The 898,916-nt window shown below is 42.9% G+C and overlaps 5 protein-coding genes and 1 pseudogene across 16 annotated transcripts; 3 read left to right on the forward strand and 3 right to left on the reverse strand.

The window, feature by feature from the left end:
- Window positions 1-4,447: 4,447 nt before the first annotated feature.
- LOC134358048 (ataxin-1-like) lies at window positions 4,448-482,566 on the reverse strand. Of its 9 annotated transcripts, none has more exons than XM_063069941.1 (8): window positions 482,178-482,566; window positions 423,416-423,461; window positions 385,762-385,849; window positions 362,919-363,070; window positions 341,076-341,152; window positions 306,013-306,119; window positions 201,291-203,258; window positions 4,448-4,649 (listed from the first exon to the last, which is right to left on the reverse strand). In XM_063069941.1, the coding sequence occupies exons 7-8, from the start codon at window positions 203,103-203,105 to the stop codon at window positions 4,503-4,505; spliced, it is 1,962 nt and encodes a 653-aa protein (XP_062926011.1). In that variant the 5' UTR covers window positions 203,106-203,258; window positions 306,013-306,119; window positions 341,076-341,152; window positions 362,919-363,070; window positions 385,762-385,849; window positions 423,416-423,461; window positions 482,178-482,566; the 3' UTR covers window positions 4,448-4,502. The 9 variants fall into 9 exon arrangements, with proteins under 9 accessions (XP_062926011.1, XP_062926003.1, XP_062926005.1 ...); XM_063069933.1 differs by lacking the exon at window positions 4,448-4,649 and adding an exon at window positions 173,424-177,632 and having other exon boundaries at window positions 482,178-482,562; XM_063069935.1 differs by lacking the exons at window positions 4,448-4,649; window positions 482,178-482,566 and adding exons at window positions 173,424-177,632; window positions 430,553-430,757.
- LOC134357748 (GMP reductase 1) lies at window positions 72,414-165,876 on the forward strand. The gene is made up of 9 exons (XM_063069376.1): window positions 72,414-72,743; window positions 104,064-104,183; window positions 107,841-107,924; window positions 114,788-114,961; window positions 117,193-117,274; window positions 130,444-130,550; window positions 144,347-144,389; window positions 157,043-157,202; window positions 165,174-165,876. The coding sequence occupies exons 1-9, from the start codon at window positions 72,657-72,659 to the stop codon at window positions 165,352-165,354; spliced, it is 1,038 nt and encodes a 345-aa protein (XP_062925446.1). The 5' UTR covers window positions 72,414-72,656; the 3' UTR covers window positions 165,355-165,876.
- Window positions 482,567-672,664: 190,098 nt separating the features above from the next.
- On the reverse strand, window positions 672,665-682,043 carry cd83 (CD83 molecule). The gene is made up of 5 exons (XM_063069942.1): window positions 681,917-682,043; window positions 681,386-681,510; window positions 678,913-679,135; window positions 675,725-675,819; window positions 672,665-675,468 (listed from the first exon to the last, which is right to left on the reverse strand). Exons 1-5 carry the CDS (start codon window positions 681,978-681,980, stop codon window positions 675,358-675,360), a joined length of 618 nt encoding a protein of 205 aa, XP_062926012.1. The 5' UTR covers window positions 681,981-682,043; the 3' UTR covers window positions 672,665-675,357.
- A 9,831-nt stretch (window positions 682,044-691,874) lies between these two features.
- Window positions 691,875-769,801, reverse strand: c17h18orf21 (chromosome 17 C18orf21 homolog). 4 transcript variants are annotated; one of them, XM_063069943.1, is made up of 6 exons: window positions 769,713-769,801; window positions 755,648-755,745; window positions 748,528-748,550; window positions 748,239-748,438; window positions 704,085-704,308; window positions 691,875-696,685 (listed from the first exon to the last, which is right to left on the reverse strand). In XM_063069943.1, the coding sequence occupies exons 2-6, from the start codon at window positions 755,731-755,733 to the stop codon at window positions 696,532-696,534; spliced, it is 687 nt and encodes a 228-aa protein (XP_062926013.1). In that variant the 5' UTR covers window positions 755,734-755,745; window positions 769,713-769,801; the 3' UTR covers window positions 691,875-696,531. The 4 variants fall into 4 exon arrangements, with proteins under 4 accessions (XP_062926013.1, XP_062926014.1, XP_062926015.1 ...); XM_063069944.1 differs by having other exon boundaries at window positions 769,701-769,797; XM_063069945.1 differs by lacking the exon at window positions 769,713-769,801 and adding an exon at window positions 769,549-769,682.
- A 73,915-nt stretch (window positions 769,802-843,716) lies between these two features.
- On the forward strand, window positions 843,717-849,675 carry LOC134357656 (E3 ubiquitin-protein ligase RNF182-like). Its single transcript, XM_063069279.1, has 3 exons — window positions 843,717-844,425; window positions 848,322-848,389; window positions 849,631-849,675. The coding sequence occupies exons 1-3, from the start codon at window positions 843,717-843,719 to the stop codon at window positions 849,673-849,675; spliced, it is 822 nt and encodes a 273-aa protein (XP_062925349.1).
- Window positions 849,676-877,980: 28,305 nt separating this feature from the next.
- Window positions 877,981-878,487, forward strand: LOC134357749 (large ribosomal subunit protein uL23-like; annotated as a pseudogene).
- Window positions 878,488-898,916: the final 20,429 nt, after the last annotated feature.

The raw sequence follows: 898,916 nt of genomic DNA on the forward strand, positions 1-898,916 counted from the left end.
ACAGATTTACATGATCTGAGCACTAAAATGTAGATGGGATGGCATTTCAGTGCTGTTGCACTGCAGTTTGAAGACTTTATAAGTCTTCCAAAGGCTGGAAGGGCAGTCACTGTCACTGTTGTCTAATTACCACCTAGGAGATGATTCCTTGTCTGTCTTGTTTAATAATATCATTGCTCCTTGTTCCTTTGAGGTGACCAGCACTGAGAAAACAAGAGCTGCTTTGAAGAAAAAGTTTACTGCAGATAAACATCTCATTATCATTGATCTGTTTTAGATAGATTTACACCACGGCAAAAAAAAAGATCATGATGCATCACAAGTTAATTGAGCCTAATTTATATGCATTTATTTTTAATTAAAATTTTTATCATTTTGCCTTCCTTTATGATATTTCGGCATCACACTCAATGGTAATCCAGCAGTAAATACAGTAGGTTTAATATTGTAGAAGCTGCCAGCTTTTCATTCATTCTATTTCAAATGAAGCTCAGACAGTATGTAAAAGTGGCAGCCAGACGTCCCGAGCGAAGCCGAGGGAGACATTTGGCTGAAACGCAAGAGACTGCAGATGCTGTAATCTGGAACAGCAAACAATCTGAGGACAGAACCTTGTGAATTAGGCAGCATCTGTGGAGGGAAAGGAACAGTTCATTTTTCAGCTTAACACCTTCATCAGGACTATTAGAGATGTTTGGCTGCCACTTTTCATCGCTAACTGAGTGGGAAAGTAAGGCTACCATTTATGTAACCTGCTGAGTGTTTCAGCTGCACTGCTGCTGGTGTGTTGCTTGGCCACTTTTGACATTTGTGTTGCGTGATCTCACCGACTGTGTTCAAATATCAAAGCTGGTGAGGGCCGACTTTGTCAGCACCTGTTTCTGGATGGTCTGCTAGCATGATGCAATGGGTAAGAACAGAGCCGAGGACAATCTGTTAACCTCAGACCAGAAGGCAGGTTGCTGGTCAGGCAGAAGTGCTGGTGGGAATGGGGCAAGGAAGTGGTATTGAAAGTGTAACGCTCTGGTAACGGTTTCACTGCTAAGGTAATGGTCTTTCTGTAGAAGCAACGTTTGGGTTATGGTTAGCGATAACAGGTGCCACCCAATCAGGGGAGCAGGATATTTTTGCATGCTAACACCAGTGTGAGCTGAGGTTTTTGCTTGGTGGGGGATGAAGAGAGAAGACACTGGAGAGAACCAGTTGTAAGATTCAATCCGGTGGGGGACCGTGATTCGATGGAGCAAGGTGCCGAGATCAACCGAGGATCAGTGAATATGACTTTTGGAAGAGCCGAGCTCCAACTTGTGCACATTTGACTGTTGAATTATAATGGGCCCTTTTTGTTTCTTTCTTTTTTTTCTGTACTAAACCTTTAGTTAAGTTGGCATTCATAAATATAATCCCTTTAATCCTATGCAGTGTGCTGTCTGTTATATTTTGGCACTGAGTTGTAACAGAGTAGCAAATTACACAGCATCCACACAAACCGGAGTTTGGGATGGGAGAGCCGTCCCAATCTCATGGATTTGGCGGGACCAGAGTGTGTATTCCCTAGATTTACTTACTAGACTTACTTCCTTTTTCCCAAGGAAAAAGATGTTTCAAAAGCAACTGGGAAGGGGCCAAGGCCTGACGCTCTATTCCACCTTGTAGCTCTGTATTATGTCGTCCCTTATTCGTTCTCCCAGTGTATGTTGTATATTGACTCAAAAATACCTCAGCCGGGGAATACCCTGTGCTAGACTTGGGGCATGGTCAGTCCTGTATGAAAGCAGAAATAATGCTAACCATGGGCCATATGGACTCCTTATCCATTAACTGGAGCGTCATTGTTTCCTTCAGTTTTGGGCATGTCATTCAGCTGCTCCAGTGGATGCAGCTGGCATTGGGCTGTTGAACTTTGCTGGATTCACTGGAGCAGAGGAAGGAGCCAAGAAGCACCCACCTGACCAGTGTGGATCATTGTCAGAAATCAGTTACCCAGAGAGGCCAGGTACTGCTAAAACTGACTAGGGAGCTTTGGTGGTTCAGTTCAGTCTGCAGAGGTGCAGGACTCAAACATCAGCTTTTCCAACAACTTTGATTTGGTTGTCAGGCTGGAGGAAGAAATTATCCTTTCCCAACTGAAAGATGTCATCATGGGCCTTCTGCAAGCGATGAAACAATCTCCTCCATGCGTGCGTCAGAATTGTGGGCAGCCCTGACACAATGCAAAGTGATTCATTCGATCTTCAGAGTGCTGACCAGTTGCAGGCCAACAGACACCAACGGACAAGAGTATTTCTGTTGTTTACCCCGAGAGACTACAATGACCATGAAGCCTTGCACGGGCACCAGTGCGCATGCATGATTTGCGCATGCATGTACGTGCCTTTTTTTTCTACAAATCATTTTTGGCGATTCTGTGGGGGGGGGTGTTAATCACGACTGGAATATATGTGATAAGTGGCTAATACACTCAATTTCGTTTCTAAAAGGGTTTCTCTAATGAATTTAATATTAAACACACAGCGCATATTTTCCTCACATGAAAATAGTGATAAGTCAATTATCGGGGAGGACAGGGGAGCTTGAAGTAAGCGTTGAACGAACTTCCAGTAGAAGTGGTAGAGGCAGGTTCGGTATTATCATTTAAAGAAAAATTGGACAGGTATATGGACAGGAAAGGAATGGAGGGTTATGGGCTGAGTGCAGGTCGGTGGGATTAGGTGAGAGTAGCGTTTGGCACGGACTAGAAGGGTAGAGGTGGCCTGTTTCTGTGCTGTAGTTGTTATATGGTTATATAAGTCACTTACAAGTCAATAGCATCATAACATTTTAAGTAACGTTTGGATATTAAACACACAGCATATTTTCCCAGTATGAACATATAAAATCATTGTAACACACCAATATCGCTGAATCAATGGGAGCCCTGGGCTTGTTTCCCTGCAACAAGACGGTGCCATCGAGGGGTGATGGGAGACAGCAATACTCGAAGGGGGGTCCTTATGTCCAGTCTATTCCGCAATTTGGTTTTTGTTGCATTCATCGCAGAGATATGTTGGAAATGGAAGCAACGTTTTCAGTGCTTTCCTGGCTGTCTCAGGATATTTAGCCTTGACTTTGACCCAGAATGCTGGCAGAGATATTATGTCAAACATACTTTTCAGTCCGCCGTCATTTGCAAGCTCGAGGAGTTGATCCTCTTCCCGCGCTGACATGGATGACGCGCGGGTAATGACCTCACATGCGTAATGGGTCAACAGTGGGCATGACAAGGAACGAGGAAAGGTGCAGCTGACTCCTATCGCCAAATCATATCGTTTCCTCACGGCCCAGTAGCACATGTTTTGCGGCCCGGTACCGGTCCGCGGGCCGGTGGTTGGGGACCACTGTGTTAAAGGACCTCAGTCTCCTCATGAAATAGAGACGGCTCTGACCCTTCTTATAGACAGCCTCAGTGTTCCTTGACCAGTCCAGTTTATTGTCAATTTGTATCCCCAGGTATCTGTAATCCTCCACCATGTCCACACTGACCCCCTGGATGGAAACAGGGGTCACCAGTACCTTAGCCCTCCTCAGGTCTACCACCAGCTCCTTAGTCTTTTTCACATTAAGCTGCAGATAATTCTCCTCACACCATGTGACAAAGTTTCCTACCGTAGCCCTGTACTCAGCCTCAGCTCCCTTGCTGATGCATCCAACTATGGCAGAGTCATCTGAAAACTTCTGAAGATGACAAGACTCTGTGCAGTAGTTGAAGTCTGAGGTGTAAATGGTGAAGAGAAAGGGAGACAAGAGAGTCCCCTGTGGAGACCCAGTGCTGCTGATCACTCTGTCAGACACACAATGTTGCAAGCACACGTACTGTGGTCTGCCAGTCAGGTAATCAAGAATCCATGATACCAGGGAAGCATCCAGGGATGCCAAATTCCTTTAGTCTCTTGAGGAAGTAGAGGCATGTGAACTTTCTTGGCCATGGTGTCTACAAGGCTGGGCCAATAGTTTCAATAGTTCCAAATAATATCAGAGAAATGTATGCAATATACATCCTGAAATTCTTGTTCCTCGCAGACATCCACGAAAACAGAATAGTACCTCAAAGTATGAGTGACAGGAAAAAGGTTAGAACCTTAAAGCCCCCCACTCCCCGTCCCTTGCATAAGCACCAGCAAACCAACGGCCCTCCCTCACCCCCACTTACTCTGCAAAGGAAGCACCAGCACCCTCCACCCACCAATAGCAAAGCCCTCAAGAAAGACCATGATCTGCAGTGAACAAAAACTAATTGTTCATCCGACAGTTCGACATACCACAGGTCTCTCTCTCTCTCTCTCTCCCTTATAAAGTGAAAAAGCAGTACCCCCTTCCCCCTTTCACAGTGAGAAGGGAGACATAACAAAACAACTCGCTGATTTCCACTGAAAAATTCTGTCAAGTCGCTTTTATTCCAAGTTCTCTGACTCGATAATCGGCACAGAATCAACTTGTCCACAGGGCCACAAAGCCTCAGAACCTCAAAAGTATGTTTGTCTTCTAGACCATGTGTGTGGGATTTTGAAAAGTAGCCATTCATGAGTCCCCACATGTGGGTCCCACCACCACAAAGAACTGACGTCCGAGTGTAACTCCAGGTTAAAGTCTCCAACAGAACCCCATCCACCCTGAAAAGGAAAAGAGAGACATTGAAGGTAGAAATTAAGCTGTTTCTGCAGATAAGCTCGAAAGACTCGCTGTTAAGCGCCATCGTAGCTTCTAACCTCCCCATCTTAGGGCCAGAATAGCCAATTGGTGACATTCACTCCTAGGAACATGAAGCTTTCAACCATCTCAAGCTCAGCGTCTTTGAGCTAGACGGGAATGTGTGCACAGCCCTCTTTCCTGAAGTCAATGATCACCTCTTTCGTTTGAGGCAACGGTCATTGTTATGATACCACATCACTAGGCTCCTTATCACCAAGTCGTTAGTTAAGATTTGACCCACAACGGTGGATGTCGTCTGATGGAGATACAGCAGAACCTGGCCACACAGTTATGAATGTATAGGGAATAGAGGTTGTACAGTGGTTGTGGTTGTACAGTGTTGTGGCTAAACTATGTTGCAGTTGCTTTCTTTTGTATTGTGTAGTGTTAGGTTACAGTCATTTCATGTTGTGATTGGGTTGTATTGTTTTGTGACTGCCTTATAATTGTGCTGTAGGTATGTTTGGATGTGTGGCATTGTGCTGTGATTGAATTGCGGTTATGATACATTGTATATACGTTGTGTTTGGGTGGGTTGTATTGTGCTGGGACTGAGCTATAATTATCTAGTACAAGGGGTGATAGATAAGTTCATGGCCTAAGGTAGAAGGAGTTAATTTTAGAAAACCTAGCACATTTATGTACCCTGGGGAAAAGTACACACTCAGGACAACAAAGACTTTATTGGGTTTTAATTCCTTTATCTATTTTAGATGTTTAAGTGCCAGAAGAGGGTTGCGAAACAAAACAAACAAATTTACAACCAGTTCTTGCCGTTACAACCTCAGTTTAACTTTCGATCCACACCCTCGTTTATGGACAGAATTGCTAATGCAGTATAAAAATACCAGAACTAATACAGTACTAATACAGTAGTGGCAATCCTGAAGGAACACAATACAAACAACATTAGAATCCCACCCACCCTGCATCTTATACACAACAGCGAAAAATGTAAGCGAATACATCTCATTTAAGACATACACATGTGCTGAACTTCCAAACAGAGACTAAACATTCACGTTACGGGGTTACATGCATAATCAGTCCTGATACAATAAAGTTAGACAAAAGGTACACTTTGGCACAACTTTTACAAGGTATTGCCTGGTAGTTAAATTACAGGAAGACTGACCTACTTGGATGGTGAGGAACTTTGCCCAAGCCACGCTACCCAGCGTCAATACCTTTACTCGTGAAAATCTAAAGTATCCACATGTAAAACATATCAAATCACCAATATTCTCGATCCGCTAACAAGCATAAATTAATTCACATGGATATTGTCAATTAATGCTCACCTTTCCTCACCATGCCCAACTCACTCTGGGAGGAATCCAATTCCAACGCCCTACCACGTCTTCAGCAGAAAACAAAATGGTCTCCCCACTATCCCGCGTGTGCGTAATGACATCACCGTCTCCCCTTAAAGGCACAGACAACTATTCTGCATTACCCGGATGGATGCCTAAGTATACTTTTAACGATATTGAATAAGATCCGACGGTCACCCGGTTACATTTATTTTTCAACATAGTCCCCTGCTACATTTACACAGTTAGTCCAGTGGTCGTGGAGCATACGGATCCCTTCTTTGTAGAAGTCAGCATCTTGGACCTCCAGAAAGTGGTCCACAGCAGGGGTGATTGATAAGTTTATGGCCTAAGGTAGAAGGAGATGAGTTATTAACTTCAAACTTTCTGCATAATCACTCAAAGAGTTGAACTGCACGTGCATGTAATGGGAGCTGTATAACTTATCTCCCTCCACCTTAGGCCATGAACTTATCAATCACCCCTCATATTATAGTGTTGTGTTTGGCTGAGTTACCCAGTTTCAGATTTAGAACTGTAGTCATTTTAAGGATTATAACTGATCCTGAAAATTACAAATCTTTACAAAAGTTAAGAACAAAACAATAGTTTTGTGGTAAAGACTGACACATACGTAAAGACTTTCTTTGCCATGTGAACCTGAAAGTATATGATTTTTGAGTCCACTCACAATTATATTTTAATGTGACTCCTGTTGTTGTATGTAATTTCAGCTGTGTGTGAGCTCAAATTTCCACAGGAGGCAAGAACGAAATTTTATCTGTTGTCCTGCCAAGAACATTAATTAACAATCGTAAAATAATTCCCACCTTTTGATCCAGTAATTTCAATCCTGAAGATTATAGTTGTCAGAAGATCAATATTTGATCTCTCTTTAAGTGTACACTAATTTGATATTTTTCACAGTGCGTGGAAGAAATTAAGCACAACCCTGTGATTCTCACATACCTATTTTGAGTTAGCGGAAATTCAGTGAACTTTTAGCAGAAGGTAAAAAGTTGATGTTTAACTCCGGAAAGTACATTACACAATGATTCAAAAGGTACTTTTCCATAGGTAAGAGTTCAGCAAGCTATTGCCAAATCAAGTCAAGTTTAATGTCTTGTATACAAGAACGGTAAGGTCCAGCTACAATGAAAAACATGCTAGCAGCAGCATCACAGGCATATTGGTACAGACAGCATGCAGAACATAAATTATACTTAAATTATGCAAGGCAGTGAAGAACAAGTTTTTAGTGCAAAGTAAATGCATACATAATCAGAAACAAGTCCGTGTTAACCATGCTGAGGTAGTTTGGTTCAAGAACTGATGGTCGTAGGAAAGTAATTTGTTCCAAACCTGGTGATGTGGGACTTCCAGGCTTCTGTGCCTCCTGTCCAACAGCAACAGTGAGAAAAGGACATGGCCCAAATGGTGAGGATCCTTGGCGATAAATAGTGGGGGGAGCTGTGTCCTCAGGCTCACCCACACCTCTCCGCAATCTCGTATGTTCCTGTGGTTTGGAACATGTGTCTATTTCAATTCCATCACAACATCATCATGCACAGTGACAGTCATCTGTTAACACACAAAACACCAAGGTGTGGCAGTGGTTTTTCTTTGAGCTTTGCATTGCTTAGAACGTTTTGATCCCAATTCCATTAAGGCTGACGTGAAAATATTCACAAGTAAAATCAAGACTTTAAGCTTCCTTTGAAGGAAAATATCAGGATTCAGTGGAAGAATGATAACAGCTGTTTTAGATTAGATTAAACTTTAAAGTACAATAAATGGTGCTGAGAAGCTTAGAGTTCTGAAGTACCATGGTGTTGTAGTATGCAGCTCCTTCGACAGAGTAGAGTCAATGGCAGATACTTGTAGGGATGAAGGGCACAAAGAAAATTTAGAAGGTATTTACACATGCCTGGTAAGAACATTGATAGTAAGAAAGCTACATTGTTGATCCAGTGCATCATATAATAAAATAAAGGGAAAGGAAGAAAATTGCCTTTTAAACTCATGAGAGAGCATAGGCCATCAACTTTTTGCTGCTGATGTTTCTGTAGCAGGCAATTTCTTTTTTACGAGGTCGAGTTGCTAGCTCGATGCTCAATCCAGCACGGATGGAAAGTGTGCCTGGGGAGCCAGCTGGGTTCAAACTTGGGAGCCTTCGCTCCAAAGTCCGGCATTGATGCCACTACGCCACCAGCTGGACAATAAAATAAAGAGCTAGGGCTTTTTGCTTTGGAGTGAAGGAGGATGAGAGGTGACTCAAAAGAGGTGACAAGATGATAAGAGACATGGATCAAGTGGACAACCAGAGACCTTTTCTCCCCAGGGTGAAAATACCCAATGCAAGGGTATTAAGTCATCGATCCAGAAAGCATTGCAATTTCTTAAATTGATCACAATCTACACAGGGCTTATTGATGTGAACAATGCCATCTTGTATTTATATTTATATAGCGCCTTCAATTCAACTTCCAAATAAAATGCAACTTACAAATAAAATGCTGAACCAGATAATGAGATATCAGGGAAGATGACAAAAAGCTTGGTCAAAAAGACAGATTTTAAGGAGTGCCTTAATAAAGGGAGGCAGTAAAAGGAAAGTTGGAGGGAATCCCAGAGCTTTCAGGCTTGGCAGTTTGGCAGGAATGAACAAATGCCAAGACTGGCAGAACAGGGACTTCTCAGAGGATGGCTACTCTAGTTATCATCTACTATCATATTGTGTCTTATCATCCTCAGCTCACCTAATTTAGTATTCCAGACTACTTATTTGTACCAGTTATATTGCAAATAACTCTGCCTCTTTATTTCCAGGACGAAAATCCCAAGTGTTTCCACATATTGCTGATGACTCTGGAGATCAGCTTTGCAGCTTTGACTATGCCCAGTACTTGCTTCAACTATAGGTGACAATCCAAACGGGATACGGTAACTAAAGAATAGTCAAGTAAAACAAGACTACTAGGTCCAGTCAACAACACTTTTAGTAGTCAGAGCATATTCATGATGTCTAATTCATTTGCCTTCCTGTCTGCAGCATTTTACTAAACCCAAGTCAATTGTCTAGCGAAGATCAACAGTTCATCAAAAGAGGAGTTAAGATCCTTATTGTACCAAGAAAATTTAATAATAAACATAAGAAAGTCTGCAGATGGTGGAAATCCAAAGTAACAGTGCCAAAATGCCTCAAGAGCTCAGCAGGTCAGGCAACATCCATAGAGAAGAATGGATAGTCGATGTTTCAGGCTGAGACCCTTCTTCAGGACTATCTATTCCATAGATACTGCCTGACCTGCTGAGTTCCTCCGGCAATTTGTGTGTGTTGCTAAGAAAATTTTATATTTAAGTAAAGCACAACTTTTTTGATGAACTTGTTGGACATTTAAAGTTGCACAAAGAAATTTTCCAATAGAATGTGATTTTTATTTATCTTAGATTGTTGTTGGGTAACAATAAAGAAAAATAAAAGAATAAGAAAAGAATGAATGAATAAAAGAATGAAAGAGTAAATGGAGGAAAAAAAGGAAGAACATATCATGCAACAAAAGAACATATGAAGGATTTGAAGACCGCTACTATCTCACTGTTAACAGACTCTTAAACAGAACTCATGCACGGCAAGATTATCTCTTGACCTATCAAGTTTCCTTGTTGTGGCCCTTACCCTGGATTTGTTGATCTACACTGTACATTCTCTGTAACTGCAATATTATATTCCACATCTTTGTTTTATAGGCAGCGGGCCAGATTGGAAAGGTCAGGGTGTCAGGGCTCCGAGGTGAAGGACAGGCCAGTTCAGCTCACCACCCCGTGACATTTACTCAGCTCTGCACTGAACTATGTGTCTCAGACTCCTTGTGAACTTCTCAGAATGCTATTTGCTTGTGATTTTTGTTTGCAATATTTGTTTTTTTTCCTCTCTGCACATTGGGTGTTGGACAGTCTTGTTTAATGGGTTCTTTGTTTCGTGGCTGCCTGTTAGCAGACAAAATCTCGAGGTTGTATAATGCATATGTAGTTTGATAATAACTGTACTTTGAACTTATGCATGGAATGATCTCCCCAGATGGCCCTTAAAAGAAAAGTTTACAACCGTACCTTGTTACATGTGACAATAATAAATGATTACAGTGTCAGGAGGATCAAAACTGTGAAGGGGAATGAGGGTGGAAAGGATTCCGTACTGACATAATTCTTTATCTCATCACTTGGAACATCTTTGAGCATTCCACTCACATTGAATTCACATCAAAGCAATAAAAATACATTACTGCTCTGGTAGACATGACCTGGTGCTACAACAGAGAGCAAATATGTAACAGATGGCAACAAACTTAGTAAGAAAATTGGGAAGGCAACAAAGGACAGCACCTGGCTCAGTGGAAATAGGCTCAAGGCAATGAAGTAATAACACTGGACCAGAGCTCGGATGCCGGTGAATGCTTAACATAGTGCTTTTAATTCAGCATGTGTGTATCTGTTCTTTTCACTGGGATCACAAACTTGTAATCCAATCTATTTCCCATAAATAAAAGATACTGAAGTTGAGCCTGGAACAGCAAAGCAATTTTCAGCCTCCCAGTAATTTATGGACCAAATTACAGAGCAAACAGGAAGCAGCACAGGAGCCAGATGACAGCTTCTCTCTGTTTGAATAGCAAGGGAGAGGAGGTGATCTTCCGCTGCATTCAGAGACAGGTCACTAGCGGCTGTACAGATTCCCCACCAGGATTCTCAGGCAGGGCTCCTGCTTCAGCTGAGCCTACACGACCTGAACATGTATTGGCCACATGCCTCAGACAGATCACTCAGGGCAGCAGCTATGTCAAGTTGCACTGAATTATAAATAGAGCAAGTATGCTGTCTGATGCGATGAGAAAGAACTACATGCTATGTGAGACGCCACTCTGAAATGTAGAAGCAAACATCGCAATATTTTCACATTGTAAATAAAAATCTGCCTCACTTTATTTTTTTAAAAAAGGAATCCTCAGATTATACACAGGAATATAGAATTTTAGTTTCAATGAGATCACCTTTCTTCAAACATTACATCCATTATATTTCTGTGTCTATATAACTCAATATTTCCAATCAAATGGATAAGAGGTGACTTGATAAAGATGCAGAAGATGATAAGGTTGAGTGGACAGGCCATGTCTTTTTCTCAGGGCAGAGATAGCTGATTTTAAGGTGAACGGAGGAAAGTATAGGGGGGATGTCAGAGGTAGGTGTTAGGCCACCCTGAGAGGTGGGTGTGTGGCGGTAGAGCCAAATATATCAGAGACATTTAAGAGACTCTTAGATAGGCACGTGGATGAAAGAAAAATAGATGGCCATGTGGGACGGAGGCTTTAGATTGATCTTGGAGTAGGTTAAGGGTTCAGCTCATCGTGGGCTAAAGGGCCTGTAGCGTGCTGTACTGTTCTATGTTCTATGTTCTAAATGCTGAGAGTATCTTTTAGATCTCCATGCTGGAGGTAGAGATTGACAAGAAAGACTGAAATACATTAGCATCTTATATCTCACTGCTTAATGCAATCTAGACACAATATGCTATTGCAGCCTGCAGGTGTAAAGAGCATATGGATAATCACTGCCTAATCCTGCAAATTACAAATTATGCATGCGAACATAATGATGCAGAATATCTAAATAGTACAAAAATTATATGACACAAGTGCTAACAATGAAAATCACTTTAAAGCAAAAGAAAACATGTTTGGATGATTAATTAAAATAAACAAGGATAGAGTTTTCAGATCTGCATAGGTCTGAAGAATTTCAGTGCAGTAATTTAATAAAAAAACATTTATCAAAATAGTGGAAAAGCCTATTTTCTACTTAACATTGTGGTTGAGCATATTACAAAGTTATGAATCAGGATTCAGAAAGTCTAATCCAAATTGCAATCAGTACAGGGAATAGGTTTTCATGCTCCTGTTCAGCGAATACTAAGCTAACATTTGAAATCTCAGGTATCCATTGGGACTGTTACTGTACAATAAACAGGCTGACCGATTTATTTTCTGGTTGTTCATCTTTTTCAGAGCTGGTGCTGGATGAATCAGAGTGAGAGATGAGTGTTAATTTTTTCTTCAATATTTATAGATACCGCTTGCTTCCATGTGAGGACATGAGTCTTGTGCTATATCATACCAAAAAATTACCATACTTCTACCAATTGAGAGCATCAAATACCAAGCTGCACATGATTAAAATCAGTTAAAGTCTGTTAACAGATTCCTGGCTATGTTTAATATGGCTTTTAACAACATGTAATATAAGGTTAACTGTTCTTAATCTTCAGTACTTACCTCATTCAAGTACATTAACAGCACTGTATCAGCCAATTAATTAATGGTTGGGCAGGATTTGCAGCAAGAGTTACTGAAAACAACCTAATCTACAACAAATAATATCAGGCTATTCTTCAAATTGAAATGCAAAGATACCTGACTCCAGAAATCTCTATTTAATATGGGCCTTCGCAGACGACAGCAAATATAAAGTTTGATTAAAACTATACTAACATCTCCAATAAATCTAGAGTGATTTTCCAGTAAATTGCACTGTGGAGGATATTTTTATATGTAAAATCAATCCCAGCTATTTATTGCAATGTAATCTGCAGGTTTAATTAATGTTGGAGTTGCCCGCTCATTTTCATTCAGTCTGTGAACAGATTTGATTGAGAAGCAGGCTTCTGACAAGCACTGTGATGAAGTATTTATTGTGGGGGAATAGGAACATGTATGTAGTGCCCTTCAGGAAGACATGCATTTAACTCCTGATTGACCAAAGATTGATCAAAAACTGATCGAAGATTGACTCAGCATGTATGAAAAGCATGCAACCTTTTTTAAAACAACTTTTAAAAGATAAGTTATAATTTGAGGGAGCTACAGGAAAGACAAGGGCACAAATTGAATTTTCTGATTTCTCCACAATGTGCATAGAGTAGGAAAACTTCTCTAAGATCTGATCAGCTCAGAGCTCTGCCTTGCCACACCTCTTCATAGAAAGTCAATGATACAGGACTAACTGGACTAATTGGGTCAGGATATGATAGATATTTACTTTAATCTCATGTTTGCTAAGCGCTTGCCTTCTAAATAAGCAGCTGGCATTTGAAAGGTCACAAACAATTGTAAGTAAGCTTTCAACTATATTGCTTTATTTAACTTCTGGTCGTAAATGCAAGTCAGTCTTCAGTTCTTAAAATATAAATGGAAAGCAAATTGAAGTTAAAAATGCATTCTTTATCGAACAGTTTTGCCACAGGCTCTGAATTTTGAAGATGCTCTCTCTGCAAAGAGTTACTGCACCTGCTTTGTTATTGCTCAAATGTAGGGTACAAGACAATGGGTTGTTTCAAACTGACAAGCTGACTCTTAAGTTGCTTAGTTCAAGATAGCTTGCAGAACAGTTGGATAAAGTCATTTAGTATATCAATAACTAATGTGTTTATAGCCGAGAGGTTTATGTACTCAAAAGTTAGCTTTACATCATTAATGGTAGCTAGCTAAGATCTATGCCTTGAAAAATGCTTTGACCATTTGTGTTAAAAAGATATCTGAGGAAATATCACATGCTTGCCAAGTCACCCAGGTGGGAGGAAAGGAGTATTAATATAGAGAACTAGAGAACAGTTCAGGCTTATTAGGAATGAGCTAAGGAACATAAAAAAACACTGAAGAACTAGAATCTATTTCTCAGCTTCAGTTTCTGTGATGGACAACTTGTTTGACTGCATCTTTGATATGTCTTTTTAGTTTACAAGATTTGTACCTGTGTTTTCGAAATCCTTAATCATTTGTGTTTAAGAAATGGCTTGTGTTTTGTGCTTTGGAAATGGTTTGTGTTTTAGAAATGGTTTATAATTGGGAAATGTTTAACATAAGAAATTCTCTGTGAGTTGTAAATGTGTTTTAAGAGTGTTGTGTGGATTTAAACATGTATCATTGTAAATAAACAAACTGTGTTTTAAATTATTTTTTTAGCTGGAAGATCCTTCTCCTTGGTAGGGAGAGGGGACCTACTGCTCGAATACTGGATGTCGGCAGCTAAACTTGTGGAGAATAAACAGGGAAGTAAACTAGTCTTTGAAGATTGGGTAGTTACAGAATAATCTCCTTTTAGTGATAGTACTTGTGGCTATTTATATCCGATAGGACTCAAGGTCTTCATTTGAGCTTAGAACTTTGTGGTTAGCAAATCAATACTGTCACAAGCATATGTGGGCTTTATGGAAGTTTGGGTGTTTGCAGACAATTCAGCTCCAATTGAGAAGCCAACATCAGAGTGCAGTTAACGGCATTGTCTCCTCAGAATACCAGCTTATATACTCCTCTGGAGTCTGAACAGATATTGATTAGACATTGTGTTCAGGTTGGCTGGTTCAAAACACTGTAAACAATTTAGCAGAGGAAGATTCTGATTGGCTAGCTTCGAGGGAGGTCAGTCAGAAGTGTCCAGATCCCAAGATTACTGGCGATTCATTGATTGTTGATGTTGTTTCTCTTTTCTCTGTAAGGGTTCATATACTGGATCTATGTCAATGTGTGTGCTAATGGGTCCTTCTGTAGAGAACCACGCTTTGAGAAATTTTCGTTCTTTTCTTGTTCTTACTGTAGTTAAGTCCCTGGCTGTTCTCCAGTTGAAATAGTGTCCTTCTTTGTCATCATGAGCTGATACTAGAGAGAGTGGGTCATGCCTTCTGCTCGCTAGCTGATGCTCATGCAGCCTGGTCGATAGTTTTCTTCCTGTTTGACCAATGTAGTACCTGTTGCAGTCACTACACTGGATTTTGAACCCACCAACCAGACATCTAATCAATATGCATTCAGACCTCAGAAGAACATATAAGCTGACATTCTCAGGAGACAACACCTTCAGCTGCCCACTGATGAAGGCTTCACGACTGAAGCTGAAACTGAACTGAAGTGACGATCGGAGGAGGTCGATAGTGAACGATCAGCCTATGTGTGAGCTTCAACTTTGCACACAGACTGTTTAATAAGATTGGGCTTTTTTTTCTTTTATTTCGTTTCTCTACTAACCATAAAATAAAGTAAGAGTTATCATACTAATAAAGTAAGAGTTATAAAACTTAATCATTTAATTGCATATTGTGTACTGTTTGTTATTTCGGGGTACTGATTTGTAACAGGAGACACATCGTGCAGTATCCACCCAAACGAGTTTTCTAAGTTTGGCCCGGCCGGGGGTTATCACAGTAAGCTGCTATGCTTTGCGAGAGTTACATAAGGAATAAACTGGTCAACGGAAGGACAATGACAAAGAAAAAGGTTTGAGTCAATCAATTGTATTTTGTATTATAAAACAAGGAATTTTGTGGCAAACCGAGTTAGCTTGCAAGGAAGTCACTGCAGATGTTGGAATCTAGAATGAAAGAAGTCTACTTTAAAGTAAATTTATTATCAAAGTACATATATGTCACCATGTACTACCCTGAGATTCATTTTCTTGCAGGTATTCATAGTAAATAAAAAGTAACACAATGAAAAGCAACACACATTGAGTCATTTAAGGTCTGTGGAGGCAAACGGAGTTGCCTGACAGTTCAGGTTAAGACCCTGCATCAAAACTGAGAGGAAACGGGAAAGAATGCCAGGTTTTTGCTGTACAAAGGAGATAGGGGAGGAATAAAGGCCAGTAGGTGATAGGGTGGACCAGATGGGGAAGGGATAATGGAACCTAGTGAGGGGATGAGATAGGTAAGTGTGTGGGGATGGAGAACATTAGGAATGTGGATTACTTAAAATTGGAAAATTCACTGTCCGTACTATTGGGTGTGATCTACCCAAGTGGAATATGAGATATTAGACCATAAGACATAGAGCAGAATTAGGCCATTGAGTCTGCTCTGCCATTCTATCATCGCTGATTTATCATCCCCCTCAACACCAATTCTCATGCCACCTCCTCGCAATCATTGACACTTATTAATCAAGAAGCTATCAACCTCTGCTCTAAGTATACCATTAGCTTGACCTCAGCCATCTATGGCAATGATTTCCTCAGAGATTCACCACACTCTGGCTTCAGAAATTCCTCATCTCTGTTCTAGAGGGACATCTTTGTATTCTGACTCTGTGCCTTTTGGACCTACACACCTCCGGTATAGGAAGCATTCTCTCCATGTCCACTTTATCTATGCCTTTCAATATTGTATAGGTTTCAATAAGATAACTCCGCCCCCACCCCATTCTTTTAATTTCCAACAAATACAAGCTTAAAGCCATCAAATGCTTCTCATACATTAACCCTTTCATTCCTGGGACCATTCTCGTCAACATCCTCTGGACCCTCTCCAATGCCAGTATAGCCTTTCTTAGATAAGAGGTCTAAACTGTTTACCATATTCGAAGCGTGGTCTGACCAATGCCTTTTGAAGCTTTAGCAGTACATCCTGTTTTTTACACTCAGTGGCCACTTTATTAGGTACACCTGTACATCTTGTAAGGGACAGAGGGTCCAGTGAGATGGAGGAACTGAGTGAAATACATGTTAGTAGGGAAGTGGTGTTAGGTAAATTGAAGGGATTGAAGGCAGATAAATCCCCAGGAAATTGGAAAGCGGTGAAATGATCGGACAAAGTCAGCATGGATTTGTGAAAGGAAAATCATGTCTGACGAATCTCATAGAATTTTTTGAGGATGTAACTAGTAGAGTGGATAGGGGAGAACCAGTGGATGTGGTATATTTGGATTTTCAAAAGGCTTTTGACAAGGTCCCACACAGGAGATTAGTGTGCAAACTTAAAGCACACGGTATTGGGGGTAAGGTATTGGTGTGGGTGGAGAATTGGTTAGCAGACAGGAAGCAAAGAGTGGGAATAAACGGGACCTTTTCAGAATGGCAGGCAGTGACTAGTGGGGTACCGCAAGGCTCAGTGCTGGGACCCCAGTTGTTTACAATATATATTAATGACTTGGATGAAGGAATTAAATGCAGCATCTCCAAGTTTGCGGATGACACAAAGCTGGGTGGCAGTGTTAGCAGTGAGGAGGATGCTAAGAGGATGCAGGGTGACTTGGATAGGTTGGGTGAGTGGGCAAACTCATGGCAGATGCAATTTAATGTGGATAAATGTGAAGTTATCCACTTTGGTGGCAAAAATAGGAAAACAGATTATTATCTGAATGGTGGCCGATTAGGAAAAGGGGAGGTGCAACGAGACCTGGGTGTCATTATACACCAGTCATTGAAAGTGGGCATGCAGGTACAGCAGGCGGTGAAAAAGGCGAATGGTATGCTGGCATTTATAGCAAGAGGATTCGAGTACAGGAGCAGGGAGGTACTACTGCAGTTGTACAAGGCCTTGGTGAGACCACACCTGGAGTATTGTGTGCAGTTTTGGTCCCCTAACCTGAGGAAGGACATCTTTGCCATAGAGGGAGTACAAAGAAGGTTCACCAGATTGATTCCTGGGATGGCAGGACTTTCATATGAAGAAAGACTGGATGAACTGGGCTTGTACTCGGAATTTAGAAGATTGAGGGGGGATCTGATTGAAACGTATAAGATCCTAAAGGGATTGGACAGGCTAGATGCAGGAAGATTGTTCCCGATGTTGGGGAAGTCCAGAACGAGGGGTCACAGTTTGAGGATAGAGGGGAAGCCTTTTAGGACCGAGATTAGGAAAAACTTCTTCACACAGAGAGTGGTGAATCTGTGGAATTCTCTGCCACAGGAAACTGTTGAGGCCAGTTCATTGGCTATGTTTAAGAGGGAGTTAGATATGGCCCTTGTGGCTACAGGGGTCAGGGGGTATGGAGGGAAGGCTGGGGCGGGGTTCTGAGTTGGATGATCAGCCATGATCATAATAAATGGCGGTGCAGGCTCGAAGGGCCGAATGGCCTACTCCTGCACCTATTTTCTATGTTTCTATGTTTCTATGTTTCTATCTGCTGGTTAATGCAAAATTCGAATCAATCATGTGGCAGTGGCTCAATGCATAAAAGCATGCAGACATGGTCAAGAGGCTTAGCTGTTGCCCTGTCCAGATATCAGAATGGGGAAGAAATGTGATCTAAGTGACTTTGACCATGGAATGATTGTTGGTGCCAGATGGGGTGGTTTGAGTATCATCAGGAACTGCTGATCTCCTGGGATTTTCGCACACAACAGTCTCTAGAGTTTACAGAGAATGGTGCAAAACAAAAATTCAGTGGGTGGCAATTCTGTGGGCATAAACACTTCGTTAATGAGAGAAGTCAGAGGAGAACAGCCAGACTGGTTAAGGCTGACAGGATGGTGACAGTAACTAAAAAAATAAAACATGTGTTTCAACAGTGGTGTGCAGAAGAGCATCTCTGAATCCACAGCAGCAGAAGACCACATACATACTCTCAGTGTCCTCTTTTTAAACACAGGAGGACCTAAAAAAGTAGCCACTGCGTGTATATTCTAGTCCTCCTGAAATGAATGCTAACATTGCATTTGCCTTCCTCAGTACTGATTCAACCTACAAGTTAACCTTCACAGAATCCTGCATGAAGACTCCCAAATTCCTTTGCACCATTGATTTCTGAATTTGCTCCCAGTTTGGAAAATAGTCTACACCTTTATTTCAGAATCAACATCAGGTTTAATATCACCAGATTCTGTCAGGAAATTTCTTGTTTTGAGGCAGCATTACATTGCAATACATAATAATATAACAAAAACCTATAAAGAAGTAAAGTGGTTCCTGGTTAATTGGGCCATCGGTTACCTGGGGTAGCCGTTTATTGGGCCAACTCTTAAGGAACAAAAACTAATCAAGAAAATAGTTTATTTACTTTGTTTATTTGGTACACAATGCCACTTAATTGGCCCAAGACACTTGCCGAACAGTTTCTAACGAGTGTTATTTGCTTGTACTTTTGTGGCTTAGAGCAAGCAGTTTTTAAATAGCGTCAGTTACATGTGTTTGTGCTTAAAAAGCAGTGATCTTTTGTCACTGACAGTTGGTGAGATACAAGCAGTAAGACAATTCAGAACTGTTTTACTCACTGTGTTTTCAAGCATTCAGGCTTGGAGATGCCAGAAACAGTCGGAGTGAAAATGACATGATATCACTGCTTCAACAATTTAGGTACCATGAAGAATTTGAAGGTATTGATAATCATCTTGAATGTTACAATTAAAATGAGTATTTGTAGGATGCAATTGTCCAAGTCACTGTATGATAGTAGTCCATTATCCACACTTGGTGTCCGTGCTGATTTTGTTTATTTACAGTCAATCAAAAGAGCATGGCAGTGTACACAGGATGAATTCCACCATCGATAACCATCAGGAACTAATACACAGTTTTATAGTACCTTAATAGTATTGATAGTGCTCTCATTAGTTCTGTTTTTTATTTAAATACATAATTTTTTACTTAGTTAAACTGTAATTTGTCTTTTTTTATACCTTTTTAACTATTTCCATGAAACTTCAGCTAACAACCAAAATATACCAGACTTGACTTGTCCCAATGAGCCGGAATCCACTGCATATTTAAAAAAAAATTAAGTAAGTAGCGCAAAAAAAAGAAAAGAATAATGAGATAGTGTTCATAGGTTCAATGTCCATTCAGAAATCTGGTGGTGGAGGGGAAGAAGCTGTTCCTGAAACACTGAGTGTGTGCCTTCAGGCTCCTCTATCTCCTCCTTGATCGTAGTAATGAGAAGTGCTGCCCTGCCACCATCCCTGCTAGAATCACCTTCCAAACAACTTTGGCAAACTCTTCTCTCATGCCTCTGTAATTCCTTTTACTCCACTGTAACATTGTTATATCTGTTTTTAGCTTCTCCCTCTCAAATGGCAATGGTCATATTATGATCACTGCTCCTAAGGGTTCCTTCACTTTAAGTTCCCTAATCAAATCAGGTTCATTACACAACACCCAATCCAGAAGTTCCTTAGTGGGCTCAACCACAAAGTGTTCTGAAAAAAAACATCTTGAAAGTATTATACAAATTCTTTCTCTTCAGATCCAGCACCAACCTGATTTTCCCAATCTACCAGTATATTGAAATCTCCTACAACTATTTAATATTGCCCTCTTTACATGCATTTTGTAAATCCCGTAGTAACTTGTACCCCATATCCTGGCTACTGTTTAGAGCCCTGTATATAACTTCCTTCAGGGCTTTTTTTTTTAACCCTTTTAGTTTCTTAACTCTACCCACAGGGATTCTAAATCTTCCGATTTTATGTCCCTTCTTTTGATTTCATTTTTTAACCAACAGAGCCACCCTGCTCCCTCTGCTCACCTGTTAGCCCTTTCAACACAATATGCATCCTTGGATGTTAAGTTCCCAACTATGATCTTTTAGCCATGACTCAGTGACGCCAACAATGTCATAACAGTCAATCTCTAACTGCACTACAAAATCATCAACATATTCTGTATAATGTGTACACTCAAGTGTAACAGCTTCCGTCCTGTATTCAACACCTTTTTCCATTTTGACCCATGTTACTGAAAGTTAAATTGTTATTCCTTTTTAAACTTTTGCATTTTTTCTTTATTCTGGAGTCTCTTGTAAACTCTCCTGCATTGTCTTCCATTTTACCTTAACCTCACTTCTTCAAAATGTTGAACGCATTATTTAGTTTAAGCTCTATTCACAGCCCTAGTAATACGGTCCCGACATGGTTCAATGGAGCTTGTCCCATCGGAACAGCTCCTTCTTTCCCCAGTACTCATGCCAATGACCCACGATTTCAAATCCACTTCTCCCACGCCAATCTTTGAGCGACACATTTAGCTTTCTGATCCTTTTAACTCTTTGCCAATCTGCATGGTAACAATCCAGAGATTATTACCTTTTTGGTTCTGCATTTTAATTTAGCCCCTAGCTGCTCAGATCCGCTCTGCAGAATCTCTTTCCTCATTCTTCCTACTTTGTTGGTACCCACATGAACTGTGACAACTGGATCTTTCCTCTCCCACTCCAAATTCCTCTGCAGGTCAGATGAGATGTCCCGAACCTAAGCACTAGGCAGATAACACAGTCTTCAGGACTCCCCTGAGCCATGTCCCATGGTTTGGTTTCTCATCCTTTCTACAGCCACAACACTCATCCTCACAGGGAGCAACCATCCCAGACCTGTTAGGTAAGCTCAAGGGTTGAGACTCGTCCAGCACTGCCTCTGGGATCCTCTTACCTGCCTCACTGACAGTCTCACAGTCACACCGTCTTATCCCTGGCTACAGACTGAATTTGAAGCATTTAATCTACTGGGTGTGACTGCCTCCTGAAATGCACTGTCCAGGTAACTTTCCCCCTTCTTGATGGATGAAAGTATTAGAAGTTCAGTTTCCAGATAATGAACTTTGACCCTGAGTTCCTCAAGCAGTTAACACTTGCTACATGTGGTCAACAGGAACCACAATAGGGTCCAGCAGCTCCCACCTCACGCAGCTACAACGTATCACCCCATCCTGCATCCCTATTTTATTTAATTTGTTATGAAGTAGTATATTTTTAGTTTTATAAAACTAGCACTAAGTATAATGAAAAAATGGTTACCCGTTCTTACCTGCTACTCACCTGTGCCTCTGCCTCTTCTCGCCAAAGCTTGTTCAGCCAAAGCCTCAGTCCTCTACTCTAACACTGCCCACTCCAACAATGACTGCTCCCACAATGGCTGCTCCTCTTAAACCTCACCTCTTTTTATTGGCTCCAGTAAAACTCACTCCAAGAGTAAAGGAGATTTCTCCTTTACATTTGTGTACTGGGAAATTGAACTAAACAATCTTTAATTTGAACTTGAACTTGAACTTCCAACAAGTATTCTTCCAGATTAATTTGGTTTAGGACAGACATGCTTGTGCAGGAGTGAGATGGTGAGTCAAATTTACATTCAACTGGAAGTGTTGGGTAGCCATTGTGGACAGAGTTCAGGTGCATTACAAAATGTTTGTCTAGACTATGTTTAGTGTCGCTGATGGAGGCCACATGGTGAGCACTGAATGCAGATGACCAGGTCAGAACAGGCGCAGGTGATCCTCTACCTCATTTGGAAGGGCTGTCTAGAGCCCTGAATAGTGGTGAGGGAGGAAGTGTAGTAATAGGTGCTGTACTTCCCTCAGTTGCACAGAAAAGTGCAAGGAATGGGTGGGGAGGGCTGAAGCAAGCAGAAGGAAGAAATAAGGGAAAATTTGACTGGTAATGGAATCACATTGGAGCTGATTGAAATGGTGGAGGGTCATATGCTGAGGGTGGAGGTTGTTCAGATGGATGTTGAATACCAAGAGAACTCCACTGCTGTTCTGCCTGGGGATAGGGGGTGCTCAGGGCAGATATGCAGGACATAGAGAAAATGGACGTGAGGTCCCCATAAACCTTAGCAGAAGAGGAGCCACATCTCTGGTAGAAGGAGGACATTTCTGAATTTCTAAAGCCAACGAGTTGCTTCCTGAGAACATACATGGTGAAGACAGAGACACTGAGAAAAAGGCATGGCATTCTTGCAGATGGCAGGGTGGGGGGATGTGTAGTCAAGGTAACTGTGTAAGTCAGTGAGCTTCCTGAGGTGGAGGCAGTGAGATCCAGAAAATGAAGAGACCCAAGACCCCAAGCCTCGAGGATCCCAAGCCAAGCTCAAGACCCAAGACCCCAAGTCTCGAGGATCCCAAACCAAGCTCCAAGAACCCAAGCCTCGAGGATCCCAAGCCAAGCTCAAGACCCAAGACCCCAGCCTCAAGCCATGTCATGTCCTTGCCTAGTTCTGGGGTCTGAGCCCGAGGCAAGACCTAGGTTCTGGGTCCTTGTCCAGTCTCGGGCTCGGAGTCCGAGCCTTGTCTTGTCTCCAAGCTCAGGCCTCTAGACCCCAACCTCGTCCTGTCCTGAAGCCATGTCATGTCCTTGCCTGATTCTGGGGTCCGAGCCCGAGGCAAGACCCAGGTTCTGGGTCCTTGTCCAGTCTTGGGCTCGGAGTCCAAGCCTTGTCTCCTAGTCCATGGTTCCTAGTCCTGGTCTCGCTTTCCCTAGCCCAACTCTGCGTTCTTGTCCCTGCTCCTTGCCTGAATCCTGTCATGTCCCTACTCTAGTCAAGTCCTGCTCCTTGTACTTCAGTGTCTGTGTCTTGCATTTGGGTCCGTTCCCAGCACCTCATTGTGACAGCTTGAAAGGAAACTGCAGAAATTAACCTGTACAAACATGAGCCCACATTGGCAGAGTTGCATTCAGAATCAAAGTTAGTATCAATGAAATGGGGGTTAAAGTTACAGTTAGTTAAGCATGAAAGCTGTGAAAGCATAAAGGCTTCAGCAGTTCATGGTACATTATTTTAGTTTATAGCATTTATTATATTATTCTACATCACATCATCCTTTTGTAGTTTGCTGTAATATCTTATGTTATATTTGTAGTTTTTAAATATTATATCAGTAGTATTATTGAGTTTCAATAAACTTTTAAATAAAGTTCTGAATTGTGGTGTGCTTTACCCCACATACATGGGTTCAGGGCTGTGGTGATATCACAGGCAATGATGTACCAGTTCCTGATCGGACAGCACTGAGCATGTGCGGGGCTTCCAGTATGTTTCAGCACATGGTGGGGGTTAAGATGTGTTTGTTTACCATCCAGTTCATCTGGCAAAATGCCTCATCGCCAGATCTCACCAACAGGCACCAAGACCTCGCCTGGCTGGCGGTGAGAGGGGCCTTCCCAGTTAGAGCCCTCCTGTACGCCCGGAACGTCGTCTCCGCACTCCACTGCCCACGGGAGGACTGCAGTGAGGAGGAGTCTGTGACCCACCTCTTTGCACACTGTCAGTTCGCAAAGAGGGTGTGGAGGAGGATGGACAGGCTAGTGTCATGTTTCATCCCCAGCAGCTGCGTAACAGAGGACTCTCTGATCTACGGGCTATTCCCGGGGACGCACACAGAGACCAACATCCGGTACTGCTGGCAGATCATCAACTCGGTGAAAGACGCCCTTTCGTCGGCCAGAAACTTGATGATCTACCAGCACATGGAGATGTCTGTGGGAGAATGCTGCCGACTGGCACATTCTCGGCTGCAGGAGTACGTGCTGAGGGACGCACTGAAACTCGATGCAGCCACTGCAAGGGCCCGGTGGGGAAGGACCACGGCTTCTTCACCCACGGGAGTGTGAGGGGTCGGATGGCAGGGAGTATACCCCCAACAGTGACGTGGTAAGGTGAACAACTGGAGTGCCACGTGGGTGACCATAAGTACAGATATGTACTGACTATAATGGAAACGTATGTAAAGGATGGAAAGTTATTGAATGGTTTATTGTATATATTTATTTTTGAATAAAGTATATTTTGAAATAAAAAGAAAATTTCTGTAAATAAAAGTTCTTTAATTCTTCCAGAATATGATTCTTAATTGGTAACCCACGGAATGTTTAAATAGAAGTAACATAACATGGTGTCAGAAGTGCTTCTGGAAGAATAATACGGGAGAATCGAAGATAATTGGAAGAAAAAGAAGAAAAAAGTTCAAACGGTAATCGGTAATATGGAAAGTTTACAACCCCCACAAAAATTGCAGCTGACTGGGAATGTAGCTGAGAACTGGAGGATACTCAAGCAGCAGTTTGAGATATATTTATTGGCCATCGACACTGATAGAAAAGCGGACAAAACCGAAGTGGCAATCCTGCTCCATGTAATTGGGACTGACGCAGTAGAGGTATATAATAATTTTGTCTTTGAAGATGGAGATAATTTCAATTTAAAGTCGATAATGGACAAGTTTGAAGTATTTTGTATACCTAGGCGTAATTTAACGTATGAACAATACAAATTCTTCACGTGCGGAGAGGCTGCTGAAACAATTGATCAGTATGTTATGGAGGTAAGAAAGCGTAGTAGAACGTGTGAGTTCAGATTGCTCACAGACTCTCTTATTAAAGTATAAAGATTTGTGTGTGCATAAAAATAAATAACGGATGGGGTATGAAGGGGAGGTGGGGCATTAGCAGAAGTTAGAGAAGTCAATCTCCTCACCTACCACCCCACCAGCCTCCAGGTCCAACATATTATTCTCCGTAACTTCCGCCACCTCCAACAGGACCCCACCACTAAGCACATCTTTCCCTCCCCCCCCCCTGCTTTCCGCAGGGATCGCTCCCTACGTGACTCCCTTGTCCATTCATCCCCCCCATCCCTCCCCACTGATCTCCCTCCTGGCACTTATCCGTGTAAGCGGAACAAGTGCTACACATGCCCTTACACTTCCTCCCTTACCACCATTCAGGGCCCCAGACAGTCCTTCCAGGTGAGGCGACACTTCACCTGTGAGTCGGCTGGGGTGATATACTGCGTCCGGTGCTCCCAATGTGGCCTCCTACATATTGGCGAGACCCGACGCAGACTGGGAGACCGCTTTGCTGAACACCTACGCTCTGTCCACCAGAGAAAGCAGGATCTCCCAGTGGCCACACATTTTAATTCCAGATCCCATTCCCATTCTGACATGTCTATCCACGGCCTCCTCTACTGTAAAGATGAAGCCACACTCAGGTTGAAGGAACAACACTTTATGTTCCGTTTGGGTAGCCTCCAACCTGATGGCATGAACATTGACTTCTCAAACTTCCGCTAATGCCCCACCTCCCCCTCGTACCCCATCCATTATTTATTTTTATACACACATTCTTTCTCTCACTCTCCTTTTTCTCCCTCTGTCCCTCTGACTATACCCCTTGCCCACCCTCTCTCTTCCCCCCACTTGTCTTTCTCCCCGGACCTCCTGTCCCATGATCCTCTCATATCCCCTTTTGCCAATCACCTGTCCAGCTCTTGGCTCCATCCCTCCCCCTCCTGTCTTGTCCTATCATTTTGGATCTCCCCCTCCCCCTCCCACTTTCAGAACTCTTACTAACTCTTCCTTCAGTTAGTCCTGACGAAGGGTCTCGGCCTGAAATGTCGACTGTACCTCTTCCTAGAGATGCAGCCTGGCCTGCTGCGTTCACCAGCAACTTTGATGTGTGTTACTACAAGGATTTATTTATTTATTGAGATACAGCATAGAAAAAGCCCTTCCAGCCCTGCTACCCAGCAATCCCCTGATTTAATCCTAGCCTAATCATGGGACAATTTACAATAACCAATTAACCTACCAATCGGTATGTCTTTGGACTGTGGACGGAAACCACAGCACGCGGAGGAAATCCATGTGGTCATGGGGAGAATATACAAACTCCTTACAGGCAGTGACAGGGACTGAACCCAGGTTGCCTGTCAGTACAGGCATTGCGCTAACCACTAAGCTACTGTGCCGGCCCCAACTCTTCGGATGTTAACAGAACCTACATCATTTAGTGAAAATAAGATAGTGTTTGATAAATTTAATAGGGTGTTTTGTGAATGAATGAATTATGTTAGGTTATTACATACACCAGGGTGCATTGAAATTAAATGTTCATTTGAAGTTCACAGAGTAAACAACACGATAATAATGAATACTAACAATAAATACTGTACAATGTTGAGCACAAAACAGCACAACGGTGTGAAGTTTGCAGTACAGTATGAAGTGATGCAAATGGAAATGGTGAAGTGATAAAAACAGGGGTAGAATTAAGAGTGAATAAGGGGGAATAGTGGATACTGTATAGCTGCTAAAGGCATTTGATAAGCTGTCCCACAATAGATTTTTATGGAAAATAACGAGAGCATCATATCAGCATGGAAGGGAATTGTTTTACAGGTAGAAAATAGAATAGGAATTTGTAGGTCTTTTTCAGATAGTAGCAGTGGGTACCACATGGATCAATGCTCAATAGTTTATATTGATGACTGAGAAGATAACCATGTTTCCTGATAATAAAGTGAGAAAATAGGTTATGCAGGGAGCACAAGAAGTCTACCAAAGGATATACCTGAGGAAGTGACTGGTAGGAGGAGAGATATGGTGTATAATGTTGGAAGTCACTTAGGTGGGAAGAATGGATAAAAGGAATAGTTTGTTAACTGGTGAGAACCAGGTTATTGTCTATTGTATGACGAGAAACCAGAAACTGGGAATGGATCGATAATGGAGTACTGTTTCATGAACTGCAAGAATAAAGCATAAAGTTACCAGCACAGAGGCAGGAGGAATTTTGGCCTTTATTGCAAGAGGTAAAAGTACAAAGATAAGGAAAATTTTTACAGGCTTTGAGGACCAGGTATAGTATTGATCTTCAAATTTAAACAAGAGTTATTTCATAGACTGATGCCTGGCATGAAGGAGATTGAGGAAGACTAGCCCATACTGCTGATTCTAAACGTAGAAGCAACCTCACCCAAACATTCAAAGTTCAAAGAGGGTTGGATACTGAGTGCTGTCTCCTTAGGATGTAGAGTCAAGAACCAGGGTTGTAGGTTAGTGGCCGGCAGCTCTAAACTCTGTTCCTGTGTTGTCAGATGCTGCTTGACCTACTATTACCAGAACTTTGTGTTTTTATTTTGGATGGTTGTGCTGTTTATATCACATCTGTAGCGGCAAAACTGATTCAAAATCAAACAAAACAATTGCCGCCTGCCTGCAACCCCAGACAGAGTTGTTACACTTGTGTAACGTGCCCACAGCTCCAATGATTGCTCCAAAAGTCAAACCCTTTTTTTGATCCCTTTTTAGCTATTAAGCATTATTGAGCATTATCTCAGCAGTCAGCGAAGATATGACCTCTGCTAGTCTCAAGCCACAAACTGCCATTTAAAAAGCAAGAAAATGTAACTTATTCCCTTCTCCCCCACTAATGCGACCATTTACCATAATAAACATAATATATGTGTAACACAGAATACATAGCTCCTAACCATCTATGCTGTTTACATTTTGTGGGTGTCCTTTCAGTGTACATTCCAAACAAATGAATGCAGAAAGGACATTCTAATCTGTTGTATTTTTCCAAGACTGGCTTTGAGAACGTCTCCATTTCCAGATGTATCCATTTCCCTTCGTTAGATACTATTAAACCTGCTTCCACTCCTCTTCCAGACATTACATTTTGCATCCAAGGAGCTTGTTGTGTTGCAAGAAATCTCTCCTCATCTCCCCACTGGTCTTTTCCCTGTACAATTTGGTTACTGACATTCCTGCTAGTGATAACCTGCACCATTTATCAGGAGTGTGCAGACAACTGTTGTATGCATTAAAGGGCCAGATTCACATAAAGGCAAAGTAACCCATGCTGGAACTGATTTAGCCTGATCATTGCTTTGAAAACTATTGGAAAAATCCCCAAGTAAGTGTTAAATGTGAATATTGCTACACATTCAGAACTTGAAAGTTGGTCATTTTAAACCCCAAAAGAACTGTTTCTCTCTGGCCCCTCCAAATGACTGAAATGCCCTAAAACTAGACTAAAATTATACCAACTTATACCAACACATGGCAACAACTTAAGGATCCTATAACTGCTCCAAGATTTACTGTGTAACAGGGGAGAGCTGCCTACAACAACACTATAAAAAACCAGAAGCAGGTACAAGAATGAGAAAGTCTGCAGATGCTGGAAATTCAAAGTAACACATGCAAAATGCTGGAGGAACTCAGCAGGCCAGGCAGCATCCATGGAAAAGAGTAAACAGTCAACGTTTCAGGCCAAGATCCTTCTTCAGGACTGAGGGGGAGTGGGAGAGATGCCTGAGCGGTGGAAGGAGGGGCTGGAAGTTGACTGGTGACTGGTGAAACCAGGTGGGTGGGGAAAGGCCAATGGCTGGAGAAGAAAGAATCTGATAGGAGAGGAGAGAAGTCAATAGGAGAAAGGGAAGGAGGAGGGGACCCAGGGGAAGTAATCGGCAAGTGTGAAGAAGTAAAAGGTCAGAGTGGGGAATTGAGGGAGGGGGATTTTGTTCACTGGAAGGTGAACAGGGACAAATCATCAGATTTAACCTCAAGTGGAATGAGTGGCCTACCCTGCAGCAGGATTGAATCTAGTCAGGAGAGATGCCGGCAATTACAGGACTGCTGCATTTCAGAAAGATACCTCAGTGTGGTTACGTGGCATCGTGCAAAATTAATGACATTCCCCACCAATACCCAGTCTTGCCTTTCATAACCTAATGTCTCAAATTTGGAAAAACCTCAATGAACTACCATGACTCAACAGTTGAAAAGTCAGTGTTTGCCCATTACTCACCACACAGCTGTAACAAATGTTAAAATATTCCCCTCCTGTTTACCTCTTTGAAGACTTCACATCATTCTAAAATCACCCAAGTAATCACACTCTGCTAGGTTTTACCAAGAAAACAGCGAATTCCAAAGCTCCCATTAAGCTGATTGTTTTTCATGATGTGAACTGTATTCTTGCCCCGTTCAAGGAAGCCACTTCAAATTTAAATACTTCATTAACCCTGTAAAAAGTGAGCACTGTCCACAAACTGGTGTATCCCTTTTATTGTGATTATCTGATATTTAAATATTATTTAATTCTGTTCAGTGAATGCACTGACTCAGTTCCACTTGAAACATCTTGCTTTGGAACAATATCTGGTGTTGCAAGTTAGCTTATTGTTCCTCCCTGTCTGTGGGTGGATAGTTCAGTCAAATTCACACAAGCTTTCTGTGATTACAAACAGGCTCAGAGTGGACAGGAATTCTCAGAATAACAACCCAATTAACCTCATTTCCCTATTCATAGATACATAGAAAACCTACAGCATAATACAGGCCCTTTGGCCCACAATGCTGTGCCGAACATGTACTTGCTTTAGAAATTACTAGGCTTACCTATAGCCCTCTATTTTTCTAAGTTCCATGTACCTATCCAGGAGTCTCTTAAAAGACCCTATCGTATCTGCCTCCAGCACAGTCGCTGGCAGCCCATTCCATGCACTCACCACTCTCTGCGTAAAAAAACTTAACCCTAACATCTCCTCTGTACCTACTTCCAAGCACCTTAAAATTCCATTTCAACTATACAGTTTCATTACTGAGAAAATTCCTTGTGTTTGCACTGGACACAATTTTAGTTTTGCCTGCCAGGGATTAGTATCATTGGATGTCTGTTCATAAATGATTTTGGAACAGCACACTGACAGAATATTTTCAAGCTTTTGGACCTTACAACTTTTATATGTTTTGCATTGGTATTGCTTGCTGCTTGCCATGAACCTACCAAGACTCAGGCTCCAATGATAATCTGCTCCCTTTGTGTTTTCCTGGAGAAACCATTGAAAGAACCAAATAATTCAGGAGGCCCCTTGACCCTGTTGCTCATTCCTTTTATATGACAAACCCTGAACCAGAACGACAAAACTTTCCTCTGCTTTGTGAAAACAATAAAACATTGGGTTTCTTCTATGAGTGCATTGTTTCTGTTCTACAGTTGTGGTCAGCATTTCACTGCTATAATGGTCTATGTACTCCAGTCCTAACTTCCCCACCTAGTCCTGCAGCTTGAAGTCCTTCTATATATCAATGTGAACAATAGGCTACCATCATAGTGGTCACTGGCAGGACTGGACCCAAGTGCGGAGGAACAGCAGACTTCATCACAGTAAATGCTGGCGATGACTCAACCCAAGAGCGGAGAAGTGGCAGACTCCTGTGCAGAGAAAGAATCAAGAGGCTGGACATAGGAATACAGTACCAACAGAGCATTAGCAACATGGCTGAACTACACCACGAGACATATCATTCTCCACAAACACAAAGACTCTGACATGAGATTCTCCTTTAAATAATCATAGAATGCAGGAAATCCATGCCAGTCACAATTACCTTCACAAGATTAAACTGAAAGCACTAAGGATTAATGGCTCTAGTTAAAATAACAATGAGTAAATACAGGTGCTTAAGAAACTGAGAAACCCAACTCTCTAAAGCAAGCAGCAGAAGATTACAGGACTCGTGACAGTTCCTCTCTCCCCAAGGCTGGTCCACGACAGTTCCTCTCTCCCCAAGGCCGGTCCACGACAGTTCCTCTCTCCCCAAGGCCGGTCCACGACAGTTCCTCGCTCCCCAAGGCCAGTCCACGACTGTTCCTCTCTCCCCAAGGCTGGACCCCGACAGTACCTCTCTACCCAAGGCTGGACCCCGACAGTACCTCTCTCCCCAAGGCTGGACCCCGACAGTACCTCTCTCCCCAAGGCCAGTCCCCGACAGTACCTCTCACCCCAAGGCCAGACCCTGACAGTTCCTCTGTCCCCAAGGCCGGACCACGACAGTTCCTCTCTCCCCAGGGCCGGACCACGACAGTTCCTCTCTCCCCAAGGTTGGTCCACGACAGTTCCTCTGTCCCCAAGGCCGGACCATGACAGTTCCTCTGTCCCCAAGGCCGGACTATGACAGTTCCTCTGTCCCCAAGGCCGGACCACGACAGTTCCTCTCTCCCCAGGGCCGGACCACGACAGTTCCTCTCTCCCCAAGGTTGGTCCATGACAGTTCCTCTGTCCCCAAGGCCGGACCATGACAGTTCCTCTGTCCCCAAGGCCGGACTATGACAGTTCCTCTCTCCCCAGGGCCGGACTACGACAGTTCCTCTCTCCGCAAGGCCAGTCCATGACAGTACCTCTCTCCCCAAGGCCGGTCCACAACAGTTCCTCTCTCCCCAATGCCAGACCCCGACAGCCTATGGAGCCCTGGGGAACTTGAGACAGGGGTGGAAAACCCGGAACAGACCTGTTGCTCTCAAAACGGGACCGAAAAACATGGAACAATGTGTGTATAACTCGGGAGCCATGTACTGTTGTTCAGAAACTTTGATTTGCATATAGCTCAGAATCTGTATGACATGGGAGACCTTACGGACTGTGACGATCCTGAGAACTATAAAAGTCCTGAATATATCCTTTGGGAACACTCAGAAAGTAGCCTTCAGGAACACTTGGAACACAGCCTTTGGGAACACTCATAGCGCAGCTTCGGGACATGAACTGAATGAAGAAGGCATCCTTGCCTCCAGTTGGCTGTAGTACTTAGAAAACATAGAACACCGAAAACCTACAGCACAATACAGGCCTTTCAATCCACAATGCTGTGCCGAACATGTCTTTACCTGAGAAATTACTTAGGGTTACCCATAGCCCTCTATATTTCTGAGCTCCATATGCCTATCCAGGCATCTCTTAAAAGACCCTCTTGTATCCGCCTCCACTGCCATTGCCGGCAACCCATTCCACACACTCATCAGTATCAATGTCCCACTGTAACCTCTGACAGCCCTCCACACTATCCACAACACCTCCAACCTTTGTGTCATCAGCAAATTTACTAACCCTTCCCTTAGTTCTGCTGGGTCCATTGGGTTTGGAGTCTTTCTGTCACGACTTGACCCAGAGGTGGGAGAACAGCAGACTCCCATGAGAGGTTAGACATTGGAATACCAACAGAGCATCAGAGGCTTGACCAAACAACACCACGAGACTAATCATTTCCCACAAACACAAGGACTCTGATACAGACTTTAAATGGCGATTGGCAGCAATGTTCCCTCTAAGGTCTGCTCACACATCCTTTGCTACTAGCGCACAAAGGAATTTAAACTGCACACAAAAGGTTGTCACCCTCTACCTCGTCGGCATGTTTAGTATATTTCGCGGCCATACACAATCACATTTCCTGTTCTGGTTTCTGATGCAGACGTGTTGATAATGTGGAGTTTGGAATGATTTTAAAACTGGCTTATTTATACTGTTTTTATTGAAGAAATGATTGATTCACTATGTCGAATTCCAAAGAAGCAAAGGGCGTGAAGCACAAAAGAACTGTTAATTCATGTTAAGCGGAATTGGCTTAATGAAACAGTAGAAACTGTTGCACCGAAAGCTCATGAGGTCAGCAACATTCAGCTATGAGAGATATTTATGTACAATACAGACACTGGTGTTACCTCCATGTATTGTCACGATGCAAAAGTTGCTGGAGAATTTGCGAGTGGGAAGAAGTGGAGTGATCTTTGGAAACTTGACTTTTTTTTGAAATTCTTACCCTCTAGTCTTATTTCAATGGCTTCCTTCACCAAGTAGTCCCATAAGGGAACACAAATATCAGCTTCTATGGGTCAAAGACGACCAGGGACTCAGGATGGCTGCTGTTTACTGGATTCCCTGTAAAGGCAGAGCAGTATATATCGGCCAGACGGTGGAAATCCGCATCAAGGAGCACAGGAGGTGCATCTGGAAAATTAGTGGTAGCAGAACATACGCAATGACCACAGTATTGGGCCGTGCCAATGGCTTTGGGGATCACTTGGTGAAGGAAGTCATTGAAATAAGACGGGAGAATAAGTATTTCAGCAAAGACAAAGGTCAAGCTCTAAGTAAGAACTGGAATATGATTTTAAACAAAGTGGGATAGCAGAAACGTGATTGGATGAGGACTAACTAATCAGGAAGGGCAGACGGTGGGAGTTGAGTGTATATACCACTGGACTAGGTACCCCTCGGAACCATCCCTGATGAAGATGGCAGAACTTGTCATTGAAACCTTGGATCCAGCTGGAAGCCTGAGAAGGGCTAATGGTCATCTACACTGGTAAAGCACTACATCCTTTTTTTATTAATTTATTTTTAGTTAGAAACTTTTGACAGCCAAGTAGAACACAATGCACCATTTAGCAGGCAGTCAATAGTTTCCTCTGCTGTATAATGTTCCATTTTCCTCACCACAACACATAATCCCACTATATTCCAGAGGGAACTGGTGGCACACAAAGCTGGCAACAATGGGATCCATCCATCCCTAATCACGTTCCTACTGAGAGATCTAGGCAAGTCCAAGCAATGATCACAGTTGGCAACAATTTCTGGGCACTGAGTGATTCAAAGTTCAAAGTAGATTTGTTATCAAAGTACATATATGTCACCATATACAACCCTTTTCTTATAAGCAAACTCAATAAATCCATAATTAAAGCAATGAAAGACCACACTAACATGTGTGCAAAGGACATCAAATTGTGCAAATACAAGAGAGAAATAATAACAATAAATAAGCAATAAATATCGAGAACATGGTTGAACACAGGTTGCTGGAACATATCAGTGATGGGGCAAGAGCAGACAACACAAGACAAGTGAAGGGGCAGGTATGTTGAGGAAGCAGAGACGCTACAGAAGGGCTTGAACAGATTAGGAGAATGGGCAAAGATTTGGCAGATGGAATACAGTGTCGGCAAGTATATGGTCATGCACTTTGGTAGAAGGAATAAAAGCATAAATTATTTTCTAAACCTGGAGAAAACTCAAAAATCCAAGGTGCAAAGGGATTTAGGAGTCCTTGTGCAGGATTCCCGAAAGGTTAATTTGCTGGTTGAATCTGTGGTGAGGAATGCAAACACAATGTTAGCATTGACCTTGCCTTGAATTTCATTGTTCTGGTAGGAGAAAAGTTAAAGTCAGCGGTGACTGGTTTGGCAGAAATTTCTCACACAGTGTGACAATCACTCCCAGAGTGGCAAGTGCAGTCTAAGCAGGAAGACCAGTTGTCAGCGCTCACAGTGACATGGCAACTCACCACAGACAACCAGAATCTGGTGGCAGCCATTGCTGCTTTTGCTGCCATTCATCAGCAGCCTTCAGCCAGGACAGTCCCACTCCCAGCATCAGCAGCTCCCGCAAACTCATCTCTAACAGTCTCAAGAGCCTCAGCCACCAATGCCCAGCTCCATTGGCAGCTTCTAGATCTGAACCGAGTATTCTTCCACCAGGCAGTTACTCCGGTGACCCCGACGGCTGCAGGAACTTTCTTACCCAGTGTGAGCTGACTTTCCAAGCCCAGCCAGATCAGTTTGCTGTATGAGAGAGGGGAATCTCTGACATGGACCTCCACTCATCCTGTTCAGTGCTCCACAAGAGCAAGGTTCCCCTGCAGCCCAGTCTTTCCAGTGGTTCATAGCTGAGTTTAAGAGTATGTTTGATCTTCCTGTCAGGGGTCAGGAGGCTGCCCACTGACTCCCGGACCTGCACCAAGGGGAAGGGACATTGAGGAACGACACAGTTAAATTCCACAAACTTGCAGTTGAGGCGAGGTGAACCAAGAGACCCCTCTTTACTGTTTTCCAGTGTGGGCTAGGCGTAGGGGTTCAGCATGAGATCGCAGTGCATGATGAACAGGATAGCCTGGATGAACTGATACATACCGTCATTCAAATAGACAACTCACTCAAAATGCTGGAGGAACTCAGCAGGTCATCCGTGAAAATGAATGAAAACAGTAAACGTTTCAGGCCAACACCCTTCATCGGGACTGGAAAGGAAGGGAGAAGATGTTAGAATAAGAAAGGTGGAGGGAGGCGAAGGAGGAAAGGCAAGTGGGTGGAAAGATAAAGGGCTGGAGAAGAAAGAATCTAATAGAAGAGGAGACTTGTCCATGGTCGACAAGGGAGAAGGAGGGGCATCAGGGGAGATAACAGGCAGGTGAAGAGAGGAGGTAAGAGGCCAGAGTGGGGGAATAGAGAAAGAGGAAAAGAAAAGGGGAAATTAAAAAAAAAGATAGAAAAGAAATTATGGGAAGTTGGAGAAATCAATGCTCAGGCCATCAGGTTGGAGGCTACCTAGATGGAATATGAAGCATTGCTCCTCCACCCTGAGAGTGGCCTCATTGTGGCAGACATGTCAGAACAGGAATGGGGATAGGAATTAAAATGGTTGGCTACTGGGAAATTTCAGATATTGCAGATGGAGTGGAGGTGCTCAACAAAGCAGCTCCCCAACTTAGGTTGGGTCTCACCAATGTAGAGGAGGCCACGTCACAGATGAAGCATTGCCCCACCTGGCAAGACTGTTTCGGGATCTGAATGGAGATGAGGGACGAGGTGAATGGGCAGGTGGAGCATTTCTCTCACTTGCAGGGTTATGTGCCAGAAGGAAGATTAGTGGGGAAGGATGGTCAGACAAGGGAATCACAGAGAATGCGGGGTGAAGTAAGTATGTGTTTGGTGGTAGGGTCCTGTTGAAAATTGGTGGAATTTTCAAAGAATGACATGTTGGATGCAAAGGCTCAGGGTGGTAGGTATAGAGAAGAGAAATTCTATCCCTGTTAAGGCAGTGGGAAGATGAGGTGAGGGCAGATGTCTGGGAAATAGAGGACATGTAGGTGAGGGCAGCATCACTGGCAGAGGAAGGGAAGCCCTGTCCTTTGAAGAATGATGACATCTCTGATGTCCTGGAAAGGAAAGACTCTTCCTGGGGACAGATATGGCAGAAATGAAGAGACTGAGAAAAGGGAACAACATTTCTACAGGAGACAGGGTGGGAAACGTCAAGATAGCTGTGGAAATCAGTAGGTTTATAAAAGATGTCAGTGGACAGTTTGTCTCCAAAGATAGAGACAGAGGGATTGAGAAAGGCGAGGAAGGTGTCAGAAATGGACCAAGTGAATTTAAGGGCAGGGTGGAGGTTGGAGGCAAAGTTGATGAAATTGATGAGCTCGGCATGGGTGCATGAAGCAGCACCAATGCAGTACAGAAAGAGTTAGGGAGCATTATTAGGGAAGGCTGTTTCATGTAGCCAATGAAGAGGCAGGCATAGCTGGGGCCCATGTGGGTGCACATGGCTACACCTTGGATTTGGAGAAAGTAGAAGAGCCATAAGAGGAATCATTGAGTGTGAGGACCAGTTCTGCTAGATGGAGGAGACTGGTAGCTGAGGGGAACTTTTGTTGAGAAAGAAGTGGAGAGCTTTAAGGCCTTCTTAATGGGGGCAAGAAATGTATAGGGACTAGACATCCTTGGTGAAAATTAGACAGTCCAGGCTAGGGAAATGAACGTTGTTGAGGAGATTGAGAGCGTGAGAAGTGTTGGGGATGTAAGTGGGAAGGATTGAACCAAGGGGGATAGAATGGAGTTAAGATATGAGGACATGAGTTCAGTGGGGCAGGAGCAGGAAGAGCCAATGGGCTTACCTGGATAGTCAGATTTGTGGGCCATGGGTAGGAAGTAGAAATTGACAGTGTGTGTGTGTGTGTGTGTGTGTGTGTGGGGGGGGGGCGGTTAAGGGAACTGTGAGCTTAGCGGCAGTGGATGGGCGATCTCCAGATTTGATGACGTTAGTGATGGTGCAGGAGACAGTGACCTGACAGTCTGGAGTGGAATCCTTTGCAGGGGGTAAGTAAGAGGAGGTGTCTGAAACCCACAGCTGTATTCAAGTAGAAAACCAAGCAACTGAGGAGCACAAAGAGAGAATATCCTGAGTCTCTTCCACTTTATATCACTGCCTGTCTATTTGTCCGTCCTGTTGGTGCAGTCTCTCATTGATCCCGCTGCCTGTGCCCCTGGTCCCACCTCTCAGGGGATTTCTTCACTGCCCTGTCTCTGTCTGATGGAAACTACCATTCTGGTAGTTGTGGACCGGTTCTCCAAGGCTGTCCGCTTCATTGCTCTCCCACAAGCTCCAGCAGCTTGTGAAACTACCAGCCTCATAGTTCAGCATGTGCTCAGGCTGCACGGCTTCCCTCAGGACTTAGTGCCTGGTAGAGCACCTCAGTTTATGTCCCATTTTTCTGGAAGGCTTTCTGTTCTCCTTTGGGAGCCACAACCAGCCTCTCGTCAAGTTTCCATCCCCAATCTAATAGCCAGACTGACAGAGTTAATCAGGAGCTGGAGACAACTCTTCCAACCCCACAACCTGGAGCTCACAATAACCTCCAGTCATCCTCCACCTTTGATTGCCAAAAGGGATTCCAGCCTCCACTCTTCCCTGACCAAGTGATTGACATAGGAGTTCCTGCTGCCGAACAGTTGGTCCAGCCCTCAAGCGCATGTGGGGGTGGGCCAGGGCTTCTCGTCTGCATACTCAGAAACAATATGCCCAGCAGGCTAATCGGCTCTGTCGACAGGTGAGGTCTCTCAAGCCAGCCTGGCCAGTGTCTAGTTATCTTCCTTTGAGAGTTACCAGTGACTTCCTCCCCACTTGCTCCAGTCACCCCCATCCCCACTCCTTCCCACTTGGTGGATGGATCCCTGGTCCATTCTGTGCAGTGCAGGCTCCAGTGTCTCATTGAATAGGAGGGGTATGATGTTCTTGGTTTGTGGCTTGTGACATCCTGCACAAGTCTCTCGTCTCGGCTTTCAAGTGGGCTCAGGTCTCTGGTGCCTTGGAAGCAGCGCCTAGGGAGAGAGGCCCTGTCGTAACTATGGACTCTGCCGCCGAGACTTGGCGCCCTTGCAGGCAGGCTGTAGCAAGGGGTCGGCAATTACATTTGTGACAATGCACCTTTCAGCCAATTAGTGATTCTTTGTGATTATGTTCAACTGCCTGTTGTTTCAGTCTCGAACAAAGTACAGCAATGGCAATGCTCCCTGCTTACCTTGTTCCACATTCCAGGAAAGCAGATTATAATTTAGGTTGATACTGTAAAGGTGTGGTATTATTCAGATTTAAATTACTGTCACCAAGCCACAATGACAGTGTTAAATTTTATCTTGACAGTGTTAGTGAATGGCCTGCTACCCCAGTGTTTAATACTTTCCTTTTGTTCTGCAGTTCTTATTAAAACGCGGTTCATTCTGTTTCTGTGTCCCTCCCTCTGCACTCGGGCCATCACAGAACACTGTGTAAGCCATATCGTCTACATTTCTTTTTCATTTGGTCCTGCTTCTGCCTTTTTCATTATGGAATAACAATCGCCTATTGTTTAGTCCAACCTCAAGTGTAGCAATCAATAAATGATGTCATCGTAGCTCAGGCAAAACCTGACTCTCTGCCTGAAGGTACATGAAATGGGGCAGAGATATCTTAGTTGGGCCATGGGCCAGAGAAATGCAGTCAAGACCTTTCCAAAGGGCAGATTCTGAATTTTACCCCATTGAAAACATACCCAAATTCACAGGAATTGCCTCACTGCCTGATTAGGTTCCAGGAGTTGTGCTAGCTTACACCTACTATAGTAATGAACAGCAATAATGTCCCAGAAATAACATGATTTCTTCAGTCCAGATTTCTCATGATATGCCAAGTACAGAAGTGTCACATTGCTTTTCAACAACTATGACTTGCTTTGAGAAAAGTCGAAGAGAATGGAGGGATAGAAAGAGATCAGGTGACTACATGATCATTGTAATCAATTATAAGGCACTGAGGATCAAATGACACCCCATGCAAGGCTTATTGAGAAAGTAAGGAGGCATGGGATCCAAGGGGATATTGCTATGTGGATCCAGAACTGGCTTGCCCACAGAAGCAAAGAGTGATTGTAGACAGGTCAGATTCTGCATGGTGGACGGTGACCAGTGGTGTGCCTCAGGGACCTTTACTCTTCGTGATTTTTATAAATGAGCTGGATGAAGAAATGGAGGGACAGGTTAGTAAATTTGCTGATGACACAAAGGTTGGGGGAGTGGTGGATAGTGTGGAGGGCTGTCAGAGGTTACAGCGGGACATTGATTGGATGCAAAACTGGGCTGAGAAGTGGAGATCAACCCAGATAAGTGTGAGATGGTTCATTTTTGGTAGGTCAAATATGATGGCAGAGTATAGTGTTGATGGTAAGACTCTTAGCAGTGTGGAGGATCAGAGGGATCTTGAGGTCCTAGTACACAGGACATTCAAAGCTGCTATGCAAGGTTGACCCTGTGGTTAAGAAGGCATACGGTGCATTGGCCTTCATCAATCATAGGATTGAGTTTAGGAGCCGAGAGGTAATGTTGCAGCTATATAGGACCCTGGTCAGACCCCACTTGGAGTGCTGTGCTCAGTTCTGGCTACTTCACTACAGGAAGGATGTGGAAACTATAGAAAGGGTTCAGAGAAAATTTACAAGGATGTTGCCTGGATTGGGGAGCATGCCTTATGAGAATAGGTTGAGTGAACTTGGCCTTTTCTCCTTGGTGTGATGGAGGATGAGAGGTGACCTGATAGAGGTGTATAAGATAATGAGAAGCATTGATCGTGTGGATAGTCAGAGGCTTTTTCCCAGAACTGGAATGGGTAGCACGAGAGGGCACAGTTTTAAGGTGCTTGGAAGTAGGTACAGAGGAGATTCCAGGGGTAAGTTTTTTTACACAGAGAGTGGTGAGTGCGTGGAATGGGCTACTGGTGATGGTGGTGGAGGCGGATACAATAGGGTCTTTTAAGAGACTCCTGAATAGGTACATGGAGCTTAGAAAAATAGAGGGCTATAGGTAATCCTAGGTAATTTCTAAGGTAAGGACATATTCGGCACAGCTTTGTGGGCCAAAGGGCCTGTATTGTGCTGTAGGTTTTCTATGTTTTTATGTTTCTATGTAAATGCTTATAATAAGTAATTCATTTCTTAAATTAAACCTGTAATCACTCAAATTCACCCATTGCTATCTAATGTCCTGCCACCGCCCCCAGGGGGGCGATATCTAAAGTTTGAAAACAAATTGGTAAATTTCATTTTGGTGGAAATAGGAACTGCACTTTACACTTTCACCACCAGATGGTAGTCTTAGTACTTATTTGCTACTCAAGACCTAAAGTCGATAACTAAATCCAGAAGGCTACAATGAGATTGTGAAAGGTTATATCTCGGAGATTGGACTGGTGATTTTAGAACAACAGGAGGAGCAGAATAATAAGAGGCAATATATTTATAATCCCTCTTGTTCAGGAGGTGACCTGAAGTAATAGATATTTAACAAAATAGATCCTATAAGCATCGGTGAAATAGGTTTCAGCAAATTTTTGGAAAAATGCTTGCAAAAGTTGTTCTCCATAAAGATAAGAGTAATGAAATCTGTAAATAATTTCACAGGAGCCACTATAAAAATCGGTAGGATGGGGCTGAACACTGTGAAAGTGCCTTCATTGGACAGCTTTATAATCGGATTTTATGAGCACAAACACAAGGGTTTTCAAAAGTGAAATTCAGTAAACATTTATTAAAGCAGGCTTCAATGAATATTGGCAATTTGAACTATAAGCATCCAGACAATTGGATTAAAAGAAATGCAGAAGCTGGATATTTGGAACAAAAACACAAACTTACATCCGGGCACCTACGCTCCCTCCGCCAGAAGAAGTGGGATCTCCCAGTTTAATCCCACTTCCCATTCCCATTCCAACATGTCAATCTATGGCCTCCTCTACTGTCATGATGAGGCCACACTCAGGTTGAAGGAACAACACCTTATATTCCATCTGCGTAACCTCCAATCTGATGGCATGAATATCGATTTCTCGAACTTCTGGTAATGCCCCTCACTGCCTTCACTAATCCCCATCCCCTTTTCCCTCTCTCACCTTATCTCTTGCCTGCCCATTGCCACTCTTTGGTACTCCTCCCACCTTTTCTTTTTTCCATGGCCTTCTGTCCTCTTCTATCAGACTCTCCCTTCTCCAGCCCTGTATCTCTTTCACCAATCTACTTCCCAGCTCTTTACTTCAACCCTCCCCCTCCAGGTTTCACCTTTCACCTTGTGTTTCTCTCTCACCTCCCCCCACCTTTTAAATCTACTCATCTTTTTTTCTCCAATCCTGCTGAAGGGTCTTGACTTGAAACGTCGACTGTACTCTTTGCCATAGATGCTACTGAGTTCCTCCAGCATTTTGTGTGTGTTGTTTGAACAGAAACGTTTACTGTTTCTTTCTGTAGATGCTGCCAGACATGCTGTGTTTCCGGCACTTTCTGTTTTAACATATACAGAATTTAGATTATTGAATTATCAATAACAATTGTTACAGGTAAGCATCTGTGTCGTATCAGGGATATCAAAACGGTTGTTGAGATGTGGCTAATGTGGCAGTGTAGTGGGTAGTGCTTGTCGCTCTCACTTTCAGCTTCCACCGCTGGCTAGCAGTCTTGCAAAAAGGAGAGCTGAATGTGTAAGTGTCTCGCTGCCAGTACATAGCCTTTCCCGCAAGCCTCAGGTAGTGCCTCCTTGCTGGCAACACATGGAAACTGAATTCCTTTCGGGCTCAGGCTGAACTACAGAGGACGGGTAGGAGGACTGGCCCCTGCACGTGTAGTTCGCCGGCCCACCGGTGTGTGGACATGCCCTGGTGCTCGTGAACCTGATCCCCAGCTATGGGTAAGTAGCCCCACTGCCTTGTGGGCAGCCTCGGGAGAGACGAAGGCTTCAGGAATAAACCCAGACAGTAAATCTAGAGTGGAGCCCCTAAGGAGGTTGGATGTCATTAAGAAGAGGTGGGACAAAATTAAGATGGCACTGAACGGCAACACCTTTGCTTGCATCTTCGGAAACAGCCCTATTTCCATCTTTAATATCTCTATTTTTCCCTCTCAGGGTTCTTTTGAAGACTGACCTAGAGTTACACGTTGACTTCGGTTCTTTGCGGGAATAGAACCTGCTCTCGGGGTTCCATAACTGGCCGTTGTTCGGCACGCCAAGGGTTCAGCCTGAGAGTCCGGCCCGAATGGTGTCACGGCAGGAGACCCATGTGTTATTGGGGGAGTCAGGATATCTGTTGTTGTCCCGAAGACCCGAGATCTTTGCAATCTTCAAGCACAGAGCTTGGAAAAACCAATGTAATGGACTTCTAACATCGTAAACCAGCGATTTATTTATTATGACTCCCCGCTCGCTGGGAAAATGGAGACACCTTCTTCTCCATTATTAGAGAGAGAGAGAATCTGCGGTATGTTGCATGCCGGATGAAACACAAAGTCTTTGGGGTAACTGCAAGTCCGTGTCTTGGCTGTTGCTTTGCTCACACTGAGTGCTCGGAGGCAGTGCTGATGTTTGCTTTTTTTGCTGGTGGGGCGAGGGGGGGATTGTTGCTCACTGCCTCTTACGTGTGGGAGGAAGGGGAGCTGGGAGGGTTGCTTCAGAAGCTTTCCTTTGGACTACACTGGTGGGGCTGAGAGGGGGATCTTGACAACTGGGCATCTCAGGATCTCCACACCTTCTGCCCAGGCTTGTGATGATGATCATCATCACCCACTGTCGTTTGAGACAGACAGATGCCAACCACCAGCATATCGGGAATTATTTGTTATTTGACTGAAGGACTTTAAAGTCACCCTGCAGTTTGAGAAGGAGAAGCTAAAGTCAAATGTATCAGTATTACAGTAGAGAAAAGGGAGTTACAGAGGCTTGAGAGGGGAGCTGGCCAAAGTTGATTGGAAGGAGACACTAGTAGGGATGATGACAGAACAGCAATGGCTGGTATTTCTAGGAGCGGCTCAGAAGATGCAGAGTAGATGAAGAAGTACACTAAAGGGAGGATGAAGCAACCGTGGCTGACAAGGGAAGTCAAAAACAACGAAAAAGCCAGAGAGAGGGCACCTATCATAGCAAACATTAATGGGAAGTTAGAGGATTGGGAAGCTTTTAAAAAACCAACAGAAGGCAACTAAAAAAATGCCACAAGGAGAGAAAAGATGAAATATGAAGGTAACTTAGCCAATATTATAAAAGAGGATACTGAAAGTTTTTCCAGTTATATACAGAGTAAAAGAGAGATGAGAATGAATTTTGGACTGCTGGAAAATGATACTGGAGAAGTAGCAAAGGTGGACAATGAAATAGCAGATGTATTTAATAAGTATTTTGTGTCAGTCTTCACTGTGGGAGACACCAATAGTATGCAAGAAATTCTAGAGTGTCTGGGGGCAGAAGTGAGTATAGTTGCTATTACTAAAGAGAGATGCTTGGGAAACTAAAAGGTCTGAAGGTAGGCAAGTCACCTGGAGCAGATGGACTACACCTCAGGGTTCTGAGAAAGGTAGCTGAAGAGATCAAGGAGGCATTGGTAGTGATCTTTCAAGAGTCATTGGATTCTGGAATGGTTCCAGAGGACTTTAAAATTGCAAATGTCATTCCCCTCTTTAAGAAGGGAGGGAGGCAAAAGAAGGAATCTATAGGTCAGTTAGCCTGACTTGGATTTGGAGTTTGGAAGAATGAGGGGCGAACTCTTTCAAAGATATAAGATTCAAAATGGTATGTGGTCTGTAGTTGATATTTCAATAATATTGAGTAATCTTGTATATATACAAAGGGTGATTGATAAGTTTGTGGCCTAAGGTAGAAGGAGTCAATTTTAGAAAACCTAGCACATTTATTTTTCAACATAGTCCCCTCCTACATGTACACACTTAGTCCAGCGGTCATGGAGCATACGGATCCCTTCTTTGTAGAAGTGGTCCACAGCAGGGGTGGTTGATAAGTTCGTGGCCTAAGGTAGAAGGAGATGAGTTATACCTTTCTTGTTATTTGCACATACAGTTCAGCTCTGAGTGAAAATGCAGAAAGTTTGAAGTTAATAACTCATCTCCTTCTACCTTAGGCCATGAACTTATCAATCACCCCTGCTGTGGACCACTTCTGGAGGTCCAAGATGCCGACTTCTACAAAGAAGAGATCTGTATGTTCCAGGACCGCTGGACTAAGTGTGTAAATGTAGGAAAAATAAATGTGCTAGGTTTTCTAAAATTGACTCCTTCTACCTTAGGTCACAAACTTAGCAATCACCGCTCGTATATTGGTTGACTAATTTGTGCTTGTTGTTTAAATAATTAATTATGGGTTATATGTAAAAATATATTAATTGCTACGTCATCATGCTACCACATGCACTCCACACTTAAAGTAAAAATGAAGTCACACTCGCATTTTGGACTCCCAGTGTCTTCCTTTGAACGAATTTAATATTTTTAAATTAGAAAACATAACATTGGTGACAAAGTATTTTTAAAAGGAACCTGAGATGGGCACTGATCTGTTGAGTGGAGCGAGATGTTGGAACTGAAAAAAAAGATGCTGTGAAGAAACGGACGTATTTAAAAGGAACAGCCGAGCACATGGAGAGACTGTCCAGTTTAAAACAAAAACAGCCAGCACATGTTCTTCCGAAGGGAAGATGTGATTAATTTTTTTCTTTCAAAGGTTGGTAAACAGAGGACTTTGGGGCTCATAAAGAGTGAGCACTGGGTGATAGCAATCATTTCAAAACTTCAGAAATGGCTGGCTACATCGGAAAGATTGACGAGTTTGATTACACGATGGGTAATTGGCTCATGTATACCAAACTATTGGAACAGTATTTTGAAGCAAATGAAATAGCCAATGAAAAGCAAGTGTCGGTTTTGCTGAGTGCATTAGGTTTAAAGGCATATAGTTTGCTTCAAAGCTTAACTGCTCCAATGAAACCTGCAGGAATTAGCTTTGGTGATATTGTCAAAGTAATGCAGAAACACCTAGAACCAAAGCCATTGTTGATTGCAGAATGCTTTAGGTTTCATAAACGAAGGGGGGTCCATTTCAGTGTATGTGGCTGAATTGAAGCAATTGAGGTTTGTCAGTTCAGTAATGATCTTGATGATGCACTGAGAGATCGTTTAGTTTGTGGAATCTTACAAAAAGACATTCAACAATAGCTCCTAACTGAAGCTACCATTCAAGCAAGCAGTTGAAATTGCTGTTTCAATGGAAACAGCAGACAGAGATGCAAATAGGTTGCAGTCAGGATTGAAAGTGAATATGAATAAAATTGCAGTACCCGAACAGAAACCGGCCTGGCTGAACAAATTGTGTAGCCATTGTTTCAGGGGCTCACATACATCAGACCAATGCAGATTCAAAGGTAAAACTTGCAGAAAATACAACAAAGTAGGACACATACAAGGACTGGTCAGGGAAGAGAAAATATAAGAGTCAAGTTGCAGTTTCAAAAAGAGCACAAATCTGCACGCTATTGATGGAAAGTCTAATAATGATGAGAGTGACACAGAACTAGGTAGCCTAGAAATTTACCAAGTGATAACTAACAGGAGACAAGCAATATGGCTTACGACAGAAGTGAATGGCAAATTAATTAAAATGGAATTAGACACTGGTTCAGCTGTTTCAGTCATTCCACAAAATGAGTTTGCATGGCATTTCCAAGATACTAAATTGAAGCTAAGAATTTATGCTGGAGAAAAGATAACTCCTGTTGGAATGGCATCCATAACTGTGAAATATAACGACCAACAAGCCACATTGAGCTTGTATGTGGTAACAACAGAAGGACCAGCATATTGAAGCCACGATTGGCTGAGACAACTACAACTTGATTGAAGATCCATCCACAATTTGCATGTCACATTCCTTTGCAATGAAGCAATATTAAAGCAAATTAAGGTACTGGATGATGTCACAACGTCTCCATGCTTAACACCATGAACTGTTGCCCAACAAAGAACAAACAGGTGTTGGTGCCAAACTCTGAGCCTCTGGCTGGAAAGCATATTGGACCAAGAAAGAACTTTGCTGCTCTGAGACATGGTGAAAGTGACAAAAGCAGTGGTCCAGATACAACAATTTTTGAAGGCAACATACTTGTTGAATGGAAGGTCAAAAAGAAAGGAGATGTGGATACAGAAGATTTGTTAGATGATATAGTGGATGCAGAAACCAAGAGGAGAGATCAGACAAGTAAGCAATCGAAAATTTAATAATACTCCAGTGAGCTATATTGACCTTCCCAAGATCAAGATGCACAAACTAGAAGAAAAAGGAGGAAAGAGATGGAGAGAACGACTGTGAATGAGAAAGAGAATGGTGTAAAAGAGAAAATAAACATGAGAAAGATAAAGAAGGAGATCAGAGTAGATCCAGAGAGAGGAAAGGACAAGAAAGATGTCCAGAGCTGTCAGAATCAACTCCTACAACCGCCATGGAGGAGGTCCCAGAACCTGAGATTGTTTCACAGCCACAAGTTTCTCCTGACAGGCAAAGTGATCCTCCTTGTCAGGAAAAACATTATCCCACAAGAGTAAGCGATTAAATCTTTAGGCCTGAATGGGATAATTTAAAACTTATCATGCTGTGGATGTCTGTGTAGTAGTTGTATAATATACTATGTATATAGTTAAAATGCATTCTATATTGAGTTGGAGTTTATGGCTAAGCAGGGAGAAGTGTTGTGCATTTAATATTTAAATATTTGCATGATCTTGCATATATTTTGGTTGATTAAGTATTCCTTTCATTAAATTAATTCTTGGGTATATGTAAAAATACATTAATTGTATACGTCATCACGCTACCAGGTGATATGTGCATGCCTCGCTTGAAGTAAAGATGAAGTTATACCGGTATTTTGGACTCTGCGTCTTCCTTTGAATTACTGTAATGTTTTGAAGTAACAAAACATAACAATAAAAGTTTGCGATGTTTCCACTAGTGGGAGACATACCTACAAAATAAGGGCTGGTCATTTGAAACGAAGGTGCTTTGAAATTACATCTCTGAGGGTAGTGAATCTCCAGAATTCTCTGCTCCTGAGGATGGTGGAGGCCAAATCGTTCAAGTTGGAAATGGATAAATATTTGAAATAGCGAAGAATTAAGAGTTGTGGGAACCTAGAAAAAGATAGAGGAGTTGAGGCCAGCCACATTCATATTAAATGGTGGGCATGACCTGAGGAGGATGTGTACTGATTGTCTTATGTAGGCTCATGCTATCGAGGTGTAAAAGGATACAGACCTTTAGTGGGTGAATGTGGTTGGTACAAGTGGGTACAATGGATGGCAAGGACAAAGGCTGTACATCTCTGTGGCTCTCTTACTTCTGTCCTCACCAGAGCCTTACACAACTACTTATTGATGCTAAGTTGTCTGCTTTCTAGTGGAAATTATTTCCCCTACTCCTCCCATTTCCTCTTGCTCCCTGGAATGTTTCTCACGTTGAAAGGCCTTGTGGTCTAGTCCTGCTCTTGTTTTCCTGTATTCTCTAGTGTCAACATCTTTTTTTACTGAATTAACCATCATGTTGAGTTTCTCAGTCTTCAGACAGTGTTAATGCTTTAAGTGGAGACTGTTATATATAATGGAGACAATATTTGCCTCATCAATCTATTGGAATGTTGCTCTTTGAGAGGAATGATTAGGTCTCAAAGTACATTAGGAATATTTCTAATGTGTTAATAAACTGCCCCCTCGCTCCTCCATTGCCTCAGTAGTGTGCATTAGTATTGAATCCTGGGATTAAGGCAGGGCATCCTGCTTCACCTGCAGACATCCACTTACAAGGTAACAGGTACTGCTGGCTTGGCCACTCTCTCCACTTGAGCGCTTGTTGTAATCTGTCACCCTGCCAGGGCTTGTGAAATGAGCCGGGATGGAGAGAAGTCTGCCCTCTCTTGGACAGGTTGTTGCAATCAGGCTAACAGACTAGGCTCCTTGGATTAAAGCCCAGGGTTTGGCCTGGCTGTCATTCCATGCAGGAAATAAGTAAACAGAATGTAGAGTAGAAAGTGGCAGTTACGGAGGAAATGCAATGTAAGCAGATGAATAAATTCAAGTTCAAGTTTAAAGGTCATTTCACCATACATGAATACAACCAAATGAAACATCGTTCCTCCGGGACCAAGTGTAAAACACAGTACCAAAGTCAAACACAGCACAAGGCACACAGCACATACAAGATACATAAAACATACAGCCACACTAAAAAATATACTGTATTGTAGCCCAAGTCCCTGAGTGACATGTCTTGTAAATTGATGGTGTATGGGTGTTATTGGCAAGAGCAAGCAGTCGTCAGCAGGTCTGCAGATGAAGGAACACGTGCAGGCACACACGCACGCAATCCAACTTGTCATTCCACCAATCAAACATGGAGGGACAGCTCCCAACCCAGCATGGGTGCCGTGCCAAACTGCCTCTGGCATCTCCTCCTGGACTGCTACAAGGAAGTCCGTGCTACAATTAGACTACACAGCTCACCCACTGTCTGTCTCACCAATAAACAATGGCAACAGACTTGCGGAATTTTAGAAGAAGAATCAGGTTTATTATCACTGGCATGTGACGTGAAATTTGTTAACTTAGCAGCAGCAGTTCAATGCAATACATAATCTAGCAGAGAGAGAAAAAGAATAATAATAAATAAAATACAACATAATAAGGCATCCGTTGAGACAATGGAATTGCGCCTTGGAAGGTTTCCAGGGTGCAGGCCTGGGCAAGGTTTTATGGAAGACCGGCAGTTGTCCATGCTGCAAGTCTCCCCTCTCCACGCCACCGATGTTGTCCAAGGGAAGGGCTTTAGGACCCATACAACTTGGCACCGGTGTCGTCGCAGAGCAATGTGTGGTTAAGTGCCTTGCTCAAGGACACAACACACTGCCTCAGCCAAGGCTCGAACTAGCGACCTTCAGGTCACTAGACAAACGCCTTAACTTCTTGGACAACATAATAAATAAACAAGTAAATCAATTACGTATATTAAACAGATATTTAAAAAATGTGCAAAAACAGAAATACTGTATATTTTTAAAAAGTGTCCAAAGCTTCAATGTCCATTTAGGAATCGGATGGCAGAGGAGAAGAAACTGTTCCTGAATCACTGAGCGTGTGCCTTCAGGCTTCTGTACCTCCTACCTGATGGTAACAGTGGGAAAAGGGCATGCCCTGGGTGCCAGGGGGGTCCTTAATAATGGACACTGCCTTTCTGAGACACTGTTCCCTAAAGATGTCCTGGGTACTTAGTAGGCTAATGCCCAAGATGGAGCTGGTTAGATTTACAACCTTCTGCAGCGCATTCGGTCCTGTGCAGTAGCCCGTCCATAACAGACCTGTCAGAATGCTCTCCATGGTACATCTACAGAAGTTTTTGAATGTATTTGTTGACATGCCAAATCTCTTCAAACTCTTAATAAAGTATAGTCACTGTCTTATCAATGTCCAACAGGGTCACAAGAGAAACATCCAAGACAATCACTCGCAATTACACTGCACATCCACCTTCCTGCACCGACTCCGACGCCTTCATGTAGCAGGCAGTAACACGTTCCACATCAGGTCCAGCTCTTAAACCAGTGAGCAGCTCACTGACGGGGTAGACCAGCAGGACCGGAAGTTCCTAATTCCCAGCATTGTCCTGTGATCGTAAAAAAAATGTCTAAAAAAGATTGGCCCTGAGAGGTCTGAACATGCCGTCACCTTCCTGGAAAAATGAAAGGGCCACTGCAAGGTATAGCGGGAGGTCAAAGGTTCATCTTTTAGTGCATGAAAGGTCTGTTAAAGATTTTGATAGAAATGGGATAGAAGTTGTCCTTGGCCCTGATGATACATTCTCTCACACCTTTGTACCTTCTGCCCAAGAGAGGAGAAGATGACCAGGGTAGGAGGGGTTCATTATTATGTTGGCTACTTTCCCAGGCAATGGGAGGTGTAGACATAGTCAATGATAGGAGGCTGGTTTGCATGATGGACTAGCCAGCTACTGGCTGGGGTCATAACAGATTGGAGGCGGTGTGAGTCCTCGCATGAGCAAAACATCACTTGTGTGAGAAGCCTCACATTGTATGAAAGAGACTTCACTGTGTGTGTGTGTGTGTGTGTGTGTGTATGAGAGAGAGAGAGACAGAGAGACCTCGCGGTGAGAGCGAGAGAGCGACCTTGTGGTGTGAGAGAGAGAGAGAGACCTCATGATGAGAGAGAAAGAGACCTCGTGGTGAGAGAGAGTGAGAGAGAGAGAGAGAGAGAGAGAGAGAGAGACATTGTGGTGAGAGAGAGAGAGCGACCTTGTGGTGTGAGAGCGAGATCTCGTGGCGAGAGAGAGAGTGAGAGACCTCATGGCGTGTGAGAGAGAGAGACCTCGTGGTGAGAGAGAGAGAGAGAGAGAGAGACCTCATGGTGAGAGAGAAAGAGACTTCATGCTGAGAGGGAGAGAGCGACCTCGCAGTGTGACGGAGAGAGAGAGACCTTGTGGTTTGAGGGAGAGAGAGACTTCGTGGTGTGATGGAGAAAGAAAGAGAGACCTCGCGGAGTGAGGGAGAGAGACCTCGCAGTGTGAGGGAGAGAGACCTCGCGGTGTGAGAGAGAGAGAGAGACATCGTGGTGAGAGAGAGAGAGAGAGATAGACCTCATGGTGTGAGATAGAGACCTCGTGGTGTGATGGAGAGAGAGAGAGACCTCGCGGTGTAAGGGAGAGAGACCTCGGGGTGTGAGGGAGAGAGACCTCGGGGTGTGAGAGAGAGAGACCTCGCGGTGTGAGAGAGAGAGAGAGACATTGTGGTGAGAGAGAGAGAGTGAGACATCGTGGTGTGAGATAGAGACCTCGTGGTGTGATGGAGAGAGAGAGAGAGACCTCGCGGTGTAAGGGAGAGAGACCTCGGGGTGTGAGAGAGAACGAGACCTCGTGGTGAGAGGGAGAGAGACCTTGTGGTTTGAGGGAGAGACAGAGACCTCGGGGTGTGACGGAGAGAGAGAGAGAGACCTCGCGGTGTGAGGGAGAGAGACCTCGGGGTGTGACGGAGAGAGAGAGAGAGACCTCGCGGTGTGAGAGAGAACGAGACCTCGTGGTGAGAGGGAGAGAGACCTTGTGGTTTGAGGGAGAGACAGAGACCTCGGGGTGTGACGGAGAGAGAGAGAGAGACCTCGGGGTGTGAGAGAGAACGAGACCTCGTGGTGAGAGGGAGAGAGACCTTGTGGTTTGAGGGAGAGACAGAGACCTCGGGGTGTGACAGAGAGAGAGAGAGAGACCTCGCGGTGTGAGGGAGAGAGAGAGACCTCGTAGTGAGAGGGAAAGACAGAGACCATGTGGTGTGATGGAGAGAGAGAGAGAGACCTCGCGGTGTGAGGGAGAGAGACCTCGGGGTGTGACGGAGAGAGAGAGACCTCGTGGTGAGAGGGAGAGAGAGACCTCGCTCGCGGTGTGAGGGGGAGAGAGAGAGACCTGCGGTGTGGAGAGGGACCTTGTGGTCTATAAGACTTCATGGTGTGTGAGAGGCAGACTTGTAGAGTGTGAGAAATTTCACTATGTGTGTGAGAGAGACATCATGGTGCGTGAAGGAGATGTCACTGTGTAAAATAAACCTCAGCATTTTTCTAAGTTCACTCAAGGAGGACCACAGATATTATAAGACCATAAGACAAAGGAGCAGAAGTCGGCCATTCGGCCCATTGAGTCTGCTCCGCCATTTTATCATGAGCTGATCCATCCTCCCATTTAGTCCCACTCCCCCACCCTTTCACCATAACCTTTGATGCCCTGGCTACTCAGATACCTATCAATCTCTGCCTTAAATACACCCAAACAACAGGAATTCTGCAGATGCTGGAAATTCAAGCAACACACATAAAAGTTGCTGGTGAACTCAGCAGGCCAGGCAACATCTCTAGGAAGAGGTGCAGTCGATGTTTCAGGCCGAGACCCTTCGTCAGGACTAACTGAAGGAAGAGTGAGTAAGGGATTTGAAAGTTGGAGGGGGAGGGGGAGATCCAAAATGATAGGAGAAGACAGGAGGGGGAGGGATGGAGCCAAGAGCTGGACGGGTAATAGGCAAAAGGGATACGAGAGGATCATGGGACAGGAGGTCCAGGAAGAAAGACAAGGGGTGGGGGGAAACCAGAGGATGGGCAAGGGGTATATTCAGAGAGACAGAGGGAGAAAAAGGAGAGTGAGAGAAAGAATATGTGTATAAAAATAAGTAACAGATGGGGTACGAGGGGGAGGTGGGGCATTAGCAGAAGTTAGAGAAGTCGATGTTCATGCCATCAGGTTGGAGGCTACCCAGACAGAATATAAGGTGTTGTTCCTCCAACCTGAGTGTGGTTTAATTCCACATCCCATTCTCATTCTGACATGTCTATCCACGGCCTCCTCTACTGTACCTGTGAGTCGGCTGGGGTGATATACTGCGTCCTGTGTTCCCGATGTGGCCTTTTATATATTGGCGAGACCCGACGCAGACTGGGAGACCGCTTTGCTGAACATCTACGCTCTGTCCGCCAGAGAAAGCAGGATCTCCCAGTGGCCACACATTTTAATTCCACATCCCATTCCCATTCTGACATGTCTATCCACGGCCTCCTCTACTGTAAGGATGAAACCACACTCAGGTTGGAGGAACAACACCTTATATTCCATCTGGGTAGCCTCCAACCTGATGGCATGAACATCGACTTCTCTAACTTCCGCTAACGCCCCACCTCCCCTCGTACCCCATCTGTTACTTATTTTTATACACATATTCTTTCTCTCACTCTCCTTTTTCTCCCTCTGTAGTTCTGAATGTACCCCTTGCCCATCCTCTGGATCCCCCCCTTGTCTTTCTTCCCGGACTTCCTGTCCCATGATCCTCTTGTATCCCTTTTGCCTATCACCTATCCAGCTCTTGGCTCCATCCCTCCCCCTCCTTCCTTCTCCTATCATTTTGGATCTCCCCCTCCCCCTCCAACTTTCAAATCCCTTACTCACTCTTCCTTCAGTTAGTCCTGACGAAGGGTCTCGGCCTGAAACGTCGACTGCACCTTTTCTTAAATACACCCAATGACTTGGCCTCCACTGCTGCCTGTGGCAACAAATTCCATAGATTCACCACCCTCTGACTAAAAAAATTTCTTCCCATTTCTGTTCTGAATGGGCGCCCTTCAATCCTTAAGTCATGCCCTCTCGTACTAGACTCCCCCATCATGGGAAACAAATTTGCCACATCCACTCTGTCCATGCTTTTCAACATTCGAAATGTTTCTATGAGGTCTCCCCTCATTCTTCTAAACTCCAAGGAATACAGTCCAAGAGCGGACAAAAGTTCCTCGTATGTTAACACGCTCATTCCCGGAATCATTCCAGTGAATCTTCTCTGTACCATCTCCAACGTCAGCACATCCTTTCTTAAATAAGGAGACCAAAACTGCCCACAGTACTCCAAGTGAAGTCTCACCAGTGCCTTATAGAGCCTCAACATCACATCCCTGCTCCTATACTCTATTCCTCTAGAAATGAATGCCCACATTGCATTCACCTTCTTCACCACCCACTCAATCCGGAGGTTAACCTTAAGAGTATCCTATACGAGGACTCCCAAGTCCCGTTGCATCTCAGAACTTTGAATTCTTTCCCCATTTAAATAATAGTCTGCCCATTTATTTCTTCTGCCAAAGTGCATAAACATACACTTTCTAACATTGTATTTCATTTGCCACTTCTTTGCCCATTCTTCCAATCTATCCAAGTCTCTCTGCAGACTCCGTGTTTCCTCAGCACTACCGGCCTCTCCACCTATCTTTGTATCATCAGCAAACTTAGCCACAAAGCCATCTATTCCATAATCCAAATCGTTGATGTACAATGTAAAAAGAAGCGGCCCCAACACGGACCCCTGTGGAACACCACTGGTAACCGGCAGCTAACCAGAATAGGATCCCTTTATTCCCACTCTGTTTCCTGCCAATCAGCCAACGCTCTATCCACGTATGTAACTTTCCCGTAATTCCATAGGCTCTTATCTTGTTAAGTAGCCTCATGTGTCGCACCTTGTCAAAGGCCTTCTGAAAATCCAAATATACAACATCCCTTGTCTAGGCTACTTGTAATTTCCTCAAAAAATTGTAATAGGTTTGTCAGGCAGGACTTCCCTTTAAGAAATCCATGCTGAGTTCTGCCTATCTTGTCATATGCCTCCAGGTACTCTGTAACCTCATCCTTGATAATCGACTCCAACAACTTCCCAACCACCGATGTCAAGCTAACAGGTCTATAATTTCCTTTTTGCTTCCTTGCCCCCTCCTTAAATAATGGAGTGACACTTGCAATCTTCCAGTCCTCCGGAACCATGCCAGAATCTACTGACTTTTGAAATATCATCGCTAATGCCTCCGCAATCTCCACAGCTACTTCCTTCAGAACACGAGGATGCATTCCATCTGGTCCAGGAGATTTATCTAACTTTAGACTATTCAGTTTCCTGAGTACTTTCTCTGTCATAATTGTGACTGCGCACACTTCTCTTCCCTGCCACCCTTGAGTGTCTGGTGTACTGCTGATGTCTTCCTCAGTGAAGACTGATGCAAAATACATGTTCAGTTCCTCTGCCATCTCCTTATCTCCCATTACAATTTCTCCAGCATCATTTTCTATCGGTCCTATATCTACTATCACCTGTCTTTTACTCTTTATATACTTGAAAAAGCTTTTCGTATCCTCTTTGATATTATTTGCTAGCTTCCTTTCAGTTAATCTTTTCCCTCTTAATGACCTTCTTAGTTTCCTTTTGTAAGCTTTTAAAAACTTCCCAATCCTCTGTCTTCCCACTAATTTTTGCTTCCTTGTATGCCCTCTCCTTTGCTTTAACTTTGGCTTTGACTTCTCTTGTCAACCACGGTTGCATCCATTTTCCACTTGAAAATTTCTTCTTTTTTGGAATACACCTGTCTTGCACATTCCTCATTTCTCGCATAAACTCCAGCCACTGCTGCTCTGCTGTCTTTCCCGCCAGTGTCTCTTTCCAGTCAACTTTGGCCAGTTCCTCTCTCATGCCACTGTAATTTCCTTTACTCCACTGAAACACCGACACATCAGATTTCGGCTTCTCTTTTTCTAATTTCACAGTGAACTCAATCATGTTATGATCACTGCCTCCTAAGGGTTCCTTCACCTCAATCTCTCTACTCACCTCCGGTTCATTACACAATACCCAATCCAGTACAGCCGATCCCCTAAGGGACCAACAAAGTCTGTCAACTGACCACTTCCTAATGATGTTAGTTGGTGCATCCCCACACCTCGAACTCCACCACTCATGTTCCCCATGGTGCTGTGGGATCTCAATGTTAGGCAGCCCAGGCTGGATCTAATCTCTCAACCAGAAGTGACTACATGCAGCCACAATGGGTTCAGTTAAACTGAAAATCCTTCTTAAGCTGAAGTGTTGGCTTTCAAAGACGTAATGGTACAGTGTGATTGTAAGTGAAGTGTTGCAGTTTGGTTTAAAATTGGCTTCAGAGGTTGTTTTTAGTTTCATGCAATTCAAATTAAAACCAGTAAATAAAAATTAATATTCTCCAGTTACGTTCAGTTATAATTCATTTACTTGAGGAAACTAAAGAGGCCTAAGGGAAGAAGAGAAACAAATTGCAGTTTGCTGACCTTGTTTACAAGCACATGGGTTTTGTCTCTGTACCTGTCCCCTTTTGCCTAGTTTGTTTATCAGTAATAAATACTGATTTGAATCAATAGTAGGTAAAATGAGGAATTAAATTCCACAATGGTCATCTGTAATTCTAGTGAATAATACAGGAGTTGCTAAATCCAGAAATAAGATTCTTACCTGTTAAAAACCAGCAAATTTGAATACTTGAATTGAAATTTTAGGAAATGGTTTGAGGGAAAAAAATGCATTGTAGTAGAACATAGACCAGTACAGCACAGTACAGGCCCCTCAGCCCATGATGTTTGCCGACCTTTTAACCTACACGAAAATAAAATTAACCCTTTCCTCCTGCGTATACCTCTATTATTTTCATCCCTGTGCCTGTCTAAGAGTCTCTTAAACGTCCTTAATATCTGTGTCAACTACCACTCTTGGCAGTGTGCTTCATGTACCCATCACTCTTTGTATAAAAAAATCTACCTCTGACATCCCCTCTTTACTTTCCTCCAATCACCTGAAAAATTATGTTCTCATATTATCACTTCTGCCTGGGGAAAAAGACATTGATTGTCACTCTATCAATGTATTTTACCTTGCGCACCTCTATCAAATCAGCTTTCGTCCTCCTTCACTCCGAAGAGAAATATCCTAGCTCGCTCAACCTTTCCTTATGCTCTTTAATCCAGCCAGCATCCTGGTAAATCTCTCCTCTGCATCCTCTCCAAAGATCCCACGTTCTTCCTATAATGAGGTGAAAAGAATACTTCAAATGAGGTCTAATCAGAGTTTTGTAGAGCTGCCACATTATCTCAAAGCTCTTGGACTCAGTCCGCTGACTAATGAAGGCCAACGTACCATACGCCTTCTTAGACACCTTATCAACTTGTACAGCAACTTAAAGTAGACCCCAATATCCCCCTGTTCCTCCATACTGCTAAGTATTCTGCCATTAAGACCATAAGACCATAAGATAAATGAGTAGAATTAGGTGATTTGGCCCATCAAGTTTGCTCCACCATTCCATCATGGCTGATTTATTATCCTACTCAATGCCATTCTCCTGTCTCCTCCCTCCCCAGTGCCCTTACTAATCAAGAATCTATCAACTTCTGCTTTAAATATACCCAATGACTTGGCCTCCATAGTCATCTGTGGCAATGAATTCCATAGATTCAATACCCTCTGGCTAAAGAAATTTCTCCTCATCTCTGGTCTAAAGGGATTCTACTCTGCACTCAAGTTTGACCTTCCAAAGTGAATCACTGCATACTTTTCTGGATTGAACTTCATCTGCCACTTCTCAGCCCTGTTCTGCAAATATCAACCTTCTGCACTATTATCCACAAACACTAGCAACCATCTTAATCTTAAATATTGTCTTTCATAATGTAGGTGTCTTCTTTGATAAGGCTAACAATGGTACTGATTATGGTTTCTTGATTTCTTATTGAGGCCAGGTCCATAAAGTAGATTTTTGCAGGGGAGTTTTAGAGTTAAGAAGGTTGGTAAAGGACAGAACTTATCGTAACTTGGCCCTGACACTCCACTGCTCAAAACGTTGGCAGTGCGGCAAAATCTGCAGTGGTTAGTCCTTTCCGCTGACTGTTCTGTTTTGCAAATGTTATTGAATTATTGTTGAATAATTTCCCAATGGTAACAAGTTAATCTCTGGGCTTTTAAGCACAATCACAATGGATTTTGTTCTTTTCCTCTTAAACAGTGGACAATGATTTTAATCTTTGAAAGATCCTACAGCTTTAAGGATTTTCTCAGGAAATATGGTGACAGTTCTTAAGACTTTGCTAAATTGGAGGCTTGGATTGAATGCATTTAATTATATTCCAGAGCAAAATGCACAAGGCCAGGTAACATTTTTCAAGGAATGTCCAGAGGGAACATACAAGTACTAAAGGGAACACCAAAGGAATTCTAACAAACCTGAAGCATTGCAGAGTTTTGGTCTGTACCCATTATTGACTTAATTTGCTGAAGAAATGAGTGAATAAATTAGACATCAATTTAGGCCCATGGCTGGAATGCTATTCAACAAACTGTGACATCAAATGTATTCTGGCCTTAATTCTTCAAACATTATTATGTTACTTAGGCCTTCAGACATGTTGAAATATGAATTTATAAATCTCAAATAATTAACATGCTTATACTATGACACATTAGGTAAAGTAGATTGTAGATTGGAAGGAAGAAGGCAGAGGTTCTGTCCCTTTAAAAGCTGGGCTCGTGTGTGTAAGGGCAGCCGGGAGAGAGAAGCCCCTTGGGTATAGAGTCACCTCAGTGTGGACCATGAAGAATTCTCAGTCCAGCAGGAAAAACCCTCCTCACTGGCTGTCAGTTTGGGGACAAGGAGAAGAGCTCTGAGGGAGTAGTGGATTGAAGGAAGGGGGGAATAAGGGTTGCTGTGAGCTCTATGGAAAGCCATGTGGGTGGGACTGTGTATCTGCATCAACGTGCATTCTGTATGGGTATGTCCAGGTGTTTCAGCTGATTTCCAGTCAGTTTGGACCTCATAGCCACTTGACAGCCCCCAATGGCCAATCTGTTGGTAACGGGTGTCCAACACCACCCAGTCTTAAAGGAATTCACACACAGGTATCTGAAGAAAGACAGTGGAATTTCCTCTTGGATACAGTTGAATAGTTGGAGAATTTTTTTTTTAAAATTGCAGAGTAAAAGTATAAGGGTGGAGAAAGAATAAGCAAGAACATTGAACTGTGGTGGTTGTGCAACGCAATGCACTCCCAGGTTGTGAAGGACAGTGGAAATTGATGAAGCTGAGCCCATGGATTTACTCAAGGTGAAACTTGGCACAGAAGTTAACTGCCAAGGTCTCTGAAACAAGATAAGAATGAGTAAATGCTGTAAAAGCCAGCAATTAATAAAGCAGGGCAAAAAGGAATGGATTAGGTAGCTGATGTGCACCACAGCAGTGGGAATGAAGCTAAAGAGTGTGAGATATGAACACAGAATGGCAGTCAAGGGCAGAATTGGCATGGCTGGGGGAGGGCAGCATGGTTACAAGGAGGGGAGCAGTGGGCATGAGTGGTGTTGTTAGAGACAGGCCTAGGGCAGGGAGAAGAAAGACCAATCATTTGGCCAACAGCATATCCCTCAATATGGTGTTATAAGTGGGAGAAGTAACTTGGGTGAGTACCAGTATTAAAGGAACAATAGCATCAGGAATTGTTGACTTGGGGTCAGCGTAACTTACCTGGATATTTACATTTGATATATTAAAGTTAATACAGTAAAGATCAGAATCAGAATTAATATCACCAGTATATGTCATGAAATTTGTTGTCTTTGTGGCAGCAGTACAATGTAATACATAATAATAGAGAGAGAAAAAGAGAGAGAGAGTGAGAATATGAATTAATTGCAGGATGAATACTGTGTCCTTAAAAAGTATTCACCTCCCCCCCCCTTGCAAGTTTTCATGTATTATTGTTTCACAACATTGAATCATAGTGGATTTAATTTGGCTATTTTTGACACTGATCAACAGAAACAGACTGATTCAAAGTGAAAACAGATCTCTACAAAGTGATCTAAATTAATTACAATATAAAACACAAAATATTTGATTGCATAGGTATTCACCCCCATTCCCCCCTTTAATATAACACACCAAATCATCACTGCTGCAGTCAATTGGTTTTAGAAGTTGCATAATTAGTCAAATGGAGATCTGTTTTTGGAGACCTGAGGCAGTCAAGGTGTTTCAATTGATTGAGGTAAAAATACACTGATATCTGGAAGGTCCAACTGCTGGTGAGTCAGTATCCTGGCAAAAACTACACCATGAAGACAAAAGAACACTCCAAGCAACTGTGCAAAAAGGTTATTGAAAAGCACAGGTCAGGAGATGAATACAAGAAAATTGCCAAGTCACTGAATATCTCTTGGAGTAGCGTTAAGCCAATCAAGAAATGGAAAGAATATGGCACAACTGTAAATCTGCCTAGAGCAGGCTGTCCTCAAATACTGAGTGAAGGGGACTAGCGAAGGAGGCCACCAAGAGACCTATGACAACTCTGGAGGAGTTACAAGCTTCAGTGGCTGAGGTGGGAGAGACTGCGCATACAACAACTGTTGCCTGGGTTCTTCACCAGTTGCAGGTTGCCCTAAAGCATATGGAAGTCTGAGGTTAGCTGGAAGAAAGTTCTATGGTCTGATAAAACCAAAATTGAACTTTTTGGCAATCTGACTAAACGCTATGCTTGGCGTATGCCAAACACTGCAAAGCACACCATCTCTGCCATGAAGCATGGTGGTGGCTGCATCACGCTGTGGAGATGCTTCACTGCAGCAAGCCCTGGAAGGTTTGCGAAGGTAGAGGGTAAAATGAATGCAGCAAAGTACAGGGAAATCCGGGAGGAAAACCTAATGCAGTCTGCGAGAGAAATACCACTTGGGAGAAGATTTGTTTTCCAGCAAGATTACCCCAAACATAAAGCCAAAGCTATACAGGAACAACAAACTTAGTGTTCTGGAGTGGCCAATCAGAGTTCAGACCTCAATCCAATTGAGAATTTGAGGCTTGACTTGAAAAGGACCATTCACTCACAATTCCCATGCAATCTGACAGAGCTTGAGCAGATTTGTAAAGAATGGGAACAAATTGCAGTGTCCGGATGTGTAAAGCTGATAGCGATCTATCCACACAGACTCAAGGCTCTAATTGCTGTCAAGGGTGTATCTACTAAATACTGACCTGAAGGGGGTGAATACTTATGCAAACAATTATTTTGCATTTTATATTTGTCATTAAATTAAATTATTTTGTAGCGATCTGTTTTCACTTTGACACGAAATAGTCTTTTTAACTCCACTGTGATTCAATGTTGTAAAACCATAAAACATGAACATTTCCACAGTACATATTAGTTAAATTAGATAAGTTCAAGTATATTTATTATTAAGGAATGTATCAATGTATCAATGATACAATCTTGAGATTTGCTTGCTCACAGGTAGCCACAAAGCAAGAAACCTTAAAGAACCTAATTAAAGAGAAAAAAAAATAAAAGACCAACACTGGATTTGCAAGAGAAAGAGAAAAAATACAAGTCATGCAAACAATTGAAGCAAATAACAGAGTTCGAAAGTAGTGCAAAAAATTAAAAAAGTAGTTCATAAGTTCATTATCCATTTAGAAATCAGATGGCTGAGGGTAAGAAGCTGTTCCTGAACTGCTGAGTGTGTTCCTTCAGGCTTCTGTACATCCCACCTGATGAGAAGAAGGCATGTCCTGGGTGACGGGGGTCCTTCACGATGGACGCAGCCTTACTGAGGCACTGCTCCTTGAAGATGTTCTGGATACTATGGAGGCTAGTGCCCACGATGGACCTGACTAACTTTACAACTTACTTCAATCCTGTGCAGTAGCACCACCCACCCCCCCCCCCCCCAGCTCCCTGCCCCAGAGGGTGATGCAGCCAGTTAAAATGCTCTCCACGGTAAATCTGTAGAAATTTACAAGTGTTTTTAGTGAATACCAAATCCCCTCAAACTCCTAATGAAATATAGCCACTGCCTTGCCTTTTTTATAGCTGCATCGATATGTTGGGTCAGGTTAGGTCCTCAGAGATATTGACACCAGGAACTTGAAATTGCTCACCCTCTCCACTTCTAATCTCTCTATGGGGACTGGTGTGTGTTTCCTTGTCTTACCCTTTCTGAAGTCCACAAAATCACAAAAGAGGTGTGAATTTGAATCAATTAGGATCTGTGTGATCATTTACTTAACCTACAGTAAATTAGTTAGCTAAAATAAGGGTCAACAGTTTACCAGAGGTTTGCAGAGTAAATGCTCACAGGCCTTGTTTATGAGCCAGAAACTTTATTGCAATTATAATTATGTTCTTTGTTTCCTCCCTTATCATAACCTCATATTAGAACATAATGTAGTTAACATTTTTGTGCAATGAATACTCATTATTATTTTTCTTATTCTCCTACCAATTAGTCTGCAATTGATCTTTCAGCTTACTTAAAGACATTGCACCAAAACTCCACACCTTTTATTAGAATGTTGTTATTCTACAGGTCAAGGGTGAAACGACTTGTGGATCCACTTCATTGTGGGTCCACTATTGGATCAGGATCATTACGATATTATTTACTGAATGACAGCGATACTTGTGTATATGCACATTGAGAGACTGAGCTCCAACTTGTTTTTGATTTATTACTGAAAGAATGGGCCTTATGTTAAAGATCTGGAATGTGAAATCTATCAAGCTGCCCTCCCCCACTCTCCCACTGCACAGCTAAAGTCCATAGCCACTAAAATATAATTTACGCCTGGATTCCTCTCTATAACTGGGAAGTCATGCTCAGCAAAAGCACACCAGAGAGGAAATTCATCATTGCCTCTTGTTAGTCAACATAACCTTTGGCCAACAGAGGAAAAAGTGATGGAAAAACAGCAGAGTCATGGTCCACCACGCAATATCGATCTCCACCATTCAGTAGTCATAACAACGGAGACACTACAGAGATTAACAAGGATGCAGCTAGGACATGAGGGCTTGAGTAATAGGAAAAGGCCGGGCAGTCTTGGACTTTATTCCTTAGTTTTGTAGGAAATTGAGTGAATTTATAGGTGTATAAAATTATCAGGGACACAGATAACGGCGAATGCTGCCTGACCCGCTGAGTTCCTCCAACATTTCGTGTGTGTTGCGAAGGATAAACGCTGTCTTTACACGCCTTCCCCCAAGAGTTGGAGAATCAAGACCAAGGTTGAAGGTGAGAGGTGAGAGATTCAAGAGGGAACTGAGGTACAATTTCTTCATGTAGAGGGTGGTGTGTACATGGAATGAGTTGTCAGAGGAATTGATTGAAGCAGGTATAACAACATTCAAAAACCATTTGGATTCACCACCCTCTGGCTAAAGAAATTCTTCCACATCTCTCATCTAAATGGATGCCCTTTAATTCTGGGGCTGTGGTCTTTTGTCCTAGACACTCCCACTATTGGAAATATCTTCTCCATTTCCACTCTTTCCAGGTTTCAGTGAGATGCCCTTCATGTTTCTAAACTCGTGCCTACAGGCCCAGAGCCATCAAATGCATACATTAACCCTTTCATCCCAAGGATCGTTCTTGTTAACCTCCTCGGGACTCTATGCAACACCATAGCATCCTTCAATAGACACGAGTCCCAAAACTGCTCATAATATTCCAAATGCGGGCTGACCAATGCCTTATAAAGTCTCAGCATTACATTCTTGCCTTACTATTTTAATCCCCTTGAAGTAAATGCAAACATTGCACTTTCATACATAGAACAAAGAATAGTACAGCGCATTACAGGCCCTTTGGCCCACAATGTGCCGACCCTGCCTCCCATATAACCCCCCACCTTAAATTCCTCCATATACCTGTCTAGTAGTCTCTTAAACTTCACGAGTGTATCTGCCTCCACCACTGACTCAGGCAGTGCATTCCATGCACCAACCACTCTCTGAGTAAAAAACCTTCCTCTAATATCCCCCTTGAACTTCCCACCCCTTACCTTAAAGCCATGTCCTCTTGTATTGAGCAGTGGTGCCCTGGGGAAGAGGCGCTGGCTATCCACTCTATCTATTCCTCTTATTATCTTGTATACCTCTAGCATGGCTCCTCTCATCCTCCTTCTCTCCAAAGAGTAAAGCCCTAGCTCCCTTAATCTATGATCATAATGCATACTCTCTAAACCAGGCAGCATCCTGCTAAATCTCCTCTGTACCCTTTCCAATGTTTCCACATCCTTCATATAGTGAGGCGACCAGAACTGGACACAGTACTCCAAGTGTGGCCTAACCAGAGTTTTATAGAGCTGCATCATTAAATCGCGGCTCTTAAACTCTATCCCTCGACTTAGGAAAGCTAACACTCCATAATCTTTCTTAACTACTCTATCTACCTGTGAGGCAACTTTCAGGGATCTGTGGACATGTACCCACAGATCCCTCTGCTCCTCCACACTACCAAGTACCAACTACCACTGCAACTTGCAAGTTAACTTTTAGTGACTCCTCCACTAGGACTCCCAAGTCCCTTTGTGCCTCTGATCCCTGAATTCTCTCCCCATTTAGAAAATAGTCTACTACGCCTTTATTCCTTCTACCAAAGTGCATGAGCATACACTTCCTTATATTGTAGTCCATCTGCTACTTCTTTGTCCATTCTCCTAATTTGTCTAAGTCCTTCTGCAGATCCTCTGCTTCTTCCACACTACCTGGTCCTCGATGTATCTTTGGGTCATCTGCAAACTTGGCCACAAAGCCATCAATTCCATCATTCAAATTATTAACAAATAATGGGAAAAGTAATGGACCCAACTCCTAGCCCTGGGAAACACCACAAGTCAGTGACCGTCAAGCAGTCTTTGCCTCTTGCCAATTTTCTATATAGGCCAGTATCTTTCCTGTAGTACCATGGGCTCCTATCTTGTTTAGCAGCTTGATGTGCAGCACTTTATCAAAGGCCTTCAGAAAATCTAAGTGAACATCAATTGCAAACAACAGGAATTCTGCAGATGCTGGAAATTCAAGCAACATACATCAAAGTTGCTGGTGAACGCAGCAGGCCAAGCAGCATCTATAGGAAGAGGCGCAGTCGACGTTTCAGGCCGAGACCCTTCGTCAGGAGTCCTGACGAAGGCTCTCGGCCTGAAACGTCGACTGCGCCTCTTCCTATAGATGCTGCTTGGCCTGCTGCGTTCACCAGCAACTTTGATGTATGTTGCTTGAACATCAATTGACTCTCTTTCGTCTACTCTGCCTGTTATTCCCTCAAATAATTCCAACAGATTTGCCAGGCAAAATTTCCCCTTAAGGAAACCAGGCTGAATTCAGCCCATTTAATCATGTGCTTCCAAGTAGCCCAAAACCTCATCCTTAATAATGGACTCTATAATCTTGAAGTCAGGCTAATTGTCCTATAATTTCCTGCCTTTTTCCTCCCTCCCTTCTTAAAGGGTGGAATGACAGTTGTGATTTTCCAGTCCTCTGGAACCATTCCTAACTCCGGTGATTCTTGAAAGATCACTTTTAATGCCTCCAGGCTTTCAGATTGTAGACCCTTTATCAGAGTAGGAAAGAGATATTTTAAAAGATAGATTCAAACTGCAGAGAAGGTGGCAGGAGGGCTGGATAGGTCATGGAGAATATGTTTCATAGAGTGAGGTCAAAGTTGCCATGGGGATGAATTGTAGGGGTTATCCAGTCAAAAGAGTTAATCAGATTTATAACACAGATGAGGTGTACTGTGTTGCTAAGAATAATACCTGAGATTGTAGTTTGATCAGGGGAAGCGACAGTGGCCCTGCCTCCGGCACAGAGTCTGGCCCTGTAGCTCAGAAGGGTAGGGCAAGGAAGAGGAGGGCAGTTGTGATAGGGGACTCGATAGTAAGGGGGTCAGATAGGCGATTCTGTGGACGCAGTCCAGAGACTCGGATGGTAGTTTGCCTCCCTGGTGCCAGGGTCCGGGATATTTCTGATCGTGTCCAAGATATCCTGAAGTGGGAGGGTGAAGAGCCAGAGGTCCTGGTACATATAGGTACCAATGACATAGGTAGGAAAAGGGATGAGGTCCTGAAAGAAGAATATAGGGAGCTAGGAAGGGAGTTGAGAAAAAGGACCGCAAAGGTAGTAATCTCGGGATTACTGCCTGTGCCACGCGACAGTGAGAGTAGGAATGCGATGAGGTGGAGGATAAATGCGTGGCTGAGGGATTGGAGCAGGGGGCAGGGATTCAAGTTTTTGGATCATTGGGACCTCTTTTGGCGCAGGTGTGACCTGTACAAAAAGGACGGGTTACACTTAAATCCTCGGGGGACCAATATCCTGGCAGGGAGATTAGCGGGGGCTACTGAGGTGACTTTAAACTAGAATGGTTGGGGGGTGGGAATCAAATTAAAGCGGCTAGGTGTGAGGAGGTTAGTTCACAACAGAGGGATGGGAACCAGTGCAGAGAGACAGAGGGGTGTAAAGTGAGCGTAGAAGCAAAAAGTACAAAGGGGAAAAGTAAAAGTGGCAGGCCGACAAATCCAGGGCAAGCATTAAAAAGGGCTAAGAGAGTTGTAAAAGAGTGCCTGAAGGCTTTATGTGTCAATGCAAGGAGCATTCGTAATAAGGTGGATGAATTGAAAGTGCAGATTGTTATTAATGATTATGATATAGTTGGGATCACAGAGACATGGCTCCAGGGTGACCAGGGATGGGAGCTCAACGTTCAGGGATATTCAATATTCAGGAGGGATAGACACGAAGGAAGGGGAGGTGGGGTGGCGTTGCTGGTTAAAAAAGAGATTAACGCAATAGAAAGGAAGGACATAAGCCGGGAAGATGTGGAATCGATATGGGTAGAGCTGCGTAACACTAAGGGGCAGAAGACGCTGGTGGGAGTTGTGTACAGGCCACCTAACAGTAGTAGTGAGGTCGGAGATGGTATTAAACAGGAAATTAGAAATGTGTGCAATAAAGGAACAGCAGTTATAATGGGTGACTTCAATCTACATGTAGACTGGGTGAACCAAATTGGTAAAGGTGCTGAGGAAGAGGATTTCTTGGAATGTATGCGGGATGGTTTTTTGAACCAACATGTCGAGGAACCGACTAGAGAGCAGGCTATTCTGGACTGGGTTTTGAGCAATGAGGAAGGGTTAATTAGCGATCTTGTCGTGAGAGGCCCCTTGGGTAAGAGTGACCATAATATGGTGGAATTCTTCATTAACATGGAGAGTGACGTAGTTAATTCAGAAACAAAGGTTCTGAACTTAAAGAGGGGTAACTTTGAAGGTATGAGACATGAATTAGCTAAGATAGACTGGCAAATGACACTTCAAGGATTGACGGTGGATATGCAATGGCAGGCATTTAAAGGTTGCATGGATGAACTACAACAATTGTTCATCCCAGTTTGGCAAAAGAATAAATCAAGGAAGGTAGTGCACCCGTGGCTGACAAGAGAAATTAGGGATAGTATCAATTCCAAAGAAGTAGCATACAAATTAGCCAGAGAAAGTGGCTCACCTGAGGACTGGGAGAAATTCAGAGTTCAGCAGAGGAGGACAAAGGGCTTAATTAGGAAGGGGAAAAAAGATTATGAGAGAAAACTGGCAGAGAACATAAAAACGGACTGTAAAAGCTTTTATAGATATGTAAAAAGGAAAAGACTGATAAAGACAAATGTAGGTCCCCTGCAAACAGAAACAGGTGAATTGATTATGGGGAGCAAGGACATGGCAGACCAATTGAATAATTACTTTGGTTCTGTCTTCACTAAGGAGGACATAAATAATCTTCCAGAAATAGTAAGGGACAGAGGGTCCAGTGAGATGGAGGAACTGAGCGAAATACATGTTAGTAGGGAAGTGGTGTTAGGTAAATTGAAGGGATTGAAGGCAGATAAATCCCCAGGGCCAGATGGTCTGCATCCCAGAGTGCTTAAGGAAGTGGCCCAAGAAATAGTGGATGCATTAGTGATAATTTTTCAAAACTCGTTAGATTCTGGACTAGTTCCTGAGGATTGGAGGGTGGCTAATGTAACCCCACTTTTTAAAAAAGGAGGGAGAGAGAAACCGGGGAATTATAGGCCGGTTAGCCTAACGTCGGTGGTGGGGAAACTGCTGGAGTCAGTTATCAAGGATGTGATAACAGCACATTTGGAAAGCGGTGAAATGATCGGACAAAGTCAGCATGGATTTGTGAAAGGAAAATCATGTCTGACGAATCTCATAGAATTTTTTGAGGATGTAACTAGTAGAGTGGATAGGGGAGAACCAGTGGATGTGGTATATTTGGATTTTCAAAAGGCTTTTGACAAGGTCCCACATAGGAGATTAGTGTGCAAACTTAAAGCACACGGTATTGGGGGTAAGGTATTGGTGTGGGTGGAGAATTGGTTAGCAGACAGGAAGCAAAGAGTGGGAATAAACGGGACCTTTTCAGAATGGCAGGCGGTGACTAGTGGGGTACCGCAAGGCTCAGTGCTGGGACCCCAGTTGTTTACAATATATATTAATGACTTGGATGAGGGAATTAAATGCAGCATCTCCAAGTTTGCGGATGACACGAAGCTGGGTGGCAGTGTTAGCAGTGAGGAGGATGCTAAGAGGATGCAGGGTGACTTGGATAGGTTGGGTGAGTGGGCAAACTCATGGCAGATGCAATTTTAATGTGGATAAATGTGAAGTTATCCACTTTGGTGGCAAAAATAGGAAAACAGATTATTATCTGAATGGTGGCCGATTAGGAAAAGGGGAGGTGCAACGAGACCTGGGTGTCATTATACACCAGTCATTGAAAGTGGGCATGCAGGTACAGCAGGCGGTGAAAAAGGCGAACGGTATGCTGGCATTTATAGCGAGAGGATTCGAGTACAGGAGCAGGGAGGTACTACTGCAGTTGTACAAGGCCTTGGTGAGACCACACCTGGAGTATTGTGTGCAGTTTTGGTCCCCTAATCTGAGGAAAGACATCTTTGCCATAGAGGGAGTACAAAGAAGGTTCACCAGATTGATTCCTGGGATGGCAGGTCTTTCATATGAAGAAAGACTGGATGAACTGGGCTTGTACTCGTTGGAATTTAGAAGATTGAGGGGGGATCTGATTGAAACGTATAAGATCCTAAAGGGATTGGACAGGCTAGATGCAGGAAGATTGTTCCCGATGTTGGGGAGGTCTAGAACGAGGGGTCACAGTTTGAGGATAGAGGGGAAGCCTTTTAGGACCGAGGTTAGGAAAAACTTCTTCACACAGAGAGTGGTGAATCTGTGGAATTCTCTGCCACAGCAAACTGTTGAGGCCAGTTCATTAGCTATGTTTAAAAGGAAGTTAGATATGGCCCTTGTGGCTACAGGGGTCAGGGGGTATGGAGGGAAGGCTGGGTTCTGAGTTGGATGATCAGCCATGATCATAATAAATGGCGGTGCAGGCTCGAAGGGCCGAATGGCCTACTCCTGCACCTATTTTCTATGTTTCTATGTTTCTATGATTCCTGCTGCTACCTGTACGGTTTATATGTTCTCTCTGTGGCTGTGCAGGCTTCCTCTCATGCTGCTGTTTCTTCCCACATTCCAAAGCCATACAGTTATGTTGTGAGCATGCTACGTTGGGCTGCCCCAGCACAATCTTTGGATTGTGCTGATTGTTGACACTAAACAATGCATGTTTTGTATGTTTCAAATAAAGCCAATGTGACATGTGGCAAATAAAGCTAATCTTTTATTTTACCCAGCAGGTCAGGCTAATGGGGAGAAGAAAACAGAGCCAGTAACAATAACATAGGCAACAACAGTGGAAATTGCCAGATCTAATACAGAGAGAGAAAGTAAATTACCATAGGTTATAGTGCTCAATACTGAGAGCAGTAGGCTGCTTCGTGGCAAGGGAGAAGATGAGGTGTTGTTCCTCAGGCTTGTGTTGGGTCTCATTGTAAGAGTGTAGGGGACCACAGACTGATCAGAATGGGAGACAGATGTGCATTAGATTTGAAGAAATGCAGGTGAATTACAGCTTCACTGTTGCATCTCTTCCATTCCCACCATCCAGGGACCCAAAGTCAATCCAGATGAAAGCAGTGATTCAAATCTCGTGTATTGCATTTGGTGTTCAGAGTTTTGTTCCTCCACATTGGAGAAACCCAGTAATCGCTTTGCTGAACACTTGTGTTCAGTCCACAGGAGTGACCCTGAGCTCCCACTCTGTAGTCTGTGTAATAAAGTGACAGGCAATGGGAGGCTCAGTCTGTGGCTTCCTGCACTCTTACAAGACCCAATACAAGCTTTAGAAATTGAATCTCATCTTCCTTTTGAGAACGTTGCCACCTACTGCACTCAATGTCAAATGTTCCAACCTTGGGCAACTCACTGTCCCTGGACTGTATGTCATTTTGACTCAGTTTATCATTCTCCACAAGTACAGCTTGACCCGCCAGCCCACATTACACTTTGCTGTTTCGCAACACAGTTCTCTTCAATTATTTTCTTTAGATTATGAGACCCCTCAGTCCTCTTTTATTGTCATTTAGAATTTATCAAACTGACCCCACTAACCATTTGACCTGACGACCCATGCAACTAACTCAGGCCCATAGCAATGTCAGCCACACCCTATTGCAGGTAGGCCCTTTGCCATATCCATTCCCCAATTACCTTCTCTACAACTTAAAACTACCTTTAAAAAATCGTTTTGCCCTGTAACGTTAACTCTTAATATAGAAAATAGAACGTAGAAGAGTACAGCACAAGAACAGGCCATTCAGCCCATAATCTTGTGCCGAAACAGCTAAAAAGCAAATCAAAAACACCCAAACACTAATCCCTCCCACCTGCACCATGTCCATATCCCTCTATTTTCCTTACATCCATGTGCCCATCTAAACCCCTCTAATAAGCCTCTAATGTATTTGCCTCTGCCACCATACCAGGCAGTGCAATCCTGACATCCACCACTCTCTGAGTAAAAAACTTACCCCTCACATCCCCCTTGAACCTACCCCCTGTCACCTTCAATGCATGTCCTTTGGTATTAGTCATTTCAATTCTGGGAAACAGATACTCTCTGTCTACTCTATCTATGCCTCTCATAATCTTATAAACCTGTCAGATCTCCCCTCAGTCTCTGGTGCACCAGAGAAAACAACTAAGTTTATCCAACCTCTCATTGTAGCACATGCCCTCTAAACCAGGCTGCATCCTGGTAAACCTCTTCTGCACCCTCTCCAAAGCCTCAACATCCTTCCTATAGTGAGGCGACCAGAGCTGTAGGCAATATTCCAGATATGGCCTAACCAAAGTTCTATAAAGTTGCAACATAACCTCCTGACCTTTGAACTTATAAAACAAGCATTCCATAAGCCTGCTTAACCACCTTATCAACCAGTGTAGCCACTTTCAAGGAGCAGTGAACTTGGATCCCAAGATCTCTCTGCTCAGCAACACTGTTAAGGATCTTGCCCTTAACAGTGTACTGTCTCCTTGCATTTGCCCTACCAAGGGGCAACACCTCACATATATCTGGGTTAAACTGTATCTGCCATTTCTCACCCCATATCTGTAACTGATCTATATTGTGCTGTATTTTTTGCCAGTCTTCTACACTATCCACAACTCCACCGATTGTGATATCACCTGCAAACTTACTAATCCACCCATCTACATTTTCATCCAGGTCACTTATATACATCACAAACAGCAGAGGTCCCAGCACAGATCCCTGCAGAACTCCACTAATTACAGACCTCCAGCTGTAATTAAGTCCCTTCAATCATTATCATCTGTCTTCTACGCAGAAGCCAGTTCTGAATCCAAACAGCCAATTCTCTGGGTGATCTGCCTTCCTTCTACAGTTAGTAGGTTAATTGGTCATTGTAAACTGCCCTGTGATAGGCTGGGGTCAACATGGGGGATTGCTGGGTGGCACGGCTCAAATTTATTCCTCATTGTACCTCAATAAATAAATTTTGAAACTGTGCTAACAGTTTATTCATGTTTTATGAAAAGGCACATGAGCATGCGGTGAATGGAGGAATGCAGGTACAGGCTGTTCTTCTTTAGTACAAGAAGCATTTGTAACAAATAGAACATAGAACAGTACAGCACAGGAACAAGCCCTTGGACACACAATGTCGTGCCGAACTAATTAATTAGTAAATGGCCAACTAAACTTACCCCTTCTGCCGACACAATGTTCATATCCTTCCATTTCCCTATCCGGATATCTCTTAAAAGTCTCTAATGTATCTGCCTCTACCACCACCCAGGCAGCACATACCTGACACCCACCACAGAGTGTGAAAAAATCTGCCCCTCACATCTCCTTTGAACTTACCCCCTCCCACCTTAAATACTTGCCCACTTGTATTAGATATTTCCACCCTGGGAAAAAGATGCTGTCTGCTCTATCAATCCCTCTCAATCTTATAAACCTTCAGCTCCAATAAGTCCCTTAAACCACTACCGTCTGTCTTCTATGCACAGGCCAGTTCTGAATCCAAACAGCCAATTTGCCACGGACCCCATGAATCTTAATCTTCTGGATGAGCCTCCCTTGAATTTGTCAAACGCCTTACTAAAATCCACGTAGCCAACATCCACTGCCCGACCCTCATCAATCTCTCAGGTCACCTTGTCAAAAACCTCAGTCAAGTTGGTAAGGGATAACCTGCCATGCACATAGTCATGCTGACTCTCTAATTAGACCATAGCGTTCCAAATGGTCATACATTCTATCCCTAAGAATGTTCTCCAGAACTTTTCCTACAACTGACTATATAGTTCTCAGGATTTTCCCTTGTTCGCTTCTTAAATAGAGGTACAACATTGTTTCAAAAAGAAGTTCTTTCCACAAACACAACATATTCTGAAGAAGAGTCTCGGCTTGAAACGTTGGCCACCTATTCCTTTCCACAGATGCAGCCTGACCTGCTGAGTTCCTCCAGCGTTTTGTGTATGTTACTTTGTTTCCCAGCATCTGCAGACTTTCCCGCGTTTATATTCTGTTTTATTTTGTTCGGATTTCCGTTATCTGCAGATTTTGTTCAATGCACATTGGCTGGGCCTGGCTGGGTGATGCGGAATGCAACATCGATCTTTCAAACGTAATTGCAAACGCCCCTTCGCACATGGAGAGGAGGGGACGTTCCCCTCGTTGGGAGAGCCGCTGGTTGTTGTCCAAAGATGCCCTGTAGCTGTTTTGCACTGCAGTCTTGCCGCGGAGAGGGAGGGCGACAGCGGGCAGTGCAGCAGCCTGGCTTGTCCGATGTGTCCAAATAAAGTGCGAGGCGGCTGCAGCGCTGCAGGGCTATAAATGAGCGGTGAGCACAGACTGCGGGCTTTTGCTGCATCGGACGAGGTTTCGTGCTGCAGCAGTCCTCGCCATGCCCCGGGTGGACGCCGACCTTAAACTGGACTTCAAGGATGTCCTGGTGCGACCTAAACGGAGCAGCTTGAAGAGCAGGTCCGAGGTGAGGAACAGCGTCCGCTGAAGCTTGCGGGGGCGGGGGTGTCACTTTAAACACTGTTAGTCTAACCCCGTCCCTCTGTAATACTCCGCAGTTATTTCAGCAGGGTCTTCAGGTGTTTTGTAAAAGTTGTTTTGTTTAGACCAACCTTGTAGTTTGGCAGCGAGTTCATACAGGGACGAATTGAAGGTCAAGTGAATAACTGTAACCCAATCCTTTGGTGATTATGTCTCATTGGAGCTCGATTACCTCTGACCTGCTGAACGTGTTTGTACCGAGCCTTCATTATTTGTACAGTACTGCGAATGCTTTGCTTCCACTTGGAGCTAGCAACACGGAGGCCCGCACTGCTGGCGATGTCCCGGCGGAACCGAGTAAGTTGCTCGGTAGTCTGCAAGGTCTTGACCGGCTTTTATGAAAAGTCGGCAACAGTGGCCCTAAACCTCGAAACTGTAACATACTTCTCTGGAAGGTCAAGGGCAGGTGGCCATAAACCTTGGCGCTCGTGAGGCAAGCACTTTATAAGACTTTCATCAGGGGAAGCTCCATTCTGACCCAGAATTTGGTGGTGGGGGGGGCGGGCGGTGTGAATGGGACTCGTTTGTGCACAGACTCTCAGCTGGTGTGGACAGCAAAATTTCCAGTGTTTACAAATTCCTCGCCATTCACATGATTAGCCATGTCATTTAGTAACATGCGAGAGAACAGGCCCTCCAACCCTGCTCATTCACCCTGACCAAGTACCCAGCCGTCTGCTTATTAACTTTATTTGTATATTTTGTGTGGAGCCAGTCCTTTGAGCTGCACCTCCCCAGCAACCCCTGACAACCCCGATTTACCGCTAACCTAATCACGGGACAATCCTTAATGACCTACCCGGGACGCCTTTGGACTGTGGGAGGAAACCAGAGCACCTGGGGAGAACACACGCATTCCACGGTGAGGACGTACAGGGACTCCAGAGAGTGGTACTCTCATCCTCTTCATGAAGCAGTGCCCCTTGGGTCTCTTCTAACTCCTCCTTCTCTCAACTTAAACCATGCTCTCGAGTTTTTTTTTGGTTCCATTTTCCTGGGGAAAAAGTCTTCAACCACTCTATCCAATGCCTCTCTTGGATTTTATACACCTTTACAGTATCCCATGTTTCAAGAAATAAAAGTTGTTGACCTTTAAACTCAGGTTCTCGAGTCCTGGTAATATTTTTTGTAATTCTTCTTTACACTTGCTCTCCAACTTAATGATGTCTTTCCTATAATATGGTAACCAAAACTGTGCACAAGCAACCCTGTGTGGCTTCACACAGGTTCACGGTACTGTTGCAACAAAAGCCTCCCAGCTCCAGTGTTCATTGCCCTGACTTGGTGAATGGCTTTACAACCCTCTTTACTCCAAGAGGACCATAGCCTTGTCGTAGGGTATAGAGGACCATAGCCTTGTCGTAGGGTATAGAGGCGTGCATGACTCAATGACCCGGAGAGTATGTTGGCTGGAATCAGGGCTTTTGGCTCTTGGTAGGGTCACCCATGCCAAAGAGGTTAAAGGGTAGAGGCCAGACTAAGAGTGGTCCACCAGTCCTCCAGGTTCGGGGGTTCAGCTCAGGGCTAACAACCCTGATTGGTTAAACAAAATAGTTACAGAAACAGCAGTCAAGAATCCTTCTACATCTGAGTGTGACAGTATGGACAGCTAGAGATGGAGGAGCTTCATTGCTGCCCAAAGCACTATCAGTGTAATGGCCAGTAAATAAGTAAGTTACCTGCAATGCCTTTACTAATGTGTATTACTAGGAGCATTAGTAAACATCATGACAGCTGCCTGCTTGGTGTCTGGTGAATCCTGTCTTCCTCGAGACTGATTGCATTTGTTGCCACTTGAATTGGGTGGATTTGGAGGAGGCTGATAATACTGTTGTTTGATCTGCTGAGTCTGTTACGAGTGAGGCAGGTGGTGGGTAGTTTATGCAGTGGTGGCTTCTTTGAGGGCTTCTTTGCCCTGTTTGCACATGGACTTGAAGTACTCAATGCCTCCCAGTGTGTTTTGAGTGGACTTGGGTAGGGATTTCCAGGAATTGATGGGTAAGTTTGGAGAGCATCCTTGAATCTTTTCCTCCATCTGCTCTAAGGGCCCGATTGATTTCCTTCACCTTCTGGACATTCTGTAGGAACGTCTTCTTTCCTCGTGGAGACCTTCCAGGTCTGAAATAGTGTTGGCACAGTTAATCAAAGTAGAAAGAACTGCTCTATGTTGGAAGGTGTGATGGTGGTTGTTTTTTTTGAGGTATAAGTCCATGTGAGTGGGTTTCCGATAGACGCCATGTTCGAGGCTACTGTCTGGTATTAGAATGTCCAGGAGCAGGAGGCAATCATTCTTCTCCATTGTAACCTGAATGTTTGGATGTATAAACTGGGCCCTTAAAAGGGCCGACAGAGAAACCAGGAAACCTGACAACAAGGAGGAACCCATCGCCACCACCTGCCTTCCCCATATTTCCACAGTTTCTGGAAGGATCGCCAGGATCCTGAAGAAATACCTGATTAATACCATCCACAAACCCACACGGAAGCTCAATTCACAGCTTATGTGGGTCAAAGATGACCGAGGACTCAGGGCGGCTGACATTTACAGGATCTCCTGTGAATGCAGAGCGGTGTATATCGGCCAGATAGAATTAACAATGCAAGCCCCCATCAAGGAGCACAGAAGCTATATCTGTTTGGGTTACCCGGAGAAATCGGCAGTAGCAGAACATTGCATTTGCAATGGCCAGAAGATTGATTTCAGGTCACAAAACTACTGTAGTGTTCTCGTGCAGTGTGTTGAAACTCTGACTAAACACCAAGTTAAACCGGAGCCAATGAAGACAGAGTCGTAGTAAGGTTAACCATTTACTGTTCACTCTTCCACATTAACATCGTAGAGTGAAAACTGTTGATAAAATAATACAAACATATCTCATTCTTGAGACCACGCGCGCTCTTTTCTTTTAGCGAGTGTCTTCAGCCACCCAGGGGAGGGAGGGGGTCGCGTCAAACCGCTGCCGGGCTCGAGCCGACCCCGCATTTGAAATTGAAAAGCCACCACAGTCGCCGCTCCAACCGCTGCTTCCTTTAACAGAATCCGCATTAATATTTTTACTTCAACATGTCTACTGTCATATGAACTTACGGCGTTGCTTCTGTAATGTTTCTTTGTGGGTAGAAATGGAGCTTTTCACGTTCATGCTGCATGCGTGGGCCCCCACCTATCCTCTTTCTCCGAACTGGAAGTTACCCACAAGACGCGGCGAAACCGGAGGTGACATCATCACATGTTGGGAGATACCATAGACAATGAATTTTACCTTTGTTAAACTGTAACGTAGTTATCAACCTTTAACTTTAACTAGAAAATAGTTACAAACAAATTATTTAAAGCAGAAATTTAATGAAATTAAATAAATGTCTTAAGGTCAGCACAACTACTGTGCCATGTGTTACGTACCGGCAGTGATAGATCACAAACTGAGTCAGGTTTTGATGTTAAAACCACTATCTTTATTAGTATCTACTCATAATATAGGAAATTAAACAAAATAAACATAAGTTAGTGTGTGTGTGTGTGTGTGTCTCCTCCAAACAGTCAAGCTTAGGAACAGTTCTTAAAGTCTTAAGATGGCAAAGTAGAAAAGGTCCAGTAATCCATAGAATAAATGAGGGAAGAGATTTGTAAATCCACGTTAAAATGTAGAGAGAAGGTGATTACGAAGAATTGCACAAGTTCCATGCTAGGAAAACGAAGTAACAGTCACCAAAGATCTTTTCCGTTGAGTCGCTCCGAAATCCACGTAGAAACATCACAAGGTGACAGTCATGGAATATCCCTTCGCACAAGTAGTTACCACATAACACACCCGAATTCAGTTAAGGGTTAACAAAATGGTTCCACAGGATACTTGAACAAAATCCACATATGGATCATCCGAAGTGACAGTCACACCTCCAATGTGCACGGTGTGCCATTAATCAACCCAATCCTTTGGGCATGGGAAAGTATCAGACTTTACCCATTGGTAGCAAACTACTGCCAGCAGGTTGCAGTCCAAACTTTTTTTTCAACCCCTCCCCCTCCCCCTCCTCCCAGTGGTCTGTCACGGCTTGTTATACTGATATCATAGGTGCACCTCATCCAAGCGTTTTTAAAGTGATACCCACAGTACGAAACAGTGGTCATGTAACACCTCCCCCCAAAAAGGGAACATTTTGATCTGTCACAGTAAAATTTTAACTGCAGACTACAATATGTGAAACAATACATTTACAGTTACCATATAGCATACTACAGACTAATATAACATATTGCAGAAGCATATATAAATAACAAAGTCCACACTGCTACTAAGAAAATACATTGCAAACTTAACATCTGGAAAGACAGTCGGCAGTTATATTATCCTTGCCTTTAGTGTGAGTTATCATGAGGTCGTACTCCGCAAAATCAAACTCTATTGTTGAATTGGAGCTTCCTTAATCATGCTACACAGAACCCACTGCATTGGCTAGCTTCTTAGCCATAGCTCGAGTTACTGCGCAGGAAGGATAGAGATGAATGCTATAACAAAAACAGATGCTTATCCCATCGCTGGAGTAGATGATTGTGTAGACAAGGTTGGAAAAGCTAAGTTTCTTGGTCTAGGTCCCACCTCATCCAATCGTTTTTAAAGTGACACCCACAGTACAAAACAGTGGTCACATAACAAATGCCAATGGCTTTTGGGGCTGTCTGGTGAAGGAAACCATTGAAATAAAACTAAAAGAAAAGAATTTTAACAAAGATGAAGGTCTTGTTCGAAGTAAGAACTGGAATTCGATTGTAAACAAGGTGGGACAGTGGAAATCTGATTGGATGAGGACTAACCAATCAGGAGGGATGCATGACGGGGGTGTAAATACCACTGGACTAGATAGGCCCGGCCATCATCCCTGAAGAAGATGGCAGAGTTTGTCATCAAAACGTCAGTTAAAATTGATATGTATATCCGCTGGAAACCTGAAAAGAGTCATATATGCTGGGAAAGCACTTGGTCCTCTTTCATTTTCTAACTCGGGTCAGTTGCATGCTTGTCATGTTAGACACTGCATGGTGTTCAGAGCAAGCAGTTTTTAAATAGCGCCACTTGCGTGTTTGTGTTCAAAAACAATGATTCTTCTCTCAGATCGTTAGCAAGTAATAAGCAGTAAGACAATTCTGAACTGTTTTGCTCACTGTGGTTTCAAGTGTTCAGGTTTGGAGATACCAGAAATGGCCAGTAGTGAAAATGAAATAATTCCACTACTTCAACAAGTTAGGAACTATGAAGAATTTGACAGTATCAACAATCATCTTAAATGTTACAATTGAAATAGATTTGGAGGTTGCAGTCATCAAAAGCACTGCTTGAAGGCAATCCCCTACCTTCACTAGGTGTCTCTGCTGATTTTGTTCATCTACAATCAGTCAAAAGAACTTGTGTACATTGAATGAATTCCTCCATTGATAACTATTCGCAGTTTTTAAAGTACTGTAAACAAGAGAAAACCTGTAGATGCTGGAAATCCTTTCTTTCTTTTTAAATCTTTTTATTGAGTAAGTATACAAAAAAGGTAAGCCATATAAACATTAATACAATGTTAAAGTATAATAAAATTCCAAAAGATAACAATACCAAAAAGAAAATACTACAAACAATGTAATTTAAGCATAAGAAACCAAGATAACATAATAGTATACTAGATTTTATATATATCAATGGAAAAAAAAGAAAAAAAAAACCCCAAAAAAAAAAACCCACCGTGCAACTAACTAAAAGCAAAGCAAAGCAATGGGCTAACTTGAAACCAAACAGAGTTAAACTTAAAATCACGTCCTCAATCCCGACCTCCATTAAAACAGTGAAAAAAAAACAAGAAGGGTAAATATTACATTAAATGAAAATATCGAATAAAAGGTCCCCAAATCTGTTCAAATTTAAATGAAGAATCATAAAGGTTACTTCTAATTTTCTCCAGATTCAAACATAAAATCGTCTGAGAAAACCAAAAAAAGGTAGTTGGAGCATTAAGCTCTTTCCAATGTTGTAAAATACATCTTTTCGCCATTAAAGTAAGAAATGCAATCATTCTACGGGCTGAAGGGGAAAGATTACTAGAAATTTTAGGTAGTCCAAAGATAGCAGTAATAGGGTGAGGAGAGATATCTATATTTAATACCTTAGAAATAATATTGAAAATATCTCTCCAAAAAGTTTCCAAAGTAGGGCAAGACCAAAACATATGAGTTAAAGAGGCTATCTGCCCCGAACATCTATCACAGAAAGGATTAATATGCGAGTAAAAACGCGCTAACTTATCTTTGGACATATGTGCTCTATGAACCACTTTAAATTGAATTAGGGAATGTTTAGCACAAATAGAGGAAGTATTAACTAATTGTAAAATCTGCCCCCAATCATCCACAGAAATGGTAAGCCCCAATTCCTGTTCCCAATCTACCCTAATCTTATCAAATGGAGCTTTCCTAAGTTTCATAATAATATTATAAATCATAGCCGATGCACCTTTCTGACATGGATTAAGGTTAATTATCGAATCTAAAATATATATAGGAGGAAGCATTGGAAAGGAAGAAAGTATAGTACTTAGGAAATTTCTAACTTGTAAATATCTAAAAAAATGTATTCTTGATAAGTTATATTTATTAGATAATTGTTCAAAAGACATAAGGGAACCATCTAAAAATAAATCCAAAAACTGTAAAATACCCTTAGTCTTCCAAGTTTGAAAAGCGCGATCCGTAAAAGAGGGAGGAAAAAATATGTTACCTAAAATAGGAATCGCTAACCCGAATTGATTAAGATCAAAAAATTTTCTGAATTGAAACCAAATGCGCAAAGCATATTTAACTATCGGGTTAGAGACCTGCTTAAGGCGTTTCGAATCAAAAGGAAGAGAGGAACCTAAAATAGAACCAAGTGTATAACCCTGAACAGATTGTAATTCCAATGCTACCCATTTAGGAATAGATAGTATGTCCCGGTCAAGTAACCAAAATTTCATATGTCGAATATTAATAGCCCAATAATAAAATCTAAAGTTAGGTAATGCTAAACCTCCATCTCTCTTAGCTTTCTGTAAATGTATTTTACCCAGTCTCGGATTCTTATTCTGCCAAATAAATGAAGAAATTTTAGAGTCAACTTTATCAAAAAAAGATTTAGGAACGAAAATTGGTAATGCCTGAAACACATATAAAAATTTTGGCAAAAAAAACATCTTAACTGCATTAATACGACCAATCAAAGTTAAATATAAGGGAAACCATTTAGATGAAAGATGCTGGAAATCCAAGTGACACAGAAAATGCAGGAGGAACTCTGCAGGCCGGGCAACATCTATGGAAAAGAGTACAGTCGATGTTTCAGGCTGAGACCCTTCACCAGGACTTTAAAGTACTGTAGTAGTTTTTATGGTTTTCTAATTTATTCTATATTTCATTTAAAAACACAATTGTTTCTCTGTTAAACGGCAGTTTGTTTTTAATACATTTTCAACTATTTCCATGAAACTTGGGGAAAATTGGGGCAGCCACTTCTTTGGATCAAGATGTACTAGTCCCGATGTGTCATGATTAACCGGAATCCATTCTATATGTACAAATGAATTGCTTAGTGAAATGTTGACCTTTCATTCAAAACAGCTAAAACACTGAGGAGTTGGAGTTATGTGACTTTCTCAAACTCTGGTTCAACCCTATTTAGCAAAGAGCTTGGTTGTAAAAACAGTGAGGATCTGTTATTATTAAAGGGTGTACGGAGAGGAAAAGTACAGGTGGCAGAGACCTGGCTTGTGTGCCTTTGAGTCATGGTCAGCAGAATGAGTTTCCATGCTCTGTGTTGGTCAAAGTCCCATCTGCCTACCTTTGGTGCTTAGTCTGCTAAACCTCTCCTATCCATGGAATTATCTAGATGGTTTTCAAATTTTGCTTATGTGCCTGTCTCAACCAATATTTCTGGCAGCTCATTCCAAGTATGGACAGCTCTTTGTGTAAGGAAGTTGCTCCTGATATACCTTTTAAATCTCTTGATATTAAACCTCTGATATTAAACTTATGCCCTCTTGTTTTCAGCAACCCCTGTCTGGGAGGAAGACTGTGCTTTTACCCTGTCTATAACCCCAGTGATCTTATTTATATCTGTATGGTCTCTGCTTGATTTCCTCTGTTCCAGGCAAGAAACTGCTCATCTCCACAACCTCTTGTAACTCGGACCCCCAAGTTTAGACAGCATCCTGGCAAATCTTTTCTGCACTCTTTCTAGTTGTTGGATTCTGGTGTTTAAATCCAAGGTTCTTTTAGAAGTCAGAAATGAGGCATAAAACTTGTTGCTTCATGACCGTTTTATTAAGTGTTGATAGAATGAAGAGAACAGGAATAGAACAGGGATGGGAAGGGGGTCTTGCTAGTTGAGGAAGAAACGAACCAAAGAAAAGCTGGTGCCTAGCACAAATCAGCTACTTTTATACCATAGAGATAAGAAAAATGTCATTCTGATCTACAGATAATGATCCAATTAGCAAATTCTTACCAAATCCTGCAGTAAAAAGTTAACCAATGAAGAAAATACGAACCATGTAATGAAATTCAGAGGCAGAAAAACTTGTGGAATCTACATTACAATTGAAATAACCAAAACAACTATTTAGGTCATGAAAAATTAAAGGGTATATATTCAAACTATTTATAAGATTATGTATGGTTAGGCACGTTTATGTGAGTTTGACCTGTTCTGTTAATAATCGCCTTTAAACAAGTAAAAAAAAATGTAAACTATGATGTCATAGTATTATGAATAACATGACTTGTAATATTGAGTAACCCCAAACTTCGAGACTTGAACGAATCCTATCAAAGAAATCCCATCCACCAGACTGATTTATTTTAGCTGCTACTTCAGGACTTACAGTAAGATGGCGGCGTGTGTGAACGAAAGAAGGGGCCAGCCAAAGGTGCTTTTCTCTTTGAAAAATTTGTTTTTATGATCCAAAGACAATTCTACCCCCAAGAACATCAGGTACTGCAGTGATACTCCATCAGAGATCTCCTTGATGATCGGATGTCGGAGGAGCTGACCTGGCCTGCTACTTGGGAGCATTGGAGTTGGCGCAGTATAACTGTTTGAGATTGTCTCAGACACTTCACTTGTGATCGCAAGACTCTGTTGGATAGGGATAATAGAAGTTGCCGCTGACCTGTTACCCTTGTCTAGTGGAGGGACAGATGACATGGGGGCTGTGTAGCCTCAGTTGTAGTGAGAACTAGGCCTCAAGCCTTGGGCATGCCTGCTGCTGCATACCAGGTGAGAGATGCGGAAGCGCTACAGCATGGCGTCCAAGCTCGTCTGGGGCCTGGCCTTGCTCCTCAGTGCTGCCCTCTTGTGTTCGAGCAGTGGAATGACCCGCTGGATTGTGTGCGTCTGCACACTGCCGGGAGACTGTTTTTGAATTGAGCTTGGGGAGCCACGTTGATCCAAAGTCAACTGCTGGACATTGTCACTTAGGGTCTTGGACTATATTATGTTTTTCTTTCAAGTAAGTATTCTTTGCTCAGTATTTTGAATTATGTTGCTCACTATTTTTGAATGTTTTGCACCTTGACCCCACAGGAATGCTGACTCATTCAGCTGTATCTATGTATGGTTTGAATGATAATTAAACTTTTTTTGATTTAATTGATTTGAATATTATCAGCCAAATTAGTTATGTCTTCGGTTATGCAAGTACAACACACCTTGCCTATAACAGCACATTATTTCCCGCCCCCCCCCCACAATCGCTCAGTGATGATCTAATGCCATACAGTTTTGAAGGAGCATCTTGTGCATGGTGATCATTTCTGTTGTTACCTCCCCCAAGGCATCAGCTGTTTCTTTGGTTATTCTTTCTAAAGCTGCAACAACATCTTTAATCTCTCTTGTACTCCTCACAAACCATAAAATAGGAATAAATTTGATGCAAAATTATCTCTTTGTGAAACGTCTCGTCTGCTTCTAGACTCTGGAGGTAAAGGTAAGTTCTGTGCACGTCTCATGGCAGGAAAAAAACATACCCTAAATAACAAGATCCTAACCAGTTATGTGGCAGAGAGGTGTAGGCTCTATTTCTGCACAAAGTACGTATTTTTTCATGAACTTGGACCATTTCTTATTACTTTACAAGAGCTTTGTTAAATTGTAATGTTTTTCTTATTATAAATAAAACAAGTATGCATTATAAGTATTCTCAATTGACACATTGTGGGTAGGGAAAATTGGCAAAAATATAACAACTAATAACAATATTAGAATAAACTCCATAAGGTCCAGCAGTTTTCGATTTGCTTGGTTGGTGATTTGCTCACTCTGGTCCAGCAGTGTAGGCACTGAGACAGAGGTTACTAGCACATTAACCACAGCGCTTGTTGTCTTCATCGGATCTCACTTTAGCTCGCTTGTAGTGGCTGGCGTGTATCCACTTACTTTTACCTTCTACTTTCGAGTTGGTAATTAACAGTATTAATGAGGACCTTCCCATCCAGCTCTCAGTGGTCCTCCCACATTAGGAATCAGAGTGTATACTGTGTTGGATCTTCCCAAGAGGCAGAAAGCTGTTGAGAAGCAGACTGTACAGCTTGAGTTAAATTTCACACAGTAGTTAACTAAACTGTCTGCTTATAATGCGTATATCACCTCTCTGGGATTGAGGGCTTCCGGCAGTGACATAGAACACCCTTTTACCATCTCGAATGGACTTAGTTTGGTTTTCTTGTTTGGGTTGCTCTCATGCTACATAAGACCGTAGAAATGTAGATGATGGTACGCCTTCCTCATTATACTTAGTCATTGATTCATGATTCTATTCATTCGTTCAACCTGTCCTGGTGACTCTGGGTGATGTGGACAATGAGAAGACCATTCAATGTTCATCAATCAATATAATTCCTGACAAACTCTCCCAGTGAAATGTGTTTCCTGGTCAGAATCAATGTGACAGGGTAATCCTCTTCTAGGAATATAGGAACCAGAGTGTTTGCTCTGTGTGTGATAGTAGTTTTCGCTGCTGGAGTAGCTTCCACCCTTCTTGAAAACTTGTCCACTATTACCAGTACATCTGAGTATCCTTGGCACTTTGGTAGAGAAATGTAGTCCACTTGTAAGTTTAAAAATAGATAGGGTAGGGCGGGAGGAGTTAATTGTGGTAGCTTTTCCGCTGCTCCAGGGTGTGTTTTCTGGCATGTTGTGCACCTTTCAAACATTTGTTGAGCTTGTGCCCTGAACTTTGGCTTCCATCCACCACCATTGGGACAATCTTTTGCACTCCACTGTGTCAAAGGGAGTGTATTTGCTGTGCCAGATAAGGAAGCAATGTGATTGGGGCTACTAGTGTGTGACTAGTGCCATATCTCCATGCTCCATCACTGTTTAACCACACCCCGCCCCCCACCATTCTCCATCCAGAGCCACTTATAATTCCCCAATTAGCTTTCCACAAGGGCCAAATTATGTCAAGCATGCCAAGTCAAGGGCCAAACGTCCAGGGTGTTTTTTCATTGCACCAGTAAGTTTTATGGGCAGATGTTGTTGCTGCTATTACCATTATTATTATTATTATTATTAGTAGTAGTAGTAGTAGCAGTAGTAGTAATTTAGGCCTGGGATTCTCAGAGCCTGTGTTGTGGGTCACACAAGAAGAAAAATGCACTCTTGAAACAAAATAAGTCCAAAACCAACCATTTAATTATGACTTCAGCAATCACAACTGTCAGCTGTCACATTGAGAACTCATCTGGGACTTAAAACACACAGACACACACACAGACAAGACACTGTAAACATGGTAGTCTTCACCACTTCTACTGCCTTTTCCAGTGTTTCTGTTCTCTCATTTAATCTATTTTAGTCATAGTCATAGTCATACTCTATTAATCCCGGGGGAAACTGGTTTTTGTTACAGTTGCACCATAAATAATAAATAGTAATAAAACCATAAATAGTTAAATAATATGTAAATTGTGCCAAGAAATAAGTCCAGGACCAGCCTATTGGCTCAGGGTGTCTGACCCTCCAAGGGAGGGGTTGTAAAGTTTGATGGCCACAGGCAGGAATGACTTCCTATGATGCTCTGTGTTGCATCTCGGTGGAATGAGTCTCTGGCTGAATGTACTCCTGTGCCCACCCAGTACATTATGTAGTGGATGGGAGACATTGACCAAGATGGCATGCAACTTAGACAGCATCCTCTTTTCAGACACCACCGTGAGAGAGTCCAGTTCCATCCCCACAACATCACTGGCCTTACGAATGAGTTTGTTGATTCTGTTGGTGTCTGCTACCCTCAGCCTGCTGCCCCAGCACACAACAGCAAACATGATAGCACTGGCCACCACAGACTCGCAGAACATCCTCAGCATCATCCGGCAGATGTTAAAGGACCTCAGTCTCCTCAGGAAATAGAGACGGCTCTGACCCTTCTTGTAGACAGCCTCAGTGTTCTTTGACCAGTCCAGTTTATTGTCAATTCGCATCCTCAGGTATTTGTAATCCTCCATCATGTCCACACTGACCCCTGGATGGAAACAGGGGTCACAGATACCTTAGCTCTCCTCAGGTCTACCACCAGCTCCTTAGTCTTTTTCACATTAAGCTGCAGATAATTCTGCTCACACCATGTGACAAAGTTTCCTACCGTAGCCCTGTACTCAGCCTCATCTCCCTTGCTGATGCATCCAACTATGGCAGAGTCATCAGAAAACTTCTGAAGATGACAAGACTCTGTGCAGTAGTTGAAGTCAGAGGTGTAAATGGTGAAGAGAAAGGGAGACAAGACAGTCCCCTGTGGAGCCCCAGTGCTGCTGATCACTCTGTTGGACACACAGTGTTGCAAGCACACGTACTGTGGTCTGCCAGTCAGGTAATCAAGAATCCATGACACCAGGGGAGCATCCACCTGCATCGCTGTCAGCTTCTCCCCCAGCAGAGCAGGGCGGATGGTGTTGAACGCACTGGAGAAGTCAAAAAACATGACCCTCACAGTACTCGCTGGCTTGTCCAGGTGGGCGTAGACACGGTTCAGCAGGTAGATGATGACATCCTCAACTCCTAGTCGGGGCTGGTAGGTGAACTGGAGGGGATCTAAGTATGGCCTGACCATAGGCTGGAGCAGCTCCAGAACAAGTCTCTCCAGGGTCTTCATGATGTGGGAGGTCAATGCCACCGGTCTGTAGTCATTGAGGCCGCTGGGGCACGGCGTCTTCGGCACAGGGACGAGGCAGGACGTCTTCCACAGTACAGGAACCCTCCGGAGCCTCAGGCTCAGGTTGAATACATGGCGAAGTACTCCACATAGCTGAGGGGCACAGGCTTTGAGCAAGCACCCTGGTACTGAAACCATCCAGTCCTGCAGCCTTGCTTGGGTTGAGACATTTCAGCTGTCTTCTCACCTGTTCAGCTGTGAAGCCCACTGTGGTGGTTTTGTGTGGGGAAGGGGGTATAGTCATGAGAGCAGGGTGGGGGACTGTGAGGAGGGGTAGGAGGGGAGAGTGGAATATGTGTTGGTTGGGGGCCGACAACAGATGGCTCATGTGGGGGATGGGCAAGGGCCACAATGTCAAATCTGTTAAAGAACAGGTTAAGTTTGTTGGCCCTGTCCACACCGCCTTCAGCTCCTCTGTTGCTGGTTTGCTGGAACCCAGTGATGGTCCTCATCCTCCTCCAGACCTCTCTCATGTTGTTCTGCTGGAGTTTCCACTCAAGCTTCCTCCTGTACCTGTCTTTAGCCTCCCTGATCCTAGCTTTCAGGTCCCTCTGTATTGCCCTCAGCTCCTCCCTATTTCTATCTCTAAATGCCCTCTTTTTAGCGTTCAGGATGTCCTTAATGTCCTTTGTTACCCATGGCTTGTTATTTGAATAACAAAGGACAGTTCTTGTCGGAACATTGCAGTCCACACAGAAGTTGATGTAATCAGTGATGCACTCTGTGAGTCCATCAATATCCTCTCCATGTGGCTCACAGAGTGCCTGCCAGTCTGTCACCTCAAAACAACCCTGGAGCACCTCATAAGCCTCCTCCAACCATTTTCTCTCTGTCCTCGAGGTTGCAGGTTTACTCTTCACCAGAGGCACATAACAGGGTTTTAGATGCACCAGGTTGTGATTTGACCTTCCCATTTGTTCTTTTTAATTAAGCTATGTAGCATTTGAAGTATGAAATGTAGCTATAAATGAAATTATCAGTATTATTGTTGTAATATTATTATACCACAATAAGATTGATAAATGGACAAAAATAAATTGATTCAGTCACCAATCAGTGAGAGAAGTGACAGCGACGGGATGAGGCAACCCTTCTGATGTCAGGCCTGTATTCTGTTGTGGCAATCCTGAGGCACTGGCCAAGATGTGCATTGGAGAGTCCGTTTCTATCCTGGTTCTTCATAGAGTTCATTGAAGAAAACGATGACTCACTTATGTACGTGGAGGGGAACAGTGTGAGTTGGAGCATTGCAATAGCTCTCGTGTTTTTGAATTGAGCTTGGGGAACCATGTTGATCCAAAGTCAGTCACCCCAATGTCCTTGTGTTGGGCTTTGAGCAAATCAGATGTTCCCATTTCCAAGACCTCCATCTGAAGAGTTGCCTCATCTATGGAAGGCACCAGCCTTTTGGCCTCTGCAGTCCACTGGCCGTCAGCTGAAATGAAGAACGGCTGTCTCAGGAAGAGGAGGTGTCAACTGAGAGTTTAGGGGAACTTTCAAATCATTCCCTTAAGTTTTCTGCCAGGCTCGTCACAAAATCCTTCATCACTAGATCCTCCCGCATTTCGTTCTTCTTGCAATGCTCCCGCAGATGTGGAAAGTGGAACTTTCTCCCGTGAATGTCTCTCTCCAAAAGGTTCAGCTTTGACTGGAAAGCTTCGATTGCCTCGTACATGTCTGCAACAGTGGGATTGTTGCCTTGTTATTGCAGATTAAGTTGATTTTGATGAGACATGATGTCACACAAAAAATAAACGTGCCATCACTTTGTTGTCACTTAAAAACCTCTTAAATCCTTGGGCTTTTTGGCTCTGCAGGCTGGATAAAAATGACACAAGCTCATTGCGCAGGTCGCACACCCTCTCCAACACCACGGCCTTTGCTCAGCCAGCAAACATCATTATGCAGTAAAAGGTCTTTGTGTTTCACTGGCATTTCCTCCAGCAATGCTCTGAAAAGGTGATGTTGCAGACTAGAACTCTCAAGAACGAAATTTACCAGTCTCGTCACAGTATCCATTGCCTCTTTCATTTCCCCACACAGTTTAGCGCACAACACTGATTTGTGAATAATGCAATGAAATGCCAAGAGTGCTGGGTTAACAGCGGCAAACCTGCTTACCGAGCCCTTGTGTTGTCCCACCATGGACAGAGCCCCATCGGTGACAACGGACACAACTTTGCTCACACCCAAGCCATTCTTCTCAAAGAACTGTGTCAATGCGTTAAAAATTATTTCCCCAGTTGTGTGCCCAGGCAGAGGAAGCAAACAAAGTAGCTCTTCCCGAAAGGTCTTCCATCAAAAAATCTTGCGAACACAGATAGCTCTTCCATATCGGTTTGGTCACAGGATGAGTCTATGGCTGGTGATATGGCTTCTACTTTCTCCAAATCAGTGAGTAGATTAGAAAAACACTCCCTGCTAAAACTTCTACTCTCCTCGTTGCCATGTTAGCCGACAATGGCACCATCTTTAATAGCTCCACAACCGTTTTCTTGGTTTTCTCACCATGACTTAAAACTTCACCAACCATATCAATTGCACACGTTTTAATCAACTCGGCATCGCGTGCTGTACAGGGGCGTAGGTCAAGTGTACGGTGTGGGATGAGGTTAAAATAGACTAGAGCAGCCCACGCTTTATTTACATGTTATGACAGGTGTGTTCATGTAAGTGCCAGTGGGTCGACGCGGTCCAGATATTTGGTTCTCGCGGTCCGGACCTGGCCTGCGGTCCGCCTATTGGGGTTGTCTGATTTCGAAACTGGATAGCAGAAGCTGTTCTGGAATCACTGAGTGTGTGCCTTCAGGCTTTTGTGCCTCCTTGCTGACGGTAAGAGTGAAAAGGGGACGTGTCCTGGGTGATGGAGAACCTTTCTGAGGAACCGCTCCTTGAAGGTGCCTTGGATACTATGAAGGCTGGTACCCAAAATGGAGCTGACTAATTTTGCATCCTTCCTGTAGCTTCTTTTGATCCTGTGTAGCTTCTGTTTTTTTAGTTCTGGACCTATTACAACGGCAATGATACTGGATAAGGCAGGTATAGAAAAGGCTGTTAACTTTATCTACACAACAAGGAGCAAATGAAGAGTCGCTTTAGGTTAGCAACAGAGAATTATACCTGTACTTGAGAAGGGAAGGCCAACCGGAATATTCATGTGGAATGAATGGGCTTGGCTGGGCAGCCCTCTTGGGATCAAGGGCAATTTTAACTTGAAGTGATGGTATAAAAATGGGCTTCTTCAATGTAGACTCTCAATATAGTCATAGCTGCTTTTTCCTTCCGTTTTGTCATTGTCTTATTTATATAATCACTTCAATGCTGAAATTATCCCTTTGGTGTTGGAAGCATTATGAGAGATAAGGTGAGTATTTTGATGAAGTGCGAAGCTTTAAAATCCCATGGTTTATTGCAGTAGCCTAGCAGGCTGTACAGTTTTCTCTGGATTATTACATTTACAACTGCTTCCATTTCTACCTTTTGAGCTATCCATTTACTTAGTTTTTACAAACAGCCTTAAGATAATAAGCAACACACATCAAAGTTGCTGGTGAACGCAGCAGGCCAGGCAGCATCTATAGGAAGAGGCGCAGTCGACGTTTCAGGCCGAGACCCTTCGTCAGGACTAAATAATAAAGATAATAAATAACTAAGATAATAAAGCTGGTTGTGTACCTGATTATAATGCCTGATATGATTTCATATACAGTATCCTAACCTAAAGATAGTTTCATGAGCCAGCAGTTCCATGCGGACCATAATGTATTATGGGTGGAGGGCAAACGTGCATCAAGAGCTTCCACACGACATCAGTTTAAGCCTGGCATATTTTCTGGATACCCTTCCCTTTAAAATGAGAGTTGCAGGGCTGTGAGAGAAGAATAAGTTACATTTTTAAAATTTCTTTGTTCTCATTAAGTTTTTTAGCCCTTTATTTTAAAATATTTAAATAAATTTTAGTCATCTACATGATTATTCAGATCTTCAGGATTTTTTTGATGATTTTGCATGTCAAAGACATTCAGAAATATAGAAAGCCCCAGACACCACTGACAAACAGCAAAGTTGAGGTTGGAGCCTATCTTCTGCCATTCGTTTTTTTTTTTTGACGACTTTACGGGCAGACCCGTGTCATGCAATTTAGTTGCTCGAAGGCTAGTTGCTACTTGAGTTGTTTCGGCTTAGTTTGCAATAAAAGTTAGGGAATTTGAACAATGTTTCCTTCTCAGGAGAATGATGCAGATTTTTTAGTAGCTGTTTGCCTGCATATCACATTTTTGATCATATTTGTGTGCAGTAGCAGCCCACACCAGAGTAACAGAGTGATTAATTCCCTGGAAAGTTAAATGTCTCGTTGACAAAAAACTGCATTGGCAAAAGAGTTGTGCAATATTGGAGGAAATGCTTCTTGTATCGAAAGAAATGCATAAGCATTTACAAAATGACCCAAGGAAACCAGAACTTTTAACTTTTTTTAAAAAAAGGCAAGGGGAAGAGACATTTGGTTTTGAGCAAGTCTGAGCTTGCTACACAGACAAAATGCTGGAGGAACTCACAGGCCAGGCAGCATCTATGGAAAAGAGTATAGATAACGTTTCGGGCCAAGTTCCTTCAGCAGGACTGGAGGAAAAAAACGGAGGGTGGCCCTCGATTTCTCAAACTTCTGGTAATGCCTCCCCTTCACCATTCCCCGTCCCTTTTCCCCTCTCTCACCCTATCTCCTTGCTCCTCTGCTGCTCCCCCTCCCTTTCTTTCTTCCATGGCCTTCTGTTCTCTACTACTAGATTCCCTCTTCTCCAGCATTGTGTCTCTTTCACCAACCAACTTTCCAGCTCTTTACTTCACTTCTCACCCTCCCAGTTTTACCTATCACTTTGTGTTTCAATCTCTCCCCTCTCCCCACCTTTTAAATCTACTCCTCAGCTTTTTTTCTCCAGTCCTGCTGAGGGGTCTTAGCCTGAAATGTTAGAATCAGAATCAGGTTTATTATCACCAGCATGTGTCATGAAGTTTGTTGGCTTCACAGCAGCAGTTCAATGCAATACATAATATAGAAGAAGAAAATAATAATAAGTAAATCAATTACAGTATTTCTATATTGAATAGATTAAAAATGGTGCAAAAAACAGAAATAATATATATTTAAAAAATAAGTGAGGTAGTGTCCAAAGCTTCAATGTTCATTTAGGAATCGAATGGCAGAGGGGAAGAAGCTGTTCCTGAATCACTGAGTTTGTGCCTTCAAGCTTCTGTACCTCCTACCTGATGGTAACAGTGAGAAAAGGACATGCCCTGGGTGCTGGAGGTTCTTAATAATGGACGCTGCCTTTCTGAGACACTGCTCCTTGAAGATGTCCTGAGTACTTTGTAGGCTAGTAGCCAAGATGGAGCCGACTAGATTTACAACCCTCTGCAGCTTCTTTCGGTCCTGTGCAGTAGCCCCTCCCCCCACTTGCCCTCGGTGTCGCTGTCTTGCCTTCTTCATAACTGCATCAATATGTTGGCACAAGATTAGATCCTCAGAGATCATGATACCCAGGAATTTGAAACTGCTCACTCTCTCCACTTCTGATCCCTTTATAAGGATTGGTATGTGTTCCTTTGTCTAGCCCTTCCTGAAGTCCACAGTCAACTCTTTTGTCTTACTGATGTTGAGTGCAAGGTAGTTGCTGTGGCACCACTCCACTAGTTGGCATATCTCGGTCCTGTACGTCCTCTCGTCACCACCTGAGATTCTACAAACAATGGTCGTATCATCTGCAGATTTATAGATGGTATTTGAGCTATGCCTCACCACACAGTCATGTGTCTATAGAGAGTAGAGCAGTGGACTAAGCACACACCCCTGAGGTGCACCAGTGTTGATCGTCAGCGAGGAGGTGATATTATCACCAGTCTGCACAGATTGTGGTCTTCCGGTTAGGACGTCGAAGGTCCAATTGCAGAGGGAGATGCAGAAGCCCAGGTCAACTGTGCTGTTTTCCATTGATGCTGCCTGGCCTGCTGAGTTCCTCCAGCCTTTGTGTGTGTGTTGCTCGGATTTCCAGTATCTGCAGATTTTCTGTTATTTAGAAACCATAGAAAAACTACAGCACAGAAACAGGCCTTTTGGCCCTTATTGGCTGTGCCGAACCATTTTCTGCTTAGTCCCACTGACCTGGGCACGGACCATATCCCTCCATACACCTCCCATCCATGTATCTGTCCAATTTATTCTTAAATGTTAAAAAAGAACCCACGTTTACCACCTCATCTGGCAGCTCATTCCACACTCCCACCACTCTCTGTGTAAAGCCCCCCCTAAATGTTCCCTTTAAACTTTTTCCCCCCTCACCCTTAACCCACGTCCTCTGGTTTTTTTCTCCCCTTACCTCAGTGGAAAAAGCCTGCTTGCATTCACTCTATCTATACCCATCATAATTTTATATACCTCTATCAAATCTCCCCTCATTCTTCTACGCTCCAGAGAATAAAGTCCTAACCTATTCAACCTTTCTCTGTAACTCAGTTTCTCAAGTCCCGGCAACATCCTTGTAAACCTTCTCTGCACTCTTTCAACCTTATTAATATCCTTCCTGTAATTTGATGACCAAAACTGAACACAATACTCCAGATTTGGCCTCACCAGTGCCTTACATTTGTGATTAGTTTTGTGGTTTGTCAAATTAAGGTGGTTCCTTGCTTTGCCGAAATTGTTTTCTCGACCAGAAAACCACTTGGATCAATAAAAATCACAAAGTCTGGTTTCTGTGAACAGTGGTGATCCCAGACTGACATATTGATTGGTTAACTTGTTGAGAAGTTAACCAGGTTTCAATTTCATCTGTTTTCGGGATGTAGGCATTGGCATGATTGGCATTTAGTGCCAGTCTTTGGTTGTCCTCAGAATAATGGCAAGCTTCCTTCCTGAACTAGTTGGTAGTGAGCACTGGAATATTGACCCTGACACCACTAAATACCTACAAATAAGTGATTTTAAAAGTATTTTATCTTTGAAATTTGTTGGTAGTTTTGTGTCTATTGGTATAAAAATAACTCAGTGAGTGGAAATAATTTCTGTTAGCATTTTTAGTGCTGGGTGTCCCCAGAAATCATTCAACAAAAAAAAACCATGGTCAGGGAGTAGGATGTGTGCAGTGATGAGGTCCATTAAGAGGTTGGTCAGAGGTTTGAATGGCTGGACACGCAAGGACACTTTTGGTTTGAAGTTTAGGGAAGTAGTTCAAGGGAATCCTAAGGCAAATACTTTAAAAATCTTGGTCTTGCAAGTCCTCTGTTGAATTGGTTCTTCCTTCGATATGAATGATCTCTGTTCATAACGTGGCACGAACATGAAGTATGTGATTGAATTTCTAACAGGAGACAAATTTGGACTGAACTACAGGGATTCAATTGCACGTTCCAATCAGGTTAATTCATGTTCTTTTATTGAATCACTTATTATGAAGACATAATAGCAGCTAATTTATACTCGGCAAAGTCTCAAACCTGAAGCAAGGCAAATAATCTTGTGAATCGTTCTTAATGGTTTTGTTGGCCAGACTTAATGGAGACATAATTTCTTATTAATTGGTGTTGTAAGTTCTTTTAGTTCATGTGAAGGTACAAGAAATTCTGAGTTTATAATGAGAACCAAATGTTGTCTAAATCCAGCACTGTTGGAGATTCTTTTTCTCCTATTTTCCTGCCTCTTCTGATGACCATGAACTATGAACAAGGTTGCAAGTGCTTCTTTTTGCTGCTTTGCTTAAGTGGTTTTTCACAAGTCAGAACAAGTTTTCACTTGGGGCCAGGCAGCAGGTTGGAATGAGACTAATGAAGAAGTTTCTTTCCCACAAGTGGGCTCACTGTTGTAAATCATAGCAGCCTGTCTGAACATCTCAAAATGCCTGTAAGGCTAGGATGGGAGGTGTAAATTCAGCCTATCAGACATTTTCAAAATGCTGTGACTGTGTTGAAGACACTGAAGCTGGTGATATTGAAGTCTTTATTCATCACAATAAGTAGGCATTCTTCTGCCAATACTTGTGTTAGTCTCACAAGCGGGAAGTACATCACATTGTTATACCCTTTAGATCAATGGTAACAGAGGTGATTCAATACACTTTCAATAGTTACTTCAATACTTTGGTTGACAATGCTTCCTTTGAGTTGCACATCTACAGTGGGAGACACCTCTGAATCTCCAATTAGCTTTGCTGGGACAATCTAACTGCAAACTCCCTGAATTTATTTACATTTACAATGGTGCAAATTACTTGAACCCAGAGTTGTCTGGATTAACATTGAATTAACATTTGGCTGATGCCATCTTCCTGCCGTGATAGAGTTTCTCATGTCCTCGCCTACCACCCCATCAGTTTCTTCATCAAACACATTATTTTCCATAACTTCCGCTATCTTCAATGGGATCCTACAACCAGACATCTCTTTACTTACCATCCCCCCCACCACTCTTCAGCTTCTGAAGGAATCGTTCCCTCTGTAATTCCCTTGTCAATTCATCTGTCCCTACTAATCTCCCTCCTGGTAGATATCGCTATAATCGACACAAATGCTACATCTACCCACTCACCTGCTCCCTTGTCTCCAGTCAGGATCCCAAACAGTCGTTCCAGGTTCACTTGCAAATCTGTTGGGGTCATCTGTTGTTTCAGTGCTTCTAATGTAGCCCCCTCTACATTGGTGAGGCCGACGTTAATTGGGGACTGCTTTATCAAGCTCCATCTACCAAAGTGGAATTTCTAGGTGGCCAACCATTTTAATTCCTATCCCCATTACTGTTCTGACACGTCAGTATATTGCCACCTCTTCTGCCATGATGAGGCCACCTCAGGGTGCAGGAGCAACACCTCAAAATCCGACTAGGTATCCTCCAGTCTGATAGCATGAACACCGATTTCTCCTTCCGGTAATTTTTTTCTCTTTTTTTAACTTTTCTCCTCCCTCTTTTCCTCCCTGAACTTATCCTCTTCTCCTCACCGGCCTATCACCTTCATCTGGTGCCCCTCCTCCTTCCCTTTCTCCTATGGTCCACTTTCCTCTCCTGTCAGATTCCTTCTTCTCCAGTCCTTTACCTCTCCCACCCACTCGGCTTCACTTATCACCTTCTAGCTCTCCTCCTTCTCCTCCCTCCACTTTTTAATTCTGGTGTCTTCCCCCTTCCTTTCCAGTCTGGATGAAGAGCCTCAGCGCGAAGCGACGATGCCTATTCATTTTTTTATATGCAGCCTGGCCTGCCAAGTTCCTCTGGCATTTTGTGTGTGTTGCTTTGGACTTCCAGCATCTGTAGAATCGTGTGTGTGTGTGTGTGTGTGTGTGTGTGTGTGTGTGTGTGTGTGTGTGTGTGTTTATTTATTTATTGATGCAGCGCAGAATGGGCCCTCCCGGCCCTTCGACCCACCGCCCGGCAATCCCCTGAGTTAACCCTAACCTAATCTCAGGACAATTTATAATGACCAATTAACCTACCAACTGTTACGTCTTTGGACTGAAACCAGGGCACCCGGAGGAAACCCATGCGGTCACAGAGAGAACATACAAACTCCTTACAGGCAGTGGTGGGATTTGAACCTGAGTCCCCTGCACTGTAAAGCATTGTGCTAACCTCTACACTACCATACCAACCACTGATGCAGTGATGCAGGCCTTTCTGTGCTTTAAACTTCAATTCACTGCTTGCAATTTTTAATAACAGCTGCAAGTTGGTTCTGGCTTGAATTAGTATTTGCTCTATTCGTATAACTCCAGAATACTCCTAAACGCATACTCTCTGGACCCTGGACCGACATCTGTCTCAGGAAGGACAAACTTTATGGAGGATCTAATTAAGTCGGGCAGCAAAAAGGCCTTTCACTTTGGATCTCTTCCCCAATTACTAACCCATCACTTCCCTCTGTGCATCTACATTTACACTATCGTCCCTGACTAGGTATCAACAAGACTGAGTGGAGAAGTCAATAAGGCATTCCAGAAATTTGATCACATCTACTTGGATACTCATCCTCCCAACGTTGACCAGTCTTTAAAATGCCGTTTCGTCGTTCATGTGCTTGGTGCCTCCTTCCCTGCTGGCTCATTGTGGTTTACATCCCCTACCTTTGCCCCTTAAACACCCGCTCCCTCAAAACTCACCAGTGGCTATCAGCAGTTATTCAGTGCAGAGGGGGACCAGCAAGGTAACTATCAGGTTCACAGGCAGCGGTTCACAAGTATGGCATGGATTGTGTATTATCACAATAAGCTCACTACAAGTCTCTCAGTCCCTCTGATCTCTGTTGGAATGGCTGCAAAGGATGTCTTTTTGATTGCCGGCCTAACCACTGAAAGGGCCCGGCTCATTTTGCCCACTCCCATTCCAGGCTGGGGTGGCTGCCTTCAGACACTGTATGCAATTTCTTCTCTTTCTCAGTCTGCCTAGCCATCGAGGTTGTGGAACTTGATGCCCCTGCCACAACTCGGATCGCTGTCCGTCTATTTTCCCAAAATCTTTCTCACCTGATCTGTCCTTGAGCCAGTTCTGGGCAGGGGAGGTGAAATGGGTCAGTAAATTTAAATTCCTCGCTCTTATCATTTCAGAGGATCTGTCCTCGGTCTAGCACGCAAGTGCCATTACAAAGAACGCATAGGAGTGCCAGCACTTTCTTATAAGTTTGTAAAGATTTGGCATGTCACCGAAAACTTCAATAGATGTGTGGTGGAGATTGGTTGCGTCACATCCTGGTATGGAAACACTATTGCCATTGAATGGAAGAGCTTACAAAACGTAGTGGATACGGCCCAGTGGATCATAGGTAAAGCCCTCTTCACCATTGGGCACATCTATACAGAACGCCGTTGCAGGAAAGCGGCATCCATCATCTCGGACCTCCACCGTCCAGGCCATGTTGCCTTCTTGCTGCTGCCATCAGAGGGGATAACTCCACTCAATATCACTGAACTGTTCCCACATCCTATGGACTCACGTTCAAGAACGCTTCTTCGCATGTTCTTGATATTTATTTATTATTATTACTGTTTTTAAAAATTTTGTATTTGCAATTTGTTATCCTTTGCACATTGATTGTTTGTCCTGTTGGATGCTGTCTTTCATTAATTCTATTGTTTCTCGTATTTACTGTGATTGCCCACAAGAAAATTGGATCTCAGGGTTGTTATGGCGACATGTACTTTGATAGCAAATTTACTTAGAAATTTTATAGCTAACCATCTACCTCTCAGAAACGGCCTCCGTTAGATAGTACTGTTATACTTTAACACACTCTTCACAGCTTTCTGACATGCTCTGTGTCTTCTACATTTGCATTCCCATTCCTTTCATCTGCAGGTCAGCTTCAGTCAGGAGTGGTTAGATGTGAAGCAAAAGGCTGCTGTTCATCAATTAAATTCTCTGTAACGACACTGTTAATGTGTCCCTTGTTCTGTCTGTGAGGGTGACAAGAAGGTGAGTCATACTGTTTAACCTGAATCTAGTGTTTCCACCAGCTGCCTCGCTGGATCTGCACACAAACATTGTGTACAGTTCTGGTCACCGAATTATAGGAAAGATGTCAATAAAATTAAGAGAGTACAGAGGAGATTTACTAGAATGTTGCCTGGGTTTCATCTTCTAAGTTACAGAGAAAGGTTGAACAAGTTGGGTCCTTATTCTTTGGAGCGTAGAAGGTGAGGGGAAACTTGAGAGAGCTATTTAAAATTATGAGGAGGATAGATAGAGTTGATGTGGATAGACCTTTTCCATTGAGAGTGGGGGAGATTCAAACAAGAGGACATGAGTTGAGAGTTAAAGGGCAAAAGTTTAGGGGTAACTTGAGGGGGAACTTCTTTACTCAGAGAGTGGTAGCTGTGTGGAATGAGCTTCCAGCAGAAGTGGTTGAGGCAGGTTCGATGTTGTCGTTTAAAGTTAAATTAGATAGATATATGGACAGGAAAGGAATAGAGGGTTATGGGCTGAGTGCAGGTCAGTGGGACTAGGTGAGAGTAAGAGTTCGGCACGGACTAGAAGGGCCGAGATGACCTGTTTCCGTGCTGTAATTGTTATATGGTTATATAAACACAGGTGTCACTTGTCAGAAGCAGCACCTGTGGTCCTATCCACCTGGGAGTGAATCCTGCCTTTTCAAGGCGCTCCCTCATCACGATTTGGTCACCCGTCTGGGAGGATTACCTTCCCTCCCTCTGGCTTTCCCTGATCAGCAATACGTCACTGCTGTTTTGCTCAGTCCTTCAAGTTACAATGGTCCTCCACGTCCTCATTAATATGGAATTGGCTCCAGTATTAGCTCTTTTCTGTACACTTTCGATTTTTGTTTTCTCATCTTCTTTGTTCCCATGATCTGCATGCTCGTTCCCCCTCTGCCCCTGATCCTTGCAACCCCCCTGACATGATGCACACACATCGTCCTGTCTCCTATCCCCTGAGCCTGCCTGGAGCTGCTGTCTCCCTGTGGGTCATGTTGTCAGCTCCGTGGGCCTTCTATGCTCCGTCTCTGTCTTGTCCATGTTTTTCTCCTTTTCCTGAGTCTATGATAGCACCTGCCTTACTTCGTGTGTCTATCCCCAGGACACTACCCTCATTGTTTAGGAACACCGAAAAATCTACAGGAAGCTTCACTCACTCCCTCTATCTTGAGAACCTGAAGCTTGCTTCTCTCTGCCCTCATTGTTTCACTCCTGCACTGGTAATGCAAATTGCCTCTCCAGTGGGGGGCAAGGATAGATTCTTCATTGACACTGAAGACCCTGTGTCCACTAACATATCACAATCACATTCTCCTAATAAACATCTTGTGAACGTCTGTGGGTGACCAGTACTAGCAATGGAGCCTGCTGCCTGCCATTTGTCTGATCTAGGCCCTGTCCATTCGACAATCAAATCGAACAGAGGGGGCACTGCTGCCATTGTGATGGGCGACCCCTCCCCCACACCTTCCTCCCTTTTTTCAGGGCATTGCCTCCAGCCAGTCTGCAACTGTAACAAATCAACTTCACCTTTCTACACAAACATGAGGAAATCTTTCCACATCTATTCAGGTGTTCCTTTGCTAGGTGCTCCCGTTGCTGACACACAGCAGCTACATCTGCTACAGCCACTTTACAAATTCTCTTCCCCCTCCTCTGGTCTATCTCTGGCCCATGGTACTATCTCGAGGTAAGACACTCCCTCTGCTCTCTCCAAACCTAGAACTTCCTGGTGAGCTGAGCTCAGGCCTGACCGGCATTTTCAGGAAGATTGGAACATGCCTCCCTGGATTATCCTCCTCAAAAGCTCGCTATTTATTCTCTGCATAATCCATGGCAAGTTCAACAGCTCTCTGAACCACTGATGTTATCGTTCCTGGTTACTCTCACCTCCCCTGCTTGCTGCCTCACTTCCCTCTAAAGCAATGATCTCCCTCTTCATTCCAGGCACTCCCGATAGCTGCTCGTGTACCATCCTGCACTCTCTGGCACGTATTCCTCAGCCATTTTGGTTTATCAACACACGTACATCTTTTTAGATGCATCTAGTGAATTTAATTAATTTCTTCAAGCTTGCCCCAGAACTCTGAATTCCCAGAAGCAACTTTAAATGCAGGCAGCTCTGACCAAATGTTCTTCTTCTTCCCAGAGGTAAAGGGTATGTGAAATCAGGATTGAGGGCTGGCAGGGGCATCATAATTCGTGACCTGTCATTGACTGGAATAGGTGCCATCACAACAAATACATCTGCCTCACTAATAATGGGATGAATAAAGATTAAACAGTACATACTTGAAACAACTGTAGCCATGGCTGTGACCGTGGATTTCAGTTGTGACACTTCTGAAGGGGAATATTTGATTATTCCCATCCAAGCTGCGTAGTAAGGGTTATTACTTATTGATCCCATCTTGAGGTCCCTGAAGACAACCCTAAAGCTGTCAATATCTGATCCTGTGCTTTTCCTTCTATGTGATTTTAAAATGAGATACTTCCTCAAGAGGCTGCAGAAATTTGTCATGTCCCCATCGGCTCTCACCAGTTTTTATCAATGCATCTGTCTGGGTGCACAGTGGCTTGGTAGGGCAACTGCTCTGCACGTGACTGCAAGAAACTGTGGACTCAGCTCGGCACATGACAGATAGCAGCCTCCCTCTGTGGACTTGTCTATACTTCTCGCTGCCTCAGTAAAGCAGCCAGCAAAATCAAAGACCCCATCCATTCCTTACATTTTTTTCCTCTCCTCTCTTCCATCAGGCAGGAGATACAAAGGCCTGAAAGCACGTACCGCTGGGCTCAAGCTAGCTTATATCCTAAATGGTTCCCTAGTGTGACAAGATGAACTCTTGATCTCATAATCCACCTTGTTATGAGATTGCATCTTATAGTTTATCCGCACCGCATTTTCTCTGTCACTGTTACATTTCATTCTGCATTGTTATTGTTGTCTTGTTCTGCCTCAATGCCCTGTGTAATGATTTAATCTGAATGAACAATATGCACATCAAACATTTCACTGTATCCTAGTATATGTGACAATAACAAACCAATCCCATTTCCAGATTCCTGTTTTACCCCTGCATTGCTCCTGCTAATCCCCATCACGATGACATTGTTTACAAAGTGTGGTGTCACATTAAAAACACTTTGAAAACATTACTATCGAGATGGGAATTAACAGGAGCAATGCAGGGGTGAAACAGTCTAACTCTTCAGATTGGACATAGATAAGTGGTCATATTCTTCTGACCAAGATAGAGGAGTCTAAAACTAGAGGGCATAGGTTAAAGGTGAGAGGGAAAAGTTTAAGGTGGATTGAGGGACAAGTTTTCCATGCAGAGTGTGATGTGTATATGGAACAGGCTGCCAGAGGAAGTGGTGGACGCAGATACAATAACAGCATTTAAAAGACATTTAGGGAATGATTTAGAGTAATATGGGCTGGCAAATGGGGCTGGCTCATAGACAGTTTGGGTATGGATGACTTGGACCGAAGAGCTGTTCCTAATCTGTATAACTGGGTCTTCATCAGTACAATTGTGGTGCTCGACGGTTGAGTATTGCTGGCTGCTCGCATTTGTCCAAAGAGCATTGCACTTCCGTCAACCCGCTCAGGATCTGGTCCATTGCCACACTGAAAAAGTGCAGGAGCCAAGGTGATGCCAAACAGAAGCCTTCGCTACATGAATATTTCTTTGTGAGTCACTATGACTCTGTCACTCTGGCTCCTGCCACTGTCTAAGGAGTTTGTACATTCTCCCCCAGGTTGCGTATGTTTCTTCTGGGTGCTCTGGTTTCCTCCCACAGTCCAAAGGCGTACCAGTTGGTAGGTTAATTAATCGCTGTAAATGGTCCCGTGATTAGACTCGTGTTAAATTGCTGAGCAGCATGGCTCAAAGGACTAGAAGGGCTTATTCTGCACCATGTCTCAATAAATAAACAAATAATCATATGTCTGCAAGAATACTTAACACAGGTTAATTTTGCTAAGTGTCTGTCCTCCGGCCAATCCTGGTAAAAGGTCATTAATGAGGGAAAGAAGATATTGTTCAACCGTAAGGACTGGATTAATGGTTGCCTTAAAGTATCCACAAAGCTTTAAAGATCCATCCCTCTTTAGGACAGGAACCACTGGATTTGCCCATTTACTTGCAGGCAGTGGTACTAATACCTTACTCTGGGCCAGTCTTTCCAAGTCAGCCACTACCTTTTGGTTTGAGGGCATTTGGAACAGGTCTTGCTTGTAGGCATTTGGATGTTGTGTCAGGTTTAACAATGATTCCTTTCATACTGCCCAGTTCTCTGTTGAAAATCTGTGCATGTTTCTTCAGTACCTCTTGTAGACTAGTGCTCCCACCAAGCAAGTGCACCTCCTGCCAGCTGAATTTGAGCTGCTCCAACCATGAGTGCCTTTAACAATGTAGAATGGGAGTTTGTTCTCTGTTAATCTCCACTGTAACATGTACTACCCACCTCACTGGAACAACCTCACCAGTGTATGTCTTCAAAGTTAACCTTGCCCCTTCTGCAATTTCCCCTTGTAAACTGTCTCTGCCACCAGTGATACTGCAGCACCCACGTCCACCTGCATCCTCACTGTGGCCCCGTCGAACTGCGGGGTCACCCGATAGCTGCCTGTGTGCTGAAACAGGTAAAACACACAAAGCATCTTCAACCACAGAGTGAGAGTCACTCGGTCTGTCCTCAGTATGCTCCATCTTGTTCACATGTTTCTTCTTGTTTTTCCAAAAGGCAGTTTTGCCACAGCTGCAACATTGATAGCCAATAGGTTGTATTCTTAAAGTCAGTAAAAACTCATGAACTTGGGAAGATGTCTGCTGCTTTAGCTCCCATCTCCACAGATCTCAATTGCCTTCTGTAATGGTCTCTGTTCTGAATTGCCTGACTATGCAGTCTATCACTTAACCTGTCAATCAGTGACTGCCCAAAATCAGTGTTCAGACACTTGCTTCAGCACCTCCACAAACTGAAATAGGCTTTGCCCTCCTGATTCCTTCTATAAAATCTAAATCTCTCAGCAATAAATCAAAGGGTGAGGAGAATAGTGGCCCTTTAAGACTTTAACTACTTCCACATTAGGCTTATCGCCAGGCATTGCATGTTCCACTAGAGTGCGTAATAAATTAAACATTTCTGCACTCATTGCAGTCAGAGAAGTTGGAACACGAATATTATCTGAAATTTGATTTGCCAGTGCAAAATATTCAAATCTTTCAATATATGACCTCTCTTGCTCTGTCATTTCATTGTATGGCACCATACTCTAAACATTGTTGTTTTCAAACACAATCACGTTCCAGAAAGGTTAACTAGTCTTATGTGTGTCTCTCACCCTCCTCTCCCCCCACCCATGATTTTGATTTATTTAACATTCCTATTCTTGTTCTCTCTCCTCTCAGATTCTTCATTCACCATGCTTCCTGCAGCATGTACATATTTGGATAGGAAGGGTAAAGAGAGCTATTAACTGGGTGCAGATTGATGGGACAAGGCAGATTAATAATTTGCCATGGATTAAATAGGCTGAAGGACCTGTTTCTATGGTGTGTTATTCTATGATTATGACATTTGGTGGTGTCGTACATAGCGAAGAAAGCATTGCCTTTATCAATTTCCTGGTAACTTCCTCAAAAAAAAAACTCTCAAGTTTGGTTAGACACAACCTTCCACACATAAAGCCATATTGACTATCCCTAATCAGTCCTGTCTAACCAAATATTCATATCTCTGCTCCCTTGGAATACCTTTGAATAACTTTCCCATTGCTGATGTCAGGCTCACAATGAGGGCTGTAATTTCCTGGCTTATTCTTAGAGCCTTTCTGAAACATCAGAACAATTTTGGCTATGCTCCAATCCTCTGGTATCTCATCTGTTGCTAAGGATCTTTTAAATATCTCTGCAATTTCTGTATTGGTCTTCCACAGAGTCTGAGAGAACACTTTGTCAGGCCCTGGGTTTTATCCACACTAATTTGCCTCATTTGAAATCTTACCATACCTTCTGCATTCAAATCCAAGTTGTCATTGTTAATGATTAAACCTCGAGAGTCCCAACAACAATCCTTGTGTACACTTCTGGTCACAGATTTCCAATCATAACAGTAATCCTCTGTCACCAGCCTCTCTTCCTATTACCAGGTCAATTTTGGATCCAATTTGTCAGGCTGCATTGGAGCCCATGGTTCTGAACTTTCTGGACCAGCCTATCATTGCAGGTCCTCATCAAGTCCCTTGAAGTCTATGTAAACAACATCTATCATACTCCCCCCCCCCCTTTGTCAATATGCTCAGTTACCTCCTCAAAACAAAATGATTACATCTATGAGGAGGATTTATCACAAACAAAGCCATAACACATAGAAAATGATGGAAATAAAGGAACAATATTTGCTATCCTCCAGTTTTCTGTTACTTCGCTCAATGTACATCAGAGGCTCTTCCCTAGATTCTCAATGCAGTCTATGATACTGGAACAGCTTTGAAACCCTCTTTAAGTGTGTAGAATGGGCTGCATGTTTCAAAGTTTGCCTTTCTCCTGTACAGGTGGATCTAAAGCGAACCTTTACGTTTCGGAACTCTAAGCAGACTTACACTGGGATCCCCATTATTGCAGCCAATATGGACACAGTTGGTACGTTCAAAATGGCTGAGGTGCTAAGTAAGGTGAGTAACTTCTTGCGTCAGGATAAACTTTCATTGGCATGTGTGAGAGAATTTGATGGAGAGTTATTCTGACAGTGTTGTTTTGCCAATATCAGGTGACAGTTTAATAACCCTGTTCTCTTTGCTGGTGATGAATTGTACCTCTGAAGTGTAGCACAGCTGTTGTTTTACTTCTGATTTTTACATTTAACAAGGCCATTATATTTTTCCTTTGTTTGGTGAAGGACAGTTTGCACATGTACTGAACCATCCAGCTCACAATTGGTTGAGTTTAATTTGAGTAGAACTGTTTATATTCTCTGAGAACATGGTTATGCGTGGTGTCCAATAGCCTTGCTGCCGTGCAGAGATTGTTTCTGTACTAATCAGGGCATATGCTTCACCAGTCTCAGATGGTTAATGCACAAGGCAGAACGAAGGAAGTGGAAATTGAAACTACCAGTCTAAATGATCCAACACACACAAAATCTGCAGATTTCCTCGTGTTTGAGTCTGAATGATGCATCTGTCGAAGGTCTTTGTTTTCAAATGAACCCTGAAGCAAGCTTATTGAACCTCAGACCTGGGTGAACTTCATATGAATCATGGGTGTGGACAAAACAGCTGTGTATAATTGCTAAACACATGGTTTGGGTTATGTACCTTGCACGATGTGTTTCCAAAACTCCAAAGGACGAGAAGGGTTGAAACAAATATTGCAGAACAGAAACTTCCAGGTGTAAGTAGCCCAGGCTATTTATAAGATTTTTTAAAAAACTATATACAGAGCTGTGAAATAAATGCTAAACTTGTATTAGGCAGCATTGATAGATGAGCTCAGATATGATTGTATAGAGTGGAAATGATTACCACAGCTCTCAGTGTCCTTTAGCTCAGGGGAAATGAGCTTTCTTGAAAATTTTAATTGATGGAATTGGAAACACTGAAAAATACAGATTATTAATACGGCAGAAAGTAATTCAGACTTTGCTGTAGCTTTTTGCAACTAAAATGCAAAGCCGGAGGCAGGATCAAACCAGGGAGTGACTCTCTACTTAAAACTGCATTTAAGGGAAGTTGTGTGAAGTATATTGTCACGTGCACAAGTACAGTGAAGACAGGTACAATAGAAAAACTTAAAGTAAGCATGTAGGTTCAGACAACACACAGACATAAATAGTGTGTGTGTGTGTGTGTGTGTATGTGTATGTCGGGGTCCGAGGGAGACTACATTGTGCAGGGTGGCAATGGCTTTTTTTTTTACGAGGCCAAGTTGCGAGCTCGACATCAACCCGGCACGGATGGAGAGCACGCTCAGGGGCGGTCTGTCACTGGATCGAACTCGGGAACCTCCGTTCTCAAGCCCGGCACTGATCTCACTGCACCACTAGCCAACCTTGTTGCACAATGTAGCCAGTGCGTGAAAGATATTAAAGTGGAAAAGCCTTGCCCAGAGACGATCCCACTCTCTTGGCCTCAGAAGTCAGGATCCAGTGGCACGAAGAATCGTTACGTCCGGCAACTTCCTTGGCTGCATTGGATGGCCGCGTCTTCTTAAGTGCTCTGCCGTGCCCTACGCACTCCACAATGCGCTGCTGCAACGCCTTCTCAGCCGTTAAACCCCCAGGGTTTCCTCCACCTGATCCACCGAAGCAGTCTTCGCATGCTGGGATGAGCACTCTCCTATCTCACCAGGGGTTTCAGACCCGTCGGCTACCCTCACCTGGTTTAGCCGGCCTGACGAAGCCGTTGCCTGGGGTGTGGCCGCTGTCGCATGCAGACAGCTACGAGGAGCCACAGGAGAGAGCTGGGCGTTGGTGGGGACCAGTAGATGACGAGCCACTCCAAAGGGTGCGACAAGCCCCCCATCTAGAGGTGCTACCCCTCCCATGCACCCCACTGGCCTTCCATCTCAACTGATCAGCTGCATCCACTGCAGCATTAATTTACGTCTGGGCACAAGAGCTGAGTGCCTGAAGGGAAGAGGGATAACATACGCTGTATGTAACTGGACCTGCGTGACTGTGTTACTGATCACTCTGCTCACCAGCTTCAGGAAAGAAGCCGGAAGAACAGTGGTGTATGTACTAGAGCTCCTGTCTCTCAGTGCCCAAGACCTGGGTTCAATTCTGGAAAGGTATTTTGGGGCATGGAGTATTCATGGCTGAATGTCAATAGAAGTATGGAATAGATTGTTACAGTCAGTGTACAGTACTGTTGTGTTGAGCCAGCATAGACACAGAAGGGTAAATGGTCTCCTGTGCTGTATGTTGAGGAAACATTAATTACAATATTGGCACGAGATTGGCACTATTTGGGGGGTGGGGTGGTATTAAGGAAAATGATCAGCTTTGCCTCATTATGCCACTGTTACTGTTCCCCTGGGGAACATTCCCATTTAAAACACCAGTTCTCTATTCAACTGATAGCTTCCATACTCTCATAGATCCAGGGCCGGTCCTTCTGCAGATGACTCCAGTGTTCAGCTCTATTCATAACTCTTACAGTAACAAGTACAGATCGTTCCCAGGTTACAAATACCAGACTTATGGGCATCCCTTACACACTAACAAGCTCCCAGAAATATTATTACATTCAAAAGCCTAGAGTGCCTGAATTGTTTTGTTCCTACAAACAGCAAAGCTAGTTTCTGCTCTTTCTTATCAGACTTCATAATCAGAATTGGATATGTTGCCACTGACATAAGTTGCAAAATTTGTTGTTTTGTTTTCCAGCTTAAAGACAGTATTGATTTATGGATGCCTGTAAAAATGGAACCCATTTGTTACCCAGGGACAAGATGTAACCCATTCCAACTTCCAAAACCTGGACAGTGTTCAAGTTTGTGTTGAACTGTAGTAAATCACATTAATGCACTCTAAATTTCAAATTATCACCTGAGACAGTGAGGGGGTGAGGGAGAGCCTGCCCGCCCACCCACTGGTACCAACACTGAGTTCCCCACCTCCACCATTAAAGGAACTATTGACGACTTCACCAACATTACGGGAACAGAATCTGTCGCAAGGTTACTTATTTTTTCTCACACACGTGATTTGTTGAGCGAGAGCTTGCTGTGGTGATCATTTTCACACGGATGTTGTCCTTCCCTTGGCAGAATATGAGGCACTTGGCATATAACCACCGTTACAACACTTGGTACTATAAAGAATTAATTCAAACTATCAATTCAAACTATTATCATGATCCTTTACCACAACTCCTTTGAAACCTTACACTGCTGAACGTCATGAAATAATATTGGAGATTCACAAATCTTACAGAGCACTTTGAATAAAATTCAAAAATGTGCATTTCTCTGAAGTATTTTATGCTTACCCGTCTGACCGAGGTGTGCCAACTCGTTTGCAATTCTTGCTTTTAAGAGCTTACTAATGAGGACATACATTAGGAAATGTACTGACCTCAATGCACCAGAGGTTAAACTGTTAGCTCCTTATCTGTTTATTTACTTTCCTTGTCTTGTGGGAACTAAGTCCAAAAGGTTAAAACTATTAAAGAAGGGATTGAGAAAGGTGATCCAGTGATCCTGACCTTCCCAATAGAGCTTATATTCGAGACATTGTGATTAATTCCCCAGATACACTATCTGCAAGTGCTAGGTTGTATTAGAAATGGTAGATAAAATGCTTTCAGTGCACTCTGGTTTTTTTCCAGTTCGGAATGTTCATCACCATCCATAAACACTACACTCTGGAAGAGTGGAAGGCATTTGCAGCCTCTCATCCTGAATGTCTTGAGGTATTTTCTTCAAAGAATATTCTGTTTTATGCTGGATTCAAATGGAAACTGCACATAAACTGATAAACTATCACCACTCCATTTGGCTAATTACATGTGCAGTGATGGTGTTAAATGGTGTGTGTATTAACATAGAAACATAGAAAATCTACAGCACGATACAGGCCCTTCGGCCCACAAAGTTGTGATGAACATGTCCCTACCTTGGAAATTACTAGGCTTACCTATAGCCCTCTATTTTTCTAAGCTCCATGTACCTATCCAAAAGTCTCTTAAAAGACCCTATCGTATCCACCTCCACCACCGTTGCCGGCAGCCCGTTCCACGCACTCACCACTCTCTGCGTAAAAAAAAAAAAGCTTATCCCTGACATCTCCTCTGTACCTACTCCCCAGCACCTTAAACCTGTGTACTCTTGTGGCAACCATTTCAGCCCTGGGAAAAAGCCTTTGACTATCCGCACGATCAATGTCTCTCATCATCTTATACACCTCTATCAGGTCACCTCTCATCCTACGTCGCTCCAAGGAGAAAAGGCCGAGTTCACTCAACCTATTCTCATAAGGCATGCTCCCCAAATCCAGGTTGCCCAAATCCAGGCAACATCCTTGTAAATCTCCTCTGCACCCTTTCTATGGCTTCCACATCCTTCCTGTAGTGTGGCGACCAGAATTGAGCACAGTACTCCAAGTGGGGTCTGACCAGGGTCCTGTACAGCTGCAACATTAACTCTCGGCTCCTAATTTCAATTCCACGATTGATAAAGGCCAATACACCATACACCTTCTTAACCACAGAGTCAACCTGCGCAGATGCTTTGAGTGTCCTATGGACTCGGACCCCAAGATCCCTCTGATCCTCCACACTGCCAAGAGTCTTACCATTAATACTATATTCTGCCATCATATTTGACCTTTTTATGAAACACTTCACACTTATGTGGGGTTCATTTCCCAATACCAAACCAAGTACAGCCTCTCCTCTTGTAGGCTTATCTACGTATTGTGCCAAGAAACCTTCCTGAACACACCTAACAAACTCCACCCCATCTAAACCCCTCGCTCTAGGGAGATACCAATTGATATTTGAGAAATTAAAATCTCCCATCACGACAACTCTTATTATTACACCTTTCCAGGATTTGTTTCCCTATCTGCTCCTCGATATCCTTGTTACACCCAGTAAAGTTATTGACCCCTTCCTGTTCCTAACCTCCATCCACAGAGACTCCATAGACAATCCCTCCATGGCGTCCACCTTTTCTGTAGCCATGACACCATCTCTGATCAACAGTGCCATGCCCCCACCTCTTTTGCCTCCCTCCCTGTCCTTTCTGGAACATCTAAAGCCTGGCACTTGAAGTAACCATTCCTGTCTCTGAGCCATCCAAGTCTCTGTAATGGCCACCACATCATAGCTCCAAGTACTGATCCACGCTCTAAGCTCATCCGCTTTGTTCACAACACTCTTTGCGTTAAAATAGACACATCTCAAACCTTCGGACTGAGCGCGTCGCTTCTCTATCTCCTGCCTATCCTCCCTCTCACATTGTCTACAAGCTTTCTCTATTTCTGAGCCAACCACCTCTTCACCCATCCTGACGAAGGGTCTCGGCCTGAAACGTTGACTGCACCTCTTCCTATAGATGCTGCTTAGCCTGCTGCGTTCACCAGCAACTTTGATGTATGTCACCTCTTCCCCAGTTTGGTTCCTACCCCCCAACAATTCTAGTTTAAACTCTCCCCAATAGCCTTAGCAAACCTCTCCGCCAGGATATTGGTCTCCCTGGGATTCAAGTGCACCCTTCCTTTTTGTACAGGTCACACCTGCCCCAAAAGAGGTCCCAATGATCCAGAAATCTGAATCCCTGCCCCCTGCTCCAATCCCTCAGCCACGCATTTATCCTCCACCTCACTCTATTCCTATTCTCACAGTCGTGTGGCACAGGCAGTAATCCCGAGATTACTACCTTTGCAGTCCTGCTTCTCAACTTCCTTCCTAACTCCCTGTAGTCTTTTTTCAGGACCTCTTCCCTTTTCCTACCTATGTCATTGGTACCAATATGTACCACGATCTCTGGCTGTTCTCCCTCCCACTGCAGGATATCTTGGACGCAATCTGAAACATCCCGGACCTTGGCACCTGGGAGGCAAACTGCCATCCGAGTTTCTTTCCTGTGTCCACAGAATCGCCTGTCTGACCCCTTAACTATAGAGTGAGTGGGCCAGTGAAGGAGTGGAGTTTAGAGGCTTTGGCTCAAGAGGCTTCGACAAGAAGAGGCGGAGGACAAGCTTGCTCGCAGTTAGTTTTTACAATGTCTCCTGAGACGGTGATGTGCCTCTCATGTGAGATGTGGCAGTCTTGGGGGAACTCCCCTCTCCCGCAGAGTCACATCTGCCAGAAGTGCATACGGCTGGGCGATCTGGAAGACCGTGTAAGGAATCTGGAGCAGCAGCTGGATGACCTTCGACTCAAAAGGGAGAATGAGGCAGTCATAGATGAGAGCTACAGAGAGGTAGTCACACCTAGGCTGTCGGAAGCAGGTCGTTGGGTGACAGTCAGAGGGGGGAAGCGAAGGTGAGCAGACAGGTAGTGCAGAACACCCCTGTAGCCATTCCCGTGAATAATAAGTTTACCGTCCTGGATACTGTTGGCGGGGACGACCGACCAGGTGTGAGCCACGGCGGCAGGGCCTCTGGCACTGAGTCTGACCCTGTGGTGCAGAAGGGTGGGATGGAGAAGAGGAGAGCTGTCGTCATTGGAGACTCTATAGTCAGGGGAGCAGACAGGAGATTTTGTGGACGTGAGAAGGACACCCACATGGTTTGTTGCCTCCTGGGTGCCAGGGTCCGGGATGTCTCTGACCGGGTGCACGACATCCTGGTACAATTGGGAAAGCAACCAGAAGTCGTGATACATATAGGGACCAACGACACAGGCAGGAAGAGGGATGAGGTCCTGAAGTGTGAGTTTCGGGAACTAGGCAGAAGGCTGAAGAACAGGACCTCAAGGGTGGCGTTCTCAGGATTGCTGCCAGTGCTACGTGACAGTGATGGTAAGAATTGGAGGAGATGGCAGTTGAATGCGTGGCTGAGGAGTTGGTGCAGGGAGCAGAGTTTTAGATTTTTAAATCATTGGGATCTCTTCTGGAGAAGGTGGGACCAGTACAGATTGGATGGGTTGCACCTGAACTTGAGGGGGAGCAATATCCTTGCAGGTAGGTTTGCTGGCATGGTTCGGGAGGGTTTAAACTAATTTGCAAAGGGGATGGGACCCAGAGCGATAGAGCAGTGAAAGAAGTGCATGGAGTAAAGCCAGATCTAACATAGAGGCTTTGAGGAAAGAGAAGCAGAATAAATGGTATAAAGACAGTAAGGTAGAAGGGCTGAAATGTGTGTATCTCAATGCAAGAAGCATCAGGAACAAAGGTGATGAACTAAGAGCTTGGATACATACATGGAATTATGATGTAGTGGCCATTACAGAGACTTGGCTGGCACCAGGGCAGGAATGGATTCTCAATATTCCTGGATTTCAGTGCTTTAAAAGGGATAGAGAGGGGGAAAAAGGGGAGGAGGGGTGGCATTACTGGTCAGGGATACTATTACAGCTACAGAAAGGGTGGGTAATGTAGCAGGATCCTCTTTTGAGTTAATATGGGTGGAAGTCAGGAACAGGAAGGGAGCAATTACTCTATTGGGGGTATTCTATAGGCCCCCTGGTAGCAGCAGAGATACAGAGGAGCAGATTGGGAGGCAGATTTTGGAAAGGTGCAAAAATAACAGGGTTGTTATCATGGGTGACTTTAACTTCCCTAATACTGATTGGCACCTGATTAGTTCCAAGGGTTTAGATGGGGCAGAGTTTGTTAAGTGTGTCCAGGACGGATTCCTGTCACAGTATGTGGACAGGCCGACCGGGGGAATGCCATACTAGATCTAGTACTAGGTAATGAACGAGGTCAGGTCACAGATCTCTCAGTGGGTGAGCATCTGGGCGACAGTGACCACCGCTCCCTGACCTTTAACATTATCATGGAAAAGGATAGAATCAGAGAGGACACTGAAAATTTTTAATTGGGGAAAGGCAAATTATGAGGCTATAAGGCTAGAACTTGCGGGTGTGAATTGGGATGATGTTTTTGCAGGGAAATGTACTGTGGACATGTGGTCAATGTTTAGAGATCTCTTGCGGGATGTTAGGGATAAATTTGTCCCGGAGGAAGATAAAGAATGGTAGGGTGAAGGAACCATGGGTGACAAGTGAGGTGGAAAATCTAGTCAGGTGGAAGAAGGCAGCATACATGAGGTTTAGGAAGCAAGGATGAGATGGGTCTATTGAGGAATATAGGGAAGCAAGAAAGGAGCTTAAGAAGGGGCTGAGAAGAGCAAGAAGGGGGTATGAGAAGGCCTTGGCGAGTAGGGTAAAGGAAAACCTCAAGGCATTCTTCAATTATGTGAATTAAAAAAAGATGACAGGAGTGAAGGTAGGACCGATTAGAGATAAAGGTGGGAAGATGTGCCTGGAGGCTGTGGAAGTGAGCGAGGTCCTCAATGAATACTTCTCTTCGGTATTCACCAATGAGAGGGAACTTGATGGTGAAGACAATTTGAGTGAGGTTGATGTTCTGGAGCATGTTGATATTAAGGGAGAGGAGGTGTTGGAGTTGTTAAAATACATTAGGATAGATAAGTCCCCGGGGCCTGATGGAATATTCCCCAGGCTGCTACACGAGGCGAGGGAAGAGATTGCTGAGCCCCTGGCTAGGATCTTTATGTCCTCGTTGTCCATGGGAATAGTGCTGGAGGATTGGAGGGAGGCGAATGTTGTCCCCTTGTTCAAAAAAGGTAGTAGGGATAGTCCGGGTAATTATAGACCAGTGAGCTTTACGTCTGTGGTGGGAAAACTGTTGGAAAAGATTCTTAGAGATAGAATCTATAGGCATTTAGGCAATCATGGTCTGATCAGGGACAGTCAGCATGGCTTTGTGAAGGGCAGATCGTGTCTAACAAGCCTGATAGAGTTCTTTGAGGAGGGGACCAGGCATATAGATGAGGGTAGTGCAGTGGATGTGATCTATATGGATTTTAGTAAGGCATTTGACAAGGTTCCACACGGTAGGCTTATTCAGAAAGTCAGAAGGCATGGGATCCAGGGAAGTTTGTCCAGGTGGATTCAGAATTGGCTTGCCTGCAGAAGGCAGAGGGTCGTGGTGGAGGGAGTACATTTGGATTGGAGGATTGTGACTAGTGGTGTTCCACAAGGATCTGTTCTGGGACCTCTATTTTTCGTGATTTTTATTAACGACCTGGATGTGGGGGTAGAAGGGTGGGTTGGCAAGTTTGCAGACGACACAAAAGTTGGTGGTGTTGTAGATAGTGTAGAGGTTTGTCAAAGATTGCAGAGAGACATTGATAGGATGCAGAAGTGGGCTGAGAAGTGGCAGATGGAGTTCAACCCGGAGAAGTGTGAGGTGGTACACTTTGGAAAGACAAACTCCAAGGCAGAGTACAAAGTAAATGGCAGGATACTTGGTAGTGTGGAGGAGCAGAGGGATCTCGGGGTACATGTCCACAGATCCCTGAAAGTTGCCTCACAGGTAGATAGGGTAGTTAAGAAAGCTTATGGGGTGTTAGCTTTCATAAGTCAAGGGATAGAGTTTAAGAGTCGCGATATAATGATGCAGCTCTATAAAATTCTGGTTAGGCCACACTTGGAGTATTGTGTCCAGTTCTGGTCACATCACTATAGGAAGGATGTGGAAGCATTGGAAAGGGTACAGAGGAGATTTAGCAGGATGCTGCCTGGTTTAGAGAGTATGCATTATGATCATCGATTAAGGGAGCTAGGGCTTTACTCTTTGGAGAGAAGGAGGATGAGAGGAGACATGATAGAGGTGTACAAGATAATAAGAGGAATAGATAGAGTGGATAGCCAGTACCTCTTCCCCAGGGCACCACTGCTCAATACAAGAGGACATGGCTTTAAGGTAAGGGGTGGGAAGTTCAAGGGGGATATTAGAGGAAGGTTTTTTTACTCAGAGAGTGGTTGGTGCATGGAATGCACTGCCTGAGTCAGTGGTGGAGGCAGATACACTCGTGAAGTTTAAGGGACTACTAGACAGGTATATGGAGGAATTTAAGGTGGCGGCTTATATGGGAGGCAGGGTCTGAGGGTCGGCACAACATTGTGGGCCGAAGGGCCTGTACTGTGCTGTACTATTCTATGTTCTATCACTACTAACTTCCTCTTCCTTTCCCTCCCCTTCTGAGCCACAGGGCCAGACTCTGTGCCAGAGGCACGGCCACTGTTGCTTCTCCCAGGTAGGCTGTCCCCCCAACAGTACTCAAACAGGAGTATTTTGTACGTATTAGTCCATGGAGGAAAGGAATTTGTGCTGATTAGCTGGTAAGAGTCTTGAAAAAAGTTATCTTTGGCTTCAGTGCAGATGGAATGTAAAGTTGAGTGTCCTCATGAATAAAGTGCTTGAGTAGATATCTGAACCCTTTTTGAGTTATAACTGGGGCTTGTACCTAGTTTTTCTGCTCATTAGCACCAGTGTGCATTTAATGAATACAGCTCATTAGCTGAGAATGAACTTGACCAGAGTCCCAAGAGGCCTGTAAGAATTTCTACTAAGTAGTTTTAATAAAAAGAAAATTCCATGTGGTCAACTAACCGTCTACTCAGATTTCTGATAAGTACCCCTCCAAACACCACCCCCCCACCCACCATCAAGGGCAGAGCTGAGGGCAGGAATTTCTCGTCTTAATGCTCTCGCTCAGATTTGTTTGAGTACAGCAAATGATTTAGACAGACCTTTAATGAATTCTCTCTCCTTCTGCCTGTTTACCTCTTATCAGAATGTGGCTGTCAGTTCTGGCACTGGTCAGGCAGACCTGGATAAGCTCTGTGAGATTCTAAAAGCAATCCCAGCCATCAACTACATCTGCCTAGATGTTGCAAATGGATACTCAGAGTACTTTGTGGAATCTGTCAAAACTGTTCGGGCCAAGTTTCCGAAACACACCATCATGGTAAGTCTTTATGCTTCTTTCATTTCAAAATGCTGGCAGCATTTCTAAACTGCCAATTTAGCGTGGCAAGCTGTCATTGCATTCTCCAGTTTGGTGTCACCAACAAAGCTTTACACCAGTTACTCTTTCCACAACTTGAATATCCAATTCGGCCAAGTTGGGAGCTTGTAGACTGGAGTTGTTGCCAACTGCAAAACTGAGGTGGTTGTCAGGAACTTTCAGGTGAACTTTCAACGTTCACCAAACCACAAGCCTGGCGCAAGTCGTAGACATGGTGTCGTGCATTTTCATTAAGTGTAGCCACAGAAGATTAAAAACAGGACATTGAACATCCAAATGAGCAATGTGATTGAGGTAAGGAAAGCCAACCACCTCTCACTGGAGAATGCTGGAAGCACTCAGCAGGCCAGGCTGCATGTGTGGAAAGGGAAACATTACAGACCATTGACCTGTAATCGGAGTTCTGGCGAAAGGCCATTGACCTGAACTATTGACTTTGTCCCTGTCCCCACAGATGCTGCCTGACCTGCTGAGCGTTCCCAGCATTCTCTCTATTTCCAGTCTTGCTTTTGAACCTCAGCTACATATGTCCAGAACACTAAGTCACTGGAGGTGTCAATTGCGGACACGAAGTAGCACTCTTATGTTGTAGGTAAGGTTGTGGTCAAGTCCCATTCTGGAGACTTGAGGGGAAGTGGTGGAAGCAGATATGCTTGGTTGAGGCATTTAGATAAGTAAACAGGCAGGGAATAGTGGGGTATGGACATCGTGAGGATGTGGGATTAGTTAAAATTAGCATTGTGGCTGCCACAGAAATTGTAGGTTAAAGGGCCAGTTCTTGTGCTTGTACTGCTCCTGTGTTTCAATAAGATTACCCCTCATTCCTCTCAACTCCATAGTTTACAGATCCATCTTTTTTTTGGTTGCTTGTGACGGGAGAGCTTGCACAACCCAGAAATTAGTCCAGAAAATATTAGGGTTGGAAGCCGCTGAGTGATACCTTTATATAAAGGCATCAGAACTTTGTGTGTTACTCCAGGCATCGCTTGAACATTCCTAACAACACTTTTTTTTCTCTCTAAACTCCAATCTCCTTACAGTCAAGACTAATGTCACCTGCCTTTGTAACTAACTGCTGCATTTGACCACAATCTTTTGATGATCCACGAAGGACAGACTGTCCAGCTGACTGAGACACTGCAGGGCAATGTGCCAAACCCACCCTTCACAGCACCAGGGACAGATAGAACCTCACTACCCACTTACTTTGGGTCCACACAGCGCCTGATGCAGCCACACACAAAGGTGGTCATGAGGACGAGGGCAACGTTGAGTTACTCTTTTGCCTCCATTCTTGATTCTTGTGCATTGTGATCCGTCAGACTTGCTCCATATTAGATCCCAGGAGTATGTCCTCGGTGATTTCCAAGGCAGAGGAGTGGGATCTGGCTACAGCAGAGCATATCGCAACTGATGACCAAGTTTCTCCCAGTATTGTCAATGAACACAATTTCAACAGATTCCACTTTTGTTTGGCCTTCGCAATCTGCTCCAACCATTTGTTGTTGAACACCTCAGTCCCTCTGAGCCAGATACCCAGCACCTTCGGGTCATCAGACCTGACAGTGAAGGAGATGTTGAGTCATTTGGGAAGTTGTTGAACAGCATGGTCTCACTCTTCCTTTGACTCTATCCCTGTATGCCAATTAGACTGGTTGCCGATGCTGATCAGTCTGTGCATTGACCTGGGGATCTAAACAGAAGATGGCGATGTCATCCCTGTACAGGGAGGTTTTGACCTGGGTGCATCTCCTGACAGTCAGTGTTACCCTCTTGTGCTTTTGTCCCTCCTGATTTGGCAAAGGGTTCGGTGTTGACCAGGCGGGCGTCACTTCTGCACATGGGTAGTGGCATTCCAGATTGCAAGACTACCTAAGAACTTACTGCCTGGTACAGCACAGGTTTGGTCTGGATGGATCAACTACCCCACAACAGACTAGACCTGTTTGCTGATGGTCTTGGACAGGATTTGCAGATCCTTTTGCTCTCTGTGTCTGCTAATGTAGACATGATCAATAAATTTGCTTTCTGCCATAGCATGGGCTAAAATAATGCAGAGTTTTGTGATAGTTTGAAGGCATGCCCTTAGTCACTCTTGGCCATCTCACCAGCCTGTCATTGTGTTCCAGAATCTTCTGCTTTCTCTGACGCTTGTCACTTTCAAACTCTAGGCTGGTAACGTAGTGACGGGGGAAATGGTTGAAGAACTTATTCTCTCAGGAGCTGACGTTATCAAAGTGGGCATCGGACCAGGTAAATGAACAGAGTGCCGTAACGCAAGGGGCTAAAGTAACTTGGTTTTAGCTTCAGCTGGTTTGTAACAGTCACAATGAGTTGCATAAATCCTTGTTCATTGAGTAGAGATGCCATCTGTGACGGATACTTGGATAGCAGCTTTGAAAGTTATATGATAGTTATGCAGCACAAAAACAGGTCCTTTGGCTCTACTCATTCGTACTGACTGAGATGTCAATCTGAGCTCGTCCCAATTGCCTGCGACGGGCACAACGTAGCTCATGAAGCTTCAGTGACCCAGGTTCAGTTCTCATCTCTGGTACTTGATGTGGAATTTGCTTGTTCTCCCTGTGACTGTGCTCTCCTCCCACATCCTAAAGGGTTAATTGTCGATTGTAAGTGAGAGCGGATGAGTGGGAAAGTGGATAGAAATATAGGGAGAGTAAAAGGAGATGGGTGTAAATTGGTGATTGACAGTCAGCAAGGGGGCAAGTTCCCAGCTGTACTTTAGTGACCAGTAGAATATTGTTATGTTTTGAGGTACACTGACAATGAACACACACACTGTATGATCGATATGCACTGAGTGTTCACACCCAAGGCAGGTGCCACACCCTTTAATTACATGCTCGTGGCAGGTGGCAACTAATCACTACCCTTTTAACTCAGCAATTCATTAAACTTTGGTATTTCTTTTCTCTATTTATCACACTTTTTTTCTGAAACCTCTGCCAAGAAGGTTTGGAAGGGGTTGTTCTTGGCACCAATAATTTATAGATAATTAAAAGTAAAATCCCAGACTACAAGGCGATAAATTAAGGAGAGGTTAAATATTTTGGAGGGTTTCTGATTCACACCCACAGGAGCTGGGAGGGAAATCTTTGCATTCCTTTCTTTCTTTTGAAGGGGACACACACACGCACATCCTGCATATGAATGAAAAGAGCCTCTCTCGTAAGTGCTTCCTGCCCTGTCCAGACAGGATCCAGATGCTGGAAACCTGTGAGCAAAGCTCAGTGGAGAATGGACATGCAACTGATCGGGAGCTGGCCAGGTACCCTTGCACAAACTGTACCACCAAGGTCTTCCGTAAAAATCTGAGAAATCCATTGGCTGGATACAAGGCATCTTGTGATCAGGAATTTGGCTGGTTTAGGGTATCATCCCCAGGAAGAGATGTTGGATATTCCATCCATGTCATCAACTGACTCAGCAGAGCTGCTGCAGTGGGTGCCCGTGTGACAGGGAGTAGAATTATCAACCAGAACTCCTCATCCTGCAGGTCATTCTCCACCATCCACATCTGACAAGTGAGTCTTTTAGAAAGTTATAGGAATTCAGGGCCAGCATTGTTGCAGTAAGGGTGCACAACAAAGATAGCAAGAGGAGGCAACCTTTGATGACAAAGGACATTGCAAATCTGATCAGGAAGCATGTGACAGATATAGGCAATTAAGATCAAGTGAGTCTCTTTAGGAACATAACGTGTGGAGGAAAGAACTTAAGAATGAAGTTAGGCCAAGAAAGGACTATGATATATTGTGAAATGCCTCAAAAAGGCAGCTTCCATCATTAAGGACCCCCATCACCCAGGACGTGCCCTCTTCTCATTGCTACCATCAGGAAGGAGGTACGGGAGCCTGAAGGCACACACAACCATTCAGGAAGAGCTTCTTCCCCTCTGCCATCCGATTTCTGAATGGACATTGAATCCACAAACACTACCTCACTACTTTTATTTTTATTTTTGCACTACTTATTTAATTATTTTGTATATATTTACTTTAATTCACGTTTTTTTTCCCATTATTTTGATTGCATTGTACTGCTGCCTCAGAAGCAACAAATTTCTTGACATATGCCAATGATATCAAACCTGATTCTGATTCAGAAAAAAAGGTTAAGGAGCATCCAAAGGCATTTTATAAGCATATAATTATCTAAAGGGTATCCGGGGAAAGGTGGGACCAAAGGGGTAATCTGTATATGGAGCCATGAGATGTGGGCAAGGCCACATTCTCATCTGCACTCATCAAGGAGAAAAGTCATAGAAAATGCTGAGTTCAGAAGTGGGAGGCTAAGTGGAGTATCTCACTATCAGGACGAAGGAGGTTTTGGATGTCAAAGTGCATACGATCTATCCCAGGTTGCTATAGAAAACAAGGCAAGAGATATTGCATCTGCAAGTGAATTACTAGAAGAATGGAAAACAGCAGAAAATAGAGATAAAAACTGCAGATTCCAGAAATCTGAAACAAATAGAGAAAATGCAAGAAGTTCTGTAGGTCAGGCTTCATCTGGGGGAAGGGAAATAGTCGACAATTCAGGTTGGAGACCCTTTGTTAGAGTTTGCTAATAACTAATTTTGCTCTCCAGTAAGGCAATAGGGATCAGCCAGGTGACTGCAGGCCACTGAACCTTGCTAAGTGGTACAGAAATTATTCCAGAAATGTACGGGATAGGTTTTGCATACGTTTGGAAAGGTGGTGAAAACTGAGAGGGTGAGCATGGGTTTGTTCAGGGTAAATTCACTTTAACTAAGTAGTTTTTTGAAGAGGTGACAAAGGCAGTGTGGTTGACATTGTCTATGTGGCCTTTTGTGAGGCATTTCACAAGGTCTCGTGGTATGCTCATCTAGGTTTAGTACATTACTATCCAAGATGAGCTGCCAGTCAGGATGCCGATCCTGTAGAAAGTCCTTAGCATTTGGGGACCCATACCAAACTTCTTCATCCAGCTGCGGTGAAAGAGGCGCTGCTGTGCTGTTTTCACCTGACAGCCGGTATGTACAGACCACGTGAGATCCTCGGTGATCTGTATACCAAGGAACTTAAAGCTGTTCACCCTGTCAACCCCAGATCCACTGATGCCAATAGGGGTTAGCCTGTCTCCATTCCTCCTGTAGTCCATGATCATCTCCTTTGTTTTTGCAACATATATTCACTAAGAGGTAGAGTGCTAAGGAATATTGAAAAGCAGAGAGACTGAAGGTTCAAATCCATAGTTCCCTGAACGTAGTTACACAAATAACTCATGATGTTGGGGAGGTGGTTGGGCCATGGAGGAGTATATTGCATGCTTGCCTTTATAAATAAGAGCTTACGTTGCACCTTTATAAAATACTTGTTTTTATGAAGTATAACAGGAGTACTGAGTGCATGTCTGGATGCCACACTACAGGAAGGATGTAGAGTTCTGGGGAGAGATTGGATAGAGTGGGTTGGTTTTTCCTTGGAGTGTAGGTGGCTGATAGAAGTTTATATAAGTACATTGGATAGTTGCTAGCTTTGCCCTATTTTAAAAACAAGTATCAAAATCAAGAGCATGTGGATTTAAAGTGAGATGAAAGAGCTTTACAGGGAACCTGAGGGGTATTTTTGTTTACACACAAGGCGTGATTCATATCTGGAACAGTGGAGATATAGTGGAGTCAGATACAATTATTATACTTGACCGACTTGTGGACAGGCTGTTGGGCAAGGCGTAAAACGATGTCGACCTAATGTGTGCAAATGGGTTAATGTAGATGGACAAAAAAGATGTCATGGATGTGGTGGGTCAAGAGGCTTGTTTCTGCACTGTGTGATTTATGATTCTGTGCAAAAATAATATCTGCATGAAGTGTTTTTAATTTCTTAAAAATCTTTCTACACTTAATAGTTTGGTTCATACCTTTTAAATTCCAAAATATATTGATTTTAATGAGATCCATATTTAAAATTTAATTTAAAAATTCTTTAAAGTAATCTAACGCACAGGCGCAGCCTAAATCGGAAGACAGGTCGAGGCTTGACTCGATCAGAAAGAACAGCAAGATGATTGACAGAGAGAAACCCCTCAGGACTGCCCAGTCGAAAAAAAACTAACCTAATAGTAAACAAGATGAAAATCGCTTTTTTTAAATTTTGGAAGGGACCCTTATTTCATTCTTTATCAGTAAATAAAATAAGAGGGGTATCTATTCTTATTAATTCTAAAATCCCTTTTGTTCATTTTAATACTGTTACTGAGTTAATTGGAAGATATTTAGTTGTTACTGGTTTGTCGTGTGGTCAAAAGGTGGCTTTGGTTTGTGTATATGCACCTAATACAGACAGCCCCGATTTTTTTTTTAAGAAGCTATTTTCTGTATTGCCAAATTTAAATGAATATAAGTTGATTATGGGCGGTGACTTTAACTGTTGTTTTAACCCTTTGATTGACAGATTGTCCATCAATCTGTCACTTCCTAATAAAGCTGCAACTTGTATTAATTTTTTTATTATTATAAAAATAAATAGAATAAATTCTTTTTTATTAGAATTCTGGTCGACATTCGGAGATTTAAATTTCCTAAAGAAAAAAAATTTTCTTTTTTTTCCACATGTATATCATAAATATTCAAGAATTGATTTTTTTCTTGGATACGCGATTGGTGCCCCCTGTTGTTGAATGTGCCTATGATGTGATTGCGTTGTCAGATCATGCACCTATGAAACTAACTTTGGGATTTTCTGATAATATTTACAGACCTCAGTGGAGATTTAATATTTCATTGTTGCAGATTCAACTTTTGTAAATTTTATTAGAGAACAAATCTCTCTATGTTTTGAATTGAATACAACTGAGGGAATGTCAAATTTGGTTATTTGGGATATGATGAAATCTTTTCTTTGGGGACAGATAATTTCATATTCAGTAGGTTCAAGGAGGAAAACTAAGGTGGAACTTTTGCTGATCACTATTAGGATTAAAGAAATAGATAAACTCTATTCAGTAACGCCTAGTGAAGATCTCTTTGAGGAAAGGGTGGAACTCCAAGCACGACATGATTTGCTTTTGACTTTTCCCATTGAACAGCAACTTTTTAATTCCAAAAGCCAATTTTATATACACAGAGACAAATCAGGCAAATTATTAGCTGGTCAGTTAAAAGCAAGTATGGCTAGAAGATCAATCCTGAAAATAAGAAGACCTGATAGAACTACAATGGTAGATCCTTATGAAATTAATAAGAGATTTATGGATTTCTACTCTAATCTTTATGAGTCTGAATTTTCAGATAATATTACTTTTATGAATAGTTTTTTGCAAAAAGTGAATATACCTAAAATTTCTATTTAAGATGTGAATACATCAGATGCACCTATTAAACAAGAGGAAATAGCAAGGGCTATATCCTCTCTTTAATCAGCTAAAGCTCTGGTACCGGATGGATATACAGTGGAATTTTACAAGACTTTTACTGATAAACTTATACTTTATTTATGTCAAGTTTTCACTGACTCTATATTCTCTGGGACTCTCCCGAAAACTTTCTATGAAGCTTCAATATTTTTAATTCTGAAAAAAGATAAAGATTTATCTGAATGCGCCTCTTATAGACCAATTTCTCTATTGAATGTGGATTTTAAAATTCTCTCTGATTTTGGCTAATAGACTTGAGAGTATCTTACCTACTGTTATTTCCAATGACCAAACTGGATTTATTAAAAATAGATATTCACATTTTAATATTTGCAGATTATTAAATATTATTCACTCTTCACCATCTAAAGAATCTGAATATGTTGTTTCTCTTGATGCAGAGAAAGCTTTTGACAGGGTGGAGTCATCTTACTTGGGGTTTTGGAAAGATTTAATCTTGGTCCGGGATTTATTTCCTGGATCAAGCTGATCTATCATGCTCCCATGGCTACTGTTATAACTGATAATCAAAAATCTCCCTATTTTAGATTGCATAGGGGTATTCCACAGGGATGCCCTCTTGGCCCTTTATTATTTAATTTGGCCTTGGAACCCCTTGCTATTGCTCTTAGAGATTCTAACACTGTTCAAGGTATTAAGAGAGGGGACAAAGTACACAAGGTTCTGTTATATGGAGATGACCTGTTAGTTTATATTTCAGATCCAAGGAAATCTATTCCTTCTATGTTATCTATATTTTCTGAATTTAGTAGCTTTTCTGGCTATAAATTAAATTTACATAAAAGTGAGTTATTTTCTATTAATAATTACTCGGATCCAAATCATATAACCATATAACAATTACAGCATGGAAACAGGCCATCTCGGCCCTTCTAGTCCGTGCCTAACTCTTACTCTCACCTAGTCCCACCGACCTGCACTCAGCCCATAATCCTGCATTCCTTTCCTGTCCATATATCTATCCAATTTAACTTTAAACGACAACATTGAACCTACCTCAACCACTTCTGCTGGAAGCTTCTTCCACACAGCTACCACTCTCTGAGTAAAGAAGTTCCCCCTCATGTTACCCCTAAACTTTTGCCCTTTAACTCTCAACTCATGTCCTCTTGTTTGAATCTCCCCCACTCTCAATGGAAAAAGCCTATCCACATCAACTCTATCTATCCACCTCATAATTTTAAATACCTCTATCAAGGCCCCCCTCAACCTTCTACGCTCCAAAGAATAAAGACCTAACTTGTTCAACCTTTCTCTGTAACTTAGGAGATGAAACCCAGGCAACATTTTAGTAAATCTCCTCTGTACTCTCTCAATTTTATTGACACCTTTCCTATAATTCGCTGACCAGAACTGTACACAGTACTCCAAATTTGGCCTCACCAATGCCTTATACAATTTCAACATTACATCCCACCTCCTATACTCAGTGCTCTGATTTATAAAGGCCAGCATATCAAAAGTTTTCTTCACCACCCCATCCACATGAGATTCCACCTTCAGGAAACTATGCACCATTATTCCTAGATCCCTCTGTTCTACTGCATTCCCCAATGCCCTACCATTTACCATGTATGTCCTATTTTGATTAGTCGTACCAAAATGTAGCACCTCACATTTTTCAGCATTAAACTCCATCTGCCATCTTTCAGCCCACTCTTCTAAGTGGTCTAAATCTCTCTGAAAGCTTTGAAAACCTACTTCATTATCCACAACGCCACCTATCTTAGTATCATCTGCATACTTACTAATCCAATTTACCACCCCGCCATCCAGATCATTAATATATATGACAACATTGGACCCAGTACAGATCCCTGAGGCACACCGCTACACACTGTCCTCCAATCTGACACACAGTTATCCACCACTACTCTCTGGCGTCTCCCATCCAGCCACTGCTGAGTCCATTTTACTACTTCAATATTAGTGCCTAACGATTGAACCTTCCTAACTAACCTTCCGTATGGAACCTTGTCAAAGGCCTTACTTAAGTCCATATAGACAACATCCACCGCTTTACCCTCGTCAACTTTCCTAGTAACCTCATCAAAAAATTCAATAAGATTTGTCAAACATGACCTTCCACGCACAAATCCATGTTTACTGTTCCTAATCAGACTCTGTCTATCCAGATAATTATATATACCATCTCTAAGAATACTTTCCATCAATTTACCCACCACTGACGTCAAACTCACAGACCAAAAATTGCTAGGTTTACTCTTAGAACCCTTTTTAAACAATGGAACCACATGAGCAAAAGGACAATGGTCCGGCACCATCCCCGTTTCTAATGACATTTGAAATACTTCTGTCAGAGCCCCTACTATTTTCACACTAACTTCCCTCAAGGTCCTAGGGAATATCTTGTCTGGACCCGGAGACTTATCCATTTTTATATTCCTTAAAAGTGCCAGTACTTCCTCTTCTTTAATTATCATACTTTCCATAACTACCCTTCTTGTTTCCGTTACCTTACACAATTCAATATCCTTCTTCTTAGTGAATACCGAAGAAAAGAAATTGTTCAAAATCTCCCCCATCTCTTGGCTCCACACATAGCCGTCCACTCTGATTCTCTAAGGGACCAATTTTATCCCTCACTATCCTTTTGCTATTAGTATAACTGTAGAAACCCTTTGGATTTATTTTCACCTTACTCGCCAAAGCGACCTCATATCTTCTTTCAGCTTTTCTAATTTCTTTCTTGAGATTCTTTTTACATTCTTTATACTCCTCGAGCACCTCATTAACTCCAAGCTGCCTATATTTATTGTAGATCTCTCTCTTTTTCCGAACCAAGTTTCCAATATCCCTTGAAAACCATGGCTCTCTCTCAAACTTTTAACCTTTCCTTTCAACCTAACAGGAACATAAAGATCCTGTACCCTCAAAATTTCACCTTTAAATGACCTCCATTTCTCTATTACATCCTTCCCATAAAACAAATTGTCCCAATCCACTCCTTCTAAATCCTTTCGCATCTCCTCAAAGTTAGCCTTTCTCCAATCAAAAATCTTAACCCTGGGTCCAGTCCTCCATAATTATATTGAAACTAATGACATATTGAAACTGGACCCGAAGTGCTCCCCAACACATACCTCCATCACCTGACCTATCTCATTCCCTAACAGGAGATCCAACACTGCCCCTTCTCTAGTTGGTACCTCTATGTATTGCTGCAAAAAACTATCTAGCACACATTTGACAAACTCCAAACCATCCAGTCCTTTTGCAGAATGGGCTTCCCAATCTATGTGAGGAAAATTAAAATCTCCCACAATCACAACCTTGTGCTTACTACAAATATCTGCTATCTCCTTACAAATTTGCTCCTCCAATTCTCGGTCCCTATTAGGTGGTCTATAATACACCCCTATAAGCATCACTACACCTTTCCCATTCCTCAATTCCACCCAAATAGCCTCCCTAGACGAGTCCACTGATCTATCCTGCTAGAGCACCACTGTTATATTTTCTCTGACAAGCAATGCAGCACCTCCCCCTCTTGCCCCTCCTATTCCATCACATCTGAAGCAACGAAATCCTGGAATATTTAGTTGCCAATCACACCCCTCCTGCAGCCATGTTTCACTAATAGCTACAACGTCATATTTCCAGGTATCAATCCATGCTCTAAGCTCACCCACCTTTCTTACAATGCTCCTAGCATTAAAATAGATGCATTTAAGAAACTCTCCACTTCTTACTCTCTGTTTATCCTTAATGGAGCACACAACTTTGTCATCTTTTTCTTCCTTCTCCCCTACATCTTTGGTCTGAGTGCTCCCGATCTCTGTCCCCTGCCTATCCTCCCTCACACACTGTCTACTAGCTTTCTCTATTTGTGAACTGACCTCCTGTCTCCTAGTCTCTTCAATTTGATTCCCACCCCCCAACCTTTCTAGTTTAAAGTCACCTCAGTAGCCTTCGCAAATCTCCCCGCCAGGATATTGGTCCCCCTAGGATTCAAGTGCAACCTGTCCTTTTGTACAGGTCACACCTACCCCAAAAGAGGTCCCAATGATCCAAAAACCTGAATCCCTGCCCCCTGCTCCAATCCCTCAGCCACGCATTTATCCTCCACCTCATTGCATTTCTACTGTCACTGTCGCATGGCACAGGCAGTAATCCCGAAATTACTACCTTTGCGGTCCTTTTTCTCAACTCCCTTCCTAACTCCCTATATTCTCCTTTCAGGACCTCTTCCCTTTTCCTACCTACATCATTGGTACCCATATGTACCACGACCTCTGGCTCCTCTCCCTCCCACTTCAGGATATCTTGGACGTGATCAGAAACATCCTGGACCCTGGCACCGGGGAGGCAATCTACCATCCGGGTCTCCTGACTGTGTCCACAGAATTGCCTATCTGACCCCCTAACTATCGAGTCCCCTATTACTACTGCCCTCCTCTTCCTTTCCCTATGCTTCTTAGCTACAGGGCCGGACTCTGTGCCGGAGGCACGGCCATTGTTGCTTCCCCCAGGTAAGCTGTCCCCCCCAACAGTACTCAAACAGGAGTACTTATTGTCAAAGGGCATAGCCACTGGGGTACTCTCTAGTACCTGACCCTTCCCCTTCCCCCTCCTAACCATGTCTGCCTCCCATGGCCCCGGTGTGACCACCTGCCTGTAACTCCTCTCTATCAATTCCTCACTCTCCCTGACCAGACGAGGGTCATCGAGCTGCAGCTTCAGTTCCCTAACACGGTCCCTTAGGAGCTGCATCTGGGCGCACCTGGCGCAGATGTGGTCGTCCAGGAGGCTGGGAGACTCCAGGACCTCCCACATTCGACACTGGGAACAACGAGTTGCCCTCACGCTCATGCTTCCCACTCTTCTCAAATATCAGGAAAAAATGAAAACCAAACCTTCTTCGCCTCACCCGTTTCCGCCTAAGCCTGTTGAGCCAAAGCCCTTAGCCCTCACTCTGCTTCCGGCTCACTCCGCTGCCCGCAAATCAAATACCTTTAGTATTGCTAAGAATTACTTTACCTATCTTGGTATTAAAATTACTAAAAACTTTAAGGATCTCTATACATTTTTTTCCCATTAATTGGCTACACCAAACAAATGCTTTCTAAATGGTCACCTATGACATTATCATTAATAGGTCGAATTAATGCTATTAAAATAATAGTTTTACCGAAATTTTTATATATATTTCAGGCAGTTCCCTCTTTTGTTTCTAAAAAGTTCTTTGACAGAATAGATTTTATAATTTCATTTTATATTTGGAACAATAAAAATCCTAGATTGAGTAAACCCTTGTTGCAGAAATTAAAGAAGGATGGTGGTATGGCTTTGCCTAACTTTAGAATGTACTATCGGGCAATTAATATTTGATATACAGTATTACTTTTTGGATTCACTATTCAGATATACACGAATGTCCTTCATGGTTGGATCTGGAGGTAAACTCGGTGAAAGGTTTCTCTTTGGCCTCTTTACTGGGAGTTCCTCTTCCCTTTTTGTATTCTAAGATTAGCACACAAGAATTTAATCCCGTTATTAACCATACGTTAAGAATTTGGTTCCAGTTTCGTAGATTCTTTGAGTTTAATAATTTTATTCTTTCTAGTAATATCTATCTCAATTATTTTTTTAAACCATCAATTTTGGATAAGGCCTTTTTAATTTGGAAAACCAAGGGAATAATAACTTTTTCAGATTTGTTTTTAGGGGACTGTTTAATGTCTTTTTATCAGTTAGCGGATAAATATGATTTATCTAATGTACACTTTTTTACATATTAGGAATTTTGTACGTGGTTTGTTACCAAATTACCCTTCTGCTTATCCACCTAATATGATAGATGTTCTCTTTCAGTTTAAACCATTTCAAAAAGGGTTGATAGCTAATTTATAAACGGTTATTGAGTTTACGAATGGTATCTAATGATAAAATTAAACACGCTTGGGACTCGGAACTTCAAGAGTCATTTTCAGATAATCAATGGAGTAAAATTTTTCATTCGGTTAATAACTCATCTATTTGTGCCCATCATTCCTTGATACAGTTCAAGGTAGTGCATTGGGCCCATATGTCAAAGGATAAACTAGCGCATATCTTCTCCAATATTAGTTCTATTTGTGACAGATGTAATACTGGGCTGGCCACTTTAACTCATATGTATTGGTCTTATATAAATCTAGATAACTTTTGGAGAGATGTTTTTAAAACACTATCAGGAGTTTTGGATCTGGATTTACAACCTCATTTGCTTACGGCAATTTTTGGGATGATCCCATCGGAAGCAGGAAATATTCCTGTTTCTGCTCAATGTATGATAGCTTTTTCGACCTTACTGGCTAGGAGAGCCATTTTATTGAAGAGGAAGGATTCTAATCCACCTACGGTCTTTTATTGGCTCTCCTCCATTATGTCCTATTTAAGTTTAGAGAAAATAAGTCGGACATTTGATACATCCTTTAAATTTGAGCAACTATGGCGACCTTTTATCAGTATTTTCATTTAATTTGATTTATTACTTTTTCAATCTTTTTCGAAGTTTTAGATTTGATCAGAAAGTCTTTTTCTCTTCTTTTTTTTGGTCATATCCTCAAAATGGACTGCCCAGTCCCTTTTTTTGTTTTGTTTCTTCTGCTTTTTTAATACAGTGTAGTGGTTTTTTTTCATTTAAAAACCAATGTTTTTTTTTTCCTTTCTCCTTTTAAACTGGTAAGAGGAGAACTGTTATTTTCTTTCTTTATTATATACTTTATACTGGTTTAACAATACCTATGATTTTGACAATATCTATTTTAATCTTGGTTACTGATATTTGAACTAATTCTCCTCTTGATTGTATTTTTTTAAATCAATAAAAAGATTAAGAAAGAAAGGTTTATAATTTTGTGTGTGTGTGTGTTTGTGTATGTACGTTTACAAACTGGGTAATGCTTATGTTGGATGCATCATCTATATAATCTCTGAAGTTGTTAACCAATTGCTAGTACCTACTTGCATTTGGATTGGAGTAGATATGACCCTATTTCTAAAGCACAGGAAACATTTAAATGGCTTGTTTTTTATGAAGGCTTTTCAGATGCAGTGGCAATCAAGTTTGTCTATCACACAACACAAAAAGAACATTAAACCCCTTATCCACCAGCTTTTATTCAACCCAGAGAAACTATATAAAAATTATCACTTAGGATTTAAATGCGAGATTCTGCACATGCTGGAAATCTTGAGCAACATACAGAAAAATGCTGGAGGAACTCAGCAAGTCATGTGACATCTATGGAGGGGAGTAAATGTATATCCCCTCCACAGGTGCTGTCGGATTTGCTGAGTTCCTCCAGCATTTTCTGTGTCATATATGTTTTAGCTGTAGAGAAGCAGGGAATAGTTACAATACAGAAAGACACTATTTGGTCCTTCTCCAAGCAATCTAGTTGGTACCACTGTTTCATCTCCTCTCCTTGGTCCTGCAGACTTTTTCCTCCCCATCTGGGATTGAATCAGCCACTAAAACTCAATTAACAATTTAAAACCAAGCTGCAATCCATGAAGTTGTTCATTGTTCCACCCACCATGAGCAGCTCCAACTCACGAGCACCAACACTTACAAAATGCAAATCATGCTAAAATACGTACTCTGTGCACTAATCTGTCAAATGTCAATGCGGCTTAGCTAGCAAAATCAAATAGTTGTTAGTTCAAGCCCAACACCTGGAATGAAGTACCTAATTTGGGATGGTACTTCAGTATATCATGAGAGAGATGTTCTTTAAAGCAAATCATGGTGTTCATTTAACCTCCACTTAACTGTGCAAATTGACTTCCCAAGACCGTTGACCACCATTCAAATCAAAAGAGTGTGGGACTCTTGCACAGTACCCTGGGCAACAATCCTCCCACAACCTTGCTGCCCCCTTTGCCACAAAATCGATGTGGCTAGTGGTTGTAAAATGGTTTGACGTGTCCAGAGACTGCAGTGAGTCGCCATCTAAGTGCATGGTTCATTTGCTGTAACTGCCTCTCTCTAGGTTCTGTATGCACGACCCGAATTAAAACAGGAGTTGGCTACCCTCAGCTGAGTGCGGTAATAGAATGTGCTGACTCGGCTCACGGTCTCAAAGGGCATATCATCTCGGTGAGTAACTCTCTCACTCATTTATAAGCAGAATCTCGGGAAGGGTACTGGATGAATTATTCCATAATATAAATAGAACCTTATTCTCTCAAATATTTAGCTTTGAGATGGGGAGAGAATGTGCCCATGATAGTTGCACTTGGTTGCTTTACAAGGAATTTGCTTATTGCTCCTATTCCTGATATCGTCACAGTTTGCCGTGTCTGGAGTGGAAATGGCACGTACGGTATATTCATCTGGAGAGTGACTGGTATTTAAAGTGCATTATGTTAATAGCCAGATATTAATTAATGAAGATTATACTGGGAGAATATGACATGAATTATGAGAGATTGCAATTAAGATGTTCAGATTATATAATGGACTGCAATATGTGTAATATGAAATTACCCTGATCATGTTCTGTGAATGACAGGAGATGCAGTAAAACTTGTTTCAAAGTAGTAGAGTTAGCATTTTGAAACTATTATGTAAAACCAATGTTGCAGTCTCAGCTACTCCTGATGTTTAAAGCATCATTGATGAAGCACTACCCTATGTGTATTAAAACCTTGTACTGTAACAGTAGATAGATGGAGAGAGGTGATGTTGAAATCGAACCCACATTTACTACTTCTGCTGGCAGCTCATTCCATACTCTCACCATCCTCTGAGTGAAGAAGTTCCACCTCGTATTCCTCATAAACATTTCACATTTCATCCTTAACCCATGATCTCTAGATCTAGTCTCACCCAACATCAGCAGGAAAAAGCCTGTTTGCATTTTTACCCTAGCTATACACCTCATCATTTTGTATACCTCGGTCAAATTTCCCCCCATTCTCCTACGCTCCAGGGGAAAAAGTCCTAACCTATTCAACCTTTCCCTATAACTCAGGTCCTCAAATCCTGGCAATTTATACATTTTCTCTGTACTCTTTTAATCTTATTAACATATTTCATACAGGTAGATGACCAGAACAGCACACAATATTCCAAATTTGGCGTCATCAAAGTCTTGCACAACTCCAAAATAACATCCTAACTCCTATACTCAGTACTCTGATTTATGAAGGCCAATCTGCCAAAAGCTCTCTCTGACCATGTATACCCATGACACAACTTTCAAAGAATTATGGGTATGTCTTCTGTGTTCTACCACACTCCTCGGTGCCCAGTGTAAATTGGTGGAGCACTGAGGAACAATCTGAAAAGTTAATTGCTTCTCTTTCACCATAGGTTGCCTTGACCTGCTGAGTGTTTCAAGCATCATCTGTTTCTGATTTGAGTCCAATTGTTCTGTAGTTGGCTCGCTCATCTGTATGTTGGCTATCTTCAGATGATTGATGTAACTCTCCACTTTGCAGAATTTTGGAAATTTATAGTCAGAACCTAGATCTTCGCTTTCAGGAAACAGATCATAGAGCATAAGTACAGCAGAGGCACGTTTCTTAAATGTCCCTATTGTATCTGTTTTCTTAAATGTCTGTATTGTATCTGCTTCTACTACCACCCCTGGTGGGCATTTGAAGCACCCACCATTCTGTGCTTTAAAGAAAAATTCTTACCTCTGACAACACCCCCGTCCCATGCTTTCCTTCAATCTCTTTAAAATTATATCCCCTGGTATAAACCATTTCTGCCCTGGTTTATATATCTTATACAAAGTCACTGGCTATCCACTCGATCTATGCCTCTTATCCTCTTGTACGTATCTATCAAGCTGTCTCTCATCCTTCTTCACTCCAAAAAAAAATGCCTGGCACGCTCAACCTAGATCCCTCTGTTCCTCCACACTGCTAGAATTCTGCTGTTAACCCCATATTCTGCTTTCAAATTCAGCTTTCCAAAATGAATCACTTCACACTTTTCCGGGTTGAACTCCATCTGGCCTTCTCAGTGTCTTGTCACCTATGAACTTCTACACTATCCACTACTCCAACCTTCATGTCATCTGCAAATTTACTAATCTACCCTTCCACTTCCTTATCCAAGTCATTTATAAAATACGCAGAAGTATGCATCCCAGAGCAGATCTCTGCAGAATACCGCTGGTCACTGCCTTCCAGGCAGAATACAGCCACCCTCTGCTTTCTGTGGGTAAGCCAATTCTGATTCCTCACAGCCTGGTTTCTCTGGATCCCATGCCTCCTGGCTTTCTACACGACTATGCCACAGGGACCCTTATCAAATGCCTTACTATAATCCATATACGCCACATCCACTGCTCTTTCTTTATCAATGTGCTCAAAGAATTCAATCAGGCCCGTGAGTCATGGCCTGCCCCCCTCAAAACCATGCTATACCCAATCAGACTATGCTTTTCCAGATGCTCCTAAATCCTGTCTCTGAGAATCCTCTCCAATAATTTACCTGCCACTGAACCTAAGACTTGCTGTTCTATAATTCCCAAGGTTATCCCTATTCCTTTGAGTAAAGGAATGACATTTGCCAATCTCCAATCATCTGGAACTACTCCTGTAGCCAGTGAGGATGCAAAGGTCATCACCAAACATGCAGCCAACTTTTCCCCTGTTTCCCACAGTAACCTGGGGAATATCCCATCTGGCCCCTGAGAATTATCTATCCTAATAAGAGAGGGCATATAATATAGCAAAAATTAGTGCAAAGCTAGAGGACTGGGGAGCTTTTTAAAAACCAGCAGAAGGCAACTAAAAAATAGAGGAAAAAAAAGGAAAAGGAAGTTAAGCTGGCTAATAATATAAAAGAGGATACCAAGTTTTTTCAGGTAAATAAAGAATAAAAGAGAGGCGAGAGTGGGTATCGAACCATCGGAAAATGATTTTGGTGGTAGCAATGGGGGACAAAGAAATGGTGGTTGAACTTGGTAAGTATTTTGCGTTAGTCATCACTGTGGAAGACACAAGCAATATTCCAGAAATTCGTGAGTGTAGTTGCTACAGTTCTGTGCAAAGGTCTTGGGCACCTGAGATTTTTTTAAATATATGGTTTCAGATGGTATGGCCTCCACAGAGCCCTGATCGTCGAGGCTGTCTGGGAATACCTGGATTCAGAAGTAACTGAGATGGTTAAAGTTTGCAATTGAACTGTGACAAGTTCTCCAAGATTCTTGGAATAACTACCAGCCAATTTTCTTATAAAACTGCATGACACTGTACCTAAGAGAATTGATGCAGTTTTAAAGGCAAAGGCATTTAGTTTTTTTTTTGCTGATTAGACCATAAGACAAAGGAGCAGAAGTTGGCCATTCGGCCCATCAAGCCATTTTATCATGAGCTGATCCATTCTCCCATTTAGTCCCACTCGCCCGCCTTCTCACCATAACCTTTGGTGCCCTGGCTACTCAGATACCTATCAATCTCTGCCTTAAATACACCCAATGACTTGCCTCCACTGCCGCCCGTGGCAACAAATTCCATAGATTCACCACCCTATGGCTAAAAAAATTTCTTTGCATCTCTGTTCTGAATGGGTGCCCTTCAATCCTTAAGTTATGCCCTCTTGTACTAGACTCCCCCATCATGGGAAACAACTTTGCCACATCCACTCTGTCCATGTCTTTCAACATTCGAAATGTTTCTATGAGGTTCCCCCTGTTAACTGCTCCTTATAGTAAAATTTTTGATATTTGGAAACTTTTCATTCAAGAGAATATCTGCAGATGCCGGAAATCCAAGCAAAACACAAAATGCTGGAGGAACTCAGCAGGCCAGGAAAAAAAGTAAGTCAACATTTTGGGCTGAGACCCTTCGGCAGGACTGGAGAAAAAAAAGGCTAAGGAGTATATTTAAAAGGTGGAAGAGAGAGAAGGGAGAAACATAAGTTGAAAGGTGAAACTGGGAGGGGAGGGGTGAAGGCAAGAGCTGGGAAGTTGATTGGTGAAAGAAATACAAGACTGGAGAAGGGGGAAACTAATGAGGACAGAAGGCCGTGGAAGAAAGAAAAGGGGGAGGAGCATCAGAGGGTGGTGATGGACAGGCAAGGAGATGAGGTGAGAGGAAAAAGGGGGACGGATATGCTGGAGTCTTGGTGGGGGGGGGGGGGGGAGACATTACCATAAGTTCGAGAAATCGATGTTCATACCATCAGGTTGGAGGCCACCCAGACAGAATATAAGGTGTTGCTCCTCCAGCCTGAGTGTGGTCTCATTGCGACAGTAGAGGAGAACATGGATTGGCAAGTTGGATTGGGAAGTGGAATTAAAATGGGTGGCCATTGGGAGATCCTGCTTTTTCTCATAGGAGATCGCTTCGCCAATCAGCTACAATCCGTCTACCAGAAAAAGCAGGATCTCCCAGTGGCCGCCCACTTTAGTTCCATTTCCCATTCCCATTCCGACATGTCAATTCAAGGCCTCCTCTACTGTTGCGATGAGGCAACATCGATTTCTTGAACTTCTGGTAATGCCCCCCCCCACCATTCCCTTTCTCCCCCCTCACCTTGTCTCCTTGCCTTCCCAGTGCCTCCCTTTGCTCCTCCCCCTTTCTTCCATGGCCTTCTGCGATTGGAATTACCCCTCCTCCAGCCCCGTATCTCTTTCATCAATCAACTTCCCAGCTCTTTACTTCACTCCTCCCCCTCACAGTTTCACCTCTCACCTTGTGTTCCTCCCTCCCCTCCCCCTACCTTTTAACTCTGACTCTTCATCTTTTTGCTTCAGTCGTGCTGAAGGGCCTTTTGGCCTGAAATGTCAACTGTACTCCTTTCCATTGATACTATCTGCCTGCTGAGTTCCTCCAGCATTTTGTGTGTGTTGCTTAACTTTACAAGTTTGTTTTTACACATGCCTTGGACTTTTGGACAGTATTTTATTACCAAGGAGAGGGTGCTTGGGATGCTGAAAGATTTAAAGATAGGTAAGTTACCTGGAGCAGATGGACTACACGCCTGGGTTCTGAAAGAGGTTGCTAAAGAGATTGTGAAGGCATTAGTAGTGATCTTTCAAGAATCACTGGGTTCTGGAATGGTTCCAGAGGACTGGAAAATTGCAAATGTCTCTCCACTCTTTAAGAAGGGAGGGAGACAAAAATAAAGGATATTATAGACCTGTTAGCCTGACTTTAGTGGTTGGCAAGATATTGGAGTCCATTATTAAGGATAAGGTTTCAGAGTATTTGGAGGTACAGGACAAAATAGGCCTAAGTCAGTAGGTTTTCTGGAGGGGAAATCTTGCCTAACAAATCTGTTGGAATTCTTTGAAGAAATAACAGGTGGGGTAGACAAAGGAGAGTCTGTTGGTGTTGTTTACTTGGATTTTAAGAAGGACTTTGACAAGATGTTCCACATGAGGATGCTAAACAAAATAAGAGCCTGTGCTATTACGAGAAAGGTATTAACGTGGACAGGGAATTGGCTGATTGACAGGAGACAGAGGGGGAATCAGGACGGCCTTTTCTGATTGGCAGCTGGCAGCTAGCGACTAGCGGTGTTATGCAGGTGGATGTAGCGGGGCCGGTGTTGGGACCACTTTTTTTCATGTTGTATGTCAATGATTTAGATGATGGAATTGATAGTTTTTTTTTAAGATTATGAGAACACTCAGTCCTCTTTTATTGTCATTTAGAAATGCATACATGCATTAAGAAATGATACAATGTTCCTCCGGAGTGATATCACAGAAAACAGGACAAACCAAAGACTAACACTGACAGAACCACATAATTATAACATACAGTCACAGCAGTGCAAAACAATACCATAATTTGATAAAGAACAGACCATGGCACGGTAAAAAGAAGTCGCAAGTCCCGATCGACTCCCGAGTCCCCGATAGCAGGCGGCAAAAGGGAGAAACTCCCTGCCATAAACCTCCAAGGCACCGACAACTGTCGATGCCTTGGAAGCAGCCGACCACAGCCGACACCGAGTCCATCCGTCCGAAAACTTCGAGCCTCTGACCAGCCCCTCCAATACAGCCTACCGAGCGCCATCCTCTGCCGAGCGCCTTCGACCTAGCACCAGCTGCCGAAACAAGCAAAGCCGAGGATTCGGGGCCTTCTGCTCCGGAGATTCCGGTTACCACACAGTAGCAGCGGCAGCGAAGCGGGCATTTCAGAAGTTTCTCCAGGTGTTCCTCTGTACTCTCACGTCTTTCTCCATCAAATCAGGATTGTGCACGGTCCCCTACTTGACAGATAACAGATATCATTCACTGGAGAGGCTGCGCGCACTGTGTCGTGCCGCCATCTTCTCCTCATTGATAGTTTTGTGGATAATACAAAGATGGGTGAAGGGGCAGGTTGTGTTGAGGCAGCAGGGAGTCTGCAGACGGACTTAGACAGATTAGGAGAATGGTCAAAGAAGTGTTTGACTAATGTAAGGGAATATATGGTCATGCACTTTGGTAGATGGAATAAAGGCACAGATTATTTTCTGAACAGGGAGAAAATTCAGAAATCAGGTGCAAATCCTCATGCAGGATTCCCTAAAGGATAACTTGTAGGTTAAGTGGGTGGTACGGAAGGAAAATACATTGTTAAGATTCATTTAGAGAGGACGAGAATATAAAAGCAAGGATGCAATTCTGAGTCTTTGTAAGATATTAGTTAAATGGCACTTGGAGTATTTTGGGCAGTTTTGGCCCCCCGGTATTGGGGAGGGTCCAGAAGAGGTTCATGAGAACGATCCTGGGAATGAAAGGGTTAACACATAATAAAGAGTGTTTGATCACTCTGGATCTGTACTGTTGGAGTTCAGAAGAGTGGGGGGGGGCGGGGGGGGCCTTATTGAAGCTAGTGAAGATTGATAGAGTGAGTGTGGCGAAGATGTTCCCGATAGCTGGGGAGTCTAGGACCACAGGGCACTGCCTCGGAGTAGAAGTATGGCCCTCTAGAACAGAGATGAGGAGGAATTTCTTTAGTTAGAAGATGGTGAATCTGTAGAATTTATTGCTTCGTATGGCTCTGGAGGCCAGGTCACTGGGTGTATTTAAGGCGGAGGTTGATAGATTCTTGATTAGTCAGGGTGTCAAATGTAATGGTGAGAATTAGAATTTTATTTCTTACATCCATCTCAGAACACGAGGGAGTAAAAATCTTTGTTGCGTCTTTGTCGCTACGTACAAGTAATAAGGGAGGGAGATGTAGAAGAATATTGCTCAAACGCTAAGATTTTATACATGATTGTTTTGTATTCATGTACATAGTCAGATACACAATCAGATCAATGTACAGTCAGGTACACAATCAGATCAATGTGTATTGATAAATCTGATGGCCTAGTGAAAGAAGTTGTCCTGGAGCCTGTTGGCCCTGGTCTTAATGCTGTGGTACCATTTGTCGGATGATGGCAGCTGAAACAGTTTGTGGTCGGGGTGGCTGGAGTCCCTGATGATCCTCCGGGCCCTTTTTACACACCTGCTGCTCTAAATGTCCTGAACAGAGGAAAGTTCACATCCACAGATGCACTGGGCTGAGAACACCACTCTCTGCAGTGCCCTGGAGCTGGTACAGTTCTTGTACCAGTTGGTGACACAGCCAGTCAGGATGATCTCAATGGTGCCCCTGTAGAAAGTCCTGAGGATTTGGGGACTCCTGCCAAACTACTTCAGCTGTCTGTGGTGAAAGAGATGCTGTTGTGCTTTTTCCACCATACAACCGTTATGTACAGTCCAGGTGAGATCCTCGGACAAGGCAGGAGAATGGGGTAATAAATCAGTCTTGGTGGAATGGTGGAGCAGACTTGATGGACCGGGTGACCTGTGTCATATATTCTAATAAAAGTTCCTGCATATCCTCTCCCTTAACAGATGTGTTGTAGCACATCAACCTGCTTTACCCTGTCCTCAGAAACATCAAGGTCCCTCTCAAGGTGAATACTGAAGCAAAGTGTTCACTCAGACCCTCCCCCCCACCTGCAACTCCAGGCACACAATTCCGAGTACCCTCAGTCTCCACTAGTTCTTAGTCCCAGGTCCTGAGCCATGCTCTAAGTTCATCACCCTCGCTCCTGATACTTTGTCACTAAATTAGATATGCTTCAGCCACATGTGTCCAAATCAGGTCCTGATGAAGGGTCTCAGCCCGAAGTGTTGACTGTTGACTCGCTGCCTGACCTGCTGAGTTTCTCCAGCATTTTGTATGTATTGTTTATCCAATCCCACCTGCTGCAATTTTTCCCTATCAACTGCCTATCCTTCCTCACACTCTCACTCCACACTTGTATACCAACTGCCCATCCTCTGTTTCATACACTTGCAAACTAGTTTATACCCTCCTCAACAACTCTAGCGAATCTGCCCTCAAAGCTACTGCCTGTCCTTAAGTTCAGGCGTAACATGTCATATTTGTACAGGTTATACCTTACCTAGAAGAGATCCAAATGACCCAGAAAGCTGAAAACCTGCCCCCTGCACCAATTCCTCAGCCATGCATTCATCTGCCAAATCATCCTATTCTTATCCTCACTAGTGCATGGCACAGGCAGCAATCCAGAGATTACTACCTTTGAGGTCCTGCTTTTCAGCTTCCTACCTAGTTCCCTATGTTCTCCCTTCAGGACCCCATCCCTTTTCCAAGCCATGTTGTCGGTACAAATAGAGATTACTACCTTTGAGGTCCTGCTTTTCATGTTGTTTGTACAAATAGGTAGCACAACTTCCAGCTGCTCACTCTTTCCTCTCCACTTTTTAGAATGCTGTGGATCTGATCTGAGACATCCCTGACCCTGGCACCTGGGAGGCAACATACCATCTGAGTGTCTCTTTCACGTCCCAGAATCTCCTGTCTGCCTTCCTAACTACTGAATCTCCTATCACCATTGCAATTCTCTTCTCCCAACTTCCCCTCTGAACCTCAGAGCCAAACTCAGTGCCAGAGACCTGGTCACTGCAGCTTGACCTGGTAGAACATCTAGCCCCCAACTGGTATCCAAAGTGGTATCTGTTACTGAGGAGAACTGCCACAGGAGTACTCTATGCTGTCTACCTATTCCCTTTCCCTCTCCTGACACTCACCCAACTACCTGCTTCCTGCAACTTGAAGGTGGCTACCTCCTTGTAGCTCTCATCTATATAGTCTTTCTCCCGATGAGTTGAAAGTCATCCAGCAGCAGCCCCAGTTACCTAAAACAGTCCGTAAGGAGCTGCAGCTAGATGCAATTCACACAGATGTACATATCAATAAGTCTGGGGGTCTTCCAGAATTCTCACATCTGACGTGAAGACCAGACCCTGGACCCATTCTCACTACATTAGCAAGGCACTAATAGACAAGAAAGAAAGAAAGGTACCTTAGCCTCTGTCTCTTCTCGCCAACGCCTCCACTTCCCCCAATAGCAGTGGCCCACATACACAAAGGCTGCTCAGTTTAAACCTAGCTTTTCAGGGTTCGTGTCTACTTGGCTAAGCAGATGGTGTAGGAGGGAGGGCTTCAGAGTTCTGGATCATTGGGCACTCTTGCAGGGAAAGTGGGACCTATACGGGTGGGAGGGGAACCAATATCCTTGCAGGAAGGTTTGTCATTTCCGCTCCAGGGAGTTTAAAACTAGAGTTGCATGGGGATGGAAACTAAAATGGTTGCGGGGTAAAATATTATTAAGCCTTCATACAAAGACAGGAATTGAAAGGTTGAGCGTAGTGGGAGTACTATTCTGAGTTGTGTCTATTTCAATGTAAGGAGTATTGTAGGTAAGGCTGTCAAAGTAACTGTCATTGCCAATAATAAAGTAAAATAACCAGGCACAGAACACACACACACACTCTTAGGATTCAACCATTACTTTTATTTTACTTGTGCACAAGGAGAACAGCATGGCCCATCACCCTCACTGTTCTGAAGTCTGAACAGAAAACTGCTATTTTTATACAGAGTTGGCTTATCAGTTACAGATATTGATTGTTGTAAATGGGATATGTTTGAATTCCTTACTTGCAAGATCAGTCGCCATTCAAATGGAAATGTTAAAGTCAATCAAAACTTCAAGTAGACAGGCACTGATATTTTGAAGTTAATAAAGTATATTTCACATACTTCTGTTACCCCGTCTGTCTCTGGCATTCCACATTGTGTAAAGAGACGTTTTTGGAAGACCTTTCCGGAAAAGTCTCACTACTGCAGTCTTACTCATCTGACTTGAGTTCACACTGCCTCAGTCACCATGTGTGGTATAAACTGAGGTTCTCCGCCAGTCTCATTTAACTACAACTGCTCAAGGATATCCTTGCCCTTACCATGACTTCCATACTCCCTCCTCTTTGTCCTGTAGAGCGATTGTGGGCAGGCAGGAGGGGTGTATGTGTGTATATGTATGTATATATGTGTATATGTATAATATGTGTATATTTGTGTGTGTATATATTTATATCATCCACATATACACACATACATGCACGTATACACATACGCACATATGTGTGTTATGTAGGCCAGATAACATCAACCCCTCCATGGCTTTGGTTAAGGCCAAAGATCCCACTTGTTCTGAGTATAGGCCCGGTGGCCACACATCCAGTAGGTACCGCTAACGGGGTTTTAGAGTCACCAGTGCTATAGGCGTTGCACATACTGTTACCCAAGTCTAGTCTGGAGCCTTCCTGGCTGCAGTAACATACTTCACCCCATCCCCATTCTTACCCCTACCATCCCATTTCCATGTTTGTTGGGTCAAAGAACCGTAAAACCTAATTACACTTAGAATTGTGTTACCTAAACAACTATGCTGTGAAAACAAAAGTTACCAGTCACAATATTGCTCAGAGGCTGAGGAGCAGCATAGCAAGTCTCACACAAGTACAAAAGGTTCATTTATTATCCACGTATACAACTCCGAAATCCTTCAATTCTCTAGGTAGCCATGAAACTACCAAGAAAGGCAGCACGATCACCAGTCCCCAAATCTGTTCTTCCGCACAAAAACGGAGCAAAACAAATCAGGCACATGCACCCTCTCCCCGCTCCCAAATCTCTCCTCTTGCACAAAAAAAGCGAACAAACTGGATCAGGCTCGTCAACGCACCAAAAAAAAAACAAGAAGAAGAATAAAACAATATAAAAACTGTAAAACTGAAAAAAAAAGTCTTTCGTCTTGGGCGACACTCCAGGCACGGCGGCAAGCTCTCCCCTCTCCGGTACAGAGCAAGCAGCTGGCGCTCGCCATCTGTACCCGTTCCAATGCTTCAATCTCCCTCGTCGCTTGAATCGGCGGACAATGGAGCTATAATCGGCAAAAGTGAAGGGTGAGCAGCCTAGGGTTTAGGAGTGATCAAATTCCTTTTCTCCCATGTTATGAAGCGAAAGGTTAGGCATCTCGGTGGAACCTCTAAGCAACTGTTTTCACCAATAATAAAATAAAATAATAGGGCCCAGAACACATGGATGCTTAATGACTCAAACATTCTTCTTATTTTACTGGCACTCATCCACACCCAGTCACCCACGCTGTTCTGGTCTGAACAGAAAACTATTTTTATACAGAGTTAGCTCATCAGTTACAGGTATTGATTATTGTAAATTGTATATGTTTGAATAACAAGATCAATCACCATTCACAATAGAGGTGTTAAAAATCCATTGAAATTTCAAGTAAACTTCCAGCATTTTGAAGTGAGTGAAGACAATAGAGCCATAGTTGGTGGGTATGTTTCACGCCCTTCTGGTGTTTTGTCTGTTTTTGCCACTCCCCTATTTAAAAGGGTGCTATGTTTTAGAAAGTCCTTTCTGGGAAAAGGCTCACTACAGAGGCTTCGCTTGTCTGCCTTGAGCACACAATGCTGAAGTCAACCCAGCCTTTCTCACCTGTAACAGAATCATCACCGGCAGTCTCACTTCATTACAAGTGCCGCAGGCTATCCTTACCTTATCGTCACTTTCAGAAGGCAGTTGAGCTTATTATGGATCAGCATGTGTAATTATGACTCATAGCCTTTCATGAGACTTGATTACAGGAGGGCTAGGACTCTCAGCTCAATATTCTGGGGTTCCATTGTTTTATGCATGATGAGTGGGAGGAAATATCAGAATCAGGTTTATTATCACCGGCATGTGTCATGAAATTTGATAACTTAGCAGCAGCAGTTCAATGCAATACAAATATAGAAAAATAATAAGTAAATCAATTAAAGTATACATATATTGAATAGATTAAAAATCGTGCAAAAACAAATAATATATATTTTAAAAAGCAAAGTAGTGTTCACGGGTTCAATGTCCATTTAGGAATCGGATGGCAGAGGGGAAGAAGCTGTTCCTGAATCACTGAGTGTGTGCCTTCAGGCTTCTGTACCTCCTCCCTGATGGTAACAGTGAGAAAAGGGCACGCCCTGGGTGCTGCGGATCCTTAATAATGGACGCTACCTTTCTGAGACACCACTCCTTGAAGATGTCCTGGGTACTTTGTAGGCTAATACCCAAGATGGAGCCAACTATTTACAACCCTCTGCAGCAGCTTTTGGTCCTGTGCAGTAGCGCCCCCCCCCCCATACCAGACAGTGATGTAGCCTGTCAGAATGCTCTCCACAGTACATCTATAGAAGTTTTTGAGTGTATTTGTTGACGTACCAAATCTCTTCAAACTCCATTAGGTACAGTATTGAGAACAGAGAGGAGTGGTGGCATTACTGGTCAGGGAAAATGATGTCAGTTTAATGCTGAATGGAGAGTTTGTTTACTATATGGGTGGAAGTGAGGAATTAGAAAGGGACAATCATGGTGTGGGATTATATTACAGACCACCTGATAATCAACACCATTTAAAAGAGTAAATTTTTAGAGAGATCGCAGACTGTTGCAAGAAACACAAGGTTGAGATAGGGGATTTTAACTTTCCACATGTAGACTGGGACCCTGCTGTGGAAGGGCTGGATGGGATATAGTTTGTCAAATGTGTTCAGGAAAGTTTTCTTAATCAAACTATAGAGGTCCAAACTAAAGCCAGTGTGATACTGGACTTCCCATTGGGGAACAAGGCAAGGAAGGGGAGAGAAATCTGCATAGGGGTATCTCTTTGGATCTAGTGATCATAATTCCATTAGTTTCAAGATAATTATGGAGAAGGATAGGTCTGGCCCTCAGATTGTTTCTAAATTGGAGGAAAAACAAATTCTGATGGCATCAGAAAGGATCTGGTAAGTGTGAATTGAAACAAGTTGCCTTTCTTTTGGTAAAGACGTGCTTAGTAAGTGGGTGGCCTTCAAAATTTCATTTTTAAGAGTACAGGGTTTGTATGTTCCTGTCAGAACAAAAGGGAAATGCAACAGCTTGGGCAACATTGGTTTTCAAGAGCGATTGAGGACCTGGTTGAGGAGGAGGAGGAGGAGGAGGAGGAGGAGGAGGTGCATAGCAGATACAGGCAATGAAGAACAAATGAGGCACTTGAGTATAAGAAATGTAAAGAGGACTAAAAGAAGGCATGAGATTGCTCTAGCAGACAAGGTGAAGGAGAATCTCAAAGGCTTCTACAGATATCTTAACAGCAAAAGGATAGCAATGGACAAAATTGGCCCTCTTAAAGACCAGCATCATCATCTATGCATGGAGCCAAAAGAAATGGGGGAGATCTTAAATGGAATTTTTACCTCTGTCTTTACTGGGGAAATGGACATTGAGTGAGGAAAAGCTGCAATGAGGCCACAGACCGTACACTGATTACGGAGGAGGTGGTGCCTCAGGGCTTGACAAAGTGTTCCCTTCAACTTTGTGGGAGGTTAGTGCAGGTGAAATTTGTAACATGCTTAGCCACAGGTGAGATGCCAGAGCATTGGAGGATAGCTGATGTTGTTCTGTGTCCTTTGGTCCTAGACTCCCCCATATTGGAAACATCCTGTCCACGTCCACTCTCTGCAATGTTGATGGCAATCTTATGCTTTTCATTGCTAATTATGTTCTTCCTTTCCTTTGAAGGATGGTGGCTGCTGTTGCCCAGGTGATGTTGCCAAAGCCTTTGGTAAGTTTTTGAATTCAATATTTCTATCTCTCACACACTCACAAACAAAAATGAAGACAACACAGAAAAATCTAACTGATAACATTGAATTCTCAGTGGGTTAATTAATATTATTAATACTGGGAAACAGATTATAATTTAGAATGACGTAGCTTTTAACACTACAGAGAAAGGCCGTTCTTCCCACTGCGATCATGTCCGGTGTATCCTCATACAAGCCATCTCTGTCATGTGACTCTTCCCAGGCATTTTTAAAAATCCTTTCTCCCTCATCTACCTACCTAGCCAGGAGGTCCCAACCTTACTTATGCCATGGACCCCTACCATTAACTAAGGCCTGTACCTATCTGTCCTCACTTTAAGCAATTCAGTATTGTAACAGATTCCAAGCTCCCACCATTCTAGCCTCCACTCCCAATGTGCCTCTGCAATCAGCTATTGGCCCTTAAACACAAGGCACTCCTGCTTCCATCTAACTCTGTGGACTTTACACAAGTTGTCATGAACATCGGATAGCTTGTGTGTCTTGAGAATGGACATCGTTTATTTTTCTTTGAAGATGTTAAGAAGAATAAAAGAATGTGTGCACTTTTATACATTTCTGGTGAAAGAGTGAGGAGTAGGGAGCACTCCCCCTTGAATGTGATTAAAGCTCAGTGTTCCATGCCCACACTAAACATGTTTCACCGCATTACTTTCCAACAGATATTTAAATTTCATCATAGTGATCCACTGCTATAGTCCTTTCAGGATTTTAAGATGCTGTAAAACCTTATTCCAAATTAAATACTTATACTGCATTATAAAGGAACCCATGACATTGCATGGCCTCTGGTGCAGTTGCCTCGGCTGACAGGGTTTCGAGATTAGTATGAGCATCTATTTCTCTCGAACCAGAACAAGTGTTCTGGTGGCTAAGCTGTTCCTAGAACCTTCTGTTGGAATTAGTAACTCCACAGTGAGAATGATGGGTGAAGTTTGTAGCCTGTTCTGATGGAGCAGGTTTGGGAAAGATTCTAAACATAATGGTAATTAGCTGTTAAGAGAAATTTAAACCATAAAGGCTACACACAAAATGGTCAAGCTAATGGACTTGAATAAAGAAAAAGTACATTGTTCTGATTAGTCCATTGTGTTTAAAATAGGGCAGCCCAGATGAAAAAAATGAAAATGAGCAAAAATAAATTTGAAAAATTAACACTCTGAAATAATGCAACAGGAGGAGATCCTGCAGAGAGTATAGGGAGTTAGGTGCAAAGTTGAAGGACAGGACCTCCAGGGTTGCAATCTCAGGATTGCTACCAATGCCACATGCTAGTGAGGCTAGAAATAGGAAGATAACGCAGCTAAATATGTGGCTAAGGAGATGGTGCAGGAGGGAGGGCTTCATGTTTCTAGACAATTGGGCCTTGTTCCAGGGAAGGTGGGACCTGTTCTGACGGGACAGTTTGCACCTGAACTGGAGGAGGGCTAACATCCTTGCGGGTAGGTTTGCTAGTTCTGCTCAGGGGTGTTTAAACTAGATTTGCAGGGGGAGGGGAACCAGAGTGTTAGAGGAGGATAAAGGTCATGCGAGGACTGCATGTATAGACAGTAATCAAAGGTTTGTATGTGATAGAAATGTTCTCAGGTGCATCTATTTCAATGCAAGGAGTATTGTAGGTAAGGCAGATGAGTTTAGGGCGTGGATTGACACGTGGGATTATGACATTATTGCCATTAGTGAGACTTGGTTGCAGGGGGGGCAGGACTGGCAGCTTAATGTTCTGAGGTTCCGTTGTTTCAGACGTGACAGAGGGGGAGGGATGAAAGGGGGAGGAGTGGCATTTCTAGTCAGGGAAAATATCACAGCTGTGCGTAGACAGGACAGCCCGGAGGGCTTGTCTACTGAGGCCATATGGGTGGAGCAGAGGAACGGGAAAGGTTGTATTATAGACTGCCTAATAGTCAGAGAGAATTGGAGGAGCAACTCTGTAGAGAGATAGCAGACTGATGTAAGAAACAGAAAGTTGTAATAGTAGAGGATTTTAACTTTCCACATATTGACTGGGACTCCCACACTGTGAAGGGGTTAGGTGGCGTGGAGTTTGTCAAATGTGTTCAGGAAAGTTTTCTAAATCAATATATAGAAGTACCAACAAGAGAGGATGCAATACTTGCTCTGTTAGGGAACCAGACAGGTCAGGTGACAGAAATATGTGTAGGTGAACATTTTGGGTCCAGTGACCATAATGTCATTAGTTTCAAGTTAAGGATAGGTCTGGCCTTTGAGTTCAGGTTCTAAATTGGAGAAGGGCCAATTTTGAGGAAATGAGAAAGGATCTAGGAAGAGTGGATCAGGATAATAAAAACACAAACAACAGGAATTCAGCAGATGCTGGAAATTCAAGCAACACACATCAAAGTTGCTGGTGAACGCAGCAGGCCAGGCAGCATCTCTAGGAAGAGGTACAGTCGACGTTTCAGGCTGAGACCCTTCGTCGTGACATGTTCCTGCCAGGATTAAAGGCAAAATTAACAGGCATAGGGAACCTTGGTTTTCAATGGATATTGGCGATCTGGTTAAGAAAAAGAGAGAGGTGTATAGTAGGTATAGGCAACAAGGAACAAATGAGGTACTTGAAGAGTATAGAAAATGTAAGAAATTACTAAAGAAGGAAATCAGAAAGGCAAAAAGAAGACATGAGGTTGCTTTGGCAGATAATGTGAAGGAAAACCCGAAGGGTTTCTACAAGTATATTAATAGTAAAAGGATAGTAAGGGACAAAATTAGTTCCCTAGAAGATCAAAGTGGTTGTCTATGTGTGGAGCCTCACGAGATGGGGGAGATCTTAAACAATTTTTTTTGCATCAGTATTTACTCAGGGAATTAGCATAGCGTATATGGAAGGAAGGGAAACAAGCAGCAGTGTCATGGAACATATAGAGATTGAAGAGGAGGAAGTGCTTGCTGCCTTACAGTGAATAAAGGTAGATAAATCCCCCAGGCCTGACATGATATTTCCTCGGACCTTGAGAGAGACTAGTGTAGAAATTGCAGGGGCCCTGGCAAAAATACTTAAAATGTCCTTAGCCACAGGTATGGTGCTGGAGGATTGGAGGGTAGCTCATGTTGTTCCGTTGTTTAAAAAAGGCTCCAAAAGTAAACCAGGTAATTACAGACTGGCAAGCCTGACATCAGTAGTAGGTAAATTATTGGAAGGTGTTCTTAGAGATCGGATATACAAGTATTTGGACAGCTAAGGGCTGGTTAAGGACAGTCAGCATGGCTTTGTGCGTGGTAGATAGTGTTTATCGAATCTTGTAGAGTTTTTCGAGGAGGTTACCAAGAAAGTAGGTGAAGGAAAGGCTGTGGATGTTGTCTACATGGACTTTGACAAGGTCCCACATGGGAGGTTAGTTCAGAAGGTTTAGACACTAGGTATCCATGGAGAGGTTGGAAACTGGATTCGAAATTGGCTGTGTGGAAGAAGACAGAGAGTGGTAGTGGATGATTGCTTATCAGACTGGAGGCCTGTGACTAGTGGTGTGCCTCAGGGATCTGTGCTGGGACCATTGTTGTTTGTTGTCTATATCAATGATCCAGATAATAATGTGGTAAATTGGATCAGCAAGTTTGAAGTTTGGAGGCGTTGTGGACAGCGAGGAAGGCTTTCAAAGCTTGCAGAGGGATCTGGACCAACTGGAAAACTGGGCCAGAAAATAGCAGATGGAATTTAATGCAGACAAGTGTAAGGTGTTGCATTTTGGGAGGACAAATCAAGGTAGGACACTAAGGAGTGCGGAGGAACAAAGAAATCTGGGAGTTCAGATACATAATTCCCTGAAAGTGGCGTCACAGGTAGACAGGGTTGTAAAGAAGGCTTTTGGCATCCTGGCATTCATAAATCAAAGTATTAAGTATAGGAGTTGGGATGTTATGGGGAGGTTGTATTAGACATTGGTGAGGCCAAATTTGGAGTATTGTGTACAGTTCTGGTCACCTAACTATAGGAAGGATATCAGTAAGATTGAAAGATTGCAGGGAAGATTTACTAGGATGTTGCTGGGTCATTCAGGAGTTGAGTTACAGGGAAAAGATTGAACGGGTTAGGACTTTATTCCTTGGAGCATAGAAGAATGAGGGGAGATTTGATAGAGGTTTACAAAATTATGAGGGGTATAGACAGAGTGAATGTGAATAGGCTCTTTCCACTTAGATTAAGAGAGATAAATATGAGAGGACATGGATTTAGGGTGAAAGGGACATGGATTTAAGTGAAAGGTTTAGGGGGAACTTCACTCAGAGAGTGGTGGGAGTGTGGAACGAACTGCCATTTGACGTGGTAAATGCGGGCTCACTCTTAAGTTTTAAGAATAAATTGGATAGGTACATGGATGGGAGAGGTCTGGAGGGTTATGGACTAGATGCAGGTCAATGGGACTAGCGGAGTAATGTTTCGGCACAGATTAGAATGGCCTGTTTTCTGTGCTGTAGTGTTCTATGGTTCTAAAAAAACACCTGGTGGCTTGTTTCTCATCTTATGATGTAGGTGAAGGCCAATTGGACCATTGCGTGTATGTTGACTCTCAGAACAATCTCATTTCCCTGCAATCTATCCTGACTCATATGTCTATCAATTCCAAAAATAACCACCCACACTAAAGATGATCGACAGTAGCCATTCAGTCTACCGGTGGCTACATCTTTGAGGTGTGGGAAAATACCAGAGCACCCAGGAGAAGCTGGGAAACTGCAGGGAATATGTGCTGGAGGTCAAGGATGAATCCTAGTTGCCAGAGCTGTGAACCAGCAGTTTCTAGCTGCTCCAATGTGTTGCTCTACATAAGGCCATAGGGCACAGGAGCAGAATTAGAAAATTCAGCCCATTGAGTCTGCTCCATCATTCCTTCATGGCTGCTTTATTATCTCTCTCAATACCATTCTCTTACCTTCCCCACAACCTTTGAAACCCTTGTTAATCAAAAACCTATCAACTGCCATTTGAATATACACAATGATTTGGCCTTCCCAGATGTCTGTAGCAGTGAATTCTGTAGATTCACCATCCTCTAGCTAAAGAAATACCCTCAGATCTGTTCTAAAGGATGTCCTTCTATTCTGAGGCTGGTCCTAGACTGCCCCACTAAAAGGTAACAACCTCTCCACATTCAGTCTATCTAGCCTTTCAATATTCAATAGGTTTAAATAAGATCCCCTACCACCCTCAATCTTTTAAACTCCGGCGAATTCAGGCCTAGAGCCTCATCTATTAACTCTTTCGTTCCCAGGATAATTAATTCAGCATATAGAGTATTGTAGAAATGGTGGAGATCAAGGCAGTTTTTTAACTGTCCAGTAGTTAATTGGCAAAAATCATTGAATCCTGGAATTTATTTCACTTGGGAAAGTGACTGTAACATTTCCCTGAGTGTTTTCTCACACTGCCTGTGGATTTTTATTTTCCTATAAATTTAGAGAGAAAGGAAGAAACATGTACTTGCCATAATGTATTTCAAGGAATCTTGTTTGCTAGTTTGGGGAGTACTCACTTATCATAATGGGTGGCAGCCAATATCTGTCAAACATGGGCAAGATGGATAATAAATTAGTCTGCCTTTTTGCTTGCATTTCAAAGACCAAGGTGGGTCTCATGGGCAGTATTCAACTCCAAAATGAACTTTGGGCCTTCCTGGATGAACAGAAAGATTTGGGCTGGCTGGGTCTTTCTCAATTTTTTGCTTTTTGCAAAGGAAATAATATGAAAGATTGAAGAATTTGACCACCTGACTGCAGATTAATTCTTCGCTTTTACCTTCAAATTTTCAAATGCCCCAAAGAGTAAAAAGTACAAGATTTGGTAGTGTTTTTGCATCACCCCTTTGAGAAATTTGTTCTTCCCATAAATCTTACAACATCATAGCACAGGTGATATCGTCGTGGCTATCCCTCGAGGTCGAGGATGATGGTCTTTGTTCTTTTGATCTACTTATGGGTTCTCAAGTGGCTTATAAGTCCAATCTTGGCTTTGAAAGTTCTTCCGCATTCAGGACAGGTAGTTCCAGATGGCAGATTGGGCTTTGGTTGTTTCTGCCTCTCTTTCCATTTTCTTCTCTTTTCTTCTAATTCTGCACATCTGTTGGCTTCGAAAGTTGCTGTTCCTTCTCGGATGATGGCTTGCCAGAGTTTCCTGTCCTTGGCATTGGCTTCCCAATTGTTGATGTCGATGTTACATTTCTTGATGTTGGCTTTTAAGACGTCTTTGAATCTCTTCTGTTGTCCGCCTCTTTTACGTTTGTCTTCTGTAAGCTGGGAGTAGAAGATTTGTTTCGGCAGACGTTCGTCTTTCATCTGAGCAACATGACCGCTCCATCTTAGTTGGTTCTTGATGACGTAGACTTCAATGCTTGTTGTTTTTGCTTCATTTAGCACACTGACGTTGGTTCTTCCATCTTCCCAGCTGATATTTAAGATGTTTCAAAGACACCGTTGATGGAACTTTTCAAGTGTCATCAGATGTCGTTGGCATGTTGTCCAGGTTTCTGATGCATACAGGAGCGTCGGGATCATCACTGCTTTGTACACTAACATTTTGGTGTCTGTTCAGATGTCACAATCATGAATCATGATTAATATAGTCCAGTATTCTAATGTTTTACAGGAGCAATATCAAAGTAGGTTATTTAGCCAAATAAAAGGTGTATTAGATTAGAGGATATAGTTTAGGTTATATAGAACAACTTAAAGGAGAGGGGAATCAGAGGATGCTGATAGTTAGGGCCAAGATGGTTGAAGGTACAAACATTTGTGGTGGGATGAATGAAATTGGAAAAATTTGGCTAGAAGAAATGGTGTGTAGGTGAGCTCGCGGAAGTTGGTCCTTCCAGACAAACTTCCTATTGAAGCACGCTTGTTGAACATTCATCATAGCCCCGAGAGCCATTCTGTTCGCCTTTACCTTTTGCAGCAGAAATTAATATCACACATTACCACAAACCAGACTGTGCTGAGTTACAGAAGATGCAGCAATAAGCAACTCATTGCTAAACGATGACTATAAATAGCTACCCACCAAGCAGGCTGTTGAATTCCTGTCTCCCACATGACAGACAGGTTATGTTCCACTGTGAAAACAACCGTCTCCTTTGGTGAGCTGTTAAACTCTGCACCTTTTTGTTTACAAGTGTTTATTGAAAACAGTCATGAATTTGTAGGATGTTAGTATTGAAGTAATTGTCATATCTGATAATAAAATAACTAATATAACTGGGCTCAGAACACACACTCTTACAACTCAAGCATTCTTTTTATTTTACTTGTGCACAAGGAGAATGGCATGCCCCCTCTCACCCAGACTGTTCTGAAGCCAGAACAGAAAACTGCTGATTTATGCAGAATTGGCTTATCAGTTATGAATATTGGTTATTGTAAATTGTGTATGTTTGAATGTCTTTCTCGCAAGATCCAGTGCCATTCACAAGAGGTGTTAAAGATAATCGAAACTTTAAGCACACAGCCAATGATATTTTGAAGTTAGAAAGGGTAATAGAGGCTTAGTTCTTGGGTATGTTTCACATCCTTCTGTTATTAGACTGTCTTTGGAACCCTCTATGGCGTAAAGGGAAGCTTATGTTTCAAGAAGCAACACCCAAAAATTGCTGGAGGAACTCAGCAGGCCAGGCAGCATTTATTGAAAAGAGTAAAAAGTCAACGTTTTGGACCCAGCATGCACAGTGGTACCAGTGAAGCACAATAAACACCTGAATGTCATGTCCAAAAACATAATGCGATTTGTCTTGACAATGTTCCTGCCCAGTTTCTTAGAGACCCAACTGATTAAACTTTAACTTAGGACAGGTATCTGTCCACAGGGCTCGGCACCCCTCCCCACCACCACTCAAGTAATAACCCTCCTTACACCCCTATACACTCATCTAGCAGCTCTACCTATGTTCGCTAACTAATCTGCCAATGTAATCAATTCTTATAGGAGCACAGGCTCCCCTGTCCTCGCACTATTGATCCCCAGCACTCCGACCCCATGCCAGCCTTAGTCTGATTTACCTTACTTGTTGATCAACATTAATACCTACCTGTGTGATCTCCACTCTCCTCACTACTTTCTGTAGTCCAAAATCATCCATCAGGCACTGCTTATGGCCATTTGGTCCATCGAGTCTGATCTGCCTCAAATCATGGCTGATTTGACTTAACTCAGGAAACATCTTTCCTCAAAGAGAATGTTTCAATGCGATCATCTCTCATTCTTCTGCACTTGAAAGTTCATCTCCTCTTGCCTGGGTCCAATAGAATTGGAACAGTATGTCTCTCGTTCTCAGATACTGATGCCAAAAAGGTGAACATATCATTTGCCTTCCTGACTAAAAGCTTTACCTGCATGTTAACTTTGATTGTGTATATGCTTCCTGTGATCTATAAAATCTTTTCAATATCCCACCTTTTAAAAAAATATGGTGGATTCTGGTTAATTGGGACACAAAACGACCAGTACATCTTAGCCCAACTAAGAGGCTGCCCCAATTAGCTGAAGTTTCATGGAAATAGTTAACAAGATATAAAAAAATAAACAACTGAGTTAAGCTACATTTGACTGAGTAACAAATTATGTATATAAATATCAATATGTATATAAATATACTTCATACTTTATTGTTGCCAAACAATTGGTACTAGAATGTACAATCATCACAGCGATATTTGATTCTGCGCTTCATATTCCCTGGATTACAAATATTAAAAATTTAAATTATAAATGGAAAATAGAAAATGGAAATTAAGGTAGTGCAAAAAAACCGAGAGGCAGGTCTGGATATTTGGAGGGTACGGCCCAGATCCGGGTCAGGATCCGTTCAGCTGTCTTATCACAGTTGGAAAGAAGCTGTTCCCAAATCTGGCCATATGAGTCTTCAAGCTCCTGAGCCTTCTCCCGGAGGGAGGAGGGACGAAAAGTCTGTTGGCTGGGTGGGTTGTGTCCTTGATTATCCTGGCAGCACTGCTCCGACAGTGTGCAGTATAAAGTGAGTCTACAGACGGAAGGCTGGTTTGTGTGATGTGCTGCGCCGTGTTCACGATCTTCTGCAGCTTCTTCCGGTCTTGGACAGGACAACTTCCATACCAGGTTGTGATGCACCCTAGAAGAATGCTTTCTACGGTGCATCTATAAAACTCAGTGAGGGTCTTAGGGGACAGGCCAAATTTCTTTAGTTTTCTCAGGAAGTAAAGGCGCTGGTGGGCCTTCTTGGCAGTGGACTCTGCTTGGTTGGACCAAGTCAGGTCATCTGTGATATTGACCCCAAGGGGAACTTAAAGCTTTTGACCTGTTCCACTTGCGCACCACCGATGTAAATTGGGTCATGCGGTCCGCTACTCCTTCTGAAGTCAACAACCATTCCTTCGTCTTGCTGACGTTGAGGGATAGGTTATTGTCTTCGCACCATGCCACCAGGTTCTTAATTTCCCCTCTGTACTCACACTCATCATTACCTGAGATATGGCCTACCGGAGCAACAGGTCAATGGCAAATGCCATCTCTCTGGCCCTACATTCCTCCTTAGAACACCTGGAGAATAAAGATGCATACGTAAGGCTCCTTCTCATTGACTACAGCTCTGCCTTTAATACCATCATTCCAAATACAATGATTCCTAAGCTCCGGAACTAAGCACACTCCACGTCCGCCTGGGGCGGGGTGGGGGGGGAATGTAGACTGCTGTCAGTATGACCGAGGTGAATTCCCGTGGCAGATAGTAGGGACGACACTTCACCGACAGGGGTTCCAGGTCCGGGCTGCAGGAGCTTGTCAGTGCCACTGTGTCCGAGCACCACACAGTGTTGATCAGTAGGCAGACACCACCTCCCCTCGTCTTGCCCGAAGAAGCCGTGCGGTCCATCTGATGGATCGAAAACCCCTCCAGTCAGATGGCATAGTCAGGGGTGGCAGGGGAGAGCCAGGTCTCGGTGAAACGGAATACACAGCAGTTCTGCATCTCCCTGCAGTAGGTGAGAATATCCTTTAAGATTATCCACTTTGTTCTCTATGGCTTGCGCATTAGCTAGTTGGATGGTGGGCATAGGGACCCTGAAGCCCCTCAGCTTCAATCTGACCAGCAGTCCAGCTCTTTTCCCACGCTTCCTCGGTAAATAGTGCATCTTTCCAGGTTTCCATCGATGCAATGTGTTGTTGTCAGCTCTTTGAGGTAGGTGGGCGCGTCCTGCGGGGATCGATCGGCGGGTTGCATCGTCGGGCGTTCCAGGTCGGGCCGAGTGACAGGGGAGGCTTCACTGCCACTTCCAGCTGCCGGGGGCCCAGGCTGTCGATTGGGTCGGGCCCCGAAGCCGACACTTAATCCTGGATGGCGGGGCTCCTGGCTGAAACAAGTCCTTAAGCCGAGTCACGGTTGCGGAGGCCTCCGCTCCAGCCGAGCCTCGGGCTCGATTTCCGAGGTCGGCGGCGGAGGCCTCACTTCTGGCAGCTGTGGATGTCCACCAACAGGGCTTTATGGTGTTCACTCCGGGGAAGCGTCTGGGTCCAGGTGCGGTCCGTAGTTTAAGAAATATTAGAAAATATTTTTAAAAATATTAGAACACTATCAATACTACTAGAGTACTATAAAATTGTATTAGTTCCTAAACTTATTGACAGAGGAATTCATCCGGTGTACCTGAAAGCTGCCGCATTATTTTGCTTGATTGTAAATGAACAAATTGAGCACAAACACCTAGTGCAGATAATGGACTCCTTTCCTACAATGCTTTAGATAATTGCATCCTCCAAATCGTGACTTTCACTGTAACATTCCAGGTAATTGTCAATACCTTCAAACTCGTCATAGTTCTTTACTTGTTGGAGTAGTGAAATTGCTTCATTTTCACTCCCTACCATTTCTGGCATCTCCAAGCCTCAATACTTGAAACGGCAGTGAGCAAAACAGTTCTGAGTTGTTGCTATTTATTTCTCACCAACTATCAGTAACAAAAATCATTGCTTTTTGAACACAAGCGCACACAACTGATGCTATTTAAAAGCTATTTGCTCTAACAATGGTGTAGTATCTAACAGCCACATAAGTCCACATGTCTGACGCTAGTTAGAAACTGTTTGGCAACAGCCTCCTGTCCCAATTCAGCAGGGCAGTGTCCCAAATAAACAAAGGGAGTCTCAACTATTTTCTCAGTTTTTGTTCTTTAAGAGTTGCCCAAAAAGCAAATGCCCTGATTAACCAATGGCCCACTTAATTGGAATCTACTGTATTTTAACCTTAATCTGGCAGGCCAGATCCAATCAGGTAAATGATGCCAGTGTTGATTCAGTCAGAAGCATTAAGATTGCATTCACTTCACTGGAATCTGTACAATCCCCCTTGTTGACTATAGAGATCAGAAAGTTACTTCCACCACTCAGTTTCCACCACTTGGTAATAAACTGCTGAAAGAAAATCCCTTGCTTTACCACAAGTAGTAATTACTGGAAATAAACAATTGAAAAGAAAGCAGATCGAAGAGAATGGGGCAACAAAGCAAGGATATGAGCAGAGGCTTCTCTGAGTTGTCACAAGTGTGGGAAGCTGTGGCTGCCTTTGACGTTGAAGTGAAAATGATCATGCTAAGCTAGGGACAGTGCATAATGTTGAATTTCAAAAATCCCCGGGATAAGGAAACTGGTGCCTTAACTTGAATAGTTCATGATAAAGGGAGATGTGTGCCTTCAAAGACATTCTCTCCTCTAGCAAAATACTTGAATTGTGCGAAGGATCCAAACACAAAAACATTCCCCGGGATTCCAAAGATTTGCACAGAACCTGAGTCTATGTCATTGCCATCCACTGTGAGCATGGGGTAAACCAATGAAGGAAGCTTCACAGGATCCTATTAAAAATTTAAAGAGTTAAAATGCAAAATAAAATGAAAGTATCTTTAAAGAGGTCATGATATTTTAGTGCACTTGAGAGTGGCAACAGATGTGCAGCAAATGCAGGCTTTCAGTATTAGGCAATGTATAGAGAGTGGGAGAACATAGTCTCGTAACGTTTACTCGGTGTTGTGATGATGAACTGAGGCTGTGGTACAGTGATGTCTGACCTCACGCCTTTCATAAAACTTCAGTTGTGAAGCTACTTGCTTAGTCTTATTGCTTGCACACTTTGTTTTTCTCTCTCTCTCTCTCTCTCTCTGGGCATTGGGTTTGTCTTTCCTAAATTGGTTCTTTTGAGGTTTCTTTGTTTTGTGGCTGCCTGGAAGAAGACAAATCTCAAGGTTGTATAATGTATACATTCTCTTGAATAGTATTGGAATCAGAATCATACGGGAGACCAACACAGATGCTTTACACAGGGAACTAAACGTGAAAGATAATAATGTTTTTGAAGTGCTTCAGTGAAGTTAATTTGGATATTTACAGTGGATTCAGGATATATGTGTAATAATATTTACTTTTTTTAATAACATGAGAAAATGAACAAAGATATTTTATTAAATCTGGAGGTCAGGCCATTTAAGTTAGTTGTTGTCAGGGCATGGAGCGTGAGGGCAAGGCTGAGTTTATTGACCATTCACTTGGGGTAATGGTGCGCTCAGTGTTTGTAGACAGCTATTTCCAATATGCCGACCAGTGTTAAGCACACAGCATTACTGTGATGCTGTTTTCTGATTCCAGGGGCTGGCGCCGACTTTGTGATGTTAGGAGGGATGTTTGCAGGTCATGACCAGTGTGCTGGGGAAGTCATCGAGAAGGATGGTAAAAAGATGAAACTCTTTTATGGAATGAGCTCTGATACAGCCATGCAGAAGCACGCTGGAGGCGTGGCAGAATACAGGTGACCTTCTAACGTTGTTTTTATAAAGGTTCTTAGTGCTGTACTTAAACTTATAAAGATTAGGTTGTTTGGTGGAGCAGGGGTTGGGAGAATGGGCTAATTTATGATCACCAGCAATAACTTTCTCACTGGGGATCCCTCCAGGTTTTAGCTCATTTCAGAAATTATGTCTCCCCTCTCGGCACCTAAGGCACCTCTTTCTCCCTTATTAGGGAGTGAGAGAGAGAGAGCCTGTGGTATGTCGAATACCAGGTGAACAATGTAGTCTTTGGAGTAACTGCAAGTCTGTGTCTTTGCTGTTGCCTTGCTCACGCTTGAGTGCTCAGTGGTGGGTGCCAGTACTTTTTGTGCCGGTAGGAGGAGGAGGGGCTTGTTGCTTGCTGCCGCTTACGTGCGCGAGGGAGGAGAGCTGGGGGGCTGCTTTGGAGTTCTAGCATTTAACTGTCATCCATTCTTTGGGGGCACTCCTCTGTTTTTGTGGATGGTTGCGAAGTAAAAGCATTTCAGGATGTATATTGTATACATTTCTCTGACATTAAATGTACCTTTGAAACCTTGAAGTTACCAGCTGGCTGCTTCCTGCAGAATCCTGGCAACTAGTGGCTGTCAGGTGACTCTAGGACAGACTCGGTGGTATGTATGTGTTCTCTCTGGTCACCCATCTAGTGGAAAGATGTCGTGAAGCTTTCTGAAAAGATTCATGAGGATATTGCTGGGTCTGGAGTTACAAGGATAGGTTGGAAACATGAGAAACTTTGCAGATGCTGGAATTCAGAACAACCCACACAAAATGCTGGAGGACCTCAGCAGTCCAGGCAGCATCAATGGAAAAAGAGTACAGTCAACGTTTTGGGCCGAGACCCTTCATCAGGACTGGGGATAAAAGATGAGGAGTCAGAGTAAGAAAGGGGGTGGAGGGAAGGAAGAATTACAAGGTGATAAGTAAAACCAGGGAGAGGAGGGGTGAACTAAAGAACTGAGAAGTTGATTGGTGAAAGAGACACAGGGCTGGAGAAGGGGGACTGTAACAGAGGACAGAAGGCCATGGAAGAAAACGGGGGAGCAGCAGCAGAGGGAGGCGATGGGCAGGCAAGGAGTTAAGGTGAGAGAGGGAAAAGGGGATGGGAAATGGAGAGGGGCGGGAAGTGGCCATTACCGGAAGTTTGAGAAATTGATGTTCATGCCATCAGGTTGGAGGCTACCCAAACAGGTGGTATAAGGTGTTGCTCTTCCAACCTGAGTGTGGCCTTGCCATGACAGTGGAGGAGGCCATGGATAGACATGTCAGAATGGGAATGGGAAGTGGAATTAAAATGGGTGACCACCAGGAGATCCCGCTTTTCCTGGCTTAGCAAAGTGGCCTCCCAATCTACGAGGGATCTCACCGATAAGAATAGGTTGGAATTCTTTTTCTCTGGAGGGGTGACCTTATGGAGAGATATACCTGCTTGTTAATGCAAATACTTAGTCAGCCAATCACGTGGCAGCAACTCAATGCATAAGAGCATGCGGACATAGTCAAGAGGTTCAGTTGTTGGTCAGACCAAACATCAGAATGGGGAAGAAATGTAATCTAAATGACTTTGACTGTGGAATGATTGTTGGTTCCAGATGGGACGGTTTGAGTATCTCAGAAAATGCTGATCCCTTTGAATTTTCACACACAGCAGTCTCTACAGAGAATGGTACAATAAACCAAAAACCAAAAAAATCCAATGAGCGGCAGTTCAGTGGGCAAAAAAACGCCTTGTTAATGAGAAAGGTCAGCGGAGGATGGTCAAACTGGTTCAACTGACAGGAGCGCGACAGTAACTTAGATAACCATGCGTTAACAATCACGCAAACACGAGGAAATCTGCAGATGCTGGAATTTCAAGCAACACACAATCACGGTGTGCAGAAGAGCATCTCTGAATGCACATGTTGAACCTTGGAGTGGATGGGCTACAGCAGCAGAAGACACAAACATACACTCAGTGGCCACTTTAGTAGGTACAGGAGGTACTAATCATGAGGTGAATGGTCACAGTCTTGTTCTCAGGGTCAGGTAGTCTAAAACTAGAGGGCTTTGGTTTAAGCTGAGAGAGGTTTAAAAGGGACCTAAGTGACAACTTTTTCCACACAAGTTGGTGGGTACATGGAACATGCTGCCAGAGGAAGTGGTGGAGGCGGGTATAATTCCAACAATAAAAGACCTTTGGACAGACACATAGAAATGGTTTAGATATAGGGGTATTTTATGGAAGGGGTCCCTACCATTAACCGAGGGGTCCCTGGGTGCCAGGTTGGGATATGGACCAAATGCAGTTAGATGGCACTAGCTGAGGTGGACAACTTGGTCAGCATGGACAAGGTGAGACCAAGGTCCTGTTTCCGTGCTGCTTAATTCAAGATCAAGTTTATTGTCATGCACACAAGTACATCTGTGCATGCAGTAAAAACTTAGTTGCGAAGCATAGTAAAATTGTATAGAAAATAGGAGACTCTATTTGACACTCTTTGAGGCAGATGATTTCCTATTAAACTAGTGTGCCCCAACTAATATTCCTCTGCATATCAGCTTGTCCTATTCCTCCACCTCCTCCCACCTCATCACACACTTGTCCCTTGCAGCTGTAGTGAAATGGTAGTCTTTAATTGTTGGCTAGATTGGGGCCCTGGGCCAGGCAGAGTATTGATGCTGTGTATCTGCCTTGCCATAGTGGTGCCCCCCCCCCCATGGAGGAGAGGATTGGTCACCCTCAGAATAGTTTTACATTTATTTCGCCGTCAGTGGGAAGCAGACCGTTATCCCACTGTCTGTAACACACTTGCCAGTGGGTTCTTCCCGGCATGGCTTTTAGGGCAGGTCCCACTACAGGAAATTCATTACTGTGCCTCAGCTTGATCTTGTACAAGGCAACCACTTCCCTTTGAAATATGGGACTATTGGTATTGTCTGTGCTTTTAAATAACTGATTAACTTCCTAAAGGACTTGATGCTTCATTTACCTGCCACCTGCTCCAGTAGCTCAGAACAGAATGGTTGTGTGGAAACTGAGCTTGTAAACAGGAGCTGGACACTGGTTCCATCTCCATTCCAGTTCCAATCAAGACTGTAGTTGTATCTTAGAAGGGAGGCTGAGGGGAGATCTGATCAAAGATTATAAATAGACACAGTAAACATCCATTATCCTTTTCCCTGGGTTGATGTGTGTAATACTAGAGGGCACAAGCATGCTGCAAATACAGGCCTTTAACTATCAGTAAATATGGGATATTGGGGGGAGTAAGTGCAATGGAGGGCAATTTTTTTTAAAAACAGTGTAGTGGGTGCCTGGAATGCACTGTCAGGAGTGGTGATGGAGGCAAATACAACAGCTGCATTTAAGAGGCCTTAGAAAGACACATGAATGTGCAGAGAATAGAGGGATATGGGCATTGTTTAAGCAGAAAGGATTAGTTTAGTTAGATATTTAATTACTAGCTTAATTAGTTCTGCACAACAGCAAGGGCCAAGGGGCTTGTTCCTCTGTATACTGTACTGTTGTTTTATGTTCTTTTACCCAGAGGCATCAATGGCTCCTTAGCTCCACCTAGTGGCTTAAATACAGTGCTTCCTTTAAAATATACCTTCTTCAAAAGTTGAGTTTTTTAAGACTACAATCAGAGACTAGACTAAACTTCGATAGATAAGATTTAATTTTAACTTGATAAACCTTCCCTATGTGTACTTAACAGTGAATCTGCGGAACAATTATTCATAAATAATTGTTTAAAGAATACTCTATACCACGAGATCCAGAAGGTTCAGAGTATACTACATTCCTCAATCAATTTATTCAGTACAACTTTGCTATTCTTAAATTCCCTCTTGCAATAACCTACAAGTTAGTATCATCGATCCCAGTGGACAAGCTCTCTGTAGCCAGCACTAGCACCAAATTCTTTTAACAGTTGTTAATAACTTGGTTAATTTTAAGACCAAAGATATAGGAGGAGAATTGTGCCACTTGGCCCATCAAGTCTGCTCCACCATTTCATCGTGGCTGATCCAGCTTTCCTGTCAGCCCCAATCTCCTGCCTTCACCCCTGTCCTGAGACATTTACAAACAAGTGGATAATTAGGAAGAGGGTAGGACCACTCCAGGATAATGGAGGGAATTTATGCTTGGAGTCAGAAGGTGGACATCGTACTAAACAGTATTGCCTCAGTAGTCACCAAGGATAAGTTTGCACATGACACTAAAATAGGTGGACAATGAAGGTTATCAAAAATTACAGGGGATTTTGATCAGCAGAGGACTGGCAAAATAGAGTTTAGTTTGGATAAGTGCATTGGGTTGCATTTTGAAAACTCAAATCCAGGTTGAACTTTCATAGTGAATGGCAGACCCCTGTGGAGGGCTGTAGAACATAGAGATAGTAGAATATTAATATGTGGTTTCACTGAAAGTGGAGTCACAGGTATACAGGGTGTTGAAGAAGGGCTCTGACACACTGGGTTTCATTAGTAACGGCATTCAATTTAAAAGACGATCAAAATGCAATTGTACAGGACACTGGTGATGCTGTATGGAGTAATGTGCTTTGTTATGGCCCCCCTGCACTAGATGGAATGAATGCAGAAAAGATTTAGACCACAAGACAGAAGTCGGCCATTCGGCCCATCGAGTCTGCTCTGCCATTTTATCATGAGCTGATCCATTCTCCCATTTAGTCCCATTCCCCTGCCTTCTCACCATAAGCTTTGATGCCCTGGCTACTCAGATACCTATCAATCTCTGCCTTAAATAACCCAATGACTTGGCCTCCACTGCTGCCCATGGCAACAAATTCCATAGATTCACCACCCTCTGGCTAAAAAAATTTCTTCACATTTCTGTTCTGAATGGGTGCCCTTCAATCCTTAAGTCATGCCCTCTCGTACTAGACTCCACCATCATGGGAAACAACTTTGCCACATCCACTCTGTCCATGCTTTTCAACATTCGAAATGTTTCTATAAGGCCCCCCCCATTCTTCTAAACTCCAAGGAATACAGTCCAAGAGCGAGCAAACGTTCCTCATATGTTAACCCTTTCATTCCCGGAATCATTCTCGTGAATCTTCTCTGTACCTTCTCCAACGTCAGCACATCCTTTCTTAAATAAGGAGACCAAAACTGTCCACAGTACTCCAAGTGAGGTCTCACCAGCGCCTTATAGAGCCTTAACATCACATCCCTGCTGCTATACTCTATTCCTCTAGAAATGAATGCCAACATTGCATTCGCCTTCTTCACCACCGACTCAACCTGGATGTTATCCTTGAGGGTATCCTGCACGAGGACTCCCAAGTCCCGTTGCATCTCAGAACTTTGAATTCCCTCCCCATTTAAATAATAGTCTGCCTGTTTATTTCTTCTGCCGAAGTGTATGACTATACACTTTCCAACATTGTATTTCATTTGCCACTTCTTTGCCCATTCTTCCAATCTATCCAACTCTCTCTGCAGACTCTCTGTTTCCTCAGCACTACCGGTCCCTCCACCTATCTTCGTATCATCAGCAAACTTAGCCACAAAGCCATCTATTCCATAATCCAAATCGTTGATGTACAACGTAAAAAGAAGCGGCCCCATTCACAAGCATGTTGCCAGGACTTGAGGGATTAAGTTATAGGAAGAGGTTCAACAGGTTAGGATTTAACTCCTTCGCCTAGGAGGCCGAGGTGAAATTATAGAGATGTATAAAATCATGAGGAGTATAGAGGGCATATGTTTAGGGTGAGAGGAGAAATATTTCATAGGAACTCGAGGGGCAACTCATTCACAGTGTGTTTATGGAACGAGTTGCCAACGTAAGTGGTTTTGGCAGGTACAATAATAAATTTTAAAAGACAGTTGAACGGGTACCTGAATTGGAAAGGTTTAAGTTATGTGTCAAATGGGATCAGCTCGGATGGTGCATCATGTTTGGCATGGATCATTTGGGCCTGTTCTGTGCTACATGATTCTGAATTTGACTCTGCTGCACTTTGGGAGGTGAAGTGTAAGGGGAGAGTATACAATTAATATTTGGATCCTTAACATTGATGTAAAGAGGGATCGTAAGGATAGTAGTAAAGACTGTGTATGACTTGCTTACCAGTCGAGGCATAAACATGAGTCAAAAAAATCTTGTTCCACTGGTATAGAAAATTGTTCAGGCTGTGCAGGAGGAGGAAACCAGAGTCCATGAGGATCAGAGGTGGAGAGGGTCAGCAAATTTAAATTCCTCAGTGTTATCGTTTCGGAGGACCTGTCCTGAGCCCAGCATGTAAATGCAATCATGAAGAAAGCATGGCAGTTCCTTCACATCCTTAGGAGTTTGCGAAGATTCAGTATGACATCTAAAACTTTGACAAACTTCTATAGATGAGTGGTGGAGAGTACATTGACTGTCTGCATCACAGCCTGGTATGGAAACACCAATTCCCTTGAATGGAAAATCCTGAAAAAAGTATTGGATACAGCCCAATCCTTTGTGGGTAAAACCATCCCCACCATAGAACACATCTACATGAAGCATTAACGCAGGGAATTATAATCAGGGACCCCCGTCATTCCATCTCGCTGCTGCCATCAAGAGGAATATCAGGAGTCACCTCCAGGTTCAGGAACGGTTGTTATCGCTCAACCAACAGACTCTTGAACCAGAAGGGATAACTTCACTTACCTTCTCTTCCCTCATCATTGAAATGTTCCCACAACCTATGGACTCACTTTCAAGGACTCTTCATCTCATGTCCCCGATATTTTTTGCCATTTATTCATTATTATTATTTCTTTCTTTTTGTATTTGCAGTTTGTTGCCTTTTGCACAGTGGTCAAATGCCCAAGTTGATTCTATTATGGATTTATTGAGTATGCCCACAAGAAAATGAATCTCAGGGTTGTAAATGGTGTCATATATGTACTTTGATAATAAGTCTACTTTGAACTTGGAGTGTTGTTCTGGTTACCCCATTTAGAGGAAGGATGCGCAAGCTTTGGTAGACGTTTACCACAATACTTCCTGGATGAAAAGGCAATAAGGAGATAGACAAATTTGGATTATTTTCTCTGGAGCACCAGAGGCTAAGGGAGATTATGAATGGCATAAATATGGTAGACAGTGGGAATCTCTTTTGCCAGCGAACGAATGTTCAAAACTGCTGTTATAGGTTTGAGGTACGAGGGGAAAAGTTTCATTTCACAGCGAGTAGGAGTTTTGTTGGAAGCAGCTGCAATTGTAGCATTTAAAAGGTTTTTAAGACAGGAATGAATATGCAGGAAATGGAGGGATATGGATCATGTACAGGTAGAAGGTTTTAGTTTCATTTGGCATCATAATCAGCACAGACATTGTGAGCCTGTTTCTCTGCTGTACTTTTCCAAAGTTCTATCCACTGTATAGCATAACTGACAATCTCCTTCAATTGGGGGCAGAGGATTAGAGAGAGATACAGATGGAAAACAGATTCTTTGGCCTGGTGGAATGATAAAAACAAACTGTCGGAGGAATTTAAGTGGTCGAAGAGCGTCTTTAGTGGGAAATAAACAATCGGTGTGAAGTCCAAATGAAGGCTCTCAACCCTAAATATTAACTGTCCATTTGCCTCTAGACAGAATGCCTGACTTGTTCAGTCTGTCTTTTGCTCCAGATTCCAGCGCCTGCAGCCTCTGGTGTCTCCATGGTTCTTAAAACTTGTGGGTCAGAAAGCAGGAAAAAGCGAAGAGGAGAAGAATGTGCTTACCTTCTGGTTCTTCAGCCCCACTGATTATCAGTGGCTTTTCTAGGTCTTCAGCTGAAAGACATTATTGTCTGTGTACTTTTACAAAGCTCTATTGTTTCAATTCATGGGAAGATTTATTTCGGGCATTAATAAAATAGCCATAAAGTTGGAAATGTATACAATTAATTCCAAGTGCATCTTTCACACCTGTGCTTCTCCTACAACAGAGTGAATTCCTCTTTCTTTTCCATACAGGGCCTCAGAAGGCAGAACAGTGGAAGTTCCGTATAAAGGAGATGTGGAGAACACAATCCTTGATATTTTAGGTGGTTTACGCTCTACCTGCACCTATGTTGGAGCTGCCAAACTAAAGGAACTGAGCCGGAGGACAACGTTCATCCGAGTCACACAGCAGTTTAACCAAATGTTCTCTTAGCTCGGGCTGCAAAGGTGAACTAACCAGAGGTGTAATGTGCTGTGGTGTCTCATTCAACATACTGTGTCGTTGAACATCATCTTTACTCTCACATAGTACATCAATATTTTCCATTAAAAAGTTATTATTGCCTCCAAGACCTTAAACTGTAGAGCTGGGCTTCCATAGCTGTATTCCACAGTACAGTTAAAAATGAGAAGCAATTCTTCACTGAAGGTGATATCCTGAGATAAAAATCAACATTTGGTTTTACCAAATAGTTATTAAAAATTCACATAGAGAAATTAAAACAACTAACTGGATTTCTTCGGAGAATACAACTATAAATGCTAGAAGACCAATTTCAAGCATGATTTTAACTGTATAAATTCTTTAGTGTTTGTATTATTCAAGGATATGAAATAAAAATATACTTGAAACTAATCGCTCAATTGTAATTAGCTGTATCTCATCAGTGGGAACTTGCATATAATATGGGTCTGTGAGAGATAGTAGACAGTACAGACTCTTCTCGGGCTTCCAGCAGGTACGGGTATTGATTATAACTGATGTTCTGTTGACAAACTTGTTAAAGTTGGCATTGAAACATCGGTTATAATCAATACCTGTACCCAGCTGGAAGCCCGAGAAGAGTTTATTTGCTTCATACGCCGGAAAAACACTGGATCCTTTTTCAGAGTAGACAGTAATTAAATAAAGAGGATGTTACATTAGCTTTTCAGAACATGCAAGGTGTCAAATTTTTCTTGAATTAATACTCTTCTTTTTGTATACTTAAACAATGAAATATCTTTCCAAGTTTCTGAAATAGATAACAATAAATGTGGAAATGTGGTACAATTATTATGCAACCAAAGATCAGTAACAAAAATCAGTGAACTCCCTTGTCAGCCACTGAAATGGCTGCTTATCTTTATATGAAGAGACTAAAATCTGATTAGCTACATACTACCCAGTTGTAAAATTCTAAACCTGCAATGGCTTCAGCATTAAACACGCAAACAAGAGGAATTCTGCAGATGCTGGAAATTCAAGCAACGCACATCAAAGTTGCTGGTGAACGCAGCAGGCCAGGCAGCATCTCTAGGAAGAGGTACAGTCAATGTTTCAGGCCGAGACCCTTCGTCAGGACTCCTGACTCCAGATGAAGGGTCTTGGCCTGAAATGTCAACTGTACCTCTTCCTAGAGATGCTGCCTGGCCTGCTGCGTTCACCAGCAACTTTGATGTGTGTTGCATGGTTTCAGCGTTGATCGGGGTTATCTAGCCAGTTTGAAAAATGTATCATGCCCTATTAAGCAGTTCCTCTCCAAGCTATCTCCTGCCACTGCCTGTAGGAGTTTATACATTCTCCCTGTGACCGTGTGGGTTTCCTCCGGGTGCTCTGGTTTCCTCCCACAGTCCAAAGATATACTGGTTGGTAGGAGAATTGGTCATTGTAAATTGTCCCATGATTACGCTCAGATTAAATCGTGGGATAACTAGGCGACTTGGCTTGAAGGGTCAGAAGGGCCTATTCTGCACTGTGTCTCAATAAATAAATACTTTGTGTTGTAAGCTAATAACCCATCTAAAGAGTCTCTTACACGTCTCTAATGTATGTTGCCTCTACCACCACCCCTAGCAGTGTGTTCCGTGTACTCAACACCCCGTAAAAAAAAACACTACCTCTGGCATCACCCCTTATACTTACCTAAAATCACCTTAAAATTATGCCCTCTTGTACTAGCCATTGCTACCCTAGAGAAAAAATGGTTGGGATTTATGCCTGTTCTCATCTTGTACACATCTATTCAGTTGCCCTTCATCCTCCTTCGCTCCAAAGAGAAAAGCCTAGCTTGCTCAACTGTTCTGTATAAGACACATTCTCTAATCCAGGAAACATCCTGGTAAATCTCCTCCACAACTTTTCCAAAGCTTCCGCACCCTTCCTGAACACAATAGTCTAAGTTGGTCTAACCAGTGTTTTCAAAGTTCAAAGTAACCTTATTATCAAAGTATGTTTATTGTTACTACCTTGAGATTCACTTTCTTGCAGGCATATACAGGAAAATATAAAATTCAATAGAATTTTGTGGGGGAAAAAACTATACATAAAGACTGAAACACTGACGTGCTAAATTCAAACTGCAAATAAAAATAATACTGGGAACATGAGTTGTAAAGAGTCCTTAAAAGTGAATCCTTAGATTGTGTAGGTGAGTGTTGTTCCTCCAGCGGATTGTTTGTCAATATCCTCTGTTCTGATTACAATTCAATACAGTCAATGTTAAAGTAACTCTTCTCCTAAGGACACAAATTCAGCTTGCATAGACTCTTAATGATTTGACTGTCTGATCCCAAGTTGCTAAGTGAGTTACTAAGTCTGGTCATAAATGATACAGACTACGTAAGGATAGTTTAAATAATTTATGAACATTGGCATAAATATTACAAGTGGACATGGCTGCCACCATTGCTACAGCCTGACCCAAATGTGGATTTCAAGGCCATAGTTCTTTCATTATTATTATCTGGGCATACCATCAACAGGCTGCCTAAACTGAACTTAAAAGGAATTGAGGAGTGAAGTCTTCTCTGTCTGGCAGCATAACCAGCATCAAGGAAAGACTATTCTTGGTCTACAAGCCATGAAGCACTATTGCTGTATCTCATTATCTAAGAAAAAGGCTGGTATAAATTGCCCAGTCTAATCGAGGTCATGGTGACCTGCCACTTCAAACTGCTGCAGTCCATGTGATAAATGCTTGTAAATAGGGAAGTCTTAGTTTCTGTTCCATTGACAGAAAAATAACTGCCTAAATCAGGATCCTCTGATAGGACCATGACCTCGTGTGCCTCAATGACCCGGAGAACTATGCTGGCTGAAGTCTCGGCTTTATGCTTTAGCTCTTGCTAGGATCACGTGTGCCAAACAGATCAAAGGGTAGAGGCCAGATTAATAGTGGTCCACTGATCCTCCGGGTTCAGGGGTTCAGCTCAGGGGTAACAACCCTGTCCGGTCAAACAAAATTGTTACGGAAACAGCAATGAAGAATCCTTCTACATCTGAGTGCAACAGTATTCCTGATTTAAGCCGGAACTTGCATGACTGACAGTAAACTGAGAGGAAGCCACTGTCATAATGAAGGAAGTTATGAATGTTACCAGAGATGGAGGACCTTCATTGCTGCCACAAATACCAGCGGCAAAACAAGTCAGAATGTGTGCAACTTAGAGGGAAGCTTAAAGGTTCCGTCACTCCCATCTCCCTCAGCCTTCAAAGCTAGTAGAAACTGCAGGGGAAGAGGTGTTGCTGAAGAAGGCTGAGGGTTGTTGAGGTGCTGCAGTCACAGTATGTGGCTGGGATGGCAATTTTATGCTAGTGTTACATATTGTACATTTTACTATAAAACAACTTGCTAGGGAGGCCTTCCTAGACCTCACGGCTGTAGAAAACTTGGCTGATATTCAGGCATAGAATGAGAAATGCAAGCAATGTTTACATCAAGTGACAATCATCTCCAACATTCTAAGCACCACTACTCTTGATATTCAATTGTATTACTGGTGAAAATTGTGCCAAAGTACCTTGACAGGGTCAGTGCTGACAAGGAACGTAACCAGACCAAGCAATGTTAATTGCAAGTAAACACTTCAATTGGTAGAGTATGCTGGCTGGTGGTGTAGTGGCATCAGCACTGGACTTGAAGGCAGATGGTCCTGAGTTCAAACCCAGCCAGGTCCCAACCTGAGCAGCAGCAGTATCTGCGTGGAAGAAAAGCCCGGCAATCTACTCTCGTATCTTGCCATGAAAACCCAATGGACCCTATGGTCCATTAGGTCACAAACAGTCAGACTCGACTTAACAACTGAACAACAACAAATGAGAACAGTTCAGACATTAGGTACCCTGGAGCAAATTACTTGTCTTCAAAATCCACAAAGCTTTTCAACATTTATAGAGTAAATCAGGAGTACTCACCAGATGAAGGGTCTTCATCCAAGATGTTGACTGTCCATTTCCCTCTATAGGTGCTGCCTGATGCGCTGAGTTTCCCTAGCACTTTGTGTGTTGCGGGAATACTCTCCGCATGCTTTGAAGAGTGGTGATCTAATAACACTCAAAACCTTGACATCCAGAATAAACTGCCTATTAGGGATGGCATTGCAACCTCATCCCCCAAACTCCCACTGCTGACGCACTGAGTTTGCAGAAAGTATCCTCTACCAAATGCAATGCAGCTCTTCAGCTCGTCTTCCTTCGCAGGACCTCCCAAACTTGCAAACTCAACTGGACAGATGGCCAAGGTAGCAGATGAAATGGTATGGTGCAAAGTCACGCTCATCCTGACTTGGGCATACATCACCATTCAGAGGGTCAGAAACCTGGACATCAGTACTTACAGCATTTAACATAGACAATAAAAGCGGAAATTGGCACTAACACTTTGAGGTTTATTAATTTGGATAGGAACTTATGCTAATCTCGCTAGCATCACTCACAGACAGGTAATTATTACAGGCAGTTCCGTTAAAATGCATTTTCATCATTTGCACTGGCTATAATGCAATCAAGGAATGCAATTTGTATTACATGGGCTGCACTGTTTTTTTGCGTGATCATGGTCAGGAAAACCATGAATCCATGGAAACACGAGGGGCACCAATTACTGGAATTTAGGGCAACACACAAAGCTAGAGGAACTCAGTATGTCAGGCAGCATCTATGGAGGAAAGTGGACAATTCATACTTCGGGTTGAAATCCTTCATTTGGATCGAAAGAAAGAGGGGAGATAGCCAGTATAAACAGGTGGAAGGAAAAGGTGTAATTTAATCTAGGTCAGTGGTTCCCAAAGTAGGTGATATTGCCCCCTCCCAGGAGCAGCGGGAGTTTCTAAGGGAGCGGTAAGAGGGGACAGTGTGAGGGTGCTTGGTCGCAAAGGGGCAGCTGAGCGATTACAAGCTTAATTTAATAAATTAATTACTTATTATAAGCATTTTATCCTCAATGCCTCATGATTGATAACAACGATCACATAATCACTTGGTCACTTGCTAACCCACCATTCCCTTAGACTTTGCTTGAAGTAGCTAATAGTTGTTGAAAAGTAATGTGACACTTCTGTATTTGGCATATTATGAGAAATCTGGACCGAAGAAATCATCTTATTTCTGGGCCTGGCCAGATACAATCATGCAATTTCTATGACTTAGGGTATGCCATTCAATGGGCTTTGCGCTTTCAAATAGTCTTAACCACATTTCTATAGCCTACTGCCCAAACAAGATATCACTGCCCCTCTTTATGTACCTTCAGGCAGAGAGTCAAGTTTTGCCTGAACTTTCCCCTTTATTGATCACAGCACTTAAGGTTGGACTTAAACAATAGGCCATTGACCATGGTCGTTAATCCATAATAAAAAAAATGGCAGGAAAAACCAAAAGAAAATGTTTAGACAGTATAGTGAGGAGTATCTGAAATACGGACTTGTATCAGCACCAAGCAATTAATGACAGCCAATGTATCTTGTGTGAAAAAGATTTTTTTTCAAATTAAGAAATAAAGCCATTCAGCCTCTTTGAACATTTGAAGAGAATACACTTTGATAAAGCAAACAAGAACTTGGCTTATTTTCAGTAACTTCATGAAAAATTTCAGAAACGGAAAACATTTCAAAACATGTTTGCCAGAGCTTCACAACAAAAGAGTGATGGTTTGCATGCTTCATGTAACATTTCATTGCTAAATCTTGAATGTCCCATTCAACTGAAGAACTGATTCTGTCAGCAGTAATGGAGCTTTTGAGTAAGGTTTTGCATAAGTCACCAGACCAAATAATTAAAGTGATTCAACTCAAATACAACTCTGTTTAAAGACTAATAGATGAAATGTCTGAGAATGTGGAAGACACTTTGTGCAACCTACTTGGGACAAAGAATTTGTTCTGTAGTTGGATGAGTCAACTTTGCCAGGCAACAAATCTTTGCTTCTTGGTTATGTTTGCTTCATAAAAGAAGAAAGCATGGTTCAAAAATTGTTATTTTCAAGGGGACTAGAAACAGATATAAAGTGGGAGTCAATATTGTTTAGCAATTTTTCAAAGAGAAGAACATTCCGTCAGCAACATTCTTGCTTGCGTAACAGATGGGGCACCACCAATGAGTGAATGCCACCATTACTTTCTTGACAAAATCTATACCTAACATGTCTAACATTCACTGTATAATTCATAGGCAACATCTTGTCACAAAAAACCTAAGTGATCAGCTGCACAAATCATTAAATACTGTTAAAACAGCGGTAAATAAAATCAAGTCCCATGCTCTCTGTTCTCGACTATTTCGAAAGCTTTGTATGTGAATGCTTGTTGTTGCACATAGAAGTCATATGGCTTTCAAAAGGAAACTGCCTGAGACTCTTATGTGCTTTTTGAAACTGGTAAAATTCTTTGAAGATTCAAATGCTTCATTCAGTAATCAACTCAACAATATTATGCATCACATTGCCTATTTGTCAGCATTATTTGCAAGGTTTAATGAAAGCAATCTTCAATTGCAAGGAATGATGTGAATCTTATCAAAGTCAAATCTGTTGTCTCCATATTTTTGTCAAGTTAATCCTACTTAAGTACAACATTGGCTGTCATGACCTTTTCCAATTTCCAAGCCTCTCTGAGTTGGAAGAGTCAAAAGAATACCAGATGATGAACTTCAAGTAAACTGTGCCCACCTGCGTGAGCTGCATGTCAGAGAGATTTCAGGATCATCTCTCGATCCAGATTCCAGGTTGGGTAATGAATCCATTTCTGAACACTTGCAATGAGGAAGGATGGAGGAAGAACTAATCCTCTACAAAATGAATTTGAGCTGAAGCTGAGGTTCAAAAAGATCACATCAAGACTTTTGGTTGCAGAGAGAAATATCTGAACACTATGCTACACTGTGAAGAAAAGGTCAAGATATACTTTATTGCCTTTTAAACACCATATTTGGTGGAGCACGGTTTCAGTGCCGTTGCCCAACTTCTTTCAAAGCAACGTACTGCAAATTACTGAACGTGGGGATCTGAGACTCCTTCTGAGTGACCACCAGCTTGATGTTGAGAAGCTGCTATCACTGCACCAAGCCCATCCATCTCATTGGAAGGTGAAAAAGCAATGAAGTAGTGAATACTTGGACTTCTTACACACACTCTAAAATTGTTGATGAAAATTGTATTTACTCTAATTAAGTAATTTTATTTGCAGTTTTAAATAGATGCAAATAATTTTTAAAATTATTTGTCACTGCTTTGAATTTGCAGTTACTATTTTCTTTCACTGTTCTTCGTAAAACATATTTCTTTATATAGTTTTTTGTAATGGCCAGAAAGGGAGGAGGGGAGTTGGGTTTGTGATATGGGAGCCAAGGAGCAGTAACCCAAAAAGGTTTGGGAACCACTGGTCTTAACTCAAAATTTCAACTGTCTATTTCCCTTTTATAGATGCTGTCTAAGCCACTGGTGTTTAAACTTGTACTTTGAAGGCAAGTACAGCCTTTTTACTATAACATGGCTTTCTATTGTGCTAGATTCTTAGAATTGCAACAATTATGTTGGAGGAGAACTATCTATATAAAACTGCTGATCTGTAGGTCTTACAGCAATCAGATAATGACCAGATCAAGTGCTCTTTAGTAATAATGGTTAAGATATTCTGTTCCCCAGGAATCCAAGGATTGCGGGTTTTTCATAATGTGCTTGAATCAGCCTGCAGCACTTTCTTCTCCCCCAGCCCCAAACCCTCCCCATGTTTTTTTTGTTGCAACACCAATTGAACCAAACTGGCTGCTGTCATGACCATTTGTAAGCTAAGGTAGGCCATGGCAGTGACTGGCTTCAGGCAACAGATCCTGAAACTCTACACTGCCCTGACAGCCTCTCGATAACCTGATGCCTTTGAAATGAAAGAGAAATTGAAGTTTCAAGCATATTTAATAATTTACAATTATTACATTACTTTAAAGCATTTTATAGAACTCAAAATAAGTGGAAAACAAAGATAAAGTAAAATGCAGATTTGAATACTTCTATAAAAATGGGTCCATCATATGGGCAGTAACCAGATCGTTTACTTGCCTGAGGAGGTTGTGTGAAATAAGCTGATTCTTAAGAAGTGCATCAAAAGAATAAAACTAAAGACAAGCAACTGGAGGAAGCAGTTGTGGTTGGCACTGTTATTTTATTAGTACGAGTATACTGAAACAATAAACTTGTACTGGTATACAGACAATTTCTTTAAAACAAAATTTGTTCAAAGTCTGGATCAAATATTATCATAATAATGAAATAACTTCTAACTAGAAAACCTGCAAGCACCATCAAAGAAAGGGACCATAAAATTCAACAGACCCGAGTGTATCCTACAAATAGACACACCACGATTAGAAAATAGAATATGAATTCTTCCATTTGTATAATTGTTTAAAAAAAGCTAGTGCAAGTACAATATTGTACACTGGAATTACATAGAATACACACGTGTACGGAAAACGTCCCCCCCTTTCACAATGAAAGCTCTTAACTACGTATTTATGCACTGAAAAAACTCTCCCATCATCATTAAGGTGCAAAACATTTTATCCCTCCCCCATTTTCCTACCTCTACTGGCCATTGCCATTAGATGACCACAGCTTAGTCAGTCCACAAAGAAAACAAAAAAGACAATTGCCGCCTCTAATTGATTCTCAATGGAAGACTTAAAACTTTCAAAAGATACTAACAACCAAAAATATAGCAAACCTCAGGAGCAGCCGTTCACATCTGGGAACTATTCACAAACTGGCTGCACGTCCAAAAGCCTCTTTATACAGTACTTCAACCTCACCACAGCCTGAATAAATCAATCTCCTGGACATACCAAATTAAAATAAACAGCTAAAGGGAACCTTCAACTTTTCTAATGGTTTATTTCTCCCCTCCATTATATTACAAGGTATGAAAGTCAAAGCTAGTTTAAACAGTATCTGAGCCTTTCAAAAACTGAGTAACCTTTCATCAACATTCAAATCTCCATGTGCAATAGATTCACATTACCTGTACTAATCAACATATGTGAGCCTTGACTGTTAACTCTTCAAAAGCACTTTGTTTATAAGATTCCATGTAAATAGAGTGCCACCGTTATCTGATTAGTAAGGTAACAAATATTTGAGGCTAGGTCTGTTAAAAAGAAATTAGGCTTCGGAGTTAGTGAAAGTGCTGCTTCCGGTTACATCAGTGTTCCACATACACACCAGCCCATCCCTGAGTAAGAGGTGTGAAAGGGTTCTACAGGTCTCTCCAATCACTATATCCAACAAATTAAAAAGGTGTTGTAGGTGGAAATTTCTACTGCTATAGGAATAACCAGTAAATATTTGTAACTGTCTACAAACAGGTGGGATTACCCTGACTTAATTTTGTGTGAGGTTTTATTTTTACTCACTACAAACTTTTTAAAAAATAGCCTGTTGTCAGTTAACTATTGCAAATCAGACTTTGTACAGAGGCACATGGCTGATCTGGTTATAAATGTAAAAGCTTTCCTTGCATTCTAATTCAGCACACTTCTTCTTTAAAGAAGGCCAGGGACTCAGTTTAAAAAAAAGGCAGCAGTAAGATGATTCGTAAGAAATGCAATTTTTTTTAAATGTAAGCAAAAAGATGTGACCTATCATTTTAAACCTGGCTCTTTGAACAAATAGTTATTGCACATACTAAACAAGCAAACAATTTTGGAGTAATATGTGGGTGGATCAAGATTCTAGAACTGGAATTCGTACTTATAAATCAACAGAAACAAATAACTGAATCGTTTGTATTGTGCCTGACCATTTCCTGTAGTGTTTCTTCAGAAGATTCAGTCAGTTAAACGAGTCCCTGCTTCCATGCTGGGAGGTTTCTTTAATAAAAATCACCTGACTGTAATAGCTATACTGATCCATTTAACTAAACATCTCATATCTCTGCATTCCACTTCAATTTTCTTCTTGCTATCTAGCATTAAGAAAAATAAAAGAATATGAATGTGACTGCCCTGAGCAAGTTAATGGAAGGGCGGATGTATTTAGTGAAAATAAACCTCACTTTATCATTAGGAACTCAGCACTAACCAAGTAATGTCAATGTGCAATATGTGAAAACCTGTTCAGCTATTTTGGTGCGCTGTTAAGAGTTTTAATTATTGTGAACTTCAACAATATTTAAGCCTTTTAGCCTCTCCAATCCTATACCCACTCATTTCCAGAGGATGTTGAAAGAGCTTTGGATACATTCTTAAAAGAGGCAAGTTAAGAAATTATTTTTCAATGCAAGCTAGACTGAGTTATTTGCACTAATTTAAAAAGTTACCGCCCACTAAACCCTCCCTCAATTCTAAGGTTTAAGTTTTATTTGATAGCTATTATGCAACAAGATTAAAGGAGGCTTTGTTCATTTTAAATACTGATAAATGAAAGTTTGAGTGTTATTGTGTTATGTGCTTCAAAAAGCATTGCACTCTCTAAAATGATCTAAGAATTATCTGAAGGTGGCCAAGAACAAAGATTTGAATGATTAAAACCCTGTACAATTTTTTAAAACTGTTGATATCACTGGTATGCACTGATATTTATGTGTAAAATGTAAATCAATCGGAAACCAGTTTTATGACACAAATGGAAACTACTTTTAATTTTTGAAACAGTCTGATATCTTTTAAAAGGGAAATTATTGGAAATATACAGCCTTTCGAACTGTCCTAGAGAGATTAATAGATATGACATACTTCTGCGTCAATCACTCAACACAGTTTCCCAAAAAAAACAACACTGTGGGAAGGTCCCAATGCTAAGGCAGGCCAAACAATATTCGCTACATCTCTTTTTTTTTAAGTTTCCCCTTTTCAAAAAGGTAGAGAGCAAAACACAACTGACAGACTCACTGGATGATTGTTGACTCTCAAGGTGTGCAAATTGCCAAATGCTTTAAAAGTACAACAGTTAAACACTGGATAACTCTTAGATTTCTCTTCAAGCTTTTGTTTCAACTTACTGGGATTCCCCATCTCTCTCTTTATTAAGCATTACATTTAAAAAGTGCGTTCTGATAAAGCAGTCTTCAATGAACTACTACCATATTTACTCATTCATACAAGAATCATCGATTCTCATTCTTCCAAACAACTTGAATCTACAATTGGTTCTAGACTCATGTCTTCTAAAACTTACATTATTTTTCACTTCCTTTTCTTTTAAAGTTCAGTATCTAGTTTAAGTGGATGACAGTGTTTACAGATAACACTAAACTTGTCAATTTGGTATGATGTTGAGCATCCAGACTAAGATACCCAGTAAATAAATATTACTGAATTGCAAGTGCCCAAAGACCATCCTGCCACATTGTTATGTTGCACAATGTACAAATAAGCATGGGGGACAAAGAAAGTGGCACCAACTGTCACTAAATATGAACCAAATTTTAAAAAAACAGTACCAGAGAAGACTATAATGGATTCTAATCATGACAGGAATAATCCAGGTGAGAATTTTTATAAGGGCATTCAATAAACAGTGAACAGTCAAAGCTAGGTGGAAAGAACAGTTACCAGTCTCCTCCGTAACACCATTCAAAATTATTACAACATGTTATTAACAAAAACCTAAAATAACAAGCAGATAACGTGTAAATACTGGGGGTTTTTCTAGCTTTAAGTCTACAGTACAGTATTATAGATTTAACAATTTTGAGCTACTGTCACTCCCCAAAGTGCCTTCACTTGCCTATGTTGGACCGTCCTTCAATGCAAATCTTAACCTCCTGAGGAATGAAGGAAGGCTTGGGAAGATTCAATGGCTGCTCTTCAGTCTTCTCTACTTTTCGTGTTTCAGGAGCAGACCACCTTCTTTTTCTTGTTGAAGGCCTTCCAACCTCTGTTTTGTTGAGCCAAGACTTTGCAGATTGTACTGTAATGGTTTCAGAAAACAATTTGCCATTCTCTGAAACAACAGGTACATTTCCCTGAACAATCCCGTTCTCCCGCTCCAAGTATCGGGGCCTGCTCCCAGTTATACTATAATTCTTCGGGTGCTTCAACAAAGCACCAGTCGTGTCAATAGCCTGTCCTTTATTTATAGAGCCATTTTTCAGATTTTTCAGTGTGAGAGATATGCAAACATCGCCAACAGAAAGTTTCGAACATGGCAAGCCAAATAGTTGGGAGGTTCTCTCCGGACAACATGATGACCAGCCTTTTCCAAAAACAAAAAAAGGATGTTCCACCAGAACTTCAACACTGACCTGAAAATCAAATTCGACAAAGTAAATCTGCATCTGTTTTAATGCAACATACAACTTCATTAAATTTACAAGTATATTAACTGTTAACAAAGTTAAGGATAAAACATGAGCAAAGACAATAAAAGTGACTAGCTACTGTTTTAGATAACACATGAAGAATATGACTTAGTATTTCACTTGTTAATAACAGCAGTATGAATTACGCCTGGAGTGGCAAAGTCTTCACTCTTCATATTATTGCCCAGCCCATTCCTTTGTTGATTGCCTTGCTAAGCTTCATGTCAAGCTTTGAATTTTAAGAAAGTAAAATCAATTCTGATAATTAGAATGAAGATATACGGCTTCAAATATTGCTTGTAATAGTGAAAGAATTAATTGAAACGACAGCACCAGCTTGGTGGAATGTAATTTTTTTTCTGAGGTGAACAAATCCAAATTATTTCTGTGAGCCATTTACATGAAATCTGTTTTATTTTAACCCACATGTGCATGTACTAATTAGTTATGCAAATAAAACACAAGTGCTAAAGTTCATTGCCATTGAAGGTTTGATTACTATGAAACAACAAAAAGGTGAAGGTAAATGCCTAGAGTTTTTGTATCTGCCTGCATTGTTTATTGAAAATTATTTTCAAATACCTTACCAGCCCCAGGAACTCAACAGATCTCGGTTTTATGTTTATCCCTAAAGCATTTCATCAACAATTTTTAAATATCTTCTGCTTTATAAATTAACACTCCTTCAAAATTGTTTTTAAACCTCCACATTTTCTCTCCTTTACTCATCACAAAATGGTATTTTACCATTCGTATCTGTATGATTCATAATCCAAAAAAACATACAGCTCCTTGTTTAAGATGGTTGACCTTGCAGTCACTGAAGTTTGCTCCACATATTCACTCCATATATTTACAACTGTGAATAAGTCTCTCTTCTGCTTCAAAAAGATATTTCTCTCTTTTATTTCTCACTGTTAGAAAGTGCACATGGTATGTATGAACATGTAAAATACTTGTTTTACCATTAAGATGATCATTGATCTGTTTCTGACCTCAGCTCCCACATGCTTGTCTATCCTGACATCTTTTTTGCTCGTCAAAAATACATCTTACTTCTGCCTTAAAAATATTCAAAGACCACACTTAGGTTGCTCTTTGAAAAAGTTCCAAAATTTTCTCAGATTAAGTTGTTTACTTCAGCACCCTTTGTAAAAGAGTGACTCTAGGTTCTCCCACAAGTGGAAACATCTTCTCCACATCCATGCTGTACAGACACCTCAAGATCTTATGTGTCTCAATCAAGTCACCTTCACACGAGCCTAACCCATCTAATCTTCCCACAGAAGGCAATTTGTTCATAACTCTTAACCTCTGAACTATTTCCAATGCACCTGCATTCTTCTCAAAATGAGCAGACCAATAATGTACGCGGTATCCCAAATGTGGTTATCGCCCATACTCTATGCACTAAGTTACCAAAATCCCTCTGTTGTCAGAGCTCTGCAATATCACCATTTAGTTAATATAATAGTAATAATAAGTATTTTATTGATCCAGAGTGGGAAATTCTTTTGTTACAGAAGTAACATTTAAAAACACATCTAGCAGTGTGCAGACTTAGCTAATAAAGTACAGAATAATAATATACACAATTTACCAATGTGCAATAATAATGTACGAAATAAAACAGAGACTACTGTACTATGATGAGTTCTCTTGTTGCTCCTTTAAAAAAAATCTCCTGTGAAAAAGGATAATTTCACATTGCATTCTAACTACTTGATGCTCTTGTTACTTTCTTCCTCATCTTTAGCAACCATCCCTGAAGTTCCTTTATCTAATTTACTCACATGCATTTGTAAAAAGAGCTGAGGCCCAGCACCAACTCCTGTAACACACTTGTTCCACTTGCCAACAGAAATGTCCTTTCTTGGTTCCATATTAGATAGCAAATACTTGATCAAAGAGTCACACAACACTGAAAGCCCTTCAGCCCATCATGTCCACACTAACCTCAAGCACCCATCCAAACTAATTCCATTTCTTAACTCTAGATCCATTGCCTACAATGCACTGGTAATTCAAGTGCTTGTCTGAATACTGCTAAATTATGGGGAGTGTATCTGTCTCCACTCGGGCAGTGCATTACGGATTCAAATCACTCACTAGATGAAAACAATTCTTCTTCAGATCTCCTCTAAATCTCTTACCTTTTACCCTAAACACACACTTTCTAGTTTCTGTTACCTCTGCTATGGGGAGAAGTTCCCTCCTGTATGCCCCTCATAATTTTATGTATCTCTTTCAGCTCTCCCCTGAGCCCCTCTGCTCCAAGGAAAGCAAACCTAGCCTATTCAGACTCTCCTGATAAATGAAATGCTCCAAAACAAGCAACATCCTGGTGAATATCCTCTGCAGTGCAATCATATCCTTCCTATATTTGTGGCAAACAGAACCATCCACGATATTTCAGCTGTGGCATAACAGATGTTTTACAATTACATCTTTGTTTTTACATTCTATTCCCCACACAGCTAAGTACCGTTTCCTGAATGCCTTCTTTGCCACCTTTGCTATGTTACCACATTCAGGAATCATCATACATTAAGGTCTATTTGTGCCTCGATACATCCTAAAATTATATTATAGGTATAATTATAGGATAATTATATTATATATTAATTCTCCCTTACCCTGTACTTCCAGGATTAAACTCCATCTATCTTACCAACAGATCAATTTTGTCGTAAGAGTGTATGTCTAGCCTCCTCACTTTCACCAATAGCAGTAATTTTGTGTCATCAGCATCTCCTTTCATATCCAAATGATTCATGTGTATTATAAATAGCAAGTGTCCAAGCACTACAGGTCTCTTGGCTTTCAATCACAAAAGTAGCCCATTACCACCACCCTCTGCTTCCCATCAGCAAGCCAATTTTGGGTGCAATCTGCCAGGTACAATACATGCAAGGTAAATGAAACCATTCTGTTAGAAATTAAGCACTGTATGAACGGTTCTAATGCAACTAAACTTAAGCATAACCATGCATTTGAGGTTCTCATCTTTATTTAAATCCTTCAATTGTGACATCCTTCTTACTTATAATTTTCTCCAATCCCATAACCTATCAAGTTTTCTGCTCTCCTCATTAAGAGTCTCTTCTACATTCATTATTCATTGATGACTCTTTCTCTATAAACCTCTGATCAAGCCTTTGGCCCAATATTGCAGAAGCACATCTTTTTCTTAACATTCTGTCAATTCCCTTTGGACACTTAATAAGATTAAAGGGGCAAAACAAATACAGATTGTTGTTGGTTGAAATGAAGTATTGCTGCTGACAATCTTAAGCAAGAAGACTTTCTACATTGCTGAAATGAACCAACAAGTCCAGATGAAGAGACTCAACCTGAAACAACGCCTGTTCATTTCCTCCACCTTCTTGTTTGCTGTTACACATTCCAGGATCTGCTGTCTCCTGTATCTTCAGGTCCCTATTATGATGGTTTATTTCCAATTATGCCTCAATACCTTGTCTTGTGGATATAAATGAGAAACATAGTACACATTATCTGAAAGTGACCCTTTTAAAAACTAAATGAAAAATTCAGATCTATTTAATTTTGAATATGTGCAATTGCTTGGTATACTGTATGCAACTTCAATTTTCAATGTGGGCTTAGAACTTAGAATGAAAAGAAGGGAGCAAGGCCAGAAAGCATCATAAGGTCCTCCGTGACTGCTTTGAATCGGTTGACTGGTTAGTATTCAAGGACCTCAGCTGTGACGGATTTTATTTGGAAATGCATGGAGGACTGCATGTCTCGCAAGACGATCCGGGTATTCCCTAACCAGAAACCTTGGATGAATTATGAGGTTAAGTCGCTTTTAAAGGCTAGAGCTGTGGCTTTTAGGTCCGGGGAAACTAGTCACTACACGGAATCCAGGTGTGAACTCCGGAAAGCCATTAAGGGCGCCAAGAGGCAATATCGAGCCAAGCTGGAAGCCCAGGCTAACCAGAGGGATGCCAGAAGACTATGGCAGGGTCTAAATGAGATCACTGGGCGCAAAGCAAAGGCTGGGTATAACAATAACTGTGGCGTTTCTCTTCCTGACGAACTTAAAGTATTCTACACAAGATTCCAACTGAAGAGGAGCTCCCTCCGGATGAACTGGACCTGGTGGCATTGAGATTCATCGTCACCGAGGAGGACGTTAGAAGGGCCTTCCTGAAGATAAATCCAAGGAAGGCGACAGGCCCAGATGGCGTCCCAGGACAGGTTCTCCGGGCCTGTGCAAGGGAGCTAGCTGGAGTGTTTGCTGACATCTTCAACTGCTCCTTGCTTCAGTCTAAGATCCCCTCGTGTTTTAAGAAGGCAACGATAATCCCAGTGCCGAAGAAGAGCAAGGTGGCATGCCTGAATGACTATCGACCTGTGGCTCTGACATCAATTGCTATGAAGTGCTTCGAGTGATTGGTTATAGCACACATCAACCACAGCCTACCGGTCAACCTCGATGCTTTGCAATTCGCCTACTGGACACAACCCACCCAGCCAACACACTTTTCGTCCCTGTTCCCTCTGGGAGAAGGCTCAGGAGCTTGAAGGCTCGAACGGCCAGATTTGGGAACAGCTTCTTTCCAACTGTGATAAGACTGCTGAATGGATCCTGACCCAGATCTGGGCCGTACCCTCCAAATATCCGGACCTGCCTCTCGGTTTTTTTGCACTACCTTACTTTCCATTTTTTAATTTTCTATTTGTGATTTATAATTTAAATTTTTATATTTACTTATTTTTACTATTTTTAATATTTAATATTTGTAATCCAGGGAGCGGAAAGCACAGAATCAAATATCGCTGTGATGATTGTACATTCTAGTATCAATTGTTTGGCGACAATAAAGTATAAAGTATATCAAGGAACAGTGAACAGTAAGTGAACATTAATTCAAGCTTTTTAATGAGATTTAAATATTTAACTATTGATTTGCTGTGAAAAATTTTTATAGGATCTTCAGGAGTAATAGACAATAAGATTTTTTCCACCTACACACATATTGCATCAATTTTTCCACCACACATTCCTCAGTCCCTATTTATAACAAAATCCACCTACACAAACTTGTCACTCTGGAAGAGGGACTTGGCTCTGGAGGAAATCAAGATTAAGTGGAGTCAGGTGAAGCAGGATAAAACGGACAAGGAATAACTAGACCACAGCATGGAAACATAATTCAGTCCACTTCAGTCATACATTATCTAACGTTTTAATATTTCCACAATAAGGTTGTGCTCACATTTTTAAAGGATACTGTGTATAAAAGCTGTTGCACAGTAACACTCCTTCCAAGCAGTGATGGAATTAAACAACTAATACAACATCTGCTGGGGATGATCGGGGTGTGGGGAAGGAGGTGTAATCACAAAGGCAGATTCCATTATAAATAATCCATTAAACTGAAAATAGATTGCCACTTGCACACCTCAAAATTTGTCAAGTGGTTGACCACTAAACTTGCCTGTTTTGAAAGCCTCTGTTTTCTCATTCCCTCTGAAATAAAGGCCAATTGAAAGGAGAAATGCATTCTTAACAAACCTGGGTGATTTTTTTGAGGATTTAATTAGCATGTCAGACAAGAGAGTAGATAATGTCTGTGGAAAGACTGCAGATTGTTTTCTTCAGAGAACAGTAATTTACAAGGTGTTTACAATTATAAATGGTTATTAAGTCTGTCACGAGCCTTGTGGCCCATCAGACCGGTGCTTATGCCGGTTTCCGTGGCGTGAAGCAACTGAGAGTACGAAACTCCCCCCCGGGATAGGACGCCAGTCTATCGCAAGGTTAACACCCGGCATTTTTGCCGGTACCCATTCTCAGCTGGGTAGACTGGAGCATGTGTGGTTAAGTGCCTTGCTCAGACGAGGCTCGAACCCACGACCTTCAGATCGCTAGCCCTAACCACTTGGCCACTCTATAAATGGTCATAATAAAGAGAAATTGTTTCCACTGGCAGATGTATAGGTTATTTTAAGGCACATGTTTATGGTGACTGGCAAAACTGGGGAGGCAACTTTGAAGAATTCACAGCAATTTGTGGTGAACTGAAATCCACAGCCTGAGAATGTGGTGGAAACAGATTCAATTAAGACATCGGCAAAAGAACTGAATAAATATTTATGGTGGGGGGGGGGGAAGGAACAGGATAATAAAGAACGGGAGTAGAAATTCATTGGATTAAGCACAATATACTCAGATAGTCATCGAATCATACAGCACAGAACAAGCCCTTCAGCTCAACAGGTCCATGCCAACTAAAATTCCTATCTAGGCTAGTCCTAATCAGATGTACTCACAGCCTTTAGATTAGAATTTAATTCATAGGTAAAAGCTATTCAGCAATTCAAAATAACATAAGGAATTGGTGTAGAAATAGGTCATATGGACCTCAAACCTGAGCTACCATTCAATAAGGTCACAGATGATCTGATCTGATCTCATCATCTTCATCTTGCTACCTTGTTTCCCATAGTCCTTTAGCTCAAAACATTGTTTATCCCAGCCTTTAGTAGATTCAATAATTCAGATTCTACAGCTCAGTGCAGTAGGTTTTCTATGTTTCTGTGTATATCTTTTTGTGTCATTTATTTTTATTTTAATATTCCTTGCTATCTTATTCTGATAACCTACTTCACTCCTGCCTTTTTTAAAGACATCTTTTGCCTATTTCTAACATTCTTCCTATTCTTCTAAACCCCCAGTGTAAATCTTCATAGCCTTATATTCCTTGTTAGCAAATTTGACACCATTTTTAACTTTAACTTTAGTTAGCCATGAATGGATCATCCTTCCCTGAGAATCTAGCATTCAATGGAGAATACTTTTGAAGGTTAAAGCAAAGGAACTTTTTTTCCGGGACAGCATGGTAGCGCAGCAGTCAGCTTAATGTTATTACAAAGCCAGTGACCAGGGTTCGGTCCCTGCCACCACCTGTAAGGAAATTGTACGTTCTCTTTGTGACAGCTTGGGTTCAGTTTCCTCCCACAGTCCAAAGCAGGTTAATTGGTCATCGTAAATTGTTGTGCGACTGAGATAGTGTTAAATAGTTGGGCTGCGGACAGCATGGCTCGTTGGGCCAGAAGGGCCTGTACTGTGCTGCATCTCTAAATAAACAGACTTGCCAACCTAATCTAATCTTCCAGCACATTAAATCTTTTAAATAGCAGCAGTATGTGCACTTGAAATGTGGTCAAGATTTTAACATCCAATATTTTTAGTGTGGTCTAGATCCCTATATTAATTCTCTTCTACCCTTTAATCTTTCTCCTTTATGTCTATGCCTCCTGGTTTTCGACTCCACTACCAGAATTTCAAACAAGAGAAAATCTGCAGATGCTGGACATCCAAGTAACACACACAGAATGCTGAAGGAACTCAGCAAGCCAGGCAGTATCAATGGAAAATGAGTACAGTTGATATTGACTCCACAGCCCAAAACATCGAGTGTACTCTTTTCCATAGATGTTGCCTGACCTGCTGAGTTCCTCCAGCATTGTGTGTGTGTGTGTGTGTGTGTGTGTGTGTTAGCAGGAGAATTTGTACTCTTCCCCCATCTTTGATCTGTATAATTTAATTAATTAAACCTCATTTCAGGCTTCTGTGTTCTAAAGAAAATAACGTTCCATTCAACCTTTCCTCATAGCTGATATTTTGCACTCCTTGTAACATCCTCTTAAATCTTTTTGGCAGCCTCTCCAGTGCAATCATATCTTTGCTGTAATGTGGTGACCAGAGCTGTGACCTAACTCATGTTGTATATAATTCTAGCAAAACCACTCTGCTCTCACGTACAGTGCATCAGCTATAAAGGCAGAACACAGTGTTCCTTTTTAAACACTAAGATAATGGAAACACAGGCTCTTAAGGTTCCCCTGATTCCATCCTTTAATTATGTATCCTTAAAATTACTTCACACTTATCTAAAATTGATTTCATTTAGTAATTTTCTGCCATCAAATTGTTAATATCTTCCCTCATTCAAAAGCTTTCCTCCTCAGTATCAATCCAATTCATGTATTATTGCAAGCATTTCAGATATACACTTTCTCGGGTTGTATTTTTTTGTAAAAAAATCATAAGAATGTGCTGTTACTGGTAATTTCCATATATTTTATGGGCCAAAACTCAGAAACTCTTAGAATTTACCATAACATAATCTCAGTTGGTATCAGAGCCAACCTGAGAATGAGAATACTCAAGAATATGAAAAACACCTACTCAAAGTATGGCAAAATAATTGTTTTGCCACAAATTTGTTAATAATAGAAAACAAAATTAATATAATAGTTATTGTTCCAATGATGATGCAATAAACACTTAGCAATGAAAATTTGGATCATTTGAAAGCTATCTGGGCTGCTTCACGTGAATATATTTATTTTCTTTCCGGGCTGGCCAGTGGGCAATTTCTATTGCGTCCAGAGCAGTTATCGACAAACATTCTGTTGCTCTCTAACATTCCTTAAATTCTTACCATCTTAACTAAAGGCGTTAATTTTTTGGATACAAAATACAAATTCAACTGTTCTGAAAAAGTTCTGTTTTTGCAGTTTTGTAAATTTTGTCTCAACAGTATTGTGACGAATGGCATCAAAAGCACGCAAGAACAACAAGAAAGAAAAGCTACTAAAAGAACGGGGGTGCAGGGAAAGGATAGGGGTATGGGAGAAGAGGGAGGTGGGGGGGGAGAGATGGATTGGATTGTATAATTGTTACATTCCTTGTAGTAACTTTCTTATGCTTGTTTGTATTTTATATAATTACAATGAATGTGTAATTGTTTAGTGTGTTTTGTAGGACTGCAGTTGCATTATTTGAATGGGGCTATCTTATTGGTTAATTTAAGCAATGGAATTTGAATGGAATGTACGTTATCAGCCAAGTGGTATAAATGGACCAGACACATTGGATTGGTCCCTTTCTCTTTCCTCCAGTCCCTCTTTGACTCTGTCTTTTAGACTCTGCTTTTGCTCGCTCATTTTCCCTTTTCCCTTGTTTTTGTTCTTGTAATGCTTAATAAACAATCATAAGCACCATGTCTTATCCCACATTCTTGACTTCTGAAGAACCTCCGATCAAAAGCATCAGGATCAAACTAGAGGGAGGAAAACAGGAAAGTAGTTTTGCCATTTGTAGACTTTTGTATTTATGGGAGCTTGTTTGTATATAAGAGTGTCCATTAGTTGGGCATTCATAGCCTGGGGACAGCCTATACAAGTTCATTAACCATTTTGGTTTTCAGCCAAATAAGATTGGAAAATAATTAATTGGTGACAAGATAATTACAGCTCCAGACTGTTTTATAATGTTAGCATTTTATTGAGAAGGAGAAATCCTCTCTGGAGCTGTATTCTCAGAATACTAATTGGTCTCTGTGCTTCTAAGTAGTAGTAGAGTGGAGGCTAAAGAAAAATAAAAGTAAAGAATAATACGAGACTTAGAAATCAAACTATATTTAAATTCCCAAAAATACTTCAAGGAATTTGTTATCTCAGAAGAATCAACTCAATAAGGAAGGAAAAGCATCAACCACTACACAATGCCTTTTTTGATCTCACAAAAACCTTTAATTCTATTAATTAAGGGGGATTATGAAGCATCTTACTCAACTTTGGCTGCCCATAGAAATTAACTTCCAAGTTATATCCACTGCAAGCTAATCTTAACTAATTTTTTCATTACAGTAATGTGTAAAAATATATATATGTAGCTAAAGTACCTAAGAATTTTGCAAATTACTGTAGTAATTTTATGTATTGTACTGTACTGCTGCAGCGAAAAAAAAACAAATTTCATGAAGTGAGTGATGATAAATCTGATTCTGATATGGGTCTTCATTGTTGATTAAGAGTGGGAAGGGGGTAGGGAGAGGAGAATCATGGTTGGGAAAAGGGGAAGGTGGCAGAGAGAGAGCAGGAAGCACTAGAGAGACATTCTGCAATGATCAATAAAACAACTGTTTGGAATTAACTTACCTTGGATGGTGTCTCAGGGCTGGATGTGTCTGCACCCACACCACCACCCCCTGCCCCTGGCACTCCTTCTCTGCCACCTATCTCACACTTTCCCAGGCACTCTACCCTCACCTTTCCAAACATCCTTTGATCCCTGCAGATTTACAAATTTGTTCTCCACTCCACGCTGACAAATACAGTACTGTGCAAAAGCTCTGAGGCACTCTAGCTATATATACATGCCTGAGACTGCACAGTACTGAATATGATTTCTAAGTAGACTAACAGAAAGAAAGAAAGCTTATCAATTCCGCAAAACTTTGTGGTAGTTCTGCACTTTACAATATTCCAGTTGGAGTGGATTCCATCTGCAGGACAAATGGAAAACTATTCAACCTAAGTCACCTCCACTCCAGAACAAGGTCACTCCAAACGATGTTGTGCTGTATTCCCGAATTATGCTTATGCATGTGCACATTCCAAGACTAATTTTGAAGTCATCACCAACTAAAACACTGAAGCATTCAGGACAAAGGACCTACACATCCTTGGCTGTCAACTAAGAAAAGCATCTCACAGTTAACTCCCATTGACTTCCAAGTAATTGACTTACTTGCTCATTAACTGCTCCATAAGCATGCTAAGTCTAGTCTTAGTAGCTCATGCGTGTTTAACATAATTTTAATGACTACCAGTCAATCCATCCCAGAAAATAAATAATTGTAAGTTTGACTTGTTTTAAGACTAATTATTCTTACATCTTATTTTACTTTCTTTCATTCCTTGCATCTGGTTTTATATTGCATTCTAGCTGATCTTCTTTTTCAGTCTTTGATTCTCTGTCCTTAAATATCTTCATTGAGGTCATACACCGAGTCCACCATTACTCTCTGAAGTTATGTTGTCCTCACCGCAGGTTTTATAAATTTCAACTACAATGTACTGGTGGGCAAACAAAACATAGTCATGCACAAGTCTGCTTCTGCAATGCATGGCTCCCAAGTCCTAGTGGATAGACATTGTTTCCTGAGCTTTAAGTATCAGCAGCTTAGCAACCAAAGTTAATCCTGTAGCTCTCTTGACAGTTATTTTTCCGACATGTCAGTCCATAGCCTACTCTTGTGCCAAGATGAGGTCACCCTCAGGGTGGAGGAGCAACTCTTTATGTTCCGTCTGGGTAGTCTCCAACATGATGGCATGAATATTGATTTCACCTTCCTTTAAAAAAAAAATGCCCTCCCCCTCCCCTTGTCTTCTATTCCCCACTCTAGTCTTTTACCACTTCTCACTTGCCTATCACTTCCCCCTGGTTCCGCTCCCCCTTCCATGTTCCACTCTCCTCTCCTAACAGATCCCTTCCTCTCCAGCCCTTGACATTTCCTACCTATCTGGCTTCACTTATCACCTTCCAGCTATTCTTCTTCCCCTCCCACTTTTTTGTTCTGGCATCTTGCCTTTTCCTTACCAGTCCAGTCCTGAAAAATAGTCTTGGTCTGAAACGTCGACTGTGTATTAATTTCCATAGATGCTGCCTGGTCTGCTGAGTTCCTCCAGCATTTTGTGTGTGTGTTGTTTTTCTTTCCCTGCCTCTTTCAAATGCTTTTTCAGCTTTATTTCACACCTTGCTAACCTCACACAAATACCCTATAATTTTTATTTCTTCTAGATAGTGAATATGTAATAAGGATACTATTACTTAGAAATAGTTTAAGCATTTTGGATAACATTATGAAAATAAAAGTATTTTATAAATTTCGTGAGCTCAGATTTGGGAGAAGGAATTCAGCTGCAGACTGTTGTACACTATAGAGGCATTCATCCGAAGATGGCCATAGAAGGAGCTTAGGAAAGAAGAGGTCTCCATATACAGTGCCCATAAAACGTATTCATCCCCCTTGGAAGTTTTCATGTTTTACAACATTGAATCACAAAGGATTTAATTTGGCTTTTTTTGACACTGATCAACAGAAAAAGACTTTCATGTCAAAGGAAAACATCTAAATTAATTACAAACATAAAACACAAAATAATTGATTGCGTAAGTATTCACCTGCTCTAATATGATGTATCAAATCATCAGTGGTGCAGCCAATTGGTTTGTGAGGTTACATAAATAGTTAAATGGAGATCACCTGTGTGCAGTCAAGGTGTTTCAATTGATTGTAGTAAAAATGCACACATATCTGAAAGGTCCAACTACTAGTGAGTCAGTATCCTGGCAAAAACCATACCATGAAGACAAAAGAACACTCCAAGCAACTCCATGAAAAGGTTATTGAAAAGCACAAGTCAGGAGATGGATACAAGAAAATTTCCAAGTCACTGAATATCCCTTGGAGTGCAGTTAAGTCAATCATCAAGAAATAGAAAGAATATGGCACAGCTGGAAATCTGTCTAGAGCAGGTCGTCCTCAAAAACAGAGTTGCCATGCAAGAAGGGGACTAGTGAGGGAGGTCACCAAGAGACCTAAAACAACTCTGGAGGATTTACAAGCTTCAGTGGCTGAGATGGGAGAGGCTGCACATACAATAACTGTTACTTGAGTGCTTCAGTCGCAGCTTTACGGAAGAGTGTCAATGAGAAACCCATTGTTGAAAATAAAACGTGAGGCTTGTGGGAGACTCTGAAGTCAGTTGGAAGAAGGCTCTATAGTCTGATGAAATCAAAATTGAGCTTTTTGGTTATGAGACAAAACACTATGTTTGACATATTCCAAACACTGCAAAACACACCTCGCTGCTGTGAAGCATGGTGGTGGTTGCATCATGCTGTGGGGGTGCTTCACTGCAGCAGGCCCTGGAAGGCTTGTGAAGGTAGAGGGTAAAATGAATGCAGTAAAGTACAGGGAAATCATGGAGGAAAACCTGATGCAGTCTGCAAGAGAGCTGCAACTTGGGAGAAGATTTGTTTTCCAGCAAGACAGTGACCCCAAGCACAAAGCCAAAGCTACACAGGAATGGCTTAAAATCAACAAAGTTTATGTCCTGGAGTGGCCAAGTCAGATTCTGGACCTCAATCCAATTGAGAATTTGCAACTGGTCTTCAAAAGGGCTGTTCACTCATGACCCCCATGCAATCTGACACAGTTCTGTACAGAAGAATGGGGAGACATTACAGTGTCCAGATGTGTAAAGCTGATAGAGACATATCCACACAGACTCAGGGCTGCAATTGCTACCAAAGATGCATCTACTAAATACTGATTTGAAAGGGGTAAGTAATTATGCAATCAATTATGGTTTAATAATTGTAACAAACTTAGACCAATTTGTAAAAATTTGTTTTCACTTTGACAGGAAAGAGTCTTTTCCGTTGATCAGTGTCAAAAAAGGGAAATTAAATCCACTGTGATTCAATGTTGTACAACAATAAAACATGAAAACTTCCGGGGGGTTGATACTACTTATATGCACTATATATAAACGGAATCTTGGCATATAAATGTACCATTCATTAGAGATTAATTACCTCCAACCTCAATTATTTTTAAAAAAAGCTGCAGAAAGATACAGTGGGCTGAAATTAACTGAGTAATTTCCCCTGGTAGAACGCAGCAGGCCGGGCAGCATCTCTAGGAAGAGGTGCAGTCGACGTTTCAGGCCGAGACCCTTCGTCAGGACTAATTGAAGGAAGAGTTAGTAAGAGGTTTGAAAGTGGGAGGGGGAGGGGAGATCCAGCTGGACAGGTGATTGGCAAAAGGGATATGAGAGGATCATGGGACAGGAGGCCCAGGGAGAAGGAAAAGGGGGGGGGAACCCCAGAGGATGGGTAAGGGGTATAGTCAGAGGGTCAGAGGGAGAAAAAGGAGAGAGAGAAAAAGAATGTGTGTATATAAATAAATAACGGATGGGGTATGAGTGGGAGGTGGGGCATCAGCGGAAGTTAGAGAAGCGTCTCTGAGCCTACTTCTTCGACATGGACTCTTCCACCCCCACCGATGACCCCTTCTCCCGTCTTCAAACCTGCTCCTCTTCATGAACACCCCACTCTGGTCTTCTGCCTGCTCTGGATCTCTTTATTGCTAACTGCCGATGGGACATCAACTGTCTCGACTTCACCGGACCTTGTCCCCATTCCAACCTCACTCCTTCGGAACGCTCTGCTCTCTACTCCCTCCGCACTAATCCTAACCTTACTATTAAACCCACCGATTAAGGGGGGTGCTGTTGTAGTCTGACGTACTGACCTCTACCTTGCCGAGGCACAGCGACAACTCGCGGATACCTCCTGTTATTTACCCCTCGATCGTGACCCCACTAAGGAGCATCAGGCCATTGTCTCCCACACCATCACCGACTTTATCCACTCAGGGGGTCTCCCATCCACTGCTACCAACCTTATAGTTCCCACACCTCGCACTTCCCGTTTCTACTTCCTACCCAAGATCCACAAACCTGCCTGTCCTGGCAAAGCTATTGTCTCAGCTTGCTCCTGCCCCACCGAACTCGTTTCTGCATACATCGACACAGTTTTATCCCCCCTTGTTCAATCCCTTCCTACCTATGTTCGTGACACTTCTCACGCTCTTAAACTTTTCGATAATTTTAAGTTTATTTTCACCATGGATGTCCAGTCCCTATGTACTTCCATCCCCCATCAGGAAGGTCTCAAAGCTCTCCACTACTTTTTGGGTTCCAGACCTAATCAGTTCCCCTCTACCACCACTCTGCTCCATCTAGTGGAATTAGTTCTTACTCTTAATAATTTCTCCTTTGGCTCCTCCCACTTCCTCCAAACTAAAGGTGTAGCTATGGGCACTCGTATGGGTCCTAGCTATGCCTGCCTTTTTGTTGGCTTTGTGGAACGATCTATGTTCCATGCCTATTCTGGTATCCGTCCCCCACTTTTCCTTGGCTACATCGACGACTGCATTGGCACTGCTTTCTGCACGCATGCTGAGCTCGTTGACTTACATTAACTTTGCCTCCAACTTTCACCCTGCCCTCAAGTTTACCTGGTCCATTTCCGACACCTCCCTCCCCTTTCTAGATCTTTCTGTCTCTATCTCTGGAGACAGCTTATCTACTGATGTCTACTATAAGCCTATAAGCCTACCGACTCTCACAGCTATCTGAACTATTCCTCTTCTCACCCCGTCTCTTGCAAAAATGCCATCCCCTTCTCGCAATTCCTCCGTCTCTGCCGCATCTGCTCTCAGGATGAGGCTTTTTATTACAGGAAGAGGGAGATGTCCTCCTTTTCTCAAGAAAGGGGTTCCCCTTTCTCCACCATTAACTCTGCTCTCAAACGCATCTCCCCCATTTCATGCACATCTGCTCTCACTCCATCCTCCCCACTAAGAATAGGGTTCCCCTGGTCCTCACCTACCACCCCACCAGCCTCCGGGTCCAACATATTATCCTCTGTAACTTCTGCCACCTCCAACGGGATCCCATCACTAAACACATCTTTCCCTCCCCCCCCCCCCCGCTTCCCGCAGGGATCGCTCCCTACGCGACTCCCTTGTCCATTCGTCCCCCCCATCCCTCCCCACTGATCTCCCTCCTGGCACTTATCCTTGTAAGCGGAACAAGTGCTACACATGCCCTTACACTTCTTCCCTTACCACCATTCAGGGCCCCAGACAGTCCTTCCAGGTGAGGCAACACTTCACCTGTGAGTCGGCTGGGGTGATATACTGCGTCCGGTGCTCCCGATGTGGCCTTCTATATGTTGGTGAGACCCGACGCAGACTGGGAGATTGTTTTGCTGAACACCTACGTTCTGTCTGCCAGAGAAAGCAGGATCTCCCAGTGGCCACACGTTTTAATTCCACATCCCATTCCCATTCTGCTATGTCTATCCACGGCCTCCTCTACTGTAAAGATGAAGCCACACTCAGGTTGGAGGAACAACACCTTATATTCCGTCAGGGTAGCCTTCAACCTGATGGCATGAACATTGACTTCTCTAACTTCCGCTAATGCCCCACCTCCCCCTCGTACCCCATCTGTTATTTATTTATATACACACATTCTTTCTCTCTCTCTCTCTCTTTCTCCCTCTGTCCCCCTCACTATACCCCTTGCCCATCCTCTGGGTTCCCCTCCCCCCTTTCCTTCTCCCTGGGCCTCCTGTCCCATGATCCTCTCATATCCCTTTTGCCAATCACCTGTCCAGCTCTTGGCTCCATCCCTCCCCCTCCCACTTTCAAATCTCTTACTAGCTCTTCCTTCAGTTAGTCCTGACCAAGGGTCTTGGCCCGAAATGTCGACTGTACCTCTTCCTAGAGATGCTGCCTGGCCTGCTGCGTTCACCAGCAACTTTGATGTGTGTTGCTTGAATTTCCAGCACCTGCAGAATTCCTCATGTTTGAGTAATTTCCCGACAGCTTGGAAATATCCAAGTTTCCTAATTTAGGTGCTCTCTGGGCTTTTGCCAACTATGCTAACTTCCTGCCTTTTTCCAACACTTGTTGCGGGGAATCTGTTGAATTTGTGCCAGATTATGCCTAACATTCAGTGACTCAATTCACTTTAAAGAGATAGCTGGTGGGAGAAGGAGAAATATCAGGTCATCTTTTTGAACTAAGTGAGTTTTGCTCATGTTTTAATTAATTTGTTTTTATAAGTGTGATTGACTTCTAAATCAATTCTAAACGTCAAAACAATCAAACACTACCAGATTTACGAGCTCGTGGGGGGTGGGGAGGGTCAATGCTTGACAGATTGTGAAAGCATTTTTCTGGAGGGGTTATTTAAATTCTCCCAAATAACAATACTTATGTTAGGATGGCTTAGCCCTGTGCAAGGTCTCACTTACAGAAAGGATCTAGCCTTGTTGAAGAAATTACTATGATTAAACTATGGACTTGGCAAGGAGAAAATCCAGGTAGAAATTCTGAGCAATTGTTTTGCAAATATTCTGGGTTAAGGTAAAAAAAGAAGGGCCTGTAATGTGCTGTGGATCTCTATGTTCTATATTCAGTGTAAAGACATGTATTCAGTTTCAGAAAATAACATCCACCCACAACTGAAAGAAAATTAAAATCAGCTGCTTTGGAATTTTTGTAAGGAGGTGCTAAGCTAAAATAGATCATGGTGAAGTTTTCTTCTTTTCCATAAACCAGCTGCAGGGTCATAATGAGCAACAAGTGCTTCACTTTAATCATTATATTTCAAGTATCAACATTTTTAAAAGTTCAGGTTCTTATCAGTACAAACTGAAGTTTTGGCACAGCAACAGGAGATTTAATTTGAAGCTCCATAAAATGAATCAATAATACAGAATGGTTTACACATTCAGAAGCTATTTATGTAGATACAGTGCGAGGCAATATATCTGCAAGGCAATGTACTGTGCTTTGATTTATTGTTGAGAACTGAGTCATGGAAGTACCCAAATTGCTAAGCATCCATACTCAACTTCAGATGGATTTTGAGCATCCCCCCCATCCCAACTCTGCTATTGCATAAACCATTAGAAGCAGAAAACATGAGGCCTAGAGGTCCTGGAAATACAATCACCAATAATATTGTCAGTGGACCACAAAGACAGATACGTAAAAGGAGCAAATTAAACCAATTAATCTGGAATATCTTCCACTTCTTGGTCACAGGAGCTTAAGTCAAAACTAGTTCATTGTTTTGTAGGGAACTGAATACTGTGAAAGTCTTAAAAATGGGGGAGATGGTGTCAAAAATTAGACATAGACAATTAAAAGCTTTGCAATGAATGATGGGATGCTGAAAGTCAAGATTGTTCAATGGATTCCCCAAAATACGATTCAAGTACCAATTACACCAAATTATCCTTCATAACAATTTACATTTATATGCCAATTAGCGTAACAACAATGAGAATATCATCAAATAAAATTTGAAGACATACTCTTTAAAGAAACATCAAGGAAATATGGATAAAAGCATTTTAGAAGGCACAGATAAAAAGACAGTAACTAAACAGATAAATTCTGAATAAAGCCTAAGTAGATGAAAGCACAACATCAACGGCAGAATAATTAAAATTAGGTACATGATAAGGGACCTGAACTGGAGGCATGGAGAAGACAATAATGAAAGAAAGGCTGTGGAAGAAAACAAAAACAAGGGTCAGAATTGAAAAAGGAAGTATTGCTTATGCAGGAGGCTGTACAAGTAAGTGAGCACTAGAATAGTGGGTGATCAGAACTGTGTGGGAAAGATGCTACAAACTTAAAAATAATACAGTTAAGCTCAGCTATTGAAAAATTAAGGAAGGCGAGGTCAGGGGTGAAACAGTCACTCTTAAAGGTATCAAAAATTTCAGAAGCAGATGAGCTGAGGCAGAATAAAATCATACAAAGTTATGGAGATGACCTTGATGATAATGTGGATTTGCAGTCTAAAAAAAATCTTTGTCACAAGGTTGCAAACAGTCTGGCTCAGCCTAAGTTTCAAAAGGGATCATTTCTTTTTGGTAAGAATATCATGACAGATTTATATAGGAAATCAGTTGTGTCTATTCTTACCTAGTTTTATTTGGAGGAAATTTCACTTCATCAAGTACCGAATGTTGGACAAGCTGTGTGTGAAGTTAGAAGCAGTGGAAACAAGGTATTATCAGATAAAGCTATCAAATGGCTGAATGCAGACGAAGCTAAAAGGGAAGTTAAAGATAGAGCTACATGGAGCTCCAGAGATAACTGTGCAGGAGCAGGAAGCAATGGAAATTCAGACTGAAAAAGGATCCAGTGCTTTCCTGGCATGGACAACGAATAAACTCTTCTCGGGCTTCGAGCTGGGTACAGGCATCGATTTTAACCAGCATTTCGATGACAAACTCTGCCAACTTCATCACAGATGATGAAGTGTGGAAAAGTGGAGGGAGAGCGTGGCAACAAGGTATTATCAGATAAAGCTATCAAATGGCAGAATGGAGATGAAGTTATGGTACTTCATCAGCACACGGTGGAAACCTGCATCAAGGACCATGGCAGGGGTGTGCGTGTGTGTATATTATATATCAACAGACCGGACATACTTAGGCCCTAGGCATCATCCCTGAAGAAAGTGTCATCAAAATGCCAGTTAAAATTGATTATCTCTACCCGGTTGGAAGCCCAAGAAGAGTTTATTCATGAATGCAGATTGTCCTCTGGATAAAAGTGAACAGAAAATAACAGACCAGATAAATGGATAACAGCAGAGAGATGCTAGAGGAGGGCGGTGTGATTAACTACTTCAAAGATTGCAGACAAGTCAGGAATAAAGAATAAAATAACTTCAGAGTTTCAGAGTGCCAAGTTGGTAAGTCCAGTTTCAATGTTTTGGCAGGAATGTAATCCTGACATGTGATTCTGTGAAAAAAGGCATGGATTTAGCATACAAGAATAGGTACAGAGACTTGAGTGAAAGAAACGTGGGTGATGAATTGGCAAATGGTTCTATGGTTCTATGGTAAGTTGGTTCTTTATTCTTTGGAACGTAGACGTTGAGGGGGGACTTGATAGAGGTATTTAAAATTATGAGGGGGATAGATAGAGTTGATATGGATAGGCTTTTTCCATTGAGAGTGGGGGAGATTCAAACCAGAGGACATGAGCTGAGTTAAAGGACAAACGTTTAGGGGTAACATGAGGGGGAACTTCTTTGCTTAGAGAGTGGTAGCTGTGTGGAACGAGCTTCCAGCAGAAGTGGTTGAAGCAGGTTCGATGTTGTCATTTAAAGATAAATTGGAGAACTATATGGACAGGAAAGGAATGGAGGGTTATGGGGTGAGTGCAGGTCGGTGGGACTAGTTGAGAGTAAGAGTTCGGCACGGACTAGAAGGGCGAAGATGGCCTGTTTCCATGCTGTAATTGTTATAAGGTTATATTATAAATGACAATAACAATTAGAAATGGGAACGAGGAATTGATTGAGCATTTTAAAAGGAAGAGGATTGATCAAAAAAAAACTAGTGTATGAGCTGACTTTGCGGCAGATAGACGTTTGTTGGGTGGTCAGCTGTTTCAGAGGGAGTGGTAGGATGGGGTTGAGGGAGGTGCTCTGAAGGAGGTGATCTTGGAGAAGACAATTTGGAGCTGGAAAATAAATCAAAAGAGAAAAAAAAGCCTTGTATTTGTACAATGCCTTTCAAATCCCTTTAAAGATGGCCCACAGTACTTTACAGTCATTAAAGTAGTTTTGAAGAATAATCAATGTTGCAGTCTTTTGCAAATAAGTGAAACAGTACCAGCCAGATAACATGCCAAATCATGCCAGATTTAGTCTGCACCAATACAGTAAGTAACTGTAAATGGCCTTCAATCGCAGACTTGGATAGGGAGGTGTTGGGAGTTCTGAATACTAACTAGGTTTCATCCTGACTCATTTAAAAAAATTCTGGAAGACTCTGAGTTTTTGATTATTTCTGACATACGGGCATTTAAACTACTGAAATTGTTAAGAGTAACTTAGAAACAAAATATTAAATACCAACAAATAATTAAAAACAAAATAAAATATTATAAAATAAATAACTGAGCTTTTCCTTCTCCAACTTCTAAGCCAGGAATCTCCTTTCAAGTGAACAGAGATTTTTACCCCACAGTAGGTCTTTATGGTGTAAGCTCTCAAAGGTAGGCTCCCAGTGTTGGAGAATTCCAGCAAGGGCTCTGCCCTTGGACTAAAGGCAAGTCCAGTGGAAGAACGAATGTTACTCAGCGTTTCTCAGGCTTCAAGGAGAGGCACTCAAGTCTGGGCTGTACTTGTATGTCACCTCGTGTTTGGGAACATTCCCTTCGGAACTACCAGGCACAACTAACTCTCTATGGCCCAGCACAGAACAGGTCCTTCCGGCCAACGAGCTGCACCACCCAGCAACCTATTTAACACCCAGGACAATTTACAATGACCAATTAGCCTATTAATCAGTATGTCGTTGGACTGTGGGAGGAAATCCGTGTGCTCACAGGAAGGACATATAAACTTTCTTACAGAGTACACTGGAATTAAACTCTGAACTCTGCTCTAATGGCCTTGTGCTACCGTGATACCCTTTTTTTGGACTTCAGAAAGGGATTAGCAAAGGCAATGGAACAGATGGGCTTGATTGTAAATGTGGTATTGCTCAATACGGTGCAAGTTCAACAGGCCGAGGAGCAGGGCTGAGGAGGGGGAAAAAGGATCAACCATGATTGAATCACAGAGCAGACTCGATGGGCTAAATGGCCTAATTCTGTTCCTATGTCTTATGGCCAGATACTAAACGGTACAAGTAGGAAGTACTACTATTTGAATCCCCACACACCTTACTGTATTCCCATTATCAATTGCAAAGTAATCTTTCGGATTGTAAACCTTTCGGAATAGTGTGGAGGGATGAATTAGATCACAACAAGCCAAACTACTACTTCCATTTAGGTTCTGCACTACACACAGAGATAAAAATGGTTCAAAGTGATTTTCTGTTGAAAGGCCATCAACCCAAAATCCTACTTCTCACTGGAGAGATGCTGTCTGATCTGCTGAGTATTTCTGGCAAGCTCTTTGTTTTTATTTTGGCATTTATTTGTTCACAAAACTGCAGCATTTTCAAAATGCCCATGGTTGAACTGAAACGGGTAGATTGGCACTTTCTGTTCTATCCCAACTTTTCCAATCTATCTATAGGATAACATGACATGCAACTGTTCTTGTGATTTCCCCAAGCAATAATCATATACTGGCAAACCTACATTTACCTGCCAATTCCCAAATACCCTTGAGATGGCAGTGGTGAGCTATCCTCTTGAACAGCTACAGCACATGTACTGATGATTTGCCCACAGCACTGCTGCAGTTGGATTCTCATGATTTAAATGAAGTGAAAATGAAGGAACTACAATATATGCATAAGTTAGCACTGTATGTGGCTTGGGAAAAAAAAACTCTGGTACTGAGGTTCATATACAACTGTTTGCCCTTTAAACTTCTAGAGGTTGCAGACTTGGAGATTTTTTAATGTAACAGCTTCAAACAAAAATGCTTGCTTAGCCAGAAAGGAAAATTAAGAGAAACCACATTGCTCTAAAAAATGCACATGGACCAGACTAGGAGAAGATGACGCAAACATGAGGAAATCTGCAGATGCTGGAAATTCAAGCAACACACACAAAATGCTGGTGGAACGCAGCAGGCCAGGCAGCATCCATAGGAAGAAGCACAGTCTCGGCCTGAAACATCCACTGTGCTTCTTCCTATGGATGTTGCCCAGCCTGCTGCATTCCACCAGCATTTTGTGTGTGTTGTTAGAAGATGAGACACTTTCTTCTACAAAGAGCATCAATGAACCAAATAGCTATCTACAACAACCCAGTAGTTTCAACGTCATCAGTACTGGCTAGCTTTATTATTATTATCAAAAATCAATTAACGATTAATTTGTCAACAATTCAATGAACTGCTGGGATTAGCAGGATGTGAATTTGTACCTCCTGGATTACTAGTTGTGTAATCTGACAAGTAAAACCGCTAATATCAAGAGGTCTATAATTTGTAGAGCCATAGTATTTTAGGGGCAGCACCATCGAGGTGACCTTGCTGATGTCTGATTTAATAAGCATATTTGATTAACAAGCACCTGTCAAAATTGGGACATGTTGAACAATAGAGCTTTTATTGTATTGTGATCTCTACCATTCTTTTATAATTATTGTGTACCTAGCTCAGTCTAATTTAATAATATTGTACCTAAAAGGAACTGTATTCTTATCTGATAAGTCAGCTTTATGCAAATACTAGGTTACATCACCATCCTAGAGTGCAACTGCAACTTTACACAGGTAGTTTCTTGAAGCCGCAGGTGAGAATTATACAAGAGATCCTCTGAATCTGGCAAAGTTAAATCAGATGAATCAAGATCTCTGACCTAAGTGCAGTATTCACTTTTTTGGCCACAGTTTGTTTTGAGAAAATTCAGAACTCTTAGCAAATAAAATGTAAAATCATATTCTAGTTGCCTTCTTCAAGGCCAAATGATGAGTCAAGGTTGTAAGCGGTTGCTATTAGTTGCAGAGGTTTGTGGTTCTTTTTATTTGAAGTAGGAAAGTTTGGGACAAGAAAAATAGATTCTCTCCAAAATATTCAGTAAATTAGGGGAAACTATGTCCAAAAGTGACATGCTGTGTAGATGCTACATAGTAAATTGCTAGTTCATTGCTTTGACTCCATCCAATGCCTACACTAAATGACCTTAAAAGAAAAAATTGTCGACGATAATCCCAATGGGGAAACACTATCATCTTGTTTTAAGCAAACAGTACGTTGGTAGGCAACCTGGGTCTGCCCTGGTTGATTAATAAGCCTGAGCTTCACAGGATTCAGAAGTCAGTGCACCATTGAATTACTAACATTGACCTATATATGACAATGCGTGAAACAGTTGATAGTCACATGATCCAAGACATCTTCAACATTTCCAAGAAAACTGCATAGATTTTCTGCTGAAAATCAAATGCAGAAGATTGCTCATATCAAATCAGTTACACTGGCTTGCCATGCAATGGATGCACTGATGACATAGAGAGAAGTTAGTAAGAAATAAATGGTGTTTCTTTGCTCAGTGGAAATTAGTTTAACAGATAATTATTATTATTCTAAGTGGAAAATTTGAAAACACAGATTTGAAAGAGCATCATAAAATTACAATTAACAGAAAATGATAACACTGCATTTGGGTCATGACACAATCACTCATACCTGTGTTCTGTGTTCTCCAACTGCAAACTGTAGAACAGCAAAACTGGAGATATGACTGCCTTCAACACGCTCCACAGTGCTAGAGTCAATCTTCAGATCACTGCTGATTTCAGCACTTTGTATGAAGTCCTCCGTTTTTAAATCTTCAACTCTTTTTAGCTCTCCATTAGCTAACTGTATGATTGATCCTTTCATGAAGTAGGGAGGCAGTTGATTAGAAGCTGCGACTGGAGAACTCACCGACTGTACTACTGGCAGGTGCACTTGAGCCTGCACAACAGTTGTGTGGTAAGTTGGCTGTGTAGCAAGTGATTGAGGATGATAGTTCTCACTCTTGGGACTAGCTGTGCTGACAAATGGATGAGGCACTGCAGCAAACTGAGGAGATGTTGTCACTATTGTAGAGGTCACCCCTGAAGCTTCAACTGCTGTACTGCATACAGGAATAAGAAGTGGGTGGGTGCCTGGAATTACTACGTGCTGCTGCAGGTTCCCATGGTAACTTAGTGCTTGCTGTTGACTGCTTATGTAACCAATAAGAGGCTGTTGAGAACCAGGATAAACTGCACTAGCAGGTAGTCCTATAGAAAGGTGGTCAGTGGGAGTATGGGTGGTTTGGATGACAGACTGTGGAGAAAAAGTTGCCTTCCCATGATTTAAGTTGGCCTTGTCATACAATGCCAAAGGAGAGTTGTCGCTGTCTATGGCCTGTTGGACCTCCAAATCTGTAGTTGGTGTGTGACTGTTGGGTATAATCATTACTGAAGCTCTAGAGCCCAAATTTTCTTGTGCAGTGTAGTCAGCAGGGCTTGGGTGAACAACCACATGGGTCCCATGCCTTATTTCATAGTGCCGAGAAACCGGTTTGGCTCCTGACTTTTCCAGGTTCAATTCTGTGCTGGGTGAAAGAGCGTATCTCCTACTTTTCTCAATTTCACCATTTAATACTTCCCTTCTTGGAACCAAATGTGGTCTGATGTCATCGACTTTCCTGATGGTTTCCCTTGATCCAACAGGATATCCGGCGTCTGAGTATTGGAGAACCATTGGTGACGGTGTACTGACTGTGAGAGTATGTGGAATCACTGACGAGTGAGAGTGCAAATGCAAGGGGACTGTAGTAGGGGAGTGGGGCCTTGTCACATTGGGAGATGAACTTGAAATTTGCACATACTGGTTTTGCACCGAGGGGGAAGGTGATCCTGGAATCTCTCTGCGTGGCCTGACAACCTGATGCTCAACCTTGTGCTGGGATGGGCTGCCCATACTGGCAAAGATTGTAGAGTAGGGTTCTAGTTGGGAATACTGAGTCGGAGTAGCAGAAGCATTTGAAGCTGTTGGGGAAATCAATTGGGAGGGGACAAATGGAGGAGATCCTACATATGGTGTATTAAAAGGTGGCCCAACAAACTGGAAAGTAGCAGCGGGCTGCAGATGAGCATACTCCACAGGTGACGTCGAAGACCCTGGCTGAGCTAATGCTGAAGATGAATAAACAGCACGAAGTTGTGTTACCCCTGGAGCTGGTCTAACATTCCCAGGCGATGAATAGTCCACTGCAGTTGGTAGTGATTTATACAGTGGTAAGCCAGTTTCCACTGAGGTTTCTCCTGCTACTTTGGCATGTCCATACTTCACGCCCACACTGCTTTGGCAGCTAGCTACATTGGCAAGCCATGCCAAGTTTTCACTGCGACTGCTCTCACTTGCAGTAGCTGCTGCAACTGCCTTCTCTGCCAAGGGCAGGCTGCTGACAGGAAATTCACGTTTCTTGGGCGGTAAACATTCATTGCTGCGTTCCTGGTTCGATTTCATCTTTAAAAGACTTGCTTAGTGTCTGTTATGCTTTAATTCTAGTTTGATAAATTGTATGTTGCATTTGTTTTCTGGCAGTTTGCTCCAAAAAGATCCAAGAACTACATGAGGCATCATTTCCTCCAGCCAGGATTTTCACAGCTGCTGTGGAATCTGAAATGAAAAGAAATATTCAAATTAACCATTCAGTAAAACAAGGTAACCAAGAATAATCAATGCACAAATTAACAACCATTCCTCTGTGAATATTAGACATATTGTCCTCCCTTTCATTTCTCCTCTGAGAAGTTCTCTTTTAATTCCTGGTCTCGACAATTTTCTGGGCCAGTTTCATTCCATCTTTTTATTTTACTTTTTACTTCACTTTCTGTCCTGGAAGAGCTATCAGCTGTTTTAGGAAGAGTCAGATACGAGGCATTTAGTGAAAATAACATATTTTACGTTTAGTCTTAACAGAATGTCTCTTAATACTCATTCAGAAACAGCTGTAGTTCACTTGAACAAAGGTTCTTTGATATTTAACTTCATATAACTATATTCTTAAATGTATACCATACAAGAGCTTTAAATTTCAGCAGCTTTTCTTCTTCAGAATCAGATCAGGTTTAATATCACAACCATTTTGTGGAATTTGTTAACTTTGTGGCAGCAGTACAGTGTAATACACAATAATATAAAAAAATATATAATAAAGTCAAAGGGTTAAATTAAATAGTAGGGCAAAAACAGAAATAAAGAAGTAGTGAGGTAGAGTTCATGGGTTCAATGTCCACTCAGATATCAGATGGCAAAGGGGAAGAATCTGTTCCTAAATTATTGTGTGCCTTCGCGCTTCTGTACCACCTCCTTGATGGCAACAATGAGAAGAGGGCATGCCCTGGGTGGTGGGGTTCTTTAGTGATGGACACCACCTTTTTGAAGCACTGCTCCTTGAAGATGTCTTGGATACAACAGAGGCTGGTGTCCATGATGGAGCTGACTAATTTTACAGCTCTCTGCAGCTTCCTTTGATCCTGTGCAACCCCCCCCCCCCCCGCCCAATACCAGATGGTAATGCAGCCAGTCAGAATGCACTCCATGGTACATCTGTAGAAATAAATGTTTTAGGTGACAAACCAAATCTCCTCAAACTCCGAATGAAATATAGCCGCTGTCTTGCTTTTTTCATAGCTGTATCGATATGTTGGGACCAGGTTAGGTCCTCAGATATTAACACGCTCTAAGCATAAAAATGCTTTTGAGAAATTTGTTTTAATATTTTCAGAAACAAATCCTCATTGATAAACAAACTGCTACATACAATTGAAATGGCATCTCCTCAATACTAAACTGTAAAATGAGGAAGATCATGTACTGCACCAAAACAAATTAAAGAAACCAATTCTAACACTCCACTCATGGTTGTAACTGGTGTGGTACAGTCAACAGATAATTCAGAAATTAATACATTGACTTTTTTCTTTGGTTAAGTTTAGTTATTTCAATGCCACCAGTGATGGCATAAAAATAAATACAACCTGTGAATATCTTAGAATTATTTATAAAACTCAGTCTAAGCAGAAAACTAAATTTATCCCTTCATGGAGATGCATTACGTGCTCAACATCATCATCAGAATGGCATGTTGTATAAGAGGTTCATAACTGCCAGACTGAATTAAAAATAAAATAACCTGCAAAGTTGTATATGTACTTTAAGTCACACAGTGAAACTAGAAGTTCCTTGAAGTTACCTTTCCTCTGCTTAGACAAAAATAAAAATTCGACAATTATGCTGCAGCTTGAAGTTGCTGTTGAACTGCTGCATTCTAAGTCTAGCAATTCACTGCTGGTAGAAAGGCAGCGTATGAGAGAGATACATCCATTGGCATATTTAATGCAAGTGTAACCCCAACTTGGCTTTCTGACTGGCAGCATAAAAAGCTGCAGGTTGTTTTCCATCATTTGTGATTTGTACTCAGATGGAAACTGACAAAAAAGAGGCTTGCATGGCTTTCCTGGTTACGTGTAAACATTGTATCATTGGTCACAGGCCTTCTGTGGCTATAACTAGGAGTGACTTAAGTCCGCTCTAATTTGACTACCATCACAACAGGTGAACATCAGATGCCATTTCATTGGTTCTTCATTCAGCTCCAGAAAACCTGCACAGTGAAGATGCATACATTAGGATGCTCTTCATTGACCACAGCTTGGCATTTAATACTATTATCCCCTCAAAACTACTCAGAAAGCTCCAAGACCTAGGGCTGAATAGCAGCTTGTGCAACTGTATCCTCAATTAAAGAATCCAGTCAGTTCAGATTGGCAACATCTCCTTCACAATCATCGTCAGCACAGGTGCACTACAAGGCTGTGTGCTTAGCCCCCTGCTCTGTTCGCTTTACACTTATGACTATGAGGCTAAGCACAGTTCCAATGCCAGTAAGTTTGCTGATGACACCACTGCCATTGACCAAATCAAAGGTGGAGATAAATCAGTATATAGGAGAGAGATTAAAAAGACGGCTGAATGTTACCACAACAAAGTCAGCGAGACCAAGGAGCTGATTATTGACCACAAAAGGAGGAAACCAGAGGTCCATGAGCCAGTCCTCATTGGGGGAAATCAGAGATGGAGAAGGTATAACTTCAGAGGATCTGTCTTGGGTCCAGCACAAAGGGCCATTACAAAGAAACCACTACAGCGACTCTACTTTCTTAAAAATTTGGAAAGATGCAACATGTCGTCTAAAACTTCGACCAGCTTCTATAGATGTGCTTTGGAGAGTATATAGACTGGCTGTATCATGGCCTGGTATGGAAACACCAATGCCCTTGAACTAAAAACCCTATAAAAAGTTGTGGATACAGCCCAGTCCATCATGGGGATACTGTTCCTCACTGTTGAACACATTTACATGGAGTACAGTCACAGGAAAGCAGTATCCATCATCAAAGACCCCCACCATCCAAGCCATACACTCTTCTTGCTGCTGCCATCAGGAAGGAGGTACAGAACCCTCAGGACCCATACCACCAGCTTCTGGAACAGTTATTAGCCTCCAACCACCAGGCTCTTGAACCAGAGGGGATAACTTCACTCACCCCAATACTGAACTGTTCCCATAACTATGGACTCACTGACGAGGACTCTTCATCTCATGTTCTTGATATTTGCTTACTTATTTTTTTGCTTTTTGAATTTGCACAGTATTTGTCCGTCTTGTTGTGTGTGGTCTTTTATTGATACGATTGTCTTTTCATATTTACTGTGAATGCCTGCAAGAAAATGAATCTCAGGGTTGTATATGGTGACATACATGTACTTTGATTATAAATTAAATTAAAAAGTCAACATTAAATTTATTGAGTTCAAAATTATGTTAAGTACATGTTTTGCTTATAGATTAGTTTAGTTATTTAAACTAATGTATTAATGCACCATTAGTTTCATACATCCTTCTTTTGTGGAGGAAAAGTTTAAGTGCAAAAAAAATAGTTAGAAAACATCTTAGTGCAAAGAACAGTATAAAAGCAGGAAGAAAGAAAAGCCAGACTGTGTTTATCATCAATCGTGGAAAAGTTCAGTACAAAGATACTCGAGGCCAGAGATAGAGACAACATACTCAACATGTTCCACTAGAGAAGTGAAACAAAATATGTACGGATTCACTAAAGGATCACAGCTGCCTTGAAGTAGCAGCTACTTATTGGATTCTTAGAATTAATAATTTCAAGAACAATAAAGAGAAGATGGTTTACAGGATTAGCAAAACCCAGCTCTAATTTTACTGGCACTGGCTTCTATCCTAACTCTTTATTCTTATCAGTTTAAAGGAGACATATTAGTAAATTAAAGAGAAAAATGGTTCTTTTCCACATCCCTTTTCCAAGTACCAGGCTAGAATAGCAGCAGGATACAACACCAAATATATTTATTTATAACCCAAGTTGTGACTTATAAGGCAAAAGGGTTGGGCAGCAGTTGCATTGACTTTGCTGCACTGCTGTATCGTCTTGGAAATCATATGACAGAGAAGTTATTGGAAAGTGTCCACTGAAAATTTAAAAGGCAACTCCTAAACTTAAAAGGGTCTGCTTACAAGGAAAGATCATCCTGCTACTCAGCTTTATTCTGCGGAAATACCGTCAATGAGAGGGACTTGACAAAGGATCTGCAAAAGTTTCAGCAGAATGACAAAATCAAATGTCTTTGGGCCCTTTGTTGCCATGGGTTTCCATGAGACCTAGGCTGCAATTGGTAGTTATAGTGCAAAATAAATTTATTATCTAAGTGTGTGTGTGTGTGTGTGTATATATATATATATATAAATAAATGTTCAGTACGGACTAGAAGGGCTGAGATGGCCTGTTTCCGTGCTGTAATTGTTATTTGGTTTATATATATAAATTGGTCACCATGTACACTACTGTAATAATTTTATATATTGCACTGTAGTGCTGCTGTAAATCATGTAAACAATAAAAGTAAGCAAATAGCATTCAGAACAAAAGCGAATCCACAGCCATGAAGCCCCCAACAAGCCACAGCCTCAGCCTCAGCTCAGTGCAGAGCCGACGAAACATTACAGAGCCCAAAGGAGGCCACATTCTCAGCTTCAGCTCAGTGCAGAACCCAGAGCAGGCCACAGTCTCAGCCTCAGCTCAGTGCAGAGCCGAGTAAACGTTGCAGAGCCCAAAGCAGGCCACAGTCTCAGCCTCAGATCAGTGCAGAGCCGAGTAAACGTCACAGAGCCTGGAGCAGCCGGAACAGACCACTACGTTGTTTCCAATTCACTGTGAAATGTTAATTTCTGTAATCACAATTAAGAAGCGAGCTGCAGTATTTTACATGTTCGGCAGAATGAGCAAGGAGCATAAACTAAGAGATACACAACTGTTCACGACTACAGTGTGTTGTTACCAATTATTGAGGGCCTTGCAGATGATACAACAGCCACCGAGCAACACTATCAATTCATAACACTGGTTTTCCTTGCACTAGTAATGGAACGAATGTAAAAAAAAAATCTGGAACAAGAGGAGCAAATAAATGCAAGACCCATTTGCCAACCAAAGAGTTATAATCATGGAATGTTAAAAGCTGGGGCCATTTGTCCCAATCCCTTCTTCTGTTCCTATGGCTCTGTGGGCCCTTTTCAAATATTTTGGCAATTTGACAAGTATTACAGATTCCATTTCCACTATCCTTTCAGGATATCTGTTCAGATTATAACAACACTCTGATATTTTCCTGTATCACCCTTATTTCTTTTGCAATCATCCATGGATTATGGCTCCACTGCCACAGAAGACAGGTTTCTCCCAATACATTTGTTAAAATGCTCTTTCAAATTTTAGCCTAAACAACTTTGGAGATTCACTTAGTTTTTCTGCTCAGTAAGAACTGCAGATATTGGATAGCTGAAAAAATCAGAAAACGCTGGAGCTACTCTGCATGTGTGGAGAAAATACAGAGTTGAGAAACTAAAAACTACAGACGGGAAAAATCCAAAATAAAAACACATCATCGACATGAAATCTTAGTTGTGTTTTTTCCCCTCTCCACAGAGGTTGTTAAATCAGCATTTCTCTTTTAATCTCAGTTTCACTCATCAGCTTATATTTTTCCATGATCAAAAATGCCACTTTAATTTCTTTTAAACTCTCTCGAAAGTGTTGATTTCGAGAGACACAATCCCAAGCAGAGGTCTTACTGACGTTTCATAAAATATTCAGCATAATTCTGCTCCCTTCAGCAGTCCACATCTCCTGAAATCTGTCATTCTCCTCGTTAACTGCATTTTCCAGGCATCTGCAAACTTTCAAATTACTCTAGATAACCAGAAGTGTATATCATCAAACAATAATTACCATCAAATTTTATCAAATATGTTCAGAATCTTGCTTATAGTACATTATACAAATGCAGCCATTGCAATGTACTGTTCAAAACCACATCCAGTGACAAGTGTCAGTAATAGAGGAATTAATAATTTTTTGCTCAAAAAGTAAAGCGCTCCATCCTGCCATAGCTCTTTCATTCCAGATCTAACACAAGCCCTATCAGGAACCATTACTAACCTTACAAGGCAAACTCTGTCAACTGAAAGTTATGGAAGTTCATCTGGTAGAAAATGGAAAGCTGAATAACTAAACCTACTGGAAGAGAACTGGCAGGTCATTTAACTGTTGGCACAGAAAGGTATCAGTCTGCTGAGTATACACCTCCATCTAAAAACACTTGGCTGCTATGTGTCCCCACCCACTTTATAAAGCAATCTCAAAGTTCAAAGTAAATTTATGATCAAAGTGCATACATATGCATCTCCTGTACACAGCCCTGAGATCCATTTTCTTGGAGGGATTCACAGTAGATACAAGAAACACAATAGAATTGACGAAAGACTGCCCCCAACAGGATGGACAAACAATGTGCAAAAGATAACAAACTCAGCAGATACGAAAAGAAAAAGAAATAATAAATAAACAATAAATATCAAAATCATGAGATGAAGAGTCCTTGAAAATCAGTCCATAGTTTGTGGGAATAATTCAGTGATGGGGCAAGTGAAGTTATCCCCTCTGGTTCAGGAGCCTGATGGGTGAGGGGTAATAACTGTTCCTCAACCTAGCTCCTGAGGCTCCTGTACTTTCTTCCTGATGGCAGCAGAGAGAAAACAGCATGGCCTGGATGGTGGGGGTCCTTGATGATGGATGATGTTTATTTGCGACAGCATTCCATGTAGGGAGGGCTTTACCCATAACGGACTGGATTGTATTCACTATTTTTTGTAGGCTTTTCCATTCAAGAGCATTATTGGTACTTCCATTCCAGGCTGTGATGTAGCCAGTCTATATATACTTTGCACCACACATCTACATAAGTTTGTCAAAGTTTAGATGACATGCCAATTTTTCACAAACTTCTATGAAAGTGAAGGCACTGCCGTGCTTTCTTCTCAAGGGTTCTGATGATGACATAAACAGTCGAAGATTTGCTTGCGTGAGTCAGTGCATCTTTAAAGTGTTTGTCACTGCCTTCCACCCTCCCCAGCCTGACTCTTAATGGATCCAAACAAGCCGTTGTACTATACATAGTATATTAAATATTGCAAAGATATGTTAATCACTAAACAGAGGTCATGCAACTGATAGGCATTCATCAATCTCTGGTAGTAGAATTTATGACTCACTTACTAAGCAGGAGTTCTACCATGTGACTGACACTAGATAAACAGACTGGAACTTCACTATTGTGAACAAATAAACTCTCAATAACACAATCTGTTTCACTCTTCAAAGGAAGCTTCATTCAATACATTATCAACAATGCCCATCGTGTGAAAGAAGTACATCCTTGCTGAGAGATAAAAACTTGTCAGCACCAGCAAGTTAAACATTCAGGTCTGAAGCTAATTAAGATTAAATTAAAGATAAAACCTAAGTGATAAAAAATGCCAAATACACCTTATTTCTTCCTCCTCTCTCCTGAAAGTGGTATACAGATGCATACTGATGATGTCTTGGACTGATCTCCCTAAGCAACAAATCCTCTGGTAACTTACTTTATTTGTTAACAAAGAGATAAACATGAGAAAACCTGCAGCTGCTGGAAATCCAAAGCTACACACAGAAAATACAGGAGGAACTCAGCAGGCCAGGCAGCATTTATGGAAAAGAGTAAACAGTCAATGTATTGGGCCAAGACCCCTCTTCAGGACACAGCCTGTCATTAAATCATTAGACTTAAACAAATGAAGCACTCATCACTGGCAAACCTGATTTTTTCCAGCAGGGAACACAGGCATGAAGGCTGCCAGGCAGCCCGAGGTTATGACAGGCTTCCATTCCTGAGAAATGTTTGCATCCCACATTTTTTTCAGTTGGAAATGAACAATCAGCACGTGATGGGAAAGCAATCAGGCAAGGGAAGAACAGCCTCGCTGACAATGCATGAATCTGTTAGCACTCCCAGCTTGATCCAGCCCCCTATTATTTACACTCAGACGGCGAGGCAGGATGTGGGAGGGAAAAGACAAACAGAAATCTCATATTCCAACTCCACAGTAAATCCATTGCACTGATCTCCCAAATGCTTGGTGAAATGTACAGCGTGTCTAATTTCGGTGTTCGTAACCCCACGAGGACACGTAGCTAGGAGCATCATTTCAAGCTTTGCAAGGATGTTTAGTCCCTTTTCTTCCAAGAACACCCAAGCCAATTTTTAGTCGTGTTCACAAATAAATTCACATTAGAGTTTTTAGATGATTACATCATACATGACCCAAAAAAAGGCTAAAGTCCCTTTAGGATTAACTTTTCTTTGAACAAAGCAAGAGAAATGATAATTTTTTTTAACTCAAAGCTGGCTTAATCAGACTACACCTGTACTGCAAAATAGGCCTAGTAAATCAGCAGCTAGGTTAACTGCAAATAAAAATTGGGCACAGTGCAAAACTGGCTGATCTAATGAATCAATAATGAAGCCCAAACTCATTACCAGGATTTTCAAACAATTAAAACATTATAGTGAATAAAATCCTTTTTAAATGTTGCCACTGATGTACTTGTGCTTAATGACAAGCTCTTAACTCATTTTACAATCGACTTACAAGCAATCGTCATATTTTCCATGTGAAAGTGTTCCTATTGCATTAAAAGATTGCAGGTGATTAACAATGTGATTTTAAGCATGGTGAACTCTCAGATGAATTTCACTCAAAATTCAAAAGTACTTTGGCACTTATCAATGGTGAAATAATAATGGACTTGATTTGAAAACTGCAAATACTAGGAGGAGGAAGAGAGCTACAATACTGGCTGCCACAATGCTCTCTGAATTCAGATGAAATTAACCCGATTCTTCACTGAACTGACAGGAAAGCTAAAAACCTCGAAGGTTCAACTCGTAAAACCCCAAATGAAAGAAAGGAATCTAATTAGGGAAAGGAATCCAAATTCACCAGAATATGTTTAAGATGGTAAACTTCAGAGTTAAATGGAACATCTCCTTTATTGTATAAAATACTGAGTGCTCAGATGCTCTGAGGAAATGGGTATGAGAAAGGGCTTATTTCAATTAACTCATTGGAATTTAACTTCTATTTTTTATATCCATGAATTGCTGGAGATAAAGTACAGAAACTGTGCACATTTTTGAGTGACATGGTTATTTTTCCATCAAACCACTTATCTTTCTTAATATATTTCAGACTTGATACAACCAGCAATTAATGTACTTTAAGTGTAACACACACAAATACTAGAGATCTCAGCAAGTCAGGCAACATCTAGTGAGGGGAGTAAATAGCTGACATTTCAGGCCAAGCCACTTCAGCAGGATTGGAAAGGAAAGGGAAAGAAGCCAGAATAAGAGGATGGGAGAGGGAGGGGAAGGAGTACAAGCTGTCAAATGATGGGCGAAACCAGGTGAGGGGGAAGTTGGGTGGTGGGTGAAGAGGAATGAAGTAAGAAGCTGGGAGGAGATAGATGGAAGAGGTAAAGGGCTGAAGAAAAATGATTCTGATAGAAGAGGAATGTGGGCCATGGGGATAAGAAAGGAGGAGGGGTATCAGAGGGAAGTGATAAGCAGATGAGGACAGGAAAAGGAGTAAGAGGGGAGCCAGAATGGGGAATGGAATAAAGAAAGAAGGGCAAGGGGGTGGGGAGAGAAATTACCAGCAGTTAGAGAAATCAATGTTTGAGCAATGCATTTTACTACAAACGTTTGTATATTCAAGAGAAAGGACACAATATTTCATCCCTCCTCCCTTCTGGTTTGTTCAGATTGTTACTTCAATTAATGCAGTTATCCTCAAAGCTCAAAGTAAAATTATCATCAAAGAACCTGGGCTATTCACTGATTCTTAATCATCTCAAAAATATTTCATATTAGATTTCCTTTAAAACATACACTGTTTTGCTAGTGTTCCAATCTGCTCTTCCTCAAAGAGAGAGAACAAATAAACCTAGAAGCAGAAATGTCAGCTTTCTGAGATCACCATAAAAATATTCAACTGCAGATAGCAAGTTTACGCATCAAGTCAAACTGGGGATAAGAAGATCTCTGCAGCCTACATCTTAATAAAGCTTTCACCGACCTAATCTACCATATCCCTAACTATCAAATTATTTATGAAAAAAAGCAACAAAAGCTGACTTCATAAAGGCCTTGGCATGCTTTACTAGAATACAGCCATTATATAGGTACAAGTTGTGGAAGGTTAGAGACCCAGTCCTTGCCATAATACATACACTGGGAGATGAGGGTGGGAATGTTGAGAATAATGGGCTGGTGGAATACAATCTGGTGCTCCAAGCTTTGAGCTTACATCTGTTTCCAATTGACATTGATATGTTGTTTTCTGAATTTATTTTCTGTTGAACATTCCCAATATTAAATTCTTTAAGCGATTAATTTAAACACAGTAGTTTTTGCCTGCTCCAGCAACCTAAATCTTGGCATGTTCTAAGGCACTTCCCAGCCAAATAATTTTTTGAAATGCTGTCACTATTAAAATGTAAAAAAATTAATTTAATACTGTGGATTCTGGTTAATTGAGCCATCGGTTAATTGTGGCATCTGCTATTTGGAACAACCCTTAAAGAATAAAAACTAGTCAAGAAAGTAGCCAGGATTTCCTTTGTTATTTGGGACACTACGCTGATTAATTGGTACAGGAGACTATTGCCAAACTAGCGTCATTTGCTTGCATTTGTATGGCTGTTAAGACAGTACACCATGCTTAGAGCAAAGTTTTTAAACAGCCTCAGCTGCATTTGGTTATGTTCAAAACCAGTAATTTTTGTCATTAATAGTTTGCAAGAAATAAGCAGCAAGACAATTCAGAACCGTTTTGTTCACTGTGGTTTCAAGCATTCAAGTTTCGAGTTGCCAGAAACGGCTGGGATAGAAATGAAATGATTTCCCAACTTCATCAAAAGGAACAAAGAAGAATTTGAAGATATCGACCATCAGCTTGAGTGTTACAATGAAAATGAAGATTTGAAAGATGCAATCGTCGGAAGTATTGTATGAAGGTAGACAAGGTGTCTGTGCTGATTTTCTTCATTAACAGTCAAAAGAACCTGACAGCGTACACTGGATGAATTCCTCCAGCAACAAATATTAGGAATTAATACACAGTTTTATAGTGCCGTAGTAGTTTTGATAGCGTTTTAGTTTTTTCTGTATTTCATTTAGATACATTATTTGTTACCCAGTTTTCTTTTTTATATAATTTTAACTATTTCCATGAAACTTTGGCTAACTGGGACAGACACTTAATTGGGCCAAGTAGTACCGGTCTAGATAGGACCCAATTAACTGGAATCCACTATACTTGGAGGAGTTTCAAATTGGTGCATTGGACGTGTTTTAAGTGGTTTCTTGATATCACATGATAAAGCAGAATAACAAATAATTACTACATTAACAACAGGAATTCTGCAGATGCTGGAAATTCAAGCAACACACATAAAAGTTGCTGGTGAACGCAGCAGGCCAGGCAGCACCTCTAGGAAGAGGTGCAGTCGACATTTCAGGCCGAGACCCTTCGTTTGAGTTAGTCCTGACGAAGGGTCTCGGCCTAAAACGTCGACTCCACCTCTTCCTAGAGATGCTGCCTGGCCTGCTGCATTCACCAGCAACTTTTATGTAATTACTACATTAACATTTATATTAGTTAAGAAATATTGTATTAATTATTAACAAGGTAGTAATCAGTCTATTCCATTGATTATCAGACGTGCAAAACAGGTCAGAATTATACACTAAACGCAAGAGATTCGGCAAATTCTGGAAATTCAGAGGAGCAAACACAAGATGCAAGTGGAACTCAGCAGGCCAGGCAGCTTCTAGGAAGGGGAATGAACAGTTGATGTTTCAGGCCAAGACACCTCATCAGGATCCTTCATCAGAATTATACTCTATTCTACTTGGCAACAGATTCTAATATCATTTCAGTGCTTGGCCTCAAGGTTTATCACTCCAATTCCCTTTCAAATATTGAACTTATCTCAAGTTTTATTCTGCAATCTTTGGTGGAGTAAACAAAGTCAGACTGTTGCATTTCCTATCTTTTTTCTCAGACTTCACTAAGTACTGATGATGCAAGTTTAAAAGGTGAGGAGAGACCTCAAAAAGTCAATATTGAGTGAAACACGTGCATGATCTAAGCAGGAAGAACCCTGGCACAGTGAGGCACAATAGGAGGAAAGTCTGGACATGAGGAAACAAACAGTAAATGGAAGGAAGATACAATATCAGTGCACATCAATGCAAAATACACCACAATTATGGGAAGAAGAGTGTGAGAAACAGAAAGAAAGTATAAGAAAAAGGAAGAAAAGGAAAACCAACAAAGGAGAATCTGAAGATAACCTTGTCTAAGATTTCCTGAAACACAGTAAGCCAAGGAAAAAAGGTACATGTGAAAACTCAGGGAATCGGAATTAGATTTATTAACACCGACTTAAAAGATGTGAAATTTGTTGTTATATGGCAAATTTTGTTGATTTATGTTAAAAAACGTAGCAGTGTGTTGGGGAGTAGAGTTTATGTTAACTAGTCTCTACATTAATTCAGCCACACTTTATGAATGAAAGCAAGCCTGGGCAGGATGATGGCAGATTAAAAATCAGTGCTTAGAATGCAGGCCTGTACTTGCTGACGGCATTGGGAAATTAGTGTTCTAGTCAAAGTTCAAAGTAAGTTTATTATCAAAGTACATATATGTCACCATATACAATCCTGAGAGTAACTTCCTTGTGGGCAGACTCAATAAATCCTTAATAGATTAATAACTATAACAGAATCAATGGAAATACTGCACCAACACAGGCATTCAACCACTGTGTAAATAACAACACTGCAAATACAAAAAGGAAGAAATAATAAGTCAATAAATAAGCAATAAATAATCGAGAACATGAGATGAGGACAGTTCAATGATGGAGCAAATGGAGTGAAGTTATTCCCTTTGGTTAAAGAGCCTGATGGTAGCAGTAAGAAGCGAGCATGTCCTGGGTGGCTGGAGTCCCCGATGATGGATGCTACATTCCTGCCACATTGTTTTTTGTAGATGTGCTCAACGGTGGCCCGTGAGCCATTTCCACTACTTTTGTCGGATTTTCCTTTCAAAGACATTGGTGTTTCCATACCAGACTGTGATACAGCCAGACAATATACTCTCCAATATGAATCTATAGAAGTTTGTAAAAGTTTTAGATGCCATGCCAAACCTTGACAAACTCCTAAGGAAGTAGATGCTGCAGTGTATTCTTTGTAATTGCACTTGTGTGCTGTGCCCAGGACAGGTCCTTCAAAATAATAATACCAAGGAATTTAAAGTTGGTGACCCTCTCCACCTCTGATCCTCCAATGAGGACTGACTCATGGACCTCTGGTTTCCTCCTCTTGAATTCAATACTTGACTCCTTGGCCTTGCTGACATTGAGTGAGAGGTTGGTGTAATGGCACCACTCAGTCAGATTTGCAGTCTCCCTCCTGTATGCTGATTTGACTCCACCTGTAATCGGCCTACAACAGTAGTGTTGTCAGCAAACTTGGATATGGCATTGGAGATGTACTTAGTCTCACAGTCATAAGTGTAAAGCGAGGAGAGCAGGGGGCTAAGCACACAGCATTATGGTGTACCTGTGCTGATGGACATTGTGGAGGAAATGTTGTCAATCTGAACTGACTGGGTCTGCAAGTGAGGAAATCTAGGATCCAATTGCACAGGAGGTATTGATGCCAACGTCTTGAAGTTTATTGATTAGTTCTGAGGGAATGATGTTGAACCCATAAAAATAGTGATAATATAAGTTGGTACCAAAAAACAAAGCTCACCAAGAATGTTGTGGAACAATCTTTCTTACTTATGCCCATCACCCCTACTGGGGCATAAGCTGCCAACAGCAGCTCACCAAAGTCCTCTGTCCTGGGCCAGTTTTTCAAATTGTCCCCAGGTGTAGCCCATCTTCTGGGATCCTTCATCTCCCAAGGATGAGGTCTTTGGAGCTTCATCTGGCATTTCTGTAGCACTGGATTTTATTGCTTGCCCTAAGCTCAACTCTTCTCCTTTCAAAACCAGGCTTAGTACCATCCATGGCAGAGTTGTAGAACAATCTCCTATTTGAAATTATTGTGTCAAATTGGAGCCTGGAAGCATAATGTTTGACACTATTTAGGAAGTGATTTCAAGGTTATTCAGTGATTAACCACTTGTCTGCCAGTCCATGTACATGTACAGGCAAGTACATAAAGGGATGATAATAGCAGAGTGTCTTTATAAATATGGAACCCAGAAGCAAATCATGAGCCACACAGGCCCTTTGTAAACACCTAATATCACTGATCTTAGGAGCAGGTGGTTTTCATGCCAGCATTTGAATGAAACAGGTGAGAACACTTCAGATGCTCTAATTATATTCTTCCAAAATTTGCTTTATTCAGAAGCTGCTTATTTGGTTTGGAAAATAATGCCTCATTATGCTATTTTAGAAGGAGTAACCCACAGAACTATAGGTCAGTTAGCCAAATGTTAATTGTCAGAAAATTATTAAGTTCCATAATTAGGAATGGGGTGGCTGAACTACAAATGTTTGTACTTAAAATTTTTCAGCTGACTTGGAAACATCCACCATAGACCTCGATGTCTGATGAACCTGGATGGAATTTTACAGGCGATTAAGGTGGACAAGAGAATGAGGTTGTACAATAGGTGTATGTACTTCCAGGTTATTTAATATGCTTTTCATAAAAGATCATTTTGTAAAACTAACACTTATGGAATTGAAAGAAATTAATCACAATGGCAGGACGCAATTTCTCCAAAAGATCTTTATTAGTCCCACTACTCACCTCATCACTAAATGACAAGATGGTGGGATAGAAAGCTATATATTTGAGTTTGCTGGTGACACAAAGACAGCCAGCATTTTAAGCAGTACAGATGAAAATATAAATCAATTGTGATAATAATGGACTGAGTGAATAAGAAATGGATTTCATTACTAGCAAATGCAAGGTCATCCACAGATCTAAAAATGATGGAATATGGTATTCTACAGAGAAGGTGGGAACACTAGAGGATCCAAGAGAATTGAGGATCTACATTTATAAATTATAAAAATAACATGGTTCATAATATGATTAAACAGACCAATTATATACTTGTCCTTATACATAGAGCTTAAGATTAAGAGTACAAAAAAAAGAGCATAAATATAAGCTACTGCTATGCAGATTCCTAGTTAACCACAGTACAGTGTTAGCAGTTCTGGGCTCAACAACTCAGAACACAGACCTTTGAGAGATTATAGATTAGATATACTAAAATGAAAATCTCCCACCAAAATTCAAATTGCAAAGAGAGAACACATAAATTTGAGTTGCATTTCATAAAAAAATATGCTAACAGATGATTTGATTCACTCAGACTCTGCTGAGGATGCATTCCTTAGAGGTGGAGTTCTATGTAAATTAGTGCTATTCAGGGTCATTATAATATTACATAAATGGACATGTGTGCCTCAACAAAAATCAAACACGAGATTTGTGATATCATTTTATGTATACACAGTAACTCGTGGAGTAACAGACACACAAATAGGCCTGCCCTGTACTTCAGTAGAGCAGCAAAACATTGCAACAGCAGCAGCAGAGGGAAGCAGGTGGTGGTTACATCTCAGAGGGACCAGGCTGTGGGTCCTCCTCTCACTTTGGCTTCTTCTTCAAGAAGGCATCAAGATTTGACTGCCTTTTCTCAAGTTTCCTCTCATGAAGCAGTTCTCGGTAGCAGGAAATCATGTTGAGGACACCTCTCTTTGCCTTATTGCTTCGCCCCAGTTGGTCCATGATTTGTGTGATTGTGGTGACGCTAGTGCTGAGGAATTTTGTGGTAATATTTCATGCTGGTGTTTCCTCTTCTCCATCCATTTCCTCAGATTCACCCAGTATGCACTGTTCTGCCAATTCTCGAAGCTCTTCATTATTAAGGCTCTCACTGTGAGAAATGCATAACTCTTCAACATCGTCATCATTAATATCCTCTAATCCTGCTTCATTGGCCTGTTTAACAATGTTTTGGATGACTGATTCTGCCTGAAATCCTAGGAGTTTCACATCCATGCTATTGTTTTTCCTATACATCTTAGATGTACTACCCTCACTGGAAGTTGCATGCTATTTGCCAGACACTAAGGGTGAAAAAAATGGAATAAATTTGCGAGGCAGCAAGAACATTTACACATGTTGGGGAGGCAGAGTGTGAACTAACATGCGAACAGCTGAGAGTGGCTCACAGCATAAGTAAAGCGCTCTCATTGGCTGATTAAATGTTTACTGTAATGGCGGCTGCTCTTAAGAAGTTTTAAGTGTTGTTTAAAATGAATTTTTTCTCATTTAAAAAAATTTCAATAAAGAATTGAATAACCACAATGAAACGGATACAGGGTGGTGTTATGCAGGGATTGAGTATACATTTCTCAAGACAGGAGGGAAAACAGCCTGGACATATCTAAAGAAATTAACTCTGCTGCTCAGGCATAATTTTAGAGACAAGTTAGGAGACAACTCATTCAGAGGTGGTGTTGGTGGTGTCTTTTCTGGAGTCAAATTAGGAGACAACACACGCAAAGAGAGGTGGTGATGGTGGTAGCAGTAATGGTAGTTGTTGTTTACAGCTCGTGCACAAATGGTCAATTGTTAATTCTGAGACAGACTGTTAACCAAAAGTAATAAAGGAAATGGAACAAGGGAAGTGGGGAAAACAGATCAGCCATGACCTCAGTGAATGGCAGAAATGATTGGACACACAAAGTAGCTACTCCTGTTCTAATATTCCTATAAGGAAAAAAGGATAGCCAAGAAGACTGTAACTAAATTATCTCAGGATTTTCTATAAACTCAATTAAAAAGCAGGTTGAATTATATTTCACAAACTGCGAGACATAAGCATAATTATGTCCAATAAAATGCAAGCAATTCTGAATTTGAAACTTCAGCACAAAGACTCAGCTACAGCAGAAAAGGCCTCCATAAATTTATTGCTAGAACTGCAAGTCTGTGGCAAAAGATGGGTCTTGGAATTTGCATTCAAATTCCCAAGCTCTGTGCTATCAGCAACAAGTGAAAATTCTCATGGCAAAACTTGCACATGAAAAAACACCTACATGTCTTATCTACGGAAAAAAGTTAGGTATAAATACAACACCGCTATTGTGGTCTCACCACCCAAGTTTCAATATCTAGGTCTCATAACAGAGTTGTTCCTGTCGATTTTCTGTAACAATTGTATTCTCCACATTCCCTAAATTACTCAAAAACTTTCAGATTTTATCTGAAATGAACCTCCTCCTTTTCAAAACATAACTTGCAACATGTTAGCACAGAACTTTATATTCACCTTTCTAGAAAACAAAACTGTTTTAAATAATTGCGAACACGAGGAAATCTGCAGATGCTGGAATTTCAAGCAACACACATAAAAGTTGCTGGTGAATGTAGCAGGCCAGGCAGCATCTCTAGGAAGAGGTACAGTCGACATTTCGGGCCCAGATGTTGACTGTATCTCTTCCTAGAGATGCTGTCTGGCCTGCTGTGTTCACCAGCAACTTTTATGTGTGCTGTTTTAAATAATGTCAGTAAGCTCCATAAAAATCAGTAGATTTTTAAATCTTTGTCAACTTAATTGATCTGATCATCCCTCAGAAGCTGGTGGGTAAACTGTCCTCACTGGGTCACAACACCTCTCTCTGTAACTGGATCCTGGATTTCTTGACAGAAAAGCCACAGTCAGTCCACAATTGCAGAAACATCTCTCGCTCCACCACGTTGAGCACTGGCGATCCCGAGGGTTATGTGCTCAGCCTGCTGCTGTTTACGCTGGTGATGCATGACTGCAATACTAGATCCAGTTCAAACTGAATCACCTAGTTTGCTGATGACACAACAGTGGTTGACCTCATCATTAACGACAACGGGAGATGTACAGAGAGGAGACAGCATGGCTGGCAGAATGGTACAAGTACAATATCTTGAGTCTCAATATGGAAAAGACCAAAGAGGTGATTGTGGAAGGTGCTGGGTGACCACTCCTTACTGCACATAAACAGCTCCTCCATGGACAGAGTTAGAGTACCAAGTGTCTGGGAGAGTACATAATGGACGATCTCACCCAGTCCATCATCACCACCTCTTTGGTCAAGAAAGCACAGCATGGTCACCAGTTTCCGAGGAGATTGAGGTGAATGAGGCTGCCAGTCCTCCCTATTTAGCCATTTTTAAAAAATATACAGCAGCACGATCAAGAGTGTCCTGATTAGCTGCATCGTCATCTGGTGCGGGAATTGCAAGGCATCTGATTGGAAGTGCCTACAAACAATTGCAAGGCCTGCTGAGGGATTACTGGGGTATTGCTTCCACCCATGAGAGATACTTATCAGAAGCTCTGGATATGTAGGGCCCTTTGCATTTATTAATAGTCCCTCCTATCTGTCCAACAATCTCTTTGACACCCTACCATCAGGCAGGAGGTATCACAGCATTAGGCCAAGAACTCTTTGGATGGGAAACAGCTTCTTCCTCCAGGTTGTAAGACTACTAAACTCCCCGCCACCACCCAGATCTCACCACATATGAAGTGCCAACAGCATATATTCAAAATGCTGGAGGAACTCAGCAGGCCAAGCAGTATTTATGGAAAAGAGTACAGTTGACGTTTCAGGCCAAAACCCTTTAGCAGGAACCTTTGGAAAGGTTTCCGCCGGTAACGGCGACTGTACTTTTTGTGTGTGTTGCTTGGATTTCCAGCATCTGCAGATTTTCTCTTGTTTGTGAACAGCATTATACTGTTTACTTTTTAACTTGTATATGCATCTTATTTTTTGTTAATTTAAGTGTGGTAATGTTATGTGTGTGAATTATATATACTGTGTTGTGCACCTTGGTCAGAAGGAATGTCGTTTCATTTGGCGGTACACTTGTGTACGATTGAATGACAATAAATTGAACTTGAATTGACTCAGGTGTGGTTGCTATTTGGGGCCTAAGATTTACCAAAATATGATTTATCACAAACTGGAGAGATCAGAGAAATGGCAGAATAGAGCCCTGGACTTTTCCCACCCACCTGGCTTCACTTATCACCTTCCAGCTAGTCTCCTTCTCCTCCTGCCACATTTTATTCTGGTATCTTCCCTTTCCTTCCCAGTCCTGAAGAAGCATCTCGGCACTAAAGTTAGACTATTTATTCGTTTCCATAGATGTTGCCCGACCTGCAGAGTTCCTCCAGCATTTTGTGTGTGTTGCTTTGGATTTCCAGCATCTGCAGACTTTCTTGTTTTTAGAATAGAGCAGGTGTTCTCACTACTGATGTCTCACACATTAATCCTGTCTATGCATCTGATCTGTAGCAGCTATCTCATTATATAGCCTGCTGACCCACCACATCCTTCCCAGAGACATCCACCAGGGAACGCAAGAGTTCCTCTCATCTGACCTAAATTCCTCACGTCAAATGCATAAAGCTGCTTTCAATTACCAATGCTATCATTGGAAGTTAAAACTAACTGTGGTTCTATGTTGGGGCCTGCACTGGTTTTGTATGGGAGAGCTAGAGTTCTGCATGCATGGTATTATTTCTTAATATATTAACTCCCACAATTTTATTGCTGGAAACTGTATGAATTGTATGCAAAAATCACATGGCTCTTTGCTGGTTTTGGTCTGCTTATCATCCCTCCAGCTGCAAAACACTGGCTGCCCCTGATTCACAAGAAAGAATTTAGCAGGAGTTTTAGGTAAATACTGAGTGACCTGTACCTCAGTTAGTAGTTAAAGAATTATGGAAACCAATGGCAAACCAAAAGCAGACTGAATGAATAAAGATTGTGATAGTAGACTATCAGGGGTCTGGCCTCTCTATGAAATTATTTAAATAAAAAATGGAAGGAAGTTCCACAGTTTTATTACTAATTTTAAGCAATCACTTCTGTTGAGATATTTATTATAGATGATATTTTACCCACAAGGTCCATCATCACTTGGATATTCATTATATATGTATATAACCTGAACATGAATATACAATTAACATGTTTGCTGATGATACTAAATTATTGTATTTCATCATAACCTGCTTCACTATCAACCAATTAGGGAAATGGGCTCAACAATGTTGAGTGGATTTCAATTGGAATAGGTATGAGATGAAGCCAGGGTAGGACTTACACACAGTGGTTACATTATTGGGTACCTCCTGTACCTAATAAAGTGGCCACTGAATGTACATCTGCCGCTGTAGTCCATTCACTTCAACGATTGCGTTGTGCACCTTGGCACATCGCTGTTGTAACACGTGGTTATTTGAGTAACTGTCTCCTTCCTCCAAGCTTGAACCATTTGATTTCAGGGTGTTTAATAAAGTTCAATTAACTATTTTGAATATACTCAATGACTGAGTATCCATTAGTTCCTATTTTGAATTCCAAACTTCACAATTCAGTGTATTTTTTTCTCTTCCTCTCAATCCTCAAGGATCATCTTCTTAAATAGTCACATCCTTGTTGGAAAAACTTATTCCTAATGTTTATTTTATCTTGTCATTAAAATGTGCAACTTCAGTGGCATCAGGTTTTCTTTAAAGCTCTCGAGAGCATTAACTCAATCCCTCATAGAATAATCATCCCATTTCCAGATAGCAGTCAAATCAACTTTTCATGCATTTTCCATTTAAGGCAGGCATATGTCCTTACCCAAGTACCTGTATCAAGATGCAACTAATTGTAGTAAGACTCTGCTACTCTTTCAGCTCAACGCTTTTGTAATACATGCCAAACTTCCAATTGATACCATTTATTTTTCCAATTGCTTGTTGTTTCTGCATGCTAATTTCCCATGATTCATGTCCAAGGACACCAGGGCCATCTGAATACTAATAATCTGTAGTATTTCATTATTTAAGAAAATATCCCACTTCTATTATTTTCTTTCTGAAGCAGACAGCTCTACATTACCTTCCACCTTCTGTGTGTTTGCCCACACATTTAATCTTCAGTTTTTTTTTGCAAATTCTGCTCACAATTTACTTTCCCATCTAATTTTGTATGAACAAATAGATTTATGAGACTCAGTCCCCTCAACTACATCATTCACTATAAAAAGCTGAAGTATAAGATTTATCTTTATTTCAGTATCTCAAGCAGGAATGACTTACTTATGCTTCATTTCACACTACTGTATTACTTCAAGGCCCATGAAACCTGAAATCATGAAAAAACCTCAAGACAAACAAAAGAAAATCTGCAGATGCTGGAAATCCAAACTGTGTTTCTTAAGTAACCTCATGAATCTCCTCGATAAAATACTTTTGAAAACATACTACATCAACAGATTTACTTTTATTTATGTTCATCATTTGCCACAGCTGACAAGTTTAAGAAATAGGAGCAAAAGTAAGCCTTTTGGCCCTTTGAGCCTTCTTCAAAATTCACAAGATCATGACTGATCTAACTCAAAGGCAGCAAGAAAACAACTATAAAAATATTAGAACAGGTTGGAACCAATGAAGTATTTTTTGACATCACAAGCAGTCTTTGTTTCCAAAAGCACAAATTTCACCGTTTCAGAGTTCACTAGAACCTGCAGTTTCAAAGCCTCAAACACGAGGAATTCTGCAGATGCTGGAAATTCAAGCAACACAGATCAAAGTTGCTGGTGAACGCAGCAGGCCAGGCAGCATCTCTAGGAAGAGGTATAGTCGACGTTTCAGGCCGAGACCCTTCGTCAGGACTTTCAAAGCCTTGTTACTAATAGTTGGTGCAAGTCCTGACAATTTTACCGAATTATCATTACTAGCTTCAGGACAGGTTCACAAGAGGTCACAGCAGATGAAAAGAACTACACTGCCATGTTAGATGCATCACCCATCGATGTCTACCAGAGCCATTAGCATTTACAACAAATCATCTTAAAATGAAGTTTAAAGGAAAATCACTATCTACCAGCATGTAGGTAGAAGGACCAGATTTGAAAAGCTCCATAGAATTACTCAATGTAATAATGTCAAGCATAGCCTCCTCCACTCCAGAATCACTGGTTCTAAACTCAATAGTTAAAAGTTCTCAAATAAATATACTCAGATTTTTCTCCTGTGCGCCTTAGGATTCTAATATATCTATGTTTACCATATATAAGGCACCACAATCGAGATCAGGCAATAGTAAAGACAAGTCCTCAAAAGAGGAGCACGATTTGTTAAGTCATAGAGCACGGTAAGAAACCCCGCTCATTCATGCTGACCAAACTGCTCAACTGATATCCTTTTGCCTACTTTTGGCCCAAATCCCTCTGAATCTTTCCTATAAATGTATCACATACAGAACAGGCCTCCCCACCAAAGATACTGTCTACACTCCTTGCTGGCTCAGCAAAGCAGCCGACATAATTAGTGTCCACCATCACATCGGGTAGAAGATATAAAACCCAGATAGCCTGTACCACCAACCTTAAGGACTGTTTTATCCCACTGTAATGACTACTGAACAGTCCTCTAGTACAATATGATGGACTCTTGACCTCACTGTAGTATACTATTTAATATTTCAGTAATTATTTAACTAACATGGCAAATATATTTGATTAGGCATACTTTGTTTACATACAGCAATTCATTATGGGTTAAGTATGTGAATGGCATATGTCATTACGCCATCACATGATATGTGAGTCCCTCATTGAAACAATACTCAGCATCCTGGCTCATGTGCTATTCCTTCAATTAGTTTCTGGAATTACAAAAAATAACAGCAATGATGAGGAAGTTTTACAACAAAACCGAGATGACTACCTACCTTTTGAAGTGCAGCATGTTTTTCTTCAGAAGGGGAGAGACACATTTGAATTTTAAAAATGGCAGAAAACAGATGAAATTATCAAGCAACGAGTACAGCCACAAGTTCATAAAGAGTACAGGGTGATGATAATAATGATAAATTAAAAAAAAAACAGAAATGGCTGGCTACATTGGAAAGGTAGATGTGTTTGACTGCACAACAGATAACTGGATGATCTATACTGAACAAATTGAGTAGCATATTGAAGCAAATAGGTAGAAAACTGGAGTTTTCTTATAAGCTTAAGTACTCCAACCAAACCAGATGAAATGAGTTTTGTTGACATTGTGAATGTCATACTGGAACGTTTAGAACTTTAAACCATTGTTGACTGCAAAATGTTTTTGGTTTCATAAACGGTATCAAAAGGCAAGGAAATCCACTTCAGCTTATGTGATTGAATTGAAGAAGTTGTCCGAACATTGTCAGTTCAGTGATGGGCTTAATAATGCACTGAGAGATCACTTAGTTTGTGGAATCTTACAAGAAAGCCTTCGAAAACGACTCCTAACTGAAGCACAATTCACATGTAAAACAGCAGTTCAAATCGCTGTATCAATGGAAACCGCAGTTAGAGACACAATTGAGTTGCAGTCAGGAGTGAAAGTGAACAAGAACAAAATTGCAATGTCTAAACAGAAAACTGCTTGGCTGAACAAATTGTGTTACCATTGTGACAGGGGCTTACATTCACCAGACCAATGCAAGTTTAAAGGTGAAACTTGCAGAAAATGCAACGAAGTAGGATACACCAAAGAGCATGACAGGCAGACAAAAATAAATGGACTTCACAGGGAAGAGAAGAAGATAAAAAGTCAAGCTGAAGTTTCAAAAGAACACTAATCTGCATGCTGTTGATTAAATTTACTTTGAACTTTGAATTCATCTGTCTTCACATCTTAAGTGTGCACAGTACCACCTCTACCAGTTCCTTTGATAGTACATTCTATATACACACCAATGTGTGAAAAACATGACCCTTAGGTCCCCTTTAAAATCCTTCCCTCCCCTTTAACTTAAACCTATACCGTCTAGTGTTAAGCTCCTTTCTTGGGAAAAAGACTGTGATCTTTCACCTTGTACATATGTCCCTCATGGTATTATATAGCTCTGAGGAACTCAGCCACTTTCACTCCAGGGAAAACAGCTCTAGTTTATTCAGTCTCTCATTATAGTTCAAGCTGTCCAGCCCTGTCAATATCCTTGAGTATCTTTTCTGCATCTTTTTCACTTTAACGGCATCATTTCTATACCCAGCTATGTGAGCAGGACCATGTACAATACCCCAAGTGCAATCTCAGCTGTACCAAAGTGCTGGCTCACCAAGCCCTTTACAGCTGTGCTAAGTGCAATCTCACCAATCGATCCAAGCAAACTGATGTTACTTTCTGGCATTTCGACATTTTAATATAAATGTAGTCACATAAATCTCTGAAACTCAATGGAAAATCTCCATTCACCACACTCACTCAGAGGGAATCTTCCACCATTTCTGTTCTCACAGGTGATAGTTGAAATGTCTACCACTTACCAACATTCAACTCAATTCAAAGGATTCAGAGTACATTTATTATCAAAGTATGTATGTAGTTTACAACCGGAGATTCATCTTCTCCACAGACAGCCACCAAACAAAGAAAACCATGGAACCCATTCAAAGAAAAACATCAAACACCTGCCCCTACATGCAAAATAAAAATCGCACAAATGGCAACAACAGCATCAACCCCCCCATATGCAAAAAAAACCCAAACTGTGTAAACAGCAAGAAGAATAGATGAAAATGCAGAATATAAAACACAAAATCAAAAGAGTTCAGCGCAGTGTCCATTTCTGCAGCCCACCCCGATCCAAAATTGCCCAAAAATAGCAACAGAAAAAGGTGCGACCAGAAACTACAGTCCAATCACAAACAGCAGACCAATCAATCAATTGAGAACAATTAATTAACAAAAAAGAATCTCTCACTTCCAACTTATTGCAGTACAATGATGTGCCAACACAAACGCTGTATCTGCAACAATTCTTGCAAAAGGCCAAAGGGCCAGAAATAGTCCTAATATCTCCTTTAGAGTTGTAATTTTTCTCCACTTATACATCCAGATGTACTCTGGAATTATTTCTCTATCTTTTCTGGGTGTAACAATCAGTTTAACTTAATTGTAATAGTCTAAACAATTGCATTTTGCATTGCACATCCTCTACTATAAACTATTACTACCACTCAAGTCTCCAAAACTCTGCTGGCATTATGCAACTACTCTGCAATCTTCAGATTCTCCCTACAGCTCAATGCCTTTGTTTCCTAAATTCAAAAAGTCGCTCAGCATTTCATCGTGACAAAAATGCTAACAATGCACTATTCAGGAAATAAGGCAATCATAAGATGAAAGCAGAAGTAGTAATTCAGCAGATTTGTTTCTTTTTAAGAGGATATTTTCAGCTCTAAAACCAAATCACCTCAAATTCTAAAATCTTCTCTGAACAACTATGATGATTTTGCATAGAGACATCTTGCATCTCCTTGATAAAGGTACTTTCAGCTCTAAGAATTCTTGAGGCCATCAGAGTGAAAATTAGTTAACGCTCTTTCGATTGGATGTTGCCAAGAATAGGGCTTCAAGTAGGGCCTTGCCAGGGATACTTTTGGTTCAAGGCTGCTGCCAGTTATAACTGCCAAGAAGTTGCCATTTTGGAGTGGGAAAAGATTCACAAATACAGCTTTATTATGAAGTCACGTTAAACCACATTTGAATCTCAATACAGTGCAACGGCTGCTTTTAAATCTAGTCTGTAATTACAGAGAAATTCCACTCCACAGTGTACAATTATATGAAGCAGCTCGAAAGAAACCATCCATCTATGACAAAATAAATAGTTACTCACAAGTAAAAGCTATCTGGATTAGAATAGTTTTGTCATTCTCCTTTAATATCTTCTTTGGCTCGGTGCCTAGTTTTCCTGTAATGTCCTTGCAAGACTTTTTATGTTAATCACGTCAACTTGCACAAAGAAAACGATTACCTCACAGCTAATGGAAAACGAACCACACTCAGAGAGCTTTAGCGACAGAAAAACATCTCATAAAAGCAGGGAAGTGCAGTGGTACATAACATGATACGCAGATTCCTCTCGCAATGAATGAGACCCACGCAGATCTGGCCAGTTTCCAGACTGGTGGATCCCACACAGCTGAAAGTTAGTCACATGTGTAACAGCCAGGATGTGTTAAAAACATGTTTTCTGCATTCTCAAACTTAACAAGTACCAACAGTTTTACATTCGGGTTAGAACTCCAAGCTTAAGACACTTACTGTACTAACTCTGAAACGAAGGGTTTTCACTAGTACTCACTTCATCTCAGCTAATTCAATACAGTTAACTTCCTTCAGGAACATAATTTCCACATGGCAATAAAAAAAACGGCAAATGTTGAAAAAGAAACACCTCACGTCAGGCCACATTTTCGGAGAGAGAGCCAGCTAAAGTTTTAAAGTTGATGACCTTTCATTGTAACTAGAAAAGGTAAATATGAAACAAGATTTAGCTTGCAGAGAAGGGGGGGGGCATAGAGGGGAAAAATTGAGAGTGGCAAAGGTTTGTGAATAACATAGTATGTGTCTGGGGGTGGTTTATATCATGGAAAATTTATGACAGAGGAGGCCATTCAACCTATCTTTTCAGCCTGCTGAAAAACAGCTCTCTAGCCTAATCCCACTTTCCTACAGATTGCAACTCAAATACCTATAAGAGGTGACACAGAAGACTGCAGAAACTCAAATCTGGAGTAACAAATAAATCTATTGGAAGATTTAGTGGGGAGAAGAAAGAAACTGACAATGTTTCAGGTTAAAACTCTGCATCAGCTCCTGATTCAGAGTTCCAAACAGAAACATCAACAATTCTTAACCTTCCCCCCACAACCCACCCTCACACCCAACCAACAGATACTGCTGACCCACTGAGTTCCTTCAGCAGACTGTTACTTAAAAGTGGGGCAAGTTCCTTTTTATCAGTTAATTCAAATCTATGTTACTGGATTTCAACCACTTCCCTCAGCAAATATAAAGTGCTCCTTCTTTACTCTATCCTCTAAATTAGGCTCCTCAATTTTACACACATCAGTTAGCTTTCCTTCAGCTTCCTCTGAAGAAAACAACCTTTGAAGAAAAGTATGATTTGTACGCTAAATGGCAGGTTGGCCATTTTAAATTACCCCTTGCATAAGTGAATTAGAGAATTGGGCAAGTTTGGAGGAACAGATTTGGAGTTGATGGCGATGCAAAAGAAATGCTGTATATGGTGTCTGATAGTTGGCATGGAAGGCCATATGGCACCATAATTCTAAAAGAACACAATTGGTAACATATTTCTTTATTCTTCATAACAAAATACATTTTATATCCATCTGGGATAATTTAATCCATCACATAACTATAAAGAACTATAATTTTGTGCATGCTGAAAATATTATTGTCATATTATTGGAATTTGGTGTAACAGAGGAAGAAGGCTTACTTCTGCCTCCAATACTCGTGGCTCTTTGTGAAAACCTCAGGTAACAATTTTTGATTAGTAACATTGGTGACCTTAAAGTTAAATTACTAAAGATAGAGAAATTGAGAAATTAAGGTATCTAAAAAGCAGACAAAGTTCCTGGACCCTTCAGCCTGCATCTGCCCCAATGTTCTAATAGAGTGAAATCCTAATCTTCCAAAATTTCCTGATTCCAAATTAAAAGGCAACAAACATAATACTGCCATTTAATGACCAAGAGTAAAAATAGGCCTATAAGCTTGGAACCTATTGTCAGGAAAATGCTTGAATCCATCATTAAGGACATAAAATCAAGTCATTAAGTAGATTAATAATATTACATGTAATTAGTATGACTTTAAGGAGAGAAAATTGTACCCGAAGAAGGTATTTTTCTTTTTGAGGTTACAACCAACAAAGTAGATACGATGGTAACCGGTTGTTCAGTCTTCTTGGACTTTCAAAAGACATTTGATGAGGTGCTACATTGAAGAATCCTACTTAAGTAAGAAGTCAGAGGGTTGGGCCAAAGGAGTATGGAGTTGTGTATTTTGGTAAGAAGAATTTAAAAAATGTTTTAAACTTTGAGAAACAAGTAAACAGGAGCTTAAGGAATAACTCAATGTGCTGATTCACAAGACAGGAAGTAAATACTTGGGTCCAATGATCAGGGAAGCAGGAGAGCTGGGGTACAATTAATTAAGTCAAGTCAAGTTTATTGTTATTTAACTACAAACGTTTGTATATGCACATGTATATCACAAATATAACTATATCAGAAACAAGGAAACGCTTCATCAAACCAGGATGTAACACACAATGACTTATCAAGGTAAGGATAAAATCTACAGATGGATCAGACATAAATAATAAACTAAAGTCATTAATATTAAATATTGTAAGGTACAGAACAGATTAACCAGTGACACTTCGAATACAATGCAGCAGGAAGATCAGAAGTCTAGTGGCCTGGGAGAAGAAACTGTTTCTCATCCTGACCATCCTTGTTTTTATGCATTGTAGTCTCCTGCCTGATGGTAGAAAGTCAAAGAGGATGCTGGATGGATGGGTGGGATCCTTAATAATACCAAGAACCCTGTGTATGCCCTGAGCACCCCTGATAAATGTCCCTGATGGATGGTAGGGAGACCCCTATGATCCTCTCAGCTGTTCTCACAGTCCTTTGTAGGGCCTTCTGATCCGATGCTCAACTGCTTCCATACCAGATGGAAATGTAACTTGTCAGGGCGCTCTCAATTGCGCTCCTGTAAAGGATGGGGTGGGGGGGGAGACCTTGCTTGACTCAATCTTCTTAGGAAGTGGAAATGCTGCTGTGTCTCCTTGTTCAGGGAGGTGATATTAGGCCAGGTGAGGTCATCCATGATGTGAACTCCCAGGAACTTGGTGCACTTAGCTCTCTCTACAGGGGAGCCATGTATTCGCAGAGAGGGATGGTTTGTCAATACCTTCCTGAAGTCCTTTGTCTTCTCCAAGTTCAGGAAATCTTTCTAATATTATATCACTTTGTTGAGAGCTTATTTGGAGATCTGTGTGCAGTTTTCAACTTGTTATCTAGAAGGTGACGAGTGTGCCTTCGAATCAGTGCAGCTTTGATTCTGGGGATGAGAGTGTTGGCTTTTGAAGAGAATTTGAGTAAAAGATTGGTCTGTACTCACTGGAGTTTTGAACAATGAGTGGAAATCTCATTGAGCCATACAAACTCAAGAGGAATTGACAGAGGATGTCAAGTAGTTTATTCTTTCTGGTTGAAGGGTTTAGAATATGGATTCCCAACCTTTTTTATGCCTTGGACCAAAACTAGGGGTTTGTGGAACCCTGGTTTAGAAGAAAAGGGCATAGTCTCAGTGTTGGGGAAACCAGCCATTTAGGTTTAACCAGTTTCTTTTTTCTATATGCAGAGGATATAAAACTCAAAATTTTCTGCTTCAGATAATATTTTCAAGATCGAGATTGACAGAGCCTCAAAAGTAATGGAAGAGGAGGAAGAGCTTAGGAGAATCAATGGCGCCTAACAGCGACTCCTTTGCTTGCATCTTCAGAAACACCTCTATTTTTTCCTCTCAGGGTTCTTTTGAAGACCCTGCCCTGGAGTTACACACTGACTATGGTTCTTTGCAGGAACGGGACCTGCTCTCAGGGTTTCACAAATACCCGTTATTCGGCAGGCCAAGGGTGCGGCCTAACAGCTAGCTCCATTCGCCTTTGGCGGACTGAGGTTCTGTGGCTCTGACGGGGGGGGGGGGGATCGGAGGTCGGAGATGGAAGATGGAAGATCTAAGGCTGTGTGCCCAGAGAAGCGACGCAACAGACTTTTAACATCCTGAACCAGCCAGATGTTTGTTATGTCTCCCCTCTCGCTGTGAAATGGGGGCACCTCTTTCTGCCTTATTAGGGAGAGAGAGAGCCTGTGGTATGTCAAATACCAGGTGAACAAGTAATCTTTGGAGTACTGCAAGTCTGTGCCTTTGCTGTTGGTTTGCTCGCGCTTGAGTGCTCGGTGGCGGGTGCTGATGCTTTTTTTTTGCTAGTGGGGGGGAGATCATTGCTTGCAGCTGCTTACGTGCAGGAGGGAGGGGAGATGGGGGGGCACTTTGAGGTTCTAACATTTAACTTTCATTCATTCTTTGGGGGCACTCCTCTGTTTTCGTGGATGGTTGCAAAGAAAAAGCATTTCAGGATGTATATTGTATATATTTCTCTGACATTAAATGTACTTTTGAAACCTTTGAATCAAGAGATAATGGAATCTGATTCACTCTATCATTGGCTGCATGTCTTTAAAAGCCACAGCACAAACCTGTGGAAATCTCTCCCCAAATTCCCCAACACTTGTCAAGACTTTAATAAAGTCCATTTAATCAAGCCTTTGCTTATCTGTCTTAATAGCCCCTTATGTAGATCTGTGCAGAGGTTTGCTTGATGACATTCTTGTAAAACTATCTTGGAACATTTTCGTTCTTTAAAAGGTACGATATAAATGCAAACTATTGCAATTTTATCATGGAAAATATGCTGCCACAATGTGTGATCTGTAGCACTGAGAAACATGCTTGGTACAGCCAATTTGGTACGACTAGTTCGAAAAATTCCTCTAATTTGTCACCCGGATATATAGATTTAGAGATTAAAATAATCAGTTCACAGCAATTAAACTGAACTGTATAAATGAATCCAGGGAGAATAAAAAGTTCATTTTTATATTTACTGAACACTTATGTCTCTTTAATTAAGTGCAGAAAACAATGGCTATTTTGTCAAACATAACTGTAAACCAAAGTGCAGTAAATGGGTTAACAAAAACACTAATTTTAGATGGTTTCATCTCCAGCATTGATACGACATGTTCGGTGAGCTAATTCCTATCTGTTACAAGTCTGAAAAACTAAAAGCCACAATACATCATAAAAATTTATGGAATTTCCTACTCTAGTAACACCCTTGATAATTATTTGCTTAAACCTGAAAGTTAATGTGGAAAATCTTTAATATGATCCCATAAAAAATATGCTAAATTCAGGTACTTTAAAACAGCTTTTTGAAAGAAGGAACATTTTCTGCTTTTTAGATTAATTGACCTAAAGTTCCAGATTTTCATCCTGCTCTTTCTTGAAAAGTTGTGCAGCTTTTCAGATCACTTATATTAATTTCAATTAATCCTTCTTATAGTAACCCTAATATAACTGGTTTGCCTTTGTTTTATGACATTATTACTTTTGTCATAATGTGGGAAGGTCTATAGATGCACAGTGAAGAGTATTGTAACTGGTTGCATCACAGCCTGGTATGGAAACACCAATGCCCAGGAACAGAAAGTCTACAGAAAGTGGTGGATACAGGCCAATCCATCACTGTCAAAGCATTTCCCACCACCTAGCACGTTTACCTGGAATATTGCCACAAGAAAACAGCATCCATCAAAGGAACTCCACCATCCAGGCCATGCCCTCTTCTTGCTTCTACCATCAGGAAGGAGGTACAGGAGCCCTAGGTCCCACACCACCAGGTTCAGCAACAGTTATAACCTTACAACCAACAGGCTCCTGAACCAGCATGGATTACTTCACTAACCACAACTGTGAACTGATTCCACAACCTATTGACTTACTCTCAAGGATTCTACAACACGTGTTCTTGGTATTATTTATTTGGTATTTGCACAATTGGTCTTCTTTTGTATATTGGTTGTCAGTCTTTGTCCATGTATATTTTCATAAACTTTATTGTATTTCTTTATTTCCTTGTAAAGGCCTGCAAGAAAATAATCTGAAGGTAATATATGATAACAGAAATGCACTTTGGTAATAAATCTACATTGAGTTGACTACCTGTGCTTCTACATTGCTTAACCCTCTACTTCATGTTAGAGTGCTAATCATGTGGCAGTAACTTGCTTACCAAAATGTACAGACACAATGAAATTAATTTGCTAATTATACATCCATTCTGCAAGTATATTAAATGTCCTGTGGGTGCTTTTGATGCCTATATAATCTTTAGACAGACAGGGATCTCAGCAACTGGTACTCTATCACAAAACAGCCAATGCTTTTCATTATTTAAAATGTTTTTTTTCCCTGTGAATCAACACCTGATTGATGCCAGTTTCTCACCTATCAGCCAATGCTGGTACAAGTCAGGAGTGGCTATCTGGAAGAAGATAGTCATAGTCATACTTTATTGATCCCGGGGGAAATTGGCTTTCGTTACAGTTGCACCATAAAAAATTAAATAGTAATAAAACCATAAATAATTAAAAGTAACATGTAAATTATGCCAGGAAATAAGTCCAGGACCAGCCTATTGGCTCAGGGTGTCTGACCCTCCAAGGGAGGAGTTGTGAAGTTTGATGGCCACAGGCAGGAATGACTTCCTATGACGCTGTGTTGCATCTCGGTGGAATGAGTCTATTAATGTACCCCTGTGCCCACCCAGTACATTATGTAGTGGATGGGAGACATTGTCCAAGATGGCATGCAACTTGGACAGCATCCTCTTTTCAGACACCACCGTCAGAGAGTCCAGTTCCATCCCCACAACATCACTGGCCTTACGAATGAGTTTGTTAATTCTGTTGGTGTCTGCTACCCTCAGCCTGCTGCCCCAGCACACAACAGCAAACATGATCGCACTGGCCACCACAGACTCGTAGAACATCCTCAGCATCGTCCCACAGATGTTAAAGGACCTCAGTCTCCTCAGGAAATAGAGAAGGCTCTGACCCTTCTTGTAGACAGCCTCAGTGTTCTTTGACCAGTCCAGTTTATTGTCAATTCGTATCCCCAGGTATTTGTAATCCTCCACCATGTCCACACTGACCCCCTGGATGGAAACAGGGGTCACTAGTGCCTTAGCTCTCTTCAGGTCTACCACCAGCTCCTTAGTCTTTTTCACATTAAGCTACAGATAATTCTGCTCACACCATGTGACAAAGTTTCCTACCATAGCCCTGTACTCAGCCTCATCTCCCTTGCTGATGCATCCAACTATGGCAGAGTCATCAGAAAACTTCTGAAGATGACAAGACTCTGTGCAGTAGTTGAAGTCTGAGGTGTAAATGGTGAAGAGAAAGGGAGACAAGACAGTCCCCTGTGGAGCCTCAGTGCTGCTGATCACTCTGTCGGACACACAGTGTTGCAAGCACACGTACTGTGGTCTGCCAGTCAGGAAATCAAGAATCCATGACACCAGGGGAGCATCCACCTGCATCGCTGTCGGCTTCTCCCCCAGCAGAGCAGGGCGGATGGTGTTGAACGCACTGGAGAAGTCAAAAAACATGACCCTCACAGTGCTCGCTGGCTTGTCCAGGTGGGCGTAGACACGGTTCAGCAGGTAGACGATAGCATCCTCAATTCCTAGTTGGGGCTGGTAGGCGAACTGGAAGATTTAAAAAGATCCTCAGGGTTGGTCTGCCTTTCTACAGCTAATTCAAATGCTCATGCAATTGCTGCTGTAAGCTTAACTGTTGTGCTCCTCTATTCCTAATATTTAGGGCTGCTTCCTCATAGCTCCAATGATTCAGGTTCTATCCAGACCTTGGCTGCTGCCTGGGTACAGTTTACACATTCTCTCTACAACCACACGGGACTCCATTGGAAGCCTTGGTTTATTCCTACATCTCAGGACCTACCAGCAGGTAAATGAGCCAAAGTACAGGTAACTGGAAACAGAATCAAATTTTATGGGAGTTGAGATAGAATACATTACAAAGCTACAAGGGAAAAGGGAATTGGGACTGATGGCATTGCTCTGATGGGCAAATGGTCTTCTGCAGCATGGTAATAAATCTGACACACTATCACACCCCTGCAGTTGCATGCCCTTTGCTAAGTGGTTGCAGCATCTAAATTTAGTGAGCAATGTATTTTCTGCTGGAAGCTCACCAGTAGCAAATAAATGTTTCCTTTGCAGCTTTCATTCTTCTGGTCCACAGAGGAAAGCTGAGCGAGGAGCCTGTGGGGGATGTAGCCTGTTGAACAAATGGATATTTAACAAGGCCAGTTACCCTCGGGAGAGACATGGATTTCTATATCAGAGTCTTCTTCCAGATGAGAGTCTAGAGAAAGAAGGCAAGGAGAAAACAAGGCACAGACCAAGTAAAGAGATTCATCAAGAATAAGGTAAAGACTGCAAAAGATATGCAGACAAAAATTTGGAAGACAGAATGACAGACAAAGGTTAAGGTACAATAAGAAGGAAAACCAAAATACTTCAGATACCGGGTATCTGAAGCAACTCTAAAAACAATGCCACAGGAATTTAACTGACAATGAAACTACGTGTGCTGTTATACCTTTCACAAAGTGCTGTGTGCATTTATTCAAGATCAACATTTTTTTTTGCAAGTTCCTCTGAACAGCCACAACATTTTAACTGCAAGGAAATAGTTCATGAAATACATTAAGTGCCTCTGACACCTGAGTTAAATTTTTAAATCAGCATTTGGTATGGATTTTGGGATAATACTGCTAATGGTTATCTCAATGTTTTACAGTACACATGATGTGGATTCAATTTCCACCGCTGCCCGTAAGGAGTTTGTACTTTCTGCTTGCAGGTGCGCCGGTTTCCTCCCACAGTCCAGACATACTGGTTGGTAGGTTAATTGGTTATTGTAAATTGTCCTGTAATTAGGCTAGGGTTAATTTGGCTCAAAGGGCCAGAAGGACCTATTTTGCACTCTGTCTCAAAATAAACATGACTATAATTTGCATTAGCTTAGGAATTGCATCGTCGCTTTTAGCTATCTTGCCATAGATCTCCCCATGTGCATGGCAAAGATGGAATAATGCCTTCATTGATTTTTTTAAAAGACCTCCGTTGTTGTTAAGCACAGTTTATCCAAAATCATACGTTTGGCCAACTGCATTTTGCTGGAGATGCTCTAATGCCGCCAGGGCATAAAGCAAAACTACTTCACAAGATGACATCCCGTTGTGCAAGCTTCTGTTGTGCAAGTTTTGGTTATGCTAGGCATTCCCACAGTCTAAATTAAAATATCAACTTTTAATGCAACATATGAATACATTCTCACAATCGCGAACACTAATATCAATATCACATAATGACATTTAAATACTTTTATTTAAATATTAAATTCACAACACATTGATGGAAGGCACAACAATGTTAAATTTGAGATAAAATAATCATATACTCCTTTTCTATTCTTTTTTTATTATTTGGAATACAAGTCCAGTTATTTTGCTCAAGCTTGTATTCCAGAACTAGCCACAATTTTAGTCAAGCTGTTCCAGTGTACCTGCACAACTAACTGGAAGATTGCATAATTATGTGCTATGCCAAAAACTAGCACAAATTTCATCTAATAAATTACTTTTCACAGGCATTTATCTGCATCACAAGAGGATCCATCTACTTTCATTTAACTGAATTGCACTATCACCATCAAATCATCCAACCTCATAAGACGCCTGTGATGTTTTGAGGAGAGGTCACCCAATTTGAAATTTTAATCTCTCTCTCCTCAGATACTGCTTTCTACTTCAGGCTTCTATTTGCTGCAACATTTCAGCTCCTCACCACCCGAGGAAGCCCTCATTGATTAGAAACTTCACTGAACAAGCCATATTGTGATTGCAATAGCAGGTCAAACTAATTCCTCTATTTACTAAGTCAGAAATATGGAGGAGTAAAAGCCATCTGGTCGCATAAGGATAGCTCAAATACAAGAGGCCTGAAAAACTCCAGGTAAAACTAGCACCTTAACAACAGTAGTTATTAATTCTAAGTACGAGGACTTGGACACAGTGTGCTGTCCAAATGGAAGATGCTCAACTTGCAAACTTGTAAGTAGTCCATTTTTAATTCAACTCCCCAAGAATGAACAAAATATGACACATATTACCTTATCAAAAGAAAGAACAGAATACTGGTGAGGGTAGCACAACATTGCGTCAGATTATAATTGGAGCAGTTTTTTTTATCAACCTAGTATGGATATGAATACAAGATTAGGAAAAGAGTAGATCAAGTTGGCTCTGGAGCTTGTTCTGCCTTTTAATCAGAATATCTCTTATCTGATCTAACCCTTAAATGCATTTTCATGCCTGTTTGCTAAAATCTTTATCAAATATTTTCAAGGCATGGAAAACAAATGGCTTACAAACAGTAAAGGGTTAATAAAGCTCTACCTGAATAGTCAGAGGACAATTCTTAGGCCATGAAAAGAAGATTAACATCTGCAATAAAATTCCTTTAATTTGGCATGCTTGGAATTTTGATGATGCCAGACTAGCAGACTTTCCAGACTATTGTACATCATTATTAATTCCCCATTTCATATTTAAAAAGTTACACAGTAAAATGATACATTTTTACAGACAACCTTAAGTTTAAAGGGAGTGTGGGAACTGGGCCCCAGCAAGTGGAAGGGGAGAGCACAACTATCAGCTGGGAAACATCAGTTAATGAATGGTCCCTTTTAAAATGTATTAGTATGGGAAGTTGCTCATGTCCATCTGCCTTATTCCTTTCATTCTCCAGAGACAGTATCTGAACGATCAGGATTTCTGAGTGGCAGGAATTTGGGTCATCAAGGGTTTTACTATAATTTCTCTTCTGACCGATATTCACGATGAAAGTTCTCTTCCTTACACATCTCACTGCTCCATGTCAGAATAAAAGGAAAACAATTATTGCCAGAAAATGTTGAACGAAACATTTGGGTGGGTAAATAGCTGTGGAGTGCTCATCAGATTCTTTTTTCCCCCCAAATGCATAGAGGATACACTTCAAATAAATTGACATCACCATATTAGAATAGTAACAAAACAAGGCACTAGGAGTAGGAGAGCATAGAAAAGGCTCACCAGTTATGCAGACATGTTGGTAATGCCCATTTCAGCCATTTGATTTTAACTTCATCTCATTCAGACTTTTTACAGCAGGTTATAAACAAATTCAGCAAAAACAGAGAAGAACGTTGTTCTTTGCATTTCCGTCAAAATACATCAAATGACTGCTTGTGTTTGAATTAAAAGCTATATCTACAGCCTTGGCATTTAATCAACATTGATTGCATTTACTGGCTCATACAGCAGAAGGAAACAAAAAACATGACTTCAGCACATTCATCACTTGAAGTTTAAACTTCACCACATTTCCTAAGGAACTGAACTTTGAGCAGCACCTACAGCATTGTGAAAACTGGAACAAAGGAGTCATCAGTTTGCTCTGATTCATGAAAACAGGCACACCGCCCCCCCCCCCACCACCCAGTGAGATCAAACACTGTAAATTTCAAACTCTTTCAAAAACGCAAAGAACAAGTTTTCCAGGTGACTGGTACCAGATTTCTGACTAACAAAAATTAACTTTATAATATTTAAAATCTGACATGATGAAAAGCAATTCTACTTTTGACGTGAAATCAAGTGATACAGTGAGTTTGTTACAAAAGCAGAGATAGTTCATAGAACAAACTTAGGGAAACCAGTGGAAGCAACATTTTCATCAAGAATAAAATAAGATCATATTGAATGTGCATATATGGTGCCTTTTTGGGTCTGGAATAGAGATAAAAATGTCAACTCAAATAACAATAACACACTCATCCCTTTTCTCACTTTTCTCACTTTTATCAAAACCCTTGTTCGTGCTGTTGAGCATCAGAAAAGCTCAGATGACAAGTTGCTGGTTTCCTATAGCAAACAAAACAGGGCACTTAATGAAGTACATGTTTGTTACTCAATTTTCTAAAATTTACTTAAAGGACAATTCAGGATGACATACTAGTCAATGATATTAAACTTTCAAGACAGCAGACAAAATCCTTCGGAGAATAACGGACATAAAGTGGGTCAGCGCAGTAGCATAGTGGTTAGCACAATGCTTTACAGTACAAGAGAATAGGGTACAATTCCTGACATTGTCTGTAATGAGTCTGTATGTTCTCCCTGTGACCGCATGGGTTTCCTCTAGGTGCTTCAGTTTCTTCCCACAGTTCAAAGACGTACGGGTCGGTAGGTAAATTGGGCATTGTAAATTCTTCTGTGATTAGGCTAGGGTTAAACTGGGGGATACCTGGGCGGCATGGCTTGAAGGGCCAGAAGGGCCTATTCCGCACTGTATCTTAATAAACATATAAAGTCAGATGAGATATGAAAGGGTCCTCCATATTCAAAAAAAATATTTAATTTAGTACACAATAACAAATAAATCAAAATATTCACATCTTTTTATATCTGGATGGAGAGTAAACAAATACCAAATCTACACACAAAATCTATATAGTCTGTTCATAGCCAAGTGTTAATTGTGGCCGATCACTCTGGCACTGATACTTAGATCACTTACTTTCAATTACTGCAAAATTTAAAAATATTATTTTTTCCCATATTCCCCACCTGACATTCAATCTCTTTATTCTTCTTTCTGGACCCAATTTGATACTGCATCCATCCAATTAAAGTAACATTTCCATCTTAGCCTTAAGCAGCTTTACAAGGTTTTGTCTGAAAAGTATACATTCATGGGCTCTGTACTCTAATGATCTATTCACTTCATAATTTTGGCAATTTGCAGTGCAAAACATCTGAAAACCTAAACTGCAACATTAAGTTTTACTGATGCCAATAATGCACTATTTTAGCAAAATACCATACTGGTAGTGTGTGGCATTCCAATCATTGTGTGACTGTGTGTGACAAAATTGATGTATAATCTGATGCCTTGCAGGAAAGCAATGCAAGTCATTTGTTCAATCAGACCAGGTAGAAACATGTGTTGCTCAAAGAATTTAACCACAAGACTATTTTTCAATAATAAAGATTTTCATCTGGATTCTGGAACTGTGGACCACCTCATACCTCAAGAGTCACTTTTCAGCAAAGGCAAATGTGATAAGATACACCATCACTTTCAATGTGCCAGCCCTGCCTTTAGCCAAATGAGGAAAAGGTCATTTGAAGATCAAACAACCAAGCTCTCTTCTCGCTGCTGCCATCAGGAAGGAGGTACAGGAGCCTCAGGACCCATACCATTAGGTTCAGGTACAGTTATTACCCCTCAATCATCAGGTTCTTGAAATTGTGGGGATAACTTCACTCACCTCAACAATGAACTATGATCTCATATGAGCTCAACCTATGGGCTCATTTCAAGGACTCTTCATTTCATGTTCTTGATATATTTATTGCTTATTTACTTATTATTATTATTTTGTTTTTCTTTTTTTTGTATTTGCAATTTGTTTCTTTGGTTATTTGTCAGACCTGTTGTGTGCGTTTTTTTTTGTATTTACTGTGAATGTCCACAAGAAAATGAATCTCTGTTGTATGTGGTGATACACAGTATATGTACTTTGGTAATAAATTTACTTTGAACTTTGAAGGTGGTAAATCTGGCACAAACCTCATGGTATACTGGGTAACAGCGACCCTTGCCTTGCATTAGGCTTCTGAGGCCTGGGCTAAATAGAGCAGGAACTTCATGGTACTGGATAGGTACCACCAATTACAGAGTCAGAAAGATCCCCAACTTCACTGGCATTCAAGCAAACCAAAGTCTCTGTCCTCCCCCAGGCCAATATATGTGATAATGAGGTTCTAGTTATACTCAGTCAGCTCTATTCAGCAGGCCCAACTGTGAGGTCATCCACTGGATCTCAAAATGATAGATCGGTCTTTCCCTTAGGGGCAAAAAGCTAACAGTAATGATAAATAATTAAGATTTTATTTCAAACAAGAGAAAAGCTGCAGATGCTGGAAATCCAATTCAGCAGGCCACGTAGCATCTATGGAAAAGAGTAAACAGATTTTATTTGTAGGTTTTGCTACAAACATGTTCAACAGGCAGAGAGAAACAAATGAAAGGTCTTGCTCACAGATGTGTTTTGGTTTGACTCAAAGCAATGAGATTCAACAACTTTGATTACATTAGAGGGAGACTGACAATTAAGAGTGTTGAATCCTGTTGCTTTCGTGATCCAAGGTTCTTTGGAAGTCAAGGATGAGACACAAAACTTGTTGTTTACAACCATTTTATTAAGGATAACAGAACATAGAACATAGAATAGTACAGCACAGTACAGGCCCTTCGGCCCACAATGTTGTGCCAACCCTCAAACCCTGCCTCCCATATAAGCCCCCACCTTAAATTCCTCCATATACCTGTCTAGTAGTCTCTTAAACTTCAGTAGTGTATCTGCCTCCACCACTGACTCAGGCAGTGCATTCCACGCACCAACCACTCTCTGAGTAAAAAGCCTTCCTCTAATATCCCCCTTTTATCCACTCTATCTATTCCTCTTATTATCTTGTACACCTCTATCATGTCTCCTCTCATCCTCCTTCTCTCCAAAGAGTAAAGCCCTAGCTCCCTTAATCGATGATCATAATGCATACTCTCTAAACCAGGCAGCATCCTGCTAAATCTCCTCTGTACCCTTTCCAATGCTTCCACATCCTTCCTATAGTGAGGTGACCAGAACTGGACACAGTACTCCAAGTGTGGCCTAACCAGAATTTTATAGAGCTGCATCATTATATCGCGACTCTTAAACTCTATCCCTCGACTTATGAAAGCTAACACCCCATAAGCTTTCTTAACTACCCTATCTACCTGTGAGGCAACTTTCAGGGATCTGTGGACATGTACCCCGAGATCCCTCTGCTCCTCCACACTACCAAGTATCCTGCATTTACTTTGTACTCTGCCTTGGAGTTTGTCTTTCCAAAGTGTACCACCTCACACTTCTCCGGGTTGAACTCCATCTGCCACTTCTCAGCCCACTTCTGCATCCTATCAATGTCTCTCTGCAATCTTTGACAAACCTCTACACTATCTACAAAACCACCAACCCTTGTGTCGTCTGCAAACTTGCCAACCCACCCTTCTACCCCCACATCCAGGTCATTAATAAAAATCACAAAAAGTAGAGGTCCCAGAACAGATCCTTGTGGGACACCACTAGTCACAATCCTCCAATCTGAATGTACTCCCTCCACCACCACCCACTGCCTTCTGCAGGCAAGCCAATTCTGAATCCACCTGGCCAAACTTCCCTGGATCCCATGCCTTCTGACTTTCTGAATAAGCCTACCGTGTGGAACCTTGTCAAATGCCTTACTAAAATCCATACAGATTACATCCACTGCACTACCCTCATCTATATGCCTGGTCACCTCCTCAAAGAACTCTATCTGGCTTGTTAGACAGAATCTGCCCTACACAAAGACATGCTGACTGTTCCTGATCAGACCATGGTTCTCTAAATGCCCAGAGATCCTATCTCTAAGAATCTTTTCCAACAGCTTTCCCACCACAGACATAAGGCTCACTGGTCTATAATTACTTGGACTATCCTTATTACATTTTTTGAACAAGGGGACAACATTCGCCTCCCTCCAATCCTCCGGAACCATTCCCGTGGACAACGAGGACATAAAGATCCTAGCCAGGGGCTCAGCAATCTCTTCCTTCGCCTCGTGGAGCAGCCTGGGGAATATTCCATCAGGCCCCAGGGACTTATCCGCCCTAATGTATTTTAACAACTCCAACACCTCCTCTCTCTTAATATCAACATACTCCAGAACATCAACCTCACTCATATTATCCTCACCATCATCAAGTTCCCTCTCATTGGTGAATACCGAAGAGAAGTATTCATTGAGGACCTCACTCACTTCCACAGCCTCCAGGCACATCTTCCCACCTTTATCTCTAATCGGTCCTACCTTCACTCCCTGTCATCCTTTTTTTCTTCACATAATTGAAGAATGCCTTGGGGTTTTCCTTTTCCCTACTCGCCAAGGCCTTCTCATGCCCCCTTCTTGCTTTTCTCAGCCCCTTCTTAAGCTCTTTTCTTGCTTTTCTATATTCCTCAATGGACCCATCTGATCCTTGCTTCCTAAACCTCATGTATGCTGCCTTATTCCACCTGTCTAAATTTTCCACCTCACTTGTCACCCATGGTTCCTTCACCCTACCATTCTTTATCTTCCTCAATGGGATAAATTTATCCCTAACATCCTGCAAGAGATTTCTAAACATTCACCACATGTCCATTGTACATTTCCCTGCAAAAACATCATCCCAATTCACACCCGCAAGTTCTAGCCTTATAACCTCATAATTTCCCCTTCCCCAATTAAAAATTTTCCTGTCCTCTCTGATTCTATCCTTTCCCAAGATAATGCTAAAGGCCAGGGAGCGGTGGTCACTGTCTCCCAGATGCTCACCCACTGAGAGATCTGTGACCTGACCCAGTTCATTACCTAGTACTAGATAGAAACCATAGAAACCATAGAAAAACTACAGCACAGAAACAGGCCTTTTGGCCCTTCTTGGCTGTGCCGAATCATTTTCTGCCTAGTCCCACTGACCTGCACACAGACCATATCCCTCCATACACCTCCCATCCATGTATCTGTCCAATTTATTCTTAAATGTTAAAAAAGAACCCGCACTTACCACCTTGTCTGGCAGCTCATTCCATACTCCCACCACTCTCTGCGTGAAGAAGCCCCCCCCGCCTTACGTTCCCTTTAAACTTTCCCCCCCTCACCCTTAACCCATGTCCTCCGCTTTTTTTCTCCCCTTGCCTCAGTGGAAAAAGCCTGCTTGCATTCACTCTATCTATACCCGTCATAATTTTATATAACTCTATCAAATCTCCCCTCATTCTTCTACGCTCCAGGGAATTAAGTCCTAACCTATTCAACCTCTCTCTGTAACTCCGTTTCTCAAGTCCCAGCAGCATCCTTGTAAACCTTCTCTGCACTCTTTCAACCTTATTTATATCCTTCCTGTAATTTGGTGACCAAAACTGAACACAATACTCCAGATTCGGCCTCACCAATGCCTTATACAACCTCATCATAACATTCCAGCTCTTATACTCAATACTTTGATTAATAAAGGCCAATGTACCAAAAGCTCTCTTTACGACCCTATCTACCTGTGACGCCACTTTTAGGGAATTTTGTATCTGTATTCCCAGATCCTTCTGTTCTACTGCACTCCTCAGTGCCTTACCATTAACCCTGTATGTTCTACCTTAGTTTGTCCTTCCAACGTGCAATACCTCACACTTGTCTGTATTAAACTCCATCTGCCATTTTTCAGCCCATTTTTCCAGCTGTCTTCCTCACTGTCTACTACACCACCAATCTTTGTATTATCAGCAAATTTACCCCTAGTCGGCCTGTCCACCTACTGTGACAGGAATCCATCCTGGACACACTTAACAAACTCTGCCCCATCTAAACCCTTGGAACTAATCAGGTGCCAATCAATATTAGGGAAGTTAAAGTCACCCATGATAACAACCCTGTTATTTTTGCACCTTTCCAAAATCTGCCTCCCAATCTGCTCCTCTGCATCTCTGCTGCTACCAGGGGGCCTATAGAATACCCCCAATAGAGTAACTGCTCCCTTCCTGTTCCTGACTTCCACCCATACTGACTCAAAAGAGGATCCTGCTATATTTCCCACACTTTCTGTAGCTGTAGTAGTATCCATGACCAGTAATGCCACCCCTCCTCCCCTTTTTCCGCCCTCTCTATCCCTTTTAAAGCACTGAAATCCAGGAATATTGAGAATCCATTCCTGCCCTGGTGCCAGCCAAGTCTCTGTAATGGCCACTACATCATAATTCCATGTATGTATCCAAGCTCTCAGTTCATCACCTTTGTTCCTGACGCTTCTTGCATTGAGGTACACACATTTCAGCCCTTCTACCTTACTGTCTTTACACCGCTTATTCTGCTTCTCTTTCCTCAAAGCCTCTCTTTTTGTTAGATCTGGCTTTACTCCATGCACTTCTTTCACTGCTCTATCGCTCAAAGGAAACAAGGTGAAAGGAAAGAGGAAAAGAATCTAGGAGAAAGAAAAAAGCAAAGAGCACAGACAAACATGGCTTGGTCTTCTTATACCAGACTACTGATAGCACAATTCCACTGAAATGCCATAGCTTAAATTAACCAATAAGGTAGACCTTAATCAAGTAATGTGATAACCATCATTGGAACAAAGAAGTTTCCAGAAAAAAATACAGAGGCATCTGCAACTTCTAGCAAACTCACTGATTACATATACATAGGTAATTATTTAAAAATATCAACAAGCATAAGGAAGTTCAACTGCAAAGAAAATAACAATTGTACAGTCCAGTCTACCAAGAGTTAAAATTATTTCCTCTGGTGGTAAAGTTTTAAAATAGCATTACGTAACTTTAAACGCAAGAGCTAGGAACAATGACAGAAAGCATTTCTTCACACAAAAGAATAGCAGATATATAGAGCTCTATTTCCAAACAACTTGAGGTTGGGTTTAATTCAAAATTTCAGAACTGAGATCTATGCATATCAGACAAGTCTAAGAATGGTAAAGAGGGTGAAGATACAGATCAGCACCGAATAGTAACTGAATGATGAAGCCTGTGCAGGAAGCTGAATGGTATAATCCTACAACTATAAGAAAACAAACACTAAAAGCAGGAGTCACCCACTCTCTGTACTAACCTTGATTCCTTCAATGTCTAAAAATGTACAGTCTCTGACAAATGCATTGAGCAATTCATCATCTTGTTTATTCAATTACAAAGATTCACTCCCTGTAGGTGAAGAAATTACAGCTACTTCCAGTTTTGAGTGCCAACTCTTTATTTTGAGACTGTGACAACTAATTCAAGATACCCAACCCGGGGAAACATCAGCTTCATACCTCCACACCTCAAATATGCCAATCTTTTCAAAGGCCTAAGGCCGACAGAATTGGGTCTTTAATGAAAGGGAAACATCTTGGGACTTTCTGGCCCATGACCACTCCAAATGGAGAAATACAAAAACCCTGAGTATGGGCAAAGGGCACACAGTTCCATAAAACCAACTAACGCCACATTCACCTGGAGGCTTTATGGAACACAAGTGCCACAAGGACAATGACAATTGTATTTAATTGGTTCAACTTTGCTGAAGCAACTATTTCATTGCCAGCACAGCCCGAACAGCAGTCACATTCATTCACATCTACCTTTGCATTGTTAATGCCAGCTCAAAGAATGGTGTGCAAGAAAATGGCTTCAATTCATGGAATGCTGGCAAGAGTACCAGAGAAGAAGGGAGCTCTTCCAGTGGGACACTTTTCACATGAAATGGACTTGAACCTGTGACCCAGTTAATTGAACAACTGAGCTGTGGGTAAGCTAGAGAATCATAAATATTGAGTAATAGAAAGCCACAGAATGAAAACAGGCCTTTCAGCCCACATTACTATCAATCACCCATTTTAGGTCATCTGCATTAATCCTATTTTTATTCTCTCCATATTCTCATCAATTCCACCAGGATTCTACCACTTGTGTGTAAATTCCTCAGGTTTACACTCAAACAGTGATTTACAGTGGCCAATTGAACTAGGAAACTTGAGCTAGCAAAGGAAGCCTACTCAGTCACAGGGAAAATGCAGACAACACCCAGGGCCAGGACTGAGCCTGGCTCTCTGCTGCTACATGGCAGCAGCTCTGCTAGCTATTCCACTGTGCCAGTAAATCTCAAAACGAAAGAGCAGTGGGTAAGGAGGTACTCCCAAATTTTTGCAATTCAGATAGTGGAGTTCAGGAGTTTCCTTATGGAACTCACAAATCACAGAGATATAGAACAAAACTTCATTCTCACAATATATGAGGAAAGATATGTAAATAAAAACAAAATGTTTACAGAGAACTGAACTAGGTTACCAAGGCCAATGATTGGAGGCTGTTGGTTCACAGTGGGAGGTCACTTAAGGGGATTTGCTCTGGAAACCGACAAGGCAATCTCCTCTACTGGCCTTTGTTCAATGATACATTATCAAACATTGTAACATCCATTGCTAATTAATTAAAACAACAACTCTTTCTCTTCTGCTAACAGTACAGTCAGAATTCATCTGCCTCTAAATCCTACACCTGCAGAAGGCATTACTTTTGATAGGAAACCTTTCCATTAGAATCCATCTCTACTTATAACACAGGGTTCCATGGGAAAAATGGTTTATGGAAAAACATGATACGGAGTGGTTTCTAGGAGCACAACCTCTCTGTAACACTGACAGCATCCTTAATTTGAGTCCATAGGTTGTGGGAACATTCCATTGATGGGGCAGTGAAGTTACCCCCTTTTGTTCAAGAACCTGATAGTTGAGGGGTAGTAACTGCTCCTGAATCTGGTGGTGGGTGTCCTGAGGCTCCTGTACTTTCTTCCAAATGGCAGCAGCGAGAACAGAGCAGGTCCTGGGTGGAGGTGGGGGAACCTGATGATGGATGCTGCATTCCCGTGACAACTGTTCGAGTAGATGTGCTTAGAGGTGGGGAGGGCTTTACCCATGACGGACTGGGTCACATCCACTACTTTTTGTACGATTTTTGATTCAGGCATTGGTGCTTCCATACCAGGCTGTGCTGCAGACAGTCAATATACTCACCACCACACATCCATAGCAGTTTGTCAAAGCTTTAGATGTCATGCTGAATCTTCACAAACTCCTAAGGAAGTAGAGGCACTGCCGTGCTTTCTTTGTAATTGCACTTACATGCTGGGCTCAGGACAAGTCCTCCGAAATAAGAATGAAAAATTTTAAGTTGGTGATGCTCTCCACTTCTGATTCCCCCAATGAGGTCTGGCTCATGGACCTCTGGTTTCCTTCTCCTGAAGTCAATAATCAGCTCCTTGGTCTTGCTGACATTGAGTAAGAGGTTGTTGTTGTGACATCACTCAGCAAGATTTTCAATTTCCCTCCTATATGCTGATTCATCACCACCTTTGATTCGGCCTATGGCAATGGTATCGTTGGCAAACCTGAATATGGCACTGGAGCTGTGCTTAGCCCCAAGTGTAAAGCGAGTAGAGCAGGGTGTTAAGCACACAGCCTTGTGCATCTGTTCTCATGGAAATTGTGAAGGAGATGCTGGTGCTAATCCAAACTGACTGGTGTATGCATGAAAAAATAAGAGGATCCAATTGCACTAGGAGATATTGAGACCAAGGTCTAGGACTTCACTGATTAGTTTTAAGGGGATGATGGTATTGAATGCTGAACTGTAGCCAGTAAAGAGCATCCTGACGTATGCATCATTGCTGTCCAGATGTTCCAGGGTTGAGTGAAGAGCCAATCAGATGACATCTGCTGTGGACTGGTGCTCTGGTAGGCCAATTAGAGTGAACCAAGTTACTTCTCAGGCAGAAGTTGATACGTTTCATCACCAACCTCGTAAAACACTTCATCACTGGAAATTCAGGAAACAAGCTTCCACAACAAAAATATGACAACTATTAGATTATCTGCTGTAATAATGTTAAATGAGAGAAATTTTTTGATCAAGGGTGTAACTTCTCTGCACTTCACCCAACTAGTTCTTGAAGACCTTCTAAGGTTGCCCATGAAAGTAGACAGCAACTCAATTTAAGTTCTTGTCCAAAGGAACACACCTCCTACATTGTACCATTTCCTTAGTTCTGACCTGGATAACCAGATGATATTTTGTGTGCTTTAAAAACGTGAATGTGAACTCTCAAATATCTGATATATGCCAAAGAATTTGAACTCACAACTTTCAAATTCAAATAAAAATGCTTTACCAACTAAGCCACGGCTGACAAACGCAACTCAAAAATATTTCTACTCAGAATGATGAGTCTGAAAGTGTCCATACAATTACATCCTATTGCTATTTCAACAGTTTACTGTTCTTGCATGACCTGAACACCCACTAAAGCACTGAAAAATAAGTTGGGATACTTCAATTGTAATGTTTTGGAAGACTTCTCCACTTACCCCACTGTACTGACAGAACAAATGAATCCATATAGGATCACATCAGGAAAGTAAGTGAGTGCATTTGGTTAAGACATGCTAGCATCTTTATCAAATCATCCTGCAGGTCAAAGAGAAGGAAAACCTCAATCACCAACATCAAATATGAAGACACAAGAGGCTACAGATACTATAACATGGAGCAACACATGATTTACTATACACATCTGACCCTTTTTGACTTCTCGAACTGCATCATCTTACAACTGATGAGAGTAAATTCACGAAAATGATTCCTGTATTGAACGACTTGCCATATGAAGAACGTCCAATGGCTCTGGGCCAGTATTCACTAGAATTCAGAAGAATGAGGGGTGACCTCATTGAAACCTATCAAATGTTGAAAGGCCTTGCTAGAGTGGATGTGGAAAGGATGTTTCCTGTGGTGGGGAAGTCTAAGACCAGAGGACACAGCATCAGAATACAGGGGCATCCTTTTAGAACGGAGATGAGGAGGAATTTCTTTAACCAGAGAGTGGTGAATCTGTGGAATTCTTTGCCACAGGCGGCTGTGGAGGCCAAGTCTTTATGCATATTTAGGGCAGAGGTTAATAGATTAGTCAAAGCAGGAAGGGATACGGGGAGAAAGTAGGAGATTGGGGCTGAGAGAGAAAATGGATAATGAAATGGCAGTGCAGATCTGATGGGCCAAATGGCCTAATTCTGCTCCTATACTTTATGGCCTTAAATTCCACCCATCATCTCTCTGCCCAACTTTCCATCTGATCACGTTACATTACCAATGCTTCATTGCTACCCACAGCACCAGTAATTTTCAAGTCATTTGCCAAAGTTACTAAATGTTTCCTCCTACATGATACCTCCTAAGTTGTTAATATATGTCACAAATATTGGTCAGATAAGCCATCCCTGGAGTATACAAATGGTCACGGACTTCCAGAAAAGTAAATTTTCCATCACCATCCTCTGAGAAGTTTTGCCATAGTGTCAAAGGGTAGCACTGCAAGTTGGCTGATGCTCTGAAGATTCAGTTACTGTAAACTAAATGAATGTATGCCAAATTCCTTTCTCAGCATGAATACTTTCACATGTTTCCACTGTATAACTATTTTATGCGAGTTTCAGAATCCTCCAAAGAACACTGATGAAAGTGATTTTGGAATTCATAGCAGAATGTTGTCCAAATTGGGAGGAGAAGAAACAAACAATGAGATGAGGAAGCACTATTTATAATATGAAATATTAGTTTTACACAGGCCAACTCATTCTTCTGCTATTGGCAACTAATTGGTCTGAGGATAAGGCTTGAGAATCTGAAACAAGTTCCATCTTCAGAGTCGAGCAAACCCACTTTAAAATCACTGACCGACATTTCTCCCATGCCTGCTCTGTTTACTGTACTCTCTCACACAAATACAAGGATTGCTAGTTTTTATTTGGCATGATAAAACCAAAGCAGAAGCATTCCATTGATCTGTGGTTGCCAGGAAAAGAAAACACCACAAATATTTTTGATCATATTGGGGGAAAAAAAACTGAGCCTAAAATAAAATCAGCAAAGATTTAAAATCCAATTTTGATTATGATTCTGAGTTACAACAAATCAGGCAATTTGAACAATTCATATTAAAAACATTTGATTTATCAGAACAGAAAAAGGATATCTTAGAAATTTAAAAAGTCCCTTAAAAATTAAAGGGAAAGTTTAAAAGAATTTCAGTATTCAAGAGTATGTTATTCCCTGTAACACTGTAAAAACTGGGCTCTTTTTTATATGAAAAAGGAATATCAGGATGATGGTAAGGAAAGAAGACGTGAAAAAAATGGGATTCAAGTAAAGAAAAACATGAGCTTGACTCATCCCATTTCAAAGTATAATCTGATAAAGAGATTCAGATAAAATTACATTGTGATATAAACACAAAAGATTCTGCAGTTGCTGGAAAACCTGAGCAATATACACAAAATGCTGGAGGAACTCAGGTCAAGCAGCATCTATGGAAAAGAATAAACAGTTGACATTTTAAGCTGAGACCCTTCATCAAGACAGGAAAGGAAGGGGGGAGACGTCAGAGTAAAAAGCTGGAGGGTAAGGAGGCCGAGCCAGAAGGTGATAAGTGAAGCCAGGAGGGTGTCAAAGGTCAAGGCTAGAGGAGGAATCTGATGAGAGAGGAGAGTGGACCACGGGAAAAAGAGGAGGAGGAGGGACACTAGGGAAGGTGAGAAGAGGCAAGAGGCCACAGTGGGGAAACGAAGCAGGAGGAAGGGGGAGGGGGAAAATGACCGGAAGTTTGAGAAATTGATACTCATGCCATCAGGTTGGAGGCTACCAAGATGAAATGAGGTGTTGTTCCTCCACCCTGTGAGCAGCCTTGTCATGGCAAAAGAGGAGCCTCATATTCCAGTAGGTCACCTCTAACCTGATGGCATGAATATAGATTTCTCTTTCCAGTAAATTTTTCCCTCCCCCCTTCCCTCTGTTTCTAATCCCCACTCTAGCCTCTCACCTCTTCTCCTCACCTGCATATCACCCCTGGTGCATTTCCTTCTTCCCTTTCTCCCACAGTCCACTCTGGCCTCTTACCTCTTCTCCTCACCTGCCTATCACCACTCCCTGGTGCCCCTTTCTTCCTTTTTCCCATGGTCCTGCCAGATTCCATCTTCTCCAGCCCTTTAACCTTTCCCATACACCTGGATTCATCTATCACCTTCTAGCTAGTCCTCCTTCCCCTCTGCCACATTTTTATTTTGACGGCTTTCCCCTTCCTTTCCAGTCCTGAAGAAGAATCTCTGCCTGCAACATCAACTGTTTATTCATTTCCATAGATGCTGCCCTCACCTGCATCTGCTCCATTTTCCAATTGTCCATGCTCATCCCATCTTTCCAACTCCTCTTGTCCTTACTTACCACTCCATAAGCCTCCACATCCAACACATCATTCTCTGCAACTTCTACGTTCCCCAAAGGGATCCTACCACCAAACATATTATTACCTTCCCTCCTTCCACCTTCCACAGGGATCCCTCAGTGATTCCCTTGTCCATTCATCCCTCTCCACTAATTTCCCTCACATCACTTATCCCTGTAATGGGCAAAGTGCTACACCTGCCCATTCATCTCCTCACTCACTTCAATTCAGGGCCCCAAACAGTCACTCCAAGTGAGGCAACACTTCACCTGCGAATCTGCTGGAGTCGTCTATTGTGTCTGGTGCTCCCAATGTGGCCTCCTCTACATTGGTGAGAACTATCACAAATTGGGGGACTGCTTCCTCAAGCACCTCCACTGCATCCGTGAAAAGTGGAACTTTCTGGCGGACAAACATTTTAATTCCAACATGTCGATCCATGGCCTCCTCTTATGCCACAATGAAGCCACCCTCAGGGTGTAGGAGTAACACCCTGTATTCCTTCCGGGTAGCCTCCAACCTGATGGCATGAATATTGATATTTTCTTTGTAAAAAAAAGACTCCCTCCCCCTCCCTTCTTCTATTCCCCACTCTGGCCCCTTACGTCTTCACACCTGCCCTTTTCCCCTATGGTCCACTCTCCTCTCCTCTCCCATCAGATTCCTTTCTCTCCAGCCCTTTACCTTTTCTACCGACCTGGCTTCACCTATCACTTCTAACGAGCCTCTTTCTCGTCCTCCCACCTTTTTATTCTGTCGTTTTTCTCTTTCCTTTCCAGTCCTGAAGAATGGTCCTGGCCCAAAATGGCAACTGTTTATTCATTTCCATAGATGCTGCCTGACCTGCTGAGTTCCTCCAGCATTTTGGGTGTGTTCCATTGAGAGTTTTTTTTTTGAAAAGATGTTGCAACCCTGTTGAATCTGCTGTACCACTGCTTGGCAAATTTAAACTTCATGAAAACAATTCACATGGGCTGTCATCTAGAATTTAAAATAATTAACTTTTGCTTTCTTATTCTCATAATAGAAACTTTACAATAAATCTTGTACTTTAGTACATAAGTAACCACCTGGAGTGTAGCGATTAACATGACACTATCATATCTCAGGGCATTCCTGAACTTGGAGTTCAATTTCGGAGCCCTCCTCTACGGAGTCTCTGTACATCCTCCCCGTGGAATGCGTGGGTTTTGCCCAGGGGCTCCAGTTTCCCTCCATAGTCCAAAGATGCACTGGCTAGGTTAACTGGTCACTGTAAATTGTCCAGTGATTAGGTTAGGGTTAATCTGGGTTGTGGGGCTGCTGGGGCAACGTGGCTCAAAGGACCGTAAGGGCCTACTCCACACTGCATCACAAAATAAATATGCCAGCAATTAAATTCTAAAAGGCTTATAGATTTACAATTTAGATTTAAATGCAAGAGATACATTAAAGGAATCTGTAGATGACACAACTGTTGTTGGTAAAATCTCAGATGGTGGTGAGGAGGCATACAGGAGTGAGACAGGTCACCTGGTTAGACGGTTTTGCAACAACCTTGCACTCAACATTAGTAAGACCAAGGAACTGATTGTGGACTTCAGGAAGGGGAAATTGGGAGAACACACACCAGTTCTCATTAAGGGGTCAGCAGTCAAAAGGGTGAGCAGCTTCAAATTCCTGGTTGACAACATCTCAGAAGACCTATTCTGGGCACAAAATATTGATTCAACTAAAGCAGCATGCAGGTGGCTATATTTCATTTAGAGTTTGAGAAGATTTGGTATGTCAGCAAAGACTATAGCAAATTTGTATAGATGTACTATGAAGAGTATTCCAACTGATTGCATCCTTGTCTGGTAGGCACAGGATTGAAAAAAGCTGCAGGGGTTTGTAAGCTCAGCCAGTACCATCATGGGCACTAGCCATCCCACCAATGAGGACACCTTCAAAAGGTGATGCCTCAGGAAGACGACATCCATCATGAAGGACCCTCACCATCCAGGACATACCCTTTCTTAGTAATACCATCAGGGAGGAGGAACTTAACACTTTAGGAACAGCTTCTTCCCCTCTCCCATCAGATTTCTGAATGATCCATAAACACCAGCTCACTATTTTGCACTATTTTTAATGTATTCAATGTAATTTATAGTAAATTCTATGTATTGCATGGTACTGCTGCCACAAAACAACACAGTTCATGAACTATATCAGTGATAATAAACCTGATTCTGAGATATAAAAGTAAATTTAGTGGTTGAGAATGGGGATTAAAGCTTTAGATTCCAGAAAAGTGTTACAGATCTGATCAGTTAGAAATAAATGTGACAAATACAATTTAACTCGGAGAAGTTGAAGTAAACACACATCAAGATGTGAAGGAACAGAGACTTCCAATTTAATGTCCATACATCCTAAAAGGGTAGTAGGATAGATCTATTTTTGACTGTTGTCTACTTCATATGCCAGGGTATTATCACTTTGTCTGATAATATATTAAATGTTCAGTTTTTTTTTTGTTTTAGCTAAGGATCTGGGTACTAAGATATGCCTATTGCTGGCACAGTTGACTCATTGGGGATATCTTAAAATCATTACCGCATGATCCATTGTGTGTAGCAAGATAGCTTATGAGTAATCTTAATGCTATGACATTCAAGTTCCTGTAATGGGAAAGATAGAAAGTGTTGATTCCTCTGCCACAAACACAGCTTTTTCATTCTAAATCAACCAGCCATAGAAGAGTTCTTGAGCAATGAAAGACTGCATTCTTGACTGAGGAACTCACTGGGTAATTATTTAGTAACTTGCTGATTATTTTTCATTTATTTTCGCTCTTTCAGAAACTAAGATCATACCTATTTGTACAAACAGAAAACAAAGGCAGCAGAAAGCAGCACAAAAAAACGTGGCTGTAACATGTGACTTTTTTTAAAAAGGAATTTTTCAGAAACAGTGACTTCTAATTATAGAGCTCAATACTGCAAAGATTTATAGGATTTAAACAGCAATCATTTAAGTGTTTATTTACTTTTTCCTCCTTTTATCCTGGTTTTCAATAACATGAAACATAGTTGCAGGATTAGAATATTAGCAGAAAGAGATTTTAGGAAAGCACACATCCAAACATTTTTTCCATGCTAGATTAAAATTATTGTGATTAATTGGGAGCGAAGATCTCTTTGCAGAACACCAAGTGTTTGTTCTACTCCCATTCTGATCCTTGTGCCTTTGGTTTCTCACACTGTTCTACTGAAGTTTCAAGAATTTCAGATAACAAGCCCTTCCAGACTGTGCCAGAACTAGATGTAGAATGGGAAGAGCGTCTGGCAGATCAGGATGGATAAACAGGATTGGAGTTTCTGATAGGCAACCTAGTTGGCTGGGTGTTGAGGGAAGATAGGTTAAAATCATTGTCTGGGATGTTGGCTCCATCTCACTTTCATTGGCCTACTGACTATTCCCACACATGTAGTTTCTGCTTTTTAAATCTCTGGTCAGTTCAGGTGTTCTCTCTGCACAGAAACTGGCTAACTTGATGGGCATTTCTGTTTTGTTCTTTATTTCAGATCTGCATTAACTGCTGTATTCAGCATTGCTTCTTTCTGTTGTCCATCCTCTCTTTTCCTATATGTGTTATAGGCAAGTTAGCTACTATTAATACACCTTCAAAACACCCTCTCAGGTCAATATGAAATTTGTGTCATTCATTTTCTCCAAGCACACATCACCACACCTTGCCACACTAATCAACCCCACACACACTCGCTCTCTACAATTTAAAACAAGCCCAATTACAAAGGTTAGCCATCTGGTGGTATAGTGGCATCTGCACTGGACTTTGAGGTGAGTGGTCACTGGTTCAAATCCGGCCGGCTCCTTGAACACTTTCTATCTGTGCTGGGTTGAGCGCTAAGCTAGCAACTCAGCCTCGTAAAAGAAAAAGACAAAATGCTAAAGAGATGGCAAGGTTTCTGCCCGAAGCATCACAAGACACATAAAGGAATAACAACAACATCAATTTCTAAGTTTACCCAGCTCTGATGAAAAAATCATTGACCTAGAAAAACATCATTAACAGTTTCTTTCACCACAGATGGTGCCTGGCCTATTGAGCCTTTCCAGCATCTTGGTCTCTTATTGCAGATTTACAGTCTCTGTAGTTTATTTGATGAAGCTACAAAGCCAAATAACTCCAGCACACAAGACAATAGAATTTCTCTGGTAACACAAATAATAACCTGCTTTCACAATCTGCTGCTATGCATTCTGGCTATTTGTCAGTCTATATACATATCAGGTGACTGGCCTATGCACTGTTTATTGGACTCATTTCCATCAAATGTCTTGCTTCTAATAATCGTCTTTCCTGGGCAGCATTTTGCTAGCCAGTTCTTTACTCATTCCCGTGTACAAGCTCAGTCAAACAATATTTGAAATAACAGGTACGTACCAATAGTCACTATCCATTCAGTTAGGTTCTCATACCAAACTGATTTGCTAGTTTCAGGAAATTAAAACCAGTCTGTAGCTACAGGTGGTGTTTAACCCACAAATAATTTGGAAGCTGAACATACTTTGCAAATGTTTCTAATACATAATGGTTTTGGACATAATCCTTTATAAACATGTCCCACATTATTAACAAGTTTCTATCCCACTGCTCCAAAGATGAATCATACTAAACTGAAGTAAGCCAATTTCACTTAAAGAAGCTATGTCATTACCAAATATGTCGAATTGGTATGGCACAGTTTGACACTATACCTAATTTACTTATTGCTGGGTCCCAGGTCCTGATCACAACTAAAATAATTCACTTTAATATGAGAATGATGCATCTCATGGTACAAGGCCCACCATGCTCTTCATATTCAGACATTGATTACTTGATCAAGATTCAGGATAACTGTTGGCATCCCTGGAAGCTCAGAAAAAAGCCTACCATCTTTTTATAGTCACAGCCTGGAACAAGCCATTTGGCCCACCATGTTGTCATCAACCAGTGAAGAGTCATTCATATCAATTCCGTCTTCCAGCACTTGGCCTATACCCTTCTAGGCTAAGGTAATTCAAGTGTTTGTCTAGATACTTTTTGAAATACTGCAAGTGACTCTGCACTCACGACTCTCTCAGGTAGTGCATTCCAAGTACTCACCACTCTCTGGGTGATAAAGATCATTCTCAGATCCTCTCTAAATCTCTAACTCATCACCCTAATTCTATAGTCCTTCAACCACATCTCAGAATGACAATAATATGGTATTCTTACAGTAATATGGACTGGACTTCAGGTAACTGAGGATGAGAATTATGCCTGCCACTAGCTATCCATCTCTCCTCCCCAGTCCTAAATCATTAAGAAAAAAAGCTTTCTTTTTTGGAAAGAAGTGGGAGAATAAGACATAGTAGTATTTATTTCTGCGACAAGATGAAAAAAGTCTTTCAACTGTTCCTGGTGTTGCTTTTGCTTTGACACTAATTTTCAGCTGACAGATCAGTCTGGCAATAAGTCTCCAAATCTTAGACAATGTCACTGAAGCCCGCTCATCCTGCCTAGCTCTCGTTCTTTCTTTTTGTTCTCATTCCATATGCCAAAAAAAATTGATTTTCACTCAGAGCAGCACAGTCTGAGGTGAGAATAGAGGTACTATGGTTAAAACTTCATGCCTAAAGGCTCCCTAACGCCACATCATAAAATGAATACTGTGACCCATTATTCAGTCATCCTTGCCCAAGACATGGTGCAGCAAAAAAAGTGCAGTCAAGAACTATACCAAGTAGGAAAGGGGATAAACAAAGGAAGCACACTGCAGACGAGTACACCACAGTGAACTTAGTTGCTTGTTTAAAATATGCCAGAGGGAAAAAATGGATTTTTCCATTGTTGTTCTTCACTAAACCAAGTAGTACAAATCAGCGGTCCCCAACCACCGGGCCACGGACTGGTACTGGGCCGCAAAGCATGTGCTACTGGGCCGTAGCGAAATGATATGATTTGGTGATATGAGTCAGCTGCACCTTTCCTCATTCCTTGTCACGCACTGTTGAGCCATTACGCATGTGAGGTCATTACCTGCGCATTATCCATGTCAGCGCAGGAAGGAGATCAACTCCTCGAGCTTGCAAAGGACGGTGGGCTGAAAAGTATGTTTGACATAACATCTCTGCCGGTATTCTGGATCAAAGTCAAGGCTGAATATCCTGAGATAGCCACGAAAGCACTGAAAATGGTGCTTCCATTTCCAACATTTTTCTGTGAAGCCGAGTTTTCTGCAATGAATGCAACGAAAACTAAACTGCGGAGTAGACTGGACATAAGGATCCCCCTTCAAGTATCGCTGTCTCCCACCACCCCTCAATGGGGCCGTGTGGCTGCAGGAGAAGAAGCCCAGGGCTCCACTGATTCAGCAATATTGGTCTGTTGCAATGATTTTATATGTTCATACGGGGAAAATATGTGCTGTGTGTTTAATATCCAAACGTTACTTAAAATGGTATGATGCTATTGACTTACTTATATAACCATATAACAATTACAGCATGGAAACAGGCCATCTCTGCCCTTCTAGTCCGTGCCGAACGCTACTCTCACCTAGTCCCACCGACCTGCACTCAACCCATAACCCTCCATTCCTTTCCTGTCCATATACCCAATTCAATTTTTCTTTAAATGATAATATCGAACCTGCCTCTACCACTTCTACTGGAGGTCTGTTCAACACTTACTTCAAGCTCCCCTGTCCTCCCCTGATTATTGACTTATCACTACATTCATGCGAGGAAAATATGTGCTGTGTGTTTAATATTAAATTCGTTAGATAAACCCTTTTAGAAACAAAATTGAGTGTATTAGCCACTTATCACCTATATTCCTGTCGTGATTAACACCCCCCCCCGAACAGAATTGCCAAAAACGATTTGCAGGAAAAAAAATCAGCAGGTACACGCATGCGCACTGGTGCCCGCGCAAGGCTTCATGGTCATGTAGTCTTTCTCTGGGTAAACACAACATATTTGACTGCTACTCTTGTCCATTGGCAATCCTACCCCCCCCCCCCGGATGTCGGCCAGTCCGCAAGAATATTGTCAATAATAAACTGGTCCGGAGTGCAAAAAAGGTTGGGGACCTCTGGTATAAATTCTAGGCTATATGAACATGTGTGCACAATTGAGAAATTACAAAGAAAACTGATAAAGTGGAAGAGAAAATGTGTTCTCTTATTTGTAAATCTTAGACATCAAGCTGGACTCTTTTTAAGCAACTACAATATCAGCACAGTGAAATTTACTGTCAGTGATATTTTAAAGTGACCGAGAAATAGGCTAGTTTTTTTTTTAACATTCAAAATAAATTTGGGTAGAGCAGCATAGTGGTAAATTTATTGGAAAAGTATCCAAAATTGTAAATTATTGACCAACAAACAAAAGTCTCTGAAGGCAAGTCCTTCCCTTCCATTCTTTATATCCTCTTGCCTCTGTCCCAAAACAGTTTTAAAGTGGCCAAAACCTAGATTCTCAATAAGTCCAATGTTCAGAAGCTCAAGCCAGTCTCACCAGGCATCATGCAAAAATACATTGAATCCTGTGAAAGTAACTGTGCTTTAAAATGGGGAAGCTGCCACTGAGGGTATCTTAAAAAAATATTCATACAGGCTAAGGAATTGATTGTGGACTTCAGGAAGGGGAAGTTGGGAAAACACACACCTACCCTCACTGAGGGGTTGGAGGAGGAGAGGGTGAGCAGCTTCGAGTTCTTGAGTGTCAACATCTCAGAGGATCGATCTGGGCTCAATACAATGATGTAATCTTGAAGGCGACATGTCAACTGCTTGACTTCATCAGTAGTTTGAGAAGATTTGTTATGTCATCAAAGACAATTTCTACGAATTTCTACAGTGGAGAGCATTCCAACTGGTTACATCACTGTCTTGTATGGAGGCTCCAATGTTCAGCATCAAAAGCCGCTGCAGAGGGTTGTACACTCAACCAGGGCCATCCTGGGCACAACCCTCCACAACATCAAGGTCATGTTCAAGAGGCCTTGCTTCAAGAAGGCAGCATCCATCATCAAGAACCTTCACCACCTGGAATACGACCGCTTCATGGAGGGTATGGGAGTCTGAATATCCAACTCAACATTTTAGGGACAGCTCCTTTTTCAGGATCAAAATCAGGTTTATTATCACCAGCATGTGATGTGAAATTTGTTAACTTAGCAGCAGCTGTTCAATGCAATACATAATATGGAAGAAAAAAAACAAAATTAAAAAATAATAGTAAATAAGAAAATCAGTTACAATATACGTATATTGAATAGATGAAAAATTGTGCAAAAAACAGAAATACTATATATGTAAAAAAGTGAGGTAGTGTCTGAGGGTTCAATGTCCATTTAGGAATCGGATGGCAGAGGGGAAGAAGCTGTTCCTGAATCACTGAGTGTGTGCCTTCAGGCTTCTGTACCTCCTACCTGATGGTAACAATGAGAAAAGGGCATGCCCTAGGTGCTGGAAGTCCTTAATAATGGACACTGCCTTTCTGAGACACCGCTCCTTGAAGGCGTCCTGGGTACTCTGTAGGCTAGTACCCAAGATGGAGCTGAGTAAACTTACAACCCTCTGCAGGAGCTTTCAATCCTGTGCAGTAGCCCTCCACCGCCCTCCCCACCATACCAGACAGTGATGCAACCTGTCAGTATGCTCTCTACAGTACATCTATAGATATTTTTGAGTGTATTTGTTGACATACCAAATCTCTTCAAACTCCTAATGAAGTATAGCTGCTGTCTTGCCTTCTTTATAACTGCATCGATATGTTGGGACCTGGTTAGGTCCTCAGAGATCTAGACACCCAGGAATTTGAAACTGCTCACTCTCTCCACTTATGAGGATTGGTATGTGTTCCTTCGCCTTACCCTTCCGGAAGTCCACAATCAGCTCTGTCTTACTGACGTTGAGTGCCAGGTTGTTGCTGCAGCACCACTCCACTAGTTGCCATATCTCACTACTGTACGCCCTCTCATAACCACCTGAGGTTCTACCAACAATGGTTGTATCGTCCGCAAATTTATAAATAGTATTTGAGCTATGCCTAGCCACACAGTCATGGGTATATAGAGAGTAGAGCAGTGGGCTAAGCACACACTCAAGGTGCACCAGTGTTGATCGTCAGCGAGGAGGAAATGTTGTCACAAATCTGCGCTGACTGTGGTCTTTTGGTTAGGAAGTCGAGGATCCAATTGTAGAAGGAGGTACAGAGGCCCAGGTTCTGCAACTTCTCAATCAGGATTGTGGGAATGATAGTATTAAATGCTGAGCTATAGTCGAAGAACAGCATCCTGACATAGGTGTTTGTGTTGTCCAGGTGGTCTAAAGCCATGTGAGGAGCCATTGAGGTTGCATCTGCTGTTGACCTATTGTGGCGATAGGCAAATTGCAATGAGTTCAGGTCCTTGCTGAGGCAGGAGCTCGTCTAGTCATGACCAACCTCTCAAAGCATCTTCCCCTCCTCATCAAATTTCCGAACAGCCTATGAATCTATGATCTCAACCTGGATATTTCTCTTTGTACTATTTATTAATTGCAACTTAAATGTAATTTTTAAGTCTTGTACTGTATTGATACTGCAAAACAACCAATTGCATGACAGACATCAGTGATAATGATTCTGAACATTAAGCAGCTTGAGACAACAACTCACTTGATCCAGTAGGCCATCACTTCAATATCAAAGGAGCTCTGCAGTACTTGTAACTATCCTAATTTTCAAAATAATGACCAAGGCAGGCTACAGGCCAGATATTTTACTTCATTACATTGACAGTGACAAATCTGGCTTTACAATTTTCACTGTAAGTATGATAGGCATTATTTGACGTGACAAAATCACTACAAGTTAATAATTACTGAGTCATCCATTCTACATTTTTCCCCCACAATGCTGGGGCAATTGGTCAGCTGCAATGAGCTTTAATGCATGCTTTCTAATGTGTCCCACAGTACAATGGAAACAAAGCTTGAATGTCCTTACAAAAGACATTCATGTTCACTAAAATAATCTCTTAAAAGCAGAGAATGGTATAGAAGTAAACCCAATAAAATTTGCAATAATTGACAGGAAAAAATACACTTCAAGATTACCTGGTGAAAATCCTATTTGCGTATTAATTTTTTTTGCAATATATGCACAAGTGTTACACACAAAAAATGGACAATATCTAAAAATATGCATAGCTTTGCCAACGATGGCATTGTAAATTTGACTCTTTTGGACTTTGTGCATTGAAAACATTCCAACTTGTGTAAAAGTAGAAGGGAGAATAGCTCCAGAAGTCTCCAGCTGTGCCTACGCAGCAAATACTGTTGAGACTGCAACTACAGGTGAATGGTGGGGGTTTTACTCTCAAACTAAAAGACACATGTACCATTAACATTTTTTACATATTTCAAGGATTAGGATACGAAGAATTTTTTCTAATCACTGTTTACACACATTAAAAGTCTGGCAGCAATTGCAAAGGCAGGCCAAAAGACCTCATCCTGAACAACTCATGCATTTTGAAAGTTACATGTTGAATAAATATTCAATAAACTAATATTTATTAACTTGTCTGCTGCCCAATTTTTTTCTGTACCTCCTCAATTTAATCTTAAATTATTTCGGGCTAATCAGGTAAGCTAAGCATCAGAGACTGAACAAACTACAATATATCACATTGTTCATGCCTTACATGGGTGCCTAGTCTTGTATTTTCACCTGGTGTCAGGCACTCTTTGAAGTTTAAACTGAATCCTTATTGCCTGTCTCAAATTGCTGATGCATGCAGGGTGTCAACCAATGACACAACTCCTTTCAAGTGAACAAAGGAAAGAGAAAATAGAAGTGTATATTGTGGGGAAATCCAAAAGGAACTGCTGACATTACTCAGCATAGGCATCTGTAATTTTTGGGACTCCCATAAAAACTCCCCCAGCAATTCTCTGGCTGCATTCCAACACTGGATTCTGCATGCAGAACACAGTAGGGTTTGAAGAATTCTACTCCCACCCCCAACTCCATCTGGGATATTGTTCTTGGTTCTATGCTCAAAGTTCAAAATAAATTTATTATCAAAGTACATATATAACACCATACACAACCCTGAGATTGATTTCTTGTGAGCTTACTCAATAAATCCATAATAGAACAATAACCATAATAGAATCAATGAAAGATCATGCCAACTTGGGCATAAGCAGCGTGCAAAAGACAACAAACTACAAATACAAAGAGAAAGGAATAATAATAATTAAATAAGCAATAAATATCGAGAACATGAGATGATAAGTATTTGAAAACGAGTCCACAGGTTGTGGGAACAGTTCAGTGATGAGACAAGTGAAGATGAGTGAAGTTATCCCTTCTAGTTCAAGACCCTGATGGTTAAGGGGTAATAACATTCCTGAACTTGGTGGTGTGAGTCCTGAGGCTCCTATATGTTTTTCCTGATGGTAGCAATGAGAAGAGAGCAAGACTTGGGTGGTGGGAGGTCCCTGATGATGGATGCAACGACAACGCTCCAAGTAGATGTGCTCAAAGGTAGGGAGGACTTAACCCATTATAGACTGGACCATATCCACTTCTTTTTGTAGGATTTTCTAGTCAAGGACATTGGTGTTTTTGTAACAGACTGTGATGCAGCGAGTCAATATACTCTCTACACCACACCTATAGAAGTTTATCAAAGTTTCAGATGTACCATAGAAACCATAGAAACTACAGCACAGAAACAGGTCTTTTGGCCCTTCTTGGCTGTGCCAAACCATTTTCTGCCTAGTCCCACTGACCTGCACACGGACCATATCCCTCCATACACCTCCCATCCATGTATCTGTCCAATTCATTCTTAAATGTTAAAAAAGAACCCGCATTTACCACCTCATCTGGCAGATCATTCCATGCTCCCACCACTCTCTGTGTGAAGAAGCCCCCCCCCCTTACATTCCCTTTAAACTTTTCCCCCCTCACCCTTAACCCATGTCCTCTGGTTTTTTTCTCCCCTTGCCTCAGTGGAAAAAGCCTGCTTGCATTCACTCTATCTATACCCATCATAACTTTATATACCTATCAAATCTCCCCTCATTCTTCTACGCTCCAGGGAATAAAGTCCTAACCTATTTAACCTTTCTCTGTAACTGAGTTTCTCAAGTCCTGGCAACATCCTTGTAAACCTTCTCTGCACTCTTTCAACCTTATTTATATCCTTCCTGTAATTTGGTGACCAAAACTGAACACAATACTCCAGATTCGGCCTCACCAATGCCTTATACAACCTCATCATAACATTCCAGCTCTTATACTCAATACTTTGATTAATAAAGGCCAATGTACCAAAAGCTCTCTTCACGTCATGCCCAATCTTTATCAACTTGTAAGAAAGTACAGGCACTGCCATGCTTTCTTCGTAATCAGAGGGATCTTGGGGTCCAAGTCCATAGGACAGTAAAAGCTGCTGTGCAGGTTGACTCTGTGGTTAAGTTAAGGCGGCTTATGGTGCATTGACCTTCACCAACCATGGGATTGAGTTCAAGAGCCGAGAGGTAATGCTACAGCTATATAGGACCCTGATCAGACCCCACTTGGAGTACTGTGTTCAGTTCTGGTCACCTCACTACAGGAAGGACGTGGAAACTATAGAAAGGGTGCAGAGGAGATTTCCAACGACGTTGCCTGGATTGGGGAGCATGCTTTACGAGAATAGGTTGAGTGAACTTGGCCTTTTCTCCTTGGTGCGGCGGAGGATGAGAGGTGACCTGATAGAGGTATATGAGATGATGAAAGGCATTGACGGTGTGAATAGTCAGAGGCTTTTTCCCAGAGCTGAAATGGCTTACTCAACAGGGCACAGTTTCAAGGTGCTTGGAAGTAGGTACAGAAGAGATGTCAGGGGTAAGTTTTTTTTCCCCACACAGAGAGTCGTGAGTGCGTGAAATGGTCTCCTGGCAATGGTGGTGGAGGTGGTTACAATCTGGTCTTTTAAAAGACTCCTGGATAGGTACATGGAGCTTAGAAAAACAGGGGGTTATGGGTAACCCTAAGTAATTTCTAAGGTTAAGTACATGCTTGGTACAGCATTGTGGGCCAAAGGGCCTGTATTGTGCTGTAGGTTTTCTATGTTTCTAATTGCATTTATATGCTGGGCCCAGGACAGGTCCTCTGAAATGATAGCACCAAGGAATTTAAAGTTGTTGATCCTCCAATGAGATGGCACCTGCTGTGGACCTGTTGCTCTAGTAGGCAAATTGGCGTGGATCAACTCACTTCTCAGGCAGGAAATTGATATGTTTCATCATCAATCTCTCAAAGTACTTCATCACTGTGGATGTAAGGGCTACTGTACAATAGTCATTGAGGTATGTTCTTCTTAGGCAATGGTATAAGTGAAATCTGCTTGAAGCAGAAGGGTACCTCAGACTGCCAAAGCAAAAGGTTAAAGATCTCACTGAACACTCCAGCCAGTTGATCAGCACAGGTCTTTAGTATCTGGCCAAGTGCCTGTCTGGCCTGGATGCATTTCGTGGGTTCACCCTTCTGAAGGATGCCCGCACATCAGCATCAGGATCTTTGGGAGCTGTGGGAGTTTGAAAAGACTCATCCATGTTTTGATGGTCAAAGTGAACATAGAAGATGCTTTACTTTATAAGAGGTGACAAGATTCAACCCGCCACAACTGTTGAGCATCCCTCATTGATTTAAGTTTGTTCCAGAATTGTCACTTTGCACATGAGATTGCTTTCTGGAGATGGTACCTGGACCTCTTGTAACTTTCTTGGTCACCAGACTTGAATGCTCCTGATCTTGCCCTCAGTAGATTGCAGGTCTCATAGTTCATCCAGGGCTTCTGATTGGGGGAAGACCCATCTACAACTATATTTATAAAGTCCATGACAACCATGGTATATTCATTCAGATCCACAGAAGAGTTCTGTGGAAACTCAAAGCAATCCAGGGGTCACTCCTCTGCCTCCTCCGACCTCTTTGTTGTCCTCATCTCTGGAGCTTTGCTCTTTAGCCACTGCTTGTATGCAGGTAGGAGAAGGACAGCCAAGTGAGCAGACTTCCCGAAATGCAGCCTGGGCATGGAATGGTAGGCATTTCTTACAGTGGTCTACTCAGTTGAGACCTCTGGTGCAACAGGTTATATGTTGATGGTAATTGGGCAGAGATTTCTTCAAATAAGTCTAGTCGAAGTCCTTAGCTATGATTCGAAATGTGTCAGGATGGATTGTTTCTTGTTTGAAGATGGCATCATGCAGTATCGCAAGCACTTGATTATAACTGGCCGCTGGTGGTATGTAAACTGCGGTCAGGATCCCGGATAAGAATTCCCTAGGTAAATAGAGTATTTGATCATTATGTGTTCAAGGTCAGAGGACACAAGTTCGACAAAACCACACTGTCAGGTTGGAACCAAAGTCCATGAATCCATGCAATGGGTAGATAGAAATAGTAAGGCCATTGGGTAAAGAAAAATAATCAAAAATATAATATAATAATCAAAATATTGATTTTTCCTGAGGAAGGGTCTCGGCCTGAAACTTTGACTGTACTCCTTTCCATTGATGCTTCCTGGCCTGCTGAGTTCCTCCAGCATTTTGTGTGTGTTGTTAATCAAAACAAAAAACATTGTTAATTTAAATTAATTATTCATGGTTTTAGCTGATTTCAAAACTTTCTGATGAAAACTTTAATTAGAGCATTTTAAAATATGCAATATTTAAAAATTTGCTTGTTTCAGAAGCATTAAGAAACTTTAACAGTTATGACAATCAGCAACTCTTAAGGGCATGACTCTGCCGGTTGTCAAAGCATTCCAATTTCATGGCAAGGTTTGTTCTGATTATGTTTTGAGGCCCCACCACCATTCAAGGGCCTTCCTCTTGGCTCCACTTCCATTTGGGGAAGCAAGATCCGCCTTCCATATTTAGGGTGGGAGTGATGAGTATGGCAGTGGACCAAAGACAATAAGAAATGAGCCAATTTCATAAACAAGAGAGAATCAAGTTAACTGTTAACAGCTGGATTAAAAGGACCTTTAACCACAATGAGCTGGATACCCACATTGTGCAACAATGAGGTTTTCAAATGTCTACATTATTACTTTAAACAAAAACACAGCAAATTCAACACTTGATTATTACACCCTGACTCTGGATTGAAAGTCATAAAAGGGCTTGATTAAAAAAGAAAACCAGTCAACTGCTCAACCACAACAGTGATAGGAAATAAATGACAAGCTTCTTTTCAATGGTAGCATTAAAAGTACATAATTTGTATTTGCTCTTTTTCCTTTTATTTCCAGTATTCCTTCCGTGCCTTTTTCTCACAACAGTAGATCTGTCCTATTCTATTCTAATCGTGCACATAATATATAAAACATCAAGTGATACATACTACTGCAAGGAAACAATGTTTTATATTCCATTTTCAAATTTTGAAAATAGTACATTACTCTTTAAGTTCAGTCACAATTATTACACAGATAAATAAGGTGTGATTTTCTCCTAAAGAACACAAAATTTAAAACAAAATGTCTGATTTGCTAATTGGTGTTGGGTGCAATTATTATCTGCTGGGATCATGTGCAATCTCAAAGACAAAGAAGGTCTTGGTAGTATCTCTTCAGCACTGTATTGTATTATCAGGATAGTTTATGTGAACAAGTCCACAATAGAGATTCTAAAATGGAATGGGTGTGTCAGGGTAATGTGATTATACTTTATTTAATGACATATCAATTATTGCATCCTATTGTAGCTGATCTGAGTGAGCAGATAAAGCTCAGACTTCACTCTCCTCTTCTTCCTTCTGCCTGGTAGTTGCACAAGCAGATCCAGATGTCTCACTGTATTTCTTCACTCTGTCCCAACTCTACCAATCTGAATTAAATATTACAAACTGGTAAACTAACAAAAGCAAAGCTGAGTCACATCTTCAAAAGAGTCCACAATATTATGTTTAGCATGTGCTTAGACAAAAAAAACAATGAAGCTTTACTATGTCACAGCGTAAGCTGTGGGTATAACAAACAGCCATCTACTAGGTGAGAGAACATGGATGGCATGCTAAACAAGCTTTTCACTGTACTCAGCACATGTGACAATAAGAAACTAATTTACCAATTTAATTGCAGACATTTCACTCATCTCTCAAAGTGAAGTTGTGGTTATGCATCCTTCTTATTTACCATTAAATACAACAGGAGAACATACACTAATTCTCATTGATGAGTTAGTGGTGGAAAGTGTGAGCAGTTTCAAGTTCCTAAGTGTCAATGTCTCACAGGATCTATCATACACTCAACATATTAATGCAATTACATAGAAGGCCTGTCAGAGAATCTACTTCTTTAGCAGTTTGAGTAGTAGTATGTCATCAAAACTTTGGCAAATTTCCACAGATGTACAGTGGAGAGCATTCCGACTAGCTGCATCATAGCCTGGCATGGAGGCTCCAATGCACAGTACTGCAAGAAGCAGCAGAGGGTAATGTTCCCTCTAAGGTGTGCATCTGCACATATCTTTTGCTATTAGCGCACAAAGGAATTGTACAAAAATGGCTGTCACCTTCACTGGGATGTTGAATATATTTCACGATCGTACACAATCACATTTCCTTTTCCGGTTTCTGATGTGGGCAGTGTTGACACATGTAGCTTGCGATGATTTGTCTGCAGATTTTAAGAACTGGCTTATTTACACTGTTTCTATTGAAGAAATTATTGATTCACAGTGTCAAATTCCAAAGATGCAAAGGGTGTGAAGTGCAGAAGAACTGCTAGTTCATTTAAAGCAGAATGGTTTAATGAAACAGTAGAAACTGCTGCACCCAAAGCTCATAAGGTCAGGAATGTGTAGCTACAAAAAATATTTATGTACAATACAGAAACCGGTGTTACCTGCATGTATTTTCATGACACAAAAGTTGCTGGAGAATTTGCAAGTGGGACGAAGTGGAGTGATATTCGGAAACTTAACTTTTTAAAGCATCATTTAGCAAGTAGCTCACATATGGACAGTGAGCAAAAGAAAATCCTTCATTACCCACTGCAGGTCTGCTACACATGTTTTGTGAGAGTGCAGATGAATGAGAACAAAAATGATCATCGAGATCATACCCAGAGGGGATCAAAGTTCTTAATAACAGTGTTTTGTTTATCTTTTTATTTATATATATATATATATATATATATATATATATATATATACACACACATATATATATATATATATAAGTAATGCCCTGGTTCATATTTTTACTGTTATGTTGTATGTATTTCATTTTGGCAGTTCTGTAAGAGTAGTCTGGTCTGTTTTCATGCTTGTTTGGGTTTTTGTTGAAGATAAGAGAGGAGGAGAAATGTGTACCATCCATTTAGGATGGTCAAATTAAGGGGAGGTTTCTCTGGTGAGGGGACACTAAGGTTAGGCTTTTGTTCGAGAGGAGATGAATTGAGAAGACACTGGGGAGAACCAGTTGCAGTATACGATTCGGTGGGAGACCCGTTTGTTTGAGATGGATTGCGAGCGACATTCGGAAGGTGGTGTATGCTTTCACGTTGACTGAGGGCCCAGCGCTTGAGTGATAGAGAAGTTCAAGATGAGCTCCAGCTCGTGAACATTTGACAGTTTAATTAGAATGGGTCCTTTTCTTTTGGTTATTCTTTACTAACCCTTTAGTTGCGTTAAAATTCATAAATATAATTCCTTTAATCGTATGCAATGTACTGTCTGTTATTTCATGGCACTAATTTGTAACAGGGTAGCAAATTACACAGCATCCACACAAACCAAGTTTTGGGGTGGGATCAAGCAGACTTTATCTCACAAGTTTGGAAGGATTTGAGCATATCTGCCAGAGACAAAAAATTGCGCAGCACAAAATTTTTGCGCACACTGCTCATTGCAAATTAGAGGGAACATTTACAGAGGGTTGCAGTCTCAGCCAGAATGTGCACAATCTTCCCCACCAGAAGACATCTTCAAGAGGTGGTGCTTCATGAAGGCAGCATCTATCACTAAGTTTCCTCACCATCCAGAGCACACTCCTTTCTCTTTACTTCCACTGGAGAGGTGGTACAAGAGTCTGAAAATCCACACTCAGTTCAGAAATTGGTTCTCCTCCCCCCCCCCCCATCAGATTACTGAATGGTCCATGAGGCCATGAACACCACCTTATTACTCCTGTTCTTGCACTTTTTTTTGTAATTAATAACAAATTTTGTGTCTTTGCACTGTTCATATACGGCAGTGCTAATAAACTTGATTACAAACATGATACTTAAAATTACAAGATATTTTTCAAATGACACAGGGAACTTTCACTTCCACCCAGAGTGGAGTTCATCAAGTCCATTTCTCTAAATTTCTCGGGCACTTTCCGTACTCTTTTGTTCAATAGTAGACTTCTTCCACATACCTCTCCCAGATACTCCAGTATACTCTCTCTCCTTTTATGCATACACCTGCTCTCCTTTTTTTCTCTTTCAACTCCTTTTCATCCATCCTCTGTTCCACATTTTACCACCTAGCCCCAGTTTATAACGATATTTCCTTTTGCTTCCACCAAAGTTCACCCCTGCATTTCCCCCCATGCACTTTCTCTCCACAGAGAATGACCCACTTACTGATTTCCCCTCATTTAATTCGTACAACTATTGTTCTGGGGAAAATATTATAATCAGAACTACAGGAAATCAATTCTGCTTCATCTTCTACCTGAACCTTTTCCAGAGGATTTGAGCTGCACTGAGGCTGGAATTCCTGATCTCACTAAACTATCTTGAGAATTCTCACCCACTTCATCCCACAGGACAGCAACAGAATCTGCAAGCAACACTAGTTGCCATCGGCAGGCGCGAACAATGGCCTCAAAATGCTGACAATCCTTTATTTGCTGGTATGCATTTCCCATTAGCAGTAAAAAGTACGAAGCTGAAATCTGGAGGAAAAAGTCATGCTTAAAGCAGTTGTTTTGCAACTTGGACTGTATTTTTCAGAAAGTCATTAACTTTAGGAATTAAAAAAACACAAGAAATGCAGTGTTAGAAAAGGGGCCAGCACATTAAGCAACTGGCAATAGTTTCCTGAAAAAGCAACGTCTCAAACAATCAAATTACATCGTATACTTGCTGCATTAGACACTTGGTCTTTTTGAATATGAAAATAAATAACTCGCAACTAAAAGTGGTCAGGAAAGCTTTTTGAAACTAATTTATTTGAAGGCAGGCAGTTATTTACACAAGAACACTGCAACAGAAATCCTGGAAAATGTTTTACATGGGTTAACAGGCAGGGGAGGGGTGTGGTTGGGAATTGAGGAGAGTATCCTTAAGTTATGGAAGCAACTTAATCATTAGGGAAATACGGCATGATCTGCTTCTGAAAAAACTGAAATGATATACATGGAGAAACAGAAATCTCTAATCCTGACCATACGTGGAATACTAGGTTTATATCCTTCTGAAATTGATGTACAAATAAAATACAACACAAAGGCAGTGCAAATCAACTCCATAAAAGTAGAGCCTGCAGGCCACTGAAACTGATCCAGAAGGGTCTCAGCCTGAAACATCAACTGTTTATTCATTACCATAGATGCTGCCTGAGCAGCTGAGTTCCTCCAGCAATTTATATGTGATGCACTGGAAATGACCTCCAAGCGGACCACAACCTTGCCCTTGGGTTTGCAGGCTTGCATAGTTCAATGACCTGGGGAGCTATGTTGTCTGGAGTCTGGCTTTATGCTTTGGATCTGGTAGGCTCACCCATGCAAACAGGTCAAAGGGTAGAAGCCAGACTAAGAGTGGTCCACCAGGCCTCCAGGTTCAGAGGTACAGCTCAGGTAGGGTTGCCAACTTTCTCACTCCCAAATAAGGGACAAAAGTAGCAGTCAAATACGGGACACTTGTGTTTACCCCGAGAAAGACTACCATGACCACGAAGCCTTGCACGGGCACCTGTGTGCGTACGCGTGACGTATGCATACATGACATGCGCATCCGTGTACCTGCCGATTTTTTTTCTACAAATCTGCTTTGGCTTAATCTTCCTGATTCTGATACACCATACATACATTATTTCTACTTTATATAGGTTGTGTATTTATCATATCATTCCCGCTTTTACTATATGTTACTGTTATTTTAGGTTTTATGTGTTATTTGGTATGATTTAGAAACATAGAAAATCTACAGCACAATACAGGCCCTTCGGCCCTCAAAGTTGTGCTGAACATGTCCCTACCTTAGAAATTACTAGACTTACCCATAGCCCTCTATTTTTCTAAGCTCCACGTACCTATCCAAACGTCTCTTAAAAGATAAATCAGAAGTTTCTCTGCCATTCTGTATCATTGTTGTTTCTGTTCTGCGCCTACAGCCCTTGATTCTGAAAGAATTTAGGATTCCGATTTGGTAGGTTATTTTATGGGTCTGGGAACGCTCAAAAATTTTTCCCATATAAATTAATGGTAATTGCTTCTTTGCTTTACGCCATTTCGGCACGAAAGGTTTCATAGGAACGCTCTACCTTAGCAGGGGAAATATGGGACAAGGGCAGTCCCGTATGGGACAAACCAATTTAGCCATATATACGGGATGACCCGGCTAATACGGGACAGTTGGCAACCCTAAACTCAGGGCCAACAAAAACAAATTGGTACAGAATCCTTCTACATCTGAGAGTGACGATATTCCTGAGTCTCCACTCTGGACTTGCATGATTGAAAACCGACAGGAAACTACTGACATGATGAAGGAAGCCCTGAACACCGACAGGGATAGAGGACCTTCATTGCTGCCCTAAATGGCATGTAAGTAAGCACTGAAAACAGAGAGCAACTTTGTAATTAAAAACAGAAAATGTTTGGGGGAAAAATTCTTAGGTTAAGGAGCATCAGATAAGGAAAGAGTTAATGTTTCAGGTTGAAGATTTTTTGTCAGAATTTGGAAAGAGAAATTAAGTTTCAAGAAAGTTGCGGGGACTGATGACTAGGAAAAAGGGGATATAGTCAGAGGCACACAGCCCACTTAGCCTAAGCTGACCATCAAACATTCACACAATTGGCACCAGTCCCATTTTACTCTCCCCACTTTCCCATCAACTCTGCCAGATTTTACCCATCTATATTCTTGGCACAATTTACAGTGGCCATATTAACATATTACAACACGTCTTTGGAACAGGGGACTAAACCCATACAGTCACAGGGAGATGACACAAACTCCACACCAACAGAGGTCAGGTTCGAACTCAGATCATTGGAGCTGTGAAGCAGCAGATGAACTAGCTGCCACTGTGTCTGCAAAAGGGAGAAGCTGGCGTTGCTGTGGGGTAAATGCTATAGCTTATTTAGTCAATTGGTTAATGGTATCAGTTGAAGAGAGACAAAATGAACAAAAGCTATGAAGAGTCTTTCAGTTAAACTGTTAATTATTTGTTAAATGCTGCCAGACCAATTGAATATATCAAGCATTTTCTGTTTTTACTTAAAATTTCCAGAATCTGTTTTTCTTTATTTTTGCAATACTTTGCAACACATTATATGGTAACTCATATCTGAAAGTTGATACTCATGAAATAGGCATCCAACCTCAAAACTCGAGGAATTGTCAGTTGTCATCTATTGTGGGAGAATCCAGAAAATATAGCACTTACATCTTGACAATAAAGTTTTGGTAATTATCTTTGCTTTTCAGGATTGCTGACAGAAAATGCAACTTTGGTGCATTAAACCTTTGAAATGCTTGCTACCCACATACTCACAGGGTTAAACGTTAGATTCACATAAAAAAAGAGCAAATGCACGCCTGATAATTGAGCTATACAAGAATGTTATTAGCAATGGTATGCCTGCTTTTGTAATTCATTGCATTTAACTGCAATCTGATAGGTCAGCTTATTTTTTTTTATATTTGAGTGAAAATTCAAATGATCTTGTCAAGTTTTTAAAATACCTATTTTTATGACTGTTCTCAAAATGTTGTTTTTCTTTAATTGGACTATGTTTGAGCTGGCAACCATTTTGAATTGACCCCTCATAATGGAAAACTGAGTTTCCTTGGTAGCACAATGCTAAAACCACCAAACAAAATTAATCAGGAGCCCTGCTACAGTGCTAACTCAGAAATAAAATGTCCGCTGTTTATATATCCTGAAGAAGAAAGCCAAGTCTCTATGTCTATCCCTTGTTACTGGTCATTTATCTGTTCATGGTTCAATAATTCAGGATAAGAAGTTAGAGTCTGAGCCAAGCCACGGTCTGATAGACTGTTTATTCTCCTGCTTTCTGAAGTCAAGGAAACCACATATAAACATGTTGATATATCTTGCAGGCCGGGACAGAGTTGAGAAAGATTTTCTGTTAAATCCAAGGTTAACCATGATTACCTGCGTCTTAGACAAATAAATTTGACAGAGTAAGAAAGAGCCTGCATACATAAGTGCCTCAAGATGCTGAACCTTCCTGGAGTGAAAGACCATAAGACATATTCGCTTTAAATATACCCAATGGCCGGGCTTCCACAGCCATTTGTGGCAAAGAATTCCACAAATTCACTACCCTCAAGCTAAAGAAATTCCTCCTTACACCTTTTCTAAAGGGATGTCCTTCTACTCAGAAGCTGTCTCCTCTGGTCCTAGGCCCTCCCAGTTTTGGAAACATCCTCTCCATGTCCACTCTATCTGGGCCTTTCAATATTTGGTAGTTTTCACTGAGGTTCCCCCTCATTCACAAGCACAGGTAGAAAGCCATCAAAAGCTCCTCATATGTTAACCTTTTCATTCCCTAGATCATTCTCAAAAACCTCCTCTGGACCCTCTCCAATGCCTGCACATCCTCTCTTACAGGGCGGCATGGTAGCATAGTGATTAGTGTAATACTATCACACAAATTAGCATAGTGATTAGTGTAATGCTATATCCGGATTCAATTCCTGCTGCTCTGTGTAAGGAGTTTGTACATTTTTCCCATGACCACATGGGTTTCCTTTGGTGCTCCAATTTCCTCCTACATTCCAAAGATGTACGGTTAGTAGGTTAATCGGTCATGGGGATGTAATCAGCAATGCAGGTTCGCTGGGTGAAAGGACCTTGAAACAAGTAAAAATAAAAATAAATAAGGGGCCTAAAACTACTCAGAATACTCCAACTGCATCCTAGCCAATTCCTTATAAAGCCTCAGCATTACATCCCTGCTTTTACATTCCAGTCACTATTCAAAATGCATGCTAACATTCCATTTGCCTTCCTAACTATCAACTCAACCTGCAAGTTAACCTTTGAGGAATCCTGCGCTGGGACTCCCAAGTCCCTCCGCTTCTTGAAATTCTGAATTCACTCCCTGTTTAGACAATGGTCTATCTTTTATTCCTTCTACCAAAGTGCATGATGATACACTTGGCTACATTATATTCCATCTGCTACCTCTTTGCCTATTCTTCTCATCGGTCCAAGACCTTCTGCAGATTTCCTGCTTCCTCAACCTGACCCTCCACCTATCTTTGTATTGTCCACAAACTTGGCCACAAAGCCATCAATTCCATTATCCAGACCATTAACATATAACTTGAAAAATATCAGAGCTGACCCTTGCAAAATCCTCTAATCACTGGCAGCCAATCAGAAAAGGCACCCTTTATTCCCACTCTTTGCCTTCTGCCAAGGAAGCCAAGGAAAGCCTAGAGGTGTCACAGCAGTATAGCGGTTAGCATGACCCTATTATAGCTGTGGGCATCGGGGTTCAGAGTTCAATTCTGTCCCCATGTGTTTTCTCTCCAGGTCCTCCGGTTTCCTTCCACAGTCCACAGATGTACCAGTTAGTAGGTTAATTGGTCATTATAAATTGCCCCATTTCACTAGGGTTAAATCAGGGGTTGCTGGGCGGTGGGGTTCAAATGTCCGTAAGGGTCTATTCCGCATTGTATCTCTAAGTAAGTGCAGCCCATGGAAGGAAATGGGATATTATTTTGCTCCAAGAGTTTTTCTTTTCATGACAAACTATGCCCACATTCCTGTCACCGCATTCTACTCACAGCCAGTCTGCACAGATGCCCTGTTTCTAGCAGTACACACTTGGAGACCAAGAACAACATTTTTCACAGAAGCAGAGAAACATTTTACTGTGCAGAAAATCAACGAGGTTGAAGATAGCAAATGACAAGACAGGATCAACCAAGAAGAAAACTAGCTAGCCAAAACTGAGATTATAAAGATTAAGAAACAATGCTAAAAATCCCTTTTAAATAAGCACCTTCAAAAGTGTCACTATCATATAGATTCAGAAAATTTTCAGGAATATCTGAATTACAACATTGAAATGGTAAAAAATCCTCCAAGGAGAAATTTGTGCTCAGCGTGAAAGAAAATTTTTCATGTTCTCGCAGTGCCAAAATGCCTTGCCGTCAATGTTGCAGTACCTTCATTGCCTGATGGAGACATTCAAATTGTACACATCAAGCTCCAGCAGAGAGCAAATGCATAAATAAACCAGAAATTTTTTCTGGCATCACTTGCTGATCACAAACTACAACTGTTTTCATTTTCAGATATTGACACTTCATTTTATTGTCATTAGAAGGTAACATCTTAACAGGTTCTCTGTGAAACTCAAGGGTATTCTTCACAAGATTTAGTGTCATCCTGAGAGAGAACACCAGATTTGTACTCTACAAAGCCACTGCCACTCTGCAACGAAAGACTGCTGGACGACTGTTAAATCTTGCAAGCCCTGTTAAATACTGGTAACCAGAGCCAAAGTGGCATGAGTCCAATCTGCATGGCACCAACCCCATTTGGCACTGAAAAAGCTTAGATTGCCTTGCTGAAGTCTTAGATTCCACTACAACAGTCTTATGCTGCCTTATAGCTGATACATTGGCCATCAGACCATGTATGATGTTTGGGCTAGTAAATACCCTAATTGAATTGTGCAGCATTTCAATATTGGAAAGGATGGTGCAAAGCTCAATGCATGCTCACAAATTCATCTTGATGTTTTATATACACTTTCTAATAGGCCTTCCAATATTGTATAATTGTATACAGCCATCAGCATTTTCTGTGGACTGAGCACTAGCAACAGCAACCAAATGACCTCACTCACAGGGGATCAGGATCTAGCATTTCTCTTCTCCTCTCCACTGCCTCCCTGTTTCTCTTGACAAGTGCAATGTTTTATCTTTATGCTGACCTCTAAATTGCATTTGGCAGCAATATCTGAACTAATGGCAGGAGTGTTAAATCAAGTGAAGAGGTGCCTTCATCCCAACATTCTTCCAACACCATCCATAGTTCCTGGCAAACTAAGGTGGAAGCTCTTGTCAGGGGAGAAAAGTACTACATGTTTCCCTCATCCACAGCTTGTAAATCAGAAGACTATTGGCTGAGAAAGGAATTTCTCAATAGAAGGATTGGTCAAGTCTCGGCAAAATTATTTTCTTATGAAGCCTCACCCTCTAATACATTTAAAGTAATCACTTTTGACAGAATGTACATCATAATTAACAGAATCAGGAACAGACAAGTGGACTGTATCTCAATCAGATTCTGCGAATTGATGTCAATAGGCAACCTAGTGACAGAGTGAAAGTTTACTCTTCATCTCTCAGTCGAGTAGTTGAGGTGACTCCAGCACAACAACTTGGAGATACCTTGTGTTGCACTGCTGGGATGTTTCAGTGAGGGGCGCATGTATGGTAGTGGGGGGGGGTGGGATGTGAGGAAGGGGGTGAGAGAATTACATATAACAAACTCTGGCTTTTAAGCTTGGTGAATAAAAATGGAACATTATACCCACTATTATGACATCTTTACCATACATCACAGTTCTAGTAAACATCATCCATCTACTACATGTACACACTGGAGTGAAGTTTAAATGTTTTGTACTTTTGATTCTGGAGACACAAGATATCACAGAGGCTGAAATCTGGAACAACAAACAATCTGCTGGAGGAACCCTGTAGGTGGCATCTGAGAAAGGAGAGGAACTGTTGACATTTCAGCTTGAAACCCTGCATCAGGGCCTGAGGCAGGATTTCGACCCAAAACATCATACTTCCTTTCCTCTCACAGATGCTACTCGACCCACTAAGTTCCTCCAGCCATTTGTTGATACCTTTGATTCTGTTTAGTTCAGAATTAGATAAGATTTTTTGAATATATTCATTTTAAAAGCATTTTAACAGACACGAGAGGTACTGCAGATGCTGGAAATCTGGAACATTACACATAACGTGCTGGAGTTGCTCAGCAGGTCAGGAGCTTCTATGGATGGGAATAAACAGTATATGTTTCGGGCTGAGACCCTTCATCAACACTACTTTAACATGAGCATTTTAGCATAATTTCTGTCTATGTTGGAAAATGCGGCAAAAATATTTTCATAAAAGTAGGCAGTTGGCATTTATGATTTCAACATCAGTAACTGATTGCAGAGACAGCCATGGACCAGAAATTAAGTTTTAAGCTGTTTTTATACTACTAGTCATTAGGCTTCAATCCCTACATTTGCCTATGTACAAACAACCTTTTTGTGCCACAAGGCTATCAGTTGAACTGGACAGGATAAGAGTGCATACAATTTCAAAGTCTTAAGTTTTATTTTTATATATTGTATGCACAATAACAATAGAAATTGTCAAAGTAAACTGAACCCCCTCTCCCCCAAAAAAATGAGTTTCTATTTCAATTTTCTCATTCATTTTACCTGCTCTCTATTTGTCACCTAACTTTTTCTAGCATGGATACAGTTGCTAAAATTTATAGAACACTAAACACAAGTTTAAAAAGATATACAAATTTGCCATCATCGTGCGTGCGCGCACGCGCGTGCACACACACACACACACACACACACATAAGTTCACATACCCTTTCAGAGACTGGAAAGTGCCAAAAAGAAAATAAGTTTTCAAACGTAAACACGTTCCAAGATTTTCAAAAGTCTTTCTGTAAATGGGGAAAAAAGAAACGATCAAATTGTATGGCGCATGCAAATCAAAAATGGCTGGAAACCTGGATTAAAAAAATCCAGGGTAATATCTCAGTTGAAGATCCTTCATTATAACTCCATGGCAACCTAGGTTCCCCTTAGAGTTACAGGTTGCTTCTGGGTTACAAACACTTCACTAAAGAACACCCCTACATATGAATGAGCTCTCAATGTTATTAAAGTCCAGCGTACATACGTACATTCATTCTTACAAAGAGCACAACTAGTTAAGCCCACTCCATATTAGTACCATTTTTTCTTATCAGTCTTAGGTCCTTTTGATGTCATTCATCACTACACTGTGGAGGAATGGTTACCGTAGAGTGTTTTCTGTGTACTTTCCAACTTGCAGACAGAATTGATTTATGAAAGATGTATAAATGGAACCTGTTTGTCTTTTCAACCCATTCACCCACCAACTCTATGCCAATTCATAATGTTAAAAATAGAAAATGCTGAAAATGCAGGACAGGCCAGATGTGTGGGAAGAGTAAGAGTTAATATTTCAGGTCTTATTGTCAGGAAAGATAATTTCGAATAAAGTGTCTTTGACCGGAAACACAGACAGGGCAGAGGTGACCTGATACGTTGAGTATTTCCAGCATTTTTTGTTTTCATTTTAGATTCTCAGTAGCTTCAGATTTTTTTTAGATTTTATTTTCAATCCACAACAATGCAGAGCTTGTGGTACTGGAGGTTTTTTTTAAAATAGCTGGCACACACAAATAAGGATCTGGAAAGAAGGTGCTAGGTGAATATTCTAAATTTTCTTCCTTAATTGATTACACTTCACGTGCTTCCAAGATTAATTTTACGTTAAATATTTGACTTGTGTGGTGCTTTAAGCATTAGTGGGCAAAACGGTGCTTTGCTTCCGAGGAAAGAACCTAACCAGTAAAGTTTAGAAACAGGTTCCTCTCCACATCAGGTGACAACCTTGTGGTTTCTTTAGCATTTGTCTGTTTGCCACGAGGCCAAATTGCTAGTTTGAGGCTCAACCCAGTACAGATGGAAAGCATGCAAGGAGCTGGCTGGATTCGAACTTGTGACATGCCTCGAGGTCCGGTGTGGATGCCACTGCACCACCGGCCGGCTAGCAAGCTGTTTTACCAATTGAAAATAGGATGCAAGTCAACTCTGTCATGTAAAGGGCAACATAAAAAGATAGAAACAAGCACACACACATAGAAATTTGTTATCCAAGACTTAAGTCAATGATGAATTGTGTGGTGCTGTCTCAAACCAATTCATTAACTTCCTCCAGCTGATGCAACAAATCTGCATAGTAGGCTGATCAAAGCACAAACCCATCAGTACCTAGACCCATTAGCGAGAAGACAAGAATGGTAACAAAAGCTAACTTCTTTCCCCAAATAATTGCTTTTTGCTATAGAAGATTTCACCCACACTCCACTCATGTAAAACCCTGTCTAATCCTTTCTCTCACTGTTGCGTGAAACACTCATCATCATGCAAGTGCACTCCATAAAAATAAATGACACACTGTTAGCCTGGGCAAAGGAGCTAAATAAATAAGCAATGCCATTGCATTAGCCACAAACTTCAATCAAAACACAAACATTCTCAGCAAAACTTGTCTCAGAGAGAGTTTTTAAAAATCACATGACAAATGAGTAACACTAGTAATAGCAAACCCACTGAATAATGCCCAGAGCCGACAGATTCAACGGGAAATGTGTGATCTAACTTGTAACCCAGGTAACCATGAAAATGTCGAACCACTGTTTCTCCCACATGATAGTCTACAAATAGCTTCTGCTGTTCAATTACATTTTGATGAAATTCCAAACAAAAATGTATAGGGCTTCAGCTCACAATTTAAAACATTAACTCTGATTGAGAGAAGGTCTAGCTCTTAAAGTAAATTTGTTTCTGTAGGATTTCTATATCTCTCAAAGTAAATAACAATGCCAACAGCTCATTTGAAATGGTAAAAGATATTGGTTAGACAACAGCATTTATCGCAGAAGTTATGCCATGTCAAACCATTTGGGAATTAAAAGTGCACACATTTTCTCTTTTGGATTTAGATACCAATATTTAGAGAATCTAAGAAAAGTTCTGTGAGAAAAAAACCGAACCGCTAATTATTAATCATAATGTATTCTGGGTGACACGCAACTAAAATACAGCAAATCAAAGATGGTTTTAATGTGACCTTCTGTAATTGCCAAATCTGACTGCTGAGGCAAACTAGTGAAAACATGAGTACTTTCAGCTGCTGGATTCTTCAAGTTGCTGTGCTTATTATTATTAAGTAGCACTGCCTACAAATGATAGACCCACCCGCAACTACTGATGCCAATTTCCCAGGAACACAATTGCAAACCAAATAAAATTTCACAAGCCTCTGGAACTCCCCTTGTCTGCATAAGGAGGCCTAGCTGTCACCTCTCCCCAAAGTGCACAAATGCCCCTTATTAGCTCTTGCTTTTTGGGGTGTTAGCATTCTCATGGGTTTATCACAAAAACAAAGCTACCTCAGATATTCTGTTAGAAGATGCTGCTGCTTTATGGATAAAACATTAAACGGATATCTTCTGCTTTGTCAATAGACAAAAAGAATCCTACAGCAGCACTGTGAAGTGCAGATGGACTATTTCAAGAACTTTGACCCAGTATTTAACCCTTTGGGGCGGCATGGTAACATAGTGGTTAGCAGGTTCAATTCCCACCACTGCCTGTCTGGAGTTTGTACATTCTCCCCATGACTGCGTGGGTTTCCACCCACAGTCCAAAGATGTACCGGTTGGTAAGTTAATTGGTCATTGTAAATTGTCCCTAGGTTAGGCTCAGATTAAATCAGGGACGGCGTGGCTCAAAGGGCTGATTCCACACTGTATGTCAATAAATAAATAAATAAACGATCAACACCACACAGAAAATAATCCTATCATTATTGAACTGCTGTTCGTAGTCTTTTTTATAACTGTGATTTCAGTTCAAAAATTAAGTGAAATTGTTTCTTTTCATGACTTTAAGAAGTGCCGCAGCTAATTCACAGTTGTAAATTAGTCTCGACACATCTTAAGGTCATGAAAAGTCTGCCACACTTTTGATGGGACCTGAACTTCAATAAAATTCCAAATCAGATTTCCAAGTTACCCACTACACAAGACCACTATCTCACCCAACCCCAAGATCAGATTAAACATTTCCAGATCAATTTGATCAATTTGGGGCAAGATTTGCAATACCCTGAAATTTGATCTACAGGTATGTCCATTATTTCAAGATCAAAGGAAACCAATAGCTGACAAGTGCAAGCTCCAAAGATCCTGTTCTAGACTACTGCAGAAATGCAAACACGGTGGGCCAAAGGTCTGTTATCCTGCTATATAATTAAATGCCATTTTAACAGATGCAAAGAAAATTATGGGTCTTTTGAGCTTTTATTTTGAAACCAAACATAGAGAGGGCAGGGGAGAGGTGGTGTGATAGGGAAGAAAACATATGGTTAGGCTTAACCCCATTTTCTCAGAAAGCCATGATTTAAATGCTCCATTCTATTGCACCCATACATTCTGAATGAAGAAGGGATAGTGGAATATTCGTATTTTTGCTTAATACCTTTTAATTGCTCTACAAGTTGTTCTAAATATCATTTCTCAATTATTTTAGAAAGGAAGCATTTAATATTTTACAAATATGACTAGGTCACCATTAGGCCTGAAAAGAATTTTAACTTGCAGAAGATGAAGCAACTGTTTGCCCAACATACACTGAACAGATGTATTCTGCCACATCATAGGTAATGTGTCCAGGACAGAGCAGTCTGACCTCTGTATGGGGAGAACATCACTGATAAGTAGTACCCAATAAGTAATGCATCACGCACAAGTTTTGGTAAAAAAACATGATCAAGAGAATGAAACCAAGTACCTTATTCACACAATTCCCCAAGCAAGGACAGCAATGAAATACCACAGAATGTTAGCAATGCTTTCATTTTTCTCTCTTCCTGAGGAAATGCCAGCTACAGAGAGAAACAAATCATAATACTGAACTAGAAATATTATGCTCTTGTCACATGTGCCACGCAAGGAACCTACAGCAAGTTTAAAAACTTAATGCAGAATTTATTGTTGGGAAATGTATGGAAATTAATATTTTTTAAAAAGGTAACAGAAATAATTGATTCCATCTATATTAAATTTCTAAACATTATCATTGCATCACCCGAGTACAGTCAAGCACCATTACAACAGACCAGACTACAAGTTACTTTAAACCTGAAATTTTCAGACTACACACTGAAAAACTATTGTGCAATCCCCAGATGCAAAAGAATTCATGTATTGGAATTTTTTGAAAGGCTTTTTGAGGAAGAAAAGATGAAGCAATGGGCTTACCCATCCACCATTGAACTTAACCAAAACCCACAGGGTTTGACACATCAACATTTCTAGTATTGCTGAATTGTTTACTTACACTAAGAAGCTAAATTTTTCTATGGCGTTTTGCCATGTCCATGAGTCCACAGAGTTCTGATAATTACAAATAATAAAATCTGCTGTTTTTTTTTCTTGCTAGCTTTGGTAAGACCATACTTTGAAGTTTTGGAAATTACCCTCCTCCCTAACCAACACAATCCAAGAAATACTGACAGCCAGATCCGAACAGGAATCGCTGGTGCTTTTTGAGACCGGGGGGGGGGGGGGGTAAATTGGGTATAAGACGTAGCTATATAACCATATCCTCTGATTTCCAAGCACATTTATTATATATCTGCTCCAAGTGTGCCAGAATTTCAAATAAGACCAAAATAAACTAAGGCCCATTAGACCAATATTTTCCCTAAAAATTCCACTTTCTTTTCCTCATCTTCTCTAACCCCAGAAATTGTAAGAAGTGGTCATAATCAAATAGTCATTTTTGAAGGGCCAGCTCAGGGATTAATAAACGTCAGATCTTCACTTTCAGGAAACATGCTATTCTGGAAAAAAATGAACTTTTCACAGAGAACACAAACACACTAGAAATCTAATTTAGATAACAAAGCAAAAGGACAAAGCTTATTACTCTTTAGGGCCTGTAAGCTGTACACTACCCTTTAACTTCAGGCTAAAGGGCCAATAAACCCTCAGTATTGGCGATGAGGGCATCCTCAGCTCTGATCACATTGTGGTTGAATGCTCAGAAAAAGTCCTTAAAAGGCAATAACACCCTGTGCTGATGCGAGAACGAGAATACAGATGTCAACTACTTTGGTAGACTAGAATTATGAAGTTTTACTTCATATATGATGTGCTATTTCTGGGCAAGGAGTAATTAAATTGACCCAGGTCCCTCCACAGAGAAAGCTTAATTCCTCAACATTGATATCTTTCACCTTGAATTCAAAAGTGAGAAGTAAGCAAATACTGTGTAATCTCAATTCAGAAGAGAAAAAGTAGCTGAGTGACAGGTTAATAATTTCTTTAGATCAAACTTTTCTTCCTGATTAGATTAGGAATATGTTTAAAATAGCGAAAATATTTCAGGTTCCATTTCACAGCTCATTGTATATCCGCAATTTCAAATTTCTGCATAAATCTCAAGAGGATCTATGCTTCAAACACAGTTTCATCACTTTTAAGATGTGCCAAGGTTGTGAGAGGTCAAATACAAACACACGTCCTTTCCATTATTACAGATTTTCAGCACCAACTTTTGATCTATAACTTTTTAAGAGGGACTATAATTGCTTTGAAGGGCATCTGAAACAACCCTACTCTTCAAAAGCAAATTTGGATCATAAAATATATTTGACAAGCCCTAAAGTACATGTTTCACATAAACTACAATTTAAAGAATATTGTAACTTCTCTCCCATGCATATTTTCTGCAATTTCTTGGTCATGACAATACAGCCTTTAAAATTAAGCATACAAGCTATTTTAATAAATTTTTACTAATAGTTGGTCCTTCAGTATTACTAAAGATGGATGTAGCATATGACTTTCTTCTTGATTACTCGAAAATCACCACATAATTTGTTTAACTAGTTTCTCTCATACAGAAACACAACTGCAAATGTCAACAGCTAAACTTTAAAAAGGGATTGAAACAAATCATTCAGCCCAGTTTCTTTCACCCAGCTTGCTTGCTTGGAAGATTACCAGTTAAATCTTTTGGCTCCAATTCAGATGTGCAAAACTTCTTTGGGCTCCAGGGTCCCAGTCAAACAATCTAATCAGTACTTTGAAAATGGTTTATTTTTTTGTTGAACAGTTTTAGCTTTCAGACACTGCTGTTAAAGCAACTGCCATTTTTATAATGCACATAATCCAGTTAACAAACACAAAATGCTGGAGGAACTCAGCAGGTCAGGCAGCATCAACGAAAAAAAGTGCAGTCAATGTTTCAGGCCAAAACCCTTCAGCGGGACTGGAGGATAAAAAAGCTCAGGAGTAGATGTGGAAAGTGGGGGAGGGGAGAGAGGAACACCAGGTGATAGGTGAAACTTGGAGGGGGGGGTGAAGCAAAGAGCTAAGAAGTTGAATGGTAAAAGAGACAGAAGGGCGGGGGGGGGGGGAGAGCAGCACCAGAGGGAGGCGATGGGCAGGCAAGGAGATAACATGAGAGAGGGGCAAGGGGATGGGAAATGGTGAAGGGTGGGGGTGGGGGGGGAATTTGAGAAATCAATGTTCATACCATCATACCAAACGGAATACATGCTCCTCCAACCTAAGCAGGGCCTTATCCTGACATTGGAGGAGACCATGGATAGACATACTGGAATGGGAATGAGAAGTGGAATTAAAATGGGTGGCCACTGGGAGTTTTGTTTGTAATCCAGTTAAGGCTTACAAATTCAACTGACTTTACAAACCATGAAATTAAAATGGCAACCTACACAGTGAAAACTGAAACACATTTCCTAGGCTCTGACAGATTTCATATGAGGTGTTTTGTGCAGAAATTTGTAATTGGTAACATACAATTTTACATGGGATCTTTTATAGACCAAGTCAATAATTGAGTTTAGAGTCTCACAAAGAACATGCATCACTCTCTCATTATACATTCAAAGTTTTATGTACAGATGAAACGTAAAAAAAAACATGTAAAGTAACTGGTGATGGAAAAGTCTAACACTACAGGTTGCGCTTCAATGCAGAAATCCCAGCAAAGACATACAATATGCTAGCACTCACTTCCTGGAACACTAACTAACACTACGCTGTAAAACTAATAGCACATTCTCTTATCGATCATGAGCAATGCCAAAGGATAGCACACTTCTGCATTTACATGTTTGATAGTAGGAAAGAGAATTTCTCCTTCCTAAATGGAGCAAAACTTTCATTCTGTTCAAATATGCAGTAGTATTATGAAACAACAATTTCCTCAGTAAGGTAGTGTAAGAAACAACAAATGTTCAAACACGTCATGTCTGAATACAGATTAAAGATATAAAGATTAGTTTTATTTGTCACAGGTATAACAAATCATATAATGGAATGCATCATTTGCATCAATGACCAACACAGTGGAAAGCTGTGCTGGGGACAGCCTGCAAGTGTCGCCAACATAGCATAACGTATTAACACAATTTATTAACCCTAACCTATGCATCTTTGGAATATTGGATGCAACCAGAGCACCTGGTGGAAAGCCACACAGTCACAGGGAGAAAGCGCAAACTCCTTACAGATTGTGGTGGGATTTGAACTCTGGTCCTGCAGCTTTACACTAACTGCTACGCTAACATGCTACACACCAATAAATGAATAAATACTATTAACAATACAAGACCCCACTTGGAGTACTGTGCTCAGTTCTGGTCGCCTCACTACAGGAAGGATGTGGAAACCATAGAAAGGGTGCAGAGGAGATTTACATGAATGTTGCCTGGATTAGGGAGCACGCTTTATGAAAACAGGTTGAGTGAACTCAGCCTTTTCTCCTTGGAGTGACGGAGGATGAGAGGTGACCTGATAGAGGTGTATAAGATGATGAGAAGCATTAATCGTGTGGATAGTCAGAGGCTTTTTCCCAGAGCTGAAATGGCTGCCACAAGAGGGCACAGGTTTAAGGTGCTTGGGAGTAGGTACAGAGGAGATGTCAGGGGTAAGCGTTTATTTTACTCAGAGAGTGGTGAGCGCGTGGAATGGGCTGCCCGCAACGGTGGTGGAGGCGGATACGATAGGGTCTTTTAAGAGACTTTTGGATAGGTACATAGAGCTTAGAAAAATAGAGGGCTATGGGTAACCCTAGTAATTTCTAAGGTAGGGACATGCTCGGCACAACTTTGTGGGCCGAAGGGCCTGTATTGTGCTGTAGGTTTTTTATGTTTCTATGTGTCCCAGTAAAAAAAATACAATTTTTTAGATTCCACAAGATAATTAATGGCAAAAGTAGCTTGTGTATGAAAGTGTGTGTTTATTGGGAACAACAGGAATTCTGCAGATGCTGGAAATTCAAGCAACATACATCAAAGTTGCTGGTGAACGCAGCAGGCCAAGCAGCATCTATAGGAAGAGGCGCAGTCGACGTTTCAGGCCGAGACCCTTCGACAGGACGGACGAAGGGTCTCGGCCTGAAACGTCGACTGCGCCTCTTCCTATAGATGCTGCTTGGCCTGCTGCGTTCACCAGCAACTTTGATGTATGTTTATTGGGAATACACTAGGATGAATAGCAGAGTGTTCATAATCATCATGAGGGCCTTATCTTCAAAAATGTAGGTTGTTAATGTTGAATGAGTATATTTTATTAACACAAGGTGGTCCTTTTTAATATTGTTTCCAAAACTGCTGAACTTTGAGTTCGGTGACAATACTCATCCCAAGCACAAAAGGGAGATATTGCTGGCCATTGATCAGTCAAAATGGGATCCATCTACATGATATTTCAAAATAATTGACGCACTAAAAGCCTTTATTTTTAAATAATTACATTTATATAGGCAATTCTGGACCCTTTGCATGCCACCTTGGCGGAACAGAGGAGCACTTTTAGTAATAGACTAAGATAACTGTGCTGCTCCAAAGAGTGCTATGCGAGGTCATTCCTACCCTTGGCCATTAGGCTCTATAATGAGTCAACTTATAGCTGGGAAGCAATGACCCCCTCCTGTTAGACTGTTTGAGGTAACTTTTTTTTATTCTTTCTACTTCTCTTCTAATATTTATATATCTGTGCCCTTGTAATGCTACTGTGACACTGTAATTTCCTTTGGGATGAATAAAGTATCGATCTATCTATCTTTCATAACAAAAGATTTTCCAAAATGCTTTGTGTGCTTTATGACAGCTTAAGATCAAATCACAGCATCAACAGATTTCAAAAGGTATTGAATAAGACATAGCTTCATATAGGTTCTTTAATTCTAGTAAGTTAAATGTTATTGTGGGGCAGTGTAAAATGGAGACAAAATTGGGTAAGGGATATAAAATGGGAATGAGTGATTCTTCAGGTTACAGAACAGATTTAAATACATGCTGAACTAGCAATAAACTGTATCACCTTAACACCCTTAAAATCAAAGTGTCCTCAGCACTTCACAGGACTATAATCAAACAAACTGTGTATTAAGTGCCTGAAAAAAAACATTCTAATGAAACAAAAATAGTACATCAAATAATATTTCTATAATAAACATAGAAAATAACAAATATAAAAAATGCATAATAAAAATAGGTCAAGCAATATTAAATCACAAGGCATAAAGAAAATATCATGGAGCTAGAAAGAGATAGAGGGGTTAATATATACACAAAAATAGATAATGTAAAAAAAATTGAAACACAAGTGCATCTAGTTAGGAGTAAGGGAAGATTTTTGATTGTGAAAAGATCATGTGGCATTATGAAATGTATCTGCAATTGTTATACAATATTGTAAATGTAAGTGGCTGAGAGCACCACAGAGAATGAAACTGATAAAAAGTAAATCAAATAAGAGATTCAAATCTCATAGGGGCCTACTACTGATTGGTTACAGGCAGCATCAAAGCAGCAGTTGTGCAACAAGTCAGTCAATAGCAGTGGCAATCTAATTTCACAAGTAGCTGCAAGCAGAGCATCAAAATTACTGATTGAGGCAATTTCAGCCCCAGGGATTTCCACCCCAGTACAAACAGATATCCTTCAATTTACAAAGCTTTGAGTTATAAATTTCCACTAAAATGCCCTCGACTCTCTGGGAAATGTGCCATTGATTTCTGAATTTATTTTTTTGTTTTAACTAATACCTGATAGGAATACGCTGTACCAAAGCACCATAAATGTATTGCGCAGCCTTCTGTATTTACAAATTACACACAAGTGTTTTTATAAGAAAGAAAATAGTTTATAAATCAAGGAATACTTGTACAACAAATAGATGCAGCTTCAGAAGACAATCTTTCGTATCACCAGTAAGCAAGTCTCAGAAGTAATATATTTACACAAATCAACCCAAGTTATAGGAAAGAAAGCAGGAAACACAGCACAGATGAACTACATTTTACATTTTATGAAAGAAATATATTGATATTTTATAACATGTTGGTTATTTAAATAGTTTAATGATACATGACCAAAATTTAACCTCGCAGCTGAAATTATGAAAAGACTTAGATGTATTTACAATAAAAATTGTAACCATCAATAATAAATCACTTTTTAAAGAAACATTAAATTGCACACAAAATGAGCTCTTTAATTTAAAAATGTCTGAGAAAGTTCCTTTCATAAAAATGCCTGGCTCATGACCCCTGGATTATAAGTGCTGCTTCAGTCCCACAGCTTGTGAATGAGCTTCTGTTGTTAACGTATGAAAACTGATGCACTATGGAACTGAATTTGCTTACTACCAGAGCTTATGTACTCAGATATTCAAGAAACAATACAAAATTTCAGCAAAGGACTGCAAAATAAATTTTATAAAAATTATGGCTGCATTATAACTGAGGCAGGGGCAGTTGTATACAAGTAACATTTACTTTTATTATTGATGGTAATTTGTAAATGAAATAGGCCTCAATTTTTCTTCTGGAAAAGGAAATCGCTTAAACTACACCATAGCTATTTTTTTTCTTCAGACACATCAGTATCAGGTTTACTAGCACCGGCATATGTCCTGAAATTTGTTAAATTTACAGCAGCAGTACAATGCAATACATAATACGAAGGAAAAAAACTGAATTACAGAATATCAAATCGTTAAATTAAATAAGTACAGTCGGCCCTCCTTATCTGCAAGTTCTGCATGCACAAATTCAACCAACCATGAATCGAGAAAACCCGGAAGTGCTCTTCCAGCACTTGCTGTTCGAGCATGTACAGACTTTTTTTTCCTTGTTATTATTTCCTAAACAATGCAATATAACAACTATTTTACATAGCATTTACATTGTATTAGGTATTATAAGTAATCTCGAGATGATTTAAAGTATATGGGAGGAATGTGCGTAGGTTATCGTGGATCAGGATCAAAAAAAACCGTAAGTTCTCTTACTAACTAAGTCGGAACAGGTACATCCGATATTATTTAGCGTCAGTTAGTCAAACGTTTGTCTTAGTATATAGTATATATTTGACCTTTCTATGCATATAAAACACTTAAGAAACGTATGTCTCAGTGCCGGGCTCGGGAACACAAGTTCCCGAGTTCGATCCAGTGACAGAGCGCTCCTGAGCGTGCTCTCCATCCCTGCTGGGTTGATGCGGAGGATCAAAAACCCAAAACCCAATAACTAAACCACTCCGTTGCTTAGTAATAATTGTGGCTTTAATTGGGCAGGGAGTTTCTAATTTTATCCTTTAAAATTGTTCCAATCGTTGACCGACTGTAGCCTAACGCTTTTCCAATGACTGATGGCGTTTCACCTCTTTCTGATCGCTTTATTATTTCTACTTTATTTTTAATCGTGATTGTGATTATTTTCGTGAACAGAAACACTGCGGACTCAGAGCCCCACCGCCGGGTCCTAATGCCCATCACACTGAGACAAGTTAAATAAGGTCCGGGGTTCCGCTGGGTCCTAAGATCCACCCCATTGAGACAAGTTGAATAAGGGACTTGAGCATTCGCTTTTTTTGGTATCCGTGAGGGGTCCCGGAACCAATCCCTCGCGGATAAGGAGGGCCGACTGTAGTGCAAAAAGGAAATTAGTACGGTAGTGCTAATGGGTTTAATGTCCATTCAGAAATCAGATGCCAGAGGGGAAGAAGCTGTCCTGAATCACTGAATGAGTACCTTCACTCACTCAGCGATGCCAGACTTTTAACATCGTAAATCAGTAAGTTGTTTGTTATGTCTCCCCTCTCGCTGTGAAATGGAGACACCCCTTTTTCTCCCTTATTAGGGAGACAGAGCCTGTGGTATTTCGAATTACTGGGTGAATGAATAGCTTTTGGGGTACTGCAAGTCTGTGCCTTTATTGTTGTTTTGCTGCATGTTTGAGTGCTCGGTGGAGGGTGCTGATGCTTTTTTGCTGGTAGGGGTCGTTGCCTTGCTGCTGCTTGTGTGTGTAGGAGGGGGAAGCTTTGGGGTCCTAATATTTTAACTGTCATTCATTCTTTGGGGCACTCCTCTGTTTTCGTGGATGTTTGCGAAGAAGAAAAATTTCAGGATGTATATTGTACACATTTCTCTGACATTAAATGTACCTTTGAAATGTATTCACACTTCTCCCTGGTGGTAGCAATGAGATGAGGGCATGTTGTGGGTGGGGGGTCCTTTTTGAGGCACTGTTCCTTGAAGGTGTCCTGGATACTGCAGAGGCTAGTGTCCACGATGGAGCTGACTAATTTTAATGACATGTTAAACCATGAGATTTATTTGGGTAACCAACAATTTTCTTCCCATAATACACTCCTGTATTGCTTCAATCAACGAATATGACTGGTTTAGTTTACAGGGTCAGTTGCTAAATATGGTGCACCTGGGACAATAATGACAATATTTCTAAGTCAGGATTTTGCACAACTTGGAAGAGAATATCTATTCAGTCATTTGCATCTACTTATTACTACAAATGAAATCTTGGACTTAATAAAATGCTGTTGAATAGGCTAGTGGTGAAGTCAGTTAATTCTGTAGATGTACACTGCAACTATTGCACATCAGTGATGAAAGGAAGGAATACTTAAGATGTGGAAGGTGAAATTAACTCCGAGTGGAGTCATCAGGATGCCGTCATGACAGTGTTTTTATTTTTTAGCAGGCTTTCTTATTTTTTACAAGGCCAAGTTGCTAGCTCGACGCTCAACCCAGCATGGATGGAAAGCGTGCAAGGGAGCCGGCTGGATTCGAACTCAGGACCCTTCGCTCCGAAGTCCGGTGCTGATGCCACTACGCCACCAGCTGGCCAAATGAACAGTATTTTATTATATTTCTTGTATGTGGTGGAAAGGCTCTGGAGTGTTGGTGTTACGTACCCCGTAACTGGGTTGCCAAACCAGCAGAAATGGATCACTCAGTTGGAGTCTGGATTACTAGAATTAAGAAAGTTTTATTAAAGAAACAAGCAACACAGTACTCTAATCAAAAGGATAGTGAATGCAACAGTTCAGCAATGATAAATATACATGTACACAGAATTCAGATAACAGGATCAATCAAGCTCTATCGTCGCCTAGGGGCAAATGACCAGTTTCAAAGTGACGCAAAGTTCAGTTCAGTTCACAGTAATCACTGCCGTGGGAGATGGACAGTGTGGGGGAAGGAGAGAGAGAGCAAAAACGAATGAATATTCAAACGGCTTCCACACACAGACCTTCGCAGTCAGCTGTCGGGCGAGCCCTTTGTGATGTCATCTGAGGTCATCGACCGTGACCCCTCCGTTTCCAGATACGATCGTTTCCCTGCGCTGAACCTGGCACCCAGGCAAGGGTGGACACATACCAGGTTCCCGCCGATCGTGCCTTTCCATCCTGAGCGTCTATGGCTTGATCCCGCGATCGGCCGTCCAAAAGCTTCCCACCGACTTGTGAGAGGCGCACCGCTTCCAGTGTCTCGTTACCTCGGGTGTCGTGTGTGTCTTGCCTTAGCGAACCTGTCCCCTTTTATCCCCCTGCTGGGGTATCGCCTGTCCATCACTTCAAACAGTTCAGGGTTCAAAGGGGGAGCCGATCTTGACAGCTCTCCCTCCCCTTCATTACACATCTCCGAATGCTGCTCCATTGTTTTCCTTATCTCTCTCTCTCCTGAAGACAGGTGGCAGACCAACTGCTGATCACACAGGGCAGCTAACATCTTAATCTATGTGTATTCTTGTCACATTGGGGTGAGTCACTGAGTAAAGGACAGCCAACTTCTAACCTGGCCTTGAACAGTATTTATACAACTGGCCCAGTTAAGTTTCTGGCCCCAATTTGCCAATGGTGCAGTACTTAACAAGAGTAATGTCATTAAAAGTCAAAAATCTGTGGCTACACTACCTTGCAGAATGAACATAAAATCTGCAGAGGAGGAAATCAAAAATAAAAACAAATAGTTGGAAACACTCAGGACGGACAGCATCTGTGAAAAGAGAAACAGAGTTAACACATGAAGTTGAATCATTAACTCTGTTACTGCAGATACCGCCTGACCTGAAGAGTGCTTCCAGCATTTCCCGATTTTATCTCACTTGTTGAATGTGGTCACTGTCTGGTACTTGTGTAGCACATGCAGGTGTGAACTGCTTCATGTGGTGATGAAGGACAAATTGGAACTACGTAATGCATTCAAAACTGCACATACTTCTAACCATATGAAATTCATTGATAAAGCAGCTGAATATAGTTGGGCATACCATGCTGTCCTGAGATATTCCTGCAACAATAACCCGATAATGAGAATGGACTGACTGCATAGTAATTAGCTGGATTGGATTGATCTGCTTTTTGTGAAGAGCACATTCCTGCTCTTGTAGAAACCACTGTTGTAACTATACTGGTACAGATCTGTGAGATGTGTACCTGTTCTGGTGCGCACTCTTCAATACTAGAGCAGGGATGTTGCCTACTCCGATAACCTGTGCTCAGTACAGTACTCCCAGTCATTTCTTGATAGTACATGGAGTGAATCAAACTGTCTGAAGCCCAGTTTCTGTGGTGGGATCTCAAGAGAAAATTGAGGTGGATCATCCTTTCAGTATTTCCTGTCAGGCTTGGCTATGAATGCTTCAGACTTGAAACACATGGTGAGGCCCACCATCTTTGGGGATAGAGGCATAACTTGGAGTTCCACCTCCTATTAATCCTTGATGTGCCTACCACCATTCATAACTAGATGTGATAAGACTGCTGGCCTTTACTCTAAACAATTGGTTACAAGAGCTCAGCTCCATTCATTGTTATCTGTTTAGAATGCATATAGTCCTGTATTACAGTCTCAGCAGGCTGGCAACTTATTTCTTGATATAGCTGTTCATGCAGTTGTGCCTTTCTAGACTTCTAATTGAACCAAGGTAGGTCACTTGGCTTGATTGCAAAAGGTACAGCAAGAGATATATTGGGCTAAGGTTTCAAACTATGATGGTATACATTTCTGGTGCTGCTGACAGTGCAGTGTGTCTCATGGGTATCCAGTCATCAGGTATCAGAGCTGTTCTGGGATTATAACACAGGAACTTGCTACATGACTAATATAAAATGAGGCAGGATAAACAGTAAAATACTTGGATGCGATGGGGCATTTCATAGAAACATAGAAAACCTGCAGCACAATACAGACCTCAAAGTTGTGCCGAACATGTCCCTAACTTAAAAAATTACTAGGCTTACCCATAGCCCTCTATTTTTCTAAGCTCCATGTACCTATCCAAACGACTCTTAAAAGATAAATCAGAAGTTTCTCTGCCATTCTGTATCATTGTTGTTTCTGCTCTGCGCCTACAGCCCTTGATTCTGAAAGAATTTAGGATTCCATCAGACTCAGCACTCAGTCCTGGGGTGAAATGATTCTGAAGACTCACAACCTTTGCGAAGAAAGTTGTTTTAATTTTGGCTCTGAATGGCTGACCATTTATCCTCAGAGAACAAGCCTGATTCTAAAACCTCCAAAAAGGAAGCAGCCTCTGCAAATCAAGCCTATCAACACCTGCACACATCATAGCACTCTCACTGTTTCAGGCTCCTTGAGCAAAGACCTCTGGCCACAATTTTTCCTTTGTGGTAGAGCCTGCCCTACTTCTCCATCCTTCACCAAACCTCCTCTGCTCCAAGGAGGACTCTCAGAGTCTCCACAACTGCAATCCTCATGCCATCACCACTCTTCCACAGGGTCCCTAACTTGGGATTTCCAGATTAGAAGGAGTGGCTAACAACATTCTCTCTTCTGCCCTCTCCATCGGACAGAAGACACAAAATCCTGAAAGCACATATTGTTTGAAACAACATAGCTTTAAACCAGAGCTTCCAATGTTTTTTTATGACCAATTCCATTAAGCAAGGGGTACGTGGAACCCAGTCTGTGAACCTCAGCTTTTGACAAGGACATCTGGGTTGGAGTACTCTTTCCTCTGAGTAAATATATCAGTTTATTGTTGCTTATTTCCTAATCCCCAATAACTCCGATGACAAGAAATGCACTGACTGCCCCTATGAACCTACAGTCATCACCAGTGTGTAGCCTGGCTTTCAACTTCTCCATCTTCTTTTCATCCCGTAACAAGGTTCGGTCTTTCTTCAGCGTGCCAGTCCCTTTGTCTTTTTTCTCTTCGATAATGTCTTGGATCAATGAATATCCTTCATTGTTGGTGATGTCTATTTCCTTTGCTTTTCCTCGAATGGACCAGACAGCGGAAATCTAATCCATTATTTTAAAAATACCTGGTTATTCTTCAACTTAGCAAAACCCACTGTCTGCCATGAATAAACAGTAAATCCTACCAGCAACCAGCTTCAGCTTTATAACCATTGGTCTATGACAAAGAAAAAAATATTGTATGTCATAATTAGAAGCAGTCAAAGTAAACATGTCTGAATCCCTGACTCTACTGGAAAAAAAGTCAGGTTAAAAGTAATTGCAAAATAGAGTGATTATTTTTGGATAACTAAATGTTGATCCAAGTGCTTGACAAAACTATCAGTATCATTTTGTGACAGTCACTTTAAATAGGCAAGAAATTCTGCAATTTGGCTTTACACCTCAAATTTACAGTTTAATCACATCCCTCAATTTACAAACTGATCTAGATATACGATCCGAATCCAACACATCCAATACCAACAGTTGATATTTCAGGCCAAACTCTTGCACCAGGGCCTGCCTCACCTGCTCAATGCCTCCAGCATTTGTATGTGCTGCCAAAGAAGAATGAGTTTGGTTTGGAGGAGGTGCATCATTGATAGGTTCTGTAGCATAAGCTTTTCCCTCAGAATCCAAGATAGATGTTATAATAAAAAAAAATTCTAGAGAAATTGAGAATGCATTCAATTAAAGGCAGTTTCATCTTGCTGCTCCAGAACCAGGGGTCACAGTGTCTCAGAAAAAGCATTTGACTATTTAAGGTACTGATGATGAAATGTTTTTTTATTGACAGGATTTTGATTCTTCATTTTTTTCCTTACACTGGAGAATTGAGATCTCAATCATTGTATATTTTCAACTTATTTCTGGACCATAAGGGGTACCAATCAGCTATGTTTGGGAATAAGGTAAGGAAGTCAGCTGCACCATTACTATATGGAGGAAAAATAAGAACAATTGGCTACAATTCTGTGTGTCTGCACACATTTCAAACTGCTGATACAATTGTAATTACACACAGTGAATTAAAATCTCACTCAAGTGAAAACAAGGCTTACCAACATCTTCCAAATTGAAACAAGACAGAACACGATTGCAAAGATTTAACTGTTTGGTTACAAGACTGTAAATGGAATCCCAAATTATTTACACATGAACAAACTGAAAATGTAAAGACTTCTTATTAGAGGCATTGCCTAGGTGAGCGTTATAAATACACAAATAGGTCAGAATCTTGGCTATTTGTATCTGCATACAGACTTATTTGGAAAGTCAAACGCACAGACGCACACAACATATACATACATATATACATGCAATATTGTGCACACAAAATTATTTGTTTGCAAGCAGAATTGATCAAGATGGGCAAGAGAATTGGAAGAGTGCAAATAAACCCACAAAATTAATGCAATGTCCTTTCATTTCATCATCATATGACACGGATGATCATGGTCTTATCCATGACTATGATTGTTCTTGACAAATTTTTCTACAGAAGTGGCTTGCCATTGCCTTCTTCTGGGAATTGCTTCACAAGATGGGTGACCCTAGCCATTATCAATACTCTTCAGAGATTGCCTGCCGAGCATCAGTGGTCATATAACTAGACTTGTGATATGCACCAACTGCTCGTACGGCCATCCACCAATTTGATCCCATGGCTTCAGGTGACCCTGATCGAGTGGCAGAGGACCTAGGTAGGTGCAACACTCTGCCCAAGGGTGACCTGCAGGCTAGTGGAGGGAAGGAGCACCTTATACCTCCTTTGGTAGAGATGTATCTCCACCCCATTTATCCAAACTATATGATTCCATTTCATTTGGAACAGGGTTTGAAATGGCAAATCTGCACGTCAGCATCATGGGAGAGCTGGAACATACAATTCTCAAAAGATCCTAAAAGGAACTCAATGCTTTGATTTATTGATTTTTTCCCCTAATCAACGAGAACTGGTAGACACTGAATTCTGGACAATACACCAATCACTTATTAAAATTCTCTTGGGTCAGGAAACAAAAACTCAAGGCCTGGTGCCAGGCAAATAACCTCTTCCTCAACGTCAATAAAAGGAGATGGTTATCGACTTCAGGAAAACCCACATTACTCATAAACTCTTAGCAGTTTTAAACTCCTGGGAAGTGTGCATCTTGCACAAACACTCAAAATTCCAGAGCTTATCCTCCAGAGTCAAGCAAACTCACCAAAGACTCTACTCTCTTGAGTTGGTCAAGGCACACCAGTACTCATGACTTTCTACAGAACATCCTTACATGCTGCATGACTATGTGCTATGGAAATAGCACTGCAGCAGACAGGTAGTTAAGATTGTTTAAAGCATGACTGAAAACAGCCTAGCCATCATCAAGGCCATAAATACAGAAAGGTGCTAGAAAAAAAGGCAGCAATGTCGTAAAGGGTCCCACCCACCCTGCTTATGGACTGTCTGTCCCACTACCATCAGGGAAGAGGCTACACAGCATTAACACCACAATCACTAGAATCAAAAATAGTTACTTCCTCCAAACCACCAGGCTGATCAATTTCTCCATCCATCACCACTATGTGTACATCACCTAGTGTCACGTTATGTACACTTAATCAGTTCATATACATAAGAGTTACTTGTATTTTGTGTTTTATAGGATTGTGGGTTTAAAAATAGTATCAAAAATAGTTTTTGATAGCGTTCTTTTTGCTTATTGTTTTTCTTGTTCTATATCAGATCCAGAGTAACAATCATTTTGTTCTCCTTTCCACTCATGCACTGAAGAATGACATGAACAACCTTGAATCTTGAAAAACTTTCTCCACATTACGCTTCATTGTAGCGAAGGCCAAGATCCCCAAGATAAAAGAAACTCAAAAATAAGCAAAGATGTTCCTTTCCTAACATGCTTCACTAACAGTAACACAAATTCCTTCCTATGCCTAAAAGAATATTTTAAAAAACCACAGATCTCATGCTTTCAGAAAGAAAATTTTAGAATAAACTTCTAATGTCAATTACAATAAAGTGTAACACAGTTGTATAGGTTGGTGCATTGTTTGTGTGCTGAAAAATTATTAACCACTGACAGCACACAGTTTAAGGAGATATAACCACGTATTTAAACTAACCCATCACAAATGACAATTAACAAATGCTTACTTCTGGAGAAGAAAACTCAACATCATAGAACAGTTTTAAATTCACATTCATTACCTTGGACAATACTAATACTCACGTCAGGCTGCTGTTTATTGATTGTTACTCGGCATTTAATACGTTATTCCTACAGGTCTGATCAAAAAGCTCCAAAATCTGGGCCTCTGTACCTCCCTCTGCAACTGGATCCTCGACTTCCTCACCTGAAGACCTCAGTCTGTGCAGATCAGAAATAACATCTCTACCTCACTGACTATCAACATTGGCTCACCTCAAGGCTGTGTGCTTAGCCCACTGCTATACTCTGTCTACACCCATGACTGTGTGGCTAGGCACAGCTCAAAAACCAGCTAGAAATCTGCTAACAATACAACTATTGTTGGCAGAATTTCAGATGGGGTCAAGGCAGCGTACAGGAGTGTGATATATCAGCTGGTTGAGTGCTGTCACAGCAACAGCCTTGCACTCAATGTCAATAAGATCACAAAATTGATTGAAGGCTTCAGAAAGGATAAGACGAGGGTACACACACCAGTCTCAGAGAGGGATCAGAAGTAGAGAGACTGAGCAATTTCAAGTTCCTGGGTGTCAACATCTCTGAAGATCTATCCTAGGCCCAACATATCGATGCAGTTACAAAAAAGGCACAGCAGCAGCTATCTTTCATTAGGATTTTAAAGGGATTTGGAATGTTACCAAAGACCCTCGCAAAGGAAGCATTCCATCTGGCTGCCTCTGTCTGATATGCTGTGGGGGGGGGGTAGGGGGCACTGCAAAGGATGGACATAAGCTGCAGAGAACTGAATCTAGTCAGCTCCATCATGGGTACGAGCCTCAGTACCATTTAGGACCTCTTTATGGAACGATGCATTAAAAAAGCGGTGTCCATCTTTAAGGATGGATATATATATACACACACACAACTACATTGCTGACATGTTTGGTGTAACAAACACTCAAGTTAAGTCCAAATAGTATCAGATGATATATTGATATATTCCTTATCCTCACTGATTTGCAGGTTCTTCAGTGTGACACCGTACATCATTGGTGAGCAGTCATTTCCAACTTTACAAAAATAGAGTATAGCAATGCCGGACACTGGTCAGCCATATAACCACAAAATCATATAACAATTACAGCACGGAAACAGGCCATCTCGGCCCTTCTAGTCCATGCCGAACTCTTACTCTCACCTAGTCCCACCGACCTGCACTCAGCCCATAACCCTCCATTCCTTTCCTGTCCATATAGCTATCCAATTTTACTTTAAATGACAATATCAAACCTGCCTCAACCACTTCTGCTGGAAGCTCGTTCCACACAGCTACCACTCTCTGAGTAAAGAAGTTCCCCCTCATGCTACCCCTAAACTTTTGCCCTTTAACTCTCAACTGATATCCTCTTGTTTGAATCTCCCCTACTCTCAATGGAAAAAGCCTATCCACGTCAACTCTATCTATCCCCCTCATAATTTTAAACACCTCTATCAAGCCCCCCTCAACCTTCTACGCTCCAAAAATGAAGACCCAACTTGTTCAACCTTTCCCTGTAACTTAGGTGATGAAATCCAGGTAACATTCTAGTAAATCTTCTCTGTACTCTCTCAATTTTGTTGACATCTTCCCTATAATTCGGTGACCAGAACTGTACACGATACTCCAAAATTGGCCTGACCAAGGTCTTGTACAATTTCAACATTACATCTCACCTCCTATACTCAATGCTCTGATTTATAAAGGCCAGCATACCAAAAGCTTTCTTCACCACCCTATCCACATGAGATTCCACCTTCAGGGATCTATGCACCATTATTCCTAGATCCCTTTGTTCTACAGCATTCTTCAATGCCCTACCGTTTATCATGTATGTCCTACTTTGATTAGACCTACCAAAATGCAGCACCTCACATTTATCAGCATTAAACTCCATCTGCCATCTTTCAGCCCACTCTTCTAACTGGTCTAAATCTCTCTGCAAGCTTTGAAAACCTACTTTATTATCCACAACGCCACATAGTAAACATAGAAAATAGGTGCAGGAGTAGGCCATTCGGCCCTTCGAGCCTGCACTGCCATTCAGTATGATCACAGCTGATCATCCAACTCAGAAACCTGTACCAGCCTTCCCTCCATACCCCCTGATCCCTTTAGCCACAAGGGCCATATCTAACTCCCTCTTAAATATAGCCAATGAACTGGCCTCAACTGTTTCCTGTGGCACGGATTCACCACTCTCTGTGTGAAAAAGTTTTTCCTAATCTCGGTCCTAAAAGGCTTCCCCTTTATTCTCAAACTGTGACCCCTCATTCTGGACTTCCCCAATATCGGGAACAATCTTCCTGCATCTAGTCTGTCCAATCCCTTTCAGATTTTATACGTTTCAAAAAGATCCCCCCTCAATCTTCTAAATTCCAGAGTATCAGCCTAGTCAATCCAGTCTTTCATCATATGAAAGTCCTGCCATCCCAGGAATCAATCTGGTGAACCTTCTTTGTACTCCCTCTATGGCAAGGATGTCTTTCCTCAGATTAGGGGACCAAAACTGCACACAATACTCCAGGTGTAGTCTCACCAAGGCCTTGTACAACTGCAGTAATACCTCCCTGCTCCTGTACTCGAATCCTCTTGCTATGAATGCCAGCATACCATTCGCCTTTTTCACCGCCTGCTGTACCTGCATGCCTACTTTCAATGACTGGTGTATAATGACACCCAGGTCTCGTTGCACCTCCCCTTTTCCTAATCGGCCACCATTCAGATAATAATCTGTTTTCCTGTTTTTGCCACCAAAGTGGATAATCTCACATTTATCCACATTAAATTGCATCTGCCATGAATTTACCCACTCGCCTAACCTACCCAAGTCATCCTGCATCCTCTTAGCATCCTCCTCACAGCTAACACTGCCGCCCAGCTTCGTGTCATCCGCAAACGTCACCGTGCCAGCCAGGAGCCGAACCTAGAATCTTCTGATCCACCTATCTTAGTATCATCTGCATACTTACTAATCCAATTTACCACCCCATCATCCAGATCATTAATGTATATGACAAACAACATTGGACCCAGTATAGATCCTTGAGGCACACCACTAGTCACCGACCTCCAATCTGACAAACAGTTATCCACCACTACTCTTTGGTGTCTCCCATCCAGCCACTGCTGAATCCATTTTACTACTTCAATATTAATACCTAACGATTGAACCTCCCTAACTAACCTTCCGTGTGTAACCTTGTCAAAAGCCATACTGAAGTCCATATAGCCAACATCCATCGCTTTACCCTCGTCAATTTTCCTAGTAACCTCTTCAAAAAATTCAATTAAGATTTGTCAAACATGACCTTCCACGCACAAATCCATGTTGACTGTTCCTAATCAGACCCTGTCTATCCAGATAATTATATATACCATCTCTAAGAATGCTTTCCATCAACTTACCCACCACTGATGTCAAACTCAGAGGCCCATAATTGCTAGGTTTACTCTTAGAACCCTTTTTAAACAATGGAACAACATGAGCAATACGCCAATCCTCCAGCACCATCCCCATTTCTAATGACATTTGAAATATTTCTGTCAGAGCCCCTGCTATTTCTACACTAATTTCCCTCTAGGTCCTAGGCAATATCCTGTCAGGACCTGGAGACTTATCCACTTTTATATTCCTTAAAAGCACCAGTACTTCCTCTTCTTTAATCATCAAGGTTTCCATAACTTCCCTACCTGTCTCCCTTACCTTACACAATTCAATATCCTTCTCCTTAGTGAATACCGAAGAAAAGAAATTGTTCAAAATCTCCCCCATCTCTTTTAGTTCCACACATAGCTGTCCACTCTGATTCTCTAAGGGACCAATTTTATCCCTCACTATCCTTTTGCTATTAATATAACTGTAGAAACCCTTTGGATTTATTTTTACCTTACTTGCCAAGGCAACGACAACATAACATTGAGGTACACAACACAGGTGTGGGCTCAGGTCTGTCACTGTAGATCACTGCGATACCATACAGGTGAGCTTACATTATATGGTACTGTTTAGCATAGATCATGCCATGGAATTAAATGCAAATTTAAATAGGTTTTATGTAGCTGACATACAAAGTAATAGATTGCTAGGTTCTTTGAAATAATGCTGCTGCCCTGGCACGTGAAGACACTGAGATAATGTGCCATAAAAGTACTGATAAATATGATTCCAAAGTAGATGTTAAACATTTATATTTCTCCAGTTCCAGACTTGTAACATTTGGATCACCTTCACATTGACAAGATTTCATAAGCAGTCATTATCACAAAGATTTTGAAAGTGAGAGGGGATATCTCCTCCCTTCTTACTATGCAGTCATTCTTCTGATTCCAACAATTTCATCCACTAAAATCAAAAAGGAGATGAAAGATAGGAATTATTTCACCAATATGGACCATTTTGTCAACTTGCAGCAATGCCGGGGTATTATAAAGCCCTCTGCAATCCTTCAGTATTACACACAAGGGGATACTCTGAACAAGTCTGGACAAGCAGTTACTGCAAGTCATTTGATCTATCAATTAAGTGATTCTCATCATGCCTGAGAATTCCAGGAGAGTCTGCAAAACCCTTTGCCTTGAGGATGAGATCTGAAAAGACATCCTTCCATTAAACAATCAAAACACAATTGTTTGCTGCAGCTTAATCACATTCCTGAATGTTATGCAACCCCAAATGATGAGCTTTGCCTCCAAACTGGAATTCAATGGACACCGACAACACCGTTCAGGAAAGTCATTCTGCCCTTGCTGAATAAAGACTTCTTTTCTTGTCTGTAACTAACTAGATGTCTTATCAGACATAATTAATATAACTGAAAATAAATCACAATGCTAGTAACACGAGTGCAAAAGGATGGGAATCTAGATTCAGAAAATTTACATCTGCCAGACCAGTCAGATTATGACTGTCAAAGACAAATATTACAACTCATGTATATGGAAGCTCTTGCCATCTCTAATAATTCCTTAACTTCTGAGAGCAAAGGACATTAGTGTACATACTTCGATAATAAATGCACTTTGAACCTTGAAGTTTGATGTTTATAATTCAAATTTGAGATTACCATGAATTTTAATATGCTCATATTAATGCTTATGAAAAAAAACAATAACGTAGGGAACAAAGACAATTCACCTGTACAGCAATTTGTAGTTTCATATCTATAAACATTGAGAAATTAGTAATGAAATTACTCTGTAATCTGGTGATAGAGATTGCATTCTAAATTTTGCTTGGTATTCCATAGATTAACATATCAGTTAAGAAGCTTCAGTGCATTCAACTGGAACTGGCTTTAAAGTCTGCACAAGTTAATGCCCACTACAAGCAAGCAAGATGGTAAACAGACACTTGATAAATCTTTGACAACATATCACTGGTAAAATAATTGCAGTGAAAATGAATGTGACATACCACATGAAATGCAACTGTTCTGTTTGCATCCATCAAGACAGAAATCTCAGGTGTGTCCATTAGATCACAGACCTTCCATGTGTGTCTTAAGCACAAAAGGTAGACGTCTGGAAACAATAAACAAAAAATTGTTATCACATGGCAAGGCAAAATGTTAACTGTACTTTGAAGACTGCTAATTATTCATGTTTGGGAAAATTACTAAAATTATCTTGAATCTTAATTTAAAAAAATTAAAACACTATCCTCTAGCTATATGTAAAGCAAAGCCACTAGAAATTGTACTGTCTTTTAACTTAAAGACCAATTGTAGTAGGATTGAGTTGTTCTCTGATCTTGGCAATCCATTTGCAAACTTTTCATCACCATGGTAAAGAACAACTCAACTCAACCATCAACCACCCCAGCTATGTGTTTCTGAGTTACTTCCAAAGCAATTTGAATATACATAGCTTGTAGGAACGGAATTCAACACCGTTTGTTGGAGGGTTAGAGAAGGCAAAAAGGCATGCTTTCAAAAGATGTAGAGGATAGAGATTCAGAAAAACAGGGGAGATAAAAATTACTCAATGCAGATAGCAAGCTCAATGGAGTAAGGAGAGTTTGCAGAACTTGTCAAGCTGGTAGAGATAGCACAGGAAAATTAAATCAAGTGACCATAGCAGAAAAGTTAACGGACATGGTTGTATTGAAGATGGGTGACAACTCCGCAAGGAAAATAGTCAGTGACAAACTGAGATTTCACAAATAGAAGGTGAAATAATCCTTTTCATGTAGTACTTAAATTTCATTACTTTGGCCATTATTTTCTACACTGCTCTCATCTTCACGTGGTCTATCTTTGACTCTTCCCTTCTCTTTCTGGATCTGGCGTTATCTTAGAGGACAACATAGATTTTGAGCCAACAGACTGGCACTGCTATCTTGACCATTTGTGGTTCCATCTTGCTTCCCCTGAGGACTTCACTAGAATTCCTCTGTCTCTGTCACATTTGCTCTGATGAGGCTTTAAATGAAGTGACTCTGAAATGTTTTATCACAAACAAGAGAAAATCTGCAGATGCTGGAAATCCAAGCAGCACACACAAAATGCTGGAGGAACGCAGCAGGCCAGATAGCATCTGTTTTTCCCAGTCCTGATGAAGGGTCTTGGCCCAAAATGTCAACTGTAATCTTTTCCATAGATGCTGTCTGGCCTACTGAGTTCCTCCAGCATTTTGTGTGTGTTGTCTGAAACATCTTCCCTTTTTTTTGAACAATGATCTCTTTTTCACCATAATTATCTATGCTTGACTCCATCTCATTTACTTCCCCCGAATCACTTATCAGCTTCTTTCATCTGGGACAGAGCTTTGCTGCTTTGCACTTCATACCTCAACAGCCTCCATACTTGATAGTTCATCCTTCATAACTTATGCAACCTTCAATTACCTCTGACCATTAAACACATTTTCTGCTCCTCTCACACTTAAAAGGAACTTCTTTTTGGAACCCCCCGGACTACTCTCCCAACCACCACTCATTTTCCTATGCAACACCTCTCCTTCCACCTCCTCCCTTCACCCTTCTAGAGAACCACACAGTTCTTCTGACAATGCATTTGCAGTTCTTCCAACTATTGTGCAGCATTTCAAAGATCGAAGTAAATTTATTATCAAAGTAGGGATACTACATGTCACCATATGTTACCTTGAGATTCATTTTCTTCCAGGTATTCACAGGAAAACAATACAACAGAATCAATGAAAAGCTATACAAAATGTGCAAATGATGACAACTGGGCAAATTTAAAAATAAGCAAATAAATAATACTAGGTTCAGATTTGGAATTAGTTCAGATTTGAGGAAAGTGAATTTATGTATGGTGGTTCAGAAGCACTATGGTTGAAAGGTAATAATTGCTCCTGAACCTGGTGGCATGGAACCCAAGGCTTCTGTACCTCCTTCCTGATGGTAGTAACGAAAAGAGAGTGTGGCCTGGATGGTGGGGGGTGGGGGGGTCTTGGCTAACAGATGCTACTTTATTATGTCAGAGCTCCTTATAGATGGGCTTAGTGGTGGGTAAGGATTTGCCTGTGATGGACTGAGCTATATCTATCACTTTCTGTAGACTTTTCCATTCTTGGCCATCAGTGTTTTTATACCAGGCCATAATGCAACCAACTACTCCACTGTGCATTAGAAGTCTGTCAAAGGTTTTAGATGACATAACAAATCTGTATTTGGTTTCTTTAATGTAAAAACACCTATCACATGTTGGGCAAATGCTTTGCTAAGCATGTGCCTTCAGTCCACTGAATTTCCTAATGCCCAAATGCCTAAACACAAGATTAAGAAATAACACTCCATCTTGGGTCAAGGCACTTCCTAACCTCCCAAACCTGTATTCATATGGGCTAGGTCATCCATTGTGATATACATAGTTTCTCTCCATTAATGCAGCCTGATCTGCTTGGCACATCCTGCAGCACTGTGTTTGCATCTCTTTACACTCTCCAACTATCTTCCTTTCATATGTTCTCCTTCCCTGACTGCTGTCATTAACCCATCTAACAGATGGTCATATTTACAGCTCATCTCCAAGACAATCCTGGTGTCACCTTCAAGATCTTTTCTTTGTCCTATCCATCCCTCTCAATTTTTCCTGAAATGTGTTTATCAATTTCCTTCCTCTTTTTTCCAGTTCTGAAGAATTAATGACGCAAACATTTTCAGATTTCAGAATTACAGCTTCTGCAGTTTCTTTTTCAAGTTTCATCAAGATATTCCATCACATTTTTCTGATGAAATACTATCAACAAAAATGGACTGAGGCCAAGTGGAAAATCTGTTGCCAATGAGTGACTTCCAGCTGAAAGGAGTTCTAACCAACGGACAGCTTTAAGCAGCACAAGAAGATCTAAGGATGAATAAGCTAGGTATTATCAGAATGACAGAAATGAGAAATTACGGCAAAATGCCATTAAACAGCTGTGATTGAAATTGAGCAAATGAAAAACACGACCTTTAGCTTATCTTGCATTAACATTTGAAAAACAAATGCTAAGTTTAGAAAATTGAACAATTCTTTCAGAACCAAAGATTCCATTAGCAGCTCTGGTTTTTCTTGCTTGGTGGAAAAATTAAACCCCAGTTGTACTCTTAACAATTTTTAAGTTGGATACAAACTAAAGAAAATGAGGACAAAGATGAGGGGTTTGTAACTTTTTTGTACTCCAGTCCCCAAAATTATTTAACAATTCAAAGTGAATGGGCATACAAAGGCAAAATATTTGAATATTATACACAAAGCAATGACAGACAGCTATTCTGTATTTACCTTCCTTTAGACGATTACCTTGGATTATTAGCTGATTTGTCACTTCATCTCTCTTGCCTTCTATTCTGTCTCAGGTTTCTTCACCCCGAGCTCCTACTACTCCATTTCTCCTCATGTTAAAACCTAGCCCTAGGGAAATCTAGACAGTTTCTAGAGCAGGTTACATGGTTGGCACAACATTGTGGGCTGAAGGGCCTGTAATGAGCTGTAGATTTCTATATTCTATATTGACTTCCAATCCATCCAGTTCTGATAAAAGATTAACCAAAAATGTTGACTCTGCATCTGTGTACACACAAAGGTGCTGTCTAAAGTGCTTATTTCCAACATTTTTCAGCTTTATTGTATATTATCCATGACAGAATACCGCACACACCATCTTAAAATATTAAAAATGTCTCAATGCACTCCTACAAACTGCAGGTAAAGCCTCACCCCAGGCCAAAGGATGGATTGACTAAAATCTTGGATATCAGAACTAAAACATTCCCCATTTCTATTCCCATAAATGCTACCTGACTTGCTGAGTTTTTTTTCAGCTTTTTCTCTCTTTTTTTTTAAACAGATTACCAGTATCTGCAGTTTTGCTTTCCGACTTTCATTGCACAAAGAGTTATGTTTAAAGGAAGGTCTTAAAAATAGGGTGAAGAGATTTTGAAATGGCACTTCAAAGCATATGGCCTGACAGGCTAAAGAATAATTACTCGTGATCTGATGAGGAGAAAGTGAATGAAGATTACAGAGGTTATCTATAGAGAGAGAAATGCAAACATACTGAAAAAAAATCAACACATACTTTGAAAAGATTCATGTCACAAGTAACTAATTGCAAGATGGGACAAAGCTATTTGTACTAACAGAGATAATTGAAAAATATCAATTATACTCCAGCATTTACCTCAGCATAGTTTCCCTACCTTCAACTACTAGATGCTTACATGCCAAGTTATAACAAGAAAAATGTCTACTTAAAAAAAGTCATACTTGTGTTGACCTGACAACACTCCTTTGAGCAGCAATCCTTTCATAGCCCTTCCAGACTTTTAAACAGCCAATGACACTGGGATTCAGCCAAACAACCTCACAACTCAATCCATTCCCACCAAGCCTGGACAGCCAAGCATTCTTTTATTAAGGAATGCATTCTGGTAGACAGCCTGCGACACACCATAAACTGGAAGGAAGTCAAAGATAGTCTTATAACAAGGCAATGCATTAAAGCTGAAATGCTTACGTTGATAGCGGTGTGTTTCTCATCTGCAATTAAGTGTCATTTGCTTTAAATAACAGCTTTTGGTTCCAAAGGCAAATCAGTATTTTATCAATTCGACATTATTAAATTTCTACAAGTTAAAAATAAAATGAAAACTGCCCAAATTCATTTCCAGTACATCATTCCAAGAGCATTTGTATATTGCAAAAATGTTTGCAACATCCACATTACTGGGTGCAGCAAGTGCCCAAGAGCTTCCAAGTCACATCTACTGTATCTAGGCCTTTCAATATTCAATTGGATTCAGTAAGATCCCAACCACTTCTTCCCCCCCCCCCCAATTCTTAAAAACTCCAGCAAATTCAGGCCCAGAGCCATCAAGCGCTCCTTATAATTAACCCTTTCATTTTCTTCAACCTCCTCTGGACTCTCTCCAATACCAGCACTTATTTTCGTAGATAAATGGCCCAAAACTACTCGCAATGCTCCAAGTGTGTTTTAACCAAAGCCTTATAAAGTCACAGCATTGCATCCCTGCTCTTATATTCTACACCTCTCGTAATGAATGCTAACATTGCATTTGCCTTCCTTACCACAGACTCAACAGGCAAGTTAACCTTTAGGGAATCCTGCACAAGGACTCTCAAATCCCTTTGCATCTCTGACCTTTGAATTTGCACCCCGTTTAGAAAATAGCCTACAGTTTTATGCCTTCTACCATTTTCTCTCCATTTGGAAAATAGCCTACCCTTTCATTTCTTCTACTAAAGTGCATGACCATACACTTCCCTGCACTATATTCCATCTGTCCATTCTCCTAATCTGTCTAAGTCCTTCTGCAGACTCCCTGCTTCCTCAACACTACCTGCTCCTGCACCCATCTTTGTATCTTTCACAGATGTGGCTACTATTCCTTCATCTCAATCATGAACATATTACGAGAAAAGAAGCAGTCCCAACACTGACCCTTGTGAACACCATTAGTTACCAGCAGCCAACCAGAAAAGGCCCTCTTTCCAACTTGATGCTTTCCAAAAACTCTAGCTCATCCTCTTTCTATATGCTCAAGCTTTTCAGTCCACTGTGAGTCATCCCTACAATCACCAAGGTGCTTTCCCTTAGTGAATACTGAAGTAAGTACTCATTAAGTACCTCCACTATCTCCTCCGGTTCCATACACACTTTTCCACCGTCACACTTGATTGGTCCTATTATCTCACATCTTATCCTCTTGCTCTTCAGCTAGGTGGCCTATAGTTTTCTTTTTTCTGCTTCCTTCCCTTCTTAAAGAATGGAGTGACATTTGCAATTTTCCAATCCTCCGGAACCATTCTAGCGATTCTTGAAAGATCACCACTAATGCCTCCATAATCTCTTCAGAGCACTGGGCTGTAGTCCATCAGGTCCAGGTGACTTTTCTCCTTCTTGCTCTTGAATTTCTGGAATACTGCTGGTGTCTTCCACAGTGAAGACTGATACAAAGTACTTATTTAGCTCGTCCACTATTTCTTTATCTTCCATTACTACATCTTTGATGTGATTTTCTAGTGGTCTAGTGGTCCCTTGCCTCTTTTTTACTCTTTATACACCTGAAAATGATTTTTGTAACCTCTTATTAGCTAGCTTTTCTTCATGTTTCATCTTTTCTCTCCTTAAGGATTTTTTTGTGGCTTTCCATTGGTGTTTTTTTTTAAAAACTTCCCTATCATCTAACTTCCCACTAATTTTTGCTCTATTATATGTTCCCTCTTTTGCTTTTCTGACTCTCCTCGTCAGCCGCGGTTGCATCATCCTCCCTTTAAAATACCTTTTCATCTTTGACATGCATCTATCCTGTGCCTTCAAATTGCTCCCAGAAACTCCAGTCATTGCTGTTCTGTTGTCCTCCCTGCTATTGTCCCCTTCCAACCAACTTTGGCCAGCTCCCCTCTCAAGCCTCTGTAATTCCCTTTACTCCACTGTAATACTGATACATCCAATTTCAGCTACTCCCTCTCAAACTGCAGGGTGAATTCCGTCATATTATGATCACTGCTTTCCAAGGATTCCTTTACCTTAAGATTCTTAATCAAGTCTGGTTCAGTACATTACACACAATCCAGAATTGCTCTTCCCCTAGTAAGCTCAACTACAAGCTGCTCTAAGAAAAATCCATGTTGTACGTATTCTACAAATTCCTTCTTTTGAGATCCAGCACCAACCTGATTTTGTCAATCTACCTGCATATTGTAATTCCACATAACATTGCCTTTTTTAAATGCCTTTTCTAGCTCTCATTCTAATTAGTACCACATATCCTGGGTACTTTTTGGATGCCTGTATAAATTCCCATTAGAGTCTTTTACCCTTGCAGTTTCTTAACTCTACTCATAAGGATTTCACATCTTCCGATCCTATCTCCTTTCTTTCTAAGGATTTGATTTCATTTTTTTTTAAACCAAGAGCCACATCATAAGACCATAAGACAAAGGAGCAGAACCCAGCCATTCAGCCCGTCGAGCCTGCTCCGCCATTTTATCATGAGCTGATCCATTCTCCCATTTAGTCCCACTCCCCCACTTTCTCACCATAACCTTTGATGCCCTGGCTACTCAGATACCCATCAATCTCTGCCTTAAATACACCCAATGACTTGGCCTCCACTGCTGCCCATGGCAACAAATTCCATAGATTCACCACCCTCTGGCTAAAATATTTCTTCACATTTCTGTTCTGAATCATCTCTTCTGTCTACCTGCCCAGCCTTTCAATGTGTATCCTTGGACATTAAGTTCCCAACTATAATCTCCTTTGAGTCACGACTCAGTGATACCCACAAAATCATACCAAGATCATCTGTCTTATTCCATATACTGTGTGCATTCAAATATAAAACCTTCAGTCCTGATTTCATTATCCTTTTCGATTTTTGACCCCATGTTACACTTCAACTCAACTCATCCCACTGACTACAAACTTGCCCTATCATCTACCTGACCTTCATCACAGTCTCACTATACACTGATACTACTTGTATACCAACTGCCTCTTCCTTAGCACTATTACTCCAGCTCCTGTCCCATGAAAATTCAGTTTAAACCCTCCCCAATAGCTCTAGTAAACCTGCCCTCAAAGATATACTACACAGATTTGATGGTATTATTTTCTTCCAGGATATAAATGTGAAATTCTTCATGTGCTTTAGCAGAAGTTCCTTGAAGAATAATTATGGTTGTTGTTGCTGATATTTCATTGCCGGCTGATACATAAATATAAAGATATATAGAGAGGGAGGCAGAAAAAAAAATAATAGGCCAGTTAGACCGATTCAGTGATTCGGAATATGTTGGATATATTTAAAGCGGAGGTTGATAGGGTCTTAATTAGTTAGGTTGTCAAAGGTTACGGGGAGAAGGCAGGAGAATGGGGTTGAGAAGGACAATAAATCAGCCATAATGAAATGACAGAGCAGACTCAATAGGCCAAATGGCCTAATTCTGCTCTTATATTTTATCATCCTATAGTCTAGTAGTGTCAATGCAATGCCAGACTCGGTAAATCAAAATTGGTTTCTGTCGTCTCTTAACCTCACATGGCTGAATGCACACTCAAGAGAATGAAGAACGCATAAAACTATTTGGAGGGACCTTCCCTTCCCGTTTTTCCTGCAGTTCTAGGAGCTCCCACAGGTTTAAACTACCAAGTTAATAAGTGCAAAAGATGCTGAAGAATACTATAGTGCCAAAATCTTTCTGCATAACCTAACTGATTCCAGATGTGGGTACATTAGTAGGATTCCTAAACAAGTTTGAAGTAAGTAATGGACACAAAGATTGCAAACAATTATACACTGAACATTCTAGGAAACAAAACAGGGGTAGGGAAGAGAAAACCAACACATCCCTTTACTTTTCTTTTGCAGAACACATTGGGAGTAATCAACAAGTTCATGCCATCCATCCCCTTTATTACTGAGCTCGTGAGTTCATTTGGAAAGAATACAAAACAAAACACTCCAAACCAAGGGTACAAAAGAAAAATTATCCTATAGCATGAAACAGCCAACAGATCACCTAATCCCCTTTGCCTCTTCGTACTCCTAAAGCACCCTTAAGAGCTGGAAGAAGACTGCTGATTTTAAGCAGAGGCCTTCAGATGGCCTTGATTTCAACTACTTCTGTCCCAAGAAGCTTTATCTGTAGCAAAAATTTTTACCCAGCTGCCAGGTAGTAAGCAAGAATACTGGTGGAATTTTTAGAATTGAGATATCAACACTAACACACTCAGACTGTTAGAGTAAGGATTTCAGCCCAAAACAATGTCTCTTTCCCTCCATGGATGCTGAGTTCCTCCTGCAGTTTTCTAGTCTATAATCTATTATTTGTGTTCTTGTGTCTCCAAAGAATAACATCTTCCTGACAGACACCAGCAGGTTTGTGCTCCATTTAACTACTGCCAATTCCCCAGGAAAAAAGCCTCACCAATACTTGTAATGAGCTGAGGGCAGATCGATTGGGTACTGTGATGCTCTCTCTGCAAGCCCCTTTGCACATTGTATCCATGGCACTGGCTAACAGATGTTCCATGGCCACAAAACTGAAATCAATGCGAGTAGACCACCACTTATATGTTCCCTACCTCTGCTTAACAAGATAAAATCCTATGGTGTTACAGGAAAGATACTGGCATGGATAGCAGAACAGCTGTCAGGCAGGAGGCAGCAAGTGGGAATAAAGAGGCCTTTTCTGGTTGGCTGCCAGTGACTAGTGATATTCCTCATGGGTCAGTATCGGGACCACTGCTTTTCACATTGTTTGTCAATGATTTATACAGTGGAATTGATGGCTTTGTGGCAAAGTTTTGAAGGTGATATGAAGATAGGTGGAAGGGTAGGTATGCTGAGGAAGCAATGCAATTTAAGCAAATTGGAAGAATGCAAAAATGTGGCAGATGGAATAGTGTTGGGAAGTGTATGTTAAAGCATTTTGGTAAAGGAACAATAGAGAGATCTCCCCCACTATTATCTAAATGGGGAGTAGGTTCAAACATCAAAGGTGCAGAGGGACTCAGGAGTTCTTATGCAAGATTCCCAGAAGGCTAATTTACAGGTTGAGTCTGTGTTAAAGAAGGCAAATGCAATGATGGCATTTATTTCAAGGGGAATAGGATATAAACGCAGAGATAATGCTAAGCCTTTATAAGACACTAGTCAGGCCGCACTTGGAGTATTGTCAACAGATTTTGGGCCCCATATCTCAGAAAGGATGTGTTGTCATTGGAGAGAATCCAGACAGGTTCATGAAGGTGATTCTGGGAATGAAGGGGTTAGCATATGAGAAACATTTGGCAGTTTAGGGCCTGTACTCACTGGAATTTAGAAGAATGCAAGGGAGATCTCATTGAAACCTACCAAATGTTGAAAGGACTAGATAGGGTGGATGTGGAGAGGATTCTTCCAATGGTGGGGGTATTCAGAACTCGAGGGCACAGCCTCAAAATTGAGGGACGATCCTTTAGAACAGAGGTAAGGAGGAATTTTTTTAGCCAGAGAGCAGTAAATCTGAGAAATGCTCTGCCACAGACTGCAGTGGAGGCCAAGTCCGTGTGTATATTTAAGGCGGAAATTGATCGCTTCCTGATTGGTCAGGGCATCAAATGATATGGCGAGAAGGTAGGTGTATGGAGTTGAGTGGGATCCAGAATCAGCAATGATGGAATAGCAGAGCAGGCTTGATGGGCTGAATGGCCTGGTTCTGTTCCTATGTCTTATGGTCTTATATGCTAGTAACCGACCCCAAACTCTTTGCAAAGCTGAAGCTGGGTCTCTCCCTGCTCCTGTCAAAGAAATCACATCCCATTAAGTACTCAAACACGAGGAATTCTGCAGATGCTGGAAATTCGAGCAACACACATCAAAGCTGCTGGTGAACGCAGCAGGCCAGGCAGCATCTCTAGGAGGAGGTACAGTCGACGTTTCAGGCCGAGACCCTTCGTCTCCCCCTCCCCACTTTTAAATTTCTTACTAGCTCTTTTTTCAGTTAGTCTTGACGAAGGGTCTCGGCCTGAAACGTCGACTGTACCTCTTCCCAGAGATGCTGCCTGGCCTGCTGCATTCACCATTAAGTACTCATCATACTCCTGGGCCGGCTGGTGGCGCAATGGCATCAGCGCCAGACTCCAGAGCGAAGGCTCCCGAGTTCAAATCCAAGTCAGGCCACCCACCGAGCATGCTCTCCATCCATGCCGGGTTGAGCATAAGGCGAGCCACTTGGCCTTGTTAAAACAAGACGATCAAGTCAGGAACGTTCATATCATGACCCGATTAATCCGAAAGGAGACCAATTCTGACACCACGCGCCAGACAAGAATGGCTGTCTAGTGCAACATGCAAAAAAAAATCATACTTCTGACTTGCAGGCTACTCATATCCAGTACATCAGCATAAATCTTTAATGTGCTCTAAATTAGTGTCAACACTCTGGTTGATGGCTATATCTGGAAACAATAAGACACACCCATCATCCAACTGCCAGTCAGCTCTTTTAAAGTATCCTCTTTTTGTGCCATTGCTGTATCCTTTTGTAGGGAGAAGGGTACAGCTATGGAACAAGAAGAGGATAGTATAAGAGGTACTCTGTTCAACAAATGCAGCCAGTAAATCTGAAGAGAATGCAAGTATGGGTGAAAATGGGATCTGAAAAGGAGAATTAGAATTAGATACATGGATTCTTCAACTCTACTACCTAAAGAGGTCAGCACCTTCTGCTTAAGGTTTGAACATACCTGGCCACCTAACTTCCTTTCGACTGTTTCTCCTGCTTCTGGTTGAAGACCTTCCCTTATCACAAGACAGAAGCAAGAGTGGTTATGAGTGCTGTGACTGTGTCTGGATCTGGATGACACAGTTGAACTTTCAGCAGCATGTTCAAGCTACAAGAAGTGGATGCAACTTACAAAAAGTGCAAAGTGGATGAGGTTGGAGTGACGCATCTAAGTTGTGACTGAAAAAAAATTATCAGTCAGTGGGGAATGGCGCTGTGGTGAATGAGGCAGAGATCAGCAATACATCTGATGGTGACATTCACAGACCTTAAAAATTCTTGATTTTTAAGCAAATGTTTGATTCCAAATCACCCACATCTTCCTTTGCTCATTTACTCTCTCAGAGCATAGATGGAAATTATTTAATGATCTCAACAATTTCACATCAAACTCAAGGCCTCCAATATAATGCTCAAAAATCTTGGCGCTCTCTTCGGTTCCACAGTCTCTTCTATGTATAGGCATCTGTTAGTCTTGTGAGACCAGGGATTTGCGCCTTGGAAGGTTTCTAGGTTTCAAAGTTGCCCATGCAGCAAGTCTCCCCTCACCACGACACTGATGTTGTCCAAGGGAAGGGCATAAGGACCCATACAGCTTGGCACCGGTGTCATCGCAGAGCAATGTGTGGTTAAGTGCCTTGCTCAAGGACACAACATGCTACCTCGGCCAAGGCTCGAACTAGAGACCTTCAGATCACTAGACAAACGCCTTAACCACTTGGCCACTGTTTCAAAAAAAATCATACTAACTTGTAAGACTACCATTTAAGAGTCTGCACCTTTCATTTAAGAGGTGCAGGCAGGCTTTGTTCAGGTTAGCTTTATCTGGTGGTACCAATCCATGGCAACAAGTTATGCCCAATCAATAGTGCAATTAGAATTCGCTAGATGCTGAAATCATTAAAATTACATTGAACCTGTGAGCCTGCTTATATTTAACTTGTTATAAAATGCTTTCACCTTTAAAGTTTAATATTAGTCAAAAAGACATATTAAATTTGTCAGCAACACATACAAAATGCTGGAGGAACTTAGCAAGCCAAGCAGCATCTATGGAAAAGAGTAAACAGTCAAGATTTTAGTCCGAGACCCTTCATCAGGACTGGACAAAAAAGAAAAAGATGAGGATTCAGAATAAGAAGGTGGGTAAGGGAGGAATAAGTACAAGGTGGTAGGTGATAGGTGAAACCAGGAGAGGGGGAAGGGTGAAGATGAGATAAAGGGCTGGAGAAGGGGAATCTGATAGGAGAGGATAGAAGGCCGTGGAAGAAGAGCATCAAAGGGAGGCGATGAGCAGGTAAGGAGATAAGGTGAGAAGCAGAAACAAGAATGGGGAATGTGAAGGAGAGAGGGGGCTGGGGGAAATCGATGTTCACGCCATCAGGTTGGAGGCTACCATGTGTTCATTCTACTAAATTTGTCAAATGTTATTTCAAGCACAAGAGATCTTTAAGCTACTAATCGTACTAACATTTTAATGAAATCATGGCGAGCCTTTCAGAAATTTTAATCTGTGCGTGGATTGAATGAATGGAAGTTTGTAGCATTTAGTTGACTGATCCCACTGAGCAAGCATTATGGACATGTCCCAAAAGGAATGAATTAAAGTGATTTCAGTATAACCTGCCAATTCATGGAAAAAGGCATATACCAAAAAAAACATAGTGGATTCCGGTTAATTGGGACACATCAGAACCAGTACATTTTGGCCCAATTAAGTAGCTGCCCCAATTAGCCAAAATTACATGGAATTACTTTAAAAAGGTATAAAACAGATAAACTACTGTTTTACTTTGTTACAAATTATGTATTTAAATGAAATACAGAATAAATTAGACCACCACAAACACTACTACAGTACTATAAAGCTGTATATTAGATCCTAATAGTTATCCGGAACGTATTCAGTGTACATAGTCATATTTTATTGATCCCAAGGGAAATTGGTTTTCGTTACAGTTGCACCATAAATAATTAAATAGTAATAAAACCATAAATAGTTAAATAGTTAAATGTAAATTATGCCAGGAAATAAGTCCAGGACCAGCCTATTGGCTCAAGGTGTCTGACCCTCCAAGGGAGGAGTTGTAAAGTTTGATGGCCACAGGCAGGAATGACTTCCTATGACGCTCTGTGCTGCATCTCAGTGGAATGAGTCTCTGGCTGAATGTACTCCTGTGCCCAACCAGTACATTATGTAGTGGATGGGAGACATTGTCCAAGATGGCATGCAACTTGGACAGCATCCTCTTTTCAGACACCACCATCAGAGAGTCCAGTTCCATCTCCACAACATCACTGGCCTAATGAATGAGTTTGTTGATTCTGTTGGTGTCTGCTACCCTCAGCCTGCTGCCCCAGCACACAACAGCAAACATGATCGCACTGGCCACCACAAACTCGTAGAACATCCTCAGCATCGTCCGGCAGATGTTAAAGGACCTCAGTCTCCTCAGGAAATAGAGACGGCTCTGACCCTTCTTGTAGACAGCCTCAGTGTACACAGCTGTGTTCCTTTTATTGTAAATGAACGAAATCAGTATAGACATTTAGTGCAGATGGTACACTGCCTTCCAACACTGCTTTTGACGATTGCATCTTCCAAATCTTCCTTTTAATTGTAACATTCAAGGGGATTGTTGAAACCTTGAAGTAGTTCCTAACTTGAAGTAGTGAAATAGTTTCATTTTCACTACTGGCTGTTTCTGACTTTTCTAAGCCTGAATAAAGTAAATTTATTTAAATCTTACATCTGTCCCACAACTTGAGGGAGTAAAAATCTTTGTGTTATGACTCCGTTACAATGTACAGACATATGAATTTGTAAATCTAATGGCTTGTAGAAAAAAGCTGTCCCTTAGCCTGTTGGTCCTGGCTTTAATGCTGTGGTACTGTTTGCCAAACAGAAGCAGTTGAAACAGTTTATGGTGGGGTGACTGGAGTCCACGATGATCTTCCAGGCCTTCTTTATGCACCTGCTGCTCTAAATGTCCTCAATGGAGGGAAGTTCACATCCACAGATTCGCAGGGCTGTCTGTACCACTCTCTGCAGTGCCCAGTGATCAAGGCTGGTGCAGTTCCCACACCACACAGTAATACAGCTAGTCAGGTTGCTCTCAATGGTGCCCCTGTAGAAGGTCTTGAGGATTTGGGAACTCATGCCAAACTTCTTCAGTCGCCTGATGTGGAAGCGATGCTGTTGTGCTTTTTTTTTGCCACACAGCCAGTGTATATAGTCCAGGTGAGATCTCTGGTGATGTGTATACCGAGAAACTTGAAACTACTCACCCTTTCAACTGCAGACCCAATGATGTTAATCGAGACGAGCCTGTCTCTGTCCCTCCTGTAATCTGCGACCAGCTCTTTTTTTTTGGACATCGAGAGAGAGGTTGTTATCTTGACACCACTGTGTCAGGGTGTTAACCTACCCTCTGTAGACTGTCTTGTCACCGCTAGAGCTACGGCTATCAATGTCGTGACATCTGCAAATCTGATCAGCAGATTGAAGCTGTCAAAGCAGCGAATGCTTGAAACCGCAGTTAGCAAAACAGTTCTGAATTGTCTTGCTGTTTATTACTTGCCAACTATCAGTGACAAAAATCACTGCTTTTTGAATACACACACACGCAAATGACACTATTGAAAAACTATTTGCTATAAGCATGGTGCAGCGTCTAATGGCCACACAATGTGCACGCGACTAACTCTAGGTAGAAAACGTTCAGCAAGTCTCCTGCTCCAATTAAGTAGAATAGTGTCAAAAATAAACAAAAGGAATCCAGTTATTTTTTTGATTTGTTTTTGTTCTTTAAGAGTTTTCCCAAATAAGCAACTGCCCCAATTAATCGATGGCCCAATTAACCAGAATCCACTGTGGCTTCTTCACAAATACATATTAAACTTAGTCAACTTAGTTCCTTGTTGTGAATACTATTTATTCCATATGGCAATCTGTAGTATTAATTTTAAATGATCTTGAATCTTAGGATTCTTAGTCCTGACGAAGGGTCTCGGCCTGAAACGTCGACTGTACCTCTTCCTAGAGATGCTGCCTGGCCTGCTGCGTTCATCAGCAACTTTGATGTGTGTTGCTTGAATTTCCAGCATCTGCAGAATTCCTGTTGTTTGAATGTTAGGAACTTCTTTATCATATTTCAGAGCTGTGAACAATGACTAAAAGTTTTGATTTTATTTGTCTGTATTCCTACTAATATTATTTGTTGTTACCCTTGAAAAATAAAGACTGTCTGGCTTACAGTAAACACTCATTAAACATTACACTAAGTACATTAAAACACCAACAGAATTCATTCCAAAATTACAAAGGCATAGGATTGTTCTGTTCACTCCTCTATCAGCAGTTTTATCGGAAAATGCATTGGTTTTAACTTAAAATGGGATTTTTGACTTACTTTTAATGAAGCTACATAGAAATTCTACATTATTTTTAACATTCAGGCAGAGCTATGAACCAGGCCTCAACAACCAAAATTACAGACACAGTAACAGCCGTAAGCCCTGACGAAAGGTCTCATCTCGAAACATCAACTGTTTATTCCCATCCATTGATGCAGCCTGACGTGCTGAGCTCCTTCAGCACACTGTGTGTATCATTCTGTGTTGCTCTGAGATCACTGCACCTAACCTGCGCATTTATCATTGGTTTTCTCGACAATTTTTTCAAAAGACAAAAGATGAATACTTTGCCCAAAAAGCCTCAGTCAAGAAAGAAACTGACAACATTGTTTTCTAGCTATTTAGCATCACTAATTTCCCTTACCAATCATACTTTAAAATTATTTAATTAATTTTTAAAAAAGCTACCAGAAAGGGCTTGCCATACTGACCTGAACTGAATACTGAAAGCCAGTTGGCAGAGGTTTCAAGAATGACCATGAGTAAACAAGATCATTATATCACAAATGGCAATTTCAAACAAACATGCTGACAAACATTAAACTACAAAGAGTCTCAAACTAAAGGTGCATTGAAAGCATTCATTTTCAATTATAAATACATATTTAATATTTAAATTTTCTTAATGACCTCAAAATGTAATTACACTTTGTACACAAATAGCTCACGAGCTTCATTTGTGAAATGGAGGAAGTACAGCAACAAAATTGCACACAGCAAGCTCCTACAAACAGTCAACACACATCAAAGTTGCTGGTGAATGCAGCAGGCCAGGCAGCATCTGTAGGAAGAGGTGCAGTCGACGTTTCAGGCCGAGACCCTTCGTCAGGACTGGCAAAGGGTCTTGGCCTGAAACGTCGACTGCACCTCTTCCTACAGATGCTGCCTGGCCTGCTGCGTTCACCAGCAACTTTGATGTGTGTTGCTTGAATTTCCAGCATCTGCAGAATTCCTGTTTGCGTCCTACAAACAGTAATGAGATTACGATCAGATTATCTGTTTTGATCGAGAGAAACATTGACGAAGGATAAGGCATAATTCTTTATTCTTCCTCAAAGTAGTCCACTGGAATACTTTACATCATGTTGGTGAACAGATAGAACTTTGGTTTAATGACTGAACTGACACAACCTCCAACAGTGCAGTGCTCCCTCAGACCCGAACTAACCTTCCCTATGTACACAAAGTCTGAGAACTTCATGTACTGTCTAGAAACAGCATGCTTATAGAGTATTCTCCACCAGATGCATACAAAACCATAACCACTTTAAATATCGCTGCTACATCTCTCCCCATACGCATTAAATTCTGTTTTTAATCTTTGTACCGTCAGTTCATTCTGCTGAAACAATACACCTTCCCCCACAATGAGTCATAAATGCACACTGCTCTAACCATTAACGTGTAGGTTAACTGATACAATGGATTAAAAGATAATTTTAGGAGGCATTTCTCTCATTTTATTTTTGCTTGATTTTTAAGCTGTTCTTTTCCATTACTTTTTCCCTTGCAGCTTATTACTGACCTCAGTGTTCTCTGAATCACTGACACTTTCTGTAGTAGGCAGTACATCATCACAAAGAAAGCTGTTTGATAGTTCCTCCACTGCCTACTCCATTCACACATATTCAACTCAATGTCGATCAGAAAATATACATTCTCATCAAAAGCAAAATACCACTAACACCGGAAATCTGAAACAGAAAGACTTACCCTGTAAAATAATCAATATTTCATCTTATGACCTCACTCATCAATCCAAAATATTAATTCTCTCCAGAAATGCACCCCAACTTACAGTATATATATTGTTTTTAACTGCACACTGAATATGATCCTTTTCCATAATTCCTCACCTTGCCTTATTAGTCACATAAATCTACTTTGCTTCACTTTTCACTATTTTCATATGACATTCATTTGCAATTCTGATATATCTTTGATTACCATCAATTCTTCTTGAAACAACACTTTGAGACTATATGGTTTCATCTAAGAATCCCAAATCTAATATATTAAACAATATCTCAACAAACCATTAAGTCCCAGGTCTATAGTTAAAAGGCCATGGGTATTTAGTACTGAACAAAATCTGCACCACAGTTGTCTTCATTCTCTTAATACAAGATGCATTCCATTTGCATTGTTACTGCAGCTCAACGTCAGCATGCCTGCTCACATCATAAATACACACCATCTTACTACCTAGCTTATGTTATTAGAAATACAAATTTAATATTAAAAGACTGACAGTAAATCAAAAGACCATACAATATAGAAGCAGAATTAGGCCATTCAGTCCATGAAGATTGCTCTGCCATTCCATCGTGCTGATTTATCATCCCCCTCAACCCCATTCTCCTGCCTTCTCCCATACCTTTGACACCTTAATTAATCAAGCACCTACCAACTTCTACCTTAAATATGTCCAATGATTTGACTTCCACAGCCATCTGTGACAATGAATTCCACAGACTCACTACTCTTTAGCTAAAGAAATTCCTTCTCATCTCTGTTCTAAGGGGATGTCTTTGTATTCAGAGGTTATGCCCTTTGGTCCTATATTCCTCCACTACAGGAAGCTTCCTCTCTATGTCCACTCTATCTAGGCCCTTCAATATTTGATAGGTTTCAATGAGATTCCCCCACCACCTTCCCCCCACCCCCATTCCAGTGAGGACAGGGCCTGGAGCTAATCAAACACTCCTCATACATTAACCTTACATTCCCAGGATTATTTTCACACAGAGGGCTGTGGATCTGTGGAATGCTCTGCCTCAGAAGGCAGTGGAGGCTGATTCTCTAGATTCTTTCAAGAAAGAGTTAGACAGAGCTCTTAAAGATAGCGGAGTCAAGGGTTATGGGGAGAAGGCAGGAACAGGGTACTGATTGTGGATGATCAGCCATGATCATTGAATGGCGGTGCTGGCTCGACAGGCCGAATGGCCTACTCCTGCACCTATTGTCTATTATTCTTGTGAACCTCCTCTGGACGTTTTCCAATGCCAGTACATCCTTTCTTAGATAACTGGCCCAAAACTGCTCACAGCACCTCAAGTACAGACTGACTAACGCTTTATAAAGCTGCAGAATTATATCCTTTCTCTTATATTCTAGTCCTCTCAAAATGAATGCTAACATTGCATTTGCCTTCCTTACCACTGACTCAGCCTGCAAGTTAACCTTTAGGGAACCTTGCATGAGGATGCCCAAGTGCCTTTGCACCTCTGATTTCTGAATTTACTTCCAGTTTAGACAGTAGCTGATGCCTTTATTCCTTCTACCAAAGTGCATGACCATACACACTACACTATATTCCATCTGCAACATCTCTGCCCATTCTCCTAATTGGTTTAAGTCCTTCTGCAAACTCCCTGCTTCGACAACACTACCTGTTCCTCCTCTCACCTTCGTGTCACCCATAAATTTGGCCAAAAATCCACAAATCCTCAAATCCTCAGAAGGCAGTGGAGGCTAATTCTCTGGATTCTTTCAAAAAAGAGTTAGATAGAGCTCTTAAAGATAGCGGAGTGAAGGGATATGGGGAGAAGGCAGGAAAAGGGTACTGACTGTGGATGATCAGCCATGATCACAGTGAATGGTGGTGCTGGCTCGAAGGGCTGAATGGCCTACTCCTGCACCTATTGTCTATTATCAATTCCATCATCCAAATCATTGACATAAAACATGAAAAGAAGCAATTCCAACACCAACCTCTGTATTACATCACGAGACACAGGGCAGAAAGGCTCCCTTTATTCCCTGAGGCAATCTTCCATCCATACCAGTTTCTTTCCTGTAATATCACTGGCTCTTATTTTGTTTAACAGTTTGTGTGCAGCACTTTGTCAAAGACATTCTGAAAATCGAAGTAAACAACATCCACTGACTCTCCTTTGTCTATCCCGCTTGTTATTTCCTCAGAGAAATCCAACAGATTTGTCAGGCAAGCTTTCCCCTTAATGAAACAATGCTGACTATGGCTACCTTATCATATGTCTCAAGTACCTTGAAACTTCATTTTTAATAAGGGACTCCAACCACTGAAGTCAGGCTAACTGCCCTACAATTTCGCAAACACGAGGAAATCTGCAGATGCTGGAAATTCAAGCAGCACACAGCAAAGTTGCTGGTGAACGCAGCAGGCCAGGCAGTATCTCTAGGAAGAGGTACAGTCGATGTTTCGGGCCAAGACCCTTCATCAGGACCTCTTCCTAGAGATGCATTTACCAGCAACTTTGTTGTGTGTTGCCCTACAATTTCCTTTCTTCTGCCTCTCCCCCTTCTTAGAGAGTGGAGTGACATTTGCAATTTTCCACTCCTCTGGAACCATTCCAGAATCTAGTGATTCTTGAAAGATCATTATTAATGGCCTCTACAATCTCTTCAGCTACCCTGGTGACATCTGCTCCAGGTGACTTGACTATCTCCAGACCTTGCAGCTTCCCAAGCACTTTCTCCTTAGTAACAGCAACTACACTCATTTGTGCTCCAACACTGCCAGTGCCTTCCACGCCAATGGCTGATACAAAATACCTACTGAATTCCTTTACTAGCAGTCCGATACCCACTCTCACCTCCCTTTTATTCTTTCAATATCTGAAAAATCTTTTGGTATCCTTTTAATGAGTCTGTCATACAACTTATTCTCACACAACAAATGTTCCTGCCTAATCTAGAGACATACAATAAAATAGAACACTGTGTTTTGTGCATTGTTCAAAAAATAGACCTGGAAATCTCAAATTTAGTATAATTTAGTATATTTAGTATAAGTATTTTATAAAACAAAGACAACTTAATTTTCCTATTGAAAATAGGCAATTTTTTTTTTCAGATCTATTTTTAAAGGCACTAAATATTTGGGTAGCCTGACCCAAATAGTTTTGGTCTACCTGAACCACAAAGAGAAACTAAAAATCTGTGCATCGAGATACTGTGGGGAAACCAACTATAGTTTAAAACAAATTAATGAATAGATATGAGAAAGAACCAAGTTTATTAAGATACCAAAGAAATATTATTACATTGGCCATTAACAGTGGGTTGTTTTTGGATTCCTCTGGTAGAATGGAGAAATCTTTCCTTATTAATTTACTTTTGGCAATAAAGTTTGAAGAAAAAACATGATTGCCAACCCACAGCATCATCATATTTCATTCTTGATGGGGGTGCTGGGGGCTTTTAAACACTCCTTAAATGTGGAGACACCAACAAGTAACATTGATTGGGGAAATGCAAAGGGAAAAAGAAATCCTAAACGATTTTAAACTTGTTCTCTGGGATGAACGTACAATGCCCACTAATCAGCCATCCAAGCATTAGATAGAATATTGCAAGTCCTCAAATACAGTATTAAATGAATGGGAGTTGCGGCTTTAACCTAACTGGAAAACTTCAACAAATACTACCAGGAGACACTAAAGCAGATGACCTCAAAGCCTGTATTAAAGCATCACTATTTAGTAAAATGTTAAGCAATCACTTGATAACTAATATGTGAGCACATTTGACAGGCAATCCATCTAAGAGAGTTTATTACGAATTTACTCAAATTAGAAAATGGGAAAATTTAACATGGATACCAAGTATGAATGATTTTGATGCAAAACTTGGGCTGAATTGTTATATCATTTCATAATGAGGCAAGTTGTTTTCTCAAATATATTTGGGTTACCACTTGTTGCATTAAAAAGCTGTTTAGCACCAACAAATTTCACAAAACGAGCCATGAATAAAAACCTTTTCAAGCTTCCCAGACCACCTGTACAATATAGATCTATTGACAGTGTGACAGACATTGATGAGGCTTTCTATTTTCCTGGTGGGTTTTTAAATTCTGTCACCACCCAGCGTGCTATCATAACCTTGAACTAAGCATGCTATTCAGGAATTTGGATCCACCAATACTATGCATCTACATAAGATTGTGAGTTTAATCACGTGATTGAAGCTACAATAATGACTGGTAACACTGTTGGTGAAAATGTCAGTTATCCCATCCGACCTACTTTTTCAATTCAAGCAATTTCAGGTGCCTGCTATGTGCATTTTCAAATACAATCACCAAAAGTTGTTACCTCTTAATCTCGAGACCCAGCCTGCACAGTAATTGTAAGGTTTTGAGAGCTGGAGATACAAATAATTTACACAAATGCTGGAGGAACTCAGTAGTCAACATTTTTGGACTGAGACCCTTCTTCAGAATTAAGTTCTTCCAGCATTTTCTGTGTGCTGCTTTGGATTTCCAGCATCTGCAGACTTCCTCATATTTATTAAAATAATTTATATGTTTTTATACTGTTTTTAAAAAAAATCTTGTATTCTGAGGTACTTCGCTATTGAAATCAGCTAAATATACACATTGTGCAAAAGGTACAGATCTACTAAAAGATAAGCACATTAAATGCAATTCTTGCATATACATTTTCAGCATGCATGTCTTATTGATAATTTAGTTAAACCACATAATTTTAACCCCTTAAAGAATATATATAGATTTAATTTACAAAGTATGTTCTGAAGTCTGATTGCAGGGAAGTAAATATAAACATCCCAGCTGTTAGCATAATAACCAGAGCAATGCCAGGTATAACAGCTAGTTTCTAATAAACTCTCATTCCACAAAGAAAGGTGTCCATTTGTTAGCACTGAGCAATTTGCAACAATTTTCAATCTACTTTGACCTTCACAAATGCATACACTGCAGATAGTGAAATGATTAATATGCAAGTGCTCAAAAAACATCTGAGATATCAGCTTCTACTATCAAGATCTAAAGTTCATGGATATCAAATTAGAAGGTATTACCCAACCACTGAGAATCTAATTCAAAATTTGACTACAAAGGTATTTGCTCTCAACAACATGAAAGCATGAAATAGTAAAGGGTACAATGGACATTTGATAACAAGACTAGCCAAATCAAGAGTCTCTAACTCCAAAAATTGAAAGGCAATCAAGTTCAGTACAGGAAATAATTTGTGCCAACAGCTCAGATAAATTTGATTCCAGGAATGAAAGGGTTACCGTGTGAGGAATGTCTGGCAGCTCTTGGGCTGTATTCCCTGGAGTTTAGGAGAATGAGGAGGGATCTCAGAAGTTATTTCCCATGGTAGGGGAGTCTAGGACAAGAGGGCACAACTTCAAGATTGAAGGACGTCCTTTTAGAACTGAGATGCGGAGAAATTATTTTAGTCAGAAGGTGGTAAATCTGTGCAATTTGTTGTCACGAGCGGCTGTGGAGGCCAAGTCATTGAGTGTATTTAAGGCAGAGATAGATAGGTTCTTGATTAGCCAGGGCATCAAAGGATATGGGGTGAAAACAGCGGGGTGGGGATAAATAGAAGAAGTGGATCAGCCCATGATTGAATGGTGGAGCAGACAATAGACAACAGACAATAGGTGCAGGAGTAGGCCATTCGGCCCTTCGAGCCAGCACCGCCATTCACTGTGATCATGGCTGATCAGCCACAATCAGTATCCAGTTCCTGCCTTATCCCCATAACCTTTGATTCCGTTATCTTTAAGAGCTCTATCAATCTCTTTCTTGAAATCATCCAGAGACTTGGCCTCCACAGCCTTCTGGGGCAGAGCATTCCATATATCCACCACTCTCTGGGTGAAAAAGTTTTTCCTCAACTCCGTTCTAAATGGCCTACCCCTAATTCTTAAACTGTGGCCTCTGGTTCTGGACTCACCCATCAGCAGGAACATGCTTCCTGCCTCCAGCGTGTCCAATCCCTTAATAATCTTATATGCTTCAATAAGATCCCCTCTCAGCCTTCTAAATTCCAGAGTATACAAGCTCAGTCACTCCAATCTTTCGACATAAGACAGTCCCGCCATCCCGGGAATTAACCTTGTGAACCTATGCTGCACTCCCTCAATAGCAAGAATGTCCTTCCTCAAATTTGGAGACCAAAAGTGCACACAGTACTCCAGGTGTGGTCTCACCAGGGCCCCGTACAGCTGCAGAAGGACCTCTTTGCTTTTATACTCAATTCCCCTCATTATGAAGGCCAGCATGCCATTAGGTTTCTTCACTGCCTGCTGTACTTGCATGTTTGCTTTCAGTGACTGATGTACAAGAACACCTAGATCTCGTTGTGCTTCCCCTTTTCCTAACTTGACTCCATTTAGATAATAATCTGCCTTCCTGTTCTTACCACCAAAGTGGATAACCTCATATTTATCCACATTAAACTGCATCTGCCATGCATTTGCCCACTCACCTAGCCTGTCCAAGTCACCCTGCATCCTCATAACATCCTCCTCACATTTCACACTGCCACCCAGCTTTGTGTCATCGGCAAATTTGCTAATGTTACTTTTAATTCCCTCATCTAAATCATTAATATATATTGTAAACAGCTGCGGTCCCAGCACTGAACCCTGCGATACCCCACTGGTCACCACCTGCCATTCCGAAAGGGACCCATTAATCACTACTCTTTGTTTTCTGTCAGCCAGCCAATTTTCAATCAATGTCAGTACTCTGCTCCCAATACCATGTGCCCTAATTTTGCCCACTAATCTCCTATGTGGGACTTTATCAAAGGCTTTCTGAAAGTCCAGGTACACTACATCCACTGGCTCTCCCTTGTCCATTTTCATAGTTACATCCTCAAAAAATTCCACAAGATTAGTCAAGCACGGTTTCCCCTTCGTAAATCCATGCTGACTCAGACCAATCCTGTTACTACTATTCAGATGTGTCCTAATTTCATCTTTTATAATTGACTCCAGCATCTTTCCCACCACCAACATCAGGCTAACCAGTCTATAATTCCCCCTTTTCTCTCTTCCTCCCTTCTTGAAGAGAGGGACAACATTACCCACCCTCCAATCCACAGGAACTGATCCTGAATCTATAGAACATTGGAAAATGATTACCAATGCGTCCACGATTTCTAAAGCCACCTCCTTAAGTACCCTGGGATGCAGACCATCAGGTCCTGGGGACTTATCAGCCTTCAGACCCAACAGCCTATCCAACACCATTTCCTGCCTAATATAAATTTCCTTCAACTCATCCATTACCCTAGGTCCTTTGGCCACTATTACATCTGGGAGATTGTTTATGTCTTCCCTAGTGAAGACAGATCCAAAGTACCTGTTCAACTCATCTGCCATTTCCTTGTTCCCCATAATAAATTCACCTGCTTCTGGCTTCAAGGGCCCAATTTTGGTCTTAACTATTTTTTTCCTTTTCACATACCTAAAAAAGCTTTTACTATCCTCCTTTATATTCCTGGCTAGTTTACCTTCGTACCTCATTTTTTCTCCACGTATTGCCTTTTTAGTTACCTTCTGTTTCTCTTTAAAAGTTTCCCAATCCTCCGTCTTCCCACTCGTCTTTGCTATGTTATACTTCTTCTCTTGTATTTTTATACTGTCCATTACTTCCCTTGTCAGCCACGGCCTCCCCTTACTCCCCTTAGGATCCTTCTTCCTCTTTGGAACGAACTGATCCTGCACCTTCCGCATTATTCCCAGAAACTCTTGCCATTGCTTTTCCACTGTCATCCCTGCTAGGGTATTGTTCCATTGAACTTTGGCCAGCTCCTCCCTCATAGCACCATAGTTCCCTTTGTTCAACTGTAATACTGACACTTCCGAGTTTCCCTTCTCCCTCTCAAATTGTAGATTAAAACTTATCATATTATGGCCACTACCTCCTAATGGCTCCTTTACCTCAAATCCCTGATCAAATCCGGTTCATTGCACAACACTAAATCTAGAATTGTGTTCTCTCTGGTAGGCTCCAGTACAAGCTATTCTAAGAATCCGTCTCAGAGGGACTCCACAAACTCCCTTTCTTGGGGTCCAGTACCAACCTGATTCCTCCAGTCTACCTGCATGTTGAAATCCTCATAACAACTGTAGCATTACCTTTGCGACATGCCAATTTTAACTCTTGATTCAACTTACACCCTACATCCAGACTACTGTTTGGGGGCCTATAGATAACTCCCATTAGGGTCTATCTACCCTTAGAATTTCTCAGTTCTATCCATACTGGCTCTACGTCTCCTGATTCTATGTCCCCCCTCGCAAGGGACTGAATATCATTCCTCACCAACAGAGCCACCCCACCCCCTCTGCCCATCAGTCTGTCCTTTCGATAGGACGTATACCCTTGAATATTCATTTCCCAGGCCCTGTCCACTTGAAGCTATGTCTCTGTTATTCTCACAACATCATACTTACCAATTTCCAACTGTGCCCTACCGGGCCGAATGACCTGCTTTCTGCTTCAATATCTTATAGTCTTATGATCTATTCTACAGATTTATACGTCAAATAAGGTATTAGTACATGCCGAGTACTGATATGGGTGGAGTAGATAGATAATGGACTCAGCTTGGCTGGAAGCAATGGGCAGCAAAGTAAACACCATATGGAAGGGAGTTGTCCAAGGTTCCCAAAGGAGTTTCTCCTGAATAGGAAAGTATTGCTGCAGTTGTACATGACATTGGTAAGGCTAATTATTATGACATAATTTTTTACCCAGATGGAACAATCAGTATTGTTTAAAACTTCTATCTTTGTACTACATCATATTGAGAGAAGCACCTTTTTTCCATTCTACGCTAACTTTCCCAAATTTCAAATTCCTACTGTTCAATTTACATTTTGCAGAAGTAACATTGTATTCTGTAGTGACTTCTGTTTGATCACTACACACTGTACCATAAGTAGTGCTGTTTTCACACATTTCATGAGGTGACATACCAGCATTTGAATTTCAGAAGAAATATAAAGAAATAAAATTTCCCTGATACTCTTGCCAACATTTAATCCTCCAAGATATAACTTTTTGCAAGGCACTTCAAAAATGCAAATTCTTTTCTTACTTTGATCTCAAAAGGTCATCTACTGGGATATCTGCAGATTTTGGAATCCAAAATCAAGAGTTATAAATATAAAATAGCCACAAATGAACCAAAAATGGAATGAAAAAATTACTCAGAACAAATAAGAAATGGAAACAGATGCAGACCATTCAGCTTTCATGCCTACTACTTCATTGAGAACGCAGCTGATCTTTTACCTCAGCACCATTTTCTGCACTCATCTTTGATTCCTGTAATATGTAAATTGATCTCTGCCTTAAATACATTCACAACCTGAATCCTCACAGCCTTCTTGGGATGAGAGGTCCGTAGACTCACTAGTTGTTGGGTAAGAAGTTTCTTTCTGTCTCAACAGAGAAGCCAGGCAAAACATCAATGCTGCGCGCGTGTGCGCGCGCGCGCACACACACACACACACACACACACACACACACACTTCTCTGCAACTTAAAACTGATCTGTTTTTCTCCCTTTCTGATGAAGAATCTTCAACTTTCTAATGCTGCATGACCCACTGAGCACTTCCAGTACTTTCTGTTTTCTGTTCCAGATTTTCAAAAGCTTTTCCTTTAATTTCAACTCTACATCTATACTGTACAGCCCTGTATAAATCTGGAACTTTTCCACAAAATCATCACTCATTCTTCCAAACTTAAGAATAAACATGCCCAGTCTGCTTCCTAGAAATCGATCTGATGAACCATAAGTACAGTACTCTGCAAAAGTCTTAGGCACCCTAGATTTTTCTTCAGTATGTGTGTCACAAGAAAAGAGCAAGTTTTATATTTCCAAACATTCATTTTCCAAAAAATTCATTGTTACAGCGAATTTTTTTTTGTATTCTGTTAAAGAAAGTAACATGTTAAGTAATAGACCATTTTTCAAATAAAAACTTGATTACTTTGTAGGTCTATAGCCCAGTGTATGATTAAACAAAGATAACAAACAGATCAATAACAAAGAGTTGAATGAACTGAACTGATGAACTGAAACAGAAACAAGCATAGAAGGAATCAAACTGGGTGAAGGACAACCAAACTAGAAGGTGAGGGTCTAGCAGATGTGACAGTTTAACCTTCAAATCATCAATTCTTACACCATGGCGAAAGTGAGCACAGCAACAGGACACAAGGTGTCATCCTGCATCAGCAATTTTGCAGCAAACAGGAGTTTCAAGATGTGCTGAGCAAACTTGTCTGAAGAAGCATAACGAAACAGGCAAGGTTGTGGACCAGAAACACAATGGTTGGCCATGGAAGCTGACTGCAGCAGATGAGAGATACATCAAACTGATGTCTGATCAGTCCCAACTTAATTCTGCAGCAGGACAATGGCCAAGGTCATGAAGAACTACCTTTACCGAAAAGAACGAGGAGCTCTGCACAGATGATATGGCCTCCACAGAGTTCTGAGCTCAACGATGTCTGGGATCCATCAAAGATCCTCACCATCCAGGCCATGCTCACTTTAAGGACTCCTTATCATGTTATTTCATACTCGCTATTTATTGCTGTCTATTGCTATTTATTTATATTTTCATTTGTACAAATGTTGTTCATTGATCCTGTTTACAGTTACTGCTCTGTAGATTTGCTCAGTATGCCCACAAAAGAATCTCAGTGCTGTATATGGTGACATGTATGTACTCTGATAATTTTTACTTTGAATTTTGATATTAGCTATTTTCCTACAACACTACATTTACTACAACAAAATTAAACTACCTATAATTTTCATAGTTTCCCACTCCCCCACTTAAACAATGGAGCAATAATGCTCTCTATACTCAATGCTTACTACATACATTTCAAGTACTGAAATATTGAGAAATCAATTAAAATGAAATACCAATAAACTTTAAAGATGTTCAGAATGATACCATTCAATAGACTGATCTATTCTAAACTTCAGGTATACAAACATGCTCATTGTTGCATACTAAATTCCTTTCGATTTTAAAAACATAAATCACTGAAGATAGTCAAACTAATTGATTTAACTAGATAACAATTTTGTGCATCATATCAGATTCTGAAATTTGAAACTCAATTTGGTTTTGTCAGTCTTCATTGTAGTGGAAGAATAACTTGCACTCAAATTAAAGTTCAAAGTTGAAGAGAATCCAATTTGAAAGTACACATACAGGTGCTAACAAAATTAAGGGTTCTTTATCCGAATGCAAAAAAAACTGAATTGACACATTTAAGAATAAACTGGGTTGACCTAATCACAACAAAAACAGCTGCTAGGTGGTCAAAGCTGGAAAATGAATTCTCCAGAGAATGTGACATTTCAGAACACTATAAATAGGAGAGTAGGTCATTCGGCCCCCATGAATCTTCCAGCATTCAGTAAGATCATGGCAGATCTCTTAGCTCAGTGGCACTTTCCTGTACTAATTTCATATCCCTTGGTATCTAAAAATCTATCAGTCTCCAATTTGAATATACTAATCAACTGTGCTCCAACCCTCTTGGGCAAGCTTTCCAAGATTCTGAGTGAAGGAATATTTATATTTGTTTTATTTCATTTAAAGGACATAAGCTACACAAGCTAAGCCAGCTTCTTCCCCCAGATGAACTTATTATTACCCTGCTACCACTCAGCATACACGTACATTTTGTCTAAATGCCCTGTCATACCCCCCTAACTCACAGACACACTCAAATCCCTGACTGCCATACCCCACCAACTCACATACCCAAATCCCTGAATGCCCTGCCATACCCCAACTCACATACACACTCAAATCCCTGAGTTCCCTGCCATCACCCCCTACTCACAGACACAGTCAAATCCCTGAATTCCCTGCCATACCCCAACTCACAGACACTCAAATCCCTGAATTCCCTGCCATACCCCCCCAACTCACAGACACACTCAAATCCCTGACTGCCATACCCCCCCAACTCATACTCAAATCTCTGAATTCCCTGCCATACCCCAACTCACATACTCAAATTTCTGAATTCCCCGCCATACCCCCCCAACTCACAGACACACTCAAATCCCTGAATTCCCTGCCATACCCCCTCAACTCACAGACACAATCTAATCCCTGACTGCCGTACCCCCTCAACTCATATACTCAAGTCCCTGAATTCCCTGCCATACCCCCAACTCAGTCACACTCAATTCCCTGAATTCCCTGCCATGCCCCCCCAACTCACAGACACATTCTAATCCCTGACTGCTGTACCCCCCCCCAATTCACATACTCAAGTCCCTGAATTCCCTGCCATACCCCCAACTCAGTCACACTCAATTCCCTGAATTCCCTGTCATACCTACCAAGACCCCGCCAAATTCTCAGACACACTCTAATCCTGCACCGGTCACTTTCCCATCTTTTCTTGCTGCTGTTTCAAATAGTTATACTATTAATATTATTATAATAGTGCTGGAAAGATTACACTGTCTTACATAAACATGCACCTCACACTTTATGTCAATCTTCAGGCCGGGCCGCTCAGGGACTTGAGCTAATATTATTTTGTGACTGTATGTGCTTGATCATAACCATATGTGCTGTGTGTGATTATATGTACTGTGTCTTGCAACTTGGCCCCAGAGGAAACATTTAGCTATATACACGTGTATGGTTGAATGACAATAAACTGAAACTTAATTACCAATCACTAATTACTCGAGAAGGACATAGGCTTGGAAGGTGCTGTCAAAGGAATCTTGGCAAGCTGCTGCAATGCATCTGTGAACGACGCAAGCTAACGCTCCTGTGCAGTGAGTGAACGGTTATGGGTGGGCTGTTACCAAGTGGGCTGCTATGCCCTGTATGAGTGTTGCTGCAGCTGTACTCATTCAGGAAAATGAAGAGTATTTCATCACAACCCTGGCTTGAGCCTAAGATGGTGGGCAGGTTTTGGGAGTTACTCACCACAGAATTCCTACCCCCTGACCTGCTCTCACAGCCGCACATTGTACGAGACTACTCCAGTTCAGTTACTCACAATATAGTGATGGTAATGAACTGAATGACAGGGGGCGATAGCTGGATATCCTCATTGCCCAAATGGCTAACCCTTTATTTAGAGACCAGTGATCCTTGACTCAAAATGGCGAAGACAAGAGAAACATCTACTCTGCATCTACCCTGTTAATTCCTGTGAGAATGTTGTACATTTCAATGACAGCATTCCCTTCTCAGTGCAAGAGAGAAAAGGTACATCTACTGAATTTCTCCTGTACAGCAAACTTAGTTCCCCAAAAATTAATCTGCTGAGTCCTTGCTGTACTCCCTCCACCACGTATATCCCACTTTAAGTGACAAGATCAGATCTGTACACAGTATTCCAAATATTATCTCAGCAGACCTCTAGATAATTGAAGCAAACCATCTGTATTTTTTTTATTGAACCTTCTTACTAGTAAGGCCAATATGCTATTGACCCTAATTGCTTTTGAACTCTATGTTAACTTTCAGGACACTCAAGTCCTCCTGAACACCAACATCTTTCAATCTCTTATCAGGAGGCTTTCAGTTACAAATTATGGAAATTGTAATTAAAATTTCAGACAAAGTTTACTGTTGAATATTAAACCTTTTTAGAATCACACATCAGAAATAAAAGATCAAAATTCTACAAATTAACCTGTGGAAATTCAATGCTATGTAAAAGCAAGCAGAGTCCCTCCCTTAACCCCCACGGCAGACATTAAGTTCTTGATGACATGTTGTGACAAGGTCACAGGGAAATGCACATCAACGCATAAAATTTGTATCTGTTTAAACAATGACCATTTAGGTCAATCTAAGTGAGAGAATGTACCTCAGCAAGGAGTGGAAGAGGAAAGGGGGATCTTTGTTCTGGTAGTTAGATAATATACTTGCCGAGCTACTTTAATTCCACTCAGTAGATTTACATTAGCACTTCCCATCTTCTCTGAATGAAAGCCCAATTTATTCACATCAATAAAATATGCATCCCTCAAAACTTTAGTATTTATCATTGGTTGTTTGGTGAAGGGGACAGGGCAGAGATATCAAAGGGATTACATGATATCAATGTATGTACCACTTTGATGCAAGTTGTAAATTTAATTTAAAAAAAACAAATGATTAAAAACTTCATATCACCAAAAAGACTGAAGTTTTATAGTACCTGCATCTTAACCTGTCTTCCACATAAAATTAGTCAATTGAACTCTGCTGCGATACACTCATAATAAAACTATGCCGTATACATAACAATAGAGCACAACCTAATTAAGAACAGACATTTCAAAAATTTTAAAAATCTTATTTCAGAACTCAAATTTATGGGATCTAGTTTGTTTCTAATTCAACTTACTGCTATAGAGGGTTAAAGGTTTTCATAGTTTAAGTAGCCTGTAGCTCGCAAGAACAGCATGCATAAATGTATGAGAAATTGTAGAAATGTCAGTACCACATCATTGCTCTGTAAAACTGACAGCAAGTTCTGTGCACATGCACAACTAAACTCTTGCATGCACAAGCATGTGCAATCAATACCTTAAAACAACATGAAAATTTCATTTTTTTAAAAAAAAATAGCAGTAGGGAGAATCTGCTCCAATTTCTTAATTGCCAATCCACCCACCACAGACCCAACCATCCATTTTGGAGACAATACACGGCCAGCAGCACATGAGGGATATCCTTAATCGCATTGTATGATAGCACCACCATGCTAAATAGGTTAGATTCAGAATGGATCCACTAGCTAAAAACAGGCGATCCAGGAGGTAGTGGTGCACTATGCAGCAGTTGCACTATCAGGCATCATTTAAAATTATATGCTTGCTACAACTCGGAATTGGAAACAAATAACAGAAGCTAAGGTAGAGCTGAGCAATCCCACAATCAATGGATCAATCAAAGCACTGCAAGCCTGCAACGTTCAGCCTGGAGCGATGGTGGACAAGGAGGAGTCTTCTTGAACAGTTATGGCTAAGTTCAGTAAATAAGCAAAAAAGACAAGATCAGAGCCAAAAATACCAACTCTATGACCCATCAAGATCTCACATTAACACTCCACTAGGAGAACCAAAAAGACTGAAGTTTAAGATTAACGGCACCCTAACTCGTTTTCCAGACATGATTAGTCCAACTGGTAGAACATATTTCTAAAGAATCCTAAACTTCACTGAAGGAACATTTAACAAAGATAACATCCACTTCCAGAACTTAAATTTAGTTATTCTTTTTTCCTATTCTGGTAGCAGTAATTCTATTTATTATTACGTGCCAGTATCAACCATACCGGAAATTAAATACTACTGTCAGGAACAAAGTTACATTTTCATAGTTTTGTATAATCATTATATGTGGCCAAGTGGTTAAGGCGTCGGTCTAGTGATCTGAAGGTCGCTAGCTCGAGCTTCAGCTGAGGAAGGCACTTAACCACACAATGCTCTGCGACGACACCGATGCCAAGCTGTATGGGTCATGAAGAGGGGAGACTTGCAGCATGGGCAACTGCCAGTCTTCCATACAACCTTGCCCAGGCCTCAGTCAACATCGAAAATCGATAGGCAGCCGAAGAATGACGTTAGATAAGATTATAAAATTAACTTTCTATTTCACATGGACATCAAAACATACAGTGAAATGGGTCATTTGTGTCAACAACCAACACTATCTGAGGATGTGCTGAGAGCAGCTGACAAGTACTGCATGCTTACAGTGTCAACATAGCATGCCCACAACTAACGAATCCATGTCTTAGGTACGTGGGAGGAAACCAGAGCACCCAGGGAAAGCCACGCGGGCACAGGGAGAAATGTGGGAATTCAACCACAAATCACATTGTGGGTACATGGATGCCCATGCTCTGTAAGATTGACAGAAAGGATTCTTGAATCGACTCAATCTATTCCATTTCTTACCAAGAAGTGGTCCAGCAATATTCCACTTGTAGAAGTGAAAGCAGTCTACAAAACAAGCCATGAATAGCTAAGCTATTTGAGTAAAGTTTAACCATAAGAGAAAAACGTGGAAAATGGTCAGAGTTATATCCTGCATCAAAAGATAGAACAGATATCACCTTTCAGTTCATCTTCAATGTCAACAAATTAATACTGTTCAGGATCTGCCGAGACCATTTGCCTCCAGCCTCCTTAAGCCCAAATCTAAAGGGCTGAATTCCAGAGGCATATTGACAGTGACAACCTTTGGCAGAGCATGTGGCACCAAGGAGGCCTGGAAAAACAGCTAATGAGAACAAGGAAATATAAAAATTTGCCACCAGCTGGATCATAGCCAACAAAAATAAGACAGACTGTGTTGTGGCCAACTCCTCTCAGTCACAGGGCATCTTTGCATGAGCTCTCCAACATCTGCACACATTGCTCAATTCCATTTGCAATTCCAAAGATGATCCATAGTCTTGGAAAATAGCTTATAATAGTTAGACAATGCATAAACAATAGCAAGAAATGTGTGTCACAAAGCACTATGCAATGACCAACTCCAGTAAGAGAGAACTTAATCTCTTTGCTTTGATATGAGCAACATCAGCAATCCAGGCATTATAACTGACAAGAAACTTAACTGGTCCTGGTACATAAAAATTGTAGAAAGTTATTTTGCTAAACACAACTCACCAACAAACTCCACAAAGCCTTCTCAACTTGCACAAGGTGTAAGTATAAAGAGCATAACAAATTTTCTCCGTTGCCTAGAATAGTGATGAAGTAGCTCGATTTAACTAAGGCACAGCAGCCCACTTGAGCAACACTACTCCATTCATTACCCTGAACCACGGTGCGGACCAACAACAATGCACACAGCAACAACTTGCCTAAGATTTCTCCCAAACTCACTTCACTCTGCAGGAACATGAATACTTGGGAGTATAGTCTCCTCCAGTTCCACTACCAGCTACCCTCCTGACTTAAATTGTTAATAGCCTTCTACTCCCCAGTCACTCCGTCAAAATCTCGAAGTTCTCTATTTAACAGCTCCACTGTTTGTTTACTCTACAAGCTTCACAGACTGTCACTGCACCATGTATGTGGCAATATACTAAGTCTGCAGTTAATCAAGACGCCAGCTCAAACCCTCTCAAGGACGTCCAGATGAACTTGCCAGTACTGCCCACATCACACAAATGAATTAAAAGCCACTTACTGTGACAGAAAACGAAAATGATAGGCAACAACCAATCAACTGTTGCACAACCGTACACAAGACGATCTTTTGCACGGAAACCTGCTCCTACTTCGTAAAGGAATTATTTCTAAGCATAAACGCACAACTGAGTTAAATACACAGGAAAAGCAGAGCGATCGATCTAATATCACCCTCACCCAGAGACTAGTAAATTGTTTTGTTGCTCAGTAGGAACTCCGCGTGCAAATTGCAACACCCATGGCATTCCACGGCAGGACCGCAAATCAACCTCCTCTCGGAGCCGTTACAATTTGCGAAGCCTCCACTGCGGAAACAGTGACAAGCGACGTTTTGTTTCCCTTACCAGCCGCTGCTCGCCGGACCTGCCGCACACTCGGAGACTGTGTTGCTTAGAAAACGAGACAGGTTGTCGCCGGCAATCTGCAAACACAAGGCAATTAAAACAAAATAAAATTTAAAAAGAACAACAAAACAGGAGAATAATCCGGCGACAGCTCTAGGAGTTTCCCGTGACTTCCGCCGGGCCTGGGACGGCGGGAGGACCCGGCAACAGGCCCCGTTCTCCTGGCCAGGTTTCCACCCAGCTCCCGCTGCGGTTACACCCGGCGGGGCGAACGCTGACACCCGGGGCGCGATAGCGAAGCGACATGGCATGTAACACCGGCCCGATCCCCCAAGGAGGGAGCCAATCGCAGACAATGGTTGAGAGATTATAAGGACCGAAACCTTGGATCTCTCCCCCTATCCCGATGCCGCCGCCGCTTCCTGCTTCCCTGTGGGCCACCATCTTCCTGTGTGCACCGATCAATCGGCTCCGGGTGGAGTCCGGGCACCGGAACATGGCGCGCGGCCCCCGGTCAGGGGCGGGGGACAAAGCGGCCTGGACACGGGTCGGGGCAGCGTTGTACGAAGAGAGGCCCAGGGGCTGACTGTTCAGGCGATGAAACAGGGTCTATCACCTGATGTAAGGAGACAAATCATTCCTGGAAGCGCACAGGAATCCTTTGCTGCAGATCAGAACTCGGCAGAGTACAAAAACAGTAATAGCCCAGTGACATTAGAACAAGACTCAACGAAGTATGGAAGCCGGCAATCTGTAAGGGCCACAGTGAATGAGGTAATTCCCCAGGAAGGTGGACTCAGAAAGAATGGAGCGTGATAGAGTGCACTCGATACAATGCAATAATCAGGGGAGCAGTCCCAGTGTAATGCACCGTGCTGAGATGCCCAATAGAATGTATAACGATAGGATGATCTCTACTCCTTCCTCTCTTTCTCTTCTCTCTCCCCCACCCCCCCGAAAACCCTAGGCAGGAAATTAGAGACGGGTGGAATATTTCTGGAACAGAGGATGGGAGTGGGAGCTATTCTTATAATTCATATAAAGTAGGAAGGTAAGATCAATTATCTTAAACGTATTGTTAACAAAAGCTTTCTCTCTCGCTCTCTGTCGAAAGTTAGTCAGGGCAGCCGAGACCAATCAGTTGATGTCACAAATTAATATCACAAGTTCAGTGATTTTTTTTTAAAATCACGTGCACTTTTCATGTAATAAAAACAGAATTACCATTATTGTGGGGAAATGCTTTCAGTAGTTTCATAGAAAAATAATCAACAATAACCCAAACAAAATAAAAACAAATTACAGGGTTGGCAGTATCTATGGAGAGGGAAACAGAATTGATGCTTCAGCCCATTGGCCTATCAACATTATTGATACTGCCTCATATTATAATATTTTAAGCACTTTAACTTTTTGTTTTAGTTATAAAGCAATAGAATCTCAAAAAATAACAATTTTTACCCTCCTACATTATTCAGTTATAGTATTTGTAAACTATAAACTTTGCCATTAATAGATTATAGTAATTCTCTAATTAAAATAAAGATATTAAATAATTTTAAATGGTTCTTTGAATCCTCAAATTGTATAACAGAACTATCCACATAATTACTCTATATAATTAATCTCATGAATGAAAATAATCAAGAAGAGATTATCTTGATTTAAAATGTTTATCAAATGTGAACAAACAATTCTATTAATATACAGAATTGTTTTATTTCTAACCATAAGTTTTATGCATTTCTCTGCTATATATATTTTTGAAATCTAATTTTAAATGCAAAAATGAAGTGAAAGTCATGGCAGAGATTGGTCTTAGTGTGGTAAACATACTACTTGTCGATTGTACATCTCAGCATCTTGCCTTTGAGTCAGAAGATTGAAGGTTCAAGAACAGCTTTGCAGCAGTCGATTTAAGCTGACGATGACATTTCATGTTCAGTCTCTGTATGATGTTTCAGGATGATGTAAATCTCCCCATAGTATTGTTCTGGGGAAGGACAGGGAGGTTTCTCTGAGGCCAATATCTATCGTTCCATCAATATTTCAGGCAAAAAAAGGATGAGGTCATTATCACACTGGGATATTTGTGGTGGCTTGTAATGCACAACAGTGATTGCTTCCTACTTTGCAACAGTGACTATACTTAAAATAATTTTATTTTCAGTGAAATAGCAAGGGATATCTTGAAAGGTACTGTATAATATTGGAGTGTTATCTCTGCTTTTATTTTGTGTCTGAAAATCTGATTTATCAAAGTAAAAAGAATAAGTTTCAGAAGTAGGACTCAACTTCCCTATGCAGACACCCTTCACAAAAGGGACCAATAACAAATTCTACTCCAAGTTTTGCTAGTACTCTCCACATGTTGAAGGATATTTGACTAGGAATTTCTTCACAACCTACTCTGATTCTGTTCTCACCCATCAATCTCCTGCAGACACTCAAGGTGAAAGTGAAATTAAGATCCATAAACCATATTCACTGGCCCAGGCACACTGAAACATCTACACATCCAACTCTGAGATAAAACACAGCAAAGATTTTGAATTGATTCTGAGACCATATATTTGATATACCTCATTAAAACACTAGGTGGTACCTTCATCCATTTATATATGGCTAAGTAATTTAATTGGTGTGTAAACAAGCACTAGAATGGCTTTGCATGGGGACCCTGCTGAGTTTACCTCGGTGCTGTAGTTACATAGAATTTGCATTTTCAACAGGCAAACGTTTGTGAATTCGAATATTGAACCCTCAGTACCATATGCGGTCTATCATTCACTGAAATAAGGCAAGTCCAGGATACACACTACCAGATATTCTCCACCAAAGGAGAAGGAATTGAATTTGGCCGCAGCTTGAGCACAGAGCTGCAAACTATTGCACCTGACAGATATCACCTGGAATGAGCCAGAGCTTCGAAATTTTAGATGATTGTGACCACTAAACCAATCCAAGGTCAAGCCTATTCCTGGAACTACCTGCAACAAATCTGTAACACTAGCTTTGATAGTCTTGGTGTCCAAATATATTCTTCATAAGATTGTTGCCAGGATACTGCTTAGATTTAGGACATTCAGGACAGAACCATTTCACTCCTCATTTTCTGACTCAAGCAAGAAAACCTATCCTACTGTTGCTAAACTTCTTGGAAGCCCAATGTATCACCACTAAAGCATCCTTACATTGTTACAAAACAGAATCCTCAAAAATAAACAACAGTCTCCGGAATTACTGCATCCCCAGAGTTCAGTGTTAAGCTGTCCCCTAAGTGAACCCCTTGTTAAGCTGGAAGTAAATTCATGAACACTAACTGATATAGATGGAGAACTTGTCCCAGATCCAATTTCTTTTGCAGGACTTAACACATATTAATTGCACATAAATTAATAAACTTGACAAAGCAGGGATCAAATGTTGTATTCACAATGATTGCACTTGCCCTTCTATGTTCTCCATGCTTAAGGTGCTTAATCATGATACACACTGGAAGGTTTGGCTGATCCCTTCAATCTTTTATCAATTTTAAACAGCAGTTGTGTTCTGTTGCATTTATGCACTATGCGATTAAATTTTTGGATCTGTGTGTTATAGGTGACAATAATCAACGAATACCAATAATAAAATGCAGATAAGTCCAATGGTTTGTACATATCCTTATATAAGTTATATTGCTCTTTTTCTAGAAGCTGTACATATTAACTGTTTTATCCTTTAGAATTAAAACTGGAATGTACCTCTTAGTTTATACACTGGAGGGTAATGGTTAATATAGGATAAATGTGTGATAAATTAATGGGAAATAAAAAAAGGAATATAGTAAAATGCTTATAGTAGTGTAAAGAAACTCCTCTCAGTGGCACTGTATGGCAAAAAGTTTTGTATATTAATTTTCAGAGTACAGTATTGTGACATCTGAAAGCAAAAGATCCATGCAGGAACATTAGCCTACACAAACTGCTAATTTTGTCAAGAATAGCTGGAACTTGCATTATTACTTGAACAAAATATGGGCTCTATTTACTCAGTAAAAATGATGACCTTCACAACAAGGACTTGCCATAAAATTTCTGAGTAATTATATCCATGTTTCACCTGTAAGTTTCATGTCACTGTCATTAACCCTGTGTTGTGAATAGCGGGAACCTAAGGCAGAGTATTAAGGCAAATTGAAGTAACCTATGGCAGAGTAGGCTTCTGTCATATCTCTTTGACCACATTCCCACTCCATCATGCAGGAGTTATTATAGCATTAGGACAAGAACTGTTAGGATGGGAAACGGCTTCTTCCCCCAAGCGATTGACTACTGAAACTTCCTGCCACCACCCAGGTCTGATCATGCATGAAGTGTTATACAATTTACTTTTTAACTTTTGTTGTAAATGAGTATTATTTGTAAATACACTGTACTTGTAATATTGTAATAAATGTGAAATTATCCACTTTGGTGGCAAAAATAGGAAAACAGATTATTATCTGAATGGTGGCCGATTAGGAAAAGGGGAGGTGCAACGAGACCTGGGTGTCATTATACACCAGTCATTGAAAGTGGGCATACAGGTACAGCAGGCGGTGAAAAAGGCAAATGGTATGCTGGCATTTATAGCGAGAGGATTCGAGCACAGGAGCAGGGAGGTACTACTGCAGTTGTACAAGGCCCTGGTGAGACCACACCTGGAGTATTGTGTGCAGTTTTGGTCCCCTAATCTGAGGAAAGACATCCTTGCCATAGAGGGAGTACAAAGAAGGTTCACCAGATTGATTCCTGGGATGGCAGGACTTTCATATGAAGAAAGACTGGATGAACTGGGCTTGTACTCGTTGGAATTTAGAAGATTGAGGGGGGATCTGATTGAAACGTATAAAATCCTAAAGGGATTGGACAGGCTAGATGCAGGAAGATTGTTCCCGATGTTGGGAAAGTCCAGAACAAGGGGTCACAGTTTGAGGATAAAGGGGAAGCCTTTTAGGACCGAGATTAGGAAAAACTTCTTCACACAGAGAGTGGTGAATCTGTGGAATTCTCTGCCAAAGGAAACTGTTGAGGCCAGTTCATTGGCTATATTTAAGAGGGAGTTAGATATGGCCCTTGTGGCTACGGGGATCAGGGGGTATGGAGGGAAGGCTGGGGCGGGGTTCTGAGTTGGATGATCAGCCATGATCATAATAAATGGCGGTGCAGGCTCGAAGGGCTGAATGGCCTACTCCTGCACCTATTTTCTATGTTTCTATTACAATGTGTGCTTTGTTTGTGAGATATATATGTTGTGCACCTTGGCCCAGAGGAACATTTGTTTGGTGGGATACATGAGTTCCATTGAATGACAATAAACTTGAACTTGATAAAATGACTGTCAATTATCTACCCTCAGAATTAAAATAAGCTACCTAAGATTCACAGCAATTTACATTGCTATTACAGTATTATGCAGGCAGTACTGCGGAAAGAGAAACAGACCAGAAGTTTTAGATCAAAGACCCTCTGAATGTTCCCAGCATTTTTAAAATTTCAGCTTCACAACATTTGAAAATACTTGATTTCCATGTTATTTTGACACCTGGATTAAGCCACCATTTCGTACTTATTATCAAAACAAATTTTAATTCCCTGCTAAGTAATGGCGACAGATTTACATTATCAAAAAAACAAAGTACAACAGCTCATAAGACTTCATGCAAGTAGCTGAAATAAACAACAGAATCAATGCTACTAGGTCATTACTGATTATCTACAAAAACTCCTTTTTATCTCTAGACATAAGTACCTGGTATCTTTGATGACCTTGACATCTTAGCCCACTCACAATGTAAGCTGAAATTACATTACTCTTGTGAAATATTTGGCATACCAAAGAATCTGGTAGTCACTTTACTAAACACAAAGGGATGTTTGACCTTGCTGACAAAGGAGATAACGACCAGAAAACACAAAATGCTTAAAGAATAAGTATTTTGGTTATTAATGCCGCCAATTTAAAGATACCATTGTCATCAGAGGCATGATGAGTATCTCCATCAGTCCCTAGCTCACATCATAATGTATATTCTCGGTGAGTTGGTACAACATTTCATTCGGTGAACTACATTGAATGGAGGAGATAAGCATATGCTGGAAGGGTGATATGTGATTATTCCCGCACAGAACCCTGCAGCAATGCTTAAAATCTTGCTTCTGTTTCGTAAACCGGTTTCAGCCATCAGAATGGTTACTAATTGTTCTAGCACATCAACCATGTGCTACTCGATAGCATCAGTTTAAGCTAATTAAACCAAGCCTGCACTACTAAAGGGGAGTGTCAAAAAAAATTGTTGCAGTCAAAACAGAAGTCTTTATAGCCTTCTGAGAGAGGAGCCATGCAGCTTTTCAAGTGTTGGAGCTAAGGCCTTTGATAATGTGGAGAGGAAATAGTTCTTCCAACCACAGGGAGCTAGGAGTCCCTCTGAGTGCTTTGGGAGTAGGAAGAAAAAAATATGGAGCTTAATCTGAGGATATTGATGTATACTGCAAAAAGTTCAGTGACCAAAATGAAGGTCAAGATCAGTGAGTGCATCTTCAAATACCAATTAGACAATAATTCTCACAACCCCGTTATCACCCAACTTGTAGAAATTCCCATCACTCGGGGACCTGGTCTTCCTTTCTCCCACCAGCTCTCAGCCTTACAGTCTGCAAACAAGACCAGCTGTTCAGATATACTCAAATGCAATATACAACACTCACTTAACACACTCTCTCTAAGATAAGATGACGGTGAACTAGGGCCACAGCAACAAGTGCAGCTGTAACATACTATTGTTCCTCTCCCAACTGGAAGTGAGACTATCAGAAGTAATTTTAGTGGATATATAGAGTTCTTGGCTGGTGGTAATGCTGAGGCCCATTAAGGTTGTTTATAGCAGTTCCCCCATCTGACCTACTTCTTCCTTCATCCAACAATAAATGGTGTTAGTGGGTCTTTCTCACATTCACCCACTTCTTTTTGCCTTGATATCTACTTCTGAATAGTCAAGAAACACAACCTGTTGCCTGCCCAGCAAGATAAGTGAAGACACTATGTCAGTCTAACTGGACGGTTCCCGGAGCAGACCGTCCAGTTCATCTGGCAAAATGCCTCATCACCAGATCTCACCAACAGGCACCAGGACCTCGCCTGGCTAGCGGTGAGAGGGGCCCTCCCAGTCAGATCCCTCCTGTACGCCTGGAACGTCGTCTCCACACCCCGAGGAGGACTGTAGTGAGGAGGAGTCTGTGACCCACCTCTTTGCACACTGTCAGTTCGCAGGGAGGGTGTGGAGGAGGATGGACGGGCTAGTGTCACGTTTCATCCCCAGCAGCTGCATAACAGAGGACTCTCTGATCTACGGGCTATTCCCGGGGATGCACACGGAGACCAACATCCAGTGCTGCTGGCAGATCATCAACTTGGTGAAAGACGCTCTTTGGTCGGCCTGAAACTTGATGATCTACCAGCACATGGAGATGTCCATGGGAGAATGCTGCCGATTGGCACATTCTCGGCTGCAGGAGTACGTGCTGAGGGACGCACTGAAACTTGGTGCAGCCACCGCAAGGGCCCGGTGGGGAAGGACCACTGTTTAGGGTTCTTCTCCCACAGGGACTATACTACTCAACAACAGTGTGGAAAGAGTAAACAAAAGAGCGCCACATGGGTGGCTAAAAGTGTGGAAATGTAAAGCCCGTAATAGAAATATCTGTGAAGGATTCAGAGTCATTGAATGGTTTATTGTATATAATTTTATTTTTGAATAAAGTATATTTTGAAATTTTAAAAAACTGTGTCAGTCTATCTAGCAGTTCCAGCCACTAGTCAGATAATGACAGTGAACATTCCATAGGAATCAGTCTGGAGATGTGATCATTCCCTGGTAATTTATCAGGCACAAGCAGCCTGCAGCAGAGCATCAGATTAACTGTATCTCAATCAATATTTAAATAAATAAATAGACATGCAGCAACAATCCAGGTTCTACACAAAACTCAACTTCTCCAGCATTAAAGGATTGACCAGTTCCATTGCAGCAGATGTAAGTCTAAATATTAAACAGTGCCCGACAGCTGATTTATCAGCACCCATTTCAGTAAATCCCAAACAAAAGTCGGTGTGCTGCCACAGAAGTAAATGGTTCTGTGAATCACTGTTCAAAGAGCTTGGAGAGCACAACACCCCAGTAATCTGCACTCCAGAATGCAGTGGTACCACCCTACGATGTGACAGTGGTTTCATGAAGCATAATATTGGTTTCCTCAATCAGGAGAAAAGCATTTGTGTTCTGGCAATTGTCATCCCACCAGTCTCTTGCTTTTTCTGTCTTTTGCTGAGCCAGACCAAACCACATCACTATTACTAAGAGTGCGGAGTTTGAAAACAAGCATTCTGGAGCTGCTCCAAGGTCATCTGCAGACTTCTACACTGAATGCTGTGCTGCAGTTACCAAGGAACACTCTGTAGCAGTACTGGGATGGGAAACAGTATACAGAAGGTGAGCACAAAGGCGATGCATCGGGTAATGAATTGATGGTTAGATGTATAAATCGGGTGCAGAATTTCAATGGTGTTGTTACTTTGTTACTCTGTCACCGTAGATGCTGTAATGATCAGTAACAAAGTGACGTTAAAACAGAAACCCAATGGAATGGAGAATTGGGATTATGATTGTTCAAAGGTTAGCCTGATCACCTTAATCCATGAATGGCCAGCATCAAAAGGTTCTCTGCTGTGCATGATCCCTGCCTCATTTCTCTTCATCCTCACCTTCCTACTCTTGCTGCAAATGTATAGACACTTATCAAATGCCATGTTAGGGCCAAATTTACAGACATCAGTAAATCCCATATAACAAGCAACACAGCCAAATTTTTCGGCTTTTATCACTTTACTTTCTGACTTGGTGGGTTGACATAGCAACAATAACAATTACGTTTATATAATGCCTCCAACATATTGGAGTGCCTTCTGGTGCATAACAGCCACACAATCAGTGATGTTTTGAAAGACAGCCACACAAAGATGTATCTGGGCAGATGATATAAGATGTGATCAAACGAATGGGTTTTAAAGAGTATCCTAAAGAGCAAGCTGGAAGGTTTGAGAGAACAAATTCTGTAGTTAATGATTTGGGAACTAAAAGGGCAGATACTTATGGTGGAGGGATTAAAATTAAGCATGAACTTGAAAGCCAAATTTGAAGAGCTTGGGAGATCTACAGTGTTCGTAGGACCAAAAGACATTGTAAAGAAAGTAGGGGATGTCACGGGGATTTACTCTTGCCACTCCTATAGAGCCTTGTTGAGTTGTGTGGGTGTTTGTGTCTGGCTGAGAAAGGGAAAGGCCACAAGCAATGGAAAGGGAAGCTGGAGTAAATGATTGTGTCATTAGTATGATAGCTTATTGTGCTTGAGAGCAGTATAATAGGTAAGAGTCAAGGTTTCACATAATATTATTTTACACAATCTTGAAATATTTATATAGCACTACTCCCAGCTGCTGGGGTAATCATTGCTACTGTACAACTCTGTGAGCACTTCCTTCCACCTCTTCATTTTAGCCTGGGTGTCTCTCTGTCAGTACCAGGCATTCCTGAGATTTGCCTCAGAGAAACTGGAGTCAAGCTCTCATGCAACACTTTATCAGACAGCAACAACAGTGTTGACACTTGGTGAAAAGCCTCTTTCAGGAGCACTGATGTTAATTAGTGATAGATTAAATTGTAGTAGGAATTCTGAGATCTGTGCAGATGGGTATCTCTGATATTAATCAGATTAAATCCTAGTAAGGATTCTGAGATGGGTATCTAAGGTACTCCTGCACATCTTCACTAGAATTGTGACTGGATCCTGTATCTAGGCTGCACAGATATGAGTAGATGCAGGGTAACTATGTTGTACGGGATAGCATTCTACCAACTTACCTACTTACTGCCCGTTACACCGCTGGCTCTTAGGGCCGCAGTGAAGGTCCTACATCTTTGTCTGTCCTTGGCCCTTGGCAGTGTTTCCTTCATTGTGCCAGCAAGGGCTTCCTTCATCTCAGTTTTCAATACCGTCAGCCATGCAAGTCTTGGGTGGAGACTCAGGAATACTGTCGCACACAGATATATGAGGATTGTTATTTCTATAACAGTTTTGTTTAACCAGTCAAGGTTGTTCACACTGAGCTGAACTCCCGAACTGGAGGATTGGTGGACTATTCTTAATCTGGCCTCTACCCTTTAATCTGTTTAACATGGGTGACCCAAAGCATAAGGCCCTGACTCCAGTCAGCATAGCTCTCCAAATTCCAAACCATGACAAGGTTGTGGTCCTCTTGGAAGACTCCTACCAAGGAGCAATACAATTTCTAGCCTAAGCTGTTCATGACTACTTGGAATGACAACCCACTACTAATGCCGTAGTTGCGGGAAAAAGGCATGCACTATATTAGCACAGTCTGTATGACTTAAGTATTCTTAGATGTGCAGGAAAACACCTTCTTGGTGCTACATATGCAAGGTGCAAGGCTCAGGTGTGCCAGAATTTCTGCAGGTCATACTGACATGTACCATGCAATGATTCTCATATGCATCAAATCAAAAGCAGCATTTGTATTCAGAGACATAGCCTCTGTCACTGCATTCAGTAAGGACTATTTTGATGGATGTTTAATTTTAAAAAAAATAAAAAAGGATGATTACAAAATGAGGAATAGGATGTCCTATCATCTTGCCCCACACTGACCTCCTTTGATCTTTGCCATTGCTGATGATTAAGGTTGAGGACCAGTATCTCATCATCCAACTTTGGACTAAACACCAAAATTAATAATTTCACAAAATAAGTATTTCCAGTATTCTTGTTTCAGACTTCCAGCATTAAGAATATTAATCTTTGGTATTTTAAAATAGCCATTCTGCTTCTCCACTTCCATCACCTGCAGTCTAGCTTACCTGTCCCATTACCATCCTTGATTAGTCAGCACTCTCACTTCCCTTGCCATGAAATCCCTCCAGCTTTCCATGTATGCCTCCCCTCTTGACAGTTACCTCCACCAGGTCATCATCCTGAAATATCATTTCTGATTCTCTTTCACAGAGGCTGCCTGACTGACTGAATTATTTCCAACATTTTCTGTTTTGTTTCTTTCTCACTCTTGAAAGATCCAGTCATTACAGCATCCAGCAATTGAGGAATACCTACTTGAAGGTTATTGTTGAGTTCTAAGACAAATACTGGATCTCCCCTAAGATTAAAGAACTTACCTATAATGCAAAATTGCTTATTCTTACACCAACACCTTTGATATAATTAAACTAAATAGTACCACATGATATGAAATAGTATTTTTACTGGAACTGAAGATATCAAATATGAATGGTATTTAATATGCAGCGATGTTTTCAGACTGCAATCTTCAGAAGGACAGGCTGAAAGTCTTTATGATGTGCTTACAGCGAGATTAAGTCATTGGCTCCGTTGACACTCCATACATGTATCAAATATTATTCTGGTCCATGCTTTTCAAAGTTTCTCCGCTCATTTTAATTAAATATCTGTTTGCTTTTTGTGCAAACCTAGTTGAATTCACATTAAGAGTTACAAGGTTTGTAATTCTAGTTTTACTCTGGGGTTGATTAAATGAAGACTAAGCCTGTCAGAGGTGCCATTGATCAGATAATACAAAGATTAAAATAGTTCCTCCCAATGTATTACTGCCTAAAGCAGAAAGCAAAAACCTTGACCAAACAAAAGCAGGCTGCTTCTTTCTGCTTCCTGTCCAACAATGCTACATCACTTTGAAGCAGAATCACTGAAAGCAATGACCATTCATTTATTATTTATGGGACATTGCTGCATGCAAAATGGTTGTCACATTGAAATGACTGATGGAAGATCGTCAGCAGGTTATAGAACAGTACAGGCCTTTCGGCCGACAATGTTGTGCTGATTTTTTTAATCTACTCCACTGTCAGTTTAACCCTTCCGTCCCACATAGACCATAATCCTTTATTTTTCTTTCAACCATGTGTCTAAGAATCTCTTAAATGTTCCTAATGTATCGAGTCAAGTCTATCGTCACTTAACTATATACACATGTATATAATGTATATAACCATTTTATGTATTTAGAAACAAGACAACTTTTCTTTGAATCAGGGTATAAAGCACAGTAGGATACATAACACACAACTTATGAAGATAAGGGTAAAATCTTAAGATGAATCACACATATCTAACAAACTAAAGTCCATTAATATTATATATTGTAATCAGCCGCTACCTTTATAATTTTGTCTGGAGCTTTTATCTGATCAAGCTCTCAACTCCATTTAATGAAGAGAAAGAACTATCACCCTTCTGTTCCAGCATGTCCAAATGGCTCATGGGCACACAACATGGCTACACAAAGCTCAAGTATCAATGGAAGCCAAATTTGACGTGTGACCCACATGGTGGTATTTGTACCATAGTTATTACTAACCTGTATATCGGGCATGAGGGATGGTTACTTATGCCATTAAGAAAGGTAGATCACATTTGCAAATAGTGTTCAATGCTAACTTCAAAACTGGACCTCAATGATTCATGGAGCATTCAGTGTTTGACAGCAGTATGAACCGAAGTCCCTGAATGGTACATACTTTAAAGAAATCATTAATTCTAGATAATTTGCTGACTGAATTCCATAGAGCATTGGTTCAAGTAGTTTGAGGCCACCAAATGTCTTTGCAGTTCACAAAACCTGCAGGGCCTGGCGGGCCTTCTTAATTTTAAGGATACTCCAATACCCAAGTGCTCCTGGACATGAATGCTTTAGTAGTCACATCTCTGACTTAACATGGAAAGGGAATAAGGAAAGGGTTCATCGAACAGGAGAAGCCACCTGAAAATGGTGAAGCACAATAAACTTCACCAGTAGGAGGCTGCAAAAATTAACAGTGGCTATTAATTTCTAAATGGAGCTGGAAATAGAGCAGTATATACGAATTAACGTTTGCTTGTAGATCACAGTTACCCTATTCCAAAAGGGCTAACTACATCTCATTTTCCTTTGCAGTGGTACAACAGGTGGACCACTAGGCATAACTTCTCCAGGAAAATAGTCTTCCCGATGGAGAAGATGCTGAGAGAAGACATAATATGATTAGGAATAGTCAGCATGGCTTTGTCAAAGGCAGGTCGTGCCTTACGAGTCTGATTGAATTTTTTGAGGATGTGACTAAACGCATTGATGAAGGTAAAGCAGTAGATGTAGTATATATGGATTTTAGCAAGGCATTTGATAAGGTACCCCACGCAAGGCTTATTGAGAATGTAAGGAGGCATGGGATCCAAGGGAACTTTGCTTTGTGGATCCAAAACTGGCTTGCCCACACAAGGCAGAGAGTGGTTGTAGACAGGTCATATTCTGCATGGAGGCCAGTGACCAGCAGTGTGCCTCAGGAATCTGTTCTGGGACCCCTTCTCTGTGATTTTTATAAATGACCTGGATGAGGAAGTGGAGGGATGGGTTAGTAAGTTTGTTGATGACACAAAGGTCGGGGGTGTTGTGGATAGTGTGGAGGGATGTCAGAGGTTACAACGGGACATTGATAGGATGCAAAACTGGGCTGAGAAATGGCAGATGGAGTTCAACCCAGATAAGTGTGAGGTGGTCCATTTTGGTAATATAATGACAGAATATAACATTAATGGCAAGGCTGTTGGCAGTGCGGAGGATCAGAGGGAACTTGGGGTCCAAGTCCATAGGACAGTCAAAGCTGCTACGCAGGTTGACTCTGTGGTTAAGAAGGCATACGGTGCATTGGCCTTCATCAATCGTGGGATTGAGTTTAGGAGCCAAGAGGTAACGTTGCAGCTATATAGGACCCTGGTCAGACTCCACTTGGAGTACTGTGCTCATTTCTGGTCGCCTCACTACAGGAAGGACGTGGAAACCATAGAAAGGGTGCAGAGGAGATTTACAAGGATGTTGCCCAGATTGGGGAACATGCATTATGAGTATAGGTTGAGTGAACTTGGCCTTTTCTCCTTGGAGCGATGGAGGATGAGAGGTGACCTGATACAGGTATACAAGATAATGAGAGGCATTGATCATGTGGATAGTCAGAGGCTTTTACCCAGGGCTGAAATGGCTAGCGAGAGGGCATAGTTTTAAGGTGCTTGGAAGTAGGTACAGAGGAGATGGCAGGGGTGAGTTTTTTACACAGAGAGTGGTGAGTACGTGGAATGGGCTGCCGGTGGCGGTGGTGGAGGCGGAAACAATAGGGTCTTTTAAGAGACTCCTGCATGGCTACATGGAGCTTAGAAATATAGTGGGCTATGGGTAAAGCCTAGGTAGTTCTAGGGTAGGGACATGTCTGGCACAGCTTTGTGGGCCAAAGGGCCTGTATTGTGCTGTAGGTTTTCTATGTTTCTATTGCTAATCCAACTGACTCAACACACATTGCTTTGAGGATACTAAATATTAACTCAGATTTACCACAGCCGGAAAAGATTCCATTCTCTCTATGTAAAACTGTCTATTGCTGGTCAGTGCTCAGAATCCTGACACAGCAACTGGGAAGCATTTTTTTAAAAAGGGAGATGATGCAGAAGTTATTATTAAAGAAGATGAGTTTGAAAAAAATTGGATGGGATAAAGAGGAAGTATTAAGGAGTTTCCTGCCTTTGAAATAAACAGGCCCAGATGAAATTTATCCCAGGCTGTTAACAGAAGCAAGGGAAATAACTGCAGCAGCTCAGAGTGCAAGTTTCCAATCCTCCCTAGCCACAGGAATGGTGCCAGAGGATTGGAGGACTACTAGCACAGGCAGATGATTCTGGTTGTAAATCGATCTTTAAAAATCCAACTGTACCTCTCATTAACTGTCTATAACCACTGGAGCAAAAAAGCATGCAGTTACCTGCCGTGTTACTGAAACATACCAAGCTGTTTTATGCCTTAATACACTGCTGAAATTGGTCTTTTAATTTTGCTGCCCGTATGTAACAGGTGTCAAAAGAATTAGATGAATGGTTCTGAAGCAGTGTTAGTCCTTCAATGGATGTTTAGGCCAAATGGCAGATTTTCACCTTGGATGCTCTCCAGTGCGAGGACTAACACTTTACTGTTCAGGTTAGCACGGTTGGAGTAGTCCACATCAGGATAAACCTTACTGCTTAAACATTGCTCCAAACAGACACAAGTGAACAGTACTCCGCAGGACCCAAACCACTGGAATAAGGATCCTTGACATCTTACAACAGAAACTCTGAATTGACTTCAATGAGCACCTTCTAAGCACTGAGCTCCACTGTCAACCTCTGTGCAAGGTACTTTCTGAATCTGGCAGGGCCAGGAGGTTCTGTTTCTTCGGACACTCTTCCGGGGTGAGTAGCAATGGAGCTCTAACAGCTTGCCACAGGGCTGATGCTGATCCGAGGATGGTCACCATTGACATAGAAGCATGCAATTTATATTGACCTCAAGCTTCACAGTTAGTGTGAAAGTGCTTGCAGAGCCAAGCAGCTTTATGGTGAGTCATATGTGACAGAGCAAGTTACTTGATGCAAGACCCAGGAGTATTGAGTAACATTTCCTGCCTTTTTAGCCCTCCAATTTCATCTTAGCTGCCCTTGGTTCATACATTATGAAGGTGCAATAACAACATTTGGTTGCTGTCCTCTCACCTAATTTAATGCTGTGTGTCATATCTGATGGAACCTTAAAAACAGTATTTTAACTTTTGAGGAATCCAAATAGAGATGTGGTTTACAAACATTTTTTAAAAATACTAACTTTTGAAAACCTGTGATGGAAGTTGAAGAAGCTGAAAGACACAGCTTGATGAGGGAAGACAATGTGCCATTTCATATTAATGGCCTTTGGATCTTCCCAGCTAAATAATACTTCTGATGTATTTCTTTCTTAGGATAAAAGGCAACTGATTTTTAACCAATGCATTTTTCACCAATATGTTATAAACTGTCACATGGATTCAAATACTTTTTACTGTTGTCTGTAAATGCTACAGAGGAAATTGGCTCAAGGTATATTATATACTATGCTTCATCACAGCTGAATACAAAATATTTACCCTTTTTCTCCCCAAATGATGCTGCTTGACCTGCTGAGTGCTTCCAGCATTGTATGTTCTAGTTTCTGATTCAGTAGTTCCTTGTTCCAATCAGAAGCTGATTTGTAAAGCACAGATTTAGAGCTGACAAGATTTGCCCTAATGGAAGTTCCAATGTAATCCAACATTCAACAAAAATTCAGATGTGCATTTTTCAAAATAAAAGAGAATTTCATAACAATAAAAGTGCCTAACATCTGCATGTCAATTTCCATTTTGTAATCATAACCTAAAGGCATACCAAGGAATTTAGATATCAAGGGTTTGATATTTTCTTTGAATGGGTTCCATGATTTTGTTTTGCGGCGGTTAGTTGGAAGATGAATCTCAGCAATGTATACTACAAACATATTTTGATAATAAATGTTCTTTGAATCTTGAATCTTGCCATTCAACAATACAATGTTTGATGGAAAACTCAACCAAAACTTCTCATCTATATTTTTATGCTGATACAGTAATTCTATGAATAAGGCATATAATAAGCAACTTTTGGTACGATCAATTACTCTTTGACCACAGTAGGCATTCCAAATAATCTGAGCAACACACCATTAGGAAGGATATCTTAACTTTGGGAACAAATCTGTGAACATTGTCCAGAATGGAAAAGGTTAATTGTGATGATTTGAACAAAGCCAGAGATTTATTGTCAGTGTCCTCACTAATAGTTATTTCTCAAACAATAATACTAAAACATCAGATTACTGGTACTGTAACATTTTTGTTTGTGGGAGCCTGTAGTACAGAAATTTCCTGTCATGTTTATAAAGGTTATTAACACTTCAAGACGCCTTCAAAGACTTTGAAAAACCCTAAAATGATTTAAGGCCATATAACCGTAGGTTAAGATTATAGTCTAAAAATTCCAGCCTAGGTTTTTAGAGATGATTCGTGCATACACATGGGATATGTTAATGCATGGCAGAGATTCATAGAGCACAGTAACAGGCCCTTCAGCCCTCTGTGTCGCTGCTGTTCATCAAATATCCATTCACAAAAATCTATTTACCAGCTTTTAATCCATAGTCGTAAATGCCTTAGCAATAGAAACATTTCTTTAGATATTTCCCATGTTGTGAGAGCCTTTACCTCCACCAGCCCCTCAGGCAGTGTCTACCAGAACCCAACCATCTTCATATCCCCTGTAAACCTCTTCCCCTTTATCCTAAACCTATGTCTTCTAGCTTTTAATAATTCTGTGAGTAAAAATTTTCCCGTTATCTACTCTGTCTGTTTCTCAAACAGACCCCTCCCAACCTGCCCATCTTCTTCAAGCAAAACAAACCCAGCCTATTCAGTTTCTCCTCACAACTGAAGCCTCCATCCTAGGCAATATCCTGGTGAATCTTCTCTGCACTCTCCAGTGCAAACAATTCCTTCCTATAGTATGACTACCAGAACTACACATGATATTCCAGCTGTGGCCTAACTAACGTTTTATAAAGCTGTACCACAACCTGTCTGTTCCTATATTCCTATACCCTATTCCCCAACTAATGATGTTTTCACACATATCAATTGACATTCTGCAAACTTTAAATCTGAGGTAGAGGTTTCAGTTGTGGGGCGGGGGGCGCGTGCTGGTGGCCTCTGATTAAGGGATAGACAAGACAGGATGTCAGGAAGGTTAAGTTTCATTGGCATCCTTCAAGACAAGTCTCTTCACTGTAACGTCATGGAGCATGAAGCATATCATCTAGGATAATCCACCAGAGGTTCTAGCATTCCTAGAATTCCTTCAAAATTCCAAAGACTAATCTATGAAGAATCAAATTTAACTAAAGTTTCCAGTAGCTTTTGGTTATCACAACAAATGGAATGATCATTACAGTCAAACAAGCTAGCCACAATCTTACTGAAATTTTATGGACAGTGGCATCAGTTTGGAAGCCATCATGTCTTTGTGTTCATACTGATGACCCCAACTGCACCTTGAACAATTAAAAATTATTCACGTTTTCTGTAGAACATAATCCAGCCTGATGGAAGAAAACCAGAATAATGGTGGCCTGCATCCTTGTATCACAGCAGTGATTGCTATGGGAATTGTGCTTTTGTGTCGAAGTATTGATATTGTGGTGAAAGTCTTGACTGGGCCTTTGGTATTTTGTTGTTCTGTTGATGCAGCAGATGAAAGTCTTACCTTCATCGAGATCCCCATGGCAATTTGGAAGGATTCTGAATTATAATGATTCAGGTCAAAGAAAAATCTTAAAGCCACAACAGAATATGGTCTCAATGAACTGAAGCTTTGCTAGAGGTGCAGAATAATCACAAAATTTATTCCAGTGCTCCATCAACTCTACTCAGTTCCTCCTAATCAAACATGTAGCTATGGAAACTGGTGTGGACCCAAGCTACAGGCATCTTTTTGTGGATAGATGGAACAGTTTTTGTTTCTATCTTTCTTGGACCCACTTTCCCAACTCTCTTCCAGTACATCAATAACTTTATTCCTGCCTTCATACATAAATTGAAATATTCATTGTTTTTACTGTCAATTTCTGCATGTTCTCACTTTTATATGGTCCATCTTTCAGTTCCATTCCCTTTCTGAACCTCTCTGTCTCCACCTCAAATGACAAGCCAACCAGACACATTAATTCCCTCTACTATCTTGATTACCTTCTGTAAGAACTTCAATCCATTCTCCCAGTTCTTCTACTCCATCATATTTTGCTCTAGTAATGAGACCTCCCACAGAGATGTCTCTGACATATGTCCTTTTCCTGAATTCCCTTCCATAAAGGGCAGAGCCCTTGATCACATCTCATCTCTTTCCCACTAAAAGGATTAATATTACTTGCTAGTGTGACTTCCTTGTCCTGCATCTAATGAAGGGATGGCTGGTCAGATGCACCTTACAGGGTGGATCGAACTGCAGGGAGCAAGCCAGGAGCAGGAGTGGGTTGGAGGACCAGATAACACATAGGGACAGGCATGTGTAAGACACCAAGCTAGACACAAAAGGGGAGTGCTGATTAAGAGTATAAATCGATGCACACAATTTTTTTTGTTGTTAGTTTATTGAATAAGAAAGAATTACAATGCTCATTAAATGTAACTACACTGTTTGTTGCTGAATAAAACCTTTGAAATTTCTACCACTGGTCTCTAGCTCTGCAGAAGTACAGACCTAACACCCACACTCCAATTCTCAGCCCCTCTCCTCCTGGACAGAGCAAGGATACAATATTCCTGCCCATCACCCTCCAATCCACCAGCCTCCTTATCCCGTGGATCATCCTTCACAGCTTCTGCCAACTCCAACAAAATCCCGAACACCCCTCTGCATCTTAAACTATCCGATGGTCCTTCTTTCCCAGTTCTTTTGAAGAGTCTTTGAACTCTAATAGTAACTCATCTTAACTTTCCACATGTTACCTGACCTGCTGTATGTTTCCAGCACTCTCTGTTTTTACTTAAGCTCCCACATATGAGGGCAGCACAATAGCATAGTGGTTAGCACAGGTACCAGTGACCAGGGTTCAATTCCCATCGCTGCCTGTACATTCTCCCCATGACTGTGTGCGATTTCTCTGGGTGCTGCGGTTATCTCCCACAGTCCAAAAACATACTGGTTGGTGGGTTAATTGGTCATTGTAAATTGTCCCGTGATTAGGCTGGGCAGCGTGGCTTAAAGGACCGGAAGCATCGATACCATGCTGTAGCTCAATAAATAAATAAGTATGCTGCTTTTTTTTTGGACATTCTCTTAGTAAACTGAACACCTGTCTTTCATTCAATGCATCATTATTGGATTCAGAATTAAAGCTTTAGAGAATTTCAGAGGTGCCATAATCCTGACCATCTTCAAGAAAGATAGTTCTATAGACTATGGATATCAACTGTTCATCCAAGTACTGGTCATATGTGACAAAGGCTTCTGCATCCACCACTCTTTCAAGTAATGAGCTTGGCACCCATCCTTTTACGCGAAAAGCTTTTCTCAACTCTTCTCTAACCCTTTTAATAACTAATTTAAATCTACTCTTCTCTGACCTCCCAATAACTAGTTACTAATCTCTCTGCCAATGAAATAGACCTCTCTGTATTAAGTCCCTTCTTTTCAATTGATGGAACTTTGAACCTCCTTTGTAACTAAATTATTTTTACTTCCCCAATGATCAAAACACTGTTAGCAAAGTTTCACCAGTAGTAATTGATATTGACATGATAATCTATTTTAGTAATATTGGCTAAGGAGTAACTGATCTACAAAGCTGAGAAAAATTCTTTGCTTTTCGTAGTATGGCCCCATCAGATATTTTATAACTACACACAGGAAAATTCTTGGTTTACTCACTATAAACATATAAATATATAGAGCAAATATCGTACTGCTGGAGAAACTCAGTAGGTCAGGCAACATCTGTAAATATTTAGATATACCCATTTCCTTCTAGGGATGTTTAACTTAATGTTTTCCTTGTGAATATTGTGTATCTGATGCTATGTGCCTGGGATGCTTCTGTAAGTAAGTTTACATTACGCCTGTGAATGACAATAAGCTTGACTTTATCCTTACACACTCCTCCAGCAGTTTGTTTATTTGCTCCAGACTCCCCCATCAGCAGTCTTTTCTGTCTCCACACATATCAGAAATAAATTCTGCTCCATTCATAAAATTTCACTGAAGCTGAATTTTGGAAACAGAGTACAAACTGCGTCTGTATGTTGAGAGGAAGAGTGTGTTTTCCATCTTGCTGTTCTCCCTCAGTTCTGTACTACAGTCTCCAGCCAGATGATACGCTCATGTCTGGAGTAAGATTTGAACCAATACTGACTAGCTGTAAGTTCTATGTGATACAACAAAACCACAGCTATTATCAACTTCCAATTCACAAGCACAGAGCAAAAAAATAGTCACTAACCCAGTTGATAGGGAACAAAAAAACTCAAAAGAACATTGCAGTGTTTTGGTAAAGTTATGCACTCTGAAGATGATAACTTTTTTCACTGTATCTTCCAAGATGGTACTGACCAATTTTAATGAAATATTATTCATCCCTCTTAAATGAGGAAGTATCACTTTATAGTCTTATGTATCAAGAGTTTCACAATCCACCTCTCTTTGCTGGAATACAGAACCTAGTTCTATTTAAACTAGACTCACCCTTTTTGATTCCTTGTTGCAAGGTAATTACCGCTTATTAAATTATATCATTGATCACCCCAATTACATAATAACAACATACAAAACAACATTAATCAATATTAACATAGAAAAACACCTTGAAGTGTTTCACAGAAAAGTTATCAATGGTAAAATAAATAGAAACAGAAAATGCAGAGATGAATATCAGGAAACGAGAGAGTTAATGTTTCAGATTGGTATTCTTTCTTCAGAACTACTTGAAAAGTTTTTTTATTCAGTTGCAGTTCTCACATCCCCATTATTTTTAATTTCTCTACTGTCAATAAACTTGGGAGATGTTGCTTGCTTTATTCTTCCAAATCTCTAATGATCATACATTAAATTTATAATTTTTAATCAACTCTTCGAATTAAGAGTTCAACTGTAATAGCTTGCACAAATATATATTGGGAAACACTCAATGAAAAACAAACAATTTGAATGTTGCAATTTCTCATTTCTTTTGGCCAAAACAACTTTTTGCTCTTTCCTCATGGTATTTCACATCAGGCTGAATACATAGCTTTGGCAAAAGCTACATAAAGGATAAAGTAATTTAGACAAGAACTTTTAAACTTACCCATAAAATTAATCATTTAATGTCAAAAATTCTTGCGAGAAATTTCATGTCCTGGTTTCTTGCAACAGGATTTGATTTCTGTATCAGTTCCAAAGTTGTCAATTTCTCTTTAAATTTGGTGGCTATGAGATTCCAATATCAGCAGATAAGTTCTATGATTGAATGTAAAAGAAAGACACAAGTTTGTTACAGAAGAACTACAATGCCCTAACTCACCATCTTACAATCTATCACATGATATCCAACTAAGAAATGGAATTCATCTGCACTAATGTCTGCATTCAAACATCACATCAGAGAGGTGTTCATTGTGAGTTACCAGTTTCGCTCTGTTCTGGCAGAACCAAAACCATTGGAATCAGACAGAAACCTTGAAAACAATGTGAGGCAAGAACAATGAAAGTCAAGGCTTAATAAGGTTAAATCATTAAATAAAAAGATGCTGTCTGGGATTACACTTGCTGTATTGATGAGGATGACTATTTTACCAATATTGACAGGTGTTATTCAGGAAGTATTATCTTGAGTTGGTCAATTGCCCAGTATTATTGATTTTTCTGATCTCCATTGGTGATGTTGCTAGTGTAGGGAAATGGAACCTGATAGGGTTTAAATGTAGGAAGAAATGCCTTATGATCATATTATGTCAAAATCCAAAAACACCTTTTGAGGATACAGCAAAAATTATTCAGGTGCTAGAGGTGTTAAGGTGGTTTAAATGCAATGGCCAATTGTGAAAGAATTCTGTTGCTCTGCTCTAGTAAGAAGCTGCAGCTAAATGTCTACTCACCAGGTGGACCCTGCTGCTCTTCACCTGTTGTGTCCTATGGAGGGGCTTGTGCATCCTTCCACACCAGTAAAGTCAGTGCAGCTGGGTGGGCAAGCAGACGTGATGGCCAGTGGGGCAAGCAACTAACTAAATCCAGAACAATCCTCTCAGGTAATGTTGGAAAAGGGCTTGTACTGTGCCTATGGCATTCCACCAGTAATTTTATTGTCAATCTGAACATAACATGGTTATTCCTGTTTTCTATCTTTTAACCAACTGTGAAACCATGCAAATATATGCCCTATGTGCTGGCATCTTATGTAGCAGACGATAGTAGGGAACCTATGTGGATTTCTGTTACAAATCCAAGTGCACTGCACCCATTGGTCCTTTTCCCAGCTTCATCCACCACCTCCAGCTTCTGGCACCATTCTTACTGTCCCCTCCCTCAGCTGCCTATCAGCCTCACAGCTGAATCCGCCTATCACCTGCCAGCACTTGCTCCACCATTTCCCTCCAATCTTTGCATCAAAGTTCAAAGTAAATTTATTATCGAAGTACTTACATGTCACCATATACAACCATGAGATTAATTTTCTTGCAGACATACTCAATAAATCAATAGAACAATAGCCATAACAGAATCAATGAAAGACCACACCAATTTGGGCATTCAAAAGGCAACAAACTGTGCAAATACAAAAAGAAAGAAAGAATAATAATAAATAAATAAGCAATAAATATCGAGAACATGAGATGAAGAGTCCTTGAAAGTGAATCCATTAGTTGTTTCAATAGTCATTTCAATGATGGGGCAAGTGAAGTTGGGTGAAGTTAGCCCCTTTAGATTAAGAGCCTGATGGTTCAGGGGTAGTAACTGTTCCTGAACCTGGTTGTGTGAAACCTGAGGCCCTTGTACCTTCTTCCTGATGGCAGCAGTGAGAAGAAAACATGTCTTGGTGGTGGGGGCCCTGATGATGGATGCTGCATTGCTGCGACAGCGTTTCATGAGGATGTACTCAATGATTGGGAGGGCTTTACCTCTGATGGACTGGGCTGTATCTACTACTTTTTGTAGGATTTTCCATTCAAGGGCATTGCTGTTTCCATACCAGACTGTGATGCAACCAGTCAATATACTCTCCACCACACATCCATAGAAGTGTGTCCAAGATTTGGAAGTCATGCTAAATCTCAACAAACTTCTATGGAAGTAGAAGCACTGCCGCGCATTCTTCATAATTGCACTTATGTGCTGTGCCCAGAACAGGTCCTCCAAAATAATGACACTGAGGAATTTAAAGTTGCTGACCTTCTCCAACTCTGATCCTCCGATGAGGACTGACTCATGAATCTCTGCAACACATCTCTAGTTTCTTCCTCCTGCAGTCAATAATCAGCTCCTTGGTCTTGCTGACATTAAGTGAGAGGTTGTTGTTAAGGCACCACTCAGCCAGATTTTCAATGCCCCTCCTATATGCTGATTCATCACCGACTTTAATTCAGCCTACGACAGTATCAGTAAACTTGAATATGGCATTAGAGCTGTGCTTAGCCACAGTCATAAGTGTAAAGCGAATAGAGCAGGATGCTAAGCACACAGCCTTGTGGTGCACCTGTGCTGATGGAGATTGTGGAGATGTTGCCGATCCGAACTGACTGGGTTTGCAAATGAGGAAATCCAGGATCCAATTGCACAAGGAGGTATTGAGGCTAAGGTCTTGGAGGTTATTGATTGGTTTTGAGGGGACGGTAGTATTGAGTGCTGAGTCAATAACCATCCTGATGTATGTTTCTTTGCTGTTCAGATGTTCCAGGGTTGAGCGACAAGCAAACAAGATGGCATCTGCTGTGGACCTACTGGTCTGCTAGGTAAAATGTTTCCCATGGTGGGGGAGTCTTAGACAAGGGGGCACAGCCTCAGGATAGAGGAGCATCCATTTAAAACAGAGATGGGGAGAAATGCCTTTAGCCCAAAGGGTGGTCAATTTGTGGAATTTATTAGCACAAGCAGCTGTGGAAGCCAGGTCATTGGGTGCATTTAAGGCAGGACTTGATCGATTCTTGATTGGACATCAAAGGTTACAGGAAAAAGCTGGGGAGTGGGGCTGAGGAGGGGAAAAAAGGATCAGCCATGTTTGAATTACAGAGCAGACTCAATGGGCTAAATAGCCTAATTCTGCTTCTATGTCTTATGGTCTAAACTGGCTACCAATTCCCAGGGCTATCTTGACTATATCTATTCCAACCCCGTCTCCTGTAAAAATGCTATTCCCTTTTTTCAGTTCCTTCGTCTCTGCCACATATGCCCCCAAGCTGCGGCTTTCCTTTCCAGGACATCAGAGATGTCCTCCTGTCCTCCTTCTTCAAAGAATGGGGTTTCTCTTCCTCCACCAATGAGGCTATACTCACCCGCATCTCCTACATTTCCCGGACATCCGCGCTCACCTCATCTTCATGCTGCCTTAACAGGATTAGAGTTCCTTGTGTCCTTATCTACCATGCCATGAGCCCCTACATCCAACAGATCATTCTCCACAACTGCTGCCATCTTCAGTGGGATTCTACCACTAAACACATCTTTACCTCCCTTCCATGCTCCTCTTTCTCCAGGTATCACTCCCTCTGTGATATCCTTGTCCATTCATCCCTCTCCATTAATCTCCCTCCTGGCACTTAACCCTGCAAGCGACAGAAATGCTACACCTGCCCATTCACTTCCATTCAGGGCCCCAAACTGCTTTCCTGCAAATTTTTTGGGTTATCTATTGTATCTGGTGCTCACAAAGCAGCCTCCTGTGCATTGGTAGGACCGTACATAAACTGGGGGAGTGCTATGTTGGGCACCACCGCGCCATCCACCGAAAGTGGACTTACCCGCTAGCTAACCATTTTTAATTTCTATCCCCATTCCTGTTCTGACACGTCATTCTATGTCCTCCTCTGTTGTCATGATGAGACCACTCTTAGGGTAGAGGAGCAACACCTCATATTCCATCTTGGTAGCCTCCACCTGATGGCATGGACATTGATTTCTCTTTCTGGTAAAATAATTTTCCCTCCTCTTCCTTCTTCCATTCCCGGCTCTGACCTCTTACCTCTTCCCCTCACCTGCCTATCACCTCCCCCCATGTCCCTCCTCCTTCCCTTTCTCCCATCATCCACTCTCCTCTCCTATCAGATTTGTTCCTCTCCAGACCTTTACCTTTCCTACCCACCTGGCTTCACTTATCACTTTATGGCTATTCTTCTTCCCCTCCCCCGCCAACATTTTCATTCTGCCATCTCCCCACTTCCTTTCCTGTCCTGAAGAAGGGTCTCAGCCCAAAACATTGACTATTTCTATTTATTCATTTCCATAGATGCGGCCTGACTTGCTGAGTTCCTCCAGCATTTTGAGTGTGTTCCTCCAGTGCTTTGTGTGTTGCTCCAGATTCCAGTACTTGCATTCTCTTGTGCCCCCATTGGTTTCCCTTGCTAGTTACACCTTCAGATGAATCCATTGGATTTGCTAAGTATAATTTCTCCTACAGGTCAACCATGTTGATCCTGCCTAAGTATATCACAATTTTCAAAGTGCCTTGTTCACACTACCCCAATAATGAACTTAAACATGTCCCCTGCACCAAATAGAAGATGAATTAACAAGTAATTCCCCATGTTTTTCCTTCCTCTGCTGAGAGGGGTCACCTGCCAAGCTGCTGGCACTGCTGCAGAATCTGAGGACTCTGCATCTACTTCTTCTGCACAAATGTTTTTCTTTAGAATAATTCAGATGTCAGCTGTCAAATCCTGGGGATTCCTCTGTATTTAACTGCTATCATTTTTTTTTACTAATGGTAAAAATGTTCTTAAAATCTCTATTTAGCTTTTAGGATTTCAAATCATGTTGAGTTTATTGTTATGTGCACAAGCATGGTGAGGTACAGGTACAATGAAAAACCTGCTTTGCAGCAGCATCACAGGCATGTAGGTTCAGACAACAAGCAGAATATAAATTATACATCAATTATACCTACAACTATTTCTGAATGAGAATTATAAAATATTCTATTAAATTATTGATATTGTTTGTCTATCTCTATATTATTTTTTAAATTCAAATCTATTTGCAAATCACAATGATGTGTTGTGTGCACCACTCCATTGTCCAGTTGTGTGGCAGTGCCCTCTTCTGGTTCCATTGCATCTATTCTGCTGTTGCCTTGGTATCTTCTCCATTCTCATCCTGCTTCTTTAGCTATGGACCTTCCTTGGACCCCTATTATTTTTCATCTGCACTCTGCACCTTAAACTCATCAAAACTAAATAGACTCTACAAGTGTTTCACTGAGTTGTACCTCAGAACCACTTCCACTGACTCCTCTACTCTTTCGCATTTGCCATACCACGTGTCCACTATGGGGTCTTGGCCAGAAAAGTCAACTGTTTATTCCTTTCCATAGATACTGCCTAACCTTCTGAGTTCCTCCAGCATTTTGTGTGTGTTAGTTTGGATTTCCAGTATCTTGTGTCCAATGTGTGCAAATTTTAGCCAATTATATTGCAAAGTTCAAAGCCATCAATTTAATTCCTGTCATAAAGTCCATTCCTTAGTCACTGACTGCAATGGTCTATCTGCAAAGTCCCCAGAGGATGAACCAAATTACTCCCACCCTCAGCATGACATCGAGCTGAGCTGCTGACTGATTACTTCCACCTCTGTGACATTAAGCATATCCAGACCTACTACTACTCATCTACCACCGACATCCATAAAGGTGGGTATCAGCTACTGAAATGCTCCTCTGTAGCCTTAGAATATCGTGCAACTTCTTACCTCCTCTATGTACGAACCAATCCAAAACTTTACTCCTCGCAAGTTCCGTGCAATATCAACACTGTTCTCTTTGACCTAAATTAACTCCTATTTCAGCAACATCACTATTTTAAAATCCTCTTCCTCATTTTCAAATCTTTCCACGGAATTGGCCCTCTCTATTTCTGTCATGTGCTCCACTCTTGGAGACTGCACCCCTCAACTTCTTGCTGTTTCCAACAGCCATTCCTGCACTAGTGGCAATTTGACTTCAAAGACTATGGTTTGAAATTTTTGAATTTCCTGCCTAAACCTCTCTACCTCCCCTTCCTTCTCTTAGATTCTCCTTAAAGCACACCAAGTAATCAGAAGTTGGAAGAAAAGAAATGAGAGGACAGAGAAGAGAAAATACATGCATCATTCTGACTTATCTGAAGTCTGGTAATTTCTGCCTTTACTCCATGAGTCAGTAATTGTTCTAAAATATGCAATATTTTACATTCTATGGCCTAGAATGTAAAAGTTTTGAGAATCCACATTTTCAATGTGCTTTACTTTAGTTATCTTTGACCTTGTTGCATTATATTCGTCGATTGTGGGCATACCCTCCCATTCTATTGTTACAAATTCACTCTTGTTACAAATGAATAACCAGTGTAATTGTGTTGCCACACGAGTGTATTGTTAGTAGTTGTAACTCCATTCAAATCAACCACTATAATTCAATTGAGACCTACAAGAGAAATGATCTCCCAAGTGAGTGCTCACATGAAACCTATTTGTGCAAGGATTTGCTAGCACTTACAGGGCCATTTAAGGGCCATTTACAGCCAATAATTTAAATAGGAAGTCACTTCACATCTGCTGAGTTTTGACATAGGAAAGCCCCCCACCAGAGATGGTAATCTGGCAAAACAAATGGGAAGGTTCTTCTGGAGACACTAGAGGGCATAAATTTAAGATGAAAAGGAGGAGTTTTAAGGGAGATCTGGGGTAAATTTTTCACACAAAGAGGTATCTCAAATGAGCTGGCGAGGAAGGCAACAGCAGCAGCAATATTTAAGAGTCATCTTGAACTAGCAGGCCATAAGATTTGGAATAATTGAAGACAAGAAGGATTAGTACAAGTAGGCAACTCCGTGACTCTATATTGATTTTGTAAATAGGAGCTAAAAATGTCAAGACTTGTTTCCTAATGGACCACACCATCCTCTTGAATTTGGTTCCAAATGTCCCAAACAGATTCTCTCATATATTAAAGCAGATCTGCGACTATAAAATAGAAGTTGCCCTGAATCCTGCATTCCAATAACTTAAAATTTGCTCAGAAAATGAACATACAGTACATGGAAATTGCATGCATCAATATATCTTGGAAAAACCCCAATCAAACAGTGTGAGAGACACCATGTGAGTAGTATTATTACTGATAAATGATTTGTACAGCTCCATTAATAACATCTGCAAAACTTTCAGCAAATTACTTAGTTTATATTATTAAAATGAACTCAGCTCAGAACAGGTGTTTACCAGAATACTGAATGCATTTAATCACAATACTTATACTTCTGTTCCTGAAATGCAAATTAAACTCCAAGGCCTGAAAAGGAACAATTGAAGCTCCAGAATTTCACACCTGCAGGTCATCACTTTTTCTTTTTTTAAATAATGCAATTTTTTTCTCTCTCAGAGTTGTATACCACATAGAGCTGTATTTGATAATAAATATACTTTGAATCTTTTTTCAGTTGATTTTCTTAGTCTTCATTCAATGTTTCCCTCCCTCAATGTTTTCAAGTGCCCAGCTGGACTCAAATTCATTTTTTTTTCTCCATTCCTCTTTTTGTCATAAATCTCGGTTGCTGAGCAAGTGGACTGTTGATCTTATTCTGCACCAGGATCCTTATTAATCCATTTGCCTCCTCGTCATGTCACTATCGATTGACTTCACTGCCAGAATCTTGGGATGTTCAGAATTATTGGCCCAAGACTTCTGGAAAACTAAATTGGTTGCAGTGGGATATTCAACCCTTACTATCTGGGCTGTTTTCAGAGCACAAGTCACTGAACTCACTACATGTGGAAACTTTAGGACACTGTACGCCTCCCATTCAGCACAGATATCCCAACAAGACTGAATTCAGAGATTGATTATCTGTGTGCTTTAGCTCAAGATGACAATTCATTCAGCTACATCAGGTCTCAGTACTAACATCCAAGCAGCTCTAGCACACTAACCTTTTCATTCTGCAGAGGTTTCTTTTATGCCAACCCAGTATTTATTTATTCCTCATTATAGCTGAAGTGAAATCAAATAAAGTGCAAGAGTTGTAAGGATGTCTGATTTTCATTAATAAACTAGGCAAAATTTTCCTAGCAAGAGAAAAACTGCAGATGCTGAGAGTACAGTCAATATTTCGGGCCCAGACCCTTCGTCCTGCCGAAGAGTCTCAGTCCGAAACACTGACTCTACTTTTTTTCCATAGACGCTGCCTGACCTGCTGAGTTTCTCCAGTTTTCTGTGTGTGTTGCAAAATTTTACTAGTTTTTCTTCACTGATAGCAGATTTTAATTTCCAGATTTTGTTTTAAAACAAGCTGAATGAAATGCCCAGGCTATCAATGTTGGAGTGAATATTCACTTCCCTTGCATTAGCAGCTTCAGACACAGGGAATTGTACACAGACGTGTATTCACTGAAAGCAGAAGTGAATGTTAATCAGACATATGAAAAGCAATTCTCCTCTGTATGTAGCTCTACATTTTGTTGCTGTATAAAACACAGGCCCCAAGTTAGTGCCTTTTCCAGATGCACTCCCGGTAAGCACTATGGTCCAGCGGTAGCAGTGGGCTTGTCTTGGATTCTCCTCAAATTCAGCTTCCATTTCCATATCTATACGACTCTTTGTCACTGTCAACTGTGGTTTTGTTCGTCGTCCCTTGAAGTCTGAGTCAAAGTGCTGGAAATACCCACCATGTTGTACTGTGAGAACAATACAACTCCAGAATGAGGGGTCACAGTTCCAGAACGAGGGGTCACAGTTTGAGGATAAAGGGGAAGCCTTTTAGGACCAAGATTAGGAAAAACTTCTTCACACAGACAGTGGTGAATCTGTGGAATTCTCTGCCACAGGAAACAGTTGAGGCCAGTTCATTGGCTATATTTAAGAGGGAGTTAGATATGGCCCTTGTGGCTAAAGGGATCAGGGGGTATGGAGGGAAGGCAGGTACAGGGTTCTGAGTTGGATGATCAGCCATGATCATACTGAATAGCGGTGCAGGCTCGAAGGGCCGTATGGCCTACTCCTGCACCTATTTTCTATGTTTCTATGTGAGGCAGAATTTCTGGTCCAGAAGTTTGTGGATTAATGTCCAACTCAGAAACTTAAGATCATAATCCATAATTTATACTTTATACTTTATTGTCACCAAACAATTGATACTAGAATGTACAATCATCACAGCGATATTTGATTCTGCGCTTCCCGCTCCCTGGATTACAAATCAATAGTAAATATTAAAAGTTTAAATTATAAATCAAAAATAGAAAATAGAAAAATGGAAAGTAAGGTGGTTCAAAAAAACTGAGAGGTAGGTCCAGATATTTGGAGGGTACGGCCCAGATCCGGGTCAGGATCCATTCAGCAGTCTTATCACAGTTGGAAAGAAGCTGTTCCCAAATCTGGCCGTACGAGTCTTCAAGCTCCTGAGCCTTCTCCTGGAGGGAAGAGGGACGAATGTGTTGGCTGGATGGGTCATGTCCTTGATTATCCTGGCAGCACTGCTCTGACAGCATGCGGTGTAAAGTGAGTCCAAGGACGGGAGATTGGTTTGTGTGATGTGCTGCGCCGTGTTCATGATCTTCTGCAGTTTCTTCTGGTCTTGGACAGGATGACTTCCATACCAGGTTGTGATGCACCCTAGAAGAATGCTTTCTACGGTGCATCTATAAAAATCAGTGAGGGTTTTAGGGGACAGGCCAAATTTCTTTAGTTTTCTCAGGAAGTAAAGGCGCTGGTGGGCCTTCTTGGCAGTGGACTCTGCTTGGTTGGATCAAGTCAGGTCATTTGTGATATTGACCCCAAGAAACTTAAAGCTTTTGATCTGTTCCACTTGCGCACCACCGATGTAAATTGGGTCGTGCGGTCCGCTACTGCTTCTGAAGTCAACAACCATTCCTTCGTCTTGCTGACGTTGAGGGATAAGTTATTGTCTTCGCACCATGCTACCAGGTTCTTAATTTCCTCTCTGTACTCAAACTCATCATTACCTGAGATACAGCCTACAATGGCTGAGTACACAGCCTTGTGGGGCACCGGTGCTCAGAGTGATTGTAGAGGAGAGCTTGTCCCCTATTTTTACAGCCTGAGTCCTGTCTGTGAGGAAGTTGAAGATCCAGCTGCAGATCTGAGTGCTAAGGCCCAGGTTCCGGAGCTTAGGAATCAGTTTATTTGGAATGATGGTATTAAAGGTAGAGCTGTAGTCAATGAAAAGGAGCCTTACGTATGTGTCTTTATTCTCCAAGTGTTCTAAGGAGGAATGTAGGGCCAGAGAGATGGCATCTGCTGATGACCTGTTGCTCCAGTAGGTGAATTGCAAAGCGTCGAGGTTGACCGGTAGGCTGTGGTTGATGTGTGCCATAACCAATCACTCGAAGCACTTCATAGCAATTGATGTCAGAGCCACAGGTCGATAGTCATTCAGGCATGCCACCTTGCTCTTCTTCGGCACTGGGATTATCGTTGCCTTCTTAAAACACAAGGGGATCTTAGACTGAAGCAAGGAGCAGTTGAAGATGTTATCAAACCCTCCAACTAGCTCATTTGCACAGGCCCAGAGAACGCGTCCCAGGACACCATCTGGGCCCATCACCTTCCTTGGATTTATCTTCAGGAAGGCCCTTCTAACATCCTCGTCGGTGACGATGAATCTCGATGCCACCAGGTCCGGTTCGTCCGGAGGGAGCGGGACGCTCCTCTTCTGTTCAAATCTTGCGTAGAATACGTTAAGTTCATCAGGAAGAGAAGCGCCACAGTTATTGATATTCCCAGCCTTTTCTTTGCGCCCAGTGATCTCATTTAGACCCTACCATAGTCTACTGGCATCCCTCTGGTTAGCCTGGGCTTCCAACTTGGCTTGATATTGCCTCTTGGCGCCCTTAATGGCTTTCCAGAGTTCACGCCTGGGTTCCGTGTAGCGACTGGTATCCCCGGACCTAAAAGCCACAGCTCTAGCCTTTAAAAGGGACTTGACCTCATAATTCATCCAAGGTTTCCAGTTAGGGAATACCCGGATCGTCTTGCGAGACACACAGTCCTCCGTGTATTTCCAAATAAAGTCCATGACAGCTGAGGTATACTCATTGAGGTTAGCTGCTGAGTCCTTGAATACTAACCAGTCCACCGATTCAAAGCAGTTATGGAGGACCTCATCCGTTTCCTCCATCCAACGCGACACTACTTTTGTCACCGTGATCTCCCGCTTCAGTTTCTGTTTGTAAACCGGGAGGAGAAGTACAGCCTGATGGTCCGATTTTTCGAAGTGAGGTTGTGGGATGGAACAATAGGCATCCTTGACTGCTGTGTAGCAGTGGTCAAGTATATTTGGGCCTCTAGTGGGGCAGGAGACATGTTGGTATAACTTTGGCAGCGCCTTTCTGAGGTTGGCCTGGTTAAAGTCCCCAGCTGTAATAAGCAAAGCCTCCAGATACCTGGTCTCATGTTCACTGATGTTGGCATACAGTATGTTCAGAGTATACTCCACGTCCGCCGGGGGGGGGGGGGATGTAGACCGCTGTCAGTATGACCAAGGTGAATTCCCGTGGCAGATAGTAGGGATGACACTTCACAGACAGGTGTCTGGGCTGCAGGAGCTTGTCAGTGCCACTGTGTCCGGGCACCACGCAGTGTTGATCAGTAGGCAGACACCACCTCTCCTCGTCTTGTCCGAAGACGCCGTGCGGTCCATCCGATGGATCGAAAATCCCTCTGGTCGGATGGCACAGTCGGAGGTGGCAGGGCAGAGCCAGGTCTTGGTGAAACAGAATACATAGAATACCAACCCCAATACGAACCCCAATATAGAGGATGTGCTGCTCCGACTCAGATAGGACCTCAACAATTTACAACAGAGGAGGAGACTGCTTGGGCTATTTCAGGATCAGAGTCAGAATCAGGTTTTATATCCCTGGCATATGTCATGAAATTTGTTGTCTTTGTGGCAGCAGCACAATGTAATACATAAAGGTAGAAAAAAATGTGAATTACAGTAAGGATATAGATTATATATATATAATAGTTAAATAAATACTGCAAAAATAAAAATTAAAAAGTAGTGTGGTAGTGTTCATAGGTTCAATATCCGTTCAGAAATCTGATGGCAGAGGGGAAGAAGCTGTTCCTGAATGATTGACTGTGTGCCTTCAGGCTTCTATACCTCCCTCCAGTTCGTAGCAATGAGAAGAGGGCATATCCTGGATGATGGACATCACCTTTTTGAAGCATTGTTCCTTGAAGGTGTCCTGGATACTACGGAGGCTAGTGCCCATGATGGAGCTGACTGAGTCTACAACTCTCCGCTGCTTATTTGATGCTGTGCGTTAGCTGCCCACTTCCCCTCCACAATACCGGACAGTGATGCAGCCAGTTAGAATACTCTCCACATACAATTTTTATCCAAAAATGGAGCTAGTCCCAGTTCCAGGCCCTATCCATGTACCTTTCAAATGTTTTGAGGGTTTCTGTCTATGTTACTCTATCAGTATGTGCCGCGTGACTATAGATTGAGACCCTACAAGGAAAACTCTGTTGAAGCAATGTAGAGGAGTTAGACTCGTTTCCTGGGTCAATATTAACCCTCACTCGACAAGTGTGTGCACAAATGGTAGAATCTGGGGTGAAGTGATGGTAATGTGAGAATAAAATGGAATTGTACAGGTTCAGTATAAATGGGTGGTTGGTAAGGACTCAATGGGCCGAAGGGCCTGTCTCCATGCTCTATGACTCCAGAGCACTTGGATACTATTACAAACATTTTGTCTTTAATTCTCAGCTATTTGTGGGAACTTATTGAGTGCAAATTGGGTGCACTTCAAATTAAATTATACAAGGTATCAGAGATTATGTCAGTGGCCTGACTTTGGAGATTTTAGTTTATGTAGCAGTTTCATTTATGTACCAATTTAGCATCTCTCATTCTGAGATGACCACATATCCAAACTCAGATCTGAGTGGAGTGTATTTGAACTGTCAATGAACCTCTCTTCTCATCCCTGCCTTGCACATAGATGGTTTTCTAAAATTCTAGTATAATAAGGACACAACTTGAAGTTTGCTAGCAAATGATGGAAGAAATTAATCTTCCTTTTGAGACGAAGGGTCTCGGCCTGAAACGTCGACTGCACCTCTTCCTACAGATGCTGCCTGGCCCGCTGCGTTCACCAGCAACTTTGATGTGTGTTGTTTGAAGAAATTGTTTTAATAGCTGTATATAATTCTTGCACCCACATCCTGAAATGACAATGATTGACATCCAGGTAATATGATGGGAGTATTGAAGAATCCTACAGAAGTCAGATTTCCAAACCTTCAGTTAGTTTTTCAGAACAATTTGAGTGTGTTGGTGAGGTTTAAATGCAGCTTTGTTGAATTCTTTCTCTTAAAATGCCTGCCATAAGTAGCTCAGGTCTCAGAAATATTTAGGGGAACAGTGCAGCAGACTATCAGTGTTGTGCTGGGTTTGAGGCCTTTTCAAATACCCTTCCTCTGAAATGACTAGACTTACACATTCAGGAAGATGGTGAATTTCAACATGGATACCTGTCTTTGCTGAGAGGTGGCTTTGAGGTATTAGTAGTAGGTGTTTTCTGGGTACTTGCTGTGAACTTTCATTGTCAGACCTCTGGCATGGAACGAGATTATCAGAAGCACAGAGTTAATATATAATGATGTATTTAAAATTGATTTCAAAAATTGTAATATCTTCATTGATTCCTGGAAAACTCTGGCCTATGACTGTTCATGGTGAAAAAAGAGCATTTGGTATGGTATTAGGAATTTCTTGTTCAATAATCAGGAGCTGACAAAAATACTGAGTAAAAGGCAAAAGGAGCACACTATCCTCTAAACTACCCACCTGCTCCTTCCAGCACCTCCTGCCCCAACCGTGCAAGAGCCTGTGGTTTTTAATGTTGACTTTGTTAGTCATCTTAGAACTCAAACTCAAAATGAGGGGTGGATGACCTCACCTTCATGAATAATAATCTATTCAACAAAATGTTGCCACTCACTTATCTTTATGTCTTTGCTGAGTCTCCTCATAACTTGCTTTCCTATATACCATCAGTAAATCCGATTTTAAAAACACATTCGTTTCAGCTGCTGTCATTAACAGAAATGGTGAAAGTTGAGGCCCTAGCATTGATTCCTGTGGAACATAATTAGTCATAATTTACCAAACAGAAATTGATCCATTAATCCCAACTCTGTTTTCTGTTATTTAGGCAATCCCCTATCCATGCTAATCTATCACTTCCAATTTCACAAGCTCTGACCTGGTGTATTAACCTATCTATGTGGCAATTAATTAAATGCATTCTGAAGATCTAAATACACTACATCTACTAGTTTCCTTTTATCCATACTGCTGATAACATTCTCAATAAAGGTAATAAATTTATCAAATATTAATTCCTTTCCATAAAACTATGTTCATTCTGCCTCTTAGTGTTTACTAAATATTTAATACTACCTCCCCAATAATTGACTCTAGGATTTTCCCAATGTCAGATAGTAGGCTAACTGGCCAACCATTTCCTACTTCCTATCTTTCTCTTTGAACAGGTGTGTTATCTAATCACATGGAATTTTAGAACATAGAACATAGAACGGTACAGGCCCTTTAGCCCACAATGTTGTGCCGACCCTTAAACCCTGCCTCCCATATAGCCCCCCACCTTAAATTCCTCCATATACCTGTCTAGTAGTCTCTTAAATTTCACTAGTGTATCTGCCTCCACCACTGACTCAGGCAGTGCATTCCACGCATTAACCACTCTCTGAGTAAAAAACCTTCCTCTAATATCCCCCTTGAACTTCCCACCCCTTACCTTAAAGCCATGTCCTCTTCTATTGAGCAGTGGTGCCCCGGGGAAGAGGAGCTGGCTGTCCACTCTATCTATTCCTCAAATAGATAGAGTGGACAGTGAATTTTGACAAATCTGGGAACTTTGGAGGATCACAACCAATGCACCCATTACCAATTCTTTTAACACCCCAGGAGGAAAACAATTCAGTTCAAAACCTGATGGTCCCAAAAATTCACAGATTTGGGAAACTAAAAAGCAATAGCAAGTTCTTTCAAAGGATACAGTCTGCTGTCATGTTGTTCTAGAGAGGAGGGAGGAAATGATAAAGGTAATGAATGTGATGGTGAGGATTATTTTCCGGCAAACTGCTTTGTTCTGGATGGTGACACACTTCCAGAATGCTGTTGGAGGCTCACTCACCCAGATAGGAGGAGAAAATTCCATTACACTCCTTACTCAAATGAGGAGGACTAGAATATGAAAGCAAGAGTGTAATGTTGCTAAAGCACTGGTGAAGTCTCACTTGGAGTATTCTGAGCAGTTTTGGGCCCCTTATCCAAGAAAGGATGTGCTGACATTGGAGAGGGTTCAAAGGTTCACAAAAATGATTCCAGGATTGAAAGGCTTGGCAAATGAAGAGCGTTTGATGGTTTTGAGCTAGTACCCACTGGAATTCAGAAGAATTCATTGAAACCTATAAAATATTGAAAGGCCTTGATAGAGTGGATGTAGAGAGGATGTTTCCTATGGTGGGGGAGTCTAAGACCAGCCTCTGAATAGAGGGGTGTCCTTTTAGAATAGAGATGAAGAGGAATTTCTTTAGCCAGAGAGAGTAAATCTGTGGAATTCGTTATCACAGGTGGCAGTGGAGGCCAAGCCATTGGGTATATTTAAGGCAGAGATTGGTAGATTATTGATTAGTCAGGGCATGAAGGGAAATGGAAGGTGGGTGGGGAGGAAGGCAGAAGATTGGGACTGAGAGGGCAAATGGATCAGCCACAATGAAGTGGCGGAGCAGACTTCATGGGCTAAATAGCCTAATTCTGCTCCTGTATCTTATGATCTTATGTGTCGTAGGCAGTTGTACATTTTGTGGGGAATCATCAAGTTAGCAATTCACTGAAAAACGTTGACCCTCTGGCAAACTGCAGTACATGGTCCAGCCAGATATTCTTCAAGATGAAAGATCTTTCTAAGCATGTTAACTGTGCATCTAAGGAAATTAGCTCAATCAGTGATACTCAATATACGAAGCAGAATAGGCCAGCAGGTGATTGTATGAGTATAGTGTGTAACTGATGACAAATTTAGCCGTCAATATTCTTAATAGATCTAAGATAGAACTGAAATTTGCCTTTATTTTCTAAATAAAGAATTGCATGAAAGTTATTGTTCATCATATCTCCTGTCCATTTAAAGAACTTATAGTCAACAGTTTTGCTATCTTTGAGTTTTAAGTCTGAAGTTCACTTACCTATTTTGATGTTTGTTTGTTGATTTATTGAGATACAGCCCTTCCAGCCATGCCACCAAGCAATCCCCGAATTGAACCCTAGCCTAATCACGGGACAACCTACACTGAACAATTATCCAACCAACTGGTCTGTCTTTGGACAGTAAGAGTGAACCAGAGCACCCGGAGGAAACCCACGAGATCACTGGAAGAATGTACAGACTCCTTACGGGCAGTGTCAGGGAAGTTGAAGGGAAGGGATTCTGATTTTTTTCTGATTGGTATGAAGGACGTCAGTGCTGAAGTTTAAAATGTTTCTGGCATCCAATGTCAGCATTAAACACTTCAGTCCTAATTTATCACATCCAGATAGAGAGTAAACACTCTCTACTCTACCCCTACAAGGCTGAAGTCCAACTTTAGGAAGAGCACTATCCTGCGGCTTCACTGAGTGGAAATGCTTGGTGATACAGCCTTTAAACAGAGCTCACTCTGTACCACCATGTGAATGGGATTAAAGTTTAAAGATTAAAAGATTGAAGATAAGCTTTATTTGTTACACGTACATCAAAACATACAGAGAAACGCACCGTTTGTGTCAAACTAAATCAGAGAGGATTGTGCTGGACAGCCTGCAAGTGTCGCCATGCTTTCAGCGCCAACATAGTATGCCCACAACTTACTAACCCTGACCATATGCCTTTGGGATGTGGGAGGACACTGAAGCACCCACGAGATCACGGGGAGATCATACAGGCAGCAGTGAGAACTGAACCCTGATCAGAAATTGCTGGCACTGTAACAGTGTTACACTAACCACTACTTTACCATTGAGGCATTCAACTCAGTGGTCGGCCTGATTAAAACCTAAGATACTAAGGGCAAAAGCCTGAGCCAAACCCAGCAACAACCACTGCTAATTACATTGTGTGTTTCATACCAAAAAATATCTCAACTCACTTCAGAATGTTGGCAAAGGAAAACTAATACCAAGATGTAAGGGGAGTATCAAGGCAGATCAGCAAAACTTCAGTCAAGGAGGAACATATACGTCAACATTTAAGAGATATCCAAGTAAGGAAACAGAGGAAGCAAAGCCAAAAGACATTGTGAAGATTCTCATGAATCTGCTAGGGAATCTGAAATTACCTAAAATGCAGTGGTTATACTCAGAGTTGAGCACAAGATCAGCAGGTATCTCAGAGGATTACAAGGCTTCAGTAGATGACAAACGTAGGGAAGGGCAAGGAAAAGGAGGTATTTGAAAACAAGACAAACCCCAGCTTTACTGGGAGCTGATGCTGGCAAATTTTGATGATTTAACCACTGAATAGAAATTGCCATAAATTTGACGGCTTTTATTTTTATAATGGCACGGCCTCAAATTCTACTGCAGGGACTTCAGTGCAGAATCTGAGTGGGAAATCCAGTGTTGGGCTGGTGGGATGCTGTACTATTGGAAATCCCATTGTTGTGATGACCAGTTAAAGTGGTCTCAAGTACAGTACACCATGGAAAAATTGCACAGGGCTGTAGTGAGGATGTTGCCATGTACACTATCAACATTGGTGCCTGTTTTCTCTCCCATTTGCAACAGACAGGTGGTACATTGCTGGGGTCCTCAACAGGTTCTTCTCCCGTTAGTTCAATGCACCAAAACTTCCCCAAACTACCAAAAAATCTGCCAAGGAGTATTTCAATAAGTAATAAAGCCAGGAGGACACATAGGAACAAGCAAAGCTGAGGAGTACACAGAGGGTGCAGACAGAAAGTTATGCAAAAACCTGCAAGCTGTAGGAGCCGGGAAGAGTATGTATTGTGAAGATGTGAGACAGTATCCAGTATCATATGAGGACCGCTGGTATTAGAAGATCACGAAGGCCCAGGTGAACATGTTAAAGTCATTCAGAAAATCAAGGGTGTTGTCAAGGTGGAAAATCTAGCAACTCCCAATTCAAAATTTAGAAGTGTCTGCATCAAGAAGAAAGCATAATAAAGCAAATAATATTAGAAAGCTGAATTAATTACTGCACTGTGATACACTCCAGTTTAGCGTTGGTTCAGCTTCCTGCTGTGACATCACAGACTCTCAGAGCACCACTATGTGCTCAGTAGGAACACCGAAGGATCAGGTTGCATACATGTTTACGCACTGTCTGAACTTACTCTCTGGATGTTCCACAGAAAGTGTGCAGATCCTTCCTGCTAAACAGGTTAGACTAAGATCTGGGCTGTCATTTTACAATGTGCAAAACAGAGCTAAAAATACATTACATTCCCATCCTTAAATTGTTAGTGAGGCAATATCCTAGACAGGAAAGGGTTACTGAATTGAGCTATCTGTTTCAGTAGACTATTGTGTCCTCTCCACTTGCCTGGATGAAGATAGGTCCAATAGTGGAAGATGCTTGTTGTCTGGATACAGTAGCCTGCTCACTTCAAACACAATCAACCACCATAAACATGTATTCTCCTCCACAACTATTAATAGATTGTTGCCATTCACAAAAATAGCTAGAGCAGGTCATGAGATTTTCTCCTCATGTCCACTGAAAGAACAAGAATAACTGGTGTTTGGGAAACATCTGGATGCTTCTAATCTGGTCCTTTATTGTCTTTTTCTTTGGCCCATTGAACTTACTGGGGCATAGGCCACCAACAGCAGCTCACCAGAGTCCGCTGTCCTGGGCCTTTAGAAGCATAATCAGGCCTGTGGCTTCCACTTTCACCACACAACTTCATACATCTTCTAGGTAAGGTTCCTTCCTCTTCCAGGGATGAGGTCTTTGGAGATTATGTTGGCGTTTCTGTAGCACTGGGCTTTTACAGGATGAGGTTGCTAGCCCTCCCTCCTGCTTTTACAGCCGGGCATGGGACCATCCATGGCAAAGTTGGTCCTTTATTGTGGCATGGTCAAAATCCTGGACCCAGTATGGTGGGAATTCCATTACCACAGAGGGGGCCCTGGTTCAAGGTGGAACCATCACCTTCTCAAAGACATCTGAGGAAATTACTTTTTAAAATTAGATTAGACTAGATTCAACTTTATTGTCATTGTGCCGATACAGATACAAAGCCAATGAAATGCATTTAGCATCTGACCAGAAATGCAAAGAATAGTGTTATTTACAAAATAACTGCGAATAAAAAGTGCTACAGCACACAAATGTAAAAGTACTGAGACAGTACAATACGGATGCAATACTGCTTAGCGCCGTGGTGAGAGGTTCAGCAGTGTCACAGCCTCAGGGAAGAAGCTCTTCCTGTGCTTGCAGGTGTGGGAGCGGAGGCTCCTGTAGTGCCCGCTGGATGGGAGGAGAGTAAAAAGTCCGTGGTTAGGGTGAGATGCATCCCTGATAATGCTTTTCGCCCTGCCCAGGAAGCGTTTATGGTAGATGTTCTCAATGGTGGGCAATTGGGTGCTGATAATCCGCTGGGCAGTTTTCACCACACGTTTTGCGGTCCGATATGGGACAATTGCCATACCACACTGAGATACGGTTGGTGAGTATGCTCTCAATGGTACAGTGGTAAAAGTCCATCAGTATCCTGGGAACTTCTTCTATAATTATTGTAAATCACAATAATTATTGACCACATTGGAGTTTGGTAAGCGTTATTCCTCGTAGCCAAGAGAATCAATTTAGTCAGAAATCAGTCTTATTTAAAGAGCAGAAAAAATAACAACAATACAGTTGGTTATTAATTATGTGCATAAATTAATCCAGGCACCTACAAATATTTGCAGTAGTGTGATATACAGTCATAATATCTCCATGGCAGGGAGATTTGACGTAATGCTCCGTTTGCCTATGGTATTGGGACTATATGTTGTCCTTTCCCCTATTCATTAACAGGATGTGTTGCCAATGACCAAAGCAAACAATTATTGGCCTTCCCTAATTCCCTTGAGAAGATGTGCAGAGCTCTGGTTGCTGCCCTTGCTGGCAGTGCTTATATCCTAGATCTGAGTAGTGATAAAACCAATTATTTCTGATCTTACTCAGAAAAGATATAATCAAACTGCAGAATGTCAATACCAATAATGTGGTCAAGGAATAGCTTTGGGGAAATCCCTGAACTTATTGAAATGCCTGTTTTGAAACCAGAAATGTTTTTTGCAGGATGTGAACCAATACAGCAGAGCAATTTAATGCAAAATAGTAGTAAGGTGATTTTGCTCAGCATTGCTTTTCTACTTCACATGCTCAAGAAGTACAATGTGATATCTGAAAATGGAGGTAGGCCCAGGATCTGTCCCAAGACCAGATAAACAATTGAATGTTTATGCATTTTTGTGGACGTTTAACCTCCTTGAGATGCCTGAACTTTCACCATTTGATCCAGCTGCCTTTTAACTTATTGCTCATAATTTGCTGTTGAATTTCATAAGGGTTACTCATAACATTAGTGGCCTTCACACAAACTGCCAAACTCAAGAAAATCCAAACTTTAAAAAAACTGAAGTTGCTGGAGACCTGCCCCAAGATCATCTCAATTTCTGAATGCTATTTTACTCAATGTTGCAACCACCCACGATGGCCATTAGATCCCCCATAAATTCATTGCCCACTCACTAGCTCCATCCATTCTTCCTGGCAACAGTCTGAAGCTGAACCAGACTCTTAACAAATCTGATGTCAGACATTTTTGCTCCTTCAGTACATCACGAAGTGCCCATTTCCATGTTAACATTACTTAACCTCATCACTTTAAAAACTCTCTCCAAATGCTTGTTAACTTTTCCCTTGATTATTCCAACACTGTCCTAGTTGGCTTCATCCCAGATATTGTCCATAAACCCAAGGCTGTCCAAAACTTTGCAAGTCTTATTTCTAACTCACACTGAGTCCCACTCATCGTAGGTTCCCAGTTAAATTAATACTCCCACAATTTAAAATTGTTATGCTAGGTATCCAAACCTTTTCCAGCCCCCACCAGAACCCCCACCCCTGACTCTTTATGATCTTGAAACCCCCTTCAAGTCTTTGTATCTCCAAAATATCTACACTCCTTACTCTCTAGTCTCTGACTAATCCCGCCACCCTTCAGCTATCAAGGTTCCAAACTCCGGAGTTCTCATGCTAAATCTTTCTGCCTTGCTACCCTCTCCTACTTCCTTTAACAATATTAAAACTAGCTTCTCTGACCAAGCTTTTCATTTTCTGTCCCATTTCTTGGCTCCAGTGGAGGACATTGGAACATGGACAGAGAAGAAAGCAGACTGCATTTAACACTGAGGGAAATGGATTTGAGTGCATGACCTTAAAGCAGAGCTGAGAAAACATAGATATTGAGCTGTTCCGTGGAAAGGATGAGTTGAGGTTTGGAGGCAGGATTGGGTGGGGTCAGAAGGTTTGAAATGGAGGGGAACCATTGAAGATCTTAGCAATATCCAGGATGTGTTCAACAAACTCACCGCATACCAGTGAGATGATCCCAAGACATGTGAAGCCCAGAAGATCTTAACCTGACCTAACTAACTTCTAACCTCAAAATTAACATTTAATACACATATCTCTGAAACAAGTAGTTTTACTGATATTAAAGATTGTCGCAGAATCAGATAATAAAGGGTATTGATATTAAAAGCTGTCAACTATTGTGAATTTTTGTCACGGCCTAAAATTATATTGTGAAAGAGATCTGCAAATCAGAAATTACCTACCATAATTTTACTTTTATGTCTTTTTTTGCATTTTTATATTATCAGCAAGGAGATGATGTTACAAGTTTTTGGACATACTGATATGTGAATGATTACCAGCTCATCAGGCTTGATACTAGTGTGTCTTGCAAATATGCTGGCCTCAAATTGGAGCTGTCACAATAAACCACATCATTGAAGTGTCAGAAACCGACGCTAATGAATGCAGCAATTATGCTGGTAGCTGAGGTCACAGTACAACAAAAATGGCTGTGAATGTTGCCCACTGAATCTTCTACACCCACAGTGTTTGCGAGTGCAATTGCTCAAGGTTCACCTCTGTGCACAGTGCGGCATTTTTAATGTTAGAAGACTTACCCAGAAATTCAACTATGCCTATTTTTAACATGGGAAAAAGGGCTGCATTTAATACCAAGGCTCCAATGTGCTCTCTGCAAAAATTGCAGGTTTGTCTAAAGTCTCATTTGAATCAAGACGTGCATGGTTTCCTGATGATTCAGCTGCCAACTTCATTGTGCAGTAACCACATTCACTGTGACAGCCAGCCAGTAACACACTCCATGGCCGCCATTCATGAGAGTGAAAAACCTCCCAATCGATGAAGATCTGTGTATGCTTCCAAAAATATTCATGAAGAGGAAGTTCTTCTCATGTATGAGGGAGTGTAACCTTTCCTGTTCATAAAAAAAGTATGGAATAAAGGAAGCCCCGACGGAAGTGGAACCAATGCCTGTCTATTCTCATGGTAAGCCAACAATATTCAAATTTGCAAATTACAAATTTGTAATCTACTGCTGCCACAAAACAACAAACTTCACAATATACACTGGTGATATTAAACCTGATTCTGATTCCAGTACCCGAGGTGTCACCTGTTCCGCTAGGAAATAAAAGTTATTAAAATAATCTGTATGAGAGTATATTGGCTGGGTGATCCCTGACAGAGCAGGAACAGCAGGCTGAGATCTACTGCAGCTGCTTGGAAAGATACTGACTGCTTGAGAGTCAAAGTGACCTTCAGCTAGATGAGGTGTTGTACTGTTGAAAATCTCCCCACAGAATGTCACATACCTCAATGATGGCAGCCTAAGGACACCCAAGCCTTTGAAGAATTCGTTCAACACAGAGGTTCAGCTAGGATGCGATGATTCTGACAGTTCTGTAGGAAACAGAAGGCAGAAAATAGTGTTACAGAGGAAGAGCAGCTCAGAGAAACATATAAGAGTCACAATGAGGCAGATTGGAAGATCAAGAGTTCAAGGGTTTATTCTTTAGTGCAAGGGTTCCCAAACCTTTTTGGGTTATTGCTCCCTTTCCGGCCATTACATAAAAACTATAAAGAACTTTGATTTACGATGCACAGTGAAAGAAAATAGGAATTTCAAGTTCAAAGCAGTGACAAATAATTGCAAAAATGATTCAAATCTGTTTTACAAATAAAATTATTTCTTTACATCAACAATTTTAGAGCATACATCAGCAGTTGAACTATTCACCTCTTCATTGCTTTTTCACCTTTCAGTGGGATGGATGGGCTTGGTGCAGTGATGTCAGCTTCTTAACTTCAGGGTAAATGTCACTCAGAAGGGATCTCAGATCCCCATGTTCAGTAATTTGCAGCCTGCTTCATTGAAGTTGGATGACTGAACTGAAACAGTGCCCCCCTATATATGATGTTGGAAAACTAATGAAGTACATCTTGACCTTTTTCCACTGTGCAGCATAGCATTCAGAGATTTCTTTCTGATATGATTTTTTGAACCTCGGCTTCAGCTCAAAGTCACTTTCTAGCGAGACAGTTCATCCTCCATCCTTCCTGTTAATTCCTCATTACAAATGTTCAGGAATGGATCTATTACCTCACTTTCCACACAATTAAATCACACAATTTTTATACCCAGCAACAACAACCCAAAACAGTGTTTCTGAGAGCAGACATTAATCCTGTTCAGTATACAGCATTACCTTACTCAAACTTTAATGGAAAGTAGTCAGAAATGCCAGTGGGATGGGGAAGGAATGAGACAGCTATTGAATACAACGTTGCAGCAAATAACATAAATACAATAGTGTAACTTAACTTGCCGCCCAATAATTTAACTTCTGGGCCATTAGTTTAACTTTTCATTCATCAGTTTAGCTTTCTATTCATCAGGATAACTTCCTGATCTTTATTTTTTAACTCTGCATTCATCTAATGAACTTTCCATGTTCAGCCCACTCCCTCTCTTCTCCCTCGCCACACATTGCCTGTAGAAGTTCAGAAAAAATAAACCATAAACAGAGGCTCAAGTATTGTCAAGTGTGCATGAGAAATTTCCATAATGGAATATTTAGTATTGTACTAAATAGAATGATACACAACCTGCTACATTTTTTGTGGATAAAAAACTAACTTGAACTTAAAAAGTTTCAGAAACATTCGAAGATTTATAGCAGAATAGTATCACAGCAGAAATTTTATTAGCTTATAAAACTTGATGAAACTATGCATCACAAACATCTAAAAAAGCTAATCTTCAAATATATAGCCTCTTTCTCCAAGCACTTTAAATGTCCATTTCTGGTCTATCATGTTGCATTTTCTCCAACAGAAGCCAGAGTATTTGATAAGAATTTCCACAATTTGAAGAGAAATAAGGATGTGCTATCAGTAACCTGCAGATTACAAACTATGAAGAATGTTCGAGTGCTGGTTTCTCTGCACTCCTCTGAACTCAAATACATAAACACTGGAAAAATTATGGGAGTAATTGATAAAGCAATCCAGCAATCATGAATTTGTGATGGATTATGATCTTAACAATGCTGGAACATTCAAACCCCATCAACATTTTGAACGTAAACTGAACTGAGCAGGTTCATTCAATCCTTTCATGAAAAATATTCAGCTATGTCAGGATGACTCATAAGAGTCATAAAGCCATACAACTTGGAGACAGGCCCTTCAGCTCAAACAGTCCATGCTGACCAAGATGACCAAATTATGAGAGCATAGGCAGGAACTAGGGACAGTTAATTGAGAACAGCTGTTTTGGGGTAAGTCCACATCCAACCAGTGGAGGGTGTTTAATGACCAAATGCTCAGAGTGTTCAGTCAGAAGGACAAGGATGGCATGGTAAGCGAACCTTGGATGTTAAGGGAGGTAATGAATTTTGTCAAGAAGAAAAATAAAAATATGTAAAGCTTAGGAAGCTAGAATCAAACAGAACTCTGGAGGATTATAAAGAAATCAGAAAAAGAGAAGTAGGATAGTCAGGAGGGGCCATATAAAATCCTTGGCAAGTAGGGTTAAAGAGAATCCCAAAGCATTCTAAACATTCCTCAGAAGCAAGAGGATAACTAGGGTGGAACCTCACAAGGTGAGGCCTTTAATGAGTACCTCACATCAGTAATTACCAAGGAAAAGGATGTGGAGGATAGGGAGATCCATACTAAGAGTATTAATATGCTAGAGCATTTTGAAATAAAGGAGGGGGTAGTGTTGGATCTCTTAAAAATCATTAAGGTGGATTAATTCCCCTGGGCCTGATGGAAATATAGCTCAGGTTATTGAGAGAGGCAAGTGAAGAAATTGCTGGGGCCTTAACCAATATCTTTGTGTCCTCGTTAGCTGCAAGCAAGGCCCCAGAGTCTCATATACATGGTAGGGAGGTTACTGGGACAGAATTCTTAGGGATAGGATTCATGAGCATTTGGAAAACCATGGGAGGCATTCTCATGGGAGACTCTTCTGGAAGATTAAGATGCATGGGATTAATGGTGGATTGGCTGCTTGGATTCAAAACTGGCTTGCTTTTAGAAGACAGAGGGCAATGGTTAAAGGAACTTATTCTAGTGGGAAGTCTGTGATTAGTGGTATCCCACAGGGATCTGTGCACATTGAGTTGAGAAGCATTGCACGTTTGCAGATCAAATGTAAAGAGACATTTACAGAAATGTAAGGGCAAGACCCTTAACAGTACTGATGAGCAGAGGAATCTTGGGGTCCAAGTTCATAGCTCCCTGAAAGTGGCTACTCAGGTTGATAGGGTGGCTAAGACCACCATATGGCATGCTTGCATTTATTAGTTGAGACATTGAGTCCAGAAGTCAGCAAGTTATGTTGCAGCTTTATGAAACTCTAGTTTGGTCGCAACTGAAATATTGCACACAGTTCTGGTCGCCCCAATATAGGAAGGATGTTGAGGTTTTGGAGAGGGTGCAGAAGAGGTTACCAGGATGCTGCCTGGATTAGAAGGTGCTGCTGTGTATTTAATATTTCAATAATATTTGAGTAATCTCATATATATATTTCTTAATTAAGCATTCTTGTTCGTTAGAAAAATTCATTTCAGTTTATATGTATAAATACATGAATTGCATATGTCATCATGCTGCCACAAAATGAGACCCACTTTCCTGGACTCCCATGACCTCCTTTGAATTAATTTAATGTTTTGATGTTACTAAATGTAACAGTGGTGACAAAGTATTTTTAAAACAAACCGGAGACAGCTACTGGCCTGCTGAAGTGCAGCAAGAAGTTCAAAGTGGGAAAAAAGAGCACAGCAAGAGACAGTCGCATTTTAAACATAAAGCAGCACAGCATATGTTCGTTGGGAGGAAAGACACCAACAAGTTTTTCTAAATAAAGTCAGAAAACAGAAGAATTCACGGGTTCATAAAGAGTGAGTACTGGGTGATAATAATCTTAAAAACACAGTAGAAATGGCTGGCTACAAAGGAAAGATCTGTATCAGAATCAGGTTTAATACCACTGGCATATGTCATAACATTTGTTAACAGCAGCAGCAGTACATGATAAATGTAGAGAAATAATAAATGAATTACAGTAAGTATGTATATGTATATGAAATAGTTAAATTAAAAACAGTGCAAAAACAGAAATAATTTAAAAAGTGAGGTAGTATTCATGGGTTCAATGGCATGTTTGATTAAACAAAAGGATAACTGGATTTTACAAACTGAGCAAATTGAACAGTATTTTGAAGGAAATGAAATAGCCAATGAGAAACAAGTACCAATTTTGCTGAGTGGATTGGGTGAAGAGGAATACAGTTTGCTTCAAAATTTGTCTGCTTCAACCAAACAAGCAGAAATAAGCTTTGGTGATATCGTCAAAGTAATGCAGGAGCATTTAGAATCAAAACCATTGATGATTGCAGAATGCTTTAGTTTTCACAAGCGGAATCAAAATTAAGGGGAGTCCATTTCAGTGTATGTGGCTGAATTGTAGATATTGTCTAAGCATTGTCAGTTCGGCAATGGGCTTAATGATACACCAAGAGGTTGTTTCATTTGTGGAGTTTTACAAGAAAGCATTCAAAAATGGCTCCTAACTGAAGCACAGCTCAGATTTAAAATGGCAGTTGAAATAGTTATATCAATGGAAACAGCAGATAGAGACATAATTGAGTTGTAGTCAGGAATGAAAGTAAGCATGAACAAAAACAGCAAAGTCTAAACAGAAACTGGTTTGGCCAAACAAATTGTGTTACCATCGTGGCAGATAACCAACTAAGAACTTATACTAGAGAATATATAACTCCAACAACCAACATTAGACTTGTATGTGGTAAAAACAGGAGGGCCAGCATTGTGGGGCGTGACTGGCTGAGACAACTACAATTTGATTGGAGATCCATCCACAATGTGCATGCCACATTCCCTGCAATGAAGCCATCTGAATGTGAATTAAGAAAGGTACTGGATAATGCCACAACTGCCTTCATGCTGTACATCACGAACCATTCCCCAACAGAGGGCACACAGATGTCGGTGCCAACCTCTGTGCCTCTGGTTGGAAAGCATATTGGGCCAAGGAAGGACCATGCTGCTCAGAGAAATCTTGAGGATGATGAAAGCAGTGGTCTGCCTACAACAGTTTTTGTAGGCAACATATCTGAGCAAGTTTCTGATATGTTTATCAAGAAGCTACTTTCGAAATGTGGCTTAATTAAGTAAGAAGAGAGTTCCAAGAGCTTCAGGAAAGTTGCAAGCATTCAGCTTTTTTGAGTATAAAGAAACACAATCTGTTCTGCTTGCATCAAAGTTATTGCATGAACTTCAAGTGGAAGACAAACAGCTTGTAAAAGTAGAGCAAAGGCCAATCCCAGCTGGGTGAAAGGAAGGCTAAAAAGAGTCAATGAAGATATGAAAACAGAGGATTCATCAGATGATGCTGAGGATAAAGAAACCAAGAGGAGAGATCAGATTGTAAAGGGGATTAATAAGAGAATGCACCAGTGAACTAAATGCACCTTCTCAAGTTCAAGATGCACAAACAAGGAGAAGCCGAGAAAAGGAGAAGAAGGGTGTCCAGAGCTGTCAGAAACACTTCTTGCAGTGTTATAGTCAGCTCCTACAGCCACCATGGAGAAGGCCCCAGAATCTGAGATTGTTTCACTACCACAAGTCTCATCTGCCAAGCAGATGATTCCCCTTGTCAGGAAAGGTGTAATCCTACAAGAGTAAGAAATTCTCCACATTGATTAAATCTTTAGGCCTGGATGAGCCAATTTAAAAATTTACTATGATGTGGATGTCTGTATATAAGAGATACATTATATAGTATACCGTGTACATATACAGTTGAGATGCATTCTCTACTGAGTTGGAGTTTATAGCTAAGAAGGGAGGAGTGTTGTGTATATATTTCAATAATATTTGAATAATTTTGTATATATTTGATTTAGCGTTCTTGTTCGTTTAAATAATTCATTACAGGTTATACGTATAGATATATGAATTGCATATATCATCATGCTACCATGTGACACATGTGCACCTCACTTAAAGTGAAGACGAAGTTAGACCTGCATTCCCAGACTCCTATGTCGTCCTTTGAATTAGTTTAATGTTTTGAAGTTACGCAACATAACAGGCATGTGCTATAATGAGAAGTTGTTTTCTCTGAAGCGGTGAGGCTGAGGGGTGATTTGACAGTTTTTTAAATTTATGAGCAGTATAGATAGAGTGGACAGACAGTACCTTTTTCCCAGGGTTGAAGGTAAAAAGTGTTTTTTCCCCACTCATTGCCTTCTGCCAATTAACCATGGACACTTGCCTTGCTTAGCAGTCTCACATGCAGCACATTGTCAAGTGCCTTTTAAACGTGGTTAACGTACCTGCCTCAACGGCGTGCTGGAAACTCAATCCATATACTGACTGCCTTCAGATTCCTATTGAATCTCTCCCCTCTCACTTTAAACCTGTGCCCTCTAGTTCTTGATTCCACAACACTGGGAAAAAGACTATGTGCATTCACCCGAAATATGAGGGAGTGCTAAGAGGACGGGATAAGGTACTTTGATGGATAAATACTTTGATCTAAGAAACAAAATTGAGTAATGAAACAAACATTCTGCTCTAAGCTGTAATGTGTAAGGCTGATTATGTTAAATTGCATGGATTTTCTCAATGTTCATTTTTCATAAGGCTGGAATTCAAAAATAGGGAAATTGTGAGACCAAAGATTGAATGATGCCCATCACAAACCTTAGGGCACTCGGTGGCCATATTGAACAAAAACTTAAGTAACCAATTAATTCTATTTTGCTTAATCAGAACAATTTTTCAATATCATTATGAAGAAGAATGTCTAAGTAATAAATCTGAGATATATTTCTCATAGACAATAAACACAACTGTGAATGAAGCATTTTAACTGAGGATTTTGTGTCCTGTTAAGTTCTTTATTTATGTCTCAGAACACAAGGATTAAAAATTAGCCTTGGCCACATGATTCCTGCCCCTGCTTCACAATGTTGTGATTATTAGTTGGTTGCCAAGGAGTCAGTTTGGGGGATAAGCCAAAACACTCGATTCAAATGCAAACATGCTGTGTGATTTGTTTGGTGGTGTGTACATTTGTTCTAAGAAAATGACAGACCTATTTCCAAGTACAATTTTCCAAATTTGTTACATGAATCTGCGATATGGGTACAGTGGCATAGCGGTTAAGTATTGCAGCAACATGCAGAGGGGTGGAGTCCAAAGGAAGAGAAGTTCAAATCCCATCAGGCCAGCTGGGGAATTAAATTCAAGTAATTAGACATATCAGGAATTAAAAGATATTTTTGGTGATAATGAAAGTTCGTGATGGCCATAAAAACCCACTCAGCTCATTGATCTTGGCCCTGGTTTGTCCTCCCAAAGTGCAACCCCTCACACTTGTCTGCATTAAATTCCATCTGCCATTTTCCCAGCTGGTCCAGATACTGCTACAAGCTTCGATAGCCTTCTTCGCCGTCCACTATGCCCCCAATCTTGAGAGTCATTTTTTGATCCAGTTTACTAAATTATCATCCACATCATTATATAGATAACAAATAACAAAGGACCCAGCACTGATCGATCCCTGCAGCACGCCACTAGTCACAGGCCTCGAGTCAGAGAGATGATCTCTTTCTGCATTCTCCCATGAAGCCAATGTCTAATCAAATTGACTATCTCATCCTGAATACCAAGTAACTTCTTAACCAACCTCCCATGCAGCACCTTGACAAAGGCCTTGCTAAAATCCATGTAGATAACATCCACTGCCTTGCCTTCAACTTTCCTGGTAACTTCCTGAAAGAACTCTATAAGATTGGTTAGACAGCAGAGTTTTTTGTCATATTTTATTGGCAGAAGAATAGGAGGTGAGGAACCTCCCCTCATCTTCCATCATAAGTATTGATGTGCATGGTGGGACAAGGTTGATCCAATGAAGATGAATCCTGCAGATTCCCTTATGCTGAAATAAATTGCCAGGCTTTCCTGTGTCATTCCATTGGCAATTGTCCTTCCTCCACATTCAAAGCTCAAAGTTCAAAGTAAATTTATTATCAAGGTATATATATGTCGCTATATGCACCACTGAGATTAATTTTCTTGTGGAAGTACTCAATAAATCCATAATAGAATAATAACCATAACAGAATCCATGAAAAACTGCACCAACTTGGGTGTTCAACCATTGTGCAAAAGACAACAAACTGGACAAATACAAAGAGAAAGAAATAATAGTAATGAATAAATATCAAGAACATGAGATGAAGACTATTTGGAAATGAGTCCATTGGTTGTGGGAGCATTTTAATGATGGGGCAAGTTAAATTAAGTGAAGTTATCCCCTCAGATTCAAGAGCCTGATTGTTAATGGGTAATAAATTATCCTGAACCTGGTGAGATCAGTCCTGAGGTTCTTATGCCTTCTTTCTGATGGCAGCAGTGAGAAGAGAGCATGGCCTGGGTGGTGGGGGTCGCCGATGATGGATGCTCATTTCCTGCATCTAAAGCGCACCGTGTAGATGTGCTCAATAGTGAGGAGGGCTTTACCCGTGGTGGACTGGGCCCTATGGATGAAATTAAGAAGCAACAAGTATAGCCAAAGATTCATAAACAGTGAATACTGGGTGATAATAATAATAATAATATTTTTTTAACAAAGCGGAAATGGCTGGCTATATTGGAAAGATCATTACTTTTTGTAGATTTTCTGTTCAAGAAATTGGTGTTTCCACACCAGGCTGTGATGCAGCCAGCCAAGATGCTCCTCAATATACTCAGTGGGATGCATTAGCTTCTAATTTGTTCCCAGCAGCCACTTCCTCAGACTGGAGCCAGCAACAGCATCAATTAACAGCAAGTCTTGGATACACAGAGGGGGTTAGGCTGAGTTAAAGGTTCAAACTTTTTATCATTGTCTAACAGTGAGCTGGCATTCTTCAGTCAATGTTTGGATGTTGTCAGAGGACTCATCAGAGGATCTCTCCTGGATCAGCATGTAAATGTCAGCACAAAGAAGGCACAAAGAGCTTCTACTTGCGTAAAAGTTTGTGTAGATTCGGTATGCCCTAGAAGCTTTGACAACCTTCTATAGATGCAGAGTGGAGTGTATTCTAACTGGTTGTATCACAGCCTGGTATGGAAACACCAATGCCCAGGAATGGAGAAGACTGTTGTATGGGGTGTATACAGCTCAGTCCATCACAGGCAAAGCCTTCCCCACTGTTAAGTACATTTAAGTGGAGTGCTGCCACAAGAAAGCAACATCAATTATCAAAGACCCCCACCATCCATGCCATGCTCTCTTCTTACTACTGCCATCAGGCAGGAGGCCTGGGGTTCCACAGCACCAGACTCAGGAACATTTATTACCCTGCAACCATTGGGCTCTTCAACTGGCATGGATAGCTTCAATCTCCACAACTCTGAACTGATTCTATGACCTACAGACTCACTTTCAAGGGCTCTTCACAACTCATGTTCTCAGTATTATTTTTTATTTGCACAGTTTGCCTTCTTTTGCACAATGGTTCTTTGTCAGTCTTTGTGTTGTATATCATAAATTCTATTGTAAATTATTTGCCCTGTAAATATGCACAATAGAATGGATCTCTTGGTAATATATGGTAACATATACATACTTTGATAATAAATATTTACTCTGAATTTTTTATACTCACCCTACTGGGTGCTACAGGAACTGCATTCCAGACTTGCCACAAATGCATAAAAGATTGTCAACTCCTGCAAGGTTTTTTTTGTTTTAAAAGAATTTAACTGCATGCCAAAACTCACAGAGAATGAAACACATTAATTTGCTCTTCATCAAGTCATTCTACAGCGCTGGGGACCCAATATGAACACTAATATATCAGGTTTTACAGGCTGAACTTGAACAGCTAAACAATGACCACGTGTTAACTCCTGAAAGTAATGTGGTTTCATAGTAAAACACGAAGTGCAAATATATCTTCTCAGTCATAAGCTGCATACCCGTTTTGCAATTACAAGATTGACAGAATCAATTACATTAACCTTTTAAGTGAAATTAAGGCGTTCCTTAATAAGATGGCGTAATGAAGACACAGAGGTGAGCTGGGTTACAGTCAAAACCTATACTGACAAGAAATTAACGATCTGTTAGTTACATGCTAACATTTGCTATGGATTGGAAAAGGAATGGATAAAAAGATATGAACGCTTAAAAGTTGGTCATAAAAATGAATTAAATCTGAGATGTCAAGCATCTGTTCACATATCTGTGTCAGCTTGTGTAATTCCAAAGAGGGGTTCTGTTGAAAAGTCTGAAAAGCACTGTACCTGACAAAATGCAGCAGATCATTACAATCCTACTGCTCTCAGTAATCAAGTAGGTGTAAACAACAGACCCTTTCTTACCTATCATTCCATCAGAAACTGTTTACGGAAGTAGATTTCCCATTACATCTGTGACTTTTTTAAAACTGTCATTTCTGATTGTGCAGAGATCCAATGACAGCGCTCGCCAGATTACGTCATCGGTGTACTCCAGTGATCTCTTTTTCTGAGAGTTTAGGGCGGTTGGCAAACAACTTAAGGTGCATTACCGCCACATTCTGAACTGGAGTGTGGGTCAGGATATCCAAATCTTACATATTTATATTTGTATCACATTCTATTTAAAAAAAAGACCTATATGATTAAGAAACCGCACTGTATATTTGAAGAATAATACTGTCATTCTTTCTGCAAAACGTAGTTAATGTTAAATTGTATTTTATTCCACAATCACTTTAAAATCAACCATCCCCTCTCTTGATTACATCTTGGACACGTCACCAGAACATCATCATCATTAGGTACCATGCCTAGATTGAGCTTTGACTGCCATGGCCCACACACTCCTGTTTCAAGTCAAGTGGATCAATTCATTGGTATTCATTTTTGCCACCAGAAGATACTGAAACATTTCCTGTTGATTACAATACTCACACCTCCCATTATTGTGTTTCTTCACTGAAAACAATGTACTATTTAACCATGTGCCCAAACCTCAATCTCAATATTACCACCTCCTTTTTCCTGCATTCTTCAACAATCCCACTTCCTCCTGGATACGACCAGTCCTCTATTCATCCCACTGTTTTCTCCACATCTTTTAAATTTAACGTTTAATATTGTTTTTCATTTCTCCTTTACTGTAATTTATTTGAATGTCCACTTCTGCTCATCTAGTTGCCTCCTTTGCTAACTTATCCCACTTGCTCATTCCCTCTAATACCAACATGTGCTAGAATCCACAGAAAACATCCACAGAGTCCCATCATTTAAAGTCTAAATAAGGTTTGTATTATCTCACACATGATGTCTGGTGTTGAATGTAAATCTTGTACTTCCTGAGAAAACTAAAGAAATTTGGCTTGTCACCTAAAACCCTCAATAATTTTTATAGATGCACCGTAGAAAGCATTCTTCTAGAGCGCATCACAACCTGGTATGGAAGTTGTCCTGTCCAAGACTGAAAGAAGCTGCAGAAGATCGTGAACATGGTGCAGCACATCACACAAACCAATCTTCTGTCCTTGGACTCACTTTACACCGCACGCTGTCGGAGCAGTGCTGCCAGGATAATCAAGGACACGACACACCCAGCCAACACACTTTTCGTCCCTCTTCCCTCCGGGAGAAGGTTCAGGAGCTTGAAGACTCGTACAGTCAGATTTGGGAACAGTTTCTTTCCAACTGTGATAAGACTGCTGAACGGATCCTGACCTGGATCTGGGCCGTACCCTCCAAATATCCGGATCTACCTCTCGGTTTTTTTTGCACTACCTTAAAATTTCCATTTTTCTATTGTCTAATTTTTACTATTTTTAATATTTAATATTTATAATCCAGGGAGCATGAAGCACAGAATCAAATATCGCTGTGATGATTGTATGTTCTAGTATCAATTGTTTGGCGACAATAAAGTATAAAGTAAAGCTTCCTGATTGTTGTGCTTTAATCAGACAATATTATATCTCTCGTCGGTCTCACTTCCTCCTCCAATGAACTCAAGGAAAACTCCCGAAGTCTACTTTTGTAAACAGTTCCTGATGGAATGATAGGTAATGGAGGGTCTGTTGTTTACATCTACTTGATTACTTAGAGCAGTAGGATTTCCCCTTTAATGCGATTGGCTCCTGTCAAGTTTCTTTTAAAAGGGATCTATCATGCTAAATAGGAGCCCAATTACACAGAACAGTTCAAACACAATACCTTTTACTAGTTTTCAGTGTTTTACAGTGAGCCAATAGAAATAATTCAGATAAATTTAAAGAGAACACTGTAAAATATTGATATTATAAAATATTAAAATACATTACATTTCGAAAATTTTATGTAAAAGGATTAGAATTGACATATACTAATTTTTTTGAGCTATAAGTAGATATGTCTTAGAAAACCATCAAAAATTCACTTTATCTTCATGCAACAAAGCTAAACATTTCAGGTGAGTGGTTTATAGATTCAAAACTGGAATTGCTCTCAATCACATGTATATCATAAACAATTTCCAAAACCCTCTTCCATTGCCTTCACATTTCACTACATCATAAACTTTACATATATGACTACTCACTAATTTCGCCGGGCTTTACTGGAGATGCCTGCAACCAGTGCAAATTAGCAGGGCAGCAGTGACAGCAACATTTGAAGAGTTCTTGAACACGTATATGAATTGGAAACGTTTAGAGGCTGGGGTTTCCAACCTGGTGTCCATGGACCCCTTGCTTAATGGTATTGGTCTATGCATAAAATGGTTAGGAGCCCCTGCTTTAGAAGGGCCAAACATGGGCAAATAGGACTAATTTAGATGGGAATCTTGGTTGGCAAGAACCAGTAGTGAATAAAGGCCTGTTTCCGTACTGTGTGACTCTATGACGGCAACTTCTGGAATTCCAAGTTAAACCAACATGTGTGGAAATCCCAAGATTACAAATTGTTGCTTGGAGAGAAAGACTGAAAATGCTAATTTCTTACAACACACATAAAAGTTGCTGGTGAACGCAGCAGGCCAGGCAGCATCTCTAGGAAGAGGTACAGTTGATGTTTTGGGCCGAGACCCTTATTTAGTTGTTATTACTGCAAAGCACAGGACTTGTACCCAGTGGGAAATGTTTCCTTACAAATGGGGGTTAAAATGTTCATAACGTGGTCTGATGTTCAATGTTTGTGAACTCATGAAACTAAATTTGATTCAAAATGTGCATGGTTTTACAAGAGAGACATGGATCACAAGAAGAATGTTTGAGACAGCAAAGGTCTGTCTTAATAAAAGAGTGCAACAAATACCCGGAAGCTGAATGAACCTGTTTAAGCTCAGTACACTGACAGTTCGGAGGGCAACAAATCTTCTGTTTGAGGATTTGGCACTGAAAAGATTCAGTAGCACATAAGATCCAGACCTTATATAAAAAAAGCTCTTTCCATAGACCTTGTCATTCTTTAGTGGTTGAAAAAGAATCTGAGAGTCTTCCAGATGTATATGATGGATGAATATTACAAGCACACTGATGTATAAATGAGGTGAACTTCTAACCAATTTTTAAAAATTCTCCGTACTTAGAGCCAATACCATCTCATCATTACAGCAGAGTTTCTCTCCATTCCCGATGGTTTAAAATGTTGTTATTAGTTATAACAAGGGGCTCCGACAGCCTATCAAAAATAGGCACTGTACACATTTACCTGTTAAAAATATAGTTACCAGCCATGGAAAGTAAGCATAATGTCTGCTTTCAAATTCTTTTTAGGCCAATTTAGTGTATATTTCATTCTGCAAATGTTTTCTAGTCTTGTAGCACTTAATTTGCAATTTTTTTTCACAGCAATATACAGTTCCCTAATGCATCATATCCAGCTGAAAGTAGAGTACAAGAAAATCTCTCTGACATTTCATAAAATGCCTGCAAAATAATTATCACGGCACACAGATAAACTTAAAATACTGTACTGCTTTGACATGAGCTTATTTTGATACTCTTAAATCTCACTTCCATTGCCTTATATGTACGTACTCTGAGATAACCCTCTAATCTGTAACATCGGGTACCATAGAAGTAAATGGCAGCTAAATGGAAGATCAAAGATTAGGATGTACAGTGGATTCCAGTTAATTGGGCCAATGGTTAATCGGGTCAGTCACTTATTTGAGTGAACTCTTAAAGAACAAAAACTAATCGATAAAATTGCCAGAGTTGTGAATGTTAGACATCGGGTTTCGAGTGAACAGTTTTTAAATAGCATCAGCTGCGTGTGTTTGTGTTCGAAAAGTAGTGATTTTTGTCACTGCTGGTTGTCAAGAATAAGCAGCAAGACAATTCCGAACTGTTTTGTTTACTGTGGTTTCAAACATTCAGGTTTGGAGATGCCAGAAACCATTTTACTACTTTAACAAATTACAGTAGGGACTATGAAGAATTTGAAGTTACTGACAATCATCTTAAATAATACAATGAAAATAAAGATTAGAAGGATACAATCATCAATAGCATTATGAAGGCAGTCTGTTATCTGCTCTAGGTGTCTGCACTGATTTTATTCATTGTGTACACTGGACAATAACTATAAGGAAGTAGCACAGTTTTATAGTACTGCAGTACTATTGGTAGTGTTTGTTCTGTATTTCATTTAAATACATAGTTTGTTACTCAGTTTGTCTTTTTTTATACCTTTTTAACTTTTTCCATGAAACTTAGGCTAATTGGGGCAGCTGTTTAATTGGGCCAAAATGTACTGGTCCCTATGTCTCCCAATTAACCGGAATCAACTGTATTTCGTGCTGCTTTGCATCAGGGGTTTCCATCATGGTTGCTGACCCTCACAGTTTGGGGGCTCTGACATCACCAGGTTCAGGAACAGCTACTGCCATCAGGTTCTTGAACCGACCTGCACAACCCTAATGCTACCTCAGCAATGAAATCCTTGCACTACAATATACTCTGATTTTTTGTACTACTGTCTTCTATATGCAGTTTTTCTCTCTCTTCACTTTCTTGTAAATTTATGTAGAATTAATGAACAATTTATATTCTGTATGCTGTCTTGTACCTGTGTGCTTATGATGCTGCTACAAGCAAGTGTTTCATTGTATCTGTAGCTAACTGTAGTTTTGCATTTAACAATAAACTCAACTTTCCGTGCCTTCAGATCTGGCTTGCTGCTGACCTCAATGCAATGTTATTGATTATAGCCCAGTTCCTAATGGATCTCCACACATCTTCTGTGCAGAACACCCTAAAGATTAACTTGCAGGTTGAGTTGGTGGTGAGGAGGCAAATGCAATGTTAGCATTCATTTCAAGAGGGCTAGAATACAAGAGCTGGGATGTGATGCTCAGGCTTCATAAGGCACTGGTGAGGCATCACCTTGAGTATTGAGAACAGTTTTGGGTTCCTCAACTAAGAAAAGATATGCTGGCATTGGAGAGGTTCCAGAGGAGACTCACGATGTTGATTCCAAGAATGAAAGGATTATCGAGGATTATTGATGGCTCTGGGTCTGGACTTGCTGGAATTTAGAAGGATGAGAGGGGATCTCTTTGAAACCTTTCGAATGTTGAAAGGCCTAGACAAAGTAGATAAGGAAAGGATGTTTCCCATGGTGGAGGAGTCTAGGACAAGAGGGCACAGCCTCAGGATAGAGTACAGTCCATTCAAAGCAGAGATGCAGAGAAATTTCTTTTGCCAGAGAGTGGTGAATTTGTGGAATTTGTTACCACAGGCAGCTGTGGAGGCAAGGTTGTTGGGTGTATTTAAGGCAGAGCTTGATAGGTTCTTGATTGGACACAGCATCAAAAGTTACGGGGAGAAAGCCGAGGAGTTGGGCTGAGAAGGGGAGAAACTGGATCAGCCATGATTAAATGGTGGAGCAGACTCAATGGGCGAAATAGCCTAATTCTGCTCCTACGTCTTATGGTCTTTTGCAACGTAGAACTGAGACAGATCCAAAGCTGTTCCTGCCAGTGGTACAGCAGGTAGTGTTATTGTCTCAAAGCTCTAGCACCCTGGGTTCAGTCCTGACCTCTGGTGGTGTCTGTGTCAAACTCTCCTTGTAAAGAGTTGGGTTGTCTTGCTGGTGTTCCAATTTCCTCCAACAGTGAAATTGCTATTAGTTTGTTATTGTCTAAAGTACCAAGATACAGTCAAACACTTTTATTACATGTTATCCAGGCAGATCAAATCATAAATAGGCATATTGATGTAGTGAAGAGTGCAGAATATAGTGTTCCAAGACAGAGAAAGTGCAGTGCAGGTATCTCTGCCATTCCTCACAATCTTGGCAAAGCTGTGATGCATCTGGATAAGTATGCTGGTTAGTAGATTAATTGGTCACTGATATACCCCAATAGCAGAATCAAAGGGGAGATGTGGGGGCCCATGACAGAAAATAACTTGCAGTGGAGTACCTGAGGAAATGGAATTATTGTGATACCTCAAGGGTCTCCTTCAAATGGTCCCCAGTGTCATTATGAAGTAAGAAAGATAAATAACAATTTCCTAAAAATAATTTCTCAAGATGCAGGTGTCACTGGGAAAGTATCACTGATTACCCTTTTCTGGTTACCCAGATACAACTAGTTGGTTTTCTTGGCCATTTGAAAGCAGACGAGAAGGAGATGGTAAAGAGGGAGACTTTGGTAAGGGAGAGTTGAATGAAGTAAATAATCATGGATAAACTTGAAGGAAGGGCTTCCCACTCTACATCTTTTTTAAAGGTGCCAAATTGTGCATACATTCAGCTTTTACAAATGGATAAGGCATTTATAAATTACTATGGGAAATGCTAACAAGAAAGAATCATATGTTGGGAATACTTAGCTGCCTGAAAGTGAACTTGTGAACACAGTGCAATTATTGCAAAATAATCCTTTACAAGATGCATGTTTTGAAAAGTTCTTTCCAATGTTGTTTAGGGAGGAATAGAGTCTGGGAACAGGGAACAGAGAGAAAAAAATACTTAATACTTCTCTTGTGGAAGGAATTCACACTCAATTCTGTGTCAATCTTACAGTTGTGCTCAGAAACACACACTACAGCAATCCCATTCTGCATGACTGACTCAATAATTATCTCAAGCTGAGTCAGGCCAATGAAACAGATATCTTAGCAAAACTCAAACAAGCTGAATAGACCAAGCTTGTTTTGAATCATACAGTTGGGTTAACATGCTTTACAGTATACCTTCATGAAGCACAATATCTGGACAAGGCAAAATAAAGAGAAAAATAATTGGTCCATAAAACACTGCACAGCCACTGTTAAGGATACAATTACAATATTAGCTACAGAGGCAGAACCTAATGAGTTTGACCACTACTTGAAATAAAAGACAGGAATGCTTTTGAAAATGGCAAATATTTCCCAGTCATATAACATTCTGATGAATGATAATGTGAAAATGTCTGACATGTTATCGTTTAGAAGGGAAAGGTTAGGAACATAGTAAAAATCCAGATTTGCTGTGCAGGCTTCCAACTTTAAAGCTTGTTTTTCACAAAAACTCCAAAATATCAGGTACAGTGAGACTGGACTGATAAAGGAAGTCATCTGCAGCTAAAGTGATATTTTAAGGGTTGATTCCACAAGGAAACTTAGCTTCAAAGAAGTATGAGAATACGAGAGGTTTCTAAGCAAACTCCCAATAACCAGGTGAAAGTGAAAAACTGGCTCTCTCAGCTTTCATCTTGAGTGCCTAGTTAACTATAGTCGATTCTGGTGCTTTGCAGTAATATGCAGTCAAAACCTAAAAGTAAAAAATTCTGGCCTTTGAAGGAAGGTAAGTTGGTCAATAAATCAGTACTAGTGGGTTTTACATCTGCACTCACATTCAAATCCTACACTAAGTGTTCACATGAAGGAAGGCATGAACATAACCTTCATAACACTGGGAAGAAATTTTAGACTTATTATAGTAACAACTATTCATTATATTCAAGGTTAGGTGGTGGAATCCCAAGCATTGTTTTATACCAGACCATTTAAAAAATTCACATCCTTGGTTGTAAATCCCTCCATGATCTCATCCTTCCCATCCTCTTAAGCTCCTCCAGTTCTGCAGTGCCCTAGAGACCTGTGGGCTACTTCATTTCTGGCCTCTTGCCAATTCTAATTGCTCCTCCAGTCTCCTTCAGCTGGCGAGGTACTAACCTCCAAATTACCTAAAGCCTGCTCTAAAGCTTTAAATTAGGTTTTATTCCAACATTGTGAAATCAGGCTAAAACAGGAAACAGTTACCATTGGGGCATGGTTACAATAATTATAGCAAATTAGGTTTTAATGGAGATAAATACAAAGGTACCTTTTTCACCAAGGCACTTGCTCATCCATTCCAATATTGCCTTATAAGGCTGAGTTTTGCTTGTATGATGTGTCTGAGGACACCCTGCTTTGTTAAAGGTTCTATAGCAGTACAGCTCGTTAGCAGTGAGCAAGGAGGATCAGCAAGATACTAACCAAAATATCTGGATTCAGTCCAAGCAGTTAGACGTTGCTTTCAATATCATTAGCTGTGGACAAAAAAATATGCCTGACTTCCTCCATTAACCACTATTCAGTAACCCTGCTGTGTGTACGAGTAATGCTGGTACAACTAAGGCGGAACAGCCCGCAGAACAGGCCATCAGTGAAATATTTTACAACCTCTGAGAAGTAATTCTTGTCACCTCTGCCATAAATGGGGTAGTCCTTATTCTGAAATGAAATGATACCCGCTAGTTCTAGAGTATGCCATAAGGAGCAGCTTCCTTCTGCACCCTTCAGAATCTTGCGAATTTCAGTTATATTACATTGCACTTCTCTGAACTCCAGTGGGTACAGGCTCAACGTGCTCTCCATCTCCCCCATTCAAAAAGCAGCCTAGTGAACCTCCACTGAACAGCCTCAATGCAAGCATGTCTCTCCTTATGTAATGAGAACAAACAGCACTCAGCCCCTCTCTACCCTTCCCACCAAAGTGAGTCATGTCATGTTGCTCTACAAGGTGTGAAATGAAATTATAGCATAAATGTCTACAAAACTTTCAAGATCATAATTGGTGAGGAAAGAGATTTGCATAAAAATTCAAACTCATGGCATGCTGCTCTTGAGAGAGAAGTGCTTATTTCTGGTGGAGAATACAAGTGTGAACATTTCCATGCCCAAACACCACTACAGAAGCTTTATCTGGTACACCTAGACATGAAGCAGCCCTGCGCATGGGATGACTGAAATGAATCCATCCAGAACTCTCCAAACATTTTGATTTATGTTACAGTTTTCAGTTAGTTTCCATCTACTGATTACTCCTGTGTATTTTGTGTTTATCCCTGACTCAACCATATGTTCTGGGATTGAAATGATCTGGATTAGGTGGCTGGCTCCCCAGCCTAATGGATACAAGTCATCCATCTGGATGATTATAATCATCTAAAAATCTCTATGGTCAACTTTTAGTGCTAGCTCACAAACACTAGATTTAATGAATTCAAATGACAGCTTTTCCTATAGATAACATGTATCGCAGATTAATTCAGGAAACTTCGGATTTCAAGCCTAAACATGAATTTTGCTGACTCTCAAACACAAGAAAGTCTGCTGATTTTGGAAATCCAAAGCAACACACAGAAAATGCTGGAGGAAATCAGCAGGTCAGGCGGCATCTGTGGAAAAGAGTACAGATGATGTTTCAGGCCGAGACCCCTCTTCAGTATTGAGAGGGAAGGAGAGCGATGCCAGAATAACAAGGTGGGGGGGGAGGGGAAAGAGGCTAGCTGGAAGGTGACAGGTGAAGCCAGGTGGGTGGGAAAGGTCAAGGGCTGGAGAAGAAGAAGTCTGATAGGAGAGGAGAGTATACAATGGGAGAAAGGGAAGGAGGAGGGGGCACAGGAGGAAGTAACAGGCAGGTGAAAGAAATAAAAGGTAGGAGTAGGGAACAGAGGAAGGGGTGGAACATTTTGTTCAACGGAAGGAGAAATTGATATTCATGCTGGAATATAAGGTGTTGCTCCTCCACCCTGAGGTGGCCTCACCTTGGAACAAGAGAAGACCATGGATTGAAACCTTGGAATGGGAATGGGAATTAAAATGTTTGGCCACCGAAATACTGACTCTGCGGCATTTTATCCTGTCTTTGTGTTCTCTTTTGAGATAATCTGCCAGATGTAAATGTTCAATTCCCATAATCTCATTAAAAGGCACATTATGGACTCTCCCATAATGCCCAGGATTCTCCAGACATAGTTACAACACCTCTGTCTAGTTAAAGGACAGGTTCCATGCAGATAAAGGATTGTGATGATGCACAAAGGTAAAACAATTGTAACATTAAGTTTGACCAGACTCGCTCTACTCCTTCCTACCTCACTGAAAGTACTTTTGCAATGGAAATCAAAACAACTTGTGTTTGGGCATTTAAGCAAAAGACCTTTTATGGTGAAACCCGAAAATAATCAAATAACAAACAGTGCTAGAAGCACAGTCATTCCAAAACATCTACCGTTTTCATTATGCTATCTGTCATCAGTCTTGGAGCAAGAACTTGCTGAAGGTGATCTGCACAGAGATGAAACTAGCCTGACATTTGCTGACACTTGCGGATTGTACCCACGTGAATCAGCAACGGCTGATACAGGAGCAAGATAAGGAGAAAATAGAACGAGATGCCTCGCGGTCTGAGAAATGTTGTCTTACGGCTGATATCCTTTAGATTTTGTGGTTGCGTGGTGGTGCGAATCATGAAATGTCATTTAATTTTAAAATGTTCAGTGTTTTCCTTTCCACAAGCAATACCAGCAACAGCATGACATTGTACTGCTTTCCAGCTTTTACAAACATAAAGCTTCATGATTTTTCTTGAGGAATAAAGATTTCCTTTTTTCTCCTCAGTTTTTCTTATGACATAGAGGGAGGCCATTAGTCCCATTGAGACTCTGCCAGTAAGCATATCCCATCAGTCCCATTCCCTGTCAGAGCAGATTAACTTGACCATGTAGTCATCCTAATAGTTAGCTGCACCAGGGGAGATTTACAGCAGCCAATGACTCTACCAACCCACGTGTCTTTGGGATGTAGGAGGGAACTGGTGGAAAACCCATGTAAACTTCACAGAGACAACACCGGAGGTCAGAATCTCACTCGACTTCAGAGGCCCGGATATGCCTCCTGGGGAACAACTGCAATAATAGTAATTTATTGACCTTATTCCTCCAAGAGGACAACAAACTTGTCGTAGAGTTTGGAGCTACGTTGGCTGGAGTCAGGGCTTTATGCTTTGGCTCTTGGTAGGGTCACTCATGCCAAAGAGGTCAAAGGGTTCAGGCCAGACTAAGAGTGGTCCACCAGTCTTCCATGTTTGGGAGTTCAGCTCGGGGCTAACGACCCCGACTGGTCAAACAAAACTGTCTCGGAAACAGCAATGAAGAATCATTCTACATCTGTGTGTGACAGTATTCCTGAGTCTCCACCTGGGACAGTAGTGGAAACCTGAGAGGAAGTTACTGACACAATGAAAGAAGCCCCGAACACCACCAGAGATGGAGGAACTTCCTTGCTGTCAGTAGCATAATGGGCAGAAAGTAACTGACCTTGCTGTTTCTGGGATGAATGTCACAACTGCCTCAACTCTTTTTGCAGTTACCTGCCCAACAATTTCATCTGTCAGTGAGATACAGAGGGAATCACTTAGACTGCTGAGAAGTGGTATCATGCAGGGATCAGGGCTATTACAAATGATAAACAAGAGAAAATCTGCAGATGCTGGAAATCCAAATAAAACACAAAATACTGGAGGAACTCAGCAAGCCAGGCAGCATCTGTGGAAAAGAGTACAGCCCGAGACCCTTCATCAGGACTGGAGAAAAAAATATGAGTAGTCAGAGATAGAAGGTTGGGGGGGTTGGGGGGTGGGGTGGGGATAGAGGGAGAAATGCAAGGTGATAGGTGAAACCAGGAGGGGAAAGGGATGAACTAAACAGTTGGGAAAGATTTCTCCTTCTCCAGCCCTGCAACTCTTTCACTGATCAACTTCCCAGCTCTTTCCTTCACTCCCCTCACCCCCCCCCAGTTTTACCTGTCATCTTGTGTTTCCTGCTCCCCTCCCCCCCTCCACCCTCTATCTCTGATTCCTCGTCTTTTTTTCTCCAGTCCTGCTGGAGGGTCTCGGCCCAAAACATCAACCATACTCTTTTCCACAGATGTTGCCTAACCTGCAGAGTTCCTTGAGTATTATAAATGATGTTTACCAACTTGCACATAAATAGGCAGTACATTGCAATTGAATTGCAGAAAACTCGTATACAAGATGTATCTGAGGCAGAAAAATGTAACCTAATTTCTCCTGGTAACGCTGTAAATGAGCTTTGCACAAAGGAATGACATCATACTGCACAACAAATATCTGGGTTCCTCACGGCTTTGAATTCAGACAGGAAATAGGGGTTCAGTATCCTAAAGTACTCAATTTTTCCGCAGGGGGAAATGTAACATGAGAAAAGATTAATTTCCAATTTAAAAAAAACATGTAATCCAATTTCATTACTTCCTCACACAGAAACAATGACTAACCGTAGCAACTCTGCAGGCCAGTCAGCATCTATGAAAAGAATAAACAGTCCACATTTCGGGACAAGACCCTGCATCAGGACTTAAGAAGGGCCTCAGCCCAAAATATTGACTGCTTACTCTTTTCCACAGATGCTGCCTGGCCTGCTGAGCTCCTCCAGCATCTTATGTGTGTTTCTATCGATTTCCAGCATCTGCAGACTTTCTCATGTTTATAATGGCTAACATTTCTTCTTCGGTATTGATGGCAAACTTTGTTAAACAAGCAGCAGTTCCAGTCCTTGCAAGATTTTACCCTGTGTGGCTCAGAACATCTTGGCTGAAGTCATGACTGTATCAGTGGACGTCATATATGTATAGAGCCTTTTGTGCCTGATGCTGATTAACTTTTGTGCAACATTTTTCATTCTGTTAGCCCTGTCCTCACGAGCGATATGGGCCAAACAGAGGCAATCAGGGCTACCTCAGATTGGCAACTGGGTCAGCACAGACAAGTTGGGCTGAAGGGCCTGTCACTCTTGTGAAGTAAACATTGTTTATCATTATGGTTTAATTTGTTATGCCTGATAACCTCCACACAGCCATGTCACAGTTTCCACACAGCAGGCACAGCCCCTGTTGACCTGGCCCACTCATACTGGCTAGCTTTCAAAAGGCACATCCAATTCCTTGTCAACTCTGCTCCTTAGAGCCTGCCCTGGGGTTAGAAAGTTGTGTAGGTGCATGGGTGGGAGGGAGGAATGGGGCTAGTTCTGGTGTTGTTTTATTGCTTGTTGTGTTCTGTGTGATTCTGCCAAACAGTGTGAGAACACTCCATCGGCGCTGGAAGGCATGATGACACTCACAGGCTGCCCCCAGCACACCCTCGGGAGCGTTTATTGTTAACATACATGATGCATTTCACTGAATGTCTCAATGTGCACGAATCTTGAAATCTAGATTTGCATACATCTGTTCCGATGTCAATGCATTCACTGTATTGTTCTGTGCCTTTGAACAATGTGGCAACAACCAAATCTGGAACATCACTGCTGAAAACTTTTACAACCCAGCTTGCTGTCTCAGCCCATTATCGTGGGTGTTTTCATCGTTTGCTATTGTGATAGATAATTATATGCACCTCCTATTGTGTTGCATCATACACCCCATTCACCTCAATATCTGTGGAGCTTCACCAGAATATCAAGAAAAACTTTCAGTTTGACTGTGCTCTCCATCGCTTCAGTAAATCTTGTTATAACATCCTGACTCATAATTGAACAGCTATATCAATTTTCTTGTCAATATATTGTTTATTCATTAACACCACAAGAAAATTGTGTTGGTATGATAAACTCATCTAAAATATCAAACTGAAAAGTTAACCCCTGTTTCTCTTTCCGCAGAAGCTGCCTGAGTGTTTCCAGTATTTTCTGCTTATACTTCAGATTTCCAGCAAAAACATTCAATTTTTTAATCTAAAACTCCCAGAAGCATGTTTTAAGAAATAAAACTGCCACCCTCATTGTTACTAGTAAGTCTTCATGGAAACAGGGATGCTATCCAAAGAGTAACACTTTACTGCAAGGCAACACACAAACTAAGTGCAAGAACACAAGTGCTTCTGCAGATACTGTAACTCCACAGCGACACACACAAAATGCTGGAGGAACTCAGCAGGGCAGGCAGTGTCTATGGAAATGAATAAACAGTCGACTTTTCAGGCCGAGACCCTTCTTCAGGACTGGAAGGGAAGGGGGAAGATGTCAGACTGAAAAGGTGGAGGGGGGGAAGAAGGACTAGGTAGAAGGTGATAGGTGAACCCAGGTGGAGAAGAAGGAATCTGATAGGAGAGGAGAGTGGGCCATGAGAGAATGGGAAGAAGGGGAGGTAGGAGGCCGGAGTGGGGAATAGAAGGAGAAGGGGAAAATAGTGAAAGGGATTGATGTTCATGCCATCAGGTTGGAGGCTACCTCTAAGAGTGGCTTTACCTGTGCGAAACAGAAGGCCTAGGACTGACATGTCGGAATGGGAATGAGGATAGGAATTAAAATTGTTGACGGCTGGGAAATTCCACTTTCGGCAGATGGAGCAGAGGTGAATTATGCACATGCTCAGTTTTTAAGTTGGCACACTGAGTGTTTAAGATTGTTAGGGATAATATTGCATTGCTGCAAAGCAAGCACACCACACAACTCTGCAAACGCAGGGATATAGAGAAAATAGCATGTAGTTGCTTAAAGAAATACACCAGCTCTAAGGACCTTGGGATATTGTGATGATATGTCACGGAGCCTCATAAACCCATTTTTTTCTTTTCAAGTATAGCCAACTTTTTGTTATGTTTTTTGCAGAATATGCAACAATGTGATCAGGATTCTCGAGCTTATTAGAGAGCGTGGGCAAAACCAAGAATGATCTTTGATTTTGACAGGAAATTGGATTGCATGGCATGCTTTTGTGTGTTTCTCAACTTCAAACATCAAACATCAAACGTAAAGGAAAACCAGGGGCTTACGACAAGCTCAAAGATTATATGATTTTCCTTTCTATTCCTCCACCTGTTTGATGTGCTGACAAACAGAGGACTAGATGAGCTTGTGAGATTTGGGATTCTGGTCCAACAAGTCCAGGTAATGAGTAAAGGCAACCACTCACCTGGAAACTAGCCTTCCCAACACACTGAAACCCACATCAGCATAGAAACAGAAAAAACCTACAGAGCAATACAGGCCCTTCGGCCCACAATGCTGTGCCAAACATGTACTTACTTTAGATATTACTTTAGAAGTTACCCATAGCCCTCTATTTTTCTCAGCTCCATGTACATATCCAGGAGTCTTTTCAAAGACCCTATCGTATCCGCCTCTACTGTTGCCGGCAGCCCATTCCACGCACTCACCACTCCAGTAAAAAAAACTTTCCCTGACATCTCCTCTGTATCTACTTCCAAGCACCTTAAAACTGTCATGTTAGCCATTTCAGCCCTAGGAAAAAGCCTCTGACTATCCACATGATCAATGCCTCTCATCATCTTATACACCTCTATCAGGTCAGCTCTCATTTTCCATCACTCCAAGGAGAAAAGGCCGAGTTCACTCAACCTACCTCATAAGGCATGCTCCCCAATCCAGGCAACATCCTTGTAACTCTCCTCTGCACCCTTTCTATGGTTTCCACATCCTTCCTGTAGTGAGGTGACCATAAATGAGCACAGTACTCCAAGTGGGGTCTGACCAGGGTCCTATATAGCTCTAACGTTACTTCTCAGCTCTTAAACTCAATCCCGCAGTCGATGAAGGCCAATGCACCATATGCCTTCTTAACCACACAGTCAACCTGTGTAGCAGCTTTGAGTGTCCTATGGACTTGGACCCCAAGATCCCTCTGATCCTCCACACTGCCAAGAGTCTTACCATTATTACTATATTCTGTCATCATATTTGACCTACCAAAATGAACCACCTCACACTTATCTGGGTTGAACTCCATCTGCCACTTCTCAGCCCAGTTCTGCATCCTATCCACGTCCCACTGTAACCTGTGGCATCACAGGTAGACAGGGTTGTAAAGAAGGCTTTTGGCATCCTGGCATTCATAAATAAAAGTATTGAGTATAGGAGTTGGGATGTTAAGGGGAGGTTGTATAAGACATTGGTGAGGCCAAATTTGGAGTATTGTGTACAGTTCTGGTCACCTAACTATAGGAAGAATATCAATAAGGTTGAAAGAGTGCAGAGGAGATTTACTAGGATGTTGCCGCGTCTTCAGGAGTTGAGTTACAGGGAAAGATTGAACAGGTTAGGACTTTATTCCTTGGAACGTAGAATAATGAAGGGAGATTTGATAGAGGTTTACAAAATTATGAGGGGTATAGACAAAGTGAATGTGAATAGGCTCTTTCCACTTAGACTAGGAGAGATAAATACGAGAGGACATGGCTTTAGGGTGAAAGGGGAAAGGTTTAGGAGGAGCATTAGGGGTAACTTCTTCACTCAGAGAGTGGTGGGAGTATGTAACGAGCTGTAATCTGACATGGTAAATGCGGGCTCACTCTCAAGTTTTAAGAATAAATTGGATAGGTACATGGATGGGAGAGATCTAGAGGGTTATGGACTGGATGCAGGTCAATGGGACTAGCGGAATAATGTTTCGGCACAAACTAGAAGGGCCGAATGGCCTGGTTTCTGTGCTGTAGTGTTCTATGGTTCTAACCTCTGACAGCCCTCCACATTATCCACAATACCCCAATCTTTGTGTCATCAGCAAATTTACTAACCCATCCCTCCACTTCCTCATCTAGGTCATTTATAAAAATCACAAAGAGTAGGGATCCCAGAACAGATCCCTGAGGCACACCACTGGTCACCAACCTCCATGCAGAATATGACCCATCTACAACCACTCCTTGCCTTCTGTGGGCAAGCCAGTTCTGGATCCACAAAGCAATTTCCCATTGGACCCCATGCCTCCTTACTTTCTCAATAAGCCTTGCATGGGGTACCTTGTCAAATGCCTTGCTGAAATCCATACACACTACATCAACGGCACTACCTCATCAATGTGTTTAGTCACATCCTCAAAAAAATTCAATCAGGCTCGCAAGAATTGTTGGAACATTATAGGCAGCTCCCAGTCACTGGAATCTGGCAGTGAGAACATACCTTTAAGTAATGCGTTACCCAGCTGCTCTCAGGCTCCCCACACCCCCACTCCAGTCAACTGCTTACCACATCCCAATGGCTCCTGACCTGTTCAACACCCTCATCCACCCCTTGTCTACCCCTCTACTCACAATTCACCTACATACACTTCCAAGTTCTCTGTCCAGTTGCACCCTACACCTATTAAATCTAGCCTGTCTGATTCACACATCTCATCGTGGCCTCCCCCTTTCCCCCTCATTCTCCCACTCCACCGCAGCTCTACCCATTCCCACCCAACTCCCTTAAAGATTAAAGAGTAGGTTTACTTGTCATATGTACATCAAAACATACTGTGAAATCCATTGTTTGTATCTTTTGTAACTTGCTAATTTCTGTAATGGACCCTGTCCCACATTCCAATCCTTAGCCTGACAACTCCCTACTCAGCATAATGAACCACTTCAGGATCTCCAACCCTCCTCCTTCTCTCCACCTCCACAACCCAAGCCAACTCCAAACCTCACACTTGCATTTGCCCATATACCTCTTAACCTACCTTGTACTTATCTGACTTTCTTCTTAAGCTCCACAATGGAAAGGACTTGCCCATGTAAAGCCTACTCTGCCACAGCTGGCACTCAAGGCCTTGGTACCACCGAATTTTATGACCACAAGCCTTCCAACAAAGCATTCATCGGTCTAATGTGCAATGGTAGCCTATTGCATCTAACAAGGTGCTATTCCCTTCCTTTCCAGTTTTATTCTGATTGCTAGAGTAACACATGGGAACAGGCCCTCAGGCTCATGCCAACCAAGGTGTCCACCAATTTGCCTGCATTGGATCCATATCCTTCTGAACCTTTGCCATCCCTGTACCTATTCAGATGTCTTTAAAATGTTGTTATGATGCAAACAATATAATTAATTGTAATAAAAGTTCATATGAATTAGTGCTCTTAACTATGGGGCTACACAACAGAAATGCAGGCTAAATCCTGGAGAGGTGCAAGACTCCAATATGCACTCATGAATTCAACTGATCAAAATAGTAAAACAGTAGGAGTAAATTTGGGTCTTAAAAGTTATTTTAGTAAATTTAAACAGTTCAGATCTCAGTGTAATTTGATGATGTAATGAGGAACAGGCTCAGAATACAAGGAAATCCCTTTAAAATAACAATGAGGGAGGCATTTCTTTAGCCAGAAGGTGGTGAAGCTGTGGAATTCATTGCCACAAGTGGCTGTGGTGACCTAGTCACTGGGTATAGTTAAAATGGTCATAAAAGGTTACAGGAAGAAGGCAGGGTTGAGAGGGGAACTAAATCAGCCATGTGGAACGGCAGAGCAAACTCAATGGGCTGAATAGCCTAATTCTGCTCCTTTGTCTTACGGTCTCTGTTCTTTAGCAATTACTGTATACAATCAGTAGCCACTTTATTAGGTACATTTGTACACCTGATCATTAATGTAATTATTTAATCAGCCAATCATGTGGCAGCAACTCAATGCATAAAAGCATGCAGACATGGTCAAGAGGTTCAGTTGTTGTTCAGATGAAACATCAGAACGCTGAAGAAATATAAATCTAAGTGACTTTGGCCATGGAATACTTGTTGGTTTCAAACAGGATACTTTGAGTACTGATCTGCTGAGATTTTCACACACAACTCTCTCCGGTGTTCACAGAGAATGATGTGAAAAACAACAAAAAATTCAGTGAGTGGCAATTCTGTGAGCGTAAATGTTTTGTTAATGAGAAAAGTCAGAGGAGAATGACCAGACTGGTTCAAGCTGAGAGGAAGACAGCAGTTACTCAAATAACCACACGCTACAACAGTGGTGTGCAGAAGAGCATCTCTGAATGCGCAACACAAACCTTGAAGTGGATGGGCTACAGCAGCAGAAGACCATGAACATACACACTGTGGCCACTTTATTAGGTACAGGAGGTACAAGTAAAGTGGCCACTGAGTGTATGAGATGCAAAAAAGGCTTGCTGATCTCCAAGCCTGACATTCTGATATATGCACGGGGATCATTATTGACATTGGTATCATCGTTTGTTTTTCTGCCATCTTAAGACTAGTGAAACCACTGAGAGTCAAAAATTTCTCTGTAGGTCCCCCTGAAATGAGCTCAGCTAAATGACACTGCACAGGCGATAATGTGGTGCTCTGGACTGTGATTCCAATGCAAAGCCTGCCCAATTTTCATTCCATCGGTTACTATGAAATGGAAACCAGATGGGTTCTATAATTGGCATACAACTCACTACAACAAAATATCATCCAAGTGGTGAAAATAAAAAATAAATTCTATTACGATCCTTCAGAGATTATGTAGAGATTTCACGGAATGTCCACCTGTCTTTTTTGACTAATGTTTCCTCACCAACATATTTGTCATGTCACAACTGCTTCCAGGCACCCTGTATCTTGCATTCTACAAAGAGAAATGCTGGTTATATTTGGACACGTGAAGGGAACACTGGGGAAAGACACCACACTACTTTGTCAGTCACAAACCAAGATACACTTCCAAACGAACGATGCTGAAAATTGAAATTTCACATGTATTCAGCATGCAAGGGCAGGGGCAGGGGCAGGGGCAGGGGCACTGGGGAGATCACTCGGCAGATGTTGAACAGCAGAATGTCATGTACCTGCAAACAGTCACAGGAAATATTATTGTCACTGCAGCCTGTAAAGTCTTGCACAAATCGTTATTTCCTGAAAATGAACCTGATAAAATTGTTTTAATCACAAAGACACTGAACAGTGATTAGTTATAGTTGTAAAACTGTTGGCTCAGGAGAAGGAGAATTGTTTTCATTTTAACTGTTAAGTACTGTTAACTGCTGCATTGTTACACTGTTCCTCTGTTTTCTACTGGTAAATCCTATCACAAATTTAGGAAAAATATGTTTATAGTGGTGAGAAAGTGGAAGTCATGAGTACATGGAGTGGTTAAGCTGACATACACAACAAATGCAGACCTTGTGGTTTGCTTTGTCTCAAGGACAGAGGGTATGTAGGTGGCATACATTACTGAATACTTTGTCTTCTGCATTCCACCTCCCTACTCTTCTCAAATTCATTTTATCCAAAGCTGATGGCTACATCTCCTAATCCTGCAACAGCTTTATAACATTCAGGGTTGTGTTGTAAAGTAGCATGTTTGCTTCACGTCACTCAACTGTACATACCACCATTCAACAGAACTACCACCATCTAATGCCCCTCCACCATCATTTCTGATCTCCTACTGGATACTCTTTACAAATTTGTACCTCAAAGTTCCATTATTATGAACTCAGTGTCCAGTCCAAACAGCATACCACAGTAGATGTCAACATAAGCCATGCAAGGAGTTCAATTTCAGAATGACCCCAGTAACAGTTGAACCTGTCAGGCACTGAGTGAAGAGCATACTGATGTTCTCACCTGTGTTGGGAGTCATTGTACAGGATCTAGGAGCTTGAGGGAAGCTACAGCAGATGATCAGCAGGAATGAGCAGCTAGAGCTGAGTGCAAAGCTCAAGGACTAGCACCTTATCATCTGACTTGGTACATTACAGCCTTCTAGATTCAACACTGAAATCATTGAATACAGTCCACCATACCAGCCTTGTCACTCATATTCAGATTTCCCCTCCCACCTTCCTGTAATCGCATATTTCATTTATCTTCCAACTGCACTTTCCCTAGACATACCTTTTGTCATTCATAGCATCACTACTACTTGAAACATTCAATCTCACCTGATCATAAACCTTCATTGAATCTATGGTTATTATTCTATAAACGTCCACAAGAAAATGTATCTCACGGTCGTGTATGATGACATATCTGTACATTGGTAATAAATTTACTTTCAACTTTGCTCTCTCTGCCATTTTAAACTTCATTTCAAACATCTCCCTGTTGTAGCCAAAAGGTTATCAATCTAAAACCTTAACCTAGATCTGTGTCCCTAAAATGAACACTGTGTTAGAATGGGGGAAGACTTTTCCTGATTTGGTTGTTGCTAGCAAAGCCTAATTTTCTGACTGAGAATGGTGGGGAGCTGCTTTTTTGAATTGTTCTGGTCGTGTAATAAAGCTACTTGCTTTGTGCTGTTGTAACCAAAATCCCAGGGAGGAATAGAACATAGAACATAGAATAGTACAGCACAGTAAAGGCCCTTCAGCCCACAATGTTGTGCTGACCCTTAAACCCTACCTCCCATATAACCCCCCACCTTAAATTCCTCCATATACCTGTCTAGCATTCTCTTAAATTTTACTAGTGTATCTGCCTCCACCACTGACTCAGGCGGTGCATTCCACACACCAACCACTCTCTGAGTAAAAAACCCTCCTCTAATATCCCCCTTGAACTTCCCACCCCTTCCCTTAAAGCCATGTCCTCTTGTACTGAGCAGTGGTGCCCTGGGGAAGAGGCACTGGCTGTCCACTCTATCTATTCCTCTTATCAATATCAAAGTGATATTTCTCCATGTCAGGATGGTGTCTGTCTCACTATTCTGCAGCAATAGCGTCAATCCCCGATTGTGGAGTTTGCCTTTGTTCTTGGTCTGTCCGCCATTTATAATGGCCTAACTATGGATCAGGATCTCATGGAAGCCAGTTTGTGACCTTTGCTTTGCTCAGTAACTGGTAACGGACCCAAGAGGAAGAGCAGCAGGCCTTCAGCCATTATGACACTCCACATCGGACTTCATGTCCTCCGTCTCACATTTCTGCTTCCTTTCAAAGACTTCCTCAAAACTATGTCACAGGTGATCCTTCAACCTTAGCATTTTTTTTACTCTTGCTCACTTTCCTAACATTTTGATAGACATCTCTAAAATTTCTGATGATACCTTTCAGGTATAAAGGTTGGGTACAGGCCAAACTGAGGCAGCAGGGTCCAGGCCTCATGGTGACTAAACCTGATGTTTGGACGTCGATTTAGACACTGGAGCACGTTGAAAAGGTCAGGGTGTGGGGTGTGGGGTCCCGAGGTGAGGGACGTGCTGGTTCAGCATGCTGCTCTAAGACGTTTATTCAGCTCTGCGCTGAACTAAGGGTCTGTGGCTGGTTGTGGACTTCAGTTCAGAACGCTATTTGCTTACCCTTATTGTTTGCATGATTTGTTTTCTCTGCACATTGGCTGTTTGATGGTCTTTGTTTTTATGTTTTTTTGGGTATCTTTGTTTTGTGGCTGCCCATATGTAGGCAAATCTCAGGGCAATATAATCGATGCATACTTTGATAATAAATGTACTTTGAACTGTAGTAATAACTGATCTATATTGATTTATAATAAAAATAATAGCACCACATAATAATGCTGAATAAGTTTCAATGGAGCGGCTTTTGTGATTATTTTGAGCACTTTTAATAAGCACAGAGCATACAATCTTTCCAGGGTTAAGAATGCATTGGGGAAAGCGTTATGTATGCCTGAACTCTAGTTCCATGCTAGTAACAAATCCCCCCTCAGATAAAAATTCCCTTCAGGCCTGAGATTACATTAGCCACTTCTCATTTGAGATTATATAAATGTTGCCAGGTGGCTGCCACAGGAAGAGATTGCTACACAAAACCTCGTGGTTAAACCATCATAAAAAAATAACGTTCCTACTCCAGTAACGTGTCAGCTGCAGAACATGAACCAGGTCTGCCAACTCCCGCTTAATGCAAAATCCCTATTGTCAGTCAGCGCAGTATGCCAATCACCTACTACATTAAATTTGTGTTCTGATCCTTCATTGACAGTTGGCTCCCAGAAACTGCTCGAAACTGAGAAAAAAAATGGAAGGCTCTTCCTAGCTCTGAAATCAAATTCACATAGCTTCATTGTTTGGCAAGGTCTCCGTAGAATTCCAGGAATGCACCTTTTTTCCTAAGCCACCAATTGAATTTTGTTATTTAGATTTGAATGAAATTGTTTTCAAGTAGGCATCATGATTAAGAACAGCTAACTTACTTCTTCCTTCTACACAACCACACAGTGTAATACACAACAGATGCACGTTGTCACTGAAAAATGAAGCCAACGCACTGTAAACTTCCTGGGGCAGCTACACAAGTCACTCACAGGGATTTCATTCTGATGCAAGATTTAGATGCACATCAGTGCAATTTCTCCAAAGCCCAGTATATCCAGATAATACAGTGCCCAAATTTTGTGCCCTGTGAGATTGTCGTCCACACTGCTTTGTCACAGTTTTTACTTGTTTCCTCCCAGAAGAATCAGCTTATTGTGTTTCTGTAAATTTGAACTGAATGTCATTAAAGGGTGAGCCACGTATTTCCTGTGATCAATGCAGATTGGTGCACAACTCTGCCAAACAAGCCCCTTGAGAGGGCAGGCTCAAACTGGCATCCCCATCACCCACTTCCCAGGTGGTTTCAGCAGATCCCCTCCAAAAATAAGAGGCCAAACTGCCAAAAGAAATCCTGCAAAAAGAGAAGATTCAAATCGTGCAGAAGGTATCCTGACTCGTTGCTTACGGGATTATACAAAGCTGTGAGAAAGCAGTGGACTCAGCCCAATATATCAGTGGCACATCCATTCCCGCCATTGGCAATACTGTATTGACAGGAAGGCAACATCTATCAAAGATCACCGCCATCCAGGCCTTACCGGTTTCTCACAGCCACCACCGAGCAGTAAGTGCTGAAACCTGAAGTCCCACAATACAGCTACTTCCTTTCAAACTACTTGTGACGCTAATCACTACCCCAATACAGCGACACTTTGCACTACAAAGGACTTTGTTATTTTTTGTTCTAATTGTGTTCTTTCCTGTATGTTAAGGCATCCGTTAGTTTGCGAGACCATGGATCTGCACCCGGAAAGTCTTCACTCTCCAGGACGCAGGCCTGGGCAAGGTTGTATGGAAGACCGGCAGTTGCCCATGCTGCAAGCCTCCCCTCTCCATGACACCAATGCTATCCAAGGGAAGGGCATTAGTACCCATACAGCTTGGCACCAGTGTCGTCGCAGAGCAATGTGTGATTAAGTGCCTTGCTCAAGGACATAACACGCTGCCTCGGCTGGGGCTCGAACTCACGACCTTCAGATCGCTAGTCGAATGCCTTAACCACTTGGCCATGCGCCCACACGTATAATTTTGTATAATTTATGTTTTTCTTGATAAGGCCGTGTCCCACTGCTGCCTATATGAACTTTGTATGTTCTGCCCGTAACCGCATGGTTTTCCTCCAGTTTCAACCACAGTCCAAGCACATACCAGTTGGTAGGTTAATTAGTCACTGTGAATTGTTCCATGATTAAATTAGGATTAAATCGGGGGATTGCTGGGTAGCGTGGTTCAAAGGACCAGAAGGGCCTATTCCGTGCTGTTTCTAAATAAATAAATCTGAAACTTTGTACCTGCTGCTTCACGTCAGTTTTTTGTTGTACCTGTGCATACACGTACTTACTGTACATACGGCAATAAACTCAATTGTGAAGCTTTCACATTCATCTGATCAGAAATTAGTAAAATACGAGGGGTGATTGATAAGTTTGTGGCCTAAGGTAGAAGGAGTCAATTTTAGAAAACCTAGCACATTTATCTTTCAACATAGTCCCCTCCTCCATGTACACACTTCATCCAGCGGTCGTGGAGCATACGGATCCCTTCTTTGTAGAAGTGGTCCACAGCAGGGGTAATTGATAAGTTCATGGCTTATAGTAGAAGGAGATGAGTTATTAACTTCAAACTTTCTGCATTATCACTCAAAGAGTTGAACTGCACATGCATGTAACAAGAGTGTCTTCGACCTCCAGGTGGTCCACAGCAGGGGTGATTGATAAGTTTGTGGCCTAAGGTAGGAGGAGATGAGTTATACAGCTCTTGTTACATGAGTGAAAATGCAGAAAGTTTGAAGTTAATAACTCATCTCCTTCCACGTTAGGCCACAAACTTATCAATCACCCCTGCTGTGGACCACCTGGAGGTACAAGAAACTGACTGCTACAAAGAAGGGATCTGTATGCTCCACAACCGCTGGACTAAGTGTGTAAATGTAGGAGAAATAAATATACCTAGGTTTTCTAAAATTGACTCCCTCCACATAAGGCCACATAAGGTACATAAAAAGAAATTGCCACTAAAACCTTGTTCACCTTTCCTCACAGCTCTGACCTCAGGAAGTTCTGCCCACAACTTAAACCACAAAGACTGGCAAGGATTAAGTGGATGCTACTAGGATGGGTCCTGGAATCTGAGTATCCTCCCAGGGGAATGGTGGAAACTATACAGACATCTGGAGGGGACTGTGTGTGGGAGGTGGCTTTTTTGTGCAGAGGACGCTTGAGGTTGGAGCATCCTAGAGAAGGTCTGTAATGACATGTTGCCAGCGCATTTGGGAGCCATGAGATGCAATAAAAGCCTTTCAGCTATAAATACAAATGTTGCAATGACCAAAGAAGCAAGATTCTCTGCTTTTCCCTTTAAGCTATGTTTTCTTTCAGATTCACTTTAACTTTATTTTCATATAATCCAGGGTGAAATAAAATTTCTTTCTAATTATCACCAGGGTAATAATAAACACAACAATAAGTAAGTGACAAGTCCAACAATAACGGAATGGTGTAGACTAGTGCTAAAGTGGTAAAGATGAATGACATGGAATTAGGGATTGGGAACGTGGCATCAGGAAGGAAGGGTGAAAGGTGATGGGTTCAGAATTGGGACTGCAGTGCAGAAAAAGCTGTTCTAAAGTCTGGTTGCCCAGATTTTCAATCTCTCAGTAGAAGAGAGAAAAGGGAATGACTAAAGTGGCAGGTATCTTTGGCGATAGTGCTAGCTTTCCTGATGCAACATATTATTCAATCCAAAACGTCAACAGTTTCTTTCCTCCCACTGATGATGCTTGACCCACTGAGTAATTCCAGCAGACTATTTGTTGCTCCCTATGCATCATGTGTGTTAACCAATCCCAAGTCTCTTATACCAGTTTCTGTTTGTGAATTAACCAAAATCTCCACTCTTGCCAAGAAAGTGTTTTCTTTATATCCCAGCAACATACACTGACATTAAGGTTCCTAAATTAAGACCTCACCGGACTAAGCCCAGGCTTGAAACCAAATCTGTTTACAGTGTTACAGTCCTCTCGCGTAACTTTGAAAGTTGATGGCTATTTAGCTTCTGTACAATTGAAGGATCCTTACTGGATGTTATTTTGAATGTGGGGTTTATTCTGGGCTCAATTACCAACCAGCAGCTACAGGAAATATTTTGAGCGTCAGGACGGGAAGAAAAGGCCATTTAAATTGCTGTTAATTTGTGGTTTCAGTGATGTGGGATAGTGTAGTAAAGTGTGCAGAGCAGTGCTACATGCAGTTTCTGGTCATTACTTCATTCACTCACATCTGCTAACAATATTGATCATCTTTTTAACTGAAAGCACCATTTTCAAAAACAAAACCTGCTCAAACTCTTAGTTAAACCTTAATTGCTGATATCAGTGCCAATTCTAGTGTAATGGTCCTTGCCTGCAACCAGATCGTGTGGCAAAACATGCATGTTTGGACCAGCAAAATACATGTTCAAAAGCTAAGGAACTCTATGAGGCCCAGATGCACATTTCAGCTTCTTTATAAAAGCGCAATCACAGACAATTTTAAACTTTATATTCAGCCAAATACTGAATCGTGTGACAGTTCTCTCCAAAACTGAAAATGAGTAAAACCTTTGGCCCAATGAATCATAGGCAACTTTCATTTTGAATAATATAGTAAATACCAGAGTAAAGTGAAACCCTGCTTTTATGAGCAATATACATTCAGCAATTTACAGCCCTGTCATGAGTTAGCTCCTTCAGACTGCAGCATTTCTCAAGCGGTTGGTTGGTTGATTTGGAGACTAAATATTGACTGAATAAAGAACTGATTGTGGACTTCAGAAAGGGTAAGATGAGGGAAAACACACCTGTCCTCAAAGAGGGATCAGAAGTGGAAATAGTAAGCAATTTCAAGTTCCTGGGTGTTAACATCTCTGAGGGTTTATCCTGGGCCCAACATATTGATGCAGCTAGAAAGAAGACGCGACAGCCGCTACACTTTGTTTGAGGGGACTTAGTACGTCACATGAAACACTCACAAATTTCTACAGATGTGCCGTGGAGAGCATTCTAACTGGATGCATTACTGTCTGGTATGGGGAAGATGGGGTGGGTGGGGTGCTTCTGCACAGGGTTGAAATAAGCTACAGAGAGTTGTAAAAAGTCAGCTCCATCATGGACACTAGCCTCCATAATATCGAGAACAGCTTCAAGGAGCGATGCCTCAAAAAGACAGCATCCATTATTAAGGACCCTCATCACCCAGGACATGCCCTGTTCTCATTGCTACCATCAGGAAGGAGGTACAGGAACCAGAAGACACACACTCAATGAATCAGGAACAGCTTCTTACTCTCTGCCATCCAATTTCTGAATGGTCATTAAACCCATGAACACAATCACTACTTTTTTGTAATTTTTATTTTTGCACGACTTATTGAACTAGTTAACATCTACACTTACTGTAATTCACCATTTTATTATTATGTATTGCAATGTATTGCTGCCGCAAATGCAACAAATTTCACAACATATAACAGAGATTTTAAACCTGATTCTGATTCTGATTGATATTCATTAATGAAGAGGAATATCATGTTGGGGCTTCTGATTTGCCAGTCCTGTGGCTGAAGATGGAATAGATGCATGGCTAGCATTGACTGGTGGAATGAGGAGTCAGGTGGTCTTCCTTAATGTCTCACCTCAGCTTTCCTCAGACAAATCCACAGGACACCCAACATCAGGCACCTGAAAGAGTGCAAGAGAAAAGCATCAAGGTATGCATTTTCTCTCTCTCCAAGCAACATTTGCAAATACTGTTGTCGTAAGCAGACTGCATGTGTGGGGGGAGAAAAAAAAACTTAACATTTCATGCCTTTCACCAGAAAACAGGTATGACACAGATTGGCTGAGGTGTTAACGGCAACCAATTTGAACTGGAGATTTAAGTAGCGAGAGAATAAAGGAAGGCAAGAAAAAAACAAAATTTGTCTCCGCTCTTCCGGAGAAATTGAATGTAGGTTGGGTGATGCTTTACAGAACCACCTCCAATCAGATCCCAAAGGTGATTCTGAGCTTCCAGACACCTGTTACTCTCATTTTCCGTCGCAATCCCACACTATCTTTGGCCTCTCGGTTCTAGCAAAGCCCAGTGCAAGCTCAAGGAACACCCTATCTTCCTTCCCAGCAGGCTACAGCCCTCGGACTCAACAATATATTCAACTATTTCATATATCCAGTCTTTCCAGTTTGGGGTGGACTGAGGCAGCTCTGATATAAGGTCATCGACCTGTGATATTAACTCTGTGGATCCTGTGCACAACTGGGTTTTTTCCAGCTTTCTCCTTTACCTGTCATTTCACTGTATTCTCTACAATTCTAGCTTTTTTTTTGTTTCTCTACCCTTTTTCTTTCTTTCTCTCTCTCTATTACCTCTCCTTCAGTCTTTCATTAATCCCTCAGCAAAAAAAATATTTGCACTCGACCTTAGACATTCCCTTTGTTCTATCCACTACTCCTCCTCTCTCAGCAACTTAAAACATGTCTAGTTTCTAACTCTTCTGAATTCTGATCAAAGGTCATCAACCTGAAAGGGTAGCCCTATTGCTCTTTCCACAGACGCTTCCTGCCTTGCTAAGTATTTCCAGCATTCTCTGAATTAAAGTTAGGTCTGTGGCTTTCCTTGAAATAGGCAGTTTCCATCCAAACTACAGTCCCTATAAAAAGTATTCACCCACCTTAGAAGTTTCATGTACATTGTTTTACAACATTGAATCCCAGTAGATTTAATTTGGCTTTTTTTTGACACTGATCAACAGAAAAAGACTCTTCCATGTCAAAGTGAAAACATATTTCTACAAAGTGATCTAAATTAATCACAAATATAAAATACAAAATAATTGATAGCCTAACTATTCATTCCCCCCCCCCTTTTAATGTGACACACCAAATCAGCCAATTGGTTTCAGAAGTCACATAATTAGTTAAATGGAGATCACTTGTGTGCAGTCGAGGTGTTTCGATTGATTGTAGCAAAAATACACCTGTATCTGGAAGGTCCAACTGCTGGTGAGTCAGTATCTCAGTAAAACGTACCCCAAGACAAAAGAACACTCCAAGCAATTCCATGAAAAGGTTATTGAAAAGCACAAGTCACTAAATATCCCTTGGAGTACAGTTAAGTCAATCATCAAGAAATGGAAAGAATATGGTACAGCTGTAAATCTGCCTACAGCAGGCCATCCTCAAAAACTGAGTGACTGTGCAAGAAGGGGACGTATGAGGGAGGCCACTAAGAGACCTATGACAACTCTGGAGGAGTTACAAACTTCAGTGGCTGAGATAGGAGAGACTGCGCATAGAACAACTGTTGCCCAGGTGCTTCACCAGTCGTAGTTTTATGGGAGAGTGGCAAAGAGAAAGCCACTATTGAGAAAAACTCGCATGAAATCTCTGCTAGAGTTTGCTAGAAGGCATGTGGGAGACTCCGGAGTCAGCTGGAAAAAGGTTCTATGGTCTGGTGAAACCAAAATTGAGCTTTGTGGCCATCAGCATAAGCCAAACACTGCACCTCATCAAAAACACACCATCCCCACCGTGAAGCATGGTGGTGGCTGCATCATGCTGTGGGGATGTTTCACTGCAGCAGGCCCTGGAAGGCTCGTGAAGGTAGAGGGTAAAATGAATGCAGCAAAGTACAGGGGAAACCTGATGTAGTCTGCAAGAGAACTGCAACTTGGGAGATATGATTTCCAGCAAGACAATGACCCCAGGCATAAAGCCAAAGCTACACAGGAATGGCTTCAAGACAACAAAGTTTACGTCCTGGAGTGGCCAAGTCAGAGTCCAGACAATTGAGAATTTGTGGCTGGACTTGAAAGGGGCCGTTCACTCATGATCCCCAAGCAATCTGACAGAGCTTGAGCAGTTTTGTAAAGAAGAATGGGGAAAAATTGCAGTGTCCAGATGTGCAAAGTTGATTGAGACCTATCCACACAGATTCAAGGCTGTAATTGCCACCAAAGGGGCACCCACTAAATACTGACTTGAAGGGGGTGAATATTTACGCAAACAATTATTTTGTGCTTTACATTTGTAATTAATTTAGATCACTTTGATGAGGTCTGTTGTCACTTTGACATGAAAGAATATTTTTCTGTTGATCAGTGTCAAAGAAGCCAAATTAAATTCACTGTGGTTCGATGTTGTAAAACATGAAAACTTTTGGTGGGGGGAGGGAGTGAACACTTTTTATAGGCACTGTAGGTTTCACTTACAAAGTGCAGGCATCCATTCTGACCACAATTACTGTTATAGCTTTCAATCAATGCGACATAATGTAGAATAAATGTTATTAATATCATTTGTTGTTTTTGGGCCACTCATAACTAAAGTGCCTGCACTTCAAAATATTGGATGTTTTGTACTTTAGAACATCTAAAGGGTGTCATCTCTCTGCTTTTAATCTGAATATCTGACAGTATTTCCACATTATTTTGTCCCACTAACACATGAGCAGTCGATTCCATGCAACAGCCGAAAATTTTATTACAGCTCGGTCTAAAATGGCCCTGCACCTTCTCGTTGCAGTGGTTCGGGTTGTGTTGTTGCACGCTTTCCATCTGTGCACTTGTGGAAAGCTGTGAATCATGATGTTTTTCTTCATCCATGCAAATTCAACACAAATCATTTCACACATCCTTTCACTGGCTGAAACCAACCAACATTCTGGGCTTGCTGTTCTTAAAGGGGAGATGTGTACTACATCCAAGCACCACTCTCTGTCATTGTGAAGTTTTTGCTGCTGTGAAAGGTGGCAGGGCTGATCAGGGAGTAGGTACCCAGTCGAGTTGACCAGAATATCTCGTTTGAGGATGCAAAGAGCATGAATGAGTTCTTCATCTTTGGCAACCCAGGAGACCAAGAAGTTAAATGATGTTGGGAATAGGAGAAGGTGAAAGCTAGGGATACCATCCTCTTAGTTCATAGGTTCACTCATTATCAAACCATACAACTCCGAAATTCTTCAGTTTTCCAGTTAGCCATGAAGACAAGAAAGAAAAAGAAAAGAAAGGCAGCACAATCATCAACCTCCAAATCCCACCACCCCACAAAAAAAAGAACAAAAACAGAACAGGCACATCAACCCCCAAATCACCCCCACACAAAAAAAAACGAGCAAAACGGATCAGGCCATTAATCCCCAAATCCTCCCTCTCCACACAAAAACCAGCAAAACAGTTGAGGCACATTAATAACCCCCAAAGCTCCTCCCCACACAAAAAACAAGCAAAACGGTCAGGCCGTTAACCCCCAAATTCCCTCCCCACACTAAAAACAAGCAAAACGGTCAGGCCATTAACCCCCAAATTCCCTCCCCACACTAAAAACAAGAAAAATGGTCAGGCCAGTAACCCCCAAATCCCCCTTCCCCACACAAAAACCAGCAAAATGAATCAAACACATTAACCCCCAAATCCCCCCTCCCCACACAACAAACAAACAAAAACAAAACAGTCACATTGACCCCAAATGCCACCTCTCCACACAAAGAAATGAACAAAATAGATCAAGCATCTTGACTCCCAAGTCCCTCCTCACGCACAAAAAGAAATTGAGAAGATCAGGTGAAAAAACACAGAATATAAAAATTATAAAACTGAAAAATAGAGTCTACAGTCCAAAGTCCAAATCCAAAATGCAGAAAATAACCTGGACAATACTGTCCAGGCCCACGCACAGCAGCAGGCTCTACCGTCTCTGGTACAGAGCAACCCATGAAAAGAAGGGCAGCTGGCACTCAGGGAACAGTTTTACAACCTCACAAGTCCAGTCAAGATCACAGTGGAAGGACCAAATGTCTGAATCTCCAACAACTTACAGTATAATAGTTACACACTGATCACCACTCCAATGCTCACACATTCCATACAGTTCCATCCATTCAAACATGAGTAACTTTTACACGCAGTCCAGCGCACTCACCAATATCCTTCCTCTACCCTATAGGAGAAGGTAACAGGTAATTGTCATGCCTATAGACTAATCATCTGGAGGAGAGGATGCCCAACTGCACGGATTAGGCACTGGATAGTCTGCAGAAATCAGCGAAATTGATGAGATATTCCTATCAAACCCCCTTCTTGTATTTCATGCACCTCAACTAAAATCCCTTCTGCTACTAAGATGGTCTTAGTCTGATGCTCCCGCCTCTGTGCCACAATCCCCGCACACCGCGCCCCCCCCCACCACCACCGTCAGTGTGACCAAACCCTCATGCTATTCTCATTACAAAGAGACAAGAATCACCTGCTTTGGCCCAGAAGTTGAATCGTCAGCCAAAAATAGAGGAGGCCACATTACAGTGACCTACCCCCACCTGAATCCTAACCCTTAATGGACAACAGAAGGAAGCACAGAGCACAATAGCTGAGATATGGAGGAAATGCAACAGTGGAGGAGAGATGATTATTGGATGGGGGGTGGGTGGGCAGACAAGAGAGGAGTTGGCTGTGGGGTGGGGAAGCGGGTGGTGGAATAGAAAGACAATTCTGGGAAGTAACAAAACAGTCCTGGTATTGCAGGATCTCAGAATGGAAGAGATGGGGGACTAGATGTGGAGATTACGCTGTAGAATCCATCAAGTGGGTCTGCGGCGAAAGGAGAGACCACTTGAAATAAGCAGTTCAAAAGAATTTATCAAAAGCAAGATTGAACTTCAGTCCTCCTGAAGCCCAGTTAAGACCAGGCTTCCTTATAATATTTGCAGAGCTCATTGGGTAGTTTTCCCCAAAACAACTAACATGCAGCTCTTGACACTGAAGCTTTTGTGCACACGACTGGGACAAAAATCAGGAAATGTAGGACCAGGCTTAATGAAGTTAATATGAGGCACATAACCACACTGTGCTACTTGTTAATATTTCCAACTTCCATCCTCTGTGTAAATGTTTCCCTCAGAGAGAAAAAAACAAGAGTACAGTAAATATTCAAACAGTTAATCTCCAGTTGTGTTCCTTTTGCTTTCACACAGACATGGAGTACTCTAGCTGCTGTTACATCACCAATACTATTTTTGTCCTGAAGCAATACCCATAATGCCTAGCCACTGCTGGCTGGCAAATTGCTGTTGCTTTGCTCTTCCTTTCTGTGTGCAGTGGGTTTCGTTTCTCTATGCTTTGGGATTGTTTATTTTTAGCTTTGAATTCAAGGCTTGAAGCAGCAAATCAGGGCTCACTAACACAGACTATACACCTGTAAATGTACCTGCAGGTTAGACACAGCTACAAAATAAGCAAATAAGGGTCTGGTTTTGCTTGCTGGCTGCCAATTATTTGACAAAACTACTTGAAACAGATCTGTGGCTAATTAAGGATATTACAATTAGCAACAAACCTGGCAAAAATAAGAGCTTGCAAATGAGTGCTGCAGGGTGTGATGTGGTATTGGAGGCTGTGTGATTGCAGGTTAAAATAAAGGTTATGCACAGCAAAGTCTAATAATCCTGACAGGCTCATGTGCACAGTTGCTTAGTGCTCGTACAGTATTTCTGGAGAGATGGCAGATCTCAAAGTTCACACTGTGTTGTTTAGTTGCAGGAAACAAAGCATTCCTTGATGCCAGCTACTCAACTTACCTGGATTGGCTTTATAATGTGGTTAACTAAGCAGCGATTAAAGATTATAAATAAAAAATTTACTTTTAAAATGACTGTCATTAAAAACTTTCTCATACATATTTGTCAGCCTGTATCATAACATTTCAGGTGTCCGTAAAGTCATGTAACAAATATCATTCTTTACAGAGGAAGACAATGGTGGAAATGTCTAAAAACAAGACTCGATTTAGGCAGAATGCCAACCAAAACTTCACAGCGTTACAACTTGGGCATCTTATTATAGAGTTTAAAATGTATTGTTTTCTGAGACCCAAGCCCCTGTCTGGACCATACCAGATGCAAGCGCATATCCAAACATAATGGGCATGTTGCTCACAACTTTCCAAAGGATACCAACAATATCCCAGTGCTTTGGGAGCTTGGAATGTTTCTCCTTATTCCAACTATCACCTCAGCTCAAGTACTTGGAGCTCTTCCCTCCATGCTAGAAGGTGTTGGTTTGAACCTCATGATCGTGTACTCTTCTGGATCAGAAAGACACTTGACTCTAGAGCCTCTTTCAGGCATTAGCTATTCATCATCTCTATAACAATACAGTCAGGCTCTTCCTAAACTCCCAGGCTAACCATTATTTCTCAACAAACATTATCAGAAACAGATACACTCTGTTTTCTATTTTATAGATCTCACTGTGTACAACAGTGACCTACTATGTTTACCTATGTAATGAGCAGCCTGATTCCAATAAACAATTCACTGCATGTCTTGTAAACAAGCTTCATGAACTATCCAAATGTCAGTACTAACACTATTGGTCTGTTTATTTGTACAATTAACAAGGCTTCATCCAGGCAGTCTGTAACTGAGAGGTTGAAATTTCACTACCGCCACCTCCTCCAGCCAATCCACAGTTTCAGGTTAAACAGAACAATAAAGCAAATGTATTCGCAATAATATAGCAAATGTATCGGCAATGATATTGAAAACATTGAACTAATTGAACTTTCTGATTGCCAGAATCGCAGTACAGCACTGTATTACACAAATCCTGTTTTGTAAAAAATCAGCCCAAAAGATTAGAGTAAACATACAGCAGTGGAATAAATAGTATTATCTTAACAGTGAGACAGATTGTAACTACCTTGTGTAGTATATTAATCTACCACACTATCCTCATTTCAATCAATACCAAGCTTTCTATATAATTAGCGTTTGACTGTACCTTGACTGCACACAGCACTTCCTTCAGTCTGCACGGGTGGCTGTCGTGTTAAACTATCAACACTAAACAGTTCTAATCACAGCCTTAGGCACTACGGAAACTAAAAATCTACTCCAGAAAAACAAAACAGAATATAAGGTAGGAGTGGTTGTAATATTGAAACACGACAATGCCCGAAAACAAGCAATAATGAAAAAATGGGGTCAAGTCTTCAGATTCTAACTTTTCACTCAGCATGCATTTAAACTTATCACCAGCTAAAAGTGTGCCAGGTTTTGCCAGAGAAACTCCTTACAGCATTTTTAATAGGATTTAATAGAGACTGATAGCTTACAACTCCTGGACTGCACTGTGCTGTTAACAGCGCTGTTAAAATTAGAAAGTATTTGGTGCATAATTAATTTCAGCACAAGGAACCTGAAATATCCCTTGACTATATTCAGGCTTCCCCATTATAGGAGGTACCCATCAGGACACGTACAACTCTGACACCAATCAAGGTCCACATGCAACTTTGGAATCTGTTACTCTATAACTCGAATTTGCATTATGCGGAAATAGGGGATAGAATTTCTTCTTCACTGGAAACACTACTGGACAGCTCTGTGTCAGCTGCCAGTTTGATTCTCCGCCTGCTACTCTGTTTTACTGAAGCTGACATAATCCAGTGTCTTCTTTTTAAATTTCAAAACTGAACTTTATTCATGAAAATATATTCAACAATACACCACGTGGTTTTCTTTACATTCAATAAGCTGTGTATCCTCCACCAGTATATACACAATCATGGCCTCTTTTAACAGCACATCCCTCATGTGTATGTCTGGCTGGTTTACAGGACCCATCTCCTCCTCAGCAGAACATTAAACTGCAGCCCTTCTCCACGAGACTTCATATTGGCTGCACAGAGCTTCAGTGCATCCCAGCATGTAAGGGCAGCACCGTACTGTAGCGGTCAGCGTAACGCTTTACAGCGCCTGCGATCCACGGGTACCTTTCCCACTGCAGAATGCAAGGGGCTTCTATGCTCTTCCCATGACTGCGCAGGTGTCCTCCCGGCGCTCTGGTTTCCTCCCACATTCCAAAGACATACATGTGTTAATTGGTCGCATGGCTGTAACAGGGTGACATAGGCTCATTGGGCTGTAAGGGCCTGTTACCGAGCTGTATCTCTAAATAAAAATAAACAAATCAATAATGTGCTCCTGAGCACGTCACTCAGCAGCATCCCCTTAGGGCAGGGGCTCCCAACCTTTCTTATGCCGTGGACCCCTACCGTTAACCGAGGGCTCTGCGGACCCCAGGTTGGCAGCCCCTGCTTTATGGACGTCTCCTGGTACTGGAAGACCAACAACTTCCAGACAGCTCAAAGTATTTCTTTCATCAAGTTGACAAACTCCAGCAACACTTGGTGTTTATGTCAGTATCTGCCCCTGGGGACAGCCCATAGTTCAGAGGGCCCTCCCTTATGCAGCTGCAGCAAGGACCACTGCATCCTTATCCAGAACTTTACAAATACTGTCCACAATGAGGCTGCCAATTTTCTCATCCTCACCGTGCTGACAGAATCAAGTGTTGTACGGGGAGAAAGGGCCAAGATGCTGGTGAATTAACACCCCAAATTCTCTATTTGGTCCAATTAACTTTAATGTAAATCTACGATGTCTTTCTATTCAAAGAATATAATCTATTAATAGTAAATACAGTAAACACAATAGGGACATCTTTCTTTACGTTAATTGTACCGGGGCAGCAAGGTAGTAAAACGGTTAGTGTATCACTTTACAGTGCCATCCAGTTATATATATCACTGATATATACCTCACTAGGAGCTTGAGGAGATTTGGTATGTCACCAAAGACACTCGCAAATTTCTACAGATGTACCTTAGAGTGCATTCTAACTGGCTGCATCACCGTCTGGTATGGAGGGTGTGGGGGCTACTGCACAAGATCAAGATAAGCTGCAGACAGCAGTAAACTCAGTCAGATCCACCGTTGGCACTAGCCTCTGTAGTATCCAAGTCATCTTCAAGGAGCAATGCCTCAAAAAGGCAGTGTCCATCATTAAGGACCCCAATCACCCAGGTCATGTCTTGTTCTCATTGCTACCATCAGGAGGGAGCTACAGGAACCTGAAGGCACACACCCAATGATTCAGGTACAACTTCTTCCTCTCCACCATCCAATTTCTGAATGGACATTGAATTCATGAACACTACCTCACTACTTTTTTATTTCTATTTTTACACTACTTATTTATGGTAATTTGCAATTTTTTCCCTCTATTGCATTGTACTGCTGCCACAAAGACAACAAATGTCATGACATATGCCGGTGATATTAAACCTGATTCAGATTCCGATTCCCATCGGTACCCATAAGGAGTTTGTATATTCTTCCCATGACCACGGTGGTTTCCTCCTATATCCCAAAGACCTACAGTTAGGGTTAGTGAGTCGTGGACATGCTACGCTGGCATAAGAAGTGTGGTACCTAGTGGACACAATCCTCACAGGCTTGATTTGAGACACAAACACCCAGCACAATCCTCACTGGCTTGATTTGAGACACAAACACCCAGCACAATCCTCACTGGCTTGATTTGAGACACAAACACCCAGCACAATCCTCACTGGCTTGATTTGAGACACAAACACCCAGCACAATCCTCACTGGCTTGATTTGAGACACAAACACCCAGCACAATCCTCACTGGCTTGATTTGAGACACAAACACCCAGCACAATCCTCACAGGCTTGATTTGAGACACAAACACCCAGCACGATCCTCACTGGCTTGATTTGAGACACAAACACCCAGCACAATCCTCACTGGCTTGATTTGAGACACAAACACCCAGCACAATCCTCACAGGCTTGATTTGAGACACAAACACCCAGCACAATCCTCACTGGCTGGATTTGAGACACAAACACCCAGCACGATCCTCACTGGCTGGATTTGAGACACAAACACCCAGCACGATCCTCACTGGCTGGATTTGAGACACAAGCGCCCAGCACAATCCTCACTGGCTTGATTTGAGATACAAACACCCAGCACAATCCTCACTGGCTGGATTTGAGACACAAACACCCAGCACGATCCTCACTGGCTGGATTTGAGACACAAGCGCCCAGCACAATCCTCACTGGCTTGATTTGAGATACAAACACCCAGCACGATCCTCACTGGCTGGATTTGAGACACAAGCGCCCAGCACGATCCTCGCTGGCTTGATTTGAGACACAAACACCCAGCACGATCCTCACTGGCTGGATTTGAGACACAAACACCCAGCACGATCCTCACTGGCTGGATTTGAGACACAAACACCCAGCACGATCCTCACTGGCTGGATTTGAGACACAAGCGCCCAGCACAATCCTCACTGGCTTGATTTGAGATACAAACACCCAGCACAATCCTCACTGGCTGGATTTGAGACACAAACACCCAGCACGATCCTCACTGGCTTGATTTGAGACACAAGCGCCCAGCACAATCCTCGCTGGCTTGATTTGAGACACAAACACCCAGCACGATCCTCACTGGCTTGATTTGAGACACAAGCGCCCAGCACAATCCTCGCTGGCTTGATTTGAGACACAAACACCCAGCACGATCCTCACTGGCTGGATTTGAGACACAAGCGCCCAGCACAATCCTCGCTGGCTTGATTTGAGACACAAACACCCAGCACGATCCTCACTGGCTTGATTTGAGACACAAACACCCAGCACAATCCTCACTGGCTGGATTTGAGACACAAACACCCAGCACGATCTTCACTGGCTGGATTTGAGACACAAACACCCAGCACGATCCTCACTGGCTTGATTTGAGACACAAACACCCAGCACGATCCTCACTGGCTGGATTTGAGACACAAACACCCAGCACGATCCTCACTGGCTGGATTTGAGACACAAGCGCCCAGCACGATCCTCACTGGCTGGATTTGAGACACAAACACCCAGCACGATCCTCACTGGCTGGATTTGAGACACAAGCGCCCAGCACGATCCTCACTGGCTGGATTTGAGACACAAACACCCAGCACGATCCTCACTGGCTGGATTTGAGACACAAACACCCAGCACGATCCTCACTGGCTGGATTTGAGACACAAACACCCAGCACGATCCTCACTGGCTGGATTTGAGACACAAGCGCCCAGCACGATCCTCACTGGCTTGATTTGAGACACAAGCGCCCAGCACGATCCTCACTGGCTGGATTTGAGACACAAGCGCCCAGCACGATCCTCACTGGCTTGATTTGAGACACAAACACCCAGCACGATCCTCACTGGCTGGATTTGAGACACAAACACCCAGCACGATCCTCGCTGGCTTGATTTGAATGGTGCATTTCACTGTACTCTTCAATGTACATGTAAAAAATAAAGCTAATCTTTAATCAATTCAAAATGTTCTCTTGCAAAGCATCAATGCCTCATTTTACAGAAACAACGCTCCACGAAGCAATTGAGAGGCTATCATATAGGAGAGGGAGAACACCACCCAGTTGGACACACTCCTATTTGGAAATAATTTATATTAATGAAGTTGGAATGGTGTCACTTCTCAAAGCACACAAAGCACCTCAAAATGAAATAACCACTCCTGAGTTGTGGTTACTATTGATCTGTTGGCAAACACAGCAACTAAGACAAATAACCAGTCAGTCAGTTCTTGGATACCTCAACCTCAGGAAGTAAGTTTAGTTAGGGAAGCTCCTTGCTTCTCTTCAAATATTGCACTGAAATCCTCTTTATCTATCCACCTACACAAGCCATTTGTTTAAAATTGTGCCTGAAGTGACATTGTAATGGTGCAATATTCTTTTTGTACTCCTGTAAATTTCTCGATGGGACTTGAACTCACGATGTTTTGACACAGTGAGCCAAGTTGGTCATTACAGAAGTGTCGAAGACTTCAAAACTGACATATGTCAATCAAGGAAATTAAGGCTTTGAGGAACTAGCACAGAGGAGATCAGCCCCAATCATATTGAAAAGTGGGGTGGGCTTAGGGGACCAAGTGGCCTAGTCATCCTATTTTTTAATTCCCTCTTATAACCATATGGAAGACAGAAGTATGTTCCTTCTGCACAGAATAAAATGGATATACTTTGACCCCAAAAAATATTTTGTCTATCTTTCCACAAATAAATCCTCAGGCAGACAAATCAACTGTTTGGTTGTGACTAACATGTTTAGTATTTCCTGGTATGACTTGTTTTGACGTTAGTGTGACCTTGTACATGCTGGCTGGCATCCACCTGGATTTGTATCTCTGTGGCCGAGACTGTATCCTGACCCTAGAAGTCTTTGAAAAATTCCCTGGGTTGGTCTGTCTTTAACCGACAAAAACTTCCAATCTGCTTGATTTCCCTATTTTTTTCCCTTCTCCAATTGCCAGACTTTCGGCAGAGAAGGATGGAAGAGCCTGATCCAAAACTAGTTGACAGCAAGGCACCTCAATATATAGTGTTGTGGCTTCAATGGGAACCAGAGGACTGGGCACAACTTGAGATTGGATGGTTTTTCTTTCCATTCTTATAATAAATAAAACCAGGGGATCATTTAGCACCCCATACCTGCTTCACAGACCATCTCAAACACCAGTTTTCTGCACCATCTCCATTTACAAATACCCAGAAATCAATCGACCTCTGAATGAGGTCAGTCTCTACCGAACGCCAGAGTATACAAGGCAAAAGATTCACTCCCTCTGAGTGAAGCAATTTCTATTCCTGTCACTCCTGAATGTAAACTGTGAGCCTGGTTTTTAGACTCCTTAGAATACCTTCCCTGTGTCTGTCCTCTGAGAATCTGGTACTTCTCAGTTAGGTCATTCAGAGAGTGCAAAGGAGGCTTAGCAGGATGCTGTCTGGATTAGAGGGCATGTATTATAAAGAGAGGTGGCAGAGCTGAGGAGAGACCTGATCAAACTTTATCAGATTACATCTATAAAATGATCAGCCACTACCCTTTTTCCAACAGATGAAATGTCTCACACTAGAGGTCATGCTTTTAAGGTGAGAAGGAGAGATATGTGGGATATGATTTTTGCACCAAGAATGGTGCATGTCTGCAATTCACTGCTGGGGCAGTAGTAGTGGCAAATACAATAGATGTGTTTAAGAGGCTCTCAGATAAGCAGTGCATTGGCAGAAGGGAACAGTTTAGACAGACATGCAATTACTGGCTTAACTAGTTTGGTGCAACGTTGGGCGCCACGGTAGCGTAGCAGTTAGCGCAACACTATTACAGCTGGGGGGGGGGTGCCAGAGTTCAGAGTTCAATCCCGACATCCTTTAAGGAGTCTCTCTATATCCTCTGGTCCAGTTTCCTCCCATAGTCCAGAGATACACTGGGTAGATAAACTGGTCGTTGTAAGTTATCGCGTGATTAGGGTTCTCGGGGATTGCTGCGCGGCTCGGCTCAAAGGGCTGGAAGAGTCTATTCCGCACAGCATCTCTTCAAAATAAAAATGAAAATAAAATAATTTCTGGGCCAAAGGGCCCGTTCCTATACTGTTCGATGGTCTAAGCTCCAGAGAACCGAGGCCTAGTCAACAGAGAATCCTCTCAGACAGAAAATCTGTCTTTTCTGGAGCCTTCATTGCATTACTTCTAATGCAAGCACATCCCTTTTTGTTCAGGGAGGCCAAAATGAGTACACAATAATCCAGGTGCAATCTCACCAAACCCGTAATTATAATAAGACATCTTTACTCATGTTGTCAAGTCCTCAAGCAATAAGTGTCAATCATCTCATCTCTAACTGCCTGCCGACATCTCCACGTTAGCTTTTAGTGACTTGACTGGAAACATGTGGAGAAAGAATTATCTTGACATCTGGACACCTCATTATTTTTATCCTTTCTGCTTTTATTTATGGGTCACCCAACTAGGCACTAAGACTGTCTACAACACCTGTTTAATGCCATAAAGAAGGGATGTGTCTCTTTGCCATAGTTTGTTACTCATTCAAGGAACAGGGGCCTTCACAGCTGAGCTAGCGTTTAATTGCCCATCTCAAATTACCCTCGCAGAGATGTTGGTGAGCTACTGCCGTAGTCCTTGAGATATGAGTAGATCCACAATGCTTTTAGGGAGAAAGTCCCAGGATTCTGACACAGTGACAGCAGAGGAACAGTGATATATTTCCAGGTCAGGATGGTATTTTGGGAGAAGGCAGGAAATCGTGGCTGAGAGGGAAGATGGATCAGCCATGATGAAACGACAGAGTGGACTCAATGGGCCAAATGGTCTAATTCTGCTCCTATATCTTATGGTCTTATTATATGGTTTGAGGGCAACTTCCAAGTGATGGTGTTCCTATGCATTTGCTACTCTTGTCCTTTTAGTTGGTAGAGGTAGAGCTCGAAGATTTGGAAGGAGCTATCAAAGGAGTCCTGATGAATTTTTGCTACACCTGCAGATGGTACAAACTGCCGCTGCAGCGCATTGGCGGTGGAGTGAGTGAGTGGTTGTGGACGGGGTCCCTATCAAGTGAACTGTTATGTCTTTCATGGCATTGAGATTGAATGTTATTGAAGCTGCACTCTGCAGGCAAGTGGAAAGTGTTCCATCACACTCTTGGCTTGGGCCTTGAAGACGGACAAGCTTTAGGGAATAGGAAGGTGAGTTCCTAGTCTCTGACCTGTCCTTGTACTGACATTGTGTACATGGCTACTGCAGTTCAGTTTCTGGTCAATGGTAAACCCCGCCCCCCATCAGGATATTGATATTGGCGGGGGCAGGGTTCAGCAATGGTAAGTACCATTCTCTATCAGGGTGCTGATTGCTGGATTTTCTCTTGCTGGATAATCATTATTATCTGGCACTTGCGTACCACGAATGTTACCTGCCACCTATCAGCCCAAACGTGAATATTGTCCAGGTCTTGCTGCATTTGGATTTGCACTCCTTCATTATCTGAGGAGTCATGAATACTGCTGAAGATTGTGCAATCATCAGCAAACATCTCTACTTCTGAACTAGTGATTGAAGGAAGGTCGTGTGTTAAACCACTGAAGATGGCTGGGCCTAAGACACTTGCCGTGGGGTTTCTTCCTTGTTCTGCCATAAATGAACAACACAGGTTGTCAGTTGTACCTTTATTAGTTAACTTCTGTGAGAAAAACATATTGTGCACTGAATGATCTCTTCAGATGAACATCAGGCAGAAATCAAGCACACTAAGACGAAGTGGGCCAAGACCTTATGATCAGTAACCAACCTGGCAAGAATGGCCATTCAATCTCACACATGTAAAATAGCTCTAGTCCGCAGAAGTCAACGCACAAATGGGTCTATTTTCCAGGCACTAATCTACACAAAAGGGCACCTTCTTAACACCTTGCACACACTACTGTTGCTGTTTTAACCTTTTCACACTGTCAGTCAGTGTGTACTTTGCAGAAATGTGAGCCATATGTTTGCACCTTTGATTAGATCATTTCCTTTCCTTCCCTAATTCTGTTGAGATTCAAGACAAAGTGAATACTTTCTTAACAAGTTTTTTCATGCAGTATGTATAAAATTGTGACTCCAGTTAACATGATTTAGTGATGCACTATTGAAACAAAAACACTGTAATAAATTCTGCTTTAAACTTAGTTTTGTCAGACAAGACTAATTGGATCTCTCAGACTTGGGAAGTAAGCCTGGAATGAGGTTCTGCTGCAAAGCCATTTCAATTTGGTAACCTTGTATGACAAGACCTCTTGATAATAACAAAGTTTCCCTCCAGGAAGAGCCCATCATCCTCTCCACAAATACAGCAACCATTTATCTTTGGGAATTATGCACCCATTACTTTTTTCCATTTCCTGATCACTCTGTGTGTTAAGGGCTCATAGCATTGATGAAAATTTAGCCTTTCACTGGTTAATATTTCATGCTTATTTAAAAGAGAATGAATTGTAGAGATAGAGGGAAATGAGAAGATGGATGATATTGCTGCTTGGGACTGTTCTTCTGAGGGCCAGGAGGAAACCAATGGGTCAAATAGCTTACTCCTGCTCTTGTTGTTGCAGGAGCGATCTCTCTCTCTCCTTCGCTGGAGAGAGAGACAGAGACAGAGACAGAGAGACAGAGACAGAGACAGAGAGACAGAGACAGAGAGAGAGAGAGAGACAGAGAGAGAGACAGAGAGAGACAGAGAGACAGAGACAGAGAGACAGAGACAGAGACAGAGACAGAGACAGAGAGAGAGAGAGAGAGAGAGAATGAGAATCAATCGGCCTGAGACACCAAAGTGTTGGGTTATGGACTGTAGTTTAGATGGACTCTGAATCAAGGCCTCTTAGGGGGCTTTTGCTGATGCTTGCATGTTGGGGGGTGGGGCGGTGCTTCTGCTGGCACAAATGGGTGGTGGGGAGGAGGGGGGTTGATGTTTGTGCGAATGAGGGTTGGGCTTCTAGGCTTTGATGTTCTATCATTCATTCCATGGGGTCTCTTGTTTCATGGACGTCAGTGATATATGTAATAGGTTGATTAAGCATTCTTGTTCATTTAAATACTATTTTACAGGCTATGTGTAAAAATACATTAATTGTATATACGCTATCACATGATACTTGCTCGGACTCTCATGTCTGTCTTTGGATTAGTTTAATATTTTGAGGTCAGAAAATATAACACAACCACTAAAATAGGTACGTGGGCTATCAGCAGCGGGTACATGGCTGATCAGCGGCGTCAACAGAGCTTTACCGAGTGGAATTTCTCGCAGGTCAGCAGCGTTTATTTGAAAAGGGAGCTTCGAGAGTGTTTGTCCATTGTACATGGCCTATCAGCGGTGCCAACAGAGCTTTACCAAGAGGGTTTTCCCACAGGTCAGCGGCAGTTATTTTAAAAGGGAGCTTTGAGAGCGTTATTCTATTGTACGTGATCTATCAGTGGCTATAACCAGAGCACCAATCGTGAGTTAAATAGCAGGGAAGGTTCAGGCATTTCAGGCATAAAAGGGAGACACTGCTTAGCGGAGCGGTCATCGACGGAGTGGTAGGGGTTTGGCTCAACAGTGCTTAGGCTATAACAGGTCGAAGCAAGGTAAGTTACCTGTGAGGAATAGAAACAGTAAGTATGTCTGTGAGGCCGGTGTTTTGTACTGAGTGTCAGTTGTGCGATGTCTAGGAGACTCCCAGCCTCCCCGACAGCCACATCTGCGCCAGGTGCATCAAGCTGAAGCTCCTTAGGGACCAGGTTAGGGAACTGCAGATGCAGTTCGATGACCTTCGTCTGGTCAGGGAAAGTGAGGAGGTGATAGAGAGGAGCTATAGGCAAGTAGACACACCGGGGCCTCGGAAGACAGGTAAGTGGGTAACAGTCAGGAGAGGGAAAGGCAAGAGTCAGATACTAGAGAGTACTCCTGTGGCTGTCCCCCTTGACAATAAGTACTCCTGTTTGAGTACTGTTGAGGGGGAACGGCCTACCTGGGAGAAGCAACAGTGGTCATGCCTCTGGCACAGAGTCTGGCCCTGTGGCTCAAAAGGGTAGGGAAAGGAAGAAGGCAGCAGTAATAGGGGACTCTATAGTTAGGGGGTCAGACAGGCAATTCTGCGGAGGCAGGAAAGAAATACAGATGGTAGTTTCCCTCACAGGATGTCCACGATACCCTGAAGTGGGAAGGTGAACAGCCAGAGGTCGCAGTACATATTGGTACCAATGACATAGGTAGGAAAAGGGAGGAGGTCCTGAAAAAAAGACTACAGGGAGTTAGGAAGGAAGATGAGAAGCAGGACCTCAAAGGTAGTAATCTCGGGATTACGGCCTGTGCCACACGACAGTGAGTATCGGAATAGAGTCAGGTGGAGGATAAATGCGTGGCTGAGGGACTGGAGCAGGGGGCAGGGATTCAGATTTCTGGATCATTGGGACCTCTTTTGGGGCAGGTGCGACCTGTACCAAAAGGACTGGTTGCACTTGAATCTGAGGGGGACCAATATCCTGGCAGGGAGGTTTGCTAAGTCTATTGAGGAGAGTTTAAACTAGAATTGCTGGGGGGTGGGAACCGAACTGAAGAGGCGGAGGAAGGGGCAGTTGGCTCACAAATAGAGGGAGGATAGGTAGGTGATGGAGAAGGGATACGCTCACACCGACAGTTTGAGATGTGTCTATTTTAATGCAGGAATGGCTACTTAGAGTGCCAGGTTATAGATGTTTCAGAAAGGACAGGGACGGCAGCAAAAGAGGTGGGGGCGTGGCACTGCTGATCAGAGATACTGTCACGGCTGCAGAAAAGGAGGAAGTCATGGAAGGATTGTCTACTGAGTCTCTGTGGGTGGAAGTTAGAAACAAAAAAGGGTCAATAACTCTACTGAGTGTTTTTTATAGTCCACCCAATAGTAACAGGGACATCGAGGAGCAGATAGGGAGACAGGTTCTGGAAAGGTGTAATAATAACAGGGTTGTCATGGTGGGAGATTTTAATTTCCCAAATATTGATTGGCATCTCCCTGGAGCAAAGGGTTTAGATGGGGTGGAGTTTGTTAGGTGCATTCAGGAAGGTTTCCTGACACAATATGTAGATAAGCCTACAAGAGGAGAGGCTGTACTTGATTTGGTATTGGAAAATGAACCTGGTCAGGTGTCAGGTCTCTCAGTGGGAGAGCACTTTGGAGATAGTGATCACAATTCTATCTCCTTTGCCATAGCATTGGAGAAGGATAGGAACAGACAAGTTAAGAAAGTGTTTAATTGGAGTAAGGGGAAATATGAAGCTATCAGGCAGAAATTTGGAAGCATAAATTGGGAACTGATGTTCTCAAGGAAGTGTATGGCAGAAATGTGGCAAATATTCAGGGGATATTTGTGTGGCATTCTGCATAGGTATGTTCCAGTGAGACAGGGAAAGGATGGTAGGGTACAGGCACTGTGGTTTACGAAGGCTGTTCAAAATCTAGTCAAGAAGAAAAGAAAAGCTTGCAAAAGATTCAAAGAACTAAGTAATGATAGAGATCTAGAAGATTATAAGGCTAGCTGGAAGGAGCTTAAGAATGAAATTAGGAGAGCCAGAAGGGGCTATGAGAAGGCCTTGGTGAGCAGCATTAAAGAAAATCCCAAGGCATTCTACAAGTATGTGAAGAGCAAAAGGATAAGACGTGAGAGAATAGGACCAATCAAGTGTGACAGTGGAAAAGTGTGTATGGAACCCGAGGAGATAGCAGAGGTACTTAATGAGTATTTTGCTTCAGTATTCACTACGGAAAAGGATCTTGGCGATTGTAGGGATGACTTACAGTGGATCAAAAAGCTTGAGCATATAGACATTAAGAAAGAGGATTGCTCGAGCTTTTGGAAAGCATCAAGTTGGTTAAGTCTCCGGGACCGGACGAGATATACCCCAGGCCACCGTGGGAGGCGAGGGAGGAGATTGCTGAGCCTCTGGCAATGATCTTTGCATCATCAATGGGGAGGGGAGAGGTTCCAGAAAGGGTTGCAGATGCTGTTCCCTTATTCAAGAAAGGGAGTAGAGATAGCCCAGGAAATTATAGACCAGTGAGTCTTACCTCAGTGGTTGGTAAGTTGATGGAAAAGATCCTGAGAAGCAGGATTTATGAACATCTGGAGAGGCATAATGTGATTAGGAATAGTCAGCATGGCTTTGTCAAAGGCAGGTTGTGCCTTACAAGCCTGACTGAATTTTTTGAGGAAGTGATTAACCACGTTGACGAAAGTAGAGCAGTAGATGTAGTGTATATGGATTTCAGCAAGGCATTTGATAAGGTACTTCATGTAAAGGCTTATTGAGAAAGTAAGGAGGAACGGGATCCAAGGAGACCTTGCTTTGTAGATCGAAAATTCTTCATCAGCCATGGGTTTGAGTTTAACAGCCGAGAGGTAATGTTACAGCTATATAGGACCCTGGTCAGACCCCACTTGGAGTACTGTGCTCAGTTCTGGTCACCTCACTACAGGAAGGATGTGGAAACTATAGAAAGGGTGCAGAGGAGATTTACAAGGATGTTGCCTGGATTGGGGAGCATGCCCTATGAGAATAGGCTGAGTGAACTTGGCCTTTTCTTCTTGGAGCACTGGAGGATAAGAGGTGACCTGATAGAGGTGTATAAGATGATGAGACGCATTGATCGTGTGGATAGTCAGATGCTTTTTCCCAGGGCTGAAATGGCTAACACCAGAGGGCACAGTTTTAAGGTGCTTGGAAGTAGATACAGAGAAGATGTCAGGCGTAAGTTTTTTTTATGTAGACAGTTGTGAGTGCGTGGAATGGGCTGCTAGTAATGGTGGTGGAGGCGGATACGATAGGGTCTTTTAAGAGACTCCTGGATAGGTACATGGAGCTTAGAAAAATAGAGGGCTATGGGTAACCCTAGATAATTTCTGAAGTAAGTACATGTTCGGCACAGCATTGTGGGCCAAAGGGCCTGTATTGTGCTGTAGGTTTTCTATGTTTCTGTGTTTCTAAAAATTACTCAATGATTACAGACACTGGCAATCTCCTTACCGGGTCAGTAAAGTTCAAGACTGCATTCACTTGAACAGCTAGTTGCAGACCCAAACCTCTGGTGGAACGGACATAGATTAAATCAAATTAGCTTTATTTGTCAGATGTACATCGAAAAATTGAAACTTACGGTGAAATGCATTGTTTTCTGTCAATGACCAACACAGTCCAAGGATTTGCTGGGTTCATCCCACAAGTGTTGCCGTGCATTCAACACAGCATGTCCACAACTCACTAACCCTAACCCTAACCGTACGAGTTTGGAATGTGCGAGGAAACCGGAGCACCCAGAGGAGTCCCACATGTTCACAGGAGAAAGTGCTGTACAAACCCCTTACAGACAGCAGCAGTAACTGAACCACCATCGGTGATCACTGGCACTGTAAAGTGATTATACGCTAACCACTACCCTATCATAATCTAACTCAAGGATATGACATACTTGAAATGAATGGTGAAATATACAATGAAGTCACATTTTATTCACATATCCATAATCTGTGGCTATGGCTGCAGGACACTGACTGTCTGCCTGAAGGGCAATCACACTTATCATTCTATGAATCCCCCTCTTTCTTCTCCAAAAGCAGATGATTGACCATGGGATATAGATCTGTCAAACTTGAATTCTAGCTGCCAATTAATGGGGCATGGAATTTGGATTTATCTCTGCCCTTGCCAAGAAACCAATAAGTAATAATAAAAAAACCAGACATCTTTATTTTAAAAAAGGAAAAGTGGGGAGAGGCGGAAATGGAAGAAAGGAAGTGCTTAAACCCAAAATTGGGTTATTAGCAAAATCTGCTAATAAGCTAAAATATTCCAAAACTCTTCCAGAAAAGCTGACTTTCTTTCCTGGTTCATGTCTGTTGCGAGTAGCTGTAATGTTTTGACCTTTATATAGCATCTATAGCTTTAAAATATTATCTAACCCTATGCCCTTCATAGAACATTCTGAGTACATACACATTACAGACTATAAAAGCACCTCGTTAACAGGACACGGACACAAAGCATCAGAAGAGGTAAACAGACTGTTCCAGTCTGCAACAAGCTGCTCGCATCAGGCAGAATCTCCGTTGCATTAGTGACCTTTGAAAGGCCTACAAGACATCCAAGACCCAACAACATTGTCTATTTATATACCATCTTTAATGTAGAAATATCTCAAGGCATTTCACAGGAACATTATCAAACAAAATTTGGTTCCAAGCCATATAAGGATATATAAGGACAGATGACCAAAGTCTGGTCAAAGAGGCAAGTCTTAAAACAAATGGGGTAGATGGGAGAAGAGATTTGGGAAGTAAATTTCAGAGGTTTGGGAAACAGGTGGTGGTCACATGAGGGGGATGAGTTTCCAGAGGAGATAGAAACTGATGAAAAATGAAGGTTCAGACCAGTGCAGAGGAAGATTTTAGACATTTGGCTCAAGTCTGGTCAAGTTGAGTTTATTGTCTTATGTACAAGTGCAATGAAAAACTTACTTGAAGGAGCTTCAAGGACACATAACATTAAAGACAAAACATTCAGAAGAAAAACTTAAATTAAACATAAATTATTTAAAATTATACAAATATTATACCATGAAGCACAATTAGAACCAAAAACAAAGTCCATGGCAGTGTGGTGGACAGGAGAAGGGAAGAAAGTAATAAAGGCAGCTGATTAGTCTTGTTAACCAAAGTTCCATGGGCATCTTACACTTGTAGGAGGAGAGAATGAAGGAGAAAGGGAAATAGGTTTAATACGAGATCTTACGGTAGCTTGTAACTGGGTGTTTTGTTTACATTCGAGAGTATCCCAGAACATTGAACAGTTTCAGCAGATGACTGCCTGAAAGCATTTTATATGAACTAGCCAGAATAGTGGAGTGAAAAGATCAACCAATATTCTGCCATATTTGCTGACAACCATGACCCTTGGACCAGGAAGTGTAGAAGAGGGCCAAACTAGTGTTTGCAACTCTGGGGAGAGAGAGAAACTCAAAGCTCAAATCAGAAAATAAAAGGTGTTAAAGTTTGTGAAATTGCCACTGTTCGTACAATCAGAGTACTCTAGACTGAGGCCAATACATAATACATAGTTTGTTTCAGGTCCAGTAAGTAATATTAAGTAATTGCTAATCGCTGTTCACCACACCTTTCTATTGCTCTTTCCTACAAAGTGGCTAGAGTTTAAAAAAAAGGTAAATTTTGTTACTGATCTATAGGGAATATCAGGAGTACTACACACAATTTTGGTTCCTTACCTAACAAACTATTTAGTAGCATTATATTATATAGGAGATTCATCAGGCTGGTTCCTGAAAAAAAAAGATTGCCCTATAATGAGAGTCTTAATTGGCTGTGTCAGTATTAATTGGAGTTGAGAAGATTGGGGAGTAATCATTTGAAGCAAGTAAGAATCTAACAGGTCTTGACAGGGTAGATGTTGAGACATTTTCACTAGTGGGAAATTTTTGAGCAAGGATACATGTTTTTAAGTTAAGAAGCTAATCAGTTAAATTGGAGGTACGGAGAGATTTCTTCTCGCAGAGTGAGATAAATCTCTGGAATACCCTGTCCCAGAAAGTTGTGGAGGCCGGGACATTTAAAGTGTGTGTGATACATTTTTGAAAGTGGGGATTGGGGCTGTGGGGATCTCGCACCGGGGAAGAGTTGAGCTCCAGGGTAGACTACAAATGACCAAATTGCATCATGGACAGGCTTGAAGAGCCAGGTTTACTCCTGCTCCTATTTCTTTGGGTTCTACTACTCCATGTTGGTATAGTAATCCAGAGGCCTCATTGAACATGTCTGAGGCCTATAGTAACAGACAGACATTGCAGTTCAAATCCTAACAGATTGAGAACTTGAAATTACTACAAAAGAATGAATTAGCAAAACAGACCATTATGCTGTTGGTTGTCTTAGAAACCTCTTGGCTCATATTTGCCCTTTATAGAAGGAAACCAGCCACTGTCATACAGCCTGACTTACTTAGATGCCCAATCCACATCAAGCTGGTTGATGTGATGTTTGCCACATAATCCAGAGCAATAGGCAATCCTGGTCTCACTCTTCTGGAGCATTTATATTTTTATACCTTTGCATTTTGGCAGAAACAGAGTAATGGAAGACCCTTGGCCTAAAATGTGTTAACTGTTTCTCTCTCCACAGATACTACCTGACCTGCTGAACATTTCTCATACTTGGTTCATATTTCCAGCATTCCCAATATTTTGGGGTTTTTTTGCTTAAACTGTTATTAATTTGCTTATATGTAAAATAATATATAACATATAAGAGGTGGGCATAGGCAAGACTAGTTCAATTGGTAGATATCAACTGGATACACTAACAACAATGGCAATTTACCTGTGATCCAAAAAATTTATTTTCTCCATAATAATTAACTTAAAGAGTTCAACACATAATTTCAACAAAGTAGTGCCACACCTTCTCCATATAGTAGCTTGGAAAGGGGTCATAGGTAAGTGGAAATTATGTGCTGCTCCATATTTCTCAAATGGATCTCAAGATCCACCAATAATATTGGTGCTAGCAAATCTGAGACAATCATTGCAAACATTCATTGTCTGTAAAAGATCACATTTTTTGTTTCCTTTTGGAATCAGACTTTGTCATGAGTTGACCAACACAAATTATGGTGTTCTACTTTTCACCTTTGATGACTTCAAGTGGTCCCAGTTATTTATTATGTGAATTATGATTGTGAGATAAAGGTAAAGGCATACATTCCTAATGTTGTAAAGCACTACTACCCTAGAATCACAAACAAGAGAAAATCTGCAGATGCTGGAAATCCAAGCAACACACACAAAATGCTGGAGGAACTCAGCAGGCCAGGCAGCACCTATGGAAAAGAGTACAGTCGACGTTTCGGGCTGAGACCCTTCATCTACTCTAGATTGATGGCTTCTTTCCTCAACCAACTACCTTTAACTTCGGGCAAGTTGAAGATTGGCTCAGCAGTGATTTTGGACTATAAACTTATGAGGAACTAAATTGAGATTGCCAGGCATACAGTCTCATGGACACATACAGCTGGCTATTCACACTTTACTAAGCGAATGGACTTCAAAATCTACTTAAAATGGTGATTGTTTAGCAAGAACAATAACTAAGAAGAAACATAATAGGCTCAATGAATGTACATCTGGTCACCATAAGGAGATGCTAACTAAAAACCTGGAAAAACTTCTCATCTCCTTAAAATAAATATATATTAAATTTCTAAATACGTTAATGTACTTAGAATATATTTAACTGCTGTACAGTTTATTCACATCTAAACCTTTTTCACAACAAATAAAAGTTAAAAAACAGTAAGGTTTCATCTATAGAAAGAGAATCATTTTTATGTTTCTATGGAAAACTTATCTAATTTTATACCCTTCACTGTGTGAAACATCACTCCTCCAACAGCCCACTGTAATTTAATTTCCAGCATTACGATCACTGTTTCACAGACACCTGCAGTGCGATTAAAAAATGAATCACTGAACTAGTGTCATTCTCTCTATTAATCCTACAAATTACATACAATTTGTAGTTTGGATGTTCATAGCATGGAAATCAAAACCAACTTCTTTAGTGCATTATGAATTGCCAATGGAAAAGAAAGATCAAATGGTATATTTAAAATCTCTAGATCCATTAGCGCCAACCTTTGGTATAATCCAGTTGTAGAGTTCTTGGTTTCCTGTTAAAGAGCTGAATTTGAGTTCCACTCTAGAGAAAACCAACCTCCTCCGCACTGACTTTGTCTAAGCTTTCCATAGCCTCGGGAAAGCAACTAGATACCCTCCCACCACAGTTGTTCTCTCTCTTCTCCCCTCTCCTGTTGAGCAGAAGAGCTCGTACCACCAGATTCAAGGACAGATTCTATTCCATTGTTTAGGACTCCCAGAGAGAAACACCAGCAACTACGCACCGAGGGTATCACCTCGACTGGTGAAGAAACGTCTGCAAGCTCATTGCCAAGCCTGGCAAATCTATTCCATTGTTTCCAGACACATGACACCTTTCATATGCTAAAAGACAAACTATTGATCTCCTCATCTCCCTCGTCGTGGCTGCTGCACTTTATTTGTCTGCCTGCTCTGCACTTTCTCTATAACCGCAGACTGCACTCTGCATTCTGTTTTTCTTTTCAGTGTCTTGATGTATGAGAAGATCTGCTGAATAGCATGCAAAAGAAAATGTTTTCACTCTACATGTGATGGTAATAATAATAAATCAACCTTAGTGTTAATAGCAACCCCAGTTACTAATAACACACAAACCCAAAGGGCTTAATGGCCGATATCTGTTGTGGGCCCCCAGCAGAAATAGCAGTGATGAAACTATCAAAAGTGGCAATTGGCTGTTATAGTACCTTTACAAACAGAAAAATGATCCAAAGGTTCACAGAAGTTGAATATGCAAAATTTGACAATGAACTACACAACTTAATCAAAACACAAGAGACTGCAGGTGCTGGAATATAGAGAAAAATTCAAAGTGCCTGGTTAAAGAAGAAGGTTTTCAGGAGCACCTTCAAGGAAGGGAAAACTCAGGGAAGCTCTCCATAATGCTGATTAAAACTGAGGATGTGTACAGGAGCCCAGACCGGGTGGAGACCAGAGAATCAAGTGTTACTGTCACTATCACAAATAAGAAGAAGAAAGCCCTTAACTCCGAGTGGACGCCGTCATAATGGCAATTTTTTAGTAGGCTTTCTTATTTTTACAAGGCCGAGTTGCTAGCTCAACACTCAACCCAGCACCGACAGAAAGCGTGCAAGGGAGCTGGCTGGATTCGAACTCGGGAGCCTTTGCTCCAATGTCCGGTGCTGATACCACTATGCCACCAGCCGGCTGCTATCACAAATAATGCTGGTATTATTTATGGATCATGGAATCCAAACATTAGGATCACGTACTAGCATGTAATTCCAGCTTGTGGGTTGTACTTGTCCAAACTATTATATAGAGGAAGCGAGCAGCCAGTAGGGTGAGAGGTGAAAACAACTTGATGTGAGGTGGGATCCCGTCAGCAGACTAATGGATGTGAGGGTCCACTCTTCAGCTTGGCACAGAAGTCAAAGGAAGTCATGCTCCTACTGCAACAGCAGTGACAGCAAGAACAAGCAGATGACACAAAGGTTGGCGTTTTGGAATGTGGTTGCTGCAAACAAGGAGAAATAGTGGAAAAGCTAGAAGAGATGCCGGAGGCAGAAACTGCAACCACCAAGTGTGCATTAGCTTTCTTAATCTCTTTGAACCAAATACAATACAAACAAACACTGGGTATACAGTACAGGCGTTCAGTTCTTGCCTGTGAAGAGCTTCCCATTCCAATCCCAACACATAATGACCATTCATTGCTACAACAAGAAATGTACCCTGCCACAGTTGGTGAGTCCGAGAAGTCCCATCAATTCTATCCCTTCATTTATTTCCCTGTTATCATCAACTCCATCCTGATCTGCTTATTTTCCACCAACCCTCAAACCCTAATAGTAGGGCAGCAGCCAATAAATCTACCTTTGAGGAAACCAGAGCAATTAGGGAAACCATGAAGAATGTGCAAATTCCATGCAGACAGCACCCAAGGTGGATATCAAACCTGAGTCACTGGAGATGTGAAACACCTGCCATTGCTTCTCATCGTCACTCTCCTGTCCACTTGCCTTTAGATAAATAACTGCGGTCCTTTGGCCAAAGGATAGTATGGATAGATTTTACAACTAGTCACAAAGCTTCTGTAGTCAGTTAAATAACTGCAGTGACTATTACAGCGAACAAAGAGAGAGAAAAGCCCAGCGGTATATCCATCACACTGGGAAAGGTATCTCTTTGCTGCTCTTGCATGTGTATCAGTTGCTCTGATTTATCTTACTGTGGGTTTACTTGCAACGAACAGATGAAATAACAGGAGCTGGATCTGAAGAGTTAGTGAATAAAGGGGAGTCAGAGCTGCCAACAGCTATAATGTCTCCAATTTTTAATTGCAGTGAAGTTCAAGTGCAGAGTTGCCAGTGGCCATCTTACACAACTGCCCACAGTCAAAGGACACTGTCATTTCAACATTACATCAGTTCTGCAAATTACTCTTTCATACAGTTTTGACTACCCAGCAAGAATGCAAATGAAATAACCCTTCTGTTACAGGAAATCATAATCACAGACAAGTATTACAACAAACCCTTTGGAAAACTAGATGCCATGGTACATATCCGCAGCAGCGTACAGTGAGGTCTGTTCCTGTGAACTATTCATAACCCAGGCAGCTTGCCTGTTGGAAACATAGCTGTGAACCAAAATCCCACATGGCAAAAGATGCTAGCAGCCTGCAAAACCATTCTGCCCATCTTCCAAAATTTTGCCCCTATGTATGGGCTGTGTAGTGGTAATTAATAGCGTTCTTCCTATGCCACTCAGTCACTCCCACATGGGAGGAGTTCACTTACTGTACAAGCAGGGTTATCAATAAAGTTCAAGAATATCCTGCAAGGCTGGCATCTTGGTGTGCTCTCCACTGACAGAGAGACCGTAAAAAAAAACAAAGAAAGACAGTTACAATGTTGGCAATTCTTTTTTATGTTTATGTAAGGAGCATAAGTTACGTACTATGGATAAAGTGAACGCAATTGCTCAATTTCAGTAACTAGAACTTCAATACAGTTCTGTAGACAAGAAATACATAGCTAGTTTTTCTTTTTTCTTGAAGAAGAGAAGATGTAGTGGTGGTTAGTAGTGTTGTTCCTAAGCCACTCAGTTAGCTACTCCCACATGGAAAGAGTTCATAGACAGTACAAGCAGGGCTATCAATAAAGTTCAGGAATATCCTGCATGCTGTCATCTTGGTGTGCTCTGCACTCTCCCTCAATATCGAACACAACAGGCTGTACATGAATCATGTGTTTGTAAGCTGGAGAAGACCTACAGCTACCTTTAGCATAAATAAGTGTCCAGGTGCATTATAGTGTGGCTAATTCCTACTGATATTTAATGATATTCTTTTGCTAAAACTGAAAGACTGAAAAAACTGAAAGTGCTTCACTTGCAAGGAATACTTACAAAAATGCAACCATTTAAGAACAGCAAAATACACTGTATGTAGCCCACACTTAAAATTATCATTATGCCCTCTAATACTTAATGCCATTGACATAACCCTGAGGCACTGTAATAAAGTAAATAATGAGTTGTATTTAGATGACAGATTGAATGTACTTGGCCAAAGAACCAGTGGTAGTTTGAGAGTATTTTTATTAACTGAGGCAATTGTAATGGTTTTAAGAGAACTGCTCAGAAGGGTAATAGAAGTCAACTGATGGGAAAATAATGAGAAGTGAAAACAAGGACAGAGATTATTTTAGAGCTCAGGCAAATGTCTCCCTCTGTTGTCAGGAGTTCTCTTACTTGCACTGCAAAAGCAAACTGTAAACAAGATGGTGAAAAATGAAAAGAGACCAGCATCATATACCCCTGAATTCAACCACGTTCACGCTGTGGCAACTACTCCTTCCAAAAACAGAAAGCTGACAATGCATATAAAAAAATTAAAATGAAATACGAGTCATGATTTCCCCAGTTTTCTTTTATTAAATAAAGTACCCTGGAGTAGTTGAACCCTGTGCTGGACAAGTTCAGACATGCAAATAGCCAGTACCTTTAAGGAACTTCCTACCCTGAATATCCACCTACTTTTGTAATATGGACTCTCCCGGCAAAGTCTGGACCTGATGATGTCACTGCTTTCATGCTGCCAGCAGCCCAAACTGTAGCCATATCTCATAGCTCTGATATCTCCGGAAATATTAAACTCACAGACCAAGCAAGTCTAGTGAAGGTAATATTCCACACTGAATTAGGCTTTGATTTGCTGATCTAACATGAAATTAAGATTCTGTCAACTGTAGATAGCTCCGTAGCAGAACTGCAAAGACAGTCAGAAAAGGGCAACTGAGGGGGTGTGTGAGGGGTTTGTGGTGGGGAGGGAGCAGAGAGCAGGCTCCAGTGCCAGGAAACTAGTGGTACTAGAAAATGTCTGTGAATCTGGGGTGCCACTTTGCTCTGTTTACTGTCTGTATGCATGTGTGGGCTTGGAAGGAGAGAGAACGATGGAAAATCTGATAGCACTTACATGGAGAATAATGGCCAGCACCTTTAGAGGGTGAGGTTCAGACCCAACAGCAGATCCGTCACTGACTTTCACTGGTTTTCCCAGGAAAGAACATAGCAGCCCGATAGTGGGTGTTGGATTTGGGCTAGGTCTAGCTTGGAAAATTGCCTCTCAAAGTCCAAACTCTACGTTCCTGTGGCGGGAGGTGGAAATGGGTAAGGCCGGCCAACAGGGCTCTGCTGAATCTGTATAGACCAATCCCCTGTACGGTAGATACAGAAACATTGATGAACTCCAACCATCCCATCAACTTTGGACGATGGAGACGGGAGGTCATCAATGTCCTCTGCTCCACTGGGAACCAAAGGCCTAATAAACAGCAGCAGCATTGGAAAATATTATTTCTTTAGGATCATGTCAGCCTGGCTCTTCATGACCGAATACACTACTTTAATAAACAAGTACAGTGGGGTTTGTAATGCTGAGTCACGTGTTGTATGGCAAGCAGAACAAATGCTACACCTGCCCCTACACCTCCTCCCTCACTACCATTCAGGGCCCCAAACAGTTCTTCCAGGTGAGCTGACACTTTACCTGTGAGACTATTGGCATAATATACTGTATTCAATACTCCCAGTGCGGCCTCTTGTATATCAGTGAGACCTAACGTAGATTGGGAGACCACTTCACCAAGCACCTAGGCTCTGTCTGCCAGAAAAAGCAGGATCTCCTGGTGGCCACTCATTTTAACTCCCATTCCCATTCCAATATGTTTATCATCGCATACTGTTGTGATGAGGCCACACTGAGGTTGAAGGAAAAACACCCTATATTCCATATGGGTAGCCTCCAACCTGATGGCATGAACATCGATTTCTCAAACTTCCAGTAATGCCCCTCGCCCCTTTCCTTCAGTATACCCCATCCCCTTTTCCCTCTCTCACCTTATCTTCTTGCCTGCCCATCGCCTCTCTCTGGTGCTCCTCCCTGCTTTTCTTTCTTCCATGGCCTTCTGTCCTCTTCTATCAGACTCCCCCTTCTCCAGCCCTGTATCTCTTTCACCAATCAACTTCCCAGCTCTTTACTTCATCCCTCCCCCTCCAGGTTTCACCTATCACCTTGTGTTTCTCTCTCCCCTCACCCCACCTTTTATATCCACTCCTCAGCATTTTTTCTCCAGTCCTGCCAAAGGGTCTTGGCCTGAACCATCAGCTGTACTCTTTTCCATAGATGCTGCCTGGCCTGCTGAGCTCCTCCAGCATTTTGTGCGTGTTGTTTGGTGCAAGGCTGTGGTGGGATTCTGGTCTGTGATGGTTGGGTCAGCAATTATAAATGCTTGTGTTTTAGGTCTGGTCTAGATAAGCCACAGTGAAGTCAAGTTTATGTTGTGTTTGGATTAGGATCAGGGTTCGGGAGGTTGTGGATTGGTCACCATTGTGTCAGGTTTACATTGATCTGGACTGATTAGAATAAGGTAGTTTGGGCCAGAAACAGACTGGGCACAGTTGTGTTGGGGTTTACAGCTGGTCCATATTGGTTGAAATGAGTTGGGTCTGGATGGACCACAGTCAGGTTGGGCTTTAAATTTAAATCTCAGAGGACTACTAAACAGACACATGAATTATTTAGAAGGGAAACTTCTGTAGATCTGGCCTCCTTGTACCCCAATGCTGCTCTGAAGGCCCTGTTCCAACTGGAAGTGGGATACAGGGATGTCCTGTTCTCCCCACCCTCATTCATACCATTGTAACGTGGACAGAAAGTTGTCAGGCGCCTTCTCAATAACTTGCAATCACAATAGGAGAGTCCTGGATCCCAGAACACAACAGTAGTATTGGAATAAGGCCAGACCAAACTTGTCAAGGTAACGTTATTCTCCAACTCAGGACTTCAGTCTTATTTCACTCTCTTCCACATCTAGTTCTTTCTCTGTCTCTCACATCACACAAAAAACACATAACAAAGACACATTAAAAACATTAAAGGTATATCCTCTGTAGGGTGTATAGAACAAAGCCAACATGACCTAGAGATGGTGTGACATTTTCATAGAGCACATTAAACCACTGATGAGTGGTTGGCATGGCAGCTGACCTCCAATTCCCACTAGTGGACAAGATACAGGGCCTTGCACACCAAAGCTGTCATCAAAATCGTCCCGATTCACAGGGGGGTGAGGTAGATGGTGAGGGAACAGCAACTGTGATGTGTGCCACTTGCAGAGGCTCAGTCTTTTCAATATTTAATCAAAGGCAATTTTGCACACAAACAGGTGACGGGTACAGTAACCTGGTACTTGTAAAAACAGTCCTGGGGTTCAGGAGAGGAGATGATGAGGCAGGGTAGAGTGGGATGTCATAGTGGGAACAGATATAAAGGACAGCACGGAGATGAGGAACAGGAGGTGGTCAAGGATAGATCCTGAGGATTAATGGGTGGAATGTAATGAGAATCAGAACAGGTGATGGACTGAGTATCCCATCCGGGTGAATGATGGTAGAGAGGCATTGGCCCAGTGAGACCTCTTCTCCCCTCTCACCCTCCTTCCAGAAGGTAGGTAAGGACAAAAAGTTCAAGGGAGCGATGCAGGGCAAGTGCACTTACAGAGATTGGTGGGTGTCTGGAATGCACAGCCAGTGGTGGTGGTGGAGGCAGATACAATACAGGCATTTTTAGAGTCTCAGATGAGCACATGACTATGCAGAGAATGAAGGAATAAGGACCATATGCAGGCAGAGAGGATTAGGTGTCATTAGCTTGATGAGTTCAGCATATCACAGGCCAAAGGGCCTGTTCCTGTGCTGTACTGTTCTAGGGTGAAGACAGAAGATGAGGGATAGACCTCTTGGAAATGCTCAGCACCTGTAAAGAGAGAGACAGAAGTTAACATTACCGGATGATTCTCTTCCAGAAATGGAAGAAGATGTACGTCCAACAGGTTTTAACGAAGTCCAAAGTCAAAGAGAGAAACAGTCAGAGGAGAGGGCGTGGTGGCAGGGTGAAGACAGGGAGAGGTCTGTCTCTGGGTAAAAGGCAAGGGACAAGAAGAGGTGCAGCCATAAATGGTGACAGTAGGTTCAACGGCACCATAAACTGTCTGAAAACATGGGAACTGTAGCTATTCGTCAAACTGGTGCACTTGAAGTTGAGTTGAAAAGTTGCAAAGTGCCTAAACGAAGGATATACTGTTTTTTCAACCTTCCATTAGCTTGACTGAGTTAGCTGAGGAAAGGTCGGTTGGAATGGCAGAGGCACAGCACATTTCAAGATTGCATTTCTGAGCTAAATGGAGATATTCAGCAAATCAGCCTGACTCCTGTTTAGAGTGTCCAGCAAAGGCAGGCACAGCTCTGTCAACCGCATCTGTCCGTTACGTGAATGATGACAATCCAGACTAACATTGCAAATACATACATCTGACTATTTAAACATACTTGAAATATTGGTCAGCAGTTATACTAAGGGGATGAACTTTTCCCCTGAATTGTTGTGTTGAAAATGAAATGCCATTAGGCAGTTGGCGGGGGGGGGGGGGGTTGCACATGGGTGTTGACAAAATATTCACAGCTCAGTGGCACTGAAGGAGGAACAAGACCTGGTCAGACTGGATGCTAGGTGACTTGGAAAGTCATGTTCCTAGGTGGTGTTGCCCTTGTCTGTGCCGCTGGTGAATACCTTCTGTTTGGAAACTATGAATAAAGAGCTCTTAGCAAGTTTATTCTAGTGCATTGTTGAAACAGCACACAATTTAGTCATTCAGTGGTGAAGGAGTGGAATTTGAGGCTGGTTCAGAGAGACTGACCAAGCAGCAGTTTTATTAGTAGTGCTGTAGCAGCAACCAAATGAACTGTACCAAGAGAGTCCAATCAATCAGTGCTGAAAATGTCTTGGAAAGTCACAAAACAAGTCACATGCCAGAATATATATCTTTCCCTGATCTGCTGTAATCTCTGTTGTATTTCTACAAATGGTCCGATTAACGATCATCATTAGCATATTGATGTTGAGGGGATTTCTAAATCAGAGCTATTGAGCCATAGAGCATGAAAACAGACCCTTCAGTCACTGAGCCTGAGTCGTCAAGCACCCATTCACTTTAATCCTACACTAATCCTGCTTTATTCTACCCACATTCCCATCCACTCCTCCCCAGTTCTCCCATTCACACACAAACAAAAACCATTTCCAATCTCCAACTAACCTTCCCAAGGCAGGTCGCTGGGATGCAGGGGGAACCTCATACAGCAAGTGCAAGAGGGTGCAGTCTCCACATGGAGAGCATCCGAGGTTGTGTTTGGAACCCGTCACAGGAGCTGTGAGGAAATGGCTCCACCAGCTGTGGAACTATGCTGCCAAAATTATATTCACGGGAGATAGTCAGTCTCTCTCTCTCTCCCCAATGCGAGCCTAGCTGTAGTCGAGGTCTTGATGAACACAGCCCCATAATGCTTAACCATGAGAAAACATTAACAGAGCTGAACCTAGAATCATCAACAACCACCCTCACTTAATGACACTGTGATCGAGGTAAATAGTAGAAGATGGTCATCCAAGGACAAATCCCTCACCCGTACTAAACACAAATTATATTCTGTTTATGTTAACCTTTATTCAACAAAGTGTATGAGCACCTATGACAACTCATATCTTTTCCTGGCAGTCAGCATTTTAAACCACGCACAAATATTCATAAGCCATAATTTTACAAACCTGTCTCAAGTGAAAATAATTCTAATGGGGGAATATTTCTGTGGGATTCCTGACGTCAGCTTCTTAAGAACAGTACATTTATCCATGGCAGTTACCTGACACCCACCTACACAACAGACATACTTGATTTTCAGCAGCCTCCACCAGGAAATACATAAAAACTAAATTTCTGACACCCAGCTTCCAGCACGGTTACCCAGTTAATAAGGCAAGCCTAAAATAGAGCAGATGTAGGACATCTGAAATAAAATCTGAAGATGTTGAAAACGCTCAGCAAGTCAGGCAATTTCTCTGGAAAGAGAAACGTTGATACTGCTTCAAGCAGATGAATTTCCACCAGAGCTGGGACAAATGGGGAGAGAGGGGAAGGGATTGAAAAAGGAGGGAAGTTGGGAGTTTTGTGATAGGGTGGAAGACAGGAGAGAGAAAGTGACAGAAAGGATGGTGATTCAACAAGACAAGGAAGTCTGGATGATAGAACAGAGAACAGTACAGCTCAGGAAGGGCCCTTCAACCTGTGATATTGTACCTAACTTCAATGATATCTAAAAACACCAATCCTTTCTGACTGAATGATCCATCATTGTCCATATCCCTCCATTCTCTGCACCTTGTCACAGTCTAAGAGCCTTTTAAATGCTTCTACCATATCTGCCTCAACCATCACCTTTGGCAGTGCATTCTAGGTACCCACCATTCTCTGTTTAAAAAACTTGCCCTGCACATCTTCTAACATTCCCCTTCTCACCTTAAATGCATGTCCTCGAATACTAGACACTTTGACCCTTAGATAAAGATACCAATTGTCTGCTGTATGTTTCTCATTACTCAAAAACTCACAGTGTCTCCCCTCAGCTTTCAGAAAGCATAAGGGTAGGGTGATGGGCAGATGGAGTGGGTGGAAGAAGGGAAAGAGACACAGTGATGGGGTCGGGGGGGGGGAGGCTAGAGTGAGTGCAGGAGGAACTGAGAAGATGAGGGCAAGGGGGATGCAGTTTACCCTGGAGCTGGAAAATTCAATTTTCCTGCTATCAGTAGCACACTACTCAGGCAGAGTATGAGATGTTCTTCCTCTAGTTTGCATTTAGCTTCACCCTGTAGTGAACAGGCATGGGACTGGGGAGGGTCATTAGAACGGATGACACCCAAGGGCTCCAGCAGTTCTTGGCAGATAGAGCACAGGTGCTCTATCTCTGTCTGTATCTTGTTTTACGGCGGTTAGCATCCAGCTCAATGGTGCATTACCGCCACCCTCTGCTCCAGAATGTGCACTAGACATACATTCTAAATCCCTTCACCCAATCGCGCACACACACACATATATATATATACACACACAAACCTACACTTCACCCTCCCATCTTCGACCATCCTAGTATCCTATTCCTGTTTATTCGTCATATTCTATAAAAAACCCCTGTATCCCTTAAAAACGCTAAAAATACCTGGACTTGTGCTCTCTCACCCATGCCCAGCAACCCTTTTAGTGTGAATTCCTGCATCCCCAACTCCCTTAATTTATTTCTCATCATCTCTCTCTGTATCCCATACTTCCTGCAACACAAAACTACATGCTCTACTGACTCCTCTTCCTGACATTCCTCACGCAATCCTGTCTGGTGTTTCCCTGTCATTTTCAATGTTTTGTTTAATGCACAATGCCCCAGCCTTAACCTAGTCCACACAATTTCCTCTCTTCTGTTTCCATTACCTACCCTAGTAACTGCAACACTCTTTTGTATTTGATATAAATGCCTCCCTTTCCCCTCCCTGTCCCATCTTTCTCGCCACATTCGGTTGACTTTTTCCCAGATTACACACTTAACCTCTGCTTTACTGATACTAATGTGCATTTCCACATTTTCTTTCTTTAACACCCTCTTTGCCAACTCATCCACCCTCTCATTCCCCTTCACCCCTACATGTGCTGGAACCCATAGAAATTTTACCTGACCTCCCTGATTTGCAATTCTTGTAACTAACTGAAGGACTTCATAAAGTACATCTTGCCGACTGTTTGTGTGAAAAGACCTTAAACTTGCTAGAACTGAGGATGAATCTGAACATATCAATGCTTTGGTTTGTCTGGCTTTCTGCACCCATTGCAACGCAACCAACACTGCCAGCATTTCCACTGTAAACACCCCTAACTTATTCTGCTGATTCCAATTTCTTTTGCTGGTATTACCACCCCAAACCCTGTCACTCCTGTTTTAGGTTCCTTCGCACCATCCGTATAAATGTGAGTATAATCACTATACTTTTCCATCATATGACAGTTAAATGCATTTACCAAATCTGTTTTATATCTTTCTTTCCTTTTTACCTCTAACAAATGCCAGTCTATGTCAGGCCATACAAGCTTCCATGGAGCTACAACCGGATAAACTACTGAAGGACTTATCCTCAGATCAAATACTCCACATTCTTTCGCAATATCATTCCCTACCCGACTAAAGGTATCCCTCTGAAACCTCCCATTTTCCCAGCACTCCTGCAACACTCCTTTAGTAGGGTGAGAATCATTGTGCCCCTGCAAGTTAGCCCAGTAGTTTGCCATCAGTTGCATCCTTCTCAGTTCCAAAGGCATTATTCCCATTTCTACCTGTAGGGCTGACACTGGTGACGTTTTAAAAGCCCCACTGCACACTCTCAAGGCCTGAGCCTGAATCACATCCAGTTTCCTTATAAGAGACCTAGCTGCTGATCCATATACTATATTTCCATAATCCAATACAGATCTCACTAAAGCCACATACATTCTCTTCAAAGCTAAACAACTTGCTCCCCATTCCCTGCCAGTCAAACATCTCATCACATTTATTATTTTTTTACATTTCTCCTCAACTTTCCTGATATGGTCTGCCCATGTTAATCGTGAATCAAATATAACTCCCAGAAATTTAAATGATGCAACCCTTTCTAATTCAACCCCACACATTCTTAACTTCTTCCCTACTTCAACCCTTTTCCTGGTAAAAAATACAGTTTGAGTTTTATCTACTGAAAATCTACATCCCCAATCATAACCCCACTCCACCACTTCATCAATTGCTTCTTGTCGTTTCCTGATTATATGGTCCATGTTCCTGCCTCTTTTCCACAAGGCCCCATCATCCACAAACAGTGACCTACCTATATCCACTGGTACCTTTGTGAAGACATCATTGATCATAATGTTGAAAAGTAACGGGCTAATCACACTACCTTGAGGTGTGCCATTTTCCACTATGTACTGATTTGATAATTCTGATCCAATCCGAACTTGAATTTTTCTACCAAACAAAAAATCTTTAATCCAATTAAAAACTCTCCCACCAACCCCCATCTTGTGCAGTTTAATTAATAATCCTTCCTTCCACATCATATCATAGGCTTTTTCAATGTCAAAGAACACTGCCACTACTGACTCTCTATTTGCCTGGGCCTTCCTTGTTTCAGTCTCTAACATAATCACTGAGTCCATGGAATTCCTTCCCTTTCTAAAACCACTCTGATAACTTGCCAGCATTCCCCTTTTCTCAAGCTCATATGATAACCTTTCTGTTATCATCCTTTCCATTATCTTACATATACTTGATGTTAATGCAATTGGTCTGTAGCTAGTGGGTTTTGACAGATCCTTGCCAGGCTTCCTTATTGGAATTACTACTGCTTCTTTCCATGCACTTGGTAATCTTCCCTCCTCCCACACTCTGTTATAAAAATGCAGCAACTTCAAGAGCGCTCCTTCTCCTAGATTTTTTAGCATCACAGAGCATATCAGATCTTTCCCTGGGGAGGTTGGTCTTGATCTCTTTATTGCTCTCACCATTTCTGCTAATGTAAATGTATCATCAATTATATCATCTGTTCCTTCCCTCCTGCTTAACACACCTGGGTGTTGGCTCATTATTCTTTCTCCTCTTCTTCTCCCTTCTTCAGACAAATTTTCTGAACTGTGTATCAGTACAAATGACTTGGCCATGACCTCAGCCTTATCCCTACTGGAGACTGCAGTTTCCTCCTCAGATATTATTACTGGATATTCCCATTCCCTTCTATCTCCTCCCATCCTCTTAATCATTCCCCATATCTCCTACCTTGTCGCAAAAACTCCTCCAACTTGCCCTTCTAGCTTGACGTATAGTTCTTCTCACCATTGCCTGTGCTTTCTTATATTGAACCAAATGCTGCATATTATGGGTTCTTTTAACTAGCCTGAATGCTCTATTTCTGTTTTTTACAGCCTGACAACATTCCTCTGTCCACCATGGTACCAGTTTTCTATTCATCCTATTTTTACTCCTAGGTATAGATCCTTCTGCTGCCATGATGATTGCTGAAGTCACCTGACTGTTTAATTCATCTACATTTCCAGAAATATCAATCTTTGTCAACCCTTCTTCACTCAGCTTCTGGAACTTCCCCCAATCAGCTTTTTCAAACACCCACTTTGGGGTTCCGCCACCTGGTCTTACTTCAACTCTTTCACCCACTGAACACAAAACTGGGAAGTGATCACTGCCTACTGTTGAAGCAGTCCAAACTCCCCAGTTACTAATGCCAGCCAAGGTATTAGACACTAACGTAATATCTAACACTGACTCAGTTCCTGTTGTTATATCTATCCTTGTGCTGCTACCATCATTCATACACACCAAATCCCTTTCTTCCATCAAATCTTCAATTACCTTTCCATTTGGATCTGTAATCTGATCCCCCCATATTGTGCTATGAGCATTGAAATCTGCACACCACACTACTTTATGTCTGTTTTGTCCTTGTATCTTTAATAGGCTGTCCAAATCCAACCTTTTACATGGATTGTAGTAGTTAATTATAACCACTCCCTCCCCTCTCTCCCACACTTCCACCACTATGTATTCCTGATCATCTCCTTTTTTCAGTACCCTATATGGTATACCTTGCTTGATTAACATAGCACAACCCCCTCCTCCCCCTAGATTTCTATCTTTCCTTATCATTGTATACCCATATACCACAAAGTCTAAAGTTGGTTTCAACCAAGTTTCCTGAATACACACTACATCCGGTTTTACAACCATTTCTTTAATAAAGTGCTTGAATTCCTGGCTATTGGCCAGTAAGCTTCTTGCATTCCATTGTAAAAGAATCACCATAATTAGTATTAACCAACACATGACACTTCCTGGCTTGACTGATTACTGAGGTTCTCCCTCACTTCCTCCCATGTCAGTCCTACTAACCCTACATGGCTTTTACCACCAGCTGAATTTTGTCACTTTTTGACTTTACCTCAGCCGTACTATTAATCACTCCTGCAATGAATGTTACTAGAGCCTTTTTGTCTACATAAATCCTGTCATTTGTTCTTTGTTGCATCTCTCGTATCCCTATTGCTCCCTGTTCATTAGGAGCATTATTCTGTTCTCTTGACATTCTTACAGCTTCTGCATAAGTGATCTTTCTTTTCACTCTTATTTCTTGAATTTTAGTCTCCCGTCTCACAACCTCACACCCACTATATGCAACATTATGAGCTCCTCCACAATTGCAGCATTTTGGTTGAACTCCTGTTCCGCACTTTCCATATTCACGATCACCCCCACATCTAGCACATCTCCTCTGCCTTTTACAGTTTTTAGCCACGTGTCCAAACCTTTGACAATTATAGCACCTCGATGGCTTTGGCACATACACCCTTACTGGGTAACTCATGAAACCCAGGAACACCTTCCTTGGCACTCTTTCTTCTTCAAATTCAATCAATACTGATTCACTTTCCTTTTTCACTCCCTCCTTTGTTGTTTTCAGTCTTTGAACATTCATTACTTTCCCTCCTTTGATATTCTTCTTTATCTCCTCCATATTTATACTCATTGGTATCCCCGTGATCACTCCTTTACAACCACTGTTTTGTGCTCCCACTCTCCCAGTGTATTCCACCTTGCATTTTCCTATCTCTTTTAGCTTGAGTGCTTTCTCAAGTTGTTCCTCATTCGCACATCTTACCAATAAGTTGCCATCATTAAGGACTTTTGCAAATACTATTTCCCCTATCTTATTTGTCAGAGTTGTTGTTAGCACAAACGGGTTAATTTTCTTCATATGTCCCTGAGCCTTCTCATTAAACCTAATTATGACAACACCTCCTCTCTGAACTTGTTCATCTTCCTCACTTTCAGAGCTTTCTCCACTATCATTTCTTATTCTTTTATTCCCTTTGTCTTGGTTTTTATTCATCTGACCCCTCACTACCTCCTCATTCCCTTTATTTCTCCTTTCACAATAATCCACCTCTCCCCAGCTGCCTACCTCTGATCCCAAGTCTCTATCCCTCTCCTTCTCCACTTTCTTTCCCTCAACCCCGCCTCTTATCTTGTCCGCCATTACCGGACCCACACGACCCCCTCCCAGCAATTTCCATTCCTTCCCCACTCTCTTTCCCTCAACAGGTTCCGAACCACATTCAGGCATCAAGCAAAACACAGCAAGCTTCCAGTCGAGCCAACTCAGCCACTCCCCCCACCCAATTCTCTTCCACTCATTACCAGCACAGGTGCTCAGTAAAGCAATTGCCTATTTATACCTGGTTTCACCAATTTAGAGGTGGCTACATTGAGAGCACCTGATGCCATAAACAAGGCTGTTAGAGATGAAGGTGAATGTCAGCCTCACCTTGAAGAGCTACTTAGGGCCCTGGATTTTGGATAAGGGCAGGGATGTAGGGACAGGCATTACACACTTGCAATAATATATCTATGGCATAGGTATTGAACTCCTTCTCATACTCTTGACAATACAGTTTAGATTAAATTGTTTTTCAATATACACCCTGGAAATATTAACTGTCTTTATATATGCAGGCTTATAGACAGATACCAAGGTCCAACCAGATGAAAGTCACAGGGAGATAAATGACTGCAGGTCATTAATAAGATAGACAAAACTTGGGAAGGCAAAAAGAATTTGCAGGCAGCCAGACAAATTTACTAAAGGTAAGCTGTTTAACTAAGGTAACAGACTCTCGATTCCATGAATGAAGCAAATGAAGGATTATTACTTGATGTTAAACAGGTGGATTTGAAACAAATACAATTGAAAGTGGATTTTGAACAATCTAAGTGGCATATCTGATTTTTCTGGGGGGGGGGTACAATGCAAAGCAGAGAGATGACTGAGTTACTGGTGGACAGTGGTGTCCCCATAGGAATAATAACCTGGATTTGGAAATAGAGGGAAGCATAGTCAAAGTACCAAATGATGCTATGTTATAAGTATATTATTAACTATAAATTATCAGAAAATTGCAGGAGGAAATGAATGAATTAAACTGTAGAGATGCAAACTAACATGACAATTGTATTTCAGTATACCTTATCAATAGAGGTTAACAGGGAACTATCAGGAGATAGATGGGCAAAGAGTTTTAAGGGCCTAAAAGCTATTAAAATAAGTGTAAAGAGCAATTAGAAAGGAAATCAGATATAAGGATTTATCATCAAGAGTTTGAAATACTGCAGAAAGAAGTGTTACTCCTGTTATAGAACATTGAAAAGCTACAGCACAATATAGGTCCTTTGGCCCACAATGTTGTGCCGAACACGTACTTACTTTAGAAACCACCTAAGGTTACCCATAGCCCTCTATTTTTCTAAGCTCTGTGTACCTATCAAGAAGTCTCTTAAAAGACCCTATCGTATCCACCTCCACCACCATCGCCGGCAGCCCATTCCACACACTCACCACTCTCTGCGTAAAAAAGCTTACCCCTAACATCTCCTCTGTACCTACTTCCAAACACCTTAAACCTGTGCCCTCTTGCGTAAGCCATTTCAGCCATAGGAAAAAGTTATGGAGTGTGCCAATCTCAGTAATAGAAAGCCCGTTACTGCATTTCAGATTAACGGTTTAATGCCCACAATTTCTGAAACTGGAGTTCAGGAGTCAAGTATACAGTTGTCCCCCGCTTTTCGAACGTTTGCTTTACGAAACCTCACTGTTACGAAAGACCTACATTAGTACCCTGTTTTTGCTTTCAGAAGGTGTTTTCATTGTTACGAAGAAAGGCAGCGCGCGATGAAAAAAATCAGCGTGCGATAAAAGACAGCGCGCGCCCCAAGCAGCCGCTCTGCCCCGGATTCGGAACGGCATTGCTGATTAGGAAAAGGGGAGCTGCAACGAGACCTGGGTGTCATTATACACCAGTCATTGAAAGTGGGCATGCAGGTACAGCAGGCGGTGAAAAAGGCGAATGGTATGCTGGCATTTATAGCGAGAGGATTCGAGTACAGGAGCAGGGAGGTACTACTGCAGTTGTACAAGGCCTTGGTGAGACCACACCTGGAGTATTGTGTGCAGTTTTGGTCCCCTAATCTGAGGAAAGACATCTTTGCCATAGAGGGAGTACAAAGAAGGTTCACCAGATTGATTCCTGGGATGGCAGGACTTTCATATGAAGAAAGACTGGATGAACTGGGCTTGTACTCGTTGGAATTTAGAAGATTGAGGGGGGATCTGATTGAAACGTATAAGATCCTGAAGGGATTGGACAGGCTAGATGCAGGAAGATTGTTCCCGATGTTGGGGAAGTCCAGAACGAGGGGTCACAGTTTGAGGATAGAGGGGAAGCCTTTTAGGACCGAGATTAGGAAAAACTTCTTCACACAGAGAGTGGTGAATCTGTGGAATTCTCTGCCACAGGAAACTGTTGAGGCCAGTTCATTGGCTATATTTAAGAGGGAGTTGGATATGGCCCTTGTGGCTACAGGGGTCAGGGGGTATGGCGGGAAGGCTGGGGCGGGGTTCTGAGTTGGATGATCAGCCATGATCATAATAAATGGCGGTGCAGGCTCGAAGGGCCGAATGGCCTACTCCTGCACCTATTTTCTATGTTTCTATGTTAAACACGTTGCATTGAGCAGCCGTTAGCAAGATGAGTTCTAAAGTGTCGGAAAAGCCTGAAAGAGTAAGGGTGTTACACTTAGCGTAAAACTAGACATAATTAAGCATTTCGATCGTGGTGAACGAAGCAAGGACAAAGTGAGATGGCTTGTGGAAGTTGACAAAGATGATGTTGAAGAGGTTTTGGCATCCCATGACCAAGAACTGATAGATGAAGAGCTGATGCAATTGGAAGAGGAAAGGATAACAATCGAAACCGAGTGCAGAAAGTGAAGCAACTGCGTGAGATTTTCGCTGCAATGATAAAGTACAACCTTAATCTTGAAAGGGTACGTAGGTTTAGGGGATATTTGCAGGATGGTTTGAGTGCTTACAAACAACTGTATGATAGAAAAATGCGTGAGGCTCAGCAGTCAAGCAAGCCTTCCACATCAGCCACAGCAGACGATGAACCTCGACCTTCGACATTGAGGCAGGCAGTCATAGGAGAAGATGAGCTGCCTGCCCTGATCGACGATGAGATGACACCCCTGTGTCCCACCACCCCAACACCCAGGCCCCGGACAGATACTCTACCGATTCGCGAACAAAGCAGCAGTAGCCGGGAGGCATACAGCACATCTTTAAGAAAAATGCCGAACTAAACATGCCACTTAATTAGGTGCTGCCGACACGTAATTGTCGGCCCAGATCAGCGCCGATTTCCGATTGCATCGCCTCTGATCTGGACCGACAATTACGTGCCGGCCGGCACCTAATTAATTAGCATGTTTATTTCGGCTTTTTTCTTAACGATGTGCTGTGTGCCTCCCGGCTACTGCTGCGTTCTTCGTGGCAATGTATCGGGTCGGCGGCCCGGAGGGTGGGGGCCACTGCACCACCCAGACTGCGACAACTCAGTCTAACACACCATCATCAGTGTGCTCGGCGCTGATTTCCCAATTCCGGTAAGTGAAACTACACTGTACATACATTATTTCTACTTTATATAGGCTGTGTATTTTTACGTGTTATTTGGTAGATTTGGCAGATTCATAGTTTAAAGGTTACTGGAGACCGTGTTTTTGCCAACAGCGCTTGCGTGAGATTTTCTGCCGAGAGCACTTGCGTGAGATTTTCGCTACGGAGATCTGTGCAGGCAATCATTGTAGAGAAATATTTCTACTTTATACAGGCTGTGTATTTATCATATCATTCCTTCTTTTACTATATGTTACTGTTATTTTAGGTTTTATGTGCTATTTGGCATGATTTGGTAGGTTGTTTTTGGGTCTGCGAATGCTCACAAAATTTTCCCATATAAATAAATGGTAATTGCTTCTTCACTTTACGACATTTCGGTTTACAAACCGTTTCATAGGAAACCTCTACCTTCGGGTGGCGGGGGAAACCTGTATACAGGTTTGGTCAATTTTGAGTTGTTCCAAAGACGTGAAAGAAGGCAGCAAGGATCAATTTCAGGTAACGACAATGGCAAACAGGTCCATTAAAAGTGGCCTCCCAGGCATTCACAATTTTTACTCTGGGATAATACATCATTTTGCAAGATCTGTGTGTTACTGCCAAGGCCACTGTTTACTGTCCAGCATTAACTGTCCATGAGAAGCTGAAAGTGAGTTGCCTTCATGAACAATGTTTGTTCTTCCGATGAAGCCCACAGTGTTGTTGGGCAGGGAGTTCCTGCATTTAGATCAGGCAACGATGAAAGATGGGTGATATATTCCCAAATCAGGTGGGTTCCCCTCCATCTGCTACTTTTTTCCTTCTTGGTGTTTGAGGTCAGAGTTTTACATCGAGACATCAGGGAAGATGAGGGAAGTAACTGCAGTACTTTTTATAGATGGTACACATGACATTACTATGTACTGGTGGTGGAGTGAATGAATGCTGAGAAAGATGATGGGGTGCATTGTTCAGAATAATGTTGAGTGGCTTCAGTGTTGTTACAGCCTGCACTCACCAGGGCAAGCACACAATATTGCATCACACCCCTTCATTGTGTATGTGGATGAGAGAAAAGCTTTGTGGCGTCAGGAGGGCGATCTTACACCACAAGTGACCCCATTAGACAGATCAAACTCCAGAAAACTGGAGTGAAAGCAAATCATCCTTGATTCTGGATTGGGTTGGTCCTGCTTTTAGTAAACAGGATATTCCCAACCCACCCCAGATATTCTCTCTTCTCCCCTCTCCCATTGGGCAGAAGATGCAGAAACCTGAAAGTATGTATTACCAGGCTGAAGTACAACTTCTACCCCACTGTTATTAAACTCAGAAGTGGATTACTTGTAAGATAAGATGGATCCTTGGCCTTGCAATCTACCTCGTTGTGATCCTGCACTTTATCGTTTACCTACTCTGCACTTTTTTGGTAGGTTTTACACTTTATTCTGCAATGTCACTGTTTTACCTTATTCCAGCTCAATGTACTGTCACAATTTAATCTGTATGAACAGTGTGCAAAACAAGCTTTTCACTGTATCTTGGTACATGAGACAATAATAAACCAATACCTGGGTAATTTTCCAGTCAGGTATATGCCACTACAGTCAATTGGCTTGGCTGGAAGCTCAATAGTTCTGGTGTGTAGATCTTCAGCACTACAGCTGAAATGTTGTTTCATACCATCACCTTAGCAATACAAGATTCAAAATTCAAAATTCATTTATTATCAAAGAATGTATAACTTCGAGATTTGCTTGCTCAACAGGTAGCCACAAAGCAAGAAACCCAAAAGAACCAAATTAAAGAAAAAAGAATAAAAATAAAAGACCAACACCCAATGTACCAAAAAAAAATTAAAACCATGCAAACATTTGAAGCGAACAACTGCATTCTGAACCAAAAATGAGTCCTCCAATCTGAACACCAGAGCAGCCCAGAGTAGGCCCAAAGCCTCGCTTATCAGTTCATCATACTGATGGGCATGGAGCACAGCAGCCAGGGCAGTCTTCGTAGCCTCAGCACTATGGAGATGACCAACGCGGAGAACAAACGAAATCTGCTCTCGTCCTGACCGCACCCTGTCTTTTCAGTCATCTGGGCCAGCATTTAAATCAACCCAACAATGGAACAGCGAAAGGCTCCACACCCTGGAGAGAGGAGTGAAATCGGCTCTCCCCTCCGATCTGTGCCAGCGTTTATATTGCCTAAACAGCGTAAAGTACCTCACGCAACTGTAAAAGGCTCTGAGCCTAGACCACACAGCCCAACGACTCACTCTGGGCCCAGATTTCATTGCTCAGTCCAAAGCCACTCTCGAGCTCTTCAAAAGAGTTCACGCCCAGAGCAATCCAACCTCACACCCGGGCCAGTTGAACAAGCATTGGAACTTCTCTGCCCGAGCCCTGACTCCTCCCAGAGCGATCCAACCTCACTCCCAGGACATTGGAACTCTACCTGCAACAATTGTGCAACACACCGTCTTGGCTCCTCCCCCAAACTTACCGCACCATCGCTTGCCCCTTGTTTGCCCCACTAATTTAACACAACTTACCTCAGAAAATTGCGGGAAGATGGCGGCGTAACGCAGCTCGCAGCGGCCACTCCGGTGGTGATGTCTGTTATTGGTCAAGTAGGGTGCTGTGCACAATCCTGATTTGATGGAGATGGCCGAGAGAGCACGAAGGAACATCTGGTGAAACTTCTGAAATGCCTGCTTCACTGCTGCTGTTACTGTGTGATCCAGAATCTCCGGAGGGAAAGGCCCAGAGTCCTCAGCTTTGCTTGTTGCTCGGCAGCCGGGGTGGGGTCGAAGTACTTGGCAGAGGATGGTGCTCGAAGAGGCTGTGTCAGTGGGGCTAGTCAGAGGCTCGAAGTTTTCGGACGAACTCAGAGTCTGCTGCGGTCGGGTGCTTCCAATGGTGCTGCATCGGCGAGTTGGCGGCGCTTGGAGCTTCATGGCGGGGAGAGTTCCTCCATTCCGCCGCCTGCATAGGATGATGAGTCTATTGGGACTTTGAGACTTTTTTTTTTACCTTGCCTATGGTCTGCTCTTTATCAAATTATGGTATTGCTTTGCACTGTTGTAACTATGTGTTATAATTATGTGGTTTTGTCAGTTTTAGTCTTGGTTTGTCCTGTGTTTTTCTTGTGATATCATTCTGGAGGAACGTTGAATCATTTTTTAATGCATGCATTTCTAAATGACAATAAATGAAAACTGAACTGAACTGATAAGGTATTTTTAGTGATGTTTTTAATTGGATTTCTTAGCTTTTTGACTACCAGACAGCTGTCACACACATTTGGTGGCACCATCTTAACTGGAAGTTCCAGTCTTTCCTTGATATCACAAGGAAAGAATAGAATTGGCTGAAAAAGTCAGGCTTCTGTGAATGCAGAGATCTCAGGAGGAAGCCAAGATGGACAAAGAAATTCTGACTGAGCATACAGCTGAATGCATCATTATCATTAGCAAACATATCTTGGGCCATACCATCACAGAGGATAAGGACGTCTCTGGAGCCTGCCCCCATCAGCTTTTTAATTTTCCACCGTCATTGAAGAGTAGGCATTGTAGAATGTGGTGGTTGTAGATCTCTTGATCTTGCCTATTGTTTGTTACTTTTAATAGAAGTTTACAAAATTATCAAAGACATAGACGAGGTAAACAATCAAAATCTTTTAACCAGAGCAGAAATGTCAATTACTACGGACATATGTTTAAGGTGACAGGGGAAAGTTTAAAGGAGACATGCAAGGCAAGTTTATTTTTCTACACAGAGAGTGATGGATGCCTGGAAAAGGCTGCCAGGGGTAGTGTGAAAGCAGATATGATTGTAGCATTTAAGAAGCTTTTACATAGACACACGAATATGTAGGGAATGGTGGGGCATGGATAATGTGCAGACAAAAGAGATTTAGTTTAATTTGGTATCCTGTTCCTGTGCTGCTCTGTTCGATGTTTTGCTGTTTATCAGATGTGTGCCCTGTGCTGCAGCTTCAACCAGTTTGGCAGGGCATTGTTTTCACATATAACTTGTGCAGCCAGTACTGATCCCCTGGGGAAGTGAGCACTGCACAAGGTTACAGCTTGTGCTGGTGTGCATTTCTCTGCCTCACTGATGTCCAGTTTGAGACGCAAGGTCCGTCCTGAGTGTATCCCATTTAGCACAATTACAGTGCCACACAAGGCAGAGGTTTTGTACGATGTGGCAGTCACCAGGTCCAATGTTACAGTGAACAAGTGCGGCTGCTGCTGGAGATCGATTACTGAGGATGAGGTCATGGAGGCTGGTTCAAATCCATCTGGCCACAGATCCACTCTGGCTGTTCTGCCCTTCACAGCTCTGCTAGCCTGTAGGTGGGGTTACTAGCCAGTCTTGCTGATGGACAGTGCAGTCTGTACATTCTTAGCCCTTGCTACTTTCAATGCTCTTCCATGTGTTGTTCAATATGGAGAAGGAATAACTCATCAGTTGAGGGAGGGTGCTAGGTGGTAATTGCCCGTGTTCCACCTGATGCTATGACTCATTGTTCGGGACTTTCAGGGCCACCGCCTCCCTCATATGAACTGCTGTGCCACTCCCTGTGGTAGACAGGAGGTGTGTCAGGAGGTGCAGTACCCAAGGTTTGTGATGGATTTGTTTACACAATCAGTGTGGTTTGGTATTACTCTACTCTCACAACGTTCATAAACGTGTGACTATCCACAACACATGCACAATCGGTAAGCTCACTGATGACACCACCACTGTAGATAGAATCTCAGAAGGCAATAAGGTGACCTACAGGAACAAGAGAGGTCGGCTCGTTGAGTGGTGTCACGACAATAACCTTGAACTCAACATCAGCAAGTCAAATGAACTATGACTATGGGTTCAGGAAGGGAAAGTCAGAAAAACACACACTGGCCCTCAGTGAAGGGTCAGTGCTAGAAAGGGTGAGCAGCTTCGAGTTCCTGGGTGTCACCATCTTAGAGAATCTATCCTATGCTCAACACCAAACACTCATACAAAGTAATGTACGGCGGAGAGCTTTCTGACTTGTTGCATCGCAGCCTGGTACACAGCCTCCAATGCACAGGATTGCAGGAGACTCCAGAGGGTTCAGAGTCAGGTTTAATATCGCTAGCATATGTTGTGAAATTCCTTGTTTAGTGGCAGCAGTGCATTGGTTCCTTCAGGTTGTTATAGCCGGGGGGTGGTAATGGGGACAAACTCCCACTACCTATTAAATGTTCCCAATGGCGTGCACCTCAAGTAGCCTCTGACAACCAAGTCCAGCTCCTGGCCTCACATGTGGCTTAGCTACTAAGCCCGGCGGAACCGTTTCTACCAACAGGAGAAGGGGCAAAGGTGGGTTACTGGTGCCTTAAAACCTGTCATTTCTGGCAGATGTGGCTCGTTAGCTGTGGTTGGCTGCTCATCTAGGAGAAGGAAAACTCTGAGCTCAAACCTCCACTGTTTTATGGCTAGACCCATTCATGGGGAAGGCTTCGGGAGTAAACTCTGAGAGAAATATCCAGAGCTGGAGTCCCTAAGGCTGTGCCACTCCCTGTGAGTTCTACAATGAACTCTACAATGAGTTCAATGCTGACTGGCAACTCCTGCGATGCTGCTGGGGCCAAATTGTATCAGTCTCTGCCATTCCTTTGGGCTCATCTGATGTGTGGAGAGGGGCAGCTTGCTACATAGGCAACAGCTTGTTCTCCATATTGTACTGTCCGGCTGGCACGCAATATCAATGGTCAATTCTGCCCAATGGAGGTCCTCACATTGCAATACATAATAATAACTATAAATTACAATAAATATATAAAAGAAAATTAAATAAGTAGTGCAAAAAGAGAGGGTAAAATACTGAGCAACACTCACAAAATGCTGCCTGGCCTGCTGCGTTCCACCAGCATTTTGTGTGTGTTGCTTGAATTTCCAGCATCTGCAGATTTTCTCATGTTTGCAGGAAAATACTGAGGTAGTGTTAATAAGTTCATTGTCAATTCAGAAATTTGAAGGCAGAGGGGAAGAAGCTGTTTCTGAAATGTTGAGTGTGTGCCTTCAGACTCCTGTATCTCTTTCCTGATGGTAGCAATGAGAAGAGGGCATGTCCTGGGTGATGGTGGTCACTAATGATGGCTTCTTGAGGCATCAACTTTGGAAAGCATCCTGAACGCTGGGGAGGCTAGTGCCTGTTATGGAGCTGGCTGAGTTTATAACTTTCTGCAACTATCTCTGATCCTGTGCAGTGGTCCCTCCATACCACACAGTGATGCAGCCAGTTAGAATGCTCCACAGTACATCTGTAGAAATTTGTAAGTGTTCTTGGTGACATACCAATTCTCCTCAAACTCCTAATGAAGTATAGCCGCCTTCTTTGTAATTGCATCGATCTGTTACATAATCTGTTGGGCTATATGTAGATCCTCAGAGATGTTGACACTAAGAACTTGAAACTGCTCACCCTTTCCACTGCTGATCCCTTGATGAAGAATGGTGTTTATTCCCTCGACTCCCCCTTCCTAAAGTCCACAATCAGTTCCTTCGTCTTCCTGACATTGAATGCGAGGTTGTTGCTGCAACACCACTCATTCAGCTGATCTACCTCGCTCCTGTGTGCTTCCTTGTCACCATCTGAAATTCTGTCAACAATAGTTGTGTCATCAGCACATTTATAATGTCATTTCAGCTGTGCCTAGCCACATAATCGTGGGTGTAGAAGGAGTAGAGCAGGGGTTAAGCTCATACCCCAGAGGTGTGCCAGCATTGACTGTCAGGGAGGAGGAGATGTTATTTCCAATCCACACAGACTTGGTCCCCAGTGAGAAAGCTAAGGGAGGTACAGAGGCCCAGGTTTTGGACTGTGTTGATTCGAACTGAGGGTTGAACGCTGAGCAGTAGCCTGACATAGGTATTACTATTGTCCATGTGATCCAAGGCCGAGGGGAGATTTAATCCACTGTGGACCTATTGTGGCGATAGGCAAGTTGCAGCAGGTCCAGGCAACACACATCAAAGTTGCTGGTGAACGCAGCAGGCCAGGCAGCATCTGTAGGAAGAGGTGCAGTCGACGTTTCAGGCCGAGACCCTTCGTCAGGACTAACTGAAGGTTCAGTGCTTCAGTTAGTCCTGACGAAGGGTCTCAGCCTGAAACGTCGACTGTACCTCTTCCTACAGATGCTGCCTGGCCTGCTGCGTTCACCAGCAACTTTGATGTGTGTTGCTTGAATTTCCAGCATCTGCAGAATTCCTGTTGTTTGCAGCAGGTCCAGGTCCTTTATAGGCAAGAGTTGGTTCTGGCCATGACCAACCTCTCAAAGCACTTCATTGTAGTAGACGTGAGTTCCACTGTGTGATAGTCATTGATGCAGATCACCCTGCTCTTCTTGGGCACAGGTATGATAGTCACCCTTTTGAAGTAAGTGGCAAATAATATCTGCAGCTGTGAGAGACTGAAGATGTCCTTGAACATTGCTGGCGCAGGGTTTCAGAGCCCTACCAGGTACACTTATGCCTTGTGAGGGTTCACCCTCTTGAAAGATGTTCCGATGTTGGCTGCAGGGATTCACACAAGTGTAGTTTTATTCTCCCTTTCAAAGCATGCCTAAAAGGCATTGAGTTAATCTAGGGGTAAAGCATCACAGCCAATCATGATGTTAGGTTTTGCTTTGTAGTAAGTGATGGCCTGCAAACCCCGCCAGAGCGGACCTGATTCCGTCTCTAAGCTCAGCCAGAATTGGTTTTGTCCGCCCTGGGTTATAGACTCAGCCAGTTCCATCACAGGCACAACCCTCTCCAGTGAGGACATCTTCAAGAGGTACTGCCTCAGGAAGGGAACATGCATCATTAAGGACCCCCATCATCTGGGACATGCCTTCTTCTTGTTACTGCCATCAGGGAGGAGGTACAGGAGCCTGACGGCTCATACTAAGTGGTTTAGGAACACCTGCTTTCCTTCCACCATCAAATTCCTGAACAGTCCATCAACGCTACTATATTATTTCTTTCTTTAGCAGTATTTTTAGCTTTATAAATGTTTATATCTTGGCACTGTACTGCTGCAAAACTACAGATTTCATGTTCTGTCAGTGAATCTGATTCTGAGGTTTGATTCTGTCAACATGACCAAGTTAGGCTGCCACTGTCATATCTGTGTGATGGTTCTTCCAACTGAGACAACACTCCCCAAATAGTTTGTGGGGAGAAGTAGGCTGGGTACAAGTTTGGCGCCCGAGCCACTGGAAGGTGGTCTGTCAGATGTTGTGCTGTCTTGATATTCAGGCTGCGGTTGTGGTAGGACTGAGTGGCTTGCTCAGCAACTTCAAAGGACACTTAAGAGTAGACCACATCCTGATGTGAAAATTTGGTCGCCACAACATATTATTAATCCCCTCACAAATACTGGTTAAAAATTGTTTGAAGCATGCATTTTCTGACCGAGCTTCTTCCACCTGGCCACTAACTGTTGAAGGGGCTCTGGGAGGCCACCAAATAAAATGCAGGTAAATGTACTCTACATATAGTATGGCAAAGGGCTTTCTTGTCCCACCGCGCTGCCTTGGACCATCTCTTCTCAGCTCACAGATCCTTCTTCCATTCCCTTCCCTCCCAGGACGTGCCTGAGGACCACTGACCGATGCTGGAGTGTCCGCCAGACACTCCGGAAGAGTGACAGATGCCTGCAGCTGACAGCTACTGTTAGGGAGGGCTGAAATCTAGCCTAGGCAAGAATACCACTCCCTACAGGTCACAGGCTGAAACTTGCCACTACTTCAGTGCCTCAGCTCATTGCTAATTTGTTCTAGATGCCTGGCGTGAGGACAGGGCAGCAATTCAAGTGATGCTTTGCCAAGGATAATATCTGGAAAGAAGTGAATAAACTGCGATGAGAGAGTGGGTAAAATTGGATATGTTCCCTACGAATGACAAGGTCATGGAATGCTCTGCTTGAAGTATTTACAATAATCGCAGGAATTAGCAGGATATGTTAGGAATGATATCTCCTTCCAATGGATAATGCAGGAACATAATTTTAAAATGGGATTGAAGCCAGTTGGAAACTAATCCTGAAGTTCTTATCTGTAAAATGTATTGGGAAAATGTAGAATGCCTGTTCCAAAAAGTCTCATGGACCATTTAAATCATTACAGCAAAATGTAATCACTTTCTTGGGAGTCGTGAAGAAGATGCAGAGGACAATGACGACAGGATTATGTAACCAACACCTCAGTTAACAGAATGACATTCATTCACTTTACAGGCCAATTACTGTGCATAAAATGGATTCCACAGTTGTTTACATAATAGTAACCTCTCCAAAACAGCTCTTTGCACGAAAGCCTTCTGAGAGATGTGAAGCAGAGATCTGCTCAGGAATAAAATTAAAAGCTAACACTGCCAATCCCAGCCTGACCCAGGAGTTCTAGTCATTTAGAGACACAGCGTGGAATAGGCCCTGCCAGCACTTCGAGCTGCGCTATTTAGCAATTCCCGATTTAACCCAAGCCTAATCACGGGGTAATTTACAATGAACAATTAATCTACTAACTGGTACGTATTTGGACTGTGGGAGGAAACCGGAGCAGCCGGAGAAAACCCACACATTCTACGGGGAGGACAGACAAACTCCTTATAGAGGAAGCCAGGATGTCCCGAACTGTAATGTTGTCTGACTAACCGCTACACTACTGTGGCCCCCCCCCCTTTAACCTTTGTGATATTTAATCCAGCCTGTATTGGATGCAAAGGCTCTGGTTAGGTAGCCAGGTTGAAACCTATAACTGATGCCCTTTTATTTCCACTTCTTGTTCCCTATGTAAATTGGGTATCTGAACAAATAAAAATTTAATATTGAGATGCAATGATGTCATAAGTGGTCACTCTTCCACACTCAGTGGACAGGAGACTGATATTAGTTTATTATTTCACATGTAATGATAAGCTTTTGTTTTGCATGCCATCTAGACAGATCATTTCAATCATAAGGTCGTAAAAATAAAGGAAGAATATAGCTTTACAGTCAGGGAAAACGCAGTTCACGTGGGCAAATAAAGTGCGATGGCAATGACAGGGTAGATCAGGAGATCAAGAATTCAGCTCATCAAGATACCATAAAGTGATGTCTTTCATCAGTACAAGCTTCAGCAGCATACAGGCAGCACACTCACGGTAGCTCTTGAGGAATGCCATTGGGTGCAGTACACAAAAGCTTTTACCTCGCAATGATTCAAGTAAAAGTGAACTGCTCTTAATGCAGTTACTTCCCTTATCCAGCTGAATTCAAAGCTCCTTAATTCAAATTATACGACAATTGAAAAAAAATCAGCACATTAAATCCACAGTCAATAGGCTAGTTGGCATTAAATCACTTGATGATTCCACTTTCTTTTACACAGAAGTACCTTTCAAATGATCATAGGTTTGTGAATTGAAACAAGATGTTGTTTAGGCCACCTTTATCACTACAGCTCCCTTAGCTAAAGAAAGACTGAGGCAGGCAACATTAGGGAAAAGGCCTCAAATATATATGCACTTGAAGTATAAGCACTTCCGTGCAGTAAGATAATGGTCAGTTTAAAGTACCTTTACGTCTGTCATTTTTAAAAGAAAAACATCTGCTGCCTCAAAGTCAATGTATTTATAATTCCTTTGCAAGCATGCTCATCCTGCTGATGTCTAGTATCTCGTCTGCCCTCTGCTGTCCTCGACCACTCTCTTGCTTCCACTGCACTGTGAGATGCAATAGTTGCAGCACCATTCTGCAGTGCTCACCTCAACCACTGCTGTGTTGACAATAATGCATCCTTGCTCTTAACTTTCCACATTGGCAAATGCAGTGGTGAGAAACTGTAGCTTCACCCACCAACACAAACTTCTAACTCCATGGCACCTTCTCGAATTGGAAAATGTCTTGTAGCATTCAACAAAACAGGATAGGGAGGTATAGACGGAGGAGGCTTCAGGAGAGAATAAGGGAACTATCTGTGGAGGGAAATGGGCAGTCAATATTTCAGGTCGAGACCCTTCAACTGGACTGATAGAGGAGAGGAAAGGGGAAGGAGTGAAGCAAGAGCTATCAAGAAATAGGTGGATCCAGGTGAGAAAAGCAGATAGGCACAGGGAGGAGGGGAGAGTGGGAGATGAGTGGGGGTGACAAAGCATTGCAGCTGATGGAATCTTGCAGGGAAGGGAAGTGGAACATGGTATCAGTGAGGGAGGTGGGAACAGTGCACAAGTGGAGTGGGTGGTGGAGGGGAACGTAGCAAGGTAATGATGGTCTAGGATGGGTGTAGGAAGAACTGGGTAAATCAGGAGGAGAGAGGAAAGTGTCAGAGGGTGAGCAGTTTGGGGAAATGAGTAAAATACACTCAACCAAGAAAGTGGTGAGCACTCACCCCCCTAGACATTATGTCCAACAGGTGGTGAAAGGCTCTGGGGGGATCGGGTGAAGCCATTTGGCACAAAAGTGCTCATCCCTTTTCTGTACACAGACATGGTATTTAAGTGTCCAATTAAATCTGAGAGCTTTAGGCAGGGAATAAAGGAAGGACAAGCATAGAATTAGATAGAAAACAATTGAAACAATATTGGGGAGAGTGGTAAAAGCATGTAGACCTTTAACTTGTAAACACGAGGAATTCTGCAGATGCTGGAAATTAAGATTTCCAAATTCCGTCCTGACGAAGGGTCTCGGCCCGAAACGTCGACTGTACCTCTTCCTAGAGATGCTGCCTGGCCTGCTGCGTTCACCAGCAACTTTGATGTGTGTTGCTAGACCTTTAACTTGTCTTAGTTTTGACACAGTTCAGTTAAAGTTACATCACAACCCTGGTAAGTTACATTAGAAATGAAATAGGCACATGAAATCCTCAGTTGCCTATTTCTTTTGGACCAAAGACCACATTTTGAATGGAACATTAAACACTAAATACTTCCAGCATTATTTCCACTGAACACACGCTTCACATGTTTACTTTTGTCTGGGACTGACCTTTCATAAATCTTCAAAAGTCTTTTAAATTGGATTTCCTTTTCATTATTAAAAGGCCTGAACAACAGTAAAGATAATAAGAGTCCATGTTCTTTCAGTCCCTCTCATCACTTTAACTGCTCCAACTATTTTATTCAAATGATATTTCGAGAAAAATTTGAAATCTGAAATCATACCCTCATCTTCATTTGGCGTTGACCCACGGAGTGGCCAAACTCACATGATTTCAACTTGTTTGGATTTCTGGGCACAAATTATTTACTAAGGGTTGATATTATGGACTGACTACTTGTTCCCAAAACTGGAAATGATTGGTCAATGGTCTTATTTTTAGGGATCGCTCTCTTCTATCTGAAATTTTAGGCTAAATTCTTGTGGGGAAGGAAATGGATGAGCCTCACTACAAGGTCTATACTCAATGTTTGTAACCACAATGATGTAGGCACCAGGATACCATCAGACTTCACAACGCACATTTGCCTCATTGAGGTGAATGTGCATAATGCTAGGTTTTCCCCCCAAAATCCCCAAGATTACCAGGGCAAAAGTGACAAAGTCAGATTATCAGTAACACATCCCTGCTTTCCCAGGGGTTAAAAAAGAGAGATACTTGTCACATACAAGGTACTCCCCCCACCGCTGCCCTGGCCCATCTTTTAGTTACCTACCAAAGGAAACTGGTGACCAAACACACACACACACTTCCAACTGGTACTAAAAAATGCACAGATTTCAATAGGTGACAAATCAGACACCTCTATTGGCATGATTCCTACAACCTTTGAATCTCTAAAATTACGAACCATCCTTGAATCTCACTAACGCCCCGTGCACTCTTATAGACGCATAATCTATCAAATCACCCCTTCCCATCACACACACCATATTGTACATACAATAAAAGGTTGCACCAACATACATTCACACATTCCTGACATGTCACACATACTACTCCACTAAGAACAATACCTTTAACAAGGAAGACGTCAAGATTACCAGTCTAGAGTCTGAAACTTACAATTACAAATGTCCTTTCACTGAACGCAGCAGTTTCCAAGTGGACGCGATTTCCCAGGTTTGCCCCACAGAGATCCCTTGAGCACTGACCCCTGAAAGGTCAGGCACGGCGGCGTTTTAAATCGCATACCCTACCCAGATTAGCCATGAGCCAGCATTATATATAAAATCAACCGCAACATCGATTGCTTGATGTTAAAACATATCCAGGATTACAAGGATCTTGAATTAGACAGAACATATTTATTTCCTGTACCAAAACAAAAATTGCGATTCGATACATTTGAAAGTGTATTGGTTGAAGGGGAAAGGATATTTTACTGATATATACTAAAGAACGGAAGATCTTTCAGAAGATAAACATACGCACCTCCATCAGCAGATAAATAACGTCTGTTACCAAGCGACCAGATCTAATTACATGATTGATCAGATCCACGGGTTGTGCAGTGAAACCCTACACCAACATGTACATAAATGCAGTGCACCCGGTAGATTATCCAAGAACTTGTACAGGCGGATATCGTCATTCGGTACATTAAACGCACAGAAAATTTAATGTATGTTTTTTAAAGCATGGCACTGATACAGATGTCTTGGAAGTAATTATACTACTCCCACACTCATTCATGTTTTCATCCCCGGGAGCTGTATCTCACCAAACGATAACGTCCCCATTTGTACCGAACTGCCGCTTTGAAGCGACATTATTCTTTTATTTAAAACAGGGGTCAAGACACCGAGTCCTCCAGCTCCCCCTCTCAATTTCCTACACTATGTGATGGTTTTGAAAACAAAATACTGATGCGTTCGCGAGAAAGAGTGCCGAGATTTCTCGGCAGTGTTGGAGAAGTACACAACCCAGTTAAACGCGCCGAGGACCAATACCCCCGCACCGCGTGAATGAGAAGGCATATGGGGGGGGGTGACACAGGGATCCGTGCAGAGAAGTCGGAGGCGACAAAGTAACAATAAGCAGACTCTGGCAGCGTCTACTTTAGGTTTAACTACGCAGTTCCCCTCCCCACTACTACAATGCACAGCCAGCATTGTAAACAAAATTAAATCTTGCCTTGAGCGGACTAGCCTGTGTTACGCAACGCGAACCCCCCTCCTGGGTGACCCGATTGAGCGGAGCTGTCAGCCACTGCTTTCTAAGGCAACACCCCGGTACTTGTATCCCAACCCACCGTAAACAGGATTCCCCCAACCACCCCCCGCCCCCCCCCCCAAATCTGGCACCAGGTTCAAACTCCCTCCCTTCCCTAAACAAGCAAACGGTGCAAATATGGGGTGGGGAAGCTAAGCACCGATTGAGCCACATCTAGTGCGTACTCCGTTTTTACACACATTTGCAGTTTTCTCAATCAGATCTGTGGGAAAGGCGGCGTTTGTACTACTGTGGGGAAACCAGCCATTTCACAACACACACACACACCGAGCAACTGAGTAGGAGAAAAGATCCCTTCCAGGACGAACATTTTAAAAGACTTACTGTATTAAAATAAAAGGCGGTGATTCTTTTAGAAGGTGGCGCTTCTCGGCAAAGGAAGCGAAGCTTGTACAGTTGTGTAGTAATGTCTGTCTTGCAGACAGCTCTCTCGCTCTCTCCACTGGCGCGCTCTCTCTCTCTCTCTCCTCTCTCTCTTTCTCTCTCACTCCCTGTAAGTGCGTGTGTATGTAACAGAAGCCAAATATGGAGCAGTTGGCTGTGTCTGCAATAGCTTAAGGATTCTACTATATGCAAAGGATGCAAGACAACACACATACTGGCGGGCTGCCAGCAGCCCCAGAGATTAATGTGAGCACATAGCTGTAGAGAACCGGAGCTAGAGGAAAATATGTAAATTAGTATTTTGCAACCGAGCGCTGTTCAACCCACTGGAGAGAAATGTTGGGAGATAGTACATTGTTCCACGCTCCGACACAGAGGCTAAACTTGTAAAAGTCACGTGTACCGTACAACCAAGGAGACTTTTAAAATCCAGTTAAGTAATCTGGACCAGGCAGTGCGGTAGGACGCATTGGTAACAATAGCGCAGATTGTAAACTGCCAACTAATTTAACCCATCCTTTGCAAGAGCTTATTGCCCTGAACTCGAAAAACAAACTTAGTGAAATGATATAATAAATATAAATAATAATAGTACGTTACCAAGAGTAACATTTTAATATAAATATAAACATGGATCATATAATGCATTCATCGTTCTTTTCTAGGTCACGTTGCTTGTCCTCTTTAGGGTCAATATTCCTGCAATGTGCAGATGGGAGAAAAGTTGCAAAGTCCTAAAGCGTGTCTTCCTTGTAGCTCGGATTCTATTTCCTTCAACTCCCAGCCCTCACACACATCTCAATCTCTAACTGCCTTAAAGGTGACCGGCCTTCCACACACACACACACACACACACACACACACACACACACACACACACACACACACACACACATCTCTTTCAATGGGCGCGATGTTTCATCTCCGTACAGAAGCTAGACATCACAAGTTCCTCCTCCTTTTCTCAACCCTCAGCAGTAGCAACCCCGTTCTTACACTGATTAGGCATCATTATATATCTATGATGAAAGATCTTCCACCTAAAATATTAATTATATTTCTCTCCCCGCAGATGCTGTCTGACCTGCTGAGTATTTCCAACATTTTCTGCTTTTATTCCAGACTTCCAACGCCTTTTGCTTTCTGATGTAGGTGTTTCGTATCTGCCAGAATATTGTTTAAATGAAAAGGGAGCCGCTGGAACAATTTTGCCGGAATTTCCCTAGCTACAGAAAGGCTGTGCTACTTTTTTCCGAGGGTAACATAATGAGCTCGAGACCTCTGGCTGGAACCTCAGTCACTCGCTGACTTCTGATTGGTCAGGGATGATGTAATGTTTCAATGCAGTATAAACTTCACACACCGGGGCTGCTGCAGTATGGTTGTCCTTTACAACCAAGTGTTGGCTTCGCTACCACAGTTGTTTTTTTCTACGAGGCTATTTTAATATGGGTGAAGTTAAGGCTTGCAGTTCACTGCAAATCACAACGTCCCAATGTACCTCTGTGGGATAGAATTGTTTTGTAAGTTCAGTTGTTTCGGTAGTGTTATAAAAATAATTTGCCTTTTTTTTCTATTTTCAGGAATACACTCTCAAAGGCCATAGGCTCTAAAAGCCTAATGCGTAGATTTATGACTGCATAACTGTATGACACTTGTAAAGAAACCTGTCCATTGTGTAATTACCAGTGTTGCTGTCATTTCAAATAATGTTCTTAAACGGGAGTGTTACATCATATTTTAACGAACTGAGGAACAATAAAATAGGCATGAATGTATTAGTTCCCTGTAATCATTTGCTGTAACTTGAGAAGCACGTCCTCAGTCGCTTAACCCACTGAGATCCACAAGGTTACCAAGTGTAATATTCTGATGCAATTCTCAATTGCTAACAGATTCGGGAAATAAAATACAGAGCAAGGAATTAGCTTAGTCATGGCTGTCTTTAATGACAACACAGCGGGCTTAGCTATCTGGACTATTCCTCTTCTCACCCTGTCTCTTGCAAAAATGCCATCCCCTTCTCGCAATTCCTCCGTCTTCGCCTCATCTGCTCTCAGGATGAGGCTTTTCATTCCAGGACGAGGGAGGTGTCTTCCTTTTTTAAAGAAAGGGGCTTCCCTTCCTCCACCATCAACTCTGCTCTCAAACACATCTCCCCCATTTCACGCACATCTGCTCTCACTCCATCCTCCCGCCACCCCACTAGGCATAGGGTTCCCCTGGTCCTCACCTACCACCCCACCAGCCTCCGGGTCCAACATATTATTCTCCATAACTTCCGCCACCTCCAACGGGATCCCACCACTAAGCACATCTTCCCTCCCCCCTGATTTCCGCAGGGATCGCTCCCTAAGTGATTCCTTTGTCCATTCGTCCCCGCCATCCCTCCCCACTGATCTCCCTCCTGGCACATATCCTTGTAAGTGGAACAAGTGCTACACATGCCCTTACACTTCCTCCCTTACCACCATTCAGGGCCCCAGACAGTCCTTCCAGGTGAGGCAACACTTCACCTGTGAGTTGGCTGGGGTGATATACTACGTCCGGTTCTCCTGATGTGGCCTTCTATATATTGGCGAGACCCGACGCAGACTGGGAGACCGCTTTGCTGAACACCTACGCTCTGTCCGCCGGAGAAAGCAGGATCTCCCAGTGGCCACACATTTTAATTCCACATCCCATTCCCATTCTGACATGTCTATCCACGGCCTCCTCTACGGTAAAGATGAAGCCACCCTCAGGTTGGAGGAACAACACCTTATATTCCGTCTGGGTAGCCTCCAACCTGATGGCATGAACATTGACTTCTCTAACTTCCGCTAATGCCCCACCTCCCCCTCGTACCCCATCTGTTATTTATTTTTATACACACATTCTTTCTCTCACTCTCCTTTTTCTCCCTCTGTCCCTCTGACTATACCCCTTGCCCATCCTCTGGGTTTCCCCCCCTTCCCCCTTTTCCTTCTCCCTGGGCCTCCTGTCCCATGATCCTCTCATATCCCTTTTGCCTATCACCTGTCCAGCTCTTGGCACCATCCCTCCCCCTTCTGTCTTCTCCTATCATTTTGCATCTCCCCCTCCCCCTCCCACTTTCAAATCCCTTACTCACTCTTCCTTCAGTTAGTCCTGACGAAGGGTCTCGGCCTGAAACATCGACTGTACCTCTTCCTGTAGATGCTGCCTGGCCTGCTGCGTTCACCAGCAACTTTGATGTGTGGGGCTTAGTATTTAGCTAATTTTCCAGGAGTTAGCTACCAGCAATTACAGAGCAGACCAACTATTCTAAAGGCCTGACTCTAAACAGGGGAGGGAATTGGGGTGAGCGATGGGCTACAAACCATCTTGGCCTCAGCAACATGAATTTAAATACTTTACCTCTTCTCCAAGGTTACTACCAGCAGGAGGAAGCGAGACCTGTTCAGGGTGGGGGGGGGGGGAGGAAATGACCAAGTATATTGGAAGCAAATGGCAAATCATGGGAGGTTGATAGAGTAATCCCCAGCTCTCAGGTTTATTAATTGTGATAGAGGTGAAAGGGAATCTTGGACCAAGTCAGACTCAAACTATTCTTGCTGGACCCAGTGAAAGGTTCCTGGCTTCCTGCCCTGAGCAAGGAAAAGACTTATCCTTTAGATCCCTCTTAGTTCCAGTTACTTCTATGTTGAAGTAATCTAGACTACAAATGCTTCCCTCTTCAGGCTGAAGTTTGATTACGTCATCCTCACAATCTTCTCTGTCTTGCATTTTACTACACAGAAGAGGGCTATTCGGCCCATTGAATGCGTGCTGGCTCATAGCAGCACAACCCCATTAGTCCCTTCCACTTTATTTCTCTGTAGTCCTACCAATTACACTCGGTGGCCACTTTATTAGGTGTACCATTATTAGCCAATCATGGTGCAGTAATTCAATGCATAAAAGTATCCAGGCATGGTCAAGAGGTTCAGTTTCTTACAATGGGAATACATGTGTATCAGAGGAAAGATTCTCATGTCCCCAGACGGAAATTTTAAAAGTCAAATTGGGATGTAGTTGCAGAGCAGACTTGATGGGCCAAATGGCCTAGTTCTGCTCTTATACCTTATGTCTTTGATGATTTATGTGAAAGTAGATTTGTTGATCATTCGGTTTTGGAGGATATCAGGTTGAGCAGTACCTTGTGCTCTGTGCTCAACTCAGTAGCTAAGGAATCAATTCGCAGATCTTTGGGAGATAATAAAAGGAGAGCTGTTTCCTGGTGGACAAATGAATGTAAAAGAGCTGTGGAGGTGTGGAATAAAGCTTTTAGGAAAGTTAGACAGTGTTACTCCGATTCATCTTTCACACAATATAAAAGAGCTCAAGCTATAGTTAGAAAAACTATTGAAAATGTATTGAAGAAAATGTATTGGAGATGTAGTGTGATAGCATTGGGAAAGAGATCCAGGGAGGGGAAGTTTGGGGGAAGGGGGAAGTTAGATGAATTACCGGTTTTGTATATTGGGGTGAAGGTTGTAGTTACTGATTCTGACAAAGCAGAATTATTAGCAAAAACATATGTCAGTGCACATAGTTCAGCCAATTTAAGCAAAGAAGAGAGATCTTATAGAGAAACAGTTTTGGCAAGCAATCCTCAGATTGCTGAGAAAAAAACTATGTTCAGTTCCTTCTTGGATGTCAAATTTACACTGTCTGAACTTCAAAGGGCTATTAATAGTGCTGGTCAGACATCACCTAGGAAAGATGAAATTTGTCATAATATGTTTACATGGTTACTGGATTCAAAACTTGTTTTGGTTTTGAAATTCTTTAATACAATATGGGTTGAAGGGCGACTTCCTGCTTCCAGGAAATTAGCGATTGTTATCCCTATATTGAAACCTGTTTGGGATCAATCAGATCCTTCCAGTTGTAGGCCTATTTCACTAACTTCACATGGATGTAAGATAATGGAATGAATGGTTATAGTGCAGATTTCTTATTTTGTGGAAAATTAGCTGTATACTCAGCTAGATTTTGTAAAGACAGAATGACTATGGATTTAGTGTTAAGTTTGGAATCTGATAATCGTAAGTAATAATGAATCAGTGGTAGCAATTTTCTTTGATGTGGAGAGAGCTTTTGATATGTTACGGACACAAGGATTGCTGTTTAAACTGGAAAAGATGGGAATTGGTGGTAGAATGTTCAATTGGTTTCAAGATTTTTTATGTGATGGAAAGATACAAGTTAGGGTGGGAACAGCATTCTCTAAGGAATAAGAGATAGAGAATGGGACTCCACAGGGGACTGTGTTCACCCCACTCCTTTTTAATACTGTATTATGATTAATGATATTTTCTTTAATGTTGGCTCAGTCATTTCCAAATTGTTATATACTGATGATGGCGCAGTGTGGAAGAGAGGCAGGAATTTAATTGGATAGTCAGGAAAATGCAGACAGCTATTAATGAAGTACAGGAATGTGAACATTGGTGGGGGTTTAAATTCTTGTTGCAAAGACACAAATTATTTGCTTTTCTAAGAAGAACATTACACTTACAATTGATCTCAGGTTAATATACTCAGGAGCCTAGTTGGGTGTGATTGGGGTGTGAGTAAGAGGTCACTTAAACAAATGTATATCGTTTTAATCAGATATGTCTTTAATTATGGATGTGTTGCTTATGGTCAGCCTCACCAGTCATCTTAAAGCCCCTAGATAAAGTTGAAGCTCAAGCATTGAGATTATTACTATTAGAAATGAGTGAAGCACATTTACATCTACACAGTTTCGGTTAGCAATGGTTTATTGGGTTAATGTAAGAGGACATGAAGTTGGTCATCCAATATTGGCAATGTTGTTGGGAGCTCTGTATTATAAGGTCTTCAGTTTTGGGAGATGGGAAATGAATGGGCAGAAAATCTTGGTTGTTTAATATGGAATTTAATTCCAGTATACCTCTTTCTGTTACCTCTCCATGGTTTTTTTCCCTTTGCCTGTGGTTGATCAAGAAAAGAATGATGAAGAATGGTGGTATATCAGTGGCACAGGAAGTTCAGCAATATGTACAAGGCAGATATTATAGATTCTTACATATCTACACAGATAGTTCAAAAGATCCAATGACAGGTTTTCAGGGTGTTTCTGTTTATGTTCCAAAGTTCCAGGTGACGATTAAGATTATCAGGCAAAGTATCAGTATTCACTTCTGAGTTGGTTGCTATCATTTTTGCCTTGGAATGGGGCGAAGAAGTGTGCCCTGATTATGTACTTCTGTGTTCTGATTGGTGCTGACATCTATTAAAACAGGTACTTCAAATTGTAGGCCAGACATTCTTCTTGAGATTGGAGAACATCTGTTGACGCTGCAGGGTCTAGGCCTGTGTATCCATTTCTTATGGGTCCCTGCCCATGCTGGGGTTGAAGCAAGCGAGGTGACAGACATTGTAGCCAAGCAATCACTTAAAATTAAGGATATAAATGTGGTGGTTACTTTGCATAAGGGGAAGGTGAAAGCCATAATTAAAAAGCCCATTCCATCACTCTGACAACAAAGCTGGGATAAAAAAAAGAAAGGGCTGCATTTATATAAAATTCAGAGGATGTTGGGAACTCAACTGGGAGATGGGTATAAAAGGAGGGAAGAAGTCATCCTTACACGTTTATGTATTAGACATGCCAGGTTGAATAATTCCCTGTTCAGAATTAATATGCATGATACGGGCAATTGTAGGGAGTGCACTTGTCGAGAAACAGTGCAGGGTCAGCACAACATTGTGGGCTGAAGGGCCTGTACAGTGCTGTACTATTCTATGTTCTATGTTCTACGTTTGAATGCAGTTACCATGAGGTGCAAATTAAACATCTAATTGCTAAATTGAGATCTTTGGGATAGACACAGTTTAACATGGAAAGTTTGTTAGAACACTGTATCACGCCATCATAATGTATTTAACTTTCTGAAAAGCGTTAGACTATTTGACATCATTTGAGTTTTTTGTGGGGTGAAGTTTAGTGGGTATACTTGCTGTCTCTTTGCTCCACACTCCAACTCAGTGGGTGTAGTAACACATTTTATGTTGGTCTACTGACCGCCATTAAACTTTACAAGAAGAAGAAGAAGAAAAGGTTCAGTTGTTCAGACCAAACATCGGAATGGGGAAGAAGTGTGACTGAAATGACTTTAACCATGGAATGAATGTTGTTGCCAGACGGGTTGGTTTGAGTACCTCAGAAACTGCTGATCTCCTGGAATTTTCACACACAACAGTCTCTAGAGTTTACAGAGCACCTTGCGAAAAACAAAAAAAATCCAGTGAGCAGCCATTCCGTGGGTGAAAGTACCTTGTTAATGAGAGAGATCAGAAGAAAATGGCTAGACTGGTGCAAGCTGACAGGAAGGCAACGGTAATTTAAGTAATAACATGTTCCAACAGTGGTGTGCAGAAGAGCACCTCTGAATGCCCAACACATTGAACCTTTGAGTGGATGGGCTACAGCAGCAGAAGACCACAGGTGTACATTCAGTGGTCACTTTATTCGGTATCTCCTGTACCTAATAAAATGGACAGAGTGTATTTTAAAACCATGTCCTATGTTTTTTACATATTGCTTAGGGAAATATATCGTTCTGACTAAACCCTTAATAATTTTATAGACCTCAGTTGAACTTCCTCAGTTCCAAAACAAACAGTCCCAGCTTATTTAATCTCTTCCCATGGCTACGATTTTCCAGTCACCCATCATTTTGACCTTTTAAACAAAACAGTGTTCTTCCACTATTACTGGGCCTAGGAAACTTCGTCACATGGTGTGAGCAGAATTATCTGCAGCTTAATGTGAAAAAGACTAAGGAGCTGGTGGTAGACCTGAGGAGAGCTAAGGTACCGGTGACCCCTGTTTTCATCCAGGGGGTCAATGTGGACATGGTGGAGGATTACAAATACCTGGGGATACATATTGACAATAAACTGGACTGGTCAAGGAACACTGAGGCTGTCTACAAGAAGGGTCAGAGCCATCTCTATTTCCTGAGGAGACTGAGGTCCTTTAACATCTGCTGGATGATGCTGAGGATGTTCTACGAGTCTGTGGTGGCCAGTGCTATCATGTTTGCTGTTGTGTGCTGGGGCAGCAGGCTGAGGGTGGCTGACACCAACAGAATCAATAAACTTATTCGAAAGGCCAGTGATGTTGTGGGGATAGAACTGGACTCTCTGACGGTGGTGTCTGAAAAGAGGATGCTGTCCAAGTTGCATGCCATCTTGGTCAATGTCTCCCATCCACTACATAATGTACTGGGTGGGCACAGGAGTACATTCAGCCAGAGACTCATTCCACCGAGATGCAACACAGAGCGTCATAGGAAGTCATTCCTGCCTGTGGCCATCAAACTTTACAACTCCTCCCTTGGAGGGTCAGACACCCTGAGCCAATAGGCTGGTCCTGGACTTATTTCACAATTTACTGGCATAATTTACATATTACTATTTAACTATTTATGGTTCTATTACTATTTATTATTTATGCTGCAACTGTAACGAAAACCAATTTCCCCCTGGGATCAATAAAGTATGACTATGACTATGACTATGACTAGCCTGGAATTTCCTATCCAACAACAATGTGAGGATATCTTCAGCAGAAACAAGGCAGATGCTCAAGAACCTCTCAAAAGCTATTAGGGTTAGGTAGCACATGCCAGCATTGTCTACAATGTTCACTTTCCTAAATTATCCATTAACTTAATTGGCAAGTTCTGTGCAGGTTAGACTGTCCTCTTGCCTAATGCCCCATTAGTATTGTCTGGGTTTGTCGCAAATTACCCCTGAATAATTGAAGTTCCTACTCCATTAATCTGCATAAATCAAAATTATTGATTATTATTAGGATCTACCAATAAGACAAAGCACTAAAGTATACTGTCCTTAGTGCCAGGGCTACTGAATTTCAACTGTACAAATCAGCAAGTAAATGGCTCAATAAATGCCAGGTCTGTAAAATAGAAGAACAAATCCAGGGCTACAGATTGATACAGTTTAATTAAATTAATTAATTAATTAATTTGTTTATCTACCTACCTACCTACCTACCTACTTACCTACCTACCCACCTATTTATTAATTTATTTATTTATTGATTGATTGTGATACAGTGCAGAGTAGGCCCCTCTGGCCCTTCAAACCGTGCTACCAAGCAACCCCTGATTTAACGCTAACCTAATCACGGAACAATTTACAATGACCAATTAGCCTATATAAATTGTAAAAGTTTGTCACGCAGTTCAATTTTCAATGTCCTGGCACATTACTTAACATTCTTGACATACAACAGAAATGCACAGGATCAAGCTCTTTTAGTCCTCTCTGTCTATTTGAAACTCATCCTCTACCCCTCCATTCCCTGCTTGTTGGTGGATTTATTTAAATACCCTTTAAATATTGCCATTGGATCTGCTTCCACCATTTCCCTGGCAGTATGTCCGGGCACCTGCACTCTCTGTTAGAACAGAACTTGAAAATCTCCTTTAAGCTGCCCCCCCCCACCTTAAATTTATGCCCTCTAACCTTTGGCACTTGCAGCCTGGAAAAGAGACTTTGTTGTCCCTCAGCTCCTGTGACGAAGGATTGTTTCTAAACGTGAGTGCTGTCTGTGCAGAGCTCACAGAGCAAATAATAATAAATACAGTGACCAGTGTAAAAAATGATAAAGTACAGTTGTGCATATTGAGGTGGAGTGAAACAAAATGTTAAAGGGACAACAAAACTGATGTGGAATAATAATGGAAGAGGTGGAATTAAGGGTTCGTGAAAGTGGCAGCAAGATTTCCTCAAGGTGAGTCAGCTTTGTCCCAAATCTGGGTTGATTGGATAATTGTCCCAGATATAGATGGATGCAGGATAGCTGATGGAAATATGAAAGAAGATAATTTAGAGTGAGGTAAATGGTGTAATAGAAATCCACCCCGTCCCTTTTTGACCATAAGACATGGTAGAAGAAATATGCCATTCCAGTATGGCTAATTTATTTTCCCTCTAAACCCCATTCTTCTGCCTTGTCCCTGTAACCTTTGGTGCCCTGACTAATCAAGAACCTATCAACCTCAGCTTTAACTATCCCCAATGACTTGGCCTCCACAGTTGTCTATGGCAAAGAATTCCACAAATTCACCACCCCCGGCGAAAGAAATTCCTTCTGATCTCTGTTCTAAAGGGATATCCTGTAGCGATTTGCTACACAGAGCTAGAAATAACGACACACAGTCTGTAAGTTGCACTCGAGACTAACTTATTCAAACTTCGTGGCACTGGCTTTTACGCAGCTCCGTTCCCGCCCTCTCCGGGCGGAAATAATGTCAGAGGTGCATTACAAAAGTCTCTTCCCGCGCACGGGCTTTCTTCCCTTGCTGGTGAAGAAGAAGGCCCAGCACCATTTTGGGGCTGGCCTCTCTGCCGACGCGCGCACCATTTTGTGAGCCGGTTCACTTGCATAGAAAGTGGGTCGCCACGTAACACCCCCCCCCCAGAACCGGCGATACACCCCGCAGTGTCCACAGTCTGGATCAGCCTCTGTTTGGGCGGTCTGCCTCTGTGCCATGGTGCCTGAAATTCGACCGGCTGTGTCAAGTCCACATGGGCTGGTTTGAGTCAAAAGTGAAAGCCTCCTCTTTACCCCCAATGTCCAGAACGTACGTGGACCTATTGTTCCTGATCACCTTGAACGGCCGCTGTAGCGGTGCCTGGTGTGCGCCCCTTCGTACAAATACAAACTTACAGTTCTGCAGGTCTTTGGGTACGCAGGTCGAAATTTGTCCATGCTGTGAAGTCGGTATGGGGGGCCAGGTTGCCTAGCCTTTTGCATAGTCTGTCCAGGAGTACCATGGGTTCTTCCTCTTGCCCTCTTGGGGCTGGTATGAACTCTCCTGGGACGACCAGGGGCGCCCCATACATCAGCTCGGACGACAAGTCATGCAGATCCTCTTTGGGTGCTGTGCAGATTCCAAGTAGGACCCAGGGAAGTTCGTCCACCCAGTTAGGCCCTTCCAGGTGGGCCATGAGAGCCGACTTTAAGTGACGGTGGAAGCGTTCCACTAGTCCGTTCGACTATGGGTGGTAGGCAGTTGTGTGGTGTAGCTGTGCTCCCAACAGGCTGGCCACAGCTGACCACAGGCTGGAGGTGAACTGGGCGCCCCTGTCGGAGGTAATGTGGGCCGGTACCCTGAAGCGTGCTACCCAGGTCGCAATCAGCGCTTGGGTGCAGGAATCGGCGGTGGTGTCAGTGAGCGGGACTGCCTCTGGCCATCCGGTGAACCGGTCTATTATAGTTAGGAGATACCATGCACCTCGCGACACTGGCAGGGGCCCCACGATATCCACATGAATGTGGTCGAACCTCCAGCAGGTGGGTTTGAACTGCTGTGGTGGGGCTTTGGTGTGCCACTGCACCTTGGCTGTTTGGCACTGAGTGCACGTTTTGGCCCATTCGCTGATCTGTTTGCGAAGTCCGTGCCACACGAACTTGCTGGAGACCATCCGGATGGTTGTCCTGATAGATGGGTGCGCCAAGCCATGTATGGAGTTGAAAACTCGCCGCCGCCAGGCTGCCGGGACGATGGGGCGAGGTTGGCTGGTAGCCACGTCACACAGGAGGGTCCTCCACCTGGGTCTACGAGGAAGTCTTGCAGCTGCAAACCCGAGACTGCGGTCCTGTATCTGGGCATCTCGTCGTCTGCCTGCTGCGCCTTCGCCAGTGCTGCATAGTCCACCCCCGGGACAGGGCCTGGACAGCTGGTCTGGAGAGTGTGTCTGCCACGACGTTGTCCTTTCCCAAGACATGCTGGATGTCCGTCGTGTACTCGGAGATGTAGGACAGATGTCGCTGCTGGCAGGACGACCAGGGATCGGACACCTTCATGAACGCGAAGGTCAACGGTTTGTGGTCCGTAAATGTGGTGAACGGCCTGCCTTCTAAGAAGTACCTGAAGTGCCGGATTGCCAGATATAGTGCCAACAGCTCCCGGTTGAAGGCACTGTACTTGAGTTCAGGTGGCCATATGAGCCTGCTGAAGAACGCCAGGGGTTGCCAGCGCCCCTCGATGAGTTGCTCCAGCACCCCACCAACGGCTGTGTTGGATGTGTCCACTGTGAGGTCAGTTGGAACGTCCGTTCTGGGGTGCACTAGCATCGCGGCATCTGCCAAGGCTTCCTTGGCTTTAATGAAAGGGGCCATGGCCTCTTCATCCCAAGTAATGTCCTTGCCTTTACCCGACATCAGGGTGAACAAAGGGCACGTGATACGGGCTGCTGAGGGGAGGAAGCGGTGGTAGAAGTTCACCATACCAACGAACTCCTGCAGGCCTTTGACTGTGTTGGGCCAGGCGAAGTGGCGGATTGCGTCTACCTTGGCGGGCAGAGGTGTTGCCCCGTCTTTGGTAATCCTGTGGCCCAGGAAGTCGATGGTGTCGAGTCCGAACTGACATTTGGCCGGGTTGATCGTGAGGCCGAAATCACTCAGGCGGGAGTAGAGCTGGCGGAGGTGGGACAGATGCTCCTGACGACTACTGCTGGCTATGAGGATGTCGTCTAAATAGATGAACGCAAAGTCCAGGTCGTGTCCCACCACATCTGTTAGCCGCTGGAACATCTGTGCAGCATTCTTCAGGCTGAGTGGCATTCAGAGGAATTGGAACAGGCCGAACGGGGTGATAAGTGCTGTTTTGTGGATGTCTTCAGGGTGTACCGGGATTTGATGGTATCCCCGGATGAGGTCTACTTTGGAAAAGATGCTTGCCCCATGCAGGTTTGCTGCAAAGTCCTGGATGTGCGGCACGGGGTAGCGGTCTGGAGTTGTAGCCTCGTTCAGTCTGCGGTAGTCGCCACATGGCCTCCAGCCCTCGGCTGCTTTGGGCACCATGTGCAGGGGGAGGCCCATGGGCTGTCGGACCATTGTACGATCCCCAATTCCTCCATCCTCTTGAACTCCTCCTTTGCCAGGCAGAGCTTGTCCGGGGGGAGACTTCGTGCGCGGGCGTGGAGGGGTGGTCCCTGGGTCGGAATGTGGTGCTGTACTCTATGTCTGGGCATGGCTGCCGTGAATGAACTGCGGTGCCAGGGCTGATGGAAAGTCCGCCAGGATTCTGGTGAATTTGTTGTCAGACAGCGAGATGGAGTCCAGGTGTGGGGCCAGCAGGTTGGCTTCACCCAGGGAGAATGTCTGGAAAGTCTTGGCATGGGCCAGTCTTTTCCCTTGCAAGTGGATCAGCAGGCTGTGAGCTCGCAAGAAGTCCACTCCCAGGAGTGGTTGGACCATGGCGGCCAGTGTAAAGCCCCACGTGAACCGGCTGGCGCCGAACTGCAGCTGCACTGTGCGGGTGCTGTAGGTCCATATCGTGCTGCCATTTGCGGCCCTCAGGGTGGGTCCCAGCTCCCTGTTGCGGGTGTCGTACCCTGTCGGGGGTAAGACGCTGATTTCCGCTCTGGTGTCGACCAAGAAGTGGTGTCCCGACTGTTTGTTCCAGACGTACAAGAGGCTGTCCTGGTGGCCAGCCACCGTAGCCATTAGCGGCGGCTGGCCCTGGCATTTCCCAGGAACTTGCAGGGTGGGAGACAACAGCGGGCTTCTGTGCCCCACCGCTGGTGATAAAAACACCACTGTTCATTGGCCTCCTCACTCTTGCCTCTGGGTTGTGTGCGCTCTGTTGCTGGGCCTGGTCTGGCCTGCTGTTGGGTGCGTGACTTGGTAATCTGTCCGACAGCCACCCCGCTCTCCCTCTTGGCTTTCCACAGCTCGTCTGCCCGGGCCGCCACCTTCCGGGGATCACTGAAATCTGCGTCGGCCAGCAGGAGATGTATGTCCTCGGGCAGTTGCTCTAGGAACGCCTGCTCAAACATGAGGCAGGGCTTGTGTCCTTCAGCTGGGGCCAGCATCCCGTTCATTAATGCTGACGGCGGCCTGTCTCCCAAACCGTCCAGGTGCAGCAAGCGGGCACCTCGCTCACGCCGTGAGAGGCCAAAGGTCTCTATGAGCAGCACTTTGAATGCTGCATATTTGCCTTCTTCCGGGGGTGACTGTATGAAATCCTCAACCTGGGCGGCTGTCTCCTGGTCAAGGGAGCTCACCATGTAATAGTAACGCGTGGAATCAGAAGATATCTGCCGAATCTGGAACTGGGCTTCTGCTTGGTCAAACCACACACGTGGTTGCAGTGTCAAGAAAGTTAGCAGTTTTGGGGAAACTGCGTGAACAGTTGAAGAGTGGATCACCTTTTGTCCAAATCCCATTTGGACCATCGGGGTCACCAATGTAGCGATGTGTTACACACAGAGCTAGAAATAATGACACGCAGTCTGTAAGTTGCACTCGAGACTAGTTTATTCAAACTTCGCGGCACTGGCTTTTACGCAGTTCCGTTCCCGCCCTCACTGGGTGGAAATGACGTCAGAGGTGCATTACAAAAGTCTCTTCCCGCACGCGGGCTTTCTCACCTTGCTGGTGAAGAAGAAGGCCCAGCGCCATTTTGGGGCTGGCTTCTCTGCTGACGCGCGCACCATTTTGTGAGCCGGTTCGCCTGCGTAGAAAGTGGGTCACCACATTTCCTCTATTCTGAGGCTGTGCCCACTGGTCCTACTATAGGAAACATCCTCTCCACATCCAGTCTATCTAGGCCTTTCAATATTGAATAGGTTTCAGTGAAGGTTCTCCTTTCCTTCTTCAAAACACAGGCCCAGGGCCATCAAACGCTCCTCATGTGTTAACCCTTTCAATCCTGGAATCATTCTCATGGCACAAGGAAATCTGCAGATGCTGGAAATTCAGGCAACACACACAAACAGTGCTGGTGGAACGCAGCAGGCCAGGCAGCATCTATAGGAAGAGGTACAGTCGATGTTTCAGGCCAGGACCCTTCATTAGGACTAACATGAAAGAAGATAGTAAGAGATTTGAAAGTAGGAGGGGGAGGGGGAGATTCTCATGAACCTCCTCTGGGCTGTCTCGACTTGCAGTACATTTTTGCCTACATAATGAAGCCAAAACTGCTCACAATACTCCAAGTGAAGTCTGACCAATGCCTTATAAAGCCTCAGCACTACATTCTAGCTTTTATATTGGACGAGGACTTCCAAGTCCCTTTGCACTTTTTATGCTGGAGTGAATATGAAACAAAATAATGATAAACATAAACCTTGACCGATTATAATGTGACACAATGCAATCCTCACAAATATCCAAAGAAAAGTTATCAGACTCAAACACGTAATAAAGAGATCCAAGGCAGGCAGAAGACAGGGTGTCCATGAAGATGAGGAAAGTTATCAGACTTATGCTTTGGGATATATTAATCCCAACATGTTCAGTCTGAAAATGAATGTAATTTTGTATTCAAATAAATATCACACAATATTGTGATGTGAGGTCCCTGGATAAAGGTGTTTAAGAGTGATTGGGAATTGTGGCTGTACCTTGGCACATGAGAGTCATGGGAACCTACTTATCAAAAGGCCTGATACCACTGAGGAGTTGACAGGAGGCACTTATTTTTAACAATCACCTTGAGCAATTGTATTGATACACCAATTCTGATGTATTTTGTGACAGAACGTTTTATCATACTCCTGCTGAATATTGCATAAACGTTCATTAACCATTCATAATACAATTTTGTATCATCATCCATTATAAAACTGTGCAAAGAAAATGGCAGTACTTTAAGAGTTAAGCAATAGGTTGCTTTGACCTGCGCAGAAACCTAGTTGTGTGTTCCCAGAACTCTTGCTCGGTGGGGACCAGTGCCAAAAGCTTATTTTAATGTAGAAGATTGATTAGTTTTTGTGATCCTGTGTAGTAATCTACTCAACAGAACAGCTTCTTGTGTTTATTTTAATATTGCAGCAGTCAGGTATGTTCATAACTTTGTTGTATTTTGTCTCCGAGATAAGGGCTCTCCCTTTGGCATGCTGCCAGAGCAAATTCACAGACTCCCATAATTCCAGGCCGTAAATCAACTTTTCATTGAATTCCCTGGCCAGCTGCACCTCAAACAAATTGAATGGTAGAATTATCTGCTGCCAGATAGCTCTCTTACATTAAAGAAATATCGATTACGGTACTTTAAAAAGATTGCAAAACTGGCAGTATAAACTAATATACCAACATATGTTTTACTCGGAGAAAAGGAACTATTGTATAAGGTGTATGTTGAGGTAAAATGACACTCTCTACATAGTTAGCCATGAGAAAGAAAAATAATTTGGAATGAAGCAATGCTAAATTTCTGTTGCCTTTTGTGTAAGTGCACGCAGATTCATCTATTGCTGACCATTGTGCACTTTTCTGTGTGGCAGGAAAGGCTTCTGGCAATCCAATGGGAAGGACGGTCACATACTTGTACAGGGCTGTAGGAACGCACCAAGATGTTGCCAAATGTGTTAACTGAAAAGGGAGGAAGTTTGGAAGAAGTTCCACAACCAGAATGAGACCAGGATATAATCCTTTTTTTTAATACAGTATAGGGGTGAGGTTTATCTTTTGGAATGCTCTTAATTGTGGTGCATAAGGTAGCTTGACATACTTTATTTTGCAACATTGTTGAAATACTTAAAGTCTAAAGGAGCACTAAAGAAAAGGAACATCCCAGAAGACCTTTGAAATACCTGAGCAGTGCACCACAGAGCTTGTGAGAAGATAAAATGATCCTGCATGTGCCAAGTTCCACCTGGACAAAACTCTTGGCACCTGTGTTCTGTTGCCATTCTAGGTCTACCAGCTGGTGACCCTCATTAGCATCCTGCTCGCCAAAGCACTGAGTTCTAAGTTCACAATTTTATTTTCACAGAACACCTTACAAGCTATGGACTTTATCGAATAGGACACCAGAGCAGTGGGGGTGCAGTTGCTGAGAAGAGTTATGGAAAGCATGGTTGAACAGATGAGCCTAGAGAAGGTTTCTGGTGTTGAAAGAGAAGCTGTGAGTTATGGTGGTGCAGAAGGAAGAGCTCCAGAGAGTCCTCCCAATGAAAAGGAAAGATTTAAATAGACAGAAGGTTGGAATTGGAGATAAAACAGTGCACACAAATTACAGGAAACTGCAATGGAGATGATGTCTAGAACAATAGTGTGTATGGAAAAGTGTGAATTTTGTAACATTGCAAGTATGCATATGGCAGAATTGGATGTGGAATTTGCAACCCAAAAAGATGCATTTCATCTAGTTAAGTACATAATCAACAATCAGACATGTGTTGAAGCAAGAATCTTGGCAGGTGTTAGAAACATAGAAAATCTACAGCACATTACAGGCCCTTCGGCCCACAATGTTGTAATGGCCATGTAACCTACTCTAGAAGCTGCCTAGAATTTCCCTACTGCATAGCCCTCTATTTTTCTAAGTTCCATATACCTATCTAAGAGTCTCTTAAAAGAACCTATTGTACCTGCTTCTACCACCTTTGTTGGCAGTGAATTCCACACACCCACCATTCTTTGTATGAAAAGCTTACCTCTGACAGCCCCTTTTACCTACTTCCAAGCACCTTAAAACTATGCCCCCTCATGTTAGCCATTTAGCCCTGGGAAAAGCCTCTGGCTATCCACATCTCTTACACCTCTATCAGGTCACCTCTCATCCTCTGTCGCTCCAAGGAGAAAAAGCCAAGTTCACTCAACCTATTTTCATAAGGCATGCTCTCCAATCCAGGCAACATCGTTGTAAATCTCCTCTGCACTCTCTCTGTACTAGCATCCTCATCCTTTCTGTAGTGAGGTGACCAGAACTGAACACAGTACTCCAAGTGAGGTCTAACTAAGGTCTTATATAGCTGTAATATTACCTCATGGCTCTTGAACTCAACCCCACGGTTGATGAAGGCCAACACACCATATGCCTTCTTAACAACACTGTCAACTTGTGCAGCAGCTTTGTCTGTCCTATAGACATGGACCCCAAGATCTTGCTGATCCTCCACATTGCCAAGAGTCTTAACATTAATATTATATTCTGTCTTCAGATTTGATCTACTGAAATGAACCACTTCACGGTTATCTGGATTGAACTCCATCTGCCATTTCTCAGCCCAGTTCTGCATCCTATCAATACCTTGCTGTAACCTCTGACAACCCTCCACACTATCCCCAACACTTCCAACCTTTGTGCCATTAGCAAACTTACTAACCCACCCTTCTACCTCCTCATCCAGGTCATTTATAAAAATCACAAAGAGTAGGGGTCCCAGAACAGATTCCTATGGAACACCACTGGTCACCATCCTCCATGCAGAATATGAACCATCCACAACCACCCTTTGCCTTCTGCGGTCAAACCAGTTCTGGATCCACAAAGAAAGATCTCCTTGGATCCCACACCTCTTTACTTTCTGAATGAGCCTCGCATGGGGAATCTTATCAAATGCCTTGCTGAAATCAGTATACACAACATTCACTGCTCTACTTTCCTCAATGTGTTTAGTCATGTCCTCAAAAAATTCAATCAAGTTCATAAGGCATGACCTGCCCTTGACAAAGCCATGCTGACTATCACTAATCAGATTATGTCTCTCCAAATGCTCATTAATCTTTCCTCTCAGGATCTTCTCTAATAACTTGCACTGTAGTAAGACTCACTAGTCTACAATTTCCTGGGTTACCTCTACCCCTTTCTTGAACAAAGAAACAACATTTCTAACCTTCCAATCCTCTGGCACTGCTCCTGCCCCAATTGATGATGCAAAGATCATCACCAGAGGCTCAGCAATCTCCTCCCTCACTTCCCACAGTAGCCTGGGGTACACCTCATCTAGACCTGGCAACTTATCTAACTTGATATCTTTAAAAAGTTCCAGTACATCCTCTTTCTTAATGTCTATACAGTCAAGCATTTCAGTCCACTGTAGGTCATCCCTACAGTTGCCAAGGTTCTTTTCACTGGTGAATACTGAAGCAAAGTATTCATTAAGTACCTCTGCTACCTCCTACAGCTTCATGCACATGTTTCCACTCTCATTCCTGACTGGTCCCATTTTCACACGGCTCATCCTCTTGCTCTTCAGTGGCAGTGTTGTATAACCAGTTTCCACTGTCCAATCAATGTAAGTTATACCAGTTCGCCATTGATTAGGAGCACATCACAGTTACAATAGGAATCTGTTGAAGCCAAGGTACAGGGCCTGTGTAAGTGTATCTGTCTGGCAGATGCTTCATGCGCTAGTCTTGGTGATGATTAAGTGGTAAACACAAGTTTAGCAGATGGTGTACTGGTTTTCCAAAGGAGGCTGGGACAATTTCCCTTCACCATTGAATACTAGAATAAGCTGAAGTTTCTCTGAAAGATAGTGGTTAGATAGTTTCCGAAACATCCTGACTGCCGGACATCTGGAAGTAGCCCAAGTCATCTCAGAGTCAGCCAAGTAGTTTGGCCACAATGACTAAGGAGATATTTTTGTATGTTGTGTCATACCACAGTTATAAGGGAAGAGGATTGGCTTGAAACATTGTTTCTTTCACTATGTGCTGTTACCTGACCTATAGAGCATTCCCTGTACTTTCTGCTTTCAGGTTATTTCAGTTAAGTGGAGATGAAAAGGTGACTTTTGCTGCAAAGAGACCTTCATGTTGCAATGGGTTGTCAAATGCAGTGATGGCAATGGCCCAAGCTAGGAGAGGTATAACACTGAACAGTGGGGATAGTTTTAGAATTATTTGAATGATCACTATACTTTTAACCACCTTATGTGCAGTAGCCTTGATCTTATTTTTGACATAATTAAGTACTTTTATTCAGTAGTTATAAAAAGGAAATCGCTCCATCAATCTGTAGATGTATACTTGTTACAAAGGTGCTCCCTTCCTTCGATTCTACTGTACATTTTAGTCTTTGGATCTTCCAACTGTGTTAAATATAGTTCAGGACTGAAACTCCTTTGAACCTCTTCAAACCATCCCCAGAAATGTTGCCTCCTCTTATCGTACTTCTTATTACATGTTTCTGCTCCCATTTCTTCTGTGTTCAATAATAATTCTCCACTTGGAATTGCGCAGATAAACCTGAACTGTTAATTTCACATTCTGAAAGACGTTATTAACTGCAACACACACAAAATGCCCGTGGAACGCAGAAGGCATCTATAGGAAGAAGTACAGTCAACATTTCGGGTTGAGACCCTTCGTCAGGACTAATAGAAAAAAGAGATAGTAAGAGATTTGAAAGTGAGAGGGGGAGGGGGAGATCCAAAGTGATAGGAGAAGACAGGAGGGGGAGGGATGAAGCCAAGAGCTGGGAAGTTAATTGGCAAGAAGAGATACAAGGCTGGAGAAGGGGGACAGGAGGCCTTGGAAGAAAGAAAGGGGGAGGGGAGAACCAGAGGAAGATGGAGAACAGGCAAGGAGGTATTGTTAGTCCTGAAAGTATCATTTCGGGTCTTCCCCCTCCCACTTCCACTTTCAAATCTCTTACTATCTCTTTTTTCCATTAGTCCTGACGAAGGGTCTCGACCTGAAACGTTGACTGTACTTCTTCCTATAGATACTGCCAGGCCTGTTGCATTCCACCAGCATTTTGTGGGTGATGCTTGAATTTCCAGCATCTGCAGATTTTCTAGTGTTTGCGATGTTATTAACTGTGTAGTTCTAATGAAAATCTGTGGGGTCCTGGGACAAGACTACTGTTGGAACCAAGATGGGGCTTTGAGGAACGCAAACAATGAAGGGTCTCGGCCTGAAACGTCGACTGTACCTCTTCCTAGAGATGCTGCCTGGCCTGCTGCGTTCACCAGCAACTTTGATGTGTGTTGCTGGGGCTTTGAGGTACTGTTCTGGATCCAGAGCTTAAAGTTGTCAGGAAAGTAGATCAATAGAAGATAGCACAGATTCCAGATACATTACATCATAAAGGTTTTCATGAATGCACAATTGTTACGCAACTGTGCAACTTTTCAAGTGTAAGGTATTAAACTTTGGGAGCACTAATGTAAGGGGAAAGTAAAGAATTAATGGCAGGATCTTAACATCAGTGATGTACATAGGGGTCTAGCATCCCAGTCCATAACTGACTGAAACTGTACAAGTCATTAAGATAGTAAAGAAGACATATGGTTGGGCATTAAATATAAAAGTCAGATAGTCATGTTGCAGCCTATGATACATTGGTTAGGCCACATCCAGAGCATTCCATTCAGTTCTGGTCACGCAGAAGGGTGCAGAGGAGGTTTACCACATTGCTGACCAGTTTAGAGAGTGTGGGCTACAAGGAGAGACTGGGGAAACTCTGGAGCATCAGAGGCTTTGGGGAGATCTGATAGACTATGGGAGGTAGACAGTCAGAATCTTTTTCCTAGGGTATAAATGTCAAATACTGTAGGATATGCCTTTGAAGTGAGAAGAGAGTACAAGGCAAGTTTTTTAGTTATGTGGAGAATAGTCAGTGCCTGGAGAGTGGTGTAAGCAAATACAATAATGGTGATTAAGCAAGTTGTTAGACAGGTGGATATGCAGGGCATGGTGTGATATGGATCATATAGAGGCAGAAGAGACCAGGCTTAATTAAGCATTGTATTTGGCGTAGACATTGCAACCCAAGGTGCTGTGCTGTTCAATGTATACTACAAGGAGCTAATCAAAGCATTTTAGCACATGCTGACTCCTTGTATGTGACAGATTTTCAACAACTTGCTTGCATGTATTGTTCAGATGGAACCCTGCATTCCCCACATTGAGTCGATCTCAGACTACGGGCTGGCATGGTAGCACAATCACTTTGTAATGGTAGCGATCACTGATTGGGGTTCGATTCCTGCTGCTGTATGTAAGGAATTTGTACGCTCTTACTGTAACCATGTGGGTTTTCTCCAGGTGCTCCAGGTTCCCCCCCACACTGTTGAGGTTAGTGAGTTGTGGACGTGCTATGTAGGTGTTGGAAGCATGGTGACATTAGTGGGCTGCCTCCAACATAATCCTCGAACTGCATTGATTGATGCAAAATGATGCATTTCACTGTATGTTTTGATGCTTCAATGTACCATACATGTGACAAGTAAAGCTGATCTAATTTAGCTTTAATTGAGTCCTGAAGAAAGGTCTAGGTCCAAAACATCGACTGTTTATTTCTTTCCACTGATGTTGCCTGACCTGCTGAGTTCCTCCAGTATTCTGCGTGTATTGCTTTGGATTTCCAGCATCTGCAGACTTTCTGGTGTTTATAATCTAATTTAATCAAAGAATAATTCACAGTGCAATGATTGAAATGCTTCAGCTTGCCTTGACAGTTCTAGCAAATTTATTTTAATTAATTAACTCTGTTGAGAAACTTTCCTAGCTAGCTCTTGTTCGCCTGCTAAACTCTACTGAACTAACATTCACTGTGTGCGTCACCAGAGGTTAAACTGCATACTAATCTGCATCAGATGTTACAGTTTAAGAAAATGAATCCTAAAAACTGTTGCAATTATCTCAATAGAAAGGGCAATATTTTTAAGGTTCGATTGTTTTATTATAAAGAGGCACTTCCGTATTTTAAATTCTCACATTTTGCATAATGACAGAGCAGAATTCTATTGTTCGTTCCTCTGTGCAAATTACATTAAATGTTGCAATGTTCATTCAGTCAGTATGTACTAGTATCCACAATGACTGCAGTTGAACAATATAGTGGGAAACTATTGCAACTTGTGAAATTTTCAAACAATAGGACTTTACATATCATAATTTGCTGTCGCAAGATTTCTAAGGGTGCCTAAGCTTTTATAAAATATCTTGCATTGCAAGTTGCTACACGTGATTGGTGGTAATGTGGCAGTGAAGGGAAACAGATATCTGGCAACTTTCTACCTCTGTAACCAATCAGATTGAAGCATTGTGCAATTAAGAGGACAGGGACAAAGGAAGTGTAAACTAAACCAAGTAAATTTAATATAAAATCAGAACAAAAGGTTACAGAGGGGGAAAGATGTGTTGGAATCAGAAAGGGGGAGAAATAGGTAAAGCAAATCAGTTAAAAACAGATTTTTACATTTTTATAAACACCAGTGATAAATAAAATAGGAAAAATCCAATTTTTCCACAGTCCATTTATAATGCTGTTGCAATTGCTGGCAATCATTGGCTCTTTTATCACATATTAAGAGTGCTTTAACAGAAACAGACAAAGTATAACATCTTGTGGCAAGTTTAGTTTTTAATCTTCGATGCTCTCAGGAGAAAACTGGATAAACGTTAGACATTACATAACACACTGCAATACCACTGAGAGTATACAGTCGCCCACAATAGCTCTCTCAGATACACAGATTTTAAATCTTCTCTAAATCAGATTCTAACGAACTTCCACTAATTACACACTTCAATTCTCTGTTTAATTTTCTTAGACTTGCAACTCTAAAGCCTATTATTGATTTCTTCGTTCGAGATACTTGGTACAACCCACTGATATTAATTTTGTCGTCGTCAACATTGCTAATGATAGATTCCATGATGTGTTTCTGGCAATGGAAAGCAATACACATGGGAAGTACTCATAGGAAATCATGACCATGCTACTAAACATTATAATGAATAGAAAGTGATGGATTTCCTGCCTGTAATTTCCTTCCTAGCCATCCCTGTGAACAGTACTCCCCACTGGGAAAGCAGAATTGTCCTTCACATGTTAGTTCTGGTTAAAATCTAGTAGCACTGTTTGTAATTCATCAGCTGCCATTTATCAAAAATAGTTAACATTTATACAACCATCTTCATGTCTTAATCTCAGTCCGCTGGATAAAGTTCTCTTCTGGTCACACAAGGTCCAAGGAAGCGCCCATAATCTTGTCCCTTGCAGATGTTGATAGATTCCCTGTGCATCTCCAGCCATCTGATTGTGGAGCAGTCAGAGCGTGATTCTTCCGTGGCTAAGAGAAATTAAAGAGAGTTTTAAAGCCAAGAAATATAATTGCCAGAAATAACTGTAGGCTTGGCGATTGGGAGCATTTTACCACTCAGTAAAAGAAATTTAAAAAAGTAAGGTAGGCTTTGAGAGTCGGGTTGTGGGACACATAAAATACAATCTGAGCTTTAATCAGTACTTTAAAAGGCAAAGAGACCAAAAGGAAATATGAGCCCCTGGCAGACAGAGTCAGGAGAATTTATAAAGGAAAATAAGAAAGTGACAGATAAATGAAAGAATTAAATGCACAGCCTGGCAGACACAATTAGAAAATTAAAGGTATATTGAGATGCGGGGGGCGTGCAATGAACAATCTGCTGGAGAAACTCCGTAGGTTGACCAGCATCTGTGGAGGTATAGGAGTTGTAGCTTTGAGTCAAAATTGGGCATCAGGTCCTGAGACATTGTCAATTTCACACCCCCCCCCTCATAGAAGCTGCTTGAAATCCTCCAGTAGATTGTTTGCTGCTGGAATTCCAATACTGTATCTGCAGTCTCTTGTGTCTCTCTAATGAGAAAGAGGAATTGAAATTATTGGTAAGAAAATATCACTGGAGAAGCTAGTGAGTTTGAAAGCAGATAAATTGCAAGGACTCAGTGATGTTTGTCCTAACATCTTGAACGACATGGCTGTTGAGATTGTGGGTACTCTGATTATTAACTCCAGGATCGTATAGATTCTGGAATTATTCTTGTAGGCAGGAAAGCAGCAAATATGATCCCACTGTTTAAGAGAGGAGGGAGAGAGAAAAGGCATTTACTGATCAGAAGCACAAGAGATTCTGCAGATGCTGGAAATACAGATTAACACATACAGATTAACAAGAATAAAGAGTTGATGTTTTGGGCCAAACCCTTCATGCCTATCCTGAAGAAATTTAAATCTTGCCTTCAACGAGAGTTCAGCGAGACCCCTTCCCAATTTTTCTTCTCTGTGATCTCTGCTGCTCTCTGACTCTTTGACCATGTGCTTCACCTATCACCTTCCACCTTGTACTCCTTCACCTCCCCCCACCTTCATATTCTGGCTTCTTTCCACTTCCTTTCCAGACCTGATGAAGGACCTCCCCAAAAAGCTAACTCTTTATTCTTTTCCATAGATTCTATCTGACCTGCTGTGTTCCTCCAACATTTTGTGTCTGTTACCTACTGACCAGTTAACCTGATGTCAGTGAATGGGGAATAACTGACCCTGCAGGGTAGGCCCTGACCATGGATGCCATTATTAGCACAGTCACAAGATCACAAGACGAAGGAGCAGAAGAAGGCCACTCGGCCTATCGAGTCTGCTCCGCCACTCCACCATGAGCTAAACTATTCTCCAATCTTTCAACCTTTTCCCCATATCCCTTGATACCCTGACCAATCAGATACCTATCAATCTCCTCCTTAAACACCCTCAATGATTGGGCCTCCACAGCTGTATGTAGCACCAAATTCCATAAATCCACGACCCTCTGGCTAAAAAAACTCTAAGCACCAATGATGTAAAGGACAGTAAGTAAATAGCCCACGTCCACTTGCCCTGGATCAAGAGGCCACTGAAATGGCAGAGGTACATCATTACAAAGGTGTAATGGGGCGCCACCATCACCAGGATCCTTACTGACCTTGAGACAATGGGTTTAATTTTAACCCTATTGACTAGCTGCAAACACACAAGAATAGGTGACCACCAAATAAATGGCACATTATGAAAACATAAAAGGACCACTATGTCGATTTGGGATCATTACCCACTATCACTTTATATTGTGGGGAAGATTAGGCTAAAGTTACCTCCCTGCACTTCTGCTCCCTAGAATTGCAGGGGGATGGGAACCAGAGTGCCAGGGTTGTCTGGAGCGATTTTGAGGAAAGTAGATTTTACGCATACGTACAAAGGCAGGAACTGATAGGTTGAGCATATGGGACTAATGTTCCTCTTTTTCAATGCACGGAGTATTGTGGCTAAGGCAGATGAGCTTAGACCTTGGGTCAGCATGTGGAATTGTGGTATTGTAGCCATTAGTCAGACTTGGTTGCAGGCGAGGCAGGACTGGCAGCTGAAGACAATAGACAATAGGTGCAGGAGTAGGTCATTCAGCCCTTCGAGCCATGCACCGCTATTCACTGTGATCATCAGACCATAAGACAAAGGAGCAGAAGTAGGCCATTTGGCCCATCGAGTCTGCTCCGCCATTTTATCATGAGCTGATCCATTCTCCTATTTAGTCCCACTCCCCTGCCTTCTCACCATAACCTTTGATGCCCTGGCTACTCAGATACCTATCAATCTCTGCCTTAAATACACCCAATGACTTGGCCTCCACTGCTGCCCGTGGCAACAAATTCCATAGATTCACCACCCTCTGACTAAAAAAATTTCTTCGCATTTCTGTTCTGAAAGGGCACCCTTCAATCCTTAAGTCATGCCCTCTCGTACTAGACTCCCCCATCATGGGAAACAACTTTGCCACATCCACTCTGTCCATGCCTTTTAACATTCAAAATGTTTCTATGAGGTCTCCCCTCATTCTTCTAAACTCCAAGGAATACACTCCAAGAGCGGACAAACGTTCCTCATATGTTAACCCTCTCATTCTTGGAATCATTCTAGTGAATCTTCTCTGTACTCTCTCCAATGTCAGCACATCCTTTCTTAAATAAGGAGACAAAATCTGCCCACAGTACTCCAAGTGAGGTCTCACCAGCTCCTTATAGAGCCTCAACCTCACATCCCTGCTCCTATACTCTATTCCTCTAGAAATGAATGCCAACATTGCATTTACCTTCTTCACTACTGACTCAACCTGGAGGTTAACTTTAAGGGTATCCTGTACGAGGACTCCCAAGTCCCGTTGCATCTAAGAACTTTGAATTCTTTCCCCATTTAAATAATAGTCTACCTGTTTATTGGCTGATCATCCACCATCAGTATCCAGTTCCTGCCTTATCCCATAACCTTTGATTCCACTATCTTTAAGAGCTCTATCCATCTCTTTTTTGAAAGCATCCAGAGACTTGGCCTCCACAGCCTTCTGGGGCAGAGCATTCCATATATCCACCACTCTCTGGGTGAAAAAGTTTTTCCTCAACTCCGTTCTAAATGGCCTACCCTTAATTCTTAAACTGTGGCCTCTGGTTCTGGACTCACCCATCAGCAGGAACATGCTTCCTGCCTCCAGCGTGTCCAATCCCTTAATAATCTTATATGTTTCAATAAGATCCCCTCTCAGCTTTCTAAATTCCAGAGTATACAAGCCCAGTCGCTCCAATCTTTCGACATATGACAGTCCCGCCATCCTGGGAATTAACCTTGTGAACCTACGCCACACTCCCTCAATAGCAAGAATGTCCTTCCTCAAATTTGGAGACCAAAACTGCACACAGTACTCCAGGTGTGGTCTCACCAGGGCCCTGTACAGCTGCAGAAGAACCTCTTTGCTCTTGTACTCAGTTCCCCTTGTTATGAAAGCCAGCATGCTATTAGCTTTCTTCACTGCCTGCTGTACTTGCATGCTTGCTTTCAGTGACTGATATACAAGAACACCTAGATCTCGTTGTGCTTCCCCTTTTCCTAACTTGACTCCATTTAGATAATAATCTGCCTTCCTGTTCTTACCACCAAAGTGGATAACCTCACATTTATCCACATTAAACTGCATCTGCCATGCATCTGCCCACTCACCCAGCCTGTCCAAGTCACCCTGCATTCTTATAACATCCTCATCACATTTCACACTGCCTCCCAGCTTTGTGTCATCGGCAAATTTGCTAATGTTACTTTTAATTCCCTCATCTAAATCATTAATATATATTGTAAACAGCTGCGGTCCCCGCACTGAACCCTACGGTACCCCACTGGTCACCACCTGCCATTCCGAAAGGGACCCGTTAGTCGCTACTCTTTGTTTTCTGTCAGCCAGCCAATTTTCAATCTATGTCAGTACTCTGCCCCCAATACCACGTGCCCTAATTTTGCCCACTAATCTCCTATGTGGGACTTTATCAAAGGCTTTCTGGAAGTCCAGGTACACTACATCCACTGGCTCTCCCTTGTCCATTTTTATAGTTACATCCTCAAAAAATTCCAGAAGATTAGTCAAGCACGATTTCCCCTTCGTAAATCCATGCTGACTCAGACCAATCCTGTTACTACTATCCAGATGTGTCGTAATTTCATCTTTTATAATTGACTCCAGCATCTTTCCCACCACCGACGTCAGGCTAACTGGTCTACAATTCCCTGTTTTCTCTCTTCCTCCCTTCTTGAATAGAGGGACAACATTAGCCACCCTCCAATCCACAGGAACTGATCCTGAATCTATAGAACATTGGAAAATGATTACCAATGCATCCACAATTTCTAAAGCCACCTCCTTAAGTACCCTGGGATACAGACCATCAGGTCCCGTGGACTTATCAGCCTTCAGACCCAGCAGCCTATCCAATACCATTTTCTGCCTAATATAATATATGCACCTATTTTCTATGTTTCTATGTTCCTATGTTTCTATAAATTTCCTTCAATTCATCCATTACCCTCGGTCTTTGTTTCAGGCTTTCAGGCTTTTTGTTTTAGACACTATAGAGGGGGAGGGGTGGCATTATTCATCGGGGAAAATGCCCCGACAGTGCTTATGACAGGACAGATTGGAGGGCTTGTGTACTGAGGCTATATGGTTGGAACTGAACATAAGAAAGAGTTGACCATGTTAATGGGATTATACCATAGTCCTCCAAATAGCGGGATTTAGATGAACAAACCTGTAAGAGGAAGAGCAGACAGTTACAAGGAAAATAAGATTATGAAATTACTTGATTTTAACTTCCAACATAAAGAGGGTGTAGTCCATTTAGTTCAGGTGACTTATCTCCTTATTGATTTTTAGTTGCCCTCTGTTGGTTTTTAAATGCTTTCCAGTCCTCTAGCTTTCCACTAATTTCTACAATATTATATGCCCTTCCTTCTGATCTTATGTTGACTTTGACTTTCCTTGTCAGTAATGGTTGCCTCATCCTCCCTTTAGAATACTACTTCTTTTTTGGGATGAATCTATCCTGCGCCATCTGAATTGCTCCCAGAAACTCTATCCATTGCTGTTTTGCTGTCATCCTCTTCCAATGAACTTTGGCCAGTTCTTCTGTCATGGTAATTCCCTTTACTCCACTGTAATACTGATACATCTGATTATAGCTCTCCTTCTCAAACTGGAGTGTGAATTCTATCATATTATGATTACTCTCCTGTGTTCCTTTACCTTAAGCTCCCAAATCAAATCAGCTGAAAGAGGTGTAGAGAGAGATTTTAAATGGATTTTTTGCATTTGTGTTTACTCAGGAGACAGATGCAGAGTCAATAGAATTGAGGTAAAACAACAATGAGCTCATGGACTGCATCTGGATTGCAGAAGAGGAAGTGCTTGCTGTCTCAAGGTAAATTAAAGTGATAAGTCCCCAGGATTTGACAAGATGTTCCTTCAGATCTTGTGGGAGTCTACTACAGAAATTGTAGGTGCCTTAGCAGAGGTACTTAAAATATCCTTAGCCATGGGTAAGGTGCCAGAGGACTGGAGAATAGCTAATGTTATTCCATTGTTCAAGAAAGGCTTTAAGAATTGTAGACTGCTGAGCGTGACTTCAGTCATGGGCAAGTTATTGGAAGGTGTTCTAAGGGATGGGTGTATGGGTGTGCAGAGGAAGGGTTCCGGCCCGAAACATTGACTGATCGTTTCCACGGATGCTGCCCGACCTGCTGAGTTCCTCCAGCGTGTTGTGAGTGTTGCTTTGACCCCAGCATGTGCAGATCATTTTGTGTTTACGATCCTTGGTGAAGGGGCCTGTCATGTCCATTCTGGGGCAGCTCAATTCACCTTTGGTCCCCACCAGATACTCAGCTCTCACCTGTGGCTCCAAGTAGTTGTTTGCATGCGACAGTGGCCACACCCTGGTTGTCCGCTTCAACAGGCGGGCTAAACCAGGTGAGGGTAGCCAGTGGCCTTATACCCTGGTGAGGTAGGGACCTACTTGTCTTAGCATGCAGGCAGACTGGGCTGCTGAGATATACAGTGAGATCCAACAGCGAGGAAGATGGTACTGCAACACTCTGTGGAGAGCGAAGAGCATGACAAGGCATCATAGTCTTCCACTGCAACCAAGAAAGACCGCAGTTTGTGACGTTTGTTCATACCACTGGACCTGGGCTTCTGAGGTCGAGAGAGTGGAACCATCCCAATGCAATGGCTTTTCCACTTTTAAAAACTCTCCCGCACAGGCTTCTTGTCATCGTTGGACATGATGACAACTACTATTCAAATGGACAGTATATATAAGTATTTGTATAGACAGGGACTGATTAGGGATAGTCAATAAGGCTTTGTGCATGGTAGGTCATGTCTAACCAATCTGTTTAGTGTTTTGAGGAGATTACTAGCAAAATTGATGGAGGAAAGGATGTGGACATTGTCTACATGGACTTTAGCAAGGCCTTTGACAGTCCCACTTGGGTGGCAGGTCCAGAAGGTTCAGTCACTTGGCGTTCAGGATGAAGTAGTAAATTGGATTAGACATTGGCTTAGCGGAAGAAGGCAGAGAGTGGTAGTAGATGGTTGCTGCTCCAGCTGGAGGCCTGTGTCTACTGGTGAGCCGCAGGCATTGGTGCTGGGTTAATTGTTGTTTGTCATCTATATCAACGATATGGATGATAATGTGGTAAACTGGATCAGCAAATTTGCAGATGACACCAAGATTGGGGAGGTGTAATGGATAGTGAAGAAGACTATCAAGGCTTGCTGCAGGATCTGGACCAGCTGGAAAAATAGGCTGAAAAATGGTGAATGGTATTTAATGCAGAGAAGTGTAGGTTGTTACACCTTGTAAGGGCAAACCAGGGTAGGACTTATACAGTGACGGGCAGGGAAATGAGGAATGCGGTAAAACAGAAGGATCCGGAAAACAGATCAATAATTCCTTGAAAATGGCATCAGAAGGATAGAGTTGTAAAGAGAGCTTTTGGCACATTGGGCTTCATAAATCAGCATATTGAGTACAGGAGTTGGGATGTTATGTTGAAGTTGTATCAGATGTTGATAAGGCCAAATTTAAGTATTGTATGCAGTTCTGGTCGCCTCCCCACTGGAAATATATCATTAAGATTAAAAGAGTCCAGAGAAAATTTACAAGGATGTTTCCAGGTCATGAGGACCTGAGTTATAGGGAAAGGTTAGGAATTTATTCCCCGGAGCATGAGAGAACAAGGGGAGATTTGATAGAGTTATACAAAACTATGAGTGGTAAAGATAGGGTAAATGTAAGCAGGATTTTTCCATTGAGGGTGGGTGAGTCTTGAACTGAGGTCATGGATTAAGGGTGACAGGTGAAATGTTTGAAAGGAAAATGGGGGCGAACTTCCTCACTCAAGAGGGTGGTGAGATTGTGGAATGAGCTGCCAGCAGAAGTGGTGGATGCAGGTTTGATTGCAACATTTAAGAGAGGTTTGGATAAATACATGGATGGGAGGGCTATGGAGGCTATGGTCCAGGTGCAGTTGTTGGGTCTAGGCAGGATAATGTCTGGCATAGAATAGTTGAGCCAAAGGGCCTGTTTCTGTGCTGTAGTGCTGTGTGACTCTCTAACTCCCCAAATTATTGTATTATGTAGCATGTTCCAATGCTCTCACAACACTAGAAGGCAACAGTTTAGTTCTGGTTGATGGTGACAAGCAGAGAACTAAAGCTGGTGAGTCAGGTGATATTTCTGTTGAACTACTTTTGCAGGAAAATGATCCAGGTGAACAAAGGGCCCCAGCACAAACTCTAACAATTGCTGCTACTGTGTGGTGACAGGACAGCATTGCTGTGAAACAGCACCAGCACTAGAAATGTATATCAACAAGTGCTTGATGAACTATTTGGCTTCAGAAGATATCACATAGCTAAAGTAAAAACAGAACATCCTGCAAACACTCTGCATCTGTGGAGAGAGATACGGAACTAATGCCTCAGAGGAAATCCTTTCTCTTTCCCAATTCAGAGAAAAGATATTCATCCTAATTGTTAACTCAATGTCTCTTCCCACAGATGCTGCCTGACCTGCTCAGAATATCCAGCATCTTCTTTTGCTATTTCAGACTTTAGAATCTGCAGGTTTACCTGGGTTTTCATAAACTCTAACTAAATGCCAGAAAAATACATGAGGGTAGCTGACTTCAATTAGAGTACATTTGAATAAATGTGAAATGATGCGACCTACCAAAGAAGGGTGTTGGAGAGGTTAATAGTGCTTTCTGTGCTTGTAGTATTGTCTGTCAGAAGCAAGTTGGTGATCCAACTAACCTAGGTCATTGTTACAGGACTTTAGCTAGAACCATTAATCTGATCACCACCCAAACACATTTTATCAATCATTATCCCATCACTGTGATATCAGGAACAGAGGTAGTTTCAGACATTGGCACTCTGCTTCATTCATAATTCCCCTGGTGCTGCTGCAGCCTGTCTCAGCTTGGCACAGAACCTCATAACGTGCAGAGAAGTCTGACAAATGACAGGTGACTGCAAAGCACCTGAAGCAAGCTGTGAAAGTATGAGGTGCAAGCTGGATACTGTGGAGTGGGAAATATTAAGTGGCCTGACAGAAAGTCAGCAATAGTGAACATTTACTTACAAGTGATATGTATCCCTTCACAGCAAAAATAAAGCAACAGGAAAAATGGTCCAGCCGTGGCTGTCAAAAGAAGTTAAAGAAAATATTAGATCAAAGGGAATGGCTTACAATGTTGACAAAAAAAGAAGGAAGCCCAAAGATGGGGAAAATGATTGAAACAGGCAAACAAGAACCAAAGCATTGATTTTTTTTTGTCAAAGAAAGAGTAAGTACATGCCCTGTTCTCATTGCTACCATCGAGGAGGAGGTACAGAAACCTGAAGACACACACTCAACAATTCAGGAACAGCTTCTTCCCCTCTGCCATCCATTTTATATAAAATAGTTAAATTAAATAAGTAATGCAAAAATATATACAAAAATAAATATACACACACACACACGTTCACAGTTTTTATGATTATGTATTGCATTGTACTGCTGCCTCAAAAATAGCAAATTTCATACCATACATGGTGATATTAAACCTGATTCTGAAGTAGAATTTGAGAGACAGCTGATAAGAAACATTAAAAAAGACCTTAAATGAATATATAAAAGGGAAAAGATAAGCTAAAGTCAATACTGGCAATTAACAGACTGAAACTGGATAAATTATATTGGGAGATAAGAAAATTAACCAAATATTTCATGTATGTTCTTACAGAAGAAAGCACAGAAAATCTCCAAGGAATACGTGAGATCTACAGGTCTAAGAAATTGGGATGAGTATAAAATAAGTGTTGGAACATTGATGAGATGTAAAGCTAATAAGTTCTCAGGGATCTGGTGAGATGGTTATGGAAGGAGTGCATGTCTGGTTGTTACTTTGTAAAATTGCACCAGTTCCAGAACAGACCGCAGAAAACAGCAAATTTAACGCCACTATATAAGAAAGGAGGGAAGGAGAACACAGTGAGTTGCCTAATATCAGTAGCGGAGACAACGCTGAAATCTATTGAAGAAGTGGAGATAGGTACTCATATGACTGGGCAGAATCAATGTGGATTTATGAAAGGGAAGTTATGTTCGAAGAATGTATTTGGATTATTTGTGGTTGCAATAAGTATAAGCCAATTGATGTCGTATTTTTGAGCATCCAGAAGGCCTTCAGTAAGGTACCTTTCATGAGATTGTTAAAAAAAACGTCAACACTCATAGCATTGAGAGTAATATGCTGGTGTGGATTGAGGATTGATTACTGAACAGAGAAAAGACTTGCAATAACTTTATCACTTTTGGGTCACTGTAAGGATTGAACTGGAGCCCTAGCTATTTGTAATATGCCTCAATGATCTGGATGAGATATACTATACCTTATTCACGTTTACTGGTTATACAAAGCTGGATGGCAGTGTGGATAATGAGGAGGATGCAGGAGGTCTCTAGGGGATGTGGATGCTAAGGAAATGGACAAGAATATGGTAGATAGTATGAGAAAATAACCATAAGACCTGGAGCAGAATTAGGCCATTTGGCCCATCAAGTCTGCTCCACCTTCAATCATGGGCTCATCCAATTCTTCCAGTCATCCCCACTCCCCTGCTTTTACCCCATACCCTTTGATGCCCTGGCTAATCAAGAACCTATCTATTTCTGCCTTAAATACATCCAATGACTTGGCCTCCACAGCTGCTCGTGGCAACAAATTCCACAGATTTACCACCCTCTGACTAAAGTAATTTCTCTGCATCTCTGTTCTAAATGGACGTCCTTCAATCCTGAAATCGTGCCCTCTTCTCCTGGAATCCCCCTACCATGGGAAATAACTTTGTCATATATAATCTGTTCAGGCCTTTTAACATTTGGAATGTTTCTATGCGATCCCCCCTCATTCTCCTGAACTCCAGGGAATACAGCCCAAGAGCTGCCAGACATTCCTCATACGGTAACCCTTTCATTCCTGGAATCATTCTTGTGAATCTTCTCTGAACCCTCTCCAATGTCAGTATATCCTTTCTAAAATAAAGAGCCCAAAACTGCACATAATACTCCAAGTGTGGTCTCATGAGTGCCTTATAGAGCCTCAACATCACATCCCTGCTCTTATATTCTATACCTTTAGAAATGAAAGCCAACATTGCATTCACCTTCTTCACAACTGACTCAACCTGGAGGTTAACCTTTAGGGTATCCTGCACAAGGTCTCCCAACTCCCTTTGCATCTCTGCATTTTGAATTCTCTCCCCATCTGAATAATAGTCTGCCTGTTTATTTCTTCCGCCAAAGTACATGACCATGAATTTTCCAACATTATATTTCACTTGCCACTTCTTTGCCCATTCCCCTAAACTATCTAAATCTCTCTGCAGGCTCTGTTTCATCAACACCACCCACTCCTCAACCTATCTTTGTATCATCGGCAAAGTTAGCCACAAATCCATTAATACTGCAGTCTAAGTTATTGACATACATCGTAAAAAGCAGCGGTCCCAACACCGACCCCTGTGGAACTCCACTGGTAACCAGCAGCCAGCCAGAATAGGATCCCTTTATTCCCACTCTCTGTTTTCTGCTGACGAGCCAATGCTAGTAACTTCCCTGTTATTCCATGGGCTCTTATCTTCTTAAGCAGCCTCGTGTGCAACACCTTGTCAAAGACCTTCTGAAAATCCAAGTACACCACATCTACTGCATCTCCTTTGTCTACACTGCTTGTAATTTCCTCAAAAAATTGCAGCAGGTTAGTCAGGCAGGATTTTCCTTTCAGGAAACCTTGCTGGCTTTGGCCTATCTTGTCATGTGCCTCCAGGTACTCCGTTATCTCATCCCTAACAATCGATTCTAACAACTTCCCAACCACTGATGTCAGGCAAACAGGTCTATAGTTTCCTTTATAACGGGTTATTTACTTAGAAAATAGACCAGTACAGCACAGGGACTGATCCTTCAGCCCACAGAATCATGCCAATCTGGTAAATGCCCAAGTAAACTAATCCCTTCTGCCTTCATTTCCTGCACTTTCATGTGTCTCTCTAGGGGCCTCTTAAACACCTCTATTGTATTTGCTTCCATCACCACCCCAGGTAACGTGCTCTAGCTACCCAGCACCCAGCATTCTGTGTAAAAGAAATCCTTTGCACATCTCCTTTGAACTTACCCCTCTCACCTTAAACACACGTCTTCTAGTGATAGATATTTCAATCCAGGAAAAAAAAGATACTGCCTGTCTACTCTATTATTGCCTCTCAAAAACCTTTATCAGATCTCCTTTCAGCCTCCAGCACTTCAGCGAAAACAACCCAAGTTTGTCCAGCCTCTCCTTGTAGCACATGCCCTCGAATCCAAGCATTATCCCGGTAAACCTCATCTGCACGCTCTCCAAATCCTTAACATCCTTCCTATAATGGGCCAACCAGAAGTGAATGCAATACAATACTCCAGATGCAGACTTACTGGAGTTTTATAAACCTGCAACGCAACTTCACAACACTTGAACTCAGTTGCTTGACTACCATCCAGCAACCTGCGTGGTCATTTTTGGGGGAACCCCAAGATTGCTTTGCATCAACACTGCGAAAAGTCTTGTCGTTGATAGTGTACTGTCTTTGTACATCTGATCTCCCAAAGTGCAACATTTCACATTTGATCGAGTTATAATCCATCTGCCATTTCTCTACCCATATCTATATCCTACTGTATCCTTTGCCAGTCTTCTATGCTGTCCACAACACCAATCTTCGTATCATCTGCAAACTTAGCAACCCACCTGTCTACATTTATATGTTATATGGGAGTACACTGGGTCAGAGGTGCCACCGCATTGAATCCTGAGCTGGGTCAGAAGAAGTTCTGCAATGCTTCTTGCTGTGTGAGCTGCCTAGTCATGTATGTATACTGAAACTTGAGCAGGGTGAATTGAAGAGCCAGATGCCATGCCATCTGAGAGGTCATTTCTGTTCATTTACCATTCTAGTTCTGTGAATCACCTCACATCCCTTCCTCAGTCTCGAAAGTTAACCTCCCCAGGGTGCCGAGACCGAAGTCAGTTGGGTCACGAACAGTTTGTTTTCCAGTCATTTCTCCTGGTTTGCACAGTGATTTCCTTCATTGTCATGCATAATTGATGCATAATTTATGCCACCCGAATCCAAATGCCTGCAATGCTACTGCAAGCAAGATTGTCATTATAACTGCACATACCATATTGTGCACACGGCAGTAAGGGCAACTGGATTTTAAAGTTGCTCATGTTTTGAATTATGTTCATCTGGATTCTTTCACAACTGGTTGTGTTTGAGCTCGGAGAAGTACCAAGTCCGGAAACAAAATCTGGACTTTGACCTCTCCTTTATCCTTTTACAAGGGCTCCATTGGGGCGGGGGGTGGGGGAAGATACAGCACACTGATGAATGGGAAATTACAGCACACTGATGAATTGGGAGATACAGCACTCTGATGAACGGGAGAGGTACAGAAAATGGATACTGATTGTGGATGATCAGCCATGATCACAGTGAATGGCAGTGCTGGCTCGAAAGGCCAAATGGCCTACTCCTGCACCTATTGTCTATTGTCTACTGTCTATAAAACTGATGAATGGGGGGATACAGCACACTGATGTGTGGGGTTGTGGGGGATACAGCACACTGATGAATGGGGGGGCGATACAGCACACTTATGAATGGGGGTGTGGGGAGATACAGCATGCTGATGAACAAGGGAGATACAGCATGGATGAATGGGGGGGTAGAGCACACTGATGAACAAGGGAGATACAGCACACTGATGAATGGGGGTGGTGGGGAGATACAGAAAACTGATGAATGGGAGAGATACAGCACACTGATGAATGGGGGATAGAGCACACTGATGAATGGGGATACAGCACACTGATGAATGGGGAGATACAGCACACTGATGAATGGGGGTGGTGGGGACATACAGCACACAGATGAATGGGGAGATACAGCACACTGATGAACGAGGGTGGTGGGGAGATACAGAACACTGATGAATGTGTAGTTACAGCACAATGATGAATGGGGATATAACATAATGATCAAAGGGGAAATGCAGCAGACTGATAAATGGGGGATACAGCACACTGATAAACGGGGAGATGTATCACACTGCTGAATGGGGGCGGTGGGGATATACAGCACGTGGATGAATGGGTAGATACAGTACATGGATGAATGGGGCGATACAGCACACTGATGAATGGGGAGACGCAGCATACTGATAAATGAAGAGATACAGCACACTGATGAATGGGGAGATGCAACACACTGATGATAGGGGGTGATACAGCACACTAATGAACGTGGGGAGGTGGGGATATGCAGCACACTGAATAATGGGGGATACAGCATAGAGATGAATGAGGGAGATACAGCACAATGATGAATTGGGGAGATGCAGCACACTGATAAATGGGGGTTACAGCACACTGATGAATGGTGGTGGTGGGGACATACAGCACACAGAAGAATAGGGAGATACGTCAGTCTGATGAATGGGGTTTGTAGGGAGATACATCACTTAGATGAATGGGGAGATACAGCACACAGAGGAATGGAGAGTTACAGCATACAGATGATTCGGGGTGACACAGCACACTGATGTATTGGGGAGATACAGCGCACTAATTAATGGGGGAGATACAGCACACTGATGAATGAGGGATAAAACAGACTGATGAATGGGGAGATACAGCTCACTGATGAATGGGGGTGGTGGGGAGATACAGCACACAGATGAATGGGGAGATACAGCTCACTGATGAATGGGGAGATACAGCTCACTGATGAATGGGGGTGGTGGGGAGATACAGCACACAGATGAATGGGGAGATACAGCTCACTGATGAATGGGGGTGGTGGGGAGATACAGCACACAGATGAATGGGGAGATACAGCTCACTGATGAATGAGGAAATACTGAACACTGCTGAATGGGGGTGGTGTGGAGTTACAGCACACAGATGAATGAGGAGATACAGCACACTGATGAATGGGCGTGATACAGCACACTGATGAATGGGGGATACAGCACACTGATGAATGAGTGGATACAGCACATTGACAAACGGGGTGGTGGGAGATACAGCACGAGATGAATGGGTAGATACAGCACATGGATGAATGGGGAGATACAGAAAACTGATGAATAGGGAGATAGAGCATACTGATGAATGTGGGAGATACAGCACACTGATGAACGAGGGGTGGTGGGGAGATACAGCACACATGAATGGGGAGATACAGCTCACTGATGAATGGGGGTGGTGGGGAGATACAGCACACAGATGAATGGGGAGATACAGCTCACTGATGAATGAGGAAATACTGAACACTGCTGAATGGGGGTGGTGTGGAGTTACAGCACACAGATGAATGGGGAGATACAGCACACTGATGAACGGGGGTGGTGGGGAGATACAGCACACAGATGAATGGGGAGATACAGAACACTGATAATTGGGTAGTTACAGCACAATGATGAATGAGGGATACAGCACACTGATGAATGAGGATACAACAGAATAATCAAAGGGGAAATGCAGCAGATTGATGAATGGGAGATACAGCACACTGGTGAATGAGGGGATACAGCCCATTGACAAATGGGGAGATGTATCACACTGCTGAATGGGGTGGTGGGGATACACAGCACGTGGATGAATGGGTAGATACAGTACACGGATGAATGGGGAGACACAGCATACTGATGATTGGGGGTGATACAGCACACTAATGAATAGGGAGATTGAGCATACTGATGAATGTGGGAGATACAGCACACTAATGAACGAGGGATGGTGGGGAGATATCGCACACTGATGAATAGGTAGACACAGCAAACAGATGAATGAGGAGATACAGCACACTGATGAATGGGAGTGGTGGGGAGATACAGCACACCGATGAATGGGGGGGATACAGCACACTGATGAATGGGGAGATTCAGCACACTGATGAATGGGTACATAAAGCATTCTGATGAATGAGGTTGTGGGGGGGATACAGTACACTGATGAATGGGTCATACAGCACACTGATGAATGGGGCTACACAGCACACTAATGAATGGGGGTTGTGGGGAGATATATGGCACAATGATGAATGGAGAGATTCAGCATTCTGATGAATGGGTACATAAAGCATTCTGATGAATGGGGTTGTGGGGGATACAGTTCACTGATGAATGGGGGAGATACAGCACACTGATGAATGGGGAGATACAGCACACAAATTTATTGGGAGATACAACACACTGATGATTGTGGGATACAGCGCACTGACGTATGGGTGAGATACTGCGTAGTGATGAATGGGGAGAAACAGCACACTGATGACTCGGGATATAGCACACTGATGAATGGAGGATACGGCAGACTGATGAATGGGACGATACTGCAGACTCACGAATGGGTGGATACGGCACACTGATGAATGGGGAGGTACAGCACACTGATGAATGTGGGAGATACAGCACACTGATGAATGGGGTGGTGGGGAGATACAGCACACTGATGAATGGGGAGACACAGCACACTGATGAGTGGGGGGATACAGCACTCTGATGAATGGGGGAGATACAGCACACTGATGAATGGGGTGGTGGGGAGATACAGCACACTGATGAATGGGGAGACACAGCACACTGATGAACGTGGAGATAAAGCACACTAATGAATAGGGGTGGTGCGGAGATAGAGCACAGAGTTGAATGGGGGAGATACAGTGTACTGATGAATGGGGGAGATACAGCATGCAGATTAATTGGGAGATACAGTATACTGATGAATGGGGTGATACAGCACACAGATGAATGCGGGAAATACAGGACACTGATAAATGGAGGAGATACAGCTACTGATGAATGGGGACATACAGCACACTGATGAATGAGGACCTACAGCACACTGATGAATAGGGGACACAGCATACTGATGATTGGGAAGATACAGCACACTGATGAATGGGGCGGTTGGGAGATACAGCATAATGATGATGAGGGAAATAGAGCAAACTGATGAATGTGGAGAAACAGCAAACTGATGAATGGGAAAAAGCAGCACACTGATGAATGGGGGATACAGCACACTGATGAATGGGGAGACACAGCACACTAATAAATGGGGGGATACAGCACACTGATGAATGGGGATATGCTGTACACAGATGAATAGGGGTAGTGGGGAGATACAGCACTCTGATGAATGGGGAGATACAGCACACAAATGAATTGCGAGATACAATACACTGATGATTGGGGGATACAGCGCGCTGATGTATGGGTGAGATACAGTGCCTTGATGAAGGGGGGACATACAGCACACATGAATGGGAGTGATGGGGAGAAAAAGTCACACAGATGAATGGGGAGATACAGCACACTGATGAATGCGGGAGATACAGCACACTTAGGAACGTGGAGATACAGGACACTGATGAATGGGGGTGGTTGGGAGATACAGCACACTGATGATGGGGGAGATAGAGCAAACTGATGAATGGGGGGATTAAACACACTGATGAATGGGGAAAACAGCAAACTGATGAATGGGAGAAACAGCACACTGAGGAATGGAGAGATACAGCACACTGATGAATGGGGGATACAGCACACTGATGAATGGGGGAGATACAGCACACTGATGAGTGGGGAGATACAGCACTCTGATGAACGTGGAGATAAAGCACACTGAGGAATGGAGAGATACAGCACACTGATGAATGGGGGATACAGCACACTGATGAATGGGGGAGATACAGCACACTGATGAATCGGGGTTGTGGGGAGATACAGCACACCGATGAATGGGGGAGACACAGCAGACTGATGAAGGGGGAAATACAGCACACTGATGAATGGGGGATACAGCACACTGATGAGTGGGGGGATACAGCACACTGATGAGTGGGGGGATACAGCACACTGATGAGCGTGGAGATAAAGCACACTGATGAATGGGGGTGGTGCGGAGATAGAGCACAGAGTTGAATGGGGGAGATACAGTGTACTGATGAATGGGGGAGATACAGCATGCAGATTAATTGGGAGATACAGTATACTGATGAATGGGGTGATACAGCACACAGATGAATGCGGGAAATACAGGACACTGATAAATGGGGGAGATACAGCTACTGATGAATGGGGACATACAGCACACTGATGAATGAGGACATACAGCACACTGATGAATAGGGGACACAGCATACTGATGATTGGGGAGATACAGCATACTGATGAATGGGGCGGTTGGGAGATACAGCATAATGATGATCAGGGAAATAGAGCAAACTGATGAATGTGGAGAAACAGCAAACTGATGAATGGGAGAAACAGCACACTGAGGAATGGAGAGATACAGCACACTGATGAATGGGGGATACAGCACACTGATGAATCGGGGTTGTGGGGAGATACAGCACACTGATGAATGGGGGAGATACAGCACACTGATGAGTGGGGGGATACAGCACTCTGATGAATGGGGGAGATACAGCACACTGATGAACTTGGAGATAAAGCACACTAATGAATAGGGGTGGTGCGGAGATAGAGCACAGAGTTGAATGGGGGAGATACAGTGTACTGATGAATGGGGGAGATACAGCATGCAGATTAATTGGGAGATACAGTATACTGATGAATGGGGTGATACAGCACACAGATGAATGCGGGAAATACAGGACACTGATAAATGGGGGAGATACAGCATACTGATGATTGGGAAGATACAGCACACTGATGAATGGGGCGGTTGGGAGATACAGCATAATGATGATGAGGGAAATAGAGCAAACTGATGAATGTGGAGAAACAGCAAACTGATGAATGGGGGGATACAGCACACTGATGAATGGGGATATGCTGTACACAGATGAATAGGGGTGGTGGGGAGATACAGCACTCTGATGAATGGGGAGATACAGCACACAAATGAATTGCGAGATACAATACACTGATGATTGGGGGATACAGCGCGCTGATGTATGGGTGAGATACAGTGCCTTGATGAAGGGGGGATATACAGCACACATGAATGGGAGTGATGGGGAGAAAAAGTCACACAGATGAATGGGGAGATACAGCACACTGATGAATGCGGGAGATACAGCACACTTAGGAACGTGGAGATACAGGACACTGATGAATGGGGGTGGTTGGGAGATACAGCACACTGATGATGGGGGAGATAGAGCAAACTGATGAATGGGGGGATTAAACACACTGATGAATGGGGAAAACAGCAAACTGATGAATGGGAGAAACAGCACACTGAGGAATGGAGAGATACAGCACACTGATGAATGGGGGATACAGCACACTGATGAATGGGGGAGATACAGCACACTGATGAGTGGGGGGATACAGCACTCTGATGAACGTGGAGATAAAGCACACTGAGGAATGGAGAGATACAGCACACTGATGAATGGGGGATACAGCACACTGATGAATGGGGGAGATACAGCACACTGATGAGTGGGGGGATACAGCACTCTGATGAACGTGGAGATAAAGCACACTGATGAATGGGGGTGGTGCGGAGATAGAGCACAGAGTTGAATGGGGGAGGTACAGTGTACTGATGAATGGGGGAGATACAGCATGCAGATTAATTGGGAGATACAGTATACTGATGAATGGGGTGATACAGCACACAGATGAATGCGGGAAATACAGGACACTGATAAATGGGGGAGATACAGCTACTGATGAATGGGGACATACAGCACACTGATGAATGAGGACATACAGCACACTGATGAATAGGGGACACAGCATACTGATGATTGGGGAGATACAGCATACTGATGAATGGGGCGGTTGGGAGATACAGCATAATGATGATCAGGGAAATAGAGCAAACTGATGAATGTGGAGAAACAGCAAACTGATGAATGGGAGAAACAGCACACTGAGGAATGGAGAGATACAGCACACTGATGAATGGGGGATACAGCACACTGATGAATCGGGGTTGTGGGGAGATACAGCACACTGATGAAGGGGGAAATACAGCACACTGATGAATGGGGGAGATACAGCACACTGATGAGTGGGGGGATACAGCACTCTGATGAATGGGGGAGATACAGCACACTGATGAGCGTGGAGATAAAGCACACTAATGAATGGGGGTGGTGCGGAGATAGAGCACAGAGTTGAATGGGGGAGATACAGTGTACTGATGAATGGGGGAGATACAGCATGCAGATTATTGGGAGATACAGTATACTGATGAATGGGGTGATACAGCACACAGATGAATGCGGGAAATACAGGACACTGATAAATGGGGGAGATACAGCTACTGATGAATGGGGACATACAGCACACTGATGAATGAGGACATACAGCACACTGATGAATAGGGGTCACAGCATACTGATGATTGGGGAGATACAGCACACTGACGAATGGGGCGGTTGGGAGATACAGCATAATGATGATGAGGGAAATAGAGCAAACTGATGAATGTGGAGAAACAGCAAACTGATGAATGGGAAAAAGCACCACACTGATGAATGGGGGATACAGCACACTGATGAATGGGGAGACACAGCACACTAATGAATGGGGGATACAGCACACTGATGAATGGGGTGATACAACACACTGATGAATGGGGGTGGTGGAGTGACACAGCACATTGATGAATGGGTAGACACAGCACACTGATGAATGTGTGGATACAGCACACTGATAGACGGGGGGATATAGCACAGTGATGAAGGGGGTGGTGGGGAGATACAGCACACTGATGAATGGGGGTGGTTGGGAGATACAACATACTGATGATGGGGGAAATAGAGCAAACTGATGAATGGGGGGATTAAATATACTGATGAATGGGGGGAAACGGCAAACTAATGAATGGGAAAAACAGCACACTGAGGAATGGAGAGATACAGCACACTGATGAATGGGGGGATACAACACACACATCAAAGTTGCTAGTGAACGCAGCAGGCCAGGCAGCATCTATAGGAAGAGGTGCAGTCGACGTTTCAGGCCGAGACCCTTCGTCAGGACTAACGAAGGGTCTCGGCCTGAAACGTCGACTGCACCTCTTCCTATAGATGCTGCCTGGCCTGCTGCGTTCACCAGCAACTTTGATGTGTGTTGCTTGAATTTCCAGCATCTGCAGAATTCCTGTTGGATACAACACACTGATGAATGGCGATAGACAGCATACTGATGAATGGGGGGGACAGCATACTGACGAATGGGGAGATACAGCACACTGATGAATGGGGTGGTGGGGAGATACAACACACTGATGATGGGGGAGATAGAGGAACCTCATGAATGGGGGGATTAAAAACTCTGATGAATGATGGAAACAGCAAACTGATGAATGGGAAAGAACAGAACACTGATGAATGGGGGGATACAACACACTAATGACTGGGTGTGGTGGGGAGATATAGCACACTGATGAATGGGTAGACACAGCACACTGATGAATGGGTGGATACAGCACACTGATGAATGGGGGATACCGCACACTGATGAATGGGGTGATACAACACACTGATGAATGGGGGTGATGGAGATACACAGCACACTGATGAAGGGGTAGACACAGCACACTGATGAATGAGGAGATACAGCACACTGATGAATCGGGCTACACAGCACTCTGATGAATGGGGATATGCTGTACACAGATGAATAGGGGTGGTGGGGAGATACAGCACTCTGATGAATGGGGAGATACAGCACACAGATGAATTGGGAGATACAATACACTGATGATTGGGGGATACAGCGCACTGATGTATGGGTGAGATACAGTGCCTTGATGAAGGGGGGACATACAGCACACATGAATGGGAGTGATGGGGAGAAAAAGTCACACAGATGAATGGGAAGATACAGCACACTGATGAATGGGGATATAGCACACTGATGAATGGGGGGATACGGCCACTGATGAATAGGGGGATACAGCAGACTGAATAATGGGGATTGTGGGGAGATACAGCACACTGTTTAATGGGTAAATACAGCACAATGATGAATGGGAGATAGAGCAAAGAGATGAATGGGGAGATAAAGCACATTGATGAATGGTTGTGTGGGGAGATACAGCACGCTGATGAACAAGGTGATACAGCACACTGATGAATGGAGGAGATACAGCACACTGATGAATGTGGGGATACAGCGTACTGATAAATGGGGTGATACAGCACACTGATGAATGGGGCAGATACAGCACACTGTTGAATTAGGGGTTTTGGGGTGATACAGCAAACTGATTAAAGGGGAGATGCAGCCCAGTCATGAATGGCAAGATACAGCAGACTGATGGGGAGGTATACACACATTGGCACACTGGGAGATATATCACACTGCTGAATGGGGTGGTGGGGAGCTAAAGCACATGGATGAATGGGTAGATATAGTACATGGATGAATGGGGAGTTACGGCACAGTGATGAATGGGGAGACACAGCAGACTGATGAAAGGGGGAATACAGCACACTGATGAACGGGGGAAATACAGCACACTGATGAACGTGGAGATAAAGCACACTGATGATTGGCGGGATACAGCACACTGATAACCGGAGAGATACAGCACACTAATGAAAGGGGGTGGTGGGGAGATACAGCAAACTGATCAATGGGTAAACACAGCACACTGATGAATGTGGGATTAAACACATGGATGAGTGGGGGATACAGCACACTGATGAATGGGGAGACACAGCACACTAATGAATGGGGGGATACAGCACACTGATGAATGGGGGATACAGCACACTGATGACCGGAGGGATTTAGCACACTAATGAAAGTGGGTGGTGGGGAGATACAGCAAAGTGATGAATGGGGAGATAAAGCACACTGATCAATGGGGCGACACAGCACAGTGATGAATGGGAGGATATAGCACACTGTTGAACGGGGGGATATAGCACACTGATGAACGGGGATGGTGCGGAGATACAGCACACTGATGAATGGGTGGATACAGCACACTGATGAATGGCGGATACAGTACACTGATGAATGGGGGGGGATACAGCACACTGAGGAATGGAGATTTACAGCACTGATAAATGGGAGGATACAGCACATGGATGAATGGGGAGATTAGGACGTGGATGAACGGGCAGGTGCAGCACCCTGATGAATGGGGAGATACAGCACACTGATGAATGGGGCTTGTGGGGAAATACAGCACACTGATGAATGTGGGGATAGAGAACACTGATAAACGGGGGGATATAGCAGACTGATGAATGGGGGTGCTGGGGAGACACAGCACATGGATGAATGGGGAGATTAGGACATGGATGAATGAGGGATAAAGCAGACAGATGAATGGGGGAGATACAGGACACTGAGAAATGGAGGATACAACAACTGATGAATGGGGACATACAGCACACTGATGAATCGGGGTGGAGGGGAGATAGATCAGTCTGATGAATGGGGACGTACAGCACACTGATGAATGGGGAAACATAGCACACTGATGAATCGGGGTGGAGGGGAGATAGATCAGTCTGATGAATGGGGTTGGAGGGGAGATACATCACTCAGATGAATGAGGACATACAGCACACTGATGAATGGGGGTGGTTGGGAGATACAGCATACTGATGATGGGGGAAATAGAGCAAACTGATGAATGGGGGGATTAAATATACTGATGAATGGGGGAAACGGCAAACTAATGAATGGGAAAAACATCACACTGAGGAATGCAGAGATACAGCACACTGATGAATGGGGGGATACAGCAGACTGATGAATGGGGGCATACAGCATACTGATCAATGGGGCGACACAGCACAGTGATGAATGGGAGGATATAGCACACTGTTGAACGGGGGGATATAGCACACTGATGAACGGGGATGGTGCGGAGATACAGCACACTGATGAATGGGTGGATACAGCACACTGATGAATGGGGGATACCGCACACTGATGAATGGGGTGATACAACACACTGATGAATGGGGGTGATGGAGATACACAGCACACTGATGAAGGGGTAGACACAGCACACTGATGAATGAGGAGATACAGCACACTGATGAATCGGGCTACACAGCACACTAATGAATGGGGTTGGTGGGGAGATATATGGCACTCTGATGAATGGGGAGATACAGCACACTGATGAATGGGGGATACAGCAGACTGATGAATGGGGAGATACAGCACACTGATGAATGGGGGGATACAGCAGACTGATGAATGGGGAGATACAGCACACTGATGAATGGGGTGACACAGCACACTGATGAATGGGGATATGCTGCACAGGGATGAATAGGGGTGGTGGGGAGATACAGCACTCTGATGAATGGGGAGATACAGCACACAAATGAATTGGGAGATACAATACACTGATGATTGGGGGATACAGCGCACTGATGTATGGGTGAGATACAGTGCCTTGATGAAGGGGGGACATACAGCACACATGAATGGGAGTGATGGGGAGAAAAAGTCACACAGATGAATGGGGAGATACAGCACACTGATGAATGGGGATATAGCACACTGATGAATGGAGGATATGGCAGACTGATGAATAAGGACGGTACAGCAGACGCACGAATGGGTGGATATGGCACACTGATGAATGGGGGGATACGGCCACTGATGAATAGGGGGATACAGCAGACTGAATAATGGGGATTGTGGGGAGATACAGCACACTGTTTAATGGGTAAATACAGCACAATGATGAATGGGAGATACAGCACACTGATGAACGTGGAGATAAAGCACACTGATGATTGGCGGGATACAGCACACTGATGACCGGAGGGATACAGCACACTAATGAAAGGGGGTGGTGGGGAGATACAGCAAACTGATCAATGGGTAAACACAGCACACTGATGAATTTGGGATTAAACACATGGATGAGTGGGGGATACAGCACACTGATGAATGGGGAGACACAGCACACTAATGAATGGGGGGATACAGCACACTGATGAATGGGGGATACAGCACACTGATGACCAGAGGGATATAGCACACTAATGAAAGGGGGTGGTGGGGAGATACAGCAAAGTGATGAATGGGGAGATACAGCACACTGATCAATGGGGCGATACAGCACAGTGATGAATGGGAGGATATAGCACACAGATGAATGGGGGATACAGCACACTGATGAATGGGTGGATACAGCACACTGATGAATGGGGGATACAGTACACTGATGAATGGGGGGGATACAGCACACTGAGGAATGGAGATTTACAGCACTGATGAATGGGAGGATACAGCACATGGATGAATGGGGAGATTAGGACATGGATGAACGGGCAGGTGCAGCACCCTGATGAATGGGGAGATACAGCACACTGATGAATGGGGCTTGTGGGGAAATACAGCACACTGATGAATGTGGGGATAGAGAACACTGATAAACGGGGGGATATAGCAGACTGATGAATGGGGGTGCTGGGGAAACACAGCACATGGATGAATGGGGAGATTAGGACATGGATGAATGAGGGATAAAGCAGACAGATGAATGGGGGAGATATAGGACACTGAGAAATGGAGGATACAACAACTGATGAATGGGGACATACAGCACACTGATGAATGGTGAAACATAGCACACTGATGAATCGGGGTGGAGGGGAGATAGATCGGTCTGATGAATGGGGAGGTACAGCACACTGATGAATGGGGAAACATAGCACACTGATGAATCGGGGTGGAGGGGAGATAGATCAGTCTGATGAATGGGGACGTACAGCACACTGATGAATGGGGAAACATAGCACACTGATGAATCGGGGTGGAGGGGAGATAGATCAGTCTGATGAATGGGGTTGGAGGGGAGATACATCACTCAGATGAATGAGGACATACAGCACACTGATGAATGGGGGTGGTTGGGAGATAAAGCATACTGATGATGGGGGAAATAGAGCAAACTGATGAATGGGGGGATTAAATATACTGATGAATGGGGGAAACGGCAAACTAATGAATGGGAAAAACATCACACTGAGGAATGGAGAGGTACAGCACACTGATGAATGGGGGGATACAACACACTGATGAATGGCGATAGACAGCATACTGATGAATGAGGGACACAGCATGCTGACGAATGGGGAGATACAGCACACTGATGAATGGGGTGGTGGGGAGATACAACACACTGATGATGGGGGAGATAGAGGAACCTCATGAATGGGGGGATTAAAAACTCTGATGAATGATGGAAACAGCAAACTGATGAATGGGAAAGAACAGAACACTGATGAATGGGGGGATACAACACACTAATGACTGGGTGTGGTGGGGAGATATAGCACACTGATGAATGGGTAGACACAGCACACTGATGAATGGGTGGATACAGCACACTGATGAATGGGGGATACCGCACACTGATGAATGGGGTGATACAACACACTGATGAATGGGGGTGATGGAGATACACAGCACACTGATGAAGGGGTAGACACAGCACACTGATGAATGAGGAGATACAGCACACTGATGAATCGGGCTACACAGCACTCTGATGAATGGGGATATGCTGTACACAGATGAATAGGGGTGGTGGGGAGATACAGCACTCTGATGAATGGGGAGATACAGCACACAGATGAATTGGGAGATACAATACACTGATGATTGGGGGATACAGCGCACTGATGTATGGGTGAGATACAGTGCCTTGATGAAGGGGGGACATACAGCACACATGAATGGGAGTGATGGGGAGAAAAAGTCACACAGATGAATGGGAAGATACAGCACACTGATGAATGGGGATATAGCACACTGATGAATGGGGGGATACGGCCACTGATGAATAGGGGGATACAGCAGACTGAATAATGGGGATTGTGGGGAGATACAGCACACTGTTTAATGGGTAAATACAGCACAATGATGAATGGGAGATAGAGCAAAGAGATGAATGGGGAGATAAAGCACATTGATGAATGGTTGTGTGGGGAGATACAGCACGCTGATGAACAAGGTGATACAGCACACTGATGAATGGAGGAGATACAGCACACTGATGAATGTGGGGATACAGCGTACTGATAAATGGGGTGATACAGCACACTGATGAATGGGGCAGATACAGCACACTGTTGAATTAGGGGTTTTGGGGTGATACAGCAAACTGATTAAAGGGGAGATGCAGCCCAGTCATGAATGGCAAGATACAGCAGACTGATGGGGAGGTATACACACATTGGCACACTGGGAGATATATCACACTGCTGAATGGGGTGGTGGGGAGCTAAAGCACATGGATGAATGGGTAGATATAGTACATGGATGAATGGGGAGTTACGGCACAGTGATGAATGGGGAGACACAGCAGACTGATGAAAGGGGGAATACAGCACACTGATGAACGGGGGAAATACAGCACACTGATGAACGTGGAGATAAAGCACACTGATGATTGGCGGGATACAGCACACTGATAACCGGAGAGATACAGCACACTAATGAAAGGGGGTGGTGGGGAGATACAGCAAACTGATCAATGGGTAAACACAGCACACTGATGAATGTGGGATTAAACACATGGATGAGTGGGGGATACAGCACACTGATGAATGGGGAGACACAGCACACTAATGAATGGGGGGATACAGCACACTGATGAATGGGGGATACAGCACACTGATGACCGGAGGGATTTAGCACACTAATGAAAGTGGGTGGTGGGGAGATACAGCAAAGTGATGAATGGGGAGATAAAGCACACTGATCAATGGGGCGACACAGCACAGTGATGAATGGGAGGATATAGCACACTGTTGAACGGGGGGATATAGCACACTGATGAACGGGGATGGTGCGGAGATACAGCACACTGATGAATGGGTGGATACAGCACACTGATGAATGGCGGATACAGTACACTGATGAATGGGGGGGGATACAGCACACTGAGGAATGGAGATTTACAGCACTGATAAATGGGAGGATACAGCACATGGATGAATGGGGAGATTAGGACGTGGATGAACGGGCAGGTGCAGCACCCTGATGAATGGGGAGATACAGCACACTGATGAATGGGGCTTGTGGGGAAATACAGCACACTGATGAATGTGGGGATAGAGAACACTGATAAACGGGGGGATATAGCAGACTGATGAATGGGGGTGCTGGGGAGACACAGCACATGGATGAATGGGGAGATTAGGACATGGATGAATGAGGGATAAAGCAGACAGATGAATGGGGGAGATACAGGACACTGAGAAATGGAGGATACAACAACTGATGAATGGGGACATACAGCACACTGATGAATCGGGGTGGAGGGGAGATAGATCAGTCTGATGAATGGGGACGTACAGCACACTGATGAATGGGGAAACATAGCACACTGATGAATCGGGGTGGAGGGGAGATAGATCAGTCTGATGAATGGGGTTGGAGGGGAGATACATCACTCAGATGAATGAGGACATACAGCACACTGATGAATGGGGGTGGTTGGGAGATACAGCATACTGATGATGGGGGAAATAGAGCAAACTGATGAATGGGGGGATTAAATATACTGATGAATGGGGGAAACGGCAAACTAATGAATGGGAAAAACATCACACTGAGGAATGCAGAGATACAGCACACTGATGAATGGGGGGATACAGCAGACTGATGAATGGGGGCATACAGCATACTGATCAATGGGGCGACACAGCACAGTGATGAATGGGAGGATATAGCACACTGTTGAACGGGGGGATATAGCACACTGATGAACGGGGATGGTGCGGAGATACAGCACACTGATGAATGGGTGGATACAGCACACTGATGAATGGGGGATACCGCACACTGATGAATGGGGTGATACAACACACTGATGAATGGGGGTGATGGAGATACACAGCACACTGATGAAGGGGTAGACACAGCACACTGATGAATGAGGAGATACAGCACACTGATGAATCGGGCTACACAGCACACTAATGAATGGGGTTGGTGGGGAGATATATGGCACTCTGATGAATGGGGAGATACAGCACACTGATGAATGGGGGATACAGCAGACTGATGAATGGGGAGATACAGCACACTGATGAATGGGGGGATACAGCAGACTGATGAATGGGGAGATACAGCACACTGATGAATGGGGTGACACAGCACACTGATGAATGGGGATATGCTGCACAGGGATGAATAGGGGTGGTGGGGAGATACAGCACTCTGATGAATGGGGAGATACAGCACACAAATGAATTGGGAGATACAATACACTGATGATTGGGGGATACAGCGCACTGATGTATGGGTGAGATACAGTGCCTTGATGAAGGGGGGACATACAGCACACATGAATGGGAGTGATGGGGAGAAAAAGTCACACAGATGAATGGGGAGATACAGCACACTGATGAATGGGGATATAGCACACTGATGAATGGAGGATATGGCAGACTGATGAATAGGACGGTACAGCAGACGCACGAATGGGTGGATATGGCACACTGATGAATGGGGGGATACGGCCACTGATGAATAGGGGGATACAGCAGACTGAATAATGGGGATTGTGGGGAGATACAGCACACTGTTTAATGGGTAAATACAGCACAATGATGAATGGGAGATACAGCACACTGATGAACGTGGAGATAAAGCACACTGATGATTGGCGGGATACAGCACACTGATGACCGGAGGGATACAGCACACTAATGAAAGGGGGTGGTGGGGAGATACAGCAAACTGATCAATGGGTAAACACAGCACACTGATGAATTTGGGATTAAACACATGGATGAGTGGGGGATACAGCACACTGATGAATGGGGAGACACAGCACACTAATGAATGGGGGGATACAGCACACTGATGAATGGGGGATACAGCACACTGATGACCAGAGGGATATAGCACACTAATGAAAGGGGGTGGTGGGGAGATACAGCAAAGTGATGAATGGGGAGATACAGCACACTGATCAATGGGGCGATACAGCACAGTGATGAATGGGAGGATATAGCACACAGATGAATGGGGGATACAGCACACTGATGAATGGGTGGATACAGCACACTGATGAATGGGGGATACAGTACACTGATGAATGGGGGGGATACAGCACACTGAGGAATGGAGATTTACAGCACTGATGAATGGGAGGATACAGCACATGGATGAATGGGGAGATTAGGACATGGATGAACGGGCAGGTGCAGCACCCTGATGAATGGGGAGATACAGCACACTGATGAATGGGGCTTGTGGGGAAATACAGCACACTGATGAATGTGGGGATAGAGAACACTGATAAACGGGGGGATATAGCAGACTGATGAATGGGGGTGCTGGGGAAACACAGCACATGGATGAATGGGGAGATTAGGACATGGATGAATGAGGGATAAAGCAGACAGATGAATGGGGGAGATATAGGACACTGAGAAATGGAGGATACAACAACTGATGAATGGGGACATACAGCACACTGATGAATGGTGAAACATAGCACACTGATGAATCGGGGTGGAGGGGAGATAGATCGGTCTGATGAATGGGGAGGTACAGCACACTGATGAATGGGGAAACATAGCACACTGATGAATCGGGGTGGAGGGGAGATAGATCAGTCTGATGAATGGGGACGTACAGCACACTGATGAATGGGGAAACATAGCACACTGATGAATCGGGGTGGAGGGGAGATAGATCAGTCTGATGAATGGGGTTGGAGGGGAGATACATCACTCAGATGAATGAGGACATACAGCACACTGATGAATGGGGGTGGTTGGGAGATAAAGCATACTGATGATGGGGGAAATAGAGCAAACTGATGAATGGGGGGATTAAATATACTGATGAATGGGGGAAACGGCAAACTAATGAATGGGAAAAACATCACACTGAGGAATGGAGAGGTACAGCACACTGATGAATGGGGGGATACAACACACTGATGAATGGCGATAGACAGCATACTGATGAATGAGGGACACAGCATGCTGATGAATGGGGAGATACAGCACACTGATGAATGGGGTGGTGGGGAGATACAGCACACTGATGATGGGGAGATAGAGGAACCTCATGAATGGGGGGGATTAAAAACACTGATGAATGATGGAAACAGCAAACTGATGAATGGGAAAGAACAGAACACTGATGAATGGGGGGATACAACACACTGATGAATGGGGAGATACAGCAGGCTGATGAATGGGGAGATACAGCAGACTGATGAATGGGGGCATACAGCATACTGATCAATGGAGCGATACCGCACAGTGATGAATGGCAGAATATAGCACATTGTTGAATGGGGGGATATAGCACACTGATGAACGGGGATGGTGCGGAGATACAGCACACTGATGAATGGGGGATACAGCACACTGATGAATGGGGGGGATACAGCACACTGAGGAATGGAGAGATACAGCACACTGATGAATGGGGGGATACAGCACACTGATGAATGGGGAGATACAGCACACTGATGAATGGGGCTTGTGGGGAAATACAGCACACTGATGAATGTGCGGATAGAGAACACTGATAAGCGGGGGGATATAGCAGATTGATGAATGGGGGTGCTGGGGAGACACAGCACTTGGATGAATGGGGAGATACAGCACATGGATTAATGGGCATATACAGCACACTGATGAATGGAAAGATAGAGCAGACTGATGAATGAGGGATAAAGCACACTGATGAATGGGGAGATACAGCACACAGATGAATGGGGGAGATACGGGACACTGAAAAATGGGGGATACAGCAACTGATGAATGGGGACATACAGCACACTGATGAATGGGGAGATACAGCACACTGATGAATGTGAGGATAGAGAACACTGATAAGCGGGGGGATATAGCAGACTGATGAATGGGGGTGCTGGGGAGACACAGCACTTGGATGAATGGGGAGATACAGCACATGGATTAATGGGCATATACAGCACACTGATGAATGGAAAGATAGAGCAGACTGATGAATGAGGGATAAAGCACACTGATGAATGGGGAGATACAGCACACAGATGAATGGGGGAGATACGGGACACTGAAAAATGGGGGATACAGCAACTGATGAATGGGGACATACAGCACACTGATGAATGGGGAGATACAGCACACTGATGAACGTGAGGATAGAGAACACTGATAAGCGGGGGGATATAGCAGACTGATGAATGGGGGTGCTGGGGAGACACAGCACTTGGATGAATGGGGAGATACAGCACATGGATTAATGGGCATATACAGCACACTGATGAATGGAAAGATAGAGCAGACTGATGAATGAGGGATAAAGCACACTGATGAATGGGGAGATACAGCACACAGATGAATGGGGGAGATACGGGACACTGAAAAATGGGGGATACAGCAACTGATGAATGGGGACATACAGCACACTGATGAACGGGGAGATACAGCACACTGATGAATGGGGCTTGTGGGGAAAAACAGCACACTGATGAATGTGAGGATAGAGAACACTGATAAGCGGGGGGATATAGCAGACTGATGAATGGGGGTGCTGGGGAGACACAGCACTTGGATGAATGGGGAGATACAGCACATGGATTAATGGGCATATACAGCACACTGATGAATGGAGAGATAGAGCAGACTGATGAATGAGGGATAAAGCACACTGATGAATGGGGAGATACAGCACACAGATGAATGGGGGAGATACGGGACACTGAAAAATGGGGGATACAGCAACTGATGAATGGGGACATACAGCACACTGATGAATGGGGACACATAGCACACTGATGAATTGGGGACACAGCATACTAACGAATGGTGAGTTACAGCACACTGATGAATGGGGGTGGTGGGGAGATTCAGCACACTGATGAGTGGGGGGATACAGCACACTGATGAATGGGAGGATACAGTAGACTCATGAATGGGTGGATACGGCACACTGATGAATGGAGAGATACAGCACAATGATGAATAGGGAGGTACAGCACACTGATGAATGCGGGTTGTGGGGAGATACAGCACACTGTTTAATTGGTAAATACAGCACAATGATGATTGGGAGATACAGTAAAGAGATGAATGGGGAGATACAGCACACTATTGAATGGGAGTGGTGGGGAGATATAGGACACTGATGAGTGGCGGCACAGCACACTGATGAATGGGGTTAGTGGGGAGATACAACACTCTGATCAATGGGGCGATACAGCACACTGATGAATGGGAGGATCGAGCACACTGAATATTGGGGGGATACAGCACACTGATGACCGGAGGGATATAGCACACTAATGAAAGTGGGTGGTGGGGAGATACAGCAAAGTGATGAATGGAGAGATATAGCACACTGATTTGTGGGGCGATACAGCACCCTGGTGAACGGGGACATACAGTAAACTGATGAATGGGGGTGGTGGGGATGTACAGCAGAATGATGAATGGGGCTGGTGGCGAGATACAGAACACTGATGAATGGGTAGACACAGCACACTGATGAATGGGGAGAAACAGCACACTGCTGAATGGGGAGAAACAGCACACTGATAAATGGGGGAGATACAGCACCCAGAGGAGTGGGGAGTTACAGCACACTGATGAATGGGGGATACAGCACACAGAGGAATGGGGAGTTACAGCACACTGTAACTCTGGGGGTGACACAGCACACTGATGTATTGGGGAGATACAGCACACTAATTAATGGGGTGATACAGTACACTGATGAATGAGGGATAAAACAGTCTGATGAATGGGGAGATACAGCTCACTGATGAACGGGGGAGATACAGGACACTGATAAATGGGGGTGGTGGGGAGATTCAGCACACTGATGATGGGGGGATACATCACACTGATGAATGGGGGGGATACAACACACTGATGAATGCGGGTGGTGGGGAGATACAACCCACTGTGGAATGGGGAAATACTGCACACTGCTGAATGGGGGTGGTGTGGAGTTACAGCACACAGATGAATGGAGAGATACAGCACCCTGATGAATGGGGAGATACAGGACACAGAGGAATGGGGAGATACAGCACACAGATGTATGGGGGATACAACACACTGATGAATGGGGATAGAACAGAATGATCAAAGGGGAAATGCAGCAGACTGATGAATGGGGGATACAGCACACTGATGAATGAGGGGATACAGCACACTGATGAATGGGGAGATACAGCACACTGATGAACTAGGAGCGGTGGGGAGATACAGCACACTGATGAATGGGGATGTTGGGGAGATAAAGGCACACAGATGAATTGGGAGATACAGAATACTAATGAATGGGGGATACAGAAGACTGATGAAAGGGGGGATACAGCAAGCTGATGAATGGGGAGATATGGCACACGGATGAACTAGGAGCGGTGGGGAGATACAGCACACTGATGAATGAGGGTGGTGGGGAGATAAAGGCACACAGATGAATTCGGAGATACAGAATACTAATGAACGTGGGATACAGCAGACTGATGAATGTGGGGATATAGCAAACTGATGAATTGGGGCGGTGAGGAAATACAGCACACTGATGAAATGGAGAGATGCAGCACACTGATGAATGCAGGCGATACAGCACACTGATGAATGGGGGAGACACAGCAGACTGATGAATGGGACGATACTGCAGACTCACGAATGGGTGGATACGGCACACTGATGAATGGAGAGATACAGCACACTGATGAATGTGGGAGATACAGCACACTGATGAATGGGGGAGACACAGCAGACTGATGAATGGGGGGATACAGCGCACTGATCAATGGGGCAATACAGCACACTGATGATCAGAGGGACATAGCATACTAATGAAAGCGGGTGGTGGGGAGATACAACACATTGATCTGTGGGGCGATACAGCACCCTGGTAAACGGGGAGATACAGGAAACTGATGAATGGGGGGGATACAGCACAATGAATTGGGAGATACAGCATACTGATTAATGGGGGAGATATAGCACGCTGATTAATTGGGAGATACAGAATACTGATGAATGGGGTGATACAGCACACAGATGAATGCGGGAAATACAGGACACTGATAAATGAGGAGATACAGCTACTGATGAATGGGAAAAACAGCACACTGATGAATGGGAGAGACAGCACACTGATGAATGGGAGAGACAGCACACTGATGAGTAGGTGAACACAACACCCTGATGAATGGGGGTAGTGGGGAGATACAGCAAAGTGATGAATGGGGAGATACAGCACACTTATCAATGGGGTGATACAGCACACTGATGAATGGGGAGATACAACACACTGATCAATGGGGCGATACAGCACACTGATGAATGGGAGGATCGAGCACACTGAATATTGGGGGGATACAGCACACTGATGAATGGGGAGATACAACACACTGATGATCGGAGGGACATAGCACACTAATGAAAGGGGGTGGTGGGGAGATACAGCACACTGATCTGTGGGGCGATACAGCACCCTGGTGAACGGGGAGATACAGCAAACTGATGAATGGGGGTGGTGGGGATATACAGCAGAATGATGAATGGGGCTGGTGGCGAGATACAGAACACTGATGTATGGGTAGACACAGCACACTGATGAACGTGGGATTAAACACACGATGAGTGGGAGATACAGCACACTGATGAATGGAGAGACACAGCACACTAATGAATGGGTGGATACAGCACACTGTTGAACGGGGGGATACAGCACAATGAATTAGGAGATACAGCGTACTGATTAATGGGGGAGATATAGTATGCTGATTAATTGGGAGATACAGCATACTGATGAATGGGGTGATACAACACACTGTTGAACGGGGGGATATAGCACAGTAATGAAAAGGGGTAGTGGGGAGATACAGCACACTGATGAACGGGGAGATACAGTACAATGATGAATGGGTGTGGTGGGGAGATACAGCAAACTGATGAATGGGGCTGGTGGGGAAATACAACACACTGATGAATGGGTAGACACAGCACACTAATGAATGGAAGGATACAGCATACTGATGAATGGGGGAGATACAGGACACTGATAAATAGGGGATATGGCAACTGATGAATGGGGACATACAGAACACTTATGAATCAGGGTGGAGGGGAGATAGATCAGTCCGATGAATGCGGTTGGTGGGGAGATACATCACTCAGATAAATGGGGAGATACAGCACACTGATGAATGGGGAGAAACAGCACACTGATAAATGGGGGAGATACAGCATACTGATGAATGAGGGAGATACAGCACCCAGAGGAATGGGGAGTTACAGCACACTGATAAATGGGGTGGTGGGGAGATTCAGCACACTGGTGATGGGGGGATACGGCACACTGATGAATGGGGGGATAGAGCACCTTGCTGAATGGGGGAGATACAGCACCCTGAATGGGGGATACAACACACTGATGAATGCGAGTGGTGGGGAGATACAGCCCACTGTGGAATGGGGAAATACTGCACACTGCTGAATGGGGGTGGTGTGGAGTTACAGCACGCAGATGAATGGGGAGATATAGCGCACTGATGAAAGGGAAGATTACAGGACACAGAGGAATGGGGAGATACAGCACACAGATGAATGGGAGATACAACACACTGATGTATGGGGATAGAACAGAATGATCAAAGAGGAAATGCAGCACACTGATGAATGGGGGATACAGCACACTGATGATTGAGGGGATACAGCACAATGACAAATGGAGAGATGTATCACACTGCTGAATGGGGGTGGTGGGGATATACAGCACATGGATGAATGAGTAGATACAGTACATGGATGAATGGGGAGAGACAACACTCTGATGAGTGGGGAGACGCAGCATACTGATGAATGAAGAGGTACAGCACACTGATGAATGGGGAGATACAGCACACTGATGATAGGGGGTGATATAGCACACGAATGAATGGGGGATAGAGCACACTGATGAATGTTGGAGATACAGCACACTGATGAACGTGGGGAGGTGGGGAGATGCAGCACACTGAATAATGGGGGATACAGCACAGAGATGAATGAGGGAGATACAACACAATGATGAATGGGGGAGATGCAGCACACTGATGAATGGGGGTTACAGCATATAGATGAATCTGGGTGGTGGGGAGATACATCAGTCTGATGAATTGGGTTTTTGGGGAGATACATCACTTAGATGAATGGGGACTTACAGCATACAGATGATTCGGGGTGACACACCACACTGTTGCATTGGGGAGATACAGTGCACTAATTAATGGGAGAGATAAAGCACAATGATGAATGAGGGATAAAACAGACTGATAAATGGGGGATACAGCAACTGATGATTGGGGACATACAGCACACTGATGAATGGGGAGATACAGCATAATGATGAACGGGTAGACACGGCACAGCGATGAATGTGGGATTAAACACATTGATGAGTGGGGGATACAGCACACTGATGAATGGGTAGACACAGCACTGATGAATGGGGCATACAGCACACTGATGAATGGGGCTACACAGCACGCTAATGAATGGGGGTTGTGGGGAGATATATGGCACACTGATGAATGAGGAGATTCAGCACACTGATGAATGGGTGCATAAAGCATTCTGATGAATGGGGTTGTATGGGATACAGTACACTAATGAATGGTGGAGATACAGCACACTGATGAATGGGATATGGAGCACACTGATGAATGGAGGAGATACAGCACACTGATGAATGGGGGGATACAGCACACTGATTAAGGGGGGTGGTGGGGAGACACAGCACTTGAATGAATGGGCAGATACAGTACTCTGATGAATGGGGTGACACAGCACACTGATGAATGGGTAGACACAGCACACTGATGAATGGAGAGATAAAGCAGACTGGATGAATGAGGGATGAAGCAGACTGATGAATGGGGGGGTACAGCACACAGATGAATGGGGGAGATACAAGACACTGGTAAATGGGAGATACAGCAACTGATGAATGGGGACATGCAGCACCCTGATGAATGTGGACACATAGCACATTGATGAATGGGGGACACAGCATACTGACGAATGGTGAGTTACAGCACACTGCTGAATGGGGATGGTGGGGAGATTCAGCACACTGATGAATGGGTAGACAGCGCACTGATGAATGTGGGAGATACAGCATACTGTTGAATTAGAGGTTTTGGGGAGATACAGCACACTGATCAAAGGGGAGATGCAGCCCACTCATGAATGGGGAGATACAGCAGACTGATGAAAGGGTGTATACAGCATATTGGCAGACTGGGAGATATATCACACTGCTGAATGGGGTAGTGGGGAGCTAAAGCACGTGGATGAATGGGTAGATATAGTACATGGATGAATGGGGAGTTACGGCACAGTGATGAATGGGGAGACACAGCACACAGATTTAGTGGGAGATACAACACACTGATGATTGGGGGATACAGCGCACTGATGTATGGGTGAGATACAGTGCAGTGATGAATGGAGGAGATACAGCATACATGAATGGGAGTGATGGGGAGATAAAGGCACACTGATGAATGGGGAGATACAACACACTGATGAATGGGGATATAGCATACAGACGAATGGGGATACGGCAGACTGATGAATGGGAGGATACAGGAGACTCACGAATGGGTGGATACGGCACACTGATGAATGGGGGATACGGCACACAGATGAATGGGGGGATACAGCAGACTGATGAATGGGGAGATACAGCACACTGATGAATGGGGAGATACAGCACACTGATGAATGGGGAAATACAGCACACTGATGAATGCAGGTTGTGGGGAGATACAGCACACTGTTTAATGGGTAAATACAGCACAATAATGATAGGGAGATACAGCAAAGAGGTGAATGGGGAGATACAGCACACTGAGGAATGGGGTGGTGGGGAGATACAGCACAGAGATGAATTGGGGATACAGCACACTGATGTATGGGGGAGATGCAGAGCATTGACGAATGGGGGAGATGCAGCACACATGAATGGGGGTGGTGGGGAGATACAGCACAGAGATGAATGGGGAGATACAGCAGACTGATGAATGGGGGAGATACGGCACACAGAAGAATGGGGGGATACAGCAGACTGATGAAGGGGGATACAGCAAGCTGATGAATGGGGAGATACAGCACACTGATGAACTAGGGGTGGTGGGGAGATACAGCACACTGATGAACTAGGGGTGGTGGGGAGATACAGCACACTGATGAATTGGGAGCTACAGCATACTAATGAATGGGGGATACAGAAGACTGATTAATGGGGGGGATGCAGCAAGCTGATGAATGGGGAGATACAGCACACTGATGAACTAGGGGTGGTGGGGAGATACAGCACACTGATGAATGGTGGTGGTGGGGAGATACAGCACACTGATGAATTGGGAGCTACAGCATACTAATGAATGGGGGATACAGAAGACTGATTAATGGGGGGGATGCAGCAAGCTGATGAATGAGGGAGATACAACACACTGATGAATGGGGGAGATACAGCATACTGATGAACAGGGGGATACAGCACTCTGATGAATGGGGGAGATACAGCACACGGATGAATGGGGAGACACAGCAGACTGATGAATGTGGGGATATAGCAAACTGATGAATCGGGGCGGTGGGGAAATAGAGCTCACTGATGAATTGGGGAGATACAGCACACTGATGAATGCGGGTGATACAGCACACTGATGAATCGGGGTGGTGGGGAGATACAGCACACTGATGAATGGGGGAGATACGGCACACTGATGAATGGGGGGTACAGCACACTGATGAATGCGGGAGATATAGCACACTGATGAATGTGGAGAGAAAGCACACTAATGAATGGGGGTGGTGGGGAGATACAGCACAGAGATGAATGGGGAAGATACAGCACACTGATGAGTGGGGGAGATACAGTACACTGATGAATGGGAGAGATACAGCACAATGAATTGGGAGATACAGCGTACTGATTAATGAGGGGGATACAGGTTGCTGATTAATTCGGAGATACAGCATACTGATGAATGGGTGTGGTGGGGATGTACAGCAGAATGATGAATGGGGCTGGTGGCGAGATACAGAACACTGATGAATGGGTAGACACAGCACACTGATGAATGTGGGATTAAACACACGGATGAGAGGGGGATACATCACACATGAATGGGTAGACACAGCACACTGATGAATGGGTGGATACAGCACAGTGATGAAGAGGGGTGGTGGGGAGATACAGCACACTGATGAGCGGGGAGATACAGCACAATGATGAATGGGTGTGGTGGGGAGATACAGCACACTGATGAATGAGGCTGGTGGTGAAATACAGTACACTGATGAATGGGTAGACACAGCACACTAATGAATGGAAGGATACAGCATACTGATGAATGGGGGAGATACAGCACACAGATGAATGGGGGAGATACAGGTCACTGATAAATGGGGGAGTGGGAAGATTCAGCACACTGATGATGGGGGGATACAGCACCCTGATGAATGGGGAAGATACATCACACTGCTGAATGGGGGGATACAACACACTGATGAATGGGTGGATACAGCACCCTGATGAATGGGGAAGATACAACACACTGATGAATGCGGGTGGTGGGGAGATACAACCCACTGTGGAATGGGGAAATACTGCACACTGCTGAATGGGGGTGTTGTGGAGTTGCAGCACACAGATGAATGGGGAGATACAGCACACTGATGAATGGGGAGAAACAGGACACAGAGGAATGGGGAGATACAGCACACAGATGAATGGGGAGATACAGCACACTGATGAATGGGGAGATACAGCACACAGAGGAATGGGGAGATACAGCACACAGAGGAATGGGGAGATACAGCACACAGATGAATGGGAGTTGTGGGGAGATACAGAACATTGGTGACTGGGTAGTTACAGCACAATGATGAATGGGGGATACAACACACTGATGCATGGGGATGCAAAAGGATGATCAAAGGGGAAATGCAGCAGACTGATGAATGAGGGAATACAGCACATTGACAAATGGGGAGATGTATCACACTGCTGAATGGGGGTGGTGGGGATATACAGCACGTGGATGAATGGGTAGATACAGTACATGGATGAAGGGGAGATACAGCACACTGATGAATGGGGAGCCGCAGCACACTGATGAATGAAGGGATACAGCACACTGATGAATGGGGAGAGACAGCCACTGATTATTGGGGGTGGTACAGCACACTAATGAAAGGGGGGTAGAGCACACTGATGAATGTTGGAGATACAGCACACTGACGAACGGGGGCAGATGGGGAGTTACAGCACACTGATGAATGGGGAGATGCAGCGCACTGAATAATGGGGGGTACAGCACAGAGATGAATGAGGGAGATACAACACAATGATGAATGGGGGAGATGCAGCACACTGATGAATGGGGGTTACAGCACATAGATGAATCGGGGTGGTGGGGAGATACATCAGTCTGATGAATGGGGTTTGTGGGGAGATATATCACTTAGATGAATGGGGAGATACAGCACACAGCGGAGTGGGGGAGATACAGGACACTGATAAATGGGGGATACAGCAACTGATGAATGGGGACATAAAGCACACTGATGAATGGGGGCACATAGCACACTGATGAATTGAGGACACAGCATACTGACGAATGGGGAGATACAGAACACTGATGAGTGGGGTGATACAACACACTGATGAATGTGGGTGGTGGACAGACATGGCACACTGATGAATGGGTAGACACAGCACACTGATGAATGGAGAGATAAAGCACAATGATGAATGGGGATAAACAGAACACTGATGAATGGGGATAAACAGCACACTAATGAATGGGGGGATACAACACACTGATGAATGGGGGTGGTGGAGAGACACAGCACACTGATGAATCGGGGAGATACAGCACACTGATGAATGGGGCATACAGCAGACTGATGAATGGGGCTACACAGCACACTAATGAATGAGGGTTGTGGGGAGATATATGGCACACTGATGAATGGGGAGATTCAGCGCACTGATGAATGGGTGCATAAAGACATTCTGATGAATGGGGTTGTGGGGGATACAGTACACTGATGAATGGTGGAGATACAGCACACAGGTTTATTGGGAGATACAACACACTGATGATTGGGGGATACTGTGCACTGATGTATGGGCGAGATACTGGAAAGTGATGAATGGGGGACATACAGCACACATGAATGGGAGTGATGGGGAGATAAAGGCACACAGATGAATGGGAAGATTCAGCACACTGATGAATGGGGATATAGCACAGTGATGAATGGGAGGATACAGCAGACTCACGAATGGGTGGATACGGCACACTGATGAATGCGGGTTGTGGGGAGATACAGCACACTGTTTAATGGGTAAATACAGCACAATGATGATTGAGAGATACAGCAAAGAGGTGAATGGGGAGATACAGAACACTGATGAATGCAGGTGGTGGGGAGATACAGCACAAAGATGAATTGGGGATACAGCACATTGATGTATGGGGGAGATACAGAGCACTGAAGAATGGGGGAGATGCAGATCACATGAATGGGGATGGTGGGGAGATAAAGGCACACAGATGAACGGGGAGATACAGCATACTAATGAATGGGGGATACAACAGACTGATGAATGGGGAGGATACAGCAAGCTGATGAATGGGGACATACAGCACACTGATGAGTGGGGGTACAGGACACTGATGAATGAGGGAGATACAACACAATGATGAATGGGGGAGATACAACACACTGATGAACGCAGAGATACAGCACACTGATGAAAAGGGGTGTTTGGGAGATACAGCACTGTGATGATGGGGGAGATACAGCACCCTGATGAATGGGGGCAATACAGCACAATGAATTGGGAGATACAGCGTACTGATGAATGGGGTGATACAGCACACAGATGAATGCGGGAAATACAGGACACTGATAAATGGGGGAGATACAGCTATTGATGAATGGGGACATACAGCACACTGATGAATGGGGACATACAGCACACTGATGTGTGGGGAGATACAGCACACTGATGAATGGGTGTGGTTGGGAGATACAGCATACCGATGATGGGGGAAATAGAGCAAACTGATGAATGGGGGATTAAACACGCTGATGAATGGGAGGATACAGCACATTGATGAATGGGGGGATACAGCACACTGATGAATGAGAGTGGTGGGGAGACACAGCACTTGAATGAATGAGGAGATACAGCTCGTGGATTAATGGGCAGATACAGTACTCTGATAAATGGGGAGACGCTGCGTACTGATGAATGGGGAGACACAGCACACTGGTGAATGGAGAGATAGAGCAGACTGAAGAATGAGGGATAAAGCAGACTGATGAATGGGTGGATACAGCACACAGATGAATGGGGGAGATACCGCACACTGATAAATGGGGGATACAGCAACCGGTGAATGGGGACATGCAGCACACTGATGAATGGGGACACATAGCACACTGATGAATGGGGGACACAGCATACTAACGAATGGTGATTAAACGACACTGATGAATCGGGCTACACAGCACACTAATGAATGGGGTTTGTGGGGAGATATATGGCACACTGATGAATGGGGAGATACAACACACTGATGAATGGGGTGACACAGCACACTGATGAATGGGGATATATTGCACACTGATGAAAGGGGTTGGTGGGGAGATACAGCACTCTGATGATTGGGGGATACATCGCACTGATGTATGGGTGAGATACGGTGCCGTGATGAATGGGGGAGATACAGCACACATGAATGGGAGTGATGGGGAGATACACACACTGATGAATGCGGGTTGTAGGGAGATACAGCACACTGATGAATGGGGGTGGTGGGGAGATACAGCACAGAGATGATTTGGGGATACAGCACACTGATGTATGGGGGAGATACAGAGCACTGAAGAATGGGGGAGATGCAGATCACATGAATGGGGGTGGTGGGGAGATAAAGGCACACAGATGAATGGGGAGATACTGCATACTAATGAATGGGGGATACAGCAGACTGATGAATGGAGGAGTGATACAGCAAGCTGATGAGTGGGGAAATACAGCACACTGATGAACTAGGGGTGGTGGGGAGATATAGCACACTGATGAATGGGGGTACAGCACACTGATGAATGAGGGAGATACAACACAATGATGAATGGAGGAGATACAGCACACTGATGAATGGGAGGGATACAACATACTGCTGAATCGGGGTGGTGGGGAGATACAGCACACTGATGAATCGGGGAGACACAGCAGAATGATGAATGTGGAGATACAGCAACCTGATGAATTGGGTGATACCGCACACTGATGAATGGGGGAATACAGCACACTGATGAACGTGGAGATACAGCAACCTGATGAATGGGGGTGGTTAGGAAGTGCACAGTGATGATGGGGAGATAGAGCAAAGTGATGAATGGGGGGACTAAACACACTGATGAATGGGTGGAAACAGCAAACTGATGAATGGGGGTGGTGGGGAGACACAGCACTTGAATAAGTGGGGAGATACAGCACGTGGATTAATGGGCAGATACAGTACTCCGATGAATGGGGAGACACAGCACACTGATGAATGGACAGATAGAGCAGCTGATGAATGAGGGATAAGCAGACTGATGAATGTGCACCCTGATGAATTGGGATTACAGCACTCTTATGAATGGGGGATACAGCACTCTTAAGAATGGGGAGATACAGCACACTGATGAACTGGGGGATACAGCACACTGATGAATGGGGACATGGTACACTGATGAATGGGGGTGTTGGGGCAATACAGCGCAATGATGAATGGGGCTGGTGGGGCGATACAGTACACTGATGAATGGGGGGATAGAGAACACTGATAAACAGGACGATATAGCACACTGATGAATGGGGGTGCTGGGGAGATAAAGCACATGGATGAAACGGCAATTACAGCACATGGATGAATGGGCAGATACAGCACACTGATGAATGGGAGGATACAGCACACTGATGAACGGGGGGATATAGCACACTGAGGAATGGGTGTGGTGGGGAGATACAGCACATGGATGAATGGGCAGATACAGCACCCCGATGAATGGGGAGATACAGCACCCTGATATATGGGAGTTACAGCACTCTTATGAATGGGGGATACAGCACTCTTATGAATGGGGAGATACAGCACACTGATGAACTGGGAGATACATCACACTGTTGAACGGGGGGATATAGCACACTGATGAATGGGGTTGGTGGGGCGATACAGTACACTGATGAATGGGGGGATAGAGAACACTGATAAACGGGGAGATATAGCACACTGATGAATGAGGGTGGAGGGGAGATAAAGCACATGCATGAAAGGGAAATTACAGCACGTGGATGAATGGGCAGATACAGCACACTGATCAATGGGGCGATACAGCACACTAATGAATGGGAGGATACAGCACACTGATAAACGGGGAGATATAGCACACTGATGAATGGGAGATACGGCACACTGATGAATGGGGGGATACAGCACACTGATGAATGGGTGGATACAGCACACTGATGAACGGGTGGATATAGCACACTGAGGAATGGGAGATACGGCACACTGATGAATGGGGGGATACAGCACACGAATGGGGGAATAGAGAACACTAATAAAAGGGGCGATATAGCACACTGATGAATGGGGGTGGTGGGGAGATATAGCAGATGGCTGAGTGGAGAAATACAGCACTCTGACAAGAGGGGAGTCACAACACACTGATCTATGGGGAGATACAGCACACTGATGGATGGGGGTGATAGAGCACACTGATGAACGGGGTGATATAGGACACTGATGAATGGTTGTGTGGGGAGATACAGCACACTGATGAACAAAGGAGATACAGCACACTGATGAATGGGGGTGGTGGGAAGACACAGCACATGGATAAATGGGGAGATACAGCCCGTGGATGAATGGGGAGATACAGCATTCTGATGAATGGGGGGATACAGCACAATGACAAAGTAGGAGATATATCACACTGCTGAATGGGGTGGTGGGGAGATATAGCACGTGGATGAATGGGGAGGTACGCCACACTGATGAATGGGGAGGTACGACACACTGATGAATGGGGAGATACAGCACACTGATGAATGGGGGATACAGCACACTGGTGAATGGGGGGACACAGCGCACTGATGAATGGGGGTGGTTGGGAGATACAGCACAACGATGAATGGAGGGATAGAGAACACTGATAAACGGGGGGATATAGCACACTGATGAATGTGGGTGGTGGGGAGATACAGCACATGGATGAATGGGGAGATACAGCACGTCGATGAACGGGAACATACAGCACTCTGACAAAAGGGGAGTCACAGCACACTGATGAATGGGGAGATACTGCACACTGATGAATGGGGGATACAGCACACTGATGAATGCGGGACACAGCACACCGATGACTGGGGGAGATACAACACATTGATGAACAAAGCAGATACAGCACACTGATGAATCTGGGAAGATACACACTGATGATTGGGGGATACAGAACACTGATGTATGTGTGAGATACAGCACACAAGAATGGGAGTGATGGGGAGATAAAGGCACACAGATGAATAGGGAGATACAGCACACTGATGAATGGGGATATAGCACACTGATGCATGGGGGATAGGGCAGACTGATGAAAGGGAGGATACAGCAGACTCACGAACGGGTGGTACGGCACACTGATGAATGGGGGGGATACAGCAGACTGATGAATGGGGAGATACAACACACTGATGAATGGGGTTGTGGGGAGATAGAGCACATGTTTAATGGGTAGCTACAGCACAATGATGAATGGGAGATACAGCAAAGAGTTGAATTGGGAGAAACACCACACAGATGAATTGGGAGATACAGCACATTGATGTATGGGGTAGATACAACGCACTGAAGATTGGGGGAGATACAGCACACATGAATGGGGGTGGTGGGGAGATAAAGGCACACAGATGAATGGGGAGATACAGCATGCTGATGAATGGGGGATACAGCAGACTGATGAATGGGGAGATACAGCACACTGGTGATTTGGGGGATACAGCACACTGATGAACGGGGGGATATAGCACACTGATGAATGGGGTGGTAGGGAGATACAGCACACTGATGAATGGGGGCATACAGCACATGGATGAATGGGGACATACAGCAGATGGATGAATGGGGAGATACAGCACATAGATAAATGGTCAGATACAGCACATGGACGAATCAGCAGATACAGCACCCTGATGAACGGAGAGATACAGCACAATGATGAATGGGGCTGGTGGGCAGATACAGCACACTGATGAATGGGGGTATAGAGAACACTGATAAAAGGGGCGATATAGCACACTGATGAATGGGGGTAGTGGGGAGACATAGCAGATGGCTGAATGGGGAGATACAGCCCGTGGATGAATGGGGAGATACAGCACTCTGATGAATGGGGGATACAGCACATTGTCAGACTGGGAGATACATCACACTGCTGAATGGGGTGGTGGGGAGATACAGCACGTGGATGAATGGGTAGATATAGCACATGGATTAATGGGGAGGTATGGCACACCGATGAATGGGGAGCGATGGCACACTGATGAATGGGGAGATACAGCACACTGATGAATGGGAGGATACAGCACACTGATGAATGGGGGTGATGGGGAGATACAGCATAATGATGAATGGGAGGATACAGCACACTGATGAATGGGGGTGATGGGGAGATACAGCATAATGATGAATGGGGCTGGTGGGGAGATACAGCAGAATGATGAATGGGGGGATATGGCACACTGATGAACTGGGGGATGCAGCACATTGATGAATAGGGGGGATAGAGAGCACTGGTAAACGATGGGATATAGCACACTGATGAATGTTGGTGGTGGGGAGATACAGCACATGGATGAATAGGGGTGATACAGCACACTGATTAATGGGGGATACAGCACTCTGATGAATGCGGGACACAGCACACTGATGAATGGGGGAGATACAGCACACTGATGAACGGGGAGATACAGCACACTGATGAATGGGGAGATACAGCACACTCATGAATGGGGGGGATACAGCACATTGACAAACTGGGAGATATATCACACTGCTGAATGGGGTGGTGGGGAGATACAGCACGTGGATGAATGGGTAGATACAGCACATGGATGAATGGGGGATACAGCAGACTGATGAATGGGGAGATGCAGCACACTGATGAATGGGGGATACGGCAGACTGATGAATGGGAGGATACAGCAGACTCACGAATGTGTGGATACGGCACACTGATGAATTGGTGGATACAGCACACTGTTGAATGTGGGGATACAGCAGACTGATGAATGGGCAGATACAGCACCCTAATGAACGGGAAGATATAGCACACTGATGAATTGTGGTGGTGGGGAGATACAGCACACTGATGCATGGGGGGATGGAGAACACTGATAAAAGGGGGGATATAGCACACTGATGAGTCGGGGTGGTGGGGAGATACAGCACATGGATGAATGGTGAGATACAGCCCGTGGATGAATGGGGAGATACAGCACTCTGATGAATGGGGTGATACAGCACATTGACAAACTGGGAGATATATCACACTGCTGAATGGGGTGGTGAGAAGATACAGCACGTGGATGAATGGGTAGATATAGCACACGGATGAATGGGGAGGTACGGCACACTGATGATTGGGAAGATATAGCACACTGAGGAATGGGAGGATACAGCACACTGATGAATGGGGGGACACAGCACACTGATGAATGGGGGGACACAGCACACTGATGAATGGGGGTGGTGGGGACATACAGCACAATGATGAATGGGGCTGGTGGGGAGATACAGCACAATGATGAATGTGGGTGGTGGGAAGATACAGCACATGGATGAATGGGGAGATACAGCACGTGGATGAATGGGGAGACACAGCACACTGATGAATGGGGGTGATACAGCACACTCATTAATGGCGGATACAGCACACTGATGAATAGGGAGATACAGCACACTGATGAATGGTTGTGTGGGGAGATACAGCACACTGATGAACAACGGAGATACAGCACACTGTCAAATGTGGGGGGCAGAACACACTGATGAACGGAGTGTGATGGGGAGATTTAGCAAACTGATGAATGTTAGGATACAGCAGACTGATGAATGGGTGGATACAGCATACTGATGAATGGCGAGATACAGCACACTGATGAATGGGGAAATACAGCACACAGATGAATTGGCAGATAGAACATACCGATGATTGGGGGATATAGAGCACTGATGTATGGGTGAGATACAGTGCAGTGATGAATGAGGGAGATACAGCACACATGAATGGGAGTGATGGGGAGATAAAGGCACACAGATGAATGGGGAGATACAGCACACTCATGAATGGGGGTTGTGGGGAGATACAGCACAATGATGAATGGAAGATACAGCAAATAGATGAATGGGGAGATATAGCACACTGATGAATGGGGGAGATACAGCGCACTGATGAACGGGGAGATACAGCAGACTGGTGAATAGGGAGATACAGCACACTGTTTAATGGGTAGATACAGCACAATGATGAATGGGAGATACAACAAAGAGATGAATGGGGAGACACAGCACACTGATGAATGGGGAGATACAGCAGACTGATGAATGGGGGGGATACTGCATACTGATGAATGGGGAGATATAGCACACTGATGAATGGGGAGATACAGCACACAGATGAATTGGGATATAGAACACACTGATGCTTGGGGGATACAGAGCACTGACATATGGGTGAGATACAGCGCAGTGATGAATGGGGGAGATACAGCACATATGAATGGGAGTGATGGGGAGATAAAGGCACACAGATGAATGGGGGGATATGGCACACGGTTGAATGTGGGATACAGCAGACTGATGAATGGGGAGATACAGCACACTGATGAATGGGGGTTGTGGGGAGATAGAGCACACTGTTTAATGGGTAGCTACAGTACAATGATGAATGGGAGATAGAGCAAAGAGATGAATTGGGAGGTACAGCACACTGATGAATGGTGGGATTAAACACACTGATGATTGGGGGGGCACAGCACACTGGTGAATGGAGGGATACAACACACTGATGAATGGGGGAGATACAACAAACGGATGAATGGGGAGATACAGCACACTGATGAATGGGGGAGATACAGCACTCTGATGAATGGGAGAGACACAGTACACTGATGAATGGGGAGATACAGCACACTGATGAATGGGGAGATACAGCACACTGATTAATGGTAGTGTGGGGAGATACAGCACACTGATGAACAAAGGAGATGCAACACACTGATGAATGTGGGGGTAGAGCACACTGATGAATGGAGTGGGGAGAGCACAGTGATGAATGGGGGTGATACAGCACATTGATGAAGGGGGGGTGGTGGGGAGATACAGCACACTGATGAATGGGGGAGATACAGCACATAGAGGAACTGGTAGATACAGCACACTGATGAATGGGGGGATACAGCACACTGATGAATGGGGAGATACAGCACACAGATGAATGGGGGATACAGCAACACATGAATGGGGAGATACAGCGCATTGATGGATGGGGGATACAGCGCACTGATGAATTAGGGGATAAAGCACTCTGATGAATGGGGAGATGCAGCATACTGAATAATGGGGGATACCACACACAGATGAATGAGGGAGATACAACACAATGATGAATGTGGGAGATAAAGCACACCGATGAATGGGGGAGATGCAGCACAATGATGAGTGGGAGGATACTGCACACTGATGAATGTGGGTGGTGGGGAGATACAGAAAACTGATGAATGGGAGATACAGCACACCGATGAATGGGGGATGCAGCAACTGATGAATGGGGGCATGCAGTGCACTGTTGAATGGGGACATGCAGCACACGGATGAATGGGGACATGCAGCACACTGATGAATGGGGACATGCAGCACACTCTTGAATGGGGACATGCAGCACAATGATGAATGGGGACATGCAGCAGACTCTTGAATGGGGACATGCAGCACACTGATGAATGGGTTTTGTGGGGAGACACAGCACACTGATTAATGGATAGAAACAGCATAATGATCAATGGGAGATACAGCACAGAGATGAAAGAGGAGCTAGAGCACACTGATAAATGGGGACATAGAAGCACACTGATGAATGTGGTACACAGCATACCAACGAATCATGAGATACAGCACACTGATGAATGGGGTGATGGGGAGATACAGTACACTGATGATTGGGGTAAGCAGTACACTTATGAATGGGGACATGCAGCACACTGATGAATGGGAACATCCAGCACACTGTTGAATGGGGACGTGAAGCACACTGATGAATGGGGACATGCAGCACACTGATGAATGGGGATATGCAGCACACTGATGAATGGGAACATGCAGCACACAGATGAATGGGGACATGCAGCACACTGATGAATGGGGATATGCAGCACACTGATGAATGGGGACATGCAGCACGCTGATGAATGGGGACATGCAGCACACTGATGAATGGGGCTATACAATACACTGTTGAGTGGGTGTGGTGGGGAGATACACCACAATAATGAATGGGTAGACACTGCACACTGATAACTGGTGGGATTACACACACTGAGGATTGGGGGGGCACAGCACACTGAGGAATGCGGAGAAACAGCACAGTGATGAATGTGGTACACAGCATACAGACGAATGGTGTGATACAGCAGACTGATTAATGGGGTGATGGGGAGATATAGTATACTGATGATGAGGGGATGAATCACATTGATGAATGCGGACATGCAGCACACTGATGAATGGGATTTGTGGGGAAATACAGCACAATGGTGAATGGGAGATACAGCACAGAGATGAAAGAGGTTATACAGCACACTGATAAATAGGGACATACAACACACTGATGAATGGGGACTTGCAGCACACTGATGAATGGGGACATGCAGCACACTGATGAAAGGAATTTGTGGGGAGATACAGCACAGAGATGAAAGAGGAGATACAGCACACTGATGAATGGGAAGATATAGCACACTGATGAATGGGGACATACAGCACACTGATGAATGGGGACATACAGCACACTGATGAATGGGGACATACAGCACACTGATGAATGGGGACATAAAGCACATTGATGAATGAGGACATACAGCACACTGATGAATGTGGACATACAGCACACTGATGAAAGAGGACATGCAGCACATTGATGAATGGGGAAATGCAGCACACTGATGAAAGGGGACCTGCAGCACACTGATGAAAGGGGACCTGCAGCACACTGATGAATGGGGACATGCAGCACACTAATGAATAGGGACATGCAGCACACTGATGAAAGGGATTTGTGGGGAGATACAGCACAGAGATGAAAGAGGAGATACAGCACACTGATGAATGGGGCTGTACAACACCCTGTCGAGTGGGGGTGGTGGGGAGATGCAGAAAACTAATGAATGGGTAGATACTGCACACTGATGAATGGTGGGATTAAACACACTGATGAATGGTGTGATTAAACACACTGATGATTTGGGGGGGCACAACACACTGATGAATGGGGAGAAACAGTACACTGATGAATTGGGAGAAACAGCACACTAATGAATGGAGAGAAACAGCACACTAATGAATGGGGAGATACAGCACATTGATGAATGGGGAGATACAACACACTGATGAATGGGGAGATACAGCAAACTGATGAATGGGGGTGCTACAGCACACAGATGAATGGGGGTGATAGAGCACTTAGAGAAATTGGGAGATGCAATGCATTGATGAATGGGTGAGATACAGCACACTGATTAATGAGGGGATACAGCACACTGATGAATGAGGGGAGATACAGCGCATTGATGAATTGGGGGATAATGCACTCTGATGAAAGGGCTTTTGCGGGGATAAAGTACACTGATGAATGGGGGTATAAAGCACACTGATGATTGGGCGTATATGGAACAATGTTGAATGGGGGGATACGGCACACTGATGAATGGGGAGATACGGCACACTGATGAATGGGAAGGAACATCACTCTGATGAACGGGGTGGTACATCACACTGATGAACGGGGTGGTATATCACTCTGATGAACGGGGTGGTACATCACTCTGATGAACGGGGTGGTACATCACACTAATGAACGTGGGTGATGGGGAGATACAGCACACTGATGAATGGGCTTATAAAGCACTCTGATGAATGGGCTTATAAAGCACTCTGATGAATAGGGTTGTGGTGGATACAGTACACTGATGAATTGGGGAGATACAGCCTACTGATAGTTGGGGGTATACAGCCACTGATGAATGGGGAGATACAGCACACTGATGAACCGGGGGAGGTGTGTATATCACACTGATGAACGAAGAGTAGTGGGGAGATACAGCACACTGGTGAATGGGGGAATAAGGCACTCTGACGAATGGAGGGATAAAGCACTCTAATGAATGTGGGTGGTGGGGAGAGACAGCAGACTGAGGAATTGGAGATACAGCACACTGATGAATGGGGCGATAAAGCACTCTGACAAATGGGGGGATAAAGCACTCTGATGAATGTGGGTGGTGGGGAAAGACAGCAGACTGATGAATGGGAGATACAGCACACCAATGAATGGGGGATGCAGCAACTGAAAAATGGGGACAAGCAGCACACTGATGAATGGGGAAATGCAGCACACTGATGAATGGGGACATGCAGCACACTGATGAATGGGGACATGCAGCACACTGATAAATGGAGGATAGAGCATACTGATGAATGGGGGTGGTGTGGAGAAACAGCACACTGATGAATGGGTAGACACAACACACTGATGAATGCTGGGATTAAAGACACTGATGAGTGGGGAGACACAGCACACTAATGAAAGGGGGGATACAGCACATTGATCAATGGGGGATAAAGCACACTGATGAATGGGGGTGGTGGAGAGATACAGAACACAGATGAATGGAGAGATACAGTACACTGATGAACGTGGTGTGGTTGGGAGATAAAGCACATTGATGAATGGGGTTATAAAGCACTCTGAATGAATGGTGTTTTGGGGGATACAGTACACTGATGAATGGGGAAACACAGCACTCTGATGAATGGGGAGATACTGCACACTGATGAACGGGGAGGGGTTTACATCACACTGATGAACGGAGTGTGGTGGGGAGACACAGCACACTGATGAATGGGGTGATACAGCACACTGATGAATGGGGTTGTCGAAGATAGAGTAAACCGATGAATGGGGGAGATACAGCACACTGATGAATGGGAGAATACTGCACACTGATGAATGTGGATCGTGGGGGGATACAGCAGACTGATGAATGGGAGATAGAGCACACTGATGAATGGGGGGATTACGCACTCTGATGAATGGGGTTATAAAGAACTCTGATGAATGCTGTTCTGCGGGATACAGTACACTGATGAATGGGGAGACACAGCACTCTGATGAATGGGGAGATACTGCACAGTGATGAATGGGTGGGGTTACATCACAGTGATGAACGGAGGTTGGTGGGGAGATACAGCACACTGATGAATGTGGTTGTGGGGGCTACAGTAAACCGATGAATGGGGGAGATACAGCAAACTGATGAAGAGGAGGATACTGCACACTGATGAATATGAGTGGTGGGGAGATTTAGCAGACTGATGAATGGGAGATAGAGCACACTGATGAATGGGGAATACAGTACACTGATGAATGCTGGGATTAAACACACTGATGAGTGGGGAGACACAGCACACTAATGAATGGGGAAACAGCACACTAACGAAAGGGGGGATGTAACACACTAATGAATGGGAGTGGTGGACAGATACAGCACACTGATGAATGGGGAGATACGGCACACTGATGAATGGGGGATACAGCACACTGATGAATTGGGGGGGACACAGCACACTGATGAACCGGGGGATAATGCACACTGATGAACGTGGGGTGGTTGGGAGATAAAGGACATTGATGATTGGGGAGATACAGCACACTGATGAATGGGGGGATTATGCACTCTGATGAATGGGGTTATAAAGCTCTCTGATGAATTTTGTTGTGGGGGATACAGTACGCTTATGAATTCGGAGACACAGCACACTGATGAATAGGTGGATATAGACACTGATGAATGGGGAGATACTGCACACTGATGAACGGCGGGTGGTGGGGGTTTGTGGAGATACAGCACACTGATGACTGGGGGGGATACAGCAAACTGATGAGTGGGAGGATACTGCACACTGATGAATGTGGGTGGTGGGGAGATACAGCAAACTGATGAATGGGAGATACAGCACACCGATGAATGGGGGATGCAGCAACTGATGAATGGGGGCATGCAGCGCACTGTCGAGTGGGGACATGCAGCACACGGATGAATGGGGCAATGCAGCACACGGATGAATGGGAACATTCAGCACACTGATGAATGGGACATGCAACTCACTGATGAATGGGGACATGCAGCGCACTGATGAATGGGGACATGCAGCACACTGATGAATGGGTTTTGTGGGGAGACACAGCACACTGATTAATGGATAGAAACAGCATAATGATCAATGGGAGATACAGCACAGAGATGAAAGAGGAGATATAGCACACTGATGAATGGGGAGATACAGCACACTGATGAATGTGGTACACATCATGCAGACGAATCATGAGATACAGCACACTGATGAATAGGGTGATTGGGAGATACAGTACACTGATGATGGGGGGATGCATAACACTGATGAATGGGGACATGCAGTACACTGATGAATGGGGACATGCATCACACTGATGAATGGGGACATGCAGCACACTGTTGAATGGGAACATCCAGCACACTGTTGAATGGGGACGTGAAGCACACTGATGAATGGGGACATGCAGCACACTGATGAATGGGGATATGCAGCACACTGATGAATGTGGACATGCAGCACACAGATGAATGGGGACATGCAGCACACTGATGAATGGGGCTATACAACACACTGTTGAGTGGGTGTGGTGGGGAGATACACCACAAAAATGAATGGGTAGACACTGCACACTGATGACTGGTGGGATTACACACACTGATGATTGGGGGGGGCACAGCACACTGAGGAATGGGGAGAAACAGCGCAGTGATGAATGTGGTACACAGCATACAGACGAATGGTGTGATACAGCAGACTGATTAATGAGGTGATCGGGAGATACAGTATACTGATGATGAGGGGATGAATCACACTGATGAATGGGGACATGCAGCACACTGATGAATGGGATTTGTGGGGAAATACAGCACACTGATTAATAGCTAGATGCAGCACAATGTGAATGGGAGATACAGCACAGAGATGAAAGAGGTTATACAGCAGACTGATGAATAGGAACATACAACACACTGATGAATGGGGACATGCAGCGTACTGATGAATGGGGACATGCAGCACACTGATGAATGGGTTTTGTTGGGAGACATAGTACACCGATATACGGATAAAAACAGCACAATGATCAATGGGAGATACAGCACAGAGATGAAAGAGGAGATAGAGCACACTGATGAATGGGGACATGCAGCACACTGATGAATGGGGACATGCAGCACACTAATGAATGGGGACACGCAGCACACTGATGAAAGGATTTGTGGGGAGATACAGCACAGAGATGAAAGAGGAGATACAGCACACTGATGAAAGGGGAGATACAGCACACATGAATGGGGATATAAAGCACACTGATGAATGGGGAGATACAGCACATTGATGAATGGGGAGATACAACACACTGATGAATGGGGAGATACAGCAAACTGATGAATGGGGGTGCTACAGCACACAGATGTATGGGGGTGATAGAGCACTTAGAGAAATTGGGAGATACAATGCATTGATGAATGGGGGAGATACAGCACACTGATTAATGAGGGGATACAGCACACTGATAAATGAGGGGAGATACAGCGCATTGAAGAATTGGGGGATAATGCACTCTGATGAAAGGGCTTTGCGGGGATACAGTACACTGATGAATGGGGGTATAAAGCACACTGATGATTGGGGGATACGGCACACTGATGAATGGAAAGGAACATCACACTGATGAACGGGGTAGTACATCACACTAATGAACGTGGGTGATGTGGAGATACAGCACACTGATGAATGGGGAGATACAACACATTGATGAATGGGCTTATAAAGCACTCTGATGAAAAGGGTTGTGGTGGATACAGTACACTGATGAATTGGGGAGATACAGCCTACTGATAATTGGGGGTATGCAGCCACTGATGAATGGGGAGATACAGCACACTGATGAATGGGGGGAGTGGTGTATATCACACTGATGAACGAAGTGTAGTGGGGAGATACAGCACACTGGTGAATGGGGGAATAAGGCACTCTGATGAATGGAGGGATAAAGCACTCTAATGAATGTGGGTGGTGGGGAGAGACAGCAGACTGATGAATGGGAGATACAGCACACCAATGAATGGGGGATGCAGCAACTGAAAAATGGGGACATGCAGCACACTGATGAATGGGGAAATGCAGCACCCTGATGAATGGGGACATGCAGCACACTGAGGAGTGGGAGGATACTGCACACTGATGAATGTGGGTGGTGGGGAGATACAGCAAACTGATGAATGGGAGATACAGCATACCGATGAATGGGGGATGCAGGAACTGATGAATGGGGACATGCAGTACACTGATGAATGCGGATATGCAGCACACTGTTGAATGGGAACATCCAGCACACTGTTGAATGGGGACGTGAAGCACACTGATGAATGGGGACATGCAGCACACTGATGAATGGGGATATGCAGCACACTGATGAATGTGGACATACAGCACACAGATGAATGGGGACATGCAGCACACTGATGAATGGGGCTATACAACACACTGTTGAGTGGGTGTGGAGGGGACATACACAACAATGATGAATGGGTAGACACTGCACACTGATGACTGGTGGGATTACACACACTGATGATTGGGGGGGCACGGCACACTGAGGAATGGGGAGAAGCAGCGCAGTGATGAATGTGGTACACAGCATACAGACGAATGGTGTGATACAGCACACTGATTAATGGGGTGATGGGGAGATACAGTACACTGATGATGAGGGGATGAATCACACTGATGAATGCGGACATGCAGCACACTGTTGAATGGGGCAATGCAGCACACTCTTGAATGGGGACATGCAGCACACTGATGAATGTGGACATTCAGCACACTGATGAATGGGGAAATGCAGCACACTGATGATAGGTGACCTGCAGCACACTGATGAAAGGGGACCTGCAGCACACTGATGAATGGGGACCTGCAGCACACTGATGAATGGGGACATGCAGCACACTAATGAATGGGGACACGCAGCACACTGATGAAAGGGATTTGTGGGGAGATACAGCATAGAGATGAAAGAGGAGATACAGCACACTGATTAATGGGGAGATACAGCACACATGAATGGGGATATACAGCACACTGATGAATGGGGGGAAACAGCACACTAATGAATGGGGAGGTACAGCACATTGATGAATGGGGAGATACAACACACTGATGAATCGGGAGATACAGCAAACTGATGAATGGGGGTGCTACAGCACACAGATGAATGGGGGTGATAGAGCACTTAGAGAAATTGGGAGATACAATGCAATGTTGAATGGGGGAGATACAGTACACTGATTAATGAGGGGATACAGCACACTGATAAATGAGGGGAGATACAGCGCATTGATGAATTGGGGGATAATGCACTCTGATGAAAGGGCTTTGCGGTGATACAGTACACTGATGAATGGGGGTATAAAGCACACTGATGATTGGGGGTATATGGAACAATGTTGAATGGGGGGATACGGCACACTGATGAATGGGAAGGAACATCACACTGATGAATGGGGTGGTACATCACACCGATGAATGGGGTGGTAAATCACTCTGATGAATGGGGTAACATCACACTGATGAACGGGGTGATATATCACACTGATGAACGGGGTAGTACATGAAACTAATGAAAGTTGGTGATGGGGAGATACAGCACACTGATGAATGGGGGGATAAAGCACTCTGACAAATGGGGGGATAAAGCACTCTGATGAATGTGGGTGGCGGGGAAAGACAGCGGACCTATGAATGGGAGATACAGCACACCAATGAATGGGGGATGCAGCAACTGAAAAATGGGGACATGCAGCACACTGATGAATGGGAAGGAACATCACACTGATGAATGGGGTGGTACATCACACCGATGAACGGGGTGGTACATCACTCTGATGAACGGGTAGTACATCACACTGATGAATGGGGTGATACATCACTGTGATGAACGGGGTAGTACATCACACTAATGAACGTGGGTGATGGGGAGATACAGCACACTGATGAATGGGCTTATAAAGCACTCTGATGAATAGGGTTGTGGTGGATACAGTACACTGATGAATTGGGGAGATACAGCCTACTGATAATTGGGGGTATACAGCCACTGATGAATGGGGAGATACAGCACACTGATGAACGGGGGGAGGGGTGTATATCACACTGATGAACGAAGTGTAGTTGGGAGATACAGCACACTGCTGAGTGGGGGAATAAGGCACTCTGACGAATGGAGGGATAAAGCACTCTGATGAATGTGGTTGGTGGGGAAAGACAGCAGACAGATGAATGGGAGATACAGCACACCAATGAATGGGGGATGCAGCAACTGATGAATGGGGGCATGAAGCGCATTGTTGAATGGGGACATGCAGCACACGGATGAGTGGGGCAATGTAGCACACGGATGAATGGGGTCATTCAGCACACTGATGAATGGAACATGCAGCACACTGATGAATGGGGACATGAAGCGCACTGATGAATGGGGACATGAAGCGCGCTGATGAATGGGGACATGCAGCACACTGATGAATGGGTTTTCTGGGGAGACACAGCACACTGATTAATGCATAGAAACAGCATAATGATCAATGGGAGATACAGTACAGAGCTGAAAGAGGAGCTGTAGCACACTGATGAATGGGGTACACAGAATGCAGACGAATCATGAGATACAGCACACTGATGAATGGGTTGATGGGGAGATACAGTACGCTGATGATGGGGGGATGCATAACACCGATGAATGGGGACATGCAGTACACTGATGAATGAGGACATGCAGCACACTGATGAATGGGGACATGCAGCACACTGATGAATGGGAACATCCAGCACACTGTTGAATGGGGACGTGAAGCACACTGATGAATGGGGACATGCAGCACACTGATGAATGGGGATATGCAGCACACTGATGAATGTGGACATGCAGCACACAGATGAATGGGGACATGCAGCACACTGATGAATGTGAACATGCAGCACACTGTTAAATGGGGAGATGCAGCCCACTGTTGACTGGGAACATGCAGCACACTGATGAATGGGATTTGTGGGGAAATACAGCACACTGATTAATAGCTAGATGCAGCACAATGTGAATGGGAGATACAGCACAGAGATGAAAGAGGTTATACAGCACACTGATGAATGGGGACATGCAGCACACTGATGAATGGGTTTTGTGGGGAGACACAGTAAACCGATTTACGGATATAAACAGCACAATGATCAATGGGAGATACAGCACAGAGATGAAAGAGGAGATAGAGCACACTGATGAATGGGGACATGCAGCACACTGGTGAATGGGGACATTCAGCACAGTGATGAAAGGAGACCTGCAGCATATTGATGAAGGGGGATATACAGCACACTGATGAACGGGGGGGGGAGGGGAAACAGCACACTAATGAATGGGTCGATACTGCACACTGATGAATGATGGAATTAAACACACTGATGATTGGGGAGGCACAGCATACTGATGAATGGGGAGAAACAGCACACTAATGAATAGGGAGATACAGCACATTAATGAATGGGGAGATACAACACACTGATGAACAGGGAGATACAGTAAGCTGATGAATGGGGGTTCTACAGCACACAGATAAATGGGGGTGATAGAGCACTTAGAGAAATTGGGAGATACAATGCATTGATGAATGGGGGAGATGCAGCACACTGATTTATGAGGGGATACAGCACACTGATGAATGAGGGGAGACACAGCGCATTGATGAATTGGGGGATAATGCACTCTGATGAAAGGGCTTTTGCGGGGATACAGTATACTGATGAATGGCGGTATAAAGCACACTGATGATTGGGCATATATGGAACAATGTTGAATGGGGTGATACGGCACACTGATGAATGGGGAGATACGGCACACTGATGAATGGGAAGGAACATCACTCTGATGAACGGGGTGGTACATCACTCTGATGAACGGGGTGGTACATCACACTGATGAACGGGGTGGTACATCACACTAATGAACGTGGGTGATGGGGAGATACAGCACACTGATGAATAGGGTTGTGGTGGATACAGTACACTGATGAATTGGGGAGATACAGCCTACTGATAATTGGGGGTATACAGCCACTGATGAATGGGGAGATACAGCACACTGATGAACGGGGGGAGGGGTGTATATCACACTGATGAACGAAGTGTAGTGGGGATGTACAGCACACTGGTGAATGGGGGAATAAGGCACTCTGACGAAAGGAGGGATAAAGCACTCTAATGAATGTGGGTGGTGGGGAGAGACAGCAGACTGATGAATGGGAGATACAGCACACCAATGAATGGGGTATGGAGCAACTGATGAATGGGGGCATGCAGTGCACTGTTGAATGGGGACATGCAGCACACGGATGAATGGGGCAATGCAGCACATGGATGAATGGGGACATGCAGCACACTGATGAATGGGGAAATGCAGCACCCTGATGAATGGGGACATGCAGCACACTGATGAGTGGGTGGATACTGCACACTGATGAATGTGGGATGGGGAGATACAGCAAACTGATGAATGGGAGATACAGCATACCGAATAATGGGGGATGCAGGAACTGATGAATGGGAGCATGTAGTGCACTGTTGAATGGGGACATGCAGCACACGGATGAATGGGGCAATGCAGCACACGGATGAATGGGGACATGCAGAACACTGATGAATGGGGACATGCAGCGCACTGATGAATGGGGACATGCAGCGCACTGATGAATGGGGACATGCAGCGCACTGATGAATGGGGACATGCAGCACACTGATGAATGGGTTTTGTGGGGAGACACAGCACACTGATTAATGGATAGAAACAGCATAATGATCAATGGGAGATACAGCACAGAGATGAAAGAGGAGCTATAGCACACTGATGAATGGGGAGATACAGCACACTGATGAATGTGGTACATAGTATGCAGACGAATCATGAGATACAGCACACTGATGAATGGGGTGATGGGGAGATACAGTACACTGATGATGGGGGGATGCATAACACTGATGAATGCGGACATGCAGCACACTGTTGAATGGGAACATCCAGCACACTGTTGAATGGGGACGTGAAGCACACAGATGAATGGGGACATGCAGCACACTGATGAATGGGGCTATACAACACACTGTTGAGTGGGTGTGGTGGGGAGATACACCACAATAATGAATGGGTAGACACTGCACACTGATGACTGGTGGGATTACACACACTGATGATTGGGGGGGCACAGCACACTGAGGAATGGGGAGAAACAGCGCAGTGATGAATGTGGTACACAGCATACAGACGAATGGTGTGATACAGCACACTGATTAATGGGGTGATGTGGAGATACAGTATACTGATGATGAGGGGATGAATCACACTGATGAATGCGGACATGCAGCACACTGATGAATTGGGACATGCAACACACTGATGAATGGGGACATGCAGCACACTGATGAATGCGGACATGCAGCACACTGATGAATTGGGACATGCAGCACACTGATGAATGGGGACATGCAGCACGCTGATGAATGGGGACATGCAGCACACTGATGAATGTGGACATGTAGCACACTGTTCAATGGGGACATGCAGCACACTGCTGAATGGGGACATGCAGCACCCTGTTGAATGGGGACATGTAGTACACTGATGAATGGGATTTGTGGGGAAATACAGCACACTGATTAATAGCTAGATGCAGCACAATATGAATGGGAGATACAGCACAGAGATGAAAGAGGTTATACAGCACACTGATGAATAGGGACATACAACACACTGATGAATGGGGACATGCAGCATCTGATGAATGGGGACATGAAGCACACTGATGAATGGGTTTTGTTGGGAGACACAGTACACCGATTTATGGATAAAAACAGCACAATGATCAATGGGAGATAGAGCACAGAGATGAAAGAGGAGATAGAGCACACTGATGAATGGGGACATGCAGCACACTGTTGAATGGGGCAATGCAGCACACTGATGAATGGGGACATTCAGCACACTGATGAATGGGGAGATACAGCACACATGAATGGGGATATACAGCACACTGATGAATGGGGGGGAAACAGCACACTAATGAATGGGGAGGTACAGCACATTGATGAATGGGGGTGCTACAGCACAGAGATGAATGCCCTTACACTTCCTCCCTTACCACCATTCAGGGCCCCAAACAGTCCTTCCAGGTGAGGCATCACTTCACCTGTGAGTCGACTGGGGTGATATACTGCGTCCGGTGCTCCCGATGTGGCCTTTTATATATTGGTGAGACCCGACGCAGACTGGGAGACCGCTTTGCTGAACATCTACGCTCTGTCCGCCAGAGAAAGCAGGATCTCCCAGTGGCCACACATTTTAATTCCACATCCCATTCCCATTCTGACATGTCTATCCACGGCCTCCTCTACTGTAAAGATGAAGCCACACTCAGGTTGGAGGAACAACACCTTATATTCCGTCTGGGTAGCCTCCAACCTGATGGCATGAACATTGACTTCTCTAACTTCCGCTAAAGCCCCACCTCCCCCTCGTACCCCATCTGTTACTCATTTTTATGCACACATTCTTTCTCTCACTCTCCTTTTTCTCCCTCTGTCCCTCTGAATATACCTCTTGCCCATCCTCTGGGGTCACCCCCCGCCTTGTCTTTCTTCCCGGACCTCCTGTCCCATGATCCTCTCGTATCCCCTTTTGCCTATCACCTGTCCAGCTCTCGGCTCTATCCCTCCCCCTCCTGTCTTCTCCTATCATTTTGCATCTCCCCCTCCCCTCCAGCTTTCAAACCCCTTACTCACTCTTCCTTCAGTTAGTCCTGACGAAGGGTCTCGGCCTGAAACGTCGACTGCGCCTCTTCCTATAGATGCTGCTTGGCCTGCTGCGTTCACCAGCAACTTTGATGAATGGGGGTGATACAGCACTTAGAGAAATTGGGAGATACAATGCGTTGATGAATGGGGGAGATACAGCACACTGATTAATGAGGGGATACAGCACACTGATAAATGAGGGGAGATACAGCGCATTGATGAATTGGGGGATAATGCACTCTGATGAAAGGGCTTTGCGGGGATACAGTACACTGATGAATGGGGGTATAAAGCACACTGATGATTGGGGGTATATGGAACAATGTTGAATGGGGGGATACGGCACACTGATGAATGGGAAGGAACATCACACTGATGAATGGGGTGGTACATCACACCGATGAACGGGGTGGTAAATCACTCTGATGAATGGGTTAACATCACACTGATGAACGGGGTGATACATCACACTGATGAACAGGGTAGTACATCACACTAATGAACGTGGGTGATGGGGAGATACAGCACAATGATGAATGGGGGGATAAAGCACTCTGACAAATGGGGGGATAAAGCACTCTGATGAATGTGGGTGGTGGGGAAAGACAGCGGACCTATGAATGGGAGATACAGCAGACCAATGAATGGGGGATGCAGCAACTGAAAAATGGGGACATGCAGCACACTGATGAATGGGGCAATGCAGCACACTTATGAATGGGGACATGCAGCGCACTGATGAATGGGGACATGCAGCACAGTGATGAATGGGTTTTGTGGGGAGAGACAGTAAACCAATTTACGGATAAAAACAGCAAAATGATCAATGGGAGATACAGCACAGAGATGAAAGAGGAGATAGAGCACACTGATGAATGGGGACATGCAGCACACTGATGAATGGGGCTATACAACACACTGTTGAGTGGGTGTGGTGGGGAGATACACCACAATAATGAATGGGTAGACACTGCACACTGATGACTGGTGGGATTACACACACTGATGATTGGGGGGGCACAGCACACTGAGGAATGGGGAGAAACAGCGCAGCGATGAATGTGGTACACAGCATACAGACGAATGGTGTGATACAGCTCACTGATTAATGGGGTGATGGGGAGATACAGTATACTGATGATGAGGGGATGAATCACACTGATGAATGCAGACATGCAGCACACTGATGAATGTGGACATGCAGCACACTGATGAATGGGGACATGCAGCACACTGATGAATGCAGACATGCAGCACACTGATGAATGTGGACATGCAGCACACTGATGAATGGGGACATGCAGCACACTGATGAATGCAGACATGCAGCACACTGATGAATGTGGACATGCAGCACACTGATGAATGGGGACATGCAGCACACTGTTAAATGGGGACATGCAGCACGCTGTTGAATGGGGACATGCAGCACACTGATGAATGGGATTTGTGGGGAAATACAGCACACTGATTAATAGCTAGATGCAGCACAATGTGAATGGGAGATACAGAACAGAGATGAAAGAGGTTATACAGCACACTGATGAATAGGGACATACAACACACTGACGAATGGGGACATGCAGCATCCTGATGAATGGGGACATGAAGCATACTGATGAATAGGGACATGTAGCAGACTGGTGAATGGGGACATGCAGCGCACTGATGAATGGGAACACGCAGCACACTGATGAATGGGTTTTGTTGGGAGACACAGTACACCGATTTACGGATAAAAACAGCACAATGATCAATGGGAGATACAGCACACCAATGAATGGGGGATGCAGCAACTGAAAAATGGGGACATGCAGCACACTGATGAATGGGGACATGCAGCACACTGATGAATGGGGACATGCAGCACACTGACGAATAGGGACATGCAGCACACTGATGAATGGGGACATGCAGCACACTGATGAATGGGTTTTGTGGGGAGACACAGTAAACCTATTTACGGATATAAACAGCACAATGATCAATGGGAGATACAGCACAGAGATGTAAGAGGAGATACAGCACACTGATGAATGGGGCTGTACAACACACTGTCAAGTGGGGGTGGTGGGGAGATGCAGAAAACTACTGAATGGGTCGATACTGCACACTGATGAATGGTGGGATTAAACACACTGATGATTTGGGGGGGCACAGCACACTGATGAATGGGGAGAAACACCACACTGATGAATGGGGAGAAACAGCACACTGATGAATTGGGAGAAACAGCACACTAATGAATGGGGAGATACAGCACACTGATGAACAGGGGGAGGGGTGTATATCACACCGATGATCGGTGTAGTGGGGAGATACAGCACACCGGTGAGTGGGGGAATAAGGCACTCTGACAAATGGAGGGATAAAGCACTCTAATCAATGTGGGTGGTGGGGAGAGACAGCAGACTGAGGAATTGGAGATACAGCACACTGATGAATGGGGCGATAAAGCACTCTGACAAATGGGGGGATAAAGCACTCTGATGAATGTGGGTGGTGGGGAAAGACAGCAGACTGATGAATGGGAGATACAGCACACCAATGAATGGGGGATGCAGCAACTGAAAAATGGGGACATGCAGCACACTGATGAATGGGGAAACGCAGCACACTGATGAATGGGGACATGCAGCACACTGATGAATGGGGACATGCAGCACACTGATGAGTGGGAGGATACTGCACACTGATGAATGTGGGTGGTGGGGAGATACAGCAAACTGTTGAATGGGAGATGCAGCACACCGATCAATGGGGGATGCAGCAACTGATGAATGGGGTCATGCAGCGCACTGTTGAATGGGGACATGCAGCACACGGATGAATGGGGCAATATAGCACACGGATGAATGGGGACATTCAGCACACTGATGAATGGGGACGTGAAGCACACTGATGAATGTGGACATGCAGCACACAGATGAATGGGGACATGCAGCACACTGATGAATGGGGCTATACAACACACTGTTGAGTGGGTGTGGTGGGGAGATACACCACAATAATGAATGGGTAGACACTGCACACTGATGACTGGTGGGATTACACACACTGATGATTGGGGGGGCACAGCACACTGAGGAATGGGGAGAAACAGCGCAGCGATGAATGTGGTACACAGCATACAGACGAATGGTGTGATACAGCTCACCGATTAATGGGGTGATGGGGAGATACAGTATACTGATGATGAGGGGATGAATCACACTGATGAATGCAGACATGCAACACACTGATGAATGTGGACATGAAGCACACTGATGAATGTGGACATGCAGCACACCGATGAATGGGGACATGCAGCACGCTGATGAATGTGGACATGCAGCACAGTGATGAATGTGGACATGCAGCACACTGATGAATGGGGACATGCAGCACACTGATGAATGGGGACATGCAGCACACTGATGAATGGGTTTTGTGGGGAGACACAGTAAATCTATTTACGGATATAAACAGCACAATGATCAATGGGAGATACAGCACAGAGATGAAAGAGGAGATAGAGCACACTGATGAATGGGGACATGCAGCACACTGGTGAATGGGGACATTCAGCACACTGATGAAAGGGGACCTGCAGCACACTGATGAAAGGGGACCTGCAGCACACTGATGAATGGGGACATGCAGCACACTAATGAATGGGGACACGCAGCACACTGATGAAAGGGATATGTGGGGAGATACAGCACAGAGATGAAAGAGGAGATACAGCACACTGATGTATGGGGCTGTACAACACACTGTCAAGTGGGGGTGGTGGGGAGATGCAGAAAACTACTGAATGGGTCGATACTGCACACTGATGAATGGTGGGATTAAACACACTGATGATTTGGGGGGGGCACAGCACACTGATGAATGGGGAAAAACAGCACACTGATGAATGGGGAGAAACAGCACACTAATGAATTGGGAGAAGCAGCACACTAATGAAAGGGGAGAAACAGCACACTAATGAATGGGGAGATACAGCACATTGATGAATGGGGAGATACAACACACTGATGAATGGGGAGATACAGCAAACTGATGATTGGGGGTGCTACAGCACACAGATGAATGGGGGTGATAAAGCACTTAGAGAAATTGGGAGATACAATGCATTGATGAATGGGGGAGATACAGCACACTGATTAATGAGGGGATACAGCACACTGATGAATGAGGGGAGATACAGCGCATTGATGAATTGGGGGATAATGCACTCTGATGAAAGGGCTTTTGCGGGGATACAGTACACTGATGAATGGGGGTATAAAGCACACTGATGATTGGGCGTATATGGAACAATGTTGAATGGAGGGATACGGCACACTGATGAATGGGAAGGAACATCACACAGATGAATGGGGTGGTACATCACACCGATGAACGGGGTGGTACATCACTCTGATGAACGGGGTGGTACATCACACTGATGAACGGGGTGGTACATCACACTAATGAACGGGGTAGTACAACACACTAATGAATGTGGGTGATGGGGAGATACAGCACACTGATGAATGGGGAGATACAGCACACGGATGAATGGGCTTATAAAGCACTCTGCTGAATAGGGTTGTGGTGGATACAGTACACTGATGAATTGGGGAGATACAGCCTACTGATAATTGGGGGTATACAGCCACTGATGAATGGGGAGATACAGCACACTGATGAACCGGGGGAGGGGTGTATATCACACTGATGAACGAAGTGTAGTGGGGAGATACAGCACACTGGTGAGTGGGGGAATAAGGCACTCTGACGAATGGAGGGATAAAGCACTCTAATGAATGTGGGTGGTGGGGAGAGAGCAGACTGAGGAATTGGAGATACAGCACACTGATGAATGGGGGGATAAAGCACTCTGACAAATGGGGGGATAAAGCACTCTGATGAATGTGGGTGGTGGGGAAAGACAGCAGATTGATGAATGGGAGATACAGCACACCAATGAATGGGGGATGCAGCAACTGAAAAATGGGGACATGCAGCACACTGATGAATGGGGACATGCAGCACACTGATGAATGGGTTTTGTGGGGAGACACAGTAAACCGATTTACGGATATAAACAGCACAATGATCAATGGGAGATACAGCACAGAGATGAAAGAGGAGATAGAGCACACTGATGAATGGGGACATGCAGCACAGTGATGAAAGGGGACCTGCAGCACATTGATGAAAGGGGACCTGCAGTACACTGATGAATGGGGATATGCAGCACACTAATGAATGGGGACACGCAGCACACTGATGAAAGGGATATGTGGGGAGATACAGCACAGAGATGAAAGAGGAGATACAGCACACTGATGAATGGGGCTGTACAACACACTGTCAAGTGGGGGTGGTGGGGAGATGCAGAAAACTAATGAATGGGTCGATACTGCACACTGATGAATGGTGGGATTAAACACACTGATGATTTGGGGGGGGCACAGCACAGTGATGAATGGGGAGAAACAGCACACTGATGAATGGGGAGAAACAGCACACTGATGAATGGGTAGCAACAGCACACTGATGAATTGGGAGAAACAGCACACTAATGAATGGGAAGAAACAGCACACTAATGAATGGAGAGATACAGCACATTGATGAATGGGGAGATACAACACACTGATGAATGGGGAGATACAGCAAACTGATGAATGGGGGTGCTACAGCACACAGATGAATGGGGGTGATAGAGCACTTAGAGAAATTGGGAGATACAATGCATTGATGAATGGGGGAGATACAGCACACTGATTAATGAGGGGATACAGCACACTGATGAATGAGGGGAGATACAGAGCATTGATGAATTGGGGGATAATGCACTCTGATGAAAGGGCTTTTGTGGGGATACAGTACACTGATGAATGGGGGTATAAAGCACACTGATGATTGGGCGTATATGGAACAAAGTTGAATGGGGGGATATGGCACACTGATGAATGGGGAGATACAGCACACTGATGAATGGGAAGGAACATCACTCTGATGAACGGGGTGGTACATCACACCGATGATCGGGGTGGTACATCACACTAATGAACGTGGGTGATGGGGAGATACAGCACACTGATGAATGGGCTTATAAAGCACTCTGATGAATAGGGTTGTGGTGGATACAGTACACTGATGAATTGGGGAGATACAGCCTACTGATAATTGGGGGTATACAGCCACTGATGAATGGGGAGATACAGCACACTGATGAACCGGGGGAGGTGTGTATATCACACTGATGAACGAAGTGTAGTGGGGAGATACAGCACACTGGTGAATGGGGGAATAAGGCACTCTGACGAATGGAGGGATAAAGCACTCTAATGAATGTGGGTGGTGGGGAGAGACAGCAGACTGATGAATGGGAGATACAGCACACCAACGAATGGGGGATACAGCAACTGAAAAATTGGGACATGCAGCACACTGATGAATGGGGACATGCAGCACACTGACGAATGGGTTTTGTGGGGAGACAGAGTAAACCGATTTACGGATGAAAACAGCACAATGATCAATGGGAGATACAGCACAGAAATGAAAGAGGAGATAGAGCACACTGATGAATAGGGACATGCAGCACACTGTTGAATGGGGCAATGAAGCACACTCTTGACTGGGGACATGCAGCACACTGATGAATGGGGACATTCAGCACACTGATGAATGGGGAAATGCAGCACACTGATGAAATGGGACCTGCAGCACACTGATGAAAGGGGACCTGCAGCACACTGATGAATGGGGACATGCAGCACACTAATGAATGGGGACACGCAGCACACTGATCAAAGGGATTTGTGGGGAGATACAGCACAGAGATGAAAGAGGAGATACAGCACACTGTTGAATGGGGACATACAGCACACTGATGAATGGGGACATAAAGCACATTGATGAATGAGAACATACAGCACACTGATGAATGTGGACATACAGCACACTGATGAATTGGGAGAAACAGCACACTAATGAATGGGGAGAAACAGCACACTAATGAATGGGGAGATACAGCACATTGATGAATGGGGAGATACAACACACTGATGAATGGGGAGATACAGCAAACTGATGAATGGGGGTGCTACAGCACACAGATGAATGGGGGTGATAGAGCACTTAGAGAAATTGGGAGATACAATGCATTGATGAATGGGGGAGATACAGCACACTGATTAATGAGGGGATACAGCACACTGATGAATGAGGGGAGATACAGCGCATTGATGAATTGGGGGATAATGCACTCTGATGAAAGGGCTTTTGCGGGGATAAAGTACACTGATGAATGGGGGTATAAAGCACACTGATGATTGGGCGTATATGGAACAATGTTGAATGGGGGGATACGGCACACTGATGAATGGGGAGATACAGCACACTGATGAATGGGAAGGAACATCACTCTGATGAACGGGGTGGTACATCGCACCGATGATCGGGGTGGTATATCACACAGATGAACGGGGTGGTACATCACTCTGATGAACACGGTGGTACATCACACTGATAAACGGGGTGGTACATCACACTGATGAATGAGGTAGTACATCACACTGATGAACGGGGTGATACATCACACTGATGAACGGGGTAGGACATCACACTAATGAACGTGGGTGATGGGGAGATACAGCACACTGATGAATGGGCTTATAAAGCACTCTGATGAATAGGGTTGTGGTGGATACAGTACACTGATGAATTGGGGAGATACAGCCTACTGATAATTGGGGGTATACAGCCACTGATGAATGGGGAGATACAGCACACTGATGAACCGGGGGAGGGGTGTATATCACACTGATGAACAAAGTGTAGTGGGGAGATACAGCACACTGGTGAATGGGGGAATAAGGCACTCTGACGAATGGAGGGATAAAGCACTCTAATGAATGTGGGTGGTGGGGAGAGACAGCAGACTGAGGAATTGGAGATACAGCATACTGATGAATGGGGGCATAAAGCACTCTGACAAATGGTGGGATAAAGCACTCTGATGAATGTGGGTGGTGGGGAAAGACAGCAGACTGATGAATGGGAGATACAGCACACCAATGAATGGGGGATGCAGCAACTGAAAAATGGGGGCATGCAGCACACTGATGAATGGGGACATTCAGCACACTATTGAATGGGGACATGCAGCACACTGATGAATGGGACAGGCAGCCCACTGATGAATGGGGACATGCAGCGCACTGATGAATGGGGACATGCAGCACACTGATGAATGGGTTTTGTGGGGAGACAGAGTAAACCGATTTACGGATAAAAACAGCACAATGATCAATGGGAGATACAGCACAGAGATGAAAGAGGAGATAGAGCACACTGATGAATGGGGACATGCAGCACACTGTTGAATGGGGCAATGAAGCACACTCTTGAATGGGGACATGCAGCACACTGATGAATGGAGCAATGAAGCACACTCTTGAATGGGGACAAGCAGCACACTGATGAATGGGGACATTCAGCACACTGATGAATGGGGAAATGCAGCACACTGATGAAAGGGGACCTGCAGCACACTGATGAAAGGGGACCTGCAGCACACTGATGAATGTGGACATGCAGCACACTAATGAATGGGGACACGCAGCACACTGATCAAAGGGATTTGTGGGGAGATACAGCACAGAGATGAAAGAGGAGATACAGCACACTGTTGAATGGGGATATACAGCACACTGATGAATGGGGACATGCAGCACACTGTTGAATGGGGCAATGAAGCACACTCTTGAATGGGGACATGCAGCACACTGATGAATGGAGCAATGAAGCACACTCTTGAATGGGGACAAGCAGCACACTGATGAATGGGGACATTCAGCACACTGATGAATGTGGACATACAGCACACAGATGAATGGGGACATGCAGCACACTGATGAATGGGGCTATACAACACACTGTTGAGTGGGTGTGGAGGGGACATACACAACAATGATGAATGGGTAGACACTGCACACTGATGACTGGTGGGATTACACACACTGATGATTGGGGGGGCACAGCACACTGAGGAATGGGGAGAAGCAGCGCAGTGATGAATGTGGTACACAGCATACAGACGAATGGTGTGATACAGCACACTGATTAATGGGGTGATGGGGAGATACAGTACACTGATGATGAGGGGATGAATCACACTGATGAATGCGGACATGCAGCACACTGTTGAATGGGGCAATGCAGCACACTCTTGAATGGGGACATGCAGCACACTGATGAATGTGGACATTCAGCACACTGATGAATGGGGAAATGCAGCACACTGATGATAGGTGACCTGCAGCATACTGATGAAAGGGGACCTGCAGCACACTGATGAATGGGGACCTGCAGCACACTGATGAATGGGGACATGCAGCACACTAATGAATGGGGACACGCAGCACACTGATGAAAGGGATTTGTGGGGAGATACAGCATAGAGATGAAAGAGGAGATACAGCACACTGATTAATGGGGAGATACAGCACACATGAATGGGGATATACAGCACACTGATGAATGGGGGGAAACAGCACACTAATGAATGGGGAGGTACAGCACATTGATGAATGGGGAGATACAACACACTGATGAATCGGGAGATACAGCAAACTGATGAATGGGGGTGCTACAGCACACAGATGAATGGGGGTGATAGAGCACTTAGAGAAATTGGGAGATACAATGCAATGTTGAATGGGGGAGATACAGTACACTGATTAATGAGGGGATACAGCACACTGATAAATGAGGGGAGATACAGCGCATTGATGAATTGGGGGATAATGCACTCTGATGAAAGGGCTTTGCGGTGATACAGTACACTGATGAATGGGGGTATAAAGCACACTGATGATTGGGGGTATATGGAACAATGTTGAATGGGGGGATACGGCACACTGATGAATGGGAAGGAACATCACACTGATGAATGGGGTGGTACATCACACCGATGAATGGGGTGGTAAATCACTCTGATGAATGGGGTAACATCACACTGATGAACGGGGTGATATATCACACTGATGAACGGGGTAGTACATGAAATTAATGAAAGTTGGTGATGGGGAGATACAGCACACTGATGAATGGGGGGATAAAGCACTCTGACAAATGGGGGGATAAAGCACTCTGATGAATGTGGGTGGCGGGGAAAGACAGCGGACCTATGAATGGGAGATACAGCACACCAATGAATGGGGGATGCAGCAACTGAAAAATGGGGACATGCAGCACACTGATGAATGGGGACATGCAGCACAGTGATGAATGGGTTTTGTGGGGAGAGACAGTAAACCAATTTACGGATAAAAATAGCACAATGATCAATGGGAGATACAGCACAGAGATGAAAGAGGAGATAGAGCACACTGATGAATGGGGACATGCAGCACACTGTTGAATGGGGCAATGCAGCACACTCTAGAATGGGGACCTGCAGCACACTGATGAATGGGGACCTGCAGCACAGTGATGAATGGGGACCTGCAGCGCACTGATGAATGGGGACATGCAGCACACTAATGAATGGGGACATACAGCACACTGATGAATGGGGAGATACAGCACACTGATGAATGGGGACATGCAGCACACTGATGAATGGGGAAATGCAGCACACTGTTGAAAGGGGACCTGCAGCACACTGATGAAAGGTGACCTGCAGCACACTGATGTATGGGGACATGTAGCACACTAATGAATGGGGACATGCAGCATACTGATGAAAGGGATTTGTGGGGAGATACAGCACAGAGATGAAAGAGGAGATACAGCACACTGATAAATGGGGCTGTACAACACACTGTCGAGTGGGGGTGGTGAGGGAGATGCAGAAAACTAATGAATGGGAAGATACTGCACACTGATGAATGGTGGGATTAAACACACTGATGAATGGGGAGATACAGCACACTAATGAATGGGGAGATACAGCACGTTGATGAATGGGGAGATACAACACACTGATGAATGGGGAGATACAGCAAACTGATGAATGGGGGTGCTACAGCACACAGATGAATGGGGGGAGATACAGCGCATTTATGAATTGGGGGATAATGCACTCTGATGAAAGGGCTTTTGCGGGGATACAGTACACTGATGAATGGGGGTATAAAGCACACTGATGATTGGGCGTATATGGAACAATGTTGAATGGGGAGAACGGCACACTGATGAACGGGGTGGTACATCACACTGATGAATGGGGAGATACATCACACTGATGAATGGGCTTATAAAGCACTCTGATGAATAGGGTTGTGGTGGATACAGTACACTGATGAATTGGGGAGATACAGCCTACTGATAATTGGGGGTATACAGCCACTGATGAATGGGGAGATACAGCACACTGATGAACGGGGGGAGGGGTGTATATCACACTGATGAACGAAGTGTAGTGGGGAGGTACAGCACACTGGTGAATGGGGGAATAAGGCACTCTGACGAATGGAGGGATAAAGCACTCTAATGAATGTGGGTGGTGGGGAGAGACAGCAGACCGATGAATGGGGGATGCAGCAACTGAAAAATGGGGACATGCAGCACACTGATGAATGGGGAAATGCAGCACCCTGATGAATGGGGACATGCAGCACACTGATGAGTGTGAGGATATTGCACACTGATGAATGCGGGTGGTGGGGAAATACAGCACACCGATGAATTGGGGATGCAGCAACTGATGAATGGGGGCATGCAGCGCACTATTGAATGGGGACATGCAGCACACGGATGAATGGGGACATGCAGCACACTGACGAATGGGACATGCAGCACACTGATGAATGGGTTTTGTGGGGAGACACAGCACACTGATTAATGGATAGAAACAGCATAATGATCAATGGGAGATACAGTACAGAGATGAAAGAGGAGCTATAGCACACTGATGAATGGGGAGATACAGCACACTGATGAATGTGTTACACAGCATGCAGATGAATCATGAGATACAGCACACTGATGAATGGGGTGATGGGGAGATACAGTACACTGATGATGGGGGGATGCATAACACTGATGAATGGGGACATGCAGTACACTGATGAATGGGGACATGCAGCACACTGTTGAATGCGGACATGCAGCACACTGATGAATGGGGCTATACAACACAATGTTGAGTGGGTGTGGTGGGGAGATACACCACAATAATGAATGGGTAGACACTGCACACTGATGACTGGTGGGATTACACACACTGATGATTGGGGGGGGGGCACAGCACACTGAGGAATGGGGAGAAACAGCGCAGCGATGAATGTGGTACACAACATACAGACGAATGGTGTGATACAGCACACTGATGAATGGGGTGATGGGGAGATACAGTACACTGATGATGGCGGGATGCATAACACTGATAAATGGGGACATGCAGTACACTGATGAATGGGGACATGCAGCACACTGATGAATGGGGACATGCAGCACGCTGATGAATGGGGACATGCAGCACACTGATGAATTGGGACATGCAGCACGCTGATGAATGGGGACATGCAGCACACTGATGAATGTGGACATGCAGCACACTGTTAAATGGGGACATGCAGCACTCTGCTGAATGGGGACATGCAGCAAACTGCTGAATGGGGACATGCAGCACACTGCTGAATGGGATTTGTGGGGAAATACAGCACACTGATTAATAGCTAGATGCAGCACAATGTGAATGGGAGATACAGCACAGAGATGAAAGAGGTTATACAGCACAATGATGAATAGGGACATACAACACACTGATGAATGGGACATGCAGCACCCTGATGAATGGGGACATGAAGCACACTGATGAATGGGGACATGCAGCAGACTGGTGAATGGGGACATGCAGCGCACTGATGAATCGGAACATGCAGCACACTGATGAATGGGTTTTGTTGGGAGACACAGTACACCGATTTACGGATAAAAACAGCACAATGATCAATGGGAGATACAGCACAGAGATGAAAGAGGAGATAGAGCACACTGATGAATGGGGACATGCAGCACACTGTTGAATGGGGCAATGCAGCACACTCTTGAATGGGGACCTGCAGCACACTGATGAATGGGGACATGCAGCACACTAATGAATGGGGACACGCAGCACACTGATGAAAGGGATTTGTGGGGAGATACAGCACAGAGATGAAAGAGGAGATACAGCACACTGATGAATGGGGAGATACAGCACACAAGAATGGGGAGATACAGCACATTGATGAATTGGGAGATACAACACACTGATGAATGGGGAGATACAGCAAACTGATGAATGGGGGTGCTGCAGCACACAGATCAATGGGGGTGATAGAGCCCTTGGAAAAATTGGGAGGTACAATGCATTGATGAATGGGGGAGATACAGCACACTCATTAATGAGGGGATACAGCACACTGATGAATGAGGGGAGATACAGCGCATTGATGAATTGGGGGATAATGCACTCTGATGAAAGGGCTTTGCGGGGATACAGTACACTGATGAATGGGTGTATAAAGCACACTGATGATTGGGCGTATATGGAACAATGTTGAATGGGGGGATACGGCACACTGATGAATGGGAAGGAACATCACACTGATGAATGGGGTGGTACATCACACCGATGAACGGGGTGGTACATCACTCTGATGAACGGGTAGTACATCACACTGATGAATGGGGTGATACATCACTGTGATGAACGGGGTAGTACATCACACTAATGAACGTGGGTGATGGGGAGATACAGCACACTGATGAATGGGCTTATAAAGCACTCTGATGAATAGGGTTGTGGTGGATACAGTACACTGATGAATTGGGGAGATACAGCCTACTGATAATTGGGGGTATACAGCCACTGATGAATGGGGAGATACAGCACACTGATGAACGGGGGAGGGGTGTATATCACACTGATGAACGAAGTGTAGTTGGGAGATACAGCACACTGCTGAGTGGGGGAATAATGCACTCTGACGAATGGAGGGATAAAGCACTCTGATGAATGTGGTTGGTGGGGAAAGACAGCAGACAGATGAATGGGAGATACAGCACACCAATGAATGGGGGATGCAGCAACTGAAAAATGGGGACATGCAGCACACTGATGAGTGGGAGGATACTGCACACTGATGAATATGGGTGGTGGGGAGATACAGCAAACTGATGAATGGGAGATACAGCACACCGATGAATGGCGGATGCAGCAACTGATGAATGGGGGCATGCAGCGCATTGTTGAATGGGACATGCAGCACACGGATGAGTGGGGCAATGTAGCACACGGATGAATGGGGTCATTCAGCACACTGATGAATGGAACATGCAGCACACTGATGAATGGGGACATGAAGCGCACTGATGAATGGGGACATGAAGCGCGCTGATGAATGGGGACATGCAGCACACTGATGAATGGGTTTTCTGGGGAGACACAGCACACTGATTAATGCATAGAAACAGCATAATGATCAATGGGAGATACAGTACAGAGCTGAAAGAGGAGCTGTAGCACACTGATGAATGGGGTACACAGAATGCAGACGAATCATGAGATACAGCACACTGATGAATGGGTTGATGGGGAGATACAGTACGCTGATGATGGGGGGATGCATAACACCGATGAATGGGGACATGCAGTACACTGATGAATGAGGACATGCAGCACACTGATGAATGGGGACATGCAGCACACTGATGAATGGGAACATCCAGCACACTGTTGAATGGGGACGTGAAGCACACTGATGAATGGGGACATGCAGCACACTGATGAATGGGGATATGCAGCACACTGATGAATGTGGACATGCAGCACACAGATGAATGGGGACATGCAGCACACTGATGAATGTGAACATGCAGCACACTGTTAAATGGGGAGATGCAGCCCACTGTTGACTGGGAACATGCAGCACACTGATGAATGGGATTTGTGGGGAAATACAGCACACTGATTAATAGCTAGATGCAGCACAATGTGAATGGGAGATACAGCACAGAGATGAAAGAGGTTATACAGCACACTGATGAATGGGGACATGCAGCACACTGATGAATGGGTTTTGTGGGGAGACACAGTAAACCGATTTACGGATATAAACAGCACAATGATCAATGGGAGATACAGCACAGAGATGAAAGAGGAGATAGAGCACACTGATGAATGGGGACATGCAGCACACTGATGAATGGGGACATGCAGCACACTAATGAATGGGGACACGCAGCACACTGATGAAAGGATTTGTGGGGAGATACAGCACAGAGATGAAAGAGGAGATATAGCACACTGATGAATGGGGAGATACAGCACACTGATGAATGTGGTACACATCATGCAGACGAATCATGAGATACAGCACACTGATGAATAGGGTGATTGGGAGATACAGTACACTGATGATGGGGGGATGCATAACACTGATGAATGGGGACATGCAGTACACTGATGAATGGGGACATGCATCACACTGTTGAATGGGAACATCCAGCACACTGTTGAATGGGGACGTGAAGCACACTGATGAATGGGGACATGCAGCACACTGATGAATGGGGATATGCAGCACACTGATGAATGTGGACATGCAGCACACAGATGAATGGGGACATGCAGCACACTGATGAATGGGGCTATACAACACACTGTTGAGTGGGTGTGGTGGGGAGATACACCACAAAAATGAATGGGTAGACACTGCACACTGATGACTGGTGGGATTACACACACTGATGATTGGGGGGGGCACAGCACACTGAGGAATGGGGAGAAACAGTGCAGTGATGAATGTGGTACACAGCATACAGACGAATGGTGTGATACAGCAGACTGATTAATGAGGTGATCGGGAGATACAGTATACTGATGATGAGGGGATGAATCACACTGATGAATGGGGACATGCAGCACACTGATGAATGGGATTTGTGGGGAAATACAGCACACTGATTAATAGCTAGATGCAGCACAATGTGAATGGGAGATACAGCACAGAGATGAAAGAGGTTATACAGCAGACTGATGAATAGGAACATACAACACACTGATGAATGGGGACATGCAGCGTACTGATGAATGGGGACATGCAGCACACTGATGAATGGGTTTTGTTGGGAGACATAGTACACCGATATACGGATAAAAACAGCACAATGATCAATGGGAGATACAGCACAGAGATGAAAGAGGAGATAGAGCACACTGATGAATGGGGACATGCAGCACACTGATGAATGGGGACATGCAGCACACTAATGAATGGGGACACGCAGCACACTGATGAAAGGATTTGTGGGGAGATACAGCACAGAGATGAAAGAGGAGATACAGCACACTGATGAAAGGGGAGATACAGCACACATGAATGGGGATATAAAGCACACTGATGAATGGGGAGATACAGCACATTGATGAATGGGGAGATACAACACACTGATGAATGGGGAGATACAGCAAACTGATGAATGGGGGTGCTACAGCACACAGATGAATGGGGGTGATAGAGCACTTAGAGAAATTGGGAGATACAATGCATTGATGAATGGGGGAGATACAGCACACTGATTAATGAGGGGATACAGCACACTGATAAATGAGGGGAGATACAGCGCATTGAAGAATTGGGGGATAATGCACTCTGATGAAAGGGCTTTGCGGGGATACAGTACACTGATGAATGGGGGTATAAAGCACACTGATGATTGGGGGATACGGCACACTGATGAATGGAAAGGAACATCACACTGATGAACGGGGTAGTACATCACACTAATGAACGTGGGTGATGTGGAGATACAGCACACTGATGAATGGGGAGATACAACACATTGATGAATGGGCTTATAAAGCACTCTGATGAAAAGGGTTGTGGTGGATACAGTACACTGATGAATTGGGGAGATACAGCCTACTGATAATTGGGGGTATACAGCCACTGATGAATGGGGAGATACAGCACACTGATGAATGGGGGGAGTGGTGTATATCACAATGATGAACGAAGTGTAGTGGGGAGATACAGCACACTGGTGAATGGGGGAATAAGGCACTCTGATGAATGGAGGGATAAAGCACTCTAATGAATGTGGGTGGTGGGGAGAGACAGCAGACTGATGAATGGGAGATACAGCACACCAATGAATGGGGGATGCAGCAACTGAAAAATGGGGACATGCAGCACACTGATGAATGGGGAAATGCAGCACCCTGATGAATGGGGACATGCAGCACACTGAGGAGTGGGAGGATACTGCACACTGATGAATGTGGGTGGTGGGGAGATACAGCAAACTGATGAATGGGAGATACAGCATACCGATGAATGGGGGATGCAGGAACTGATGAATGGGGACATGCAGTACACTGATGAATGCGGATATGCAGCACACTGTTGAATGGGAACATCCAGCACACTGTTGAATGGGGACGTGAAGCACACTGATGAATGGGGACATGCAGCACACTGATGAATGGGGATATGCAGCACACTGATGAATGTGGACATACAGCACACAGATGAATGGGGACATGCAGCACACTGATGAATGGGGCTATACAACACACTGTTGAGTGGGTGTGGAGGGGACATACACAACAATGATGAATGGGTAGACACTGCACACTGATGACTGGTGGGATTACACACACTGATGATTGGGGGGGCACGGCACACTGAGGAATGGGGAGAAGCAGCGCAGTGATGAATGTGGTACACAGCATACAGACGAATGGTGTGATACAGCACACTGATTAATGGGGTGATGGGGAGATAGAGTACACTGATGATGAGGGGATGAATCACACTGATGAATGCGGACATGCAGCACACTGTTGAATGGGGCAATGCAGCACACTCTTGAATGGGGACATGCAGCACACTGATGAATGTGGACATTCAGCACACTGATGAATGGGGAAATGCAGCACACTGATGATAGGTGACCTGCAGCACACTGATGAAAGGGGACCTGCAGCACACTGATGAATGGGGACCTGCAGCACACTGATGAATGGGGACATGCAGCACACTAATGAATGGGGACACGCAGCACACTGATGAAAGGGATTTGTGGGGAGATACAGCATAGAGATGAAAGAGGAGATACAGCACACTGATTAATGGGGAGATACAGCACACATGAATGGGGATATACAGCACACTGATGAATGGGGGGAAACAGCACACTAATGAATGGGGAGGTACAGCACATTGATGAATGGGGAGATACAACACACTGATGAATCGGGAGATACAGCAAACTGATGAATGGGGGTGCTACAGCACACAGATGAATGGGGACATGCAGCACACTGATGAATGGGGCTATACAACACACTGTTGAGTGGGTGTGGAGGGGACATACACAACAATGATGAATGGGTAGACACTGCACACTGATGACTGGTGGGATTACACACACTGATGATTGGGGGGGCACGGCACACTGAGGAATGGGGAGAAGCAGCGCAGTGATGAATGTGGTACACAGCATACAGACGAATGGTGTGATACAGCACACTGATTAATGGGGTGATGGGGAGATACAGTACACTGATGATGAGGGGATGAATCACACTGATGAATGCGGACATGCAGCACACTGTTGAATGGGGCAATGCAGCACACTCTTGAATGGGGACATGCAGCACACTGATGAATGTGGACATTCAGCACACTGATGAATGGGGAAATGCAGCACACTGATGATAGGTGACCTGCAGCACACTGATGAAAGGGGACCTGCAGCACACTGATGAATGGGGACCTGCAGCACACTGATGAATGGGGACATGCAGCACACTAATGAATGGGGACACGCAGCACACTGATGAAAGGGATTTGTGGGGAGATACAGCATAGAGATGAAAGAGGAGATACAGCACACTGATTAATGGGGAGATACAGCACACATGAATGGGGATATACAGCACACTGATGAATGGGGGGAAACAGCACACTAATGAATGGGGAGGTACAGCACATTGATGAATGGGGAGATACAACACACTGATGAATCGGGAGATACAGCAAACTGATGAATGGGGGTGCTACAGCACACAGATGAATGGGGGTGATAGAGCACTTAGAGAAATTGGGAGATACAATGCAATGTTGAATGGGGGAGATACAGTACACTGATTAATGAGGGGATACAGCACACTGATAAATGAGGGGAGATACAGCGCATTGATGAATTGGGGGATAATGCACTCTGATGAAAGGGCTTTGCGGTGATACAGTACACTGATGAATGGGGGTATAAAGCACACTGATGATTGGGGGTATATGGAACAATGTTGAATGGGGGGATACGGCACACTGATGAATGGGAAGGAACATCACACTGATGAATGGGGTGGTACATCACACCGATGAATGGGGTGGTAAATCACTCTGATGAATGGGGTAACATCACACTGATGAACGGGGTGATATATCACACTGATGAACGGGGTAGTACATGAAACTAATGAAAGTTGGTGATGGGGAGATACAGCACACTGATGAATGGGGGGATAAAGCACTCTGACAAATGGGGGGATAAAGCACTCTGATGAATGTGGGTGGCGGGGAAAGACAGCGGACCTATGAATGGGAGATACAGCACACCAATGAATGGGGGATGCAGCAACTGAAAAATGGGGACATGCAGCACACTGATGAATGGGGACATGCAGCAAAGTGATGAATGGGTTTTGTGGGGAGAGACAGTAAACCAATTTACGGATAAAAATAGCACAATGATCAATGGGAGATACAGCACAGAGATGAAAGAGGAGATAGAGCACACAGATGAATGGGGACATGCAGCACACTGTTGAATGGGGCAATGCAGCACACTCTAGAATGGGGACCTGCAGCACACTGATGAATGGGGACCTGCAGCACAGTGATGAATGGGGACCTGCAGCGCACTGATGAATGGGGACATGCAGCACACTAATGAATGGGGACATACAGCACACTGATGAATGGGGAGATACAGCACACTGATGAATGGGACATGCAGCACCCTGATGAATGGGGACATGAAGCACACTGATGAATGGGGACATGCAGCAGACTGGTGAATGGGGACATGCAGCGCACTGATGAATCGGAACATGCAGCACACTGATGAATGGGTTTTGTTGGGAGACACAGTACACCGATTTACGGATAAAAACAGCACAATGATCAATGGGAGATACAGCACAGAGATGAAAGAGGAGATAGAGCACACTGATGAATGGGGACATGCAGCACACTGTTGAATGGGGCAATGCAGCACACTCTTGAATGGGGACCTGCAGCACACTGATGAATGGGGACATGCAGCACACTAATGAATGGGGACACGCAGCACACTGATGAAAGGGATTTGTGGGGAGATACAGCACAGAGATGAAAGAGGAGATACAGCACACTGATGAATGGGGAGATACAGCACATTGATGAATTGGGAGATACAACACACTGATGAATGGGGAGATACAGCAAACTGATGAATGGGGGTGCTGCAGCACACAGATCAATGGGGGTGATAGAGCCCTTGGAAAAATTGGGAGGTACAATGCATTGATGAATGGGGGAGATACAGCACACTCATTAATGAGGGGATACAGCACACTGATGAATGAGGGGAGATACAGCGCATTGATGAATTGGGGGATAATGCACTCTGATGAAAGGGCTTTGCGGGGATACAGTACACTGATGAATGGGTGTATAAAGCACACTGATGATTGGGCGTATATGGAACAATGTTGAATGGGGGGATACGGCACACTGATGAATGGGAAGGAACATCACACTGATGAATGGGGTGGTACATCACACCGATGAACGGGGTGGTACATCACTCTGATGAACGGGTAGTACATCACACTGATGAATGGGGTGATACATCACTGTGATGAACGGGGTAGTACATCACACTAATGAACGTGGGTGATGGGGAGATACAGCACACTGATGAATGGGCTTATAAAGCACTCTGATGAATAGGGTTGTGGTGGATACAGTACACTGATGAATTGGGGAGATACAGCCTACTGATAATTGGGGGTATACAGCCACTGATGAATGGGGAGATACAGCACACTGATGAACGGGGGGAGGGGTGTATATCACACTGATGAACGAAGTGTAGTTGGGAGATACAGCACACTGCTGAGTGGGGGAATAAGGCACTCTGACGAATGGAGGGATAAAGCACTCTGATGAATGTGGTTGGTGGGGAAAGACAGCAGACAGATGAATGGGAGATACAGCACACCAATGAATGGGGGATGCAGCAACTGAAAAATGGGGACATGCAGCACACTGATGAGTGGGAGGATACTGCACACTGATGAATATGGGTGGTGGGGAGATACAGCAAACTGATGAATGGGAGATACAGCACACCGATGAATGGGGGATGCAGCAACTGATGAATGGGGGCATGCAGCGCATTGTTGAATGGGGACATGCAGCACACGGATGAGTGGGGCAATGTAGCACACGGATGAATGGGGTCATTCAGCACACTGATGAATGGAACATGCAGCACACTGATGAATGGGGACATGAAGCGCACTGATGAATGGGGACATGAAGCGCGCTGATGAATGGGGACATGCAGCACACTGATGAATGGGTTTTCTGGGGAGACACAGCACACTGATTAATGCATAGAAACAGCATAATGATCAATGGGAGATACAGTACAGAGCTGAAAGAGGAGCTGTAGCACACTGATGAATGGGGTACACAGAATGCAGACGAATCATGAGATACAGCACACTGATGAATGGGTTGATGGGGAGATACAGTACGCTGATGATGGGGGGATGCATAACACCGATGAATGGGGACATGCAGTACACTGATGAATGAGGACATGCAGCACACTGATGAATGGGGACATGCAGCACACTGATGAATGGGAACATCCAGCACACTGTTGAATGGGGACGTGAAGCACACTGATGAATGGGGACATGCAGCACACTGATGAATGGGGATATGCAGCACACTGATGAATGTGGACATGCAGCACACAGATGAATGGGGACATGCAGCACACTGATGAATGTGAACATGCAGCACACTGTTAAATGGGGAGATGCAGCCCACTGTTGACTGGGAACATGCAGCACACTGATGAATGGGATTTGTGGGGAAATACAGCACACTGATTAATAGCTAGATGCAGCACAATGTGAATGGGAGATACAGCACAGAGATGAAAGAGGTTATACAGCACACTGATGAATGGGGACATGCAGCACACTGATGAATGGGTTTTGTGGGGAGACACAGTAAACCGATTTACGGATATAAACAGCACAATGATCAATGGGAGATACAGCACAGAGATGAAAGAGGAGATAGAGCACACTGATGAATGGGGACATGCAGCACACTGATGAATGGGGACATGCAGCACACTAATGAATGGGGACACGCAGCACACTGATGAAAGGATTTGTGGGGAGATACAGCACAGAGATGAAAGAGGAGATATAGCACACTGATGAATGGGGAGATACAGCACACTGATGAATGTGGTACACATCATGCAGACGAATCATGAGATACAGCACACTGATGAATAGGGTGATTGGGAGATACAGTACACTGATGATGGGGGGATGCATAACACTGATGAATGGGGACATGCAGTACACTGATGAATGGGGACATGCATCACACTGATGAATGGGGACATGCAGCACACTGTTGAATGGGAACATCCAGCACACTGTTGAATGGGGACGTGAAGCACACTGATGAATGGGGACATGCAGCACACTGATGAATGGGGATATGCAGCACACTGATGAATGTGGACATGCAGCACACAGATGAATGGGGACATGCAGCACACTGATGAATGGGGCTATACAACACACTGTTGAGTGGGTGTGGTGGGGAGATACACCACAAAAATGAATGGGTAGACACTGCACACTGATGACTGGTGGGATTACACACACTGATGATTGGGGGGGGGCACAGCACACTGAGGAATGGGGAGAAACAGCGCAGTGATGAATGTGGTACACAGCATACAGACGAATGGTGTGATACAGCAGACTGATTAATGAGGTGATCGGGAGATACAGTATACTGATGATGAGGGGATGAATCACACTGATGAATGGGGACATGCAGCACACTGATGAATGGGATTTGTGGGGAAATACAGCACACTGATTAATAGCTAGATGCAGCACAATGTGAATGGGAGATACAGCACAGAGATGAAAGAGGTTATACAGCAGACTGATGAATATGAACATACAACACACTGATGAATGGGGACATGCAGCGTACTGATGAATGGGGACATGCAGCACACTGATGAATGGGTTTTGTTGGGAGACATAGTACACCGATATACGGATAAAAACAGCACAATGATCAATGGGAGATACAGCACAGAGATGAAAGAGGAGATAGAGCACACTGATGAATGGGGACATGCAGCACACTGATGAATGGGGACATGCAGCACACTAATGAATGGGGACACGCAGCACACTGATGAAAGGATTTGTGGGGAGATACAGCACAGAGATGAAAGAGGAGATACAGCACACTGATGAAAGGGGAGATACAGCACACATGAATGGGGATATAAAGCACACTGATGAATGGGGAGATACAGCACATTGATGAATGGGGAGATACAACACACTGATGAATGGGGAGATACAGCAAACTGATGAATGGGGGTGCTACAGCACACAGATGAATGGGGGTGATAGAGCACTTAGAGAAATTGGGAGATACAATGCATTGATGAATGGGGGAGATACAGCACACTGATTAATGAGGGGATACAGCACACTGATAAATGAGGGGAGATACAGCGCATTGAAGAATTGGGGGATAATGCACTCTGATGAAAGGGCTTTGCGGGGATACAGTACACTGATGAATGGGGGTATAAAGCACACTGATGATTGGGGGATACGGCACACTGATGAATGGAAAGGAACATCACACTGATGAACGGGGTAGTACATCACACTAATGAACGTGGGTGATGTGGAGATACAGCACACTGATGAATGGGGAGATACAACACATTGATGAATGGGCTTATAAAGCACTCTGATGAAAAGGGTTGTGGTGGATACAGTACACTGATGAATTGGGGAGATACAGCCTACTGATAATTGGGGGTATGCAGCCACTGATGAATGGGGAGATACAGCACACTGATGAATGGGGGGAGTGGTGTATATCACACTGATGAACGAAGTGTAGTGGGGAGATACAGCACACTGGTGAATGGGGGAATAAGGCACTCTGATGAATGGAGGGATAAAGCACTCTAATGAATGTGGGTGGTGGGGAGAGACAGCAGACTGATGAATGGGAGATACAGCACACCAATGAATGGGGGATGCAGCAACTGAAAAATGGGGACATGCAGCACACTGATGAATGGGGAAATGCAGCACCCTGATGAATGGGGACATGCAGCACACTGAGGAGTGGGAGGATACTGCACACTGATGAATGTGGGTGGTGGGGAGATACAGCAAACTGATGAATGGGAGATACAGCATACCGATGAATGGGGGATGCAGGAACTGATGAATGGGGACATGCAGTACACTGATGAATGCGGATATGCAGAACACTGCTGAATGGGAACATCCAGCACACTGTTGAATGGGGACGTGAAGCACACTGATGAATGGGGACATGCAGCACACTGATGAATGGGGATATGCAGCACACTGATGAATGTGGACATACAGCACACAGATGAATGGGGACATGCAGCACACTGATGAATGGGGCTATACAACACACTGTTGAGTGGGTGTGGAGGGGACATACACAACAATGATGAATGGGTAGACACTGCACACTGATGACTGGTGGGATTACACACACTGATGATTGGGGGGGCACAGCACACTGAGGAATGGGGAGAAGCAGCGCAGTGATGAATGTGGTACACAGCATACAGACGAATGGTGTGATACAGCACACTGATTAATGGGGTGATGGGGAGATACAGTACACTGATGATGAGGGGATGAATCACACTGATGAATGCGGACATGCAGCACACTGTTGAATGGGGCAATGCAGCACACTCTTGAATGGGGACATGCAGCACACTGATGAATGTGGACATTCAGCACACTGATGAATGGGGAAATGCAGCACACTGATGATAGGTGACCTGCAGCACACTGATGAAAGGGGACCTGCAGCACACTGATGAATGGGGACCTGCAGCACACTGATGAATGGGGACATGCAGCACACTAATGAATGGGGACACGCAGCACACTGATGAAAGGGATTTGTGGGGAGATACAGCATAGAGATGAAAGAGGAGATACAGCACACTGATTAATGGGGAGATACAGCACACATGAATGGGGATATACAGCACACTGATGAATGGGGGGAAACAGCACACTAATGAATGGGGAGGTACAGCACATTGATGAATGGGGAGATACAACACACTGATGAATCGGGAGATACAGCAAACTGATGAATGGGGGTGCTACAGCACACAGATGAATGGGGGTGATAGAGCACTTAGAGAAATTGGGAGATACAATGCAATGTTGAATGGGGGAGATACAGTACACTGATTAATGAGGGGATACAGCACACTGATAAATGAGGGGAGATACAGCGCATTGATGAATTGGGGGATAATGCACTCTGATGAAAGGGCTTTGCGGTGATACAGTACACTGATGAATGGGGGTATAAAGCACACTGATGATTGGGGGTATATGGAACAATGTTGAATGGGGGGATACGGCACACTGATGAATGGGAAGGAACATCACACTGATGAATGGGGTGGTACATCACACCGATGAATGGGGTGGTAAATCACTCTGATGAATGGGGTAACATCACACTGATGAACGGGGTGATATATCACACTGATGAACGGGGTAGTACATGAAACTAATGAAAGTTGGTGATGGGGAGATACAGCACACTGATGAATGGGGGGATAAAGCACTCTGACAAATGGGGGGATAAAGCACTCTGATGAATGTGGGTGGCGGGGAAAGACAGCGGACCTATGAATGGGAGATACAGCACACCAATGAATGGGGGATGCAGCAACTGAAAAATGGGGACATGCAGCACACTGATGAATGGGGACATGCAGCACAGTGATGAATGGGTTTTGTGGGGAGAGACAGTAAACCAATTTACGGATAAAAATAGCACAATGATCAATGGGAGATACAGCACAGAGATGAAAGAGGAGATAGAGCACACTGATGTATGGGGACATGCAGCACACTGTTGAATGGGGCAATGCAGCACACTCTAGAATGGGGACCTGCAGCACACTGATGAATGGGGACCTGCAGCACAGTGATGAATGGGGACCTGCAGCGCACTGATGAATGGGGACATGCAGCACACTAATGAATGGGGACATACAGCACACTGATGAATGGGGAGATACAGCACACTGATGAATGGGGACATGCAGCACACTGATGAATGGGGAAATGCAGCACACTGTTGAAAGGGGACCTGCAGCACACTGATGAAAGGTGACCTGCAGCACACTGATGTATGGGGACATGTAGCACACTAATGAATGGGGACATGCAGCATACTGATGAAAGGGATTTGTGGGGAGATACAGCACAGAGATGAAAGAGGAGATACAGCACACTGATAAATGGGGCTGTACAACACACTGTCGAGTGGGGGTGGTGAGGGAGATGCAGAAAACTAATGAATGGGAAGATACTGCACACTGATGAATGGTGGGATTAAACACACTGATGAATGGGGAGATACAGCACACTAATGAATGGGGAGATACAGCACGTTGATGAATGGGGAGATACAACACACTGATGAATGGGGAGATACAGCAAACTGATGAATGGGGGTGCTACAGCACACAGATGAATGGGGGGAGATACAGCGCATTTATGAATTGGGGGATAATGCACTCTGATGAAAGGGCTTTTGCGGGGATACAGTACACTGATGAATGGGGGTATAAAGCACACTGATGATTGGGCGTATATGGAACAATGTTGAATGGGGAGAACGGCACACTGATGAACGGGGTGGTACATCACACTGATGAATGGGGAGATACATCACACTGATGAATGGGCTTATAAAGCACTCTGATGAATAGGGTTGTGGTGGATACAGTACACTGATGAATTGGGGAGATACAGCCTACTGATAATTGGGGGTATACAGCCACTGATGAATGGGGAGATACAGCACACTGATGAACGGGGGGAGGGGTGTATATCACACTGATGAACGAAGTGTAGTGGGGAGGTACAGCACACTGGTGAATGGGGGAATAAGGCACTCTGACGAATGGAGGGATAAAGCACTCTAATGAATGTGGGTGGTGGGGAGAGACAGCAGACCGATGAATGGGGGATGCAGCAACTGAAAAATGGGGACATGCAGCACACTGATGAATGGGGAAATGCAGCACCCTGATGAATGGGGACATGCAGCACACTGATGAGTGTGAGGATATTGCACACTGATGAATGCGGGTGGTGGGGAAATACAGCACACCGATGAATTGGGGATGCAGCAACTGATGAATGGGGGCATGCAGCGCACTATTGAATGGGGACATGCAGCACACGGATGAATGGGGACATGCAGCACACTGACGAATGGGACATGCAGCACACTGATGAATGGGTTTTGTGGGGAGACACAGCACACTGATTAATGGATAGAAACAGCATAATGATCAATGGGAGATACAGTACAGAGATGAAAGAGGAGCTATAGCACACTGATGAATGGGGAGATACAGCACACTGATGAATGTGTTACACAGCATGCAGATGAATCATGAGATACAGCACACTGATGAATGGGGTGATGGGGAGATACAGTACACTGATGATGGGGGGATGCATAACACTGTTGAATGCGGACATGCAGCACACTGATGAATGGGGCTATACAACACAATGTTGAGTGGGTGTGGTGGGGAGATACACCACAATAATGAATGGGTAGACACTGCACACTGATGACTGGTGGGATTACACACACTGATGATTGGGGGGGGGGCACAGCACACTGAGGAATGGGGAGAAACAGCGCAGCGATGAATGTGGTACACAACATACAGACGAATGGTGTGATACAGCACACTGATGAATGGGGTGATGGGGAGATACAGTACACTGATGATGGCGGGATGCATAACACTGATAAATGGGGACATGCAGTACACTGATGAATGGGGACATGCAGCACACTGATGAATGGGGACATGCAGCACGCTGATGAATGGGGACATGCAGCACACTGATGAATTGGGACATGCAGCACGCTGATGAATGGGGACATGCAGCACACTGATGAATGTGGACATGCAGCACACTGTTAAATGGGGACATGCAGCACTCTGCTGAATGGGGACATGCAGCAAACTGCTGAATGGGGACATGCAGCACACTGCTGAATGGGATTTGTGGGGAAATACAGCACACTGATTAATAGCTAGATGCAGCACAATGTGAATGGGAGATACAGCACAGAGATGAAAGAGGTTATACAGCACAATGATGAATAGGGACATACAACACACTGATGAATGGGACATGCAGCACCCTGATGAATGGGGACATGAAGCACACTGATGAATGGGGACATGCAGCAGACTGGTGAATGGGGACATGCAGCGCACTGATGAATCGGAACATGCAGCACACTGATGAATGGGTTTTGTTGGGAGACACAGTACACCGATTTACGGATAAAAACAGCACAATGATCAATGGGAGATACAGCACAGAGATGAAAGAGGAGATAGAGCACACTGATGAATGGGGACATGCAGCACACTGTTGAATGGGGCAATGCAGCACACTCTTGAATGGGGACCTGCAGCACACTGATGAATGGGGACATGCAGCACACTAATGAATGGGGACACGCAGCACACTGATGAAAGGGATTTGTGGGGAGATACAGCACAGAGATGAAAGAGGAGATACAGCACACTGATGAATGGGGAGATACAGCACACAAGAATGGGGAGATACAGCACATTGATGAATTGGGAGATACAACACACTGATGAATGGGGAGATACAGCAAACTGATGAATGGGGGTGCTGCAGCACACAGATCAATGGGGGTGATAGAGCCCTTGGAAAAATTGGGAGGTACAATGCATTGATGAATGGGGGAGATACAGCACACTCATTAATGAGGGGATACAGCACACTGATGAATGAGGGGAGATACAGCGCATTGATGAATTGGGGGATAATGCACTCTGATGAAAGGGCTTTGCGGGGATACAGTACACTGATGAATGGGTGTATAAAGCACACTGATGATTGGGCGTATATGGAACAATGTTGAATGGGGGGATACGGCACACTGATGAATGGGAAGGAACATCACACTGATGAATGGGGTGGTACATCACACCGATGAACGGGGTGGTACATCACTCTGATGAACGGGTAGTACATCACACTGATGAATGGGGTGATACATCACTGTGATGAACGGGGTAGTACATCACACTAATGAACGTGGGTGATGGGGAGATACAGCACACTGATGAATGGGCTTATAAAGCACTCTGATGAATAGGGTTGTGGTGGATACAGTACACTGATGAATTGGGGAGATACAGCCTACTGATAATTGGGGGTATACAGCCACTGATGAATGGGGAGATACAGCACACTGATGAACGGGGGGAGGGGTGTATATCACACTGATGAACGAAGTGTAGTTGGGAGATACAGCACACTGCTGAGTGGGGGAATAAGGCACTCTGACGAATGGAGGGATAAAGCACTCTGATGAATGTGGTTGGTGGGGAAAGACAGCAGACAGATGAATGGGAGATACAGCACACCAATGAATGGGGGATGCAGCAACTGAAAAATGGGGACATGCAGCACACTGATGAGTGGGAGGATACTGCACACTGATGAATATGGGTGGTGGGGAGATACAGCAAACTGATGAATGGGAGATACAGCACACCGATGAATGGGGGATGCAGCAACTGATGAATGGGGGCATGCAGCGCATTGTTGAATGGGGACATGCAGCACACGGATGAGTGGGGCAATGTAGCACACGGATGAATGGGGTCATTCAGCACACTGATGAATGGAACATGCAGCACACTGATGAATGGGGACATGAAGCGCACTGATGAATGGGGACATGAAGCGCGCTGATGAATGGGGACATGCAGCACACTGATGAATGGGTTTTCTGGGGAGACACAGCACACTGATTAATGCATAGAAACAGCATAATGATCAATGGGAGATACAGTACAGAGCTGAAAGAGGAGCTGTAGCACACTGATGAATGGGGTACACAGAATGCAGACGAATCATGAGATACAGCACACTGATGAATGGGTTGATGGGGAGATACAGTACGCTGATGATGGGGGGATGCATAACACCGATGAATGGGGACATGCAGTACACTGATGAATGAGGACATGCAGCACACTGATGAATGGGGACATGCAGCACACTGATGAATGGGAACATCCAGCACACTGTTGAATGGGGACGTGAAGCACACTGATGAATGGGGACATGCAGCACACTGATGAATGGGGATATGCAGCACACTGATGAATGTGGACATGCAGCACACAGATGAATGGGGACATGCAGCACACTGATGAATGTGAACATGCAGCACACTGTTAAATGGGGAGATGCAGCCCACTGTTGACTGGGAACATGCAGCACACTGATGAATGGGATTTGTGGGGAAATACAGCACACTGATTAATAGCTAGATGCAGCACAATGTGAATGGGAGATACAGCACAGAGATGAAAGAGGTTATACAGCACACTGATGAATGGGGACATGCAGCACACTGATGAATGGGTTTTGTGGGGAGACACAGTAAACCAATTTACGGATAAAAATAGCACAATGATCAATGGGAGATACAGCACAGAGATGAAAGAGGAGATAGAGCACACTGATGTATGGGGACATGCAGCACACTGGTGAATGGGGACATTCAGCACAGTGATGAAAGGAGACCTGCAGCATATTGATGAAGGGGGATATACAGCACACTGATGAACGGGGGGGGGGGGAAACAGCACACTAATGAATGGGTCGATACTGCACACTGATGAATGATGGAATTAAACACACTGATGATTGGGGAGGCACAGCATACTGATGAATGGGGAGAAACAGCACACTAATGAATAGGGAGATACAGCACATTAATGAATGGGGAGATACAACACACTGATGAACAGGGAGATACAGTAAGCTGATGAATGGGGGTTCTACAGCACACAGATAAATGGGGGTGATAGAGCACTTAGAGAAATTGGGAGATACAATGCATTGATGAATGGGGGAGATGCAGCACACTGATTTATGAGGGGATACAGCACACTGATGAATGAGGGGAGACACAGCGCATTGATGAATTGGGGGATAATGCACTCTGATGAAAGGGCTTTTGCGGGGATACAGTATACTGATGAATGGCGGTATAAAGCACACTGATGATTGGGCATATATGGAACAATGTTGAATGGGGTGATACGGCACACTGATGAATGGGGAGATACGGCACACTGATGAATGGGAAGGAACATCACTCTGATGAACGGGGTGGTACATCACTCTGATGAACGGGGTGGTACATCACACTGATGAACGGGGTGGTACATCACACTAATGAACGTGGGTGATGGGGAGATACAGCACACTGATGAATAGGGTTGTGGTGGATACAGTACACTGATGAATTGGGGAGATACAGCCTACTGATAATTGGGGGTATACAGCCACTGATGAATGGGGAGATACAGCACACTGATGAACGGGGGGAGGGGTGTATATCACACTGATGAACGAAGTGTAGTGGGGATGTACAGCACACTGGTGAATGGGGGAATAAGGCACTCTGACGAAAGGAGGGATAAAGCACTCTAATGAATGTGGGTGGTGGGGAGAGACAGCAGACTGATGAATGGGAGATACAGCACACCAATGAATGGGGTATGGAGCAACTGATGAATGGGGGCATGCAGTGCACTGTTGAATGGGGACATGCAGCACACGGATGAATGGGGCAATGCAGCACATGGATGAATGGGGACATGCAGCACACTGATGAATGGGGAAATGCAGCACCCTGATGAATGGGGACATGCAGCACACTGATGAGTGGGTGGATACTGCACACTGATGAATGTGGGATGGGGAGATACAGCAAACTGATGAATGGGAGATACAGCATACCGAATAATGGGGGATGCAGGAACTGATGAATGGGAGCATGTAGTGCACTGTTGAATGGGGACATGCAGCACACGGATGAATGGGGCAATGCAGCACACGGATGAATGGGGACATGCAGAACACTGATGAATGGGGACATGCAGCGCACTGATGAATGGGGACATGCAGCGCACTGATGAATGGGGACATGCAGCGCACTGATGAATGGGGACATGCAGCACACTGATGAATGGGTTTTGTGGGGAGACACAGCACACTGATTAATGGATAGAAACAGCATAATGATCAATGGGAGATACAGCACAGAGATGAAAGAGGAGCTATAGCACACTGATGAATGGGGAGATACAGCACACTGATGAATGTGGTACATAGTATGCAGACGAATCATGAGATACAGCACACTGATGAATGGGGTGATGGGGAGATACAGTACACTGATGATGGGGGGATGCATAACACTGATGAATGCGGACATGCAGCACACTGTTGAATGGGAACATCCAGCACACTGTTGAATGGGGACGTGAAGCACACAGATGAATGGGGACATGCAGCACACTGATGAATGGGGCTATACAACACACTGTTGAGTGGGTGTGGTGGGGAGATACACCACAATAATGAATGGGTAGACACTGCACACTGATGACTGGTGGGATTACACACACTGATGATTGGGGGGGCACAGCACACTGAGGAATGGGGAGAAACAGCGCAGTGATGAATGTGGTACACAGCATACAGACGAATGGTGTGATACAGCACACTGATTAATGGGGTGATGTGGAGATACAGTATACTGATGATGAGGGGATGAATCACACTGATGAATGCGGACATGCAGCACACTGATGAATTGGGACATGCAACACACTGATGAATGGGGACATGCAGCACACTGATGAATGCGGACATGCAGCACACTGATGAATTGGGACATGCAGCACACTGATGAATGGGGACATGCAGCACGCTGATGAATGGGGACATGCAGCACACTGATGAATGTGGACATGTAGCACACTGTTCAATGGGGACATGCAGCACACTGCTGAATGGGGACATGCAGCACCCTGTTGAATGGGGACATGTAGTACACTGATGAATGGGATTTGTGGGGAAATACAGCACACTGATTAATAGCTAGATGCAGCACAATATGAATGGGAGATACAGCACAGAGATGAAAGAGGTTATACAGCACACTGATGAATAGGGACATACAACACACTGATGAATGGGGACATGCAGCATCTGATGAATGGGGACATGAAGCACACTGATGAATGGGTTTTGTTGGGAGACACAGTACACCGATTTATGGATAAAAACAGCACAATGATCAATGGGAGATAGAGCACAGAGATGAAAGAGGAGATAGAGCACACTGATGAATGGGGACATGCAGCACACTGTTGAATGGGGCAATGCAGCACACTGATGAATGGGGACATTCAGCACACTGATGAATGGGGAGATACAGCACACATGAATGGGGATATACAGCACACTGATGAATGGGGGGGAAACAGCACACTAATGAATGGGGAGGTACAGCACATTGATGAATGGGGGTGCTACAGCACAGAGATGAATGCCCTTACACTTCCTCCCTTACCACCATTCAGGGCCCCAAACAGTCCTTCCAGGTGAGGCATCACTTCACCTGTGAGTCGACTGGGGTGATATACTGCGTCCGGTGCTCCCGATGTGGCCTTTTATATATTGGTGAGACCCGACGCAGACTGGGAGACCGCTTTGCTGAACATCTACGCTCTGTCCGCCAGAGAAAGCAGGATCTCCCAGTGGCCACACATTTTAATTCCACATCCCATTCCCATTCTGACATGTCTATCCACGGCCTCCTCTACTGTAAAGATGAAGCCACACTCAGGTTGGAGGAACAACACCTTATATTCCGTCTGGGTAGCCTCCAACCTGATGGCATGAACATTGACTTCTCTAACTTCCGCTAAAGCCCCACCTCCCCCTCGTACCCCATCTGTTACTCATTTTTATGCACACATTCTTTCTCTCACTCTCCTTTTTCTCCCTCTGTCCCTCTGAATATACCTCTTGCCCATCCTCTGGGGTCACCCCCCGCCTTGTCTTTCTTCCCGGACCTCCTGTCCCATGATCCTCTCGTATCCCCTTTTGCCTATCACCTGTCCAGCTCTCGGCTCTATCCCTCCCCCTCCTGTCTTCTCCTATCATTTTGCATCTCCCCCTCCCCCTCCAGCTTTCAAACCCCTTACTCACTCTTCCTTCAGTTAGTCCTGACGAAGGGTCTCGGCCTGAAACGTCGACTGCGCCTCTTCCTATAGATGCTGCTTGGCCTGCTGCGTTCACCAGCAACTTTGATGAATGGGGGTGATACAGCACTTAGAGAAATTGGGAGATACAATGCGTTGATGAATGGGGGAGATACAGCACACTGATTAATGAGGGGATACTGCACACTGATAAATGAGGGGAGATACAGCGCATTGATGAATTGGGGGATAATGCACTCTGATGAAAGGGCTTTGCGGGGATACAGTACACTGATGAATGGGGGTATAAAGCACACTGATGATTGGGGGTATATGGAACAATGTTGAATGGGGGGATACGGCACACTGATGAATGGGAAGGAACATCACACTGATGAATGGGGTGGTACATCACACCGATGAACGGGGTGGTAAATCACTCTGATGAATGGGTTAACATCACACTGATGAACAGGGTAGTACATCACACTAATGAACGTGGGTGATGGGGAGATACAGCACAATGATGAATGGGGGGATAAAGCACTCTGACAAATGGGGGGATAAAGCACTCTGATGAATGTGGGTGGTGGGGAAAGACAGCGGACCTATGAATGGGAGATACAGCAGACCAATGAATGGGGGATGCAGCAACTGAAAAATGGGGACATGCAGCACACTGATGAATGGGGCAATGCAGCACACTTATGAATGGGGACATGCAGCGCACTGATGAATGGGGACATGCAGCACAGTGATGAATGGGTTTTGTGGGGAGAGACAGTAAACCAATTTACGGATAAAAACAGCAAAATGATCAATGGGAGATACAGCACAGAGATGAAAGAGGAGATAGAGCACACTGATGAATGGGGACATGCAGCACACTGATGAATGGGGCTATACAACACACTGTTGAGTGGGTGTGGTGGGGAGATACACCACAATAATGAATGGGTAGACACTGCACACTGATGACTGGTGGGATTACACACACTGATGATTGGGGGGGCACAGCACACTGAGGAATGGGGAGAAACAGCGCAGCGATGAATGTGGTACACAGCATACAGACGAATGGTGTGATACAGCTCACTGATTAATGGGGTGATGGGGAGATACAGTATACTGATGATGAGGGGATGAATCACACTGATGAATGCAGACATGCAGCACACTGATGAATGTGGACATGCAGCACACTGATGAATAGGGACATGCAGCACACTGATGAATGCAGACATGCAGCACACTGATGAATGTGGACATGCAGCACACTGATGAATGGGGACATGCAGCACACTGATGAATGCAGACATGCAGCACACTGATGAATGTGGACATGCAGCACACTGATGAATGGGGACATGCAGCACACTGTTAAATGGGGACATGCAGCACGCTGTTGAATGGGGACATGCAGCACACTGATGAATGGGATTTGTGGGGAAATACAGCACACTGATTAATAGCTAGATGCAGCACAATGTGAATGGGAGATACAGAACAGAGATGAAAGAGGTTATACAGCACACTGATGAATAGGGACATACAACACACTGACGAATGGGGACATGCAGCATCCTGATGAATGGGGACATGAAGCATACTGATGAATAGGGACATGTAGCAGACTGGTGAATGGGGACATGCAGCGCACTGATGAATGGGAACACGCAGCACACTGATGAATGGGTTTTGTTGGGAGACACAGTACACCGATTTACGGATAAAAACAGCACAATGATCAATGGGAGATACAGCACACCAATGAATGGGGGATGCAGCAACTGAAAAATGGGGACATGCAGCACACTGATGAATGGAGATATGCAGCACACTGATGAATGGGGACATGCAGCACACTGACGAATAGGGACATGCAGCACACTGATGAATGGGGACATGCAGCACACTGATGAATGGGTTTTGTGGGGAGACACAGTAAACCTATTTACGGATATAAACAGCACAATGATCAATGGGAGATACAGCACAGAGATGTAAGAGGAGATACAGCACACTGATGAATGGGGCTGTACAACACACTGTCAAGTGGGGGTGGTGGGGAGATGCAGAAAACTACTGAATGGGTCGATACTGCACACTGATGAATGGTGGGATTAAACACACTGATGATTTGGGGGGGCACAGCACACTGATGAATGGGGAGAAACACCACACTGATGAATGGGGAGAAACAGCACACTGATGAATTGGGAGAAACAGCACACTAATGAATGGGGAGATACAGCACACTGATGAACAGGGGGAGGGGTGTATATCACACCGATGATCGGTGTAGTGGGGAGATACAGCACACCGGTGAGTGGGGGAATAAGGCACTCTGACAAATGGAGGGATAAAGCACTCTAATGAATGTGGGTGGTGGGGAGAGACAGCAGACTGAGGAATTGGAGATACAGCACACTGATGAATGGGGCGATAAAGCACTCTGACAAATGGGGGGATAAAGCACTCTGATGAATGTGGGTGGTGGGGAAAGACAGCAGACTGATGAATGGGAGATACAGCACACCAATGAATGGGGGATGCAGCAACTGAAAAATGGGGACATGCAGCACACTGATGAATGGGGAAACGCAGCACACTGATGAATGGGGACATGCAGCACACTGATGAATGGGGACATGCAGCACACTGATGAGTGGGAGGATACTGCACACTGATGAATGTGGGTGGTGGGGAGATACAGCAAACTGTTGAATGGGAGATGCAGCACACCGATCAATGGGGGATGCAGCAACTGATGAATGGGGTCATGCAGCGCACTGTTGAATGGGGACATGCAGCACACGGATGAATGGGGCAATGTAGCACACGGATGAATGGGGACATTCAGCACACTGATGAATGGGGACGTGAAGCACACTGATGAATGTGGACATGCAGCACACAGATGAATGGGGACATGCAGCACACTGATGAATGGGGCTATACAACACACTGTTGAGTGGGTGTGGTGGGGAGATACACCACAATAATGAATGGGTAGACACTGCACACTGATGACTGGTGGGATTACACACACTGATGATTGGGGGGGCACAGCACACTGAGGAATGGGGAGAAACAGCGCAGCGATGAATGTGGTACACAGCATACAGACGAATGGTGTGATACAGCTCACCGATTAATGGGGTGATGGGGAGATACAGTATACTGATGATGAGGGGATGAATCACACTGATGAATGCAGACATGCAACACACTGATGAATGTGGACATGAAGCACACTGATGAATGTGGACATGCAGCACACCGATGAATGGGGACATGCAGCACGCTGATGAATGTGGACATGCAGCACAGTGATGAATGTGGACATGCAGCACACTGATGAATGGGGACATGCAGCACACTGATGAATGGGGACATGCAGCACACTGATGAATGGGTTTTGTGGGGAGACACAGTAAATCTATTTACGGATATAAACAGCACAATGATCAATGGGAGATACAGCACAGAGATGAAAGAGGAGATAGAGCACACTGATGAATGGGGACATGCAGCACACTGGTGAATGGGGACATGCAGCACACTGGTGAATGGGGACATTCAGCACACTGATGAAAGGGGACCTGCAGCACACTGATGAAAGGGGACCTGCAGCACACTGATGAATGGGGACATGCAGCACACTAATGAATGGGGACACGCAGCACACTGATGAAAGGGATATGTGGGGAGATACAGCACAGAGATGAAAGAGGAGATACAGCACACTGATGTATGGGGCTGTACAACACACTGTCAAGTGGGGGTGGTGGGGAGATGCAGAAAACTACTGAATGGGTCGATACTGCACACTGATGAATGGTGGGATTAAACACACTGATGATTTGGGGGGGGCACAGCACACTGATGAATGGGGAAAAACAGCACACTGATGAATGGGGAGAAACAGCACACTAATGAATTGGGAGAAGCAGCACACTAATGAAAGGGGAGAAACAGCACACTAATGAATGGGGAGATACAGCACATTGATGAATGGGGAGATACAACACACTGATGAATGGGGAGATACAGCAAACTGATGATTGGGGGTGCTACAGCACACAGATGAATGGGGGTGATAAAGCACTTAGAGAAATTGGGAGATACAATGCATTGATGAATGGGGGAGATACAGCACACTGATTAATGAGGGGATACAGCACACTGATGAATGAGGGGAGATACAGCGCATTGATGAATTGGGGGATAATGCACTCTGATGAAAGGGCTTTTGCGGGGATACAGTACACTGATGAATGGGGGTATAAAGCACACTGATGATTGGGCGTATATGGAACAATGTTGAATGGAGGGATACGGCACACTGATGAATGGGAAGGAACATCACACAGATGAATGGGGTGGTACATCACACCGATGAACGGGGTGGTACATCACTCTGATGAACGGGGTGGTACATCACACTGATGAACGGGGTGGTACATCACACTAATGAACGGGGTAGTACAACACACTAATGAATGTGGGTGATGGGGAGATACAGCACACTGATGAATGGGGAGATACAGCACACGGATGAATGGGCTTATAAAGCACTCTGCTGAATAGGGTTGTGGTGGATACAGTACACTGATGAATTGGGGAGATACAGCCTACTGATAATTGGGGGTATACAGCCACTGATGAATGGGGAGATACAGCACACTGATGAACCGGGGGAGGGGTGTATATCACACTGATGAACGAAGTGTAGTGGGGAGATACAGCACACTGGTGAGTGGGGGAATAAGGCACTCTGACGAATGGAGGGATAAAGCACTCTAATGAATGTGGGTGGTGGGGAGAGAGCAGACTGAGGAATTGGAGATACAGCACACTGATGAATGGGGGGATAAAGCACTCTGACAAATGGGGGGATAAAGCACTCTGATGAATGTGGGTGGTGGGGAAAGACAGCAGATTGATGAATGGGAGATACAGCACACCAATGAATGGGGGATGCAGCAACTGAAAAATGGGGACATGCAGCACACTGATGAATGGGGACATGCAGCACACTGATGAATGGGTTTTGTGGGGAGACACAGTAAACCGATTTACGGATATAAACAGCACAATGATCAATGGGAGATACAGCACAGAGATGAAAGAGGAGATAGAGCACACTGATGAATGGGGACATGCAGCACAGTGATGAAAGGGGACCTGCAGCACATTGATGAAAGGGGACCTGCAGTACACTGATGAATGGGGATATGCAGCACACTAATGAATGGGGACACGCAGCACACTGATGAAAGGGATATGTGGGGAGATACAGCACAGAGATGAAAGAGGAGATACAGCACACTGATGAATGGGGCTGTACAACACACTGTCAAGTGGGGGTGGTGGGGAGATGCAGAAAACTAATGAATGGGTCGATACTGCACACTGATGAATGGTGGGATTAAACACACTGATGATTTGGGGGGGGCACAGCACAGTGATGAATGGGGAGAAACAGCACACTGATGAATGGGGAGAAACAGCACACTGATGAATGGGTAGCAACAGCACACTGATGAATTGGGAGAAACAGCACACTAATGAATGGGAAGAAACAGCACACTAATGAATGGAGAGATACAGCACATTGATGAATGGGGAGATACAACACACTGATGAATGGGGAGATACAGCAAACTGATGAATGGGGGTGCTACAGCACACAGATGAATGGGGGTGATAGAGCACTTAGAGAAATTGGGAGATACAATGCATTGATGAATGGGGGAGATACAGCACACTGATTAATGAGGGGATACAGCACACTGATGAATGAGGGGAGATACAGAGCATTGATGAATTGGGGGATAATGCACTCTGATGAAAGGGCTTTTGTGGGGATACAGTACACTGATGAATGGGGGTATAAAGCACACTGATGATTGGGCGTATATGGAACAAAGTTGAATGGGGGGATATGGCACACTGATGAATGGGGAGATACAGCACACTGATGAATGGGAAGGAACATCACTCTGATGAACGGGGTGGTACATCACACCGATGATCGGGGTGGTACATCACACTAATGAACGTGGGTGATGGGGAGATACAGCACACTGATGAATGGGCTTATAAAGCACTCTGATGAATAGGGTTGTGGTGGATACAGTACACTGATGAATTGGGGAGATACAGCCTACTGATAATTGGGGGTATACAGCCACTGATGAATGGGGAGATACAGCACACTGATGAACCGGGGGAGGTGTGTATATCACACTGATGAACGAAGTGTAGTGGGGAGATACAGCACACTGGTGAATGGGGGAATAAGGCACTCTGACGAATGGAGGGATAAAGCACTCTAATGAATGTGGGTGGTGGGGAGAGACAGCAGACTGATGAATGGGAGATACAGCACACCAACGAATGGGGGATACAGCAACTGAAAAATGGGGACATGCAGCACACTGATGAATGGGGACATGCAGCACACTGACGAATGGGTTTTGTGGGGAGACAGAGTAAACCGATTTACGGATGAAAACAGCACAATGATCAATGTGAGATACAGCACAGAAATGAAAGAGGAGATAGAGCACACTGATGAATAGGGACATGCAGCACACTGTTGAATGGGGCAATGAAGCACACTCTTGACTGGGGACATGCAGCACACTGATGAATGGGGACATTCAGCACACTGATGAATGGGGAAATGCAGCACACTGATGAAAGGGGACCTGCAGCACACTGATGAAAGGGGACCTGCAGCACACTGATGAATGGGGACATGCAGCACACTAATGAATGGGGACACGCAGCACACTGATCAAAGGGATTTGTGGGGAGATACAGCACAGAGATGAAAGAGGAGATACAGCACACTGTTGAATGGGGACATACAGCACACTGATGAATGGGGACATAAAGCACATTGATGAATGAGAACATACAGCACACTGATGAATGTGGACATACAGCACACTGATGAATTGGGAGAAACAGCACACTAATGAATGGGGAGAAACAGCACACTAATGAATGGGGAGATACAGCACATTGATGAATGGGGAGATACAACACACTGATGAATGGGGAGATACAGCAAACTGATGAATGGGGGTGCTACAGCACACAGATGAATGGGGGTGATAGAGCACTTAGAGAAATTGGGAGATACAATGCATTGATGAATGGGGGAGATACAGCACACTGATTAATGAGGGGATACAGCACACTGATGAATGAGGGGAGATACAGCGCATTGATGAATTGGGGGATAATGCACTCTGATGAAAGGGCTTTTGCGGGGATAAAGTACACTGATGAATGGGGGTATAAAGCACACTGATGATTGGGCGTATATGGAACAATGTTGAATGGGGGGATACGGCACACTGATGAATGGGGAGATACAGCACACTGATGAATGGGAAGGAACATCACTCTGATGAACGGGGTGGTACATCGCACCGATGATCGGGGTGGTATATCACACAGATGAACGGGGTGGTACATCACTCTGATGAACACGGTGGTACATCACACTGATAAACGGGGTGGTACATCACACTGATGAATGAGGTAGTACATCACACTGATGAACGGGGTGATACATCACACTGATGAACGGGGTAGGACATCACACTAATGAACGTGGGTGATGGGGAGATACAGCACACTGATGAATGGGCTTATAAAGCACTCTGATGAATAGGGTTGTGGTGGATACAGTACACTGATGAATTGGGGAGATACAGCCTACTGATAATTGGGGGTATACAGCCACTGATGAATGGGGACATGCAGCACACTGATGAATGGGGACATGCAGCACACTGTTGAATGGGAACATCCAGCACACTGCTGAATGGGGACATGCTGCACACTGACGCATGGGACATGCAGCACACTGAGAAATGGGAACATGCAGCGCACTGATGAATGGGTTTTGTGGGGAGACACAGCACACCAAATAATAGATAGAAACAGCACAATGATGAATGGGAGATACAGCACAGAGATGAAAGAGGTTATACAGCACACTGATGTATAGGGACATACAACACACTGATGAATGGGGACATGCAGCACACTGATGAATGGGGACGATGCACACTGGTGAATGGGGACATGCAGTGCACTGATGAATGGGGACATGCAGCACACTGATGAATTGGGACATGCAGCACACTGATGAATGGGGACATGAAGCACACTGATGAATGTGGACATGCAACACGCTGATGAATGGGGACATGCAGCACACCTATGAATTGGGACATGCAGCACACTGATGAATGGGGACATGAAGCACACTGATGAATGTGGACGTGCAGCACGCTGATGAATGGGGGCATGCAGCACACTGATGAATGTGGACATGCAGCACACTGTTGATTGGGGACATGTAGTACACTGATGAATGGGATTTGTGGGGAAATACAGCACACTGATTAATATCTAGAGGCAGCACAATGATGAATGGGAGATACAGCACAGAGGTGAAAGGTTATACAGCACACTGATGTATAGGGACATACAACACACTGATGAATGGGGACATGCAGCACACTGATGAATGGGGACGATGCACACTGGTGAATGGGGACATGCAGTGCACTGATGAATGGGGACATGCAGCATACTGATGAATGGGGACATGCAGCACACTGTTGAATGGGAACATCCAGCACACTGCTGAATGGGGACATGCTGCACACTGACGCATGGGACATGCAGCACACTGAGAAATGGGAACATGCAGCGCACTGATGAATGGGTTTTGTGGGGAGACACAGCACACCGAATAATAGATAGAAACAGCACAATGATCAATGGGAGATACAGCACAGAGATGAAAGAGGAGGTAGAGCACACTGATGAATGGGGACATGCAGCACACTGATGAATGGGGATATGCAGCACAATGATTAATGGGGACATGCAGCAACCTGATGAATGGGCAAATGCAGCACACTGACGAATGGGACATGCAGCACACTGATGAATGGGAACATGCAGCACACTGATGAATGGGTTTTGTGGGGAGACACAGCACACCGATTAATAGATAGAAACAGCACAATGATCAATGGGAGATACAGCACAGAGATGTAAGAGGAGAAAGAGCACTCTCATGAATGGGGACATACAGCACACTGATGAATGTGGTACATAGCATACTGATGAATGGTGAGATGCATCACACTGATGAATGGGGAGATGCAGCACACAGATGAATGGAGACATGCAGCACCCTGATAAATGCGGAAATGCAGCACACTGTTGAATGGGGACATGCTGCACACTGATGAATGTTGTACCCAGCATACAGACGAATGGTAAGATACAGCACACTGATGATGAGAGAGACAGCACACTGATGAATGGGGAAACGCAGCAGACTGAGGAATGGGGATATGCAGTACACTGATCAATAGGGACATGCAGCTCACTAATGAATGGGATTTTTGGGGAAATACAGCACACTGATTAATGAGTATCTACAGCACAATGATGAATGGGAGATACAGCACAGAGATGAAAGAGGAGATACAGCACACTGATGAATGGGGACATAGAGGACACTGATGAATGTGGTACACAGCATACCGACGAGTGGTGAGATACAGCACACTGATGAATGAGGGTGATGGGGAGATACAGTACACTGATGATGGGGGGATACAGCACACTGATGTAAGGGGACATGCAGCACACTGATGAATGGGGACATACAGCACTGATGAATGGGGACATGCAGCACACTGATGAATGGAATTTGTGGGGAAATACAGCACACATTAATGGGTATCTACAGCACAATGATGAATTGGAGGTACAGCACAGAGATGAAAGAGGAGATACAGTACACTGATGAATGGGAGATACAGCACAGAGGTGAATGGGGACATAGAGCACACTGATGAATGTGGTACACAGCATACAGACGAATGGTGAGATACAGCACACTGATGAATCGAGGTGATGGGGAGATACAGTACACTGATGATGGGGGGATACAGCACACTGATGTAAGGGGGCATGCAGCACACTGGTGAATGGATAGATACAGCAGAATGATGAATGTGAGATCCAGCACAGAGATGAAAGAGGAGATACAGCACACTGATGAACGGGGACATGCAGCACACTGATGAATGGGGACGTGCAGCACACTGATGAATCGGGGTGATGGGGAGATACAGTACACTGATGATGGGGAGATACAGCCCACTGATGAATGTGGGTCGTGGGGAGCTACAGCAGACTGATGAATGGGAGACAGAGCGCACTGATGAATCGGGCATACAGTACACTGATGAATGGGGGAGATACAGCAGACTGATGAATGGGAGATACAGCACAGAGATGAAAGAGGAGGTACAGCACACAGATGAATGGGGACATAAAGGACACTGATGAATGTGGTACACAGCATACCGACGAGTGGTGAGGTACAGCACACTGATGAATGGGGGTGATGGGGAGATACAGTACACTGATGATGGGGGGATACAGCACTCTGATGTAAGGGGACATGCAGCACACTGATGAATGGGGACATGCAGCACACTGATGAATGGGACATGCAGCACACTGATGAATGGGGACATGCAGCACACTGATGAACCGGACATGCAGCGCACTCATGAATGGGGACATGCAGCACACTGATGAATCGGACATGCAGCACACTGATGAATCGGACATGCAGCACACTGATGAATCGGACATGCAGCACACTGATGAATCAAACATGCAGCACACCAATGAATGCGGACATGCAGCACACTGATGAATGGGGACATGCAGCACACTGATGAATGAGATTTGTGGGGAGACACAGCACACTGATTAATGCATAGATACAGCACAATGATGAATTGGAGATACAGCACAGAGATGAAAGACGAGATACAGCACACTGATGAATGGGGAGATACAGCATACAGATGAATGGTGAGATATAGCACACTGATGAATGGGTGTGCTGGGAAGATATAGTACACTGATGATGGGGGATACAGCACACTGATGAATGGGGACATGCAGCACACGGATGAATGGGGACATGCAGCACACTGATGAATGGAGACATGCAGCACACTGATGAATGTGGACGTGCAGCACACGGATGAATGGATAGATACAGCACAATGATTAATGGGAGATCCAGCACAGAGATGAAAGAGGAGATACAGCACACTGATGAATGTGGTACACAGTATACAGACGAATGGTGAGATACAGCACACCGATGAATCGGGCTGATGGGGAGATAAAGTACACTGATGATGGGGGGATACAGCACACTGATGAAAGGGGACATGCAGCACACTGCTGAATGGGGACATGCAGCATACTGATGAATGGGGACATGCAGCACACTGATGAAAGGGGACATGCAGCACACTTTTTAATGGGGACATGCAGCACACTTTTTAATGGGGACATGCAGCACACTGATGACTGGGGACGTGCAGTAGACTGATGAATCGGGGTCATGGGGAGATACAGTACACTGATGATGGTGGGATACAGCACACTGACGAATGGGGACATGCAGCACAATGATGAATGGGGACGTGCAGCACAATGATGAATGGATAGCTACAGCACAATGATCAATGGGAGATCCAGCACAGAGATGAAAATGGATATACAGCACACTGATGATGAGAGAAACAGCACACTGATGAATGGGACATGGAGCACACTGATGAATGGGATTTGTGGGGAAATACAGCACACTGATTAACGGGTATCTACAGCACAATGATGAATGGGATATACAGCACAGAGATGAAAGAGGAGATAAAGCACACTGATGAATGTGATACACAGCATACAGATAAATGGTGAGATACAGCACACTGATGAATGGGGTGATGGGGAGATACAGTACACTGATGATGGGGTGATACAGCACACTGATGAATGGGGTTGTGGGGGATACATTAAACCGATGAATGGGGGAGATACAGCACAATGATGAATGGCAGGATACTGCACACTGATGAATGTGGGTCGTGGGCAGATACAGCGGACTGATGAATGTGAGATAGAGCGCACTGATGAATCGGGCATACAGTACACTGGATGAATGGGGGAGATACAGCAGAGTTTATGAATGGGGGATACAGCACACCAATGAATGGGGACATGCAGCACACTGATGAATGGGGACATGCAGCGCACTGAGGAATGGGATTTGTGGGGAGACACAGCACATTGATGAATGGATAGATACAGCACAATGATGAATGGGGCATGCAGCACACTGATGAATGGGATTTGTGGGAAACACAGCACACTGATTAATCAGTAGATACAGCACACAGATGAATGGGGACATACAGCATACTAATGAATGTGGTGCACAGCATACGGACGAATGGTGAGGTACAGCACACTGATAAATGGGGGTAATGGGGAGATACAGTGCACTGATGATGGGGGGGGATACAGCACCCAATGAATGGGGACATGCAGCACACTGAGGAATGGGATTTGTGGGGAGACACAGCACATTGATGAATGGGTAGATACAGCAGAATGACGAATGGGGGTGATCGCGAGATATAGTACTCTGATGATGGGGGGATGCAGCACACTGATGAATAGGGCTATACAACACACTGTTGAGTGGGTGTGGTGGGGAGATACACCACAATTATGAATGGGTAGACACTGCACACTGATGACTGGTGGGATTACACACACTGATTATTGGGGGGCACAGCACACTGAGGAATGTGGTACACAGCATACAGACGAATGGTGAGATACAGCACACTGATGAATGGGGTGATGGGGAGATATAGTACACTGATGATGTGGGGATATAGCACACTGATGAATGGGGACGTGCAGCACACGGATGAATGGGGACATGCAGCAAACTGATGAATGGGGGCATGCAGCACACTGATGAATGGGGATATGCAACACACTGATGAATGGGATTTGTGGGGAGACACAGCACACTGATTAATGGGTAGATACAGCACAATGATGAATGGGAGATACAGCACAGAGATGAAAGAGGAGATACAGCACACTGATGTATGGGGGCATACAGCACACTGAGGAATGTGGTACACAGCATACAGACGAATGGTGAGATACAGCACACTGATGAATGGAGTGATGGGGAGATACAGTACACTGATGATGGGGGGATACAGCACACTGATGAATGGGGCTATACAGCACACTGTTGAGTGGGTGTGGTGGGGAGATACACCACAATAATGAATGGGTAGACACTGCACACTGATAACTGGTGGGATTACACACACTGATGATTGGGGGGGCACAGCACACTGAGGAATGGGGAGAAACAGCGCAGCGATGAATGTGGTACCCAGCATACAGACGAATGGTGTGATACAGCACACTGATGAATGGGGTGAGGGGGAGATACAGTATACTGATGATGAGGGGATGAATCACACTGATGAATGCGGACATGCAGCACACTGATGAATTGGGACATGCAGCACACTGATGAATGGGGACATGAAGCACACTGATGAATAGGGACATGCAGCACACTGATGAATGGGGACATGCAACACGCTGATGAATGGGGACATGCAGCACACTGATGAATGGGGACATGAAGCACACTGATGAATGTGGACATGCAGCACGCTGATGAATAGGGACATGCAGCACACCTATGAATTGGGACATGCAGCACACTGATGAATGGGGACATGAAGCACACTGATGAATGTGGACATGCAGCACGCTGATGAATAGGGACATGCAGCACACTGATGAATGGGGACATGCAGCACACGGATGAATGTAGACATGCAGCACACTGTTGAATGGGGACATGTAGTACACTGATGAATGGGATTTGTGGGGAAATACAGCACACTGATCAATATCTAGAGGCAACACAATGATGAATGGGAGATACAGCACAGAGATGAAAGAGGTTATACAGCACACTGATGTATAGGGACATACAACACACTGATGAATGGGGACATGCAGCACACTGATGAATGGGGACGATGCACACTGGTGAATGGGGACATGCAGTGCACTGATGAATGGGGACATGCAGCACACTGATGAATTGGGACATGCAGCACACTGATGAATGGGGACATGAAGCACACTGATGAATGTGGACATGCAACACGCTGATGAATGGGGACATGCAGCACACCTATGAATTGGGACATGCAGCACACTGATGAATGGGGACATGAAGCACACTGATGAATGTGGACGTGCAGCACGCTGATGAATGTGGACATGCAGCACACTGTTGATTGGGGACATGTAGTACACTGATGAATGGGATTTGTGGGGAAATACAGCACACTGATTAATATCTAGAGGCAGCACAATGATGAATGGGAGATAGAGCACAGAGGTGAAAGAGGTTATACAGCACACTGATGTATAGGGACATACAACACACTGATGAATGGGGACATGCAGCACACTGATGAATGGGGACGATGCACACTGGTGAATGGGGACATGCAGTGCACTGATGAATGGGGACATGCAGCACACTGATGAATGGGGACATGCAGCACACTGTTGAATGGGAACATCCAGCACACTGCTGAATGGGGACATGCTGCACACTGACGCATGGGACATGCAGCACACTGAGAAATGGGAACATGCAGCGCACTGATGAATGGGTTTTGTGGGGAGACACAGCACACCGAATAATAGATAGAAACAGCACAATGATCAATGGGAGATACAGCACAGAGATGAAAGAGGAGGTAGAGCACACTGATGAATGGGGACATGCAGCACACTGATGAATGGGGATATGCAGCACAATGATTAATGGGGACATGCAGCAACCTGATGAATGGGACATGCAGCACCCTGATGAATGGGACATGCAGCACCCTGATGAATGGGCAAATGCAGCACACTGACGAATGGGACATGCAGCACACTGATGAATGGGAACATGCAGCACACTGATGAATGGGTTTTGTGGGGAGACACAGCACACCGATTAATAGATAGAAACAGCACAATGATCAATGGGAGATACAGCACAGAGATGTAAGAGGAGAAAGAGCACTCTCATGAATGGGGACATGCAGCACACTGATGAATGTGGTACATAGCATACTGATGAATGGTGAGATGCATCACACTGATGAATGGGGAGATGCAGCACACAGATGAATGGAGACATGCAGCACCCTGATAAATGCGGATATGCAGCACACTGTTGAATGGGAACATCCAGCACACTGCTGAATGGGGACATGCTGCACACTGATGAATGTTGTACCCAGCATACAGACGAATGGTAAGATACAGCACACTGATGATGAGAGAGACAGCACACTGATGAATGGGGAAACGCAGCAGACTGAGGAATGGGGATATGCAGTACACTGATCAATAGGGACATGCAGCTCACTAATGAATGGGATTTTTGGGGAAATACAGCACACTGATTAATGAGTATCTACAGCACAATGATGAATGGGAGATACAGCACAGAGATGAAAGAGGAGATACAGCACACTGATGAATGGGGACATAGAGGACACTGATGAATGTGGTACACAGCATACCGACGAGTGGTGAGATACAGCACACTGATGAATGAGGGTGATGGGGAGATACAGTACACTGATGATGGGGGGATACAGCACACTGATGTAAGGGGACATGCAGCACACTGATGAATGGGGACATACAGCACTGATGAATGGGGACATGCAGCACACTGATGAATGGAATTTGTGGGAAATACAGCACACATTAATGGGTATCTACAGCACAATGATGAATTGGAGGTACAGCACAGAGATGAAAGAGGAGATACAGTACACTGATGAATGGGAGATACAGCACAGAGGTGAATGGGGACATAAAGCACACTGATGAATGTGGTACACAGCATACAGACGAATGGTGAGATACAGCACACTGATGAATCGAGGTGATGGGGAGATACAGTACACTGATGATGGGGGGATACAGCACACTGATGAAAGGGGACATGCAGCACACTGGTGAATGGATAGATACAGCAGAATGATGAATGTGAGATCCAGCACAGAGATGAAAGAGGAAATACAGCACACTGATGAACGGGGACATGCAGCACACTGATGAATGGAGACATACAGCGCTGATGAATGGGGACATGCAGCACACTGATGAATGGAATTTGTGGGGAAATACAGCACACATTAATGGGTATCTACAGCACAATTATGAATTGGAGGTACAGCACAGAGATGAAAGAGGAGATACAGTACACTGATGAATGGGAGATACAGCACAGAGGTGAATGGGGACATAGAGCACACTGATGAATGTGGTACACAGCATACAGACGAATGGTGAGATACAGCACACTGATGAATCGAGGTGATGGGGAGATACAGTACACTGATGAATGGGATACAGCACACTGATGAAAGGGGACATGCAGCACACTGGTGAATGGATAGATACAGCAGAATGATGAATGTGAGATCCAGCACAGAGATGAAAGAGGAGATACAGCACACTGATGAATGGGGAGATACAGCATACAGACGAATGGTGAGATATAGCACACTGATGAATGGGTGTGCTGGGAAGATATAGTACACTGATGATGGGGGATACAGCACACTGATGAATGGGGACATGCAGCACACGGATGAATGGGGACATGCAGCACACTGATGAATGGAGACATGCAGCACACTGATGAATGGGGACGTGCAGCACACGGATGAATGAATAGATACAGCACAATGATTAATGGGTGATCCAGCACAGAGATGAAAGAGGAGATACAGCACACTGATGAATGTGGTACACAGTATACAGACGAATGGTGAGATACAGCACACCGATGAATCGGGCTGATGGGGAGATAAAGTACACTGATGATGGGGGGATACAGCACACTGATGAAAGGGGACATGCAGCACACTGCTGAATGGGGACATGCAGCATACTGATGAATGGGGACATGCAGCACACTGATGAAAGGGGACATGCAGTAGACTGATGAATCGGGGTCATGGGGAGATACAGTACACTGATGATGGTGGGATACAGCACACTGACGAATGGGGACATGCAGCACAATGATGAATGGGGACGTGCAGCACACTGATGAATGGATAGCTACAGCACAATGATCAATGGGAGATCCAGCACAGAGATGAAAATGGATATACAGCACACTGATGATGAGAGAAACAGCACACTGATGAATGGGACATGGAGCACACTGATGAATGGGATTTGTGGGGAAATACAGCACACTGATTAACGGGTATCTACAGCACAATGATGAATGGGATATACAGCACAGAGATGAAAGAGGAGATAAAGCACACTGATGAATGTGATACACAGCATACAGATAAATGGTGAGATACAGCACACTGATGAATGGGGTGATGGGGAGATACAGTACACTGATGATGGGGTGATACAGCACACTGATGAATGGGGTTGTGGGGGATACATTAAACCGATGAATGGGGGAGATACAGCACAATGATGAATGGCAGGATACTGCACACTGATGAATGTGGGTCGTGGGCAGATACAGCGGACTGATGAATGTGAGATAGAGCGCACTGATGAATCGGGCATACAGTACACTGGATGAATGGGGGAGATACAGCAGACTTTATGAATGGGAGATACAGCACACCAATGAATGGGGACATGCAGCACACTGATGAATGGGGACATGCAGCGCACTGAGGAATGGGATTTGTGGGGAGACACAGCACATTGATGAATGGATAGATACAGCACAATGATGAATGGGGCATGCAGCACACTGATGAATGGGATTTGTGGGAAACACAGCACACTGATTAATCAGTAGATACAGCACACAGATGAATGGGGACATACAGCATACTAATGAATGTGGTGCACAGCATACGGACGAATGGTGAGGTACAGCACACTGATAAATCGGGGTAATGGGGAGATACAGTGCACTGATGATGGGGGGGGGATACAGCACCCAATGAATGGGGACATGCAGCACACTGAGGAATGGGATTTGTGGGGAGACACAGCACATTGATGAATGGGTAGATACAGCAGAATGACGAATGGGGGTGATCGCGAGATATAGTACTCTGATGATGGGGGGATGCAGCACACTGATGAATGGGGCTATACAACACACTGTTGAGTGGGTGTGGTGGGGAGATACACCACAATTATGAATGGGTAGACACTGCACACTGATGACTGGTGGGATTACACACACTGATTATTGGGGGGCACAGCACACTGAGGAATGTGGTACACAGCATACAGACGAATGGTGAGATACAGCACACTGATGAATGGGGTGATGGGGAGATGCAGTGTACTGATGATGAGGGGATGAATCACACTGATGAATGGGGACATGAAGCACACTGATGAATGTGGACATGCAACACGCTGATGAATGGGGACATGCAGCACACTGATGAATTGGGACATGCAGCACACTGATTAATGGGGACATGAAGCACACGGATGAATGTGGACATGCAGCACACTGTTGAATGGGGACATGTAGTACACTGATGAATGGGATTTGTGGGGAAATACAGCACACTGATTAATATCTAGAGGCAGCACAATGATGAATGGGAGATACAGCACAGAGATGAAAGAGGTTATACAGCACACTGATGTATAGGGACATACAACACACTGATGAATGGGGACATGCAGCACACTGATGAATGGGGACGATGCACACTGGTGAATGGGGACATGCAGTGCACTGATGAATGGGGACATGCAGCACACTGATGAATGGGACATGCAGTGCACTGATGAATGGGGACATGCAGCACACTGATAAATGGGAACATGCAGCGCACTGATGAATGGGTTTTGTGGGGAGACACAGCACACCAAATAATAGATAGAAACAGCACAATGATCAATGGGAGATACAGCACAGAGATGAAAGTGGAGGTAGAGCACACTGATGAATGGGGACATGCAGCACACTGATGAATGGGGACATGCAGCACACTGATGAATGGGGACATGCAGCACACTGATGAATGGGTTTTGTGGGGAAACACAGCACACCGATTAATAGATAGAAACAGCACAATGATGAATGGGAGATACAGCACAGAGATGAAAGAGGAGATACAGCACACTGATGTATGGGGGCATACAGCACACTGATGAATGTGATACACAGCATACAGATGAATGGTGAGATACAGCACACTGATGAATGGAGTGATGGGGAGATACAGTACACTGATGATGGGGGGATACAGCACACTGATGAATGGGGCTATACAGCACACTGTTGAGTGGGTGTAGTGGGGAGATACACCACAATAATGAATGGGTAGACACTGCACACTGATAACTGGTGGGATTACACACACTGATGATTGGGGGGGCACAGCACACTGAGGAATGGGGAGAAACAGCGCAGCGATGAATGTGGTACACAGCATACAGACGAATGGTGTGATACAGCACACTGATGAATGGGGTGAGGGGGAGATACAGTATACTGATGATGAGGGGATGAATCACACTGATGAATGCGGACATGCAGCACACTGATGAATTGGGACATGCAGCACACTGATGAATGGGGACATGAAGCACACTGATGAATGTGGACATGCAACACGCTGATGAATGGGGACATGCAGCACACCTATGAATTGGGACATGCAGCACACTGATGAATGGGGACATGTAGCACACGGATGAATGTGGACATGCAGCACACTGTTGAATGGGGACATGTAGTACACTGATGAATGGGATTTGTGGGGAAATACAGCACACTGATCAATATCTAGAGGCAGCACAATGATGAATGGGAGATACAGCACAGAGATGAAAGAGGTTATACAGCACACTGATGTATAGGGACATACAACACACTGATGAATGGGGACATGCAGCACACTGATGAATGGGGACGATGCACACTGGTGAATGGGGACATGCAGTGCACTGATGAATGGGGACATGCAGCACACTGATGAATTGGGACATGCAGCACACTGATGAATTGGGACATGCAGCACACTGATGAATGGGGACATGAAGCACACTGATGAATGTGGACATGCAACACGCTGATGAATGGGGACATGCAGCACACCTATGAATTGGGACATGCAGCACACTGATGAATGGGGACATGAAGCACACGGATGAATGTGGACATGCAGCACACTGTTGAATGGGGACATGTAGTACACTGATGAATGGGATTTGTGGGGAAATACAGCACACTGATTAATATCTAGAGGCAGCACAATGATGAATGGGAGATACAGCACAGAGATGAAAGAGTTTATACAGCACACTGATGTATAGGGACATACAACACACTGATGAATGGGGACATGCAGCACACTGATGAATGGGGACGATGCACACTGGTGAATGGGGACATGCAGTGCACTGATGAATGGGGACATGCAGCACACTGATGAATGGGACATGCAGTGCACTGATGAATGGGGACATGCAGCACACTGACGAATGGGACATGCAGCACACTGATAAATGGGAACATGCAGCGCACTGATGAATGGGTTTTGTGGGGAGACACAGCACACCGAATAATAGATAGAAACAGCACAATGATCAATGGGAGATACAGCACAGAGATGAAAGAGGAGGTAGAGCACACTGATGAATGGGGACATTCAGCACACTGATGAATGGGGAAATGCAGCACACTGACGAATGGGACATGCAGCACACTGATGAATGGGGATATGCAGCACAATGATTAATGGGGACATGCAGCAACCTGATGAATGGGACATGCAGCACCCTGATGAATGGGACATGCAGCACCCTGATGAATGGGCAAATGCAGCACACTGACGAATGGGACATGCAGCACACTGATGAATGGGAACATGCAGCACACTGATGAATGGGTTTTGTGGGGAGACACAGCACACCGATTAACAGATAGAAACAGCACAATGATCAATGGGAGATACAGCACAGAGATGTAAGAGGAGAAAGAGCACTCTCATGAATGGGGACATACAGCACACTGATGAATGTGGTACACAGCATACTGATGAATGGTGAGATGCATCACACTGATGAATGGGGACATGCAGCACACAGATGAATGGAGACATGCAGCACCCTGATAAATGCGGATATGCAGCACACTGTTGAATGGGAACATCCAGCACACTGCTGAATGGGGACATGCTGCACACTGATGAATGGGATTTGTGGGGAGACAGAGCACACTGATTAATGGGAAGATACAGCACAATGATGAATGGGAGATACAGCACAGAGATGAAAGAGGAGATACAGTACACTGATGGATGGGGAGATAGAGCACACAGATGAACGGGGACATACAGCACACTGATGAATGTTGTACCCAGCATACAGACGAATGGTAAGATACAGCACACTGATGATGAGAGAGACAGCACACTGATGAATGGGGAAACGCAGCAGACTGAGGAATGGGGATATGCAGTACACTGATCAATAGGGACATGCAGCTCACTAATGAATGGGATTTTTGGGGAAATACAGCACACTGATTAATGAGTATCTACAGCACGATGATGAATGGGAGATACAGCACAGAGATGAAAGAGGAGATACAGCACACTGATGAATGGGGACATAGAGGACACTGATGAATGTGGTACACAGCATACCGACGAGTGGTGAGATACAGCACACTGATGAATGAGGGTGATGGGGAGATACAGTACACTGATGATGGGGGGATACAGCACACTGATGTAAGGGGACATGCAGCACACTGATGAATGGGGACATACAGCACTGATGAATGGGGACATGCAGCACACTGATGAATGGAATTTGTGGGGAAATACAGCACACATTAATGGGTATCTACAGCACAATGATGAATTGGAGGTACAGCACAGAGATGAAAGAGGAGATACAGTACACTGATGAATGGGAGATACAGCACAGAGGTGAATGGGGACATAAAGCACACTGATGAATGTGGTACACAGCATACAGACGAATGGTGAGATACAGCACACTGATGAATCGAGGTGATGGGGAGATACAGTACACTGATGATGGGGGGATACAGCACACTGATGAAAGGGGACATGCAGCACACTGGTGAATGGATAGATACAGCAGAATGATGAATGTGAGATCCAGCACAGAGATGAAAGAGGAAATACAGCACACTGATGAACGGGGACATGCAGCACACTGATGAATGGGGACATACAGCACTGATGAATGGGGACATGCAGCACACTGATGAATGGAATTTGTGGGGAAATACAGCACACGTTAATGGGTATCTACAGCACAATGATGAATTGGAGGTACAGCACAGAGATGAAAGACGAGATACAGTACACTGATGAATGGGAGATACAGCACAGAGGTGAATGGGGACATAGAGCACACTGATGAATGTGGTACACAGCATACAGACGAATGGTGAGATACAGCACACTGATGAATCGAGGTGATGGGGAGATACAGTACACTGATGATGGGGGGATACAGCACACTGATGAAAGGGGACATGCAGCACACTGGTGAATGGATAGATACAGCAGAATGATGAATGTGAGATCCAGCACAGAGATGAAAGAGGAGATACAGCACACTGATGAACGGGGACATGCAGCACACTGATGAATGGGGACGTGCAGCACACTGATGAATCGGGGTGATGGGGAGATACAGTACACTGATGATGGGGAGATACAGCCCACTGATGAATGTGGGTCGTGGGGAGATACAGCAGACTGATGAATGGGAGACAGAGCGCACTGATGAATCGGGCATACAGTACACTGATGAATGGGGGAGATACAGCAGACTGATGAATGGGAGATACAGCACACCGATGAATGGGGGTGATTGGGAGATATAGTACACTGATGATGGGAGGATACAGCACACTGATGAATGGGGAGAAACAGCACACTGATGAATGTGGGATTACACACACTGATGATTGGGGGGGCACAGCACACTGAAGAATGGGGAGAAACAGCACACTGATGAACGTGGTACACAGCATACAGCACACTGATGAATGGGGTGATGGGGAGATGCAGTATACTGATGATGAGCGGATGAATCACACTGACGAATGCGGACATGCAGCACGCTGATGAATGGGGACATGCAGGACGCTGACGAATGCGGACATGCAGGACGCTGACGAATGCGGACATGCAGGACGCTGACGAATGCGGACATGCAGCACACTGATGAATGGGATTTGTGGGGAGACACATCACACTGATTAATGCATAGATTCAGCACAATGATGAATGGCAGGATACTGCACACTGATGAATGTGGGTCCTGGGGAGATACAGCAGACTGATGAATGGGAGATAGAGCGCACCGATGAATCGGGCATACAGTACTCTGATGAATGGGGGAGATACAGCAGACTGATGTATGGGAGATACAGCACATCGATGAATGGGGGTGATCGGGAGATATAGTACTCTGATCATGGGGGGATACAGCACACTGGTGATGGGGGGATACAGCACACTGATGATGGGGGGATACAGCACACTGATGAATGGGGCTATACAACACACTGTTGAGTGGGTGTGGTGGGGAGATACACCACAATAATGAATGGGTAGACACTGCACACTGATAACTGGTGGGATTACACACACTGATGATTGGGGGGGCACAGCACACTGAGGAATGGGGAGAAACAGCGCAGCGATGAATGTGGTACACAGCATACAGATGAATGGTGTGATACAGCACATTGATGAATGGGGTGAGGGGGAGATACAGTATACTGATGATGAGGGGATGAATCACACTGATGAATGCAGACATGCAGCACACTGATGAATTGGGACATGCAGCACGCTGATGAATGGGGACATGCAGCACACTGATGAATGGGGACATGCAGCACACTGATGAATGTGGACATGCAGCACACTGTTGAATGGGGACATGTAGTACACTGATGAATGGGATTTGTGGGGAAATTCAGCACACTGATTAATATCTAGAGGCAGCACAATGATGAATGGGAGATACAGCACAGAGATGAAAGAGGTTATACAGCACACTGATGCATAGGGACATACAACACACTGATGAATGGGGACATGCAGCACACTGATGAATGGGGACGATGCACACTGGTGAATGGGGACATGCAGTGCACTGATGAATGGGGACATGCAGCACACTGATGAATGGGGACATGCAGCACACTGATGAATGGGACATGCAGTGCACTGATGAATGGGGACATGCAGCACACTGATGAATGGGTTTTGTGGGGAGACACAGCACACCGATTAATAGATAGAAACAGCATAATGATCAATGGGAGATACAGCACAGAGATGAAAGAGGAGGTAGAGCACACTGATGAATGGGGAAATGCAGCACACTGACGAATGGGACATGCAGCACACAGATGAATGGGGATATGCAGCACAATGATTAATGGGGACATGCAGCACCCTGATGAATGGAACATGCAGCACCCTGATAAATGCGGATATGCAGCACACTGTTGAATGGGAACATCCAGCACACTGATGAATGGGGACATGCTGCACACTGATGAATGGGATTTGTGGGGAGACACAGCACACTGATTAATGGGAAGATACAGCACAATGATGAATGGGAGATACAGCACAGAGATGAAAGAGGAGATACAGTACACTGATGGATGGGGAGATAGAGCACACAGATGAAAGGGGACATACAGCACACTGATGAATGTTGTACCCAGCATACAGACGAATGGTGAGATACAGCACACTGATGATGAGAGATACAGCACACTGATGAATGGGGACATAGAGGACACTGATGAATGTGGTACACAGCATACCGACGAGTGGCGAGATACAGCACACTGATGAATGAGGGTGATGGGGAGATACAGTACACTGATGATGGGGGGATACAGCACACTGATGTAAGGGGACATGCAGCACACTGATGAATGGGGACATACAGCACTGATGAATGGGGACATGCAGCACACTGATGAATGGGATTTGTGGGGAAATACAGCACACATTAATGGGTATCTACAGCACAATGATGAATTGGAGGTACAGCACAGAGATGAAAGAGGAGATAAAGTACACTGATGAATGGGAGATACAGCACAGAGGTGAATGGGGACATAGAGCACACTGATGAATGTGGTACACAGCATACAGATGAATGGTGGGATACAGCACACTGATGAATCGAGGTGATGGGGAGATACAGTACACTGATGATGGGGGGATACAGCACACTGATGAAAGGGGACATGCAGCACACTGGTGAATGGATAGATACAGCAAAATGATGAATGTGAGATCCAGCACAGAGATGAAAGAGGAGATACAGCACTCTGATGAATGGGGACATGCAGCACACTGATGAATGGGGACGTGCAGCACACTGATGAATCGGGGTGTTGGGGAGATACAGTACACTGATGATGGGGAGATACAGCCCACTGATGAATGTGGGTCGTGGGGAGATACAGCAGACTGATGAATGGGAGACAGAGCGCACTGATGAATCGGGCATACAGTACACTGATGAATGGGGGAGATACAGCAGACTGATGAATGGGAGATACAGCACACCGATGAATGGGGGTGATCGGGAGATATAGTACACTGATGATGGGGGGATACAGCACACTGATGATTGGGGGGGGCACAGCACACTGAAGAATGGGGAGAAACAGCACACTGATGAATGTGGACATGCAGCACGCTGATGATGGGGGGATACAGCACGCTGATGAATGGGGACATGCAGCACACTGATGAATGGGGACATGCAGCACACTGATGAATGTGGACATGCAGCACACTGTTGAATGGGGACATGTAGTACACTGATGAATGGGATTTGTGGGGAAATACAGCACACTGATTAATATCTAGAGGAAGCACAATGATGAATGGGAGATACAGCACAGAGATGAAAGAGGTTATACAGCACACTGATGTATAGGGACATACAACACACTGATGAATGGGGACATGCAGCACACTGATGAATGGGGACGATGCACACTGGTGAATGAGGACATGCAGTGCACTGATGAATGGGGATATGCAGCACACTGATGAATGGGGACATGCAGCACACTGACGAATGGGACATGCAGCACACTGATGAATGGGAACATGCAGCGCACTGATGAATGGGTTTTGTGGGGAGACATAGCACACCGATTAATAGATAGAAACAGCACAATGATCAATGGGAGATACAGCACAGAGATGAAAGAGGAGGTAGAGCACACTGATGAATGGGGACATTCAGCACACTGATGAATGGGGAAATGCAGCACACTGACGAATGGGACATGCAGCACACTGATGAATGGGGATATGCAGCACAATGATTAATGGGGACATGCAGCACCCTGATGAATGGGACATGCAGCACCCTGATGAATGGGGAAATGCAGCACACTGACGAATGGGACATGCAGCACACTGATGAATGGGTTTTGTGGGGAAACACAGCACACCGATTAATAGATAGAAACAGCACAATGATCAATGGGAGATACAGCACAGAGATGTAAGAGGAGATAGAGCACTCTCATGAATGGGGACATACAGCACACTGATGAATGTGGTACACAGCATACTGACGAATGGTGAGATGCAGCACACTGATGAAAGGGGTGATGGGGAGAGTCTGTATACTGATGATGGGAGATGCATCACACTGATGAATGGGGACATGCAGCACACAGATGAATGGAGACATGCAGCACCCTGATAAATGCGGATATGCAGCACACTGTTGAATGGGAACATCCAGCACACTGATGAATGGGGACATGCTGCACACTGATGAATGGGATTTGTGGGGAGACACAGCACACTGATTAATGGGAAGATACCGCACAATGATGAATGGGAGATACAGCACAGAGATGAAAGAGGAGATACAATACACTGATGGATGGGGAGATAGAGCACACAGATGAACGGGGACATACAGCACACTGATGAATGTTGTACCCAGCATACAGACGAATGGTGAGATACAGCACACTGATGAATGGGGGTGATGGGGAGATATAGTACACTGATGATGGGGGGATGCAGCACACTGATGAATGGGGCTATACAAAACACTGTTGAGTGGGTGTGGTGGGGACATACACCACAATTATGAATGAGTAGACACTGCACACTGATGACTGGTGGGATTACACACACTGATGATTGGGGGGCACAGCACACTGAGGAAAGGGGAGAAACAGCACACTGATGAATGCGGACATACAGCACACTGATGAATTGGGACATGCAGCACACTGACGAATGGGGATATGCAGCACGCTGATGAATGGGGAAATGAAGCACACTGATGAATGGGGACATGCAGCACACTGATGAATGGGGACGTGCAGCACACTGATGAATGTGGACATGCAGCACACTGATGAATGGGATTTGTGGGGAGACACAGCACACTGATTAATGCATAGATACAGCACAGTGATGAATTGGAGATACAACACAGAGATGAAAGACGAGATACAGCACACTGATGAATGTGGTACACAGCATACAGACGAATGGTGAGATACAGCACACTGATGAATGGGGTGATGGGGAGATGCAGTGTACTGATGATGAGGGGATGAATCACACTGATGCATGCGGACATGCAGCACACTGATGAATGCGGACATGCAGCACGCTGATGAATGGGGACATGCAGCACACTGATGAATGCGGACATGCAGCACGCTGATGAATGGGGACATGCAGCACACTGATGAATGGGGAAATGCAGCACACTGCTGAATGGGGAAATGCAGCACACTGATGAATGTGGACATGCAGCACACTGATGAATGGGTGTGCTGTGGAGATATAGTACACTGATGATGGAGCGATATAGCACACTGATGAATGGGGACGTGCAGCACACGGGTGAATGGGAACATGCAGCAAACTGATGAATGGGGACATGCAGCACACAGAATGGGGATATGCAACACACTGATGAATGGGATTTGTGGGGAGACACAGCACACTGATTAATGGGTAGATACAGCACAATGATGAATGGGAGATACAGCACAGAGATGAAAGAGGAGATAGAGCGCACAGATGAATGGGGACATACAGCACCCTGATGAATGTTGTACCCAGCATACAGACGAATGGTGAGATACAGCACACTGATGAATGGGGGTGATTGGGAGATATAGTACACTGATGATGGGGGGATAAAGCACACTGATGAATGGGGCTATACAACACACTGTTGAGTGGGTGTGGTGGGGAGATACACCACAATTATGAATGGGTAGACACTGCACACTGATGACTGGTGGGATTACACACACTGATGATTGGGGGGACACAGCACACTGAGGAATGGGGAGAAACAGCACACTGATGAATGTGGTACACAGCATACAGACGAATGGTGTGATACAGCACACTGATGAATGGGGTGATGGGGAGATGCAGTATACTGACGATGAGGGGATGAATCACGCTGATGAATGTGGACATAGAGCACACTGATGAATTGGGACATGCAGCACACTGATGAATGTGGACATGCAGCACACTGATGAATTGGGACATGCAGCACACTGATGAATGTGGACATGCAGCACGCTGATGAATGGGGACATGCAGCACACTGACGAATGGGATTTGTGGGGAGACACAGCACACTGATTAATGCATAGATACAGCACAATGATGAATTGGAGATACAGCACAGAGATGAAAGACGAGATACAGCACACTGATGAATGGGGAGACACAGCATACAGACGAATGGTGAGATATAGCACACTGATGAATGGGTGTGCTGGGAAGATATAGTACACTGATGATGGGGGATACAGCACACTGATGAATGGGGAGATACAGCACATTGATGAATGGAGAGATACAGCACAATGATGAATGGGAGATATAGCACAGAGATGAAAGAGGAGGTACAGCACACAGATGAATGGGGACATAAAGGACACTGATGAATGTGGTACACAGCATACCGACGAGTGGTGAGATACAGCACACTGATGAATGGGGGTGATGGGGAGATACAGTACACTGATGATGGGGGGATACAGCACACTGATGAACGGGACATGCAGCACACTGATGAATGGGGACATGCAGCACACTGATGAATCGGACATGCAGCACACTGATGAATCGGACATGCAGCACACCAATGAATGCGGACATGCAGCACACTGATGAATGGGGACATGCAGCACACTGATGAATGGGATTTGTGGGGAGACACAGCACACTGATTAATGCATAGATACAGCACAATGATGAATTGGAGATACAGCACAGAGATGAAAGACGAGATACAGCACACTGATGAATGGGGAGATACAGAATACAGACGAATGGTGAGATATAGCACACTGATGAATGGGGACATGCAGCACACGGATGAATGGGGACATGCAGCACACGGATGAATGGGGACATGCAGCACACTGATGAATGGAGACGTGCAGCACACTGATGAATGGGGACGTGCAACACATGGATGAATGGATAGATACAGCACAATGATTAATGGGAGATCCAGCACAGAGATGAAAGAGGAGATACAGCACACAGATGAATGGGGACACAGAGTACACTGATGAATGTGGTACACAGCATACAGACGAATGGTGAGATACAGCACACCGATGAATCGGGGTGATAGGGAGATACAGTACACTGATGATGGGGGGATACAGCACACTGATGAAAGGGGACATGCAGCACACTGATGAATGGGGACATGCAGCACACTGATGAATGGGATTTGTGGGGAAATACAGCACACTGATTAACGGGTATCTACAGCACAATGATGAATAGGATATACAGCACAGAGATGAAAGAGGAGATAAAGCACACTGATGAATGGGGACATACAGCACACTGTTGAATGGGGACATTCAGCACACTGATGAATAGGGAAATGCAGCACACTGATGAAAGGGGACCTGCAGCACACTAATGAATGGGGACACGCAGCACACTGATGAAAGGGATTTGTGGGGAGATACAGCACAGAGATGAAAGAGGAGATACAGCGCATTGATGAATGGGGACATACAGCACACTGATAAATGTGATACACAGCATACAGATGAATGGTGAGATACAGCACACTGATGAATGGGGTGATGGGGAGATACAGTACACTGATGATGGGGAGATACAGCACACTGATGAATGGGGTTGTGGGGGATACATTAAACCGATGAATGGGGGAGATACAGCACACTGATGAATGGCAGGATACTGCACACTGATGAATGTGGGTCGTGGGCAGATACAGCGGACTGATGAATGTGAGATAGAGCGCACTGATGAATCGGGCATACAGTACACTGATGAATGGGGGCGATACAGCAGACTTTATGAATGGGAGATACAGCACACCAATGAATGGGGACATGCAGCACACTGATGAATGGGGACATGCAGCGCACTGAGGAATGGGATTTGTGGGGAGACACAGCACATTGATGAATGGGTAGATACAGCACAATGACGAATGGGACATGCAGCACACTGATGAATGGGGATATGCAGCACACTGATGAATGGGATTTGTGGGGAGACATAGCACACTGATTAATCGGTAGCTAGAGCACAATGATGAAAGGGAGAGACAACACGGAGTGGAAAGAGGAGATAGAGCACACTGATGAATCGGGAGATACTGCACACAGATGAATGGGGACATACAGCATACTGATGAATGTGGTGCACTGCATACAGACGAATGGTGAGATACAGCACACTGATGAATGGGGGCGATGGGGAGATACAGTACACTGATGATGGGGGGATACAGCACACTGATGAATGGGGACGTGCAGCACACGGATGAATGGATAGATACAGCACAATGATTTATGGGAGATCCAGCACAGAGATGAAAGAGGAGATACAGCACACTGATGATGAGAGATACAGCATGCTGATGAATGGTGACATGCAGCACACTGATTAATGGGGACATGCAGCACACTGATGAATGGGTACATGCAGCACACTGATGAATGGGGACGTGCAGCACACTGATGAATGGGGACATGCAGCACACTGATGAATGGGGACATGCAGCACACTGATGAATGGGATTTGTGGGGAGACACAGCACACTGATTAATGCATAGATACAGCACAATGATTAATGGGAGATCCAGCACAGAGATGAAAGAGGACATACAGCACACTGATGAATGGGGACATATAGCACACTGATAAATGTGGTACACAGCATGCAGACGAATGGTGAGATACAGCACATGATGAATGGGGTGATGGGAAGATGCAGTATACTGATGATGAGGGGATGAATCACACTGATGAATGTGGACATGCAGCACACTGATGAATGGATAGATACAGCACAATGATCAATGGGAGATGCAGCACACTGATGATGAGAGAGACGGCACACTGATGAATGGGGAAACGCAGCAGACTGATGAATGGGGACATTCAGCTCACTGATGAATGGGATTTTTGGGGAAATACAGCACACTGATTAATGAGTATCTACAGCACAATGATGAATGGGAGATACAGCACAGAGATGAAAGAGGAGATACAGTACACTGATGAATGGGAGATAAAGCACAGAGGTGAATGGGGACATAGAGCACACTGATGAATGTGGTACACAGCATACAGACGAATGGTGAGATACAGCACACTGATGAATCGAGGTGATGGGGAGATACAGTACACTGATGATGGGGGGATACAGCACACTGATGTAAGGGGACATGCAGCACACTGATGAATGGGGACATACAGCACTGATGAATGGGGACATGCAGCACACTGATGAATGGAATTTGTGGGGAAATACAGCACACATTAATGGGTATCTACAGCACAATGATGAATTGGAGGTACAGCACAGAGATGAAAGAGGAGATACAGCACACTGATGAACGGGGACATGCAGCACACTGATGAATGGGGACGTGCAGCACACTGATGAATGGGGACATGCAGCACACTGATGAATGGGATTTGTGGGGAGACACAGCACACTGATTAATGAGTATCTACAGCACAATGATGAATTGGAGGTACAGCACAGAGATGAAAGAGGAGATACAGTACACTGATGAATGGGAGATACAGCACAGAGGTGAATGGGGACATAGAGCACACTGATGAATGTGGTACACAGCATACAGACGAATGGTGAGATACAGCACACTGATGAATCAAGGTGATGGGGAGATACAGTACACTGATGATGGGGGGATACAGCACACTGATGAAAGGGGGCATGCAGCACACTGGTGAATGGATAGATACAGCAGAATGATGAATGTGAGATCCAGCACAGAGATAAAAGAGGAGATACAGCACACTGATGAATGGGGACATGCAGCACACTGATGAATGGGGACGTGCAGCACACTGATGAATGGGGACATGCAGCACACTGATGAATGGGATTTGTGGGGAGACACAGCACACTGATTAATACATAGATACAGCACAATGATTAATGGGAGATCCAGCACAGAGATGAAAGAGGACATACAGCACACTGATGAATGGGGACATATAGCACACTGATGAATGCGGTACACAGCATGCAGACGAATGGTGAGATACAGCACACTGATGAATGGGGTGATGGGGAGATGCAGTACACTGATGATGGGGGGATACAGCACACTGATGAATGGGGACATGCAGCACACTGATGAATGTGGACATGCAGCACACTGATGAATGGGGTGATGGGGAGATACAGTACACTGATGATGGGGAGATACAGCACACTGATGAATGGGGTTGTGGGGGATACATTAAACCGATGAATGGGGGAGATACAGCCCACTGATGAATGGCAGGATACTGCACACTGATGAATGTGGGTCGTGGGGAGATACAGCAGACTGATGAATGGGAGACAGAGCGCACTGATGAATCGGGCATACAGTACACTGATGAATGGGGGAGATACAGCAGACTGATGAATGGGAGATACAGCACACCGATGAATGGTGGTGATCGGGAGATATAGTACACTGATGATGGGGGGATACAGCACACTGATGAATGGGATTTGTGGGGAGACACAGCACACTGATTAATGCATAGATTCAGCACAATGATGAATGGCAGGATACTGCACACTGATGAATGTGGGTCGTGGGGAGATACAGCAGACTGATGAATGGGAGATAGAGTGCACTGATGAATCGGGCATACAGTACACTGATGAATGGGGGAGATACAGCAGACTGATGAATGGGAGATACAGCACACCGATGAATGGGGGTGATCGGGAGATATAGTACTCTGATGATGGAGGGATACAGCACACTGATGATGGGGGGGATACAGCACACTAATGATGGGGGGATACAGCACACTGTTGAGTGGGTGTGGTGGGGAGATACACCACAATTATGAATGGGTAGACACTGCACACTGATGACTGGTGGGATTACACACACCGATGATTGGGGGGGTACAGCACACTGAGGAATGGGGAGAAACAGCACACTGATGAATGTGGTACACAGCATACAGACGAATGGTGTGATACAGCACACTGATGAATGGGGTGAGGGGGAGATACAGTATACTGATGATGAGGGGATGAATCACACTGATGAATGCGGACATGCAGCACACTGATGAATGGGGACTTGCAGCACACTGATGAATCGGACATGCAGCACACCGATGAATGCGGACATGCAGCACACTGATGAATGGGGACTTGCAGCACTCTGATGAATCAGACATGCAGCACACCAATGAATACGGACATGCAGCACACTGATGAATGGGATTTGTGGGGAGACACAGCACACTGATTAATGCATAGATACAGCACAATGATGAATTGGAGATACAGCACAGAGATGAAAGACGAGATACAGCACACTGATGAATGGGGAGACACAGCATACAGATGAATGGTGAGATATAGCACACTGATGAATGGGGAGATACAGCACACTGATGATTGTGGGGATACAGCACACTGATAAATTGGGAGATACTGCAGATTGATGAATGGCAGGATATGGCATTCTGATGAATGGGGGGATGCAGCACACTGATGAATGGGGAGATGCAGCACACTGATGAATGTGGAGATACAGCACACTGATGAATGGGGGCACAGCACACTGACGAATGGGGAGATATAGCACACTGATGAATGGGGGAGATGCAGCAAACTGATGAATGGGGGATTAAACACACTGATGAATGGGGGGACACAGCAAGCTGATGAATGGGGAGACACAGCACACAGCACACTGATGAATGGGGGGATACAACACACTGATGGATTGGGATGGTGGGGAGATACAACACACTGATGAATGGGGAGACACAGCATACTGATGAGTGGGGAGATACAGCACACTGATGAATGGGGCTGGTGGGGAGATACAGCACACTGATGAATACTATTGAAAGGTAACAAAATGAACCCTGCAAATTCTGGCTCCATGGAATAAAATCATCCGGAATACACTGTAGTCTGCAGATGTTACCTGAATTGCTGAATGTTTCTATTTTTATTTCCAATTTCCAACATCTACACTTCCTAATCTTTCATTCCCTAAATTTATGGATCTTATTGGATCGTACACCAGAGACATCAATAGAAAGGGGAAAAGTTTGATGTGTTCGGACTGCATGAAATCAAGTTTATGCAGCTAATTGTGAGTGAGTGCGTGTGTGTGTGTGTGTGTGTGTGTGTCTGTGTGTGTGTGTGTGTGTGTGTATGTGTGGTGTATCTTATGTTCCTTATTCTAACGTATGCAGTCCTGAAGCTACACAGATACACAGAATACAACCAGGATTTCAGGATTTTATCTTCTGATTTCCTTTAAATTTCCTGGGACTTCTGAGAGCCGTGCCTGGTGTGCCGAACCAGAAGTGCAAATGTCAATCTAAAGAGTTGAGCTTGCACCAAACTAACGGAAATGCAGTACTCACCAGCTGCAGGTCATATAGCCACGGTAATGTCATTGCATCGCCATGGATTAATGCCACTATCCGCTTCCGCCTTCCTCCCCAATCTTCCAGTAGATTTCCTCAAGGCTTGCTAGCCTCATCTAACTCAACAAGTTAATAAACTCCCAGCCAGAGCTGGTTATTTGTCTTTAATCTTGTTTGTTATGGAATCTTACCCTTGTAAGTCTCCCCCTCCCCCTCTCACACACAAACCACCATGGAAAGAGGAATCTTCACTCATGGAAAAATCTGATGTAAGCTCTCTGATGTGGTTTGTACTCCCAACGGTGCCTTGAAATTATGCTGTTTATAACAGCTTGTGGAATATTCCAACTCTTGGAGCCTGACAAATTTCTCAGCTTGCTCTCGCAGATGAGCACCATGGTTGTGACAGGAATCCAGTGTATCCCAGCCATGAGGTTTCTGCTCCATTTGCTGCTGAGTCAATTTATGAAGGAAGAGCAAGGGCAGTAGTTCCATCTTGTCCCTATACTTTGGCTCACACAAAGCATCAAAATTGTCCAGTTACCTAGACTCCATCGCCAACTGGTTTAAGGCCACTGTATCATGAACTGAGGATGATGCTGTGGGCCTGCTCTTCTTTAATGGGTTCTTTTTGGCTTCTTGTTTTGTAAAGAGACAAATCTCAAGGGTGTATAATGAATACATACTTCAATAATAAGTGTACTTTGAACCAGCTCTAGCTGGTAATTTGTTATGGTTATAAAATAATAAGTCAATTTAACTCAGGCTTGGAAATGATCACAGTCAAGCTTAGAACATTTGGCACAAGCTAATCTCTTCATTCTATCACTACACAGTGTACTCTATCAAAATAATACAGAATTGCTTCTCACTTCTCACATTTTCTAAACCAAAGTCATAATTTGTGCTTGTGGTTTATGTTGTGAGAAACTCTGGGGGAACTTTTCTCAATGGCTCCCAATTACAGGCTTGGATTTTCCACTTCCCAATCAGGAAGCAGAAGCTGATGTCATTATGTGATGGTGGATCAGAAAGTGTTCACCAGGACCGTGTCAGGAGTATGCTGTGACTCAATGGCAGTGTGCTGCTCTCTGCGTCAGAAGATTATGGGTTAAGAACCCACTCCGGTCACTTAAGGACACTAAGCCTGGCACACAGGCACATGAAGCATTGAACGATGGCCTTGGATGAAGAGCAGGGGTTTGCTGCAGGTAACTGCATCCTCAACCACCACCAGCATAGCATAGCGTCTATTTATTTATCTCATTATTGTTTACAAGAGCTCAATATGCATACATTAGCTTCCACTTCCTTTGCATTTTATAGGCTATGGAGAATTTAGGTTGTGAAAAGCACTGAAAGATCAACAATATTCTTTTTCAGAACAATTCATAAAACATGATTAAAGCACTGCAGACTGAAAGACACGCATTATTAAAAAGTGCACCTTGTAGATCAGGAGATTTTTTTTCTCCTCAAACTGAACAATTATCACTATATAAATATCATTTCTGCCATCAATGTTTAGCACTGACTTTGACCTGTGATAGTAGATCCAGTCCAGGCTGCAGCTGTCCTCTCAGCGTTTAACCGCAGATTTGCTCATTATTACAACTTCAGCTGTTTTGCCAGTACAAGGACAGGCTGGCAATGATCCTGATTGGGCAGAGACTTAACTGACTTAGCAAAGCAGCACAGCAAATCAATATAATGTACTTCACTGCACAAAGATAAATTGCACAATTGACATCAGGAACAAGACAAGGCAAAGTCCCAGTGATTAAATTCAGTCAGACATTTTATCCTGCACTAGCCTTCCAGCTGGGCATGTTTTTACAATGCATTCTATGGCATTGTTCCAGCGATAAATCTTTGAACCACAGTTCACGGTGCTTAAAGTAGGTCACACACAGCTTAGTCAGGAATATACCGTCAGCAACAGTCACTAGGAGCTGCAAGGAGGATTGAAGGAGCAGCCAATCAGAAGGGCAGGGGAAATTAAGAGCAGAATGTCACAGAACCTTGTTCTACAAAGCAGCTGCATTGAAATCTCTGCTTTGTATAAATAGCTGACAGACAATCTTAGGCATAATCGAGCTCTCCTAAGCCACTTACCGCAGCACAAGGACCAATTTCACTGATTGACCTGTTGCTCGTGCTGCTTAACATTAATCTGAATTGAAATATAGAAGATGTCATAATGATTCACATGGCAAAACTATGCTCAATGCTCTTTGAAGAACCTTAATTATTGACACTAACAAAAGATCTTGCAAAACAACATAGTAAGGCCACCTGACTTGAACAGAGGGTTATTACCCAAATGAGAGTATGTAGTGAAAATGGATGATACATTCTCAGTGGTATTTTTACAATCCTGATCAGTTCTATGATGTATTAAAATATTCAAGATTCAAGATTTTTTGTCGTCATTTGTCAGTACACAAATGTAAAGGAGAACAAAATTATTGTTATTCTGGATTCGATGCAGCATTTAAAAATAAACACAATAAGCATAGCACAATAAAAATGAACAAAAAAAACCACAATAAATAACATGATTGAAGTCTCCTGCAGTTGTGAAGAGACCATCCTGATGCCTGTTTTGGAGCTAATGTTACTTGAGGCCAGGAGAAAAACTGATGCTGGCATTGCTTACAAACCAATGGCAGAATTCTTTATAAGAAAGAAAAATATATACAACTGAATTGGCACAAAGCTAGACAAAAGGGGTGGAGGGAATTCTTCCACACAATTATTCACTGTGGTTTGGAATGCTGCATGAAAGGTAGTAAAATCAGATTCAATCATAACTTTCAAATCAAAATTGGAATTGGAGTGTAAAAGGGAAATTTTGCACTGTTCTGGGAAAAGATCAGGATTGTTGAGTGAACTTTCAGAGCTGACACAGCTATGATAGGCAAGTAAAGCTCAGTTTAACGTCATATTCACAAGTATGCTGAGGTACAGGTACAATTAGCCAACACAGATGAGTTTTTTAAAAAACTTTGTGATTGATACTTTAGAGCAGTGTTTCTCAACTGGGGTTCTGCGAGAGATCGCGATTAAAAAAATAAGCATTGTTTTTTGAACTTCGCATGATGCTAGCGCTCGCAGTTGTGGGCAGTGCACAGTGGGACCTTGTTTATTCTCAGTTTTTGGTGTGAGATAAGGGAGAACGTTGATATTTGGCGAGCGCTCTATTGCATGGAGGGGAGGACAGTAAGCTGATAATCAGTGAGCGTTGAATTGCACGGAGGGGAGGATTGTAGGCTGATGGTGAGTGCTGTATCGCGTGGTGGGATGTATTTTCCAAACATTGAGTGACCCAACTTGGGCAGTGATGTCAGCCTCCCCTTCCCAAATTACCTCCCCCAACTTCCCCTTACATGTCACTGACTGACTTATGTGTGAGAACAAACCCTACCGCTGTAGAAGAAAATTGGAGGGAAATTTTCATTCTAAAGAAGGAACTTTTATGCGCCGCAACTCCGCTGTAGGCCTGCCACTTTTCTGTTGTTGTAAACGTTGCAAAAGGTGGATTGTGTAGGTTAGAAGTGAGTTGTATTGTGCAGTTTTCATATTTTTGTGGTTTTCTTGTTTAGTTATTTATTAGTCCACTCTTATTATGCAAGAATGGACACAAAAAAAGTCCACCTTTACATTGAAAGCTACTTATCAATGGGTCTTACATAGACTGGTGATCCAAGCTGTCTATTCCATTGTGCCTAGGCTGTGGCAAAGCACTTACAAATGCAGCAAAGGCTCCAGCAAAACTGAAAAGACACTTGACTACAAATCACAGCCATATGACATGTAAAATTGTTGAATATTTTAAACGGCTCTTGGAATCTCAAAACAAAGTAAAAGTTTTGTTAATAAAGTCACAGTCAGTAAAATGACTCAAGAAGCAAATTATTTAGTAGCAGCACTTACTACCCAAAAAGCAAAAGTCACACTGTTGTTTAGAACCTGATGATGCCAGCATGTAAAAATTATAGTGGGTGAAATGCTAGGGCAAGATGCAGTATGAGAAATTGGAAAGGTTTCACTCTCAAACAATACAGAAAGTCGATATATTGATGATATGTCAAATGATGCTGAAGAGGTTTAGTGTGATAAACTGAAAAGAACCACTTCTCCGTCCAGCTGGATGAGTCAACAGATTTCACCAATAAATGGCATGTGGAGGCATGTGTAAGATTTGTAAAGTATGGTGAAATTCAAGAAAACTTTTTCTGTTGCAAAGAGCTGTCTGAAACAAGCAAAGGCTGAGATATATTTAATTTGGCTCCATGAGAGGTTTCGCTTCTCTTGTAAGAAAAAAATCCTGACATTATCACAACACTGCTTCAACATTGCAAATAAATTTTCACGTTGTAAATAGCATTCATTAAAATCAATTTACAAACTTTATTTAAATTAAATCTACTATCCTACCTTTAGGAAAATCCCATGTAACAGAAATTTGCTGGTGAACGCAGCAGGCCGGGCAGCATCTCCAGGAAGAGGTACAGTCGACGTTTCGGGCCCAGACCCTTCGTCAGGACCAACTGAAGGAAGAGCTAGTAAGAGATTTGAAAGTGGGAGGGGGAGGGGGAGATCCAAAATGATAGGAGAAGACAGGAGGGGGAGGGTTGGAGCCAAGAGCTGGACAATTGATTGGCAAAAGGGATATGAGAGGATCATGGGACAGGAGGCCCAGGGAGAAGGAAAAGGGGGAGGGGGGAAAAACCCAGAGGATGGGCAAGGGGTATAGTGAGAGGGACAGAGGGAGAAAAAGGAGAGAGAGAAAAAGAATGTGTGTATATAAATAAATAAATAACAGATGGAGTACAAGGGAGAGCTGGGGCATCAGCAGAAGTCTGAGAAGTCAATGTTCATGCCACCAGGTTGGAGGCTACCCAGACGGAATATAAGGTGTTGTTCCTCCAATCTGAGTGTGGCTTCATCTTTACAGTAGAGGAGGCCGTGGATAGACATGTCAGAATGGGAATGGGATGTGGAATTAAAATGTGTGGCCACTGGGAGATCCTGCTTTCTCTGGCGGACAGAGCATAGGTGTTCAGCGAAACAATCTCCCAGTCTGTGTTGGGTCTCGCCAATATATAGAAGGCCGCATCAGGAGCACCGGATGCAGTATATCACCCCAGCCGACTCACAGGTGAAGTGTCGCCCCACCTGGAAGGACTGTCCCTACACGACTCCCTTGTCCATTCGTCCCCCGCATCCCTCCCCACTAATCTCCCTCCTGGCACTTATCCTTGTAAATGGAACAAGTGCTACACATGCCCTTATGCTTCCTCCCTCACTACCATTCAGGGCCCCAGACAGTCCTTCCGGGTGAGGCTACATTTCACCTGTGAGTCGGCTGGGGTGATATAATGCGTCCGGTGCTCCAGATGTGGCCTTCTATATATTGGCAAGACCCGATGCAGACTGGGAGATCGTTTTGCTGAACATCTACGCTCTGTCCGCCAGAGAAAGCAGGATCTCCCAGTGGCCACACATTTTAATTCCACATCCCATTCCCATTCTGACATGTCTATCCACGGCCTCCTCTACTGTAAAGATGAAGCCACACTCAGATTGGAGGAACAACACCTTATATTCCGTCTGGGTAGACTCCAACCTGATGGCATGAACATCGACTTCTCAAACTTCTGCTGATGCCCCACCTCCCCCACGTACCCCATCCGGTATTTGTTTATTTATATACACACATTCTTTTTCTCTCTCTCCTTTTTCTCCCTCTATCCCTCTCATTATACCCCTTGTCCATCCTCTGGGCTTCCCCCTCCCCCTTTTCTTTCTCCCTAGGCCTCCTGTCCCATGATCCTCTCATATCCCCTTTGCCAATCACCTGTCCAGCTCTTGGCTCCATCCCTCCCCCTCCTGTCTTCTCCTATCATTTTGGATCTCCCCCTCCCCCTCCCACTTTCAAATCTCTTACTAGTTCTTCCTTCAGTTAGTCCTGATGAAGGGTCTCGGCCCGAAACGTCGACTGTACCTCTTCCTAGAGATGCTGCCTGGCCTGCTGCGTTCACCAGCAACTTTTATGTGTGTTACTTGAAATTCCAGCATCTGCCGATTTCCTCATGTTTGTGTTTAACAGAAATTTGTTATGTTTGCCTTATCAGTTATTAAAATTCATGAAATAGAAAGAAAGAGATTCATTTTAAGAAAGGTAAGCTAAGCTTAATTACCTGTTTTTTTTTAAAAAAGGTTGACTAAAAATACATTCTCATATGTGAGCCTTACGTCTGTGGTGGGAAAGCTGTTGGAAAAGATTCTTAGAGATAGGATCTATGGACATTTAGAGAATCATGGTCTGATCAGGGACAGTCAGCATGGCTTTGTGAAGGGCAGATCGTGTCTAACAAGCCTGATAGAGTTCTTTGAGGAGGTGACCAGGCATATAGATGAAGGTAGTGCAGTGGATGTGATCTATATGGATTTTAGTAAGGCATTTGACAAGGTTCCATACGGTAGGCTTATTCAGAAAGTCAGAAGGCATGGGATCCAGGGAAGTTTAGCCAGGTAGATTCAGAATTGGCTTGCCTGCAGAAGGCAGAGGGTCGTGGTGGAGGGAGTACATTCCGATTGGAGGATTGTGACTAGTGGTGTCCCACAAGGATCTGTTCTGGGACCTCTACTTTTCGTGATTTTTATTAACGACCTGGATGTTCAGGTAGAAGGGTGGGTTGGCAAGTTTGCAGACGACACAAAGGTTGGTGGTGTTGTAGATAGTGTAGAGGATTGTCAAAGATTGCAGAGAGACATTGATAGGATGCAGAAGTGGTCTGAGAAGTGGCAGATGGAGTTCAACCCGGAGAAGTGTGAGGTGGTACACTTTGGAAGGACAAACTCCAAGGCAGAGTACAAAGTAAATGGCAGGATACTTGGTAGTGTGGAGGAGCAGAGGGATCTGGGGGTACATGTCCACAGATCCCTGAAAGTTGCCTCACAGGTAGATAGGGTAGTTAAGAAAGCTTATGGGGTGTTAGCTTTCATAAGTCGAGGGATAGAGTTTAAGAGTCGCGAGGTAATGATGCAGCTCTATAAAACTCTGGTTAGGCCACACTTGGAGTACTGTGTCCAGTTCTGGTCGCCTCACTATAGGAAGGATGTGGAAGCATTGGAAAGGGTACAGAGGAGATTTACCAGGATGCCGCCTGGTTTAGAGAGTATGCATTATGATCAGAGATTAAGGGAGCTAGGGCTTTACTCTTTGGAGTGAAGGAGGATGAGAGGAGATATGATAGAGGTGTACAAGATAATAAGAGGAATAGATAGAGTGGATAGCCAGCGCCTCTTCCCCAGGGCACCACTGCTCAATACAAGAGGACATGGATTTAAGGTAAGAGGTGGGAAGTTCAAGGGGGATATTAGAGGAAGGTTTTTTACTCAGAGAGTGGTTGGTGCGTGGAATGCACTGCCTGAGTCACTGGTGGAGGCAGATACACTAGTGAAGTTTAAGAGACTACTAGACAGGTATATGGAGGGATTTAAGGTGGGGGGGGGGTTATATGGGAGGCAGGGTTTGAGGGTCGGAACAACATTGTGGGCGGAAGGGCCTGTAATGTGCTGTACTATTCTATGTTCTGTGTTCTATGTTCTACTCAAAAGAGCATTGACAATTATTTTATCTACAACTTACTGATCATGCAAATGTATCGTAAAATGTAGATATAATAACTTTTACGCTGGGGTTCCCTGAGACCTGAAAATTATTTCAACGGTTCCTCCAGGTTGAGAAAGGGTGCTCTGGAGTGTATATAGAGATGGGGCTATATTAGGATCAGATGTATCATTTATTAATCAGGTACGTTTGGTATGTATTTTCAGTAGTTCACCTTTTGCAATACTAACTTGCACTTCTGTAGCACATAGTTGAAAAAGAAAGATAAAAATCTTAAAATTTTATGAAACAGAATGACAAGCAGACAAAATGGCTTGCCAGGCCTAACTGCTCTTCAACAAGTATATGTATAATCCTGTTCCTCACTCACGATGCCATAGAGCCTTCATATCCTTTGTCTCAGTGTCGATAGCAGTCTTCAGAACCCCTGCCCCAAGTTGTTTCCCTGTTGCCTATTCTCTCTCACACGCCCATCAGTTTCACACCAATTCTCCTGCCAACCACAGGAGAATATACAATGTCCAATTAACCTACATCTTTGGGGTGTGGGATGAAACTGTAACACTCAGGTCACAAGGAGAATTTGCAATTTTCATACAGAGATCACCAGAGGTCTGGACCAAACTCTGGTTACTTCCAGTAGTCTAAGCACCTACCCTGCCAGTCTCCCGCAGGATCAGTACAATCGTCACTCATCCCTCCAGACTCCAATGAGTACATCCGAACTTTAGTCAATATTTCCTTAAAGGACATAGCATTCATCTCACTCACTGTGTATATTCAGCCTCTGACTAGCCCCCACCTACCATCTGCAATCAATTGTTTTCACTGTCATTATTGTTGCTTCAGTTCAAACTCCCATCAGTTTACCGTTTTCCCTGCTTTTCTGATTTACATTAATTATCCTATATTATAAATCATTTACGCTTTCTCTTCTGATTTACAGTAATTCCATGAAAGGTCTAACATGTTATATGTCCATCCATAGCCTCTTGTCACAGCTTTTCCTATCGTCTATCACCAGAGCTCACCCAATCAATAGCTTCTCGATGAAGGGGTGTTGATGGAATTGGTTTGTTTTCAAATACAGGGATGTTATGCTGAGTTTGTACAGGTTTTAATGAGACCACTTTTTGAAGGTTATATATAAGTTTTGTTCTCCATAATTAAACTGCAATGGCCTTGGCTTGAGGCACTCTCCTTTTGAAAGCCTAAGAGCACAGACAGCAATAACGATTCAGAATGGGGTTTGGTAAGCGGTTGATTACAAATGGCAAGTGAGATCTGTGAAGGGCTGGATATGGACACTGAGAGGGATTTAGAGTGGAGCTAAGCGTGTTTGCTGGGAGGGATTTACTATGGGGCTGGATACAAGAGTTGAATTGGAATTAGCTGGGGTGAACACCGATGTTGAGAAGAGTTTTAGGAGGGACTGAATCAAGATGGTGGGACTAGTGAGAGGAGATCTACATGTTAATTTAATTTGTTCAATAGGATTTAAATGAGGAAATGAATAAAGATGGTCATAGAGATTTAGTGAGGATCCAAATATAAATGGTGCCTAGGGCTAGTGAAGGGAACACACACACAGTGACAGGAACTTGTAATGGTTAACACAAATATGGAATGGGCTTTAGAATCCCCCTGATTCCAGACAGTCAGTGGGATAGGTATCAGAGTTGAAAACTAGTGTGGAATGTAATTTGGTTTTGAGTTTACTACAGATGACTGGGAGTAATCACAGGTCCAAATCCAGGTGGTGACTGAGTCAGAATGGGACTGTTTCCTTTTGCTGACATGTGTTTAGTGAGGGGATGATGCTGCTTTCGAAGGGAATTCAGTACGAAATGTGGGTAAGTGCTGAATTGCATTTACTAAGAGATTGAGTACAAATGGTAAGTAGAATTTAATAATGGGACATCTCTAGAGTATGAGAGAAATTTAGAAAGGTTGAGAATACAGATGTTGACTATCATTCGGGGTGAAGTTCAAAGCTGATAGTGAGTGGGACTGGTAGCAGCTCCCGATTCAGATCGGGACTGTGATGTGGTGCTGGTGTGTTTACTGGGGTGGTATTTAGTGTGAGCACAAATTAAGATAGTGAGTTGGAATTGGTGGGGCTGAATATAGAGGCTTTACTGAAAGTTAAAGGTCAAGTTTATTGCTATGGCCATACATCCCCATGGTATAAATGCCATGAAAATTCACCTTTTGCAGCAGCAGCACAATACTTTACAAAGATAATAAGCTTGAATGACATAAGTTTAAATTAACATAAACTAATGGCAAAATAAACATAACAATGTTAGTCTAAATTGAAGGAAATAGAGTCCGAAGTTTCTTAGGCCAGTCCAAGAACCTAATGGCAGTGGAAAGGTGCTTTTGTTGAACCTTAAGGTCAGAATCAGGTTTATTATCACCAGCATGTGATGTGAAATTTGTTAACTTAGCAGCAGCTGTTCAATGCAATACATAATCTAGCAGAGAGAGAAAAAAATAAAATAAAACATAATAAATAAACAAGTAAATCAATTATGTATATTGAATAGATTTTTTAAAAATGTGCAAAACCAGAAATACCATATATTAAAAAAAAGTGAGGTAGTGTCCAAAGCTTCAATGTCCATTTAGGAATCGGATGGCAGAGGGGAAGAAGCTGTTCCTGAATCGCTGAGTGTGTGCCTTCAGGCTTCTGTATCTCCTACCTGATGGTAATAGTGAGAAAAGGGCATGCTCTGGGTGCTGGAGGTCCTTAATAATGGATGCTGCCTTTCTGAGACACCGCTCCCTAAAGATGTCCTGGGTGGTTTGTAGGCTAGTGCTCAAGATGGAGCTGACTAGATTTACAACCTTCTGCAGCTTCTTTTGGTCCTGTGCAGTAGCCCCTCCATACCAGACAGTGATGCAGCCTGTCAGAATGCTCTCCACGGTACATCTATAGAAGTTTTTGAGTGTATTGCACAAAAACTTGTGCAGCTCTTCAGGGCTCCTGTACCTTCTTGCTTGAAGGCAGCGATGAGAAGCGGGTACGGTGGGTGTACCTTAATGATGGATATCAGCTTCCTGAGACATTGCCTCTTGTAGAGTGGATAGCAATGGGAGATCTAATAGTGAATTAGATTTAATGTGAATTGGATATAGATGTTGAGAGGCATTTAATGCAGGAATGGATACAGAAGGAAGGAAGCATTTAGTGATTCTGGATACAGATGTTGATTGGGACTTAGTGAGGTGTTGGATACAGATGGTGCATGGGATTCTGTTGGTGTTGATGAGGACAGCTACCAGTGTGCTGTACACATGAGCAGAGCTTCCACCTTCCAAGTTTCTTCACAGCATTCCTTTCTATATTTACCTTGGGCACAGAGCTAGTCGCATCCAGTATGGATGATTAAAATATCTCCATGGGGAGTGTTTGGTTTTTCCAATTGCTGCCTTCGTGATCCTAAGAACAATGGAAATCCGAACAGCAAACTGCACTAGCAGTTGGTAAGTGGTACTCTTTGTGTTGATTACATAGTAACCGATAAATGTCTCCTGAGGCGTTACAGCACTTTTAAAAACACTGTTTCACTAGCAAAGCATCCATTGTATGGCTTTGGAAAGGCAGCTGAGTGGTGGTATAGTTGGTGTGTGTTTGGTTGTTGGGGGTAGGGGTGGAAATGCACCCTGAACATTTAGTAAGTTTAATATTCAGATGTTGATGGATCAGATAGAACATAGAACATAGAACACAGAAATCTACAGCACATTACAGGCCCTTCGGCCCACAATGTTGTGCCAACCATGTAACCTACTCTAGAAACTGCCCAGAATTTCCCTAGGGCATAGCCCTCTACTTTACTAAGCTCCATGTATCTATCTAAGAGTCTCTTAAAAGAGCTTATTGTATCTCCCTCCACCACCATCACTGGCAGTGGATTCTACACAGCCACCACTCTCTCTGTGAAAAACTTACCATTGACACCCCCTCGGTACCTATTTAATAGAATATAGAACACAGAAAAGTACAGCACAGTACAGGCCCTTCGGCCCACAATGATGTGCCGACCCTCAAACCCTGCCTCCCATATAAGCCCCCACCTTAAATTCCTCCATATACCTGTCCAGTAGTCTCTTAAACTTCACCAGTGTATCTGCCTCCACCACTGACTCAGGCAGTGCATTCCATGCACCAACCATTCTCTGAGTAAAAAACCTTCCTCTAATATCCCCCTTGAACTTCCCACCCCTTACCTTAAAGCCATGTCCTCTTGTATTGAGCAGTGGTGCCCTGGGGAAGAGGCGCTGTCTATCCACTCTATCTATTCCTCTTATTATCTTGTACACCTCTATCATATCTCCTCTCATCCTCCTTCACTCCGAAGAGTAAAGCCCTAGCTCCCTTAATCTCTGATCATAATGCATACTCTCTAAACCAGGCAGCATCCTGCTAAATCTCCTCTGTACCCTTTCCAATGCTTCCACATCCTTCCTATAGTGAGGTGACCAGAACTGGATACAGTACTCCAAGAGTGGCCTAACCAGAGTTTTATAGAGCTGCATCATTACATCGCGACTCTTAAACTCTATCCCTCGACTTATGAAAGCTAACACCCCATAAGCTTTCTTAACTACCCTATCTACCTGTGAGGCAACTTTCAGGGATCTGTGGACATGTACCCCCAGATCCCTCTGCTCCTCCACACTACCAAGTATCCTGCCATTTACTTTGTACTCTGCCTTGGAGTTTGTCCTTCCAAAGTGTACCACCTCACACTTCTCCAGGTTGAACTCCATCTGCCACTTCTCAGCCCACTTCTGCATCCTATCAATGTCTCTCTGCAATCTTTGACAATCCTCTACACTATCTACAACACCACCAACCTTTGTGTTGTCTGCAAACTTGCCAACCCACCCTTCTAACCCCACATCCAGGTCGTTAATAAAAATCACGAAAAGTAGAGGTCCCAGAACAGATCCTTGTGGGACACCACTAGTCACAATCCTCCAATCGGAATGTACTCCCTCCACCACGACCCTCTGCCTTCTGCAGGCAAGCCAATTCTGAATCCACCTGGCCATACTTCCCTGGATTCCATGCCTTCTGACTTTCTGAATAAGCCTACCATGTGGAACCTTGTCAAATGCCTTACTAAAATCTATATAAATCACATCTACTGTACTACCCTCATCTATATGCCTGGTCACCTCCTCAAAGAACTCTAACAGGCTTGTTAGACACGATCTGCCCTTCACAAAGCCATGCTGACTGTCCCTGATCAGAACATGATTCTCTAAGTGCCCATGAATCCTATCTCTAAGAATCTTTTCCAACAGCTTTCCCACCACAGACGTAAGACTCACTGGTCTATAATTACCCGGACTATCCCTACTACCTTTTTTGAACAAGGGGACAACATTCGCCTCCCTCCAATCCTTCAGTACCGTTCCCGTGGACAACGAGGACATAAAGATCCTAGCCAGAGACTCAGCAATCTCTTCCCTCACTTTGTGGAGCAGCCTGGGGAATATTCCGTCAGGCCCCAGGGACTTATCCGTCCTAATGTATTTTAACAACTCCAACATCTCCTCTCCCTTAATATCAACGTGCTCCAGAACATCAACCTCACTCATATTGTCCTCACTATCATCAAGTTCCCTCTCATTGGTGAATACCGAAGAGAAGTATTCATTGAAGACCTTTCTCACTTCCACAGCCTCCAGGCACATCTTCCCACCTTTATCTCTAATCAGTCCTACCTTCACTCCTGTCATCCTTTTTTTCTTCAGATAATTGAAGAATGCCTTGGGATTTTCCTTTACCCTACTCGCCAAGGACTTCTCATGCCCCCTTCTTGCTCTTAAGCTCCTTTCTTGTTTCCCTATATTCCTCAATAGACCCATCTGATCCCTGCTTCCTAAACCTCATGTATGCTGCCTTCTTCCACCTGACTAGATTTTCCACCTCACTTGTCACCCATGGTTCCTTCACCCTACCATTCTTTATCTTCCTCACCAGGACAAATTTATCCCTAACATCCTGCAAGAGATCTCTAAACATCGACCACATGTCCATAGTACATTTCCCTGCATAAACATCATCCCAACTCGCACTCACATCACCCGCAAGTTCTAGCCTTATAGCCTCATAATTTGCCCTTCCCCAATTAAAAATTTTCCTGTCTTCTCTGATTCTATCCTTTTCCATGATAATGCTGAAGGCCAGGGAGCAGTGGTCACTGTCCCCCAGATGCTCACCCACTGAGAGATCTGTGACCTGACCTGGTTCATTACCTAGTACTAGATCTAGTATGGCATTCCCCCTAGTCGGCCTGTCCACATACTGTGACAGGAATCCATCCTGGACACACTTAACAAACTCTGCCCCATCTAAACCCTTGGAACTAATCAGGTGCCGATTAATATTAGGGAAGTTAAAGTCACCCATGATAACAACCCTGTTATTTTTGCACCTTTCCAAAATCTGCCTCCCAATCTGCTCCTCTGTATCTCTGCTGCTACCAGGGGGCCTATAGAATACCCCCAATAGAGTAACTGCTCCCTTCCTGTTCCTGACTTCCACCCATACTGACTCAAAAGAGGATCCTGCTACATTACCCGCCCTTTCTGTAGCTGTAATAGTATCCCTGACCAGTTATGCCACCCCTCCTCCCCTTTTTCTGCCCTCTCTATCCCTTTTAAAGCATTGAAATCCAGGAATATTGAGAATCCATTCCTGCCCTGGTGCCAGCCAAGTCTCTGTAATAGCCACTACATCATAATTCCATGTATGAATCCAAGCTCTCAGTTCATCACCTTTGTTCCTGATGCTTCTTGCATTGAGGTACACACATTTCAGCCCTTCTACCTTACTGTCTTTACACCTTCTACCTTACTGTATTTCTAAGCACCTTAAAACTATGCCCCCTCATGTTAGCCATTTCAGCCCTGGGAAAAAGCCCTTTGCTAGCCACACGATCAATGCTCCTCATCATCTTATATGCCACTATCAGGTCACCTCTCCTCTCATCCTCTGTCACTCCAAGGAGAAAAGGCCAAGTTTACTCGGCCTATTCTCATATGGTACGCCCTTCAATCCAGGCAACATCCTTGTGAAGTTTGCTGGTTACCGTGGGTAAACCTCATTCAGCAGGAAATGGAAGATGATTTTGGCCCAGGGTTGCATTGCCCTCATCTCTGAACTGCTGGTCCGCACTGCAAGAATGTCAAACAGCTGACAAAGGTAGAGAAATCAACAATCTTGTTGTCCTCCCCTTTCTTTCTTAAACATCAGAGAATCATCTTGAATTTCTAAGTGCATAATGCTGCACTGTTTCGAGAAGTTATTTCTATGTGTGCGTCCTTACCCACTTGCAGATTCAGCAAGCGGTCAGGAAGGAACATGGTGTGTTGGCATTTACAGCAAGGGAAGAACGTGTCAAAAGCAAGACAAGCTTGCTACAGCTACTGTATATGGAGTACCGTTTGGGTCTCGTTCCTAAGGGAGTATATACTTGCAGTTGAAAAGTAAGATTTTGCACAGGCTGGAAATCTGAAGTGAAGAAAAAGTTATGCAAGTTGTCCCCAGGCTATGAACGCCCAACAAATGGACAGCCTGATGTACGAGTGAGTTCCCATAATATTACTACATTCAAAAGTCTCAAATATATATACATTTGTTCCTACAAACAGCAAATCAGTTTCCTCTCTCTTTACTTTTATTAGTTGTTCTTTCTTATTGGTCTTAGGTGCTTTTGATGCCATTTATTACAATACTGTAGAGTGTGATTACCACATTTTTAATGGCTTTCTGACATATGGCCAAAACTGACCTATGGCTATTGTAAAAATGGAGCCCATTTGTATGCAGGGACAGCCTGTACATGTATTGAATCTGGTGCAGTACAGACCTACCAAATTACTTCCTCAAAGATGAGGAGATTGGGCAAAATTCACCTGAAATAAAGAAGTATAGGATGTAATGCCAGCTTCTGAGCAAGATCGACAGAATAGATATTGTTTCCTGTGGCTGGAAAATCTAGGCAAAGGGACATACTCATTTATGTTTCAGGTGAATGAGATATTCATTTGTGATCTTCTGGCAGAGTAATCCATCTAATACAGAAGAAAGTAACACTTTTTGTTATCATTTTGTTATTTCTCAGTGTTTTAGTTTCTTCAGTCAACATGCTAACTTCTGTTGCCAGTCCACCCACAGAGAAGGAGAACAATAGATATAATGAAACAGAAACCCAGAATAAATTACCTCATTGGTCATATAGCTCCCCATCACTGTGAGCTTTTGATTCACTTTGCCCAACTTTCATAATATTGCCTTATTTCTATAATCACAAACAAGAGAAAACCTGCAGATGCTGGAAATCCAAGCAACACACACAAAATGCTGGAGGAACTCAGCAGGCCAGGCAGTGTCTATGGAAAAGATTACAGTCGACGTTTTGGGCTGAGACTCTTCATCAGGACTGGAGAAAAAAGATGAGGGGTAGAGTTAAAAGGTGGGGAGAGGGGAGAGAGAAACACAAGGTGATAGGTAAAACCAGGGGGTGGGGGAGGGAAGTTGTGAAGTAAAGAGCTGGGAAGTTGATTGGTGAAAGAGATACAGGGCTGGAGAAGTCACGAATCCAGTCACACTGGGTACTGCCTTCCTATTGAAACTAGAAAGTAACAAGACAAGTATCTCTTTGAATGGTGCCCGACTATCAGATTTTTAAAACTAACTCCAAAACATCCAGATTAAATGGCTGTTAAAGGAAAATGAAAAGATCAAACAAAGCTTGACATGTTCATGAGATGCTTGTGGCATTACCCTGAAGATTTATTGTTGATTTCCTGGGAACAAATGTGCCCCTGATTTGAAGACTTTTCCTTGCTTTTTTTCTGAAACCAGCATGTCTCTGAAGATATGCTTCAGTTAGTTTCAATGTACGATGAAATATATCCTTATTGACTTCAGCTATCAGGAGATGAAGATTTGGATGACTACAAAAAACTTTGAAAAGTCTGAACTCCTGTTTGGTTTAATAGGACATTTATAATAAGATTTTACCATAACCCTCTTGAAAACATTTCATTATACCATAAGACTATAAGATATAGGAGCAGAATTATGTCATTTGGCCCATCATATCTGCTCCGCCATTTCATCATGGCTGATCCAATTTTCCTCTCAGCCCCAATCTCCTGCATCCCCTCATGTCCTGACCAATCAAGAATTTATCAACCTCTGCCTTAAATATACATAAAAACTTGGCCTCCACAGCTGCCTGTGGCAAAGAATTCCACAGATTCACCACTCTCTGGCTAAAGAAATTCCTCCTCATCTCTGTTCTAAAAGGACAACCCTCTATTCTGAGGCTGTGTCCTCCAACCATAGAAAACATCCCTCCACGTCCACTCTATCAAGGCCTTTCACCATTCAATAGGTTTCAAAGAGGTCACCCCTCATTCTTCTGAACTCTAGTGAATACAGGACCAGAGCCATCAGACGCCCTTCATATGACAAGCCATTCAATCCTGGAATCATTTTCGTGAGCCTCCTTTGAACCCTTTCCAGTTTCAGCATAACCTTTCTAAAATATGGGGACTCACAATACTCCAAGTGAGGCCTCACCAGTGCTTTATAAAGTTTCAACATTACATCCTTGTTTCATATCCTAGTACTTTTGAAATGAATGCTAACATTGCATTTACCTTCCTCACCACAGACTCAACCTGAAAATTAGCCTTTTTTTTAATGAGTTTCTACATTACAGCAAAAAAACCCCACCAACAAAAAAGGAGATTTACACAGTGCAAACCCAACGTGTCTGATGTACAATTCATAACAGTAAAGAAAAAGCACTCAGAATAAAATCATATAAAGTTAGTTTCCACAAATTAACCTTTAGGGAATCTTGCACAAGGACTCCCAAGTTCCTTTGCACCTCAGTTTTTTGTATTTTCTCTCCATTTAGAAAATAGCCAACCCTTTCACTTCTACCAAAGTGCATGGCCATGCATTTCCCGACAGTGTATTCCATCTGCCATTTCTTTGCCCATTCTCCTAATCTGTCTAAGTCCTCTGTAGCCTTTCTACTTCCTCAAAACTACCTGCCTCTCCAACTACCTTCATATCATCTGCAAACTTTGCAACAAAGCCATCAATTCCATTATCCAAATCATTGACATATAACATGAAAACAATTGGTCCCAACACAGACCCCTGTGGAACGCCACTAGTCACCGGCAGCCAGCCAGAAAAGGCTCCCTTTACTCCCACTCTTTGCCTCCTTCCAACCAGCCACTGCCTTATCCATCCTAGGAATCTTTCCTGTCATACTATGGGTTTGTAGCTTGTTAAGCAGCTTCATGCGTGGCACCTTATCAAAGGCCTTCTGAAAATCCAAGTATACAACAAGAAACTGATTCTCCTTTGTCTATCCTACTTGTTATTTCTTCAAAGAAATCCAACAGATTTGTCAGGCAAGATTTTCCCTTGAGGAAACCATGCTGACTATAGCCTATTTTACCATCTGCCTCCAAGTACCCTAAGACCTCATCCTTAATAATCGACTCCTGTCTCCCTCCCTTCATAAGTGACAACAAAGACACTTATGCCAGAATCCTGTACATTAATTTCAGTTCAACGTTCAATACCATCATCCCGCAGAGACTAGTGGAAAAACTGTTGCTGCTTGGCCTTAGCACTGCCATGTGTCGCTGGATTCTGGATTTCTTGACAGTGAGACCACAGTCAGTCCGTGTTGTCAGGAACATCTCTGAGTCCATCACACTGAGCACTGGATCCCCACAAGGCTGTGTGCTTAGCCCATTGCTGTTTACACTGCTAACACATGACTGTGCAGCCAGATTCAAGGAGAACCTGACCATTAAATTTGCAGATGATACCACAGTGGTGGGGCTTATCAGCAAAAATGATGAAACTATGTACAGGGAGGAGGTCAAACACCTAGAGAGCTGGTGCAGGGATAACAACTTGATGCTTAATGTCACCAAAACCAAGGAGACGATCGTCGATTTCAGACGGTCTCAGCCTCAGCACACACCCCTCAGCATCAGCAGCTCCACAGTGGAGAGAGTGGAAAACATCAAGTTCCTTGGGGTGCAGATCTCAGACAATCTCACCTGGTCCAGGAACACCACTGGGATTGTGAAATGGGCCCAGTAGAGATTACACTTTCTGAGGAAGCTTAAACAAGCATCACTCCTCACTAACATCTTAACTACATTCTACAGAGGCATGGTTGAGAGTGTGCTGACCTTTTGCATCACAACCTGGTACTCCAGCTGCAGTGCTGTCGACAAAAAAGCCTTGCAGAGGGTGGTTAGGGGAGCAGAGAAGATTATTGGGGTCTCCCTACCTTCTGTCCAAGACCTCTTTCAGAGTCGATGCCTCCAGAAGACAGGGTACATCATTAAAGACCCCTCACACCCTCGCCATGAACTGTTTGTTCTTCTGCCATCAGGCAAACATTACAGGAGCATCATAACTAAAACCACAAGGCTACTAAACAGTTCCCTCCCACAGGCAGTCAGACTGCTAAATAGCTGCTCTACCTGACTCTGCTTTGGACTCTTTTAACTTGCACTGGACACTTATAACTTGATTTTAACTGACATGTGGCTGTTGTGTTTTACTATTTATTGTTATGTTTGTTATTTAGTGTTGCGTTTGTTATGTTATGATTACACTGCCCTGAGAAACGCTGTCTCATTCTGCCCTGCAGAGCTGATGTATGGTTAGAATGACAATAAAGTTTTTTGAATCTTTGAATCTTGAATCTTCTAGGAGTGACGTTTGCAATTTTTGATTTCTTTTCCCACTCCAGTGAAATTTTCCTCTTACCCACTTTTCTATGTCAGACACGGAATCCCTTTAGCTTTTTCAAAATCTTTTCCACCAATCCAAATTTTTTTGTGTACAAGCAACCTTCTCCTGATTCTGAAACAGGATTTTCCACCATCCAGTTATCTAGCGTAATTTGTTTACTGATCTTTTGGAACATAATGGTTAATGCCTACATCATCTCCTCCCCTAATTGGGCAGTATTAATAGATGCTTACCATCTATTTTCAGGCTAATTAAACTTTATTTTGCCTACTCAATGCTGAACTGTATTGATCGATTGCGAGAAAATGCTGCATGTACATGGCAGCAATTAATCAAGTGGGCCTCCTACCAGCAGGAGGCACTCTCCTTTTGCACGGGCTTTCAAGTGTGCATGCTTTCCAGTTCGTCATTCCCAGCTTGTACCGTGGCTAACATGATTCCATAAAAACATTAAACCCTACTATTCCATGTCGCTCCTGCTCTGCACATACGTAACAGGTACTCACTCTGAATGTCAATCAACTCTTTCAACATTCCCCATCTGATATACACCATGTCTGTATGACCAGTTGTTACCATAAGTAAGTAGTTACCTACAGGTCAGGCAGCATCCTTGAAGGGAAATGGACAGTTCACATTACAGGTCAAGGCCCTACAACAGTCCGGATGAGAGCATTGAATTGCAACCCCAGCCATTGTTTGTCCATCTCTCTCGTACCTGCTGTCTGACCAGCTCTGTTCCTCTGGCTTTTTGTGTGTTGCTCCAGATTGCAGCATCTGTTGTCTCTTGTGTCTCCAAACTCGTCATGCAATCTGTTGTACCTCCACAACAGTGCCACACCTATTTTTTTCTGTTTATGCATTTTTTAATATCTGGGTGTGACTAGCAAGACTGGCATTTATTGCTCAGCCCTGATTTCCTGCGAACTAAATGACCTGCTTGGTCATTAAAGATCCATCACATTGGTGGTTGGAAATTACATAAAGTTCGAGCTGAGGAAGAATGGCAAATTTTTTCCCTTGAAGGAAGATGGATTTTTAGAGCAGGCCAATTTTGCAGTAATCAATATTGCTGACTAGTTTATTGTTTTAAATTCCAGATTATCAATTAAGTTTAAAATCTCGTAACTGCCACAGCGAGAGTTGAACTCCTATCTCCGGATTATTCGTGGTAACTATAACCACTGTGCCACCATATAGTATTGAAAATACCTTGAATAATAATCTAAAAAATAACAAAGTACAAATTCCATCACAGTGGCTTTAACATTAGAATTCAGTCTTACATATATGGGAATTAATACAAACGTGTAATTTTGTCAGTAGTGATTAAGTACTCCAGAAACTCTGACAAGTTAATGTGGGAGCCTTCCCTTTCTTGTGCGTGAAGAGATAAAGCCAGGTTTCACTGCTTCTTCCCTTGTACCTCTAATCACCATCTGTACAGGGTATGGGCTGCCTTGCGTACTAGCTCAACAATGGTTCAAGTACCATGCCCACAGGTTTAGAAGCTGTGGTAGACAGTAGATGGAGGACGTGAGGAAAAAGCATTCTGGCTTAGACAGCAGTTATGATCTGGAATATACTGCTGCAAAGAATGAAGGAACTAACTGATTAGAGCCTCCATAGGGAGATTGGATGGGCATGAATTTGCAGGGCCTTGGGGAAAGAGGAGAGAATTCAACTGATGGGGTAGTGTTATTAGGAGCCAGTATAGACTCAATGGGCCGAATGAGCTCCTCCTGTGAACCTATTCCTCTCACTCAATGTCAGCAAGACCAAGGAGCTGATTATAGACTTCAAGCGAGGGAAACCAGAGGTCCATGAGCCAGTCCTCATCAGCGGATCAGAGGTGGAGAGTGTTAGCAACTTCAAATTCTTGGATGTTACTACTTCAGAGGACCTGTCCTGGACCGAGCACACAAGTGCAATTGCAAAGAAAGCACAGCAGCTCCTCCAATTCCTTAGGAACCTGTGGAGATTCGGTGTAACATCTAAAACTTCTATAGACTTGTAGTAGAGAGTATATTGACTGGATGCATCATGGCCTGGTATGGAAACACCAATGCCTTTGAATGGAAAATCCTACAAGAGGTAGTGCATTCAGCCCAGTACATCACGGCTAAAGCTCTCTCAGCCATTGAGCTCATCTACATGAAACACTGTCAGAGGAAAGCAGCATCTATCATCAGAGATCCCCACTACCCAGGCCGTGCTCTGTACTTGCTGCTGCCATCAGGTAGAGGGTATAAGAGCCTCAGGACTCACACCACCAGCTTCAAGAACAGTTACTACCCCTCAACCATCAGGCTCTTGAACAAAAGGAGATAACTACACTCATTTGCCTCATCATTTAAATGTTTCTACAACCAATGGTCTCACTTTAAGGATTCCTTATGTCAGGTTCTCATTATTTATTGCTTTTTTTTTGCATTTGCACAGTTCGTTGTCTTCTGCACTCTGGTTGATCTTTCATTGATCCTGATAAAGCTACTATTGTATAGATTTGCTGAGTATTTCCACAGGAAAATGAATCTCAGGGTTGTATATTGTGGCATGTATGTACTTGAATAATAAATTACTTTATATACTTCTAATGACTCCTAGCTTTTTCTATCCCTACTATTAACCATGAAAACACATATGAATGCAGGCAATGAAATTTCGAAAAGTCAGTAACCTGGAATTTTAATTTGTTACCCTCTGTACAAAAGCTGTCAGAACTGGAATTTTCAGTTTTTATGCCCACAGATTGTCACTTGAAAATATTCTTTCACAATAAGTAAATTGTTCAAAGTCAGTAGAAAATTTTAAAAGCAGCACTTCTTTTCAATAACTATAAATCAAAGTTTCTTACAAAATGTCGGTGTCTCCTTGAAACCAGTCATTGCACAGATTTGCGTGTATTTGTGGTACAGGGACCTTGCTTTGAAATGTTCAGAATTACTGTGTTCTGGCTCCATTGCGGAGCACAGGTACTATACTCTGCACTTACAGCGATTCTGGGTCCAAAGGAATGAAGCAGAGGAAACTGGCTTTATCTCTGCAAGCAGAAAAGCTATTCCATCAGGAAAAGTTTCCCACATTAATTCATCCGAGTATATGAGTATTTAATGTTTTCTCAAATGAAGTAGATTGTTTTGATTGTGATGCCACCCATCAGGAAGAATATGAAGACTTAGGAAGAGTTCATTTCGCTGAGTATGCCCACAAGAAAATAAATCTCAGGGTTATATATGTACTTTGATAATAAAATTTACTTTGAACTTCTGAGGATTATCAGAATTGCACCAACGTTGAGAGATTTCATTTCTATTTCCTTACCACATATGAAGCTATTTGGCCCATTGAGATGAGACGAGCTCTCATGGCAGTGCCATCTGTTTGATTTCCCTATTTACTTCTGTGTAACCTATTCTCTCTTGGACGTCACAAACCACCAGTAGATGGAATTAACTGAACAGGCTGAATGTTCTTGGTTGTGATCTGTCTATGACACAAAGACATTAATCCTTCAATAAAACTGAGGGGAAAAAATAATTTTAATGACCCAATTTTAAAGACCCAATAACATATGGTTAATGGTTTAAGTGACTACTTGTTTATCTTTCCATTCTGCATATTCAAACTGACCACATCCAATTTCCCATGAAATGTGTTGAAAGTAAGCATGTTGAGAACAAACTCCTGAAAGCACAATGAACGGTCCATGGCCTCCTCTTGTGTCTAGATAAAGCCACCCTCAGGGTGGAGGAGTAACACCATACATTCTGTGTGAGTAGCCTCCAACCTGATGGCATGATTATGGATTTCTCTTCTGGTAAACAAATCCCCCCCCCCACCTTCCTTGATTCCCCACTCCGATCTTTTACCTCTTCTCATCTGCCTATTACTTCCCCGTGGATTCCCCCTCCCTCCCTTTCCACTATAGTTCACTCTCCTGTCCTATCAGACTCCTTCTTCTCCAGCTGTTGACCTTTCCCACCCACCTGGCTTCACCTTTCACCTTCCAGCTAGCCTCCTACCCCTCCCCCTATCTTTTTATTTTGGCATCTTCCCACTTCCTTCTCACTCCTGAAGAAGGGTCTCGGCCTGAAAATGTTGACTTTATTCACTTCCACAGATGCAGACTGACCTACTGAGTTCCTGCAGCGTTTTGTGTGTGTTGCTCAGGATTTCCAGCATCTGCAGACTTTCTCACGTTTATAAGGAACTTTTTTCAAACACCCAGTTTGTCAGATTGGATCAAATTAGTTTGTTGACATATATACCAGGGTGCCATGAAATTCCTTGCTTGTGAGAAGCTTACAGCAAACAGTATATACAACTGTAAATACAGTAGAATGGTGCAAATATCATAATGCAATCTGAGGTAGCGAGAAAGGAATGCTAACGTAACAATAACAGAAAAACAGAGGGAATAAAGGAATTTATATTTTATTTAACTTTCCTAGATTAAGTTCCAAGAAATGCATATTGAATATAAAATAAAACATAACCATAATGATTTTTCATCTTTAAGATAATAAACTAAAATGGTATTTGATATTGTTTTAATGTTTCTTTTTTAAATCATCCCTGGACTTGTTCTGAAGAAAACATTCTGGTTTCCCTAGCTGTGCAGTACAGTTGAGGACACATCTAAGCTGCAGATGTCACATATAATAAGGACATATAATAATCATGTCACGAAACCATTGTGTTACATCATCTGGTGGAATGGCCTAGGAGTGGGTACTGGTGGAGAGGAGCCCCATTCGTTGCTTAGCAGCAAACTGCAGTTGCCTGCTTGTGGTTGCATAGATGTTGTTAGTGCATCAGGTTTGCTGTTGTCAATTTCTACTTTAGAAATAATGGCCAATTGGAATCTGTGCATTTGCTTCCTGAAAGTTCCCACCATAATCAAACCAAATCCCTTATGCTCACTTCAGGTAAGCAGCTTTGCTACATCTGACCCAGATTTTATGGAAAACTGCAGATTTGTCCGCACAAATCCCCATGTGTGGCTAGAAGCTCAGGTCTCCAGTGTGTAAGGCCATAAATGCAGAAGTCCTGGACATAAGAGATATGGAAGTCCATCCATGCTCCAATGTTGGACTTTTCTCAGACTTTATAGTTAAGATAGCTTTTAAGCAGACTTGTGTTATGATAATTTATTTTTAAATTTTTAATTATATTGTATTCCTTATTTGTTGATTGCTTTGGAACCTGCTGAATTGTTTCTAACTTAGGCTTAGTCCTATCTGGATGGGACTTACTTTGGCCACTTCCCCAATTCTCTCTATGATGGGACTTACTGCTGGAGGTTACTGTCAGTATCCAGGACGTCACCAGAGATACAGTTCACTTCCATGATCTTCGGCGGTCAAACAGTTTGCGGCCAACCACAAATTCTGAGCCTAACCCTTTGGACTTGTTGATAAAGGACCTCAATGGCTGCAGAGAAGAAGAATGAGTAAAATATACCATTACAATCACTGAAACTTTCTTGTTTGTTAACTGGCAAAAATGTTTTGCTGTAAAAACATTAATGAAACTGCTGCCAAAGATCCACATGACATTAAAATGACATCAACATTCACTTAAAAATACAGAATATACACCACCAGGTTCAAGAAGCAGCTTTTTCCTTAAACCATTCCTGTTTTGAACCTAACTACTCCTTGGTATTTCCTGCATAATTTTGTATAATTTATGTTGTTAATTTATGTTTTGGTTGTGCATATTGTGGATTTATTTGTCTGCAATGCTGCTGCAAGTAAGTTTTTCACTGAACCTGTGCATGTGGCAATAAACTCAACTTTGACTTTGTATGGGAGTTGGGTTTCTAGCCTGGGTTGTCTCCATTTTCTGAGTCCGACTGCTACTTACTTGGCAGTATTAGTGCAGTGATACACAACCTATCAACTCTATGCATGGATTTCAGCTGGTATTAGAGTCACTAGAAAGTCTAATACATTTGTACTGAGTGAACATGTTGAGTCTTGTTACCTAACTGAGAGTGGGTAGAAGGGTGTAGTCCTCAAGAGCGAGCAGGATAAGTAGCCAACAGGAAGGAATTTCCAGAGACTTGTGGAAAGGACAGGAGTTGAACTAGCTGGATTGCTCCTACTTAGAGCCAGGATAGGCTTCTTGGACTGAATAGCCTCTCTCTATGCTGTAATCCTTTACAGGCTTCTGTGATTTTGTGCCATTGGGTGACCAGAGGTGGTGCCACATTGAGGCATGCTCTCTCCATTTGTGCTTCTATAGATACGGGGTCACGTCATCCATCAGTGGGGCTCCCAATTCACCAGAGATCAGTTGTGCACCTGCTCTATAATACGCTTTTCAACTCCAATTTCTGCTTTTCCTCTCACCTAGCCTCACTGGCTACTTGTTTTCTCTCTGCACCTACAGCCTTTGTAAGAGCTGCCAACTTCAGGGATTAGTATCAAAAAAGATTTCCTCTGTAAGCAATTACATTTCCTCTCGCAGAAATAGGTGCACTTAAAATAACTCCAACAACATTAATAGAAACAAAACTGGTTAGGCAAATATTATTTTCTCTGTGGACTTTGAGTACCAGACTCTGAGTACCAGAAATTTAAACTTGTTCTGTTTTTCTGTTTGAAATTACATTCAAAAATGTATTCTCTTCTGTTTAAGATATTTTTTAAAAAAGCAAATTAAAATTATGTTGCAGTATTAGTAAGGATAATATCAATGGCCTGAAAAATCAGCTTGTCCAGCACCAATGAAGTGTAGTCTTGCTATTGACACAAACCGATCATTCTAAAAGCACAGACGCTAAGGGGTAATTTCCTGTTTAAACCTTTATGAAGGTAATCATGATTTTACCCATATCCACCACTTGGAGGCAATCTTACCACATAATGGCCCTGTGGCATTCAAATATCCTATAATCTGGCATATTTCTAGCAGATGCTTCTGGGCCTGTGAGATCTGATTTCCAGAATGCATATCAGGATTTAAGCGTGGCCTTAGAATTTCTGGTTCATTCATTGTTCATTTGGTCAGCCTTTGAACCTGAAATTCCGGGAAACCCTACACAAGTATCTCAATCACGATGCATTTGAGTATCTGCACTCTGTAGGAAACCCAGATTGATTACTGGACTGTTCCTTCAGTGGAACAGGGCCAAGTACCAGGCATTTCCCAGTGTCAGCAAGGTTGCTGCTGGATATCGACCACCTAGCAGGACATGAGGAGACACACCTCCAGACCAAGTATCCATACACACTGACTCCATCCACTCTGACCCACCCTCTCCCCCCCAAACACACACACAAACAGACCCTGACCCCTCAAACACCTGGGCCTGCACTTGATGGACTTCAGAACGATGAGGGCGGAGGGGGATCTCATTGAAACCCACTGGATACCGAAGGGCCGAGATGGAGAAGTGTTTCACTAATAACAGCATCTAGCATCTGAGGGCACAGCCTCAGAATAAAAAAAATGACACTCTAAAACTGAGATGAGGAATTTCATCTGCCAGAGGGTCCCAATCTATGGACTTCAATGGCACAGAGGGCTGTGGAGGTCGTGTCAGTGGGTGTGTTTAAAGCAGAGTTGGATAGATAGGTTCATAACTGATAAGGTGTTAAGGGTTCCAGGGAGAAATCAACTGTGATTGGATGGTGGAGCAGAATTAATAGGACTAATTGCCTAATTCTGCCCCCTTATGGTCACCCCTCCTCCACACACACACATTTCACCCACACTCTGACTTTAGTGCCTTCACCCAAGTCACTTATATAAGTTGTAAAAAGGATTGTGGGCACAGCACTGATCCCTGTGTCACACCACTCATTATATCCCACCAACCATAAACAGGCTCATTTATGGCTACCCTGTTTCCTGTTACCACGGCATTACCTCCTAGTCCATGAAATGATAAATTCCATAATCACTCTGGAGGTGAAATCTTACGAAATACATTGTAGAAATCAGGGCACTAAATACACAGAGGTTCATTCCTGTTGGCTACATTCTCGCCATTTTGAATTCCTTTCCATATCCTATGATGGTATTTTAATTAACATTGCTACATAATATTGGTTATTATTTTATGAATACAGTAAAACCAAAATAAGAGACCAGGGCTCCAATTCCAGCACTCTCCTGAAACCTACTGAGACCCTGTTCTAAGACTCGTCAAATGCTGAGTTCTGTAATCTGGGTTTCTTTTACACTCACAGTGACCCCATTTATTCTGTTTAAAATTACATTGGAAAATGCATTACACTACTGTGTAAAATAAACAACCAAATTAAAACTGTGTTGCAATATTAGTAAGGATTACATCTAAAATCAGCTGGTCCAGTACCAAAGTACAACGTCTTACTACAGAAACAAACTTTTCTCTCTAAAATCACAAACACTAGAAAGTCTGCAGATGCTGGAAATCCAAACAACGGCACACGAAACGCTGGAGGAACTCAGCAGGCCAGGCAGTTTCTATGGAAACGAATAAATAAATAAACAAACAAACAACGTTTCAGGCCGAGATTCTTCTCCAGGACTGGAAAGGAACGGAGAAGATGCCAGGAAAAAAAAGGTGGTGGGGGTGGAGGCCGACCGTAAAGTGATAGATGAAGGCAGGTGGCTGCGGAAAGTCAAGGGCTGGAGATGAAGGAACCGACAGGAGTGGAGAATGGACCAGAGGAAAAAGGGAAGGAGGAGGAGGGGACGCTGGGAGAAGTCATAGGCAGATGAGATGAAGTAAAAGGTCAGAGTGGTGAATAGAGGAAGTGCCGGATGCTGGGGTGGGGTGGAGTGGATTTGTTTACCGGAAGAAAAAGCAATATTCAAGCCATCAGGTTGGAGGCTACCTAGACGGAATATGAGGTGTTGCTCCTCCATCTTGACACAAGAGGAGGTCATCGATCGACATATGGGAACCGGGACGGGAATAGGAATAGGAATTAAAATAAAAATGTTTGCTGAGGGGTAGTACCATAACATTTCTGTGGGTGGTGCTACTGAGCAAGATTTAAATGCACAACTTTGACAGGCAGGGACTGACAATTTGAATGAGGGCCGCACATTCGATGGATATTTTGAACTAACCTCACAGAGCTAGTTACTGGCATCTTAACACAAGTGCACAAACTTGCAGATGTTAGAATTTGTTAACAATCCAGGCTTTGTTCAACCAGGATCAGCAAATCTGTCCCTATTTAAGGGCAGGGGATAATGACAGACTTTTTTTTTACTTGAAGTAGTTTTGCAGCCCTTTCACAAACAGAAGATCCGCAGATGCTGAAAATCCAAAGTAACGCATACAAAATGCTGGAGGAATTCAGCGCGTCAGGCAGCATCTATGGAAAAGAGTAACAGTTGACGTTTCGGGCTGAGACCCTTCTTCAGGACTGATGAATGGTTTCGGTTCGAAACGTCCACTGTTTATTCTTTTCCATAGATGTTGCCTGACCCGCTGAATTCCTCCAGCGCTTTTTTTTTGGTGCTTTGCTGCCCCTTTTTTCAGCTTGGATAACTCAACTAGTTACAGCCAGAGGATATTTACTGCGGCAGTAATTCCTCGATTTAGAGCCATTCGATTGACAGATTTTTGCTATAACATAATCGATTGCAAGATCCTTAGTTTATAAAGCTGTTTTCTGCTGATTTGGAAATTGAAATATGAAGAATGGAACGAAATCTAAGAACCAGCACCGGCAGCCAGCAGGGAGAGAATGCCTGTGATTGGAGTAATGTAAGTGCTTTCTATCGTTTTGTTGGATCCCACAGCAGGAAGACTGCAGTGGATTTTCTGAATAAAGCTGTACCTGCTATCTTGGCGTTTATTTAACAAGAACTTCACTCTGTGAAACATTAGTACACCGAAATCTGAACTCAAGTCCAGATGTCGTCCTGTTCTTGACAAAACTGCTTTTTTTCTTAATTACTTCTTACACAAGGAATGTATTGCACCGATTTCCTGGTGCATTTTAATCTTGTCCACTGCTTGAATAACTCACTTGTGGGAAACATATTAATCACCAAAGGGAATGGTTATGAAATGCCAGTGAGAGATTATTAGTGCTGGAAAACAATGCACCACGTTTTCCCCAGTACTGTATTCACAGCCTGGAAGTCCTGCACGAGCCTCCTCAGTTATAGAAGTCCTTAAGTTCCTGGCAGCTGCTCGGCAGACACCCTACGAGGCTCTGCTGCTGAAGTTGTGGCCGTTCCTACCACTTGAACAAACTGTACCAGCTACTCCTCTCCTCCACTTATTTTAATAGAGATTGAGACGTAGAAGGTTGTGTTTTTACATATAATTTGTTAATCATGTGATTAATTTAATAGTTTTGGACCATTTATATTGGTTTGAAAGTCAGCTGACTCTGCTATGGTCCTTAACACATTTCCAAGGCAGGCTGTTCAAATTTATATACAGAACATCCCATGGAAGTCTTGGTAATGAAGTAATCTGCCGGTACTCAACATGATAGAAGTGTTTTTGTTCCAGAGGTCAACAATGAGCACCAGCAGCTGTCACCCGCAAAACACAGACAATTTATCATCTGCCTTCCACAGACAGCCGTGAACACCAAGGCTTTGGGTATATTTAAAGAGGAGGTTGCTTGGTTCTTGATTAGGAAGGGTTATCAAAAGCAGGTGGATGGGATTGAAAGTGATCATGATGGAATGATGGCACAAACTCAAATGGGTCAAACGGCCTGATTCTGCTCCGGGGTGAGGACAAAGCAGACTGCTGATGCCGAGTTGGATCTTTATTGCAGAAAGAGAGGTGGCTTCAAGACCTTCCTGATGGGGAATGGTGCCGTACAAGACTGAACATCAATGGTGAAGATGAGCCAGAGATGAACATGAAAGTTGATAAAATGGTGGAAGTCGTGCCAGTTGCCCCAGATACAGGTGGGAAGGGGAGATAGAACTGAGTCAAAGTATGAGGAGGTTAAGTTCAGTGGGGTAGGAACGCTGTGAGTCACCTGCTGGTGTTTAATTTCTTTTCAATAGATGAAATTAGGAAATATTTCTGTATGCAGAAGGGGAAGAACTCTGGAATTCTATTAAGTCACAATTAATGTTAATTGTTAACTTTAAAACTGGAGATTAATAACTTTTTGATAATCAAGAAATCCAAGAAGGGAGAATCCTCTTCCTGCTTCCTTTCCAGTACTGATGAAGGGCCTTGGCCCAAAATGTTGACTGTTTAATCCTTTCCATAGATGCTGCCTGACCTGCTAATTTCCTCCAACAGTTTGTATGTGTTACACTGAATTTCTAACATCTGCGGAATCTCCTGTGTTTATGAAACAAGCTTTGCCTGTCCAACCTATTCTCGTATTTCCAGATATCTCTCAGAATTTCCAGATTTTTATTTAATATCAGGTGGTGCATACAGCTCTCTTTTAATACTTAACATTTCCTAATTCAACAGCCAAAATGAAAATCTGCCAAAGTGTTCAGGAAACATTTTCTGACAGATTCATGTGGAGAGAATTTTTGTTGGAACTCATAAGGAACAGGTTGAAGGCTCACAGGCCACCCTGCATGAAACATATTACATTGTGCCTGGCATTCACCGCTTGCACTTCTCACCATCAATAGTGCTGCATGTCATGAAGATTTAAAACCCATAGGGTCATGCCTCTATCACACCTCAGCTGTGCTCCGCTTCCTTCAGAGGAAAGGTCAGCCATTTGAAATTAGGGCTTGGCATGTCTGGTGCCAGCTGATGAGTAATCTTGTCAGAAGAGTTAAATGAGAAAATGACCCCAGGAATGAGTCAGTTAACAGTCCAGATGCTGAACACTTTAGGATCTATGAAATTATGTAAAAACAGCTGTTAATAAATGCCAATAATTGAGGAAAAAGCCAACAATTGTTGTGTAAAACAATCAGTCTGACAGCAACAACTCCAAAACCAATTGAAGGTATGGATCCTCTAATTCCCAAACGGGGTAGACTGATCCAGCTAATGACAGAGTGCTGGAGACCCAGCTTCTCAGTCCAATCAGATTAAATAAAATGAAGCAGCAGGAAAGAACTGGGTAATGCTACGAAGCTGGAAAATTATTGGACAAAAGTATGGAACACAGAAAAATAATCAATTAGAGGAAGTAGAATCTTAACAAACATAGGCCTATTGTTGGTGCAGAAGTGAGATCTCTACAGGTACATTGTATCATGTTAGAACTCTCAATGGTCAACCCTAAGTCTATTACTATCTTCCTCTGGAGAGAAGCAAGTAAAATATCATTGGGTAAAAAAGACCTATGATTATATTAGATTTCTACGAGTCTGTGGTGGCCAGTGCTATCACGTTTGCTGTTGTGTGCTGGGGCAGCGGGCTGAGGGTGACAGACACCAACAGAATCAACAAACTCATTCGTAAGGCCAATGATCTTGTGGGGATGGAACTGCATCTCTCATGGTGGTGTCTGAAAAGAGGATGCTGTCTAAGTTGCATGCCATCTTAGTCAATGTCTCCCATCCACTACATAATGTACTGGGTGGGCACAGGAGTACATTCAGCCAGAGGCTCATTCCACCGAGATGCAGCACTGAGCGTCATAGGAAGTCATTCCTGCCTGTGGCCATCAAACTTTACAACTCCTCCCTTGGAGGGTCAGACACCCTGAGCCAATAGCCTGGTCCTGGACTTATTTCATAATTTACTGGCATAATTTACATATTACTATTTAACTATTTATGGTTCTATTACTATTATTTATGGAGCAACTGTAACAGAAACCAATTTCCCCCAGGATTAATAAAGTATGACTATGACTATTCAACTTTATTGTCATTGTGCCGAGTACAGATACAAAGCCAGTGAAAAGCATTTAGCATCTGACCAGAAAATCAAAGAAGTGTTATTTACAAAATAACTGCAAATTTAAAAAGTACTACAGCACACAAATATAAAAGTACTGAGACAGTACAATACAGATGCAATACTGCTTAGCGCAGTGAGGAGAGGTTCAGCAGTGTCACAGCCTCAGGGAAGAAGCTCTTCCTGGCCCTGCTGGTGTGGGAGCGGAGGCTCCTGTAGCACCTACTGGATGGGAAGAGAGTAAAAAGTCCATGGTTAGGGTGAGATGCATCCCTGGTAATGCTTTTCGCCCTGCCCAGGCAGCGTTTATGGTAGATGTTCTCAATGGTGGGTAATTGGGTGCTGATATGGCTAGTAATGGAAGTTCAGAAGCAGGCCAGTCTTCTATGGCAGCCCTGATACTTAAATAAAACATTATTTTAAGTATCGGCTGCTGAAGCATCTTATGTGTTTATGTGAACACCTTCGACATCCTCAGTTCATTGCTTTCCCAGGCAATTTCCAAATAACCATCACCTGTGGCACAAGATCTTGTCTGCAAGGTCATTTTAGAAAAAACATTTTCATTTAGTTAATTTGTGAGTGTCAGGAGTCTGCTGACAAGGGGTTGTTGTCAGTCATTCGAAATGGAGCAGAATGCACAGCATAGAATAACCACAGAAACAGGCCCCTTGCCCATCAATATACCAGCTGCTTACTCTAATCCTACAGTAACTACATTTAATATTCTTATGAAACACAGTTATGAGAAAAACTGATGGCCAGTGGGGCATGTCTGGTATGAGAAAGGGTGTGGTAATTGGGGGCAAAGAGTGATGTAATTTATTGTGGACATCCAGCCTGGGTGATGTAGGTGTATCCTCAATTAAAAAAAACATCGACTCAGGTTACAGGTGGTTCTGGCAAACACCTCTGTGAATCCCTGTATCCACTAGCATAGAGCAAGAATTGTCCCAGAGCTTGGGGTGGAGAGGCTGCCTGTGAGGTGCACTCAGTGCTGAGATTCAGGGCTCCAGGTTGAACCCTGGTCATCAGAGTGAGTGGGGGCCATTGACAACACCAGCTTTGTATTGAAACACCAAATCCTCTGGTGTCTCTCATCCCCTCCTGCTGAGTAAGACGGAATCTGTGGTATCTTCTTTTGGTTAGGCTACACACCTCTCCCCACCCCAAGGATTTCACTAATGGCAAAGATCAGACAGCCAAGTAAGGTTGTGTGTGCATCTGTACACTTAGAACCACACATGCTATTCCCCCCGATCTGGTCCATGCATGCTCCCCACATCAGTCCTGAAGTCACACAGAAACTGTTAATTGCTAAATACAGAACTTGTATCCAGTCTATTCAGACTGTGAACCTTCAGGGAGGGGGAGGGAATCTCACTCTCCTGAAATAACAAACAAGAGAAAATCTGCAGATGCTGGAAATCCAAGCAACACACACAAAGTGCCGGAGGAGCTCAGAAGGCCAAAACGCTGACTGTACTTTTTTCCACAGATGCTGCCTCCTGGCCTGCTAGGTTCCTCCAGCATTTTGTGTGTGTTGCTCCTGAAATGATGTTTTACAATCACAATTCTTCAACATAACAATAACTGATTAACGACAGTTTCAATTGCTGTAATCACTTAATTAACATTCTGAATAGAGTCAGGTAAAGAAACAGAATTTCATATTTACAATGGTAGCACATCCAAGGATTAGAGGGATCTCCCTTCCCGCATTTGTGACATTTACTAGACAAAAGGCCCAACCCACAATCTCAACCAACTACCGTCAGTAAGGAGGTAGAAGCACCTCCTGGACTACTGGACTAGAACATAGAACATAGACTAGGTAACAGCTTCTTCCCTCAGGCTGTGACATTAATGAATACTCTGCTTCCACCAGGGTCTGATCATTGCCACAGCGATAAATTTACTGTTTACCCGTGCTGCACTTTACTACATACATTTCAAATTGCATCTTATTAACTTATTTAAAGTATAATGTTTTGGTTTATGTGCTGTGTGTGACATAAGTTTTGTGGGTGCACTATGATTTGGATGAATGGTGTTTCGTTTGGTTGTAGATATGTACAGTCAGATGACAATAAATTTGAACTTGAACCCCTTTGGATGTTCAATACTGCTGACTGCAGACATCCAAAATATACCCTTTCTGTCAGTGACGGGTGGCTCCATGAAGGTACAACTAATTAGAAGGTTAAGAGAGAAAATGGGGCAGCACGGTAGCATGGTAGTTAGTGTAATGCTTTACAGTGCCAGAAACCTGGGTTTAATCCCCACCACTGTCCGTAAGGAGTTTGTACATTCTCCACGTGACTGCGTGTGTTTCTTCCAGGTGCTCTGTTTTTCACGTTACATCCAAAGATGTAAGTTAAGTGGTCACGTGGGTGTAACTAGGCAATCCAATACAGGAAGCACTTCATCTCTAAACAGACAAAAACAAAACAGACATTGGCAGGGATACATCTTTAACAACGTGCTCATACAGGGACGTTCTCCTCGTCTTCTTGATACACCTTTAAGTGTGTCAGTAGCAGGAACGTTCAGATGGAGGATCTCGACCTGAAAGATTGACTGTTTATTCTCCTCTACAGATGCTGCCTGACCTGCTGAGTTTCTCCAGCATTCTGTGTGGGTTGCTTCCACCTTCACCTAGTCTCTTTCCTTATGTAGTTCCAACGGGACAGAAGTGTCCCATCAAATTGTGTACAGATTTTATTTCCTGAAGACTAATTCTTATTTTAGTTATCCATAGTTATCTTATCCATAATGTCTCAGATCCAGAATGATCCCTAACAAGTCTTTCTGTATCATGCAATCTCTCACATTGTCACTAAGAGACAATAAGGGCCAATTTAAAGCAGAAGATTAACCTACCAATAAATTTTGTGGGTACAAGGAACCAGAACACCAGTGGAAAGTCACATGATCGATTGAAGAATATGCAAACACCACATGTACAACACCGAAGTCAGGATAACAGATACCGGGTGATCGTGCTTTTTCCCACATTCCAATGGGATGTGGGGTTGGTTGGTTAATTCACCACTCTAAGTCAGTCTGAAGCAGGGTTTCAGGGATGAGACACTGCAGATGCTGGAAGGTGCAGCAACAAACAATCTGTTGGAAGAACTCAGCGGTTGGGAGAAAGGAATCGTGGACATTTTGGGTTGAAAAATGCAGAAGTTCTGATGCAGTGCTTCAACCTGAAATACGGACTTATCGCTTTCTCCTCCACAGCAGTTGCTGCTCAAACTGCTAAATTCCTTCAGCAGATTGTTTATTGATACAGATTACAGCATCCGCAGTCTCCCATGTTTTAGCAAGAAGTACTTGGGCTACTTTAGCAACAAATAGGAATTTAACAGGAAATGGGAACAAGCATTCCCTTATTACTTGATTCACGACCTGCACACAGTTTGCCTTGCTTCTGGTACTTGTAGCAGGCCTCTCATGCGAAGCTTCCATTCTGCCAAGTGCAGCTTTTCATTCCATCAGCTCAAGGTCACGTTGAGTTGAACTTGTCCTTGACTGGTTCCTCAATTTGAATTTGAATGGAATTCCACAAATCCGTGTTTTTTAGCTTTCCATAGTTTTCACGTTCTCTGGTGATTTTCTGGAAATGGAATGGCGGGGGGCGGGGAGGTGGTGGTTTTGAGTAGGAAACACACACATTGTTAGAAATACTGATTTTACTTTCAATCCAAAGGACAGACTTAAATCTACTCATTCCCCTTTGCTAGGAGTTTGTCTGTAGTTATAAGAGATTGTCTCTTTGTTACTAGTGAACACCAGCAGGTTCTAGGTCCCTTCAAACAGCAGTGAGTGATAAGCAGTAATTGTTTTAAAAGTACAAAGTAGAGCAAACTTACCTTGATCATAAAATACAAGCATAGTAAAGAAAGGAGACAGAATATAGCTATTAGGGGTTTCAACATCCAGTTCAAAGTTAGCGAGCTTGTATGACCTAGACAGGTAAAAATTCAGCTCAGTTAAAACCAGACAACAAATGATGTAAAGGGCATCATTTTCACATGTACAGAAGATGACAATTTTCCAGCAGTCTGGAGATTATTCAGCATTGGAACTCTTGAGTTACTTGTCAGGGGTGTTACTGTCAGTCAGTGCAGAGATGACCCACACTTACACAGGAGGACACTCATCACCCAACAGTTTCACTCCTCCTCTTACTACCCCCTCTAGTTCTGCAGTTTATTCCCTCTCACACGTTCATCAATTCTACTTTGATTCTTTCTGCATTAAGCAGTAAATTTCAGATACCAGTGCAAATTTGGGATGTGGGAGGAAACACAGTCACAAAGGAAACAGGCAAACTCTAAGCAGACAGGATCAAGGTCAGGATTAAACCCAGGTGTGGGGGGCATCTGCACTAACCACTGTGCCTAGGCTCTGCCATGCAAGTCTCCTGTAGATACCACTGCTGTAACAAGATCGTTAGACATACAATTAGTTCTGAACTGCAACCTTCAACTACAGCTGAAGATTCCCCAGTGCCACATTCTTTTTTGTACCCAGTGTACTTGACAGCAAATGGAGTGAAGTAAATTGGCTGAAGACTGGCTTATGTGATATGGGCACATTAGGGTGAAGACATTATAAACCATCTGCTTAGCACTTCTAGCCAGAAATATTTGCTGCAGACTTGAGAACTTGCACACTGGGCTCTGCCATTGTTCACAGCGCCTGGTCAATTGATGCCCATCAAGCAGACTAGATACAATGTGACTTCAGAGCTTTGCTTTCTTCCTTCACTCTGAGACCAACCATAATCCACCCACTTGTGTTCCAGCAGGACCACTCGCATCCAGACTTCAACACTGACCTGGCGCAAATGTGGATCAAAGATCTGAATTTCAAAGGAGAGTTGGGATTGACTCCCTTTGAGATAAGGCAGGATTTGCACATGCATGGCAGCAAGGAGCCTTGGTAAACTTGAAGTTAGTAAGTATCAAAAGGAAGTACTGCCTAAGGATTTGGGCCTGAAACATTGACTGTACTTTTTTTTCCATAGATGCTGCCTGGCCTGCTGAGCTCTTCCAGCAGTGTGTGTGGTGTTGAAGAGGAACTACTCCGACGGTTTGACTTGTACCTCTTACAAAGGGAAGAGGTTGTGGTTGTCACGACCTTGAGGAATGTGGACCTGAATTTCAAAAGCAGCTGTTACTATTTGTGTGTTTAGTGCCAGTAGCTGAGGACTAATTTCCACCCAAAGTCTCTGGAATAGGATATGAAGGTACAGCTGACCAATCCTAAAGCATTACCTCTGCCAACTCAACCCAGAATGGCCATCACTGGATTCAGCCAGACCCAGACTCCTGAACAACCAAACACAACCCCCACGCTGGCTGACTTGGGTGAGGTCCCAGAGTGTACAAAGTGTTCCTTCAACACCTTCAGAAGAACTAGCATAAAAACCTAACGTGTCACGATGACACATAACGAGAGGATTGTGGAATTATGTGGTAAATTGATTAGCTGCTTGTCAACAGCTGTGCAACCGCTCATCACAATCAATAAAAGCTAGCTGTAGCCATGACAACTCTTTCACTAACTGGCCTTGAATTAACAGGAACATACTGCAGTAAGAAAACAAATCCTCACTAAGACAGGAGCTGGTCCATTAAAGGAGTTCAAGGAAGGTAGCAACCCCAGCCCCTCAGTTCTATTTGCATTTTGATTTTTTAAAATTTCAAAATATACTTTATTCAAAAATAAAATTATTTACAACAAACCATTCAGCATCTGTATATACCTCTTGCTCATCCTCTGGGTCCCCCCCCCCCCGTCTTTCTTCCCGGACCTCCTGTCCCATGATCCTCTCGTATCCCCTTTTGCCTATCACCTGCCGAGCTCTCGGCTCTATCCCTCCCCCTCCTGTCTTCTCCTATCATTTTGCATCTCCCCCTCCAGCTTTCAAATCCCTTACTCACTATTCCTTCAGTTAGTCCTGACGAAGGGTCTCGGCCTGAAACGTCGACTGCGCCTCTTCCTATAGATGCTGCTTGGCCTGCTGCGTTCACCAGCAACTTTGATGTGTGTTGCAGCATCCTTTACATACGTTTCCATTATAGTCAGTACATATCCGTACTTATGGCCACCCACGTGGCACTCCATTTGTTCACCTTACCACATCACTGTTGAGGGGTATACTCTCTGCCATCCGACCCCTCCCACTCCCACGGGTGGAGAAACCTAAACCGTGGTCCTTCCCCACCAGGCCCTTGTGGTGGCTGCACCGAGTTTCAGTGCGTCCCTCAGCACGTACTCCTGCAGCCAAGAATGTGCCAGTCGGCAGCATTCTCCCACGGACATCTCCATGTGCTGGTAGATCATCAAGTTTTGGGCCGACCAAAGAGCGTCTTTCACTGAGTTGATGATCTGCCAGCAGCACCGGATGTTGGTCTCCGTGTGCGTCCCTGGGAACAGCCCGTAGATCAGAGAGTCCTCTGTTATGCAGCTGCTGGGGATGAAACGTGACACTAGCCCGTCCATCCTCCTCCACACCCTCTTTGTGAACTGACAGTGTGCAAAGAGGTGGGTCACAGACTCCTCTTCACTGCAGTCCTCCTGTGGGCAGTGAGGTGCGGAGACAATGTTCCGGGTGTACAGGAGGGCTCTGACTGGGAGGGCCCCTCTCACCACCAGCCAGGCGAGGTCTTGGTGCCTGTTGGTGAGATCTGGCAATGAGGCATTTTGCCAGATGAACTGGACGATCTGCTCAGGGACCCATCCTACTGTGTCCATCACGTCCTTCTCCTGCAGTGCCTGCAGGACATTACAAGCCGACCACTGCCTGATGGCCCTGTGGTCAAAGGCGTTCTCCTGGAAGAACTTTTCTACGTAGGACAGGTATGCCAGCAATGACCAGCTGACTGGGGCGTTGCGCGGGAGTTGGGCCAGACCCATCCTATTTGCATTTTGATATGATTTCAGCTGTTCTATAACCTCAACCCCATACTCCCAACTACTTGTGATACCTGCACTGTTCTTTAATTTACATGGTAACTTTAAACTTGCTATAAGGTAATTATCTACTTACCCATTACTTTCAAATTCACAAATCCCTTTTTATTTTCTTCTCCAACTGGTGCCCACAAGAAACAATGGTACATTCCCAAGTCTTCACTGGAGATATTGGAAATAATCAAGGAATAGGGTTCGGTAGGTGTCGATCTAACCGCTAAGTCGCAACCTCTATACTTCTGGGCAGCTTTTTCCTTGAAATTGTTGAAAATAATTCCTGATAACCCATTATCAGCCACCTGTTGAAGTGTAAACAGAACTAAGAGAGTTAGACAGTACTGAATAACTTTCCAGTTGGAGCTGAGAAATGAACCATTGCAACAGTTAAACCTGGTGGAGAAAGTGGAGGAATAGGGATGGCATTCAGTGCTGCCGCTTCTCAGCTCCAACAGCCGAGGTTCAGTCCTAATGTCTGGTCCTGGTCCTGTGGAGTTTGCATGTTCTCCTTGTGAATGTGTGGGATTCTCTCTGGTTACTGCGGTTTCCTCCCACCACCCAAAGATGTGCTGGCTGGAAGATTAGTTGGCCACTGCGAACTGGCCCTAGTGTAGGCAGGTGATAGGATTGATGGAAATGTGGGGAGAATGGGTCACAGGGAAATTAGACTTCTCTGTGAGTCAGCAAGCCAACAGATATGCTTCTATGTTGGAAAATACAGAAATATTATTCATTTGCCTTGCAAAGAGGCAGCAGAAATATGGTGAGCCGGGCTATGAATACCTTCAAGCTCTCCCCACCTGGCATGGTCTTTTTAGGCAAGTTCAATTGTTGTTTATGGCAGAGACCCTTAGGAATTTAAATTCAGCTAACTGAGGCAAAAAAAATCTGGTGAAAATGAGTATTAGTAACAGCAACCTTGAAATCACAAGACTGTCACTGCAAGAACTAAATCCATTAGGGATAAAAACTTGCCAATTTACTCAATCATGCCATGAGACTAGTGATACATCTTTTTTTGTAAAATGACATTGCAACCCATTTTTAGTAATATCAAGACTGACTGTTGCAACCACAGGACCTTAAGGGGGGAGGGGGGATGTCCCAGTACTAGCAAAATTGAGAACAGAAAGCAAATGCAAACCCACATACTACGCAAACAGAATTACAGCACGGAACCCAAGTCTACTCACGAACACCCACTGGACATGAACGCTCATGGAAATTCAGCACAACACACAGCAACAGCCAAAAGGGAAAATAATGCGACCTTTCCAAAAGGTGCAATATATAATTCTAAATGTGGTTTTCTACAAGCTTTGACATTGCTAAGTGATTACCTACACTGGTTGGTTCCTTTTTGGCTTCCTGTCTAAAATATAAGACTGTCTCTAAGTTTAACATCTAGCTGTATATTGCATGTTTCCTCTACAAATATTCACCATTGTTTATGCTTCTCTGCAATTTAAAGTGAAGAAGCAAAGGAACTGTCCAGGGTATTTTTAGAGTTTCTAGGCCATTTGCATGGCTTTTCCTGGAGTTTCTGGGCAGTCCCCACTCACTCCAAAAAATATTTCAAACCCTTAATTTCCTGACATAGTAAAAAAAATACTTCCCCCCAAAAAAACCCTGAATTTTTACTAATTTTCAATTTCAATTTTACTACACTGTGGAAGTCATGACCCTGTACAGCTTGAGTGAAATGACTCCTGGAGTGTCCAATGGTCCAATGTGGTGATTAAAACCTCTCTCAATCAACTCCCCAAAAGGACAGGTTACTGACCTCAATGACTGTTGCTGCAGTCCCTGAATCAACATTTTTCTTTTGTATTTATTTTCTGTTTGTAATCTCGGACAGCATTTATTGCCCATCCCTAAATCCCCTTGAGAAAGTGATACTGCACCACCTCCTCAAACTCTACAGTCGTTTTGGTGAAGGTGCCCCTACGGCGTTGTGTGAGATAGAGATAGAGGGATAGATAGAGATAGAGGCATAGGTAGATAGATAGATAGATAGATAGAGAGGGGGAGATAGAGAGATAGAGAAGGAAGAACACAAACTATGGAAAGAGCCTTGAAGGAAGTGGTGTCCCATGCACTCATATCCTTGGTGGCCAAGGTCATGTTGCAGCTGCATGGGAAGTAACTCGGTACATTTTGCAAATGTGCATGCAGTGGTGATGGGGATAGGCTGTTTTGCCCTAGACGATAGGATACCCAGCTTCTAATTTAAGACCTGGATCTTGCTTGTACAGGAATGTGATTGGTTAAAGGGTCTCCCCACAAGACACAGACCTTTAGACTGGGCACTACCCTAGGTTAGGGTAGGGGTTAGTGGCTCGATGCCTGCTCATAAACAGAAAAGCTTGTAAGCAGCTGGCTGTCTAACAAAGTGGCACCAATATTTTAAGGTTCCACGTACACATAGTGTCCTCTTTATTAGGTTCACCTGTACACCTGCTCAACATCATATCAGCAACTCAAAGCATAAATAGACGTTCAATAGTTGCATCATCAACAGAGGCCAACAAAGTAGCCATAACTCTACGTACCTTGTACCAGCTGATACCCCAGTACCGGACACCCTCCTTCACCTGGTCTCTGCAGGATAAGGTCGTCTCTTTGCCCAGACTTACAGAGATTTCGCTAATCGCATCTCCGCCCAGGCAGAACAGCCCTGCAACAGTAGCGAGAAATCACAGGTTAGGAACCAAGATATAACGAACGCAAATAACTGCTGGAAGCAAAGGAGTGGTTACTATTCCGGGCCCAGTCCCTGTATAACCTTGACCGGCTAAATTCCTTTAACAGATAGTTTCTTCAGATCTCCTCTTGTCTGTAGACGCTAATAAAACAACGTAACTAACTTCACATACAAAATGCTATGAGTGGTGAGCCCTGACGAAAGGGCCTCGGCGCGAATCAAGTTTACTCTCCTGCAGAATCTGCCTGGCCAGCATTTAGTCCGTGTTTCGCAAGATTTACAGCATCTGCAGAATCTTTAGTGGCACCGCATCCAAATAAAGCTCATTGAATCTACGAAAAGTAACACTGCAGCCAGAAGAGAGCACAAATATAAATACCAAGTTGTAGCATTAAGATGAAAAGCGCGCTCGGCGTCAAGCAGGACAACAGCTCCACCGCCATCGTTAAGGCAAAATCGGGCAAGTCTAAATTCAGCCGCAGCGCAGGCGCATTTGATAGCAATACTTTCAGTTCGTTAAGTTTCGTTTTCCCAGAAGAGGAGGGAGACTTGACATTGTCAACCCGTAAACACTGAGGAATTCTGCAATTGCCGGAAATTAAAGCAACACACATAAAAGTTGCTGGTGAACGCAGCAGGCCAGGCAGCATCTCTAGGAAGAGGTTCAGTCGACGTTTCAGGCCGAGACCCTTCGTCAGGACTGACTGAAGGAAGAGTTAGTAAGGTTAATTTACAGGTTGAGTCTGGTGAGGAAGGTAAATGTGATGTTAACAGTCATTTCATGAGGACTAGAATATAAGAGCAAGAATGTAATGTTGAGGCTTTCTAAAGCACTGGTGAGGCCTCACTTGGAGTATTGTGAGCAGGTTTGGGCCCCTCATCTAAGAAAAGATTAGAGAGGGTTCGAAGGAGGTTCACAAATATGATTCCAGGATTGAAAGGTTTGTCATATTTCGAGTGTTTGATGGCTCTGGGCTTGTACTCACTGGAGTACAGAAGAATGAGGGTGACCGCATTGAAACCTAGAACAGAGATGAGGAGAAATCTCTTTATCCAGAGAGCGGTGAATCTGTGGAATTCGTTGCTACAAGTGGCTTGTGGAGGCCAAGTCATTGGGTATATTTAACGCCCGGGTTGATAGATTCCTGATTAGTCAGGGCATGAAGTGATACAGGGAGAAGGTAAGAGATTCGGGCTGAGAGGGAAATGGATCAGCCATGATGAAATGACATAATTCTGCTCCTATACCTTATGGTGTTATGGTTTTGGGCCCCTTATTGAAGAAAGGATGTGCTGGCATTGGGGAAAGTTCAGAGGTGGTTCATGAGAATGATTCCAGGAATGAAAGGGTTACCTTTGGAGGACCATTTGAGAGCTCTGGGCATGTACTCATTGGAATTCTTTGGAATGAGGGGGGAATCTCATTGAAAACTACCAAATATTGAAAGGCCTTGTTAGAGAGAATGTTTCCTGTGATGGGGGAGTCTAGGACCAGAGGGGGCACTGCCTCAGAATAGAAGGGATTCCATTTATAATGGAGATGAGGAAGAATTTCTTTAGCCAGAGGCTGGTGAATCTGTGGAATTCATTGCCACAGATGGCTGTGGCCAAGTCATTGTATATATTCAAAGCAGAGGTTGACAGGATCTTGATTAGTCAAGATATTAAAGGTTATGGGGGTAAGGCAGGAGGTTGGGGCTGAGAGAGAAATTGATCAGCCATGATGAAATGGTGGAGCAGACTGGATGGGCAAAATGGCCTAATTCTGCTCCTACATCTTAATGGTTTTATGATCTAACCATCCAACAACTCCAAGAATAAGGGGCAAGTATCAACATGTGACTTGCCCCGTGTGTAGCTCAGAGGCAGACTTTCGAGGGAGGCTTGTGGGAATGTGGGGAACATACCTGATGAGTGAATATTGTGGGAATTGGCACAGTCTCAATATATTGAACAGTCTCCTTCAATGCTATAAGAAAATACACAGGCATGTGACTTTTTTTAGTTTTCACAAAAGCCTTTGCCTCTACAGATCAGGAGGGAGCAAGGAACATTTATCAAGCTAGGCTGTGCATAGATGTTCACCTCCATCTTACATCTCGTACATGATGCTGTGCCAGTCTTCACCTTTACCAGGTTCTACCACCAAAACAACCCACACGTCCCTGAAGAACCTCCTTTCCCAGCATTTTCAGATCCCACAGTGGTCCTATCAGCCACAACACGAGTGAAAGCAAGTGATACTCAATCCCAAGGGAACACCTGAGATGGAGGTTGAGGTCCTTTAACATCTGTCGGACGATGCTGAGGATGTTCTATGAGTCTGTAGTGGCCAGTGCTATCGTGTTTGCTGTTGTGTGCTGGGGCAGCAGGCTGAGGGTAGCAGACACCAACAGAATCAACAGACTCATTTGTAAGGCCAGTGATGTTGTGGAGATGGAACTAGACTCTCTGACGGTGGTGTCTGAAAAGAGGATGCTGTCCACGTTGCATGCCATCTTGGACAATGTCGCCCTTCCACTACATAATGTACTGGTTGGCACAGGAGTACATTCAGCCAGAGACTCATTCCACTGAGGTGCAACACTGAGCGTCATAGGAAGTCATTCCTGCCTGTGGCTACCAAACTTTACAACTTCTCCCTTGGAGGGTCAGATACTCTGAGCCAATAGGCTGGTCCTGGACTTATTTCCATCTGGCATAATTTACATATTATTATGTAATTATTTATGGTTTTATATTGCTATATTTATACTCTATTCTTGGTTGGTGCAACTGTAACGAAACCCAATTTCCCTCGGGATCAATGAAGTACGACTATCTATCTAGCTAGTTATCTAATAGAGTGTCAATTATTCTAATTCATAATCGAGCATATTTTTTTCTACTGGCTATCTTCTGAACAAGTCAGTTGTTTTTCTATAGCTCAAAATTTTGGGAGGGATAGATGGGGTAGATAGTCATAACAACACACATCAAAGTTGCTGGTGAACGCAGCAGGCCAGGCAGCATCTGTAGGAAGAGGTGCAGTCGTCTCGGCTGAAATGTTGACTGCACCTCTTCCTACAGATGCTGCCTGGCCTGCTGCGTTCACCAGCAACTTTGATGTGTGTTGCTTGAATTTCCAGCATCTGCAGAATTCCTGTTGTTTGCGTTAGATAGTCATAATCTCTTCCTCCACCCCACCACCCCCCACAGAAATGCCAAATTCTAGAGGACGTGCATTCAAGGTGAGAGGGGTAAAGTTTAGTATGTGGGACAAATCTGTTTTATATACACAGAAAGTGGCAGGTGTGTGGAACAGGCCGCCAGGGGCAGGAGTAACTGCATCAGATATTATGGTGACAATTAGAAGTCTGTACAGAATGGAGGGCCACACATCACTCTCGTGCAGAAGAGACTTTGTTTAATTTGGCATCATGTTTGGCACAGACATTGTTAGGTCAAAGGGCCTTTTTTTTGAACGGTACTGTTCTATGCTGCATTGTATTTATGTTCCATTTCAATTAGTAGGGGCTCCAAGGGATTAACCTTAATCCCTGTAACGGCATCGTTATTATGTACATACAGCTGAGTCTCCTGAAGACGTAGATTCAAAGGCACATGAGCATTGTTCTCAACCTGTATGTCTGGGGTTACCTGCTTTCGATTACAACCTGCAACTACTTCTTGTAACCCAGCCACAATGCCTCACTGAAAAATTTAACGAACTTGTAAAGATAGAAACATAGAAGGCATGTCAGTAAAAATAATTCCAACACAAATTGCATTAAAAAACAAACCTGAAAAGTGAATTTGAACTTTGTTGCTAATTTCTACCCTCCTCTCACAGGGCCATCAACATTTCATTACATGAAAGCCCATCAGGAGTACACACACTGAGAGGCTACCCGATAATCCCATTCTCTCCTTCGTGGGCATTAATATTCACCAGAAATTTGGTGGTTTGCACTAGATTTGTGGCACTGCCTGTAGGTGGGATTGGGGTTTGTGCCAGTTCACGGTACAGCACTGCTGTCAGTAACACATCTCAAAGTCTAATTTACTGTCATATGCACAGTATGCGTGCGCACAGGTGCAATGCGAGAAAGCCTAATTGCAGCAGCATCTGATACAAAACATTCAGAAGAAAAACAAATTAACATAAATTACACAACGAATAAGCTCTTCTTGGGCTTCCAGCTGGGTACAGGTATGCCCAGCATCTCAGAAGGAAGGCTGAAGAACAAAGAAGCCTTGCCTTCTCTTTATGTAATGATTTAAAGCAATGAATATTGTGGTGAACTTCCTTCTCCTAGAGGTAAATGAAAAAAGATCAAGAGCTGGAAGCCTAAGAAGAATTTATTCATCGTACACACCAGGAAAGCTCTAGATTCTTTTCTTTAATATAAATTATACAAATAACTACAAGAAAAACAAAAATCCATTGCAGTGCAAAGTGGTCATAGTGTTTCTCAACAGATAGGAATTAGATTTGTGCAGGTTTGTTCATGAACCGAATGGTTGAAAGGAAGGAGATGTTCTTGTTCTTAGTGATGTCTTCATCAGTCTTCTGTATTTTATAATGACATCTTTTGGTGCTGACTTCATTAATGCTAAGTGTCTCATGCTTTTTCTCCCCCATAACTTTTAATGCGAGGCAAATAGTTTTTGTAAAGGCCAGACATCAATGGTGATCTTGACATGTCATTTCCTTGATTTCCTGAATTAATGTGATCCACTCAAAGAGCCTACAATCACGAGATCCAGTGCAGATGAGATTGTCTTTTGAAGAAGGAGTCTGAGAGTCTGAGTGGGAGTGCCGAGAAAGAGATTTTTGAAATTTTCGTTATTTTTTTTCTCCAACGGCTTTCTGAGAGGCGGGACTGCGCAGGCGTGTGACGTCGGGCAGTGCAGCGCGGCAGATTTAAAAGGAACAGAGCCTCATAGAGCGGGCAGCGTAGTTTGCGGGCTGCGGAGTGAGCCGGGAGCAGAGTGAAGACTTAAGGGCTTTGGCTCAACGGGCTTAGGCGGAAGCGGGCGAGGCGAGGAAGGTTTGACATTCATTTTCTGTTGCTATTTGAGGAGAGGGGCATTATGACTGTGAGGGCAGTTTGCTGTTCTCAGTGTCGGATGTGGGAGGCCCAGGAGTCTCCAAGCCTCCCGGACGTCTACATCTGCGCCAAGTGCATCGAGATGCAGCTCCTAAGGGACCGCGTTACGGAACTGGAGCTGCAGCTCGATGACCTTCGTCTGGTCAGGGAGAGCGAGGAGGTGATAGAGAGGAGTGGAAGGCAGGTGGTCACGCCGGGGCCACGGGAGGCAGACAAGTGGGTCACGGTTAGGAGGGGGAAGGGGAAAAGGCAGGTGATGGGGAGTACCCTGGTGGCTGTGCCCCTTAACAACAGGTACTCCTGTTTGAGTACTGTTGGAGGGGACAGCTTACCCGGGGGAAGCGACAGTGGCCCTGCCTCCGGCACAGAGTCTGGCCCTGTAGCTCAGAAGGGTAGGGCAAGGAAGAGGAGGGCAGTTGTGATAGGGGACTCGATAGTAAGGGGGTCAGATAGGCGATTCTGTGGACGCAGTCCAGAGACTCGGATGGTAGTTTGCCTCCCTGGTGCCAGGGTCCGGGATATTTCTGATCGTGTCCAAGATATCCTGAAGTGGGAGAGTGAAGAGCCAGAGGTCCTGGTACATATAGGTACCAATGACATAGGTAGGAAAAGGGATGAGGTCCTGAAAGAAGAATATAGGGAGCTAGGAAGGGAGTTGAGAAAAAGGACCGCAAAGGTAGTAATCTCGGGATTACTGCCTGTGCCACGCGACAGTGAGAGTAGGAATGCGATGAGGTGGAGGATAAATGCGTGGCTGAGGGATTGGAGCAGGGGGCAGGGATTCAAGTTTTTGGATCATTGGGACCTCTATTGGTGCAGGCGTGACCTGTACAAAAAGGACGGGTTACACTTAAATCCTAGGGGGACCAATATCCTGGCAGGGAGATTAGCGGGGGCTACTGAGGTGACTTTAAACTAGAATGGTTGGGGGGTGGGAATCAAATTAAAGAGGCTAGGTGTGAGGAGGTTAGTTCACAACAGAGGGATGGGAACCAGTGCAGAGAGACAGAGGGGTGTAAAGTGAGCGTAGAAGCAAAAAGTACAAAGGGGAAAAGTGAAAGTGGCAGGCCGACAAATCCAGGGCAAGCATTAAAAAGGGCTAAGAGAGTTGTAAAAGAGCGCCTGAAGGCTTTATGTGTCAATGCAAGGAGCATTCGTAATAAGGTGGATGAATTGAAAGTGCAGATTGTTATTAATGATTATGATATAGTTGGGATCACAGAGACATGGCTCCAGGGTGACCAGGGATGGGAGCTCAACGTTCAGGGATATTCAATATTCAGGAGGGATAGACATGAAGGAAGGGGAGGTGGGGTGGCGTTGCTGGTTAAAAAAGAGATTAACGCAATAGAAAGGAAGGACATAAGCCGGGAAGATGTGGAATCGATATGGGTAGAGCTGCGTAACACTAAGGGGCAGAAGACGCTGGTGGGAGTTGTGTACAGGCCACCTAACAGTAGTAGTGAGGTCGGAGATGGTATTAAACAGGAAATTAGAAATGTGTGCAATAAAGGAACAGCAGTTATAATGGGTGACTTCAATCTACATGTAGATTGGGTGAACCAAATTGGTAAAGGTGCTGAGGAAGAGGATTTCTTGGAATGTATGCGGGATGGTTTTTTGAACCAACATGTCGAGGAATCGACTAGAGAGCAGGCTATTCTGGACTGGGTTTTGAGCAATGAGGAAGGGTTAATTAGCGATCTTGTCGTGAGAGGCCCCTTGGGTAAGAGTGACCATAATATGGTGGAATTCTTCATTAACATGGAGAGTGACATAGTTAATTCAGAAACAAAGGTTCTGAACTTAGAGGGGTAACTTTGAAGGTATGAGTCGTGAATTAGCTAAGATAGACTGGCAAATGACACTTAAAGGATTGACGGTGGATATGCAATGGCAGGCATTTAAAGGTTGCATGGATGAACTACAACAATTGTTCATCCCAGTTTGGCAAAAGAATAAATCAAGGAAGGTAGTGCACCCGTGGCTGACAAGAGAAATTAGGGATAGTATCAATTCCAAAGAAGTAGCATACAAATTAGCCAGAGAAAGTGGCTCACCTGAGGACTGGGAGAAATTCAGAGTTCAGCAGAGGAGGACAAAGGGCTTAATTAGGAAGGGGAAAAAAGATTATGAGAGAAAACTGGCAGAGAACATAAAAACGGACTGTAAAAGCTTTTATAGATATGTAAAAAGGAAAAGACTGATAAAGACAAATGTAGGTCCCCTGCAGACAGAAACAGGTGAATTGATTATGGGGAGCAAGGACATGGCAGACCAATTGAATAATTATTTTGGTTCTGTCTTCACTAAGGAGGACATAAATAATCTTCCAGAAATAGTAAGGGACAGAGGGTCCAGTGAGATGGAGGAACTGAGTGAAATACATGTTAGTAGGGAAGTGGTGTTAGGTAAATTGAAGGGATTGAAGGCAGATAAATCCCCAGGGCCAGATGGTCTGCATCCCAGAGTGCTTAAGGAAGTAGCCCAAGAAATAGTGGATGCATTAGTGATAATTTTTCAAAACTCGTTAGATTCTGGACTAGTTCCTGAGGATTGGAGGGTGGCTAATGTAACCCCACTTTTTAAAAAAGGGAGAGAGAAACCGGGGAATTATAGGCCCGTTAGCCTAACGTCGGTGGTGGGGAAACTGCTGGAGTCAGTTATCAGGGATGTGATAACAGCACATTTGGAAAGCGGTGAAATGATCGGACAAAGTCAGCATGGATTTGTGAAAGGAAAATCATGTCTGACGAATCTCATAGAATTTTTTGAGGATGTAACTAGTAGAGTGGATAGGGGAGAACCAGTGGATGTGGTATATTTGGATTTTCAAAAGGCTTTTGACAAGGTCCCACACAGGAGATTAGTGTGCAAACTTAAAGCACACGGTATTGGGGGTAAGGTATTGGTGTGGGTGGAGAATTGGTTAGCAGACAGGAAGCAAAGAGTGGGAATAAACGGGACCTTTTCAGAATGGCAGGCGGTGACTAGTGGGGTACCGCAAGGCTCAGTGCTGGGACCCCAGTTGTTTACAATATATATTAATGACTTGGATGAGGGAATTAAATGCAGCATCTCCAAGTTTGCGGATGACACGAAGCTGGGTGGCAGTGTTAGCAGTGAGGAGGATGCTATGAGGATGCAGGGTGACTTGGATAGGTTGGGTGAGTGGGCAAACTCATGGCAGATGCAATTTAATGTGGATAAATGTGAAGTTATCCACTTTGGTGGCAAAAATAGGAAAACAGATTATTATCTGAATGGTGGCCGATTAGGAAAAGGGGAGGTGCAACGAGACCTGGGTGTCATTATACACCAGTCATTGAAAGTGGGCATGCAGGTACAGCAGGCGGTGAAAAAGGCGAACGGTATGCTGGCATTTATAGCGAGAGGATTCGAGTACAGGAGCAGGGAGGTACTACTGCAGTTGTACAAGGCCTTGGTGAGACCACACCTGGAGTATTGTGTGCAGTTTTGGTCCCCTAATCTGAGGAAAGACATCTTTGCCATAGAGGGAGTACAAAGAAGGTTCACCAGATTGATTCCTGGGATGGCAGGTCTTTCATATGAAGAAAGACTGGATGAACTGGGCTTGTACTCGTTGGAATTTAGAAGATTGAGGGGGGATCTGATTGAAATGTATAAGATCCTAAAGGGATTGGACAGGCTAGATGCGGGAAGATTGTTCCCGATGTTGGGGAGGTCCAGAACGAGGGGTCACAGTTTGAGGATAGAGGGGAAGCCTTTTAGGACCGAGATTAGGAAAAACTTCTTCACACAGAGAGTGGTGAATCTGTGGAATTCTCTGCCACAGCAAACTGTTGAGGCCAGTTCATTAGCTATGTTTAAAAGGAAGTTAGATATGGCCCTTGTGGCTACAGGGGTCAGGGGGTATGGAGGGAAGGCTGGGTTCTGAGTTGGATGATCAGCCATGATCATAATAAATGGCGGTGCAGGCTCGAAGGGCCGAATGGCCTACTCCTGCACCTATTTTCTATGTTTCTATGTTTCTATGATGGGAATGCTAAATAAGACCAGAAGTTGTGACCCAACAGATCACAGCATCCTAGAATGACAGTACACGAGACAAACTGCACTTCTTACATTGGCTTTTTGACAGTTTCTGATTAGTCCTAGCCCCCTACCCTTTGAAATAATAGGCTATAAATGACAAGAAAAATTATCTTCTGATATTCACTGGTGATAGAGCCTTTGCCGTGACACTGAAGGGTCACCAATTTAAGTGCCTCCATCTTCCCATGTAATATTGTCAGATTCTTGCTAGTCTTCAGACCTTTCCCTGATCTCCAGATCCTCCCAGGTCATTCTGCTTCTTTAATATGCCTTCAGGGAAGACTCAATAATGGCTGGACCTCTGTGATGCCTCCAGACATACAGTAGTACCTCCAGGTGTAGCCCAGTGCCTCCGTATTACATGCACAAACTCTCTGGATGTTCTAGTTCCTTACCAGCTTAGTTTTCCTGTTTGCCAGACCATCTTCACTGTTTATAGCCTCTCTTAAATGCCACTTTACTTCCCCAGTGGCACTAGGGTGGTTGCTAGCCCCTCCAGATCCTCTTCAGTATGATCAATGGTCGCTGCAGACCCTCTGATAACTGGCCCTGTGCTCTACATGCATTCTACCCTCATTATCCAAGTTCTCTATTATATGTCAGAACCTTGCCTGTATCTCAATATTCCCAGATCCTCATGATACTGACTGGCCCTCTGCACTGCAAGCTGATCCTCCCTCATGTTCCCAATCTCTAAATTCTACACGGCACCTCATTTGTTCAGTTTGACCAGACCATGCCCAGTACGTCAAAAGTTTCTCAATACAACTGGACTCTCTTGGGCATCTTCAGACATTACACTTACTCCCCCCCCCCCCACCCCCATGGATTTCAATAGAATCTTAAGACTATCTCACAAAAAATCACCAGACCTCTGTATTACCCTGTCCCCCTCTATAGGTTCCAGGCCATCCTGAGCTACTCCAGTGAATCCTCAGCACCTCCATGTATCCAGTTTTCTCCTCAATACAACAGAAGTTTCACTACATCCAAACATTGTTACATCCACACTCAGCTTCTAAAGTCCTACTTTCAAGCTACTCCAAGTAACTTCAGATCCTCCACTGTTTCAAACTTGTGGATATGTTCCATAGACCATCCTGAGAAAATACAGATGATTTGAAATATATTAACATACTGCACAGTACTTCCAGAGAGTACATCAGTTTCATTTATTTTACCTGAATTGTTCTAACATACAAATAATGTGGAGTCAATGGGTCACAAGGCCTCCTTCCATGCTGTAACCATTCTACGATAGTGATTGTGAATGTAACCCCAATTAGTGTCATAACAAGCAATCATGAAGTAAATAAGATGACAGCACTCTTACTTTTGTATTTGTGCTACTAGTGTTCTCCACTTACACTTACAAGTTATAAGTATTTCAATTCTGATAAAATAAATAAATTACGTGGATGCAGAAATTCACAGAAAGGAGCTAGTGGTATAATATCTGAAATACTTTATTTAGAAAGATTCAAGTATCAAGAATTCTGAAGGTTTAGCAGTACCTTCCAGTAACCTTTGAATTGAGTCTTTGATGAACCAGGATTTGATGTATATATTAACAGAATAGACTGTACATGGCAAGGAAATAAAAACCCTTAAGTATTAAGGCTGCCCAGATATTTCCTACCTTTCTTAAGTGAATCAATTTTTTGTGAATGATTGAATAAATAAGTAAGTGTAATGGTTAACTGGAAGCTAGCAGTGTTAATTTATGATGACCATCTCCCTTTCAGAGAAAGGCCACTAACTTGAAGGGACCAGACTGCATATATTGAGTTACATCCGATATGTATTCTGGTACAACATGGGGGTTTTGCTTGGCTCATTATTTCATTCAGTTTGGAATGATTTGCAAATTTAGTTTGAAATATTGAAACAGCATATTAAAATGTTACATTTATGGCAACAATCAGATAGGATTTTAATTTTACAGTTGAGCAGACCTTTACATTTTAAAAAAGCTCACTGAAATTACATTAACAATTTTAGCATTTAATACATTATAAACACCCTTTTCATGCATGCAAACCCATTTTAGAAGATGTTTTTAATACTTCGTTCTTAATTCTTTGACCAAGAAAACGGGTAAATTACATCATTTCTCAGGTAATTCACCAACAAGACAACATTATCTGCAAATAGTAATGTCATAATCCTTTCAGGAAAGCCAAAAACAACCAAAGTAGTCCACTCTTTATAAAGTTCAGTAACTCAGCTCTCCTTCTACAGAAACTGAAGATGAAGTCCAGAAAAATCAAGCATTTACTTTTTGTCTTTACAGAAATGAACAAGGGACTTTGTCAAAGCCTATTAAACATTTCTAATAATATAGAAAGGGATTTTCCACATCCCTGCTACCGATAACTGGACTAGGGTGAAAAACAGGCCTAACCAGGAGTTGTGGTAGATTTGTTCTACCAATGTTAACCGCAAAACAAGACTGCTCAGATGGGGTAGTGAAGGATAAACATTGCATATTACCTTTTCTTATTTCATACCACGTCCTAGAGAAATAATATTTTAGGATATTCCTCAAAACCTATAAAGAGCCAGTTCCAAACCAAGCAGCAGCAGACAGTCACTTTTTACAGCGTGATCACCACCCTATCACAATAAGTTCTGCTGATGATCTGTTTCTGCAAATGGGTTCTTTCTCCTTTGCTCAGGAGGGTACTGCCCAAGTAAAGCAGCATTTAAAGTAACTGTACCAGACTGATTCTCAGGTTTACATGGTAGACTTCTCTCTTGCTTTCAGTTTAATTTCTACTTCAGTCTTTCACTTTTGATTCTTTTAATCATGGCCATTTTCAAGAACAAGGAGTACATAATTTGAAGGAAGGGAGAAAGAATGGCATTTGCCATTGAAATGATTTTTACTTATATGGTACCAATGGGAATGAAGGCAGCAATTTGCTTCATCCTGTTGATTTCCAGGACTGCATGGCAGAGAACATTTAGGGAAAAGAGAGCACAAGGATGGGGAGCGAGTGTGTGCATGGACGGGGGGCCTGTGGGGGGTGCATGCGGAAGGAGGGATGACTGGGAGGGTGTTGTGCAGAAAAGGGGGGCTTGGGGGAGGTGTGCAGGGGGGCCCCTGGGGAAGGTGTGCAGAGAGGGGGTGCCCTGGCGCGGAGGAGGGGGGACCTATAGTGGGTGTGTGCAGAAAGGGGGGGGGGCCTGTGGGTGGTGCGTGCGGAAAGAGGGGGGCCTGTGGGTGGTGTGTGGGGAAAGGGGAGCCTGTGGGGGGTGCGTGCGGAAAGAGGGCGGCCTGTGGGTGGTGCGTGCAGAAAGGGGGGCCTGTGGGGGGTGCGTGTGGAAGGGGGGGGCCTGTTGGATGTGCGTGCAGGGGAGGTGGTTGTGATCACCAGCGGAAAAACTGATCTTTTTCAGGCTGTAAGAATATCACTGGTACCCTGCTCTGGGGATCAGCCTTTGGAATCAACTATTTGCTAGTTAGAATAATGACTTGGAGAACGGAACAAAATGAGATGTTTCCACATCTGACGATGATACAAACATAGAAGGAAGGCATGTCGTGAGGAAGACAGTAGAGTTAGCAGGGTAGATTGAGTTAGTGGTTGAAAACCTGGCAAATGAAGTCTAATGAGAGCCTAAGCACTTGGGAAAAAGGAATCAAGAGGTGGATGACCTAAATGAAAAGAGATTGCAGACGTGTGATGTTCAGGGTTTAAGTGCACAAATTAAAAAGTTATCAGACATGTCCAACAAATAATTAAGGCAAATGGCATGTTTCTTAAATCATGAAGGGTTTGAAGTTTACAAATCGGGAGGATTTGTTACAGTTGTACTGGGTCATGAGGCAGCCATACCTGGAAAACTGTGCACAATTTTGGTCCTCTTACCCAAAAGAGGATATCGTAGCACTGGAGGCAGTTGAAAGGAGACCTACCTGGCTAGTTCCTGGGATGAAAGGGCTGGCTTGTCAAGAAAGGCTAGACAGTTTGGGTCTGTACTTCTTGGAATATACAAGAATGAGCGGTAACTTTTAAGACATAGGGGTCAGGTTAGGGTTTAGAAACAGAAATGAGAGGAAGTTAGTGGTCAAGGGTAGCAAATGAAGAGTCTGGGCAGGAATTAAAATCCAGGTCAAAGTGCTCCGATGTTGAATTTCAGTAATCACAGAAAATGTGATGCAGGCTCTGAGAAGGCCAGTTCACCTGGTCAGAAACTGGACCCAGGCAGGAAGTCTGTAAAGGCAGCAAATCCCAGGTATGGGTGGGAATCACAAGGGCTAGTGGGCACTAGGGTTGGAGGTTTGGGGAAGACTGGAAGTTGAGGCCTGAAGATCAAATCAGCGAAGTCTGGAGGCAAAGTTGAAGATCAAAGCTTAAAGGTAGAGGCCCAGGACAGTCACAAGGGCCCAGTTCATCAAGAAAGGAGGTCCATACAAATTTGGAAGTCAAGGCCTGAAGGTCAAACTTGTGATTGGTGTGCTGGGTAGAGTTCAAAGTTGGAGGAAGACCTAGAGGCATCTTACCCAATGGGTTTGAGACTTTTTTGAAGGTGTGAGAGGGTGGGTGTGTGCTTTAAGCTTGTGTGTTTCTGTGTAACATTGTGGGCTTGCTATAGGTGGTGCCAGAATGCGTGGTGACATCTGTGGGCTGGATAGGTGTGCTGGTTGTTAGGAATGATGCATTTCACTGTGCTTTGATGTACATGTGATAAATAAATCTAATCTCAAGCTCTTAATACATATTGACAGGGATAGATGTTTTCAGTCACGGGAGGTCACAAAGGATCAGAGCTACAAATCAAGGGGCCAGTCATTTAAAACTGACGTGTAGAAATTTCCTCTCAGAGGGAAATGAAACTCTGGAATTTCCTGCCTTAGAGAGAGATGAAGGTCAGATCATTAGATATACTTAAGGTAGAGACAGATAAATATTTGATAGATAAAGGAGCTGAGGCCAGCAAAGATCAGTCATAATCATATTGAATTACAGGGCAGACAAAGGGCCCAGTGGCCTTACTTTGTGTTCTTATATGAAGCATCTTTAAACTGCAGTTGTGCTTCTTCAAATCTACATTTTAATCACAAGAAACTGAGAATATTTTATACACAGTATGTAAGTATATCATCACCCTTTAAGCAACCCAACTGGCAAATATGAAAATTTTTTTTTCTTTCAGCACAACTAAAATCCTTTTCCTAGTCCACCTCTCCTGACCTTATTACTTCACTCTTCTCCTTGCTCACATTCATTTCCCAGCCGACCAGACACTCATGTATCTTGTCTGATCTTTCCCACCTGCAGTCTCTGCTTAAGGAATGTTTCAGGGAGAGATGAAAAACACTATAGAATCATGCACAAGATTAAAATATTAAGAAAGTAAAACTCAACCTTTAAGACTTAAGCAGGGACAAAACTGAAAGCAGTATTTGGTTAAATATGTATTTGTTACTCTAACCATTCATCTGGAACTTCAATATCTACAAATGTTTGCATCGTCCTGCAAACAGCAGTATGTTTCTGAGATAACCAGATGGCAGATCAGCTTATTGTACACCAGACTGCACACATGCTTTTGGGTGATCTGCAGTTCCACATTTGCACTGTAGCACAGAGCTCCAACATGCTTGCTCTTGTAATGTCTCCAGAAGTTCATCTATAAACAGCAAAATCTATTTTATGACAATACTCCAAAACTCAATTGGCACAAAACTAAGGCTGTACATCCAAATGATTATACAAATTGACAATCAACCCATCTCCCCATAATTATATCTTCTCTCGCGCAGCCAAAATCTAGGCCACACAAACCACATTTTAAAAATGTTGCACCATTGCAGTTATACCGAAGATAGAAAATCTTTCAGAGAAGCCTTTGTGCTCTGCTGTTTCTGCTCAGAATTCAAAAGCATCTTAAGACGAGAGCATTGCAGCTTCTTTCCTTTAACTGATTTCAATGAGGGTGAAGATGTAGATGGTGTAGAGACAGATGTCCTAGAAAGATAAATATGAACGTTAGAAACAGTAATATTAATGCACTAGGTAACCATTTACATTTGAGGTAAACAACATTTCTGATCAGGTGTACTAAATCCTACAGACCAAAATTAGAAATTAAGACCAACATAGACGTGAAGAGAAAAGGATGCTGGATATTTCACTTAAAATACCACTCTTTCACTCTTAACTTAAATCTGTTATGATAAAAATCATTCTGCATAAATAAATGCTGCATTGTTAGTTCCATTTATCCAGCTCTTGGTTTCCAGACCTGTACATTATAACACTGCAAGTATTCATATGGGTACTTACTGAAATGTGAGAGCTCCTGTCCTCATTTGTCTTACATTTTTAGACCCCCCCCATAACTAAATGACTGAAGCTACTTCTAAACTCCCTTTTTATTTTTCTACCATGTATTTGTGAAGCTGAAGTCATAGAAGGACATACACAATGAATGCTAGGGCCCTACAGTATATTGACAATTAGTGGGACTATAAGACCATAAGACATAGGAGCAGAGTTAAGCCATCTGGCCCATCGAGTCTGCTCTGTCATTCAACATCGTTGATCCTTTTTTTTTAAAAAATCCCCTCCTCAACCCCAGCCTTCTCCCCGTAATCTCTGATGCCATGTCCAATCAAGAATATGTCAAACTCTGCCTTAAGTACACCCAACAACCTGGCCTCCACAGCTGCATGTGGCAACAAATTCCACAAATTTACCACCCTTTGGCTAAAGAAATTTCTCTACATCTCTGTTTTGAAAGGACGCCCCTCTATCCAGAGGCTGTGCCTTCTTCTCCTAGACTCTCCCAACATGGGAAACATCCTTTCCACATCTACTCAACATTTGAGAGGTTTCAATAAGATCCCTCCTCATCCTTCTGAATTCCAACAAGTACAGACCCAGAGCCATCAAACGTTCCTCGCATGATAACCCTTTCATTTCTGGAATCATTCTTGTGAACCTCCTCTGGACCTTCTCCAATGCCAGCACACCTTTTCCAACGTGAGGGGCCCAAAACTGTTCACAATACTCAAGGTGAGGCCTCACCAGTGCCTTATAAAGCCTCAGCATCATATCCTTGCTCTTGTATTCTAGAACTCTTCAAATGAATGCTAACATGGCATTTGCCTTCTTCACCACCGATTCAACCTGCAAGTTAACCTTCAGGGTGTTCTGCACAAGGACTCCTAAGTCCCTCCGCGTCTCAGATTCCTGGATTTTCTCTGCATTTTCCAACATTGTATTTCATTTGCCACTTTCTTGCCAATTCTCCTAATCTGTCCAAGTCCTCCTGCATCCTACCTGTTTCCTCAACACTACCTGCCCCTCCACCAATCTTCGTATCATCTGCAAACTTGGCAACAAAGCCATCTATTCCATCATCTATATCATTTATATACATTTATATATGAAAAGAAGTAATCCCAACAATGACCCCTGTGGAACACCACTAGTCACTGGCAGCTAACAAGGATCCTTTTATTTCCACTCGCTGCCTCCTACCAATCAGCCAATGCTCTAATCATGTTAGTAACTTTCCTGTAATACCATGGGCTCTTAACTTGATAAGCAGCCTCATGTGTGGCACCTTGCCAAAGGCCTTCTGAAAGGAATATACAACATCCATTGCATCCCCCTATCTATCCTACTTGTAATCTCCTCAAAGAATTCCAACAGGCTCGTCAGGCAAGATTTTCCCTGAAGGAAACGATGCTGACTTTGTACTATCTTGTCCTGTGTCACCAAGTACTCCATCACCTCATCCTTAACAATTGACTCCAACATCTTCCCAACCGCTGAGGTCAGGCTAACTGGTCTATAATTTCCTTTCCACTGGATGGCATCTAAACAAAAATGTGTGTCATTACACGTAAACCAATTACCATTTAGGGCGGTAAAGAAAGCATACAAGATGCTAATCTTCATTAAACAGGAAACAGAATATAAGAACAGGCACATTATGGTATAGTTCAGTTTTATTACCACAGAACTGCATTGTTTGCAATCCAGTGGAATCATCAGATAATCAGAAATGCATATCTCTGACCTAACTAGGTGGCATCAAAGGCATCAGCATTGGTGTGCGAAGGCAGCATGCAGTGTAACAGTGGGTAATTGTCTTGGACATTTCTCTTGTGATTGCAAGACCCTGTTAGACATTGATAACGTAAGATGTTGCAAGACTGTTTCCCTTGTTTGGTGATGCAACTGGCGGTGGGGAAGTTGCATACCCGTGGTTGTAGTGAGGACAAGGCCTCAAGCCGTGGGCTTGCTGCTGTCGTCCAGGAAAGGAGACATCAAAGGCAGTGTAGCATGGCGTCTGTGCTTGGTTGGGGGTTGGCATCTTCCGTCAGTGCTGCCCTCCAGTGTTCGATCGGTGGAATGAGAGACTGGATTACGTATGTCTGTGCTTTGCGGGACATGTAACTCAGACACTTGGGCTATATACATGTTTTTTGTGTGACTATGTTTTATACTCACTATTTGGAATGTGCTATGTACGATTTGCAACATGGCCTCAGAGGAACGTTGTTTTGTTCTGGTGTATTCATGTATGGTTGAATGATAATTAACCTTTGATTTGTTTTGGAACTGGCAATTGGGTAAAATGAAACTGTGGGTCAGTTTCCATTCAAATTAGGCTTTGGTTCCCAATCTTTATCTAGACTTAATCATATTGTCCAAGATGATAACTTTCAGTACATAATGAATTTCCCCCAAGACATTTACTAATTCTGAAATTGTTTTACAATGATTACATTTTCAAGCATGACCATTAGAATTATGAATATGCCAGAAATGTGCTGTAAGAGTAAGTCAGGCCAGGCAGCGGGTGATTTCTGAATGACTGCTTTATAACCTCCACAGCTTGGTTCAAATTCCCACCGAGACATCACCCACCCTTGCTGACCCAAATGACTCAGTGATTCATACCTCACATGCAAATTACATTCCTTTTCTGCTGTGTCATAACACATTTGTATCACTACCTTCTAAAGTTGTATTAGTCCACCATTAGTGGCTGCTCTTGTATTTTCTATCTTATCCTCCCAGTTCTCTACATCTCCTTCAAGCCTTCTAAAGCATTTCTTCAGCCAATTACCTCCCATTCTCTTTCTCTTTAGCTCTGGACAGGTTGTCTACATGTCCACCTGGATTGTCTTTGTACAATTCTGTTATTTACATGCACATTGTTGTTAAAGGGGAATTAGCTTTTACTCAATCCTCTTTGTTTCAAAAAGTATCGATACAATTATCAGCAATTCTCAGCCAACTTTTTGGTCAACATCATGCTTCTTACTCCCTCTATGAGGAAAGACATCTTTGCCATAGAGGGAGTACAAAGAAGGTTCACCAGATTGATTCCTGGGATGGCAGGACTTTCATATGAAGAAAGACTGGATGAACTGAGCTTGTACTCGTTGGAATTTAGAAGATTGAGGGGGGATCTGATTGAAACGTATAAGATCCTAAAGGGATTGGACAGGCTAGATGCAGGAAGATTGTTCCCGATGTTGGGGAAGTCCAGAACGAGGGGTCACAGTTTGAGGATAGAGGGGAAGCCTTTTAGGACCGAGATTAGGAAAAACTTCTTCACACAGAGAGTGGTGAATCTGTGGAATTCTCTGCCACAGGAAACTGTTGAGGCCAGTTCATTGGCTATGTTTAAGAGGGAGTTAGATATGGCCCTTGTGGCTACAAGGGTCTCGGGGTATGGAGGGAAGGCTGGGGCGGGGTTCTGAGTTGGATGATCAGCCATGATCATAATAAATGGCGGTGCAGGCTCGAAGGGCCGAATGGCCTCCTCCTGCACCTATTTTCTATGTTTCTATGTTACAGTTGTATTGAGATGGCGTGAAAGAAGATACTTCATAAGGAAACTCCTGTTGTAGCAATGAACTTTTAGTAACAAAATCACAATTCTGACAAACCATTTTTGCATTAAGTAGCATGTACAGTGAATCAATGATTCAGGAATGAGGGATTTTAAATTATGTGGATAGACTGAAGACGCTGAAGTGGCTCTCCTAGGTTCAGGAGAGTTGCAAGTCATTTTGAGAGAAGCGTTTGTAACCATGATGAATAAACAAAGTAGGTAGAGAGGAACTGTGCTGGCCCCACAACTGTTCAGTTTGTACATTAATGATCTAGAAGAGGGGCAAGGAGTGTAGCTTTTGCTGTTGACACTAAATTGAATGAAAAAGCAAATTGTGCAGAGCATGCAGAAAGTCTGCAGAGAGATATAGATAGATGAAGTGGATGGGCAAAGTTCTGGCAGATGGAGTAAATGCAAGGTCATCCACTTTGGAAGGAAAAATAGATCAGATTATTTAAACGGTGAAAAATTGCAGCATGCTGTTGGGAGTGGTTGTGCATGAATTGCAAAAGGTTGTTCTACAGGTATCACAGGTTATTAAGAAGGCAAATGGAATGCTGGCCTTCATTGCCTAGAGGGAGTGAATTTCAAAACAGGAAGTTTAATTAACTGCACAGCATACTGGTGAGGCCATACCAGAGTCCTGTGTTTCCTGGTCTCCTTATAGTACTTGAGCAAAGGCATACTGGTTTTGGAGATGATACAGACCAGCCATGATCTTATTGAATGGCAGAGCAGGATCAATGGGCCAGGTGGCCAACTCCTGCTCATATTTCTTACGTTTCCTATAATGGCGATTATTCTAATTACTGTAATCAACATTGAGCTGGACAAGAATTTGAGGACTCTGGAGAAGACAGCAGAAAGTAGGACCAGCTGGATTCTCTTATATAGAGCTGGTTCAAACTTAACTTGCCAAGTGGCTGCCTCCTACACTAACTTGTCTAAAATTATACTTCATCATTAATATACTTTAAATCTAAACATTGACATCTAGCTTCTCACAAACCTAACCTTACCAAATCTCTCTCACACATTCATCAAGGATCACTTGATAACCTGTTTGGCAAGTTCTCTTTTCACAGAAAGACTTCTCCAACACCATAAATCGTGGTAATCACCCTCTTTAATGAACTAAACTTGGCACTGTTCTTCTCCAATGGATTAGTTCAAAGTGGCATTTTACGGCAATAATTTCACATCATGCTCATCCTGATAGTACACTCTCATTTCCACCACAGCCCATAAGCTTGTTGATTGCCAGCTTTACCCATATCACTATCAATTCGCAATTGATATTGCATTCGATCTTCCCCTTTTTAACTTCTCTCCCCTTTACGCTCACCCCACTTCTATCAGTTTGCTGTTGTTAATTAAAAGGACTAGACTGCATACCACCTTGTGCTGCTACCATTGGAAGATGTAAAAGTCTGAGTATTTACTTTAGCGTAGATTTCTACTCACATTCTCACTATAGTGTACAAGGCCAGTGAACTCCTTTATCCAGTGATAGCTGCAGATGAACAAGTGGCCCCATCCAGCAATAGCAGCTCTTGGGGAGAAGTACTGGGTGAAGGGTGTGGTGTATGAGGGTTACAGATCCAGTCTGTAGTGACATGCATACAAACACTACCATGCTCTCTAGAGCCTGAGAGTAGAACCTGCTGGTGTGAAGTACCAATAACTGGAATGAAGGCTGAGAGCTTGGAAGTTAGATTTACTCTAAATTGCTAAAGTTTTGGATTTTCATCTCTTATTTTCCCTATACAGAAATGGCTCTGAATGTCACAAATACAGGTGTATGCTGCTTAACATCCATTCAGACAACGTCTGATCGCATATATGTCCATAGTCCCGATCGGAGAAAGTGACGTAGCGGACGTAACCAATCTCGTGTATCACACGACTCTTGAGTGTAGTGGTGTTATCTCTGTTTAATTTTCTTTTGAAAGTATTACTGTAAAGAGCATCATGGCTTCCAAACGCAGCAAAACCACTCCTAGTGATAGCAGCAGCAAGAGGCAAAGGAAAAGTATTGATTTGGAAGTGAAACAAAAGGTTATTAAAACAATATGAAGGTGGAAGATCAGTGAATGCTATTGCGTGAGATTTAGGCGTGTTGCACTCGACAATCATGACGATCCTGAAAAACAAAGAAAAAATTCTCGAAGCTGTTAAAGGATCGGCTTCACTAAAAACTACAAGGCTCACGAAAATGCAAGAGGGACCTACATCAGATATGGAGAAATTGCTAATGACATGGATTTAGTCAATACAGGTACACTACAGTACTCCATATAGGTTTGCTACGTATATAATATGGTGTTTGCACAATGTCCAAATCACATAACGTCCGATTTCACAGAACGTATGTATTGTGGACGTATACCTGTAACTTACTTTGCAAAGTTGAAGACTGTATAATAACACTGCTCCTCTTTCTATGAGCAAGCTTCACAATCCAAATGACCACAGTCTTCCACAATCCATTTCAAAAGGGATTGCTCTTGGTTGGTTTCACTTTGTTGGAACCAGAGAATCAACTGCAATGGTTTTTCTGCCCAGATGCACCCAGTTACCTTTGAAATGTTACTTTGAGTAACTTGGTTGTCTATCCCTTAATAAAGTTGTTAAAATCCTCTGGGTTCCACATGTACACTGATGGCATTCAGTTCCTTCAAACATCTCACTGGGGCACTCCAGCAATTTTCAATTGTCATATACAGTCCACCTTCACTAATCTGACTAGCTGTGATCCGGTTCCTTCGATAATCCGGCACTGATTATGCCTAATGTGATCCTTCTGTAATTCGGCATTTTCACTAATCCAGCACTTCTCGGGTCCCAATGGTGCCAGATTAGCGAAGGTCGACCTGTATATTGTATGTCATTTAGACACTATTGGAGGACCAACATTTCCTTGAATTAAACAAGGAAAATACTAAAGCCACTGTTTTTGTTGCATCAGCTCAGATCTTTGATAAGCCCTCCCATACCAGGAGCTGGTTGAACCAAGAGTAACATTGCCTTTTCCGTCTCAATAACACCAGGTTTAACACCTGGCTCAGTTCACCAGCTGCTGAAACTGTGGTATCTAAATTTGACTACTTCAGTGCTCTCTTTTTCAGTCTCTGAACTTCTAACCTACATAGATTTGTGCTCATTCAAAACCCAGGGGTCTGCAACATACATCTATGTAGCCTATGAACACAAAATGCTGAAATTAAAAAAACACAAATAAGTTTGCTGGAAATATCTTCAAAATCTTACATAGCTTAACATTGTTATTTCTGTGCTTAGTTTTGTTTCATAGCCATATGATATTTTGCGATTTGACCACACATGGAAGAATTAAAGGGTTTTAGATTGAATCCAGAAAATCATAGAAGAGAGATTTTAAACACCCAATTTCCTCAAGATACTGGTTCACCTGATGAAATCCCTATTGCAGTCAAGACCTAGATATAAATCATGAGGAAATGAAGTTGAAATAAATAGTATAAATACCGTGGAGTTACAGCTGGGCTCTTGATTTCTGAACTCAATTTATTCACATGCGGGGAATACTTGGTTGCTTTCTCAGTGGACTGGGGCATCCTTGTTCCTTCAAGTGTCTTTATGTCAGTTTTTGTCTTGGTTAAGCTTCTTGGGATGTGGGGCCTTACAGCCAGAGATCTTCTTCTTGCTCCATTAAATCTTGATGTTTCCTTACATGTATAGCATGTAACCAACTGCAGGGATTGAAAAAAATATTGTTAGCACAATATCTGTTCAAGGTCAAAACTGAATTTAAGTGATTTCTGAGTAAATGACAAGGGTCCTCCAAGCAATTTTAATAAAATACCATGAGGAGCAAGTAGCCAGTTCATCTAAGGAATTCTAAAAATCTTGCAAAATAATTTTTATTTTTCTCCATCAGCTGCAATATCTAGACAGCATAGCAGCACTGCTCATAAGTGCTGTCAGACAGCTCCAAGGACTTGTGTTCAATCACACTGGCATTCACACATTTTATCTGCAACTGCGTGGGTTTCCTGAGTACTCCAGTTTCTTCCCACATCCTAAAGGTGTGCTTATAGATGAAATGACTGTTGTAAATTCCCCTTTAGTATAGATAATCATTAAAAGATTCAAAAAGATGTTGGTGCGAGAAGGGAAATGGGTTTAATGGGATTGGTGAGCTATGTGCCTGCGTGAATAAAATGGGCCAAATGGCCTCTTTCTCTGCAGTATAGGGTTTATAAGATGTACCTTGTACTTTATTCATTTACTTCTGTAAGATTCCATGTTATGCTGTTACATTAAAACATTATTTTCTAAATATGAGGAAGTCTACAGATGCTGGCAATCCAAACCAACATATACAAAATGCTGGAGGAACTCAGCAGATGGTGTGAAAGTGCTCGGTGAAACGGTCCCCCAATTTACGACAGGTCTCAATACAGAAGAGGCTGCATCGGGAGCACTGGACACAATGGACGACCCCAACATATTCGTAGGGAAGCTGAACAACAAACATTACACTTCTGGTCATGCACAATATTTGGCACTAATTCTGTACTTCAAATGGTAAGCTGTCCTTGCAGGGGCTCCCTTTAAATGCAGCTTTCCAATAGTGAAGTCAGAACTTTAATCCTTAGATGTTTTCAAGGAACTATCTATTGGAATTCCTTTTGCTCCTAAACATTTGCTTCCCAGTAAGTGTATGGGCCTATTGAGAGTGGTCACAGCTGATGGCTTGAAGGCAAAAAAGAAAAACCTGCAGTGGCACTAGTTTTAAGTGGTGAGATAATTGCAAAAATTTAATCAGCTATTCTTATGCAGTCTGGCCCACATGCATTTCCAACAAAAAATTAATTCTTAAGTGCCTCTGAAATGAGACTGCAGCCATTGCTGTATGATGTGGAACAACTAAAATTCCAAAAGGATGATTTGGCCCTGACTGAGACACCAGGTTCAGACAGAAGGCACGTGGGCCCACTGAATTTCATAGTCATAGACATACTTTATCGATCCCGGGGAAAATTGGTTTTTGTTACAGTTGCACCATAAATAATAAATAGTAATAAACATAAATTTCAATGATAACCTCATCTGAGAATTTATTGTAACAGATTAGTGAAATGACAGTGTCAGGAATGTCGGTATCACAAAACCACACACCAACATTACTCCCTCCTGGCACTTATCCTTGTAAGCGGAACAAGTGCTACACATGCCCTTACACTTCCTCCCTTACCTCCATTCAGAGCCCCAGACAGTCCTTCCAGGTGAGGCGACGCTTCACCTGTGAGTCGACTGGGGTGTTACACTGTTTCTGGTGCTCCCGATGTGGCCTTCTATATATTGGTGAGACCCGACGCAGACTGGGAGATCGTTTTGCTGAACACCCACGTTCTGTCCGCCAGAGAAAGCAGGATCTCCCAGTGGCCACACATTTTAATTCCACATATCATTCCCATTTTGATATGTCTATCCACGGCCTCCTCTACTGTAAAGATGAAGCCACACTCAGGTTGGAGGAACAACACCTTATATTCCATCTGGGTAGCCTCCAACCTGATGGCATGAACATTGACTTCTCTAACTTCCGCTAATGCCCCATCTCCCCCTCGTACCCCATCCATTATTTATATACACACATTCTTTCTCTCTCTCTCCTTCTTCTCCCTCTGTCCCTCTGACTATACCCCTTACCCATCCTCTGGGTTTCCCCCCCTCCCCCCCTTTCCTTCTCCCTGGGCCTCCTGTCCCATGATCCTCTCGTATCCCCTTTTGCCAATCACCTGTCCAGCTCTTGGCTCCATCCCTCCCCCTCCTGCCTTCTCCTATCATTTTGGATCTCTCCCTCCTCCTCCCACTTTCAAATCTCTTACTAGCTCTTCCTTCAGTTAGTCCTGATGAAGGGTCTCAGCCCGAAACGTCCACTGTACCTCTTCCTAGAGATGCTGCCTGGCCTGCTGCGTTCACCAGCAACCTTGATGTGTGTTGCTTGAATTTCCAGCATCTGCAGAATTCATAAAACATAGAAACATAGAAAATAGGTGCAGGAGTAGGCCATTCGGCCCTTCGAGCCTGCACCGCCATTTATTATGATCATGGCTGATCATCCAACTCAGAACCCCACCCCAGCCTTCCCTCCATACCCCCGGACCCCCGTAGCCACAAGGGCCATATCTAACTCCCTCCTAAATATAGCCAATGAACTGGCCTCAACAGTTTCCTGTGGCAGAGAATTCCACAGATTCACCACTCTCTGTGTGAAGAAGTTTTTCCTAATCTCGGTCCTAAAAGGCTTCCCCTCTATCCACAAACTGTGACCCCTCGTTCTGGACTTCCCCAACATCGGGAACAATCTTCCTGCATCTAGCCTGTCCAATCCCTTTAGGATCTTATACGTTTCAATCAGATCCCCCCTCAATCTTCTAAATTCCAACGAGTACAAGCCCAATTCATCCAGTCTTTCTTCATATGAAAGTCCTGCCATCCCAGGAATCAATCTGGTGAACCTTCTTTGTACTCCCTCTATGGCAAAGATGTCTTTCCTCAGATTAGGGGACCAAGACTGCACACAATACTCCAGGTGTGGTCTCACCAAGGCCTTGTACAACTGCAGTAGCACCTCCCTGCTCCTGTACTCGAATCCTCTCGCTATAAATGCCAGCATACCATTCGCCTTTTTCACCGCCTGCTGTACCTGCATGCCCACTTTCAATGACTGGTGTATAAGGACACCCAGGTCTCGTTGCACCTCCCCTTTTCCTAATCGGCCACCATTCAGATAATAATCTGTTTTCCTATTTTTGCCACCAAAGTGGATAACTTCACATTTATCCACATTAAATTGCATCTGCCATGAATTTGCCCACTCACCCAACCTATCCAAGTCACCCTGCATCCTCTTGGCATCCTCCTCACTGCTAACACTGCCACCCAGCTTCGTGTCATCCGCAAACTTGGAGATGCTGCATTTAATTCCCTCATCCAAGTCATTAATATATATTGTAAACAACTGGGGTCCCAGCACTGAGCCTTGCAGTACCCCACTAGTCACCGCCTGCCATTCTGAAAAGGTCCCGTTTATTCCCACTCTTTGCTTCCTGTCTGCTAACCAATTCTCCACCCACACCAATACCTTACCCCCAATACCGTGTGCTTTAAGTTTGCACACTAATCTCCTGTGTGGGACCTTGTCAAAAGCCTTTTGAAAATCCAAATATACCACATCCACTGGTTCTCCCCTATCCACTCTACTAGTTACATCCTCAAAAAATTCTATGAGATTCGTCAGACATGATTTTCCTTTCACAAATCCATGCTGACTTTGTCCGATCATTTCACCGCTTTCCAAATGTGCTGTTATCACATCCTTGAAAACTGACTCCAGCAGTTTCCCCACCACCGACGTTAGGCTAACCGGTCTATAATTCCCCGGTTTCTCTCTCCCTCCTTTTTTAAAAAGTGGGGTTACATTAGCCACCCTCCAATCCTCAGGAACTAGTCCAGAATCTAACGAGTTTTGAAAAATTATCACTAATGCATCCACTATTTCTTGGGCTACTTCTTTAAGCACTCTAGGATGCAGACCATCTGGCCCTGGGGATTTATCTGCCTTCAATCCCTTCAATTTACCTAACACCACTTCCCTACTAACATGTATTTCGCTCAGTTCCTCCATCTCACTGGACCCTCTGTCCCTTACTATTTCTGGAAGATTATTTATGTCCTCCTTAGTGAAGACAGAACCAAAGTAATTATTCAATTGGTCTGCCATGTCCTTGCTCCCCATAATCAATTCACCTGTTTCTGTCTGCAGGGGACCTACATTTGTCTTTACCAGTCTTTTCCTTTTTACATATCTATAAAAGCTTTTACAGTCCGTTTTTATGTTCCCTGCCAGTTTTCTCTCATAATCTTTTTTCCCCTTCCTAATTAAGCCCTTTGTCCTCCTCTGCTGAACTCTGAATTTCTCCCAGTCCTCAGGTGAGCCACTTTCTCTGGCTAATTTGTATGCTTCTTCTTTGGAATTGATACTATCCCTAATTTCTCTTGTCAGCCATGGGTGCACTACCTTCCTTGATTTATTCTTTTGCCAAACTGGGATGAACAATTGTTGTAGTTCATCCATGCAACCTTTAAATGCTTGCCATTGCATATCCACCGTCAATCCTTTAAGTGTCATTTGCCAGTCTATCTTAGCTAATTCACGTCTCATACCTTCAAAGTCACCCCTCTTTAAGTTCAGAACCTCTGTTTCTGAATTAACTATGTCACTCTCCATCTTAATGAAGAATTCCACCATATTATGGTCACTCTTACCCAAGGGACCTCTCACGACAAGATCGCTAATTAACCCTTCCTCATTGCTCAAAAGCCAGTCCAGAATAGCCTGCTCTCTAGTTGGTTCCTCGACATGTTGGTTCAAAAAACCATCCCGCATACATTCCAAGAAATCCTCTTCCTCAGCACCTTTACCAATTTGGTTCACCCAGTCTACATGTAGATTGAAGTCACCCATTATAACTGCTGTTCCTTTATTGCACACATTTCTAATTTCCTGTTTAATACCATCTCCGACCTCACTACTACTGTTAGGTGGCCTGTACACAACTCCCACCAGCGTCTTCTGCCCCTTGGTGTTACGCAGCTCTACCCATATCGATTCCACATCTTCCCGGCTTATGTCCTTCCTTTCTATTGCGTTAATCTCTTCTTTAACCAGCAACGCCACCCCACCTCCCCTTCCTTCATGTCTATCCCTCCTGAATATTGAATATCCCTGAACGTTGAGCTCCCATCCCTGGTCACCCTGGAGCCATGTCTCTGTGATCCCGACTATATCATATTCATTAATAACAATCTGCACTTTCAATTCATCCACCTTATTACGAATGCTCCTTGCATTGACACACAAAGCCTTCAGGCGCTCTTTTACGACTCTCTTAGCCCTTATACAATTATGTTGAAAAGTGGCCCCTTTTAATGCTTGCCCTGGATTTGTCGGCCTGCCACTTTTACTTTTCTCCTTTGTACTTTTTGCTTCTACCCTCACTTTACACCCCTCTATCTCTCTGCACTGGTTCCCATCCCTCTGTTGTGAACTAACCTCCTCACGCCTAGCCTCTTTAATTTGATTCCCACCCCCCAACCATTCTAGTTTAAAGTCACCTCAGTAACCCCCGCTAATCTCCCTCGTGTTTACACCAACATTACTGGTGTATTTTGCTTCACATTGGAAATGGAAGCACAGTAAGGAGTGGCTCAGTTCTCAACGTCATTTAAGACTCAATTAGGTCATATGGTATCACTGCAAATAATATCAACAAGAAAACAAAAAAAAGTTGGAAGAACTCAGCAAGTGAAGCAGCATCTGTAGAGATCTAAGGTGTACATCAAGGGTTTCAGATTGAAACTCTGCTCTAGATGCTACTTGACCCACAATGCTTCCCATGTTCCATTTTCTGTGATCAAGATTCAAATGCCTATAGTCCCTTCTATCAACAAGAAACTCTTCTCCTGATTATTGCCCGTCAGTCAGTACACACTGTACACATTGCAGGAAGTGCATTAAATTTACTCAGGGTGGGGACTTCAAACCTCTATGGCTAAGGGCAGCTTTGAGGCGGTGTTCCTACAAGCTCCAAAGAACAAGTACTGCAAACAGAAAAACTATTTCACTGCACCTCGGCAGATTACACAACAAAGATCTTGCTTCCTGAATATTTTTGGGTGTATCCTATGGATTTTGGGCTGCTGATATGAAAATCACCATGAGATTTCCCTATCAATTTTGAAATCACCTATATTTGTTATTTCAATTCATAATTTAAGTCAATAAAAATGTTGCCCACAACATAAGCTGAAAAGTTTTCTATCTTATCCAGGCATGCCTGAACACGCTTAGACAGGGTGGATGCTGCATGGCAGGACAGGTTTTAGAAAGGCTATAAATTTCCATGAAGGATTTCAATATTTAGTATAGATATTTCCCAGAATAGCTGATGCCAAGGTTAAGGAAGGCATTTTTGTTGGTTCACAAATCAAACAGGTCATCAATGACAGGCAATTCAAAGAAATTCTAGTTGGATCGGAGAAAATCGCACAGACATTCAAGGATGTTTTTGAAAATTTCTTGGAAACTACAGAGCACCAAACTACATGCAGCTGGTTGACAACATGCTTCAAGCATGAAGTGCAACATCTCACTGAAGATTTGTTTTCTGCATTCCCATTTAGACATCTTTGCTGCAAATCTTGGTGCTGTCAGTGACAACCACAGTGAAAGGTTTCACCAGGACGTTGTGGTCATGGAGAAATGTTATCAGGGCAACTGGAATACATTCATGCTTAAGCAAGAAGCATCAGACACTAAGAACAAATAAAAATGATCAATGAACCATTTTTAGCTTAGTTGAAGTATTACAAACATCAGCACCGTTATTCAATTAAATGTATTAAATTCAATAAAAATTATTTTGTCTCCAAATTCCTATATGATACAAGTAGTCCAAAATTATATTTGTGTTCAGCTTCAAGTGGTCTATTATTAAAAAAATGAGAAAGCAACACTCTTGAAAAAAAATTATTGTCCAGTGTTACCTGTAGCACATGAATCTGTGCATACCAATAGGTAGAATAGAGCATCAAACAGTCTTAGTGAATATGACGCCTTGCCTCATGTTATATGATATTACTACCATGGTAAATGGGATAAAGTTAAGACAGATCAAAGAACTAAAGCCTGGAGAACCGTGAAATGATAGAGTCCCACAGCAGCAAAACTGTATTTCACATAGTTTGTATCCACATGATCTAGCATAGGTCTCACTTTACCACTACGATCAAGGAAGCTGACCAACCCTAGTTCAATGAGAACAGCAGAGTAAATCAAGAGCGGTATCAAGCATACTTGAAAATGTGATACCACCACAATTATGCTATAACAGGACCACACACAGGTCATTTAGTTAATACAGCAACCAAAAGCTCAGATGAAACCATTACAATTCCTCCACCACCAGGTCAATGAGAATGAAACAACTAGTGAGAGGCTATGGCTCCATGAACAGCTCCTTTCACAGTAGTGGCCATCAAGTGAGGTCAAAAGATGAAGCTGGTATTTGGAATCAACTTTTCACAGAAGCGACAAGATAATGAGTTTGACATTCTCCTGGGATCTTAAGACTTATACGAGCCAGCCTCTAGTTATTTAATACATACCTTGCTACCAAAAACCTGATTGCAGCAGGTATTGAAGGTCACTGTTCTGGTTGCATTCTGGCTGGCTGAACCAGACATGCCGCAAGTCAAGCTGTTACAGTACAGCTATAACACTGGCATCTTTTCAACAATATGGGAAAGCTGCTCTCATCTCCTCTACACTACGTACAGGACAAATCCAACCTGGTCAATTACTATCCCATCAGTCCATACTCAGTAAATTGACTGAGGGTACTGACAACAGTGCTATTATGCAGCACTTTCCAATTCCATGTTTACAAATGATAGGTTTGCGTTCAGCCAGTAATACTAATCTAGACCTGTCAAAACAACAGCTGGATACCAGACAGGAGGTTGAAGTGACCATTAAATGCTACTTCAATATCTAGGGCTGAATGTGGCCACAAGATCCCAGAGAAATTAAAGCCAATGAGATTTAAGGGGAATAATCTCGACTGGTGAAAACATAGGGAGACACAGGAAGATAGTAGAGGTTGCTGCAGGGTAACTTCACAGCCAGCCCCAGGATATTTATGGATGTTTTCCAAAACGCTGTACCAAGCCAAATTACATAATTTTCATCCTTCCATCCTAATATCAAAAGGGAGGATTTTTACTGACTGCAATGCATTCATTTTACTATTTGTCGGATTATGAAGTAGTCAGTGTCTGCACATAATAAAACTTGGACAACATCCATGTTCGGGCTGATTAAGTGGCACAGAACATTTACACCTTACAACTGCCATGCTATCAACTTCAACAGGAATCTAATCACCTTTCAATGACACATGAAAATGTTAACAGTAAACTTCACACCACTAATATCTTGGAACACCAAACAATAAACTTAATTGGACCAGCTATATTAAAGTTCTGCTTACAAGGACAGGTCTGAGTATTCTGTGGTATTTGACCCCTGACTCCCACTGTTTGCAACAGAGTCAAGAATGTTATAGAATGGCTTTCACTTGCCAATTAGGTGCAGGTTAAACAACACACCTCCTATAGCAATGCCATCATTTGATCAGTACCTATTCATCATCTTCAAAAATACTATGCCCACCACCAGTGCACCATAGTCACAATGTGTACTTATGACTGGATATACTATTGCAACTTACCATGGTTTCTTCATTAACTATCTGCCAAGCTCACGTGCTTTATTACAAGCACCATCAGATACAGGTTAGACCCCATTCAAACATATGAATAAGTACTGCTCCTTTATTTCTCTGTCAAAAGTCTGAAACCACTAATATAACATGCCTCTACAACAAAATTATAAAGATGAGTAGAACAATACCTTTTATTATTGGGATGCAAGTACAAGAACAAGAAAATCAAAATCTGCAGACTCTGAAAAGCTGAAATAAAAACAGAATATTGTAAATACTCAGCAATTCAAGCAGCATCTGCGGAGATAAACAGGTAATGTTTCAAGTGTTATTTCATTGGAACTAGGAAAAGATAGAAATCAAATAATTTAAAAATAGGCTTGATTTCTAACAGTTTCCAATTTGATGAAAGGTCATTAACCTGAAAACTTAACACTATTCCTCTCTTTCCTGTTAAATCAATTTCTACTGGACTTCTATAGAGAAGGTAGAGTCTGCAAATCTCTGCGAGTCCACTGGGAAAGTTGGAGTCCAATGTCTGCTAGTCAGAGTCTGCTGGAAGCCGGAGACTGGAGGTTAAAGTACTGTGTATGTGTGGGTGGGAGGGAGGAGTGGGGTTTGCTTTGCTGTCGCTGTTTGTTGTGTTCTGTGTTGTTTGGCTGAGCATTATGGGCATGTCATATGGGCGCCAGGATGTATGCAACACCTGCAGCCTGCTCCCAGCACAGCCTCGGATGTGCAGGTTGTTAATACAAACAATACATTTCACTGTATGTTTTGATGTATACATGATACTTGAGATTTGAAATGACCACATCTGGAGCATTGTAAAGGGCTTTCATATTCATCAAAGTGCACATTTAACTTAGAGGCAATTGAAACAAAGGTTGACTGATTTTAGATTTGGGATACCTGTTCCATGAAGAGACAATGATGACTATGTAGAACATAGAATAGTACAGCACAATACAGGCCCTTCGGCCCACAATGTTGTGCCGACCCTTAAACCCTGCCTCCATATAACCCTCCACCTTAAATTCCACCATATACCTGTCTAGTAGTCTCTTAAATATGGAAAATGTAAGTGAAACTGGAATGTTTGTATGAGGCGGATTAACACTGGTAAAATTTAACATCCATTCATGCAACCATTCGACTCTTCCCCAAAATCTGACTAAGTTCTAAATTCTTTAATTGTGAAAAGCAGCTCATCACCATTAAACATTTAAGTGTACATTTATCAACATTCTTAGAGCTAGGAATTGCAGATGCCCAATTATATATTATTAGTTTACAATTCACTGGCTTTGTGCTGTTATTGAAGATAAAATCTGACCTCTTGATGTCAGAGTGAGAAGAGCCATTTGTACTGTAATTTCAGGGCTTCCCAAACCAAATCCTACTCAACGTTACATTCCTGATTGAATCAGAAGTACACAAGTATATACACAGGATAGTCTCACAAACATCAATGAGTGAATGATGCGTTAATTTGTTGTTGCTGATGATGGCTGTGAGGAGAATTTGAGAGACACAAATGCTCCCTGCAACGTTCCAGAAATATGACCAATTCTTTTAACAAAGTGTCCCTGAAGCAAAAAATTACATCATAGAACGTAGTTAAGAGTTCCTTTTCTTTTAAAAAGGAGTTACATAAATTTAAGCTACTGAAGAAAATAGGCTGTTGCGAATATGGGGAGCACAGGAAGAAGCAGCTTAATTATCAGTGTGGCAGCAACTACACAATAGTTGAACATCCTCCACATTCAATCGCAGCATCTGATAGTTCAAGTGTACGTAAGAAAATTTTTATGAACTCCAAGAAAGCACACAAAAGGATTGGCTCAACTGAGTTTACATGGTATAAGGATAAAGAGACAGAACACAGAAGTCTCAGGATCCGTGGGAAATGAACCATCTCAGTGAGAGTGGAGGAGGAGTGTGCAGGGAGATGGAAGTGAGAACATTACAACTTGGCCTCAAAGCACATGGGACTGGTCAATATCTGATACAGTGAGAAACTGTTGGAAATGTGGAAACGGTAACATTTATGATTAATGTCAGGTAACATATTCAAGCAGTAGCTTGTTGAAACACTATCAATGCTTATACAAAGATGGCAATGTATTTTGGAACTTAACAACCTTTTCCATTGCTAATAGCCCAATGCAGCTGCAAGCACAACCTACAAAACATTGCATAACTCAAATCAGTTACTCATAACACAATGAGGTAGGATTTGTTTACTGTACCAGCTCAAAAGTGAACAGAAAGCATGCAAGTGGGCAATTGTCTGTCTTTTTGGAATAAATTATGTTGTGAAAGAGAAAAGACAATTAGAGTCAGAGTCATAGAAACGTACAGCAAGGAACAGGCCATTTGGCCTATCTAGTCCATGCGGCATCATTTACAATGGTTGCATGAATTTCTCATCACAAATTGTTGAATCAACGACCATTTCTAAACAACAAATGTTTAAAAAAAGGAAAAATCAAAAGATATGGAGCTATTGCAGTACAATGGGAGATAAATACCCACACAATTTTGATGAAGTGAATGGTTTGCTTGCATCAAATACATTCGAACATTCTATTTTACTCTCCCCTCACCTGTAGTAAAATGGATTAGGTACGCCATGATTCTGAGGAAGAATTGTTAATAAGCTGACTGCAGCGTGCATACCAAACAACAGATGTCACAGTAACAAATAATACATTGCTGTGGAGCAGGATCAGCTATAAAGCTCATTGTCAAATGAATAGAAGTATCTAGGTTATGACTATAAATATACAGAATTCATTAAATGGCCTTGGAGGCAACATTATAACACAGAGATTAAATAAAAAAGATGCACAAATCTAAAGGACTAATCAAATACGATTGCATACAAATACTCCTGGTGGGAGATTATTATTTGTGGCCAATAATTTATTGAGCACAGCATGGTTGCGACATCCTGTCAAACTCTTTGATACACTTCTTGTTATCTAAACCCACTGGGTTTCTGTGGATGAACAGACGTGCACTGCATGCTTAAATCTGAAGGTCAGTGCAATTTTATTTTCTAATACAGAACAAACATTTCCATTTGTAATCACTGAAAAGGATCTTATTAAAGCCTTTTCACACAGCATCGAAGGGATCAGTTTAAAATATATGTTTCAATTTAGTATCTTGTTAATTAGTTAATGCTGAGATTGTGTTATAAAAAACCTGTCTACAGGTAATGGTACAGAACAAACAGTTCAATTTAAAAACTCAATACTCACCGACACAAATGCGGCCATAACAAAAGGTACTTAACATTTACGATTTTCAAGCTGTAGAGCCGAATTGTACTGAACATTGGTTCTGACGAGAACAGATAAACGCACCAGCTTCTAGAGAGACTGGAGTACTGATATGGGGTGGGGCTCGTTGTAGCCACTGTCACATTTTACACAGAATTTTTAACCAATACCCTGCAATGAGGGAGGGTCAACAATTTATTTACGATGGTCTGTATCCTAATTACTGGAGACATGCACACACACAAAGAACCATGCAGCAAATCAACCTTGAGCAGATTTACACTAGGTGACAATTATGTATCACCATAGTCATTCATGCCTAGGGTGTAATTTGTAATACAAAGGATTGGGGTGAGGGCTACACTGGGGAGGAGTGGGTTTGCAGGCGAGAGGGTGAGAAGAATCACAAAAAAATTACTTCAAATGAATAGGCTCACAGCAACTGTTTTAGCAACATGATGATCCCTACCCGAGGGATACTGAAGTCTTTGGTAATCTGCTGCAGAAAGTAGGGCAACTGGATTTAATGATCTGTTTACGAGTGTAGTTAGTACTATCTGACTGCCATGTAAATTTTCATCTGATGCCATTTACGGTGCCTTTTCTGTACATATTTGAACATTTACCTACTATGCTAAAATAAATTTATATCACTGTTTCAATTTTCTAAAACTGGAAATAATCAAGATCAAGTTCCATTTATTATCATCCAACCGTACACATGTATATCACCAAAGGAAACAACATTCCTCTGGACCAAGATGCACACACAACACAGTACATGTAATTCGCACATACACAACACAAAGTAATATTACCATAAATAATAAGGTGCATTTACAACAAGGGTTAAAAAGGTAAACAGCGTAACACTACTGGTGCTTTAAACATCATAAGACCTAGGTAGTGGCAGGGAGTTCAGCAGTCTTGCAGCCAAAGGAAAGAAGCTGTTTCCCATCCTAAGTTCTTGTCTTAATGCTATGGTGCCCCTTGTCTGATGGTTGAGGGTCAAAAGAGTGTTTTGATGGACAGTAGGGATCACTGACAATGCTCAGGACCCTATGTATACAGCAATCATGATAAACATCTCTAATGGATGAAAGGAAGACCTCAATAATCTTCTCAGCAGTCCTCACAACCCTTTGCAGGGACATGCAGTCAGATGTCTTTCAATTCCCATACCAAATTATGATGCAGCTGGCCAGGTCACCCTCAATAGTGCTCTTGTGAAAATTGGTTAGAATGGGGTTGGGAAAGAAGCTTTTCTCACCTCATCTCCTCAGAAAGTGGACACACTGCTGTGCTTTCTCGACCAGAGGTGGTGTTGAGAGACCAGGAGAGATCCTCCATTATGTGCTCCAAATGGGTTTCTCAGTTACGATAATAAATATCCATGCGTCAAGCCTGTCAAGATGCTTGTAAAGTTTTATCAAACACAGGTCTTTTAGTGGAGTATTTGCAAACACTTCTACCCTCAATCTGCGGTTCATACTTGCTTTAAGACCACCATCGTCCTAGTACCCAAGAAAAACAAGGTAACGTGCCTTAAGAACTACTGCCTGGTGGCTCTAACATCCAGCATTATGAAGTGCTTCGAAAGGCTGGTCATGGCATACATCAAATCCAGCCGCCCAGACAACCTCAACCCACTAATTCACCTACAACTAAAGCAGCTCTACAGCCCTACACATCTCTGGAGAATCTGGACAGTAAGGACACTTACATTAGAGAGTATTGATTATTGACTAGAGCTGCACTTTCAATACTATAATTCCAAACAAATGCTTGCCAAACACCTAAACCTGGGATTTAATACCCCCCTTTGCAAATAGATCTTTGACTTCCTGACCAACAGACCACAATCAGCAAGGCTCTCAATTTCACAATTACTCTCATCACTGATGTCCCACAAGGCCGCTTCCTTAGCCCTCTACTCTACTCATTATATATTCATGACTGTGGCCAGATTCTACTCCAGCTCTATGTGCACATTTGTGGATGATACTACTGTAGTGGGCTGAATCTCAAATAACAGAGGACAGGAAGAAGATGCAGAGCCTAATGACATGGTGTCATAACAACAACCTCTCCCTCAATGTCAGCAAAGCAAAGGAATTGGTCATTGACTTCAGGAATGGGGATAGTGCTACTGTTTCCACCAACAGCTGAGACCTTCAAACTTCCAGGAGCGAACATCACTATTAGCTTGTCCAAGACCTACCAATTTGAAGCCACAGCCAAGAAAGCATCCCATCCAAATGCATCTTGGCTTTGTATAATAACTGCTCTCCCTGTGACAGGGTTAGGGCATAGTTTGGAGATGCAATACAGCAAATATTAGTTCAATTTTGGCAGACGTGAATATGGATTGTAGATTGAATTCAAAATGCAGCTCGGAACAGCAAATTGTAGACCATGAGATATCGAAATGATTGAGGTATCTGCATATGCATGAATGCAATCAACATCCCATTGCATGAATACAGCTCAGAGACCACAGTAATTCACACTCATTTGGTGGGAAGACCCGAGGAATTTGAAAACTACATGCAACTCAAAAGAAGCATTACAGGGGAATTATAACTATAAGAATTGTCCTGTTACCTTTGTTTTTTAAAATATAAAAATATATGCTGCAATGTTGGATCTGGGAGTCTCTCTCAGATGATTTCAAAGGCTGTCCAAGCATGTGTGTGTATCCCAAATACAAAACTACTTTACATCTACCAGCTGCATTTCTGCGTTGACTTGTTCATGTTACACCAACAGCAAGAAACTGCAGGAAGCTTTGGAAAAGTTCAGCACATTACAGAAGCCAGCCTCTTCTTCATGGACTGTCTATATTTCCTTGAAGTAGCCAGCATCAAAGACCCCACACACTCCAGACATTCTCTCTTCTGGCAGAATGCCTGGAAGCAAGTACAGTCTGCCCTCCTTATCCCTGAGTTCCCCATGCACGAATTCAACCAACCGCGAATCGAGAAAACCCGGAAGTGCTCTTCGAGCATGTACAGACTTTTTTTCTTGGCATTATTCCCTAAACAATGCAGTATAACAACTATTTTACATAGCATTTACATTGTATTAGGTATTATAAGTAATCTAGAGATGATTTAAAGTGTACAGGAGGATGTGCATAGGTTATCGTGGATCGGGATTGAAAAAAAAAACGGGAGTCGGAACAGGTACATCCGATATTATTTAGCGTCAGTTAGTCAAACATTTGTCTTAGTACGCAGTATATATTTTACCTTTTCTATGCATATAAAGAGGGAGAGGGAGAAGATGGCGGCGTGACGCAGCGTGCGCGGCCGCTCCGAATTGATATCGTATTTGTGAACTAGAATGCCGTGCACAATCCTGATTTGATGGAGACAGACGTGAAGAAGCACGGAGGAACATCCGGAGAAACTTCTGAAACGCCTGCTTCGCTGCCGCTGCTACTGTGTGATCGAGAATCTGCGGAGGGGAAGCCCCAAATCTTCGGCTTTGCCTACTGCCTGTTGCCAGGGCTGGGGTCAAAGCGCTCGGCAGAGATGGTGCTCGGTGTTGGAGAGCTGGTCGGAGGCTCGAAGTTCTCGGTCGGACTCGGAGCCGGACTGTGGTAAGGTGTTTCCAGGGTGCTGCATCGGCAAGTTTGCGGCGCTGGAAGCTCATGGCAGGGAGAGTTTTCTTCCTTCAACCGTCTGCGTGAGATGATGGGACTTTCAAGAGACTTTGAGATATTTTACCATGCCCACGGTCTGTTCTTTCTATCAAATTACGGTATTGCTTGCACTGTTGTAACTATATGTTATAATTATGTGGTTTTTGTCAGTTTTTTTTAGTCTTGGTTTGTCTTGTGTTTCTGTGATATCATTCTGGAGGAACAAGTTGTATCATTTCTTAATGCATGCATTACTAAATGACAATAAAAGAGGACTGTGTGCCCTCATAATCTAATCCAACTTAATATAAAATACTTAAGAAACGTATGTTTCAGCGCCAGGCTTGGGAACGGAAGAGTGCGATCCAGTGACAGAGCACTACCGAGCGGGCTCTCCATCCGTGCCGGGTTGATGTGCAGGATCAAAAACCCCAAGCCCCAAAACCCAATAATTAAACCACTGTGTTGCTTAGTAATAATTGTAGCTTTAATCGGGGCAGGGCCTTTCTCACTTTATCCTTTAAAATTGTTCCGATCGTTGACCAACTGTAGCCTAAAGCTTTTCCAATGACCGATGGCGTTTCATCTCTTTCCAATCGCTTTATTATTTCCACTTTATTTTCAATCGTGATCGTGATTATTTTCGTGAACAGAAAAACTGCGGATTCAGAGCTCTGCCACCGGGTCCTAACGTCCACCGCATTGAGACAGGTTGAATAAAGGACTTGAGCATCCGGGTTTTTTGGTATCCATGAGGGGTCCCAGAACCAATCCCTCGCAGATAAGGAGGGCCAACTGTACCACCAAGCTCAAGGAGAGGTTCTACCTTGCTGTTATAAGGCCATTGAACAGTCCCTTACTACATTAAGATGGACTCTTGACCTTACCCCTTATTACCTCCATATACAGTAGTTTCCCTGTATTTGCAACACTTTATTCTGCATGCTTATCATTTTACCTTATACCACCTCAATGCACTGTTGTAATGAATTGATCAATAAGAAATGGATGCAAGTTATTTTAAAAATTGTACCTCAGTGACAATATTAAAACAATTTAACAATTACTCATCGTTCTAAACACTTGGAAACTGCAGTCCCATTCACGCAAGCTCGGTTGATCGGCAAACATACCATCCTTGGAGCCGGTCTAATGAATCACTGCTGTACTCACTCCTCTGTGGTAAGTACTATCTTTCTTAATCACTTGCATCAGTTAACACACCATTTGTCTCCATATTTCCCACTGCACTTATTTGTTGTCATTCAGTGACTTTTGTACAGTTATAACCACATATTTGAAAATTAACACCCTCTGATCACTCACCACTTAACAAAGACTCTTATGTTCAAAGAGTTTACATTTTCCCATGTTATGTTCTACCTGCTATGTTCTCACTATCACTTGGCTTATCCATATCCCCTTGAAGTCAGTTTGCATCCTCCTCCATAATCATAATCCTGCCCACTGTAGTAGCCTTAGTAGCAGCAACAATAGCCTGTCTTGGACCAACCACATAGATGCCACAACCAAGAAAGCCTACCATGTCTCTCCGTCCAAAGGAGGCGAAAGAGTTGCTATGGTACCATAGCATCTAGCGTGACAGTATTACAGCTGGGCGTGTAGGAGTTTAGAGTTTAATTCTGATGCCATCTGTTAAGGAGTTTGTACGGTCTCCCTGTGAACATATGGGTTTCATCCAGGTGGTCTGTTCCAAAGATGTACTGGTTAGTAGATTAATTGGTCACTGTAAATTGCCCTGTGATTAGGTGGGTTGCTGGTTGGGTAGAAAGGGCCATTTCCCATTATATTTCTAAAAATGCAAAAGAATTTAAATGTCATGACCCTGTTTATCCTTATCAATTTTTATTAATGCAGCACAGAAAGCACTCTATCGAATGGCAACTCCTCCACTCATGAGTGCAAGAAACTGCAGATAGTTGTGGACTCAGCTCAGCACATCATGGACACCAGCCTCAACTTCTCACTGCCTCAGTAAAGCAGACAGCATAATCAAAGATCTCACCACTCTGAACATTCTCTTTTCTCCCATTTTCCATCAGGCAGTAGATAAAAGAGCCTGAAAGCACATACCATTAGGCTGTAGGACAGCTTCTACTTCACTTTTATAAGCCTACTGAGTGGTTGTATTTTGAAATGGGCTCAACGTCACAATCTACCTTAAGATCTTGTACCTTGTTTATCTGCACATGCTCAGTAGCTGTTACACTTTATTTTGTGTTGTTATTGTACCGCCCCAAAACACTGTATAATATTTGATCTGTATAAACAGTACACGACAAGCTTTTCATTGTATCTCAGTATGGCGACAGTAATAAACCAATTTCATCAGCCAACTTCAAAATGTATCCCTCTCCCTTTAACATTGACATAGTATGTGAATAGTTAGGGCCCAGGCACCGATACCCCTGATACTCCAATAATTACAGCCTGGCAAGTTGAGTGAGATCCATTTGCTCGAACCTTCAGTTTTGTCTGATAACTACTTCTCTACCCATATCAATACAATACTCTTGATTCCATGTCTTCGAACCTTGATTAACCTCCTGTGTGGGATGTCAAAAATACAAATGTATCACATCCTCCAGCTCCTTATCTATTCTATTCGTCACATCCTGAAACTCCAGCCGATTAGTCAAGAATAATTTACCTTTCTTATCTGATGCTGCTCACCCCTATTATTCCTTTCATGGTTTTTGTTATTATATCCTTCATTACAAATTCAGCCCTTTTCCCTACCGTTACTATCAGATTGACAAATCAAGTCATTTCCTGTTTTTTCTCTCTTTCTTCCCTTTGTTAAATACTTTGTCACAGATTTTTACCTGGTCATCCAAGGGAACAATTCTAAAATCTACATACTGCTAAATGATGACAACTGGAACATTCACCTATTGAAAATGCACACTGAATAAATCTAGGGTACAGATTATCAGATTCTTGAGAGTTATCAACTTTCAGACTCGCCATCTTCTCTAGTTTTTTTTAACTAGTATTTGGCTCCTTGCTCACACTAAATCCATGATTTTCTTAATATACCCAGCAGGTATATTTGTTTATTCAGTCTGCCATTTCTTTATCACTTCCTTTTCATGGGCTTTGCTAATCTTTTTCATTTTTGTACCTATTAAAGCTCAGTTTTTAAAAAATAGTTCTTGCCAGTCTATTCTTCCAAGGTTGAACAAAACTGTATAACGCCTCAAACCTACAGCTATATCTGGCAACCTGATAATCCTCCTTTGATTCAAAATTACATTTAATTTATTGTTAGCTTTCGATAAATTCTGTTCCCTTTTGCTAACTGAAAGGAAAATATTTTTGCAACATTATTTCTTTAATGCGAACCATTATCTGCCCACCATTTTACATTTCAATGTGTCACAGCCAACCTTTATTTACTGGGAATAAAGACCCTAAATTTTACATTGAATTCTACCACTTGTAAACAATGCAAAATGTTACCACATTATGGTCACTCTTCCCCAAATGCCCTTTCATGTGAAGGTGAACATGCATTACACACAAGATCCAAAATGACTCTGATTTTTTGAAACTTAGTGCATAAATATATTTATTCATGTTTGGTACTGGAACAATTTTCTGGTTTTAAGGCATAGAAAGCACTTACATGAATTATTGTTCTCTCAGCTGACTACACTTATATAATGCAGAAACACCTGTTTTATAAAATATTTAATGGCATTAAATTCCTAACCTTAAGGCAGGCTGTGCTTGAAATACTTTGAGAGCTAACAGAAGTCAGTAGAAGCAAATATCGTTGTCAGTTATGCAACAATACATAGCAATTTTAATAGCACTTTAGAGCACAGAGACACAGCAAACTCAGTTATGTTCATCTGCTAGGCCAAATTCACACAGGATTAATTTGTATGAGGATGGAGAAGGCTGGCAAATGACATAGTAAATGACAAAAGAGAAAATGCATAAGAGATGAAGGTGGAGAAAAGGGGAAGATATGAAAAGAAAAGCAGCTAGAAATTTAATTGCATGGCACTGCTTGCACCATGTTACACAAGAGACCACCAGACAGTGAGATTCTAAGAGGTGCGCAATATTTATTCTCAAAGAATTTCCACTCAAAATGGAGGAGGAGCAATTGGGATGGTATTGAGGATCTTGATGCAATACATCAGCAGCATACAAAACTCTGCATAAGTGGCAGATTAATGCAATATTTCCATAAGTGGTTGTATAGGTAAGTGTATGGTGTAGATGTGTGGGTATGAAAATTAGCACAGCAAGGAAATGGTTAACAATTAGGAATTTGTGGGCCTGTTATGTTGTTGGGCAGATTGACTCTTGATACTAGATGAGGGGAGAACACCATGTGACTCTGGTCTACCGGATAACATGCTTGAGAGAAAGCTAAAAGTGCAGACTTGTGTAAAAGTAATTAATCACCTTGTCTCTAAAGAATGTTTTTTTTTTACATTGTCTGGTTGTAAGATTAATAGGATGCATTGTCCCTGAGGGGGCAAAAGCCGGTTGTTACAGGTCACCCAACCATGGTATTTGCAGGTATGGAGGATGTATGTTGGCTTAATACGTGGCCAGGACTTGGATTGGCCCAAGTTAGGGTCATGTAAGCATTAGATTGGATGCCTAGCACCTTCCAGCTAGACTGGGAGATGGCAATAGTCCTATAAAGGTGGGAAAGTTCTTTATTGGGTAGACCACTCACCTGGGTCCCGCTTTCGGGCCGAGCAGTTGAACCAGCGCCAAGAACCTCCACCCTAGCCAGTCCATGGTCAATCGCCTGCTTCAGGAACCACACAGACATTACTAAGTATACTTGGCGGTGTAGACTACTAGGGGTTGCTTAAGTTAGCCCTACCTGTTAGTGGTGTAGGTAGTGTACAATATGAAGCATTTCTCACAACTCTCTATTTTCTTCTCTGTATTAACAATAAAGTGAGTCTCAGAGGAACTACCGAGTCTGGGTCCATTTGTTCAAGCGAAACCAAATAGTTGCAGCATCCACCTGTCACAGTTATTCTTACTGGGTATCAGTTTTGTGGAACAGTGGTCCTTCACCATTTTGAGTGACAGTCCCAGGAACATGTAAATATGTTGCACTTCAAGTAAACTTTGAGCTTAACATGGAACCTCTCTATTGGTAACCTGTTGTATAACACTTCAAACTACCCAGAAATCCCTTCACCTATTTCCTACCTCATCATTAGAAGAGCCTAAAGAGCTTCACATTTTGGGTTCATTTGCCACCTCAGATCCCATATATTCTTCATAGCAATGGACTGCCCAAGAAGAGGTACAACTGAGTTAGCATTTTTCTAGGTCACTTCATGACACAGCTTGTCATGATTTATACTTGTGACTAACAAACTATGTGTCATGGGACTATACTGGGGCAACCAGTTTTACTACCACTGGAATGCTAAATAGGTGAGTCAACAATTTATCTTCATCCTGTGGCTCACACACACGCATTGCATTACCCTGACCTAAGCACTGTTAAATTTCCCCACCAGTCTCCAAACCATGACCCCTTTTTTTTTTACTGTGACCCTACCTTCACCACAGCACAGACCAAATTGAGAACACAATTCTTTAAACTGAAGTGGGGGGTGGGGTAGAGCAGGGAAATTGCAGAAAATGGCACATCCTCTTTCAACCGTCTAGTGTTTGAGCATTTCTAGGAACAGATGGACTCCTTTGGTGCCAGAGATGCATGACATATTGTGCCTCATCAGTCTCGTTTCCTGCTCTTGATCACTATCCAATGAGCCACAAAGACAATGCTTGTACACTGATGCAGAATGAAAAAAAAATCAGACATCTTGTTGCTGATAAACCATGTGTAATAAACTCTATGCAATGTACATACTAAACAATTTAATGTACAGCTGTCACATGAAGGAATTATATATTAATGCACAACAAGATCAGTCCCTAAACACATTATCAGTGAATCAATTATCTAAGCTATCATCCTATATAGTCAGGATTTATTAAACATCACTGGACTAGTATCATAATGTTACATAGAGTGCATAGATTTAAAGAACTTTGTATTTAAATTAAACTCCCAAGTATTGCATAAATATCTTCACATACAGACCTTCTCCCCTCTTGTTAAACTGTGCTGATTGCTACATTTTGACTGCACTATTTCCTCATTCTTTTATTTGAACTTTCTACATTACGCTCTCGTCCGAACTCTTACACGCCTCTCCACCTGAGTGTCCATTGCTGAAAGTATTAGCTTGAGCCAGATTTATTCAATCTAGCAGAATACTGGTTCTGCCCTTGTGCTAAGCTTTCTCCAGCTCAGGCACCAGGGCCCTCTGAACCAAACTCTTTTCTCCAACACCATTCTGCGCCATCAATTTTCTGATTTACCTGACACCAGATATTTATTCAGGGACTAAGTTTCTGTGTATTAGATGTTCATTTACAGAATTCCAATTAGGACCACATTGGAAATTCATTGCAAGGTGAATATTTCAAAATCAAAATAAAAGTATTAGCAGAGTACATACATGTTATGACATACAACCCTGAGTTTCTTTTTCTGCAGGCATACTTAGCAAATCTATCGAACAGTAACTGTAAACAGGTTTAAACTGTGCAAATGCAGATATAAATAAATAGCAATAAATAACAAGCATGAGTCCTTAAATGTGTGGTTATCTCCTTTTGTTCAAGAGCATTGAAGGGCAGCAACTGTTCTTGAACCTGATGGTGAGAAAAGAGCATGGCCTGGGTGGTGAAGATCTTTGATGGATACTGCTTTTCTACAGCAACATTTCATGTAGATGTGCTCACTGGTTGGGAGGGTTTTACCCTTGATGTACTGGGCTGAAACCACTATTTTAACGTCACTGTGTGATGCAAAGGGAAACTGATAAGTGACCAAAGTATCCGTTCTTGCAGCCTAACCATTCTTGTTGATAGTAGTAGCAGTTTAGGACGTGCTATTGAAGTGGCCTTATGAGTACAAGACTCCATGATTTTGACTGTGCACACAGTAGCCACAACACGCCAGTAACAACAATAAACTTAAGATAGAGATTGTGTTGCCAATGAAAGCAGGCTACTTCATTCTGAACTGTATCAATATCCTTGAACATTGTTGGGACTGCACCAATGGTGCCTGTGGCCTGTTCTCATGGCTTTAGTTTTATATAGCTGTCCAGCTAAATTTCTTTCAATGATAATACCGTCATTCCCCAACACCCACCATTGTGTTACTCAGCAATGGCAAAGCCATTGACTGTCAAGGGTAGCTGGTTAGATTCTCTCTTGTATCAGACACTGTTAAGGCACAAACTTTACTTGTTCTTTATCAATCCATTCTGAATGGTACCTGGGTCTTGCTGTAAGCAAGTTTGAATGTTCTTTTTGTATGGAGTGATAGAAGGAACTAGAGATCTAAATTTCCATTTCTAACACTCTGATGGAGGGAAAGTCACTGATCAGGTAGTTGAAGATGGTTGCCCTGGGAGACTGAGGAATTCCTGCAGTGAAATCGCTCAAGCTTTTCTTTTGTCTGATGGTCTGATCAGGGACAGTCAACATGGCTTTGTGAAAGGCAGATCGTGTCTAACAAGCCTGATAGAGTTCTTTTGAGGTGGTGACTAGGCATATAGGTGAGGGTAGTGCAGTCGATGTGATCTATATGGATTTTAGTAAGGCATTTGACGAGGTTCCACACGGTATGCTTATTCAGAAAGTCAGAAGGCATGGGATCCAGGGAAGTTTGGCCAGGTGGATTCAGAATTTGCTTGCCTGCAGAAAGTAGAGGATTGTGGTGGAGGGAGTACATTCGGATTGGAGGGTTGTGACTAGTGACTAGTCCCACAGGGATCGGTTCTGGGACCTCTACTTTTCGTGATTTTTATTAACAACCTGGATGTGGGGGTAGAAGGGTGGGTTGGCAAGTTTGCAGATGACACAAAGGTTGATGGTGTTGTGGATAGTATAGAGGATTGTTGAAGAATGCAGACAGACATTGATAGGATGCAGAAGTGGGCTGAGAAGTGGCAGATGGAGTTCAACTCGGAGAAGTGTGAGGTGGTACACTTTGGAAGGACAAACTCCAAGGCAGAGTACAAAGTAAATGACAGGATACTTGGTAGTGTGGAGGAGCAGAGGGATCTGCGGATACATGTCCACAGATCCCTGAAAGTTACCTCACAGGTAGATAGGGTAGTTAAGAAAGCTTATGGGGTGTTAGCTTTCATAAGTCAAGGGATAGAGTTTAAGAGTTGCGAGGTAATGATGCAGCTCTATAAAACTCTGGTTAGGCCACACTTGGAGTACTGTGTCTAGTTCTGGTCACTTCACTATAGGAAGGATGTGGAAGCATTGGAAAGGGTACAGACGAGATTTACCAGGATGCTGCCTGGTTTAGAGAGTATGCATTATGATCAGAGATTAAGGGAGCTAGGGCTTTACTCTTTGGAGAGAAGGAGGATGAGAGGAGACATGATAGAGGTATACAAGATATTAAGAGGAATAGATAGAGTGTACAGCCAGCGCCTCTTCCCCAGGGCACCACTGCTCAATACAAGAGGACATGGCTTTAAGGTAAGGGGTGGAAAGTTCAAGGGGGATATTAGAGGAATGTTTCTTACTCAGAGAGTGGTTAATGCGTGGAATGCACTGCCTGAGTCAGTGGTGGAGGCAGATACACTAGTGAAGTTTAAGAGACTACTGGACAGGTATATGGAGGAATTTAAGGTGGGGGGTTATATGGGAGGCAGGGTTTAAGAGTCGGCCGAACATTGTGGGCCGAAGGGCCTGTACTGTTCTATGTTCTAGCCAGTGGTGTGTTGTTCCCTTCAAGCCCACTCACTTCAGTTTTACCAGAGCACTCAGTCAACAGCTGCCTTTATATCAAGGCTAGTCATTCTCACCTTAAATTCAACTATTTCATCTATGGTTTGTTTGGAACCCCCTCCCAGAGGACCACAAACTTGTCATAGGGCTTGGAACCTCAATAACACCAAGTTATGTTGACTGGAGTCACGGGCCTGTACCTTGATTCCTGGTAGGGTCACCCATGCCAAACAGGTCAAAGGGTAGAGGCCAGACTAAGAGTGGTACCTGGTCCTCCATGTTCAGGGGTTCAGCTCAGGGCTAACAACCCTGAATGGTCAAAAATAATTGTTACAGAAACAGCAATGAAGCTGGAGGACCTTCATTGCTACCCTAAGTGCCACGAGCATAAGAGGCAATAAATAAGTAGCTTGAATCCAGGCAAAACCAAAGCTGACCATCATTCAGCAAGGTATTGGAGTGCAGGTACTGTTTAATGACACTTAGCTGAAGTTCAAGAGTAAACTTGTACACAAGATTGGATTTGCCCTGCATTTTACTGAATCAAATTGAATTGACTTTATTACTTACATCCTTCATATACGAGGAGTAAAAATCTTTACGTCTCCATCTGAATGTGCAATTTATAGTAATTTATAATAAATATTATGTACAACAGGATAGTCAAATATAACATAGAAATACAGTTGCATCAGCATGAATTAATCAATCTGATGGCCTGGTGGAAGAAGCTGTCCCGGAGTCCGTTGATCCTGGCTTTTATGCTGCGGTACTGTTTCCTGAATGGTAGCAGCTGGAACAGTTTGTGGTTGGGGTGACTCGGCTGCCCAATGATCTTTTGGGCCCACCTATCTTTGTAAAATGTCCTGAATAGTGGGAAGTTCACATCTACAGATACGCTGAGCTGTCTGCATCATCCTCTTCAGTCCTGTAATTCAGGGAAATACAGTTCCAATACCAGGCAGTGCTGCAGCCAGTCAGGATGCTCTCAACTGTGCCCCTATAGAAAGTTCTTAGCATCTGGGGGCCCATACTAAACTTCTTCAACCGCCTGAGGTGAAAGAGGCGCTGTTGTGCCTTTTTCACCATGCAGCCGATATGTACAGACTACGTGAGATCCTTGGTGATGTTTATGCCGAGGAACTTAAAGCTGTTCACCCTCTCAACCCCAGATCTACTGAGGTCAATAGGGGTTAGCCTGTCTCCATTCCTCCTGTAGTCCCACAACCCGCTCCTTTGTTTTTGCGACATTGACACCACCGTGTCAGGGTTGTTTTCTTGACACCACTGTCTCAGGGTGATGACTTCTCCGTAGGCTGCCTCATTATTATTTGAGATTAGGCCAATCAGCATAGTGTCATCAGCAAATTTAATTAGCAGATTGGAGCTGTGGGTGGCGACAGTCATGGGTATACAGAGAGTAAAGAAGGGGACCGAGTACACAGCCCTGAGGGGCACCTGTGTTAAGGGTCAGAGGGACAGAGGTGAGGGAGCTCACTCTTACCACCTGCTGGCGATCTGACAGGAAGTCCAGGATCCAACTACACAAGGCAGGGTGAAGGCCGAGGTCTGAGAGCTCCCTGTCGAGCCTGGAGGGAATTATGGTGTTAAATGCTGAACTGTAGTCCAAGAACAGCATTCTCACATAAGCATCCCTCTTCTCCAGATGTGCAAGGAGCTGTTGTTATTGTGTCATCCGTCATCCAGATGTGTCAGTAGGCGAACTGTAGGGGTCCAGTTTGGGTGGTAGCATGCTGCAGATGTAGTACCTGACCAGCCTCTCAAAGCATTTGCTTATTATTGAGGTGAGTGCGACAGGACGCCAGCCATTCAGACATGTTACCTTGGTCTTTTTAGGTACTGGAACAATGGTGGATGTTTTGAGGCAGGAGGGCACTCTACACTGGGAGAGGGAGAGATTTTAGGGGATACATTATAGTTACATAATGTATAGAGGATACATTATAGTTGGACAACCTAACACATTTTGGGCAGATGGCTGGTGTTATAATTATACCAACTTATTGTGCTCTCGGCTGTTTCTTGATATTAGATGAAGTAAACCAGATGGCTGAGTTGTGGTTGTTGTGATGGTGGGGATCTCATTGAGGGATGGATCATCCACTCAGACCTGCTGGTTGAATGTTATTGCATATATTTCACCCTCGACTTCATACTCACGTTTGGCCACAGAGAACAGAGCTGTTTTTAGAGCCTCCTCTTGTTATTGGTTTCATTACCAACCACCAAAAGGATAATGGAGGATTCCTGAGTTTCAATTTCAATTCCACCTCAGGCAACTGAAGCATGGGCCCCAAATCCTCAAGACCTTCTACAGGGGCACCACTGAGAGCGTCCTGACTGACTGTATCATCCCCAGGTACGGGAACTGCACCAACCCTGATCACTGGGCACTGTGGAGAGTGGTACGGACAGCCCAGCGCATCTGTGGATGCAAACTTCCCTCCAGTGAGGTCATTTATAGCATCAGGTGCATTAAAAAAGGCCTGGAAGATCATCAGGGACACCAGTCACCCCAATCATAAAGTGTTTCAGCTGCTTCCGTCTGGCAAATGCTACCAGAGCCAGGACCAACAGGCTACGGGACAGTTTCTTTCTACAAGCCATTAGACTTTTAAATTCACATGTCTGTACGTTGCAAGTGGGTCATAACGCAAAGATTTTTACTCCTTCACGTTATGGGATGGATGTAAGATTTAATTAAATTCTAATTCTGTTCATTTTTCTAGCATTAAAGTTCAAGCACATTTATTATCAAAATATGTATGCGATATACAACCTTGAGATTTGTCTCCTTACAGGCAGCCACAAAACAAAGAAACCCAATTTACAATGGATAGGAAAGATTTGGAGATATATGAGCCAAAGAATAGGCAAGCAGGACAAGCTCGGGTAGACAGTTTGGTTGGCATGGACAAACTGGGCCAAAGAGCCCATTTCCTTGCATTCTAACTCAGTGAAACCATGATGGTGAAGGTAAGATTTTGTCTCGATAAGAACAGTGCTTCTAGCAATGCTGACATAGGGACATGGGCTGGGATTGGAGATGCACGGCAATACCTCGTCCACACTGCAATTGCCAGATGACAACCCAATTAACTCTGCCACCGAGTTTTTGAATCCAGAATAATGGTAAAAATAAATGCCAAGCAAAACCAAGGTTAAATTTGAACTTCCAAAGCAACACTATATTTTATGATGGGATTAAACATTCACTTTCCATGCCCGTCAGATATCAAACTTTAAGCACAAGGGATTTTGCAAAGGGTGAGGGCAGAGGCACGGAGGTGCACAGAGATGGGGAGAGACACACACACACACAGACACAGAGAACCATTTGAGAGAGGGGAGAAGGAGAGGCACCATCGGGAGGGGTAGGCAGGTGAGAAGATGTAGGAGGCTGAATGGGGAGACAAAAGAAGAGAGAAGGAGAAACTGATGTTGAAGCCATCAGGTTGGAGACTACCTAGAGAGAATAAAGTGTTGCTCCCCCACCCTGAGAGTGGCCTCTCCATGACAAAAAAGGCCATGGACTGATATGTCAGAATGGGAATGGGGCTACAAATTAAAATGGTTGGCCACTAGGTTTGGCATATGGAGCAGAGGTACTTAACAAAACTGTCCCCCAATTTATATCAGATCTCTGCAATGATGAGGCTGCATTAGGAGCACCAGACACAATAAGGCAGTGATCCCCAACCACCGGGTCGCGGACCGGTACTGGGCTGCAAAGCATGCGCTACCGGGCTGCGACGAAACAATATGATTTGGTGATATGAGTCAGCTGCACCTTTCCTCATTCCCTGTCACAGCCACTGAACTTGAATGCACGCGTCATCCATGTCAGCGCGGGAAGGAGATCAACTCCTCGAGCTTGCAAATGACAGTGGGCTGAAAAGTATGTTTGACATAACACCTCTGCCGGCACTCTGGATCAAAGTCAAGACTAAATATCCTGAGGTAGCCATGAAAGCACTGAAAACGTTGCTTCCATTTCCAATATATCTCTGCAATGAATGCAACAAAAACTAAATTGCGGAATTGACTGGACGTAAGGAACCCCCTTCAAGTATCGCTGTCTCCCACCACCCTTCGATAGGACCGTGTGGCTGCAGGAAAACAAGCCCAGGGCTCCCACTGATTCAGCAATATTGGTCTGTTGCAATGATTTTATGTGTTCATAGGGGGAAAATATGTGCTTTGTGTTTAATATCCAAACGTTACTTAAAATGTTATGATGCTATTGACTTACAAGTGACTTATATAACCATATAACAATTACAGCACAGAAACAGATGATCTCGGCCCTTCTAGGTCGTGCCGAACGCTTACTCTCACCTAGTCCCACCGACCTGCACTCAGCCCATAACCCTCCATTCCTTTCCTGTCCATATACCTATCCAATTTTTCTTTAAATGATAATATCAAACCTGCTTCTGCCACTTCTACTGGAAGTTCGTTCAACACTTACTTCAAGCTCCCCTGGTAATTAACTTATCACTATATTCATGAGAGGAAAATATGCGCTGTGTGTTTAATATTAAATTCGTTAGATAAACCCTTTTAGAAACGAAATTGGGTGTATTAGCCACTTATCACCTATATTCCGGTCATGATTAACACCCTCCCACTGAACAAAATCGCCAAAAACGATTTGTAGGAAAAAAATCGGCAGTACACGCATGCGCGCTGGTGTCTGCGCAAGGCTTCATGGTCATTGTAGTCTTTCTCGGGGTAAACACAACGTATTTGACTGCTACTCTTGTCCGTTAGCAACCCTACCCCCCCCCTGGGGTCGGCCGGTCCGCAGTGCAAAAAAGGTTGGGCACCCCTGCAATAAGGGACCCCCAACGTTACACCCCCCCCACCACCATTTTATTCCGGTGCCTTCCCCCTTCTTTTCTAGTACCGAAGGAGGACCTCAGCTTGAAACATTGACTGCTTGTTCATTTCCATAGCTGCTGTCTGACTTGCTGTGTTCCTCCAGCATTTTGTGGATGTCAACCTTTTGCTCTTTATGCTATCTACTCAATCAGCATTAAAACTGTGCTATCATCTTTTTGAGTCACTTTCCACTCTCCCATCAGTCTTTTCATAAGAATCATTTCCCATTTTACCCTGAAAAGACCAGGCAATTTCAAGGCCACATTTTGCCATCAGTGACACCTTCACCACTGTTTCCATTCACTATCAATATTAAAAACCCTAATATCCCATCAAATCATTGTTTCTACATTCTTGCGAATACAAATGTGGTTCACCTAACCTGTCAAAGTCTAAAGTTTGTGGCCCTGTTAACATTCTCGTGAAACTGTGCTGCATCCTATTCAGGCCACTACTTCCTTTCCAAGGTACGTAGCTGAAAACCATGTGTATCATTTCAGACTGTCCTAAGGGTTTCGCACAGCAATAGAACAACCTTCTCCCCATTGTATCCTAGAACTAGTTATAAATCCTGACTCCGATAACTTTTACACATGATCTTTGTACACCCTTTCAGATCTCCACTTCTCCTAGCTTTCCAGCGTCACATACTTCAACACTGAATCAAAAGCATTTCTCCTTTGTTCTCCTGAATTCAGAAGACGACCAGCCATCTTTTACAGCAAGTAAAACGAGCAAATGTTTACAAATAAGGGAGCTCAGTGCAAAAAAAAATGTAATGACACCAAGCATCTCCAATAAGCCAGCAATCAACTGGCAGTAATATCGCTTCAAGTCACTGGGTTGTACGTTCAGTGCCACTCTAGTCTTGAATGTTCATGCTTCCATCTTCTAAATGAAACAGATACAAAAACTCCCAAAATAATATTTCAGGAGTTCCATTGCTGGCCTTATTAACTTTCTTCCCTAACCTATATTACTAAAAACAGATCAGATCATTTACCTCAACTTCCAAAGGGTCTAATGTAGAGACAAACTCTGGAATGGACCTTTTGAATAATACGATTTAACTCTTGGATTCACTATCTCTTTTATGATCCTGCACTTTATCGGCAGCTTTTACACTTTATTCTGGCTCAGTAAACTCTGTGGTGATTTAATTTGTATAAACAGTATGCAAAACAAGTTTTTCCAATTGATCTTGGTACATGTAACAATAAAAAATCATGACTGTGGAAGTTGCAGCAAGGCAAGAGTTAACGGGATGTCCGGGCAACGGTAGATTGCAGATAGAGTGCAGACAGCCCAGGAAAAGCGCAAACACGAGGAATTCTGCAGATGCTGGAAATTCAAGCAGCACACATCAAAGTTGCTGGTGAACACAGCAGGCCAGGCAGCATCTCTAGGAAGAGGTACATTCGACGTTATGGGCCGAGACCCTTCGTCAGGACTAACTGAAGGAAGAGCTAGTAAGAGATTTGAAAGTGGGAGGGGGAGGGGGAGATCCAAAATGATAGGAGAAGACAGGAGGTGGAGGGATGGAGCCAAGAGCTGGACAGGTGATTGGCAAAAGGGATACGAGAGGATCATGGGACAGGAGGCCTAGGGAGAAGGAGGGGGGGGGACCCAGAGCCCAGGAAAAGCTTCTCTTCACTCAGCAGGGGGCTGCTAAAGATTCCTTACAGAGATGAGATAAGCAATTCAGGAACACACCACCAAATGAAGGACAATTACTTTTATCTTCAAAGTATTATCGGTTATTAGCTTGTAGTCTCTATTGACCCCACAGGTGCATTGTGAATGGCGATTGATCTTGTAAGTAAGGAATTCAAACATACACAATTTACCATTTAATCAAAATCCGTTAACTGCTAGTCAAGTCTGTATAAAAACAGCACTTTCTTTGTTCAGACCTCAGAACACTGTGGTGACAGGGTCCGTGCAGTTCTCCTTGTGCACGAGTAAAATAAAGTATGAATGAGGAATGAGTGCGAGTTTTCAGAGCCCAGTTAATCCATGACAATACCAAAAGGCTGCAGATGCAGAAATCTGGAGTAACAAACAAAATGCTGGAGGAACCTAGCAGATCAAAAAACATCTATTTCCTTCCAGAGGTGCGGTCTGACCAGATGACTTTCCAGTATATTGTTTGTTGCTCACTGTAGTGCCCTACTAAAAAAACTGTGCTCAATGCCGCAGAAGTGCTATGAAATATCAACATGTTACAGTTGGATGTGCACCAAACTTACTGAACCAGGTAGTTAATCTTTTTCCGATCTCAAGAGCAAATGTTAGCAAGCTTCTCATACTCAAATCAGGTCACCCAACTACATTCATGTCCTCTGAAGATTTAGTCAAAAAACCATTTTCCTTCGATTTTTGACAACAGGACTAAAAATTACAGGGAAAATCAGGGCACCCATATGAACTAAACTATTTTTGTACATATGGATGCCCTTATTTCCCCCCACCCTCAATTACAGAGAAAATCAGGTCGCTCATTGAACAAGTATTTCAATGTTCATATTCTTTAATTTATCTCTTGTTAAAAGACAAAGTGACATGCCGGTAGCTGGACTTGGTTGTTAGAGGCTGTTTGAGACATGCTGCTTTATGTACTAATAGCACACCATACCAGGGGAATGCAGGTCAGGTAGCATCTACAAAAATGAATAAACAGTCGATGTTTCGAGCCAAGACCTTTCTTCAGGAGTGAGAAGGCGGGGAAGGTGTGCAATTTATGACCGATCTTCATCAAGCACCTCTGCTCCATTTGCCGCAAGTGGAACTTCCCGGTGGCCAAACATTTTAATTCAGATTCCCATTTCCCATTGCCTCCTCTTGTGCCAAGATGAGGCCACACTTAAGGTGGTGGAGCAACAATTTATATTCTGTCTGGGTACCTTCCAACCTGATGGCATGAACATTGATTTCACCTCCCAGTAAACAAATTCCACCTCCCCTCCTCTATTCTCCACTCTGATCTTTTACTTCCCCCTGGGTCCCCTCCTCCTACGGTCCATTCTTCTCTCCTGTTAGATTCCTCCTTCTCCAGCCCTTGAGCTTTCCCACCCACCTGGCTTCACCTATCACCTTCCAACTAGCCTCCTCTCCTTCCCCGCACCTTTTTATTCTGGCACCTTCCCCCTTCCTTCTCAGTCCTGAAGAAGGGTCTCTGCCCAAAACGTCGACTATTCATTTCTGTAGATGCTGCCTGCCCTGCTGAGTTCCTCCAGCATTTTGTGTGTGTTCGAGCATCTGCAGACTTACTTGTAGCACACCATGACTGGATCTACAAAATGAACTGCAGAAACCAGGCTTCTTCAGCAATTTCCAAACCCATTATCTCTACTGGCAAGAAGGATAAAAACAGCAAGAAACTTTCCAAATCACGCAGCACACTTTTATTTTAAATGACTGCTGTTTCAAAATCCTGAAATAACCAACCCAATAAAACAAAGAATCTTCAAGCAAGGCAAGAATTCTGAAGCATTAGCTCTTTAGTCAGTTAAAGGTCAATTAGGGATGGCCATTAAATGGCCGTCTCACCTCATGCATGAATATAAATATGCTTAATAAGTGTGAAGGTTAGCAATGTAATGAGGTCTGACAGTCTGATTGAATCACATGCATGATGGCTACGGATGCACAATTTCAACACAACATTCTCTGTCAGTGTATTTAATAGAACCTTAAAAAAATATCTTGGCTTCATTTAGGGGGAGCAACTTACAACTTAAATCAGGAATAAAAATCAATTTACTAAGCAAACAACTCACACTGAGCAAAATTCATTGAGAACTGTCAATGAAATTAATGTATACAAATGTAACCTTTACAGTTTCAGTAATCCAAACACTGTTGAGTGCACTGCCAAAGCAAATTATATTTACATGTCAAATTTTATCTGATTTGTCTAGTCTGAGTCAGTCTGATTTTGGCAATAAATTCACTTCCATTAATTATGCTTCTGATTTTGGCCAGCACGACATACAGCAGTTTTAGATTAAGGGGGAAAACAAATGAAAAGATATCAACGACTTTAATTAGTGCTACCTGAAAGTAATTCTAAAGAGGGGTTATGGTAGTGAATCACCTTCTCTGTTGAGTACAATATAAAAAAGAACCTAAGAACCTTGTATGACAGTTAAAGACTAAAAAAAGGATAAGAATTATTTTATAGCAGACGGCACTCCAGATTACAAGTTGCTTAGAAATGCTACCTAGCATTGTCGACTTACTTTACAAATTAACAACTTCAAAATTTATTCCTCAATGATGTTAAGGGGAATTGGCAGAGCAAATAAAATCTGAGGTTTAACCATCACATTTTTGAGAGTTGAAGATGCTTACCAAGTGGAAGGCATATCTGATCTTTTAACTGAAAATGGTTAAGGTACATAAACTTCACAAAAATTCAAAGGTAAAATTATAACCATCGATTTTCAATTTCTATCTTCTTTAAGGAAGTGAAAATTTAAGAAAAACTGCAGATGTTGGAAATGTCAACAAAATCAATGTGCTGGAAAATCTCAGCCTTTTTTTGGTTAATTGCAAGAATATTCCTTAAGGTTGTTATAACTGGGGGTGGTTGTGGGGATAAGCTCCCACTACCTATTAAATCGTCCCAATAGCCGGTGTCTCAAACAGCCTCTAACAACCAAGTCCAGCTACCGGCATTCATGCGTGGCTTAGCTACTAAGCACAATGGAACTGTTTCTACTGATAGGAGAAGGGCCCTGGCAAGTTACTGGTGCCTTAGAAAAGTCACTTCAGGCAGATGGGGCTCGTAGGCCATGGCTGGCAGTTCATCGAGAAGAAATGCTCTGATCTCAACCCTCCAATGCCTTGCATGTGAAGGGTTTCAGGAGTGAATCCCAAGGAAAAATCTGGATTTGGAATCCCTAAAATAGTCCTATGTTGAATTTAATGCTGACTGGCCACTACTGTCACACCTCAGGTGCCAATCTACCATTCCTTCTGCTACATGGAGAGGGGCAACAGCTTGCTCTCCATATTTCACTGCCCTTGCTTATGTATCAACTAGACTGCTGGGACACAACATTCATGGTCAACCCTGACCAAATTGTAAGAAGTGATTCCAAGCTCTTCAATGCTCAAGACCATTTAGATTTGTGGCACAATCTTCAAATCCAAACAAATTTGCATGGGATGTGGCCATGGAGTTGGGTGGATTATCTATCTTGCAGCAATTGGAATATACACAAATACCAAATTATTTTGAGATTATAAAGTAAGAATGAAAATAGGGTAAATCTGATAATAAATAGCTTCAGTTCCAAAGAACTACTGGGATATATTTACATATTTAAATTTAGTTAATACCAGGACTGCCATAAATGCATTGTTAAGAGGGTTATGTTCCAAAACATTCAGCAATTGTTGTCTTTCAAAAAACTCCACTACAGAACTCAATTATTGTCATAGTCATGCTTTATTGATCCCGGGGGAAATTGGTTTTCGTTACAGTTGCACCATCAATAATAAATAGTAATAACACCATAAATAGTTAAATAGTAAAATGTAAATTATGCCAGGAAATAAGTCCAGGACCAGCCTATTGGCTCAGGGTGTCTGACCCTCCAAGGGAGGAGTTGTAAAGTCTGAAGGCCACAGGCAGGAATGACTTCCTATGACGCTCTGTGTTGCATCTCGGTGGAATGAGTCTCTGGCTGAATGTACTCCTGTGCCCACCCAGTACATTATGTGGTGGATGGGAGACATTGTCCAAGATGGCATGCAACTTGGACAGCATCCTCTTTTCAGACACCACCATCAGAGACTCCAGTTCCATCCCCACAACATCACTGGCCTTTCGAATGAGTTTGTTGATTCTGTTGGTGTCTGCTACCCTCAGCCTGCTGCCCCAGCACACAACAGCAAACATGATAGCACTGGCCACCACAGACTCCTAGAACATCCTCAGCATCGTCCGGCAGATGTTAAAGGACCTCAGTCTCCTCGGGAAATAGAGACGGCTCTGACCCTTCTTGTAGACAGCCTCAGTGTTCTTTGACCAGTCCAGTTTATTGTCAATTCGTATCCCCAGGTATTTGTAATCCTCCACCATGTCCACACTGACCCCCTGGATGGAAACAGGGGTCACCAGTACCTTAGCTCTCCTCAGGTCTACCACCAGCTCCTTAGTCTTTTTCAGATTAAGCTGCAGATAATTCTGCTCACACCATGTGACAAAGTTTCCTACTGTAGCCCTGTACTCAGCCTCATCTCCCTTGCTGATGCATCCAACTATGGCAGAGTCATCAGAAAACTTCTGAAGATGACAAGACTCTGTGCAGTAGTTGAAGTCCGAGGTGTAAATGGTGAAGAGAAAGGGAGACAAGACAGTCCCCTGTGGAGCCCCAGTGCTGCTGATCACTCTGTCGGACACACAGTGTTGCAAGCTCACGTACTGTGGTCTGCCAGTCAGGTAATCAAGAATCCATGACACCAGGAAAGCATCCACCTGCATCGCTGTCAGCTTCTCCCCCAGCAGAGCAGGGCGGAAGGTGTTGAACGCACTGGAGAAGTCAAAAAATATGACCCTCACAGGCTTGTCCAGGTGGGCATAGACACGGTTCAGCAGGTAGACGATGGCATCCTCAACTCCTAGTCGGGGCTGGTAGGCAAACTGGAGGGGATCCAAGTGTGGCCTGACCATAGGCCGGAGCAGCTCCAGAACAAGTCTCTCCAGGGTCTTCATGATGTGGGAGGTCAATGCCACCGGTCTGTAGTCATTGAGGCCGCTGGGGCGCGGCGTCTTCGGCACAGGGACGAGGCAGGACATCTTCCACAGCACAGGAACCCTCCAGAGCCTCAGGCTCAGGTTGAAGACATGGTGAAGTACTCCACATAGCTGAGGGGCACAGGCTTTGAGCACCCTGGTACTGACACCATCCGGTCCTGCAGCCTTGCTTGGGTTGAGACGTTTCAGCTGTCTTCTCACCTGTTCAGCTGTGAAGCCCACCGTGGTGGTTTCGTGTGGGGAAGGGGTATAGTCATGAGAGCAGGGCGGGGGACTGTGAGGAGGGGTGGGAGGGGAGAGTGGAATATGTGTTGGTTGGGGGCTGACAACAGATGACTCATGTGGGGGATGGGCAGGGGCCACAATGTCAAATCTGTTAAAGAACAGGTTAAGTTTGTTGGCCCTGTCCACACCGCCTTCAGCTCCTCTGTTGCTGGTTTGCTGGAACCCAGTGATGGTCCTCATCCCCCTCCAGACCTCTCTCATGTTGTTCTGCTGGAGTTTCCACTCAAGCTTCCTCCTGTACCTGTCTTTAGCCTCCCTGATCCTAGCTTTCAGGTCCCTCTGTATTGCCCTCAGCTCCTCCTTATTTCTATCTCTAAACACCCTCGTTTTAGCGTTCAGGATGTCCTTAATGTCCTTTGTTACCCATGGCTTGTTATTTGAATAATAAAGGACAGTTCTTGTCGGAACATTGCAGTCCACACAGAAGTTGATGTAATCAGTGATGCACTCTGTGAGCCCATCAATATCCTCTCCATGTGGCTCACAGAGTGCATTCCAGAATAAATCTTTGGACAGCTAGGTATCTTGCTTCAATGCTATTGTTCTTCCCTAGTTCTATCACAATCAGATGAGAATTGTATTTTTAATATTAGGGGACAAGTATTAGCTGTTGCTTTTCATCAAAGTGTAGGATTTTAAATCCTGTGACCCCTAAAAGTATTTGCCCTAAAGTGATTTAATATTATTTAAAGTAATTGTTTTAAAGGAAAATCTATTCACATTTGTTTGCAATGGAAAATTTCAAGGGCACGCTGTCATCTTTTCAATGCCCACATAACCCTTGTTATTCCGTTTCATTAACTCTAAATTTTGATGAGCAACAAACCAATGCCCAAGGTTCCTGAATCATCAGACGTACCTTTCTTCCATTCATTGAATCAGTTCCTCTTCACCCCTTAAACTAACCAAATCGATTCTCACCCAGGTTCCAGGGAATACAAACTTTGTGTAATCGCCCCTCAGCTTATATTTAGAAACCAGATAATATTCTAGTAAATCTACAATTTATTCCTATGTATCATTGATATACAGATTCCAGTGCTAAAAGTACTTTATATAATATAGAACTTGGACCTCCTTAAACACAGTATTAATACTCCAACTGGAGGCCAGCGTTCAACTATTCTTTCCCATTTTCTTTGCATCTCATTCTCTGCTTGAAACCCAAGACAACAGAAGTCCCACTACATCTTGGATTTCACCAATTATACAGTACTCTAATGTTTCCTCTTAGATTCAAAGTGGATGACATCAAATTTGCCTGCCTTGACATTCATGCCATAATTTTGCTTAGTTAGTTCATCCCACTTGGTGAGCCCATGGAATTACAGGGAAATTACTAGCACGGGTGGAGCACTGGCTGGTCGGCAGAAAACAGAGTGGGAATAAAGGGATCCTATTCTGGCTGGCTGCCGGTTACCAGTGGAGTTCCACAGGGGCCGGTGTTCGGACCGCTGCTTTTTACAATGTACATCAATGATTTGGACTGCAGTATTAATGGACTTGTGGCTAAGTTTGCTGATGATACAAAGATAGGTGGAGGAGTGGGTAGTGTTGAGGAACAGAGAGCCTGCAGAGAGACTTGGATAGTTTAGGGGAATGGGCAAAGAAGTAGCAAATGAAATACAATGTTGGAAAGTGTATGGTCATGCACTTCGGTGGAAGGAATAAACAGGCAGGCTATTAGTCAGATGGGGAGTGAATTCAAAATGCAGAGATGTAAAGGGAGTAGGGAGACCTTGTGCAAGATACCCTAAAGGTCCTCCAGTCCTGCCGAAGGGTCTCGGCCCGAAACGTCGACTGTACCTCTTCCTATAGATGCTGTCTGGCCTGCTGTGTTTGTGTGTGTAACCTCCAGGTTAAGTCAGTTGTGAAAAAGGTGAATGCAATGTTGGCATTCATTTCTAGAGGTATAGAATATAAGAGCAGGGATATGATGTTGAGGCTCTATAAGGCACTCATGACAGCACACTTGGAGTATTGTGTGCAGTTTTGGGCTCCTTATTTTAGAAAGGATATAGTTGCATTGGAGAGGGTTCAGACAAGGTTCACAAGAATGATTCCAGGAATGAAAGGGTTACCGTATGAGGAACGTCTGGCAGCTCTTGGGCTGGAGTTCAGGAGAATGAGGGGGGATCTCATAGAAACATTCCGAATGTTAAAAGGCCTGAACAAATTAGATATGACAAAGTTATTTCCCATGGTAGGGGATTCTAGGACAAGAGGGCACGACTTCAGGGTTGAAGGACGTTCATTTAGAACTGAGATGCGGAGAAATTATGTTTGTTAGGAGGTGGTAAATCCATGGAATTTGTTGCCATGAGCAGCTGTGGAGGCCAAGTCATTGGGTGTACTTGAGGCATAGATAGATAGGTTCTTGATTAGCCAGGGTATAAAAGGGTAAGGTAGGAGTAAAGGTAGGGGAGTGGGGATGACTGGAAGAATTGGATCAGTCTATGATTGAATGGTGGAGCAGACTCGATGGGCCAAATGGCCCACTTCTGCTCCTACATCTTATGGTCTATTTTTGTCATGCCAGTTACCTCAATTCTGTGTCCTACTCCACTTAAATTTTAACAAATACCCTTAGCTTTTGCTGTTTCAGGGAAAGTCACCCAATTTATACAGTCACTCTTCTAACTACAATTTCATTATCCCTTTAACTATTTTCATATGGCTCACTATACACAATCTTCATATCCTCCCACTACATGTCAACAATTTTGTATATATTTAAATTGAACAACATAGTCATAGTCATACTGTACTGATCCCGGGGGAAATTGGTTTGCGTTACAGTTGCACCATAAATAATAAATAATAATAGAACCATAAATAGTTAAATAGTAATATGTAAATTATGCCAGTAAATTATGAAATAAGTCCAGGACCAGCCTACTGGCTCAGGGTGTCTGACCCTCCAAGGGAGGAGTTGTAAAGTTTGATGGCCACAGGCAGGAATGACTTCCTATGACGCTCTGTGCTGCATCTCGGAGGAATGAGTCTCTGGCTGAATGTACTCCTGTGCCCACCCAGTACATTATGTAGTGGATGGGAGACATTGACCAAGATGGCATGCAACTTAGACAGCATCCTCTTTTCAGACACCACCGTGAGAGAGTCCAGTTCCATCCCCACAACATCACTGGCCTTACGAATGAGGGGAACAGGGAAGCTTTGTTTTCCTGTGCCATCACTGGGACAATGTTTGTTTTACCAGTTCTTTACTAATCTGTAGTACCATCTATATCAATGTGTACACCAATGTACTTTGGTCTCTGCACTTTGCATTTGGTATGTATTTAACATTTTACCAGATAGCATGGAGCAACAAGTCTGGTGATCAGCTAATTTAACTTGCATCCCAGCTGTCTATGAGACATGCAAGACAGTATGACATGGAGAGCAAGCTGTTGTCCATGTAGCAGGCCTCCCCTCTCCACACTGCCAATGAATTCAAAGGAATGGCAGAGACTGATACAGTTTGGCACCAGCAGCATCACAGGAGTTACCAGTCAGCACTGAACTCAAGCCTTAGGGACTGCAGCTCCAGATTTTTCTCCTCAGGGTTTACTATGAAAGCCTTCCCCATGGTGGGTATAGCCACAAGGTAGTGGAGGCTTGAGATCAGAGCTTACTTTCTCCAAGATGAGCTGCCAACCACGGCTGACATACTGAACCCCATCTGCCTGAAGTGATTGGTTTTAAGCCACCAGTAATCCACCTTTGCCCTTTCTTCTCTCAGTATAAGCTATACTGATGGGGAAGATGCTGGAGTCAATTATAAAAGATGAAATAGTGGCATATTTGGATAGCAGTAGCAGGATAGGTCTGAGTCAGCATGGATTTACGAAGGGGAAATCATGCTTGACTAATCTTCTGGAATTTTTTGAGGATGTAACTATGAAAATGGACATGGGAAAGCCAGTGGATGTAGTGTACCTGGAGTTTCAGAAAGCCTTTGATAAGGTCCCACATAGGAGGTTTGCGGGCAAAATTAGAGCACATGGTATTGTGGGTAGGGTACTGACATGGATAGAAAATTGGTTGGCAGACAGGAAACAAAGAGTAGGGATTAATGGGTCCTTTTCAGAATGGCAGGCAGTGACTAGTGGGATACCTCAAGGCTTGGTGCTGGGACCACAATAATGTATATTTACAACATTTTAATGATTTAGATGAAGGGATTAAAAGTAACATTAGCAAATTTGCAGATGACACAAAGCTGGGTGGCAGTGTGAAATGCGAGGAGGATGTTATGAGAATACAGGGTGATTTGGACAGGTTGGGTGAGTGGGCAGATGCAGTTTAATGTGGATAAATGTGAGGTTATCCACCTTGGTGGCAAGAACAGGAAGGCAGATTACTATCTGAATGGTGTCAAGTTAGGAAAAGGGGAAGTACAATGAGATCTGGGTGTCCTTGTTCATCAGTCACTGAAAGCAGGCATACAGGTACAGCAGACAGTGAAGAAAGCTAATGTCATGCTGGCCTTCATAACAAGGGGAGTTGGGTATAGGAGCAAAGAGGTCCTTCAGCAGTTGTACAAGGTGAGACCCCACCTGGAGTACTGTGTGCAGTTTTGGTCTCCAAATTTGAGGAAGGACATTCTTGATATAGAGGGAGTGCAGCGTAGGTTCACTGGGTTAATTCCAGGGATGGCGGGAGTATCAAAGATTGGAGCGACTGGGCTTGTGTACACTGGGATTTAGAAGGACAAGAGGGGATCTGATTGAAACATGTAAGGTTATTAAGGGATTGGACACGCTAAAGACAGGAAACATGTTCACGATGTTGGGGGAGTCCAGAACCAGAGGCCACAGTTTAAGAATAAGGGGTAGACCATTTAGAACGGAATTGAGGAATAACTTTTTCACATAGAGGGTTGTGGATCTGTGGAATGCTCTGCCTAAGAAGGCAGTGGAGGCCAATTCTCTGGATTCTTTCAAGAAAGAGTTAGATAGAGCTCTTAAAGATAGCGGAGCCAAAGGATATGGGGAGAAGGCAGGAACAGGATACTGATTGTGGATGATCAGCCATGATCACAGTGAATGGCGGTGCTGGCTCAAAGGGCCAAATGGCCTACTCCTGCACCTATTGCCTATTGTCTTTTCCGCCTGGCTTAGTAGTTAAGCTACACATGAAGGCTAGGAGCTGAACTATGAGAGGCATACCTTTAGGAGTACTGAATAGCTAGTGGGAGCTTATCCCCACCATCACCCCAGCTATAACAACCTTAAGGAAACTCATTTAACTGCTGCAACAAACTGGTTTCGATCACTGTCGGGGCATTCAGATTCTGAAATATATTTATCTGCCATTATTACATATGTACATCTACAATAGCAGTGTTTTATACAAAATTGTATTACCTAAATATTGCTCCAAATGAGCTGTTCAAAAGCCCTATTACATTATGAAACTTAAAAAAAGATTATCTACAGAGAGATGGGGAAGACAGAATAAAGATACTGAAAGGAGGACTCGTGAGAGAACTGGGAAAGTGTTCTTAACAATGTCACAACCATTTCCCCAAATGCCCTCGTTTTTTCACTTGCTTCTTGTCACTGCTGAGGTTGGAGGTTTCCATACGCTTCAAAAGAGTGACAGTCAAGACCAGGGCAGGTTGCGTCAATGACCATCGCACAGTAACACTCACATCCACCACTCAGAGAGGTTGGTCATGGCAAGAATCAACTCCTGCCTAAGGAAGGACCTGGACCTGCTGCAATTTGCCGATCACCACAATGGATGCAATCTCACTGGCTCTCCACTCGGCCTTGGATCGCGTGTATAATAATAGTACCCATGTCAGACTGCTACTTATGGATTAGAGCTCAGCCTCCAATGCAATCATACCTTCTGTACTAAACAACAAGCTCCAAAATCTAGGCCTCTGTACCGCTCTCCGTAACTAAATCTTTGATTTCCCCACCAGGAGAGCACAGTCAGTACAGATTGGAAATACTATCTCCTCCTTGCTGGCCATCAACACTGGCGCACATCAAGAACGCATGCTTAGCCCACTGCTTTATTCTCTGTACATCCACAACTGTGTGTCTAGGCACAGCTCAAATGCTATCTACAAATTTGGCAATGGCACAACTGCTGTTGGCAGAATTTCAGATGGTGACGAGGAGGTGCAAAGGAGCTAGATAGATCAGCTGTTTGAATAGGGCTGCAACAACCACCTTGCACTCAACACCAGCAAGACCAAGGAGTTGACTGTGGATTTTCAGTAAGGGCAAGTCAAGGGAACACACACCAGTCCTCAAAAGGCATCAGATGTGGAGAGGGTGGGCAGTTAAGTTCCTGGGTGTCAACATCTCTGAGGATCTATCCTGGGCCCAACAGATGGATACAATACAGCAGCCAATACTTTATTCGGAGTTTGAGGGGAATTGATACATCACTGAAGCAAATCTCTAATTGATTGAACATCACCGTTTGGTATGGAGCTGCCACTGCACAGGATCTAAAAAAGCTGCAGAAAGTTGTAAACTGAGCCAGCTCCATCATCAGCACTGACTTCCCCAGCATGCAGGATATCTTCCAACGGTGATGCCTCAAAAAGGTGGCATTCATCATTAAGGACTCCCATTACCCAGGAGATGACCTCTTTTCATTGCTACCATCAAGGAGGAGGTATAGCAGCCTGAAAAAAAATGTTTCAGTAACAGCTTCTTCTCCTTCACCATCAGATTTCTGAATGAACAACAAACCCATGAACACTATTCACAATTTTTTGCTCTTTTTGTACTACTTGTTTTATATAGTTTAAAAATATTTATTTTAATTTATAGGTATGTTTATGTATTGTATGGTATTGCTGTCGCAAATATATGCCAATGATATTAAGCCTGATTCCCACACAGGTTACTCATTCTAAAGCACATCTGTAAGGAACCCGATTAGTACATAGCAAATCACAGAACTGAAGTTTGATTAGTGATCGGGCCCCAATTTAGATAACGTGGTCAGAAAAATCACATCACACTTCAAGGCTGCATCAGCCCACAGCTAGCACCAGTTTCCACCAGCAGGCCATCTGTAGACCACCTATCAGCCCCTTCCCCATCCTCAGTACTTCAAACACGAGCAGTTGCAAGATATTGCAAGAAAAACAGGAGCTTTGATGGAATTAGTGTTTTCTGTCATTTGATTGGCATCTCCCAGGTACTGTAGCTCGATAACTCCTCTCAAAGAGATTATCAGTGTAGTAGAACCCAAGACAAGGACAACACAACTACCCTTCTAAAGAAAAAGTATTCCAAAAGTCAACAAACAAAATGAACTGAAATGACACTTGTCACCATAAAGCTCCACTTTAATACAATCCCACCGGAGGACAAAATTCATTACAAGAAACATCCAATCTTAGGATATTTAACTCATTGAGTTAGTAGCCCATACAAAAACCGTTTTGCACAAATTCCTGAATCAAGACCTTTACATGCCCTAATTTACTTACTTAGCTGTACAAATTCAGAATTGTCAACTTGCTCTAGTGTTGAACCTCCATGTACAACAAAAAAGGGGAAAACAAAACTAGATATATAGTGGCTGAAAAGTTGTCACAAATCTCACCAATTTGTTTTGGGACTTCTCGTATTTCCACAGCTTCTGTAGCTGTTTGAGGGTAAGTTTCCAATTGGCTGCCTTATGTTGCAGTAGCTTTCTTGTTTGCGTCGTTATCTTTTTTTTGGATTTCAGACGCACTCGATGGTTTTCAGGATGAAGGATCTGAAAGCAGTGCTTACACACTCCACTGGACTTAATTTTCCCATCTGGAAGATAAACAAATGATCAATAAAAAACTGTTCAAAATCTGTGCACGAAACCAAGCAATGTAGTAGGTATATTGTTTTATACTGACCTGGTATACAACTGTGTGTCCATCTGAAGGAAAGAAGTGAAAAACATGATTACAATTATTACACATTTTAAAGTTATAATTTACAGAAATGGTGCCATAATTATGCAAAACAAATCATGAACAGATCACTAAAATTCAAAAATCTAATTTATATAAATGTTACACCTCTGGTAAAATGTTTTCTTTGCTGACAAGAAAACAAAGGTAAAAGGTAAAACTGATATCGTTGAAAGTGCACAATGTCACCAATTCCTCAGCTGGATGTACTCTTGAATTCATAGTCAACTTATTCAGACAAGTCCTATTTCAAAGGATTTAAGTACAATTAGCACTGACACTCTAGTGCAGTATTGAAGGAGGGCTACAAAATTATAGCTATATCATTGGGGTAAGTGGGCACTCAAACGGATGCAAGAATTTCCCGGCATTATTCTAAAGAACAAAGTAATTACCCTAGCATTTTAGACGATATTTAGTCAATATTACCAAACCAGATTATGCACAATGGAACAATTAAGTTCACTTCTTAGTTTCCATACAATGCATTTCAACAATACATAATCAACCATTGTTAAACCTCCCCAAATGCATTGCCTTGTACTTCCACAAATAAAGTTCCACTTTACTGCCCAAATGAGCAAATTATCTTCCCAAACTTGTTTCCCTCCTCACTGTCAATCAGAATCAGGTTTATTATCCCCGGCACGTAACGTGAAATTTGTTAATTTAGCAGCAGCAATTCAATATAATACATAATCTGGGAGAGAGATGAGAGAGAAAGAGAGAGAGAGCGAGAGAGAGCGAGAGAGAGCGAGAGAGAGCGAGAGAGAGCGAGAGAGAGCGAGAGAGAGCGAGAGAGAGCGAGAGAGAGCGAGAGAGAGCGAGAGAGAGCGAGAGAGAGCGAGAGAGAGCGAGAGAGAGGAGAGAGAGCGAGAGAGAGCGAGAGAGAGCGAGAGAGAGCGAGAGAGAGCGAGAGAGAGCGAGAGAGAGCGAGAGAGAGCGAGAGAGAGCGAGAGAGAGCGAGAGAGAGCGAGAGAGAGAGCGAGAGAGAGAGCGAGAGAGAGCGAGAGAGAGCGAGAGAGAGCGAGAGAGAGCGAGAGAGAGCGAGAGAGAGCGAGAGAGAGCGAGAGAGAGAGAGAGAGAGAGAGCGAGAGAGAGAGAGAGCGAGAGAGAGCGAGAGAGAGCGAGAGAGAGCGAGAGAGAGCGAGAGAGAGCGAGAGAGAGCGAGAGAGAGCGAGAGAGAGCGAGAGAGAGCGAGAGAGAGCGAGAGAGAGCGAGAGAGAGCGAGAGAGAGCGATAAATAATAATAATAAATAAGTAAACCAATTACATATATTGAATAAATTTTTTAAAAGTTGCAAAAACAGAAATACTGTATATTAAAAAAAAGTGAGGTAGTGTCCAAAGATTCAATGTCCATTTAGGAATCGGATGGCAGAGGGAAAGAAGCTGTTCCTGAATCGCTGAGTGTGTGCCTTCAGGCTTCTGTATCTCCTATCCAATGGTAACAGTGAGAAAAGGGCATGTCCTGGGTGCCGGAGGTCCTTGATAATGAACACTGCCTTTCTGAGACACTGTTCCCTGGGTACTTTGTAGACTAGTGCCCAAGATGGAGCTGACTAGATTTACAACTTCCTGCAGCTTCTTTCGGTCCTGTGCAGTGGCCCCTCCATACCAGACAGTGATGCAGCCTGTCAGACTGCTCTCCACAGTACAACTATAGACGTTTTTGAGTGTATACACCTCCTAGGCGCGACTCGAGTAGCAGCAGTGCTCTCAATGGATACAATTAAACATTCCTGTTTCAGCCTGTCAATTATATCACCAGTTTTTGAATTACCTTTCAAATATTACCATAGAAGTTTCTTTGAACTACATTTGTCTAAAACACTAACTTATAGTAGAAAGTGAGTTCTGAGGAACGCCATTAATGGGCTTAGTCATGAAAAGACCCTTACACTTTACTTTCTGCCAGTAAGTTAACTTCATTTTTGTTTCCGATGCATTTTATTTTACGTACCAATGTTATTTCATACATTAAAAGAGGTTGCAGAGGGTTGTCAACTCAGCCAGCTCCGTCACAGGCACAACCCTTCCAGAATCGAGGAGAACTTCAAGAGGTGGTGCCTCAAAGAAAGCAGCATCCTTCACAAGGAATCCTCATCAACTGGGACCTGCCCTCTTCTCATTACTACGATTGTGTTGCTAGGACAGAAGCTTGAATACCCACATGTCACCATAAAGAAACAGCTTCTTCCCCTCCACCATCAGTTTTCTAAATGATCCATAAACATAAACATCTTTCCTCTTCTGCACTATTTAGTTTTTTCCCCTCACTCCTTATGGGTGGTGTGTATGTGTATTTCTCCCTCAATCTCTGGTCCTCTACAGAGGCCTGCCTGGGAGCTTGAGAATCTGGCGCAGTATCCTTGCCGGTCTTAGTAGTGTGCTCTTCTGGACCAAGATCACAGATGTTGTTCCCAGGATTTGTTAGAGCTATTCTCCCAGTCCAGGTGTCACAACTCCACGTGCTCCAACATATATACATACACACACCATACCCACATCAAGTTAAATTAAATTAGTGCAAAATAAGTAGTGAGATAGTTTTCAGGGGTTCAATGTCCATTCAGAAATTGGATGGCATAGGGCATGTCCAGGGTGATGGGGGTCCTTAATGATGAAGGCCACCTTTTTCAGGTATGTCCTAGATACAATGGAGGCTAGTGCCCACGATGGAGCTGACTACGATTACAACTTTCTGCAGCTTATTTCAATCCTGTGCAGTAGCCCCCCCCCCCCACCCCCATACCAGAAAGTGATACAGCCAGTTAGAATGTTCTCCATGGTACATCTGTAGAAATTTATGAGCGTCTTTGTGACATACCAATTCTCCTCGAACTCCAAATGAAATATAGCCGCTGTAGCTGCATTGATATGTTGGGCCCAGGATATATCCTCAGATAATAAACTTGATTCTGATTCATGCCATCCTTCTGATTTCCATATTTTATCTTTTATTTCATACCGACACTTGCACTCCACCTGTACATCTTCATTTGCCGATTTCCAGAGTTGTTCCCACTCTGTCTTTACTCCTGCTGCTTTCCAGCTAAGGTTCTACTGAAAGTAATTTAGAAACTCTCTGCACTATTTTCCACTTATTAGGCTAATTGAAATTCATTACTACCCTTGTACCTACAGATATGCTCATTAATCTCCCATGGAATATCTGGAGATCTACAATACGTTCTTAACCTGCTACAATCAATTTTGCTTCAGTCGATGGGCCTTCTAATGCATCTTATGGCCATGATGGTTTCTTCAATTAGTGTGGTGGCATCTGTTAGTCTCACGAGACCATGGACCTACACCTGGATTCTCCAGGGCAAGGTTTTATGGAAGACCGGCAGTTGCCCATGCAGCAAGTCTCCCCTCCCCTCCCCTCTCCACGTCACCGGTGTTGTCCAAGGGAAGGGCAAGGGCCGATACAGCTTGGCATCAGTGACGTCGCAGGTGTTGCCAGAACAAGGTTGAAGACAACGTTGGACTGTCTTAGGGACTCCAGCTCTGGATTTGTCCTCAGGGTTTACTCCCGAAGCCTTTCCCACAAGTGGGTATAGCCGCAAGGCAGCAGAGGCTTGAAATCAGAGTTTTCCCTCTCTTAGATGGACTGCCTTCCCAGGCTGACAAGTTCCATCCACCTGAAACACTGGTTTTAAGGTGTCAGGACCCACCTTCGCCCCTCCTCCTGTCAGTAGAAACAGTTCCGCCGGGCTTAGAGGCTAAGCCACACGAGAAGGCCAGGAGTTGGACTGGGTTGTCAGAGGCTATTTTAGTCACATGCCGTGAGGAGCACTTCTTAGGTAGTGGGAGCTTGTCCTTCAATTAGTAGTCCTCTATATAAGGTGGTGCTAGCAATCATTGGTGACGTTCCGTGGACTGCAGGAGACCCCGTTATAGTCACTATTCTATAGATTTATTGAGTACGCCCATAAGAAAATGGATCTCAGGGTAGTATATGGTGACGTATGCACTTTGATAATAAAAGGCACTCTGAACTTTTAAATTTTTTTTGCATCCAATTTTCTGCTTCATCTCCAATGTAAACATGAATGTTAAGACGCTAATCATGCTTGTGGAATTCTCTGCCCAATGAAGCTGTGGAGGCTACCTCAGAAAATATATTTAAGACACGGTTGGATAGATTTTTGCATAGTAGGAGAATTGAGGGTATTGGGGAAAAGGCAGATAAGTGGAGATGAGTCTATGGCCAGATCTGCCATGATCTTACTGAATGGCAGAGCAGGCTTGATGGGTCAGATGGCCTACTCCTGTTTCTTATGTCCTTATGTTCCTAGGGCACATTTGAGAAACAACTGAAATATCACACTTTCTAATGTCTACCAACTTCCCCTGGGGAGCCAGTGAGTAGTTTGATAACTGCATGGTCCTATAACTAGTATGCAAAGAAAAATGTGATAGCATTCCTGCATAGCACTGACCAATTTGAAAAGATTTTCACCTCCAATCTATTAAGGCACTTCCACAACCACAGTGGGCGAATAAACTGTATTTCTATTTTTGCCCCTCAGAAATCTACTGTGGCAGCAGAGGGTGGGTATGACTTACCAGCTTGATGTATTGTTCGGCCTAAAGCTGTAGGCTGTGCGCTCGGGGATTAATTGTAGCAGGCGATGTAACTTTGAAATTGTTTCTGTGTTCCTCTACAACAGCAGCTACACTCAAGAATGCAATTGATTTTGTGATATCCAAGGTCATTAAGTATTCTGAATAAATGTAAATCTCACTTTTGGAAAAAAAATGTGGGTTAAAATTTAAGACAATCTACAAAATCTACCACTTTTCATCCCCGACAAGGAAAGCCCAGAAGTCAAAAGTCTAAAATTGGTAACTGGAATTAGAGAGCAAGCTGTAAGACCCCTGCTGAACTGTCCCAACAGCACAATTAGGGCAATTTCAGTGCCACAGGGATTGGGTTTATGTTTTGCTATATTTATACCACTGTATCTTGTATTACTCGATCCTTTCTTTGGCTATTATTTGGCTTAAAGCATTGAATTTTTGTTCTGGTATTATGGCTTCTCTGATTATGTACAGAGAACCGACGATCAATCATGTCCTCCTGAGACAGCTCAAGACATTAACATGCTCTTGGAAATCTAGATGTAATGTGACATTACCAGCTTTCTCAAAGTTCCTCTCCAAACACTGACCAGCTCCTGGTGATTTTTAATAATGGCATTTTTTGGAATTCACTGTCCATACAGCACATGCACAGATCATGGGATGACGCAGTTAGCCAGCCAGGAGAAAATAAAGGCACCATAACCACAGAACGTGTGTTGCAATGTTACACAGATACTAACAAGTTCACAGAAATTTGAGGACAATCTGCTTCAGAGACTCCATGATTAAAAATAGTTGCTTTAGAAAACCTTGATGAAATCAAGATTCGAGCATTTTGATACAAAATATAATAAATAAAATGAGAAGAGCAATTTACTTGAACAGAAATGAGCAGTAATTTACAATCATTCTATTGAATCCCTCCTTACCCTTCAAGGAAATACTAATTTTAGAAGTTATGTGATCAGCATTTCACCCCAACACCAAAAGGCAAAAGAATAATGAATGAGAAATGGAACAGAATTAATTTCTTTTCTCAGGGGTGATTGAAGGTTTCAATTTCTTTAATACCCAGAACAAACAAATGGCAAGATTACTTAGCAAAATGAGAAAATAAGCTTAAATAATCATAGATAATTTAACCATAAGCCCAGTAACGTTCAACAGTCCCCTTCAGGTCAGATAAAAAAAATACTTTCAACACAGCCTCTGACAAAAAAGCAAGGTGTTTAAAATGGATTGCAGCTTAATGCCTGAACACTGTAATGAACAATGATATCTTTAAGGAGTTATGGAAGTTCTCCTCTCAAATGGAAAACAAAATGCTTCATTCTCTTGCGTGTATGATCGGGACTTTGCCAGAGACTATTTTATCATTGGGTTTTAAATAACTACCATTAAAATAGCTGAGGTTTAGTTTGCACAACACACCCAAAATGCTGGAGGAAATCAGCAGGCCGGGCAGCATCTATGGGAAAAGAGTACAGTCGACGTTTCGGACCAAAACCCTTCAGCAGGACTGGAGAAAAAAGGTGAGGAGTCAGAGTTAGAAGGTCAGGGGAGGAGAGGGAGAAACACAGGGTGAAACCAGGATTGTGGTGGGGGGGGGTGAAGTAAAGAGCTGGGGAGTTGATTGGTAAAAGAGTTAAAGGGCTGGAGAAGGGGGAATCTAACAGCAGAAGACAGAAGGCCATGGAAGAAAGAAGGGGGGGGGGAGGGGTAAAGAGCACCAGACAGAGGCTCTGGACAGGCAAGGAGGTAATGTAAGAGAGGGAAAAGAGAGTGGCAAATGGTTGGGGGGGGGTGGTGGTGGCCATTACTGGAATTTCAAGATATCATTGTTCATGCCATCAGGTTGGAGGCCTCCCAGACGGAATACAAGGTATTGCTCCTCCAACTTGAGTGTGGCTTCACCACGACAGTAGAAGAGACCATGGTTTGACATGTCAGAATGGGAATGGGAAGTGGAATTAAAGTGGGTGGCCGCTGGGAGATCCGGCTTTTTCTGGAAGGTGCTTGGTGAAGCAGTCTCCCAATCTACATCAGGTCTCACTGATATACAGGAGGCCACACCTGGAGCACCGAATACAGTAGGTGACCCCAACAGACTCACAGTTGAAGTATCTCCTCACCTGGAAGGACTGTTTGGGGCCCTGAATGGTAGTGAGGGAGGTTGTGTAAGGGCAGATGTAGCACTTGTTCCACTGCAAGGATAAGTGCCAGGAGGGAGATTAGTGGGATGGGACAAATAGACAAGGGAGTCAGTTGGGAGCGATCCCAAGTGGTGGGGGGGGGCGCGGGGAGGGAAAGGAAAGTTGGGCTTGGTGGTGGGATCCCTTTGGAGATGGCAGAAGATACGGAGAATTATGTGCTGGATGCGAAGGCACATTTCCCCACATTAAAATAAATGGATCAGTTTCAGGAAAACAGTAGCAGGAAATGAAGATGAATAAAATAATGCAATACTTACAAGAGGAAGCTTGCTACTGCTGGGCATGTCTCCTTCAGCTGAAAAGCTGAATTCTTGAGAAATTGCAGCCTTTTTAAATTGTCCATTATCAAAGGGAGCTAAAAGGAGAGTTAATAAGCATCAGTTATTTAATCTCAAGTTTAGACACCAAGCTCAAGAAAACAATGAGAAACAAGAAAATGTAACAAGAGCCAATAACGAGGGACTGAACCTCCTTGCAAGACCACTGTATTTGGCCTGGAACCAGTAGTTGCAGCTTTGGTACAGCCATGCAAAGAAATGGCTTTTATCCTTGATTTCCAACCTGACCAAAATGTCTACATGTAGGACACAGTTTGCTTCAAAAGTGAGAAATTTTACAAAAACAGTGACAAAACAAACTCTGCTAAGCAAAGGACACAATCATTCAACTGGAGGAACAGTTCTGGAACATCTACAAATCAGATGTGGTCACATAATCAATAGGCCTGGTTCCATCTAGTTCAGAGCAGTTCATCTATCCAATGTCATTCAAGCTAATGGATTGGGATAGAATAGCTCAAAAATCATCCACTGAAAAGTCAGATCAGCTGAGAACTGGCAGCTCTCATGCAAGTACTGAGCTTCCGGTCACCAGATGGCTGCTCCCTAAACAATGGCACTTTTCATAGAGTCTAGCAGGGAAACAAAGCTTCTCCAGTCAAGATGAAAATCTGCCCAATGACTTGGCACCAATAGGCCCTTTCATGTTACAGGAAGCACACAAGTGCAGGATGATCTCTTTACTTAAATACAACCTTTCTTTTTGTGTTTTCATTTGTTTAATAATTCATCTGCTTTTACTATTACATTTGAGTACTTTTTGAATGCTTGCAAATAAACATTTTATCCATTTGCTAGATTCCATAGCTTTTAAGCCTGAGGACATACTCTCAAAGTAAATTAATGAGCAGGTCTCTCGGTTTGATCTATGTTGTGTTGGGAATTGATTTATTGCAGAAATCTGTGGCCTTGCACTCTTCAGACAAGAGGGGATGTGACAGACAAGCTAAATAGCTGTGAGAGTATCAATGACTCCATCACTAACCCCAAGAGATCTAGGATTGTATTACAACACTTCCAATTTTTATTTCTACTACAGCATGTTCTTTTTATCAGAAATGAACAAGAGTTGCAATCTACATTCATGGGAAATATAGACACACTCCACACCCTGGTTTCAAATTCCTGACGCCGGCATTCTCGATCCCAAATCTACAGGAGAGAACTCCATTTCCAGCCAGACACCCCATACACTCTGGCTCAAATTCATGATTTCAAATCATCGTGACTTCAGAACCATTTATCAGTTTTATTGTACATTCCTGTTTCACAGCCAAGAACTTGCCACATACTTCCCAGCACAGGGGTGTGTTTGTGGTTGGGAAGCAACATAGAAGTCAACTCTTGCATACCAACTTCCACAGATAAGTTCCACAAGTCCAGACTTTTCTCATTTTATTACATGCAAATCACATTCAACCCATTCCCAATCTGCCTGACTTTGTGCAGGTTAGTGAATCAGTCAGTTTTTTTTTAAATTACTACACAAGAGTCAACTTGCACTGACTTTAGGCCAAGAATGATCACAAACAATTTGAAAGTGGGGTAATATGAACCTAAACAACAGGAATTCTGCAGATGCTGGAAATTCAAGCAACATACATCAAAGTTGCTGGTGAACGCAGCAGGCCAAGCAGCATCTATAGGAAGAGGTGCAGTCGACGTTTCAGGCCGAGACCCTTCGTCAGGACTAACTGAAGGAAGAGTGAGTAAGGGATTTGAAAGTTGGAGGGGGAGGGGGAGATCCAAAATGATAGGAGAAGACAGGAGGGGGAGGGATAGAGCCGAGAGCTGGACAGGTGATAGGCAAAAGGGGATACGAGAGGATCATGGGACAGGAGGTCCGGGAAGAAAGACGGGGGGGGGGTGTGACCCAGAGGATGGGCAAGAGGTATATTCAGAGGGACAGAGGGAGAAAAAGGAGAGTGAGAGAAAGAATGTGTGCATAAAAATGAGTAACAGATGGGGTACGAGGGGGAAGTGGGGCCTTAGCGGAAGTTAGAGGTAGCTAACGCCTGGGTAGCAGACGTCTGGGTAGACTCCAACCTGATGGCATGAACATCGACTTCTCTAACTTCCGCTAAGGCCCCACCTCCCCCTCGTACCCCATCTGTTACTCATTTTTATGCACATATTCTTTCTCTCACTCTCCTTTTTCTCCCTCTGTCCCTCTGAATATACCTCTTGCCCATCCTCTGGGTCACACCCCCCCCCGCCTTGTCTTTCTTCCCGGACCTCCTGTCCCATGATCCTCTCGTATCCCCTTTTGCCTATCACCTGTCCAGCTCTCGGCTCTATCCCTCCCCCTCCTGTCTTCTCCTATCATTTTGGATCTCCTCCTCCCCCTCCAACTTTCAAATCCCTTACTCACTCTTCCTTCAGTTAGTCCTGACGAAGGGTCTCGGCCTGAAACGTCGACTGCACCTCTTCCTATCGATGCTGCTTGGCCTGCTGCGTTCACCAGCAACTTTGATGTATGTTGTTAATATGAACCTAATGTGAGCAAAGATTATTTCACAACTTACATCACTTGTTCAGCTTTAAATGTCTCAAATCATTAGATTGCAATTAGCAGCTAATATGAATGACAATTAATTACCAGAAAGGTATGGAAACACCAATGCCCAGAATGGAAAAGCTGCCAAGAAGAGATGGATACAGCCCAGACCATCGCAGGTAAAGCCCACCCAACCACCGAGCACATCTGCAAAGTGTGTTACCACAAAAAAGCAGCATCCATCATCAAGGACACCAGTCATCCAGGTCATGTTCCCTTCTCACTGCCTCCATCAGGGATCAAGTCCTATACCATCAGATTCAGGAACAATACTACCCTTGAACCATCAACGTGGATAACTTCACTCACTTCAGCAAAGAATTGATCACCGAACACAGCCTGTGGACTCACTTTCAAGAATTCCACTCCTATTCTCACTATTATTCATTATTTGTTTTCTCTTTTGTATTTGCAGTTTGTTTTCTTCCACACATGGGGTGCTTATCAGTCTGTGTGTACATTTCATTGATTTTATCGGATTTCTTTATTCTACTGTGAATGCCTGCAAGAAAATGAATCTCATAATAGTACATGGTGACATATATGGTACTGTTAAAAAATTCTGTAAAGCGAAGATGTTTTCAAAAATAACGAAACGAAAAGTTTCTAAATATCAAAATATTTACTATAAAGAGCAGTAAAGAGTAAAAGTGTAAATCAAATCAATAGTTGTTGCGGCCACTCTGCTTTAAAACTACATCAGTTCTCTTGGGTACACTATCGTGCAGTTTTATAAGAAAATTGGCTGGTAGGTTGTTACAAGCATCTTGGAGAACTTACCAAAGTTCTTCTGCAGACTTTGGTAGTCTCGCTTGCACCTGTCTCTCCGGGTAGCCCCAGACAGCCTCGATGTTGAGATCAGGGCTCTGTGGAGGCCATTCCATCTTTAGCAGAACTTCTTGTTTTTCTTTTTACTGAGGATAGTTCTTTATGACCTTGCACATGCGTTTGGGGTCATTGTATTGCTGCAGAATGAAATTGGGACCAGTTCCCTGATGGTATTGTGTGATGGATGAGAATCTGCTTGTACTTCTCACCATTGAGGATTCCATTAATTCTGACCAGATCACCAACTCCACTTGCAGAAATGCAGCCCCAAACCTGCAGGAAACCTCCACTGTGCTTCACTGTTGGCTGCAGATTGTTTAGCACCCCAGTCCTTGTGTTTTTATGCACAGGTGAGTCTCTTGGCTTCGTTTTCACTTCAGAGGAATGGCTGCCAGTGTGATTAATCTCACATCTGCTGCACTGTTCGCACGGCCAACCATTGTGCTTCTGACCCTCAACCTCGCCTGTTTCGTTGTGCTTCTTCAGAGTTTCCGTTTGGGAGGGACCTTGCAAATGCAGGATGGCCACCTTGTTTCTTGTTACTGTGCTCACTCTTGCCATGGTGTAAGTATTGATGATATGAATGTTAAACTGGCATACCCTTAGCTTGGTTGTCCTTTCCCAGTTTGATTCCTTCTATACCCATTTTCATTTTAGTTAATCAGTTCAGTTCATTCAACTCTAAACCTAACAAAATACCAAACATTACTCTGTAACATTTAATTTTTTGGAAAATGAATGTTTGGAAAGCTAAGATTTGCTCTTTTCTACTGATACACTAATGCAGAAAAAACACAAAAATAAAATTTATATTAAAAAAATCAAGGATGCCCAAGACTTTTGCACAGTACGGTACATAGTTTGATAATAAATTGATTTTGAACATTAAGATATCCTATTGAGTTAATGTAGTTTTCATAGTTATACTGCCTTTTACTGCACGCTTTTGATGTAGTAATTGTGCTGCCTGTTCTTCATACAAATACATGCACCCAACACTGAAACTCTTGGATAACCAGAATACCAACTCATAAACCACTTCTGAACCTGCACACCTGAACTACTCATTTTAAAGCACCGTGCATAACATGTTGAAATATAATATTAGGCTAAACTTTCAAACAACTCTCAATATTTGTTAGTGTTCTTCTGGCTGGTTAAATCCACCGAGTAGACTTGGACATTTCTATGTTGGATACAACTATAAATCTGTACCTTTAGTAAGTGTTTCTTTTACTTTTCTTTTTGTGATGTCAACAATATATACACTCTGGACTGAACTTATCATATATTACCATTTCATTAAAATGGAAGTATATTTGGTTACTCACTCTTATTCTGGTTTATCTTTATTTACATGTGCTTCCCCTGACCAGTCGATTATAAGCTGAAATGTGCTGTTAGTCAACTTTCCGTGCTTGCATATTCAATACAAGTTATTTAATGCCACATTGTCAATTAATTACTGACAGCAGGAATGAATAATCTAGACCACAAATTAATAAGTGTGATTATTACTAGATCAACCTTAGTTGACCCTGAAAATATATTTGATATTTTCCGCCAGTTTAAGATATTGGTATGTAAAGAAACTACAAAGATAAATTTGTTATAAGGGAGTACAACTATAGGGAAGTTTATTGAGTTATTCCACATTGGGGTTAACCGTGTAATTTTGTCCTCTGCCTGATGTAAAATGTAGCAGCGTTGGAGTGGGTGGAGTGTAGAATTAAATAATTTAAAAGCATATGTGCTTTGTAATTCTTCTGATCAAAGTCCAAATCATATTTTTCCTACATGGTTCTAAACTTACACCAATCTTACTTAGTTCTTTAAGCAGTTTACTTATATCCCTTATTTCTTTATCCTGTTCACAACTACTTTCCCACTCAGCTTTGTATCAAAGGCAACTTCTAGAAACAGACCTACACTTTGTTGGCACAGCCGTGCTGGCAGCAAAGGTCTCCCACCTCATTTCACTCTTGCCTACCATCTCTCACCACCACCTGGCAAATCACATCCAAACTTAACCAGTTTGGGTACCGAGAGCATACTTTGTTGACAAAGTCTGCCCTCTACCAGCACGTCCTCAACTTGCATGTAATTTGCATAAGCACCCACAGATCAACATATATCCAGGCTAGTACATCTTGCCCTTTCATCTAAAAGCCTCCCACTGATAAATGTGCCAAACTGAAAAAGGTCTTGTAATTTTTACTCAACATTCTGTTCTTCAATCAATCCTGTATCCATTCAGGAGACTGCAGATGCTGAAGTCAGGAGCAACTAGCTGCTGAATTCATCGAGAGCAGGGATCCCACCCAGGGCCCATGTCAGTGGTAAGGGTCCACAGCATTAAAAAAAAAGGTCGGGAACCCGTGCTCTAGAGCTTGTTGTTCCGGTAACCATTCTTCGTTCTCCAAACCCTGTTGCTATTTATTCAAAACCGCTTACAGTAACTTTAGAAAATCCTGATAACCCTTTATCCATCCCACTATCTCATGCCAAAAATCTTATAAATTTGACAAAAAATTTTCCCTTAAAAATAAGATTAGATAAAACACACAATTCCCACATCCTTTTATCAGCTGTACTGATATCAGATTTCTCAACAGTCCATGAACACTGTCTTTTTTCCAAAACTTATAACTTACAGTTATGTTTACATCTTGCACTGTACTACTGCCTCAAGATAACAAACGTCATAATAAACCGAAGGAGGCATGTGATCCAAGGGGACATTGCTTTGTGGATCCAGAACTGGCTTGCCCACAGAAAGCAAAGAGTGATTGTAGACGGGTTATATTCTGCAGGGAGGTCGGTGACCAGTGGAGTGCCTCAGGGATCTGTTCTGGGACCCTTACTCTTCGTGATTTTTATAAATGACCTGGATGAGGAAGTGGAGGGATGGGTTAGTAAATTTGCTGATGACACAGTGGTTGGAGGTGTTGTGGATAGTGTGGAGGGCTGTCAGAGGTTACAGCGGGACATTGATAGGATGCAAAACTGGGCTGAGAAGTGGCAGATGGAGTTCAACCTCCCATCTCCTCCAAACTAAAGGTGTAGCTATGGGCACCCATATGGGTCCTAGCTATGCCTGCCTTTTTGTTGGCTTTGTGGAACAATCTATGTTCCGTGCCTATTCTGGTATCTGTCCCCCACTTTTCCTTCGCTACATCAACGACTGCATTGGCACTGCTTCCTGCACGCATGCAGAACTCGTTGACTTTATTAACTTTGCCTCCAACTTTCACCCTGCCCTCAAGTTTACCTGGTCCATTTCCGACACCTCCCTCCCCTTTCTAGATCTTTCTGTCTCTGTCTCTGGAGACAGCTTATCCACTGATGTCTACTATAAGCGTACTGACTCTCACAGCTATCTGGACTATTCCTCTTCTCACCCTGTCTCTTGCAAAAACGCCATCCCCTTCTCGCAATTCCTCCGTCTCCGCCACATCTGCTCACAGGATGAGGCTTTTCATTCTAGGACAAGGGAGATGTCTTCATTTTTTAAAGAAAGGGGCTTCCCTTCCTCCACTATCAACTCTGCTCTTAAATGCATCTCCCCCATTTCACGTACATCTGCTCTCACTCCATCCTCCCACCACCCCACTAGGAATAGGGTTCCCCTGGTCCTCACCTACCACCCCACCAGCCTCCGGGTCCAACATATTATTCTCCGTAACTTCCGCCACCTCCAACGGGATCCCACCACTAAGCACATCTTTCCCTCCCCGCCTCTCTCTGCATTCCGCAGGGATCGCTCCCTACACAACTCCCTTGTCCATTCGTCCCCCCCATCCCTCCCCACTGATCTCCCTCCTGGCATTTATCCGTGTAAGCGGAACAAGTGCTACACATGCCCTTACACTTCCTCCCTTACCACCATTCAGGGCCCCAAACAGTCCTTCCAGGTGAGGCATCACTTCACCTGTGAGTCGACTGGGGTGATATACTGCGTCCGGTGCTCCCGATGTGGCCTTTTATATATTGGTGAGACCCGACGCAGACTGGGAGACTGCATTGCTGAACATCTACGCTCTGTCCGCCAGAGAAAGCAGGATCTCCCAGTGGCCACACATTTTAATTCCACATCCCATTCCCATTCTGACATGTCTATCTACGGCCTCCTCTACTGTAAAGATGAAGCCACACTCAGGTTGGAGGAACAACACCTTATATTCCGTCTGGGTAGCCTCCAACCTGATGGCATGAACATCGACTTCTCTAACTTCCGCTAAGGCCCCACCTCCCCCTCGTACCCCATCTGTTACTCATTTTTATGCACACATTCTTTCTCTCACTCTCCTTTTTCTCCCTCTGTCCCTCTGAATATACCTCTTGCCCATCCTCTGGGTCACCCCCCCCACCTTGTCTTTCTTCCCGGACCTCCTGTCCCATGATCCTCTCGTATCCCCTTTTGCCTATCACCTGTCCAGCTCTCGGCTCTATCCCTCCCCCTCCTGTCTTCTCCTATCATTTTGCATCTCCCCCTCCCCCTCCAGCTTTCAAATCCCTTACTCACTCGTCCTTCAGTTAGTCCTGACGAAGGGTCTCGGCCTGAAACGTCGACTGCACCTCTTCCTATAGATGCTGCTTGGCCTGCTGCGTTCACCAGCAACTTTGATGTATGTTGTTAAGTGTGAGGTGGTTCATTTTGGTAGGTCAAATATGATGGCAGAATATAGTATTAATGGTAAGACTCTTGGCAGGTTGGAGGATCAGAGGGATCTTGGGTCCGAGTCCATACGGCACTCAAAGCTGCTGCGCAGGTTGACTGGTTAAGAAGGCATATGGTGCACTGGCCTTCATCAATCATGAGTTTAAGAGCTGAGAGGTAATGTTGCAGATATATAGGACCCTGGTCAGACCACACTTGGAGTACTGTGCTCAATTCTAGTCGCCTCATTACAGGAAGGACGTGGAAACCATAGAGAGGGTGCAGAGAAGATTTACAAGAATGTTGCCTGGATTGGGGAACATGCCTTATGAGAATAGGTTGAGTGAACTCGGCCTTTTCTCCTTGGAGCGATGGAGAATGAGAGGTGACCTGATAGAGGTGTACAAGATAATGACAGGCATTGATCGTGTGGATAGTCAGAGGTTTTTCCCCAGGGCTGTAATGGCTAGCACGAGAGGGCATAGTTTTAAGATGCTTGGAAGAAGGTACAGAGGAGATGTCAGGGGTGAGTTTTTTTTTTGCACACGGAGAGTGGTGAGTACGTGGAATGGGCTGCCGGTGGCGGTGGTGGAGGCGGAAGTGATAGTCTTTTAAGAGACTCCTGGATGGATTACATGGAGCTTAGAAAAATAGAGGGCTATGGGTAAAGCCTAGGTAGTTCTAGGGTAGGGACATGTTCGGCACAGCTTTGTGGGCCGAAAGGCCTGTATTGTGCTGTATGTTTTCTATGTTTCTTAACCTGATCTTGAGCAGGGAAGGAACAAAAGGACATATCTTTTGGAGCTCAAACACGAGGAAATCTGCAGATGCTGGAATTTCAAGCAACACACATAAAAATTGCTGGTGAACGCAGCAGGCCAGGCAGCATCTCTAGGAAGAGGTACAGTCGACATTTCGGGCTGAGACCCTTCGTCAGGACTAACTGAAAGAAGAGCTAATAAGAGATTTGAAAGTGGGAGGGGGAGATCTGAACTGATAGGAGAAGACAGGAGGGGGAGGGATGGAGCCAAGAGCTGGACGGGTGATTGGCAAAAGGGATATGAGAGGATCATGGGACAGGAGGCCCAGGGAGAAGGAAAAGGGGGAGGGGGGAAAAAAACAGAGGATGGGCAAGGGGTATAGTGAGAGGGACAGAGGGAGAAAAAGGAGAGAGAGAAAAAATATATAATAAAAGATAAATTAATAACAGATGGGGTACGAGGGGAAGTTGGGGCATTAGTGGAAGTTTGAGAAGTCAATATTCATGCCATCAGGTTGGAGGCTACCCAGACGGAATATAAGGTGTTGTTCCTCCAACCTGAATGTGGCTTCATCTTTACAGTAGAGGAAGCCGTGGATAGACATATCAGAGTGGGAATGGGACGTGGAATTAAAATGTGCAGCCACTGGAAGATCCTGCTTTCTCTGGTGGACAGAGCATAGGTGTTCAGCAAAATGATCTCCCAGTCTGTGTTCAGTCTCGCCAATATATAGAAGGCTGCATCAGGAGGACCGGACGCAGTATATCACCCCAGCCGACTCACAGGTGAAGTGTCGCCTCACCTGGAAGGACTGTCTGGGGTCTTGAATGGTAGTGAGGGAGGAAGTGTAAGGACATATGTAGCACTTGTTCTCCTTACAAGGATAAGTGCCAGGAGGGAAATCGGTGGGGAGGTATGGGGGTGGGGAATGAATGGACAAGGGAGTTGCATAGGGAGTGATCCCTGTGGAAAGCAGAGGGGGGGGGGAAGAGGGAAAGATGTGCTTAGTGGTGGGATCCCGTTGGAGGTGGCGGAAGTTACGGAGAATTATATGTTGGACCCGGAGGCTGGTGGGGTGGTAGGTGAGGACAAGGGGAACCCTATTCCTAGTGTGGTGACGGGAGGATGGAGTGAGAGCAGATGTGCGTGAAATGGGGGAGATGCGTTTGAGAGCAGAGTTGATAGTGGAGGAAGGGAAGCCCCTTTCTTTAAAAAAAGGAGGACATCTCCTTCATCCTGGAATGTAAAGCCTCATCCTGAGAGCAGATGCGGCGGAGACGGAGGAATTGCGAGAAGGGGATGGCATTTTTGCAAGAGACAGGGTGAGGAGGAATAGTCCAGATAACTGTGAGAGTCAGTAGGCTTATAGTAGACATCAGTAGATAAGCTGTCTCCAGAGATAGAGACAGAAAGATCTAGAAAGGGGAGGGAGGTGTCGGAAATGGACCAGGTAAACTTGACGGCAGGGTGAAAGTTGGAGGCAAAGTTAATAAAGTCAACGAGCTCTGCATGCGTGCAGGAAGCAGCGCCAATGCAGTCGTCGATGTAGCCAAGGAAAAGTGGGGGGACAGATACCAGAATAGGTTTGGAACATAGATTGTTCCACAAAGCCAACAAAAAGGCAGGCATAGCTAGGATCCACACGGGTGCCCATGGCTACACCTTTAGTTTGGAGGAAGTAGGAGGAGCCAAAGGAGAAATTATTAAGAGTAAGGACTAATTCTGCTAGACAGAGCAGAGTGGTGGTAGAGGGGAACTGGTTAGGTCTGGAATCCATAAAGAAGCAGAGCTTTGAGACCTTCCTGATGGGGGATGGAAGTATATAGGGACTGGAGATCCATGGTGAAAATTAAGCGGTGAGGGCCAGGGAACTTAAAATCATTGAAAAGTTTCAGAGTGTGAGAAGTGTCACGAACATACGTAGGAAAGGATTGAACAAGGGGGGATACAACAGTGTTGAGGTATGCAGAAACGAGTTTGGTGGGGCAGGAGCAAGCTGAGACAATAGGTCTGCCAGGACAGGCAGGTTTGTGGATCTTGGGTAGGAGATAGAAATGGGAAGTGCAGGGTGTGGGAACTATAAGGTTAGTAGCAGTGGATGGGAGATCCCCTGAGCGGATAAAGTCGGTGATGGTGTGGGAGACAATGGCCTAGTGCTCCTTAGTGGGGTCACGATCGAGGGGTAAATAAGAGGAGGTATCCACGAGTTGTCGCTGTGCCTCAGCAAGGTAGAGGTCAGTACACCAGACTACAACAGCACCCCCCTTATCGGCGGGTTTAATAATAAGGTTAGGATTAGTGCGAAGGGAGTGGAGAGCAGAGCATTCGGAAGGAGTGAGGTTGGAACGGGAACAAGGTGCGGTGAAGTCGAGACGGTTGATCCAGAGCAGGCAGAAAACCAGAGCGGGGTGTCCATGAAGACGGGAGAAGGTGTCATCGGTGGGTGTGGGAGAGTCCTTGCCGAAGTAGGCTCAAAGACGGAGACGGCGGAAGAAGAGTTCCGCTTTGTGGCGAATGCGGAACTCGCTGACGTGTGGGCGAAGGGGGACAAAGGTGAGGCCCTTACTGGTGACACAGCGTTCTGCCTCAGAGAGTTGAAGGTCAGAGGGGATGGTAAAGACCCGGCACGGATGAGAGCTGGGATCAGAGGGGTGAGGGGGAGGGGGAGGGAGGCTGGGGGTGTCAGTGGAGAGGGGAGGGTTGGGGTGAGAGGAAGATGGAGCCTGAGGACCCAGGAGCTGACGGTGGGATCTGAGGGAGACGGGGTTGCAGAGTGGTGGTGGGGGAAGGGGAGACGGGAGTCACAATAGCAGCACATAAAGACCTGGCCTGGAGTTCAAAGCTGGAATCGCATCTTTTGGAGCTAGTAGTTAAGTGGTGGAGGGCTGGAGATGTCTCTACCAAAAGAGATGTAGCACCTACTTAGCCCCTCGCAGGTCAGGTGAATCTATGGGACCAAGTGACAGATGGCCGTATTACAAGTTCTGGTTACGCCAAGCAGACAATCTCTGAAGAGTATTAATAATGGCTGGGGTCACCTGTCTTGTAAAGACACTGCCCAGAAGGTGGCAATGGCAAACCAGTTCTGTAGAAAATTTGCCAGAAACAATCATGGTCATAGACCAAGATCACCTATGTCATGACATGGCATACAATGATGATGATGATGATGAGTTAAGCACTCATTAAAACAAAATCAACAAGCATTAATAGGAAAAGGGCCAATTGCCCCATGATCTTCAGATGGACGTGCACACAAGATTACCTAATGCAATTTATACATTTTCAAAGAGATGAATTAATGTGCAGAACCTGGAATCTGGAGATAAACAATCTACTGGCGGATCTCAGGGTGGGGTAGGGTGGGGTGGGGTGGGGTGGGGTGGGGAAGGGGTCAAGCAGCATCAGAGAGGAAGGGAATTGTCACTATTTTGACAATTAAGACTGCATCAAGACTGAGAGTTAAGAGTTGAGATGACTGGCACAAGGGGAAGGGGAGTGGCAAGAAAGGAAGATAGGTTGACTTAGGAGGGATGTAAGATGATACGTAGTTAGCGCTGGATAGAGGCAAAGGGAGCTGGAAGACAGTGCAGGTGAATGACAGATGGATGGATGCAAAGAGAGGAAAAAAAGAAAAAAGAAAACTCAAGATTCGTGTCATTAGGTAGGTGTTACTCCTCCAGTTTGCAATGTGCTTCAGTCTGGTGGTAGAGAAGGAAAAGAATGTCAGATCAGTGTGGAGAGAGCAGTCAGAATGACCTGCACTGGAAGCTTGAGGTGGCATTGCAGACTGAGCGTAGGTGTTCTGCAAAACAGCTACCCAAGTCTGTGCTGATGGACAGGAGGCCACACTAGGAGCACTGAATACAGTTGACAAGGTTGGGAGAAAATGCATGTGAACCTTTGCCTCACCTGGAAGATTGACTTAGGCCCCTGGATGAAGAGAGAGGAGGTGCAAGGACAAGTGTTACATCTGCTGCGGGGTGTGGGAAAGTGCCAGAAGTAAAGGAAGAAATCAAAACACTGACAATTCCTTTCCTTCTCCCAAAGCTACTCAACACACTTGTTCTCAAGCGGATTGTCTTGCTTTTAAATTCTCTACAAGTTTTTCCACGTGTCAATAGACAATAAAGTGCAGCACTAGATTTTAAAAAACAGTGCCAAACACTCTGACACTTTCATAGTTAAGTGAATAGAGAAACAAGTGTAAATTAGTTGATCTTCTGAGAACATCTGGTCAAAAGCAGTTATTGTCTTAGTATAACATAGTCAAACACTGCTTGGCACACAGTACAAGTTGCAGTGGCAATTGTGTTGTTTGATAAAGTAAGAATAGTGCACACAGTAATTTACATATCTTCTGGTGCTGAAGTAAAATTTCACAGGACTTAACCAAGATTGCAAACTTCCGGGTGAGTTCTATGAAACTTAAAACTTTTTAAACAACAAAACTTTAAATCAAACGTGTAAGGTTAAGTTTAAAAGAAATAAATGCAACAATGTTTAAATCATAAATGTAAGAATGCAGCTGCACACTTTCCAAAACAAAAAGACAATGCGGCATTTTATCGATTCAATTACTCAAGTTCAAATTCTAACACTATTTAGATCAGAGCATTTACAGCAACATGAGCTGTTCCAGATGCAAACAGCAGTTTTGGTCGTTCTGCAGGTAGGTTCCCTCAGTTACAAAACATAGAAACAGGCCCGTTGTCCTCAAATGATTAAGGTCAACAAGGTGTCTACCTGACTAGTCCCAACATCTGAGCCATACCTCTCTAAATCTTTCCTTCCGAAGTACCTGCTCAAATGCCTTTTAATCATTGTAATTGTATTCCAGATGCTGCAACAATCCAGAGCAACAGAGAAATAGTGGAAACGTCGACTAATTCCCTCAGTGGATGCCATCTGACCAGCTGAACTCCTCCACTACTTTGTCTGTTGCTTCAGCGTTCTCCAATAGCTCGTTCCATGTATCCACATGTGGAAAGTTGTCTCTCAGTTCCCCACTCACCTAAATCTAAACCCTCCATTGTTCGGCTCCTCTACCCTGAAGTCCTGACCCAGCCCAGACCTGACAGCGGGCGCAGGAGTCCATTTCCCCTTCTGCAAGTCGAAGACAGGAGTTAACCACAAAGGCACGGCATCGAACACTGGTAAACTTACTCCTTCATTTACCTCTCCAATTTCTTTCCGCTCCCTAAACGAATAGGACACCCGGCCACTGCAGCAACACAACACGCACGCCTCCCAGCGGACTCCCCCACTCAGTGGCGCACACTGAGTGACGTCCCCTCAGGAGTGAACCAATCAACGAGCGAGCGACGGCCGTTACGGGGCGGCACCTAGCGCACTGGGATGACGTTTTTCAGAGGGCGGGGCGATGATGTTGCTGGGAGGTCAGAGTGTTGTCTTTCCGTGCTCTGTTCCGGTAGAATTCATCTGTCCAAATGTCAGACCATCAGCGGAAGATAGAGTTCTGTAATGCGAGTAGTAAATCCTGGCGTCGGCCTTAAGACATAGGAGCAGAATTAGGCCATTCAGCCCATCGAGTCTGCTCTGCCGTGCCATCATGGCTGATCCCGGATCCCACTCAACACCTGACACCTGCCTTCTCGCCATATCCTTTGATGCCCCTGATCGATCAGGAAACTATCAACACACCTCCACAGCAATCTGTGGCAGCGCATTCCACAGATTCACTACTCTTTGGCTAAAAAACAATTCCTCTATTCTAAAAGGTCGCCCATCAATTTTGAGGCTGTGCCTTCGAGCTCTGGATACCCCCACCACAGAAAACATCCTCTCCACATCGACCCTATCTAGTCCTTTCAACATTCGATAGCTTTCAATGAGATCCCCAATTATTCTAAATTCAACTGAGTACGGGCCCAAAGCTGCCAAATGCTCCTCATATATAAACCCCTTCATACCTAGAATCATCCTCATGAACCTCCTCTGGACTCTCCAATGACAACACATCCTTTCTGAGATACAGGGCCTAAACTGTTGACAATACTCCAAGTACGGCCTGACTAGTGTCTTATAAAGGCTCAGCATCATCTCCTTCCTTTTATATTCTATTCCTCTTGAAATAAATATCAATATTGCATTTGCCTTCTTTACCACAGACTCAACCTGTAAATTAACCTTTTGGGAGTCTTGCACAAGGACTCCTAAGTCCCTCTACACCTCTGATGTTTGAACCTTCTCCCCATTTAGATAATAGTCCACACTATTGTTCCTTTTACCAAAATGCGTTATCATACATTTCCCAACACTATTCCATCTGCCACTTTTTTTTGTCCATTCTTCCAATTTGTCTTAAGTCCTGCTGCAAACGCGTTGTTTCCTCAGCATTAGCTACCCCTCTAACTAGCTTTGTATCATCTGCAAACTTTGCCACAAAGCCAGTAATTCCATTATCTAAATCATTGACAAACAATGTGAAAAGTAGTGGTCTCAATACCGACCCCTGAGGAACACCACTAGTCACTGGCAGCCAACCAGAAAAGGCCCCTTTTATTCCCACTCGCTGCCTCCTGCCTGTCAGCCATTCCTCTATCCATGCCAATATCTTTCCTGTAATGCTGTAGGATTTTATTTTGTTAAACAGCCTCATGTGTGGCACCTTATCAAATGCCTTCTGAAAATCCATGTGTAATACAACTCTGATATTTGTCTATTCCAGATACAGAAATACAGAATACTGAAAGACCATGGGTGTTGATGAAAGAAAAGAAAGAAATGCCCCCCCCATCAGGCATGAATAACAAAAGAAATAAAACTCGCAGACCCCAAAAGTCCCTTCCTCGCCTGCAGCAAAACACAGCCACAAAAAACAATCAACAATCCTCTACACGTAAAAATCCCTCATCCCATCGCTCTGAGAAAAGAATGGAAACTGTAGCACCAAATCCCCAAAACCCCCCTCTTACACACAAAAACTTAACAGATCACCCAGCAGCCAATCGACCACAAGGAAGAAAACACCAAAAAACTGAAGGAAACCAATATAAAGTGCAGTCCAAAAATTGCATAAATCTCTGGATATGGGAAACGTCCTTTCTCTGCAGATGAGGGGAACTGCTGCACAAACTCAGTCCTCCACTGATCCAGGACTTAACGCCGCAGATCCAGGGGTGAGCATGCTGAACCTGATCTGAAGGCTGACCCAGGACTAAATGTGCTGATCTGGTTGCTGACAGTCTTGCGCCGAGCCTTCTCTGAACCTCTCCGTTTTCACCTTGATAATTAAATCTTCCTCACTGCTTCGAGATGGAGTCATTCATGACCCTGGGCCTCGTCTCTGGTCTTTTAAGACCATAAGACCATAAAACAAAGGAGCAGAAGCAGGCCATTCGGCCCATCAATTCTGCTCCACCATTTTATCATGAGCTGATCCATTCACCTATTTAGTCCTACTCCCTGGCCTTCTCACCATAACCTTTGATGCCCTGGCTACTCAGATACCTATCAATCTCTGCCTTAACCCAAGGACTTGGCCTCCACTGCTGCCCGTGGCAACAAATTCCATAGATTCACCACCCTCTGACTAAAAAAATTTCTTCGCATTTCTGTTCTGAATGGGCACCCTTCAATCCTTAAGTCATGCCCTCTCGTACTAGACTCCACCATCATGGGAAACAACTTTACCACATCCACTCTGTCCATGCCTTTTAACATTCGAAATGTTTCTGTGAGGTCTCCCCTCATTCTTCTAAACTCCAAGGAATACAGTCCAAGAGCGGACAAACGTTCCTCATATGTTAACCCTCTCAATCCCGGAATCATTCTAGTGAATCTTCTCTGTACCCTCTCCAACATCAGCACATCCTTTCTTAAATAAGGAGACCAAAACTGCCCACAGTACTCCAAGTGAGGTCTCACCAGTGCCTTATAGAGTCTCAACATCACATCCCTGCTCCTATACTCTATTCCTCTAGAAATGAATGCCAACATTGCATTCGCCTCTTCACTACTGACTCAACCTGGAGGTTAACTTTAAGGGTATCCTGTACGAGGAGTGAGTTAGCTTGTGTTGTCGGTTCTTTTCCACCCGTCGTCTCTCATCTCCACAAGGCAAGCACAGCACCGGACCCTTCAGTCAAGATTCAAACTGCATGATGCGGACTCCCAGTAGTTTCCGTCACACAAACAAGCTGCTCCTTTTGGAAACTTTTGCTATCTGGAAGATGTTGCCCCTGGAATCGTTATTCAGTAGCGCCATCTTGACTGGAAGATAAGTGACACATTGCATAATCTTGAAAATATTTCCAAACTTTAGTTTACAATCCAAACTTTACAATGCAATACCCTGAGAAAGCAGTCTTTGACCTGTCCTTATAGTGACCACACAGCTGCTATGTTTAACCATAGATTCATATATGGAGCTTACTGAAGACCAGTTGTGGAATGTTTCCTGGAGACAATGGCTGGATATTGCCTCCTGCAGGGAACTTTTAACTCTTTTAGAAGATTGTACTGCTCCAGTTTCCTCCCACAATCCAAAGGTGTACCAGTTGAGTAGGTTAATTGGTTACTGTTAGTATTTCCGTGATTAGGCTGGGGTTAAATCAGGGGTTGCAGGCTGGTGTGGCTCAAAGGGCCGGAAGGGCCTACTCTGCATGGAATCTCAATAAATAAATGAACCAACAAACAAACAAACAAATAAATAAATAAATGGCAACTGCTGATATAGAAAGGCATCAGATCAGTAGAAAGATGTGGCATAGGATTGAAAGATGTTGAATCCTTGTGTGGTAAGTTAAGAAACTGCAAGGGTAAAAGGACCCTGATATCTTATCGACAGGCCTCCTAATAGTAGGTGGGATGTGGACCACAGGTTACAATGGGAAAGGGAAAAAGCGAGTCGAAAGGGCAATGTTGTGACAGTCGTGGGAGATTTCAACATGCACGTCGATTGGACAAATCAGGTTGGTAATGGATCTCAAGGGAGTGAGTTTGAATGCCTAGGAGATGGCTTTTTAGAGCAGTTTGTCATTGAGCCTACTCGGGGACCAGCTATGCTGAATTGGGTGTTACGTAATGAACCAGAGGTGATTAGGAAGCTGAAGGTAAAAGAACACTTAGAAACCAGTGATCACAGTATGACTGAGTTCAACTTGAATTTTGATAGGGAGATTGTAAAGTCTGATGTAGCAGTATTTCAGTGGAGTAAGGGAAATTACAGTGGTGTGAAAGAGGAGTTGACTAGAGTGAATTGGAAGGAGATGCTGGCAGGGATGTCAGCAGAGCAGCAATGACATATGTGTCTGAGAAAAATGAGGAAGATGCAGGACATGTGTATTCCAAGAATGAAGAAATACTCAAATAGAAAAATAGTACATCTGTGGTTGACAAGGGAAGTCAAAGCTAATGCAAAACCAAAAGAGAGGGCACACAACAAAACAAAAATTAGTGAGGAAGACAGAGGATTGGGAAGCTTTTGAAAACCTACAGAGAGCAACTATAAGAATCATTAGAAGGGAAAAGATGAAATATGAAAGCAAGCTAGCAAACAATTATCATAGTGGATAGTAAAAGCTTTTTCAAGTATGTAAAAACTGAAAGAGAAATAAGAGTGGATAAGGGACCACTAGAAAATGAGGCTGGAGAAATAATAACAGGGGCCAAGGAGATGGCAGATGAACTAAATAAGTATTTTGCATCAGTCTTCACTGTGGAAGACACTAGCAGTGTGCCAGATGTTGAAGGGTGTGAGAGAAGAGAAGTGAATACAGTTACTATTACAGGGGAGAAGGTGCTCAAAAAGCTGAAAGGCCTGAGGGTATATAAGTTACCCAGACCAGATTAACTGCACCCTAGGGTTCTGAAAGAGGTAGCTTTAGAGATTATGGAGGCATTAGCAATGATCTTTCAAAAGTCATAGGATTCTGGCATAGTGCCGGAGGACTGGAAAATTTGCAAATGTCACTCCACTCTTTAAGACAGGAGGAAGGCAACAGAAAGGAAATTATAGACCAGTTTGCCTGATCTCAGTTGTTGGGAAGGTTTTGGAGTCAATTGTTAAGGAGTACTTGGTGACACAGGACAAGATAGGATAAAGACAGGCTAGATGCAGGAAGATTGTTCCCGATGTTGGGGAAGTCCAGAACGAGGGGTCACAGTTTGAGGATAAAGGGGAGGCCTTCTAGGACCGAGATGAGGAAAAACTTCTTCACACAGACAGTGGTGAATCTGTGGAATTCTCTGCCACAGGAAACAGTTGAGGCCAGTTCATTGGTCATATTTAAGAGGGAGTTAGATAAGGCCCTTGTGGCTAAAGGGATCAGGGGTGTGGAGAGAAGGCAGGTATAAGGTTCTGAGTTGGATGATCAGCCATGATTGTACTGAATGACGGTGCAGGCTCGAAGGGCCGAATGGCCTACTCCTGCACCGATTTTCTATGTTTTTATATTTCTATGTTTCTATGTTTCTAACATTGTGTCCTTAAGGAAAAATCCTGCCTGATGAACCTGTTGGAATTCTTTAAGGGGATTACAAGTAGGATAGATAAAGGGGATGCAGTAGATGTTCAATATTTGGACTTTCAGAAGGCCTTTAACAAGGTGCCACACATAAGGCTGTTTATCAAGTTAAGAACCCATGGTATTACAGGAAAGTTACTGGCATGGTTAGAGTGTTGATTGATTTGTAGGAAGCAACGAGTGGGAATAAAAGGATCCTTTTCTGGTTGGCTGCCACTGAGTAGTGGTGTTCCACAAGGGTCAGTGTTGGGAGCACTTCTTTTTATGCTATCTATCAATGATTTAGACGATGCAATAGCTGGCTTTGTTGCCAAGTTTGCAGATGATAAGAAGATTGGTGGAGGGACAGGAAGTGTTAATGAAACAGGTAGGCTGCAGAAGGACCTAGACAGATTAGGAGAATGGGCAAGAAAATAACAAATGAAATACAATGTTGGAAAATGCATGGTCATACTCTTTGTTAGTAGAAATAAATGTGCAGGCTGTTTTCTAAATGGGGAGAAAATCCAAAACTCAGATGCAAAGGGACTTGGGAGTCATTGTGCAGAACACCCTAAAGGTTAACTTGCAGGTTGAGTCGGTGGTGAGGAAGGCAAATGCAATGTCAGCATTCCTTTCAAGAGATCCAGAATATCAGAGCAGGGATGCGATGCTGAGACTTTATAAGGCACTGGTGAGGCCTCACCTTGAGCACTGTGAACAGATTTGGGCTCCTCTTCTAAGAAAAGATGTGCTGGCATTGGGGAGGGTTCTGAGGAGGTTCACAAGGATGATTCTGGGAATGAAAGGGTTATCTTATGAGGAACATTTGATAGCTTTGGTTCTGAACTTGCTGGAACTTAGAAGGATGGGGGGTGAATTCATTGTAATCTTTTGAATGTTGAAAGGCCTAAAGCTGGTAGATATGGAAAGGATGTTTCCCAAAGTAGGGAAGTCTAGGACAAGAGGGCATAGCCTCAGGATAGAGGGATGTCCATTTAAAAGAGAGATGCGGAGAGATTTCTTTAGGTGAACTTGTGGAATTTATTACCACAGGCAGCTGTGGAAGCCAGGTCATTGGGTATATTTAAGGCAGAGCTTGATAGGTTCTTGATTGGACATGGCATCAAAGGTTATGGGAGAAGGTCGGGGAGTGGGACTGAGGAGGGGAAAAAGGCTCAGTCGTGATTGAGTGGCAGAGCAGACTCAACAAGCCAAATGGCCTAATTCTGCTCTTATATCTTATGGCCTCATAAGCGAGAGGATGAAACAAATGTTTAAAATAATTACCGTAATTGAAACCTTTCTGATAAATTAGCTCATGTCCTACCTTCCACAACATTCTGTTTTTTTAGATAATTTTCATTGTTTTATATAATCAGGCTGGTGTTCTCACAGACATGTCCTTCAAATTTACATCTGAGGATGATTTTCTATGTTAAACATTAACATTTTATGGCAGTGTTGGAAAATCTGTTCTTAAGTTAATAAATGACAAATTGCACTTTTGCCTGTCCAAGCATACCCATACTTGGAAATATTGCAACAATCATCAGTCATTATTTCTACTTTCAAGACTCTGTAAACATCACCTTCATTTTCCTCTATCCTGAACTATGCTACACTCTTCACGACCACTTTCACAAAAATGCATTTTTCTCTTCTGTTAAAATGTTAGATTATTGCTTTATCAGATAGAGTTCAGTTTGCTCTTTTGCAAGGTCCATTTATTAAGTCCCGGAAAATTCATAACCCACTTGTCAGAATGTGTTAAAAACTACATAAATCTATGCTTCAGGGATTTTAACTGAAGGATATTTAAAGATCGTGTTAGGTCCACTGCTATCAGATGCCCACGAACTGCTTAAATTTAAAGGTGTATTAAGTATCTAGATAAAATTCTCTTTCCATCTTTGAACATGATGATTACTTTATACTTTATTGTCATCAAACAATTGGTGCTAGAATGTACAATCATCACAACTATATTTGATTCTGCGCTTCCCACTCCCTGGTTTGCAAATATTAAATATTTAAAACATTAAAAATAGTAAAAATTAGTAAATATTAAACATTTAAATTATAAAACATAAATAGAAAATAGAAAAATGGGAAGTAAGGTAGTGCAAAATAACCGAGAGGCAGGTCTGGATATTTGGAGGGTACGGCCCAGATCCAGGTCAGGATCTGTTCAGCAGTCTTATCACAGTTGGAAAGAAACTGTTCCCAAATCTGGCCATACGAGTCTTCAAGCTCCTGAGTCTTCTCCTGGAGGGAAGAGGGACGAAAAGTGTGTTGGCTGGGTGGATCGTGTCCTTAATTATCCTGGCAGCACTGCTCCGACAGCATGCAGTGTAAAGTGAGTCCACGAATGGAAGATTGGTTTGTGTGATGGGCTGCGCCATGTTCACGATCTTCTGCAGCTTCTTTAGATTAGAATAATTTATTGTACTTCTTGTTCTTCAAGCTCTGATTGTACTCTCTTTTGAAAAAAAATAATGTACAGTGAGATTATATCACACCTCAAGGAAAAGGACTATCATTATACATAAAAAATTTCAACTGGTAGGAAGGTCTCTTAGTTACACAAAAAGGAAAATTTACCACCCAGACCTAAACGACACAAAACATTTAAATTCTGATCAACATTATAGGTTACGGTAAATATAGAAACATAGAAACATAGAAAATAGGTGCAGGAGTAGGTAAAGCTGATATTTAGTTTTAGATTTTGCTTTCAAGAAGATATGCAATCCAAAAATTCAAGACATAAACACTGACAAAAACCATAGACCATAAGTGAGGCTGAGGAGAGGAAAAAGGATCAGCCATGATTGAGTGGCAGAGCAGACTAGATGGGCCAAATACCCAAATTCTGCTCCTATGTTTTATGGTCTAACAAGGTCATTTTAAACTGAATCTGAGATGACTACCTACCTGTTGAAGCTAAGCGAGACTTTAGCCTTTAAAAAAAAAGACAAATTTATGGGTTTGTCAACAGTAAGTACTGGGTGATAATAATCATAAGTTTAATAAAAGACCAGAAATGGTTGGCTATATCGGTAAGACAGACGTGTTCAATTGCATAAAAGATAACTGGCTCATGTATTACTGAGTGAATTGAGCAGTATTTTAAAGCAAATTAAATAGCCAATGAGAAGTGAGCACCAGTTTTGCTGAGTGCATTGGCTGGAAAAGTATACAGTTTGCTTAGAAGTTTAATTGCTCCAAACCAGCCAAAATGAGCTTTGCTGATATTGTGAAAGTAATGCAGGAACAATTAGAATGGAAACCGTTGTTGATCACAGAATACTTTAGGTTCCATAAGCAGAAGCAAAAGGAAGGGGAATCCATTACAGCATACATGGCTGAATTGAAGAGCTTGTCTGAGCATTGTCAGTTCAGTGATGGGCTTTATGATGCACTGAGAGATCATTTAGTTTGTGGAATCTTACAAGAAAGAATTCAAAAATGGCTCCTAACTGAAGCTACACTTAAAAAGCAGTTGAAATAGCTGTATCAATGGAAACAGCAGACAGAGACACAACTGAGTTGCAGTCAGGAATGAAAGTGAGCGTGATCAAAATTACAACATCTGAAAAGAAACTGGCTTGGCCGAACAGATTATGTTACTGTTGTGGCAGGGGCTCACAAACTCAAGTTTAAAGAAGAAACTTGCAGAAAATGCAACCATACAAAGAGCATGTCATGCAGACAAAAATAAGTGGACTACACAGGGAAGAGAAAAAAAGATATAAAGTCAAGTTGCAGTTTCAAAAAGAGTATTAATCTGCATGCATTTTATGAAAAATTTGATAATGATCTACATGGCACAGGTCTGGGTAGCCTTGAGATTTACAAATATCCAAGTATGAAGTTATGCTGGGGAAAAGATAAGTTCTGTGGGAATGACATTTGTAACAGTGAAATACAGCTGTAAAACCAGAAGGGCCAGCTTTGTGGAGTTGTGATTGGCTGAGACAACTACAACTTTATCGTAAATCCATCGACCATTCCCTGTATGCCACAATGTTTGCCACGTTTCCTGTAATAGAGTCAAGTGAAAGTGAATTAAGGAAGGTACTAGCTGTGTTCATAGATGGCATTGGAAATCTCAAACATATCAAGGGTAAAATAGTGTTAAATAAAGATGCTACACCCAAGTTTTGCAAAGCCTGTATGCTTCCTTATCCCATCATTGATAAAGTAGCCAATGAGTTAGACTGCATGGAGGCTGAAGAAATTCTCGCTCAGGCTGAGTGGAGCCCATGAACAATGCCAGTGGTCCTAGTAGCCAAAAGGGGAGGGTCTGTCAGAATCTGTGGTGATTTTAAGGTCACCATTAATCCAATACTGAAAGTAGATCAATACCCTCTGCCTAGGATAGAGGATATCTTTGCAAACTTTTCTGGATGGAAACATTTAGTCAAGGTGGACTTGGCTGAGCTCCCCTACAGATGGAGATGGAAGAAGAATTCAAAGTGTTTCTCACCATAAACACTTACAAAGGGCTTTATCACTATAATAGGCTTATTTTTGGAGTAGCATCTGCACCTGCATCTGGCAGAAAGCTATGGACCAGGTGCTTTAGGACTGCCCAGGCACTCAGTGTTACCTGGATGACATCATTGTTACTCGTGAGGATAACAAGGAACATCTCCAAAATCTCAAGACAGTGTTTATGGTCTCAGAGCACAATGCAACAAGTGTGAATTCTTTAAACCAAGCATTATTTACTGTGGTCACACTATCATTGCACATAAATAGACAAATGTGCTGAGAAAATTTAAGTAGTTCTGGATGCCTCAACTACAAAGGGCGTGTAACAGCTGTGGTCCTTTTCAGGATTTGTCTATTACTATAACAGGCTCCTGCTACTGTGTTCCACCCCTTGAACTCATTACTACAGATTGGGAAGAAATGTTAATAAATAAAGCAGTTTGAGTTGGCCTTCAGAAAAGTAAAGGAAATGGTGACTTCAGACACTGTACTCACACATTATGATGTACGTCGTCCAGTGAAGCTTGCCTGTGATGCCTTGCCTTATGATAGTCATGTTACATGTTATGAGTGATGCAAATGGATGCCCGATAGCCTTTGAAACATATTCCTTTACTGCTCCAGAGAAACATTACACACAGATTGACAGAGGGGCCTTGAGTCTGGTTTGTGATGTAAAACATTTCATCCAGTACTGGTATGGGAAAGAGTTAACCCTCATTATCATCAACCACAAGTGTCCATTTTCAATCCACAGAAGGGTGTTCCTCTAACAGCAGCAGCACAAATGCAGGGATGGGCTCTATTTCTTGGAGACACAATTACAAGATCAAATTCAAGAGGACGACCAATCATAAAAATGCTGCCAGGTTGTCCCGTTTATCCATGGAAAAGGAAATACCTGAAAATTTTTTAAAAGACAATCCTCTTGAAATATTCTCCTTAATGCATGTAAAGCCTCTCATGGTGGCTTGTAACAAACTTTGCTTGTTAGCTAACTCTGTTAACAGCCATGAGACTCAGTAGTGAGAAGGTTACTTTCAATAAGCAGCACACACCCAGGATCAGTATGATTGGGTTCAAGTTGGAATGTTCCAGTGAGGGAACAGGAACTGTGGTGGATACTGCTCCATGCAAAGTTATCATTCACCAGGAAATAACAGATCATACATCAGAATAAAATTACAGTGGAAGTATATTTATAAATATTTCAACTGGAGCAAACAGTTAACTGAAAAGGAAAAGAAAAAAGGCCCTTTATAGTTAAACCAGTCTAAATGCACACGTAAACATTTGAGCTCTTTTCTGTAGTAGTTGGGCGCTGAACCCCCATCACCAGCCACAAGTCGAACTTCTCTCGAAGAACATCATGAACAAACTGGCTAACTCAGAAGTTTTGGTACTTCCTCCTTGAAACTATTCATCTTGCAACAGGGTCTCCCCTAGGAGTGGGATCCTCCAAGCATCTTCCCCTGTGCTCTTCTCCGCACCTCCTCACAAAAAAACCCCAAAGAAGACTACTGTCCTTCAGAAATCTGATCCTGCCCAGCTCTCTCAAATCCTCCATAGCATCCCACCGGGCAGAATGTTACAATACAGAACCAAAAGCATCCAACTGGCTGACACGACATTCTTAAGTTGGGCAAATGGCCCCTTATCTTACTCTTTCCCTATTTTTACCAGCGCCTGGGTGAACTTGCCCTTGACGGGTGTTGTCTGGTGTGGGGATTGAGAGTTGTTGGACCATCCAAGGTCAGAGCTAAAGTATTGACAAAACTACATGCCAGTCATCTATGCATGGTCAAAATGAAAGCTATGGCTCATGGTTTTCTCTAGTGACCTGGGATAGATCAGCAGGTTGAGCAGCTTGGCATGCACTGTTCAGGTTGCCAGTGCATCCAGAGTTGCCAAGAGCAGCACCTCTCCATCTCGAGGAATGGCCTGCATTTCCCTGGCAGATTTTGCTGGACCACTCATGGGCATAGTTTTCTTAGTAGTACTGGATGCAGCTACAAAGTGGCCAGAAGTGTTTCCAATAGCCTCCATTACAGCCTCGCACACTGTCAATGTGTTGAGAAGCCTCTTCTCTAAAACAGGTGTTCCGGAACACTTAGTGAGTGACAATGGACCACAGTTTGTTGTGGAAGAGTTTCAGTCATGAAAATGAATGGAATACAACATACTTCATCTGCACTGTACCACCCAGCTACAATGGCTTGGCAGAAGGGTTTGTCCAGAGTCTAAAGAATGCACCGCAAGCAGTGTCGGAGAACGCACTGCACTGACACTGAACCAGAAGTTTTATAGAAACATAGAAAATAGGTGCAGGAGTAGGCCATTCGGCCCTTTGAGCCTGCACCGCCATTCAGTGTGATCATGGCTGATCATCCAACTCAGAACCCTGCACTAGCCTTCCCTCCATACCCCCTGATCCCTTTAGCCACAAGGGCCATATCTAACTCCCTCTTAAATATAGCCAATGAACTGGCCTCAACTGTTTCCTGTGGCAGAGAATTCCACAGATTCACCACTCTCTGTGTGAAGAAGTTTTTCCTAATCTCGGTCCTAAAAGGCTTCCCCTTTATCCTCAAACTGTGACCCCTCGTTCTGGACTTCCCCAACATCGGGAACAATCTTCCTGCATCTAGCCTGTCCAATCCCTTTAGGATTTTATACGTGTCAATCAGATCCCCCCTCAATCTTCTAAATTCCAACGAGTATAAGCCTAGTTCATCCAGTCTTTCATCATATGAAAGTCCTGCCATCCCAGGAATCAATCTGGTGAACCTTCTTTGTACTCCCTCTATGGCAAGGATGTCTTTCCTCAGATTAGGGGACCAAAACTGCACACAATACTCCAAGTGTGGTCTCACCAAGGCCTTGTACAACTGCAATAGTACCTCCCTGCTCCTGTACTCAAATCCTCTTGCTATAAATGCCAGCATACCATTCACCTTTTTCACCGCCTGCTGTACCTGCATGCCCACTTTCAATGACTGGTGTATAATGACACCCAGGTCTCGTTGCACCTCCCCTTTTCCTAATCGGCCACCATTCAGATAATAATCTGTTTTCCTGTTTTTGCCACCAAAGTGGATAACTTCACATTTATCCACATTAAATTGCATCTGCCATGAATTTGTCCACTCACCTAACCTATCCAAGTCACCCTGCATCCTCTTAGAATCCTCCTCACAGCTAACACTGCCACCTAGCTTCGTGTCATCCGCAAACTTGGAGATGCTGCATTTAATTCCCTCATCCAAGTCATTAATATATATTGTAACCAGCTGGGGTCCCAGCACTGAGCCTTGCGGTACCCCACTAGTCACTGCCTGCCATTCTGAAAAGGTCCCATTTATTCCCACTCTTTGCTTCTTGTCTGCCAACCAACTCTCTATCCACATCAATACCTTACACCCAATACCGTGTGCTTTAAGTTTGCACACTAATCTCCTGTGTGGGACCTTGTCAAAAACCTTTTGAAAATCCAAATATACCACATCCACTGGTTCTCCCCTATCCACTCTACTAGTTACATCCTCAAAAAATTCTATGAGATTCGTCAGACATGATTTTTCTTTCACAAATCCATGCTGACTTTGTCCGATGATATCACCGCTTTCCAAATGTGCTGTTATCACATCTTTGATAACTGACTCTAGCAGTTTCCCCACCACTGATGTTAGGCTAACCAGTCTATAATTCCCTGGTTTCTCTCTCCCTCCTTTTTTAAAAAGTGGGGTTACATTAGCCACCCTCCAATCCTCAGGAACTAGACCAGAATCTAAAGAGTTTTGAAAAATTATCACTAATGCATCCACTATTTCTTGGGCTACTTCCTTAAGCACTCTGGGATGTAGACCATCTGGCCCTGGGGATTTATCTGCCTTTAATCCCTTCAATTTACCTAACACCACTTCCCTACTAACATGTATTTCCCTCAGTTCCTCCATCTCACTGGACCCTCTGTCCCCTACTATTTCCGGAAGATTATTTATGTCCTCCTTAGTGAAGACAGAACCAAAGTAATTATTCAATTGGTCTGCCATGTCCTAGCTCCCCATAATCAATTCACCTGTTTCTGTCTGTAGGGGACCTACATTTGTCTTAACCAATCTTTTTCTTTTCACATATCTATAAAAGCTTTTACAGTCAGTTTTTATGTTCCCTGCCAGCTTTCTCTCATGATCTTTTTTCCCCTTCCTAATTAAGCCCTTTGTCCTCCTCTGCTGAACTCTGAATTTCTCCCAGTCCTCAGGTGAGTCACTTTTTCTGGCTAATTTGTATGCTTCTTCTTTGGAATTGATACTATCCCTAACTTCCCTTGTCAGCCACGGATGACCTACCTTCCTTGATTTATCCTTTTGCCAAACTGGGATGAACAATTGTTGTAGTTCATCCATGCGATCTTTAAATGCTTGCCATTGCATATCCACCGTCAACCCTTTAAGTGTCATTTGCCAGTCTATCGTAACTAATTCACGTCTCATACCTTCAAAGTTACCCTTCTTTAGTTCAGAACCTTTGTTTCTGAATTAACTATGTCACTCTCCATCTTAATGAAGAATTCCACCATATTATGGTCACTCTTACCCAAGGGGCTTCTCACGACAAAATTGCTAATTAACCCTTCCTCATTGCTCAATACCCAGTCCAGAATAGCCTGCTCTCTAGTTGGTTCCTCGACATGTTGGTTCAAAAAACCATCCAGCATACATTCCAAGAAATCCTCTTCCTCAGCACCCTTACCAATTTGGTTCACCCAATCTACATGTAGATTGAAGTCACCCATTATAACTGCTGTTCCTTTATTGCACACATTTCTAATTTCCTGTTTAATACCATCCCCAACCTCACTACTACTGTTAGGTGGCCTGTACACAACTCCCACCAGTGTTTTCTGCCCCTTAGTGTTATGCAGCTCTACCCATATCGATTCCACATCTTCCCGGCTTATGTCCTTCCTTTCTATTGCATTAATCTCCTCTCTAACCAGCAACGCCACCCCTCCTTTTCTTTCATGTCTATCCCTCCTGAATATTGAATTTCCCTGAATGTTGAGCTCCCATCCTTGGTCACCCTGGAGCCATGTCTCTGTGATCCCAACTATATCATATTCATTAATAACAATCTGCACTTTTAATTCATCCACCTTGTTACGAATGCTCCTTGCAGTGACACACAAAGCCTTCAGGCACGCTTTTACAATTCTCTTAACCCTTATACAATTATGTTGAAAAGTGGCCCTTTTTGACGCTTGCCCTGGATTTGCCAGCCTGCCACTTTTACTTTTCACCTTACTACTTTTTGCTTCTACCCTCATTTTACACCCCTCTGTCTCTCTGCACTGGTTCCCATCTCCCTGTTGTGAACTAACCTCCTCTCGCCTAGCCTCTTTAATTTGATTCCCACCCCCCAACCATTCTAGTTTAAAGTCACCTCAGTAGCCCTCGCTAATCTCCCTGCCAGGACATTGGTCCCCCTAGGATTCAAGTGTAACCCGTCCTTTTTGTACAGGTCACGCCTGCGACAAAAGAGGTCTCAATGATCCAAAAACTTGAATCCCTGCCCCCGCTCCAATCCCTCAGCCACGCATTTATCCTCCACCTCATTGCATTCCTACTCTCACTGTCGCGTGGCACAGGCAGTAATCCTGAGATTACTACCTTTGCGGTCCTTTTTCTCAACTCCCTTCCTAGCTCCCTATATTCTCCTTTCAGGACCTAAAACTTTATTGTCGCCAAACAATTGATACTAAAACATACAGTCATCACAGTGATAGTTGATTCTGCGCTTCCCGCTCCCTGGATTACAAATATTAAATAGTAAAAATTAGTAAATATTAAAAATTTAAATTATAAGTTATGATTATGAAGACGCGTAGTCCTCTTTTATTGTCATTTAGTAATGCATGCATTAAGAAATGATACAATATTTCCTCCGGTACGATATCACAAAACACAGGACAAACCAACACTGAAAAAACCGACAAAACCACATAATTATAACATATAGTTGCAAACAGTGTAACAATACCATAACTTGATGAAGAAGTCCGTGAGCACAGTAAAGTTCAAAGTTTCTCAAATGTCCCACATCTCACGCAGACGGGAGAAGGAAGAAAAACTCTCCCTGCCATGCCGACCACAATCCGACTCTGAGTCATCCGAAAACTTCGAGCTCTGATCAACTCTCCAACACTGAGTACTGAGCACCATCTCTGTCCGAACGATTCAACCTCCTTCTCGGTCGCCAAAAGCAGGCAAGGCCGGGGATTTTGGGGGCCTACCCTCCAAAAGATTCCCGACCACACAGCAACGACAGCAGCGGACGGGCGTTTCAGAAATTTCTCCAGATGTTCCTCTGTGCTTTCACGTCTATTCTCCATCAAATCAGAATTGTCCATGGCCCCTATTTAACAGATACAACATCATTTTTCACCGGAGAGCTGCGCACACGCAGGTGTGCTGCCATCTTATCCTCCCATCAGTTATAAATAGAAAATAGAAAAATGGGAAGTTAGGTAGTGCAAAAAAACCGAGAGGCAGGTCCAGATATTTGGAGGGTACGGCCCTGATCCGGGTCAGGATCCGTTCAGCAGTCTTATCACAGTTAGAAAGAAGCTGTTCCCAAATCTGGCCGTACGAGTCTTCGAGCTCCTGAGCCTTCTCCCGGAGGGAAGAGGGGCGAAAAGCTTGCCGATTTCCTCCTTGCATATTGCAATGCAGCACACTCCACAACCAACAACTCACTAGCTACGCTGTTCCTGGGTTGTCTCTCGCGTTCATGTTTTGATCTCCTCAAACCCAGTCTCAGATGGTGTATGCAGGACAAACAGCTGAGACAAATTGAAGGCTCTTCAAACAAGGAGATTCAATGTTTCACTCCTAGACAAGCAGTTCAGATGAGGGACGACAAAAGTGATCAAAACTGGGCATTTGGAAAGCTTAAGGACAGAACTGGACCACTCTCCTACACAGTGGAGATTGAATCTGACGTTATCTGGAGACAACACATTGATTAATTGAGGAGAGCAGAGTCGATTGTAAGAGAAGAAAGGTGGCCAGAGCTGTCAGAACTACTTCCTGAGGTCCCAGAATCAGCTCCTGCAACCACCATGGAGGAGGCCCAGAACCTGAGATTGTTTCACAGTCACAAGTCTCACCTGTCAAACAGAGTGACTCCTCTAGGTAAGAAGTTACCCCACAAGATTAAGAAAGCCTCCAGCGATTAAATTTTTAGGCCTAAATAGGACAATTTAAAATTTACTATGCTGTGGATGTCCATGTAGTAGTTGTATTATCTAGTATACTGTGTGCATATACAGTATATAGGTATATAAATTGAGATGCATTCTATGTTGAGTTGGCATTTATAGCTAAGCAGGGAGGAGGGTTGTGAATTTAATATTTCAGTAATATTTGAGACCTGCTGTATGGGGAACTGGCCTCCGGCAAGAGAGCACAAGGGTGGCCCCATCTTCGTTTCAAAGACGTTTGCAAGAGAGACATGAAGTCACTGAAAATGAGTGTCGAGAGGTGGAAGGACATCGCAAGCGATCGCTCTCTCTGGAGGCTGGAACTATGCAGAGGTCTAAAAAGAAGAGAAGAGAAGCTGAAGCTTGCTGCTGAAGAAAAGCGCACTCGTCGGAAAAACAGCACCAAGACAACACTGGAGGACAGTGCCTTCAAGTGCAGTCGCTGCAGCCGAGACTGTCACTCCCATGTGGGCCTCTACAGCCACAACAGATGCTGCTCTACCAGCACAAGACTGAAGCAAGACTTTCCAGGCGCAGATCCATGGTCTCGCGAGACTAACAGATGCCTCTACCACCAATATTTGAGTAATATTGTAAATATATTGTTTAATTAAGCATTCATTGTTGTTTACATAATGCATTGCAGGTTACGTGTAAAAGTACTGTACAGGAATGCATACATCATCACACCACCATGTAATACATGCACACCTCACTTAAAGTAGAAATGAAACAAAAACATGTATTCCCCGTCTCATGTTTCCTTTCAATTAGTTTTATGTTTTGGAGTTACAAAACATAACACCTCGGTCCTGTATTACCATAATACATTTCTTCTCAATGTACATCTTTATGTTAATTTACTTAATCTGAAATAATCCCTTTGCAAACACTTTGTGACCTCCTCACACCTGACATTCACAACCATCTTTGTATCATCAATAAACCTAAATTCATTTCACTGAGTCACTGTATATAAAGCAATAATATATATTGTAAACACCTGGAGTCCCAGCACTGATCTTTCTATCACCTACTTGTTACTATTTGTCAATTTGAAACTGAGCTCTAATTCACCATGTCATCTTTAACTTCATGAACCTTTATCATTTGTCTCTTAAGAGAATTTTTATTGAAATATTGTACATCTTGAAATTTCAGATTCAGCACATCCACTGACTACCCTTTGTCTAAAAGGTTCATCATGCTGTGCCTTTTTAAATCCTCTAGTGCCACTATATTGATCGTACAGTAGATTTCAGCATCAACCTAACAATTGTTGTTTGATTACTAGCCCATAGTTCTCCCTCCCCCGACCCACCACCACTTTCCCAAATAGTAATTTTGTACTTACTATTTCCAAGCTGCTGAGAACTTTACAAAACCTTTCAAATTTTGGAAGATTACATACTTTATCTATCTCTGCAGCCACTTTCCATGGAACAATGAACAGACTAATCCTTTGTCCCATCAGCTTGCCGAGTAAATGTTCTAAAATAGTGTTGATTGTTTTAAGTTTTCAACTATTTCTGCGTTTTGATTATCTATAATTTTAGGTATTTTCTAAAATCAAGAAAGACACAAATTATTTGTTAAATATACTTTGATCCCCTTTATTGATATTCTTATCTTAGCCTCTAAGGAACTGACATTTCATTTCCTTGTGTGAAATAAATTTATATGAATTATTGGTATTCATTTCTATATTTTTAATAATGAGTTTAATATATTTTAATAATGCATTTAATGGTTACAATGACCAAGTAAGCAATTGATCTGAGGAGCAAGGTGTCCCACTGGTAATGGACTGAACATTTAAAATATTCTCACCATCGGAACTCAAAGTCCAGAAGAGAATTGAATTGTTTATGTTAACCATTTGTTCTGTGATGTTCTGGTCAAGGTGGTGTCAGCATATAACACTCCCTTGGTCAATGTCTTCCAGATAGCTCAGAAAAATGTCTCTTTTACTTCTTTTACATCTGCTTTTCACCTTTAATGTATTTCTGGAACTGTTAGAGCCTGTGTGTGACTTACAGTTTCGTGATCATTTGGGTGATCCAGTGCTTTTTGTCTCTGAGAAGATTCCAGGAAGCGAGCACGTATTCGGACGTCCTCAATGCGAAGAAACTTCAAGATGGGGCGTGAGCCAATGTTCGATTCCATTTTGCCAATTAAAGCGTCAAGGAAGATGGAGACATCGAGGCGAATGTGGAGGACGAGTGAGAGTTCAGTGCTGACTGCCTTCCTTTTGATCGGTACTGGAGAAGGAGCCTGTCACTCTGTGGTTCAGTGTAGAAGGTGGTTAGGCCTCTCTGCCTCGTGTGGTGTCCCTCTTTTTCGATTAATGTTGGTGAATGTAGGATGGTATCGTGGTTCTGCCTTCACGGACTGTGGACTTTTTAAGACTTCCGGTTTTCATATTCTGTGTTTTTTATTGCTCGTTCCTCTTCTGTTTTGTTGTGCGAGGGGAGGCTGTTCTGTTGGATTTATTTGTGTGGGGGAGGGGTTGTTTGTGAGGGTTGATGTTCATGTTCCTGTTCTGTTTTGTGCTGAGTGAGTGGTGGAGGTGTGTGGGGTTGATGATTGGGATGCCCTTCATTTTTGTGCGAGGGAGGAGTTTGATGTTTCTCTCTGAATGACTTTTATGTTTTTTCTTTGCTTTGTGGCTACCTGGAGAAGGCAAATTTCAAAGTTGTATATGGATCCATTTTCTGATAATAAATGAAATTCTGACCTTTTGTTACCATAAGTGTCTACACCACATAGCATTAGCCATCACATCACTGTCACCAAATGCAACTTATATAACATTAAACCTCATCGAGTAAAATGTTCTTGCTGTGCCAAGAATTCTCTCTAATGATCCGAGAACGTAAGACATAGGAGCAGAATTAGGCCATTTGGTCCAATAAATCTGCTCCAGAATTTGATCATGGTTGATTTATTTTCCTTCTCAACCCCTTTCTCCCACTTTCTTTCCGTAAACTTTGATGCCCTTACTAATCAAGAACCTCCACTTTAAATCTACCCAATGACTTGTTGGCAATGAATTCCATAGATTCATCACCCACTCGCTCAAGAAATTCCTCCTAATCTCTGTTCTGAAGGCTCATTCTTCTATTCTGAGCCATGCCCTCTGGTCCTAGATCCCCCATTGTGGAAAAGGTCCTCACCATTTCCACTCTGTCCAGGTCTTTCAATATTTGGTAGGTTTGTATTCTTGTAAAGTCCAGCGATTACAGGTCCAGAGCCATGAAATATTCCTCATGCATTAACCCTTTCAGTCCTGGGATCATTTCTGTAAACCTCTTCTGGACCCTCATCAATGTTAGCATGTCCTTCCTTGATATGGGGCCCAAAACTGTTCACAATACTTCTAATGTGGTCTGATCAATACCTTATAAAGCCTCAGCATTGTATTCTTGCTTTTATATTCTTGGCCTCTTGAAATGAATACTAACATTTAATTTGCCTTCCTTACCTCCAATTCAATTTGCAAGTTAACCTTTAGGTAATCCTGAATGAGCACTCCCAAGTCCCTTTTCTCTGAATTTGCTCCCCAGTTAGAAAATAGTCTACTCCTTTATTCCTTCTACCAAAGTGCATGACCATACACTTTCCTACACTCTCTACCATTACTTTGTCAACCTCCTACTTTGTCCATATTCTTCTTCACACTTTTGCTTCCTCAAGACTACCTGGCATTCTACCTACCTTCGTATCGTTCTCAAACCTGACCTCAAAGCCATCAATTCCATAATCCAAATCATTGACACATAACCTGAAAAGAAGCAGCCCCAAAAACCAACCCCTTTGGAACACCACGAATCACTGGCAGCCAACCAGGAAAGGCCCCTTTATTCGAACTCTTTGGGTTCCGCCAGTTGGATCCATTCTAGTATCTTTCCCGTAATGCCATGGGATCCTTTCTTGCTTAGCTGCTTCGTGTGCACCACTTTGTCTGAGGCCTTCTGAAAATCCAAGTTTTAAAAATCCACTAACTTCTTTGTCTATCCTGCCATTTACTTTCTTGAAGACTTCCAACAGATTTGTCAGGGAAAGTTTTCCTGAAGGAAACTAGGATGACTTTGGCCCATTTTCTCATGCCTCAAGTACCCTGGCATTGTCCAATATCTGTGTATGTGATTGGTTGACATGCTTCAATTTAGGTGACCTTTTCCACTTCTGCAAGTCTATTTCATGTACTGACGTTCATTGGTGGTTATATAAAGAAATTCCAGAGAGACAGAGTCTGCCAACTGTGCATGTGTTCAATGGGCACTGGCATAATTGGCACTGTTGCTGTAAAGAGAACTATTAGAAACTTTTACCAAAAATATACCACAGCCATTGAAGGCAAAAGTCATTGAGTATTGGCAGCTTTATGTGATCCACTTTCATTGCTATACAATGGTACTCTGAAAATATAGACTTTGAAGATTAGCATCTTTATATCCAGAGAGAAGGCATTGAAGGGTAGGTAAGGGATGGTATACATGTAGTAAATATTAAATCACAAACACAACAAATTCTGCAGATGCTGGAAATCCAGAGCAACCACACAAAATGTTGGAGGAACTCAGCAGGTCAGGCAGCATCAGGCTGAGACCCTTCTTTAGGACTGAAGAAGGGTCTCGGCCCGAAACGATATCTGTCTGTTTATTTCCTACAAGGAAGTGTTAAACCACAGATAGTAAAGGATGTGGAAAAACTGGAGAGGGTGCAGAGAAAACAAAAAAAAAGGTAATATTAGTGATGCAAGGATTTATCTATCAGGAACAGGTAAGCAGAATGAGTGTTGAGGAATGAAGACAGAGATGACCTTATAAGGTCAAAAATGACTAAAGGTTTTGATAGTGTGAGCACAGAGGAAACGTTTCCATTTGTAGTAAATGTATAACTACAGACCAACACCAAGACATCCAATGGGAAATTCAAGAGAAAACATAGAAGCTGCTCCCAAAGGAAGGGAATAAATGAATAATATAGATGTATTCAAGGGGAAGCTGGACACATGTGACAGAGAGCTACCCCGTTAGATTTAAATGAGGAAAGATGAACAGAGGCTTTTGTGCTGCATAAAAGCCAGCTCAGTCTGGTTCTGCTGAATTGGGTATTTCTAAGTTTATATCTTATGAAATCTTGGATTTAAGGGTGAGTTTGCTATTTTACGTGCCTATTTTACATAGTTCCACGTTAGTGGCTGTCTTTGCAATGCACATATTGAATTATTCATCAAAACAAATGTTACCTGTCACAAAGTACCCATAATAACAATAGATACGGTTCTATTTCTTGTGTAGTGTTGTTGAATCTGACCAAGGATGATACAATGTTTCATAACTATGCTTTCTTGGCAGTGTGTGTCAAGGGGTGCATTATGCAGGTATAGGGAAGATGATCCCTGAACCTTTGAGGTTTTCTAGTGCAGCATCATGAACGCTAGAAAATGCAAGTTGTCTGATCAGAACTTCCATTTTAGCTCTAAGGACAAACAAGTTGAAAACATTGTGCATATCGAGTGAAGATTTCAGGCATCAGCTGCCAATAAATTTCCTTCAGAAGACATCTCAGAGCACAAAGTTCTTCTGCCTCTGATGTTACTTCTTCTTTGTGGATTTGAACTTTAAGCACAATAAGTACTGTCCAAGCAACTTTGAATTAATTTTGCCAATTTTTGCTTCATTGCCTGTCTTTTATGAGACATGGGTGGCTCTGAAGTAGTTAAACTGCCCTACACCAACTCTGGTTAGTCAGCCTTCATAAGTTCCTGCAAATAAGCCAGCAACTTTCAATTTCTGAATAGAGTTGGTCTTAATGGAGAGAGTCAGCTTTTAAAGACTTTAACCTCCCCTTCGGAATCTAATATGTTCCATTGAAAGTATGGGGAGAATAAACTAGAATTACTGTAGGATTTGTGTAAATAGGTGTTTGTTGGTCAGTCTCTGTCCGCCAGAGAAAGCAGGATCTCCCAGTGGCCACGCATTTTAATTCCACATCCCATTCCCATTCTGATATGTCTATCCATGGCCTCCTCTACTGTAAAGATGAAGCCACACTCAGGTTGGAGGAACAACACCTTATATTCCGTCTGGGTAGCCTCCAACCTGATGGCATGAACGTTGACTTCTCAAACTTCCGCTAATGCCCCACCTCCCCCTCGTACCCCATCCGTTATTTATTTATATACACACAATTTTTTCTCTCTCTCCTTTTTCTCCCTCTGTCCCTCTGACTATACCCCTTGCCCATCCTCTGGGTTTTCCCCCCTCCCCCCTTTCCTTCTCTCTGGACCTCCTGTCCCATGATCCTCTCATATCCCCTTTGCCAATCACCTGTCCCGCTCTTGGCTCCATTCCTCCCCCTCCTGTCTTCTCCTATCATTTTGGATCTCCCCCTCCCCCTCCCACTTTCAAATCTCTTACTAGCTCTTCCTTCAGTTAGTCCTGACCAAGGGTCTCGGCCCGAAACGTCGACTGTACCTCTTCCTAGAGATGCTGCCTGGCCTGCTGCGTTCACCAGCAACTTTGATGTGTGTTGCTTGAATTTCCAGCATCTGCAGAATTCCTCGTGTTTACGTTTATTGGTCAGCGTGGATTTGGTAGGCTGAAAATCAATTTCATGTTGCATTGCTCCTTGACTCAGCCATTTTCTTTTGTGCAAAGTAAAAATTCCAATCACTGGGAAGTTTTTGCCTTGATTATCATTGATTTCAGATTTACTCAAGCTGCTTGAGGGCACCTTGAAACAATTGCTGTTTATACGTCAAAGGAATTCACTTTCCTTTTATCTCTGGAATTCAGGTGTTTCTTCCATGTTTTGAGCAAAGCAGCTAGAAAACCTGGAGCCAAGTGGTCCTGGTGAAACCACAACAAAACACAACTTTTTGGTCACAGCAAATTCCAGGACAAAATCTCATAATAATTCTGTGGACAACAGGAAGTGTAATGACTATTAGAGAACATTTATTCATTTCTAACTGCAAAATCTGAGTCAATATTTTGCAAATGTTTATTCATAAGTATAAACAGCAATTTCTTTAGAGCATTGTTTTTATGTATGTCAAAGTTACTCAGTTTTGAGTTGAAATATGGTTAATGTGTTGACACTTGCACATTTTCCAAAACAATGATGTAAATCAGGGGTCCCCAACCTTTTTTGCACCGCCGGCTGGTTTAATATAGACAATATTCTTGCGGACCGGCCGACTGGGGGTGGGGGAGTGTTCAAGTAGGGTTAAACTCACCTCAACATGTCTTTTACAGTTAGGGTTGCCAACTTTCTCACTCCCAAATAAGGGACAAAAGTAGCAGTCAAATACGGGACACTTGTGTTTACCCCAAGAAAGACTACCATGACCATGAAGCCTTGTGCAGGCACCTGTGTGCGCATATGTGACATACGCATGCGTGTACGTGCTAGTTTTTTTTCCACAAATCAGTTTTGGCTTAATCTTCCTGACTACACTGTACATAAATTATTTCTACTTTATATAGCCTGTGTATTTATCATATCGTTCCTGCTTTTACTATATGTTAGTGTTATTTTAGGTTTTTTGTGTTATTTGGTATGATTTGGTAGGTTATTTTTTGGGTCTAGGAACGCTCAAAAATTTTTCCCATATAAATTAATAGTAATTGCTTCTTTACGCCATTTCGGCACGAAAGGTTTCATAGGAACGCTCTACCTTAGCTGGGGAAATACGGGGCAAGGGCGGTCCCATATGGGACAAACCAATTTAGCCCAATATACAGGACGTCCTGGCAAAATATGGGACAGTTGGCAACCCTATGTTCAAGTTCAACAGTGCATGACAGGGAATGAGGAAAGGTGCAGCTGACTCATGTCGTTGCCTTGCGGCCCAGTAGCACATGCTTTGTGGCCTGGTACCGGTCCGCGGCCCGGTGGTTGGGGACCGCTGATGTAAATGATGCATTTCACTGTATATTTTGATTTACGTGTGACAAATGAAGATAATCTTAATCTTAGTCTTAATATGCAAGGGGTGGCTGTTATAGATTGTCCCAGAGTGCAAGTGAGAATCTTGGAAGAGTTGAAGGAAATCAGAGCAAAAGGTTGTTCATTGGTTACACAGTGTGATGTTTAAAAAGAACTTGAGAGCTTTCAGCTTCTTTTCAGCAGGCTGAAATCAGCGCAGAGCCAATAAAAAAGAAAGGAGGTCTAAGCAGAGCAGCCATTGTGTGACTGGGGCATTATTAGATTAATCTAGGTTTGGCTCAATGGGCTTTACTAAATAAGTAAGAAAGAAAGAAAGTTTCCAGCAAGTTTTATCTTCTCTGTTAGTACATAGCTAGTGTGTTGGGAATGGTTGCCGAGGTAAGGGTTTGTTTCTTGTGTGAGATGTGGGACAGTTGGGAGACATTCAGTCTCCCTGATAACTACACCTGCACAAAGCGCATTGAGCACTTAGAGACCGTGTTTAGGAACTGGAGCTACACCTTAATGATTTTTGCCTCATAAGGGAAAATAAGGAAGTGATAGATAAGACCTACAGGGAAGTGGTCGCCCCTAAGATACAGGAGGCAGGCACCCGGGCGACTGTCAGGAGAGGGAAAGGAAATAGGCGGCCAATGCAGAGTACCCCAGTGGCTGTTCTCCTCAATAATAAGTATACTGCCTTGGATACTATAGGGAAGGGGAGGGTCAACCTACCGGGGTGAAGCCGCAGTGACAAGGTCTCTGGCACTGAGTCTGGCTTTGTGGTTCAGAAAGAAAAGGAGAAGAGGAGTGACAGGGAATTCCGTGATTGGAGGAGTAGAAGGCAGATTCTGTGGATATGGAAGAGACACCTATATGGTGCGTAGCCTCCCAGGGGCCAGAGTCAGTGATGTTTTGGATGGGGTCCACAACATTTTAAAGGAGGTGGAGAGAACAGCCAGATGTTTTGGTCCACATTGGTACCAACAACATAGGTGGGAAAGGGGAGGAGGTCCTGAAGAGAAAATAAATGGAGTTGGACAGAAAGCTGAAGAGCAGGACCTACAGAGTAATCTCTGGATTGCTGCCTGTGTCACATGCCACAGAAGGTAAGAATAGGATGATATGGCAGATGAGTGTGTGGCTGAGGAATGGCACAGGGATCAGTTTCAAATTTCTAGATTATTGGGACTTTGTCTGGGGAAGGAATGACCTGTACAAAAAGGACAGGTTACACCCGAACCTGAGGGGGCCAATATTCTTGTGGACAGGTTTGCTAGGGCCGTTGGGAGGGTTAAAACTAATTTGGCAGGGGGATGGGATCCAGAGTGATGGGGCAGTTGGTATACAACTAGATGCAGTGCGTAGTGAGACTGTGAGGAAGGACAGACAATTGATAGGGCAAAACTGCAGTCAATGGGATGAGTTAAAATATACCAGGGGGCCAAAATCAAAAATGGAAATGGTGATGAATACAGGAATGAATATCTTATATTTGAATGAATTCAGAATATAGGATAAGGTAGGTGATCTTGTTGCACAGATGTACAGTTGAAGTCAGAAGTTTACATACTCCTTAGCCAAATACATTTAAACTCAGTTTTTCACAATTCCTGACATTTAATCCTACAAAACATTCCCTGTCTTAGGTCAATTAGGATCACTACTTTATTTTAAGAATGTGAAATGTCAGAATAATAGTAGAGAGAATGATTTATTTCAGCTTTTATTTCTTTCGTCACTTTCCCAGTGGGTCAGAAGTTAACATACACTTTGTTAGTATTTGGTAGCATTGCCTTTAAATTGTTTATCTTGGGTCAAACGTTTTGGGGAGCCTTCCACAAGCTTCTCACAGTAAGTTGCCGGAATTTTGTTCCATTCCTTCAGACAGAACTGGTGTAACTGATGGACTACACCCCAGGATTCTGAAAGAGGTAGCTGAAGAGATTGTGGAGGTATTAGTAACAACCTTTCAAGAATCACTAGATTCTGGAATGCTTCCTGAGGACTGAAAAATTGAAAATGTCACTTCATTCTTTAAGAATGGAGGAAGGCAGAAGAGAGGAAATTATAGGTCAGTTGGCCCAACCTCAGTGATTGGAAAGACCTTGGAGTCTAATATTAAGGGTGAAGTTTTGGAGTATTTGGAGGCACATGATAAAATATGCCAAAGTCAGCATGGTTTTCTAAAGGGGAAATCTGCCTGTCAAATCTGTTGGAATTCATTGAGGAAATAACAAGCAAGATAGACAAAGGAGAGTTGGTGGATGTTGTTTATCTAAGTTTTTGGAAGTCCTTTGACAAGATGCTGTGCATGAGGCTGCTTAACAAAATATGGCCCCATAGTATTACAGGAAAGGTACTAGCATGGATAGAAGAATGGCTGATTTGCAGGACCTATTCTGATTGGCTGCCGGTGACTAATGGTGTGCTGCAGGGGACAGTGTTGGGACTGTTTTGTCACATTGTATGTCAACGATTTGGATGTGGAAGGGTAGGCAGTGTTGAGGAAGCAGGGTGTCTGCAGGAGGACTTAGACAGATTGGAGGAATGGGCAAAGAAGTAGCAGATGGACTATGATGTAGGTGTATGGTTATGCACTTGGGCACAAGTAATAAAGGAGTGGACTGTTTTCTAAATGGGGAGAAACACAGAAACATAGAAAATAGGTGCAGGAGTAGGCCATTCGGCCCTTCGAGCCTGCACCGCCATTTATTATGATCATGGCTGATCATCCAACTCAGAACCCCGCCCCAGCCTTCCCTCCATACCCCCTGATCCCCGTAGCCACAAGGGCCATATCTAACTCCCTCTTAAATATAGCCAATGAACTGGCCTCAACAGTTTCCTTTGGCAGAGAATTCCACAGATTCACCACTCTCTGTGTGAAGAAGTTTTTCCTAATCTCGGTCCTAAAAGGCTTCCCCTTTATCCTCAAACTGTGACCCCTTGTTCTGGACTTCCCCAACATCGGGAACAATCTTCCTGCATCTAGCCTGTCCAATCCCTTTAGGATTTTATACGTTTCAATCAGATCCCCCCTCAATCTTCTAAATTCCAACGAGTACAAGCCCAGTTCATCCAGTCTTTCTTCATATGAAAGTCCTGCCATCCCAGGAATCAATCTGGTGAACCTTCTTTGTACTCCCTCTATGGCAAGGATGTCTTTCCTCAGATTAGGGGACCAAAACTGAACACAATACTCCAGGTGTGGTCTCACCAAGGCCTTGTACAACTGCAGTAGTACCTCCCTGCTCCTGTACTCGAATCCTCTCGCTATAAATGCCAGCATACCATTCACCCTTTTCACCGCCTGCTGTACCTGCATGCCCACTTTCAATGACTGGTGTATAATGACACCCAGGTCTCATTGCACCTCCCCTTTTCCTAATCAGCCACCATTCAGATAATAATCTGTTTTCCTATTTTTGCCACCAAAGTGGATAACTTCACATTTATTAGAGTTTAGCTCAGAGACCCAGACTGGGGAGGTCAAGGTCAAAGGTATTGGGGAAGGGACAGAGAACATGCAGGATTCCCTAATGATTAACTTGCAGGTTGAGTTGGTGGTAAGGAAGACAAATGCAATGTTAGCATTCATTTTGAGACAACTGGAACATAAAAACAAGGATGTAATGCTGATGCTTGATAAGGTATTGGCCAAACTGCCCTTCGAGTATTGTGAGCCATTTTGGGCCCTTGATCTAAGAAAAGATGTACTGGCATTGGAAAAGGTCCAGAGGAGGTTCACGAGAATGATCCCAGGAACGAAGGGGTGAACAGATGAGGAGCATTTCATGGCTCTGGGCCTGTACTCGCTGGAGTTTAGAAGAATGGGTGGGGGGGGGAGTGGAGGGGAAAGAATCTCATTGAAACTTATTGAATATTGAAAAGTCTGGATAGAGTGGATGTGAAAAGGATGTTTACTATAGTGGGGCAGTCCAGGACCAGAGGGCACAGCCTCAGAATTGAGACATATCCATTTAGAACAGGGATGAGGGAATATTTCTTCAATCAGAGGGTGGAATCTGTGGAATTCATTGCCACTGTGTCAGGGCACTGAAGCAGGGACCCAATCACAGACCAAGTACTATGCACACTGCAATATTTCTTGAGTAGCAAATCCAGAGAGGTAACAAAGTCAGCATCAAAGTTCAGGTGGCAATCAAAAGTTCCAGAGAAATCCAAAAACCAGAATCAGGTGACAGACAGAGTTCAGGTGCAAATGCTGAACAAGCTCAGGAAAACTCACTGGCACAATCTGACAACAAACAGCTGAAAACACAGGACTAAAATACACTGAGCAATAAACAAAGAGGCAGATGATAGGTGGAGCACAATGAGACACAAGTGGCAGCAAAACAGGTAGTAATGAGAAACAGGTGAGAGGCAGATTACCCAGTAATATTGGGGCCGGAGTAGCACAGACTGATGGCTGGGGGGGGGATACACACAAAAAGGCAGAGTTCAACTGGAGGCACTGATGGCTATGCAGGCATTAAGTGTATTTAAAGCAGAGGTTTATAAGTTCTTGATTAATCAGGGCATCAAAGGTTATGGGGAGAAGGCAGGATAATGGGGTTGAGAGAGACATGATGGATTGGCCATGATGGAATGGTGGAGTGGACTCGATTGGCCTAATGGCCTAATTCTGCTTCTATGGTGCCTTGGTAACAACAGGAGAATAAAAGTGGGATTACCTTTGGCTTAATGGAAAATATGTGTTTGAAGTTTGTGGGCTCAATGTTCTCCTTCTGTGCTATATGACTCTCTGGGAAAGGTAGAAGTTTAATAAATGCAGCAAGGGAGGCATTTGTCTTTAGTTTCTTGCACTAAACAGGAGAGAGATTCCCAGCTGTCAGTTGTGCTGATTTCCAAACAGTTGATTGAAATGGAATTATATATCATGAAGTGTAATCTACAGCCATCAGCCTGTTTTCTGTTAATGATCAGAAGAAACTTCCCTCCCACTGTTTCCTTGCTATATTAATTCGGGATGTTAAAGGGCTTGGCACTAGGGGGCAGTGTTGTGCATTTATGACAATCTGAGTGTTTCCGCTCTGATTTGAAATACACAAAGCATTATACAGAGCTTGATGCCAATTAGAAAAGGATGTGAACTTCCAGGTGGAGTTTTCTAACATTTAGTGTAGTTTCCCCATTTGTTAAATTCAGCTTATTCCCTCAAAACTTTAGAATTGGTCTGTTATTCCGTAAGGAGAATTTAATTTTCATTTTATGATTTTGAAAAAAGTTAATGTTTTTTAAAGAGAACAGATGTCATGGTGGTAAAGGCAATTATATGCCACTGGGAGCAATCTTGGAAGATTGGATCTTGATTGTCACAGTCCAATACCTGTATGGCAACAGCACAGAATAACTTTTTTCCACTAATATACTTCATTCAAAATACGTATATATGTAGCAAATGCAACTAGGGTGCACCTTTCTGTATATTCATTGTACCATCAATTGAATACACTTTCTCACAATGTGCCAATACCATTCATAACTTTTTATGAACCCCAGAAACTGACTTTTACTGGAAGTGATAGAAGTAACACAATCGTGCCTTGGGGAACGTCCTTTTAGAGCTGGGTTAATGAGCCACTTGCACGCGACAACAAAAAAGAAATAAAGGATAGCAGTATATAACACATACATACCTGAATGATTATAGCTGTTGAAGAGTTTCTCATAATGTTGCACTTACTAGGTCAGAGGGTAACTACAAAGTGCAACAGTCTATAAATCAGAGTGGTATAATGCCATTTCTGGAGCACTGATGTTGAAATATGAATAATTCCTCAACACTTCCCATGCATAGTGTAAATTATGGCAGGAGCGACTTCTCTCCCACTCCTGTATCATTCCAACAACATACATCAAAGTTGCTGGTGAACGCAGCAGGCCAAGCAGCATCTATAGGAAGAGGCACAGTCGACGTTTCAGGCCGAGACCCTTCGTCAGGACTAACTGAAGGAAGAGTGAGTAAGGGATTTGAAAGCTGGAGGGGGAGGGGGAGATGCAAAATGATAGGAGAAGACAGGAGGGGGAGGGATAGAGCCGAGAGCTGGACAGGTGATAGGCAAAAGGGGATACGAGAGGATCATGGGACAGGAGGTCCAGGAAGAAAGACAAGGAGGGGGGGTGACCCAGAGGATGGGCAAGAGGTATATTCAGAGGGACAGAGAGAGAAAAAGGAGAGTGAAAGAAAGAATGTGTGCATAAAAATGAGTGACAGATGGGGTACGAGGGGGAGGTGGGGCCTTAGCGGAAGTTAGAGAAGTCGATGATCATGCCATCAGGTTGGAGGCTACCCAGATGGAATATAAGGTGTTGTTCCTCCAACCTGAGTGTGGCTTCATCTTTACAGTAGAGGAGGCCGTGGATAGACATGTCAGAATGGGAATGGGATGTGGAATTAAAATGTGTGGCCACTGGGAGATCCTGCTTTCTCTGGCGGACAGAGCGTAGATGTTCAGCAAAGCGGTCTCCCAGTCTGCGTCGGGTCTCACCCATATATAAAAGGCCACATCGGGAGCACCAGACGCAGTATATCACCCCAGTCGACTCACAGGTGAAGTGATGCCTCACCTGGAAGGACTGTTTGGGGCCCTGAATGGTGGTAAGGGAGGAAGTGTAAGGGCATGTGTAGCACTTGTTCCGCTTACGCGGATAAGTGCCAGGAGGGAGACCAGTGGGGAGGGATGGGGGGGACGAATGGACAAGGGAGTTGTGTAGGGAGCGATCCCTGCGGAATGCAGAGAGAGGGGGGGAGGGGAAGATGTGCTTAGTGGTGGGATCCCGTTGGAGGTGGCGGAAGTTACGGAGAATAATATGTTGGACCCGGAGGCTGGTGGGGTGGTAGGTGAGGACCAGGGGAACCCTATTCCTAGTGGGGTGGTGGGAGGATGGAGTGAGATGTATCATTCCGTCAGGATCTCTCTTTTCCATCTTTTAATTTATGCTGTACCTTGATGATATTAACAAAACTCATCACCTCACCACGTATTTTATATATAAACTCATAACATTAAGTCCACATTTGGCCCCCAATGTTTGAAGAGCAGAAATTTCCTTAAAATAAATAACAGGAAGGCTGAATCCATTATATTTATTCTCCAACACAGAAACAATTCCATGACTATCCTTTCTCAAGCAACAGTTGGTAACTGTCCCAGAGAGTGTGCCATTTTGATGCTGTGTATGACTCGAAGCTGAGTTTCCCTACTACACCAGTCTTTTCAAGATGCCCTCTGTTTAATTTTAGCATCATAAAAAAAATTCCACCAGCTTCACAGTAAGCCTCAAAAAATGCTCAGACACCACTCTCTCCATTACCTATTAGTTTGGATTCAAACTCAACAGTTCACTGCACTGCCACATCCACATCCAACAGCTCAAGCACATTACAAAGGTCTTCTGAACAGAGTTCTAGTGCAGAGAAATAGACCATTTAATCCACCATATCCATCTGCACTCATCACCTGTACTAGTACTTGTTTCGCGGCCTTTGATGCCTTGGTGATTCAACGGCCCTTCCAGAAACTTCTGAAAGTATGTGATGCTACCTACCTCCACCACCCCCTCAGGCAATGTATTCCAGATTCCAACCACCCTCTGGGTGAAGAAATTCGGATACCTTTTCTGTGTCTTACCCCTAATCCTAAGTGAATGCACTCTGGTGATTAACTTCTGCATGGGTAAAATTTTCCTATCTCCCCTATTCTATGCCCCTCATCATTTTGTATACCTCTGTCAGTCCTTGTCAGGTTCCTTAGCTTCAAGGAAAACAAATCCAGCCTTTTCAGGCTCTCTTCAAAGCTGAAACATTCCATTCCAGTCCAAATCCTGGTACGTCTCTTCTGAACCCTATTCAGTACGATCGCATCCTTCCCATAGTGTGGTAACCAGAACTGCGTAAAGTACTCTCGCTGTGGCTAAATCAAGTTTTTAAAAATTGTTACATGGCATCCATACCCTGGCATTCAATGCAGTGTCTAATAAGGGAAAGCTTCCTGTAGGCCTTTGTCATTCATTACCATGTTTATCTGTGCTGTCACCTTGAGAGATATGGATGTATACCAAGGTCCCTCTATTTATTAATGCACCCTAAGATTTTAATGTCCCACCCCATTTTCCTCATAAACCCCATCACTTCTCATTCATTGGGATTATATTCCATTGCCCATAGCCCTTCCCAACTATACTAAGCTAACTTTGAATCTAATTTGCCGACTTGCTCCGAATCCCATGAGGTCTAACATTCTGGTCCATCTTCCATGTGGTATCTTGTCAAATATGTTACTGAGATCCATGCAGATCATATCAGCCTCACTGTCCTTATCAATATATTGTGTTATTCCTTCAAAATGTTCGATGAACCATCAGGTAGGATCACCCGCCAATGAAACTATGCCGACTATCTCTGAGCAACACTTGCCTTTCAGTTGTAGATTAATCTTCCCCTCAGAACATTTCCAATAACTTTCCTGCTACTAAATCAGACTCAGTAGCTGGTAATACCCAACTTCCCCCCTCCACACACATTAAAATGCTTCACCTTCTTGCAATCTTCTGTATTTGCCACTTTGTCTTTTTTTTCTTAATCAAACCCTCAATATGCCTTAATGTCCAATGTTCCCTGAACTTACTGTGCTTACTTTTCAGCCTTACAGGAACATTTTGGCTCCTAAATTTCACAATTCCACTACAAGAAGTCTTTCACCTGTTGGATGTAGATTTACCCACATGTTGCTGCTCCCACTCTACTCTTTCTAGCTCCGATCTTATTTTCCCCAATTTCAGGACATTAATTTCTAGACTACCTTTATCCTTTTCCATAATTTCCTTGAAACTCGTAGAGTTAATGTCACTGTCCTCAAAGTGCTCACGAACAGACACTTCAACTGCCTGCTCAGCTTCATTCCCTGGATTTAGATCCAGTGCAATCCCTTCTCCTGTAGAATTATCCACAGGATAGTTCCTTTCAGACTAAGCCAATTTCAGGAAGTTGAAATCTTGCAGTGTAACTTTATTGCTCTTACACACCTGTGATTTGCTTACATCTGCTCCTCTTACTCTGGCTGAATTTTGGGAAGCCTGTAATATAATGCCAACAACAAAATCATCCCACTGTTTACTTCTTGTCTCTTCCTATACAGCCTCATTTGAAGAGCTGTCCACATGGTCTCCTGATCAATGCTCTTTCCTGCTTTTACTTCCTATCACACCTGAAGCTTCCATGCCCTAGAATGTTGAGTTGGCAATGGCACCTTCTTTCAATTATATCTCAGTATTTACATTTATATTATATTCTCACATACTGATCTACATTCTTAACATCTTCATCTTTACTTGTAAGTTTTCTTGCATTAAAATAATTACAATTTAGTCTTCAGTTCCTCCCATGTGCTTTAACACACACACCCACATCTGCTCTGCCTACCAGTTGACTTAGTTTTTCCTCTATATTTAACTACACCTTTGCCCCAACTGCAAATCTACTCTGTGCCCCATTTCCCGCTGTATTGGTTAAACTGTCCTCAATAGCAGGTGGACTTACATCCTTGAAGTGTAGAAGTGCCACGTACTTTCCCTTGTCGAAGCTAAGCCAGGAAAGATGCTCCTTGGACACTCAGGATCAATGCGGATGCCTGTTGAAAGCTCCTTTCCATCTCTCCCTCCTATTCCCCAGAGACCGTGTTGCTTTACTTGCCTTCTGCAAAATCTCTGCAAGAAATATGCAATAAATATGCGTAAAGCTCTGTGACTCCAAAAGCTTGAAGTCAAACTGAGGTCCTGCCCTTCGGATATTATTTCCTGCAGATATTAGCAATGTTATGGAACTCTAGAATATGCAAAATATTTGTAGAACCATAGCAGCCACCAATAGAAATAATTCATCAACTAACCTGCAAACTGTTGATGATCTTTGTAATTAAACCTTAAGTGAGAGGTCCTCCCTGCAGCTGAACACACATATAACTGTGGGGGATTAAATGAGGGTGTTATTTGTAAGTTGAGCTCCAAAACGGTTGCACTGACATCCAATAGCATTGCACATTGACTGGCTTTAAAACTCTGCCCTACATTCCACAGGTTGTACTGTCACAGGCACCAAACTGGCATCCAGACTATTCCCATTGCTACCATCAGGAGGGAGGTAGTACAGGAGCCTGAAGACACGGTCAACGATTCAAGTACAGTCTGCTATCCAATTTCTGAATGGACATTGAACCTACGAACCCTACCTCACTACTTTTTTATTGTTATTTTTATACTACTCATTTAATTAAACTATTTTATATGTACACAAGAAAATCTGCAGATGCTGGAAATCCAAACAACACACACAAAATGCTGGAGGAACTCAGCAGGTCAGGCAGCATCTATGGAAAAGAGTACAGTCGATGTTTCAGGCCAAGACACTTCATCAACGTTTTAACGTTGACTGTTTACTCTTTTCCATTGATGCTGCCAGGCCTGCTGAGTTAGTCCAGCATTTTGAATATATTTTATATATATTTTTTACTATAATTCACATTTTTTCTCTAGTTCTATGTATAGCATTGTAGTTCTGCCACAAAGGCAACAAATTTCATGGCATATACTGGTGCTATTAAATCCAATTCCGATTCCAGAGCAACTTGCAACCTAACTGTCTGTGCATGCATCAGATATCCCATTGGATCTAATTTTGCACCTTTTGTGTTTGTCACATTTATCACAAGTATTTAAGTGACTTCCAGGTTGGCAATTAAAGTTCCAGCAAGGTCACCAGATTATGACCTTGATGGTGTATGTAATTATCTGTATATGCATACACACACGCACACAAACAAAATGATGCATTTTTGCTTAGTGTATTTGCCTTTTATTATGGTTTCCTTATCTCTTTTCCTATTGGCTTGAGTCTAGCACATTTTCATTAGCTCACTCTGCAGGTGCACTAGGTAATGTCTAATGATTTTGTAATTTGCTGGTTGAAGTGCTTTGCAGAATATAGATTTTATAATATTATAGATTTCCATCAAACTGGATTCAAACTATCCTATTAACATCACTGACCAGTGGCACTTATTATCATTGATAAATGGTGTTACCATCACTGAAAATAATTATAGTTATGACAGTGGTTGTTATCAGCGTTCCAATCATTATCTAGTGGGGACTATGTATTTATTGAAATACAGCGCAGAATAGGCCATTCTGGCCCTCCGAGCTGAGCAATCCTCTGAATTAATCCTATTCTAATCATGTGATGATTTACAATGACCTATTAACCTACCACCAGTAAGTCTTTGGACTGTGAGAGGAAACCAGAGCACTGAGAGGAAACCCATGCAATCACAGGGAGAATGTACAAACTTCTTACAGGCAGCTGCGGGAATTGAACCCAGATCCCCTGCACTGTAAAGCGTTTTTTTCTACACTACCGTAGCACTCATTAATGTCCAGTCACTCTCAGCTGTTAATAATAACTATCAAACAATTATTTCATTGAAAGGCAAATTAAATTCTAAATTCATCCAACTACAATTGCACGATAAAAATTCCACATTAAATCTGTTCATTTTTTAATATATTCGAAGTGACTGCTTACCTCCCCCACGCTCTTGTTCATCAAAACTCCAATTAAACTTTCAATGGTTCTCATCTTATTTTTGACAAAGAATAAAGATGGATAAAATTTAAAATGTTATAATGTATTACTTGAACTGATCAGTTAAATTGGCTGATGGGTAATGCTTTTAACTCCACATGTGAAATTAGACGTGTTCCCCAGAGATGCAATCAGACTTGATTGCCTGTAGCACCAGTATGTGCTTTTGACCATGACCGACTTTAAACAACATTTGGTATAAATATTTAGGGCCTCAGACAAAAGATATGCTGTGGTTATGATGTTGGATCCATTGATAGCAGATTAAAATCCGGGCTTGAAGTGTGAATCTTCATGACTTTAAATTACATGGTATACAGGGAGAGATTTTGAATAATCCTCAGAAACAGGAATGTAGATCGTTGTGGCCAGTTAATATATCACAGGCAACATACTTAATGGGTGCAGCCTACACTTTAAAGTGATTGCCACTTAGAGCCAGTGCTTCTCATTCTACTCATGAATGCATTTATCAGCAGGCTCTAATGTCATAATGCCTGGAGCTGTTTAAAGGCAGCCCAAGCCTCTTAAAGGAAACATGCACTAAGGTGGGAATTTGTTTTCTAAAGTCATTCTGGTCTGTGATTCAATAAGCAATGGCCAAAAATATGACAGAATAAGTTGAAGGTTTGTAGACACTGTACAGCAGAAAGAGAGAAGTTCTGTATCTGCAGAGGTGGATTGCTGTGGGATGTCTTCTAGGTGTGTGTTCTGGTGGCAAAAGGAACAACTGAAGATGGAGGGACATGTCATTAATGTTACTTCGAGAATATGATTGACATCAGGAGGAGGTTAATGAGTCTTACACACTCAACCATGATGGCTTCATTATCAAAGCAAAGTGCGGGCCATCCGTTGATATGCTTCCCTCTTCCTCGCAGGAGAAGGTGCTGCAGAAGAACACCATCAGGAAAGAATTAAAGAAGAGAAAACTATCTGCATGTTTTAACTGGCACGAAGGAGACAATGCTGGCTTACATAGCAAGGTGTGTTCTTATGGCTATAGCCAATGAAGATTGGTGATATCAATGATGAGACCACCCACACCCCTCATCCAGAGTGAAAGGTGACAAACTAAGATGTCGACAGTTGTATTTCCCTCTAAAGACCAGCTACTTGAATTTCCAGCATCTGCAGAATTCCTGTTGTTTGAGTTTCTAAATTATCTTTAAATTACTCATTTTGCTGCCAAATAACTCTTTACAGCAAAATATAGATAATAATGTGGAAAAACTCTGAAGTCAACATCAGGTCAGTCTTTGTAGCCGGAGCTTGGCTCTCATTAAACAGAGTCTATTCCTGTTTATTAATCCTCAGAATTAGGTCTTCACAAGATATTCAAATTACTTTGTCAGCCACGTGGATGAATGAGCCTATAGCAATGATACAGAACACAAGGGTTCATTTCTGGAAAGGAAGAAATGAAGATAAGGGAAATTATCTTTAGCTTGCACACAACTTGCTCACCCTACAGCATCAAGTAGGCCAAGAGAAAGCACTTCCTCTTCTGGAAAGTCTACACTCAGGGGGCATAAATAAAAAAATGTTTATTACAAAATCTAACTGGGATTTAAGTTTAAGCAAAGAGTGGTGAGAATGTGGATCATAGAATATAGGACAGTACAGCAGAATGTACTGTCCTTCGGCCCACAATGTTGTTCTGAACCAAATAAATGAGTCATCAAATGGCCAACTAAACTAATCCCTTCTGCCTACGCAACACAATGTCCAGATATCACAAGAAGTGTACAATATAAATGCTTGTAGGGAAAGGAAGAGAAGCGCATGGGCAGAAGAGAACAGAGAGGTATGGTGATTGGTTTATATGGAAGACAGCACGAGATTTCTAGGGAGCCTTCAATATCCAGAAGTTTCACCATAGACCTGTTGGCCAAAGACTTATGTTTTTATACCAGGGAAGTGACCCCAACCACTTTATGGACTAAAATTGATTCCACTCACTCAAGCAGGAACTCTCCTAGGCATTCCAGTTTCCACCAAACTCCCAAAAAATGCTGATAGGTTGCTCTAAGTTACCCCTAGTGTAGGCAGATCAGGAAGAGTGGAGAACTGATGGTGATGAGGGAAAGGTATTGCAGTGGTGAACCAGCCTTGCAGCTGTGCTCAGAAAGCCAACACAGACTTGATGAGCTGAATAGCCTACCCCTGCCTTGTAAAAAAAAATGGAAGTAAGAAAAAAATGCACCATGTGGTTGATTTATAAGCTGAAACATGACATAATACAAACAATACATGTTTTCCTTTGGTGCATCTTTGCCTAAGCTGATGCTCCTTTGAGAGTCTTCCCCTGAAGCTGTGACATGGGTGTAGAAGAGGACCTGTTCTCAAGTGAGCTGCTTGCAGATGGCCCAGGAGGATGAATTCAGACTGAACCTTGATGGCAGGAGCTTGGACTGGTTGGTATATGCAGGGATACTGATTGGTAAATTGGTAAAATGGTTTATGATTGTCACATGTACTGAGCTACTTTGTAGTGGATGCCAGCCATACACATAATTTCATTACAAAAGTGCTTTGAGCTAGCAGAAGGGAGAACAATCACAAGATGCATAACTAAGTGTTACAGTTACAGAGAAAGTGTAGTGTATGTAAGGTGTAAGGCCATACATAATGAGTTAGATTGTAAGATCAGAAGTCATGTGTTAGGGGACTGTTCAATACTCTTTTAAAAGCGGGAAAGAAGCTGTCCTTGTGCCTGGCAATATGTGCTTTCAGGCTTTTGTACCTTCTGCCTGATGTGAGAGGGAGGAAGGGAGAATGCCTGTGATGGGTGGGGTCTATGATTGAATTACAGATGTGCAGTCTTTTGGTCTCTGCTCTATAGTGTCAAGGTTACTTTCTCAAGGACCTGGAGAACAATATGACGGGCACTATGATGTCCTGAACACTGGTATCCAAAACCAGGATAGTGGCTCTCCAACACCGTACTGCATGGAAACTGCAATGCTAGAAGTTGTATAAAGTTTGATTCCTCTGGAGTGTTGATGGAGGTATCCACTTTGGAAAGGATGGACTGCCAGCTCCATGCCAAGTCTTGTGCCAGATTATTACTGTAGTCTTTCATCTTCCTTGGCATTGCCTAAAGTCATTGTGTCAGGCTTTCTTGCTCACCAAGCATGTGGCTGGACACATTCATCAGGCCCAAACAAAGCACTCAGCTCAGTCCCTGCAACAGAATTAGTGTGCAGCCTTACTGAGTGATAACAGGCATATGAGATATCTATCTCCCCCACTTGGGCTCCTACTAAACTGTAACCTTCACCCACAGTGCCCTACCATTTGTAGGTGTCTTGTTTCACCTACCTGCCATTGTTTGACCTGATGGCGGAATATTGAGCCTTTTTATTTTCAGTGAAATAAATTCTTCACTTTCCTCTGTTGCTTGGGAAAGTGCCACTTCAAAGGGACATATTTGGGACATGCCTTCCTACACCAGCTGCAGTTTGTAATACTGACGAGATTGAAAGATGGTGATGGAGAGGATGAGCACTAGGACTGAAGATAGAGTGGGGAAGAGGTCTCAAACATTCGGACACTTCTCATTAACGATTAGTTACATTCGGACATGTCTCATTAGCGGGGCAGCAGTCGCATTGTTTATTCCAGGGACCAGCTGATTGCGCTTATGCTGACCGGTTTAGCGAACAGAGCGGCGGACACCCCTGCTGAAATCTGGAGGAAAACACACAGGGGATGCAGAGGGGGATCACAAAGGCGAGGAAAGAGGACTGGGTCGAGACAACAGAGACTTATGGAGAAGAGGAGTTCGGTGGGTAATAAAATGGATGAGTTGACGGCGCTAACCAGGAGTCAGAAAACATTTCGGGAGTGCAGTATTATGTGTTTTACTGAAACGGGGCTGCACGAGGACATACCCGACCAAAACTTTTCCATGGACGGCTTCCAGACCGTTCGGGCTGACCGGAAGTGCACTGAGAGCGGTAAACGTAAAGGTTGGGGGCTTACTGTTCTGGTTAACAACGGATGGTATAATCCTGGTCATATTACGATCGAGGAACGTGATTGTAGACTGGATATTGAACTTTTTGCTGTTGGACTCTGACTATATTCCATCGAGATACAACACTGGGCATCATGGGAGGTTGTTCTTGCCTGTGGCAATCGAACTTTGCAGCTCCTCCTGTGGAGGGTCAGACACCCTGAGCCAATAGGCTGGTCCTGGACTTATTTCCAGCTGGCATAGTTTGCATATTGTTGTTTGATTGTTTGTGGTTTTTGTATTGCTATATTTATGCTCTATTTTTGGTTGGTGCAGCTGTAACAAAACCCAATTTCCCTCGGGATCAATAAAATATATCTATCTACCTATAAACAGGGGAAAATCACAGGGAGGTAGAAGAGACTGCAGGTGGTAGAATCTGGAACAAAAGATCCCAAGGAAGTGGTATCTGAAGCAAAAGAAAAGCAAAACGCTGGAGGAACAGCTGGTCAGGCTGAAGGGTCTCGGCCTGAAATGTCGACTGCACCTCTTCCTAGAGATGCTGCCTGGCCTGCTGCGTTCACCAGCAACTTTTACGTGTGCAATTTAAAGATAATAACTGCATACTACAAAATGCTACCTTCCAGTGAAAGAGTAATTTATTCTTTCTTGGACAGTTCCTCCAAACGGAGAATGACTTGCTTCCACTCCAAGTTCGTGGTATTGGTCGATCAGGCCAATATAAGGCCAGGAGACTCCACCATAAGTTGAGCAGTATGTGCCTGACAGAGTTTGGGAGGAATTTCTTAACAAACACCTGACAAGGACACTCAGGGCTTTCAGTGCCTTCTCAAATTCTCCTTTTCAATTTTGAGAGGTCACGAACAAGGCACTCGACCATGCCAGCCTCTGGGGTTTAGACGCTCTGATTCTCTGGATTACGGGTTGCTGTCATAGTCCCTTTAAAGATTCTGGCCCCCTCCACTAATTGAGGTCATGTTTTGGAACCAAGATTTGAATATTTGAGGAGCGCCTGAACACAGATTATGGGTTGGGTTGGAGGTATTCAGCTGGTCAGATGGCAGTATGGCAGCGATGGTGAATTCCTTCACCAATATGTCTGCCTTCCATGAGAGGGGGCTCCTGAGAAATGCAGACTGTCTGTGCTTTCCAGGGCCTTGTTGTAGGTCTTTACTGTTGGGGATAAGTTGGCATAGGATCTTTGTTTGTTTATTTTTATATATTATTGTAAAATAAATCCATCAACAGAAGTTGCTTATCTGCTCCACATCCCGCTACTGTTCATATCTGAGAATTTGGGTTCTGAGTTATAAATAGCTTTGTTCAGTCCGAAGCTACTGCTGCAGTCTCTGAAGGTATTGCACCTGGGAGGTGATATATATTCATCCACCTGAGTGCTTTGTAGAGTCAGATTACTCTGCTATGGTGGCTGGTTTTCCTTTCCTGTTTTGGGATTAGCCATACTCCAGACTGTCTGTGGATTGTATTATAAAATGCCATTATTATGCCACCAGTTAGGTTGGGTGTGAACTGTCTGCAGCCTGAAGCAGGTTCATTTAAACCTTCCTTACTATCTCAGCTAGTCACTATTTGAAGGTTATCGAGCTGCAGTAAAGGAGGACAAGTCACGGGCAGTCTCTGAATGGTATGAGCTTTATTCATTTTTTTCCTTTGATTTTTGCTGTTTCCAAGGTGACAGGGAGGATCAGACCCTCACTGAAGCAACAAAGGCATATTACACAGTTCTGGTGAAGGAGGAGTGCACCATTCTATAAAACTGCAATATAACAGGTAAAAATGTTTCATTCTTATTAGACTTTCTGTGAACATTAAAAATATAAATCGCTTTCAGAACATACTTTAACCCAGAGAAGGAAGAAAAAGAGCAAAACCAGTGTGGTCTTGCCTTTAAACATTGCTAGATGATACAAGTCAAAATGTACTCTGGAAGAGTCTGTAACATCAGTTTATTTCATACAAGATATCTGCAAGTATCAAAGCACCCTTTCATAAAATATATCTTGATGCAGGATGGGCATCTTGCTGTCATTATTATTGCATTACAATGCTGGCACAGACCTAAAGGAAATGATGCAGTTGAAAGATTCAGAGCATTTCAAAACATACCGAAGCATCAGGCTGTTGTAGGCTGTTGCACATGCATCTCTTAAAATAATTCCCATTTGACTTGAGCCGGAAAATGAACAATGCTTCCCTCTAGGCAATAATGCTGGATTTTACCATTGATACTTTTTTTTATTGTACCTTAAAAGCTCAGAAAGAAATGACACTACTGAAAGCCTTAAGCTCATTTCATCCGCCCAAATTGGCTTGATAGAGGAACTGTCTGGTGAATATTGGGAATCCCCATATTAGGGAAGGGTGCAGAATTAATAAAAAAAATAGGGATGGAGATTTGCAGAAGTGTATCATATGTCAATTTATTTTTATTGATTCATTATAAAAATCTATATGATAGATGTCTCTTGCATGCCTCTGAATGTTTTATAACACTACATTCATAGAAAGTATGAATTGCAGGCAGCAACTGTGTTAAAAACTACATTTAAAATACATAAAGTTAAAAAGGTTTCCACACCTTAAAGAGCTGATGGCTGCACAAGTGTGTGTCAAGTATTGCTCAGCAGTCTCTGTCATTGTGCTTAGCTGCCTTAAAAAAAGTCTTTAACCCGTGATGTAATGTGAGAAGGTCTTCTAAAGTTTTCAGGTAGAATTGAGGCCACCAGACTCCTTTAGCCTAAGGACCATCAATCATGTATATAGAGCAAGGAGACAACATCAGTAAAAACAATAGGTCTTTTACAGTTTGTATATACCCGATTCATTTTAGAAGTCTTTGGTGACTAGCTCTAATAAGTTACAAGCATGATCTTTCTTTACTGAAATAGACAACAGGTATTTTACTATCGACACAAAATAACTCAAAGGATAAAAGAAGAATTACAAGGATGTGTCACACAGCATAAAACCTCTTATGCTGTTTATGGGCGGTTGAATACCCTCCAACCTGATGGTATGAATATTGATTTCTCCTTCTGGTGAACAAAGTGCCACCCACCCCACTCCCAACTCTGATTTTTTACTTCTTCTCATCTGCCTATTACTTCCCCCTGGGTCCCCTCCTCCTTCCCTTTCCCCAATTGTCCATTCTCCTTTCCTCTCAGATTCTTTCTTCTCCTGTCCTTGACCTTTCCCACCCACCTGGCTTCACCTATCACCTTCCAGCTAGCCTCTTTCCCCTCCCGTCACCAATTAATTCAGGCAACTCCCCCTGCCTTCTCTCTCAGTCCTGAAGAAGTGTCCTTGCCCGAAATGTCAACTGCTTACTCTTTTTCCATAGATGCTACCTAGCCTGCTGAGTTCCTCCAGCATTTTGTGCATGTTCCTTTTTCCAATATTTTGGATTACAAGCTCTTTGACTGCAGTTATTGTGAGCAGCTCCAGTTAGAGAAATTAGCAAGGTTATTTCAAATAAAGGCATTATTTATTACAATTATTCATATATCATATATATTAATGGATTATTTTCTGATTGCAGTCATTATACATAGATACATTCAGATCATAGAAACAATTCTACACTGCTCCAATACTCTTTATCAATGATTTTCAAAAATATCACTGCCCAAGGATTGTTGGTATTTCATTGTGATTCATCATGCTTATTATTATGCATAACACATTCATTCTGAAGCAAATGTTTACACATTCTTTTTCTAATGAAGGGCTAATATCAGAAATTGTGAAAGTGATCAGCAATGGCAATCAACAGTCAATCAAGAATTAGGACTTTAATGCAGAATAAAAACCCACTTTCTTAGAACCTTCATAAACTGGATTTAGATCTGCTGGATAAAATAAACATTAAAACATGTTCAATATAAAAAAATTCCTTCATTCACAATAAATATTGTAATCTATGTAAATCAGTTGGTAGTGGTATACTTTAAAGAGCAGTTAAAAATGCTTCTTTGTATTTATCCATCCTTTGAATGACAGCCAATCAGATTGCAGGTACAACTGTCATTTTCCATCTTCCTTTACAATACAGACATTGCGCATGTTATATTTTGTAACTTCAAAACATTAAACTACCGTAATTCAAAGCAAGACTTTGGTGCCAATTGGTGCCAATTTTGCAAAGCATAACGTCTGGCATTGTGACAGGTTGCACGTGATTTACATGTGTTCAGGACATTGCTATCCTCCAGGGTTATTATTTGGGCAACAGAGCAAAAGACACTGCACCCCTTGCACTCATGAATGAGAGGCTTTGTGTCTGTTTTATCACCCCACTCCAAATTTAGCCTGCACTGATCTGAACAGGCACATCACGCCCTTTTTCTACTTGCCTGACTGAAGCTTATTAATGCAATTGCTTGCCTGAAAGCTTGACTGGGGGGTTGAGCAGGGTAATCTTTCCCCTCGGAATTCTCCAAAATACCCAAGGATTGCTCCCCGAACCCACCTTCTCATATTCTTCATTGCTCTAGGTGAGTGCAGGACCAATGGATGTGAAGTTGGGTGGGCTGTTTCAGGCATTGGCAGCTTATTCACTTACTATGGCACAGAAACGGCCATTTGGCCCTTAGAGGATATGCCTGCTTCCACTGAGCAATCCTATTAGACTGACTTCCTTTCTTATTTTCCTGCAGCCTGGCAACTTATTTTTTCTCCTCTGAGCCTCACAACTCTCCGTTGGTTCCTTTACTTACACTACAGGGCCATTTTTAACAGTTAGTTAGACTGCAAGCATATCTTTGGAAAAAGCGAGGAAACCTAGGACTGGAGCGACCCTGTGTATTTAATATTTCAATAATATTTCAGCAATCTTCTATATGTATTGTTTGATTAAGCATTCTTGTTTGTTTAAACAATTCATTCTGGGTTATATGTAAAAATACATTAATTGCATACATCATCACACTACCACGTGATACATGCATGCCTTGCTCGAACTAAAGATGAAGCTACACTCATAATTCAGACTCCTCCACACCCCCCCCCATTTCATTTAAATTAATTTAAAGTTTTGTAGTTATAAAACATAACAGACAGGCGCAGGGAGAACTCCACATAGACACATTCTAGATCAGGACTGAACCAGGCAGCCTGGAACTGTGGGGCCACTGTGACTGGCGCTGTGTCACCACACCTGTCGTATTTCAGTGCATAAATTATTGAGATAAGATGCAAGACTTGGGCTTCCTAATATGGGCCATAATCAATTTTCATCCCTTGTCTGTACATAGATCTTTGTCCCTTGCTGAACTACTGAGAAGGCAAATGGAACATAGAAATGTGTTCTTCTCAATCATTAGCAGAGAGAGATTGATGTATTTCAAAACAATGGCCAGAAATTGTCAAAGATTCAAAAATTTAAATAATGGAACCGCAGTTTTTTCCTCTTACAGTGATTTCTGTAATTGTAGCACTCTGAAAGATTCTGCCAGTACACTCTCATCGCCCCCGCAGAAGATGAAAAAATTCACTCACATCTTGCTTGTTACATACGCCTGTTAGGGTGCATTCTCCAGATACCTTATAAGGTAACCATGGCCTTCAGCCAGGAGCAGATGTCATCAGGTGGTTCCCAACCTTCACAGAGTGTTTCGGCCCTTAACCACGACACTCTCCAGTTGGTGGGCCGGCAGTGGTGGCCAAATCACTGCCCATCTGCTCCTGGCTTCCAGCTCCCCTCCTCTCACCTACTCCAAATCCAACAAGAGGCTCATTCTGTCTCTTCCCCCATCCTATGAGCTGCTTGTTTTTTGCTCCTTTCATCTAGGCCCAGAGCTGACAACAACAGCCATGCTGATTTGGCTGGGAAACCTCTGTAGCCGATCTCCACAGGGAACAACCATGCCTGACATCCCTTGTCTTTACACTCCTGCACTAAGGGCTGGTACTTCAAGGCCTTTCTCTTGTGGGCCTCTTCCCATCCCTCCTCCCATAGCACAGTCAGCTCAACCAGAATTATTTTCCTGTCTTCAGCTGACCACAGTACAATGTCCAGGCGTGGGGTTGTGTGCACCACATCCAGGAACTGCAGCCTCCTTCCCACATCGACTCTCATCTCCCAGGACCTGGCTGTTAGCAGCAGATTGGACTTTGGTTGTTTGGTTATGAAAGGCCTGGCTCCCTCTTTGATGAAGGTGATGGCCTTCCTCAAATCTGAGCCAGCCATCCTCTTCTTGCATCTCTCTCACTCTAGTGTGTCAGCAAGAGCCAGAAGCACTTTATCATGGCGCCACCTATACCGTCCTTGAGTTAGAGCTGTTTTACACCCAGACAGTATATGAGCCAGTGTCCCCTTTTGACCACAGAGCTTACAGTTCAGGTCCTCTCTCATCCTCCATGTGTGCAAGTGCAATAGCAAAGGAAAGGTGTCATACATGGATCGCAAGAGGAAGGAAATACAGAAGGGTTCCAGTCTCCGTAACTCTGCCCATGAGATCTTGCGCTTGGGCAGGTGCCATTTTGTCCAGGCATCTTAGACAATTAATATGCTTCAAAAGTCATCCCCGCAACCTGAACTGCTCATGACAGGTTAATGGTTGCTGTGCATTTGAGATTTTTGCTTAAAATAGCAGTGTTCCTGTGAGCAAATGGTGCCTCAGAAACTCCAATACTGCAAGAGAACAGGCGCTAGCTTAGGATAAATGCACATTAATCAGAATATGTGGAATCACACCTCCTCCCCTGGATCCCCCAATCACTTAACTATCTACTGCAGTTTTTTGAGGAAATTACAAGCAGGGTGGACAAAGGAAATGCAGTAAATGTGGTGTATTTGGATTTTCAGAAGACCTTTCACAAGGTGCCGCACATGAGACTGCTTAGCCAGATAAGAGCCCATGGAATTATAGGAAAGTTATTAGTGTGGGTGGAGCATTGGCTGGTCAGCTGAAAACAGAGAGTGGGAATAAAGGGATCCTATTCTGGCTGACTACCGGTTACCAGTGGAGTTCCACAGAGGTCGGTGTTGGGACCGCTACTTTTTACAATGTATGTCAATAATTTGGATTATGGGATTATTAGATTTGTGGCTAAATTTGCCGATAATACAAAGATAGGTGGAGGAGTGGGTAGTGTTGAGGAAACAGAGAGCCTGCAGAGAGACTTAGATAGTTAAGGGGAATGGGCAAAGAAGTGGCAAATGAAATACAATGTTGGAAAGTGTATGGTCATGCACTTTGGTGGAAGAAATAAACGGGCAGATTATTATTTAAATGGGGAGAGAATTCAAACTGCAGAAACGCAAAGGGACTTGAGAGTCCTTGTGCAGGATACCCTAAAGGTTAACTTTCAGGTTGAGTCAGTGGTGAAGAAGGCAAATGCAATGTTGGCATTCATTTCTAGAGGTTTATAAAATAAGAGCAGGGATGTGATGCTGAGTCTTTATAAGGCACTCGTGAGACCACACTTGGAGTATTGTGTGCAGTTTTGGGCTCCTTATTTTAGAAAGGATATACTGACGTTGGAGATGGTTCAGAGAAAATTCACGAGAATGATTCCAGGAATGAAAGGGGTACCATATGAGGAACATTTGGCAGCTCTTGGGCTGTATTCCCTGGAGTTCAGAAGAATGAGGGGTGATCTCATAGAAACATTCCGAATGTTTAAAGGGCTAAACAGATTAGATATGGCAAAGTTATTTCCCATGGTAGGGGAGTCTAGGACAAGAGGGTACAACTTTAGGATCGAAGGACGTCCATTTAGAACAAAGATGCAGAGAAATTACTTTAGTCAGAGAGTGGTAAATCTGTGGAATTTGTTGCCACGAGTGGCTGTGGAGGCCAAGTCATTGGGTGTATTTAAGGCAGAAATAGATAGGTTCTTGATTAGCCAGGGCATCAAAGGGTATGGGGTGAAGGTAGGGGAATGGGGATGACTGGAAGAATCGGATCAGCCATGATTGGAGCAGACTCAATGGGCTGAATGGCCTACTTCTGCTCCTATATCTTATGGTCTTATGATCTATCCCCAATAAGATGAAGGGTTTCATTCTGACATAATCAACGACCCATTTCCATCCAGCCCAGAGATGCTGCCTGACCTATTGAGTTCCTGCAGTGCTTTTTGTGTTGCACCAGATTCTTGCATCTGCAGTCTCTTGTGTCTCCACCTATCACTTGCTAGCTTCTGCTCCACCCCTTCCCCTCACCTCTTTACTCTAGCTATCCTTCCTCCACCTCAATGCAAGTAAAGGATTTCAACCCAAAATTACAGCTGTCCATTTCCTTCCACAGGTGCTGCCTGACCTACTTAGTTCCTCCAGCTTTTTGCTTGTTACTACAAGGGATCAAAATCTGTCATTGTTGCTGAATCGTTTGTGACATTCACTGACGATGACCTCAGTGGAGCATACATAAAGGGTTTACATGACCTCTTACTTTCTTAAATCAATTTTGGATGAATTGATGAATTATAACCATTCACTATAAAAGCCAGAGGAAATGAAAGAAGCCACAGTTTTGAGTGGACAGTCGAGATATACTTCACTTCAACAGATAAGATCAAGAGAAGGTAGAGTCATAGAGTCATCCAGCATGGAAATGGATTCTTCAGCCCAACTGGTCTATGTCAGCCAAAATTCCCATCCAGGCTAGTCCCATTTGCCTATGTTTAGCCCATATCACTCGAACCATTTCCTATTCATGTACCTAAATAAGGACCTTTTAAAATTTGTCAATGTACTTGCCTTAACCACTTCCTCTGGCAGCTCGTTCCATATACCGGTTAGCTTCTGGGTGCAAATGTTGTCCCTCACATTCCTTTTAATTCCCTCCCCTCTCACCTAAACTATGCCTTCTAGATCGTGATTCTCCAACCCAGGAAAAAAGACTGTGTGCATTCACCCTATCTGTGGCTTCATGATTTTATACACCTCTATAAGAACACCCTTCATTCTTCTAAACTCCAGTGAAAGAAATTCCCCACCTACTGAACCCCAATCTATAACCCAGTCCCTCAAGTACCAGCAACATCCTTCTAGATCTCCCCTGAACTGTTTCCAGCTTAATGGAATCTTTCAGGTGACTGAACGGAACACAATATTCTAAGTAGATAGAAGCCTCAGAAATTCATCTGCATCCTAAGAGGAAACATTGATATGCACAAATCCATATTCCAATACAAAATCATTGTTTCCATTTGTTTTGCAAGATAAATGCAGCACTTCTGATCAAAAATTCCATTTTCACTTTGGTTAGCAGACCATATTTAGCAATATAGTTAATATGCAAAGCTCAGACACTTAAAATGCCAATCACCACCAAGGACGATCCCTCTCTAGGACACATTGTATGTGTCCTCGAGGGGGAGTGTATCGTGTCCACTGATTGTGGAGACTTTCTGAGAACAGTGGACATCACAAGAGCTGGAGTGCATCCTGGGTAGGGAAGTTTTTTGACCTTTTAAATAGTTGTATAAAGAATGAAAAAAAAACAAATTGGGAGCCGATAGAAAAAGTGACACAGTAAGGAAGATTACTTTGCTACAAGTGAGGAGATGAAATAAGTTCAAGTTCACTGTCATTGGCATACATACTTACTTACTGTCGGTTACACTGCCAGTGCTTAGGGCAACAATGAAGGTCCTCCATCTCTGTCTGTCCTTGGCCGTCTTCTCTATTGTACTCCAGGTGTGGTTCAGAACCCTCATTTCTGCTGCTAGGGTATGCTGCCAAGTTGTCTTTGGTCTCCTGCATTTTCTCTGCCCTTTAGGGGTCCATTCAAGTGCTGTCTTGATGATGGAGTTGGCCTCTCTTCTTACCATGTGGTCAATCTAACTACAAAGTTTCCTTGTGATGAAACCAATTTTGGTCTTGGTCTTGGCGCTGTTCAGGACTTCCTTTATCATGGCAGTAGCTTCCTCTCAGTTTTCTCTACCGTCAGCCATGCAACTACTGGGTGAAGACTCAGGGAATACAATCCACTCACATGTAGAATGATTCTTCATTGCTGTTTCTGTAACAATTTTGTTTAACCAGTCAAGGTTGTTAACCCAGAGATGAACCCCCAAACCAGGAGGACTGTTTGGTCTGGCCTCTGTTGGGCATGGATGACTCTACCAAGACCCAAACCATAAGGCCCTGACTCCAGCCAACAGAGCTCTCCAGGTCAATGAGGCACACAAGCCCCCAAACCCTGTGACAAGGTGTGGTCCTCCTGGAGGATTGGCAAACATACACAGGGTGTAAATACCATGAAAATCAGTTATGAAAAAGCCATGATTGAATAGGGGAGAGGCCGGAGAGTGTGTCCTAAGATTTAGAGACAGGGAAATATTAGTTAACTAAGATTGACTCTGGAAGTGAATGTGGTCGCGAAAATAAATGTTGGGAGCACTTACTGATGTTCTATGGAAGGATGACTACAACGACAGGAGCATTTGATCAAAGCTGATGTAGAATGCAGGGCATTTTATTGGAGGGGCCACCAAACAGGTTCCTTAAAATAAGCACGGATTGTGATGCAAAAAAAGCTTCAGATACATCTGATTTTACCTTTGCACAGAAGGGACAGCCATGCAGCATGCTCATTCCTTCTTGTATGTAACTATAGGGAATTTCTGTGGAGGAAAATGCAGAATGTAAGGAGCCCATGTTTGTATGGTACTCTGGAGCTGTGCAGAATAGTGGCCGTACTTCTTTGGACCCTTGCCCTTGTCATTGAAGGCATTTGAGGAGAGGCATTCAGCCCTACACTGGAAATTGAATCCACCTGTTGTGCGTATTCGAATCTGCAGGTTATTTGAAGTCCCCTGACCACACTCCCTGAAAGAGCAGGTTCTTTACAACATCGAGGCTTGCTCCTCTTCCTGGGCAACTTCACTGGACCAGCAGCTCCTCCTGCTCTCTTGCATGTCCTCCTGCCCCTCCTCTTAATGAAGTCCCTTGGGCAAGAGCTCTGTTCTCTGCCAGCTACGTTGTTCAAGAAGCAGCAGGCAATAATGAAGAGCGAAACCTTGTCTGGTGAGTCCGCTTTGCTGAACATCTACGCTCTGTCCGCCAGAGAAAGCAGGATCTCCCAGTGGCCACACATTTTAATTCCACATCCCATTCCCATTCTGACATGTCTATCCACGGCCTCCTCTACTGTAAAGATGAAGCCACACTCAGGCTGGAGGAACAACACCTTATATTCCGTCTGGATAGCCTCCAACCTGATGGCATGAACATCGACTTCTCTAACTTCCGCTAATGCCCCACCTCCCCCTCGTACCCCATCTGTTACTTATTTTTATACACACATTCTTTCTCTCACTCTCCTTTTTCTCCCTCTGTCCCTCTGACTATACCCCTTGCCCATCCTCTGGGTCCCCCCCCCCACCTCCTTGTCTTTCTTCCCGGACCTCCTGTCCCATGATCCTCTCATATCCCCTTTGCCAATCACCTGTCCAGCTCTTGGCTCCATCCCTCCCCCTCCTGTCTTCTCCTATCATTTTGCATCTCCCCCTTCCCCTCCAACTTTCAAATCCCTTACTCACTCTTCCTTCAGTTAGTCCTGCGAAGAGTCTCGGCCTGAAACGTCGACTGCGCCTCTTCCTAGAGATGCTGCCTGGCCTGCTGCGTTCACCAGCAACGTTTATGTGTGTTGTCCGGTGAGTACTGAAGTGCCCATGATTGCTGCATTCAGAATAGGCCTTTGAAGCTCTCTATATACCTGTCGCTGCACTTGAGGAATTTTCTCTCCTAGCCACCCACAAAATGAGTGAGTGGAAACCATATCTCCTCCTGAAGTGCGCTGTGTTCTGATAGGGGAGCCCAAACACCTCATGAGCACAGTCTGATTCTGCCTGAACCTTGGGAACGCCACAATAATTCATATTTTCCATGCTCACTCACATAAGGAGAAGAGGGAAAACCTTTTCCCATCATGGTAGACCTCTTAATGCTGCTTTGGTCAGCAAATTGTGAAATTAGCTAGGAAGCATAATGTGACAGTAACCTTGACTGCAAATTGACAAACCAGGCATGGTGAAGAGCCTGGATGTCAGTACACAGCAAGTACTATGTTTGGGTGGCAACTGATTTCTTAAACTTGAGCCTCTAGGATAGTGCTTTTCTGAGAGCAGGATAGCCGTTTGTTGTCATAATGCAAGTACAGCCTGTGAATGTGATTACATCCTAAAGGCCCCTGTCCATCCTGTACCACTTGCAATGCCTTCCCCCCAAGTTATCCAGCAGAACCAACAGGAGCACAATCCAAGCAGCCATCCTCAGGAGAGTACAAATGTTGATGGGTCTCGGTAGATTTTGTGGCCAAGCAGTCAGCCCCCATGTAGAGTGCTTGAGAGAACTGAGGCTGATAGTGGCCCTTTCAATAGCATAACTTCAGAGTTAGCAGCATTGCAAGAACACAGTATAGGTATACGATACATCATTGTTCAGAGTCAGCAACACAACAAGAACATGGTATAGGTATACCTTACATCATTGCATTTCTTAATGATACAGGATTCAATTTTGAGTGCATGAAGGACACTTGCAGATAACACAAACTGTGTGGTTAAGATGAGCAAGAAACCTTTTGCCCTCCAGATTCAGATGAAAAAACCTGTGCTGACTAATTCTAATTCCAGGCCGTGATATTTCTCCTGCTCATGAAAGGTTTTGATAGATGCAGTTACAAATCAACTCTTAACATCCGTTAAATTTGAATTATCAGAAAATGAAAAGAAGGATTCAGAGAGATTTCTTGATATGGTTTTCTAAAGGGATGAAATACTTCTTCCTTAAAAACTACTTGAGAAACAACTAGCATCTTTTTCTGGAAAATTGAAGGCAGCATATACAGTATATGTGACCTGAGAAAACAAACTATGATGCCAACAAGGTAACGTTACAGTGAGCAGTGGTATCACTATGAGATAAGAGATCTGGTATTGAATGGCACAGTTAGTGCAATGTTTCACAGCACCAGTTGTAAAATTAGAATTCAATTCCCATCACCGTCTGTAAGGCATTTGTCTGTTCTCCCCATGGCAGTGTGGGTTTCTTCCATGTGCTTTGGTTTCCTCTCACATTCTAAAGATGTACATTTAGGGTTAGAGAGTTGCGGGCATACCATGTTGGCACTGGAATTGTGGTGACACTTGTGGGCTGCCCAGCACAATCCTCACTGATTTGATTTGATGCAAACAACACATTTCACTGTACGTTTCAATGTACATGTGACAAATGAAGCTAATCTTTCTTTCTTTCTTCCTCATCTTATTTTCCAGCTAGGAGTCAGATCAAAATTCTTTCAGTCTACCACCTTCAGTTATGAATGCTGGTAGACAATTAAACAGCAAATGAGAAGAGGAATTTCTATAAATAACTTCATTTTTAGTTTTGAAACATAACAACAGTGCAAATCAAAAGACTGAAGTATGTGCACCAAATTTTAGCCAGGATTATTGATTGGACAATTATATATATATATATACAGTCCACACCAACACAAATACCAATATTCTATTAATTTTAGTGAATCAATGTGATAGCAAGAAAATAAAACTGTTACTGTTGACACAGCAAAGATGATTAGATCTGGGAATGCCCTACTACAATGCTGAAGAATTGAAGGTCAGAATTAAGCTGAGTTAAGCTGATCTGTTCCAATACAATTATAACACAAGTCTCTATGTGGGCTCCATGGTAGCGCAGTGGTTAATGAAATGCTATTACAGATTGGGGTATTGGAGTTTGGAGTTCAGTCCCAGCATCGTCTGTCAGGAGTTTGCATGTTCACCCCATGGATTACGTTGATTTTGTCTGGGTGCTCCAGTCTCCTCCCATAGACCAAAGATGTACCAGTTAGTAGGTTATTGGTCATTGTAAATTGTCTGGTGATTAGGTTAGGGTTAAATTGGGGGTTGCTGGCGGTGTGGCTCAAAGGGCCTATACTGCACTGGATCGCTAAATAAATAAATAATGAAATAAACACCATATAAGGTGGACAATTGGAAGGAGGACAAATCCAATCTAACTATTTTCCAGCTGATTTCTAATCTTAATCATTAGTGAAATGAAAGAAGGCAGCATTCATAGTAATGTCAAAGGAACTTAATCCAACAACAACTTCATTGCAAAACACATTTAAATCAACAAAATATCTCAAAGATCTTCAGAGGAGTCTTAACAACTGGAAAAATAATTGACACCTGGGAGATACTTTAAGAAATGATCTAAAGATTGTCTAAGAATTAGGTTTTAAGGGATTTTTTACTGTAGACAGATAGAGATCACAAGAGGGAATTGCAGAGCTTGCGGCATTGTAATTTTAAGTCTTGGCCAAGACTGATGAGGCAGTTACATTTTGATTGATCAAGATGTCAAAACTGGAGAAACAAAGATATTTAGGAAAGTAACACACATAAAAATTGCTGGTGAATGCAGCAGGCCAGGCAGCATCTATAGGAAGAGGTACAGTCAACGTTTCGGGCCGAGACCCTTCGTCAGGACTAACTGAAAGAAGAGATAGTAAGAGATTTGAAAGTAGGAGGGGGAGGGGGAGATCCAAAATGATAGGAGAAGACAGGAGGGGGAGGGATTGAGCTAAGAGCTGGAAAGTTGGTTGGCGAAAGGGATTTGAGAGGATCATGGGACGGACAGGAGGCCTAGGGAGAAAGAAAGGGGGAGGGGTAAGCCCAGAGGATGGGCAAGGAGTATAGTGAGAGGAACAGAGGGAGAAAAAGGAGAAAAAAAAATATAATAATAAAAGATAAATAAATAACGGATGGGGTACGAAGGGGAGGTGGGGCATTAACAGTTGTTAGAGAAGTCAATGTTCATGCCATCAGGTTGGAGGCTACCCAGACTGAATATAAGGTGTTGTTCTTCCAACCTGAGTGTGGCTTCATCTTGACAGTAGAGGAGGCTGTGGATAGACATATCAGAATGGGAATGGGATGTGGAATTAAAAAGTGTGGCCACTGGGAGATCCTGCTTTCTCTGGTGGACAGATCGTAGGTGTTCAGCGAAATGGTCTCCCAGCCTGCGTCAGGTCTCGCCAATATATAGAAGGCCGCATCAGGAGCAACGGACGCAGTATATCACCCCAGCCGACTCACAGGTGAAGTGTCGCCTCACCTGGAAGGACTGTCTGGGACCCTGATTGATGGTGAGGAAGGAAGTGTAAGTGTAGCACTTGTTCTGCTTACAAGGATAAGTGCCGGGAGGGAGATCGGTGGGAAGGGATGGGGGTACAAATGGACAAGGGAGTTGCATAGGGAGCGATCCCTGTGGAAAGCAGAGAGGTGGGGGGAGGGAAAGATGTGGTTAGTTGTGGGATCCTGTTGGAGGTGGCGGAAGTTACGGAGAATTATATGTTGGACCCAGAGGCTGGTGGGGTGGTAGGTGAGGACAAGGGGAACCCTATTCCTAGTGGGGTGGCAGGAGGATGGGGTGAGAGCAGATGTGCGTGAAATGGGAGAGATGCATTTGAGAGCAGAGTTCATGGTGGAGGAAGGGAAGCTCCTTTCATTAAAAAAGGAGGACATCTCCTTCGTCCTGGAATGAAAAGCCTCATCCTGAGAACATATGCGGCGGAGACAGAGGAATTGTGAGAAGGGGATGGCATTTTTGCAAAAGACAGGATGAGAAGAGGAATAGTCCAGGTAGCTGTGAGAGTCCGTAGGCTTATAGTAGACATCAGTAGATAAGCTGTCTCCAGAGAAAGAGACAGAAAGATCAAGAAAGGGGAGGGAGGTGTCGGAAATGGACCAGGTAAACTTGAGGGCAGGGTGAAAGTTGGAGGCAAAGTTAATGAAGTCAACGAGCTCAGCTTGCATGCAGGAAGCAGCGCCAATGCAGTCGTCAATGTAGCGAAGGAAAAGTGATGGACGGATACCAGTATAGGCTTGGAACATGGATTGTTCTACAAAGCCAACAAAAAGGCAGGCATAGCTGGGACCCATATGGGTGCCCATGGATAGACCTTTAGTTTGGAGGAAGTAGGAGGAGCCAAAGGAGAAATTATTAAGAGTAAGGACTAATTCCGCTAGACGGAGCAGAGTGGTGGTAGAGGGGAACTGGTTAGGTCTGGAATCCAAAAAGAAGCGGAGAGCTTTGATTCCTTCCTGGTTGGGGATGGAGGTATATAGGGACTGAACATCCATGGTGAAAATAAAGCAGTTGGGGCCAGGGAACTTAAAATCACCAGCAATGCACTTTTCCTTCATCATCCAAAAGCACCGTTCTCACATCATCACAGAGCTCCAGATCCAACTGCTTCACCGCATCATTATACCGTTTTAGAAAGGCAGAGCAGTCTTCTCAGGACAGTCAGAGATACATACAAAATGATGATCATATCTATGATATGCATATCCAGTAAGGTTGTTTAAAAAAGCAGTTGGATAGGGCCAAGGGATTAGTTGGGAATTGTCTAATGAGATAATTTCAATGCTTTGAAATATCTTTTACTTGCTGTAAATTACTAAATCTAAGAGCCAGAAAATGTTCATCTGATATCTTTTCCATTGGTAACCAAAGAATCTTCAATCTGAATCATACCTAACAGGTTTGACATTTTTTTAAAAACTGGATCTTTCACTTCATTGGCTTTTTTAATAAAATGTCATTGACCTGAACATTAATTGTTCTCTTTACTGCAGGCTTGTTTAGAATTTCCAGATTTTATGTTTCTTAATTCAGATTTCCAGCATCTTGCTTTTGGATTTGGTTGACGTTAGGATTAAATTAATTAAATAAACATTGGATTTCCCATTTTCATTGTAAAAGTAATAATATTTTTGAAATAAATTATAACCTGCTATGATCAGATACTTGGAAATAATCAACTTGCACTTTCCTAACAGATTTTTGTTATGTTGTTTCAGACTACTGGAAAAGTAACCTTCAGGTGCAAAAGTAAAAATAAATTGCTGAGAATTTATTAAATAAGACAATATTATCATCTGTATTGCCTCTGTAATGCCTTGAAAATAGATCAAGGTGGGTTGCAATGTAGTGTGAAATTAAATGCCAATCAGTTCTGCCAAATCATCTATTCTTAGTCCCACTCAGCTTTACAGGTGGGTTTGGATCAGCAATAGCAACCAAAAGCTTCATTAAAATGCAAACATTTCATATTGAGGTTTCAAGGCAGCAGATCTGTTTAACAGGTAACAGAAGTTATTAATGGACAAAAGCTTGTTGTTATTTATTGCTTTTTCAAAACCTATAGCAGCACGATATATTGCCTTTCCTTCAATCTCAACAAGAGACTCAAGTAGAGATAGCTCTGCAGAATGTCTACAATAAGCTGATAACCTATTTGTCTCAGCCTGCTCCTACTGCACTTACCCTGATTTGTAACAGTCCTATCCCTTTTGGCATAATGTATTTATTCAGTTTCTTATTAAATATATTATACTGTGTACTTATGACTACTAGGTATAGGCAGTGCAGATGTGAAACATCCTGTCCACCCTATCAAACCCTTCACAATTTTAAACCCCAGTCAGGACATCTATCAACCATCTTATTTTAAGGAGAAAGGTGCATTGCCCATCTTGGTTTTTCCTGTTCAGTTTAGTCTCACTCTTCTGCTGCACACTTTCTTCAGTTCCTGTATTACGCCCTTTATGGTATAGACACCAGAGCCTTCCAACCAAGGTCCTTATGAAATTAATCCGAATGTACAATATAATTGCATGTGAAAGTTAAATTCTGCTTCTGAAATTGCAATCCCTTGAAATTGAAAGAACCAGATTTTGGAAACAGGGTGATTTGTGTAATTTTTATTTGTGTTTTTGAGTATGTTTAATGCACATGACCGAGGGCAAATTTTAACCCCAATTTTCTCTGCTTTTTAAGTTTTACTCCGTGTAAATCTGTAGACTTTAATCCTTTGATCCTCCATTCTATTTAGTCCAGGGATTCCCATCCTAGTGTCCATGGATCCCTTGGTTAATGGTAGGGGTCCATGACGTAAAAAAAGGTTGAGAACTCCTGATTTAGCCCCTTGTTTACAATGAAGGCTATGTTATCCTTGTCCAGGTTAAAATTTAATTGACATTCACGCATGCTGATTCACCTCTGTCATCCAGAACAGCCAGGATCTACCAGTGGCTATAGATTTCAAAACGCAAACACGAGGAAGTCTGCAGATGCTGGAATTTCAAGCAACACACATAAAAGTTGCTGGTGAATGCAGCAGGCCAGGCAGCATCTCTAGGAAGAGGTGCAGGGTTTCGGCCCGAAACGTCCACTGTACCTCTTCATATAGATGCTGCCTGGCCTGCTGCGTTCACCAGCAACTTTGATGTGTGTTGCTACAGATTTCAATTCAATTTCTCATTCGCACACCATCCAAGGCCTCCTCTGCTGCCATGATGAAGCCAATTGCAGGTTGCAGGAGCAACAGCTCATATTCCATCTGGGTAGTGTCCAGTGTGATTGAATGAACATTGATTTCTCTAACTTCCAGTAACCTCTCCCCTCTCTACCCTCTTCACCTTTCTTCTGTTATTTTCCCAATCTGGTGACCTTCTCACTCCTTCTCTCATGACCTGCCCACCTCCTTCCTATTATCCCATGATCCAATATTTCTTCTTACTCTGCCCTCTGCATCTTCTACCTATCACTTCCCAGTTTCTCACATCATACCCTCTTCCACCTTGCCCCACCAACCTTCCCCTTCACCTGGTCTCATCTATCACCTGCCATATTGGTAGTCCATGGCCTCCTCTAGTGCCAAGGTGGAGGTGCAACACCTTATATTCTGTCTGGGTAGCCTCCAACCTGTAGGCATGAATATTGATTTCTCCTTCCAGTGAACTTCTTCCCCCTCCCCTCTTCCTCTAATCCCTGCTCTGGTCTCTTACCTCTTCTCACCTGCCTATCATGTCCCCCTGGATCCCACCCCTCCCACTTCCCTTTCTTCTATGGTCTACTCTCCTCTCAGATTCCTTCCTCTCCAGCCCTTTATTTTCTCTATCCACCTGGCTTCACCTATCACCCTCTAGTTATACCCCTTCCCTTCCCCCCACCTCTTCATTTTGGCATGTTCCCCTTTCCTTTCCAGCCCTGACAAGGGGTCTCTGCCCAAAACGTTGACTGTTTATTCATTTCTATAGATGCTGCTTATCCTGCTGAGTTCCTCCAGCATTTTGTGTGTGTTGCTTTGGATTTCCAGCATCTGCAGATTTTCTCATGTTTATGATTGTACTCCTCCTCCTTCCCTCACCTCCTTATTCTGGATTTTGCCCCCTTCCATTCCAGTCCTGATGAAGGATCTTGGCCCAAAAGATTGACTGTCTATATCCCTCCATAGATGCTGCCTGCTGAGTTCTTCCAACAGTTTGTGTGTGCTGCTCAATCAGTAACCCTTGTGTCTCAGCAAGGTTATTGTGTATTTTGGTACAAACAATCTCAGCTCTGGCCATACCATCCAGTAGGTCTACACACGCCACAGATCCAGAGACCTTGCTATTATAATGTTGGCAGAAAGATGGAGAAAGTTTGGTAACACTAATTTATTTATACATCTTTGTTGGAGTAATCAGAACGGAACTGATTCATTCGCCCTAAAGATGCAAACCTCCTGTTCTGACTACTGAGATTCACACCTAATTTGTCTATTATCACGCCTTTGGAGGCTGAGGCAATGCCTGCAGCAGAAGCGAGCAACTTCAGAACAATTACTTACGTCTATTTTTAACCTGAAAAATTAGAGCTAGGGCATGCAGCGGAATTATCTGAAAGTGATTCACACGGAAGATGGAAGACACCCCTCCACAGAGTTGTTCAGGCCAAACCAATTAAAGTGCCAAAAACTGAGAATGTTAGGATTCAGATAAAAATATTAACATGTTCAGCTGACTGGAATAAAGATCTAGTTTAATGATTGTTTATCTGAACACAGGGACGGGCTTCAGCTGTTTGCTCCTTGTGTCAATCTCATTCAAACAAAGTACCTGCTTCATAACTCTGCTGTTTAGGTTAACACATTTTATAGACATTAATAGCCACAATTTTTCCTCCCGGTTGTATTGCTAGTCCGGTGCTTATGGAAAAGCAGCATCTGGAAGGCTTCAGTGCTTGATCATCCTTGATGTGCAGTTTGCCAGTGTTTTCTCTGAAACAGCAAGTAAGACAGAAGTTAGCATCTGCCCGTGCAGAGAGAGCTGCCGTGGACCAAAGTGAGCTGTCCCTGGCTCTGGCATACCAATATATAAATACAAAAGTAGAGTAGACCACTCAGTCCTTCAAACCTTGCACTGCCATTCGATAGGACCATGATTGAACTGATTAAACTGCCAGTTTAAGGTGGTGCTGATGAAGCCCAGTGGCAGCAAACAAAACAAAGAAAACTACTACACGAGGAAATCTGCAGATGCTGGAATTTCAAGCAACACACATAAAAATTGCTGGTGAACGCAGCAGGCCAGGCAGCGTCTATAGGAAGAGGTACAGTCGACGTTTCGGGTCGAGATCCTTCGTCAGGATTAACTGAAAGAAGAGATAGTGAGAGATTTGAAAGTGGGAGGGGGAGGGGGAGATCCAAAATGATAGGAGAAGACAGGAGGGGGAGGGATGGAGCTAAGAGCTGGACAGGTGATTAGCAAAGGGGCTATGAGAGGATCATGGGACAGGAGGCCCAGGGAGAAAGGAAGAGGGAGGGGGAAGCCCAGAGGATGGGCAAGGAGTATACTGAGAGGGACAGAGGGAGAAAAAGGAGAGAGAGAGAAAAAAATTAATAATAATGAATGAATAAATAGATAGATAATGGATGGGGTACGAAGGGGAGGCGGTCAGTGTTCATGCCATCAGGTTGGAGGCTACCCAGATGGAACATAAGGTGTTGTTCCTCCAACCTGAGAGTGGCTTCATCTTGACATTAGAGGAGGCCGTGGATAGACATATCAGAATGGGAATGGGATGTGGAATTAAAATGTGTGGCCACTGGGAGATCCTGCTTTCTCTGGTGGACAGATCGTAGGTGTTCAGCGAAATGGTCTCCCAGCCTGCGTCAGGTCTCGCCAATATATAGAAGGCAGCATTGGGAGCACAGGACACAGTATATCACCCCAGCCAACTCACAGGTGAAGTGTCGATTCATCTGGAAGGACTGTCTGGGACCTGAATGGTGGTGAGGGAGGAGGTGTAAGGGCATGTGTAGCACTTGTTCCACTTACAAGGATAAGTGCCGGGAGGGAAATCGGTGGGAAGGGATCGGGGGGAACGAATGGACAAGGGAGTCGCGTAGGGAGCGATCCTTGCGGAAAGCAGAGAGAGGGGTAAGGGAAAGATGTGCTTAGTGGAGGGATCCCGTTGCAGGTGGCGGAAGTAACAGAGAATTATATGTTGGACCCAGAGGCTAGTGGGGTGGTAGGTGAGGACAAGGGGAACCCTATTTCTAATGGGGTGGTGGGAGGATGGGGTGAGAGCAGATGTGTGTGAAATGGGAGAGATGTGTTTGAGAACTTTGACTGCACCTCTTCCTATAGGTGCTGCCTGGCCTGCTGCGTTCACCAGCAATTTTTAAAGAAAACTACTGCATACTTTATTAATAACAATCACCACTAACAATGAAGAGGCAAGCAGAGGTGTTGCAAATGGAGGCAGAGTCTTGAGGCAAGCAGGTGTGAAGCAGAGTGGAGGAGGAGGAGGCTCGCGCGGGCGCGAGGCAGAGTCGAGACATCCCTGAGAGTGAGTAAAGACCCAATGTTTGATCGATTTAAACACTGGGCCAAATTGTAAAGGTCAGGTACAGGCTGAATTGTGGTGGTAGGGGCCAGGCCCCAGAGCGAGGAACCCGATGTTTGGATGATTTAGGTGCCAGACCAGGTTGAAAAGGTCAGGCTGGCAGGACCAAGGGTGAGGGGCAGGCTGGTTCTGCTCACTGCTCCGTGACGTTTACTTGGCTCTGCACTGAACTGGGGCTGTGGTCTGCTCCGGCTGCAGTGATGCCTGGCTTCGTGCCTTTCATAAAACTTCAGTTCTGAATGCTATTCACTCGCCTGCTTTTGTTGTTTGCACGATTTGTTTTATTTTTCTCTGCACAGTGGGTGTTTGACAATCTTCTTTATTTTCATGGGTTCTTTTGGGGCTTCTTTGTTTTGCGACTGCCTGTAAGGAGACAAATCTCAAGGTTGTATAATGTATACATACTTTGATAGTAAATGTACTTTGAACTTTGATTGTAACCTCAATCTGCTTTCCAACTTATCTACAGTAACTTTTCACCCCCTTGCTCAAGTATCTCTCTATTAAAAGGTTCTGCTTCAACCGTCTTTTGAACAAAAGCGTTCCAAAGCCTCAGTGCCTTCTCAGAGAAAACCTTGGCTCTTTCCTCACTCTAGGGCCTGGGCCTGGGCCCTGCTGTCTCGTTCTGCTTCGCCTCAGTTCTGCTGCTGCATTGAATCACCTCTAGGTCCGCTCCAACAATGGCCAAAGATCGGCTCATTCACTGTCAGAACGCATCTTCGAGATTTCAACTCACACTGCACACATGACAGATCGTACTGCTGGTTCAAAAGATCAGTTCCAAAAGGGAAGTTACGGGCTATTGATTACAGAGATCATATCCAAGAGAAGGTGTGATTAATACAGTAATTTATAATTCTGTTTGCCACTAGCAAGTCCTCACCGTGCTTCATCAGCAGCATCTTAAAATGGTGGTTTAGATTCGAAATAATACTGTGACCAATTATTCAATGAGCTCATTTTTTGGATGCTGGAAGAAACTGGAACACCAGGGAAAGTTCTACATGGTCATGCAGAGAACCTGCACACAGGTAGCACCTAAGATTAGAATCAAACATGGGTCACTGGAGCTGTGAGACAATTCAAAAAGATTGTCAATTATTTTCAAGTTTTGGTGATTAAGTTGAAGGAGACCGCCTTTCATTCAAAGACCTGACACCTTAGAGTGAGCTTGGATCAGTGCATAGGTCAAGGAAGTCTTTAATGCTGCACAGATGAAACAATATTGCAGATTCCTCAAGACCTTCAGCACCACGAGGAGCAGGAAGGTAGGGCCAAGGACAAGGCTAACTCACCAGAAGGGGCAAAAGAACTCTGGTTTGGAAGGTACAAACCCAAAGGTCTGCTAGGAGCCAATGGTGTGTACACTGGGGATGGGAGTGACAAACGGTGAAGTGGGTAGTGAATTTTACACCAGCAGCACACTGTTGAAGTTATGTAATGAACTCATCTTCTAGCAGTCGCAAGGGGCTCACCCACCCAGAAACATTTTCTTTAGGTGTATTAAAATTCTTCTCCCACCACTACTGATTCCACTTGAGATGTGAGGAGCTATATATGAAGGAACATTGATGACGACAGGAATTCTGTGTTCATGCTCGCTCTGCTGTACTACCGAGGTGAATGTCATACTTACCATGAACTTCTTCGGCATTGTTCTTTCCAGGTGATCAAATGTATCTGTTGTGCTTCCCAATCAGCAACTCTTTCTGCTGTATGAGAGACATCACAGAGATGGCAGTGAGGGCCACGGCACTAGCGATGACACAGTTTGAGGAAGTGTCTCTGCATATGAAACTAAAGCCCGTTATGAACTGCAGAGGCTGTCATTTTGTGAGTTTGTGTGTGTGAGCATTGCAAGAAGATTTCTCATGGTGAATGACACATCTCCAACAAGTTTGCATCTTATTGAGGATATCTTCTAGACCTGCCATATTTCAGCCAGATAAGATGTCTCCTGCAGTGTGGGCTCCTGGTTGTGATGGGAATTATTACCACAGGCAAAGGTCTTTGGAAGTTCAGCAAAGAGAACCTTTGAGTCCTCAGGATGAGTTCCCTTCCTGAAACTTCCAGGGATTGTTGTATAATGGACTTCAGAGAAGGCCTCATGCTCCATTGTCATCTAATTCAAATTCAAATTCAAAGTTCAAAATAAATTTTATTATCAAAGTGCTTATATGGCACCATATACAACCTGTGGGCATACTCAGCAAATCTATAGAATAGTAACCATAACAGGAACTATCTACTGCACCCACCAGAATCTGAGCTTAATGAAGGTCAGCAGGAGGAGGAGTAAGTTCAGGAGGAAGGGTCCTTGGCAGCTGAGTCTATGATAGCCCATTTGAGTTTTGGGATATGCCAGGGCCTCCAGCAGTCTGTTGCCATAGTTCTTGATCATGAGCAAAAGGAGGATTGTTGGTGATTCGGCTGCATTGTTTCCATATGATGTAGCTCCTATGTTTTAAGTGTATGTAAGGTATAAGATATTTCTGCATGCTGGATTGGTGCTGACTGGGTACATTCAGTAGTGTGCAAGTCGGGATTTGCTACTGTTGCCGCTAACCTTGAGTACATGTAAGAGGTTCCATTTAGACCAGGTCTTTGGCCATCACCATGGATACCAAGGCCTCAGACCACTTCTCACAATGACCTTCCACTTCTGATCTCTCTGGTGTGTATGATTTTCCTTTCAGAACACACCAGATTCACCAGCATAGAGGTAGAAAAATGGACGTACAGTATGCCCCTGGAGCTGTACAACTTTAGTCTATGTCAGGTTTCCCCATTCTGTGCAATGGCTCACGGCAATTTCTGGAGTCAATGGTCCTCTGTCCTTACATGGATACAAGCATTACTTAGCACTGGTGTATTGGCAGGTTACAGAACTACTCATATTATTTGCCAGAAGAGTCCACTAATGGGGAATATTGGTCCTCTTTAGGTGCTTTTCCTTGTATAAAATATATGGAGGACAAATGGACAAGTATCCCTGGAAAGAATCACTTAACACACTTATTTTGATTGGCAGCTGAAGTTCCAGCCTATTGTAGTTCTGACGTTGGCATCTTTCTCTTTTCTTTTGAATTGGATTGTACTTACACTGACATATGCAGCACAGAAACAGAGCATCCAGCCCAACTCATCTGTACTTCTGTGAATGTACCACTCAAGCTTCTTTCCATCTCCATCATATCACCTGCTCCTTCATATACTTGTCCAATCTCCCTTAAATTCATCAGTACGACCCACCTCAATCACACCCTGGGAAGGGAGATGGATGTAGACCATGACTTTTGAAATGTATGTGCAAATCTCAATCTCTTGTAAACCAAAGAAATATTTTAAATTGTACCGTCACAATAAGCTGATGTTTTCATGGCTCAGCCGCTAGCAATTTCAACTTGAGTCACAGGCCATGGATTCAGGCTGCACTCCAGCCTAACCCTCAGTGTATCATTTGAGAGTGAGGTGTCATCTTTCAGGTTAGCTATTCAACCAAGGACCTATCTGCTTGCATCACTGAGTGTACAAGATCCTGTGGTGCTACTTGAAGAAGGATATTGAATTTCCACAGTATCTTGGCCTTGTCCAACAAATAAAACAGGCATTCAGAATCAGTGGCATATTTCTATGGAAAAACTGAGTCCCTTCAAATGTGAATGGTAGAAAAGGTTTTTCACTTCAATGAGTATTTGAAGTACCCTGTAGAGTTGAGAGGAACTATAAATTATTTCCCATTGTAGTTCTTCACGCTGTGTTGTAAATAATTTTTCCTCTGTATTGTCTTCAAGAGCTATTCAAACCCATTAACAAAGATCAAGAGGCTATTATGCTGATGGTTTTGCATGATTACATCATTGGGTTTATACAAAGTAGTCATTAAATAAACATACAAAAAAGTGGTAAAAACATGTGACAGCCCTTGGAAAAAATCCTGAGGCATATGTAATAGATTAAACTATGTAATAAAATTAACATATTTGTTTGTATATTTTACAGATCTTTGTATATAATTTTATATGTTAAATAAATGGACATAATAGTGACTATATAAATCTCTGACGTTCAGTACTTTATAAATCATGACACCTTATTGTTAAGGGTCAATTAAGAGAGACAAAGATGATCAGCTATTTTAATTGAGACACACTTACTGCTCATTATGCCGCTGGTGTTTAGGGCAGCAGGGAAGGTCCTCCATCTTTGGTGGTGTTCAGAGCTTCCTTCATTGTGTCAGAAGCTTCTTCTTGGTTTTCACTACTGTTGGTCAAACAAGTTCTGGTGGAGACTGGGGTATCCCATCGCACTCAGATATGGAAGGGTTCTTCATTGCTGTTTCTGTAACAATTTTGTTTTACCAGTCGGGATTGTTAGCTCTGCGCTGAATCCCTGAACCTGGAGGATCGATGGACTACTCTTAGTCTGGCCTCTACCCTTTGACCTGTTTGGCGTGGGTAACCCTACCAAGAGCCAAAGCATAAAGCCCTGACCCAAGCCAGCACAGCTCTCCGGGTCATTGAAGCACACAAGCCTCCAAACTATGGCATGATTGTGGTCCTCTTGGAGGTTTGATTGAGACAGAAGTTGGAGTTATCTAGAAGTGTGTTGTTGCGTTTTCATTAAAAATTGGGTTTGAACCCCCATGTCCATTCTTTATCTATTGGGCACCCATGATCTACCCATCATGTTACACTATACTGATTTCCCCTTTTGCTACAGACTTTTCATCAAACATAAGTATTTCTATACTTCTGAATAAATATTTTTCAGATATTTGAAGAAAGGTGTTTTAAATCATTGAATTCTCTGTTCAAAACAAAAAAATCACTGCCATTATAATGTTACTTAATGATAATTTTTCAAAATATTCTGGCAACATCCTCTTAAGTCTTCTCAGCACCATCTCCAGTGCAATCCAAGCTTACCTGGAGTGACAGGACTGTTTATGTTTCTAACTAGTGTAACTAGACTTCTAAACTGTTCTATTGATTCTTATGTTCTATGCCTCATCTGTTAGAGAGAATATCCCAAATCCCATTTCAGCCACTTTATTGATCTCTCCTGATGACCTGTTGACAGACTGCGCCAGATCTGTTTGTTCTTCCCTATCTCTCAATATCCTCTACTAATTTATATGTTCCTTTATCTTGTTGCACCTTTATTTTGTGTCATTATGTGTTGAAAATCACAAAGAACTGCCCGGTGGGGAAATAATCCCATGGTCCTAGAAAATCTCAGCAAATTATGAAGGGGGTAATCTTTAAAGAGCCGAAGCTGAAGATCATGAGAGAAGAGAAACTGCAGCTGCCGGAAGTGTTGAGCGATGCACCTGAAATGCTGGAGGAACTCAGCATCCATGGAGAGGAATAACCAGTCAATGTTTTGAGCCCAGACCCTTCATCAGGACTGGGACGAAAAGGAGCAGAGGCCAGAATAAGAAGGTGGGGGGAGGAGGAGGAGCAGAAGGTGACAGGTTATATGTGAGACCAGGTCAGGAGGAAGGTGTTGGGTGGATAACGTAAGAAGCTGGGAGGGGATAGGTGGAAGAGGTCAAGGAATCTAATAGGAGAGGACAGTGGGGCATGGAATAAAGGGAAGGAGATGGAGAACCAAAGGGAGGTAATGGGCAGATCATGAAGGTGGGGGGAGGGGTGAGAAGGGTGAAAAGTTAACCAGAATGAGGCATGAAAAAAGAGAGAAGGGGGAGGAGGGGAACAGAGCAGAGTTAGAACAATCAATGTTTGTGCCTTTAGGTTAGAGGCTGCCCAGACGGAACATGAGGTGTTGCTCCTCCAACCTGAGTTGGGCCTCATCATGGCAAAGCAGAGCAGATTGGGAGATGGCTTTGTCGAGCACTTTCAATCTGTCCTCCACAACAGCCAGGATCTCCTGGTGGCTGCCCATTTCCAATTCAACTTCCCATTCCTTCACTGACATTCCTGTATCTGTCTCCTCCACGTCGGGTCCCATTGGAGATGGTAGAAGTTGTGGAGAATGATGTGCTGGATATGGGTGCTTATGTGGCAATAGGTAAGGACAAGGGGGACCCTGATCCCTGTCTTGGATATTCGATAATGGAAAGCCTCATCCAGAGAACAGAGAACCTCTGTTCCAATCTCCCTCTCTCTGTTCTATCATTCCCATTTTCGTTACCCCTTAGCCCTTCTCTTCACCTGCCCCACCCTCATGACCTGCCTGTCCCTTCCCTCTGGTCCCTCACCTCCTTCCCTTCATTTGTGGTCCATTATCCTCTTCTATTACATTTCTTCTTCTTCAGCCTTTACCTCTTCCACCTATCACCTCCCAGTTGCTTACATCACACCTCCACCCACCTCCCCCCCCCAACCAACACACTCACCTTCCTCCTTACCTGGTCTCACCTATCAACTGTCAACACCAGAAGTAAAATGATTGTAGTTATCCCATTTTGTTCAAGAGCCTGATGGTTGAGGGGTAGTAACTGTTGTTGAACCTGGTGGTGCGAGTCCTGAGGCATTTGTACCCTCCACCTGATGGCAGCAGTGAGAAAAGTGTGTGGCCTGGGTGGTGAGGATCTTTGATGATGGATGCTGCTTTTCTACAGCAACATTTCATGTAGATGTGCTCAATGGTTGAGAGGACTTTACCCATGATGTACTGGGCTGAATCCATTATCTTTTGTAGGATTTTCTGCTCAAAGACATTGGTTTTCCCATATCAAGCCGTAATGCAGCCAGTCACCACACTTTCCACCACGTCTAAAGGAGTTTGCCAACGTTTTTGATGACATGTTGAATCTCTGCATACTCAATTGTGGAAGTAGAGGTACTGTTGTGTTTTCTTTGCAATAATATTTATATGATGGGTCCAGGACAGGTGACACCCAGGAATTTGAAGTTACTGACCCCCCCTCCACCTCTGATCCGCCAAAGATTGCTGGCTCATGGACCTCTGGTTTCCATCTCCTGAAGTCTACAATCAATTTCTTGGTCTTACCGATGCTGAGTGAGAGGTTGTTGTTGCTACTTTGTCATGGTGTCAGCAGAATTATCTGCAGCTTAATGTGAAAAAGACTAAGGAGCTGGTGGTAGACCTGAGGAGGGCTAAGGCACCGGTGACCCCTGTTTCCATTCAGGGGGTCAGTGTGGAAATGGTGGAGGATTACAAATACCTGGGGATACGAATTGACAATAAACTGGACTGGTCAAAGAACACTGAGGCTGTCTACAAGAAGGGTCAGAGCCGTCTCTATTTCCTGAGGAGACTGAGGTCCTTTAACATCTGCCGGATGATGCTGAGGATGTTCTACGAGTCTGTGGTGGCCAGTGCGATCATGTTTGCTGTTGTGTGCTGGGGCAGCAGGCTGAGGGTAGCAGACGCCAACAGAATCAACAAACTCATTCGTAAGGCCAGTGATGTTGTGGGGATGGAACAGGACTCTCTGACGGTGGTGTCTGAAAAGAGGATGCTGTCTAAGTTGCATGCCATCTTGGTCAATGTCTCCCATCCACTACATAATGTACTAGATGGGCACAGGAGTACATTCAGCCAGAGACTCATTCCACCGAGATGCAACACAGAGCATCATAGGAAGTCATTCCTGCCTGCGGCCATCAAGCTTTACAACTCCTCCCTTGGAGGGTCAGACACCCTGAGCCAATAGGCTGGTCCTGGACTTATGTCCTGGCATAATTTACATATTACTATTTAATTATTTATGGTTTTATAACTATTTAATTATTTATGGTTTTATAACTATTTAATTATTTATGGTGCAACTGTAACGAAAATCAATTTCCCTCGGGATCAATAAAGTATGACTATGACTATTACACCACTCAGTCAAGTTTTCAATCTCCCTCCTGTATGCTGATTCATCACCCCCTTTGATATATCCCACAACAGTGGTGTCATCAGCAAACTTGATTATGGCATTGGAGCTGTACTTAGCCACACAGTCATAGCTGTAAAGCAAATAAAGCAGGGGGTTAAGTGCACATCCCTGTGGTGCTTCTGTGCTGAGGAGATTATGGAGGAAGTTCCTTTGCCAAAATGAACAGATTGTGGAACTTCAAGTGAGGAAATCGAAGATCCAATTGCACAAGGCGTTTTGAGGCCTGGGTCTTGGAGTTTACTGATTAGTTTTGAGAGGATGATGGCATTAAATGCTGAGCTGTAATCAATAAAGCGCATCCTGATGTATGCATCTTTACTGTCCTGATGTTCTAGGGTTGTGTGAAGAGCCAATGAGATGGCATCTGCTGTAGACCTGTTGCATTGGTAGGCAAATTGGGGCGGATCTGAATCGCCATTCTGATATGCTTCAACACCAGCCGCACAAAACACTTCATCACTGTGGATGTAAATATCACTGGGAGATAGTAATTTAGACAGGTTACCACACTTTTCTTGGGCACTGGTTTGATTGACACCTACTTGAAGTAGATGGGTACCACATCCTGCTGGAGTGAGAGGTGAGAGTCTATGATTTTGTATTAAATTTGATCCTAGCAGTTACATCTGAATGTTTCTTTCTGGATTTTCCTTCAGAATCCTATCAGTGTGTAAGATCCTCCTGGGTGAACTGTGTTGGTTTATCCAAGTGTTTCTTATTATTCTATCCCCTAATCCTGCTGCATTGCCTCCAAAACAGATATGACCTCTCTAATGGCATGAAGCTGAGCAATATGAAATCACCTAAATATGACCCATTATCACTCTTACAAAGTATTAGCAAAGTCAGTACAGCTTGCCATGGATACAAACTTAGTAAATAAAATTGAAATCAGCGTGCCAAGCTGAGAAAACGTATTGAAAATCAAAACTACTGCAGACACTGGAAATCTGAAGTAACTACAGAAAATATTGCAAACACTCAGCGTGCTGGAAAGGGAACCAGAGTTATTATTTCAGGTCAGAGACCCCTTACCAGAATTGCCCTGATAACAGTTGGCATGAAATATTAACTCTGATTCTCTTTCAGGAGATGCAGGGGAATTGCCATCTGTTTCATAAATTTTATTCCATGTTCATTAACATTTACTTTTCTGGAATACTGTTGAGTGCTTCTGAAGATCCATGTAAATCTTATTTCTTTCATACATATTGTTATGGATTTAAATTCAGCGACAATCATGAGACATGATTTGCCATTTGGAAATTTATACTGGAGCAAATGGGGGAGGATTGATGATTTTGCTGCTGCTTGTGCATTGGGGGGAGGCTCTGGCTTGCTAACATTTTCTGCCATTCATTCTTTAGTGGGTTTTTTTCCTGTTTCGTGGATGCCTGCGAAGAGTAAGAATTTCAGGCTGTATACTGTATACACACTCCGAACCACTGAAGCATTGACCTCTCTGATTGGCTCATTTTTGACTCAAGTCAACTTGACTTGGAAACTCGATTGCATGGCTCAATGTTTATACAATCAAATTTTCACTCAATGCACTCTGAACCTTGTAGTTTGTTTTCCGTTCTTCATTATGTCTGTTGTATTAATGATTGGAGATGCCTTGATATGGGAAATGTCATCTAACGTGAAGGAGCAAAGAGGAGGGGCAGTGTATTAGAGGCTGATACCAGGGATGGACTTTCTGCTGCCAAGGTTACCAATTTTTGAAATTCTTTCCTTAAATTTGACTTAAACTCTTCGACTTACTTTCAAAATAGCACTTCCTTGGGGTCCGAGAGAATTCATATACCCTTCTCCAGTGGAAACACTACAAAATTCATCTGAATTTTTTAGTAGTGTGTCTCCTGGAAGTGTGGTGAAAGCTTTAGTCAGTCATTAGTAGTTTGCCCTGGTATGCTCAACTGTACCAAGACATGCTACTCCTTGTAGATTTTACAGACTACTGAAGTCTACTGACATCAGCATCTTGAGTTAAATGGAAATTATTGGGAACATGAAACAACTTTATATGTGGTCTCCACATCTTGATAACAGGCACATAAAAAGTCAACAAAGACTCTTAACTTTTCGTATCTACCAAAACTATAAGTGTTTCAAAATATTCTGCCTTTGTCTAATTGCACATTGTTCCAAATGTTTATTAATATTTGAATCAAGAAGTTGCCTTGCTTTTCAATGGTGATGACATTTCAGAATTATTTCATTGTCTAGAAACTTTGGAGCAATAATTTGAGGCTGCAGAGGCTGCTACAGAGAAGTTTGCCTTCTGTTAACAGTTTTACGTTGATAATTCACACAATTTCTCCTTTTCTATGATCCTAATTTTCTAACACTTGTTACATGTTCTCTTAACTAAGCTATATAATATTTCAAAGGTTTCAAAGGTACATTTAACGTCAGAGAAATGTATGCAAATATACATCCTGAAATTCTTTTTCTTTGCAACCATCCATGAAAATAGAGAAGTGCCCCAAAGAATGAATGACAGTAAAATGTTAGAAACCCCAAAGCCTCCCCCCAGCTCCCCTTCCCAGCAGCAGCAAAGCAACAATCCCCCCTCCCCCACCAGCAAAAAAGCATCAGCACCCCTACTGAGCATGCAAGCATGCAGCAAAGCATCAATAAAGACACAAACTTGTAGTACCCCAAAGACTACTCATTCACCCGGTAATTCGACATACCACAGGCTCTCTCTCTCTCCCTAATAAGAGAAAAAGAGGTGTCCCCATTTCACAGTGAAAGGGGAGAAGTAACAAACAACCCTCTAATTTACGATGTTAAAGTCTGTTGCGTTGCTTTTTCCGAGCTCTGTGCCTGAAGAATTCGGGTCTCAGGGCACACAGCCAGCAGCCAGCTTGCTGCTTTTGATCTTCCGTCTCCCACGACACACCGATTTCCTGCAATCCGCCTGCCTCCAGAGCCATGAAATCCTGGAACTCCAAAGGCGAGCTAATCTTCTAGGCTGCATCCTTGGTATCTCGAATAACAGCCATTTGTGAGACCCCAAGAGCGGGTCCCATTCCCACAAAGAACCAAAGTCAGCGTGTAACTCCAGGCCAGGGTCTTCAAAAGAACCCTGAAAGAGAAAAAAGATGGAAATAGAGCTGTTTCCAAAGATGCAAGCAAAGGAGTTGCAGTTAGGCGCCATTAACTCCTTAGCTCCACCCACACTGATATTCTAGGTAACAGAATAAAGAGCCTCTTTCATTACTTGCTTAATGACTAAAACACTGAATATTCCACACCTGCCAATGAAATTGATTAATCTTGAACTGCATCGGCATAGTTAAAAATACACTCCCACTACAACTCCTCAGATTATGAGTGTTGTTGTGCTGATTTTTAATTAATTTTGGCGATGTCACTTACCTGAACAAATACAGGGGAAAATTTAAAAGGTTGATATATATTGGATAGAAGTATATACATTGCAAACATCCAGTTGTGATTCATCTATTTGCTGAATAATAACAACTTTGTTCCTCTGAACATGTTTAAAGTTTTGTGCAACAAACATTATGAAACTTTTTTTCTCTCCCTGCAGATAGCCTGACAATTTATTCATTTGGGACTTCCATCATCAAAAGCAGCATACTTTCTCTCTGGAATATAGTAGAAGCAGTCCAAGGATTGTCCATTTGCAGCCTGTCTATTGGATGGTTACAAGATTTTACATGGCATTCCAATAGAAATTACAAACATCTGGAATAAACATTTGCTACTGAGTTTGGAAGGTCACTATGAATTGCCAGACTACAGAGGTTTCTACAGAAAAACAGCTGTTTCCTTCTGAAGAGTTAGAATGCAAAATATGTTATAATCCTTACAATCTGAAGAATAGGCGACCCAAGTTGTTAGAATGCTTTCATAGGGTGTGTGCCAAATGCCTATACAAGATTGTAGACTTTGGAGACTGCTCACTAGGCATAATTAGTTGTCCTTTCTGCAGATATGAGACAAGCGTGTTAGAAGATGTCAGCGGACTTCCAGACGACAGCAATTTCATTGCTGCCCTTACGTGCAATGAGAGGAGTAGAAAGCTTGCTCTGGACAACCCATCTGAGCTATTGCTCTCCCCAAAAAGGTTGGCATCCTTTCCAAGCCCATCGCATGGTTCCTCAAACTGCCTGGTGATTACCATCATGGAAGTTCAAAGGGATTCCCCTCAGTCTCAGAGTTCAGCACCAGCCATGGAATTCTACAACACCAGCTTTGACTCAGTGGGCTCAATGTCTCAGCAATGGGCAGTTTGGAATTGTACTCCCCTACTCTGCCAGACGATAGGCAGAATCCTCGTCTGGCTACTGGGGCTACTGTATTTCAGCTCATTGCCTCTTGGTGTTTACCTGCTAGTGATTCAGAAAGTTACACTGGGTATCATCTTTGTCAGTCTGGTTCCCTCCAGTCTTGTTATACTTATGGTCTATGGTTTTTGTCAGTGTTTATGCCATGAATTTTTGGATTGCATATCTTCATGAAAGCAAAATCTAAAACTAAGTATCAGCTTTACCGTAACCAATAATGTTGATCAGAATTTAGGCATTGTGTGTCGTTTAGGTCTGGGCTGTGAAATGTGTAAATTTTCCTTTTTGCGTAACTGAAGAGACCTTCCTACCAGTCGAATTTTTTTATGTATAATGATAGTCCTTTTCCTTGAGGTGTGATATAATCTCACTGCACATTATTTTTTTCAAAAGAGAGTACAATCAGAGCTTGAAGAACAAGAAGTACGATACATTATTCTAATCATCATGTTCAAAGATGGAAAGAGAATTTTACCTAGATACTTAATACACCTTTAAATCTAAGCAGTTCATGGGCATCTGATAGCAGGGGACCTAAAACAATCTTTAAATATCCTTCAGTTAAAATTTCTGAAGCATAGATTTATGTAGTCTTTAACACATTCTGACAAGTGGGTTATGAATTTTCTGGGACTTTTCAGGACTTTGCAAAAGAGCAAACTGAACTCAATCTGATAAAGCAATAATCTAACATCTTAACAGAAGAGAAAAATGCACTTTTGTGAAAGTGGTCGTGAAGAGTGTAGCATAGTTCAGGATAGAGGGAAATTAAGGTGATGTTTACAGATGCTTTGAAAGTAGAAATAATGACTGATGATTGTTGCAATATTTTCAAGTATGGGTATGCTTGGAAAGGCAACAGTACAATTTGTCATTTATTAACTTAAGGACAGATTTTCCAGCACGACCATAAGAAGTTAATATTGAACTTAGAAAATCATCCTCTGATGCAAATTTGAAGGACATGTCTGAGAGAACACCAGCCTGATTATATAAAACAATAACGAAAAGGATCTAAAAAAACAGAATGTTGTGGAGTGGAAGGTGGGACATGAGCCAATTTATTAGAAAGATTTCAATTAGGGTAATTATTTTTAACGTTGGTTTCAACTTCTGGCTTATAAGACCATAAGTTATAGGAACAGAATTAGGCCATTTGGCCCTTGAGTTTGCTCTGCCATTCAATTATGGCTAATCCTCTTCTCCCTCCTCCCCTCCTCAGCCCTACGTCCCAGCCTCCCCATAACCTTTGATGTCATGTCTGATCAAGAACCTATCAAGTCTGCCTTAAATACACCCAACAACCCAGCCTCCACAGCTGCCTGTGGTAATAAATTCCACAAATTCACCACCCTCCGGATAAAGAAAATTTTTCCGCATCTCTGTTTTAAGTGGACGCCCCTCTATCCTGAGGCTGTGCCCTCTTGTCTCAGACTTTCCCACCATGGGAAACATCCTTTCTACATCCACTCTGTCTAGACCTTTCAACATTCAAAAGGTTTCCATGAGATCACCCTTCATCCTTCTAAATTCCAGTGAGTACAGACCCAGAGCCATTAAATGTTCCTCATATGATTTACTCATTAACTTCCCAAATAAATCGAAATAAGCTACGTGCCACAGTTGAAGATCACTTAAACCTTGTCTGAAACTTAGTGAAGGAAAGCAAAATGCATCTGTGATATTCAAGCTATTCACAGCAAAATTAATATGAGGCAAACACCTTGCAAAAACTGGGATGACAGGCACTGTATGAGATAGGACATGTTAATGAGATCGAACAGATGGAAAAGTTGGGAGATTGGAGAGGTATATTTGGGAGAAATATGGAGCAAAGGACTTTGCAGGAGATGGAGCTACAATCATAGAACATTGAGAAAGGACTATGTGAAAATTTGGAGAGACTGGGGATATGAACATGCTGGGTAGATGACCAGACCACAAAGAAAAAGGATTGCCTTAGTTTGCTTCCATTTTGGTGTAGGAGTCTTGCATTTTGCCTCATCATCTGATACTCAGATCACATATCACATGCACAAGTGAGAATGATGCCAATTGGATAGTTAGCGACAGTAACCTTTGTGCAGTGCTGGTATCAGACCTGCCAGACTGGGTCCAATGATTTGGCCAGTTGCATCTGCGGAGGAGCCAGATTACTTAGCTGCAAGAAGCTCCAATGTATATTGTAAATGGGATCACCAGTGGATTGCAGGATTACTGCAGTCAGAATGTGGTTATTTTGAGAAAAATGTGACAATGCACTGGTGGGAAGAGATAAGAAATATCTAATTCACTCGAAGTATCAAAGGTGGAGCTGAGTTTGAATCTTTCTCTCTTTTCAGCTGCTTTATTTGTTTAGCACTAATGGGGACATTGGTGGGAAAGAAGGCCCTGCAAAGCAGGACAAGCTTTGTAAAAGGAGGAGGCAGGAAAGAGATGTAATGATCAGGAGGGCCTTTGCAATAGGAATCAGAATCAAAATCAGGTTCAATATCACCAGCATCTGTCATGAGAGTTGTTGTCTTTGCAATACATATATAACAGTTAATTTTAGTAAGTAGTGCAAAACTAAAATTAATAGTAGTGAGGTAGTGTTCATGGTCCAATGTCCATTCCAGAAATTGGATAGTAGAGGGGAAGAAGCTGTTCCTGATGCACTGAGTGTGTGCCTTCAGGCTTCTATATTTCCTTCCTGATGGCAGCAATGAGAAGAAGGCATGTCCTGGGTGATGGGGGTACTTAATGATGGATGACACCATTTGAAGCATCGCTCATTGAAGATGTCCTGGATAATATGGTAGCTAGTGTCCATGATGGAGCTGACTAAGTTTACAACTCTTATTTTGATCCTGTGCAGTAGCCAAACCCCTGCACTGTGCCCCCTCCCCCCATACAAGACATTGTTGCAGCCAGATAGAAGGCTCTCCAATGGTACATCTGCAGAAATTTGCAAGAAACCGGAGTACCCAGAGAAACCAACATGCCCACAGGAAGAATGTATAAACTTTCTTACACGGGTCTTTGGAACTGAATTCTGAACTCCAACACCCCAGGATGTAATTGCATTGAGCTGAACACTATGCTACACTGCCTGTAACCACTCAAGAAATAAAGCTTCTTAATTACTGTAAAAACACATCCAATAACCTACCACCTTCTTCACAATCTGCCTCAGCCATTATCTCAGGCTCCCTCTCATCTTGCTTCTGCACAGAAGCTTCAGCTGTGTACTCATTACTGACAGACAGTGAAGGGTGCAGCAGATGACAGTGAGGCATGACATCTTTCTGGAGTGTGTCAAAAGATGTCTCCTAACTTTTTTAGGCATCTGAATTGTATATTTGGAACCACAAAAGGATTCTGCACTGAATTCCATGGCCCTTTTCATGCAGTTACAATTGTGCACTCAAAAACTGCAAGGTGCCTGAACTTTAGTGAGAAACCAAAGGCAGGTGACAAAGATGGAGATGGTCCTTGTTAGCAAAGCCTGTGCTTCCATTTACCACAGTGGGTGAAATACTGTCAGCATAGCACACTGCATTGTAAGGAATACAATAGACATGCTTCTGAACGCAGAGTGAGGCAACAAGGGTGCTTTGGCAGATGAGCTTCAGAGAATTACGGTCAATGCAGTTTACACGTAAAGCCCAGAACATCACAAAATTGCAACCCACCACTTTCTAACATTTTGGTAAGCCCAGAGGCTGGGTCAATTCTACTCCTACCTAAGAAGGAGAAATCCTGTTTCCTTCTGAGTAGAACATACAGGTATCTGACCTCCAAAGGGTACTGCAGACTGGGAGATTTGAGTTTTAGGTCAGCCAGGTTGTCTGGAATGAACCAGAGTCTGAAGTAGACTAGGTGCAGTTGAGGGGCTAGGTCCAGTTTCTTAGGAAGCTTTAGCTTATGGATCCATTGCTTCTCATTCAGGTGGAGGTAAGGTAAGGCTGGTGGTAGATTATTGAAAATATCCCATAGTGCCAGAGCCTTTCTACCCCTCCTCCCTGAAGGGAGACCTCGCACCCTGCTCCTGGGAGTTACAGTGGGACTGTGACTGCTCCTCTCAAGCTCCAGAGTATAAAGGAGATCTTCACTTGCAGACCTTTGTCGTAGAGGCTTTCGCCTCATTCTGCTCTGGCAGATTTCTGCAACAAACTAACATATTATTGATGATTCTGAAACAAAACACAGATGGAGCGCTTGTTCCAGCTTTTCAGGCCGTTTTCCTACGTGCAACCTGCGGTGTATATTCAATACATTGATAAAAGTTCAGTTTCCCAGTGGAAATGTCACCTGGTAGATGTTTCTGTGCGCTCCTTGGATTCTGTGTACCATATCTGCTTCAAACAGTGTGATGCAAATGGTTAAGCATCATGACAAGGTCATGGTCATGCTCCGCAATTGGTTTTACGATCCAGTTCAAACAGACAGCTCATTAAAAAAATGCACGTACTGCATGATGAAATTTCTAAGCCAGATTTCAAGACTGGGATTACACAGTTTGCAAAGTTGCACTTGCATTCTGTTTAAAGGACAACATGAGATTTTTGACAAGTTGAGATGTATATTGTGACAGCTGGAATGTTACAACAATGCAGATGTCCTCACCAGGTTACAGATGCCACACTTATGTGTAGCCTGTACATATTGGTGCGTGTTTGGAAGACCAGTGGGATGGATTTGCTGGCTGCTGCCTCTTTTGCAATGGAATTAAGGCACAGTAGTACGAGTCAGATGAGCACTTGTAGCTGGATCTACATGTAGAACCGACAATGTGCACTTTCTGCTGTGCGGGAGCTCAGTTTGCAGCAATATCGTTTCATCTGGCTGAGAAATCTGAATGGTTGAATTGAACGCCCTGGTTTAACTACACAACACCCTTGTTTGGTCTATGTTTCTATTTAAATATATTGTCAGGCGTCCACACATTCAATTTGCAAACTATTTAGGTTATGAACAGTTCTCAGGATAGAACACTGTCATAACCTGGGATGAAATGTTATCCGATAAGTAGTTTGACTGAATTTGGGGCTGGAGTTTATAGGGATAAGAAATAGGAAGTTGTAGCAGCAGTATATCTTTCAGCTCTTCATGCATGCTTCATCATTCAAGTAGGTCCTGGCTGATCTCTTACCCCCGTGCCACTTATTTTCCCAGATCCCCTTATAATCTAAACTCTATTTATCACTGCCTCAAATATATTCTGTAATTATCTTCTACATCTCTCTTAGAAAGACAACTGCAAAGATTTACCATCATCTGGAAGAAGAAACTTTTTTGTCACTTCTGCTTTCAATGTTTGACTCCTTCCTTATTTTGATACTTTAACTCCTGTTTCTTGTTATCCCAGACAGAGGAATTGTTAGCTGCCTATCTACCCTGTCAGGACCTGTGAAATTCGTTTTTGGAACAGTGCAAATGCTTTGCAGAATTAGAGTAGCATAGAAATTAAAGAGCGTACAAGAGAGAACCAGGATGAGTTAAAAATTCTAAAAATCCTGGAAGGTGTAGATTATGCCAAATTGGAGAAGCACAAAAATCTCAAATCACTTGAGATTTTCCTGATTTTCCCAGAAAACTTCAGTGGAAATACAATACATGCACTAACCTTCAGAAGCTTAAACAGAATCAAAATATTAAAGGTTCCTTATCATCTTGCATTGTAATTCAAGCTCCAGTTTCTAACAGCATCCAAGGATTTAATTATTCAGGACCTTCGTGGGTGTCTTGAAAGAGGTGAAATCTGAATGCGTCAATAACAAAGTAAATGCCAGGTCAGTTTGCACTGAGAGATACCTTGAGGAACATGAGAAACAAACTGATAAGATCATAAGATAGAGGAGTAGAATTAGGCCATTTGGCCCATCGAGTCTGCTCTGGCATTTCATCATGGCCGATCCACTTTCCCTCAGAGCCCCAATATCCCCATATCCCTTCATACCCTGACTAATCAAGAATTTATCAACTTCTGCCTTAAATACAGCCAATGACTTGGCCTCCACAGCCGCCTGTGGCAACGAATTCCACAAATTCCCTGGTTAAAGAAATTCCTCATCATCTCCGTTCTGAAAGGACGTCCCTCTGAGGCTGTGCCCTCTGGTCTTAGACTCTCCCACCACAGGAAGCATCCTCTCCCCATCCACTCTTTCGAGGCCTTTCAACATTTGATAGGGTCTGACTGTCCTGGTCACCTGAAAATGATTGCTCAGTTATATTGTCATTTGGGAAACATTTGCCTCAGGAACTGTTTGGGGAACCATTCTTCTTGCCTTCTCAAGGTGAAAACCTGTGAACCTGGCAGACAGTTTCATAGCATTGCCTGTGAATAATACCAGGGGCTTTCCATCTAACAGTTTAGGCTCTGACACCTCATTGGAGGAAGTATCCGAAGAAGTATTTGCACCTGAAGAGACACCAGGAACAAATAAATTACAGCCAGATACAAAGGGTGAAACTGCACACTGGGTTGGTGGGTGCAGGGCTCAAATGATGGCTGCAATGTGGCAAATTATACGTGCAGGTTGTTAAAATTGCATACTGAGATGCTTGGGTCTGCCCGAATGTTAGTGCGTGATGTTAAAGAGCATGGAGGAATCCAGCTCCAAACTTGTATGTGGCTTTGTCAGAGTCCGAACGCCACCCTTCAGGTGATTGCTGGTTCCACACATGGATCCAGCTGTGTGTGTTCCATCTGGCTTGTGCTACAGTGCCTTAATTCCATTGCAGAGCAGACAATGCTGGCATCACACAGCAGGTTAGGTTGTATCTGTGGTAAGAGAAAGAGTTAAGGATTCAGGTATCAAAAAAAAACTTTGTTAGAGAGTGAAAAATAAATTAGTTCTAAGTTGCAGGGAGAATTGGGGTAGAGTTGATAAAGCAAAGGAAGTTTCTGTGACAGGATGAGGCTAGGTTTGCTCTGGAGCTAAGTTGTAGAGATCCTCTGATCAATAGGTTATTCAGAGTTGTTACAGTATGATAGGCAAATTCTAAAATCAACATAGGTTAAGAGGAGCTGTCCTCCAGACACACTGTAATGTTTGTGGAGACACTCCAGTGTCCACATTCTAAATTGCAAACTTAGACCATTGGTTCTGTGGCTCAGGCTGCCAGTGTTTGAAAGGGATCTATGGTTCTCCTGCCCTTCCAGCAATTTACTAGTATTGCAGATGCTCTGTCCCTCTTGCAAGATGACAGTGTTCATGCTCTTGCCTCCACTGCTCCAACAGTATCTGTCAGCCAGAAGGCCACGGAGAGGCGATTGAGTCTGGACAAGGTCATCCGTGCCCACAGATTTTCAGTCAATACACGCAGCCACCTGTTAGCTCCTGAAAGGGGCAGACATCTTCCAGCCACTAGGGAGCACTACAGGCAGAAGTTATGTACAGCAAACAAAGGCTGAGTCAATGACTTTGGTCTTGAGAGGATGTGTAAACATCCTATTGATCCTTTCATAATTTGTACAAAACTTCATACAGAGAGGATCAATACTAGAGCACTGTAGTCCTGTAGGGATTCCAGTTTCTTTATCTGTTCTCAAGTACAGATGGTTGACATTTCTGGGAGAGTTTGTCATCTTTCAACTGCAAATGAGGAGCTGCCTTCTGGACATGTTACTACACATGTTGTGAGTGACCATAGATAGTGGTGAGATTTGTGTTGCTTCAAAATAATGAGCGTGCAAGCCTTTAGTAAAGGGAAGTGTGCAAAATAATGAGTGTACAAACCTTCAAAATGAGATTGGGGTGAGACTCGTGTCCGTTCAGTAGCTACTGAGCATCTAAACAGCAACTGCCCTTATTTCCATGTAGCGCAGATAATGGGGAATAATCTCTGAAAAATGTTAGTATCTTCTTGGTAATTAGTGCAGAGGAAAGTTGTGAATTTGATGTGCTTCAGTGCAAGTTCAGGGCTGTCCATGGGGTAGCAATGCCTACAGGCTTCTTGATGCAGAATGAGTTATTTCTTAGCTGAGAACTATCTTCAGTATCCATGGAACTGAAGAAAATTTCCTTTGCAACCTTCGTGTAGAGAATAAGCCAGTCTGTGAAATAGGAGTCCCTTGTTGCAGTATACTCAATCTCAGACATGCTCTCACACAATCATTAAGAACCTAGTCTTGGTCAGCTGCTGGCCAATGGTGAACGCCAGGATAGTGTGTCTGCGAGATAGATATTAAACTGCGTCATATTGTCCAAGGAGAAATTGTGAAAAATCCTGCTAGTCTGGATCAAGGATTCAAATCACACTTATCATCAAAATATGTATGCAGTAATCAACCCTGAGATTCATCTTCCCACAGAGAGCCATGCTAGTTTGATGTTAATTTGCTACTTAGTGAAAACTCTTCCTGTATTTAGGGATGGTCTGTTCCTCTGTCTAAGCCTTGTGTAGTGGAGTCGTTCTCAGGGATATTGGGCATAAGATGACCACACAACTCAAGGGTCTGTTTTCCTTTTCCTTTGGTGCTTTGGGGAGACCATATCTGCACTATTGCATACGGTTTTGGCAGTCTCATCTTAGAAATTTATGTTTGTCTTGGAAGTGAAAAAGTTAAGGTTCACAAGGTTAGTTCTTTGAATGAGCGATCTGTCCTCGAACGAAAGCTTGAGTAGGTTGGGGTATATGTCCTTTGGGGTTTCAGTATCATATTACAACATACAGCAGGATTTAAACAAGGTCAATTCTTTCCCTCATGTGAGAGTCTCGCATTAGAAGCATTGTCTCAGATGAGAAAGGATTTTTTCTCAGAGGATTGTTGATCTTTGCACTGGCCTTTGGAGCTAAGTGCTATTGAGAATACTGGACTTTCAGAGAACCAATGATTATGAGGATCAGGTAGGAAAGTGGAGCTGAAACCCAGATCAAATTATTGGATAGCAGAGCAATCTGGGAGGTGGCGGGGCGGGGGGCAGGCTGTCTATTCTTGCTCCTATTTAACGTGCTTATGAACTTCCTCTTCCTCATCCTGCTGCCCTGCAGAAGGCAAATGAAAGCCTTGTGATTAGTGAGATTCTGTGTTATACAGTAGGTAGCAAAAATAAGAGGGCTCCCTCTGGAGAGAGCAACCAGGCATCCCAACCTCTCTGGCCTCTTATCTTGAGGACCTCAACTGCAAATGTCACATTGCTCCTTGTTGACTTATATCTGAGTTGAAATTCTGCTCCCCTGCATTTCCTGGGGGGGACGGGAGGAGGATAGACAGAACAGCTTTGGATATAGGTTCATCTGGAAATACATACAATAATGCAAAAAATAGATAAGGTGGGTGATCAGTCTTTTTTTCCAGTGTAAGGGAGTCCAAGACTAGAGACCAAGGTTTAAGGTGCGAGGGGAAGACATAAAGGGACCTTGAGGGGCAACTTTTCCCACAGAGAGAGAGGTGGGTATATGGAATGAATTGTCAGAAGAAATGTTAAAGGTGGGTACAATTTCAACATTTAAAAAACGTTTATGCACATGCATGGATAGAAAAGGGTTTGAGAGGTATGGGCCCAACACAGGCGAAAGGGGCCATTTCAATATGCACATTGATCAGTATGGACGAGTTAGGCAGAAAAACTTGTTTCTGTATTGTACGATCATGAATCCTGCTCCTGGTCTTGTTGGAACCTTAACCGTTTCACAAGTAAAGCACTCTGTCATCTCTCTTACAAACAGCCAAAATTTCTGTCCATGGCCTCCTCTTGTGCCAAGATGAGGTCACCTCCAGGGTGGAGGAGCAATATCTTATGTTCCATCTGAGTAGCCTCCAACCTGATGGCATGAATATCGATTTCTCCTTCTGGTAAAAAAAAACTCCCCTCTCCTACCCTATTTCCCCTGACCTTTTACCTCCTCTCACCTGCCTATGACTTCCCCCTGGGTCCCCTCCTCTTGTCCACTCTCCTCTCCTATCAGGTTCCTTTTCCTCCTGACCTTGGCCTTTCCCACGACCTGGCTTCACCTAGCACCTTCTAGCGAGCCTCCTTCCCCTCCCCCCACCTTGTTATTCTGACATTTTTCCCCTTCCTTCTCAGTCCTGAAGGAGGGTCTTGACCCGAAACGGTGACTGTTTATTCATTTTCATAGATGCTGCCTGCCCTGCTGAGTTCCTCCAGCATTTTGTGTATGTTGCTTTGGATTTCCAGCATCTGCAGACTTCCCTGTCTTTAAGATTTCTGATCTGGTTGCAGCAGAGTCAGAAATCTCCACAACTTTTAGTTTCAAAATTCTTGCCAGCAACTTCGCCTCAAATCACTTCCTAAAAAAACAGCAAAACTGTTGTTTAAATTAAAAAGCATAGGAGATTCTTCCTGCCATTCCATTTTAATTTCTTCTGTCTGCTGCTATGTATTCATTGCATATTTGTGAACTAACCTGAGAAACGCTGGAATATCAGGTGCACTGTATGCAGTTGTGGTGCATTTAGAATCAAATCCTGCAATATACATGGTTGGACAATAATATCAACCCCACAGAGCCTCTTTAGTCCTGTTGTACCAGTTTCCAGATCTATGAGTTTAATAAGGTATTGCCCAATGGAGCCTAGCTCTCTGATTCATGTCTAATGGGACCCAGTCACATGGGTTGGATCAGATCAGGTTGTGGAAATACTAAAAGCCCTTGGGCACATTTCAGATGAGCCTGGCTTGGGTTAGGTTTTATTTTTATACCCCTGCAATTCATAACCTCCCACAGGCACTGTGAATTTGAGGGAAATAAGCACTGTTGCTGCACGGAGTTAAGGTGGCGTAAGATCGTTGAACAAATTAATCGTAAAAAATGCACTGTTGCCTTGCAAGCACATAATATTGGTGCACACCCATCAATAATGTCAGTTACAGATTAGAAAAACAACAGCCGAGGCATTTACTGATTGCCTTCTTTCACAAGACTCCATCAGAACAATAAAACTATAGTCCTTGACTTGATTTTTAAAAAAGTATTTTTCAACTATAAGCTGACATTCTTACGTTTTGAATCACCGCATTTTTATTGGGTTCTGTGGTGCATGGGTGAGGGGGAGTGATTCTGTTATTGGAATAAGGCATGGGGAAGGGATCAGCAATCTGGTGGCAAAGGTAGCTCTGACTGGTATCCATACAAATCGCTGCTGTATTGTGCATGAGTAGAAACTTGTGCACAGTCAGTGAATAGAACAATGATACACAGACACTACTTCGCCAAGAATGTCTAATGCATTAACGTACCTTGCCATCTGCCTATAGTGTAACAATAGTGAAACAAAAGATGGAAAAATGAGATCCTCCTACAAAATTGAGCATCAACCCAGGGATTAGTTTGATGTGGAAGCTATTATGAAAGTTCTGGGGAGTTGTGAAACATTTGACTTATGATCTGACACATAATGTCTTTCAAGTTGATTAGAGCTCTATTTCAGAAGTCCAGTTGTTGGTCTCCCACTGTATGTAAAGAACAGTTCCAATTAGGATATGCCCGTATTAACAATGATTCCAATGGTAACAGTGATGACTATTTGCAAAAATACTTAGAATGTAGTTGTGCTTAAAACTGTCTTTCTCAGTAATAACTGTTATGTTAAAAGACTTTTCGTATGGGCAGGTTACTAATGTATTCAAAGAATTGGTGCAGTATAACCTGGCCCAGCACTAAGTACAGGAATATATGTTGATGTTAATAAATTCCTCATGTGCCAAGTTCTTCAGTGCAGCATTTTAGAAAGGTAAAGAAGCTGGTTGAGCCCCAACAATTTACCACTTGTAAGACAGCCAAGTTTGCACATCCGTATCTTTTAGTCTCTTATTTCTTGTCTTCCAAATTAATTTGTCAGATAATGGTGCATAATGTTGGGGAAAGGTAAAGGAGAGCTTATTGGTTTGAAAAGAAATAGAATGTGGACACTGCAAAATCAAAATACAAATCTTGTACAGTCTAGCAGTATATAGGCCTGCAAAATATGTCAGTCTATCACTAACTAAGGTCAACTAAGTCTACCTAATGAAAATAAACCATGTTACTTTCATATGGTGCTGATGTATGTTCCTGTCACTGCTAAATCTTTGTGAGTTAGGTTCAGGCTGATGTAACAAAATATATTTACAAAGTAATGTGCATGTATCTAGACTGTTTAATCTCTCTCCTGGGGTGCATTAAAGCAAGATTGATTTATTAAATAAAATTGTTTGACAGACAAAACACCACACAATATGAAGTATTTAATGCCAAGTGTCACTTCACTTTTGTGTGGATTGCATTCCAATTGCCACTTATCTTATCAACTGACTAGTCCACCATCATCTTCCTGTAGTCTACAAAGTCTTATCACTATAGATCACACTTCCAGTTTCTGTTTCACCTTCAAAATGTTTAATCGTTAAATATTAAGCGTATCGGAGGAGGGAATGCTAAAACAGAGAGAGTAAGGAGTCATGCATCTTCCAAGCTCATTATCATGCAGAGTATGTAACTTCTCCCTGTGCGGTTTGAGCAAAGTGAACACCTATCAAAAAAACTGCTAGAAATCTCAAATAAAAACATAACAGTTACAAACAGTTCAAGATAACACTTGTTCAGAAGTGGGAAAGAAAGAGCGATAGAGAGCGAAAAACAAAGGGGTCATGCAAACTCTAAAGTCCCTGTCAAAGATAGAGTCAATGAAAAACAAATGGAGTTATTCTTACAAATGAATAACCACTTGCAGTTCTAATAGAGGAAATTAGTTACCCAAAATTGTTAAATTTAAGATCAGATGCTGCCTTTCCTCCCCAGTGTTCACTTGGCAGAAGACAAGCTCTGTTGTGGTCGCCTGCAGATTTCAGAGGTGTTAGATGGCTCGAGTTTGGATTCTTTTCTTGAGTGGCTGTATCTTTTTAACTTATATGTGCTATGTGTGCTTTGTGCTGCGTGTGACTGTTGGTACTGGGTTTGGTATCTTGACCCTGGAAGTAACGCTGTCTTGTTTGGCTGTGTTTATGTATGGCTGAATGACAATTAAACTGGAATTGAATTGAATTGAAGTCCCAAAGGTTGCAAACTGCTCAGACAGTAGATGAAGTGCTGTCCCACAAGTTTACATAGGGCCTCACTGGAACATTGTGGGAAGCCACTTGCAGCTAGGTTAGATTGAGAGTGGGATGGAAAATTAAAGTGTTAAGCAACTGGAAGCTCCAAGTCACCACTGCTGACTCAGCAAAATGATCGCCCAAACTGCATGTGGGGTGAGAGCATCTGAATGATGTGAAATCTGATGAGCAGGTGCAGTTTAAATGCGTCTTAAGTGCATCAGGGTTGTAATATGTGCAATAGGGAGGTGGTGGGTGGGATGCTGGAGGAAATTGTGATAAATTAGGAGCTTTCAGTTATGCATTACTAATGTTTGCATGCACCGCATTAGAATTGGGTGTCTCTGTTGAGATGCAGAATGCTTGTTGTTCCTCCCAACTCCAGGCCATTGAGCTTGCATGGAATCATTGGAATCTCATGGATCTTGGAGACTCTTGACCTATGAACTGGTGGACTCTTTGCTGTTGGCACTCTAATGAATGGTAGGAAGTGCTGGCTGACTGAAACCCCTGAGAAGGAGGAGTCTTGGGTGGCATGGCAGTGGAGGAGGAGAGGGAGGTGGAAATGAAATTACTGATGCCGAGTTCGGAAGACTTCCAGGCAATTTCTAACTACAGTATATTAGCAATAACCAGATTACACCTTGATTGCCTTTTATTAAATAATTAGGTACAATTATATGTTTTGTTTTTAAAATTACCTCTTCCACACATTTAGCAAGAATATCCCTAGGCTGTGCCTTGCACTTCTCCCAAATATAGGAGTGATATAGTTCTGGTGACCTCATATCCACCCCCATCCCTTCCAAACGGGCAGATCCAAGAAACAGTTTCCATAACAACCCAATTGTAAAATGAAGCCTGCCATCAGTTTACGTTGATGATGTCTAGATGGCTCTAAGCTTGACAACAAGATAGACTTCAAAGGTTCAAGGTTCATTTGTTATTAAAGTATACAACTCTGAAATTCTTCTTCTCCAGATAGCCACAAAACCAAGAAAGAACAGATCAACCCCCAAAATCTCTCCTCCCTGCACAAACAAATGAACAAAAATGGAATAAGTACACCAACCCTCAAATCCCCCTCCCTGCACAAAAAAACAAGAAAGGTCAAGCAAAAAACACAGAATACAAAAAAACCAAAAGACTGAAAAAAAGTCCACATCTAAGGCGCAGAAAACCTGGGCAACATTCTCCCTCTCCATAGCACAGCAATCTCACCAGTGATAAAAAGGAACCGGTGACAAGAAGTCCAACAAGATCTATTGAACAGCTTTACAAGACATGCAGAGATAAAATCAGTGTAGGGCAGGCTGGGTGGTCCAGTTCACTTTAGGATCTGGAACTCTTGTATTAAAAACACTTAGAAATTAAAACATACTCATTCACAGTCTCTCCCGTACCTAATACTTCCTCTTACACAGTAGTGATAATCAAACCTGCACAGGCCTTGCATGGAAGGGATTTCTCTCAATGCCCTTGATAACCCAGCTGGGGTGGTATCATAACAGTGGTTAGCACAATGCTTTACAGTACAGGCATCCCAGATTCAATCCCTGCCAGTGCCTGTAAGGAGTTTGTGTGTCCTCCCTGTGAATGCGTAGGTTTCCTCCAGGTGCTCCAGTTTCCTCCCACAGTCCAAAGATGTACCGGATGGTTGGTTAATTGGTCACTGTAACTTGTCCTGGGATTAGGCTAGGATTTAATTGTGGGATTGCTGGGCGGCACAGCTCTAAGGTCTGGAGGGGCCTATTCCGTACTGTCTCAATAAATAAATAAAATGTGACAGAGAATGGAGCCCTTTTATTTATCTTCTGGAGTCCCAATTTTACAACATGAGTGGTTTAAATATCACCATCCCTTCACTTTAGTTGTGTCAAAATCCTGAAACTCCCTCCCTACCCACACCTCAAGGACAGCAACAATTCAAAAAGGCAGCTCACCACCATCTCCTCAATGGCAATTAAAGGTGGACAATTAAAGGCTGGCTCAGGCTGTGAGGCTCGTATCGCAGCCCTGCTCATTCTGAATAGCGTACATTACCAGCAGAAGGTCTGCAGAGAGATTTACACAATATTTGCAGAAAGGCCACTGGGCGGATCATGGAAGGGGAGATGCACAGCTCTTGGTGTGGAGCTGCTGGGATGATGGTGTCCTGCTGACAGCACGTTTAAGAACTTAGTTCCTGGACTATTGCCTTGACATCATTCTGAAGCACCACATACCCAGTGCTGCAGCTTTTTCTCTAGCTGACCAGCTGTAGGGGCCAAGCTGATAATTATGAAGACTAAACCTGTCAGCAATTGCTGCCCCAGAGAACCAATATCTATCAGGAAGATAATTCATAACGGGTCTTTAATTGCTGCAGTAAGAGGACTGAACGTTCAAGTTCAAGTTTAATTGTCATTTAACCATACATAAATACTGCCAAATGAAACAGCATTTCTCCAGGGCCAAGGTACAAAACACAGTACCAATAGTCCTGCACAGCACAAGGCACAAGTAGCACATATAATGTATCAGTAAAATACAGTCACACAAAACAAAACATAGTCCAAGACCCTAAGTCCATGAGTATTGCAGTAGTCTGCAGTTGACTTCAATACAGCTTGTCTTCTGCCAGACAAATCCTGGGACAGCACTGACTCCAGCTTGGACACCGCGGCACACTGACTCTCACGCCTCTCTCCTGGGCGGCTCTAAACAGACGACATTGCAGCTGGAGGTCCAGTGCTCGCTATGACCGAGGCCACATTGCTCCCCGCTGGCCACCAATAAATCGGTAAATTGGACTTGCAGCTTTCCACATTAACAATGCCCAACAGGGTTTTGTGATCACAGGAAAAGGGACTCACTATTAGACCGTACATCGCTTTCGTGCACTGACTCCTCTGAAGCCTCTCTGATGCAGGCAAATGGCACTTAATAACAAACCTTGACCAGCCAACCAGAATGGAACTCAAGCCCAAGGAACTATCATTTTATCCAAAGGCCATCTGACTCAATCGAAGGACATTCACAGTAAAAAATGGGAAAAACATTTGCCACCCTGCACGTACATTGTTACCGATTAGAGAACAAATGCAATAATATCAACCAAAACACTCAGACATGGATAAACTGACCTGACCCTGACCCAACTCAAACCCTGAATGCTCTGTCAAAACATACAGTGACCAGCAGGAAAGGCGTTCATATTGGGTCTTTAACCACTGCAAAAAGCGGATCTGGAGAGTGTTGGCAGAACCCATCACCATCTCCATCTCTCCATGATGATGGCAGAGGCTAAGTATAGCTCTGATTCCATATTGAAGTTAGCTGATGACACCATTGTTGTTGGTCGAATCAAATATGGTGACAAATTGGCATGTAGGAGGGAGATTGAAAATCTAGTTGAGTGGTGCCACAACAACACCCTCTCAGTCAATATCAGCAAAATCAAAAAGCTGATTATTGAGTACAGGAGAAAGAAAACAGAGGTCCATGAGCCAGTCCTCCTTAGGAGATTGGAGGTAGAGAGGGTTAGTAACTTAACTTCCTTGGCCTTATCATTTCAGAGGCTCTGTCCTGGGATCTGCTCGTAAATGCCATTACAAAGAAGGCACGGTGGTGCCTCTACTTTCTCAGAAGTTTGCGCAGATTCAACATGTCATCTAAAACTTTGGAAAATTTCTATAGATGCACACTGGAGAGTATCCTGACCGGCTGCATCACTGCCTGCTGTGGAAACACCAATGCCCAAGAATGGAAAAGTCTACAAAAAGATGTGGACACAGCCCAATCCATCACAGGAAAAACCCTCCCTGCCTTTGAGCACATCCATAAAGAGCACTGCCACAAGAAAGCAGTATCAAATCAAAGACCCCCGCCACCTATACTCTCTTCGCACTGCTGCCATCGGGAAGGAGGTACAGGAACCTTAGGTCCCCTGTAACCTGGTTCAGGAACAGTTATTACTGTTTTAACTCCTAAACCACAACACTGAACTGATCACAGATCACTGGACTCACTTTCCAACACTCCACAACTCACGTTCTCAGTCTTATTTGTTTGCTTATCTATTTATTTATTTATTATTTTTCCACAGTTTGTCTTCTTTTGCACATTGGCTGTTTGTCAGTCATTATGAGTATGCAGCACAGAAAATAACTCAAGAAAGGAATTAGGAAAGTCAGGAGGGGCCATGAAAAATACCTATCAAGTAGGATTATAGAAAATCCCAGATCATTCTATACCTACATCAAGAGCAAGAGGATAACTGCTGAGAGGGTAAGACCACTCAAGGATGAAGGGGAGAACACTTGCCTTGATGTGGAGGGCATTGACATGCTAGATCATTTTGAGATAGAGGAGCAGGTTGTGTTTGGTCTCTTAAAGAGCATAAGTCCCCAGGGCCTGAGGGAATATACCCCAGGTTATTAGGAGAGGTAAGAGAAGAGATTGCTGGGGCAATATCTTGCGTTCTTTCTAGCCACAGGCAAGGTCTCGGAGGAGAGCTGAGTAGCTGATGTTGTCTCATTATTCAAGAAGGGAACCAGGGATAATCCTGGAAACTATAGACCGGTGAGTCTCATGTCAGTGGTAGGGAAGTCACTGGACAGAATTCCTGAGAAAAGGATCTAGGAGCTTTTGGAGAACCATGGCCTAAGTATGGAGAGGTGGCATGGTTTTTGTGAGGCAAGTCGTGGTTTATTAACTTGATTCAGCTTTTTGATGAAGTGACAAGGTTTGATGAGGTGAAGGTAGAGCTATGGATGTTCCCCACATGGCTCTTAGTACGCTGTTTGACAAGGAGGCTCATCCACAAGACTAAGATGCATGGGATCCAAGGTGAGTTGGCCATTTGGATTCAGAACTGGCTTTCCCATAGAAGATAGAGGTCAAAGGAACTTACTCTATCTGGTGGTCAGTGATTAGTAGTGTTCCACAGGAATCTCTACTGGGACTCTGCTGTTCATAATTTGTGTGGATTGCCTGCATGAAAATGCAAATAGGTGGATTAGTAAATTTGCAGATGATATGAAGATTGGCAGTAGTGTGCAATAGATTGGTAGAAGATTGGCGAAGAACTTTGAGTGCGTTGCTTGGATTTCCAGCATCTGCAGATTTTCTTTTGTTGGCAAAGAATACAGCAGGATTTGGATCAGTTGGAGATATGGGCAGAGAAATGACAGATGGAGTTTAACACAAATGTGAAGTGTTGCACCTTGATCGGACAAATGTAAAGAGGTAATACATTGTTACGTGCAAGACTCTTAACGTTATTTGCAAGCAGAGGAATCTTGGGGTCCAAGTTCATTGCTCCCTGAAAATGGCTAGACAGGTTGATAGGGAGGCTAGGGTGGCATGTGGCATGCTTGCTTTTAGTAGTCAAGGCACTAAGTTCAAAAGTCAGAATGTTCAGTTGCAGCTTTCTAAGACCCTAGTTAGGCTACATCTGGAGTACTGCATACAGTTCTGGTCGGCCCATTATAGGAAGGATGTTGAGGCTTTGGAGAGGGGAAAGAATAGATTCACCAGAATGCTGTCTGAATTTAATTTTATTTATTTAGAAAGGCCTTCTGGGCTTTCAAGCTATGCCAGCAACACCTGACAACCCTGAATTTAATTCTGACCTAATCATGGGACAATTTACAATGACCAATTGACTTATCTGGTATGTCTTTGGACCTGTGGGAGGAAACCAGAGCACCCAGAGTAATCCCACCCATTCCATGAGAGAACACACAGTCTCCTGTGCTTACAGAATTGAACTCTGAACTTCCAACACCCTGAACTGTAATAGTGTCACACAAACTGGAAATGGAAGGATATGGATATTGTGTAGACAGCAGGAGATGTCAATAAATTTTTTATTCAGAGAGTAGTGAGTGCGTGGAATAGGCCGCCAGTGATGCTGGTGGAGGCAGATACGATAGGGTCTTTTAAGAGACTCCCGGACAGGTACACGGAGCTTGGAAAAATAGTGGGCTATGGGTAACTCTAGATAATTTCCAAGGTAAGGGCATGTTTGGCACAGCTTTGTGGGCCTGTATTGTGCTGTAGGTTTTCTATGTTTCTATGTTAAACTGCCAGGCTAGGGCATGTGCTGTGACAAAAGTTGAACAAACTTGGGTTGTTTTCTCTGGCTGAGGAGAGATCTGATAGAGGTTTATAAGGTTATGAGAGGCATAAATAGACAAGGAGTATCTTTTTCCCCAGAGTTGAAATGTCTAAGAGGCCGCACATTTAGGGTGAGAGAGTGTAAGTTTAAAGAAGCTGTGAGAGGCAAGTTTTGTTTTACACAGAGTGGTAGACGTCTGGAATGTGTTTCCTGGGGTGGTGGTTGAGGCAGATAAATTAGGGACTTTTAAGAGATGTTTAGATAGACACATGAATGTGATATAAAGTTGGACTTCACCTAAACACTATAAAGACAGAGTACATGGCGTTTAACTGCGACAAAGGTATTCTCAAGACCATAAAGAATGATACCATTAAGGAAGTCTTTGACTACAAGTACCTCGGGTCAAGAATGATGAGTTCGGAGAAGGACATAAAGATACGGAAGGCGCTGGCGTGGAGGACTATGAATGACATGAAGGAAATCTGGAAGTCCAACCTGACCAGAGGGCTTAAAAAGAGGATCATCATAGCAGTCATAGAGTCCATTCTCACGTACGGATACGAGACGTAGACACTCACCAAGACTATGTGAAAGTCTCTAGATGGTTGCCATACACGAATATTCCGGATGGCTGTTGATGTGAATTGGCAACAGCATATGACAAACATTGAGCTCTATGACAACCTACCAATGCTCACCACTAAAATCAAGGCGAGAAGACTGCAACTAGCGGGGCACTGTCTACGCCACCCTGAGCTAACTGCCAGCCTAGTCATCATATGAGAGCCCAAGCATGGGAGGATGAACCCTGGGCGCCCTCCCAAGACTATGGTCAACACGCTCCTAGAAGACAGCGGCACGGCTAATGTAGATGAACTGAACACACTGATGAGGGAGAGGGAGAAGTGGAGAGTCCGTCATCGTGCCCAACGCCGGCTCCCTAGGCCTGAGTTAACGTAGTAGTAGTAGTAGTTGTAGCAGCATGAATGTGAGAGAAATGGAAGGATATGGACATTGTGTGGACAGAGGAATAATTTAATTGGCAATTTGATTAGTAATTTAATTAGTTCAGCACAACATTGTGGGTGGAAGGGTCAGTCCATGTGTTGTGTGTTGTGTGTTCTAACACAAAGAAAGGAGCTGCTTTGTCCTCCTTGGAATTGACTGCCATTAAACAGAATATGCAGCATGTTGTAGCATTGCTCCTGAAGTCAGATTTACAAAAGGGGTGCAGCAAGATGTGGTGCTGATGCCAGCTACGTTCTCTGACGTGGTGATGAATGATGATACGTTCTCTTAGCACAAGGACTTCGCATGCTGTCAACTGATACCGAGGGTAGTGCTTTGAGAAGTGTCTCTTTGCTGGCGAGGAAATCATGATGAGAGTCTGCAGGCTCAACAACAGTTTGTTCACAAAGAATACTTCAGTGGAGAGACTTTTCGTGAAGTCTCTGAGACTAAATTGGTCTACCTTTGCTCCATATAATGAAGGTGCTAATTTATGACTTTAATCATACCCATTTACATGCAGGAAGTCCAGCTTTTTGATACTGGGTCTTTGGTCCACTCACCCCTCCCCACTGATCTCCCTCCATCCCCACTGATCTCGACCTCTCTCCATCCCCACTGATTTCTCTACAGTCATGACCATGGCCACACCTCCCCTCATACTTCCTCCCTCACTGCTATTCAGGTTCCTAAACAGTTCTTCCAGGTGAGCTGTTAGCGTGTCAGGGTAATTTATTGTATTGAGTGCTCCCAATGCAGCTTCCTCTACAAAGTTTAGTGCCAATACAAACTGGGGACCACTTCCTTGAACATCTTTATTCCACTGTCCTCTCCTTTAACCTTTTACCTCTTCCACATATCACTTCCCAGCTTCTTGCTTCATACCCCCATCCATATCCACCCACCTCCCGCCTCCTCTGGTCTCACTTATCAGCTGCCAGCTTCTCCCTTCCCCTCACATTCTTATTCTGACTTCTGCCCCCTTCCTTTCCAGTGCTAATGAAGGATCTCGGCCTGAAATGTCACCTGTTTCTTTCCCTCCCTAGATACAACATGATAACTGTACAATAGGTTGAATGAGTGGTCATGAAGTTGTGTCAGAAGGAATATCATGCAGAAGAAAGAGTAAAAATGCAATTATTTGAAAAGTGTAAGACTACCAATGTCATAAGGAGGGGCACTGGGAGCAGACCCAAATTCAAGACACAGACACCGAAGTACTAGGAATGGGACAAGGTGTGTCAGAAAGCAAGGGGAGTGAGGAAGAAAGGATGCTGGACATTGACTCAGGCCCTAGACGAGACTAGGATGCAGGGCCTGGGCTAGGACATGGACAAGAAACACGGAACCTGGACAAGGAACTAGGAACAAGGAGCCTGGACTAGTGACACAGAACTCTGGAACCAGAGCGTGCCAAGGACCCAGAAACTGGGTCTTGGTTGGGACTCAGACTCCGGATCTAGGTGAGGACAAGACATGGCTACAGGACTAGACGTGGCTAGGCTACAGGACTGGATGTGGAACTCCTACACAGGACGAGAACACAAAACCGTGGCTTGGACTAGACGAGGTTCGTGGATGTGGCTTGAACTAGATGAGGTATTCCTGAGCTGGGCGAGGCACAAGGACAGGGCGAGACCTCAAAGCCTTGGTCTTGGGAGACAGGAACGCAGAACACAGAGCCTTGGTCTTGGGAGACAGGAATGCACAACACAGAGCCGGGACCCCTCCTTGGGAACAGGACGTAGGGCCGGGACTCATTCACAGAACACAGAGAGACAGTTTCCCAACACAAGGTAGCGGTAAATGGCCAGACCTACCTAGCAAAGGCGTGGACACAGAGATGGTTCCCACCACAAGGTAGCGGCAAACAGCTGGACCTACCTAGCAAAGGCATGGACATGGAGACAGTTCCAAACAATGATAGACAGTTCCTTATCTTGACACAGCAAGGCTCTGGTCTTGCTCCGGCAGTAGAACTTGACAGTGATGCAGATGAGGTTCCAGGCAAGGCTTCAGAAGGAAGGAAGCAGTCCAGCAAATGAAGCTGAACCAAGGAGCTATTTATGTAGCCAGCCCAAAATGTGAATCAGGTGCCTCAATCGGAGCACCCAACAGAACAAGGGAAAACCGGAAAACCTGGAATAAGGAACGATGGACCGGACCGTGACCCAGAACGCGGACTTTACGGACCGGTCCATGACAACCAAAAGTTTCTGACCAAAGATATCTGTGTTTCCTGCTGCCTGAAACCTGCCTAAGAATTTGCATAGTATTGATGCAATTTTATATGTCATTGTACTGCAAAAATATACAAATTTCATGACACATGTAAGTGAAGATAAATCTGATTCTGATACGGATCTCTGTTGTGGACTGAGAGTGGGAAGGGGCCAGGGAGAGGGGAATCATGGTTGGGAAAAGGGGATGGGAGAGGGGAATCATGGTTGGGAACAGGGGATGGGAGAGGAGAGGAGAGGGAGTGGGAAGCACCAGAAAGACATTTTGTAATGATCAATAAACCAAGCAACACACACAAAATGCTGGAGGAACTCAGCAGGCCAGACAGCATCTATGGAAAAGAGTAAACAGTCGACACTCCAGGCCAACACCCTTCATCAGCACTGGTAAAAAAGATGACTTCTCATGTTTTTTCCCAGTCCTGATGAAGGGTCTCAGCCTAAAATGTCAACTGTTTACTCTCTTCCATAGATGCTGCCTGGCCCGCTGAGTTCCTCCAGCATTTTCAGCATCTGCAGATTTTCTCTTGTTTGATCAATAAATCAATTGTTCAGAATCAAATGACCTTGCCTGGTGCCTCAGGGCTGGGTGTCCCTGGCACTCCCTCTGTGCCTTCTGTCCCACACCCCTCCCATGGCACTCCACCCTCACCGTTCCCAACATCCTTTGCTCCTTTCCAAACTCGCTCACCACTCCACATTGACAAATACAGTACTGTGCAAAAGCCTTAGGCACCCGAGCTATGTATATGTGTCTAAGTCTTTTGCACCATACTGTATTTAGGGATGCAAGTGTCATGTGGATCTTAATTATAAAGGCAATGGAAGATAGAAGTTGCATTGAAAGCAGTGCAGGTAAGATTTGCTATGTTGATTCCCCAGGATGAAGTGGTGAAGTCTGGAGAAAACTGTTGTTCTAGATACCCCTACAAGGGAAATGGTAATTCCTTCATCCACGCTGGAATCTTTTATTTCAATAAGATCATCATCTTCAAAATTCCACTAAGTGCAGATCCTGGTCAATCATTCTGCAGGAATCCAGCATGGCAAGCCATTTCTGTAGAGCATGTAATGGAGGTCAAACTCCACTCCAGGTGTAGTTTCATCAGCATCATGTAAAGCTCTACAAAGATATCCCAACTTTTATGTTCCATACCCCAAAAACCTTCACAAGGTCCTTGTAAACCACATCAACTGCTCTTCCCTCATCAACATATTTAGTTACTGCATTTAAAAACTCAATTGAATTAATCTAATGGGATTTCTCCAACAATACCCCCTCCCCACCCACCTCAACAAATTCACACTTACCAATCCCTACCTTTCTAAATATCCCTCAGATTTTTTGGAATAATTTTCCTTTCACTTGCATTAGAGCAATGACCGTACCTGACTTATCCCTGCTGCCCTTTCTGAATATAAGTCCCAAATTTGCTGTTTTTCAATCATCTTGCCTCTCCTCTGCGATCAGCAAAGATGTAAATGTTACTATAAAGACCCCAACAAACTCCTCTATTGCTGAAAATAACCCATTTCATTCCACAATCAGTGCCAACATATTACCAGTGGAGAGTTGTGATTAAAAGAAGTTAAATATATGGCAGGAGAAAATTATTGGGTTATCTGTGGCTGTTGCAAAGATAGCCTTAGTTATATAATTTCTGTTGCCAAATGGAGTAGACAGAAATTGTTCTCATATATTCCCACCATTCTGAATAAGGTGCTTGACTCACAGCTCAACAAGCCCAGTTTTCGGGCCTGCATTTCATTAAGAGCATTCTAAGTCAAAGGTCAGTTGGAGAAGATTAAATACCATCTCAGAGAAAGTATTTGCCTTTAAACCAACAATAATTTGTCATGTTATAGTTAAGTCAGAAATTATCTAACAGACTGCTGTTTGAGAAATCCTCAAAGTTAAAGGATAGAGTATTAACTTTAACATATAATTTCTCAATGTTTACCAGATAAACTGTTTCTGAACTCTGAAGATATCTGTAGAATTTTTTAAATGGAGAGAAAATGGAGATCTCCCTGTGGATTAGGTCAATGCTGTGAAAGACTGGCTGGCTGGATGGCTGGGTGGTGTTGTAGATAATGGATTGTTCTTGTGCAGATGAAAGCTAGGGAAACTCTTCAAAGGTCGATGGTGCAGCTGAGTAATATAGAAATAATTAACAAACAGTACAATGTTCTTTATCAATAAAGCTAGAAATGTGCTAATTGTACATCATTTATCAGGATTTTAAACAATAATACTTCAGTCCAGATGAAGGGTCTCCACCTTAAACCTCAACTGTTATTTTCCTCTTCAGATGCTGCCTTCCGAGTTCTTCTAGCCTCTGGCGTGTTGCTGGTGATTCTAACATCTGTAGTCTCCATAATCTCTATAAGACAAGTTCCTTTGACTTGTTGTTGCTTGTCCCTGGTGGTATCGTGATGAAACCTCAGCTTCATTTCTCGCCTGGTATTCTGGCTAGAAGCAGAAGATGCTGTCAGAACAGTGGGGACAAATTATTTGCTTCAGCCTAGAAACTGGATTTAAGCCTTTTTTGGTAGCAGTAAGCTCATCGTTGTATCTCACAAATCAGGTACTCCACAAAAGATTGCAAAATGGGCCAAAAAGCAGTATCAGAGTCAGGTTTAATATCACAGGCATTATGTCATGAAACTTGTTGCCTTTGTGGCAGCAGTATAATGTAATACATAATAATAGAGAAAAACATGCATTACTGTAAGTGTATATATATTAAAAAGGTATGTCGCATCCGGAGTTTCTCCGGTTAGCAGACGATTTCCCTCCATGCCTCTCTGACGTAGTAGGGAACCGTGTATGAGGCAAATTAGAGCAGTGGTTTGCCATTGCCTTCTGCCAGGTGAGTTTCCAAAGAGATCACCAGCTCATAACCCAGCACGGATGGAAAGCGTGCAGGGGAGCTGGCTGGATTCGAACTCAAGACCTTTTGTCCCGAAGTCCAACGCTGATGCCACTATGCCACCAGCCGGGGTCGTATATATATTAAACAGTTAAATTAAATGAGTAGTGCAAAAACGGAAATAAAAAAGTAGTGAGGTAGTGTTCATGGGTTCAATGTCCATTCAGAAATTAGATGGCAGAAAGGAAGAAGCTGTTCCTAAATCGCTGAGGCTGTGTACCTCTGATGGTAGCAATGAGAATCTGGTTGTTGGGGCTCCTTAATGATGGATGCCCCTTTTTGAGGCATTGCTCCTTGAAGATGTCCTGGATACTATAGAGGCTAGGGCCCACGATGGAACTGACTGAGCTTACAGCTCTCTGCAGCCCATTTCGATTCTGTGCAGTAGCTGCCCCCCCCAACCCGATACCAGACTGTGATCAGCCAGTCAGAATGCTCTCCACGGTACATCCATAGAAATTTGTGAGTGTCTTTGGTGACAAACAAAATCTCCTCAAGCTCCTGATGAAATGTAGCCACTATTGTTCTTCTTTGCAGCTGCATCGATATGTTGGGTCCAGGATAGATCCACAGAGATATTGAAGTTGCTCATTCTTTCCATTTCTGATCCCTCTGTGAAGACTTATGGGTATCTACAGCCAGAAGGATGTATAGAAGTAGGACCTATATCGGTCAATGGGTCGTCGTCGTGCCTATCCCTCGAGGTCGAGAATGATGGCCTTCGTTCTGTTGATCTACTTACGGGCTCTCAAGTGGCTTATGAGTCCAATCTTGGCTTTGAAAGTTCTTCCACATTCAGGACAGGTAGTGCCAGATGGCAGATCGGGCTTTGGTTGGTGCTGCCTCTCTTTCCTTCTAATTCTGCACACCTGTTGGCTTCGAAAGTTGCTGTTCCTTTTTGGATGATGGCTTGTCAGAGTTTCCTGTCCTTGGCATTGGTTTCCCAATTGTTAATGTCGATGTTACATTTCTTCATGTTGGCTTTTAAGAGGTCTTTGAATCTCTTCTGTTGTCCGCCTCTTTTACGTTTGCCTTCTTTAAGCTGGGAGTTGAAGATTTGTTTTGGCAGACATTCGTCTTTCATCCAAACAACATGACCGCTCCATCTTAGTTGGTTCTTGATGACCAATGCTTCAATGCTTGTTGTTTTTCATGGTCATAGTCATACTTTATTGATCCCGGGGAAAATTGGTCTTTGTTACAGTTGCACCATAAATAATAAATAGTAATAAAACCATAAATAGTTAAAATTATTGGCTCAGGGTGCCTGACCCTCCAAGGGAGGAGTTGTAAAGTTTGATGGCCACAGGCAGGAATGACTTCCTATGACGCTCAGTGCTGCATCTCGGTGGAATGAGTCTCTGGCTGAATGTACTCCTGTGCCCACCCAGTACATTATGTAGTGGATGGGAGACATTGTCCAAGATGGCATGCAACTTAGACAGCATCCTCTTTTCAGACACCACCGTGAGAGAGTCTAGTTCCATCCCCATAACATCACTGGCCTTTGCTTCATTTAGCGTCAATGGGACCACACTAAGTGACAGTTGGGTGTCAACCATTTAGAGGCCCTGTCTTATGGCTGGGGAGATAAATGGCACACCCTGATTCACATAGCACAGTATTAGTGTAGAGAATGGAGGCCAGGAGAAATGCTCTGTGTAGGGGGCAGTGGGCAGGGGCAGGTGCTGTGTCACGGCCCTGTCAGAAGAGCTCTAGAGGAAGAGGATGGGGTAGTGTCGATCAGTGTTGAGAATTGTCAAACTGGGAAGCGTTACCAGGAGAAAATTCATGAACTTTTTTTAAATTTTGGATTTTCTGGGTTTTTTTGTATTTTTTTCTCTCTCTGCACATTGGGTGTTGGTCTTTTTTTAATTGGGTTCTTTCAAGTTTCTTGTTTTGTGGCTGCCTGTAAGCAGACAAATCTCAAGGTGTATAATTTATACATTCTCTGATAATAAATGTACTTTGAACTTTGATCCTTTTGCCAAAGTATCAAGGCAAGCTGCAGACAGGCATAGATACTGCACTTTCATGCAGATACATGTGCGCGCGCGCACACACACACACGCACACACACAGAGGTATGTACATACACTCACACACACATACAGGAACGTATGCACACTCACATGTGCACACATAAACCATTAACCACACAAACGTACTCCATCCATACACTCCGAACTTCCCATGCAACTCACAGCCTCATCCCATATTCTATCCCCACCAGGACTTACGTAGACGTCAAGAGCTCACAGGCATGGAAACATGCTTTCTCACCTAGACAAAGTCAGGGAGGGTTGGAGCGGGGTGGTGTCCTTGCAATGTAATCACTGGAGGAGGTTGCTTTAAACCCAGTGGAGGAGACCATCCTGCACCACGTACTAGAAGGACCATCCCACCAGTTTAAGAGCAAGTGCCCTTCACAATCTTTCAGCTTTTTTTATTGGGATTTCCGCTTTCCAAGTGATTGATCAGCTGCAGTAGATACCCTCATTACCATGTGTGCTGCGGCTATTAACATTCAAAGTGCTTCTACAGCAGATGTTCTGTTTTGTCATTGCATAGTATTAGGATCAAACATTTTTCCTCACTCCAAAGAAGGACGACATGAAACAGGAGGAACGGGAAACGAGGTCAAAGAACGGAAGAGGGAGAACAGGGATTATCACTTCACGTGCATTCCGCAGCTGACACCATGCAGGAGAAGCAGCACAGATTAGAGAGGCATGTGTCATGTGGAGAGACACAGGGAACTATTGGCTGCAGTCTGGCAGCAGGCACAAGATATCTAGTACAGTGTTCAGCAGAGACGTGGTCCAATCATCTATAGGCAGGAAATTTGGGTGGCACGGTAGTGTAGTGGTTAGCACAACGCTTCATAGTCCTGGCGATCCAGCTTCTATTCCCACTGCTGCTGTGTGTTCTCCCCATGACCATGTGGGTTTCCTCCGGGTGCCCCGGTTTCCTCCCAGAATCCAAAAACATACCAGTCAGTAGGTTAATTGGTCATTGTAAATTATTCCGTGATTAGGCTGGAATTAAATTGGGGGATTACTGGGCGACATGTTTTGAAGGGACAGAAGGGCCTATTCCACAACTGTGTGTCAATAAATAAACAAATAGATGTTACCCTAGAAGATTCAGATAATGACCATAATGTGATGAGCACTTTTTCTGAATGTGGAGGATGCATGGAGCCAGGCCACGGCCTGATGTTATGTATTGCATGTTGGATATTGGCATCAATCCCCTGTGCAGTGCCTACTGGTTCAAGTGACAGCTATTGAGACCCAGGTGGAGGACACACAAAGTCTTTCTGTTTTTGTGCAGTCTCACCATGACCCATCTGGAGGTCTGGTAATTGCAAGTTGGGATCAGTTGAAGCTTTGGAGGAACAATGAAATGCCAGCAGTGGGCAGCCTGATGTCTATACCGTTGGGAGGTTTTCTCCTGAGTAGACTTCAGTACTGCTCTCAGGGATCAAAGGAATGCTACTGATGACCATTTTGTGTAATTTTAAGTTCCTGGGTGTCAATATTTCTGAGGATCTAACTTGGACCCAACATATCAGTGCAGCTATGAAGAGCATTCTAACTGGTTACATCACCGTCTGATGTTGGGGGGTGGGGGGTGGTGGGTGGGGGTGCAGGGCTACTACACGGGATTAAAGTAAACTGCAGAGAGTTGTAAACTCACTCAGCCCCATCATGGTCACGAGCCTCCAGAGTATCCAGGACAATGCCTCAAAAAAGGTGGCATCCATTGTTAAGGGCCCGCAGGTCATGCCTTGCTACCATCAGGAAAGAGGTACAGAAGCCTGAAGGCACACTCTCAGCAGTTTAGGAACAGCTTCTTCCCATCTGCCATCCAATTTCTGAATGGACATTGAACCATCTCTTACTAGCTCTTCTTTCAGTTAGTCCTGACAAAGGGTCTCGGCCCAAAATGTCAACTGTACCTCTTCCTAGAGATGCTGCCTGGCCTGCTGCGTTCACCAGCAACTTTTATGTGTGGTGAACATAGTAGCTTGGTTTTATGTGTAAACTGAGCTTTTTCACATCAGCAGATTGCTCTTGTACAGGAACAAGATATGGCATGCAGGAACGTGTTTCTCTTCAGAAACGAAGACAAGCACTCACCACAACTCACCCTCCTTGCCCCATCCTACACTTCGTCTCGTTAATAATTCTCAGGAGAAGAATGAAGCCTCCAGGGATTCAGAGTATGTCAGCTGTCTCAGCCACGGGATTGGAGGCTGAAACAATGGTCTAGTGGTCTGGGAGTTGTACTGTCATCAATCTAGTTTGTTTAAAGTTGTGGTAAGTTCAAGCTATCGATCTCACAAAAACACACAAAAATGGTCTTGGGGCTTGACAGTGTGGATAAAGTGTTGAAGATTCACTTGCTGGAGTGTTTAGAACCAGGGATTGGAGTATCAAAGTGAAAAAACAGCTCTTCAGGATAGAGATGAGAAGAAACATCTTCGCCCCAACGGTAGTGAACTTTTGGAATTTCATACAGTCACACGACATAGGAACAGAACCTTCAGCCTGACCAAGGTGTCTGTCTACTCTAATCTAATTTCCTGTATTCAACCCGTATCCACCCAATCCTTGTCTTTTCATGCTCCTGTCCAAATGTTTTTTTAAACTTTGTAATTGTATCTGGACCCTGCCGCCTCCTCTGGCAGCTCAATCCATACACCCACCAAATCCCGCCCCCCCAGATCACACTTGAAGATTTCCACTCTCACCTTGAACCTATGCCCTCCAGTCCTGACTGGAAACAACTATATCTATCCTCTCTATTTCCCTGGTAATTCTATAAACTCTAACATCACCCCTCAGCCTCCTGTGCTCCAGTAGGAGCAGCCCAAACTGTCCAGTTTCTTCTTGTAACTAACCCTTCCATTCCAGACAACCTCCTGCTGAATATCCAAAAGGGCTAAACGGCTATGGAGGCTTAGTTGCTTATTCAAGACAGGGACTGATGGGTTTTTGGATACTGAGGGGATAAGATTTTCTGGGCTAAAATTTTCACCTAAAAGTTAACCACAGTCTTGTTGAATATTAGACAATTGTGAAGTGTCAAGTGACTGGCCTCCGTCACTATTTGTGGCTTCCTTATGAAGTGAAATGTTCTATAAAATAAAGTGAGCTGTTGATCAGTTCAAACCTCATTGAAAATAATTAAGTAGATTTTTCACTACTCCGGGGTATTAGATTATGTTTAGTGGCAGCTGTGACTCATAAGACAGGTCTTAACTTCTATGACAAAAGGTAATAAACTATCTTTTCTCAATTTCGTATTTTAAAAATCACACATGGTGCCTGCAAAGAAGCAATACTAAATAAATATGCAGCAATGTATCCTGCTCTTTGACACGGTCATACTGAGCTGATTTCACTGATGAGATTTTGATTTTCTCCTGGGTCTTCAAAAGGCTCTGCTACCGTAAATTTGCATGTTCGAATGGTGTAGCAGGGCAATTCCCAATGAACTTTCAGAGAGGAGGTAGAAATACAAAACCAGGCTGGTGAGAAACCTTGGCAACTTAATAAAATCACGGGCAATTTGCCTTTAATTTTCCTATTGCGCAGCCAAATGTCCCGGTTAGGTATTCATAATATTACTTCCATAATGTTAACTTGACTTAATGATAAGAAAATTTAAATTAATTGAACTTAAAGCCTTTTTGCTGAGATCTATCATGTTTTGCAGCAACCATTGGATCTCAATTTACATTTGATAAAGATTTCATTTGTGAATTAAGGAGTATAAGATAAAGCTGGGAGGAAGGTTATTGCTATCAGGCTCTGGACTGCCTTCTGCCCTGCCTTACTGTGGCTGCTGGTATTAATTCTAGATGTGCTAGTTGATAACACATTATTAGAGAGGTCTGCAGTTGGTGTACACAAACCATGCAGGAAATATTTTTAAATTAATGTACTCATTAAAATATCTTTACATGCCAGTCGTACATATAGGACACTGCTGTCACCAGGACTGGGTAAAGTTTGCCTGAATGTTAATGCTAGCGTTGGAAAGCTATTTTGTTTTGCCGTATTGCTAAAGTTTTAGTTGGAAGAAACAATCAACCTGGAGATGGCACTTGGTCACCGAATAGGGAAATGTAAATAACTGCACCTCAAGAACAGATTTCTACTGCAAAAACTTTGCAGAAGTTATTTTAACTTTCACCAAACTTATGGGTTTGTTTTGAGTTTTAATTGGACAGAAACTTAATTTATTTTATCAAAAATCTCATGGTCTTATCAAAGGCTATGGGGAGAAGGACGAGGAGTGGGGCTGAGGAGGGGAAAAAAGGATCAGCCATGATTGAATAGTGGAGCAGACTCAACGGGCCAAGTGGCCTAATTCTGCTCCAATGTCTTCTGGTCTTTTTTTTCTGTATATGAGAAAAGAAAAAAAGGAGACAAGACAAAGTTAATCAGTTGATGGTATTTCACTGTGCTGTGATGCAAGCAGCAAAGCTTCTCACAATGATTACAGGTCCACTCACCAGGCTGGAGGTTTAAGAGTACTCTTCATATCAACTGGAGTACAAATGGACCCACCAATCCATCCTGATTCTTGTTTTCCTTCACAAGGTGTATGTCTATTGAACATGTGGTTCTTATACAGCTCCTTGCCCATCAACAACGTAGATGTCAGCTATTTGAGTGTGTTGACTGCTGTGTGATTTCCAAACTCAATAGCAGGATAATAGAGTCATAAAAACCATCCCATTCTGGATACAAGAAAGCATGGTCACTGAAAAATTCAGCAGGGTACCATCACTCTGAAATTCCTCCAAAAACATAAAGGGAAGTGGCTGCATGTGTTTTGCAACTAAAGCTCTAGATACTGCTTCATTGATGCTCAAGGAATCTGATGTTGCTGGAAAAATGTGCACTTAAATTGGAGAAGTGCTTCTGGAATATGAAAATAAATTGAGTAGGTAGTTATGTCACCCTCGCACACATTCATGAAGAATTCCATAAGCATTTAATGTTAGACAAATTAAAGTTCATTTGTGCATGCCTCCGTTCACAGCTGACTGGCATTCCAAAGTTTTTAAGGCTTTCATGGAGCATTGCCAAAACAAGTGTACCCCACTTCTCAGAGAGAGCTTCTCATATAATAGAAGAGATGGAGACGGCACATCCAAGAGCTTAGGGGCTGCAGTAGAACCAGAATCAGAATGAGGATCAACCAGAATTAGAATCAGAATCAGAACCAAGTATAATATCATTGTCTAACGTCATGAGATTTATTTTTTTGTGACAGCAGTACATTGCAACACATAATAAAAATTATTAATTACAGTAAGAAATATATATATAAATTTAAATTCAATAAGTAGTGCAACAAGTAGAGTAAAGAAAAGAAAGTGAGGTAGAGTGCATGGGTTCATTGTCCATTCAGAAATCTGATAATGGAAGGGCAAAAACTGTTTCTGAACATTGTGTGTATCCTCAGGCTCCTGTACGCTCTCCTTGATGGTAGCAATGAGAAGAGGGCATGTCCTGGGTGATGGCATTACTTAATGATGAATGGTTCCTTTTTGAGGCATCTCATTTTGAAGGTGTCCGCTGCCTCCCTTGACCACTGGTACTGTGGTTTTTCATCTTTGCCTACACCTTGGGAGTAGAAGTGTAAGCGACTGGACTTTCCAAAGTGTGGGCATTCTTGCTGGTGGTATAACAGTGATCAATTGTGTTGGTTGCTCTGGTTCTGCAGGTAATACAAGGGACAATTGATAAGTTCGTGGCCTAAGGTAGAAGTAGTCAATTTTTAAAAACCTAGCACATTTATTTTTCAACATAGTCCCCTCCTACATGTACACACTTAGCCCAGCGGTCGTGGAGCATACGGATCCCTTCTTTGTAGAAGTGGTTCACAGTATGGGTGATTGATAAGATCGTGGCCTAAGGTAGAAGGAGATGAGTTATACAGCTCTCGTTACATGCACATGCAGTTCAACTCTTTGAGTGAAAATGCAGAAAGTTTGAAGTTAATAACTCATCTCCTTCTACCTTGGGCCATGAACTTATCAATCATCCCTGCTGTAGACCACTTCTGGGGGTCCAAGATGCCAACTTCTACAAAGAAGGGATCCGTATGCTCCACGACCGCTGGACTAAGTGTGTAAATGTAGGAAAAATAAATGTGCTAGGTTTTCTAAAATTGAATCCTTCTACCTTAGGCCACAAACTTATCAATCACCCCTCGTATGTTGGCGGAACAAAGCTGTCATGGAAGGAGTTGTTAGAGAGATCCGCATTAGGAAAATTAATAACCAAGCCTTGGCACAGAGGCAGAAAAGTGTAATAATTTCACAGGACTCTAAAGCCAATGAAAAACTAATGGGATTGCTCTTTTCCTAAAATGGCTCCGAAGGTGAAAGAGGAAGCTGTCCCTGCCAAAACTGAAGCTAAATCTAAAGCCCTGAAGGTGACAAAGGCTGTTTTGAAAGGTGTTCACAGTCACAGGTGGAAGAAAATTAGGACAACAGCTACCTTCAGATGACCAAAGACACTCAGATTGAGAAGGCAGCCCAAGTATCCCAGAAAGAGTGCTCCCAGGAGGAACAAGTTGGACCATTATGCTATTATTAAATTCTCTCTCACCGCTGTCTGCTATGAAGAAAACTAAGGACAACAATACCTTGGTTTCATTGTTGATATAAAAGCCAACAAGCACCAAATCAAACAGGCTGTTAAGAAACTGTATGATATTGATGCAGCCAAAGTCAACACACTTACCAGGATTGATGGTGAGAAGAAAGCCTATGTACGCCTGGCCCCAGACTATGATGCATTGGATGTCACTAATAAGATTGGCATCATCTGATTTGTTTACAAGAAGACCTCTATAAATATTGCAATAAAAAATTTAAAGAGAAAAAAAAAAGAAAAACTAATGGGATTAAAAACAGATAAATCGCCAAGTTCCAATGGCCTGCACTCACAGGTTAAATAAGCAACCACAGGGATAGTGATGCCATTGGTTCAGATTTTTCAAAACTCACCAAGTTCTTGGAAGATGTTAATGAATTGGAAAACTACAAATGTGACTCCATTGTTCATGAATGGAGGAAGATAAAAAGCAACTATACATTATCAGCTTAACATCTGTTGACAGCAAGATGCCAGAGTATATAATCGACAAAGTAATAGTTAGTCATTTAATATATTCAAACCAAATCACTGTGGGTTTATGAAAAGTAAATTCTGTTTTAAAAATTTGATCGAGTTGTTTGAGAATGTAACTAGCCGAGTTGAAGGCAGATGCAGTGTATTTGAATTTTCAGAAGACATTTGACAAGCTGCTATAGAAAAGGCTGCTGCACAAGGTAAGAGCTGATGTATTAAGGAAGTGTATTAGCATGGACCGGTTACTGAGTCGAATAAATTGATTTTTTTTTTCAGGCTAGATGGATGCATCTGGTGGAGAGCCTCAAAATTCAACTCTTGGCCTTCAATTATTTGCATTTTGTATCAGTGACCTAGAGGAAATGACAGAGTGTTGTAATGACATAAAAAAAGGGTCGAGCAAGTTGGGGAAATTTGGCAAACGGAGTTTAATGTGGGCAAGTGTGGGGCCATGCATACTTATAGCAATGAAATGCAAATTATTGTCTGAATGGAAAAAGAATGGAAATAGGCAAAGTACAAAATGAGCCAAGTGATTTGGTCCATGAATTGCAAAACGTTGTCAAGGAGGTGCAGCAAATGTGTACAAGGGCTAATTCATATCGACCATTTTTTCAAGGAGGGTAGAGTTTAGAAACAGGAGAATATTGCCTCATTTGTACAGGGTACTAGTGAGGCCCCAAAAGGAGTCCTACGCACAGGTTTGATCCCTTTTTCTAAGTATAGATGGTTGACAATGGAGGCAGTCAATCAAGGGCAATGAAAGAAATTAGATCAATATTCTTTGGGGTTTAGAAGAATGAGGGGTGACCTTAATGAAAGCTCCTTAGGTAAGATCCTTCAGCAGCATGATGAGATGTTGCAGCTAATGGTTGAATCTGAAACAAGGAGATACGGTTATAAGACCAATGAAGACAGAGATATGTTGGAACATATTCCCAGAGGATGGTGAATTTCTGGAATTTCCTTCCCCCAAAATGTTGTGGAGGCTGGATCATTACGTAAAGAGGAATTAGTAAAATTTTAAAGTGTTACAGAATTGGGGGCTTGAGAGAACTGGCGCAGAAGATGAAATGAGGCAGGTCGGTCAAGATCGTAGTGGATGACAGGAGAGGCTTGAGGGGTCTATTTTTCCTATTTTTCTTGTGCCTTTAAGATCATATCTTCAACTCTCACCTCCCCATCATCTGCTCCAGAGCCCATATCAACATTGCTCATCAAACAATAATCTTTAGCATTCTGGCCTTCCGACCTAACAAAGGATGTAATTGTGATACAGGGAAGGCAGCAAAGTTTCTTTAGTCTGTGTATTTTATTTCTGTACATGGAGAAGTGTTCAGTAATTTGGGTCAGGAATTACCAACCAAAGCACAGAGGCTACAAACAATGGTCACCAGTTTTGACATCTAAACACTTGTGACCCATTTAACTTTTGCAAAGTCAAAGGGTTTGGTGTGAATTGAGGTGACCTTTCTACTACAATCACCTTAGAAGTACTGAAGTGTAAATTCAATATTTGATATGATCACTGCAGGATGCTCCAATAATGATGGCAGTAAAGCTTTCTTACTTTACCTTGATCTCTGCATGCTTCAAAGTACCCTGATCTTTCACAGCTGGCAATGTTTGACACCCAGTGCCCCAGATGACAGCGGTAGAGAAGGCATGATGCTGGCTGTAATCACACTGACATAATGCCTGTCCCTGTTCAGAGAATGGTCACTGCTGTATACATTGGGAGTGGCCTCCCCACATCTATCTTATCTGAGCAGTCACTGGCAAGGCAGCACAGACACTCCAGTCGGAGGGTTTGGTCAGGCTGCAGCAGCCAGTTATGGGGCCAGACAGCACAGGCAATCTCACGCTGCACAGCTCAGGTAAACTCTCCTTCCTTGCAGCCTGTGGTGGCCTGGCAGAGCATCTAAATGTGATTCTGCATAAAAATCCACATCTAAAGAACTGTATTCTGTCTAGATTTGAAGCAAAACCTTGTATTTCAGCTGTTGAAAGTGAGTGGTTTTTGAAAATGTTGTTAAGACCTTGCCCTCGGACCTTCTCTCTCTTGAATAGAGCACTGTTTCTTCGCAGTGCAAAGTTAGCATCTTATTCTTTGAAAGAGTCTGCTGAGTCAAAAATGTCCTTGTTTCCTGTTGACCTATGGATAGTTAAATCAGGATAATCCTGCATTTTCCTATAGATGCACAAATATAGAAGTATCAGATGCAGGATCCAAAAGATAAATAATGAACTACGGAGATGTGAGGATGACCTTACTTTAGACCACCAGCCACTGTCATATCCAGAGAAACACAGTAACATCTGTTCCACATGACTACCTTTGGAGCCACCCTCACACAACCACCCCACTCCCATGTGTTATAATTGGCTACCATCCTATTTGACCTCCACATGGTTTACAGTATCAGTGAATTAAACACATTGCAGGTGGCACAGTGGTGTAGTGGTTAGAACAACAATTTGCCTTACCAGACATCCCATCCTGCAAAAACTCATCTCTGGGAGGTAGCACCATCAATTTGCCAGAGACTCCCGGAGCTTCCGGGAGAGGTGGGATGTTTGCAATAGGGTAGCTCCTTAGCAGCTAGCCAGCTAGTTTAAATAACATTAGCTATACTAATGAACGAATGACACCTGTTAAACTCACCTCAACATGTCTTTTACATTTTAACCCACCATGGCCAATAGAAAAGTCACTGTTGCAAACAGCACAGCTCACAACACTGTCATTATTTTTGACCCCTATTAGGCAGGGGTACACTTTAGTGTAGTCTGGGGTGACGTACGTTTTATATTTTCTTTTTTTGGAACACTCTCCCATGGCGCACTCTCGCTCGCGCGCTCTCTCTCTCTCTCGTGGTCACTCTTGCTTGCTTTCTTTCTCGCTCTCACTTGCTTTCTCTCTCTCTCGCTCTGTCATGCTTTCTCTTTTGCTTTCTCTCTCACGCTCGCTCACTCGCAAAAAAATTGATTTCTGTGATATTGTATATAACTTGCAGGCATCATGGAGCCACTATTAATATGTGGGAGACTCCCGGAACTTCCAGGAGAGGTGGGATGTCTGCCTTACAGGCAACCAGGGTTCAATTCCCATCACTGCCTGTAAGAAGTTTGTACGTTCTCCCCGTTACTGTGTGAGCTTCCTCTGGGTGCTCCGGTTTCCTCCCGAGATCCAAACACATACTGGTTGGTCATTGTAAATTGTCTCATGATTTGGCCTGGATTAGATCGGGGGGTTGCTGGGCAGCACAGCTCAGAGGGCCAGAAGGGCCTACTCCGTGCTGTATCTCAATAAACAATAAACTTCAGTGAATACTGCCTCCCCTTCACATCTCCTGAGCTCTTCCCCTTCATTGATCTAATATCCAGCTGATGGCAAATTTTTGGCAATAGTTCATAGCCTATCCTGAACAAGAATGTAACTTTGCTTTTTGAGGCTCGTTTTTAAAAGCTAACAGACAACCCTGCGTTTTTCTAACCATTCCATCTTCAAAGAGCAGCCATAGATTTTTTTCACAATGCTGAATGAAAAGGATTAATGCAAAAAATAAATATTTACACAGCATAATGATCTCGGAATGTCCCAATCCAGTTTATCATCAATAAAGTACCAGTGCAGTGTTGTAATGAGGGAACAATCAGACATAGAACACAGCAAGATCTGATAAGCAGCCAGTAGAATAATCACCAAATAACCTGTTTCTTGTGATGTTGCTTGAGGAATAGAGATTGGCCTGGGTCTTTGTTGAATCTTCTGCCTGATGAAAGCTGATGTACTGTTCTGGTTTTCCTGTAAAGGGCACGGATTGGACTGGAAACCAGAATCATACCATTGCCACAACATTTATTTTACACACTACCTCGGTCAGCAATTAAGCAGAGTGTTGAAGTTTGTTACTTGATTACTGCCATCTTATTTGTTACTTGGTGACTTTCTAAAGATTAAAATTTGAATTAAAATTGTTGAAAGTTTTTGTAAAATAAACAGTAATGATATTTCTTTTTATTCCCATTTGCAACAATCCCACATGGTCAAAAGCTCTCTGCTTGCCTCGGCCGCATTACACAAAATAATCCAGATAACTTAAAGAAAACTACGACCTTAAATTACACTGAACGTCAAAGACTTTGCATCCTGAATACTTTTGGATGTATCTTATGGATTTGGGCTGCTGAGTATAAAAATCACAATGCAACTATCATGCAACTTTTTTTTTTGAAATGGCCTATGTTTGTTATTTCAATTCATAATTCAAGTCAGAATAACTGATGCCAACATTAAGGAAGGCATTTTTGTTGGTCCACAAATCAAGCAGGTCATCAATGAAAGGCAATTCGAAGAACTTCTAGTGGGACCAAATAAAATCACATGGAAGGTATTCAAGGATGTTGTTGAAAATTTTCTTGGCAACTACAGAGCACTAAACTACATACAGCTGTTTGACAACATGCTTCAAGCACACAAAACCATGAAGTGAAATATGTCACAATAGATTCATTTTCTGCATTCCCATTTAGACTCTTCCCTGCAAACCTTGACACTGTCGGTGACAAGCACGGTGAAAGGTTTCACCAGGACATTGTGGTCATGGAGAAACAGTATCAGGGATACTGGAATCCATCAATACTGGCTGATTATTGTTGGGTACTTAAGCAGCACTATGCAATCCCTATGTGATACAAGTAGTCTGAAATTATATTTGTGTTCAGCTTTAAGCAGTCTATAATAAACAAAAAAAATTCTGAGGAAGCAGCACTTATGAAAACATGTATTGTCCAGTGTCACCTGTACTGATAAAAAATGAGTTAATCAAAATACTTACATCATGAACCTTGAAATTTTGTGATTAAAAGCCTACCCTAACTTACACTGATGATTTGGGCTTGGCTGAATCACTTTCTGTTAGATTGAAAAATACCTCCATTTGAAACAGAAATACATGTTAAAATGATTATGTCTCTGTCAAACTTCTGATTTTGATGACCCTTCTCTTGTGATGATTAATAAGATTGGTTGTGTTTGGACTGGTGCTTGATCCTTTAAATTTGCATTCCAAAGTGATTATTGTTTTTCCAATCAGCAGCTTAAGTGGAATTCAATTAAATCAATCACAGAACATATGGCTAATCATGTGCATCAATCAATTGCCTGGTAACAGGTGCTTTGCATAATTCTCATATGCTATTTCAGTTCCGAAGAGTAAAGTACTTAGACTGTTCAGCATCAGGAAACAAATTGCTGGAGGAACTCAGTGGGTCAGGCAGCGGGGTGGTCAGTGTGTTTCAAGTCAAGACCTTGATTCAGGCTGAGAGTTGTCTGCTATAAAACAGTCAGGCTTCATTTGTCCACATGTATAATTAAGTCAGTATCAAAATCACCATAGCACAATATTTTGGATGCTGCAAATCTGAATTAAGCATAAATCATGGTAATACTACAGTTGGTCTGTATCTATGGAGAGAAAATCAATTAATATTTCATGTCAAAATAGTCTTAAATCGTTAACAAAATTTTCCTGTTTCCCCAACTTCCTAGAACACAGCAAGTTAGAATCCACAGACTCACTCTCTATAAAGCAGAGCAGGCATTCACAGAAGTTCAGCATGCATTTCTCCAGCCCTTCAGATGAGGCAACTGCTTGTTCAAATTGCAAGGAGTCAGGGCTGGCCAATTCACATAGAGCATGGCTCTTGACAAAGAATGTTGCAGTGATGCCTAGTATCCTGGGAGGCAGGAGCAGAATGAGTTATATTCGGTTGGGGTCTTCCATGACCTTGGAGTGCCATAAATTTCTTTAGTGCTGGTGAGGTACTTCTGAAGTGTATTATAATTAATAAATCAGACAGGGATAATAAATCAGCTGTGATGGAACTGTTTCAGTTTTGCTTGAGGGTAGTTATCTGTTAAAGAACAACTGACCAAACAGAATAGCTAATTTTAAAGCATTGTTACTATTTAAACTATTACTCATTCAACTAGAGAAGTCCCTCCTACGCGATGTCATCTCATGTCCCCACGCCCCAGCTCAGAATCAGGTTTAATATCACCGGCATATGGCGTGAAATTTGTTAACTTTGCAGCAGCAGTACAATGCAATACATGGTGGCAATGAAAAACAAATGGTGAATTACTGTAAATATATGTACATGAATAGTTAAGTTAAATAAGTAGCATAAAAGCAGAAATAAAAAAAGTAGTGAGGTTGTGTTCCTGGATTCATTGTCCATTTGGAAATCAGATGGCAGAGGGGAAGAAGCTGTTCCTGAATCGTTGAGTGTGTGCCTTCAGGCTCCTGTACCTCCTTCCTGCTGGTAACAAGAAGAAGAATTCCTGGATGATGGGGGTACTTAATGATAGACGCCGCCTTTTGGATGCTAGTGGAGGGCTGCTCTTTTATAGAAAACGAGCTAGAAGATGTCACATAGGATGAACTCCAGGAAGTCCTGGCCTGAATGGGCAGTTTCAGGCTGAAGCATCAAGCCAATCATGACAGCAACCTCAGCTACCAGCTAACCAGTAATGGTGAAGGGCAATATTTGGTTTGTGAAAGTTATCATTGACAAAGAGGGCTGACTAATGCTCAGTAGGGATGCTGTCATTATACACCAAATGTCCAAGATGATTGGCAGGGGGTCTCAATCAATCAACTTTCAATATTCATATCAATTGTTTCTTCCATGAGTTTGGAGCTGTGATCATCCAGGCATTCAGTCAGTCTTTGGGCTATGGGTTAAACAAGCACCATGACACTCTCAAATCCTCTTTGAATATTGCAATCCAAACCTATGTTGGCTAATGTCTGATCTTACCTGCTGAAATCTGAGCTTTTACTGAGGCACCCAGACTTTAGATGGCTTTAGATTGTGTTGCAATTGAAATAAAGACTCCAGTTATCATGTTGCTGCACAGTTAGGTTTGTGAGTGTTGATGGGATGTTTGTTATCCTTTTGTACAGCTATGTATCCACAAAATTCCATCTGTGGTGTAGTCAGCCTCTCTTTGGCAACTGGAGTCTTGATTTCAGGTAATGTCGGACCAATTAAACAGGCATATGGCACATGGTAAACCATCTGTACTTGTAGGGAGAGAAAATCAAAAGTTCTGAGGTAAAAATGATTGACAGCTTCACATTCCTTGATGTAAATGTCATCAATAATTTGTCCTGGTTCGGCCATGTGGACAATATAAACAAGAAATCACACCAACACCTCTGCTTCCTTAGAAGGCCTCAGCCAAGACCCTATAGCCAAGACCCTCACCAATTTTTGCAGATGCACCTTTGTAGAACACATCCTTTCCAAATACGTAACAGTTTGGTACATCAATTGTCAATTGTTCCATACAAGGCAGCAAGAAATTCCAGAGATTTGTGAACACAGCCCAGACTATCACACAAACAAGCCTCCCTGCATTAACTCTGTCTTCACTTCCCACTGCCTCAGGGAGAGCTGCCAATATACATAAGGACCTCCCCACCCATCGTTCTCTCTTCTCACTTCCGTCAGGCAGAAGATACAAATGACTGAGAACATTTACCACCACTCAAGGACGGCTTAAAAACTTAGAAACATAGAAAATAGGTGCAGGAGTAGGCCATTCGGCCCTTCGAGTCTGCACCACCATTTATTATCATCATGGCTGATCATCCAACTCAGAACCCTGCACCAGCCTTCCCTCCATACCCCCTGATCCCCGTAGCCACAAGGGCCATATCTAACTCCCTCTTAAATATAGCCAATGAACTGGGCTCAACTGTTTCCCGTGGCAGCGAATTCCACAGATTCACTACTCTCTGTGTGAAGAAGTTTTTCCTAATCTCGGTCCTAAAAGGCTTCCCCTTTATCCTCAAACTGTGACCCCTCGTTCTGGAACCCCTCGCTTCTATGTAACTGTCAAGGATGGCTTCTATCTCACTGTCCAGAGCCTTGAGTAGACCTTTTCTACAATAAAGATGAACTCCTGATCTCTCAATCTACCTCACTGTAATCCTCACACTTTGTTGACCTGCACTGCACTTTCTCTGTAACTGCAGCATTATGTTCTGCATTAGTTTTTCTTTTGTACCACTTCGATGTACATAATCTGTCTAGGTGGCATGCAATTAAAAGCTTTTCATTGTATCTGTGCCAACATAAACCAAAGGCCAAACTGCACACAGGAAGGACACAAAACATGCGAGACTTGGAAACACGAGTATGGGTTCTGTACACAGCACTACTTTAGCATACTTGGGCACTTAGAATAGAATGAAATTCCAGCCACAATATTTCCTACAGACCAGGATTAGGCAGATCGATTTTCTCATGTACACATTCCCAAGTTACTTATTTACAAGGGAAAAGTACCTAGGTACAAATAAAGAACACTAACCTTACAAGCTAATTCTATAGAAATGCTTTGCTGTCTTCAAACAAAGAACTGTCCTACTACCTTTAGTGATGATTACAGTCATAGAGTATTACAGAAACAGGCCCTTTGGCCCATCTAGTCCACACCAATATAATCTTCTCCCTAGTTCCATCAATTCATACCTGGATAATGTCCCTCCAAACCCCTCCCATCCATGTACCTATCCAAATTTCTGTTAAATGTTACAATTCAACCCGTATCCACCACTTCCACTGACAGCTTGTTCCACACTTGTACCACCCTCTGAGTGAAGAAGCTCCCTCTTTGATTCCCCTTTCACTCTAAATTTGTGACCTCTAGTTCTAGTCTGACCCAACCTGAGGGGAAAAAACTGCTTGCATTCATCCTATCAAGACTGGTGAGAGTGTACCCAGATTTGAATCAGACATCTCTTGCCCAACTATCAAATGCTCTCCCACAGAGCTACACCCCCTATACACAAGTATCAGTGCTGAGAAGTACCAGAGGCCTTGAGATCTTTAGTCTAACACTCTCCCAACTGAGTTGTACAGAAACTAAATAAACACTAAGATAGCTGGCCTGAGAGTCATCGCTATCAGGAAAGAATGCATTTGTTACAGATTTATGAAAGGATTTTATAGTGCCGGTGAAGAGAAGATATTGGCCTTTGTGAATGCTAGGATCTTAGGATATTGGAGTAGAATTTGACCATTCAGTCCATCAAGTCTACTCTGCCATTCAATCATGGCTAATTTTCTTTTATTTCCAACCCCATTCTTCTATAAAGCTGGCCATGGGATAGTGGCACTTGCACCAGATTTCAAGGCGAGTGGTCCCTGGTTCGAATCCAGCCAGCTCCTTGCATGTTTTTCATCTGTCCTGGGTTGAGCGGCAAGCTTGCAATTTGTAAACAAAATAGACAAGATGCTAAAGAAATGGCAAGGTTGTTGCCTGATGCACCACAAGGCGTGGAAAGAAACAACAATGTTCTTCCATCATCCTCAAATTTTCACCAATCAAAAACCGATCAATCTCTGCCTTAAATACACCCAAAGGCTTGGCCTTCACAGCCCTCTGTGACAATAAATTCCACAGATTCACCACCCTCCAGGGGAAGACATTCCTTCTTACCTCTGTTCTAAAGGGAAGTCCCCTTATTCTCAGGTTGTGTCCTCTGATCCTGCACTCTTCTTCTCATGGGTACATTTTCTCCACGTCCACTCTATCTAGGCCTTTCAGAATCAGGTAGGTTTCAGTGAGAACTTTCCCTCATTCTTATGAATTCCACTGAGTCCAGACCTGGAGCTATCAAGAGTTCCCCATACGTAAAGCCTTTCATTCCCAAAATCATTCTTGTGAAGCTTCTCAGTGTTTGGTCTTACCCAGCATCATGCTGCCATTAAATATTACCTTGGCACTTCATCCGCATTTGAATAAAAGGAAGACAGCGCTATTCAATGCAAACAGAAGATTGAATTTCTTCATTCTTGCACAAGTCAGTGTCAATTGTTGGATTGTTTTGTGCTTTCTAATTAAATTGATGAATTACCCTCCTGGAAAATATTATAAAATACAGACCGCAAATTCATTAAACTTCTTTGACTTATATTTCACATTCAACTCTTGGATCTTCCCTATTTTCACTAGAGTACAGCTGACTCAGTTCAATCATTTCCTGGATATGCTGCACGTGTACAGTTCCTACAAAGTCCTGCAAGTAAGTACTTGTGTACTTAGGTGGCACAGTTAGTAATCCAACCCTCTCCGCACCTAAATATGTCAGATACCATTTAGAATAATCACACCAGATCTACACTTGGCACAGGCTTTGACAGATTTGCTCCTCCAGTTAACATTACCAATGGTTTAAGATGTCAATCAAAGATTTTAGTAATAACCTGTTGACCTTAATTACGTATATCCTTCTCATGTGTAGATCTCAAAATAATGAGCAGCATTAATTCTAACACTTCCAGGCTCATTATTTGAACCTGTATTGCTTTGTAATATAGTAATTGCTTCAGTAAGGGAGCTGATGAGTTAGATTGATGCTGAAGATATGCATTCATAAAACCACTGTCAAAGAAGGAGAAAAACATAGCTTGCATTTATATTGTGCTTTTTAAAATAATTTTGGGGCATTCCAAAGTACTTCATGAACTTGTACAAAACTGTTGAGAAGTTGGAAATGTGGTAATTAACTTGCACCAAACAATATGAAAGTGACCAAATATTCTGTTGAAGTGATAATAACTGCAGGATAAATATTTTGCAATAAAACCTCAGATAACACCCCTCTTCTTTGGGAAAGGGTCATGGGATTTGTTAAATTCACTTTAGAGATCAGATACAGCCTCCAAAAAAATTGCAACTTCAACATTTCGGTCTCCGTTCAATCTGCATTTGAATGCCAGCCTTCGTCTTTCTTCTAAAGTGAATGTTAACTGTCAGTCATAAAACAGATTATATTAACTGTCAGTCTTAAAAACAGATCGTAAAACCTGGCTGACACATTATTCCTCCATCACTGTATTTAGTATGGTATGTATTTCACATGCATGTCAACTGCTGTGTTATCAATGTAAAAGGGAGACTGCAGGCAATTTTCTGTTAGTCATTTGTAGTTTGAAATGGAAAACTGCTATTTGATACTTCATTTGGCTAAGAATTATTCCCACAGAAATCCAGGAGGTGGGTGTTCCCAGGGCACCAGAGCACTAATCAATCACTCAAATGACAAGCGCACAAACCAGGGCTGATTAGCCACAGGCTGGCTGAAGTAATAAAGGATTTCACTGGGCCAGATACCTCTTTTATATAAGAATGCAGGACCATTAGATATAGGAGCAGAATTAGGCGATTTGGCCCATCGAATGTGCTCCACCATTTCATTACTCTTTCTCTCAGCTCCAATCTCCTGCCTTCCACCCCATATCTGTTCATGCCCTGACCAATCAAGAATCTATCAACCTCTGCATGAAATATACATAAAGACTTGGCATCCACAGCTGCCTGTGACAAAGAATTCCACAGATTCACCACTCTCTGCCTGAAGAAATTCCTCCTCATCTAAAAGGACACCTCTCTATTCTGAGGCTGTGTCCTCTGGTCTTAGACTCTCTCACTATGGGAAACATCCTCTCCACATCCACTCTATCAAGACCTTTCACCGTTCAATAGGTTTTCAATAGGTTTCAATGAGGCCACCCCCCCCCCCGCCCACATTCTTCTGAATTCCATTGAATATGGTTCCAGAGCCATCAAATGCTCTTCGTATGACAAGCTGGTCAATCCTGGAATCATTTTCATGAACCTCCTTTGAACCCTCCTCAGCGTCAGCACATCCTTTCTGAGATAAGGGACCCAAAACTGCTCACAATACTCCAAGTGAGGCCTCACCAATGCTTTATAAAGCCTCAAAATTACATCCTTGCTTTTATACTCTAGTCACAGAAACATAGAAAACCTACAGCACAATACAGGCCCGTCGGCCCACAAAGTTGTGCCGAACATGTCCTTACCCTAGAAATTACTAGCCTTCCCCATAGCTCCATGTGCCTATCCAAAAGTCTCTTAAAGGACCCTATTGTATCCGCCTCCACCACCGTTGCCGGCAGCCCATTCCACACACTCACCCCACCCTCTGAGTAAAAAACTTACCCCTGACATCACCTCTGTACCTACTCCCCAGCATCTTAAATCTGTGTCCTCTTGTGGCAACCATTTCAGCCCTGGGAAAAAGCCTCTGACTATCCTCACGATCAATGACTCTCATCATCTTATACACCTCTATCAGGTCATCTCTCATCCTCTGTCGCTCCAAGGAGAAAAGGCCGAGTTCACTCAACCTGTTTTCATAAGGCATGCTCCCCAAATCCAGGCAACATCCCTGTCAATCTCCTCTGCACCCTTTCTATGGCTTCCACATCCCTTCTGTAGGGAGGCGACTAGAACTGAGCACAGTACTCCAAGTGTGGTCTGGCCAGGGTCCTATATAGTCATAGTCATAGTCGTACTTTATTGATCCCAGGGGGAAATTGGTTTTCGTTACAGTTGCACCATAAATAATAAATAGTAATAGAACCATAAATAGTTAAATAGTAATATGTAAATTATGCCAGTAAATTATGAAATAAGTCCAGGACCAGCCTATCGGCACAGGGTGTCTGACCCTCCAAGGGAGGAGTTGTAAAGTTTGATGGCCACAGGCAGGAATGACTTCCTATGACGCTCTGTGCTGCATCTCGGAGGAATGAGTCTCTGGCTGAATGTACTCCTGTGCCCACCCAGTACATTATGTAGTGGATGGGAGACATTGACCAAGATGGCATGCAACTTAGACAGCATCCTCTTTTCAGACACCACCGTCAGAGAGTCTAGTTCTATCCCCACAACATCACTGGCCTTACGAATAACGAATATAGCTGCAACATTATCTGTTGGCTCCTAAATTCAATTCCACGATTGATGAAGGCTAATATACCATTTGCCTTCTTAACCACAGAGTCAACCTGCACAGCTGCATCTGCCAAAGTCCTCTTGAAATGCATGGTAACATCACATTTGCCTTCCTCATCACAGATTCAACCTGCAAATTAACCTTCGGGGAATCTTGCACAAGGAATCCCAAGTCCCTTTGCACCTCAGATTTTTAAATTTTCTCTCCAGTTATGAAATAGTTTATCCTTTTATTTCTTCTACTTAAGTTCATGACCATACATTTCCTGACACTGTATTCCATCTGCCACTTCTTTGCCTATTTTTCCAATCTGTCTAAGTCCTTCCATAGCCTCTGTACTTCGTCAAAGCTACCTGCCCTTTCACTTGTTTTAGCATCATCCACAAACCTTGCAACAAAACCATCAATTCCATCATTCAAGTCATTGACATTTACCAGAGCCCTGTGGAACACCATTAGTCACTGGCAGTCAACCAGAAAAGGCTCCCTTTATTCCCACTCTTTGCCTCCTGCTAGTCGCCACTATTTTATCTATGCCAGTATCTTTCCTGTAATGTTATGGGCTCTTAACTTATGACCTGGATGAGGAAATGGAGGGATGAGTTACTAAATTTGCTGATGACACAAAGTTTGGGGGTGTTGTGGATAGTGTGGAGGGCTGTCAGAGGTTACAGTGGAACATTGATAGGATGCAAAACTGGGCTGAGAAGTGGCAGATGGAGTTCAACCAAGATAAGTGTGAGGTGGTTCATTTTGGTAGGTCAAATATGATGGCAGAATATAGTATTAATGGTAAGATTCTTGGCAGTGTGGAGGATCAGAGGGATCTTGGGGTCTGAGTCCATAGGACACTCAAAGTCGCTGTGCAGGTTGACTCTGTGGTTAAGAAAGCATACAGTGCATTGGCCTTCATCAATCATGGGATTGAGTTTAGGAGCCGAGAGGTAATGTTGCAGCCATATAGGACCCTGGTCAGATCTCACTTGCAGTACCGTACAGGTACTCAGTTCTGGTCACTTCACTGCTGGAAGGATGTGGAAACCATAGAATGGGTGCAGAAGAGATTTACAAGGATGTTGCCTGGATTGGGGAGCATGCCTTGATTAGTGAACTCGGCCTTTTCTCCTTGGAGTGAAGGAGGATGAGAGGTGACCTGATAGAAGTGAATAAGATGATGAGAGGCATTAATCGTGTGGATAGTCAGAGGCTTTTTCCCAGGGCTGAAATGGCTAGCACAAGAAGGCAAAGTTTTAAGGTGCTTAGAAGTAGATACAGAGGAGATGTCAGGGGTAAGTTTTTTTTTACTCAGAGAGTGGTGAATGCATGGAATGGGTTGTCAGCGACGGTGGTGGAGGCGGATACGATAGGGTCTTTTAAGAGACTCCTGGATAGGTACATGGAGCTTAGAAAAATAGAGGGCTATGGATAACCCTAGGTAATTTCTAAGGTAAGGACATGTTTGGCACAGCTTTGTGGGCCGAGGGGCCTGTATTGTGCTGTAGGTTTTTTATGTTTCTATAGAACCATAGAACCATAGAAACTACAGCACAGAAACAGGCCCTTTGGCCCTTCTTGGCTGTGCCGAACCATTTTCTGCCCAGTCCCACTGACCTGCAAACGGACCATATTCCTCCATACACCTCCCATCCATGTATCTGTCCAATTTATTCTTAAATGTTAAAAAAGAACCCGCATTTACCACCTCGCCTGGCAGCTCATTCCATACTCCCACCACTCTCTGTGTGAAGAAGCCCCCACTAATGTTCCCTTTAGACTTTCCCCACCTCACCCTTAACCCATGTCCTCTGATTTTTTTTCTCCCCTTGCCTCAGTGGAAAAAGCCTGCTTGCATTCACTCCATCTATACCCATCATAATTTTATATACCTCTATCAATTCTCCCCTCATTCTTCTACGCTCCAGGGAATAAAGTCCTAACCTATTCAACCTTTCTCTGTAACTGAGTTTCTCAAGTCCTGGCAACATCCTTGTAAACTTTCTCTGCACTCTTTCAACCTTATTTATATCCTTCCTGTAATTTAGTGACCAAAACTGAACACAATACTCCAGATTCGGCCTCACCAATGCCTTATACTACCTCATCATAACATTCCAGCTCTTATACTCAATAGTTCGATTAATAAAGGCCAATGTACCAAAAGCTCTCTTTACGACCCTATCTACCTGTGACGACGCTTTTAGGGAATTTTGTATCTGTATTCCCAGATCCCTCTGTTCCACTGCACACCTCAGTGCCTTACCATTAACCCTGTATGTTCTACGTTGGTTTGTCCTTCCAACGTGCAATACCTCACACTTGTCAGTATCAAACTCCATCTGCCATTTTTCAGCCCATTTTTCCAGCTGGTCCAAGTCCCTCTGCAGGCTCTGAAAACCTTCCTCACTGTCTACTACACCTCCAATCTTTGTATCATCAGCAAACTTGCTGATCCAATTTACCACATTATCATCCAGATCATTGATATAGATGACAAATAACAATGGACCCAGCACTGATCCCTGTGGCACACCACTAGTCACAGGCCTCCACTCAGAGAAGCAATTCTCTACCACCACTCTCTGGCTTCTTCCAACGAGCCAATCCAATTTACCACCTCTCCATGTATACCTAGCGACTGAATTTTCCTAACTAACCTCCCATGCGGGACCTTGTCAAAGGCCTTACTGAAGTCCATGTAGACAATATCCACTGCCTTCCCTTCATCCACTTTCCTTGTAACCTCCTCGAAAAACTCCAACAGATTGGTCAAACATGACCTACCACGCACAAAGCCATGTTGACTCTCCCTAATAAGCCCCTGTCTATCCAAATGCTTGTAGATTCTGTCTCTTAGTACTCCCTCCAATAACTTACCTACTACTGACGTTAAACTCACCAGCCTATAATTTCCCGGATTACTTTTCGATCCTTTTTTAAACAACGGAACAACATGAGCCACTCTCCAATCCTCCGGCACTTCACCCGTAGACAGCGACATTTTAAATATTTCTGCCAGGGCCCCTGCAATTTCAACACTAGTCTCCTTCAAGGTCCGAGGGAACACTCTGTCAGGTAGCGGGGATTTATCCACTTTAATTTTCATCAAGACAGCAAGCACCTCCTCCTTTTCAATCTGTACAGTTTCCATGGTCTCACTACTTGATTCCCTCAATTCCATAGATTTCATGCCAGCTTCCTTAATAAATAAAGATGCAAAAAACCTATTTAAGATCTCCCCCATTTCCTTTGGTTCCGCACAAAGCCGACCACTCTGATCTTCAAGAGGGCCAATTTTATCCCTTACAATCCTTTTGCTCTTAATATACTTGTAAAAGCTCTTTGGATTATCCTTCACTTTGACTGCCAAGACAACCTCATGTCTTCTTTTTGCCCTCCTGATTTCTTTCTTAAGTATTTTCTTGCACTTCTTATACTCCTCAAGCACCTGATTTACCCCCTGTTTCCTATACATTTCATACAACTCCCTCTTCTTCTTTATCAGAGTTGCAATATCCCTTGAGAACCAAGGTTCCTTATTCCTATTCAATTTGCCTTTAATCCTGACAGGAACATACAAACTCCGCACTCTCAAAATTTCCCCTTTGAAGGCTTCCCACCTACCAATCACATCTTTGCCAGAGAATGTTTCTTAACTTAATGTTTCTATGTTTCTTAACTTGTTAAGCAGCCTCATGTGTGGCACCTTGACAAATGCCTTCTGAAAATCCAAGTACACAACATCCACCAATTCTCTTTTGTCTATCTGGCTTGTTATTTTTTCAAAGAATTCTAATAGATTTGTCAGGCAAGATTTTCCTTTGAAGCCAATTTTATCATGTGCCCCTGAAACCACATCCTTAACAATTGAGTCCACTGAGGTCAGACTAACTGCCCAATAATTTCCTTTCTTCTGCCTCTCTCCCTTCTTGAAGTGTGGAGTGACATTTGCAATTTCCCAATCTTCTGGGAACTATTCAGAATCTAGTGATTCTTGAAAGATCATTAGTAATGCCACTGCAATCTCTTCAGCCACCTCTTTCAGAACCCTAGCGTGTACACATTCTAGATCAGGTGATTTACCTACAGTACCTTCAGACCTGTCACTTTCCCAAAAACTTTCTCCTTAATCATGACAATTTCACACACTTCTAACCCCTGAAACTCTGGAACTTCCAGCATACTGCTAGTGTCTTCCATGTTGAAGACTGATGCACAATATTTTATTCTGTTTCTCTGCCATTTCCTTGTCCCCCATTACTACCTCTCCAGCATCGTTTTCCAGCAGTCTGATATCCATGCTCGCCTCTCTTTTATACTTTACGTATGTGAAGAAACTTTAGTATCCTCTTTAATTTTATAGGCTAGCTTACTTTTGTATTCCATCTTTTCCTTCTTAATGACGTTTTTCAATGCTTTCTGTTGGTTTTTAAAAGCTTCCCAATCCTCTAACTTCCCACTAATTATTACTCTATTATATGCCCTTGCTGGCTTTTATGTTGGCTTTAACTTCTGTTAGTGGGCAATGCACTTAAGGTCCATGGTCTCGCAAGACTAACGGATGCCTTTACTTATTTAACTTCTGTTATCCACAGTTGTGTCATCTTGCCTTTAGAATACTTCTTCCTTTTTGGGATGTACATATCTTCTGCATTTTCCAAATTGCTTCCAGAAATTTCAACCTTTACTGCTCTGCACACATCCCTTTCACTGTTTTTTTTTCAAATCAATTTTGGCCAACTCCTGTTTCGTGTCTTCTGTAATTCCCTTTACTCCACTGTAGTGCTGATTCATCTGACTTTAGCTTCTTCTTCTCAATCTGTAGGGTGAATTCAATCATATTATGATCACTTGCCTCTTAGGGTTCTTTTACCTTAGGCTCTCTAATTAATTCCAGTTCATTACACAACATCCAATTCAGAATAGCTGATCCCCTAGTGGGCTCAACCATGAGCTGCTCTAAAAAGCCATCTCCTGGGCATCCTAGGAATTCCTCCTCTCGGGATCTAGCACCAACCTGATTTTCCCAATCTACCTTCATATTGAAGTCCCCCATAACATTTGTAACATTGCCCTTTTGGCATGCATTTTTTATCTCCCATTATAATTTGTAGACCACGTCCTTGCTACTTTTAAGGGATTCTATATAAGGGTCATTTTATCCTAACAGTTCCTTAGCTCTACATGCAATGACTCAACACCTTCCAACTCTATGTCACCTCTTTCTAATGATTTGCTTTCTTTTTTTACCAACAGAGCCATACTACCCCCTCTGCCTACCCTCTGTCCTTTCAATACATTGTGCTTCCTTGGAAGTTAAGCTCCCAGCTAATATTTTCTTTCAGCTATGATTCAGTGATGCCTACAACATCATACGTGCCAATCTGTAGCCGTGCTGTAAGTTCATTTACTTTATTCCATACACCGCATGCCATTCAAATATAACACCTTCAGCCCTGTATTCACTCTTTTTGATTTTGTCCACCTTTTATGTTGCAACTCATTCTGCTGACTTCAATTTAGCCCGATCATCAGCCTCTTCTTGCTAGGGGTCTCACTACACATCGCCTCTGTTTGTAAACAAACTACTTCATCCTCAGCACCATCACTCCAGTTCTCATCCCTCTTCCAAATTAGTTTAAACCCTGTTGAACAATTCTAGCAAATCTGCCTGCAGAATATTGATCCCCCTCAGGTTCAGGTATAACCCTTCCTTTTGTACAGTTCATAACTTCCCCAGAAGAGATCTCCCAACGATCCATAAATCTGAACCCCTGCCCCTACTCCAGTTCCTCAGCCACGCATTCACCAGCCAAATCATCCTAGTCTTATCCTCACTGGTGCATGGCAAGGGCTGCAATCCAGAGATTACTATCCTAGAGGTCCTGTTTTTCAGTTTCTACTTAGCTCCCTAAAATCTCTCTTCAGGACCTCCTCACCTTGTCTACTTATGTCATTGGTGCCAATGTGCACCAAGACCTCTGGCTGATCACTCATGGATGGCATGGATCTGATCTGAGACACCCCTGACCCTGGCACCAGGGAGGCAACATACCATCCAGGTGTCTCTATTGTACCCACAGAACCTCATCTTAGTCCTCTGACTAAGGAATCTCCTATCAACACTTAAGTCTTCTTCACCTCTCTGCTCTTCTGATCCACAGCACCAGACTCACGCCTCAATGCGGACTGATGCATGTTCCCTCAACTCCCCCTTCCTGAAGTCCACAATCGAGCCTTGTTGTTGAGTGCAAGGTTGTTGCTGTGACACCACTCAACCAGCTGATCGATCTCACTCCTGTACACCTTCTTGTCACCACCTGAAATTCTGCCAACAATAGTTGTGCCATCAGCAAATTTATAGATGGTGTTTGAGTTGTGCCTAACCACACAGTCATGGGTACAGAGAAAATAGAGCAGTGGGCTAAACATGCATCTCTGAGGTGAACCAGTGTCGACTGTCAGTGAGGAGGAGAAGTTATTTCCGATCTGCACAGACTGTGTTCTCCCAGTGAAGAAGTCGAGGATCCAGTTGCAGAGGGAGGTACAGAGGCCCTGGATTTGGAGCTTGTTGATTGGAACTGAGGGTATGATGGTATTGAACACTGAGCTGTGATCAATAGACAGCAGCCTGATGTAGGAATAGTCCAGGGGATCCAAGGCAAATTGCAGTGGGTCCAGGTTCTTGACTGGGCAGAAGTTGATTCTAGCCATGACCAACTTCTCAATGCACTTCATCACAGTAGATGTGAGTGCCATTGGGTGATAGTCATTGAGTGCCCTGCTCTTCTTGGGCACTGGTATGATTGTCACTCTTTTGGAGTAGATGGGAACCTCTGACTCTAATAGTGAGAGATTGAAGATGTCCTTGAACACTCCTGCTAGTTGGTCAGCGCAGGTTTTCTGTGCCCAATCAGGTACACAATCAAGGCTTGATGCCTTGCAAGGGATTCACCTTCTTGAAAGATATTTTGATAGCAGCCTCCAGAGCTGATACACTTATCCTGCCAGTTTCCTTTAACTCAGCACACAGTCAGAAAGATAGAGACACTAAATTATTAAACTATCCTCTGTCCAAGTTAAAGAACATTCTCTGTTGGCTGCAATTCCTTTCCACACACGTTGTCCATTCCTGTCAAAGAGGGCTTGGCATGGCTTGGCTTGGCTTGGCTTCAAATCACAGTCTACATTGCCATTCACAGTAAATATTTCCAAACAGTTTTGCATTGCATATTTTTGACTCAGTCATGAGATGAAATGGTTCACAGACAATATAATTGCCTTAGGTTGTCATGGAGATCATCATGATAGCGCTGAC

This window comes from Mobula hypostoma, chromosome 17 (assembly GCF_963921235.1).
Source record: "Mobula hypostoma chromosome 17, sMobHyp1.1, whole genome shotgun sequence".
Taxonomy (NCBI): domain Eukaryota; kingdom Metazoa; phylum Chordata; class Chondrichthyes; order Myliobatiformes; family Myliobatidae; genus Mobula; species Mobula hypostoma.

What these genes read in the sequence shown, in the direction of transcription:
- LOC134358048 (XM_063069934.1), bottom strand. Translation starts at nt 203,105, where the DNA reads ATGAAATCGAACCAGGAACGCAGCAATGAATGTTTACCGCCCAAGAAA. An exon ending in TTGGAGAACACAGAACACAG is followed by an intron (nt 177,633 to 201,290) that starts GTATGAGTGATT and finishes TTTGATTTTCAG; the next exon opens with GTCAGTGTTGAAGTTCTGGT.
- c17h18orf21 (XM_063069943.1), bottom strand. Translation starts at nt 755,733, where the DNA reads ATGGACAATTTAAAAAGGCTGCAATTTCTCAAGAATTCAGCTTTTCAG. An exon ending in GCAGTAGCAAGCTTCCTCTT is followed by an intron (nt 748,551 to 755,647) that starts GTAAGTATTGCA and finishes TCTTTCCTTCAG; the next exon opens with ATGGACACACAGTTGTATAC. An exon ending in AGAAGTCCCAAAACAAATTG is followed by an intron (nt 704,309 to 748,238) that starts GTGAGATTTGTG and finishes CAATCCCTGCAG; the next exon opens with TTGGTTACATGCTATACATG.
- LOC134357656 (XM_063069279.1), top strand. Translation starts at nt 843,717, where the DNA reads ATGAATTGCCAGACTACAGAGGTTTCTACAGAAAAACAGCTGTTTCCT. An exon ending in TTTTTGTCAGTGTTTATGCC is followed by an intron (nt 844,426 to 848,321) that starts ATGAATTTTTGG and finishes CCTGGGAGTTAC; the next exon opens with AGTGGGACTGTGACTGCTCC. An exon ending in TTCACTTGCAGACCTTTGTC is followed by an intron (nt 848,390 to 849,630) that starts GTAGAGGCTTTC and finishes TTGTTATCCCAG; the next exon opens with ACAGAGGAATTGTTAGCTGC.
- LOC134357748 (XM_063069376.1), top strand. Translation starts at nt 72,657, where the DNA reads ATGCCCCGGGTGGACGCCGACCTTAAACTGGACTTCAAGGATGTCCTG. An exon ending in CAAAGTGGGCATCGGACCAG is followed by an intron (nt 117,275 to 130,443) that starts GTAAATGAACAG and finishes GCCTCTCTCTAG; the next exon opens with GTTCTGTATGCACGACCCGA. An exon ending in GGAGGCGTGGCAGAATACAG is followed by an intron (nt 157,203 to 165,173) that starts GTGACCTTCTAA and finishes TTTTCCATACAG; the next exon opens with GGCCTCAGAAGGCAGAACAG.
- cd83 (XM_063069942.1), bottom strand. Translation starts at nt 681,980, where the DNA reads ATGGCGGTGGAGCTGTTGTCCTGCTTGACGCCGAGCGCGCTTTTCATC. An exon ending in CATCTTAATGCTACAACTTG is followed by an intron (nt 681,511 to 681,916) that starts GTATTTATATTT and finishes CTACTGTTGCAG; the next exon opens with GGCTGTTCTGCCTGGGCGGA. An exon ending in TGTGAATTTGAAAGTAATGG is followed by an intron (nt 675,820 to 678,912) that starts GTAAGTAGATAA and finishes TTACCTGTCTAG; the next exon opens with GTCATACAAGCTCGCTAACT.